The 1,089,660-nt window shown below is 40.7% G+C and overlaps 4 protein-coding genes, 1 long non-coding RNA gene, 1 other non-coding gene, 13 pseudogenes and 4 gene segments (V, D, J or C); 8 read left to right on the top strand and 15 right to left on the bottom strand.

Annotated features, from left to right (window-relative positions):
• Positions 1-7,561: 7,561 nt before the first annotated feature.
• LOC144375296 (immunoglobulin lambda constant 6-like) lies at positions 7,562-10,558 on the bottom strand. The segment is given in 2 exon segments: positions 7,562-8,011; positions 10,489-10,558. Coding segments are annotated over 2 exon segments (381 nt in total).
• A 1,818-nt stretch (positions 10,559-12,376) lies between these two features.
• Positions 12,377-840,688, bottom strand: LOC101969513 (immunoglobulin lambda-1 light chain-like). Of its 2 annotated transcripts, none has more exons than XM_078039527.1 (4): positions 840,603-840,688; positions 840,171-840,476; positions 14,089-14,124; positions 12,377-12,825 (listed from the first exon to the last, which is right to left on the bottom strand). In XM_078039527.1, exons 1-4 carry the CDS (start codon positions 840,640-840,642, stop codon positions 12,506-12,508), a joined length of 702 nt encoding a protein of 233 aa, XP_077895653.1. In that variant the 5' UTR covers positions 840,643-840,688; the 3' UTR covers positions 12,377-12,505. The 2 variants fall into 2 exon arrangements, with proteins under 2 accessions (XP_077895653.1, XP_077895654.1); XM_078039528.1 differs by lacking the exons at positions 840,171-840,476; positions 840,603-840,688 and adding exons at positions 712,917-713,222; positions 713,349-713,422.
• On the bottom strand, positions 17,145-520,899 carry LOC101960900 (immunoglobulin lambda-1 light chain-like). The segment is given in 4 exon segments: positions 17,145-17,606; positions 19,036-19,070; positions 520,387-520,693; positions 520,810-520,899. Coding segments are annotated over 4 exon segments (708 nt in total).
• Positions 35,769-37,445, top strand: LOC101962039 (KH domain-containing RNA-binding protein QKI-like; annotated as a pseudogene).
• LOC101962616 (carnosine N-methyltransferase-like) lies at positions 85,352-86,087 on the bottom strand (annotated as a pseudogene).
• On the bottom strand, positions 91,209-91,960 carry LOC101960609 (ADP-ribosylation factor-like protein 5A). Its single transcript, XM_078039530.1, has 2 exons — positions 91,737-91,960; positions 91,209-91,353 (listed from the first exon to the last, which is right to left on the bottom strand). Exons 1-2 carry the CDS (start codon positions 91,958-91,960, stop codon positions 91,209-91,211), a joined length of 369 nt encoding a protein of 122 aa, XP_077895656.1.
• On the bottom strand, positions 227,167-229,339 carry LOC144370568 (chondroitin sulfate synthase 1 pseudogene; annotated as a pseudogene).
• On the top strand, positions 237,015-238,678 carry LOC144370575 (KH domain-containing RNA-binding protein QKI pseudogene; annotated as a pseudogene).
• On the bottom strand, positions 414,586-415,274 carry LOC101963460 (carnosine N-methyltransferase-like; annotated as a pseudogene).
• LOC101960322 (ADP-ribosylation factor-like protein 5A pseudogene) lies at positions 420,684-421,262 on the bottom strand (annotated as a pseudogene).
• Positions 492,013-492,610, bottom strand: LOC101963751 (beta-1,4-galactosyltransferase 6-like; annotated as a pseudogene).
• LOC101961183 (ADP-ribosylation factor-like protein 5A pseudogene) lies at positions 532,577-533,108 on the top strand (annotated as a pseudogene).
• Positions 539,455-547,467, top strand: LOC101969808 (carnosine N-methyltransferase-like; annotated as a pseudogene).
• On the top strand, positions 553,060-571,566 carry LOC101961472 (KH domain-containing RNA-binding protein QKI-like; annotated as a pseudogene).
• On the top strand, positions 684,831-686,827 carry LOC101970960 (zinc finger protein 131-like; annotated as a pseudogene).
• A 10,776-nt stretch (positions 840,689-851,464) lies between the features above and the next one.
• Positions 851,465-865,171, bottom strand: LOC144368355 (immunoglobulin lambda variable 4-3-like). The segment is given in 2 exon segments: positions 851,465-851,787; positions 865,138-865,171. Coding segments are annotated over 2 exon segments (357 nt in total).
• Positions 865,172-865,930: 759 nt separating this feature from the next.
• Positions 865,931-868,192, bottom strand: LOC144369941 (immunoglobulin lambda variable 3-9-like). The segment is given in 2 exon segments: positions 865,931-867,732; positions 868,111-868,192. Coding segments are annotated over 2 exon segments (429 nt in total).
• Positions 868,193-881,796: 13,604 nt separating this feature from the next.
• Positions 881,797-907,534, bottom strand: LOC144375297 (uncharacterized). Its single transcript, XR_013434950.1, has 4 exons — positions 907,295-907,534; positions 901,466-901,545; positions 883,178-884,124; positions 881,797-882,455 (listed from the first exon to the last, which is right to left on the bottom strand). It is a non-coding gene; the product is annotated as an uncharacterized LOC144375297 (long non-coding RNA).
• Positions 907,535-908,160: 626 nt separating this feature from the next.
• On the top strand, positions 908,161-909,802 carry LOC101969570 (alpha-endosulfine). Its single transcript, XM_078027182.1, has 2 exons — positions 908,161-908,207; positions 909,381-909,802. The coding sequence occupies exons 1-2, from the start codon at positions 908,161-908,163 to the stop codon at positions 909,763-909,765; spliced, it is 432 nt and encodes a 143-aa protein (XP_077883308.1). The 3' UTR covers positions 909,766-909,802.
• Positions 909,803-1,009,649: 99,847 nt separating this feature from the next.
• LOC106145438 (large ribosomal subunit protein eL32 pseudogene) lies at positions 1,009,650-1,015,872 on the bottom strand (annotated as a pseudogene).
• Positions 1,015,873-1,023,416: 7,544 nt separating this feature from the next.
• Positions 1,023,417-1,025,734, bottom strand: LOC101977072 (forkhead box protein M1 pseudogene; annotated as a pseudogene).
• A 40,068-nt stretch (positions 1,025,735-1,065,802) lies between these two features.
• LOC101976798 (melanoma antigen preferentially expressed in tumors) lies at positions 1,065,803-1,076,979 on the top strand. 4 transcript variants are annotated; one of them, XM_040291168.2, is made up of 5 exons: positions 1,065,804-1,066,068; positions 1,067,164-1,067,239; positions 1,073,611-1,073,932; positions 1,074,309-1,074,917; positions 1,076,102-1,076,979. In XM_040291168.2, exons 3-5 carry the CDS (start codon positions 1,073,640-1,073,642, stop codon positions 1,076,676-1,076,678), a joined length of 1,479 nt encoding a protein of 492 aa, XP_040147102.1. In that variant the 5' UTR covers positions 1,065,804-1,066,068; positions 1,067,164-1,067,239; positions 1,073,611-1,073,639; the 3' UTR covers positions 1,076,679-1,076,979. The 4 variants fall into 4 exon arrangements, with proteins under 4 accessions (XP_077895658.1, XP_040147102.1, XP_077895657.1 ...); XM_078039531.1 differs by having other exon boundaries at positions 1,065,805-1,066,068; positions 1,067,135-1,067,239; XM_005341381.3 differs by having other exon boundaries at positions 1,065,952-1,066,068; positions 1,067,114-1,067,239.
• Positions 1,069,490-1,069,563, bottom strand: Trnav-cac (transfer RNA valine (anticodon CAC)). Its single transcript has one exon. It is a non-coding gene; the product is annotated as a tRNA-Val (tRNA).
• Positions 1,076,980-1,089,660: the final 12,681 nt, after the last annotated feature.

Consider the following 1,089,660-nt stretch of genomic DNA (forward strand, 5'->3'; position numbering starts at 1 on the left):
CAGGCACAAATTAGGAATGTCTGGGGAAACCCAGGATATAGGCCTAGATCCCTTCTGCATAGAACTCCTCTGATCTAGAGTGGTTCTGTGGAACTATTGCCCTAACAGATTAGGTTTGAGATTCGAAGTAACTAGGCAGGTATTCAGGAAGACTGGCCCTGACCCTAGCACTCTCTGCCATGTCTCTGTGTTTATGTTCCCATGGCCTCTCTACAATTCTTCAAGAAGACCAAATAGGTGAGCATTTCCCTCAGATCACCCTAGATGGAGGATGTTCTCATGCTAGGTCCTTTTAAAGAAATCTCTTGGCTCTTGGGGACTTTACTTTGCACAACAAAATGCTTTTGAGAAAGAAACAGCCTTCCCAGCCTGTGACAGTGTTACTTTGGGAGTCATCCAGTCTCATGTGAGGGATCCAGGTTGATTTAGAACTGTTCCTCATGCATATCTCATTGAGATCCTCAAGGAGGTGCTTTGATTCAAGGTCATGACATGTGGCTTCTTCAGAGCCATAGAAACCCATCCTGAAGAGGGGATGAAGAGTGGGGTTTCTGTGAGATCACAAGGATTCGGACAGCAGCAGGGAAATGCTCTGGAGATGAGGTGGGAGACAGGGAAACTAGCCCAGGAATAACAGAGCCCCTGGTGAAGAAGCTGATGTGTCAGGAAGAAAGGGCAAAGTCCACTAATATTATGCTGTGTCATTAAGTGTCAGTGGGCACTCCAGTGGACAGTGACTATGTCATCCATACTCCTAGAAGTTCAAATTTCTAGTTGGCTTGAAAACTTTGTTTTGGACTTCTGAGTTGGGAAGTATAGGCTGGGGGTCATGAGTACTGTGGGATGAAGGATATGGGTGTCTCCTGTCCAGAACTGGTGGAGGTTATTCTCCTGGTGCCTTTGCAGGTCTTGCAGGGGGGTTGGGCCAGATGAGAGAGTCACCCAGCTCAACTCAGCAGAAGCTGCTGGCTTTGCTTCTCCCTTCCCCCAGGGCCCCAAACAGCTACCTCCTTCCCCTCCCCCAGGCCTGAGCATCCACTTCACAGTCCCTCCTCTAGAGCCCCACAGTCCCCTCCCTAGGGCTCCCCCACACCCACCTGTGCTATTCTGGGCTATTACTTTTGCTGTAGAGGAAGCCAGTCTCCCTCCCCCTTCTGACTCTAAAAACCTTGTCTCAGCCAAGGGCCCATCAGCTAATAGACCCTGACATTCTTCCTTGTACATTGAGGGGCTTGCCCAGCATAGACCTGCCCTGTGTGGCTGGGCTGTTACTCCCTAGGGTCAATATAGATCTGAGCTGGGCACAGAGATGGGAGCAGATGGGTGGGTTTAGGTCTGGATCTGCTGCCTTTGGGCTATGTGGACCTGGGCAGACTGCGTATGTCTCTCAGGGTTATATGTAAGATGGGCAATCATAGCCCTCAGGTCTCAGAGTCACTGAGGGTCATTGAGGTACTGTGACATGGCCAAAGTGGACCAGAGCTGGCAGCTGAGGCATCTCATAGGTGCTTCTGTTGTTTAAATTCATCCCAAGCTTAGGGAGAGATTCCTGTGCTTTGTCTGACATTCCCTGGTCTGTGTGGATGGTGCTGACCTCCAGGAATTGAGGAGGGGAGTAGTGGTAAATTCCATATTGTCTCCCACCAGCTTGTGAATTCCTCCAGGGTAGGTGGTTCTCATGTCCCTCCACCCAGCACTTGACCCTGCTCACTGAGGGTTTGTTGAATGAATGTGTGAGTGAATTAATGATTCAATGACAATGGGCCACAGGGATGAGGATCTGAGGAAAGAGCCTGGAGATGGGTCACCCCACAACTCCCTGTGACCCTGACTGTGTCATCCCCCCATTGTTGGAGACTCAGTCTTTTCATCTGGTTTGCTTTGCTTTGTGGACACACTGAGTCAGAGTAGACATAGGAATCCAGGTCCTCCAACTCCACAGAACCACAAGAGTGTCCACATGCTCAGCATCTTCTCTTGGCCTTGTATAGGCACAGCCTGCCTAGGAGGGAGAGTGACTTAAGGCCAGGCAATTGGATAACCACACCCATGTGGCCTTTAACACCTGTGGCACCTAGGCTGGCTTAGCCTTTTCAGTCAGGTATAGGGGAAGATGTAATCACCTTGGGTTGACCTTGGGCTGGTGGACCTAGGTTCTTACCATCTGTGTAGCTGTGGGACTCAGGTGAGCTTCCTTAGTTCTTGGAACCTCTGTCTCCTCAACCACAAGGTGTGGGAGTATAGACATCTGCCTCCAAGGTGGTCTGGATCACATAATATAAAACATGTCAGATACCAGCTCAGAGTTTCCCTGAAAGCAACCCTCAGCCAAGGTCAATACATTGAAAGGTGGTGGCAGGTGAGATTATATCTGCAGTAGAACTGGGAGCAACTTTACAGTGAAATAGCAAACATGGAGGGCTCAGTAAGGTCTAGTCCAGAACCCAACTGAAACTCTGAGGGATAGGCTGCTAGAGACACAGCCCTTGTCACTGGGTGCCTGCCTCCACTGGGGACTCAGAATGGTAAGCCCATCCTGGGGCAGGGCTGCCAAATTAGGAGAGCCAAATTAGCAGCTTCCAGCAGCCATCAAGCCCCAGAAAGGTAAGAGATTGAGCAGGCAAAGAAGCAATAGGCCCAGAGTATACAAGGAGGAGCCAGTTCCCAGTAGTCCTGACAGGGCAACAGCAGCATAGAGGACCAGACAGAGGGGCCCAGCAGGGTGAGGAGTTTCAAGATGGTGAGAGTAGCATGAAGTGTTCAGAGTCAAGATCAACAGAGGAGGATAGTGAGAGAATCCTTGGATGAAGCCACTTGAAGGCCATCAGTGCCATGGGAAGTGTAGAGAGAGAACATGGCAGGAAATTCTGGGCTTGAAGTGGGAAGAAAGGGCATGGAGTCCAGGAGTCCTTGGAGACACGCTGAAAATGGTAGGAGCAGGGAAGTGACAACCCAGTGTTCTACTTCTGACAAATCACTCAGAGTCTCTGGGCCATGAGGTACTGTGACTTGCCCTACGTGGCCCAGAGCTGGCAGCTGAGGCATCTTATAGTCTCCATTGTAGACTGAAGATCCTCATAAGATCTTCCTCCAAGGGCAGTTTGGTGACCGAGAAGTAAATCCTGGAGAGCACTTATCAGGGGGTCATGGGAAGAAAATGTCTCAGAGATGTGACTGAAATCACAGACTCAGAATGGTAAGCCCATCCTGGGGCAGGGCTCTTCCCTGTGATCTAGACAAAGTAGGGACTGTGGAAGACCAGAGAGGAAGGCAGGGTTGAGCCTGTGCTGGCCCCAGGAATTGCTCAGATTGGGGATGGACAGGACATAGAAAGGGAGAAAAATTAGGGAGAAGTCTCCCCAAATCACCAGGGAATTAGGAACTGAACTGAGCTTGACTGAATGAGGACCCCTAAGGATAGTACTTCCTAATCCCAGAACCTGAGAATATGTTATGCTCTGTGACCACAGGGACTTTGCCCAGGGGATAATGTTAAGGGACCTGAGATGGGGGATTATCCCAATTATCTGGGTGGGTCCAAGGTAGGGTCTTTATAAGGAAAAGAAGGAGATGGGAGATCAGAATAAGATAAGAAATGTGGGAATGGAAGGAGAGGAGAGAGAGAGAGTGGGGGGAGAGAGAAGAGAAGAGAAGGAGGGGAGAAGGGAAGAGAAAGACAGGAAGAGAGATTTGTGGGTGCTGCATAGCTGTCTTTGAAATTGTAGGAAGAGATCAGAAGTCCAGGAATGTGGTATCCTCTAAGAGATGGAAAAGGTCAGGAAATGGACACTTCTTGAGTCCCTAGAAGGAGTCTGGCCCCGTCAACACCTTGGTTCTAGATCCCCAGGATGCATTTTGGACTTCTGACCTCCAGGCCTGTGAGAGAATAAATCAATGTTGCTTTGAGCCACTGTATTGCAGTGATCTATTTCAGCAGCCATAGAAAATTCCCACAGGAGCAGGGCACTCATTGTGGCCCCTCCATAGCCCCTGCCCATGGTGACACAGGCCTGACCCTAGGCCCTGAGACCTAACCCTGCTAACTTCCATGGAAGAGTAAAGAGACTGGAGCTCAGGGACTGCAGGAGTGGTAGGGTGGAGCTGGGCCACAGACTCACCATTCCTTCATGGTCAGAGAGAGGCTGGATCTCCAACCCTGCTAGTCATTGTATGGCAGAACCCAAGTCTTCTCAGTGCTGAAGCTTCAGATAAAACATGTCTCCACCCCTAATTGTGGTACAAGATGCCCTGTCTCAGTTGCATCCAGCAATGTCTTTGTTTAACCTCATAGAAATTATGAGGCATTTCCTTGGTTCCCTGGGAGTTAGGAGCTCATGGACTTTAAGAGTTTTGGCAAGTGTCCAAAGTTTTTGGCAGGCCTTTTGTGTGGCAGTTTTCTTCTTAGCTTCCTCCTATTTCTCTTTTGTACCCAAACCTACCACTGGATAAGGAATTGAGGTGGGCTCTGAATTTAAGAGTTTAGAAGTCAATGGCATTGGTGTGCTCCGAATTCTGTGGACTATCTTGTTCTCAGGAGTGATGGGGAGGGGCTATATGTGGGTAGGAGCTGAGTTGGGCAAAGAGGAGGAGAGGATTCCAGGAGTCCATCCCAGAGCAGAGTTTCTAGGCTGAAGGAAGAGAGGACCTGAGGTACAGTGACCTGACCAGGGTGGAGAAAGAAACTATTTCAGGAGGTCCCAGACATGGTTAGCTCCATATAGTAAGGACCCAGACAGTTGGGGTCCATGTACTGGGAGGAAGAAAAAGAGGAAGGAGAGAGAAGAGAGACCCAAGTCCTTCTGACTACTGTTTTCCATCTGATGCTTCAAGAGACTGTGAACTTCTTCTCTGGGCTACTTTCCTCCTGGGTGCCAGAATTCTTCCCTCTACAATCTCAGGGAAATTGCAAATTTCTCAGGGAAAATCTCAGGGAAGTTGCAAAGAATGTGTGTTAAGAGAAATGGAGATAGAGAAGATTTCTGATTAACAAAGCACCATCATTGCAGACCCTGCTCTATCTCCCTGTAGAGAAGCTTCTAGGGCTGCCTTGGTGGGAGAGGGGGCATGAGACTCAGAGTCTGAATTCCAGAGAGTCCAGTGGATGGAGGGCTTCAGTTTCTGGAGTCTTTCCTGTTTAGAGATTGGGTCTATGTTAATTCTAAGAGGCATCTCTGCCATGTGAATTTATGGTGGAAGATTTCTCTGTCCTAGGAGGTCCTGCCTGACAAAGGCCTGTCCCTGTCACCTGTCTTTTTCAGGAGTTTCTGGTCAGGAGATTCTTTCTGGTGTCTCTCCTTCAGATATAGGATGGGAAGTTGCCAACATTTGGGCCTGTGTGTCCTGAGCTCCATCATGCCTATGGTGTCCTGCTTGTGCTGAGGGAGGAGGTGGTACTCAGCAGTTATGCCCACCTTTCTCTCCCTCCCTCTCTTCTACCAGTGCTTGAATCCAAATGGGCTTAACCACAGTGCCACATCTATAGCCCTTTTTATTTTATTATTATTTTTTTAAAATTTGGAGACAGGGTCTTGCTAAGTTGCTTAGGGCCTAGCTAATTTTCTCAGGCTGGCTTTGAATTTGTTATCCTCCTGCCTTAGCCTCCTGAGTTTTGGGATTACAGGCATTTGCCATTGCATCTGGCTGTATGTCCATCTTCTCAAAGGAAATTCTTTCCGCATCCTTACCACCTTTTATTTCCTTCATCATCTCTTTGAGTCCCAGTCCGAAAGATCTTCTCCCTAGGTTGAAGGCATCCCATAGCCAAGACCTTGGGGGATGATCCTTTGAGCACTTCACTTCCTCCCTCCTGATAGTCTTGGGGGCCCAAATTACTGCTCTATTCCCTTGGGCCCCAAGGATAAGAGACCCAAAGAAAAGAAGTAGATATCCATTCATCCATTCAGGAAAGAATGTTCACTGGAGAGAAAGATGGAATCACAGTGATGCCTGAGCAAGAAGCAAGAAGGGATCACTTGAATCATCCTATCCTGTGCCAAAAGGAACCTGAGAAGATGGGACATATTGGAGGAGGTGAGGGGCCATATAAGGAAGAGAAAGTTTACAGACCTCCAGATAAATTTAGACTTCAGTGCTCACAAGACAGAAAAGAGAAAAATCTACCTAGATTTCATCCTGAACCCCAAAGACAAGGGAAAGAGAAAGATTCAGCAAGAATGGTTACCTACGTGCTTCTTCTGCACCAAACACAGGAGTGCAGACCTGAACTCCAGCCCCTCCTATCATCAGTCTCAGACCCACCTACAGCTGTACTGTGAATGTAGGGGCTAGCCACCTATTCAGAGGACAGGTACAATACATGGGAGAGCGTCAAGAGGTGACCCCTCCTTCCAAGGAATCACACAGTATTTGGTTCTTAGAATCCATCCACCTAAAAGGGAGTGGGATAGGGAGAAGGCATAAATGTACCTCACAACTGGTTTCATTGCTAATGTCTGGTCCAGGAAGGGGCTGTGTCCCCAGCTCAGCTCATCTTGGAGAATGTACTGGGCAAAAAGAGAGAGACTTGTTTATATCATAGTGAAAGTGGAGCTGGGGACCTGTGTGGAACCGAGGCACCTAAGAGGGTCCCGGGTACCCATTTTAAACCCCAGAAGGATGTACAATAGAGAATGTGTGTATATGTGCTCATGTCTATAACATATGTGGGTGCATGCATGGGATTTCACGTGTGCATTCATTTGTCTCATAGCTCAGGTCCCCACTGTGTAGGGCTCCCAGGACAATAACCTGTTTAATAGGACTAACACAAAGCTCCAAATGAGAGGAGTCAGTTCAAAGACTGATGCAAAATGTAAGGCTGGAATTTAACACTTGATTGTAATCTGGAGCACTCATTGACTAGCCATGAACTGCTGAACATGAAGAACTAAAGACAGGGAACTACTGAGCTGTCCATAGGGATAGTTGAGAGTAGAGCTGACCCATGTCTCTGAGGGTCTTTGAAAAAGAAAAAAAAATAGCCAAACAGGGCACACAGAGAAGAGTGTGGAGTAAGTAAACAGGTTCTAGGGGTTAAGAATTCCTATCAGTGAGTGACATTCAGAGGGATTATGGGGACCAAGGCTGTATCCTGGGGAGGGAGGAGCAGGATGGACATGGAAGGAAGGGCAAGTGACTCTAGGCTGTAAGGACAGGGATTATAGGTGGGGGAAGGGAGACAAAAAAGGGATGGACTCTGGTGATGTGGGCTTAGACTGGAGATGGAAGGACATTTAAGGATGAAGTGACGTTCAGACTGTCCCAGGGAAGGGAACTCACACATTCTCCTGGAGGCCTTGGGGATCCAAGGAGAGACTGATCCCGGGAATGGGGAGGTGAACTAGTCTACACAAGAGGAGCAAGCACAGGGTGGATAGATGAAAATATGCAGGCTGGGTTCCTGCTGAGGGCCATTCCCTTGCTGTAGAAAATCCTGTGGATCTGCCAGGGTAATATCAGGAGCCTTTCCTGGCTGTTTGGTCTCAAGGTCTAATTGTGTACACTTGATGAGATGGTCAAAGTTCAGATGGGAAGTGTGTAAACTAAAATAAACAGGACCATGTTTTCTGGTTGAAAATGAGAATGTTTATTGAGGGTTTCTGGGTTGAGGGAGAAGGGCTAGGATGGTAGGGGTGGGAGGAGAGAAGCTTCCCTGGGGTTTTCAGCTCCAGGGTGGAGTGAGGGTCTGGGACCTAGGAACACTGTGCAGGGGACACACTCTTCTCCACGGTGCTCCCCTCATGAGTGACCTGGCAGGTGAATGAATTATGAGATTTCCACTCATCTGCTGTCAGAGTCAGGTAGCTGCTGGCCATGTACTTATTGTTGGTCTGTTTGGAGGGCTGAGTGTTCTGCACACCCTGGGTGACCTTGGTGCCATCTTTCTTCCAGTTCACGGTCACGGCACCCGGGTAGAAGTCGTTGATCAGACACACCACTGTGGCCTTGTTGCTCTGGAGCTCCTCAGAGGAGGGTGGGAACACGGTGAGCGAGGGCTCAGCCTTGGGCTGACCTGCAAGATGGACCAGGCAAAAGGGATTAGTGTTCTGGTGTCCACCCGGGGACACACTCTTAGTGTGTGAGGAGGGTCTTGTTCAGGGACTCTGTTGGAGCATGTGTGATATAGAAGTGTGTTGGGAAATTCCTCAAGCTATTCCCCATGTTCACAGCCTTTAAACAACCCAGGACACCTGTGTATTACCTTACTTGGCACCTCTTATACCATAGCCTTTCACACAGATATGTCACCCTTGCATTCCTGTCCTGACTCCCCCTTCATCTTGTCTGGCCCATTTGTCATCTCTTTCTGTCCTCTGAGCTCTCTGGGATTCCAGTGCATTCCATTATGGGTCAGTTCTGACCTGATTCCTTGACTCTGATGGTTAGTGTTTTTACTAAGAAGCCCATTTTCACACCTATAAGTCTCTTGAGTCTCTGCCATAGGTAAGAGTCATTGTTCCTAAAAGTCTGTCTGTTTGGCATAGCCACAAGGTTAGAGTCCTTGTTTACAGGCCAGATACAGGTTTTCTGCACTGGGAACTATTTCTATAAGTTCAGGATCTCATACTTCTGAGGAGCTCACTTTGCCATATCATGCCCTTCAGTGAATGTGTACCCAGCATCTTATATACAGTCTTCTCCTCTTTTCTTTCTCTTGACTAAGTTTCATGAGTCCCAATATAGCTCTGGGCCCTTTACCTAGAAACCCATGGAGGCTTAAGAATCCCTTCTAACTCCTACCTTGTTTCTTGTTCTGTATTCTTGAGTCTTACAGCCTTGGCACATGATATTCTGACCTCTGATTCCCCAGCCTTAGGTGTTCCAATTCTTTCCTAACTTAGCTAATTTCAGCTCCTCATAGCACCTGGTCCCTCTTCCCCATAAAATAGTGTCTCAGTGCATATGCTCACACAGTTCATGAGAAAGGGATTAGGCCAACAGAAGATGAAACAACAGAGCACATCTTAGGAAAGAATATGCCACAAAGAGACAGAAAGACAGCTGAGTATCCAAAGGTTATCCTATCTAGTTCCTTTCCTCTGATGTCAGAGCTGAAAGGTGATGGATACTATTTGAGTTCTGCTGGATTCTGAACAGAAAAGTAAAGTTCAGTGTCCCAGGGCCGAATTCCATGGAGAATGTTTAACCTCAGGCTGAGACAAGACACAGAAGAACACGACCAGGGGAAACTCTTACAATCCTCATGGATAACAATGAAAGAGGAATAAGGAATCACTCACCCAGGACTGTCAGCTGGGTCCCTCCGCCGAACACAAAAGCACTGTGACACAAGATTGTGCAAAAACCCCTCCCTGCCCTATCCCTACCCCCTTAGACCCAGCTGCAGCTGTGCTGGAAGCAGCATCTGATAGACCTGGCATCTTCATGAGAAGAAGATGAAAATCATTGAAAGATGACCAGTACATGGTGTCATTCTTGGAAGGTGCCACCTGCCCTGAGAAAAAGCCTCTCTAAGAGATCACCCGCATGCATTTCTCTTCACTATGGAAGAATCACTTGTTAGGAAAAGGAGAAACAGAGGAAGTGCCCATTTCATGCTCACACATTCCCCTGGCACCCTTATTGCAGCCTCTGCCCACAGGACCCTTCTGGGCTGCCTACCCCAAGTGGAAGTGACAGTCCCTGTGTCTGGATCCCAAGGAGTCCAGTAAATTGAGCATTTCCATGGAATTGGGACTTAGCCTGGGGCTGTGACTTCTAAAGTGTCACACTATTATCTGAAGTTCTTGGGGGATGTGTCAGTCCTGGGACATCTCCTGTCCCAAACAGTCCCTGTTATCTCTGCCTAGCAGGATGTCTTCCCTGGGAATCTTCTGTTGGGTCTCTCCTCCAGTTGTAGGATGGAGAGTGGACACATTTAGCTTGTGAGTACTTCACCCCACCCTAGCCAGGCATCCTAACTCTAGTGGGGCAGCAGGAGAAGAGACCCAACAACTGGATTCACCTTTCTACACAAAGTTCTTTCTCCATCCCTGTTTCCTTTCTATTTCCTTCTCCCTCATTCCAAGTTCCCAGTCTAAGTCTCTCCTCAATGGGTGGAAGCAGCCATAGGTGGGACCATGGAGCATAGTCCCTGGGAGGTCAAGCACTTCCCCTCCCCCTTTAAAGACCCCATACCCCTAGAGCTTTAGCCTGAGACACTTGGTGTCTCTGAACCCTGTGGTTCAGAGACCTCAGCAAATGGAGGGGGTGGATATTCTGAAGTTCAGACAAGAAAACTCCATGAGAGTGTTCCTTGGCCAGAGAGAATTCCAAGCATGGTACAGAAAATGGTCATTTCTATCCTGCCCCAGAAAGTAACTAAGAATAGGGGATGGACTGGAGAAAATGAGTAAGCAGATGAGGAGGGGAAAAGATGACAGATTCCTGCACAGGTTGAAACCTCAGCTCCAGAAAAGCTAGAAAGGAGAGAAAAATCTACCCAAATTTAGCCTTAGACCCCAAAGGGGAGTAGAAGGGAAAACTCACCAATGATGGTCAACTTGGTCCCGCTGCCGAACACAGCACACTGTGACATAGATCTGTACATAAACCCCTTTTTGCACCATGGCCCAGACCCTCCTGCAACTGCACCAGAAGCCCAGGGTTCAGCCTCCTTTCACAGGGGGCTGCTCAGGCCATGGATGGGTGAGATTTGGTGGCTTTTGCTTGACCTAGAACATCACCTCTTTGGAGGCTGTGGAATTTGACCATTGTGAGTCATGGCAAGGATTTTATTTAATTTCATTTATATATTTTTATTATGATATGAAAAATGAAAGTGTAGAATTTTTTAAAAAAATTAATGGCAATTATATGAGGTGATGGGGTTCTGGATAACTTTCTCCTCATCTTTATAATTTTTTGTAATTTCCAAAAAATATAAAAATATTAAAATCACTGATTGGATGAATCTCTCTCTCTCTCTCTCTCTCTATATATATATATATATATATATATATAGATAGATAGATAGATAGATAGATATAGAGATATTTGATGACTCAAATATACCCATGTTTTTCAAGATTTATTGTTCTCTCCGAAATCTTCAGAGAATACTCAAAATTATGTCCCAGGAATATACTGAACAAACACCCATCATGTAATATTCTAATAATAATAATAATATTCTAATAATACAACATTCTAATAGCAATATAAATCTTATGAATGATGATCCTAATTTACGGGAAATATATGGCAGCCAATTTAAGAATGTAACTAGAAGGTAATATTTAACACTGATTATTTCTGTTACTTTTGATTTCTGTGTGTGAAATCAGTGTTCCCAGCTAATGGTATTGCGGGGAAGAAGCTGGGTGGCCTGGGTGGGCTAGTGTTGAGTATGTCAGGAACAGGAGGAGGAGGAAGATTAGGAGGAACAGCAAGTAGGGAGCAGCATATTTCCTATATACCAGAGCTCTGAACTCTGTGTACAACTGGGACTTATGAGAAGGTTCCTGTATGCCCCCATATCCTCAGCCAGGAGGTAGTGACAGATGAGGAGGAAGGGAAAAGATTACAGATTCCTGCACTGACAGGGATGAAAGTATGAATGGGAATTTGGGAGTTGGATAGAGAATCACATTTCCCATCAAGGTCCCAGGTCCTGCTGCAGGTTCTTGAGCTCCATTCATTGACCTTGCCCTTGGTTGGGCTGTACTGAAGGTGCATTGTTTGTTTCTTGTTTGTGTGAGTGGCCCCTCCTTGAATTGCAGGGTGCTTCTTCAGAACTGGAATGGCCCAGATTCCTGGGTGGTGATTGGTAGATTTCCCTTGCTCCCAATAGAGTTTATTCCTACACTTACTCTAAGTGTAGTATCTCTGCTTTCCCCTTGAATGTATAATTAAGAATTGCTATGGGTCCAAGAGTGAGCAGTGCTGTGGGGTCCAGGCAGTGTCCCCAGTGAGGTAGGAGTAGGGTGGTCACAGAAGAAAGAGCAAGTGGCTCCAGGCAGCAAGGACAGGGATTACAGGTGGGGGAAGGGAGACAAAGGAGGGATGGCCTAAGTGATGGGGGCTTAGACCTTAGATAAAAAGATTTTTGAGGGGGGAGTGATGTTCAGACTGCTCCAGGGAAGGGAGCTCACATATTCTCCCGGAGGCCTTGGGGATCCAAGAAGAGACTGATCCTTGGGAGTGAGGAGGTGAACAAGTCTGCACAAGAGGAGCAAGCACAGGGTGGATAGGTGAAAATATGCAGGCTGGGTTCCTGCTGAGGGCCATTCCCTTGCTGTAGAAAATCCTGTGGATCTGCCAGGGTAATATCAGGAGCCTTTCCTGGCTGTTTGGTCTCAAGGTCTAATTGTGTACACTTGATGAGATGGTCAAAGTTCAGATGGGAAGTGTGTAAACTAAAATAAACAGGACCATGTTTTCTGGTTGAAAATGAGAATGTTTATTGAGGGTTTCTGGGTTGAGGGAGGAGGGCTAGGAGGTAGGGGTGGGAGGAGAGAAGCTTCCCTGGGGTTTTCAGCTCCAGGGTGGAGTGAGGGTCTGGGACCTAGGAACACTGTGCAGGGGACACACTCTTCTCCACGGTGCTCCCCTCATGAGTGACCTGGCAGGTGAATAAATTATGAGATTTCCACTCATCTGCTGTCAGAGTCAGGTAGCTGCTGGCCATGTACTTATTGTTGGTCTGTTTGGAGGGCTGAGTGTTCTGCACACCCTGGGTGACCTTGGTGCCATCTTTCTTCCAGTTCACGGTCACGGCACCCGGGTAGAAGTCGTTGATCAGACACACCACTGTGGCCTTGTTGCTCTGGAGCTCCTCAGAGGAGGGTGGGAACACGGTGAGCGAGGGCTCAGCCTTGGGCTGACCTGCAAGATGGACCAGGCAAAAGGGATCAGTGTTCTGGTGTCCACCCAGGAGCCCCTACACTCAGTGTGTGAGGAGGGTCTTCTTTTTCAGGGACTCTGTTGGAGCATGTGTGATATAGAAGTGTGTTGGGGGAATTCCTCAAGCTATTTCCCATGTTCACAGCCTTTAAACAACCCAGGACACTTGTGTATCACCTTACCTGGCACCTCTTAGATCTTGGGCTTTGTCACAAATATGTCACCCATGCCTTTCTGCCATGCATCTTTCTGCCATCTTTCTGGTTCATCTGTAGTCTCTTTCTATAGTTCTCTGGAAGTTTATTATGAGTGAGTTCTGACCTTCTTCCTTGGCTTTGAGGGCCAGAGTTCTTACTAACAAACCCATTTTCACCCTAATGTTTTTCTTCTTGAGTCTCTGCTGTGGGTAAGGGTCTTTGTTCCTCAAAGTCTGTCTGTCTGGCTTGGCCCACCTCCTTTTTGCAGAGTGAGACCAGAATTCCTTTTTACAGGTTATATCTGTAGGTTTCCTGTATTGGGACCTATTCATATGTAAACTCAGGAGCCTGTGCTTCTGCAGCATGTGCCCTGTGGAGACCCACCTCCACCACTCTCATCTTCAGTCACTCTTCTCCTGCCTATCTGTTATCCAGAATCTCCTCTTCTTTTCTTCCTCCTAAGTTTCCTGAAACCCAGTGTGTGTCTGGGCTCTGTCCCTGGCAGTACTTGAAGGCTTGGTGTCCCTTCTACCTCTTACCTCCTTTCTGACCTTTGATCCTGAGTTTACAGTACAGGGTGCCTGAGCTGAGTTATGACATGTTGTCCCTTAGTGTCCTAAGTCTTTGATTTCACCATTTTTCAGTCCCACAATGTCTTTTATTTCCTCTTGCCCTTAGATAGGGCCTGAAGTTTATCCCCTTACAAACTAATTAGACCAAAAAGTGCCCAACAAGGGAGAACAGATCAGAGCACTTCTTATGGACCAGCATGCCAACACAGAGAGACAGTCAGACAGACAATGGAATCTTAGTAGGTCATTCTGTGCAGTCCCCAGCCTCTGGAGTCAGAGATTGAATATCTGCCTACAAGCTGCTGAGACAATCACGAGCATCTGAACAGATAGGGTAGAGTTCAGTGTCCCAGAACTAAGATCCAGGGAGAATACTTGTCCCAGGACAGAGACAGGACAGAGACAAAGAATAAAGAAGCAGAAAATTGTCCCCAAACTTAGAGAGAGCAGAGAAAGGAGGGCAAAAAATCACTCACCTAGGACGGTCAACTTGGTCCCTCCGCCGAACACCCAACACTATGACACAGACTCGTGCAAAAACCCCTCTCTGCCTTGCCCTGACCCTCCCCCAACCAGCTGCATCTGTGCAACCTGCATGAAGGGAAGTTACCCTTACTGAGTGATGACCACTACATGTTGTCCTTCCCAGGAACCACCATCCTGGCAAAAGGCCTCACCAAAATGACAGCTATATCTTTTCATGTTCTCAATGGAAGAAACACTTTTTGGGAAAGGAAGAAACAGAAGTCCTCAGTGACAACTCTGGGAGGCCATGAGCTGTGTGGGAACCTGAGAAAGTACCAGGACCAACAGCTCATTCCTCTTAGCTCCTGCCTGTCCTGGAGCCACCAGAGGGATGTGGAGACTATGGAAGATGACGATGTCAAGACCACATGCAGAAAGCACCCTTTCAACTCTCATTTCAGCTTCCTACACACAGAGGAAGAACCAGCACTATAACAACAGCACTATACTCAGAACAAAATAAATACATGTATGATATTTGGGAGAGATTTTATGAGTCCCTGATTGACTTTTGATATTAAAATATCATTGAAAATTTCTGCTTAGGTTAGATAATCATATTTTAGTTATGTCTCATCTTTCCAGAACACAAGTGGAATATTTGCAGATGAAAAGAGAAGATGTCTGGCATTTATTTCAAAATATCATGTAAGAGTGATGTTAATTTTGTGGGTGGATGAAAATCATCCATGAATTGATAATGTTGATAGGTAGTTGATGAGAACCATAGGAGTTATTATTATTCCTGTTTTCTTTTTGTGTTGAAAATTCTCATCGTAAACACCAATTTTTAAAATGAAGAGGAGGTTATTCTTGGGACAGTGATTTTGGATGAGGTAGATCCTGCCACTGTATCCACTGAAGCCATTGATATGTCATTGGATGGTCTCAGCTTCTATTTCCATGACTTGGAGTCAGTTAAGTGTTGAGGCATGTTAAAGCTGTGGTTTGGGATCAGGGATGGCCATAATCAAGCTCCAGGAGGACTCCTTTATCCGTCCCATTTTGACTCCAGAATTCCCTGTGTTTGCAAGTTCCGTCTTGGCAGCTCTGGTGAGTACGTTTGCCATGGTCTTGATGTGGTGGACACTCAGAGAGGGGCCCTGTGAGCATCTGGGGTACAGAGGACTAATAGATACAGATAGGGATGCATATTTAGGTTTCCTAACCCATTATCATGGCCCCTGAGAGTGTGTCTCTGACTTTGGGCTAGAGGTGCACATGATTGTCTGAGCCACTTGAGAGAGGAAGGGAGTGGGCCTTGTGGGATGGAGAATCTGGGGGCTCCTAGTCCTACTGGAAGCTAAACCTTACTTGTAGATATTTTGTTACATTCATTCTTCCCTGATTTATTCTGTCCCATACCCAATTCTTGTCTTTAGTTGATCTCTGACACAGTTTCCTTAGGACAATCAATGAATGTGGATTCTGTGCCTAATTTGGTGCCTTTTCTCACTTGTTTAATTTCTTTCATATCTTTTTCACCCATTTCCATTTAAATTTTCTCCTTTTACAGGATGACCATCAAACAACTCTAGCCATCAACTAACTGTAAACCTTCATCCTGGAAGCTTGTGGTCCAATCTTTCAGGGTTTCATTCCAACATCATGATATTGTCAACCTTAAGCCTAATTTCATATCCATTGGATCATTCAGTGATCATTCTTATATGCTTCTGACTTACCCTATGTTCTCCTACTTAGCTCCATGAAATATGAGTCTCTTTCTGAATATTATAGGACTCCCAAGGGTGGAGAAGAGGGTCAACACAATGTGGAAAATTGTTTTATTATATTAGCTGTTTTCCCTATTGAAGAAGTTGTATCTTTACTTAGCTGACATGCAATGTGAAAGTCTGAGAAATGAACATGTAGATTTCATTTTCCAAGCCTTTCCATGATTTCCTGGTGATAAGAAACTATGGACAACTCACTTGGTTAACAGTCTCCCAAAAGGGTTTCTCATAGGGAATGGAAAGTTCAAACTTTGTTCCTGCTAAGACCATGACCTTGGATCAAGGGTCTTTACCTTAATGTTTCTGCCACTAGCTTGCAGCTGAACTCCTGGAGTCCCCCTTATTTCTCCCTAATACCTCATTATGGCCAACTACCATTCTTCTTACTAGTCCTCTCCCTTCTAGGTAGGCAAGGCCACTCTGCAGGGATAAAATATCTGCTCACAGTCCCCACCAGCAAAGAAAATTCACTCAACAATTCTATGGTGGGTTTGGTGGATGGGATGAGCAGGAGATGGCATCTCACAGAGCCTTGCCTCTGCTGGGTTCTTGGTACTGCTCCTCACTTCCAGACTATGAGCCATAGCAGCCCTTACCCATCCTCACAGACTCTGATGACTCTTTTATTTATTTTTTTGTTTTGTTTTTTTGTAATTGTAGATGGACAGCATGCCTTTATTTTATTTGTTTATTTTTATGTGATGCTGAGGATTGAACCCAGTGCCTCCTACATGCAAGGCAAGTGCTCTACCACTGAGCTACAGCCCCAGCCCTTGATGACTCTTGATTTTACCTAGCAGCCAAGTAGTTCTCTGAACCTTCCATTTGCTTTCTCATTTCTCATCTCCTGAGTTTAACACACATGCATGCCCTTTGAGGAAGACAGGAGTCTGAAGCATGAATAAACAAGGCCCCAAGCCTCAGGGTTTAGGGGATCTAGGCCCCTGAGCAGTGACCTTTCTGCCTAGAGACATACCAGTCACCATTGGCACATTAGAAATGTGAAATGATACATGAGTAGGTCTTCATTGATGAGATTTATGAATGAGAAACCTGGTGTGACCCTGTGTGATGGGGGCTCAGGAATACAGTAGAGAGTTGGGGAGATGGGTATTTGGTTGATGAAGGATACTCCTGGGGTTATACCCCAGAAGATTATCCAAATGGCCCTCCTTTTTCTACTGGGTGCCAGGATACCCTTCACCCTACACTGAGAACTCTGAGGCCATTGCAACTAAAATAAAGATAAGAACAAATGAGATAGAGCAAGATTTCTGATTCACAATGGGATATTTTATTGAGCAGTCAGTGGGTTCAGAGAGAAGGGCTTAGTGGGAGGACTAGGAAAAGGAGGGGTCCCTCACCAGGGTCCTTCACTTCCAGGATCAGGAGGGTGGGGTGAGGGACAAAAGGTTAAGAACATCCTGAAGGGGATACACTCTTCTCCACAGTGTTTCCTTCATGTGTGACCTGGCAGCTAAAGCTATTGTGAGATTTCCACTTGTCAGGCGTGATGGTCAGGTAGCTGCTGGCCATGTACTTGTTGTTGGTCTGTTTAGAGGGCTGGGTAGTCTCCACACCCTGGCTGATTGTGGTACCATCTGCTTTCCAGGTCACAGTTGCAGCACCCGGGTAGAAGTCATTGATCAGACACACCAGTGTGGCCTTGTTGGTCTTCAGCTCCTCAGAGGAGGGTGGAAATACAGTGAGCGAGGGGGAAGACTTGGGCTGACCTGTGTGGATAGAGAAGTGGTGTGGGTCAACATAGGACAGCCCAGGGAGTGGGGATGCCCCAAAGTTTCTGCAATCATTTTCATTGTGGTTTTCTTATCCCTTCAAGGACTCTCCTTCCCTTTTCTTTCCTTTCTTGTGAACTTAAGCCACCTGGAGAATAGATAGCACCTTCCAAGTTACCTCTCCCAGATAGTCTTGTATCCTTCCCCTTTGTAGGCTTAGTTTACCAGTCCAGATTTTCTACCTTACTTTATCCTTCTAGTACCCAGAACCTCCTTTGTTAAGTGTTCCTGGTCCATCCAGGATGGAAGGATGTTTCTGGTGGCAGTGGGGAAGCCTTGAGCCTGTACTCAGTTCACAGGGTTCCTGAAACCTCCTATCCTCTTTGACATCAGGTTCTGCTCCATCCTTGTCCTCTCAGCTCTTTTGGCAAGGAGTTGTGCTCTACCCAGACAAGTGGGGGCTCCTCTAAGTCTGCCATCTCCTCATTACAAGACCCTTTGCCCCTGCCTGGGACTGCTCACTGTCACAGACTATGGGGCACAGAAGCCCTCACCCACCCTCATAGTTCCTAATGACTCTTGAATTCACCTCGCAGCCAAGTAGTTCTGTGAGCCTTCCATTTGCTTTCTCATTTATCATCTCCTGAATTTAACATACACTTTGAGGAAGGCAGAGTCTGATGCATGAATAATCAAGGTCTCAATCCCCAGCGTTAAGGGGCTCCAGGGAAAGATGAGTCTTTGCTTCTTCCTGAGGACCACCCTGGGAAGGCTGGACTCTGGACACCTTGCCTAGTCTAATCTGGCTCTGAATCTCTCTTCCCTCAAGGCCCATTAGAGAACCAGACAGGTGCATCCTAGAGTGAGCCAGATCTCTCTCTCTCTCTCTCTCTCTCTCTCTCTCTCTCTCTCTCTCTCTCTGTTTTCTGGTGGTGTCTATTTGGGATAACCTCTTGAGTGCCCGGGTGCTAGGGTCCCAACTCCAGTCTTGTCCCTGGGAATTCTTTGAAGCCTTCCCAAACTGGATGAACATCCAGCCCTCAGCCTGGATTCTGGGGGTCTGTGAACTCTCTCTAAGGCCTAATGCTCCCTAATTAAACCTGATTAAACCTGGCCCCTGGTCCCCACTTGGTTTTCAGCCCCAGAGGAGGGAAAGGGACCCCTGTCCCTGTCTCCAGCCCAGGCCTTCAGGACAAGGCCATATCCCGCTTTTGGAATCTGAAGGTGGCTCCTTCTGCTGCTGGGACCCTTTCTGCTGGCTACCACGCAATCACCAACCTCCCCCAGACCCCATGAAAAAAGGTAAGTGGTCTTTCCTTAAGACAGGGTAGGGAAGAGGGTAAGAAGCCCTTAGAGAGGGAAAATAGACTTTCCCAAGACAGGAGGGGTATGGGACAGATTGAGAAAAGTCAGAAGAGCCACTTACCTAGAACGGTGAGCCGGGTCCCACCACCGAAGACATACCACAGTGATTGAGGCTTGGACTAAAACCCACAGGGTCAGCACCTGGGGTTTGCCCCCTAGGGGTTGGGCAAGAATGAAAACTATTGAGTGTGACGGGTGGAGTTGTGTCCTTGACATACTGCAAGTTGTTGACTGGCTGAGGTTCTCTGTGCTGACAGAAAGGCTAAGCACAGTTGCTGCCAAGAATCCCTTTAGTGAAGCATATTCTTAAGTGGCTATGTGAGGTGGGAGAGAGTCCTGAGCTGACTTGGACCTGCTCAACTTCTCCTGGCCTCATTTTAGAACTTCTGAATATCCTTTAGACAAACCCCAATCATCCAGCCATGACAGTTTCTTCCCTGGACCCACTGACACTGGCTCATGCCTGACTTATGGAACCTCCACATGGAGACTCTTCTACTTGCATTTCTACCTGTGGAGACATAGCACAGTCCCACCACATTTATGAAACCTTCCCTGATATTTCAGACCACTCTTTGTATCCATACATACTTCCATTTATCCATCCATTCATCCATCTATCCAAAATTCCTATGAAACACCCACCTACCCCAGGCACTGTTTTGCATGCTGGAACATGGTAGGGCTCCCTTAGCTCTTACCCTCATATTTTCCTGAAATTTCTTATGTCAAGATCTAAAAGGCCCTTGTCTCAATCTGTAGGTCTTTCCCAGTAGCCTGAGGTCTCTGCAGGAGTTCCCTTTTTCTGGTCATTCCCTTCTCATTGATTATGGAGATGGCCCACTCTCTTGCTCCCATAGCTTCCTTTTCTTTCTGACCCATGCATAGCTGATGACCCTAGACTATTACCAGGTGCTTTTTCCTCTGTACTCTTCCCTCTCTTTTTGATTTGAGTCTTACGATGCACTCCACAATTGCCCAGAGGTCCCAGATTCCTCTTTCTTGCTCTGACATTTCTTCTCAGCCACAGATCTACATATATTTTGATTCCTGAACCTATCTTTGCTTGAATGTCTTGCAGGCATCTGGAACTCAACAGCTTCCAACTAAATACATTTCCATGAAGATCTGATTCCCTGCAGTGTCCTCATTTCAGCAATTTGTCTCCAAGTCAATGGCCTGGAGTCATCTTAGTAATTCCCTGACTGAATCACCTTGTGTATCCTTATACCACAACACAATGTATCATTAAGATAATCAAAAGAAAAATAAAAAGAAAATTGCAGAAGTTATATTCTAAGAATTGATGGTTGCTTTGCCAAGTGAGATTTTATCTTTATAAATAAAGATATTATATTACATTGGAAGATTATTCACTGCATTGGGATCACCATTTTTTAACCTTAGCATCAGGACTATTTGACAATGTTTGTATTAAAGACATGCACCTAGATTCTTTGAAATTAGCGTAGAATATGTGTAGAAGACATATCTCAATCACTGTGGTATGTCTTTGGGGCTGGGATCCGGCTCCCTGTTCCAGATAAGTAGCTCTTCTGACATTTATCAGTCTGTCATACACCCCTCCTGTCTTGGGCAAGTCAGACTTTAGTGTAATATTAATATGAACCCAACTCTTGTTTCTGAATAAGAGAGGAAACATTTATCCTTGCATGAAGGTATTCAAGGAAATTTCCTCAACTTATTAAACGGCGTCTTCCAAAACTTACAACAACCTTCATATGTAAAGGAATAAAAACATTTGTGGCAGGAAACCAGGAAAGTTGCTCACTCACAGTTTTCAATATGCAACAGATTCTACCCAATGTAAGGAGATGAAGGGGGAAAAGTTGTAAGTATTAAGAAAAGAGAGTGAAAATGTTTCCTGCAAATGATGTGCTAGTCTACTAAAAAACAAACCAACCAACTTAAAAGAATTAGTTGAACTGTTAAAACCCATACAAGAATTAACGTGGCTGAACATAAGAGTGACATGTAAAAATGAATAGATTTCTCTGCTGCATAAGTAACACTTTAGGATATGAAATTGTGGGAAATTTTCAATTTCAATAAAATTATATTTGAAACACCAACACATAACTAAGATTTATAAATAAATAACCCTAGATTTTTAATGAATAAAATACAAGACTACTTGACTAGTGAACATAAAAGTGAGTGAATAGAAAGAATGTTGTGTTCCTGGGTAAAAGTACAGAGCTTTATAAAGGTATCAGTTCATCTCAAATCAACCATGTATTCCCAGAAATTACAAACATAACACCAAAAGAATGATTTTTGAGAATTAGGGAATTGATTCCAAAGTTCAACAGGAAGAAAGATGGAGAGTATGTGTGGATATTTTGCAAAACAGTACTAATTATGCATTGTTTCCCCTTGCAGATACAAAAACACATCATAAAGCCAAAATAATCAAAATAAAGTAGAAGGATGCAGGAATAAACCAATACTTTAAGAGAACCACAGAGAGAATGTGATAAGTCATCATTTAGCATTTGATAAAAATCTCATTTATATTCAACAGATGTCTTTCCATTTGTCAAATAAAAAAAGTTATATGCCTATGCACACAAACTCCAGATAAAATTAAACACATCTGCACCAAACCAACAGAAGTACTAGAACAAAATAGAAGAATAATTTTATCATATAAAAATAAAAATCACCTTCCTAAACTTGGCATGGATCACAGAAACCATCAAGAAAAGGCTAAACCAATGCGACACAATAGGCTTAACAACCACTTTATGGTGGAAGACCTCATAAACAAAAGTTCTAAAATAGACCAAGGGAAAATATTTATAACACATTTTCTAAACAAGGGGTTAAGTTTCTATAGACAATATAATCAGATTCAAGCAATGGAGTAAAAAAGCAGGCAACATAATGACTTCTTAATTCATAGGAGGAAGACACTAAGTCAAAAATAAGAAAGGATAAATATTTGACCAATAATGAAATAAATAATAAATCAAACACATTCCCTTTATTCTTAACACAAGAAAGATCAACAATGTCACAATATTGGCAAGGAGGTAAGAGAAAGGGCACTGTCTTTCACTGTAGTGAGTATAAATTGGAGCAGCCTTTTGGAAGTAGTTTGGAACTATCTAAAAAATCTCAAAGGAATTCCTCTGAGATCCAGAATTTCCACTTTTAGGCATTTAATCTTTAGAGATACAGAAGTACACTATACTGACTCCCCACCCCCAGATTTTTAATGCATCATCACTTGCGTATTTTCTAGTGGAAACAACTGAAGTGACCTTTAAAAGGGGAATGATTACAAAATTCTGGTACATGCAAACTTTTTCTAGATAGCTATTTATGAGAATACCAAAGATTCATATGGACTAATCTAGAAAAATCAATTATAGATAGCTTAAAAAGCTAATTCTAGAGTAATATACAGAGTTTATTTTAAAAAAATAAAATCTCAACACCAACTCTCCCCCTGAGTGTGTGTGTGTGTGTGTTTGTGTGTGTGTTTTCAAGAATGCACATACAGTGAAAGAGTTGAACTATACAGACCAACAAGACAGTGGCCATGGAAAGTGGAATAGGTTTTCGGGGAAAGGTGGTAGGAGAGAGAGGGTAACAGAAAATGTCTGCTATTTACTTTTTATCTTCTGTATATAATATACTTCTTTCTTTTCTTTTTATATATTTTTAAGTTGTACATGTACACATACCTTCGTTTTATTTATTTATTTTTATGTGGTTCTGAGGATTGCAACTAGTGCCTCACATGTTGGAGACAAGTGCTCTACCACTGAGCCACAACCTCAGCCCCTCTTTTTTTTTGAGGAAAGTATTTATATATTTACAAAAACTGTTACTATTATATTAGAATTATTTTAGATGATAACAATGAAATATTTCTCTGTGTGAACATTTTAATAAAGTCAGAAAGCTATAAAACTAAAATTTAAATGAAGTGAAACTATACCAGCCAGAGACATACTATGGAAAATTTTAAAAATTTTTAAAAAAATTCTTCAAATTTTAAAGATAGGCTTTTGAAAATGCACACAATTATCTTTTTAAAAATGAATTTTCTTATTAATAAATATGCTTCAGAAACAATTTTTATGAAATTGATTCCTTTCTCATGACATTAGTAAAATAACATTATTAAGCAGTAACTTGTTGCCAGAGTCTACCTTACAAATATAACTTTGAAGGTTTATGTAAGATGCTTTATGATATGCCACACTGCTCTGTCACACTCTTTCTCATGGATATTTGTGTTATCTCCAATTTTTACCATTATTTATAACATTAAGCTAGATAGACGGTCTTGTTTGTAAATCTTTGGTTATGGCTTTATTTTCTCCCTTAAGATAAATTTTGAGAAATGGAATTACACACTGCAGATAAGCCCAGTTTCTTTCATGACTTGCTGCCTATTGCTGAATTTGTTGTACATTGAAATCCTTATAAACAGTTCAAGAGAGTGCCCATTCCTCCCAGGTATCATTGCTCTAAATTCATTCATTAATTTCATAGCGATTTTGGCATGTGGACTAGCGCATTCTCCCCATGCCTAGGAGCAGTCTGTGGTCCCAGTTCACCAACTCCCAGATTCCCCCCTGCTGCCCCATCTCTGTCTTCTGTCTCTGTCCCTGGACTCAATTCTGGCCTCACAACAGACTCCAAACCTCAGCCGGTTTTTCCAAAGCACAAGTTTGACTCTGACTTAAATCCCCCAAAGCCTGCACTTAGACAGCAGAACCTAGTCTGGGGCACCAGACCTAGGGGTTGCATCTGCTTCAGCCCAGCAGCTCCCTGTTTCCCTTGGTGCCCATGCCCTACACTCTCTGTGAAGCTCTAGTGTGTCTGCTGAGCTACCCCATCACTATCCAGCACCCATTCATCTGTGATACCAGCTTGGGCATCAACCCACAGAGGGAGCACCCCTTCTCTAACTCTATGTCTCCTAGAAAGGACCACGAGTTTGTCCCCCATAACTAGATAGGTCCCTTGGTGCAGGCCAGCTTTCTCTGTTGTATCCAGGCTGGCCCCCAGGAAATGTTTATGGACAAGGCACTGAGGGCACATCCTTTGGGGAGACCAAACCAAACCATCACTTTATTCTGAGGGGGAGGGCTTTGCAGAAAACCCCTTCTCTTATACCATCATAGGAAAGAGCTGGGGATGTAGCTCAGTGGTAAAGAGGGGCTTATCATGGGTCAATCACAGGGTTCACTGCCCAGCACCTCCCTTTTTGTCACAAAATACAAGACAAGGTCATGCATCTACAGCTCTGGGAAGGAGGCAACCTCAGGATGCAGCCCTGGTTGAGGATCCTTGGCTGAGGGTCTGATGACTGGATCCCTGCTTCCCACCATCAGTGGCTCAGCCAAACCATAAGGGTTCAGAGCACAGCCAAGCAGAAGTGGGGAGAAGGAGGTGTGGAAAGGCTGAACCCTGTACAAATGGGAGATACTAATAATGGACTAGGGGGAGTGAGTGAGGCACTATCCTTCTTGCAAAAAAGACTGAGGAACCAAGATAAATAATACTTCAATACAATGTTGAAAATTAATTCAAACAAATCCTCAATGAACAAAAAATTAGCACTTTAGGCCAGTGTCTCAGGCTGATACTTTGTCACCCCTTTTGCTACCTCTCCTGCCCTCCTCCTCTACCACCCATTCCCAGCTTCAACTGAGACTCCCATATTCCCCCAAGACTCCTTACTTGCTCCAAGGCTCTGCAGGTTGGACAGACTGCTTCATGGTCAGGCTCCTGGTCCCAAGGCCCTCTCATAGTTGCTGCCATTGGGGCCTCTATCATGGGCATCTACTGCCAGGTCCAGCAGCAGCAGAAGGGTCCAGTACCCGGTGGCTAACCCTGGGCCTTGTCTGCTGTCAGGGTCAGAGGCCCTTGTGGCATGGGGTCCATAGAGGGTATAGTCCTGGTCCTCCTGATGGCAGTAGCTGCTATAGTATATACAGGTCCATGAGGCCCTTGGCCCTTTCCTCACCCTGGACTGGTTCTTGTCCCTGTCCTCAGTTGGCCTGATCCAGGGCCCATGGCTGTTACCCCTGGGGGTCTCCTGCAGAGAGACATCTGCTAACTGCCCTGCTATGATAAGAATCCAGGGCCCAACTGCTCCTCAGGGCAGCCACCTGTCTGGCCCCACCCCTGTAGCTCTGGGTGGGGCCCTCCTGAACCACCTTTTGCATCTTTCCTTAGTTCCCCAAGGGCATCATGGGTTTGTGGACTGTCACCAGGGGCCTAGAGAGGCTGTGGAAATTGGCTGAGTGCTCATTGGAACAGGACCACCAGAAGACTTGATGTCAGGAGGAGGGGACAAGGCTGTGGCTTTTTTGATCAGGCCTCAGGCTCAACTCCTACACATTGCACTCTGGCCAGTTTAGACCAATCCTACCTTGGCTGCGTTGGCAAGCCTGGCATGCTCCTGTCTGGCTCTCTCTCAAATCAGAAAAGGATCCTCCTTTCAGGGAGTGATTCTGTACCCCCCAGACAAGCAGTGGTGGTGAGATCAAGATGTTGAGTCCCTTCAGGCATAGGTCATTTCTGGGCTTCAGTTTTCTTGTCTGTAAAATGGGGAGAATGTTCTTCTGCATCAGGGAGGTTATTATTGAGACCAGCAGGTGTCTGTCTGATGAATGCTGGTTTCCTTGTTTGCTGTCTCACTTTGGGGTTCAGAATAACTCTTGGGGTATCCTTAGGGCAAGTATCCCTATTTTACAGATGAGAAAACTAAGACTCAGAGAAGATGAATATAGGGTCCAAGTTTGTTCAGGAAGTGGGGTGCAGGATGAGCTAGAAACTAGGAATGAGCTTGTTCCTTGCATTTCTAGTCTTTGGTCCACCTGGAAGACTTGTGCCTGGCTCCCTGCTGAGCCAAAGTTTGAGTTCTGTTAGGCAGTGATAGAGGAGGAGGAGGGGGATGGGCACAGGCTTAGAGTTGGGATGCATTGAGGGGAAGGTATATCATTCATAATTTAATGGTAATAGTGATGCTTTAGCACTGGCTGAGTGCTTTACACACTTTAATCCTCCCCTATTTAAATAAGAAGAAGTTGATGCTCAGAAAGTTTTCCTACTTGTATGATGCCACAGGGTCAAGAGGCAACCAGCCTAGCGTTGTATTTTGAAGCGTGGTCTTTGAATGGCATCAGGACATTCTTTGTTGATGATGACCCTGTTTTCCAGATGGTGTCAGGCTGCTCAGTGCATGGAAAACTCAAATCTCAGAGTCAGGTCTCTGATAGCTGCTCAGTTAAACATGGGCCTAATCTGAACCTGATTGAATAGAGCTTTCTTCTGCCTTACATGTGCACTGCTGCTATTTGGGCTCCTTCACCTCTCTGCACTTTGATGCCCTGAAGACTAGTACACAAATGTCTGAGATCCATAGGACTTTGGACTTTAGATCCTGATCAGAAAGCTCCCTGCTCTGCCGCTCTTAGGACCGCAGTGTGGATCTGTTTTTTTGTTTTCCTGTTGATTTTTCTGCCAGAAAATTCATTGAAAAACATTTAATGTTAATTTATACATAATATCTGTACACAATTTATGGGTTACAGTATGATATTTAAGTTTGTGTATTTATACTTATACATATATTTAAAATGACTGGATCAGGCTCATTGGCAAATGCATTGCCTCAAACATTTATCATTTCTTGTGTGGAGAACTTTCAAAATACTCTCTATTAGCTACTTTGAAATATACAGTGAATTTTTGACAACCATAATTATCTTGTTATACCATAAGATCTTAAATGCATCCCTTGAAATTCATAGCTGCAGCCCTGTGGAAATTTGTCTTGTTTTGTTTTAGCAATTATTAAAGGGGCCTGCTAAGACCAATCAAGGTAAATTTTTTGAAAGACTTCTTTGAGGAGTTGCTTGGTCCATGTTTTGAGTTATAAACGAATCAAAATTCCTGCTACATTTGGTGAAAATCAGTCTAACCATATCCATGGGATGTGGTAATGGAAATGGGATTTCCCATTGTTGGTATAGATCATGGTTGTCAGAAAAAACTGTTAACGGGGCTCTGCATTTCTTCATGTTTCTTGAGCCAAAGTGTTGAACACCTTCATTCTGGACTGTATTTTCAAGGATGTTTGTAGAGTGAGCAACCTTGGAAGGTAGAGAGAGTGTTTCCTTTTGGAGCATAGAACAGGTAGGCTTGCTGAACTAAATAACAGATTTGGGGTACTCAACTCAGGTGCACAAATGTCACCTGACCTTCTTTGCATGGCTTTGTGAAAACAGTGTAAGAAAATGCTGTTGTTTGGGCACCTGCTATTGCTGTGAGTGACAATTTGTTCTTTGTCTCTGATCTAGGAATCTTTTATGTTCTGCAGAATCTGTGAAACTGTGGCTGGCTTGCATTTTAGTTTGAAAATATGATAAAGTCTCAGAACCTTCACAATTATCAATGATGATCATAAAGAGAAGGAAGAAAGAGATAAAGTGAAGGATGGTAATCATAATTGAATGATTTTTCTTAACTCATCAGATCAGATTTCAGGGATCTCCAGGTTGGATCTTTCCATTGCACAATGTTTTTTTTTTCCTGAGGGCCAGGACTGGTGCTAATAAACCCCACATGTCACTGACCTTGTAGATGAACAAGGTGGTATAAAAGATGTCTTGCAGGGCTCAGTGGGCAACCCCTAGGAGTTCCCTGAGCCAGTTCAGCTTCTCTCCTGTTAGGGTACATGTCTCATTACTGCCTATGGCCTTGGACTCCTCACAACCTGGAGATTGGTGGCAGGTTCCATCCTAGGAGTCTGGGCTACAGCTATTCCTTCCATAGCACCCCCATACGGGCATGACTTTCTCACTACTTAGGATCTAGAAGCTGTGGTTTCCCCCAGGGACTGTCCCAGGTTTCAGGGAGAATAAAAGGGACTGCCCCTAAACATAGCATCCCCAGCTATACCATCACCCAGTCCCAAGTCCCCTCCCCCCTCCAGCTCCTGCACCTGCACCTGCAGCAGCTGTCTCACCACAGACCACATCCTCACATGGTGGCCACACTCAGAAATTCGGAAATCCGGGTCTGGCTGAATCCTGGGAAATTCTTAGGGGACTGGGCAGGGGATTTCCCTAGCTGTTGCAGCTGCAGCTCTAGATGTCCACACCCTCCATTGCTCCAGACTGACATACACTGAGAGCTAAATTCTGGTAGTGACAAAGGAGTCTGGGTCTATCTGGCCCTTTTCTCAGTGTCCCTGGAGCCTGGCTTGTCTCTCCTGGGGAAAAGGAGTAGGTATGCCCTTACAGTTGCACCCCTGTCAGAAGGACTTGCTCTAGCCTCCAGCTGCCCGATTTCTACTCACAGGCCTTAGAGACTATGTCTGGGGCTATAGGACACTCATCTTTCCTCGGCCCAGGTGTCTTCAGCTTTCTGCTCCATTTTATCCCCAATGATTGTTCTCATGTCACGTGATTGTCCCACTGCAGAGTGGGGAATTGGGGATTCTGAGGCAGAGGATGACTATTTGGGGGCATAACAGTGGTTCCTCAGTTAGAGTCTAGTTCTCTAGATCCAAGTCCCCTTGGAGAGGCCTCTGAGAACCTAAGAATCCTGGCACCTCTGGTGATCTTTGGTGATATGAGTAGACCCTTTCATAGCTCTCCCTCAGGTACAAGACTTACCATCCTGGCAAGGATCTTCTAGATTCTTCTATTGATGAGTTAGTGGGAATACAGAGAGGGAGGGTTTCTCGTGTTAAGACACAGAGCATATTTGTGTAAAGTCAGTGTCCTGGCACTTGACCGTACAAGCCAGAGATCTGAGAGAACCAGGCACTTTATACTTGAGATGGAATCAGCCTGGAACCCAATAGTGGTGTTTAGGATAATTTCAATTCTTTAACTTCAAACTCTCCATCCAACTGCTTAGAATGCTCCTTTACAGAGTCCAATAGGGGGCAGCAGAGACCAGCAGTAACTGAAGACCAGAAAGAGTTGAAGCGCTTCTGCAGGGAGGAGGCCTGGAATCCAGTGGAAGGCAGCAGGGGAAGCTACAGGAGGCGGGATGCAGGGACTAGACTGTGGTTCTACACTCTTGTTGTGTTAGCTTTCCATCATTCTAACAAACACCTGAAATAATTACCATTTTACCATATGAATTAAAAGACAGGAGAAAATGTTCATAGTTTGAATCAAGAATGGAAATGAGCACAAGAATGCCAATATGCACATAATACTTGTGACAACAGCATCATATGAAAGAATAGATGAGGGTAGGAGGAGAGGGAACATGGTAATAGAACTCAGGCAGCATCATTGCAAACTATGTTGATATTGATCTAAAGTAATTGGTGTAAAGCAACTGCCATTTTCTTATGGTCGTGACTCATAGTAGAACCACTATAAAAATAAATTTCAAATATAGATAAAAAGATACGAAAGGTAACCAAAGTGGAATGATGGGGAAAAATAAACCAATAATAATGGAAGATGGTAGTGGAGCACTGAGGAACTTATGAAAAGGTAAAACACATGCAGAAAACAACACATTGGCAGAAGTCTGTTACTATCTGTGATGACATTAGTTGGAACACACAAGTCTTGATTTCTCAGTACCTAAGAAGCCTGCATCTGCACAAGGTTTGACAAAATTTCTCTAAACTATTGCATGGGGGGAGATAGGCTTGAATTTGGTGGATTGTCTTCTAACAGAAACAAAGCCCCTGGTAACAGGAACTAGACCTGCCATGACTTCCCATGCACTGTGAATGCCACCAACCTGAGACATAGGACAGGTACATTTTGGCACAACTGGCACAGAGTGAGACTGGACATCCTGACAACAGGCTCTCCAGTGACAGAAGATTTGGGGTCCTCAGGAGGGGCACTGCTACTCTGTTAATCCTCAACCAGCAAGTGTCAGTGTAAGGGCATTCAGAGGAAGCCAGGAGAGAAACTGAGGTTGCATAGGCAACCCTGGGGGTGAACAGGAGGAGTCCAATTTCAGTCCCTGAATGGACATCAGGAGAGTTTAAACTGTATCTGGGGCTGCAGTGACCACATTATGAGGGTTATACTAACACAAGGTCACCACCAGGACACTGGCAAGAGCCAAGGCATAGAGAGGACCTCACCTGGGAAATGTACTGAAGGAGGCTAATTTTTGTGTAAGCATGGCAGACCATGCTAGTTGAATTTACTTAGGAAGAACACGCTGAGGTCCAGATTCTGTAGGAGGGAGCACAGTGTGAGAAGATGGAGCTCCTAGGGTCTCTTTCCTTCTCCCAGCATGACTGCATGTGCCTCCTGCAAATCTCAGGGAATGATTTACCACTGTCCAGAAGTCATCCCTGGGAAGGCTTCTCTATCTAAGGTCTTCCAGAGATGCCTGCACATTCTTCTCTGGCATTTCCTCCCACCTCCAGCCATATGTACCTTACCTCAGGAAGAATTTTCTATGTGGTCTTGAATGAGTGAAGGGAGCACTTGTTCACTTCTCCTTGCATGGAGTATGGACAGGCTCCTTGAGGAGACTCTCAAAGTGACACTGACTCTCACCAGCCTCAATTCATAGCCCTAAACCTGGAATTCACCTTGGTTCAGAGGCAGGATCCTCTCTGCTTGAGGAATCCTTGACAAATCATCTTTAAGAGCTCAGCTCTAGAAACTATGACACTGGTTAACTTCACAGACAATAAGGTACCTAAAGTTGTTTTGTCCATCAGGGCTGAATTCTGGTGCTTTTAGACATGCCACATAAAACATGGATGATTAAAAAAAAGAACAAACGTGGCTATTAATGGTACATTGCAGAATGAGATGTGTCAAACACAATGTTTAAGGCTAAAATTGGTAGTAAATCTATAAAAGAAGGCAGTTGAATAAGTAAACAATGTATAACATGTGAAATGTATAAAAGCTTGTCAACAACAAGAGGACATTAAATAAAATGCCAAAGATGAAAGCAAAGTCCATCTGGAAGCTACTGAGAAAACTATGAGGAATGTGAGGGCCCATGGTGACCTTATGCTGAGACACTTGTCATCAGTGGTCTCGTCTCTCGGCAGGGAGCTGCCCTGCCCATGGACAGGAACATGGCAGGGCAACAGACCATCTGAACTAGACCCAGATTAAAAACAAACAAACAAAAAAACCAACAAAAAACCAAACAAACAGCTCAGAAGAATTGGAAGAGTGGCAAAGGTGTCAACAACTGGAAAGTGACTATAACCATTGTTCAGGGAAGTCAAGGGTGATACTTTGCCCAAAGCAGCTTGAAGGAAATTGAATGCTGAACCTCCAAACCCTCAGACTCTTCTTTTGTCCCCACAGTTTATTTGAGTGGCTTCCTATTAGTATTATGCCCAGAGGATTCATAATTTGCATGGTGACCAAACACACACCCTCAAAATCTAGAGATGAATGAGAGAGGTCTCAGAAAGCCCAGCTGTGCCATGCATTTGAGGACAGAAATCAATGAAGAGAGATCTCCCACATGGGCATTCAGGGATTCTTATGGTTTGGATATAGGTGTCTTGCAAAAGCTCATGTGTGAGACAATGCAAGAATCTTGAGAGGAAAAATGAAGAGGTTGTGAGGTGTAAACTAATCCATGGTTAATCCAATGATATAGGTGGTAACTATATGCAGGTAGACTGTGGCTGAATGAGGTTATCACTGCAGATGGGACACTGGGGTTTATATTTTGTTCCTGGTGAGCTGAGGTCTCTCTGCTTTCTGATGGTCATGACTCAAGTTGCTTTTCTTTTCCATGTCATCTGGCCATGATATTCTACCTCACTTTGGGCCCAGAGCAATGGAGATGGCCATATATGGATTGACACCTCTGAAAGCATGAGTCGAAAAAAAATTCCTCCTCTAAATTGTTCTTGTTTGGTTTTTCACCACATCAGCAACATATCTGACTAACCGTGGACCAGGAAGGCCATTCTATACTCAGAAAGCTGCTCTATGCTGCTAAATTCTGTGGTAAATATCCAGATGCCCCATCTAGTACCACTCATTCCTTGCATTTGGTAAAATGAAAATAGAGTCAGACATTCTAGTTACTGTGGATTATGAAAGAATTGAAGTATCCGAACCACGCTGGAGGGCTGGGGATGTGGCTCAAGCAGTAGCACGCTCGCCTGGCATGCGTGCGGCCCGGGTTCGATCCTCAGCACCACATACAAAAACAAAGATGTTGTGCCCGCCGAAAACTAAAAAATAAATATTAAAAAATTCTCTCTTACTCACTTTCTCTCTCTCTGTTTCTCATTCTCTCTTAAAAAAAAAGAACCATGCTGGAGGTTAATCCAAGGACATGTGAACAACCTGAGCTCTCCTCTCTATGTAGTGGCTCAATAGATACACATATGCAGGCATGAGTCACAGGATTGCAGGGCTTCACTTTTATCCTCCATGGCTAGTATAACAGAAAGCATTCTTCCTACTACCAAAAATATACATATAATCAATTTTAAGAAATAAACTGAACCTATGAAATTTGTAACTAAAAAAGGCACCATATCCCACCTGTGTTAACCAGAAACTCATTCCCATATCCATATGATATCCAGGCCACATCTACTAAGATAAAATTATCCAAAAAACCGCCAAGACAAAAATGCTCATCTTTTCCCAATAATATAATAAAATATACTTTTTGACCTCAAGTATGTTCATTTCCCTCCATTTTGATATCCTGTAAATTAAATATTGAAATATAAAGTTAACTAATTTTTTTCTTTTTGGTACCAGGGATTGACCTCAGGATCATTAGAGCATTGAGCCACATCTCCAGCCCTATCATGTATTTTGTTTAAAGATGGAGTCTCACTGAATTACTTAGTGCCTTTCTTTTGTTCATGCTGGCTTTGATCTCATGATCCTCTTGCCTCAGGCTCCCAAGAAGCTGGGATTACAGGCATGTGTCACCATACTTGGCTAAAGTTGCCTATTTTAAACACATCTATGTTAGATGACACTAGGATCAGACAGAGGAAGGAAAACATATTCAAATACATTCACATTAAAATAAATATTTTCCCATAGAATTCTAATTCCTCTGATCATCACTGGTACTTTCTTCACTTCCCATTTCTAAGTCCCTTGACCGCCAAAAGTGCTTTGGCTAGTGTTGATCTCTAGCTAGTCGTGCCAAGTGAAATGATCCAAATCATCACTACAGACAACATTGGTGCAGCAATAGCCCTGCTGAAGTGGATTGTGTTGGTATTCTGATCTTAACTATGGTCCAAGGAAGGACTAGAGAAATGCTTCTTTCCATGCATTGTCTCCTTATTTGAGTCAGCAGTGGCAACTTAATTCCCCTGATTATCAAGACCAATCATGTCCCAATAGCCCCAACTTGGTCTAGTGATTAATTATCATGAGTAGAAAAAAGGAGGCTTGGACACAGGTTACAGCAGTCATTCTTGTATCCTCCATTTGGAAGTAAGTCCTCTGCACTAGACAAATATAGGGTTGAATTACTGAAATGGGAAGCAAACATTGTGCTAGTGAGTCACTAGTGGAGCACTCCCATTCCCATGCTCTCATTGCAATTCCAGGAATCCTGCCTATGCCACAAACATCATATATTGGATATGGGTGTAACCACTCGCCAGGATTCATCTTTGACTCCTCAAAAGCCAGTCAACCTTTTTGTCAGACCTGGTGTTTTAGAATGTTGGGGAAATGTAAGAGTAGTAATGGCAGGAATATGACCTGATTATTGGCTGTGACATAAGCATTGTGCTCAGAAGACCCATGTTGAATAACACAATAGTGGTTAAGCTGTTCACTAAGTCCATGGATAACCATTTTGGCAGAAGCACTGCAGGCAAGGAAAACAAGGTCTCTCAAGGGTAATTGCCTATTTCACTGAGAACTAATATCAGTCTGCCATGATGAAAGGTCTAGTGTCATCAATCTGCTCTGAGATACCTGGCTGTTTCCCATAGGAAATAACCTCATATTAGAACTCAGGGTTGGATTCTGCTGTTGCTACCTGGCTATAGGCAGGTCACCTCTGTGAGTGGAAATTTGTTTTCATGACCACATGAATACTCTATCTTCATGAAAGTATGGGAATTTTGTTCATGAGCTGCTTGGGAAAACATATGTGTGTCTAGGGAAGGAAGCCACCTGAGACACACCAAATGATTTAAGATCCACTTCATCATCAGGATCATTTCTTTCTCAGGTCACTCTTTGGTGATTATGACCTGGCATCAAAATACTTTCATGACTTTGCAAACACAGAGTTCATTTTATTTTTACTAAAAGCATGGTGATCCAAAAAGTCACTTAAAATCCACATTGCATTTCTATGAACACAAACGTAACAATAGCAGGAGCTTGTAACAGTGAACAGTGAAAAGATTGCTTTTTATACCCCTAAATTATATTATTTATATAACTTTTGTCTTTATATATGAAAACAGAACCAGTGTAACTCTACATCATGTATAACCACAAGAATGGTAAATGTCATGTATATCTAAACAGAAGAAATAAAAACTTAAGCAATTATACACATAGATTTAGAAGTGTTATATTAGTATATTACTTAAATTATGGACTTGCATAAGAGAGTTGGTCAAACTGTAGTTTTGAAACAAACATCATTTTCCTTCAAAGTTGAATTTATTCTAAAAAATACGAATCACATTTATATTATGTGATTGTAAATATCAAAGGGTAAATGTTATTTTTGTTAACAACTCAATGGTTAGAAAATTGCCAATCTTGCTTTGGTTATTTGGTTAAGTAAATCTACCTTAACAAATGTAAATGAGAAAATAGAAAACAGAGCAGATGTTTCTGAGAAAATTTTACTGTCTAAATTGACATGTAACATATTTCAAAGAAATGACATGAGAAAAAGAATGTAAATTATAAATAATGTTCATCCAATCTTTGTGGAAATGATACATATTTCTTTGATATAGTGGGTTATATAACATTATTAAAATAATTATGCATGCCTTTTTAATTTTAATGTGGTTAGGAGACATTGCATAATCAGCTTTCACTGTATTATTATTAGACATTGTTGAAATGGAGCCCTCAGGTAGCAGTAGTGTCACACTCACCTTGTACCCAAAGCCTCATCTCCACCCATGGGACATACATGGGACTCTTGGGAGAGTGTCTGGTACTGGAAACTTGGAGATATGGGGCCTTTACCATGTGCCCATGTGGAGTATTGGGAGGGAACCCTGCTCTTGCTCCTTCCCAGATGCAAATTATCCATTATGCTGAGCCTCCTTGACCTTCTGACTGGCAAATCACACAGTTCTGGCCTCATGTTCAAGTGATGACTGGTGTTGTTTTGTACCTACCAGCAACAGGCTTTGCACCATGAGCTGTAATTCAAAAGGTGTATAATTCTCTATAGCAGGTGACATGACTGTTCCTAAACTCCCATGGTCTACATTAGGATTCTTCTGCAGTGCTTGCCCTAAACAGCAGATTTTGTCTCCTATCAGCAATTCCTCTATTAGCATACATCTAGGGGATAAGATTATCCATACAGCTGGGCCACCAGAACCACTGTGGCATATATCACTGTATCTCCTCACAGTGGAATATATACACATTCCTCAACTTTCACTGTAGCTCATATACAAGCCTCCATGGGCCTCAACTCTGGGCCCAGAGCAGGGGATAGTGCAGAGAGGCACACTGGGTCTTCAGCAGACAGTGCCCAGCAGTTGCCCCCACTCATTCCTCCTGTCTGGTGCTGGTGCCATGGAATTGGGTGAAGTGATCTGTGGAGCCTGGAATACGGTCAGGGGAAATGGTAATCCCAGATAACCTGATGCAGTTGGAGAAGGACAAAAAACTCTTGAGCAGCCTGTACAAATTCTGCAGGATCTTCAGCCACCTCCAGAGGTTGACAGAGGAAGAAATTAGCAGAGTACCTGAAAGACATGTACACACATTAAATGGCAGTACAAAAAAGAAAAGGAGTGCAAAATTACCTGATTATGTGAGACCCATTGTTCAGTTATGAGAGAAACTAAATGTGTCTGTAAAAGAGTATTCATATTTTTGCAACTGCAAAATGGTGTGACCACTTTGGAAAGCAGATTGGAGATTCCTTAGAAAACTTTTAATGGAACCACAATTTGACCCAGATTTCCCATCCCAGGTGTATATGCAAAAGACTTAAAATCAGCACACCATAGTAATGCAGTGACATCAGTGTTCATATCAGCTGAATCCACAGTAGGTAAACCGTGGAAACAATCTAGATGCCCTTCAACAGTTGAATGTATAAACAAACTGGTACATATTCAGAGTGGAATATTACTGAGCCTTAAAGAAGAATAAAATTATAGCATTGATAGATAAATGGACAGAGTTGGAGACTATCATGGAACAAAATAAGTTCCAAATATATTCTCTGATAAGTGGATCAGGTCCATAATATTCTAGGGGAGTGTCAAGGAAATAATGAGAAAGTTTGGATTGAGCAGAGGTTGAGGGGAGGGTGTGTATGGGTGAGATGGTGGAATGAGAAAGACATTACTACCCTTTGTATGGTATGATTTAACGAATGGAGTGACTCTGCATCATGTACAACCAAAAAAATGAAAAGTTGTGCTCTATTTGTGTAAAAAAAATTCAAAAATTTAAATATCTAGATTTTAATTTTCTTGGTAGGATCTTTGGCCCCAGAGTATTTTCAGCTAAAGAGCTTGAGCAGAAAATGGATGTAAAACAATGGCCTGAGGCAAAGGCTCAGTAAGAGATAAAGAGAAGGAGGAGCAAATAGAACAAACTGAATTGGGAGAATATACATGATTCAGATGTACTAATCACTGTGGAAGGTGCTCAGAATAGAGGAAAGTAAAACTAAAGACAGCAGTTAAGAAGTGAAGCAAATACTGGTACCTGCAGCAGAAGGGGAAACCATTCAAACTGAGTTAAAATTATAGAACCTTAATTTTATCCAACCATAATAAAATTTTGAGAACAAGGTACATCCATGATGTGTCACTGTATTGGGCAAGCTGAAGAAGATGCAGCTGATGGAGCGTCTGATTCTGAATGACACCTGCAGAGATGCCAACAGTAAATCAGCAGACCTTGTCTTTTCTCTTGTGGCAACAGCCCCGGCTGCTCCAAGGATCATAACTGTGGCTGCACCTTTTCTCTCACCAGTGACCCTGAGTACTCTTCTCCAGCTGACCCTACTATAATGCCTGTGATCAGACAAATACAGACCTCTGTCATGCCAAAAGGAACTCCTCACACTACTGCTGTGATTGTTCCTCCAGGGCCAGAGGCTGGGTTGATCTACACACCCTAAAATACCTTACACGTTGGCACCAGCCACTTCAGTCCTTGAGTACCCTATTGAACCCAATGGTGTGTGAGTTGCAGTGCTACTAAAGTTTGAAGGCATGATATGTGTGTCCATCCTTTCCAAAGGATTGTGACCAAAGGTGGAGTTGACACTGGCAACTAACCTATGAACTTCTGATCTCTGAACTCTTTGCCCAATAATGACCTGACCAACCTGCCTGCTGATCACTTAAGTGATCATTGCCTTTTCTTGCCTGTGATCAGTGCATCAAGATGAGGGACTTGTTTGTTCATTTGTCTTACCATCTAGGCAAACAAAAGACAAATAAAACATTGTCTTCCAGTTCAGCTTTTTGTCCACCAACTCTACCCCTGTGTGGATGAAAGTGGTTCTAGAACCTGTACTGAATAATAGTAAAGTATTAGGGCCCAAATCATTCCAAGAATTATCATCTTTCAATGTCTTACCCCAAGAGAATGGTAAGTAGGCTTCCATGGGAGACAGATGGCCCTTGACTACACAGTGACAGAGGGAGTAACTGTGAAAGACTTCTAAGAAACTTTTCTCCTCATAGCAAAGTCACACTCTCTCTGAATGAACTGTGTGCTGATGCAACAATCATGAACTCAGTCAGGCAAGTCATTGGTGAAGTGATTTGAAAAGTATTCAAATTTCATATGCTTTTCAGTCACTACAGTGCCCCCCAAGGGCAGAAGGTGCATTTTTAATATATTTCCTCTCATATATGAAATATGAGATGATTGTACCATGAGAGAAAATCTTAAGAATATGTTTTAAAAGTAATGAAAAGAACAAAAGTCTAACCCTTTTTTTTGTAAATTTCAGAGTTATTTAAGAGTTAAAATTTAAGAGTTATTGGGATAGAAGAAGGCATAGAGGACTAAATCACAGAAATGTACAATCTATTCAATGAAGTAATACCAGAAATCTTTCCAAACATGAAGAATAAATTGGAAATCCAAATTCAAGAAGCCTACAGGATGCTAAATGTACAATATCACAACAGATCCACATCAAGGCACAGTATAATGAAAATGTCCAACATACAGAATAAGGAGAGAATTTAAAAAGCCACAAGAGAAAGGAAACAGATTACATATAGGGGAAAACCAATTGGGATAATGGCAGATTTTTAAACCCAGACCCTGAAAGCTAGTAGATCCTAGAAAAAAATATCAAACTCTGAAAGATAATGGGTGCCAACCCAGAATCTTGTATCCAGCAAAATTAATCTTTATATTTTAAGATGAAATAAAAACCTTCCAAGATAAACAAAAGTTAAAGTAATTTATAGCTGGCACTACAAAACATCCTTGGCAAAAATATTTTATGAAGAGAAAATGAAAAACATCAATGAAAATCAACAGAGGGAGGTAGTGCAGTAAAGGAAAAACTAATCAAAGAGGAAAACCAAGCCAAGTTAAATAACAAAAATAAACAAATATGGCTGTAAATACAAACCATGTCTCAATAGTAACCCTAAATGTTAATGGCTTATACTCACCAAAAAAAGACATGGGCTTGCAGATTAGATTAAATAAAAGACCCAACAATAAACTACCTCCAGGTTACTCATTGAATATGAAAAGACATATACAAACTGAAGGTAAAAGGTTGGGAAAAATCATACCAATCACATGGACTGTGGAAGCAAGCAGGTGTTTCCATACTCATATCAAATAAAGTAGACTTCAAGTCAAAGTTAATCAAAAGGGATAAAGATAGACATTACATACGGCTCAAGGGAACCTACACCAATAAGACATATAACAATCATACATATATATGCCCCAAATAATGTTGCAGCTATGAGCATCAAACAAACTCTTCTCAAGTTCAAGAGAAAAATTGACCACAACACAATAATCTTGGGTGTCTTTAACAGACTTCGCTTATCACTGGATAGATCTTCCAAACATAAGTTGAAAAAGAAACTATAGAACTCAATAACACAATCAATAACTTAGACTTAACTAACATATATAGAATATGTCAACCTGTGCCGAGTGCATACACTTTCTTCTCAGCAGCACATGGATCCTTCTCTAAAACAGACCATATAATATGCCACAAAGCAACTCTTAGCAAATATAAAAAGTTAGAGATACTACCATGCATTTTATTGGATCTTAATGGAATGAAATTGGAAATCAACAACAAAATAAAAAAAATTTCTCCATCACTTGGAGCCTAAACAATATGCTACTGAATGAACAATGGGTTCCAGAAGACATCAAAGAGGAGATTAAAAAATTCTTAGAAGTAAATGAGAACATATACACAACATATCAAAATCTCTGGGCCACTATGAAAGCAGTACTAAGAGGAAAATTCATTGCATGGAGTTAATTTCTTAAAAGAAGAAAAAGTCAAAAAATAAATGACCTCACACTACATCTCAAAGCCCAAGGAAAAGAAGAACAAATCAGCAGCAAAAGCAGTAGAAGGCAAGAAATAATTAAAATCAGAGCTGAAATCAATGAAATTAAAACAAAAGGAACAATTGAAAAAAATTGACAAAACAAAAAGTTTGTTCCTTGAAAAAATAATAAAATTGACAGACCCCTAGCCACACTAATGCAGAGAAGACAGAGCTCAAATTACCAGCATACATGATGAAAAAGATAATATCACAACAGACACTACAGAAATACTGAGGATAATTATTTTGAAATCTTAAACTCCAACAAAATAGAAGACATTGAAGGCATTGACAGATTTCTTAAGTCATATGGTCTTCCCAGATTGAGTCAGGAAGATATACACAATTTAAACAGACCAATATCAAGTGAGGAAATAGAAGAAGCCATCAGAGGCTTACCAACCACGAAAGCTCAGGACTGGATGGTTACATAGCCAAGTTCTACAAGACCTTTAAAGAAGAACTAATACCAACATTCTTCAATTTATTTCACCATATAGAAAAAGAGGCAGTCATTCCAAACTCATTCTATGAGGCCAATATCACCCTGATCCCCAAACCAGACAAAGACACATCAAAAAAGAAAACTTCAGACCAATGTCTAATGAACATAGATGCAAATTTCTCAATAAAAGTCTGGCAAATTGAATACAAAAACATATCAAAAAGTTCATGCACCATTATCAAGTGGGATTCATCCCAAGGATGCAAGGTTGGTTCAACATACGGAAATCAATAAATGTAACTCACCACATCAATAGACTTAAAGATAAGAATCATGTGGTCACCACAATAGACATAGAAAAAGCATTTGATAAAATACAACATCCAGTTAAGTTCAAAACACTAGAAAAACTAGGGATAAGAGGAATATATCTCAACATGGTAAAGGCTATCTACACTAATCCACAGGCCAACATCATTCTAAACAGACGAAAATTGAAGGCATTCCATCTAAAATCTGGAACAAGACAGGGATGCCTTCTCTCACCATTTCTATTCAACATAATTTTTGAAACACTGGCCAGAGCAATTAGATGAAAGAAATTAAAGAGATATACATAGAAAAAGAAGAACTTAAATTGCACTATTTGCTAAGGACTTCTATACCTAGAAGACCCCAAAAGCTTCACCAGAAAATTTCTAGAACTAGTAAGTGAATTCAGCAAAGTAGCAGTATGTAAAATCAAAACCCATAAATCAAAGGCATTTCTGTATATCAGTGAAAAATCCTCTGATAAGGAAATAAGGAAAACTACCCCATTCACAATAACCTAAAAAAATAAGATAATTGGGATTCAACTTAATAAAAAAGAGGTGAAAGACCTGTATAATGAAAACTACAGAACCCTAAAGAGATAAATCAAAGAAGATCTTAGAATATGGAAAGATATACCTTTGTTCTTGGTTAGGCAGAATTAATATGATCAAAATGACCATAGTACCAAAAGCACTATATAGGTTTAATGCAATACTGAAGATCAGTATTGCATTAAACCTATATATGCATCCCAATGATATTCCTCATAGAATATAAAAAGCAATCATGAAATTCATATGGAAAAATAAGAGACCCAGAATAGCTAAAGCAATCCTTAGCAGGATAAGTGAAGCAGGTGGCATCACTATACCAGACCTTTAACTATACTACAGAGAAATAGTATCAAAAACAGCATGCTATTCACACCAAAACAGTCTGGTAGATCAATGATACAGAATAGAGGACACAGAGACTAACCTCCAAAATTACAATTATCTTATATTAGACAAAGGTGCCAAAAACATGCACTGGATAAAAGAGAGTATCTTCAAAAAATGGTGCTAGGAAAACTGGAAACCCATATGCAACAAAATGAAATTAAACCCCTGTCTTTCACCATGCACAAGACCATCTCAAAATGGATCAAGAACCTAGGAATTAAACTTGAGACTGCACTAATAGAAAAAAGAGTAGGCTCTAATCTTTATCATGTGGAATTAGGCCCCAACTTCCTTAATAAGACTCCTATAGAACAAAAATTAAAACCAAGAAACAATATATAGGATAGAATCAAACTAAAAAGTTTTTTGTTAGCAAAAAGAAAAAATCTGTGAGGTGAGCAGAGAGCCTACATCCTGGGAGCAAATTTTTACCCCTCACACGTCAGATGGAGCACTAATCTCTAGGATACATAAAGAACTCAAAAAGCTAAGCACACACACATACATAAAAAACAACAACAGATAACCCAATCAACATATGGGCCAAGGACTTGAAAATTTCGATACTTCTCAGAAGAGGATTTACAATCAATCAACAGATATATTAAACAATGCTCATCATCTCTAGCAATTAGAGAAATGCAAATCAAAACTACTCTAAGTTATCATCTCACTCCAGTCAGAATGGCAGCTCTTATGAAGACAAACAACAAAAATGTTGGTGAGAATGTGGAAAAATGTACACTCATACATTCTTTGTGGGACTGCAAATTGGTGCAGCCAATATGGAAAGCAGTATGGAGATTCCTTGGAAATCTGGGAATGGAACCACAATTTAACTCAGGTATCCCTTCTCCTCAGACTATACCCAAAGCACTTAAAAACAGCATACAACAGGGACACAGCCACATCAATGTTTATAGCAGCACAATTCACAATAGCTAAACAGTGAAGCCAACCTAGATGCCCTTCAGTGGATGAATGGATTAAAAAATGGCACATATACACAACGGAATTTTACTCTGTTGGCCACAGAGAGTGGCCAGGACCACAATTATCCTCAGGATAAGCAAGATGATTTGGGCCCTGATCTCTCCTGGGGTCTGGGCAGGGAGCACTGAGGAATAAGACCAATAAGAGAGAATAAAATCATGGCATTTGCAGATAAATGAATGGCGTTGGAGAAGATAATGCTAAGTGAAATTAGCCAATCCACACACACAAAAAACAAATGCTGAATATTTTCTCTGATATAAGGAGGCTGACTCGTAGTGGGGTAGGGAGGGGGAGCATGGGAGGATTAGATGAATTCCATATAGGAAAGAGGAGTGGGAGGTAAAGGGAGGGGGGCAGGGGATTAGCAAGGATGGTGGAATGTGATGGACATCATTATCCAAAGTACATGTATGAAGACTTAAATCGGGGGTCAACATACTTTATATGCAACCAGAAATATGAAAAAATGTGGAATATATGTGTGATAAGAATTGTAATGCAAAAAAACACACAAAGTAATTGTGTTAAGGCATGTATTGGTGTGACCATATTTAATATACAAAGATGTGAAAAATTGTGCTCTATGTGTGTAATAAGAATTGGAATGCATTCCATTATCATATATGTAAATATATAAAATCAATAAAAAATTCTCATATGTCATTCAGTCACTACAGAGCCCTTCTAGAGGCAGAAGTTGCAATTTTTTAAAAAATTGCCTCTCATATATGAAGTATTAGAAGATTGTGCTATGAGAGAAAAACTTAAAAAGTTTTAAAAGTAATGCAAAGAACAACACTGAAACACTATTTTTTAAAAGATGGATACTTGAGTTAAAATTATTGAACCTGTATTTTATATCTCCTTATTAAAAAATTTGAGAGCAAGGTACAATCATTCTGTGTCACATTACTGGGAAAACTGTTGAAGCACTTTTTTAAACCTTCCTGTATAGAAAATTATCACGAAGGTGTAAAACACATAATCGCTTTTTTTGCTGTATGCATGTAATGAAATTGTAGATAGAAGTGTATTGCATTGAAAAAAATGAACAAAAGCTAGACACTTCTACTACACAAGAGGGCTGATAAAGAAATGTGTGTGTGTGTGTGTGTGTGTGTGTGTGTGTGTGTGTGTGTGTATGTGTGAAAGAAGATATGACAGGGACAAATGTGTTGAGGCTTTGAATTACATGATGTGTGCCACATGACCTTAATGTAAATTTGACAAATTTGATACTATAAAAAATTGATAACTGTTCTAATATCTGAATAGTAAGTTTTTAAAAAGTTTTTAAAAACATGTCATCATGGACTAATTTTGGTTGTTACAGTAATCAATGTCAACCCAAAAAATTCAGAGGTAAAAATTATGTGTGATCAAAACACCAGTTGACAAAGTTAGAGCTTTATTCTATTTTGAGAAGGCAGTTGCATTGGAAATCTTTATTTTTTTTAACACTGGAGATAATTGTAGACCTATCAAAGTTTTTACAAATATATATATTTTTGATTTCCATTCTGGACAACAGTAGCCAGCAAAATCATCAGTTGGCACATTCATGGTGACCTCTCCATTACCTTCTCTCACTTGAACTGTTTTAATTTTATGCTCTGCAGTAGACAGTTGTTTGTAATCAGCTAGTTTTCATTTAATGTGCCACTGCTCTATCTTTGTGTTACACATGCTGTTGTTTTGACTTATTTACAATACATGTTGTGCCATTATGATTTTAACTTTGTTGTGTTGGTTGAATAACTTGTAATACTTAAACACTTGAGGTAACAGTGAAAAAAGATACCAGTATTTCTTTCAGCTTCATTTCAAATATATTTAACCTGAATATTTTGGATGTTTATCAAAGGTCTTTTATGGGAAAGGTAAATTTATGAAATAATAGATGAGTAACATATATGAGTAATGTTGGCTTTGAACAAATTTTGAAAACTTAGTTGACAAAATATTGGATCACCCAAAAATAAGCATGAATTCTGAAATCTGAATGCCTTGGTTCTCAGTATTATCATTCTTTTTTTCTTACATAATTTTTAGTTATCAATGGAACTTTATTTATTTATATGTGGTGCTGAGAATCGAACTCAGTGCCTCTTGTATGCTAGGTGAGTGCTCTACTATTGAGCTACAACCCCAGCCCATCATTCTTTTATAAATAAATATTTTTAGTTATAGATGGACTCAATGCCTTTATGTTATTTATTATATGTGGTGATTAGGATTAAATCCATGGCCTCACATGTGTGAGGTAAGTACTCTACACTGATCCACAACCCCAGTCCCTGTATTATCATTCTTTATTAAATTTATTTCTTATTAAAGTATATATTTTTAAAGACATTTTTACAGTATTATGTAACTTTCAGCATGGTTAGATTGGAGTGATGCTCATATGTTCCCACAGAGCAGACATTTATATGTTGACTAGACTTTATTAACTTAGTAGTTTTCATGAATATATATAGCAACCAACCTATTTTCAATGAGAAACATGTCAGTTAATGTATTTAAAGCCATTGTTACAAGTTTTTAATGTATGTTTTCCAACTTGTTTTATATGTATGTGATATATTACAAAAATATTGTTCTTGATTGAAAAAGGATACAAAATGTAAAACCACAATTTTTCATAAATGAATATTGCCAATTTTTTCCCAGCCCTTTCTTATATTGGGTGACTTGACTTGAGATTCAGTTAGCTAATGAATGGATAAATTAATTAAACACTTACAAAATTTAGTTGGGATTTAACTTAGCTTGCAATTTAATAATTTGTTTCTTTATTGCATCTATTCACCCACATCAATAATTTAGTGAATGTTATAATATCAATCTAAAAAACAACCAAAAAAGCAAACTGAGGGGTATGGGAGGAGAGGACTGATGATAATGGGGGTCACCAGGTAACTTATTTGTAATTCATTGAGATCTGCCTCAGTAACATCTTCCTCTGTATAGTGAGTGCGTGTGTGTGGGTTTGTGTGTGTGTGTTTTAATTTGTTTTAGTTACTTACACATGACAGTACATTGATCTTGACATATCATACTTTTGAATCAGGTGAGGTATAATTTCTCATTTTTTTCTGAGTGGACAGGTTGCAGAATCACATTGATCATGCAGTCACGTATATACATACAGCAATACTAATGTCTATTTTATTCTGCTGAACTTCCTTTTCCCCCTTCCCCTCCCCTCCCCTCCCATCACTTGTCTCTACCCGATCTAATGTGACACACCTCTTTTTTTTCCCCTCACATAATCATACATGTATTCTGTATAATGATGAGGGTCTCCTTCCCTCTTCCATGCAATTCCCCTTCTCCCTCCCTTTCCCTCCCACCTCTCTTCCCTAGTGTGTTTATTTTACAAGATAAATTTAAAAAGCAATTATTATCAAGTAAATATAATTTAATATAAAAATTTAACATGAAGTACTAATATTAAAATTATTAAACAAAGAATACATAAAACTGCAAATTCTATACAATATAGACAGTTATGTCTTTGGAACCAAAAAACAAGCTCCTGCTCTGAGTCTTGCAGGTTAATTCCAGCTGTTGTGCACTGCAAGTATAATCTCTCCTGTGTCTCAGGGCCAAAATCTCTGTTCTCCCAGGTGTCTTATGGAGTCTATAAAACAGAACAAGATAAATAGATCACTTGGGATGAGTTTCTAGCCACATAGAGTGGCCAGGAACACAATTGTCCTCAGGATATGCAAGATGAATTTGGGCCCTGATCTCTCCTGGGGTCTAGGCAGGGAGCACTGAGGCTGGTATGCTGTCCTCAGCTGACTGTGTTGTCTATGGGCATAGTGTCTATGAATGTCCTCAGGAGTAAATTCCCATGCATATTCACCTTCAGTACCTTTTGAGTATGCTTCCCTAGAGAGTGAACATGAGGCAATGGGAAGGGTTCTCTAGGACGTTTGGGTGTAAAGGCTGAGTAGTACACATCTAGGACCCTGAGGAGCAGCACCTGTGATGACAAATTTTGGAGCAAGGATCCTGATCCTCCAGCCATACCCTCTGTAGTGCCATTCCTCAGACAGCTTCCTGCACTGATTTTAACCAAATTGTACCTTCCCTTGCATGGCCATGGTCATATGCAATATGGCGCTTCAGTGCTCTAATTGCTTCTGATGGATTGCATAAAGTGCAACAAAGAAACTTAAGGAATCAATGGAGAATATGCGGACTGATTTTACCTCTGCTTGCCCTCCCATTTTTCTACACTCACTTTCCTCTTCCTAAACTGCTTTATCACATTTGCTGCATTGAGCCCACATTTTAAATCAGGAGAGGGCACCTGGAAACAATTCATGTTAGGGGACCTACATTCCAATTGTAATCTTTTTTTTTCTTTTTATTGTTGTTGGTCATTCAAAACATTACATCTAATTGGATATATTTCACAGTTTGATTCAAAAGGGTTATGAACTCCCATTTTACCCCGTATACAGATTGCTGAATCACATCAGTTACATCAATTACATTTCCATTGATTTACATATTGGCATTCTAGTGTCTGATGAATTCTGCTCTCTATCCTATTCTCTACTATCCCCCCTCCCCTCCCCTCCCCTCTCCTCTTCTCTCTCAACCCCCTCTACTGTAAAACACTTCTTCCACTTGTAATATTCTTTCCTTACCCCTCACTTCCTCTTGTATGTAATTTTGTATAACCCTGAGGATCACCATCCCTTTCCATGCAATTTCCCTTCTCTCTCCCTTTCCCTCCCCCCTCTCATCCCTATTAATGTTGATCTTCTTCTCCTGATCTTCCTCCCTACTCTGTCCTTAGTTTCTCCCCTTATATCAAAGAAGTCATTTGGCATTTGTTTTTTAAGGATTGGCTAGCTTCACTTAGCATAATCTGCTCTAATGCCATCCATTTCCCTCCGAATTCTATGATTTTGTCGTTTCTTAATGCAGAGTAATACTCCATTGTGTATAAATGCCAAATTATTTTTATCCATTCATCTATTGAAGGGCATCTAGGTTGGTTCCACAATCTTGCTATCATGAATTGTGCTGCTATGAACATCGATGTAGCAGTGTCCCTGTAGCATGCTCTTATTAGGTCTTTGGGGAATAGACCGAGAAGGGGAATAGCTGGGTCAAATGGTGGTTCCATTCCCAGCTTTCCAAGAAATCTCCATACTGCTTTCCAAATTGGCTGCACCAATTTGCAGTCCCACCAACAATGAACCAGTATACCCTTTTCCCCACATCCTCCCCAACACTTGTTGTTATTTGACTTCATAATGGCTGCCATTCTTACTGGAGTGAGATGGTATCTTAGGGTGGTTTTGATTTGCATTTCTCTGACTGCTAGCGATGTTGAGCATTTTTTCATGTACTTATTGATTGATTGTATGTCCTCCTCTGAGAAGTGTCTGTTCAGGTCCTTGGCCCATTTGTTGATTGGGTTATTTGTTGTCTTTTTGTCTAATTTTTTGAGTTCCTTGTATACTCTGGATATTAGGGCTCTATCTGAAGTGTGAGGAGTAAAGATTTGTTCCCAGGATGTAGGCTCCCTATTTACCTCTCTTATTGTTTCTTTTGCTGAGAAAAAATTTTTTAGTTTGAGTAAGTCCCATTTGTTAATTCTAGTTGTTAACTCTTGCACTATGGGTGTCCTATTGAGGAATTTGGAGCCCGACCCCAAGGTATGTAGATCATAGCCAACTTTTTCTTCTATCAGACACCATGTCTCTGTTTTGATATTGAGCTCCTTGATCCATTTTGAGTTAACTTTTGTGCATGGCGAGAGAAAGAGATTCAGTTTCATTTTGATGCAAATGGATTTCCAGTTTTCCCAGCACCATTTGTTGAAGATGCTATCCTTCCTCCATTGCATGCTTTTAGCCCCTTTATCAAATATAAGATAGTTGTAGTTTTGTGGATTGGTTTCTGTGTCCTCTATTGTGTACCATTGGTCCACCCGCCTATTTTGGTACCAGTACCATGCTGTTTTTGTTACTATTGCTCTGTAGTATAGTTTGAAGTCTGGTATCGCTATCCCACCTGATTCACACTTCCTGCTTAGCATTGTTTTTTCTATTCTGGGTCTTTTATTATTCCATATGAATTTCATGATTGTTTTATCTATTTCTACAAGAAATGCTGTTGGGATTTTGATTGGCATTGCATTGAACTTATAGAGAATTTTGGTAATATCGCCATTTTGATGACGTTAGTTCGGCCTATCCATGAACAGGGTATATTATTCCATCTTCTAAGGTCTTCTTCTATATCTTTCTTTAGGGTTCTGTAGTTTTCATTGTATAAGTCTTTCACCTCTTTTGTTAGGTTGATTCCCAAGTATTTTATTTTTTGGGGGGATATTGTGAATGGAGTAGTTGTCCTCATTTCCGTTTCAGAGGATTTGTCGCTGATATACAGGAATGCATTTGATTTATGCGTGTTGATCTTATATCCTGCCACTTTGCTGAATTCACTTATTAGCTCTAGTAGTTTCTTTGTAGACCCTTTTGGGTCTGCTAGGTAAAGAATCATGTCATCTGAAAATAGTGATAATTTAAGTTCTTCTTTTCCTATTTTTATGCCTTTAATTTCTTTCGTCTGTCTAATTGCCTTGGCCAGTGTTTTGAGGACTATGTTGAACAGAAGTGGTGAGAGAGGGCATCCCTGTCTTGTACAAGATCTTAGAGGGAATGTCTTCAATTTTTCTCCGTTCAGAATGATGCTGGCCTGTGGCTTATCATAGATTGTTTTTGCAATGTTGAGGAATGATCCTGTTATCCCTAATTTTTCTAGAGTTTTGAACATAAAGGGATGGTGTACTTTGTCGAATGCTTTTTCTGCATCTATTGAGATGATCATATGGTTCTTATTTTTAAGTCTATTGATGTGGTGAATAACATTTATTGATTTCCGTATATTGAACCAGCCTTGCATCCCAGGGATGAATCCTACTTGATCATGGTGTATGATTTTTTTGGTATGTTTTTGAATCTGATTCGCCAAAATTTTATTGAGGATTTTTGTGTCTAGGTTCATTAGAGATATTGGTCTGTAGTTTTCTTTCTTTGAAGTGTCTTTGTCTGGTTTAGGGATCAGAGTGATATTGGCCTCGTAGAATGAATTTGGAAGTTCTTCCTCTTTTTGTATTTCCTGAAATAGTTTGAAAAGTATTGGTGTTAGTTCCTCTTTAATGGTTTTGTAAAACTCTGCTGTATACCCATCCGGTCCTGGGCTTTTCTTAGTTGGTAGTCTTTTGATGGTTTCTTCTATTTCCTCTATTGTTATTGGTCTGTTTAGGTTGTCTATATCCTCCTGACTCAATCTGGGCAGATCATAAGACTTAAGAAATTTATCTATGCCTTCACTATCTTCTATTTTATTGGAGTATAAGGATTCAAAATAATTTCTGATTATGTTCTGTATTTCTGAAGTGTCTGTTGTGATATTACCTTTTTCATCCCGTATGCTAGTAATTTGGGTTCTTTCTCTTCTTCTCTTCGTTAGCATGGCTAAGGGTCTGTTGATTTTATTTATTTTTTCAAAGAACCAACTTTTAGTTTTGTCAATTTTTTTAATTGTTTCTTTTGTTTTGATTTCATTAATTTCAGCTCTGATTTTAATTATTTCTTGCCTTCTACTTCTTTTGCTGTTGTTTTGTTCTTCTTTTTCTAGGATTTTGAGATGAAGTATGAGATCGTTTATTTGTTGGTTTTTTTCTTTTTTTAAGGAATGAACTCCAGGCAATGAATTTTCCTCTTAGAACTGCTTTCAATGTGTCCCATAGATTCCTATATGTTGTGTCTGTGTTTTCATTTAACTCTAAGAAGTTTTTAATTTCCTCCTTGATGTCTTCTAAAACCCATTGATCATTTAGTAACCTATTGTTCATTCTCCAAGTGATACTTGATTTTTCATTCCTTCTTTTATCATTGATTTTCAGTTTCATTCCATTATGATCAGATAAGATGCATGGTATTATCTCTACTCCTTTATATTGTCTAAGAGTTGCCCTGTGACATAGTATATGGTCTATTTTTGAGAAGGTTCCATGTGCTGCTGAGAAAAAAGTGTAGCTACTTGATGTTAGGTGGTATAGTCTATATATGTCAATTAAGTCTAGGTTATTAATTGTGTTATTGAGTTCTATAGTTTTCTTATTTAACTTTTGTTTGGAAGATTTGTCCAGTGGTGAGAGACGTGTGTGGAAGTCTCCCATGATTATTGTATGGTGGTCTATTAGACTCTTGAACTTGAGAAGAGTTTGCTTGATGAACATAGCTGCACCATTGTTTGGGGCATATATATTTATGATTGTTATGTCTTGTTGGTGTATGGTTCCCTTGAGCAGTATGTAGTGTCCCTCTTTATCCCTTTTGATTAACTTTGGCTTGAAATCTATTTTATTAGATATGAGTATGGACACTCCTGCTTGTTTCCGCAGTCCATATGAATGATATGATTTTTCCCAACCTTTCACTTTCAGTCTATGTATATCCGTTTCTATCAGATGTGTCTCCTGTAGGCAGCATATTGTTGGGTCTTGTTTTGTGATCCATTCTACTAGCCTGTGTCTCTTAATTGGTGAGTTTAAGCCATTAACATTTAGGGTTATTATTGAGATATGGTTTGTTCTTCCAGCCATATTTGTTTATTAATGTTACTAAACCTGATTTGTTTTCCTCTTTGATTACTTTCCCCCTTTTACTGTCCTACCTCCCACTGTTGGTTTTCAATGTTATTTTCCATTTCCTCTTCCTGTAATGTTTTGCCAAGGATTTTTTGAAGAGATGGTTTTCTAGCTGCGAATTCTTTTAACTTTTGTTTATCGTGGAAGGTTTTAATTTCATCTTCCATCCTGAAGCTTAATTTCGCCGGATACACGATTCTTGGTTGGAACCCATTTTCTTTCAGTGTTTGAAATATGTTATTCCAGGATCTTCTAGCTTTCAGAGTCTGTGTTGAGAGATCAGCTGTTATCCTGATTGGTTTACCCCTAAATGTAATCTGCTTCCTTTCTCTTGTAGCTTTTAAAACTCTCTCCTTATAATGTATGTTGGACATCTTCATTATAATGTGTCTAGGTGTGGATCTCTTATGATTTTGCACATTCGGCGTCCTGTAGGCTTCTAGGATTTGGGATTCTGTCTCATTCTTCAAGTCTGGGAAGTTTTCTCGTATTATTTCACTGAATACATTGTTTATTCCTTTGGTTTGGAGCTCTGTGCCTTCCTGTATCCCAATGACTCTTAAGTTTGGTCTTTCAACATTATCCCATAATTCCTGGATGTTCTGCTCATGGTTTCTTAGCAGTCTTGCTGAGCTGTCTATGTTCTTTTCAAGTTGAAATACTTTGTCTTCATTGTCTGATGTTGTATCTTCTAAGTGATCTACTCTGCTGGTAGTATTCTCAATTGAGTTTTTAAGTTGGTTTATTGCTTACTGCATTTCTAGGATTTCTATTTGTTTGTTTTTTATTATCTCTATCTCTCTGTGAAATTGATCTTTTACTTCCTGGATTTGTTTATGTAGTTCCTTGTCAATGTGATCTTTCATTGTCTGATTTTGCTGTCGCATGTCTTCCTTGAGATTCCAGATCATCTGTAGCATGTGTATCCTGAACTCTCTCTCTGATATTCCCTCTGTTGCAGCTATTACCTCTTCTAAAGTTGAGTTGACCTGCATTTCTTGTGGTCCTTTATTTCCTTGTCTTCTCATGCTGCTCACGTTTCTTTCTGCTTGGTGAAACTGTTGTGTTTATGAGATTTTCCCCCTAATTATTTATATTGCTCTTGTATAGTTGAAAAATCTCCCTTGTTGGGCGGGTAGTGGCTGTGCTCCTCCTTTAATTGGGGTGATCTGTCCACTGCGCTGGCGGGCCGCTAGGCCTGCTCTGCCGGTTGTTCGCATGTCTGCTCACCCTGCGGGTGCGGGTGGCGGCTCTGCTCTGCCCCCAATCTAGTTGTGGCGATGTGACTACCACCCCCTCGGGTCGTTGGGCCTGATCCGGATGCGGGCGGCTGCTCTGCTCTGCCCCTACTCCATTTGGAGTGACGTGTCTACCATGCTGGCAGGCCTCTAGGCCTGTTCCGCTGGTGGGTCTCAAGTCTGCCTGACTCTGGCAGTAGGGGGAGTTGGGGGTCGAGATTCCTTTGGTCCTTGCGGTCATGCCCTCGGAGAGATTTTGAAGTTTCCCGGTTGTTTGCCAGGTGGGCGGGGCTGTTAGCAGAGCCCGGAGGGCATGGCCATGTGCTGGGCCATGCGGGGACCCTTCTAGCTGAGTCGGGCACATCCCACCTAGAGCTCATAAGAAATGTGTGTGCAAATCTTGGATACAATGCTATTTCCTTAACTTCGCTACTGATTCTGGCTGGTGCTGGTCAGATCTCAGGTGGATACCTGGCTCACTGTAGAGTGCCACATGCTGGACATGTGAGATCTTAGCACAGAGTTGCATTCTTCAAATGATGACAGGGACTAAGATAAAGACATTCTGCCCAGGGAGGAGTTCAGGGATGAGAAGGAATTATGATCACAGTGGTTCCACCCTCACAGTGACCAGTCATTGTCAGTACCCATGTATGTATGATTAGAAGGACCTGGATAGCATTTGAGACTGACAATATGAAGCCTATTAGATATACTGTCAATGTGATATCCTGCAGGCCATGCAGGGAGCAGCACAGACCTAAACTGTGGAATCAGACACCACTGCTGTGCTGAGCTGGACCTTCACTAGAGCCCATCTTTTGCTCTGTAACTAAATGAGCTGCAGCAGTACTGGTCAGGCCCCATGAAAGTTCCCCAAGTTAAAACATGTTTCTACAAATAGTATATACAAAAAGATTTGAGTTCTCTCTCTATCAATTTTTTTGATATGTTTTTGAATCCAATTCGCCAGAATTTTATTGAGGATTTTTGCATTTAGGTTCATTAGAGATATTGGTTTGTAGTTTTCTTTCTTTGAGGTATCTTTGTCTGGTTTCGGAATCAGGGTGATATTGGCCTCATAGAATGAATTTGGAAGAGCTCACTCTTTTTCTATTTCCTGAAATAACTTGAAAAGTATTGGTAATAATTCTTTTTTAAAGTTTTTTGTAAAACTCTGCTGTATATCCATCCGGTCCTGTGCTTTTCTTGGTTGGTAGTCTTTTGATTGCTTCTTCAATTTCATCTATTGATATTGGTCTGTTCAAATTGTGTGTATCCTCCTGACTCAGTCTGGGCAAATTATATGACTTAAGAAATTTATTGATGTCTTCACTATCTTCTATTTTATTGAAATATAGGTTTTCAAAATAATTTCTAATTGTCTTCTGTATTTCTGTAGCATCTGTTGTGATATTGCCTTTTTCATCCCGTATGTTAGTGATTTGAGTTCTCTCTCTTCTTCTCTTCGTTAGCCTGGCTAAAGGTCTGTCAATCTTATTTATTTTTTCAAAGAACCAACTTTAAGTTTTGTCAGTTTTTTTCAATCATTTCTTTTGTTTCAAATTCGTTGGTTTCTGCTCTGATTTTAATTATTTCTTGCCTTCTCCTACATTTGCTGTTGTTTTGCTCTTCCTTTTGTAGGGCTTTGAGATGAAGTGTGAGCTCATTTATTTGTTGGTTTTTTCTCTTTTTGAGGAATGACCTCCAGGTGATAAATTTCCCTCTAAAAACTGCTTTCATTGTGTCCCATAGATTCTGATATGTTGTGTATGTATTTTCATTTATCTCTAAGAATTTTTTGATTTCCTCCTTTATGTCTTCTGTAACCCATTGATCATTCAGTAACATATTGTTCATTTTCCATGTGATGTAGGATTTTTCCTTCCTGCTTTTATCATTGATTTCCAGTTTCATTCCATTATGATTAGATACAATGCATGGTATTATCTTCACCCCTTTATATTTACTGAGGGTTGCCCTATGGCATAATATATGGTCTATTTTTGAGAAGGATCTATGTGCTACTGAGAAAAATGTATATCCACTTGATGTTGGTTGGTATATTCTATATATGTCAGTTAAATCTAGGTTATTGATTGTGATATTGAGTTCTATAGTTTCTTTATTCAAATTTTGTTTGGAGGATCTGTCCAATGGTGAGGGAGGTATGTTGAAGTCATCCATAATTATTGTGTTCTGGTCTATTTGATTCTTGAACTTGAGGAGAGTTTGTTTTATGAATGTCGCAGCACCCTTATTTGGTGTATATATATATATATATATTTTTTTTTTTGAATTTAGAGGGTTATTTTATTATGAGTCATTTTCCTAGAAATACATGAGTTAGCTAGAAAAATATGTGGTCAGTGACATGTAGAAATGTAAAGTTCAATAGCAACGAATTGAGTTTAATTGTATTTTAAAAACAAGAACAATGGATCACAGAAGGCTTAATCATGAAATTCTTTGATTATTGCCATTCTTGCTATTTTTCTCACGCCACAGTTAAAGTAACTATTTCTTGCTTAATTTGAAATTCACTAAAGCTTCCTCCAAATTTATCTGGGCACAAAACTAGAGTTAGGATGGCTGTGATGGGTCATGGGACTCTCAGTGAATGATCTTTGTATATTTAGTGATTGTTGATCTGACTTTTAGAGAGAAGTGTCTACTCTTTGGATCAGGTGGATTTTAGATGCAACTATCCTGATACTTCACTGGACCTAACAGAGAACTCTGCCAAGAACCATGAAAGACTACTATCAGCTTTCATTTAACTACTATTCATATGGATTAGACTCTGAGTATGGAACACATTAGGAGAGCTTAATGTAAGAACTGACTATTAATACATCTATAAAATTCACATTTTAAAAACCAATGCAAGAACAGCTCAGAATCCAAACACAAAATTGTTAAAGGTTAGCAAAGGTGCTCTCAATTTTTGCCTGTAAACGTGATTCATGCAGTTATGGCTACACAGATAATCTGCAACAAAATAGAAGTAACTGACAAGATACCACTTTGACATTTTTTTTCTGCTGCTGTTTGCACATTCTAAAACACTTGGTCTCATTTAAACAAGAAATCTTCTAACTCTGTACCAATTTCTAACCATTTTTTTTCTCATTAGCTTGCAATTTAAAGGTTCTACACTAATTGGATTCAAAAACATATCAAAAAAATTGTGCACCATGATCAAGTAGGATTCATCCCTGGAATGCAAGGATGCTTCAATATATGTATATCAATAAATGCTATTCACCTCATCAATAGACTCAAAGATAAGAACCATATGATCATCTCGATAGGTGCAGAAAAAGCATTCGACAAAGTACAGCATCCCTTTATGTTCAAAACATTTGAAAAACTAGAGATAACAGGAACTTTTCTCAACATTGTAAAAGCTATCTATGCTAAGCCTCATTCTGAATGAAGAAAAATTGAAGGCATTCCCTCTAAAATCTGGAACAAGACAGAGATGCCCTCTCTCACCACTTCTATTCAATATAATTCTCGAAAGACTGGCCAGAGCAATTAGACAGACAAAAGAAATTAAAGGCATAAGAATAGGAAAAGAAAAACTTAAATTATCACTATTTTCGGGAGACATGATTCTATACCTAGAAGACCCAAAAGGGTCTACAAAGAAACTACTAGAACTAATAAATGAATTCAGCAAAGTGGCAGTATATAAAATCAACACGAATAAATCAAAGGCATTTCTGTATATCAGCGACAAAACTTCTGAAATGGAAATGAGGAAAAACACACCATTCACAATATCCTCAAAAAAAAATAAAATATTTGGGAATTAACCTAACAAAAGAGGTGAAAGATTTATACAATGAAAACTACAGAACCCTAAATAGAGAAGAAGATCTTAGAAAATGAAAAAATATACCCTGTTCATGGATAGGCAGAACTAACATCATCAAATGTGCTGCTATGAACATCGATGTGGCAGTATCCCTGTAGTACACTCTTTTAAGGTCTTCAGGGAATAGTCCGAGAAGGGCAATAGCTGGGTCAAATGGTGGTTCCATTCCCAGCTTTCCCAGGAATCTCCATACTGCTTTCCAAATTGGCTGCACCAATTTGCAGTCCCACCAGCAATGTGTAAGTGTACCCTTTTCTCCACATCCTCGCCAGCACTTGTTGTTGTTCATAATGGCTGCCATTCTTACTGGAGTTAGATGGTATCTTAGGATGGTTTTGATTTGCATTTCTCTGACTGCTAGAGATGGAGAGCATTTTTTCATGTACTTGTTGATTGATTCTATGTCCTCCTCTGAGAAGTGTCTGTTCAGGTCCTTGGCCCATTTGTTGATTGGGTTATTTGTTATCTTATTGTCTAATTTTTTGAGTTCTTTGTATACTCTGGATATTAGGGTTCTATCTGAAGTGTGAGAAGTAAAAATTTGTTCCCAGGATGTAGGCTCCCTATTAACTCTCTCATTGTTTCTCTTGCTGAGAAAAAACTTTTTAGTTTAAGTAAGTCCCATTTGTTGATTCTTGTTATTAATTTTTGTGCTATGGGTGTCCTATTAAGGAATTTGGAGCCCGACCCCACAATATGTAGATAGGAGCCAACTTTTTCTTCTATCAGACGCAGAGTCTCTGATTTGATATCAAGCTCCTTGATCCATTTTGAGTTAACTTTTGTGCATGGCAAGAGAAGGGGATTCAGTTTCATTTTGTTGCATATGGATTTCCAGTTTTCCCAGCAACATTTGTTGAAGATGCTATCCTTCCTCTATTGCATGCTTTTAGCCCCTTTATCAAATATAAGATAGTTGTAACTTTGTGGATTAGTCTCTGTGTCCTCTATTCTGTACCATTGGTCCACATCCCTATTTCGGTACCAGTACCATGCTATTTTTGTCACTATTGCTCTGTAATATAGTTCAAAATCTGGTATTGCTATATCGCCTGATTCACACTTCCTGCTTAGAATTGCATTTGCTATTCTGAGTCTTTTATTTTTCCATACGAATTTCATGATTGCTTTCTCTATTTCTTCAAGAAATGCAGTAGGGATTTTGATTGGCATTGCATTAAACCTATAGAGAACTTTTGGTAATATCGCCATTTTGATATTGTTAGTTCTGCCTATCCAAGAACATGGTATATTTTTTTTCATTTTCTAAGATCTTCTTCTCTATTTAGGGTTCTGTAGTTTTCATTGTATAAATCTTTCACCTCTTTTGTTAGGTTAATTCCCAAATATTTTATTTTTTTTTGAGGATATTGTGAATGGTGTGTTTTTCCTCATTTCCATTTCAGAAGTTTTGTCGCTGATATACAGAAATGCCTTTGATTTATTCGTGTTGATTTTATATACTGCCACTTTGCTGAATTCATTTATTAGTTCTAGTAGTTTCTTTGTAGACCCTTTTGGGTCTTCTAGGTATAGTATCATGTCTCCCGAAAATAGTGATAATTTAAGTTTTTCTTTTCCTATTTTTATGCCTTTAATTTCTTTTGTCTGTCTAATTGCTCTGGCCAGTCTTTCGAGAATTATATTGAATAGAAGTGGTGAGAGAGGGCATCTCTGTCTTGTTCCAGATTTTAGAGGGAATGCCTTCAATTTTTCTTCATTCAGAATGAGGCTTAGCATAGATAGCTTTTACAATGTTGAGGAAAGTTCCTGTTATCTCTAGTTTTTCAAATGTTTTGAACATAAAGGGATGGTGTACTTTGTCGAATGCTTTTTCTGCACCTATCGAGATGATCATATGGTTCTTATCTTTGAGTCTATTGATGAGGTGAATAGCATTTATTGATATACATATATTGAAGCATCCTTGCATTCCAGGGATGAATCCTACTTGATCATGGTGCACAATTTTTTTGATATGTTTTTGAATCCAATTCGCCAGAATTTTATTGAGGATTTTTGCATCTAGGTTCATTAGAGATATTGGTTTGTAGTTTTCTTTCTTTGAGGTATCTTTGTCTGGTTTCGGAATCAGGGTGATGTTGGCCTCATAGAATGAATTTGGAAGAGCTCACTCTTTTTCTATTTCCTGAAATAACTTGAAAAGTATTGGTAATAATTCTTTTTTAAAGTTTTTTGTAAAACTCTGCTGTATATCCATCCGGTCCTGTGCTTTTCTTGGTTGGTAGTCTTTTGATTGCTTCTTCAATTTCATCTATTGATATTGGTCTGTTCAAATTGTGTGTATCCTCCTGACTCAGTCTGGGCAAATTATATGACTTAAGAAATTTATTGATGTCTTCACTATCTTCTATTTTATTGAAATATAGGTTTTCAAAATAATTTCTGATTGTCTTCTGTATTTCTGTAGCATCTGTTGTGATATTGCCTTTTTCATCCCGTATGTTAGTGATTTGAGTTCTCTCTCTTCTTCTCTTCGTTAGCCTGGCTAAAGGTCTGTCAATCTTATTTATTTTTTCAAAGAACCAACTTTAAGTTTTGTCAGTTTTTTTCAATCATTTCTTTTGTTTCAAATTCGTTGGTTTCTGCTCTGATTTTAATTATTTCTTGCCTTCTCCTACATTTGCTGTTGTTTTGCTCTTCCTTTTGTAGGGCTTTGAGATGAAGTGTGAGCTCATTTATTTGTTGGTTTTTTCTCTTTTTGAGGAATGACCTCCAGGTGATAAATTTCCCTCTAAAAACTGCTTTCATTGTGTCCCATAGATTCTGATATGTTGTGTATGTATTTTCATTTATCTCTAAGAATTTTTTGATTTCCTCCTTTATGTCTTCTGTAACCCATTGATCATTCAGTAACATATTGTTCATTTTCCATGTGATGTAGGATTTTTCCTTCCTTCTTTTATCATTGATTTCCAGTTTCATTCCATTATGATCAGATAAAATGCATGGTATTATCTCCACCCCTTTATATTTACTGAGGGTTGCCCTATGGCATAATATATGGTCTATTTTTGAGGAGGATCCATGTGCTGCTGAGAAAAAATATATCCATTTGATGATGGTTGATATATTCTATATATGTCAGTTAAGTCTAGATTATTGATTGTGGTATTGAGTTCTATAGTTTCTTTATTCAACTTTTGTTTGGAGGATCTGTCCAATGGTGAGAGAGGTGTGTTGTAGTCACATATAATTATTGTGTTCTGGTCTATTTGATTCTTGAACTTGAGGAGAATTTGTTTTATGAATGTCGCAGCACCAATATTTGGTGCATAAATATTGATAATTGTTATGTCTTGTTGTTGAATGGTTCCTTTTAACAGTATATAATGTCCTTCCTCATCCCTTTTGATTAACTTAGTCTTGAAGTCGATTTTATTCGATATGAGGATGGCCACCCCTGCTTGTTAAATTTGTACATTTTAAACAAAAGAAGAATTGAAACTCTGAATCACTAGAATCATTATTTCAGAATTGACACAATGACAGGATTTCCACAGTACCTTTGTTGGACTTTTCCTTGGGCACCACACTGTTTGGTGGCCAAAGTGGACTTCTCTGGACCAAGGCCTGTGAAAGTCTTCTGCATTTTGTGGTTTCTTCCAACATGGGAGGCAACAGCCTGAGAAATATGATAAAACAGAGTTAGCTGTTGACAATGTGCTAGGAAGAAAATATAGGGCCATAAATAGTAATTCAAATAACAGTTCAACCAGTTTTAATTGATAAATTATAATTTTAAATATCTGGGGGTATAATTTGAGCTTTGAATTCAAGTATGTATTATACACTAATAGAATGCCCAGAATCTTATTTTTTGTATTTTTTTATTCTGTCATTTTCAACAACAAGAATGATAATTATGTTAACAGAACTATTTCTGGTACACAAGGATAAATGCTGCATAATATCACTCTTTTGTGGAAACTGAAAAATTGATCATAGAAGGTGAGAGTAGGGTATTAGTTAGCAGAGCAAGGGACACAATGTTACAATTGAAGATTAGATAAAAGTTCTGATGTATTTTTGCAGTCTGTGAGCAGAGTTAAAAATAATACAATCTGGGTCTGGGGTTCATTTGGTGAGTACTTGCCTAGAATGTGTGAAGTGCGGGGTTTGATTCTCAGCACCACATTTAAAAAGAAATAAATAAAGGTCCATGAATAACTAATAAAAATTTTAAAAAATAACAAATTATATGTTTAATAAATTTTGAAGGTGGGATTTGAATGTTCTTAGATTTCACACTACTGAACTCATTTTTCACCATTGGGTCAATAAAGCACCTAAGTCAGATTGAGCTTAAGGATAACATTGCAATGTGTAGGGTCTACAAACCAACACAATATTGTGTGGACAAAAAAAATTACTAAGGCAGAAGCATAGAAAGGTAGAGAAAACATTGACCATCAGCATAGTCTGTGGTTATGTGGCTTTTGTTCAAATCCTACCTTAAAAATTAAATACCAGTGAAGTTAAATAAACCCCTCTGTTTCTCAGTTGTTTGCAAAAAGTGTGCATCTGATCCATGTAATGGTATAAGGCTGACAATGATCACATCTATGCATCCTTAAGAGGACTGGGCTTCATATGGGTGCTAATGTGTCCTGTCATTAAATAAGACATACATTAAATGTGTGGAAAAATAAGCTCAATCATCGACAGTGTTTGAACAGAGAGGTGTCAAACAGAGGTCATCCTCCAGAGCAATGGGTAAAGAAAGAAAGATGGATATCTGTAAAACTCATGAAGAATATCTGTGACCTCCTGTGACTCCATATAAGCCTAAAGGGATGGGTGGAGCAGAGTCTGTCCACCACAATTTTGAGTTTAGGTGTTTGTAATTTGGAGAAACAGGTACTCTGGGCTAATGCTTTGATGTTTTCATGTCAGAAGCTGGCCTGTTCCCATGTCTGCAGACTAATATTCTGAGCCATCATCTGTGCAGTCAGACAAGGCCTGGTTGAAACATCATTTATCCAGATGCACCAGCTCTGATCAGGCATATTCCTGCTCCTGGCCTTCCAAACCTCTTTCTAAATCCTGCAGGTCCAGGGGACAGAGACTTATCTGCCTAGATGAAACCACCACTAACTACAACTTGTGAATCTCCACCAATGGATCCTCCCTGAAGAACACTGAGGCCCTCATTTCCTCCATTATTGGACATCCATTCCACTGACCTCAAGGCACTGTCCTTTTTGCCTCCTTTCCATCAACAACTGGGCCAAGGACCTGAACAGACACTTCTCAGAGGAGGACATACAATCAATCAACAAGTACATGAAAAAATGCTCTCCATCTCTAGCAGTCAGAGAAATGCAAATCAAAACCACCCTAAGATACCATCTCACTCCAGTAAGATTGGCAGCCATTATGAAGTCAAACAACAACAAGTGCTGGCGAGGATGTGGGGAAAGGGTACTCTTGTACATTGCTGGTGGGACTGCAAATTGGTGCAGCCAATTTGGAAAGCAGTATGGAGATTCCTGGGAAAGCTGGGAATGGAACCACCATTTGACCCAGCTATGCCCTTCTCGGACTATTCCCTGAAGACCTTAAAAGAGTGCACTACAGGGATACTGCCACATCGATGTTCATAGCAGCACAATTCACAATAGCTAGACTGTGGAACCAACCCAGATGCCCCTCAATAGAGAATAGATAAAATAGATAAAAAAATGTGGCATTTATACACCATGGAGTATTACACAGCACTAAAAATGACAAAATCATGGAATTTTCAGGGACATGGATGGCACTAGAGCAGATTATGCTTAGTGAAGCTAACCAATCCCTAAAAAAGAAATACCAAATGTCTTCTTTGATATAATGAGAACAACTAAGAACAGAGTAGGGAGGAAGAGCAGGAGGAAAAGATTAACATTAAACAGAGATATGAGGTAGGAGGGAAAGGGAGAGAAAAGGGAAATTGCATGGAAATGGAGGGAGACTCTCATTGTTATACAAAATTACATATAAGAGGTTGTGAGGGAAATGGGAAAATAAACAAGGAGAGAAATGAAGTACAGTAGATGGGGTAGAGAGAGAAGATGGGAGGGGAGGGGAGGGGAGGGGGGATAGTAGAGGATAGGAAAGGTAGCAGAATACAATGTTACTAATATGGCATTATGTAAAAATGTGGATGTGTAACCAATGTGATTCTGCAATCTGTATTTGGGGTAAAAATGGGAGTCCATAACCCACTTGAATCTAATGTATGAAATATGATATGTCAAGAGCTTTGTAATGTTCTGAACAACCAATTAAAAACATTAAAAAAAAGAAAATATCACTGACAACATACCTTCCCCACAGCAGTTTAGATTTCCCATGGTTGACCAAGAACTCAAAACCTCCCTAGTCTTCTCCAACTTTAACTGACACCACCTTTCTCACCACACCAACTGTGTGGAAATGGAAGGTAAGTTTGCATCCCCCATTACCATGGTGACTGGTCAACATGGAACTTTCATTGTGAGCACATGCCACATTCTGAGCTGCTACTCTTAGTAAGTGTATTTTACATGTCCAAGTGTGTTGTTGAAGGGTTTGTGAATTGCTTTAAAAACTTAAACTTAGACCCACACATTAATATTCCCTGTTTTTGAAAATAATTTAAATAAGAAAAAAGGGGTTTACTTTCCAAATGGTTTCATTGGTCATAAAATCATGGATGAAAGGGATGCTTAGCTATAGTTTTGAGAATCAATAAAGACTTCATTCCTGGTTTGTAATGCTAAACCTACACATGTCTAAAAGTTTCTGAACCTCCAAGCATTTGTAGCTAGAGAAAATTAAAACTTCATTTTGATTCAAAATGAAAATATATATACAAAGTATTATCTTTTAAGAGTTGAAGAAATTTTCAAGAGGGAGAAATTTTAAGATCATATCCCCCTTGTTTGAAATTTGAAAACTAAACTGTTTTCTATTTAGTATAATTTAACCCAGTCATTTGAATTAATCTTTCTCTTTTATGACTTCTGCTGTGGACTCTGAGAGGTAGGATATTTCTCATCCTACCCTGTCATCTCATACCACAAAAACTCATGGTTGAACATGCACATGATCAAATCTCTACAAACAATGTATGCAAGGCCTTCACATTGTAAAAGCTATAAATGCTTAAATCCAAGGCCAATATCATTACTAAATGAGAAAAACAGAAAGCATTCCCTCTAAGGACAGAAACAAGACAGGGATGCCCTCTTTGAAACTCAGAGCAATCAGACAGATGAAAGAAATTAAAGTGTTTTGCATAGAATAAGAACTCAAATTATCACTATTTTCTGATGACATACTTCTATATTTAGAAGATCCAAAAAATTCCCTCAGAAAGCTTCTAGAACCAATAAATGCATTCCACAAATTAGAATATAAAATCAATACCCATGAATCAAATGATTTCTATATATATGCAATTAATCCACAGCAAGAGAAAGTAGGAAAACCTCCCCATTCACTCTAGCCTCAAATAAATAGAATACTTGGGAATCAATCTAACAAAAGAGGTGAAAGACCTCTACAGTGAAAACTATAGAACACTAAGGAAAGAAATTGAAAAAAGATCTTAGAAGATGAAAAGATTTCTCATGCTCTTGGATAGGCAGAATTAATATAGCCAAAATGACCATACTACCAAAACTTTTACAAAGATTTAATGCAATTTCTATTAAAATCCCAATGACATTTTAAAAATTAAAAACAACAGGCATAGGCTAATGCTCTCCCACATGGGGTCTTTCCCCTGGTGCCTCTCCTGATCCTCTTTCTGGCTTTGGCTTATGCTTTCCCTCAGGGAAGTCATTCCCTGAGGACCTTCAGGACCTTCTTTTTGCTTGGGGCTTTTTATGTCTTTCTTTCTTTTATTATTGGTTGTTCAAAACATTACAAACTCTTGACATGTCATATTTCATACCTTTGATTCAAGTATACAGATTGCAGAATCACATTGGATACACATCCACGTTTTTACATAGTGCATACTAGTGACTTCTGCTGCTTTTCCTATCCTCTACTATCCCCCGTCCCCTCCCCTCCCCTCCCCTCTTCTCTTTCTACCCCATCTACTGTAATTCATTTCTCTCCCTTGTTTTTTTCTCCTTTCCCCTCACTTCCTCTTATATGTAATTTCCTCACACTTCAAATAGAGCCCTAATATCCAGAGTATACAAAGAACTCAAAAAAATTAAACAATAAGAAAACAAATAACCAATCAACAAATGGGCCAAAGACCTGAACAGACACTTCTCAGAGGAGGACATACAATCAATCAACAAGTACATGAAAAAATGCTCACCATTTCTAGCAGTCAGAGAAATGCAAATCAAAAACCACCCTAAGATACCATCTCACTGCAGTAAGATTGGCAGCCATTCTGAAGTCAAACAACAAGTGCTGGCCAGGATGTGGGGAAAAGGTACACTTGTACATTGCTGGTGGGACTGCAAATTGGTGCGGCCAATTTGGAAAGCAGTATGGAGATTCCTGGGAAAGCTGGGAATGGAACCACCATTTGACCCAGCTATTGCCCTTCTCGGAGTATTCCCTGAAGGCCTTAAAAGAGAGTACTATAGGGATACTGCTACACTGATGTTCATAGCAGCACAATTCACAATAGCTAGACTGTGGAACTAATCTAGATGCCCTTCAACAGATGAATGGATAAAAAATGTGGTATTTATACACCATGGAATATTACTCTGCACTAAAAAATGACAAAATCATGGCATTTGCAGGAAAATGGATGGCATTAGAGCAGATTATGCTAAGTGAAGCTAGCCAATCACTAAAAAACAAATGCCAAATGTGTTATTTGATATAAGGAGAGCAACTAAGAACAGATCAGGGAGGAAGAGCATGAGAAAAAGATTAACATTAAGCTTGGGGCTTTTTCTATCTCCCAGGTTGCATATGCCTGGGAGTTTCTCAGGATATTCTTCCTGGCCCAGGCAACTCAGGCAACTGTGAACCAGGCAACTCTGGAAACTCTGTCTGGACACACCAGCAACTCTGGACACATTGAGGAGCCATTCCCTCTGCACCCCATGGGAGCCCATAAGTCAGGTGGATAGGTCACTACAGGAGGCACCTGGGGTGCAACTGCTGCCACTGCTGTGGCTTTTGCTCCTGCTGATTCTGATTCCATTACTACAGGAGCTTATAGAGGTGATGAGTATGGGAATCCCACTGGGATTGGCACTGGATGAAGCACAGACATTTGCACATGGGGTTGCTTTGCCTGGGACAAGGACATGGGTGTCCTGGCACACAAAGCAAAGGTGCTAGGGCTGGCATCTGGGCCTCCAAATGTGACATGCCCTGTGCTCCAGGCACTACCACCTCTGCCTGCTCCTCTCCTTCCAGGGACCATGCCACAGCACCATGCTGTTGGGCTCCTATAATAGGTACAACATTTGGGGGCAATGGATCTGCCAATACTGACCTCTCAGCCTCAAGTAGCCTCTGACATAGCACTTCATGCTCATCCATTGCCTGCTGCAAGGCAACCTGAGTGAAGCACTGCTGAGTAGTAGCAGCATCACGCTCCTCATGCAGCCACTGCAGCTTAGAGGCCAAAGCCCAGCAAGCTGCCTTCACTCCTCCACCTGATCCTGCAGCTGACAGACACGATGCCCCTGCTGGTCTCCCTGCCTGGCCACCACTTGCACGCCCAGGGCCAGGGCGGTACAGGTGCATGACTTCTTGAGATTTCCAGACATCTGAGAGTCCACCACCACAGTGCAAAGCCGATCCTCTATCTTGTTCCAGGGACAAGAGCTAAAGGCCACGTAGAACTCCGGGCCACCACCGTTCAGGAGTACTTCATTATTAATGAATCAGACTACCTCCTTGTGGCAAAAGCCACTGGCATGGTCGCCAAATTCCACTGCTGGGCTGATGGTGGCCTTTATTTCTTGATTTCATGAAAACAAGGTGGATGCCCTCCCCCTGTTTATTTATTTACTTTTCTATTAAAATACTTATTTATTTTAATTTGTTATATTTGATGGCAGAATGCAATTCATTTCATATTATACATAAAGATCACTATTTTTTAAGTCTCTGGTTGTACACAAAGTATTTTTACACCATTCATGTCATTATATATGTACTCAGGGTAACGATGTCTAACTCATTCCACCATCATTTGTACCCCCATGCCTTCTCCATTCCCTTCACTTCCCTTTGCCCTATCTAAAGTTCCCCCATTCCTCCCATGCCCTGCTATCATCATTATGAGTCAGCATCCTCATATCAAAGAAAATATTTGGTCTTTGGTATTTTGGGATTGGCTTAATTCACTTAGCATTATATTCTCCTATTCCAACCATTTATTTGTAAATGCTATTATTTTATTCTCTTTTAGTTCTGAGCAATATTCCATTGTGTATATATACCCAAAAGTTTCTCTCTGTATTCATCCACTGAAGGGCATCTGGTTTGGTTCCACAATTTAGCTATTGTAAATTGTTCTGCTATAAATATTAATGTGTCTGTGTTCCTGTAGTAAGCTGTTTTTCAGTCCTTTATGTCTAAGCCAAGGAGTGGGACAGCCTGGTCAAATGGTGGTTATGTTGCAAGTTTCCATGAAATCTCCATACTCACTTCTAGACTGGCTACACCAAATTCTAGTCCCACAAGCAATGTATGAGTGTGCCTTTTCCCCCACATCCTGGCTAACTCTTATTGTTGTTTGTCATCTTGATGGCTGCCATTCTGTCTGGAGTGAGAATCTTAGAGTACTTTTGATTTGCATTATATCTCTACCAATGAATGACAGTCTTCATAGAACTAGAAAAAGGAACCACACAATTAATTTGGAAAAAAATAAGAGGCCTAGAATAGACAAAGAAATACTCAGCAAGAAGAATGAAGCAGAAGGCATCACAATACCAGAACTTAAACTATATTATGGAGCAATAGTAACAAAAACAGCAAGGTGTTGGTACCAAAGGACACATGTGGAACAATAACACAAAAATACAAGACACAGAGATGAACCCACAAAGATATGCTTATCTCATAGTAGACAATGGTACCAAAAATATACATTGGATAAAACATAGCCTCTTCAATACATGATACTGGGAAAACTGGAAATACATATGTAGCAAAATGACATTAAACTTCTATCTCTCACCTGCACAAAAATCAAATGAAAGTGGATCAAAGACTGACAGTAGAACAGAAACTATGCACCAAATAGAAAAAAAAGTTGGCCCAAATCTTCCTCTTATTGGCTCAGGACCTGACTTCCTGAACAAGACTTCTAAAGTGCAAGAAGTAAAATCAAGAATCAATAATGAGATGGACAGACACTAAAAAACTTCTTTTCAGCAAAGGAAACAAGCAATAGCATGATGAGAGATTCTACAGAATAGGAAAAAAAATCTTTATCTCACAGACCTCAGATAGAGCACTAATCTCTAGGATAAATGAAGAAGTTAAAAACCTGAACACCAAAAAGCCAAATAACACAATCAAAAAGTGGGCTAAGGAACTGAACAGACACTTCACCGAAGAAGAAATACAACCAATCAACACACATTGGAAAAAATGTTCATCATCTCTAACAAAAAAGAAATGCAAATCCAAACTACTATAAGATGTCATCTCACTCCAGAATGGCAATGTATCAAAAATATAGGCAATAACAAGTGGCGTGAAGGATGTGGAAAAAAGTTACCTTCATATATTGCTGGTGGGACTGCAAATTGGTTCAGCCACTATGTGAAGCACTATGAAGATACCTCAGACAACTTGGACTAGAAGCACCCAGCTATTCCACTTCTCAGTTTATACCTAATGGACTTAAAATCAGCATACCAGAGTGTTACAGTCACATCAATGCTTATAGTGGCTCAATTCACAATAGCTAAACTATGGAACTAACATAAATACCCTTCAACTGATGAATGGAAAAAGAAAATGTGGTACATATACACTATAGAATATTATTCAGCCTAAAAGAAGAAAATGAAATTATGGAAATTGCAGGTAAATAGATGGAACTAGAGAATATCATGCTAAGTGAAATAAGCCAATCCCCAAAATCCAAAAGCTAAAAGTTTTCTTTGATAAGCAATTGCTGATCCATAATGGTGCTGGGAGGATCAGGCAGAATCAGAAAGACACTTTGATTTGTGTTGAGGCGACTGAGAGGAGAAGTGGGGCTGTTGGGATGGGAAGAACAGTAGAATGAGACAAATATTATTACCCTATATACATGTATGATTACAATACTGGAGTGACTCTGCCACATGTACCACCCAAGGAAGAAGTTGTGCTCAATTTGTGTACAATATGTCAAAATTCATTTTACTGTTAAAAAAAGAAAAGAAAGAAAGAAAAAGGAAAAAGAAACTTTTAGAGAATAAAAAATTTATTTGGATTCTCAAGGTTTCCCATGTCACAATCCATAAACAATTGACTCCATTCCTTAGGTCTTGAGGCAAGCGTGAACATCATGGCAATAGTGTGTCGTGGAAGAAATCAGTTCAAGACATGATCAGGTAGAACTGGGGACTTCAGCTGTTCTGAAATATGTTGTGTGAGCCTCTAGGGGGCATTCTCTGGAGGGCCACTGGATAGATGACAGTGACAGGGCCACTCGCCTCTGTGTACCCCACCTCCCCATGGTTGTGTCTACTGGTGTCCTCCTTGTTCTGCAGGCCTAGCACGGAGCAGGAGGTGCTGGAGTACCTGACCCTCCTGAACTTTGAAGGCAAGGCTGATAAACACTGGAGCCACGACCAGGAGAATTATCTCTACAACATAGGGACCTGGGCCCCATTTAGGTGGCCCCGTGTAGTGCTGCCTCTGCTAACACCAAAGAAGCTGTGGACACCAAGAGCTGGATGATCCACATAGGATTCAGACTTGTCTTCTGCTTCTGCTGGTACCAGTGCCCAGCATATTCATTGGCAATGCTGTATCCAGAGGTGACTATGGTGGCCATCTGTCCCATAGCAAATGACACCAAGATCAGCTGTGTCAGCTCAAAAACAGCCAAAAGGCCTGTAAGAGAGGAGACAAGAGGGTGCTTGAGGATAAAGGACCCATTCCAACATTCCATCTGAGGCTCTACCTGGGCTAAGACACGGTATGGAGTGGGTTCAATTGAGGGTCCTGCAAAAGTTGAGACTAGGGACAGGACTGACCATGTCATCTGTGCAGAGAAAGATGGAAGCAGGATGGGGAGCTAGGCCAATTTGGAAATTTCCCAGAGCTCAAACACCTGATATTAAGAGCACACCTGGTCCCCTTGAATCATCTTATGCTCTCTCATGATTCTGGAAGCAACTAGTATTTGGTGATTATGCAAATTTTCTCCTCTCATGGAGCAGCTGATTTAGGACTACTGGGGAGCCTTCTTGTGAGCACTGGGGTTTAGGAGAAGACAAAGGGGGAGGGTTGGAGCCCCAACTTTCTTCATCTGCACTTTTGAGCATAGAATCAGCCTTAGTCTCCAGAGACCCAGGTCAGAGGTTCCTTCCAGGAATTGACCTGTGACTACTGTGCTGACCCTCCTGGGTTATCATATGCCCTATGTCCAGCTCAGTAAGGCTGTTGACCTTCCTGGAGCCTGCACTGGATGGAGCTGGGCAGCTGAGATCACTGATAAAATCTGACTCAGCAGAAAACCCACCTTGTCCTCCTACAGTCTGGGACACCCCATTAACTTGTGTCCACTGATTGCGATTTTGTTGCAATGTGACATTGAAACATTTCATTTCTTTTGTAAAAATGAGTTAATAAATATCATTCTGTTTATTAAGCAATCTCCTGCTTTTGTTGATTCTTCACATTATCTAGTGTGATTTCATAGGTGGTGTTTGTTCCTCTCTTTGGGAGCCTACTTACCACAGTAGACTGTCAATTGTCACTGGGAATTTCTTTTTTTTCTCCTCCCATTGCTTCAGTGTTATACATAACATAGTCCAAGTGCCAAAAAACTGGACTTGCCTAAGGAATGCGTTGAGTTCCCATGGGTTCTGGGAATTTTTTTTCAGGGATGAGGTTGCACAGAGCTAAGCTCTGGAGGGTGGGTAGTAAGGCATCCCTCCAATTAGAGGGATAATGTCATGAAATCAAAGAAGCCTCATGATCAGAGCATTAACCAGAAGTAGATGAGAGTCCATGTCTGTAGACTGACAACAATCACTTTGACTAAGCAAGGAAACACATGTGGGCTCAGCAAGGGTATATATATATATATAATACTCAGCCAGGTCATCTTACTGTTGGGGCACTGCCCCAAGTAAACCCTGGGTGGCTCAGGGCCTGGGAGGGTGGCAAGATCTGTGCCCTTTGGCTGCTTAGAGTCTAGCAGCAGAAATACTCCAGATTTTAATCAACTAAAGTGGCCTGTTTGTGATCCTTTGTGTGTCTGTGTGTGATGTTTGATTTATTCATTTAAAAAAAGTGCTTATGGAAAAAAGCAGATTTTTGTTTCCAAGAGTTAAAAGTACTCTTCAAAAAATTTAATAAAAGAACATGGATTACATGGAACTGTTTTTCTCATAAGCATTTAAGCAAGTGAATGCACCACAAGGAAACTATCACAGGCACATTGGGATACTCAGGACCATACCTTCACCCAGCCGATGCTCACTGTGGGCAGGGGTCTGCACTTTGGCACAGAATTGGGTTTTGGTTTATACTCAGGGGTGCAGGAGGTGTACAAGACTCACATCCACATTAGAATACCAACAACATCCTCTGGCTACAAGGTAGACTCTGCCTCACAGCTGAATCAGAGTTGCAGAACATGGGGTGATATAGGTGGCCAGCACACCTTGTTCCCACAGTGACCACGGATAACTTAGTATCACAGGGTGGAAGGTAAGAAAACCAAGGCAGCAACACCTGGCCATGGTCTACAACCAGCACCCTTCTGCCCAAGGAGATGGGCTGCAGGAGGCATTGACAGTACTGGCTCTGTCAACGGTCAGACCCCTGACTACGGTGCAGTTCCTGGATGGCAGATATGGAGATATGCCAGGCTTGTCACCAGCACTGAGCTCTGGCCAAGTTGCTTGTGGAACAAACCACCTAATTGCTGTACTTATTCACTTGTGTGCACACATCAAGAAAAGGACAGTTAAAACCCACATGCATTGTGATCTCTTAGAATCATGATCAAAAGAGAACAGCAGCTCTCTTACAAAAAGAGGTTTAAGTAGATGTTAGAATCACCTAGTGATTGCAGGAGACTGGACACAGGGGGACTGGGCTGCAGAGAGAGCCACTGTCTCAGTGATATCTCAAGAGGCACACACTGGCTGGTCAGTTTGCTTGCTAGCCACTGTGTTTAGAAACATTTTACTAATCCAAGGCTGTGATTACAATTTTCAGAGGAACTTCTCTGGCTGCTAGGGACCAGTGTGTCCTTTATTAAAACCATTGTTCTGGGAGCTTCTGACAGACACTAAGGCATTTTAGGGCTTCCCAGAGGGTGGCCACTGCCTCCTCAGGCTTGAACATCTGAACCAGCAACTGGCCAGAGTTCCAGCCAGGGTGACCCTCACTGTGAAGGAAAATAGCAAACTCTGGGCTCATCAATGGCTCCTGAGCGAACCACAGAAAGCTGAAATTAGAAACACCCTTCAAAATCAAAAGACAACATTTTCTAAAAATATTTTTTACAGCACTTTAACTAATTTACAAAAGAAACTACAAAAATCATATTCACCAGGACACATCTGTTAAATAAAAGCATCATGTTAGTATCCATATCTACAGGACTATGTACAAGGATTCTGGTTCTTTCTCTCCTTAGAACAACAGCCCATGCTCAATGGAGCCCAGCCTGGCAGGGCTGCAGGTGGGGACAGAAGATGCAAAAGAGATCCTCCACATAGTGACACCCTGCCTGCCTTGTGTCCCCCTAAACTTACCCCGGTGTCAGGTGATGTTCCTGGCAGCCCCATGGAGGCCTGCAGGAAACAGGGCTTGGCCTCCCCAGTCAGGATGAGCAGCGAGGACTTCTTTGATCAGAGCATCTGGGCAGAAATAGATGAGTTTCTGAATGAGAAAAGATAAAATGAAAACCAAAAGTGTGACAGGTCCGTGGATAAGAAAACAGACTCGAAACTTCTGCCCAATCCACACTGAAATCCACCCAGGAGCCCCCTGTCAGGATGCTGCCCTGCCACAGTCTGATGGAGCCTGGAAGGAATTTGTATTCCACAGGCCTTTCAGGTCAGCAAAGGTGAGCACAGCACCCAACAGCCTCAGGCCTAAGGTCATCACAGAGCCTGAGAACCTGGGCAGCACAAGGCCTGCTGCACCCAAGCCCCAGGCAGCACAGAGCAGTGGCACAGACAAGAGGATCTGTGGAGCTGGAGGGAGGGGCATCAGCTCCAGGACCCTGGCCCCCCAGCACAAGGTCTCTCACTCCAGCATTGATGATGGCATCCAGGAGGCCATCCAGCTGTGTCAGTTGGAGAAGACCAGGAAGGAGCCAGCAGGGATCTGCCACCAAGATCCCAGCTCAGCAAGAAGAGGCTGAAAGTTGCCAGCAGCCTGGGCAGCTCACTGAAAATTGCCTTTCCTGAAGCCCCCAGGAGAACACCCAGCAAGAGGGACACAGAAGTCCCCAGGGGCACAGACCTCAGCCCAAAGGACTTAGACTCTTACCACCTCTCCAAGCCACCCAAGGATGCCACAGCTGCTGCACCTCCATCAAGCACCACCACCAGGATGGAGCCTATGGAAGGGTCCTTGGCTGGGCAGACACATCTGCTGAGCTGATGTGCACTGAAGCAAACCGGGATATTTCCAAGACCACTTGTGGAGGGCAGCAATGGGCCTGTATTTGTGAGCCCACACTTCTGCTCCCCCAATGTGCCATCCCACTCTAATGGGGACAGCAGCTCTGTGGACAGTTGTGACAGCATAGAGCAGGAGATCTGGATGATTTTGGTTCCAAAGGCACAGTCAGGAAGCCTGCTGGCCAGAGCCAAAAGCTCTCACAGCCTAACCCAGGCCTACTCTTCCCACTGGGCCCCAGCAATCAGACTGGTGTTCCCAAGGTCCCTTTCTATGAAACCCCAGACATACCACAGAGCTGCAAAAGGAAATGAAGAGGTGGTACTCGTGCTGTGAGGTTGTCCACACCCAAGAAAACAAAAGAGATGAAAGAAAGTGCCCAGGATGGCAATTGTAGCCAGGTCATGCTCAGCCTGGATGCAGTGGGCAGGACCCATCCAGCCAGGGAAAAGCAGAGTCTCCAGGAAAGGAGTGCCAGGCCAGGAGCCAGCCTGTCCTCTGGAGACCTTTGATGCTCAGTGACATTTGCATTTGTCAAGACCTCTGGGTAGAGGGACAGCTCTGAGGACAGGAGGAGCTTGTTGGACAGCGACCAGGACCTAGACACAACCATCAAGGACCTGGTAAGATCAAAGCAGGAGCTCAAGAAAAAGGGCAGGGATCCCTGGGCAGCCTGCAGGAAGAAGGTCAGGTTTAGCCCCTGAGACGCAGTTGGTGCCCAAACTGTTTGCGATCTTTAACCTGAAGGAAAACTTGAAGGATTATTTAGGAGTCAGGAATTTTCCCATACAAATAGTCTACCTGACTTATTTTCTCATTAGTTGGATAAGAAATTTGTAGCTACTATAACCCAAGTGTGATTTTTTCACCGCTTTTTTGAGCAAAGCATGATTTTCTCTTATGAGTGTCCCCATTCCTATATCAGTAGGAATGCAGACAGTGGATCTAGAGGAAATTTCTGTGTCTCTTTTTAAAAATTTGCCCCCTGACAATTTGTCCTTTGGTAAGTATCCTACAAGTTAACTCCTAAAATCATTAACCAAGGTACTGTGGAAGAAAGTGCAGACAATGTGGCAGCTTTGTTCAAACGCTGGAAAAGATATTTTTGGTGGAGTGATAACACAAGGCTCACAGGAAGTCACAGCCATCACAGCTGAGCCTGTGCTTTGAGTTTTATTGGGTCACACCTGAATTGAGCACATCCTTCCCACTGGAGAGGCAGGACTTGGCCTGCTGTCATTTATCAGAAGCTCCTTCTATGTTCCCAGGTTTCAATGGGGAGCAGATGCCCTTCCTTCTGGAATTCCAGAGATGGGCCAACTCAGGTCATATGAGGATATCTCTTTCCTAGGTACTACTATCATAGGCTCATAAAATCTCCCCATTCTCTGGATATCAAGTTCTCAGGGAAAAGAAGAGACGGTGCCCCATTACCTGTTCCAGGTTGTGTTAAAGACATGAGAAAAGACTATCCCTTTCTCAAGCCCATATCCCAGCTCTCCCAGAGGAGGAACTCACAAGCCTGAAACACTCTGAATCTTTCCTCACTGCAGCTCAGATTTCCCTTTTGCCTTATGGTATTTCCAATGATTAACACCCTGCCACCAAACTCACCTGCAGCTGCTCCTGCCACTGTGCCCTCCTTGCTTCTTAAGCTGCAATGGTGGCAGGAGATGGGAGCTATTTGACCATTCACTATTGAGCCCTATATATTCAGGGAGGAGCTGGGAAGCCACAGCAGCAGCCAGAAAGCAACAGTCTTCCTCAACAGCTTTTTTTTAGTTAGCTTTAAATTCTAAAATCTTTTTTTCTTGAGATCCAGGGCTTTTGAGAATGAGGTCATTGGTCTCTGATGGGAAATACCAGCAAAATAGGAGGTTTCTGCCCCATGCCCACCATCTTATCACTTGGTATAAATAGGAGGCCCATTTTCTGGAGAGTGCTCCATGTTTCCCCATTTACCCTTTGACTCTGGTGTATTTCCTCTGTGACATCTCTGGATTTCCTTGTATAGCTGGGAATTGATGTTCCCATTGTCTTTATCTTCTCCCTGTTAATGAAACTTCACTCAGGGATACTGCCTGTGTGTAAAGTTAGCCATCTTGTAGGCCACATAGAACAATCCTTATGGCATCTACAAGGCCTGGGCTCTTTTGGATGAAAATCCACATGCTGAAAGGAAGTCTACTTTTCTCATTGGAGGAATGCTGACCCTATTGTGAAGCCAAGGATTGATGGCTCATCAGTTGTTTAGTTTTCAATGCTGGTCTTTCTAAAACTGTGTTTCTGAAACTTTCATAAGTAGGATGTCAGATTGTGCTGATTGCATAGATCTTGGTAGCAGTACAATGTCATTGTCATTAAAAACACCTACCTAGTTTATTTTCCCATTCCCCTCACAACCTCTTATATGTAATTTTGTATAACAATGAGGGTCTCCTTCCATTTCCATGGAATTTCCTTTTTCTCTCCCTTTCCCTCCCACCTCATGTGTCTGTTTAATGTTAATCTTTTCCTCCTGCTCTTCCTCCATGCCAAGGAGAGAAATGAATTACAGTAGATGGGGTAGAGAGAGAAGATGGGAGGGCAGGGGAGGGGGGATAGTAGAGGATAGGAAAGGTAGCAGAATACAACAGTTACTAATATGGCATTATGTAAAAATGTGGATGTGTAACCGATGTGATTCTGCAATCTGTATTTGGGGTAAAAATGGGAGTTCATAACCCACTTGAATCTAATGTATGAAATTTGATATGTCAAGAGCTTTGTAATGTTTTGAACAACCAATAAAAAAATTAAAGAAAAACACCTACCTACACATGGATAAACTATGAATAAATGATTGGCACAAAGGAAACTAAAGGAAAGACAAGGAAATATAATATTGATTGAAAGGCTTGAGCTGCTCTTCATCATTTCAATCCCAAGCCAGTTCTGTCTCCTAGGCCTGCCACTTACCAAGATGGTTCCCCCAGGGCTGCCACTCTCAAATTCCTAATAAATCTTCAAATCTTCACTCACAATTTTAAAGTTAATGAAAATGCACCCACTTTTGAAAATTTCCATATGCACTGTTATTTCACCCATAAGTACAACCTTTTTTAGAATAGCTGCAACAAAGGGAGATAAAAAATCTAAGATAGAAGGTGCTTTTCCAGGAAGCTTCAATATAAGGGACTTTACAATGTTATCTACTATTCATATATCAGAGACCAAATTAGCCTAATGATCTTGAGAATTTCCCTACACCATAAATTGTGATGGGATCAACAGAGGATATTGTCCCCACATCTCTTCCCATGCCTACCTCTCTTTAAGTTTTCTTTAAAAGAAGAGTTTAAGAACCCCCAAAGTGTTGTTTACTCTCCAGATGGCCCCTATCCCCTCTTGCATGTTTATTTTTCACTTTCCTAAACAAATCTCTATGCCTTAAGTGGTGTTTCCTTCAATTCATTTCAGCAATATTTTTGGGGATCCCCACTCATCATGAGTTGAGTTCTTCCTCTTTGGTAACTCCTCATAATGCACATGAGGATGTGTGTACACTCACACACTCAAACACAGACATACATAAAAAATGTCATGGGAAAAAACTTGGAGAACAATGTGTGTTGACTAATTATATGTACTAGGATATGGTTCCTAGTATGAGGAAATAGTATTCTAGAATCTATAACAGCAGGAGAGGCCAAACTATGCTCCCTGTGGTCCTGCCCACAACCTTGCTGACATACACACCCTTTCCTTCTGGACATTACTCTGTAATCACTCCTGGGATCGAGTCACCTGTCCTGTCTCTTTTGAGGGCCAACTCTTTCCTGCTGGATCCTGGAAAATTTAAAATGACTGCACTCTGGTCAAGATAGAGACTGTGTAAGACTTAGAGGTCAGAGTTTGACAGGCCGCCCTTTTGTTTACAGACAAAGAGCCATGATTGAATGTCTGGATAAAAAATATTTTTTGGAAAAAATATGTGCTCACGAGACTACCAACTGTAACAGATTCTATTCCCAAGACTTGTGCCAATGCTTTCTTAAGAGTTTAAGAGCTTGCTGATAATCCCCCTGGTGATATCCCCCTAACAAACAAGCATGTGTAGCTTAATGTATGGACAGACCTCATAACCAATCCAAATTCTTCCAAAACAACTTAGTTAATGCAATGATATATTGAAGTTTGTTAAAAACAAGTTACTTCACCTGTTGATCACTGTTTTTTTCTTTAATACCTCAGTCTGCCTTTACCTTGATGGAACACCTGCTGGCTTTCTAATTGAAACTCTATTTCCTGATGTGCAAATCTGTTCTGTACCTGAATATAATCCGTCTTTGCTTTGAGCTTATTTCTCCCTTCTTGGTTGGCAATCCTCAGTTTAGACAGGATCCTGCTTCACTCTGTGGTGAGCAGGCACTGCCATACTCACAGCAGCCAACATTCATTTCCACCCATGGAAACCTCCATCAGTGTCCCTTCAACAAACAGAAATCCAGATGGATCCCAAGGCTTAATGGGCCTCTGGGACACATGATCATCTCAGCCCAACCATTTTCCCTAGAGCATATTTTTCCCTGGGCTGCTCTCGTCTCTCACAGTCTTGTTCCCACTGACTGATATTGAAGAACCATAACAATGTGTTGTCAAAATGACTTCAATTATGCCCCAAGTTTCTTCTCCTTAGGAATGTCCTGGGAGCAGAGTTGCATAATAAGGGGGTTTTCAAGGAGAAAAATCATGGGTATCAGGGTTCTGGAGAGGGATGTGGGGATGTAACTCCAAGTCCCTGAGGAGAAAGAGGAAAGGCACAGAGGTTTTGACTTCACTTCTCCTTTGCCTGTGTCCATGTGGTTTACCTTCCCTGGCCATCAATTGTATGTTTCTCTCTATCAAAGTATAAAGATAGATAAGAGAGAGAGGGGGGAGAGAGAGAGAGAGAGAGAGAGAGAGAGAGAGAGAGAGAGAGAGAGAGAGAGAGAGAGATAGATATCTTTTTTAAGTCTCCCAAAGAAAGAAAGTCTATCAAGTATCTTTCCAGGAGACTCACCTCAGAGCTGTCCTTTCTGGCCATCCATGCCCTGTCACCCCACCCATCTCCTCTCCTCTCTCAGGCCTTCTGGACCCTCTTGTCATAAACCTTTCTTCCTTTATCCAAGTGCACTTTGCTCCATTAGCTAGGGAAGGGGATATTTATTCTACTCCTTCCATGACATGTTACAAACAAGAACCTCTAGAACTAAGAGAAGAGACTGGCATCCTGGACTTGAAAGCATAATGAGAAGGCACAGGATAATTGAGAAGAACAGGGACTCTGGGGTTTGAAGACCAGATATGTGCTTCTGCTGTCAGCCCCATTTAAGTTCTGAATGCAGGGAGGTTCCTCCAGCTCTCTGAACCACAGTTTCTCCATCTGTGAAAAGATTAATACTGGAATCAGAGAGGAGTTTTTTAAATGACTTAATTATGGGGAATGTTGGATACATACACACAATCAGATACACACAGTTGCAGGGATGGCCATAGTCTGTGTACTGATCAAAGAAATGTTCATCTGAACATCCCACCCTTCTGTCTTTGTCAATACTGTCTGTGAGAACCTAGTGCTGGAAGGATGTCCATAGCTTTCCAATAACTGAACACATGATCAGCAATGCTTTACAAATATTTTATATCTTTTATCTGCTGAAATGGACCAAGGAGTGGACAGTCATATCTTACAGAAATCTAGGGACCATGACTGTAACACATAAGAATCACTCTGATTATACTTCCACTTTGACCATAACCCCACTTCTCAAATTTTGGGCTGGAAAGCAGCAGGTCAGGCTGGTGCTGCCAAGCATGAATCCTTCCCCCCATCCCCACCACCCCTGCAGAGCCTGGCTAGAAAGCTGTGAGGAGAGGTCAGTCTTTCCTCTGATCTGGGTGAGCTGAGCCCATTTTGCTCATGGCTTTCTCTCCTTCCTTATGGTGCTGGCAAAAAGTGACAGATGACAGGGAAGGAGTTTGGGTCTCATTTCTCACCTGTGTGTGTCAGTGTGAGGTGAGTACCTTTGCTGACCCATGACTAAGCATAACAGCTCCATCTTTGACATGTGCTGCATTGACAGACAGGGTGGCTATTGTCTCCTAGCTGGTGCCAAAGTATCTCTCAGGGACATGTGAGGGCTGCTCACTTTTCATGTCATTTGAGCAGAGATCTGACATGGCATATGCTGGTTCCAGTGGGTGTAATCTTTGGACAGTGCATCACCAGAGCATGGGAGTATGGCTGTCAGTTCCAAGGGCACTGAAACTGAGAACATCTGTAGGAGCTCTTAGGAGGCCAAAGATCCTGCAAGAGAGGAGAGGAGAGATGGCCTCAAGATGAAGGATCCATTCTGAGTAGCCCCAATTAGACTGTGTCTAGATTGAGCATAATGTTTGAATCAGACCCAGCTCAGGATACTTTGAAGGCTGTACCTAGGGATAACACACAGAAGTTCACTTACACAAAGAATGAGAAGGTGAACAGAGAGGGGTCCAGGCAATGATATCGATGTCCCAAGCTCTGTTTTGAAACCTATAATACAGCTGTTCTCATATAGGTCTTTCACAGGTCCTTTTGGACAGTAAGTATTTTGTTTTTTTTGAATTTTTTTCCATTGAGGGTTATTGGTTAACATTCTAACCAAAAATGAGGTAGTACAGGAGAATAAAGAGGAGGAATAGAACCCCAACTTCTTCCCCCCTGCTCTCAGCAGAAACTTACCCTTGGACCCCAAGGCCCCTCACCATAGTAACCTTCCAGAGTTTGACCTGTGACCATCTTTCTATTTCCTTTGGGCTTTGGTATTTCCTGAGCCTAGTTAAGCATGGCTGTTGACCTTCCAGGATCCTGGCCAAGGGCTGAGCTGCAACCCTCTGAGATCATTCAGGACACATGACAGCAAAAGGTGAACCACTGATCCAAGCCTTCCACCTCCTTCTCCTCTCTGGGACTTCAGATGAAGTTTGCTCCCATCCTGGTCATTTAATTAGAATGTCATTAGAATTATTGCTAAATCATTTCATACATGACCTTTTATTTGATAAAGAACCACCTGAATGTGTGGACTTATCATACCTTGCAGTGTCATTCAACATGATATTCTCTCTCTTCTATGACACCCCCTTTCCACAATAAATTAGCAACTGCCATTAAGAATTTATTCTTACTTTTTCTTTTTGCAAAATAATTTATATAATTTTGTTACAAGTTCCATAAGCCAGAGATGCTTGAGAAAAAAACCTAAAATCCCTGTGGTCTCTTTGAAGGTTGTGGGCTCACAGTTGTACATGGATGATCTCTGGAAGGTGGGTGGATATAGATCCCTTCAGAAAAGAGGATCCTTTCACTTAAGTAAGTTCAGGCCCATGATCACACCTGAGGCCCTGAGGCAAGTGAGATTGTAGAGCTCTCTGCAGAGTCTCCTCAAGGAGGCTGTGCATGTTCCATCCAGGGAAGGGGCCCAAGTGTCCCCTTGCCAACCTGTTACTGAACATGATCAAAGAGTCTTAAGGGATGATGTGAGTGGACATGGGAGGAGAGGCCAAGGATGAGTGGGAAGCCATCTCTGCAAGTTCTTAGGATGGAAGGGTAATACCTGGAAGAACTTATGGATCATGAGCAGTGGTGCCCTAGGATTAGGCATGAATCCCTGCAGTCATAGTGGAGGAAGGACACAGGCCCTAGGAGCCCTCATTATCACTTTTTTTTCAAATTAAATGATATAATAATAGAAAGCATCTCATTAATTGAAAAAAGGCTCAGCCTGAATCTCAGTGATTGAGGTGATTCTTGGAGTCTTGTCCTTCCTCTGGAGAAATGTGGAAAATGGGATCAACAATCATTTGTTTTTTTCTATGTGGTGGGAGAACACTTCTCCCAGAGAGAAGAGAAGGAAGTCCCTAGATTGAAGAAAGGACACACTGAGTTAATGGGGAAGTCTTCCGCTATGCACTGCAAATGTGGGTGGTGGATTAAAATAGTTGTAGCAGATGTGATAATGAGGAAGATAATGATAATGTTCCAGGTATTACCCTTTCATCCTAAGAACTTGCAGAGATGCCTTCCCACTCATCCCTGGCCTCTTCTCCCATGTCCACTCACATCATCCCTTAAGGCTCTTAGATCATGTTCAGTAACAGATGGGGGAGGGGATACTTGGGCCCCTTCCCTGGATGCAGCATGCACAGCCTCCTTGAGGAGACTCTGCAGAGTGCTCTACAATCTCACTTGCCTCAGGGCCTCAGGTATGATCATGGGCCTGAACTTGCTTAAGTAAAAAGATCCTCTTTGATGAAGGGATATTTATACACCCACCTTCCAGAGATCTCTTTTAAGGTGTCTGCACCACAGCTTTGTCTGCTGAGTGATTCTCACCCTACAAAATCTACTCAGGCTGATACCTGAGGCCTGGTTCCTCTAGCACCTGCAATAGGTAAGTCTTGTTCTATGTCCTGAGCTTCTTTAAATGTCCTGGAGAGACATAGAGATTTGGCCCTCAGACCTGGGTTACAGTAGCCCAGGGCATAGGATGGATTGTCCTGACTTCCAGTTCAGTGCCTGACCCTTAATCTTCTGTTCTGAACCCACATGCTGGTCTCCTCTCTTTCTCTTCTGGGTAGCTATATCCTCTGACCTGGAGTAGTAACCTCTGCTTCTATCCATTGATGGAGGAGACCAAGAGCTTGTCATTCCCTCTAGATGACACCAAAAGCCTCTCTCACCTGGAATAATGTGGACAGGAGTGCTGCCTCACTGAGCCAGCTGCACCCTGTCCTGCACAGCACAGAGAGGAAGCTTTTGTCCTATGCATGGAGGGACACTGGTGTAGTTCCTGTAACTGAGTCTTAGTATAAAAAGATGTCTCTCAGCCTTGTGTTTTGTTAGAAAGTGGAGCCTATTGAATAAAGTGTAGCTCTTCCGTAAAGTGTCCAGGGTCACAGAAATTTTTGTGACACATTTTGGGGCATTTACTGCCTTCACATTTTATGTAGGAATCAAGACTGATGCTTTCCTCTGCTCCAATAGCAGTAGCAGCAATGTCATCAGAACCCCTGATGCCCTGGCACAGCAGTCCATCCATGTGTATATCACCATCACCATCAACATCTTCTTCTTCCTCCTCATTATCAAGTCTGCTATAAGTATTTTACCCCACCACCCACATTTGCAGTGCATAGTGGAGGACTTCCCCATCAACTCAGTGTGTACTTTCTTCAAACTGGGGACTTCCTTCTCTTCTCTCTGGGGGAAGTGTTCTCCCATCACACAGAAAAATAACTGTTTGTTGATCTAATTTTCCACATTTCTCGATAGGAAGGACATGACTCCAAGAACCGTCTCACTCACAAAGATCCAGGCTGAGCCTTTTTTTAATTAATGAGACCCTTTCTGTTATTATATCATTTAATTTGAAAAAAATTAGAAAGCCATACAAGTCTTCCAATTTCACAGTAGATATATCTGAGGCCCAAGGAGACTCTATTGCCAGGATAACTGAGAACATTTCTATCAAACTAAGAAAATTACCTGGGTATGCTAAAGGTAGGTATTGGTCTTGTTGTAGCAGGTTTTGTATAGGTCATCTGGGATCGGGGAAGGCATGGGGCCAGGATAGGAGGCACAGCTGGGCACACACATTATAAATATGCACACATATACATATATGCAAACACTCAGATGCACACAAGGGCAGTGATGGTTTTATTATATGCATAGGCTAGAAGAGGGTCTCTATGTTCTGAGTAGATGGCTTTATGTTGCAGGGATCTGGTCCTAGTTCTAGAGCCATCCCCAGGATGTGTTCAAGCAGAACTACAGCCAACTTCTTTGAATTTTCCACTCTATAATGAGTGTTTATCTTTTCTAGTTGTCTCACTAGATTTGATGCTGCTATGACATCCAGATTCTGGGAGGAGGAACTTACCTATGCAGTAAGTATAAACATGGTTAACACAGCCTTAATAAGTTATGTCCTTTGACATACTGGCTTAAGTCAAGGGGTGGAGAATCACCACTCATAGAATCCAGGGATCATGAACACTGAACAGATGTCTGCCCTAATTTTCCTTTTGGTCAGGTTGTCTTTTTTTGCCTATGCCCTGGCCTAGAAAATACCAGGACAGAATGGTCCTGCCACCCCAAATCAACACCTGATACTTTTGAAAACTATTCATTTGTGGTTAGAGCTAACTTAAGATAAAAATATTAAGGTTTACATAGTTTAGCAGCTAGGATTAAACTTAAGAAATAAAGAATTAAATAAATCTTCCAATGACTCTAATATTAAGGATTAACATCACATTTTTGAGTTTTTAATATCTTAACAGAAAAAGCTACAATAAAAGTGATGCAAATATTTATAGAACATTTAAAATCAACACTCATGAGGGAGAAATTAAAACAAATAAACTATCTAACTTTGGAGTTAAATAAAATATATTCTATAATTTGGAAATGTAAGTAACATTATTAAAGGATAAAACCTGATAATAAAAAAAATAAGGTAACAAAAATGATCCATCAGTTTTGCTCTGTTTTTGCCTTTGTGATAAAAAAGATCTTTTGTTTTGATACAAGTTGTGAAAACTGAAGTGAGCAAATAAATGCATTTTTAAAATTATTCAAAAAAGTATGCATCGTTTGCTGTTCAATGGATGTTTTTAAATATTTATGCTCCTTAATTTTTTTCTTAAAATAATTTTTTTCTGTTTTGCAGTTAATTTCAAGTTTTTCATATAAATGATGAGAATTCCTACCAAATATATGCCTGCCAAGTACTGAGGGACACAAAAACATCATAGTTTTAATTTGTTTTGAGAAACCTCAGGTTTCAGGTTTCTCTAACTTGACAAGTCAAATTAGCTCAATGGAATCCTACCCTACATACCAGGCATAAAGATAAAAGTGCTCCCTCACTGTATGCCAAATCCGTCCTCAGGTCTAATCAAAACCATGATGCTTACGTTTATCAGCATATGAAGTCCCTCTAATCCAAACTGCCAAAGAGATAATTTAAAGCAATCATAATCATCTGTGAAAACATTCAATAAAAGTTCTTTCTTTTCTCCAAGAAAAGGTTAAAACATTATTCATCTTTGCTCTCCAAGAGATTGAAAACAGAATAACAAACATTAAAATGAAAAAAAAGAAAGAAAGGAAGAAAGAGAAAGGAAAACTCCCTTAATAAAGATCTGCTAGAGGTAGTAATTTATGGCAGCATATGTAATGTTTACGCTCTAATGGATCAAGGAACAAAATTGGGTTAATATGAAATTACATGAATGCCTTCATCTTAAGGACACATCACAGGTGATAATTTATCCCTGAATTTCATAGTCAAGATTTTCCACATTAATAACATTATGACAGTTTTTACTAGTATATGATTAACCAAAAAAAGTGTTTCCTTTCATAATCCTCGTAATCCAAAACCAAAAAAATATATTATTATAAACATCACCCTGACAAACGGTATTCATTTCTAGTTTGAAATCATACATTTCAAATGGACAGATGTTTATTTTCTACTCTTGTAGTGCTACTTTTAAAAAGACTTTTGTTTCTTGCTTAGAATGTTGATATCCCATACATTTCAAAGTGATCCATGATGAGTGTGCTTTCATAATGTGTTCCACTTAATGTGCATAAAGACTTAATTACCCAATTATATTTTACTGATTAAGTTTAACATTTCATAAAAATGAAATAGCTGATTCTTCTCTTAATTCAACCGAACCAAAAAAATATAGTTAACTAATTTGGAAGAAAAATAAATAAATACATATTTTATATGTAGATTGTTCAGGAAGAAAGCAAACAAAATGCCAATTTCACACATTGAAAGTAACAGAACCTTAGACTTCCAAAAATAGCATATGAAGTGCATATGAAAATAGAAAGGAGATTATTATGAACTTCAATACAATCAGTCATTAATAATGATGATCAGCTTCATGAAGACACTGGAGATTTTTTTTCCAAGTGAAAGATAATTGTGGGCTTCAATGAAAAAGTATATGTGAAGGTTATTTCCTCCATTTTTACTTGTGCAATGGAAATCTGCATTGCATACTCTATTTATGAACAAAAGAATAGGTATTTTAAAGTGAATAGACACTATTTCCAAATATTATTAGGAATAAGAGGGCACCACTGATTTGAGGTTATGTTCTGTCATCACTGATAGTTGATTTTGAGTTGTTCATCTCAGCATTTGTTCTTATTAAACTTTTATGGGTGATATAACTTAAAACCATTATTGTGGCTTATGGAACACAAATAAGACACATTCATAGTAGTGTTTTGTCATAGAGAGATCCTTCACAGACTATGTTGACAATATGGATTCTTTGTCCACCTGTACCTGGAATCTATATTGTAGAACAACATTGTTTATATCCTCATAGGTCAATTCTATGGAAAATTCTTTGCCAAATTTTCAAAGTGGTACAGCAAAGGACCAAGATTTATCAAAATTCACCTGGCTTGAATGTTTTCCATATTATATCAGTATAGTCAATCACATTGTGAGCTGTGCCTATGCAGAAACAGGTGGCAATATAGTGCCACCTATTGAATTATGAATAAACCTCCTGAAAATCTCCTGCTGTCAAATAAAATTTAGAACCAGGAAGAAGACTATGGGGGTCAATATCAGGGAAAAAATGGGTGGTATCTGATCTGCTGATCTCCCATTATTGCTAAACAGATAGATCCAGAAATAAAATGTATGTTTATTAATTTTAGAACATCTGTTCAGAACAAGGTTGGGATAAAAGAGCCTAAAACAACAACAACGAAAAAAAACAACAACAAAAACCACTGAATTCCTATCCTTGATAAGCATCACCTAGCACAGCTAATTTCCAGTCCAGTTTTCCTAGTCCAGCAACAGGTACCAGAATAAGTTCTTTAGTAGGATCCCATCTGTCTTTTAGAAAAACTCAAAATTTCTTTAATGATTAGCTAAAAAGCCAGGCAGAGAACTTCACTTGCAGTTTTCTTACTCTCACGGAGGGCACCCATGCCTATCCTGCAGCCCTTGTGAAGCTGAGAGGGGGTTAGTGGGAGGCAGCAGTGTTGCTGGATTGCCTGCTTGGCCCTAGGCATCTCAGCCTTGCTCTCCTAGCTACTGAAAGCACCGTGGCGGCTGGTTTCCTCCAGATGGCGCTGGTCGCAGTCATTCCCTCAACAGACTGCCTGCCCCGCCCCCACCAGCCTCAGGGTTCCAAACACACTGGGCTCTGACAAGTCTTCAGATACTAAACTTGTCAGGCCTTCAAGGAGTGATAGAAGTTGCTTTCAAGTATATGGATTAATAATAAAGTGCTTAAATATATATTTTCATTATATAATTAACAAATTTGCATGAATGTAAGACAAAAATATTCTTGCAATTTGTCAAGCTAATACTGAGTGTTATATTTGTAGTATATGAAGTTTGATACCAATGTCTTACCAAATCATCTATTCTCTGACACTGCCTGTACCTGGGCATCAAAGATATATGTAAATTGGCAGCTGTGCAGTATAAGTTGATTGGCTAGCTGGGATAAGATTTATTCCCAAGTATTTTTTAAAAATATATTTTGTAGTAAATGAATGTAATTTATTTATTTGTATGTGGTGCTGAGGATCAAACCCAGTGCCTCATGCATGCTAGGTTAGCACTACTAACCCCAGTTTCTATTCCCAAGTATTTATGAGGCTATTGTGAATGAGATACTTTTCCTGATTTCTTTCTCCTCAGATTCTTTACTGGAGAAGAGGAATGCAATTAATTTATGTATGTTGACCTTTTATCCTGCTACTTTGTTGAATTTGTTTATCAACTTTAGAAGACTTCTGGTGGAGTATTTTGGGGACTTCTAAATATAGGATCTTTTCAACAGGGAACAGAGATAATTTGACTTCTTTTCCTATTTGTATCCCTTTAATTTCTTCTTTTGCGGATTGTTCTAGTGAGAGTTTCAAGGACTATAGTGTATAGTAGCGGTAAAAGTGGATACTCTTGTCTTGTTACTGACTTTAGAGGAAATGTTTTCAGTTTTTCTCCCTAAGTATGATGTAGGCCTTGAATTTGTTATATATAGCCTTTACATCATTGTAATAACTTCCTTCCATCCCTAGTGTTTTGAACACTAGGGTTTCTCCAGTGTTTTCAACATGAATGGGTGCTGAACTTTTTTGAATAGTTTCCTTGCATCACTTGGGATAATCACATGATTCTTGTACTTAATAATCACATAATTCATGTGGTGAATGTCATTTATTGATTTGCATATGTTGAACCACCCTTACATTCCTGGAATAAAACACACTTGATCATGTTGTACTATCTTTCTAGTGTGATTTTTAAATGTGGCATGTCAGTTTGTTATTTTGGATTTTCACATCAATTTTCATCATGAATATTGGTCTGATCTATCTTTGTCTGGTTTTGGTCTCAGGATGACACTGGCTTATAGAGTGAATTTGACAGTGTTCCTTCCTTTTCTATTTCATGGAAAATTTTGAGGAGAAATGGCATTAGATATTTTTTAAAAGTCTCACAAAACTCAGCTGAGAATCCAGCTGGTACTAGGTTTTCTTTGTTAGAAGGCTTTAATTGCTTATTCATTTATATTGCTTGATCTTGATCTGTTGAAATTTTCTAGATACTCATGATTCATTCGGGTCAGTCATATGTGTCTCATCATTTGACAATATATTCTAGATTTTCTAATTTATTGATATAAATTTTCACAACAGTTTCTAATGATCCTCTGAATTTCAGAATTGTCTGTGGTGATATCTTTTTCATCTATAATTTTGTTGATTTGACTCTTTTTTCTCTTTCTTTTGGTTAATTTGACTAAGAGTTTATCAATCTTTTTATCTTTTAAAGGACCAAAAAACTCATTGATCTTTTGTAGTTTTACACTTTCATTAATTCTGGCTTTGATCTTAATTATTTTCTGACCTCTCCAGATTTAGCGTTTTTTTTTAAATTTTTTTTTTCCTCTAGGATCTTGAGGTGTAGCACCACCGTATTTATTTGGAATCATTCAGTCTTTTAATATGGGAACTCAATGCTATAACATTTCAGTTGTTAGAGTGCTTGCCTAGCATGTGCTGAGGCTCTGGATTCAATTCTCAGCACCACATATAAATAAATAAGTTTAATCAACAACTAAAAAAATTAAAAAAAAAAAAGCTTGGTGATATGACTCAGTGGTAAAGCCCCTCTGGGTTCAATGCCTCATTAAAAAATGTGTCTTTGAGGGCTGGGGTCGTGGCTAAGAGGTAGAAAGCTCTCCAAGCATGCATGAGGCACTGGGTTCGATCCTTAGCACCACATGAAAATAGATTGAAGATATTGTGTCCACCCATAAATAAAAAATAAATATTTAAAACAAAATATATCTTTGAGAGGATCTTGTCCATTATGGAGCTTTATACCTTTGTTTCCAGTATTTGGAAGGAGGTTGAATGGAATTTTCAATATATGACAAATAATTTCAAAAGTATGGATACATATAAAACTTTGTAACTTAGGAATTACTTTTAAAAACAAACTATTAAATGTTATATTTAATATTTTTTGACAAATATTAAATGTTATATGTACATTTTAAACATCATAACATAAATATAAAACACAAAATATCCAAAGTTAACACTGATGTATCCCAACTGACTTGGAATTAGATGATTTATATATATATATATAATAAATTATTATATATTTTAATGTATATTATATATTAATTATATAACTATTATATTTATAAGAATTTATAATTATAACATTTATAAATAATTATATATTATATCTATATACATATTAATTATATAAAATATATATTAATTATATAAATTAATTAATTATCTATATATATTTAGTTGTCAATAGACCTTTTTTATTATTACTTATAGGTGGTTCTGAGAATCAAACCCAGTGCTTTATACATGCTAGGCAAGTTCTCGAACAGTGAGCTATAAGCCTAGCCTCATATTTTACGTTTTATAGAAGAAAGTTTTAATGTTTTGACAATACTTGTAGTATATATTATTATTCTTACCAAAATATATTCATGAAATTTAAAACATTGATATTAAAATTAATTATTAATTTTATTGAATATTCTAAAACATTCCAGTTTGGATGACTATTTAAATTTTCAGGGCATAAAAGTTACACAAATAGAGTACACAAGAGTATGTAGTTAATATAGAATAATTCTGTTTACATTTAAAAATACCTTGTATTTTCAAACTTTGGAAAAAAAACCTAAGCAAACCAAAAGTACTTTGGGTCAAATTATGTCTCAGTACAAATAGTATATCAAATTTCAATAAATTATAATCCAAGAGCATTAAAAATATTGCATTATTAATTGTTAAAAAATGCATTTACATGGTGAAAGAAGACATAAGAAAACTTACAGAAACAAAAAGACTCAAACGTATTCCAACTTGTAAAATAAGAAATATAAAATGTAAAATATGCAAATTAAAAAGTTGAAAATATTGCTTGGAAAATTTTTATACCTTAGTTGAACTCTCAATTTCATTTTAACTACTTGACATATACAGTTTAATACTTAAAAAGATGGCAGCTAAATTATTTAATAATATTTATAGAATGCTACCTCTCAGGGTAGACATGTTTCACACAATAGTTTTAATTAAAATATCACTTGATAGCTTTAGTTACAATTTTTTATGGACTAATAAATGGATTAACAATGTATTCATTAATTTAGACCAATATAAGGAATAATCTGATAAAGGCTCACTGTGCAATTCTGCCCTGCAAAAGCCAAGAATTTGCAGATAGTACGTTCAGTAGATTACATCTTTCCATGTGTGTTTTTCATCAACAAAATGGGCATATAATGTCAAGCTTTTTCCTGGTGTTTTTTGTTTTTGTTTTTGTTTTTTTGAGAGCAGCTCAATGATTTAATCTGAGGTGGGGGTGATTAGTAGAATACAGATAGCATAAAGAAAATTATAAAATGGCATTTAACACCAATGCCAGAGCTGAGCACCAGGGCACAAACCTGTAATTCCAGAGGCTAGGGAGCCTGAGACAGGAGAATCTTGAGTTCAAAGCCAGCCTCAGCAACAGTGAGGCACTAAACAACTCAGTGTGACCCTGCTTCTAAACAAAATAAAAAATAGGGCTGGGATGTGGCTCACTGGTCAAGGGCCCCTGAGTTTAATCCCTGATACCAAAATAAAAACAAAAGCAACCCACCAATGCCAGTACTTATTGCATTAGGGTAATTACTAATTTTTGTCTTGTTTACTGTTCTTTAGAACATAAAGCCATTAACTTAAACTTAAGGTATTTACACCATACATATACAATTAAGCAAAATACATTGTTTCATAAATAACATGATGTTTTGAATATTGGAAACAGTATCTGTGCTGATTTGTATTTTGATTAGTGGAACAAGAGAGAACAACATTCAGTCAAAGGAGGTTATACTGATACAAAGCTCTTAAATTTCAAAATCTCTTCCTCTCCCTTTGTACTTACCACAGGCTACACATTGTCTTGGGAAAAATGTTGATTACAGCTTTATAAAGTAATTTGGAAGGAACCAATGAGAAAACACATTATAGGGTAAGACTTCATCTTGTTTTCAATTATGTGGTCTTGATTTTTCTTATATAAAAAAAAAACCATTTTATTACAAATATATCTAAACCATGAATTTTTGCAGCTTTCAGGTAAAGTCCAGTACTTTGTTTATACAAAGTCTATGAGAAGAGTTCAATAAATGTCATCTGTCGCGACCCCCCTTGCCCGCAAGGAAGACGCGACTCAGGAATCTTCTTTCAGCAGTTTATTCAGGCCCTTGATATTCTTCTAATAATTCTTCTAATAATCCTCGGATGCCCCTCCCAGCCTTAATAAAGCACCGCGAACCCCAATGCAAAGCTGCCACGTATACCCTTCTCACAGGGTGCTAGAAAATGACACGCCAACTTTCTCTGATAAGGAGCTGGGAACACGCCAACTCTCTTTGATATGGAGTTGTCCTTCACAGACCACAACGGAGCCAGCGCCATCATGTAATGGCGACCACAGTCCGCAGGAACGGCTCACCACAGTCATCTGATCCTAAATTATGACATCTTCCATTCAAGTCCTTAGCATAATCCCTCACCAGCAAGAGCATAGCATGGCTGGATAGGCCACTGATGATCTTTAAAAGAAGTCAGCTTCAAAAACTGGCATATTTCTGTTAAAGTCATACATTCCTGTCTATTAGCAAAAATCAGTAATCCAGTTTTTTTTCTAATTGATTTTTTAAAATAAATAAATAAGTGACAGCAAAATGCATTACATTTCTTATTACATGTATACAGCACAATTTTTCATATCTCTGGTTGTATACAAAGTATGTTGACATCAATTCGTGTCTTCATACATGTACTTTGGATGATGATTTCTATCACATTCCACTATCCTTACTAATCCCCTGCCCCATCCCTTTCCCTCCCACCCCTCTGGCCTATCTAGAATTTATCAGTTCTTCCCATGCTAAGCGAAGTTAGCCAATCCCCCTCACACACACACACACACACAAATGCCAAATATTTTCTCTGATATAAGGAGACTGACTCATGGTGGGGTAGGGAGGGGAAGCATTGGAGCATGGGAGTAATACAGTTTTTCTTAGGTCCTCATGCACTAATAGTTTGTAGTGTTCTTCTTTAGTTACAGAAATCTCTGTACTGTCCAAAACTACTATTACAAAGTTCTTGTTAGTATAAGTATTCCAGGAAGAATAAAGAGATTCTTGGCCACCAATATCCCACATTAGGAAATGTACATCATTAATCACTATTTCTTTTTCTTTACTTCCTATTGTAAAGGATGTATGTACAATTTTATTCATAGAAAACTATTAAAGGTGGGATATCACTATTGAAGTATGCTTTCCCCCTTCATGTAAATGTAAATACTTCCTTTCCACTATTTTCATTATTTTTAAAAGTCTGCTTTATTTTTTTTCATTTTTTTTCAGTTTGTCTACCAGATACTTCCCCAGGAAATAGATTAAATTAGCAATTAAAAATCAAGAAGTCATTGAATACCACACTGAAAAGATGGTATTTGAGCAAATTTTGAATGTTAAATTTTTAAAAAATTGCAAACACTTGAGTTCTACCAATTCTTGTTTCATTTTCTACTCTTTTTGAGTTAAAATGTGTCAAATATTGTTAAATCACACGTATGGCTTCTGTGGTCTTCTTCTTTTTCAATGTGACCAAGTGACTATTATAATTCTTACGTAGTGTGACCATTATAAAGCTAACCTTTTCCTTTAACCATATTTTGACACCACAGCCAAAAAGAGAAGAAATGAAATGGAAGCTCAGACAATAGAGAATGAGGATTGAAAACTGTCACTAATCTTCCATATTTATTATATAATCTAAAAATATTTATCTGAAGGAAATTGATTAGATATTTGCCCTCCACATCTTTAATCACACATAAAAAATACTTTCCCTTGACATGGAGCAAACCTAAAGAAATTATAAAAATATTGAAAAACTAACATCCTTTTTTCAGCAACAGCATATTTTCTATGATGTCCTCAAATATTTCAAGAATCTATGGTTTACATTAATATTGTGAGAGTTAAGTATCTTTTTAAATGTACTATGATTTTCTTCTTGAAAATTTTTAAGTAGAACCTATAATTTTGAACTCAAAAAAGAAAGAAAGAAAACTATTAAAGATGGTAGTTTTCCCCCACATTGTCCAATCCTACAGTGATAATTTTGTTACCCTGATTAGTGAACAGCCTCCATATCCTGGTGAAAAGAATTCCTATTCTTGTGCAGTGGACCCCCTCCAGCTACCTGGGCCATATGGCTTGGCCTCCCCTGGCTCAGACTAAAAAATAGAAAGAAGCATCTGAGCATCTACTTCTGCTGCTGTTGCCATTCTCACACTGGTCACTGGTCCTCTTCCAGGGAACCAAGGGCAGGCTAACACCCAGGGCATTCTCCTCTGAGCAAGGGCCCATCACTGGTGCCACCTGCTCCTGGACATTGTCACCACTTTGTCTGCCATGAGTTTCATGGGCCCTGGTCCTCCCCTAGCTCCTCGTAGGTGACTGCAATCTGGATTTTTCCTTGTTCCTAAGGTTTGGGAAATTTTCTGAGCATTTCATTGGAAAGATTGTGCACTCCTTTAGTTTGTATTTTGGAAACACCAATGATTCTTAGATTTAGTCTCTTAATGTTATCCCAGATTTCTTCAATATTCTGGTCAGAGTTACTTAACATCTTTTCTTTATTTTTGACTCTATGTTCAATAGTATATACTTTGTCTTCAAAGCCTGACATTCTGCCTTCAAAAATGATTTACTGAGTCTTTCATTTTCAGGATTTCCATTTGGTTCTTTTTAAGAATCTCTCTTTTTATTGAAATGATCGTTTACTTCCTGTATTTTATCTCTAGTTCATTTCTTAAATCTTTTAGTTCAATGAACATTTTTAACTACGAACTTTCTAAATTCTTTCTCCATCATATCCTCAAATGTGATGTCAATGGGATCAGTTGTTGATCAGTGTTGTGGGCTATTTGGAGATTGCTTGTTCCTTTACTTTTTCACTTATAAGTCTATCCATCTGCTGGGATGATTATTGCTTTTACTTTTATAAAAGGGACTATTTATTGAGCTGCTTGCTCTTAAGAGAACCATTTTGGGTGAATATCCAGTTGTTTATAGTTACTACACTCAATGTGTGTCCTCTTCTCTTCTCAGCATCAGCACCACTTGAGAGAGTGGTATAAACACTGAACCTTGTTTATACAATCACTTCAGAACAAACCATATATTAATCAACCTTAGGAGAAACAAAAACTAGTTGAAACCATTCTTCACAGTTTCTCTAACCCCAGGTATAAAATTATAGTAATAATCTGGAAATTGTTGATAAATTAATTAAAAGATTGCAAAGATAATAAGATACATTAATTAAAGATTGCAAAATTACTATTATATTACATAGTGAAGAAGAGGGAAGAAGAGATAAATTGCAGGGGGAAAAGGGAAAAAAGATAGAAAAATATCAAAGAAAAAAAAACATGCTGGTTGCCTTTCTCCTAGACAAAAAGATGCTGATCTTACCCACTGTTCTCTGAAGATCAGACCCTAGAATAACTACTCAGAAGTATTCTTTATAAAAAGGTATCTACCTTTCTTCAGATGGTAATACACATTTATATGACCTCTGTTTCAGAATACTGTTATACAAATTACTATTATGAATATTTCTTATAAGACCCTGTTGCACTGGAACAAAGAGCCCCTGGATGATGCAGGTGTCCTCCCACCTGCATGAGCTTCAACCTCCTGGTGACTCTAATGACCTCAAGGCCCTCTTGACTACAGAGTCCATCTAAGAAATCACAGTCTGGGTAGCATTTGTCAACAGAAGCCTGGGGACCACACCATGAAAAGCATCCTAGGGGCTGAGGGTGAGTCTGAAGAGCTGTTCCTCCTCTCTCTATCACCTGTGGGTAAGCGCTGCTTTGCACACCAAAATCTCCTCCAGCTAAGGATAATTTGCATAATGGGCAGCAATCTCTTAGATTGGAATAAGAGAGGACTTGGAGAAGCCAGCCCAGACTAGGTCTCAGGATGCAGACTCAGGGGAACCCCCACCATAGTCTGCACCCCTCTCCTTCTTGGTCTTCTCTCTTACTGCACAAGTTCTTCCTCAAGGAACCCACCCATGGAGCCCAGGGCAATGGGACCTACCTGGAGCTGGATCTCAGCCCAGCCTGACCCTGCCTGTGGAGGAGGGGGCGAGATGCTCAGGATTTCAGCTCAACACTTGCTGTGAGTCTGAGGGATTGTAGCTGCCAGGAGTGAGGAGCTGTTGCTCACATGCTCAATGACACCACCCTCCAGTCAGCCCATGGGACACTGGACTGACCCTAATAGGAGGGGGCTCCCTGAAAGCCCAGAGCATTCTTGAAGTGAGTCTGGACTAGGCAGGCAGGAAATTCATTGGAAGACTTCCTCAATGTTAATCCCACCTCTCCTTTTCTCTCTGTGGAGTTGCCTTGGCTTCCTCTGATCTGACTCAGCCATCCTCAGTGTCTGGCCATCAGTAAGACAGCTAGTAACACTGCTCTAAAGGCAAATTTGGGCATAAGTATGGATATTAGTACCAGCAGAATCCAGGCAGGCTCCTTTCCTTGTCAATTATGATGATAGCAAATGGCATACACTAACCTTGGTCTGATTTCAGGTTCCAACATGGGAAACCCAGCCACCCTGACCACCAGCAGGACCCAGACCACAGATGAGACTACTTCTGTGCCATAGCACATGGCAGTGGGAACAGCTGGCAGTGACTCATGGTGATACAAAAGGACATGTGGGTCAGGAAACACCTGCCCAGCATTATTCTGTTTACCATCCACTGAGGCACAGGCATGACCTTGGCTCATGACTTACTCAGCTGGTTTCCCACTACACCCAAGCTACAGAAGAAGAGTGAAGATACACACTGGAAATTGGGCTATCCCAAAGGACTTGTTAAAGCCAGGTGAGGTGGTGCATGCCTATAACCCCAGTGATCCAGGAGGCTGAGGTAGGAGGATTGCAAGTTTAAAGCCAGCCTCAGTAACTCAGGGAGGCCCTAAGCAACTTATAAAGACCCTATTTCTAAATGAAATATAAAATAAGGGATGCATGTGTTGCTCAGGGGTGAAGCAGCCCTGGGTTCAAACTGTAGTACCAAAAGAAAAAGGGAAAAAAAGATTTTTTTTTTTTTTGGATTTTAAATTGAAAGTCATATCATTTCCATCCATAATCCTGTAGCAAATAGTACACAGTTTTCTGGATGGACAGTGTCTCTAGAGAACTTGGTTTCTACATTATACACCCTCACTGTCTTCCCTCCATTTGCACAGAGTATTTCAGGAAAAGGACCTCCTTTGACAGGTTGGCCTTGGCAGAGAAGACAAAAGATTGTGAGCCTTGTAGGATGGCATGGACAGCATGACACATGCTGACCTGACCAAAGCAGTTCTCAGTGTCTGAGAAAAGATTGTCCAATAGCTCATACAATTAAGAAGTGTGCCCATGGGAGTTAGGTGAGAGCAAGGACCACCATATTCCTACACCCAAGAAGAAATGCCCGCATTTCTCCTAAATGTGATCAAAACTTAACTTTGTGTAGCACAAAAGTAAGTACATGTTTGTCCTTGTGGAGATAAATTCTGGAACAGGAATGTACTCATTTCATGGTGTACTCCCCTAGGAGGAAGGAAAAATGACACCAAATAATGCAAAGACAAGTCCATGAAAGAGATCAAGAAACCAGAATGTGTGAATGATCTTGGGATTCAGAGCTAATCAATGGCTAGTCTTTCAATGCTATTAAAGGTATTTTTAAAAGTTGGTTCCAATTAGTTTTACATTACAGGAGAATATATTTTGACACTTTGTACACAAATGGAGCACAACTTCTCATTCCTCTGGATGTACCTGTGCACAGACACACCAGTAACATAATCATTCATGTTTACAAGGTAATAATGTCTGTCTCATTCCACCATCCTTCCCATCCCCACATCCCCTCCACTCTACTCTGCCCAATCCAAAGTTACTTCATTCTTTCCTCTACCCTCCAATCTTAATAGATCAGCATCTTCTTATCAGAGAAAACATTTGGCCTTTGTTCGTCTATTCAACATAGTTCTTGAAATACTGGCCAGAGCAATTAGATCAGATGAAAGAAATTAAAGGGTGATGTATATGAAAAGAAGAATTTAATTAAGCACTATTTGCTGATGATGTGACTCTATACCTAGAAGACCCAGAAAGCTCCACCAGAAAACTTCTAGACTAGTAAATGGATTCAGCAAAGTAGCAGGATATAAAATCAACACCCATAAATCAAAGGCATGTCTGTATATTCTGTATATTTCTCATTTCTCTGAGAAGAAAATGAGGAATACTGCCCCATTTACAATTCTAAAAAAAACCTTGGGAATCAAAGAAAGAAGTGAAAGATCTATACAATGGAAACTACAGTACCCCCCACCCCTCGCAAAAAAATCAAAGAAGACCTTAGAAGATAGAAAGATCTACCTTGCTCTTGGACAGAAATAATTAATCTTATCAAAAAAGATTGGCCTATTTTGCTTAGCATGATATTCTTCAGCTCCACCCATTTACAGGCAAATACCATAATTTCATTCTTATTTAACACTGAGTAATATTGCATTGTGTATATATGTTACATTTTCTTTATCCATTCATCTGTTGAAAGGCACCTAGGTTGATTCCATAGTTTAGCTGTTGTGAATTGACTACTATAAACATTGATGTAGCTGCAGCACTGAAGTATGCTGATTTTAAGTCCTTTGGGTATAAACCAAGGAGTGAGAAAGCTGGATGAAATGATAGCTCCATTACAAATTTTCTGAGGAAACTCCATACTGCTTTCCATAATGGTTGCACCTAATTAACTAAAAAACTTAACACAAAAACAAAACTAAACAAACAAAATCACATAACCCATTCAATAAATGGCTAAAGAACTGGACACCTCACTGATCAAAAATATATGTAAAAGATTGAACATCTCTAGCAATTAAAGAAATGCAAATCAAAACTATTCTAAGATTTCATCTCACACCAGTCATAATGGCAAATATGGAGAATATAAACAACAATAAATGTTGGAGAGGATATGGGTGGGGGAAGATATGATGACCATTTTTTAATAACAAGACAACTTGCCTGGGTAAAAATTGTGAGCTCAGTGCAGCCAACTGTTTCTCTGGACAACTGTTTTTCTAGAATGTCCTGAAGTAAAGATTTACTTAAGTAGTATTTACTCCTGCATCCACCTGAACCCAAGTGTTCTGGGTTGGATATTGAAGCTAACACAGGTGGCCTCTGTCCTCAACAACAACATACACACACTGTGGGATTACAGAGATCATGAGACAGGGAGGAGGATGTGAAGCTTTCACAGGGAAACCGACACATAACCATGAGTAAGGCTGAGAGGGGCTGAGTCAGCCATCCCAGTTCTGCAGGTTTTATCCAACTTCAGATGGAAATGACATTGTGAGGGAGCCCCCAAGGAACTGCTGGTGTTGGGTACAGACTGGAAGAATAGCTCCCCCAACCAGATCAATGGCTGCCTGAGCTGGAGTGTGATTCTCCCTGCAGGAGCTCCTTGTCTGAAGCACGTTCAGGCTTCTCTCACCCTCTGCAGGGCCTCTTTTCTCCCACCACACTCATTCCTTTCCACACCTCCTTGATCTCCACTCCATGGCTTCCTGTCCCAAGCCCTCCCCTCTGCACACTTAGGACTCTCCCTCTGCTCCTTGCCAGACCCTGCACAGGAGACTAGGCCCAGAGATATGGCCAGAAGATTCTCTAACCCTCCTTCAGGCCAGCCATGGGGGCACCATAGCAAACAGCCCCAGAGGTTGTCAGCCTCCTCCACAGTCAGGTAGATAACAAGGGACTGGCATGAGCCCCCTGGTGGCCATATCCTATGCCCTAGACCAACATATCAGGACTTCCAAGTGGGACACAGAACCACCCAGCCTCAGAGGAAAACCTCTAAGTGCTTGGTGGATGCCAATTGCTTTAAGTACCTGACTTTACCTGCTCAAATATACTACATAGCTAAAGATTCTTTGTCACCAAATTGATGATGTCTGGCTCCATCCTCATCTTTCATTGGAAATAAACAATTTACTGTACAAATGAAAACTTAGATCACAATCTAAACATTGAGAAATGAATATCATTCATTCAATCACTGAAATGCTTGTAAAGAGCTTTATGTTCCACAATGACTAACCAATATGAAACACAGGCAGTATTAAAAGAGAAAAATCTAAAATGTGTGGATAACTTGTTTATTATTCTTTATGCAATGAGTGGTTCATCCCAATGATTGCCATGACCACAACATATTATGCACTCTTCAGGATCAGTGTGGCCCTAGAATTAGCTGCTGGATGGCTACCCTGAAACCATGTATAATAGCACCTATCTCAGTTCAGGTCATTGGCCTCAGAACCTCATCCTTTATTGGAGCATGACAGAGGACAGCTCTGGGGCATTTCTATAATGATCTGAATGTCTCTTTTGCCCCTGTCTGCATAGGAAATCAACAGAGGCCTTATAACCAGGTTTAGCACAATCTTCAAAACCCCAAGTCTCGCCCTGACCCTGAGTTCTGCTCTGGGCATGTTTCAGGGTGCAAAACATAAAGAATAAGCTCTGTAGAATCATCATCCTTCAGCCTGTGGGATCTTTTAAGTCTCTGATGCCACAGGTAGAGCTTTCACCCACCTATTTAGCAGAGAGAGGTGCAGGCAACACTGCAGAGAGAAACAGCAGGAGCCAGGCCAAGCCTGAAGAATAGAGCAGCCTCCTCACTTCCCAGAGATTCTCCAGCTCTAACCTGGGCACAGTCCTTGGAAACTATCACTCACAGCATGAGCAGGCCACCTGGAGACCTCCAGACCATGGTTAGGGGCAGCAATAAGCTGTGTGGAACACCAGAACCGTGTCCTGGCTTGGCTCAAACATTACCCTTCCCATCCTACTCATGCTGTGCCCCCAAGAGCCCAGAACCAGAATTCAGGACACCTGGGTCAAATGAAGCTCTGTGGGCATCAGTGTTACCAAATGTGAAGTGCTAACATATGATGATCTCACAAAACTTGTTTTTCAGACATACATGACATAAAGCCAGGATAGAGTCTTACTAATTAAATATAGATTTTCTGTGATATCCGGAAGAGGGCCTCAGATCTTGGAATTTCCTGTCCTTCTTCTGTAGGAATCAAAGGAAATGGGCTCAGCCAGGGATGTGTTGTCAATGGTGAAAAGGTGTTTCTGGATCTGACCAAGTAGAAGATCCAGATTTTATCAAAAGGGTATTTGCAGCTAATGTGGGAATTTATGACCATGATTATGAAGTGTGGTAAGAAATAAAAATTGTAGCTATTTAAGTGATAGTAATGATGGTGATGATGATGACCAGGACAGAAGGAACACTACTAAGCTTTCCTGCCAGACACCTCCTGTGCTTCCACTGACCCCATGGATGCTCTTGTTGTTGTTAAGTAGTTGGGTGCCATTTGTGGCTGTAAATACACAGGTGCCTGACTCCACAGACAGGATCACATTTACTTTTGTCTAGTCTTATTTTTTATTGTTTTGCTAAGTAGTTCTTTGGTCATGTGCACCTGAATTAAATTCCCAGTACCCCATCCAAAAGTTTCATCTCATTAAAAATAGTATTTTCTCATTGTAGATCCCCAAATTTGGGGATTCTCATATGAGGCTTGACATGAACACAAGATTCCTTCCCCATCTTACTTCTCTATCTATGGCAGAGACTTTTGGATCCCAGAGCCAAAACCTCTGCCTGCATCAATGTCACAGCCACCTACTACTGAAACTCCTGCATGAGTTCCCTTGTTCCTGATACTTGGATAATTCCACCTCTCCAGGGTGGATATGCTATTTCCAGAACCTGCTTGACCATGGTTTTCTTTTTTCTTTTACATTTGAATATACTTTAGAATAAAGTATCCTTTTGCGGCATATGTGTCAGAATGCTGAAACAATGACACCCTAATCATTTCTGATAATATGGGCCTGGAATATTATGACTTATGTGCTTTTGCCTGAGTGCATGTGTCTCATCAAATCTCCCTATTTAACTGGCCACTCCAGGTAAATAAAAATTATATGGTCAAATTTTCATGACATGGTAGATTACTTGGATATTTTCTTGGGTATACGTATGGCCCAATCCCACATAGAATATTTGATGACAGGGAAGGGAGATGAAGGTGAAGGGACCAATCATGTATGTGTTCATGAGATTAATGAAGCTAAAGGGATAAATTAGATGTGTGGACATGGCTGAGATCCAATAAATCATTATTTACAATTGCAGGCAGCAGGATTAGGGGATGACCCTAAATTGTACTATTGCCATGTTATTGCAGGATCTCTCTTTGAGTTCTTTCCTTGATGCAGTGGGGTCTGGGATATAGTATTGTTTCACATCTGGAAACAAGGGGAGAGATCAATGTTGCATTGAGACACTGCCCTAGCCATTCATGATGATTTTTTTTTTAGAGGGAAAAGGGTTCCAGTCTTTTCAGTTATATGGATGCAACCTGTAGCTTTCTGCAGGAAACAACCCATGATCCCCCCACCACCCATCTTGTTCACTCTGTAGAAAATGCTGCTGAATTTGACCTCATCTCAAGCATGTTCATGGAAAGTATGAAAGTCCTTCAGCACCTTCCCAGGAGTCAGCCTGACCTCAAAGTCTGTACATGTTCCTGACTTTACATTAAGTAGAGGCTTCTGGAATCCATTCCTGCTGCTGAAACAAAAATAACTTCACTGGTTATTGATAAACAATTAAAATACATTTCTAAAAAGAAGTTTGGAAGGCTGGGAAGTCCATAACAAAGGTAATAGCTTATTCAGTTCCTGGCAAGGGCTTCTGTTTCTGCATCATCACACTCAGGAAGAGTTGGGACCAAACCAGGGCCAAATTAGTATTCCAGGCCCTTTGATTTGGCATACATCACAACCATGTGAGAGAGTCCCTCAAAGCATTATTGGTTCCATAAAGGTGAGCCTCTTCATACTGTTACATTGAGAATTAAATTGCTTCATAGTTTTGGAGGAGGCACAAATACTTAAGATATGGCAATGGATCTGAGACCAGTCAGGCCTGCCTCAGCTCAGCAGGTCCATATCTGTGATGGGCAGGATGCTCAGGAGACTGTTCCAGAATGGGGATTGTGAGATTGAAATCCATACACTGTGCTTCTTGGCTGGGGTAAACCTGAGGGGCTACAGAAACCAGAAGAAAAGGGCAAGATTTTTACTTTATTCAAAGGCTACTTCCACTCACCAGGCTCATGAAACACTAGTGCTGAGATTGATGTGAGCAGCACCTTAATGGCACAGAGAGTCAGTGGATCACATTCAGGACTTGGGGAGGGGATTTTTGCAACTGGATTTTTTAATTGTCATACCCACAATTTCATTTCTCTCTTTGAAGTGTTTGTGGCCTCCTACAAGGTGACTGGGCTATCCTTATTATTAGTGGCTCGTAAACTCTGGGAGTAAAAACACTGGAAGCTCTTATATGAACTGGTACAGCAGAAGCCAGGCCAGGTCCTGAGATCATCATCTACAGAGACAGCAACAGGTCCTTAGGGAACTCTGACTGATTTTATGGCTCCAACTCAGGGAATTATACAATTCTAACTATCAAGTTGGTACATGATTTGGACAAGGCTATTACTGTAAGGAGTGAAGGTCACAGTGGCAAAGGCAGAAGGGTAATTGACAGAGAACCCTGCTCCCAGCATGGCTCCCATTTTGCTTCCCACTGTGGTCACACTGTTGGGAAAGAACTGGCCAGAATGAATGAAAGTTTTCATGCCTTTTATAGATTTCAGAAAGTGTATGTTTTGTTCCTGGACCTCTCCAGGCTCAGCTGATTCAATTAAGATGGCCAAGATGTTTAGAATGATTCAAACTGACAGTTCCTTAAGAGTATAGAAATTATGTGTCAAGCATCACAAAATGTATGAGAACTACATAGAGTAATCATTAGATACTGTCATTTTAGTGTCTGAGAAAAGAAACGTCAGCTTAAGATACTATAAGTTTTGGAGCCTGCACTTGAATGTGTTTCTGCAGAATTTACAAACAGGAACTGCCTAGGATTTGGTCACATCTATGGAATAATAATAAAAGGTCATTAAATGGGTCTTAGTTACTAACACTTTTTCTGATAAAAACAATTAGGCCATGTGAAAACTGCAAACTCAGTGGAGCCAGCTTGTGTGGACAGATGGTTTCCAGAAATGCCCTGAAGCAAAGAGTAACCTAGTTACCATTTTTGCCTTATCCTCCTGGACACTACTGTCCTGGTCCAATAGTGAAACTGACACAGGTGGCCTCAGTCCTCATTACAAGACACATTCACTGAGGATGACAATAATCATGAGAGAGAGAGGACATTGTGATATTCCCAGGGTAGGTGATATTCTACACACACACACACACACACACACACACACACACACACACATATCACCATGTTACAAGGATGAGAGGTGCTGGGTGATCTGCCCCAATATTGCAAAATATATGCCCACAGGATATAAATGACCAAGTCAGGATGCCCCACAGTGCTTTGGGGTAGAGGGTTCAAATGATGGAAATGCACTTCCTAGAACTTTGGTACCATGGACTGGGCCACGGATGAAAACCTGTGCCTTCCTGATCCGGTGTCTCAGCAGCAACATCCTCAGGTCCCTCACTCCCTCTGCAGAGCCTATTTTTCTCCCACCATCCTCACTGCTTCCTCAACTCTATGGTCTTCCCTCCCTCTCTTCTTGCTTCAAGGCCTCCCTTCCTTATACCCAGGTATGTGTCTGCTGGGCTTCTCTTTCTGCCTGGAGTACACATCCACATTTAGGACACTCTGCAGAGTGAAATAGACTATCACCTGCCCAAGCACACTGATTCTTTCTTGTCTCTGAGCTCAGTCTAGAATCATACTGCTGAAGTGAACACCTGAGAATGAGGCCTTGAAGTTTCCTTAGACTCAGCTACCCCTAGTAGAGGTGACCTTGAGACTCCTGTCACTCACCAGCTCATGAGGCTGGGAATTGGCAACAATGCAGACAGAACCATCAGGATCCAGGCCAGCCCTGCTCAGCATAACACAGCACAGCAGAGCAGACCCATACTGCTGACAGCTCTAACCTGAGCACAATCCCCACTGTCATCAAAAACCAAAGACTGAATTGGACTCTCAGTGACAGTCCTGGCATAACAGGATGCAGTGGTGAGCTGAGTGGAATATAAGCCCTGAGCCTGGCTTGACACTCAACTTTCCACCTCCCCATTCTTCCCCTAAAGGAACTAGGACCTGAATTCATGGTACCATGCCATCTTCTCTCCATGATATTGAAGATCTCTTCTCTTGGGCAACTGAGTGTCAACATTACCTGATATGAAACATTAGGACATACATTTTTTCAAATATAAATGATAAAAGCAATGAAAATGTCTTATTTATTGTGGAAATAGTGAGCGGCCCAATCTTTGAATCTCTTGTCCTGCCTCAGAAAAAATTCAAGGAAAGGGGAATCCATGTGCATTGTGATTTCCCCATCATTTGTTCAAGCCTCTTTGGTTCTTACCAAGGAGGAGATTCACAGTTTTATCAAAGAACAGCTGAGGCTGGCTTATAAATCCTTTACCATGAACTAGGAGGTTTGTGATGAAATAAAAACATTAATAATGGAAATTGTGATTAGTGATGGTGATACTTATCATGTAAGGACAATGCTGAGCTTTAATACAGAAACATCCTGGGCTCTTATTGACTCTGCAGCAGCTCTCATTGCTATGGGCCAGCAAATACACAGGAACTTGGCCTAATACATAGCACCCCACATGTTTATTGTGACTTTTCTCTTTTTTTCAGAAAAGCTAGGAAGTAAGCCCTCTCCCCTTTTCCTCAGAAAACACAACATCAGGAATGGAAATTCCACCCTGGGACAGGGCCAAATAAACAGCATGCTACACTCCTGAGTTCACCCCATGGATGCCATTTCTCTGTGCTGTGTTTGGTAGGGCAAAGTGTATACAGCTTGCATAGAGTGAGGCTGGACACAATAAACACACCCTCTTCTGTAATATGGTCTTTAGAATAACCTCAAGGTGGGAGATACTGCTCCTAGGCTCCTCCACCAGCAGGGAGAGGAAGACCTACCATCAGGAGCAGTCAGAAAGAGGCTGCAGCAGCAAAAGAGAAATATTGAATGCATATCCAGTTGGTCAAAACCAGTTGCCAGGTCATAGTCCTTGCCTGGGCTGCAATTTCCACATTCTTATGATCCTTCTCAAAATGTCAGGAACATGAAAACAGTGGGGGCCTTACCTGGAAAATTTTCTGGAGGAGCCTGCAAGTCACTACACCAAGATCCCTCCAGGAGGGATCCATGTGAGTGGATGGAACGTGAGTTTCTCTGTCTTTCTCCCAGGACAGCTGCCTGGATATCCTCACCAATCCTAGAGCATGTTCCTTTATTGTCCAGGAGTAGTGCCAGGACTAATCCCTATATCCTGGGCACTTCCAGAGATGCCTGCACCCTTCTCCCTGCCTCTCCTCCCACTTCCAGGAAGATCTGCCCTGAGGGATATAGCTCATGTGCTTAGATGGAGACAGGGGACTCACAGGGCCTTGTCTTTGCCTTGAGTATACACTCGCATTTAGGACACTCTGCAGAGTGAAGTAGACTATCACCTGCTTCAGGTCACATTATGGTTATGAAACTCACCTCAGCTCAGTGACAGGATCCTCTTCACTGGAGAAAACCTGACTGCTGGTTCGCCACAGCTCAGCCATGTTCAACCCAACCATGTCACTGAGGAACTTCACAGAGACCAAGAGGACTGAAATGTGTTCCTCAGCCAAGTATGATTTCTAGACATTTGAAGAAGATTATGTCCAACTCTGATGCATAAAAACAGGAGGAAGAGAATGTCCCAGATACCATTGCTAGCTAGTTAATTATGGGAAGAGAGAAGTCCTAGAAAGGGAACAAACTCATGTTTAAATGGAACTAGAAACAGTGAAGAATCCATAAAGCAAATGGTTGTTTCCCCCAGAAGCTACTAAATATAAAACTGGAGGATAAGTCAAACAATTATCAGGACATCAGTGGTTTTGGGGAGAGCTTCTTACAGCCTAAAGTATGGGACTGGGGCCAGGAAGGCAGGGTGAAGATGGAACATGACCAGAGAGAGTAAAGAACAATTTTATAAAAATGTTCCACAATTGTGGAAAGCAGAAACCAACAAGCAAGTAAAAAATAAAGGGGTTTTGTTTCAGAGGCAAAGCGTCCCTCTCATCAATTTTTGTTATCCTTCCCCAAAAAAGTTCACCTACAGTCTCTAATTTACAGTGATACTAGAGAACCCTTCATAGAAAGAAATGGCATAATGTAGAAAAATGTATTTACATAAAATAAAGGAAAAACATCTGATATTGTGATGACATAGATAAGAAGAGATAATTCTGGAGAATTTCACCTATAAGAAAATCATTGAGGGGCTGGGGATGTGGCTCAAGCGATAGCGCGCTTGTGTGGCATGCGTGCGGCCTGGGTTTGACCCTCAGTACCACATACAAACAAAGATGTTGTGTCTGCCAATAACTAAAAAAATAAATATTAAAATTCTCTGTCTTTCTGTCTCTCTCTTTAAAAAAATAAGAAAATCATTGACTGAAGAAAAATTAATGAAAATATATATTAGAGTTAGACTGTCTTAAATGGATATTATGAACCAAATAGCGCAAAAGTGGAGGGAATGAAGAATAGGCTATGAAGCTCTTATTTATATATAAAGTATATGATATCACTTGAAGGTAGATAATATTCAATTGTATATATGCACTGTAAGATGTATAGCACCATTAAAATAAAATCTTTTTATTTTAATTTATTTCAAATATTACAGATGGTTCACTGTATTAATTAGGGTTCTCCATGGAAATAGAATTAATGGGAGACATAGCAGACATAGAATAAGGTAGATGTAGATATAGATTGATTGACAGATGACAGAAAATATGGGATAAAAATAAGTAAATAGAGATTATAGATATAGATACAATTTTTTTGGTGTGTAGTATTTCCATGTTATTTGCAGGGATTAATAAAGGTAGAAAACAGAGACATTAACATATTTAGTTCAGAAGCATTTTTAGAAAAGACTTACAATGCATGTTTGGTGGAATCTAAAGATGCAGAATATAATATTGAGGGTGAAATGCAGGGAGATATGAATATATACTACAGAAAGCATATCCTAAGAGATGCATCATTAGGCAATTTTATCATTCATTAAACATGATATAATGCACTTAACATAAATCTATATGGAACAGCCTGCTATACACCAAAGATATATATGGAATTTGTGTGAATGTTTATGGCATATGTATATTTTAATATTATAAAATTTATACAATTTACTTACAACATATATTGAAGCCTGTTGCTTCTAGAGCTGTGAATAAACCATCATGGGATTGGATCCTGCAGAAGAGAAGTGAAGCAATCAAGAGAGGGTAGAATCCTTCATGGTGCAGGGAGCAATGCAACAGTCTCAAAATCTGAAGAAACTTGATATACGTGAGAGGTCTGAGGCTGTTGTAAGCATAACACAACAGATAGCTTTACAAGGAATAATTATAATTAGAAGGAATACACTGTGATTAGCAGGGAGGATTATAGTATAATAAATAAACCAAAAATGTCATACTTAATTGTTATCATTATCATATACCATCTACTACACATAATTGGGTGATATTTTTCCTTGATTGGCTGCACAGTGGCACTGTTTACACCATTATCACCAGAAACATAAGTAATGAGTTGTACTTAACCTTAGGACAGGATGATACAAAAAGAACTGTTCAGCTCCACTGTATCCTATGAAACCTGTACTATATATGCAGTCTCCAATAATCAAAACATCATTATAGTAGTGCAAGCCTGAATAGATGTACTATATCATATACATAGATCATATACTAGATCATATACATATACATACATAGACACACACATAGAGAGACAAATATTCAATTGAATTGATTCATGTGATTGTTGTAGTTGGTGAGATCTATATCAGCTGGGCAGGATCAGCCTGATAATTCAGTAATAGGTAAGGTCCAAGTCTTGAGTCTGAATTCAGTCGGACAGTACTTTGAAAATCCAACTATTTGCTCTAAAGGCCTTTGACTCTGCTTGAAACTCAGGGATGTCATAGAAGACAACCTGCTTTACTCTGTGATGACTGATTAAATTCTAATCACATATGAAAAACAATTTAAGTAAGCATCTGTACAGGTGTTTGACAAAACCAATGTGGGAATGTGGGCTAGCCAATCCAAAAATCAATCATCACTTAAGCTATTGAATAGATAAAAGGGACAGTTTTAAAAAAACAACTCAAAATGAATGAACAAGTGAATGAATGAATGAATGAATGAGAAAAGCGAAAATAAAAACATTGGCCTTAAGAAGAAAATAGGAAGTGAATGTAATCATACACCACTTCTTACCAGTGGCCCCATCTCCCTTCTTGTACAATTCAGAGGAATATTTTTAGCAACTATTTTGTAAATATACATTTTTTATAGCTCTAAAAGCATTTTAAAAAGGAAGAAATCCCAATTTGGAACCACAGAATTTAATTTAATTTCTTGAATATTTTAAATTATTTCTATTCTATTCCTGTGTTTTTTAGAATAGTTTTCTAAAGAAGACCACTACTGAATCATTGCTGTAAGAATCTATGTATTCTGTAACAACCTTGGTCATGGAAGTCTAGTTTTCCTAATATTTTTAATGTGCTGTGAAAGGTTGAAAATTTGAGTAATGTGTGTGTGTGTGTGTGTGTGTGAGAGAGAGAGAGAGAGAGAGAGAGAGAGAGAGAGAGAGAGAGAGAGAGAGAGGGAGAGAGAGAGAGAGAGAAAGGTTTGAATTTGTGGGACCTAAGTAACATCAGCATTCAAAGATAGTAGTACTTGATATTCTATTAAGAAAAATTTGCCTCCAAATTCAAAGCTGGAAAGTCATGGGAATAACTGAAAAATAATCACAGTATAAGGCTTTTTAGATTTCAGGTACACATGTTAAGAATTGTATACAAAGTGAAATGTCTGTGTATTGATTCTCAATACAGCCAATAAATAAAATCACAAATACAAAATTATATATGTATATACACACATATATCTTGGAAAAAAAGACATTATTTTAAACAAATGATGCTGGGAAGTGGTTAGCTATATGTAGCAAAATGAAATTAGACTCCTATCTCTTACCTTGCACAAAATTCAAATTGAAATAGATGAAAGGCTTAGGAATTGGACCAGAAACTTTACAACTGTTAGATGAAAAGACGGTCAAGGTGCCATCATAGAGATGCTGACACCAACTTCCTAACAGGTCCCCAAAAGCACAAGAAATAAAACCAAGAGTCAATAAGTGAGATGCCATCAAACTAAAAACATTCTACAGCAAAGGAAACAATAAAGAACATGTAGAGGGAGCTGACGGAATGGAGAAAACCTTGGCCAGATATTCATCTGATGGGGGATTAATATTCCAAAAATAAAATACCTCCAAAACTTAACTCCAAGAAACCAAATAATGAATGGGTAAAAGAACTAAACAGAAATTTCTCAAAAGAAGAAATATAAATATTCAATAAATAAATGACAAAATGTTCAACGTCTCTATCCATCAGGAAAATGCAAAAGAAAACTGCACTAAGATTTCATCTAACTCCAGTCAGAATGCAATTATCAAGAATAAAAACAACAATAAATGCTGATGGGGTTGTGGGCAAAGGTACACTTGTACATTATTGGTGGGACTGCAGACTAGTACAACTGCTCAGGAAAGCAGCATGAAGATTCCTCCAAAGTCCTAGGGATGGACCCAATACATGACCCAGCTCTCCCACTCCTTGATATTTTCCCAAAAGGTCAAATCTAGACCCAATGAGAGGCAGGGGTCTAATTTCATTTTTCTACATGATAATATGCAGTTTCCCTGCATCAGTTGTTTAAAAGATTCGCTTTTCCAAGAAACATTTTTGGCACTCTATAGCAATACAGCCACCTCAGTGTTTCTACATGCACATTTCATAATAGCTAAATTATGGATTCAACCTAGATACCCATTCAATAGACGGATGGATCAAGAATGGATCACAAAAGTGTGGTGTGGAATACAAATGAGTTCTAGTCAGGTGTAAAAAAGAATGAAATTGTGGCATTTGTGGTAGAGTGGATGGAAATGGAGTAATTAACAGCATGCAAGAAACCTATGGGAAATTGTAAACAAAGCAATGGATGCATTATGTGTGCCTCACAGGAATCGAAGAAAGGGGAAGAAATGTGCTGTGAATTAATAACTAAGAGCCCAAAGATTAGGAAAGATCTTAATCTTTCCTTTCAAGGGGCTCAATGAGATCCAAATAGGTCACATCAAAGATCTCCAGGGTTACAGATTTGATGTCAAAACTATTAGAATCAAGTAGAAAAACAAAGTATAGAAAGGATCAAGAGAGAAAGAGCTCCTTACATTCAGATGATATCTGAATTAATATCGGATCTCTCAACAGAACCTATGCAGGCCAGAAGAAGAGATGAAATATCAAGTGATGAAAGAAAAGTCTTATTCTTTTAAAACTCTACAACTGACATTAAATTTTTTCTAAAATAAATAATATACCATGTTGTTATGGTGTGTATCTGACATGTTCCCCCAAAGGTGCAAGTGATGAAAGCAATATCCCCCATGCAGCAAGGTACAGAGATGGGGTTTTGTGCAATAATTAGATCCTGAGGGCTCTAACGTCATCAGTGGATTAATCCATTGATGACTGAATGGACTACTGGCAGGTGGGACTTAGTTGGGGCAAGTAAATCAATGAGGGAATGCTCTGGAAGGATTTATCATTTCTCTAGTCTCTCTCTCCCCCTCCCTCTCTCTCTCCCACCCAGCTTCCCAGATTCCTTGAATGAGTTTCCTCCACCACATAAGTTCTTGTTATATTTTCGCCACATTTCTAGGTTTATGATGGGGCATTGTTTTTTTTTCACATTTATTTACTTACTTTTAATTTGTTCTTTTTGGATACATATGAAAGTAGAGTATATATGTAGAACATAACATTCTACAGGATCCCATTCTTGTGAATTATAGTTTTTATATACAGATGGGGTTTGTAGTTAGTATTACAATATAATGTGGTCAATAGCACTCCCCTGACCTTCCCTTCTCCCTTGCCACCTGCTGGCTTGTTCCCATTCTTCTGATTTCCCTTTGATTTTCATGAGATTCATCCCTACCTCTGCTTTGCTTCCTTTTCTCTGGCTTCTGAATATGAGAGAAAACATAATACCCTTAACCTTCTGATTCTGACTTATTTCACTAATCCTAATGGTCTCTAGTTCAATCCATTTTCCTGCAAATGACAAAATTTTATTTTTTTCTTTAAAACTAAATGAAAATACATTGTGAACATTTATCACATTTTCTTTCTCCATTCATCCACTGATGGATATGAGGGCTGGTTCCATAGTTTGCCAATGTGAATTTTGGTGTTATAAATATGGGTATACATGCATCACTGTCATAGGCTGACTTTAATTTTTCAGGATAAATTCTGAGGAATGGTATAGCTAGGTCATATGGTAGTTCCATGCCTGTTCTTTGAGGAGCCTCCATAATGATTTGCATAGAAGTATACTGATACATCATTTCATGAACAGTTTAAAAGTGTATCTTTTCCCTCCACATCCACTCTAGTATTTATAATGATTTGTATTCTTGATCACTGCCATTCTGACTGGTGTGAGATAAAAAATTCAGTGTAGTTTTGAATTGCATTTCCCTAATTGCTAATGATATTGTACAATTTTTCTATATTTGTTGGCCACTTCATTTTTTTGAGAAGAGTCTGTTTAATTCATTTGCTCATTTACTATTTGAGTTTTTAATTTTTTTTGCTATAAAGTTTTTGGGGCTTTTTGTATATTATATATCTTAATCCCATCATAAGACTAGCTAGTAAAAATTTCCTCACATTCTGTTGGTTCTCTTTAACACTCCTAATTGTTTCCTCTGTTATGCAGAAGCTTTTTAATTGGTACCATCCTCTTCATCACTTTCACCACACTCTTCCACCATGATGTTCTCTCTTGCCTCAAGATCAAAGGAATGGAGTCAGATATTTATAGACTGAAACCATGGGCACCGAATACATTTTTCTTCCTTTTTTCTTTTACTATCTTTTTTTGTTATTTTGTTTTTTAAAAGTAGTATGCATTTTGACACATTGTACATAAAATAAGACTACTTCTTATTCCTCTGGCTGTATATGTGGCAGTCACTCCAAGAGTGTAATTATACACATATATAAGGTAATTATGTCTGTCTCATTCTGCTGTTCTTCCCATCACCACATACCCACCCCTCCCCACCCTCCCCACTACACAAATGAAAGTTCCATCATTCTTCCCTATTCTCCCTACCTCACTATGGATCAGCATCGCCTTGTCAGAGAAGACATTCAGCTTTTATTTTGGGGGGATTGGATTATTACACTTAGCATAATATTCTCTAGTTTCATTAATTTATCTGAAAATGTCATGATGTCATTCTTCTTTATGGATGAGTAATATTCCATTGTGTGTGTGTGTGTGTGTGTATGTATATATATATATATATATATATATATATATATATAATGTTTTCTTTATCCTTTCATCTGTTGAAAGGCTTCTAGGTTGTTTTCATACTTCAGCTTTTGTGAATTGAGTTGTTATAAACATTCATGTAGCTGTGTCACTGTAGCATGCTGATTTTAAGTCTTTTGGGTATAAACTCAGGAGTGGGATAGCTGGGTGAAATGGTGGTTCCAGTCCAAGTTTTTTGAGGAATCTCCATAATGCTTTCCATAGTGGTTGTACCAATTTTCAGTCCCATTAGCAATGTATGAGTGTAAATTTTTCACAACATACACACCAACACTTGCTATTGATTGTATTCTTCATAATTGCTATTCTTACTGGAGTGTGATGAAATCTTAGAGTAGATTTAATTTGCATTTCTTTAACTGTTAGAGATGATAAACATTTTTTCATATGTTTGTTGATCAATTGGATCTCTTCTTTTGAGAAGTGTTTGTGCACTTCCTTAGCCCATTTATTGATTGGGTCATTTGTTTTTTTGGTGTTAAGTTTCTTGAGTTCTTTATATATCCTGAAGATCAGTGCTCTATCCGAGGTGCATGTGCTAAAGATTTCTTTCCATTTTATAGGCTCTCCATTCATGTTATTGATTGTTTCCTTTGCTGAGAAGAATTTACTTAGTGTCAATGTATCCCATTTATTGATTCTTGAATTTACTTTTTGTACTTTAATAGTCTTATTCAGGAAATTAGGTCCCAAGCCATTGTTAGAAATATTTGGGCCTATTTTTTTCTTCTACTGTGTATAGAGTCTCTGATCTACTCTCTTTTATCCACTTTAAGTTGATTTTTGTGCAGCATTGATTTTGTGAATTTTTGTGCTGAGAGGTAGAGGTTGAATTTCATTTTGCTACATATGGATTTCCAGTTTGTTCAACACCATTTGTTGAAGAGGCAATCTTTTCTCCAATGTATTTTTTCACATCTTTGTCTAATATGAAACAACCATATTTATGTGGCTTTATCTCTGTATCTTCTATTTTGTATCATTGTTCTACATGTCCCTTTTGGTACCACATCATGCTGCTTTTGTTGCTGTTGCTCTGTAGTATGGTTTAAGGTCTGATCTTGTGATGCTTCCTGCTTCACTTTTGTTGCTGAGGATTGGTTTGTCTTTCTGGGCCTCTATTTTTCCAAATGAATTCTGTGTTTGCTTTTTCTATTTCTTTGGATAATTTCATTGAGATTTTTATAGGAATACCATTAAATCTGTGTAACAGTTTTGGTTGTATAAACATTTTTACTATATTAATACATACTATACATATAAATTCTACCTATCCAAGAGCATGAGAGATTTTTCCATATACTAAATCTTCTTCAATGTCTTTCTTTAGTATGCTGTAATTTTCATTAATCTTTCACCTCTTTTGATAGGTTGATTCCCAACTATTTTTTTGAGGCTATTGTGAATGGGTGGTTTTCCTACTATTTTATCCAGTGGATTCGTCACTTCTGTATATAAATGAATTTGATTTATGGGTATAGATTTTATGTCCTGCTACTTTGCTGTATTCATTTATTAGTTCTAAAAGTTTTCTGGGGGAAATTTTTGGATCTTCTACATTTAGAAGCATATTATCAACAAATAGTGATAGTTTGAGTTTTTTCCTTTGTGTATTCCTTTAATTTCTTTTATCTCTCTGATTGCTCTTCCTAGAGTTTTATCAACTATGTTGAATTGAATTGGTGAAAGAGGGCATCCCTGTCTTGTTCCAGTTTTAAGAAGGAATGCTTTCTGTTTTAACTCTCCTGTTCTTGATTTGAGCACACAAGTGAAAAAGCAAAGCAATTAAGTGGTTTGTCCCTAGACGATTTGGCCAAAGTTTAGTGCTGGGATAGCCTTGCATATCTCCATACCTGCCATCCAGGAGCTGCAGCCCAGTTAGGGGTATGACCAGTGGCAGAGCCAGTGCTGTCAATGCCTCCTGTAGCCTGCCTCCTGGGGCATAAGGATGCTGGAAATAGCCCATGGCTTCTGGTCCCCTGAATCATGGCCAAGTGTTACTGTCTTGGTTTCCTCACATTCTTTCCTGTAGTACCAAGATACCCATGGCCACTGTGGGGCCAGGATGCGCTGGCACTGATGTCCTCCAGTCAGCTCAAATTCTGTAACTCTGGTTCAGCTGTGAGGCAGAGTCTACCTTTCAGCCATAGGATGCTCTTGGTATTCTAACATGGATATGAGTCTTGTACACTTCCTACAACCCTGGGTATAACAGGAACCCAATTCTGTGCTCAAGTGCAGAGCTCTGCTGGGTGAAGCTGTGGTCCTGAGTATCCTAATGTGCATGTGATAGCTTCCTTGTGGCACATTCACTCACTTAAGTGCTTATGAGAAAAAAGGTTTCATTTAATCCTTTTATTTAATTTTCAAAGAGTCCTTTTAACTCTTAGAAACATAAATCTGCTTGTTTTGTACATAAGAACTTTTTTTTAAAAAAATGAATAAAGCAAGCATCATACACACACATAAAATGATCACAAAAAGACCACTTTAGCTGATTAAATCTGGAGTATTTCTGCTGGTAGATTCTGAGCAGCCAAAGGCACAGATCTGGCCACCCTCACAGGACCTGAGCCACCTAGGGTTTAATTGAGGCAGTGCCCCCACAGGTAGTGGGATGAACTGTTGGGCAGCAGAAAACTGCTTGTATTATATTGAAAACTCCTTGTTGAGGCCACATGTGTTTCCTTGCTTAGTCAAAGTGATTGTTGTCAGCCTATAGAGTGACATGGACGCTCATCTGCCTCTGGTTATACTCTGATCATAAGGCTCCTTTGGTTTCATGACATTTTACTTCTAATTGGAGGGATGCCTGAATACTCCCCTCAAGAGCTCAGCTCAGTGCAACCTCAATGCTAACAAAATTCACAAAAAACATGAGGACTCAATGCTTTCCTCAGGCAAGTCCTGTTTCTGGCACGTGGACTATATTATGTACAACACTGAAGCAATGAGAGAAGAAAAAAAAGGAATTCCCAGTGCCCTTTGATAGTCTACTGTGGGAAGGAGGCTCTCAAAGAGGGGAATAAATGCCACCTATGAAATTACACTAGATAATGTGAAGAATCAACAAAATCAAGAGATTGCTTAATAAATAGAATGTCATTTATTAACTCATTTCACAAGTGAATGAAATATAATAATGTCACATTGCAACAAAATTGCAATCAGTGGACACAAGTTAATTGGGTGACCTAGTGTAGGAGGACAAGGTTGGTCTTTTGCTGAGCCAGATTTTATAAGTGGTCTCAGCTGCCCAGCTACTGCAGTCTGTCTTGGCACAATTCAGGAGCCATTTGTCAAAAGAAACAAACTTTATTTTTAGAACCACACAGGCCAAACAAAACAGCTCCTCAGGAAAAACCCTCATAGCCCAACTGACACCACCGGCTTCCCACAAGCCTCTCACACCAACACAAGCCTCTCCACCTCCCACAATCCTCCTGCTCTTGAGGCCGATTGGCTGGGTCACATGGGTGGAGCCAAAGAAGTCCCCCAATGAGCATCACCACAGAGGAGTCAATAAGCTAGATGTTGCTGGGGCCGCTGTGAGCCAATCATCAGCTGGCAGTCTGAAAGTTTACTGGGGCCCCTTTGGCTGTGGCTCTCAACATCTCCCCCTCTCTGTTTAAACAACAAGCATGTGGCTTAGGGACCGTGCCTGCCTTAGGTTGTCCAATAGAGCGTATGGTCCTTACTCGTTATCGGATGAGCTGACCTCAAGGCGTCAGCCTCCTGTCTTAGGTTGGTACCATTGCAATTAGATCTTACCCGTCACTGACTACCGGTCCAGTATATAGCCACACCTGTAGAGAGGTCTTTGTACCAGCGGAGGAGTGAGGTTCTTTGCCTCACCACTGTTGGTCCCAAAATTTTAGCTGAACAATCATGACAAGCAGAAGGGAGGAAGATACACCAAGCCAATTGACAGCTCCTTTTGGAAAAATTGTACCACCAATGACATCATCAGCAAAAATACCCCAACACTACCAAAAGTCGCTGCACCAACAGATAGTTCACAATGCATACAGGTGAGTTCACAATGCATACAAGTGATACATAGTCCAGGCAAGTTCTGCAAGCAGTTCAGTGATGGCTATTCCAGAAGCTGTAGATTGGTTTTATCTTTGTCTTCACCAGCACTGGGATGAAGACAGAAATTCTGGCAATAATGACTAAAGAAAAAATTATGAAACATTTCAGAAGGCACTAAAAGAAAACAATTTTCTGAACAATTTACATTATCTTGAAGAGAATTATTAAATATAATGAAAAGGAAAAGTGAAAGTAAACAAACAGATCTGTTAACCTCCTTTTTTGTTCACATATTAAAACAATTCTCAACAGTTGTTTAACCAATTTAAATTAAACCATTTAAATCACGTGAATAAAAAAAATATTTGGATCCATTTTTTCATGAGCGCTCGTCATATATGATATATGGACATATGTACATTCAAACATATAACACAAAACAGAAGTGTGCACACATAATATAATACATACAACACATAACATAATAGTAAAGGCCTTATAACTTTTTACAGGTGAAATCTCCATTGCAATGTTTAAAAACTCTATAGTCAAAAAATAGAACTGATCAGCAAAACATTAACCTAGGTCTGTATGAGCTCAAAAAACAAAATAGAACTTCATGATATGGCAAAGGGCAATAATAAAATAGATACTGAAAAAAGCATCCTGGTTCAGCCATATGTAAGGATAGCCAAACTGGAGTTTTGGATATCAGTTGTTATGGATTTGAGCCATCTTCTTTTTGGTATGTAGAAATCGCTTTAGTTAATCTCTCTGGAATCCAAATTGGCTGCTGTTCTCCCTGTGGAAACACACAAACAGACCCCCGGCCCCAGACAATCACTGGGTCAGGACCTTGGTTAATCTCTCTGGAATCCAAATCGGCTGCTGTTCTCCCTGTGGAAACACACAAACAGACTCATGGCCCCAGACAATTTTTGGGTCAGGACCTTTCCATTGTCCTGTTAGAATATCCTTCCAAAAGTACCTTGGGCTTATGCACATTTTTTGGATACATATGCCTTTCCGCAGCACTAAGTCCTGATGAATCCAAATTTAAAAAGTTTAGAGTAAAAAGGGTTATTTTAAGTTTATCTTTGGGGAATATATACCCCTTCCCAATTCCATATTTTTGCTTTAATAAGTACATTTTAATAGTTTGATGAGCTCTTTCAACTATGCCTTGTCCCTGTGCATTGTATGGGATTCCTGTTATATGAGTAATGCCAAATGATGAGCAAAATTGTTTAAAAGAGGTAGAAGTATAACCAGGGGCATTATCTATTTTTAACTGTTTTGGAACACCCACAGTGGCAAAATTTTGTAAGCAATGAGCTATAATATCTTTAGTTTTTTTCTTTGGCATGAAAGTAGCCCATCAAAAATCCAGAAGAAGTATCAACTGTAACATGCAAATATTTTAATTTTCCAAATTCTGTCAAGTGTGTGACGTCCATCTGCCAAATATGGTTAGGTATCAATCCTCTAGGATTGACTCCAAGATTAACTTGTGGTAAAAAGGTCACACAATTTTGACATTGTTTTATTATTTGTCTAGCTTGTTCCTTAGTTATTTTAAAATGCTTTTGTAAAGTTTTAGCATTGACATGAAACTTTTTATGAAAATTTATAGCTTCTTCTAGTGTAGAGAAAATATGTATGTCATGTGTAGTTTTATCTGCTAAATCATTGCCCAAACTAAGGGCTCCAGGCAATCCTGTATGTGCCCTGAAATGTCCTATAAAGAATGGATCTTTTCTGTCCCAGATTAGACTTTGTATAGTGGAAAGCAAAGAGAAAACAGTAGAGGAAGGGGAAATCCTATCAGCATCTTCAAGGGATACTATAGTATTAACTATATTCTATCAGAAAATAAATTAAATACAGAATCTTTAAACATCACGAAAGCTTGTAATACTGCATTAAGCTCTACATTTTGAGCTGATTGTTTGAGTACTAAAAATGTAAAAGTTTGATCAGGTGTAACTATTGCTGCCGTACCATTATTTGACCCATCAGTGAATATATTTGAAGCATTCCTGATAGGTGTTTTTCTTGTCATTTTTTGGAAAAATTACAGAATGCGATGACCCAAAAGACAATAAAGGATTAGATGGTAAGTGGTTATCAAATGAAACATTAGATTTGCACATGATTATTGCTCAAGTATTTAACTCATCAGCTAATTCATCAATTTGATTCATAGTATATGGAGTAATAATTTTTTTGGGAGAAATTCCAAACACTCCCTTTGCTGCTTTTGTTCCTTTGAGTATTAATTGTCTTACAGCCTCAGGATACCTAGTAAGAATAGTGTTGGGAGAATAAGACAAATGTATCCATAATAATGGACCTTCTTGCCAAAATACTCCTGTAGGAATATTTTTTGTTGGTAGTACAATAAATAATAAAGACAAACATATCAATTCTATCCAAATGCATATTTTCCATATATGTTTTAATGATTTTTAATGCCTTTCTTGCTTCAGGCATTAATATGCGGTGTGAATTTGGATCTGATGGACCTTTTAGGATATCAAGTAAAGGTCCCAACTCTCCTGTTGGTATGCCTAGATAAGGCCTTATCCAATTTATGTCTGCTAATAACTTTTGAAAGTCGTTAAGTGATTTGAGTTGGTCTACTTGTATTTGAGTTTTTGGTGGACGGACCATGGTTGAGGATAATAGAACTCCTAAATAATTAATTGGAAAATTTAATTATACTTTATCTATTGCTATCTCTAGATCATAATTTTTTAATAAGTTTGTAAGTGTGGCATAACATTCTAGCAATATGTTTTTAGCTTTGTGTGCTAATTATACATCATCCATATAGTGAAATATTTGTAGTTCAGGATTTTGATTTCTAAGTGGCTGGATTACTTTGTTAACATAAATTTGACACATAGTTGGGCTGTTAGCCATCCCTTGAGGGAGTATTTTCCATTTATATCTCTGATCAGGACCTTCATGATTCAGTGCAGGGATAGTAAATGCAAAACGTGGATTATCCTCAGGATGAATTGGAATTGAAATAAAACAATCTTTAATATCTATAACTAAAACATACCAAGTTTTTGGCAAAGCAGACAATTGAGGAATCCCTGATTGAGCAGGTCCCATAATAACCATCTCATTATTAATGGCTCTTAAATCTTGCAATAATCTCCATTTACCAGATTTCTTTTTGATGACAAAATGGGAGTATTATGGGGAGATACAGAAGGTTGTATATGTCCTGCTAATTGTTGTTTGACTAGGTCATGGGCTGCTTGTATCTTTTCTTTAGTTAGGGGCCACTGAGGAACCCATACTGGTCTTTCTGATTTCCAAGTAATTTTTATTGTCTCAGTGGCCCTTTCTAAAAATCCAAACCATGTCTCTCTGTTCCTTGATCTATTTGTATTGGTGCTGCTATACCTTGTTCTTGTTTTTCTATTCTTTTTCCTTTCCTAAGACCTTGTCTAGTCATAATAGTGACTGAATTTTGGTTGATGTTATTTGTTAATGTCAAACCTAATTGATCTAGGACATCTCATCCCCATAAATTTATAAGAAGATGATCCAACACATATGGCTGTATAGTTCCTTCACATCCTTCAGGATCCTTCCAATTTAATACCATTGCATTTCTATGGGGATTAGTCACCACTCCTAGGCCTCAAATCGTTTGAGTGGCCTGTTGTAATGGCCAATGTTTTGGCCATTCGTGATGAGAGATGATGCTAAGGTCTGCACCTGTATCCAGTAGCCCATTAAATTCATGTCCTTGAATATTTAGTTTTAGCATGGGGCAAGATTCTAAATGTAAAGAAAGCATAGCCCAATCTACACCTGTGGAGTCTAATCCCTTGGAACCTTTTTCTGCAGTACAACTGTAAATTTATTATGTAGGTTGGGTATTAGTAACTGTGCTATTCTATCTCCTGGTGAAATTACTGATATATCCTTTGGAGAACTGGCTATAATTTTTATTTCACCTTCATAATTGGGATCAATTACCCCAGGACTTATCATAAGTCCTTTTAGAGTAAGAGAACTGTGTCCCAATAATAAGCCTACTGTTCCTTTGGGAAGAGGTCCTTTTACCCCTGTGGGAATGATTTAAATTCCCTTCTCTGGATTTAGTACTGTTCTGGTGGAGGCGCAGATGTCCAATCCTGTGCTTCCTCTGGTTTGTCTAGTGAGGGATTTAATGGACAATGTGTCCTGGGCACTACCCTGATGGGGTTGCTGCATTCCTCCAGTACTCTGTATATTTGTGGTCTTGGGCCCTGGAGCATTGGGCCACCCTGTCCATTTTTTGGCAATGGAGCCCGATGCCTTTCTCCACGAGATTGTGGATAAATACCTGGTCCTTGTTCGTTTTTTGATAATGAAGTTCCCTTTATGGTGGTTTGAGAATGGCATTCATTAGCCCAATGTCTCCCTCTATGGCATCGTGGGCAAATACCCCGTGTTCTACTCCTTTGATACTTAGTTTTGTTAAACCCACCTCCTACGGGGCAATTCCTTTTAAAATATCCTGTTTGTTCACAATTGTAGCATGTTCTTGGCCTGGCCTCTAAAACCTGTTGTACTGCAGCTGCCACGACTTGCCCTTGTTCATTAATGTCTCTACATAATTTAATATATGTGTTTAAATCTTCATGTTTTCATGGTCTAGTGACTTCTCTACACCAACGATTTGCTTGCTCATAAGCCAGTTGTTTTATTAATGGCATTTTGCTTGTTCTGTATTCCCCAAAACTCTGGTAGCTGTTTGAATAAGCCTATCTACAAATTCAGTGTAAGGTTCATTAGTTCCTTGTATTGCCTTAGATAATTGACCTTATAAATCTCCATGTCCTTGTAAAGTCTTTCATGCCCTAACTGCATCAACACCAATTTGTAAGTATACGCCAGGATCATATGCAATTTGTTGCTGCTGATCCTCATAAGGTCCCTTTCCTAATAACATATCTAGATTTCTCTGAGGATAACCAGCTGCTGCATTTTGCCTAGCCATCTCCTTGCAAAATTCCTCATTGGCAATTTTCCATAATAGGTATTGTCCTCCATGTAGCACAGCTTTACACATATTAGCCCAATCTGCTGGAGTCATGTTCAAGTTGTAAATGGATTTGACCATGCTTACAGTGAATGGTGCTTGAGGACCATAGGTTGTTACCGGCTCTTTTATCTGCTTCATTGTTTTAAAATTTAAAACATTGTGAATTTGCTACCCTCCTGCCTTCTCAAATACAGGGCATGTTAATATTTGAAGTCTTGTCTCAGGATCACATCTATCAACTATGGGGGTTGGGGGCCTCCGAGCATATGGAGGTTGCGCTATTGTTTGGACACTTACATCCTCTGGTGATAGAAAGGTGTTAGTAGCAGTCTCCTGTTGTAACTTTTCCCATGATGGCTTTTTCTGCTCTAAACTTTCTTTCTCTGTCTGACTAGTTTGAGAGACCTTTTTTTTTTACTTGAATTTTTTTCTCTGTCTGACTAGCTCGAGAGACCTTCTCTTTTACTTGAATATTTCTACTATAATTATAATACAACCCAACAAGATATCGCCAAACAAAACTAAAACAGAGTGAAACAAAATTGGATCAACAAAAAATTATTATAGCCTTTCTAATCTCCTGAAATGTCCATCCATCCTTTCTCCCTATCTCTTCCTCAGATGTGAGCGGTTTTTCTTCCATCTTACACATCTCCAGAGACAGGCAACTTAAAACAAATGTGAAGCAAAACCAAAGAAGAATCTTAAAATGGCTACCCACCCTCTACCCCTGCCCTCAGGGGCGAGCAGTTTACCTTATCACTTACCCTCAGTCATTCCCCTTGCAGGCCACCAAATGCCACAGTCTGGCTGGGCACAATTCAGGAGTCACTTGTCAAAAGAAACCAACTTTAGTTTTAGAACACACACACCACACCACACAGCTCTTCAGGAATTTCCTCAGAGCCCAACTGCCACCACCAGCTTCCCACAAACCTCTCAACCTCCCCCACTCCTCCTGCTCTTGAGGCCAATTGGCTGGGTCGCATGGGCAGAGCAAAAAAAAGAAAAAAAAACAACAGTTGTCCAATGAGCAGTTCTATGGTCATAAAGGGTGGGGAAACAACCCAATGAGCATCACTGCAGAGGAGCCAATCAGTTAGCAGCTAGAAGTTTGCTGGGGCCGCTGTGAGCCAATCATCAGCTGGCAGCTGGAAGTTTGATGGCAGCTGGAAGTTTGCTGGGGCCCCTTCGGCTGTGGCTCTCAACATCTCCCATGGGGCTGAGGTCCTTATGCTGTGGAGATAAATCTTTTGGTGGTGAAGCCAGTGTTTGTCAGCATCACCCTCACAACTCAGCTTCTCCATCCAAGCAACAACTAGCATGTTTCTTCTCAGATACTTCAACTCCTGCTGCTCCATGCTAGGACAAGGAGGACACAAGTAGACACAACCATGGGGAGGTGGGGTGCACAGAGGTGAGTGGCCCTGTCACTGCCACCTGCACCAGTGGCCCTCCAAAGAATGCTCCCTAGAGGCTCAAACAATAGATTCCAGAACAGATTAACTCCCCAGTTCCCCCTGACCACGTCTTGAACTGATTTCTTCCACCACACTCTTCTGTCATGATGTTCACCCTTGCCTCAAGACGAAAGGAATGGAGACAATTGTTTATGGATTGCAACGTGGGAAACCTTGAGAATCCAAATAAATTATTTATCCTATAAACATTGTGTTTTTCACCTTTTTCTTTCTTTCTTTTCTTTTTTTAACAGTAGAATGCATTTTGACAGATTGTACACAAATTAAGCACAACTTCTTCCTCTGGCAGTACATGTGGCAGAGTCACTCCAATAGTGTAATCATACATGTATATAGAGTAATAATGTTTGTCTCATTCTACTATCCTTCCATCCCCATGGCCCTACTTCTCCCCTCAGTCCCCTATGATTCTGCCTGATCTCCCAGCCCCATTATGGATCGGCAACTGCTTATCAGAGAAAGCTTTTAGCTTTTGGATTTGGGGGATTGGCTTATTTCACTTAGCATGATATTTTCTAGTTCCATCTATTTACCTGAAAATGTCATAATTTTATTCTTCTTTTAGGCTGAGTAATATTTCAGTGTAAATACCACATTTTCTTTTTCCATTCATCTGTTGAAGGGCATCTAGGTTTGTTTCATAGTTTACCTATTGTGAATTGAGCCACTATAAGCATTGATGTGGCTGCAACATTCTGGTATGTTGATTTCAATTCCATTGGGTATAAACTGAGGAGTGGGATAGCTGGGTGCTTTTAGTCCAAGTTTTCTGAGGAATCTTCATGCTGTTTCACATAGTGGCTGGACCAATTTGCAGTCCCACCAGAAATATATGAAGGTAACTTTTTTCCCACATCCTTCACGACACTTGTTATTGCCTGTATTTTTGATACTTTGCCATTCTGGAGTGAGATGACATCTTATAGTAGTTTGAATTTGCATTTCTTTCATTGTTAGAGATGATGAACATTTTTTTCCAATGTGTGTTGATTGGTTGTATTTCTTCTTCAGTGAAGTGTTTGTTCAGTTCCTTAACCCACTTATTGATTGCATTATTTGGCTTTTTGGTGTCCAAGTTTTTAAGTTATTCATATATCCTGGAGATTAGTGCTCTATCTGAGGTCTGTCCCATTCTGTAGAATCTATCATCACGTTATTGCTGAGAAGGAAGAAGTCTGTCCATCCCATTATTGATTCTTGATTTTACTTCTTGCACTTTAGAAGTCTTGTTCGGGAAGTCAGGTCCTGAGCCAATGAGAGAAAGATTTGGGCCAACTTTTTCTTCTATTGGGTGCATGGTCTCTGTTCTACTGTCAGTCTTTGATCCACTTTCAGTTGATTTTTGTGTAGGTGAGGGATAGAGTTTGAATGTAATTTTGATACATATGTATTTCCAGTTTTCCCAGCATCATGTTTTGAAGAGCCTGTGTTTTCTCCAATGCATATTTTGGCATCATTGTCTACTATGAGATAAGCATAGTAGACATACTATGTGTGTTTGTCTCTGTGTCTTATATTTTGTATTATTGTTCCATATGTGTCCTTTGGTACCATTACCATGCTGTTTTTGTTACTAATGCTCCAGAGCATAGTTTAAGATCTGGTATTGTGATGCTTCCTGCTTCATTCTTCTTGCTGAGGATTGCTTTAGCTATTCTAGGACTTTTATTTTTCCAAATGAATTGTGTGGCTCCTTTTTTCATTCTATGAAGACTGTCATTCATTGATAGAGATGTAATGGAAATCAAAAGTACTCTAAGATTCCATCTCACTCCAGTCAGAATGGCAGCCATCAAGATTACAGACAACAATTAGAGTTGGCCAGGATGTGGGGAAAAAGGTACACTCATACATTGCTTGTGAGACTGTAATTTGGTGTAGCCAGTCTGGAAGTCAGTATGGAGATTTCTTGGAAACTTGCAACATAACTACCATTTGACCATGCTATCCCACTCCTTGGCTTAGATGTAAATGACTGAAAAACAGCATACTACAGGGACAAAGGCACATCAATGTTTATAGCAGCACAATTTACAATAATAAATTGTGGAACCAAATTAGATGCCCTTCAGTAGATGAATACATAGAGAAACTTTGGTATATATACACAATGGAATATTACTCAGAACTAAAAGAGAATAAAATAATAGCATTTACTAAGAAATAGATGGAGTAGGAGAATATAATGCTAAGTGAAGTAAGCCAGTTCCAAAAAACCAAAGGCCAAATGCTTCTTTTTATATGAGGATGCTGACTCATAATGATAGCAGAGGCATGGATGGGAGAAATGGAGGAACTTTAAATAGAGCACAGGGAAGGGAGGGGAATGGAGAAGGCATGAGGGTACAAATGATGGTGAAATAAGTTAGCCATCATTACCCTAAGTGTGTGTGTGTGTATATATATATATATATATGTATATATATATATATATATATATATATATATATATGAATGGTGTGAAAATACTTTGTGTACAACCAGAGATTTGAAAAATGGTGCTCTCTATATGTAATATGAAATGAATTTCACCATCATGTATAACAAATTAAAATGAATAAATATTTTAATAGAAAAGTGAATAAATAAACAGGGGGAGGACATCCACCTTGCTTACATGACATCAAGAAATAAAAGCCAGAGTTAGCCATGGCAGTGGAATTTGGCAAGCATGCCAGTGGCTTTCTCCACAAGGAGGTGGTCTGATTCATTAATAATAAAGTTCTCCTGAACAGTGGTGGCCAGGAGTTCTACATGCTCTCATCCCTGGAACAAGGTAGGGGACCAGCTTTGCACTGTGGTGGTGGACTCTCTGGTGCCTCAGGACCTCAAGAGGGTGTGCACCTGGAGTGCCCTGGCCCTGGGCATGTGAGTGGTGGCCAGGCAGTGGGAGCAGCAGGGGCATTGGTTCTGTCAGCTGCAGGATCAGGTGGAGAAATGTGAGGTGGCTTGCTGGGCTTTGGCCTCTGAGCTTCAGCGGCTGCATGAGGAGAATGATGATGCTACCACTCAGCTCTGCTTCACTCAGGTTGCCTTTTATCAGGTAATGGATGAGCGTAAAGTACAATGTTGGAGGCTATTTCAGGCTGAGAGGTCAGCATTGGCAGATCCATTGCCCCCAAATGTTGTACCTATTATGGGAGCCCAACAGCATGGTGCTGTGGAAGAAGAAGAGCAGGCAGAGGTGTTGGTGCTTGGAGCACAGTACATGCCACATTTGGAGGCCCAGAGGCCAGCTCCAACACCTTTGCTTTGTGTGCCAGGACACCCATGTCCTTGGTCCCAGGCAATGCAACCCCATGTGCAAATGTCTGTACTCCAGTGCCAATCCCAGTGGGATTCCCATACTCAACACCTCTACAAGCCCCTGTAATAATGAAATAAGGGTCAGCAGGAGCAACAGCCACAGCAGTGGCAGAAGTTGCACCCCAGGTGCCTCCTGTAGTGATCTATCCACCAGGCTTGTGGCTCCAGTGGGGTGCCAGGAGGGAATGACTCCTCAATGTGTCCAGAGTTGTAGGTGTGACCTGAGTTGCCTGAGTTACTGGGGCCAGGATAAATATCCTGAGAATCTGCCAACTAGATGCAACATGGGAGATAGAAAAATCCCCAAGCAAAAAGAAGGTCCTGAAGGTCCCCCAGGGAATGACTTCCCTGAGGGAAAGCATAAGCCAAAGCCAGAAAGAGGGTCAGGAGAGGCCCCAGGGGAAAGACCCCATGTGGGAGAGCATTAGCCTTAGCCTGGTGCTTTTAATAAAAAAGAATGTCATTGGGATTTTAATAGGAATTACATTAAATCTTTGTAAATGTTTTGGTAGTATGATTATTTTGGCTATATTAATTCTGCCTATCCAAGAGCATGAGAAATCTTTCCATCTTCTAAGATCTTTTTCAATTACTTTTTTTGGTACTGCTTAATTTTCATTGTAGAGGTCTTTCACCTCTTTTGTTAGATTGATTCCTAAGGGGTTTTGTTGTTGTTGTTGTTGCTATTGTTTGTTTGTTGTGTTTTGTTTTGTGTTGAGGCTAGAGTGAATGGGGAGGTTTTCCTAATTTCTCTTGCTGTTGATTCATTGCTTATGTATAGAGATGCATCTGTTTCATGGGTATTTATTTTATATCCTAATTTTCTGAATTCATGTATTAGTTCTAGATGTTTTCTCAGGGAATTTTTGGGTTCTTCTAAACATAGAAGTATGTCATAAGCAAATACTGATAATTTGAGTTCTTTTCCTATTCATATCCATTTAATTTCTTTCATCTGTCTGATTGCTCTGGCTAGAGATTAAGGACTATGTTGAATAGAAGTGATGAAAGAGGACATCCCCGTCTTGCTTGAGTTTCATTATTAAAAAAATGCTTTCTGTTTTCCTCATTTAGAATGATGTTGGCCTTGGGCTTAGCATAGATAGCTTTTAAAATGTGGAAGGATTGCATACTTTGTTTGTTTAGACCTCATCATGAGCATCTTCAAGTGTGACTTCTTGTGGTATAAGATGACAGGGTCAGGTGATAAGCAAAAGAGTGGATTCATCAGCAGGAGTCATGGAAGAGGAACATTAATTCAAATGAGTGGATTAAAACCTACTAAATAGAAAATAGTTTTTTTTCAAATTTCAATTAAGGGGGATGTAATCTTGAAATCCTACCTGAAAATCTCTCCAATTATTAAAATACAATGCTTTGTGTATATTTTCATTCTGAATCAAAAAGAAGTTTTAAATTTTTCTATCTACTAATGTCTGGAGATTCAGAAATATTGAGACATCTGTAGGTTTGGCATTGCAAACCAGAAATTGAATCTATTTTGATTCTCAAAATTATAGCTATGCCTCCCTTTCACCCATGATTATATGATCAATGAAATTATTTGAAGAGCAAAATCCTTTTTCCTTATATAGAATATTTTCATAAGCAGAGAATATTAATTTGTGGGTCTAGGCTTCAGTTTTGAAGCAATAAACACACTGCAACCACAAACTTGGACATGAAAATACATTTATTAAGAGATCAGTAGAAGCTCAGAATGTGGCATGTGCTCACAATGAAAGTTCCATGTTGACCAGTCACCATGGTAATGTGGGATGCACATCTTACCTTCCATTTCCATTCAGTTGATTTAGTGAGTGATTTGGTATCAGAGTTGGAGAAGAGCAGTGAGGTTTTGAGTTCCTGGTCAGCCATGGTAAATCTAAACCGCTGTGGGGAAGGTATGTTGTCAGTGATATTTTCAAGGCTGTTTCTTCAAAAGGCAGTTAACGTTTACTGAATATATTTTTCTCTTGATTTTTTCATCTCTGTCCCTAAATCTTCTCTCCTTAGATTTAAGTATTTGGTGATATTGTTTTATCACTCAATTTATATATTTGCTTGTTCTATTGACCTGGTTATCAAAAATGTTTTTCTAAATTTAGAAAAATGAACCATTCCTAATGCCAATATCATGTGTGCTGTTAAAGTGAATAAATAAACAGGGGGAGGACATCCACCTTGCTTTCATGAGATAAAGAAATAAAGTGAGAGAGAGCATATGGATGATAAGTAAGGCAATATATATCCCATAAAAGGGCAATTAGAAGCCAAACTCAACTGAATGTATATGAAGATCTAAACATAATATTAGAGAAGTCTAAATCAAGACATTTGTAGAAAGGAAAGAGGACTGAGATGTCAGGGAAACTTTCCAAGTGGTTGATGAGTACAGGATCCCTGGTGGTTGGGGGCTACTGAGAAGGAGGTAGAAAGGACAGTGCCATGAGGTCAATAGAATGACCATCTGATAATGAATGAAATGAGGGCCTCAGGAGTCTTCAAGGAGGATCCATTGGTGGAGGTTCACAGGTTGTACTTGCTGGTGGATCCATGGAGGCAGATAAGTATGGCCCCTGGCCCTGCAGGATCTAGGAAGAGATGTGGAAGACCAGGAGAAGGAATATGCCAGATCAGAGCTGGTGCATCTGCAGCAACCATGTTTTCAACCAGGCCTTGTCTGACTTCTCAGATGTTGGCCAGAAAATTCTGCAGACATGGGGGCAGGCCAGATTATGACATGGAAACACCAAAGTGTCATTCCAAGGTATCTGTTTTCCCCCATTAATTCATATTAACAGGTCATTCAGGTGAGAAAAGCACAAGGAAACTTCATTCTTGGCACATCCATCAAGTGGCAGTTGGTTTAGAATGTTCCAAGTTCTCAAACAGTTTGTGAGCCCTTGATGATTGGACCATCAACTACTCATCAGGACGGCTCACTGAGAGGCAGCTGGCAGTGAGAAAACCCTGGAGGAGGATGGCTACGAGTGTGTACTCTACTCTTGACCTTTAGATAGGCTTCATTTTCATGATTTCATTTTTTAAGTCAGTAATTGTGATGAAGAGGCAGAAGCCTGGGTTATGACTGGAACATTTCTCTTGGTATCATTCAACCATCTGCTACTGAAGCCTCATACTAAAGAGGCTTCAGGGGAGGAGTATTTGAGAAAGACTGAGAATAGTTCTGGGTTCCTGGTTCTAGGAAATCCACTAGAGGACTCAAGTGCTCAGGAATCTATGGTCCCAGGTAAATAGCTACATTCCTGTCTCACATCCACCACTCATGACTCTTGTGAATATGGGAAAATCACATAAAATTACCAAATTTCAAACACCTAAACTCAAAATTGTGGTGGACAGACTCTGCTTCACCCATCCCTTCAAGCTGATATGGAGTCACAGGAGGTCACAATCCCAGGTGTGCAGGGCATAAGAAGATGTCCATGAGGCACAGCTGTGGCCACAAGGCTTGGCCTAGTTGGTGGCCTCACATGACAGGAACCTGCTCTTTGTGGGAGTCATGACCACCCAGAAATACTTCAGACTTCTGCTGTGGCCACCTTCAGAACATAACCTAAGACAATTCTTGGGATAGTGGAGTTTTTCTCTACTGAGGGTTCAGACACATCTGTACCGATTCCAGTAGTGCCACTATGGGGTGTGGATGGCACTTACCCACCCCAGAAGACTTTTATGATGCTTAAGTATATGCATGAGCACCACTTGGACAGTGATCTAGAAGCATATTATGATCTTTATATCAAAGGAGATTATCTGAAGAGATTGCTGAGGAGCTTGAATATCAGTGAGCCCCTGGTTCTCAGGCAGACAGGACTGAGAACTACAGAAGTGTTTTGGGTCTTGTGAGATGCACCAGCTTTTTTAAATGAGAATTCTGAAAAGAACAAGAAGGGATACATCTGAGATCTCCAGAACAGTAAGATTCACCAAGCTATCACGTTCAACCTGAACAAAACCCCTAGCTACCAGCACAAACTGCACAGGTACATTATAGTCAACAAATTGCAGAGCAGCATCATCACACAATACAGCTCCACTGAGAAATAATCCTAATGAGCAAATACAACAACACAGAGATGCATAAAGAGGACCAACATCTGGGAATCCCTGCCTCCTTCCTGCCATCAAGAGGAAATTCTGCAATGGGAATTTCTGACTGGGTAGAATTTATATTTGGCTGTGGACAGTTATCCAACCTGCACCCCTCCCTCCTAAGAGGAATGAACTCAGCCTAGATGGAAGCCTTGGATGACATCTTCATGTAGGTAGTGGAAATGATCAAGGTCACCACTAAGACCCGGGAATGCATCATGAATTTCAAGGAGATCCGGTGTGGCTATTGTTTTGTGGTGAATCCCATGAATGAGGCAGAGTACACTCTGAACCTGCTCCTTGTACCCAGGAAGTATAAAGGCAAGAAGATGTCAGTTCCAGTGAGGGGCATGCAGACCTATGGCATATTTTCAGCAAGATCCAGTTTGTGGAGCATGAGGAACTAGACGCTCAGGAACTGACCAACTGAAGCAACCAGAAGTCTGAAAACCTATCCTTCCTCTCCAGTTCCCTGAAGAAGCTTCTTTCTTTCCAGTACCCTGGATCCAATAACAAATGCAAAGAGACCAAAGATGAAAATGTCATATACTGATGGCATTATCTGGACATTTTGACATATTTGTGAGGTTTCTGGGAAACTTGGGGAAGACATGTTTCACCCCAAATCAGCATGCCAAAGTGGTTGTACTACATTTTGATTCTGACTCCAACTAAGGCTAAACTAGTGGAACTGATGAACCCTAAAGGTGATATGAAGACTTTGCCTATGTCTGTAGAATTTTCAATTGTTCTGGCCCTCAGGGTGTGATGTTCTCAATTATTAACAAATCTTTGCACTTCTTCTGTGAAGTTGACTGCTGTTTACCATGGAACCCCTGCAACAGTTTGGGGCCAACAAACACATTCCCCAATTATCTTTAGACAGTGTGATTGAAACATTACTTATGGTGGGAAAGTTACCCCAGGGACAACCATTTTTTCTTTTACTCAAAATACTGGCTTCTGGAGAAGCTATGTGTTTGGCATTACTGTTACTTAAAGGGACATCTTGTCCAAGTGGGTAGAAATTTCCATCCATGCCTGGGGCTGAAGGATGTGGAAATCTTCAGCAATGTTCTCCAAGCAGGTTTGAAGATGTTTGGAAGCCAGGAGGTAGGAGTAGTGCATGTCCAGCACCCTATCTTCCATGACCCCATCTGAATCCCAAAGAATACAAAGTGTGCTTGGGGTCCAAAGCATCATTACATGGTTCCATGAAGCAATTAGCTGAAATGTGACTGGAGAAAAATGATCCAAGTTACAGTCAAAGCAGCCAGCCAACTCCACTGGACAAAACATTTTAATTGTCTATTAAAAAAAAGAATTTGTAAGATCAGCTATTAAAGTCGATGCAAGGATACGATTTCTAAGTGATTTTCTTACATAGGACTCCTTTAATATTCAGCTTTGTGAACAAAATTGTGATTAGTGTTTGCCTTTGAACACATATTCCTTTGAAAATTATGTAGCAGAAATGTCTTGGATGATTTGAAATGTCTTGGATGAAAAAAAAATCTCTTCATTGCCTTCCAGGTCCCTTCTCTACAGTCCTATGACAAAAAATATGAACATTCTCATGAAGTATTATTGTAACAATAAGAAACAAAACACTGTAACATTCTGTTTTATAATATTGCTCAGTTTTGTCTCGTTTTACAAGTTTTTAAAAAGTCACCTCAAGTTCTAGTGCAGGAAATTGAGCAGCAAGTGCATGCAGAAGTATCCCTGATGTTGCAGTCTAGTCTTATGGCAGTGTTGACATGGTGAAACCTTTAAGATCTGGGGCTTGTGGAAGGTCTTCAGTCATAGATAGTGTGTCTTTCAAGGGGATAATGGAGTCCTCATTTCTCTCTCTTTTCCTCTTTCCTTTACCTGCTATGAGGTGGGTAGATCCTGTCTACCATGTGCTGCCCAACATGATTGACTTTCTTACTTCAGGGCCAAAGTGATGGAGTCAACTAATCATAGACCAAAACATCCATATCTGAGAGGCAGAAGAGACCTTTTATCCATTTAAGTTGATTATTTCTGGTGTTTGTTAGAATGATGGAAAGCTAACACTGCACGAATGCAGAACCAGAGTTGTATCCCTGTATCCCTCCTCCTGTAACTACCCATCTCCTTACATTGAATGTCCAGGCATCTCTGCTGGCCAATATTGGACTGTCCATGTCAGGTTGCATTCTACACACTTAGATGGAGAGATTGAAGTTAAAGAATTAAAATTGTCCCCCAAAACCACCATCCAGTTTCAGGCTAGCTTTATTCCAGGTGTTTTAAAATGTCTGGTCTTTCCAGATCTTGGCTGGTACTGGTCAAGTCCAAGGACACAAATTTTATACAAAGTTGCCGTTGCCATGTATCTTAGGCAAGAAAAACTCCCTCTACATACTTCCAGTAAGTCATCAATAGAAGGAACTAGAATATACATGCCAGGTTGGTGAGTCTGTGATACCATATTCTACTAGGGGAGAAGAGTCTTTCCCAATTCCTGAGGAGAGCTGAGGTAGGGGATACTCTCCTCCCAAATATTACCAGAGGAGGCAGGGTTCTTAAGATTTTGGAGGCTCCTCCAAGGGGACTTGGATCTACAGAGCTAGCTCCTAACTGAGAATTATGAGACTCAGAACCATTCTTATGTCCCCAGAACAATATCATCATCCCCTGCCTCAGAATCCCCAATTCCCCATTCTGCAGTGGGACAATCACACGAAATGAGAAGAACCATTGGGGATGAAAGGGAGCAGGAAACTGAAGACACCTGGGCCTGGGAAAGATTAATACCCTATAGCCACAGGGAGAGTCTATGAGGCATATGAGTAGAAATGAGGCAGCAGGAGGCTAGGGCAAGTCCTTCTGACAGGGGAGCAACTAGAAGAGCATATCTACACCTTTTCACAAGGAGAGACAAGCCAGGCTCCAGGGACACTGAGAAAAGGGCCAGCTAGACCCAGACACCTCTCTCAGTGCCAGAATTCAGCTCTCAGTGTATGTCAGTCTGGAGCAGGGGAGAGTGTGGGCATCTAGAGCTGTAGCTGCAACAGCTGGGGAGATCCCCTGCCCAGCCTGCTGAGGATTTTCCAGGATCAGGCCAGAACTGGGCTTTTGAATTTCTGAGTGTGGTCACCATGTTAGGAGGTGGTCTGTGGTGAGACATCTGTTGCAGGTGCAGGAGCTGGTTGGGGGAGGGTAGCTGAGGCTGGGGGAAGTATACCTGGGGATTCTATGTTTAGGGAATTTCGTTTATTCTCTCTGAGACTTGGGACAGTCCCTGGGGGAAACCACAGCTTCTGGATTCTGAGTAGTGAGATAGCCATGCCTATATAGGGGTGCTGTGGATGGAACAGCTATAGCCCAGACTCCTAGGATGGAACCAGTCCCCAGTCCCCAGGATGTGAGGAGTCCAAGGCCTGAGGTAGGAGTGAGAAATGCACCCCAACAGGAGAGAAGCTGAACTGGCTCAGGGACTTCCCAGGGGTTGTCCCCTGAGCCCTGTAAGACATCTTTTATACCACCTTGTTCATCTACAAGTTCAGAGACAAATGGGGTTTATTAACACCAGTCTTGGACCTCAGAAAAGGAGAAAACAGCATTGTGCCATGGGAAGATCCAGCCTGGGGATCCTTGAAATCTGATCTGATGAGTTAAGAAAAATCATTCAGACATGATTACCAACCTTCATTTTATGTCTTTCTTTCATTATTGATAATTGTGAAGGTTCTGAGACTTTACCTTATTTGCAAGCTGCCACAGTTTCACAGATGCTGCAGAACACAAAAGACTCCTAGATCAGAGAAAAAGAACAGATTGTCACTCACAGCAATAACAGGTGCCCCAAAGCAGCACTTTCTTGCACTGTTTCCAAAAAGCCATGCAAAGAAGGTCAGGTGACATTTGTAAACCGGAGTGGAGCACCCCAAATGTTTTATTTTGAACAGCAAGCCTACCTGTTCTCTGTTCCAAAGGGAAACTCTCTACCTTCCAAGGTTGCTCACTATATAAACATCCTTGAAAATACAGTCCAGAATGAAGGTGTTCAACCCTTGGGCTTAAGGGACATGAAGAAATGCAGAGCTACATGAATATTTTTTTTTCCCGGACAACCATGGTCTATACTAACAATGGGAAATTCCATTTCCATTACTATATCCTATGGATATTCCTAGACTGATTTTCACCAAACTTAGTGGGAATTTTGAGGAGTTTATAATTCAAAACAACCAACTCTTGAAAGAGGTGTTTTGGAAAATTTACCTTGGTTGCTTGTAGGAGGCCCCATTAATAATTGCTAAAACAAAAGAAGACAAATTCCCACAGGGCTGCAGTTCTGAACTTGAAGGGATGCATTTAACTTCTTATGGTATAAGAAGGTAATTATGGTTGACAGCAATTCATTGTACATTTCAAAGTAGCTAATAGAGAGGATTTTGACAGTTCCCCACACAAGAAATGATAAATGTTTGAGGCAATGCATTTGCCAATGTCCCTGACCTAGTCATTTTAAATATATGTATAAATATAAATTCACATATTTAAACATCACACTGTAATCCGTAAATGTGTATAGATGTTATGTATTAATTAATACTAAATTTTTTTTTCTGGCAGAAAAAGCAACAGGAAAACAAATGTAGTGATCCTCACTTCATTCCTATGAGTGGCAGAGCAGGGAGTTTTTATCAGGATGTAAAATCCAAAGTCCTGAGGATCTCAGACATTTTTACACTAGTCTTCAGGGCATCAGAGTACAGAGATGTGAAGCATCCCAATTGGCACCAGTCCACAAGTAAGGCAGAAGAAATCTCTATTCAATAAGGTTCAGATTGGGCCCATGTTTAACTGAGCAGCTATCATAGACTGTACTCGGAGCTTTGAGTTTTCCCATGCACTGAGCAGCCTGACACCATCTGGAGAACAGTCTGACACCAACAAAGAATGCCCTAGTGCCATTCTAAGTCCAGGCATCAAAATCCAACTCTAGCCTAGTTATTTCTTGGCCCTATGGCATCACAAAAGTAAGGAAACTTCCTGAGCATCAACTTCCTCATCTTCAAATAGGGGAGGGTTAAAATGTGTAAAGCACTCAAGCAGTGCTAAAGTACCATGATTAACATTAAATTATAAATACTATACCTTTCCCTCAATGCACCCCAACTCTAAGCCTGTGCCCATCCCCCTCCTCCATCACTGCCTAACAGAACTCAAACTCTGGCTCAGCAGGGAGCCAGGCACAAGTCTTCCTGGTGGACCAAGGACTAGAAATGCAAGGGACAAGCTCATTTCTAGTTTCTAGCATCCTGCAGCCCACTTCCTGAGCAAATTTGCACCCTACATTCGTCTTCTTTGGGTCTTAGTTTTATCATCTGTAAAACAGGAACACTTGCCCCAAGGGTACCCCAAGAGTTGTTCTGAACCCCAAAGTGAGACAACAAACAAGGAAACCAGTGTTCATCAGACATCTGCTGGTCTCAATAACCCTCATAACCTCCCTGATACACAAGAGCACTGTCCTCATTTTACAGACAAGAAAACTGAAGCCCAGAAGTGACCTATGCCTGAAGGGACTCAACATCTTGATTTCACCACCACTGCTTGTCTGGGAGGTACAGAATCACTCCGTGCAGGGAGAATCCTTTCCTGGGTAGAGAGAGCCAGACAGGAGCAGGCCAGGCTTGGCCAACCCAGCCAAGGTAGGATTGGTCTAAACTGGCCAGTGCAATGTATAGGAGTTGAGCCTGGGGCCTAGTCAGAAAAGCCACAGCCTGGTCCCCTCCTCCTGACATCAAGTCTCCTGGGGCTCCTATTCCAATGAGTGCTTAGCCAATTTCCACAGCCTCTCTAGGCCCCTGGTGACAGTCCACAAACCCATGATGCCCTTGGGGAACTAAGGAAAGATGCAAAAGGTGGTTCAGGAGGGCCCCACCCAGGGCTCCAGGGGTGGGGCCAGACAGATGGCTGCCCTGAGGAGCAGTTGGGCCCTGGATTCTTATCATAGCAGGGCAGTTGGCAGATGTCTTTCTGCAGGAGACCCCCAGGGGTAACAGCCATGGGCCCTGGATCAGGCCAATTGAAGACAGGGACCAGAACCAGTCCAGGGTGAGGAAAGAGCCAAGGGCCTCATGGACCTGTATATACTCTAGCAACCACTGCCACCAGGAGGATCAGGACTATCCCCTATATGGATCCTATGCCCCAAAGATGCCTCTGACCCTGAGAGCAGAGTAGGCCCAGGGTAGGCCACTGGGTACTGGACCCTCCTGCTGCTGCTGGACCTGGCAGTAGATGCCCATGGTAGAGGCCCCAACTGTAGCAACTAGGAGTGGGCTTTGGGCCCAGGTACCTGACCATGAAGCAGTCTGTCCAACCTGCAAAGCCTTGGAGCAAGTAAGGAGTCTTGGGGGAATATGGGAGTCTCAGCTGAAGCTTGGAATGGGTGGAAGAGGAGGAGGGCTGGAGAAGTGGCAAAAGGGGTGACAAAGTATCAGCCTGAGACACTGGCCTAAAGTGCTGATTTTTTGTCCATTGTGGATTTGTTTGAATTAATTTTCAACATTCTATTGAACTATTATTAATCTTGGCTCCTCAGTCTTTCACTCACTCCCATAGTCCATTGGTAGACTCTCCCATTTGCACAGGGTTCAGCCTTTTCACTCCTTTTCCCTGCTTCCTCTTGGCTGTGCTCTGAACCCTTATGGTTTGGCTGATCCACTGATGGTGGGAAGCAGGGATCCAGTCATCAGACCCTCAGCCAACAATCCTCAACCAGGGCTTCATCGTGAGGTTGCCTACTTTCGAGAGCTGTAGATGCATGACCTTGTCTTGCATTTTGTGACAAAAAGGGAGGTGCTGAGGAGTGATTCCAGTGGTTGGCCCATGAGAAGCCCTTCTCTATCACTGAGCTACATCCCCAGCTCTGTCATATGATGATCTAAGAGAAGGGGTATTCTGCAAAGCCCTCCCCTGAGAATAAAGTGAGGGTTTGGGTTTGTCTCCCAAGGATGTACCCTCACTGCCTTGATCATAAAAATTTCTTGGGGGACAGGCCTGGAGACGATAGAGAGGGCTTGCCTGCACCAAGGGATCTGTCTAGTCATGGGGGACAGACTCGTGGACCTTTCTAGGAGCCATATAGTTAGAGAAAGGGTGCTCCCTCTGTGGTTTGATGCCCAAGCTGGTGTCTCAGATGAATGGATGCTGGCTAGTGATGGGGTAGCCCAGAAGGGATACTAGAATTCCTTGGAGAGGGAAGGGGATGGGCACTAAGGGAAACAGGGAGCTTCTGGGCTGAAGCAGGTGGAACCCTTAGGTCTCATGCCCCAAACTAGGTTCTGCTGTCTAGATGCAGGCCTTGGGGGATTTAAGTCAGAGTCAAATGTGTTTTTGAAAAACTGGCTCAGGTTTGGTGTCTATTGTGAGGCCAAATTTGTGTCCAGAGACAGAGACAGAAGACAGAGATGGGTCAGCTGCTGAAGATCTGGGAGGTGGTGAAATGAGACCACAGACATATCCTGGACATGGGGAGAAGCACTGGTCCACATGCCAAAATTGCTATGAAATTCACTAATGAATCTAGAGCAATGATACCTGGGAGGAATGGGCAGTTACATGAATCATTTATAAGGGTTTCAATGTACAACAAATTCAGCAATAGGCAGCCAGTCATAAAAGAAACTGGGTTATCTAAAGTGTATAATGCCACTTCTGGAAATTTATCCTAAGGGGGAAAAATAAAGCCATAACCAAAGATTTACAAACAAGGCTGTCTATCTAGCTCAATATTGTTAATAATGGGAGAAAATTGGAGATAAATGAAATATCCCATGAGAAAGGGTGTGACAGAGTAGTGTGGCACATCATCATAAAGCATCTTACACAAACCTTCAAAATTATATTTGTAACATAGACTCTGGCAACAAATTACTACTTAATAATGTTGTTTTAATATTGTCATGAGAAAGTCATCAATTTCATAAAAACTGTTTCTGAAGCATCTCTAGTAATGCAAAATTCTTTTTAAAAATATAAGTTGACAACTTACAGACTCTTATCAATGATGTTCTTTTTTAAAATTTTTATTGTTGGTTGTTCAAAACATTACATAGTTCTTGACATATCATATTTCACACTTTGATTCAAGTGGGTTATGAACTCCCATTTTTACCCCGTATACAGATTGCAGAATCACATCGGTTACACATCCACTGATTTGCATATTGCCATACTAGTGTCTGTTGTATTCTGCTTCCTTTCCTATCCTCTACTATGCCCCCTCCCCTCCCCTCCCCTCTTCTCTCTCTACCCCATCTACTGTAGTTCATTTCTCCCCTTTGTTTTTCCCCTTTCCCCTTACTTCCTCTTGTATGTAATTTTGTATAACCCTGAGGATCTCCTTCCATTTCCATGCAATTTCCCTTCTCTCTCCCTTTCTCTCCCACCTCTCATCCCTGTTTAATGTTAATCTTCTTCTCATGCTCTTCCTCCCTACTCTATCCTTAGTTACTCTCCTTATATCAAAGAAGATATTTGGCATTTGTTTTTTAGGGATTGGCTAGCTTCACTTAGCATAATCTGCTCTAATGCCATCCATTCCCTTGTAAATTCTATGATTTTGTCATTTTTAAATGCAGAGTAATACTCCATTGTGTATGAATGCCACATTTTTTAATCCATTCGTCTATTGAAGGGCATCTAGGTTGGGTTCCACAGTCTTGCTATTGTGAATTGTGCTGCTATAAACATCGATGTAGCAGTGTCCCTGTAGTATGCTCTTTTTAGGTCTTTAGGGAATAGACCGAGAAGGGGAATAGCTGGGTCAAAAGGTGGTTCCATTCCCAGCTTTCCAAGAAATCTCCATACTGCTTTCCAAATTGGCTGCACCAATTTTCAGTCCCACCAACAATGAATAAGTGTACCCTTTTCCCCACATCCTTGCCAGCACTTGTTGTTGTTTGACTTCATAATGGCTGCCAATCATACTGGAGTGAGATGGTATCTTAGGGTGGTTTTGATTTGCATTTCTCTGACTGCTAGAGATGGTGAGCATTTTTTCATGTACTTGTTGGTTGATGGTATGTCTTCCTCTGAGAAGTGTCTGTTCAGGTCCTTGGCCCATTTGTTGATTGGGTTATTTGTTATCTTATTGTTTAATTTTTTGAGTTCTTTGTATACTCTGGATATTAGGGCTCTATCTGAAGTGTGAGGAGTAAAGATTTGTTCCCAGGATGTAGGCTCCCTATTTACCTCTCTTATTGTTTCTTTTGCTGAGAAAAAACTTTTTAGTTTGAGTAAGTCCCATTTGTTGATTCTAGATTTTAAATCTTGTGCTATGGGTGTCCTATTGAGGAATTTGGAGCCCGACCCCACAGTATGTAGATCATAGCCAACTTTTTCTTCTATCAGATGCAGAGTCTCTGATTTGATATCAGCTCCTTGGTCCATTTTGAGTTAACTTTTGTGCATGGCAAGAGAAAGGGATTCAGTTTCATTTTGTTGCATATGGATTTCCAGTTTTCCCAGCACCATTTGTTGAAGATGCTATCCTTCCTCCATTGCATGCTTTTAGCCCGTTTATTAAATATAAGATAGTTGTAATTTTTTGGATTGGTTTCTGTGTCCTCTATTTTGTACCATTGGTCCACCCGCCTGTTTTGGTACCAGAACCATGCTGTTTTTGTTACTATTCCTGTGTAGTATAGTTTGAAGACTTGTATTGCTATACTGCCTGATTCACACTTCCTGCTTAGAGTTGTTTTTGCTATTCTGGGTCTTTTGTTTTTCCATATGAATTTCATGACTGCTTTATCTATTTCTACTAGAAATGCCTTTTGGGATTTTGATTGGCATTGCATTAAACCTATAGAGAACTTTTGGCAATATCGCCATTTTGATGATGTTGGTTCTGCCTATCTATGAACAAGATATATTTTTCCATCTTCTAAGATCTTCTTCTATTTCTCTCTTTAGGGTTCTGTAGTTTTCATTGTATAAATCTTTCACCTCTTTTGTTAGGTTGATTCGCAAGTATTTTATTTTTTTGAGGATATTGTGAATGGATTGGTTGTCCTCCTTTCCATTTCAGAGGATTTGTCACTGATATACAGGAATGCCTTTGATTTACGCCTGTTGATTTTATATCCTGCCACTTTGCTGAATTCATTTATTAGCTCTAATAGTTTCTTTGTAGACCCTTTTGGGTCTGCTAGGTATAGAATCATATCAACAGCAAATAGTGATAATTTAAGTTCTTCTTTTCCTATTTTTATGCCTTTAATTTCTTTTGTCTGTCTACTTGCTCTGGCCAGTGTTTCGAGAACTATGTTGAACAGAAGTGGTGAGAGAGGGCATCCCTGTCTTGTTCCAGATTTTATAGGGAATGGCTTCAATTTTTCTCCATTCAGAATGATACTAGCCTGAGACTTAGCATAGATAGCTTTTACAATATTGAGGTATGTTCCTATTATCCCTAGTTTTTCTAGAGTTTTGAACATGAAGGGATGCTCTACTTAGTCTAATGCTTTTTCTGCATCTTTTGAGATGATCATATGGTTCTTATCTTTAAGTCTTGATGTGGTGAATAACATTTATTGATTTCCGTATATTGAACCAGCCTTGCATCCCAGGGATGAATCCTACTTGATCATGGAGCACAATTTTTTTGATATGTTTTTGTATCCGTTTTGCTAGAATTTTATTGAGGATTTTTGCATCTAGTTTCATTAGAGATATTGGTCTGTAGTTTTCTTTCTTTGAAGTGTCTTTGTCTGGTTTAGGAATCAGGATGATGTTGGCCTCGTAGAATGAATTTGGAAGTTCTCCCTCTTTCTCTATTTCCTGGAATAGCTTGAAAAGTATTGGTATTAGTTCTTAAAGGTTTTGTAAAACTCTGGTGTATAACCATCTGGTCCTGGGCTTTTCTTAGTTGGTAGTCTTTTGATGGCTTCTTCTATTTCCTGGATTGATATTGGTCTGTTTAGGTTGTGTATATCCTCCTGACTCAATCTGGGTAGATCATATGACTTAAGAAATTTATCAATGCCTTCACTATCTTCTATTTTATTGGAGTATAAGGATTCAAAATAATTTCTAATTATCTTCTGTATTTCTGAAGTGTCTGTTGTGATATTGCCTTTTTCATCCCATATGCTAGTAATTTGAGTTCTCTCTCTTCTGATCTTCATTAGCATGACTAATGGTCTGTTGATCTTATTTATTTTTTCAAAGAAGCAACTTTTAGTTTTGTCAATTTTTTCAATTGTTTCTTTTGTTTCAATTTCATTAATTTCAGCTCTGATTTTAATTACTTCTTGCCTTCTACTTCTTTGCTGTTGTTTTGCTCTTCTTTTTCTAGGATTTTGAGATGAAGTGTGAGATCATTTATTTGTTGGTTTTTCCTTTTTTTCAGGAATGAACTCCAGGCAATACATTTTTCTCTTATAACTGCTTTCAATGTGTCCCATAGATTCTGATATGTTGTGTCTGTGTTTTCATTTATCTCTAAGAATTTTTTAATTTCCTCCTTGATGTCTTCTATAACCCATTGATCATTCAGTAACCTATTGTTCATTCTCCAAGTGATGCATGATTTTTCCTTCCTTCTTTTATCATTGATTTCCAGTTTCATTCCATTATGATCAGATAAGATGCATGGTATTATCTCTACTCCTTTATAATGTCCAAGAGTTGCCCTGTGACATTATATATGATCTATTTTTAAGAAGGATCCATGTGCTGCTGAGAAAAAAGTATAACTGGTTGATGTTGGGTGGTATATTCTATATATGTCAATTAAGTCTAGGTTATTAATTGTATTATTGAGTTCTATAGTTTCTTTATTCAACCTTTGTTTGGAAGATCTGTCCAGTGGTGAGAGAGGTGAGTTGAATCTCCCATAATTATTGTATGGTGGTCTATTAGACTCTTGAACTTGAGAAGAGTTTGTTTGATGAACATAGCTGCACCATTGTTTGAAGCATATATATTTATGATTGTTATGTCTTGTTGGTGTATGGTTACCTTGAGCAGTATGTAGTGTCACTTTTTATGCCTTTTGATTAACTTTGGCTTGAAATCTATTTTATTTGATATGAGTATGAACACTCCTGCTTGTTTCCGAAGTCCATATGAGTGATATGATTTTTCCCAACCTTTCACCTTCAGTCTATGTATGTCTTTTCGTATCAAATGCATCTCCTGTAGGCAGCATAAATTTGGATCTTGTTTTGTGATTTATTCTATTAGCCTGTGTCTCTTAATTGGTGAGTTTAAGCCATTAACATTTAGGGTTATTATTGAGATATGGATTGTTCTTCCAGCCATATTTGTTTGTTTATGTTACTTAACATGGTTTGTTTTTTCTCTTTGATTATTTTTCCCTTTACTGTACTACCTCCCACTGTTGGTTTTCATTGTTATTTTCCATTTCCTCTTCTGTAATGTTTTGCCAAGGATGTTTTGTAGAGATGGTTTTCTAGCTGCAAATTCTTTTAACTTTTGTTTATTGTGGAAGGTTTTAATTTCATCTTCCATCCTGAAGCTTAATTTCACTGGATACACAATTCTTGGTTAGAGCCCATTTTCTTTCAGTGTTTGAAATATGTTGTTTCAGGATCTTCTAGCTTTCAGTGTGTTGAAAGATCAGCCGTTATCCTGATTGGTTTACCCCTAAATGTAATCTGCTTCCTTTCTCTTGAAGCTTTTAAAATTCTCTCCTTATTCTGTATGTTGGGCATCTTCATTATAATGTGTCTAGTTGTGGATCTCTTATGATTTTGCACATTTGGCATTCTGTAGGCTTCTAGGATTTGGGATTCTGTCTCATTCTTCAAGTCTGGGAAGTATTCTCGTATTATTTCATTGAATGGATTGCTCGTTCCTTTGGCTTGGACCTATGTACCTTCCTGTATCCCAATGAATCTTAAGTTTGGTCTCTTTATGTTATCTCATATTTCTTGGATGGTCTGCTCATAGTTTCTTAACAGTCTTTCTGAGCTGTATATGGTCTTTTGAAGTTGAAATACTTTGTCTTCATTGTCTGATGTTCTATCTTCTAAGTGTTCTACTCTGCTGGTAGTATTCTCATTTGAGTTTTTAAGTTGGTTTATTGCTTCCTGCATTTCTAGGATTTCTGTTTGTTTTTTATAACCTCTATCTCTCTGTATAGTTGGTTTTTTGCTTCTTGGGTTTATTTATGTAATTCATTGTCGAAGTGATCTTTCATTGTCTGATTTTGCTAATATCTTCCTTGAGACTCCAGATCATCTGAAGCATGTAAATCTTGAATTCTTCATCTGACATTCCATCTGCTGCAGCTATTACCTCTTCTAAAGTTGAGTTGAACTGCATTGCTTGTGGTCCTTTCTTTCCTTGTCTTTCCATACTGCTTGCATTTCTTTCTGCTTGGTGAAACTGTTGTGTTATTGAATTTTCCCCCTATATATTCATATTGCTCTTGTATAGTTGCAAAGTCTCCTTTGCAGGGGTGGGCGATGGCTGGGGCCCTCCTCCAATAGAGATGATCTGTCTACCACGCTGGTTGGCCACTGGGACTGTTCTCCAAGTTGCAGGTCTGCCTACCTTGCAGGTGCAGGCAGTGGCTGTGCCCCTCCTCCAATTGGGGTGATCCTTTAACTAGGCCGGAGTGCTGATTGGCCCCTTCTCTGGGACACGTGGTCTGCCTACTTTGTGGGTGGCAGATGGGCCCTTCCTCCAATTGGGGAGATGTGTCTACCATGCTGGCAGGCCACTGGGCCTGTTCTGCTGGTCGGTCGCAGGTCTGCCTATCTTGCAGGCACTGGTGGCAGCTCTGCTCTGCCCCTCCTCCAATGGGGATGATGTGTCTACCACCCCAGCAGGCCGCTGGGCCTGTTCTGCTGGTCAGTCATGGTCTGCTTACCTTGAAGGCGTGGGCGGCGACTCTGCCCCTCCTCCAATTGGGGTTATGTGTCTACCACGCTGGTGGGTTGCTGGGCTTGCTCCGCTGGTGGGTCGCAGGTCTACCTACCCTGCAGGCACGGGCGATGGCTCTACTCCGCCCTTCCTCCAATTGGGGCGATGTGTCTACCATGACGGTGGGCCACTGGGCCTGCTCTGTGGGTTGGTCACAAGTCTGCCTACCTTGCAGGTGTGGGTGGCGGCTCTAATGATGTTCTTAATATGTGTGTGCATTTTGAAAATCCTGTCTTTAAAATTTGAAGAGGTTTTTTTTTTAAAATTTATTTGTTAAATTTTTCAATAGTATGTCTCTAGCTGGTGTAGTTTCAGTTCATTTAAATATTAGTTTTATAGTTTTCTGACTTTATGAAAATGTTCACAAGAGGAAATACTTCATTTTCTCTTCTAAAATGATTATCATATAATAGAAACACTTTTTGAAAATAAGTAAGTAGTTTCCTTAAAAATAAATAAATATATTATATTATATTATATTATACTTATTTATTTTTAAGGAAAATATTATATTATAAATAAATAAATAAGCATATTATATATTATATTATAATAAGTATATTATATTTAAATGTATAAAATGTAAACAGCAAACATTTTCTTTTACCCTCTCTTTTTTACCATCTTTCCCCAAAAAAACCTATTCCATTTTCCATGGCTACTGTCTTGTTTTTCTGTATAGTTTAACTTTTCATTGTATTTATAATCTTGAAAACACACACACACACACATACACAGACACACACACACACTCAAGGAGAGAGAGTTTGTGTTGAGATATTATTTTTTGAAAATAAAGTCATACTCTGTATATTACCCTGCAATTAGATTTTTAAGCTATCTGTGATTGAATTTTCTAGATTAGTCCATATGGATCTATGGTATTCTCATAAATAGTTATCTAGGGAGAGTTTGGATGTGCCAGAATTTTATAATCATTCCCCTTTTAAGGATCATTTAGATTGTCTCCACTAGAAAATATGCAAGGGATGATGCTTTGAAAATCTGGTGGTTGGAGATAGAAGATTTTCTGTATCTCTAAAGATTAAATGCCTAAAAATGGAAATTCTGAATCTCAAAGGAACTCTTGAGATTTTGTAGGTAGTTCCAAACTACTTCCAAAGGCTGTTCCAATTTATACTCACTACAGTGAGTGGCAGTGCCCTCTCTCCCACCTCCTTGCCAATAATGTAATATTGTTGATCTTTCTTTACTTTACCCATGTGTTGAGAAAAAATGAAATGTGTTTGTTTTTATTATTTATTTGATTATTAGTCAAATGTTTATCCTTTATTATTTTTGACTTAGTGTTTCCTCCTGTGAATTAACAAGTCATAATATTGCCTGCTTTTTAACTCTGTTGCATGTATCTGCTTATATTGTCTATAGAAAATTAACCCCTTGTTTAGAAAATGTATTATAAATATTTGCCATTGGCTTATTTTAGAACTTTGGTTTATGAGGTCTTCCACCATAAAGTGGTTGTTAATCTTATTGTGTCACATTGGTTTAGCCTTCTCTTGATGGTTTCTGTGATTCATGCTAAGTTTAGAAAGGTGATTTTTATTTTGATATGATAAAATCACTCTTTTATTTTGTTCTAGTACTTTTGTTATTTTGGTGCATGTGTGTTTAACTTTATCTGGAGTTTGTGAATATAGGCATATAACTTTGTTTATTTGCCAAATGGAAAGATATCTGTTGAATATAAATGAGACTTTTATCAAATGCTAAACAATGACTTATCACATTCTCTCTGTGGTTCTTTTGAAGTATTGGTTTGTTCCTGCTTCCTTCTACTTTGTTTTGATTATTTTAGCTTTATAATATGTTTTTGTATCTGCTGGGAAAAGAACATATCATTATTACTGTTTTCCTAAATATCAACACATATTCTCCTTCTTACTTCCTGTTGAACCTTGATATCAATTTACTAATTCTCAAAAATAATTCTTTTGGTGTTATGTTTGTAATTTCTGGGAATATATGGTTGATTTGAAATGAACTGATACCTTTATAAGCTCAGCAGTTTTACCCAGGAATATGACATGCTTTACATTCACTCATATTTATGTCCTCTAGTCAAAGAGTTTTGTAATTTTTTCATTGAAAATCTGGTTTATTTTTCTGGTTTATTTATTTATAAATCTTATTTATTTGTAAGTGTTTCAAATATAATTTTATTGAAATGGAAATTTCCCCACAATTCCATATCCTAAGTATTACTGCTTATGCAGCAGAGAAACCTAATAATTTTTACATGTCACTCTTATATTCAGCCACTTTTATTCTTGTATGAATTCTAACAGTTCTACTAATTCTCTTAAGTTGGTTGGTTGGTTTTTTAGTAGACTAGCACATCACTTGCAGGAAACATTTTCTCTCTCTTTTCAGAATACTTATGACTTTCATTCCCTTCATCTCCTTTCATTGGGTAGAATCTTTTGAATATTGATAAGTGTGAATGAGCAACTTTCCTGGTTTCTGATGCAAATGTTTTTACCTTTACGTATGAAGGTTGTTGTAAGTTTTGAAAGACACTTTTTAATAAATTGAGGAAATTTCCTTGAATACCTTCATACAAGGATAAATGTTTCCTTTCTTATTCAGAAATAAGAGTTGAATTCATATTAATATGACACTAAATTATGTTTCAAAAATCCTACCTGCATATCTTCAACACAACCAGTGCTAATTAGTTTTGCTGATAAAGTAAAAAGTAAATAAATAAAAATGGTGATACCAATGTAATGCATAATCTTCCAGTGTAAATATACTACCTTTATTTTTAAAGATAAACTCAGATATGACAAAGGCACCAATCAATTCTTAGAGTGTAACTTCTGTAATTTTCTCTTTCTTTTGAATATTTTAATAGTATATCGTGTTGTGGTATAGGGTTTAGGATACACAAGGTGATTTAATGAGGGGAAAGCATTGTAATATTACTCCAGACCTCTGACTTAGAGACAAATTGCTGAAATGAGTACATTGCAGAAGATAAAATTTTCAAGGAAATGAATTTATTTGGAAGCTGTTGAGTTCAAGGTGCCTGCAAGACAGTCAAGCAAAAATAGGATCAGGAATCAAAATAAATGTAGATCTGGAGCCCAGAAGATATGTCAGAGCAAGAAATAGGGATCTCGTACCCTGGGACAATTGTGCAAGTGCATGGTTAGGGTCAAATCAGAAAAGTGGGAAAATGAAAAAACACCTGGTGATAGTCTAGGGTCATCAGCTATGCATGGGTCAGGGAGAAAAGGAAGAAATGGGAGCAAGAGAGTGGGCCATCTCCACAACCAAGGAGAAGAGAGTGACCAGAAAAAGGGAACTCCTGCAGAGACATCAGGCTACTGAGAAAGACCTACAGATTGAGACAAGGGCTTTTTAACTTTTAACTTTGACTTGATAAGTTTCAGGAAAATATGAGGGTGAGAGCTAAGGGAGTCCTACCATGTTCCAGCATGCAAAACAGTGCCTGGCATAGGTGGGTGTTTCATAGACATTTTGGATGTATGGATAAATGAATGGATAGATGGATGGATGGATGGATGGATGGATGGATGGACAAATGGAAGTCTGAATGGATACAAAGAGTGGTCTGAGACATCAGGGAAGGTTTCATGAATATGGTGGGATTGCCTTATGTCTCTGTGGGTAGAAAAGCAAGTAGAAGAGTCTCCATGTGGAGGTTCCTTAAGTCAAGCATGACCCAGTGTCTGTGGGTCCAGGGAAGAAATTGTCAGGGATGGACAATTGAGAATTTGTCTAAAGGAGATTCAGATGTTCTAAAGTGAGGCCAGGAGAGGTTGAGCAGGTCTAATCCACTTCAGAACTCTCTCTCACATCACACTTAAGACTGTGCATCAATAAGGGATTTTCTGGGCAGTAACTGTGCTTAACCTTTCTGACAGATCTGAGAACCCCAGAGATAGGGGACACACATGGCCTATCTCCAAGGCCATGGGCAATGCATGCCTAGAACAAGGGGATGAGCGTCTGGAGAACCAGTCAGCAACCTGCAGTATGCCAAGGATAAAACCCTACCTGTCATGCCCAAGAGTTTCCACTCTTGCCCAATCATTAGGGAGCAGACCCCAGGTACTGACTCTATGGCTTTTAGTCCCAACCTCAATCACTGCAATATGTCTTTGGTGATGGGACCCAGCTGACTATTCTAGGTAAGTGGCTCTTATGAAATTTTTCAATCTGTCCATATCCTCAGGTCTTGGGAAAGTCTATTTTTGCTCTCTAAGGGCTTCTTACCCTCTGCCCTACCCTGTCTTTTTTATTGTTGGTTGTTTAAAACATTACATAGTTCTTGACATATCATATTTCACATTTTGATTCAAGTGGGTTATGAACTCCCATTTTACCCCATATACAGCTTGCAGAATCACATCAGTTACACTTCCATTGATTTACATATTGATATACTCATGTCTGTTGTATTCTGCTGCCTTTCCTATCCTCTACTATCCCCCCTCCCCTCCCCATTCTCTCTCTACCCCCACTACTGTAATTCATTCCTCCCCCTTGTATTATTTTTCCCTTTCCCCCTCACTTCCTCTTGTATGTAATTTTGTATAACCCTGAGGGTCTCCTTCCATTTCCATGCAATTTCCCTTCTCTCTCTCTTTCCCTCCCACCTCTCATCCTTGTTTAATGTTGGTCTTCTTCTCGTGCTCTTCTTCCCTAGTCTGTTCTTAGTTACTCTCCTTATATCAAAGAAGACATTTGGCATTTGTTTTTTAGGGATTGGCTAGCTTCACTTAGCATAATCTGCTCTAATGCAATCCATTTCCCTCCAAATTCTATGATTTTGTCATTTTTTAATGCAGAGTAATACTCCATTGTGTATAAATGCCACATTTTTTTTATCCATTCGTCTATTGGAGGGCATCTAGGTTGGTTCCACAGTCTTGCTATTGTAAATTGTGCTGCTATAAACATCAATGTAGCAGTGTCCCTGTAGCATGCTCTTTTTAGGTCTTTAGGGAATAGACCAAGAAGGGGAAAAGCTGGGTCAAAAGGTGGTTCCATTCCCAGCTTTCCAAGAAATCTCCATACTGCTTTCCAAATTGGCTGCACCAATTTTCAGTCCCACCAACAATGAACAAGTGTACCCTTTTCCCCACATCCTCGCCAGCACTTGTTGTTGTTGGACTTCATGATGGCTGCCAATCTTACTGGAGTGAGATGGTATCTTAGGGTGGTTTTGAGTTGAATTTCTCTGACTGCTAGAGATGGTGAGCATTTTTTCATGTACTTGTTGGTTGATGGTATGTCTTCCTCTGAGAAGTGTCTGTTCAGGTCCTTGGCCCATTTGTTGATTGGGTTATTTGTTATCTTATTGTTTAATTTTTTGAGTTCTTTGTATACTCTGGATATTAGGGCTCTATCTGAAGTGTGAGGAGTAAAGATTTGTTCCCAGGGTGTAGGCTCCCTGTTTATCTCTCTTATTGTTTCTTTTGCTGAGAAAAAACTTTTCAGTTTGAGTAAGTCCCATTTGTTGATTCTACTTGTTAACTCTTGTGCTATGGGTGTCCTATTGAGGAATTTGGAGCCCGACCCCACAGTATGTAGATCATAGCCAACTTTTTCTTCTATCAGACGCCATGTCTCTGATTTAATATCAAGCTCCTTGATCCATTTTGAGTTAACTTTTGTGCATGGCAAGAGAAAGGGATTCAGATTCATTTTGATGCAAATGGATTTCCAGTTTTCCCAGCACCATTTGTTGAAGATGCTATCCTTCCTCCATTGCATGCTTTTAGCCTCTTTATCAAATATAAGATAGTTGTAGTTTTGTGGATTGTTTGGTACCAGTACCATGCTGTTTTTGTTACTATTGCTCTGTAGTATAGTTTGAAGTCTGGTATCAATATACCTCCTGATTCACACTTCCTGCTTAGCATTGTTTTTGCCATTCTGTGTCTTTTGTTATTCCGTATGAATTTCATGATTGTTTTATCTATTTCTACAAGAAATGCTGTTGGGATTTTGATTGGCATTGCATTGAACTTATAGAGGACTTTTAGTAATATCGCCATTTTGATGTTAGTTCTGCCTGTCCGTGAACAGGGTATATTTTTCCATCTTCTAAGGTCTTCTTCAATATCTCTCTTTAGGGTTCTGTAGTTCTCATTGTATAAGTCTTTCACCTCTTTTGTTAGGTTGATTTCCAGGTATTTTATTTTTGGGGGGGATATTGTGAATGGAGTAGTTGTCCTCATTTCTGTTTCAGAGGATTTGTCGCTGATATACAGGAATGCATTTGATTTATGCGTGTTGATCTTATATCCTGCCACTTTCCTGAATTCATTTATTAGCTGTAATAGTTTCTTTGTAGACCCTTTTGGGTCTGCTAGGTATAGCATCATGTCATATGCAAATAGTGATAATTTAAGTTCTTCTTTTCCTATTTTTATGCCTTTAAATTCTTTTGTCTGTCTAATTGCTCTGGCCAGTGTTTCGAGGACTATGTTGAACAGAAGTGGTGAGAGAGGGCATCCCTGTCTTGTACCAGATCTTAGAGGGAATGCCTTCAATTATTCTCCATTCAGAATGATGCTGGCCTGTGGCTTATCATAGATTGCTTTTACAATGTTGAGGTATGATCCTGTTATCCCTAATTTTTCTAGAGTTTTGAACATAAAGGGATGCTTTACTTTGTCGAATGCTTTTTCTGCAAGTATTGAGATGATCATATGGTTCTTATTTTTAAGTCTATTGATGTGGTGAATAACATTTATTGATTTCTGTATATTGAACCAGCCTTGCATCCCAGGGATGAATCCTACTTGATCATGATGTATAATTTTTTTGATATGTTTTTGAATCCAATTCGCCAGAATTTTATTGAGGATTTTTGCATCTAGGTTCATTAGAGATACTGGTCTGTAGTTTTCTTTCTTTGAGGTATCTTTGTCTGGTTTCGGAATCAGGGTGATGTTGGCCTCATAGAATGTATTTGGAAGTTCTCCCTCTTTTTTTATTTCCTGAAATAGCTTGAAAAGTATTGGTGTTAGTTCCTCTTTAAAGGTTTTGTAAAACTCTGGTGTATAACTATCTGGTCCTGGGCTTTTTATAGTTGGTAGTCTTTTGATGGTTTCTTCTATTTTCTCTATTGTTAATGGTCTGTTTAGGTTGTCTATATCCTCCTGACTCAATCTGGGCAGATCATAAGACTTAAGAAATTTATCAATGCCTTCACTATCTTCTATTTTATTGGAGTATAAGGTTTCAAAATAATTTCTGATTATCTTCTGTATTTCTGAAGTGTCTGTTGTGATATTGCCTTTTTCATCCCGTATGCTAGTAATTTGGGTTCTCTCTCTTCTTCTCTTCGTTAGCATGGCTAAGGGTCTGTCAATTTTATTTATTTTTTCAAAGAACCAACTTTTAGTTTTGTCAATTTTTTCAATTGTTTCTTTTGTTTCGATTTCATTAATTTCAGCTCTGATTTTAATTATTTCTTGCCTTCTACTTCTTTTGCTGTTGTTTTGCTCTTTTTTTTCTAGGATTTTGAGATGAAGTATGAGATCATTTATTTGTTGGTTTTTTCTTTTATTAAGGAATAAACTCCAAGCAATGAATTTTCCTCTTAGAACTGCTTTCAATGTGTCCCATAGATTCCGATATGTTGTGTCTGTGTTTTCATTTAACTCTAAGAAGTTTTTAATTTCTTCTTGATGTCTTCTAAAACCCATTGATCATTCAGTACCCTATTGTTCATTCTACAAGTGACACATGATTTTTTCTTCCTTCTTTTATCATTGATTTTCAGTTTCATTTCAGTATGATCAGATAAGATGCATGGTATTATCTCTACTCCTTTATAATGTCTATGAGTTTCCCTGTGACATAATATATGATCTATTTTTGAGAAGGTTCCATGTGCTGCTGAGAAAAAATTGTAGCTACTTGATGTTGGGTGGTATAGTCTATATATGTCAATTAAGTCTAGGTTGTTAATTGTGTTATTGAGTTCTATAGTTTCTTTATTCAACTTTTGTTTGGAAGATCTTTCCAGTGGTGAGAGAGGCGTGTTGAAGTCTCTCATGATTATTGTATGGTGGTCTATTAGACTCTTGAACTTGAGAAGAGTTTGCTTGACGAAAATAGCTGCACCATTATTTGGGGCATATATATTTATGATTGTTATGTCTTGTTGGTGTGTGGTTCCCTTGAGCAGTATGAAGTGTCCTTCTTTATCCCTTTTGATTAACTTTGGCTTGAAATCTATTTTATTAGATATGAGTATGGACACTCCTGCTTTTTTCTGCAGTCCATATGAGTGGTATGATTTTTCCCAACCTTTCACCTTCAGTCTATGTATATCTTTTCCTATCAGATGCGTCTCCTGTAGGCAGCATATTGTTGGGTCTTGTTTTGTGATCCATTCAACTAGCCCATGTCTCTTAATTGGTGAGTTTAAGCCATTAACATTTAGGGTTATTATTGAGATATGGTTTGTTCTTCCAGCCATATTTGTTTATTAATGTTACTAAACCTGATTTGTTTTCCTCTTTGATTACTTTCCCCCCTTTACTGTCCGACCTCCCACTGTTGGTTTTCATTGTTATTTTCCATTTCCTCTTCCTGTAATGTTTTGCCAAGGATTTTTTGAAGAGATGGTTTTCTAGCTGCGAATTCTTTTAACTTTTGTTTATCGTGGAAGGTTTTAAATTCATCTTCCATCCTGAAGCTTAATTTCGCCGGATACACGATTCTTGGTTGGAACCCATTTTCTTTCAGTGTTTGAAATATGTTATTCCAGGATCTTCTAGCTTTCAGAGTCTGTGTTGAGAGATCAGCCGTTATCCTGATTGGTTTACCCCTAAATGTAATCTGCTTCCTTTCTCTTGTAGCTTTTAAAATTCTCTCCTTATTCTGTATGTTGGACATCTTCATTATAATGTGTCTAGTTGTGGATCTCTTATGATTTTGCACATTCAGCGTCCTGTAGGCTTCTAGGATTTGGGATTCTGTCTCATTCTTCAAGTCTGGGAAGTTTTCTCGTATTATTTCACTTAATAGATTGTTTATTCCTTTGGTTTGGAATTCTGTGCCTTCCTGTATCCCAATGAATCTTAAGTTTGGTCTTTTAATATTATCTCATAATTCTTGGATGTTCTGCTCATGGTTTCTTAGCAGACTTGCTGAGCTGTCTACGTTCTTTTCAAGTTGAAATACTTTGTCTTTATTGTCTGATGTTCTATCTTTTAAGTTATCTACTCTGCTGGTAGTATTCTCAATTGAGTTTTTAAGTTGGTTTATTGCTTCCTGCATTTCTAGGATTTCTATTTGTTTGTTTTTTATTACCTCTATCTCCCTGTGAAATTGATCTTTTACTTCCTGGATTCGTTTATGTAGTTCCTTGTCAATGTGATCTTTCATTGTCTAATTTTGCTGTCTCGTGTCTTCCTTGAGACTCCAGATCATCTGAAGCATGTATCTCCTGAACTCTTTATCTGACATTCCATCTGTTGCAGCTATTACCTCTTCTAAAGTTGAGTTGACCTGCATTGATTGTGGTCCTTTCTTTCCTTGTCTTTTCATACTGCTCACGTTTCTTTCTGCTTGGTGAAACTGATGTGTTTTTGAAATTTACTCCCTATTCATTTATATTGCTCTTGTATATTTGGGAAGTCTCCCTTGCAGGGTGGGTAGTGGCTGTGCTCCTCCTCTAATTAGGGTGGTCTGTCTACCATGCTGGTCGGTTGCAGGTCTGCCCCCCCTGTGGGCATGGGTGGCGGCTCTGCTCTGCCCCCACTCCAATTGTGGTGACGTAACTACCATGCCCTCGGGTCGTTGGTCCTGATCCGGATGTGGGCAGCGGCTCTGCTGGATCCCCACTCCAATTGGTGTGATGTGTCTACTACACTGGCAAGCCTCTAGTCTGTTCCGCCAGTGGGTCGCAGGTGTGCCCACCCTGTGAGCTTGGGCGGCAGTTCTGCACAGCCCCCACTCCCAATGGTGGTACCTGACTGCCTCTCCAACAGGTGGCTGAGGCCCCTCCGGAAACGGGCAACGGCCCTGCTCCACCACCACTCCAACGAGTGTCACGTGACTGCCTCGGTGCTATGTGTTCACCACGCTGGCAGGCTACCGGGCCTGTCCTACCAGTGGGTCGCAGGTCTGCCTACCTTGCAGGCTCAGACGGCGGCTCTGCACAACCCCTACTCCAAATGGAGTTACTTGGCTACCGCGCCATCTGGTCGCTGGTCCTATTCTAGGCGTGGGCGGCTACTCTCTTCGGCCCCAGCTGCAGTTGGGGTGTCGTGATACCACGCCGGCGGGTCACTTGGCCTGCTCTGGGCACAGGCGGCAGCTCCAATCTGCCCCCGCCCCCGACCCCCACAGCACTCAGCAGGACCTGGACCGAGAAGCAGTCACCTCAGGTTTTCCAGCCCTGGGCTAAAGTAGCTTCGGGAGCCAGAACCCGGCCTTTTCGATCCCGACGCACGCTCCACTTGGGGCTGGCTCCAAGGAGCGCCCCCCGTGGGTTCCCCTGCCCCAGGCCAAAGCAGCTTCGGGAGCCAGAGCCCGGCCGCTCCAAGCTCTCCAAACTCGGTGCACGCTCCACTGGGCGCAGGCTCAAAGATGCGGTCCCCGCGGGCTCCCCAGCCCCAGGCCAAAACTATTCTGGGAGTCAGAACCCAGCCGCCCCAAGCTGAGTGCATGCTCCACTTGGAGCTGGCCTCCACACACAGTCTCCGCAGGTTCCCCAACCCTAGGCCAAGGCTTCCCCGGGAACCAGAATCCGGAAGCTCAGAGCCCAGCACACGCCTTGCCAGGAAAGAGCCCCCATGAGTATTCTCCACAGGTTCCCAGTCCCGAGCCTATGCAATCTGTCTGTGAGATGCAGGCAAATACCAGCCTGAAATCACCTGTTCCGTAGCTGAATGAGCTGAGATCAGTAGAAAACAGGGATGATTACATCATCACTCCAAGATGGCGGCTGCTGTCCTCCTCTGTCGATAAATTTCTTAAGTCATATGATTTGCCCAGATTGAGTCAGGAGGATACACACAATTTAAAGAGACCAATATCAATGGATGAAATAGAAGAAGCCATCAAAAGACTACCAACCAAGAAAAGCCCAGGACCAGATGGGTATACAGCAGAGTTTTACAAAACGTTTAAACAAGAATTAATACCAATCAAGTTATTTCAGGAAATAGAAAAAGAGGGAGTTCACCCAAATTCTTTCTATGAGGCCAACATCACCCTGATTCGGAAACCAGACAAAGGCACTTCAAGAAAGAAAGAATACTACAGACCAATATCTCTAATGAACCTAGATGCAAAAATCCTCAATAAAATTCTGGAAAATTGGCTACAAAAACATATCAAAAAAGTTGTGCACCATGCTCAAGTAGGATTCATCCCTGGAATGCAAGGTTGGTTCAATATACGGAAATCAATAAATGTTATTCACCACATCAATAGACTTAAAAATAAGAACCATATGATCATCTCGATAGATGCAGAGAAAGCATTTGACAAAGTACAGCATCCCTTTATGTTAAAAACATTAGAAAAACTAGGGATAACAAGAACTTACCTTGACATTGCAAAAGCTATCTATGCTAAGCCTCAGGCTAGCATCATTCTGAATGGAGAAAAATTGAAGGCATTCTCTCTAAAATCTGGAACAAGACAGGGATACCCTCTATCACCACTTCTATTCAATATAGTTATTGAAATACTGGCCAGACCAATTAGACAGAGGAAAGAAAATAAAGGCATAAAGATAGGAAAAGAAGAACTTAAATTAACACTATTTGTGGATGACATGATCCTATACCTAAAAGACTCAAAAGGTTCTACAAAAAAACTATGAGAGCTAATGAATGAATTCAGCAAAGTGGCAGGATATAAAATCAACATGCATAAATCAAAGACATTCCTGTATATCAGCAACAAATCTTCTGAAATGGAAATGTGGACAACCACCCCATTTACAATATCCTCAAAAAAAATAAAATACTTGTGAATCAACCTAACAAAAGAGGTGAAAGTTTTATACAATGAAAACTATAGAACCCTAAAGAGAGAAATAGAAGAAGATCTTAGAAGATGGAAAAATATATCCTGTTCATGGATAGGCAGAACTAACATCATCAAAATGGCGATATTACCAAAAGTTCTCTATAGGTTTAATGCAATGCCAATCAAAATCCCCAAAGGCATTTCTTATAGAAATAGATAAAGCAATCATGAAATTCATATGGAAAAATAAAAGACCCAGAATAGCAAAAGCAATTCTAAGCAGGAAGAGTAAAACGGGAGGTATAGCAATACCAGACTTCAAACTATACTACAGAGCAATAGTAACAAAACAGCATGGTACTGGTACCAAAACAGGTGGGTGGACCAATGGTACAGAATAGAGGACACAGAGACCAATCCACAAAATTACAACTATCTTATATTTGACAAAGCTGCTAAAAGCATGCAATGGAGTAAAGATAGCATCTTCAACAAATGGTGCTGGGAAAACTGGAAACCCTTATGCAACAAAATGAATCTGAATCTTTTTCTCTCGCCATGCACAAAAGTTAACTCAAAATGGATCAAGGAGCTTGATATCAAAAGAGAGACTCTGCATCTGATAGAAGAAAAAGTTGGCTCTAATCTACATATTGTGGGGTCAGTCTCCAAATTCCTTAATAGACACCCATAGCACAAGAGTTAAAAACAAGAATCAACAAATGGGACTCACTCAAACTAAAAAGTTTTTTCTCAGCAAGAGAAACAATAAGAGAGGTAAATAGGGAGCCGACATTCTGGGAACAAATTTTTACTCCTCACACTTCAGATAGAGCCCTAATATCCAGAGTATACAAAGAACTCAAAAAATTAAACAATAAGAAAACAAACAACCCAATCAACAAATGGGCCAAGGACCTGAACAGACACTTCTCAGAGGCGGACATACAATCAACCAACAAGTACACGAAAAAATGCTCACCATCTCTAGCAGTCAGAGAAATGCAAATTAAAACACCCTAAGACACCATCTCACTCCAGTAAGAATGGCAGCCATTATGAAGTAAAAAAATAAGTGCTGGCGAGGATATGGGGAAAAGGGTACACTTGTATATTGCTGGTGGGACTGCAAATTGGTGCAGCCAGTTTTGAAAGCAGTATGGAGATTCCTTGGAAAGCTGGTAATGGAACCACCATTAGACTCAGCTATCCCCCTTCTCAGTCTATTCCCCAAAGACCTTAACAGAGTGTATTATAGGGATACTGCTACATCGATGTTCATAGCAGCACAATTCACAATAGCTAGACTGTGGAACCAACCTAGATGCCCTTCAATAGATGAATGGCTAAAAAAATGTGGCATTTATACACAATGGAGTATTACTCCGCACTACAAAATGACAAAATCATGGCATTTGCAGGGAAATGGATGACATTAGAGCAGATTATGCTTAGTGAAGCTAGCCAATCCCTAAAAAACAAATGCCAAATGTCTTCTTTGATATAAGGCAGGTATCAAAGAACAGAACAGGGAGGAAGAGCATGAGAAGAAGATAACCTTTAAATAGGGGCGAGAGGAGGGAGGGAAAGGAAGAGAGAAGGGAAATTTCGTGGAAATGTAAGGAGATCCTCATTGTTATACAAAATTACATATAAGAGGAAGTGAGGGCAAAGGGAAAAAACAAGAGAAATGATTTACAGTAGATGGGGTAGAGAGAGAAGATGGGAGGGGAGGGGAGGAGAGGGGAGGGGGAATAGTAGAGGATAGGAAAGGCAGCAGAATACAACACACTCTAGTTTGACAGTATGTAAAAAAGTGGATGTGTAACTGATGTGATTCTGCAATCTGTATACGGTGTAAAAATGGAAGTTCATAATCCACTTGAATCAAATGTATGAAATATGATATGTCAAGAGCTTTGTAATGTTTTGAACAAGTAATAATAAAAAATAAAAAAAAGAAATACAGAGCACTGTGGCCATAAACAAAGTTTTTCTGAGAATGTTTATCTATGCTTGAAAGGATTAAGCTATCAAAAGGATTTTTTTTCCTTTTCCCTTGTTTTAATTAACAATGCTGTATAAGAGAAGGAGAGAGAAAAGTAAAGAAGGTACTCATTTGTACTGGATGTGTGTGTGTGCATGTGTCGTTCTTTAAGCATCTCTGCTGTAACAGGAACTACAGATTGTCAGCGGGTTCTGACACTCCCCTGGGCTTCTGGAGCCCTAGCTGCCCCCAGGGCCATCTGTGCCACCAGCAATGTTCCCCTCTGCTGTTCCCTCCCCCAAATTGCTGAATTTTTATCCTCCCCAGCCCCTGACCTGTTGGGGTAGGGGGGCTTCCCTATAATCTCCCTACCTAGTTTCTTGGCTCTGTGCCTGCAGCCAATTGTCTTGAAGGTAGAGGTACTGCAAGGTGGCCAGGCAACGGAGCAGGCTACAGTGGTCCAGATGCAGCGTGTGCAGGTGGCCCAGGCCTTGGAAAGTGGTATGTATGAAGGTACGAAGCTGGGCATTGTCATTGAGATCCAGTTGCTCCAGGAAGGTCAGGCCAGAGAATGTGGTGACATCAATCTGGGCCAGTGCATTGGAGTGTAGCCACAGGATGGTGAGATTGCAGCAGGCTTGGAAACCAGTAGGTGGTACATGGGAGATGCAGTTGCCATGCAGAAAGATGTGCAGGCTGGAGGCTGGGATGCCAGTAGGCATGGCCTGCAGGCCTTGTTGGAGGCAGCTTTTTGTCACTCTGGGCTCATTGTAGCACACACAGGCACCTGGGCACGGTGCTGCCACCTGCCAGGCCTGTAGCCACAGCACCTATACCTGCAGCTGGCTTCTTATTGGTAGAAGAAAGGGTGGTTAGGGGCAAGAGATACCTAAGGGACTGGGAGGCCATGTTGGGGCCAGTTTGTCCCTTGGGATTGGGCCTTATGAGGGGTTGGGGCCAGGTCTGAGATGTGGCCTGGGATTTGGAGGTTTGGGGATCCTTGCTTTCATACCACATAGATGATGCTTGGCTATAACTTGTGCCTGGAGCCATACACTCTGGGAAACCATGTCTACAGACTTCCCACTGCACTCTTCCGGATGCTCGTACCCACTATCAATGTTAGCCTACTAGGTCACCCAGCAAATATCTATGTGAAGGACTGTTGCTCACATCTGTATTTACCTTCTTGGGAATCTAGTGAACAGAGTCCCCCTGGGCCCATATTCCAAGCATTATTCATGGCTTGCCTGCCCCCAGCACCCTAACAGCTTGCAGGTCATGCTGGAGGAGGAAGAGATGTGCTCTTGGCATACATTGTAGGGCCACCCAGACTGAACACAGGGACTACTAGGAAGTGGGGTTCAGACAGAGGAGCTGCAATCTACGTCTCATCCCTAGTCTGTCAGCTGCCGAGGTTTGGGTAGCTTCTGTGGAAATCCTCCTCCAATACTGTAGAAAGAGGCACACTGAGGTTCATAACTGTATGCCCAGTCTAGGCCCTTGTAGCTCTTGATAAACCCTAGAAGCTGGGAGTCTGGGGATTTTCTCCTCATTTCACAATGGGGAGTTGTGATTTAATGAAAAAACTGCAAATAGCAGCCACTATGGGTTCCAGGGGGTATGGGGTGGGTCTACCAACTAGCACCTCTGCTATTACAGGAACAGTGGTCTGGGTGCAGTGAGGGCATGGGGTGAAGGAGTACAGCTCCCACCCCAGAGTTCCCTGCCCCCAGCAGGCTGCTCCCTCCTCCACACATCATCCCTTTTAAGCACTTCCTAACTTGGCTTGGAACACATCCTGCAGCCTCCTCCCCTGGCCTCATTTTCTGCTTGATCCCCTCCCAGGGGAGGAGTTAACTCTTACCAGCTAGTCACTGCAGGTCCCAGCTGCCCTCAACTCTCCAACCCAGGTGCACACTCAACTGGGACAGCCTCCCAGCAGCAATCTCCCCCTGCTCATGGTGTTGTACCCTCGCTTCCCTTGAAGGGCCAGACACTCCTGGGCCTTCAGTGAGGCTCTATATTAGCAAAAGACTTCTCCTGGGGCTAGGGAGACCTGGCCTCAACATCAGGGCCTATTATTCCACCAATATATTCCCTGCCCCTTTGAATGCTGAAGGTTCTTTCAGCCTGCCTCGCCTTCAGGAATGAGTCTATTGAAATGTGAATCCCCTTGAGAGGGTTATGGCTTATAAGCTAACACTTGAGTTATCAACTAACACCTTCATTGACAGCTAACATCTTCCTTGGTAGCTAGCTAAGAGCAGGATTCTGCAGACAGGAGCTGGCTAAGTGCTGGAGTTGGAGTCGAGAGGGAGGAGAGAGAAATCCATGGTCCAGCTTCAACCAGCCAGGACTGTGACCCTTTGGCCTTCCATATTATGCTGGCCCCCCTGCCACAGGGGTCCTCTTCTGCCTAGAGCACAACAATTGCTCTAAATTCAGAGTCCCAGCAAACCAGTTAAGTATAATAGTCATTAAATATGTCCCTACGTCCTGGGAGACTGTCCAGGAATCTCCTTTTCTGAACTCTGCCTTGCTGGGTTTGGGGTCATTTGTTGGTTGCAAGAGAGATGGCAGCCCCAAGAAGGGGGCCAGAAAGTCAGAAGCCTAGGAGCCCCCAAGCCCTAGGTAACCTTCCCAAGGCTTGCTATGCATGAGAGGCATTTTGGCTTGATGTTCTATTTAAACTACTGACACCCCTGCTTCCTTCTTATGCATTTTCCCTGGGAAAGTGGGGCTTGGCCATGCAAGTTCCCCAGTGTTTCACCTGCCGTCACAGGCACGCACAGTGCTTTGTAAACTGTATTTCCTAGCCCAGGAATTCAGGAAGACCTTGGGTTGGTCGCGTTGGGGGTCCTCAGTGGTCAGGCTCACTGCCATAACTAGGCCACATCACCAGTCAAGCCATACCACAGACTGTGCATATCACCAACTGTGCCATGCTCTTGATCAGGCCTCCCTGAGACTGGGCCATGCCACCAACCTCTCTCTGCCATAATGACAAGTTCTCTGTGCTACCTACCATATATGTTGACCATGTCCCTCACATCATGACTGAGCTAGGCTACCACTGCACCATGTCCTGTGGCCCCCAAGACCTGAGGTGTGGTCCGCGAGTTCACTGGTATAGATAGCCATGTTGACTCCAGACTGAGCCACACAGGGAAGGCAGGCAACTGGGAGAGTGGCCACATGGCACTCAGCCCTGGAAGCAGCAGGTATCAGGCACAAAGACAAGGCTCTATTCCTGCCAAGACAACTGCTTTTTGAAAACCAACTTCTGAGAGTCGGCCCTCCACACTGGCCCTGCTGTCCACACAGCGGCCAAGGTGGGCTTTCTTCTGCTGCAGCCACAGTGATTGGCTCCAGCCTGGGCCCCCTTGGGGCCTTCCCCGCTGGTCTCCATAGCAAACCCTCTGTTGAGCAAGCATGAGGGGGCATCTTTATATGAAATAATCAAATCCAACTTTGTGGCATTGGTTTGTATTTACAGTAGGTGCTGCAGTCTGGCTGGGCACAATTCAGGAGCCACTTGTCAAAAGAAACAAACTTTATTTTTAGAACCACACACCAAACCACACAGCTCCTCAGGAAAAACCTTCAGAGCCCAACTGCCACCACCAGCTTCCCACAAGCCTCTTAACCTCCCCCACTCCTCCTGTTCTTGAGGCCGATTGGCTGGGTCGCGTGGGTGAAGCCAAAAAATATCCCCCAATGAACAGCTCCGTGGTCTGAAAGGACAGGGAAACAGCCCAATGAGCATCTCTGCAGAGGAGCCAATCAATTGGCAGCTAGAAGTTGCTGGGGCCACTGTGAGCCAATCATCAGCTGGCAGCTGGAAGTTTGCTGGCAGCTGGAAGTTTGCTGGGGCCCCTTTGGCTGTGGCTCTCAACAGTAGGGTCCCAGGGAATACAGAAAACCCAACCAGGCAGTCGGGAGGGTGGCCTCTGACCTTACACCATGGCTTCCCCATCTGACCTCTTCCTGCCCTCCACCTTGGAAAGCAACCCCTCCCTATCCACCAGAAAACCTCACTGGGCCAACCCCCTGGCCTCTGCAGCCTTCTGAACTACAGGGCTCCTGACTTCCAGGGCTGGTCCCCTCCTTGCCCATCTCTCCTATTTTCTCCCCAACCTGACCATTAATTCTCCCAGGAGATTCTGCCCTCTTCCTAGAAATCAGCCTGGCCACCCCTGCCACTCTCATCATCTCATTCAGGTACCAACTCTCAGTGATCATCCAGTGTGAATGTGACTCCAGACACATCCAAGGAAAAAACAGTTTTCACACATACGAACCACATGGGCTGCCCCCTCAGACCCCTGCAACCACCCCAAGGACAGGCCAGCCCTGTGGCTACCTGAGCCTGTACACATACTGGTGCCCCTCTTGCCATTCCCCAGGAGCCTGGCTATGGTTGTATAGAAGCTCCCTCCCCATATTCAGATGAGAGGGGTCTCCTGCCTGAAGGGGCGATTCCCCTCTACCCTGGCTGAGGTGGTATACTAGCATTCCCTGACACCCAGGTGGAGAGGTCTCCCACCTGGAGAGGCGAGTGCCCTCTACCCTGGCTGCAGTGGTATAGGAGCTCTCCCACGAAACACCCAGGTGGGAGGGGTCTCCCACCTGGAAGGGGGAGTCCCCTCCACCCTGGCTAGGGTGGTATAAGAGCCCCACCCCAGGACACCTAGGTAGGAGGGGCCAGTCACCTCTACCCTAGTGCTGGTGGAATACGAGCTCCCCCAGATGCCCAGGTTTGAGGGGTCTCCCACCTGGTGGGACGAGTCCCCTCTCCCCTGGCTGCAGTGGTATAGGAGCTACCCTGGACACACAGGTGGTAGGGGTCTCCCACCTGGAGGGGCAGTCCCCTCTACCCAGGCTGCTATAGTATACAAGCTCCCCCAGACACCCAGTTGGGAGGGGTCTCCCTCCTGGAGGTGCAAGGTCCTCTCTACCTTGGCTGCTGCAGTATAAGAGCTCCCCTGACACCCAGGTGGAAAGAGTCTTTCACCTTGAGGGGCGAGTCCCCTCTACCCTGGCTTCTGAGGCACTTGGCTCCTGGCCTGGAAGGGCAAGTCCCCTCTACTCAGGCTATGGCAGTATACAAGCTCCCCCAGACACCCAATTGGGGGAGGGAACTCCCACCTTGATGGGTCTCCCGCCTGGAGGGGTAAGTCCCCTCTACCCTGGCTAAGGTGGTATACAAGCTCCCCTGGACACACAGGCAGGAGGGGCCTCCCACTTGGAAGGGCAAGTCCCCTCTACTTTGGCTGGTGCCCTCTAAGAGATCAAAGGACACCCAGGTGGGAGGGGTTTCCTGCCTGCAGGGGGAACCTCTTTACCCTAGCTGTAGCATTATACAAGCTCCAGACAACACCCATTGGCTGTGGTCTCCCGCCTGTAGTGGAGAGTCCCCTCTACCCTGGCTGTGGAGGTATAGGAGCTCTCCCACACACACCCAGGTGGGAGGGGATCTCCCGACTGGAGGGGCATGTCCCCTCAACCCTGGCTATGGTGGTATACTAGCTTTCCCTGTAGAGAATCAGATGTGACTGTGAGCTTGAAAATGTAATTATTATTGCACTTGATGGAGTCTGCCTGCAAACGGGATATTCTGTCAAGGTCTAGATAAGGTGACAGTAAATCATGCTTGCATATGAGATGTTTTGTTGTCTTTGTTGGGGCTTACTCGCAAAGGAGAGGTACCTTCAAAGTTTAGATAAAGTAACAGTAGACATGCTTGAAAACAAGGTGTCTGCTGTCCTTGGGAGGACTTGCCTGCAAACGGAATGTTCTACCAAGTGGGCTAGGAGGGCGCCAAGAAAAATTTTCTTATCTGTTCTTGACAAAGAGCAGAGCTCAGCATGCTCAGGCCAAGAGTAGATTAGCCATGAGAAGCGGGTCACTTCTGATTAGAAAGTAAAACTTCTGTATGCTATGTTTAACTAGCTAAAAGACCTGATTTATTGCTGGTGGAAGGCTGCCTTCTTTGTTCACAGTACTATAAAAAGATTGCTGTATACAATAAAAGATTTTTTTCTTCTGCTGCTTTGCTTGCTCTGCTTCTTCTTTCTTTCTCATGCTGACCTACGAATGTATAGGAGCTCTCCCCCACACACCCAGGTGGGAGGAGTCTCCCAATTGGAGGGGCATGTCCCCTCTACCCTTGATGTGGTGGTTTACTAGCTTTCCCTGACACCCAGTTGGGAGGAGTCTCCTGCCTGAAGAGGCAAGTCCAATCTACCCTGGCTGTGGCAGTATACAAGCTCCTGCCTACACTCAAGGGGAAGGGATCTCTCACATGGAGGGGCGAGTCCTCTCTACCCTGGCTAATGTAGTATACAATCTTACTGTGACACCCAGGTGGGAGGAGTGTCCCGTCTGGAGGAGTGAGTCCCCTCTACCCTGGCTACAGTGGTAAAAGAGCTCCCCCTGACACCCAGGTGGGATGCGTCTCCCGCCTGGAGAGGCATGTCCCCTCTACCCAGGCTGCAGAGGTGGGTATTCCAGTTCCCCCAGACATCCAGGTGGGACGTTTCAGGCCTGGAAGGGCCAGTACCCTCTACCTTGCTGCAGTGGTATATGAGCTACCACCAACCGAAACCTAGGTGGGAGTGGTCTCCCACCTGGAGCGGCAAGTTCCCTCTACCCTGGCTGTGGGTTATAGAGTTCCCCCAGACACCCAGATGAATTGCGTCCCTTGCCTACAGGGGTGAGTCCCCTCTAGCTTGGATGCTGCAGTATAGTAGCTCCAGCAGACACCCAGTGGGAGGGTTCTCCTGCCTGGAGGGGCGAGTCCACTCTAACTTGGCTGAGGAGATGTACAAGCTCCACCAGATACCCAGGTGGGAGGGGTCTCCCGAATGGAGGGACAAGTCTACTCTACTCTGGCTGCATCAGGTATACGAGCTCCCCCGCCCATACACAAATGGGAGGGTCTCCCGCCTGAAGGAGTGAGTCCCCTCTACCCTGGTTGTGGTGGTATACTAGCTTTCCTGGATGGGCGAGTCTGCTCTACCCTGCCTTAGGCAGTGTACAAGCTCCTCCAGACCCCCAGGTGAAAGGGGTTTCCCGCATGGAGGGCCGAGTTTCCTCTACCCTTGCTGCAGTGGTATACTAGCTTTCCCTGACACCCTGGTAGGAAGCGTCTCCTGCATGGAGGTTCCAGTCCCCTCTACACTGGCTGTAGCAGTAAAGGAGCTCCCACTGACTCCCAGGTGGGCTGGGTCCCTTGCCTGGAGGGGTGAGTCTTCTCTAGCCTGTCTGCTGCAGTATAGGAGCTCCCACAAACCCAGGTGGGAAGGATCTCTTGCCTGGAGGGGCAAGTCCCCTCTACCCTGGCTGCGGTGGTATATGAGCTCCCCCCAAAACCCAGGAGTGAGGGGTCTCCCGCCTTGTGGAGAGAGTCCCCTCCACCCTGGCTAAGTCTGTATACAAGCTCCCCTGAACACCCAGGAGGGAAGGGTCTCCCGCCTAGCAGGGCTAGTCACCTCTACTTGACTGCAGTGGTATAACAATTTTCCCTGACATCAATGTGGAAGGGGTCTCCCACCTGGAGGAATGACTCCCATCTACCCTGGCTGCGTTGGTATACAAGCTCCCCCAGACACCCAGGTGGGAGGGGTCCCGCCTTGAGGTGTGACTCACACCTCAAGGCGGGACCCCTCCCATCTTGGTATGGAGGGGCTACTGTACTTCCTTGTGGCTGAGGAAGTACAGTAGCCCCTCCATACCAAGATGGGAGGGATCTCCTGCCTGAAGAGGCCAGTTCCCTCTACCCTGGCTCTGGTGGTATAGTAGCTTTCCCTGACACCCAGGTGGGAGGGGTCTGCTACCTAGAGGAGTCTTTCCCCTGGAGGGGTGAGTCATCTCAACCCTGGCTGCAGCAGTATAGCATCTCCCCTGGACACCCAGGAGGGAGGGGTCTCCTGCCTAGAGGGGAGAGTGTCCTCTACCCTGGTGCAGCAGTGTACAAGCTCCCCAGGCACCCAAGTGAGAGGCAACTTCCCCGTGGAAGGGCAAGTTCCCTCTACCCTGGCTGTGGCATTATAGGAGCTCCTAGCCATACCCAGATGAGAGGGGTCTCCCACCTGAAGGGGCAAGTTCCCTCTGCCCTGGCTGCTGCAGTGCTATTCTAGCTTTCCCTAACACCGATTTGGGAGGAGTTTCCTGTCTAGAGGATTGAGTCCCTTCTAACTGGCTAAGGTGGTATACAAGCTCCCTGCAACACCCAGGTGGGAGGGGTCTCCTGCACAGCCGGCGAGTCCCCACTATCCTGGCTGCAGGAGAATAAGAGCTCCCCTCCACCGACACCCAGGTGGGAGGATCCTCCTTACTGGAGGGGCAAGAACCCTTTACCCTAGCTGTGGGGGTGTAGGAGCCCCCTCCTATACCCAGGTGGGAGGGGTCTCCCTCTAACCTGGCTGCAGCAGTATATGAGCTCCCCCTGACACCTTGGTGGTAGGGGTATCCCGCCTGGTGGGGAAAGTACCCTATACTCTGGTTTTGGTGGTATTAGAGCTCCCCCTCCCACATGCAGGTGGGAGGCTTCTTTTGCCTGAAGTGGCGATTCCCCTCTACCCTGGCTAAAGTTGTATACAAGCTCCCAGGTGGGAAGGTCTCCTGCTTGGATGGGCGAATCCCCAATACTCTGGCTGCAGCGGTATAGTAGCTCCCCAATACATACATCCAGGTGGGAGGGGTCTCCCTCCTGGAGGGGCGATTCCCCTCTCCCCTGGCTGTGGCTGTTTTGAGTCCCCCCCCCAAACCAGGTGGGAGGGGTCTCCCACCAGGAGGGGCAAGTCCCCTTTCCTCTGGCTGCAGAGGTATAGGAGCTCCCTCAGGGAGAGGTCTCTCAACTGGAGGGGCAAGTCCCCTCTACTGTGCCTCTGGCAGAATATGAGCTCTCCTGACAAGCATGTGTGAGAGTTCTCCAGCCTATTGGGGCGAGTCCCCTGTATCCTGGATGCAGCCATATAGGAGCTCCCCCCTTCCCCGCCCCGCCGAATAGCCAGATCAGAGGCTTTCCAGAGTGGAGGGGAGAGTCCCCCCCGCCCTGGCTAAGGGAGTATACAAATTCAGAGACACCCAGGAGGGAGAGGTCTAATGGCCTGGAGGGGCGAGTCCCCTCTACCCTGGCTGTGGCAGTATAAGAGCTCCCTCTGAAACCCTGGTGGGTGGGGAATCTCGCCTGGAGGGATGAGTACCCTCTACCCAGCCTGAGGCAGTATAGGAGCTCCACCTAACACCCAGGAGGGAGGGGTCTCCAGCTTAAAGGTGAGAGTACCCTCAACCCTGGCTGTTGTAGTATAGCAGCTCACCCCTACACCCAGGTAGGAGGGGGTCTGAAGTGGCGAGTTTCTTCCACCCTACCTGTGGCAGTATATGACCTCCTCTGACAACCAAGTGTGAGGGGTCTCTCGCCTAGTGGAGTGAGTCCCCTCTATCCTGGCTGCTTCGGTATATGAGCTCCTGCTCCCCCATAGACAGAAGGGAGGGATCTCCAGCCAGGAGGAGTGAGTACCCTCCACCCTGGCTAAGGCAGTATACTTAGGCAGTATACTTCTTTCTGGAAACCCAGAAGAAAGGGGTCTCCCGCCTTCAGGGGCAAGTCCCCTCTACACTGGCTGTGATGGTATAAGAACTCCAACCCCCATACCCAGGTGGGAGGGGTGTCTTGTCTGGAGGGGCAAGTCCTCTCTACCCTGGCTGCTGCAGTATACAGGCTACCCTGGACACTCAGGTGGGAGGAGTTTCCCACCTGCAGGGGCCAGTCCTCTCTACCCTTGTTGCAGTAGTATATGAGCTCCTCCTGAAACCCAGGTGGAAGGGGTCTCCTGCAAAGAGGGGCAAGTCCCCTCAACCCAGGCTTCAATGGTGTACTAGCTCCCTCCAGACACACAGGTGGGAGGGGTCCCTCGCCTGGAAAAGCAAGTCCCCTCTACATTGGCTGAGGCAGTAAAGAAGTTCCTTCAGACACCCAGGTTGGAGAGGTCTCTCACCTGGAGGGGCGAGTCCCCTCTACCTGGCTGCAGCAGTAATCGACCTCCCCGGACAACCAGTTGGGAGGGGTCTCACGCCTGGAGGGGAGATTCTCCTCTACCCTGGCTGCGGACATATAGGAACTCAGCCAGACACCTAGGTTGGAGGGGTCTCTTGCCTGGAGGGGTGAGGCCCCTGTACCTTGGCTGTGGCGGTGTATGACACCAGTTGGGAGGGGTTCCCTGCCTTGAGGGGCGAGTCCCCTCTTCCCTGGCTGCAGTGGCATATGAGCCCCCCTCCCTGCATACCCAGATTTGAGGGATCTACTGCTTGAAGGGGCAAGTTCCCTCTTCCGTGGCTGTGTTGGTATAGTAGCTTTTCCTGACACCCAGGTGGGAGGGGTCTCCTGCCTAGACCGGTGTTTCGCCTGGAGGGGTGAGACCACTCTACCCTGGCTGCAGTGGTATAGGAGCTCCCCCAGAAACCCAGTTGGGAAGGGTCTCCCGCATGGAGAGGCAAGTTCCCTCTACACTGGCTAAGGCAATACATGAACTCTCCCCGACACACAGGTGGGAGGGGTCTCCTGCCTGGAGGCGCGAGTCCCCTCTACTTGGCTGTTGCCCTATAAGAGCTCCCTGGACTCCAACGTGAGAAGGGTCTCCTGCCTGCCAGGGCAAATCCCTCTACCCTGGCTATGGTAGTATAAGAGCTCCCCCGACACCCTGGTGAAAGGGGTCTCCCTCCTGTAGGGGCGAGTTTCCTCTACCCAGGCTGGGGCGGTATTCAAGCTTCCCGAGACAACCAGGTGGAGGGGTCTCCCGACTGGGGGTCCAGTCCCCTCTATCCTGGCCGCGGAATTATAGGAGCTACCCCTACACCCAGGTGGGAGGGGTCTCTCCCCTTGAGGGGTGAATCCTTGCTACCCTGCCTATGGCTGTATAGGAGACCCCCCCTCACACACACAGGGTATAGAAGACTCGCCCTTTCATGCAGGATACCCCTCCCACCTGGGTGTTGGGGGGAGCCCCTATACAGCCGCAGCCAGTGTAGAGTGGACTCGCCGCCCCTCCAGGTAGGTGACCTCTCCCACCTGGGTTTCACTGAACGCTTGTATATTACCTTAGCCAAGGTAGAGGTTACTTGATCCTTCAGGTGTGAGACCCCTCAAACCAGAGTGTTAGGGGAGTTCTTAAACTGCAGCAGCCAGGGTAGAGAAGACTCGCCCTTTCATGTGGGAGACCCCTTACACCTGAGTGTCGGGGGGAGCTTGTGTACACCTGCAGCTACGCTATAGGGGACTCACCTCTGCAGGCAGGAGACTCCTCCCACTTGGGTGTCAGTTAAATCTAGTATACCACCTCAGCCAGGATACAGGGAACTCGCCCCTTCAGGCGGGAGACCCCTCCCATCTGGGTATGGGGGGATCTTGTATAAGGCAACAATCAGGGTAGAGGGGATTTGCCCCTCCATGTGGGCAACCCTTCCTACCTGGGTGTCTGGGTGAGCTCCTACACTTCATCAGCCAGGGTACATGGGGCTCGCCCCTCCAGTCGGGAGACCCCTCTCACCTAGGCATTGAGGGGAGCTCCTATACTGCCATAGCCAGGATAGAGGAGACATGCCCCTGCAGACGGGAAAACCCTCCTACCTGGTGTCCTGGGAGCTCTTATAGGGCACCACCCAAAGTAGAGGGTGGGTTCCCTTCCATGAGGGATACCCCTCCCACATGGGTGTCTGAGGAGCTTGTATACCACCAAAGTCAGGGTAGAGAGGACTCTTCCATCCAGACCGGAGACTACTCCCACCTGTGTGTAGGGGGTCTCCCGACTGAGGGGCGAGTCCCATGTACCCTGGCTGATGAGGTGTAGGAGCTCACCCAGACACCCAGGTGGGAGGGGTCTTTAGCTTGGAGGGGCGAATTCCATCTACCCTGGCTGGGGCGGGATACAAGCTCTCCCTGACACCCAGGTGAAAGGGGTCTCCCACCTGGAGGGGTGATTCCCTGCTACCCTGGATGCAGGTGTATAGGAGCCCCCACACACACACCGAGGTGGGAGTAGTTTTCTGCCTGGAGGGGCCAGTCCCAACTACCCTGGCTGGAGCTGTATATGAGCTCCCCTACTCTGACACCCGGGTGGGAGGGGTCTTCCTCCTGGAGTGGTGAGTCTTCTCTACTCTGGCTGGGGCGGTATACTTAGCTCCCCCCCACACACCAAGATGGGTAGGGTCTCCTGCCTTTAGGGGCGAGTCCCCTCTACCCTGGCTGCTGCGGTATAGGAGTTCTCCGAAGACACCCATGTGGGAGGGTCTCCCACCTGGAGGGGCAAGTCCCCTCTCCCCTGGCTGCGGAGGTATAGGAACTCCCCCTGTCACCCAGGTTAGAGAGGTCCCTTCTAGCCTGGCTGTGGAAGTATAAGAGTTCACCTAGAAACCCAGGTGAATGGGGTCTCCCGGGCGAGTCCCCTCTACCCTGGCTTCAGGGGTATAGGAGCTCCCCAGGACACCCAGGAGGAGGGGGTCTCCCTCCTGGAGGGGTGATTCCCCTTTACCCTGGGTGAAGTGGTATGCTATCTTTTCCTGACACCCAGGTGGGAGAGGGTCTCCTGCCTGGAGAGGGGAGTCCCTTCTACCCTGGTTGCAGTGGTATGCAAGCTCCCCCCTGACACCCAGGTGTGTGGGGTTTCCCACATGATGAGGCGACTCCTGTCTACCCTGGCTGCTAAGGTATAGGAGCTCCCCTGACACCCTGGTGGGAGGTATCTCCTGCCTGGAGAGGTTAAGTACCCTCTACCCTGGCTGTGGTGGTATACTAGCTACTCTGACACTCAGGTGGGAGCATCTTCTGCCTGGAGGGGCGAGTAAACTCTACCCTGGCTGCAGTGGTATCTGACCTTCTTCCAACACCCAGTTGGGAGGGATCTTCCTCCTAGAGGGGTGAATCCCCTCTACCCTGGCTTCAGCCGTGTATGAGCTCCCTCAGACACCCAGGTTAAAAGGGTTTCCCGCATGGAGGGCGGAGTCTCCTCTACCCTGGCTGCAGTGGTATACTAGCTTTCCCTGACTCCCAGGTGGGACGGGTCTCCTGCATGGAGGGGCGAGTCCCCTCTACACTGGCTGTGGAAGTATAAGAGCTCCCCTAAAATCCAGGTGTGAGGGGTCCCCCACCTAGTGGGGCGATTCACCTCTATCCTGGCTGCAGGTGTATATGAGCTCCACCTCCCCACAGCCAGATTGGAGGGTCTCCTGCCTGGAGGGGTGAGTCCCCTCTACTCTGACTGCAGCGGTATAGGAATTCCCACTGACACCCAGGTGGGAGGGGTCTCTTGCCTGGAGGGGCGAGTCTGCTCTACCCCTGGCTAAGGTGGTATACTAGCTCCCTGGGACACCCAGTGGGAGAATTCCCCCTGGAGTCTGGAGTCCCCTCTACCCTGGCTGGTGCCCTATAAGAGCTCCAGGGACAACCAGGTGGGAGGGGTCTTCCTACTGGAGGGGATAGTCCCCTCTACCCTGGCTGTGGCAGTATACAAGCTCCCCCCCCCCACACACACCCAGGTGAAATTGGTCTCCTGCCTGGAAGGGAGAGTACCCTCTACCCAGGCTATGGCAGTATAGGAGTCCCCCAACCAGACACCTAGGTAGGAGGGCTCTCCCACCTGGAGGGGCAAGTTCCCTCTACACTGGCTCAGGTGGTAATCAAGCTTTCCTTGACACCCAGGTAGGAGGGGTCTCCCGACTCCAGGGGTGAGTCCACTCTACCCTGGCTGTGGAGGTATAGGAACTTCTGTAGTCATCTAGGTGAGAGGGGTCCCCAGTCTGGAAAGGCGAGTCCTCTGGCTGCAGTGGTAAAGGAGCTCCCTGAGATACCCAGGTGGGAGGGGTCTCCCGCCTGGAGGGGTAAGTCCTTTCTACCCTGGCTTCAGTGGGATATGAACTCTCCCTGACACCTAGGTGAAAGGGGTCTCCGCCTGGAGGGGCAAGTCTCTTCTACCCTGACTTGTGCCCTATGAGAGCTCTAGGGACACCCAGGTGATAAGGGTCGCCCACCTGCAGGGACAGACACCTCTACCCTGGCTGTGGCAGTATATGAGCTCCCCGGGACACCCAGGTGGGAGGGGGTCTTCTGCTGTAGGGAGGGATCTCCTGCCTGAAGGGATGACATTCCTATACCCTGGCTGCAGTGGTATTCTAGCTCTTCCCAATATGCAGGTGGGAGTGGTCTCCCTACTAGAGGGGGGAGTCCCCTCTACAATGGCTGCAGAGGTATAGGAGCTCCCTCCTCACCATACCCAGGTGGGAGGGATCTCCCAACTGGAGGGGAGAGTCCCCTGTACCATGGCTGGGGCAGTAAACTAGGTCCCCTCCTACCTTCACCTGGAGGGGTGAGTTTCTGCTACCCAGGCTGCGGGGGTATAGGAACCGCCCCCCGCCCCCCCACTGTGGGAGGCCAACCTTATGGGTGACTGAGTTACACACCCCAGCTGGGTGCTGAAGCGCTCAGTCACAGAAATGGGTGTGTCTTGCTACAGCCCCATGGGTAAAGCTATGCTCACCTATTCTTTTGTAATATAACCCCTTGCCCTGTTTAGGATAGAATCTTCCATGGAAGTGCCTTGTGTGTGTCCCCTCCTCTTACTGTGCCCTTGGGTGTGGCCTACCCAGGTGTCAGTCAACTTGCTGACAGTGGACATCATGAAGACAGACTCAGCCCCCTGAAACCTGACCCCTTGCCTCATTTGAATAGCTTCTCCTCAATAAAAGGGGTCAGCCAGTGCTCTTGCTCTCTCTCTTTCTTCGGACCCTTAAGGTCAGAGGAGCCATCACAGCAACCCCAAAGAAAAAGGTATTTGTGTCTCTTGTGTGGTTATTTCGTGTAGCCCAGTTAGCCCAGTTTAACTAGAGTGACCCCTGAGCCTTTTAGTCGCCAGAACAGAAACCTGGCAATTGGTGTCCAACGTGGGCCAAAAGGTCTTTAAGCCGCAGGGACAAAAGCGACAAATGCTGGCTCCTAAGGGGACTCCAATTTAAATATTAAAGAAAGTTAGTGAAGTTGAAAGTTCTCTCCAGAAGTTAAGTATGCTTAGGATTGCAGAATATTGTGGGCAGAATTGTAGAAAGTAAGTGAATTAGACAAAAGGAAAATCTGTGACGTTAAAATTTTTAATATTGGGGTATAATTGTAGAGACTCTAAATAAATAGTTATTAAGATGATTGATGGGCTATGTTGTTGAGTTGAATCCTCTCCATGGAAAGCGCGCTTTTGTGGATTTTTTAAAATTGTTTTTATAAATCTTTATAAAAGATTTTTTGGGGGCTAGGATTGTTGCTCAGCAGTAGAGTGCTTGCCTAGCATGGGCGGAACCTGAGTTTGATCCTCAGCCACTGGGGACAAAAGACTTTAGCCAGCTGCTTGATACTCGCTATAGGGTCCTAGCCCCTGTGGTCAACAGTGCTTTTAACCCTTGACTTACTTGACCTAAATTCCAAACACAGACTAATTTAAGATCTGATGGTAATGCTAGTGTTTGCTGCTAAAAAACCTTTGGAGCATCCACGTGCCACAGAAAAAAGTGCAGGATGTACACGAGCTGCAACTGCAGGTCCCAGAGACAGAACAAGCTGCTACCGCAGTAGGATCTTGGCCAGGCGGGGGAAAATGCAGACAAAAATCAAACAAAATGCAATTGGCTAGGAAAACTTGCGGAACCTTTGCCCTGACATTGGGCAGCGGACTCCATGTTGTTTGCATCACCATGGTAACCATGGGGTGCCTGGCAGGAAGAGTGGGCTTCCTGGTCCCACCTCTCACACTTTTGTGGGCTTCCAATTGGTTCTTCCACAGTCACTCAGACAGTAATGAACTACTAACTTAAATCCCGATTTTAACAATTGTCCTTAGAGATTAAAATTGATTCTAAGACACTGAGATACTAATTTTTACATATTTTGTTTGTTAGATAATTATAAAATTAAACAAAAAACATTTTATTAAGACTAAGGTTCTCCAAATTAAAGTTATATATTAATTTTAAACAATAAAGGTCACAAACTTAAAATAATTCATTGATATTATGTAAGTTCTCTGACTAGATCTATTGTCCATAAAAAATACAGTAAGATTTATACACTGCTCCCTACACAAAAAATAACCTTAATCATATTTTTAAAGGCAATTAAGAGATATCTATTTAAAAGATAATCTAAAATATAGAGATTTTGAGACCTTCTCTCAAAAAGATTGAGGTTTCTTTCTAAATTGTTAGGATGGATTGACTAGTCTAAATTTAAAAAATTTAATAATCAATAAAAGGTAAATCTATTCTTAATCATTTAAATACTTGTACTATTATGTATAACTTAAACTAATAATACTATGACTTATGTCAAGCCTTTACTCAATTTTATTAAATAAGGAAAAGGGGGAATACAGGATCCCAGAGAGACACTAGATTTTACAAAATACTTTAAAAGTTTTTTCTTAAATTGTAATATTGAGTCTTAATGTTACTGAACATGATTCAATAAATTAAATCAGATATCAAAGGAGAGTTTAAACCAGTCATCATTATAATGACTGAGAAACCTGGCACAGGAAGGTAAATTTTCGGCTACAGAGTTTATAGCCATGCAGCTTCACAAGCTTGTCAGGTAAATAAAAATTATGAAAAGACTTGTATGGACCCATTTCCCAGGTCCACCTTTAATGCATCTTGCAGTGTGGACTGGAAAGTCCACCCATGAAACTAGATTAATTGTCTTGACTGTAATGGTCAGTTATACCTATATATTGATTCTATGGTAAACAGACTGTCTGGAAGTATCTTTGGAGAAAAAGAGAGTGTTGAAATGACAGATTGTTCCCTAACCCTGACATTTGCACTCAAGTCCCAGGGCCTGGCCACTCACCTGATCCCATTATCACATTCCTCATGTCCCTTGATGTAGCATGGATTCTCTTTCTGTTGGGTCTGACCTGGGGACCCCTTGCTTAGTCCTGCCAGCGTGGTCCCCTAGCTGCCCTTTGTGCTTCCCTCTATCTCCTGGTCCTCCTGCAGCCCTTCCTAACCTTCACCTTGTGCTTTTCCCTGGCACTCCTGATCCTTCATCCTGGGTCAGTCCGGTGGGTCCCTTGCCTGTGCTCCTGACTTGGGTCCTTGCTCTTGCCCCTCTGCACACCCACTGTGACCTCCCACCGTGCCATCACTTTGCCCTCCTCCTGGCCCCCTTCCCTTGCCAGACCTCCTTTTGCCAGGTCCCTAGCCCTAGATCTTCATCTGGGCCAGAGCACCTCATGGGAAACAGAGCCCTGCCCCTCAACTAGGCCCCATTGCTCTCCCTGGATGCTTGTTCCTTCAACTGGAACCCTGACACCTAGCAGTGGCCCTGGGCCTTGAGCCTGCCTGCACCCTGCTGGATCCCCTGCCTTCCCTCCCAAGTCTTGTTCACTATCCGGAGCCCCCTGTCCAAGCCCTGGTCCTTGTCTCTTCATTCCCTGGTCTGGATCCTCACTTGAGCCTCTGGTGACTCTTCTTGCTCTATGCTTTTTTGGGCTTTGTCTGAGGGCCTTTCGCTGGGGCCACTTTCCCTCTCTCCTTGGCTTCCCTGTATTTCAGTACCCTAGTGCAGACCTGGCTTATCAGCCCCGCCCTTCCCTGCTCTCCCCTGGCCTGAGCTCTGCTCTAGGTCCCTTGCTTGGGCTCCTTGCTGGAGTCCTAGCCCCCACCCCACCCACACCCATCATGCAGCCCTTCAGGCTGTGCCTTCCTTTGGCCTTCCTATAGTTTCTGTCTCTGCCAGGCCCGCCCACTTTCCTGATCCCCTTTCCAGGATGCTCACCTGGGCCAGGGGACTTGACCTGGCCTCTTTGCCCTGTGATCTCTCTTTGGGAAAATGTAGCCCTGCCCCTTCCTGGGTCCTTTGGCCTCCCTCAGCCCAGGTCCTGCTCCTGAACTCTGATACCCTGCAGTGGACCTGGGCCTCAGCCTTGCTCCCCCTGTGCCACCCACTGCCCTTTCTCCACTCCCTCCCCTCCCCATACATGTCTCTTTTCATTCACCCAGGACTAGGTTCTAGCACTTGGCTCTCCATTTCTAGGCCCAGCTCCTTGCTTTAGTCTCTGGCCATCCTTCTCGAGGACTCTGTCTCTGTTCCTTGGTTTCAGGTTCCTTTTACCAACCCCCTCCTGTGTATCCTCTCTGTTCCCCTGGTGCTGTGGTGTCCTGGCACTGCCTAGACACTCCGCTCCTTCTGCTTCTTCCTAGCCTGGGCTCCTTGTATGGGTCCTGCCGCCCACCGACCCAACCGCCACACACCAGATATTCCCTCACAGTGCCCTCTATTGCCATTTCTTTGGTACAGATCCCTCTCTGAGGATGTAGACAGCTGGTGCAGAGGAGTGGAATTGGCTGTACTCTGCACCCTGAATGCTCCCTATGGGAAACACAGCACTGCCCCTCTCCTTTGTCCCCATTTCTGCCTGAATCTTGAGACCTGGGAGTTAACATGGGACTTGTTCCAAACCAGCCCTGAGAGATCCCCTCCCTTCCCTCCACTGCCCTTTCACATCCATGCTGCCCCTACCCCAACCCTGCCCTCACTAATCCTGGTCCGCTGCACTTGAGTCCCAGGGCCTGGCTGCTTGCCTGAGCCCCTCACCATGTTCCTCATGTCCCTTGAAGTAGCATGAAACCTCTTCGTATTGGGTCTGACCCGGGGGTCCCTTGCTTGTGCACCCCAGCGGGCTCCCCTAGGTGCTCATTGTGCTTTTCTCGGTCTTCTGTTCCTCGTGCAAACCCTTTTCATCTTCCCCTCGTGAATTCCCCTGGTGCTTGTGAGGTCTCCTTTGCCTTGAGTCTCTTATCTATGGTAGATAGTTTGGGTCCCTTTCCTGGGCTCCTGGCTTGGGTACTGGGTTTTGCCCCTCTGAGCACCTACCACGACCCCCCTGCTGTGCACTCCAGTCGCCCTGCTCCTGTCCTCCTTCCCTTGCCAGGCTTCTTTTGCCAGGTTCCTAGCCCTGGATTCCAATCTGGGCCAAAGAGCCTTATGGGATACAGAGCCTTGACCCTCACCTGGGCCCCTTGCTCTTTATGGGTGCTTGTCCTGCACCCAGAACCCTGACACCTGGCAATGGCATTGGGCCTAGACTTGCCTGCTCTTGTTGGATCCCCTGCCTTACCACCCAAGTCTTGTCCACTGTCCTGAGCCCCTGCCCCAGCCCCAGCCCTTGGCTCTCCATTCCCTGTCTTGGCTCCTTGCTTGAGCCTCTGGTGGCCCTTGTTGCCCAGAGCATGCCTGGGGGTTGACTGAAGGCCACTTGCTTGGGCTGCTTCCCCTCTCCCCTTAGTGTTCCTGCACTGCAGTTCACTAGTGCCATCTGCCTGCCCAGCCCTGCCCTTCCATGTTCTCCTTTGGTGTGGGCCCTCCTTTAGTTCCCCAACCTGGGATCCTTGCTGGGGTCCAGGTCCTACCTCACCAGCACGGGTCCTCCAGCTCTTCTTGCTGTACCCTCCTTTGGCCCTCCTTTCATTCCTGTCCCTGCCAAGCCCCCTTTCTTGATCCCTTTCCCAGGATTCACACCCAGGCAAGGGGAGTGTACCTAGCCTCTTGGCCCTCCTGACTCCCTAGGAGAAAAAGTAGCCCTGACCCTTGCCTGGACCCTTTGGTGTCCTTCAGCCTGTGTCCTGGTCCCCAACCCTGACACCTAGCCGTGGACCTGGCCCTTAAGTCTTCCTCCCTGTGTGCCACCAGCTCCCCTCTTTCCTCTCTCTACCCTCCCCAGCCCTGTTCTGGTCCAGGTGCCTCCCTGAGGATCTGCTTGCCTGGGGCAGAGGAGTAGAATTGGCTTTCCTCTGCATCCTGAAGCCTGCTATGGGAAACAGAGCCCTGTCCCTCGCCTGGGCCCCTTTGGCTGCCCAAACCCTGACACCTAGCAGTGGACGTGGGCCTTTTGCAGACCTTGCTCTGCTTGATCTCTTCCCTTACCTCCCCTGCCCTCTTATCTTACATGCTGCCCCTACTCCAACCCAGCCCTCCAGAACCCTGACCCTTTTTGCTCCAGTCCCCGGGTCTGGCTCCTCGCCTGGGCCCTTGACTGGGTTCGTTCCTCATATGCAGTAGTGTCCCATGGCTTTGCCTGGTGTTGCTTCTTGTGGGGTCTGATGCGGGGGGCCCGTTTCTTGTGCCCCCTACCTCACTCCCCTTGGTGCCCCTTGGGCTGCCTGCCTGCCCGCTGTCTCTTCATCCTCCCATTGCCCCTTCCTCCTCTTTGCTGCTTTCCCCTCACACGGTCACCTGCTTCTTGGGTCTCTCATCATCATGGGTAGGGTCAGTCCCTTGCCTGGACTCCTTGCTTGGTTCCTGGCTCTAGCCCCTCTCCACACCCACTGTGAGCTCGCATTGAGCCCTCCTGTCACCCTCCTCCTGGCCCCCTTCCCTTGAAGCCACCTTTGCCCAGTCCCTAGCCCTGGATTCTCATCTGTGGCAGTGTGCCTTATAGGAAACAGAGCCCTGCACCTGGCCTTTGTATTTGCTCTATCTGGGCCCTTTGTCCTGCCCCTAGAACCCTGAAACCTGGCAGTGACCCTGGGCTTGCTGCATGCCTCCTCCCTGCTGGATTCCCTGCCTTCCCTCCCCACCCTTGTCCACTTACCTGAGACCCCTGCCCCAGCCCAAACCCCTCCACCACATCCAGAGGAAAGGTATTTCCTCACAGTCCCTCTTTTGACCCCCCTTTGGTTCTGTTCCCTCTCTGAGGATCTACTCACCTAGGGCAGAGGAACTAAATTGCCTGGCCTCTATGTACTGAAGTCTCCCTATGGAAACACAGCCCTGCCCCTCATCTGATCCCCATCGCCACCAGAACCCTGACACCTGGCAGTGGAAGTGTACTTTGAGCCAGTCATGCCCTGGGCCATTCCCTCCCTTCCCGCCCCTGCACTCTAGCCTTTCATGCTGCTGCAACCCCAACACAGCCCTCCCAGATCCTGAACCTTCACCTGAGCCCCTGATGGCATTCCCTAGTCCTGTGGCATCATGTGGCTTCACCTGGTGTTATTCCATTTTGGGCCCTCTTGTGTGCTCTGCTTGGTTTGCCCTGTGCTTCCAGCTGACTCCTCCTTCTCACATCGCCCCTTTCTCCCCATCTCCTTTTGTTTTACCTGGGCATTCCAGGGAGCCTCTTGCTCATTGGGTCCCTCATTTTTGGTCAGCCACGTGGGACCCTTGCCTGGGCTTCTTGCTTGGGTCCTGGCTCTCTCCCCTGTCAGCACCCACCGTGACCCCGTGCCTTGCCTTCCCGTTGCCCTCTTCCTGGGCCTCGTCCCATGCCAGGCTCCCTTTGCCCGTTCAATGGCCCTGGATTCTCATCTGGACCAGTGCACCTTAGGAGAATAGAGCCCTGCTCCTCCCCTGGGCCCCTTGCTCTCCTTTGGACCTTGATTCTGAACACAGAACTTGGAAACCTGGCAGTGGCCCTTGGTCTCTAGCCTGCCTATGGCCTCTTGGATACCCTGCCTTCCCTCCCCGGCCCTGTATACTGTCCTGAACCCCCTGCCTCAGCCTTGGCCCTTGTCCCTTGGCTCTCCATTCCCTGGCCTGGCTCCTACCTGGAGCCTCCTACCAAGACCCCTTTTGTTCCCTGTATCCCTGGGATTTGACTTTGTGCACCTTGCTTGGGCCAATTTTCTGCTTCCCATGGCTTCCCTTCCCTGCAGAACCCTAGTGCTGCCCGCCTGCCCAGTCCTGCCCTTCCCTGCTCTGCCCTGGCATGGGAACACATCTAGGTCCCTAGCCTGGTCTCCTTGCTGGGGTCCTGGCCCCCAACTCAACAACACACATCCTCTGGTCTATTTTGCTGTACCCTACTTTGGATCTCCTGTTGTCCCTATCCCTGCATGCCCCTTTTCCTGATCCTTTTACTAGGATGCACACCAGAGCTGGGGACTTGACCTGGCCTTTTTGCCCTTTGAGCTCCCTTTGGGAAAATGTATCCTTGCCCCTTGCCGGGCTCTTTGGCCTCCCTAAGCCTGGGCCCTGCTCCCCAACCCTGACACCCAGCAGTGGTCCTGGTCTTTGAGCTCTCTTCTCCCTAAGCCACCTGCTCCCATATCTATGCTCCCTCCCCTCCCCAGCCCTGTCCATTTTCATGAGACACCAGTCTGGGTCCTACCACTTGGCTCTCCATTCCTTGGCCTCGTCCCTTGCTTGAAACCCTGGCTGCCCTTCTCGAAGATCCTGTCCCTGTCCCGTGATTTCAGGCCCATTTGTTCAGCCCACTCCTGTACCTCCCCTCTGTTCCCTTTGTATTGTGGTATCCTGGCACTGCCTGAACCCTCCATTCCCCCCTTTCTCCCTAGGCTGGGCTCCTCGAAGGGGTCCTGGCTCCCCACCAACCCTGCCCCAATTCTGGACACAACATATCCCCTCACAGTGCCCTTCTTTTGCCCTCCTTTGGTCCTGGTCTCTGTGAGGTTCTACTCACCTGGGGCAGAGGAGTGGAATTGGCTGGCCTCTGGGCCCAGAAGACTCCCTATGGGAAACCCAGCCCTGCCCCTCACCTGGGCCCCCTTCGCCTTACAAACCTTGACACCTGGCAGTGGACTTGGGCTTTCCACTGACCTTGCCCTGTGCAGTCATCTCCCTTCCCTCCTCTACCATCTAGCCTTGTATGCTGCCCCTACCCCAACCCAGCCCTCCCTAACCCTAACGTTTTGTGCTCCAGTGTCTGGGCCTGGCTGCTTGCCTGAGACCCAGACTGCGTTCCTCCCGTTGCATGGCATCACGAGGTGTCACTTTGCATTGGGTATGACCTGGAGTCCCTTGCTTGGACCCTTTAGTGTACTCCACTAGGTGCCCTTTACGCTGCCCTCTGTCTCCACATCTTAGCGCCAACCCTTCCTCTCCTTGCACTCGCACTTTCCGCTGGAGTGCTGACCTCCTGCTTCTTGGGTTTCTAATGCTCTGTTGGTGGGATTGGTCCCCTGCTTGGGATCCTGGCTTGGGTCCTGGCTCTTGCCCCTCTCAGCAACCAAGTGACCCCCCACCATGCTCTCCTGTTGTCCTCCTCCTGGTCCCCATACCTTGCCAGACCCCCTTGGCCTGGTCCCTGGCCTTGATTCTCATCTGGGAAGGACACCTAATGGGACAGAGAGCCCTATACCTAGCCTGGGCCTCTTGCTCTCCCTGGGCCCTTGTTCCTGCTCCTGGAAACCTGAGACCTGGCAATGGCCCTGCGCCTGGAGCCTGCTTCCTGACTGCTGTTTCCCCTGCCTTCCCTCCTCTGCCATGTCAACTGTCCTGAGCCCCCAGCCCCAGCCCTTACCCTTGTCTTTCCATTCCCTGGCATGTCTCCTCGCTTGACCGTCTGGTGCCCCTTCTTGCTCCGTACAACCCTGTGCTTGGACTGTGGGCCCCTTGCTTTGGGTGCTTCTCTGTTCCCCTTGGCTTCCCTGCACTGCAAAACCCTAGTGCCGCCCTCCTACCTGGCCCTGCCCTTCCCTGCTCTCCCCTTGCCTGGGCCCTGCTCTAGGCCCCTAACCTGGGCTTCTTTCTGGGGTTCTGGCCCCCTCCCAAGCAACACCGGTCCTCTGGCCCTTCATGCTATGCCTTTCTTCTCTGTCCCTGCCATGCCCCTTTTCCTGATCCTTTTTCCAGGATTCTCACCAGGGCTAGGGAACTGGACCTGGTTTTTTGTCCCTAAGGCCTCCCTTTGGGAAAATGTAGCCCTGCCACTTGTCTGGGCCCTTTGGCTTCCCTCAGCCCTGGCCCTGTTCCCCAACCCTGACACCCAGCAGTGGACCTGGGCCTTGAGCCCTTCAATCCCTGTGCCACCTGATCACCTTTCTCTCCTCCCTCCCCTTCCCAGTCCTGTCCATTTTCATGCAACCCTGGCTTTGTCTGTCCAAGGCACTTGCTGTCGGTTCCTGGGCCTGGTTTCTTGCTGGAGCATCTGTCCTTGCTTCTCAAGTTCCCTATCCCTGTCCTTTGATTTTGGGCTCCATTTTTGAACCCCTGCTGTGCCTCCCCTCAGTTCTCCTTGTACTATAGTATCCTGGCACTTTACTGACCCTCTCCTCCACTTACTTCTCCCTAGCCAGGGCTCTCTAATGGGTCCTGATTCCCACCGACCACCCCCCAATTCCAGAAGCAAAACTTCCATTCACAGTGCCCTCCTTTGGCACTCCTTTGGTCCAGTCTCTCTCTCAGGATCTACTCACCTGGGGCAGAGGACTAGAATTGGCTGGCTTCTGCTCCCTGTAGGTTCCCTATGGGAAACACAGCTGTGCCTCACTTCTGGCCCCTTGGCCACTGAAACCCTGACCTCTGGTGGTGGACTTGGGCCTAGGGCAGACCTTGCCATGTGTGATACCCTCCCTTCCGTCCCCTACCCTCTAGCCTTGCATGCTGACCCTATCCCAACCCAGCCCTCTCTAACCCTGACCACTTATGCTCCTCTCCCTAGGCCTGGCCGCTCACCTGAGTCCCTGACCACATTCCTTCTGTTGTGTGGCTTAGCGTGGCATCTCTTGGTGTTGGTCTGACCTGGGGGCCCCTAGATTGGGCCCCCTAGCACGCTCCCCTCCTTGCCCTTTGCACCACCTCTGTCTCCTATCCTAGCTCTGCCCCTTCCTCTCCTTCCCCTTTTGCTTTCCCCTGGAGCACCGGCCTCCTCCTGCTTGGGTCTCTAATCCACTGTTGGTCAGGTCCATCCTTTGCCTGGGGCCCTGCCTTGGGTCCTGGCTCTTGCCCTTCTCCAAACCCAATGCAACCTGGTGCCATGCCCTCCCATCACTGTCTTCCTGGCCCTTGTCCCTTATCAGGCCACATTGGCCTGGTCCCTGGCCCTTGAATCTAATCTGAGCCAGGGCGCCTTATGAGAAACAGAACCCATGCCCTTGCCTGGTCCCCTTGCTCTCCCTGGGTCCTAGGTCCTGCACTTGAACCCTGATACCTGGCAGTGGTGCTGGCACTGGAACCTGCCTCTCTCCTGTTGCATCTACTCTCTTTCCCAGTCCTGTCCACTGTTCTGAGCCCTCTGCCCCAGCTGTGTCCTTTGGCTCTCCATTCCTTGTCCTGTCTCCTTGATGAGCTTCTGGTGTCCCTTCCTTCTCTATGCTTCACTGGGTTTGAATGTGGGCCCCTCAGTTGCTCAGCTTCCCTGGTCTCCTTGGCCTCTCTGAACTGCAGAACCATAGTGCCACCCTACTGCTAGGGCCCCCCTTCCCTGCTGTCCCATGGCCTGGGCCCTCCTCCAGGACTCTAGCCTGGGCTCCTTGCTGAGGTCCTGGCCCCACACTCCACCAACAAAAGTCCTCAGGCCCTTCACAATATGCCTTCTTCAGCCCTCCTGTAGCACCTGTCACTGCTGGGCCCCTTTTCCTGATCTCTTTCCCAGGATGCTCACCCAGGCCAGGAGACTCCAACTAGACTTGTGGCCCTTTGGGCTCCCTTTGGGAAAATGTAGCTCTGCCCCTTGCCTGGGCCCTTTGGCTTCCCTCAGCCTGGGCCCTGTTCCTGAACCCCGATACCCTGCAGTGGTCCTGGGCCTTCAGCCTTCCTCCCACTGCACCATTTGCTTCCCTTTCTCCCCTCCCCATCTATATCCTTTTTCATTCACCCAGCCCCAGGTGCTAGCACTAGGCTCTCCATTACTAGGCCAGGCTTCTTTCTTGAGGCCCCAGCCACCCTTCTTGGGGACCCTGTCCCTGTCCCCTGGTTTCATGCCCCTTTCACCGGCACCCTCCTGTGCCTCCCCTCTGTTCCACTGGTGCTGTGGTATCCTGGCCCTGCCCAGATCCTCTGTTCCTCCTGCTTCTCCCTAACCTTGGTTTCTCGAATGGATCCTGGGTGCCCACCGAACCCAAGCCCAACCTCTGCTCACCAGGTATCACCTCACAGTGCCCCCTTTTGCTCCTCTTTTTGTCCAGGTCCCTCCCTGAAGATTTACTCACTAGGGGCAGAGGAGCAGAATTGGTTGGTCTCTGCAACCTGAATGTTCCCTAATGGGAAACACTACCGTGCCCCTAGCCTGCGTCCCTTTTAGTGCTTGAATCTTGAGGGCTGGAAGTTATCATGAGACTAGCTTCAACCCACCCTGAGTGATCCCCTCCCTCCCCTCCTCTGCCCATGAGCCTGAGCCCCTGACCCAGTTCCTCATGTCCCTTGGCATAGCGTGGAGTCTCTTCATGTTGGGTCTGACCTGGGGGCCCCTTGTTTGAGCCTGCCAGTGAGCTCCCCTAGGTGCCCCTTGTGCTTCCCTCTGTCTCCTGGTTCTCGAGAAGCCCTTCCTCCCCTTAACATAGTACTTTTCCCTGGTGCTAGCAAGTCTTCTGTTCCTTGGGTCTCTCAGTCCTTCATCAGTCAGGTGGGTCCCTATCCTGGGCACCTGGCTTAGGTCCTGGCTCTTGCCCCTCCACACACCCACTGCGATGCCTTCCTGTAGCACTCCTTCTGTCCCCCTTCCCTTGCCTAGCCTCCTTTGCCAGGTCCCTATCCCTGGATTCTCATCTGGGCCACTGGGCCTTATGGGAAAAAGAGCCCTTCCCCTCATCTGGGACCCTTGCTCTCCCTGAATGCTTAGCCTTGCACCCAGAACCTTGATACCTGGCAGTGGCCATGGGCCTAGAGCCTACCTGCACCCTGCTGGATCCCCTGCCTTCCCTTCCAACTCTTGTCCACTGTCCTGAGCCCCCTGCCCAAGGCTTGGCCTTAAGCTCTCCATTCCCTGCCCTGGCTCCTCGCTTGAGCCTCTGGTGGCCCTTCTTACTCCTTGCTTTTCTGGGCTTTGTCTGAGGGCCCCTCACCGGGGCCACTTCCCTGCTCCCCTTGGCTTCTGTGTACTGCAATAACCTAGTGCAGCCCTGCCTTAGCAGCCCTGCCCTTCCCTGCTCTCCCCTGGCCTGGGACCTCCTCTAGGTCCCTTGCCTGGGCTCCTTATTGGAGTTCTAGCCCCCACCCCATCCACACCCATCCTGGGGCCCTTCAGGCTGTGCCTTCCTTCAGCCCTACTGTCTTTTCTATCTCTGCCAGGCCAGAGTTCCTGATCCCCAGGATGCTCACCCAGGCCAGGGGACTCCACCTGGTGTTGTGGTCCTGCGGCCTCCCTTTGGGAAATCATAGCCCTGCCCTTTGCCTGGGCCCTTTGGTCTCCCTCATCTGGGGCACTGCTCCTGAACCTTGACCCTGCAGTGGACCTGGGCCTTCAGTCTTCCTCTCCCTGTGCCACCCACTCCCCTTTCTCCCCTCCCTCCCCTCCCTCCCCTCCCTCCCCTCCCTCTCCTCCCCATCCATGTCCCTTTTCATTCACTGAGCCCCAGGTGCTAGCATTTGGCTCTGCATTACTAGGCCCAGCTCCTTTTTTGAGCCCCTGGCTGCCTTCTTGAGGATCCTGTCCCTGTCTCCAGATTTCAGGCCCCTTTTATCAGCCCCCTCCTATGCCTCCCCTCTGTTCCACTGTGGTATGCTGGCACTGCACCAACCCTCTGTTCTCCCTGATTCTCCCTAACCTGGGTTTCTCCAATGGATCCTGGCTGCCCACTGACCCCACCCTCAAACTCCGCTCTCCAAGAATCACTTCACAGTACCCTCTTTTGCCCCTCCGTTGGTCCAGGTACCTCCCTGAGGATTTACTCACCAGGGCAGAGGAGCAGAATTGGCTGGCCTCTGCACCCTGAATGTTCCCTAATGGAAAACACTGCCCTGCCCCTTGCCTGTGTCCTTTCAGTGCTTGAACCTTGAGGGCTGGCAGTTAACATGACACTAGCTTCAACCCAGCCCTGAATGATCCCCTCTCTTCCCTCCCCTGCCCTTAAGCCTGAGCCCCTGACCCTGTTCCTCATTTCCCTTGGTGTAGTGTGGAATCTCTGTGTTGGGTCTGACCTGGGGGCTCCTTCCTTGAGCCTGCAAGCGAGCTCCCCTAGGTGCCCCTTGCGCTTCCATCTGTCTCCTGGTCCTCACAAAGCCCTTCCTCGCCTTCCCCTCATGCTTTTCCCTGGCACTAGCCAGGGTCCCTCATCCTCAATAGGTCGTGTGGGTCCCTTGCCTGGGCACCTTGTTTGGTTCCTGGCTCTTGCCCCTCTAGGCACCCACCACGACCCCCCGCTGTGCCCTCCCATTGACCTCCTCCTGTCTCCCTTCCCTTGCCAGGCCTCCTTTGCTAGGTCCCTGTCCCTGGATTCTCATCTGTGCCAGAGAACCTTATTGGAAATAGAGCCCTGTCCCAAGCCTGGGCCCCTTGCTCTCCCCAGTGTTTGGTCCTGCACCTGGAACCCTGATACCTGGCAGTGGCCCTGGGCCTGGAGCCTACTTGCTGCCTGCTGGATCCCCTGCCTTGCCTCCCAAGTCTTGTCCACTGTCCTGAGCCTCCTGCCCAAGGCCTGGCCATTGGTTCTCCATTCCCTGGCCTGGCTCTGCGCTTGTCTCTGGTGGCCCTTTTTGCCCAGCGCGTCCCTGGGCATTGAATGTGGGCCCCTTGCTTGGGCCTGTTCCCTGTTATCCTTGGCTTCCCTGTACTGCAGTACCTTAGTGACGACCCACCTCACTGGCCCTGTCCTTCCCTGCTCTCCCATGGTCTGGGCCCTCCTCTAGGGCCCTTGCCTAGTCTCCTTGCTTGGGCCCTGGCCCCCACCCCACCCACACACGTTTTTCGTCCCTTCAGGCTGTGCCCTCCTTCAGCCCTCCTGTTGTTTCTGACTCTGCCAGACCCGCCTTCCTGATCCCCTTCCCAGAATGCTCACCTGGGTCAGGAGACTTGACCTGGCCTCTTGGCCATGCGGGCTCTCTTTGGGAAAATGTAGCCCTGCCCTTTTCCTGGGCCCTTTGGCCTCCCTCAGTCTGGGCACTGCTCTCGAACCCTTTCACCCTGCAGTGGACCTGGGCCTACCGTCTTGCTCCCCCTGCACCACCTGCTCCCCCTGCACCACCTGCTCCCCCTGCACCACCTGCTCCCCCTGCACCACCCGCTCCCTGCCTCCCCTCCACATCCATGTCCCTTTTCATTCACCCAGCCCCAGGTGCTAGCACTTGGCTCTCCATTACTAGGCCCAGCTCCTTGCTTGAGCCCCTGGCTGCCCTTCTCGAGGACCCTGCCCCTCTCCCTTGGTTTCAGGCCCCTTTTAATGGCCCCATTTTGTACCTCCCCTCTGTTCCATTGGTGCTGTGGTATCCTGGCACTGCGTGGACCCTCCGTTCCCCCTGCTTCACCTTAACCTGGGCTTCTCAAATGGGTCCTGGCTGCCCACTGACCCCACACCCAACCTCAGCTCGCCAGGTATTGCCTCACAGTGCCTACTTTTTGCCCCTCTATTGGTATAAGTCCCTCTCTGAGGATTTACTCACCAGGGCAGAGGAGCGGAATTGGCTGACCTCTGAGCCCTGAATGTTCCCTAATGAGAAACACTGCTGTGCCCCTCGCCTGTTTTCCTTTCAGTGCCTGTACCTGGAGGGCTGGCAGTTAACATGAGACTTGCTCCAACCCAGTCCTGTGCAATCCCCTCCCTTCTCTCCCCTGCCCATGAGCCTGAGCCCCTGACCCAGTTCCTCAAGTCCCTTGGCATAGTGTGGAATATCTTCATGTTGGGTCTGACCTGGGGGTTCCTTGCTGGGGCCCGCCAGTGGGCTCCCCTAGGTGTCCCTTGCGCTTCCCTCTACCTCCTGGTCCTTGCAAAGTGCTTCCTCCCCTTCCCCTTGTGCTTTTCCCTGGTGCTAGTGGGTCTCCTGCTCCTTGGGTCCCTCATCCTTGGTCAGTCAGGTGGGTTCCTTGCCTGGGCACCTAGCTTGGGTCTGGCTCTTGCCCCTCCATGCACCCACTGCAACCCTCCACCATGCCCTCCTGTAGCCCTCCTCCTGGCCATCTTCCATTTCCAGGCCTCCTTTGCCAGGTCCCTGTCCTGGATTCTCATCTGGGCCACTGTGCCTATGGGAAACAGAGCCCTGCCTGTTGTCTGGGCCCCTTGCTCTCCCTGGGTGCTTGGTCCTGCACCTGGAACCCTCACACTTGTAGTGGCTCTGGGCCTGGAGCCTGCCTGCTCACTGCTGGATCCCCTGCCTTCCCTCCCAAGTCTTGTCCACTGTCTTGAGCCCCCTGTCCAAGGCCTGGCCCTTGGCTCTCCCTCTCTGGCCTGGCTCCTCGCTTGAGCCTCTGGTGGCCCTTCTTGCTCCTTTCTTTTCTGGGCTTTGTCTGAGGGCGCCTCGCTGGGGCCACTTCCCTGCTCCCCTTTGCTTCCCTATACTGCAGTACCCTAGTGCAGCCCTGCCTTACCGGTCTCGCCCTTTCCTGCTATCCCCTGGCCTGGGCCCTCCTCTAAGTCCCTTTCCTGGGCTCCTTGCTGGAGTCCTAGCCCCCACTCCACCCACACCTGTCCTGTGGCCCTTCAGGCTTTGTCCTTCTTTGGGCTTCCTGTCATTTCTGCAAAGCCTGCTTTCCTGATCTCATTCCCCTGATGCTCACCCAGGCCAGGAGACTTGATCTGGCCTCTTGGTCCTGTGGGTTCCCTTTGGGAAAACATAGCCCTGCTCCTTGCCTGGACTCTTGGGCCTCTCTCAGCCTGGCCCCTGCTTCTGAACACTGATACCCTGCAGTGGATCTGGGCCTTGAGCCTTCTCCCCCTACCTCAGCTGCTTCAATTTCTCCCCTCCCTCCCCTCCCCATCCATATGGGTTTTCATTCACCCAGCCACAGGTGCTAGCACTTGGCTCTCTATTACTGGGCCTGGCTCCTTGTTCCAGCCCCTGGCCACTCCTCTCAAGGACCCTTTCTCTTCCTTTGGTTTCAGGCCTTTTTAACAGGACCCATCCTGTGCCTCCCCTCTGTTCCACTGGTGCTGTGGTATCCTGGCACAGCCGGGACCCTTACCTTTCCCTGCTTCTCCTTAGCTTGGGCTCCTCGAATGGGTCCTGGCTGCCAACCGACCACCCCCAACAACCTTTGTATGCCAGGTATCCCCTCACAGTGCCTGCTTTTGATCCTCCTTTGGTCCACATCCCTCTCTGAGGATCTACTCACCTGGGCAGAGGAGCAGTAATTGGCTGGCCTCTGCGCCTTTAAGGTTCCCTATGGGAAACCCAGCCCTGCCCCTCGCCTGAGTCCCTTTCAATGCCTGAACCTCGAAGGCTGCAGTTAACATGAGACTTGCTCCAACCCATCCCTGAGAGATCCCCTCCCTTCCCTCCCCTGCTCTCTGGCCTTGCATGCTGCCTCTACCCACACCCTGCCCTCCCTAACCCTTACCCTTTGTGCTCCATTCCCCAGGCCTAGGTGCTCACCTGAGCCCCTGATGGTGTTCCTCATGTCACTTGCCAAAGCATGGAGACTCTTCCTGTTAGGTCTGACCTGTGAGCACCTTGCTTGGGACAGCCAGCGTAGGTCTTCCTTGCGCTTTTCTCTGTCTCTTGGTTCTTGTGCAGCCATTCTTCCCCTTCCCCTTGTGCTTTCCCTGGGCACTTGCAGGTCTCCTGCTCCTTGGGTCCCTCATCCATGGTCCATCAGGTGGGTCCTTTGCCTGGGCACCTGTCTTGGGTCATGGATCTTACGCCCCCATGTACCCACCGAGACCACTCACCGTGCCCTCCCATCATCCTCCTCCTGGCATCCTTCCCTTGCCAGGCCTACTTTGCCAGGTCCCTGTCCCTGGATTCTCATCTGAACCAGAATGCCTTATCAGAAACTGAGCTCTGCCCCTCCCCTGGGCCCCTTGATCTCTCTGGGCCTTAGGTCCTGCACCGGGAACCCTGAAAACTGCCAGTGTCCCTGGGCCAGGAGCCTGTCTGCTCCCTGCCAGATCTCCTGCCATCCCTCCAAAGTCTTGTCCACTGTCCTGAGCCCCCAGCCCACACTCTGGCCCTGAGCTCTCCATTCCCTGGAGAAGCTCCTCGCTTGAGCCTCTGGAGGCCCTTCTTGCTCTGTGCTTCCCTGGGCTTGGACTGCAGACCCTGCTGGGGCTTCCCTGCTCCCCTTGGCTTCCTTGTACCTAGAACCCTAGTGCCACCCCCTCCTGCCCAGCCCCACCCTACTGTGCTCTCCCCTAGCCTGGGCCATCCTCTCAGTCCCAAGCCTAGGCTCATTTCTGCAGTCCTGGCCCACACCCCACCCCTACAGCACTTCATGCTGTGCCCTCCTTCATCCCTCCTGTTCTGCGGAGGTATAGGGGCTGCGGAGGTATAGAGGCTCCCCCTGACACCCAGGTGTGAGAGGTGTCCCACCTGGAAGTAAGAGTCCCCTCTACCCTGGATAGGGTGATATAGAAGCCCCTCCCACTGAACACTTGGTAGGAGGGGTCTTCCACCTAGAGGGGCGAGTTTTCTCTACCCTGGCTGCTGCAGTATAGGAGCTTTCCTGACACCCAGGTGGAAGGAATCTCCCGCCTGAAGGGGAGAGTCCTATCTACCCTGGCTGCTGTGGTATAAGAGCTCCCCCTGACACCCTGGTTGGAGGGTATCTTGCCTGGAGGGACAAGTCCCCTCTATCCTGCCTTCAGCAGTATATAAGCTCTCCTGGCAACCAGGTGTGAGGGGTCTCCCGCCTAGTGGGCGAGTCCCCTCTATACTGGCTTGGTGGTATATGAGCTCCCTGGGACACACTGGTGGGAGGGGTTTCCTGTTTGGAGGGGTGAGTCCCAACTACACTGGCTTCAGTGGTATGAGAGCTCCCCCCACACACACCCAGGTGGTAGGGGTCTCCAGCCTGGAGGGGCAAGTCCCCTCTACCCTGGCTACAGGGGTATACTAGCCCCCTCCAACACCCAGATGGGAGGTGTCTCCAGCCTGGAGGAGTGAGTCCCCTGTACCCTGGCTGAAGCTGTATAAGAGCTCCCCCTAACAACCAGGTGGGATGGGTCTCCCGCCTGAAGTGGCATATACCCTATATCCTGGCTTCAATGGTATAGGAACTCCCCCTGGACAACCAGGTGAGAGAGGTCTACTGGCTGGAGGTCAAGTCCCCACTCGCCTGGCTGTGGTGGCTAATGAGCACCCCCTGACACCCAGATGGGAGAAGTCTCCCACCTGAAGGGGCAAGTCCCCTCTACCCTGCCTTTGGTGGCATATAAACTCTCCTGACAACCAGGTGTGAGGGGTCCTGCCTAGTGGGGTGAGTCCTCTCTATACTGGCTTGGTGGTATACGAGCTCCCCCCCCAATAGTCAGCTGAGAGGGTCTCCTGTGTGGAGGGGTGAGTCCACAACATCCTGGCCAAGGGAGTGTTTAAGCTCCCCTGGACACCCAGAAGAGAGGGGTTCCCACCTGGAGGGGCGAGTCACCTCTACACTGGCTGTAGTGGTAAAAGAGCTCCACCTGAGCCCTGGTGGGATGGCTCTCCCTCCTGAAGGGGTGAGTCCACTCTACCCTGGCTGCTTCAGTATAGGAGCTCCACTGACATCCAGCTGGAAACGGTCTTTCACCTGGAGTGGAGAGTCCCCTCTACACTGGCTGCAGCAGTATACAAGCTCCACCAGTCACCCAGGTGAGAAGGGTCTTCCTCATGCAGGGGCAAGACCCCTCTACCCTGGCTAAGGCAGTATACAAATTCCCCCAGAAACCCAGGTGGGAGGGTTCTCCTGTATGGAGGGAGTAGTAGTCCCCTCTACTTTGGCTGGTGCTCTATAAGAGCTCCCTGGACAACCAGGTGGGAGGGGTCTCCGCCTGCAGGGGTGAAACTCTCTACCCTGGCTCTGGCAGTATATGAGCTCCCCAGAACCCTAGTGGGAGACGTCTCCAGCCTGGAGGAGTGAGTCCCCTGTACCCACTGAAGCTGTATAAGAGCTCCCCCTAACAACCAGGTGGGATGAGTCTCCCACCTGAAGTGGCATATACCCTATATCCTGGCTTCAATGGTATGGGAACTCCCCCTGGACAACCAGGTGAGAGAGGTCTACTGGCTGGAGGGCAAGATGGTGATTCCCATCTACCCTGGCTGCCGAGGTATAGGAGCTCCCCTGAATCCCTGGAGGGGCAAGTCCCTGCTACTCTGGCTGCAGTGGTAAAGGAGCACTTTCCCTCCACACCCAGGTGGGAGGGGTCTCCCGACTGGAGGGGTGAGTTCCCTGTACCCTGGTTTTTGTGGTATACAAACTCCCCCTTAACATCCAGGTGGGAGGGGTCTCCTGCCTGGAGGGGTGAGTCCCCTCTACTTTGGCTGGTGCCCTATAAGAGCTCCCCCGGACACACTGGTGGGAGGGGTCTCATTTCTCTAGGGGCAAGGCCCCTCTACCCTGGCTTCAATGGTGTACAAGCTTTTCCCAGACACCCAGGTGGGAGGGTTCTCCGGCTTGGAGGGCGAATTCCCTCTAACCTGGCTGCTGTGGTATACAAGCTCCCCTCCCCCCATACCCAGATGGAAGGGATCTCCTGCCTGGAGGGGCGAGTCCCCAGTACCCTGGCTTCATCAGTATAGGAGCTCCCCACGACAACCAGGTGGAAGTGGTCTTCCTCCTGGAGGAGCAAGTTCCCTCTACCCTGGATGCTGCGGTAAAAGAGCTCCCCCTTACACCCAGGTGTAAGGGGTGTCCACCTGGAGGGGTGAGTCCCCTCTACACTGGCTGTGGCAGTATAGGAACTCCCCAGGACACCCAGGTGAGAGGGGTATCCCGCCTCAAGGGTTGAGTCCCCTCTACCCTGCTTGTGGCTCTTTTGAGCTCCACTAGTCACCCAGGTGGGAGTGGTCTTCCACCTGGAGGGGCAAGTCCCCTCTACTCTGTGTTTCGGGATACGAGCTCCCCCAGACACCCAGGTAAAAGGGGTCTCCATCATGGAGGACCGAGTCTTCTCTACCCTGGCAGTAGTGGTATATTAGATTTTCCTGACACCCAGGTTGGAGGGGTCTCCCGCATGGAAGGGCGAGTCCCCTTTACACAGGCTGCAGTGTTAAATGAGCTCCCCCTGACACCGGAGTGGGATGGGTTCCTCGCCTGGATAAGCCAGTCCCCTCTAGCCTGGCTGCGGTGCTATAGGAGCTCCTGCAGACAAGCAGGTGGGAGGGTTCTCTTGCCTGGAGTGGCGAGTCCCCTCTACCCTGGCTGCAGTGGTATAGAAGCTCCCCGCTACACTCAGGTAGGAGAGGTCTCCTGTCTGAAGGGTCCAGTCTGCTCTACCCTGGCTGCAAAGGTATTCAAACTCCCCACTGACACCCAGGTGGGAGGGGTCTCCCACCTGGAGGGGCGAGTGCCTTCTACCCTGGCTGCAGTGGAACACGAGTCCCCCCCCCACACCAATTTCCAGGTGGGAGGGGTCTCCCGCCTAGTGGGGCCACTGGCATCTACATGGCTGCTGGGGTATAAAAGCTAGCCTGATACCCAGGTGGGAGGGATCCCTTGCCTGGAAGGCCGAGTTCCTTCTACCTTGGCTCAGAAGGTATATGATCTCCAAATGAACCCACGTGGGAGGGGTCTTCCGCCACCAGGCGAGCCTGCTCTACCCTGGTTATGAGCTCTACCCTGGGGTATGAGCTCCTCCAGACACCCAGGTGGAAGGTTTCTCCTGCATGAAGGAGTGAGTCTCCTCTATTCTGGCTCAGGCAGTATAGAAGCTTATCCTGACACTCTGGATAGAGGGGTCTCTTGACTGGAGGGGTGAGTCCCCTCTCCCCTGGCTGTGGCGATAAAGGAGCTCCCCTGACACCAATGTGGGAGGTGTCTGCCGCCTGGAGCAATGAGTCCCCTCTACCCTGGCTGTGGCGGTATGCAAGCTCCCCCAGACACCCAGGTGGAGGGGGATCTCCCGCATGGACAGAAAAATCCCCTCTACCCAGGCTAAGGCGGTATACAAGCTCCCCACCCCCAGACACAGGTGTCAGGTGTCTTCTGCCTGGAGGGGCGGGTCCCCTCTACTTTGCTGGTGTCCTATAAGAGCTCCCTGGACACCCAGGTGGGAAGTGTCTTTCGCTTTCCCGGGCAAACACCCTCTTCCCTGGTTGGAAAACTATAAGAGCTGCCCCCAACACCCTGGTGGGAGGGGTCTCATTCTTGTAGGGGCGAGTCCCCTCTACCCTGGCTTCAGCGGTGTAGGAGCTCATCCCAGACACCCGGCGGGGGGGGGGGAGGTTCCCCCCGCATGGTGGGGCGAGTCGCCTCTACCCTGGCTGCTGTGATATACCAGCTCCCCACCCAACCCAGATGAAAGGGGTCTCCCGCCTGAAGGGGCGAGTCCCCCTCTACCCAGTCTGTAGTGGTATACTAGCTTTCCCTGACACTCAGGTGGGAAGGGTCTCCTGCCTGGAGTGGCGAGTCACCTCTACCCTGGCTATGGCGATATAAGAATTCCCCCTGACACTCATGGGGGGGGGTCTCACCTGGAGGGGTGAGTCCCCACTACCCTGGCTTCAGCGTTATAGGAGCTCCCCAGGACACGCAGGGGGAAGTGGTCTCCCTCCTGGAGGGGCGAGTCCTCTCTTACCCTGTCTGTGGCAGTATAAGTGCTCCCCCTAAAACCCAGGTGGGAGGGGGTCTCTGCCTGGAGGAACAAGTACACTCTACTTTGGCTGCAGGGGTAAACAATTCTGCCCCCCCCACCCAAGTGGGAGGGGGTTTCCTGCATAGAGTGGAGAGTCCCCCCTACCCTGGCTATGGCAGTATACCAGCTCTCCAAACCCTGGGTGGGAGGGGTCTCCCGCCTTGAGCAGCGAGTCCCCTTTATCCTGGCTGTAGCACACTAGTGGGAGGGTCTCCTGCCTGTAGGAACGAGTCCCCTCTACCCTGGCTACAGAGGTATAGGAGCTCCCCTGACACCTAGGTGGGAAAGGTCTTTCCCTTGGAGGGGAGAGTCCCTGCTACCCTGGCTGCGGCGGTATACAAGCCCCTCCCACACACACACCCAGGTGGGAGGGGTCTTCTGCCTAGACTGGTGAGTCCCCTTTACACCGGCTGGGGTGGTATAGGAGCTCCCCCACCCTCGACACCCAGGTTAGAGGAGTCTCTTGACTAGAGGAGCGAGTCTCCTCTACCCTGGCTGTGGTGGTATTCAAGCTTCCCCCGAAACCCAGGTGGGAGGGGTCTCCCGACTGGAGGGGCGACTCGCCTCTACCATGGCTGCAGGGTTATAGGAGCAAGCAGGACACCCAGGTGGGAGGGGTCCCTTGCCTGGAGGGGCGAGTCCCCTCTACTGTGGCTCTTGCTTTCTAGGAGCTCCAAACCACACCCACGTGGGAGAGGTCTCCCGCCTTGATGGGCGAGTCCCCTCTACCGTCTTTGGTGGTATAAGAGCTCCCCCTGTCACCCAGGTGGGAGGGATCTTTCACCTGGAGGGGCAAGTCTGCTATACTTTGGCTGCAGCTGTGTAAAAACTCCCAACAGACACCCAGGTGGGAGGCGTTTCCCGCATGGAGGGGCTAGTCCCCTTTCCCCTGGCTGCAGCGGTATATGAGGTCCCCCTGACTCCCAGGTGGGAGAGGTATCTTGACTGGAGCGGGGGGAATCTTCTCTACCCTGGCTGTGCTGGAATTCAAGCTTCCCCTGACACCCAGATGAATGGGGTCTCCCACCTGGAGCGACGAGTACCCTCAACCCTGGCCCTGAGGTAGGATCTCCCATGACACCCAGGTGGGAGACATCTCCAGACTGGAGGGGCGAGTCCCCTCTACCCTGTCTGCGGTGGTATAGGAGCTCCCCCAGACATCAGGATGAGAGGGGTCCCCTGCCTATAGGGGCGAGTCCCATCTATATGGCTGCGGCGGTATAATAGCTCCCCGCCCCATACACAGGTGGAAAGGTTCTCTTGCCTGGAGGGTTGACACTCCCTGCTACTCTGGCTGCAGCTGTATACCTGTCCCCCGCCAACACCCAGGTGGGATGAGCCTCCCGCTTGGAGGAGCGAGTCCCCTCTACCCTGGCTAAGGAGGAATAAAAGCTCGCCCCAACACCAAGTTGGGAGGAGTCTCTCGCCTGGAGGAACAAGTCTCCTCTATCCTGGCTGCTGGGGTATATGAGCTCCACCCGACACCCAGGTGGAAAGGGTCTCCTGCCTACAGGGGTGAGTCCCCTCTTCCCTGGCTTTGGTGGAGTAGGAGCTCCCCCAGAAAACCAGGTGGGAGGGGTCTCCCGCATAGAGGGGCAAGTCCCCTCTACCATGGCTGCAGGGGTATATTAGCTCCCTCTGACACCCAGGTGGGAGGGGTCTCCAGCCTGGAGGAGCTAGTCGCTTCTACCCTTGCTAGTTCACCCCAGAACCCAGGTTGGAGGGGTCTTCCAACTGGAGGAGCGAATCCCCTCTTCTTTGGCTGGTGCCATATAAGAGCTCCCAGGCACCCAGGTGGGAGGGGTCTCCAGCCTTAGGGTCCAGTCCCCTCTACCCTGGCTTGGGCCTTAATCAAGCTCCCCCTACACCTAGGTGGGAGGGGTCTCCTGACTGGAGGGGCGAGTCCCCTCTACCCTGGCTGCAGCGATATAGGAACTCCCCCCACACCCAGGTGGGAGGGTTCTATTCTTGCCTGGAGGGGCGAGTCCCTGCTACCCAGACTGCGGCCCTATATGAGCCCCCCCCCCAGGACACCTAGGTGGGAGGGGTTTCCTGCCAGGAGGGTCAAGTCCTCTCTACCCTGGCTGCGGTGGTATATGAACTCCCCACCTCCACACACACCCAGGTTGGAGAGATCTCCTGCCTAGAGGGGCGAATCCCCTCTACTTTTGCTGCGGTAGTGTAGGAGTTCCCCCAGACAGGGGGGGGGGAGAGCTCTCCCGCCTGGAGGGGGGAATCCCCACTACCCTGGCTGCTACTGTATAGGAGCTCCCATGACAACCAGGTGTGAGGAGTCTGCTGTCTGGAGGGTAGCGTCCCCTCTACCCTGCCTGCCTCGGTATAGGAGCTTCCCTGGAAACCCAGGTGGAAGGGGTCTCTCCCCAGGAGGGGCTAGTCCCTTCTACCCTGGCTGCGGCTATATAAGAGCCTGCCCCCCAGGTGGGAGGAGTCTCTCGTCTGGAGGGGCGAGTGCCCTCTACACTGGCTGCAGAGGTATATGAACTCACCCATAAAGCCAGGGGAGAGATGTCTCCTGCCTAGAGGGGCACGTCCCCTCTCCCCTGGCTGCAGCAGTATAAAAAACTCCCTCAGACACCCAGGTGGGAGGGGGTCTCCCACATTGAGTGGCGAGTCCCCTGTATTCTTGCTGCTGTGGTACAGGAGCTCCCCCGCCCACATACCCTGGTGGGAGGAGTCTCCCAAATGGTGAGGCAAGTATTCTCTACCCTGGCTTTGGTAGTATATGAGCTCCCTAGACACCCAGGTGGGAGGCCTCTCCCACATGGAAGGGTAAGTCCCCTGTATCCTGGCTGCTATGGTATACAAGCTCCCCTGGAATCCCAGGAGAAAGGCATTTGCCCCCTGGAGGGGCGCCTCACCTCTACCCTGGCTGCAGCGGTATAAGAGTTTCCCCCACATACCCATGTGGGAGGGGTCTCTTATCTGGAGGGGCGAGTCCCTTCTAGCCTGGCTGCTGCAGTGTAAGATCTCCCTTCTAAACACCCAGATGGGAGGGATCTCCCTCCTGAAAGTGAGAGGCCCCTCTACCCTGACTGCAGTGTTATACTAGCTTTCCTAGACACCCAGGCGGGAGGTGTCTCCCGCCTTGAGCGGGGAATCCGCTCTACCCTGGCTGCGGTAGTGTACCCTCCAAAACACAAGTGGGAGGGTTATCTCCCCTGGAAGGGCAAGTTCCCTCTACCCTGGCTGTGGCTATTTCGAGCTCCTCCCCCCACACACACCCAGATGGGATGGTTCTCTCTCCTGGGGGCGCCAGTCCACTCTACCCTGGCTGCAGCGGTGTAGGAGCTCCCCCTCATACCTAGGTGGGAGGGGTCTCCAGCCTAGAGGGGAGAGTCCTCTCTACCATGCCTGTGGCAGTTTAGGAGCTCCCACAGACACCAGGTGGAAGATGTCTCCCTACTGGAGGGGCGAGTCCCCAATACCCTGGGTGCGGCAGTATACAAGTTCCACCAGACACCCAGGTACCAGTGGTCTCCTACCTGGAGGGGCAAGTCCCCTCTACCCTTGCTGTGGCTGTTTCTAGCTCCCCCTGATACTCATGTAGGAGAGGTCTCACGCCTGGAGGTGCTAGTCCCCTCTCCCCTGGCTGCAGCAGTATATGAACTCCCCCTGACACCCAGGTGGGAGGGCTCTCCCGCCTGGAGGGGCAAGTCCCCCCTACCCTGCCTGCAGCAGTTTATGAGCTCCCCTGACAACCAGGTGAGAAGAGGCTCCCGCCTGGAGGGACAAGTGTCCTCTACCCTGGTTGCAGCGGTATAGGAGCTTCCCCCCGACACTCAGGGGCAAGGGGTCTCCCACCTGGAGGGGCGAGTCCCCTTTACCCTGTCTGGCTGTTTCAAGCTCTCCCTGACACCCAACTGGGAGGGGTCTCCATCCTGGAGGGGCAAGACCCCTCTCCCCTGGCTGCAGAGGTATAGAAGTTCCACCCTACACCCAGGTGGGAGGGTTCTTTCGCCTGGAGGGTGATTCCCCTCTACCCTGAGAGCAGAGGTATACAAACTCCCCCAGAAGTCCAGGTGGGAGGGGTCTTCCGCCTGGAGGGGGGAGTTCCTTCTACCCTGGCTGTGGCCATATACAAGCCCCCCCCCAAGACATCCAGGTGGGAGGAGTCTCTCGCCTGGAGGAGCCAGTCCTGTCTACCATGGCTGGAGATCCCCCCACACCCAGGTGGAAGGGGTATCCCACATGGAGGGGCGAGTCTCCTCTACCCTAGGTACAGTGGTATAGGAGCTCCTCTGAAACCCAGGTGGGAGGGGTCTCTTTCCTGGAGCAGTGAGTCCTCGCTACCCTGTCTGTGGTGGTATACAAACTCCCCCAGAACCCAGAAGGGAGGAGTCTCCCACCTGGAGGGGCAAGTCTCCTCTACCCTGGCTGCAGCGGTATACAAGCTCCCCCTAACAACTAAATGGGAGGGCTCTCCTGCCTAGAGGGGCGTGTGCCCTCTACTTTGGTGCCCTATAAAAGCAGGTAGGAGGGGTCTCCCACCTTCAGGGGCGAACCCTCTACCCTGGCTATAGCAGTATACAAGCTCTTCCTGACACCAAGGTGGGAGGGGTCTCCCGCCTGTAGTGGAGATTCCCCCTCTACCCTGGCTGCAGTGGTATTCCAACTCCCCCCGACAACCAGGTAGGAAGGGTCTCAAGTCCCCTCTACCCTGGCTGCTGGAGTATATGAGCTCCACCTGACACCCAGGTGGTAGGGATCTTCTGTCTGGAGGGGCCAGTCTGCTCTACCATGGCTGCAGCTGTATAGGAGCTCCCCCTGACACCGTTCTAGAGGGTTGACTTCCTTCTACCCTGGCTGAGGAGGTGTAGAAGCTACCCAAGACACCCAGGTGGGAGGGATCTCCCGCCTGGAGGGGCGAGTCCCTGCTACCCTGGCTGCAGAGATATAGGAGCACCCCCCCCCCATGACACCCAGGTGAGAAGGGTCTCCTGCCTGGAGGTGCGAGAGTCCCTTCTACCCTGGTTGGGAGGTATATTAGCTCCCCAGGATACCAGATTGGGAGGGGTGTCCCGCCTGGAGGGGCGAGTCCCCTCTACCCTGGCTGCAGAGGTATAGGAGTTCCCCCAGACACCCAGGTGAAAGGGGTCTCCTGCTTTGAGGGACTAGTCCCTGCTACCCTTTATATGAGGCCCTCCCCCACACCCAGGTGGGAAGGGTCTCTTGCCTTGGGGGTGAGTCCCCACTACCCTGGCTGCGGTGGGATAGGAGCTCCCCCTGAAAACCAGGTGAAAGGGGTCTCCCGCCTGGAGGGGCGGGTCCCATCTAACCTGGCTGCAGTGGTAAATGAGCTCCCCGTGAACACCCAGGTGGGAGGGATCTCTCGCCTGGAGGGGCGTTTCCCTCAACCCTGGCTGTGGTGGTATTGGAGCTCCCTTACACACACACACACACCCAGGTGGGAAGGGTCTCCCGCCTGAAGCAGCAAGTCCCCTCTACCCTGGCTGCAGAGGTATACAAGCTTCCCCAGACAACTAGGTGGGAGTGTTCTCCTGCCTGGAGGGGAGAGTCTCTAATTTGGCTGGTGCCATATAAAAGCTCCCAGGACACCCAGGTGGGAGGGGTCTCCTGCCTGCAGGGGTGAGACCCCTCTACCCTGGCTGTAGTAGTATGCAAGCTCTCCCTAACACCCAGGTGGGAGGGGTTTGCCGCTTGTAGGGGCGACTTCCCTCTACCCTGGCTGCAGCAGTAATCAGTAATGAGCTCCCCCTGACGCCAATGTCAGAGGGGTCTCCGACTGGAGGGGCGTCTCCCTGCTACCCTGACTGCAGCGGTATTCGAGCCCGCCCACAATACCCAGGTGCGGGGGGGGGGTCTCCCGCCTTAAGGGGCAAGTACCCTCTACCCTGGCTGCTGTGTTATTTGAGCACCCCCTGATACCCAGGTGGGAGGAGTCTCCCTCCTGGACCGGGGAGTCCCATCTACCCTGGCTAAGGTGGTATACAAGCTCTCCTGAAACCAAGCTAGGAGGGGTCTCCTGCATGGAGGGGCTAGTCCCCACTATCCTGGCTGCAGCGGTAGGTATAAGAGCTCCACCCCTCATGCCCAGAAGGGAGGGGTCTCTCGCCTGGAGGGACCCATCCCCTCTACCCTGGCTGCTGCAGTATAAGAGCTCCCATGACAACCAAGTGTGAGGAATTGGCCGCCTGGAGGGAAGAGTCCCCTTTACCCAGCCTGCGGAGGTATAGGAACTCCCCCAGACACCCAGGTGGAAGGGACCTCAACCTGGAGAGGCTAGTCCCCTCTAACCTGGCTGCAGCGTATACTAGCTCCCACTGAACACCCGGGTGGGAGGAGTCTCCCACCTGGAGGGGGGATTCCCCACTACCCTGGCTGAGGTAGTATAGGAATGAGCTCACCCTGGACACCCAGGTGGGAGGGGTCTCCCCCCTGGAGGGGCGATTCACCTCTACCCTAGCTGTGGCTGCATATGAGCTCCCCCTGACACCCAGGTGGAAAGGTTCTCCCTCCTGGAGCAGGGAGTCCCCTCTACCCTGGCTGCGGAGATACACAAGGTCCCCCAGACACCCAGGTGGGAGGGGTCTCCTGCCTGAAGGGGCGAGTCCCTTCTAACCTAGCAGCGAGGGTATAGGGGCCCCTTCAGACATCCATGTGGGAGTCCACTCTACCCTGGCTGTGGTGGTATATGAGTCTCCCCTACCCTTGCTGCAGCGGTATATGAGCTCCCCTGCCACCCAGGTGGGAGTGGTCTGCAGCCTGGAGGGTCCAGTCCCCTCCAGCTTGGCTACTGCAGTATACAAGCTTCCCCTGACACTCAGGTGGGAGGGATCTTCCACCTGGAGAGGTGAGTCCCCTCTACATTGGGTGTGGTAGTATACTAGCTTTCCCTAACACACAGGTGGGAGGGGGTATCCTGCCTAGAGAAATGAGTCCCTGGTACTCTGGCTGTGGCGGTATTCAAGCTCCCCCCAACACACAGGTGGGAGGGGTCTCCCACATGGAGGGGTGAGTCCCCTCTACCCTGGCTGCTAAGGTATAAGAGCTTTCCCTGAAAACCTGGTGGGAGGAGTTTCCTGTCTGGAGGGGCAAGTACCCTCTACCTTGGCTGTGATGGTATATGAGCTACCCCCGAAATCCAGGTGGAAGGGGTCTCAAACCAGGAGAGGGGAGTCCACACTACCCTGGCTTTAGCAGTATAAGAGATCCCCCCACAGACACCCAGGTTGGAGAGATCTCTCTCCAGGAGGGGCGAGTCCCCTCTAACCTGGCTGAGGGGTTTTATGCCCCCTCCCACTCCCAGGTGGGAGGGGTATCCTGCCTTGAGTGCAAGTCCACTCTACCCTGGCTGTGGTGGTATATGAGCTCCTCCTGACATCCAGGTGGGAGAGGTCTCCCACATGAAGCGGCGAGTCCCCTCTAACCTGGCTGCTGCAGTATAAAAGCTGCCCCTGACCCCCTGTGGGAGGGGTATCCCACATGGAGGGGCATGTTCCCTCTACCCTGGCTGTAGTGGTGTAGGAGCTCCCCTCTACACCCGGTGGACGGGTTCTTCCGCCTGGAGGGGCGAGTCCACTCTACCCTGGCTGCAGCTGTAAAAGAGCTCCCCCAGACACCCAGGTATCGCATGGAGGGGTGATTCCCCTCTACTCTGGCTGTGGCTGTTTTGAGCTCTCCCAAAACCCAGGTGGGAGGGGTCTCCTGCCTTGAGTGGACAGTCCCCTCGACCCTGCCTTGAGTGGACAGTCCCCTCGACCCTGCCTGCAGGGGTATAGGAGCTTTACCCAACACCCAGGTGAAAGTGGTCTCCCGCCTGGAAAGGTGAGTCCCCTCTCTCCTGGCTGTTGCAGTATATGAGCTCCCCCTGACACCCAGATGAAAGGGGTCTCCCGCTTGGTGGAGCGAGTCCACTCTATCCTGGCTGCGGTGATATAAGAGACCGCCCCCCCCCCACACACACGCTAAAACCAGGTGAAAGAGGTCTCACGCTTGGAGGGGCCAGTCCCCTCTAGCCTGGTTTCAGCTGTATAGGAACTCCCTGTGGCACCCAGGTGGGAGAGGACTTTCACTTGGAAGGGCGAGTCCCCTCTACCCTTGCTAGGGTGGTATATGAGCCCCCCCACCCACACACACACAAGTGGGAAGGTTCTCCGGCCTAGTAGGGCAAGTATCCTCTACCCTGGCTGCAGCTGAAAAAGAGCTCCTGGCAACCCCCAGATGTGAGGGGGTCTCTGGCCTGGAGGGGTGAGTCCCCTCTACACTGGCTGGGAAGTTATAAGAGTTCCCCCAGACACGCAGGTGGGAGGGGTCTTTCACCTGGAGGGGCGAATCCCCTCTACCCAGGGTGCAGAGGTATATGAACTTCCCTACACCCAGGTGGGAGAGGTCTCCCATGAGTCGGCTCCACCCTGGATGCAGTGGTATTCGAGTTCCCCCTGACACCCTGGTGGGAAGGGTCACCCTCCTAGAGGGACAAATACCCTCTACCCTGGCTGTAGTGATATATGAACTCTCCCACGACAGCCAGGTGGGAGGGTTCTACTGCCTGGAGAGGCGAGTCCTCTCCCCTGGCTAAGGTGGTATACATATATATATAAGGTGGGAGGGGTCTCTTTCCTGGAGGAGCAAGTCCCTGCTACCCTGGCTGCAACATTATAGGAGCCCCTGCAATGGGTACCCAGGTGGGAGAGATCTTATGCCTGGAGGATTGAGTCCCCTCTACATTGGCTAAGGTGGAATACAAGCTCTCCAAAACACCAAGGTAGGAAGGGTCTCTCACAGGGAGGAGCCAGTCACCTCTACCCTGGCTGTGGCAATATAGGAGCTCCCCCTGACATCAAGGTAGGAGGGGTCTTCCGCCTGGGGACAGGAGTCTGCTCTACCCTGGCTGTAGCTGTATAAGAGCTCCCCCAGATAACCATGTCCCTTTTCATTCACCCAGGCCCAGGTGCTAGCACTTGGCCCTCCATTACTGGGCCAGGCTCCTTGCTTGAGCCCCTGGCTGGCCTTCTCAAGGACCCTGTCCCTGTCCCTGCTTCTGTCCCTTGGTTTCAGGCCCCTTTTACAGGCCCCCTTCTGTGCCTCCCCTCTGTTCCCCTTGTTTGTGGTATCGTGGCACTGACTGGACCCTTTCCTCCCTTGTTTCTCCCTAGCCTGGGTTCCTTGAAGAGGTCCTGGCTCACCACAGTCCCTGACCCCAATTCCGGATACAAGGTATCCATTCACAGTGCCTTCCTTTGGTCCTCTTTTGGTCCTGGTCTCTGTAAGGTTCTACTTACCTGGGGCAGAGGAGTAGGATTGGCTGGCCTCTGGGCCCTGATGGCTCCATATGGGAAACCCAGCCCAGTCCATTGCCAACAGATACCAACAATGTCCCTGTGAAGTGGTCACGTTGCTGACCACAATTACAAGGCAGAACAGCTCAGCACACTGAGACAAGAAATAGATCCTGATGGGGTGGAGGGGCCAGTGTCATCCCCACACTGGATAGGGACAGGGCACCCCTTACGGTGCCTAACCTCGACTCCTGCCACCCCCTACCAGCCATCTGTTCCCCTCATTCTCACTTCTCACATACACTACCCATCCTCCAGCCATTCTCAGGCCTGAAGACACGTGAAGGGGCAATTCAAGTTCCCATGATGCTTCCTGTGCCCTTTGCACACCCTAAGTGCTAGAGATAGAGGGTATCAGCAGATCTAGAGGGGGTCAGATCACCCTGTGTCTCCTAGGGGTGTGGCTCCCAGCCCCTGCTACACTGCTCAGGTGTCCCAGAGGCCCCTTCATTATTGATCTTGGCTGCAGGGATGGGCATACATGTTAGGTCAGTAATGGGCAAAGCCACCAACCATGGCAGGAGAGCATTTGACACAAATTGAGGGGGCTTCAGGTCCAGCCATGTGCAGTGGGGAAACCGGACTAGTTTGGGCAGAAACCTACCTGCAGTCCTACTATGACTGTAACAGTGCTGCTGGGACTAACTTGACTCTGCTAGGTGTTCCCTCTGCCCCTCTGGCCATAGGCCTTGCTACTGCCCAGCCTGTCTGCTTTGTGATGTTGGGATTACCTGAGATAATAGGGTGCCTTTAGACCTAGGCCTGGGGCTGAGCCCCTAAGACTGCTGATGACTCCTAAGGGTCAAATTTTGTTGACCCATTTTATAGATGAAGAAAATGAAGTTTGCTGGTTAGGGGGAAGCTAGAATTCCTACCCCTACCCCATGACAACAGGAGCACTGAAAAACTATTACCCTCTCCACCCCTAAGCCAAGTTCCACCCTTCCTCCACCAAAGAAAAGTTTTCAGCCAACACAGCACCCTTAGTGTCTACCTTGAGCCCTTTTCAAGCTAAGGACATGGAGGCTGGCAGGGGAGGGTCCTGGCTTGAAGGCCACTTCACAAAGGGGCAACACTGCAACAGGGGCCATCCACTCACTCACTCCTCCCTGTTTCCCTCAAACTACGTCAGGAGGTCCCTGCCCCAGGCTCTGTCCTGCATGCTTTAGATGGAAGAACACGTATAATAGCTGGTGCCATATACTGGTGTGTGTGTGTGTGTGTGTGTGTGTGTGTGTGTGTGTGTATGTGTGTGTGTGTGTTAGGGGCCACAGTGGTCTGAGTCAGCCCCAAGGAGTATGAGGATGTTGGATAGAACCCAGGAGTCCACTGTCAGCAGACCCTCTGGTGTGTACAGTTCATAACTCAGGATCCAGACCTTAGGAATTCATTCTTGTTTAAGGCTGGGCTGCCAATCCAAGGACTCCAGAACCTCACCTGGTCATCACATGCTCCAATCTGATGCCCACCTTGCTGGTCCCAACCTGTGAGCCTTACACTAGGGGTCCACAAGTACCTAGAGGCTCTCTCTGAAGTCCCATACTGCCCTAGGACACAGATAGTTCAGGCTGTCCCAATTGAATGGACTCAGTCAATGTCTCCTCGAGTGGTGGCTGGTAGCCACTCCTGTGCCTCCTTCTTCAGGTGGCAGCAAACACCCACTGTCTAATTACCTGAAGGAGTCTGTCTCTAAGATAGCTCAATATGGTCCTGTGGCTAATTTGGCCCACCAACCAGCCTGGGATCCAGTCCTGAGTCCTCAGGAGAACTAATAAGAAACTAGCCAGTAGCCCACATGCCCCTGCCCTTGGGAGTGGGGTTTTAAGAATGGGAATTCCTGTGCCATGGCTTGGGCTCCAGCACTGCTGCAAACTTGCCCCCACATCCATCTGCCCACCCTGCCCCTTCCCAGGATACCTATCTTGGCAGAGTCCACAGTCCTGGGTCTTGCCCTCCCTTGTTCCCCACACCCACTCCCAGGTCTATCACCCTGACCTGAGCTGCTAACCCTGGATCTTCTGCTGACACCAAACTGACCATTGCCTGTGGGTCAGAGTGTCAGCCTCTGGCAGGGATGCTTGAATTACCCAGGTGTGTACAAGGGGTATGTGCAACAGGAACACATATTCAAAGGCACAAAATCAGACAATAAGTGTGCATGGGGGGGTCAAACAAGGGAATGAATACAGAGGGTACACACAATAGGAATGTACTTTTATCCTGATTAATATGCAAAATAGGAGAACATCCTGGGAACTCAGAACAGGAGTAAATATACTTAGGCCTTGGGTTGCTGGGGTTCTATGCTGGGGCCACAAAGATTTGGGGATCTGGTAGAGGGTCTACTCTCACTGTAGTGGGAGGAAGTGGTTAGAAACCTCTCCATGTATTTTTGAGCCCTCAGCACTTGTAAAACATGACCAGCCAGGCAGGTGGATGGCCTCTGCCCAGGCAGAATTTATTCTGCTATGAAAAGTCACATGTAGATCTTGAGGCCACCCTCTGGAATTAGCCCATCCTGCCTCTCAGCCTCTTGTTAGGAGAACAGCCAGCCAGGCTGCCACTGGAGCCATCTAAGTATAGCCCTGGCCTGGCACATTCTCCTGACCAGGAGCTACTGCTGCTTCCCAGAGACATTTGAAAGAGCTGAGGGAGGTAGCAGCACATGGCACTTTGGCAGCACACAAAGAAGCCTTGTGAGGTCTGGTGAGTGTGCCTGGCCAGAGCATGTAGGACTCCCACTGGAGTACTTCCCGATGAGGTCAGAATGGTGAGACCAGAGAACCCAGTTTAGGGTGCCAGAGGGAAGCCCTCATCAAAGAAAAGGGGCTTCTTACCTCCTTTTCTATAAGCACTCAGCAAACTGGCCCAAGAATTGGCTGCTGCTTTTATAAATAATGTGTTTGGGGCATACACCACACCTATGTGTTCAAGTATTGTCTGAGACAACTCATTGGCAGGGTTGAGTTGTTAAGACATACCACCATGTGGCCCAAAACACTGGGGTGATCTAGTGTTATACCCTTTACAGAAACTGTTTGCTGACCTGGTTTGTGACTGACCCCCTGCTACACGTGGGTGTTGCCACCTTCACTCTAACAATGGCCCAGTAGAAGCACTCAACTTCTCACCTAATGAAAAGGAAAACAAGGGTTGTAGAGGACCACTGTCTTGCTGAGGCCATGTGACTGAATGTGAAAAGCCAAGAGGTATCTCACTTGGTGTGGAGTAAACCCCCCAGGAGACCTGGGCAAGGTTAGCATCTCACTGGGTTGCGGGTGAAGGATATGAGGAGAGACATACCAAATTTTGAAATACGGGGAAGGCCCATGGAAAAACAATTATTTTGCTGAAGAGAGTGTCAGGAGGCTTGTAACCAAACATGCATAAAAGGACAACTTAAAAATACAAAGAGCTGTGTGGCACACATCTGTCATCCCAGCAACTTGGGAAGCTGAGGTAGGAGGATTGCCAGTTTAAGTCCAGCCTTAGCAATTTAGCAAGGCCATCAATAACTTAGTGAGACTGTGTCTCAAATTTTTATAAATAAATAAATAAATAAATAAATAGGGCTAGGAATGGGCTCAGTGACTAAACACCTCTGGGTTCAATCTCAGCTACCAAAAAAAAAAAAAAAAAAGAGAGAGAGAGAGAATAAAACTAGTTGTAAGGATGAATAATACAGTGACAGTGATGATGACTATGATGAAGATAACGATGGTGGTAGTGGGGGTGACCATAACAATGACAAGAATAGAAGACACTTCTACAGTCCACATTCCCAGGGACTTGGAGGAGGTGCAAAGCAACACAGTCCTCACATGGGAGGAAAGGATGATGGCACTTCATGGGAGACAAATCTAAGGGAGATGGTTTCTGAGTAGGCAGTGTGGGAGGCCTCTGGGGCCATGGCTTCTCCATGCCAATCTAGAAACTCCTAGCATCCTTCTGGGGTTGGGTGGCCTCTTGTTATACCATGTTCCAGAGGCTCTGGCTAGTCACATCAAAAATGCTTGCTGACCTAATGACAAAGCTAAGTCCTTGGGATGGGCATGGCCTGGAAGGAGTGTACATGTGCAGGTCAGTGCCTCTTTAGAAATAGGAAGTTCTGCACCACATTTGGTGTCCATGGGCCCAGCCACCTATGAAGTCCCAGGTCCAGCATCATGAAGGGAATGTGGGCTGTAGAGGTGTCTTCTATTCTTGTCATTGTTATCATCACCCCCACTACCACCATCATTATCTTCATCATCGTCATCATCACTGTCACTGCATTAGTCATCTTTCTATCACTATGACAAGATATGTGAGATAATAAACTTCCAAGGAGGAAAGGTTTATTTTGGCTTATGGTTTCAGTCGATGGTCTTTTAGCCCTGTTGCCTTTGGGCCTGTGGTGAGGCAGCACATCATGGTGGGATATAGCAGAGGAGGCTGCTTACTTCATCAGCTAGGAGGAGAGAGAGAGAGGAGAGGGGACAGTGTTCCAGTAGGTGCTTCAAGCCCATGCCTGCAGTAACCTAAGTTCCTTCTACTAGAAATATTCCATCTTCTAAAATGATTATATACTTTCCAATACTGCCACAGGCAAGAGACCCAAGATTTCAATGCATGGGCCTTTGAAGATCCAAACTACAGCAATCACCATCACAATCACCACAACTATTACCACCACCATCACCACCACCACCTTATGCAAAGCTTTTGCATGAAGGGCAGCCTGGGGCAGGCCTAGAACACATGTGGAACACAGCCAGTCTCACACAAGGACAGAGAGTCTCAAAGGCAAGTACTATATAGACATCAGATATCCTTGAGTAGATGCCTTGGCCCAAGGACATCCCATTCCAGCATCAGAGCCTTGAGGTCATACAAGGATTTTTTGGATGAACATCTGTCTCCTAAGGAGGCAGTGTCAGTATTCTATCATATCCCTAGACTTACACAGGGCTCAGTAGCAGGGCAGGGCAGGGCAGGGGAAAGACAGAGGAAGGGAAGAGAGAGATAGGGTCTCTGGTTTCTTTGGGACAGTTCAATGTGTGAATATTTTTTATTTCTGGAAGTTTCATGACATGCCCACAGTGCATTCTCCCATAGCACTCCTCAAACAACAGTCTTGAGGCATGACAAGATCACCAACAAGGCATCAGAGAGGCCAGGGATAGGGCACATAACTGAGGCCCTAGGGTACTCCTCCATTATGATCAGAGCCAACTACGAGCCCCAGAGACCACACAGGGAACTGCAGCCACTCTGGGCACCCTGGTGCCCTAAAGCACCTCATCCATAACCCTGACCTCTTTCCCTGGACTGGCTGAGGGTAGATCCTTGGATGGCTCTTTAGCCCTGGAACAGATGCAACCTTTATACCCACTCTAAGACTAGTTGGAGAAGTTATTAGCCTCATCTGTCTGTAATCACACCAACAATATGAGGATAGGCTAGCACTCACCTCTCCAGGATCTCAGACATATTCTCACCTAGGTCTGGCCTCTGTGAACAATGTCCTGCATATCTAGAGTCCAATCTGGATCCTGATACCTAATACCAGTTTAGGTAGCCTTCTGGTGTGACTGTGGCCTTGCTATATATAGGCAAGAGCTCGGCTGGCTGTTTTTAAGTTGGAGGAGGCAATGCTGGCCAGCCTGCACAGCAAACTTTCCTACAGTCACTTTCCAGATTAGTCTCAGCAGAGAAAGGAAGCTGGCAGATAAATCTAGGTCCCAGAATAGCCTGCCTCAGCTTGAGAGTTGCCCACACTCACTCAGCATTAAGTTGCTGCTGCTTTTCATACAACACTGGTGGTCTTCCTCCTCCTTCCACCACCACATTTGACACTCTAATCTATGTTAGAGACATGTGTTCTTCCCCTTCCTGAGATGATGGTGACACAGAGAAGACCCTTGGAAAGGCAGGGAACAGGATGATGGAAATGTTTCCCCTATGGAAACATTCAGAGAAGGGGTCTTCATCACTAACATCTGGGGGTACCCTGGATAGCTCCTGCTTGATGTTTGAAACTTATTAGAGGATAAGCTTGATCTCTCCCCAAAATATAAGAAAAATCTAATTAGTATCCTCCTACATATAGAAGGGGATTTAAAATAAGAACAGGATGCTATGACCAAGGAGCCACCAGAACAAGAAAGAATGTCTAGAAATTAGAATTGCTAAAATTAAAAAAAATCAATAGATGGTTTAAAAAACAAGGTCAAGGAAATCTCTCAGAAAAAAAAAATAAAAAGAGGAAGAAAAAATGAATGAAATTCAGAAGACAAATATAGGTCAAACATGTGTCTTAGGGTAGTTCCATAAAGAGAAAACCGAGAAAATAGAGAATTAAAAAAATAGAGAAGTAATACCAGAAAATTTCCCACAGGTGAGAACCTAGTCCTTAAGTGTGTATTCATAACACAGGGATCAAGAAAGGCCTGGAGCTCCAGGGGAAAAAAAAGTCAATCACAAAAGATGCAAGGTGAGATTAGACTTCCCCAAACCAAATTGGATACAAAAAAATAACAAAATTGTAATAGTTTCAAAACTCTGAGGGGACCCCATTTTCAAAATGGCATTCTGGAGCCAGCCAATCAAGCTAAACAAACTTGCAGCCATGGGAGGATTCAGAGAATGTTCTTCACTATACCTTCCTTAGACAGTTTAGTTGGGGTTGCACTTCAGCCTAAACAAGAGTGTTATCCCAGAGAAAAAAAATACATACAGTGAAAGTTGGATGTAACATTAAAAGTGGTTAAGGGAATTCATAGGGTATCAGGAAAAGGGCCTGATATCTTTCAGGGAGAAAATAAGAAACCCACTACAAAACTCTGACTTGAGAAAGTATAAGCTCATGAAATGGGACAAGAGGGAAAACAAAACAAAACACCAAAAACCAAAGTCAAGTATAAACCCCAGGAAAAACCAAAGACCATGCAAGAGAGGGGCTAGTGTGAGAGCCTCAGAAATGCAAAGGTAACTACTAATAAAGGAAATAGGGGTAACAGTGGCTGCCTCCAGGGAGGACTGCAGTCAGGAGTTGAACAAACCAATTTTTCCAGATCAATAGCTGGGTAGAGATTTTAACCTTGTGCAAGATATTGTTGACCAAAATGTTATAGTTTAAAAACAAAAGCATTTATATCTGGCACTGAAATTTTAGACATAATAAAAAAAGAAAGGAAAGTGCATCCTCCAGAAGGTGAAGAAAAATGTGGATTAGAAAGAGTTGTCTTCGAGGTGCAGGAGGAAAAAGCCCCTGCACACACAGCCTTGGGTATCTGGCATCTGGCACTGAAATTTTAGACATAATAAAAAAAGAAAGGAAAGTGCATCCTCCAGAAGGTGAAGAAAAATGTGGATTATAAAGAGTTGTCTTCGAGGTGCAGGAGGAAAAAGCCCCTGCACACACAGCCTTGGGTATCTGGCATCTGGGGCAGGGTCTGAGCCCTGCACACTGCTCTGTGACCCCCAACTCAGCCAATTGTGGTTGAAGAAACATTGGCTCTACAAGGACACTCTGGGCTCTTGGTTACAAAGGCTTCTGCAATCCAGACCCTTGAAGGGGCAGCTTCTGGCCTAAAATTCTCTGTGCTCAAGCTTTCTTTGCTACTCCTCCTTGCTCTGCCTGATGTTCCTCCATGTCCACCTGGCCCAGCCCCTAACATACTGACAAATATTCACTCCTCGATCCCTCCTTATCTTTGCCTGCCCTGTCCTCTGTCAAAAGGCACCTCCCCCACCAGGTTGGTGGGTCACTCAGCAGGGACCACCTTACACTGGAATAGGGTCTGCAGCCATTGGGTCTTAGACCTGACCTTGGCTGGAAATGAAGAGGCATCTTCCACTTCGGTGAGAGACCCCAATGCATTCCTGCAACAGAACTTGCTATGTGCACAGGCAAGGACAATGTGAATAAGTAATTGCTCTTTTATTAATGAATGATAAATTATTCCTATATGATTGTGTGTGAAAACTCTTGCTTATTTGAAGTAAATTTGGGATGGAAATTGTTGGCGGCTTCTCACCTGCACAAGTGGGAGGCCTAGACGTTACTGCCTCCTAGAAGAGGAGGTCAGTGTATTTTGGCTACCTCCCTACATCCTGAGGCTGACCTGTTTACTGGGTGCTCCTGCAGTAAGGAGGGAAAGAGAATGGGATGCCTTAGGGATGTGGAGTAGGTGGAGGTAGGGAACTTCCAGCTTCATTTCCTTAGCACCTTGGTCCAGGACTCAGGAGGGGGTCAGCTCAGGCTCCCATCACTGCCTCTCCTACCCACCTTACCCACTTGCAGTTTTTAAAAGAGGCCTGATCCAGTTTACTGGCCCAGGACACAGATGCTCCTAGAGCTGAGGAAGGACTAGCTTCAGAGAGGAGACTCTAAGCCCAAGGGACCATCACAGGCACCAGTATCCATAGCTGAGCCACCAGGAATCAGTGGCTATCCCCAGATCTTACTAACTCATTCTTCCCAAGTGACTCCTGAGGATCTATACTGTCTGATCTTTCACCCCAGAGGACACACATACCTCCTAGTTGCTCTCCCTGGACCCCTTGCTCAGGTTACCCACAGGCTCTCAATTATCAAACCTGGAAGAGCTTTTGTCTTTTTCCTAGTAATTGTCCTAACAATTTCAGAACACAGTCACCCTATCCCTTCCCTTTATCCTCTATCCAAATATAAAAGGGTCCCTGGAAACCCTAGGTCTGGGTCAGATATACCTGGCCTCTCTGCACCCAATGTCTCTGGTAGGTCTCCAACTTCCAGAGATTCCCAAAGCCTCAGCTTGCTAGGAGCAGTGCCCTGCACCCTAGACCAGGCCTCAGTACCTAGTCCTGTGGATGCACATTTAAAACCCACATCCCACCCACCAGCAGTGACACCTACCTGCCAGGCCCTCAGGAAGCCAAGCCCTGCCCACTTGCTCCTATGAATATTCCTTCATCCCCTCATTGTGACTGCAGCAGACTAGTGACACTCAGACACCTCCAAGCCCACCTGTGTGGCTCAGCTCAGGCCCATCTGGAGTCTGGGTTTCTTATCTGTGAAATGAGAGGACTAGGGGTACAGTGGGGCACATCAGTGGACTCAATCCCAGGGTCCTCCTGACATCCACCCCGTACTTCCTGTCCACTGCCATGGTGCCCATTCTACCTCATTCTATCTGCTGTTCAACCTAGCAGGCCTCTGCATAGCTTGTTTCTGATGACTGTCCCTGGTCTGTGGGCTCCATGGGTACAGTATCATGGTTGGCTGGCATGCAGTAAAATGTCACAAAGGTGCTTTTGGCTTATTCTGTCTGGTCTCATACTAATGCTAGAACAGGTGAAAGGATGGGTGATTCATGAGTCCCTATGGCACAAGGTTCCTACTTATAACCCTGTAGGGAGGCCCTGAATTCTGTCTCAGGAAGGTCCTGCAGTCTCTCTGTGCTCATTTTGTCACATGGAAATACAGATCACAAGATTCACCTCACAGGGTGCTATAGGGCCAAATATATACAGGGCAAATGCAAGAGGAAATGCCTGGCTCTTCAGCCGAGGACTTGGCAGTCTTCACCATTGTCCCCACTCTATAGGGAAGAAAGCCAAACCCAGATTCCAAGGTTATGTTAGAGCTTGAAGGGGCATTGCTGGCATCTGATGTAATCCTAACTCTGGCACACGAACTGTTCTGTGAGGCTCTGGTTTTCTCATGCCTGCTTTGCTTAGGCAACTCCCCTCCTCCAGTGCCTGCCACAGTCTCAGGCATATTCCCCCAGGCTGCTCTTCTCCTGAACCCCTCAGGAGGCTGGACTCTTCCCAACTCCCATTTCATCTTACTACACTCTTGCTCCAAGGATATAGAAAGCCTGCTGAGGCCATTTACCCATTCCCATCTGTGGAGCACTTGATTGGGAAAGAGCATCAACCTGGCTGACTGAGGTACGTAATACACACTGGAGCTCGTAGCCCCACACAAGGTATGGACAATGAACATGATGTCTGGTACCTAGCAGGAGATGAGCCACTAAGATTGGGAGCTTATAGACCTATAGTTTCCACTGCAAAGCAATATCCTGCTACCCCCAAGGGCGCTTATTACAGTTGAGACCCAGAGGTAGCATGATGAAGATTGTAATGTGACCTCTGTGCTTGAGATCCCAACTTCCAGAGTTCCCTAGACGTCCTGGGACAGTGATGGTACCCCCAGGTGGGGTGATCAGGATGACTAACTGAAGGGAGTTTAGCCAGAAAAATGAACAAAGCTATTCCTGCCTTGTGCCAAAGCTGAGGCTCAAATGTGCTCTGTCCCAAGAGCAGGGGGTAGAGATGCTGGGACACTGGGGTCTGACTGTGACAGAAACTCTGTGGGCAGGGAGGGAATGGGCAGGCCACAGTGTCAGGGAGGGCTCCATTGCCTTGGGGCTGGATTGCAGCTCCGGCAGCAGGTGAAGAATGGAGTCCACTAGTGCCACCATCTATCTTGGCCATGACGGGTCCTCCCGGTGACATCTGGGAGGTATGTAGATGGAATATCATTATGGGGAGAGTTTTTCTTTTGCCAATTTTCAAACAGGAAGCCAGACAATTGTCACACCTATGCTTGACATAAGTTGGGGCCAAGGCAAGGAGATGAAAGACAATCTGGACACAGCCCAGTGTGCAGGGGCCATGTGTCAGACCTTGGGGCACAAAGAATCACTGGCAGTCCTCCCACTGGGATGGTGGTAGGAGGGTAAGTTCTCCATCTATTCCTCTCCCTCCACCATTCCCCATCTAAGGCCACCCTCCACATCCTCATGCAGTGCCCCACTCACTCCCTCAATGTGGGGGGCTGTTCAGCATCTTTTAGCCTTCTGCTCTGGGAATTCTGGCAGCCAGGGACCACTCTCCTTTGGCCAGCAGCTTTACTACCTCTATTGGACCTGGTGGGGGACCTATGGTTCTCTCCACAAGCCCTGTTGGCACTTACTCTAACACTTCTCTTTCTCATGGATTTTGGCAGCATCTCTTTGGAACCTGGAGAAGTCTTGAAAGCAGAATATGTTACAAGATTCTCAGGGTCCCTGCTGCCCAGCACAGGACTGACCTAGAACTGATGCCAGGAATAATTCACTGAGAGAATGAGGGGAGAGGTCATGGACTCCTAGAGACTACCTCATGGTAGAACCTGCCCAGGATCTGTTCTCTCCTCACTGTATTGCATCATGGTACCTGTTACTCCCACAGAGGGTTCTGGGAGATGTGCTCCGCAAGGGATGCTGCCAATTCACCTGCCAAGCCACTCAAGATCAAAGTCCTCATGGCCTCTGCAGGTGGGACAGGAGAATCTCCCTGCTAAGAGGATATGAATAGTCTTGTTGCTTCCTTACATGTCCCCGAAGGGTTCATTTGTAGCACTCAAGGAGACCTGAGAGGCCAGTCCTGGGCACACAAGCCACATACCTCATCCCTTGTAGGCCAGTGTGTACTGGAAGGTAGGGGCTGGGCAGGGTGTGACCAGCCAGTTGTGTGCTCTCTGTGGACAAAGGGGACTGAATGTATCCAGGGAGATCTGAGGCCTCCACCAGTGTAGATGAGAGAAGATGATAGTTGAGAACATGTGGGGAGGGCACTTGATCAAGCTTAATGAAAGGGGAGGTACACTAGGGCTAACTCCTAGGTTCCTGGTTGGGTACAGCATGCAGACAGGTAGGGCCAAGAAAGCCTGGGTTCTACCCTGGATTTCCTTGGAGCAGGACAGGAAGGAAGGAGGCCCTGGGAGGTAGGGGCCTCATTTCCTACTAAGGGGCCTGAAGTGCCATCACCAGACTCAATTTTCTCAGTGAGTTCCTAAGCTCAGGGCATGAAGAATAGGAGGTTTTCTAGAGTGCATGGGAAGGAGTCCCAGGAGACGGCCATAGCATCCAAAAGAATTTCTCAGGGTCCAGGCACTATAGGCAGCACTCCCTCACAAGTGAATCTACCTTCACACCATCCATGTATGGACAGGGAGGCTGGTGGTAAAGGCTGAAGGGCACCAACTAGCCCATGCTAGACAGCCAGCCCTAAGGGTCCCTGACTTTGGCATCTCCCAGAGCTGACTCGGGGCATAGAGGAACCCAGGCATGGCTCATATTGATGAGAATGCTGCTTCTCACTGACAGTTGCCTCTTGGGCCCTGCCACCACAATTTTAATGACTCTCTGCACTCTCATGCTAGGGTTAGACTGTTTGGGAGACATGGAGATGTGGTGACAGGAAAGAGCACCTTGAGCTTCCCCCAGGCCCTGAAAATAAGGAGAAAAAGTTTAATCTAGAGGCAGCCTTGGGAGGGTTTAGGCAGGAGGGGTGAAAAATACCATCTTAATGGGAAATAAGATGGTAGGCAGGGGTGTCTGTGGTCTTGAACAAGGAGGTGGAGGGGGTGATCTAATAAGGCAGGCCTGCCATGAGGAATAAAAGGGAATGGACAGGGAGAAGGTCAGACTTTGTACAGTGAACCTGTCTTTGGGGATAGGTAGAGTAGGCAGGCAAGGACTGTGGGGTTGGATGTCTAATACAAATGATTTGATATCACATAGAATGAATTTGGGGGTCCTGGATGCCCAGTGGAGTGCAGCTGTGTACAGGGCTAATGTGCAGCTGCTAAGAGGAAGTAGCTGTGTAGGTCCCACATATGGCAGGGAGGTGTTCAGCATTCACTAATCAAACTTCCAGATCTGAGAACCAGTGCAGATCCCAGTGACAAGGCAGGTTGAGCTGGATGTGGCATGGGGGAAAGATAGGGGGCCAAGTAAGCATGGTGGCCATGGATTTTCAGTCAGCTTAAGACCTTTTATGCCTTCCATTGTCTCACTATTTTTACTGAGCACCTACAGTGTGCAGGTTCTGCTCCAGGTTCTGGGGCTGCTGTGGGATGCTACAAGCCAATCCTCATCCTGGCCCTGTACCCAGCTCCATCCATCTTCCCCAAAGCTCCACTTGTGAAAAATCCCAGAACTTGGAGTGTTCCTACTTGTGAGGGCACTGAGCCAGGAACATCAGCTCTGGTCAACAGCCATGGATTATAGATGAGGCCTCCAGTGACCAGGGAAGGGAGGTGCTACCCAAGGTCACAGAGCCAGCCAGTACTGCACAAGCTGATCCTATGGCTGCCCAGACTTCGGGGGAGGGGGAAACTTATGGCAGGTACCTGAGCCAGCCCCCATCTGGATCCTGGCAGGAGGGCAAATAAAAGCAACATCTTAATAAGGTCACAATGGCTGGGACAAATTGAGGACACAGTGCTGGGGACCTAGGCAAGCAAGGAGCAATCTGAGATGGGTGAGGGACCTGAAGTCCCATCCTGGCTTAAATCCCTAGGTACTCCATCCTCCTCAACCCCACCCTCTTTCTTGATGGGCCCCTCACCCAACTTCAGCCTTGGCCTGACATTTTTCATGTCATTTGCTGCAAAGAAATAGAGTCATAATTCCAAAGCATAAATTTGCACATTGCTTTGCATTGCTGGAAAAACTATGGTCCCTCCATCCATCAGGAACCCCATGGGTGTAGGTTTGTGTGGGATTGCCCACCTATCTCAGGACCTGTGCTTGCTGAGGGCACAACGGTTTCCCCCACCACTTCTCTAAGTCACCCCAGTCATTAGGTCCCCAAATGAGTTCCTGAGCACCAGGCCCTGAAGTTTGGCACATAGGGATGTCTATCAGAGAGAATATTACCTACTCCACTCTAAAACCAAGGCCCTGAGATGCCCTGCAGTAAAGAAGAAAAGAAAGAGTTTCAGCACCATTTAGCCCAGCTGATCCAAAATTTGACCATAAAACCCTTGTTTGACATTTACCAACTGTGGAGCTTCAATTCCATGGACTATGATTCATGAGGGCCAGGTAAGAATGCTGAGGTATTGACTGGAGGGCCAAAGAGCACCCCTGGGCATTAGGCAGGCTATCTGAATGAGGCTATGTCAGTTCTTAACACCTCTACATCCCAGATCAGCCCAGGTCCATGTATCAGAGTGCTGAATGGGGCTCACTGCCTGCCAGGCCCAACTGGTCTGACCTGAGAACTCTGGTTTCTGTCTACTCAGCAGCTCTCCAAGGCTGCTTAGGAAGGTCTACCAATAGCCCCTGCCTCCTGGCCCCACTGCCTGGATCTGGCTACCCTGAATAGGGCCATCAGGGGCCATGGGCAGCCTCCATCAAAACAAGACAGTTAAAACAATGCATCAGACTGCCATCAAACAAGGCAGGTAACAGTTCTAACTGCCACCATCATTTCAGTCTCTATTCTCTCACAGCAGAGCAAGTCCATGGACTCCACCCAGAGACAGGGAAGACTATTAGACTTAGCTGGTGAGGCTGGAAGCTATGTGAAGAGAGTAGGAGAGAAGAGGCCCTGAAGCAACCCCTGCAGAGATGGCCATCCTTAGAGCTGAGAACCTGCTGGGATATTTGTATGAGAGGGGAGCTGCATCTCTAGAATCTGGCTACATGACTGTGGCCAGTATAAGAGGCCAAGGCAGGTTTGAAAAAATAAATTATGGTGCATTTTCTGGAAGGGATTCCATACACACCAGTAAAGCATGATGAATAAGAATAGTTTCTGATGTGCAAAATGTTTAAAATACAGTGAAAAAAGAAGAAACTGCAGCACAAAACACCTGGTGTGGTGGGACCTAGCCAGGCCCATGCACTCTGGAGATGTTGTAGAGAGATACAGAGGTGTGGGACTGTGTGCCCACCCTGCTGGCTGGGCTTCCAGTGGTGGCTCTGTGACGGCCTGTTCTTTAAAGCACTTAACCCAAGGTGAGGATCGCTTTCCTTCATTTGTCTGGTTCAGAGTATGGTCTGCAGGCCTGTGAATGAGGAGATGAATGAATAGATGGTGGTGAGCAAATGCAACATCTAGAATTTGGTCACAAGGAGGATGCTAGTGACTTTGATCAGGGTGTGGGTGCAGCTAGCTACAGGGCAAGGACACTAAGAGGTGCAGAGACTGGACCCTGAGAGAATACTCATGGGGCTGGAGAGGAGGTAGGTTGCACAGTTCTTAGGGGTTATACCATGGGTTGCATCAGAAGGTTGGGCAGTCCTGCCTGAGGGTCAGAGGTCAGGGCTCACCAGACTGGGTACCTAGAAGCATGAAGTTCACTGAGAAGGTTCAACCAAGTACTTAGGGCCCTCAGTAACTCTATGACAGGTTTGGGGTAGGTGTCACTTGCTCACACACTCCCTCCACTACACACATACACACACACATACACACACACACATACACAGATCCCCCCCTTCCAGTGTCTTACTTCTCCTGACCCTTCTTCCAGAGGCACAGACTGAGAACCCCTGAGGAGAAATTCTAGGCCACAGGCCCAGAACTGCGGGAGGCCTCATTCTGCCTCTCTACCATCCTGGCTTTGCCAGCTGGACCCATCTTGGTGCTGCACTAGTTGCTGTAGACATCCATGCCACAAAGCCAGAATTTCAAGCCAGGGCAGGAGCAAGTGGTGGGGGAAGTGCTAGGATTGGGCAGCAGAGGGAGGCTGAGCCCAGGGCCTGAACAGTTATGGAAGGCTTTGTTCCACAAGCCCTGACCCTCACATACCACTTATCACTTGCATCAAACAAGAGCAACAAACTGTGCTTCTCTCTTCTGGGATGGGCTCTTGGAATCCCCTCATCCTCTTTGCCCAACTCAGCTTCTACCCACACATATTCACTACCCCCATCACTTCTGAGAACAAGACTGTCCACAGAATTCAGGGCACACCAAGCCGTTGGCTTTCCAAACGCTTAAAATCAGAGCCCACCTCATTTCCTTATCCAATGGTAGGTGTGGGTACAAAAGAGAAATAGGAGGAAGCTAAGAAGGAAACTGCCACACAAAAGGCCTGCCAAGAATTTCGGACATTTGCCAACAATGAGCTCCTAACTCCCAGGGAACTATTGTGCCCAAGGAAATAGGTGCTCATAATTTCTAAGACAGTTGCTGGAGGGAAATGAGACAGGGCACCTTGCACCACAATTAGAGGTGGAGACATGTTTTATCTGAGGCTTCAACACTGAAGGGACTTGGGTTCTGATATACACACAGGATGACCAATTCGTGGCCCCAGAACATAGTGATTCTTTAAAGTGTTTGGCACAGAAGGTCACCTGCCATCTCCCTTTGGTGACAGGGAAGTCATTATTTATTGGGAGTATTTTATTCAACTGTGGACATCAGCAGGAAAACTAGGTCCTGTACTGGGACTTTCTCCGTGAGGCAGTGACTAGCAGGGTTGGAGATCCAGCCACTCTCTGACCATGAAGGAATGATGAATCTGTGGCCCAGCCCCACCCTACCTGCTCATGCAGTCCCTGAGCTCCAGTCTCTTTACTCTTCCATGGAAATTAGCAGGGTTGGGGCTCAGGGCCTAGGGTCATGCCTGTGTCACCATGGGTAGGGACTGTGGAGAGGCCACAATGAGGACTCCACTCTTATGGGAGCTTTCTGTGGCTGCTGAAATAGATCACTGCAATACAGTGGCTCAAAACAAGGTGCATAATTTATTCTCTCACAAGTCTGGAAGTCAGAAGTCCAAAATGCATCCTGGGGATCTAGAATCAAGGTGTTGGGAGGCCAAGCTCCTTCAGGGACTCAGGATGAGACCATTGTCTGAACTTTTTCAGCTCCTAGAGGATACCACATGTCTGGACTCCTGATCCCTTCCTCCAGTTTCAAAGCCAGCTGTGTAGCACCTACAAATCTCTCTTTCTGGCTTTCTCTTCCCCTCTCCTCTCTCTCCTTCTCTTCTCTTCTCTTCTCTTCTCTTCTCTTCTCTTCTCTTCTCTTCTCTTCTCTTCTCTTCCCTTCCCTTCCCTTCCCTTCCCTTCCCTTCCCTTCCCTTCCCTTCCCTTCCCTTCCCTTCCCTTCCCTTCCCTTCTCTTCTCTTCTCTTCTCTTCTCTTCTCTTCTCTTCTCTTCTCTATCCCTCTCCCCTCTTCTTTCTCTTCCCCTTCTCTCTCTCTCTCTCTCTCTCTCTCTCTCTCTCTCTCTCTCTCCTCTCCTCTCCTTCAATTACCACATTCCTTCTCTTATTCTGACCTCCCACCTCCCTCTTTCCCCTACCTTGGACCACCCAGATAATTTGGGATAATCCTCAATCTCAGACCCCTTAACATCATCCCCTGGGTAAGGTCCCTGTGGTTACAGGCTATAATATATTCACAGGTTCCAGGATTAGGAAGTACTATTCTTAGAGTCCCTCATTCAGTGGAGCTCAGCTTTGATCCTAATTCCTTGGGTATCAGGGTAGACATCTCCCCAATTCCTCTCCCTTTGTCTGTCCATCCCCAATCTGTGAATTTCTAGGACCAGCCCAGACTCAACCCTTCCCACATCCCTGGCCTTCCACAGTCAGTCCCTAATTTTTCTAGGATCACAGGGAAGGGACTATGATTTCAGTCATTTCTCTGAGATATTTTCTTCCCATGACCCCTGAGTCTACTTCTCTGTCACCAAGGTGCTCTAGCTCTTGGAGGAAGATATTATGAGGATCTTTAGTCTACAATGGAGACACTATGGCCCAGAGACTCTGAGTGATTTGTCAAAAGTAGATCACTGAGTTGTCACTTCCCTGCTCCTATCATTATCAGCATGTCTCCAAGGACTCCTGGACTCCATGCCCTCCCTTCCCACCTCAAGCCCAGAATCTCCTGCCACATCCTCTCTATACACTTCCTGTGGCACTGATGGCATTCAAGTGGCTTTATTCAAGGATCCCCTCACTGGTCTCCTATGTTGATCTTGGACCTGAACACTCCATGCCACTCTCACCATCTTGAAACTCCTCACCCAGCTGGACCCCTCTCTCTGGTCCTCTATGCTGGTGCTGCCCTGTTAGGACTATTGGTAACTGACTCCTTGTGTACTCTGGGACTGTTGCTTCTTTGCATGCTCAATCTCTTAGCCTTGCTGGGGCTTGATGGCTGCTGGGAGTTGCTAATTTGGCTCTCCTGGTGGCAGTCCTGCCCCAGAATGGGCTTACCATTCATTCTGAGTCCCCACTGGAGGCAGGTACCCTGTGACAAGGGCTGTGTCTCTAGCAGTCTGTCCCTTAGAGGTTCAGTTTGGTTCTGGACTGGACCTTACTGAGCCCTCCATGTTTCACTGTAAAGTTGCTCCCAGTTCTGCTGCAGGTATGATCTCACCTGCCACCACCTGTCAACGTAGTGACCTTGGCTGAGGGTTGCTTTCAGAGAAACTCTGAGCTGGTATCTGACATATTTTATATCATGTGATCCAGACCACCTTGGAGGCAGATATCCATACTCCAACACTTCGTGGATGAGGAGACAGAGGTTCTAAGAACTAAGGCAGCTCTATACAGATGGTGAGCACCTAGGTCCACTGGCCCAAGGTCAACCCAAGGTGGCTACATCTTCCCCCATGCCTGACTGTAAGGGCCAAGCCCACTAAGGTGCAACATGTGTTAAAGCCACATGTGTGTTGGGTCACTCTCCCTTCTAGGCAGGCTGTGCCTATACAAGGCCAAGAGAAGCAGCTGAGCATGTGAACTCTCTTGTGGTTCTGTGGAGTTGGAGGACCTGGATTCCTCTGTCTACTCTGGCTCATTTGGTCCACAAAGCAACACACAAGGTATTTGTGTGCCCATTTCCCATATGAGAGGACTGAGGCTCCAACAATAAGTGGATGATCCAGTCAGGGTCACAGTGAGTTGTGGGGTGACCTATCCCCAGGCTCTTTCCACATATCCTCATCCCTGTGGCCCATTGTCATTGAATCATTAATTCACTCACACATTCATTCAACAAGCCCTGAGTGAGCATAGCTGTGGTATGGGCCAAGTGCTGGGTGGAGGGACATGAGGACCACCTAACCTGGAGAAATTCACAAGCTGCTAGGGGACAATGTGGAATTTACCACTTGTCCCCTCCTCAAGTTCCTGGAGGTCAGCACCATCCATGAAGACCAGGGAATGTCAGACCCAGCACAGGAATCTCCCCCTAAGCTTGGGATGAATTTAAACAACAGAAACATCTGTGAGATGCCTCAGTGGCCAACTCTGGGCCATTTAGGGCAAGTCAAAGTACCTCATTGACCCTCCAGTGACTCTGAGACCTGAGGGCTATGATTGCCTATTTCATAGATGACCTTGAGAGACATACACAGTCTGCCCAGGCTCCACATAGCCCAAAGGCAGCAGATACAGACCTAATCCCACCCATCTTCTCCCATCTCTGTGCCAAATTCATACCTATATTGACCCTAGGGAGTAATATCCTCACAACACAGGGCAGGTCTATGCTGGGCAAGCCCCTCAATGTACAAGGAAGAATGTGAGGGACCAGTAGCTGATAGGCCCTGGGCTGAGACAAAGTTCTCAGAGTCAGAAGGGGGAAGGAGACTGGCTTTATCTACACCAAAAGTCATAGCCCAGAATAGCATGGTGGGTGTCCAGGAGCCCTAGGGAGGGGACTCTGGGGCTGCAGAGGAGGGACAGTAAATGGCTGCTCTGGCCTGGAAGAAGGGAAGCAAGTGGCTGTTTGGGGCCCCTGGGGAATGAAGAAGCAGAGCAGCAGCTCCTGCTAAGTTGAACTGGGTGACCACCCCAACCCCCCTGTGAGACCTGCAAAGGCACCAGGAGAATATCCTCCACCAGGTCTGGACAGGAGACACCCATATCCTTCATCCCACAGTACTCATGACTCCCAGCCTGTATTTCCCAACACACAGGTCCAAAATAAAGTTTTCAAGCCAACTAGAAATTTGAGCTTCTAAGAGTATGGATGACATAGTCACTGTCCACTTGTAATGCCCACTGACATTTAATGACACAGCATAATGTTAGTGGACTTTGCCCTTTCTTCCTGACACATGAGCTTCTTCACCAGGGGCTCTGTCATTCCTGGTCCAGTTTTGCTGTCTCCCACCTCATCTCCAGAACATTTCCCTGCTGCTGTCCGAATCCTTGTGATCTCACAGAAACCCCAGTCTTCATCCCCTCTTCAGGATGGGTTTCTATGGCTCTAAGGAAGCCACATGTCATGACCTTGAATCAAAGCTCCTCCTTGAGGCTCCTCAATGAGATATGGATGAAGAACAGTTCTAAATCAACTTGGATCCCTCAAACATATGAGATTGGATGACTCCCAAAGTAGCACTGACATGGTCTGGGAAGGTTGCTTCTTTCTCAAAAACATTTTTTTTGTTCAAAGTCCCCAAGAGTCAAGAGATTGTTAAACTGACCTTGCATGAGCACTCCCTCCATCTGTGGTGATCTGAGGAAATGCTTACCTATTTGGTCTTCTTGAAGAATTGTAGGGAGGCCATGGGAACATAAACACAGAGGCATGGCAGAGAGCGCTAGGGTCAGGTTCAGTCTTCCTGAATACCTGCCAAGTTATTTAATCTCAAACCTAATCGGTTAGGGCAATAGTTCCACAGAACCACTCTAGACCAGTGAGGCTCTATGCAGAAGAGCTCTAGACCTATATCCTGGGGTTTCCAGACATCCCTAATTTTGTTGTACTCACATAATTATTACTAGTGTCTTCTCCACTCCCAGAAACATCCCAGTATAGTTGATAAATTTTGATCATTCAATCTCAAGTAACTTTCAAATGACTCAATGATGATCATGATAAGAAGGAAGAATGAGATAAAGACAAGGATGGTGATCATGACTGAATAATTTGCCTCAACTCATCAGATCAGCTGTCATGATCTCCAGGCTGGATCTCTCCATTCCACAATGTTGTTTTCTCCTTTTCTGAGGGCCAGGCCTGGTGATGAAGGCTAATAAACCCCACATGTCACTGACCTTGTAGATGAACAAAGTGTCCTAAAAGATATCATGCAGAGTTCAGGGGGGAGCCCCTGGGAGTTCCCTGAGCCAGTTCCGCTTCTCTCCTGTTAGGTTGCATGTCTCACTCCTGCTTTTGGCCTGGGACTCCTCACAATATGGGGACTGGTGGCGGGTTCCATCCTAGTAGTCTGAGCTGCAGCTGTTCCTTCCATAGCACCACCATATGGGCATGACTCTCTCACTACTCAGGACCCAGAAGCTGTGGTTTCCCCCAGGGATTGTCCCAGGAATCAGGGAGGAAAAACTGTCCCTAAACATAGCATCCCCAGCTATACCAATGTGCATCCTCAACTCCCCTCCCCTCGACAGCTCCTGCACCTGCAGCGGGTGTCTCATGTCACAGACCTCATCCTCACACTCAGAAATCTGGAAATCCAAGTCTGGCTGGATCCTGGGAATTCTTCAGGGAGCTGGGCAGGGGATTTCCCCCCGCTATTGCAGCTGCATCTCTAGATGCCCATACCCTCCCCTGCTCTAGACTGACATACACTGAGAGGTGAATTCTGGCAATGACAGAAGAGTCTTGGTTTAGCTGACCCTTTTCTCAGTGTCCCTGGAGCCTGGCTTGTCTCTCTTGGGGAAAAGGGTTAGGTATGCCCTTCCAGTTGCTGCCAAATCAGAAGGACTTGCTCTAGCCTCTGGGCTGCCTGATTTCTACTCACAGGCCTCAGAGACTCTGCCTGAGGCTATAGGGTACTCATCCTTCCTAGGCCCAGGTGTCCTCAGCTTCCTGCTCCTTTTCATTCCCAATGGTTCCTCTCATCTCATGTGATTGTTCCACTGCAGAGTGGGGAATTGGGGATTCTGAGACAGAGGATGACTAAGTATTGTTCTGGAGACATAACAATAGTTCTGAGTGTCAGAATTCTCAGGGAATATCTGTGTAGATCCAAGTGCCCTTGGAGAGGCCTCCAAGATCTTAAGCACAGTGCCTCCTCTGGTAATATTTGGAGGCTGAGGTATCCCCTTCCTTGCTCTGCCAAGGGATTTGGAGAGAATCTTCTCCTCTAGTAGAATATGGTATCACAGACTCAATTACCTAGCATGGATATTCTAGTTCCTTATATTCATGACTTAATGGAGGTACACAGAGGAGTTCTCTTTCCTAAGACACACAGCAGATTTGTATAAAGTCTGTGTCCTGGAACTTTACCAGTGCCAGCTAAAGACCTGAGAGGACCAGTCATTTTAATACACCTTAGATGAAAAAAACTCCAAACTGGATGCTGGTTTTGGGGAAATTTAAATTATTTAATTTCAAACTCCCCATCCAACTGCTTAGAATGCAATGTGACAGGGAAAATCTAAAAGAGGGCAACAGACACCAGCCTTGGGAGCCAAAAGTCAGAAAGTGTTGAAGCTCTTCTTCATGGGGGGAGGCTGGATATCCAGTGGAAGGCTGCAGGGGTGGTTACAGGAGGAGAGATGCAGGGATAAAACTCTGGTTCTGCATTCCTGCAGTGTTAGCTTTCCATCATTCTAACAAACACCAGAAATAATCAACTTTATATGGATAAAAGGTGTCTTCTGCCTCTCAGGTATGGATATTTTGGTCCATGATCAGTTGACTTCATCATTTTGGCCCTGAAATAAGGCAGTCCATCATATTGGGCAGCATATGGCAGAGAGGATCTGCTCACCTCATGGCAGGTAAGAGAGAAGAACGGGGATTCCATAATCCCCTTGAAGGGCACACCATCTGTGACTGGAGACCTTCCACAAGCCCCAGATCTTAAAGGTTTAACCATCTCAACACTGCCATGAGGCCAGACTACAACAGCAGGGATGCTTCTGCCTGCCCTCCCTGCTCAACTTTCTACTCTAGAACTTGAGATGGCTTTAAAAAAACTTGTAAAAAGAGACGAAAGTTAGAAACTGTGCAATGTTAACAAAACAGAATTTTACAGTGTTTTGTTTCTTTTTTTCCCAATAATACTTCATGAGAATGTTCATGTTTTCTGCCATAGGATTGAAGAGAAGAGGCCTGGAAGGAAATAAAAAAAATCATCCAAGACTTTCAAATAAGAATTAAGCTGGTCTGCTACATAATGTTCAAAGGAAGATGTGTTCAAAGGCAAACACTAACCACAATTTTGTTCACAAAACTCATTATTAAAGGAGTCCTATGTAAGAAAACGACTTAGAAATTATATCCTTGCATGGACTTCAAAAGCTGTTCGTACATTTTTTAAAATAGATAATAAAAAATATTTTGTCCAGGAGAGCTGCTTTGACTGTAACTTGGATCATTTTTCTCCAGTCCCATTTATGCTAACTGCAGCATGGAACCATGTGATGATACTTCAGACCCCAAGCACACTTTGTATTGTTTGGGATCCAGATTGGTGTCATGGAAGACAGTGTGTTGGACGTGTGCTACTCCAACTTCCTGGCTTCTGAATATCCTCAAACCTACCTAGACAACTGTGTTGAAGATGTTCACATCTTTCAGCCCCAGCCTTGGATGGAAACTGCCACCCACTCAGACAAGATGTCCCTTATAGGTACAAGTAATGCTAAACCCATAGTTTCTACAGAAGCCAATTTTTTAATAATGGTTGTTTCTGGGAACTTTCCCACCATAAATAATCTTTCAATCATAACTGTGTAAAGATGATTGGGGAATGTGTTTGTCGGCCCCAAACTCTATTAGCTCAACACTGTTGCAGGAGTTTCATGATAAACACCAGGTCAACTGCACAGAAGAAGTGTAAATATTTGTTATTAAATAGGAAGATCCCACCCTGAGGGCAAGAGCGATTGAAAATTCTACAGACACAGGCAAAATCTTCATATCACCTTTAGGGTACTTACTGCTATAATCTCTCATCAGTTCCAGTAGTTTGGCCATATCAAGGTTGGAGTCAGAATTAAAAAGTAGTACAACCACTTTGGCATGCGGATTTGGGGTGGGACATGTCTTCCCTGAGTTTCCAAGAAACCTCACAAACATGTCAAAATGTCCAGATAATGGCATCAGTATATGAAATTTTCATATTTGGGCTCTTTGCATTTGTTCTTGGATCCAGAGAACTGGAAAGGAACAAGCTACTTCAGGGAATTGGAGAGAAAGGATAGGTATCCAAACTTCTGGTTAGTTCTGTTGGCCAGCTCCTGAGTGTCTAGTTCCTCATGCTCCACTAACTGAATCTTGCTGTAAATCTGCTGTATGTCTGCATGCCTCCTCAAAGGAACTGACATCTTCTTTCCTTTATACTTCTTATGTAGAAGCAGCAGGTTCAGAATGTACTCTGCCTCATACATGGGATTCACCACAGGACAATAGCCACACCAGACCTCCTTAAAGTCCATGATGCATTCCCAGCTCTTGGTGGTGGCCTTGATCATTTCCATTACCTACATGAAGATGTCATTCAAGGCTTCCATCTGTGTGGAGCCCATTCTTCTTAGGAGGGAGGGTGCAGGTTGGCTAATGGTCCACAGCCAAAAACAAATTATTCCCAGTCATAAATTCCCATTGCAGAACTTCCTCTTGAGGGCAGGACTGAAGTCTCATGAAGGAAGTAGGGATTCCCAGATGTTGGTCTATCTTATGCATCTCTGTGTTGCTGTATTTTCTCATTAGGATGATTTCTCAGTAGAATTGTATTGTGTGATGCTGCTGCTCTGCAATTTGGCGACTGAGAATGTAGCTGTGCAGTTTGTACTGGTAGCTTGGGTTTTTGTTCAGGTTGAACATGATAGCTTAGTGAATCTTACTGTTCTGGAGATCTCAGATGTATCCCTTCTTGTTTTTCAGAATTCACATTTAAAAAAAGCTGATGCATCTCATAAGAACTAAAACATTTCTGTAGTGCTCTGTCCTGTCTGCCTGAGAAGCAGGGGCTCACTGATATTCAAACTCCTCAGGAATCCCTTCAGATGATCTCCGTTGATGTCAAGATCATCATCTGCTTCCAGATCACTGTCCAAGCAGTGATCATGCATATACTTGAGCATCATAAAATTCTTCTGGAGTGGGTAAGTGCCATCCACACCCCATAGTGGCACAATTGGAAATGGTACAGATGGTACAGACACGTAGTAGAGAAAACCTTCACTTTCCCAGAAAATTGTCTTAGGTCATATTCTGAAGGTGACCACAGCAGGAGTCTGAAGTATTTCTGGGTGATTATGACTCCCACAAAGAGAAATTTCTTGTCATGTGAGGCTGCCAACTGGGCCAAACCTTGTGGCCATAGCTGTTTCCCACAGACATCTTCTTGTGCCCTGTAGGCCTGGGATTCTTTTGCCACCACCAGCAGTCCCCCAGGCTGCTGCAGCACCACTGACCCACTGGTTTCAACTCTGAAGCATGGGGCAGGACAAGCCTATGAGGCCAGCACAAAGCCCAGCAGGAGTCAGATCTGAGGCAACAAGCAGAGCTAGGCTCACCAACTTGTCTGGAGCCATGCCCACACCACTCTGCCTGCAGGGCCGCTTTCACTGCCTATGTTCAGGAGCCTGCCTATCATAGCTCCCAGCGGCAGAGACTGGTTGCCCTTGTGCCAGGAAGCCTGGTCCCAGCTGCTCAGTGGGTGCCTAGGGCCATCCATGCCCATGGTAGCCCCAGAGCTGACAGCAGGCCTGGTGCCAATGCTTCATTATGCACACCTGCTTGCACCACAGTTTCCTGCTCTTTTAAGAGGGGAACATGTCCTGTGCATGCAAGCTGCATATCCTGAGCAAGGCCACCATAACTATTCTCATATTGGCACAGAAGTATGGGGGCAGTGCAAAGGCAATGTCAATGGCACCTGCTCAGAGATCTTGTCCTGCCCTGATGGCACCCTGGCAGGCTCCACCCCTGTTCTCCTTGTGACCTAGACTGCTGCAGCTGCTCCACATCCTTAGAAATGGCTCACCATTGCCCTTTGGCATATTTTAAGTTGATTTTTGTGCAATGTGAGAAATAAGGGCCTAGTTTTAATCTTCTACATATTCCACCATGACCTTCTACCATGTTGTTTCTATGATAGAGTCAGAAGCTCATGGATACCTGTGAGGCTACAAGCCAAAAAATTAATCTGCCCTCCACTAACTTGTTCTTGTCAGGTATAATGGTCACAGTGAAGAAGAGCTGACCACCACAAATGGAACAGTTACAGAGCACATTTGGTTCTAGTAGTCCTGCCCAGCATGAAATACTGAGGGGAGTCCTAAGACTTAAGAAGGGTAAAAGATAGGAACTTGAGAACCTGAAGAATTATCTCTGCTAAAGGTACTTAAGTAGTTGAACATAAATCCTAACAATGATATAGTTTTAGTATCTAACATATTGCCATAAGAATTAAAAACAGGAGAGAAAAGTTCATAGTTTGAATCAATAATGGAAATAAACAGAAAATTCCAGTATGCACATCAGACTTTAACAACAGCATCATAAACAAGAAGGGACATATGAGGGTAGAAGGAAAGGGAACATGGTAATAGAACTCAGCATCATTGCAAACTACATTGGTGTTGATGTAAAGCAAATATAAACCACTATGAAAATAAATTTAAAATATAGATAAAAGGATATGAAAGGTAGCCAAAGTGGTATGATGGGAAAAAAAACAATCACAATGGAATCTGCTAGAGGAGCAGTGAGGAATCTAAAAAAGGATAAAATACATGTAGAAATCAGCACATTGGCAGAAGTCTGTCATTATATGTGATTACATTAGATGGAACACATGAGTCTTGATTTCTCAATACTTAAGAAGCCTGCATCCACACAAAGTTTCACACAATTTCTCTACACTATTACATGTGGGGAGATAGGCTTGGGTTTGATAGATTCTCTTCTAACAGAAACAAAGCACTTGGTAGCAGGAACTTGACCTGCCATGATTCCTCATGCACTGTCAATGCCACCAATCTGAGACACAGGACAGGGTACATTTTGACACAACTGGCACAGAATGAGGCTGGTCATCCTAACAATAGGCTCTCCAATGACAGAAGATTTGGGGTCCTCAGGATGGGGGCCGCTACTCTGTGAATCCTTAACCAGCAAGAGGCAGTGGAGGGGCATTCAGAGGAAGCTAGGAGAGAAGCTGGGGTTGCATAGGCAGAGTTCAGGAGTGAGGCCAGGAGGAGGTGAACAGGAGGAGTCCAAATTCAGTCCATGAAAGGATATCAGAAGAGTTTAAGCTGTGTCTGTTGTTTCAGTGACCACATTCTGAGGGTCAGACAAACACAGGGTCACCCCCAGGACACTAGCAAGAGCTAAGGCACACCCACCTGGGAAATGCACTGAAGGAGGTTGATTGTATGTGTAAACATGGCAGACCATGCTGGTTGAATTTCCTTAGGGAGAAAACTCTAAGGTCCAGGTGCTGTAGGAGGGGGCATTGTATGAGAAAATGTGGGCTCCTAAGGTCTGTTTCCTTCTCCCAGCCTGACTGCATGTGCCTCCTGCTAATCTCAGGGAACTATTTATCACTGTCCAGAAGTCATCCCTGGGAAGACTTCTCTAACCTAGGGTCTTCCAAAGATGGCTTCACAGTCCTCTCTGGCATTTCCTCCCACCTCCAGCCATACATACGTTTTTTCCAGGAAGAATTTCCTATGCGGTCATGCATGAGGGAAGGGAGCACTTGGTCACTTCTCCCTACATGAAGAATGGACAGGATCCCTGAAGAGAATCTCAGAGTGACACTGACTCTCAGCTGCCTCAATTCAGAGCCTTGAACCTGGAATTCACCTTGGTTCAGAGGCAGGATTCCCCCCGATTGAGGAATCCTTAACAACTCATTTTTCAGAGCTCAGCCCTGGAAACTGTGACACTGATGAACTTCACAGATAATAAAGGACCTAAATTTTTTTTGTCCATCAGGTCTGGATTGTGGTGATTTTAAACATTCCAAATAAAGCATGGATGATTAAAAAATAAAAATAAATGTGGCTATTTATGGTACATTGCAGAATGAAGTATGTCAAACACAAAGTTTGAGACTAAAATTGGTGGAAAATCCATAAAAGAAGGTGATTAATTATGTAAACAATGTCTAACTGTGAAATGCATAAAAGCATGTTAACAATAAGAGGGAAATTAAATGAAATGCCAAAGATAAAACCAAAGTCCATCTTGGAGATACTGAGAGGACTATGAAGAATGTGAGGGCCCATGGTGATCTTATGCTGAGTCACTTGTCATCAGAGGTCTCTCAGCAGGGAGCCGCCCTGCCTATGGATAGGAACATGAAAGAGCAACAGCCCATCTGAACTAGACCCAGATTAAAACAAAACAAAACAAAACAAAAAACAGCTCTGTAGAGTTGGAAGACTGGCAAAGGGGTCAACATCTGGAAAGTGACTATAACCAGAGGTCACAAGAGCAAGGATGATATTTTGCCCAAAGCAGCTTGAAGAAATTTGAATGGTGAACCTCCACCTCCTGTCTCTTATTTTGTCCTCACAGCTGATTTGAGTGGCTTCCTATTAGTAGTATGCCCAGGGGATTCATAATTTGAATGTTGACCAAACACACACTTATCCCAAAAATCTGAGAGAGGTCTAAGAGATCCCAGCTGTGTCATGCATTTGAGGACAGAAATCAATAAAGAGTGATGTTCCACAAAGGCATTCAGGGACTGTTATGGTTTGGATATAGGGTGTCCCACAAATCTCATGGGTGAGGCAATGCAAGAATTTTGAGAGGAAAAATGAAGAGGTGGTGAGGTGAAAACTAATCAGTAGTTAATCCAATGATATAGGTGGAAACTATATACAGGTAGACTGTGGCTGAATGAGGTTGTCACTGGGGATGAGACTTTGGGGTTTCTATTTTTTTCCTAGTCTCTCTGAGAGACTGAGGTCTCTCTGCTTCCTGATTGTCGTGATTCAAGATGCTTTTCTTCTCTATATCATTAGGCCATGATATTTTGCCTCAGTTTAGAAACAGAGAAATCAAGAAGGCCATATATGAACAGAAAAATTTCAAAACCTGAGACCAAAAAAATTCCTCCTCTAATTTTTTCTTGTCATATTTTCATCACAGCAACAACATACCTGACTAATCATGGACCAGGAAGGCCAGTCTATACTCAGAAAGCTGCTCTAGGCTGCTAAATTCCATGGTAAATACCCTGCTGCCTCATCTAGCACCACTCTTTCCTTGCATTTGTTAAAATAAAAATCGAGCCAGACGTTCTAGTATTCTGGGTTATGAAAGAGGTGAAGCATCAGAACCATGCTGGAGGTGAATCCAAGGACATGTGAACAACTTGACCCCCCCTTGTGGTGAGCCGTTTCAGCGGACCGTGGCCGCCATTACAAGATGGCGCCGGCTTCCGCTGTGGTCTGAGACAAACAACTCCTTATTAGGGAGAGTTGGCACATCATTGTTTAACACCCTATGAGAAAGGTCCACGTGGCGGCTTTGCATTGGGGCTTGGAGTGCTTTATTAAGTGTGGGAGGCGCGAGCGGAGAGAGAATGCTTGAAGACATGTCTGAGTAAAGGCCTGAATAAACTGCTGAGAGAAGATTCCTGAGTCGTGTCTTCCTTGCTGGCGAGGGGTCACGACACCCCCTTCTCTATGTAGTGGCCCAACAGATTCACATATGCAGGCATGAGTCACAGAATTGAAGGGATTCACTTCTATCCTCCATAGCTTATACAATAGAAAGCATTCCTCCTACTACCAGAAATATACATGTGATCAATTTTTAGGAATACACTGAAGCTAACACATTTTTTAACTAAAAATGGCACCATATTCCACATGTGTCAACCAGAAACTCATTGCCACTTCCATGATCACTCATTCTCCACCTAAAGATAACTATGATATCCAGGCTACATCTAATAAGATGATCCATCAACACCACCCCCCCAGAAAATGTACATCTTTTCCAAGCAAGAGAATACAATACACTTTTTGACCTCAAGTATGTTCATTTTCCTCCACCTATGACATCCTGTAAATTAAATATTGAAGTAAAATGTTAACTATTTTTATTCTTTTGAACAGAGGATTGAACTCAGGTGCACTAGACCACTGAGTCACATCCCCAGCCCTATCTTGTGTTTTATTTAGAGACAGGGTCTCACTGAATACCTTAATTCCTTGCTTTTCTTGAGTCTTCTATGATCTCATAATCCTCCTGCGTCAGTCTCCCAAGTGGCTGGGATTACAGGCATGTGACACCGGGCTTGGATAGTTACCTATTTTTAAAACACCTATGTTAGATGACACTAGAATCAGACAGAGGAAGGAAAACATATTCAAATATATTCACATTAAAATAAATATTTCTCCATAGAATTCTAATTCCTGTGATCATCATTGGTAATTTCTCACTTATCTATTCTAAATCCCTTGACCACCAAAAAATGCTTTGGCTAGTGTTGATCTCTAGCTAGTAGTGTCAGATGGAATGCACAAATCCTCACTCCAGAAAACATAGGTGCATCAATAGCCCTGCTGAGTTGGATTGTGTTGGTATTCTGACCTTAATTGCAGTACAAGGAAGGACGAGAGAACATGCTTCTTTCCATATATTGCCTCCTTATTTTGAGTCAGCAATGACAACCTAATTCCTCTGATTATCAGGACCAATCATGACCCAATAGCCCCAACTTGGTCTAATGTTCCTTGTCATGAGTAGCAAAAGGAAGGCTTGGACCCAGGTTAGAGCAGTCATTCTTGTGTCCTGTGTTTGGAACAAAGTCCTCTTCACTAGACCAATACAGGGTTGAATTACTAAAATGGGAAGCAAACATTGTGCTAGCGAGTCACTAGTGGAGTCACTCCCAGTCCCAGGCCCTCATTCCAGCTCCAGTAATCCTTCCCATGCCACAAATATCATCATGTATTGAATATGGGTGTAACCACTCACCAAGATTCATCTTTGACTTCTCAAAAGCCAGTCAACCTTTTTGTCAGACCTGGTGTTTTAGGATGTTGGGGAAATGTAAGAGTAGTAATGGCAGGAATATGGCTGATTGCTCCCCTTTATTGGCTGTGACATAAGCATTGTGCTCAGAAGCCCCATGTTGAATACCACAATGGTGGTTAAGGTGTTCACTAAATTCATGGATAACAGTTTTGGCAAAAGCTCTGCAGGCAAGAAAAACAAGCTCCCTCAAGGGTAAATGCATGTTTCACTGAGAACTAATGTCAGTCTGCCATGATGAAGGGTCTAATGTCATCAATCTGCTCTGAGGTACTTGTCTGCTTCCAATAGGAAATAACCTCATATTAGAACTCAGGGTTGGATTCTGCTGTTGTCACCTGGCTATAGGCAGGTCATCTCTGTGAGTGGAAATCTGTTTTCATGAGCACATGAATAATCTCTCTTCATGAAAGCATGGACATTTTTTTCATGAGCTGCTTGAGAAAACATATGTGTGTCTAGGGATGGAAGCCATCTGAGACACACCAATTGATTTAAGATCCACTTCATAATCAGGATCATTTCTTTCTCAGGTCATTCTTTGGTGATTATAACCTGGCACCAAAATATCTTCATGATTTTGCAAACACATAGTTTATTTTCTTTATAGATGATGAAAACAGTTACTTAAAATCAACACTGCATTTCTGTGAACATAAATGTGAAAATAGCAGAGGCTTGTAACATTGAACAGTGAAAAGACTGCTTTTTTATATCCCCTATTAGATTATTTACATAACTTCTGTCTCTATAACTCTGCATAACCACAAGAATGGTATATTATATATATATATCCCAAACCACTCTACTGTCATGCATATCTAAAAAGAAGAAATAAAATTTTAAACAATTATACTACATAGATTTAGAAGTGTTGTGTTAGTATACTACTTAAATTATGGACTTTCATAAGATAGTTGGTCAAACAGTAGTTTTGAAACAAACATCCATTTCCTTCAAGTTGAATTTATTCTAACAAACACAAATCACATTTACATATCTGGCTGTAAATATCAAAGGGTAAATATTATTTATGTTAACAATTTAGTGGTTAGAAAATTACCAATCATGCTTTGGTTAGTTAGTTAAGTAAATCTACCTTAAAAATGTAAATGAGAATATAGAAAACAGATCAAATGTTTCTGAGAAAATTTTACATGTAACATAAATATATAAAACCTATTTCAAAGAAATGACATGAGAAAAAGAATATAAGTTATATCATAAATAAGTGTTTATCTAACCTTTGTAGAAATGATACTTCTTTGATACAGTGGGTTATATAACATTATTAAAATAATTATGTGTGAATTTTTAATTTTAATGTGGTTAGGAGACTTTTCATAATCAGCTTTCACTGTATTATTATTAGACATTATTGTACTGGAGCCCTCAGGTAGCAGTAGTGTCACACTCACCTTGTACCTGCAGTCTCATCTCCTCCAATGGGACATACATGGGACTCTTGGGATAATGTCTGATACTGGAAAGTTGGAAACATGGGATCTTTACCATATGCCCATGCAGAGTACTTGGAGGGAACCCTGCTCTTGCTCCTTCACAGATGTAATTTATCCATGATACTGAGCCTCCTTGACCTTCTGACTGCCAAATCACACAGTTCTAGCCTCATGTTCAAGTGATGACTGATGTTGTTTTCTACCTACCAGGAAAAGGATTTGCACCATGAGCTGTTCTTCAAAAGGTGTAATTCTCTGCAGCAGGTGACATGACTATTCCCAAACTCCCATGGTCTACATTGGGATTCTCCTAGAGGGATTGCCCTAAACAGCAGATTTTGTCTCCTATTACCAAGTCCTCTATTAGCATACATCTAGGGGATAAGACTGTCTGCCCAGCTGGGCTACCATAACCACTGTGGCATATGTCACTGTGTCTCCACACACTGGAGTACATACACATTCCTCAACTTTCACTGTAGCTTACATACAAGCCAGCTTCCACAGGTCTTAGCTCTGGGCCCAGAGCAGGAGCCAGTGCAGAGAGGCACACTGGGTCCCCAGCAGACAGTGCTAAGGTATTGCCCCTGCCCATTCCTCCTCTCTGGTGTTGGTGCCAAGGCATTGGGGGAAGTGATCTGTGGAGGAAGTGATCTGTGGGGAAGTGATCTGTAGAGTCTGGCAGGGGAAATGAGAATCCCAGAAAACCTGATGCAGCTAGTGAAGGACAAGAAGCGCTTGAGCATCCTGTCTAAATTTTGAAGGATCTTCAACCTCCTCTAGTGATTGCCAGGAGAAGAAATTAGCAGAGTACCGAAAGACATGTACACACATTAAATGGCAGTACAAAAAATAAAAGGTGTGCAAAATTTCCTGATTATGTGGGGATTATTGTTCACTTATGAGAGAAACTAAATGTGCTGTAAGAGAATATTCTGATTTTTGTGACTGCAAAATGGTGTGACCACTTTGGAAAGCAGATTGGAGATTCCTTAGAAAACTTTTAATGGAACCATCATTTGACTCAGCATTTCCACTCTTAGATGTATACACCAAAGACTTAAAATCACACCATAGTAATGCAGTGACATCAGTGTTTATAGCAGCTGAATTCACAGTAGCTAAACCATGGAAACAATCTATATGCCCTTCAACATTTGAATGTATAAATAAATTGTGGTACATACACAGAATGGAATATTACTCATCCTTAAGGAAGAATGAAATTATAGCATTGACAGGTAAGTGGACAGAGTTGGAGAATATCATAATAAGTCAACCCCCAAAAGCCAAAGGCCAAATATATTCTCTGATAAGTGGAGCAGGTCCATAATATTCTAGGGGAGAGTCAAGGAAAGAATGAGAAATTTTGGATTGAGCAGAGGAGAGGAGGTGGAGGGGAGGGTGTGTGGGGACGAAATGGTGGAATGAGAAAGACATTACTACCCTTTGTGTGGTATGATTTAATGAATGGAGTGACTCTGCATAATCTGCAACCAGAGAAATGAAAAGCTGTGCTCTATTTGTGTAAAAAATCAAAAAGTTTAAATATCTAGATTTTAATTTTCTTGGTAGTATCTTTGGCCCCAGAGGATTTACAGCTAAAGAGCTTGAGGCAGAAACTGGAGGTAAAACAATGGCCTGAGGCAAAGATTCAATGAAAGATAAAGAGAAGGAGGAACAAAATAGAGCAAACTGAATTGGGAGCATGTACATGAAGATTCAGATGTAGTAATCACTGTGGAAGACATGCTCAGAATAGATCAAAGTAAAACTATAGAGGGCCATTGAAGAATTGAGGCAAATACTGGTACCTGCAGCAGAAAGGGAAAAATGTTAAAACTGAGTTAAAATTATAGAACCTTATTTTATCTATCCTTAATAAAATTTTGAGAACAAGGTACATCCATGATGTGTCACTGTATTGGGCAAGCTGAAGAAGATGCAGCTGATGAAGCTTCTGATTCTGATTGCCTTTTCTCTTGTGGCAACAGCCCCGGCTGCTCCTAGGATCATAACTGGGGCTGCACCTTTTCTCTCACTAGTGACCCTGAGTACTTGTCTCCAGCTGACCCTACTGCAATGTCTTTGATCAGACAAATACAGACCTCTGTCATGCCAAAAGGAACTCCTCACATTACTGCTACAATTGTCCCTCCAGGGCCAGAGGCTGGGTTGATCTACACACCCTACAAATACCTTACATGTTGGCACTAGCCACTTCAGTCCTTGAGTACCCTATTGAACTCAATGGTGTGTGAGGTGCAGTGACTACTGAAGTTCAAAGGCCCAATATGTGTGTCCATCCTTTCCAAGAAATTGTGACTGAAGGTAGAGCTGACACTAGCAACTAACCTATGAACTTATGGTCTCTGGACTCTTTGTCTAGTAATGACATGACCATGCCTGCCTGCTGACCACTTAAGTGATTATTGATTTTGCTTGCCTATGGTCAGTGCAGCAGGCTGAGAGACTTGTCTGTCAAACAAAAGATAAATAAAATGTCTTCCAGCTCAGATTTTTGTCCCCCAATTCCATCCTGCACTGAATAGTAGTAAAGTATTAGGTCCCAAATCATCCTACAGCACTGAACATCTTTCAATGTCTTACTTCAAGATTAATTTACATTTTCATTTAATGTGCCACTGCTCTATTTTGTTTCTGTTAAACAGGCTGTTGTTTTGATTTAATTTATAATATATACTGTGCCATTATGATTTTCATTTTGTTGTGTTGGTTGAATAATTTGAAATACTCAAACACTTGAGGTGACAATGAAAAATGACACTATAATTTCTTTCAGCTTCATTTCAAATTTATTTAACCTAAATATTTTGGATGTTTATCAAAGGTCTTTTATGGGGAAAATAAATTTATAAAATAATAGATGTTGGCTCTGATCAAATTTTGAAAACTTAGTTGACAAAATATTGGATCAATGGAAAAGAAGCATGAAATTTGAAATCTGAGTGCCTTGGTACTCAGTATTACCATTTTTTATTACATTTTTTTTTAGTTATCAATGGACCTTTATTTTATTTATTTATATGTGGTACTGAGAATCGAACCCAGTGCCTCACATAGGCTAGGCAAGTGCTCTACCATTAAGCTACATCCCCAGCCCATCATTCTTTTTTTAAAAAATTTTTTTTGGTTGCAGATAGACACAATGCCTTTATATTATTTATTATATGTGGTGCTGAGGATCAAATCCATGGCCTCACATGTGTGAGGTAAGTATTCTACCACTTAGCCACAACTCCAGTCCCTGTATTATCATTCTTTATTGAATTTATTTCTTATTAAAGTATATAGTTTTAAGACATAGTTTTTAATGTATTATGTAATTTTAGCATGTTCAGATTGGAGTGATGCTCATATGTTACCATAGAGCAGACATTTATATTTTGTCTAGACTTTATTATTATCTTAGTAGTTTTCATGCTCTCTCTATATACAGCAATCAACCTATTTCCAATGAGAAACATGTCAGTTAATGTATTTAATGCCATTGGTACAAGTTTATAATGTATGTTTCCAACTTATTTTATATGTATGTGATTTACAAAAAATATCTTCTTGATTGAGCAAAGGATACAAATTGTAAAAAACTACAATTTTCATAAATGAAAATTTTCAAGTGTTTCCCAGCCCTTTCTTATATTGAGTGTCTTGACTGGAGATTTAGTTAGCTAATAAGTGGATCAATTAATTAAACACTTATGAAATTTAGTTGGAATTTTACTTAGCTTTCAATTTAATTATTCGTTTCTTTATTGTATCACCCTCATCATTAATTTAGTGAATGTTATAATACCAACCTGAAAAAACAACCTAAAAAGCAAACTGAGGGTTATGGGAGGAAGAACTGATGGTGATGGGGATCACCAGGGTAACTTCTTCATAATTCATTGAGATCTATCTCAGGAACATCTACCTCTGTTTAGTGTGTTTTATTTTACAGAATGAATTTAAAAAAAAAATCTATTACCAATGAGATATAAATTTTATATAAAAATTTAACAAGAAGTACTAAAATAAAAATTATTAAACAAAGAACACATAAATCTGTAAATTCTATACATAATAGACTGTTATGTCTTTGGAACCAAAAAACAGCTCCTTCTCCAAGTGTTGCAGGCTAATTCCAGATGCTGTGCACTACAGGTATCATCTCTCCTGTGTCCTGGGGCCAAAATCACTTCTCTCACTGGTGTTTTATGGAGTCTATAACAGAATCAGATTTAAAAAAGGTCACTTGGGATGAGTTGCTGGGCACAGAGAGTGTCCAGGACCACAATTGTTCTCAGGATATGCAAGATGAATTTGGGCCCTGATGTCTCCTGGGGTCTGGGCAGGGAGCACTGAGGCTGGTATGCTGCCTTCAGCTGAGGGTGTTGTCTGTGGGCAGAGAGTGTCTATGAATGTCCTCAGGAGCAAATTCTCATGCACATTCACCTTCACAACCTTCTGAGGCTGCTTCCCTAGACGTGGACATGAGGCAATGGGAAGGGTTCTCTAGGACATTTGGGTATAAAGGCTGAGTAGCACACATCTGGGACTCTGAGGAGCAGCACCTGTGATGACACAGGGTGGAGAAAGGACCCTGCTCCTCCAGCCCTATCCTCTGTAGCTCTATCCACAGACAGCTTCTTGCACTAATTTTAATCAAATTGTACCTTCTCTTCCATGGCCATGGTCACATGCAACTGGGGCCACTTCAGTGCTATAATTGCTTCTGATGGATTGCATAAAGTGCAACAAAAAAACTTAAGAAAGCAATGGAGCATATGTGGATTTTGATCTCTGCTCTCCCTCCCATTCTTTCCACATGTTGAGAGCCACAGCCAAAGGGGCCCCAGCAAACTTCTAGCTGCCAGCAAACTTCCAGCTGCCGGCTGATGATCCAGCTGCCAGCAAACTTCCAGCTGCCAGCTGATGATTGGCTCACAGTGGCCCCAGCAACATCTAGCTGATTGGCTCCTCTGCGGTGATGTTCATTGGGCTGTTTCCCTGCCCTTCAGACTGCCAGCTGATGATTGGCTCACAGCGGCCCCAGCAACATCTAGCTGATTGGCTCCTCCACGGAGCTGCTCATTGGGTGACTTCTTTGGCTCTGCCCAAGCAACCCAGCCAATCGGCCTCAAGAGCAGGAGGATTGTGGGAGGTTGAGAGGCTGGTGTGGGGGTGAGAAGCTTGTGGAAGCCGGTGGTGGCAGTTGGGCTCTGAGGGTTTTTTCCCTGAGGAGCTGTTTTGTTTGGCGTTTGTAGTTCTAAAAATAAAGTTAGTTTCTTTTGACAAGTGGCTCCTGAATTGTGCCCAGCCAGACTGCGGCATTTAGTGGCTCGCACTGGGAGCGACTGAGGGTAAGTAAACTGCTTGCCCCTGAGGGCAGGGCGAGAGGATGGGTAGCCATTCTAAGTTTACTCTTTTGTTTTGCTTCATTTTTGTTTTAACTTGCCTGTCCCTGGAGATGAGTGAGAGGGAAGAAAAACCGCTCACATTTGAGGAAAAACTATTTGCGTCTGAGGAACAGATAGGGAGAAAGGACGGATGCATATGTCAGGAGGATAGAAAGGCTGATATAATGATTTTGTGTGGTTCCATTTTTATTGCATTCTGTCTCGGTTTTGTTTGGCATCATCTTGTTGGGTTGTATTATAGTAGAAATATGGGATCAGCAATTAGTAAAAAACAAACCGAAAGAGTGTTAAGTAAATTGTTAGAGCAAGGAGGCTTCCCAGTAAAATCAAAAGCAGTCAGGGCATACGTTGACATAATACAAAAATATAGCCCATGGCTTTTTAAGGAGGAGTTATTAGATATATCACAATGGAACCATCATGGTGAAGATTTAAAAAGAATAGAAAAGAACAACCCAGGGACTCTGCCAGTTGGCACATTGCCATTGTGGACAAACGTATCTGGTTTGCTTAGTCCAAAGCCTTCAGTTCAGACAAAGGTAGAGGAAGGAGAAGACATATTGATTCAAGTAAAAGAGAAGGTCTCTCAAGTTAGTCAGAAAGAGGAAAACATTCAAGTACAAGAGAAGATCTTTTGAGCTAGTGAGACAGAGGAAGGAAGTTTAGAGCAGAAAAAGCCATCAGGGGAAAAGTTACAATAGGAGACTGCTAATAACATCTTTCTATCACAGAGCAAAAGTGTCCAACCAACAGCACCACCTCTACCAGAGGGCATAAGTGTCCAATCAACAGCACCATCTCCATATGCTAGGAGACCCCCAACCCCCGCAGTTGATAGTTGGGATCCTGAGACAGAATCTCAAGTATGCCCTGTATTTGAGGTAGGTGGGCAGCGAATTCACCAGGGTTTAAATTTCAAATCAGTGAAGGAGCTAAAAGAGGCTGTAACAACCTATGGTCCTCAAGCACCCTTCACTGTAAGCTTGGTCGAATCCATTACCAACTTAAACATGATGCCAGCAGATTGGGCTAATGTTTGTAAAGCTGTGTTAACTGGAGGACAATATCTGTTATGGAAGGTTGCCAATGAGGAATTTTGCAAGGAGATGGCTAGTCGAAATGCAGCAGCTGGTTATCCTCAGAGAAATCTAGATATGTTGTTAGGAAAGGGACCTTATGAGGATCGGCAGCAACAACTTGCATATGATCCTGGTGTATATTTACAAATTGCTGTAAATGCAGTTAAGGCATGGAAGACTTTACAAGGACATGGAGTTTTACAAGGTCAATTATCTAAGATAATACAAGGAGCTAATGAACCTTACGCTGAATTTGTAGATAGGCTTATTCAAACAGCTACCAGAGTTTTTGGGAATACAGAACAAGCAATGCCATTAATAAAACAACTGGCTTAGGACCAAGCGAATCGTTGGTGCAGAGATATCATTAGACCATGGAAACAGGAAGATTTAAACACATATATTAAATTATGTAGAGACATTAATGAACAAGAGCAAGTCATGGCAGCTGCAGTAAAACAGGTTTTAGATGCCAGAGACATTAATGAACAAGGGCAAATTGTGGCAGCTGCAGTAAAACAGGCTTTAGATGCCAGAGACATTAATGAACAAGGGCAAATTGTGGCAGCTGCAGTAAAACATTCTTTAGATTCCAGGCCAAGAACATGCTACAATTGTGAACAAACAGGACATTTTAAAAGGAATTGCCCCATAGGAGGAGGGTTTAACAAAACTAGGTATCAAAGGAGTAGAATACCGGGTATTTGCCCACGATGCCGTAGAGGGAGACATTGGGCTAATGAATGCCATTCTCAAACCACCATAGAGGGTACTCCATTATATTGGGCTAATGAATACCGTTCTCAAACCACCATAGAGGGTACTCCATTATCAAAAAACGAACAAGGACAAGGTGTTTATCCACAATATCATGGACAAAGGCATCGGGCTCCGTTGCCAAAAAATGGACAGGGGGCCCCAATGCTCCGGGGCCTCAAACCACAAATATATGGAGCACTGGAGGAACCCAGCAACCCCAGCAACCCCATCAGGGCAGTGCCCAGGACATCAGATCCCTCATCAGACAAACCAGAGGGAGCGCAGGGTTGGACATCTGTGCCTCTGCCAAATCAGTACTAACTCCAGAGATGGGAGTTCAAATCATTCCCACAGGGGTAAAAGGACCTCTTCCCAAAGGAACAGTAGGCTTATTATTGGGATGCAGCTCTTCTACTCTAAAAGGACTTTTGATAAGTCCTGGGGTAATTGATTCCAATTATGAAGGTGAAATAAAAATTATAGCCAGTTCTCCAAAGGATATATCAATAATTTCACCAGGAGATAGAATAGCACAGTTACTAATAATACCAAGCCTACATGATAAATTTTCCAGTCATGCTGTAGAAAGAGGTTCCAAGGGATTAGGCTCCACAGGTGTAGATTGGGCTATGCTTTCTTTAAATTTAGATTCTCGCCCCATGCTAAAACTAAATATTCAAGGACATGAATTTAATGGGCTACTGGATACAGGTGCAGACCTTAGCATTATCTCTCGTCAAGAATGGCCAAAACATTGGCCATTACAACAAGCCACTCAAACGCTTCGAGGCCTAGGAATGGCGACTAATCCCGATAGAAGTGCAATGGTATTAGATTGGAAGGATCCTGAAGGATGTGAAGGAACTATACAGCCATATGTATTGGATCATCTTCCCGTAAATTTATGGGGACGAGATGTCCTAGATCAATTGGGTTTGACATTAACAAATAATATCAATCAAAATGCACCCACTATTATGGCTAGACAAGGTTTTAGGAAAGGAAAAAGTTTAGAAAAACAAGAAGAAGGTATAGCAGCACCAATACAAATAGATCAAGGAACAGACAGACATGGGTTGGATTTTCACAAAGGGCCACTGAGACAATAAAAATTACATGGAAATCAGAAAGACCAGTATGGGTTCCTCAGTGGCCCTTGACTAAAGAAAAGATACAAGTAGCCCATGATCTGGTCAAACAACAATTAGAGGAAGGACATATACAACCTTCTGTATCTCCCCATAATACTCCCATTTTTGTCATCAAAAAGAAATCTGGTAAATGGAGATTATTGAAAGATTTAAGAGCCATTAATAATGAAATGGTCATTATGGGACCTGCTCAATCGGGGATTCCTCAATTGTCTGCTTTGCCAAAAACTTGGTATGTTTTAGTTATAGATATTAAAGATTGTTTTTTTCAATTACAATTCAGGAGCCACTTGTCAAAAGAAACTAACTTTATTTTTAGAACTACAAACGCCAAACAAAACAGCTCCTCAGGGAAAAAACCCTCAGAGCCCAACTGCCACCACCGGCTTCCACAAGCCTGTCACCCCCACATCAGCCTCTCAACCTCCCACAATCCTCCTGCTCTTGAGGCCGATTGGCTGGGTTGCTTGGGCAGAGCCAAAGAAGTCACCCAATGAGCAGCTCCGTGGAGGAGCCAATCAGCTAGATGTTGCTGGGGCCGCTGTGAGCCAATCATCAACTGGCAGTCTGAAGGGCAGGGAAACAGCCCAATGAACATCACCGCAGAGGAGCCAATCAGCTAGATGTTGCTGGGGCCACTGTGAGCCAATCATCAGCTGGCAGCTGGAAGTTTGCTGGCAGCTGGATCATCAGCCGGCAGCTTCCACACTCAAATTTCCTCTTCCTAAACTGTTTTATCACCTTTGCTGCATTGAGCTCACATTTTAAATAAAGAGAGGACCCCTGGAAACAATTAATGTTACAGGAACTACTTTCCAATTGTGTAATCTTGACCTAGGAAAGGAAGAGCAAATTCTTGCATACTCAGAGCCAGCAAAGGCAGAAGAACCCAGCTATTCAATGGTCCCTAGAACAGAGCCAGATTGTTTATGTCTCATTCATCAGGCAACAACTCAATATTTCTGAAGCCCCCTACACTCAAGCTCAGCGCATGGCCATTCAGTATTGCTCAGCATGATTCAGTGGTGTCGCCTGAGGTCAAAATGAGGGCAAGATAAGAATGTTGGTGCAGAGAGATTTAACAGACTTTGAAGGTCCAAGTACCTCAAAGATCTGGATGAGTAAAGCACCTTTAGAAAAGTCATAAAAAGTGGGAAAGATGAAACATGTAAAATCTACAGAATCTCTACATAAGAAAGGATAAATAAGAGAAATCAATAGAAAATCAATTATGTACTGATTTCTGGTCCTTTTCTCCTCCTCCTCCTCCTCCTCCTCCTCCTCCTCCACCTCCTCCTCCTCCTCCTCTACATCAGTTTCTATGTCTTCTATGTGGACTATGGCCTTGATGGTGATGATGTGGCCTTAGAAAAAGGAAAGGCAGAGTTAAAGTCAAGGTGGGAAATTGATTTGCTCCTGCTTCTGGTGTTCTAGAGCCAAAGTCAAAGCTCTCCATTCTTCCTCTTGTCTGCACTTCTGTCTCCTGGCCTCCATCACTTCACCTCTGCAATGAGAAGTAGATCTAGGATCCCAAGAGCTCTTTTCCAGTTTACATTCTGCCACTGTACTCAGTAGGGATGTCTGTGTCATCCTATTCCTCCAAGAGGCAGCCACAGTCTTCCTGACTTTCTGGAGTTAGGCCTCTTGAATACAAGCACTTTCAGATTTTCCTTCTAGTCCCAGGGCTTGGGAAATAGATGAAGACTGGAGGTTAGAAACATGTTCAAAGAGGAACTTCTCCCCACTCTTTTACAGGAGAACAGAGTGGCCTATCCATGGAGAACTGAAACAATTTTCTTTAAGTTACCCACATTTGAGAGTTTATTTTAAACCAAAAGTACACAAAACATAGAAGAGAAAGTGCTGCTCTATGAAGCAAACATGCAAAGTGGAATTTTGAATTCTTACTCACTGCTTAGCACTAGAGAGTTCTTGGATTACAGGTTCACAGACTGACTCTAAGAAAGTGTGTTCCACTAGATTTCTCCCATGGTGGGCCAAATCTAAAGTGCAGATCTTAATTCTTTCATGCCAAATGCCAAAAAAGGCCAAAAATAAAATCCAAGCTACTTGATGCTTAGCAGAGGGAAATTTAGGATTGAGTGGGACTTGCATGGAAGATTGTGTTTAACTGTCAAAGCAGAAAATTGTCTTCTTACAAACTGGATGCTCAAAGTCACGAGGTCTACTAACTCTTATTTTTATAAAAGCAATACATATTTCTGTTTATTTTTATTTCATGCCAGTTCCTCATTTCCCACATGAGTAGGTGAACTCAACTCCTAGAAGGACACCTTTCCCATTTTGTCACGCACCTAGGTCTGTTCCTACCTCAAGCTCTTCTTCATCACTGCTTGAATCATAATCTTTGCTCCACATCCAACCTTTAGAGACACAAACATCAGCAACAGTGTTACTTAAGATTGTCTCATGCATTATTTGTCACAATTAAGCTCATGATGGTTGCTAAGGTTGGATGATGTTTGTCCCACACAGGATTGTGTGATTGAGGCTTGGTCCTTAGTATGGTCATAATGAGAGTTGTGACACCTGTATGAGGAAGGGTCTGATTGGAGATGATGAGGTCATTTGAGGGCATGAGACTCAAAAGTAAGAATATAGATTTCTCAAACTCTTGTTAGATCCTGGTTATATAAGAAAAGCAAATGAATCATCTGATCCCTGCTGGCTTCCTGTCTCCCCATGTGATGTCTCCCTCCTGCACCTGCATCATGCTGACACCACCAATCATGCAATGCAGATAAGTGAGCATTCACTAAAGCCAAGTGTTTGTCAGTGCCATGCCTTGAATCTTCAGAACTGTAAGCTAAACATACCTGTATAAATTATTCAATCTCAAGGGTTTTTGTATCAGCAAGAAAAACAGAGTCATACTAACATTAATAGTCAGGATCACCCGATCTCTGTTCTGGCTTCTCAGATCCTCTCGGAGCTCTGGGGAGTCAGAGATCTCAACAGGATGCTGCAAACATTTGCCAACCTTCTAGTGAGAGAGTGGAACTGAAGGAGTTAAATTTTAACTACTTCCTTCCATTGGCACATTATCACTCTCTCCTTGAAATGACCAACTTGTCATGCAAACTGTGATGCCAACAGTTTCAGGAATATAAACTCACAGAACATACACTGTGCCATCATCAGAGCAGCTGCCCACAAGAGAATTGAATTGTTCTCTGCCTTATGTACATGGGTGTACTGGCTACTTGAAATGTAGCACTGGGATGAGACTTTGAAAGTTTTGTATTAAAATATAAATAAAATTTTAAAATACACAGCATATCCAAATAGTGATTGTTGTTTTTAATGGACAAGGCCTGGAGTTCAATGATGAAGCAAGCATGGATTTTCTTTCTCTGGGTTTCCTTGGACAGCAGTTTGCTAGCAAAACCTCGCTCATCATCTATAAGTAGACTATGGACTCATGCAAAAGGGTCAGGAAGTCTCTGAGGGACTGAGGACTCTACATAAACAAAGTCAACATTAAGATCCAGATGGCTCCCCAGTAGGTCAGGCACATCACACCTAGAGCTGATGAGAAATGTGGGTGTAGAGCTTGGACAGAATGCACTCTTCTTAACTTCCCTACCAATTGTGGCTGGTCCTGGTGAGATCCCAGGTGGATAACTGGCTCACTGTAGAGCCCCATATGCTGGACAAGTGAGGTTTTAGCACACAGTGGCATTCATCAAATGCCAACAGGGACTAAGATGAAGACACTCTGCCCAGGGATGAGCTCAGAAATGAGGAGGAATGAATAACATAGTGCTTCTACCCTCACAGTGACCAGTCAGTGTCAGTATCCATGTATGTATGATTAGAAGGACCTAAATAGAATTTGAGACCAACAATGGGAAGTTATATCAGAGACACTGTCAATGTGATATCCTGCAGGCCACACAGGGAGCAGCACAAACCTAAAATGTGAGATTAGACACCACTGCTTAGCTGAGCTTGACCTTCACGGGAGCCCATCTTTTGTTCTGTAACTAGATGAGCTGCAGCTGCACTGGTCATCCCCCGTGAAAGTCCCTCGAGTTTAAATATGTTTCCCACAAAGTAGTGTCTAAAAAAGGACCCGATAAGGCAGGTTTCAATGTCAGTTGGAACATGCAAACAAAGCCCTTCCTTAGCTACAGGAACCTTTGGCCTGGGCATCTCCTCTGTTTCAGATTACCATAAGTGAGCACAATGTGCTAGTGGACTTGAGGGTCACTGTTAAGGATTGGCCCTGTCCAGAACTCTGTGCTTAGAATAGGATTTGGAAAATAAATTCTGACACCTCTCAGAAAAAATGTATATGAACATGAAAAACTGTCATGAATGAAGTGTAATGAACAATCAAATGCCCTGACTAAATACAGGGCCTACTGATAGGTGAGGTTTGTTATTAAATGAAGATGCTACTGGTGCAGTGACAGGAAAGAAACAGAGCTTTTTCCTTATTGAGTGTCGTGAAAATTTTCCAGATTTGTATGGGATATATTTTGCATGTTAATTGAGGTATTCTTGGTGTGGAATGAACTGCAGACATGAAAATTTTATCATTTGCTCTATTTATACATATACAAAATCATGATTTAATGAACATGGCATTTTTTTAACATGTGAACATTGACATCTTGGTATGTATATACCTATATCTAGAGAAACATACAAATGTGCACAAACAAACACACAGGCACACTCAGAATCAAGTGACATGGATGTACACAGAGCAACACATATAAATCTCTCATTGAACTAACCATATCATTCAACTCACACAGGTGCTTTCAGGAACTATGGAGAATGGCCATAGTTTATTTATTTATTTATTTATTTATTTTTTTTGTGTGTGTGTGTATGTGTGTATGTGTGTGTGTGTTTTAATCAATTTGGACCAAAAGCTCCTCACTTCTCATTCTCAAGGAGGTAGTGGAATTACTGAGACTCTACACTCAAAAGGAAGGAAGACTGTCTGACCCTTGGTATCATGTACATTTTCCATCAGGAAGAGAGTGAGGCCAGGATACATACCACTTATGGCTCCTCTTGAATCCTACAGTAAATACAGAAAAGGAGTCACTATAAAAATCAAGCCATGCTCTTCTTGTGTGCACAAGTATTTTTTTTTAACTTGGTGACATTAGAAAATCCAATGAGAAATTGGTCAAGTCAAGGGAACTCAAAGGCAAGTATAAAGCAAATGTACACTCACCAAATTACACAAGCTTCTCTAGGGGAATTTGTGTCACAGGTCTATATTAGGTGATAAATAAGGAATTCAATGACCAGGAGGGAAAAACCACAGGCAGGCACAAAGCTTGCTATCATATAGTGTGTAGCTGATATCTTTCTTGTTAATGTTGCATTCAGTGAGATCTGATTAGGCAACAGACACCCCTATGAGAATCTTCACACTCAGAAAATTATGTAGGCCATCTTCAGGAAACCATATCATATTATAATAGAAGGCAAAACTAAAGAGCAACACTTGTATTTCAGAGGAAGATAAGCAACTTTATCATGGCTTTTGTTGGGGCCTCCTGACCCATGCTTTCTCCAGGAATTAATTCCACCATGCCATTTAGGGGAACTAGGAGGATACAGAATGACTATTAATATACGGACTTATTGCTTATGAAATGTTCAGGGCATTTCTTGATATGGACAGCAGTGAAAATATACAGCAAAGAAAAGAACAAGAATGAATGAGAAGCAGAGTCTGCATTTCCTGCTAAACTAGAACCAGATGTGATATGTACATTTGATATTTTGTACCCCTAGGGGTATATTTTTCTTGAGATGACTACTGAGGCCACTTTAAAAGTATGCAAAATATTTCACATCTGTGTAGGAGATATGAGTACACTAATATATTGGAATAACTTGGGGTGTAATATATTGTTAAGTGATGATTACAGTTCCCTGTCCCAAAGAATCACCATCAGGATAATTTCCTGAATTCTTATATCTTCTTTCACTTACAGAGTCAAGAACCTGGATCTTTTGACTCAGCATTATCTCTATCTACAGAGTGGGCCTAGTAACCAGAACTTAAGATCTGGATGATATGAAGTGTGAAGGAGTTGTATCATACCAATCACGAATTAGTGTGGATTTTTATTTTTAGTAAATGGAGTTTTGTGCTGGGCATGTTAGAACAGAATTTCTGAGGAAGCTTCCATGGCCTTACAAATGCATTCACAATTATTACACATGGACATTCTCAGAGATACCTTCCCACCCTCATTCACATAAATGCACACTATGAAAAAGAGAACTGTTTCAGAATCATGGTAGATGGCCATGATCTTTCACTGATTATCACTTTGTCACCACATCCCAATCCTCATTTCCAAAAGAAATCTAAATCCAGGATAACTTTTTACATAGAAACAGGAAGGAATGTCTGACCTATCTAAGTACAGAGGTTTTCCTCAGCATGTTAGGGAGTTGCAGAATACTTACATTTCTCATTTGCTGCAGAGGCTACCTGTAGTTACAGAAAGGAAGAGAGTTTGAGCATGAATTCATTTGCACAAGTCTACTGTTGGCTGTGGTGACATTAGATAACTAGATGGGAAACAGCAGTTGGGGCAGAGATCACAAAGTAAGGCAGAGAGGGCACTTGTGAAAAGACATGAGCTTTGCATGAGGGATTTCTCAGGTACAATTTGATGACATGCACAAAATTCATTTTCTACCAAGGAAAAGTGCCACTGAGGAAAATGTTCACTACAATCATTTGACAATAGTTTTTTGTCATATGTTAATGTCATCTTGAATCATTCTCATAGGTAGTAGATGTATAGTTGTAATTTCCCCACAAAAGAAATTGTATTAGTCACCTATAATGAACACTGTCATATTTTCATGAATGAATTTGAATGAAAAGGAACAAAACAATACTTATATCTTAGACAAATAAGGGTCAGATTACCTCAGCAATATAATTTGTTTGGTCTCCTCCCAAATTCATTGATGCCACTTGCATGATGACTCGATTACAATCTAGGGAAATACAGTGTAACTGTCAGTATATTGGTTTGCTGATGAATTACTCCAGGGGCTTCCTTACTGTAGACATGGGTCTAGAGTGTATGGAGATGGTTGTTTAACACACTCAGGCTCCATTGCTGCTGGCATATGATTGTTTCTGAATGGCAAGAGAAGAAGCATACCAGGAAACAAAAATTAAAATAGAAAATAAATGGAAGAAACTACAATGAGAAGTGAAATATTCTACTGTTACATTAGAATGTTTCAGCATTCCTTTATAACAGTTAACAAATCCATCAGGAAGAAAAGAAAAAGTATACTCTTGAATCAGTCATCTCTGTTATGGGTCAAAATACTTCCACCCAAATATATGTTTAAGTCCTAACACCAGTACCTCCAAATTTCACTGGGTTGAAATGAGAGTCATTGTGATCTCAGCAATTAAAAGTATCCCCTTGTAGCGGGGTAAACTCATTCTCCAAATAGGGCATCTGTTCTCATAAGAAGTTGGGGCACATTCATGAGGGACTAATCCCATGTGATGATGGAAGCAGAGAGTAAAATGCTGCAGTTGAAAACCAAGCAGACCAAGGATGGCCACCAAACCAGTAAAAGTCAAGAATGGGCAGAAAAAAATTCTTCCCTAAAGTTTTCAGAAGGAGCATGGTCCTGCTAACAGGTCAATGTGGGATTTCTAGTGAATAGAGCTCTAAGATAGTACAGTTGCATTACTTCAACCCAATAAAGCTGATACTTATATATGGCAACCCTAAGAATTTACCAAAATCATTATCATTCATATACATCTATTTGGCATTTGTACAAATACTTCATACAATTATGAGAAAATAAAATTTGTTTTCAAGTTCACATGAGGTATTCATCATGATAGAGTATATTTTGGCCCTAAATATTCCTTGATGTCTTGTGCAAATTGGCTGTCAGGAGAAGGGAAGTTGGCAGATTGGAGGAAGAATGAACCCAGGGCAGTTCTTCAGTTCGAGTCTTAGAAAGCAAGAAGAATATTTCTCAGTGAGGGGGGAACTAAAGAAACTCACCAAAACTTAATAGTGAATGGAAAAAATCATAGAAGCATATAAAGTCAGAAACTAAAGTAAAAGAAATAAGGCATTACAAAATGGATGCAATATTATGGTAGAGAGAACCTTTATTTCTTGCAGCTCCACAACCTATAATGCAAACAGCCTGAATACTTTTTCCTCTCAGTGAGCAAAAGTGAGGTTTCACTAAAACTCAACAGTGGACACTCAGGGAGTCTTAGAGAATTAGAAATTTGGGTTCATTAAACAAAGGCAAAAAAAAAAAGAAAGTACAGAAAGTAGCAGAAGCAGCAGCAGCTGTAGCACCTGTAGCAGCAGGAATAGTGGCTTGCTAGATCATATAGGGAGGGGACATGCATAGAAACAATATATATATATATATATATATATATATATATATATATATATATATATATATTAAAAATTCTGAGGTCAGAGAGGCAGCATTTCATTTGTTGAAGTAGAGGCTTCTTTGCACTATACACTTGTGCAAAAAGGGAACTCTGTGATTCCCACTGTCTCCAGAGAGCAAGGCAGGAGCCACCTTGATATAGCCAAGCTGATGCTGCCAAAAATTTTCACCAGAAGAATTCTAGATCTGATGAATTTAGAATGTATCAGAAGAAAAGATCAAACTCATAAATCAATATCGTTATTATACTCCAACAATAATGGCACTGAAATAGACTTCAAGAAAACCATCCTTTTTACAATAATCTGAAAAAGCCTCTGGGAATGAATCTACCCAAGAGGGTGTAAGATCTCTACAATGAAAACTATTGAACACTGAAAAAGAAATGTAAGTAGACCTCAGAAGGTGCAAAAAACTTCTGTGTTCTTGGATAGATCAGAATTAACATTGTCAAAGTGGCCATACTCTCAATGGCAACATCCAGATTCAGTGAAATTCAATACAATCCCCCTCAAACTACCAATGATGTTCCTTACAATATTGAAAAACCAGACCTGAAATTCATTTGGGATGATGATGATGATACCTGAAATTCATTTGGGATGATAATGATGATGATGATGATGATGATGATGATGATGATGATGATGATAATAATAATAATAATAATAATAATATAAAATAATAATAATAATAATAATTTGCCAAAGCAATTAAATGAGCAGGAAAAAGTAATGTGAAAGCCATCAAAATACCAAATCTTAAATTTTACTACAGAGATGAGTAGCAAAAAGAGTATGACATTGAACTGAAAATAGATATGAAGATCCATGAAATTGAATATATCACACAGAGACAACCCACCTGATACTTACAGCCACCTGATACCTGACAAGAGCACCAAAATATATGTTAGAGAGGACATCATGCTTTAAACAAATGGTTCTGGGAAAACTGGATACCCATAGAAATACCGGCATGGATAGGAGAAATAGGGTACACTGACACAATACAGGTTTGACTGTAAATTATTAGGACAACTCTGGAAAGCAATGTGCAGATTCCTGAAAAGCCCAAGAGTGGAACCCACAGGACACAGCTATTACACTCCTCTCTGCTTATCCTATAGAACTACAAGCCAGCATACTATAGTGATACAATAACTTCAATATTTTTAGCATTTGAAAGAACCATAAAGGCTTGCCGTGGGAGAAAATGCCTGTTTATTGAGGCAGCTCTGCATATTTATAGAGCTGGGGGTGGTCTGACTGTTCAAACAGTTTAACAATTTAACGGTTTTGCCAGCTGGCATGGGGTGCTTTCTGATTGGTGGGTAAGGATCATGTGAGTCAGCAGGACTCACAATTGGACGGCGATGGGGAAGTTCTGATTGGTGGGTAAGAATCATGTGAGTTAGGAGGGCTCACCATTTGACAGCTCTTCTCGGGGGATGAGGAGGTTGGTCTTTGGAGCCGGGGCGACTCCCAACACCCCCCCCCCTTTGTTATTAAATGAGAGTGGGCGTTGACTTATTCTGGCTGCTTCCTGCTGAAATGAGGCGGTGTGGGAGAAAGAGAGGAGTGAAGTAAGGAGCCCCCACAGAAGGGCAGAGAAGACCTGTATCAACAAAGGTTCCTTGCCACCACAGATCTATGATAATGTCAGTCCATTCAGCATAGGTCTCGACTGGAGGTATCATCAGTAGCCAGGAGTTGGTAATTCCTGAGGATAAACTGGTTAAAAGCTTGATTAGAAATTTTACCCACCTGAGTCTGAATGAACTTTATGATAGGGGGAAGGAACAGGCACAGGGAGTTTTTATAGCACAAATCTAATGGGGTCTCTGGGCCTGCAAGCTGCCTTGTTGGCACAAGGGGGATAAGTGTTCAACTTTGAGTGGGTGGTTGAGTGTTCAGCCTTGAGTGGGGGTTTGGACATTTGGACTTGAAGCAAACAGGTGATAAAGAACCAGACAGAGGGTTTGAGAAGCCAGGTCATTCTGCAGCTAACTTTGTTTGGCATGCCCTGCAGACCAGTTGTCCTGCACCTAACACCCTCAATTCCATTCTTCATTCCTAGTCCAATCTAGCTCCCTCCCCTCTCTATTAAGGCTGCTCTTCAAACTTTCTCCTACCTGGGTGTACCAACTTGCTTCTCTCTTTGTCTTTCTCAAAGGCGGCCAAGGTAGGACAGTGGCCCATTGTTACCATATTTCCATTTGAGAGCAGTCAGATCTCTCCAGGTTTTATGTGAACTACCTCAACTTTAAATACTGATACTTGAAATTATTATGAAACTGCGAGGGTAAACAAAACACACATGTCCCTCTTTAGGCCCAGAAGGCAACTGATAAAGTGCTCTGTTATGATCACACTTATTCAGGGGTCACCATGCTCTGGACAACTAAGTGGTTTGTCAGAAGGACAACACACAATGGTCCCACTACTGGCCAGATTCAAGCAAGTAGGGGGGGTCTGGCTGGAGGGGGCTCTTAGGGTCACTTGCCTTGAATCTTCAGACATAGGGTAAAGAGAGGGCCCAAGAGGGGCCAGAAATGAGGGGGAGCATTGACAAGAGTACTTAATGACAGGTGACAATTGTTGGCTCTTCTGATGAAGGCATAGGAGTTCTGGGCTTAAGCCTGGAAATATGAATCCACGGGGTAAATTGGTTATTAGGTAGTTTGAGTTTGACCGCTGAGGGTGTGCACATAATCACCTGAGCAGGCCCCTTCCATTTTGTTTTTTTGGGGACTTTTGCCCCAGTGAGCAATAGTAAACAAGTTGACCAGGTGTTAAAGAGGTAGGGTTTTGAGAGAGACTGGGGTCAGGAAGGAGCCAGTATTGATAGTGCCAGAGTTCAGAGTGTAGATGGAAGAGAAGGGGCAGAACATAAATTTCAAAGATGGGTAGGGGTTCTGTAGGCAATCCGGGAGGAACAAGGGGATGGCCATACATGACTTTGAAAGGCAAGAGATTAGAAGGCTTTTTTTGGCAAGGTCCTAATGTGCAATAAAGCCAAGGGGAGCACCTTTACCCAGTCCAGACTTAATTCCATGGTGAGCTTGATGAAGGTCTCTTTAAGGGACCAATTGGTCCTTTCAACCTTTCTGAAAGCCTGGGGGTGGTAAGGGCAATGGAAATGCCAAGGGAGTGATAGTGCGTGAGCCAGTCCCTGAGTTATCTGCGAGGTGAATTCTGGGCCATTATTTGATTGGATAGAAGTGGGCATCCCAAAATGTGAGGGGGATTATGTGAGTAAGCAATAGATCAACTAAGTAGAGGCCTGTTTGTTAGAAGTGGGATAGGCTTCAACCCATCCCGAAACAGTATCTACCAATACAAGAAGATATTTTATATTTTTTACTTGGGACATGTTGGTGAAATAAATCTGCCAGTCTGCAGCTGGGGTATGACCACGGCCCTGATGAGAAGAGAAAGCTTAGATTTTTTTTTTTTTAGAGAGAGAGAGAGAGAGAGAGAGAGAGAGAGAGAGAGAGAGAGAGAATTTTTTAATATTTATTTTTTTTAGTTCTCGGCGGACACAACATCTTTGTTTGTATGTGGTGCTGAGGATGGAACCTGGGCCGCACGCATGCCAGATGAGCACGCTACCGCTTGAGCTCTTGAGCCACATCCCCAGCCCAAAAGCTTAGATTTCAATGGAGTATTGGTATTGGTTTTCTGGCAGATCTGACAAGCGGAAGTGATCTGTTGTAGGTGGGTCTTATCGCATGGCAATAGGGTGAAAAAGGAGTGAAGGAAAGTAGTAAGACTCTGTGGACTAGAATGGAATAGAGAGTGAAGAAAATGGAAGAGTTGCTGGGGATCTTTGGGCCAATCCCCCGTGGTAGCAAAGAGTAGTGGAGAGGAGATAAAGCTTTGTAGGGCAGCTGATCGAGTTGCTTGATCGGCCTTGCAATTCCCCATAGTATTAAGGGATGAGTCAGTTTGGTGGGCCCTGCAATGGATTATTCCCAATTGTGAAGGCAGCCTAGAGGCTCATAGTAGGCCAGAAATAAGTGTGGAATTAATGACTGCCATCCCTCTGGTGGTCAATAGCCCCCTTTCTTTCCAAATGGCTGCATGGGAGATCAGGAAATGGAAGACATATTTGGAATCTGTATACAGGGAGAGGGTTTTCCCCTCCACTAGCTCGCATACCCTTGCGGCAGCTATGAGTTCAGCTTGTTGGTTGGTGGTATTGGGTGGGAGAGGTTTTGCCTCTAAGATGGATGAGAGGAAAATGACAGCATATCCCACCACTTTAACCCCTTCGTGTATAAAGGAGCTACCATCTGAGAACCAGACGAGGTCTGCAGAGGGCATGGGTTCCTCAGAAATAGTGGTAGTGCAGGGTAAAATGATCTCTAATACCTCCAGGCATTTGTGGATGGAATCTTGTGAGGGAGAAGATGGGAGGAGGGAGGCAGGGTTTAATGAAGAGCAGGACTGAAAAGAGATAGAGGGATTTTCAAGGAATGAGACAAGGAGGGATAGAACCCTGGAAGGAAAAAGTGACTGTAGCCCCTTGTGAGGAAATCCTTTAGATGGTGAGGAGATGAGATGGTTAGTGGGGAGCCAAAGGTAAGCTTGAATGCTTCTTTCTGGAGGTCATGGGCGGCTGCTAGGGCTCTGAGACACAGGGGCCAGCTCCTGACAGTGGGGTCAAGCTGTTTGCAGAGGTAGGCCACTGGTGCAAATGTGGGGCCATATTCCTGACCCAGAACACCCAGACTTTGTCCCTGTTTGTCAAGTACATAGAGGGTGAAGGGTCAGGAGAGGTCGGGGAGATGAAGGGCGGGTGCCCAGAGGAGGGCCTTTTTAAGGATTGTAAAGGGCTTCCCTACTGCTGAGGGTTGCCACAGTCTGGCTGGGCACAATTCAGGAGCCACTTGTCAAAAAAAACTAACTTTATTTTTAGAACTACACATGCCAAACAAAACAGCTCCTCAGGAAAAACCCCTCAGAGCCCAACTGCCACCACCGGCTTCCCACAAGCCTCTCCCCCAACACCAGCCTCTCCACCTCCCACAATCCTCCTGCTCTTGAGGCCGATTGGCTGGGTTGCATGGGCAGAGCCAAAGAAGTCCCCCAATGAGCAGCTCCGTGGTCTGAAAGGGCAGGGAAACAGCCCAATGAGATCACCACAGAGGAGCCAATCAGCTAGATGTTGCTGGGGCTGCTGTGAGCCAATCATCAGCTGACAGTCTGAAGGGCGGGGAAACAGACCAATGAACATCACTGCAGAGGAGCCAATCAGCTAGATGTTGCTGGGGCCGCTGTGAGTCAATCATCAGCTGGCAGCTGGAAGTTTGCTGGCAGCTGGAAGTTTGCTGGGGCCCCTTTGGCTGTGGCTCTCAACAGAGGGTAGGGGTTCATCTTGGGGGCCCTTAGTCAGATTAGGAGAAATTAGGGATCCAGGCCCCGAAATACCCAGCCAAATCCAAGAAGGAGAGTATGTCATCTTTGGTCTTTGGTGTAGGTATAGACACCATAAGCTGTTTTCTGTCTACTGTAATGGCCTTTTTCCCTTGAGAGATAGAGAACCCTAGATATGTGATCTCTTTACATGCTATTTTATCTTACTTGAAGGTGAACTTTCCTATGGCAAATGTTAATAAGGCAAACTGAAGTGCAATAAAAATTTAGAGCATTTATTTGAGTGAACACTGATTCATGATGAAGGCAACCCCAAATTAGGGCACACAAGAAGGCTTTCATGGAGGGACACAGAAATGAAGCAAAGAAAATATTTACTAGGTTATAGTTATACAGTTGCCTTATTTAATTTATCCTGCTTGAAAATCCCTAGTTATATCAGTTTTTTAGAAGCTTCTGATTAATTTACCTTAAATTTTGTTTTTCTGGAACATGGGTATGTATACAGAATAAAGTTTCTCTTATGTTTGCAAATTAAGCATGGTTTAAGTCATACATGAGGCTTAACTAGTTTTGCCTGCTCAGGGATTATTTAAGCATGGTGTTCATTTTAATGTATTTTAGCACAAATAATTGACATCATAATCCAATGAATGGTTCAAACAAGCTCTATTTTCTGTTGTCGTAGGGTGAAGATTCTCTCAACCTTTTTGGATTAATAGCACTTCAACATTAAAATAGTCACATACCTCTGTGGGCACATAAATCTGAAGTTATACTTTCTTATTACTAAGTATCTGCCTATGTGCCTTCCAATAGCAACCATTACCTCCTCCATGATACCTCTTAAGTTCTATTACCATTTCTTTTTAGGCTTACAAATGCCAGAAAGTCTAAATTTAAGAAGTCTCTAAGTTTTCATGGAATGCTAGAGCTATAAACACTATTAACATTCAAGTAATCCAAAAATAAAAAAATTAAAACCACTAAGAAAATAAATGTGATAATGTACAGTAAATTGCTAATAAAGAGCAATGCACATAAATGCTCCTGAAAAAATGTTGGTTTCCATTCTTCCTCACCCAAGAGCTCTTACACTATCTGTCACCAACCCTACATCCACCTCTGCAATCTGTCCAGGACCCTCATTGAATTCCCTATTCCTATTACTGGCAGATAAAAGAAATGAATCATAAGAACTCTAAATGCAATTCTCCACCCCAAAATATTGTTATACACACTATAACCTAAGCCCGTACATAATAAAATACATTTTGGAGCCAAATCAGAACTCCACACAAGGAAATGGTATTTCTACGAGAACATGGAATTTTTATTCTAAAAACTCAACTCAAAATCTTTTCTTTTGGAACACAGTTTGATTTTAAATTAGAGTACCTATAGTCTCCAAAATATGTAGGCTAATTTTTTTAAAATTCATATATTTGAACTAAATAAAATGGTAGCTTCTTCTTGATGGTAACAGATTCCCAATACAGCTCTTTTGTCCAATTAAATGTTTTATGTATTTCTATTTTCTGTACTTAAAATCTTATAATAAATTTTCAGTCCAAAAATAAACTTTCTTATACTGATGAATGAAACATGTTTCACTGGAACTTTCAAATTAAAATTCTATGGTTCCTAGCAGTTACATATGTCACAAACTATTTCTCAAAGCAAACACAGTTTGGGGTCATGCTAATACATTATGTACCCTGCATACTATTAGCCATACCATTTTTCTAGGTATAATTCTAGATTTAATAAAGCAAAGCTCTACATCACTGTCTTTTTCAGATTCATAAAAGAGCCATTGGCAGGAATGTCCCAACCTGTCACATCTTAGTAAACTTATACCCTATCTAATGGGTGCTATCACAACCTCCCTGACAAGAATGAAATCTCAAGACTTATCACTTCAGGATATCCTCTAATATAGTCTGTCTTTTACTCTCCAGAGTTCTTTTTATCCTTTAGTAGGCAGTCACCTTCTAGTAGTTAATATTTCTTTATAATAAGCTGTCTTATTTAAAGTTTTTTTTTAGTGTGTTCTGATTGGACCATGACTGATAGAACTTCCTTAAAAGTAATTTTTGTATTTTAACAATATTAATGATGCAATACTGGACTTCAGAAAATAAACGTTAAAAACAATTAGGAAGGTAACATTTAACCACATATGTTGAGCTTTACCCTAGAATATCATTAATGAGCACATGAAGAGCATTTGCCATTTGATTAAGGAATAACTGATTATTAAATCACTGGTCATTGATGACTGAACACAATGAGCTGACCCTTCCCCTGTTTGGGGTGGGACTGAAAGTCCTAACTCTCTAATCACTTAGTTTTTCTGGCAAATTGCCCCCATCCAGAAATTATCTAGCATCTCCTCCCCTTATTCTCCCAGGAGTCATTCATTTGCATATAAAGTATGATAAATTCCAAGGGATTTAGAAGTTCTATGCCAGGAACCAGGTAAAAGGCTAGATTTTTTTCATTAGACCATATCCAGCCATATAAAGCTACATATAGTTAATGGAAGGCACCAAATCATTTCATGCTTCTTCATCCCTGTTCTTACACCTTTCTTAGTTTGGAAAGATCCCTTCAGTTTGCCTATGTGCCTTCCAATAGCAACTATTACCTCCTCCATGATACCTCTTCAGTTCTTTGTGATCATCTCCTTTAATCCCACCTACTTCATTTAACTTCTAATATCATGCACATTTGGGCTCACACTACCTCCAAACTATAAGCTTTTTATTATTATTTATTTATCAATATGTTTAAAATAAAGGAAAGATATTGATTAATAGATGAACATGATACTTACTGATTGTAAACTTGGTGAAAATATACAACAGGCAACAGAGAGCCTGAATCTAGAGTTAGTGTGATGGTGTAACATTAAATTTATTTGAAAATACAAACTTGACAGTAATGAATATATACAACTAAGAAAATATACCATTTCTCAAAAGATGGAACTTGCAACGTGAAAAGCAAAAAATCAGACTAAATCTTAGAATATCACACAATTAAGAAGAAACAAATGGTTCAAACCCACAAAGTCAAGAATTGTAAGTTTTCTCTTACATGTGGAGGCTAGAGAGATAAAAGGGGGGGAAAAGGATTGGGGTGGGGGGACCTCATGAAAATAAAAGGGAGACCAGTAGAATAGAAAAAGAGACCAAAGGAAGGGAGGAAGGGAGGTAAAGGGAAGGTGAGGAATGGAGAGATGGGTAAGGGAGAAATGAAAGATGGAGACCAGGCCGAGATACATATCAGAGTTTATTTGTCAGAGCTGACAAATAAAGGCCATCTCTCTATAGGAGAGAGAGGCAAAACCGGCTTGAGTTCTGGGACTTTTATGGGGAAGGCTCAGGAATGAGAGCCCAGAGGGTCCTAATGTGGTGGTTAAGTGTTGGTTGGTATGAGGGAGTGGTGAGTCTTTCTCAGAAATGCCCTTGGGTGGGAAAGTGAAACTTTTTCCTTAAAATGGCGGCTGTCACTTGGCAGATGCCAAGCAAGGACCTTATAGGAGGTACTAGGTAAATAAACTAGCCCTATTATATTGTTATATTGTTTGCATGTACAAATATATAACAAAAATGTACAAATATATAACATAACAAAAATTTCTACAATTATATATAATAGTTATGTAACAATTTAAAATAAGCAGAAAAATAGTATTCATTAATAACCAAATTCTACTATGCTATAGAGCCCATATGTAACTGGTTTAAATATATTTACTTTCAGTTACAGTTTAAATATGTACTTTTTCTTTTTAAAGTATGTACTTAAAGAGAAAAAGCCAAATGATTTCTTGCCTAATTGCTAGGCCTTGTTGACAACAGCTCAGCACTTCTCAACTTATTTGTATTTATAATAAGTTTTCAAATACTAAAAAGTGTCATTATACTTGCAAAAGTTTAAAACTTTCAACACAACAAAGTATAACAACGTTTAAGGAGGTAGCAATAATTACAACACAATTACTATTCCAGTATAATCACACTATCTCTTGATGTCTGCATAGTTATCCTCTGCACAGCAGGACCTGGCTTTCCTGATTCACAGCCACTTGGATATGTCCACAAAGTAAGAAACTCACTGGAATTAATATTTATTTGTCACTAACTTGAAAGTACCCTATAACATTAGCTCTTATTTATAGCAAGTGTATCCAAATTGGTACTAAATCACAGAATTTATTTGGTACAAGACTCTGCTTGAGACATACTACAAGAACTATAGATATATTGAGCTATAGGGAAAAAAAATAAAAAGAAAAGTTTCAAACTATGATCAAAACTTAGGGGTACATCTGTGATGATTTTCCAACAAAAACATCAAAAACACAACTTTAAGATAATCGTTTTCAACAGAATACTAGGGTCACAGATATAGCAGCATGGATGACAAAATAAAAAAAATTACCCCCCAAACTTTAATAACATAGTAAAATTCTGAAACACATATATTCATTTCCTTAATGAAAGTTGCAAATGCTGAATTACTTTCTGTCAAATTAATATTAACATTATTATTCTGAATTTTTCTACTTTTTTTAGCTTTAGTTATATCTAAGCTATTAGTTGGTCTTTGGCTTTACTGCATAGGAGCTATCAACAGAACATAATAAATTTATGCCTAGTTTGTTTTTAGGCAAGTTTTAGTAAACTATAATAAAAAGTTTTACTTCAAGGAAAAGAATAACTGAGACTTTTGTTCCTTTGAAATAGTCACACCTCAAGGATAAAAATTACTATCATTGGGTAGAGTGTTAATAGGAGATAAACTGTTCAATAAAGTTGCTGGTTCTCTAGGAGTGAAAAATAAATTCATACACTACTCAAATAATACACAAAAATCATCCAAGTAGAATAATTGAAGAATTTAAAAAATGAGAAAAAATATTAAGGGACAATAAATGAGAATATAATTCAGACATGGAAATTTAAACAATAAAGAGAACCAGTAATATATAAGACTAAATCAAAACTAAGAATTCCTTAAGAAAGATGAAGTGTCAAGTGCCTGTAGTTCCAACAATGTAAAGCAAAAGCAAGGAGGTTCACTTGAGCCCAATAGTTGGAGGCCAGTATAGGCAATATGAGAAGATTCTACATCAAAACAAAACAAAAAACAAAACAAAAAAACAAAAAAATCCTAAGAACTTCTTTTCACAGAAGGACATCATAAAGAGATAAAAATAGAAGTTAGGCCATTGAAGATGTGCACTTGAAAGGAAATATTGAGATTCTAACCCCTTTCCTTTTTTTTTTTTTTTTTGCTTCCCAGCTTCCAATAGGTATGCTGCTTCTCCACAATGTGCTCTGCTATGATATATTGCCTCACCACAGGCCCCAAACCAACAGAGCCAGGAAACCATGGATTGAGACCTTTAAGACTATGAGCCAAATTAAACCTTTCTTCTTTTATTAACTTTATTATCTCAAGTATTGTGTTAAAATAGAAGAAAAGTAATGCAAATATTATATAAACTACAAAGAACCTCTTCAAATCAGAAATAAAAAATATAAATTTTAAGCCAAAAGTGGAAAATGAAATAGAAAAACAAATGTGAATTTCACAGAAAAGAATCACAATAGTCTTTAAACATAAAAAGCTAATCAAATAGTTTATCAACAGTAGAATGGTTAAGATGGGGTACATATAAAAGTGTAAATGAATTATCACACAAAAAGTTTTAACAAAATATTGGTAATGCAGGAATAAAAGAAAACTTCAACCTAATAAAAGGCATCTTTAAAAAAAGGTGGCCAGATATGGTGGTGCACCCCTGAAATCCCAATGGCTCTAGAGGCTGAGGTAGGAGGATTACAAGTTCAAAGCCAGCCTCAGCAAGTAGAGAGTCTGTAAACAACTTAGTGAGAACCTGTCAAAAAATAAAAAATAGTGCTCCAGATGTGGCTCAATGAATAAGCACCCTCGGATTCAAAGCTAGTACAAAAAAAGTGTGGCTAAGATCATAATTAATAGAAAATGACTGGATGTCATTTACTGTCACTACTGAATGAATGTTTTCCACAGAAAATCAGGAATATAACAAGGACATTTGTTTTCACCATGTTAACATTGGAAGGAGAAAGAAAAGGAAAAACAGAAATGGAGAAAGGTTATAAATAAAGTAAGAAAACAAAAGAGAGAGAAAGAGAGGGAAGAAGATTGAATGAAGAAAATTCACCAAGGTTATAAATATGAAAACTATTAGAATAAGTCAGCTCAGTCACACATCACAGAATGAAGCCTAATAAACCAAAGTCAACTATATTTGATGCATCAGAAAAGAATAATTGGAATATAAAACCAGACAAAAAAATGAACTCCAACATGCAACAATCTGTAAACTATATTAAGAAATTAAAGGAAACCTAAATAAATAGAGCAATATAGTTCTTGGATTAAAAGACAACAACATTGTTAAGACATCTATCCACTCAAAACTGACTTAGCTATTAAACAGTCACACTCAAAAATCCTAGCTGCCTCTTTGTCCAGCTGTACAAAGTATTTCAGAATTTTATATAGAAATGCAAAAAAATCAAGAGCAGCCAAAAAAATTAACAAGAACAAAGTTGAACAGCTTCACTTACCGATTTCCAGATTCATTTTCAAACCACAGTAATCAAGACAGTATGGTATACGAAAAGAAAAAAAAAACTGTAAAAACAGACCCACTCATACATGGTCAGTTAATTTTTCATAAAGATATCAACATAATTCAATGATGAAAGGACAACCTTTTCAGAAGAAGGTGCTGAAACGACTGGATATACATATAAAATCAATAAACCTTGATTCTTATACCTCGGAGCACATACAAAAATAAATTCCAAATGTATCACAGACTTAAACGTAAAAGATAAAGCTAATAAAACTTCTAGAAGAAAACACAGAAAAATATAAACATTCAAAAAACTTAGGTTACTGCATTAATCATAATATACATAAAATGGTAAACTGAACATAGTATTTAAATATTGCTAATGCAGGCCAGGTGTGGTGGTGCTCACCTACAATCCCAGGGATTCAGGAGGCCAACCTCAACAACTTAGTGAAAACACTTCTCCAAAGTAAAAACTAATAAGGACTAGGGGTGCAGCTTAGTGGTAAAGTGTCCCTGGTCTCAATCTCAATATTATAAAAACAAACAAACAGGTAAATATTTTATTTACCTGTTTTGTAAATTGCATATATTTGAAAAGATAAAAAAATACATAAAGAATTCCTAAAACTCAATAGGAAGAAAATATACAACCCAATTAAGAAATTAGGAAATGAGCAAAGCATGTTGACACATGCCTGTAATCCCAGTGACTGAGGCAGGAGGATCACAAGTTCAAGACCTCATCAAGACCACACATTCAAGCCTCCTCAACTTATCAAGGCTCTAAGCAATTTAGCAAGACCCAGTCTCAAAATAAAATAAAAAAATAGACAAAAAGGAATAGTTGGGATGTGGCTCAGTGGTTAAGCAACCCTGTATTCAATCCCTAGTGCCAAAAAAAAATTGTAAAAGAAATTGGCAAATGATCTGAACATGTTTGAAAGAATACAATAGTCAATGAGTGAAAGACAAGTGTGTTCTAGTACCTTACCAAATGCACCCTAGTCTGCCTCCTACTCCCTTTCCTCACTCACCAAAGAAGATCTCCCTTAGAAACCTAAGGTAGAAGGACCAGCACAAAGAGAAAGGACAAGGTTGGAGGGGGTGGGAGTGTCCCTGAAGCAGGTAGCCCCCTCCCCTTGGCTATTAAATTCAGAGAACTCTTGTCTATTGTTCCACTTGTGGAAAGAATGAAGCACATATCATATAACCTGGAATGCATAGGAGTTTCACCCCCAAACTAGGGATCCTTAGGTTACCCAAACCAGCCCCAAGAAGATCAAGAAAACACAACAGCAACACCAAATCCTACCTATGTTCACAGGGTCTGTGGATCCTAATTCACAGTAGGACCCCTTCACAGATGGCTGCTCTAAGGCTCACATTCCCAGACACCTGGGCCCCTTCCTCATCTTATACCACAGACCCATAGAGCTGGCTCAGGCCAGGTCCTGTGCTGCTTTCACCTCCCTAGCTGCAGCTCTTTACATGCTCAAGGGCAATGGTGCCCTCCCAGAAAAGAGAATCAGTGGCTTCAAGTGCTGTGCCACTAGGGGAAAGGCTGGAAGACAGTTCTGGGAATCTGTGTGATGCAAAAGAACCCACTGATCCTAGGTAGTCTGCATTGAGCTATTTCTTCATCCAAAGACTGAGAATTTTTAAATCTGATATGGTGCATTGGCTTCTAGTTATCTTTTCAGCCTCTTCCTCAGTCCTGCCCTGCTGTATATCCTTTCTCCAGGGCCTCGTGGAACAATTGCTGGGCTCTGAGTCACCCAAGCCTAGTTCAGAGACCTCAGAGGAAGACACAGAAAACCCCAGACCTCTGGCTCAAACTTGTTTGTACAGCTCCACTTCAAGCAAATGAGACATCTGATTTAGCTTGTATTCTGTATTCTGACAGGAGTCAGAATACAGAATCAGGTCATCCTATAAACTTTCAGGAATGTACATGTACAACTGGTTCTTATATTGGTGTTACCATATCACAGGTCCCAGACAGTAATTGTACATTCTCCTGACCCTCTTCCACACCTCTACCCCAAACATCCATCCTGTTTCACTGAGTGCCTAGTTCTTATTTCTGATGTTCCTATTCTTCAGTAATGAGCCTTTTTTTTTTTAAAGAGAGAGTGTGAGAGGAGGGAGAGAGAGAGAGAGAGAATTTGTTTTTAATATTTATTTTTCCAGTTCTCGGCGGACACAACATCTTTGTTGGTATGTGGTGCTGAGGATCGAACCCGGGCTGCACGCATGCCAGGCGAGCACACTACCGCTTGAGCCACATCCTCAGCCCAGTAATGAGCCTTTTTTTAAACCAGGTATTAGGTTTTGAAAAATAAAATGAAGAAAGAATTGTACAATTTTATTTTGAGAAGATATTATTAGCACCTGGCTTTTACCTTTAGTATAATCTTTAACATTTTTACCACTTTCAGAATATTTAACTACTATTATTACATATCTTTAAGAACATAAAAGTGGGTAATATATGAGAAGCAAAAAATTTCCAAAAGATAGTCAACAAACACATGAAAAGACAAATAAAACCATTAGTCATTAAGGGAAAACAATTATCATTAGTTATCACTATGCTCACTAAAATGACTAAAATATAACAGAATGACAACACCAAGTTTTGACATAAAAAGTAGACCAACTGGAATTCTCATATACTTTGCATGTAACTTAGCACTGGCTTAGAACAATTCTACTCCTATTATTTGCCTAAGAAAAATGTAAATATATCTACTCAAAAATCTGTTTAGCTGGGCATGGTGGCACATGGCTCTAATCCCAGAGGCTCCAGAGGCTGAGGTAGGAGGATCATGAGTCCAAAGCCAGCCTCAGGAAAAGCAAGGTTCTGAGAAACTTATTCAGACCCTTTCTTTAAATTAAATAAAATACAAAATAGAACTGGGAATGTGGATCAGTGGTCCAGTACCTCTGAGTTCAATACCAAAAAACAAAAACAAAACCTGGTACCAAAAACCAAAACCAAAACCAAAACCAAAAAACCCCAAACCAAAACTTGCTTACAAAAGTATATGTAAAACAAACAAACAAAAACCCACAAATGTACATGTAACAATATTATGTGAGAGTAAAAAATTGGAAACAACCCAGCAGTTCACTGATAGGTACATGTATATATAGATGTGGGAATATTCATAAAGCATCACTCAGCAACAACAACAAAAACTTTTTGGGGCTGGGGCTATAGCTCAGTTGGTAGAGTGCTTGCCTTGCATGCATAAGGCCATGGGTTCAATCCTCAGCAGTATAAACAAGCAAACATACAAACAAACTATTGATACATGAAATAAAACATGGCTGAATCTCAAAAATATTTTAATTGGTAAATTAAATCAGATAAAAAAGAAGAAAGAAATTGGGCATAATTCCAAGTATGTGAAGAACTATAACAGCCTAAACTAACCTAACCCAACATCATAGCCTACGTTAAATGTGCTCACAACATTTACATTAGTCTACATTGGGCAATATCGTCTAACATAAAGTATATTATAATAAAGTACTGATTATTCCATGTAATATATTGAATAACTGAATCAAAAAAAAGAAAGAAAAAAAGAAAGAAACCATTGTCAACACAATATATTGTGAAGTCCTACCAGTCATTTACCCTCAAGTTTCTGACTGGGAGGTATGGCCCACTGCTATTGATTCCTACCCTGGAAAAAAATTCAGAATTAGAATTCAAAATACAGTTTCTACTGAATGTATATCATTTTCACACTGAAAATCAGGACTGTCTGCATTGTGCAATTCAGCCCCCAAAGACCCCTGCAGCCAATTTACACAAGTGCTAAAGGCAACTTCATTTTTAAGAATACTAATGAATTTCAAATAGTGTTTTTCAAACTTTAAATGCTGAAGAATCGCCTGAAATTCTTATGAAGAATGCTATAGTCCAAGCTTGGAGCAGTGACACACATCCCTATAGGATCCCAGTTATAAGAAGCTGAGGAAGGAAGATAGAAAGTTCTCTGCCAGCCTCACCAACTTAGCAAAGTCCTAAAGGTCTCAAAATAAAAATGGCTACAGGATGTGGTTCACTAATAAACTGCCTCTGGGTTCAATTCCCAATTTAAAAAAAATATAATAAAAATAAAGAATGCTACTGTCTAACCCTCAAAGTCTTGAAACAGTAAATCTAAGGTGAGGCCCAGAAGAAATATGAACTTTTAGCAAGCATTACAGATAATGAAGATAGTCCACAAAAAACACACTGAAAGAAATTCTCATATAAACATATTTTAACAAGATGAAAGAGAACACTGATGCACATTAAAAATATTTAGCAACTTTTCAAAGGAACCAAAGACCAAAAATAAAACATAGTATCACAAAAGTGGAGCTAATTAAGGGGAAAGAAGGGAAAACTTGAAAAATAATTTATTACTTATATGAAGCAAGAAATCATGAAGGAGAATATTCTTGGAAATTAACACAACACTGCCAAAATAATGAAAGGGTTTGTTTCTTTTCAAATTCAATTTCTACAAATTCAACTTTTACAGGATCCACTTGCCTATATTTACACTTGACATTCCTAAACTGGCTCTCACAAGCCAAATCTAGTTCATCATACATAACACAAATCAACAACTATATAATTAGGAAATAGGCAGGCCAATGCTGTGCTGCAGGTCACCACTTAAGGCAATTCTATGAATTAGAGAATATTGTACTATCCTTACACTAAGCTCATCAAGACAGAAAACCTGGGGAAGAAAATAAGGGAGGAGCAATGACCATTGTAATAAATAAATAAATAGATTAATTAATTAATTAAAGAATGAGTACCTTGTCTGACCTTACAGTTTCCAGGATAACAGAGAAGTGGGTGTCAAACCAGGTATCTCCCCTCCACCTTTATAAAAGATGCCTGGAGTGAAAACTGTCAGATGGGCCATCAGAATCCAAAGAACAGAATATGCAAGCATCAAAATGTAAAATACTACAATATCTCTTAGTTATTTAGAAATAGAATCCACATTATAAGTTGGTACAACTTACATATGTAAAGGTTTTAGAAGTATACTAGGTAAAAAGTAGTGAACTGTCCTTTTTAAATCTGCAATAACACAATAAACATTATTAACACATCTAACAAAAATTATTAAAGGTTTTTAGGTAATGTAAGAAAAATTAAATTATAGGCATAAATATTGAAAAAATTGTAAAACTCATGATTTATTCATAATATCTTTCACAAAGAAAATCCAAAATTATCTCTGAAAAAAAATACTGGAAAACTTTGGCAAGGTGGCTAAATCTATTTGTATGTGCCAATAAAACAAACATTTTAAAGTATCACATTAATGTCTATAGACATTATCAACTCCCTAGGGAAAATGATGTATAAGAATCCTTTAAATAAACATAAAAACTGTGTAAGATATATTAATGAAAAAGTAAAATAAATAATTATACCCATTCATAGACAGAAAGAGTTAATATTATAATTATGTTAATGATTCCAAACTGATACACAGAAATCAATAAAATCAATCCAGAGCAAAACAAGATTTTTCAGAGAACTTGCTAAGATTATTTTAAAATTTCAAATGAAAAGTAAAGTGCCATGGCAACTGTGAAGAAGAGGAACAAAGAAATTACTTTTCAAGTATTAGCAATTGCTATGAAGAAATGACAATGAAACCTAGTTGATATTCACAGAATGAGTGATAAAACAAGAGTCTAATAAAATAAAAAAAACAGCAGGGTGGTATTTATAAAATTTGCAATGGCACAGAAGGCCCAGCAAAGAAGAAGTATTTTACATGAAAATTTGTATACAATGAAGAATACATGTCACATCAGTTTAGTAAGGGAGATCATAACCTTTTCAATGAAGGAAAATTAATAAAAATAAATTCTTTTTTCATGATATATATAGTAAAAATCAAATTGTATCCCTACTTCACACCATATACAAATTTAAGTTCAGATGAAATAAGGTCTAAAATGTTACAAATATAATTTAAAAATTGTTACTAGGAAATAAAGAAGTACACCTTCGAGATTTTGTGACGGAAAGCAAAAACATCTAGAATGAAAATTATATACCTTTAGAAACTGATCTTCATACAATAACTAAGAAATCAAAGGGAGAATGAAAACAGGATTCAAAATGATGACAATCTCAAACGAAAGTAGAGGGATGATAGCCAGATATGTGGCACATGCCACTTAAAACCAGCTGCTGGGGAGTCACTGAAGCAGGAGGATTGCAAGTTGGAAGCCAGCCTCAGAAAATTAGTAAGACCCTATCTCAAAATGAAATAAAAAGGCTAGGTATATAACTCAGTGGCAGAATGCCACTGAACACTAACATGTTCAAAGCCCTAGATTCTATTTCCTATGGTGAAAGGAAAAGAATAAAAAAGAAAAGAGATAGAGAGATGGAATAAAGAAACAATGAAGTTATATAGAGCTTAATTAACATCAAAGTCCTAGCTTTTGTTTTTAGTGGGTTCATGTGTACTTATTAAAAAAGCAACTTAGGAAATAAATTCATTTTCCAGAAAAAATTATTTGCATTAACAACTGAGTATTAGATAACTGTTACATTTAAGACAATTCTGTGTAATTCTGAATCAACTAAAAATGAATATTATAATATAAAAAAGTATCTGACTACCTACAGTGGAAACATGTAGAACTGGAGTTATACATATAATGCTCTGGGTGGACCATCAAACTAAAATGCTACTCTAGTATAAGGAACAAAAATGGAAAGAAGAAAATCATAAAAATCTAAAGCCAGGAAGAAAGATGAAGAGTGTCCAAAATTCAAATAATGCAGTTTTAGAAGAAGAGAAAAAGAAAGAGGGTAGAATCAATAATTTAAATATTCATATAGCTTTCTTAAAAATATGTCAAAATTTTTAAGTTAAAATTTTTATGTAGAATTACTGAAAATGCACATATGATTTTTTAAAAATTTTAAACTCTAAAATCAAAGAGAAAAGTTTATAAGCTTACAGTGTTCATTTATCTACAAAACAAAACAAAACAAAAAGCCAACTGACCTCAAACCATCAAACAGTATTGAAAATAAAAGCAAAAAACAAAAAAAACCCCACAAATGTCAAAATAGCTTATTTATACAAAAAAAGCTACTTACCAATAATGTATCTGTAACAAATTAAGAAAATTCATCAAAGAACTACAACTCCATATCTTTCCAACAAATGCAGTAGTATGGTAGAAAAACATTCTAAAATGTCCTATCTGACTGGGGAAAGGGAAAGTAGTTATTAATTTTTAATGCTCACTAAAAGTATTTAACAATTAAAAAGCAGAAATAAAGAATGTAAAAGGATTGGTAGAGGTGGTAATATAATGAAAACATGATCAATCCATCAAAACTGAATGGAAGAATAAGGGTAAAGAAAGCAAAATCACACAAGAAATAATGCTTAAATTTATCCTATATCACATCTGTCAATGGATAAATTATTAAAGACAAAGCCACAATTTTGGGTTAGAAATACAAAGAGAAATAAATGGATCACAATAAAAGTAGAAATGTCAAGATATCTTTGTCAAGATTTCTCACATTAAAAGATGAAGAAGAAAATGTGAAATATTCAAATAACACTGTGTTTGCTTCTACATAAATATTTAGAATTGCAACTTTCAGAAAATGCATGCCCTTTCCATATGCTTATAGAAGCACACATACTTGCTCATAAGAAAATGTTAATAAATTTCAACTATTACAAATCATATTCTTCAAACACAGGAAAGCAAAAGTGAAGACAAACAACAAAATGAGTACTTCAAAAACTCCATCTTGAAAATTAAGCCAAAAAGAAAATTTAAATAACCTTATAAATAATTAAAAAGTAAAATCCAAAAATTAGATAAAAATTGGCAGCCCAAAAGTCTTTTCAATATTAACTATAATGATAAACTCGCTAAATGCTGAGTCCAAGTTCTAATGAAAGAAACAATCAATACTAAAAAGAAAAGGGTGAAATAAGACAAAAACAAAAATTAATGATAGAAAACAAAACAATTGATAAACCAAACAAAAGACTGGATTTTGGAAAGGAGAATAAAATAGAACAGCACCTGGAAGACATTATTAAGACTGAAACAGACAGGAATGAGAAAGGATATAGCTCTACATACACACAGTTCTATTTAAAAAAATTTGACTCTGAAAGAAATAAGAAATCTTAAAGATAACAAAGCAAAATTTGAGAAGCTTATCTAAAAATTTGCTGTAAATAAGTTCAGCTCTGAAGATTCATCAAATCTTCAAAGTAACAAATACTTAAGTTTAGCCATACTTAATATTAACCAATTTTGACTAGTTCAACCTAGTCCTACACTAAATAATCCCCAAAGCATAGAAAACAAAAAGCTTTCTAATCATGTTAAAATTTTTTATCTTAAGAGCCCATATAAAACACAAGTAAATCTTATTAAAGAACACACACACATACATACATACATACATACATACACACACACACAATTCCAGGATAGATTTGAGTATATTATGTTTGGAAACACATCAAAACAATACAGCATCATGACCAAACTGAGTTTTATCAGAAACTAAGGGATAGTTGAAGCAATATAGATTCGAACAAGGGCTTGTGGCTCTAATGTCCTCAAGTTTCAGTACTATGACTGAAATGTTACTTTAGTTCTCTAAACTCCACTACAACAAGAAGGGGGTTATCACTTTATAGATGAAGTGATATCTATACATCTATACATGTAACATCTAAACCTCTGCAGGCATAGATGAATGGGAAGATTAAATAAAAACATTTCCAAGACTCTTAGCACAGTAACTTTCAATTATCACACAGTAAATATTCATGCTTGCTAATCTAGAATTATGGCTCTATTTTATTGACATAAAATATAACATCAACCCTTTAATGGGATAAAAAGGCATTTGATAGAGCCACATCTAAATCTGATTTCAAAACATTTAGAAAACTTTAGAATACAGCATAAGGAAATCTCCATATTATGATTAAATAATATATAACAGAACTAATATTATCCCTAGTAGTATCATATAATCTTAGTTAAACCATAAAAATAAAACAAATAAAAAATATGAATAAGAGCAGGGTTTGTAGCTCAATGGTAGAGAGTTTGCCTTGCCTGCAGGAAGCCCTGGGTTCGATCCTCAGCACCAGATAAAAATACATAAATAAAAATAAAGATATTGTGTCCATCTACAACTAGAAAAATATTTTTAAAATATAAATAATGACAACCTACCTCACCCACTTCATCTACAAGTTAAAGTGGTTTCTGGGAGGAAAACTCCTATTGCTGCCCTTAAGAATCTCAATTTAGAACTTGAATATATATTTCAAATTTCTGCTCCTACACTTGGGTAAATGTCAAGCACAACAATTAAAGAAACATATCAAAGACCAAAATTAACAAAGGATTTAACTGTACTTGATTCTGCTGCACTTCACTTCACCTGTAACATCTAAACCTCAGAAAAGCAGCCCTCAGCAGTGTTACTACATCTCCTAATTCCCTGGCTTATCCAAACATCAGCAAGAAAACAAAGAACACAGGAAGGGAAAACACAGCCTCTTGTCTTTTCATATTACACAGTAGCATGCTATTTTTTAAATAAATAAAAGTCCTAAGAAAGTTTTGGGTACTGTTGCCTTTTAAAAACATTATTAGTCTAACATCCCTCTGCAGTAAAAGAAAAACATCTTGAAAATGTGGAAAACCATTCCAACTACCATAATGGAAATATTTCCTTAACACTTATAAGTACACCAGCACACATGATTTTAATGAAAACAGAAAACTAAAAGTTTGGCTATGCAATATATCCTAGACACCTCTCATTTTACTGAAAATGTATACAGTTTCTAAGTGAAAATAAAAGATTCACTTTTGTTTCTTCAATAAAGTTCACTTCCTAGTTACTGGCTTGAAATCTACTTCCTAGTTCATAGTTGATATATTTAAATCTGTTAACTTACTTGAGGTAGGTGGTTTCAAATATATATAATCATATAAATGCTGAGAGCCATTGCCAAGTAGGAACGACACATGGACATTTTCTTGTCAGCCTACCCCATGTTGCTTAGAGGAAGGACTCTCCATTGTGGAAATAGGCTTGTCTTAGACTCAGGTCATTTGCAGTGACATTGCATGTAAGGTGACCTTGCTCAAGGACCAGGGCGGATCCAGGTTTAGAGTGTATCCTGCTGGGATTAGGGAGTATCCCAATCCTTAGGTTTAGGGCGGTTCCAGGTTTAAGGTGTACCCTGCTGGGAATAGGGAGTATCCTGTTGCCTCAGGCGCCTTGAGTTGCCCTTGAGTTCTCCTGGGATTCAGAGAGTATTTGGAATTCAGAGCCTGGTGGAATTCGTGGATTTGGTCCAGAACGTGATTGTAGAGTGCTGGTGTGAGTTCGGGAATAAAGAATTGCTGTTTGAATCTTCAAGGCTGTGTATGGCTCGTGATTTTGTGACCAGCCAGACTGCGGCATTATTTTATTTATATGAGTAGCAAAGTAATAGTGTATTGACATTTAAAACAAATATATGTGTTTAAAAACCTCATGGAGTATCTAAAACTGTTACTCTGATCTAAAAAATTTCTGTAGTATGAACAAAATGATCTAAAACACATATATACATACTAAAAAAATAGCATCACAGTGATACTATTTTGAATTAACAACTACTCCTTTTGTGTAAGGAAGATAGGCTCATTAAACTAGGAACTTGGACATAATAATCAAGAGCAAATTCATTAGTTTGATTTTTAAAAATTTTATATGTTTTAATCAGTTACACATGACAGCAGAATGCAGTTTGACTCACTGTACACATTCAGAGCACAACTTTTCATTTTTCTGGATGTACATGTTGCAGTTACACCATTCGTGCAATCATACTTGATTGTACAATTTTATGCATGCACCTCTGGTAAGGAAGTCTGCATTAATTGACTATGCTACAGAAGCTATTTAGTCAAAACCAATTAAAAATATCTCAAAACTTCTTGCCATTGTTCAAGCTTAAGAGATATGCAAAATATGAGCCACTTTTCCCATTTTGAAACTAAGAAGTTTTAATATTCAACACTGAAGATGATTATAAACAAAATGATACAAAGTCTATTAAATATTGCTTACTATTCATATAACCATATGATCTTCCCTAAGTCTTAATTCTTACCAAATATTTAACATCACAAACTAAACATTAAAGTTTTCAAAACAGAATAGGATTAGGAGGTAAACTATTTTAAACTTCCATCATCATATCTTGAATTATTTCACTGTAATAAATTGCAGTTTGCAATAATCTTCTCCAATCACCATTAACATCAATGAACATGAGTTTCAAAAACAATTTTCCTAAAGTGTCAAAAATAAAAATGTAATATCCTTGCCTTCCAAAATTCTTGACCATATTCAATTACCTCTATAGTATCATAAAATTCTAAAAACAATCTCAATAAAAAATTTAGTAAAGTGTGTGTGTATAAATAGTCCATTTTATACAATAGTTCTTGTAACGTCAAGCACAGATAAAATAAATCTACTAAATGCCAAAACTACAAAAGGGTGGGACACTCATTTCTCACCCAGATAAACCAAACAGCTTTGGTCACTCACAGTAAACCTAATTATCCTCATAATTCCAATACAACTAAGGCTACTCATTGGGATATGGTGCAAGCTGTAATTGTGCACTTAAGATTCTGAAAGCAAAATCTAAAATAGAATGAGCTCATGATACACTATAAAGATCTGATGTATCAATAAACATTTTTTTAATTCTTGCATAAATGAGTGACCATTTGAATTTGCGACTGATACAAGAAGAAAGGGTGAATATAAGGGACAAAAGATTCCTGGAATAACATAGTCAGAAAGGTTTCCTTTCTTAAGGGACAGTTTCAACATTCAAGAAAATAAAAGAAAACCACCAAAACCCTCTACTTGTACATTGAAAGTTCACCTGGTCAGTCAATGTTACCTGCCCACAAAGGGCAAGCAATTCAATTTTGGTTATCTTTATTGCAGAATACCAGGCCTGAATCCTACCACCTTCGAAATATAAACTGTGCTCAAAAGGGATGGCAACTGGTATTTTCAGAAAGAAAGAAAAAAAGAGGAGTAGGGAAGAATAAAGTTGAAGTAAGAAGCCGCACAGGCTTGAGGGGGTGCTGGGGTTGTGGCTGAGCAATAGAGCGCTTGCCTAGCGCATGCAAGGCCCCAGGTTTGATTCTCAGCACCACGTAAAAAATAATTAAAATAAAGGTATTGTGACCAACTACAACTAAAAAATAAATGTTAAAGAAAAAGAAGCCACACTGAGCACTATAGGGATGTGAGGGTCACTCTCAATACCTGGTAGCATATGTTATAAGAAAACAGTCGGCAGAAGGAAGTGGATTCAAATCACAAACTACACCCTTCTTCCACATGCACCTTGGCACTGACTGAGCATGATAAGGAAAGGTTGGAGTAGCTAGTGGTGGAGGAAGAAGCCCAGGCCAGCACTCTGGAAGAAGGAGATGGGCTCGCCTCACCTTCTGCACAGCAGGGCTCTGCTGCACCAGCAGGTTCTCCTCCAGGGTCATGGTGCCCTAGGCTGCGGCTTCTGGTTCCTTGAACCTTTGCCAGCACAGGCCAGGCACAAGACTAATTCCGTGCCACAGCAGCTGTCAAGTCACTCTTGATGACAAAAATGGGTAAAAGGTACAGGAAACTCCCTACTCACCCATTTTGTGAGCAATTACCCTGACAGCAGTCTCCATTTACTGACCTGGTTTCTCAATATTTTTTTTCAGATTCAAAATCCTTTCACTTACTTCCTGAATCCTGAAGTCACTTGTTAAATTTTCACGATGGAAAAAATTTCCAGTGAGCCTGGTTTCTGCATTACACACTCATACCCTCTTCCCTCCCTTTCAACACAGAGTGTGTCAGAACAACCTATTTTTTAACCTTCTCCTGACAGTTTGGCATTGAGGACAGATGTTAAGATCATGAGCCTGGTAGGATGGTGGTCCCAGGATGGGATGTGCTGATTGTCCAGATCAGCTCTGAGTATCTGAAAACAAGATCTTCCAACAGCCAACATGATTAACAAGTGCCCACATTGCACTGGAAGGGGAGGCACTGCACCTGGATCTGTAGAAAGAAGTTCATACCAGGGACAGAGGCTTATAGTACCTCATAGATCTTTAAAATTTTCATGGACATTTCAACAGGGAGAAATTTTATTCCCATAAAGCCTCATTGCTCTAATCCAGGGCAGGACTCACACCTGGCTAAGCCTCATGTTCATCTGTAAACTGGGTTCAGTGAGACTCAGTTCTGTGCTCTGAGTGGCCAGGCCAGCCCATCAGCCAAGCCTAAGCACAGAGTGAGGTAGATGATTCTGCTCAGACTAGGGAACCCCACAAGGAAAGAAGTTTTTATGGATGGAATGTAGGTCTGAAGGCCTGACACTCTGCTCTCTTTCCAGGAGCTAAACCCTGTTCTGGACAACATAAACATTCTCAATCATCAGCACTGAGTATGGTCTGATTTGCATAACAAGCAACTCTCTCAGGCAAGGGGATAAGAAAGGTCTGGGAGGAAGCCTGACCATTTGGTCCAAGAGAGCAGCATCAGGATATCTCTCTCTGCCATGGCCAGGACACCCTTCCTCCTTGACCTCCTGGCTTACTGCACAGATGCTACCCTAGGGTCTCAGTGTACCCACCTTGCTCAGAAACGTGGGACTAAACTCATCAGGGCTGTGCCTGTAAGATTTTCAAGACTTGCTGCTGGATGTGAGACTTGGAGGATAAAATCTACACACCATGCTTATGAACTTTGTGAGCCTCAGGATATGCACCTGCCATGACACAGTGGGTGGTCAGCTCAAGTGATCAGAAGGCTTCTCCAGCCAGCTCATAGGACATAGGGAATCATGCAGAAGCCAGAGGACACCCTGTGGGCCTACAGAATCCCTGAGTTCTTCCAGGCCAGCAGGAGGTGAGTGTGTAATGGGAGTTCTTTTTCATCTTCAAAGCCACCTTCCTTCCCTCTCCTTATAGGATCTGTAGCCTCTTATGTGCTCACTCAGCTATCCTCAGTATCAGTGACCCCAGGACACATGATCAGAATCACCAATGGAGGCACTGATATTGGGAATAAATATTTGCACTGGTACCAGCAGAAGCCAGGTCCTGTGCTGGTCATCTACAGAGATAGCAATCAGTACTGAGATCCCTGACTGATTTTCTGGCTCCAATGTGGGAACGCAGCCACCTTGATAATCAAGCTCCGTACAGGCTTTGGATGAAGCTCGCTATTTTTGTGCCACCTCTGATGGCAGTGGGAGCAACTGGCATTGACTCACAGTATCATAGATAGACAGAGAGATGGGAAAGGAAACCTTGCACTTAGTCCTGACTCTCACTGTTACACAACCTCTGAGTGAGCTTGTTCTAAACTTGCTAAGCCACTTTTTACCTACAGCCCAAACTACTGGGAAAGGGAGTAGGTAGTTCTTTCACAGAATTATTTACTTTTTAAATCAGCAATATTGTCACTTTGTTTCAGGCCCTTAAAAGACTAGTTTGCAAGTTACAGGGATTGTAAACAGAGCCAGTTCCATGCATGAGATGTTGACAATCTCTTTTCTCCCTTTCAAAAGAGTGTAGTAGAAGTAGCCATCCCCAAACTTTCTGTCCAGGGTATTTTCCCTGAGAAAAAACAATGTACTGTGATCCCAGAGGGATGGTGTATGCTGAAAGAAATATGATGACCTACCTGGATCAGCTCTGTGTGTCTCAGAAGAAGATAGCTCCACTGCAGTGAGAAGACCACACATGGCTCTTTTAAAATGTCTCATGTATCTGGGTGCTGTGGTGCACACCTGGATGCTGAGGCAGGAGGATCCCAAGTTCAAGGTCAGCCTCAGAAAGTTAGTGAAACTCTAAACACTTAGCAAGACAGTGTTTCAAATTAATCTTTAAAAAGGTGTTAAGTATGCAGCTCTGTGGTAAAGTGATCCTCGATTCAATCCCCAGTATACCCTCCACCAAAAAAAAAGTTTCATTTCATTAAAAATATAATTACCTCATTACAAAATCCTATATCTTGAGATTCTCATATGAGGGTTTCAAATGAACACAGGGTTACTGCTTCTAACTTACTTCCCTGTTCTGTGGAAGAGACTTCTGGATCCCAGAGCCAAAACCTCTGACTACACCTGTGCCACAGCCACCTACAACTGAACAACTTCCCTTACTCATGATACGTGGATTATGCAAAAATTCCAGGGCAAATGTGCTATTTCCAGAACCTGCTTAACCATAAAGTTTTCCTTTTTCTTCTCCATGAGAGTACAGATATCATAATGTGTCCTTTTTGTGGTATATGGGTCAGAATGCTAAAAACAGTAACACCTTAATCATATCTGCTAATATGAGGCAAGAATCTTATGACTTATTTTCCATTGCCTGATCACCACAAAATCTATGAAAACTACAGAGAACAACCCTAAGACACTGACATTTTAGTATCTCAGAAGAGGAACATCAATGTAAGATATTAATAAGGTTTGGCATCTGCACTTGAATGGGTTGCTGCAGTATGAGCAAGGAAGGAACTGGCTAAAATTTGGTCACATCTGTGGAATAATATCAAAGGGTCAGAGAACATGTGGGAAGGTGTTTGGAAAGAGCAAGATGGTTATAGTTAGGCCCCCTCACCAAGGCTTGCAGTGGGCTAAGTTTTTAGTATGCAGCCTAGGTCATGAACACCCAGATTCAGCATATGTACTTAAGGTCAAACATTTTGTTTGTGAGCATGTACCCACTTATGTAACCTGTTGGATATGTTCCTTGTTTGTCTGAATTGCATATAAAAAAGCCTCTGGAAATGGTTCAGGTGGGGGTAGGGGAGATAGGGGCTACTGATATCTCAAAATAAAGTATGTCTGTTATCCCGACCATTCCTTGTATTTTCTTTTAAATCCTAGACACATAAACCTTGCTTCCTGGGCTGGAGTCCCAGAGGAAAACTGGTGTGGTTGACATGAACTTCTGAAAGTGAGAGATGCATTGACCCTAGTGGATGTGCTTGGCCTTTAGTCGCCAAGCACTCAGTTACCAAGATCCTATTATCATGGACTTCTGTTAAGATTTTGGATAAAAATAGATGAGTTCCCTGTGTGCATAGAGAAGATATCAGTTTGCCCTGGGTCAAACATGGACCCAGCCAGTGGGACTATGAATTAAGCAGTGGATCCCAGGTGCCATCCCACTGGTAAGGTGAAAGATGGCAGTGGTGGTCCAGATTAGACAGAGAAATGGCTTGAGGAGCCACACAAATGGCTGCTAGGTCAATGGGATGGTTGCTTCTTACAGCTCAAAGAGCAAAATCTGATGCAACTTTATGAGAGACACTCAAGATGAGAGAGTTACAAGATAAAGAAGAGGTGTGGAAGTCAGACTATGGTTGCTGGAGGAGGATCTACATCTCTTGAAAATACCTCTGCTCTCCCTTCACAGTGCTGGTAGAATCAGAAGAGAAGGAAGAGAAATATTAATATGTATTAACCTAGCCACTGGTAATGGAGAAAATAAAACATCAGCAGCTGATGGCTCTGGTGAACAGTTCTCAGAGCTAGCCAAGGTAATCAAGTCCACCAATTTTTGCTAGTTAAGAAAAGCTAGTGGACTTGGGGAAATAATTTAGATATGGGCCTGCAGAGCCCCTGTTCACTCTGTTGTTATGCCTGTAAGATTTTATGGCATTATGTATAGTGCACTTAAATTAAAGAGGGTAGCACCCCTCCTTGCTGCAAAACTTGAAAAATAGTCAGTGACATGGAGGAGTTTGGAGGGGCCAAGAGATTTCAGATATGCTAGAAGCCAGCAGTAGCTGAGGGCATCCAGGTTTTCTAGGAGCTGGCAAGGGCCAAGAGAGAGACCAGGTATACCAGAAGCCAACAACAACACAATATTTCAGGAGGTTCTAGGGTGTGTTACCTATGTAGGTGAACCAGAAACAAGCATACTTTGGAGGTAGGGCACATATACTGTCCAGACTGATGGCTCCAGACTTTGACAACTGCTTGCATGGCTGGCAATAGCTATGGATCCAGAGATAGACACTGTATGGTTCAATACTGATCCAGGACAAAATAGCTAGTTAGCTGAGCTACAGACCATCTGAATGATGGTAACAAATGAAGTATCCCTCATAGTGGTATGTACTAAAAGATGTGCTATGTTTCTGTGGGGGTGGGTCTGTGACATGAGCTCTGAAAGCTAAGCTACCAGGACAAGTTAGTATAGGGAATATTACTGGCCATGCCACCCCACCCCCAATAGCCCAGGAATCATAGGGAATGATGAAAGAGATGCATTGGCTAGTGTGTGGTGGCTAGGGTGGGTACCTCACACTGACTTGGTGGCTTGGTTGCACAGCTTCCTAAAACATGCAGAGATAAAAAGTATAGGGATATAGTCAAATCAACTATAAGAATGTGGTAAATCAAAGGGTCTGCCTTTAACATAAAATGCCCTGGTAGAGGCCTGCCAGGCATGTGTGGTTTGTGGTGAAAAACTTCCACACCCTCTATGCCTTGGAGCCATGGATGACCATGTAATCCATGGACATGTACCCTTGACATGATGCCAAGTTGACCTCATTGACCCTTTATTGAGGTCAGAGGCGACCATGGTAGTTGATATAGCTACAGGCTTGTTGTTTTCCTGGCCCAGTGGTTAAGTGAATCAGCATACTGCTGACAATGTTGATGGCCTTGTACAGATGGTCCATCACAATAGAATGATCAAGGTTCCCCTTTCGCAGGTCAGGATGTACAGTGATGGACAACTCTGTTACCAATTCAATGGAAGCTGCAAGTTCCATTTCACTCATAGGCTGCAGGAATGATAGAAATATATAATGGCCTATTTCAGCAAGGATATATGAATGCACTCAACCCACCATCTATGAAGGGGTGGACACAGAGTGTGTAGGCAGTTGTGAGAGCTCTGAATGAGCCTCTCTGATATGGGGGACCAGCTCCTGTGGGCTTTGCTATACAACACAGCAGCCCCAATATAGGCCCATGTGACTAAAAAGGATGTTATACTTAAGCCCTGGTTTGGAAAGCAAGGGAGTGTTCTTTTGCCTCCTCCCATTAGATTAAATCAGTGGCAAACTGTGAATTGGACATGGCTCTGGACAATAAAAGCCTCCCACCTTCATTGTATAGTCCTGTTAGAACAATGAGGAAAAGGTTTGGGAGTGTGATCTCCATGTGCCATTGTGGGTGAATAATGAATGTTACCCTGGGTACATGGCACTTTGCCAGATCCCACAAATGGGACACAGATTTTCAAGGGTATGTTTGTGTTTTTTTAAAAAAAAATATTTATTTTAAATAAGTATATATATATATATGATGGCAGAATGTGTTTTGATTCATTGTATACAATTGCAGCACAACTTTTTATTTCTCTGGTTGTACATGATGTAGTGTCACACAATATGTGCAGTCATAAATGTACCTAGGGTAATGATGCCCTCTCATTCCACCATATTTCCTGCATCTCTTCACCTTCTCTCCCAATCAAAGTTCTTCCAGTTTTCCCATGGTTCCCTCCTCCCCATTATGGATCAGCATCCACTTATCAGAGAGAACATTTGGCCTTTGGTTTTGGGGGATTGGCTTACATTGTTTAGTATGATATTCTCCAACCCCATCCATTTGCCTGCAAATACCATAATTTTATTCTCTCTTAATGCTGAGTAATATTCTATTGTGTATAAATACCACAGTTTCTTTATCCATTCATCTATTAAAGGGTTTCTAAGTTGCTTTCACAGTTTAGCTATTGTGAATTCAGCTGCTATGAACACTGCTATGATGTGGCTGAGTTACAATAGTAAGCTGATTTTAAGTCCTTTGGGTATAGACCAAGGAGTGGAATAGCTGGGTCAAATTGTGGTCCCATTTCCAGTTTTCCAAGGAATCTCCATACTGTTTTCCATATTGGCTGCACCAATTTGCATTCCCACCAGCAATGTATGAGTGTGCCTTTTCCCCCATATCCTCACCAACATTTATTGTTGTCTGTATTCTTGATAACTGCCATTCTGACTGGCATGAGATGAAATCTTAAGTAGTTTTGATTTGCCTTCCCTAATTTCTAGAGATGTTGAACATTTTTTCATATATTTGTTGATCAAAAGTATATTTTCTTCTGATAAGTGTCTGTTCATCTTAGCCCATTTATTGATTGGGTGGGTTGTTTATTTATTTATTTTTTTGGTGTTAAGTTTTTGAGTTCTTTGTATGTACTGGCAATTAGTGCTCTATCCGATGTGAGGGTGACAAAAATTGGCTCCCACAATGTAGGCTTTCTGTTCACCTTGTTGATTTTTTTTTTTTGCTGAGGAGAAGCTTTTTAATTTGAGTTCATCACAGTTTTTAATTCTTGATTTTATTTCTTGCACTTTGGGATTCTTGTTAAGGAAGTCAGGGCCTTATCTGACGTGAGGAAGATTTGGGCTTACTTTTTCCTCTACTAGGCACAAGGTCTCTGGATTAATTCCTAGGTCCTTGGAGAACTTTGAGTTGAGTTTTGTGCATGGTGAGAGATGGGGTTTTATTTTCATTTTGCTGCATATGGATTTCCAGTTCTCCCAGCACCATTTGTTGAAGAGGCTATCTTTCCTCCAACATATGTTTTTGGTGCCTTTGTCTAGTATGACACAACTGTATTTATGTGGTTTGCCTCTGTGTCTTTTATTCTGTACAATTGGTCTACATGTCTATTTTGGTGCCAATACCATGCTGTATTTGTTCCTATAGCTCTGCATTATAGTATAAGATCTGATATTGTCATGCCTCCTGCCTCACTCTTCTTGCTGAATCTATTTCTTTGGCTTTTATTGGCCTTCTATTTTTCCAAATGAATTTCATGATTGCTTTTTCTAATCATATAAGGAATGATATTGGGTTTCCAAGGTACATTTGTGATTTCCCATTGGCCAATTATGAGTTCCCCAGTCCTTGTACACATAGAACCTGCTGAAGTTCAGGATCAACCTATATGAGTGTAATACCACCACCCAGGTAAGCCACCACAGGCAGTGACTGTGGTTTCCTGAGACCTAAAGCTGGCATGCCTTTTCCTAGATGGAAATGATTTACCTGGATCAGTCTCTAGCAGCTTATCTATTCACCTGTAGGTATTTCCTTGCCAACGCCACTGTGAACTGGGCTCACACCTATGCCAGAGTAGGAAACAACTCTGTGTGCTGAGTGTGCACTGAAGTGTCTGTGAGTTCTGCTGCCAAACTACCATGACAAATCCAGACTATGTCCATGGACAACAGGATATAACTGAGAAAGACTATTATTGCCACCTCAATATGGTATAAAACTAACAATGCTTTTTAGTAATCCTTGGTGATAGAACTTGTTTTCAGGTTGTATGATATTGCAGTTTATAATGTTGTAGTGGCCTACAGATACAGTGCTCTCTCCTTCTCACTAAGGGATCATTGTGGAAGATTTCAAACATGTAGATTGTATGAGGAGAAATTCTAAAGTGGTAGATTTGAGGGCAGGACCAAGATGGTTGTAGTTAGGCTCCCTTGCCAAAATTTCTAGTGAACTATTTTTAGTAATAGTCAAGGTCGTTAACATCCTGATTCAGTGAATGTACTCAAGGTCATATTCATTTACTGGAGAGCTGTGCTTTACTTATGTAACCTGCTGGCCATTTGCCTTATTTGTCTGGCCTATGTATAAAAAAGGCCTATGAAAATGGCTTAGGTGTTGGCCGGAAGTACTGCCACATCTGAATGAAGCATATCTACTCTTTCAACTGTGCTTCACATCTTCTCTTAACTTCCAGGGAACTAAACCTTGCTTCCTAGGCTGAGCCCCCACAGTACAGAAGGTCCTTCAGTGAGTCTTAATTACTAACCCTTTTTTTGAAAAGTGAACAATTAGCACAGGTAAAAACTGTGAACTCAAACCAGCCACCTTGTGTGGTCAGGTACCAGAAGCAAAGAGTAACTAATTACCATTTTTGCCTCTTCCTACTGGATACTACTTTCCTGGTCCAATAGTGAAGCTGACACAGGTGGAGTTTATTCCTCAGCAACAACCATGCTCACTGCAGGATGAAAAAGACTACGAGACAGAGAAGAGCCTGAGAGATTCCCTGATGGAATTGGACACAAACATCTTCACCTGTCTAGCTGAGAGGTGCTGGGTCAAATGGCCTAGTCTTGCAGTATTCATCCCTCCTGTAGTAGAAATCACCTTCTGAGGGACTGCCTAATGGTATGATGGGGAAACATCCAGATTGGACAAATGTGGCCACTGCAAGTTCACAACAACCTGGGCTGGGCTGAACTCCAGATTGATTGGAAACTGGCCTTGTCTGCTCTAGCTCCTTACTTTCAGCACTCCCAAGATGCCCCTTTCTCTCTTCATGTCTTCCAACACCTTCACTACGTCTTTACCTCCATGTTTTTCCATGCCTCTGCTCCCTATTTCAAAGGGCTCATCTCTGCATTCTCAGGCCCCACCCTCTGATCAAGGCCTAGCCTGTGCAAGCCCTTGATTTGATTCTGGTCCACAAAACCAATCAACAAACAAAAATAACAAAAATGGTACATGTATTTCTCTGAACATCTGTTGCTATGTACATATCCAGCTTTAGTACCAAGAAGACAGAGAGAAACAAAATCAAGGGAAATGCACACCCTCCTCTTTGGAAAATAGTTCTCTGCTAATATGATCAAGTCATTTCTACCTCCACTGTGACTGCTGTCAATGCAGGAGAATGCCCAAGAGGCCAGTTTATTTAGAATAGACAGTGACTGGGATGTGTGCAGGAAGGGGGGAGGCAAAGAGAAGAAAAACATGATTCTTACATTATATTCTGTGTATCATGTGTCATCATCCTCATGATGCAAGCCTGAATGAAGGGTTATGCTGTCCCATGGGAGATGCCTTCTCATCCTAAAACTGTTGGGTATGTTCTGTTGGGGACAAAACAAAACAACAGCAACAACAACAACAAAAAAAAACCTCACCTCTGGCCCAGTGGCACCTCAGTGTCCTGTTTCCCTAATCTTCTATGGTTTATACTTCAAAAGTCACACCTAGTTGTGCTATGTATTCTGGGCAAATTTTCTTATTTATCTGTTTGATATTGAGGGAGAGAAAAGAGTTTGCACTTATTGCAACTCACTTGAAACAAATCCTCTTAATATTATTTTTAATATAAAAATTCAGTCACTATGAACCAACCTATGATCATTATGTAATCCGAGGAGTCAACTTTGGACAACAGATTTTCAGGAATGACCTAAAGCAGTGATTTATTTACTATTTACTCACTCATCCTCCTGGGCATGAGTTTCCTGGATCCAATAGTGAAGCTGTGAGGGCTTCAGTCCTCAGTAACAAATACACTCATTGCAGGATGAGAGTGATCATGAAAGAGGGAGGAACAGATGATGTTCCCAGACAGACGCCCCCTATATACACAAAAGCATCTCTCCATATACAACACTAATGGGGATGCAGGGTCCACTTATCATCCCTCACCCTGACTGCCTCCCTCTATTTCATGCTATCTATCCCCTTCCTCTTCTCCCTATGCCAAGGACTCACATCTTCATACTCAGGCCTCTCCATCTGCCCCAGCCCAGGTCCTACAGAATAAACCAGATTCTGAGACATAGTCAGAAGCTTCTCTTCTCACCCAGCTACAAGCAAGCAACGGGACCATAATAGCAAACAGCCCTAAATGTTGTCAAAACTCTTCCACAGTCTGATAGATAATAGAGTAATGACTTGAGTCCCCAAGGACCATCTAATATGCCCCATATCACCCCAGAAAGACCTCCTATAAGCCCCCAGAACATCCAAGCATCAGAAGAGAACCCTGCATTCACACCTCACTTCACCCATCCAAACCTCCTACATGGCTAAAGGTCTTTTCTTACTCAGTTAGTGTTGACTAGCTTCATCCTCATTGCTCAAGGGAAAATAAAAATAAGTGTGTAAAACTAAATATTGAGAAATGTTAGTACATATTTTTTCATTTATGTATGCCTGAATTTGTTTATCATAACACATGGAAAAGAGTCTAAATAAAACAAGAACAGACCCACCAATATAAAACCCAGGCAGTAGTTAAAGAGAAAAATATCTGAAGTTTGTGCTTCATTTGTTCATTATTCTTTATGCAAGGAGTGGTTATTCCCATGGTCAAAAGAGGGCTATGCACTCTGTAGTTAAGTACATTGGGAACATCTCACTTTCATTTTTTAAATTTGTTATTGTGTGCAATAAATCACACTTCAAGAAAATACCATAAAATAAATACCTAAACCTCAGCAAATAGTGAAAAAACAGACAACATGACTTTATATACCCATATTTATTAGTCCCAAGAAGGTTTGGCTAACGAACAAATTTCTTCAGGTAGTCTTCTGTCATTGCTGAGCTGTGTGCCAGTAAAGGAGGTCTAGTAGTAACCTTGTCAGAGGATCTGCTTTCCCATGTTCTTTGCTCTTCAGCTAAGAAAAGTCACCAGCATTTGGTTTAAGAATACTTCTCATAATAGAAAGATAATCTGTGATGTTAAGACTTTGGGTATAAAGGGAATACAGGTAATTTCCTGTTCATTATCAAATGAAGAGTACCAGAGATACAAAAGTAAATGCAAGAAACTGGGCCTCACTTAGGCATTACATCCTCTCAATTATAAGGTATTTCCATTACCAGAGCCATGTCAAGTCTGCTTCCTTTGAAGAAAGGGTCTGATTAGGTATGGGCATAGAGAGAAGTGGTCACAACATTCAGCATTCACAAACACATGAAGTTCTCCTCCTGATACTACAATACCAGTTCTGCGTGGACTTCCCTTCCACAGATCTGTTTTTCACTTTTTGCGGAGAATTGATCAGTGTGGGGAAGCAGGTGGGCCATGTCATGGACAGGCAGAAGATGGAGACCAACTTATTTATCTATCAGCTCCACTTGCTCATTTTTATTTCAGTTTGCCTCAAATCGATTATTGCCAAAGCAGAAGCCATGAAGAATTCAGGTATTTCAGGATGGTTCTTAGTGTACACTGGGCTTTTGGGTTTCTAAGATCCAAGCCCACTAAAAATTCTCCATGGGAGATCTACCTTTAACCTGCATTTTTAGACACTTCCTTCTGCTCCTGATGTCCTGGCTTGTGAGAAATTTTTTACCTCTCAATAGAGTTTCAGTGGGACTTCAGGAAGGAACACATATTCACATTCTCTCAGCCACCAATCAGCTATGCCATGTGCAACTTTCCTGGATCCTTAAAGGCCATAAGTAAATAGGTCACCTGTGATGGTGTGAACAGATTTTAGAACCTCCAGTGGAAGAGTGGGAAGGTATCCTGGGACTAAGATTCTATTGTGAGGGCTGAGGATAAGACAGAAAATGGGGATAAGACAGAAAATGTAACTTTCTGAAAGAATCCCCAGGGAACAAATTTCTGTAGCCAACATTTTACTATCCATTGGAGACTTTTAGAAACCATATTGGGCTCCAGAAAGTTTTTCATCAAAAAAGAATGTTTTATTTAAGAGGTGAACCTGTGGTTTTCATTGTGTGTCTGTACTGACATTCATTGAGCTACTGAGATCCAAAAATTTGGTAGCTCATAAGATCATAAGTTGGACCTCACTTACACTCTTGGGCATATGGTTTAGGAGGGTTTTTAAGAGGCAGGGTCCTACAGTAATCCCAATCAGGAGAAGGACTAGGGGCCCATCAATGGCTGAGATGATGGTAGTCAATAAAGGGGACCACGAGAATAGGTTTTGGAACCAATTACCTGAGACTTCTCATGCTTTCTCCCTTTTTTTAAACCTGTTTCTCACTAGTGTCAAACTGTCTTTTATTATCCCAGAATGGTTTGTATAGAAACAACAAGTTTCCCCTAGGGCTATACAGAGTCCTCCTTGTTTTAAAAAAGAGAAGATCTAGGCCCTGCCTATTTTGTAAGAACATTTTTGTCAGAGAGTCTAGTGAAACTTCTAGTTTTTGAAATTGATCTTTCTAATTCTCCTCAATCTATAACTATGTGGCAGCTGAGGGACTTAAAATTTTAAGAGCCTGTGATAAGAGCTATACTTCCTGAAGCAATAGATCCAGCTATTTCCAAGCCAGCCAGGAGGGGAACTAAATTAGGGGCAGCCCATCTGTGTCAATAAATCATTGGGCCCTGGCCTTCTAATAAGTCCATGTATTTTCTTTCTTTTACTCCATAAAAAAATAGTAGGTTTGAGGAAAAAGACGGGTTGTGATACATGGTTTATAGTTATTGACAGCTTGGATATTTAGGCAAGGAGTTAGTCAAGATGCGCAGGCAAACTGAGTTCCTTCAGGTGGAATAAGAAAGTATGGCTCAGTGGTTGATTGAAGTGGGACCTGGAAAGCACAACTTTTGGCAAGCAGGGAGTTGTCCCACTTATAAGCTGGGTTGTGGAAGCAAGTGTCTCTTTATTGGAGATCACCCAGGGTGATCTTGGGAGTAGTTCACCAGGTTCATCTTCCTGAGCTAGACATATTGGGGAGCATCTATACTGACCACAAATTTTCACTCTAATATTAGGGACCTCCTACTGCTGTAAGGCAAAAGGACAATGACCATTTTTGCTGCTTTGAGATGAGAGAGGGCAATGTGAAGTGGGGCAAGCAGTTTGAGTCCCTTTTTAGAAATTGAGAGGGTCAAGGAGTCCATGGCAAAAATCTGGTTCAGGAAGATGTTGTAAATTCATCTCAGGGTGGGCACTTCTATGAGACAAACAAAAAGACATGAGCACTAAAATAAGATTAATACAAAATAGCAGTTGTAGCATCTGAAACCTGTTCATGAATATCATGAAATTGATAGAAATTAATAATTGTTTACCAGGAGGTGGAAAACCTGAGAAATTGTCCCCATAACAAGGCCTAACAAAGCTTAATAAGGCTCCTTTTTGGGGAATATAAATCTTTAACATTGTCAGAGTTATCAGAAATGTAGACATAACATTTAGTTAAGTTAGTTAATGTCATTTGATTTTTGTAAGATATCTTTTTTATTGGCATGACCCTTGTGTTCAGTAGAGATCCCTTTGTAACTTAGGGCTAGATAATTATACTAGCAAACATTGATTAAATTTACCTGTATAGAAAGTTAGGTAGATCTTTAGGCCTTAAACTGAAAACTTTTTGTTCTGGAAGTTTCTATTGATGGTTATCAGGCATTCCTGCCTAAGAATCTTTTTTTTTTCTGTTGTTTTCAGTCTTACTTATTTTTTGGTGTACATCTTAAATTACATTAAAATAACTATTTTTTTTCTTTTTTCTTTTTTTCCAGGAATGGCTATACTTTGGTTGTAACTGTTTTTGCTAGGTGTTTAAGACCAAGCTGGTCATACTGACCTTGTCCCTATCTATTGGTAAGAGTCAGCTGAATTTCCTTGGAAGACAATCTTGGGGAACTCGTGAGCAGCGTTTTAGCTCTGCTAGGGTCATCTGCGTTATGATGGGTCAAAGTATTGCTGACCATGTGTCTTCCCTGGGAAGCATCAGGAATGAGCCTCCTTTTAATGACTCTCCTCCTTTGCAGCATGCCCACTCATTGGCTTTCTGTTCTCCAGTGGTCTCATTAATCTCCTTATCAGAAGGGTATATAACCCAGAGTTGCAAAGCTTTTCCCCTTTTCCTGGGTTTAGGCTGACTCAGAGGGCAAGAGACAAATATTGGTTTTCTTGGCCCCTTTACTTTAACCTACATTTTTAAGCCTTGGCCTAATCATGTAGCAAGTCAGTCTTCTCAGTCTTAAATTAAGAGTACTGGGCTTTAACTTTAATGTTTATAATATTATAATTAATAATTAATTTTAAAGTTATACCTAACACAATATATTTATTTATTTATTTACTTACTTACTTATTTACTACTTATGTGATGTTGTGGATTGAACCCAGTGTCTCACACATGCAAGGCAACCACTCTACTGCTGAGCAATGACCCCAGTTTCTTTATAGTTAATTTAATCTCTATTAATCTGTCTACAGATGATGGCTTAATATATCAAATTAGTTTAGGTTGTGTGTTTTTGAAGTATTACCTCTGTAAAACATTAACAGGTCAGTTATAATGAAAGTACAAAGTGAAATTAACAACAGTAAAAACATATTTAGCTTGTATATAATTTTGAACCTTGGCTGAGTTATACATTATATACCCTATTTGATATTACAGTAATCTTTACAATAAAATCAATCTTGAATACAACTTTAAATCACCTGAAGTCTGGCCTACTTTGAAGTCATTCTGGCATGCTGTAAGGTAGGAGGTAGAGCCTTATCTCAGGTAATGCAGGACTCTTTACAAATCTTAGGTAAAGTGTCCTAGTTCTAAAGCTGATCTTTGTCTCTCTTTTTAGATATCATTTTTAAAAGTTTACATACATTTTTCCCTCAGTCTGTATGAATGTTAGCTAACACAATATGATATTACATCTAAAATGTGAATCAAGGAAAGGCTGAGAGCTCTTAATTTTTCTTTTGTGTGGAAAAGTGGCAAAATGTTTTACAATATTAACCTTTATATAGATCAGGTTCCCACTATATTTTAAAATACCTTTCAATTTTTGTATCCCAGTGTAAAAGGGAACATAATATGCAGTCTACAATAACCACATCAGGGAAGGACTGGATACCTATAATAGATATGTTTATACATAGATGCACATACAAAAAGAGACAACTATTCTATTGAATTGTTTCACATGATCATTGTGGCTGGTGAGGTCTAAATTGCTGGTCAGGCTGCAACCTGATAATTTAGTCAGAGGTAAGATCTAAGTCTTGAGTCTGAATTCAGCAGGATAGTACTTTAGAAATCTCAGTATTTGCTCTAGAGGCCTTTGACTCTCTCTGCATGAGACCCAGGGATATCACAGAGAGCAACCGGCTTTGCTCAGTGATGACTAATTAAATACTAATCACAAATGAAATACCATCTCAGTAAGCATCCATACAGGGGTTTGACAAAATCAATGTGAGTAAATGGCCTAGCCAGGCTAAAAATCAAAATCAATGTGTAAAAGAACTGAACAGAAACTTCTCAAAAGAAGAAATACAGATAAGTCCAATAAGCATATAAAAAAAGCATCTCTAGGATTAGGAAAATGGAAATGAAAACTGCACTAAGATTTTATGTCACTCCAGTCAAAATCAAATGATTGAAAATATAAACAACAAGAAATGCTGATGAGGATGTAGAAAAATGTACACTTGTACCTTGTTGGTGGAACTGCAGGTTAATACAATCACTTGGGGAAGTAGCATGGAGATTCCTCAAAAAAGTAAGGATGAACAACCATATGACCCAGCTGTCCCACTCATGTTATTTTCACAAAGAATCAAAATAGTGAAGAGAGAGAAAAGGTCTAATTTCATTTTTCTACATGTAGCTATATAATATTCTCAGCATCACTTGTTTAAAAGATCGTGTTTTGTCCAAGATATATTTTTGCCTTCTACAGTGATACAGAAAAATCAATGTTTCTATCAACACAATTCACAATAGCTAAATTATGGATTAAACATAGATGTCCATTAATAGATGAAGTGATCAAGAAAATATGGTGGAGTTCTAGTCAGCCATAAAATAAATATTACATTATGGCAACTGCAGGTAAATGGATGGAAATGGAGAATATCAATCTAAGTGAAAAAAGTGAAACTTAAAAACTTCAGGTCATATGTCAGAGGAAGGAGGATGAGAGGAGGGAGGTAGGACAAAAAAGCAAAAGGAAAAGGAAAAGAGAGCATCATAAACTGAAATAATTTTCCATGCATGTAGGGATGAACCCAACTACTATGTGTAATTATAAATAAAGATCTAATTAAAAATGATAACTTAAAAGTCAATGATGCTTTATGCTAGTTGTAGTTAAAAAACAAAATAAACAACAACAACAACAACAACAACAACAACAACAAAAGCAAAACAAGCAATTTTCTTCAAATGATCTGAGCCCAATTCTTTTAGATCAGCTTGACACTCAGCTACTAAGCCACATCCCCAGCCCTATTTTGTATTTTATGTAGAGACAGGGTCTCACCAAGTTGCTTAGCACCTCACCATTGCTGAGGCTGGCTTTGAACTCGCAATCCTCGTGCCTCAGCATCCAGTCCCACTGGTATTACAAGCATGCAACACTATACCTGGCCTTCATGACTCATTTTGATTTTTTTTGTTCATTGCCATTTTTTTGGAAAATTTTCAGACATAAAAAAGTAGGGAATAGAATGGTAATTTGTATTTTCTACCCAGCATTAAAAATATATTTAAAATATTTTTAAAATATGCATCAGTTCTCCCATCACTTCTTTCTTCTCAGTCTCCAAGATCTAGATCCCGATGCCAGAGCTAAAGGAAAAATGAGGCACATAAAAGCTGAATAAAGATGAAGAAGCCAGAGATGGTCACAAAAGTCAGTCATGGGAACCAAAATGGATTCACATACAGTGAGACAGCCCTTGCACAATATATGTTTTAGATTATGGAGAGTAGAAAGGCCAGAATGGAGGATTAGAAAAGTTCTCTTTCCTCTTTGCTTCTTCGTGTGAAAGTAATAAATCAGACAGGCAGCTTTTTAGCAATGTGAGAAGTAGGGTACTTTATGGGAAATTAATTCTGGACACTCAATTCAGATCAGGGGCTCAGGACGTTGGATATAATAAAATAAAAAAGAAATCCCCAGATCCACTTCTACTGGTGCTGAGAATGCTCTCACCTCACCCACCACATAAAAATAGTGGAGAGTTACATTAAAGGAACCTGCAATTTTAGGAGTCTTGATCCATGTCTGGGTATTGAGAGATGAGAAATCAAAGACATTGCCTGACTAACCTGATTGGTGTGCTGCACAATAACCTTTTGTGGGAAAGATGCCACATCTCTCCTGGTTGCCAGGAAGGAACCATTTGTCAGCTGCAGCATGGGGGCCAGTAGCTCAGGGAATCAATTCCTAGCAACTGTACTTGGCCCAAAATAGAGCCCTGGCAAACCTACACTTCAGGACACAGAGTGTGCCTAAGTGACAGGAGAAAATCTAACATGGAGAGGGATTTAAACAAGAGAACAGGTTGGGGAAACCCACCTGGATTTCCCCAACCACTCTAGACAGGCTGCTTGAAGTAGGCTAGAAGAGATGCTCTGGCTAGGAGAGATATACCTGGCCAGGAATTCAAAAGTTCAGGGGAGGAATTGATTGACTTTGGAGACTGAAACCAAGTCACTAGAAAACATTACTATTGCTGTGTGTATATACGTGACTACATGAACACTGTGATTCTGCAACCTGTACACTCAGAAAAATGAGAAATATATCCCATCTGATTCAAATGTATGATATGTCAAGGTCATTGTACTGTCATGTGTAACTATTTAAAATGAATAAAAACAGTTTTAGAAAAAGAAAACAAGGGGTCCAAGTGTGACTGAGGCAAGCATAAACTGGCTCCTCCACAACACAAGTGAAACAAAGGGATTCTTCCTGAGGTGCAGTCTCTAAGCATGGTTTGGCAATTTCTGGGCCCAGGGAGTGCATTGGATTTAAATTTTTCTAACCAATCACCATTCAGTGAAAAACTTGCAGCCCGTCAAAGCCATCACCAGAAGCCTGGCCTATGGGATTTCCCCTCAAACGCTAGCAGTCCCACCTAACCTAGCTGAGGAGAGAAGCTGTGAATCTTTTGAACATCAATGAAAACAATTCTTCAATTTTTCATCAATATCCTTTTTTATTCTTTTTTTAAAAAATTTGTTAAATTGTGACCTCAATATTTCATGCATTCTTATACATGCTCATATCTGTTTCCTTTTTCTCATTTTTAGTAGTGTTGAAAGGCAGTTATTTTTCATAGATCAGTACTTTGAGGACTAAGGTGTTTGACTAATAGAAACTGACTTTGTTCTTGTACTCTTTATTTCTTAAAATTTTTATATTGTACACTTTTTTTTCTCCCACATGTCTGTGATCTTATGGTGTCCCCTCAAAGTTTCCAGTACCTCACAGTTTAGATAATAACCACTACAAATGCAAACAATTTGCAACATTAAACCAAATAATTCCTGCTATGGCATGTACAGTGTTAATTGTTACAAAGACAGAAATGATATCATCAGTCATTATCCATTGCAAAAACAGTAAGTTTACAAAAGGGTTTACAATTTCAAATGATGAACAAGGATAGAACAAAAGTGTTGGAACATGTGATGATTATGAGGGAGGAGGAGAAATAATAAAAATAAAAAAAATACAGGAGAAATGAAAAAGAAATCAGTGAGAGATTGGCTGTTAGCAGAAGAAAAGTGATAGTGAATCAAAATAACTGTAATTATGTTGGTTAGTCTCTGTGTCCTCTAATCTGTACCATTGGTCTACCAATTCCATTGGTGCCAATTCCATGCATTTTTTGTTACTATTGCCCTGTAGTGTAGTTTGAGGTCTGGTATATCGATGCCACCTGCTTCACTCTTCTTGTCAAGGATTGTTTTAGCTATTATGGGTCTCTTATTTTTTAAGATGAATTTTATGGCTGATTTTTTTATTTCTATGAGGAATGTTATTGGGATTTTGATTGGAATTGCATTAATTTTTATAAAATTATTTTTATAAAATTGTAGGTAGTAAGACCATTTTGGCTATATTAATTCTGCCTATCCAAGAACAAGGGAGACCTTTTCATCTTTGAAGGTTTTCTTTAATTTTTCTCTTTAGTGTTCTTTAGTTTTCATTGTGGAAGTCTTTCACCTCGTTGGTTAGGTTTATTCCCAAATATTTTATTTTTTAAGGCAATTGTAAATTGGGTAGTTTTCCTCATTTCCATTTTAGAGGATTTGTCACTTATATACAGAAATGCCTTTGATTTATGAATATTGATTTTGTGTCTTGTTACTTTGCTAAATCTGTTCAATAGTTCTAGAAGTTTTCTTGTGGAGTTTTTTTTTTGGGGGGGGCGGGTATTTTAGTCATATTTTCAGCAAATAGTGCTAATTTGAGTTCTTTTCTTATCTGTATATCTTTAATTTATTTTGTCTGTCTAATTGCTCTCATCAGTGTTTCAAGAACTATGTTAAATAGTAGTTGTGAAAGAGGGCATCCTTGAATTTTTTCAGTTTTAATAGAAAATATGTTCAATTTGTCTCCATTTAGAATGATGTTGGCATTGGGCTTATCTTATATAGCTTTCACAATGTTGAGATATGCTCCTGTTATCCCTAGTTTTTCTAGAGTTTTGAACACAAAGGGTGCTGTATTTTGTTGATTGCTTTTTCTGCATCTATTGAGATAATCATGTTTCTTGTCTTTAATTATATTGGTGTGGTGAATTACATTTATTGATTTCCTTATGTTGAACAACCTAATATCACTGGGATGAATCACACTTGATTAAGGTGCATGATCTTCTTGATATATTTTTGCATTTGTTTTGCCAGAATTTTGTTGAGAAATTTTGCATTTTGGTTAGTTATAGATATTGGTCTAAAGTTTTCTTTCTTTCATGTGTCTTTGCCTGGTTTTGGAATCTGGGTGATATTCACCTCATAGAATGAGTTTGGAAGTGTTGCCTCTTTTTCTATTACCTGAAATAAATTGAAGAGTATTGGTATTAATTATTATTTAATGGTCTTGTAGAACTTGGCTGTGTATCCTTCTGGTCCTGGGCTTTTCTTATTTGGTAGGCTTCTGATGGTGTCTTCTGTTTCATCACTTGAAATTGATCTGTTTAATTTGTATACATCATCCTGATTCAATTTGGGCAAATCATATGACCCTAGAAATTTGTCAATGCCTTCAATATTTTCTATTTTATTGGAGTAAGGTTTTCAAAATAATTTCTAATTATCTTCCGTATTTCTGTAGTATCTGTTGTGATATTTCCTTTTTCATTACATATGTTAATAATTTGAGTTTTCTCTCTCCTTCTCTTCATTAGCATGGCTAAGAGTTTGTCAATTTTTTTTGTTTTTTCAAAAAACCAATTTTTTTGTCATATTTTCCAATTGTTACCTTGTTTCAATTTCATTGATTTCAGCTTTGATTTTAATTATTTCCTGTCTTCTACTGCTTTTTGTGGTGATTTGTTCTTTTTTCCATTGGGCTTTGAGATCTAATATTAATTTATTTATTTGTTGACTTTTTCTTCATTTAATAATTCACTCAATGCAATGAACTTTTCTCTTAGTACTGCCTACATAGTGTCCCAGAGATTTTGATACATTGTATCTGTGTTCTCATGCACCTCTAAACTTTTTTAAAATCTTGATGTATTTTGCAGCCCATTGTTTATTTAGTAGCATATTATTTAGTCTCCAGGGGTTGGAGTAGCTTTTATATTTTATTTTAACATTGATTTCTAATTTCATTCCATTATGATCTGATAGAATGCTGGGTAGTATCTCTACTTTTTCATATTTGCTAAGAGTTGCTTTGTGGAATAATATATAAGACCATATTTTAGAGAAGGATCCGTGTGCTGAGAAGAAAGTGTATTTGTTCATTGAGGGATGAAATATTCTATATATATCAGTTAAGTCTAAGTTATTGATTGTTTTATTGAGTTCCATAGTTTCTTTGTTTAGCTTTTGTTGGGAGGATATATCCAGTAGTTAAAGAGGTGTGTTAAAATCAGAATTATTGTGTTGTGGTTTATTTGACTCTTGAACTTGAGAAGATTTCGTTTGATGAACATAGATGCTCCATTGTTTGGGGCATATAAATTTATTATTGTTATGTCTTGTTGATGAATTATTCCCTTAAACAGTATAAAATATCCTTATTTATCCCTTTTGGTAACTTTGGCTTGGAGTCTACTTTATTTGATATGAGCATGGAAACCCCTGCTTGCTTCCACAGTCCGTGTGAATTGTATGATTTTTCCCAACTGCTCGCCTTCAGGCTGGATGTCTTTTCCTATGAGATGAGTCTCATGGAGGCAGCATATTGTTGGGTATTTTTTAATCCAATCTGCCAGTCTGTCTCTTTTTTTGGTGAGTTTAAGCCATTAACATTCAGAGTTATTATTGAGGAATTATTTATATTACTAGATATTTTTGCTTATTTTTGTTATTAAACTTGATGTGGCTTCTACTTCGATTAGTTTTTCCTTTAGTGTAATACCTCCCTTTGCTGATGCTTGTTATTGTTTTCCTATTCCTCTTCATGGAATATTTTCCCAAGGATGTTCTGTAGTGTAGGCATTCAAGATGTAAATTCTTTTAACTTTTGTTTATCATGAAAGGTTTTTATTTCATCACCAAACCTAAAGGTTAATTTTGCTGGATACACAATTCTTGGTTAGCATCCATTTTCTTTCAGAGCTTAATGTATGTTTTTCCAGGATTTTCTAGCTTTCAGTGTCTGGGTTGAAAAATCTGCACATATTCTAATCCATTTCCACTATATGTAATCTGATTCCTTCCTCTCATGGCTTTTAATATTCTCTCCTTATTCTTTATGTTAGGCATTTTCATTATAATGTGAGTTAGTGTGGATCTGTTGTGATTTTGTACATTTAGTGTCCCATAAATGTACAAACTTTGGTTTTCCCATTCCTCCTTCATATTTGGAAAATTTTCTGATATTATTTCATTGAATAGATTGCTCATTTCTTTGGTTTGGAACTCTATGCCTTCCTCTATCCTGATAACTCTTAAATCTGGTCTTTTCATGCCATCCCATATTTCTTGAATGTTCTGCTCAAGGTGTCTTACCATTTTCACTGTGTGGTCTACATTCTTTTCAAGATTATATATTTTGTCTTCATTTTCTTAGGTCCTGTCTTCCCATTGGCCTAATATGTTAATCATGCTTTCAATTGAATTTTTAATTTGGTTTATTGTTTCTTTCATTTCAAGGGTTTCTGTTTTTTTTCTTTTTATTTTGTAGAACCTCTTATCTCCCTATTGAAGTAATATTTTGCTTCCTGTTTTGTCTATGTAGTTAATTGTCAAAATGATCTTTTGTTGCCTGTATTTGCTCTCTTATACCATTCTTTAATTTGCAGAACATTTTAATTTTGTACATCCTAAACTCCTTCTTAGTAATTTCTTCTGCTGAGGGAGCCTCACATTGGTAGATAGGGGTCCACAAAGATCCAAGGGAGTGGCAAATGGAGTTCCTACTCATGGGAAGCTGTGAGGTGTCCTGCATGGCAGCAGTGTCCATGATTTCTGCTTGGGTGGGTGGCCAAAAGTTCTTTGTAGGTGCTGCTTCCACCAATGATCTCAATTGGGTAACCAGTAGTTCTGTGTGGCGAGTAGTTGGGAGACATACTCTGACACTGAGGCCTGGCATCCTTGACAGGCATGATGATTCCTGTGCAGGGGCAGGAATATCACTTGCAGAGAAGCAGTATTCTCACTACTTAAATCCCAAGTCACAGAGTGACACAAAACGCTGCTTCCCTCTAGGCTGCCATCTTGGATCTCTATTCTGGATCTTAATCCTCTGTCTACCTAGAAGACTAGGTAGTAAATATTTTCTCCCATTCTGAGGGTTCTCTCTTCATATTCCTAATTGTTTCCTCTGGTGTGCAGACACTTTTGAATTTGATACCATCCTATGTATCAAATCTTGGCATTATTTCCTGAGCTTTAGGGGTCCTACTGAGCAAGTCATTATGCCTAAATGCCGGAGTCCTAACATATATTTTCTTTAGGAGTTACATAAGTTCTGGTCTTATTCTGATGTCTTTGATTCAATTTCCCTGTGTTTAAGATTTTATAATCTTCAAATGTAATATAATTCTTCAGCTAAAACAGGAATAATGAGACAAAATGGTTTTCAAAAATATCACTCACTGGATTATTTTTTAAATAAGCAATAAAATATTTACAAAAAAGCAGATATCCAATGATGTGTATTAAAATAACAAGCCTATCAACTCTTTGAAATGTAAAAAAAGAAAAGAAAAGAATAAGGCACATTTGATCTGCTACTTTAAAACAAATATTCTAGTATAATGAGGGTCATTTCACTTTTGTTCACAAAATACATGAGCAACAAAATTTTCCAACATTTAATATGGAGTAAAACAGGAAAGTAAAAATCAAGGATGGGGAAATTATCTTCAAAAAGAAATCTTTGGAAATCAGTAAGCTGCAAATAAAACATACAAACTACACTTCTAGTATACATAAACACTAACAAGTACTCAAGAAATGGAAGACTCCTAAACAAGGGATAGTAAGTAAATTAAAGATGGTCAGATGCCAAAGATAAAGCAAACAATAATTAAAGAATGAAGTAACCATCTCCATACACAGACAGTAAGAAGTGAATGAAATAAAATATACCTCCCCCATAGTTTTCATTAGGTGTTTTTGTTGGGTCAGCTTTCATACATTAGAATTATTACAGTAATTCTACTTCATCATTCTAAATGTTAATAGTTTGTCATTTAAAGAGAAGGGTCAGCTGCTGGCCATGTACTTGTTGTTAGTCTATTTGGAGGGCTGGTGATCTCCACACCTTGGGTGATGATGGTGCCATTTCTTTTCCAGTCCATGATAACAGCATCTAAGTAGAAGTCATTTATCAGACACACCAGTGTGGCCTTCTTGGTCTGGAGTTCCTCAGAGGGTGGGAACACAGTCACTCTGCGGGTAGCTTTGGGCTGGCCTGCAGGGTGTGGGAGACATATGAGGTCAGAGGCCTGTTATTTATTCTGGATCTTCAGATCACTTTTTGTTGGTCTCTTGCTGGACAAAGGTCAGAACATAGGTGTAGGTAACTTATCTGATGAGATAATTTCCAGTGTCTGTTAGAGAATCATGTTCCCCTTTGTCTTCAACCTCTGGCACAGATTCTGTATTCTCATTAACAACACCTACCCACACCTCCCCAGTACTGTCTGGGACAAGCCTGAAGCCTCAACCATCTTCTGGAAATCTCTCTATCTCTCTATCTACTATCAGGTCCCTCTCTAGATCTTTCCTGAAGATTTCCATTTATCATGTTTCTAGGTTCTCCTCCATGTCTTGCTCACATATTCCCCTGGCACCATAATTTCAGCCTTTGGCCACAGGACCCCCTCTGGGCTGCCTAGGTGAGCTGGAGGTGATAGTCCTTGGGTCTTCACCACAAGCAGTAAATTGAGGGTTTCCATGGCATTGGGATTTAGTCTGGGGCTGTGACTTTTAAAGTGTCACACTTTTATCTGAAGTTCATGAGGGATATGTCAGTCCTGGGACATCTCCTGTCCTGACAGGCCTCTGTCACCTGTGCCTATCAGGATGCCTTCCCTGGGCACATTCTGTTGGGCCTCTCCTCCAGTTGTAAGATAGGGAGTGGCCACATTTAGTTTACTCCATTTAGTTTTGTGAGTCCTTAATCCTGCCCTGTCCAAGGCATCCTAACTATAGTGGGGCAGCAGGAGAAGGGACCCAACAACTGGATCTACCTTTTCACAGAAAACTCTTTCTCCATCCTTGTCTCCTTTCTCTTTACTACTCCAAGTCCATCACTCCAAGTCCCCAGTCTAAGTCTCTTCTCAATGTGTTGAAGCAGCCCATAGCTGGGACCATGGAAGATAGACCCAGGAAGTCAGAGCACTTCCCATCCCACTTTGTACATCCCATAGCCCTAGAGTTTTAGCCAGATACTTGTGTGTCTCAGGACCCTGTGGTCCAGAGACCTCAGCAAATGGTGGTAGTGGTGGAGGGGATGGGGATATTCCAAACTTCAAAGAAGAATAATTCCATTAGAGTGTTCCTTGGGCCAGAGGGAGTTCCCAGAAGAATACAGAAAATTTTCATTTCTATCCTGCCTGGGAAAGTGATGAAGAATAGGGGACTAAGTAGAGAAGATGAGTAACCAGTTGAGGAGGGGCAAAGATTATAGATTCCTACACAGCTTGAAACCCCAGCTCCAGAAAGCCTAGAAATGAGAGAACAATCTACCTAATTTAGCCTTGGACCCCAAAGGGGAGGGGAAGGGGAAAACTCACTGAGGACAGTCACCTTGGTCCTGCTGCCAAAAAAGAGCACAATGTGACACAGATCTGTACATGAACCCCTTTTTGCACCATGGCCCAGACTCTCCGAAGCTGCAAAAGAGGCCCAGGGTTCAGCTTCCTTTCTCAGAGGCTGTTCAGACCATGGGTGGCTGAGATTTGGTTGCTTTTGCTTGACCTGGAACATCACCTCTTTAGAGGCTGTAGAATTTGACCATCCTGGGTCATGTCGAGAGTTGGAGAGATTTCTTTCTTTTCTTTTTATTAAAAAATTACATGTATATATTTTTCTTATGTTATGAAATCATGAAAGTGTAGAAATCTGTCAAAAATTAATGGTAATTACATGAGGTGATGGGATTTTGGATAAATTTCTCTTCATCTTTACATTTTTTCATAATTCCTTAAAATTACTGATTAGATGATGATCATTATATACATACATACGTTCATACATGCATACATACATACATACATACATACATATGTTTGCAGACATTTGACAATTCAAATACATTCATGGTTTTCAAGGTTTATTGTTCTTTTCTAAATCTTCAGACAATACTCAAACTTATGTCCCAGGAATATTCTGGACAAACACCCATCATGTAATATTCTAATAATAATATTCTAATAATATAATGTTCTAATAACAATATAAATCATTATAGATTATTTTAATTAAAGGAAAATGTTTGGTAGCAATTTTAAAGATATAACCACAAGATAATATTAAAAAATGATTATTTCTGCTATTTTTGATTTCTGAGTGTGAAATCCATGTTCCCAAATAATGGAAACCTTGGAAGAAGCTAGGTGGCCTGGGTGGGCTGGTGTTGAATAATTCAGGGTACAAGAGGAAGAAGAACATAAGGAGAAAGAGTAGTAGGGGAGTAACCTATTTCCTATATAGAGATTATAGAGCTGGAAACTGTGAAAATGGGACTCATGAGAAGGGTCCTGTATGTGTCCACATCCTCAGCCATAAGGTACTGACAGTAATGTGAGTGGGAATGAGAATTTGAAGGTTTAGAGAGAATCATGTTTCCTATCAAGGTCCCAGATCATGCTGCAGATTCCTGCGGTCCATTGGCTTTGTCCTTGGTTGGGCTGTAGTAAAGGTGCATTATTTATTTCTTGTTTCTATGGATCAGCCCCACCTTGAAGGACAGCATGCTTCTTCAGAATTAGAATGGCCCATGGATAGTTCCTGGGTGGTTGTTGGCAGATTTCCCTTGCTACAGTAGGGTTTATTCCAAGAGATCTAAGTATGGGGATCTCTGTTTTCTCTTTGACCTCCTTTATAGCTTACACATGCACCTGTGCACATACTTGTTTCAACATGTCCTTTGTCCACACATAAAGCAGTCAGCCTCTGTTCAACACCAGGGCCTCAATGCACTTTCTTGTGCTGGCCCATCAACCTGTGGAGCTCACACCTGGACACATACCTGACACCTTGGAATCCCTAAAGTGTCCTCCTCAATAAACACCTCCCTAGTCCTCCAAGATACCCTTCTGCTCCCTGAGCACAGCCCTTCCTAAGCTTTCTCCTGTCCTCTGTGTCACTCTTGGAATTGACAGAATACATACCTTTCCCCAGTGTTAATGGCCTACCACAGTGACCCATAGCCTGGGACTCAAGGATACTTGATGATCTTTTTTTCATTATACCAGGGGAATTTACTACCTCTCCTGCCACCTGGACTCTTCCTGATCCTCTCAGAGAGATGCTCAACATGATAATGTGTATCTAAGGGCATAAGCTTGTTATATGCATTTTGTGTGGAAACATGTGTGTTTGTTCAAGGGAACATATGTTTATGTGTTTGTGGTTATACAATAGCTGGGAGCCTACAACAAGGTGTTAAGGTGCATTAGCTTGTACACAAGCACATGGAAGTATCCCAGAATCTGGTTACTGACTTTGAACACACTAGACCTACTGACACCCTTTCAGCACATATGGTATGTCCATTAGAAGCAATACTGATCCCTGTCTTTCAGGGGACTTGAATATGGTTGGGAAAGCTAGGGACATATGTAGACCAAGGATACCATGTGGGGAGTGTAGGATGAATCATCAGGGTTCATGGACTGAGTATCCTATTAAGAAGTGCTATGGGGCAGGAAGTGGGCAGTGCTGTGGGGCCCAGGTAAGTATCCCCAGAGAGGTAGGAGCAGGTTAAATATGGAAGGAAGATCAAGTGGCTCTAGGTTGCAAGGTCAGAAATTTACAGGCAGGGGAAGGGAGACAAATGGCCTCAGTGATGGGGGATTAGACCTGAGATTGAAGGACATTTGAAGATTCAGCTTCTTTCAGAAAATGGAGCTCACATATTCTCCTGGAGTCCTCAGGGATCAAAGGAGTGCTTGTTCCCAGGACTGGGGAGGTGAAAAATTCCACACAAATACCAGGAAGCACACTGTGGATAGGAGAAAATATGCAGGCTGTGTTCCTGCTGAGGGTCATTCCTTTGCTGTAGAAAATTCTGTGGAGTTTGAGAGCAAAAGAAACTGCCAGGGAAATATCAGGGGTATTTCCTCCCATTTTGTCTCTAGGTCCAAGGTTTGTGTACACCCAAGGTATGGTAAAAGTGATGATGGGAAGTGTGTAAACGAAAATAAGCAAGACCATGTTTTCTGATTGAAAAGGAGGATATTTATTGAGAGTTTTCTAGGTAGAGGGATAAGGGTTGGGTTGGTAGAGGTGGAAGGAGAGATCTTTCCCTGGACTTTTCAGCTCCAGGGTGAAGTAGGATCTGGGAGCTAGGAACACTGTGCAGGGGACACACTCTTTTCCATGGTGTTCCCTTCATGAGTGACCTGGCAGGTGTATGAATTATGAGATTTCCACTCATCTGGCAACAGAGTCAGGTAGCTGCTGGCCATGTATTTGTTGGTCTGTTTGAAGGGCTGGGTGGTGCCATCTCTCTTCCAGGCCACAGTCAAGGTACCTGTTCAGACACCCCAGTTTGGCCTTGTTGTTCTGGAGCTCCTCAGTACAGTAGGAACAGAGTGAGTGAGGGCCCAGCCTTGGGCTGACCTGCAAGATGAACCAGGCAAAAAGGGATCAGTGTTCTGTTGTCCACCCACACTGGAGCCTCAGTGTGTGAGGAGGGTCTTGTTCAGGGACTCTGGGTTGGAGCATGCATGATGAAGCTGGTGGGTTGGGGAATTCCTGAAACTATTCTGCATGTTCCTATTCTATAAACTATCCAGGGCACCTGTGTATCACCTTACTGGGAACCTCCTAGACCATAGTCTTTCACACAGATATGTCACACTTGTCTTCCTGCCCTGCCTCTTGTGACATCTTTTCTGGTCCATTACTAGTCTCTGTCTATCCTCTGAGCTCTTCAGGACCCCAGTGTATTTCATTATGGGCCAGTACTGACCTGACTCCTTGTCAAAAAGGCCCCCCTCCTTTTGCAGAGTCAGACCAGAATTTCTTGTTTACAGGTCATATCTGTAGGTTTCCTGCACTGGGACCTGTTCATATGTAAATTCAGGAGCCTGTGCTTCTGCAGAATGTTCCCTGTGGAGACCCACCTCCACCACTATATCTCCAATCACTCTTTTCCTGGCAATCTGTTATTCAGAGCTTTCTCTTCTTTTCTTCCTCCTCAGTTTCCTGAAACACAATATATCTTTGGGCTCTGTCCCTGGCAGTATTGAGGGCTTGTGGTTCCTTTCTACCTCTTACCTTTATCCTGATCTTTGATTCTGAGTTTACAGTCCAGGATGCCTGGGCTGAGTTATGACATGTTTTTCCCCACTCTTTGTCCTTAGTGTCCTATGTCTTATTAAATTCATAATTTTTCAGTCTCTCAATGTCTTCCCCTTATATAGGGCCTCATGGTAATCATCTCACAAACTAATTGGACAGAAAAGTGACCAACAAGGGAGAACAGATCAGAGGACTTCTTATGGAGCAGCATGCCATACAGGCACACAGACAATGGAATCTTAAGAGGTCATCCTGTGCAGTTCCATGCCTTTGGAGTCAGAGTTTGAATGGCTGCCTATGAACCACCGAGACAATCATGAGAGTTTGAACAGAAAGGGAAGGGTTCAGTGTCCCAGAACCAAGATTCAGGGAGAATGGTTGTCCCAGGACAAAGACAGGACACACGCACAAAAAGAACAAAGAAGCAGAAAACTGTCCCCAAACTTAGAGGAACAGAGAAAGAGGGGAAAGTCAATAACCTAGGAGGGTCACATTTGTCCCTCTGCTGAACACCCAAAGATATGACACAGACTTGTGCAAAAACCCTTTTCTCCCTTACCCTTAAGCTCCCCCAAGCTGCATCCATTCTGGTGGCAGTCACTGAAGAACTGGGCAACCAGCATGAAGGGAAGTTACCCTTGATGAAAGATGACCAGTATATGATATCCTTCTCTGGAGCTACCATCCTGGGAAAAGACCTCACCAAAATGTCAACTCTACCAATATGTCATCTTCTCCATGGAAGAAACACTTTTGGGGAAAGGAGAAAACAGAAGTCCTCAGAGACAACTCTGTGAGGTCATAGGCTGTGGGGCAACCTGAGAAAATACCAGCTCCTGTTAGCATCTGCCTGGCATGGAGCAACCAGAGGGATGTGGGGAGTACGGCCAATGATTACAGGTCAAGAACACATGCAGAAAGCACCATTTCAACACTCATTTCAGCTTCCTACACACAGAGGAACGACCACAGATAACAATAGCACTATTCTCAAAACTAAGTAAATACATGTATGAAGGATTTTGTGAGTTCCTGGTTGTCTTTTGATATTAAGATGTAATTGGTAATTTCTGCTTAGGTTGGATAATCATATTTTAGCTATGTATCTTCTTTCCAGAAGTGAAATATTTGCAGATAAAGAGACAAGATGTCTGGTGTTTATGATGAGACCATTAGGGTCATTATCCTGTTTTCTTTTGGTGTTGAAAATTCTCATCATAAAAACCAATTTTTAGAATGAGGAGATTAGTCTTAGGGGAGTGATTTGGGATGGGGTGGATCCTGCCACCATATCAATGAGGCCATTGATCTGTGACTGAATGGTCTCAACTTCTATATTCATTATTTGAAGTCATTTAAGTGCTGAAGCATATTAAAGCTGTGGTTTGGGATCTCAGGCCATTGCAAATGATGTAAGAGATAAGAAAAAATGAGATAGAGCAAGATTTCTGATTCACAATGGGATATTTTATTGAGCAGTCAGTGGGTTCAAAGAGAAGGATTCAGTAGGAAGACTAGGAATTAGAGAGGTTCCTCACCAGGATCCTTCACTTCCAGGATCATGAGGATGGGGTGAGGGACAAATGTTAAGAACATCCTTAAAGGGACACACTCTTCTCCATGGTGTTTCCTTCAGGTGTGACCTGACAGCTAAAGCTTTTGTGAGATTTCCATTTGTCAGGTGTGATGGTCAGGTAGCTTCTGGCCATGTATGTGTTGTTGCTCTGTTTAGAAAGCTGGGTGGTCTCCACTCTCTCAGTGACTGTGCTACTATCTGTATTCTAGACCACAGTCACAGCACTGGGTAGAAGTCATTGATCAGGCACACAGTGTGGCCTTATTGGTCTGTATATCCTCAGAGGAAGGTAGAAACATAATGACCAAGGGGGGAGCCTTGGGCTGAATTGAGTGGATAAAGCAGTGGTGTGGTTTACCAGAGGACAGCCCAGGTGTTGGGGATGTCCCTACAGTTTCCGCAATTATTTTACATTGTAGTTTTATTATCCCTTCAGGGACTCTCCTTACCTTTTCTTTCCTTTCTTTGCCCCCAGGAGAGAAGAAAGCCCTCTCACTTCCCCAAAGCTCTTTCCAAGTTACCTCTCCAAGAGATTCTGAATCCCTTACCTTTGTGGCCTTAGTGTAACAGTTGCCACCAGGGTAGGTTATGGTCCCTCTTCCCTGAAGTCCCAGTTGGAATCTGGCCCTGACTTCCTGAGCCCCCACCACAGTCCAGATTTCCACCTCATGTTATCCTTCTAGTGCCCAGAACTTCCTTTGTGACAATGATGGGTGTTCATTCATCATGGGAAGGATGGTTCTGATGCTTGTGGTGTAGCCTTGAGGCTGTACTCAGTTCACAGGGTTCCTGAAACCTCCTGTCCTCTTCAACAACAGGTTCTGCTTTAGCCTGGTCCTCTCAGCTCTTTTGGCAAAAAATTGTGTCCTACCCAGACAAGTGGGGGCTTCCAGAAGCCTGCCATCTCCTCATTACAAGACCCTTTGCCTCTGCTATCTTCTTTGGACTATCCCTGCCCCAGACTTTGGGGCACAGAAGCACTCACTCACCCTCACAGCCTCTGATGATTCTTGAATTCACCCAGATGCAAAGGAGTTCTGTAAGTCTTCCATTTGCTTTCTCATTCATAATCTCCTGAATTTAACATGCCCTTTGAGAAATGCATGAGTCTGATGCATAAATAAGCAAGATCCCAAGCCCCAGGGCTAAGGGGCTCCAGGGACAGAGGAGTCTTTGCTTCTTACTGAGGACCACCTTGGGAGAGCTAGACTCTGGTCACCTTGCCTAGTCTGATCTGGCTCTGAATCCCTCTGCCCTCTTGACTCATTAGTGGATCAGACAGTTGCAACATAGAATGACCAAGATCTGTTTTCTGTTGGTGTCTATTTGTGGTAACCTCTTGAGTGCCCAGAGGCTAGGGTCCAAACTACAGTCTTGTCCATGGTGTTCTGTGAAGCCTTCCCAAACTGGATGAACATCCAGCCCTCAGCCTGGATTCTGGGGGCATGTGAACTCCCACTAAGGCCTAGTGCCCCTGAATTAGACCTGGACCCTAGTCCCCACTTGGTCATCAGCCCCAGAGGAGGGAAATGGACCCATAAAACATTCTAAAAATTCTAAAATAGACCTAGGGAAAATATTTACAACATATTTGCTAAAAAGGGGGTTAAGTTTCTATAGAAAATATAAGTAGATAAAAGCAACTGAGTAAAAAAGTAGGCATCATTATGACTTCTTAATTTACAGGAGGAATAAACTAAGTCAAAAATAAGAAAGGATAAAAATTTCACCAATAATCAAAGAAATAATAAAACAACACATTCCATTTATTCTCAACACATGGGTAAAGTATAGAAATATCAACAATATGACATTATTGTCAAGGAGGTGGGAAAGAGGGCACTGTCACTCACTGTAGTGAGTATAAATTGGAACAGCCCTTTAGAAGTAGTTTGGAACTACCTACAAAATTTCAAGAATTCCGCTGATCCAGAATTTCCACTTTTAGACATTCAATCTTTAGAGATTCAAAAGTATATTATGCTCATTCCCCACCCCAGATTCAGTGCATGATCACATGCATATTTTCTAGTGGAAACAATCTAAATGATTGTTAAAAGGAGAATGATTACAAAATTCTGGTACATCTACACTTTCCCTATATAGCTATTTTGAGAATACCATGGATTCATATGGACTAATCTAGAAAATTCAATAATAAAGTGCTTAAAAAGCTACTTGCAGGGTAATACACAGAGTATGACTTTATTTTCAAAAAGTAAAATCTCAATACCAATTTTGTGTGTGTGTGTGTTCAAGGATGCACATAAAATGAAAGAGTCAAACCATACAGAACAACATGACAGTGGCCATGGAAAGTAGAATGGGTTTTTAGGGAAAGATGGTAGGAGAGAAAATTTAAGAGAAAATGTTTTCTACTTACTTTATGTACTTATGTATATAATATATTTTTTACCTTTCTCTCTTTTCTTTTTTTTTTCACTGAAAGAACTTACCTATTTACAAAAAGTGTTACTATTTTATTAGAATTATTTTGGAAGACAAAAATGAAATATTTCTTCTTGTGAACATTTTTATAGAATCATAAAACTATAAAACTAAAATTGAAATGAAGTAAAACCCTACAAGCAAGAGACATAATATTGAAAATTTAAAAAAATAAATAAATAAAAAATAAACTTCTTTAAATTTTGAAAAGAGGCATTTGAAAAGGCATACACATATTAAGATCATCTTTGGTAACATTCTGTAAATTTTATCTTTTTAAAAATAAATTTTCTCATTATTAGAGATGCTTCAGAAATAGTTTTGATGAAGTTGATGCTTTTTTCACACCAATAATCAAATAACTTTATTAAGCATAAACTTGTTGCTGCATTCTATCTTTCAGAAATCTAATTTTGAGGGTTTGTGTAAGATGCTTTATGATGGATGTGCCGTACTGCTTTGTCTCACTCTTTCTCATGGATATTTAGGATAGTTCCAATTTTCTCCCATTGTTAATAACATTGAGCTAGTTAGATGGCCTTGTTTGTAAAATCTTTGGTTGTGGCTTTACTTCCCCTCGAGGATAAATTTCAAGAAGTGAAATTACACACTTTAGATAAACCCATTTTCTTTCATGACTTGCTTCATTTTACTGAATTTGTTGTACATTGAAGCCCTTACAAACAGTCTATGAAAGAACCCATTCCTCCCAGGTATTATTGCTCTAAATTCATTTGTCAATTTCATAGCAATTTTGGCATATGGACCAGCACATTCTCTCCATCCCCAGGAGCAGACTGTGGTCCTAGTTCAACACCACTCAGACCCCTCACTGCTGCTGCCCCATCTATGTCTTCTGTCTCTGTACTTAGATTCAAATCTGGCCTCACACCAGCCTCCAAACCCTTTCATTTTTTCCAAAACACAAATTTGACACTGACATTATTCTACTTAAATCCTCCAAAGACTGCATCCAGACTGCAGAACCAATCCGGGATACCAGACCTAGGTGTTCTACCTACTTTGGGCCAACAGCTTCCTGCGTCCCTGGGTGGCCACCCACCTCCCCTTTCCATGGAACACTGGTACCTCTGCTTATCTACCTCATCACTAGCTAGCACCCATTCATCTGTGAGACCAGCTTGGGCATCAACTCATAGAGGAAGCACCCCTTCTCTAGATCTATTGCTCCTAGAAAGGATCATGAGTCTGTCCCCCACGACTAGATATGTCCCTTGGCTCAGGCCAGCTCTGTTTTCTCCAGGCCTAGTACCCAGGAAATGTTTATGAAAAATATAGTAAGTGAACATCTTTGGGGGAGAACAAGCCAAACCCTCACTTCATTATCAGAGGAAGGCTTTGCAGAACACTCCTTCTCTTAGACCATCATAGGACAGAGCTGGGGATGTAGCTCAGTGGTAGAGAGGGACTTCTCATGGGCCAAAAACTGGGTTCACACCCCATCACTTCCCTGTGTGTCACAAAATGCAAGACATGATCATGCATCTACAGGTCTGGGGCAGAGGCAACCTGAGGACGCAGCCCTGGTTGAGATCCTTGGCTGAGAGTTTGATCCCTGCTTCCCATCTTCAGTAGCTCAGCAAAACCATAAGGGTGCTGACATAACAGCACAACCAAGAGAAAAGGGGGAGGAGGAGAAGTGGAAAGCCTGAACCCTGTGCAAATAGAAGACACTACCAATGGACTAAGGGAAGTGAGGGAGTCACTATCCTTGGGGCAAAAAGCCGGAGGAACCAAGATAAATAATACTTCAATACAATGTTGAAAATTAATTCAAACAAACCCACAAAGGATAAAAAAAAATCAGTACTTTAGGCCAGTGTCTCAAGCTGATCCTTCTTTCTCATCCCTTTTGCCACCTCTGCTGCCCTCTTTCTCTACCAACCATTCCCAGCTTCAGCTGAGACTCCCACATCCCTATAAGACTTCTTACCTGCTCCAAAGGCTCTTTGGGTTGGACAGACTGCTTCATGGTTAGGCTCCTGTGCCTAAAGTCCACTCCCAGTTGAGGCCTCTACCATGGGAATCTACTGCCAAGTCTAGCAGCAGCAGGAGGGTCTAGTCCCTGTGACCTACGCTGAGCTTAATCTGCTTTCAGGATCAGAGGCACCTCTATGGCATGGGGTCCACTGATTCTCTTGATGCCAGTGGCTGTTCCAGTATACACAGGTCCATGTGGTACTTGGCCTACTTTTTCTTCTCTTAGGTGCAAGGTCTCTATTCTACTGTCTTTGATCCATTTTGAGTTAGTTTTTGTGCAGGGTGAGAGATAGAGTTTTAATTTCATTTGCTACATATGAATTTCCAGTTTTCCCAGTATCATTTGGTGAAGAGGCTATCTTTTTTACAATCTATGTTTTTGGCACCTTAGTCTAATATGAGATAGTCATATTTATGTGGTGTTTTCTATTTTGTACCATTGTTCTACATGTGTACTTTGGTATTAATACCATGCTATCTTTGTTTCTATGGCTCTGTAGTAAAGTTTAAGGTCTGTTATTGTGATGCCTCCTGATTCACTCTTCTTGTAGAGGATTGCTTTGGCTATTCTTGGCCTCTTATTTTTCCAAATGAAGTTTGTGTTTTCTTTTTCTAGTTCTATGGAGAATGTCATTGGAGTTTTAAAAAGAATTGCATTACATCTGTATAAAAAAGTTTTTGTAGTATGGCCATTTTGACTATATTAATTCTGTTTACCCAAGAGCATGAGATCTTTCCAGCTTCTAAAATCTTCTTCAGTTTTTTCTTTAGTGTTCTGTAGTTTTCATTATAGAGGTCTTTCACATCTTTTGTTAGATTGATTCACAATTTTTTTGAGGCTATTGTGAATGGAATGGTTTTCCTACTTTTTCTTGCAGTGGATTCATCACTTATTTATAGAAATGCATTTGATTTATGGGGTAGTGATTTTATCTCCTCCTACTTTGTTGAATTCATTTATTAGTTCTAGTAGGTTTCTGGGGGGATTTTTTGGATCTTCTACATATAGAAGCATATCACCAGCAAATAGTCATAGTTTGAGTTCTTTTTTCCCTATGTGTTTCCCTTTAATTTCTTTCATCTGATTGCTCTGAGTTTTAAGGATTATGTTGGATAGAAGTGGTGGAAGAGGACATCCCTGTCTTGTTCCAGTTTTTAGAGGAAATGCTTCCAGTTTTTCTCAGTTAGAATGACGTTTGCATTGGGCTTAGCATAGATAGCCTTTAAAATGTGGAGTTATTTCAGATATTTCAGATTTTGTTAGTTTGGACCTCATCATGGGCATCTTCAATCACGTGTTCTTGTGGCATGAGATGACAGAGTCAGATGATAAGCAAAATAACCAATTCATCAGCAGGAGTCATGGAAGAAAAATATGAATTCAAATGACTTAATTAAATAATACTAAATAGAAAATAGTTTTGTTTTCAAATTTCAAATATGGGAAATGTAATCTTGAAATTCTCCCACCCTGAAAATCTCTCCCCTATTACATGATAATACTTTGAATATATTTCATTCTGAATCTAAAAGAAGTTTTAAATTTTCTATCTACATATGTCTGGAGATTCAGAAAGGGTGGGAAATGTGGAGGGCTGGCATTTCAAACCAGGAAGGGAACCTCTTGATTCTCAAAATTGTAGCTATGCCTCCTTTCACAATAGATTATTATAATCAATTAAATTATTTGGGGAGAAGAATAATTTGGATTTAACTGATTTTCATAAACAGAATATTAATATGTGGGCCTAGTTTTCAGTATTTGAAGCAACACACAAACTGTTCAACAACACACTTGGACATGTAAAATATGCTTATTTAGAGAATGTACCACATAATGTGACATGTGCTCACAATGAAAATTCTATAATGGTAATTTGGGATGCACATTTTACCTTCCATGTCAACTGTCAGTTGCTGTGGTGAGTGAGTTGGTGTTAGTTAAAGTTGGAGAAGTATAGGGAATTTTTGAGATGTTAGTCAGTCATGGGAAATCTAAAGTGCTGCGGTGAAGCACTTTAGATTGACAATGATATTTTCAAGACTGTATGTTCAAAGGGATCAAATAACATTTACTAAATACATTTTACTATTGATTTTTTAATCTCCCACACTGAATCTTCTCTGCTGAGATTTAAATATTTTGTGATTTTGTTTTATCAATCAATTTATGTATTTGCTTGTTCTATTGACCTGGTTACCAAAAATATTTTTCTAAATTTAGTAAAATGGAAATTTCCTAATGCCAACATCATAGGTACTCTTGAAGCAAATAAACAAAAAGGGGGAGAACATCCACCTTGCTTTCATGAGATCAAGAAAGAAAGTGAAAGAGAGTATATGGATGCTAAGAATGGCAATATATATATCCCATGAAAGGGCAACTAGAGGCCAAACTCATCTGAATGTATATTAACATCTAAAAATAATATTAGAGAAGTCTAAATCAAGACATTAGTATGAAGAAAAAAGGACTGAGATTTTTGGGAAAGTTTCCAAGTGGTTGATGTCTACAAAATCCCTGGTGTGGGGGGGGCTCCTGGGAAGGAGGCAGGAAGGACAGTGCCATGAGGTCAGTGGAGTGGACATCTGATAACAGAGAAAATGAAGGCTTCGGTGTTCTTCAGGGAGAATTCATTGGTGGAGGTTCACAGGTTGTAGTTATTGGTGGGTTCATGTGAGGCAGACAGTCTTTGGTTCCTGGCTCTGCAGGATCTAGATAGAGGCATCTAAGGCCAGGAGCAAGAATATGCCTGATCAGAGTTGGTATACCTGCAGCAATGATGTTTTCAGCAGACCTTTGTCTGGCTGCTCAGATGATGGCTCAGAATATTAGTATGCAGACATGGGGACAGGACAACTTCCGACACTGAAACACCAAAGCATCAGCCAGGGTATCTGTTTCCCCAAATTAATTCACATTAACAGGCCACCCCAGGTGGGAAAAGCAGAAGGAAACATCAAGTGGCAGTTGGTTTAGAATGTCCCAACTTCTAAAACAGTTTCTGAGCCCTACAGAGCTCTGATGATTTGAGTGGTCAACTGCTCATCAGGAAGTCTCGTTGTGAGGCAACAAGCAGTGAGATGATCCTGGGGCATGATGGCCATAAGTGTCGACTCTACCACTGACTTTCAGATAGACTTCATTTGCATGAAATCATCATATTTTTAGTCAGTAACTGTAATGTAGAGGCAGGAGCCTGGGTTATAACATGAACATTTTTCTTGGATCAGTCAATCCTCTGGGACTAAGGCCTCTTACCAAGGAGGCCTGAGAGGAGGAACATTTGAGAAAGACTAAGAAGATATCTGGGTTCCTAGTTCCAGGGTGTCCACTAGAGGACTCAAGTGCTCAGGGATTTCTGGTCCCAGGTAAATAACTACATTCCTGTCCCACATCCACCACTCATCACTGTTGTGAATCTGTGAAAGTCACATAAAATCTCCAAATTTCAAACACCTAAACTCAAAATTGTGGTTGACAGACTCTGATCCACCCATATCTTCATGCTGATATGGAGTCATAGGAGGTCATAAATATTCTCCATGAGCTTTACAAACATCCATCTATGTAAAGAATGAAGAATAGACTTTCTTCACCCACTGCCCTGGAGGATGACATCTGTTTGACACCTCTCTGTTCAAACACTGTCAAAGATTGAGCTTATTCTTCCACACATTTAATGAAGCATCCTATTTAATGATATGGCACTTTAGCACATACATGACACATCAGTCTTCTTAAGACTGTCTGTATGTGATCATTGTCAGCCTTATAACATTACATGGATCAGATGAACACTTTTGCATCTTCCAACAAGCAATTGAGGCACAGAGGGGTTTATTTAACTCTCACAAATAGGTAACATTCAGGTAGGATTTCAACATAAGCCACATGACCAACCACAGCCTCTGCTTGTGGTCACTGTTCTCACTACCGTTCTGTGATTTCACCTTAGTAAATGTGTTTACACACACAACATTTTTGGGCTTTTAAACTTCATCACATTGCAGTGTCATCCTAAAGCCCAATCTGACTCAGGGGCTTTGCTGTCCTAATGGTGAAAAATGACTTCAACATTGTGAATTCTAATAACATTCAAATCCCTCTCTCTAAAATTTATTGAAACATAGAGTGTGTTATTTTCAACTCTGGTCACAGACTGCAAAAAATTACACCAGAATTTTTTTTCCTAATATTCAATTGTAACATTCTCTCCCCTGCTCTTGTAACTAATATTCTACTCTTGAGTTTTATGAGATCAATTTTTCGCTTCCAAGAAACAGCTCTCAATATTATGCAGCATTTGTCCTTCTGTGCCTGACCTATTTCAGTCAACTAATGATCATTCTTGTTGTTTAAAGTGAAAGAATTCTCATCAGGGAAAAAAAACTACAACAAATATCTAAGTTTATGGGCATGCTATTATTGTATTATGAATACTTAAATTAAAAGGCTCAAATTGTACTCCCAGATATTTACAATTATCTCTTGTCAATTAAAGTTTTTTGAACTGTTATTTGAATTATTATTGTTAACTCTGTTTTCTTGCTAGTACAGTCAACAACTGTTTTATCACATTTTTAAGGTTCTTGCCTCCCATGTAAGCATTGTAAGAAGTCAAAACATCCAGAAGACTTCTGCAGGTCTTGGGCCAGATGAGTCCACCTGTTGCCAACAAACAGAGTTTATACCCAAAGAAAAGTCAGAGAAAGTGCTGTGTAAATCCAGTCATTGTGTCCATTCTTCAATAATTATTCTAATATATTCAGAGTTCCAATTCTTCTTTTGTTTGGTGTGTACAAGTTTATATGCTTTGAGCCATTCAGCAGTGCTATAGCTCCAGAAGTGAAGATCTAGTTACCATTGAATTTTGGGCACTTAATCCATTCAACTGTTGATGGACATCTGGGTTGATGTTACAATGTATTTACTGTGAATTGGCCTGCTGAAAACATGTAAGTGATTGTGTCACCATAGTATTCTGATTTGTAGTTCTTTTGAAAAAGTAGAGAGGAATGTAATAGCTGAGTCATATGGGTTTCACTGGTGGGTTTTTCAGGTATCTCCACATTGCTTTCCAGAGTTGTCATAATAATTTGCAGTCCCACCAACAAAGGATCAGTGTACCATTATCTCCCATTTAACATATATTTTGGTGCCCTTGCCAGGTATCAGGTGGCATTAAGTATCAAGTGGGTTGTTTCTATGTGGTATATTCTATTCTACTGATATTCCTATCTATTTTGAGGCCAATACCATACAGTTTTTGCTACTCATTTCTGTAGTAAAATTTGAGATTGAGTATTGTGGTGGCTTCTACAACACTTTTTCTTGCTCAGAATTTCTTTGGCAAATTATTATTACTATTATCCCAAATAAATTTCAGGGCTGGTTTTTCAATACTGTAAGAAATATCATTTGTATTTTGAAGGGAATTGTATTGAATGCATTCAATCTGAATTTTGCTGTTGGTAGCATGGCCATTTTGACAATATTAATTCTGCCTATCCAAGAACATGGAAAGTAGGTCTCTTCTGAGTTCTTAGATTTTTTTTCTGTGTTCTATGGGTTTTCATTCTTGAGTTATTTCACCACCTTGGTTAGATTAATCCCCAGGTGTTTTTTCAGATTATTGTGAAAGTGATGGTTTTCTTGAATTCTTTTTTCAGCTGAATCACTGTATAATAATGCTATAGATATTATGAGTCTTGATCTTTTATCCTACTACGTTGCTAAATTTATCAGGTTTAGAATTTTTTTGGTGAAAATTTTTGAGTCTTCTAAATATAAAATCTTATCACCAAGCAACAGGGAGAATTTGGCTTCTTCTTTTTCTATTTGTATCCTTTTAAATTTCTACTTTTGCCTGATTGTTCTGACTTTACTTTTGAAAACTGTATTAAATAGAAGTGGTAAAAGTCAACATTCATGTCTTGTTCCTGAAATTTGAGGAAAACCTTTCATTTTTATCAGTTCAGTGTGATGTTAGCTTCACACTTCTCATATATATAGCTTTTATAAGATTGAGGTTAGGCTCCTTCTCTGCCATGTTTCTGCATTATTTTTGAAATTATTGTTTTATCTATTGCATCAAGACCTTTTTCTTTCATGTATTAAGATGACTTTATGAATCTTGTTCTTAATTCCAACTGTATGGTATGTTAGCTTCTTTTTTAACTGCTTAGATCAAAGGCCCTGAAAAGAAAAATTAGAGAAAAAAACATTTATTAGGGTGCTCATGGTTTCCAAGGTGTCAGTCCCTTAACAGCATGTGCCTTTTTGTAGAAACTTGAGGTGAGGTAGAACATCATGGTGGAATAGTGTGGTAGATGAAAGTGGCTCAGAAAATGTTCAGAAAGCAGAAAGAGATTCTCTACTCTCTAGAGACAAAATATAAAATCATAATTCATGCCCATAGTGACCCACCTCCTTAAGCCATACCCTATCTGCCTCAGTTAATCCCTTTCTGGGGATTAATTCAATGACTGGGTTAAGGCTCTCAGAACCCAAACATTTCACTTCACACCGTTCTTGCATTGTCTCACACAAGATCTTTTGAGAAACTCTCATATGTGAACCATAACAAGTAATGATTACTTTTATAAATTTGCAGAGATTGTACCAAATTTGTACCCCTATGTTGAAGCCCACTTGATTGTGGTGAATGATCTACTTAACAATAGTTTTCAATGCAGTTTACTAATGTTTTATTAAATTTTTTACCTGTTCAACAGGTATATTGCTGTGTGGTATTTATTCCTAGATGCATCTTTTACAGTTTTGATATGAGGATTATACTGGCTTCCTAAACTTAAATAGGATTGTTCTTTCTCATTAAATTTATAGAATAATTTGAGAAAGACTGGTGTTCCTTGTTTTGTAAAAGTCTGGTAAAACTTAGCTGTAAATCCATCCATGCCTTGGCTTTTCTTTTTTGGAAGACTTTTCATTGCTGTTTCAATGTCATTACTTGATAGATATTGGTCTATCAAGGTGGTCTCTATCTTCCTGGTTCAATATATGCTGGTCATGTGTGTTCCATGACCAAATCTAGATTTGTTAATGTCTTCTAGATTTTCCAGCTTATTGGTATATAAATTATCAAAATAATTTCCACTGATCCTTTGGTTTTCAAAAGTGTAAGTGGTGATAAGTCATTTTTTCATTTTTAATTATGCTGATTGATATCGTCCCTCTCATTCTTTTCTTGGTTTGGTTAATGGTTTATCAAATTCATTTATGTTTTAGAACAACCAACTCTTTATTGCACTGATCCTGTGTACTTTTGTTCTTAATACATTAATTTTGACATTCAGTATCCCATGTTTACTAAGCCATCAACTGCATTAATAATCAGAACAAAATGGATAAGGTAGGAATTAGAAAAATTATGTAATTCTACACTTTATTCAAATTATAGTTCCTGTGTAAATAGAAAATAGGGTGGAGAAGATGTCAGAGAATTTTCTCTATCACTAAGAGTTATCATAAAGTTATACTGTTAGCAGAAAAAAAGAGAAAAAGAGAAACAAGACATAGAAAAATGAAAAGTAATATAAAATAAACCTGAAACATACTAATACAAAATTCTAACCCTTTAAAGATAGACAAAGGAAAAACAACTACACTTTTTAAAGTGAAACAAATGAGAAAATGTAAACAAATAAGTATATATGTACATGAATCATTCAGTACATACACACATACAAAAACAAAACAAAACAAAACAAAAATTCCACACACAATTACAGGAACTAAAGAAGAAGTGATTCTTAATGAAAAATTAAGGAATTATTTTAAGAGAAGTGGTCAAAATATTCAATGAGAATATGTGCTCCCAGTCTGTGCCCAGCTGCCTTTCTTTCCTTTTCATCTTGAGTTATGTAGGAGTAAGGGCCAACAGTTGTTAAAACTTTCTTTTTGTGTTGCTCACCAAGTTTGCCAGTTGGAGTTCAGATATTCTCAGTTTCACTTCTTAGCAGAGTATGAGGTAGGATGGGCTGGGAGGTATAGTGTGCTGGAGTTTTGCCTACACAGACCAATTTGGTGCAGTCCTAGGGAGGCTCACTGCAGAAGACTTTGAGGAGTTCCTATAGGTGGAGTTCCATAGGTGGGGCTTAAGTCCAATCAGGCACCAGTTAGTAGTGATTGCTTTGAAGAGATTATATCAGTGCACTCTTAGGGTCCAGCATTTTCAAATCTCTGCTGGAGACTGTATTTCACAAATCTCCCCTCAGATTCCTCTTGTGGGGTAGGGGAGCTAATTCTTCACTTTCTCTGTGGAATGGCCTTTCCATGTTCCCTGGAATGATTATCTGGGTGTGTATTCACATAGCCCATTTTTACACAGGCTCTTTCAATTTCTCACCCCACTTCAGCTGATCCCAGGAAGCACCAGATTCAAAGTGGGAAGGGATCAGAGCATTCCTCCACATATCTAACTTGAGTTCCCCCAGTTAGAATGTTTTTTATGCCTTTTGCTCTAGCTCAGCTAGGCAAAGCCTAGGTCCAGTGGCAGGTGTCTGTCAGGGCCATGAATGCATAACTGCTCAGATCTCCCAGTTCCAGTGGCTACATAAGCTTGATTGTGTCAAGGTGGCTCCTACCTTGCTCTCTGGGGACAGTGGGAATCACGGAGCACCCTTCTTACACCAGTGGGAATCACGGATCACCCTTTTACACCAGTGTACAATGCAATGAAGCCTCTTCATTGGCCAAATGAAGGCTGCCTCTCTGATCTTAGGATTTTCACACTAAATCTATTTTGTTTCTGTGCATTTTTCCTCCCTCTGTGATCTAGAAGTAGCACTACTGCTGCCACTTCTGCTGTTACTGTTACTGCCACCACCAGCTTGGATCCAATGTACTCTGTTTTTGTTTGTTTGTTTGCTTGTTTGTTTATGTACCCAAGTTTCTGATTCTCTAAGTCTCCCTGACTGTCCAGTATTGAGTGTTTGTGAAATCTCTCTTTCATCCACCAAAGTGAAGCAGTATTCTGCTGTTTGCATCACAGGTTGTGGAGGTAGAATAAAGAAAGTCTGTCTCTAACTTGAATTTTGCTTCTGTCTTCTAATGTATTATTTCTCTTACTTAACTTTCTGACTTTCCAGGCGTATATGATTTCTTTTTATGGTTCACTATAGTTTTGGTGAAAAGTTTTGATAAACTAATCCAGTGACTAAGGATTTAGGCAAGTTAGCAAAAGTTGATTGAGACGGTAGCGTTGGGAATTGCTGGTAGATGGCGTTTTCTGTTTTCTTATTTTTTTTTTCCTCCTTCCCCTTACTCTTTGAGAAAAAGGTAAGTTGACTTGAACAACCTTCTTTTGCACTGGGAAAATGAACAAATGTTTGAAATGCTTTTCAAATATTTTTTTAATTAAAAAAAATACTCTGGAAAATATTAAATATCTGTAACTTATGAACACCAACTTTCAATGTAATAAGTGTACTCTAATCTTATGTATGTTTAACTGGATTATATAGATTCTTATCTTTTGTTAAAATATATATACTCAGTGGACCAATATAATATTAAAATATATATATATATATATATATATATATTATATAAATATATATCTTTATCTCCATGCTTGCTTGTGTAGGTTGAACGTCTTATGGTCATTTGTGATATTTTATGTTGTTGACCCTGGTTTCAGGGCCTGTAATTAAAAAGGACAGATAAGTATTGCTGAGAGCTAAGTGGCACTACTTACAAAGTTTTAACCATCTTCTACATACTGATTCAGCTTTATTTGGGCTCTCTAAAATTTTCTCTTGCATTTTGAACTTCTAAATTGTAGCCTGTAATTATGAGAATAATATACTTTAAGTAATAATAAAGCATACTACCCACAAAAAAAAGTTTTGGTGAGTTCCTTTAGTTTGCCACCTTACTGAGAAGCAGTCTTATTGCCTTGTAAGTCTGGCACTGAGAAACTGCCAGGTGTGCATCCTTCCTCCAATCTGCCAACTTCTCTTCTCATGACGGCAAATTTTGCACAATTTCTCTTCTTTTCAAGATGCCAAGATATGTTTTAGGGCCAAAATATACTCTTGTCTTGATTGATACCTCATGTGACCTTTTTTTTTTTTTTTTATTTATTTATTTATTTATTTATTTTTTTATTGGTTGTTCACAACATTACAAAGCTCTTGACATATCATATTTCATACATTAGATTGAAGTGGGTTATGAACTCCCAATTTTACCCCAAATGCAGATTGCAGAATCATGTCGGTTACACATCCACAATTTTACATAATGCCCAATTAGTAATTGTTGTATTCTGCTACCTTTCCTATCCCCTACTATCCCCCCTCCCCTCCCCTCCCATCTTCTCTCTCTACCCCATCTACTGTAATTCATTTCTCTCCTTGTTTATTTTCCCATTCCCCTCACAACCTCTTATATGTAATTTTGTATAGCAATGAGGGTCTCCCTTCATTACCATGCAATTTCCCTTTACTCTTCCTTTCCCTCCCATCTCATGACTCTGTTTAATGTTAGTCTCTTCTTCCTGCTCTTCCTCCTTGCTCTGTTCATAGTTGCTCTCATTATATCAAAGAAGACATTTGGTATTTGTTTTTTAGGGATTGACTAGCTTCACTAAGCATAATCTGCTCTAGTGCCATCCATTTCCCTGCAAATTCTATGATTTTGTCATTTTTTATTGCTGCATAGTACTCCATTGTGTATAGATGCCACATTTTTTTTATCCATTCATCTATTGACGGGCATCTGGGTTGGTTCCACAGTCTAGCTATTGTGAATTGTGCTGCTATGAACATCGATGTGGCAGCATCCCTGTAGCATGCTCTTTTAAGGTCTTCAGGGAATAGCCCGAGAAGGGCAATAGCAGGGTCAAATGGTGGTTCCATTCCCAGCTTTCCCAGGAATCTCCAAACTGCTTTCCAAATTGGCTGCACCAATTTGCAGTCCCACCAGCAATGTACAAGAGTACCCTTTTCTCCACATCCTCGCCAGCACTTGTTGTTGTTTGACTTCATAGTGGCTGCCAATCTTACTGGAGTGAGATGGTATCTTAGGGTGGTTTTGATTTGCATTTCTCTGACTGCTAGAGATGGTGAGCATTTTTTCATGTACTTGTTGATTGATTGTATGGCCTCCTCTGAGAAGTGTCTGTTCAGATCCTTGGCCCACTTGTTGATTGGGTTATTTGTTATCTTATTGTCTAATTTTTTGAGTTCTTTGTATACTCTGGATATTAGGGCTCTATCTGAAGTGTGAGGAGTAAAAATTTGTTCCCAGGATGTAGGCTCCCTATTTACCTCTCTTATTGTTTCTCTTGCTGAGAAAAAACTTTTTAGTTTAAGTAAGTCCCATTTGTTGATTCTTGTTATTAACTCTTGTGCTATGGGTGTCCTATTAAGGAATTTGGAGCCCGACCCCACAATATGTAGATCGGAGCCAACTTTTTCTTCTATCAGACGTAGAGTCTCTGATTTGATATCAAGCTCCTTGATCCATTTAGAGTTAACTTTTGTGCTTGGCGAGAGGAAGGGATTCAGTTTCATTTTTTTGCATATGGATTTCCAGTTTTCCCAACACCATTTGTTGAAGATGCTATCCTTCCTCCATTGCATGCTTTTAGCCCCTTTATCAAATATAAGATAGTTGTAACTTTGTGGATTAGTCTCTGTGTCCTCTATTCTATACCATTTGTCCACTCGCCTGTTTTGGTACCAGTACCATGCTGTTTTTGTCACTATTGCTCTGTAATATAGTTTGAAATCTGGTATCGCTATACCGCCTGATTCACACTTCCTGCTTAAAATTGCTTTTGCTATTCTGGGTCTTTTATTTTTCCATATGAATTTCATGATTGCTTTATCTATTTCTACAAGAAATGCCATTGGGATTTTGATTGGCATTGCATTAAACCTATAGAGAACTTTTGGTAATATCGCCATTTTGATAATGTTAGTTCTGCCTATCCATGAACAGGGTATATTTTTCCATCTTCTAAGATCTTCTTCTACTTCTCTTTTTAGGGTTCTGTAGTTTTCATTGTATAAATCTTTCACCTCTTTTGTTAGGTTGATTCCCAAGTATTTTATTTTTTTGGAGGATATTGTGAATGGAGTGTTTTTCCTCATTTCCGTTTCAGAAGTTTTGTCGCTGATATACAGAAATGCCTTTGATTTATGCGTGTTGATTTTATATCCTGCCACTTTGCTGAATTCATTTATTAGTTCTAGTAGTTTCTTTGTAGACCCTTTTGGGTCTTCTAAGTATAGAATCATGTCATCTGCAAATAGTGATAATTTAAGTTCTTCTTTTCCTATTTTTATGCCTTTAATTTCTTTCGTCTGTCTAATTGCTCTGGCCAGTGTTTCGAGAACTATATTGAATAGAAGTGGTGATAGAGGGCATCCCTGTCTTGTTCCAGATTTTAGAGGGAATGCCTTCAACTTTTGTCCATTCAGAATGATGCTAGCCTGGGGCTTAGCATAGATAGCTTTTACAATGTCAAGGTACGTTCCTGTTATCCCTAGTTTTTCAAGTGTTTTGAACATAAAGGGATGCTGTACTTTGTCGAATGCTTTCTCTGCGTCTATTGAGATGATCATATGGTTCTTATCTTTAAGTCTATTGATGTGGTGAATAACATTTATTGATTTCCGTATATTGAACCAGCCTTGCATACCAGGGATGAATCCTACTTGATCATGGTGCACAATTTTTTTGATGTGTTTTTGTATTCGATTCGCCAGAATTTTATTGAGGATTTTTGCATCCAGGTTCATTAGAGATATTGGTCTGTAGTTTTCTTTCTTTGAGGTGTCTTTGTCTGGTTTCGGAATCAGGGTGATGTTGGCCTCATAGAATGAATTTGGAAGAGCTCCCTCTTTTTCTATTTCCTGAAATAACTTGAAAAGTATTGGTATTAATTCTTCTTTAAAGGTTTTGTAAAACTCCGCTGTATACCCATCCGGTCCTGGGCTTTTCTTGGTTGGTAGTCTTTTGATGGCTTCTTCAATTTCATCCATTGATATTGGTCTGTTCAAATTGTGTGTATCCTCCTGACTCAGTCTGGGCAAATCATATGACTTAAGAAATTTATCGATGTCTTCACTATCTTCTATTTTATTGGAATATAGGTTTTCAAAATAATTTCTAATTGTCTTCTGTATTTCTGTAGCATCTGTTGTGATGTTGCCTTTTTCATCCCGTATGTTAGTAATTTGAGTTCTCTCTCTTCTTCTCTTTGTTAGCATGGCTAAAGGTCTGTCGATCTTATTTATTTTTTCAAAGAACCAACTTTTAGTTTTGTTAATTTTTTCAATAGTTTCTTTTGTTTCAATTTCATTAATTTCCGCTCTGATTTTAATTATTTCTTGCCTTCTGCTACATTTGCTGTTGTTTTGCTCTTCCTTTTCTAGGGCTTTGAGATGAAGTGTGAGCTCATTTATTTGTTGGTTTTTTCTTTTTTTGAGGAATGACCACCAGGAGATGAATTTTCCTCTTAAAACTGCTTTCATTGTGTCCCATAGATTCCGATATGTTGTGTCTGTATTCTCATTTATCTCTAAGAATTTTTTGATTTCCTCCTTTATGTCTTCTGTAACCCATTGATCATTCAGTAACATATTGTTCATTTTCCATGTGATGTAGGATTTTTCCTTCCTTCTTTTATCATTGATTTCCAGTTTCATTCCATTATGATCAGATAAAATGCATGGTATTATCTCCACCCCTTTATATTTACTGAGGGTTGCCCTGTGGCATAATATATGGTCTATTTTTGAGAAGGATCCATGTGCTGCTGAGAAAAAAGTATATCCATTTGATGATGGTTGATATATTCTATATATGTCAGTTAAGTCTAGGTTATTGATTGTGGTATTGAGTTCTATAGTTTCCTTATTCAACTTTTGTTTGGAGGATCTGTCCAATGGTGAGAGAGGTGTGTTGAAGTCACCCATAATTATTGTGTTGTGGTCTATTTGATTCTTGAACTTGAGGAGAATTTGTTTTATGAATGTCGCAGCGCCATTATTTGGTGCATAAATATTGATAATTGTTATGTCTTGTTGGTGAATGGTTCCTTTCAACAGTATATAATGTCCTTCTTTATCCCTTTTGATTAACTTAGTCTTGAAGTCGATTTTATTCGATATGAGGATGGCCACCCCTGCTTGCTTACGAGGACCGTGTGCGTGGTATATTTTTTCCCATCCTTTCACCTTCAGCCTGTGTATGTCTTTTCCAATCAGATGTGTCTCCTGGATGCAGCATATTGTTGGATTTGTTTTTTTAATCCATGATATCAGCCTATGTCGCTTTATTGGAGAGTTTAAGCCATTAACATTCAGAGTTACTATTGATATATGGTTTGTACTTCCATCCATGTTTGATTAATTATCCTCTTTTTTAAAAAAAAATTTAGTTTGTTTCTCCATGATTATTTTTCCCCTCGCCCTCTGTCTTTACCGAGGCACTTCCCTCTGATGGTTTTGGTTATTGTTTTTCATTTCTTCCTCGTGTAGTGTTTTGCTCAAAATGCTTTGCAATGCTGGTTTTCTGGCTGCAAATTCTTTTAACTTTTGTTTATCATGAAAGATTTTTATTTCGTTGTCATACCTGAAGCTTAATTTTGCTGGATACAGAATTCTTGGTTGGCATCCATTGTCTTTCAGTGTTTGAAATACATTGTTCCATGACCTTCTTGCTTTCAGTGTCTGTGATGAAAAATCCGTTGTTAACCTTATTGGTTTACCCCTGAATGTAATCTGTCTCCTTTCTCTTGTAGCTTTTAATATTTTCTCTTTGTTCTGTATATTGGATATCTTCATAACAATGTGTCTTGGCGTTGGTCTACTGTGATTTTGTGTGCTCGGTGTCCTGTATGCATCTTCAATTTGTATATCTGTTTCCTCTTTTATTTCTGGAAAGTTTTCTGTAATTATTTCATTCAGCAGGTTACTCATTCCCTTGGTTTGAATCTCTGTACCTTCTTCTATCCCAATGACTCGTAAGTTTGGTTTTTTTATGTTATCCCATAACTCTTGGATGTTTTTCTCATGATTTTTTACCAGCCTTTCTGAGTTGGCTAGACTCTTTTCAAGATGAAATATTTTGTCTTCATTATCTGACGTTCTGGCTTCTACTTGCTCCACTCTGTTAGTGATACTCTCAATTGAGTTTTTAATTTGGTTTATAGTTTCCTTCATTTCTAAGATTATGGTTTGATTCTTTTTTATAATCTCTATCTCCTGATAAAGGTGCTTAACTTCTTCTTTTATCTGTTTGTGTAATACATTCTCAATGTGTTCTTTCGCTGCTTGAATTTGCTGTCTCGTATCCTCTTTAAGGTTCCATTCCATCTGTCTAAGGTGTTCCTTGAGTTCTTTATATGACCATTTTTCTGATGACTCTAGGTCCTCCTGAATATTTAGGCTGTCCTGCATTGTTTGTACTCCTTTTCTTCCTTGCTTTTTGAAGCTGCTCATGTTACTTCTTCTTCTGTTTGACTGCTGAGTTACTGTTTACTCCTATAAATTTATTGATGCTTGGGAGGAAAGGTATTAGAAGGGAAGGGAAAAAGTCACTAAATAGAATGAGAGTAAGCAGGTAGAATTCAAGGAAGGGGGGGTAAGATAATTGAAAAGAAATGAAAAGACAAAAGAAGAAAAAATAGGAAATAAAAAAAAAATTAAATAATAAGAAAAAAATTAAAATTAAAATTGGAAGAAAAAATATGTAAAAAAAATTTAATAAAACAAGAAAGAAAAATGAAAATGAAAAAAAACCCGAAATCAAAATTAAAAAAAAAAAAAGAAAAAAAGAAAAAAAAACAAAAAACTAATAAATGCAGTCTTAGAGTTTGATTAACTTCTCTTCCAGTAGGTGGCGCTGTGACCACCAGGCCAAGTTTCTCCTATCAATACGCGGAAACCAATCACTGTGCAGCAGCTCCTCCTCCCAGACTGGGCGAGTCTCCAATCCTGGGTGCCTAGGGCGTCCTCTTGTGTCTAGTCACTTCCCCACTTTTCCTCTAGCCAGGCCCCTCTCACGGGTGCCGCTCACCACAATACTGGGTACACGCCAGGTCTGCTGCTCCCGGGAGCCCTGTTGTCATGAATGACTGGGCACACTCTTCCAGTTTGCCAATCCCTCAGACCCTAAGTTTGTAGAGCTTGGGGCTGAGAATCCTCAGCGAATTTTACTGCCCCTCCGGTAGCCACACCCCGGGTAGCTGGTGCAAGAGACTTCAGCTGTCAGCACTGGTTGGAGCGGTAGTCCCGCGCCGTGGGTCCCGCGCCACCTCTAATTCCCTCGGTCTGGCTACCGTGCTCACGGGAGAGCTGGGAGGGGCCCTTACAGGAGAGCTGAGATTGGCCCTTAAGGTTTCCCCGATGTGTGGAGAGGGAAGGCTAGGGAATTACACACCTGTAGCCGCAGGTTTCAATGAAGTAATCTCCTCCGCCGCAGTCTGATGACGTCAGTTGTCTGCCATGGTGGTATCTCTTGCAAATGGCGACAGTTCGTTTCCCTTTGCCGGGTGACCAATGCAATGGGTGGGTCCTTACTGTCTCTCCCAAGCCCCGTTTCAAACCTGTGGCCACTACCTATGAAGGCTCGGTTGGCATTTACCTCCATAGGATCAGAAGGGCTGACCAGTTGTTTCAGCCGGATGGATTAGTGCTGAGTCACAGCTGTTTGTCTGCGGGAAGCAGGCGAACGGGAGCTTGAATTCAGCCGATCCGGGTTCAGTGTGTGTTCTGAGAGGCCCAGACTGCTCGTCCCCTACCTCATGTGACCTTGAGAAACAATTTTATTCTCTCATTGTTGCATGATGTATTTGTACAAATGTTAATTAGATCTATGTGATTGATAGTGTTTTGATAGTTTCCTAGGGTTGCCAAGTCCAAGTACCAGCTTTTTTGAGTTGAAATAATGCAAATGGACTGCCTCTGAACTCTATACCCTAGAAATCCCATACTGACCTGTAAGCAGGACCATGTACTTTCTAAAAACGTTAGGAAAGAATTTTTTTCCCATTCTTAATTTGTAGTGGTTTGGTGGCCATCCTTGTATTGCTTGATTTTCAACTGCAGCACTTCACTCTCTGTTTCCAATATCACATATCATTTGCCCCTCAGGAATATACCCCCTCTTCTTACAACAGATGTCATAATTGGAGAATGGGTCCACCCTACTCCAAAAGGATATCTTTAACTAGTAAGATTACAATGACTCTCTTTTTTCAAACCCAGTAAAATTTTGAAGTACTCGTGTTAGGACTTAAACATGTATTTGGATGGAAGTAATTTGACCTCTAACAGAGATAATCCTTTCAATAGTATATTTTTTCTTTTCTTCCTGGAGGATCTGTCAAGTGATTTTTAAAAATGCTGAAATCTTCTACTGTAACAGTGGAATATTTCCTTTCTTGTTGTGATTCCTTCCATTTATTCTATGTTTTTAATTTTTTTCCCTGCTATGCTCCTTCTCCTTCCATTCAGAAACAATCATGTTCCAGCAGCAACCGAGCCTGTGTGTGTTAAACAACCATCTCCATAGACCCATGTACACAGCAAGGAAGCCCCCTGAGTAATTCTTCAGCAAACCAATGTACTGACAGTTACACTATATTCTGCTAGATTGTAATCACGGAGGTGGCATCAACTGACTTAGGAAAAGAAAAAGCACAATCTATTGCTGAGGTAATGTGACTCTGCTTTGTCTATGATATAAGGTTGTTTTCTTTCTTTTAATTCAAATTTAGGCATGGAAATATGACAATATTCATTATAGATGACTTATACAATTGCTTTTGTGGTGGAATTACAACTAAACTTCTATTACCACTAATTCAAGATGATACTAATGTAGGACAGCAACCAATGTCAAATGATTGTAATGAGCATTTTCCTCAGTGGCACTTTTTCTTGGTAGAAAAAGTATTTTGTGCATGCCATCAAATTGTACCTGAGAAATCCTTTGAGAAAAGCTCATGTCTTTTCACAAGTGCCATCTCTGTCTTACTTTGTGACCTTTGCCTCATGTGCTATTTCCCATCAAGTTATCTAATATCACCACAAGAAACAGTAGACTTGTGGAAACAAGACTCAGCATGATCTCATGCTCACACTATCTTCCTTTCTGTAATTACAGATGGACTCTGCAGACAATGGCATGCCTAACATGCTGAGGAAAAACCTCTGTAGTGAGATAGAAATAGGCGAAAAGCCTGACCTATGTAAAAAGTTATCCTAGATTCAGATTTCTTTTGGAAATGAGGATTGGGATGTGATGACAAAGTGATATTCCAGTGAATAATTATGATGATCTACCATGATCCTGAAGCAACTGTCTTTTTGGTGGTGTGCATTTGTGTGCATGAGGGTGGGGACGTATCTCTGAGAGTGTCCATATTAATTAATTGTGTGTTGTGAGGATGTGGGAACTTCCTCAGACATTCTGTTCTAACATGCACAGCAAAAGTATCAATTTCAAAAAATAAAAATCCACACTAATGCATTATTTGCTGATTCAATTCCTTTACGCTTCATGACACCCAGATCTAAAGTTCAGGTAGAACTATGCCCACTCTGTAGATAAAGATGATGCTGAGCCAAAAGATCCAGATTCTTGACTGTAAGTGGAAGAGGCAACAGGGTTCAGTAATGTGTCCTGATGTTGATTCTTTGGGATAGGGAATTGTATTCATTGCTCAGCCATATACTGCACTCCAGGTTATTCCAATATATTTGTGTACTCATGAGATGGAAAATATTTTAGATAGTTGTAAGGTGGCCTGAGTGGTCATCTCTAGAGGCAGATGTCTCCTAGAGGTACAAAATGTAAAACGTACATCCCATGTGGCTCCAGTACTGGAAAACAAAGGCTCTATTTCTCATTCATTCTTGTTCTTCTCTTTGCCATATATTTTCACTGCTGTCCATATCAAGAAATGCCCTGAATAATTCATAATCAATAAATGTTTACTTATAGTCATTCTGTATACTCCCAAATTGCATGGTAGAGTTAATTCCTAGAGAAAGTATAGGACAGAATGACTCACCAAATGTCAATGGCAAGGTGGTTTACCTTTCTCTAAAATACAAGCATTGCTCTTTAATTTCTTTTTCTATTATAATATGATTACCTGGAAATGACATACACAATTTCCTAAGTGGGGAGATTTCCACCGTGGTGGCTATTGCTAACTGAAACCTCACTGAAGGCAACATTAACAACAACCAGCATCAGCTACACGTGAATATTAGCAAGATTTGTGCTTAGCAAAGGTTTTATTTCCTGGGCATCTAATTCCATATTTGTCACCTCATAGAGATCTGAGACACAAATCACCCTAGAGAAGCTTGTGTCATTTGGTAAATATATTTGCTTTGTCCTTGCCTTTGAATTCCCTTGACTTGACCACTTTCTCTTTGGATTTTGTAGTTTTTCCAAGTAAACAAAAGACTTGTGCACACAGGACAGAGCATAGCTTGATCATCACAGTGACTCCTTTCCTGTAATTACAGGAGGATTGAAGAGGAACCATAACAGTTATATATGCTGGCCTCACTCTCTTGGCTGATACATAATATAGACAATGCCAAGGGTCAGATGGTCTTTCTTCCTTTTGTGTGCAGAATCTCAGTGATTCCACTACCTCCTGGAAGATGAAAAGTGAGGATGTTGGGGTCCGAACTGATTTAAAAAAACAACCAAAAAAAAAAAAAAAAAGCAAACAGAAAACTATGGCCATTCTCCATAGTTCCTGCAAGCAACTGTGTGATTTGAGTGGTGTGGATTATGTCAATAAGAAATATATGTGTGTCTATGTGTGCATCCATGTGATGTGATTCTGAGTATGCTTGTGTGTTCATTTTTGCACATACCAAGATGCCAGTTTCAATATGTTTAAACAAAAATACCATCTCCATTAGATCATCAGTACATGTATGTATAAATAAATTGTAAACTTTCCATGCGTGCAGTAAATTCCATGACAAGAATACCTCAATTAACATGGAAAATATATCCCATCAAACCCTGGAAAATGTTCACAACACTAAATAAGGAAAAAGCTCAGTTTCATTATTATCACTGCACTAGTAGCAACTTCATTTAACAAACCTCACCTGTCAGTAGGCCCTGTATTTAGTCATGGCATTTGATTGTTCATAATACTTCATTCATGACAGTTTTTTATATTCACATACATTTTCTATGGGAGGTGTCAGAATTCATATTCCAAACTCCATTCTAAGCACAAAGTTCTGAGCAGGGCCATTCCTTAGTAGTGAACCTCAGGTCCACCAACACACTGTACTCATTTATGCTGGGAGTCTGAGAAAGAGGAAATGCCCAGGCCAGAGTTTCCTGAATCTGAGGAAGGACTCTGTTTGCATGTACTAACTAGTACTGAAAACTGCCTTATTGGATCCTTTCAAAGACACTGTTTTGTGAGAAGCTTGTTTAAACTGGGAGGACTTTCACGGGGCAAGACCAGTGCAGCTGCAGCACATCAAGTAAAGAATAGGGGTATGGGCTCTAGTGAAGGACAAGCTCAGCACAGCAGTGGTGTTTGATCCAAGAGTTTAGGTCTATGCTGCTTTCTGTATGACCTTCAGGACATCATTTTGATACGTGTTTCTGATACGTCTTTACATTGTCAATTTCAAATGCTATCTAGTTCCTATGACAGTGGAACCACTGTGCTCATGATTCCTCCTCATCCCTAAGCTCAACCTTGGGCAGAGTGTCTTCATCTTAGTCCCTATCAGCATTTCACGAATGCCACTCTGTGCTAAGATCACACTTGTCCAGCCTCTGGGGCTTCACACTGAGCCAGGTATCTACTTGGGATCTGACCAGTACCAGCTAGAATGGGTAGAGAAATTAAGAAGATAGCATTGTGTCCAAGCTCCACACCCACATTTCTCATAAACTCTAGGCTGGATGTGCTAGATCCTGAGGGAAGCCATCTAGATCTTAATGTTGACTTTGTTGATGTAGTGTCCTCAGGCCTTCAGAGACTTCCTGGCCCTTTTGAATGAGTCCACAGTCTACTTACAAGTAAGTAGTGAGATCAAGCTAAAAACTCCTCTGCAATGAAACCCAGGGGAAGGAAGTTCACGTCTGCTTCATCTTTGAACTCTAGGTCTTTGCCACCCAAAAGAACAGTCACTATATGGATGTGCTGTCTATATTTAATTTTAGTTAAATTTTAATATGAAACATTCAGAGATTCAGCCTGTTGGGAGTCACCCAGGCTCCAAAGGCTAACTTCCCCATCCCCCAAGAAGAGCCATCCAATGGTGAGCCCTGCTGGCTCACATGATCCTGCTGTCTAATGGTGAGCCCTGCTGGCTCACATGATCCTTACCCACCAATCAGACTAGCCCTGCTGGCTCACATGATCCCTACCCACCAATCAAAAAGCACCCCATGCCAACTGTCAAACCCTTCAACCATTAAACTGTCATAACTATCAAACCACCCCCTGCTCTATAAATATGCAGAGCTGTTCCTCAATAAAGGGGCATTTTTTCTGATGGCAAGCCTTGATTTTTCTTCCACAGCCCAATTCCACATTTCAAATGCCCAGTAGACCTATGTGCATAATGCATAGAACATTCCCATTCTCTTGTGTGCAGCTGCTTTGATTGTGGCACAGTGTCTGTTCTGTGAGTTTATATTCCTGAAACTGTTGGCACCACAGTTTGCATGTCAGATTGATCTGTTTCAAGGAAAGGAGTGATAATCTGCCAATGGAAGGAAAAAATTGAAATTTGACTCCTTCAGCTTCATTCTATCACTTAAAGGTTTGCAATTGTTTGAGCATCCTGTTGTAGGCCTCTAACTTCCCAGAACTCAGAGAGAGTCTGATAAGCCAGAAGGCAGATCAGAGTGATCCTAACTATTAAAAACATAGTATGACTATGTTTTTCTTGCTAATAAGTAAACCATTGAGACTGAATAATTTATACAGGTGTGTCTAGCTTACAGTTCTGGAGATATAAGAGCATGGCACTCACAAATGCTAAGCTTTAGTAAATGTCCTCTTAGCTGCATAATATGATTGGTGGTGTCAGCATGGATGCAGGTGCAGGAGGGAGATGTCATAAGGGGAGACAGTAAGCCTGCAGGGATCAGATGACTCATTTGTTCTAACAATGGTGTGAGAAATCTATATTCTTATCTCTGAGTCTAATGCCCTTAAATAACCTCATCACCTCCACGCAGACCCTTCCTTATACGGGTTTCACATCTCTCATAATGGCAATACTGAGGACCAAGCCTCAATAACACAACTGAGTGGGGGAAAAGAAAATCCAGCCCTAGCACCCATCATGAGATTAACTGGTGTAAAAGAAAGCATGAGACAATCTTAAGTTATTCTGTTGCTGATGTTTGTGTCTCTAAAGGTTGGAGGTACAGCGAACCATATGACTCCAGTAGTGAAGATCAAGAGTGTGCAGTAGGAAAGCTCTTGTGGTATGAGCCAATGGGAAAGGTTTCCTGGTAGGAGTTGAGTCCATCTACTTATGTGGAAAATAAGGAATGGGCATGAAATACAAATAAACAGAAATATCTATTGCTTTCATAGTTGAATCACATAGGAATAAGAGTAAGTAGAACTACTAACATTGAGCATCCTGTTCAAAAGAAAAAATGTTACACACATTTTTACTGGTAAGACCCACACTGTCTTGAATTTGCCTCTACTAAGCATCAAACAGCTTGGCTTTCATTGTTGGCTATTTCTTAGGAATTATGCATGAAAGAATTAAGATCTGGGCTTTTGTTTGACCTACAATGGAGAAAATTTAGTGAGACATACTTTCTAAGAGGCACTTTGTAGACCTTAATCAAAGTTGTCACTTGTGCTAAGCTTATATCAAGGTGGCAAGAGCATAATCCAACCCTGAGTTCTAAAATGAGGTGTTTTCTTATGGGAAGCAGCCAGGTACCTCAGAGCAGATTGATGACACTAGATCTTTCATCATGGCAGACTGACGTTAGTTCTCAGCGAAACATGCATTTACCCTTGAGAGAGTTTATTTTCCTTGCCTGCAGTGCTTCTGGCAAAACTGTTATCCATGGACTTAGTGAGCACCTTAACCACCATCATGGTATTCAACATGGCTCTTCTGAGCACAATGCTTATGTCATAGCCAATAAAGGGCAGCAATCAAGCCACATTCCTGCCATTACTACTCTTATATTTCCCCAAAATTCTAAAACACCAGGTCTAACAAAAAGGTTGACTGGCTTTTGAGGAGTCAAAGTTGAATCTTGGTGACTGGTTACACCTATATCCAATACATGATGATGTTTGTGGCATAGGCATGATTCCTGGAACTGGAATGAGGGCCTGAGACTGGGAGTGACTACACTAGTGACTCAATAGCATAATGTTTGCTTCCCATTTCAGTAATTCAACCCTTTATTGGTCTAGTGCAGAGGACTTAGTTCCAAATGGAAGACTCAAGAATGACTGCTGTAACCTGAGTCCAAGCCTCACTTTTTCTACTCATGATAAGGAATCATTAGACCAAGTTGGGGCTATTGGGACATGATTGGTCCTGATGATCAGGAATTCAGTTGCCACTGCTGACTCAAAATAAGGAGACAATGCCTGGAAAGAACCATGTTCTCTAGTACTTCCTTGGACTGCAGTTAAGGTCAGAATACCAACACAATCCACTTCAGCAGGGCTATTGGAGCACCAATGTTGTATGTTTATATTTCAATATTTAATTTACAGGATACCAAAGATGGGGAGAAATGAACATATTTGAGGTAAAAAAGTATATTATATTGTCTTATTGGGAAAAAGATGAGCATTTTTTGTCTTGGCAGTTTGTTGGACCATTTTATCTTATTAGATCAACCCTGGATATAATTATCTTTATTTGGAGACTGAGGGATCATGGAGATGGGAATAAGTTTCTGGTTGACACAGGTAGGATATGGTGCCTTTTTTAGTTATAACCTTTATAGCTTCAGTGTATTTCTCAAAATTGATCATATATATATTTCTGGTAGTAGGAGGAATGATTTCTGTTATACAGGCCATGGAGGATAGAAGTGACAATCCTGTGACTCATACCTCTATATGTGTATCTGCTGGGCCACTAGGTAGACAGGAGGGCTCTGGTTGATCACATTTCCTTGGATTCACCTCCAGCATGGTTCTGTTGCTTCAACTCTTTTATAACCCATAAGAACTAGGATGTTTGTCTCTATTTTCATTTTACCAAATGCAAGGAATAAGTGGTACTACATGGGAAATAATTTACTTTGGAAATTTAGCATCATAAAGCAGTTTTCTGAGTATTAAATGGCCTCCCTGGTCCATGATTAATCAGATTTGTTGTTACTGTGATGAAAAAACCAACAAGAACAATTTAAAGGAGGAATTTTTTTTTACTCATGCTTTCAGAGGTGTCAGTCCATATATGGCCATCTCAATTGCTCTGGGCCAAAACTGAGGCAGCATATCATGGCAAAATGACATGAAGAAGAGAAGCATCTCAAGTCATGACAATCAAAAAGCAGAGAGAGGTCAGCTCACCAGGAACAAAATATAAACTCCAAAGTTTCATCCCCAGTGACAATCTCATTCATCTGTAGCCTACCTGCATATAGTTAACACTTATATCGTTGCTTTAAGCCACTAATTAGGCTAAGGAACTGCACAGACACTCCAGAGAAGATATACAATCTATCAACAAATATGTGAAAAAATATTCAACATCTCTAGTAATTAGAAAAATGAAAATATGTACTACTCTAAGATTTCATCTCATTCCAATCAGAATGACAATTAGCAAGAATACAAGCAACAATAAATGTTGGAGAGGATGTGGGTTAAAAGTACATTCATACATTGGTGGTGAGACTACAAAGTGATGCAAACACTCTGGAAAGCAATATGGAACTTCTCTTGGACTCAGCTATTCACCTCCTCAGTTTATACCCAAAGGATTAAAATCAGCATCTACAGTAACACAGCCACATCAATGTTTGCAGCAGTTCAATTCACAATAGCTAAATTATGGAACCAATTTAGGTGCCCTTCAAGAGATCGAGAACGAAATGTGGTACATATACACAATGGTATATTACTGAAACCTTAAAGAAGAATGAAATCATGGCACTTGTAGGCAAATGGATGGAGTAAAAGACTATCATGCTAAGTGAAATAATCTAAACTCCAAAACCAAAGACCAAATGTCTTCTCTGATAAGCAGATGATGATCCATAATGGAAGGGCAGGAGGTTAGGGAAGAAGGAAGAAACTTTGGATTGGGCATAGGGGAGTGAGGGGAGTGGATGGGGTTTGGGGATAGGAAAAATGGTTGAATGAGAAGAACATTATTATTACCTTATGTAGATATATGACTACACGAATGGTATGAGTCTGCATCATGAACAGCAAATGGGAAGTTGTGCTCTGTTTGTGTACAGTGAGCTGAAATGTATTCTGCCTTCATGTATAACTAATTAGAATAATTTTTTTTTTAAAGAGAGAATGAGAGAGAGGGGGGGACAGAGAGAGAGAGAGAGAGAGAGAGAGAGAGAGAGAGAGAGAGAGAGAGAATTTTAACATTTATTTATTTATTCTTAGTTCTCGGCGGACACAACATCTTTGTTGGTATGTGGTGCTGCTGAGGATCGAACCTGGGCCGCACGCATGCTAGGCGAGCGTGCTACCGCTTGAGCCACATCCCCAGCCCCCAGAATAATATTTTTTTAAAAAATAAAATAACCATTATTCTTCCTAAGAAACTAGTGGGAAGATAACACTCTATGCAGCCTTAAATAATCTTAAGATATCAAGTGATATTTATTATTCCCCCTCCCCAGGAAGAAAGAAAGTAATACAAAACTCTAATTAACATAACAATCTATTTTCTCTAAATCTTAAAAAATTCCACTTGGTCCTATTCCAAAATTACACTTTAGCCTCAAAGCTATTTTTCCATGCAAAGACTTTTTATTTGAGAGAGAGAGAGAGAGAGAGAGAGAGAGAGAGAGAGAGAGAGAGAAAGAATTTTTTAATATATTTTTTTTTTTTTTAGTTTTCGGCAGACACAATATCTTTGTTTGTATGTGGTGCTGAGGATGGAACCTGGGCCACACGCATGCCAGGCAAGCACGCTACCACTTGAGCCACATCCCCAGCCCCATGCCAAAGACTTTTTAAGTCTACTTTTCATCCCAGAATCCCTTCACCAATCAAGCCCATCTGAATTGTTATCCACTGTTTTGAAAAAGAAAAAAAAAACAAAGGAGACAATTTCATAATCACTATTTTTATGTTATTCAATCTCAAAGTATCAGGCCTACAGAAACCATCTAAGTCAGACCTACAACATAATTATTTTTCAATTAGTAAAGTAAGCTAAAGTTTTATCTCCATATGGAAACCCTTTCAAAAATAGTATGCCTATAGCTTCACAATAACTATTACAAAAAAAGTATAATGACTAAATTATATATTTAGCTGACACAAATCATGTAAAGTAAATCTAAGGAGAAGCTTTTTACTGTTGGAAGCATGGAATGGAACCACATGTGTTGGAACACACACTGAAGGTAAGGAATCTTCCATGTCTATGTGCACCTTGCAATACTAGCTTCCATTACAAGAGGGTACACCTAACACTGAGTCTATCCCATGGTATTTGAAACAGAAAGCACTCATTTTTTAATATGTGGCCACAATAAATCTGTCTACATGTATGCATCTGTTCTAGGTTCCTCATTCCCCCTTCTGAAAAGTACATACTCATGCAATGTTTCAAACACATGAAATAGTTAAGAATGCTTCATGGAATATAAAGATTTCACAACATATAATTATTTGTACTATGTAATTATGAACCATGCTTACTTTTTTTTTCAAATAAAACCCTGAAAAAAGCAAAAACAGGGCAGGGCATAGGTTATTTGTCTTGTTGGAACTCAGAAGTCAAGGGAGAAATGTAAGGTCACTGCAAGACACATAGTGAAATAACCAGGGTTCTTATCAACATAATTGCTCTGATGAATACATTTTCCTCCCAAGGAGATCCATCCACTCACACTGCAAACAAAATCTGAGGCACCAGGTGGGAGACACTTATCCTCACAGATTTCCAACAGGTTCATACAACACTTGTAGGCAAATGAAGGTTTTTGTGCTTGATATCTGTCCACATAGATGCCTTTCTCTTCACTTCCAACTTGCGTGCAAGAAGGGTCATACACATGCATGAGCATATAGAGCAAGATTCCAATCACAATTCCAATGTGCACACAACCAAGTAGACAAGGGAAATCTACTGCTCCAGTGAGTTTTACCAGCTCTAAGCCTCTGCCCTTTGAAAACAAGCAGAATTTAGCTCTGTTGTAAGGAGGCTGAGCCTGGAGAGGGTTCCAGGGAGGAGATCTGGTGCAATTCAGCAACCACAACTAAGTATAGACAGCATGTTGAAAGCATCACATCACGGCTAAGTACCTTCACCTGAGTTACTCTAAATGCAACATTTACCTCTTGGATCCCTTAAGTATAACTCAAGCAATCTGTTCCTGCTGTTCCACACACACACCCACAGCCTAGCAGCTCCACCACCACTGATGCTTGGTGCCCTGGATCTCACATCAGAGGGAGGGAAAACCAAAGTGCAAGTAAATAAACTGGGTGGGGTGGCTCTGGCTCTCTCTTGGCCAACTCTTGCCTTACCATATCCCATTGTTTGCCACCTGGGTATTTCCCATCCTCAGTCAAGCAGCTTCAACTCTGTAGCAGACTGACTTCTTGAGGTTCAAGCCCTACCCAACCCCAAACTGACAGAACAACCTCTTTCATTCTTTCCACAGTTCCTTCTCTTAATTCCTCTAAAAACATTTCCTATTAGGGTGGAAATAATTTTCCTCCTTTTGTAAGGAGATAAGCTAAGTAACCAGGTCATCTGCTACAACCACTCGCTTGACTGAGAACCAGGTGGTGACTGCAGTCCTTACCTTGTCATCCCATTTGGGTCCTCTGAGCCTCTCCAAAATGCAGAGACTGTTTTCCATCATCTCTTGGTCTTCTGCCGCGTGTGGTATTCAAGTTATTCTCCCTCTGTCTCAAATTTATCCTCAATTCCTAATGGCTCTAATTTCAAAATATATGCCTCCTCCTCTCCATCTTAACTGTCAGACTTCTCAGTTCAGGCTTTCTAATTGGCCATTACAATGTATAATTTTACCCACTCCAGTCTACTATTCTGCCTTAAAGCAGAATATGGACTTTAATTACTTCCATCATTAGATAATTAACTGCAAAACAGAAAAAACAACAAGCAATCTGTAAAGTATGAATATATTAACTATGGAAATACTGCCTATTTTTGTAAACTCCTATCTGCATTACTAGGAAGCAACAGCACCAAGAAGAGCCAAGTCCTAAATCTGTCCTTCCAGACCTGAACAACAATCACCTTCACACCCAACCTGGTACCAAACTTTGGTCAGCAACCTATACTATATTCTTATGCTTCCTGCTCAAACTGAGAGCTCTCCTGACAATAGCAGGAAAGGCCATGCTTGTTGGTCTTATCAAGGAGGTAAGTAAGGAACAGGGTAATAATTCAACAGACCTATTTACTCATGTTCATTCATGTCAGACATCTTCTACCCAGAGCAAGAGCAGAAAAGATGTCACCCATCCTCGCCTTTCTCTGTTAGCTATATTATCCACTTCTGCAGAACTCAACTGATAGTCTACCATATGCTCTCCTTTCCACTGTTCCACCAGTCAACACTTCATTTCATACTCTGGTCTGCTTTGAATGCACCTCTATGGCCTGGGTGGCTGTCCCCTCTAAAACTCATATTGAAACATAATCACAAAAGTCATCTGTTGATGGTATGTGCTGTTGATGTTCTCAGGAGGCAATTAGATGTAGTAATGAAGATGAGACCCACATGACTGCACTAGTAGCTTTACAAAAAGAGGAAGAGAAACCAACCCAAGTAAAACTTGTTTTGTCTCTAACCTGAGCTACCTTAGGACTCTACAGAGCCCCGCCCCAACCCTAGCAAAGAAGTCTTTCCCCAGAAGCAGTCCCTCAACCACAGATCTACTGCCTCCAGATCTGTACAAAAGAAAGGTCTTTTATAAACAAAATTACCCAGTCTGTGGTATTCAGTTACAACAAAGGAAAAGAGACTAAGACAACTACCCAAACTACTAATTACTGCCTTCCTAGACTGACACTGTCACTCTTTAAGTCAAAGAAAGCCACTATTTCTCTTGCTATTTCTTTGGCACCTTTTCATTATCATGAAAAAGTGATACCTCTTCATTCCCTAAATTATCTCTATGACTTCATCCTTGGTTTAACCAGGCCCTAATGGGCTCCTCTTTGGTTGTACCTGGACAACACTAGGCTAGGTGATGCTTTTCAGAAATTAAGTAGGGACCAAATCAACTGTATTCCCAAGACCTGGAGCCAATCCTTAGTGGTACTTTCAAGAAATTAAGGAAGGGGCCACATCAGGAGCAAGTTGGGGTAGGGGTGGGAGGTGGACTTCGACTAGGAAAATTCACTCCCCTATAAAACCCTACATGAGAAGCCACCTGTGACTTACTTGAGGGTCTTCTCTTGGTATGGCAGCCAGGAAGATTTTAGGTTTGGCCTTGGGAAATATCCATGGATCTCCCACACAATAGATTGCCCAAAGCACACGACCTTTATCACTGCTCTAATACGAAGATCCCTCACAGTGGCTCTGAAGATGGGCTTAACCTGCTGGGAACTGGATAGCCCACCTTCTACCTTTTTTGGTGAAGAACATTCTATAGAAGGCCTTATATTTATAAGCAAGTGCAAGCTCCATTTTGCCTCTTCAGTGTAGAAGCTCAATCCACATGTTTGGCTAGCCCATCCTGCCCCCACTTTTTGAAAATAATTTTCTGTGTCCTGTAGTTTTTTCATCATTCTACTTTTCTTAGCTTTTATTTTGCAGCCAGCCAATTCCACCAAGGGGAACCTCATTCCCATCATCTGTGCATGAGGTGAGTGACACCTGCATGTAACTTCACACTAATTAAAATTATAATTAAATTGGTAGCAGTGTGATTAGTATCTGCCTCTCCCTATCTGAAGTCTCCACTAAACAGTAAGCTCCATCAGAACAAGAACTATATCTAACCTGATCATTAGTAAAATCCCTGCACCCTATGAATATCTGGCATACAGCTATAATCAATTACTTTAGCTCCATTGGGTAAAAAATATAATTTAATTTATGCCTCATTAAAGCTCTGTTATAAGGTGGGTACTCTTGTGATATACATTACATCTTTTCTGGAAAAGCTTATTATAAGATCTATTATTTCTTGATCTCTGGATATTCTAAGATTTTTTAAGGATTCCTCTATCTATTACATGATTTGCAATTAATCCTCATGACAAACCTAAAGGAGGCACTATTGATTATTCCTGTTTTATAGATGCGACATTTAAGACAGATTGTATGATTCTTCATGGGTTATACAGACACTCAAGTGACAAAGATGAGATTCAAACCCAGGTAGCCTCACCTAAAAACCCATACTTCTCATCATTACAGTGGATCTCTCCTTCCTGAAAATAATCCAAATTCTTAAATACTAATGAACTAAGCCAAAATCTTATACATACAAGTCACCAGTTCGACATGGCAATTCAAACAAACGCAATCACTCCATGGTCTGACTCTTAGTGTGATTTAAAACAACAGTCAAAACTAAAGTCACTCTTTTCAAACGACCGACACTACTGGGAGTCTGAAACCCAAAACATTTTCATATTAAAAACATTTTCTGAGGCTGGGGTTGTGGCTCAGTGATAAAGTACTTGCCTAGCACATATGAGGCACTGGGCCCAATCCTCTCTAGTATATAATAAATAAAATTTTAAAGAACACAATTAAAAAATATTTTCTTCTGCCACTAAATTCCTGTTAAAAAATGTATAAAGGAAACCTTTGTATCTTCCAAGGGATGCCAAATCATCAAACTGGGCCTAACAGAACTGACATGTATTGCCCAGATTTTCCAGTATAGGAAGTACAAATTTGTGAAGAATGCACTATCTCCATGGTTTTGTTTTTCCAGAACTTGCAGTGTAGGGTGTAGGGAAATAACATGTTTTGAATTTGATTGGATCCTGCAAGCTTTTCTTGTATCCCCCCCCAAAAAAAAAATACCGGAACCCAATGCAAGGCATATGATAGGGAAGATGGACTGGAAAGGGGGCAAGAAGAAAATCCAAATTATTAGATTTCTGCCCAACAGTTTCCATAAGTCCTGAACATGTCATAGCCTCTTTCAGAGGCATATGGCCTGAGAGGTCTGTGACTCCCTCGATTTTTGATGATTTATTGGTATTCCATGGAATGCAAAAGTCCATAAGAAAAAAATTAACATACCTTCCACTACTCCTTGGGCAGCAGTTTCATGACAGTCAGACCCCCATTTTAGTCTCTATTATGAGCAACAGCCTCATGGATAAAAATGTCTTGATCACTGTCCTGGGTTGGAGAGAGGTATAACAGCATAGTCAGCAAACCAGGGCTTAACACCAAAAGCACTTCATTGGTTGGAGAATGTTAGATTCCATAACCTTTCCACTGACTTAACAGAAACACCAGTCCATAGACATACACATTTATAAGAGAAATTCAGTCTCTTTCATTCTTCCAGAAACTCATACTAGTTGTGCCTTTTAGAGGTTAAGAAGTCAAATGCTAATTTTTCTTATAGAAAGTGACAGCAAAAGGGACTAGAAAGTCACCACTCCAATTTTTTATGAGATGCTGGATAAAGATAAGATTCAACACTAAAAGGACAAAAGGTAATTATGATGAAATTCTGTAATTAGCTAAAATTGACATTTCAAAATCATGCAAAATGGGTGAATTTTAGTTGCATTGTATTTTCATAGTTTCCAATTACAAAACCATCAGATAACTCTTCAGATTTTCTGTTCAATTTTCAATCTAGGTAGGTGTTGGCAGCTGTGGCCTACTGATCTGACAAAACTGACCCCACCCTACTCCCCGAGCAACAGCTACCATGTTAGCAACAAGGAATTATTGTAGCTGACCATATGTTGAGCTTTACCAGAAATAAAGAGAAACTAGGAAATAGAGAGTGAACAACTCTGTCACCCATCACCATCCTACTGCCTTCTGTAAGTTACTGAGTGACATGATCTTGTGGTCCTCCCTGAATGAAAAAGCTATTTGGAGGTCACTCTAACCTATTCTCATGTGTCAAAACATATGCAATGAAATGCCTCTTTCATCAGCAGCTTATAATCATCCCTTGGCAGAGATGTAAATCCTAGAATAATGGTAGTCTCACCTTCCTATCACAAGAAACCAAGGAAAGAGGAGCTGAGTTGAATGCCAGATAACACACAAACCTTCAGCTATTCCACACTACTTGATTCTTCCTTAATTCATTCAGAAGCTTGTATCTATTGCCAAATCTCTTATAAAGATCCTAAACTTGGTATCTATTAAATAAGTGAGAATCATCTCTCTTAAGCTCTTAAGGCCAAAGAATTCAGATTTTTATTTCGATGCCAGAAGACTTTTCTTATCCATCAGAAAGAATCAGAAAAAAAAATGGACAATGAGCTGTAAAGATATTCTTGTAAAGAAACCTGTTAAGAAGAGAACAGAGGAGAGAGACACACACAAACAGTGCAGAGGCAAGAAGAAAAAGTGGCTGCTTCTCTCAACAGCTGTGTTTATTACCTCCAAAATTACATAGCTCCCATTACCATGACTACATTCTAACTTAGTATTTCTTTAATCCTGAGGGCTCGCTAACTGAGATAAAGGTACAGATTAATACAAACACAGAGCCCCTTCTCTTATACTAGTTGTGACATCACCATAGAAAATATATAGCACACCTGAATAGTTATCTTCAGGGGGAAATTTCTGGGCATTCCAATCTTGGGAATCAGGGTGCCAATTTGGGGCAATGCTTCCCTGTACATTTCTGTGGTCATAATACCTACAATGAGCATCTACATAAGAAATACAAAGGGATCTGGAATAATCTAAATACTCAGGAAAGAGGATGGAGGACAACAATCTAAGTATGCCATGATGGCCAGAGCATCCTCCACTGATGGAAGAGTAGCTCTCTGTGGACCAGAAATAAACTCCATAGCTGCATCAAGGGTGCCTCCCAAAAGTGACACAGAAAAAAAATTCAGAATTTCTTGGATGAATATAATTCAAACACTGTGCTTTAAAAAGTTTTTTTTAAAAAAAAGCCTGAACTTTTCATTCTGTTTCATTTTTACCTTTTATCCTATCTACAAATAGAATAAAAGACATCTCAATAGTATCATTTTATCATGTTTTGCTTCAAAATCACATGACTTTATTCATTCTCTGTGTTTTACTTATTATTGAGTTTCCCCAAGAGACTAGCAGGGAAACACAAGTGATTAATCCCATGGGTTTTAGATTTGTAAAAAAAAATGAAGGTCTGGGTTGTGGCTCAGAGGTAGAGTGCTTGGCTAGCATGCATGAGGCACTGGGTTCCATCTTTTGCACCTCATAAAAAATAAAATAAAAAGATATCGTGTCTGCCTATAACTAAAAATAAATATTAAAAAAGAAATGAAAACTGATTTTCTCTCAGTGCAAATTACAATAAGCCTAAGCTGAGTTTCCTCAAAACAAACAGTATGTGATAATTGAAAATCAATTCACCATTCTTAAACTACTTTGTAGATACTTCTGCACAGCAAAACTTTCTATTTGACATTGGATAATTTCCTAAACATTTGGAGTTAAGAATTAACCTAAATAATTTAATCAAATCTTTTTTTCTTTCCTAAAACCTTGAAGTTAAGTTGTAATGAATAGATAATATTTAATCCATCTCTTCATTTTAAAAATAGGGAATGTGCTCCTATGCAGTAATCAAGGCAAAGTCCACTGGTGACAGCCCCTATATTTGGTGATGGCTAAAGGGCAGGTATTTCTAAGGGGTATAGATAGAGCTTAGACACATGGGATAAGATGCCCATACATGTTCCAGCAAGAATCTTCAATGACTATAAGGGGGTAATGAGGACTCAGGAGCCAGGCTTGGGAAAAGAGCATCAGGAGAGGCAGCCCTTCTTTGCATTTCAGTGTGGAGGTCCAATAAATCTGAAAATTCTACATTTGAAAAAAAACACAGGTCCACTGAGGTAAATTTGGCAAAGAGGACACTTTGTTATGGAATATATCTTACTGAACCATCTGTTAGTTTGATTCATAACTTTCCAATATCTCAGCAGTGCTAGGCAAGTGTTCTACCACATAGCCACAACCCCAGTCCCTAAAAAAGTATTTTAAGAAAAATACCAAGGCTTGAGGAAGGTCTAGGGAGGTGATCCATCTGTGGAGTTGCTTTTCACTGAGGGACACATGTTGACACATGTTGACTCTGGAGAGAGGTACTTAAAAAAAGAGGAAGTGCTTTACTTTTGCCAGCTGAGATTTTAAAAATCATTGTTCAGCTGTAGATTGAGACCTAAATGGCTATAAGCTAAAGGAAGTGGGAAGTCAGAAATTGATAGGCCATTACAGAAGCTGTAATTAAGCTTATAATCATTTCATCATTTGAAATTTGAGTGTACTATTTTCAATTCTTAGAACTCCAAGTCACAATGGCAGAATTAAATATATATATATATATATATGTTTCTAAGGAATATCATATGAACTAGCTGTGTGTACAGTGATTCCTATGCTTAGAACTCAGAAGCTTGTGCATTCACATGCACACTCACACAGACATATACACACACAAAGCACAGAACTAAGACATAGAGGATATAAAAAGAGATATCTTTATCTACAGAAAAAGTAGATAAAGGTGCAAGCCCACTGGGTTTTAAGACACATTTTATAATTTTGTTTAATATATTTAAAAAGTAAGAAGTACATTTTGAGAACGACTGCAAACTTAAAATAATAAAAAAGACTAAATGGAAATGTTGCATCTAGACAAAGGGCAATTAAATCATTTTGTATCTCAATGGTAAGGCTTATCTTCAATTTAAATACCACTAAAGTATGAATTAATGTACTTGTGGGCTGGGGAGTAAGGTTGAGAGATGGAGAAGACAGAATTAAACAGAATTGTGCACATTTAATTTGGTTTCTAAACCAAAGTTGGCAAAAAAGCAATAGATATTAAAAATGGCATGTTAATGACTGAATGGCTGAATGAATGAGGGACAAAATATAAAGCATGAATTATCATTCATCATGTATTTGTTAAGCATTATTTTTTCCCATTCAGTAAATAATCCCATCACATATGATGTTATTCTTTGGTCACAACATTTTTTTTAAAACTGGGGCTGGAGATGGTGCCCAGTGGAGATGTGCCTACTTAACATGCATGAGTACAGGGTTTGATCCCTAGCACTGAAAACAAAGGAAAAAATAACATAGTTTAAAATAAACAAAATAAAAAAATTAATAAAGTTTGAGAGTGATTATGGGAAATACAGAAATTCAATGAAGGTCTGGGATAGATTTATAATGTATCTGCATTTATGTTTGGCATATGAATAGAGTAACCAGTCCTAATACTTTTTATGTAGTCTCATTTTATGTCAGTACCTTGACTTTATCAGCATATTTTTGGAGCCTAAAGAGAAGATATTGACCACTCTATTCATTAGATATAAAAATATTGCATCAATAAGAGAGTACCTCCATTTTATACTTGAGCTTTTTAACTAAATAATTATTATTTAAATGAAGTCAATGAAAATCATTGAATTTATCATAGAAATGTTTGTTTGCCCCATAAAGAAAACATCTAAAGAGTTGACATTATTTAAATCTAAATGTCTGAGTGAAATTAATGAATGATGATTTTAATCTAGAATTCATCTTCTAACGTAACATATCATTTTCCCCCAACTTCTGGATCAATAAGATATTGTGTCACTTCAGTGCAGGACTTAATTTGTAGTTAGTGCTAATGTTATGTTGCAGTAGAACTCTCACTGAATATTTCCTGCATTTTTCCTACTCCTAGATCTTTTGCAAACTATTTATTATGAAAAAAACAACAAAATGCTGGCATGTTTCCTAAAACTTCATTTTTCTGGGAGAAATGAAAGATAAGTTGATCTGACCACTTTTTTCTCTTTCTGTCTACTCTTTCATGAATTTAATCTTTCTGCCTGAAAATAATTCAATGTATGAAATTATCTTGTACTATTTAATCTCTCTCCTTCAGGAAATGAAATGAGTTATCAAATCAGAAACAAACTTATCTTCTTCCTCTTATTTTTTCCCTATCTTTTAGGAAAACCTTCTTGCAATTCTATTTTGTATGGATGATGTCTGTCACTGAATTTAAACTTTGTTATAAGATTAGCATCAAACACTGTTTGAATGTACTTGACTCATGTGATCATTCAGTAACATTTGCAGTTAATTCTAATCCATGCATGCTTAACAAACAAAAACACCTTAATGACAACTAAGGTGGAGGTATATTTGGTTTCATTCACTTCTTTCTGTGTTTTGGAGATGGTTACTTCATTCTTTAATTGCTGTTTGTTTTATCTTTGGCATCTGTCTATCTTTAATCTATTTACTATCCATTGCTTAGAACTCTACCATTTCTTGATTACTTGTTAGTATTAGTGTTAATGTATATGAGGAGTGTGGTTCCTATGTTTTATTTGGAGCTTACTGATCTCCAAAGATTTCTTTTTGAAGATAATTTCCCTGTTCTTAATTTTTACATTCCTGTTTTACTAAATATTGTAGAATTTTGGTGCTCATATATTTTTGGGAAAAAGTGAAATGACTGTTATTACACTAGAATTTTTGTTTTTAAGTCACAGATCAAATGTGCTTTATTAATCTTTTTTTTACATTTCAAAGTGGTGGTAGGCTTGCCATTTTCATACATATCATTTAAGATGTGCTTATTTGTAAATAGTCTATATCTTAATTTAAAAAATAATCCAGTGGGCAATATTTTTGAAAACCATTTTGTCTCATTATTCTTGTTTTAGCTGAAGAATTATATTACATTTGAAGATTATAAAATATTAAACACAGGGAAAATGGATCAAAGACCTCATAATAAGACCAGAACTTACACAACTCCTAAAAAATTAGCCAATGTATAAACACAATAACTTGCTCAATAGAACCACTAAAGCTCAGGAAATAATGCCAAGATTTAATACACAGGATGGTATCAAATTCAATCTTCACACCAGAGGAAACAATTAAGAATATGAATAGAGAACCCACAGAATGGGAGAAAATATTTACTACCCAGTCTTCTGACAGAGGATTAAGAGCTAGAATACATAAAAACTCAAAAATTTTATGCCAAAACATCAAATAACCCAATTAACCAATGGGCAAATTAATTAAACAGATACTTCTTCTCAAAGGTAAAAATACAAATGTCCAAGAAATATATGAAAATGTTCAAATCATTAGCAATTAGGAATGTGTGAATCAAAATTTTATTGATATTTCATCTCACATAAGTCAGAATGACAGTCATCAAAAAGAAAAAATAGTAATAATTGCTGGAGTGGATGTGGAGAAAAAGAAGCACTTTTACTCTATTTGTGGGATTGTAAATTAGTACACTGCTATGGAAATCAGTAAGGAGTCTTCCCAAAAGAACAGGCATGGAACCACCAGAAAACCCAGGTAAACTAATGTTAAGTATTTATCCTGAATAATAACTAAAGCTATCATATTAAAGTGAGGTAAGTATACCCATGTTTATAATACCAAAATTCACATTGGCAAACTATAGAATGAGTCTACATGTCATGTACATCAGTGGATGAGTGAATAAAGAAAAAAATGATATATACACAATGGAGTTTTAATCAGCAATAAAGAAAAATGAAATTAGAGAGCATTATGAGAAGCAAAATAAGCCAAAGTCAGAAGGTTAAGGGTCACATAGTTCTCTTATTAAGAAGCTACAAAGGAAAAAGCAGAGAAAGGTAGGGAGGATCTCATGAAAATCAAAGGGAAATCAGTCAAGGAAAGGGACCAAGATGGATGTGGTTTTATGAGGAGGGAGGGGAAGTTTGAGGAAAAGCTTTTGACCAAATTATGTTGTGAGATTTTATATTGTGTGCATGTAGAATATGTAAATACAAGTCCCATAAGTATATAAAACAATAATGCACCAATAAAAATGTGGGAGAAATAAAGAAGGACATGATAGTGAGAAGCTGGTCTGCTTATTAAATCTGTGAAGTTGGAGTACGAAGCAAGAAGAAGATAGAAGATAAATCCTTCTAGAGCAATTTTGTTTATTTGGTGTCCTGTATGCCTCCTGTGTTTGATTTTCCATTTCATTTTTAAGGTTTGGGAAAATTTCAGATATTATTTTATTGAAAAAATTGTGCATTTCATTGGCTTGTATGTCCAAACCTTCATCTCTCCTGATAAGCCCGAAGTTTGGGCTTTTTATGTTATCCCATCTTTCAAGGATGTTCTGCTCATAGTGTCAATCCCTCTCCTTCCTCCTTCCTTCCTCCTTCCTCTCTCCTTCCTCTCCCTCTCCCTCTCCCTCTTTCTCTCCCTCTCCCTCTCTCTCTCCCTCTCGTGGTACTGGGAACTGAACCCAGTATCTTGTGCTTGCAAGCAAGCACTCTACCAAATGAGCTATATCCCCAGCCCTGATTATAATCTCTTAATATTTTTTCTCCATGGCCAATGAACGTTGTTTTCAGGATTATATATTTTGAACTTTATTACGTGAAACTGTCTTCCAAGTGGTCTAGTCTATTGGTGATGCTTCCCAATGAATTTTTTTATTTGGCTTATTATTTCCTTCTTGATTTTTTTTAAAGAATCACTATCTCTTTATGGAAGTGATCTTTTGCTTCTTGTATTTATTCCCTGATGTCACTCCTTACATCAGCCATTAACTCACAGATCAATTGAACTAGGAATAGTCTTAACTCCTCCTTAACATTTCTTCCATTATGATGTCAGTGGATTCTGTTATTGGGGTATCTTTGTTTGAGGTGAGTTTTTCAGTAGCTTTTTTATATCGCTTGTGTGTCTACCTATCTAACAGTATGGTTTGGAGGGCATAGAGTTTCTGCTGTGTGATCTTATAGTATCCCTCAAGGTGTCCAGTACCTCAAAGTTTAGGGAATAATAGATAACAACAATCAAAAATGCAAACAACTTGTAACATTAAACCAAATAATTTCTGCTATGGCATCTAATGTTAATTGTCACAAAGATAGAAATTATATGACCAGTTATTAACCATCGCAAAAACAGTAAATTTACAAAAGGGTTTACAATTTCAAATGGTGAACAGGGATAGAACAAAAGTGTTGAAATATGTGATGATTATGAGGGAGGATGAGAAAAATAAAGGTAAAAATAAACATAGGAGGAGTGAAAAAGAAATCAGTGAGAGATTGGCTGTTAGCAGAAGAAAAAATAAAGAGAATCAAGGGAATGACATAAGTAGGAGAAAAAGTGAACAGTATGAAAATTTTAAGAAATAATGAAAATAAAAATAACAGACTACAAAACAAAGTTGGTATATACTAATTAAACATCTTAGTCTTCAAAATACTGATTCATAAAAAATAACTGCCTTCCAAAATTGCTAGAAATGAGAAAAAGGAAGCAAATTTGAACATGAATAAGAAAGCATGAAACATTTAGTTCACAATTGAACAAAAAGAAAAGGAAAAAAACAATAAAGAAAAAGATCTTGATGAAAAATTGAAGAGCTACCTGCCTGCCAGCGCTGTAGGCAGATGACCCGACCTGGAGGCAGGAGGGGCCCAGCCACTCACCCGGCAGACCCAGAGGAGGGGGCCAGCTGCCACTCTCCCACCCAGCACACCTGGAGGAGGGGCCCAGCCACTGCTGGTCCATGACAGAACCTGAGGAGGACCTGGTGTGGGGTGCTGGGGTGCAGACCCCAGGAGGCACAGAATGCAGAGGCTTGGCTTGCAGGTCACCAGACCAAGCTCTGGACTAACATAAGGTCTCCCTAACACCCCCCCATCTCATCAAACACTTTATGAGAAAAACAGATGGAACTCATCTTGTAAAATCCCACCAACCCTTAAAACCCATCAACCAGTGGGCATGGCTACCAGTGCGGTTCTGTGGTGGATCAGGCACTTGATTTCCATCTCAGAGACTAAGAGTAGAGAGGCTACTGGTGGAAGCTCAAGTCCTCTCACACTGGTTACCTCCATCACCCTAAACACAGAGACTCAAGCTAGGAATAGACAATGCCACCTAATGGAAAAAAGAAAACAGAGTTCTGAGAGACTTTTTTTTTTGCTTTCTCTTCTTTCTCTCTTTTCATCCATTCATCCAGTCTCTTCTATCCTTCCCTCTCTGGTCCTCACAATCTTAAAATACGTGAAACCAAGAATTGTGCATGGAAAAGGTCTTTAACAACTGAATCACCAGAATAATATATAGAGAGGAATTGCATATGCCCCACCTCCCTCCCCCCCCATTTTTTCTTTTTCCTCTTATTAACTTTTTTCCTCTCTTTTTTCTCTTTCTTTCCTTGTTTTTTTTTTTTTTACTTCTTACTCCCTCTATCCCACTTTCAATCCCCTAAATTTTACTATTTATAAGTAGGTTAATCTTCCAAATACAGACAGGAGTTTGAATCTATACATTCTTCCATAAATTACCTGTGTATTGGTTAGAGCTCTCCAAAGTTGCTAAGTTAGATTAACCCCATACCCTCAGTCCTTTCCTCCTAAACATAATATCCTACACCTGAAATTCAGTTTTCTTCATGCTACCAGAAATGGTATGCCTTTTATGAAACTAATGACTATATTTTTAAATGATAATTGAAGCCAACATCTGTAGACATAGAATCTAGCTATAAATATATTAATATTGAAAACTTGTGCTTAGATGATGCACTATTGATATTGGGAACTGTTAACATTGTCTTTCTCTACAAAAGAGAGACTTTGGAATTATACAAGAGCAATATGAATATATAGGTGGGAAATCAATAACACAACAGTTTCACAAAGCTGGAAAGAAATGTGAGCAGTATGAAAAGAGAAGGAAAGAAAGGACTACAAACAATGTAGGTCAATTCAACATTAGAAGAGGTAATATCTGCAGCAGATGGAATGTCAGATAAAGAGTTCAGGATATACATACTTCTGATGATCTGGAGTCTCAAGGAAGACATTAGACAGCAAAATCAGACAATGGAAGATCACTTTGACAATGAATTACATAACAAATCCAAGAAGCAAAAGATTAACTCTACAGGGAGATAGAGGTTATAAAAAAACCAAAAACAGAAATCCTGGAAATGAAGGAAACAATAAACCAAATTAAAAACTCAAATGAGAGTATTACCAGCAGAGTAGAACACGTAGAAGATAGAACATCAGACAATGAATACAAAGTATTTCAACTTGAAAAGAACATAACTCAGCAAGACTGTTAAGAAACCATGAGCAGAACATCCAAGAAATATGATATAACATAAAGAGACCAAACTTAAGAGTTATTGGGATACAGGAAGGTATAGAAGACCAAACCAAAGGAATGAGCAATCTGTTCTATGAAATAATACTAGAAAACTTCCCAGACTTGAAGAATGAAACAGAATTCCAACCTAACAAAAGAGGTGAAAGAACTTTACAATGAAAACTACAGAACCCTAAAGAGATAAATAGAAGAAGACCTTAGAAGGTGGAAAGATATACCTTGTTCATGGATAGGCAGAACTAATATCATTAAAATGGCCATATTACCAAAAGTACTCTAAGTTTAATGCAATGCCAATGAAAATACCAATGACATTCCTCGCAGAAATAGAAAAAGCAATCATAAAATTTATCTGGAATAATAAAAGACCCAGAATAGCAAAAGAAATTCTAAGCAGGAAGAGTGAAACTGGCGGTATAACGATACCAGATTTTAAACTATACTACAGAGCAATAGTAACAAAAACAGCATGGTACTGGTACCAAACAGGCAGGTAGACCAATAGTACAGAATAGAGGATGCAGAGACCAATCCACAAAATTACAACTACCTTATATTAGACAAAGGTGTTAAAAGCATGCAATGGAGGAAGGATAGCATCTTCAACAAATCGTTCTGGGAGAACTGGAAATCCATATGCAACAAAATGAAATTGAATCCCTTTCTCTCACCTTGCACAAAAGTTAACTCAAAATGGATCAAGGATCTAGGAATCAAACCAGAAACTCTGCATCTAATAGAAGAAAAAGTTTGCCCTAACTTCTATCTTGTGGGGTCAGGCTCCAAATTTCTTAATAGGACACCTATAGCATAAGAGTTAAAATCAAGAATCAACAAATGGGACATATTCAAACTAAAAAGTTTTTTTCTCAGCAAGAGAAACAATAAGAGAGGTAAATAGGGAGCCTATATCCTGGGAACAGATATTTACCCCTCACACTTCAGATAGAACTCTAATCTCGAGTCTACAAAGAACTCAAAAAATTAAACAACAAGAAAACAAATAACCCAATCAACAAATGGGCCAAGGATCTGAACAGACACTTCTCAGAGGAGGATATACAATCAATCAACAAATACACGGAAAAATGCTCACCATCTCTAGCAATCAGAGAAATTCAAATTAAAACCACTCTAAGATACCATCTCACTCCAGTAAGAATGGCAGCCATTATGAAGTCAAACAATAACAAGTGCTGGAGAGGATGTGGGGAAAAGGGTACACTTGTACATTACTGGTGGGACTGCAAATTGGTGCAGCCAATTTGGAAAGCAGTATGGAGATTCCTTGGAAAGCTAGGAATGGAACCACTATTTGACCCAGCTATTCCCCTTCTCGGACTATACCAAAAGAACTTAAAAGAGCGTATTATAGGGATACAGCTACATCGATGTTCATAGAATCATAATTCACAATAGCTAGACTGTGGTACCAACCCAGATGCCCTTCAATAGATGAATGGATAAAAAAATGTGGCATTTATACACAATGGAATATTACTCAGCACTAAAACATAACAAAATCATGGCATTTTCAGGGAAATGGAAGAAATTAGAGCAGATTATGCTAAGTGAAGCTAGCCAATCCCTAAAAAACAAATTCCAAATGTCATCTTTGATATAAGGGGGCGATTCAAAGCACAGCAGGGAGGAAGAGCATGAGAAGAAGATTAGCATTAAATTGGGATAAGAGGTGTGTGGGAATGGGAAAGAGAAGGGGAATTGCTAGGAAGATGGAAGGAGACCCTCATTGTTATGCAAAATTACATGTAAGATGATGTGAGGGGAAGAAAAAAGAGAGAGAGAAATGTGTCACAGTAGATTGGGTATAGAGAGGTGATGGGAGGGGAGGGGAGGGGAGGGGAGATAGGAAGGGTAGTAGAATGCAACAGACACTAGTATGGCTGTATGTATAAAAGTGGCTGTATAACCAATGTGATCCTGCAATCTGTGCACATGGAAAAATAAGAATTCATATCCCATTTGAATCAAATGTATGATATGTCAAGATCATTGTAATGTTTTGAGCAACTAATTAAAAAAATTAAAAAAAAGTAAAAGAAAAATTGAAGAATTGTTTTCATTGGTGTTCAAAAGATTCACAGCTTGCCTCCTCAGCTAGGTGGGATTGCTAGGTTGTGAGGGGAAATCCCATAGGCAGGGCTTCTGGTGGAGGCTTTGGTAGGCTCCACGTTTTTCACTGAATGATGATTGGTTAGGAAATTTTAAATTCAGTGCACCTCCTGGGCCCAGCAATTGCCAAACCATGCTGAGAGACTGCATCCCAGGAAGAATCCCTGGGTTTCACTTGTGTGGTGGAGAAGCTAGTTTTTGCTTGCCTCAGTCATGCTTGGGCCCCTTTTTCTGGTCACTTAGGTTCAGTCTCTAAACTCAATCAACTCCTCCCCTGAACTTTTGAATTCCTGGTCAGGTACATCTCTAGCTTTTTAAATATTGTTTGTGTGTCTTCTAGCCTGTCTTTAATCAGCCTGTCTGGAGGTGTTGGGGAGAGCCAGGTGGGTTTCCCCAACCCGAATTCTTATTTAAATTCCTCTCCCTGTTTGATTTTCTCCTGTCACTTAGAGACACTCTGTTTCTTGCAGTGTAGGTTTGCCAGGGCTCTACTTTGGGCCAAGTACAGTTGCCAGGAATTGATTCCCTTAGCCACTGGCCCCAATGCTGCAGCTGAAAAATGGTTCCTTCCTGGCAGCCAGAAAAGATGTGGCATCTTTCCCACAAATTGTCATTGAGTAGCACACCATTCAGGTTAGTCAGGCAATGTCTTCGATCTTTCATCTCTCAATACCCAGACATGGATCAGGACTCCTAAAAATACAGGTCCTCCTAATGTAACCCTCCATAATTTTGAGGTGGGAGCATTTCTAGAACCAGTAGAAGTGGTACTGGGGATTTGATTTTTATTGTATTGAATCCAAGCTTCCTGAGTCCCTGAACTGAACTGAGTGTCCAGAATTAATTTCCAATAAAGAATCACCCTTCTCACATTGCAAAAAACCTGCCTATCTGATTTATTAGTTTCACACAAAGGAGAAAACAGGAAAGAGAACTTCTCTAATTCTCCCTTTTGGCCTTTCTACTCTCCATAATCTTAAACAGTATGTGCAAGAGCTGTCCTACTGTGAGTGAATCCATTTGGGCTGCCATGACTGCCTTCTGTGACCAACTCTGGCTTCTTCATCTTGATTTAGCATTTATATGCCTCATTTTTCTTTAGCTCTGGAATCAGGATCTAGGTCTTGGAGACTGAGAAGAGAAGTAATGGGAGAACTGAAGCACATTTTAAAAATATTTTAAATGTTTTATTTTTAAATTCTGGGTAGAAGATACAAATTACCATTATATTATATTCTCTGTATTTCATGTGTCTGAAAATTTTCAAAAGAAAAACATGGCAATGAACAAAGAAAAATCAAAATGAGTCATGATGGCTGGGCATGGTGTTGCTTGCTTTTAATCCCTGTAGTTCTGGAGGCTGAGGCGGGAGGATTGCGAGTTCAAAGCCAGCCTCAGTAATGGTGAGGTGCTAAGCAACTTGATGAGACCCTGACTCTACATAAAATACAAAATAAGGCTGGGGGTGTGGTTTAGTGGCCGAGTGCCCCTGAGTTTAATCTCTGGTACCCCCCCAAAAAAAAGAAAGAAAAAAAAGAGTGAAGATGATCTAAAAGAGTTGGCCCAGATCATTTTGAAGAGATTGCTTGTTTTGCTTTTTTTTTTTTTTAAACTAGAACTAGCATTAAGTGATTGACCTTTTAACTTATCTTCTTTTAAATTATATCTTTATTTATAGCTACAAATAGTAGTTGGGTTCATCCTTACAAACTCATACATGCATGGAAATTGATTTCAGGTCATGATGCTTTCTTTTCCCTTCCCTTTTTTCCTTCTGTCCTACCTCCCTGTTCCCATCCTTCTTCCTCTGACACATGACCTTAAGTTTTCCAGTTTCACTTTTTTTCACTTAGCTTGATATTCTCCATTCCCATCCATTTACCTGCAAATGCCATAATTTAATTTTTTTATGGCTAACTAGAACTCCACCACAATTTCTTGATCCATTCATCTATTGATGGGCATCTAGGTTTAATTCATAAGTTAGCTATTGTGAATTGTGTTAATAGAAACATTGACTTGGCTATATCACTGTAGAGGGCCAAAACTATATTGTGGAAAAAAGCCAACGTTTTAAACAAGTGATGCTGAAAATATTGTATAGCCACATGTAGAAAAATGAAACTAAACCTCTTTCTCTCTCTTCACCATTTTGATCTTTGTGAAAATAGCATGAGTGGGACATCTAGGTCATATGGTTTTTTCATCCCTACTTTTTTGAGCAATCTCCATGCTGTTCCCCCAAGTGGTTGTACTAGCCTGCAGTCCTATCAACAAGGTACAAGTGTAAGTTTCCCTACAACCTTGTCAGCATTTCTTGTTGTTTGTATTTTTGATCATTTGATTTTGATTGGAATGACATAAAATCTTTGTGAAGTTTTCATTTCCATTTTCCTAATTGCAAGAGATTGTTTTTTCATATGCTTATTGGACTTATCTGTGTTTCCTCTTTTGAGAAGTTTCTGTTCAGTTCTTTTACACATTGATTTTGATTTTTGGACTGGCTAGGCCACTTATTCATATTGATTTTGTCAAACTCCTGTATGGATGCTCACTGAGGTGGTATTTCATTTGTGATTAGCATTTAATCAGTCATCACTGAGCAAAGCTGATTGCTCTCTGTGATATGCCTGGGTCTCATGCAGAGAGAGTCAAAGTCTTTAGCACAGATACTGAGATTTCTAAAGTATTGTCCTGCTGAATTCAGTCTCAAGACTTCGATCTTACCTCTGACCGAATTATCAGGCTGCAGCCTGACCAGCAATTTAAACCTCACCAGCCACAATGATCAATTCAATAGAATAGTTGTCTCTTTTTGTATGTGCACTTATGTATATACAAATCTATTTTAGGTATCCACTCCTGCCCTGCTGTAATAGTGTTGTGGTTATTGAAGACTGCATACATAATGTTGTTCTCTTAAGATTAAAAGAAGCTGAAAAATTTCTATCGCCTTGTTATGTTGTCCTGTCCAATTACTTATGTGTATCTGTGACAATGCCAGTTCATGTACAAGTATCACACAATTATGTGCAGTAGATAATATTTGATCATGATAATAAACAACTATGATATTGTTTGTGTATTTATCATATGATAATTCTCATTGTCAATCACAGGGTACTCCTTCTAATTATAAAAATGTTTAGAAAAAACCACATGTTGTACTATGCTTACAGCAGCCTCATACCTCTTGTCATATCCAATCTCTTCAGATTGAGAGATGAATTCTTTGCTCCCCTGCACCAAGGGGGCTGGCACTGTCTCTTGATTGCTTCATATCTCTTGCGCTGGATTCAATCTCATGTTGCTTTACTCATGGTCTCATGTTGCTTTCCTCCATTATAAATAAGAAATTTGTAAAACATTCTTCATCCCCCCTCAGGATTTGTGCTACATCATATGTATTTTCCAGTTAATAAAGTCTCAACAAAATACAATTTTATTAATTTTTCATTAAATAGTCAAATAGAGTTTTCTCTTGTTATCTATGTGATCATTATATCTGTTGTTTTCTGCTTTCTTGTGTGAATGCACTTTTTGACATTATGTCATTTCCTTCTGTGAGGAGTCCTTTACTATTGTAGAAGTATGGGTTTGCAGGTGAGTTTCTTTGAAATAAAAATGTGTTTTTATGATACTGAAAATTGATTGGAATGGTGCTTTACCCCAGAGCCCCCTTTCCTTTTACTTTTTGAGACAGTTTCACTAAGCTTTGAGAGTGTCACAAGGTTGCTGTAGCTGGCCTCAAATTTGGAATCCTCCTACCTCAGCCTCCTGATTTTGTGAGATTATAGGTGTGCAATACTGCGCTATAGGCAGGTAATTTTTGATGTCCATAAAGGTTTCATTTTTGGAAGATGAGTTTTGATGTCCATACAGATTTTATTTTGTCTTAATTTTTGGAAGATATTATCATTGGGTAAAGAATTCCAGATTGGTAAATGTTTTGCTTTCATATTTTAAAGGTTTTGCTCCCTATCTTCCTCCTCTCATTTCTGATGATCAATCTGCTCTTATCCTTAAGCTCCAGGTGTGTCTCCACTGCTGGTTTTACAAGTGAAATCATATGTGCTGGCATTGTTTTCTTATTTTCCAGGATTGACTTTGCTGAGTTTTCTGTGCATGTTGGCTTCTGGTTTTCCCCAACTGTGTAACATTTTTGCCCATTGGTTCTTCCAATACTTTATATATTCATACCTCCTGATTCCAGCCTTCAGGAAGCTGTCCCCAAACACACTGATGACCCAATTATTGTTTTCATTACCCCACAGTTATGATAAGGGTCACTGATTTTTCTTCTGAGTGTCTCATTTTCTGTCAATTACTCAAGTTTTTTTTTGTTTTTTGTTTTTTTTCTTGATCTCAGACTTGCAGTTTTTATCTCTGCAAGGTCAATTTGGGTGTTTGAATGGTATTTTTTTCCTTCCTCTGGATCTTGAACAACTGAAACACATTTGTTATGACTATCTTTATCTACCCCTGAGGCACCAGACTGGAAGGCTGGGTTGAAAGGGCATCCTTGGGTCCTCAGATATGAGAGAGCTGGACCAGAACTATCCCCGTTCTGCTTCCAGGCCTTCTGAGCTAGAAGAAGAGTGTGACTCAGACCAGGAAGAGGTTTGTGTCTCATTTTTCCATCTGCCTGAGTCACTGTGAACTTTATCATTGTTGTCCCACCTGTGACAGCAATAGCCTCATCCACAGGTTAGGCTCTGCTGATGGTCACGGAGAGTGTGTCCCCTGATCTGGAGCCAGAAGATGGGTCAGGGCTCTTAGAGGGCTGTGGATAGTTTCATATATTATCAGCATAGTGGCCTGGACTGGCTATTGCTGGTACCAGTTAACATATTCAGAGTTTACTTGCAGAGCAGGTGATTCTAACTGTCTTGCCTGCAGCCTCTGTCACTGAAGGTGGCTGTGTCAGTATGTGAGCTTCCATGAAATCTGCTTGAGAGGAGAAGAGAGGGGGTCTGAGGATGAGTGTTTGGTAATTATGCAGAGAGAATTCCCCCCTGGGATAGTCACTGAGGGCTAGTGGGAAAGATGCTTCCAAGCTCTGGAGTTAATGTAGGAGATTTAAGGAAGAGTGGATTCCCAACTATCTTCAGCTGCTTTACTGGGCAACAAAAACCAGCCATGAATTCCATGACCAGTGGTAATAGTCATTGTTGAGTGATTGACCTGTGACCACCTTCCTACCAGCCCCTGTGCTGTATTCTGTCTGGTTACAGGCCAGCAGGGATGTTGATCTTCCAGGAGCCTGTGCATAGATTGAGCTGGACCCTGCTGAGAGACATTGACAACACGGACTCATCAGAAGGTGGACTGCGAATCCTTGTCTTTCTCCTTCTTCTGTGTCCTTTTATCTATGTATGTCCATTACTTGTTTCATTAGTGTATGATCCAGTGACATTATGATTTTGTTTAATCATTTCTCATGTAACACATTTAGTGGGAAACACTGATTAGCTTTTTGGATTCATCATAGATTCTAATCTCACTTTTTTGTTTGTTTGTTTTTTGGGTAGTGAGTATTAAACACCCAGGGGCACTTAACCACTGATACACATCCTTTGCCATTTTTTATATTTTTATTTAGAAAAAGCATCTCACTGATTTGCTTAAGGCTTCAATAAGTTGTCAGGGCTGGCTTTGAACCCTAAGCCTCTTGAGCTTCTGGGGTTATAGGAGTGTCCAACTGTACCTTACTCTAGTCTCAGTTGAAGCTTCATTTCCTCTTCTTCCAAGACATCTCCTTTCCCATAATACATTAGCAATGGTATTCAGAACTTTTTTTGTCTTTTTCTTTTCTATTTTCATCACTGTTGCACATAATCTTATTAAAATTTCTGGAAATCGTACCTGCCTGAGAAACGCATTTCAGGCCCCTTGGTCTATGAAGGTTCTCAGTGACATGGTTGGTTTGAACAGGGCTGAGGTCAGGAGAGCCAGTAGTTAGGTTTTCTCCAGAGGAGGATTCTGTCACTGAACTGAGGTAAGCATTATAACCAGAATGTGACCTGAGGCAGGTAGTTTGTCTAGCTCACTCTGTAGAGTGTCCTAAAGGAGGGTGGGAGTGCTCCTTGCAGATCAAGATCTGAGTGCTTCCCCACCTGAGACTGCACCTGAGCACAGGAACTGTAGCCCTAAGGGCAGATCTGCCTGGAAGTGGAAGGAGAGGCAAGGAGATGAGTGGAAATGCCCATCTGTGGAAATGCCCAGGATAGAGGAATTAGTTCTGGGAATACTGCTGAAGAGTGATACAATGAGTTCTGAGATTGGGCAGAACACCTGCGCCATTGTCCTGGGTGAAAGACACAGGCCCTCAGGCTTCATCCTCTCACACTGACTCCCTCCTAGAGGGACCTGGGATTGTCTCCCCATTGTCTCAAAAGCTATTGCCAAGGCCTAGAACAGGAACCAGCCTCTTCCGTGGCATTTTCAAGTTAAGGCCCTTATTGTTTCAAAATTTCCTGAATGTTCTAGAGACACAGTATGAACATGATCATCATAATATGGACACTGCTGCCCAGGCATATAATGGACACTCTGGACTTCTCGTACAAGGACTATGACCAATAGACCTGGTGATCCCTGTGGGTGAGCCTTCCTCATTGGCCTCTCATTTTGCTTACCCAGTCTCATCTGGCTGCTCCTGGCTGTAGCTCTACCTCCCCCTGCTGGTGGAGGTAGAGAAACAGTAGCTCCCTCCTGCAGGTGACTCCAAATCTCATGTCACCTGAAGTAATATGTATAGTGTGTCCAGTCTCATTCTGTGCTAGCTGCACACCCTTTTTAATGTCAGGCACTGCACAGAGAGGTGGCATCCATGGGGTTCAGTGAGGTGAATAGTGTGCAGGTTTTTGACCCTGTTCCAAGGTGAAATTTCCCTTCCTAGTGCTTTGTTTTCTTTAGAGAAAGGAGAGAGCGTGCTTCTTAGCTTACCTGAAAAAGCAGAAAAATCCCAAGAAATATGTGGGATACTGTCTATGAGCCAGGCTCCTGTATAATTGTAGTTAGGGTTGGTGCTGCCTCATGGCAATGAGAGGTGCTTCGGCATCAGTGGGAGTCCAGGATGCTTCTGTATTAAAGCTCAAGTGCCCTTGTATCATCATTATCATCATCATTCACCACCATTTCTATTTCTACATTTTTATTTGATCACAAGCTCTTAGTTCATGCTGAAGGATTTGTAAACAAGCCTCAGGTGCTATCAATACTGCGCATATCCTGCCTGTTCAGATGCAGAGAGGATTGCTTTAGCTATAGCCATGCAATCCATGCCCACACATATATTCCTGTTCACTGTTCATCAATGCCAGCTTTCATACAATTACATTTTTAAATATCATTTTTATTAATGAATACATATGAAGTCCTGTCAATAAACATTTGACAAATTTAAAAAAAATGTCTTGTAGAGTGTTTTAGTAAGTTTTTTGTTGTTTGTTTTTCTGTTTTTTGATGCTATGACTAAAAGATCTGGCAAGAACAATTTTAGGGGAAAAAGTTTATTTTGAGGACTATAGTTTCAGGGGTCTTAGTCCATAAAAGGCTGGCTTCATTCCTCTGGGCTCAAGGTGATGCAGAACACCATGACAGAAGAGTATGATGGAGGGAAGCAGCTCACATGATGATTAAAAAGCATAGAAAGAGGTCTCCACTTGCCAGATACAAATATATACCCCAAAGCCATGCCCCCAACTCCCACCTCTTCCAGCCACACCCTATTCCGTTACCACTCAGTTAATCTCTATCTGGGGATTCATTTAGTGATTGGGTTAAGACTCTCACAACCAAATCATTTCTCCTCTGAACCCTCTTCATTATCTCACATATGGCTTTTGGGGGGGGTCATCTTACATCCAAACCATAGCAGAGATGCATGCACCCATCATGGAGAAAAGACAGTGCTTTCAGAGCCCCTTTATTGGATTTTCACTAAGGAAGGACAAGACTTGGGACCCCAATAAATTCATCTTTAATAAATGAGACAATGTCATTGTTTTATGTCATTTATGTTTGAAAATTCAGTTTCCTAAGTCAGAATAGTGGCTCCATTTTCATCAGGTAATATTTAGACACTGAAATACTCAGTTGCCCAAGAGAAGAGATGAGTAATGATAAGGAGAGAAGATGACACAGGCATCCTGAATTCAGGTTTTAACATCCAGAAGAATGGGGAGGTATAAAGATGGGAGGATCAAACTAGGCCCAAGGGATTGTGTCCCACATAGCTCACCACTGCCTCTTGTCATGTCATGACTGTCACCAGGAGCCCAGCTCATTCTGTAGGTTGGTGATAAGAGTGGAGCTATGCCCAAGTTAGAGCTGGAGATCCTGTTGGGAGTGTGGGTCTGCTCTGCTCTCCTGTGTTGTGCTGAGCAGGGAAGGCCTAGTTTCTGTTGGTTCCCTGTGCACTGTTGCCAGCTCCCCTTTTGAGTGAGCAGGCAAGTGACAGGTGTCTGAAGGCCACCTCTACATGGAGCAGCTGCCTCATAGAAATGCCAAGGCCTGAAGGTTGAGGGGAATGCAGGGCTCATTCTTAGCGGTCACCACTAACAACATTGTCTGGACTGATTTCAGAGACAGGGCAGGATCAGGGTGCTGTGGGTTTGCTCCTGAGGACTCAGCTTGGGAGGAAAGGGGAGGCCTTGGATCAGGGGCACAGGGAAGGGAGACTATAGAGTTGAGAAAATAAGTTAGAATAGTGAGAGAGAAGCAGTTCTCTGTTCCTCTGAGAAGAGAGAGAGGAACCTGTGAGTACTTCTGGAGAAGAGCTGGAGCAAAGAGGGACAGGCATTCAAGGACCTAGGGAGATCCTTCTACTTCATCTGGATTATGAATTGGTCATCTATCCTTTGGCATAAGTTCTACAATATAAGGGAAGCTTAATGAGCACCTCTTAGCCCTTTACATGGAGGGGTGTGTGCATGTATATGTGATTGTGTGTGTGTGTGTGTGTGTGTGTGTGTGTTTCAGGGAAGATCACATGCTCCTCACACTGAAATGAATGTGGTTAGTGCTAAGGATTGAGGCCACCTGGGTCAGCTTCACTATTGGACCCAAAACACTCATGCTCAGGAGGCTGGATGAGTAAACTATAACTAAGTCATCCTGTGCTTCAAGACATTTCTGAAAATATGTTGTTCTGAGTTGACTCCTCTGAGTGTACAGCTTTCCTTGGTTCATGGTGATCAAATATCAATAGTAAAAGTGGTATTAATGTTATTTATTTCCATGTGTGTTTATAAGCACATGCTACTGTTTTCCTCAATATCAAGTAGATAAAGGGAAAAATCTGCTCAGAAGGCATGGAACAGCTATGTGTTAACCTTGAACTATGAATCATAGAAAGAAGGATAGGAAGACAGGACACTGATATGCCACTGGCTTAGAGGTGCGTTTTTTTTGTTTGTCATTCTAGCCCAGGATTCCCAGAAGTCCTGGGACTGTAAGGGTCTCCTTATGAGAGAGCACAAGTCCCTGATTCAGGCTTGTGTCATGAGGAAAATAACTCATGATGCAAGGAAGAAAACTGAGAAATCATGTTTTTTCTTTTCTTTGTTTTTTCCCCTACTGTCCATTCTAAACATACTGACTTCTAGGACATTCTCCTGCATTCTCAGCAGTCATAAAGGAAGTAGGAATGACCTAATCATATGTTCTTAAGCACATATCTAGGATTAGTATCAAGAAAACAGAAACAAAATCAAGTGCAGGAGTGTATTCTAATGAAAATGATGTAAATTGCCCTGTATTTTGTTTCTCTGTGTCTTCTTGGTACAAACCCTAGAAATTTACATAGTAACCGGATATGCAGATAAACATAATTACCTTTTTTTTTTGCTGGTTGTGTTTGTTTATTTTCATGATACTAGGATCAAAATCAGGGTCTTCTGCATGCCGGCCAAGTGTCCTATCAACTGGTCTTTATGCCCAACACATGCCAAATTTATTTATGTATCTATTTATTATTTTTTTACATATACATAACAGTAGGGTGTATACATACATGAGGTGAATTCATTACAATTTTGATCCAATCCTTGTGGTTGACTCTGATGTGGAGTTACACTGGTTATGTATTATTCATATAGGACTCATGCACCCATTTCTCTTTGACTAGAGAAAAAACAAGGAGAAGCAGACTGGGAAGAACCAAGGAAGTTGTAGACATGAATAAGATTGGAAAAATAACACGCCAAATTACTTACAACTTTCTGGATTCAACTCTGAACTACACATGCAGGGATCTGAAGTTAAAGAAGATAGGAAGAATGTAAACAGGATTTTGAAGGGATAGACCACCATGCAGTTCCCAGGTGGGAGATTGCATGGTACACACACAGGACACATAATAATAGTATTGTAAAGCTCTTGTTTATGAAACTGCAGTTTCCATAGAAATTCTGAACTTGTCTTCTAAACTCAGCTTGGCATATTGACCACTGCTGAAGCCAAAATTAGGCAGTCAGTCAGTATAGAGTCAGATTGGATTAAGGAGGCCAATTAGACTGAGTCTGGGAAGTTGGAATCTTCCCTGAGAGATTCAAATGTTAACTCCTTCAGAGCTCTTCCTCCAGGCTTACCAAGAACCTGCCCCTGCTCCAACCTGTTACTGAGATGACCTGTACCAGAATTGCCCCTTTCTACAATGAACTATAGGTTGTTAATGTATCCTGGGCTGCTCCATCCTGCCCTTCCCCCTTCAGCTCACCTGTTTTCCACTATTGGCCATCCCACAGACAATTCCTGGGCCTAGTCACTTACCCAGGAAGGAGAGAGATAAAGGAAAGAGAGCAGGAGAATAAAGGAAGCCTAAGACTTATAAAAAGGCAGAACAACTTTGCTTCTGGGGATACCAGAATACCAGCTATGGCCCCCATCTCTCTCCTGGGAGAAACCTATGTTACCCCTTTTTAAATAAACTGGTTTTATATGCTTGCCTCAGCATGCTTCTGTAATGTTCAAATTTCAACATGTGAGGGAGCAGAACTTGCCACCCATATCCAGTGGTATCACTAGTAGAAATATTCAAATAGTATTTGAAAGAAATGCAGAGGTATATAAAATAATATTGCATTATTCCATCATAGAATGTCAAGATCTTGACACATACACACACAAAAACCATAAAACCTCAGTAGTCCCACTAAAGACAGGAAATGAGAGGTGTTGTGTTGACTTTCTCTCAGTAAAGGTTTTAGAGAAGCTATAATAAATATCATCTCAGAAATAAGGCAAACCCTGCTGAAGTGAATAGAAATATACAGAATCACAGGAAGGAAATTTAGGTAAAGAACCAATGGAGTGACTATTGATGAGAATGATCCCAGGTGCTCTGAAGTAAAGATTAAACACTAACAGATGAGTGACCCTAAAGGCCAAGCAGTAGAAACTGATGAAAATGTACGAAACAGGGCAAAGAGAAGAATCTTCTCAAAAGTAGACAGAAATTATTATCTTTGAGATAACCATATAGCCCATTTTACAAGTAATGAACGTTCTTGGAGGAGAAGAAACATGGGAAGAAACATCAGTCAAAGGTATGGCTCTGTAAATGCTATCAAATTTTTGGATCCTAATAGCTCAATGAATATCAGTACAGACACATAGTGAAAACCACATGTTGGCCTCTTAACTACAATATTCTTTTTGAGAGAGAGAGAGAGAGAGAGAGAGAGAGAGAGAGAGAGAGAGAGAGAGAATTTTTAAAAATATTTTTCAGTTTTTAGTGGACACAACATCTTTATTTTATTTTTATGTAGTGCTGAGGATCGAACACAGTGCTTCTTGCATGCCAGGTGAGCATGCTACTACTTGAGCCACATCCCCAGCCCAATACAATATTCTTGTTTGATGAAAATCTTTCTGGAACCCAACCAGGCTTCTGGAACTCTCCAATGAATAGTAAAATTTCAGCTACAGAAATTTGTTCCCTGGGGATTCTTTCAGAAAGTTACAATTTCTTTCTTATCCCCAGCCCACACAATTGAATCTTAGTCCCAGGACACCTTCCCACTCTTCCACTGGGGGATTTGGATGCTGTTCACACCATCACAGGTGACCTATTTACTCATGGCCTTTGAGGATCCAGGAAAATTGCACATGGAGTAGCTGATTGTTGGCTGAGAGAATGTGAATACATGTTTCTTCCTGAAGTCCCACTGAAACTCTATTGAAGAGGTTAAAAAAAATGTTCACAAGCAAGAACATCAGGAGCCGAACGAAGTGTCTAAAAAGGCAGGTTAAAGGCAGATCACAGATTGAGAATTTTTTAGTGGACTTGGATCTTAGAAAAACCAAAATCCCAGTGTACACTAAGAACCATCCTGAAATACTTGGAATTCTTTGTGGCCTCTGGGTTGGCCTGAGGCAAACTGAAATAAAAATGAGCAAGTGGAGCTGGTAGATGAATAAGTTGGTCTCCATCTTCTGCCTGTCCATGACATGGCCCACCTGCTTCCCCACCCTGATCAGTTCTCTGCAGAAGGTGAAAAAACAGATCTGTGAATGAGAGGTCCAGGCAGAACTGGCATTGTAGTATCAGGAGGAGAACCCTATGTGTTCATGAATGCTGAATGTTGTGACCTCTTCTCTCTATGCCTATACCTAATCAGACCCTTCCTTCAAAGGAAGCAGACTTGACAAGGCATTGGTAAAACAAATACCTTATAATTTGGAGGATGTAATGCCTAGGGGAGGCCCAGTTTCTTCTCTTTACATTTGTATCTCTGCTACTCTTCATTTGATATTGAAGAGGAAATTACCTGTATTCCCTTTATGTCCTAAGTCTTTTATTTTATTTATTTTTTATTTCTTACATGCATAACAATAGTGGAGTGCATTACATTCATAATTATCCATCCAAAGTCTTAACATCCTAAAATATCTTTCGATTAGGAGAAGTGTTCTCATACCAACTGTTGACAACCTTGCTTAGCTGAGGAGCAAAGAATATGGGAAGTGGATCCCCTGACAAAGTTACTGCTAGATACTCTTTATCTGACACACAGCTGAAGAAATCTTGTTCATTAGACCTTCTTGGGATTAGTAAATATGGAAGTGTAGTCATGTTTGCCATTTTAAACTATTTGTTCAGATTTAGGTATTTATTTTAGGGAATTTTCTTGAAGTATGATTTATTGCACACAATAACAAATTAAAAATTAAAGTGAGATGTTCCTGATGAATTTAAATACAGAGTGCAGCCCTCTTGTGGCTGTGGGAGGAACCACTTCTTGCATAAAGCACAATGAACAAATGAACCACAAACTTTGTATATTTTTCTCTTTAAATACTGCCTGGATTTTAAATTAGTGGGTCTGTTGTTGTTTTACTTAGACTCCCTCCATGTGTGATAATGAGTAAATTTAGGCATGCATAAATTCAGGCATGTAATAACTCATTTCTCAATGTTTAGATTGGTGTTTGAGTTTCAGTTTTGCATTTTTTATATTCCCATTAACAATGAGGATGCAGCTGGGCAACACTGAGTAAGAAAGGATCTTTAGCCATATAGGAGGTTTGGATGGGTATATTGAGGTGTGTAAAGTGGGAGGTTCTCTTGTGAGGCTTGTATGGTCTGGGGGCTGATAGGAGGTCCTGCTAGGCTGATCTGGAGCATATTAAATGGTCCCAGGGGGACTCAATCTATTCTCCTGTTATCTACCAGACTGTGGAGGAGTTTGACAACATTTGGGCTGTTTGCTATTGTGCTCCCATGGCTGGCCTGGGTGAAAAGAGAAGCTTCTGACTATGTCTCTGGACCTTTTCCCCTCAGCAGGACCTGCCCTGGAGCAGATGGATAGGCCTGAGTATGCAGAAGTGAGTCCTTGGCATAGGGAGAAGAGAAAGGAGACAAAATGAAATAGAGGGATTCAGTCAGGGTAATGGATGACAAGGAGGTCCTGCAGTCCCTGACAGCCTATTATATGGAGAGGTATGTGTGTGTGTGTGTGTGTGTGTGTGTGTGTGTGTGTGTGTGTGTGTAGGGGGTGTCCATCTGGGAACATCACATGCCTCTTCCCTCTTTTATGGTCACTGTCATCCTGCAGCGAGTGTGGTTGTTGCTGAGGACTGAAGCCCCTATGTCAGCTTCACTATTGGATCCAGGAATCTCATGTCCAGGAGGATGAGGAAGTAAATAGTAATTAAGTCACTGTTTCAGCTCATTCCTAAAAATCTATTGTCCAAAGTTGATTCCTCTGATTACATAGCTCTCCTTGGTTCATACTGAATTTTCATATTAAAAATAATAGGATTTGTTTCCAAGTGAGTTGTAATAAGTGCAAACTCTGTTCTCTCCCTCAATATCAAGCAGATAAATATGAAAATCTGCCCAGAATGCATGGCACAGCTAGATGTGATCCTTGAACTATAAACCATAGAAGGAAGGATAGGAAGACAGGACACTAAGGTGCCACTGGTCCAGGGGTGAGGTTTTTTTTTTTTTTTTTTTTTTTTTTTTTTTTTGTCCACAACTGAGCATAGCCAGCCGTCCTGGGACAAGAAGGGGCCTACCATGGGACAGCACAAGTCTCTCATTCAGGCTCATATCTTGAGGAAGATGGCTCATGATGCATAGGATATAATATAAAGAGAATATAAAAATCATGTTTTTCTTCCCATTGCCTCCCCCACCCCACTATCTATTCTAAATAAACTGGCCTCTAGGACATTCTCATGTATTGGCAGCAGTCACAGTGGAGGTAGAAATGACTTGATCAGAGGAGCATATTCCAAAGAGAAGGGTATGTATTTCCCTTGATTTTGTTTCTCTGCATTGACTAGGTACTAAACCTGGACATATATGTAGTAACAGGATGTTCAGGGAAACACACCTACCATTTTTTATTATTTTATTTGTTTTTGTTTGTTTGGTGGTACCAAAATCAAATCCAGGGCTTGCACAGGCTAGACCTTGAGCAGAGGGTATGGGTATTCAGAGGTGAGCCCTTTGGCATAGCGAGCAGAGGCAGGGGACAACATGGAAGTAAAGAGGCCATGAGGGTGATGGAAGACATGAAGAGGGAGAGAGTTACCTGGGGAGTGCTGCAAGGAAGGAGTTGGAACAGAGAAGGCCAGTTTCCAATCCTTCTGGTGTTCAGCCCAGCCCAGGCATTCATGAATTTGAGGGTGGCTACATTTGTCTAAATTGTGCCAAACAAGGCACATGGCCAGCAGGTTACCTAAGTGGACATATGCTAACCAGCAAATGATTATGACCTTAGTGCATTCACTGAATCACAGAAGTGAGTCTCATTGAACCCAGTTTCCAGATGAAAATAAGGCTTAGCCAGGAGTGAGTCCTATCCTGATTTAGAGCAACAAAGCTGTATGGTAGGAATAAAATTCCTCTATGGTGAAGCATCTATGAAAATTTTAAAGATCTAATGAGGTGTTGTAAGGCTTTGTCCCTAGTATGAACTTCTCCTACAGATCCAGGTGTCACACCTCTCCTTCCAGCCTGTTCTCAACAGGTTCTAAACTGCATATATATATATATATATATATATATATATATATATATATATATATATAGTTAGTCAGTTACAGAACTTCCCCAGTGATGGGGAACTAGGAGAAAATGAAAAGTCTTGACCTCTGTTATATTAACAAGAAAGTTGTATAAGAGCCAGAAACAGAGTCACAGAACAAAAACTTTTTACATCCCTGTCAAAGAAGATATTGTACCTTTTTCAGTAACCATCTTGCATGTTAGAACAAATATCCCTGAATCCCAGACCCAATACATCCCCAGATCTTTTTATCAGGTTGCTGACTCCTAGTGCCTGTGCACACTGATTGCTGGAGGCTCAGAGCTGACCTTGACCTAGGGCAGATTTAGAACCTTCAGCTCAGGCCAAGGAGTCCTTAATCCTTGACTTGCTCTCCTGGGCTGGGGGGGGGATTCTCTTCTCTGTTTGGCCCCTGCCTCTAGAATCTTACTTCAAGCATTGGAATGAGGTGGTTTTGGATTGTGATTATACCTGAGAGCAATGTGGGTACTTGTTAATCATGTGGGCTGCTGGTAGATCAGATACCCAGAGTGGTCTGGACAGATAAGCACATCTCATCCTGGGGACACCATCCTATGGGGGCTCATGATCTTAATATCTTTCCTCAAGGCCAAACTGTCAGAGGAAGGTCAGAAGAATGCTGTGCTGACATACACTGTGTTGAAAGGGAGAGAAGAGAGTGTGAGTATCTGATGGCAGGACTTGTGAATTTGTACAAGCCTCAGGAACCAGACTCACTGGAAATATTTTTCATCCTAAAAAACTTTGAATTAGTGACTGCAAGGTTGAGGAAGTAAATGACAGAATTTTGAATTTAAAATCCAAACAATTATTTTTAAAAAGAACACATTTTGAGTAACCAGCTCAATGAATGGAGACCATTGTCCTGTCATTGCTCACAAAAATTGGTGAGAGTCACACACCTGTGTAGATAGTTTCCTGTTCTTTGTACCCATTTTCATCACTGAAACTGACAGCTGCTCCTACTACTAGGTGTTGTGGCACAGATTTAGACTTGTACCTGGTCTGTGCTGTAATGATGATCAAGTTGATCATGTTCCCTAAGAAGGAACCAGAAAATTAGTCCGAGGTGAGACTAGATTATTTGTTGTCATCAGAAATGACCAGCACATGGGCCTATCCTGGCTTCTGCTGGTAATGACATACACATTTTTTTCTCCAATTTATCTCCTGATGTGTTATCCTAGCTGTTTGACACTGAGAATGGGTGAGTTAACATATAGGTGGTCAAGGGAGAAAAGGAGAGGTCAGGTCGTGTGGACAATTAATTCTTTCAAGCCATGTGTTCACTGCCTAGTCTGGACTCACTTCAGGGTCTCTGTCTTTCATGGAACTTCTTCCTATAACTGTCAATCCAGTGTCCCATGAGTTGGGTTGGACTAGAAGATGGAATCTTTGCATATGAGAGCAAACTACCCTTCTCTTCTGGAAGGTATAGTCTCTCAAGCTCACAAACCAGTAAGGAATAGATGAGGATTTCTGTCCCAAACATTCTTATGCTGCAGAAATTTCCTGAGGAATCTGTTCAACAGATTTAGGGACAGGCTTGCCCTAGAGAACTAGGCTGGGTTGGTGACTCTGTTGCTGTAAACTGAGCTGAACCTGTGTTGTAAGCAATGAAGTCTAGTAGAAGCTAGTCAGGCCATGGTGTAGGTTTTTCTGAGGCTGACTCCAGGTTCAACTAGCATCTCCCATCTCGCTTATTGAGATAAGATATAGCTGCCCATTAAGCAAATCAGCCTTTTCTCTGGACTGTTGTTGGAAGAGCTTGTGGTCTTCAGAGTAGTAGTGACAGAAGACAAAGAGAAGCAGGACAGACCTGCATAAACACTCTTGGTCTTATCTTGGGGTTCTGTAGTCTGGGCTGATATATCCTCCCCAGACTGTGTTCCCACCGATGACTCCATCCTCAAGAGGACCTGGAGGTCATTTTGTTCATGAAGCAATTGAAACACATGGAGTTATAAGGACACTTACAACTGGCACCACCAATGGAATCTCTGACTAGGGCAGATGTCAGGAGGCTTTTATAGAAATGAGTTCTTGATAGTAATATAGATAATAATTCTGAAATGGCAGGCCTTGCGAATTTGTACAAGCCTCAGAAATAAGATAGGTACATAAATAAAAGAGAATTCTGAGTAATTTTCCAGGAGTCTGGTCTGCAGAGATTAATGTGAGCATTCAGCATTTTTGGATCTAGTAGATGGGCAAGTGATTCAGGTCCTATTGCTTCTAAACCCTCAGAGGTAATGGTGGAAGTTTGAAAGAAGAGTTTCTAACATCAATCACAACCCCAAATTCTAGACCTGAGCTAATTTTTTCAGGTGGAATGTACTGCAAGGAGAGGTGGCAAAGAATATTCCAAGTCAAACAGGACATTGTAAATGAGGGTCAGCCAACTGTGGCTGCTGCCTGTTTTGTAAAGGTTTATTGGGCACAGCCATGCCCATTCCTTTGTCATATTGCAAGGCAGAATGGAAAGATTCTATCCCAGACTATCTGAGTAGAAAACATTTAAAAAAAACATTTAAAAAATGTCCAGTTCTTACGTGGACATTTATGCAGCTGGTTTAAGTCTTCACCCATATCACCTCCATAAGAGTAGGAAAAGAAAAACATTTCAACTCAGGATGAGGAGTAGCATATTATAGTGCCACATTAAAAAACCTAAAGGACTTGTTCTCAAAAAAATTTTTTAAATTTATTCATGTATTTATTCTAATTAGGTATATATGACAATAGAATGCATTTTGATTCATTGTATACAATTCCAGCACAACTTTTCCTTTCTCTGGGTGTACATCATGTAGCATGGCACCATATGTGCAGTCAGACATGTACCTAGATGATGTCCATCTCATTCCACCATCTTTCTAACTTTGAGATTTTGCACAGAGTGACCATAGAATAGCATTGCCATAGCAACTGGGCAGTGTGAACCCATACTTTTATATAGGAGAGTCTGAGAACTTGCATGCCACAAACACTAGGCAATCAATCACCTTGGTCCATATCACCACTCCCCAAGAAATCCACTGCTTGACTGGTGTGGATGAGCTCCAAGGATTCTCTGGTCCCCAGGGCATCCCCTCCAGGTCGGTTGTTCATGATCAGCTGGAAGCTAGAAATTCAAATTTGAACAAACTGCTCTTTTTTTTCCTGGCAGCTGCAGTCCCTCAGACTCACATAAATCTGTGAGCTCAGCATGCATATTTTATACCCACAGCACCTACTCTGACAGCAGGGTCCTGAACATCCAGTCCACCACAGGGAGGGCCCTACTAAGTGTCACCTTAGAGTCAGGACAAGTCTGATACCAGAGCCCTGGGATAGGTGCATTAATTGGAGCACTAGGGCTGCTGCGCCTGTTTAGTAACCAATGATTCTAAGGAACAGGGAAGTCCAAACTGTGAGAAGGTAGGGGCTCATGTTGCTTCCTGAGGACCTGGTGAGAGTGGTTTCCCCCAGGCCTCTATTATCCCCTGCTGGAGAGAGCTGCCCATTATGTAAAGCAGCCTGAGCTGACAGCTGATACTCATGGAATTTGTGGTTTCCAGAGCTTAGCTTATCTCCAGGTACACAGGGTAAGGGCATCCCTGCTGCCTCAGCCTCCTTCTGGTGTGCTTTCACATTTGCTGCCCCATCATGACTCTGTTAAGTGACTGAAGCACATTCAAGTGTGAGGACACCTTTATCACTGAGGGGCTCTATGGTCAGTGCAGATAGCAGGATACTCCTATAGAAATGGGTTCATGATAGTAATAGGGATAATGGTATTCAGAAATAATAAACCATATCAAAGTGCATAACTATCATAGGCAAGATGTGTGCAATTTTAAATAAAAAACAAATTGACAGTACTGAAGTTCAACATGTAGAAAAGATTTAGCGTCTTTGGATCTAATGGATAGCCAGTCAACCTGGGTATTTATGAGTCTAAACACTCCAAAATAATGAAGGATGTTTGAAGGTAGCTTTCCCATGCCTATTTCAACTCTCATTTCTAGACTGAATCAATTTTCTCAGCTAGAATATGCTGCACAGCAAATCTCCAAGTAATGTACCAAACACATCCAACTATGGCTGTGGTCTGCTGTCTGCTGTCTTGAGTTTGTGATATTGTATTGGTCCCAGCCATACTCACCCTTTTGTTATTCAAAAGTGTTTTCACTTTTCCAGGGCAGAGTTGAGTGTTTTGGAACACAGAGTGAATTATTGAAAAACACTAAACTGTTTTCTACCTAGACATTATGAAGTTTGTGAATTCTGTGTGTCCCTATAAAAATACTCACGACCCTTAAGAATATTAAATAAAAACAATGAAATTTGCTCATAAAGTATCACAGACTGCGCCACCTATAAAGACCTTTGGACTTGAGGTTGAAGTTATTTGTTATATCTGTTTATTTTGTTAGTCTTCTCCTATGGGAGAATTAATCGTAGGAGATAAAAGTATATTTCTAAATATCCAGACAGGAAGTAATTTTCTTCTTCATTTTTGAACAAGAAGCTGCTAGACACAGAATAACTTGTATGCAGGTGTATGGTATGCATGACTGGTTGGGAATTTGAATTCTCTATTTCTCTTATAAAGGAAGTTCAGAAACTACATACATTCACATGGAATAGAGAAAGGTATATGTCTTCATTTTGCTTTGTTACCTTATCCTTCCTTATCATAACTAAAGTCCATGGGGGCTTGGACATCTTGGAAGTGCAGAGAACTTCCTAGGACTGTATGTTGTCATGGAAACTGGATGAAAATATGCATGAGTGGCAAGTATATTGAAATGTCTGAAGCAACATAGGCATTTCAGAGTATGCAAGAACTATAAAATGTTCTTTCCACCATATTTTCCCAGATACTTAAGGATTAGTTGTTTGAATATTTTTGATCTATTTCCATCAAAATAATGAACAAGTTGTTTCATCTTACACTCCCCACCTACAAGAAGCACAAATCTTATAGGGCCACTCTGATTTTAGAAAGTGGCATGCTTCAAAAACCAGTGAAAGTTGACAAATGGATGTGTATTCCAGTGTGAGGAGGCACTGTGGCATGTGTAACAGTGATATCAGTGTCCCAGCTGTATGGACAATTTTATTCTCTAATAGAGGAATTAATGATAGGATACAAAATGTGGTGTTTAGGTTAAGCATCCCTAGGCAAATCCCAATGTAGACAATGGGGGTTTTGGAAGCAGTCTTTGTCACCTGGTTTAGAAAAATTTCATACAATTTTAGAAATGGATTATGATACAAACCCAGTTACTAGTTGGTCCAGAACATCATCAGGTATCACTTGAACTTGAGGCCTAAACTATGAGATCCACCAATGAGTCATCAGGTTAGCCAGGCCCAGCAGTGACCATTGCATGGGGGATATTTTGCATCTGAGATGGAGAAGGAACAGGGATTAGTCTCATGGGCAGGTTGTCCAGGCCTCATGTTGTCCATGCCACTTTCCAGTACGAGTGACTATGCCTGGATTCCCATATATGTGCTATGGGTGAAGAAGGGACTTCAGGTCCCAGGTGATTCTAAAGTAACTGACACCTGAGGAATCCAGTCCAACACCATGTATAATAATGTGATGAGAGCTTCTAATGCATTCAGTTCCTCTAACTACATTAAAACTAAAAAGACATGCATAATTATTTTAATAATATATGTTATATCATACAGTATCAAAATAGTATCAATTTTCAGAAGGAATTAATAAAAACTTTATGATATAGTTTACATTTGATTTCTCATGTTCTTTCTTTAAATTATGTATTATACCTTTCAGTCACATCTCAATTTGGACACTAATTGTGTTTTCTTAGATATATTTTATATTATTATCTTCTCATTTACATTTGATATGGGAGATTTACATGACCAACTTGACAGAAGTATGCCTGATAATCTTCAAATCACTGAATTATTCAAAGAAACACTATACTTTGATAATTGCAATCATTGGTAAAACTGATTCATATTTCCTAGCATTAATTTGACTTTGAGGGAAAAATGAGTTTCAACAATACCATGTTTGATGTATTTTATAGAAACTCCATAATTGAAAAAATATACTGTCATAAAATTTCTAAATCTAAACATCATGATTTGGGGGTGCAAGAATCAAAGCAATTTTTAGCTATTCAAAGTTAAAAGCTCCTGCTATCATTCACATTTTTGTTCATAGAAATGCAATCTTGATGTATACCAAGTGACTGCTTGCACTATCACTTTTTTAGTGTAAAAAAACTTCTTAGCAAACGAACTCAATGTGTATTTGCAAAGGTCATAAAAGCATTTTGGTACAGTGTCATGCTCACCAAAGAGTGATCTGAGAAGGAAATCATTCTACTGATCAGATGGATCTTGCTTCATTCTGTGGCTGTCATTTGGCTTCCTTCCCCAGACACATATGTTGTTGTTCAAAAAGCTCCATAGTAGCATGGATGGAGAATATTCACAGGGTCATGAACATGGATTTCCACTCACTAATGTTACCTGGCTATAGCCTCTGTTCTGTGTGGGAAGAGAAGAATCCGATCCTGAGTTCCTAATTCAGTAAGCAGCCAGGTACATGAGGACAGATTGAAGACATTAGAACTTTCATCATGACAGACTGTCTTTAGCTCTTAGTGAAAGAAGCATTTGGCCTTAAGAGAGCTTATTTTCCTTGCCTGTAATGCTTCTGCCAAACTGTTATCTATGTGCCACAACCTGCATGCTCAAATCTGAGAAACCATTGAGGATCAATGGGGGACTAAAGAAAACACAGATATTGAGAGAAATCTGGGGTCATCAAGGTCACTGCACCTTGATGGAATTACAGTGGAACAGAGCTGGCCCAGTAAATTTAATATATAAAGTCTCATGATCAGGAAGCTAAAGACTATAGAGGCATTGTTGTGCACTAGAAAGTTACTGGGCTAGAAACCTTCTTGTAACTATTTCACTGTTGCAATGCTTGCAGTTTGCTGTGGCGCCCAGGAAGCCCATTGTTTAAAGTTTCTACTAAGGGGGCAGGTTTGAAGGTTATAGCACTTGTGAAACATTGTAGTTTTGCTGTGCTCAGAATCCTCTATCCTTGGGAGCTGGTATGTGAACTCAAAGCTATGAACTAAAGAATTCTCTGGTAGGCACAAAATTCACCCTTTTTACAGGGGTTACCATCCACTGGCATTTTTCAATTGGTGCCTTCCCACCTAATAATTCTCAGGAGTGGTGTTGCCTCTGTCCAGGGGTCAGTTCAAAGCAATGATTCATTCACCACTCCTGATATTTGTGAACTTAGGGAACACATTAACCACCATCATAGTATTCCATGTGGATCTTCTGAGAACAACAATTATTTCACAGCCAATAATGGACAGCAATGGGACCATATTTCTGCCATTGCTACTCATGAGTGTCCCCTATATCATAAATCACCATGCTTGGGAGAAAGGTTGATTACTTTTGAGGGCTCAAAGATAAAGCCATTTGGGTGTCTTTACCCTTGTCTGATATATGATGCTATTTGTTGGATAGCCAGGATTCCTGGAACTGGAATCAGGGCATGGAAATGGTAGTGACTCCACTCACCATCCCTAGTGACAAACTAGCACAATTTTTCCCTCCCATCTCAGTGATTTTACACTATATTGTTTACTGAAGAGATCTTAGTTCCAAAAGGAGGTTGTTTTCACAGCAGACACAAGGATGACTGCATTAACCTGGATCTAAAGCCCCCTCTTTCTATTCATGACAGAATTTTAGACCAAGTTGAGGCTGTTGGGTCCTGATTGGTCCTTAAAAATCAGAGGGAATCAGGTTGCCATTGCAGACTTGAAATAAGGAGGCACATGCCTTGAATGAAGAAAAATTTTTTTTCTAGTACCTCTTTGGGCTATGGTTAATGTGAGAACACAAACACTACCCAATTCAGCAGGCTATTTTAGGACCAGTAGTGTTTGGAATAAATATATGGGCCATCCCACTTGGCACAACAGCTAAGGATCAGCAAACTCTAGCCAGGGAATATTTTGTTGGTAAATGGAGTATCAAGTGCAGAGTAAAGAAAGCACCAATGATAACCACAGGAATTAGAATCATATAGGAAAAAGTTTTCTTATTTTAATGTGAATGTGTTTGAATAGTTTTCCTTATATTGTCTGATCCAAATGTCATCTAATATAAGCTGTGTTAAAAATAGGTAACTTTATATCTCAATATTTAAGTTACAGGATACAAAAGATGGAGAAAAAATGAACAGAGTTGATGAAATGTATCTTGTATCCTCTAATAGGAAAAATTAGTGTTTTTTGTTTTGTGTGTTTCTTGGATAATTTTACCATGATAGGTGTAGTATAATTATCATAATTTATTTGGAGAGTGTTTGATGGAGTTGGGAATGAATTTCTAGTATACACAGGTAGGAAAGGATGTTTTTTTTTTTGTTCCAAGTTTGATAGGCTGAACTATATGTCCCAGAATTGATGACATGTATATTTCGGGTTTTGGTAGTGGGGAGAATGATTTATGTTGTACATGGTATGAAAATTAGATTTGATTCTATAATTCATATATATAGGTGTTTATCTGTCAGGTAACTGCATAGACATGAGAGATCTGCTGGTCCACGTGTTCCTGGATTTCCCTCCAGCATGGGTCTTATGCTCCAACTCTTTCAGAACCTGGAATACCTAGGATGTCAGACTCCATTTTTATTTGACAAGAATGAAAGGAACAACAGGTACTAGATGGGCATTCAGATATTTAGTGGAAATTTACTAGGAGATAACAACTTTCTGAGTATAGAATGGCTTCTGTGGTCCTATTTTGGTCTGCTTTTTTGTTGCTGTGACAAAAAGACCTAAAAAGAACAATTTAGAGAAGAAAATATTACTTTAACCCATACCTCCGAGGTCTCAGTCCTTAGATGGCCATCCCTTACTCTGGGCCACAGGTGAGGCAGAAGATTATGGCAGAAGGACAGACAGAAGAAAAGCATCTAAAGTCATGGCATTAAGGAAGCAGATAGAACCTCACTCACCAGGTACAAAATGGAAACCCCAGAGTCTCACTACCATTCAGCCACAGCCTACTCATATAGTTACCACTCATATCAGTGGATTAACCCATTTGATTCATTTACATCTTGTAATCTAATCATTTTGCCTCTGAACTTTCTATTTTTAACTTTTTTCCTCATTTTTTATTGGTGCATTATATTTGCACATATTGAGGGGATTTGTTGTTATATATTGGTACATGCACAAAATATAACGACATAGTTTGGCCAATATTACTCCCCAGCATTTTCTCATCTCTCCTCGCCTTCTGCCCCTTTGTCCTTTTCCCCTACTGATCTCTCTTTATTTATTTATTTATTTATTTATTTATTTAATTTTTGAGATCAATCCCTACATTTATTTTCCTTTTTCCTCTCTAGCTTCCGCATATGTGAGGAAACATGTGACCTTTAACCTGCTGAATTTGACTTATTTCACTTAACATAACAATCTCTAGTTCCTCATTTTCCTGAAAATAACATAATTTATTTTTTTATGGATGAATAAAACTCCATTTTGTATATATGCACATTTCCTTCATTTATTCATCTGGTGATGGACCCCCTAAGCTGGTTCCCTAGTTCAGTTATTGTGAATTGTGCTGCTATAAACATAAGTATGCATGTCTCACTGTAGTAAGATGCCTTTAATTCAGGGCAAATGCTGAGGAGTGGTATAGCTGGATTATATGGGGGTTCATTTCTACTCTTTTGAGGAGACTCTGACCTGATTCCCATAGAGGTTTTACTAATTTACAGTCCCATTAACAGTATAAAATTGTTGTTTTTTTCTCCACATCCTCTCCAGCATTTATTATTATTTGTATTCCTGATGACTGCTATTCTTACTAATGTGAGATTAAATCTTAGTGTAATTTTGATTAATTTCCCTATGGACATTTTAACACTATTAATTCTGCCTATCTATTCTGCTATTAATGTTGAATATTTTTTCATGTTTGTTTGCCATCTGTGTCTTTGTTTTAAAAATTGTCTTTTTAGTTCATTGGACCATTTATTAATTTGAACATTTTATTTTGGTATAAATTTTTTGAATACTCCATATAGTCTAGATATTACTTCCCTTTCAATAGAGTAGCTAGCAAAGATTTTCTCCCATTCTGTGGATTCTTTCTTCTCATTGCCATTTTCTTTGTTGTGTAAAAGCTTTTTAATTGGATGCTGTTCCACTTACTAATTCTTGGCATTGTTTCCTGAGCTTTAGGGATTGTATTAAGGAAGTCTTTTCCTATGCCCAAAAGCTGGAATACTGACACTATGTTTTCTTCTAGTTGTGTAGTTTCTTGTGTAAATCTATTTTGAGATGATTTTTGTGTATGGTGAGAGATAAGGGTATACGTATGGATAATCTGTTGTCCCTGCATCAATTGTTAAAAAGTCTGTCTTTTCCTCAATGTATGTTTTTGACACCTCTGTCAAAGATCAGATGAGTATTTGTGCATTGGTTTGTCTGTGGGTCTTCTATTCTGTGTCATTGGTCTATGTGTCTGTTTTTCTGTAGTACAATTTGAAATCAGGTATTGTGATGCCTCCAGCATTGTTTTATTGGCTTAAAATTGCATTATATATTCTAAATCTTTTATTATTCCAAGTAAATTTTAGAACTATTTTTTATAGTTCTATAAAGAATGTCATTGGTATTTTAATGGGGGATTGTATTAAATCTTTATATTGATTTGATAGTATGGACATTTTAACACTATTAATTCTGCCTATCTATGAACATGGGAACTCTTTCCATCTTCTAAGTTGTTCTTAAACTTCTTTCTTCAGTGCTCTGTAATTAACATTGTAGAAGTCTTTAACCTCCTAAATTAGAATTTTTCCAAGGGACTTTTTTAAGGCTATTGTTATGGAATTCTTTTACTGATTTCTTTCCCAGCAGTTTTATTATTGGTGTGTAGGAAAGTTATTTATTTTTGTATGTTGATTTTGTAACTGGCTACTTTGCCAAATTTTGTTATTAGCTCTAACAGTCTTTTGGTATCTTTTTGGATTTCCTAAGTATAGGCTTATATCATCTGCCCAGAGTGAAAATTTGACTCCTTCTTTTCCTATTTTTATCTTTTTAATTTTCATCACTTCCTTAATTGCTCTGCCTAGAATTTCAAACCCTATATTAAATAGGAGGAGTGAAATTGGACATTTTGTCTTTTCACACATTTAAAAGATGCTTTCTATTTTTTTCTGTTTACTATTAGGTTGACTTTGGGTTTTTCCTAAATCACCTTTATTATATTGAAGTGGATTCATTCTATCTATAGTTTCTTCATGAATGTGTACTGAATTTTGTCAAAGGCTTCTGTGCATCTATTGAGATTACTAAGTGATTTTTGTCCTTAATTTGGTTACTCATTTTGCCTCGGAACATTCCTGCATTGCCTCACATGTGAGCTTTTGAGTGACACCACACATCCAAACCATAATAGTCCCTGAATGCCTATATTGGGGACACCAGTTCTTCATTTATTGGGTGTACTGGACACAGACTCTGAGATGGAGAACGATGCTTAGGCTGTATTGAATGCAGTCATTAGCTGGCATTTAGACATTCAGTATCCTAACAGTTTGCTGTAAAGTTGGAGGCCCTTCATGGTATCCTAAAGACGGGCAGGGCCCTGAGATCATGGCCTCAATAAGTCATTAAACTGAACCTGACTCAGAAGTGTGTGAACCTGGGGAAGCAGTTTTCTATAACCAAGATCACTTTGCAGTGAGGACATCTATGTGAACTGTGAGAAATCTGAGTTTCTCTGGATGGGAGGGTGAGCTCTGAAGAGGAGATAAAGGCTAATCCCTCTCTGTATAAAATATTGGTCTTCTGTGTTCAGGTTTCAGGAGCCAACAAGTGCTGAGCAACTCAAGGGGCTAGAAATCTGGAATACTGAGCCCATGGATAGGTTTAATCACCACGATATGGAAGTCCAGGGAGCATAACCATAGAGTGATGGATGTTGCTGTCTGTGTATATTTCCATTCATTTTTGCTTTCCTTTCTCACTTCCTGTCTCAGAAAACACCATGACAATCTATCTTAATGGCCATAAACCATCCCTGTGTTAAGCCTAGTTGTATGAATGGGAAGAAAAAGCAGCCTAGGGGTCTTATCTCTAGATTAGCTGAACCAGACCTTTCCAAGGTTCTGCATCAAGTCCTCATGAATCTGGAGAAGAATTGTGACAGTGACAGGATAGGGGTTTGTGTCTCACTTCCCTATCTCCTGTGTTACAGTAGGCTGCTTATCATCACCATCACCATAAAATGAGAAACAATAATAGACAGCCTCATCCTCAGTCTCAGTTCTGCTGATGGTCAGGATGGCCGTTGTCCCTGAGCTGGACCCAGAGAATCTCTCCGGGATCCCTGAAAGTTACTTACTATCTTCATATATTATGCATAAAGGGCTCTGTCCTGGGTGCTGCTGCTGGAACCAGTATGCATATTTTTTTGGAATTTCATCTCCAGAGCAAGTGATTGTGGCTGTCTGTCCCAGGGCTACTGAGACTGAGGGTGGCTGAATCAGCTCATAGGAGACCACAGACCCTGCAAAAGGAGAGAAAAGGCAGGCCCTGAGCATAAGGACCTAAACCCAAGGGACCCAAAAATCTATGTCTCAGATGAGCTTAGAGTTTGGAGAAGGTCTAGCTCATGATCCTGTGGTAGTCCCATACATAGGTAGAGTCTGTGTCAGGGCTGAAGAGATCACCTGTGTAGAGCAAGACAAATGGGAGCAAGAGAGGTGTGCAGGTCATGGTGGAGACACACTGGAACTCTTTGTCCTGACATGCACAGCACAGCTGTGTTCTCCAGGGCCTCTCTTATTGCTTTCAAGATGTTTGGGGAAGTGCATGTTTAGTGATCATGCAAATTATACATCCTCTGTGACCACTAATTATGGGAGGTCACTCAAACCATCTTTAGGGACAGAAGAAGAGGCTGAGAAGGTGGAGGTTGAACATTCAACTTTCTCCAAGCTCTTCTGAGGAAAAAACTCAGACTTGACTTCCGTGACCTCTGATCACAATCACTTTGTAGAATTTACCCCATGACCACTGTCCCATTTCTCCTGGGCTTATTTTTATCTTGGTCCTGTTCAGAAGGGCTTTTGACCTTTGAAAAGCATGGCCACAGGCTGTGCTGCACCCAGTTGGGAGGCAATTGATGATCCCTGACTCAGCAGAAGGTGGACTATGGGCACTTGCCTTCCTCATCTCCACTCAGTGTCTCCCAGGTGCACATTAGTTTCATCTTTGGCATTTCATTCAATTTTTTTCAGGTCTGGAGAATGCTTTCTTAATCATGTCACAAATTAGTCCTTGTTCATTTAATCAACCACCATTTTTATGGATTTACCACCATTTCTAGCCCCAAAATGAAAATATTTGACATCCCTCACTTCACAGTATATAAGCTATAGACAAGCTTATTCTTATTTTTTTAATCATCTTTGTTTTTTTGGTGATCTGATTCAAAGTGCCCAAATCCAGACTTTATACATTAAACAACTTTGAAACCTTAATCTCTGTGAAGGTCATCAGTGTCACAGTTTCCAGGCCTGAGCAAGGGACCCAAGTAAAGAGGATTGTCTAGGGACCCCAAGTAAAGAGGATACTATCACTGAAAAAGGTGAACTCTGGGTGCAGGGCTGTTACATAAGGCATATGATAGTCACTATCACTCTGAGAGTCTCCTCAAAAAGCCTTTGTATACTCCATTCAGAAACAAGGGACCAGGTGCCCCCTTTCTCCTTCTCAGAACTGCACCTGAACATAGGAGATGCAGCCTAAGAGAATATTTGCCCATATGTGGGAGGAAAGGCAGGGAGGACTATGCAGCAAGCTTTGGAAGTGATAGAATAGAGGAGTCATCTCTGGGATGATTTCTCGACAGCAACAAATGGTGTCCTGAGATTAGCAGGAGCCCCAGGTAGTCATGCTGCGGGAAAGATACAGACCTTGGGAGCCTCATCTTCTCACACTGTGTTCCTTCCTTCCTAAAAGCTCATGAAACTCATCTGAGTCTCCCCAGTGAATTTCACCCACTCAGGGGCTTCCCAGGCTGACCCATGTGACCAGGCTGCTTTAGTGCATTTGCCAGGTGAGGTCCTCATTATGCCTGGGCTCTGCCAGTGTCCTGGGGTGATCCCGTGTTAGTCTGACTCTCAGAACATGGTCACTGCAGCCTGGGGCATTGTTTGGACTCTCCAGATGTATGGGTCCAGAACTGAAATAGAACAACTTTCAGTTCCCAGGACTGGCCTCACTCTTGGACTCTGCCCATGCAGCCTCAACCTCCTTCCTGGCAGCTTCTGGATGCAGCTTTGCCGCCCTCTGCTGGTTGAGAATTCACAGAGACGGAAACTCCCTCTTGCAGACCCCAAAGCCTGTTGTCAGGGTGTCCAGCCTCACTCTGTGGCAGGTGTTCTCACTCTACCCTGCCCTGTGCCTCTCATATTGGTAGCTTTGCAGTGCATGGGGGAGGGTCATGGCAGATCCAGGTCCTGTTACCAGATGCTTTGTTTTTGTTAGAAGGGAATCACACTATCTGTAGCCTTTCTCCAAAAGTACAAAAGTTTAAAGAAACTGTGTTAAACTCTGCAAGGACTTACATTTCTTATGTATTGAGGAATTAAGACTCATGCGTACATTCTAATGTCGTTACAGATAATGAAGGGCTTCTGTCAATGTTTTCTTAGATTTCTACATGTACCTTATCCTTCTTATACGTTCCTCACTGCTCCACTAGTGGCTTCCATTGTGATTGGTTGATTTTTATTTTCAGCATAACATTATGCTTACCTATTCATATCCTTTTATCTATATTTTCAATTCATTTTAATAGTGCTTACTATGTGCATAACACTTAATATCTTATATCCATACCAATATACATTGAATTGATACTTAGTTTCAATAACGTGTTACCTCTCCTTGTTTATGATGTTATGATTACAAGTATGATGCACATACATTTTGTGCCCATTTGCATTATTGACTCAAACTATGACATTTTTCATCTTTTAATTCATACTCTAGCTTTTCATCACAGACAACAAATTTCGCAACAGGACCCCTACAGCTCAGGAAATAAAGCCAAGTGTTAATAAATGGGAATGACATCAAATTAAAAAGCTTTGGCACAAAAAACCAAACAATTATCAATGTGAAAAGAATACCTTCAAAATGGGAGAAAATCTTTGCTAACTACTCTTCTGACAGAGAATTTAGATCTAGAATATATAAAAAACTCAAAAAATTTTATTCCATGAAATCAAATAACCTGATTAAAACATGGACAAATAAATTAGACACCTCTCTAAAGAAGAAATACAAATAAATATATGAAAATGACCAACATCATTAGCAATTAGGGAAATGAAAATAAAAACTACACTGACTTTTCATTTTATACTCAGGAATACAAGAATACGAATAATAATAAATGCTAGGAGGATATGGAGAAAAAGGAACACTTTTACACTCTCAGTGGGATGATTTATCAATACAACTATTTTGGAAATTGTATGTAGGGTCTTCAAAAGATGAGGCATGGAACCACCAAATGACCCTGCTATACCACTCCTCAGCACTTATCCTGAAGAATTGAAATTATCATACTATGATGATATGAGTATGCCCATATCTACAGCAACACAATTCACAATAGCCTAAGAATAGAAACAGGCTTGGAGTCCATTAGTGGATAACTAGATAAATAAAATGTGGTATGTAGTTTTATTTAGCCACAAAAAAATGAAATTATGTTATTTGCAGGAAAATGAATGGAACTAGACACCATCATGCTAAGTGAAATAAGTCAACTTGTGCTAACAGTCATGTTTTTTTTCTCCTGCAGAAACTAGAGAGCTAAAAGGAAAAAAGAAAAAAAAAGTTAAGGCAGGTGGTAGTCCACCTCATTCTGGAGAGTGTCCTAAAGAGGCTGTGCATTCTCTATTCAGATAAGACCCTGAATACCCTCCGTCCTCCACTGAGACTGCACCTGAGCACAGGAGCTGCAGCCCTCAAGGCAGGTCTGCATGGAAGTGGGAGGAGAATGAAGGAAAACAGTGCAAGCATCTCTAGAAGTGCCCAGGATAGAGAGATAATTCTAGTACCACTACTGGACATAAGCAAAGGTTCTCTGGGATTGGGCAGAACACTCAGACAGCTGTCATGGGTGAAGGACACAGGCCCTTCAGTTCCATCCTCTCACATGTAATTCCCTCCTAGAGGGACCTTGATGTAGTTTCCTTATGGTCTCTCAGGATTCTTCAAAGATTGACACCTGGGACTTCCTCCAAGGCATTTCCTAGGTGAGGCCCTCACTGTTTCCAGGCTCCTGTCAAGTGTCTCGGGGACACACTGTGTGTGTGGTCATCAGAATGTGGTCACTACAGCGTAGACATATGTTGGATTCTCAGGATTTCCATTACATGGAGACCTGTTGAACTCTCTGGATGGGCCTTCCTCTTGGCCTCCTCTTTTACTGACCCAGCCTCTTCCTGGCTGCTCATGACTGTAGCTCTACCTCCCTCTGATGATGGAGGAGCCTAGGAAAAGTAGATCCCTTCTAAAGGTGACTCCAAAGTCCATGTCACCTGAGAGGGTATGTATACAGCATCCAGGCTTACTCTGCTAGCTTCACCCACCTTGTCCTGCCAAGTATAGTACAGAGAATTGGCATCCATTAGATGAAGTTAGGTAGATAGCTTACAGTTTCTTTGACTCTGTCTAGGGGTGGAATGTCCCTTCTTAATGCTTTTTTTTAAGGGAAAGGTGAAAGTGTTTGCTTCTCAGTTCTTCTGAATAAACAGAAAAGTCCCAAGAAATATGCTGATGCTTCCTATGGAGCCAGGCTCCCATGTATTTGCTGCCAGGGCTGGTGCTGCCCTATAGCAATGAGAGCTGCTGTGCAGTCAATGAAAGTACAAGATGTTTTTGATTAAAGCTCAGTAGGGTATTTATATCATTATCATCATCAATCAACACCATTTCCATTAGTAACATTTTTATTTAATCACAAACCTTATAGTTCATGGTCAAGGATTTGTATACTATCTTCAGCAGCTCTTTGATAAAATTGGACCTCATTCCCAGGAGTTCACCCCAGCAGCATTGCCTGGACTGAGCTCAGAATCAGGGAAGGATCAAGATGCTGTGGGTTTGCTCCTGGGGACAGTAGAGAGGGGGGCTTTGGAGCAGGAGTAGAGGGAGGGGAGGCATACAGTTGAGGGGAGGCAGTTAGGGTGGTAGGAGGGAAGCTGGGTCCAAAAAGGGAGGGAGGAACCTGGAGATGCTCCTAGGGAGGAGCTGGAGCAGGGGGGCTTCAGGTTTCATTCCTGGCCCAGTCCAGACAATAAAGAACCTTGGGACATCCATTCCTTTTATCTGGACCCTGAACCCAAAATGATTTGGGGCTTCATTGACTTAGTCATTCTATGCTGGGGGCACATGTTATGAAGGACTGTGGCAAGTTACCCAACATCACTCAGCCCTGTACTTGGAAAGAGTTGAGTGTGTCTGTGTACACACCTGTGTGCATGCACATGCATGCATATCTGAAAACATCACATGCTATTCCCTCCAACTCTGTTTCGTAACCCAATTGTGCTCGCTTCGGCAGCACATATACTAAAATTGTTTCGTAACCCAAGTACCTAGTAAGTCAGGCAGTGCTTTAATTTTATAGGACTCAAGAAACATTGGCCATAGATGGGCATCTGAACATTTACACTGGGAATTTAGGAGATGCGCATACATTCTTGGTGTAGTATGACCTCCAAGTTCTCTGAATTCCCTTGTTGGGGACGGTAGTTCTCCTCTAATTGGGTGTCCCGGATGCAGACTCTGAGATGGAGAATGGTGCTCAAGCTGTGCTGAAAGCAAAGAGGGAGGCAGCAGTGGGCAGAAAGGGAAAGTGATCCTATAAGGTTGCAATTAAGGACTCTGCATTTCTACAGGAAATCTCTGGAGGGGGAGTCCCTTCAGGACATGATAAATGGGGCAGAGCTCTGGGTTTGTGGCTTCAAGCAGTCATTAAACTGAAGCTCTCTGAGAAGGATATGAACCTGTGGCTGTTCTTTGTAACAGACACCACTTTGCTTGAGGGCAACTTGTGAGCTGCCAGAACTCTGAGCTTCTATGGATGGGAATGTGAGTATATCCCAGAGTGTCTTCTATCGTGGTTGGTGTTGTTCAGGATCCCAGGCTGCCAAAAGAACAAAGGGACTCAGGAGCTGAGGTGACCAGAACAGTTCAAGGGAATAATCTGGAATATTTGGGCTGTACAGCAGCAACATATGTGGGACCAGCTATTCTTAACATGGGCCATCAGGGAATGGGAAGATATGCTACACATAGAAAGTACTGAGTTCTCTCCTAAATTCTCAATGTAATTTTAACATGCTTCAACTCAACTTATTTTTCTTTGATTTCTAGGAGATGAAAACAGAGTCCAACTTACCAGGTTCTCTGGGTTATGAAATAGAGTTGGAGGTCCAGATCAGTAAACACAGACAATATAGTTACCATAAGAATAGACAGACAACTCAGTCTATCTAATTATTCCTCAGATCTCATTTTCCTTCACAAAACCTGGTCCAGAAAACACCAGGAAAGCATAGTCCTTCCAGACCTAAATCTATACTGATCCACCTTCTGCAGATCCTAGTTAGAAGGCTGGGAGGAAAGGGTAGGTTGGGTGTCTCAGATCTGGGTGGGCTAGGCCAGACCTGCCCATGGATTTGTATTTGGTTCTGCTGGGGCTGGGTGAAAAGTGTGACATAGATATGGGCAGGTGTTTGCATCTCACTTCTTCATCTGCCTGAGTCACTGTGAGCATCATTAGTGTTATTCCATACCTGAAAACAGTACTCAGCCTCATTGCCAGCCTGGGCCCTGCTGATGCTAAGCATGACTGTATTCCCTGAGTTGGAGCCAGCAAATGTGTCAGGGATCCCTGAGGCTTGGTTGCTCTCACCATAGATGATCAGCATAGGGGTCAGGCCTGGCTTCTACTGGTACCGGTGCTCAGCATATTCATTGGCAAGGCCATCTCCAGAGTAAGTGATTGTGGCCATCTGTTCCAGAGCAACTGACACTAAGGCCAGCTGTGTCAGTTCAAAGATAGCCACAGAGCCTGTAAGAGAGGAGACAAAAGGGTTCCTGAGAATAAAGGACCCATTCCCAACATTTCATTCTGAGGCTCTGCCCGGGCTATGTCAGGGTATGGGGTGGGTCCAGTTGAGCGTCTTGCAGGGGCTGAGTCTAGGGACATGACTGAGAATGTCACCTGTGCAGAGAATGAGGGGAGCAGAATGGGGATCTAGGCCATGGTAGAAATTTTCCAGAGCTCAAAACCTGATATCCCAAACACACCTAGGCTCCCCCAATCATCTTATGCTCTCTCGTGGATTTGGAAGTAGCTAATGTTTGGTGGTTTTGCACATTTGTTCTTCTCATGGGACAGCTGATTTAAGACTACTGGGGAGCCTTCTTCCAAGCATTGGGGATCAAAAGAAGACATAGAGGGAGGATTGGAGGCCCAACTTACTCCATCTGCACTTTTGAGCATAGAATCAGCCTTAGTCTCCGGGGACCAAGGTCAGAGGTACCTTCCAGGAGTTGACCCATTACCTGTGTCCTGACCCTCTGGGCTATGGTATGTGCTAGGCCCAGATCAGTAAGACTATTGACCTTCCTAGAGCCTGGCCTGGATGGAGCTGGGAAGCTGAGACCTCTGATAACATCTGACTCAGCAGAAGACCCATTACTTTGTCCTCCTGCACTCTGGGTCACTTAATTAACTTGTGTTCTCTGATTGTCATTTCATTATAATATGACACTGTTACATTTCACTCGTTTTGTGAGATGAGTTAATAATGGCTGTCTGTTTATTAAGCAATCTCCTGCTTTTTTTTGATTCTTCACATTGTCTAGTGTAATTTCATAGGTGGCATTTGTTCCCCTCTTTGAGAGCCTCCTTCCCACAGTAGACTGTCAACAGGCACTGGGAATTTCTTTCTTTTTCCCTTCCCATTGCTTCAGTGTTGTACATCATACAGTCCAAGTACAAGAAACTGGACTTGCCTGAGGAATGCATTGAGTCCCCATGGTTTTTGTGAATTTTGTCAGCATTGAGATTGCACACAGCTGAGCTCTTGAGGGCAGGTGGTTAGGTGTCCCTCCAATCAGGGATAATGTCATGAAACCAAAGAAGCCCCATGATCAGAACATTAACCAGAAGCAGATGAGAGTTCATGTTACTCTATAGACTGACAATAATCACCTTGACTAAGCAAGGAAATAAATGTGGGCTCAGCAAGGTTATATATATATATGGTGAATACTCAGCCAGTTTTCTGCTGCCCATTGGCTCATCCAACTGCTCATGGGGGCACTGCCCTAGTCAAACCCTGAGTGGCTCAGGGCCTTGGAGGGTGGACTGATCTGTGCCCTTTGGCTGCTCAGAATCTACCAGCAGAAATACTCCAGATTTTAATCAACTAAAGTGGCCTGTTTGTGATGTTTAACCTGAAGGAAAACTTGAAGGATTATTTAGGAGTAAGGAATTTCCCCATACAAATAGTCTACCTGACTTAATTTCTCATTAGTTGGATAAGGAACTTGTAGCTACTATAAACTAAGTGTGATTTTTCAATGCTTTTTTGAGAAGAGCATGATTTTCTCTCATGGGTGTCCCCATTCCCATGAGATATTAGGATTAATGAAGGCATAGTGGAGCTAGAGGAAGTTTCTGTTTCCTTTTTAAAAATCTACTCCCTGACAATTTGTCCTTAGGCACTGTGGAAGAAAGTACTGACAATGTGGGAGATTTGTTCAAACCCTGTAGGAGATATTTTTTGTGGAGTGATAACATGAGGCTCACAGGAAGCCATGGCCTTCACAGTCTGGGTCACACCTGAATTGAGCACATCCTTCCCACTGGAGAGGTGGGACTTGTCCTGCTGGCATTTATCAGAAGCTCCTTCCCTGTTCTCAGGTTTCTATGGGGAGCAGATGGCCTTCCTTCTCTAATTCCAGAGATGGGTCACTGGGAATTCCTTAGGGAAGTCAAGTTCCTTGCACTTGGACTATATTATGTACAACACTGAAGCAATGGGAGGGGAAAAATGAATTTGGGGTATGTCTTGGTAGCAGTATAATCTCTTCTCTAGGTATTACTATCCTAGGCTCATAAAACTTCCCACTTCTCTGCACATCAAATTCTCAGGAGAAAGAAGAGAAGATGCCTCAAACTTGTTCCAGGTTGTGTTAAAGAGATAGAAAAAGACTGTCCTTTTCTCAAGCACATCTCCCAGATCTCTCAAAGGAAGAGCTCATAAGCCTGAAACTCTGTATCCATCCTCACTGCAACACACATAGAAAGGGACCCAATTAGAATTCCCTTTTGCCTCATGGTTTTTCCAATGATTTTATCTCCCCACCACCAACAACTCACCTGCTGCTGCTTCTGCCTCTGTGCCCTCCTTGCTTCTTAAGATGCAATGGTGGCAGAAGATGGGAGCTATGTGACCATTCACTATTGGGTCCTCTATATTCATGGTGGAGCTGGGTAGCCACAGCAGTAGCCAGAAAGCAGCATACTTCCTCAACTGCTTCTTTTTGTTAGCTTTTAAATTCTAGAATCTTTTCTCTTGAAATCTAGGGTTTTAGAGTGTAAGGCCCCTGGTTTCTATGATGGGAAATACCTGGCAAGTAAGAGGTTTCTGCTCCATGCCCTCTATCCTAGCACCTGATGTGAATAGCATGCCCATTTTTTGGAAAGTGCTTCATGTTTTCTCATTCACCCTTTGACTCTAGTGTATTTCCTCTGCAACATCTCTGGATTTCCCTATATACCTGGGAATTAATGTTCCCATTGTCTTGATCATCACCCTGTTAATAAAACCTCATTCAGGGATACTGCTGTATGTAAAGTTAGCCACCTTGTAGGCCATGCAGAACAATCCTTACGACATTTGCAAGGGTTGGGCTCTCACTTCTAGGTGGAAAGCCATGTGCTGGAAGGAAGTCTAATATTTCTCATTGGAGGAATGCAGAACCTCTTGTGAAGCCAAGGATTAATGGGTCATAGCTGTCCAGATTCCAACCCTGGTCTTTCTGAAACCATGTTTCTGAGGAAGACAAAGATTTGGCATAGAGCTGGGGATGTGGCTCAAGCGGTAGCGCGCTTGCCTGGCATGCGTGCGGCCCGGGTTCGATCCTCAGAACCACATACAAACAGAGATGTTGTGTCCACTGAAAACTAAAAAATGAATATTAAAAATTCTCTCTCTCTCTAAAAAAAAAGATTTGGCATAAGTGGGATGTTAGACTGTGCCGATTCGGTATATCTTGGTATCAGAATAATGTCATTGTCATTAAAAACACTTACGTGTGGATAAATAATAAATAAATGATAGGTAGAAAGAAAACCAAAGGACAGGCAAGAAAATACAATTTACTGATTGAAAGGCTTGTGCTTCTCTTCATCCTTTCACTCCCAAGCTAGTTCTGTCTCTTAGGCCTGCCACTTACCAAGATGGTTCTCCCAGGGCTCCCACTCTCAAATTTCTGGTAAATCTACAAATCTTTACTCACAATTTTAAAATTACTGAAAATATACCCACTTTTAAAAATTGCCCCATGCACTGTTATTCCCACCCCCAAATACATCTATTTTTAGAGTAGCTGCACTGGAGGAAGATACAAATTCTAAGATAGAAGGAACTTTTCCAGGAACCTCAAATATGTGGGACTTTACAATATTATCTACTATTCAGATACCACATTAGCCTAATGATCCCAAGAACTTCTCAACCACCATTAAATTGTCTTGTGATCAACAGATTGATGTCATCCCCACATCCCTTCCCATGCCTACCTCTCATTAAGTTTCCTTTAAAAGAAGAGTTTGAGAATTCCGAAAGTGTTGTTTATTACTATCCAGATGGCCCCTACTCTCCCTTGAATGTTTATTTTTCACTTTTCTAAATCATTCTCTATACCTTTAGCTGGTGCTTTCTTCAACTCATTTCAGCAGTATTTTTTGAGATCCCCACTCATCATGAGTTGAGGTCCCCCTCTTTGGTAACTCCTCACATACACATGAGGATGTGTGTATGCTCACACACTCACACACAAATCCATACACACAAAATTTTATGGGAAAAAACGTGGAGAACAATGTGTGTTGACTAATTATATGTACTAGGACATGGTTCCTGATATGGTGAAATAGTATTCTAGAATCTATAACAGCAGGAGAGGCCAAACTGTGCTCCCTGTGGTCCTGCCCACAACCTTGCTGACATGCACACTCTTCTGGACATTGCTCTGTACTCACCACTGGGATCAAGTCACCTGCCCTGTTTTTTTGAGGCCAACTGTTTCCTGATGGATCCTGAAAAAATTAAAATGACTGCACTCTGGTCAAGAGAGAGAAAAGACTGTGTAAGGCTCAGAGGTCAATGTTTGACAGGCTAACCCTTCTTTATAGTCAAAAGACCCTTGATTGAGTGTCTGGATATAAAATATTTTGGAGGGGCTGGAGTTGTGGCTCAGCAGTATATAGAGCTCACCTAGCATTCATGAAGCCCTGGGTTAGATCCTCAGCACCACATAAAAATAAATAAATAAAAATAAATGTGTTAAATAAAACAAACCTTTAAAAATATTTTTTTTGGAAAAAAATGTGCTCACCAACTGTAGCAGATTCTGTTGCTGAGACTTCTGCCAATGTGCTTTCTTAAAAGCTTTACAGCTTGCTATAATCCCCCCTGTGATATCCCCTAACAACCCAACATGTGTAGCTTCATGTATGGACAGACCTCATAACCAACCCAAATTCTTCCAAAACAACTTGGTTAATGCAATGATTAGTGAAAGTTTTTTTTTTTTTTAAACAAGTCCCTTCACCTGTTACCTTGACAAAATTCTTGCTTGGTTTCTACCTGAAACTATATTTCCTAATATGCAAATATCTGTTCTGTACCTGAATAGAATCTATCTTTGCTTTGAGCTTAAGCTTATTTATCCTTTCTTGGTTTGCAATCCTCGGTTTTGACAGGATCCTGCTGCACTCAGTGGTTACCAGGCACTGCCATACTCACAGCAGCCAACTTTCATTTTCACCCAAGGAAACCTCCATCAACGTCCCTTCAACAGACAGAAATCCAGATGGATCCCAAGGCTTAACAGGCCTCTGGGATACATGATCATCTCAGCCCAACCATTTTCCCCAGAACAAATTTTTCCCTGGGCTGCTCTCGTCTCTCACAGTCTTGGCCCCACTGGCTGATATTGAAGAACCACAACATTATGTTGTCAAAATGACCCTAATGATGACCCAAGTTACCTCTCCTTAGTGATGTCCTTGGAGCAGAGTTGTAGAATAAGGGAGTTTGCAAGGAGAAAAATCATGAGTTCTTGAGAGGGATGTGAGGCTGTAACTCCAAGACCCTGAAGAGGAAGAGGGGAAGTATAGAGGTTTTGGCTTCACTTTTCCTTTGCCTGTGTCCCTGTGGTTTACCCTCCCTGGCCAACAATAGTATGTTTCTTTCCACCAAAGTACTTGGCCTTATCCTCAGCCTGAGTGTTAGCAGTGGTTAAGTAGTTGTTAGCCCCATAGTTGGAGCCTGTGGCATGCTCAGAGATCCCATCCCCTTTGCTCTGGTTGCCATCACTGTTCACCTTCATTACTTACTGAGGCCTCTTTCCTGGCCTCTACTTTACCACAAAATTAAGTAGTTGATGTGTTCACTGCTCAGGATGTAGGTGACTGTGGCTGAGGCTACCAGTGAGGCAAAAGCAAATGAGGACTAGATCAGCACAAGCAGGGCAAATAGACCTGGGAACATACAATTTTGTGAGTGACATTGAGTGTTCAAAAGAATGGGAAAGACCTAACCTTAGGATCTGTGTTTGGAGGGAAGTAGCAAGAAGGTCTCCATATTGCTTTAGGAAGTTCTGGCCTATGGAGAAAACAAGGAGCAAGAGGTAAATGTGAAGCCAGTCCATGGTGGGAGGTGTTTCCAAACACTATGTCTTGAGGTTGCCCAGCTGGGATTGGACTAGACAATACTCTTTTTCATCCTGTGTTCTTACAGCTAGAGAAGGGAGGAGCAGTGGATGCAAATTTGTTCTTCTCTTCAGCAGCTTGTTTTTTTTCTATGCTCTTGAATAAGCTCTGATCCTGGTGGCTTTGTGCTGGTAATGTTCTAATTTTAGAAGAAGGGCCACATGAGGCCAGTTGCAATGATGCATGCTTGTAATCCCAGCAGCTTTGGAGGCTGAGGCAGAGGATTGTGAGTTAAAATCCCGTGTCAGTAACTTAGGCCATAAGTATCTCAGTGAGATCCTGTCTCTAAATAAAATATCAAAAAGGCAGATGCCCCTGGATTCAAACTTTGGTACCCCCCCAAAAAATAGAAAGCACACAACGATGTCAGGGATGGAAAGTGCAGTTCACCTGGTAACAGTAGCCTCAGAGGAAATCAATGAATAAAATGAGGCCCTCTGTACTGGAGAATTTCTAGGCGTTCCCAGCCTGAGTCTAACAGTGCCCATTGCTGCCCACAAGACAAATGACACTAAAATTGCACCATTAGTTTATGCAGAATTACCAATTCTGAACTCTTATTGTATTGCAGCCTCTTTGACAGGCATCTTAAACAAGACACTTCAGGCAGACATTTGCAATAACCCAACTTTATGCTTGGGCATAATATGTCCCCCTTTGTTCTGCTGATGGAATTATTATTCAGAAATTAAGAGACCTTGCTTAAGGGGCTGGAGTGGTAGAGTACTTGCCTAGTATGTGTGAGGCCCTGGGTTTGATTCTCAGCACTGCATATAAGTAAATAACATAAAGGTTCATTGACAACTAATCTCTATCTATCTATCTGTAGGCCACACATCTATCTATATCTATGTGTATATATATATATATATATATATATATATAGAGAGAGAGAGAGAGAGAGAGAGAGAGAGAGAAAGAGAGAGAGAGAGAGAGTTTGCCTAACTCTTCCAAAGAGAGAAAGTCTATCAAGAGTCCTTCCAGGAGACTCCCTCAGAGCTGTCCTTTCTGGCCATCTATGCCGTGCTTCCCCACCCATCTCCTTTTCCTTTCCTCAGGCCTTCTGGACCCTCTTGTCAGAAGCCTCTCTTTCTTTATCCAAGTGCACTTTCCTCCCTTACACAGGGAAGGGGATATTTCTTCTACTCCTTCCATGGCATGTTACAAACAAGAACCTCTGGAACTGTGAGGAGAGACTGGCATCCTGGACTTGAAAGCATAATGAAAAGGCACATGATCATTGATAAAAATAGGGACTCTGGGGCTCGAAGACCAGATATGTGCTGCTGGGTTGGCCCAAGCTCCGAACTCAGGCAAGTTCCTCCTGTTCTCTGAGCCTCAACTTCCCCATCTGTGAAAAGATCAATGCTTGGATCAGAGGGGTGTTGTGTTTAAAATGACTTAATTCATGGGGAATGTTGGATACATACACAAACTCAGATGCACACAGGTGCAGGGATGGCCGTAGTCTGTGCACTAGTCAAAGAAAGCTACATCCTAACATTCCACCCTTCTGCTTAGTGGGTTTTATGTGGCAGATACATGACCCTGGTCCTCAATAACAACGGGAACTAAATCCAACTGATGTCCACACTCTGTGATGAGTGTCCTCACTTCTCTAGCTTTCTATCTTTGCCAATGCTGTCTGTGAGAACCTGGTGCTGGAAGGATGTCCACAGCTCTACAAGAACTAAAAACATGATCAGCAATGCTTTAAGAATTTTTTATGTCTTCCACCTGCTGAAATGGACCAAGGAATGGACAGTCATATCTTACATAAATCCAGGGACCATGATTGTAACACATAAGAATCCCTCTGATTGTACTTCCACTATGACCATCACCCCACTCCTTAAAATTTTGGGCTGGAAAGCAGCAGGTCAGTTGGTCCTGCCAGTCAGAAATTCTTCCCCCATTCCCACCACTCCTGCAGAGCCTGGCTAGAGAGCTGTGAGGAGAGGGCCGTCTTTCCTCTGATCTGAGTGAGCTGAGCCCATCTTGCTCATGGATTTATCTCCTTTCTTCTGGTGCTGGAATAAAGGGACAGCTGATAGGAAGGAGTTTGGGTCTCATTTCCCATCTGTGTGTGCCAGTGTGAGATGAGTATCACTGCTGTCCCATGACTAAGAGTAACAGCATCATCCTTGGCATGTGCTATTGATAGACAGAGTCTTCTAGCTGCTGCCAAAATATCTCTCTGATATTTGTGAGGGCTACTCACTTTGCATGTCATTTGAGCAGGGATCTGACATAGCATATGCTGGTTCCAATGGGTATATTCTTTGTGCAGTGCATCACCAAAGCGGGGGAGTATGGCTGTCAGTTCCAGGGGCACTAAAACTGAGGACATCCGTGTGAGCTTTTAGGAGGCCAAAGATTCTATAAGAGGGGAGAGAAGAGATGGCCTCAGGATGAAGGATCCATTCTGAGTAGCCCCAATTATACTGTGTCTAGGTTGAGCGTAGTGTTTGAATCAGACCAAGGTCAGGGTACTTTGAGGGCTGAACCTAAGGTTAGGACACAGGCAGATCACTTACACAGAGAGTGAGAAGGTGAACAGGAGAGGGGTCCAGGCAATGATATTGATGTCCCAAACTCTGTGTTTTGAAATCTGTAACACAGCTGTTCTCCAGGTCTTTCTCAGGTCCTTTTGGTCAGTAAGTGTTTTGTTATCTTAAAAATTTTCTCCTCACTGAGGGTTATTGGTTAACATTCTACCAGAAATGAAGTAGTGCATGAAAATAAAGAGGAGGGATAGAACCACAACTTCTTCCATTTGCTCTCAGCAGGAACTTAGCCTTGGACCCCAAGGCCACTCATGACAATATCCTTCTAGAGTTTGACCTGTGACCATCTGTCTTTTTCCTTTGGGCTATGATATATCCTGAGTCTAGCTCAGCAGGGCTATCGACCTTTCAGGATCCTGGCCAAGGGCTGAGCTCCATTCCTTTGAGATCATTCAGGACACATGACAGCAGAAGGTGGACCACTGATCCATGCCTTATGCCTCATTCTCCTCTCTGGGACTCCAGATGAAGTTTGGTCCCATCCTGGTCATTTCACTAGAATGTGGCACTATGTCATTAGAATTGTTGCTAAATCATTTCATACATGGCATTTGTTTGATAAAGAACCACCTAAATGTGTGGACTTATCATATCTTGCAGTGTCATTCAGCATGATATCCTCTCTCTTCTATGACAGCCCCTTTCCACAATAAGCTGGCATAAAGAATGTATTCTTACTTTTTATTTTTGCAAAATAATTTACATAATCTTGTTATTAGTTCTAGAAGCCAGAGCTGCTTGAGAAAAAAAAAAAACTAAAATTCTCACTGTCGTTTTGAAGATTGTGGCCTCACAGTTGTACATGGATGATCTCTGGAAGGTAGGTAGATAAGGCTCCTTCCAGCAAAGAGGACCCTTTCACTTAAGCAAGTTCAGGCCCATGGTCATACCTGAGTCCCTGAGTCAAGTAAGATTATAGAGCACTCTGCAGAATCTCTTCAAGGAGGCTGTGCATGCTCTATCCAGGGAAGGGACCCACCTGTTATTAAACATAAATAAGGGATGATGTGACTGGACATGGGAGGAGAGGCCAGAGATGAGTGGGAAGGCATCTCTGCAAGTTCTTAAGATAGAGGGTTAATATCTGGAACAACTTATAGATCATGATCAATGGTGCCCTAGGATTAGGCAGGAAACCCATGCAGTCATAGTGGAGGAAGAACACAGGTCCTGGGAGCCCTACATTCTCACACTGACCTCCCTTCTAAGGTACCTGGACCAAAGCTTTGTTTTTTGAGTGATTTTCAGCCCGACAAAATCTACTTAGTCTGATACCTGGAGCCTGGTTCCTCTGGCACCTTTCTTAGGTGAGTCTTTTTCTATGTTCTGGGCTTCTTTAAATGTCCTGGAGAGACACAAGAGAGTCTGCACTCAGACTCTGGTTGCAGTAACCCAGGGCATAGGGTCGACTTTCCTGACTTCCAGTTCAATGCCTGACCCTTGATCACCTGTTGAGTTTTAGAATGTGACACTACGTCATTAGAATTATTGCTATATCATTTCATGCATACATACATTTCTACATGCCATTTTGTTTGATAAAGAACCACACTGGCCTCCCTATTTGTCTCTCTTGGGCAGCTCTATCCTCTGACTTGGTAGTAGTACCTCTGCTGCTATCTGTTGGTGGAGGAAACTAAGACTTGTGGTTCCCTTTAGGTGACATCAAAAGCCTCTGTCATCTGCAATAATGTGGACAGGAATACTGCCTCACTGTGTCAGCTGCACCCTGTCCTGCACAGCACAGAGAGGCAGCATTTGTCCTGTGTCCAGAGGGACACTGGTATAGTTCCTATAACTGAGTCTTAGTATGAAAAGCTATCTCTCAGCCTTGTGTTTTGATAGAAAAAATGGAGCTTACAGAATAAACTATAGCTCTTCTGTAAAGTGTCCACATTCTCGAAAATTTTGTAACACATTTTGGGGCCATTTACTGCCTTCATGTTATACATAGAAATCAAGACTGATGCTTTTCTCTGCTCTAATAGCAGTAGTACCAATGTCATCAGAACAGCTGTTGCTCTGGCACAGCAGTCCACCCATGGGTATATCACCATCACTGTCACCATCTTCTTTCTCCTCCTCATTTTCACCTCTGCTGCAACTATTTTACTCCATCACCCACATTTGCAGTGCATAGTGGAGGACTTTCTCCTCTTCTCAGTGTGCCCTTTCTTCTCTCTGGGGGAAGTGTTCTCCTATCACACAGAAAAACAACTGTTGGTTGATACCATTTTCCACATTTCTACAGAAAATGGACAAGACTCCAAGGATTCTCTCACTCAGTGAGAACCATGCTGTGAGCCTCTTTTCAGTTAATGGACCCTTTCTGTTATTGAATTAATTAATTTGAAGAAGAATTAAAAATCCATACAAGTCTTCCAATTTCACAGTGGATGTAGTTGAGGCCCAAGGAGACTCTATTGCCAGGACAACTGAGAACATTGTTGTCAACCTGAGAAAATTACCCAGGTATCCTAAATGTATGTTTATTGGTCTCCTTGTAGCAGGATTTGTCTAGGTTGTCTGGGGTCATGGGAGGGCATGAAGGCCAGGTTGGGAGGCACAGCTGGATGCATGCATTATAAGTGTGCCCACATATACATATATGCAAACTCTCGGATGCACACAAGTGTGGTGATGGCTTTATTATGTGTATAGCCTGGAAGAGGGTCCCTATGTTCTTATTAGATAGTTTTATGTTGCAGAGACCTGGTCCAGTTCTACAGACATCCCCAGGATGTGTACAAACAGAACTACAGCCAAGTTCTTTGTCTTGTCCACTCTGTGATGAGTGTGTATCGTCTGTAGTTGTCTCACTGTGATGAGTGTATATCTTCTCTGTGATGTCCCACTCTGTGATGAGTGTGTATCTTCTCTAGTTTTTTTTTCTTTTCTCCAAGAAAAGGTTAAAACATTATTCTTTTTTGATTTCCAAGTGATCGAAAACGGAATAACATACACAAGAAGAAGAAGAAGAAGAAGAAGAAGAAGAAGAAGAAGAAGAAGAAGAAGAAGAAGAAGAAGAAGAAAAACGGAAGGAAGAGAGAAAGAAAAACTTGATGCTTCTGTGACATTCTGATTCTATGATTAACACAATTAATTATTAATTATTATTAATTCTATGATTAACACAATCTTAATAAGTTATGTCCACTAACCTATTTGCTTGGGCCAAGGTGTGGAAATTACCACCTATACAGAGGAGGGATTATAACCACTCAACACATGTCTGCCCCTGACTGTCCTTTTACTCAGGTCATCTTTGTCTCCTATGCCTCAGCCTAGAAAAATACCAGGACAGAATGGTCCTGTGACACCTAAATCAATAACTGATCATTTTGAAAATAATTCATTCATAATTTGAGCTAATTTAAGAAAAAAATTGTTAAGGCTTACATAGTTTAGCAGCTAGGACTAAACTTAAGAAATAAAGATTTAAATAAATCCATCAGTTACTCTTCTATTATTGATTGATATCACATTTAATTAAAATATATTCTATAATTTGGAAATATAGGCACATTATTAAAGAATAAAACCTGATAGTAAAAAAAATTAGGTAACAAAACAATCCATGAGTTTTAATGTGTTTTTGCCTTTGTGAGAAAAAAAAAAGATCTTTTGTTTTGATAGAAGTTGTGAAAACACTTGTGAGCAAATAAAAGTCATTTTTTAAATTATTCAAAAACAGCATGCATTCCTGGTTGTTCAATTAATGATTTAAATTTTTATATTTCTTTTAATTTTTTAATGAAAAAGTAATTTTGTTTTTTCCCTTTTGCATTTAATTTCAAGTTTATTCATATAGGTGATGAGAATTCCTACCAAATGTATGCCTGCCAAGTATTTACTGATTCCAAACTTCATAGTTTTATTTTGCTTTTAGAAACCTCAGGTTTCAGATTTCTCTAACTTCATAAGTCAAATTAGCTCCTTGGAACCCTATCCTGTTTAACAGTAGTACATATAAAAATGCTCTCTCACTTTTTCAGAATCCACCCTCAGGTCTAAAGATTCACAATTAACTTTTCTTATCAAAACCATGACATTTATGTTACCAGCACATAAGTCCCTGTAATCCAAATTGCCAAGAAGATAATTGAAAGCAATCATAATTATCTGAGAGAATATTCAATAAAAGTTTTTTTTCTTTTCTCCAAGAAAAGGTTAAAGCATTATTTGAGGAGGAGGAGGAGGAGGAGGAGGAGGAGGAGGAGGAGGAGGAGGAGGAGGAGGGTGGGAGGCCAACCTTGCAGGTGACTAAGTTACACTCCCCAGCTGGGTGCTGAGGCACTCAGTCACAGAAATGGATGTGTCTTGCTACAGCCCCATGGGTGAAGCTATGCTCACCTGTTCCTTTGTAATATAACCCCTTCCCCTGTTTAGGATAGAATCTTCCATGGAAGTGCCTTGTGTGTGTCCCCACACAAGGCAAAGAACCTCACCCCCCCACACACTGGTGCAAAGGCCTAATTCTTCTCCCCTTCTGAGAGAGGTCTCATGCCCTATGGCAGCTTTGCTCCCCACATCCAGCTCAGATCAGAACCCTAGTGACAGAGACTAGTCAACAGTGACTGCCTGCTCACCACAGCAGGAGACAAATTAAGCTACAGGAATGGGCCATGTCTGGATGCTTTTCTCTTTCTTGGTTCTCATTTTTTTCTATGCTTTTCCTTTTCCTTTCTTTTCTCATCAGGGTTATCCTTTGACAATAAATTTAATAGAAGAAGAGAAAATGTTAGAAAAGCCTTCAGTTGCAACTAACAGAAATGAACATATGGAGTTTCCTCACAGTATGGTTACACTAGGCAGAAGATGATTGGCTTATGGATATTATCTTGCTAATATAGATTGATAGGCACGCCCCACTCAAACTCTGTAACAGTTGTGTACATTCCAAAAAGAAACTGAGCTACTGGACATTGACTTGAAGTTCGTCACCAGTCAGTTATCACCAGCTCCCGTGACTGAGGTAGCCAAATAGCTGAGCAACAAATTGACCACACAGAAACTTATGCTAGACAGCAGATAAAAAACCCAAGCCAGCCAATTATGCTGGACTTTAGTGACTAAGACTACATTTACCTTTATGGATAATTGTTAAAAAATTATTAAAATAGATTTTTCCAAGGGTATTTGTATTACTGACAGACCTAATTAACTCCTTAAATATGAGAGTGAAGAGAAAAAATGATAAATATCCTGTAGTCTATAAAAATACAACTTATTGCCTCATTAATTATTGCCAGCTAATATTTCAGAACTATAATATGCTAAAGTTAATATTCAGGCTTTAAAACAGGTGTATGTCTATTAACCAGACCTAGACAAACTGCTGGTCTCATAATCCCTAAAGTAACTACTTTAAATATTATTCCTTGCTTATTCAATTTTGGCCTTTGTGGCTATGTCTTAAAACTTACAATATATGGATTTTCTTAATGTTTGACTTAAATTACATCCAGCTTCCTTCATGGTCAGATAAGTACTGATGAAAGGATGAGAACTAAGTAATGATGTTCTAGAAGACAATGTAATAAATAATGTGAGAGAGCCCTTTGCTCTATGGTTTATGGAGAGGCCTAAATGCCATGGCAATAAAAATGTCTGTTACTGTGGCCAAACACAATGCCTCCCAATAAAATTGGGAAAAGATTAAAAATCTTCTGATGAGTGTTTGGCAAGGTAATAATAATCCAGATTATTGTGTTGACTGTTATGAAGATAATATGTTTTCTACTAATTCTTTTTGTGTTTCAATAGCAGATTGTGATGACCTTGGACCAAGAGCCAAGTGACTGAAAGAAAATTTCCCAGTTACATTCTTTTTTTTATATTAAGAAAGGGGGAATATGTGGGAGGCCAACCTTATGGGTGACTGAGTTACACTCCCCAGCTGGGTGCTGAGACACTCAGTCACAGAAATGAGTGTGTCTTGCTACAGCCCTATGGGTGAAGCTATGCTCACCTGTTCCTTTGTAATATAACCCCTTCCCCTGTTTAGGATAGAATCTTCCATGGAAGTGTCTTGTGTGTGTCCCCTTCTCTTACTGTGCCCTTGGGTGTGGCCTACCCAGGTGTCAGTCAACCTGCTGACAGTGGACATCATGAAGACAGACTCAGCCCCCTGAAACCTGACCCCTTGCCTCATTTGAATATCTTCTCCTCAATAAAAGGGATCAGTGCGTTCTCTCTCTCTCTCTCTCTCTCTCTCTCTCTCTCTCTCTCTCTGCAGACCCTTAAGGTCAGAGGAGCCGTCACAGTGACCCCAAAGAAAAAGGTATTTGTGTCTCTTGTGTGGTTATTTCGTGCAGCCCAGTTAGCCCAGTTTAACTAGAGTGACCCCTGAGCCTTTTAGTCGCCAGAACAGAAACCTGGCAGAGGAGGAAGACGAGGAGACAACTAGGAGGAGGAGAAGGTTGAAACTAGGAGGAGGAGGAGAAAACTAGGAAGAGGAGGAGGAGGAGGAAAAATCTAGGAGGAGAAGGAGGAGGAAAAACCTAGGAGGAGGAGGAAAAGCTAGGAGGAGGAGGAGAGAAAAAAACTCCAAGATATGCTAGAGGTAATAATTTACAACAGTATATATAATGTTTAAGCTCCATCTATTAAGGAACAAAATAGGTGTTAATATGAAATTACATGAATTCTGCAGTTTAAAGACACACCAAGAGAGAGTGATAACTTATCCCTAAATTTCATAGTTAAAATTTTTCACATTAATAACATTATGAGAGGTTTTTTTTTACCAGTATATGATTAACTGAAAAAGTGCTTCCTTTCATAATCCTGGTAATCCAAAAACAACAACAAAAAAATACATTATTGTAAACAGCACACTGACAAACTGTATTCATTTCTAGTTTGAAATCATCCATTTCAGCTGGGCATGGTGGCCTATGTCAGTAATCCCAGTGGCTTGGGAGTCTGGGGCAGGAGGATGGCGAGTTCAAAGCCAGGCTCCACAATGTGAGGCATTAACCAACTTAGTGAGACCCTGTCTCTAAATAAAATACAAAATAGGGCTGGGGATGTGATTCCATGATTGAGTGCTTCTGAGTTCAATAGCCAGTACCAAAAACAAAACAAAAAAAAATAATCATACATTTCAAAAGGGTAGATTTTCATTTTCCACTCTTGTAGTGCTACTTTAAAAAAATCCTTTTGTGCTAAATTTTCAAAGTGGTACAGCAGAGGACACATTTCAAAGTGATCCATGATGAGTATGCTTTCATAAAGTGTTCCATTTAATGTGCATAAAAGACTTAATTACCCAATTATATTTTACTGATTAGTGATACAATTAGGTTTAACATTTCATAAAAATAAAATATCTGATTCTTCTCTAAATTCAGCTCAACCAGAAAAAAAGCAATCTACTAATTTGGAAGAAAAATGAATAAATACATATTTTATATATAGATTGCTCATGAAGAAAGCAAACAAAATACAAACTCCATATGTTGAATGTAACAATCCTTAAACTTCTAAAATAGCATATGAAATGCACATAAAACAATAGAAAGAAGATTATTATGGACTTTAATACTATCAGTTATTAATATGGCAGACTTGTGACTGCTTCATGAAGACACTGGAAATTAATTTGTTTTCAACTAAAGACAATTGTGGACTTCAATGAAAAAGTATATGTGAAGATTATTTCCTCTATTTTTACTTTGTGCAATAGAAATCTGCATAGCATAGTGTATTTATGACCAAAACAATAGATATTTTAAGGTGAATAGATACTATTTCTAAATGTTGTTAGGAATAAGAAGGCAGCACTGATTTGAAGTTGTGCCCTGTCATCACTGATAGTTGATTTTTAGTTGTTTATCTCAGCATTTGTTCTTACTAAACTTTTCTGAGTGATATAACTTACGACCATTATTGTGGCTTATGGACCACAAATAAGTGTCACGACCCCCTTGCCCGCAAGGAAGACGCGACTCAGGAATCTTCTTTCAGCAGTTTATTCAGGCCCTTGACATTCTTCTAATAATTCTTCTAATCCTCCTCGGATGCACCTCCCAGCCTTAATAAAGCACCGCGAACCCCAATGCGAAGCTGCCACGTGGACCCTTCTCACAGGGTGCTAGAGAACGACACGCCAACTCTCTCTGATAAGGAGTTGACAATATGCCAACTCTCTCTGATATGGAGTTGTCCTTCACAGACCACAGCGGAGCCAGCGCCATCATGTAATGGCAACCACAGTCCGCAGGAACGGCTCACCACAGCTCCCCCTTTTTGTTTCACTAAGACAATACAGGCGAGAGTAGAGGTCCTATCCCACTGTGCAGAAGTGGCTGCATAGTATGGTCCAGCCCTAGGGGGCGCCTTCCCCAGATCTGACACCATATCAGCCGACGCCTTTTTTCGTGGGGCGGGGCGGAGACACGTCAAACCCGCATGCAATAGGACATGCTCCCCTTGAGGTCCCTCTTCTCAATGGATCACTCAAGTGCAGTGCCTTGCCTCGCATCCTGTATCGTGACGATGGTGAGTAAGAGGGAATAGCTGAGGTTGAACTGTGGCTGTCTAGAAGTACAACTACAAACAAGTTGGCAGCACCCTGAAAGAAAGGCACGGACTTTAAAGTGATAGATAAAGACCAGTGTGGAAACCCTTCTGCGTGCAATGGCAACAAGACCTGCAGAGTGCAAGGGCTTTCCAGCACTAAAAGAAAGACAAAAAAAGGACATGTCGAACCCAGTGCAATGTTATAATAACTTGGGGTGCAACGACCATGTCAAGGGCACTAGTGTAGAAACCCATCTGCGTGCAATGGTAGCAAGACCGGCAGAGTGCAAGGGCTTTCTGACACTAAGAGAATAACGAGAAAAGACATGTCAATCCCAGTGCAATGTTATAATAACTTGGGGTGCAATGACCATGTCAAAGATTTACTGTTTAAGATGCGCAAGTCAGACTTGAGGTGAGTTGCCAGTTTCTAAAGCAGCAAGAGCTTGTATGATCATAGCCTTATCGTGAGCACTACGAGCTTTAAGGTGACAGAGAAATCACAAACAGAGGAACATACCAAAACAACACAGTGTACCAAAAATGCCTACTCCCACCCATTCCTTAAAAAAGGAAAAAGCAGAAGATATCCAATTGGTGAATTGACCCAGAGTCACGGGATCGACACGGGTACTATTCAAGACAGCTATCTGGGTTAGTTGAGACTGGATCATGTCTTCCGCTTCCATGGACCAATTCCTGGCCAAATATCCACCAATGATGTGGGAAGCATTCCTGGAATCATTAAATCTGACAGAGGTTATACATAAATGTGCACGTTGGTCAATGCAGCCTAAAAGTACGAGGTCAGCCAATTCCTCTACCTGAGCTTGAAGAAAATCTACTCTTTGGTTGGTAGCTAAAATCCCTGACAAAATATGTTGATTAATCGCATTTTGCGATTCAAGTATAGTGGACGTTTGTTGAAAAACTTGATTAATGGTGGCAGCAGTTTGTACTTGACTGGCCATGGCTACTCCGGCCGTAACTGCTGCAGCAGCAGATGCCGCCACGGCTGTCACTATAGCTGCTGTGATTCCAAAATCTCTGCGGACTCTAAGTAGCTCTACAATAGGAAATTTGTCTGGATCCGCAGTGACTGGGATTGGGACAAAAGTTGGAATTTTCATAATCACTGCTACAGTCCAAGAACCATTCCAACACTCAGATAAGAAACAGGTAATATTAGAACAATCCAGCATCCCCGATGAGGTGTCATTAGCTAAAAGGAACAGGAACGGGGATTGGATACAGATCATTGCAGGAGGCAATGTGGCACTATGTAACAGAGAGTTGAACGAAACAGATGTAAGCCTATTACCTCGTTCACTCTCCTTATAGTAGTGCCAGAAATATTAGCCAGCCAACTTTTGGCTCCTAGTAATTGAGCCAATGCAGAAATATCGGCTGAAGCCCCCTTCTCATTGAAAATGAGCCATTGAAACCAGGACCAACCTGTTCCTGTAGAGGAGTTGGCATTGTTGTTAAAGTTATAAACATATCTCTTAAGAGGGGGGGGAAAGGAGAAACCTTTAGCAACTTGATGTTTCTCCCAAGAATGATCCTGACAAGGCGTAAATGTTGGGGGAAAACCAAAATTAGGGGTACAGTAAGGAGAGGCCTTAAAATGAGTGGCATTGCAATTACTATTAGAAGAAGGAGGCATTGGGATTAATACCTCGGAGATAATAGCTAAAGTAGTTATGTTTAAAACAGAGCTAGTTGCAGGGGTCCCTGAGCCTGATTGCTTCCCTGAAACTACTTGGCTCAATACAGCACTGAGAATACTCCCTGAGACTCAACTGGACTGCAATGGGTCCTCCCAGTTAGTCAAATTTTTGGTCTTAAGGCTAATACAATTAGTGTTCCCAAGGCTGAAACAAAAAACTCCTGTGAGATTAACTTGAGACTGATTAAAAATATTTTCCATGTCCCCTCTAGGAGAGGTACAAGGAGCAGACATCTCACATGAGGTAGAAAAAAGAGTGGGGAGGACACTAGAATTACTATGAACTGGCATTGGCATTGGCCATGCCCGTGCCACTGCCCACCACTGCATTGGTGTCATCTGTACCGTTGGCACCAGCATCAGAGCCAGAGCACTCATCAGAATGAAGCTCCTCATCATGGGACTGTTGTGGCACCTCCTGCTGCTGGTTAGTAGATCTCGAGACTCTTCTTGTCAGGCGTTCAGGGATCCACAGCGGCTCCGTGCGATCCTGGGGAAAAGCACATACAGATCCTCGTGCCCATGTCAGCACGGGGTCAGGACCGTTCCATTGGCCCGTAAGAACATCCTTCCACTTAACATAGCCAGTCACAGAGGGCTGAGGGGACACATGTCTATCAGCTGCAGAGCGGCCATGAATATCCAAATTCAAAAAATTAATGGTAAAGAGAGCTAAGGACAGGCGTTCTTTAGGAGTGTGGTCAACTCCTATTCCCCCTTTTTGTTTTTCTAAGGTTTCTTTTAAGGTGCGGTGGGCACGTTCAACAATGCCTTGCCCTTGAGGATTGTAAGGCAACCCATGAGCAAGGTGTACTCTCATAGTAGAACAAAAAGATGTAAACTGTCTGCCAGTATAAGCAGGTCCATTATCAGTTTTAAGGGATGCAGGTGTACCCCATGCTGCCCAGGCCTCTAAGCAATGAGTAATGACATTACGCGCCTTTTCTCCCGATAAAGCAGAAGCATGAATAATTCCAGAGTATGTGTCAATAGAAACATGTACATATTTGAGGTTACCAAAGTCAGGCACGTGAGTTACATCCATTTGCCAGACAACCAATGGCGTCAATCCTCGTGGGTTTACACCATAAGTAGGAGGATGAAGAAATGCGAAACAATGGGGACATTGTAATACTATCTGACGAGCATCTGCTCTTGAGATGGAAAAACGTCTGCGCAGTGTCATAGCATTGACATGAAAGTTGTGATGAAACAATTTAGCTTTTTCTAAGGAGGAGGCCAAGCATACCAACTGGCTTCTAGTTGTCGAGTCAGCACAGGCATTACCCTGTGATAACGGGCCAGGAAGAGAGGTGTGAGCCCGAATGTGCATAGGATAGAAAGGGGCAGTATGGCTACAGATAAGCTGTTGAAGCTGATTAAAGTAAGCAGATACATTATGGGTGTCACTAATAGCTCCTACAGCCTCCAGAATTTTGAGCGCCTGCACCACATAGATGGAGCCCGAAATGAGATTGAAAGGAAAAGAACACTGTTTAAAAACTTCAATGACAATTTGCAGTTCTACCCATTGTGGATTTCCAGGAGCAAATTGATGCTGGACAGGAGGAGAGTCATTAATCACATAAGCTCCCATTCCAGACTTGGAGCCATCAGTAAAAATGTTAACAGCCCCCGGAATTGGAGCGGGTGAAGTTACTTTAGGGAAAATGATGGGATGTTCTTTAACAAAATGGAGTAATGGATGAGAAGGGTAATGATTATCAATATCCCCTTGAAACGAGCAACATAGAATGGCCCAGTTGTCTAGAGTAGCACACAAAACATTAATTTGAACTTTAGAATAGGGTATGATAAGAGAAGAAGGTGCTTGTCCAAAAAATTGAATGCCCTGTTGAATCCCTCTAAGTGTTAACGCTGCAACAGCATCAGGATAGTATTCTAAAGATTTTCCTGGGGATACACGTGGGTGGATCCATAGTAAAGGCCCATCTTGCCACAGTACTCCAGTAGGCTGCCGCATAGTGGCAAGCACACATAACTGGAAAGGTTTATCACTCTGGAGCCTGCATAGAGTAGCATGTTGTATAGCTTCTTCTACTTTTATAAGGCCTCTTTCTGTGAGGGTACGAGGGGAAGTAAGATCTGGATCACCCTTAAGAATAGCATACAAAGGCTGAAGCACGATATTAGGAATATGTAAATAAGCTCTTATCCAATTAATATCTCCCAACAGTTTTTGAAAATCATTTAGAGTTTGGAGATCTTGAGTTCTTATAGTAACCTTTTGTGGTTTTAACATGTCATATCCAATCGTTGCTCCCAAATACTGAATAGAATCCCCTGTTTGAACCTTTTCAGGTGTAATATGTAATCCATATTGAGCTAACAACTTCACCAGGTCTTTATAGGCCTCATTAACTGACTGTTCTAATTTGGCTGCCAATAATACATCATCCATATAATGAATAATCTTGATGGAAGGATATTTTTGTCTGAGAGGTGCGAGTGCCTTCCCTACATACATCTGACAAATCGTAGGACTGTTAGACATTCCCTGTGGTAAAACAACCCACTCAAACCTTTGATCTGGTTCCTCGTGATTACACAAGGGAAGGGTGAAGGCAAAACGCTGTGAGTCTTTAGGATGCAAAGGAATAGAAAAGAAACAGTAGCAAATCTCCCTTGTCCCAAAAGCATTTTTTTTGTCCCAATGGGGGTGTCCTGCTGCATGATTTTGGGCGGCCTTCTCTGCTGCGCCCTCTAGCACAAATGCTCTCCAGTCCAAATATTTGCCTGGGGAGACGCAAGCCCGAACGAGGCTAGCCCAATCAGAGGGAGTCATGCAGTATCTGGACAGATTCTCTACCTGAGTTAGTGTAAAGGCGGCATCGACCCCATAAGTGCGCACAGACTCCGCCAGGGTCTTTACAATTTTGAAATCCAAAAGCTCATGAAATCTTCCCCTATTATCATCCTGAAAAACTGGATACGCAAGACCCATCTCAGCGTTAACAGCCCTCCATGTTTGGGCGTGGAAACTTCGTCCCGAAACACCCCCGCCATATGGAGGCGGATCGGGAGGCTGTCTGTTCTTGAGCCCTTGCTTATCTCTGTTCCCTGTACCTAAACTCCCTAGCTGCCGAGACAGCGTCTCCAGCTCCTCCTCTTCATTATCTTCTACCTCTGACCCACTTTCGCATGGGGGCGTGCGCAGCACACTGAGATCTGGATACAGTCTCCTCCCGTTCTCCACGCCTCGCACACTCCCCTCTTCCTGAGACACTTCACTCTCTGTTGTTTCTGATTTTTCCTCATGTAATTGTTCTAAAACTTCTTGCCCTTTAACAAGCGCTTCTTGGCATCTGCCATCTGTAAGGCAACTACGGACCATCTTCCAGAGGGGTATCACCCCGCCCTCTAGCATGCCTTGCTCACGAGCAAAATCAAGGTCTTTGCCTAATTTATCCCAGCTGGGTGTAGTGAGGCTGCCTGAAAATGCAAACCATGGTGCAGCTGTATCTACCCTCTGTAAAAATCTCTCTAAGGTACTGCGTTTCACCTCCAGTCCCTTGGAACGTAAAAGGCCATCTAGGGCCAGAAGAAGTGGATTTGAAGTCACGGCACCCATGACGCAACACAAGAAAACACAGAAAACGAAAGTAAAAATGCACAAAAACAAAACGAAAATACACAGAAAACAAAACGAAAATACAGAGTGCAATTGCTATGAGATGTAACGCCCTCTCTTTATTTACAGCGGAGCAGGTACCTTTTAACGCTCCCTCTTTATGTATAGAGGAGCCTCCGCTTTTTAACAGCGGGTCCCACCTTACCTGGGACTTACCGGCGCGCCTCCCTGGCTGTTGAAAGTTCTGGTTCCTGGGTTTTTCTTTCTTTTTTTTTTTCTTTTTTCTCCCGTGTCTCAGCACCACTTGTCACGACCCCCTTGCCCGCAAGGAAGACGCGACTCAGGAATCTTCTTTCAGCAGTTTATTCAGGCCCTTGACATTCTTCTAATAATTCTTCTAATCCTCCTCGGATGCCCCTCCCAGCCTTAATAAAGCACCGCGAAGCCCAATGCGAAGCTGCCACGTGGACCCTTCTCACAGGGTGCTAGAGAACGACACGCCAACTCTCTCTGATAAGGAGTTGACAATATGCCAACTCTCTCTGATATGGAGTTGTCCTTCACAGACCACAGCGGAGCCAGCGCCATCATGTAATGGCGACCACAGTCCGCAGGAACGGCTCACCACAAATAAGACACATTCATAGTAGTGTTTTATCAGAGAGATCCTTCACAGTGTATGTTGACAATAGGGATCCTTTGTCCACATCTACCTGGAATCTATATTGCAGAACAACATTTTGTATATATTTCATAGCTCAATTCTAAGGAAAGTTCTTTGCCAAATTTTCAAAGTGGTACAGCAGAGGACCAAGATGTATCAAAATTCCACCTGGCTTGAATGTTTTCCATATTGTATCAATATAGTCGATCACATTGTGAGCTGTGCCTTTTGCAGAAAGAGGCAGCAGTTTAGTGCCACCTATTGCATTATGGATAAATCTCCTGAAAATCTTCTGCTGTCATACAAAATTTAGAACCAGGAAGAAGACTGTGGGGGTCAATGTCAAGGACAAAGATGGGTGATATCTGATTTGCTGATCTTCCATTATTGCTAAATTGATAGATCCAGTGAGAGATCCAGAAATAAAGTTTATGTTTATTAATTTTAGAATAGCTGTTCAGAACAAGGTTGGAAAAAAAGAGAAGGAAGGAAGGAAGGAAGGAAGGAGGGAAGGAAGGAAGGAAGGAAGGAAGGAAGGGAGGGAGGGAGGGAGAGAGGGAGGGAGGGAAAGAAAATTCGCATCTTGACAAGCATCATCTAGCACAGCTATTTCCCAGTCCAGTTTTCCTAGTCCAGCAACAAGTACCAGGATATTTTCTTTAGGGGGATCCCATCAGTCTTTTAGAAAAAATTCAAAATTTATTTTTGATTAGTTCAAAATCCAGGCAGAGAACTGCACTTCCACTTTCTTACTCTTACTGAGGTCACCCAAGGCTCCCCTGCAGTCCTTGTGCAGTTGAGAGGGGGTCAGTGGGAGGCACCAGTGTTGCTAGATTGCCTTCTTGGCCCTAGGCATCACTGCCTTGCTGCTCCTAGCTACTGAAAGTGCTGTGGCTGGCTGTTTTCCTCCAGATGGCACCCGTGGCAGACATGTCCTCAACAAGCTGCCTGCACTGCCCCCACTGCTCTCAGGGCTCCATAAATACTGGGCTCTGAAAGTCTTCAGCTGCAGCTTGTTATCTTGCAGTGGTCTTCAGGAAGTGATTGATGTTGCTTTCAAGTATATCAATTAACAAGAAAGTGCTTAAATGTACATTTTCATGGTATAATTAAGAAATTTGCATTAATGTAAAGCAAAACATTCGTAGGATTTGTCAAACTAATATTGAGTGTTATTTTTGTAGTATGTGACGATTAATGTCAAAATATTGTTTGTAATTTATAAATTTATGTTGCTTGTAAATGTATCTTCATTACTTGTGTTAGGTTGTATAAATAATAAAACATTTTAAGGGAAAAAGTTTCATAATGCAGTACCCATAATTATATTTCCTCCTGGATCTTGTGTACAAATGTATATATTTTTTCTTTGCCTTGAGTATCTGTCTAGTTTGCTTTTTGCTAGTGTAACAGAATACCAGACAGAATGTGAAGGCTGGGAGTAATTCAAACCATAGCTGCCTACAACACAGTGAGTAGCAGGTGATACCAAGTTATGGTTATTCACGTCTATTTATCTGGTGGTAGACTTATGATCCACATACACACATCACCCATATTAGTCTCAGTTTGTTTTCTTTTTCTATAATAAAATTCCTGAGACCAGGTAATTAAAAAAAAGAAACTTATTTGTCTCCTGTTTCTGGAAGCTGAGGTGTCCAAGAAGTCTGGTGTGGCCCTTCTTACTGCATCACAATAGAATAAATTCATTATCACATCTCAAGACTAAGTAAGCATGCTAACAGGGGTCTTACTTCCTCTTCCTACAAAGTCACCAATGCCATCTTGGGAAGCCCCTTTATCATGTTCTTATCTAATCCTTATTATATGCCAAAGGTACTACTTCCCAAATATTAGAAACAGAGTTTAGGGATTAAGTTTCCAATGTGTGAAATTTGGGGATCAGGGATACATTTAAAACATGTCAATATCTTACCAAATCATCTATTCTCTGACACTGTCTATACCTGGACATCAGAGATATATGTAAATTGACAGGTCTGCAGTATAAGTTGGTTGGATAGATGGGAGAAGATTTATTTTCAAGTATTTTTTAAAAAATATTTTTTTATTTTGGATGGATAAAATTTACTTATTTGTATGTAGTGCTGATGATTGAACACAGTGCCTCACATATGCTAGGCAAGCGCTCCACAACTGAGCTGCAACCTCAGCTTCTATTTCCAAGTATTTTTGAGGTTATTATGAATGAGATACTTTTCCTGATTTCTTTTTCTGCAAATGCATTATTGGAGAAGAGGAAAGCAATTAATTTATGTATTTGATCTTTTATCCTGCTACTTTGTTGAATTTTTTATCAACTTTAGAAGTACTCTGGTGGAGTTTTTTTGGGATTTCTAAATATAGGATCTTATCAACAGCAAACAGAGATAATTTGACTTCTTTTCCTAATTTGTATCCCTTTAATTTCATTCTTTTGCCTGGTTGTTCTGGTTAGAGTTTCAAGGACGATAGTGTATAGTAGTGATGGAAGTGTATACCCTTGTCTTGATATTGATTTTAGAGGAAATGTTTTTAGTTTTTCTCTGTAAGTATGATGTAGACCTTTGTCATATATAACCTTTACAGTATTGAAATAAGTTCCTTCCATCCCTAGTGTTTTAAATACTAGTGTTTCTCCACTGTTTTCAACATGAATGGGTGCCGGACTTTTTTGTATAGTTTCCTTGCATCACTTGGGATTATCACATGATTTTTCTACTTAACACTATTCATGTGGTGAATGGCATTTATTGATTTGCATATATTGAACCACCCTTGAATTCCTGGGATAAAACACACTTGATCATGTTGTACTAACTTCCTAATGTGATTTTAAATGTGGCATGGGCTGGGGATGTGGCTCAAGCAGTAGCGCGCTCGCCTGGCATGCGTGTGGCCCGGGTTCGATCCTCAGCACCACATACAGACAAAGATGTTGTGTCCGCCAAATACTAAAAAATAAATATTAAAATTCTCTCTATCTCTCCCTCTCTCTCATTCTCTCTCACTCTTTCTTTAAAAAAATGTGGCATATCATTTTTTTATTTTGAATTTCTACATCTATTTTCATAAGGAATATTGGTCTGATATGTCTTTGTCTGGTTTTGTTCTCAGGGTGACACTGGCTTATAGTGAATTTGACAGTGTTCCTTTCTTTTCTATTTCATGGAAAATTTTGAGGAGAAATGTCATTAGTTGTTTTTTTAAAGTCTCATAGAACTCAGCTGAGAATCCAGCTGGTTCTAGGTTTTCTTTGTTAGAAGGCTTTAATTGCTGCTTCAATTATATTGCTTGATCTTTGTTCAAATTTTCTATGTACTCAGATTCATTTTGGGCCAGTCATGTGTGTCTCAACATTTGTCAGTATAGTCTAGATTTTCTAGTTTATTTAAGTATAAGATTTCAAAATAGTTTCTAAAGATCCCTCTGAATTTCAGAATTGTCTGTGTTGATATCTTGTTTTTCATCTATAATTTTATTGATTTGGCTCTTCTTTCTCTTTCTTTCAGTTAATTTGGCTGAGTTTATCAATTTTGTTTATCTTTTAAAAGGACTCAAAATTTTATTGATCTTTTATAGATTTACAATTTCATTACTTCTGGCTCTGATCTTAATTATTTCCTGATTTCTTTAAATTTTGGAATTCGTTTGATTTTTTTTTTCCTCTAGGCCTTTGAGGTATAGCATCACCTTATTTATCTGGAATCATTCAATATTTTAATGTAAGAACTGAATACTATAATCTTTCCTCATAGAAGTACCTTCATACTGTTTCAGAGATTTTGATACTTTATATCTCTATTCTTATTTCTCAGCTTTTGTTTCCAATAATTTCTCCCCTGATTTATTCTGCGAATTATTTTATCTCCTGGTGTTAAAATGGTTTGGTTTGGTTTGGTTTTGTCTTGTGGTTGAGTTATAATTTTAATCCAATGCGATCTTATAGGATTCAAGGAATTATCTCTGTTTTTTTATTAATATTTGCTTTGCACCTTAAAATATGGCCTATTTTGGAGAAAGTTCCTTGTGGCACTGAGAAGAAAGTAAATTCAGCTTTCTGAGAATCAAACCCAATGCCTAACACAAGGTAGGCATTGAGCTACAACCCAGCCTTGCATTTTAAGTTCTCTCTCTCTCTCTCTCTCTCTCTCTCTCTCTCTCTCTCTCTCTCTCTAGTTGTCAAACTATAATTTATATGTGGTGCTGAGAATCAAACCCAGTGCCTCACACATGGTAGGCAAGTGCTCTAACACTGAGCTGCAATCCAGCCTTGTGTTTTAAGTTCTCTCTCTCTCTTTCTCTCTCTCTCTCTCCCTTAGTTGTCAAACTATAATTTATATGTGGTGCTGAGAATCAAACCCAGTGCCTCACACATCCTAGGCAAGTGCTCTACCACTGAGCACAATAGAAAGGAATTTTCAATGTTTTGACAATGCTAATAGTATATATTATTATTTCTACCAAAATCTTCATGAAATTTAAAAGATTGATATTAAAATTAGATATAAAAATTATATTCTTGAATATTCTAAAACATTTCAGTTTGGATGATTCTTCAAGTTTTCAGGTTGTAAAAGATATACAAATAAATTACTCAAGAATATACCCAAGGTAATTCTGTTTACTTTTAAGATGAAAATACCTTCTATTTTTCAAACATTGAGAATAAAATTAAGCAAACCAAAATTTGGGTCAAATTATGTCTTAATACAAATTATATATTATATTTCAATAAATTATAAACCAACAGGACAAAAAATGCATTATTAAAAATTGAATTTACAAAGTGAAAGAAGATACAAGAAAACTTACAGAAACAAAAAGACTCAAAAGTATTCCATCTTCTAAAATAAGAAATATGAAACCTGAAAATTAAAAAGTTGAAAATGTTGCTTGGAAAATTTTTATGCCTTGTACTCTCAATTTCATTTTAATTGCTTGACATATATAATTTAATATTTAAAAAGACTGTAGCTAAATTATTTAATAATATTTATAGAATGCTACCTCTCTAGGTAGATATGTTTTATACAATAGTTGTAATTAAAAAATCACTTGATAGTTTTAATTACAATTTATTATTGACTGACAAATGGATTAACAATGTATTTAGTAATTTAGACCAATATAAGGAATAATCTGATAAAGGCTCACTGTGCAATTCTGTCCCCTGGTAAAGCCACGAGTTTGACAGCTATTTCACTCAGTTAGATTACATGTTTCCATGTGTGTTATTGATCAACAAAATAGGTATACAATGTCAAGCTTTTTCCTGCATTATTTTTTTTTGAGAGAAGCTCAATGATTTGGTCTGGGATGGGGAGTGGTTAGTATAATACAGAGAGCATACAGGAAAAATATAAAATGGCATTTAACACCAATGCCAAATCTGAGTGCTATGGCGCATGATATAATCCTAGCAAATTGGGAGCCTGAGAATCTCGAGTTCAAAGCCAGCCTCAGCAACAGTGAGGCACTAAGCAACTCAGTGAGACCCTGTCTCTAAATAAAATACAAAACAGGGCTGGGGATGTGGCTCAGTGGTCAAGGGCCCCTGTGTTCAATCCCTGATACCAAAATAAAAACAAGCAAAAACCACCAATGCCAGTACTTTTCTCGTTAGGGCAATTACTAATTTTTGTGTCATTTGTTTTTCTTTGGAACATAAAGCCATTAATTTGAACTTGTGATATTTATATCATACATACACAGTCTTAAGCAAAATGCATTTTTTCATAAGTAACATAACATTTTAAAATATTGGAAACAGTAGTGCTGATTTGTATTTTGACTTAGTGGAGCAAGAGAGAACAAATCAGAGAGGGGTATATTAATATAAAACTCTTAAAGTTCACAACACCTTCCTTTTCCTTTGTACTTACCACAAGCTATACATTGTCTTGAGAGGATTCATTGTGAAAAAATGTCAGTTACAGCTTTATAAAGTACTTTGGAAAGAACCAATGAGAAAACAAATTGTAAGGTAAGACTTCATATTTTTTGCAAATACATGGTCTTAATTTTTCTTATAGAAAAAAATTAAATCAAATTATTACAAATATATCTAAACCATGAATTTTTGCAGCTTTCAGGAAAAGTCCAGAACTTTGTTTTTACAAATTCTCTTAGAAGAGTCCAGTAAATGTAATCTAATCCTAAATTGTGACATTTTCCATTCAAGACCTTGGCATAATCCCTCACCGGTAAGAGCATAGCATGCCTGGATAGGTGACTGATGATCTTTAAAAGAAGCTAGCTTCAAAAAATGGTAGATTTCCACAACAGTCATGCATTCACGTTTTTTAGCAAAAATAAGTAATCCAGTTTTTCTTACATCTTCATGCACTAATAGTTTGTAGAGTTCTTCTTTAGTTACAGAAATCTCTGTCTGTACTGTCCACAACTACTATTATGAAGTCCATGTTAGTAAAAGTATTCAAAGAAAAACAAAGAAATTCTTGGCCACCAATATCCCACATTAGCAAATGTACATCATTAATAACTATCTCTTCTATCTTACTTTCTATTGTAAGAGAATGTATGTACAATTTCATTCATAGAAAATTATGAAGATGGTAGTTTTTCCTGCATTGTCCAATACTACAATGATAATTTTGTGACCCTGGTGATTGAATTGCCTCCATATCCTGGTGAAGAGAATTCCCATTCTTGTGCAGTGGACCCTCTCCAGCTACCTGGGCCACCTGTCCAGTCCTTTCCTAGCTTAGGCTAAAGGGTAGAGAGGTGCACTGGAGCATCCACCTCTGCTGCTGTTTCATTCACACACTGGTGACTGTTCCTCTTACAGGGAACAAGAGATAGGCTAAAGCCCAGGCCATCTGATCTGAGCAAGGTGTCATCACTGCTATTGCCACCTGCTCCTGGACATTGCCACCATTTTGTCTGCCATGAGATTCATGGGCCCCTGTCCTCCCCTAGTTCCTCTTGGGTGACTGCAGTCTGGATTTTCTTCTAGTTCATAAGGTTTGGAAATTTTTCTTAGCATTTCATTGAAAAGATTGTGCATTCATTTAGTTTGAATTTTGGAAACACCAATGGTTCTTAGATTTGGTTTCTTAATTTTATCCTAGATTTCTTAAATATTCTGGTCAAGGTTACTTAACATATTTTCTTTGTTGTTGACTCCATGTTCAAGATTATATACTTTGTCTTCAAACCTGACATTCTGCCTTCAAAGTGGTCTGTCTAATCTATTGTTAATGGTTTCCACAGGATTTTAAAAATGATTTTTTGAGCCTTTCACTCTCAGTATTTCCATTTGGTTCTTTTAAAGAATCTCTTTCTTTATTGAAATAAATTTCTTTATTGAAATACTTCCTGTATTTTTTTATCTAGTTCAGTCTTTAAATCTTTTAGCTCACTGAACATTTCAACTATGAACTTTCTTTTTATTTATTTATTTATTTATTTATTTATTTATTTATTATTGATTGTTCAAAACATTACAGAGCTCATGATATATCATCTTTCATATATTTGACTCAATTTGGTTTTGAACTCCCATTTTTACCCCAAATACAGATTGCAGAATCACATCTGTTACATACTCACATTTTTACATAATGGCATATTAGTGACTGTTGTATTCTGCTACCTTTCCTATACCCTACTATCCCCCCTCCCCTCCCCTCCCCTCCCATCATTTCCTCCACTGTGATGTCAATGGGATCAGTTGATGATAAGTGTTGTGGGCTATTTGGAGATGGTTTATTCCTTTACTTTTTCACTTATATGTCTATCTGTCTGGTGGAATGATTATTGTTTTTATATTCATACAAATGAATATTTCATGAGCTGCTTTCTTTTAAGAGAACCAGGTTGGGTGAATATCCAAGAATTTACACTTACTGCACTCAATGTGTACCCTCTGCTGTTCTTAGCATCAGCACCACTTTGAGAGAGGACACTAAACATTGTTTATACAATCACTTCAGAACAAACCATATACTAATTAACCTCAGGAGAAATAAAAACTAGGTGAAAATATTCTTTACATTTCCTCTACCCCAGGTATAAAATCATAGTAATGATATGAAATTTATTGAGAAATTAATTGCTAAGGATTGCAAAATTACTATTATATTACATAGTAAAGAAGAGGGGAGGAGAGATAAATTGAGGGGAGATAGAGAAAATACTAAGGTTAAAAAAGGAAAAAATATGGATGTGGTGGGATTTAAGGAAATTTCTATTAACATAAAAGGAAAATGGGTGAGAGGGATCAAGAGAAGCAAGTGTATACATAAGCTAAGAAAACAGAATGGTTCCAGTTAATTCTTTAAACATTAGAAGAAATACAATCAAATTGATTAATCTATCAAATAAAAATGAAGGGATATATATATATACATACATATATATATATATATACACACACACACACACACACATACACACACACACACACACACACACACACACACACACACTAATGCATACCAGGGTGTTGAAAATTCTTATTGAGTCTTCTTAATTTCTATTTCATCAAGATTTGGCATCTCTAGAAGATTTCCATCACTCTTCAGCTTTGGATCCCCCTAGAGCTATTGTGGGACTGGAGCTATTTCCTTGGTTCAATGGATTTCATAACAGCTGGTTCCTGTTCATCAGTCCAGAGACCTGAAGTTGTGTGCTGGGTGGACGCTATGCTGTCTGCTGGCTGTTTCTTTTGATGCAGGGGCACAGGATGCAGGGTTGAGGGCTATTGGGCTGACTGCTGTGGGATGCTCTGCACTCACTCCCCTCCTCTGAGTCTTCCTTAAACTGTCATAGAGCCTGGTGACTATGTGCAATCATGGGACATGTGATTTCAGGTTCTCTGTGGGGCAACTCTGGTACATAAGCCTCTCCCATGGCTGATGTAGATTGTCAGGATACCATCCCAATGATGGGATATGGTATCAGTTGGCCCACCTGTGTCTGAGCTCCCACTGTCCCAGGTTGGGAATCACTTGTGCTTACTCCCCTCTGATTGGTTTCCCCTGGAGTGCTGTCCACAACCACAAATCCCGTGAGTACAAACTATCCATGTGTTGTCTGTGACACAGAAGCCTCCTCTCAGGCTGATATAGATCACTGGAGTGGGTTAGAGAGTTTGAACATTTCAACTATGAACTTTCTAAATTCTTTTTCTATCACCTGCTAGTTCACCTGATTCTGAATTCTCAACTTCATGGTCATGAATTGAAGGCATCTTTTTGCTCTGCCACCATGATCTTCTCAGGGCAGTGTTATCCAAACACCTGTGCAACTGTGGAGTCTTTGGGGATAGGCTTTCTGTGGGGTATCTCTGGTACAAAGATCTCCATCTTGGCTAGTGTAGCTCATAGGGGTTTTACTTGTCACTGGGATGAGGGTAGGATGTCAGCTGGCCCATATTTATCTGGACTCCTACAAAGGCTGAGTTGTGCTCTGGGTCAGGGTTAACTCTTCCAGGATGATTAGCTCTCAGTTCTGTTTCACCTAATACCCCTTGTCCACAGTGAGGGGGAGGGAGTTTTAGTCAATTTTGGCTAGCAGAGATCCTTCTACAATTTTCTTCTAGACAGATTACTGAAACAGTTTCAGAGGCATTACTTCTGGTTTTATTTGTTGCTATCTGGAGGTGGGCAGAAGCTGTACTGAACTGATTCTTCTAGAGAGGCTAGCTAGCTGTGCACTCGACAAGATGAATATGAGCCTATATGGCTTTCAGTCCACAATTTTGGCCAAACTGCCTGATCTCTTCACCGTCTTTGATGTTCTGTTGTGTTTTAACTTGATCTGCTATTCTTTCCAGATGTTGCTAAGGAAGTAGGTATATGTGCTTTTCCTCTCCCTCTTTCTCTCTTTGTTATGTCTCCCCCATAACCCCATTCTCATTATAGTATGGGGTCAAAGAATTCTGTCCTTATTTTTTGCTCTGGTAACCAAACCTCAGGTCCCTCTATGTATCAAACTGTCTAATATTAAGTTCTGGTCAAATGTTCTGTCGCTGCTTCCTTTCTAGGCTGTAGAGGTTTCAGAGGTTGCTGCCTAGATCCACTTCTCTCCCACAATTGCAGTTCTTTATTGGCTGTGAACTGAGTTCTGTGCTGAAAAGGCCCAGGGGTTTTTAATATCATGACTGCAAGTGAGGGATCCTGTAAGTCCACAGATAGTAGTTTTATAGTAAGCATTGCAGGTAAAGAAAACAGCCCTGATCAGAGTAAATTCTATTGCAGTTAAGAATAAAGGACTGCCTTGCCATAATGAAAAGGTGTGTTCCCAGGTACCTGGTTGCTATCCACAGAGGATGACGCTTTGGGAAGTGGGAAGTCAGAGGTTTTTTTATTTGTTTGTTTTTATCTCCCACATGCACATAGAACAGTGGCTACGGTCAGGTTATCTTTGTGAGTGGAAATACCCATTGATAACCTCATGAGAAATCTCTATCCCTGCCACCTTGGACACTTTTTTTCCTGAGCAATGATATGTGTTTTAGGGAGGAGGCTGACTGACAGAATGAGCCATTGGGCACCTGATCATTTAGATCCTTTTCTTTTCCCTTTGTTCAGCATTACACAAGACACAGGCATCTTCATGACCTGTGAAAATACAAAGGAAATTTGACAAGAAATTTTTTTCTCTGTTGTAAAAGAGAAATGATAAAAGCAGACACCTAAAATTGGTGTTATATTTCAAACATTTGTAAATAATGTTTCTTATTATTAGCTTGTATCTTTGAATAGCTAAAAATTAATTTCTTATGCTGAAAAACAGCTTTTTTTAGATTTATAAATGCTAATTAACACTCTTTTACTTCAATTGTGGACTTTTGTCCATATCATAAGTTGATTTTCACCAATTCCTTGTGTAAATGATACTGTTTTTCATGTGTTTTAGTTACATAGAATGTATTATTTTTTAAAAATTATACATCTCTTTTTTATCGAGTTGTCATTAATTCGGCTACCAGACTTTAGAATGCATAAGAGGCTCTCATTATATTTTTATCCACAGTGCTTAGGTGACAGTTCCTTTGGAGTACTCTCAGGCAGGAAGATGGCACCACCTAGAGGACCGAATTGGGAATTCAGAGAGAGGAAGGGGTACAGAATAGAAACATAAGCTGAGGACGGCTTACCTGTAGATTACTGAGCCTCAACTCTCCTCCTGACATACCATGCACAATGATCATGACTTGGCCCGCCTGCCCTCATGATTTGTGCATCTCCCAGTTCTAGATGTTTGGTCACTTGATATTTCATTTTCCTGTATTTGTGAAAACTTGGGAAAACACTAAGATACATTTTCCAAAAGGTGTATAGTTCCTATTTTAGATCCACATTAAGTCCAAAATCCCATGATCTGCTATGGGGCCTGAGTCTAAAGACAATGTTTCTGTTCTCATCACTGTTTTCTCTGTCTACTGGTTAGGATGGCTTATATAGTTGGAGAACTAGAACATTGTGGGATATGCCACAGAGCCTTCCTATCTGGCTACCACATCTGTTTGGCAATTTTACTGTTTGTAATATGTGAATAGGAACAACATCCCTGATATTGAAATGAATTATTTTCTGATATCATAGTCATAAGTTTTGTGCTTCTTTCTGGGTAGATGTTGTAAGATGAAACTTACAACATTATTCATTATTCATTATTTTATGAGAGATGGCTCAAAATGATCAGAACACCTAAAGCCAGAATGTTTCAGCTAATGTGGCAAAAAATATTATGGTTTCCTTCATAATCTCCAAATTTCTCGATATACTTGTCATGCACAATTGCCATGACAACATAGAAACTAGGAAGTTCCCCTGGTTTTCCACATGGTCCAAGCCCCCATGTACTGTGTTACAACACGGAAAGGAGAGTCAGCATATCTGAGAGAATAAAATGACAATGTGTGCTCTTGTCCACTGCACAGGAATGCACACTGTTTCAGATCTCACTCTCTGAGAGGAATGCAGAACTTGGCTTTCATATCAATGGTTTATATCAAGTACCTGCAGAAAAGTATACTGCTCTGGCACATTCCACAGCTGGTGCAGAAATGGACAATGAAATTATATCCATCTGAACATTTGACAATGTATATCTATCTTTTGGAATTCATCAAATTGCTATAGAGTACAGAGACATGAATTAAATGGCGATATAACCCATCCATGAGCAAAGTTCTTCAGGTGTTTAAAAGTGGCATTAGTCTATGATTTTCATTTATTTTTCTGATTGAGCAGAGATGAGTGAAGACTCAGGAATAATCATCCTCACAATGTTTCTACTAGGAAATAATTTAGTACTATCCAGTTCTACCCTGTGTGTTGGAATATTTCCACTCTGCCCTGCAGAATGACAGAACCAATGATAAACTTTAAGTAGATGTCATTTAAAGATGTAATACTTTCTTATGAGAGCCTGTTGAACTGGAACAAAGAGCCCCTGGGTCATGCAGGTATCCTCCCACCTGCATGTGCTTCAATCTCCTGGTGATTCTGATGACCTCCAGGCCCTCCTGAGGACAGAGTCCAACTAAGAAGACACAGTCCAGGCAGCATTTGTCAGCAGAAGTTAGGGGACCACACCATGAAGAAGCATCCTAAGGGCTGACAGTGAGTCTGAAGGGCTGTCCCTCCTCTCTCTGTCCCCTGTGGATAAGAGCTGCTTTGCACACCAAAAATCTCCTCCAGCAATAGCCTAGAGCTAAGGATAATTTGCATAATGGGCAGCAATCTCTTAATTGGAACAAGAGAGGACTTGGAGAAGCCAGCCCAGCCTAGGCGTCAGGATGCAGACTCAGAGGAACCTCTACCATGGTCTGTACCTGTCTCCTTCTAGGGCTTATCTCTTACTGCACAGGTTCTTCCTCAAGGGACCCACCCATGAAGCCCAGGGCTCTGGGACCAGCCTGGAGCTGGCTCTCAGCTCAGCATGACCCTGACTGTGAGGGCAGTATGCTCAGGATTTCAGCCCTCCACTTGCTTACTTGATGCTGTGAGTCTGAGGGGGCCAGGAGAGAGGAGCTGCTGCTCACCTGCTCATTAACACTATCCTCCAGTCAGCCCATGGGACATGGACTGACACTGATGGGAGGGGGCTCCCTGAAAGCCCAGAGAATCCTTGAAGTAAGTCTGGGTTAGGCAGGCAGGAAATCCTTTGGAAGACTTCCTCAATGTTAATTCCCCCCTCTCCTTTTCTCTCTGTAGAGTCACCTTGGCCTCCTCTGACCTGACTCAGCCATCTTCAGTATCTGGCCATCAGTAAGACAGCTAGTATGACCACTCTGAAGGCAATTTTGGCTGTAAGTATGTATATTAGTACCAGCAGAAGCCATGCCAGGCTCCTTTACTTGGCAAATATTATGATGGCAAATGACATACACTATCCTTGGTCTGATTTCAGGTTCTAAAATGGAAAACCCAGCCACCCTGACCACCTTCAGGACCCAGATCACAGATGAGATTACTTCTCTGCCACAGCACATGGCAGTAGGAGCACCTGGCAGTGACTCAGCAGTGACACAGAAAGGCACGTGAGACAGGAAACACCTGCCCAGCCTTACTCTGTTTACCATGCACTGAGCCACAGGCATGACCTTGGTCTCCACTCACTCAGCTGGTTTCCCACTACACCCAAGCTACAGAAGAAGAGTGCAGAGACTCACTGGAAATTTGGTTATCCGGAAGGACTTGTTAAAGCTAGGTGAAGAAGTGCATTCCTGTAACCCCAGTGACCCTGGAGGCTGAGATGGGAGGATTGCAAATTTAAAGACAGCCTCAGAAATTTAGAAATGCAAATCAAAACTATTCTGAGATTTTATCTTACTACAGTCAGAATGATAATTATGAAGAATACAAGCAACAGTGAAAGTTGGCAAGAATATAGGGGAAAATATAAAAGAAGGTCTGCATTTGTGGCTCAGTGGTTAAGCACCCCTACGTTCAAACTCCAGTACCAAAAGAAAAGAAAAAAAAATAAACATTTTTGAAATTTTAAGTTCAAAGTCATATCACTTTCACCCAGAACCAAATAGTTCCCAGTTTTCTGGATGAACAGTGTCTCTAGAGAACCTGGTTCCTGAATTATACACCTACACTCTCTTCCCTCCATTTGAACACAGAGTGTGTCAGGAGAAGTACCTATTTCTGACCTTCCTTTGATAAGTTGGCCTTGCCAGAGAAGATAAAAAATTGTGAGCCCTGTAGGATGGCATGGACAGGGTGACAAATGCTGACTTGCCCATGCCAGTTCTCAGTGTCTGAGAAAAAGGTTATCCAACAGCTCATACAATTAAGTGTGCACATGGGCCTTAGGTGTGAGCAAGGACTCCCATATTCCCACATCCAGGAAGAAATGCTCACATGCCTCTTAAATACCATCAAAAACTAAACTGTGTAGCACAAAAGCAAGCACATGTTTTGAAAGAGCGACTGGACAAGGCTCCTCATTGGAGAAGTGCCTTTTATTGAGGAACAGCTCTGCATATTTGTAGAGCTGGGGGCAGTTTGACAGTTATAACAGTTTGGCATGGGGCACTTTCTGATTGGTGGGTAAGGATCAGGAGAGTGAGCAGGGCTCACCATTGGGTGGCTCTTCTCCGGATGGGGAAGTTAGTCTTTGGAGCTGGGGTGACTCCCAACATATTTGTCCTTGTGAAGATAAATTCTGGGTCAGGGATGTACTCATTTCTTAGTGTACTCCCCTAGGAGGAGGGAAAATGGCACCGAATAATGCAAAGACGGGTTCCTGAAAGAGATCAAGAAACCAGAACGTGTGAATGATCATGGGATTCAGCCCTAATCTATGGCTAGCCTTTCAATGCTTTTAAAGGTATTTTAAAAAAATTTTAAAGGTATTTTTAAAAATTTATTTTTAAAAATTTGTTTTACATGATAGGAGAATACATTTTGACATTTTGTACACAAATGAAGCACAGCTTCTCATTCCTCTGGCTGTACATGGTGCAGAGACACACCAGTAGCATAATAATTTAGGTTTACAAGGTAATAATGTCTGTCTCATTCCATCATCCTTCCCAACCCCACATTCCCTCCACTCTCTTCTGTCAAATCCAAAGTTCCTTCATTCTTTCCTCTCCTCTCCCCCTTAATAGATCAGCATTCACTTATTATCAGAGAAAACATTTTATTAGGATTGGCCTATTTTGCTTTGCTTGATATTCTTGAGCTCCATCCATTTTGCGGCAAATGCCATAATTTCATTCTTCTTTAATACTGAGTAATATTCCATTGTGTAGGCATACCACATTTTCTTTATCCATTCATCTGTTGAAGGGCACCTAGGTTGGTTCCGTAGTTTAGCTATTGTGAACTGACCTGCTATAAACACTGATGTGGCTGCATCACTGTAGTATGCTGATTTTAAGTCCTTTGGGTATAAACCGAAGAGTGAGAATGCTGGGTCAAATGGTAGTTTCATTACAAGTTTTATGAGGAATGCCCATAGTGTTTTCCATATGGTTGCATCTAATGAACTCAAAAAACTTAATCAATAAATGGGCTAAGAAACTGAACAGACACCTCACAGAAGAAGAAATACAATTGATCAAAAATATATGAAAAAATTCAACATTCTCGCAATTAGAGAAATGCAAATCCAAACTATTCTGAGATTTCATCTTACTACAGTCAGAATGGTAATTATGAAAAATACAAGCAACAGTAAAAGTTGGCAAGGATATAGGGGAAAAAAGATAGGATGACCATTTTTTAATAAAAAACCAACTTGTCTTTGTGAAAATTATGAGCTCAGAGCAGCCATGTTTCTGTGGACAACTGTTTTTCTAGAATGTCCTAAAGTAAACATTTACTTAGGTAGTATTTACTCCTGCATCATCTTGAACACAAGTGTTCTGGGTTAGTTATTGAAGCTGCCACAGGTGGCCTCAGTCCTCAGCACCAACACACACTGTGGGATGACTCACTGCATACACAGGCCTCTCCCTCTGCTCTTGCCAGACCCTGCAGAGGAGACTAGGCCCAGAGTTATGACCAGAAGATTCTCTGACCCTGCTGCAGGCCAGCTATGGGGGCACCATAGCAAACAACCCCAGAGGTTGTCAGTGATCATGAGACAGGGAGGAGGATGTTAGGTTTCCCCAAGAAAACCAATACATAACCATGAGCAAGGCTGAGAGGGGTTGGGACAGCCAGCCCAGACCTGCAGGTTTTATCTACCTTCGGATGGAAATGAAATTGTGAGGGACCCCCAAGGAGAGTACTGTTGTGGGGTTCAGACTGAGTAAATGGCTTCCCCAACCAGGTCAATGGCTGCCTGAGGTGGAGTGTGATCCTTCCTGCAGGAGCTCCTTGTCTGGAGCACTTTCAGGCTCCTCCCACTCTCACTCCTTTGCTCACCTCATTGATCTTCACTCCATGAATCCTTGTCCCAAGCCTTCCCTTCTGCATATGCAGGCTTCTCCCTCTGCTCTTGCCAGACCCTGCAGAGGAGACTAGGCTCAGAGTTATGACCAGAAGATTCTCTGACCCTGCTGCAGGCCAGTCATGGGGGCACCATAGCAAACAACCCCAGAGGTTGTCAGCCTCCTCCAGAGTCAGGTAGATAACAGGGGACTGGCCTGAGCCCCCTGGTGGGCATCTACTATGCCTTAGACCAGCCTATCAGGACCTCCAAGTAGGCCCCAGGACCACCCAGTCTCAGAGGAGAACATCTAAGTTCTGGGTAGATGCCACCTGCTTTAAATACCCAACTTTTCCTGCTCAAATATACTACATAGCTAAAGATCCTTTGTAACCAAATTGATATTCTCTAGCTCCATCCTCATTATTCATGGGAAATCAACAATTTACTTTAAAAATGAAAACTAAGATAGCAATCCAAATATTGAGAAATGGGTATCATTTGTTTGTTCACTGAAATGCTTCTAAAGAGCTTTAAGTTTCACAATTACTATCCAAATGAAACACAGGCAGTACTAAAAGAGAAAAAATGAAGTGTGTGGATAATTTGTTTATTATTCTTCAGGCAATGAGTGGTTCTTCCCAATTATTGCCATGGCCACAATACCAATGCACTCTTCAGAGTCAGTGTGGCCCTAGAATAGCTGCTGGATGGCTACCCTGGAACCATGTACAATAGCACCTACCTCAATTCAGGTCATTGACCTCAGAACTTTATCTTTCATTGGAGCATGACAGAGGACAGAGCTCTGGAGCATATTCATAATAATCTGAATGTCTCTTCTGCCCTGTTTGCATAGGTAACAAACAGAGGCCTTATAACCAGGTTTAGCCCAACCTTCAGAAACTCAAATCTCTGGCCCTGGCCCTGAGTTATGCTTTGGGCATGTTTCATGGGGCAAAGTACCAAGAATAAGTTCCATAGAATCATCATCCTTCAGACTATGGGATCTTGTAAGTCTCTGCTACCCCAAGTAGAACTTTTACTGCCCCTTTAGCAGAGAGAGGTGCAGGAGACACTGCAGAGAGAACCAGCAAGAGCCAGGCCAACCCTGAAGAACAGTGCAGCTACCTCACTCCACAGAGATTCTACAGCTTTAACCTGGGCACAATCCTTGGAAACTATCATTCATATCATGAACAGGCCTCTTGGAGACCTCCAGATCATGGTTGTGGGCAGCAGTGAGATGCTGTGGCCTGGCCTGGACCAAATATTACTCTTCCAACCTGGTCTTGCTGTGCCACAGAGAGCCCAGAACCAGAATTCATAACACCTGGGTCAACTTCTGACCTTGACAATGCTGGTATCTATGCTTATCAGCAACTGAAGCTCTCTAGGTCTCAGTGTCACCAAATGTGGAGTGGGGACACCTATGTTGACCTCACAAAACTTGTTTTTCAGACACACATGTCACAAAGTCATGATGGAGTCTTACTAATTAAATATGGATTTTCTTGGGTCCAGGAAGTGAGCGTCAGGTCTTGGAATTTCCTGTTCTTCATCTGTAGGGAACCAAGGAAAAGGGCTCAGCCAAGGGTATGTTTTCTCAGTGTTTGAAACAGGTGTTTCTGGATCTGATCAAATATGAGATCCAGGATTTATCAAAAGGGCATTTGAAGCTAATATGGGAATTCACAACCATAAATGTTAGGTGTGGTATGAAATAAAGAACATAGCTATATAAATGATGTTATGATGGTGATGATGATGACCAGGATAGAAGGAACACTACTGAGCTTTCCTGCCAGATATCTGCTGTGCTCCCACTGACCCCACAGCTGCTCTTGTTGGTAAGGAGGGGGATGCAATTTGTGGCTGTAAATAAACAGGTGCCTGACTCCAGAGATAGTATCACTTACATTTACTTTTGTCTAGTTTTATTTTTTGTTGTTTTTGCTAAGTAGTTCTGTGGTAAAGTATACCTGGATTAAATCCTCAGTACCCCCTCCAAAAGTTTCATTTCATTAAAAATGGCATTTTCTCATTGTATATCCCCAAATTTGGGGATTCTCATATGAGGGCTTGACAGGTATATCCCATCTTACTTCTCTATCTATGGCAGAGACTTTTGGATCCCAGAGCCAAAATTTCTGCCTGCATCTGTGCTACAGCCACCTACTACTGAAACTCCTGCATGAGTTCCCTTGTTCCTGATACTTGGATAATTCCATATCTACAGGGTGGAAATGCTATTTCCAGAACCTGCTTGACCATAGTCTTTCTTTTTATTTTATATGGGAATATACTTTAGAATAAAGTATCCTTTTGTGGCATATGTGTCGGAATGCTTGAAACAATGACACCCTAATCATTTCTGATAATATGGGGCTGGAATCTTATGACTTATTTGCTTTTTCCTGTGTGCATGCATCTTATCAAATCTCCCTACATAACTTGCCACTTCAAGTAAGTGGAAATTATATGATTACATTTTCATGACATTGTAGATTCCTTGGATATTTTCTTGGGAATTCTTATGCTCCAATCCCACATAGACTGGTGGCAGGGAAGGGAGATGAAGCTGAAGGGACCAATCATAGTTGTGTTCAAGGGATAAATGAAGCTGAAGGGATAAATTAGAGTGTGGACATGACTGTGATCCAATAAGTTTTTATCTACAATTTCAGGCAGCAGGATTAGTGGCTGCCCCTGAATTGTACTATTGCCATGTTGTTTTAGGAATTTCTCTTTGAGTTCTTTTCTTGATGCAGTGGGGTGTGGGTTACAATATTGTTTCACATCTAAAAACAAGGAGAGTCATTGGGACACTCCTTAACCATTCATTATGACATTTGTTTACATGGAAAAGAGCTCCAGTCAGCTGACAATATGCTGATTCCATGTCACTCCAGTTCTATGGATGCAACCTGTAGCTTTCTGCAGGTAAGAAACGATGATCCCTCTCAAACCCCCCCCCATCCATCTTGTTCATTCTGTAGAAGATGCTGCTGAATTTGAACTCACCTCCAGCATGTCCATGGAAGTATGGAAGTCCTTCAGCATCTGCCCAGGATTCATCCTGTTCCTGAAGTCTTTTCATGTTACTGATTGTACAATAGATGGAGGCTTCTGCAGTTCACTCCTGCTGCTGTAACAAAAATAACATCATCTGATTATTAACTATTGAAATTTATTTCTAAAAAGCAGTTTGGAAGACTGTGACATCCATAATTAAGGTACTAGCAAATTCATTTCCTGGCAAGGGCTCCTCTTTCTGCATATCACACTCAGGAAGAGATGGAACCAAACCAAGGCCAAATTGGTGTTGCCTGGCCCTTTGATTTGGCGTTTATCACATCTATGTGAGAGGGTCCCTCAAATCATTATTGGTTCCTTAAATGTGAGGGTCTTCATACTGTTGCATTGAGGATTAAGTTGCATCACAATTTTGGAGGAGGCACAAATACTCAAGATATGGCAGTGGCTCTGATACCAGTCTGGCCTGCCTCAGCTTAACAGGTCCATGTCTGTGGTAGGCAGGATGCTCAGGAGACTGTTCCAGGATGGAGATTGTGAGATTGAAATTCCTGCACTGTGATTCTTGGGTAGGGTAAATCTGAGGGGCTACAGAAGCCAGGAGAAAGGGACAAGTATTTTCCTCTATCAAAAAGCTACTTCCACTCACCAGGCTCATGGACCACTGGTGCTGAGATTAGTGTGAGGAGTACCCTGATGGTACAGGGTCAGTGGATCCCATCCAGAACTTGGGGGGGGGCGGTATTCTTGCAATTGTTGTTTTATTGTCATACCCACAAATCCATTTCTGTCCTTGAAAATTTGTGACCTCCTACAAGGTGACTGTGCTATCCTCAGTTTTAGTGGCTCCATGACAGACTGTTAGGTACACCTCTGGGAGTAACAGCATTGGAAGTTCTTTTATGAACTGGTACAGCAGAAACCAGGACATGTCCTGGGATGGTCATCTATAGATACAGCAAAAGGTCCTTAGGGATCCCTGACTGATTTTATGCCTCCAACTCAGGGAATGATGCAACCCTGACCATCAGATTGGTAAATGATTTGGGCAAGGCTATTATTGTGAGCAATGATGGGTAATTGAGAAGAAACACTGCTACTTGCATGACTCCCATTTTGCTTCCCAGTGAGGTCACACTGATTTTCCAGTTTCCAATCCTGCCCCTTCCTTTACATTCAAGAAAGTGTATGTTTGGCTCATGGACCTCTCCAGGCTCAGGTAATTCCACTATGTTAACCAGGATGTTGAGAATGTTTCAAACTGCCAGTTCCCTAAGATTCTAGAAACTATGTATCAGGCATCACAAAGTGCAGGAGAACTACACAGAGTAACGCTCAGACACTGTCATTTTTAGTGTCTCAGAAGAGGAACATCAGTGTAAGTTATTATGAGATTTGGAGCCTGCACTTGAATGGGTTCCTGAAGGATTTACCAATAAGGAACTGCCCAGAATTTGGTCACATCTATGGAATAATAACAAAAGGTCATTAAGTGTGTCTTAGTTAATAACCCTTTCTTTGATAAAAAAAAAAAACAATTATGCCAGGTGACAACTGTGAACTCAGAGCATCCACCTTGTGTGGACAGTTGGTTTTCAGGAATGCTCTGAAGCAAAGAGTAATCTGGTTACCATTTTTGCCTCTTTCTCCTGGACATTTCTGACATGGTCCAATAGTGAAGCTGACACAGGTGGTCTCAGGCTCATTACCAGCCACACTCACTGAGGATGGCACAGCAATCATGAGAGGGAGGACATTGTGATATTCCTAGGGTAGGTGATATTCTATACACACACCACCACCACCACCACCACCACCACCACCACTGTCACCATTTATAAGGTTGAGAGGTGCTGGGTCAGCTGCCCCAGAAATGCAGAATAAATGACCAAGTCAGGATGCCCCAAAGTGGTTTTGGGTCCAGGGTCCAGATGAAGGAAATGCATCTCCTATTTCTTTGGTTCCATGGGCTGGACCATGGATGAAAACTTGTGCCTTCCTGATCCAGCTTCTCACCAGCAACATCCTCAGATCCCTTACTCCATCTGCAGAGTGTGCTTCTCTCCCACCATCCTCACTGCTCCCTCAACTCTATGATCTCCCTTCCTTCTCTCCCTACTCCAAGGCTTCCCTTCCCTACACCCAGGGATCCTATCCATAGGAGAAAACCCACAGCACCCTGATTACTCCTTGTCTCTGAGATCAATCCACAGTCTACTGCTGAGGTGAATGCCTGAGAATGAGGCCTTGAGGTCTCCTCTGTCTTAGCTGCCCTTAGTAGAGGTGGCCTTGAGACTCTTATCACTCACCTGCTCAGGAGAAGCAGGAACTGGAAACAATGCAGAGAGAACCAGCAGGATCCAGGCCAGCCCTGCTCAGCATAGCACAGCCCAGCAGAGCAGACCCACACTGCTGACAAGTTCTCCAGCTCTAACCTGCGCACAGTACCTACTCTCATAAAAATCCTGAAGACTGAATTAGACTCCCAGTGACAGTCCTGGCATGACAGGAGGCTATGTGGAACACAAGCCCTGGGACTGGCTTGACACTCAACTTTCCACCTCCCCATTCTTTCCCTAAAGGAACTAGGTCCTGAATTCAGGGTACCATGCCATCTTCTCTCCATGACATTACTGATCTCTTTTCCTGGCCAACTGAGTGTCAACATTACCTGATATATAACATCATTTATATTTGAAAAAAATACCTTTTTCAAATATAAATGATACAAAGCAATGAAACTGTCTTATTTATTTGGGTAATAGGATTCCATGGTTTTAGAATCTCTTCTCCTACCTCAGAGGAAATTCAAGGAAAGGGAATCCACATGCATTGTGATTTTTCCATCTTTGGTTCAGAGCTCTCTGGGTCTTAACAAGGAGGAGATGCCCAGTTGTATCAAAGAGCAGCTGAGGCTAGCTTACAGATCCTTCACCATGAACAAGGAAGTTTGTGAAGAAATAAAAACATTAGTAATAGAAATTGTGATGAATGATGATGATACTGATCATGTAAGGACAATACTGAGCTTTAATACAGAAACATCTTGGGCTCCTATTGACTCTGCAGCAGCTCTCATTGCCATGGGCCAACAAATACACAGGAACTTGGCTCAATAGTCACAGTTTCCCATATATTCCTTGTGACTTTTCTCTTTCTTCAGAAGAGATGAGAAGCAAGCCCTCTGCCTTTTTCCTCAGAAAACAAAATCAGAAATAGAAATTTTACCCTGGGACAGGGTCAAGGAAACAGCATGCTACTCCCCCTGACTGCACTTCATGGATGCCATTGCTCTGCACTGTTTGGTAATGCAAACTGTGTACAGCTGGCACAGAGTTAGGCTGGACAAACTAAACACACCTTCTTCTGTAATATGGGCTTTCTAGTCACCTCGAGGTGGGAAGTACTGCTCCTAAGCTCCTCCACCAGCAGGGAGAGGAAGAGCTACCATCAGGACCAGCCAGAAAGAGGCTGGAGCAGCAAAAGGGAAAGACCAGGGGAATGTGCATCCAGGGGGTCAAAACCAGTCACCAGGTCATAGTCCTTGCCTGGGATGCAGTTACCACATTCTGCAGTTATCAATTCAAAGTTGTAGGAGCCTGAAAACAGTGGGGGCTTTACCCTGGAAATGCTCTGGAGGAGCCCGCAAGTCACTTGGGAGATAACACCAAGGTCCATCTAGGAGGTAGTTCCATGTGAGTGTTTGAAACACGAGTACCTCTTGTCTTTCTTCCAGGAAAGCTGTCTGGATATCCTCCCCAATCCCAGAACATGTTCTCTTATTGTCCAGGAGTGGTGCCAGAAGTAACCCATCTATCCTGGGAACTTCCAAAGATGCCTGCACCCTTCTCCCTGTCTCTCCTTCCAGTTTCAGGCAGATCTGTCCTGAGGGCTATAGCTCATGTGTTTAAGTGGAGACAGGGGACACACAGAGCCTTGTCTTTGCCTTGGGTGTACACCCACATTTAGGACACCCTGCAGAATGAAGTAGGCAATCTCGGTCCTCAGGTCACATTCTGGTTATGAGAGTGACCTCAGCTCAGTGACAGGATCCTCTTCACTGGAGAAAACCTGACTGCTGTTCTTCCAGAGCTCAGCCATGTTCAGCCCAACCATGTCACTGAGGACCTTCACAGAGACAAAGGGGTCTGAAATGTGTTCCTCAGCCAAATATGATTTCAGGACATTTGAAGAAGAGCATGTCCAACTCCAATGCATAAAAACAGGAGGAAGAGAATGTCCCAGATACCATTGCTAGCTAGTTCCTTATGGGAAGGGAGATGTCCTAGAAAGGGAACAAACACATGTTTAAATGGGACTAGAAACAGTGAAGAATCCATAAAGCAAATGGTTGTTTCCCACATAAACAACAAAATATAAATATCAGGACATCAGTTTATTTGGGGACAGCTTCTTACAATCTGATGTATGTGATTGGAGCCAGAAGGCAGAGTGAAATTGGGGCATAACCAGATAAAGTAAGAAACAATTATATAAAAATGTTCCACAATTGTGGAAAGCAGAAACCAACAAGCAAGTAACTCAACAAAATCAATCCCAGGAAACATGAAGTAAATGGTGCCACCACATATGATGTTACCTGATTCAACCAACATTGAAGGGAAACTTGGAGCTTGATGATAGCAACAAATTGTTTATCAGAAACAGAAGAGGAAGACAAGGGGGAGCAGTACCTTTATAATATGAAGGAAAAAATCTGACAACCTGGAATTATCTAACCAATAATACTATATTCCAAAAATTAAGGCAAAATGAAACTTTCAGACATTAAAATTCATTTGCATCCAGGCATAGTGGTACATAACTGTAATCCCAGTGACTCGGGAGGACTAGGCAACAGGATTACAAGTCTGAAGTCAGCCTTGGAAATTTGTTGAGACCCTCCACAGCTTAGTGAATCCATGTCTCAAAATAAAAAGTAAAAGAGGAGTTGTTTCAGAGGCAAATCACTCCTCTTATCAAATTTTGTTAACCTCCCCACAAAAAACTCACAGTTTCTCACAGCAATACTATAGAACCCCTCATAGAATGAAATGACATAATATAGACAAATACATTTACACAAAATAATAGAAAAATATCTGTTATTGTGATCACAGATCAGAGATAATTCTGGATTATTTCATCCATAAAAAATCGTTGAAGAAAAATTAATGAAAATATATTTTGGATTAGACTGTCTTAAATGGAGATTATAAACCAAGTAGGGAGTGAAGAATATGTTATGAAGTTCTTATTCATATATAAAGTATATGATATCACTTGAAGGTAGATATTGTTCAATTATATATATGCATTGTAAGATGAATAGTACCATTAAAACCTTTTAAACATCAAATGTTACAGATGGTATGCTGTTTTTATCAGTGTTCTCCATGGAAACAGAATTAATAGGAGACATAGCAGACACAGAATAAAGTATATATAGATAAATATAGATTGACAGATGACAGAAGACATAGGATAAAATACGTAAGTAGAAATTATAGATAAAGATACAAATTTTTTTCTGTAGTATTTTCTTGTTATTTGCAGGGATTAATAAAGGCAGGAAAAAGGGAAATTTTAACATATTTAATACAGAAGCATTTTTAGAAAATACAGAGCATATTTGGTGGGATCTCATGATGCAGAATCTAAAAATACTGAGGGTTAAAAGCAGGGAGAATATGTATATATACTACACAGAGTATATCCTAAGAGAAGCATCATTAGGCAGTTTTATCATTCTGTGAACATCATACTATGCACTTAACACAAATCTAGATGGTACACATCTGTTACAACCAAACATATATGGAATTTGAATGTTTATGGTACATACATTATATCCTAATATTATAAAATTTTTATAATTTACATACAACATATACTGAAGCCTGTTGCTTCTTGGGCTATGATTGGATCCTGTAGAAGAAAATGAAGCAATCAAGAGACAGTAGAGGCTCTTATGGTGCAGGGGGAAGTGCAACAGTCTCACAATCTGGAGAGACTAGGTATGCATGAGAGGTATGAGTCTGGTGTAAGCATAGCACAACAGATGGCTTTACACTAAATGTTTTTATATTTAAAGGAGTACACTCTAACAATGAGAACTGTAGAATAATAAATACACAGAGAATGTGAAAGTTAATTGTTATCATTATCATGTATTATCTACTTCATATAATTATGTCATGCTTTTACATGATTGGCAGCAAAGTAGCATTGTTTACACCATTCTCACCATAAACACTAGTAATGAGTTGCACTTAATCTTAGGACAGGATGATACAACAAGTTGATAAGAATTTTTCAGCTCCACTGTGTCCTATGAAACCTGCATTATATATGCAGTCTATAATAATCAAAACATCATTTTAGCAGTACAAGCCTGGATAGATGTACTAGATCATATATACATAAACAGACACACATACAGAGAGACAAATATTCAGTTGAATTGATTCATGTGATATTTATAGTTGGTGAGATCTACATCAGCTGGGCAGGCTGCAACATGATAATTCAGTAAGAGGTAAAGTCCAAGTCTTGAGTCTGAATTCAGTAGGACAGTACTTTGAAAATTCCACTATTTGCTCTAAAGGCCTTTTATTCTGCATGAGACTCAGGGACATCATAGAGGACAACCTGCTTTACTCTGGGATGATTGATTAAATGCAAATCACATACTAAAAACAACTTCGGTCAGCATCTATACAGGTGTTTTGACAAAACCATTGTGGAAATGTGGGCTAGCCAATCCAAATATCAACCATCACTTAAGCTAGTGAATAGATAAAAGGGACGAACTTTTTAAAAACAAATCAAAATGAATGAACAAGTGAATGAATGGATGAATGAGAAAAATGAAAAGAAAAACATTGGCCTTAAGGAGAAAATAGGAAGTGAAGAGAAAATGGTATATTTAAACAAGTTATATTATAAATTATATTAATTATAAGTGATTAAGTGCCACTACTACAAGACCCATATGGTCAGACTGAATTTCACACAGTTTAGCTATTGTGAATTGTGCTGCTATAAATATTGACGTGGCTGTGTTTAAGTCCTTTGGGTATAGACTGAGAGAGTGAGATAGCTGGGTCAAATGGTGGATCCATTCCCAGTTTTCCAAGGAATATACATACTGCTTTCCATATTGGCCACACCAATTTGAAGTCCCACCAGCAATGTATGAATGTGCCTTTTTCCTGGCATACTCACCAACACTTATTGCTGTGTATGTTTTTAGTAGCTGCCATTCTGACTGGAGTGAGATGAAATCTTAAAGTAGTTTTGATTTGCATTTATCTAATTGCTAGAGATGGTGAACATTTTCTCATATATTTGTTGATTGATTGAATGTTATCTTCTGAGAGGTGTCTGTTCAGTTTCTTGGCCCACTTATTGATTGGAATTTTGTTTGGTGTTTAGCTTTATGAGTTCTTTATATACCCTAGACCTTAGAAGATGGAAAGATCTTCCTTATCTTGGATAGGTAGAATTAATATTGTCAAAATGGCCATACTACCAAAAGCACTATACAGATTTAATGCAATTCCAATCAATATCCCAATGATATTTCTCATAGGAATAGAAACAGCAATCATGAAATTCATCTGGAAAATTAAGAGACCCAGAATAGCTAAAGCAATCCTTAGCAAGAAGAGTGAAGCAGGTGGCATCGCTGTACCAGACCTTAAACTATACTACAAAGCAATAGTAACAAAAACAGCATGGTATTGTCACCAAGATATACTGTAGACCAATGGTACAGGGTACAGGACATAACAACTAACCCACATAATTACAGTTATCTTATATAAGACAAAGGCGCCCAAAACTTACATTGGAAAAAGGATAACCTCTTCAACAAATGGTGCTGGGAAAACTGGATACCCATATGCAACAAAATGAAAATAAACCCCTATCTCTCACCATGCACAAAACTCAAAGTAGATCGAAGACCTAGGAATTAAACCAGAAACACTGTGTTTTTATTGGAAGAAAAGATAGGCTCAGATCGCTATCATGTCATATCAGGCCCCAACTTCTTCAATAAGTCTCCTATAGCACAAGAATTAAAATCAAGAATCCAAAAATTGAGTGGATTCAAACTAAAAAGATTCTTTTCAGCAAAAGAAACAATTAGTGTGGTGAATAGAGAGCTTAAATCTTGGGAGTAAATTTTTACCACTCGCACATCAGATAGAGCACTAATTTCTAGTTTCATTCTTCTACATCATGCCTTCCTTCTGTAATGTTTCTGTGAAGGAGTCAGCAGACCATTAAAACCTGTAAAATTTTGAGCCAAAATAAATTTGTCCTCCTCTAAATTGTTCTTAACCTCTTATAGCTCCTTACATTCAAGCAAATGCCACCAATCTGAGAGGCACAGGACAAGTTAGGTAGGCACACCTGGCACAGAGTCAGGCTAGACACCCTGACAACAAGCTCTAATGCTGGTTGCCCATCCACTAGATCCAATAATTCTGATTTCTCCTCACCAATTTCTGTAGCTCATATTTATTGCTCCCTCTGAATATAGCCAACATACTTCTGATGGTTACATGCAATAATATGGCCAATCTGCACCAGACCACAGAGTATGTCAGTGATACAGGCATCCTTCCATTTGCACATGCTTTAATCACTTGCTTAATAGAATGACCTCCAGACCCTTCTGAGGAAAGAATCATTTATGATGACAATTTTTTTGGGAGATATTGCCCAGATGATGGGGGTGGGGTGGCAATTGTAAGGGAGTATCCCATAGGCTGAGGCTGAGTTTTCAGGTCTACCCCGCCACTTTCTGTGTCCTTGGTGGGTGAGCTCTGCTCTGGAAACCACACTTCATGAAGAACAGCTCTGAGCTCAGTCTGATTTGCATAGTGGGTACCTCTCTCCAGTAAGGGGATAATAGATCCCTGGTAGGAAACCATCCCAACCCGGCATTCAGGAAGCAATATAAGGTGCATTTCCACCACCTGGGCTCCTCTCCTCCTTGGTTCCTCACTTACAGCACATGTGCTGCCATAGGGTTCCAAACAAATCACCCAGCCCAGGGATCTGGGACCTCTTTGCCCTGACTCTGACTTCAGGTGGGAAAGATGCTCAGGAGCCTGCTATCAGAGCAAGGGCTGTGGGTATGAAATCCCCACACTGGGCTCACTGGTTTACATAAGTGAGCAAGGTGAGGGATGGCAAGCTGCCAGGATAGAGGGGCATTTTGCTTCCATGTTCAAGTTAAAGCCTCCAGCTGAGTCACGGACAAAGGACTTGAAAGAAGTGCTCTGAGGGTCCAGGGAATCCCTGGAGCCCATTCACACCAGCCAGGCAGTGGATCTCCTGGTGGATACTCTCTCATTGTGTTTCTCATCTCAACTTCTCTCCTTGCAGGGTCTGTGGCCTCCTAAGAGCTGAATCAGCCTCCCTCTGTGTCAGTGACCTCATATCAGTCAGCCTTGATCACATGCTCTGGAGAAAAATTGGGGGATAAGTATGTTTCTTGGTACCAACAGAAGCTATCATAGGCACCTGTGCTGGTCATTTACAGGGATAGCAACAGCCCTCAGGAATCCTTGACTGATTCTCTGGCTCTAACTCAGGAAACACAGCCACCCTGACCATCAGGGGGCTGTAGGCTTTGGATGAGGATGAATATTAATGTGCCACCTATGATGGCAGTGGAAACAATTTTCAGTTACATGCAGTATCACAGACAGATGTGGACATGAGTTAAGAAACTACCCACTCAGACTAGACTCTCATTCTCACATGCCCTATGAATGGTTAATGAAATCTTGGTCTTAACTTGCTCAATTACTTTCTCAGTGTAGCCCAAACTACAGAAAAGGATCATATCCCTTGTGAATGTGGTTCTTTCACAGAATTAGTTGCATTTTAAATCTGAAATCCTGTCATTTTATTCTAGAGTTTTGCAGAGCCTAGGTCAGAGGTTCTTGGGATGGTAAACATTTCCATAGAGCCTTGTCTGTGCATGAGACTGTCTCTTTCCTGCTTTTCAATGGAGAAAATGGCAAGGGCTGGTCCAAATCTTAGACATTCTGTGCCTGAGAATTTGCTCTTGAGAAAGACAAAATATGGTGAGCACAGTAGAATTGTGGACACAGCATGAGAGTGCTGATCTACTCAGACCATTTCTATCTGAGAACAATATGGCCCTATTCCAGGTGAGAACAAAGAGCACATATAGCCAGGCATAGTAGTGCACACCTGTAGTCCCAGAACCTTAGGAGTCTGAGGCAGAAGGATCACAAGTTCAAAGCCAGCCTTAGCACTTAGCGAGGGTCTAAGCAACTTAGTAAGACCTGTCTCAAAAAAAAAATAGGCTGGAAATGTGGCTCAGTGGTTAAGTACCTCCCCCAACACACACACACACAAGGAACACACATGGCTTTTAGTGTAAGCAAGCACATCAATAAACCTTTTGAAAAAAATATTAATTCATTATAAATGCCATGACCTTGTTACAAAACCCATAGAGTCTACTTTGGGATTCTCCTATGTGAAGACATAATCACAAGGTTCTTGTTCCCATCATACCTTCCTGTTATATTGCAGAGTCCTCTGGACCCAGGGACAAACTACAACATCAGTGACAATTTCACCTGCACCTGCTGCTGAACTTCCTGCTCTAGGACTCAAACACTAGACAACTGCAAAATTTTTCTTGTTCCTAATACTTGCATCAGAGCAACATCCCCAGTGCATATTTGATGTTTCTAGAAGCATAATTCACCCCCAATACTTTTCTTTTTTTTCTTGGTGGAAGTACAGATATAATAATGTACTTTTATTTTGTGAAAGATAGGTCAGAATGCTAAAAACAACTAGATCCTATTCATTTTTGAGGAAAAGAATCTTCTTATGGTTTATCTCCTATTATCTGAGTGCATGTGTCTCACAGAGTATTTCTATATACTTGCCATTTCAAGTAAATAGGAAACATATGATCCAAGTATCATGATTTGGTTGAGCCCTTGGGTGTTTTGCTGCAAACATCTATCCCAACCACTGTAATTAGACATACCCCCTTATACCAAAATCTGGGTCTTCCTCTGGAACAAAGACTCAGGAACATCTAACATCTGCATAGATAATGCCTCATCAACTATAGGCTCCTGAAGATGTTCCACCTTCCTGTAGAGAGACATGTGGCTTTCTACCAAGTGTGTGCCCAACTCTTACAGATGCCATGAAGAGGAATCTGGTGGCTGACAAGATGGTTAACATGACACATATGCAGTTCCCTGAACAAAGTTGGATCAACAGAATGATGATCTGGACAAGGGGCACATAGATCTCCAGCTACACAGGAAAATCCAGAGATACAGCAGAGGAAATGCATTCAAATGACTAAAGTAAATGAATACAAAAATTCTGGAGTACTTCCAAGAAATGGACAATATCTACTGGGTGCTGGAGTACTAGAGACTTTGCAGGGACCTCCAATTGAGCAGTTATTTCCCATCACCAATAACCTCACTTCTCAAAATCCTGGATTCCTGGTATCTTAAGACTTAGGATTACTGCTACAACTCCCACTTTGATGCTCATATTCAAAGAGAAATGTACAGCATGCAGTTGGTCTCTGTTATGCAGAATAGAGAAGGTTCCCTGAGAAGATCTCCATAACACAAACTTTTATTTTTAAACAAAAGTCTGTTTCAGTTAGCTTTATTACTCTTGCAACCAAATCACCTGACAAAAACAATTGAGGAGGAAAAATGTATTTGTGTGCTCATGGTTTCAGAGGCCTTCGTCCATAGACAGCTGATTTTATTCCTTGGGGCTCGAGGAAAAGGAGAACTTCATGAAAGAAGACTGTGGTGAAGGAGAGCAGTTCAAGACATGATCAGCAAGCAGAAAGGGCTCTCTACTAAACAAAGACATATATACCTCAAAGGCATGCCCCCAGGGACCCAACTCCACCAGCCATACACTACTGGCCTACCATTACCACTTAATTAATCCCTATCAGGGGATTAACTTACTTATTGCATTAAAGCTCTGAAAACTCAATCATTTCATCTTTAAAGTCTCATGCATCATCTCACACATGAGCTTTTGGGAGGGCACCTAATATCTAAACCTATTATGTCCCATAGACCAGCACTGTACCACATAGTCAAACATAATGTGACAAAATGGGGAAAGTCTCTAAATTTAAATAAAGAATGAGGATGAATCATAGGTAAAAGATGCCATGTCTGCAAAGTTCAAAAACCCAGTGTGTCTTATGCACAATCCTTCCTGCAGGATGGGATGTAGAGGCTGTGTCTTGTTCCTGCTGAATTCCCAGGATGGAATGTGGGCCAGACTAGAGTTAGTCTGAATAAATCTTTAATAAGTGGGTGTTCTCTTTGTAGCTATAGATCAGCAGCAATACACTGCACAGTCACTTTGCATCCACAGCTGCCACCAATAGTAGCCAATCTCTGACTCCTATTCCTCACTTTGTCAAGACAGCAGCCAGTATGGAGTAACCACCAGGGGGCAGAAGAGACTCAACTGACAAAGCTCCACTGAGGATAAGGTAGGCAGGTTTTTCAGCGCAATTCTAACATTAGAAGGATTACATACTAAGATATGGAGGTAAATGTGTCATTTTCCCTATACCATCATTGTCCTTGATATGTACAATGCTGCTTGCTCCATGTCTGTCATATCTGACCTGAAGATGTGCCTTTCTCTGGTATCTATCAAGCTCTTTGTTTCCCCCAATCTACCCATTTGTCTTAAAACACTGTTGCTGGCCATAAACAGCCATACTCCCTGTGATCACCAGAGTCCTACTTACTTACTTTCACTCTACTTTGAGAGCTGCCTGTCCAGCCAGACACCATGGTTTCTCACTCTCAGGAAGCTCCCTCATCATTTGCTCTAACTCTTGTACACCTGTTACTATCTTAGAAGTAGTTGCTAAATTTTCATTCTGAATTCTCAGTGTGAGGCAAAAAATACTTGTTCATTAACCGTGTATTGGCTTAATTAATTTTGATTGGTTTTTCTGATACTACTGACTGAACCAATGAAGCTCTACCACATGAGCAACATTTTCTGTACTTTGTTTTATTTTTTTGCTTGTTTGTGTGCGTTTGGATTCTTTTTAACTTTTTTTTTGTTGTTGTCATTTTGTTGTTGTTTTTTAGACAAGGCCTGGTAAAGTTGATTAGTCTTGCCTTAAAACTGTGATCCCCCTAGTTCAGGTTCTCTAGTAGCAAAGATTACAAGTCTGCAACCCTGTGCTTGACATTTCTCACTTGATATATTTTCCCCAGCCACTGATGACTTCTCAATTACATTAAACACTTACATGAGGAGTTCCTAGATTTTGAAGCCCTTGAGACTCTTCTAGATGAACATTTCTGCCACCACCTGACATTGCCCTGACTCTTCGTGCACACTGGGATAGTAAGACAAAACTTAGGATCTGCCACAATAGTTCAGAGCCAAGGGCAAAAATGTACAGCACTTCTTCATGCATCTTTACACATTCCATGTTCACTTGGCATTATAGGAGTTTTATTCTGGCTTCCAACTGAGGATCTGTGTGATCTTGGATAGGAGGCTAAACCTGTTTAAGTCTCTTGTTGCACAGGAAGTGAGGGTAACTTTGCCTTGCATTCTGTGAAAGAACCTCTAAAGTGCAGATAGGACCACTTAACATCTAGACTCTGCTAGAAATAATTACAGATAGGACACACCAAAATTGTCAGACCAAAATTAATCACCTTCATCCAGAGACAGGAGTAATCATAGGAAGAGCCATAGACTTCATTTCAGGAGAATTACAAAAACAGCACTGTCTTCAAGTCACCTGCTGAACAGGAGCAGGATCACCCCAGGGGCAGAATTTCATGCTGCATGTAAAATGCAGAGACCCTTTCCCCTAACCTCTGCATGGACAGGACAGAAGAGAAGTGAGACAAGGAAAGTATACGTTGATGTCACTCAGACTGGAGATCAGCTGGTGAAGAAGCATCCCTTGGGTTGAGGTTGGGCTAGAAGTCTACTCCACCACTGTCTGTATCCCCAGGGATGAGACCTGCTCTGGACAAAAAAAAAACCTCCTCCATCAGTAGCCCAGAGTGCACATTGATTTACATAATGGGCAACAGATTCCATCAAGTGAATAAAAACCCCCTGGGAAGAAGACAGCCCAGCCTGGGACTCAGGAAGCAACTTTAGAGGCAACTTCACCCTAATCTGGATGCCCTCCTCCTTGGCCTACTACTTCGCTGCAAGGGTGCTTCTCCAGGGCTCTCACCCACTCAGCCCAGGGCTCTGGAATGAACCTGGCCCTGATTCTCAGCTCAACAAGGTCCTGAGTGTGGTGTGCAGAATTTTTGGAAACTGCTGCAGAATGGGAGCTGTGTGAGCCTGAGGGGATCTAGCTGCCAGGGAACTGGGGTAATTGTCTTCTGTTCAAAGTTTCTATCCTGGAGTAAGCCCACTAGTCACTTGTGCTGAGGTTGATGGGTGTGGCTCCCTGTGGCAAAGAGAATCCATGAAGTTCATCCAAGCCTGGGAGAGGGATCTCCTGGGATTTTTCCTTCATATTCTTGAGTATAACTATTTTTTTTTCTCCTTGCAGACGCCATGGCCACCTATGAACTGACTCAACCATCTGCAGAGTCAGTGGCCCCACAACAGGTATCTAGGATCACCTCTGAGTGCAACGGCATTGGCATATGACTTTTGCACTGGTATCAGTAGAATACAGACAAGGATCATGTTATACTTATCTACAATGATAGCCATAAGCCCTTAGGGATCCCTGACAAATTCTGCTGCTCAACTCAGGAAACATAGCCACCCTGACCATCAGTGGGGCCCAGGCTAGGGATAAGGCTGACTATTACTGTTAGCAGTGGGATGGCAATGCTGCTCATAGGGACACAGGAGGGAGAAACAAAACCTGCCACCAGGGTTGAGAGCAACAGCCAAGTCGGGATGACGCATGTCATTTTTGCAAGAAGTAGTGGTTGAGAGGTGATACCAGCAAGCCCTTAAGATAATGACTTTTAAGTTCTTGTGGAGTTCCCGCTGAGTTCTGGTTGAGCTCTTGTGGGGATTCCTGAAGAGTTCACATTGGTTGGGGAAGTGCCGGAGGAGGGATTTCTGGTTGGTAGTTCCTGGAGGAGCTGCGTGGTGTTCGGGGGAGTTCCGGGAGCGTGTGTGGAGTGTGCTGGTAGAGTTCAGAAATAAAGTTTGTTCCTGCTTCAGTGGCTTGTGATTTGTGCCCATCCAGACTGCGACATTTAGTGGCCTGTACGGGGAACTTCTGAAGCTCAGAGGTAATTGAAATTGCTCGTCCCTGAGGGAAGGCGAGAGAATGGGTGACCATTTCAAAAAACAATGTGTTATTGTTTTGATTTGTTTTGTTTTTGTTTCAAGCTACCTATCCCTAGAACTTTCTCAGGAAAACTGGGAAAAATGGTTGGCTCAAGGATTGAAGTTGTTTGCCCTGAGGAAGAGATAGAAATAGACTACAAATGCACATGTCAAGAAAATAGAAAAATTGATACAATGATTTTTTGTTCCTTTTTTGTTTCATTCTGTTTCAGTTTTGTTTTGTGTTATCTTGTTGGGTTGCATTCTCTTTATACTAGATTATAAATTAGTAAAAAACAAACAGAGTGTTAAGTAAATTGTTAGAGGTCCAGACTATGGTAGAAAACATGTTAGATTAAGCAAAAGAGAAGGTCTCTCAAGCTAGTCAGATGGAGAAAAAAAATTTAAACGAAGAAAGCTTAGAGGAAAAACAGCTATCGGGGGGAAGCTACAACAGGAGGCTTCTACTAACTCTGTTGTATCACCAGAGGGCGTAATTCAACCAACTGCTCCAGCTATGGAGATAGCTGAGTAGCCCTCAACCCCTGTAGTTGATAGATGGGATCCTGAGACAGGACCTCAAAGATTAGCATGCCCTGTACTTGAGCAGGCAGGAAGGAAGCTAATTCATCATGTTTTAGATTTCAAAACAGTGAAGCAGTTAAAGGAGTCTGTAACAACCTATGGTCCCCAAGCACCCTTCACTGTAAGCATGCTCGAATCCATTACCAACTTGGACATGATGCTAGCAGACTGGGCTAGCATGTGTAAATCTATGCTAAATGGAGGACAATATTTGTTATGGAAGGTTGCCAATGAGGAATTTTGCATGGAGACGGCTAGGCAAAATGCAGCAGATAGTTATCCTCAAAGAAATCTAGATATGTTGTAAGGAAAAGGACCTTATGAGGGTCAACGGCAGCAAATTGAATATGATCCTGCTATATATTCACAAATTGATGCAGATACAGTTAGGGCATGGAAGACTATACAAGGACATGGAGATTTACAAGGTCAATTATCTAAGGGAGCTAATGAACCTTACGCTGAATTTGTAGATAGGCTTATTCAAACAGCTACAAGAGATTTTGGGGATACAGAACAAACAATGCCATTAATAAAACAACTGGCTTATGAGTAAGCTAATCGTTGGTGCAGAGAGGTCATTAGGCCATGGAAACATGGAGATTTAAACACATATATTAAATTATGTAGAGACATTAATGAACAAGGGCAAGTCTACACAGCTGCAGTACATCAGGCTTTAGATGCCAGGCCAAAAACATGCTATAATTGTGAACAAACAGGACATTTTAAAAGGAATTGCCCCATAGGAGGAGGATTTAACAAAACTAGGTATCAAAGGAGTAGAATACCAGGTATTTGCCCACAATGCCGTAGAGGGAGACATTGGGCTAATGAATGCCGTTCTCAAATCAACATAGAGGATACTCCATTATCAAAAAACAGACAAGGACCAGGTGTTTACCCACAATATCATGGAGGAAAAGCATTGGGCTCCATTGCCAAAAAATGGACAGGGGGCCCAATGCTCTGAGGCCTACAACCACAAATATACGGGGCAATGGAGGAACCCAGCAACTCCATCAGGGTAGTGCCCAGGACACATTATCCATTAGATCCCTCATCAGACAAACCAGAGGGAGCACAGGGTTGGACATCTGCACCTCCACAAGTGCAGTACTAACTCCAGAGATGAAAGTTCAAATCATTCCCACAGGAGTAAAAGGACCTCTTCCCCAGGGAACAGTAGGCTTATTGTTAGGATGTAGTTCTACTCTAAAAGGATTTATGATATGTCCTGGAGTAATTGATCCTAATTATGAAGGTGAAATAAAAATTATAGCCAGTTCTCCAAGAGGTATATCAGTAATTTCGCCAGGAGATAGAATAGCACAGTTATTAATAATACCCAGCCTGCACGGTAAATTTTCCAGCTGTACTGTAGAAAGAGGTTCCAGTGGATTAGGCTCCACAGGTGTAGATTGGACTATGCTGTCTTTAAATTTAGATTCTTGCCCCATGCTAAAACTAAATATTCAAGGACATGAATTTAAGGGGCTAATGAATACAGGTACAGACCTTAGCATCATCTCTCGTCAAGAATGGCCAAAACATTGGCCATTACAACAAGCCACTCAAACACTTCGAGGCCTAGGAGTGGTGACTAATCCGCATAGAAGTGCAATGGTATTAGATTGGAAGGATCCTGAAGGATGTGAAGGAACTATACAGCCATATGTATTGGATCATCTTCCCATAAATTTATGGGGATGAGATGTCCTAGATCAATTAGGTTTGATATTAACAAATAACATCAATCAAAATGCACCCACTATTATGACTAGACAAGGTTTTAGGAAAGAAAAAAAGATTAGAAAAACAGGAACAAGGTATAGCAGCACAAATACAAATAGATCAAGGAATGGACAGACATGGGTTGGATTTTCAGAAGGCGCCAGTGAGACAATAAAAATTACTTGGAAATCAGAAAGACCAGTATGGATTCCTCAGTGGCCCGTGACTAAAGAAAAGATACAAGCAGCCCATCACCTGGTCAAATAACAATTAATGGGAGGACATATACAACCTTCTGCATCTCCCCATAATATTCCCATTTTTGTAATCAAAAAGAAATCTGGTAAATGGAGATTATTGCAATTTTTAAGAGCCATTAATAATGAGATGGTTATTATGGGACTTGCTCAATCGAGGATTCCTCAATTGTCTGCTTTGCCAAAAACCTGGTATGTTTTAGTTATAGATATTAAAGATTTTTTTTCAATTCCAATTCATCCTGAGGATAGTCCACGTTTTGCATTTACTATACCTGTACTGAATCATGAAGGTCCTGATCAGAGATATGAATGGAAAGTACTCCCTCAGGGGATGGCTAACAGCCCAACTATGTGTCAAATTTATGTGAACAAAGTAATCCAGCCACTTAGAAATCAAAATCCTGAACTACAAATATTTCACTGTATGGATGATGTATTATTAGCACACAAAGATAAAAACACATTGCTAGAATGTTATGCCGCACTTACAAACTTATTAAAAAATTATAATCTAGAGATAGCAATAGATAAAGTACAATTAAATTTTCCAATTAATTATTTAGGAATTCTATTATCCTCAACCATGGTCTGTCCACCAAAAATTCAAATATGAGCAGATAACTCGAATCACTTAACAACTTTCAAAAGTTATTAGGAGACATAAATTGGATAAGGCCTTATCTAGGAATACCAACAGGAGAGTTGGGACGTTTATTTGATATCCTAAAAGGTCCATCAGATCCAAATTCACCCTGAATGTTAACACCAGAAGCAAGAAAGGCATTAAAAATCATTGAAACATATATGGAAAATATGCATTTGGATAGAATTGATATAAGTTTGCCTTTATTATTTATTGTACTACCAACAAAAAAATATTCCTACAGGAGTATTTTGGCAAGAAAGTCCATTATTATGGATACATTTATCTTATTCTCCTAACACTATTCTTACTAGGTATCCTGAGGCTGTGGGACAATTAATACTCAAAGGAATAAAAGCAACAAAAAAAGTGTTTGTAATTTCTCCCAATAAAATTATTACTCCATATACTATGAATCAAATTGATGAGTTAGCTAATGAGTTAAATACTTGGGCAATAATCATGTGCAAATCTAATGTTTCATTTGATAAGCACTTACCATCTAATCCTTTATTGTCTTTTTGGTCATTGCCTGTAATTTTTCCAAAAATGACAAGAAAAACACCTATTATGAATGCTCCAAATATATTCACTGATGGGTCAAATAATGGTACAACAGCAATAGTTACACCTGATCAAACATTTAAATTTTTAGTACCCAAACAATCAGCTCAAAATTTAGAGCTTAATGCAGTATTACAAGCTTTTATGATGTTTAAAGATTCAGTATTTAATTTATTTTCCTATAGGCAGTTTATAGTTAATGCTATAGTATCCCTTGAATATGCTGGTAGGATTTCTCCTTCCTCTACTGTTTTCTCTTTGCTTTCCACTATGCAAAGTCCAATCTGGGACAGAAAAGATCCATTCTTTATAGGACATATGAGGGCACATACAGGATTGCCTGGAGCCCTTAGTTTGGACAATGATTTAGCAGATAAAACTACACATGACATACATATTTTCTCTACACTAGGAGAAGCTACAAATTTCCATAAAAAGTTCCATGCCAATGCTAATTCTTTACAAAAGCATTTTAAAATAACCAAGGAACAATCTAGACAAATAATAAAACAATGTCAAAATTGTGTGACCTTTTTACCACAAGTTAATCTTGGAATCAATCCTAGAGGACTGAAACCTAACCATATTTGGCAGATGGAGGTCACACACTTGCCAGAATTTGGAAAATTAAAATATTTGCATGTTACAGTTGATACTTCTTCTGGATTTTTTGATGGGCTCCCTTCATGCTGGAGGAAAATACTAAAGATATTATAGCCCATTGCTTACAAAATTTTGCCACTGTGGGCGTTCCAAAACAGTTAAAATCAGATAATGTCCCTGGTTATACTTTTACCTCTTTAAAATAATTTTGCTCATCATTTGTCATTACTCATATAACAGGAATCACATACAATCCACAGGGTCAAGACATAGTTGAAAGAGTTCATCAAACTATTAAAATGTACTTATTAAAGCAAAAAGAGGGAATTGGGAAAGAGTATATATTCCCCAAAGAAAAACTTAAAATAACCCTTTTTACTCTAAACTTTTAAAATTTGGACTCATCAGTACTTAGTGCTGTGGAAAGGCATATGTGTCCAAAAAATGTACACATAAGCCCAAGGTACTTTGGAAGGATATTCTAACAGGACAATGGAAACGTCCTGATCCAGTAATTGTCTGGAGTTGGGGGTCTGTTTGTGTGTTTCCGCAGGGAGAATAGCAGCCAATTTGGATTCCAGAGAGATTAACTAAATGGATTTCTACAGACCAAAAAGAAGATGATTTGGCTCAAATCCATAACAGCTGATATCCAAAACTCCAGTTTGGCTATCCTTACATCTGTGACAGAACCAGGATGCTTTTTTAAATATGTATTTTATTATTGCCCTTTCCCACATCATGAAGTTCTATTTTGTTTTTTGAGCTCATACAGACCTAGGTTAATGTTTTGCTGATCAGTTCTATTTTTTGACTTATATAGAGTTTTTAAACATTGCAATGGAGATTTCACCTGTAAAATGTTATAAGGCCTTTGCTATTATGTTGTGTGTTGTATGTATTATATTATGTGTGCACACTTGTGTTGTATGTTGTATATTTGTATGTACATATGTCCATATATATCATTTATGATGAGTGCTCATGAAAAAATGGATCCAAAATTTTTTTTTATTCACATAATTTAAATGGTTTAATTTAAATTGGGTAAACAGCTGTTGAGGATTGTTTTAATATGTGAACAAAAAAGGAGATTAACAGATCTGTTTGTTTACTTTCACCTTTCCTTTACATTATATTTAACAATTCTGTTCAAAATAATGTAAATTGTTCAGAAAATTGTTTTTTCATTATTGCCAGAATTCCTATCTTCATCCCAGTGCTGGTGAAGACAAAGATAAAACCAATCTACAGTTTCTGCAATAGCTATCACTGAACTTTCCTGGACTATGTATCACTTGTATGCATTGTGAACTTACTTGTATGCATAGTGAACTGTCTGTTGGTGCAGCGACTTGTGGTAGTGATGGGGTATTTTTGTTGATGGTGACATCGGTGGTACAATTTTTCCAAAAGGAGCCGTCACTGAACTGCTTGAAGAATTTGCCTGGACTATGTATCACTTGTATGCATTGTGAACTCACTTGTATGCATTGTGAACTATCTGTTGGATCAGCAACTTGTGGTAGTGTTGGGGTATTTTTGCTGATGGTGTCATCGGTGGTATAAGTTTTCCAAAAGGAGCCATCAATTGGCTTGGTGTATCTTCTTCCCTTCTGCTTGTGATGGTCATTCAGCTAAAATTTGGGGGCCAACAGAGATGAGGCAAAGAACCTCACCCCCCTGCTGCTACAAAAACCTATCCACAGGTGTGACTGTATGCTGGACTGGTAGTCAATGATGGGCAAGATCCAATTGTAATGGTACTAACCTAAGACAGGAGGCTGATGCCTTGAGGTCAGCTCATCCAGTGACGGGTAAGGACCATATGTAGTATTGGACAACCTAAGGCAGGCATGGTCCCTAAGCCACATGCTTGTTGTTTAAACAGAGAGGGGGAGATGTTGAGAGCCACAGCTGAAGGGGCTCCAGCAAACTTCCAGCTGCCAGCAAACTTCCAGCTGCCAGCTGATGATTGGCTCACAGCTGCCCCAGCAAACTTCTAGCTGCCAACTGATTGGGTCCTCTGCAGTGATGCTCATTGCGCTGTTTTCCCGCCCCGCCCTTAGAGACCATGGAGCTGCTCATTGGGGGACTTTTTTGGCTCTGCCCACGTGACCTAGCCAATCAGCCTCAAGAGCAGGAGGAGTGGGGGAGGTTGAGAGGCTTGTGGGAAGCCGGTGGTGGCAGTTGGGCTCTGAGGGTTTTCCTGAGGAGCTGTGTAATGCGGTGTGTGTGTTCTAAAAATAAAGTTTGTTTCTTTTGAAAAGTGGCTCCTGAACTGTGCCCTGCCAGACTGTGGAATCCCTGGTCATTTTCCTAGGAAGGAGATTGTTGCCAGGCCATGAATCATTCAGTGAAAAACTGGGAATTTTTGGAAAACTTGAAGAATTGCTCATTGTTCCAGGACTTCTGGGAACTAAACCTGATTTCATTTGGATATATAAATAATCTTTAGCCAGATATTTATGTATGTGTAGGTACTTACTAAGTTATTATATCTGGAACTCCAACTAAAAATTGGATGAGTTCATTATAAGAAACACTGTTAGAAACCACTGATCAAGGAAAGTGCGCCCATCAAGCATCACTTCTTTCTGGAACAAAGCTACCATCTTGGAATAAGCTTATCCTAATGGGGAGACAGTCCCACTTTCAGGCCTGTTCCAGAACAAGTTTCAAGAATCTGATGTGAGGGAGATTCAGACAAACCACAGTCTCAACACATTTTCCTCAGCTCAGCTCCACTGGATGTGGAGAGAAAATCCTGGGGTTATTAAGGAAACAGAACATCTTCTCTATTGGCTTTCTTCCCTCAACAAAGCTCAGAGATTATTTTCTTTGTTGATATTAGTTCACCAATGGACATGATGATGAACCACTTAATAAGGAGGGCAATTATGACTAGACCAAGCAGGACACAGGAATGGGTAAGAAGGTGATTTCTACTGAACTAAATCCAGGCAACTCTGCAGTGTGGGATTTGAAGATATTGAAAGAGAGGATTTTTCTGAGAACTACACCAAGAATGCAACTCCTTTTTGATATAAACTTGGTTTTAAAGAATATATAATAGTATCATATTGATCCCCAAACAATGAGGAAGATGTCCTTTCCACAGACAATTAAATGAGAATTTTTGCTTCCCTATGGAAGTCTTTGTGAGAGGGGAAAGGAGCTGAGTGAGAACTAAATTTCTCATCCATGTTACTGGCATGAGCCCCCACTAATGGGGGGTTAAGGAACCATTTTCAGAGCAAGAAGTAGCCTGTGAGCTCAGGAAAGTTTTGGGGTACATTTTACCATGACTTCAGACTGCTATTGAAAGTGTTTCTGTCTGTAATAATCAGCTTTTTTTCTCAGTCTGGAACCCAGAGAAGGTAAGGGAAGCTATGTTGCCAAACTTTGAACCAGAGAAGCAGAAAGGGATCTTTGATGGATAATTATTCACTTTATAAATTAGAACTTGGGGAGCTGTTAAGAGAAGATTTGAGTACCAGGAGACAATATTATATCCCCTAAATTCACTGCTGGTTCCAGCACAAGAGATGGTGACCATCTCTTCTGGAGACTCAGAGGCTGAGTCAGGACACATCAGGCCCAGGGAGTATAAAATAGGGGGAAACATTCTCTGGTAATGCAGTGTTGGAACCAGGTTGTCCCTACCTGGGGGAGATAAAACATGATACCATGGGTACCTATGGTATATTCCCTGGACCACACCTGTTTCCTGAGTGAGGAGGGAGAGGATGAGCAGAATCCAGGCTATGGTGGAGACACCCCAATGTCATTCACTCATGAGATCTCAGCACTGAAATTGGCTTCTACAGACCTCTCTTTCTTCCCCCATCCCAACTCTCATCTCTTTAACCACCCTGACTAGAGAAGGGAGGGTCCTCAATGCCAAAAAAAAGGTTATTTAGTCCCATAAAAAAGTAGAGGGGCTAGGGCCTGGTCTGAACCCACTTGTGTCTCCTGTCACTCCTGTCTTACTGTCACTTAGGGGAAACTGTTACATTTGTCATGAACAGATGTGAGTCCTTGCTCCCCTTAGGTTCCTACTGTCCTCTTCCATCCTCACTCAAACTCTTCCCCGTAGCATGAGGACCTGCTCTCTCCAATACACATGCTGTAATTTGTTTCTCCTCCAGTATTGATGGAAGCCTCTGTGGACACATCTGCAGGGGATGTTCCAGACAAGTTATTACCCAGCCTGCATTTCACCCTCTCTCTCTAATCACTGTATTAATTAATTTGCTTAACACTTTTCCCTGAATGGTACTTTCACTAAAATTGTCTTAATTGATTGATTTGTGTTTATTATTTTCCCAATATATGAGTAATTTTTTAATGCAAGAACTTATACATGAAAACAGAGATAGAAGCAGATGGAAGATAATTTTTCTCCCTAATAATAAGTCTGAGGTTGTGATTTTTCCATTACTCACTCATTCCATAGGGAACAGGGGCATTTCTCAGTTTCTGTTTCACCATCTTTTCCATCTTAGTCTTGCTTTCTTTCCTGTTGACTTTAGACCTCTGAATGCTTGTTGCAGCTCCAGCATCACACTCATATTAAAGAGATTCAGAATACAGTATGTTTTCTTTTCCCACAATAGAAGAAGTGCCTAGAGAATATGAGTAGTTGATTGATAGTTCTGTTCTATTTGTCTGTTTTGGACTACATGGAAAATACTTCTGCCTTCAATTCAGTAAAATTGTCTGGATCTTCAAGAAACAAAACAATGCACAGAAATAAGCAGATGGAACAGTCTATTGAGAGTGTAAATTTAGTGTGTCTAACACACAGCCTCAAACCAAATTCTGAAAACTCTCAAGAGCAATGGCTGTGTCATGTTCCTACTAAATTTCCAGAATTGAATTGGATGTGGACCACTCTGGGTTGAATAATCATTTGTGGTCAATGATCTCCTCTCTGTGTCTGTGTAGCCACCACCATCCCATGTTGAATATACACCTGCAATTGGCACCAGAAACAGCCAGTTCCTGAGTCCAGCTCACAATGTGATTGACTATATTGATACAATATGGAAAATATTCAAACAAGGTAGAATTTAGATAAATGTTAGTCCTCTGCTGTACCATTTTGAAAATTTGACAAATGAACTTTCCATAGAATTGGGCTGCAAAAGTATAAAAAAAAATTGTTCTGCAATATGGATTCCAGGTAGACATGGAAAAAGAATCTATATTGTCAACATATACTGTGAATGATCTCTTCTATGATGAAATAGTACTACTACAAAAAAGAATATTTATAAAAGTAAAAAGAAGGAAATAATCTTAACATATTCTTTTTCATTAAAGCCAACAATTGTTTTCTTTCAGTAGAAAAACAATCTCCAGTGTGTTCATGAAGCTGTCTGTCATAAATCTGCCATATTGATTACTGATGATTGATTATATTAAAGTAAAATGCATTTATGAACTTTGATATATCATACAAAGAAGTGGTATAATTTCTAATTTTTCTGAGAATGTTGAAGAATCATATTGGTCATGTAGTCACATATATACATACAGTAATAATGTCTGTTTCATTATATCATACTTTCTATACCCACATTCCCTCCATTCTCCTCCCATCACTTCCCCCTACCTAAACTAAGGTAAAGCTATTTCCTCGTGCCTCCTTGCCTTATTGTGAATTAGCATTCACATATTAGAGAAAACATTTGGCCTTTGGTTTTGTGGGCTTGGTTTATTTCGCTTAGCATAATACTCTCCAACTCCAACCACTTACTGGCAAATGCCATAACGTTACTCTTCTTTAGAGCTGAGTAATATTCCATTGAGCATATATTTCACGTTTTATTTATCCATTCATCTATTGAGGGACACCTAGGTTGGTTCCATATTCTAGCTATTATGAATTGAGCTGCTATATACATTGATGTGGGTGCATCACTATAGTATGCTGAAATTTTTCAGTCCTTTGGGTATAAACCAAGGATTGGGATAGCTGGGTCAAATGGTGGTTCCATTCCCAATTTTCTGAAGAATCTCCATACTGCTTTCCATAGTGGTTGCACCAAATGCAGTCCCATGAGCAATGTATGTATGCACCTTTTTTACCACATCCTAACCAAGTTTATTGTTGCCTATATTCTTGATGATTGTCATTCTGACAGGAGTGAGATGAAATCTTACAGTAGTTTTGATTTGCATTTCTCTAATTGCTAGAGATGTTGAATACTTTTCATATATTTTTGATCAATTGTATTTCTTCTCTTGTGAAGTGTCTGTTCAGTTCCTCGCCCTTTATTGATTGGGTTATTTGATTCTTTGGTGTTAAGATTTTGAGTTCTTTATATATCCTAAATATTAATACTTTATCAGAGATGCACGTGATAAAGATTTTCTCCCAATCTGTAGGCTCTCTCCTCACATTATTGTTTCCTTTGCTGAGAAGCAGCTTTTTAATTTGAATCTATTCCATTTATTGATTCTTGATTTTACTCCTTATACTTTAGGTGTCTTGTAAAGGAAGTCAGAACCTAGGCTGACATGGTGAAGATTTGGGCCTATTTTTTCTTCTATTAGGCTTAGGGTTTGAGTTGATTTTTGTGCAGGGTGAGATATGAGGTTTAATTTCATTTTGCTACATATGGATTTCCAGTTTTGCCAGAATCATTTGTTGAATAGGCTATCTTTTCTCCAGTGAATGTTTTTGTCACCTTTTTCTAGTATAAGATAACTGTATTTATGTGGGTTTCTCTCTGAGTCCTCTATTCTGTACCATTGGTCTACAAGTCCATTTTGGTGCTAATACCATGCGGTTTCTGTTACTTTAGATCTATAGTATAGTTTAAGGCCAGGCATTGTGGTACCTCCTGCTTCCGTTTTCTTGCTAAGGATTGCTGTAGCTATTTAGGTCTCTTATTTTTCCAATAAATTTCATGATTGTTTTTTCAAGTTCTATGAAGAATTTCATTGGGATTTTAATAGGAATTGCATTAAATCTGCATAATATGGACATTTTGACAATATTAACTCTACCTATTTGGGAACATGGCAGATCTTTTCATCTTTTAAGGTTTTCTTCAATTTCCTTCTTTAGTGTTCTGTCATTTTCATTGTAGAGGTCTTCCACCTCTTTTGTTAGATTTATTCCCAAGTATTTTATATTTTTTGATGCTATTTTGATTGGGGTAGATTTCCTAATTTCTCTTTTAGTGGATTCATCACTCATGTATAGAAATGAATTTGATTTATGGGTATTGATTTTATATCCTGCTACTTTGATAAAACAAAGTTTTCTGTTTGATTTTTTGGATTTTCTAAATATACTATCATATTATCAGCAAATAGTGATAATTCAAGTTCTTCTTTTCCTGTGCATATCCCTATAACTTCTTTTGTAATTGCTCTGCCTAGAATTCCAAGGACTATGTTGAATAAAAGGGGTAAAAGAGGGCATCCCTGTCTTGTTCCAGCTATTACAGGGAATGCTTTCAATTTCTCTCCATTTAGAATTATGCTGGCCTTGGACTTAGCATAGATAGCTTTTATAATCTTGAGGTATGTTCATACTATCCCTAGTTTTTCTAGTGTCTTGTACATGAAGAGGTGCTGTGTTTTATCAAATGTTTTTTCAGCATCTATTGAGATGATCATAAGGTTCTTATCTTTAAGTCTATTGATGTGATGAATTACATTTATTAATTTCCCTATGTTTAACCCACCTTGCATCCCCAGGATGAATTCCACTTGATAGTGATGCATTATCTTTTTAATATGTTTTTTAAGCAATTGGCCAGGATTTAATTGAGAATTTTTGTGTTTATATTCATCATGGATATAGGTCTAAGGTTTTATTTCCTTGAAGTGTCGTTGTCTGACTTTGGTATCAGGGTGATGCAAGCCTCATCTAATGAGTTTTCTATTTCATGGATTACTTTGAGGAGTATTGTTAGTAGTTCTTCCCTGGAAGTGTTATAGGATGTGGCTGAGAATCTGTCTGATCCTGGGATTTTCTTGGTTGGTAGATTGTTCATGGTGTATTTTTTGAAAAAAAAAATTCAAAGTAGTTTCTAATTATTTTCTCTATTTCAGATGTGTCTGTTTTGATATTTCCTTCTTCATCTTGTATTTTAGTAATTTGGGTTTTCTCTTCATAAGCATGGCCAGAAGTTTATTTATTTTGTTTATTGTTTCAAATAATCAACTTTTTGTTTTTTCATTTTTTCAGTTGTTTGTTTTGTTTTAATTTTATTGATTTCAGCTTCTATTTTAATTATTTCCTGTGTTCTACTGCTTTTGGTATTAATTTTTTCTTCATTTTATGGGACTTTGAGATGTAGTTTTAGGTCATTTATTTGTTGACTTTTTATTCTTTTAATGAATGAGCTCAATGCAATAAACTTTCCTCTTAGTACTGCTTTTATACTGCCCCAGAGATTTTGATATGTTGTATCAGTGTTCTCATTTACCTCTAAGAATTTTTTTTATTTCATTCTTGGTTTCTTCTACTATCCACTCATTATTCAATTGTGTATTATTTAGTCCTCCATTTGTTGCAGTACATTATATTTTTTTTACTTTATCATTGGTTTCTAATTTTATCCCATGGTGGTCTGATAGAATGCAGTGTATTATCTCTGTTTTTTGTATTTATTAAGAGTTGCTTTGTGGCATAAGATATGATCTATTTGGGAGAAGAAGCCATGTACCATTGAGAAGAAAGTATATTTGCTCATTTATAAATGAAATATTCTATACATATATCTGTTAAGTCTTGGTTGCATTACTTAGTTCTATAGTATTCTTATGTCGCGACCCCCAGCCGGCAAAGGAAGACGCGACACAGGATTCTTCTTTCAGCAGTTTATTCAGGCCTTATCTCACTCATGACTTCAAGCTTCTTCTCCCCCACCCGTGCCTCCCAGCCTTAATAAAGCACCTGGAGCCCGAATGCAAAGCTGCCACGTGGATCTTTCTTATAGGGTGTTATCTCAAAACACGCCAACTCTCCCTAATAAGGAGTTGTTTATCACTGACCACAGTGGCAGCCAGCGCCATATTGTAATGGTGGCTATGGTCCGCAGAAACGGCTCACCACATTCTTATTTAGTTTTTGTTTGGAAGATCTGCCCAGTAGTGAGAGAGGTTTGTTAAAGTCATCCAGTAATATTGTATTCTGGTCTATTTAGCTCTTGAAATTGAGAAGGGCTTGTTTTGTGTATATAGATGCTCCATTGTTTGGAACATAAATATTTATAATTGTTATGTTCTGCTTATATATATTTCCCTTAAGAAGTATGAAATGTCTTTCTAGATAACTTTGGTTTGAAGTCTACTTTATCTGCAATGAGAATGGAAACAACCTGTGCTTATTTACACAATCCATATGAGTAATAAGTTTTTTCCCATCCTTTCACCATCAGCCTGTGGATATCTTTGCCTGTGAGGTAAGAAGACAGGATATTGTTGGGTCTTGCTTTGGAATCCAATCTACCAATTTATGTCTTTTGATTGATAAGTTTAGGCTATTAACATTCAAGGTTATTATTGAGATATGACTTATATTCCCTGTCATTTTGATTTATTTCCAGTTTTTGATTTGTCTTAGTTTCTCATTTGTTTAAATGTATCTAGTGTAGATCCTCCCTTTGCTGGTTTTTATTTTTTTTCACTTTGTACTTATGGAATGTTTTGTTGAGTATGCTCTGTAGTGTAGGCTTCCTAGTTATATATTCTTTAAATTTTTGTTTATCATGGAATGGTTTAATTTTATCTTCAAATCTAAAACTTAATTTTGCTGGATATAAAATTCTTGGTTAGCATCCATTTTCTTTCATAGCTTGAAATATATTATTCCAGCACCTCCTAGCTTTGAGGGTCTGGTCTGAGAAATCAGTTGAGATATGAATTGGTTTCCCCCTATATGTAACTTGATTTTTTTTTCTCATAGACTTTAACATTTTATCTTTATTCTCTGTGTTAGTCATTCTCATTATAATGTATCTTGGTGTGGGTCTGCCATAACTTTGTACATTTGGGGTCTTGTTAGCCTCTTGTATTTGATTTTAAAAAAATTTTCTTGTAGTTGTAGATGGACAGAATGCCTCAATTTATTTATTTTTATATTTTGCTGAGGATTGAACCCAGTGCTTTACACATGCTAGGCAAGTGCTCTGCCACTGAGCTACAGTACCAGCCCCTTGTTCCATTTTTTAGGCTTGGGAAATTTTCTGCTATTATATCATTGAAAAGATTGTGCATTCCTTTGGTTTGTATTTCTGCTCCTTCATCTGCTGAGGGCCATTACCAAGTAGGAATGACGCATCGAAATTTCCTTGCCAAGCGTACCCCATGCTGCTTAGAGGACATTTGATGGGACATTGCATGCATGCTTTAATGAGGTGACCTTGCTCAAGGACCTAGGCAGATCCGGGTTTAGAGCTGATCAGGTTTGAGGAAGTAACCGGCTCCTTGAGTTTAAGGCGTTGCCAGTTTAAGATAATGGGTTTTAGGGAAGTTGGAAGTTGAAGATTATTGCTGGGATTAGGGTGTTCCTGCTGCTTGTTCCCGTTGAGTTCTCGTGAGATTAAAATGGGATTTGGAGATAGCCTCGTGGAGTAGGTGGTTGGTGCGGGAGACAGGAGAACGCGTTTGCCCCTGGACCTGTGTGGAGGTGGTGTGAGAGCTGGAATAAAGAATTGCTGTTTGAACCTACAAAGCTGTGTGGTGGCTCGTGATTCTGGTGCCAAGCCGAGACATTGGCCTTTGGCACATCTATTCTGATAACTCTTAAATTTGGCCTTTTCATGTTATCTCATAATTCTTGGATGTTCTTTTAATGGTTTCTTAACCACCTTCTCCACAGTTCAACTCTACTTTCAAGATTATATATTTTTTTCTTCATTGTCTGAGGTTCTATCTTCCAAGTGGTCTAGTCTGTTGGTGATGCTTTCTATTGAATTATAATTTGGTTTACTGATTTATTAATTTCAAGATTTTCTGTTTATTTTCACAATCTCTAACTCGTTATTGATGTGGTCTTTCACTTTCTGTATTTTTTTTTTACTCCTTATACTATCCTTTACTTTACATACCAATTTAACTATATAGAATCTGAACTCCCTCTTGGTCATTTCTTCTTCTACTGTGTAATTAATGGCTTCTATTGCTGAAGTATCTTGGTTTGTTTGGGGTACTTTATTCCCTTTTTTCATGTGATTAGTGTGTTTTCCCATCTAAAAGTATTGATCTAAGGCAAAATAAATCCTACTCTGTAGACCTATAGTGTCCCTGAAGGTTTCCAGTGCTTTGCTTTTACTGATAAGACCAATATCAACAGCATCCAGTTACATAATATATAGCCTTAAACCTAATAGCTTCACTAAAATATCCATTGCTTTCTAACATTAAACCTAAATGATGAGTTCAATAACTATATCATACAAATAGAATATTTATTAAAGCAATTTACAATTTCAAATGGTGGGTAACAGAACAGAGATAGTGTAGTATGCAATATTAGCAAGGGAGGAAGACAGAAGCTAGAAGTAAAAATTCATAGGAAGAGTGAAAGAGGAACATATAGAGATTGGCTGTTGAAGAAAAGTAAAAAAAAATAGACAAAAGAGAGTAAGAATATGAAAAGAAGAAAAATTAAAGACATAAGAATACAAAAAAAATTGCAAAATACCATTCATGTATCATTGTCCACCAAAGAGAGCAGTTGAATAAGTGACAAAACGACTGGTATCTGCAGCAGAAGGAGAAGATGGCCTGAAGAAGATGCAGCTGATGGAGCTCCTGATTCTGAATGACATCTGCAGATATGCCAACATTAAATCACCAGCCCTTGCCTTTTCTTTTGCAGCAACAGCCCAGGCTGCACCAACGATCATAACGGAGCCTTCACCTTTCTTTCCACCAGTTGCCCTGAATACTCCTACTTAGCTGTCCCTATCAAAATGCCTTTTGATCAGATAAATACAGATCCCTTCATACCAAAAAGAACTCCTCACCCTACTGCTGCAGGGACTGAGGCTGGATTGTTCTCCACACCCTACCAATAGCCTTACATGTTGGCATCAGCTACATCAATTCTTGAGTATCCTATTGAATCCAGTGGTTAATTAGGTGCGATAGCTACTAAATTTCCAAGGCAGATAGAACAACTACTGGCAACTAACATGAATTTTTGACCTTAGGACTCTTCACGCAGTGATGACCTGACCATACCTGCCTGCTGATCAGTTAAGCCTTTGCTTGCCTGTGGTCCGTGCTATGAACTGAGACACTTGTACATTTGTCTTACTATCTAATCAAACAAAAGACAAAGAAAATTGTTTTTCCTCCAACTCAGCTTTTGTTTCCTGCCTTTTTGTGAAAGTTGTTCTAGAATCTGCACTGAATGGTAGTTAAGCAGTGAAGCTCAACTCATCCCACAGAACTTTCAATATACCAACCCAAGTGAATGATAAGAAGGCCTCCTTAAGAAGGGAGATAAATGGGCCTTAACTACTCAGTGACAGAGGCAGTTACTGTGAGAATCTTCTAGGAAGCTTTTCATTGGGAAGTCAAGCTGTCTCTGAATGAACTGTGTGAAGATGCATCATGCATGAACCTTCTTCAGTCAGGTAAGACATTGGTGAAGTGATTCAAAAACTATTGAGAATTTGATATGTTGTTCAGTCAATATAGTGCCATCAAAGAGTAGAAGTCATAGCCTTTTTTATATTGTCTGCCAAATTTGAAGAATTAGAAGAGTGTGTCATTAGAGAAAAACTTAACAAGTTTTAAAAATAAATGGAAAGAACAAAACTGCAAAACTATTTTTAAAAGATGGATAGCTAAGTCAAAATTACAGAAATTTCATTTTACACCTCCTAAATTTTTTTTGAGAACAAAGTACATGCATTATGTGTCATATTATGGGCCAACTGTTTGAATATTTTTTATACCTTTTTGTATAGAAAATAACCATTAAGGATGTCAAATTTATGCTTATATATATATATATATATATATATATATATATATATATATATATATATATAAAATTGTAGATAAAAATGTTGTCCATTGAAACAAATTAACAAAAAGTAGATACTTTTACTACAGAAGGGTGCTGATGCAGAATAAAATATATAAATTTTTGGAAATGTAAAATGTTATACTTTCAAGTGTTATAAAACAAGAAAAAAGAAAACAACCTTTATTAAATGATTTTTTTCTGGAGGCTGTCAAGAAACAAAAGACAGTTTTTTTGTCTGTTTTAAGTATTGGAATAGGTCTAAAGAAAAGAAAGCACCTTAGTTTCCTTCATGGTCATTTAGTCAAGTGTCTTATAAGATCAATTCCTCTGTGAGAATAAAGTTAAAGCATGGTACTCAGTCATCCAGTATGTGAAAGCAGAAGTGAGGGGGATAAATGGGTTGGGTTTGAATTATAAGATTTGTGCCACATTATCTTAATGCGCACTTGCCAAATCTGATACTGTAAAAAAAAATTGGTGGCTATTTTAATATCTGACTAGTAAGTTTTTTAAAAATATCATAATTTACTAATTTTGGTTGTTATATCTTCAAGGTCAACCCAAAGAATTCTCAGATAAAAAATTATGTATGATCTGAATGCCAGTTGACAAGACAAAATTAGAGCTTTATTCTATTTGGATAAGGGAGACACATTAAATTTTTTTTTGATTGCAGAAAATAGCATACCTAGCACATTTTTTCACAGATGATATTTTTAATTTTAATTCTGGAAAACTTTTTAAATGACCCCAAATTAATTAGACTTGTTTACAGCATACCTATAGTTAACTTGAATAGTCCAAATCTGTGACCTTTAAGAATCTCCCTCCTTCTTCCCCAAACATGCCCTTTTTGCAACCTTTTTTAACTTTAAAAAGGTGAAAAACTACAAATGCCATGATTTTATTCTTTTAATGCTGAATAATATTCCATTTTGTATATATACCACATTTTTCTTTATCAATATCAAATGTTTTCTCTGATTTAAAGATGCTGATTCATAATGTGGTGGGGGGCATGGGAGGATTAGATGAACTCTGATAGGGCAAAGGGGAAAAGGGAAGGGAGGAGAAAGGAAGGGAAATGGGGATAGGAAAGACAGTGGAATGAGATGGGCATAATTACACTAAATACTTGTATGAAGACATGAATGGTATGACTGTTTTGTGTACAACCAGAGATATGAAAAATTGTGTTCTATGTGTATAATATAAATTGTAATGCATTCTGATGTCATATATAACAAATTAAAATAAAAAGTGAAAAACTAGCATCATTGTGCATATGAATACTGAAATATGTTTCAGTTTAGGCTTCCAATTTCTCACAAGTACAGTTTTATAGCTGAAACAATTTGTGTATAAAGCCTACATCTAAACACTTGAGTAAATCACTAACTACTCAGTAACAGATGTGGCAAATCTCAAGTGACTGTGAACTCCTTTCCTCTTCCATACCTCACAACTCCAGCTCATCGACTCCTTTCCTCTTCCATGCCTTTAGGGCTTCACAGTTAAGATCAGCAGGAAACTCAGTTGGCATCTTCATGATGACCTCTCCATCAGTTTGTCTCACTTGGACTTGTTTTCAGTTTACTATGCAATAGAAAAATTGTTGCTTTGTATTTGGCTAGGTTTGGTTTAATGTGCCACTACTCTTTCTGTTATGCATGCTGTTGTTTTGATTTATTTATATTATGATTTTTATTTTGTTTGATTGGTTGAATAAATTTGAAACACTCAAACACTTAAAGTGATAGTTAAAAATGATACCAGTATTTAATCCAGCTTCATCTGAAATATGTTAAACCTGGACAGTTTAGATGTTTGTCAAAGGGATTTTATGGGGAAGAAAGTAAATGTATGAAATAATAGATGTGTGATCCCAATGAGTAATGTTTGCTATAAACAAACTTTTGATAACTTAGTTCATAAAATTTTGGATCAACGGAGAGAAAGTAGGATGCCTTGGATCTCAGTGTTATCATTCTTCATTGAATTTATTTCTTATTAAAGTATAGTTTTAAGATACTTTTATGACAATATTGTGTAATTATTAGCATAGGTAGATGGGATTGTCCCTGTTACCATACAGCTGACATAATATTTTTGTCTACTCTTGATTAATATCTTAGTAGTTTTTGTGCTCTATATGAACCATAACCAACCCATTGCCTATGAGAAACATGTAATATAATGTATTTGCAGCCATTGTTACAAGTTTATAATGTATTTTCTATCATGCTTTATATGTATGTTGTATAACATTCAAAAATATTTTTCTTGATTGACAGAAGGAACCAAATTGCAAAATTCACAATTCTGATGACTGAAAATTGCCAACTGTTTTACAATACTTATTTATATTGGGTGTATGACTTTCTTGGGCTTTTATTTAACTGATGAATGAAAGCATTAATTAGATACTTTTAGAATTTAGTTGGGATTTTATGTAGCTTGCAATTTAATTATTTCTTTGCTGTACTTATTAAACCATAAACCTAAAAAAAACAAAAAATAAAAAATAAGGATTATGGGAGGAGAGGAATGATGATGATGGTGTCACCACATACCATGTAATTTATTAAGATCTACCTCAAAAAATCTACCTTTATTTAGTGTGTTTTCTATGATGTGTCATTTTAATAAGTTATACTCCATTTATGTATACCTTTATTTTAAATATTTATTTTTATGTGGTACAGAGGATTAAAACCAGTGCCTCACATTTGCTAGGTGAGCACTCTACCACAGAGTCACAACCTCAGCCCTGATGCATTTTTTTTAATGGGCTTAAAAAGCAACTGATACCAAGTAAATATTATTTAATATAAAAATTTAACATTAAATACTAACATTAAAATTATGTAGAAAATTAAACCTAAATCTGTAGAGCTCTATATAATATAAACTATTATCCCTGTGGAAGAGGAAAACCAACAAGGCAACTTTTGCTTCAAATCCTGGGAGCTTCATCCAGCTTCTGAATACTCGAAGCTCCACCTCTTTGAGCTCCAGGATCAAAGATCACTTCCTCCCAGGTGTCCCTATTGCAATCTGTAACACAGAATGAGATGAGGGGTCACTTAGGAGTTGTTGGCCACAGAAGTGGCCATGACCACAATTTTCTGAGGATATGTAAGGTGATTTTGGAATCTGGTCAGGGAGCCTAGAGGCTTGTCTGTTACTCTCAGCTGAGGGCAGAGAGTGTCTATGAATGTCCTCCAGGGGCAAATTCCCATGGATGTTCATCTTCAGAATCTTATAAGGCTGCTCCCCTAGAGAGTGAAAATGAGGTAGAGAAAAGGGGATCTCTTGGACACTAGGGTGTAAAGGCTGAGTAACATACATTTGGGTCCCCTAAGGAGGAGCAGGTTTAATGACACAGGTGGAGCAAGGACCCTGCTCCACCAGTCCTACTCTCTGTAGCATAATTCACATACAGCTTCCTGCACTAATTTGACCATAACCATACATCCCCTTTCATGGTCATGGTCACAGATATTCTTGCTTCTCATGGATTGCATAGAGGGCAACAAAGTTTTTTAAGGAAGCAATGGAGAATATGTACCCTTATTTGACTTTTACTTTCCCTCCCATTCTCTCCATACTAACATTTCCTCTTCTTATCAGTCTTTGTCTAATTTTACTTCCTTGATTTCACATTTTAAATCAGGAAAGGATCCCTAGACCAGGTTCCTATTTGGAGAATTGCTTTCTAATTGTATAATCTTGACATATGAAAGGAAAGGTACAATCATGAATGATCAGAGCCAAGAAGGGCAAGAGAATCCAGGTGTGCAGTGGTGGCTAGAGCAGAGCCAGACTTGTTTTGTTTGTGTTCCATGCATAAGGGAAGAACTCAATTTTTATGACCTGCACCCCATCCCACTGTACCTCTGTGTGTGGCCTTGCAGGTTTGCTCAGCAGATTTAGTGGCACAGCCTGTGTTGGAAACCAGGGCAAGACCAAAAATGTTGGTCCAGGGAGACTTAACATACATTGAAGACCTAAGGATCTCAAAAGTCTGAGGGGAAAAGCAATTTTAGAAAAGTCATAAAAAGTGGGAAAGAGGAAATATGGAAGAGCTACAAAGAGTTTATAAATAAGAAAAGATAACAAGAAGACACAAATAGGGAATAAATTACTCACAGATTTCTGGTCCCATTATTCTCATCCTGATCCTCAGGATCTGCTAAATTGTCTTCTGCATGGACAAGAACAGTGATGGTGATGATGTGATATGGCCTTGGAGAAAGGAAAGATAGAGTAAAATTCAAGGTGAGAACTTGAGTTGCTGCTGCTCTAGGTGTTCTATAGCCCAAAGACAAAGTTCTTCATTCTTTCTCTTGTCTGCACTCCTGTCTCCTGGCTTCCATCACATCACCTCTGCAATGAGGAATAGATCTAGGATCCCAAGAGCTCTTTTCCAGTTCAAATTCTACAACTGTACTCAGTAGGGATGTCTGTGTCATTCCTGTTTCTCCAAGGGGCAGCTATGTCTCCCTGACTTTCTTTCATAGGCTCTTGAAAACAAGCAAATTCATATTTTCATCCTAGTCCCAGAATTTGGGAAATAGATGAAAGCAGGAGGTAAGAAATATGTTCAAGTAATTCATTTCTCTCCTTGTTTATTTTCCCATCCCCCTCTCAACCTCTTATATGTAATTTTGTATAGCAATGAGGGTCTCCCTTCATTTCCATGAAATTTCCCTTTTCTCTCCCTTTCCCTCCCATCTCATGTCTCTGTTTAATGTTATGAATTACAGTAGATGGGGTATAGAGAGAAGATATGAGGGAAGGGGAGGGGGATAGTAGGGGATAGGAAAGGTAGAGAATACAACAGTTACTAATAGGGCATTATGTAAAATTGTGGATGTGTAACCGACGTGATTCTGCAATCTGCATTTGGGGTAAAAATTGGGAGTTCATAACCCACTTCAATCTAATGTATGAAATATGATATGTCAAGAGCTTTGGAATGTTGTGAACAACCAATAAAAAAAATTTAAAAAAAAGAAACATGTTAAGGATGAACTTCTCCTCACTATTTCACTGGAGAACCCAAAGGCATGTCCAGGTAGCACAAAGGTGGAAGTGTCTTTTAAACCAGGAGTAGACAATAAACAAAAGAGAAAGTGCTGCTATACATGCAGAGGGGAATTCTGACTTTTTACATATTGCTTAGCTCAAGTGAGAAGAAATATGACTACAGATTCACAAACTACCACTTAGAATATGTGTCTTACTGGACTCCTTCCATTGCATGTCAAACACAAAACCCTGATCCTAATTCTTTCATACACGATTCCTAAGAACTGTCTACAAATGATAGACAACCTAGTTGATGCTTAGTAGAGGCAAATGCAAGTCAGAGTGGGTCTTATATGGAAGATTGTGTTTAACTGGTAAAACAAAAAGATGTTACAGACAGGATTCTCAAAGTCAGTAGGTCTACTCTTATTCCTATGTCATTAAACTATGAAAGCAATGCATATTTGCATTTATTTCTATTTCATACGCATTCCTCATTTTTCACATGAGTAGGTAGACTCAAAACCATAAAACCTTGCCCATTGGATCATACCACAAGGACTGAGTTCCCTACCTGCAGGCTCCTCATCGTCACTGCTGGCTATACATCCCATCTTCAGAGACACAGACATCAGCAACAGAGTTACTTAAGATTGTCTTATGCTTTCTTCTACACAAATTAAGCTCATGATGGGTGCTAGGGTCAGATGTTGTTTATCCCCAACAGGATCATGTTAGAGGCTGGGTCCTCAGTATGGCCATAATAAGAGTTTTAAAACCTGTAAGAGTAAAAGTCTGGTTGAAGGTGATGAGATCATTTGAGCTTAGAGGCAAGAATATAGTTTTCTCACAACCTAGTTAGATCCTGGTTATACAAAAAGAGCAAATGAGTCATCTGATCCCTGCTGGCTTCCAGTCTCCCCATGTATGTCTCCCTCCTGTACCTGCACACATGATGACACCAACAATCACGTGATACAGATAAGAGGGCCTTCAGCAGAACCATGCAGATGCAAGGGCCATACACTTTAATCTCCAGAGCTGTAAGGTAAACACACCTATATGAATTATTCCATCTCAAGCATTTCCTTAATAGCAATAAAAACATTACAGTACTAATATTAACAGTCAAGATCTATCTTAGCGCTGGCTATTGAAACACTCTCTGCCTTCTGTGTGGTCAGAGGCTCTCAACAAGATGTTATAATTAGTTCCAAATCTTCAAGTGAAGCTGAAGGAGTCAAATTTCAAATTCTTCCTTCCACATGTGCATCATCACTCTCTCAAAAAGATTAAGCTGACATCCAAACTGTGATACAAACAATTTGAAGAATATGGATTTATGGAACAGACACTGTGCCAGAATCAGAGCAGCCTCCCATAAGAGATGGGAATGTTCTATGCATTATGCACATAGGTCTCCTGGGCACTTGAAATGTGAAACTGAGATGAAGCTCTGAATATCTCATATAAAAATTTAAATAAAATTAAATATAGACAGCACACTGATATAGTGACAGTCGTTTTGGATGGCAAAGACCTGGAGTTCAAATATGAGGAAGACATGACCTTTCACCCTGGGTTTCATTCCAGAGGAGTTTGTTAGCCTGTTCTCACCACTCATTTATATGGACTCACACAAAAGGGACATGCACTCTCTGAGGGCCTGAGGACACTACATCAGTGAAGTCAACATTTAGATCCATTTGGCTCCCATCAGGGTACAGCACATCCTGCCTAGAAGTTATGAGAATATTGGTGGTAGAGATAGGACACATACTATTTTCTTAACTTCCCTACTAATTCTGGCTGATCCTGGTCAGATCCTAGGTACATCAGGTCCTTCCTTAGCTTCAGGGAACTCAGGCCTGGGCATCTCCTTTGTCTCAGACTCCCACTATAAGTGAGTAAGGTATGTTGGTGGACCAGAGGCTCACTGCTAAGGAATGGCCCTGCCCAGAACTTTGTGCTTAGAATGGGGTTTGGAATATGACTTCTGACACAACTCACAGAAAATGTATATGAACGTGAAAAACTGTCATGAATGAAGTGTTATGAAAAATCAAATGCCCTAACTAAATACAAGGCCTATTGACAGGTGTGTCTATTGTTGTTGTTGTTGTTGTTTAAATCAATTTTTTGAATCTCATCCTCCAGTAGGAAGTGGAATCACTGTGACTCTGTACACAAAGGGAAGTAAGACAGTTCAACCCTTAGCATCATTTACATTTTGCATCAGCAAGACAGTGAGGCCAGAATACATACTAGTTCTGTCTCTTCTTGAAACCTCCTGTAATTACAGAAAAGGAGTCATGCTTTGTCCTGTGTGCACAAGTCTTGTTTACTTAATGACATGAGAAAACCATACAATAAAGTGATCTGGTCAAGGGAACTCAAAGGCTAGAACAAACAAACTTACTCCTATCTTTTGATTTTCTAGGGAGTTTGGTGTTTCAAGTATACTTTTGTTCACAATTATGGAATTCCTTTGCCAGGAGGGAAAACCACTGATAAACAGAGCTTGCTAATAGTGTGTAGCTGATTTTGGTTGTTGCTAATGTTGCCTTCAGTGAGTTCTCAGTTGGCAACAGACTCCCCCTTGAGAATCTCCCCACTTAGGAAACTGTGTATGCCATCTCTAATATATAAATCCAGGTGATCATATCCTAATACAATAGAAAAAGAAACCAAGAAAAATACTTGTATTTTAGAGAAAGATAAACAAACTTACCATGGTAGTTGTTGGGTCCTCCAGACCCATGCTTTCTCCAGGAGCTGACTTCACCAAGTACTTTTGGGGAACTAGAAGGAAACAGAATGAATGTTAGTATAATTATGTCATTGCTTATGAATTTTTCAGGGCATTTTTTGATATGAACTGTAGTGAACATTTTGGGCAAATAGAGGAATAAGAAAGAAATGAGAAGCAGAGCCTTTGGTTTTCTTGCTAGACTGCAACCACGTGGACTATGTATGTTTTACATTTTGTACCCTTAGCAGCATATCTGCCCACAGAGATGACCACTGAGCCCACCTTACAATGAAGAACGATATTTAACCTCTCTATAGGAGATATAACTGCATAAATATATTGGAACAACCTGCAGTGGGAACATATGGCTGAGTGATGAATACAGTTCTTTCTCTAAAAGCATCCCATTGGGGCCCATTTCTGAACCTTTATTAGCTCTTTTATTTACAGAGTCAAGAACTTAGGTCATTTGTCTCAGCATCATGTTTATCTACAGAGTAGGCACAGTAACCTGACCTTCAGATTTGGTTGTGATGAACTTGAATTGATTCATGAAAATCATGCATTAATATGGATTTTTCTCTTTAGAAAATTGATATTTATACTGGGCATGTTAGAACAGAATTTCTGAGGAAGTCCCCACAGCTTCACAAACATGTACACAATTATTACACATAGACATGCTCAGAGATACCTCTCTACCTCTTGTACACAAGTGCACACCACCAAAATGACAGCTGCTTCAGATCATGGTAGACGGTCATGATCCTTCAACTGATTATCAGTTTGTCACCATATCCCAATCCTCATTGCCTATAAATAACTTATAATGTGCACTGTCAGATTTTCATACATGAATTTGAATTAAAAGAAAGTAGCCAATAAAACACATTTATATATTAGAAAAAGAAGGATCACATTACCTCACAAATAGATTGTTTTATTTTCTCCCCAGTCACATGATACTACCTCCATCATTACCCAATTGGAATCTAGGGAAATGCAGTGAATCTAGAATTATCTCTCTACATAAAAACATACAGGAAAGTCTGACCTATCTCAGTAAAGAGGTTTTTCCTCAGCATGTTAGGGAGTTGAGAATACTTACATTTTTCATTTTCTTAAGAGTCCACCTGTAGTTACAGAAAGGAAGACAGTGTGAGCATGAGATCATGCTGAGTCTCGTTTGCACAAGTCTACTGTTGGCTGTGGTGACATAAAATAACTTGATGGGATGCAGTTATTGAGGCAAAGATCACAAAATAAGATAGAGAGGGCACTTGTGGAAAAGACATGAGCGCAACATAAGGGATTTCTCAGGTACCATTTGATGACAGGAACAAAATATTTTTTCTACCAAGGAAAAGTTATACTGAGGAAAATGCTCACTACAATCATTTGATAATGGTTGCTGTCATACATTAATGTCTTCTTAAATCAGGCATCAGGAGTAATAGACCTGAAGTTGTAATTCAGCCACAAATAACTTGTATAAGTCACCTATAATGTGCACTGTCAGATTTTCATGTGAATTTGAATTAAAAGAAAGAAACCAACAACATTTATAAATTAGAAAAAGAAGGATCACATTACCTCACTAATAGACTGTGGTTTTTTTCTTTTCCCCAGTCACATGATTCTACATCTATTATTACCCAATTGTAATCTAGAAGAATACAGTGTAACTGTCAGTACATTGGTTTACTGAAGAATTATTCAGGGGGCTTTCTTATTATGAACATGGGTGTATGGAGATGGTTGTTTAACACAAACAGACTCAATTGCTGCTGGAACATGATCTTTAGTGGATTTTTAGTGGAAAAGGAGCAGACCAGGAAAGAAATGAAAAACAAAAAATGGATGGAAGAACAATTCGATATAAAATATACCATTGTTACATAGAAGATTTCAACATTCCTCTAATGTACTTGACAGATCCCTCAGGAAAAAAAAATAATAAGTATACTGTTGAATCAACCACTGTGTCATAGATCAAACTATTTCCACCCAAATACACGTTAAAGTACTAAGAATCAACCAGCTGTGTCATAGATCAAACTATTTCCATATAAATACACATTAAAGTACTAAGACTAGTCCCTCCAAATTTTACTTTATTTGAAAATAGAGTCATTGTTATCTAGTCAGTTGAAGATATCCTGGTGGAGCAGGGCAAACCCATTCTCCAAATATGACTTCTATTCCCATAAGGAGAGGGAACATATTCATGAGGGACAAATGTCATGCAATAATGGAAGCAGAAAGTAATGTGTTACAGTTGAAAACCAAGCCATAAAAGGATGGCCAACAAATGAGTAGAAGTTGGTAATTAGCAAGGAAAAATTCTTCCCTCCAATCTTCAGAAGGAACATGCTCATGCTTACAGTTCAATGTGGAATGTCTAGCCTATAGAGCTCTGAGACAGTACACTTACATTACTTCAAGCCAAGAGAGCTGATACTTGGACATGGCAATCCTTGAAAACTAGCAAAACTACTATCAATCAAATAGATCTAATTGGAATTTATACAAATACTTCATACAACAATAAAAAATAAAGATTTTTCAAGGTTACATGAGACACTCATCAAGATAAGAGTATATTTTGGCCCCCAAACAAACCTTGACATCTTAAAATGAATAAAAAAACATACAAAAATCTGATCTCATGGGAAGATGAGCTGGCAGATTTGAGGAAGGATGCAACCCCCAGTAGTTCCCCAGCACCATATTTGTAAGGCAAGAAGATTGCTTCTCAGTGAGGTGGGTAACTAAAGGAACTCTCCAAAACTTAATAGAAAACTATAAAACAGATTCATAGAGACATAGAAAATCAGAAACTCAGGTATAAGAAATAATACATTAGAAGAGGGAAGGAAATAGCAGGTAGAGAGAGGCTGTATTTCCTGAAAATCCACGACCCAGAATTCAAACAGTGGGAATACTGCTTTGCTGTGAAGAGGGTAAAAGAGGGAGTTCACTAAAACACAATATTGGAGAATCAGAGAATCTTATAGAATACAAAACCTTGGGTACATTAAATAAGGAAAATAAGAGGACATTGGAGGCAATGTGGAAGTAATAGTGCTGTATCCCTCTGTGATATAGCAGCAGTAATAGTGCTGCTGCTATATCACAGAGGGAGGAAAAATGCAGAGAAACAAGAAATAGATTTAGTACAAAAAGTCCTGAGATCAGAGAGAGCACTTTCCCTTGACTGATCCAGAGGCTTCATTGCACTGTACACTGTTGCAACAAGAATTCTCTGTGATTCCCACTGTCCACAGAGAGCAAGGCAGGAGGCACCTTGACACAGCCAAGCTGATGCAGCCACTGTAGGGACCAGGAGCTAGGATATCTGAGCAGGGATGACTGCAGGGTTCCAAGGGACACCTGCTGTAGGATCTAGACATTGTTTAGATGAGTTAGAGCAAAAGGCATGGAGAGCACTTTGCATAGGGAAATCAAGTGAAAAATGTGGAGGAGAGCCCTGTTCCCTTCCCTCTTTGAATCTGGTGGCTCACCGGGACCAGCTGAAGTGGGTTGAGAATTTCACAAGTGGGTGTGAAGAACAGGATGGTGTGAATACATGCTCAGGGACTAACCATGGGATGCATAAAAGGGCTATTCCACAAATAGCAGAGGAGGTAAAGAATTGGCTCCCTGACATCACAAGTGGAATCCTGGGGAGACTCCTGAAATACTGTCTCCCAGCAGAGACTTGCAAAAATGCTGGACCCTAAGACTGCACTGATATAATCTCTTAAGAACAACCACTATAAAGCAAAGGCCCTGGAGCATGAATGGAACTGAGTCCCACCTGTGGAAAAAAACTCCACTTACAGGAACTCCTCTCACAGACCTCTTTAGTCAGCCTCCTGAGGAGTGCATCAGTCTGATCTGATAAAACTCCAGCAGACTGTACATCCCACACCATCCTTCCTCATGTAAGAAGGGAAGGTTGAGAATTTTTGAACTCTGATTGCCAATGTGAGAAGCAATACAACAAGAAGGGTTTAAAAAACCCTTGTCCCTTACTCTTATGCTCAGTACATAACTCAAAAAGAAATGGAAAGAAAGGCACTTGGGCACAGAGAGTGAACATACATTGTCATTGATGATTTTGACCACCTCATGGAAATGATTCCTTAATTTTTCATTAAAAATCTCTGTTTTTCTTCTTTAGTTTTAGTCATTGTGTGTGTGTTTTTTTTTTGTCTTTGAGTGTATGTGTGTGTTTCTAGTGAATGATTTATGTATATGACTTATTTGTTTTCATTTTCTCATTTTTAAATGTGTAGTTATTTTTCCTTGCCTTATCTATAAAGGGTTAAGATTTTGTATTAGTATATTTTGGGCTTATTTTATATGGTTTTTCATTTTTCTCTTTGTCTTGTTTCTCTTTCTCTTTTATTCTGCTAACATCCAAATCCTGTTGTTCACCCTCTCACTCTACCTTTGATATTTCACTTCTACTTTCCCTCCCTTCCTCATAACTATTACATCCACATCTTCTGCATTCTCTTTTCACTTTTTGAAATTATAAGCCCTTTTCTCCCTTTCTACATGTTTTTTTCTCTTAATAACTCTAGTCTTATCATCTTTTAGCACTGATTGGTTTTTTAAATGCTGGCTCCAATCATTAATAATGTTGTAATTGTTGCTGTTGATACCTCAGGTGACACATGTTGTTCTATTTAATACCAGATACAATAAATAATTATTTTTTGTCTTTACTGATGGGATTGCTGATCCTACCATTTCAAGTGATCAACTAAACAAAAACTTGGTATTTTGAAGGAATAAGCAAGATTGAGAAAGCCTGAGCCAAGGTAAGCAAAAGAAAGGAGAAAAACCTCAACATATTAAAATCTTTTTAAAAAGGAATAATCACCAGACTACTGGAATACAGAGGATCACCAGAAAGTATTTTGCAAATTCATTCCCCAATAAGCTAGACAAGTCTTGAAGACATGGACAAATTGCTAGAGACATACCACCTACTCAAATTGAAACAAGAGAATATAGAAAAAATAAACAGACCTATTTCAAGTAATGAAATTGATGACGCTATCAAAATTCTACCCAAAAATATAAAAGCCTGGGAGAAGATAGATTCTCAACCAAGTTCTAACAAAAATTTTAAGGAGGAACTAATACCAATTCTTCTCAAATTATTTAATGAAAAACATTATTTCATGAAAAAAGAGGGAAGACTTCTAATCTCATTCTATAAAACCAGTGTCATCCTGACACCAAAATCAAATGAAAACACATCAAGAAAAGAGAACTTCTGATCAATATTGTTGATGAACATACATGAAAAAATTCTTAATAAATTGCTGGCAAATCACATACAAAAATACATCAAAATATAGAACACAATAATCAAGTGGTTTTCATCCCAAGGACCTTTGTGTATAGTTCGGCATATGTAAATCAATAAATGTAATTCACCAGATAAATAGACAAGAAACCCATGATTTTCTCAATATATGTGAAAAAAAACATTGGACAATATACAGCATCAAATCATAAGTAGAACCATGGAAAATCTAGGAATAGAAGGAACATAACTCAACACTTTAAAAGCCATATGCAACAAACCCAAGCCAATATCATTCTAAATGTAGATAAAAGGATTCCCCCTAAAAACAGGAACAATACGGGGAAGCCAAATTTCATAACTCGTTTTCAAAATACTCTCAAGACTTTAGCCAGTACAATTAGGCAAGAGAAGAAAATTATATGAATAGGAAAATAAGTACTGAAAGTATCTCTACTGGTGACATGATCCTATATTTCGAACACCCAAAAAAGTCCACCAGAAAATTTCTAGAACTCTTAAATATATTCATTACAGTAACAGGATAAAAAAATCAACACCCATAAATCAATCACATTCCTGTACTCCAATGATGAATCAGCTGAATGTGGAATTAGGAAAACTATAACATTCACAATAGTTTTTAATTTGAAGAAGACCTTAGAATATAGAAAGACTTGCCATGTTCTTTTATAGGGATTATTAATATTGTCAAAATGTTCATACTACCAAAACAGTATATGTTATCAATGCAATTTCTAACAATATTCCAAAGATTTTCTTAATAGGAATAGAAAAAGCAGTCATGATATTCACTTAAAAACATAAGAGGCCCTGAATAGACAAAGCCATTCTTAGTGAAAAAACAATATCAGACCTTAAATTATATTTCAGAGCTACAGTAACAAAACAGCCTTCTATTGGCATGAAAACAGGTAAGACATTCAATAGAATAGATTAGAACACACAGACAAAACTCCATAAAACATAATAGCTTCTAGTAGACAAACATGCAAAAATATACATTTGAGAATATATTGCCTTTCAAAAATCAAAATCCATATGTAGAAAATTAAAGTTAATCCCTACCACCCTGCACAAACTCAACTCAAATTGGATGAAAGACCTAGGAATTAGACCAGAAACCCTAGAAAAAACATAGGGCATCCTAGGAAAAGGGTAGGCCCAATACTTCAAATAGCAATTCACTAACAGCACTCTTAAATCACAAGAACTATAATGAAAAATCAACAAATAGAATGGCATCAAATTAAAGACCTTGTTCTCAGCCAAGGAAACAAGAGATTGAAGAGAGAGATTACAGAATGGAAGAAATTCTTTTCCCCATGCACTTCAGATATGGTATTAATACCTGGGATATACAAAGAGCTCTAAAATTAACGCAAACAAACCGCAAATAATCCAAACAAAAAATGAGCCATGGAATGAATCAGACATTTCTGGAAAAAAAAAGAAATACAAATGGTCTAAAAATATGTGAAAAAGTGATCAACATCTTTAGCAATTAGAAAAATGCAAATTAAAATGATAGTGAAATTTCATCTTGTTCCAGGCAGAATGGCAATTATCAAGAATATGAGTAACAATGTTGTGAAGATTTTGGAAACAGAGCACACCAATACATTGTTGGTGGCACTGCAAATTGGTGCAACCACTCTGGAAAACATTATGGAGAATCCTCAAAAAACTAGGAATGGAACTATCATTTGACCTAGTTTTCCCACACTTTGGCATCTACCCAAAAGATTTAAAAGCAGACTACCAAAATGATGCAGCCACATCAATGTTTATAGTAGCACACGTTACAAATGCTAAGTATTGTTTTAGTCAGCTTTTTAAACTCCTATGACTGAAAGACATGATAAAGAACAATTTAAGGGAGGAAAAATTTATAGGAAGACTCACAGTTCATGAGTTCTCAGTCCATCAGCAGGCAGCTCCATTGCCTCAGGGTTTGAGGTGAGTCAGAACATCATGGTGGAAGAGTATGGTAGAGAGATACAGATATATACTCCAAAGCCATGACCCAATGACCCACCTCTCTCATCCACACCCCACCTGCCTCCGTTACCACTCAGTTAATACCATTAGGGGATTATTTCAACTGATTCAGTTAAGAATGTCACAACCCAATCATTTTCCCTCTGAATCCTTTCATGTTGTCTCACATGTGAACTCATGGGGGACACACAACTCACATCTATACCAAAACAGCTATGCCTTTGTGCCTTTCAACTAATAAATGGCTAACAAAATATGCTATATATACACAATGGAGTACTACTCAGTCATAAAGAAGAATGGCTGTATGACATTTGCTGGTAAATGAATGATTTTGGAGAAAATCATGCTAAATAAAATGAGTATTTTCTGATATATAGAAGCTAATGTGCAACATGTGGTTGGGGTAGCAATTAGTTCAGTATATTAGACAAAGGGGGATGAAGAGAATTGAGAGAGAATGAAAAAATGAAAGACAGTGCAATAAATCTGACTTAATGTTCCCATGTACTGATACGAACACACCACATTGATTCTCAACATCCTGTACATCCCTAAGAACTTAATTTAAAAAGTAACTATGTACAGAGATATGATAAATTGTGGTATAAAGGTGTATTAAAATTGTAATGCAAAATATATAATAATAATAATAAGAGAGCTCATATAAAATTTTTTTAAAAGTAACTACAGGCAAATGGTAGAAAGTTCAGCATAGGGAACAGAAAGAGGAGCAGGTGTGTAGAAAGAAGGGACAGGAAAGGTACCACATTCTGAATTACAAGAAGATATATTCCAGGCTTCTATTATTATGTTAAAATGAATTATGCTGTCATGTAACTCAAAGGAAGCCATAACAAAAGAAATAATACATTTCAATTATGCCAGCTTGGCCAATAATGATGACGGTGATAAGTGGAAGGAGTACAAAATAAACACTGTAGCTGGTGGATAAAGAAATAGAATTTAAAAAAAAACAACTACTGACTTAGGAAAACCTGTGGATTAGAGAAGATGGTTGATTTTAACAGACAGAGTCAGATGAGTAAGTGGCTCAGTGAAAGCAAATCCAAAAATCACTTGTCCCCAAGAGTAGCAAGCATTCTGTATATGTAAAACCCTCTTTAATGGGGAAAATGGGGAGCTACTTTCCCCACTGAAAACAGGTAAGACATTCAATAATAGAATAGTGCTGCGGTGTGACAGGGGATAAATTTTGTTTTCTACATATGAGTTTTGATTTTCAAAAGGCAATATATTCTCAAATGTACATTTTTGGCATGTACTGTTTTTATGGAGTTTTGTCTCTGTTCCCACTGAGAAAGTTCCCATTGAGAGAAAGTGCTCCATAGTAGCTATTGGGAAGACGCCTACAGCAGCCACAAAGGAGCATCTGAACTCCATGGCAGATGCTCAGCATTTCATATTGAAAGCAGAGAAGGTGAACCTGTGGATGTTTTGTCTGTACAGCTTAAAAGTTAATATTTATATCAGAGGCCCTAGAGATCCACATGTTATCCACAGCAATTGTCAAACCCAAATCTACAGAATTATAAACTGAAAAACAATTGCTGAAACCTCCAATTTAGATCTCTGTTTCATCCCTGCTACAGAAATACACAATTTTTCAGCACCCTAAGGGTTACAAGTTAATACACAGAATGAAAATCCACCACTACCAACAGTTTTGACTACCTAAGTAGAAATAAGCCTTGTAGTTCTCAGCCACTTTTATCCACTATACTATTGCACCAGGATGTTCTGCCTCACCTCAAGTCCTAAGGAATGGGGCATGCTGCCAAAGGACTAAGATCTTTGAAACCCCTAATATACTTTTCCTCCTCTAATTTTTCTTGTCAGAACATTGACCCAAGCCAAAAAAACAAACAAACAACAACAAAAATAAAAACTAACCAACCAAAAAAAAAAAAAAAACTAACATGTCACATAAGTAGAATTAAGAACAAGAATCAAAAGGTCATCTCAATAGTTTAATAAAAGGGTTTTTAACTACAGAAAACAAGTTCAAAAATGCTGGAGAAGATATGGATAGAATGAACTCAAACTTAACATATAAAAGCTATATATGAGAAATACAGAGCCAACATCACATTGAACAGAGATAAAAAATGAAAGATTTTCTCCAGCAATCAGGAGCAAGACAAGAATGTCCACTTTTACCACTTCTAATCAATATAGTTCTCAAAACTCAAGTCCAGCAATCAGGTAAGAGCAGGAAATTAAAGGGATACAGACAGAAAAAATAAAAAGCCAACTTATCCCTGTTACCTCCTGACATAATCCTATATTTAGAAGATACAAATAATTGCATCAGACCTGATAAATTTAGACCTGACAAATTTAGCAATGTAGCAGGATAAAAGATCAACATTCATAAATCAATTGTACTATTGTTCTCCAATAGTGATTCAGCTGAAAAAGAATTCAAGAAAACCATCACTTTCACAATAATATAACAAAACACTTGGAGATTAATCTAACCAAGGTGGTGAAAGAATTTGACAATGAAAACCATAGAACACTGAAAAAAATCAAAGAAGAACTCAGAAGATGCAGAGTCCTTCCATATTCTGGATTAATATCATCAAATGGCAATACTACCAAAAGCAATACTCAGATTCAATGCCATCCCCTTCAAAATACCAGTGACATTCCTCACCATATTGAAAACCCAGTCCTGAAATTCATTTGGAATAATAAGAGTCTCAGAAATGCATTATGGCAATTGAATTCTGAGTAAAAAGAGAATTGCCAAAGCAATTCTGAGTAAAAAAAAATGTAAGGCAAATAGCAATACCTGATCTCAAATTAAGACTACAGAGATGAGTAGAAAATACCATGATATTGTCCTCAAAATACATATGAAGTCAATGTAACAGAATATATACCACAGACAACATGCATACTTATAGCCACCTGACACCTGACAAGGGCACCAAATATATATGTCAGAGAGAAGAAAGTGATTTAAACAGATGATGTTGGAAAAACTGGATATCCATAGAAATACTGGCAAGGATGTGAGATTTAAGGTACAGTGACACATTGTTTGTGGAACTGCAAATTATTACAACAACTCTGGAAAACAACGTGGAGATTCCTTAAAAAAATAGGAGTAAAACCAATATGACCCAGCTATTCCACTCCTCTCTGCTTATTCAAAAGAACCAAAATCAGCACACTATCAGGATATAGTCACTTCAATGTTGTAGCAGGCCAATTCACAATATATAATTTGTGAGATCAACCCAGATGTCCATCAATAGTTGAATGGATCAAGTGCAAAAAATTAAGTGGTAACTAAATCTGGAGCTGTAGCACTGCTGAATGACTCAAAGTACATAAATTTGTACACACTAAACAAAAGAAGTATTGGAACTCTGAATAAACTAGAATCATTATTGAAGAATGAAACATGGCTGAATTGCCACAGTACCTTTGTCTGACTTTTCTTTAGGGTACACACTATTTTGTGGCCACAGGTGAACTTCTCTGGCCCAAGGCCTGTGGAAGTCTTCAGGATGTCTTAACCTTAACTTATGTAGGAGGAAACAGCCTGGGAAATTTGATAAAATAGAGTGAGATGTTGACAACTTACTAGCAAAAGAACATAGGGTCATCAAAAATAATTCAACTAATAGTTCAAACAGTTTTAAGTTACTTGTAAATATCTGGGGATACAATTGAGCTTTGAATTCAAGTATACATTATACAATAATAGCATGCCCAGCAACTTAAATATTTGTATTGTTTTTCCTATGAGAAGAATTCTGTTATTTTCAGTAGCAAGGATGATCCTGGAGGACATTATGTTAACTAAAATACATCAAGCACAGAAGCACAATTGCTGCATTCTTTGGTGGAAGCTGAAAAATTAGTCTCATATAGAAGTTAAGAGTAGAATATTAGTTACTAGAGTAGGAGAGACACTGTTACAATTAAATATTAGAAAAAGTTCTGGTGTATTTTTTTTCAGTCTCTGAGCAGAGTTAAAAATATCACAATCTATGTTTCAATAGTTTGAAGAGAGGGATTCGAATGTTATTAGAATTCACACTTTTGAACTCATTTTTCACCATTGGGGTGGCAAAGCACGTGAGTCATTTTGGACTTTAAGGATGACATTGCAAAGAGGGTAGGTCTAAAACCCAACAGACTATTTGTACAACACCTTTTACTAAGGTGAAATCCTAGAAAGACAGAGAGAACAGTGACCAAGAACAGAGGCTGTGGCCATGTGGATTATGTTAAAATCCTAACGCAAAACTGTTAGGAGTTAAATAAACCACTCTGTGCCTCAATTGCTTGTTTGGAGATGCAGAAGTGTTCATCTGATCCATGTAATGGTGTAAGAGTGACAATGATAACATACAGGCAGCCTTAAGAAGACTGGTACTTTTTATGTGTGCTAAAATGACCTATTATTAAATGTGTGGAAGAATAAGGTCGAACTTTGACAGTGTTTGAACAGAGAGATGTGAAAGAGATGTCATCCTCCATGACAGTGGATGAAGAAAGTCTATTCTACATTCTTTACAGTTGGATATTGAAAAGGTTAAGAATGTAAGAATTAAGTTCTGTTTTCCTGGAACCTGAAACTCGTGTAGAAGTTGAAAACAACTCCCAGAAATGCCCACTAAATGTATGTTGAAATCTCCCCTGATCATCTGGTTGCTCTATGAAAACAACCCCTCCCAGAAACCGACAATGATTGGCTATGCTGTATGTGAAGTCCCTGCCCTCTCCAAGAAAAGTATATAAGCTCTGCTTAAGTTGTTCTTGGGGCTCTCTGCTCTATTCAAGTGAGCTCTGAGCCCCAGCATGCTGGACCCCCAATAAACCCTTTGCTGTTGCATGAGACAGTCTCTTGGTGGTCTCTTCCTCCAACGCTCGCCCGACCTTTACAATATGTGTAAAGCTCAGGGAAAATTATTTCATGTGATTCAATAGCAGCCTGAAGGGATGGGTGGGAAAAAGTCTGTAACTCATAATTTTGAGTTTTAGGCATTTGAAACTTGGAGATTTTATATGATTTTTCCAGAATCACAAAAGTGATGCATGGTGGATATGGGACAGTAATGTAGCTGTTTACCTGGAACAAAAGATCTGTGATCACTTAAGTCCTCTAGTTGATACATTAGAACCATGAACTTAGAACTCTTTTTATTCTTTCTCAAATCCTCCTCCCCTAAGGCCTTCTTGGTAAGACTGATGTCCCAGAAGGACTGACTGAGCCAAGAGAAGGGCTCAGAGTAAAACCCAATATCCTGCCCCTTTGTTTCAATTACTGACCAAACATAGGATGATTTTTATCCAAACGAAGCCTCTCTGACGGTCAAGGGTATAGTGCACACTTGTAAACATCCTCCCTCAGGATCTTTTCACTGGAAACTGAAAATGAGCCTTCATGTTGAACAGTTGACCACCCAAATGATCAGAGCTGTGTGTGGCTGGTAAACTGTTTCAGAACTCAGGACATTCTAAATCAACTGCCACTGAAGGGCAAAGGTCTTTCTGAACACCTGCTGGAGATGCACCAGCTCTGCAAGCATATTCTTGATCAGCCCTGACCTTCCTCATCCCTTCTTAGATCCTGCAGGGACAGGAGTCAGAGACTTATCTGCATTAAAAGGGAGTGCACATAAATACAGCCTGTGAAACTGAGGATCCTTGGTGGACCTTCCCTGAAGTCCACATAGGCCTTCATTTCTTCCATTATCAGAGGTCCACTACATTTACCTCATGGCACTGTCCTTTTTGCCAGGGATCATTTAGTCATCAACCCCTTGGAAACAGGACCCTAAATCTCAGGGCTTTTACCTTTCTACAAATATCTTCATTTAGATTTCTCTAACATTACTTTTAGAGGTTCACATATCCATTCAGAAGAGATTGGCCTCTAATTGCCCTTTCATGTTACATTTGTTTCCACACATAGTATCCATAGTCTTCCTTTTTTAATTTCATAAAAGCAAAATGGGTGTCTTTTGCCTTTTTTTATCTATTCAGGCAAAGGGAGCATATGATATTGTCATTAGTAAATGTCCATTTTCCTAAAGTTAAGGAAATCTTTAAGAAAACCAGTTGAATAGGACAATGAAACATATAAATTGAGTGATAAATCAAATCCTTAAATCTCAGCAGAAAAGATTGAATGTGGAAGATGAAAAAATGAAGAGGAAAATATTTTCAGTAAAAGTTAAGTAATCCTTCTGCAGAAACAGCCTTGAAAGTGTCAATGTCAGTATACCTTCACCACAGCAATTTAGGTTTCCCATCACTAAGACTTTTCTCCAATTTTTCTCATCACTTTTCTCCAATTTCAACCTATCACACCAAATGACAGTTGAAATGGATGTGCATCCCATATTATCATGGTGATAGTGGTCATTATATAATTTACATTGTGAGATATGCCACATTATAGTCAGCTGTTGTTCTCTAAGTGTGTATTTAACATGCCCAAGTGTGTTGTTTAATTATATTTAATCATATATTTTTACTTCAACAACTGAATCCTAGACCCACACATTAATATTCTGTGTTTATGAAAACAATTTAAAGTAGTAAAAATGTTCTACATCCCCCTAATATTTTCACTGGTCATAAAAGCCTGGGGTGAAAAGTAGACATAACTTCCATTTTGAGAATCAGAAGAGATTCCATTCTTGGTTGAAACACCAACACTACCCATTTCCCACTATTTCTGTATCTCCAGATATTTGTAAAGAGAAAATTTTTAAAGTTGGTTTATTTTATTTTATTTTTATTTAGAACATTATATTTCATAAAAGACAATGGTAAAATGTACAAACATTTCCATGAGAAGCAAAAAAGAGCATACAAGAAATTAGTAGCATTTATGTATCAGTGCATTTATGAATAAGTCTTTCATATATTAATAAATAAAATAAATTTAAGTATACTTTCTCTTTCTGATAAATCCCATGGTCATTTTTGTTCTCTTGGTTGACAAACTTGCAAATCCAAGCCAATAAATCTAAAGTACTTTTTATTAGAAAAGTACATAAAGGAATATAACAGAGACAAGCAAAGGGCAAATAATATGTCACCCAATCTGCTTTCACTTGTAGAAAGCTTCCAAAAGGAGAATACTGCATTGGATTTTTTTTCCATTTTGGCTTTACATGGATATCAATATTTTAGCTGGGAAAGAAGTACAATTTTCTAATACACAATTTTTGCACTTATGTCATGTTGTGGATTAGGTTTTCTTAGTGAACATATTTTCAAAAGTACAACCAAATTTAAATTTAAACTTTAAAAAATTCTTGTTATGCCCTAGTTTTGGAAAAGAATGAAACCACTATCCTCACTGTGAATTAGATATAATATTATCACTGGGTACTTTGCCCTTTTCTTTTCTATTGACTGGCCCATTAATCATGATTCCTCCTGTATTCAAAGGCATTGTATAATTTTACCTCTAATGCCATGAGACTTCTTAATATCTCCATGTCCACATCTATAGGAAATATAAAAGATCAGTTATGAGATGATGTCTTCATAATTTCAGAATGATTTCAATTTGCTTGATTTGATTTGTTAGAAAAGACATAATACTTTCAAATAGACATACCTATCATGGCAGCTGGTACAGACAATCAATATATGTTCATTAAGAAGTCTAACAAACATCCCATATAGAAGTATGTTTGTGCATTTGCAATGTATTTGTTAATCTTTAGGAAATAAATTCATTGTCATGCAATGAAAACACCTGGGAAAGCACTCTCATTCTATGGAAAACATATAAAGGTCACTGTGTATAGCCAAAAATAATTTTAGATCTCTACTTAATATTTACACCCCACTCTGAAACCGATATTAATGTCGGAACAAAATAAGGCAGAGAGTATTAGCACTTATTTCTCTAGAACCTGTAAGATGTACACCAAAATGAAAAGATGTGAATGGTCACATTAAAATGAGAAAAAAAATATTGCCCTAAATAGACTCAGAAATTATGTCGATTTTGCCCACCACTATAATATTTTAGTATTACTCAGTTATTTATGACAAACATTTGATATCATTTCTATTCTGCTTTCATTTCATTAAATTAAAAACCATGTTGAGTTTTTGGAAGCAAAATAACCAGATAAATAAATTAAGTACAAATATCTAATTTTCAGAAGATTTGAATTTTTCTATTTTGAGTACCACAAAAAATAAAAGATAAATATCTTGAAAACATTTCTAAGAATTAAATACTGGAAAATCCATTTGGTATCATACTAGGCTATCAGTTTTCTCAAAATGTAAGGTTTTGATTATTTTATGATTTGTTTTGTGATTCTTTGTGTTACCAAAACTGTCACAGAAAATGAAACTTGAAAATTAAAATTGCAACCCAAGAAAAATACCCATATTTCTGTCTTAGGTGAACAACCCACAAGGAAAATATGATCCAAACTTCTTTTATGTGTAGAATTCTATTATTCTTCATTGTTATTGAAGATTCACTTTATAGGTATGTAACTTTTTGTTTTAAATCTGTGACTATAATCAGGGGAACTCTGGAGGCTGACACAGGAGCACATGACTATAATCTGGGGAACTCTGGAGGCTGACACAGGAGGATCCCAAGTTTGAGGTCAGCCTCAGCAATTTAGGGAGATCCTCTATAATGTAGTGAGATACTATCTCAAAATCAAAAAATAAAAAAGAAAGGTCCAGGGATCTAGTTCAGTGGTAAAAAATGCCTGGGTTTAACCCAAGTACCCTCCCAAAAGCTTTTTCAGAAAATACTATAAGATATTTTAAAGAATATACATAATTGATAAGCTTCAAAGAAAAAATATTTTTTGGTTTTTACCATGGAAATTTTTGCCCAATTTTAACATAAATCCTTGGTATCAGGTAGTTGGACCTGTCTTCTGAAGTGATAATATTAGCACATTTAAATAACTGATAACACATTTTAAGATAACTCTATGAAATTAGACTTTTAACAAGAAAATTTTAGTAATTAACAGCTAATTTCTTGTTAAAAGAAAAAAGATTCAATGAATCTAGCTGACATTAAAATATTCCTTTGCAAAAGTGAAATTCTACATGTCTGAGAATTAAAATTTGTTTTAATCTACCAAGCATTTATCTTCATAAAAACAGAATAATTTATTTCTTATCTAAAGGTATAATTCATTTGTAAGTACTACTGAGTTTTCCATAGCTCATTTTTTAAAAAAGATAACTATTTTTTTAATGTAGGGTTTTTTTCTTCTTAATTACAAATTATAAAACCTCTATTCACTATGAATTTTAAAAAATACATTGTATAAACAACCTTGAAAACATTTTTTGAGGCACAAAATCCCTGACACACCAGAGGTACATGAAAGACATTTATTATAAAGAGATCCTTTATATCATGTCACATCACAACTTGTAAGATATTCTTGGTAATACTCATGCAATATGCCTAAATAATATGATTATGATTTAGCAAAATCTGATGAGATTGCAAGCAAGAAAAAACCTGGTAATACTGGAAGGAAGAAAAGATATTTAAGTCCTTCTTTCCCTTTAAAGCCCAACAAAAGCTATGACTTCTTCCATATGAGAGGGTGGAGATCTAAAGCTAAAAACTAGTACAACAGTTTACTATATGAATTTATTATAATAAATCTTTGTTTAATGACATAAATTTACAGTGTTTTTTCCCATGCAAATATGTATACAGAAGTCCAATTAAAGCAATTGCATGCAAAATTGTATGGTCTTATTTCTCAACATTTGAATACATTAATTTATATATACAAAGTCTGTTTAAATGGAAATAAAAGCATTCTCTTGAATTAAATTATAGATTTCATTATTAAAATCTATCTCTTTGTGGGAAGCTCTTTCAACTTCCAACCTCAAGTAACAGCTCTGGTTTTTGCAGTGTGTCTCAAAGTAGAGAGGAGAGGTGTAAGAAGGAAGAATGTATAATCCCATACTGTAAACATTGAGGACTGTTGCCTCTTCTCAGAGGTCTGGGCACTAAGACATCCAATCTCTGACATCCACTAAGTGCACTACAAGTTTATGATCCAGCACTGTGTAATACTCTACCGTGAGAGCTACTTCTTTTAATAGTGATTGATTGGAGCTAACTCTGGAAGGAGGTTCACAGATATATTTGCATACAACCTATCAAATATAATATAATAAATTGTTCAACTCACTGATATATGTGCTTTAGAATAATAAATTGTTCAACCCATCGATGTATGCACTTTAGAATACCTTAGTAATTTATAGTGATGAGGAATAGATGTGTATTTTCCTAGGTCTCCCTCTGGTCTGGTTACATTATATCCAGCATAATGATCTCTGTTCCAAAGGTCATCATCTTCTCTTCATAATCCCCAGAAGGCATTAGGAAAACCACTGATCTTTCTAAACTGTTCCATTCTCAGTTCATTTACACCACAAAAAAAAAAACCTCTTTACATACATGTATTTATCCATCTCTGCTACAAAGTGACAAGGCATTTTTCCACATCCATAATAGTTTCCCTCATTTTCAGGTAGATGATGCACATCATGGAAGATCACACAGTCCTAGATGTTGTCTTTCATGGCCTCCTTGAAGCCCATGTAGAAGAGCACAGCATGATTAAAAGATTGTGTGCCAGTCTGTTCAATGACATAAAAGGCAAATTCCAGGTAATGTTTCTGAAGCATTGAAAACAAATATAAGAAAAAAAAAACACAGAAGCTGTTCATGGTGGTTGTGGAGGGGAATGAGAACTGTCACCTTCCATCTGTGTTTACAGTCCTTTAGCCTCCAGTGACCTCCTGGCTCAATATCCAAATCATTAGAGAAGAAATGATGAACTTCATCAAAACTGACCTTGCTTACATTGGCACTGAGAAATGCTAGCATGTAAAGCAGGCTTTCTGGGCAGGGAAGGACTGGTGAATATGTCAAATTTTCTGGGAGATATGTAGTTTGAACAAGATAGCCACTTGAATTATTGCCTTAAAGATAATCTGTGTCATTGAAGGGGTGTTTTCATTTGTGTACATCCTGATCATTTGTCTTATTGTTTTCACATTTCAACATACCTCTAGCTTGTACCCTAAAGAGGCATGTGTTGGCCATGCCCAGAGCCACAAAGATCAAATAGAGGAAGCAATCCTTCCTAACCAGCAGCTGGGGCTGCGCTCTCAGGCTGGATTCAGGGTTACCACCCAGGCCCTAAACTTCCAGGAATGTGCTAAGAACCCCAGGAACTCCAGTGCTTTCCTGGGAGAGGCTCTGGGAAGAGGACCTGAGTGGGAAGAAGAAAAGAGGAGGAAATGCAAGGAATGAATGAATGGGAGTCTGGGAGCTAGGGAGGTGAGGCAAGGGAAGATTAGGGGGAAGGGTGGAGGGAGGAGAGAAGGGTCTGGGAGGGTGTCCCTGAGAACAGAGGACCTGGAGCATCCAAGATAAGGCGAAGATCCGCATTCTCTCTACCAGGCAGAGGCTGAAGGAGGGGCTGCTGGTTGGGGAGAAGCACAGGCTGCGCTCTGCAGAGCCCCGCAGAGAGGGGCAGCTAACTGAGGCATGCCAGGGTTGCCCATGGCGCCAGGTATCCGCCTGGGACTGAGCCTTGAGCTCAGGGTCTCACAGCCTGAGTTGGCTGGGACGCCTTCCCCAGGCCATGGCTTCTCAAACCTGTGAGGGGCTAGCATGCTAGCCAGGGCCGCAACAGACGTGAAGCGCTAGGGCCCACGGGGTCCCTGGGGGTGGAGAAACTGAGCTCTAGCCAGCGGGAAATCTCCACCTCCTGCCTCGCGGTCTCCTGGGATTTGTGGACTTCCCAGGATCCAAGCGCAGGCCAGGGCAGCGCCTGGAGAGCTGCTACCATGCTCATGCTCTGGTGGCTGCCAGTGGGGCCTAAAGGGCTGGAATGGCAACCACTTTACTGCCATGAGCAGGGGTGAAGCTACGCGACCGCACTGCCCCTGGGACAGCAGGCAAAGATCCGCCCAGGATCTGAACACACTGAGCGGAGATGGGGACGGCGAAGAGAACCAAACTTTGTTTTAGATTCAGAATAAATATCTATGCAAAAAATTACCATTTAATATCAGAGATTTTCAGGTGGGGCGAATTTTAAGATTACATCCCACTTAATTTGAAATTTGAAAACAAAACTATTTTCTATTTAGTACACTTTAACATAGTCTTTTGCTTATTGTATGACTCTGTCATGGCACAAAAGTCATGGTTGAAGATGACCATGATGAGGTCTAAAAAAATTAAGTATGCAAAAAAGAAGAAATAGATTAATAAGCGATACATTGCAAAAAAGGAAAAATGAGATTATATTGGACTTATTGTAACTATAAACTAAGCTGTGAAGATTCCAGGGCACAAAGGAGATTAAAACAAAATGACTCCATGGCAATTTAAATGAAGAAAGCACAATTCACCTCACTGTGAACAATTTATGTGTGATCACATGAGCACCTTGAGAAAATGCTCCTTGTTCTCCAGCTCACCTCACTGCTAGAAATCTGCAATGTGCCTGAAATTTAGTAGGAATTTAAAGATCACTCTGGGTTATAAATTCTTAAAATGTTTCAGCATCATAGATAAACAAATATAAGTAAATTAAAAATTATTTTAAGATTATTTCAATAGAAAGATGCACATGTGACATTTGTATCTAATATATATGAATTTATACCATTTCATAAAATTACAAATTCAATTGTATTGAATAATGTAATTTATGATTATAGACTATGTCTTAAGTGTATCATATATATCAGAGGAATGATTCAACTCTGAAATTATGTGAAATTTTCTAAGATAAGTTTGTGAAATTGATATGTGATGTCTAATCCAATATAAAGTGAAAATAATTAAATTCTATCTTTCATATTTTCATATGAAAGAAAAAATGTATTGTTAGGATTAAGGAATTGACTAATGGTATGGTCAATGAGAGAAATAACACCAATCAAAACATTTTCTCTTTTATAATTAAATTGTGTAGGTGAAGAAAATGTGGCCAGGTGAAGTCAGGGAGGGAGAAGGAAATCTCACTCTTCAAAATTACCTGCTCTGTTCCTTATGTAAGACCTGAGCTACTATGGAAGCAGCTTCAGGATGGGAGATTCTAGCACAGAAGATGAATATACTCTTGTGTCTTTTGTTTCTTCTTAAATATTTAGAAATTCCAATAAAAATGGGTGGAGGTGAGGAGAGGAAGCTGGCAATTATTGAAAGGCTGTCTGTCTGTTGATCTAGTGTTTGAAAGTCAATCCTACTGTAGCCCCCACTGTTGAAGTGGTAGGCAGTCACTTTGGACTCAGTACCAGGGTTGTAGAAAGGCTGTTTCTCATCTTTATAAATCAGGTAATTGTCAGAGTTACTCTAGAACATGATGAAATCATACCAACTTCCTGTTTTTGATAAAGAAGAGAACTAGAACCCAAGCTGTGGGCTACTCTACAGATAAATTCAAGGATGGGGTAGTCACCAAAAAAGGCTTGTGCACATACTTCCTTCTTTCCACTGGGGAACCAGAAGAAGATCACTGGGGAAATTCACTCTCCATATGCACCTAATATTGTGGTGCTCCTCTGGCATCAACAGCTCTCAGCCCTGAAAACAAGCAGGGCCTTCTGGTGATCTTTCACAAAAAAATATGAATGATTATATCACATCTGCCATAGGGGATTCCTAAAACGCAATGAATGGGTAGTACCTGAGAATCTTTGTTAGAATGCAGAATGTGAGTTGGGAGGTTTCAGAATTGCTGTTGCTTCTGCCTTGGGGACCTCATGTAGACTAATAAATCTTATAGCCACTGAATCTGAACTTCACTCTGAAATTCTCAGAAGTTTATGTTAAATGCCCCAGCTAATTCCAATGTGCAGTTTATCTTGTCACTCACTTCACTGCATGACCTTGTCCCAGGTTGGAGAGTTTGACATGAAGATCAATGGGGTTATTCTTTTGGGTGTTAGCTGAGTTGCATACTCTGGTCTCCTTATCTGGGTACAAAGATAACTTTGACTACATAAAATACTCTCAAACCCCAAAACTCTGAAGGGAAGTTACAGGTGAATAAAGAAATCATGACACATCTGGGCAACAAATTGCACATGTCCAATGGTGGTTAATTCCCATGATTACCTCAATATTCTTGGCTTCTTTATGACATGTTTCCTGGCATACAGTATTACTTCTCATCCAGCATGAGAGTAGAAGACTTCTGACTTCTGCACGGAGTGTGGAGCACAGATTAACTTGTCTCGTCCATCTTCAAAACTCTCTTCTTTTTTCCTTGTCAGTATAGATTCCTCTAATTTAAACTTCTAAATTGCAATCAGTTAAATCATCTGATATAAACTTCTAAATTGCAATCAGTTGAATCACCTGATAATCTGATAGCTTATTTTAGAAAATGTGTGGCAATGTAGGGAGGTGGTGAAATCTAAGATTTGGATTTAATGGAATATGATTAGGCCACTGGGGGCAACACCTTGAAAGATTAATGTAGTTTACTCATTACTTGGTTAGTTTGTTCCGACACAGTATTGTGTTTTAAAAATAGCAAACCAGTCCTCTGAGTCCTTCTGGCTTACTCTCACCATGTGATCTCTCCTTCTTGCATGGGCACCCCTATTGATGTCACTCAGCATGTTGTTATGCAGCCAGGAGGGACTCCATCACAGCAAAGCAGATATGATTGCCATGTCTTGAATTTTCAGAATTCTCTATAAAGTACCTAACCTCAGGTGTTTTGTTATAGCAGTAAGAAAAAGAATACTCTAGTAGATTATACAAGATCATCTTGCTCTTTCCTCTGAGTTCTCAAACTCTCTTTGGCTTTTGTTGAGTCAGTTCTCCCAATAAAGCTATGGGATTATGTTAGAGAATTTCCACCTGACAAAATTATTAAATTTTTTAGTGGTAATTAATTAAAGCTGACTTAAATCTGAAGTATGTATAATCATCATGAATCCTGAAACACCCATAACATCTTAAAGGATAACAGAGAAACATTCTAATAGGAAGTTACGTACCAGAAGAGTTGCACAGCAAAATGGAAATAGTTTGTACATGAAGATACTGAAAGGGAATGCCAAAATTCAGGTATTCACCAGCAGATGATTCTTTGACCCTAGAACTCACTTTGGAACACCTTGAGTGTTGGTGAACACACTAGTATGCTGGGAGGTGATATCCTATAAGCTCACAGGGAGAGGCATGAGAGTTCTGTCTTGAGACCTCCATCTTCCATTCCAGACCTCACCCCATGTGTATCCTTTACAATCATCTTTGGAAGCATGGTGATTCCTGAGCACTCTGGGTGATTTCTTGTAAATTATTGAATGTGAGGAATAATCTCAAATTTACTGTAAGTCTGTCAGTAGTTCAGGTGAACCATGAACCCCCAATATGTGGATGGTGTATGAAGTTAATGGCAGCCATGTGGAAGGAAGATTTTGTCCTACCATTGTGGGATCTAAGGCTACCACTTGGAGTGAGAGTGAGCATTGTATTTTGGCCCATTCAGTTGTCATACCCACATGCCCAATAAACCATGTATGGTATTTTTTTACAGAGAAGTCTGACTCTTGCAATTTTGTAGAGTAAGGAAGATATGAATCTAGAAGAAACACACTCATAGTGGAACATAATCACATGTGCTAAAATACATCTTTATCATTATAATTAGATTGTCCTCAGCAGGTGACTGATCCAGAACATGCATGCTGTTTTCTTACTCTTGAGGACACATGCAATTAAAGATAGAGGAACACTATGAGGATTAGATAATAGTTTTGCCCTGTTTGGACAGGTCTTGTTCTCTTGTTGACATTTTCAAACATGTTGAAAAACAGTGGTCAGTCAACAGAATCAATAAGCAAGAGGACAGAGAACCCCTACATGCCCAAAGGCATGACCTTTCCTGTAGGATGTACTTATCACATCTATTCTGGAGAATGAATCTCTCCTACCTGTTTGGTTGACAGCTGCTGTGAATGGAAGGTCAACCTTAAGGAGGGGATCTATGCATATCCCAGGGTATTCATTATAGTTTGCTCTTTGGTAATTAACTCACCACCATATGACAGATTATATAGCTATTATGAGGACAGAAAGATGAATCTATCTATCTTTCCTTTCCTTTAGGTCCTCTTTCAGTTCTTAACTCTGGCCCCCAAATCACCAGGAGAGCCTGGTTCTGCTAGTGCCAAATCTACTCTGGTCTACCCTCTGTGAAGCCTGGCTAGATTGAAGGTGAGATGACCATGTTCCCTGAATTTGAACCAGAGACCTATTTAGGAATAATTGAGGCCTAGAGTCATACTCAGAGAAGGCCAGCACAGAGGAAGGATCTGCCTTCTTCTGGTACATCACACAGCATATTCATGGCAAGGTCATCTTCAGAGCATGTGGTTGTTGCAGTCAAGATGGAGATTCCTCAGAGTTGTATGTCCAAAGCACAACTGGGCTCCCACCAGCTTCTCAGACCTTTAGATGGTGCGAGTGTTTGGAGATTATGAATATTTACTCCTTTCCTGGAGCTCTTCATTGGGGGGTTCTGGAGAACTTTCTTACCAGCTCTGGGTGTAGAAGAGTTTGAGAAGAAGAAGTGGAGTTACAACTTCCTCTAGCTGCTTCTCTGGTCAGAAGATACAGATTAGTCTCCAAGACCCTGATCTCAGTTACCTTTCAGGAATTAACCTGTGATTATTGTCCCAGTTGTTCTGATTGTGGTATGATCCCTCCAACTCATTTCCCACGTTATTTCCTCATGAATCCCAACTCCTACTCATGCCCTCAGCACTGTGACACTGATACTATTTGAGTCTGACCCTCAGAACTTGTTCACTGCCATCCATGCATAGAATGGATGGTCCTGACTTACATTCCAAAAATGGTTCCATGGACACGTGTTGACCCCTGGGCTGTCGTCCTCCCTATAGGAATCCCCTGGGGGCAAACCCAACCTCACTACTGGCTATACCTTGCTGCAATTTTGCCACCTCCTTCTGCTGAAAGAGATTGAGCATATCTCCCACAGTTATCCCAAAGCTTCTATCGCCTGTGATGCTGTGGATAAGGAGTCCACCCTCACTCTAGAACAGCTGCCCCTACCCGTCCCTGACCAGAACAACAGAGGAAGGTAGTATCTGTAGTGCACATGGAGATGAGGCAGGTAGAGATCCTGTCAGTCAGTCCAGGGTAATATTTCCACCATGGTGCTTTGATTTCTTTAGGGAAAAACAAGAAAGATCTGTCTACAACTTTTCTGCAAAAACAAAAAGAGCAGAGAAACATGAATGGTCCTCTGTGGAGCCAGACTCCTGAATATTTCTTGCCAGGTACTCCTTGAATATAAAAACATTTGTAGGATTGGGGGAGCACAGGATGTTTTTCCACTAAAGCTCTGTTTGACCCTTAAAACATGGTTATCATCATAATTATTATCATCTATATAATTAATATTATTATTTCATTCTACACCTCAGTTCATGATCACACATTTCTACATTAGTCTCGGGTGCCTTTTTCATAAACCCAGACTCTGGCCTTCTTCAGACCCAAGAATGCCTGTTCCCCCCATGGAGAAAGCATACTCCTGACAGAGCTCTTTCCCTTGGATTCAAATGGAGAGAATTTGAATCCAAATTCAAATTTGGACCTAGCACTCCTTCCTGAGATCCCACTAAATCCATCTTTAATTAGTAAGACTCAGTCATTGCTTTATGTCATTTATGTCTGAAAAACAAGTTTCCAAAAGTCACCAGTGGGGATTCTGCCATACTCTTTAGCACTGGCCTGGCTTTTTCTTGTTCTTGCTTCATTGTTGCCTGATCCCCTTTCCTGAGCAGATGAGTGACAATTGTCTCATGGACACTTCTATCTGGAGCGACTGAGTCTTAGGAGATACCTGGGGCTGAAGGTTTAGGAGACTGTAGGGCTCATTGTTAGGGTTTTGCCCTGTTCAGCATGTGCAGGGCTGAGCTCAGGGTCTGGGTCAGACCCAGGGTTCGGTGGGTGGGGCTAATCCCACGTGCAGAAACTTGGTGATCAACTGTGCACAAAGGAGCAGGAGAGCCAGCCATTCAGGTCATTGGGGAGATACCCCAGAGCATTGTATCTTGAGTGCACAATTGGACAGGCTCCTTGTCTTCTGTCATCCACCTAGGAAAGATGAGGCTCTGGAGTCAGTGGCCTGTATTGAGGTAGGTCTGCTGTACATGGTTCTAAGGTAGCCATTGAGTACCTACTGTTGGCCCACACTCACACCACAGAGGGCATAACCACATTGTCGCAATGGCAATAGTGGGAGGAACTATTTATTGAATGAAGTATAATGAGAAAATTATGTAGAAATTTTAGATTTTTCTCTTCAAATATTGCCACATTTTCACTTTGGGGTTCAGTTCTGATGAAATTTAGATTCTTTACAAGCATTACACTGAAAAAAAAATGAATGAAAAGATGAATATTAATAATTTCTCCTTGTTAATTCATTGTCTTAATTTTTATTTTGCAGTAAATTGTTGAGTTACCATGACTAATAAGGATGGATGCTAGGGATACTGATTTGGTTATAAAGAACCTTTATCCACATAGGAGATTGGGGTAGGTGAAGTGAGGCATGAAAGCAGGAGGCATCCAAGATGACTTCAGATTCTCAACGGAGGCTCAGTTGGTCAGGGACTTGCTAAGGGGGTCCTGCTAGGAGGTCCTGGTATATTAGATGGTTCCCAGAGAGCACAGGCCAGAGAAGCAGTGATGACCAAGCTCCAATCCTCCTGTGTTTTGCTATAACTCAGACCAAAATCTGTGAGCCCCATTCAGTCAATCCTGGTCCTACCCTAGCATCCACTTTGGATGACTTTTGCAAAGTCATTTGAATCTTAGGGAGTATAAGACTGAAGGTTGGGCTTGCTGATCCTAGAGCTAGAGGTGTGTGTGTGTGTGTGTGTGTGTGTGTGTGTGTGTGTGTGTGTGTTCCCTCTGGAATGGAAACCTCACATTTTCCTCCATTGTTTTGTTCACTGTCATTCTACAGTGAATCTGTGTTGGGGCTATGAACCACTTCTATCATCTTAAATATTGGACCCATGGCTCTTGTGCCCAGGAAGATGAGGAATCAAACAATAACTATCTGCTTCAGGACGTACCTGAAAAACAATTGAACACAAACAGTTGGCTGCTCTGTTTTTTAAAAATGAAGAGAAGGGAGGAGAAGATGGTGGGCCAGAGGGAGGCAGCATTCTATATCACTCCATAATACAAATTTCACCTTGTTGAAATACTGCCTCTCTGGGAATATTAGAGGACCCCTATACAGCTGATTTCTGCAGAAATTACCAGTGCTGTGACCCCCGTTCAGGGCTCCAAGTGTCAGTATTAGAGTAGGACTCCAGAAAACTCAAAGCCCAAAGTTCTAACCCATGCAGGGCTCGGGAGTACCTTAGCAGAATCATGGATGAGCACCTCTGCAGAATTCCAGACTGTGCTCAGCTTCCACGCAAGTCACTCAGCTGCTACTTACCCCCCACAACACCATTGCCCAGCTCCCCTGCCTCACCAGACACCCCAGCGTTGGAAGCAGGCTGCCTCCATCTTGGATAACCTTTCTCACCATATTTGATGGGGGTAGCTCCCAGAACGGATCTTCACTGGCCAGGTACCAGGTTTCCAACTCCATCTTCCTCTCCCTAGTGGTGATAACTCAACAGAGTAACTACCCAACACAAAACAGCTCTCAGTTGGACAGATATGCAGTGCAAACAGGGCACCTCCCTCCTTGGTATGAGAGGTCCTGCAGTTGGAAACTGCTAAGGGAGAGGGAGACAAGGCTAAAGTTCAGCGAAACCTAACATAGAGACCAGGAATTGGGAAATTTCCAGGCAAGATAGGGAGATAGTACTGGGCTCTCAAGTCATATGAGTGGTCCCAAAAAAGAGCCTTGTGAGGGGCTGGAGCTGTGGCTCAGTGGTAGAAAGCTTGCCTGTCATGTGTGAAGCACTGGATTCGATTCTCAGCACCACATATAAATAAACAAAAATAAAAGGTCTAATGAAAACAAAAAATATATTTTAAAAAAAAGCCTTGTGAGGTGCAGTCTCCCTGCAGGGACTGGCAAGTGGCACTCTTGCTTCCAAGCACCCTGCACTAGGACCAGTCTTCCTACCCTGGCCACCTTCACCATCCTGATGGCAGAGACACCAGCTTACAACTGACACCCCAACTATTGGATGAGAAGAGAAGCAGGAAAGAAACAGATCTCTAAAACTAGCAAAAACTCTGGTTTCTTCCTTTGAGTATTTTTTTCCCTTTTTCTTCTACCCCTCTGTCCTCTGGCCCCCACATCAGATAGAGCACAATATCTAGGGTATATGAAGAACTCAAAAAGATAAGCACCAAAACAAACAAACAAACAAGCAAACAAAATGAATAACCAATCAATAAATGGGCCAAGGAATGAATAGACACTTCTCAGAAGAGGATATATAATCAATCAACAAAATATGAAAAATTGTTCATCATCTTTAGAATTAGAGAAATGCAAATTAAAGCTACTCTATCATCTCACTCCAGTCATAATGGCAGCTATTATGAAGACAACAATGAGTGTTGGTGAGGATATAGGGAAAAAAGGCTCACATTGCTGGTAGGACTGCAAATTGGTACAGCCAATATGGAAAGCATTATGGAGACTCCTTGGAAATCTGGGAATGGAACCACCATTTTACCCAGCTATCCCTCTCCTGGGACTATACCCAAAGGACTTAAAAACAGCATACTATAGGGACACAGCACATCAATGTTTATAGCAGCACAAATCATAGTAGCTAAACTGTGGAGCCAACCTTGATGCCCTTCAGTACATAAATGAAATTTTTAAAAAGGTGGCATATATACACAATGGAATATTACTCAGCAATAAAAGAGAATAAAATCATGGCATTTGCAGGAAAATAGATGGAGTTGGAGAAGATAATACTAATTAAATTTAGCCAATCTCAAAAAAATGCCAAATGTTTTCTCTGATATAAGATGACTGACTCATAGTTGGGTAGGAAAGGGGAGCATGGAGGGAATAGATGAACTCTAGATAGGGCAGAGGGGTGGGAGGGGAAAGGAGGGTACAGGGGTTTAGCAATGATATGGAATGTGATGGACATCATTATCCAAAGTACATGTATAAAGACATGAATTGGTGTAAAATACTTTATATACAAACAGAGATGTAAAAAATTGTAGTCTATATATGTAAGAAGAATTATAATGCATTCTGCTGTCATTTGTTTAAAAAATAAAGACAATTAAAAAATAAAAGATGGCTTGAGGTCATCTAAGGAATTGCCAGGACCACTCCTATCTCAGGCTCAAAGGTGTAAAGCTAAAAATCCCTTTGAAAAGAGACCTGTCATCCACCATACTTGCATGGTATGGCCCAGGATGTAGCTTCACCATGCTTAGCTGCCTAGGCACTCAGAGTCTGCTCCATCCAGGGTCCCAAGAGATTTGGCTACTGTTTGAGATCGTGGCAGACCTTGGTCTCAACAGCATAGTGCTGATTCAGCAGGATTACAGGAAATTGGACTTAAGGAGTCATGAAGGCTTCCACCATGATTTCAATGGAAGGTCTGGAAGGCCAGACTACATGTAGCAGGGTCTGCATGCCTGTGGGCTGCCTGAGAGGGTGATGCATGGAGATATTGGAGCTAAATTGCATTGGAGACCTCCTACATTAAGAGATGACAGTACCATGGTATGTCTGCTGAGGAAAGCTGCAAGGATAAGCAGAAGGAAGCCAAGAGAGAGGTCATGGGGACTGCACCCAGCAAAGCCATAGGAGTGTAGCTACATAAGCCCTTTGGAGAGAACATCATGCTGCTATGTGCCCCAGATGATGGATATGGGGCTACAGGACTTGTTTGCCTGGTTGTGGATTTTGGTTTTATTTTGCTTTTATTTCTTCTTTCTTATGCTCCTGTGCTCCTGTTTCTCCCTTGGGAATGGAAATGTTACTTTGTGCCTGTGTCTTCAGATTTTGGATATATATAACAGATTCTTTTTTTGCACTGAGACTTTGAATCCAGAGGCATTTTACTTACCACTGAGATACATCCCTAGCCCTTTTAAAATATTTAAGACAGAGTCTCACTAAATTGCTTAGTGTCTTCTAAGTTCCTGAGGGTCTCCCTAAATTGCTGATGTTAGCCTCAAACTTGCCATCTTTCTGCTTTAGCCTCGAGAGTTGCTGGGATTAGAGGCATGCAGTGCTATACCTAGCTGGAACTTGCTTTTGATTTTTATTAGGGCTTGGGTGGAGAATTTGCTTGAGTCTCAGAAGACACTTTGAACTTAGATTCTTAGACAATTCAAAAATAAAAATGTTAAGACTCTGGGGACTCTTGAAAATGAACTAAATGTATTATTCATAGTGAGATGGGTGTGAGATTTTGGGGACAAGAGCAGAATTTTATGGTTTAGATATGAGGTGTGCCCCCAAAGCTCATGTGGGAGATAATGAATGAAAGTTTATTGTGAAACAATTGAGCTATAAGAGTTTTAACTTAATCAGTATATTAATCTCTACTAGCTAGACGGTAACTATAGGTAGGTAGGGTGTGGCCGGAGGAGGTGAGTGATTGGGGGCATGCCTTTGGTGAGTGAGGTCACTCTAAGCTTCATAATAGTCATGTCCTGAGCTGCTTTCCTCCTTCACACACTTCCACCATGATATTCTGCCTTCCCTCACCCCTAGAGTAATGGTGTTGATCATCTGTAGACTTAGACTCTGAAATTGTGAGTCCCAAATAAATCTTTCCTCCTCTATGTAGTTCTTGTCAGATATTTTGGTCACAAAAATAGAAAAGCTTACTAAATCCATGTTCCCACTAGAATTATACACCTTTAGATTGCCCCTGGCCTTTGTGTCAACACAGCAAGAAATCTACAGAGTCGGCTATGTCTGATCCAGGTATAATGCCTCTAATGGATTGGGAAATCTTAGTTCTAGGGATGCCAGCCAGATTCTGAGGCTCAAACTCAGAGCCTGAAACTCTTTATATACAATCTTTCTTCCTTTTCTTCCTCTTCTTTGATCACAGATATCAGATATGCATTATTATCACTCCTTTACTTTCACTGGTGTTTCTGTAAATAAATCTGTTGAACCTTTCATCCTTCCATGTTGCCTACTTCATGAAATTTCTGAATGTGGGCAAACAGGTAGCTTATCAAATAGAAGTTTACTATTCAACACCCACAGCAAAGCCTCCCATCCCTAGTGTGCCCCAACTCCATGCAGTATGACTCTGGTTACCTGAATACTAGTCAAACCTTGACAGACCTGTCTTAAACCTTCCTAGGGCACATCCTTCAACACTTGAACCATTCCTTGTTCTTCCCCTTCACACCATAACTAAGACCCTGCCACAGTGGAATTCTCTTTAATACTACGACTCAGTTTTGTATGACAGAAGACTTTCTGTGGCCTTTGGGAGTTGGCAGTTCAGATTCCATTGGAATCAACTAATCATGGAGAGGTGCAGGAACCTGCCCCCTATCTCTCAGAAACATGGGGGCATAGAAGGGAGCAGAAATCTCCACTCAATGTGTTATATTCTCTGCTATCAGGGTGGCCAGGGCAGGAAGGGGCCATGGGTGCCATGCTGGTAGCAGATTTTTGTCTCACTTCCCTGTCTGCCTGTGTCACTGTGAGCAACAGGGTTATCCCACACCTGACAGTAATAGTCAGCCTCGTCTCCAGCCTGGGCCCCGCTGATGGTCAGAGTGGCTGTGTTCCCAGAATTGGAGCCAGAGAATCGATCAGAAATCCCTGAGGGCCTGTTGCTATCTCTATAGATGACCAGTACTGGGGCCTGTGCTGGCTTCTGCTGATACCAGTACACGCTATAGCTGCCAATGCTGTTGCCTTCACAGGTGATTCTGGCCGTCTGTCCTGGGGTCACGGATACTGAGGATGGCTGGGTCAGCACATAAGAGGCTACAGTTCCTATAAGAAAATAAAAGGAGAGGGGGAATTAATGGTGAAGGAAACTTCCAATGAGATGCCTGTTTTCTATGTGGTCTGGAGGAGCTTCAGGAATACTGTATGCCCAAGGGCTTTCCCTGGCATTGAAACCAGCCATAGGGGCCCATGAGCCTGACTGGAAGATGGAGGTTTGAACCCATGAGCAAACCTAACCCTTTACCTCCTGAGGTTACACAAGTCAGAGAGCACAGTGTGGGAATTTCAGCCCAAATTCTCATCCTGCAGCAGGTTCCTAAGCATCCTTCCCACCACAGATAAAGCCCTGCTGAGCTCAGAATTAGGGCCAGGTTGGTTAGAGGAGGTTTGGGCTGGGGGTATTGGTTGGGGCCTTGGAACAGTACCTGTGCAATGAGCCAGGAGGCTGAGGAGAAGGGCCATCCAGGTCATGGTGTCCCTGTGGCTGCTTCTTGAGTCCCACATGGGCTTTCTTAAACCAGGCTTCTCTTATTCTCTTGTTGAGGACAGCTGCCCATTATGCAAATCAGCCCAGGTTAGGGCTGCTACTATAGGAAGCTGTGTGGTGTCCAGAGCAGGGCTCATCCCCAGGGACAGATAAAGGGGAGGGGCAACTCTGAAGATCTAAACTCAGCCCACAGAAGACTCCGTTTTTGATGATCCTAATTTCTGGGCCATATCTCCACCCTAGGTAGTCTTCTGGCATTAATACTGGGATGGCCTGGTTATATAGAGATGAGTGTCTTTGTTATCTGAACCAACAGTACAGTTGACAGTAAGAGGCTTTATCAGCTTTGGGATCCTGTCCCAGGTACAGATCCTAGGCTATGAGTCAATCAAGTTCTTCTGAAAGTGTACATGGTATCTTAAATATTCAATGTGGTGCTATAACTCTCTGTCCCTGGTATGAATGCCTCACGCAGATCTTGGGTGTTCTGCCTCATATCAACAGCAGGCTCTAGGCAGATTCAACACCTATGTTGCAATACTTACTGACAGTTATAAAGCTTCAATGTGGACTGGGAAATACTAGACATTCTACAAAGGTCAGATCAGAAAGACACAGACCTCAAAAAATAGTGCATCCATTTTGAAAACAATACTGGAGAAAAATCCAGCATATTCTTCAGGTCTCATGTCAAGGTCACTAACCCTCCCACTTGTGAAATCTCCCTTCTAGGATGAGATCTGGTGTTTGGGACATGTGTGGTAGAGTCAGAATTTAGACGAGCTGGGTGTGGGAAGGAGGTGTCAGGAAAAGCAAAAAATTTCCTGTGTAAATACCTAACAAATAGGAAAATTCTAGAAAAGCTAGATATGAGAAAAATGGAGACCACAACTTTTTACTTGTTTCAAAGATGGTGTTGTAGCAAAATGATGCCTTTTCTTCTAGATTTCAGGTTATGCTTACTAACCCTCCTGTGTGTTAGAATCCTGAAGCCCAGGCCCAGCCCCATCCCAAGGAGGCTTTGTCAGTTCTCCACTGCCACATGGTGGCCACTCCACACTGGCTGCTACATGTCAGGGCTTCCTTGGTCCAAGTGCAGATTCTGAATCTGCTTCTCAGGCCCAGGATTTCTTGATCTTTGACCAGGGAAGGAATTTCATCTTCTTCCTATGGTTGTAACCAGTCTCAGGACCAGAAAGGAGCAGGCTTATATCACACAGGAAAATATGAACAGGTGCATTTGAAAGAGGAGGATCAGAGCCCACCTGAATTATCTCAGCATATTTCTCTAGGGTGGTGAGTGGTCATGGAAATGATTCCAGGGCCTGGTGCTGGGTGACACCAGATTCAGGAACTGGCTCTTCCTAGGGTCAGCTGCAGGTGCAGAGTCAATGTGGGTGAATGGTGGCTCCAGAACCACAGACCCAGGCAGGATTCCATTCACCACCAATGGTTATTCAGTCCCATTGTGATCTCCACAAGGTTACATGCTGAAAATTCAGGAACATGATGAATTCTTTGCTCTAGGAGCTTCCATCTTCTGTCTGGCTCTGTGCTTTGGACACAGTTTGTCAGATAAGCAGAATCTCCTACCCACCAGAGCCTGTGCTTCGTTTCCTCTGTTTCTTGAAAGTCCATATGTTTTTCCAAGTCTCAAGAAGCTAGGATTGACCATATAGTCATTGCATGAACATGGAATGGAACACTCAGTTGACTGGAGTTCCTTGTCAGTGCAAGTCTGCACTTGTGAGGGAGAGAAATATGTTGGTTTTTGCATCATTTTGTCTTGTAAGTATGAAAGTGATGACTAGAGATGCAAGAACCATTCTGAGTTCTTAAGTCAACAAGAAAAAAATGTAAGAATAAGATGGTAAGAATGGTGGAACAGAAGCTGAAAAATCACACCAGGTCCCAATTTAAATTGGTGAGTAATTGAAATCAACAAACATTATGCCTCAGACTTGTGTTTTGGATGAGAAAAAAATAGCCTCCATGTGCTCATGAGTCTGTTTTTGTGCATTTGATTTTGCATTTAAAAAAACATTCCATGATCCACTAGGGAAATAATTAGCATAAATAAATCAATTAACTAAAACAATGTTAGGGAAAGAAACATGCAGGGGTAATGATAAGCAGAAAATTAAGACAGTGATTAGAGAGAGTGACAGGCAGGCTGAGATATAACCTGAGACTGGAACTCCCCTGCAGATGTATCACTGGAGCTGCCCTCAGGACTGGTGAGAAATCACAGCACATGTGTGGGGACTGCAGAATCCATGAAGTGGGAAAAGAGTCTTGGTGTGTGATGATGGGAGAAGAAAGTGGCAATGTGAGAGGACTAGGACTGTAACCTGTTTAGTCTAACACAATATTTTCTCCTAAGGAGGTTTGATGGTACGACAAATGCACAGTCATAGCTGTTAATGGGGAAATTTCCAGGTAATAAACTTGCTTCAATGGCATCTTTGCAGCACATTAGGAGCCTCAACTACAGGGAGAGATGAGACACAGTGGGTTCCCCAGTCACAGCCTTGCTTACCTGGAACTCAATATACCCAGAGGCTAGTTGCTGGTTACTCTCCTCTACTCTGTGCCCTCCATGTAGCCGGTAGGAACTTAGGTTAGAGCCTGTGCCTCCTGTCCTGAGACAGGTGTTGAGTGTCTTCTAGTGTCTGGTGAGTGACAGCAATGTTTTCCTTGACAAGATTCCCTGACCCTGGTAGTACAGAATATGGGGAGTGTACATCATAGGAAAGAAAAGAAATGAGACTGAAAAAGGGAGTGACAATCCCTAGATGACTCAGGGAGGAGATCAGAAGCCAAGGTATGTTGATGGCAAGGGGGAATAAATAGTCCTCCAACTATGGGAATAGAGAATATGCATCCTGTGTGATGAAGAAGTGAGTCAAGGTGCTTCGAATGAAGATGGCACTGGAAATGTATCCCAACTCAGGTATTGTGGTCATATTGCAACCATAAGGGCTGTGGTGTGATTAGGTGTGTCCCAGATGTTGTGGTGAAAGGTGGATACAGACATGTTTCCTCATACATATTTCCTCATACATATTTTCCAGGTATGACCACGTGCATTGATGGATAGCCAGAAGAGATCCACTTGGGTCTTGCTCCTGCCTAGAACCACACTTCTGTCAGTAAGTTCCCAACAAATTATACTTTATGAAGATCTATAACTGTATCTTTCTTCAATCTCCTGGAACCTTTAGCCCAGTTCTCTTATACTATGGCTGGATTGTTCTTGAACCAAGCCTACTTTTGAGTTGGTATCCCCAAACAAATTCAACCAGTTACATGTGAAGTTGTGCAACATCTCTGTAACTATATGTTTAGTGCTTCCTCCATTTTATTGATAATATGTTGGGTAGAATCAACAAATGATGACTTGACCAGAGGTTCCAAAGTATACAAAATTAAAATAGGTCTTCTTTCTTCTTGAGTTTATTTAGCTAACACTTAGGCTGTAGGCTGGGAGGCATACTTTGTTTATGTGCACATGTATGTGTGTCTGTGTGTGTGTGTGTGTGTATTTGACATGGAGTTCTTGCTGTTTCCCAGGCTGACCTTGAACTCATGGGCTCAAGCAATCCTCTGGATTCATTCTACCAAGAATTGGGACTGTAGGTGCATATCACCAGGCCTGACTATATAACATGTCTAAAAGGAAGAAATCGTTTTTTTCATTTTTCAATGAAATCCAAGGTGCTTACCACTGAATAACATCTCCAGTCCTTTTTGTATTTCATTTGGAAGCAGGGGCTCACTAAGTAATTTAGGGTTTCACTAAGTTGCTAAGGCTGGCTTTGAGCTTCTGATCCTCTTGCCTCAGGCTTCTGAGCCACTGAATTCCAGGTGTGTACCACCACACCCAGATAAAGGATGCAATTCTTACAGGGCTTCTCAATGACAGCAGGGAGAATCTTTCCTCTTAAAGTAAGATAATATGAGATGCATAGCTGTTTTCATGTGAAGCAAATTGTGTGATTGCAATATAAACATTTGAACATCTGGATACCTCTCTGAACTAAAATTCAGAGATGAACACTATTAATGACATTGTCAATGTGGGGTATCTGTGGATGATGAGTGAGAAAAAGGGGGGGCATTAAAATAAGAGATCCATATCCAAACAATAGTCATGTGGTTTCATGTTGAATTTCATAATTGTCTGAAAATTCATTCCAATTGATCTCTGTTTTATTTGTTAAATCAGAGATGTGTTTTTCTGCATTTTTTTTGGTGTGTGCTCCTCTGTCCATGGTAAAACTGACTCTGAAATTTGCAACACAGGAGAAACAGAACCTTAGAAAATGTTTCTTCCTGATGTTTCTCATGAAAATTTATAAAATTCTTTTCATTCTCTGTATTTTCAAATTTATTTGGATTATAGTAATTAAATTTTCATGATGAAAATTATTTATTTTTTTGCAGGTAAGATGAAATTCTGCCCAGAATGCATGGAGCAGCTGTATGTGAACCCTGAAACACAAAGCACTGAAGGGAAGGTAGGGAAAAAAGACACCGGGGTGCCACTTAATCAGAGATGAGCTGTTTGCTTGTCCTTTCTTCTTCCTTGGTCTGGACTCCACACAGCCCTGGGACTTAAAGCAGCACCACATGAGACAGGACAAGACCAGTGTTCAGTGTTGCATCCTGAGAAAGTGTCTCCTCATGCTCAGAATGGGATTGAGAAATCATTTTTTGTTTCCTTTGTCTTTTTACTGTTCATTTTCAAAACCCAGCCACCAGGACATTCTGCTCCACTGACAGCAGTCACAGCAGAGGGAAGAAGGACCTCATCTCCTAGGAAGAGGATGGCATGAAGCTCCTTTGGTTTTGTTTCTGTGTCTTCTTGGTCCTCAATCTGAACATGTTCACAGACACAGATGTATTCAGTAATAAATGTGCACATTGTTTTACCAGAAGAAGAAGGGAGAATACCACAGATAAGGTAGAATTAAGGAGGTTGTTGAAAGAGATGAGCTTGGGAAAGCACCTATTTGGATCACTTATGAGCTTCTAGTCTTATGTCTATACTGCAGACACAAGGATCTGATGCTAAAGAAAATGAAAAAAAAAACTGAAAACAAGATTTATGGGTAGTCCACAACCAATTCCCAGATGGGAGACTGCATGGTGTATATACCAAGTTAATGGAAATAGTATTGAAAAGCTTTTATGAAGTTACCTGACATAGAAACCATAACCCACCCATGGAAAGTTAGAATTCATATCCTGAACTCAACTTGGCAGACTTCCTGCTAAAGCAGAAATTTGCAGATATGATCTGAACAAGATGCAGAGTTTTATAAAATAATATTGGAATGGGGTAGTACAACTTTCTTGATATATAATGGATTAAGAAAACCTCAACATTCATGTGAAACTTAAAAGGAGATGACAGAGGTGTGGGGTTTCTCTGAGAAAGGCTTTAGGCAGCCATTGCAAAACCCATTCCAGAAATAAGTTCAAACACTTTTTCAAGTGAATGGAAGTCTAAAAAAATATAGGAAGGAAATTAAAGTTTAAAGGCAAACGGTTTGAAAAGATTACAGATGGAAGCTCTCCTGGAAAATATGAAATGAAGATTAGATGCTATACAGGAGTCACACTGATGGCCTTACAATATAAACTGATCAAGGAAATACAAAGAAGGGAAATTAAGAAAGCAGAATCCTCCGGAATCCCCAAAATAAAACTTATCAGTAACCTTTGGGATTATCATGTGACCTATTATATAGGAAATGAGTGTGTTCACAGAAGAAGAAGCAGGCAAAAATTATTGTCTAATCTCTGGTTCTTCAAATCAACAAAATCCACACATTTAAAGAGTTCAATACATGTCAACACAGGAACATGGAGGGAGCAACATGCAGGCTCATCAAATGCATCTTCTTGTTTTTGTGAAAACGTTTTGGAGCTTCATCAGGCTTCAGCAATATTTTTATGGTTAGTAAAATGTTAGCTCTGAACTATGTTCCCTGGAGATTCTATAAGAAAGTTTCCTTTTCTCTCTCATTCTCCCTGGCCTCAGGCACAACATAAACTCCAGCCCTGAGACACCTCCTCACTCTCCCAGAGTGGGTGCTGGATTCTGTTCATAGCATCACTGGTGAGCTTTTTATTCATGGCCTGGAAGACTACATGAAAAATGCCTCTGAGGCATGTTTTTAAATTTTCACATACAGGGTTGGGGATGTGGCTCAAGCGATAGCACGCTCGCCTGGCATGCATGCGCCCCGTTTCTATCCTCAGCACCACATACAAAGATGTTGTGTCTGCTGAAAACTAAAAAATAAATATTAAAAAATTCTCTCTCTCTCTCTCTCTCTCTCTCTCTCTCTCTCTCTCTCTCTCTCTCTCTCTCTCTCAAAAAGAGTCACATACAAGGGTATCAGGAACAGGATAGTGGAGAGCTACACTGATTTGAAGCATTGAACTACAATGAAAATTGTCGATGGACTTAGACTTGAGAATGCCTGATCCCCATTGTGCAGTGAGAGCCATCCTTAAATGCTTGTACTAGTCTCAAGGCCTGTGGATAACAGGAATGGTCCTAGAGCAGAATAAAATTAGAATCAGTGAGTGGAGCTGGGTAGAGAAGCAGGTCAGTTTCCATCCTTTCCCTCTCCATGGCTCTGCCTATCAGGCTCTCTCTACCATGGATTTTTCTCTGCAAAAAGTCAAACACAGATTTGTGGAAAGTGAGTCCAGGTGGAATTGGTGATATTGTATCAGGGAGAGAACCCTGTGTGCCTTGTGAATGCTAAGTGTGACCATTTCCTTCTCAGAAATGTCCTATTCAGACTTGTTCAACTGGGGAAGCTGACTTTCAAAGGCACTGGCAGCAAAGACATCATGTACTCCTGAGGATGTAATGCCTGGTTGAGGCTCAGATTCTTGTCTGTACTTTCCTATCTCTGCTAGTCTCATTAGAATCCTGAGCAGGAATTTCTTAATTTTCCTTCTTATCTGAAGCCCCATGTTATTGTTTGGATGTGAGGTGTCTCCCAAAGGCTCACATGTGAGACAATGCAAGAAGGTTTGGAGGAGAAATAATTGGGTCAGAGCCTTAACCTAATCAGTTAATTAATTCCTGTTGGGATTAACTGAGCAGTAACTGAAGGCAGGTGGGTTGTGGAGGAGGTGGGGCAGTGCCACCACTGTTCCCTGAATCCAGGAACAAAGAAAATGAAAGGATAAAATCTGGCATGAGGGCTTAACACTGTCACTTCATGCTGCTTATCATAAACCTGAGGTGAAAGCTTGGTCTTTCCTCCTTTCTTCACCTCCAGCAGGTCTGGGACAGATCCAGGCAGCAACTGGGAAAGAAGAAAAGATGCATCTGAAGCTAGAATTCTGGAGGTTCCAAGAATGAGGCAAGAATGCAGCCTTGGCTCTTAGTCATGGAATTCCCTAAGGAAAGTGAGAATTAGACTGAATGGCGAGTCCCCTATGGCATTAAAGAGTGAAACATTGGCAGGCATTTTGAAATATGAAAACTTTAAAAATTCAAATTTCTCATCCATATTAAGCATTTTCTCATATATATACACATATACATACAGTTTAATTATTGGAGAAAGCACAGTAAAATATTGATGTGTGCTGAATCTTCACATCCCAAAGCTGCCAAGTGCAATGATAGGTGCAGAAATGATGTATTGGAGTTAACATATAAGATGTCAGGGGATGGAAATTTCATTGCTAACACTGGAAATTTTTGGTCAAACTAGTAAAGGTTGTCCTATCTTGTCTGGGGCCTCCACCAGCTGTTTAAAGAAATCCTGAAAATATAATCAAATACATATATATACACACACACATACAGACATTACAGTGAGCAAAATTTATATTTCCAATTTTCAATTTTGATCTTTTTCCAATGTAGCTATGTGTACATTGTAACTTGACTGTGATGCTGGGGAGCTCCAGTAAACCTTGCAATCATGAGGGAAAATAACATACTGCACAGTGTTTGGTAGTTACAAGCAATAAATTTCAGCTGGCTAGGTGTATGAAAAGCAGTATTTACCTTTATTTTTTATTTATTTGTTTTGTCATGATGTAACTATCATTGCAGACCAAATGCCTGTACATATAATTAGCCTTTCAGTCTAATTGGGGTTCTTCCTGGTCATTGGATTTGTATATTGAGGAAATCATATATATTAAGAATCCCTGAAGGAAGGTGTTCTAACCCACCAAATACCTTTTCATTATTGAAAAAAAAGAGCCCCTTAATTAAGAGTTCATACTATACAAGAGAAAATTCAGGTACAGTAGTTGTGAGTGTATAAAAGAAGGAATTTCCACTCTCATTCTATCCCACTTTGTTTCTTTCATATGAGTTTAGAAATGACTAACATTGATGAAAACCTGCACTTACCCTTCTTTCATTCCCTTTAAACATCATTACAACTTGTCTAAATTGAACTTCCTTCAAGAAAAGGCAAAAGAAGATCACGGACCCCAGGCTCACCATGACTGGAGTGTGGTAGATATAAAATGAATGTATCAGTATCACTGATGCAAAACTTCACCAAGGCAGGCCTGCACCACGGAGGAACCTAGAGGCATTTATAATGAAGTTTTCCCTGAAAACTGGAGGAATTGTACCTTTAGGCATGGACTTGACCCTCTTTCAGCAAATGAAGAGGTAGAGAGATACACATCTGCTAAGACCACATCACACAGAGTAGAGCAAGCTGTCACTGTCACAAGGACATAAACCAGTGGCTACATTTTTTAAAATTATTTCAACATGGACAGGAGGGCAGCTGAGAGAAAAACAGAGTTTCTAATCCATTCATAAAGCAGTCTCTGTATAAAGTTGAGGAAGCCTTGTCAAAGCAAGTAGATTGTGTTGAATCAAACCTTGGCCTAGGTAAATCTGAGCAGGAGGAGGCAAAACATTACTCCAGATGTCCCCAAGACCCCTTTTCTGAAGATGTCACACCTGTACCCTGATTGAGGAGTTCAAGGATAAGCAGAGTCTAGGCCATGATGGTGATGACCCAAAGCACTCCCACCACTGGACCTGGCACCTCCAGAGTTCTTTTATCCCTTCCATTGCCTCAGAGAAATGAAGGAGGTCCTCAGAAAAAAATCTGTTTCCTGAACCTGCCTCTCCTCAACCCACTCTGGCTTGTCCTGGACTCTCTATATTTTTGTATTCATTTCCTGAGGAGTTCAGTGGAGGGGATATAATTTCCCTGCCTTAGATTTCCTGAGAATCAGAAACTTGAATTGTCTATCCTTGATTTCACAGGAGAGAAAGATCTGCTGGAGTCCATCATCTCTGTGATCTCCTAGCTCTTCAGTGTCTCTGCTGAGATCTCGCTGTGTCTCAGACCTCCAAGTCATACCCCACAGTGCCCTCTTCTGGTGTCCATCCTCCAAGATCACTCTACTGTTAGGAAGCTAGTCTGCCCACCCAGGAAACACCTGCTATAGTTGTTGTTGATGTGGTCTCCCCAGAGGCAGCTGTGTTTCTGCCCTTCCCCTGTGCTATGTATGGAAGCACATACAGCATCAAATTCCACCAGTATGTAAGTCACTCCCTGGTCACTCACCACATGCTTCATGGACCATCTAGTTGTCACTGTGAAGGAGTGTCATAGAGGGAACAAGGTGCCACACCAAGGGTCATAGTCCTGACCTGATTTTGCAGCTTTGTTCCTGTCTGACCATTTCCTGGTAATGATCAGTTCTTGCTAAGTGGCTGAATTTCAGTCTCAGAAGTGAGTTCCCAGAATCCTACATTTTGTGTACGGTATCTACAAGGAGATGAGGGAAAAATGGGAAGGGAAAGATTTAAAAATGGGTTATTTCTATTCAAACAAGGGTTATTTATTTGTTTAAAATTATTTTATTTTATTTGGTACTGAGGATTGAACCTATAGTTTCTGAACTACCGAGCCACATCCCCAGCTGTTTTTAATATTGTATTACAGGAAGAGTCTCATTGAGTTACTGATGTCCTAGGCATGTTGCTGAGGCTAGCTTTAAACTTATAATCCTCCTATGTCAGTTCCTCAAGCTGCTTGCATTACAGGGATGCACCAACTTGCCTAGCCAAATATTTTATATTTTATATCACATCTTATATTATCTGGTACAGTGTGGTATTATTATTGAATGATGCATAATTGTTGAATGATTAATTCAGGCTAATGCAGTTACCTCAATTTTTAAAGCAGCTTTATTGAGTTGGAGCTCAGATATCAACAACTCTACCATTTCAAGTAGTCACGTCAAAGCCTCTTATTGTGTTAGAGTTGTGCAACAATCACCATAATTAATTTTAGAGCATTTTTGTCACCCAAGAAGGAAAATCCATGAACATTAGAAGTCATTCCCAGTTGCTTTCTTCTTCAGCATATTCATCCACTCTGCCTACCTGTGAATGAAATCATTTATTCTCTTTTCATGGCTAAGTGATTCCCTATTTTAAAATTGCTTTTATGTGAGGAGAACATGTAAGTTATATTTTATTCAATTCTGAAATACATAATATATTAGTATTAACTATAGTTACCCCACTATTCAGTAGAACAACAAAAATTATTTCTCCTGTCTGACTGAAAATTCATCACCTTTTACTAAATCACACTTTATCCTGTTCCCTTCCCCACCTCACCCCTGTTTTGGCATGATTTTATTCTCCACCACTGTGACTTCTTCTCTTATAGATTCCACATATAATTGAAATCATGTAGTTTTTGTCTATGACTAGTTTATTTCACCTAGCATAAGAATCTTTTATTTTTACTATAGACTTCAAACTTACCTAAACATTACATTCAATTTTATGTTTAACTTATGTGTCCAGTCAAAGAGAAGCAGTTATTTAGATTATTTTCTATCTTTGTAGTTTGTTTCCATCCTACCCCATGAATGTGGCATGATCAAGCAGAGTCATCTCAAAGATAAAATAAAATCTGCACAAGTATGACAAAGGGTCTTCCATTCATTTTCTGAAAGCACTTTTAAAAGTGTTTTCTATCTTCCTTTGTTTTGCACGACATGTGGTTCAGATTTATTAAATTTCCTAAGTAAAAACTTCATTATTGCTTTTAGATTCCATTTAGGATGGAGTAAGCACACACCATTTTTTTCAGATTGAATCCAGCAACTGAACCTCAAACAGTGTACAGGTATGATCTTTGGGACCACCTAGGAAAGAAGATCACAGAAGGCAGACTGGAGGAGACACCAGCGCATTAAAAATACCCAAACAGCAGAGAGTTTTCCACTTCTACCTTATGCCTTTGGCCTGTTCTTAAGCAGCCTGGGACCTGGGACCTGACTGAATTCCAGGAGATGCCCCACTGTTAGAAGCTGTGAATTAATTGTGGGCTTGTTTGAGTCATCTCTTAAGTTAAGGTGTACCCCTCAGACAACTCTTGGTGTTATCTCACCAATATGAGACCACTCTGTTGCCTTGGTAAAATCCTGCTCAAAGATAATTCTGTAATAATGTGGAATTTATTGGTTCAGACAGCCCTAGTTTCAAACACAACTCCCAGAGGTGGAAATAGATAGATACCAGTGGGCCTTTGAGGTGCCAGCTGCCTGGAGGAGGAAGAATTCCTGCTTATGTGATAAGTCTCTGATCAGGCAAATTTCCCTACAGCCTCTTGCTTCTTGTTTATCTTGAAAAACTTTTCTCACAGTAAATCCTCCTTTGATATGTTTTGCTGTAAATAATGCATTGGTGGGCGTTTTCTCTTTGTTAGGGATTGACTCATCAGGTCTGATCCACCCACCAGAACCCCACTGTGAAACTATTTTCTATGTCTTTGTTTTTATCTCTAAATATTATTTCAGATTTTTAATTGCTCAGCTGATTCACATATTCATTTGGTTTACTGATCCCTTGTTGTGCAGGACACAGCGACATCCCACTCTTCATGCTCTTAGAAATGTGGGATGGGCACATTTTCTTTTTCTTAGGGTTTTTCTCTTCTTCATTGATCTCTTCTCTACTTGATCCTGAATTGGGAAATTCTCTCTGGTCAGAATTGTAAAAAAATAAATAATAAAGGGGACACAGAAACAAGGTGCAGAGGCAAGAAAGTGGCAGAGAGGCTCATTGTCCAAGTGGCCACATTAATTTATACCAATACGTTACATTGGGTCATTAGTACCATAACTACATTATTATTTAGAGTAACAGCAAGGTTGCTTATTATGCAGTTACATTCTGCAGTTACAATATGCAATGTTAGGAGGTCTGTGCAGTTCTGAAGAAAGTTCATTGTCTGAAGTTACTGTTAAGCAGGCAGATCCAGAAGCACCAGAGGTTGGTGAAATGTTGTAGTTATTAAGCAACCAAGTTCCTTTATTCCCAGGAGTTATGTACCTGAGATCAAGGTCGAAACCCTGGTGAAGAACACTGCTTCAGCGGCCAGACATCCCATGTCTTTTACACAGAAGTTTCCCAGCAGCCAGGCATTCTGTACCTTTGCACAGAAACTTCCTAACCATCAAGCATGCCACAATCATGAAGTTTATCAGAGACTCCAATCTCAAACACAGAACCCCTACACAAAGTGGTGGCAATGGACACTGTGGGGGCTTTCCATTCTCATTTGAGAAACTAATTTCTCAACATATTGTCACTTAAATCCACTACTTTTGTTACTCTGTGTTTTCTTAGTACTTAGTGGGATTCTGGCCTCTGTGACCCATATTTCACTTTTACACCCTGGAGTCCATTCCTCACTTGACAACTATAGAGCCCTTGATAGCATAGCAGGCTCATGGAGAACCTATAGAAGATCCCTTTGATATGTCTCTGTGTCCAGATTGAGACCACATTCCTTCCCTGCAGATCATCTGATTCCATCCATCAAATCCCTTTCTCTACTCAAATCCTGTTCACTCCAATTCTTCTTCAAAGTCTTCCTTTCTGCTCTTCCAGATCCTGAGATGTCCTTGGCCCTTCCTGTTGCAGTGCACCACTCAAGACTAATTTCTGAGAATGGAGGGAAATAAACCTGTTCATTGTCTCAAAAAAGGGCTAAGGAATGGAACAAGTTTTGGATATTCTTAAGTTCAGACAAACTAGGTAGAAGTAATTATTGTATCGCATCTTCTGAAAAATAAGCCTAACCTCGTTCTCTTGTTCAAAGAATTTGTGGCTATATTTCATACTTAGTGAATCTTATAACTGGAATTCTAACTAGAAATTGGTTAGGGTCACCATTGAAATCACAAACTGTTGGGAACTATTGAGGGAGGAGGAGTACACCTACAAGACAGCTTAATTCTGGAACAAAAGGATCCTCTTAGGACAAGCTCATCCTACTGAGAGACAGTTCACCTGCAGGACACAACCAGGACAGGGTCTCAGGTTTCTAAGGGAAGAGAGAATCGTGATTAAGAATACAGTCTCCACTTGACGATGATGACACCTCCCTTGACTATGATGACAAATGTCTTATGACTTAAAGAATGACAGCATCTTTCCCTTTGTCCTCATTTCCTCCATAATATTCTCAGATTTTCTCAGTGGTTGTTACTTCACCAGCAGACATGCTCTTGAGAGAAAACAGAGGGATGTTGACCTCAGCATGGTGGATGCAGAGTTTATACAGAAGGGATTCCAGGCAGGTTTGTACAATATGGGAGTAGAAGGCAGCAAGAGTGATGTTTTCCCTGAGAACTACTGGGACTGAACCAAATAGGCATCTTCATATTATTCTGCCCCTACTGTAAGGATGTGAAAAAAGTTGCACGTGTAGGTAAAACATCACACAGCAAATAAAAAGCTGTTGTTGTCCTTACACAATAAATAAGAAATTGTGTTTCCTTTTGCACTTCTTGGTAGAACAAAAGAGGAACTTTATGAAAGATAAATGAATTCTCAGGGCCCTGTGCAATGAAGCCCTCTCTGTGCAGGGCTGAGGAAGCATCTTCAGAGTGAAGAAGAAAATGTGAACTCAGGGCAGATTTTAGACCCAGTTCCCCATGAACTTGGAGCACTGTGTAAAGTGCCACTGCTTGTATATGAGCAGCAGTAATAATCAGCCTCATCCTCAGGCTGAAGTCTAGAAATGGTCAGAGAGGCTGTGTTGCCAGACTTGGAGCCAGAGAAGCGATCAGGTATCCCAGAAGGACGATTAGTGACTCCATAAATCAGGAGTGTGGGAGATGATCCTGGGAGATTTTGATACCAGGAGACATAATTATATCTCCCAATATCATTGCTGGTTCCAGTGCAGGAGATGGTGACTGTCTGTCCTGCAGACCCAGAGGCTGATAGAGGCTGATTCAGAGCAGACTGAGACCAGGATCCTGAAAAGAGAGAAAAACACACTCTGGTATGTCAGTGCTGGTCCCAGGTGAGCCAGAGCTGGAGAAGACACAACATTAGCCCATATTTTCTTGTGTCCCTTCCCTGGAGGTGTCACCTGTGCCTTGGGAGAGGAGGGTGAGGACAAGCAAAGACCAAGCCATGGTGGTGATGCCCTGAGAATGTTGCCTCCTGAGCTTCTAGCTCTGGGCCTGGCTCCCCAGGCCTTTCTTATCCCTTTCCCTGACTCAGAGCAGGGAGGAGCCTTCATGCAAATCTGTTTCCAGCTCCTTCCTCTCCTCCCCCTACCCTTAGCTGCCTTAGGTGTTCTGGACACCTCTGCCTCCTAGACCAGAAGAGTTCAGTTGAGAAAATTAAATTTTTTGATGTGTACTCTCTGAACCAGGACAGATGGAACCTGTGACAGCACCCAGGAATTAGAGCCCCTTTGGGATGTCCCAAACCTTCCAATAGTGGAAATTATATAAAGGTCACCTCATGTTTCCCAGGACTTCCGTGTGCTTTGTGGGATGATCTTGAGGACATCATACCAGGATGGCGGGATAGATCCAGTCTCTATCCTTCTCAAGGAGAGAGGTGGCTGGGAGCACCACACATTCTCCTCAACCTGCTCAGGGTCCCCTGACCCTGTCAGTTAGGATGTATGTCTAGAGATTACTAAGTCCTCTGCCTCAGGAAAAAAAAAAATGTGGCTGGATTTTTGAAGCTGGGACCGTAATTAACAGTGCTTCTGGAAAATAATTTGTGGCAGTACCACATATTTAGTGCTGGCACCCTAGTGGTACTTTAGGTATAAACACTGGAAAGCACCTGTTTGGACCTCATTACTGTTGGTGGTAAACCAGAACAACTGCTCTTCAGACTACAGCCCCTTACTGCCCCCTGGTGGACTCACATGGAATATCCCAGCCTTTGGGAAGGGCAGGGAATGGAGCTGGGTAAATGGCTCTGCTTCCTCTTCTCAGTCCAGCCTTCATCTCCAGCTCAGGACAGCCCCTAGTCCCTTCTAGTCCCCTCCTGGTGCCTCTTTCTTCATTTTTATTGTTTCGGTGGTGTACTTGTACATAATGATGGGATTTGTTTTTACATACTTGTAGAAGCATACAATATAACAATGTAATTTGTCCAGCATCACTTTACACAACCGAATTCATTTCTTCTATTGATCTCCCTTTGATTTTCATGAGATCTCTGCCCCCTCCACCTTTCTTTACCTTTTGCTCTCTAGCATCCACGTATCACAGAAAACATATGACCCCTGACCTTCTTTTTTGGCTTATTTCACTTAACTTAATGATCTCTAGTGTCATGCATTTTCCTGAAAATGATGTAAATTTTATGTTTTTGTGGCCAAATAAAACTGCATTGTATACATGTACCACATTTTTTTATCCATTTATCTGTTGATGTACACCTAGGCTCTTATGTACATTCTAATGCCCAGTAGCCACATTATTTGCCTCTAAATAAAAATAAAGAGGCTTATATCATTTTAAAATAATGTATATTATATATCCCAACATAAGAATAATAGTATCATTGTCATGAGAATTCACCGATTGGGTTGAACCCCTCACAACCTAATCATTTCTCCTCTGAACCTTCTTGCATTGACTCACGCAAGAGCTTTTGGGGAACACCTCATATCCAAATTATAACAATGACATTCTCCATAGTCCCCTAAAGCTCAGGAAATAATGCCAAGGGTTAACAAGTGGGAATGACATAAATTAAAAAGCTTCTGAAAAACAAAGGGAATGATTAGCAAGGTGAAGAGAAACTGTAGAGAATGGGAAAAAAATCTTTGCTAATTACTCTTCTGTCAGAGGATTTAGGTCTAGAATATAAAAAGAACTTTAAAAACTTCACACACACACAAAATGAATTAATAAACAGGTAATTAAGTTAAACAGATGCTTTTCAAAAGAAAAAGCATAAATGGCCAACAGATATATGAAAAAAGTTTAACATCATTAGCAATGAGGGAAATGCAAATCAAAAGTAAACTGAGATTTTATCTTACACCAGTCAGAGTGGCAGTCATCCCAAATAAAAACATAAAATGCTAGAGAGGATGTGGAGAAAAATCCCAAAATATACTCTTGGTGGGATTATAAATTACTGCAAACACTACAGAAATCTGTATAGAGGCCCCTCAAAAGACTAGGCATGGACCCACCATAAGACTTAGCTATAACACTCCTCAGTATTTATCCTGAAGAATCAAAGCCATCTGACTACAGTGATTCATGCATACCCATGCTTATACCCAACTCACAATAGCACAATATGGAATCAGCCCAGGTGTCCATAAGTGGATAACTAGATAAATAAAATGTGGTATATACAGCCATAAACAAAAATGAAACTATGCTATTTGTAGAAAACTGGATAATACCAGAGACCATCATGTTAAGTGAAATAAGTCAAACTCAGGTTAAGGGTTGTTTTCTCTCATAAGTAGGAGCTAGAGAGGAAAAGGAAAAGAAAGCTAAGACAGGTTGTGGTCCCCCTACTCTGCAGTGTACTAAAGAAGACTGTGCTTGCTCCATGCAGACAATGTCTTGAGTGCTATCCCCAGCTGAGACTGTACCTGAGTGCAGGACTGCAGCCCTCAGTGCAGATCCACCAGGAAGTGGGAGGAGAGGCAGGGAGAGGTGTGCAGCATCTGTTGAAGTGCCAAAGATAGAAAGGTTATTTCTGGGACACTTCTGGACAGTAAGAGAAAGTGCTCAGGGATTGGGCAGAACTCCCAAGCAACAGTCATAAGTAAAGAACACAGGCTCTCAAGTTCCATCTTCTCATATGGAAATTCCTCCTAGAGGGGTTTTGGTTTGAACACCCTATTGTCTCTCAGGCAACTACCAAGACTGATACCTGGGACTAGGCTCCTCTGGGGATTGTCCCAGTTGAGAACCTCACTGTTCCCAGGCTCCTGCTAGTATCCTGAGTAAACACTGTGTGTGTGATAGGCAGAATGTGGTCACAGAAGGCCAGGCATGTGATGTGCTCTTGGGACTTCCAGTACAGAGACTACGACCTGGAGACCTGTTGATCCCCCTGGATGGGACTCCCTCTTGGCCTCCTCTTGTACTGTCCCAGCCTCTTCCTTGATGCTCCTCACTATAGCTTTACCTCTCCATGCTCTGGAGGACCCTAGGAGCAGTAGCTACCTTCTCTATGCGATTCTAAAGCCCATGTTACCTGAAATGGTGTGTAAGATGTCCAGCCTCACTCTGAGCTAGCTGCATTCACCTTGCCCTTCCAAGCACAGAATAGAGAGTGGGCATTCATGGGATAGAGTCAGATGAGTAGTGTGCATTTTCTTTCACCCAGTTTGAGGATTAAAGGTTGTTTCCTGGTACTTTGTTTTCTTTAAAGAAAGGAGAGCGAGCTTGCCTCTCAGTTATTCTGAAGAAAGAAAGGTTTAGTAGCTTTGGCTGTTCTTTGATAAAACTAGGCCTAAGTCTCAGGGGTACACCTTAGCAGCATTACTTGGCTGATCTCAGAGTCAAGGCTGGGTTCAGGGTAATGTGGGTTTGTTCCTTGGGACAGGTTCTAGATATAGAGAGCAGAGGCTTTGAAGCAGGACAAAGGGAGGGAAGTTCCTAGAGTTGAGAGAAGTAGTGAGAGTGGTTGAGGAGAAGCAGGCCCTGCAGAAGTAGGGAGGAACCCAAGGAGGCTGCTGGAGTAAAGCTCGAGCAGGGAGGACAGGCATACATCCCTGGCCAAGTCCAGGCATAGAAGAACCTATGGATGTCCATTCCCATTATCTGAACCCTGCATCCAAAACCCCTCTGGGGGACCCCGACTTGGTCATTTCTACCCTTGATGCATAAGTTCTTCAGGACTGGGGCAGCTGAACAAGCACCTCTCAGTCCTGTGCTTGGAGAGGTGTGTGTGTATGTGTGTGTGTCTGTGAATAGCTCATGCTCCTCCTCTCACAAGATCATTGTCAACTTGCAGTGAGTGTGGTTCATGCTGAGAAGTGAGGCTAGGCATTTGTGTCAGCTTCACCATTAGACATAGGAGACTCATGCCCAGGAAGGCGAGGGAGTAAACAGTAACCAAGTCCCATTTTGCTTCAAGCCATTTCTAAAAATATGTTGTCGACAGTTGAATCCTCTGATTATGCAGCTCTCCCTTGGCAAACTGGAAGATTAACCAATGAATGTTTCCTAAGCATATCCCACAGTGACTCTTCTTCCTTCACTGTATCCCAGAGGTCCACCCATCCTATGCATTATGCTACAGATGTGTCCCAATTCCAGGAAAAACCAACCTTGAAGGACTTCCTTAAATCCCCCAGTGCACATCCTCCTAACAAGAACCATTACCTAACATCCCCCACTTCATAACCATAATTAAGACCCTATTAAAGTGAAATTCTCCTTACTAACAAAACTTAGTGTTGTATAATTGAGGACTTTTGTGGCCTTTGTAAGCTGGCAGTTCAAGTAAATAAAAATGGACTGCTTAGGTTCCAATGAAATTAGCTGAGCCTGGAGAGGTCCAGGGATCTGCCCCCATGTTTTAGAAATATGAGGGCAGGGGCAGGACTAGAAGCTTAAACTCCATGTGTCAGGCAATCACCTGTCAGTGTGACCAGGGCAGGAAGTGTCGGGAACTAGAAGGACATTCTCCTTCAAAGATTAGCCTGACAGCCCCCTGGGAGACATTCTGCCCTGAAGGCATCCTGCAGCTACCTATCTCCCTGGAACACCCTGCGGTTATCAAGATCATCAGACATCTTGCAGCTGGCAGTTTTACACACCCACATCCAGCAATTGCGAAGAGTTTCCCCATCCCCAGCATATAAATACCCCTGTGTGAACAATAAAAGTTTGCAGCTTGATCAGAACTTTTGTCTTGCTGTCACCTTTCGTGTCTCTTGTCCCTTCATTCCTCCCCATCTAGGTTCGCTGCCCACGTTGATGTGTCCTGCCGGACGGGACAAGGAAGGAGAAGTGGGGGAGGCAAACTGGCAGATTTCTCTCAATTTCTATGTCACTCTGTGAGCAATGATGCTAATTCCACACATGACATTAATAGACAGTATCCTAATAACATAGGTCCAGTGGATGGCTGGAGTTGCTGTGTACCCTGAGATGGAGCAAAGAATTGATCAGGGAACATGAGGAACTGGTGTCGTCATTGCAGATGACCATTACAGGGCCTCATCTTGCTTCTGCTGGCAATAGTGCATGCTTTTACTTTTAATAATGCTTCCTGCTTATGTGATCCTAGCCGCTTGTCTTGATTCACTGAAAATGACAGTGACAGAATCAACATGTGAGAGGATACAGAGTCTAAAAGAAGAGAGGAAGGAGAGGAGATGGGACTAAATATGAAGGACACATCCCAAATGACACCAATATTTCACCATACTGAAAGAGCTCAGAAATTTTGAAGGCCCTCGGGGCTGCCAATGGCATCAGCATCAGCCCCTGTGGCCCCTGAGCTGCTGGAAGACGGAGTTTCTGAACACTTTAGCAAACCACGCAAAGTAGTGAGCTTAGTATGTATTTCATCCTCACAATCCCCCCATCCTGCAGCAGGTTCTGAGCATCTTTCCAACCACAGGCATAGTCCTGCTAAGTAGAGTCAGGTCCAGGTTTGTCTCACTTTCTTGGGCCTGATGGGTAGGCTGAGACCCTAGGGCATCACCTGTGCAGAACAGGTTGGGGAGGGGGTGACCAAGCCATTGTGGAAGAAACCTTAATCTACTTCCTTCGGCCTAGGCTGGGCTGACTTCTACCCAAGCCTCTCTTATCCCCTTGCTGGGAGAGCTATCCACTATAATAAATTAGACCAAGCTCAGGATTGCTGTTGGAGGAGGTTTTGTTGTCTAGAGCAGGGCTCAGCCTCAGGTATACACAAAGGCGAAGGATAAGCTTACAGACCTACCCTCTGTCCACAGAAGTCTGTTTTCCTTGTTGGTCCTATAGTCTTGGAAGATACATCTACATTAATCTGTGCCTTCACCTTACTTCAGGGATGGCCTGGCCATTCTGAGCTTAAAAGTAAGTCTATCTGTGTAATTCAACCCAGTCTCCCGATAACAGTGAGAGGCTTAGTTAGCTGTGTGTCCTGCCCAGCTCTTAGCTCTTGGGCTGAATAGTGGGAATAAAATAAAATGTCCATGAAACTTTAAAAGTTCACTACAATGCTGTAACTCTGTACTTGTTGTGAGCTCCTCATGAAGATCTTAGGTGCTGTGCTTCCCATCTCCAGCATGCTCTAGGGAGGGTTTACACTCCATGCTTCAATACTGCCCAACATTTCAGAGAGATTCAGAATGAATGTTGGTCTTGGGTGAGATGAGGAGCCAATCTCATTGTCCGTTTTTACACCAGCTGTGAAATGTGCCAGAGCAATATACTTCTGCAGGTACTTGGTATAAACCATTGATAGGAAAGCTGTGTTCTGCATTCCTCTCAGAGAGCAGGATCTGAAACAGTGTGCATTCCTGTGGAGTGGACAAGAGCACACATGGACATTTTATTCCCTCAGATATGTTGATTCTCCTTTCCATGTCATAACATATTGCCTGGGGGCTTGGACCATCTGGAAAACCAGGGTAACTTCTTAGGTCTCTATGTTGTCATGGCAATTGTGCATGAAGTGTAAAGAATATTGAGAAATTTGGGGAGACACATACATTCCAGAGATTATAAAGGAAAAACTAGTTTTTTACCTCATAATCTGAAACATGCTATGCTTAGTTGTTCAGATTATTTTGAGCCATCTCCCACAAAATAATGAACAAGTTATTTCTAGTATCTACCCAGAAGAAAGAAGCAAAAAGCTTTTAAGGTGACTATGATATCAGGAAATATCATATTTTAATTTTGGGGATGTTGCTCCTATTCACATATTACAAACAGTGAAATTGCCAAATGAATGGGTTTCCAGAGTAAGGAGGCTCTGTGGCATATCCCACAATGGTTGCAGTTGTCCAACTATATAATTAATTATATCCAATATAGAGAGAAATAGAGGAGTTGCTGATGAGAACAGAAACATTGTTTTGAAGTCCAGGCCCCATAGGAAAATTCCACTGTAGATTATGAGATTTTGGACTTGATGTGGACTGAAAGTAGGAAGTATACACCTTTTGAAAAATAAGTCTTGATACCTTCCCAGGTTCTTACAAATACAGGATAATGCAATATCAAGTGACCATACATCCAGAACTGGGAGATGCACCAATCATGAGGGCAGGCAGTCATGATTATCATAAGGTGGATAGTGTGCATGCACAGTGTGTCAGGAGTAGAGTCGAGGCTCAGTAAGCTACTAGGAAAGTGGTCCTCAGCTCACATCTCTATTGGGTACCAGTGCCTCTCTCTGAGTTCCCACTGTGTCCTATAGATGGTGGCAGATCTTCTTGTACCAGATTACTCTGAAGGGACTGTTATTTGAGGGGTCTTGTCAGCACTGTCCAAAACAATATAATGAGAGCCTCTTATGCATTCTACAATCTGGTATCCACATCAATCACTACTAGATAAAAATAATTTTTAAAAATAATACATATATGTTACCAAACACATGAAAAACAGAATATTTCCACAAGAAATTGGTGAAAACTTATTTATGATATTATGAAAGTCTATAATTGAAGAAAAATAGTGTTATAATTTCTAAATCTAAAAATTTCTATGTTGTTCAGTGTAAGAATCAAATCCAACTTTTAGTTATTCAAAGAAACAAGCTGACAATAAAAACAATATCATTCACATATAAGGTCATTGAACTATAAATTAATTTTAGGTGTCTGATTTTATTATTTATTTTTTAAAATACAGAAAAAAATGCTTGTCAAATTTTCTTTGTATTTGCACAGGTTGTGAAGATGCCTGTGTCTTGTATAATGTTAAACAAAGGTTAAAAAAAAGGATCTAAATGATCAGGCATCTGATGGCTCATTTTGTCAGTAAGCCTCCTCTCTAAAGCACACATCATTGTTCAGGAACAATGTGTCCTTGATGGCAGGGATGGATATTTTTCATGGAGTTATCAATGGATATTTTCATTCACAACAGTAACCTTGACTGTAGCCACTGCTCTATATGCCAATGGGAGATTAAAAAAAAAAATCCCGAAGTATAATTTTTCATCATAGCAGGGCAATAGAATTTATTCTGGACAGGGCTATTTTCTTTGCCTGCAATGCTTACTGTAAAATTGCTATCTGTGGACTTAGAGAACCCCTCCCTCACAGTCACAATATTCCACATGAGACTTTTCAGCACATAACTGAGTTCACAGCCAATAAAGGGCATCAATGACAGAGTTAGTCTAGACAACAACCTCTGAGCCTTCCACAGCCCAGAAAGAAAGCAATGACAGACACTTGAATAGAACTCCATATTGGACAATTTGATATATAGAAGGACCTGAAGTTTGGTTACCAGAGCAGAAAATAAGGACACAACTCTTTGACAGCAAACTCTAATGAGGACGGTGCTAAGAGGGAAGGGTAATAAAGAAAGAGGGAAAGAAAGGTAAATTTACCTATTTCCATAGCAACAGCTGGAAAGAATAGCAGATCAAGTTAAAACACAACAGAACAGCAAGGACAGTGAAGGAGATCAGGCAGTTTAGCCAAAATGTGGACTGAAAGCCACATGGGCATCACATTCATTTTGTAGAGTCCACAGCTAGCCAGCCTCCCTAGAAGAAATCAGTTCAGCACAGCTTCTGCCCACCTCCAGATAGCAACAAATAAAACTAGAATAGCTCTGAAAAGGTCTCAGTAATCTGTCCAGAAGGAATTGCAGAAGGATCTCTACTAGCCAAAAGTGACTGAAACTCCCTCCCCCTCACTGTGGACAAGGAGCATTAGGCAAAGAAAAACCAAGAGCTAATCAGTCTTGGGGAGAGCTAACCCTGACCCAGAGCACAACACAGCCTTTGAGGAGTCCAGGAAAATATGGGCCAGCTGAGATCCTACCCTCATCATGGTGACAAGTAAAACCCCTGTGAGCTATGCCAGCCATGATGGAGATCTTTGTGCCAGAGATAGCCCACAGAGACCCTACTCCCAAAGACACCACAGTTCTACAGATGTTTAGTTAGAACTGCCCTGAGGATATCACAGCATTAGAATAAAGCAGATGCCTGCAATTTGTGGCCACAGTAGTTAAGAACTCAGACTTAGGTGGGCTAACAGACTCTTTATCCCAGTCACAGAGATCTATATCAGCCTGATAGGGTGCTTCTGCGCCATACACAGCACATGGAGACCTTGTATCCACAGGCCCTGTGCTTGTGGGCAGCCACCAGTGGCTTAGATAGCACCACTCCAGGGGACACCAATCAGAGTGGAGGGAGCACAGAGCTTCACAACCTGAGGCAGTAGGAGTTCAGACACAGGTGGGCCAACTCTCCCTATATCCAATCATATGGAAGGTATCCTGGCAATCTATATCAGCCATGGGGGAGGCTTCTGCACATCAGATGACCCACAGAGAACCTGCAATCACATGTCTTGTGCTTGCCCATAGTCACCAGGCTCTATGCCACTTTAAGGAAGACTCAGTTAAGGAAAGGGAATGCACAACACCCCACAGCAGTCAGCACAACAGCCCTCATCCCTGCATCCTGTGCCTCTGCATTGAAAAGAAACAGCCAGTAGACACAACACAGCATCCACCCAGCACACAGGTTCAGATCTCTGAACTGATAAACAGAAACCAGCTGGTGAGAAATCTATTACAACCAGGGAAATAGCTTCTGTTCCCCAGTAATCTAGGAGGATCCAAGCTGAAGAGTGATGGGCATCTTCTAAAGGTGCCAAATCTTTTTTCTTAATATTTTTTTAGTTGTACTTGGACACAATACCTTTATTTTGCTGAGGGCCATTACCAAGTAGGAATGACGCATCGAAAAATGTCCTTGCCAAGTGTACCCCATGCTGCTTAGAGGACATTCGATGGGACATTGCATGCATGCTTTAATAAAGTGACCTTGCTCAAGGACCAAGGCGGATCCGGGTTTAGAGATGATCAGGTTTGAGGAAGTAACCGGCTCCTTGAGTTTAAGGCGTTGCCAGTTTAAGACAATGGGTTTTAGGGAAGTTGGAGATTGAAGATTATTGCTGGGATTAGGGTGTTCCTGCTGCTTGTTCCCATTGAGATTAAAATGGGATTTGGAGATAGCCTTGTGGAGTAGGTGAATTGTGCGGGCAGACGGGAGAACGCGATTGCCCCTGGACCTGTGTGGAGGCGGTGTGAGAGCGGGAATAAAGAATTGCTGTTTGAACCTACTGATGAGCCACAATCCCAGCCTAAATTGTCAAAACTTGATGAAATCCAATCCAACAAGACTGAATAAGAATTCACTACCCTGGCATGGATTGCTATCAATTTGGATTTTATATATATTATCCTTTATTTTTATTTGATAGTTGCTTTCCTAGTATTTTATATTTTATCCTCAATCAATTTGATTGTATTTCTTCTAATGTTTTAAAGCATTAACTGGAACCATTCTCTGTTTTCTTTAGCATGCATACACTTGCTTCTCTAAAACTGTAGCCACATTTCCCTCTTATGTTAACAGCGATTGCCTCCAATTCCACCCATGTGCAGCCTCAAGACCAGGAAGTAGGCAGCCATGCCCTACACTTGGTTGATATTTTTTCTATCTTTTCTTTTTTCTCCTAATTTACTTTTCCTGTCCTCTTCTTCACTATGTAATGTAATAGCAATTTTTCCATCTTTAAAAATTAATTTTTCAACAAATTCCAGATCATTACTACAATTTTATGCCTGGGGTTAGAGGAATTGTGAAGAACATTTTCAACTAGTCTTTGTTTCCCCTAAGGTTGATTAGTTTATGATAGAGTGATTGGATAAGCAGGGTTTAGGGTCCTCTCTCAAAGTGGTGCCAATGATGAGAATAGCAGAGGACACACATTGAGTGTAGTGAGTATGAATACCTGGGTATTTCCTCAACCTAGTTCTCTTAAGAGAAAGCAGCTCACAAAATAGTACCTGGTATAAAAGTAGAAAGAAGAATCATCCTAGCAGATGGATAGATATATAGGTAAAAAAGCACAGGAACAAACCATCTCCAAATAGCCCACAACACTGATCAATAACTGATCCCATTTTACTACAGTAGAGAAAATTATGAAAAATTCTTAGTTAAAATGTTAGCTAATAAAAGATGCAAGGAATGAACTAGAGATAAAATAGAGGAAGTAAAAGACCATTTAAATACAAAGAATCTTAAAAAGAACCAAATGGAAATCCTGGAAATGAAAGACTCAATAAATCACTTTAAAAATCCTATGGAAATCATTAATAATAGATCAGGCAACTTTGAAGGCAGAATGTCAGGCTTTGAAGACAAAGTATATATCTTTAACATAGAATCAATAATAAAGAAAAGATGTTATATAATTATGACCAGAATATTTAAGAAATCTGGGATAACATTAAGAGATCAAATCTAAGAATCATTGATGTTTCCAAAATACAAACTAAAGGAATGCACAATCTTTCCAATGAAATAATCAGAAACATTTTCAAAGCTTCAGAACAAGAAGAAAAACCAGACTTTAGCCACCTGAGAGGAGCTGGGGGAGGACCAAGGGTCCACAAGACTGACGGCAGAAAAAGTGGCTACAATATGCAGGAGCAGGTGGCAGCCAAAGTTGCAAGGCCTTTCTCAGAGCAAAGTGGCCTGGGTTTTAGTTTGTCTCTGGTTCCCTGGAAGCAGACAAGTGGCCAGTGTGGAAATGGCAACAGCAGCAGAGGCTGATGCTCCAATGTATCTCTCCACCCTTTAGCCTGAGCCAGAGTGTCCAGGCCAGGTGGCCCAGGTAGCTGGAGGGGATCCATTGTACAATAATGGGAATTCTCTTCACCAGGATATGGAGGCTATTCAATCACCAGGGTCACAAAATTATCATTATTGGACTGGACAATACAGGGGAAATTGTCATCCTTTAATAATTTTCTTTGAAGAAAATTGTGCTTACATCCCCTACAATAGGGAATAAGGTAGAAGAGATAGTGATTAAAGATATATATTTTCTAATGTGGGATATGGTGGCCAAGAATCTCTTTGTTCTTCCTGTAATACTTATTCTAACATGAAGTTCATAATAGTAGTTGTGGACAGTACAGACAGAGGATTTCTGTAACTAAAGAAGAACTCTACAAACTATTAGTGCATGAGGGCCTAAGAAAAACTGGATTACTGATTTTTGCTAATACACAAGATGTTAAAGAATACATGACTGTAGTAGAAGTCTCCCAGGTTTTGAAGCTAACTTTTATTAAATATCATCAGAGACCTATGCAGGTTTGGTGTGCTCTTACTGGTGAGGGATCATGCCAAGGACTTGAATGGAATATGTCATAATTTAGGATTAGATGACCTCTACTGACCTCATAGACTTTGTATAAACAAAGTGCTGGACTTCATCTGAAAGCTGCAAAAAATAATGGTTTAGATATCTTTATAATAAATTGATTTATTTTTTTCTATAAGAAGAAAAATTAAGACCTCTTATTTGAAAACAAGATAAAGTCTCATCCTCCAATTTGCTTTCTCATTAGTTCCTTCCAAAGTATAAAGTTGTCATTGATATTTTTCTCAATGAATCCTCTTAAGACAATGTTATAGCCAGTGGTAAGTACAAAGGAACAGGAAGACATTTTGAACATTAAGAACTTTAAAAACAGAATACACCTCCCTAATGATGAATGCTCTTTTTTTCTTGTTCCATTAAGTCAAAATACAAATCAGTACAGATAATGTTTCCAATATTCTAAAATGTCATGTTACTTATGAAAAAAATGTATTTTTCTGAAGGTTTTATATGTATTACATATATGTCTCAAGTTCAAGTTAATGGCTTTGATTTACATTCTAAAGAAAAGCAAATAACACAAAAATAGTGGTAACCTTAATTATTGCCCCAATGAGATAAGTACTGGCATTTGTGTTAAATGCCACTTTATATTTTTCCTGTATGTTCTCTGTTTTATTCTAACCACCCCACCCCAACCACACACCAAATTATTGAGCTGCTCTCAACAACAACAAAAAAATAGATCCAGAAAAAAACTTGATAGTGATCAATAACACACATCATGGAAACATGTAATCTGAGTAAAATAACAGTCAAACTCTTGACTTCACAAGTAGACAAAATTGCACAATGAGCCATTATAAAATTATTTCTTGTATTGGTTTAAATTACTGAATATGTTGTTAATCCATTTATCAATCAATCATAAGTTTTGAGTAAAATTATCAAGTGATTTCTTAATTGTGATTTCTTTTTTTATTAGTTGTTCAAAACATTACAAAGCTCTTGACATATCATATTTCATACATTTGATTCAAGTGGATTATGAACTCCCATTTTTACTCATATACAGAGGATAGGAAGGGCAGCAGAATACAATGTACACTAGTATGGCAGTATATAAAAAAGTAGATGTGTAACTGATGTGATTAATTGTGATTTCTTAATTGTGATAAGCATCTACCCAAAAAGGTAGCATTCTAGAAATATTATTAAATAATTTAGCTACCATCTTTTCAAGCAGTTAAAGTGAATGTCAGAGTACAAATAAGGCATAAAATTTTTCCAAGCAACATTTAAAAATTTTAACTTGCAGATTTTATATTTCTCATTTTAGAAGGTGAACTACTTTTGAGCTTTTTTTGTTTCTGTAATTTTTCTTAATCTTATTTCATCATGTAAATATATTAATAATTAATAATGCAATTTTTAATGCTGCTGTTTGAAAAATTGATTGAAAGTCATATATTATTTGTACTAAGATATAATTTGATCCAAAGTTACTTTGGTTTGCTTAGGTTTTTTTCCCAATGTCTGAAAATTGAAGGTATTTTTGTGTTAATTGTAAACAGAATTACCTTGCATTAAAACACATTCTTGAATACTGTGTTTATATATATTTTATACACAGAAAATTTGAAGGTTTATCTAAACTGACATGTTTTATAATATTTAAGAAAAAATAACTATTTTTAATACCAACCTTTTAAATTTCATGAAGGTTTTCATAGAAATTATATACTATAAGCATTGTCAAAATTTCAACAACTTTTTCTATAAAATATAAAATTATCAGTGTCTAAATCAAAGTCAGGTGTGGTATATCAGTGTTAACTTTGGATGTTTTGTGTTTTATATTTATGTTATGATGTTTAAAATGCAAATACACTTAATATTATTTGTGCTTTTACAAAAGCAAATCCAAAATTACTAAGCACTGAGTACTATGTACTCAGACTTTTGAAACTTTTGTCATATATTAAAAATTTCCTTCAACCCCCATAAAAAAGATGGAAATCCAAATAGTGGAACCAGAGGTATATCACCCCAAAATAGACAAAATTAAAAAAAAATTCTACCCAAGACATATTTAAAAACAAAAAACAAAAACAAAACAAAACAAAACAAACAAACAAAAAAAACAGGTATTGAACCCACATGGGCTTTACCACTGAGTCATATCACCAGGCTTTTTAATTGATTAACTATTTTTTTCTTTTTAGACAGGTTTTTACCAATTTGTTACTGTCCTCATTAAGTTGCTGAGGCTGACTTTGAACTTGCAATCCTCCTGTCCCTGTCTCCTGAGCCACTGAGGCATGCATCAGTGTGTTGGCTCCAAGACAGATCTTAATTAAAATGTCTAATGTGCAGAATAACAATAGAATTCTAAAAATGAGAACAGAAAAGTGAAGGTTACATTTAGAAGTAAGTTAATTTGGATTTCAATTGATTTATTTAAAAGCTAACAGGACTTAGAATTATATATACCAAAACCCAGTAGGAAAATATGTGCTAAGCAAGATTACAACATCTAGCAAAACTATCCTTCAGAACTGAAGTTGAAACAGAACAGTCCATGATAAGCAGAAACTAAAAGAATTCAAACCACTAAGCCTCTGCTAAAGTAAAACACAGAAATCCAGAAGAAATAAAGTATAATAGGGATGAATCTCAACATAATAATAGTAAATTAAAGGAGAATCAATTCAGAATTAACCATTAGAAATAAATCAAATTATCAGAAAATAAAATTTTCTCTCTCTAGTAACACTGAATATAAATAGTCTAAACTCTCCAAACGGAAGTTCTAGATTCACAGTTTAGATTAAAAAATGAGGCCCAATAAAATGTGGTCCACAAGAGACTCACCTTATAGGCAAAGACATCCATATATTGAAAGGTAAAGGGTAGGAAAAGATATATAATGGAAATGAAAACTGAAAGCAAGCAAGTGTAAATACTCTAATACCACAGAAGGTAGACCACAAGTAAAAATTCATTAGAAAAGATAAAGGTCACTTCATACTGGTTAATGGAATCATCCAACAAGCAATTATGATAATAAATATTCATTCTCTTTAAAATGATGCACCTATAAACATAAAACAAACCCTTCTCAATAGAAAGAATCAAGTAGACCACAATAAAGCAATATTGGGCAATTTCAACATGCTTCTGTATTCATTAGGTAGGTCATCCAGTCATAAACTAAAAAAGAAGACTCTTCAGAAAAAATATTATTCATCAAATGGATCTTACTGACATTTATAGAACATTTTATTCATCAACAACTGAATTCACTTTCTTCTCAGTGCCACAGGGAAGTTTCCTAAAATGGATCATATTTCAGGGTGCAAAGCATATATTAGCAAAATCAAAAATATTGACCTATTTTCTTGAATCCTATAAGAAATTGATGGATTAAAATTATAAATCATCAAAAAGATTAAAAAAAACAGGAAACATTTTTACACTAGGAGATTAAATAATTCACTTTTTTTGGATACCAGGGATTGAACAAGGGCACTCAACCACTGAGCCACATCCCCAGCCCTATTTTGTGTGTTATTTAAAGCAGGGTTTCACTGAGTTGATTAGCACCTCACTTTTTCTAAGGCTGACTTTGAATTCTAGGTCCTCCTGACTCTGGCTTTTCAGCTGCTATGACTATATGCCACAGAGCCCAGCAAGATAATTCAATTTTGAATGAGAAATTAACCATAGAATAAATCAGGGGAGAAATTATTGAAAACAAATGAGAATAGAGGTACAATAAATCAAAATCTCAGGGACAGTATGAAGGTGCTCTAAAAGGAGAGTTTATAACATTGAGTTCTTACATTAAAAAATTGGATGATTCCAGATAAATAAGGTGGTGCTTCACCTCAAGGGCCTAGAGGAAAAACTCAAACAAACAAAATTCAAACTCTGGAGAGGACAGGAAATTATTAAGATCAGAGCCAGAATTAATGAAATTGTAAAAATACAAAAGATCAATGAATCTTTAGTCTTTTGAAAAGATAAACAAGATTGATAAACTCAGTCAAACTATCCAAAAGAAAGAGAAAGAAGAGCCAAATCAACAAAATTATAGATGAAAAAGGAGATATCACCACAGACAATTGTGAGATTCAGAGGATCATTAGAAACTGTTTTGAAAACTTGTACTTTAATAAACTAGAAAATCTAGAATATATTGACAAATGTTGAGACACATATGACTGACTCAAACTGAATCATGAGTATGTATAGTAAACTTAAACAGACTATGATCAAGCAATGTAATTGAAACAGCAATTAAAGCCTTCTAACAAAGTAAACCTAGAACCAGGTGGATTCTCAGCTGAGTTTTATCTATGAGACTTTTAAAAAATAACTAATGCCATCTTTCCTCAAATTATTCCATGAAACAGAAAAGGATGGAATATTGTCAAATTCACTCTATAAAACCAGTGTAACCCTGATACTAAAACCAGATCAAGACCTATCAGACCAATACCCCTGATGAACATAGATGTGAGAACTCAAGACAAAATATAGAAAAACAGCATTCAAAATTGCAGTAAGAAGACAGTACAACATGTTTCATCTGTTTCATCCCAGGAATGCAAGGGTAGTTCAACCTATGCAAATCAATAAATGCCACTCATCACATCAATAGAGTTAAGTAGGAGAATCACATGATTTTCTCAAGAAATACAAGGAAACTATCCCAAAAGGTCCAGCACCCATTCATGTTGAAAACACTGGAAAAACACTGGTGTTTAAAATACCAGGGATGGAAGAAACTTATTTCAATATTGTAAAGGCTATGTAAGACAAAACCAAGGCCTAGAGAGGAAAACTGAAAACATTTCTCTAAAATCAATAATAAGACATGGGGTATCCACTTTCAATCACTTAGTCTTGGAACTCTAACCAGAACAATCAGGCAAAAGAAGAAAATTAAAATGATACAAATAGGAAAAGAAGAAGTCAAATTATCTGTTTGCTGGTGACATGATCTTATATTTAGAAAACCCAAGACACTCTAGGAGAAGACTTCTAGAGTTGATAAACAAATTAAACAGAGTAACAGGATAAAAGATCAACATACATAAATTAATTGTTTTTCTCTTCTCCAATAATACATTTGCTAAGAAAGAAATCAGGAAAACTATCTCATTTGCAAAAAAATACTTGGGAATAGATCTTATCCCACCTAGCCAACCAACTTATACCACAGACCTGCCCATTTCCATCTATCTCTGGTGCTCATTTATACACTTCAGTCTCAGAGAATAGACAATTTGGTAAGACATTGACATGTTTCAAATGTATTCCTGCTCCCCACATTTCATGCATTGGAAACTTAATCCCCTAAACTCATATTTATAATATATAGGAAGTAGGACTTTTGGGATATCATAAGGATTAGATAAAACTATGAGGAAGGGGCCCCCAAGATGGCATTGGTGACACATCACATGTATCTTATCATGTGATGATGAATTTACCCTGTTATGATGCAGCAAGAAGAAACTCACCAGGTGCCAGGGCCCTGCTCTTGGATATCCCAGCTTCCAGAACCAGGAGTCAAATAAATTTCTTTCTTGCTTTTTTTAATTACCTGGTCTCAGTCATTTTGTTATAGAAACAGAAAATAAAATGAGATAAGTATTGCTGATGTATGCACATGGATCAGAAGTTTACAACCAGATGTACAGATATGAATAACCATGCCTTGGTATAACTTGTTACACATCTTGCCATAGGCAGCTATGTTTTGAATTGCTCCTGGTGTTCATACAGTCTATAGTATTCTGTTATGCTAGCAAAAAACAGACTAAAACAGAAACCCTAGATAAAGAGAAAATATAGAAATTCTTACACAAAATGCAGGAGGAAAATATAATTATGGATACTGAATTATGAATATTTTTCCCTTAAAATGTTTTATTATTTATATAACCTCATACAAGTAATGAAGATACATTAGAAGAAACATAAATTTATAAATTATGAATAATATTTTTACATCAATTTTTATATACTACAAAAACAACTCTTCCTCAATATTAGCTTGATAAATCATAAAAAAGTTTTAGCATACATTTATGTAAATTTGTTCATTATTTCATGAAAATGTATACATTTAGCCACTTTATTGTCAATTGATATACTTGAAAGCAACATCAATCACTCCTTGAAGGAACTGCAAGATAACAAGCTCAGTAGCTGACAATCTGTCAGAGCCCAGTGTGGAAGGAGCCCTGAGGGTAATGGGAGTGGAGTGCGTGGCTTTCTGGGGGCTGGTATACAACAGGCCCTAGTGGGTTTTCAGTCGCCAGGAGCAGCAAGGCAGTGAGGCCTAAAGCCATGGAGGCCATATAGCAACACCAGCACCCTCCACTGACCCCTTCTCAGCTGTGCCAGGGCTGCAGAAGAGGCGGACACAACCATGGTGGAAGCAAGAAAGTGGAAGTGCAGTTCTCTGCTGGGCTTTTGGGCTCTGCAGCAGCACTTTAGGCAGCAGCAAACACTCACAGCAAGGAGGAGGACAGCTTCTAGAGCAAGTACTTTTGGAAGATCATCAATGCCTTCCGCTATAATGATACCTGTATGTATAAGCCAGTGAACCAAATAAAAAGACAGTTTACATCAGTTCAAGATAATCAACAGAAACTCCTTGCTCAGTTTCTTCTTTACTTGGACAAGATTTGAAAATGCATGGATTATAATCAAGAAATATTACTGATCATTGTGAATGATTGCATACATATTTTTGAAAATAAAGAATATGGAGAAGATGATAGATACAGTGTGGCAATTCCAGTATGAGTCTCTCCAAGTTGTCCCATCAATGACCCAGAGGGATTTTCTTCTTTCTCTTCTGTTAGAAGAGAGGATGTTTAGTCTCCATTGTGTGGGCTCTCTCTTGTCCAGTGAGGAGGCCCACAGAACAGGGTAGAGGAGAGTGTGGCTGCAGAGTCACTAATCAAGACCTCCAGAGACCAAGGTGGAAGCAGTTCTGATTTTATTGTGCAGTTACCATGTATATATATATTCAGGTAGTAGCAAAGCAGATTATAAGCAGCCACCAATACAATTTCTGGTCAACTGTCCCTGCAGCGACCAATCAAAGAGTGGGCTGTGGAGCAAGTGCAGGAACTGCAATATGCAGGGTTGTGCCTACAAGGTAAACGGTTTGCAGCTCATACGCTTAGCATGGGGGAGTGGTTTGCTACTCAGACACCCTTATGCCATGTATGCAGTACTTCATGCACTTGTCCCCACACCCCATAGCAATTCAGTTCTGGACCTCTCCTGAGTAAAGATTGCTTAACTATATTGTGGTTTTAAGATTAATTAACCTTAATCTATTGGGTAAAGTGAGACCACCATAATTTCTTTCATTTAGCATCTCAAGCTTCACTTGAATCCCTAATGAGGGGAATGGAAAGATTATGCCAGCCTCAACATTTGATATGGATAAGTTATAATCCACATTGAAATAGATTTTGAGAGACTAAAGTGAAACTAGAAAAGCAGAAAGCCTACTGCCAGCCAATCAAAAAACAATTTTTTTCCAAAAGAGAGATCCTCTTTAAGTAAATATTCTGGTAACTGGTGCTAGATTAGGAAAACTGAACTGGGAATAGCTATGCTAGGTCATGCTTGTCAAGAATATGAATGGAGGTTTTTTAATGCTCTTTTCTTCCAACTTTGTTCTGAACAGATGTTCTGAAATTAACAAATATAAACTTTATCCCTTGGATCCATCAGTTTAGCAATAACCAGAGTTTAGCTGATCAGATATGACCCATAACCTTCCCCTGATATTGACCCCTACATTCTTCTTCCTGGTTTTAACTTTTCTATGTCAGCAGGAGATTTATTTAAAATGCAATATTTGGGACTGTATTGCCACCTGTTTCTTCATAGGCACAGCTCACAATATGATTGACTGTATTGATACAATATGGAAACTATTCAGGCCAGGTAGAATTTGGATAAATCTTGGTCCTCTGTTGTACTGTCGCGACCCCCCTTGCCTGCAAGGAAGACGCGACTCAGGAATCTTCTTTCAGCAGTTTATTCAGGCCCTTGATATTCTTCTAATAATTCTTCTACTACTACTTCTACTAAACCTCGGATGCCCCTCCCAGCCTTAATAAAGCACCACGAACCCCAATGCGAAGCTGCCACGTGTACCCTTCTCACAGGGTGCTAGAAAATGACACGCCAACTTTCTCTGATAAGGAGCTGGGAATACGCCAACTCTCTTTGATATGGAGTTGTCCTTCACAGACCACAACGGAGCCAGCGCCATTATGTAATGGCGACCACAGTCCGCAAGAACAGCTCACCACAGCTTCCCCTTTTTGTTTCACTAAGACAATACAGGCGAGAGTAGAGGTCCTATCCCACTGTGCAAAAGTGGCTGCATAGTATGGGCCAGTCCCAGGGGGCGCCTTCCCCAAATCTGACACCATATCAGCCGACGCCTTTTTTCGTGGGGCGGGGCGGAGACACGTCAAACCCGCATGCAATAGGACATGCTCCCCTTGAGGTCCCTCTTCTCAATGGATTACTCAAGTGCAGTGCCTTGCCTCGCATCCTGTATCGTGATGATGGTGAGTAAGAGGGAATAGCTGAGGTTGAACTGTGGCCATGCAGAAGTACAACTACAAACAAGTTGGCAGCACCCTGAAAGAAAGGCACGGACTTTAAAGTGATAGATAAAGACCAGTGTGGAAACCCTTCTGCGTGCAATGGCAACAAGACCTGCAGAGTGCAAGGGCTTTCCAGCACTAAAAGAAAGACAAAAGAAGGACATGTCGTACCCAGTGCAATGTTATAATAACTTGGGGTGCAACGACCATGTCAAAGGCACTAGTGTAGAAACCCATCTGCGTGCAATGGTAGCAAGACCGGCAGAGTGCAAGGGCTTTCTGACACTAAGAGAATAACGAGGAAAGACATGTCAATCCCAGTGCAATGTTATAATAACTTGGGGTGCAATGACCATGTCAAAAGTTTAGTGCTTAAGATGCGCAAGCCAGACCTGTGGCGAGTTGCCAGTTTCTAAAGCAGCAAGAGCTTGTATGATCATAGCCTTATCTTGAGCACTACGAGCTTTAAGGCGACAGAGAAACCACAAACAGAGGAACATACCAAAACAACACAGTGCACCAAAAATGCCTACTCCCACCCACTCTTTAAAAAAGGAAAAAGCAGAAGATATCCAATTGGTGAATTGACCCAGAGTCACGGGATCGACACGGGTACTATTCAAGACAGCTATCTGGGTTAGTTGAGACTGGATCATGTCTTCCGCTTCCATGGACCAATTTCCGGCCAGATATCCACCAATGATGTGGGAAGCATTCCTGGAATCATTAAATCTGACAGAGGTTATACATAAATGTGCACGTTGGTCAATGCAGCCCAAAAGTACTAGGTCAGCCAATTCTTCTACCTGAGCTTGAAGAAAATCTATTCTTTGGTTGGTAGCTAAAATCCTTGACAAAATATGTTGATTAATCGCATTTTGCGATTCAAGTATAGTGGACGTTTGTTGAACAACTTGATTAATAGTGGCAGCAGTTTGTACTTGACTGGCCATGGCTACTCCGGCCGTAACTGCTGCAGCAGCAGATGCTGCCACGGCTGTCACTATAGCTGCCGTGATTCCAAAATCTCTGCGGACTCTAAGTAGCTCTACAATAGGAAATTTATCTGGATCCGCAGTGACTGGGATTGGGACAAAAGTTGGAATTTTCATAATTACTGCTACAGTCCAAGAACCATTCCAACACTCAGATAAGAAACAGGTAATAATAGAACAATCCAGCATCCCCGATGAGGTGTGATTAGCTAAAAGGAACAGGAACGGGGATTGGATACAGACCATTGCAGGAGGCAATGTGGCATAATGTAACAGAGAGTTGAACGAAACAGATGTAAGCCTATTACCTCGTTCACTCTCCTTAGTAGTGCCAGAAACATTAGCCAGCCAACTTTTGGCTCCTAGTAATTGAGCCAATGTGGAAATATCGGCTGAAGCCCCCTTCTCATTGGAAATGAGCCATTGAAACCAGGACCAACCTGTTCCTGTAGAGGAGTTGGCATTGTTGTTAAAGTTATAAACATATCTCTTCAGAGGGGGGGAAAAGGAGAAACCTTTAGCAACTTGATGTTTCTCCCAAGAATGATCCTGACAAGGCGTAAATGTCGGGGGAAAACCAAAATTAGGGGTACAGTAAGGAGAGGCCTTGAAATGAGTGGCATAGCAAGTACTATTAGAAGAAGGAGGCATTGGGATTAGTACCTCGGAGGTAATAGCTAAAGTAGTTATGTTTAAAACAGAGCTAGTTGCGGGGGTCCCTGAGCCTGATTGCTTCCCTGAAACTACTTGGCTCAATACAGCACTGAGAATACTCCCTGAGACTCGACTGGACCGCAATGGGTCCTCCCAGTTAGTCAAATTTTTGGTCTTAAGGCTAATACAATTAGTGTTCCCAAGACTGAAACAAAAAACTCCTGTGAGATTAACTTGAGACTGATTAAAAATATTTTCCATGTCCCCTCTAGGAGAGGTACAAGGAGCAGACATCTCACATGAGGTAGAAAAAAGAGTGGGGAGGACACTAGAATTACTATGAACTGGCATTGGCATTGGCCATGCCCGTGCCACTGCCCACCACTGCATTGGTGCCATCTGTACCATTGGCACCAGCATCAGAGCCAGAGCACTCATCAGAATGAAGCTCCTCATCATGGGACTGTTGTGGCACCTCCTGCTGCTGGTTAGTAGATCTCGAGACTCTTCTTGTCAGGCGTTCAGGGATCCACAGCGGCTCCGTGCGATCCTAGGGAAAAACACATACAGATCCTCGTGCCCATGTCAGCACGGGGTCAGGGACGTTCCATTGGCCCGTAAGAACATCCTTCCACTTAACATAGCCAGTCACAGAGGGCTGAGGGGACACATGTCTATCGGCCGCAGAGCGGCCATGAATATCCAAATTCAAAAAATTAATGGTAAAAAGAGCTAAGGACAGGCGTTCTTTAGGAGTGTGGTCAACTCCTATTCCCCCTTTTTGTTTTTCTAAGGTTTCTTTTAAGGTGCGGTGGGCACGTTCAACAATGCCTTGCCCTTGAGGATTGTAAGGCAACCCATGAGCAAGTTGTACTCCCATAGTAGAACAAAAAGATGTAAACTGTCTGCCAGTATAAGCAGGTCCATTATCAGTCTTAAGGGATGTAGGTGCACCCCATGTTGCCCATGCCTCTAAGCAATGAGTAATACCATTACGTGCCTTTTCTCCCGATAAAGCAGAAGCATGAATAATTCCAGAGTATGTGTCAATAGAAACATGTACATATTTGAGGTTGCCAAAGTCAGGCACGTGAGTTACGTCCATTTGCCAGACGACCAATGGCTTCAATCCTCGTGGGTTTACACCATAAGTAGGAGGATGAAGAAATGTGACACAATGGGGACATTGTAATACTATCTGACGAGCATCTGCTCTGGAGATGGAAAAACGTCTACGCAGTGTCATAGCATTGACATGAAAGTTGTGATGAAATAATTTAGCTTCTTCTAAGGAGGAGGCCAAGCATACCAACTGGCTTCTAGTTGCCGAGTCAGCACAGGCATTACCCTGTGATAACGGGCCAGGAAGAGAGGTGTGAGCCCGAATGTGCATTGGATAGAAAGGGGCAGTATGGCTACGGATAAGCTGTTGAAGCTGATTAAAGTAAGCAGACACAGTACGGGTGTCACTAATAGCTCCTACAGCCTCCAGAATTTTGAGCGCCTGCACCACATAGATGGAGTCCGAAATGAGGTTGAAAGGAAAAGAACACTGTTTAAAAACTTCAATGACAATTTGTAGTTCTACCCATTGTGGATTTCCAGGAGCAAATTGATGCTGGACAGGGGGAGAGTCATTAATCACATAAGCTCCCATTCCAGACTTAGAGCCATCAGTAAAAATATTAACAGCCCCCGGAATTGGAGTGGGTGAAGTTACTTTAGGGAAAATGATAGGATGCTCTTTAACAAAATGGAGTAATGGATGAGAAGGGTAATGATTATCAATATCCCCTTGAAACGAGCAACATAGAATGGCCCAGTTGTCTAGAGTAGCACACAAAACATTAAGTTGAACTTTAGAATAGGGTATGATAAGAGAAGAAGGTGCTTGTCCAAAAAATTGAATGCTCTGTTGAATCCCTCTAAGTGCTAATGCTGCAACAGCATCAGGATAGTATTCTAAAGATTTTCCTGGGGATACATGTGGGTGGATCCATAGTAAAGGCCCATCTTGCCACAGTACTCCAGTAGGCCGCCGCATAATGGCAAGCACACATAACTGGAAAGGTTTATCACTCTGGAGCTTGCATAGAGTAGCATGTTGTATAGCTTCTTCTACTTTTATAAGGGCCACTCTGGCCTCTGTAGTGAGGGTACGAGGGGAAGTAAGATCTGGATCACCCTTAAGAATAGCATACAAAGGCTGGAGCACGATATTAGGAATATGTAAATAACCTCTTATCCAATTAATATCTCCCAACAGTTTTTGAAAATCATTTAAAGTTTGGAGATCTTGAGTTCTTATAGTAACTTTTTGTGGTTTTAACATGTCATATTTAATCGTCGCTCCCAAATACTTAATAGAATCCCCTGTTTGAACCTTTTCAGGTGCAATATGTAATCCATACTGAGCTAACAACTTCACCAGGTCTTTATAGGCCTCATAAACTGACTGTTCTAATTTGGCTGCCAATAATACATCATCCATATAATGAATAATCTTGATGGAAGGATATTGTTGTCTGAGAGGTGCGAGTGCCTTCCCTACATACATCTGACAAATCGTGGGACTGTTAGACATTCCCTGTGGTAAAACAACCCACTCAAACCTTTGATCTGGTTCCTCGTGATTACACGAGGGAAGGGTGAAGGCAAAACGCTGTGAGTCTTTAGGATGCAAAGGAATAGAAAAGAAACAGTCTTTAATGTCAATAGCAATGATATGCCAGCCCTGAGGAACAGAGGAAAGCAGCGGCAGCCTGAAACACCCCTGCCATATGGAGGCGGATCGGGAGGCTGTCCGTTCTTGAGCCCTTGCTTATCTCTGTTCCCTGTACCTAAACTCCCTAGCTGCCGAGACAGCGTCTCCAGCTCCTCCTCTTCATTATCTTCTACCTCTGACCCACTTTCGCATGGGGGCGTGCGCAGCACACTGAGATCTGGATACAGTCTCCTCCCGTTCTCCACGCCCCGCACACTCCCCTCTTCCTGATACACTTCGCTCTCTGTTGTTTCTGATTTTTCCTCATGTAATTGTTCTAAAACCTCCTGCCCTTTAACAAGCGCTTTTTGGCATCGGCCATCCGTAAGACAACTACGGACCATCTTCCAGAGGGGTATCACCCCGCCCTCTAGCATGCCCTGCTCACGAGCAAAGTCAAGGTCTTTGCCTAATTTATCCCAGCTGGGTGTAGTGAGGCTGCCTGAAAATGCAAACCACGGTGCAGCTGTATCTACCCTCTGTAAAAATTTCTCTAAGGTACTACGTTTCACCTCCAGTCCCTTGGAACGTAAAAAGCCATCTAAGGCCAGAAGAAGTGGACTTGAAGTCACGGCACCCATGACGCAACACAAGAAAACACAGAAATCGAAAGTGAAAGTACACAAAACAAAACGAACATACACAGAAAGAGAACAAAAATTCAGAGTGCAATTGCTATAAGATGTAGCGCCCTCTCTTTACAGAGGAGCTTCCCGCTTTTTAACAGCGGGTCCCACGTTACCTGGGACTTACCAGTGCACCTCCCTGACTGCTGAAAGTTCTGGTTCCTGGGTGTTTCTTTGTTTCTTTTCTCCCGGGTTTCGGCACCACTTGTCGCGACCCCCCTTGCCCGCAAGGAAGACGCGACTCAGGAATCTTCTTTCAGCAGTTTATTCAGGCCCTTGATATTCTTCTAATAATTCTTCTACTACTACTTCTACTAAACCTCGGATGCCCCTCCCAGCCTTAATAAAGCACCGCGAACCCCAATGCGAAGCTGCCACGTGTACCCTTCTCACAGGGTGCTAGAAAATGACACGCCAACTTTCTCTGATAAGGAGCTGGGAACACGCCAACTCTCTTTGATATGGAGTTGTCCTTCACAGACCACAACGGAGCCAGCGCCATTATGTAATGGCGACCACAGTCCGCAGGAACAGCTCACCACATTGTACCACTTGGAAAATTTGGCAAATGAACTTTCCATAGAACAAAGCTATAAAAAATGATGTTCAGCAACAGATAGAGGTGGAAAAAAGAATCCATATTGTCAACATATACTGTGAAAGATCTCTCTATGATGAAATACTACTATGAACTTGTCTTATTTGTGGTATGTAAGCCACAATAATGGTCTTACTTGATATCACCAGAAAAGTTTACTAAAACAAATCCTGAGATAAAAACTCAAAATCAACTATCAGTGATAGCAAGACACAATCTCAAATCAGTGGTGCCTTCTTATTCCTAACAAAATTTATAAATAGTGTATATTCTCTTAAAATGTCTATTGCTTTTTTCAGAAATATATTATGCTATGAAGATTTGTATTACATAAGTAAAAATAGAGGAAATAATCTTCATGTATAATTTTTCATTGAAGCATACAATTGTCTTTCAGCAGAAAAAATCTAATCTCCAGTATCTTCATGAAGCTGTCACAAGTCTGCCATATTAATGATTTGTTACTATTGAAGTTCATAATAATCTCCTTTTTATTGTTTTATGTTCATTTTATATGCTGTTTTTAGAAGTCTAAGGGTTCTGTTATATTCAACATGTGGAATTGGTATTTTTTTCAATTTCTTTCTGAATAATCTGTATATAAAATATGTATTTATTAATTTTTCATCCAAACTTGTTGACTTCATTTTCTCTGGTTCAGCTAAATTTAGAGAAGAATCAGATATTTCATTTTTATGAAGTGTTAACCTTAATTGCATCATTAATCATTAAAATGTAATTGAGTAATTAAGTCTTTTATACACATTAAATGGAACAATTTATGAAAGCATATGCATTATGTATCACTTTGAAATGTAAAGGATATCAACATAATTAAGGCATTCTAAGTAAGCCTTCTTAAAAGTAGTGCTACAATATAAATATACCCATTTAAAATGTATGATTTCAGACGGGAAATAAATACAGTTTGTCAGTTTAATATTTACAATCATGTCTTTTTTTAGATTACCAAGATTATGAAAGCAAGCACTTTCTTAGTTAATTATATACTAGGAAAAACTGTAATAATGGTTTTAATGTGTAAAATATTAAGTATGAATTTCAGGGATAAATTATCACCCATAGTTTGTCCTTAAGTGCAGGTATTCATGTAATTTCATTTTAACACCAATTTTGTTTCCTGATAGATGGAGCCTAAACATTATATATGCTGCTGTAAATTCCTATGTCTAGCAGATCTTTATTCAGGGAGTTTCTTTCTTTCTTTCTTTCTTTCTTTCTTTCTTTCTTTCTTTCTTTCTTTCTTTCTTTCTTTCTTTCTTTATATGTTTTAATGTATAAACAAGGCAGCCATATTATTCCTAGAACAGTATTCATTCTTTTAAAAAGATGCAAAATCTGTTATTTACAATAGCATTTGTGAATCTATAAGACACTATGCTAAGTGAAATAAGCAGAGAAGGAAATGATCTTCCTTAGAGGTAAAATCTACCCAATTAAACACATAGAAGCAGAAGCAGAGAGCAGAATGGTAGTAGCCATTTTACTTTTGTTTTTTGTTTTAGTGTTTCTTTTTTTTCTTTTAGTGTTTCTTATTCTGTTTCCAATATCTTGGAAAACAAAGATGAATAGTGTTTTAACCTTTCCTTTGAGAAAATAACTTATTGAATATTTTCACAGATTATTATGATTGCTTTAGTTATCTCTTTGGCAATTTGGATTAGAGAGACTTAATGTGATAGTGGCATAAATGTCATGGTTTTGATAAGAAAACTTAATTGAAAATTTTAGATCGCTATTGTCCCATGGATTGTGGGAATCAGTACTGGATTTAACATCTTTGTGGTTGAGGGCAGATTCTGCATACAGTGAGGGAGCATTTTTATCTTGACTCTTGTTATGCAGGATAGGGTTCCATGGAGCTAATTTGAGTTGTCAATTTTAGGAAATCTAAAACCTGAATTTTTTTAAATGCAAAGTAAAACTATGATGTTTTTGTGTTCCTCAGTACTTGGCAGGCATATATTTGAAAGGAATTCTCATTACCTACATGAATGAAATTGAAATTAATTAATTGCAAGCGCAAAATTATTATTTAAAGAAAAAAAAAGAAACTCACAAAGGAGTATAAGTATTTTAAAACATCCATTGAACAGCAAGAAATGCATGCAGTTTTGAATAATTTTAAAAATGTCTTTTATATACTGACTAGTATTTTTTACAACTTATATCAAAACAAAGGAACTTTTTCTCAAAAAGACAAAAACAGATTGACACTAATGGATTTGTTTTGTTACCTATTATTTATGTTTACTATCAGGGATAATTCTTTAGTAATGTTACCTCCTATTTCTAAATAACAGATACATTGTAGTTAAGTCAGAAGTTATTTACTTCATTTGTTTTATTTCTTCTTCATATCATGGATATTGATTTTAAATGTTTTATATAAATTTGCATCACTTTTTTCTTGTAGCTCTTTCAGTTAATATATTCTAAACTTCAAAATGTGGTACCAATCAATAATAGAAGTGTCACTGGAAGATTTATTTACTTTTATATTCTTTATATTTAGTTTTAAGATACTAAAGTATGTAAGCCTTAACATTTTTTTCCTTAAATTAGCTCTAAATACAAATGATTTTTTTTCAAAATGATCAGTGCATTAGCTCTGTTACCTCTATTTATTTTCATTCCATATTCTGAAATAGTGCAGATTTACTGAATGTTAAATGAGCAAGGTGTTATATATATGTAATATAAAGACTGTATAAATCACAGTCTAAAATTATGAAGTTTGGGAACTATAAAGTGTATTGTATTTATGTGTAATTCTCTTTCTAAAAGTTGCCACAAAGGCTGATTTGGAAGCTACAGATTAGCATGAAATCCCTTGCAATTTAATGTGCATGATTGACTTAATTTTTTTTGAATACTAATTTTCTTGATTTTCATAGAGAATTGCTATGAAGGTAGAAAAATAAGCTTGATAATCATGATTTGAAAGAGGATCTTTCTGTTGCTTCAACTGTGAGTTGAGCTTACAAAGGATTTTCCTGTGCTGTAACAACATGATGAATTTCTGAACAATTATTTAAAAATATAAATTTTACTATACTTGCCAATGATGTTTTTTAAATTTAATTGATTCTTTCTAGTTATACATAACAACAGGGTGCTGACATAATTATAAAAGCATGGAATAGAATTTGCTCCAATTGAATTCCCACTATTTCCCCTTTCCCTCGCCTCCTTCCTCTGTTCCCCTCTCCCTAATCCACACATCTTTCTGCTATTTACATTTAGTTTTAGCTTGCTTTTGTTAGTGTCTTGTGGATATACAAATATTGTGAAATAGTTTTTCTAAAATGATTTAATTATCTAAAACTAAACAACAAAAACCTAGCTTTTGTTGCAACATTTTTATCTGTATTCAGGTAAAATTTGCAAACAAAAATTGTATGTTTAAAGGAGTATAGTGGGAAGTTTGGATGTATATATACATTGTGAAACCATTGCCACAATTGAGCTAATTAACACATACACCAGCTCACATACTTGCTTTCTTTCTGAGTCTGTATGTTGAGAACATTTAAGATCTACTCTCTCAACAAATATCCATTTACAATATTACTAACTGCAAGAAGCTTGCTTGGGATGAGCTCTCCAGAGGTTACTCATTCTGCATGAATGAAACTTGACAACTTTCAACCAACAGTTTCCCATTTTCCCCAACTCCAATCATATGGCTGTTACCATTTTACTTTCTGCTTCTATGTGTTTAATTGGTTTAGATTTCAGGTCTAAGAAAATTTCCTTGTCCACTTATTTCACTTAGCATAATGTCTTCTAGGTTCACAAATTCTGTTGTAAATGACAGGTTTTTCATCTTTTAAAAGACTGAATATTGTTCTAGGAATAATATGGCTGTCTTGTTTATACATTCAAACATATATATTAAAAAATGCCAAGAAACTTGACAATAATTTTTCTCTACAAATGTTAAAAAGGTATATCAAATTAACACCTACTTAAAGGAAATGACTACAGATTTTGTTAATGTGGTAACAGTTGTCTCCTAAGAAAGACCACAAGTGGAGGAACAATAATTAGGCAAAAGACTTCAATCAGGAAATCTAAGTACAAAGGAAGTGATGAGAGAAAAGATTCATTAAAGAATGAGTCTAGAGCTAGCAAATGCAGTAGAAAGCTGGCAAAATCATAAGCATTGCACAGAAATTTCAAATGGAAATTCTGGTAAGCTGGAACAAATTTGCTGAATCCTGATGCTCCTAAAAATTCAAAAAACTAATTTCATATCAAAATGAGCAACATAAATATATGAATTTCATTTCCCTAAAAAGATATTGCAGGGAAAGAAAGAAGAACTGAATAATGCCACTGCAAAACACAGAAGTTTTCAGCCTTAGTAGGACTTATTTACTGAGTAATGTACTTTTCTAAAACTGAAGGAAAGGTTATCAGGAAAGGTAAAGTATAGAGGTTCATGGGATTAGACTAAGTGGAATGAAGGGAGGGAGGTGGTTTGGGAAAAGGTAAGACAGTATAATGAATGAGCTGTAACTTGCCTATGTTCATGTATGAATACAGGACCAGTGTAAATCCACATTATGTTCAACCACAAGAATGGGATCAAAATTTTAATGGGTGGCACTCCATATATTCATGATATGTCAAAATACACCCTACTGTCACGTATATTTAACAAAAACAAGAACAAAATGATGAAATGGGATTAATGATCAGAATGAGAGAAATGGATGGACAGAAACCAGGAGAGAATAAGCAGACATTGGAAGATTACTTCAGTACTTAAGAAGTACAGCAGAAGAAACAGTGAAAGGTTGGCCTGACAAGAAACAGAAGGTTAAAGAGGAGGAAATATTTCAAAGAAATTAAGCAAGAGATAAGAGAGATCTGACCAAAAATGCCAAAAGCCAAAATGAGAAAATGGTGCTAAAATGAGAAAAAAATATATAAACAAAGGTTCAAAGCAAATATTAAACACTAACTCAAATTATTTTTTTCTGGAAATAAAACAATGCTTTGGGCTGGATTTTTCAAGAGAATTCTGAGCACTGACTGGGAAGGATGAATGGTAAGCGATATCCTACGGACATCTGGCCTTTAAAGAAGAAAAATCCTTTGTTGCATCCAGAATAAAGGAGCAAATGATGTATGAATAAATGTCAAGAAGAAACTCCTCACCCTCTTAGTGAGAAACCCTCTTCACCTGAGGAAAATAGAGCAAGATACTGAGGAGTCTCAAGGGGAGTGGGGAGCCATGGATTTGATAACATCCAAGCTTCTTTATGAGAATAAATGCCCAGATATCCAAAGCATCACGGAAGACCTCCAGTAATATTGCTCCCATTATTGAATTCAGGCAATAAAAATTCCTATAGTGTCTTTGATATGACAGATTGTGAGTGCTAAATTTTAAGTTACTGTGTTCAATTAAGAGAAAATGAGAAACATTTGTGGTGCTACAACAGGAGAGGTGCCCTGGCCCTGCCTGCCTCCGCCTTCAGTCTTGCAAGACAGCTCCGTCTAGGTAGGGTGGCCAGAGAACTTTGGGCTGCTGCGTTTTTGGCCTTGGGCCCTGTGCTGGTGCTCTTGCAGAGCTGGATGCCTGGTCTCTAGCAGAGGGTGGCCAAGGCTCCACCCCCAACCTGATTCCTCCTCTCTGGCGACAACTGCTGGGGCAAAGGGTGGAGTGAGCTGCAGATCCTGGAATATGGTGGGGGAAATGGAAACAGAGAAGCTGAAACCCACCTAAGATTACCTGATGCAGCTAAGGAACAAGAAGCTCTTGAGCAGGCTGCCTAACTTCTATGGGATCTTCAACCACCTCCAGCGCCTGCTGGAGGAAGAAATTATCAGAGTATAGAAAGGCATGTACATACTGAACGGCAGTACAGAGAAAATGAGCGCAGAATTACCTGTTTTGCTGAGAGACCTACCGTTCAATTAGAAGAAAAATTTATGTTTCTGTGAAAGAATACCCACATTTTAATTTTGTTAGAAGAATCTTTGGATCCAGAGGACTTACAACTAAACAGCTTGAAGCAGAAATTGTATGTAAAATAATGGTCACATTCTATATCTTCTTCATTCGCTTCTTTCACCTTTTGAGATGATAAACCCTTTTCTACCTTACTATCTATTTTATCCTCTTAAATAACCCTAGTTTTACTATCTTTTTTCACTGATTGGTTTGTATAATGCCCACCCCATCATTAATAGTGTTGCATTATGGTATTGCTGTTGATACCATAGATAACACGTTTTTCTATTTAATACCAGATATAACACATTATTATTATTGTATTTACTGATGGCATTGCTGAGCCTACAATTTCAAGTTATGAACCATACAAAACTTGGTATTTTGAAGGAATAAACAAAATTGAGAAAGGCTTAGCCAAGATAAGCAAAAGAAAGGAATAAAGTTGACATATTAAAATCTGAAAAATAAGGAAATGTCACCATTGACCCTACTGAAAAACCAAGGATCATCAGAAAGTATTTTGAAAATGTATATCCCAATACACCACAAAATCTTGAAGACATTGACAAATTCCTGGAGACATACCACCTATTCAAATAGAAATAGGAGAATAGAGAAAAAAATAAAAATCTATTTCAAGAAATAAAATTGATGACAACATCAAAATACCACCAATGAAGAAAAGCTTGGGAGCAGATGGATTCTCAGCCAAGTTCTACCAGAACTTTAAGGAAGAACTAACACCAATTTTCCTCATTTTTTCCAAGAAATAGAAAAGACAGAACTTCTCCAAACACATTCTATGAAGCCAGTGACATTCTCACAACAAAACCAAACAAAGACACATCCAAGAAAGAGAACTTCAGACCAATATCCTCATATCATACAAGCAAAAATTCTTAATAAATTACTGGTAAATCACTTACAAAAATACATCAAAAAGACAGTGCACAATGATCAAGTGGGTTTCATCCAGGGATGTATGCTTAGATATATTCTTAGAACATATGGTAATCAATAAATGTAATTACCCACATAAATTAATTTAGACAAGAACCACATGATTTTCTCAATAGATGGAGAAAAAGCATTAGGCAATATACAACATTCAAACATGTTCAGAATTTTGGAAAAACTAGGGATAGAAGGAACATACCTCAACAGTTTAAAAGTTGCATATGACAAACCCAAAGCCAACATCATTCTAAATGGAAATTAACTGTAAGGATTCCCCCTAAAAATAGGAACAAGAGAGGAATGCCCACATTCACCACTTGTATTCAAAATAGTCCTTAAAAGTCTAGCCAGAGCAATTAGGCAAGAGAAGAAAATTAGATGAATAGGAAAAGGAGTGCTGAAAGCATCTCTGCTGATGACATGATCCTATATTTACAAGATCCATAAAAGTCCACCAGAAAATTTCTAGAACTCTTAAATAAATTCAGCAAAGTAGCAGGATACAAAAATCAATACCCATAAATCAATCACATTCCTACACTACAAGGATAAATCAGCTGAATGTGGAATTAGGGGAACTTTTCCATTCATAAATAGCCTCAACAGACAATACTTGGTAATCAAACTAACAACAGAGATAAAAAACTTCTACAATGAAAACTATAGAACACTGAAATAGAAATTGAAGTAGACATTAGAATAGGGAAGAAGTTCCTTGTTCTTTGAATAGGCAGAAGGAATATTGTCAAAATGGCCCTACTACCAAAGCAGTATACATTTTCAATACAATTCCCACCAACATTCCAATAATGTTGTTCATAGGAATAAAAACAATCAGTCAGGAAATTAATGTGGGAAAAAAGAGGCAAAGAATAGCCAAAGCCACTTTTAGAAAAGCAAAGCCGGAGGCATCACAATAACAGACTTTAATTATACTCCAGAGCTATAGTAACAAGAATAGCATTGTGTTGACATGAAAATAGGAAAAAATGATCAATGGGATAGAACAGAACTCCAGAGACAAAACCCTATCAAAACAGTTAACTCCTACTAGACAAATATGCCAAAAATGTACACTTGATAAAATATAGCTTTTTTAAAAAAATGATGGTAGAAAAAGTGGAAATCCACATATAGAAGAATAAAATTTAACCCTTATCTCTTGTGCTGCACAAAATCAACTCAAATTTCAATAAAGACCTAGGATTTACCCCAGAAACCATGCACCAACTATATAAAGGTAGGTCCAACATCCAACATATGAGGTCAGGAACATAAATGATTAACAACACTCTTACATTGCAAGAATTAAAACTAAAAATTAACAAATGCTGGCTGGGATTGTGGCTCAGTGGCAGAGCGCTTGCCTCACACGTATGAGGTGCTGGTTTCCATCCTCAGCACCACATGAAAATTTAAAAAATAAAGTTAAAAAAATGTGATGGCATCAAATTAAATGTGATGGCACAAATTATAAAGCTTGTTTACTGCCAAGAAAATAAGAGTGTGAAGAGAGTGCCTACAGGATGGGACAAATTCTTTACACCTTGCACCTCAGATAGGGTAATACACAAAGAGTTCATAGAATTAACTGCAAAACCTTCCAATAACCCAAAGAAAAAAAATGGACAATGAAACTAAATAGATACTTCTGAAAAGAAGAAATACAGATGGTCAACAAATATATAAAAATGATCAACATTTTGAGCAATTAGACAAATGTAAATTAGAACAACATTTGAAATTTCATTTTATTCCAGGAAGAATGGTAATTATCAAGAATACAATTAACAATATGTTGGTGAAGATTTTGGGAACAGGGTACACTCAAACATTGTTGGTGGCCATGAAAATTGGGGCAACCATTCTGGACATTTATAGGCTTCCTCAAAAAACTAGAAATTTGACCCAATTATCTCACACCTTAGGCATCTATCCAAAAGATTAAAAATCAGTATATTAAAGTGATGCAAGTTTATAGCAGCACAATTCACAATTACTTACTATTGTTTTAGTCACCTTTTTTACTTTTGTGACTGAAAGACTTGAAAAAGAATAATTATAATTGAGGAAAAGTTTATAGGAGGGCTCACAGTTTGAAAGGTCTCAGTCCATCATCAGTCAGCCAGCTCCATTCCTCAGGATTCCAGATGAGATAAAACATAATGGAGGAAGAGTATCAGGGAGGGAAGCAGCTCACATGATTGACAGGAGAGAGAGAGAGAGAGAGAGAGAGAGAGAGAGAGAGAGAGAGAGAGAGAGAGATTGATTTGCCAACTGCAAATATATATCCCAATGCTATGCCCCTAATGACCCACCTCTTCCAGCCACACCCCTCCATTCTCCAATTACTACTCAGTTAATCTCATCAGAGGATTAATTAAATGATTGTTAAGGCTATTAGAATTCAGTCATTTCCCCTCTGAATATTCTTACATTTTCTCACACATAAACTTAAGGGGATCACCTCACATTCAAACCATACAACTATGGAGCCAAACTAGGTACCTTTCAACAGATGAATGGTTAACAAAATGTGGTATAGATACACAATGGAGTATTAATCAGCCATAGAAGAATGACTTTATGTCTTTTGCTGGTAAATGAATGGTATTGGAGAATATCCTGGTAAGTGAAAGTTTAATCCCCCAAAAGCCAAAATTGAAAAGTATTCTCTGTTATGTGGAAGCCGATGCCCAACCAGTGGTTGTGGGTAGAGATTAGTTTAGTAGAATGTACAAAGGGAAATAAAGAGAAGTGAGAGAGAAGGGGAAAAGGAAAGACAGTGAAATAAACCTGACTTAAATTTCTCACGTACTGACATGAATACACCACATTGAATCTCAACATCCTGTAAATCCATAAAAACTTAATGTAAAAAATTACTATCGGCAAGTGGCAGAAAGTTTAGGCAAGAGAGGTGTGGGTAGGGAGAAGGAAGAGGAAGGAGAGGTACCACATTTTTAATTACAACAAGATATTTTCCATGCCTGTATTATTATGTAGAATGAATTCTATTGTCATGTATAAATAAAAGGAAGCCATATAAAAAAGTAATAATACGTTTCAGTTGTGCCAGCTTGGCCAACAGTGATGATACTAATGAGAAGGAGGGTACAAAGGAGAGTGTGGCCAGTGGATAAAGAAAATTTAAAGAAAAAAAACTTAGAGAAACCTGTGGATTAGAGAAGAAGAGTGATTTTAATTGTCAGAATCAGCTGGCAAAGTTGTTCAGTGAAAGCAAATCTATGGGTAGGAAGCATTCTGTACATGTAAAAAACCCTCTTTGATGGGGAAATTGGCTGCCACATACAATGTAGCAAATAGAGATGTAATTGGGAATTCATAAAGGAACTTACTAGCAAGTGACTAAAAATGTTCCTAGAGCTTGCCTGAACCAGTAAAGCTGACTTAAATAGGCGCAAAGGGAATTTTACTTGAGTACTTCAGGCTCTGGATCATGAGAAAGTGCCCATTGCTGCTGGTGCCCCATAATACCTACTGGGAAGATTCCTACTGCCACAAAAGAGCATCTGAACCCCATGGCAGATACTCAGCACTTCATATTGATAGCAGAGAAGGCAAAACCTGTGGATGTTTTGTCTGAACACCCTAAAATTTAATTTTATCAGAGGTCCTATAAATCCAGATGTTCTCCACAGCAAGCAGGTGGGGGTGAGTGGATCAGTGCTCAAACTCAAGCTCACAAAATTCTAAACTTCAGTCAAGACTAATAACTGGAACCCAATAACTGGAACCTCCAATAAAAATCTCTGTATTACTCCTGCTACAGAAAGACACAATGTATCAGCACCCCAGTTGTGCTAAGCCACCCTATACTAGGAGAATAAAAACTGAGATCTTCTACAACCAACTTTGCCTCCCAGCCACAATAGCTGGACTCTGAGTGAGAAACACAAAGTCATTGGACTGAAAAACCCCTAATCCTCAACCCAAGGGTTACAAGTTAACACAAAGAATGAAAATCCACCTACTACCTTAGTGGAAATAAGCCCTTTATTTCTCAGTAAAATTTCTCTCTCTCTCTCTCTCTCTCTCTCTCTCTCTCTCTCTCTCTCTCTCTCTCTCCTTCTCTCATATTTGCCTTTTTTCATTTCTTTTCTCCATACTCCCATTTTTATTCTTTAATTCTTTTTAAAATGTTACCTTTGTAAACTTTTTCTAACATAACTTCATCATATTTTGTTAATTTTTACCACTATATGGTAAAATCATCGTATGATTTTGTGTGTTTGTTGGGTATGTGTATGTGGGGAGTTATTCTCACTTTGTGAATAGGCTCAAACAAATATATGTGTATTCATGTAATTTAATTTCACATTAATAGTTTCATTTGCACTTATTGATTATGAAAACTTGATTGGACCAAGATGCGGTTCAATTATACCTGGATTCAAATTGTTTTGCTCCTACAGTTACTGGTTAGTTTATGGCTTGGTTCATGGCTCTTGTATCTTCTAACTTTTGCCTCTTTCCTGATAACTTCTAATAATAGTTCAAATTCTCTGACATCTTCTCCATCCTATTTTCTCTTAAGGAAGTATAATTTAAATAAGTAGTAGAATTATATAATTTGTATAATTTTTACCCCATCCATGTTGCTCTGATTATTAATATAGTAGAAGACAAAGTAAACACAAGATACTGAATGTCCATATTAATATTATTTGAGAATAAAAATTCACAAGATCAGTGCAATAAAAAGTTGATTGTGCCACCAGATAAATAAGGTTGATAAATCCTTTGCCAAGCTAACCAAAGAATTATAGGGAAGACATAAATTAAGTAAATTAGTGATGAAAAATGTGATATCAACACAGCCCCTTCTGAAATCCAGAGGATCGGTAGAAACTATTTTGATAATTTATACACCAATAAAGTGGAATATCTAGAAGACACTGACAAATGTGGAGACATATATGACCTGTACATGTTAAACCAAGAAGATAGAGGAAGCCTAATAGACCTATCAAGTAATGAAATGGAAATAACAATTGAAAGCTTTCCAACAAAGGAAAGCCCAAGCACAAATAGATTCCCTGCTGAGTTCTACCAGACGTTTACAGAAGAACTAACACCAGTCTTTGTCAAATTATTCTATGAAATTGAATATGAAAGAGCAGTGCCAATTACATTCTGTTAATCCAGTATAACTGTGATATTAAAACTATAAAAGATGCATCTAGGAACAAAATTCACACACCAATATACTCATTGAATATAGATGCAAAAGTCTTTAATAAAACATTAGTAAACTGCACTCAAAACCATATTAAGAAGACTGTACACCACCATCAAGTGGAAGTGGGTTTCATCCCCGAGATGCAAATATGTTTAAACATGCAAATTAATAAATGTAATTCATCACTTTTTATGATTTACATATGAAAGTTCCTCAAAAGCTCATGGGTGAGACCATGTAAGCAAATTGGGTTATGGGAGCCTTATCCTACTCAGTGAATTAATACCCCGAAAGGGATTAACTGAGGAGGGTGTGGCTTAAGGAGGTGGGTCATTTCGGATGTACATTTGGTTATATGTTTTGTCTTGAAGAGACTCTCTTTCTGCTTCTTGCTATGCTCTGAACTACGTTCATCCACCATGCTATTCTACCATGATGTTCTTTCTCACCTCAAGTCCTGTGGGATAGAGCCAGCTGTCAGAGGACTTAGACCTTCAAAAACATGAACCCCCCAAAAAACCTTTTCCTCCTCTATTTTTCCTTGTCAGGGTTTTGGTCCAAGCTGTGGGGAAAAAAAAGAATGCTAACACACCATAAGTGGAAGTAAGAACAGGAACCATAAGATCATCTCAATAGATGCAGAATAGATCTTTGATGAAATTCAGTAATCATTCATTTAAATTATGTTGGAGAAACAAGGAATAGAAGGCACTCAAACTCATAAAAGCTATTTATGACAGAGGCAAAGTCAAAATCACATTGAACAGAGATAAAAATTAAAGGCTTTTCTCAAATGTCAGGAACAAGACAAGAATGTCCACTTTTATTACTTCTATTTGACATACTTCTCAAAAGTCAAGTCAGAGAAATCAGGCAAGAGAAGGAATTTAAAGGGATACAAATAGAAAAATAAAAAGTCAAATTACCTCTGTTTTGTGATGACATGATCCTATATTTAGAAAACTCCCCCAAAAAATTCACCAAAAGAATTCTAGGCCTGATAAATTTAGCAATCTACTAGGATATAGGATCAAAATTCATAAATCAATAGCATTTCTATAAACCAACAAAGATTCAGCTGAAATAGATTTTAGGGAAACCATCCCTTTCACAATAATCTAAAAAAAAGCACCTGACAAGGGGTAAAATAGCTTTAAAATGAAAACTATAGAACACTGAAAAAGAAATTGAAGAAGAGCACAGATGATGAAAAGGCCTTCCACGTTATTGGGTCAATAGAATTAATAATATGAAAATGGCAATACTACCAAAAGCAATATCTAGATGCAATAACAATCTCCTTCAAAATACCAGTGAAATTCCTTAGAGTATTGAAAAATCAGTCCTGAAATTTATTTGTAATAATAAAAGATTGAGAATTGCCAAAGCAACTCTAAGCAAGAAAAGCAATGTAGAACACATCACAATACCCAATCTCAAATTATACTACAGAGATGAATAACAAAAACACATGGTATTGGCCTCAAAATAGATATAAAGATCAATGGAATAGAATATAGCACACAGAGGCAAAACCCACATACTTACGGCCACATGATACTTGACAAAGGTGCCCAAAATATATGTTAAATAGGAAATAATGGTTTAAACCAATGGTGCTGAGAAAACTGGATACCCAAAGAAATACTGGCAGGGATGTGAGAAATAAGGTACACTGACACATTGTTGATGGAACTGCAAATTATTACAATGACTCTGGAAAGCAACACGGAAATTCCTGAAAAAACTGTGAGTGGAACCCATATGACCCAGCTATTCCACTCTTTTTGGCTTATTCAAAAGAATTAAAATCAGCAAGCTTTAGTGATACAGTCATTTCAATGTCTGTAGCAGGCCAATTAATAATAGATAAATTAGGGAATTAACAAATATATCCACCAATAGTTGATTGCATCAAGAGCACAAAACTAAGTGGTAAATAGATCTTAATTTTAGAGCTCAATTTGCACACACCAAACAAAAGAAGAATTGAAATCTGAATAAATTAGAATCCTTATTGAAACCTTATGGACACAATGACTGGATTTCCATAGTATCTTTGTCTGACTTTTCTTTCTGGTAAACACTATTTGGTGGTCATAGGTGGACTCCTTTGGACCAAGGTCTGTGGAAGTCTTCAGGATGTTTTAACTTCTGAAAACCCTTACATGGAAAGCAAGAGAGCCTGGCAAATGTGATAAAACAGACTTAACGGTTGACAACATGCTGGCAAGAAAACATAGGGTCATCAATAATAATTCAAATAACAGTTCAAACAGCTTTAATTGACATGTGACAATTGTAAATATCCAGGAGTACAATTTGAACTTTGAATTCAAATATACATTATACAATAATAGCATACTCAGCAACTTAGATATTTGTATTTTTTTCCCAGTGACAATTCTTGTTTTTTTTTTTTTGACATCAAGAACATTCCTATGTTAAATGAAATAGGTCAAGCACAGAGAGCACAAATGCTACATAATCTCACTCCTTGGTGGAAGTTGAAAAATTGATCTCATAGAAGGGGAGAGTAGAGTATCAGTTACCAGACTATGGGAGACAATGTTACAAATAAATATTAGAAAAAAATTCTGGTGTAGGTTTTGCTGCCTGTGGCCAGAGTAAATAATAACACAATCTATGTTTCAATAAAGTTAGAAGAAAGAAATTTGAATGTTATTAGAATTCATACTTTTGAACTCAGTTTTTACCACTGGGGCAGCAGAGCACCTGAGGCAGATTTGGGCTTTAGGATGATATTGCAATGTGGAGCAGTCTAAAACCCAACAGACTTTTGTGTGCACAAACACCTTTATTAAGGTGAAATCATAGAAAGGCAGAGAAAACAGTAACCAAGAGCAGAGTCTGTAGGCACGTAGCTTATGTTCAAATCCTATCTCAAAGCTGTACATACCTGTGAGAGTTAAATAAACCTCTCTGTGCCTCAACTGCTTGTTTGTAGATACAGAAGTGTTCATTTGATCCATGTAATGGTATAAGGCTGACAATGATCACATACAGGCAACCTTAAGAAGACTGGTGCTTCATATATGTGTTAAAGTGTCCTGTCATTAAATGTGTGGAAGAACAAGCTCAATCTTTGACAGTGTTTGAACAGAGAGGAGTCTAGCAGATGTCATCCTCTAGGGCAGTTGATAAAGAAAGTCTATTCTTCATCCTCTACAGGTGGATATCTGTAAAGCTCATGAAAAATGTTATTTTCTGTGACCCCATATCAGCCTGGAGGGATGGGTAAAGCACACTCTGTAACCCACAATTTTGAGTTTAGGCATTTGAAATTTTTTATGAGTGGTAGATGTGCTACAGTAATGTATCTGTTTACCTGGGACTAATTGATATCTTAGGACTATGAACCCAGAACTCTTCTCTTTCTCAAATACTCCTCCCCTAAGGCCTCCTTGGTAAGACTGATGTCCCAGAAGGGTTGACTGAGCCAAGAGAAGGGCACAAGTCATAATCTAGTCTCCTGCCTCTTTATTATAATTACTGGCCCCAAATATGATTTCATTCAAATGAATTCTATCTGAAGGTCAAGGGTAAGGTCCACGCTTGTGGCCAACCTCTCCAGTGTATTTTCACTGGCAACTGCCTTCCTGATGAGCAGTTGAAAACCCAAATGATCAGAGCCCTGTGTGGCTGGTAAACTGTTTAGAACTCAGGACATTCTAAACCAACTGCCACTGGATAGCTATGCCCAGAGTTACATTTCCATCTGCTGGTCACTGGATAAGCTGCTATGGTGAATTGAGGAAAATGGATATTCTGGGTTGATGCTTTGGTGAATCATTGTAGGAGGTGACTTGCCCCCAGGTCTGCAGACTAATATTTTCTGAGCCATCATCTCAGCACCTGGATAAAGGTTTGTTTGAAAACCTGCTGCACATGCACCAGTCTGATCAGGCATATTCTTTCTCCTGAATTTCCCTATCCCTTCTTAGATCCTGCAGGGCCAGTGGCCAGAAATTTATCTGCCTTAGAAGAAACTACCCATAACTACAGCCTGTGAAACTGAGAGTCCTATGTGGACTTTTATCTGAAGTCCACCTAGGCCCTCATTATCAGATGTCCACTTCACTTACTTCACGGTGCTGTCCTCTGTTGCCTCCTTCCCAATAGCTTCCAAATACCAGGGATCATTTAGTCATAGACCGCTTGGAACCAGCATCTCAAGCCTTTTATTTTTCTATAAATGTCCTCATTTAGATTTCTCTAACATTAGTTTTAGAGGTTCACATATTTAGAAGAGTTTGACCATTTATTTCCCTTTCATGGGATATCTATTGCCATAATTAGTATTCATATTATCTTTTTTTAATCTCATGGAAACAAGGTGGGTGTTTTTCACTCAAAGATGGCACAGGATATTGGCATTTATTCACTCAAAGATGGCACATGATATTGGCATTTATTCAAAGATGGCACATGGTATTGGCATTAATGTCCATTTTACTAAATTTAGGAAAACATTGAAGGGAACAACCTGGATAGAATAATCAAATATATAAATCACAAAATGCTTAAAACTCAGCAGAGAAGATTGAGTGTAGGAGATGAAAAACATCAAGAGGGAATATGTTCAGTAAAAGTTAGCTGACTCTTTGAAGAAATAGCCATCAAAATATCAATGCCAATACTTTCACCACAGAAATTTAGGTTTTCTATCACAGACTACTCTAGGTAAGAACCTGAAAACCTTACCCCTTATCTCAAATTCAACCACTCAGCACAGCAACTGACAGTTGGCATGGAAGGTAAGATGTGCATCCCACATTACCATGATGACTAGTCATTTTAGAATTTTCAGCATGAGCACATGCCACATTATGGGATGCTGTTGTTCTCTTAAATGTGTATTTATTTCACATATCCAATTGTGTTTTTCAATAGTGTATTTTTACTCCAACTAAATTCTAGACTCACATATTAATATATTTTGTTAATGTTCTACCAGAAATGTTCTACCACCTCCAAATATTTTCATAATATTTGAAAATTATTAAAGGTAAATGGTAAAAGGGAGGTAAAAGGGAGGCATAGGTACCATTTTGAGAATCAGAAGGGATTCCATTCCTGGTTTGAAACACCAATCCTATCCAATTCCCACTATTTGCCACTATTTGTGAATCTTCAGACATTTCTAGAGAGAAAAATTTAAAATTAGTCTTTTTTATTTTATTTTCATTTGAGAAAGTCTTTTCTTAAATATTATTTGTCAACTTATTACAAGTTCTCATTTCTCAGAATCCTTAGGAATATGCATAAAATATAAATGGAATAATTAAATCTAATAGTTAAAATCCTCAGTAAGGAAAACAAAATCAATGTCAGGTTATTGTTTGCAGTAAGAAATGGAAAATGTTTTCTCTGATATAAGGTGACTGACTCAGTGCAGGAGGGAGAGGGATCAATGTAGAAAGTCACTTTGCATTCAGTTCCAGGGCTGTAGAAAGGATGTTTCTCATGTTCATAAATCAGATAATGGCCAGAGTTACTCTAGGTCATGGTGAAATGATACAAACTTCCTATTTTTTTATATATATAAGAGAACTAGAGCCCAAGCTGTGGGTTACTCTATAGATGAACCCAAGGATGGTGCAGTTCTCCTCTCACTGCCCCCCCACAAAGGCCTGTGCACACAGTTCCTTCTTTCCACCCAGGACCCAGAAACACTGAGGAAATTCATATTCCATTTGCACCTAATATTGTGGTGCTCCTCTGACATCAATGGTTCTCAGCCTTTAAAAAATGTAGGGTTATTTGGTGATCTTTCACAAAATATATGGATGATTATTTCACACCTGCCACAGGAGATTCTTAAACTTAATGTATGCATAGTACCTGGGAATCTTTGTAAGAATGCAGATTGTGGATTGGGAGATTTCAGAATTGCTGTTACTTCTAGTTTAGGGACATCATGTAGAATAACAAATTTTATAGCAACAGAATCTGAACTTCTCTCTGGTTGAGATGCTCAGAATCTAATGTTAAATCCCCAGCTAATTCCAATATGCAGTTTATGTTGGTACCAACTTCACTGCATGACCTTATCCCAGGTTGGAGAGTTTGATATGAAGATCAATGGGATTGATTATTCCTATGGATGTCAGATGAGTTGAACACTCTGGCCTTTTTGTTTTGGTACAAAGAAAACCCTGACTACTTAAAATTCTATTATACCCCATAACTCTGGAGGGAAGTGACACATGAGTGAAGAGATTATGGCAGGTCTGAACAACAAACTGCACATGTTCTAGGGTGGTTGATTCCCATGATGGCCTCAACATGCTTCCTTCATTATGGCATCTTCCCTGACACACAAGATTTCTTCTCATCCACAATGAGAGAAGACTTCTGACTCCTGCATGGAGTGTGGAGCATAGATTAACTTGTCATGTCCATGTTTGAAACTTTCTTTCTTCTTCCTTGTCAATATAGATTCCTCTTATTTAACCTAGTAAATTGTAATCAGGCACTGATCAATCACCAGATAGCTTATTTTGGGATATTTGTGAAAATGAATACAGGTGGTGAATCATTAAGATTTGGTTCCAGTGGAAGGTGATTGGGTCATTGGGGATACCACCATTGAAAGATTAATGTAATCTTCTCATTACTGGGTTAGGGCCCTCAAGAATGATTTGTTATAAAAATAGAAAACCATCCCACTAAATCCTTCTGGCTTCCTCTCATCATGTGATCTCTCATTATTGCATGGGCACCACACTGATGTCCTCCATCATGTTGTGATGTAGCCAGGATGGACTCCATCACAGCCAAGCAGATGTCAATACCATGGTCTTGAAATTTTAGAACTCTCTATAAATTATCTAGCCTCAGGTATTTTGTTGCTGTAACAAAAACAAACTAAACCAAAAGACTACACAAGATCACTCTCTCTGTCCTTTGAGTTCTCAAACTATCTGACTTCTGTGGAGTCAGAACCCTCCCCCCAAAACTGTGGGATTATTTTAGAGAATTTCCATTTAAGACAAAATTATTAACATTCCAGTTGACATTAATTAAAACTGATTGTATATCTGAAGTATGTATAATCAGCATGAAATCTAAAACACACATAACATATTTTCTTTGTGGGAAGGTGTAGTGGGGACTGAATTCAGGGCACTCAACTGTTCAGCCATATCCCCAGGCCTGTTTTCTATTTAGAAACAGGCTCTTACTGAGTTGCTTAGCACTTCGCTATTGCTGAGGCTGGCTTTGAACTCATGGTCCTCTTGCCTCAGAGTCCCGAGCCACTGGGATTACAGGCAAGTGCCACCATGCCAGGCTACCCATAATTCTTAAAGGGTATTAGAGAAATACTCTAATAGGAAGAAACATACCCCAAGGAAATGCACAGAAAAATGGAAATAGTTTGCTCATTGGGAAAGCTGGAAGGGAATGCCAAAAGCCAGGGTATTCATCAGCAGATGGATTATTTGACTCTAGAACTGACCTTGGAACCCCCTGAGTGTTGGTGAACACGCTGGTATGCCAGGAGGTGGTATCCTATATGCTCATAGGGAAAGGCATGAAAGTTCTGTGACTGGGACCTTCATCTTCCATTGCAGATTTCACCCTATGAATATCCTCTATAATCATCTTTGGAAGCACAGTGTTCTTCTGAACTCTGTTGTGGGTTTCTAGTAAATTACAGAATTTACTGAAATTCTGAGACCACTAATTATGCCTGAGTCATTAGAAAGTAAACTATTGATCTTAGCCTCCTTTTCCATTTCTCAAATTTATAGTCTATGTCAGTAGTGCAGGTGAAACTGGAACCCCTAAATGTGGCTGGTATCTGAAGTTAAGGGCAGCCTTATGGAAGGAAGATTATGTACTGACATTGTAGGGTCCAAAGCAAGCACTGGGTGTTGAGTGTCAGAATTGTATTATGGCTGACCCAGTTGTTATACGCCTATTCCCACAAACCCAGTAAGTCTGACTCCTGTTATTTTGTAATATAAGGAGAATATGAATCTAGAAGAAACATGCTCACAGGGAAATGTAATCACACTTTCCAAAACACATTTTCTCATCAGTTAGATTGTCTGCAGCAAGTGACTGATCCAGCATATGATGTTTTTTTGATCTTGAGGCCACATGCAATTACAGATAGAGAAACGTGTTGAGGATCCGATAGTGGTTATCCCCTGTTTGGACAGGTCTTGTATTTTCTGGTTGACAGTTTCAAACATGATGAGAAACAGTAGTTAGTCAACAAAATCAGACAGCAAGAGGACAGAGAATCTCTCATGCCCAAAGACATGACCTTTCCTGGAAGAATGGGCCTCTCACATATATATTCTGAAGAATTTATATCTCTCACATCTTTTTGGTTGGAAGCTGCTGTGGATGGAGGGTGTACCTTGAAGAGAAAGATCTTTGCATATGCCAGGGTGTCCTCTATGGTGGTTACAAGTCACCACCATATGACAGATTATATAGCTACTATGAGAATGAACAGATGAGTCCATCTCTCTGTCCTTCCCTTCAGGTCTTCTTTCCATCCATATACCTTGGCCCAGAAACCACCAGGAGAGCCTGTTCCTGCCAGTACCAAATCCACTCTGGTCCACCCTCTGGGGAGCCTGGCTAGATGGAAGGCTAGGTGGCCATGTTCTATGAGTTGGAGACAGAGAATTGGTAGGTATCATTGGGGCCTAGAGTCATCATCATATATAATAACCAGCACAGGGGAATGATCTGGCTTCTTCTGGTACAGTGCTAGCATATTCATATCCAAAGGTTATAGAAGGCAAGGTGGAGATGACCCAGAGCTCTATGTCCTGAGGTTGACAGCACAGCTGGGCTCCCCTAAGACTCCTTTTCCCCATAGAACTTTTGATTCTGTGAGTCTTTGGAGATTATGCACATTACTCCTTTCCTTGAGCTCTTCATTGGGGGCTTCTGGGGAACCATCTTACAAGCTCTGGAGGTAATATATTTTGAGAGGAAGAGATGGAGGTCCAACTTTTCCTCTAGCTTCTTCTCTGGTCAGAAAATAAAAAAGCTTGATCTCCAAGACCCATTTGCCTTTCAGTGATTTCATGATCATTGTCCCATCCATCCTGCATTGAGGTGTGTCCTGGGCCTAGGTAAGCAGGGCTGTGGAACTTCCAAGGGTCTGGCCATGGACTGAACTCTCCTGAGACCACTAATTATGCCTGAGTCATTAGAAAGTAAACCATTGATCTTAACCTCCTCTTCCATTTCTCCAGCCATCCAGGTACACTACTGTCCCATCAGTGTCACATTCTTTATAATATGACAGTGTGTCAGGACTTTGTGAAATCAGTTAACATATGACACTTTTTTTGATAAATATTCAGGTGCTTCTGTGGATTCACCACATCTTCTAATCTCGTTTTATGATTGGTGATTGCTCCCTTCTTCAACAGCCTCCTTCCCACAGTAGACAGGCAGCTGCCACTGGAATGTATATTTATTGCTTCAGTGTTTTAAATAATTAATTTGCCAGAAACAAACTGCCTGAGGAAAATGCTAGTCCACCTGATCTCTGAATTTCCTCAGTGTTGGGTTGTATAGAGCTAAGCTGTAGAGTGTGTTTTGGTCAGGGTTCCTTCTATCCAGGAGGATAATGTTACTGAAATATCTAGAGTCCAATGGTCAGAGAATTGACCTGAAGCAGATAACAGTCCATGTCATTGTATAAAGATTCCTAAATGAGGCTGTTTATTCAGAGACAAGGTTATATGTGCCTACTCTGCCCTCAGACGCTGCATCTGATTATAGGAGCTGTAGTTCTGAGGACAAATATTTCTGGAGGTGGGAGAGAGGTAGAGAGGAGGTACAAATGTCACCAAGAGAAAGGAATTAGCAGTGACACCATTGTTGAATGGTGAGCATGTGCCTTGAGAGGGTCAGGAGGCCCAGACAGCCATCCTGTTTGAAGGACATGGTCCTCAGCTCCTTGCTTTGTCATTCTGAGCTCCCTTCTGGAACACCTGGAATTTTGGTTTCCCTGCCTAGTTTGACACCTTGGATCAGTTTTTTCCAGTACATTTTCTAGGTAGTCTTCTCATGAATCCTAATTCCTACTCATGCCTTCAGCCCTAAGACATTGACACTGTGAGCCTGACCCTCATTGCAGCCCATAGATAGAATGGATCATCCTGATTTCCATTTTAAAGACTCTTCCTGGACACCTGTTGATCCAGGGGCTGGCCTCCCTCTTGGGATCCCCCAGGGCAGACCCAGTCTGCTTTCTGACTGTTCCTTGCTACAGTTTTTCCACCTTCTGCTGGTAGAGGAGCCTCACAAATTGAGCATCCCTCTCACAGGTGAACCCGAAACTCCTAGCACCTGTAATTCTGTGTACAGAGAGTCGACACTGACTCCAGAACACCTGCCCCCACCTATTCCTGACCAGAATAGAGCGAGGCTGCATCAGATGTACACAAGTGTATGATGTAGATGGAGTTCTTTTTACCTAGTCCAGGGAAAGATTCCCATTATGGTGTTTTGTTTTCTTTAGAGAAAGAGGAGAAAGATCTATCTACAACTATTCTGCAAAAACAAAATTTCAGAGAAACATGAATGGTACTCTCTGTGGAGCCAAACTCCTGTATATTCCCTGTCAGGTCTGGCACTACCCTCCTTGGCAATGTGAACAGTAGATGGGTTGGGGAAGAACAGGGTGTTTCTGCACTAAAGAGCCTATGGCTCTTAACTCATGATCATGATCATGGTCATCGTAATCATCATTCAAATAACATTTTTATTTCATTATAAATCTCAGTTCATGGTCCTACATCTCTACATTAGCTTTGGGTGTCTTTTTGATAAACCCAAACTCCCTGCTCCTTCAGACCTAGGGACACCTGTTCCCACAATGGAGAAAGCATGCTCCTGGCTGAGTGCTTTCCTTTGAATTTCCACAGAGACATCCCATTCAGCTGGGCCACAGTGTCTCCTCACATTGTAATATAAGCTGATCGCCACAGCTGTGGCCAAGAACAGGAGCCAGCACAGAGGTGGACGCTGGGTCAGGTACCACCATGGCTAAAGGTGCAGAATGAGCTGCAAAGCCTGGAATATGGACAGGAAAATGATAATCCTGGATTACCTGATGTAATCCAGCAGTCTGTCCAAATTCTGCAGGATCTTCAACCATCTCCAGTGGCAGATGGAGGAAGAAATTAGCAGAGTACAGAAAGACATGCACGATGACACATTAAATGGCAGTACAGAGAAAAGGAACACAGAATTGCCTGATGCTGTGCGACCTATTGTTCTGTTACAAGAGAAACCTTTTTTTGTATCTGTAAAAAGAATACCTAGACTTTAATTTTGTTGGAGGGATCTTTGGATCCAGAGTATTTACAGTTAAATAGTTTGAAGCAGAAAATAGATGTAAAATAATGTCATGAGGCAAAGGCTCAATGAGAGATAAAGAGGAGGGAGGAGCAAAATAGAGCAAACCTAATTGGGAGCATGTAAATGATGATTTGCATGTGCTGATCACTGTGGAAGATGCTCAGGGCAAAACAGAAATAAAAATGAGGAGGGAAGTTAAAGAAGTGAAGAAATGACTGGACTGGTACCTACAGCAGAATCAGCAGACAGCCTGAAAAAGATGCAGCTGATGGAGCTCCTGATTCTTAATTACACCTGCAGAGAAGCCAACATTAAATCAGAGCCCTTGCCTTTACTCTTGTGGCAACAGCCCAGTATGCTCCAAGGATCATAACTGGTCCTGGTCTTCTCCTCCCACCAACTGCCCTGAGTACTCCTACCAGCTGGCCCTACCACAATATCTTTGATCAGAAAAATACATACTTCTACCTTTCCAAATGGAACTTCTCACCAAACTGCTGCAATAGTCCCTCAAGAGCCTGAGGCTAGGTAAATCAACACACCATACAAATATCCTTACACATTGGCACCACCTACTTCAATCCTTGTACCCTATTGAACCCAGTGATTTATTAGGTACAGTGGTTACTAAACTTTGAAGGAAAAATATGTGTTTCCTTCATTACCAAAGGATTGTGACTTCAGGGCAAGCTGCCATTGGCAACTAACCTATGAACCTCTGATCTCTGAGCTCTTCACCCAGTCATGACCTGACCATGCCTGCCGGCTTATCAATTAACTTGTAATCACTTTTGCTTGTCTGTAATCAGTGCTGCAAGCTGAGGGATTGTCCATTTGTCCATCTAACTGAACAAATGATAATGAAATTGTTGTCCTCCTACTCAGCTTTTTCTCCCCATGTTAATAAAAGTGGTTCTTGAAACTCCACTGAATAGTAATAACGTATTAAGGCCCAAATTATCCTACAGCACTGATCATGTTTCAATGTCTCACCCCAGCTGAATGGTAAGAAGGCCTCCTTAAGATGGGAGACAGATGGCCCTTAATTACTCAGTGACAGAAATAGTAACTGAGAGATGTTTCTAGGAATCTTTTCTTCCCATAGTGAAATCAAGCTTTCCCTTAATGAATTGTGTGATGATGCATCATGCGTGAACCTTCTTTGGTCAGGCCAGTCATTGGTGAAGTGATTCAAAAGTATTCAAAATTTGATATTTTGTTCAGTCACTACAGTGCCCACCAAAGGCAGAAGATGCAACTTTTTTTTAATTGCCTGCTACATTTGAAGTATTAGAAGATTGTGCCATGAGAGAAAAACTTGAGAAGTTTTGAAAAGTAATGCAAAAAACAAACCTCAACACTATTTTTTAAAAGATATTTGAGTTAAAATTATAGAATCTTTATTTTATACCTCCCTCATAAAATTTTGAGAACAAGGTACATCCATTATGCATCAAACTACTGGGGAAACTGCTCAAGTATTTTTTTAAACCTCCCTGTATAGAAAAAAAAAATCATTAAGAATATAAAATCCAAACTTGCCTATTTACTGTATACATGTAAATGAAATTGTAGATAAAAGTGTAGTGCACTGAATCAAATAAACAAAAACTAGATACTTTTACTATACAAGATTACTGATGCAGATACATATGTATGTGTGTGTGTTTATATATATATATACACACACACACAAGTGTATTTTAAACTTTCAAGTGTTATAAAACGAAAAAATAAATAAACCTATTTCATTAAATGATTCTTTCTGGTGGTTGTCAAGGAACAAAAGACAAGTATTCTTTTATCTTTGTCTTTCTCTTTTATATTTTAACATATTGGAATAGGTCTAAAGGAAAGACCTTTATTTCCTTTATGATCATTTAGTCAGTGTATGGTGAGATCAGTTCTTCCCTCAGAATAAAATCTAATGTGTGTTACTCAGTCAACCAGTATGTGAAACAACATATGGGGGAAAAGTGAGTTGAGGCTTTGAATTACATGATGTGTGCCACATGATTTTGATGCAAATTTGTCAAATTTGAACTGTGAAAAAAATTGATAACTGTAACTGTTCTAATATTTGACTAGTAAGTTTTAAAAAACATGTCATTATGGACTACTTTTGGTTGATACAAGGGTCAATGTCAACCCCCCAAAATTATGTGTGATCAAAACACCAGTTGACAGACAAAATTAGAGCTTTATTCTATTTTGAGAGGGCAGATGCATTGGAATTTTTTAAAATTTGGAGATAATAGTATACCTAGCAAAAATTTTCACAAATATGATTTTTTTAAAAAAATTTCCATTCTGGAAAACAGTGGTTAGCAGGAAACTCAATTGGCAGCATCATGGTGACCTCTCCATCAGCTTGTCTCACTTCACTTGGAACCTTTTTCACTTTATGCTATGTAGTAGACAGTTGTTGTTTGTATTCAGCTAGTTTTCATTTAATGTGCAACTGCTCTGTCTTTGTGTTACACATGCTATTGTTTTGATTTATTTACAATACATGCTGTGCCATTAAGATTTTAATTTTTTGTGTTGGTTGAATAACTTGTGATACTCAAACACATGAGTTACAGTTTCAGCTTTATCTCAAATATGTTAAAACTTGAACATTTTAGATGTTTATCAAAGGTCTTTATGGGGAAATTAGATATATGAAATAATATGTGGGTAAAGTATATGAGTAATGTTGGCTCTGAACAAACTTTAAAAATTTAGTTGGCAAAATATTGTATCAACTGAAAAGAAGCATGAATTTTGAAATATGAATGCCTTGGTACTCAGTATTATCATTCTTTTTAATATATATATATATAGTTGTCAATGGACATTTATTTTACTTATTTATATGTGGCACTAAGAAAAGAACCCAGTGCCTCACATATACTGTGCAAGTTCTCTACCACTGAGCTACAACCCCAGCCTATCATTCTTTTTTAAATATTTTTAGTTGTAGATGGACACAATTTTATTTGTTTATTATATGTGGTGCTGAGGATCAAACCCAGGCTCTCACACTTGCGAGGTAAGTACTCTACTATGGAGCTACAACCCCAGACCCGGTATTATCATTCTTTATTGAATTTATTTCTTATTAAATTATATAGCTTTTAAGGCATTTTTCTGACAGTATTATGTAATTTTTGGCATGGTTAGATTGGAGTGTCCTTCGTATGTTACCATAGAGCTGACATGTGTTTTTTTGTCTAGTCTTGATTATCTTAGTAGTGTTCATGCTCTATATCCACCACAACTATCCTATTGCCAATGAGAAACAAGTCAGTTAATGTATTTATAGCCATTGTTACAAGTTTATAATGTATGTTTCCAACTTGTTTTATATGTCTGTTATACATTCAAAAATATTTTTTTCTTGATTGAGAAAAGGATACAAAATGCAAAACCACAATTTTGATAAGTAAAAATTGGCACTTATTTTCTAGGCCTTTATTATATTGAGTGTCTTGTCTTGAGATTAGTTACCTAATGAATGGATAAATAAATTAAACACTTAATGGTTTTAGTTGGGATTTTACTTGGCTTGTAATTTACTTCTTTGTTTCTTTATTGTTTCTATTAACTCACATCATTAATTTAATGAATATTATAAAACCAATCTAAAAACAACAAAAAAGCAAACTTCGGGGTATGGGAGGATAAGAGTGATGGTGATGGTGGTCACCAGGTAATTGCTTTTTAATTCATTGATTTATTAAGATTAAGGTCTAATCTTAATCTATTAAGATCAAGAACATCTACATCTATTTAGTGTGTTTTCCAATGATGTGTTTTATTTTACATAATGAGTTTAAAAAGCAACTGTTACCAAGTAAATAGAATTTAATATAAAAATTTAAGATTAAAATAAAATTATTTAACAAAGTACACATTAGTCTGTACAGTTCTATACAATATACATTGTAATCTGTTGGAACAGAAAAACCAGTTCCTGCTCCATGTCCTGTAGGCTGATTCCAGCTGTTCTTCACTGCCAGTGTCGTCTGTCCTGAGTCCTGGGACCATAATCACTGTTCTCCCAGGTGTCCTATGGAGTCTATAACAGAACCAGGTAAAAGGTCACTTTGGGATGGGTTGCTGGCCACAGAGAGTGGCCAGGACCACAATTGTCCTCAGGATATGCAAAATGAATTTGGGCCCTGATTTTCCCTGGGGTCTGGGCAGGGAGAACTAAGGCTAGTATGCTGCCCTCAGCTGAGGGTATTGTCTGTGGGAAGAGAATGTTTATGAATGTCCTCAGGAGCAAGGACATTCCCATGGACATTCACCTTCAGAACCTTCTGAGGCTGCTTTCCTAGAGAGTGAACATGAGGCACTGGGAAGGGTTCTCTAGGACATTTGGGTGTAAAGACTGAGTAGCACACATCTGGGACCCTAAGGAGCAGCACCTGTGATGAGACAGGGTAGAGCAAAGACCCTGCTCCTCTAGCCCTACCCTCTGTAGCTCCATCCTCAGAGAGCTTCCTTCACTTATTTTAACCATCATTGTACCTCCCCTTGCATGGTCATGGTTACATGCAATAGAGGCCACTTCAGTGCTCTCCTTGCTTCTTAAGGAAGCAATGGAGAATACATGCACTTATTTGACTTTTGCTCTCCTTCCCATTCCTTCCATACCCACACTTCCTCTTCCCAAACTTTTTTATTATCTTTGCTGCCTTGATCTGACATTTTAAATCAGGGATCAGGGCAGGATGCCTGGAACAGATTACTTTGGGAGAATTATGTTCTAATTGTGTAATCTTGACATAGGAAAGTAAGGGTACATTTATGCATGCTCAAAACCAGTGAGGGAAGGAAAACCCAGGTGTGCAGTGATGGCTAGAATAGAGCACCACTTGTTTATGTCCCAGGGAAGAACTCAGTCTTTCTGACCACCCCCACCCACCTACTCAACCTCAGTGCAAGGCCATGCAGTTTTTCTCAATATGATTCATTGGTGTTGCCTGAGGTCAGAGACCAGGGCAAGACTAAGAAAATTGGTGCAGACAGATTAACAGACATTAATGATACAAAGACCTCAAATATCTGAATGGGGAAAGCACCTTTAGAAATGTCATAAAAAGTGGGAAAGAGGAAATATGGAAAAGATACAAAGAGTTTCAAAATAAGAAAGGAATAAAGAAAAGACACAAATAGAAAATCAATTACTTGCAGATTTCTGGTCCTTTCTCCTCATCCTCATCCTCAGGTTCTGTTACAATGTCTTCTCTATGGACTAGGGCTGTAATGGTGAAGACGTGGCCTTGGAAAAGTGAAAGGCAGAGTTAAAGTCAAGGTGAGAACTTGAGCTGCTGCTGCTCCTGGTGTTCTGTAGTCCAAAGTCAAAGCTCTCCATTCTTCCTCTTGTCTGCACTCCTGTCTCCTGGCCTCTATCACCTTAAATCTGCAATGAGGAATAGATCTGTAATCCCAAGAGCTTTTTCCAGTTCATATTATACCCCTGTACTCAGTAGGGATGTCTGTGCCATCCTGTTCCTGCAAATTCAGATTGTTCTTCTAGTCCCATTGTTTGGGAATTAGATGAAGCCAGGAGGTGAGAAACATGTTCAAGGATGAACTTCTCCCCACTCTTTTATAGCAGAACCCAGAGGCCTATCCAGGTAGCACTGAATAAATTTTCTTTAAGTCCTCCAAATTTGTGAGTTCCTTTTAAACCAGGAGTAGACAACAAACAGAAGAGAAAGTGCTGCTATAAGAAAACAGACAGAGGGGAATTTTGAGTTCTTACACACTGGTTAGCACAAGTGATAATTGACTACATGTTTACAAAATGCCTCTTAAATAAAATTGTGTTCCACTAGATTCCTTCCATTAGGGGTCAAACCCAAAGCCCAGATCTCAATTCTTTAATGCATAATTCTTAAGACATAGCCAACAATTAAAGCTTAGCTATTTGATGCTTAGTAGAGGCAAATGCAGGACAGAGTGGGTCTTACAGTGAAGATTGTGTGTAAAAATCTGAGCAAAATGACGTATTCTTATGAATAGGATGCTCAAAGTCAGAAGGTATATTAACTGTTAATCTTATGTCATTAAACTATGAAAACAATACATTATTTTTAAAATTTCTATTTCATGCCCATTCCTCATTTTCTACAAGTGTAGGTGGATTGCACTCCTACCAGGAAACCTTTCCCATTGGCTCATACCACAAGGGCTGTTTCTACCTGCAGGCTCTTCATCTTCGCTGCTGGAGTCATAAGCTTGGCTGTAAATCCAAACTTTAGAGAAACAAACATCAGCAACAGAGTTACTTAAGATTATCTCATGCTTTCTTCTACACCAATTAAGCTCATGGTGGGTGCTAGGGTGAGATGTTGTCTGTCCCCCACACGATTGTGTGATTGAGGCTTGGTACTCAGTATGGCCATAATGAGAGTTGTGAAACCTGCATGAGGAAGGGTCTCCTTGGAGGCGATGAGGTCATTTGAGGGCATGAGACTCAGAGTTAAGAATATAGATTTCTCAAACCCTTGTCAAATGCTGGTTATATAAGAAGAGCAAATGAATCATCTGATCCCTGCTGGCTTCCTGTCTCCCCATGTGATGTCTCCCTCCTGCACCTGCATCCATGCTGACACCATCAATCATGTGATGCAGCTAAGAGGGCATTCACTAAAGCCACACGCTTACCAGTGCCATGCTCTTTTCTCCAGAACTTTAAGCTAAACACACCTGTATAAATTAGTATATCTCAAGTGTTTTCTTAATAGCAGGAAATAATAATAATACATTAATATTAATAGTTAGGATTACCCTTATCTCTTTTCTGGCTTCTCAGACCCTCTTAAACTCTGGGGAGTCAGAGGCCTTCAACAGGATTCTTCAAACAATTGCAAACATTTACGTGAGAGAGTGGAGCTGAAGGAGTCAAATTTTAAGTACTTTCTTCCTCCTATTGGCACATTATTACTCTTTCCTTGAAACAGACCAAGCTGACATGCAAACTGTGATGCAGACAGTTTGAAGAATATAAATTCACAGAATAGACACTGTGCCAGAATCAGGGCAGCTACCCACAATAGAATGGGAATGTTCTCTGCCTTATGGACATAGGTCTACTGGGCACTTGAAATGTGAAACTGGGATGAGGCTCTGAATGTTTCATATTAAAATTTGAATAAAATTAAATATAAACATCACATCCATGTATGACTCTTATTTTGTATGGCAAAGACCTGGAGTTCAAAGATGATGCAGACATAAACTTCCATACCCTGAATTTCATTGCAGAGGAGTTTGATAGCCTGATCTCACCTCTTTCTTGTAAGTATACTGTGAACTCTTGCAAAAGGGCCAGGAACTCTTGAGGGCCTGAGGACACTACATAAACAAAGTCAACATTAAGATTCAGGTGGATCCCCGCAGGGTCTAGTACATCCTGCCTAGAAACGTGGGTGCAGAGCTTGGACACAGTGCTATCTTCTAACTTTCCTACTGATTCTTTCTGGTCCTGGTCAAATCCCAGGTGGATACCTGGCTCACTGTAGAGTCCCACAGGCTGGACAAGTGAGGTCTCAGTTCAGAGTGGCACTCATCAAGTGCTGATAAGGGACTAAGATGAAGACACTTTGCTCAGGAATAAGCTCAGAAATGAGGAGGAATGATGAGCACAGTGGTTCCACCCTCAGAGACCAGTCACTGTCAGTATCCATGTCCATATAACTGGAAGGACCTAGATAGCATTTGTGAAGACCTATCAGAGACACTGTCAATGTGATATCCTCCAGGCCATACAGGGGCCGCACAGACCTAAACTATGGGATCAGACACCACTGCTGTGCTGAGCTTGATCTTGACTGAAGCCCATACTCCTGTAACTAGATGCTGTAGTTGTGATGGTCAGGCCCCATGAAAGTTCCTCCAGTTTAAGCATGTTTCTCAAGTAGTGTCTACAAAAGGACCCAATAATGCAGCTTTCAGTATCATTTGGAACATGCAAACTGAGTCCTTCCTTAGCTTCAGGGAACTCTGGCCTGGGCATTTACTTTCAGACTCCTAAGAGTACAGTGTGTTGTTGAATCTGAGGGTTACTGCTAAGGAATGGCCCTGCCCAGAAGTTTTCTTAGAATGGGGTTTGGAAATCAAATTCTGACACCTCTCAGAGAAAGTGAATATGAATGTGAAAAAAACTGTCATGAGTGAAGTGTTATGAACAATCAAATGCCCTGACTTAATTCAGAGCCCATTGACAGGTGAGGTTTGTTGTTAAATGATGTTGCTACTGGTGCAGTGACAAAAACCAAGTTTGTTTATTGAGTGATGTGAAAAATTTCCAGGGTTTGATGGGATATATTTTCCATGTTAATTGAGGTATTCTTGGTATGGAATGAATTGCACACATGGAAAATTTACAATTTGATCTATTTACATAATAATGATGTAATTAAGATGACATTTTTTGTTTGAACATGTTGACAGTGGCATCTTGGTGTGTATATATCTAGAGAAATAAATGTGCAAAAACTAACACACAGGCACACTCAGAATCACATCACATGGATGCACAAAGACACACGTATGTATCTTTCATTGCCCTGATCACACCACTCCACTCACACAGCTGATCCCAGGAACCATGAAGAATGACCATAGTTTTTTTTGTTTTTTTGTTTGTTTTTTGGTGTGTGTGTGTGTTTAAATTAGTTTGTACCAAAACACCCTCATTTCTCATCCTCCAAGAGGTAGTGGAATGAATCACTGAGACTATGCATACAAAAGGAAGGAAGAATGTCTGACCCTTGGCAACATCTACATTTTGCACCAGCAAGAGAGTGGGGCCCAGATATATACCACTTATGACTCCTCTTGAATCTTTCTGTATATATGGAAAGGGAGTCACTATGAAGATCAAGCCATGCTCTGTCCTTTGTGCACAAGTCTTTTGATTACTTGGTGACATTAGAAAAGCAGATGAGAAAGTGGTCAAGTCAAGGGAACTCAAAGGCCAGAACAAAGCAAACATACTCTTACCAAATGACACAAGTCTCTAAGGGGATTTGTGTCACAAGTCTAAATTAGGTGACAACTATGGAATTTGATGGCCAAGAGGGAAAACCACTGCTGAGCATAAAGCTTGCCCTCATACAGTGTGTAGCTAATCCTGGTAATCTTGCCTTCAGTTAGGTCTCAGTTGGCAATAGAAAATCCCATGAGAATCTACCCAATTAGGAAATTGTGTATGTCATCCCTAGGAAATCAAATCATATTACAATAGAAAGAGAAATTAAAGAGCAACACTAGTATTTCAGAGGAAGACAAGCAAACTTACTATATGGCATTTGATGGATCCTTCCGATCCATGCTTTCTCCAGGTATTAACTCCACCATGCCCTTTGGGGAAACTAGGAAGATACAGAATGACTATTAGTTTACTTTTGTTATTGCTTTTGAATTATTCAAGGCATTTCTCAATATGGACAGTAGTGAAAATATATGGCAAAGAGAAGAACAATAAATGAGAAGCAGAGCCTTAGATTTTCCAGCTATACTGGAAGCATGTGGGCTATGTATGCTTTTCATTTTGTACTCCTAGGAGGATATCTGCCTCTAGAGATGACCACTGAGGCCACCTTAAAAGTATGTAAAATGTTTCAAATCTCTGTAGGAGATATGAGTACACAAATATATTGGAATAACCTGGAGTACAATATATGGCTGAGCAGTGAATACTGTTCCCTATTCCAAAGAATCAACATCAAGACAAATTTCTAGACCTTCATTGCCCTTTCACTTACAGAGTCAAGAACCTGGATCTTTTGGATCAGCATCATCTCTATCTACAGAGCGGGGAGTAACCAGAAACTTTAGATCTGGGTGTCATGAAGCTTGAAGGAATTGATTCATGCAAATCATAAAGTATTATGGGGTTTTATTTTTGTAAAATTTATGCTTGTGATGGGCATGTTGGAACAGAATTTCTGAGGAAGTTCCCACATCCTCACAAACACACACCACAATTATTACATATGGTCATGCTCAGAGATACCTCCTCACCCTCATGCACACAACTGAACACCACCAAATGACAGCTGCTTAAGAATCATAGTAGATGGTCATAATTCTTCACTGGATTATCAGTTGTCACCACATCCCAATCCTCATTTCCAAAAGAAATCTGAATTCAGTATAATTTTCTACAAAAATAAAACAGGAAAGTCCAACATATTTCAGTATAGATATTCTTTCTCAGTATATTAGGGCGTTGAGAATACTTATATTTCTCATTTGCTGTAGGGCTACCTGTAGTTGCAGAAAGAAAGACAGTGAGAGCAGGAGATCATTCGAACAAGTCTACTGTTGGCTGTGGTGACATTAGATAACTAGATGGGAAACAGCTGTTGGGGAATAGATCAAAAAGTAAGGCAGAGAGGGAACTTGTGAAAAGACATGAGCTTTGCATGAGGGATTTCTAAGGTACAATTTGATGACACGCACAACTTTTTTTTCTACCAAGGAAATGTGCCACCGAGGAAAATGCTCCAATTATTTGTCAACTGTTGTTGTCATATGTTAAGGTCATCTTGAGTCAAGCTCAGTAGTAATACATGTGTAGTTGTAATTCCACCACAAAAGAAATTGTATAAATCATCTATAATGAACACTGTCATAGTTTCATGCCTGAATTTGAGTTAAAAGAAAGAAAACAACATTTATGTCTTAGACAAAGCAGGATCACATTACCTCCTCAATAGATTGTGATTTTTCTTCTCCCCAGTCAATTGACACCACCTCCATGATTACCGGATTGCAATCTAGGAAAATATAGTGTAGCTGTCAGTATGTTCTGTTAGCTGCAGGGTGGGCTGAACAAGTGTTAGCTGCAGGGTGGGCTGAACACCCGACCCTCACCCATCTGGTTCCTTATTGCTTCTTTGTCTCCAGGCTGAACACTCAACCCCACTCAAGGCTGAACGCTCAACCCCCACCATCTGGTGCAATGGAAATCCTCATCTAGCCCCTGCCCAGTCTGCCTGAATAGGCAGAAGATGACACCCTTAGCAACTACTGTGTGATCCAATCACTGTATTACAACAAAGCAGCTTGCAGACCCAGAGACCCTGTTAGATTTAAGCAGCACAGCAAAAGGGATATAAGATCTTCTCCTGCAAGAACCTTCTCTTTTGCTTTCACTCTCTCTTTATCTCACTTTGCTCTCCCCTCTCTCTTTCTTATGTCTCTCTCTCTCTCTCTCTCTCTCTCTCTCTCTCTCTCTCTCTCTCATTTTGCTCTCTGCCCCCCTCTTTCTTCTCTCTTTCCCCATTCTCTCTCTTGCTCTAGCTCTCTATCTCTTTCTCTTTTCTCCTCTTTCTCCTGTCAATCAGACACCCCACAATAAAGATCTCTTGGTCACTTCAAGTGTCATGGTTCCTTTCCTTTCACATTCATTTACTGAAGAATTACTCAAGGGGCTTTCTTGCTGTGGACATGGGTCTATGGTGGATTGAGATGGCTGTTTAACACACGCAGGCTCATTTGCTGCTGGAACATGATTGTTAGTGTAAACCAGGAAAAAATAAAATGCAAAACAGAAAAAAATGGAAGGAACTACAATGAGAAATAAAGTATTACACAGTTATAGTAGAAGATTTCAGCATTCCTTTAAAGCACTTGACAGATCTATCAGGAAGAAAAGAAAAAATTTACTGTTAAATCATCATCTCTGTTATAGGTCAAATTACTTCCATCCAAATACATGTTTAAGTCCTAACAGTAGTACCTCAAAAGTTTACCAGGTTTGAAAAGAGATTCATTGTGTTCTTAGCAATTAAAGGTATCCTCTTGGAGCAGGGTGGACACATTCTCCAAATAGAGCATCTGTTCTCATAAGAAAATGGGGCACACTCATGAGGGACTAATGCTATGTGATGATGGAAGCAGAGAGTAAAGTGCTGCAGTTGAAAACCAAGCAGAACAAGGCTGGCCACTAAACCAGTAGAAGTTAAGAATGGGCTGGAAAAATTCTTCCTTAAAGTTTTCAGAAGTAGCATGGTCCTGCTAACAGGTCAACACGGGATGTCTAGGGAATAGAGCTCTAGGACAGTTGCATTACTTCAACCCAAGAAAGCTGGTACTTAGATATGGCAACCCTAGGAATTTACCAAAACCATTATCAATCACATAGATCTAATTGGCATTTGTACAAATACTTCATACAACAAGGAAAGAATAAAAATTTTTTCAAGGTCACATGAGGTTTTCAACAAGATAAAAAATATTTTGGCCCTAAAACATATCTTGAGATCATGAAAAGAACAGAATTCATACAAATTTTGCTGTCAGGAGAAGAGAAGTTGCCAGATTGGAGGAAGAGTGCTCCCCTGGAAGTTCTTCGGTGCCAGGCTTACAAGGCAAGAAAATTGCTTCCTGATGAGGTGTAAACTAGAGGAACTCACTAAAACTTAATAGTGAATGGAAAAAAAATAAGTCACAGAGTATAGAAAGTCAGAAACTCAAGTAAAAGAATGACGCATTACAAGATGGAAGCAATATTAAAGGTAGATAAGGATTTTATTTCTTGTAGCTCTGGGACCTGTAATGCAAACAGCAGGAATACTGTTTCACTCTAAAGTGGGTGGAAGAGGCATATCACTAAAACCCAATACTGGACAGTCAGAGTCTTAGAGAAACAGAAACGTGGGTAGGTGCATTAAACAAAGAAAAAAAGGAGAGAGTACATTCTAGCCAAGAGTGGTGGCAGCAACAGCGGCAGCCACAGCAGCCACAGCAATAGTGGTGCTGCTAGGTCACAGAGGGAGGAAAAATGCACAGAAATAAAATAGATAGATTTAGTGTGAAAATCATGAGATCGGAGAGGCAGCCTTTCCTTGGCTGAAGAAGAGGCTTCATTTCACTTTACACTCATGCAAGAAGGGAGCTCTGGGACTCCTGCTGTCCCCAGAGAGCAAGGCAGGAAACACCTTGACACAGTCAAGCTGAGGCAGTCACTGCAGCAGCCTGGAGCTGGGAGATATAAGTAGGTATGCATGCATGGTCCTGAAAGGTCCTGCCACAAGACTTAGGCTTTGCCTGGCTGAGCTAGAGCAAAAGGCAAGGAGAGCATTTTACCCAGGGGAACTCAAGTCAGAGATGTGGAGGAAAGCCCTGATCCCTTCCCCCTTGAGTGCCTCCCAGGACCAGCTGAAGGGGACTGAGAATTTGAAGGAGCTGGTGTAAAAATGAGCTGGTGTGAACACATGCTCAGACAATAAGCCCAGGAAGCTTGGAAAGGTCACTCCACAGGCAGCAGAGAGGGTGAAGAATTTTCTCCCTCACCCCACAAGTGGAATCTGAAGGAGACTACTGAAATAAGTCTCCCAGCAGAGATTTGCAAATTCTGAATCCTAAGAGTACCCTGATATAATCTCTTCAGAGCAATCACCACAAAGTGGGGCCTGATTGTACCTTAGCTCCACCTATGGAGCTCCACCTATGGAACTCCACCTATAGGAACTCCTCAGAGTCTTCTGCCATGAGCCTCCCTAGGACTTCATCAAACTCATCTGTGCAGACAAAAGTCAGGGAGACTGTACCTCCCAGCACATCCTATCTCATACTCTGCTGAGAAATTAAGCTGAGAATTTCTGAACTCCAACTGGCAATTTGATGATCAACACAAAAAGAAGGTTTTAAGAACCCATGGCCCTTACTCCTGAGCTCAGTACATAACTCAAGATGAAAAGAAAAAAAAACAGCTGGGAAAAGATAGGGAACACATATTCTCATTGACTATTTTGGCCACCTCAGTGGAAATAATTTCTTAATTTTTCATTAAGAATATCTTTTTTTTCTTCTTTAGTTATTGTGTGTGGGATTTTTTTTTTGGTCTTTTTTTTGTGTTTATATATGTACTGAATGACTCATGTACATATATAGTTATTTGTTTACATTTTCTCATTTGTTTCATTTTTTTAAAAAATGTAGTTATTTTCCCTTGCCCTATCTCTAAAGGGTTAGGATTTTTATTAGTATATTTTGTTTTATATCATTTTTATATTATTTTTCATTTTTTTCTTTGTCTTGTTTCTCTTTTCTCCTGCTAACAGAATAACTTTTTTGATAAGTTTTAATAGTAGATCAAGTTCTCTCTCATCTTCTGCATTCTATTTTCTCTTTACATAAGGAAATATAATTTAAATAAATAGAATTATATAATTTGTGTAATTCCTACCCCATTTGTGTCCTTCTGATTATTAATACAGTGGATGACATAGTAAACATGGGATACTGAATGTCAAAATTAATGTATTAAGAATAAAATTACACAGGATCAGTGCAATAAAGAGATGGTTGTTCTAAAAGATAAATAAGATTGATAATCCCTTAAACAAACTAAGCAAAGAATGAGAGGGAAGACATAAATCAACACAGTTAGAGATTAAAAATGATATACCACTACAGAAACTTCTGAAATCTAGAGGATAGATAGAAACTATTTTGATAATTTATATACCAATAAACCAGAAAATCTAAAAGACATTGACAAATTTTGAGACACAAGACCTGCAAATATTGAATCTGGAAGATAGAGACAACCTTGACGGAACAATATCTATAAAGTCATGAAATTGTATTAGCAATGAAAAGCCTTCTAACAAAGAAAAGCCTAGGCACAGATGGATTCCCAGCTGAGTTCTACCAGTCCTTTACAAAAGAACTAACACAGTCTTTCTCAAATTATTCTATGAAATTGAATGTGAAAGAACACTCTTAATTAAATTCTATGAAGCCAGTATAACCATGAGATCAAAACCATAAAAGATGCACCTAGGAATAAAAACCTCACACCAATATACCCATTGAAAATAAATGCAAAAATCTTGAATAAAACATTAGTAAACTGCATACAAAACCATTATTAAGAAGACCATACACTACACTCAATTGAGCTTTATCCCAAGAATTGCAAATTTGGTTCAATCTCTGCAAATTTATAAAAGAAATTAACTACTTGTTATGGTTCACATATGAGAATACCTCAAAAAATCTTGTGTAAGACAATGGATAAAGGGTGTGATATGATTGGGTTCTGAGAGCCTTAACCCTGTTGGTGAATTAATCCCCAGAAAGAGATTAACTGAGTGGTAACTAAAGGCAGGTAAGGTGTGGCTTAAGGAGGTAGGTCCTTGTGGAAATGGATTATAATTATATATTTTGTCCGTGGAGAGTGGAGTCTCTGCTTTCTGAACATATTCTGAGCCAGTATCATCCATCACACTATTCCACCATGATGTTCTACCTCACCTCAAGTCTGAGGAAATGGCACATGCTATCAAGGGACTGGGACTAAAAAACCATGAGCGCCCTAATAAACATTTCCTTCTCTATTTTTTTTAAATTGGGGCCTTTGTTCCAAGCAGTGAAAAAAAAGCTAACATACCACATAGTTTGATTAAGAACAAAATTTATAAAGTCATCTCAATAGATGCAGAAAAGGTCTTGATAAAATAGAGAAACCATTCATTTCAAAAATCATGGAGAAACTTGGAATAAAAGGAACTTAAACTCAACATTATAAAAGTCATATATAAAAAATGCAAAGCCAATGTCAAACTGAACAAAGATAAAAATAAAAGGTTTTCCTCAAATATCAGGAACAAGACAGGAATGTCCACTTTTACCATTTCTATTCAATATAGTTTTCTAAAGTCAAGTCACAGCAATCAAGCAAGAGTAGGAAATTAAAGGGATACAATTCAAAAAAAGAAAAATCAAATTATCCCTGTTACCTGGTGTTATGATTCTATATTTAGAAGACCCAAAAAATTTTCACTGGAAGAATTCTAGACCTGATAAAATTAGCAACATAGATAAAAGATCCACACTCATAAATTAATAGCATTACTAACCTCCCACAGTGATTCCGCTGATATAGAATTCAGGAAAATCATCCCTTTTACAAAAATGTGACAAAGTTCCTGGGGATTAATATATCCAAGAGGGTAAAATATCTCTACAATGGGAACTATAGAATGCTGAAAAATAAGTGGAAGAAGACCTCAGAAGATACAAAGATCTCTCATATTCTTGGAAAGGCAGAATTAATATTGTCAAATGGTCATATTCCCAACAGTAATATCCAGATTCAATGCATTCATCCCCTTCAGACTATTATTGATGTTCCTTAAAATATTGAAAAACCAGTCCTGAAATTCATTTGGGATAATAATAATAATAGTTTGCCAAAGAAATTCTGAGCAAGAAAAAGCGATGTATGAGCCATCACAATTTTATTACAGAGAAGAGTTGCCAAAACAGTATGGGGCACAATGGCATATGCTTGTAATCCCAGCAGCTCTGAAGGTTGTGGCAGGACTATTGCAAGTTCAAAGCCAGCCTTAGTAAATTAACAAGGCCCTAAGCAACTTTGTAAGACTCTGTCTCTAAATAAAATATTAAAAAGGTTTGGGGATATGACTTAGTGGTTAAGTGCACCTGGGTTCAATCCCTGGTTAAAAAAAAAAGAAGGGTTCTGTGGATGTCATGGGTGGATGCCCTTGCAATGGAGCATTTCTAAAGATTCCAGGCCCAAGTCTCACAGTGAGCACTGCTTCCCACAGGACAAATGATACCAGAACTACATCACTAGTTCATGCAGAATTACCAATTCTGAACCCTTATCGTATTGCAGCCTCTTTGCTAAATGTTACAAACAAGACATTTCAGACAGACTGTAGCTCTCCTGTAAAGTGTCCAGGTCCAGAGAAACTTTTGTGACACCCTTTTGAAATATTTAGTGCTTTCACATTATACATAGGAATCAAGAGTGATGCTTTCCCCTGCTACAATAGCAGTATTTGCAATGTCATCAGATCACTTGATAATCTGGCACCAGAGTCTAAACCTGTTTAAATCACCATCACCATCTTCATCCTCCTCCTCATTACCACCTCTGTTACTCCATCACCCACATTTGCAGTGCATGGTGGAGGATTTCCCCACTAGCCCTGTGCTTTCTTTCAAACACTGTACTTTCTTCTATTCTCTGTTGGGGAAGTGTTACTACCACCACACAGAAAACCAGCTATTTGCCAATCCATTTTCCACATTTCCCCAGAGGAAGAAAGGAGTATATATGCTCTCACTCAGTAAATTCCAGGCTTAGCCACTTTTTAATCAATGAGGCCCTTTTTGTTATTGTATCATGTAATTTGGGAAAAAAATTAAAGATCCACAGAAGTCTTCCCATTTCACAGTGATGTAGTTGAGGCCCAGGGAGACTCAAATGCCAGGACAACAGAGAACGGTTTTGTCAAATTGAGGGAATGACCCAGGTAACCTAAATGTAAATGTTGGTCTCTTTGTAACATAATTTTTCCAGGTTTCCTAAGGAGGAGGGAGGACATGAAGCCAGGTTCAAAGGCACAGCTTGTGCCCTACAAAGCTCATTGCCCACTCCCCTATGGCCTGGCAATCACCAGAAACCCAACTCAACCTACGGGTGATGGTGTCCATAGGACTGTGCCCAAATTAGAGCTGGCAAACATGGAAAGTGAGCAGGCTGCTGTGCTGTGCAGGGCTGATCCATCTCCTGATGTTTCTTTCTAAACTCTTGCCTGTTACCATCTTTCCAGAATTGGTGGTTGACATGGTTCTCATGGACACCTCTATAGGAGGAATCTGATTTTCATAAGAAACCCAGAACATTTTATTTCAGGAGACAGAATTTAACTCTTAGAGGCCCACCCACACCAAATCCTCTGCTTTTAGGTTAGGTTTGAGGCCAGGCTCTAGGTCTTGTGATGATGATTCTGGGGACAGGGCCTTGGCTTGTTAGCTCGGTAATGGGAGCAGCAGAGGATTCCAGGCCATGCCAGAGATGCCTTAGAGCCCTGCCTCCTGAAGCCATAGCTGGGGAGGGATCTTGTTCACAAAACAGAATGTTAAAAATCAGGGGTCTGTGAGTGATACTGGAGTTTATGCAGTTCTAGATAGTGCCAGAACAATTTAGAGGAGCCCAGGGGGAAGGGGTTGGAGTAGAAAGCTTTTCCAGTCCTATTTTCCTGCATCACTGTGTCCCCCACCCCTTGGAGAAAGAGGCCTCTGCCCTATTCATTGCAGCTTCATAGTTGTCCTTAAGGAACCCATGACTCTAGCACCAAACCAGGAAGGTACTGAGGTACACTCTGGACTATAGGTCTACACTGGCCCTGCAGAGGGCCTGGCCTTTGAGGATGAGGTAGTAAAAAGGAGAAAGGGTGTTTCTGTGATGAATACTGAACAAAGGAACCTCAAATATCAGATTCTTCATTTTAAGGGCTGCCTTCATTTTAAATTAGTGTCTCTATTCTTGTGAAATTTAGACTTTTTGTACAGGCATATATGGATTATAAGAATGAAGGAATAAACTCTGTTTTTGATGAAGAAATGAGTGTTGTATTTTCTTTGATACACTCAGTTATGAAGTTCATATGAGTAATGAAGAGAATTCAGGGTTCAATTCCTGCTGGATGATGAAGGACCCTAAGTCTTGTAGGAGATTTGGATGGAGTGAGATGTGGACTGAAGGAGGCATCCCAGGTGACCTCATTTTCCATCAGAAGTTAAAATGGATTTGGAACTTCCTGGAGGTTTGGGGGGCTGTTTCTGGAGCTATTGAGTTGATTCAGGGGAATCAGGTTAGTCCCCTGGCACCTACTTAGTTGTGGAGGAGGCTGACCTCCTCAGAGGTGTTTACTCTGGTGCCCCAATCACTTCCCTGAAGGTGATGGGGACAGAGGCTTCTGGCTATGTTGCTTGGTCTTCTCTCTTCAGATCCTGACATGGAATAGAAGGAGGACCCTGGGATTATGGAGGGGAAGTTTTGGAGCAGGGAACAGAGGGATCATGGATGAAAGGCAGGCATGATAAGAGTGAGGAAGACACTGCTGGGAAGGAACTAGAACAGGGATAGCCAGATTTTTCTCCTTGCTAGACCTCGGAGTAGCCTGGGAAATCATGGACCTGGGAAGAACATTCTGTCCAAATGGAACTCTTCTAAGGATACCACTGGGGGACTCCACATGTTTATTCTTATTCTAGTGGAGAGTCTCATGGAACTGGGATGGTTGACGTAGCACCTCTCTACTCTATATGTGGATACAGAAAGAATGATCAAGGCTTGCCACAGAGAAAAATGCCTGTTTATTGAGGTAGCTCTGAATATTTATAGAGCTGGGGGTAGTCTGACAGTTGAAACAGTTTAACAATTTAATGGTTTTGGCAGCTAGCATGGGGTGTGTTCTAATTGGTGGGTAAGGATCATGTGAGTCAGCAAGACTCACCATTGGACGGCTCTTCTCGGGGGATGGGGAGGTTAATCTTTGGAACCAGGGAGACTCCCAACATTCCCCCCTCTTTGTTATTAAATAAGAGTTGGCATAGACTCATTCTGGCTGCTTCCTGCTGAAATGGGGCAGTGTGGGAGAAAGAGAGGGGGGAAGTAAGGAGCCCCAACAAGAGGGAAGAGAAGACTGGTATCAATGAAGGTTCCTTGCCACCACATATCCATGATGACATCAGTCCATTCAGCACAGGTCTCTACTGAAGGTATCATCAGTAGCCAGGAGTTGGTAATTCCTGAGGATAAGCTGGTTAAAAGCTTGATTAGAAATTTTACCCACCTGAGTATGAATGAACTTTATGATAGGGGAAAGGAACAGGCACAGGGAGTTCTTATAGCCCCAATCTAGTGGGGTCTCTGAGTCTGCAAGCTGCCTTGTTGGCACAGGGGGGGTTAAGTGTTTAGCCTTGATTGGGGGCTTGGGTGTTTGGGCTTGAAGCAAACAGGTGATAAGAACCAGACAGAGGGTTTGAGAAGCCAGGTCATCCTGCAGTTAACTTTGTTTGGCACGACCTGCAGACCAAACTGTCCAGCACCTAACACCCTCAATTCCACTCTTCATTCCTAGTCCAATCCAGCTCCCTCCCCTCTCTATTAAGGCTACTCTTCAAACTTTCTCCTACCTGGATGTACCAGCTTTGTTCTCTCTTTGCCTTTCTTGAAGGCGGCCAAGAGAGGATGGTGGCCCATAGTTACCATATTTCCCTTTGAAAGCAGTCAGATCTCTCCAGGTTTTATGTGAAACACCTCAACTTTAAATACTGATACTTGAAATTCTTATGAAACTGGGAAGGTAAACAAAACACACATGTTTCTCCTTAGACCCAGAAGGCAACTGGTAAAGTGCTCTCTTATGATCACACTTATTCAGGGGTCACCATGCTCTGGACACCTAAGTGGTTTGTCAGAAGGACAACACACAACAGTCCCACTACTGGCCAGATTCAAGCAAGTGGGGGGGCTGACTAGAGGGGGCCCTTAGGGTCACTTGCCTTGAATCTTCTGACATAGGGCAAAGAGAGGACCCAAGAGGGTCCAGAAATGAGGGGGAGCATTGACAAGAGTACTTAATGACAGGTGAAGATCGCTGTCTCTTCTAATGAAGGTGTAGGAGTGCTGGGCTTAAGCCTGGAAATATGAATCCATGGGGTAAGTTGGTTATTAGTTTGTTTGAGTTTGGCCACTGAGGGGTGTGCACATAATCACCTGAGCAGGGCCCTTCCATTTTGGTTTTATAGGGGGCTTTTTCCCCAGTGGGCAATAGTAAACAAGTTGACCAGTTGTTAAGGAAGTAGGGTTTTGAGAGAGACTGGGGTTACGAAGGAGCCAGTCTTGATAGCACCAGAGTTCAGAGTGTAGATGGAAGAGAAGGTGCAGGGCATAGGTTTTAGAGATGGGTGGGGTTCTGTAGGCAATCCAGGAGGAATGAGGGGATGGGCATACATGACTTCTTCGAAAGGAGAGAGATTAGAAGATTTTTATGGCAAGGCCCTAATGTGCAATAAAACCAAGGGGGGCACCTTTACCCGGTCCAGGCTTAATTCCTCAGTAAGCTTGGTGAGGGTCTCTCTAAGGGACTGGTTGGTCCTTTCAATCTTTCCAGAAGCCTGGGGGCTGTAAGGGCAATGGAAATGCCAAGGGAATGATAGCACATAAGCCAATCCCTGAGTTGTCTTCGAGGTGAATTCTGGGCCATTATCTGATTGGATAGAAGTGGGCATCCCAAAACGGGGGATTATGCCAGTAAGCAATAGATCAAGTACTGTAGAGGCCCGTTTGTTAGAAGTGGGAAAGGCTTCTACCTATCCCAAAAAAGTATCTACCAATACAAAAAGATGTTTTATGTTCTTTACTCAGGGCATGTTGGTGAAATCAATCTGCCAGTCTGCAGCTGGGGTATGACTAGGGCCTGATGAGAAGGTTTAGGTTTTAATGGAATATTGGTATTGGTTTTCTGGCAGATCTGACAAGCGGAAGTGATCTTATTGAGGGTCTTATTGCGTGGGGAAAGGGTGAAAAAGGAATGAAGGAAAGTAGTAAGACTCTGTGGACTAGAATGGAATAGAGAGTGAAGAAACTGGAAGAGTTTCTGGGGATCTTTGGGCTGATCCCCAGTGGTAAGGAAGAGTAGCGGAGAGGATATAAAGCTTTGTAGGGCGGGGGATCGAGCTGCTTGATTGGCCTTGGCATTCCCAATATTATTAAGGGAGGAGTCAGTTTGGTGGCCCTTGCAATGGTTTATTCCCAGTTGGGAAGGCAGCCTGGAGGCTCATAGTAGGCCATAAATAAGTGTGGAATTAATGACTGCCATCCCTCTGGTGGTCAATAGCCCCCTTTCTTTCCAAATGGCTGCGTAGGAGATTAGGATATGGAAGATGTATTTTGAATCTGTATACAGGGAGAGGGTTTTTCCCTCCACTCGCTCACATGCCCTTGTGGCAGCTATGAGTTCAGCTTGTTTGTCGGTGGTATTGGGTGGGAGAAGTTTTGACTCTATGATGGATGAGAGGGAAATGACAGCATACCCCACCACTTTAACCCCTTCGTGTATAAAGGAGCTACCATCTGAGAACCAGATGAGGTATGAAGAGGGCAGGGGTCCCTCAGAAATAGAGGTAGGGCAGGGTAAAATTGTCTCTAATACCTCCAGGCATTTGTGGATCGGATCTTGTGAGGGAGAAGATGGGAAGAGGGAGGCAGGATTTAATGAAGAGCAGGACTGAAAAGAGATAGAGGGATTTTCAAGGAATGAGACAAGGAGGGATAGAACCCTGGAAGGCGGAAGTGACTGTAGCCCCTTGTAAGTGAGGAAATCCTTTAGATGGTGAGGAGATGAGATGGTTAGCAGGGAGCCAAAGCTAAGCTTGTGTGCTTATTTCTACAGGTCATGGGCTGCTACTAGGGCTCTGAGACATGGGGGCCAGCCCCTGATGGTGGTGTTGATCTGTTTGGATAGGTAGGCCACTGGTGCAAACGTGGGGCCATATTCTTGACCCTGAATGCCCAGACTTTGACCCTGTTTTTCATGTACAAAGAGGGTGAAGGGTGTCGGGAGAGGTCAGGGAGATGCAGGGCAGGTGCTCAGAGGAGGGCCATTTTAAGGATTGTAAAGGGCTTCCCTACCACAGAGGGTAGGGGTTCATCTTGGGGGCCCTTGGCCAAATTATATAGCGGCCTGATGAGGAGGGATAAATTAGCAATCCAGGCTCTAAAGTACCCAGCCAAACCCAAGAAGGAGAGTATGTCATCTTTGGTCTTTGGTGTATGTATAAACAAAATAAGCTGTTTTCTGTCTACTGTAATGGCCTTTTTCTATTGAGAGATAGAGAACCCTAGATATGTGACCTATTTACATTCTATTTGGGCCTTTTGTGGAGAGGCCAGATATCCCTTTAAGGCCAAGAAATTAAGTAAGAGAACGGTGTCATCTATTGAGTGCTCTTTGGACGGGCTACAGAGGAGAAGATCATCAACATATTGCAAGAGGGTAGATTTGGGGCACTGGGTGGTGAAAAGATTGGAGGTCAGAGACCAAGGTTTGTCCAAAGAGGTGTAGACTATCTTGAAATCCCTGAGGAAGGACAGTTCAGGTTAGTTGTTGAGGATGTCTGGTGGTGGGATCTGTCCAGTTAAAGGCAAAAAGATCTTGTGATTCGGGGGCAAGGGGAATGGAGAATAAAGCATCCTTTAAATCTATGACCAAGAAGTAGGTGGTAGTATGGGGGATCTGAGACAGAAGGGTGTATGAGTTGGGAACCAAAGGATGTATGAGCCTAACAGAGGTGTTGATGAGTTGTAAGTCCTGAACTAAGTGATAGGACCCATTGGGCTTTTCTACCACTAGTAAGGGAGTATTTTAAGGGGAATGAGCAGGACGAAGGTACTCTTGCTAAGAAGGTCCTGAATAAGAGATTGTAGGCCCAGAAGAGCTTTTGTGGACAGGGGGGTATTGAGCCTGATTGGGGAAGGTGTTAGGATCTTTGAGATGAATGTTAACTGGTGAGCAGGACACCATGTGTAGAGAATCAGATGTGACTGCGTAACTATTACTGTTCTTGATGGAGTCTGCCTGCAAATAAGATATTCTGTCAAGGTATAGATAGTTAACAGCGAACATGTTGAAAACGAGGTTTCTGCTGTACTTGAGAGAACTTGGTTGCAAACGGGATGTTCGGCCAAGAGGTCTAGGAGGACGCTGAGAAAAATTTTATTATATCTTCTTAACAAAGAGCAGAGCTCAGCATGCTCTGGGCCGAGAGTAAATTAACTATGAAAAGTGGGTCACTTCTGATTAGAAAGTAAAACTTCTGTATGCTATGTTTAACTAGCTGAAAGACCTGATTTATTGCTGTTGGAAGGCTACCTTCTTTATTGTAAAGGACTTTTTTTTTCTTCTGCTGCTTAGCTTCCTCTGCTTCTTCTTTCTTTCTCATGCTGACCTGCGAGTGAGACCAGAACAGAATTGGATGAGCCTCCTCACAGGCATCCCCACAAGGGTAGCTCAACCAATATGACTCAGAAGAGTTGGGGCCAGGAGAATGGTTGAGTTGTCAACCAAGGGTCCAGCCGGCAGGCCCAGAATGGACAGAAGTCACAGACCATCTGGCACCAGGCTTTTCGGTTTATTTAGGCCAGAAGAGGGACAAGGGTGGTGAGAGAGAGAGAGAGAAAGAGAGAGAGAGAGAGAGAGAGAGAGAGAGAGAGAGAGAGAGAGGAGTGTCTGTCCTTCCACCCCTCAGGACCTCTCGCTCATGAGCTGGGTTCTAGAGAGTCCACCCTGATGGGGAAGGTCATGGTGGGGTGTGTTCTCTCCTCCAGATTGGGTGTCAGAGGTTTGATGGACGGTCTCGGTCAAAGCCCCTGCATAGCCCATCTGAAATTGGATACATGATAGGGGAACTCACCTATTGAAGAGCCAGTTTGTGAGCAGCGCTTAAAAGAGTAGATGAGGACGGCAAGCCTTGAGAGAAGGGGCCCTCGAGCAGCAATGAGGACTTCCCCTTTCCCGGGTTTTGGCACCAATGAAAGAATGATCAAGGCTTGCTGTCAGAGAAAATGCCCATGTATTGAGACAGCTCTGCATATTTATACAGTGGGGTGTGGTCTGACACTTGAAACAGTTTAACAATTTAATGGTTTTAGCAGCTGGCATGCGGTGTGTTCTAATTGGTGGGTAAGGATCATGTGAGTCAGCAGGACTCGCCATTGGATGGCTCTTCTCAGGGGATGGGGAGGTTAGTCTTTGGAGCCGGGCCGACTCCCAACAGTTTTTCTCTGTGAATGTCACATGCTCCCCTCTCTAGTGGTCACTGTCATCTGCAGAAAATGTTTGTTGGGGCTGAGGGCTGAGGCCATCAGTGTCAGTTTCACTGTTATCCCCAGGCAGGACACTTGTGCTCAGGAGAATGAGGGAGCAATACACTGTAATTATTTGCTTGGGACATTCCTGAAAGCTGATTTCCCAGATAAACAACTGGTTTCACTGAAGAAATGGTTCTGACCTGGGAAAGCAATGAGCTTATCAAATAGAAGTTTAATAATCAACACCCACAGCAAGAAGCCCCATGCCTAGTGTGTACCAACCCTGCCAAGAATAATGCTGGTTATATGAATACTCCTCAAAACCTTTTTTGGCAGACTTGCCTTAAACTTCCCCAAAACACATACTCCAACCCTAGAACCATCCCTTGTCTTAAGACCTATTGTTCCCCTTCTTAACCATATATATGACCCTACCACAGTGAAATTCTCCTTAATACTAAGACTCCATTTTCTATGACTGAGGACTCGCTGGGTCTTTGGGAGTTGGCAAAGTCAATAAGAATGACTTGCTCATATTCCAATAGAATCAACTGATCCTGTGGAGGTACAGGGAATTTCCTCTCTACTCTCATGAATATAGGGACAGGGGTGGGAGTTTAGTCTTCCTCCAATCTATGGGGCACACTTTCTGCTGTCAAGGTGACCAGGACAAGGAGGATCCTTGGGTGCCAGGCTGGTGGCAGGTTTTGTCTCACTTCCCTGTCTGACTGTGTCACTGTGAGCAGTATTGCTATCCTCTGTCTGACAGTAATAGTCAGCCTCATCTCCAGCCTGGACCTCATTGATGGTCAGGGTGGCTGTGTTCCCAGAGTTGGAGCCAGAGAATCGGTCAGGGATCCCTGAGGGCCAGTTGCTATCTTTGTAGATGATGAGCAGAGGGGTCTGTGCTGTCTTCTGCTGGTACCAGTGCACATATTTATTTCCAATGCTGTTGCCTCCACAGGTGATTTTGGTTGTCTGTCCTGGGGTCACCGATACTGAGGATGGCTGAGTCAGCACATAAGAGGCTACAGAGCCTATAAGGAAATAAAAGGAGAGGGGGACTAATGGTTATAGAAACTTCCCATGAGATTCATTCTTTCCCTCTGGCCTGGAAGAGCTTGAGAAAATCTGTGGGACCAGGGTATCCCCTGGCATCCAAACCAGCCATAGGGGCCCATGAACCTGACTCAGGGATGGAGATTTGAACCCATGAGCAAACCCAACACCTTTCCTCCTCAGGCTCACACAAGCTAGAGAGCACAGTGTGGCAAATTCAGCCCAAATTTAACTTTCAGCTGGTTCCTGAGCATACTGCCCACCACAGATAAAGCTCTGCTGAGCTCAGAATTAAGGCCAAGTTAGTTACACAGGAGCCTTGAGCTGGGGTGTATGTTGGGGCCTTGGGTCAGCACCTGTGCAATGAGCCAGGAGGCTGAGGAAAAGTGCTGTCCAGGTCATGCTGTCCTGAGGCTGCTTCTTGAGTTCCAGGCTGAGCTGTGTTCCCCCAGGGGCCTCTTATTCCCTTGTTGGTGACAGCTGCCTGTTATGCAAATCATCCCATGTCAAGGCTGCTACTGGAGGAAGTTGTGTGATGTTTAGAGCAGGGCTTAACCCCAGGGATGCAAAGAAGGGAGGAGCATCCCTGAAGAAGTACCCTCATCTCACAGAAGACTCCTTTACTTGCTGGCTCCAATTGCGGGACCATGTTTCCATCCAGGCTGTTTTTCAGCCTTGAACCTGGGCTGGCCTGGTTATATAGAGATGAGTCTGTCTTTGTAAACTGAACCAACTGCATGGTTGAAAATTGGAGGTTTTGCAAGCTATGGGATACTGTCCCAGATACAGCTCCTAGGCTGTGCGGGTCAATCAAATTCCTCCTAGAGTGTACCTGGTATCTTAAAGGTCCAATGAAGTACAATATCACTCTATCCCTTGTGTGAATGCCTCATGCAGATTTTGAGTGCTCTGCCTCACTTCTCTAGCATGTTCTGGGCAGGTTTGACAACCATGGTGCAATACTGACAGGTACAGAGCAACAGCATGAATGATGGCTTGAGGAATCCTGGACCTCTGCCATCTCCCAACAGAGACATTCTACAATGATCAGATCTGGGAGACATAGACATCAAAGAATATGTATGTCAGTGTAAATTACAATACTATAGAAAAATCCAGTATGTGAAATCTCCCTGACAGGATGAGATCTGGTATTTGGGAAATGTGTGATAGGTCCAGAGTTTAGCTCTATTACAATGAGCTGGGTGTGGTAAAGAAGAGTCAGGAAAGCAGTAAGATTTTTTTTCTGCTAACAAATATGGAAATTCAAGAAGAGCTAGATATGAGAGAAATGGTGATCAAAAAATTTGTACTTGTTTGAAACAGGATGTGTAGCAAAATGACACTTTTTCCTCTGAATCTCAGGGTGTGGGCCCAGCACATACTTAGGAGGCTTTGTCAGGTGGTTCTCTAGTGGCCCCTGGTGGCCTCTCCACATTGGGTGCTTCTTGTTTAGGGCATCCTTGGTCAAGGCGCAGATTCAGAACTAGCCTCTCAGGTTGAGGATTCCTTGATGTTTGGCCTGTGGAGGAATTTCATCTTCATTCTACAGATGTGACAGTATCAGGAACAGGAAGGAGTAGCTCAGGTTTAACAGGAAAATATGAACAGATGCTTTAGGAAGAGGAAGGTCAGGACCCTTCTGAATTATTTCTTCATATTTCTTTCTTTCTTTCTTTCTTTTTAGAGAGAGAGAATTTTTTAATATATATATTTTTTAGTTTTCGGTGGACACAACATCTTTATTTTCTTTTTTTTAAGAGAGAGTGAGAGAGGGATAGAGAGAGAATTTTAATATTTATTTTTTTAATTTTCGGCGGACACAACATCTTTGTTTGTATGTGGTGCTGAGAATCGAACCCGGGCCGCACGCATGCCAGGCGGGCGTGCTACCGCTGGAGCCACATCCCCAGCCCCTTTATTTTATTTTCATGTGGTGCTGAGGATCAAACTCAGCACTCCGTGCATGCCAGGCAAGTGTGCTACCACTTGAGCCACATTCCCAGCCCAATTTCTTCATATTTATTTAGGGTGGTGTGTGGTCATGGAATTGGTTCCATAGCCTGGTGCTGGGTGACATTGGAATCAGGAAGTGGGTCTTCCTAGAGTCAGCTTTCAGTGCTGAAGCTCATGTTTGTAGAGTCAACATGAGTGAGTGGTGAGAACCACAGACATAGACAGGAGACCATTCACCGCCAATGTTTATTCAGACCTGCTGTGGTCTACAACAAGTTTCATCCTGGGAATTCAGCAGTAACATGATGCATCTTTTGCACTAAGAGTTTCCAACTTCTCATTGGGTCTGTGCTTTGGACACATCTAGTGTGCAGTCTAATAGTCTCTCCCACCCACTAGAGCCTGTGTTTTGTCCCCTCTCTTTCTTGAAAATCCAGACAGTTTTTCCATGTATCAAGCATCCAGTGATAAGTATATAGTACAACACACAATAATGGCATGGAACATTAAGTTCACCAGAATTCTTTGTAAGGGCAATTCTGCACTTTTAAAGGACTGAAATATATAGGTTCTTGCATCATTTGCCTCTTAAACATGGGTGTGATGGCTGAAGCTGCAAGAGCGGAACAGGGACATTAAGAAAGTATCAGCAAGCCAAGTCAAGCGAGTTTCCAGAGAAGGGTATTCCTAGAAAAATGGGGAAGTCTCACACTAAGCATGCTGAAGGGGAGGAGGAAGGAGAAGTTTGCAAGAGGGAGCCAAGCCGGGAGATAAGCCTGCCATTCAAGGCCTGCACCGTGCCCCACTGGTGCCAAGACATCTGTGTCCCCCATCCCATCCCACTCCACCCTTGGGCATTGGGCCACTTGGGACTGCACAGAACAGTTGGTGAAGAAGAGGGAGATTCCCCTGGCCCCTCACCTCCTAGAACACATGGTACACAGCCAGGATGGGGAGCGGCCTCTGCCATATTGTGGCCCCTCCCCCCACGGAAATTCTCCGCCATCTTGTGCAAACCCAGAAAAGCCAGTTAAGCTGAATTCGCCCTGGGCCAAAACCATCCTCCAGGGTCTAGCCCACCAACAGTGTACCACCCAAGTTCCAATCTGCCTTAGATGTGTGGAGATAACTTTAGCTAAATTTTATGCTTCTCCTGCTTCCCTGCAAGGGACCAAAAGTCAACAGAATTGCCAGCTTTTCTCAAATCACCTTTTACACCCATTTTAGCTCTGTTTTAAAGAATTTTGATAAACTTTACTCCCCTTTGTTAAATGGGATTAGGGAAGCAACATTTTCTTTTCTTCCCGAAGTTGGCTTGAGTGCACCACTACAGAGGGAAATGCCTGCTGGGGATCTAAGAACTTTGGTATCTCCCTTTTTTCCCCAAAAACTCTGTCCTCATTATTAAATTGGCATTAATTGGCTTTGAGGACAGGAACTGAACTTTCAGATACAAATGTTGACACCCCAGGGACCCCACTCCACTTTCTTGGGGAAACCTACTACTGAAAAGTTAGGAGATATGGAGCATGCCTAGTGCCTGGGGTGGGAAAAAACAGATGAACCAATCTTATAAGTAAAAGGAGGAACTTAGGGACTCCCAGCAGCTGCTGAAGCCCTTTTGCTTTGGGGAACTCCCTCCTTCCTTCCCTGCACTTTAAGGATTACTTCACCTCTGTCTACTTAAGAAGAAAAAAGGTAGGGGAACATTGAGTGCAGTAATGTGTTGATATTGTAGATTGTTTCTTGGGAATGATCTTGGATGAATGTGTGTCTAAAAGATGATGTTTGTAACAATATGGTATCTGAATGGGTTTTTGAAACATTGCACAATCTTGCAGTTAAAAGTTGGGTTTAGGTAATTGTTTAGTTTATGATTTCAGATAACTCATGCCAGAGAACTTAAATACTTAGGATGGAAAACTAAAGAACTGTACTTCCAAGTTGGCAAGTAACTCCCAATCATTCATTTTTTTTTTCATCAATTTTTGAATTACCCTTAGACTGGGAAGATTTCACTAGGTGTACCAGTGCATTATTAATTTGGGCAAGGATAGTAATCTGTTCCCCTCAGTGTGTAGGATTTAGGAAAGGAAAGTATTGGATTGGGACGTTGGTCTGGCTTATTGAAATGACATTGAATAGCAAAAGTCTTGGAAATTTTTAAAGCTTAATTTTGAATATAGATGGTAGTTTGTGGTTCACTTTTGGAATTTTTTTTCAGGTGATTTAATGTAACTTAATACTACATTAGGAACTTCAGAACAAAGGAATGGCTTAATGATCCTGAAGGGATTTCTTCTGATGGTAGCTTTTATATTATGAAGTAAGGTCCTATTTTCAGTTTTGTGTGAGCAAGTTTTTCTAGTGTAGGAAAAATTGTTTTCTTTGATAAAATAAGATGTAAAGGTATTAAAGTTTGTTAATTGTATCCAAAACTTGTATCATAGTTTTCAACATCCAAACCTGAAAAATATGACTTATGGTTAAAATGCCTTAGGCATGAAGTTTCTGCTCAGAATAGCAGTTTTCCTTGCTCCTTTCAGACCTCAGACAGGACTTAAGTTGAAATGCAAATGGAAAAAGCCTGCAAGCTCAGTAGAGACTGATCTGAGGCCTAAGGAAAAAAGGGGGGCGGTAAAAGGTGTCTTTTTACCTGAACTCAAACTGGACTAAACCAAAAAGTAAATTGTGTGGTATTTACTAATTACTGGCCAATCATTTTTTTCTAGGACCCTTGCTTTTTCTTAGATTCTGTATTTTTTGAGCTCATGATTTTGACCCTGTAGACTTAGGTTAATGTTTTTCTGATCAGTTCTAGTTTTTATAAACTGTGGAGTTTTAAAACATTTCAATGGAGATTTCACCTGTGAAAAGCTACAAGGCCTTTACTATTGTGTTATGTGTGTACACTTGTGTTACGTGTTGTATGTCTGTATGTGCGTATGTCCATATGTCATACACATGGTATGAAGACTGGCAGATATATGAGGAGCACTCATGAAAAAATTAAAAAATAAATGGATCCAAATATCTTTTATCTTTTATTCATGTGATTTAAATGGTTCAATTTAAATTGGTGAACAGATGAAAGTAAAAATGTATAAAGAAGATCTGTGTAAGTTTGTTTTTACAATCAGTCATATGTTAAAAGGACAAAGATTCCTTAAAACATCAGTTTACCCATAACATTGTGTTTTATTAAGTTTTGTTTCTTGTTTCTAGAACAAGTAATCTTAAAGAAATTAAACAGCTGGTTAAACAAGAACTGTTATTCTAGAGAATTGTGCTATGTTATTTCTTTAAAAGCTAAATTTAGTTAATATAAAAACATCAATGTAATTGTGATGCTATTAATGTGTTAATATCTTCCAGGTATACAAGTGTGTAAAGTAGAAGCTTTAAAAGAGCATTATATCAATCTGGTGTTCTAAAGTTGTATGGTAATTTTAGGCTTAAAAGAAAAACATGTTGGAGATTTGTTTGTATCATTTGATGTTCTATGGCTGGACCTGTTGTTGATGGGATATGTGGGGTTTTGTGTTGCTTTTTGCACTGAGGTATGATTCTTTAATTGTAAGAATGAAAGACCATTTTGGACGCTTTGCCTGGTTGTGGCTGGACTTCTCATTGTCTTCCTCATGGCATTCGTCAAGGCCACAGGGATGGGAACTGGAATTGCTGGCCTCAGTGCATCATTTTGTCAGCACTACCTGCAATCTCAACAAGAGCTCCTTGGCTGCAGTAGTCCTCCAAACCTGCTTATCGCCCGAGAAGGAGGACTATGTCTATTCCTACATGAAGAGTGCTGTTTCTACTGGGCTCCTCCAATTTCTCAAGGATCAAGCCAGAGCTGTTCAACTGATGGTGGTCTGGCAGCAATACGATGGCTGGGAACCCTATGAGGTTGGTTACAGCCCCTACCGGGATGTGCACATGTAAGCCGGGAGCAGAGCCATCTCCCTTCCTTGAGGCTTCCCATTGGGCCTGCAGGCTCTGTAGGTAGGATTGCCTGAAGAGCTAGAGTGGTAGTTAATGATGGGTAAGATCCACAGAGGGGGACAGCCTAAGATAGGCACACTCTCGAGTAAGGCAAACACCTGCTAATAAAATGAAAAGGGGGAGATGTAGGACATGACTTGCTGCCCGCTTCCTGGTCTTGGGGCCGCACATTTGACTGGGATGGCTCCTGGCGATCAGCCAGGAGGTGGTGCTGTGGGTGGTGACGGAAAAGGCGGACCACCTCCAGGATAGGTTTAGGACTCTTCTGTCCTTGTGGACAGTTCGTGCCTTCCCTTACAGACTATGGGATAGGTGTACACATGAACTCGCTCCACCCCTTTAATATTATCCTGATTGGCTTCTGTGCAGTGTATAAGCTGTGTGTACTTCCTCAATAAATGAGATCCTGCTTCAACTCGTCTCCCTGGCATGTCTGATTGTCCTCTGGTGAGGGAGGGCTGGGTGTTGGCTGCCAGTCAACCTTTACCTTTCTTGGCTCGTCCTGGCCGGGGCGTGCTTTCCCTGCTTCTCCTGCTGATCAGAAGGAGACAGGGGCTAAAAATCCCAACAGCTGGTTCCTCTCTTCTACCCTGTACCCAGCTGGGTTGGAATTTAGGTTAGAGCCTGTGCTTCCTGTCATGGTACAGGTGTTGAGTGTCTTCTAGTGTCTGGTGAGTGACAGCAATGTTTTCCTTGATAAGCCACAGATTCCTTGATCTGGGAATACAGAATATGGGGAGTGTTCTTCATAGGAAAGAAAATAAATAGGGCTGAGAAAGGAAGTGATAATCCCTAGGTGACTCTGAGAGGAAGTGAGAAGAAAAGAAGCTTCTAGATTCCCAATATTTACCCACGGACCCCAACTCCTACCCTCACCCCAGGATTACAAGGATCACCCCAGGCTGGGCAAAGTTGTGGAAAAATCCTTAGCCAAAATATTTGGATCCTAAAGCACAGGGCTTCTTCCTGAAGTTAATTCAGTTGCGTGTAGGGGAAACTGCTACCTCTCACATGGACCTGGGCAGACTATGGGTAGGTGTCCAGCTCCCTCTACCATTTCCAAAGACCAAATATGCAGATTAGAAGGAATTACACCTGTCATTTCACGTATATTTAACCCAGACATTTCCTTGAATTATCTTTTAGGCCCTATGGGTTGTTATACACAATATCGTCTGTTGACAGCTTGGGGTCTACTAGCATGAAGGGTAAATCTAATTGTCAGTGGTAGTTTGTGCAGTAAATGATATGTAGTTTGTTTTTGCCTGTGTGGTAAAGCATTTCGACAAATTAGTCATAAGTTCATCAGTTTATATGCAAGTCTGGAAGGTGTATGGATAAGCTTTTATTTTTCTTTAAAAAATATTTGTAATGGCATAATCTATGTAATCAGAATAACCTGAGGATAAACTTTCAAAAAACCATTCATTGCAGGCTGTATGAAGAATCTATTATGGATGTAATATTATTAGGGGTTTCAGAAAACACTTTCTTATAGATGACAAATCTCATTGCATTTTTGCAAATCTCATGGTCATAGACCTGTTCTGGATTCTGATCTCTTTAAAGGACTTTGAATAAAAGTCACATGCTAAGCAAGTGCTCTACCACTGAGCCACAACTTTAGCCTTAAAACTGTCTTGGTTGAAAATGTGGTAAGATGTACATTTAGCATTGTATACACTACCAAATGGGGGAAATGTCACTTTTAAAAAATATTTTATTTTCCAGTTGTAGAAAGACATTTTTTAAAAAATTTATATGTGGTGCTCAGAATCTAACCCAGGTCACTGACACTGTGGGTAGCTGAGTCAGCTCTTATGAGGCTATGAAGCTCTTCCAGGAGAAAAAAAGAAATGATAATAATAATAACAATAATGGGAGCTTTCAGTAGTTCCCCTGTCTGCCTGGTCTGTTCTGTCTTGAGGGACTCTTTAGGTCCTCCCTCTGTCCATTTCATTTTCAGTCCCAGTGGCCCATGAGCCTGATAGAAGAATGGAGCCTCTGAAGTCATGAGGAAGCCTGTCCATCTTACTGGCATTTATAGCTTCTTAGGCTCACACAGGCCAGTCAGCACAATGTGGGGACTTCAGCCATTTAGCCCCCTCTCAGCATCAGGATACTGATCATCCCACCCACCAGAGGCAGGGCCCACAGAGCTCAGAAACAGTGATAGAGCAGCATCCTTGTGACAAAACTTGTGCAGTGAAAAGGATTCTGAGCCATTGTTCAGGCCTCCCTGATGTTTTTTTTTTCCCTGAGGCTCAGATTGTCTTGGCTTCCTCCTGAGATTACCTCATGTTTACTGGGGATCCATGTCAGCTAGAATTCAGATCTGTTTCAGAGGAGCTCTGTGTTTTTTAGAGCAAGACTCATCCCCAGGGACACAGAGAGGAGAAATCTGGTCCTGAAGAACAACCCTCAGCCCAGGAGATACACTTTCACAAGGTGGTTTCACAGTCTGGGCAACATTTACAATGCAGACTGTATTCTCAAAGATGAATCTGTCCTCAGTAGGGCTTGGAGGTCATTCATTTCAACAAATGAGAAGCACATGCAGGTGCAAGGACACCTGCACAACTGAGGGGGTCTATGCCCAGTGTAGATGGCATCAGATGCTTTAGAAATGGGCTATTGATAGAAATAGTGATAAAATACTATAAAATAACTGGTGGTGTGAATATGCATAACCATCAGAAGTAAAGTAGGTACATTTATAAAGAACAATTCCAAGGGACTGTCTTGAGGTCTGATCTGAAGAAAAAATTGGGGATGGTTTAGCATGTTTTGATGTAGCAGACAGGTGGCCAACTTGTTTCCTATTGATTTTAAACCAAGAATTAATAAAGAAATTTCAAGGGCAACTACCCTAATACCCATTTCCATCACCAATTGTAGAGTAAAGCAATTTTCTCAGGGAGAATGCACTGCAACAGGTGTCCCCAATAAACATTCCCAGCACAAAAAGGAACATTTTAAATGTTAGGGAGACCAAAATATAGCTGCTGCCTGTGTTTAGAATTAGCAATGCCAAGTTCTCAAGGATGCTGTCTCAGTGCCAGGGCAGATCTGGTGTTTGCAACATGAACTACATGACTCGGAAACACTAAGCCATATCATATCAGGACTGTTATGTTTATGCTAGATTATGAGTCTTCCCCTATTTCTACCACTCAAATAAGCAAACTAAAAATAACATATCTTTGGATGGGGAGTGGCATACAGTACTGCCACCTTGAAGATCTAAGGGAATCATGCTTGCTTGCATTATTAGTAACACATGGATGTAGACACCGCCAAGGCTTATCTCTGTTCTCTGGATTGGCAGCATGAGCCAAGAATGGGGACTAATTTGAAGCCCTGCTGTGGCAGCTGAGCAGTGTACTTCTGTACAGAGAGCAGAGCGCCAAGACAGTCTTGGACGAAAGCCCATTGACAGCACACTAAGCTAATTTCCCAGATTCATTCTGCCCTCCTAGCCCTCTGAGCACAGTTTGGAGGGCCTTCCTCCCCATTCTTTTAATTGGCATTTGTCTGCCTTTGTTCTCTGATAATGTGCTTATCTAGTGGTCCCTTTGCAACATGCTTGGAATTTTCTATTAAACATGCATGTTTGTTCCTCAGGGCCTGACTGTGACTTTTATAAATTTTATAAATTGTATTTTTTCACTAATAAATTCTATCTTCAAATAATTTCTTTACTCTCTTATATTATTGTAATTGGATAAAAGTGCCCAGGCACCAAACTCAATGATTTTTCTGTAGAGATCTTTCTTCCACCACTCATTTTTCACTCTTATATTGGCTTTCCATCAAGCCCTTATGCATAGACACAGTTTAGCATGATTCTTTGCTCCTTCATAATAAGGTTGGTCTTGGCTCCAGATTTTCTAATACTGTTGCTCCTTTTAATCTAAGCCCTCATTAGCAAAATGTCCTACTCTGTCCACAGATTTATCAGCATTCTGCTCATGACCACAAAGCCAATCTCTAAGAAGTTATAAACTTTTCCTAATCTTTTTGTCTTCTGGCTGTTCACCAAAATTACCTATAACATTTGAATTTCAGTATTTTGAGCTTTTTATTACCTTTCCTCTAATGTTCTACAATGTCTGTAACTCAATTTTCCTGAATTGGTTATTAACAAGGTCATATTGCCCACTTCCAATTTTTTTTCTTAGTCTTTTTTTCTGTTGCTATAGTTGATTAAAGACTGCTAACTTATGAGGGAAAAAGGTTTATTTAGCTCAATGTTCCATAAGTCCAATAACATGGCATCAAGCTATATTTGGTCTCTGGTGAGGGTCTTTTGCTGACAGAGACTCTGCAGAGTTCTGAGGTGGCTGAGGGAAACACGTGGCAAGACGGAAGTCCTTGCTCAAGTTTCTCTTACTCTTCTAAAGCTACAGTCCAATTAAGACACTGCTTTTATTCCTTCATTTAACCTGATTGTCTTTCAAAGGTTCCACCTCTAAATACATAGTAAGATTACATTTCTATCCTATAACTACCTCACAATGAAGATTGAATTTCAACCTCACTTTTGGTGGAGATATTAAAGCCAGAGCATAAGGAATATGTATCAAATGCCAGCAGCCCTCTAGTTCACCAATGGTTCTTGATGAAGACCAAAAGTCACCACACCCCTGTTAAGGCATGACTGATAAGGGACCAGGGACTTCAGGAATAAACTCTGGGGCCCTACTACCAGGAAGGGGAGGTGTTTGGTGAAGGTTCAGGTGTTGGACAAGGTATGGAGGTTAGAAGTGAAGGACTTTAATTCTGTAACCCACACCTGTAGCTGGGTATCTCTTGGGTCACTATGTTTACATGAGGGTCATCCACGTATCCCTGGATTCATCTCCAGTATGGATCTGATGCTTCAAATCTTTCATAATCCAGAATACTTAAGATGTCATTTTACAAAAATGCAAGAAAAAATTGGTAATAGATGGGGCATTAGAACATTTACAGTGGAAATTTAAATTCCCACAGCAGCTTTTTGAGTACAGAATGGTTTCCACGGCTCCTGTTTTAGTCAGCTATTTTGTTGCTGTGACCAAAAGACCCAACAAGAACTATAGGAGGAAATTCTGGTGCATGCTTTCAGAGGTCACAGTGTGTAGATAGCCAGCTCCATTGATTTGGGGCCAAGATGAGGCAGAATATCAAAATATAAAGCACAATGACATGCCCCCCATTGATGAACTAACTAATCCAATCATGGCCTACCTGCCTACCATTACCACCCATATCAATGGGTTAAGCCATTGATTAGTTTGCACCTTATAACCTAATCATTTTGCCTTAAATATTCTTGCATTTTGTCATATATGAACTTCTTTGGAAGACCACCTATCCAAACCATTATAGTCTGTGGACATACACATTGGGAATGCCTGTACTTCATTGATCAGACTCTGAGGTGAAGAATGATGTTCAGGCTGTCTTGAAATCAGATAGGGGGGCAGTACTGTGTTGAAAGAGATAGTGACCCCATGAGGTGACAGCTGACCACTCATGTAGGCCAACAGATTGTCCTGAAGCTGGATGACCTGCAGAGCACCCTAAAATGGGGCAAGGCTCTGAGGTCATGGCCTCAAGCAGCCATTAAACTAAGCATGTATGAGAAAGATATGAACCTGGAGAAGCAGTTTTCTGCAACCAACCAACATAAATTGCAGTGAGAGCATCTCTGTGAGCTGTGATAAACCCAAGGTTCTGTGCATGGGCAGGTGAGCTCTGAAGAGGAGATCAAGGCCAATCCCTCTTTATACTCTATTCCTGTCTTCTGTATTCAACATGAAGGTTATCATGGGAATCTGGGGTTTCAGGGGCTGAGAAGTGATGAGCAACTCAGGGGACTAGAAATCTGGAATACTGGAGCCCTGGAGAGGTCCAGGAACCATAATATAGAAATCCAGAGACCATGACATGGAGGGATGTCTCTTCCTATCTATATTTTCATTCATTTTTGCTTTTCTTTATCACTGCCTGTTTCAGAAAACACCATGACAATCTGTCTTAATGGCCATAAAATCATCCCTCACCTACACTGTGTTGAGCCTGGCTGTAGGACTGGGAAGAAAAAAGAAGCTTGGGGCCTCATCTCTGGATGAGCTGAACCAGTTCTGCTCAAGGCTCTATTTGTAGTCCTCTTGAATCTGGAGAGAAGTATGACACTGACAGGGTAGAGGTTTGTGTCTCACTTCCCATCTGCCTGTGTCACTGTGGGAAGTGCATTACCACTATCATCATATGATGATAAACAATAATAGACATCCTCATCTTCAGTCTGAGTTCTGCTGATGGTCAGAGTGGCTGTTGTCCCTGAGCTGGACCCAGAGAATCGCTATGGGATCCCTGAAGGTCTCTCACTATCTTTGTATATTACCAGCACAGGGCTCTGTTCTGGGTACTGCTGCTGGAACCAGTTTGCATAGTTATTTGGCAGTTCATCTCCAGAACAGGTGATTGTGGCTGTCTGTCCTGGGGCTACTAAGACTGAGAATGGCTGAGTCAGCTCATAGGAGACCACAAAGCCTGCAAGAGAAGAGAGAGAGAGAGAGATGAAGGACCCATACCCAGTGGACCCAATAAATCTATGTCCCATATAAACTTCACACTTGGGGAAGATCCAGCTCATGATCCTGTGGTACCCCTACAGGTAGAATCTGGGACAGGACAGAAGAGATCACCTGTGTAGAGCAAGAGGAGTGGGAAGAGTAGAGGTGTGCAGTTCATGGTGGAGACACACCAAAACTCTTTGTCCTGATATCCACAGCACAACTGGGTTCTCCAGTTCCTCTCTTATTCCTCTCAAGATGTTTGGGTAAATACATGTTTGGTGATCATGCAAATTATGCATCCTCTGTGACCACCAGTTATGGGAAGTCATGCAAACCAGCTGTGGGTAAAGAAGAAGAGACTGAGAATGTAGAGGTTGAGGATTCAACTGTCTCCAAGCTGTTTGGGGCAGAAGATCAACCTTGATTTCCATGAATTCTGATTAATTTCATTTTCCAGGAATTTAACACTTGACCACTGTTCCAATTCCTCTGGGCTGTAACTTCTCTATCTCCATTTCAGCAGGGCTGTTAACTTTTCAGGAGCCTGGCCATAGGCTGATCTATTGATCTGGATCCAGCTATGGTGGACAATGGACCCTTATTTTCCTCATTCTCATTGTTTCCCAGATGTACTTTGTTTTCATCTTTGGTATTTTGTTTAATGTTTTTTGGTTGTTATGATGCTTTAATTATGTCTCACATTATACCTTGTTCTAATAATCAACCACTTTATTTCATGTGTTTCCTACATTTTCTGCCCTCAAAAACACTGTTTAACATCCCTCATTCCACAATATACAAGCAATAAGCAAGTTTATGCTATTTTTTATCATTTATGTTTTATGTAATAGGTTTAAAAGTGTCAGAATCCAAACATAATGGAGAAAGCAGCTTTAGGCCCCGTGTTCTCTGTGAAGTTCATCAGTGTCACAGTTTTGCACAAGGCTGAGCTTTGGAATGTGGGTTGTCAAGGATCCCTCAAATGAGAGGTTCCTGTCATTGGACCAAGGTTAATTTAAGGTTTGGGAATGTGATGTGAGGCATATGGTGAGCAATGTTACTCTGAGAGTCTGCCTGTGCATACTCCATCCAGGGACAAGGGAACAAATGCCCTCTTCTCTCATCCAAGACTGCACCTGAGCATAGGAAATATAGCCTGGGCAAGATATGCCTGAAGGTGGGAGTAAGGCTAAGGGGGTGTGTAGAAAAATCTTTCAAAGTGTCTAGAATGGAGCAGTCATCCCTGGGATGACTTCTGGACAGTGATAAACAGTGCCCTGAGATTAGGAGGAGGTATATGCATTCATGCTGAGAAAATGACACATGTGGTAAACTCATCTTCTCATGCTGTGCTCCTTGCTAGAGCACCTGGATCTCAGCTTGGTCCCTCCAGTGAATTTTTCCCAGCAGTGGCTGCCCATGCTGACAGGTATGACCAGGCTCCTCCAGGGCATTTCCCAGTGAGGTCCTCCTTGTTCCTGGGCTCTTGACAGTGTCCTGTGGTGACCTTGTGTAAGCCTGACCCTAAGAATGTGCTCACTGAAGCCCAGGGCATAGTTTGGGCTCTCCTGATGTCTAATTTGGTGACTGAAATTGGGCTCCTGTTGGCTCTCAGAGCTGGCTTCACTCTTTTTTTATTGATTTTAAAAAAATAATAGCGGAATGCATTACAATTCTCATTACACATATACAGCACAATTTTTCTTATCTCTGGTTGTATATTAAGTATGTTGACACCAATTTGTCCCTTCATGCATGTACTTTGGATAATGATGCCTATCACATTCCATCATCCTTGCTAAACCCCTGGCCCCTCCCTTTATCTCTGACCCCTCTGCCCTACTTAGAGTTTGTCTATTCCTCCCATGCTCCCCCTTCCTACCCCACTAAGAATCAGCATCCTTACATCAGAGAAAACATTCAGCATTTGTATTTGGGGGATTGGCTGACTTACTTAGCATTATCTTCTTTTACTCCATCCATTTACCTGTAAATGCCATGATTTTATTCTCTTTTATTGCTGAGTAAAATTCCATTATGTATATATGACACATTTTTTCCCATTCATCTACTGAAGGGCATTGAGGTTGGCTCTACAGTTTAGCAATTGTGAAATGTGCTGCTATAAACATTGAGGTGGCTGTGTCCTGTAGTGTGCTGATTTTAAGTCCTGTGTATAGACCAAAGAGAGGAATAGGGTTAAATGGTGGTTCCAATCCCAGATTTCCAAGAAATCTCCATACAGCTTTCCATAATGGCTGCACCAATTTGCAGTCCCACCAGCAATGTATGAGTGTACCTTTTCCCCCACACCCTCACCAACACTTATTGTTGTTTGTCTTCATAATAGCTGCCATTCTGACTGGAGTGAGATGATATCTTAGAGTAGTTTTTATTCGCATTTCTCTAATTGCTCGAGAGAAAAGATAGACTCTTTAACAAATGGTGCTGGAACAACTGGAAATCCATATGCAACAAAATGAAATTAAATCTCTATCTCTCACCATGCACAAAACTCAACTCAAAGTGGATCAACTACCTGGGAATTAAACCAGAGACTCTACATCTAATAGAAGAAAAAGTAAGCCCTAATCTTCATCATGTAGGATTAGGACCCAACTTCCTTAATAAGACTCTTATAGCATAAGAATTAAAACCAATAATTAATATATGAGATGGACTCATACTAAAAATATTTTTCTCAGTAAAAGAAACAATCTATGAAGTGAACAGAGAGCCTACATCCTCGGACAAATTTTTACCTTTCACACATCAGATAGAGCACTAATCTCTAGGATATATATAGAACTCAAAAAGCTCAGCACCAAAAAAAAAACAAATAACTCAATCAGTAAATGGTCCAAGGACCTGAACAGACACTTCTCAGAAGAGGATATACAATCAACAAATATATGAAAAAATGTTCATCATCTCTAGCAATTAGAGAAATGGCTTCACTCTTGGACTAAGCCTGTTCAGCAGCCTGTTTGCTGTCTGCTTCTGTCTACTGCTCTGCTGCCCTCTGCTGGTTGAGTATTCACAGAGCAAGAGCCTGTCTCTTCTTAGTGAACTCAAAGCCTTTGTCACCAAAGGGCCTTTGTCCAGCCTCACTCTTGTGTCTATTGTACCCACACCAACTTGCCCTATAACTCTCAGATTGGTAACATTCTCAGTAGCTGGGGAGTCATTTCAATTCCAGGTCTTGTGACCAGGTGCTTTGTTTTTGTTAGAAGACAGTTAAATCATCTGTGGCCTTTCTCCAAAAATACAACGGAGAAAATGTGTTAAACCAAAGGGGACCCAGGCTTTTTATGTATTGAGTAACCAAGTCTCATATTTTTCATTTAATGTTATTAATGATAATTAAATACTTCTGTCAATGTGATGTTTTCTACATGTAACTTATCATTTATTTATTTATTTATCTATCTATCTATTTATTTATTTTTTATGTTCTTCACTGTTCCACTACTGGTTTCCATTGTGATTGGTTGATTATTCCACAGTATACCATTTTGGTTACCTCTTCATGTCCTTTTACCTATTTTCTCATAGTGGCTACTATGTGTATAACACACACTGACTTACCTAAATAAAAATATAGTTTGAATTGATACTTAATTAGCTCCATCAGCATATGATCATCATCAAGGGCTCAGTCTTATGCAAAACTCTGACACTGATGAATTTCAAGAGAATATCAGCATATGTTACCTTTCCACATACCCTTAGCTATTCCTTCTCTTTGTTTATGATGTTACTGCCACAATTTGATGTGTGTGCATTTTGTTTCCATTTGTATTATCAATTCAAAATGTGAATTTTTCACCTTTTCATTTATGCAATAAAATAACATAAAATAAAATTACAATACTATACATGTATTAGGATTTATGTTCCCCTATATAGTTAGCTTTACAAGATAACTTGCATTTTCCAGGTTCTCTGTTAGTCTGTAAACAAGTCAAAATAACACCTGGTATTTTGCCAGGGGAATGTTAGAGTTCGTAAACAAGTCTGGATGGTGCCTGGCAAAATGCCAGAGGGAGTGGTTTGTGAAGTAACAAAAGTGAGCTATTAAGTGTGGAGATTCCTTATTGGTTGACTGATGTATCTAGTTTATGCTAATTAAGATAAGCTGTGCAAAATGTATAAATAGCTCTGTTGCCCTACAATAAACGACTCCCACTCCTGCTGTATCAATCTACACAAGTTATTCATCACCCCTCCCTCCCCCCCCCCCCCCCCCCCCCGGCTATTCTGCCGCAGTCCAGCTACCATCTCTTGTCATTGTCTAGTCTTAGAATTGCTGTTAGGATGTAATCATGGGCAAGACTACCAGAAAAAGTAATATGCTCTGTGACTTAACCCATTTTTGTTAGTCATCTTTTCATCACTCTGACCGCACACTGATTAAAACACCTTTGAAGAGGACATATTTATTTTGACTCACAGTTTTTTAGGTCTCTATAATCTTCTGACTCAATTGCAGAAAACTCATGATAGAAGGGCTTCATGGAGAGAAATTGATCAGCTCATGGAACATGGAATCTGGAAGGGAGATGGGGAGAGAGAGAGAGAGAGAGAGAGAGAGAGAGAGAGAGAGAGGGGGGGGGGGGGAGGGAGGGAGGGAGGGGAAAGAAGAAGAAGAAGAAGAAGAGGAGGAGGAGGAGGAGGAGGAGGAGGAGGAGGAGGAGGAGGAGGAGGGTGCAGTAGCCAAGGAGAAGATAAATCCTTCCAAAATGTTCCCCCATTGATTTTGTAGATTTCTCCTCCCAGTCATTTATTCAACCACCATGGATTAATTCATTGAGGACATCAGAGCCCTCATGATCTAATTGTTTCATAAGTACCCTACCTCTGATCGTTGCTGCATTGGAGATCTTGCTTTAAACACTTGTACATTTTGGGGAACATGGGAAATACAAACTATAATAACATTTTTATTTTAGAAGAATAGTTTTGCCTGGTATAGATCCTTGAAAGAAAGAAACTCTTTTCTCAGAAATATTTAATCTGTTTTTATTTTTCATTTACATTATAAAAATGAATTTTTACAGAAATAATATTTACCATTTGTTATTTGCAGCCATATATGTAAAACTGGTTCATGTTTCCTAGAATTATTTTCATTTTCAGGAAAAAGGATGTTAGCTTAAAATGTATGCTGCTTTACCAAGTATCATAATTGAAGTAATGTACTATCACAATATTTATAAATCTAAACAATATGATTTGGGGGCTTATGAATCAAAGCAATGTTTTAGCTGTTTAAAGTTATAAGCTCTGGATTTTATTCATATTTTTGTTCATAGAAATGCAATATTGATTTTAGGTGACTGCATTTATCATCACTTTTTTACTGTTAAAAAATACTTCTTATCAAACTGATTGTAAATTGTTTGTAATGTTATGAAGGTATTTTGGTACCATGTCAAGTCATTCTCAACAAAGAGTGAGTGAACTGTGAATGAAAAAAATATGATCTTAGTGAACAGATAATCTTGCCTCATTCTTTGGCTGTCAGCTTCCTTCCCTAGAAACACATGTTTTTGCCCAAGGAGCTCATATTTATTATGTCCATGGTGGCATGGATGGAGATCATTCATGGGATCCTAACCATAGCTTTCCACTCATGAAAGTGATCTGGCTATATAGCCTCTGTTCCATATGGAAACAGCAAAAAGCAACCCTGAGTTTCTAATATGAGGTTATTACCTATGGAAAACAGCTTGAGATACCTGAGAGCAGAATGAACACATTAGATCTTTCATCATGGCAGACCAACTTTAGTTTTTAGTGAAATAGGCATTTACTCACTAGAGAACTTGTTTTCCTTTCCTATAAAGCTTCTTTGAATGAAATGATCTGTTTTTATTTTTCATTTACATTATAAATGCTTCTGCTAAACACTTATCCATGAACTTAGGGAGCACAAAAATCACTTTCATGGTATTTAACATAGAGCTTCTGAGCATGTTATGTCACAGCCAGTAAAGGGCAGCAAAGGGGATATGTTCCTGCCATTATTACTCTTATTATTGTGCCCTATATTTTATAATACTAAGATTGACAAAATGGTTGAATGGCTATTGAGGACTCAGTAATGAAATCAGTTGAGTGGCTATGCCCATTTGCAATAAAAGATACTATTTTTTGTATAGCCAGGATTCCTGGAACAAGAGTCAGGGCATGGAAATGGGAGTGACTCCACTTTCTATCTGTAGTGACCTACTAGCACAATGTTTGCCTCTCATCTTGGTGACTTCACACTATATGGGTCTAGTGCAGAGGTTTTATTTACAGAGGAGGTTGCTTCCACAGGGAAGACAAAAGAATGACTTAATTAACCTGTTTCTAAGGACCTCTTGAACTACTCTTGATAGGAAATCATTAGATCAAGTTGGGTCTATTGGTGCATGATTGGTCCTGATAATTGGGGAATTAGGTTGCACTGAAGACTTGAAGTAAGAAGGCACCTGGATGGAATGCAGATTACTTTCTTAATACTTCCTTAGTCTGAAATTAAAGTCAGAAAACCAACACAACCCGTTTCAGAATGACTAATGTTGGATCAGTAGTGTCTGGAGTGAAGATTTGTATCATCCCCACCATCCCTTTAGGGCATCCTAAAGTGGGGCAGGACCCTGAGACCATGCCTCATTAAACTGCACCTGACTTAGAAGGATGTGAACCAGAAAAGGCAGTTTTCTGCAACAAACATAGTTTTGCAGTGAGGGAAAATCTGTGATCTGTGAGAAATCTGAGATTCTGTGAATGGATGGATGAGCTCTGAAGAGGAAAACATGGCCAGTCCCTCTCTGTGCACTATACTGGTTTTCTGTGTTCAAGATCCCAGGTTGCCATGGGAATCTGTGGTTTCAGGAGCTGAGAAGTGCTGAGCAACTCAAGAGGCTAGAAATCTGAAATATTGGGACAATGGAGAGGTCCAGTCACAATGATATGGAAATCCAGGGACCACAAAATGGAGTGATGGCTCTGTCTATATGTATTTCCATGCATTTTTGCTTAACTTCTCACTTCTTCACTCAGAAAGCATCTTGACATTCTATTTTTTTTATATCAGAGGTTGAAGTTAAGAGCACTAAAACACTGAGTCACATCCTCAGCCCTATTTTGAATTTTATTTACAGACAAGGTCTCACTGAGTTGCTTATCGCCTCACTTTTGCTAAGGTGGCCTTTAAACTCACAATCCTCCTGCCTCAGCCTCCCCAGCTACTGGGATTACAGTCATGCGCTACTGAGTCCAACTGAATTTCTTTCTTGATAGTCATAAGACCATCCCTGACCTACCCTGTTTTGAGCCTGGCCATAGGGCTAAGAAAGAGCAGCCTAAGGGCCTCATCTCTAATTAAGCTGAACTAGACTTGCTCAAGCCTCTGTCTCTAGTCTTCTGGAATCTGGAGAGAAGTGTGCCACTGACAGGTAAGGATTTGCATCTCATTTCCCTATCTGCCTGTGTTACTGTGGGATGCTCATCATCACCATTACCATATGATGATAAAGAGTAATAGACACCATCAACCTTGGTCTGAGTTCTGCTGATGGTCAGGGTGGTGGTTGTCCCTGAGCTTGACCCATAGAATCTCTCTGGGATTCCTGAGGGTTGCTTACTATCATCATATATGACCAGCACAGGGGTCTGTCCTGGGTGCTGCTGCTGGAATCATATTTGTTTGGCAGTGCATCTCCAAAGCAGGTGATTGTGGCTGTCTGTCCCAGGGCTAATTAGACTGAGGGTGACTGAATTAACTCATAGGAGACCACAGACCCTGCAAGAGAAGAGAGAAGGCAGGTCCTGAGGGTGAAGGACCCACTCTCAGGGGACCCAATAAATCTATGTACTGCATAAGTTTAGAGTTTGTGGAAGGTCCAGCTCATGATCCTTTGGTGCCCCCACAAGTAGAGTGTGTGTCAGGGCTGAAGATGTCACCTGTGTAGAGCAAGAGGAGGAAGACTAGGAGAGAGCATGTCATGATGGAGACAAACCGGAACTTTGTCTGACATGCATAGCATAGCTGGGTTCTCCAATGCCTCTCTTATTAATTTCAAGACATTTGAGTAAGTGTATGTTTGGTGATCATGCAAATTATGCATCATCTGTGATCACTATTTATGGGAAGATACTCAAACCATCAGTGGGGACAGAAGAAGAGACTGAGAATGTAGAGGTTGAACATTCAATTTTCTCCAAGCTGATCTGGACAAAAAATTAGCCTTGACTTCCATGACCTCTGATTAATGTCATTTTCCAGGAATTGACCTCTTTACTACTAATCCAATTCTTCAGGGCTGTTTCTTATCTAAATCTATTTTAGCAGGGCTGTTAACTTTTCAGCAGCCTGGCCATAAGCTGAGCTGGGCCCAGCTGAGGTGGAATATTGACCCTCACCTTCCTCCTCTTCCTCTCATTGTTTCCCAGATGCACTTTGTTTTCATCTTTGGCATTTCATTTAATGCTTTTTCTAGTTGTTGGGATGCTTTTAATTATATCACACATTATACATTGTTCACACAATCAACCACTTTCTTTTATGTGTTTCCTACAATTTCTGGCCTCAAACACTGTTAAATATCCCTCATTTCACAATTTAAAAGCAACAGGCAAGTTTTTTGCTTATGTTTTACATCATCCTTGTTTTATGTAGTATGTTTAAAAGTGTCAGAATCCAGACTTGATGGAGAAAACTGCATTTTTGTGCCTCATTTTCCTTCAGTCCTGGCATCATGATCCAGGTCTTGGCCCCTCCAAATGCCTCCATGTCATTAATAATTTTGCGAGCTGTGCTGCAAGGAAGAGTGCTAATCTCTTCATTTTAGGGCACTACACATAATGTCACCCACCCCTAAATCATATAGGCATACAGAGTGGACATAGGCCACTCCTCCATCTCTTCTGTTTGCATCAGAACCATGAGGGGGAAGCAGAGGGTATTTTCAGGGTTTGGAGATTGTCCTTCAGCAACTGAACTCTGATTTCCCACATATTATCTTTATCTTGTAACTCTTTCATCTTGGCAGTCTCTCATAAAACAGGATCCGATTTTGCTCTCTGAGCTATAAAAAGCAACAATGACACAGCACTGGCAGCTGTGGCTTGTGGCTCCACAAACCATTTCTCTGTTTCATCTGGACCACTGCTGCCATCTTAATCCTTGGCAATATACTAGCACCTGGGCTCCACTGCTCAGTTCACCCCACACCATGGGTCTATGTTTGCCCCAGAGCAATCTGAAGCCTTCTATATTCTCATAGAAAACCCATCCTTTACCAAACTGTTCAAGAAGTCTATGCTAATAGGACCTAGGCAACTGTGTCCTCTATGCTGCTTGTGGCCACAAGAAAACCTCATCCACTGTCAATGCATCTCTCACCTACAGAAGATCCTGCCAACTACACCAGTTGTTCTATGGAGTTCATGCCCAGGAAGCAAACTTTATGTGTTCAGAAGTTGAAAAAAGATGTGAGGCACTGTTGGGGAAACAGACATGCTTAATTTGGAGGTATCAGTAGCCCCTTGTTCCCTTCCCCCAAACTGAGCCTTTTCCATAAGACTTCTTCATACTAAGGACAGACAAAGAAGGCACACTACTAGCAGGTTATATAAGAGGGCACACTGCCAGCAGGATACATAAGAGGGCACATATTTATAAACAAATATTTTGACCTTGAGTACATATGCTAAATCAGGGTGTTCCATGACTTATGCTACATACTAAAAATAGCCCACTGGAAGCCTTGCTGAGGAAGCATAACTATAACCATCTTGCTCCTGCCCAAAGCCTTCTCACATGTCCTCTGACACTTTGATATTATTCCAAGGATATATCCAAATTCCAGCCAGTTCCTCCCTTGCAAGTCCTGAAGGGACGCATTCAAATGTAAACCTTATTAATATTTTACATTATTGTTCCTCTGCTGAGACACTAAAATGGCAGTGTCTGAGGGTTATTCTCTGTAGTTCTCATAGATTTTGTGGTGCTTGATGGTTTCTAGAGTCTTAGAGAATTGGCAATTTGAATAATTCTAAACATCCTAGTCAGGTTATTGAAATTAGGAGAGATTGGAGATATGTGGGAACCAATCCTCAACTCTTAGGAATGTAAAGGCAGGGGCAGGAATGGAAACTTCTACTACCTGTTACCAGTTGTTTCCCATCTGTAAGACCAAATTGGGGAGCAAAATAGGAGCCATGTAGGTGTCACACCTATGCATCTGCCTTTGTCACTGAAAGCTTGACTCCTGACAGTAATAACCTTGTTCAAAGAGTGTACCTCATTGATGGTCAGAGTTGCCTACTGAGTTGAAGCCAGTGATTTAGTTAGGGATTCTTGGATACCTGTTGATATCTCTATAGATGACCAGCTCAGAGGTCTGGATTGTTTTCTGAAGTTCATAAAATAGCTTCTAATACTGTTATTCAGAGAGGCAATCCTAGCTGTCTATCCTAGGAACACCGACATTAAACATGACCCAGTTACCTTATAAAAGGCATCACAAACTTCAAGGAGAGAATTGTAATTGTGGGTATGATAATGAAGCAACAGTCCAAAGAAACCCATCTCCCAGTCCTGGATGTGCTCAATTGACTCTCTGTATCAGCATGATGTCCCCCACCCATCACATCAATTTCAGCACCAGTAGCCCATGAGTCTGGTGAGTGGAAGGAGCCTTTGAAGGTAGGAAATAGTTTGCCTCTCTCTCCTGGCATCTATAGCCTTCCAGGCTCATCCTAGCCAAGCATCACATTGTGGAGATTTCAGTCCCATAGCCCCATATTCTGGAATGATTTCCTGAGCATCTTACCCATACCTGGCAGGGACCTGCTGAACTGAGAGTCATTTGAATGCATTTGAATATTTTTTCTTCTACTGTCTGATCCAAATGTCATTTAATATAAACTACATTGAAAATAATTTACATCTCAATATTTAAGTAACAGGATAACAAAGTTGGAGAAAAATGAACATGCTTAATGAAAAGTATCTTGGATGTTTTAATAGGGAAAATATTAGTATTTTATTTTGCTTTGTGTGTTTGTTGGATAATTTTACCTTATTAGTTATTGTATGGTTATCATAATTTGTTTGGAGATGTGTTGTCATGAAGATGAGAATAACTTTCTGGCTTACACAGGTAGAACATGTTGGCTTTTTAAGTTCCATATTTGATAGGCCCAAGTACATATCTCAGGATTGATGAAGTATATGTTTGGGGTTTGGGCAGTGGAGAGAATGATTTTTCTTGTACAGGTATGAAGATTAGAAGTCAAGTAATTTGGTCCAATATTCACATGTGTAGGTGTGTATCTGTTGGGTCACTGTGTAGGCATGAGGGCTTTGGTGATCCACATGTTCCTGAATTCCCCTCCAGCATGGATCTGATGCTCCCACTCTTGCAGAACCGTAATACCTAGGATGTCAGGCCCCATTTTCATTTGACAAAAATGGCAGGAATAATAGGTACTAAATGGGCATTCAGACATTTACAGTGAGAATTTAGTAGGGGATAGCAACTTTCTGAGTATAGAATAGCCTCCTTTTTCCTGTTTTAGTCAGCTTCTTTGTTATTGTAACCAAAAGACCTGATGAGAACAAGAACAAGAGAGGGAAAATTTTATTTTAACTCAGGCTTTCAGAGATCCCAGTCCATAGATGGCCAACCCTTACTCTGGGCCCTTGGGCATACCATCATGGCAGAAGGACAGAGAGAAGGAAAGCATCTCAAATCCTAGCAGCCAGGAAACAGAGAGAACTCCACTCACCAGGGACAAAAAATAAATCCCAAAGTCACGCCACCATTGATTACCTCATCCAGCTATAGCCTACCTGTATAGTTACCACTCATATCAGTGAATTAAGTCATTGACTAATGTACATCTTGTAACCAAATCATTTTGCCTCTGAACATTCTAGTTTTAATTTTTTTCCTCATTTATTTTCTTGTTACATTACGTTTCTATATATTGAGGGAATGTGTTATTACATATTTATACATGCACATGATATAACAACATAATTTGGCCAATATCACTCCCCAGCATTTCCCCCCCCCCCCCCGCCATCACTGCCTTTCATTCCTTGGTCCTTTTTACCTAAAGATCTCTATTTATTTATTTAGTTAGTTAATTTTGAAAATCCATTCCCACATTTGTTTTCCTTTTCTCTCTAGCTTCTGCATATGTGCAGAAACACATGACCCATAACCTTCTGACTTATTTAACTTAAAATAACGGTCTCTAGTTTCATCCATTTCCTGAAAATAACATAATATTGTTTTCCTCTGTAGATGAATAAAACTCACACACACACACACACACACACACACACACACACAGACACACACTCACACACATATTTTCTTTATCCATTCATTCGATAATGGACACCTAGGCTGGTTCCCTGGTTCAGCTATTGTGAATTGTGCTGCTATAAACATGCATATGTGTATATCACTGCAGTAAGATTCTCTTATTATTCAGGGTAAATACTGAGCAGTGCTATAGCTGGGCACATAGTGGTTCCATTTCTAGTCTTTTGAAGGGTTTCCATTCTGATTGCCATAGAGATTTACTAATTTATAATCCCACCAACAGAGTAAAAGTGGTGCTTTTTCTCCATATCTTCTCCATCATTTGTCATCATTCGTACCCTTGATGACTGTAATTCTAACTGGTGTGACATTAGATCTCAGTGCAATTTTCATTAATCTTCCTAATTGCTAATGATGCTGAATACATTTTCATGTTTGTTGCTCATTTGTGTTTCTTCTTTTAGTTCATTTGCTCATTAATTAATTGGATTTCTTGATTTTTATTATAAAGTTTTGAACTCTTCATGCATTCTAGATATTAATTCCCTGTCAGAAGAGTAACTGTCAAAGATTTTCTCCTGTTTTTTTTATTCTTGCTTCACATTGTTAATTTTTTCTTTGTTGTGCATAAGCTTTTTTATTTGATGCTGTTCCATTTATTAATTCTTGTCATTATAACTTTAGCTTTAAGGGTCTTATTGAGAGTCATTGCCTGTGCCAAAAAGCAGGAGTATTGACCCTGTGTTTTGTTCTAGCAATTACATGGTTTCTGGTATAAAAACAAGGACTTTTATCCATTTTAAGTTTATTTTTGTGCAGGGTGAGAGATTAGGGTCTAGTTTCATTCTTCTCCATATGGATAATCAGTTGTCCCAGCATCAATTGTTACACAAGGTATCTTTTCACCAATGTATAATTTTGGCACATTTTATGAGGATCAAATTAATATATGTGCATTGGTTTATCTCTGAGTCTTCTATTCTGAACCATTGGCCTATGTGTCCTTTTTTTTGCCAATACCATGGTACTTTTCTTACTAAAGATCTGTAGTATAACATGGACTCAGGTTTTGTGATACCTCTAGCATTGCTTTTTGGCTTAAAATCTCACTGGCTATTTTAGATCTTTTATACTTCCAAATACATTTTAGAACCTTTCTTTCCCTAGTTCTGTGAAGAATGTCTTTGTCATTTTAATAGGAATTTTGATAGTATGGACATTTTTACAATATTAATTCTGCCTATCCATGAACTTGAGAATTCTTTCCATCTTCTGAGTTCTTAAACTTCTTTCTTCAGTGTTCTGTAGTTAATATTGTAGAAGTCATTAGCCTCCTTGCTTAGATTTGTTTTTAGAGATTTTTTTTGAGGCTATTGTGAGTAGAATTGTTTTCCTCAATCTCTTTCTCAGCAGATACACTGTTGGTATATACGAAAGTTATCAAATTTTATGTTGATTTTGTAACCTTTTACTTTGCCAAATTTGGTTAATAGTCATTTGGTGTTTTTTTTTTGGCTTTTCTAAGTGTAGGCTCATATCATCTGCACAATGATAATTTGACTCCTTCCTTTTCTATTTTTATCCCTTTAATTTCCATCACTTCCTTAATTGCTCTGGCTAGAATTTCTAGCCCTGTATTAAATAAGAGTAGTAAAAATGGAGTGTTTTGTCTTCTCACATATTTTAAAGAAAATGCTTTTTTTCCATTTACTATGAGGTTGACTTTGGGTTTTTTTTTCTACATAGCCTTTATTATATTGAGTTATGTTCCTTCTATCTCTAGTTTCTTCATAAATGGGTGCTGAATTTTTTCAAAGGCCTTTTTTGCATCTACTGAGATTACTAGATGACTATTATCCTTAATTCTCTTACTCATTTTGCCTCTGAACATTCCTGCATTACTTCGTATGTGAGCTTTAGAGTGATACCACACATCCGAACCATAATAGTTCTTGAGGGCCCATGTTGGGGACACCAGTTCTTCATTCACTGAAAGTACTAGATGCAGACTACAAGATGGAGAATGATGCTCAGGCTGCCTTGAATCAGAGAGGGAGGTAGCACTGGGTTGAAGGAGACCATGACCCCATTATCTGGCATTTGGAGACTCAGCATACCAACAGCTTGCTCTAGAGTTGGAGGCCTTTCATGGTACCCTAAAGAAAGACAGGGCCCTGAGGTCATAGCCTCAAACAGTCATTAAACTAAACATGTCTGAGAAGGATGTGAACCTGGAGAAGCATTTTTCTGTAACTAACATCACTGCAGTGAGGGCACCTCTGTGAGCTGTGAGAAATCTGTTTCCATGGATGGGTAGGTCAGTTCTGAAGAGAAGATCAAGGCCAATTCCTCTCTGTATACTATACTGCTCTTCTCTCTTCAGAATCCCCGGTTGCCATGAGAACCTGTGGTTTCAGGAGCTGAGAAGTGCTGATCAACTCAAGAGGATAGAAATCTGGAATACAGATTCGGGCCATGGAGAGGTCGAATCACCATTATGTGGAAGTACAGGAACCATGACCATGGAATGATGGCTCTTCCTATCTATGTGTTCATCCATTTTTCTTTTCTTTTTTCACTGCCTGTCTCAGAAAACACCAAGGCAAGCTGTCTTACCCTATTTTGAGTCTGGCTGAAGAGCTGGGAAGTAAGTGTAGTCTAAGGTCTTCATCTCTAGATGAGCTTAACCAGACCTTCTGAATCTAGAGAAGTGTGACACTGTCAGGGTAGGGGTTTGTGTCTCAGTTCCCTATCTGCCTGTGTCACCGTGGCCTGAGTATCATCACTGTTCCATGACAAGCAGTAATAGACAGCCTCATCCTCAGTCTGAGTTCTGCTGATGGTCAGGGTGGCTGTTGTCCCTGAGCTGGATCCAGAGAATCTCTCTGGGATCCCTGAGGGTCGTTCACTATCTTTGTATATTACACGCACAGGGGTCTGTCCTGGGTGCTGCTGCTGGAACCAGTATGCATATTTTTTTGGCAGTGCATCTCCAGAGCAGGTGATCGTGGCTGTCTGTCCCAGGGCTACTGAAACTGAGGGTGGCTGAGTCAGCTCATAGGAGACCACAGAGCCTGCAAGAGAAAAGAGAAGGTTATCCCTGAGGAGGAAAGACCCATACCCAGGTGACTCAGTAGGTTTATGTCCCAGGTGAAGTTATAGTTTTGGAAAGGTTCAGCTCATGATCTTTTGGTACCCCCATAGAAAGAATCTGTGTCAGGGCTATGGAGATCACCTGTGTAGAGCAAGATGGGGAGCAGGACAGGTGTGCAGATCATGGTGGAGACACACCAGAACTCTTTCTCCTGACATGTACAGCACCACTGAGTTCCCAAGGGCCTCTCTTATTCCTTTCAAAATGTTTGAGGAAGTACATGTTTGGTGATCATGCAAATTAAGCATTCTCTGTGACCACTAATTATAGGAAGCATTCAAAATACCTGTGAGTACAGAAAAAGAGCCTGGAAAAGTGAAGGTTGAATACTCAATTTTCTCTAAGCTGCTCTAGGCAAAAAAATCAGCCTTGAATTCCATGACCTCTGATCACAGTCACTTTCTAGGAATTTAACCCATGATTACTGACCCAATTCTCCTAGGCTCATTTTTTTCTTGGTCCAGTTCAGAAGAGCCTTTGACCTTCTAGAAGCCTGGCGATAGGTTGTACTCCACCCTGTTGAAAAGCCATTGATGACATCTGACTCAGCAGAAGATGGACATTGGATCCTTACTTCCTCACCTTCTCTCAGTGGTGCCCAGGTACACTTCAGTTTCATAGCTGGTGTTTTATTCAATGTTTTTCTGTTTGGAGGATGATTGTTAATTTTGTCACCAATTAGGCCTTATTTATTTAATTAACCACTTTTTTGTGGATTTACCTCTATTTTTAGCCTCAAAATGAGAATGTTTTACATCCCCCATTTCACAGTATATAAGCTTTAGGCAAGTTTATTATTTTTAATTATCCATGTTTTTGGTGATCTGATTAAAAGTGCCAAAATTCACACTTTATGGAGTAAACAACATTAATCTCCTTGGTCATTATGAAGGTCATCAATGTCACGGTTTCTAGGCCGTAGCTCTAGAAGATGTTTTGTCAAGGTTCCCTCAAACAAAAGGGATACTATGATTGAAGAAAGGTAAACTCTTGATTCAGGGCTGTCACCTAAGGCATATGACAGACAACATCACTTTGAGGTTTCCTCAAGGAGCCTTTGCATAGTCCATCCAGGAACAAGGGACCAAGTGCCCCTTTCCTCCATCCAAACTTGCACCTAAATATAAGAGATACAAACAGCTGTGGAAAGGTTTGCCCAGGGTGGGAGGAAAAGTAGGGAGGACTATGCTGGCCTCTTTGGAAGTGCCTCAGATAGAAGAGTCATCCTTGGGATGGCTTCTGGACAGCCACAAATGCTGCCCTGAGTTTAGAAGGAGGCCCACATAGTTATGCTGTGAAAATGACACGGGTTCTGGGAGCCTCATCTTCTTACACTGGGCTCCTTCCTAAGACCATGAAACTCGGCTTGGTCTCCCCAGTAGGTTTTATACCAGCAGGTGCTTTCCAGAATGACCAGGCTTCTTTAGCACATTTCCAGGTGAAATCCTTATTTTTTTCTGGGCTCTTGCCAGGGTCATGATGTGATCTTGTATTAATTTGACAATTAGAACATTGTCAATGCAGCCCAAGGCATAGTTTGGACTCTCCTGATGTCCAGGTCCAGGACTGAACTAGGACACCTTTTTGTTTCCAGGGCTGGCCTCCCTCTTGGACTCGGTGCAACCCCACCCACTTTCTGGCTGCTTCTGGGTGCAGCTGTGTTTCCCCCTGCTGGTTTAGGATTCACATAGAGAGAACCTTTTTCCTGCTGACACCAAAGCCTCTCTCACTGACAGCCTGTTGTCAGGGTGTCCAACCTCAATTTGTGCCAGGTATGCCCACCGTACTCTACCCTGTACCTCTCAGATTGGTAGTATTTGCAGTGCAAAGGGTTCAAGGCAGATCAAGGTCCTGTTACCAAGTGCTGTGTTTGTGTTAGAAGGGAATCAAACCATTTGTAGCTTTTCTCCAAAAATACAATAGAAACAATACACTTTAGAGATACTGTAGTAAACCCTGTGAGGACTTACATTTCTTATGTATTGAGGAATTAAGACTCATGTGTTCCATCTAATGTCTGCTGTTCCATCTAATATTACATATAATAAAGGCTTCTGACAATGTGCTCTTAGCTTCTACATGTAACTAATTATTCTTATATGTTTCTCACTGCTCCACTAGTGGCTTCTATTATGATTGATTGATTTTATTTTCAGCATACCATTTTGCTTACCTCTTTATATGCCTTTATCTGTATCTTCAATTTATTTTTATTGTGGCTATTATGTGCAATATCAACTGAGATTTTAAATTAGTACAACTATTTTGGTAATTTTTTGGAGTATCCTTAAAAGGCAAGGCATGGACTCACTAAATGATCCAATTATACCACTCTTCAATATTCATCCTGAAGAATTAAAATCATCATACTATAGTGATACAAGCATACCAATGTTTATAGAAGCACAATTCACAGTAGTCCAATTATGCAACCAGTCTTGGTGTCCATCAGTAGATAACTAGATAAATAAAATGTGGTATTCAGCCATAAGGAAAGGTTAAATTATGTCATTTGTAGGAAATTGTATGGAAATAGAGACCATAATGCTAAGTGAAATAAGTCAAACTCAGGTTAAGGGGTCATGTTTTCTCTCCTGTGTAGAATCTAGAGAGGAAAAAAGAAAGGAAAGAGAGAGAGAGAGAGAGAGAGAGAGAGAGAGAGAGAGAGAGAGAGAACACAAAACAAACAAACAAACAACATTAGGCAGGTGGTAGTCAGCCTCACTCTGAAGAGTGTCATAAAGGAGGCTGTGCATTCTCCATTTAGATAAGACACTGAGTGCCTTCTGTTCTCACCTGAGACTGCCCCTGAGCACAGGAGCTGCCACTATCAAGGCAGATATGCCTGAAATTTGGAGGAGAGTAAAGGAAAATGGTATAGGCATATCTGGAAATGCCCAGGATAGAGAGATTAGTTCTGGGACCACTACTGGTCATAAGCAAAAGTGCTCTGGGATAGGGCATGATACCTAGGTAGCTGTCCTTGGTGAAAGACACAGGGTTTGCAAGTTCATCCTCTCACATGGAACTTTCTCCTAAAGGGAACTTGATGAGTCTTCTCATTTTCTTGAAGGTATCTGAGAGAGCTGACAATAGGGACCTCCTCCAGGGCATTTCCCAGGTGAGGTCCTCACTGTTTCTAGGCTCCTGTCAGTGTCCATGGGCCCCACTTGTGGGTATGATCATCAGAATGTGGTCACTGCAACCCAGGCATATGATGGATTCTCAGGACTTCCATTGCATAAAGGCCTGTTGAACTCTGGATGGGCATTCCTCTTGGCCTCCTCTTTTGCTGACCAAGCCTCTTCCTGGCTGCTCCTGACTGTAGGTCTACCTCCCCCTGCTGGTGGAGGAGCATAGAAGAAGTAGTTTCCTCCTACAGATGAATTCAAAGGCCATGTTACCCAAGAGGGTGTATAGGGCATTCAGCCTCACTCTCTGCTAGCTGCACCCACTTTGCCCTGCCAAGTTCAGTACAGAGAATTAACATCCATTAGGTAAAGTAAGGTGAATAGCTTGCAGATTCTGTTACCCTATCCCAGTGTAAAATGTCCCTTCCCCGTGTTTTGTTTTCTTTAGGGAAAGGAGAGAGCTCTTACTTTTCAGCTCTTCTGAAGAAACAGGAAACTCCCAAGATACATGCTGATGCTGTCTATGGAGCCAGAACTGGTGATGCCCCCATGGCAATGAAAGCTGCTGTGGAATCAGTGGGAGTCTAGGATGTTTTTGTAATAAAGCTCAGGAGGGTCCTTATATCATTATCATCATCAATCAACATAAACTTTATTAAACATTCTTATTTCATCACAAACCTCATAGTTTATGGTGAAAAATTTACACACCAGCTTCAGCAGATGTTTGATAAAAGTGGACCTCATTCCCAGGGGTTTACTCCAGCAGCATTGCCTGGACTGATTTCAGAATCATGTCAGGATCAAGATTCTGTAGGTTTGCTGCTGGGGACAAGACTGTGTGTAGAGAAGGGAGACCTTGGGGCAGAGGCAGAGGGAGGGTGGGCCACAGTGTTGAGGTAGGCAGTTAGTTGACAGAAGAGAAGCTGGCTCCACAGGGTGAGGGAGGAGCCTGGAGATGCTGCTGGGGAGAAGCTAGAACAAGGATAGTCAAGCTTCCATTCCTGGCCCAGTTCAGGCAATGAAACAATTGGATTGTCCATTCCCTTCATCTGAATACTGAATTCAAAATGCATTTGCAGTATACTGATTTAGTCATTTCTACCCTGGGGGTATATGTTCTGCAGGATTGTAGCAAGTGAACCAGCAACTCTCAATCAGCCCTGTACTTGGAAAGGGGTGTGTTTTTGTTTTTTGGTGTGTGTGTGTGTGTGTGTGTGTGTGTGTTTGTGTGTCTGTGTGTGTGTGAGTGCACGTGCGTGCACATGTTTGAGAATATCACAAGCTCCTGGCTCTCTCATAATCATTGTTAACCTGTGGTGATACTGGTTTGTGCTCAGGACTGATGCCACCTCTGTCAGCTTCATTATTTGGCCCAGGAAGATGAGGGAGTAAATAGTATCTAACTTACTCTCTATTTAAGGCTATTGCTGAAATCTATCACACACTGTTGACTCCTCTGACTACACAGATCTGCCTTGGCCAAATTGGAAGTTCAAGCAAAGAGTTTCCTAATCAAATTCCATAGTGAGTCATCTCCCTGCACTGATTTCCTAAGGTCCACCAATCTTATGAATTATGTCTTAGACATGTCCCAACACCTATAGAAACCTTTCTTGAAGGATGTTCCTTAAACCTTCCCAGTGCATATCTTCCTATCTATAACCATTCCCTGGCCCCCATCACTTTACATAACAAAACCAATGTCACAGTGAAATTCTTCTTACTAGCAAGGCTTAGTGTTGTGTGGCCACTAGGAGCTGGCAGTTTCAGTCAATAAAAATGACCCACTTGGGTTCCAACAGGATTAGTTGATCCTGGAGTTGTCCAGGCACCTCCCCAAATTTCAGGAATATGAGGGCAGGGGCAGGAGTAGTAACATAAACTGTATGTGTCAGACATCACCTATCTGTGTGACCAAGGCAAAAAGGACACCTAGGAAGCTAACAGGCAGAGTTTCCCTCTTTCCTATCTGACAACATCACTGAGATCTGAGATGCTATTCCTACAAATGAAAGTATTAGACAGAATCCTACCTGACTTGGGCCCTGGTTATGTTTCCTGAGTTGGAGCCAGAGAATGATCATGGAAAGCTGAGGAACTGCTGTCATCATTATAGATGACAAACACAGGGACCTATCGTGGCTTCTGGTGGCACCAGGGATGCTTTTATTATCAATGATGCTGCCTCTTCTAATAATCCTAGCTGTCTGACCTGGTATCATTGCCACCGAAGGTGACAGAGTGAGCATGTAAGAAGATACAGAGCCTAAAAGCAGAAAGAAGGAGAGGCAGAGTTGAAGATTAAGGACACATCCCATGAAACATATTTCTACCATGCCTGCAAGAGCTCAGAGATTTTGAGGGCCTACAGGGCAGCCCATGGCATTAGCATCATCAGCCCCTGTATTGAGCTCAAGCCTCAAAATATTTGAACAGGGTTACACCCTGAGGCTCAAAAAACAAAAGTGAGCACAGTGTGTGGATTTTACCCTCACAGGCCCCCATCCTGCAGCAGGTTCTGAGCAGCTTGCCCACCACAGGCATAGCCCTGCTGAGCTGAGTTAGGCCCAGCTTGGTGGCATATCCCTGAGCTGTGTGGGGAGCCTGTGATCCTTGGGCAGCACATGTGCAGTTAGCCAAGAGATTGAGAATGAGGGGCATCCAGGGGATGCTGCAGGGTCCTGAGGCTGCTTCCTTATGTCAGGCTGGGCTGATTTCTAGCGAGGCCTCTCTTATCTTCTTGCTTGGAGAACTGTCTGTTATGGTAAATCAGACCAAGCTCAGGACTGCTGCTGGTGGAAGTTGTGGTGTAGAGATCAGGACTCAGTCCCAGGAATACATAAAATTGAAAGGAAGCCTGGCAGACCTAGCCTTGACCCACACACTTCTCTTTTCTTTGCTGATCCTAGCATCTTTGTAAACATCTCCCCTAATCTGCCTTTTGTTATTATTGTTATTGTTGTCATTTGTTTAGGGGTACCAGGGATTGAGCTCAGCCACTGAGCCACATCACTGCCACTGTTTTGTACTTTATTTAGAGACAGGGTCTCACTGAGTTGCTTAGTGCCTCACTTTTGCTGAGGCTGGTTTTGAACTCTCAATCCTCTTGCCTCTGCCTCCCAAGTTGCTGTGATTACAAGTGTACAGCAATACACATGGATAATCTGTGTCTTGACCTTGCTTCTGGGCTGGTCTGTCCACCCTGAGTTTAGGAGTGAATCTGTCTGTGTTTTCTGAACCCAGGCTTAAACAGTAAAAGTCAGTATATAAGGGGTTATAGAGCCTAAAAGGAAAGAGAAGTAGGGGTCTGCCCAGATATTACCTCTTGGGCTTCATGGTAGGAATACAATTACTCCCTGACAAAGTTTTCATGAAATTTTGAAATTCCAATGAGGTGCTGTAACTCTTTATAGTGAATTCCTCATGAAAATTTGGGTACTTTGCCTCCATCTCCAGCACAATCTGGGCAGGTTCCAAACTTTGTGCTTCAATATTGCCTGAAAGTTTACAGAAATTCAGCAGGGATGATGCTCTAGGAGTAAAGGAGGAGCCAGTATCTTGCTACATTAACAGAGAAATTGTTTAACCCAGAAAGTTAGAGACCCAGAAACCAAAGAATCTTTATGTGAATGTCAATGTCAATGTTGTAGAAAAATGGAACCCTTTCCTCCAGGTCTCAGGTCTTGGTCACTAATCCCCTTGTGTTTTTTTTTTTTTAAGAGAGAGTGAGAGAGGAATGAGAGAGAGAGAGAGAGAGAGAGAGAGAGAGAGAGAGAGAGAGAGAGAGAATTTTTAATATTTATTTTTTAGTTCTCGGCGGACACAACATCTACCCATATGCCCTCTCCCTTTCCCTCCCTCCACTTTGCCCTATCCAAAGTTCCTCCTTTCCTCCCATGCTTCCCACAACATTCCCATTATGGATAAGCATCTACTTATCAGAAAAAAAATTTGCTCTTTGATTTTTTTGGGAATTGTCTTACTTCACTTAGCATGATATTCTTCAACTCCATCCATTTATTGCAAATGCCATGATTTTATTCTCTTTTAATGCTGAATAATATTCCAACGTGTATATATACCACAGTTTCTTTCTTTATTCATCCACTGAAGGGCATCTAGGTTAGTTCCACATTTTAGCTATTGTGAATTTTGCTGCTATAAACATTGATGTGGCTGTTATCCCACTCCTTGGTTTATACCCAGAGGACTTAAAATCATCAGTAGGTTTTAAATCTGCACATTGTCAAAGGTCACCATTGAGCTTGTAGCTCAATGATGAGTGGAGATGCCAACGGGGAAGCAGAGCCCATCTGACAAAGCCAGCTGAGGATGGGCAGGATCTGTTCTAAAACACAAGGGGAGGGCTGGGGATGTGGCTCAAGGGTAGCGCGCTCGCCTGGCATGCGTGCAGCCCGGGTTCGATCCTCAGCACCACATACAAACAAAGATGTTGTGTCCGCCGAGAACTAAAAAATAAATGTAGCAAGATACTGGCTCCTCCTTTACTCCTAGAGCATCATCCCTGCTGAATTTCTGTAAACTTTCAGGCAATATTGAAGCACAAAAGTTTGTGAACTCTTGGGAATGTTATTTCTTATGTCCACAACCCTCTTTTTTTCTCCTTGCAGACTCTGTGGCATTTGAGGAGGTGAGTCAACCATCCTCCAAGTATGTGGCCCCCACAGCAGACAGCCAGGCTCACCTATGGGGGCAACAGCATTGGCAGCTCTGCTGTGAATTAGCTTCAGCACAAATGAGACCAGGCCTGAAATTCATCATCTATGGTGATAGGGTAACATGAATTCACTCCATGCTTTAAATATATCAATTGATGCTCTGCCTGTGCATCTTTTCAAAAACTAACATTTTCCCTCTTTCTCTTCTGTGTATCCTCCTCCCTAATCATTGAGGAATCAAGATTATCCTTCTTTCCCTGCTAAGCTATGTATTCTTCTGCTCACAGATTTCAGAAATAAGGGAATACAGAATACAAAGTTGACCCCTACATATCTAAGAAATAGCTGTCCCTCAAGCCCACTAATTAAGCAAGAGTTGCCCCTCCAAGGTATCACTGAGTTCCATGGATCTCTTTGCCTACAGTGCCCAAGAATTTCAGCATCACTGATTCATGGGCTTGATTGAAAGATTGATCTTTTCAACTCCTGAGTACATATGCTGTAGATTCCCGGCAACTATTTCCCTCAGGCTCACACAAACCTGGGAGCATAGAATGGGGATTTCAGAACTGCATCTCCCCATCCTGCACCAGGTTCCTGAGCATCCTGCTTACCAAAGACAGGGACCTACTGAGCTCAGAATCCAGACCAGGCTATCCCAGAGCTCCTCGCTGTGTGAGTGAGTAGTGTTCTTGGAAAAGCACCTTGTACAGTGACCCCAGAGGCTCAGAAAAAGTGGAGTCCATGCCATGATTGAGCCTCCATAGAGATCACTTGCTGAGTCCCAGACCAGGATGGCTTCATCCCAGGCTTCTGTGCCTATCTGGGAAATGCTACCCAAAATTCAAATCAGTCTGAGCTCAGGTCAGCAGCTGGAGGAGTTTTGTAAAGTATCAGGTCTCAGCCTCTGAGAAACAGAGGGGAGAAGAAAAGTTGCAGACTGACTTGCAGCCCAGGGGAAGTGCCTCCACTAGCTGGTTTCATTGCCTAGGTGGCATCTCATCCTTGCACTCTCTCCTGGCCTTGCTTTTATGCTGTCCTCACCATGCAGATCTCAGAGGTGAGAGTCTCTGAATTTTCCACTTAGTCTGAAACTCTGTCCATGGTATGGTCCTGGTTCTATTCAACAGGTAGCCTGAAAGACACAGTTCTGACTTTTAAATTATCCTGGAGTGAATCCAAGGCATTCCTCTAATTCATCCTGTCTCAGGAGGAAGGTGATTAATTATGATCTGAGCCTGCAAGGGTGTCCTGTCTATGAATATTTTCCAGTAGAGTCCAGATATCAAGTCAGTTTTAGCTGCATTTTAGAGGGTTTTTTTTTTCACAGAACTGAATATGGCAACTCTCCCAATACTACTACATGTGCAGAAAGAGTCTTACACAATACAGAATCCTGTCCAAGATCACCCAGCCGCAGTGGAGAGCTAGGGAAAAATCCTTGAGTTGCCAAATGTACCTGGAGTGTTTAAAGGTACTTGAAATGTGGTAAGGTTCTGTCTTTCTCTATGAGCTCTTGGGGCCATTGGTAAGTTTTGCCTAGGTATCCCCAGTGTGCACTCATGGCCAGGACCAGGTCATGTTGTGATAAAAAAAGGTCATCTAGAAGAAAGTTTTAGCAGTCTGGAAACTCCAGGATCTCTTCATGTAAGTGTTAATTATAATTAATTTTTACTCCTTTGCTGAGGAAAATCTAACAAATGGGGGAAAAAATGTTCGGCTATGGACAGAGGCTAATGTCTCTAATCCCAGGTACTCAGGAAGTTTAAGCAGGAAAATCACAATTTCAAGGCCATCCTGGGTAACTAAATGCTAACCTGTGTCAAAATTCAGGAAAAAGAAAAAAAGGGCTATAAGTATAGCTTAGTAGTAGAATCCCTTGAGTTCAATGATTAGATTTCAAAACAAACAAACTTAATTAAGTCTACACAAGGTTGATAAGTAATTCTCAGTATTCATCACAATAAGAGTTCATAGAGAAAAAATTGGTAGCTTTTCCTAAGAGAGAAACAGTCATATACCAGGTAGAGTGGAAGGTGAGGGAGCTTCTGGAGAATGAGAAAATGCAATTTCTGGCCTTAAACATAGGTTATGGAGTGGAGCAGAAGGAAGTGGGACACTGGTGAGTGCAGAATGTGCAGTTGTTTATGAACAGTGACAGAGTTTCAGGCCAAATGGGCAGACTGAGGAAACAGGGAACCTGGATGTATACCGGATAAACAGGCAACTTCTTCAGAATCTGGTCTGAGAGACAGGGAGCCAGAGGAATGGATCATAAGTGCCCCAAATGCCTGGAATAGAACAATGAGCAAGACCTAGAAAGTCCAAGACTGACAACAATCACTTTGACTAAGCAAGGAAACACATCTGGACTCAGCAAGGGTATATATATGGTGAATACTCAGCCAATTTTCTGCTGCCCATCAGTTCATCACTCTGCCTCTGGGGACACTGCCCAAATCAATCCCTGGGTGGCTCAGAGACTAGGAGGGTGGCCAAATTTGCACCCTTTTGCTGCTCAAAATCTGCCATAAGAAATACTCTAGATTTTAATCAACTAGAGCAGCCTTTTTGTGATCTTTGTCCTGAGGGAAAACATGAAAGATTGTCTAGGACTAAGGCATTTCCCCACAAAGAGTCTACCTGACTTAATTTCTCATTAGTTAGATAAGGAATCTCTAGCTACTATATGCGATCTTTGGTACTTTTTGAACAGAGTATGATTTTATTTCATGTGTGTCCCCATTCCCATAAGATGTCAGTACTAATACAGACATAGTGGAGTTAGAGGTAGTTTCTGTGTTTATGGTTTACAAATTTTTCCTCTAACAATTTGTCCTTATGTAAGTACCCTGAAAGTTAATTCCTAAAACCATTAATCAAGGCATTGTGAAGGGAAGTGCAAGCTATGTGGCAGCTTTGTTCAAACCCTGTAGAAGATGTTTTTGGTAGAGTGATAACACGAGGCTCTCAGGAAGCCATGTTCATCCCACCTGAACCTGTGCTGTGAGTTAATATGTGTTTTACTTGAATTGAGCACATCCTTCCCCCTGGAGAGGGGGGACCTTCTCCTGCTGGAATTTATTAAAATTTTTCTTCATGTTCCCAGGTTTCCATGGGGAGCAGATGGCCTTCCTTCTGGAATTCGAGAGATGGGTGAATGCATGCCATGTGAGGATATTTATCTCTAAAGTACTACTATCCTAGGCTCATAAAACCTCCCCCTTCTCAGAATATCATGTTCTCAGGGAAAAGAAGAGAAGGTGCCCATCATCTGTTTTAGGTTGTGTTAAAGAGGTGGGGAAAGACTCTTTTTCTGAAGCCCAGAGGAGGATCTCACAAACCTGAAACACTCTGAACTATTGTCACTGCAGCACACATAAAAAGGAAACCAATCAGAATTCCCTTTGCCTCATGATTTTTCCAAAGATTGAATCCCCTCACCCCCAACTCACCTGCTGCTGCTTCTACCACTGTCCTCTCCTTGCTTCTTAGGTGTGAATGGTGGCAAGAGAGGGGAGCAATTTGACTGTCTGCAATTGGCCCTCTATATTCAGGGAGGAGCTGGGAAGCTACAGCTGCAGCCAGAAAGCAGCATACTTCCTCAACAGCTTCTTTTGGTTAGCTTTTACATTCTAGAATCTCTTTACTTAAAATCCAGGGCTTTTGATAATTGGGGTCAGTGTTTTTTTTGTGATGGTAAATAGTTGCTAAGTAGGAGGTTTCTGCATCATGCCCACCATGTAAGCAACCAGTATAAATAGGATGCCCATTTTCTGGAGAGTGCTCCATGTTTTCCTATTCACCTCTTTGACTCTGGTGTATTTCCTTTGCTACATCTCTGGATTTCCCTGTATACCTAGGAATCAATGTGCCCATTGTCCTCCTCATTATTCAGGTGCCCTGCCCCCATGTAAAGTTAGCCATCTTGTAGGCCACATAAACCAAGCCTCATAGCATCTGGAAGGGTTGTTCTCTCAATTCTGAGTGGAAAGTCATGTGCTGGGAGGAAGTCTAATTTTTTATCTGAGAAAAGCAGAACCTCCTGTGAAGCCAGGCTTTTATGGGGCATCAGCTGTCCAGGTGCCAACCCAGGTCTTTTTGAAACCATGTTTCTGAGGAAGACCAAGATTTAGCAGAGAGGGATATCAGACTGTGCTACTTGGGTAGGTCTTTGTAGCAGTAAAATATCATTGCCATTCAAAACACCTACATGTGAACAAATAATAAATAAGTTATAGGTAGAAAGGAAACAAAAAGAAAGACTGGGAATTACGACTTATTGATTGAAAGGCTTATGCTACTGTTCACCCTTTCACTCCCAAGTCAGTTCTGCCTCCTAGGCCTGCTACTTACTAAGATGGTTCTCCCAAGACTGACACTCAATTTTTTTTTATAAATCTGCAAATCTTCACTCACAATTTTAAACGTACTGAAAATTCACCCACATTGAATATTGCCCTGATATTTCACCCACAAATACAACCATGTTTACAGTAGTTTCAGTGAAGGGAGACACAAAACCTAAAACAGAAGGTACACTCCCAGGAATCCACAAGATAGGGCACTTTGCAATGTTATCTACTATTCTGATATCAGAGAACACATTAATCTAATGATCCTGAGAATTTCCCAACCATCTTGACCTGTATTTTGGTTACCAGACTGATGTCGTCTTCACATCCCTTCCCATGCCTACTCTTGAATTTCCTTTAAAAGAAGAGGTTAAGAAAACTGAGAGAATCTCTCACTCTCCAAATGACACCTATTCTCCCTGAAATGTTTATTTTTCATGTCCTAAATCAATCAGTTTGCCTCTAAGTTGTGTATTTCAATTCATTTCTGCAGTATTTTTGGGGGGATCCCCACTAATCATAAGTTGAGGTGCCCCTCTTTGGTAACTCATCATATGCACATGAGGATGTGTGTAAGCGCTCTCTCTCTCTCTCTCTCTCTCTCTCTCTCTCTCTCTCTCTCTCTCTCTCTCTCTCTCTCACACACACACACACACACACACACACCCAGACACACAAAATTTCATGGGAAAAAAACTTGGACAACAATGTGTGTTGGCTAATTACACATATTAGGACATGGTTCCCATTATGGGGAAATAGTATTCTAGAATCTGCAACAGCTGGAGAGGCCAAACTGTGATCCCTGTGGTCCTGCCCACAACCCTCTTGACATGCACACTCTTTTCTTCTGGACATCTCTTAGTACTCATCCCTGGGGTCAAGTCACCTGCCCTGTCTCTTTTGAGGGCTAATCATTTCCTGCTGGATTCTAGAAAAATCAAATGACTATGCACTGATCTAGAGAGAGAAAAGATTGTGTGGAACCTAGATGTCAAAATTTGATAGGCTGCCCTTTTTTAAATAGACAAAGACCCTTGATTGAATGGATAAATAACATTTTTTTGAAAAAATATGCTCACAAGACTACCAATTGTGACATATTCTATTCCGAGACTTATGCTGATACAGTTTATTCAAGATTAACAGTTAACTGTAATCCTGCTATGAGGTCCCCATTACAACAAAGCATGAGGAGCTTCATGGATGGTCAGACCTCATAACCAATTCAGAGTCTTCCTGAAGAACCTGGTAAATGCAATGATCTGGGTTGTTCAAAACAAGTTCCTTCATCTGTTGATCCCCTCCCCCTTTTTTAAAGGCCAGTCTGCCTTTACCTAGATGGAACACTTGTTTGATTTCTAACTGAAACTGTATCTCCCAGTTTGCAAATCTATTCTGTAGCTGAATATAATTTGTCTTTTATTCAAGGTTAACCTTATTTATCCTTTCTTGGTTTGCACCCCTCTGTTATGACAGAATCCTGCAGCACTCAGTGGTGACCAAACACTGTCATACTCACAGCAGTCAACCTTGATTTTCACCCATGGAAACCTCCATCAGGGTCCCTTCAATGGTAATCTGGGACACAGGATCATCTCAGCTCAGCCCTTTTCAAGGACAATGCTGGTCTCATCTCTCACAGAATTGTCCCCACTGACTGATGATGAAGAAACCTAACACTATGTTGTCAAAATGATCTCAATTATGATCCAAATAATCTCTACATAGGTTTAAAGGAGTTTGCAAGGAGAAATTCACAGGATTCAGGGTTCCATAAAGGGACATGGAGCTGTAACTCTAAGTCCCTGAGGAGAAAGAGAGGAGACACAGAGGTTTTTCCTTCACTTCTCCTTTTCTTGTGGCACAGTGGCTTACCCGCTATGGCCATCAATTGTATGATCCTCTCCACAGTAATAATCAGCCTCATCCTCAGGCTGGATGTTGGAAATTGTTAAGTTAACGATTAGCCCCAGAACTAGAGCCTGTGAAGCAATCAGAGATCCTAGTCCCCTTGTTGTGGCTGCCATCACTGTTCACCTTCATCACATACTGGGGGCTGTTCCTCAGCCTCTGCTGATACCATAAAATGTAGTAGTTGCTGTGCTCACTGCTCAGGGTGCAGGTGAGTGTGGCTGAGGCTCCCAGGGAGGCAGATGCAGATGGCGTCTGGGTCAGCACAGGCAGGGCACAAAGACCTGGAAACATAAAATTTCATGAGTAATATTCAGTGCTCAAAAAAATGGGAAATACCTCCCCTTAGGATTTTTGGAAGGAAATAGAGAGAGGGTCCCCAGGTTGCTTTGGGATACTCTGACCTGTGGAGAAAACAAGGGGCAGGAGGTAAATGTGAAGCCACTCCATAGTGGTGAGGTGCTTCCAAATGCTCTACCTTGAGGCTACCCAGCTGGGCCTGGATAAAATGTCCCCTTTTATCTTGTTTTCTTGTAGCTAGAGAAGGGAGGAGCATTGCATGCAAATTTGTTCTTCTCTTCCCCAGCTTATTTGTCTGCATTCTTGTCTGAGCTCTGAACTTGATGGCTCTGTGCTGGTAATATCCTAAATTCAGAAGAAGAGCCTCACTGGGGACTGGTGCAGTGGCACATGTCTGTAATCCCAGCAGAAGTATTGTGAGTTCAAAGCTAGCCTCAGCAATTAGCAGGTCCATAAGCATGTCAGTGAGACTCTGGCTCTAAATAAATTATCAAAAAAACAGCTGGGGATGTGGCTCAGAGGTTAAGTGCCCCTGGGTTCAAATCCCAGTGTCATTTAAGAAAAGAAGGAAGGCCATGTAAATATCAGAGGTAGAGAGGGCAATTCACCTGGTTGCAGCAGCCTTAAAGGAAAATCCATGATGACCTCTGCACTCGAACATTTCTAGAATTTCCCAGCCCAAGTCTCACAATGCCCACTGCTGCTCACAGAACAAATGGCACCCAAAGTGCATCATTAGTTTATGCAGAATTACCAATTCTGAACCCTTATTGTATGGCAGTATCTTTGACAAGTGTCTTAAATAAGACACTTCAGGCAGACATTTGCAATAACCCAACAATAGTTTTATGCTTGGGCATAAACTGTCCCCCTGTATTCTGATGAAGGAACCATCATTCAGAGATTAAGAGATCTCACCTATGTCCCCTAAGGAGAGAAAATTGATCAAGAGTTGCAGACACACTTCAGACTTGTCCTTTCATCCCCTCAGTCCCTTGCCTCCCCACCCATTTCCTCCTCCCTCCCTCATCTCAGGCCTCCTGGACCTTCTTGTCAGAAGCCTTTCTTCGTTTATAAAGAACACTCTTCTCTCTAAGTTCTGTGGAAGGGAAAGGCATATTTTCTCTGCTTCTTCCATGACACCTTACCGATAAGAACTTCTGGAACTATGAGGAGAGAGTTAAAAGCATAATGAGAGGGCACAAGATCATAGATAGAAACAGAGACACTTGTAATTGAACACCTGGAATGTGCTGCAGGGTCAGCCTTTTTCCAGCTCTGAATTCAGGCAAGTTCCTCCTGCTCTCTGAACCTCAGCTTCCCTATCTGTGAAAAGAATAATGCTTGGATCAGAGTGGGGTTGTTTTTAAATGATGTGAGTCATGGGAAATATTGGATACATGCACACACTTATACACAGACAAGTGCAGGAATGGCTGTAGTCTGCGTACTAATTAAAGGATGGGTCATCCTATCCACTGACTATTGTGCTTAAAGGGTTTTATGTGTCAGGTTCCTGGCCCTGGTCCTCAGTAACACCAACAGGATGTCTCCCTGTAGAACTAAAGCCAATTGATTTGTCTTCTCACCACTCTGTGATGAGTGTCAGCACTTCTCTAGCTGCCTCTCTTTGCTATCTGTGTGAACCTAGGGCTGGGAGGATGACCTTAGCTTCAAAATACTAGAAACACAATTACCAATGCTTTAAGAACTTTCCTCCAAACTGTGTGAGATGAGCCAGACTTTGTTTCTAGTCCTTCTGGTGTTGAAAGAAAGTGACACTGACAGGGAAGGAGTTTGTATCTCACTTCCCACCTGTGTGTCAGTGTGAGGTGTGTACCACTGCTATTCTATGACTAACAATAATAGCCACATCCTTGGCTTCTGCTGTGTTGGCAGACAGGGTGGCTATTGTCCCCTACGTAGAGTCAACATATCTCTCAGGTATGTCTGAGGGATGCTCACTCTGTATATCATTTAAGCACAGGTCTGATCTGGCTTAAGCTGGTTCCAATGGATGTATTCTTTGGGCAGTGCAACTCAGAGCAGGTAATCATAGCTTTGTGTTCCTAGGGCACTGAAACTGAGGACATCTGTGCAAGCTCTTAGGCGGTCAAAGATCCTGAAAGAGAGTAGAGGAGAGATGGCCTCAGGATGAAGGACCCATTTTGAGTAGCCCCAATTAGACTGTGTCTGGGTTGAGTATAGTGTTTGAATCAGACCCAGCTCAGTGTACTTTGAGGGCTGAAACTAGGGATAGGTCACAGGCTGATCACTTTTACAGAGAGTGAGAAAGTGAACAGGAGTGGAATACAGGCAATGGTATTGATGTCCCAAGCTCTGGGTTTTGAAATCTACAGCACAGCTGCTCTCCACAAGATTGCTCTCAGGTCCTTGGGGACAGTAAATGTTTGGTTTTATGAAAATCCTCTCTTCACTGAGTGTTTGTGGTTAACATTCTAGCCAGATATGGGGTAGTACAGGAGAATAAAGAGAAGAGAGTGCCCGACTCCCTCCAGCTGCATATGGCAGAAATTCAGCCTTATATGCCAAGGCCACCTACCACAGTAACCTTCCAAATTTTGACCAGTGACCATCTTTCTATTTTCTTTGTGCTATGGTTTGTCTGGCCCCAGCTATGCAGAGTTGTTCACCTTCCAGGATCCTGGCCATGGGGTGAGCTGGAACCCTCTGAGGCTGTTGATGCCACATGATAGCAGAAGGTGGACCACTTATCCATGACTTCCCCCTCTTCTCCTCTCTTGGACTGTACATTCAGTTTGGCCCATTCCTGGTCATTTTATCAGAATACAGCACTTTTTCCTTATAACTGTGGCTAAATCATTTCATATATCACATTATGTTTGGTAAAGAACCTGAATATGTGGACTTATCACAACTTGCAATCTCATTTCAACGTGGTATTCTGTCTTTTCTATGACAGCCCCCTTCCACAATAGATTAATAACTGGCATCAAAAATTTATTCTTACTTTTTTCTCTTTGCAAAATGATTTACCTAATCTTGTTACTAGTTCCAGAAGCCTGAGCTGTTTGAGAAAAAAAAAACTGAAATCTCCATGGTATCTTCAAAGATTGTGGGAGTCACAGATGTACCTGGATAATCACAGGATGGTGAGTGGATAAGGGTCCCTCTAGCAAAGAGGATCCTTTCATTTAACCAAGGTCAGGCCCATGGTTATACCTGAGTCTCTGAGTCAAGAGAGATTCCAAAGCACTCTGCAGAGTCTCCTCAAAGAGGTTGTTCATGCTCCATCCAAGGAAGGAGTCCAAGTGTCCCTTCCCCAACCTGTACCTGAATATTATCACAGAGCCTTAAATATGATGTGAGTGGACATGGGAGGAGAGGCCAGGATGAGTCAGAAGGCATCTCTGCAAGCTCCAGGCATGGAGGGGTAATACCTGGGACAACTAATGGATAGTGAACAATGGTACCGTAAGATTAGGCAGAAACCCATGAAGCCATATTGAAGGAAGGAAACAGGTGGAGAAGCCCCATATTTTCACACTGAGCTGCCTTCTGAGTTACCTGGATCTCAGCTTTTGCTCTTTAGTGATTTTCAGCCCTACAAAGCCTTCTCAAGCTGATACCTAGGGCCAGCTTCCTCCACTTTCTTTCTTAGGTGTGTGCTGTAATAGGTTTTGGGCTCATTTAAATGAGATTCTGACCCTCAAACTATGGTCATAGTAGCCCAGGGCATAGAATGGACTCTCCTGGCTTCCAAATCAATGCCTGATCATTGCTTTCCTCTCCTGGACCCCCATGCTGGCCTCCCTCTTGGTGTCTTCTGGACAGTTCTAGCCTCTGTCTTAGCAGCACCTCTGCTGCCATCTGTTGGTAGGAGACCAAGAAATGATGCTTCTCTCCAGATGACACCAAAAGCCTCTGTCACATGCAATTTTGTGGACAGAGGGTTGCCTTACTCTATGCCAGCTGTACCCTGCTAAGCACAGCACAGCACAGATAGGCAGCATTTGGATTGTGCAGAGAGGTAGGCTGGTTTATTCCTGTATCTGAGTCTCAGTATGAAAAGCTGTCTCTGGGCCTTGTATTGTGATAGGAAAATAGAGCTTACAGAATAAACTTGTAGGTGTTCTGTAAAGTGCCCTTTCCAGAGAAACTTCTATGACACCATTCAGGGACATTTAGTGCCTTTATATTATACATAGGAATCAAGACTGATGCTTTTCCCTGATCTGATAGCAGTAGTAGCAATGTCATCAGAACACCTGATGCTCTAGCACCACAGCCCAACTCTGTTTACATCACCAAAACTATCAACATCTTTCTCCTCCTCCTCATTATCACCTCTATTACAACTATTACTATATGACCCACTTTTACAGTGCATTTTGGAGGACTTTCTCATCAGCCCAGTATGCCTTCACTTTCTAACTGGGAACTTTCTTATCTGTTCTCTGCACAAGAAGTCTACTCCCACCATCCAGAAAAATAAATGTTTGAAGATTTTCCATATTTCCCCAGAATCATTTCCCCAGAAGGACAGAGTCTAAGGATGATATCACTTAATTAAATCCAGGTGGAGCTTCTTTTAATTAATGAGAGTCTTTTTGTTATTGTATTATTTAATTTGGAAAAAAAATAAAGCTCCATTCAAGTCTTCCCATTTCAAAGTGATTTAGTTCAGACCCAGGAAGACTCAATTAATAGGACAACATAGAATAGTGTTTTCAAGTTGTGGAAATAACCCAGGTATCCTACACTTAGGTCTTATTCTCTATGTAGGAGAATTTTGCCATGTCACCTGGGGAGAGGTGAGGGCATGAAGGCCATTCTAAGAGGCACACTTTATGTCCCACACAGCTCAGTGCCCACTCCTCCATGGCCTGGCCATCATCATGAGCCAAAATCAGCCTGTAAGTGATGGTGACCATGGGACTGTGCCCAGATTACAACTGTCAAACATGGAAAATGAGCAGGCTGCTATGCTGGGCATGGCTGATCTGGCTCCTGATGGTTCTCTATGTTCTCTTGCCTGCTCTCCTCTTTCTTGAATAGGTGGCTGATATGGCCACCTCTACAGGGGGAATCTGATTCTCATATGAACCTAGTATGTGTAGTTTCAGGAGACCAGACTCATTCTTAGAGGCCCACCCCAACATGCTCTCATGCTTTGAGGTCAGGGTCAGGCCAGGTTCAGAATCTTGTGGGAATGAATCTGGGGACAGGGCCTTGGCTTGTCACCTTTTTAGTGAGAGCAGCGGATAATTCCAAGCCATACCAAAGATGTCTTAGAGCTCTGCCTCCTAAGCCCGTAGCTGGGCAGGGATCTTGATCTTGAAACAGAAAGTTGAAATTTATGTGTCAGAGAGTGGTACTAAAGTTGGTGCAGTTCTAGATGATTCCAGAGCAGTTTAGAGGGGCTCAACCTAGTGGGAGATGGTTGGAGTGGGTGGTCTTTCAGGCCCCATGTCTGGCACCAGTGAGTCCCCTAAGTAGGAGGAAGAGGCCCCTGCCCTATTCACTGCAGCTTCATAGCTTGTCCAGAAGAAGCCGAACACTCTAGTACCACACCAGGGAGGTACTGAGGTACACTCTGGATTATAGGCCACACTGGCCCTGCAGAAGGCCTGTCCTTTGAGGATGTGAAAGTAAGAAGAAGAAAGAGTGTGTCTATGAGAAATACTGAACAAAGGGACCTCAAATATCAGATTCTTTATATGAAACACTCCCTACATTTTAAATCAGTGTGTGTTTTCTTGTGAAATTTAGACTTTATTTTGCAAGTATACATGGATTAAAGGAATGAACGAATAGTCATCTTTTGATGTAAAAATGGGTGTTGTGTTTTTTGATACACTCAATGATCAAGTTCACATGCATAATAAATAGGACGAAGAGTTCAATATCTACAGATAATGAGGACCTTTAGTCTTGTAGGAGGTTTGGGTGGAATGAAGTGTGGCCAGCAAGAGGCATCCAAGATTACCTCAGGTTTCATCAGAAACTGGAATGAATTTAGGACTCTGGGACTGCTTCTGAAGCCAGTGAGTTGGTCTCAGGTAACTCAGGTCAGTCCCCTGGCACCTACTTAGTTGTGAAGGAGGCTGATCATCCCATGGTTGTTTGTTATAGTGCCCTAATGGCTTCTCTCAAGCTGAAGGGGACAAAAGCTTCTAGCTATGTCCCTGGGTCTGGCCTAGGCAGGACCTGACATGGAGGAGAAAGGGGAATGTGTGCTTGCAGAGAAGAAGCCTTGGAGCAGGAGACAGAAGGAGGGGAGATCATGGATTAAAGGCAGGCGTGATGAGGGGGTGCTACAGAGGATAAAGGATATTAGAAACACTTCTGAGAAGGAATTAGAGCAGGGATGGCCAAGTTTTCCTCTCTGCTAGACCTCAGAGTAGCCCAGGCAGTCAATGACATTTCTTCCAACTGGAACCTTCCAAAAGACACAATTGGGGAACTCTCACATGTTCATTTTTTTCCCTGTGGAGATGAGTCATACAGGAATGGGATGGTTGACCCAATATCTCCCTACCCCTTACCTAAAGACATGTGTATCTGTTTTTTTCTGGGAATGTCACATGCTCTCCTCTCAACTGGTCATTGTCATCCTGCAGAATGTTTGTTGGGGCTAAGGACTGAGGTCACCAATGTCAGTTTCACTGTTGGACCCAAGACACTTGTACTCAGAAGGATGAGGGAGTAAACTACAAGTTTTTACTTTGGGACATTCCTGAAAAGTGATTTCCCAGGTAAACAGCTGGGTTCATTGAAGAAATAGTTCTTATCTGGAAAAACAGCTACCTTATCAAATAGAAGTTTAATAATTAATACCAACAGCAAAATTCTCCATGTCTAATTTGTACCAACCCTACCTAGTATAACACTAGGTACATGGATACACATCAAAACCCTCCTTGACAGACCTGCCTTAAATCTCCCCAGGACATATCTTCCAAATCTAGAATCATATCCTGTCCTTCCCCTTCTTAACCATAAATAAGACCCTGCCACAGTGAAATTCTCCTTAATACTAACATGCAGTTTTGTATGACTAATGACTTGCTGTGGCCTTTGGGACTGGCAGCTCAAGTTAATAAAAATGACTTGCTCAGGTGCCAATGGAATCAACCGATCCTGGGGAGGTACAGTAGCCTTCCCTTCATCTCTTAGGAATGTCTGGACACGGATGGGAGTAGACTTCCTCCACAGCATGTGGCATGCTCTCTGCTCTCAGGGTAACCAGGGCAGGAAGAGGTCTTTGGTGCCAAGCTGATGGTAGGTTTTTGTCTCACTTCCCTGTCTGCTCGAGTCACTGTGAGCAGCACTGCCATCCCACACCTGACAGTAATAGTCAGCCTCATCTCCAGCCTGGGTCCCACTGATGGTCAGGGTGGCTGTGTTCCCAAAGTTGGAGCCAGTGAATCGGTCAGGGATCCCTGAGGGACAGTTATTATCATTGTAGATGATGAGCAGCGGGGACTGTGCTGGTTTCTGCTGGTACCAGTGCACACTATAGCTGCCAATACTATCGCCTTCACAGGTGATTCTGGCTGCTTGTCCTGGGGTCACTGATACTGATGATGGCTGAGTCAGCACATAAGTGGCTACAGAGCCTACAGAGAAATAAAAGAAGAGAGAGGACTAATGGTGATAGACACTTCCCATGAGATGCCCAGTTTCCCCCTGGCCTGAAAAAGCTTCAGGAAATCTAAGGAACCAAGGGCATCCTGGCATCAAAATCAGCTGTAGTGACCCATGAGCCTGACTGGAGAATGGAGATTTGAACCCATGAGCAAGCCCAACCCCTTTCCTCCTCAGGCTCACACAAGCCAGAGAGCACAGTGTTGGAATTTCAGCCTAAAATCTCATCTTGCAGCAGGTCCTGAGCAGCATCATGCCCACCACAGACAGAGCTTTGCTGGCTCAGAATTAAGGCCAGGTTAGTTATACAGAAGCCTTGGGCGGTGTATGTTGGGGCCTGGGAGGCAGCACCTGTGTAATGAGCCAGGAGGCTGAGGAGAAGGGCCTTCCAAGTCATGGTGTCCCTGTAGCTGCTTCTTGAGTCCCAGGCTGGTCTGTGTTCCCCCTAGGCCTCTCTTATTTCCTTGTTGGGTACAGCTGCCTGTTATGCAAATCAGCCCAGCTTGGGGCTGCTACTGGAGGAAGCTGTGTGATGTCCAGAGAAGGGCTCATCCTTAGGGAGTCAAAGAGTGGGAGGGGCAGCTCTGAAGAACTACCCCCAGCTCACAGAAAGCTCCTTTACTTTATGTTCCCAATTTCTTGGCCAAGTCTCTATTCCAGGTGGTTTTCTAGCCAGGAATCTGGGCTGGCCTGGTTATATAATGCTGAGTCTGTCTTTGTCATCAAAATCAACTGTTTGGTTGACAATAAGAGGTTTTGTCAGCTATGGGATCCTGTCCCAGATACAGCTTCTAGGCTGTGTGGGTCAATCAAATTCTTCCATAAGTGAACCTGGTATCTTAAAGTTCCAATGAGGTGCTATATCTCTCTGCCCTTGGTGTGAATGCCTCATGCAGATTTGGATGCTCTGCCTCACATCTCCTAATGGCTGTAGGCAGGTTCTACACCTATCTTGAAAACTAATAGACACAGAGCTTCAGCATGTATGGTGGCCTGATAAATACTGGACCTCTGCCATATCAACAAGGGACATTCTTCAAAGATCAGATCAAGGAGACCCAGTCATCAAAGAATATTTACATCATTGTTATTCCCCATATTGGAGAAAAACCCAGCATTTCCTCCAGATCTCATATTCTGGTCACAGACCCTTCTGCATGTGAAATCTCCCTTCCATTGTGAGAGCGGTGTTTGGGAAATGTGTGACAGGTCCAGAGTTTAGCTCAATGAGACGAGTTGGGTGTGGGAAGGAGGTGTCAAGAAAAGCAGGAATATTTTTTTGTGCAAACACCTAAAAAAAAGAAAATTCTAGAAAAGCTAGATATGAGAGAAACTAATAACAAAAAATTGAACTTGTTTCAAAGATGACATTATAGAAAAATGACACCTCTTTCTCTAGATCTCAAGTTGTGGTCACTACTAATCCTCCTGCACTTTTGAATCCTGAATTCCAAGCCCAGCCCACACCTGGGGGGTTTTGTCAGGTGGTTGTCAACTGCCCTCTAGTGGCCACTCTAAACTGGCTGCTGTATGTCAGGGCATCCTTGGTCCAGGTGCAGATTCAGAACCTGCCCCACAGACAGGTTTTCTTGATCTTTGGTCAAGAGAGAAAATTCATCTTCTTCTTATGGATGTTACCATTCTCAGGACCAGGAAGGAGAGGCTCACATTACAAGTGAAAATATGAACAGGTGCATTTGGTAGAGGAAGGTCAGAAGCCATCTGAGTTATCTCTGCATAATTTTTAGGGTGGTGAGTGCTCATGAAGTGGTTCCTGGTCCTGGTGCTGGATGACACTGTACTCAGGAACTGGCTCTTCCTAGTGTCAGATGCAGGTGCAGAGTCAACATGATTGAGTGGTGAGAAGCACAGACACAGACAGGACCCTATTCACACCAATGCTTATTCAGACCCACTGTGGTCTTCACCAGCTGCCATTCTGGGAATTCAGCAGAAACATGATGCATCCTTTGCTCTAGGAGTTTCCATCTTCAGGCTGAGGCTGTCGTTTGGACACACCTAGTGTGCAGTTTAATAGTCTGTCCCACCCACAAGAGACTGTGTTCTATCCCCTCTGTTTCTTTGGAAATGCAGACACTTCTTCCAAGTTCTAAGCAGCCAGCATTGACCATGTAGTACAAAACACAACCATGACATGGGACATTCAGTTGACCAGGGTTTCTTGTCAGTGCAAGTCTGCACTTGTGAGGAAGAAAAATATGTTGGTTTTTGTGTCATTTTTCTCCTTAACTACAAGTGAGAGGCTGGAGCTGCAAGACCAATCCTGGAATCTCAAGTCAAAACAAAAATGGAAGGATAAGATGGTAAGGATGGTGAAATAGAAGCTGAAAAAGGCCCCAGGTCCCACAATGAATAGGTGAATAAGAAAGCCAGAAAACATTATGCTTCAGGGTTTTTTTTTTCATTTTTTCATAAGGTAAGTATTTATTTCTAAATGCTTTGTTTTTGGGAAGTGAAAAAAATATTCGCCTCTATGTGCTCATGAGTCTGTTTTCCTGCATGTATTCTTGGATTTAAAGAAATTCCCTGACCCACTAGGGAAATAATTAGCACAAATAAATCAGTTAACTACAACAATGTTAGTGAAAAAAACATGCAGGTGTAATAATATGCAGATAATTAATACAATGATTAGAGAGAGCGCAACAGGCAGCCTGGGATATAATCTGAGACTGGAACTCTACCTACAGATGTGTCACTGGAACTTCCCTCAGGACTGATGAGAAATCACAGCACATGTGTGGGGACAACAGAGTCCATGAAGTTGGGGAAGAGACAGGGTGTGTGATGATGGGAGAAGAAAGTGACAATATGAGGGTAACCTGTTTAGTCCAAGATACTATTAACTCCTATGGAGGATTTTGATGGCAGGGTAAATGCACAGTCATAGCTGTTGATGGGGAAATTTCCAGGTAGTAAACTCAGTTGGATGGAATCTGTGAAGCACATTATGAACCTCAAGTACAGGAAGAGATGGGACACATTGGATTCTCCAGTCACTTCCCTGCTTACCTGGGACTGATGTAACTAGAGGGTGGTCGCTGGTTCCTCTCCTCTACCCTTGCAGCCAGGTGGAAACTTAGGCTAGAGCCTGTGCCTCCTGTCCTGAGACAGGTGTTGAGTGCCTTCTAGTGTCTGGTGAGTGACACAGTAATGTTTTCCTTGACAAGCTACACATTCTCTGACCTGGGAGTATGGAGTATGGGGAGTGTACTTCATATGGAAGAAAAAAAATATTCCAATGTCACTCAGGGCGGAGATGAGAAGAGTGAAAGCATCTAGACTCCCAATAATTACCTTCCCTCAATGTACTAGGGTCATGCTGGGCTGTGCAAGGGTGTGGAAATATCCTCACCCAAAATATTAGGATCCTGAAGCTTCATCCTCTGATTAATTGGCTGCATTCAGGGTATGCTGCTACCCATCACATGGGCCTGGACAGACTATATAAAGTGCATCCATCTCCCTGTACCATTCCCAAAGACAAAATATCCAGATTAAAAGCAACTACAGCAGTTATTTCATGGGTATTTACCCAAACATTTCCCTGAATTATCATTTAGGCCCTATGTATTTGTCTACAAAGTATCATTTATTGTCAAATCAGGGTCTATTAGCATTAAAGGTAAATCTAATAGTCAGTGGTATTTTGTGCAGTAAATTATATGTAGTTTGTTTTTTCCTGTGTGGCCCAGCACTTTCACAAATTAGACATCAGTTCATATGTAAGTCTGGAAGGTGTACATAGAGACTTTTTATTTTTAAACAATGTCTGTAATGACATATCTATGTGATCTTAAAGACCTGAAGATAACATTGCAAAACCATTTCTCCTAGGATGTATGAAGCGTCCAGCCTGGATATAATATAATATTATTAGGGGTTTCAGAAGACATTTTCATATACAGGACAAATCTAAATATGGCTTTGCAAATCCCATGGTAATACACCTATTCTAGCTTCTGATCTCTCTCTCCCTTTCTCTCTCTCTCTCTCTCTCTCTCTCTCTCTCTCTCTCTCTCTCTCTCTGAACTTTTGATTAAAATTAGGGGCACTCAACCACTGAATCACATCCCCAGCTATATTCTGTATTTTATTTAGAGACAGGGTCTCACTGAGTTGCTTAGCATCTTTCTTTTGCTGAGGCCAGCTTTGAACTTGCAATCTTCCTACCTCAGCCTCCTGAGTCACTGGGATTATAGGCAGCATAGTGCCCTCCTAGATTCTGATCTCTTTCAGTGTTTTGTCTTTGCATAAAGATGTCATTCCAACCTAGAATTTATATTTTCAATAACAAGCATGTGCCTGTTTTGTGCTGCAAGGTGTTTAATTGTGATCAGAATTGGGAGGCTCATGAGCATATCTCCTTGGTTGTGGGAATGAGGTGGATTTTTGTCCTTGATCAAATCTAAGAGACATGGGGGCACTGCCTAATGGCATGGCTATTGGTTGATATTGTATCAAATACAAGTTCTTTTCTGGGCATGTCAGCCCTTCTCATCCTGAGGACTCCATACTGTTGGTCTCATAATTGTTTGTCTTAACCCAATGCCAAGTTCTGAGAGGAAGGTCAGAAACCAGTTCTCCCTTTTGACACACTCCATAGTGAAGTGGATGGAGGAGAGTGTTGGTACCTAATCAGGATCTCTAGAGTTTTTTTCCATCCTGGAATCTGTGAACTAGTTTCTTCAAAGCAGTTTATGGAAGTGCAAGACTTTGAATTTAAGATCCAACTAATTCTTTGGGAAAACTACACTTCCAATAGACATCTACACTTCTCTGTATCTTGGTCATAGTGAGAAACCAGCTGAGTGGGTCGAGACCAAAGTCATGATCATTGGTCAAAGGATGAGTGAGAATCAGGTGTGGGTGGGGAAGGACCTGTCTCTTCTGTGCATCTATCTGTGTTTTTGTAATCCAAGGAGCATTGCACCCACTGTCATGTTCTATGCCACAGAAATAGTCACTTTTGTCCCCAGCCTGGCCCCACTAATGGTCCTATTGGCCCTGATTCCCAAATTGAAGACAAATAATTGGTGAGTGGGCCATATTCTGTCACAGATGAACATCACAGGGCCAGCTTGGTTTTTGTTGGTAGCAAGGTACCTTTTCATTCCCTAATATACCTTCAGAGTATATGGTTCTTGCTGTCTACCTGGAGGTCATTGACACTGTGGGTAGCTGAGTCAGCTCATAGGAGGCTATAAACCCTGCTAGGAAAAAAAGAAGGGGAAGTAATGATAAAGGAAGCTTCCAAAAATTCCCCTGTCAGCCTAGTCTGTTCTTTATGGAGAAGATATTTTCTGTGGAGTGATATCATGAGTCTCACAGGAAGCTATGGCCATCACAGCTGACTCTGAATAGATGTGGTGTGAGTCCCTCTGGTTCATACTTGAATGTCTATCCTTCCCACTGGACAAGGTGGGGCTTGTCCTGCTGGCATCTGTGAGAAGCTCCCTCCTTGTTCCCAGGTCTCCATGGAGAAAGAATGCTCTTCCTTCTGGAATTCCAGGGATGGGATCACCCCAGTCATGTGAGGGAATCTCTTCTGTAGAGCACTACTCTCCTAGGCTCATAAAACTCCTTTTCTGGACATCAAATTCTCAGGGAAAAGAAAATAGGGTACCCCATCCACTATTCCTGGCTGTGTTAAAAAGATGAGAAAAGACTGTCTATTTCTAAAGCACATCTCACTGATTTCCCAGAGGAGGTGCCTACAACCTAAAACACTCTGAATCCATCTTCACTGCAGTACACGTAGAATGGAACCCAATCAGAATTCACTTTGCCTCATGATTTTTCCAAAGATTTGTGCCCCTCATCACCTGCTATTGCTTCTGCCACTGTCCTCCTCTTGCTTCTTAAGCTCCAGTGGTAACAGGAGATGGAAGCTACTTGACCATCCTCAGTTGGGCCCTCTATTTTCATGTAGGAGCTGGGTAGCAACAGCAGTATCAAAAAGGCAGCAGGTTCTCTGAACAGTTCCATTTGGTTAGCTTTAAAATTCTAGAATATTGTTATTTGAAATCCAGGGCTTTTAAGGACTGAAATCACTGGTTCAGTGGCAAGAAATAGCTGCCAAATAGAAGGTCTCTGCACCATGTCCACCATCCTAGCAACTAGTAAGCAGGTTGCCATTTTTTGGAAGGTGATCCGGTGTTCCCCCTTTCATCTCTTCAATTGTGTTTGGTGTATTTCCTCTGCTACATCTCTGGATTTCCCTGTGTAGCTGGAAATCAATGTGCCCATGTACTTCTCATCACTCTGTTAATAAAAACTCATTCAGGGATACTGCCCTTGTGTAAAGTTAGGTATCTTGTAAGACACACAGATCACTTCTCATATCATCTTCAAGGATTGGGCTATCACTTCTGGGTGGAAAACAATGAGCCGGGAGGAAGTCTAAATTTCTCATTAGAGAAATACAGAACCTCTTGTGAAACCAGGCATTGATGGGGCATTGGCTGTCCAGGTGGCAACCCTATTTTTTCTGGAACCATATTTCTGAGGAAGAACAATATTTGGAAAAGGGGATGTGCTTGAATGTGCTGATTGGGTAGGTCTTAGTATCAGTACAATGTCACTGACTTTCAAAACACCTACAGGTGGATAAACATGAAAAAAATGATATGTAGAGAGGAGACAAAAGCAGACCAGGAAATACAACTTATTGATTAAAAGTCTTGAGCTACTGTTCTTCATTCTTTCTCTCCCAAGCCAGTTTTGTCTTCTAGGCCTGCCATGTACCAAAGCAGTTCTCTCAGTGTTGCTACTCTCAAATTTCTGATAAATCTGCAAAATTTCATTCACAATTTTAAACTGATTGAAAGTGTTTTGAAAATTGAAAATTGCCCCATGCACGGTTATTTGGCCCCAAAATACATCCGTATTTAGAATAATTTCAGGTAAGAGAGATACAAAACCTGTAATAGGGGGGTACTTTCCCAGAAACACATAATAAAGGGCACTTTTAAGTGTTATGTACTGTTCAGATATCAAAGACCACATTAGCATAATGATCCAGAGAATTTCCTAACCACTATAAACTGCCCTGTCATCACCAGACTGATGTCATCCTCACATCCCTTCCCATGCCTACCTCTCATCAAGTTTCCTTTTAAAGAAGAGGTTGAGAACCACAAAGCCTCTGTTACTCTCCAGATGGCATATATTCTCCTTTGAATATTTATTTTTTTGCTTTCTTAAGTAAGTATCTATGTCTCTGATGCATCCTCAAACATATTTCACCAATGATTTCTGGGATCCCCACTCATCATGAGTTGAGGTCCCCCTCTTTCAGAACTCTGCATATGTACATGAGCACTTGTATAGACTCACACACTCACTCACACACACATACACAAAGAATGTTCTGGAAAAAAAGTTGGAGAAAAATGTGTGTTGACTAATTAGATGTATTAGGACATAGTTTCCATATATGGTGGAAAAAGTATTCTAGAATCTACCACAGCTGGACAGACTAAGCTATGCTCTCTGTGGTCCTGCCCACAACTCTGCTAACATGAACACTCTTTCCTTCTGGACATGGCTCTATACTCCCCGCTGGGTTCAAGTCACCTGTCCTACCTCTTTTTGAGGGCCAAGTGTTTCCTTCTAAATCCTGAAAAATAATGACTTTACTCTGACATAGAGACAGAGAAAAGACTGTGTGAGAGTCAAAAGTCATAATTTGACAGGCTGTACTTTTCTTTAAAGAAAGACAGAGACCTTAAATTGAATTAGGTCTGGATAATAAACATTTTTGAGGAAAACAAAAAAAGTGCTCATAAGACCACTGTTTATGAAAGATTCTCTTCCTGAGATTTCTGCTGACAATATTTTCTTAAAGCTAGGATAATCCCCCCTGTGACATCATACTAACAAACAAGCATGTGTAGCTTCATGTATGGAGAGATCTCATAACTGATTCAAATTCTTCCAAAACAACTTGCTTAATGCACAGATCAATCAAGGGTTGTTCAAAACAAGTTTCTTCATCTGTTGATCCCTGTTTTCTGAACAAACTCTCTCTCTCTCTCTCTCTCTCTCTCTCTCTCTCTCTCTCTCCATATATATATATATATGTATATATTTATTTATTTATTTATTTATTTTTATTATATATATATATATATATAAAATAAATAAACTAATTAATTAAATTTAAAAAATAGTCTGCCTTTACCTTTATGGAACATTTGTTTGGTTTCTAACTGAAACAATCTCCTGATTTGCAAACATATTATGTACCTGGATATAATCTGCCTTTGTTTTGAGATAAACCCAATTTATCATTTCTTGGTTTGCAATTTTCAGTTTTGACAGGATCCTGCTGCAGTTTGTATTGAACAGACACTACCAGTCTCACAGCAGTCAACTTCAAACATACAATATCATAAGTGACACTGAACACTCAGGAGAATGGGAAAGATCCCCCCTTAGGATCTTTGTTTGGAGGGAAATATCAAGAGGTTCTTCAGATTGCTTTGAGATATTCAGACCTGTGGTGAAAACAAGGAACAGGAAGTAAATGTGAAACCAGTCCATTGGTGGGGAGATACTTCCATGTGCTCTGCTCTGAGGCTTCCCAGATGGGCCTGGACTAGACAAAACCCCCTTTTATCCTGTGATCTTGCAGTTAAAGAAGGGAGGAAGTAGATGCACACTTGTTCCTCTCTTCCCCAGCTTGTTTGTCTGCATTTTTGTCTGATCTCTGAGCCTGATGGCTTTGTGCTGGTAATAACCTAAGTTTAGAAGAAGGGTCTCATGGAGTGCAGTGGCATGTGCCTGTAATCCTAGCAGCTCTGGAAGCTGAGGTAGGAGTATTGCCATGGGTGAATGCCCTTTGCACTGGAGAATTTCTAAACATCCCCAGCCCAGGTCTCACAGTGAGCACTGCTGTCCATAGGGCAAATAATACCAGAAGTACATCACTAGTTTATGAAGAATTATCAATTCTGAACCCTTATTTTATTGCAGCCTCTTTGACAAATGTTTCAAATAAGACACTTCAGGCAGACTATAGCTCTCCTGGAAAATAATCAGGTCCAGAGAAACTTTTGTGCCACCCTTTTGGGACATTTACTGCCTTCACATTATACATAGGAATCAAGAGTGACACTTTCCCCTGCTACAATAGCAATATTTGCAATGTCATCAAATCACCTGAGGCTCTGACACCAGAGTCCTACCATGTTTACATCACCATCACCATCTTCCCCCATCTCCTCATTACCACCTCTGTTACTCCATCACCCACATTTTGCAGTGCATGGTGGAGGATTTCCCATCAGCCCAGTGTGCCTTTTCTGTCAAACAGTACATTTTCTTCTATTCTCTGTTTTGGAAGTGAGCTCTCACCACACAGAACACTGTTTGCTGATCCATTTTCCACATTTTCCCAGAGGAAAATAGAACTACAAGAATGGTCTCAATGAGATCCAGGCTGAGCCTCTTTTAAATAATGACACCATTTTTGTGTTATTGTATCATTTATTTCAAAAAAGAAATTGAAGATTCACAGAATTCTTTCCATTTCACAGTAGATATAGTTGAAGCCAAGGGAGACTCCTTTTCCTCCTCCTCCTCCTCCTCCTCCTCCTTCTCATCATCATCATCATCATCATCATTTCTATTACACTTATTTTGCTTCATCACACACTTCCTTTGTATTTCACCACAAAATGTTTACCAAGCTTTAAACATATAATCATAAGTACTCTGTGCTTCATAATGTTGCATCAAAAATATTTTAGTGATAAATGTCTTCTAAGTAATAGTGCACTTTTTTTAAAAAAAGATATCTTCTCATTATGTTCCCAAGCTACTCTTTTGCAAAACAAACCTGTCATAAAATTTGTGAGAATTATGTGATAAAATACTAGTTTATGGTGGAGGACTTTGGCAAATACTTTTAGTCTCTCCTGGGGAAGTCTAGGCCCACTTCACAAAATATTTACGTAGCTGTGTACATTTTTCAGATCTCCTCAGAAGAAGGAGAGGGCTCCCATGACTGTGCCACCTAGATATGGGATGTCTCTTTTCAATTAATAAGAATTTTGTTTCTGCTGCTGTTGTTCTTGTGTCAGTCTCTGTAGGCTTTTTTCCCTTACAGATTAGTATAACTTTCCCTACTTCATAACAGTTAAAGTTCAGGAGAAGAGAGAACAATGGTGTCAAGTCTGAGAGTTGACCCAGGTCTTGGAGTTCAGGTCCTGGTTCTATCCTAACAGAACATGACCACAGCAGAGACCTCCTGCAAAGGAGGTCTTATGTGCTATTGTTGATTCACTGCTAATTCCATCATGGATTGATTGTCACCAGGAATCCAGCTCAGGCTGCAGGGGCTCTGATGGTTATTGGACACACAAGGGCATCCAGTTATGGGTATTGTGCTGTTGCCTGCAAATGTGCCCCCTGTATTCTGACCAAATGAGCCAAGTTGTACTGATAGCAAGGGGGAGCAAAAGGGCCTCTAAACATGAGAATAGAGTTGTCCCCTTTTGTTGCCCAGTCTGTGTAATAGAGAAGTGAGTCAAGGTACTTGGCATGAAGGTGACACTGGAAGTATGACCCTACCTAGACAGGAGTTGTGGTCATATTTGCAAACACAAGGGCTGTGGTGTGACCAGGTGAGTCCCAGGTACTGTGGTGAAAGGTGGATCCAGATATGTCTCCTCCTACACATTTCCTGGATATAAAAGTTTTTCTATTCAGATGTGATTGAATTGGTACTTGCTCCTCTGATACTTGCTCCTTATAGTGAGTTCCCCAATAAATCATAGTCTGTGCAAATCTAGAACTATCTTCCTCTTTTCTTTTCAGTCTTATGCAATCTTGAGCCTAGGTCTCTTATACTGTGGCTGGAATGTTCTTGAAAACCATCACATTCACTGGTATCCTAAAACAAATTCAGACAATTACATATGAAATTGTGCAGCATCTCTGTAACTATGTGTTTAGTGCTTCCTCCATTTATTGATGATATATTGGATAGAACAGCAAAAGATGACTTGACTAAAGGTTCCAAAGTAGATGGAATTAAAACACATGTCTTACTACATCTTTAGCTAACACATACTCTGCAGAATATTAGTCAGGGAGACAAATTTGTGCATGTGTTTATGTGTTGTATTTTATATGGGAGTCTTGCTGTTTCCCAGGCTGACTTTGATCTTCTGTGCTCAAGCAATTCTCCAGATTCAGCCTGCCAAGCATTGGGGTTTTAGGTTTCCCTGAACATGCTTGGCTGTATAACATATCTGAAAGGAAGTAACTTTGATTTCGTATGAGGATGGAATCGAGGCATGCTTAATCACTGAGACACATCCCCAGGTTTTTTATATTTTGTTTTGAGTCAGAGTCTTGCCAAGTAACTTAGGGCTCACTAATTTGCTGAGGCTGACAGTGGGTTGCTATCCTCTTGTCACAGGCTCATGAGCCACTGGAATTACAAGTGTGAGCCACCATGCCCAGATAAAGGAAGGAATTCTTAATGACAGCAGAAAAATTTTTTATTCTTAAAGAAACATAATCTGAGATGTATAGCTGTTTTCATGTGAAGCAAATTGTGTGATTGCAATATAAACTTCTGACTATCTGGATACCTCTCTGAACTACATTTCTGAAATGAACACTATTAATGACATTGTCAATGAGGAGTATCTGTGAAGAGATGAGTGAAAAAAAGGAAAAGCATGAAAATAAGACATTCATTTCCAAACAACAGTCATGTGGTTTCGTGGTGAACTACATAATTGTCTGAAAATTCATTCTAATTTTTCTATTTTATTTGTTGAGCCACAGAGATTTGTTTTTCTTCATTTTTTGTGCATGTTCTTATGTCCATGTTAAAACTGACATGAAACTTGGAATACAGGAGAAATAAACCACTGAAAATTGTTTCTTCCTGATGTTATGAAAATTTATGAAATGCTCTTTAGTCCCAGTATTTTCAAATTTATTTGGTTTTTACTAATTCATATGGTTTATGCATTTTGAAAATAGGATTACATCATTCTTTTTTTGCAGGTAAGATATAGTAAGTATACATTCTCTTGTTTCTCTCACTATTTGTGCAGTTAAAAATAAAAATCTTCCCAGAATGCCCAGTAGCACCTGTATGTGAACCCTGAAATGAAAGTCATAGAAGAGAAGGTAGGGAGATGGGATCCTGAGGTGCCACTTATCCAGAGGTGAGCTGTATTCTTGTCTCTTTTTCTCCTTGGATTGGACTCCATGCAGTCCAGGGACTGATAGAGAACCCCCATGAAACAGGACAAGTTCAATATTCACTGATGCATCCTGAGTAAGGTGACTACTCATGCTCAGAACAGGATTGAGAAATCACATTTTGTTTCCTTTGTTTTCCTACTGTTCATTTTCAAAACACAGTTTCTAGGACATTCTGTCCCACTGACAGCAGTCACAATAGAGGAAAGAAAGACCTGATCTTCTTCTTCTAAAAGTGCATTCCCAAGAGAATGGATTGAAGCTCCCTTGGTTCTATTCCTGTGTCTTCTTTATATTCAGTCTAGGCATGTGCACAGGTATAGATGGGCTCAGCAAAGAAAGTACACATTGTTTAACCAGAGGAAGAAGAAAGAACACCAGTGATACAGTAGAATTAAGAAGGTTGTTGAGAATAATGAGGTTGAAACAGCACCTATCTGGATCACTTCTGAGCTCTCCTCTCACCTCTCTACTGCAGACACAAGGATCTGATGATAAAGAAAATGAAAAGACTGAAAACAGGATTGAGGGGTAGTCCACAAACAGATCTCATGTGGGAGAAGGCCTGGTGTACACATGAAGTAAATGCTAGTAGTTGCAAATTTTTTATAAATTAACCTGAGATAGGAATGATAACCTGCCCATGGAAAGTTAGAACTTATATCCTGAGCTCAACTTGGCAGATTGTCTGCTAAAACACAAATATACAGATAGGATCTGAATAAGATGCAGTTTTATAAAATAATATATAAATACCTAGGATAGAGTCCAACTATCTTAATACATAATAGATTAAGAAAACATCAACATTCATGTGAAAAGGAGATGACAGAGGTGTGGGGTTTTTCTGACAAAGGTTTAGGCAGCCATTGCAAAACCCATCCCCGAAATAAGGTCAAACACTTTTGAAGTGAATAGAAGTCTAGAAAAATACAGGAAAGAAAGTTAAAGGCAAACTGTGAAAAGATTATAGATGGAATCTCTCCTGGAAAATATGAAATGAAGAGAAGATGCTAAACAGGAATCACTCAGAGAGCTTCACAATATGATCTAATCAAGGAAGTTCACTGGAGGGAAAATGAGAAGAATCTTCCCCAAAGCAGAGGAAAACTTATCACAACCTGTGGGATAAACATGTGAGCTTTTAGGCAGGCAATGAATGTTCTCAAAAACAAGAAACAGGCAGAAATTATAGTCTAATCTGTGGTTCACCAAATACAATTAAAAACACAGGTTCAAAAATTCCATGAAAGTCAGCACAGGAACATGGAGAGAGCCACACGCAGGCTCATTAAATGCATCTTCTGTTTTCCTGAGAACTCTCTAGAGCCTACACAGCCAGCAACGTTTTCACATTTAGTAAAATGTCAGATATGAAATATGTTCCCTGGAGATTCCATTAAAATGTTTCCTCTTCTTTCTCACCCTCCCCTCCCCTGTCACAACACCAACCCAGGTCTCTAAACACCTCCCCATTGTTCCAGAATGGGTGCTGTATTCTGTTCAGAGCATTGCTGCTGAGATTTTTACCCATGGTCTGCAATACCCCTGGAAAATGCCTCTGCAGTTACTGATTTACTAGGCTGACTGACTGGGTGTGTCCTCCTAAAACTAGAATAGGATGTATAGTTTCACAAACTGTATCAGGAACAGTGTAATAGAGAGAAACACAGATTTAAAACCATGAACCACACGGAAAAGTGTCAAGGACTTAGACGTGAGAAAGCCAGATCCCCAGTGTACAGTGAAGGACATCCTGAAATATTTGTTCAAATATCAGTTCCTATGGTTGCAGTGATGGACCTGGGGCAGAGTGGAATCAGAATGAATGAGTGGAGATAGTTAGAGAAGCAGGTCAGATTCCCTCCTTTCCCTCTTCAAGGCTCTGCCCGCTAGTCCCTCTCTAACATGTTTTGTTCTCTGCTGAAAGTCAAACAAAACATTGTGGAAAGTGAGTTCAGGCAGAGCTGGTGCTATACAATTAGAACACTGTGCCTCATGATTGTTGTGTGGTGAACCATCTCCCTCCTAGGAGTTCAGACTCATTCTCTTGCTTGAGATGAGAAAATAAGGGAATAGATGGAATAGTCACCATTTATTGGTCTTTGTTGCATTGTTAATACTTATTTCATCAATTATGGCAATGCAAAAATATGTATTTATCTCTTGGAATCCTCTTTAGGTATAGTACATTACACAAAAATAGATTTTAAAATCGAAGTGAAATAAAACTGAATCATTTTCCATTCCTTAACTGAAAAGAACAGGGATGAAATTAGAATGAAATTAGAACTAGAGAAAAATTTTTTTTCTCTTTATTGGCTTATATTAAGTATACATAATAGTGGAATTTGTTATAATGTATTCATATGTGCCCACAATAAAAGAGTATAATTTAATCAATTTTATTCCCCAGTACCTCCCCATTTTTTCCCATCTCTCCCTCATATCCCCTTCTTCTATTCTAGTGGTCTCCCTTCTATTTTTCTAATTTATTCTAATTACTTATACATGATTGTAGAATTATTTTGACACATGGTACAGAAATGGAGCACAGCTTTTCATTCCTCTGTCTACATATGGTGCAGAGTCACACCAGTAATCATACCAAATACATAGGGTAATAACGTCCATCTCATTCTACTGTCCTTCCCATCCCCACTATCCCACCCCTCCCCTCACCCCCTCTGTACAATCCACAGTTCCTTTATTCTTCCTACCCTCCCCCACCCCTGCTATGGATCATCATCCACTTATCAGAGAAAATATTCAGGCTTTGAATTTGGGGGACTGGCTTATTTTACATAGCATGATATTCTCCAGTTCCACCCTTTTGCTTCAAATGCTATAATTTTATTTTCTTTTGAGGCTGAATAATATTTCATTGTGAGAATTAGAGATAATTTATATATATATGCATGTATCTATATATATATATATGTATGTAAATATCTCAAGACAGGGTGAAAGAAGTTTCTATTTTGATGTTAAAAAAAATCTCCCTGAATCCATTAACAAAGAAAATGAAAAGATGAAGCGATCCAATGCCCTAGCACTGTAACCTCATACTGCTTTGATGACACTCAGGAGCAACCTCTTTGTTGCACCTCCAGCAAGTCAAGGGCTGAACCAGGCAGCAGATGGATAAAAAGGAAAGGTGCAACTAAATTCCTGGGAGGTCCAAGGAAGAGGCAAAAATATATCCTTGGCTCTTAGTGAGGAAATTCCCTGGAGAAAATGGAAATTTCCCCGAGAGCTGAGTCCCATACAGCATTAAAGAGTGGAAACACTGTTAGGCATTTTGAAATATGAAAACTACAAACATTCAAATTGTCATATAGAAAGTAACCATTTTCACATATTTTTCAAAAAATTGTGTATGTGTACTTTAATTATTGAGGAGATCATGGGAAGATGTTGAGGCACTTTGAATCTTCACATCTAAAAGACACAAAGTGCAATGGAAGATATAGAAATGTACTGGAGTTAGCATGTAAGATGTCAGGAAGTGGATATTTCATTGTTAATACTGGAAAAATTCTGGTAAGTTGATGAAGGTTGATTACCATCCTGTGTTGTCTGGCACCAGCACCCATGTGTTCAAAGAATGCCTGAAAATACAGTCAAATACAAGTGTGTGTGTGTGTGTGTGTGTGTGTGTGTGTGTGTAAAATTCAGATTATGTTTTTTCATATCCATTCTCAATATTGTGGTCCCTTACAATGGCTTGACATATGATTTCTCAACTTTATTATACTGAAAGATCAATAGGCATCTGATAGAAATCATACTTCCAGTTTTGAATTTTGATCTTTTCTGAGGCTAGTTTTGGGTATATTGGACCTGGATTAAGGTTTGAGGGAGTTGCAGCTCCAGTAAGCTTTGTAATCATGAGGGCAACAACCTATATTCTATAGTGTATGAGGTTACTAAGCAATGACATTCAGTAGCTTGGTTGTATTAAGGTACTTTTTGAATTATATTTTTTATTTACAAGGGTTTGTCAGGATGTTATTCCCTGTAATTTGAGGATGATATGTCTGCATATGGAATTAACTTTTTATTCTAACTGGGGTTTCTTCTAAAAATTTGTAACACATATACATTCAGAATCCCTGAGGAATGACATTCTCACCCTCCAAATAACTCTTTCATTAATAAAAAAAAAGAAGGAGCCATTTACATAACAGCCATACTAACTAAAGAAAACTCACATACATTGACCTGAGGGACTTGTGATTTCACTGAGAACTTGAGAAAATGCATCTATAGGCATGGATTTAACCTTCTCTTTTTTTAGATAAAGGATTAGAGAGACCACATCACCAGAGCAGAGCAAGCTGTCACTGTCCCAAGAACTTAAAAACAAGGGCTACACTTTGTTCATTATTTCACTATGGAACAGGAGGGAAGCTGAGAGTAGCTAAATTTCTAGTTCATGTTGCAGGAAGAAATCTCTGTACCAAGTTGAGGAAGCATCTTCAGAGCAAGACACAACTTCTATGCTTCGGGCAGGTTTTGGTCTCACTTCTTCAACCTGGCCCACTGTGGTAATTGTTATTGCCTGCACGTGAACAGCAGTAGCTGTCGCGACCCCCCTTGCCCGCAAGGAAGACGCGACTCAGGAATCTTCTTTCAGCAGTTTATTCAGGCCCTTGATATTCTTCTAATAATTCTTCTACTACTACCTCGGATGCCCCTCCCAGCCTTAATAAAGCACCGTGAACCCCAATGCAAAGCTGCCACGTGTACCCTTCTCACAGGGTGCTAGAAAATGACACACCAACTTTCTCTGATAAGGAGCTGGGAACACGCCAACTCTCTTTGATATGGAGTTGTCCTTCACAGACCACAACGGAGCCAGCGCCATCATGTAATGGCGACCACAGTCCGCAGGAACGGCTCACCACAAGTAGCAATCAGCCTCATCCTCCAGCTGCAGACCAGAGATGGTCAGAGATGCTGTGGTGCCAGTCTTGGATCCAGAGAATCGGTCATGGATCCCTGAGGGCCGACTACTAACATCATGAATCATGGGTTTATGTGTTGTTCCTGGATGACTTTGGAACCAGGAGACATGATTATATTTCCCAATGTCACTGCTGGTTCCAGCACAGGAGATGGTGACTGACTGTCCAGGAGTTCCAGAGACAGAGGGAGGCTGAGTCAGAGCAGATTGGGCCCAGAAATCTAGAAAGAGGGAAACACACTCTATGTTGAGTCAATGCTTGGTCTGCCAAATCTGAGCATAAGGAGGGAAAATGTCAACCCAGAAGTCTGCCAAAACCTTTCTCAGCAAATGTCACTCTTTTACCCTGATTGAGGAGGATAAGCAGAAGCAGAGTCCAGGCCATGGTGGAGGTGCCCCAGAGAACTCCCTCCTCAGACTCCAGCACTGGGCCTGGCTCCTCCAGACTTCTTTTATCTCCCTCCTTGTCTCAGAGAGAGGAAGTCCTCAGTGCAAATCTGCTTTCTGCACCTGCCTCTCTCCTCAGCCATATCTGGCCTGTCCTGGATTCTGTACACTCTTGTAGTCCTCTACTGAAGAGTTCAGCTCTGGGAATGAAAATTTCCTGCCTTAGACTTTTGGAGAATCAGAAACATTAATTGAATATCCTTGATTGCCCAGGAGAGTAAGATCTTCTGAACTCCATCAACTCTGTCAGTTCTTGGATCTTCAGTGTCTCTGGTGAGATATCACTGTATCTCTGTGAACCTCCAGGGATGGCCACCCCACAGTGCTCTCTGCTGGTGCTTATCCTCCAAGATATCTTTAATGATAGGAAACAATTCTGGCCACACAAGGAATCACCTGCTATGGTTGTTGTTGCTAGACTCTCCTCAGAGGCAGCCATGTTTCTGCTCAACCCTGTCAATCTGTGATAGCATATGCAGAATCAAATTCTACCAGTTTATCTGTCACTCCCAGCCCACTCAGCATGTGCCATGTGGATCATCCAGGGGTCACTGTGGAGAAGGCTCAGGGAGGGAACAGGGTGCTTCCCTATGGCCATAGTCCTGACTTGATTCTGCAGTTTCATTCCTGCCTGTCCATTTCTAAGTAATGACTAGTTTTGTCTCAATGGCTTAATCTCAGTCTCAAATGTGAGGAACAGGAATCCTACCCCTTGAGTAAGGTATCTATAAGGATATGAGAGCAAGATGGGAAGGGTAAGATTTGACAATGGGTCATTTCTATCCGAACAAGAGACATTTATTTATTATAAAGTATTTTGTTTTTAATTGATTTTAATTTTATTTTAATTGGTACTGGTTTTTGAACCCCAGGAATTCAACCACAGAGCCCATCTGAAGCAATTTCTATATTTTATTTAGAGACAGGAACTCACTAAGTGGCTTAGGGTCTCATAATGTTGCTGAGGCTGGCTTTGAACTCATGATCGTTGTTCATCAGCCTCCAAGCTGCTGGGATTACTAGCATGTGACACCATGCCCAAAATATATTTTATATTTTTAAATGACATTTAATATGGGGTACATGAAGATATTCTTACACATATCTAAATTGATGAATGATTAAGTCAGGCTAATACAAAACCTCATTTTTAAAAAATTTCAATATACTAAATTTTATTTTATCTGTGTAGCAACCTTTACCATGTTTTTAATTAATTAATTTATTATTAATTTTGCAGTGCAAGGTATTGAACCCAGGGCCTCAGTGTTGTAGGCCAACACTACCACTGAGCTATATCCCCAGCTCTACTAGTGTTTTTTTATTTCTTCATATATCTTCACTTATTTTTTGTGTTATTTAATTCTGAAGGACCTTGTTTACTATTTTTTTGAGCAAACTTGTATTGTTGAATTTTTTCAGCTTTTGATTTCTGGAGGTGTCTTAATATTTCCTTTTTTAATGGATGGTTTTCTTTTTTGAATTAATGAATGTATTTTAATTAGGTATACATGACAGCAGAATGCATTTTCATTCATTGTACACAATTGCAGCACAACTTTTCACTTCAGTGGCTGTACAACCAGTATACTACAATACGAGACCCCTGGACAGTGCAGTTGAAAAAATCTCAGGAAAAAAAGTTCAGAATGTACATTACCTCATGTTGTAAAGCAATATTATCGATTTGTACCTCACTCAACAGCAATTCAAGCATTTCAAGTATATGCTACAATGTATTTGACCTTGTTTAGAGTTGTGCAACCATCACCACAATTTATTTTAAAGCATTTTCTCCACAGAAGAAGGAAACTCCGGTATCATTAGCAGTGTTTCCCAATTGCTCTCTCTCTCTCTCTCTCAACATCTCCATTCACTCATCCTACCTGTGAAAGAAATCATTTATCCACTTTCCCTTTCTATGTGATTCACTATTCTGAAATTTTAAAATTACTTTCATCTGAAGAAAATATTTAAGATATGTTTTTATTTGATATTGGAACCATAATACATTAGTATTAACTATAATCACCACACTATGCAATAGACCATTGGAAATCATTTCTCCCATATGACAGAAAACTTGTCCCCTTTTAGGAACACCACACTTTATCTTATCCCTACCCCACCTCACCCCTGCTGTGGAATCATTTTACTCTCTACCTCTGTGAGTCCTTCTCTTATATATTCCACATGTAATTGACATCATATGGTGTTTTATCTTTCTGTGCCTAGCTGATTTCCTTCAGCCTAAACATCTTTTATTTTTTTTCTATAGACATACTTACTTAAATATTGCATTCAATTTTATGTTTAACTTATGTTTCCAGTCAAAGAAAAGCAGTTATTTAGATTATATGCTATTTTCTTGGTTTTGTTTTGTCCTATCATATGATTTTGGCATGATCAACCATAATTATATGAAGGATATAAATTTAAAAAGCTAGAAGTGTTGAACACTTTTTTATATATTTGATGATCGATTGTATTTCTTCTTCTGTGAAGTGTCTGTTCATTTCCTTGGTCTATTTATTGATTGGGTTATTTGTTTTTCTGTTAAGTTTTTTGAGTTTTTTATATATCCTAGAGATGAATGATTTATCACAGGTATATGTGGTAAAAAATTTCTTCCAATCTGTAGGCTTTATCCTGACATTATTTATTGTTTCATTTGCTGAGAAGAAGCTTTTTAATTTAAATTCATTCTATTTATTGATTCTTCATTTTACTTCTTGTGCTTTAGGTGTCTTGTTAAGGAAGTTAATCCTAGGCAGACATTGTGAATATTTGGGCCTACTTTTTATTTGATTAAGTGAAAGGTCTCTTTCTAGTCCCTAAGTTCTATGATACACTTTGAGTTGATTTTTGTTCAGGGTGAGAGATAGATGTTTAAAATCATTTTGCATCATATGAATTTCCAATTCTGCTAGCAATATTTGTTGAAGAGACTATCTTTTCTCAGGTGAATGATTTCATCACCTTTGTCTAATATGACATAACCATATTTATGTGGGTTATCTCTATGTCTTTTATTCTGTACCATTGGTCTACGATTCTATTTTGGTGCCAATACCATGCTGCTTTTGTTCCTATTGCTCTGCAGTATAGTTTAAATTCTGGTATTGTGAAGTTCCCTGATAAGGATTGCTTTAGCTATTCTGGGTCTCTTATTTTCCCAAATAAATTTCATAATTGCTTTTCCTATTTCTATGAAGAATGATATTGGGGTTATAATAGGAATTGCATTAAATCTGTATATTTTTTGGCCATTTTGACAATATTAATTCTGCCTATCTAGGAGCATGGGAAATCTTTTCATCTTCTGAAGTGTTCTTCAATTTCTTTCTTTAGTGTTCTGTAGTTTTCATTGTAAAGTCTTTCACCTCTTTTGCTAGATTGATTCCCAGGTATTTTTCTTTTCGAGGTTATTGTGAATGAGGGAGTTTTCCTAATTGTTCTTTCAGTGGATTCATCGCTGATGTATAGAAATGCATTTGCTTTAGTTTTTTAAATATTTTGCTACTTTGCTGAATTAATTTATTAGTTTTAGAAGTTTTCTTGTGGAATTTTTTGGATCTCCTAGATATAGAGTCATGTCATCAGCAAACAGTGATAGTTTGAGTTTTTCTTTACATATTTGTATTCCTTTAATTTCTTTCTTTTTTTAATTGGTCTGGCTTGAGTTTCAAGTATGATGTTTGAATATAAATGGTGAAATAGGACATTCATATCTTGTTTTAGATTTTAGAGGGAATGCTTTCAAATTTTCTTCATTTAATGATACTGGACTTTCTTTTTTTTATTGGTTGTTCACAACATTACAAAGCTCTTGACATATCATATTTCATACATTAGATTGAAGTAGGTGATACTGGGCTTTCAAATGAAAACTACAATAAGATTTCATCTCACTTCTGTCAGGATGGCAATCATCAAGAATACAGGCAACAATAAATCTTGGCAAGGATGTGGAGAAAAGGTAAACTCATACATTGCTAGTGGGACTGCAAATTGGTGCAAGCATTATGGAAAGCAGTATGGAGATTCCTCAGAAAACTTGGAATTGAACTACCATTTGACCCAGCTATCCCCCTCCTTGGTTTATACCCAAAGACCTTGAATTCAGCATACTGAAGTCATGCAGCCATGTCAATGTTTATAGCAGCTCAATTCACAATAGCTAAACTATAGAACCAACCTAGGTGTACTTCAATAGATGAATGGACAAACAAAATGTGATATATATATATATATATATATACACAAATATATATTTCCCCCAATGGAATATTACTCCACTTTAAAGAGGAGTGAAATCATGGAATATGCCAATAGATGGGTGAAGGTGGAGAATATCATGGTACGTGAATTAGGCCAATGTCAAAAATACAAAGGTTGAATGTTTTCTCTAATATGCAAATACTAATTCACAATAAGGTTCAGGGAGGCACTAGAGAATAATAATGTTACCTTAGACTAGGTAAAGGAAAGTGCATAATTGTATTCTACTCTCACGTAGAAATAATTAAAACAAACTTAAAGAATATAAAAAAAGCACAAGTGTGACTAAAGTTCTTCATTCATTTTCTGAAAGTATTTTGCAAAGTGATTTTTATCTGTGTTTTGCATGGCCTATGGTTCAGAGTTATTTAATTTCCTAAGTGAAAAATATCATTGTTGTTTTCAGATTTTATTAGAGTTCATTAAGAACACACTATCTTTTCAGACTGAATCTAGCAAATAAATCTCAGACAGGATTTATAAAAGATATTTGTGACCACCTAGGAAAACAAATCACAGAAACCAGACTGGAGGAGCCATCAGCACAGTAAAAACACCCAAACAGCAGAGAGTTTTCTACCTCTACCTTGAGTCCCAGGCCTGCTCTTGAAGATCTTGGGACCTGAACAGGACACCAACAGGACAGAAAGATTCCAGAATAAGCCCCACTCTTGTGTCTCCAAGAGGAGAATGGGAATTCCTTATGCTTTGTGAAACTTTGGTATGTGCACATTTTCTTTTTATTAAGGTTTTTCTCTTCTCCATTATACTTGATTCTGACCTGGGAAATTCTTCTGGGGTCACAGAAGGGGCAGTGGAGACTATGGTGGCTTTCTTTTTTCATTTGAAGGGCAGATTCCCCAAGATAGTGTCACTTAATTCTACTAGTCTTGTTACTCTGTGTCCTCTAAGTCCCGGGTGTGTTTCTGGCCTCTGTCACAGGAGGTGAAGGAAACTGAATTCCCAGTTGTGTTGCCAGAAGATCAGAAGGGAAGGCCTGAGGAGCCATGAAGAGTGGGAAGGTTGTGGAAAGGAATGAGTTTTGGAAAATCCCCCTGAAACTCAGGATCAATTCTGAACTACCCTTGCATCAATCTGTTCCCAGAGAAGGAAGAATATGGACAAGAGTTAACATGTAAACTGCTACCTGTACTTTAGCTGACCTGTCCAAATCTCACAATAAAAGAAAGTTTTCTAAATTGATTCAATGTCAAAACTACATTCCAGAGAAAGCTGGTTTAGTCAACATGGTCATATAGTCTGCTAAAACAAAAACATCAATTTAGGATTTTAACTAGTCTCATCATACCATAACATATAATCATACATATCCTGTAAAAAGGCAAGACCACTAGGCCCAGGAAAGTCTCAACTGATGTGAGGACAAGGAACATATGTTGTATTGATCAAATGAGACAGGAGTATCATAATTGAGAATATATTGCAAAGACTCCACACCAACCTTTAAAAAATGATAGTAGAAATAATGTCAAAGTACATGGAATGAGTGGATAGAGACAATGTTACAGCAAGGAACCAGGAGATAGAGTAAACAACAAAGTAGCAGCACCATAGAAGAGAACTGTTAGAGGGATTAAGAGAAAATTGATCTTGAAGAACAAAAGAGTAGTGATCTACAAATCATAGCAAGTAAACTGCCCCCCTCATATTAAACACAGAGGGGAAAGTTGTAATTTGTTGTTATTTTAATCAAAAAGGACATCTATTTTCAGGTCTTGCATATAAGAAGCTTGCACATTGTCACACAGACTAATAAGCAAAGGCCACATACACCAAATTTAACAAGTCCTGTGAGATGGACCAGAAATCAGTGATCACCTCACAGCTGACCCACCTTTCACTTTGCACCATGCACTTCATTCTTTAGGTGACAACTATAGAGACCTTGACAGCATTAATTGCTCAGGGAGAAATATTCCTCCCCTATTGCCCTTACCTGAAGAAGCCCCGTTCCCAATCCTCAGCCCTCTCTCACTGCTCACACCCTCTTCTCTATGATCCTGCCTCCAAGACCTCCTTTATGCTCTTTCACATTTGGAGGACTCCTTGGCTCTTCCTGTTTTAATCCATGGCTCAGACTGATATCTGAGTCTCAAATATGCATGCCATTATTATCAAGGCATAGCTCCTGCACCGTGTCAGTGGCCAGAAAAGTGCTTAAAATCTTTTCCTAAATGAGATCCTCCTTTGAAGTACCCTCATCAATCTTTGGCATTATCTCCAGTGAATTGGTTAAAATTTACCTTTGAAAAATATTTCATTGTTCTGTATGCATGTCCCAACACTTGAAGGAAGAATACTTGCTTCATCATGATCCTTTCCATGTTCTGAACCAACACTTGGATCATCAGAAATAACTGATGATGGACACCAGAGAAAGGAGGGAGGAGCTGAGCAGTTCACCTCTGCAAGGGTCTAATAGGAGTTTGTCACGACCCCCTTGCCCGCAAGGAAGACGCGACTCAGGAATCTTCTTTCAGCAGTTTATTCAGGCCCTTGATATTTTTCTAATAATCCTCGGTAATAATCCTTGGATGCCCCTCCCAGCCTTAATAAAGCACCGCGAACTCCAATGCGAAGCTGCCACGTGGACCCTTCTCACAGGGTGCTAGAAAACAACACGCCAACTCTCTCTGATAAGGAGTTGACAACACTCCAACTCTCTCTGATACGGAGTTGTCCTTCACAGACCACAGCGGAGCCAGCGCCATCATGTAATGGCGACCACAGTCCGCAGGAACGGCTCACCACAGGAGTTGTTGAATTTGGTGTAGGTGATCTTTGCTTATTCATCTGACTGACAATGTGTCAGCTTCTACTCCACAGGCCGGGTCTCTAATGGCCACTTTCTCCAACCCAGTCCCATGGTAGGAAACAGATATCATTAAAGGTCTGTGCAACTCTCCTGTGTCCCTAATCAATGCCAACCTGTCTTCTACTCTTACTCTCTGCTTTGCTTTCTCCTTGCCCCAGCACTTAATGGAGGGAAGTAAATCTGTCCATTGTCTCAGACAAGTGTAAGGAATGGAACAAGCTTTGGATGTCTTTAGGTTCTGCAAGCTAGGTAGAATCAATTACTGTATCTCATCTTCTGGGAACCAAGTCTATGCTTATTAACTTGTTTAAAGAATTCTTGCCTATATTTTTATGTATAAATGTACTCAGCTATCCATTTTATGAGAAATCCTAGCTAGAAATCAGTTTGGGGTCACCATTGTAATCATGAATTGTTGGCAAGCACAGAGGGAGGAAGGGTGTACACACACAACATATCTTCCTTCTTGAACAAAAGGATCCTTTGGTGAAAAACTTATTCTACTGAGAGATGCAGGGAACATCCTGGAAAAGGGTTCAGGTGTCTGAGGGAAGAGATAACCCTGGCTAAGAACACAGTTGCAACTAAAATTCTGTCTGGTATACCTCACTTGACTTTGATGACAAAAGTGTAAGACTTAAAGGAAGACAGCATCTTTCAGTTTGTCCTCATTCCCTCACTAATGTCCTCAGAATTTCTCAGTGGTTGTTACTTCACCAATAGATGTGCTCATGAAGAGCAAAAGCAGAGAGATTGACTGAGTGACTTCAAGCATGTTTGTACAGGGAATAATATGGAAATAATATGGGAATAGGAGGCACCAAGGGTGATGATTTCTCTCAGTACTATTGGCACTGGACCAAAGGGGCATCTTCATAGTGTGCTGTCCCTAATGTAAGAATTTAAAAAGAGTTGCACATTCAGGTACAATATCATACACCAAAGAAGAAATTATTATTGACCTTAGACAATGAATAGGAAATTTTGTTTCCTTTCACACTTCAAGATTGAACAAAAGAGGAACTGAGAGAGAACTGGATTCTCATGGTCCTGTGGCCTTAAGCTGTCTCTGTGCAGGGCTGAGGAAGAATCTTCAGAGTGAACAGGAACATGTGAGCCCCAGACACATTTTGCTCCCACTTCCCCATGAACTTGGAGCACTGTGTAAATTGCTGCTGCTGTATAAAATTCTTTGAATATATATACCCAGGGTGAGATAAAATGGGCCTACCGTATTTTTAAGGAATCTACATACTGCTTTTCAGAGTAGTTGTAGCAATTTGAGTCCCACAAGTAATATGTGAGTGTACCTTTTTTCTCAACATCCTTACCAACACTTATTATTAATTTTATTTTTCTGATTGAAGTGAGATGAAATCTCAATATAATTTTAATTTGAGTTTCTGTAATTGTAAAGAGTGGTAGGACACTCCAATATGTTGGCTCAGGAACTATCTTAATGAGATTCTTGAAGCACAAGAAGTAAAAGCAAAGATCAATAAATGAGATGGCATCGATTTACAAAAAAAAAATTCTTCAAAATAAAGGAAAAATCAAGAGCATGAAAAGGGAGCCTACAGAATGGGTAAAAATCTTTGCCACCTGCTCCTCAGATAGGAAATTAATTTCCAGTAAATAAAAAAACTCCAAATTCTCAACATGAAAAAAACAAATAATGTAATCAATAAATTGGCAAAAGAATGTTTCTAAGAATGAATACAAATGACCAATAAATATATGAAAGACGTTCAATAAATACATGAAGAAATATATAAAAATATGGCATGGGTTCAGCACAGATAATTTCACCATCTTATGCATTCACAACACTAATGTTTTTTTTAGAAAAAGTACAATTCAATAGCAGAAATATTAGTAAAATACAGAGAAGGGAACACGGCTTGGGAGGACGCAAGGGAAAGGGGAAATAATGGAGTCTAAATTAAAACAAATTTTATTTGCATGCTTTTATATTATGTCAAAATGAATTCTATTCTGATGTATAACTAAAAAGAGCCAGTAAATTTTTTTATTTTTATTGAAATACATTCATGTCCATTCATTTAAGATTTGTCAGTGACTGCTTTCATATCTCACCTGTAGAAATCAGGTGTTGTAACTGACACTATATAGCTTGCAAACTCAAAAACATTTACTACATGGTTGTCAGTGTGCAAAATAAAGTGTTTCCCCACTGCCACCCCATCCATGATGATAAATAATACTAATAATATTTCATCATGATGTGGCCTCCTGCCTCACCTCCCCAAGTCACTGAGATTACAAGCATTCACCATGACATCCAGATAAATGATACATTTTACCAGAGCCATGTGTGCTTTTCCCAGTCAGCTGCAGGGGAGCCATCTTGTGTCCTAGACCCACAGCTGGTCTGTGCGGGTCAACATATCTCTTTCTACATACACCATCCCACTGTGGTCACAATAATTTGTGCTTTCTCCAGTGAAAGCTACCAGGACAGAAGATCTGAGAATGGCTTTTCTATCACACTTTACTAAATGGAAAAAATAGATTGTCAATGTTTCATATATGAACCAGGCTCTGTTTACAATCTCTGGAGCTTGCATATAGGTCTATGCAGGGCCTGAAATAAAATAACAGTAATTCAGATTTAAAATGCAACTAATTCCCCAGAAGTTTTTTGAGGCTATGGAGAATGGGATAGTTTTCCTAAATTCTCTTTGAATTGATTCATCATTGGTATAGGAGTATGCAATTGACTTGTGAGTGTTATTTTTATATCCTCATACTTTGCTGAATTCATTTATGAATTCTAGAAGTTTTCTGGGGAGTTTTGGGGACTTCTAAATATAGGATCATGTCATCTGCTAATAGGAATAGTTTGAGCTCCTCTTTTCCTATTTGAATCCCTTTAATTTCTTTCTTTTGCATAATCACTTTGCTTAAGATTTTTTTCACACTATTTGCCAAAATATTTACGGTTTAGTTGTTTGAAGCTTTTTGAGCTGTTTCCCACAAAATAATAAATAATTGTTTCACCTCATACTACCAAGTATTAAAGAAGAAGACAAGAAGCACAAAGTTTATAGGACCACTCTGATTTCAGGGAGTAGGATACTTCAAATTTGGGGATTTTGCTCCAATTTATATAAGAGAAAGAGTGAAAATTCCAAACGGATTAAAGCATTCCAATGTGAAGATGTACTGGGACAAAAAGTAGTGCCAATGGCCCAGCTGTATGATCAATTTTATCCCCTAGATCTGTAACAATAAGAAATTGGTAATAGAGAAAAAAGCTGGTGTTTAGATCAAGACCCTTAGGAGAATCCCAGTTATAGACCATGAGGTTTGGGCAACAGTCTTTATTACCTGCTGTAGAAAATTAGATACCATTTTGAAACAGCTCCTGATACAAACCCAGGACTTGATAGGTACAGACAACATCAGGAATCACTTGAACTTGAGGCCAGAACTGTGAGCTCCACCAGTCATGAGGTCAGGCAAGCAAAGCAGTAACAATTTCTTGGTAGATATTTTCATCTGAGAGAGAGCATTAGCTAAGATTAGTCTCATGGACAGTTTGTTGATGCCTCATGTCTCTGACTTTCCAGTACAAGAAACTCCCCCTAGATTCACACTTATATACTTCAGGTGGAGAAGTAGCTCCAGGTCCCAGGTGATTTTAAAGAGCCTGACACCTGAGATATCCAGTCCAGCAAACTCTAATAATAATACATTCATTAATGAGGGTTTCTTATGCATTCAAATTTACTAATCCCATTAAAATTAAAAGAGATGCATGATTACTTTAATAGTAAATATCACAAACTACATCAAAATAGTACCAATTACACAAGAAACTGATAAAAAGTTATATTGTATTTTACATTCTTTTCTCATGTTATTTCTTTAAAATATAATATGTATTATACATTTACATCACATGTCAATTTGGACACAAATGTTTTATCACAAATATTTGATCTCTTTTCATTTTATCATTTACATTTGTTAAGATAGGTTTAAATAATGAACTTGAATGAAGCATGTTTGATATTATTATAACCACTGAATTAATAAATAAATAATATTTATCTTTTGGTATTTGCAGCCACATATGTTAACCTGGTCCATGTTTCCTAGAATTATTTTGACTATGAAGAACAGGAATGCTATTCCCCAAAGACCTTAAAAGAGCATACTATAGGGATACAGCTACATTGATGCTCATAGAAGCACAATTCACAATAGCTAGACTATGAAACCAACCTAAATTCCCTTCAATAGATGAATGGATAAAAAAATGTGGCATTTATACACAACGGAGTATTACTCAGCACTAAAAAATGACAAAATCATGGCATTTGCAGGAAAATGGATGGCATTAGAGCAGATTATGCTAAGTGAAGCTATTCAATACCTAAAAAACAAATGCAAAATGTCTTCTTTGATATAAGGAGGGCAACTAAGAACAGGAGACACATGAATGACTTAATTAACCTGGTCTAAAGCCCCTTGGACTGACTACTCTTGACAGGAAATTATTAGACCAAGCAGGGAGGAAGAGCATGAGAAGAAGATTACCATTAAACAGGGACGAGAGGTGGGAGGAAAAGGGAGAGAGAAGGGAAATTGCATGAAAATGGAAGAAGACCCTCATTGTTATACAGAATTACATATAAGAGAAAGTGAGGGGAATGGGAAAAAAACAAGAGAGAGAAATGAATTACAGTAGATGAGGTAGAGAGGGAAGATGGGAGGGAAGGGAAGGGAAGGGGAGATAGTAGAGGATAGGAAGGGCAGTGGAATAAAACAGACACTAGTATGACAGTATGTAAAAACGTGGATATGTAACCGATGTGATTCTGCAATCTGTATACGGGGTAAAAATGGGAGTTCATAACCCACTTGAATCAAATGTATGAAATATGATGTCAAGAGCTTTGTTATGCTTTGAACAACTAATAAAAAAAGAACAGAAACTATGAAATATGATGTCAAGAGCTTTGTTATGCTTTGAACAACTAATAAAAAAAGAACATAAACGTTAGTTTAAAATGTTTTACCAAGTGTCTTATAAAATTCCATAATAGAAATAATGTACTATCACAATATTTATAAAGCTGAATAATGTGATTTTGGGGGTGTATGAATCAAATCAATGTTTTGGGTGAAAAAGTTATAAACTCCTGCTATTATTCACATTTATGTTAAAAATGCAATGTTGATTTTTAGGTGACTGTATTTATCATCACTTTTTTACTGTAAAAAACACTTCTTATCAAACTCAGTGTGCATTTGCAACATCATTGAACTATTTTAGTACTATGTGATGTCATGATCACCAAAAAGTGAGTGACCTGTAAAGGAAATGATCCTAGTGATCAGATGAGTCTTGCCTCATTCTGTGTCTGTCAGTTTCCCTCTCTAGACACACATGTGTTTTGCCTAAAATATTCATATTCAATATGTCCATGATGGCATAGATAGAGATTATTCATGGGGTCATTAAAATGGATTTCCAATCATGAAGGTGACCAGGCTATACAGTCTCTGTTCCATTTCAAAACTTCAAAACCAACCCTGAGTTCCTAATATGAGGTTATTCCCTCTGGGAAACACCTTGAGGTACCTGAGGGCAGATTAGACCTTTCATCATAGCAGATTAACCTTAGTTCTTACTGAAATAGGCATTTATTTATGAGAGAACTTGCTTTCCTTTTCTGCAATGCTTCTGCTAAACTATTATCCATGAACTTAGGGAACATGAAAACCACTATAATGGTATTAAACATGGGCTTCTGAGTAACATTTATGTCACAGCCAATAAAGAACAATAATGGGGACATGCTCCTGCCATTATTACTCTTACGATTGTCCCCTACATCCTCAAATACCAAGCTTGATAGAAAGGTTGAATGATACTGAGAACTCGGTGATAAAGCCAGTTGAGTGATTATGTACAAGTCCAATAAAAAGTGCTATTTTTTGTGTAGCTAGGTTTCTGGAACAGGAGAGAGGGCATGGAATTGGGAGTTACACCACTCCCTATCCTTAGTCACCAACTAGCACAATGTTTGCCTCCCATATTGGAGAATTCACATTATGCTGGTCTAGTGCAGAGGTTTTATTTACAAAAGGAGACTGCTTCCACAGGAGACACAAGAATGACTTAATTAACCTGGTCTAAAGCCCTTTGGACTGACTACTCTTGACAGGAAATTATTAGACCAAGTTGGGGCTATTGGGTCACGACTGGTCCTGATAATCAGGGAACTATGTTGTCACTGCAGACTTGAAGTAAGAAGGCCCCTGCATGGGATGCAGATGATAACTTCCTTACTCTGTAATTAAAGTCAGAAATCCAGCACATCCCAATTCAGAAGGACTTTTGATGGACCAATAGTGTCTGGAATGAAGATTTGCACCAACACACTTGGCAAGTCTATTAAAAACACTAGGTAAAGCATTTTTTTGGTGGTAAAGAGAATATGAAGTGTGGAGTGAAGAATGTAGCAATGATGCCCACAGGAATTAGAATTATATGGAAAAACTTTTTTTTTGAATTTTATTGTGATTGTATTTGAATATTTTTCCTTCCTTGTCTGATTCAAGTGATATCCAATGTAAGATGTGTTAAATATCATTCACTTTATATCCCAGTATTGATGTAACATTACCAAATATTAAGAAAAAAATAACATATTTGACAATGAAAAGTATATTGTATATTCTTGGAGGGAAAAGATTGGTATTTTCTGTTTTGGTTCCTTGTTGGGTAATTTGCCATATTAAGGGTATCATGGTTATCATAATTGTCCTTATTTTGAGATGGTGAGATCATGGAAATTGGAATGAGTTTCTGGTTCACATAGGTAGAATGTTGTAGTTTTATTTGTTCCAACTTTGATAGGCTTACATATATTTCTCACAATTACTCAAATATATATTTCTGGTTGGGATAGTAGCAAGAGTAATTTTTGTTGTACAAGGTATGCAGGTTAGAAATGAAGGACTTTGATTCTGTAACTCACACCTGTAGCTGGGTATCCATTGGGTCACTATGTAGACATGAGGGTGCTGGTCATTCATGTATCCCTGGATTCACCTCCAGTATGGGTCTGATGCTTCAAATCTTTCATAATCCAGAATACTTAAGATGTCATTTTACAAAAAAAAGGAAGGAAAAATTGGTAACTTTGGGGCATTAGAGCACTTTACATTGGAAATTTAGAAGGAAACAGCAGCATTTTGAAAACAAAATGGCTTTCGTGCTCCCTTTTGTAGTCAGCTATTATGTTGCTGTGACCAAGACCCAGTAAGAACTATTTAGAGGAGGTTACTTTTTTGATGCATGCTTTTAGAGGTCACAGTGTGTAGATAGCCAGCTCCATTGATCTGGGCCCAAGGGGAGGCAGAATATCATGGAGGAAAGACATAGAGGAGGAGAGCATCTCAAGTCATGGCAATCAGGAAGCAGAGAGAGCACTACTCACAAGGGACAAAATATAAAACACAAAGACATGCCCCCAGTGATGAACTCAACCAGTCACACCATACCTGCCTACCATTACCACCCATGTCAGTGTATTAAGCCATTGATTAGTTTACATCTTGTAACCTAATCATTTTATTTCTCAACATTATTGCATTTTTCTACACATGAACTTTTTGGGGAGACCACAAATCCAACCATTATAGTCCCTGGATGTCGGCATTGGGAATACCTGAACTTCATTGATCAGATCTTCTGGTGCAGACTCTGAGGGGGAAAATGATGCTCAGGCTGTCTGGAAATCAGACAGTGCTGAAAGAGACAGTGACCCCTTAAGACCACTCAGCATCCCAACAGATGGCTTTGAAGCTGGATGACCTGCGGGACGCCCTAAAATGGGGCAAGACTCTGAGGTCATGGCCTCAACCAGACATTAAACTGAACCAGTCAGAGAAAGATGTGAACCTGGAGAAGCAGTTTTCTGTAACCAATATCCTTTTGCAGTGAGGGAATCTCTGTGAGCTCTGAGAAATCCAAGGTTCTGTACATGGTTGGGTAAGCTCTGAAGAGGAGATCAAGGCCAATCCTTCTCTATACACTATTCAGGTCTTCTGTGTTTAGCATGAAGGTTTCCATGGGAACCTGGGGTTACAGGGTCTGAGAAGTGCTGACCAACTCAAGGGGCTAGAAGTCTGGAACATTAGGGATCTGGAGAGGTCCAGGCACCATAATATGGAAATCCAGAGACCATGACATGGAGGGATGTCTCTTCTTATCTATGTTTCCATTCTTTTTTTTTTCTTTCTCACTGCCTGATTCAGAAAACACCATGTCAATCTGTCTTGATGACAACAAAATCATCCCTGACCTTTCCTTTATTGAGCCTCACTGTAGGGCTGGGAAGAAGCAGTATAGGGGCCTCATCTCTGGATGAGCTGAACCAGTTCTACTCAAGGCTCTGTTTGCAGTCCTTCTGAATCTGGAAAGAAGTATGACACTGACAGGGTAGAGGTTTGTATCTCACTTCCCTATCTGCCTGAGTCACAGTGAAATGTTTATTACCACTATCATTATATAATGAAGAACAGTAATAGACAGCCTCATCTTCAGTCTAAGTGCTGCTGATGGTCAGAGTGGCTGTTGACCCTGAGCTGGACCCAGAAAATCTCTCAGGGATCCGTGAGGGTCGCTTACTATCATCATATATATATTACCAGCACAGGGCTCTGTCCTGGGTGCAGCTGTTGGAACCAGTCTGAATAATATTTTGACAATTCATCTCCAGACTAGGTGATTGTGGCTATCTGTCCTGGGGCTACTGAGACTGAGACTGACTGAGTCAGCTCATACCAGGCCACAGAACCTTCAAGAGAAGGGAGAGATGAAGGACCCCTACCCAGGGTACCCAATAAATCTATGTCCAAATGAGCTTAGATTTGGGTGGAAGGTCCAGCTCATGATCCTATGGTACCCCCAGAGGTAGAGTCTGTGACAGGGCAGAAAAGATCACCTGTGTAGAGCAAGAGGAGTGGGAAGAGTAGAGGTGTGATGATGGAGACACCTCAAAACTCTTTGTGCTGATATGTACAGCACATCTGGGTTCTCCAGGACCTCTCTTATTTCTTTCAAGATTTTTGGGTAAATGCATGTCTGATGATTATGCAAATTATCCATCCTCTGTAACCACCAATTATGGGAAGTCACTGAAATCAGCTGTGGGTACAGAAGAAGAGACTATGAAGATGGAGGTTGAGCATTCAACTTTCTCCAAGATGCTTTGGGCAAAAAATCAGCCTTGATTTCTATGACCTCTGATTAATGTCATTTTCCAGGAATTGACCCCTTGACCACTGTTCCGATTTTTCTGATCTGTTTCTTCTCTGGCTCTATTTCAACAGAACTGTGAATATTTCAGGAGCCTGGTCATGAGCTGAGCTTGGACCTGTGTAGTGGACAATGGATCCTCATCTTCCTCATTCTGCTCACATTGTTTCCCAGATGTACTTTGTTTTCATCTTTGGTATTTTGTTTAATGTGTTTCTGGTTGTTGGGATGCTTTTAAATATGTCACACATTATACCTTGTTCACTTAAGTAACCACCTTCTTTTATGTGTTTCCTACATTTTCTGGCCTCAAAAACACTGTTTAACATCCCTCATTCACAATGTACAAGCAACAGTCAAGAGTATGCTATTTTTTTTAATCATCCATATTTTATGTAATAGGTTTAAAAGTGTCAGAATTCAAACTTGATGGAGAAAACAGCTTTAGGCCCCATATTCTCTGTGAATTTCATCAGTGTCACAGTTTTGAACATGGGTGAGCTCTGTAGGGTGGGTTGTCAAGGATCCCTCAAGCAACAGGATCCTGTCACTGAACCGAGGTTAATTCAAGGTTCAGGAATGTGATGTGAGGCAGATGGTGGACAGTATTATTCTGAGAGTTCCCTCAGGGAGCCTGTGCATACTCCATCCAGGGACAAGGGACCAAATGCCTTCTTCTCTCATCCAAGACTGCACCTGAGCATAGGAGACCCAGCCTGTGGCAAGATATGCCTGGAGGTGAGAGAAAAGGCCAGGGGGAAGTGTATAGAAATCTTTCAAAGTGTCTAGGATGGAGCAGTATCCCTTCGATGACTTCTGGACAGTGATAAATGGTGCCCTGAGATTAGGAGGAGGCCCATGCATTCATGCTGAGAAAATGACACAGACCCTGGTAAATTCATCTTCTCATGCTGTGCTCCATGCTGCAGCACCTGGACCGGAGCTTGATCCCTCCAGTGTTTTACCCAGAAAAGGCTGCCATGCTGACAGATATGACTAGGCTCCTACAGGCCATTTCCCAGCTGAGGTCCTCTTTGTTCCTAGGCTTTTGACAACGTCCTGTGGTGATCCTGTGTTAACCTGATCCTAAGAATGTGCTCACTGAAGGTCAGGGCATAGTCTGGACTCTTCTGATGTCTAAACTTGAGACTGAAATTAGACGTCCCTTGGATCCCAGAGCGCTTCACTCTTGGACTAAGCCTGTTCAGCAGCCTGTTTGCTGTCTGCTTCTGGCTACTGCTCTGCTGTCCCTTGCTGGTTGAGTATTCCCAAAGCAAGAGCCTCTCACCTCTTGTGAGCTCAAAGCCTTTGTCACCAAAGAGCCTGTGTCCAGCCTCACTCCTGTGTCTACTGTACCCATACCAACCTGCCCTATAACTCACAGATTAGTGGCATTCTCAGTGGATGGGGAGTCATTTCAGTTCCAGGTCTTGTGACCAGGTGTTTTGTTTTTATTAGAAAATGGTCAAGTTATCTGTGGCCTTTCTCCAATACAACAGAGAAAATGTGTTAAACCATAAGGGGACCCAGGCTTCTTATGTATTGAGTAACCAAGTCTCATATTTTTCATTTAATGTTATTAATGATAATGAAATACCTCTGTCAATGTGATTGTTAGTTTCTATATGTAACTTATCTTTTTTTTTATGTTCTTCATTGCTCCACTACTGGTTTCCATTGTGATTGGTTGATTATTCCCCAGTATACCATTTTGGATATCTCTTCATGTCCTTTTGCATATATTTTCATAGTGGCTATGAGTATAACACATACTGACTTATCTAAATAACAATATAGTTTGAATTGAAATTGATTAAGTTTTTAAAAATGCAATAAAAGTACATGTTGATTGATTGTATTTCTTCTATGAGAAGTGTTTGCTCAGTTCCTTAGCCCATTTATTGATTGGGTTGTTTGTTTTCTTGATGTTAAACTTTTTGAGTTCTTTCTATATTCTAGAGGTTAGTGCTCTATCTGATGTGTGTGTGTGACAAAAATATACTCCCCAAATTTAGGCTCTCTCTTTCCCTCAATTAATTGTTTCTTTTGCTGAGAAAAAAAACTTTTTAATTTGAATCCATCCCATTTATTGATTCTTGATTTTATTTCTTGTGCTTTATGACTCTTGTTAAGAAATTGGGTTGTGATCTGACATGATGAAGATTTAGGCATACTTTTTCTTCTATTAGGTCATCTGGTCTAATTCCTAGGTCCTTGATCCACTTTGAGTTAAGTTAAAATAAGAGACCCAGAATAGCCAAAGCAATTCTTATCAAGAAGAGTGAAGCAGGAGATATCACAATGCCAGACCCTAAACTATACTACAAAGCTATAGTAACAAAATGGCATGGTATTGGCACAAAAATAGAAATACAGACCAATGGTACAGAATAAAACACACAAAGACAAAACCAAATAAATATAGTTCGCTCATCCTACATGTTGCCCTCTATGATGTCCCTGGGCCTTATGCAGAGTCAAAAACCTTTAGAGCAAATCTAGAGATTTCCAAAGTACTGTCCTTCTAAATTCAAACTCAAGATTTGAACCTTACCTTTTACTAAATTATCAGGCTGCAGCCTGCCCAACTGAGGTAGACCACACCAGCCACCACAATCATGTGAGCCAATTCAGTAGAACACTTGTCTTTCTATATATGTGTGTTTCTTTCTGTATATACAGATCTATTATATCTATCCAAACTTGCACTGCTATAATGGTGTATGGATATTATAGACTGCATATATAGTGGTGGCCAAAGAAGATTACAATGGAGCTGAAAATTCCTGTAACCTTGTTTTGTCATTTTATCCTATGTTTGAAGTACAACACATTATTCATGTGTATGGTGATATTGGAGTATACAGTGCTGCTGTGCAGCCAGTCATGTATAAGTATTATAAAGTTATATGCAGTAGATAATATGTGATAATGATAATAAATATCTATGATGTTGTCTCTGTATTTATTACACTATAGTTCTCATTGTTAGTCAGAGTGAACTCCTTCTAAGTATAAAAATGTTTAATGTAAAAATGTATATTGTGCTATGCTTACAACAGCCTCATACCTCTCGTGTGTACCCAGTCTTTTAGATGGCCAGATTGATGCACTGCTCCCCACCCCAAGATGGCAGCTACTGTCTCTTGATTTCATTGTCTCTTGTGCTAGATTCAAATCTCATGTTGTTTTATGTATATGAAGCAGTAGGCTTCATATACATTATATTCATAATATTAGCATATAATATATATGCATGCATTCCATATACATTCACACACACTCCATATGGTCTTGGTGTGTAGCAGGCTTTACCACCTACATTTGTGTTAAATGGACTGCCTCATTTTCACAGAATGATGAGTTTGCCTACCAACGTATCTCTCAAGACATACCACTATTGCTAAGTGATATAGGATTGCATATATATATATATATATATATATATATATATATATATATATATCCCCACACTTGACCCTTAATATTTATATGTTCTGCATCTTTAGATTTCACAAAACATCAATTGCTAATGTTTTGTAAAAAACTACATCTGTACTAAACATGTGAATATTTCATTTCTATCTCTATCAATACCTACAAATAACAAAGAAATACTAGACAGAAAAAAATTGTATCTATAGTATCTGTAACCTCTACCTACCCATTTTATTTTATGTCTGCTTTCTGACATCTGTGAATCTATCTATATTTTTTATTTTTTTATTTATTTATTTTTTATTGGTTGTTCACAACATTGCAAAGCTCTTGACATATCATATTTCATACATTAGATTGAAGTGGGTTATGAACTCCCAATTTTACCACAAATGCAGATTGCAGAATCACGTGGGTTACACATCCACAATTTTACATAAGGCCCAATTAGTAATTGTTGTATTCTGCTACCTTTCCTATCCCCTACTATCCCCCCTCCCCTCCCCTCCCATCTTCTCTCTCTACCCCATCTACTGTAATTCATTACTCTCCTTGTTTATTTTCCCATTCCCCTCACAACCTCTTATATGTAATTTTGTATAGCAATGAAGGTCTCCCTTCATTTCCATGCAATTTCCTGGGTTTTGTTTTTTCTTTGTTTTGTGCTTTAGGGGTTTTGTTTCCCAGCACAAGTTCATGGGTGTACATTATCATGCTCCTCTTTTGTAGAGCAACCCGAAGGCCATGGAGGCTGAAGAGAGGATGGAATGCCTTCAGGAGTTTCCTGAACATCATAAAATGATTCTGGACCGATTGAATGAACAATGAGAGCAGGATCAATTTACCTATATCACACTAATAGTCGATGAACATCATTTTAAGGCCCACAAGGCTGTTTTGGCTGCTTGCAGTAAGTTCTTCTACAAATTCTTTCAGGAGTTTACTCAGGAACCTTTGGTGGAGATAGAAGGTGTTAGTAAAATGGCCTTTTGTCATTTAATTGAGTTCACATACACAGCAAAACTAATGATACAAGGAGAAGAAAAAGCCAATGACGTATGGAAAGCAGCAGAATTTCTACAAATGCTAGAAGCTATCAAAGCCCTTGAAGTCAGGAAGCAGCTGAGAAGAGATGTTCCTTTCTGTGGACAACTGAATTTGATTACCAAACTGCCTTACCCAGATTTTTTGGTCAAGGAGGAGAAACAAAGAAAATTCAGCTCCATTAGAGGAAAATATCACAGGAAAAAAATGAGACAAAAAAAAAGAAAGATTGCAGAAACATCAAATGTTATCACTCAGTTATTGCCATCTGCAGAATCAGAGCCTGTTGAAATTGAGGTAGAGATTGCTGAAGGCACAATTGAAGTGGAAGACAAAGGCATGGAAACATTAGAGGAAGTGGCTTCTACCAAGCAGTCCATAAAGTACATGCAGTGCACAGGTTCCTCTGATAATTCTGTTTTAGCATTGTTAGCAGATATTACCAGCAAGTACCGACAAGGTACTTGACAAGAAGATGGCTGTGAATCTGACCCCATAAGCAAAAAGGTAGAAGGTATTGAAATTGTGGAACTTCAGCTTTCAGATGTGAAGGACTTGTTCCATTGTGAGAAATGTAACCATTCATTTAAATTGTTCTACCATTTTAAGGAACACATGAAATCACACTCCACTGAGAGTTTCAAGTGTGAAATATGCAATAAAAGGTACCTTCAGGAGAGCTCATGGAAATAGCACCTAAATTGTTACCACCTTGAAGAAGGTGGAGTCAGTAAGAAGCAAAGAACTGGGAAAAAAATTCATATATGTCAGTACTGTGAGAAACAGTTTGACCACTTTGGACATTTTAAAGAGAATCTTCGAAAACATACAGGTGAAAAACCTTTTGAGTGTCCAAATTGTCATGAATGATTTGCTAGAAATAGTACTCTCAAATGTCATCTCACTCCATGCCAAACTGGAGTGGGGACAAAAAAAAGGGAAGGAAGAAGCTGTAAGAATGCCAGGTGTGTAACTGTGTGTTTAACAGCTGGGACCAGTTCAAAGATCACTTGGTAATACACACTGGAGATAAACCCAACCATTGTACTGTATGTGACTTGTGGTTTATGCAAGGAAATGAATTAAGGAGGCACCTCAGTGATACTCATAATATTTCAGAGCATCTAGTAACTGAAGAAGTCCTTTCAGTAGAAACATGTGTGCAATGACATGTAGAACCAGTGACATCAATGACTATTATAGAACAAGTTAGGAGGGTGCATGTGTTACCATTACTTCAGGTCCAGGTGGATTCAGCACAAGTGACTGTGGAACAAATCCATCCAGATCTGCTTCAGGACAGCCAAGTGCACGATTCACACATGAGTGAGCTTCCAGAGCAGGTCAAAGTCAGTTATCTAGAAGTGGGTCGAATTAAGACTGAAGATGGTACTGAAGTACACGTAGAGGAGCTGCATGTTGAATGGGTAAATCAGATGCCAGTGGAAGTACAAACTGAGCTTTTAGAAGCAGACTTGGATCATGTGACCCCCTGAAATCATGAGCCAAGAGGAGAGAGAGCCTAACTCAGCACATGCTGCTGAGGCTGCCAGGGAAGACCACAGAGGTGCTGAGGGTTTAAAGACCAAACCAGCAGTGGATTCCCAAGTTGAAAAGGCAGAGAATGATGACAGAACAGCTTTGCCAGTTTTAGATTGAAATAACGAATATATTTTTTAATTTACACGTTGGGTTTTTGAACTGATTGTGGGCAGTGTGACTGTCCTTAAACTGACAGACAAGTGGACCAAAGTTAAAAACTATTTCCTGTAGTGCTGAACTGTTTCTATCGAAACAAACTGATGCCCCTAACCCCAGTTAATGCCACAGAGGAGGATCTTTCTCATAAATGAAGGGGAGCTTTGAGAAGTATATTTCTGAAAACTTAAATGGATTATATTCTTATTATATAATTGAATATGAAAGTGTCTATTTTCATTGTAGTAAGGGTTCTTTATCACCGTTTTCTCTTCCCCGGGTCATGTCCTTCCTCAAATTTTTCCCATATTGTAAAATCAAATGTAAAATCATTAGAATACAAGTTTATGTATTCTAATGCATGTTAGAAAATTAAATATATAGGAAACAAGGCTGCATGAAGAAAGTGCGTTGTTACTGTGCTGTTAAAATTTTGGTTGGCTTTCTTTAGTTTGAATAACATTCTTGTCTACCCCAATGGTCACAGGTGCCATCTCTGCAACAGAAAGAGTGGTGGTGGCAAAATTTCCAGAATGTTTTAAAAAAAAAAAAAACACCCATGGGCCTTTTTAAAACCAACTAGACTTTTCTATAAAACATCTCTGGTTCTTTCAAAGTTTGTGTTATAAGGAGCAATGTAGACAGTGCTATAGTACTTCATATTTTTGCTTATGATGACAACTACCAATTCTTTTTCATTTAAGTTAGACTAAGAAATGTCATTTAATGGAAGCTGAAGGGCCATTTTCAATTGGGAGAGTTCATTTACATCTATGGTAAACTTTATTTTGATGAAAAGTTGCACTAGTATTTTACCACAAGATGAAAAAAAAAGATGAGCATCATTTAAAAATTAATGTATTTAAAATAAAGTACAGAGAAAAACATGTATATAATATATCAGGCTTTTTAATATATTTTAATAATATATATATAATAATATATCAATCTTTCCCCCCAATCCTTAATGTAAAGATCTTGTGCTATAACTTTTAAAACCATACAAATAAGAGTGCTAAACTGTGGACTTAAAAGTAGGTGTGTAAATATTTTTAATCAGTATTACTTAGAAAATAAAATATAACAACTACATAAAATAAACCAATATGCTATTTTCTTTACCTGTAAATATTGGGAGATATTTGTATTTTTAAAGTAAACTTTAAAATTAAAAAAATAAAGATAGGTAGTTAGTGTAGTTAAATTGGGTCTAATATTCAGTATAAGTGGAAGAGCATGGGAAGAAGATTACCTCTACAAAGGAAAGAAGGGTGGGAGGAAAAGGGAGGGAGAAAGGGAATTGCATGGATGGTGGAAGGAGACCCTCACTGTTATACAAAATATATGTATGAAGATGTGAGAAAAAAAAGAATAGCATTACTCTAGGTAGAGAGAAGTGATGGGAGGGGAAGGGAGGGATTGGGGAGATAGGAAGGACAGCAGAATGAAGCAGACATTATTAATACTGTGTGTGTATATATGTGACTGCATGACCAATGTGATTCTGCAACCTGTATACTCAGAAAAATGAGAAATTATATCCCATGTGATTCATGTGTGTAGGATATGTCAAGATCACTGTACTATCATGTGTAACTAAGTAAAACAAATAAAAATAATAATTAAAAAAAGAAGAAGAAAATGGAGACCTTATAAAGAATGAAGTCCATAAAGGTGAAGTTGGATCTGAGCCCCTGAAACCAGACAAACACCTGGGAAAATTCAAATGTTAATGTCCCCAAGGCCCCAGACCCATCCTAAAAAGAAAAAACTGTTAATGAAGTAGCTTCCTCAAAACAGGGAGGTGCTAGTCAAACCACCCCAGGCCCCTCTCACCCATATTACTCCTCCCCAACGCATTGCTCCACCTATCTCTCCCCTTTTGGCCATCCCACCTGCATTCTATCACTGCAGAATAGAGGGAACAAAGGACAGAAATGTGGGGGGGGGGGATAAAAGAAGACTTAGATATAAAAAAGGGAAGACTTCTCTTTTCCAAGAATACTGCCTTTCGGGTCAGCTCCCCTTCTTCCTGGGGTGGGGGCGGGGAGACATCTTTTCTGCTCTCCTTTAATAAAGCCTTCCACTTTTCACTCTACACTTTCCTCCCTGTGTTTCTCTGATGTTATACTTCAGCATTCAGGGAAGCAAGGACACCAGTAAGCAGCAGTAAGGACATCATATGTGCTAGCACTGTTTTCCTCATGTTTCCTAGGACTGATTTTTCTGATTTTCTTGAGCATTTTGGATTCTGGTTTTCCCCACTTGTAGAATGTTTTGGCCATTGGTTCCTGTCGCAAATGGGCAAAATTGCAATTTATACAATCGAGGGGAGAAATGAAGAATGTCCACACGTTTCTGCCCTTTTCAATTCTTTATTCACTCAAATTACTCAATACAGTTTCACTCTATAGATTCTTAAACAAAAAAAAAATGACAATCCTTAATGCTAGGCACTGCAATAGACATAATAAATTCCCAGCAAACAATTATAGATTAATTCTAAGCACTGAAAAACACTGCACTGCAAAACACACTTAATCATGACAGGCTAATGACAGGTATTCCCTCTGTGTGCTAAGTTCAAATGTCAGGTCAAATGTCTTAAAGCCTTAGACTTTATGTCCAGCAGATACACACTCACTTAGACCAGGTGATCAGGTCTGGAACCAAGGCAGGCTTTTCATAGCATGGAGTGGACGAATGTAAAACCACAATGCAAAGAAAAGACTACCGACTCCAATTGAAATCAAATTAAAGCAAGCTTGTAATTCCAACCAGCCAGGGCTGTCTCTCCTAAAAACCCAAAACCACGGGAACAGAGGACAGCCCCACAGCTCTCTAGGAGCACAGCTTTATAGCAGAAAAAGTTACAAAAAGGAAGGGGGAGTCTTGAGAACTTACAGATAACAAAATTTTGACAAATATAACACAAAGGCTAGTTAATGGTCTACCGTCAGCACTTAGGGAGTAAATTAGATTTCAACATCAGGATTTATGAGGCACCATTAGAGTTTCAGAGAGGGTTGTTATCTGGCCAGGGGAAGTCAGAATTTATGAGAGCCACTAAAGCTTCAGAGAAGGTTGCTCTCTGGTCAGGGAAAGCCAGGCATTGGTGAGTTCAAGGCATGGGCAGGCATTCCAAACAAGTTTAAAAATCACAGTAATTTATGGTAAAGATGAAATTAAATTTTTATTCCTCCGTGTCGAGATGGCTTCCTATCTTAAGAGGGAATTAGGCTGGGTTTATCACGACCAGTTGAGGAGAGGGTCAACGAGAGAAGTTGCAGCTCTCACCAAGGTCCAGATGAGGCAGTAGAGTTTGAGAGCAGTGAGGATCACACAGAGAATCTGGAGTGATGACAAGTGATGGGATGTCAGGTCCTCATCAGGCTCTTCAACTCAAGTGCATCCTTGTTTTGACTGGCTGGATCCCTGTTCATTTGCTCTGTTATTTATACTAAATTTGGGGGCTTTTGACCCCTCCCTTCAATCCTTATCAGCTATCACTGGATTTCTCCGTGACATTCTTTTCCCTGGGGTCAGAAACAGGTGGTCTCCACTCTGATCTTCTCCCCTTTCCCTCTTATCAGGTGAGCTCAGCCTGCCAGAGTCTTCACTTTGTTTATCAGGGTGAGGGGAAATAATTTGTTTGAGGCCATACTGGAGGGTTCTGTGAGTGTCCCTGGTGAGACTGCAGTTTGCAAAATGGAGTTTTAAAAATGGAGTTGCTTAGGCTCAGGCCTAAGGCCATCCTCACAGTCTGGCACCACTGAATCCCCTAAGTAGGAGGAAGAGGCCCCTGCTCTTCTCACTGAGGCTTCAGAGCTTGTACAGAAGAAGCCCATGTCTCTAGCACCACAAAAGAGAAGTACTGAGGTTCACCACACTGGCCCTGCAGAGGGCCTGACCATTGAGGATGTGACAGTGAGAAAGAGAAAGAGTATGTCTGTGAGGAATACTGAGCAAAAGAACCTCAAATATCAGATTCCTCATGGAAAAGTTCCCTGCATTTTAAATTAGTGTATCTATTCTTGTGAAATCTAGACACTTTTTTTTGGCAGGCATACATGGATTAAAGGAATGAAGGAATGGTCATCTTTTGATGTTAAAATTGGTGTTGTGTTTTTTTATATACTCAATTATCAAGTTCACATGAGTTATGAGTAGGATTCAGGATTCAATACCCATGGATGATGGAGGACCTTTAGTCATGCAGGAGGTTTGGGTGGAGTGAGTCCAGAAGGAGGCATCTAAGATGATCTCAGCTTCTATAAGAAGCTGGAATGGATTTTGGATACCTGGATTTTTTTTTTTTTTTGCTGTTTCTGAAGACAGTGAGTGGGTCTCAGGGAACCCAGGTCAGTCCCCTGGCACCTGCTTAGTTGTAGAGGAGGATGACCTCCTCAGGGGCGTTTGCTATGGTGCCCTAATGGCTTCTTTCAAGATGATTGGGAAAGAAGATTCAGGCTATGTCCCTGGGTCTGGCCTAGGCAGCACCTGACACTGAATACAAAGGGGACTCTGGGGTTTCAGAGGGGAAGCCTTGGAGCAGGGGACAGAGGAAGGAGAGATCGTTGGTGAAGGGCAGGTATGATGGGGGGCTGCTGTAGCAGAATAGAGAATCCTGAAGACACTGTTGAGAAGGAACTAGAGGAGGGATGGACAGGTTTTCCTCTCTTCTAAACCTCACAGTAGCGCAGGCAGTCAAGGACATTTACTCCAACTGGAATCCTCCCAAGGACACCACTGGGAACTCTCGCATGTTCATTTCTATCCCAGTGGAGACGAGTCCTAGAGAACTGGGATGGTGACCCAAAACCTCTCTACTCTGTACATGGAGACATGTATGCCTATTTTTCTCTGAGAATTTCACATGCTCTCCTCTCTAGTGGTAACTTTCATCCTGCAGAGAAAGTTTGTTGGGGGTTGAGGACTGAAGTCACCAGTGTCAGTTTCACTGTTGGATCCAGGACACTTGTAGTCAGGAGAATGAGAGATTAAATTGCAATTCTTTGCTTTAGGACATTCTTGAAAACTGATTTTTTTAGATAAAAAACTGGATTCACTGAAGAACTAGTTCTTACCTGAACAAACCCAGCCACCTTATCAAATAGAGGTTTACTAATCAATACCCACAGCAAAATCCCCTGCATAGCAACCCTCCCCATTACAACACTGGCCACATGAATACTCATCAAAACTCTTCTTGACAGATATGCCTTGAAACTCCCCAGGACACATTTTTCAACACTAGAACCATCCTCTGTTCTTCCCCTAGTTAACCATAAATAAGACCCTGCCACAGTGAAATTCTCCTTAATTCTAACATGCAGTTTTGTATGACTGATGACTTCCTGTGGCCTTTGGGATTGGCAGATCAAGTTGATAAGAATGTTTTGATCAGGTTCCAATGGAGTCAACTAATCTTGGAAAGGTACAGGAGCCTTCCCCTCATCTCTTAGGAATATCTAGACAGAGATGGGAGGAGATTTCCTCCACAGCATGTGGCATGCTCTCTGCTGTCAGGGTATCCAGGGCAGGAAGTGGCCTTTGGTGTCAGGCTGGTGGCAGGTTTTTGTCTCACTTCCCTGTCTGCCTGTGTCACTGTGAACAGCACTACCATCCCACACTTGACAGTAATAGTCAGCCTCGTCTCCAGCCTGGGCCCCACTGATGGCCAAGGTGGCTGTGTTTCCAGAGTTGGAGCCAGAGAATCGGTCAGGGATCCCTGAGGGCCGGTAGCTATCACCATAGATGATGAGCAGGGGGGACTGTGCTGGCTTCTGCTGGTACCAGTACACATTTTTACTACCAATGTTGTTTCCTCCACAGGTGATTCTGGCCGTCTGTCCTGGGGTCACTGATACTGAGGATGGCTGAGTCAGTACATAAGAGGCTACAGAACCTATAAGGAAATAAAAGAAGACAGAGGATTAATGGTGACAGACATTCCCATGAGATTCCCAATTTTCCCCCTGGACTGAAAGAACTTCAGAAAATATGTGGAACAAAGTGCATCCTCTGGCATCAAAATCAATCATAGTGGCCCATGAGCCTGACTGGGGAATGGAGATTTGAATCCATGAGCAAGCCCAACCCCTTTCCTCAAAGCCAGAGAGTACAGGGTTGGAATTTCAGCCTAAAGTCTCATCCATCCTGAAGCAGGTCCTGACCATCCTGCCCACCACAGACAGAGCTCTGCTGAGCTCAAAATTAAGGCCAGGTTAGTTATACAGGAGCCTTGGGCTGGGGTGTATGTTGGGTCCTGGGGGCAGCACCTGTGTAATGAGCCAGGAGGCTGATGAGAAGGGCCTTCCAAGTCATGGTGCCTGTGGCTGCTTCTTGAGTCCCAGGCTGGTCTGTGTTCCCTCAAGGCCTCTTTATTCCCTTTTTGGGGACAGCTGACTGTTATGCAAATCATCCCAGGTCAGGGCTGCTACTGGAGGAAGCTGTGTGGTGTCCAGAGAAGGGCTCATCCCCAGGGAGCCAAAGAGTGGGAGGGGCATCCCTGAAGAACTACCCTCAGCTCACAGAATGCTCCTTTACTTTCTGGTCCCAACTTCTTAATCATGTCTCCATCCCAGGCTATTTTCTAGCCAGGAATCTGGGCTGACCTTATTATATAATTATGAGTCTGTCTTTGTCATCAGAACAAACTACGAAGGTTGACAATAAGAGGTTTCATCAGCTATGGGATTCTGTCCCAGATACAGCTCCTAAGGCTGTGTGGGTCAGTCAATTCTTCCATAAGTGTATCTGGTATCTTAAAGTTCCAGTGAGGTATAATATCTCTCTGTCCTTCATGTGAAGGCCTCAAGCAGATCTTGGGTTCTCTGGTTCACATGTCCTAATGGCTGTAGGCAGGTTCTCCACCTACCCTACAATACTAACAGTTACAGAACTTCAGCATGAATGGTGGCCTGAGGAATACTAGACCTCTGTCATATCAACAGGGACATTCTACAAAGAGAAGAGCCTTCTGGGAGACACAGACATCAATGAACATGTACATCAATGTTATTCCCCATACTGAAGAAAAATCCAGCATTTTCTCCAGGTCTCATGTCATGGTCACTAATCCTCCTGTATGTGAAATCTCCCTTCTAGGGTGAGGTATGGTGTTTGGGGAATGTGTGACAGGTCCAGAGTTTAGCTTAATGAAATGAGCTGGATGAGGGAAGGAGATATCAGTAAAAGTAGTAAGATTTCCTGTGCAAACACGTAACAAATAGGAAAATTCTAGAAGAGCTACATATGAGAGAAATGAAGACCAAAAAAATTGTACTTGTTTCAAATATGATACTGTAGAAATATGACACCTTTTCCTCTAGACCTCAGGTTGTAGTTACTACTCACCCTCTTACAATTTTGAATCCTGAAGCCCAGGCCCAGCCCATGCCTAAGGGGCTTTTTCAAGTGGTTCTCAACTGCCCCCTAGTGGCCACTCTACACTGATTGCTGCATGTCAGGGCATCCTTTGTCCAGGTGCAAATTTAGAACCTGCCCCTCAGGCCCAGGTTTTCTTGATCTTTGGCCAAGGGAGGAAATTTGTCTTCTTCCTATGAATGTTACCGGTCTTAGGATCAGGAAGTAGAGGCTCACATTACACAGGAAAATATGAACAGGTGCATTTGGTAGAGAAAGGTTAAAACACACCTGAGCTAACACTGCAAGTTTTTTTAAGGTGGTGAGTGAGTGGTCATGGAAGTGGTTCCTGTTCCTGGTGCTGGGTAACACTGGACTCAGGAACTGGCTCTTGTTAGTGTCAGATGCACGTGCAGAGTCAATGTGAGTGAGTGGTGAGAAGCACAGGCACAGACAGGAGCCCATTCACACCAATGCCTATTCAGACCCACTGTGGTCTCCACCTGCTTCCATGCTGGGAATTCAGCAGGAACATGATGCATCCTTTGCTCTAGAAGTTTCCATCTTCTGGTTGAGGCTTTGCTTTGGACACACCCAGTGTGCAGTTTAATAATCTGTTCCACCCACCAGAGCCTGTGCTTAGTCTCCTCTCTTTCTTGAGGAGACACTTTTTCCACGATAAGCAGCCAGCATTGACCATGTAGTACAACACACAACCATAGCATGGAACACTCAGTTGACCAGAGGCAAGCCTGTACTTGTGAGGGAGAGAAATATGTAGGTCTTTGCATCATTTTGCTCCTGAAATTCAGGTGTGATAGCTGGAGCCCGCAAGATCCATCTTAGGGTCTTTAGTCAACAACAAAAATTGAAGGCTAAGATGGTACGGATGGTGGAACAGAAGCTGAAAAAGGCCCCAGGTCCCACAGTGAAAAGGTGAGTAAGGGAGCTAGAAAACATCATGCCCTAGTTGTTTGGTTTTGTTTTGTATTGGTTTTTTTTTTCATAAGGTAAGTATTTATTTATAAGTGCTTTGCTTTTGCAAGAGAAAAAAAATTAGCCTCCATGTGCTCATAAATCTGTTTTAGTGCATGTTTTCTTGCATTTAAAAAATATCTACAACCCACTAGGAAAATAATTAACAAAAATAAATCAATTAACTAGAACAATGCTGGTGAAAAAAAGATTCAGCAATAATGATATGCAGATAATTAATACACCGATTAGAGAGTTACAGTCAGGCTGGGATATAACCTGAGGCTGGGACTCCCATGCAGATGTGTCACTGGAGCTGCCTTCAGGACTGATGAGAAATCACAGCACATTGTGGGGACAGCAGAATTCATGAAGTGGGGGAAGAGTCTGCGTGTGTGATGATGGGAGAAGAAAGTGGCAATGTGAGGGGACCAGGACTGCAACCTGTTTAGTCCAAGATACTATTATCTCCTAAGGAGGATTTTGATGTCAGGGCAAATGCACAGTCAGAATTGTTGATGGTAAAATTTCCAAGTAATAAACTCAGTTCCATGGCATCTTTGTTGCATATTATGTATCTCAAGTCCAGGGAGAGATGAGACACAGTGGGTTCCTCTAATCACTGCCCTGCTTATATGGCACTTGATATACCCAGAGGGTGGTTGCTGGTTCCTTCCCTCCACCCTGTACCTACCATGTAGCCAGGTGGGAACTTAGGCTACAGTCTGTGTCTCCTGACCTGGGACAGGTGTTGAGTGCCTTCTAGTGTCTGGTGAGTGACACAGCAATGTTTTCCTTGACAAGCCACAGATTCCCTAACCTGGAAGCATGGAATATTGAGGGTATACTTCATAGGGAGGGGAAAAATGGGGCTGAGAAAGAGAGTGACAATTCCTATGTCACTCAGGGAGGAGATGAGAACAGCAAAAGCATCTAGAATCCCAACAATTACTTTCCCTGGATATACAAGGGTCATCCTGGGAAAATCCCCCTCATTTTCTCAACCTGGGATTTCTCCAGCTAGATTCTGGTCTCTTTCAATGAGAATATCTCCTTGGTGCTTGGAAATATCTTCAGTAAAAATATTAGGATCCTGAAGCTTAATCCTCTGATTAACCGGATGCATGTAGGGGCTGCTACTACCCCTCACACGGGTCTGGCAGATTATTGGAAGTGTTTCCAGGTCCCTGCACCATTCCCAAAGACCAAATATCCAGATTAGAAGCAACTAGAGCAGTCATTTCATGGATATTTACCCAAACATTTCCCTGAATTATCACTTAGGCCCCATGTATTACTATACAAAATGTCATCTATTGTCAACTCAGGGTCTATTAACATAAAAGGTAAATTTAATAATCTGTAGTAGTTTGTGCAGTAAATTATTTGTATTTTTTTTCCTGTGTGGTCCAATACTTCTACAAATTAGACATCAGTCCATACACAAGTCTGGAATGTGTATATAGAAACTTTTGATTTTGCTTTTTTAAAATGTCCGTAATGGCATATCTATGTGATCTGAAAGACCTGGAGTAAACTTTTAAAACCATTTGTCCTAAATGTATGAAGAATCCAGGCTGGATATAATATTATTAGGGGTTTCAGAAGACATTTTCATATAGAGGACAACTCTAAATATGGCTTTGCAAATCCCATGGTTATACACCTGTTCTACCTTCTGAGTGCTCTCTCTCTCTCTCTCTCTCTCTCTCTCTCTCTCTCTCTCTCTCTCTCTCTCTCTCTCTCTCCTCTTCTCATTCACTCTGTCTCCACATACACAGCCTTATTTTGTATGTTATTTGGAGACAAGGTCTCACTGAGTTGCTTAGCACCTCTCTTTTGCTGAGGCCAGCTTTGAACTTGTGATCCTCCTGCCTCAGCCTCCCTAGCCACTGAGATTATAGGCATGTGCCACCACAACCAGCTAGATTCTGAACTCTTTCAATGATTTGTCTTTTCATAAAATTGTCATTCCAATCCAGAATTTATCTCTTTAATAAATGAGATGTGCCTGTTTTGTGCTGCTCAGTATTTAATTTTGATCAGAATTGGGAGGCTTCTGAGCATATCTCCTTGGTGGTGGGAATGAGGGGGATTTGTCCTTGATCAAATCTAAGAGACATGGGAGCACTGCCTAATGGCATGGGCTATTGGGTGATCTTGTAACACCAACTTCTTTTCTGGGCACATCAGCCCTTCTCATCCTGAGGACTCCATATTTTGGGGCTCATAATTATTTGTCTTAACCCAATGCCAAGTTCTGAGAGGAGGGTCAGAAACCATGTCTCCCTTCTGACACACTCCACAGTGAAATGGAGGGAAGAGAGCCCTTCCATCCAGGAATCTGTGAACTAGTTTCTGCAAAGCATTTTTTTGGAAGTGACAAGACTCTGCATATAAGATCCAACTAATTCCTTGGGAAAACCACATTTCTAATAGACATCTGTACTGTTCTGTAACTTGGCTATAGTGAGAAACCAGCTGAGTGAGTGGAGACCAAAGTCATGTTTATTGTTCAAAGGATGAGTGAGACTCAGCTCTGGGTGAGGAAGAGCCTGCCCCATGTGTGTATCTGTGTTATTGTAAGTCAGTTTGAGTGGCACTCACTGCCATGTGCTATGGCATAGAAATAGTCATGCTTGTCCCCAGCCTGGCTCCACTGATGGTCAGATTAGCTGTTTCCCAAATTGAAGCTATAGGATTGGTCACAGTTGTGTGGGGGCCATAGGCTGTCATCATAGATGAGCAGCACAGGGGCCAGCCTGGTTTTTGTTGGTAACAATGTGCATATTTATTCCCTAATTTACCTTCAGAGTGTATGGTTCTACCTTTCTACCTAGATGTCCATAATGCTGAGTGGTTGATAGCTGAGTCAGCTCTTAGGAGGTTATAAAGACTGCCAGAGGTAAAAAGAAGTGGAAATAATGATAAAGGAATCTTCCAAAAGTTCCTCTGTCTGCCTGGTCTGTTCTCTCTCTAGGGAATCTTTGGGTCCTCACCCCACCCACTTTAATCTTAGTTCCAATAGCCCATGAGTTTGGGAGGTGAATGAAGCCTCTGACTCATGAGGAAGCCTGTCCATCTTACTGGCAGTTGCAGCCCCTTAGGCTCACACAAGCCCATGATCACAGTGTGGGCACCTCAGGCATTTAGCCCCCTCTCCTGCATCAGGATACTGAGCACCTGCTCACCACAGGCAGGGCTCAGAATCAGGGTTAGGCTGATCCCAGATACCTAGGTTGGGTAGGTGGGCAGCATCCCTGGGGCAGAACCTGAACAGTGAAGGTGAGTCCAGCTCATAGTAGAGGCCTCCCTGATGTTGCTTCCTGAGGTTCAGACTGGCTTGCCTTCCTCCTAAGCCAGCCTCATCCCTTTACTGGGGATCCCTGCCTATTATGCAAATCAGCTAGAATCCAGGACAGTTCCTAGAGGAGCTCTGTGTTTTCCAGAGCAGGGCCTGGCCTCAGAGACACAGGAGAGATCTGGCCCTGAAAATCCACCCTCAGCCCAGGAAACACACCTTCATAAGCTGATTTCACAGTCTGGGCAACATTTTCATCCAGGCTGTATTCTCAAAGATGACTCTGCCCTCAGTACAGACTGGCAGTCATTTATTTCAGCAAATGAGAAGGGCATGCAGGTGTGAGGGTACCTGTGCCACTGAGGGGCCAATATAGATGGCAGCAGGTATTTATAGAATTGGGTCATTGATAGAAATAATGATAATAGTACTCTGAAATAACTGGTCATGTGAATATGCATAACCATCAGAAGCAAGGTAGGTATATTTATAAAGACTGATTCCAAGTGACTGTCCTGAAGTCTGATTTGCAGAGAAAAATGGGGATGATTCAGCATCTTTCAATGTACTAGATAGATGGCCAAATTGTTTCTTGTTGATTCTAAACCCTCAGAATTTATGAAGAAATTTCAAGGGGAACTATGCTAAGACCCATTTCAACCCCCAATTCTAGATATGAACCATTTTTTTTCAGGCAAAATGCACTGCAAGAAGTGTCCCCAAAGAACATCCTCTGCATAAAAGAGCACTTTAAATGTCAGGGAGAGCAAATATAGCTGCTGCCTATATTTCTAAAGTTCATGGGCACCACAATGCCTGCTTCTTTAAGTTTTTCAATGGTGCTGTCTCACTGTCAGGGCATATCTGGTGTTTGCAACATGGACTATATGACTGGGAAACACTAAACCATTTCATGTCAGAACCATTATGCTCATGCTAATGAGCACAATGAGTCTTCCCCTATTTCTACCCTATTCAAATTTGCAAATTAAAATATCATATCTTTGGATGGGGAGTGGCATAAACTAGTGCCACCTTAAAGATCTAAGGGAATTATGGTTATGGTTGGTTTTCATGTTGATTTAATTTATGAGTTACCAATAATAACATTTGAATGAATACTGGAAGGTAGAAGTAGATTTCTGCATGTACAGACAAAGTCATCTTACTGTCCATTTCTGAATGAGCTGTGGACTATGCTAGATCACAGAAATATGTCTTCGGGTGCATAGAATGCACAATTGATGGGGAAGTTGAATTCTTCTCTATTCCTCTAAGAATGCAGGGTCAGAAATGGTGTGCATTCAGAGGAAATGCACATCACTGCATATATACATTTTACCTCTGTACTTCATTCACTCTCCATGTGTGCTTGGACCAATGTGACAACCAGAAGAAACTCCTGGCCCTATACTCTTTTATTGTAATTGTATTAGATGAGTATGAATTGGCAAGTATATTGAATGATTTGCAGAGACATGCATTCCAGAGAGTGAGAGAGATAGCATAATAAATTTCATTCTTCCATATTAGCTCAAATATTTAGGGCTTAGCTATTTGGAGCTTTCCAAGCCAAAATAATGGACACAATCTTCCATAAAATAATGTTTCCACAAATAATATTCCACAAAATTATTTGATTTTACCCTGCAAACCAATGGGAGGAGAACCTTCATAACCTATAAGATTTGCACAAATAGCATAGTTCAAATTTGGGGATATTGGTCCAATTATAATATTAACAGAGATTAATGAGTAGGTGTGGATTCCAAAGCAGGAATGATCTCTGTGTGTCACACAAGGGGTCAGTTGCCTATCTTTGTGGGCAATTGTATCACAGTAGTCTCTGTGATAGTTTTGAAGTTGGCATGAGAGCACAAACCTTGTTTTTAGGTTAGTCTCCTCTAGGAGAATTAACATGTTGAATATGGAGTTCTGGATGAAGACCATGTTATCTGTAACAGGAATTATGCATCTTTTGAAAACCAGATCCTGCAATTCCAGGTCCTGGCAGAAGCAAGGTTACATGGGATTTCAAATGATCACACATCCAAAACTGTGTGAACCAGCAGTCATTATGCCAGACAGATCTAATAGATATCATTGTGTGATGGAGTTTATGTGTCTAAAATGGAGAAGGAGCAGAACTGAGGCTCAGTTACACCTGGACAGGTGGTCCGTACCCTGGGTATGTGGGTGGAGAGGCATTCTAATATTCAGTAGCCTCTCACGGATTTGAAGTCTGGACTGTTCTAGGTCATCTCTGGCAGAGATGAGGCCCTTCTTACTTACCGTTGGGGACACTCTGCAGAGTCTCAAGATGGTATAAGGCATTATATGGTGATAGATACAGATAGATAAGACTTATCCTTGCTCAGGTTTCTTCTGCTTGTCTTTTTGGAACTGTGCCCCACCCTTACCATCTCATTTAAACTTAATTTCACCCCAGAGTTCCAAATATCATGATCCTTTTGTTTCCATCTCACTGACTGACAATTAGGGAAAACTTCAACGTATGTTAAGGTGGGAACCTTAAACAACCTGTTCAAAAATATCAGTTCAGCATGATTCCTTGCTTTTCCATAATAAAGATGGTCTTGCTTCCAGTTCTTGAAAACCCATTGCTCCTTTCCAACTAAGCCCTCATCAGCATGATGTCCTCATCTGTCTACAAATATATCAGTGTTCTGGTCATGACCATAGCCAAACTCTAAGAAGTTTACAAACTTTTTCTAATACTTTAGTCTTCTGGCTCTTCAACAGAATCATCCATAACTTTCCATTTCCATAATTTTCCATTTTGAACTTTTTCTAGCCTTTTCCACTAAGGTCCTCCAGTCTCTGTTTCTAAATATTCATGTATTGGTTACTGACAAAGGTCTTATTACCCAGTTCTGATTTTCTTAGTCCTTTTTTTTTTTGAGGTTATCACTGATTACAGACTGGTAACTTAGGAGGGAAAAAAGGTTTATCTAGCTCCATGTTCTATATGTCCAAGAACATGGCACCAGTGTATATTTGGTCTCTGGTGACGGTCTTTCTGCTGACAGAGACTCTGTAGAGTACTGAGGTGGCTGGGGGCATCCAGTGGCAAGACAGAATCATTGCTCAGGTTTCTCTTCCTCGTCTAGAGCTACAGTACCATTGGATTAAGATTCTGCTGTATTCCTTCATTTAATCTTGATTACCTTTCAAACGTTTTACTTCTATAGTCAGATTACATTTCTACCCTCTAACTATCTCACAATGTGTACTGAATTTCAACCTCAGTGTTGGTTGAGACATTAAAGCCATAGCATAAAAACTATGGATCAAATATAGGGCAGGGCAGCCCTCTGTTCACCAATGATTCTTGATTAAAAATAGAAAGTCACCATATCCTTATTAAGTTAGGGCTGAAAAGGGACTAGGGATGTCAGGAATGAACTCTGGGTCCTCATACTGGGGAATGGAGGTGTCTGCTGAAGGTTCAGGTGATGAGGAATACATAGTGAAGAGTCATAATGAGTATCAGCTAAGACCTTGGGACCAGTCACAAGGAGTTTTAAGTATTTAACATGAATATGTAGATACAGCTTAGCCAAATATTTCTGTTTTCTCATCACCCTTCTTCTTCTTATCTTCCAACATAAGACATGCTAACTTTATTTCTTTGTCTTTGAGATAAGTGTTTGAAAATGGAATGTGGATCAGCTCTAAGAAGAATTATGTCACCCAAAAGTCAAAAAAGATTTTTGCATAATCTTATGGTGAAAAAGTGAACATGTTTATGGTTTTTAAATTTTATGTTTGAGTTGTAGATAGACACAATATCTTTATTTTATCAAAATTTTTTTGTGGTGCTGAGGATTGAAGCCAGTGCTTCAGGCATGCAAAGTTAGTGCCCTACCCACTGAGCCACAACCCCAGCCCATGTTTATGCTTTTAACAAGCATAGTTTCACAGGAACATGGATCATGGACATTGTGTGGATTATAAATTGTGTAGGTTCCAATTACCAGTTGGTGGACTGTGTACTTTGCATTTTGAAATATTTCCCAGAATTTTCTTTATTCTATGATTCTGGATAGCCTGTTGAAAAGAAATTTGCCTGTGTGAAATTCTGCATTACCTAGGCATTTCTAGGAACTATTAACAAGAGCAACATCAGTTGAGAAATTTTGCAGGTATGGCATAAAACACTTGGCTGAATGTGTCAATGACTGTATATCCCATGAGGTTTACCATGGCTTACCCTGATCACCTGGTGGCTTAAAGGGAAGTTGGAGCCATGATGTCTGTAGTTAGGTAAAGTTGGGTCCCTAGAGAGGCAGAGCCAGGTTTCTCTTTCTCTGTGTGGGAATGGGTAGTTGGTCTTGCAGAGGGCTATCACAAGGACCACTACACTGGTTTGCTGTGTTCAGAATCACAGCAAATATGATTCTGCATATGAATCTGTGGCTCCAGGAACTTATCAAGAGCTGGCCAGTCCTGGGAGTAATCTGGGACATAAGGACCTCAAGTTTCCCAGTCTACACTAAAAGTAAATTCAGGGATCAAGAACAGAGGTCAGGCCTGGTGTAGAGGCACATACCTGAAGTCCCAGAGGCCAAGGAGGCTGAGACAGGAGGATCGAAAGTTCAAAGTCAGCCTCAGCAATTGCAAGGCACTTAGCAACTCAATGAGCTTCAGAGTAGGGGGTTACCTCATTCAGGTGACCCTTAAGCCCCTGTCATCTGAAAGGGTATAGATAGGGATTACAGCCTCAATTTGTGGCAGCTTCACCCATCCTTTCCTTCTTAGCACAGTGCAGAGAGGTGGTCTCTTTAGTGTTCTCCAAGATGGGTCATGAACAGCTTATGTAATTGAGTGTCCAAATATAAAATCTGTTTCTGGTCCATATGTTTTGATAGAAGAGGGTAAAATGCAGAGGTTCCTTGTCAGAGAAACCTAAGTGACAGGCCTAAGAGAAATTTCCTTACAATACATAAAAATAGGCATCAAAACTGATGTTACTCCTTCTCCCATCACAGCATGTGTGGGGCTCCTGGAACACAGGATGATTGGCACCTCAACACAGGAAAATTAGAAAATTCCTGCTCATGATTCTGATGAGACTAGCAGAGATAGGAAAGTATAGACAAGAATCTGGGCCTCCATCTGGCATGATATCCTCAGGAGTACATGATGTCTTTGTTGCCAGTGCCTTTGAAAGTCAGCTTCCCCAGTTGAATGAGTCTAACTAGGAACATTTCTGAGAGGGAGGGGGACACTTAGCATTCATGAGGCACACAGGGTTCTCTCCCTGATACCATATTACCAATCTCAACTGGACTCACTTTCTACAAATTTGTGTCTGACTCTCTGTGGAGGAAAAAAATGGGGTAGAGAGGGCCTGGTAGGCAGAGCCATGGATAGGAGAAAGGATGGGAACTGCTCTGCTGCTCTAACCAGGTTCACTCACTCTTTCTGATTTTCTTCTGCCCCAGGCCCATCACTGTTATCCACAGGCGTTGAGACTAGTACAAGTATTTCAGGATGGCTCTCACTACACAATAGGAATCAGAATTTCTCAAATCTAAGTCCATAAACAAATTTCATTGTAATGCATGGCTTCAAATCTGTGTAGCTCTCCATTATCCTGTTCCTGAAACCATTGTTCGTAAAACTTTTAGAAGCATTTTAGTTCAGTTTTGCTGGATCACATGCTCTCCATCCACATAATAAATAAGTGGATGAAAGTCAGGGGTGTTTTTCATGTAGTCTTCCAGGCCATGAATACAAAGCTGACTAGTGATGCTATGAACAGAATCCAGCACCCGCTGTGAGAGAGTGAGGAGGTGTCTTGAGATTGGAGTTTGTGTTGTTTCTGGGGTCAGGGAGAGTGAGAGAGAAAAGGAAACTTTCTGCTTGAATCTCCAGGGAACATACTTCATAACTAATATTTTACTAACAATAAAAATATTGCTGAAGCCCAAAATGTTTCCATGAAAACAAGAGGATGCAGTTAATGAGCCTGCCTGTGGCTCCCTCCATATTCCTTTGCTGACATTTATTGAACTTTTTGAATGTGTGGATTTTATCAATTTCATGAACCAGATATAGACTATGTCTACCTGTTTCTTCTCCTATGAAGACTTTCATTTCCTACATAATAGGTCACATGATAATCCCCCAGGTTACTGATACATTTTCCTTTTGGAGGTGGGGAGGATTCTTCTTGCTTAATTTTCCCTTCTATTTCCTTGATTAGTTTATATGTAAGGCCATCAGTGTGACTCCTGTTTAGTATCTAATCTTTATTTCATTTTTTCCAGGAAATCATCTATCTATAGTAATTCCACACAGCTTGCCTTTAAATTTTAATTGCCTTACTGTATTTTTCTAGATATAAATTTACTTCAGCAGTGTTGGCTCATATTTCTGAGCTGGATTTTGCAATGGTTGCTCTTAAAGCCTTTGTACCCTAAAGCCTAACCTCTGTCATCTCTTTTTGATCTTTCACATGAATATTATGGTTTTCTTAATCCATTATATATCAAGATAATTGAACTTTATCCCAGACATTCCAGTATTATTTTATAAAACTCTGCATCTTGTTCAGACATGATTTGCATATTTCTTAGCAGGCAGTCTTCCAAGTTCAGTTCAGGATACAAGTTCTAATTTTCCATGGGTACATTATGGTTCCTATCTTAAGTTAATCTATAAAAGCTTTGCAATACTATTTGCATTTACTTATTGTATACGACATGCAGTCTCCTACCTGGGGAATGGTTGTGGACTACCCATCAATTCTGTTTTCAGTTTTTTTTCCATTTTCTTTAGCATCAGATTCATGTGTCTGCATTATAGAGGCAATACCAGAGGCTCATAAGCAATCCAGTTGCTTCCCCAACCTCATTCCTCTCAAAAACCTCCTTAATTCTACCTTATCTATGGTGTTATCCCTTCGTTTCCTGGTTAAATAATGTGTATGTTTATTGCTGAGCCCATCTGTACCTGTTCACATGTCTACACTGAGTACCAAAAAACAGGAATAGGGCCAAGGGAGCTTCATACCATGCTCTTGGGAATGCACTCCTAGAAGAAGAAGATCAGGTCCTTCTTCCCTTTGCTGTGACTGCTGTCAGTGGAGCAGAATGTCCTGGTAGCTGGGTTTTGAAATGGACAGTAGGAAGACAAAAGAAACAAAACATGATTTTTTTTCAATCTTATTTTGACCCTCAGGAGTCACCTTTCTCAGGATGTAACAATAAACATTTGGTTTGTCCTGTCTCATGTAGGGCCTCTTTCAGTCCAAGGATTGCATGGAGCCCAAGCCAAGGAGAAAACAGGACAAGCAGATGGCTCACCTATGGGTACGTTGCACTTAAGTATCCTTTCTCCCTACCTTCCTGTCTATGACTTGTATTTCAGGGTTCACCCACAGTTGCTCCACACATTCTTGGCAGAATTTTATTTCAACTGCATTGATAGAGAAACAGAAGAAGATGTGCTTACTTCATCTTACCTGCAAAAAAGAAAAGATTCATAATGTTTCAATATGAAAATTTTATTTGTATAAACCAAAAAATTGAAACTACAAAGACTAAAAAGCATTTCATAATTTTTTTTATGAGAAACATTAGGAAGAAACATTTCCTCAGTGGTTCTGTTTCTCCTGTGTTTCAAGTTTCAAAGTCAGTTTTATCATGGACAGAGGAACACACAAAAATGTAGAAAAACATATCTCTGTGACTCAAAAAATCAAAACAGATGAATTGGAATGAATTTTCAGGCAATTATGGAATTTTCCATGAAACCACATGACTGTTGTTTGGATATGGATCCCTTATTCTGTGCCATCACTTATTTTTGTGCCATCTCTCTGTAGAAACCCCATATTGGTAATGCCATTAATAGTGTTCATTTCAGAATTTTAGCTCAGACACTTGTCCATATGTTCAGATGTTTATATTGCAATCACACAATATGCTTCACGTGAAAACAGGTGTACATTTCAGATTAGGTTACTTTAAGAATAAATATTCTTCCTACTGTCATTGAGAAGTCCTGTCAGATTTTCTTTCTTTAGTTGGCACGGTGGCTCAGAGCCTGAGGCAAGAGGATCAGGAGCTCAAAGCAAGCCTCAGCAACTTTGTGAGGCCCTAAGTTATTTCTTGAGACCCTGTCTCAAATTTAAAAAGTGTTGGGGCTGTTGTTTAGTGATCAAGCACCCCTGGGTTCCAGTGCTAGTATGAAAAAAATATTGCTTCCTTTCAGGCAAGGTATATAGTCAGATACCATGGTGGGCACCTATAGTCCCAATGCTTGGCAGGCTGAATCCAGAGGATCACTTTAGCCCAAGTTCAAGATCAGCCTAGAAAACAACAAGATACCCATAGGAAACACACCCCCCCAACACACAAGAACACACAAACACAATATGTTTCCCAGTCTAATATTCTGTACCTATGTGTTAACTAAATGAACTCTAGAAGAAAGAGTACATCTATTTTAATTCCAACTACTTTGGAACCTCTGGTCAAGTCTACTTTTGCTTTTCTTTTTTTTATTGGTTGTTCAAAACATTTCAAAGCTCATGACATATCATCTTTCATACATTTGATTCAAGTAGGGGATAGGAAAGGTAGCAGAATACAACAGTCACTAACATGGCATTATGTAAAAATGTGGATGTGTAACCGATGTGATTCTGCAATTTGTATTTGGGGTAAAAATGGGAGTTCATAACCTACTTTTGCTTTTCTATCCAACATATTATCTATAAAATGGAGGAAGCACTAAACACATAGTTTCAGAGATTTGCACAATTTCACATGTAATTGTTTGAATTTGTTTTAGGATACGAATGAACATGAACGTGGGTGTTTCTCAAGAACAGTCCAGCCACAGTATAAGAGAATGGGGCTCAAGGTGCTACAAGAGTGAAAAAAATCGTTGTATATTTGTGAAAAGTCCAATTTATTGTGGAACTTATGGACAAAAGTGTGATCCTAGGCAAGAACAAGACCCAGCAGAGAGTAGATGAGCCCACAGTCATTGGCTCATCCTGTGGAGTTTTCAAAAAGCCAAACCTAGGAAACATTCCTTGCCAAAGGCCACGATGTTATCAGCCATGACTCTCACTGCTGGTGCTAACAGTTATCAGATATCCCAGGAAAATGGCTGTCCTGGTTACAGCAGGATAATAGCAGAATATTTTTAGCACTACAACAGTAAGATAGCTGCAAATTGTTTCCAGCTCTGCATATTTTTAATGCACAAAGTAGCATATGACAACTCATAAGCCTTAAAAATTTACAATGCCCCTATAGTTCAGCTTCCTGATTATAAGACCTTATATAAAAAAAACCTGCAGAGTTGGTTCTGAGTCATTGTTCCTCCATCAGAGGACAGTGGCCAACCTGGCCCTAGATTTCCATTAAAATGTCTCTGTGTTTTCTGTGTATGTTTTTCTCCATCTCCAGTTGACTCTACTCATGATTCATTTCATGATGTTGTGCAGGTTGTGGCACAGACAGTTCTAGATTTGCACAGAGTACAATTTAATGGGGAATCTTTCTGGCAGAAGCATGTCAGAGACAAGAGGAAGACCTAGTTGATCTCTTTTTGCTCTCCATCAGTGCATGTTCCTCACACCTGAACAGAAAAATCATGGCCAGAAAATATGTATGAGGAGACATGTCTGGATCTGTATTCCACCACAGTACCTGGGATTCACAGGAGCACATCGCAGCCCTGTGGTTACAAATATGAGCACAATTTCTGCGTTGGGACATACTTCCAGTACCACCCTCATGCCAAGCACCTTGACTCACTTCTCCATCACACATGCTGGGCAACAACAGGGGGCACCTATGTCCTCATGGTTGGTGGCTCTTGTACTTCCCTTTGCCATCAGTACAACTTGGCTCCTTCTGATCAGAATACAAAAGGTACATTTGCAGGCAACATCACAATATCTGTAACAGGAGGCCCTAGTGTGTCCACTTACCAAAGAGTCCCTGCTAACTAAGCTGGGCTCCTGGTGACAGTCAAGCCATAATGGAAATAGCAGTGAACCAAAGAGCACATGGGACCTAATTTTCAGCCCAGCTCTTCCTCTCCCTGCTGTGGTCATGTTCTGTCTGATAAAGCTACAACCTGAATTCTAAGACCTAGATCAACTTGACACCATTGTTTTCACTTCTCCTGGACTTTACCTATTGTGACGTGGGGAAGCATATACCAATCTTTAGGGAAAAAAAACTACACATAGTGACACAAAGAACAAAAAATATATTAATTCAAGGGAGACATCCCAGGTCTTGCTAAGTGGCACAGTCATTGGAGCCCTCTCCTTCCTATGAGGAAATCTGAAAAAAATCACAAATATTTTGTGAGGTGGGCCTGAACTTCCCCAGGAGAGACTAGGAGAATTTGCAGAAGTTCTCCACCACAAACTAGAATTTCATTGCATAATCATCACAAATTTTATGCCAATTTTTTGTTGCAAAAAGTGGTATGTGACCATTATGAGAAGATTTTTATGAGATGAAGATGGTGAAGAGGAGGAGGAAGAAAAGGAGGAGGAGCAGGAGAAGGAAAGTAGAGATGGAGGAGGAGGACAAGGATATTAGTGGAGGCATAAGCACACTGATGAGCTGTGGTGCACAGTTATAGCCTTAACCCAATCAATGAATTTATCCCCAATGGGATTAACTGAGTAGTAGTTCCAGTGATAATTGGAAGCAGGCACTGGAGGCTAGAGGAGGGGCATTGGAGGCATGGCTTTGGGATATATATATTTGTATCTGGCAAGTAGAGGTCTCTCTGGGCTTCCTGATCTTCATTGGAGCTGTTTCCCTCTGCCACAGTCTTCCACCATGATGCCTTGCACCAACTCAAACCCTGTGGAATGGAGCCTGCTATCTATGGTTGAGACCTCTAAAACCATGATCCCATAAATAACACCTTCCTCCTCTGCAGTTTTTCTGGTTGGGTCTTTTAATTTCAGCAGTGAGAAAGCTAAATAAATACCCCATCATTCAGAACTATCATCAATCTACTTTCCCTCAAAAGAAGTGTTATCAAACTGGGTGAGCTGGAGCAGGCCTGGAATTCCAATGACTCAGGAGATTGAGGCATAAGGATCACCATATTAAAGCAAGATTCAACAACTGAGTAAGATCCTGTCTCAAAATAAAAAAAAAATGACTGAGAATATGACTCAGTTGTTAAGTTCCCCTGGGCTCATTCCGTAGGTTCATTGCCCCACCACAAACAAAATGTTTTCAATTCACTGCTAGAGATCTTGAGCTAAGGAGCAGAGAATATGAGGAAACTTACCCTTAACAAAAGTCCTGTTGGATGTGAATTCCCAGAAAAAAGAACACATCAATATCAGATGACTAAGGGAGAAAAGCTCTCACTTTTTGCCATGATGTTTTCTTGCATGGAATGAGAAAAAATGGGATGGGTGAACATAGTCACCATTATTGGTGTTCATTGCATTATAAATATTTATTTTATCAATCCCTCATGCTGCAAAAATATATTTGTATCTTGAAATCATCTTTAGGATTACACAATAATAGATTGTAAAACTAAGTGAAATGAACCTGGATTATTTCCCTTTGTTTAACTTCAAAGAATATGAACTCCTAATATAATTCAGAGTAGACATGAATTTTATAAGAAAAATATAAAGCAAGAGTAAAGTGCTCATCTGAACTCTTTTGGTATTAGGTCTAACAAAATATTCCTAAATCCAGGAACAAAGAAAATTAAAGGATGAAATCTGGCTCAAGGCTCTGCACTGTCACCTCATTTTGCTATGATAAAATGGAAGTGGAAGCTTGGTCCTTCCTCCTTGCACTTCCAGCATGTCCAGAACACACCTATGCAGAATATGGAAAAGAAGAAAAGATGCACCTGAAGGTAAAATTCCTGGAGGTTCCAAGAATGAGGCAAGAATGCAACCTTGGCTCTTAGCCTTGGAATTCCCTGAGGAAAGTGGAAATTGGACTGAATGTGGGGTTCCCTATGGCACTAAAGAGTGAAACATTGGCAGGCATTTTGAAATATGAAAACTTCAAATGTTCAAATTTGCTTATCCATAGTAGGAAAGCATTTTCTCATATTATTCAAAAAATATATGCATATGTAATTTAATTATTGGAAAAAGCATAGGAAGATGTTGATGCATGCTGAGTCAAACATCCAAAGCCTGCAAAGTGCAATGGTAGGTATAGAAATGTCATGTGGGAGTGAGCATAAAGATGTCAGGACTTGGAAATTTCATTGATAACACTGGAAATTTTTGGCAACCTGGTGAATGTTGATGACTGTTCTATCTTGTCTGGGGCCTCCACTAGATGATTAAAGAATTCCTGAAAATATAATGAAATATATATATATATATATATATATATATATATATATACATACATACATATATATGTACACACACACATATATATTTATATTCATATATATTGTAAATGTATATTACATGTACATATATTTTACTGTGGACAGTGGTGACAGAGATTGGGAGAGCAGGGTATGAGACTGGGGTTCTCTGATGACCTCATGGGTTTGGAAAGCCTAGTGACTGTGGATGTTCCTATACAAGTTTGCAGGATGCCTAGCTGCTGTGGCAATGTCCTCCATGAGAAGGTTTTGCAGAAGAATCTTATCAGCCTCAACCTTGATCTCAGGGCACATAGTTCCTGGGAAAATAGAGGAAATCTCCTGATAGACAACCGCAATGTTTCACCAGCTCCATTAATTCCAAAGCTGGCCACTTAAGAGTAACTTTAAACAATGGACTTCCTTGAGAGTGACACAAATCTCCTAACATTTCACATTGCAATTGTAAACTACAATTGCAGTAAAGCTACATAAATGTTTCTAGCCCTGTAGTTTATTGAGTACAAAGAAAAATACTTTGCATAGTCTTTAACCTAATAATGGGAGATATATATATATATATATATATATATATATATATATATATATATAACACATATATATACATAATATATGTATACATTATATATGTGTATATATATGTGTGTGTGTGTGTATATATATTTATATATATAAAGATGACTAGTGTAACTCTTTAGATCTCCTTCTCCCTCAGAGAATTGCACTCCACCTGATCCCAGATATTTTATCTTCAAAATGTGCATCTGTGAGTCTTTTATTTCTAGCCCCATCATACCTCACCAGAACCTGTTAGATTGGCTAGACTGGTCATGGCATATTACAACCAATAAAATTCATACTTCCAGTTTTCAATTTTGATCTTTCTCATGTAGCTACATGTGTGTTGTAACTTGATTGCAATACTGAGAAGCTCCACTAAGCTTTGCAATTACAAGGGCAAATAATATACTCTTCAGTATATGGTGTTGGTAAGCAATGAAGTTCATCAGGCTAGGGGTACTAAAAGCATCATTTACTTATATTTTTGATTTATGTGGTTTTTCATGATGGAACTATCATTGCAGACCAAATGTCTGTATATATAATTAGTATTTCATTATAATTGGGGTTCTACTTAGTCATTGGGTTGGTATATAATGTACATTGAAAACCCTGAGGAATGGCGTTCTCACCCACCAAATACCTTTGCATTATTAAAAAATGGATCCCTTTAGTTAGGAGTTCATACTATGCCAGAGAAACTTTGGATACAGGGGTCTATTGACTTGTGATTCTATAAAAGAAGGAGATTCCACTCTCAATCTCTCCTGCTCAGTTTCTTTCATTTGGGTTTAGAAATGAGTGACATTGATGAAAACTTGCACTTACTCTGTCTCACTCCCTTGGCAACATTATTAACATTGTTAGGGATGGACTCCTCAGGACTGATCTACCCACCAGACCCCAACTGTGAAACTATTTTTCCATGTCTTTTACATGTCTCTCCACTAGTCTCAGTGAACTTCCTTCAAGAAAAGGCAAAAAAGAAATCACCCATCCAGGGTCACCCTGACTGAAGCATGGTGAATATGAAATGAATAAAACAATGTCATTGATGACAAACTACACCAAGGCAGGCCTGCACCATGGAGGGATATGGAGGCATTTACAATGAGGATTTCCCTGATAACTGGAGGAATTGTACCTATAGATATGGACTTGACCCTCTCTTAAACAAAATGAAGAGTTGGACAGATACACATCTCCTGAGACCACTTCACACTGAGCAGAGTATGCTGTCACTGTACCAGGAACATAAAATGGAATATATTTTGTTCATTATTTCACCGTGGCACTGGAGAACAGTTGAAAGGGAACGGAATTTCTAGTCCATGTTTCAGGAAGCTAACTATTTAGAGTTTAGAAAGCTTTATCAGAGCAAGAAGGAGCTTTTGTCCTTAGGGGAGGTTTTGGTCTCACTTCTCCTTCAACTTGGCCCACTGTGGTAATTGTAATTGCCTGCATATGAACAGCAGTAGTAATCAGCCTCATCCTCCAGCTGCAGCCCAGAGATGGTCAGAGAGGCTGTGTTGCCAGACTTGGAGCCAGAGAAGCGATCAGGGATCCCTGAGGGCCTACTACTAACACCATAAATCATGAGTTTATGGGTTGTTCCTGGACGATTTTGATACCAGGAGACTTCATTATATTTCCCAATGTCACTGCTGGTTCCAGCACAGGAGATGGTGACTGACTGTCCAGGAGTACCAGAGACAGAGGGAGGCTGAGTCAGAGCAGACTGGGCCCAGAAACCTGAAAAGAGGAGAAAGCTCATGATGTTGAATCAGACCCTGGACAAGGTAAACTTGAGCAGGAGGAGACAAAACCTTAGCCCAGATTTCCCCAAGACCCCCTTTTCTGCAAATGTCACGTAAGTACCCTGATTGAGGAGTGTGAGGACAAGCAGAGTCCAGGCCATGGTGGCGATGCCCCAGAGCACTCCCTCCTGAGACTCCAGCACTGGACCTGGCACCTCCAGACTTATTTATCTGCTTCATTGCCTCAGAGAAATGAAGGAGGTCCTCAATGCAAATCTGCTTCCTGCATCTGCCTCTCCTCAGCCCACTCTGCCCTGTCCTGAACTCTACACTTTTACATCTCTATCCTGAAGAGTTCAGATGAGCAGATATAATCTCCCTGTCTTAGATTTCCTAAGGATCAGAAACATACATTGTCTATTCTTGCTTGGACAGGAAAGAAAGATCTGCTGAAGTCCATCATCTCTTTGAGCACCTAGCTCTTCAGTGTCTCTGCTGAGATCTCACTGTGTCTGTCACCCTCCAGGCCTGGGTCACACCCCACAGTGCCCTCTTCTGGTGATCATTCTCCAAGATCTCTCTACTGTGAGGAAACAAGTCTGTCCACCCAGGAAACACCTGCTATGGTTGTTGTTGGGGGGGGTCTCCCCAGAGGCAGCCGTGTTTCTGCCTGTCCCCTGGGCTATGTGTGGAAGCACATGCAGCATCAAATTCTATCAGTATTTGAATCACTCCCTGGTCACTCACCACATGCCATGTGGATCATCCAGTGGTCACTGGAAAGGAGTCTCATGAAGGAAACTGGGTGCCCCACCAAGGGCCATAGTCCTGACCTGATTCTGCAGTTTCATTCCTGTTTGACCATTTCCAAGTAATGACTAGTTCTTGCTAAGTGACTTAATCTCAGTCTCAGAAGTGAGTACCATGTATCTTTCTTCTTGTGTAGGGGATCTACACGGAGATGAGGGCAAAATTGGAAGGAAAAATGTCGGAAAATGGGTCATTTTTATTTAAACAAGAGCTATTTATTTTAAGTTATTTTATTTTATCTTATTTTATTTTATTTATTGTGGGAATTGAAATTGGTGTTGCTGTTATATTGTATCATAGAAAGGGCTAACTGAGCTGCTGATAGCCTCGGTAGGTTTCTAAGGCTGGCATTAAACTCATGACCCTCCTGCCTCAGTCTCTCAAGCTGCTTGGATTATAGGCATACACCAATTTGCCTAGCCAAATGTTTTATATTTTAATTTATATTTTATATTTTAGTTTATACTATCTGGTACAGTGTGTTATTGTTACTAATGCATAAATTGTTGAATGATTAATTCAAGCTAATGAATTAACTAACTTTGTTTTTTGAAGCAGCTTCATTGAGTTGTAACTCATATATCAACAATTCAATTATTTCATGTGGTCACTCCAATGCCTCTTATTGTGTTCAGAATTGTGCAACAATTTCCACAATTAATTTTAGGGCATTTTCATCACCGAAGAAGGAAAATTCATGACCATTAGTTGTCCTTCCAATTGCTTTCTCCCTCAACATATTCATCTACTCTACCCACCTGTGAAAGAAATCACTTATCCTCTTTTAATTTATGTAATTCTTTCTTTAGAAATTTCAAAATCACTTTTATTTGAGGAGAATATTTAAGTTATATTTTAATCAATTTTGAAATACATAATCTTTTAGTATTAACTATAGTCACCACACTATGCAGTAGACCACTAGAAATTATTTCTTCTGTATGAAAATTTGTCACCTTTTATTAAATCATACTTTAACCTGCTTCCTTCCCCACCTCACCCCTATTGAGGAACCATTTTGCTGTCCACCTCTGTGAGTTCTTGTCCTTCTCTTATAGATTACACATATAATTGAAATCATGGAGTTTTTATCTTTTTGTGCCTAGCCTATTTCACCTAGTATAAACATCTTTTAATTTTACTATAGACTTCATTCTTACCTAAAGATTACATTCAATGTTATGTTTAACTTATGTGTCCAGTCCAAGAAAAGCAATTATTTAGATTATTTTCATGGTTAATTTCCATCCTACCTCATGAATGTGGCATGACCAAGCAGACTTATCTCAAAGATATAAAATAAAAACTACACAAGTGTGACAAAGAGTCCTCATTCATTAAAGTACTTTCTATCATTCTGCATTTTGTATGGCCTATGGTTCAGATTGATTTAATTTCCTAAGTAAAAATATCATTATTGTTTTCAGATTCCATTTAGGATAGAGTAAGCACACACTCTCTTTTCAGACCGAATTCAGCAATTAAACCTCAGACAGCATACATGGAGATCTTTGTGACCACCTAGGAAAGCAAATCACAGAAGGCAGACTGGAGGAGTCAGTAGCACATTAAGAATACCACAGTGGAGTGTTTTCCACTTCTACCCTTCATACTTGGTCTGCTCTCAGGCAGCCTGGGACCTTGCTGAATTCTAGGACATGCCCCACTGTTGGGAGCTGCAAATAAATTGTCCTTTTGTCTGAGCCATTTTTAAGTGAAGGTGTGCACCTCAGAGAACTCTTGGTGTCATCCCATAGATCTGAGGCCTCTCCATTACCTTGGCGACTTCCTACTCAAAGAAATTCTATGATAACAAGGAATTTATTGGTTCAGACAGCCCTATGTTCAAATGCAACTTTCTGGAGGCTGAAAAAAAAAATACCAGGGAGCCCAAAGAGCCTTGAGGCACCAGCTGCCTGAAGGAGGAAGAATTACTGCTCAAGAGATAAATCTCCAATCAGGCCACTTTCCCTAAAGCCTCTCCTTTCTTGTTTATCTTGCAAAAGTTTTCCTCACAATAAATCCCCCTTTGATTTTTTTTTTTTTTTTTGGCTATAAATAACACTCTAGCAGGCTTTTTCTCTTTTTTAGGGAAGGACCCCTCAGTATTGATCAACGCACCAGACCCCTGCTGTGAAACTATTTTGCATATCTTTATCTCTAAATATTATTTCAGACTTTTGATTTCCCAGCAAGTTCACACATTTGTTTTGTTTACTGATCCCTTGCTGTGCAGGACACAGCAACACCCCACTCTTCTGTATCCTGCAGAAGAAAAGGAATTCCTCATGCTCTGACAAACTTGGAATGTCCACACTTTCTTTTTCTTAGGGTTTTTCTTTCTCCATTCTACTTGATCTTGACTTGGGAAATTGTCTGTGTTCACAGTGGTGGCAGCAGAGACTGTGAAAGCTTTCCTTTCTCATTTGAGGAGATGATTTCCCAAGAGAGTGTCACTTTAAAAAAAAATACAAGACAATAGTGGAAGACATTACACTCATTATTACACATATACAGCACATTTTTCATAACTCTGTATATAAAGTATGTTCACGCCAAATTATGCCATTATACCTGTACTCGTTTTTTGCATTACAATTCTTAATACTCATATAAACCAAAATTTTTCATATCATTGTTTGTATATAAGTTGTGTTGACACCTAATTCAAATCTTCATACATGTATTTTGAATAGTGATGACCATCACATTCTACCATTCTTGCTAATCTCCTCCCCCTTCCTTTCCCTCCCAGAGAGTGTCACTCAATTCTAGTACTTCTATTACTCTGTGTCCTCTTACTATTTGGTGACATCATCATAGGAAATGGGCAGAAGACAAAGGGAAGGCCCAAGGACACACACATAGTTCGAAGGTGTGGAAAGGAATGAGCTTGGAAAAATCATGATGCAAATCAGGCTCAATTCTGAGCTACCCTTGCATCGTTCTGATCCCAGAGAGAATATGAAAGAATTAGGACTAGAAAAGTGCTCACTGATACTCAGCTGACCCCTGTAAATCCCACAATAAAGAAAGATCCAAATGCCATGGCTAAGGGTTTCTAAATTGGTATAATATCAAAACCACAACCCAGAGATTGTTGGTTTAGTCTAAATGAATATATAGTCTACTGAAACAAAAATATCAACATAGGATTTTATTTATTTTATTTTTTTACATTAATTATAGATGACATTTTATTTATTTTTTCTGTATTTTGAATAGACATATCATATCATAATATATAATTAGACATATCCTGTATAAAATACAAGAACACTAGGCACATTAAGAACCAGAAACTCTCAACTGATATTAGGACAATGAACAGATATTCTACTGACCAAATTGGACAACCAATATCATAATAAAGACTGTATTGCAAAGATTCTACACCGATCTTTAAAAATGATGATAGAAATAATGTCAAAGTATCTGTCAATGTGTGGAGAGAGACAAAGTTCTATCAAGGAAACAGAAAATAGAGCAAGCCACAAAGGGGCAGTAACACAGATGAGAGGTATGCTAAAAGGGATTAAGAGAAGATTATCTCTGGAGAATCAAAGAGTAGTGATCTTCATGTCAGGGCAAGGAAACCATTCTATCATATAACACAAAGAGGAAAAAAGCATTATTTTTGCTTATTTAATAAAAATTACTTCCAGTTTCTGGTCTGACATGTCAGAAACTTGCAAATTGTCACAACACACTTTTTACTTTTATACCCTGTAGTCTATTCTCCATATGACAACTATAAAGCACTTGATAGCATTATTGGGCTCATGGAGAACCTACAGAAGATTCCCTTGATGTGTCTCTGTGTTCAGACTGAGACCATATTTCTCCCTTGATCCCCTTCCCTGCAGCATCACCTGAACTCATTCCTCCACTCCTCTCTTGTCTCACACCCTCTTCACTCTATGTCCTCTTAGTATTGGTGGGATCCTCTTCACTCTGATCCTCCCTCCATGTCTTTCTCTCTGCTCTTCCAGATCCTGAGATATCCTTGGCCCTTCTTGCCTTAGTTCATCACTCAGACTGACTTCTAAGAATGGAGGGAAACAAACCTGTCCATTGTCTCTTAAGAGTGTAAGGAAGGGAACAAGTTTTGGATATTTGTAAGTTCAGGCAAATGAGATAGAAGTAGTTACTGTATCTCATCTTCTGAAAAATATGCCTAAGTGCATTCACAACTTCACAAAGAATTTGTGATTATATTTTTATGTGTAAATGTACTTAGGGAATCTAATTACTAGAATTCTAGCTAGAAATTGGTTGAAGTCACCATTGAAATCGTGAACTGTTAGAAACCCCTGAGGGGAAAGGAGTATACCCCAAGACATCTCTCCCTTATGGAACAAAAGGATCCTTTCAGGACAAGCCCATCCTACTGAGAGACAGTTCACCTGCAGAACACATCCAGCACAGGGTTTCAGGTTTCTAAAGGAAGAGAGAATCCTGATTAAGAACACAGTCTCCACTTAAATTCTGTGGGACACCTCACTTGACTATGACAATAAATGTCTATGATTTAAAGACAGCATCTTTCCCTTTGTCCTCATTCCCTCAGTAATATCCTCAGATGTTCTCAGTGGTTGTTACTTTACCAGCAGACACAAACAGAGAGATATAGACCTCAGCATGATGGATGCAGGAGGGATTTCAGGCAGGTCTGAACAATATGGGAGTAGGAGGCAGTAAAATGAGGTTTTTCCTGAGAACTACTGGGACTTAACCAAATAGGCATCTTCATATTATTCTGCCCCTACTGTAAGGATGTGAAAAAAGTTGCACATATATGTACAACATCACACAGCAAATATAAAGTTGTTATTGTCCTTACACAATAAATAAGAAATTGTGTTTCCTTTTGCACTTTATGGTAGAACAAAAGTGGAAATGATAGAGTAATGAATTCTCAGGGCCTTGTGCAATAAGCCTTTTCTGTGCAGGACTGAGGAAGCATCTTCAGAGTGAGGAGGAAAATGTGAACTCAGGGCAGGTTTTAGACCCACTTCCCATGAAGTTGGAACACTGTGTAAGGTGCTGCTGCTTGTATATGAGCAGCAGTAATAATCAGCCTCGTCCTCAGACTGAAGTCTAGAAATGGTCAGAGAGGCAGTGTTGCCAGACTTGGAGCCAGAGAAGCAATCAGGTATCCCAGAGGGACGATTAGTGACTCCATAAATCAGGAGTGTGGGGGAATGATTCTGGGAGATTTTGATACCAGGAGACATCATTATATCTCCCAATATCATTGCTGGTTCTAGTACAGGAGATGGTGAGTGTCTTTCCTGCAGACCCAGAGACTAATGGAGGCTGAATCAGAGCAGACTGGGACCAGGATCCTGAAAAGAGAGAAAAACACACTCTAGTATATCAGTGGTGGTCCTAGGTGAGCCACAGCTGGAGAAGACACAACATTAGCCCAGACTCATCAACTCTCAGCATGGGTGACACAAGTCAGATAGTCTCAATCACATCATCTAGAGACAAATGGAGGATAAATATGTATCTTGGTACCAGGAAAAGCCATACCATGTGCCTGTTCTAGTTTCTAGTCATTTGCAGGGATAGCAATGAGCTGTATGAGACCCTGGTCAATTTTATGGCTCTATCTAGGCAAACAAGTTATCCTAATCATGCTGTAGGTTTGCATGAGGGTATTATGGTGTTACCTATGATGGCAGAGGGAACAGATGGCAGTGACTTGCAGTGACACAAACAAAAGTGAGAGGAACAAGATACTCCCATTCAGGGGTGACTCTCACTCTCACATACCCCCTGAATGATGACTGAGGCCCTGGTCTCAACTTAAATTGAGAATTCACTTTCTCAATTTAGACCAAATTACAGGAGAAGAGAGTAAATGTACATTGAAAAGTTACTTTCACAAAATTGGTTGTTTTTTTTTTAAAGCTGATTTCAGTCATATTTTTCTATATTCCTGCAGAGCCTAAGTCATAGTATCCTAGGATGGAAAATGTCTCCCTAGAGCTTTGTATGTGCATGAAACAACAAGAGGGTTTTCCTATTTTGCACACTGAGTTTGGAACACAGATGGATACCCTCTCAGACTTTCTGTCCATGAGAACTTGCTTTCAGAAAGACAAAGCACTGTGAACCTAGTAGGATGGAATACTCAGAATGAGGTAGGCTGATCTACTCTGACAATATCTGGGTTTCTAAAAATTAGTTTGTTCTCTAGAAAGTAAGAAGGAACAGCACATATTGCTCTCAGGTGTGAGCAAGGGGTGCTTTCAGGGAGTTAAACCTGACTGGATCTGTTGAAATCTACTTTCACTTTTTCAAAATATATTTTTAATTAAAAATGATACCATTCTAGATCAGACCCTGCTGCCTGAGAATTTGGCTCCCATTTGGGGATCATGAATGAGGAGCTGCCATCTATCAACACTTAATTTCCACTGAATACTTTGGAAAATCACATCAATAGGATTTTATTCTTGGAAATGTAAGTGGGGGTGGTTGAAATTCATGTGGGAAAGCTATATTGCATTGGGAAGTTGGAGCCTTCCTTTGATTAGAATTTAATTCCCTCAAAGGCACAAAGGTGAAACTTGAAAAAAGCAGTATCATTAGGGATATCAATTAAAAAATAACAAATATTTTCTTTTCATATTTTTCTTCATTTAAAGGTACAGAATAGCTCTTTTATAAAAAGAAAGAATAGATAATACAAAAGATGTGATAGTTTAAAAAATCCTGAAGAAATTTCTCTAAAAATAAAATGGTATTTTCTTGCAAGGAAGGAAGCAAATTTAATTATCACTTCTATCACTTTAAATTTATCACTTAAAATACTCTATTTTAAGTGATATACATATAAACATATGTGAAATAAGTGAGTTAAGTGAGTATATATAAAATAAGTGATATATAAAATAAAATACATATAAAAATACACATATAAAAATAAGTGAGTACATATAAACACAGCCCCCACACAACAAAATTAACAAAAGAAATGGGAAAAATGACATGGCTTTATTAAAAAACCTTAAAGGATCTTCTTTGACATTCTCATATGTGGGCTTGACATGAACACAAAGTTCCTTCCCACATTGCCGAAGTCTGGCTTGGCACAATTCAGGAGCCACTTGTCAAAAGAAACTAACTTTATTTTTAGAACTACAAACGCCAAACAAAACAGCTCCTCAGGGAAAAAACCCTCAGAGCCCAACCAACCGCCACCACCAGCTTTCACACACCTCTCACCCCCACACCAGCCTCTCAACCTCCCACAATCCTCCTGCTCTTGAGGCCGATTGGCTGGGTTGCGTGGGCAGAGCCAAAGAAGTCACCCAATGAGCAGCTCCGTGGAGGAGCCAATCAGCTAGATGTTGCTGGGGCCGCTGTGAGCCAATCATCAGCTGGCAGTCTGAAGGGCAGGGAAACAGCCCAATGAACATCACCGCAGAGGAGCCAATCAGCTAGGTGTTGCTGGGGCCACTGTGAGCCAATCATCAGCTGGCAGTCTGAAGGGCAGGGAAACAGCCCAATGAACATCACCGCAGAGGAGCCAATCAGCTAGATGTTGCTGGGGCCACTGTGAGCCAATCATCAGCCGGTAGCTGAAAGTTTGCTGGCAGCTGGATCATCAGCCGGCAGCTGGAAGTTTGCTGGGGCCCCTTTGGCTGTGGCTCTCAACATCTCCCCCTCTCTGTTTAAACAACAAGCATGTGGCTTAGGGACCGTGCCTGCCTTAGGTTGTCCAATACTACATATGGTCCTTACCCGTCTTCGGATGAGCTGACCTCAGGGCGTCAGCCTCCTGTCTTAGGTTGGTACCATTGTAATTGGATCTTACCTGTCATTGACTACCGGTCCAGTATACAGCCACACCTGTGGAGAGGTCTTTGTACCAGTGGGGGGGGTGAGGTTCTTTGCCTCACCTTTGTTGGCACCCAAATTTTAGCTGAATGATCATGACAAGCAGAAAGGAGGAAGATACACCAAGCCAATTGATGGCTCTTGTCATCAAGAATACGAGCAAAAATACCCCAACACTACCAAAAGTTGATGCACTAACAGATAGTTCACAATCCATACAAGTGAGTTCACAATGCATACAAGTGACACATAGTCTAGGCAAGTTCTGCAAGCAGTTCAGTGATGGCTATTGCAGAAGCTGTAGATTAGTTTTATCTTTGTCTTCACTGGCACTAGGATGAAGCTAGGAATTCTGGCAATAATGGCTAAAGAAAAAATTATGTAACATTCCAGAAGGCACTAAAAGAAAACAATTTTCTTAACAATTTACATTGTCTTCACCGGCACTGTGATGAAGATAGGAATTCTGGCAATAATGGCTAAAGAAAAAATTGTGTAACATTCCAGAAGGCACTAAAAGAAAACAATTTTCTTAACAATTTACATTGTCTTCACCGGCACTGTGATGAAGATAGGAATTCTGGCAATAATGGCTAAAGAAAAAATTGTGTAACATTCCAGAAGGCACTAAAAGAAAACAATTTTCTTAACAATTTACATTATCTTGAAGAGAATTATTAAATATAATGAAAAGGAAAGGTGAAAGTAAACAAACAGATCTGTTAACCTACTTTTTTGTTACATATTAAAACAATTCTTAACAGTTTTAAATTTACCCAATTTAAATTAAACCATTTAAATCACGTGAAATAAAAAAAAATATTTGGATCCATTTTTTCATGAGCGCTCATCATATATGATATATGGACATACGTACATTCAAACATATAACACAAAACACAAGTGTGCACACATAATATAATACATACAACACATAACATAATAATAAAGGCCTTATAACTTTTTACAGGTAAAATCTCTATTGCAATGTTTAAAAACTCTATATAGTAAAAAAAAAAAAAAATAGAACTGATCAGCAAAACATTAACCTAGGTCAGTATGAGCTCAAAAAAAAACAAAATAGAACTTCATGATATGGGAAAGGGCAATAATAAAATAGATATTGAAAAAAGCATCCTGGTTCTGTTGCAGATGTAAGGATAGCCAAATTGGAGTTTTGGATATCAGCTGTTATGGATTTGAGCTAAATCATCTTCTTTTTGGTCTGTAGAAATCGCTTTAGTTAATCTCTCAGGAATCCAAATCGGCTGCTGTTCTCCCTGTGGAAACACACAAACAGACCCCCGACTCCAGACAATCACTGGGTCAGAACCTTGGTTAATCTCTCTGGAATCCAAATCGGCTGTTGTTCTTCCTGTGGAAACACACAAACAGACCCCCGACTCCAGACAATTACTGGGTCAGGACCTTTCCATTGTCCTGTTAGAATATCTTTCCAAAGTACCTTGGGCTTATGTACATTTTTTGGACACATATGCCTTTCTGCAGAACTAAGTCCTGATGAATCCAAATTTAAAAAGTTTAGAGTAAAAAGGGTTATTTTAAGTTTATCTTTGGGGAATATATACCCCTTCCCAATTCCATCTTTTTGCTTTAATAAGTACATTTTAATAGTTTGATGAGCTGTTTCAACTATGCCTTGTCCCTGTGGATTGTATGGGATTCCTGTTATATGAGTAATGCCAAATGATGAGCAAAATTGTTTAAAAGAAGTAGACATATAACCAGGGGCATTATCTGTTTTTAACTGTTTTGGAATGCCCACAGTGGCAAAATTTTGTAAGCAATGAGCTATAACATCTTTAGTTTTTTCTCCGGCATGAAGTGAGCCCATCAAAAATGCAGAAGAAGTATCAACTGTAACATGCAAATATTTTAATTTTCCAAATTCTGGCAAGTGTGTGACGTCCATGTGCCAAATATGGTTAGGTATCAATCCTCTAGGATTGACTCCAAGATTAACTTGTGGTAAAAAGGTCACACAATTTTGACATTGTTTTATTATTTGTCTAGCTTGTTCCTTAGTTATTTTAAAATGCTTTTGTAAATTATTAGCATTGACATGGAATCTTTTATGAAAATTTATAGCTTCTTCTAGTGTAGAGAAAATATGTATGTCATGTGTAGTTTTATCTGCTAAATCATTGCCCAAACTAAGGGCTCCAGGCAATCCTGTATGTGCCCTGATATGTCCTATAAAGAATGGATCTTTTCTGTCCCAGATTAAACTTTGTATAGTGGAAAACAAAGAGAAAACAGTAGAAGAAGGGGAAATCCTACCAGCATCTTCAAGGGATATTATAGCATTAACTATATACTGACTATCAGAAAATAAATTAAATACCGAATCTTTAAACATCACAAAAGTTTGTAATACGGCATTAAGCTCTACCTCTTGAGCTGATTGTTTGGGTACTAAAAATGTAAAAGTTTGATCAGGTGTAACTATTGCTGCTGTACCATTATTTGACCCATCAGTGAATATATTTGGGGAATTCATGATAGGTGTTTTTCTTGTCATTTTTGGAAAAATTACAGGATGCAATGACCAAAAAGACAATAAAGGATTAGATGGTAAGTGGTTATCAAATGAAACATTAGATTTGCACATGATTATTGCCCAAGTATTTAACTCATTAGCTAATTCATCAATTTGATTCATAGTATATGGAGTAATAATTTTATTGGGAGAAATTCCAAACACTCCCTTTGCTGCTTTTATTCCTTTGAGTATTAATTGTCCTACAGCCTCAGGATACCTAGTAAGAATAGTGTTAGGAGAATAAGATAAATGTATCCATAATAATGGACCTTCTTGCCAAAATACTCCTGTAGGAATATATTTTGTTGGTAGTACAATAAATAATAAAGGCAAACTTATATCAATTCTATCCAAATGCATATTTTCCATATATGTTTCAATGATTTTTAATGCCTTTCTTGCTTCAGGCGTTAACATTCGGGGTGAATTTGGATCTGATGGACCTTTTAGGATATCAAATAAAGGTCCCAATTCTCCTGTTGGAATACCTAGATAAGGCCTTATCCAATTTATGTGTCCTAATAACTTTTGAAAGTCATTAAGTGATTTGAGTTGATCTACTCGTATTTCAATTTTTGGTGGACGGACCATGGTTGAGGATAATAGAACTCCTAAATAATTAATTGGAAAATTTAATTGTACTTTATCTATTGCTATCTCTAGATTATAATTTTTTAATAAGTTTGTAAGTGTGGCATAACATTCTAGCAACGTGTTTTTATCTTTGTGTGCTAATAATACATCATCCATATAATGAAATATTTGTAGTTCAGGATTTTGATTTCTAAGTGGCTGGATTACTTTGTTAACATAAATTTGACACATAGTTGGGCTGTTAGCCATCCCTTGAGGGAGTACTTTCCATTCATATCTCTGATCAGGACCTTCATGATTTAGTGCAGGGATAGTAAATGCAAAACGTGGACTATCTTCAGGATGAATTGGAATTGAAAAAAAACAATCTTTAATATCTATAACTAAAACATACCAAGTTTTTGGCAAAGCAGACAATTGGGGAATCCCTGACTGAGCAGGTCCCATAATGACCATTTCATTATTAATGGCTCTTAAATCTTGCAATAATCTCCATTTACCAGATTTCTTTTTAATGACAAAAATGGGAGTATTATGGGGAGATAAAGAAGGTTGTACTTGTCCTTCCGCTAATTGTTGTTTGACCAGATCATGGGCTACTTGTATCTTTTCTTTAGTCAAGGGCCACTGAGGAACCCATACTGGTCTTTCTGATTTCCATGTAATTTTTATTGTCTCAGTGGCCCTTTGTGAAAATCCAACCCATGTCTGTCTGTTCCTTGATGTATTTGTATTGGTGCTGCTATACCTTGTTCTTGTTTTTCTAATCTTTTTCCTTTCCTAAAACCTTATCTAGCCATAATAGTGGGTGCATTTTGATTGATATTATTTGTTAATGTCAAACCTAATTGATCTAGGACATCTCGTCCCCATAAATTTATGGGAAGATGATCCAATACATATGGCTGTATACTTCCTTCACATCCTTCAGGATCCTTCCAATCTAATACCATTGTACTTCTATCGGGATTAGTCGCCACTCCTAGGCCTCGAAGCGTTTGAGTGGCTTGGTGTAATGGCCAATGTTTTGGCCATTCTTGACGAGAGATAATGCTAAGGTCTGCACCTGTATCCAGTAGCCCATTAAATTCATGTCCTTGAATATTTAGTTTTAGCATGGGGCGAGAATCTAAATTTAAAGAAAGCATAGCCCAATCTACACCTGTGGAGCCTAATCCCTAGGAACCTCTTTCTACAGCATGACTGGAAAATTTATCATGTAGGCTTGGTATTATTAGTAACTGTGCTATTCTATCTCCTGGTGAAATTATTGATATACCCTTTGGAGAACTGGCTATAATTTTTATTTCACCTTCATAATTGGGATCAATTACCCCAGGACTTATCATAAGTCCTTTTAGAGTAGAAGAGCTGCGTCCCAATAACAAGCCTACTGTTCCTTTGGGAAGAGGTCCTTTTACCCCTGTGGGAATGATTTGAACTCCCATCTCTGGAGTTAGTACTGATTTGGCGGAGGCGCAGATGTCCAACCCTGCGCTCCCTCTGGTTTGTCTGATGAGGGATCTGATGTCCTGGGCACTGCCCTGATGGGGTTGCTGGGGTTGCTGGGTTCCTCTAGTGCTCCATATATTTGTGGTTTGGGGCCCCAGAGCATTGGGGCCCCCTGTCCATTTTTTGGCAATGGAGCCCGATGCCTTTGTCCACAATATTGTGGATAAACACCTTGTCCTTGTTCGTTTTTTGATAATGGAGTACCCTCTATGGTGGTTTGAGAACGGTATTCATTAGCCCAATATAATGGAGTACCCTCTATGGTGGTTTCAGAACGGCATTCATTAGCCCAATGTCTCCCTCTACAGCATCGTGGGCAAATACCCGGTATTCTACTCCTTTGATACCTAGTTTTGTTAAACCCTCCTCCTATGGGGCAATTCCTTTTAAAATGTCCTGTTTGTTCACAATTGTAGCATGTTCTTGGCCTGGAATCTAAAGCCTGTTTTACTGCAGCTGCCACAATTTGCCCTTGTTCATTAATGTCTCTGGCATTTAAAGCCTGTTTTACTGCAGCTGCCATGACTTGCTCTTGTTCATTAATGTCTCTACATAATTTAATATATGTGTTTAAATCTTCCTGTTTCCATGGTCTAATGATATCTCTGCACCAACGATTCGCTTGGTCATAAGCCAGTTGTTTTATTAATGGCATTGCTTGTTCTGTATTCCCCAAAACTCTGGTAGCTGTTTGAATAAGCCTATCTACAAATTCAGCGTAAGGTTCATTAGCTCCTTGTATTATCTTAGATAATTGACCTTGTAAACCTCCATGTCCTTGTAAAGTCTTCCATGCCTTAACTGCATTTACAGCAATTTGTAAATATACACCAGGATCATATGCAAGTTGTTGCTGCCGATCCTCATAAGGTCCCTTTCCTAACAACATATCTAGATTTCTCTGAGGATAACCAGCTGCTGCATTTCGACTAGCCATCTTCTTGCAAAATTCCTCATTGGCAACCTTCCATAACAGGTATTGACCTCCAGTTAACACAGCTTTACAAACATTAGCCCAATCTGCTGGCGTCATGTTTAAGTTGGTAATGGATTCGACCAAGCTCACAGTGAAGGGTGCTTGAGGACCATAGGTTGTTACAGCCTCTTTTAGCTCCTTCACTGATGTGAAATTTAAACCCTGGTGAATTCGCTGCCCTCCTACCTCAAATACAGGGCATACTTGAGATCCTGTCTCAGGATCCCAACTATCAACTGTGGGGTTTGGGGCTCTCCTAGCATATGGAGGTGGTGCTGTTGATTGGACACTTATGCCCTCTGGTAGAGGTGGTGCTGTTGGTTGGACACTTTCGCTCTGTGATAGAAAGATGTTATTAGCAGTCTCCTGTTGTAACTTTTCCCCTGATGGCTTTTTCTGCTCTAAACTTCCTTCCTCTGTCTCACTAGCTCGAAAGACCTTCTCTTGTACTTGAATCTTTTCCTCTTTCTGACTAACTTGAGAGACCTTCTCTTTTACTTGTATCAATATGTCTTCTCCTTCCTCTACCTTTGTCTGAACTGAAGGCTTTGGACTAAGCAAACCAGATATGTACGTCCACAATGGCAATGTGCCAACTGGCAGAGTCCCTGGGTTGTTCTTTTCTATTCTTTTTAAATCTTCACCATGATGGTTCCATTGTGATATATCTAACAACTCCTCCTTAAAAAGCCATGGGCTATATTTTTGTATTATATCAACGTATGCCCTGACTGCTCTTGATTTTACTGGGAAGCTTCCTTCCTCTAACAATTTACTTAACACTCTTTCGGTTTGTTTTTTACTAATTGCTGATCCCGTATTTCTACTATAATACAACCCAACAAGATGACGCCAAACAAAACCGAGACAGAATCCAATAAAAATGGAACCACACAAAATCATTATATCAGCCTTTCTATCCTCCTGACATGGAACCTGACATATGCATCCGTCCTTTCTCCCTATCTGTTCCTCAAACGCAAATAGTTTTTCCTCAAATGTGAGCGGTTTTTCTTCCCTCTCACTCATCTCCAGGGACAGGCAAGTTAAAACAAAAATGAAGCAAAACAAAAGAGTAAACTTAGAATGGCTACCCATCCTCTCACCCTGCCCTCAGGGGCGGGCAGTTTACTTACCCTCAGTCGCTCCCCGTGCGAGCCACCAAATGCCGAAGTCTGGCTTGGCACAATTCAGGAGCCACTTGTCAAAAGAAACTAACTTTATTTTTAGAACTACAAACGCCAAACAAAACAGCTCCTCAGGGAAAAAACCCTCAGAGCCCAACTGCCACCACCGGCTTCCACACACCTCTCACCCCCACACCAGCCTCTCAACCTCCCACAATCCTCCTGCTCTTGAGGCCGATTGGCTGGGTTGCGTGGGCAGAGCCAAAGAAGTCACCCAATGAGCAGCTCCATGGAGGAGCCAATCAGCTAGATGTTGCTGGGGCCGCTGTGAGCCAATCATCAGCTGGCAGTCTGAAGGGCAGGGAAACAGCCCAATGAACATCACCGCAGAGGAGCCAATCAGCTAGATGTTGCTGGGGCCACTGTGAGCCAATCATCAGCTGGCAGTCTGAAGGGCAGGGAAACAGCCCAATGAACATCACCACAGAGGAGCCAATCAGCTAGATGTTGCTGGAGCCACTGTGAGCCAATCATCAGCCGGCAGCTGGAAGTTTGCTGGCAGCTGGATCATCAGCCGGCAGCTGGAAGTTTGCTGGGGCCCCTTTGGCTGTGGCTCTCAACACCACATCACACCTTTCAGTATGATGGAAAAGATTTCTGGCCCCAAGGGCCACAACTGAAGCATCACTGACTACCTCTGCCTGAAGTGTCACACAGCCTCCTGCTTGCTCTATGATCAACACTGGAAAACTTCCATTGCTCCTGAAACTTGGTTGGAGCAATATTCCCAGGTGAATATACTGCTTCCAGAAACCTGCTTCAGCATAAAGGCTTCCATTTTCTTCTTGGTGGGAAGTATAGGACAAAATAATATGTCCTTTATTCTATTGCTGATGGTTCAGAATGCTGGAAAAAAATAGACCCTAATCGTTTCTGATAATATGGGGGCATGAATTTTTTTATGGTTGATTTCCCATTGCTGAGTATATGTGTTTCATCAAATCCTCCTGCATACTTATCCTTTCAAGTAAATAGAAATTGTATGATGATAATGGTATAGCACTTGGATAATTTTTTATATATTTAGAGGCTCTAAGCCCCTGAAGACTATCTTATAATAAGTAAGGGATAGTTAATAGAGCCCAGGGAATAAGCCTTGAATGTACACAGTTTCCCATGCTATGTGAATTCACATTATTTCTGCTCCTGCTTTCTGAAGAGTAGAGAAGGTCTGTTTCCACATCAGTAGTGCATACCATGCATCTTCAGACATGTTATTGTGCTCTACAGATCCCAAGCTGGTGCTGACAGTGAAAAGGGAGTTCAACCTGACTGGATCTGTTGAAATCTACTTCCTCCTTTCAAGATCCATTGAACAATAGCAAGATCAGAACAGTCAATTAAATAGATATGGAAGACTAATGTAACCCATGAACCCTTTATATACTAAATTGTGGTACTACTCTACCATATTCCCAATCCTGGGGAGAAGTATAAATAACATTATTCATTATGGATGGGATGGAGGTAGAGAATGATTTATTTTCTGTATTAGCAGAAGGAATTTAGTGTTTTCAAGCCATATAATGTCATTTACAAGTCCTGCATGCTGTCAATGAGCCACACAAGTAGCCATTGAAAAAACTTGGTGAATGGGCATGGCTGTATATAATATCTAGAAGTCCATACAGCAATGGAAGTGGCTCCCCCTGAAATGTGCCACTTCCATGTTACTGGGATCTTTCTTATGTCTGGAAATTGAGGAAAAGGTTGGTGCTGTCATTGGGCCACTGTCCTTGGCCATTCTTGATGACTTTGGCCTCTTAGATGGAACAAAGCTCTAATCATCTGCCAATCTACTGGAGGGATCATTGTCATGACAAGTTCTAATGATTCGATTTATACCCTTCTGCAGGTCACACACTACAACAGCCTCTCAGGCAGTGTTCAGACTGAAGAGGATGCTGCTAAATTTCATTTTAACCTAGCGTACTCATGAGAGAATCTGGCCATCTCCATTTGTTGAAATCTACTTCAAATCCCGCCTAAGGTTAAGCATGACTCAGAAGTCTTATTCTATTCCTGTCCCTTCTTGGATGGTTATTTTCACAGTCCATTCCTAATGGTATGCTAAAATGTTTTCAAATGGATAATTCACAAAGTACAGACCTGTATGTCTCACAGACTAGAAAACCCAATATCAAATTACTAGCATATTCAGTGACAAATGAGGACCTTCTTGTTCCATTGTCACATGGAGGGAAAGATAGATAGGCAAGCCAGGGCCAAATTAGTGTTTTTTGCAGGTCTTTAATTTAGCAATCCTCTTGATATTGAGAGAGGGACCCTTATAGCCTAGTCACTCTTTAAAAAATCAACTTGTTAATATTGTTGCATTGAGGATTAAGTTTCACCATGATTTTTGAGGAGACTCAAACACTCAAACTATAATAGTGGTTCAGTCTGATAGTCACTGAAGCTAGAGAGAAAATGCTGATGCTACATCCGGTCCTTTCTCTTGGATGTTTGACTTCCACTGACTTCAACACTGACTTTTATCTGACAGTGTTTGATGCTGCTTTCTCTAAGGGCTAAGTTTTATCAGTGGTATCTGTGTTGCTTTCCATGACGCTCATCAGGTAATCCTCTGTTCCTAGGTCTGCTGTTATTCCATTCAGCCTGTGTTCATTAAGTGCAGTAAGGTTCATTACAATTAGTAGGACTAGATCCTTTCTGTTCAGTATTTAGATGTTGATACACAGTTAAGCCCTGTGCATTTGTACAGTCCATTTTTAATTTCCAATGACCAGTATTGATATCTTTTATGACCTTTGGGCACTGAATTGCATCAGGGGTACATGCTGGTGATGACTCTCCTGTCCAACAGCCTGACAGGTGTGGACGAACTTCAGTGGACAAATAGGAAATTTTAGAAACTTGTCACTGAACATATGTAATTTTCATGTTCTCAGCTGTCCCCTCACATTTCATCTCTGTACAACTTTTGAACATAGATTAGGTGTGTTTGAAGTAAATGGGATTATGAGATTTCAGGTTTTTCCCATCCCTCCCTTAATTACATATTATGTATGTCTACTTACCATTTTATTTTATTTCTGTTCTTCAATACTGTCTCAAGTCCCAGTTGACAATTTTTAGATTCTTTATTTTTATTTTTTAATTTTATTTCATAATAGTTATGCAGAACATTAGGATTCATTTTGACATAATTTCAAATGTATAGAATATAATTTACTCCAATGATGTCCCCAGTACTTACCCTTACTCTCATCTTTCTCCCTCCTCTTATTTCTTCTCCTTTATTCTTCTAATGTTTATATATATATTTTTTTCCTTAAATTTGGTGTCTTGTGGCCATACATAATGTGGCTTATCTCATTTAGCTCCAGCCATCTATAACCAAAAAATATAATTTCATTCTTTTTCATGGCTAATTCTCCACTGTGTATAAATACCACATTTTCTTTATCTATTCCTCAATTGAATGTCACCTAGGTTGGTTTCATAGTCTGGCCATTGTGAATTGTACTGCTATAAAAATTGATGTTACTGCGTCCCTATAATATGCAGGTTTTAGGTCTTTTGGATATATACCGAGGAGTGGAATAACTGAGTCATATGGTGGTTCCATTCTGAATTTTTATGAGGAAACTTCATACTGACTTCCTGAGCATGTACACATATTTGCAGTCCCACAAGAATGTATGAGTGCACTTTTACCCCACATTCTCACCAAACTATCGTCGCTTTTATTCTTGAAATTTGTCATTGCTACTGGAGAGAGAGAAAATTTCGGAAACTTTGAAATGTGTATCATTTCAATAATATTATTGAAATAGTATAATTTCTACCAGGAACTCATGAAAACTTATCTGGATACATTTTATATTCTTTTTCTCATATCTTTGGACTATGTTATGTGTTATACATTTCAATCACATCTCAATTTGGACATTGTAGAGTTCTCAAATATCTTATCTGTTTTTATCTTCTCATTTATATTTTATATAGTGAATTTACATGACCAACTTCAAAGAAGCATGCTTTATAATCACCAAAGTAAAATTATTCAGAGTAACAGTATATTTTGATATGTGCAGTCAATGTTAAAACTGATTTATGTTTCATAGAATTAATTTGACTACAAGGAAAAAAATCTTATTTTTGGAAGTACCATGTTTGATGATGTGTTTATAGATATTCCTTAATTGAAGGAATATACAGTCATAAAATTTCAAAATATAAATACCGTGACTTTGGGGTGCAAGAATAAAACATTTTTTTAGTTTTTCAAAGTTAAAAGCTCCTGCTATCATTCACATTTTTGTTCATAGGAATTAAACCTTGATTTTAGGTGAATGATTTCATCATCACTTTTTTTTTACCATAAAGAAAACCCTTCTTAGGGAACTCATTGTGTATTTGCAAAGGTCATGAAAGCATTTTGGTATAAGCTAATGCTCATCAAAGAGTGACCTGAGAAGGAAATTATTCTACTGATTAGATGGATCTTGCCTCATTCCATGGCTGTCAGTTGGCTTTCTTCCCCAGACACACGTTTTTGTCAAAGAAGCTCCATGGTGGCATGAATGAAAATTATTCACGGGGTCATGAATGTGGTTTCCCACTCACTAAGATTACCTGACTATAGCCTCTGTTCCATGTGGCAAGAGCAGAAACCTACACTGAGTTCCCAGTATGAGGTTATTCCCTGTGGGAAGCAGTCAGTACCTGAGGAAAGATTGAAGACATTATAACTTTCTTCATGAAAGACTGATTTTAGCTCTTATTGAAAGTGGAATTTGCCCTTTGAGAGCTTGTTTTTCTTGCCTGCAATTCCTTTGCTAAACTGGTATCCATGGACATAGGGAACATCTTACCCACCATCATCGTATTCAATGTGGGTCTTCTGAGAACAACAATTATTTCACAGCCAAAAAGGGCAGCAATGAGGCCAGTTTCTGCCATTAGTACTCTTATGATTGTTCCCTACATCGTTAATCACCAGGCTTGGGAAAAATTTGAGTTTCTTTTGAGAACTCAATGATAAAGCCAGAGGTGTTTTTGCCTTTGTTTAATACATGATGTTATTTGTTGCATATTCAGGATTCCTAGAACTTGAATCAGGGCTTGGAAATGGGAGTTTCTCCACTCAATATCCCTAGTACCAACTAGCACAATGTTTACCTCCCATCTCAGTGATTTTACACTGTATTGTTCTAGAGTAGATGCCTTAGTTCCAGAAGAAGGGTGCTTCCTCGGGAGACACAGGATGACTGCATTAACCTGGATCTAAAGCTCCCTTTGTCTATTCATGACAGAGAATTTTAGACCAAGTTGGGACTATTGGGTCATAATTGGTGCTGATAATCAAGGGGGATCTGGTTGTCACTGCAGACCTGAAGTAAAGGAGGCACATGCATGGAATGAAGAATATTCTCTAGTACTTCTTTGGGATGTAGTTAATATAAGAATACCAACACTCCCCAATTCAGTGGGCTATTAATGGACCAATAGTGTCTGGAGGAAGTTTTGGGCAATCTCACTTGGCACTACTAGTTAGGGATCAACAACATTATCAAAGGCATTTTTTTTATTGGTAAATGGAATATAAAGTGGGAGTGAAGGAATTACTATTGATGACCACAGGTATTAGAATCATACTGAAAAAAAGTTCTCTTATTTTAATGTGAATGTGTTTGAATATTTTTCCTTCTACTTTTTGATCCAAATGTCATCTAATATAAACTATATTGAAAATACTTTATGTCTAAATATTTAAGTCACAGGATAACAGAGATGGAGAAAAATGAACATACTTAATGAAAAATACCTTGAATCCTTTAATAGGGAAAATATTAGTAATGTATTTGGCTTTGTGTGTTTGTTGGATAAGTTTACCTTATTAGTGAGAGTATGGTTATCATAATTTGTTTGGAGATGTGTGGTCATGAAGATGAGTATGACTTTCTGGTTTACACAGGTAGAAAATGTTAGCTTTTTTTTTAAAGAGAGAGTGAGAGAGGAGAGAGAGAGAATTTTTAATAGTTATTTTTTAGTTCTCAGCGGACACAACATCTTTGTTGGTATGTGGTGCTGAGGATCGAACCCGGGCCGTACGCATGCCAGGCGAGCGCGCTACCGCTTGAGCCACATCCCCAGCCCACATGTTAGCTTTTTTAGTTCCATGTTTGATAGGCCCAAGTACATTTCCCAGAACTGATCAAGTGTATGTTTGGGGTTTGAGTAGTGGAGAGAATGATTTTTCTTGTACAGGTGTGAAGATTAGAAGTCAAGTCATTTGATCATCCAATAATTCACATCTGTAGGTATGTATCTGTTGGGTCACTGTGTAGACATGAGGGCTTTGGTGATCCACATGTTCCTGGATTCCCCTCCAACATGGGTCTGATGTCCTATTCTTTCAGAACCTGTAATACCTAGGATGTCAAGCCTCATTTTCATTTGACAAAAATGGAAGGAATTATAGGTACTAGATGGGCATTCCAATATTTACAGTGAAAATTTAGGAGGTAGCAACTTTCTGAGTATAGAATGGTCTCCTTTTTTCTGTTTTAGTCAGCTTGTTTGTTTTTGTGACCAAAAGACCTGATGAAAATAAGAACAAGAGAGGAAAAATTTTATTTTAACTCACGCTTTCAGAGATACCACTCCATAGATGGCCAACCCTTACTCCGGGCCCTTGGGAAGACCATCATGGCAGAAGGACAGAGAAAAGGAAAGCATTTCAAATCATGGGAGTCAGGAAGCAGAGAGAACTCCACTCACCAGGGACAAAATATAAACCTCAAAGTCATGCCACCATTGATTACCTCATCCAGCTACAGCCTACCTCATATCAGTGAATTAAGTCATTGATTAATTTACATCTTGTAACCAAATAATTTTGCCTCTGAACATTCTAGTTTTATTTTTTTCCTAATTTGTTTTCTTGGTACATTACGTTTCTATATAATGAGGAAATTTGTCATTGCATATTTATACATGCACATGATATAACAACATAATTTGGCCAATATAATTCCCCAGCATTTTTTTCCCTCCCTCTCTGCCTTTCACCCCTTGGTTCTTTTTACCTAGAGATATCCCTTTAATTTTTTGGAAATCCATTCCCACATTTGTTTTCCTTTTTCTCTCTAGCTTCTGCATATGTGCAGAAACATATGACCTTTAACCTTTGAGTTTGACTTATTTCACTTAAAATAATAGTCTCTACTTCATCCATTTTCCTGAAAATAACGTACTATTATTTATATTTGTGGCTGAATAAAACTTAGAAAACACACACACACACACACACACACACACACCACACTTCATTCATTCATCTGCTAATGGACACCTAGGCTGATTCCCTAGTTCAGCTATTGTGAATTGTGCTGCTATAAATATGCATATGTGTTTACTATATCACTGCAGTAAAATGCTCTTATTCTTCAGGGTAAATACTGAGAAGTGCTACAGCTGGCACATAGTGGTTCCATCTCTAGTCTTTTGAAGGGTTTCCATTCTGATTGCCATAGAGATTTAATAATTTGTAATCCCACCAACAGAGTAAAAGTGGTGCTTTTTCTCCATATCTTCTCTAGCATTTATTATCATTCATACTCTTGAAGACTGTAATTCTAACTGGTGTGAGATTAAGTCTCAGTGCAATTTTCATTAATCTCCCTAATTGCTAATGATGCTGAATACACTTTCATGTTTATTGCCTATTTGTGCTTCTTCTTTTGAGAAATTTCTTTTTACTTCATTTGCCCATTAATTAATTGGATTTTTTGATTTTAATTATAAAGTTTTGAACTCTTCATGCATTCTAGATATTAATTCCCTGTCAGAGGAGTAACTAGCAAAGATTTTCTCCTGTTTTGTGGATTCTCACTTTACATGGCTAATTTTTCCTTTGTTGTGCATAAGCTTTTTTTATTTGATGCTGTTTCACTTATTAATTCTTGTCATTATAAGTTGAGCTTTAAGGGTCCTATTGAGAGTCACTGCCTTTGCCAAAAAGCTGGAATATTTCCCTGTGTTTTCTTCTAGGAGTTACATGGTTTCTATATAAACACAAGGCCTTTTACTCATTTTAAGTTGATTTATGTGCAGGTGAGAGATTAGCGTCTATTTCATTCTTCTACATATGGATAAGAAGTTGACCCAGCATCAATTGTTACACAATGTATCTTTTCACCAATGTATACTTTTGGCACCTTTTTTATGAGGATCAAATTACTATATGTTCATTGGTTTATCTCTGGGTCTTCTATTCGGAATCATAGGTCTATGTGTCTTTTTTTTTGCCAATACCATGGTATTTTTCTTACTAAAGATCTGTAGTATAATATGGAGTCAGGTTTTGTGATGCCTCTAGCATTGCTTTTTGGATTAAAATTGCACTGGCTATTTTAGATCTTTTATTCTTCCAAATACATTTTAGAACCTTTTTTTCTAGTTCTGTGAAGAATGTCTTTGTTATTTAAATAGGGAATTTCATTGAATCTGTATATTGCTTTTGATAGTATGGTCATTTTAACAATATTAATTCTACCAATCCATGAACTTGATAACTCTTTCCATCTTCTGAGTTCTTAAACTTCTTTCTTCATTGTTCTGCAGTTAACATCATAGAAGTCTTTAGCCTCCATGCTTAGATTTGTTTTTAGAGATTTTTTGAGGCTATTGTGAATAGAATTCTTTTCCTCAATCTCTTTCTCAGCAGATACACTGTTGGTATATACAAAAGTTATCAATTTTTATGTTGATTTTGTAACCTGCTACTTTGCCAAATTTGGTTATCAGCTCTAATAGTCATTTGGTGTCTTTTGGGCTTTTCTAAGTATAGGTTCATATCATCTGCACAGTGATAATTTGACTCCTTCCCTTTCTATTTTTATCCCTTTAATTTCCATCACTTCCTTAATTGCTCTGGCTAGAATTTCTAGCCCCATATTAAATAAGGGTGGTAAAAATGTAATGTTTTGTCTTCTCACGTATTTTAAAGAAAATGCTTTGTTTTTTCCATTTACTATGAGGTTGACTTTGGGTTTTTTTCTACATAGCCTTTATTATACTGAGTTATATTCCTTCTATCTCTAGTTTCTTCATAAATGGGTGCTGAGTTTTGTTAAAGGCTTTTTGTGCATCTACTGAGATTACTAGATGACTTTTATTCTTAATTCTCTTATTCATTTTGCCTCTGAACATTTCTGCATTGCTTCATATGTGAGCTTTACAGTGATACCAAATATCCAAACCATAATAGTCTCTGAGGGCCCATGTTGGGGTCACCAGTTCTTCATTCACTGAATGTACTAGATGCAGACTCCAAGCTGGAGAATGATGCTCAGGTTGCCTTGAATCAGAAAGGGACGTAGCACTGGGTTGAAGGAGACCATTACTCCATTAGCATTTGGACTCAGCCTACCAACAGCTTGCTCTAGTGTTGGAGGCCTTTCATGGTACCCTAAAGAAGGGCAGGGTCCTGAGGTCATGGCCTCAAACAGTCATTAAACTAAACCTGTCTGAGAAGGATGTGAACCTGGAGAAGCATTTTTCTTTAACTAACATCACTTTGCAGTGAGGGCACCTGTGTGAGCTATGAGGAATCTGTTTTGTGGATGGAGGGGGGAGCTCTGAAGAGAAGATCAAGGCCAATCCCTCTCTGTATACTATACTGCTCTTCTCTCTTCAGGATCATAGGTTGCCATGAGAACCTGTGGTTTCAGGATCTGAGAAGTGCTGATCAACTCAAGAGGCTAGAAATCTGGAATATTGGGGCCACGGAGAGATCCAATCAGCATTATGTGGAAGTACAAGAGCCATGACTATGAACTGATGGCTCTTCCTATCTATATTTTCAATCATTTCAACCATTTTTGCTTTCTTTTTTCACTGCCTCTCTCAGAAAACACCATAACAAGCTGTCTCGGTGGATATAAAGCTTTCTTTGACTTACCCTATGTTGAGCCTGGCTGAAGAGCTGGGAAGTAAGGGCAGTCTAGGGACCTAATCTCTAGATAAGCTTAACCAGACCTGCTTAAGGCTCTGTCTCCAGTCTTCTGAATCTAAAGAAGTGTGACACTGTCAGGGTAGGGTTTTTTTCTCACTTCCCTATCTGCCTGTTTCACTGTGGCCTGAGTACCATCACTGTTCCATGACAAGCAGTAATAGACAGCCTCATCCTCAGTCTGAGTTCTGCTGATGGTCAGGGTGGCTGTTGTCCCTGATTTGGATCCAGAGAATCTGTCCGGGATCCCTGAGGGTCTCTCATTATTTTTGTATATTACTCGCACAGGACTCTCTCCTGGGTGCTGCTGCTGGAACCAGTGTGCATATTTTTTTGGCAGTGCATCTCCTGAGCAGGTGATTGTGGCTGTCTGTCCCAGGGCTACTGAGACTGAGGGTGGTTGGGTCAGCTCATAGGAGACCACAGAGCCTGCAAGAGAAAAAGAGAAGGTTGACCCATAGGAGGAAAAACCCATACCTATGTGACTCAATAGGATTATGTCCCAGATGAAGTTAGAGTTATGGGAAGGTCCAGCTCATGATCTTTTGGTACCCCCATAGGTAGAGTCTATGCCAGGGCTGTGAAGATCACCTGTGTAGAGCAAGAGGGGGATAAGGAAATGTGTCCAGGTCATGGTGGAGACACACAAGAACTCTTTCTTCTGACATGTACAGCACCACTGAGTTCCCCAGGGCCTCTCTTATTCCTTTCAAAATGGGGAAGTACATGTTTGGCGATCATGCAAATTAAGTATTCTCTGTGACCACTAATTATAGGAAGTCATTCAAAATTTCTGTGGGTACAGAAAAAGAGACTGAGAAAGTGGAGGTTGAGTATTCAATTTTCTCCAAGCTGCTCTGGCAAAAAAATCAGCCTTGAATTCCATGTCCTCTGTTCACAGTCACTTTCTAGGATGTACCCCACGACTACTGTCCCAGTTCTCCTAGGCTCATTCTTATCTTGGTCCACTTTAGAAACTGTGTTAAACCCTGTGAGGACTTACATTTCTTAACTTATAGGAATTAAGACTCAGAAGGGCCTTTGACCTTCTGGGAGCCTGGCCATAGGTTGTACTCCACCCTGTTGAAAAGCCTTGATGACACCTGACTCAGCAGAAGATGGACCACTGGACCTTTACTTCCTCACCTTCTCTCAGTGGTGCCCACTTTGGTTTCATAGTTGGCATTTCACTCAATGTTTTCTGGTTGGAGGATGATTGTTAATTTTCTCACCAATTAGGCCTTATCTATTTAGTCAACCACTTTTTTGTGGGTTTACCACTATTTGTAGCCTCAAAATGAGAGTGTTTTACATCCCCCCAATTCACAGTATATAAACCTTAGGCAAGTTTATTATTTTTAATTATCCATGTTTTTGGTGATCTGATTAAAAGTGCCCAAATCCATACTTTATGGAGTAAACTACAATAATCTCCTTGATCATTATGAAGGTCATCAATGTTACAGTTTCCAGGTCTGAACTCTAGAAGATGTTTTGTCAAGGTTCCCTCAAGCAAAAGGGATAGTATGATTGAAGAAAAGTAAACTCTGGATTCAGGGCTGTCACCTAAGGCATATGATAGATAGCATCACTCTGAGAGTTTCCTCAAGGAGACTTTGCATAGTCCATCCAGGAACAAGGGACCAAGTGCCCCTTTCCTCCATCCAAACTTGCACCGAAGCATAGGAGATACAAACAGCCTGAGGGAAGGTTGCCCAGAGGTAGGACGAAAAGCAGGAAGGACTAAGCAGGCATCTTTGGAGGTGCCTCAGATAGAAGAGTCATCCTTGGGATGGCTTCTGGACAGCCACAAATGCTGCCCTGAGTTTAGAAGGAGGTGCTTTCCAGGATGACCAGGCTTCTTTAGCACATTTCCAGGTGAAGTCCTTATTTTTTCTGGGCTCTTGCCAGGGTCCCAGTGTGACCTTGTATTAATCTGATGCTCAGAACATTGTCAATGCAGCCTGAGGCATACTTTGGACTTTACTGATGTCCAGGTCCAGGATTGATATAGGAAACCTTTTGGTTTCCAGGGCTGTCCTCCCTCTTGGAATCTGTGCAGCTGCACCCACTTTCTGGCTACTTCTGGGTGCAGCTGTGTTTCCCCCTGCTGATTTAGGATTAACATAAAGAGAACCTCCCTCCTGCTGACCCCAAAGCCTTTCTCATCTGACAGCCTGTTGTCAGGGTGTCCAGCCTTGCTCTGTGCCAGGTGTGCCCACTCTGTCCTACCCTGTGACCCTCAGATTGGTAGTATTCTCAGTGCATATGGTTCATGGCAGATCCAAGTCCAATGGCAAGTGCTTTGGTTTTGTTAGAAAAGAATCACACTACCTGTAGCCTTTCTCAAAAAGTATAATATAGAGAAAATACAGTTTAGAGAAACTGTGTTAAATCCTGTGAGGGCTTACATTTCTTAGCTTATAGGAATTAAGACTCATGTGTTCCATCCAATGTCTTGTGTTCCATCTAATATTGCAGATAATGACAGACTTCTGTCAATGTGCTCTTAGCTTTCTACATGTAACTTAGTATTCTTATATGTTCCTCACTACTCCACTAGTGGCTTACATTGTGATTGGTTGATTTTATTTTCAGCAGCCCATTTTGGTTACCTCTTTATATCCTTTTACCTGTATATTCCATTTATTTTTATTGTCGCTATTATGTGTATAAGAACTGGGTTGTAAATTAGTTCAACTATTTTGGAAATCTGTTTAGAGTTTACTCAAAAGGAAAGGCATGGACTCACTACATGACACAATTATACCACTCCTCAATATTCATCCTGAAGAATTAAAGTCAGCATACTATAATGATACAAACATACCAATGTCTATAGAAGCACAATCCACAATAGTCCGAGTATACAACCAGGCTCGGTGTCCATCAGTGGATAACTAGATAAATAAAATGTGGTACATATATTCAGTCATAAAGGAAAGTGAAATGATGTCATTTGTACAAAATTTTATGGGAAAAGAGTTCATAATGCTAAGTGAAATAAGTCAAACTCAGGTTAAGGGTCATGTTTTCTTTTCTATACAGAAACTAGACAGGAAAAAGAGAAAGAAAGAAAGAAAGAAAGAAAGAAAGAAAGAAAGAAAGAAAGAAAGAAAGAAAGAAAGAAAGAAAGAAAGAAAGGAAGGAAGGAAGGAAGGAAGGAAGGAAGGAAGGAAGGAAGGAAGGAAGGAAGAAAGAAAAGAAAAGAAAAGAAAAACACAAAACAAACAAACAAACAAAAAAAACACTAAGGCAGAATGTTGTAAAGGAGGCTGTGAATCCTCCATTTAGATAAGACCCTAAGTGCCTTCTGTTTTCACTTGAGACTGCCCTTGAGCACAGGAGCTGCCATTCTCAAGGCAGATCTGCCTGAAACTTGGAGGAGTGTAAAAGAAATGGTACAGGCATATCTGGAAGTGCCCAGGATAGGGAGATTAGTTCTGGGACCACTACTGGTCATAAGCAAAGGTGCTCTTGGATTAGGCAGGACACCTGGGAAGCTGTCCTGGGTGAAGGACACAGGTCTGCAACTTTCATCCTCTCACATGGAACTTTTCCCTAGAGAGAACTTGATGTAGTTTCCCCATTCTCTTGAAGGTATCTGTGAGAGCTGAAAATAGGAACCTCCTCCAAGGCATTTCCCAGGTGAGGCCCTCACTGTTTCTAGGCTCCTGTCAGTGTCCTGGGGACATACTGTGTATGATCATCAGAATGTGGTCACTGCAACCCAGGCATATAATGGGTTATATGGATTCTCCTTACATGGAGACCTGTTGAACTCTCTGGATGGGCATTCCTCTTGGCCTCCTCTTTTGATTACCCAGCCTCTTTCTGGCTGCTCCTGACTGTAGCTCTACCTCCCCCTGCTGGTGGAGAATCATGAAGAAGTAGTTCCCTCCTACAGATGAATTCAAAGGCCATATTACCCAAGAGGGTGTATAGGGCATTCAGCTATAGCATTCTCTGCTAGATGCACCCACTTTGCCCTGCCAAAATCAGTACAGAGAATTGACATCCATTAGGTGAAGTAAGGTAAATAGCTTGCAGATTCTGTGACCTTATCCCAGTGTAAAAGGTTCCTTCCCTGTGATTTGTTTTCTTTAGGGAAAGGAGCGAGCTCATAATTCTCAGCTCTTCTGAAGAAATAGGAAAGGCCCAAGATACATGCTGATGTTGTCTATGGAGCCAGGATTTGTGAAGCCCCCATGGCAATGAGAGCTGCTGTGGGATCAGTGGGAGTCCAAGATGTTTTTGTAGTAAAGCCCAGGAGGGTCCTTACATTATTATCATCATCAATCAATGCAATTTTTATTAATAACATTTTTATTTCATCACAAAACTCATAGTTCATGGTCCAAGATTTGTACACCAGCTTCCACAGATCTTTGATAAAATTGTACCTCATTACAAGGGGTTCACTCCAGCAGCATTACCTGGACTGATCTCAGAATCATGGAAGGATAAACTTGCTGTGGGTTTTCTGCTGGGGACAGGACCTATGTGTAGAGAAGGGAGACCCTGGGGCACAGGCAGAGGGAGGGTGGGCCACAGTGTTGAAGTAGGCAGTTAAGTTGAAAGAAGAAAAGCTGGCTCCACAGGGTGAGGGAGGAGCCTGGAGATGCTGCTGGGGAGAAGCTGGAACAAGGATAGTCAATTTTCCATTCCTGGCTCAGTTCAGGCAATGAAATAACTTGGGTTGTCCATTCCCTTCATCTGAATACTGAATCCAAAATGCTTTTGTAGTATACTGACTTAGTCGTTTCTACTCTGGGGGTATATGTTCTGCAGAATTGCAGCAAGTGAATCAGCAACTCTCAATTAGCCTTGTACTTGGAGAGGGGTGTGTTTGTGCATGTGTGTGTGTGCGTGTGTGTGTGTGTGTGTGTGTGTGTGTGTGCATGTTCACACACATGTCTGAGAATATCACAAGCTCCTGGCTCTCTCATGATCATTGTTAACCTGCAGTAATACTGGTTTGTACTAAGGACTGATGTCACATCTGTCTGCTTCATTATTGGGCTCAGGAAGATGAGGGAGTAAATAGTATCTAACTTACTGTCTCTTTCAAGACATTGCTGAAAATCTATTGCATACAGTTGACTCCTCTGATTACATAGCTCTCCCTAAATCAAATTGAAAGTTTAAGCAATGAGATTTTAATTAAATTCCATGGTGAGTCTTCTCCCTGCACTGATTCCCTGAGGTCCACCAGTCTTATGAATTATGTCATAGACATGTCCTGACAACAAGAGGTATGTTTCTTGAAGGATGTTCCTTAAATCTTCCCAGAGCATATCTTCCTATCTATAACTGTTCCCTGGCCCACACTGCTTTATAACCATAACTAAACCACTGTGTCAGTGAAATTCTTCTTACTAGCAAGGCTTAGTGTTGTGTGACTGAAGATTTTCAATGGCCATTGGGATCTGGCAGTTTCAGTCAATAAAAATGACCTGCTGGGTTCCAATGGAATTAGTTGAGCCTGGAGATGACCAGATACTCCCTCACACACACATTTCAGAAATATGAGGGCAGGGGCAGGAGTAGTAACATAAATTCCATGTGGCTGACTGTCACCTGCCAGTGTGACCAAGGCAGAAAGGACACCTAGGAAGCTAACAGGCAGATTTTCCCTCTTTCCTATCTGATGACATCACTGAGAACTGGGATGCAATTCCTACACATGAAAGTAATAGATAGGATCCTACCTGACTTAGGCCTTGTCTATTTCCTGAGTTGGTGTCAGAGAATGATCAGGGAAAGCTGAGGAACTGGTATCATCATTATAGATGACAAGCACAGGGACCTATCCTGGCTTCCACTGGCACCAGGGATGCTTTAATTATCAATTATGCTGCAACTTCTAATAATCCTAACTGTCCCAGTATCATTGCCACCAAAGGTGACCGAGTGAGCATGTAAGAGGATACAGAGCCTAAAAGCAGAGAGAAGGAGAGGTGAAATTGAATATTAAGGACACATCCCAAGAAAAATATTTCTACCATGCCTGCAAGAGCTCAGAGATTTTGAGGGCCTACAGGGCAGCCCCTGGCATCAGCATCATCAGCCCCTGTTTTGAGCTCCAGCCTCAAAATACTTGAGCAGGGTTATACCCTGAGGCTCACAAAACCAGTGTGAGGATTTCACCCTCATGCTGAGAGCCATAGCCAAGTTGAAATGATGCATGGCATTTTTTGCCAGAACGGAGTGGTTGAGAGGTGATGCCAGAGAGAGCCATTGAGATGATAATGGTTATGTTAAGTTGTGTATTCAATTGTATATTAGACCCCTGCTGTCTGCCTCTGGAGTTCTCCTGCTACTTTGGAGTTCTCCTGGGATTCCTAGAGAGTTCTCATTGGTTGGGGAAGTGCAGGAGGAGGGATTGCCAGAGGAGGGATTTCCAGTTGGTGTGTGGTGTGTCCCGGGAGAAAGCCGCATGCGTGGTGTTCGTGTTCGCAGGAGTGCGGAGAATAAAGGAGTTCCTGTTTTGAACCTACAAGGCTGTGTGGCAGCTTGGTTATTTTGTGCCCAACCAGACTGTGGCATTTGATGGCCCATGCGGGGAATGCCTGAGGGTAAGTGATAAGGTAAAATGCTCACCCCTGAGGGAAGGCAAGAGAATGGGTGACCATTTTAAAAACAATGTGTTCTTGTTTTGATTTGTTTTGTTTTTGTTTCAAGCTGCCTATCCCTAGAACTTTCTCAGGCAAACTGGGAAAAATGGTTGGCTCAAGGTTTGAAGTTCTTCGGCCCTGAGGAAGAGATAGAGAAAAACCACGTATATACATTTCAAAAAAATAGGAAAATTGATACAACAATTTTTTGTTCCATTTTTGTTTCATTTTGCTTCAGTTTTGTTTTGAGTTATCTCTTTGAGTTGTGTTATCCTTGTAGCAGAAATATGGGGTCAGAAATTAGCAAAAAAACAAACCAAAAGAATGTTAAGTAAATTGTTAGAGGAAGGAGGCACCCCAGTAAAACCCAAAAGAGTCAGGGCATACATTGATACAATACAGAAATGTAGCCCATGGCTTTTTAAGGAGGAGTTGTTAAATATATCACAATGGGACCATCATGGTGAAGATTTAAGGGACAGGGAAAAGAAAAACCCAGGAACTCTGCCAGTTGGCACATTGCCATTGTGGATGATGATATGATTTTGTTTGCCTAGTCCAAACCTTTCCGTTCAGATTATGGTAGAAGACATATTAGATCGGGAAAAAGAGGAGGCCTCTCGAGATAGTCAGAAAGGGGAAGAAAGTTTAGAGCAGAAAAAGGCATCAGGGCAAAAGTTACAACAGGAGGCTGCTACTAACACCTTTCTATCACCAGAGGGCATACGTGTCCAACCAACAGTTCCACCTATGGGGCCTTCAAACCCCGTAGTTGATAGATGGGATCCTGAAACAGGACCTTAAATATTAGCATGCTTTTTATTTGAACAGGCAGGAGGGCAGCGAATTCACCATGTTTTAGATTTTAAAACAGTGAAGCAGCTAAAAGAGGCTGTAACAACCTATGGTCCTCAAGCACCCTTCACCATAAGTCTGGTCAAATCCATTACCAACTTGAACATGACGCCAGCAGATTGGACTAGTATGTGTAAAGCTGTGCTAAATGGAGGACAATACCTGATATGGAAGGTTGCCAATGAGGAATTTTGCATGGAGACGGCTAGGCGAAATGCAGCAGCTGGTTATCCTCAGAGAAATCTAAATATGTTGTGAGAAAAAGGACCTTATGAGGGTCAGCTGCAACAAATTGCATATGATCCTGCTATATATTCACAAATTGCTGCAGATGCAGTTGGGGCATGGAAGACTTTATAAGGACATGGAGATTTACAAGGTCAATTATCTAAGGTAATACAAGAAGCTAATGAACCTTATGCTAAATTTGTAGATAGGCTTATTCAAAAAGCTACCAGAGTTTTGGGGGATACAGAGCAAGCAATGCCATTAATTAAACAGCTAGCCTTTGAGCAAGCAAACAGATGGTGCAAGGAGGTCATCAGACCATGGAAACATGGAGATTTAAACACTTATACAAATTATGTAGAGATATTAATGAACAAGGGCAAGTCCTGGAAGCTGCTGTACAACAGGCTTTAGATGCCAGGCTGAAAACATGCTATAAATTGTGAACAAACAGGACATTTTAAAAAGAGTTTCCCCATAGGAGGAGGGTTTAACAAAGCTAGGTATCAAAGGAGTAGAATACCAGGTATTTGCCCACAATGCCGTAAAGGGAGACATTGGGCTAATGAATGCCATTCTCAAACCACCATAGAGGGTACTCTGTTATCAAAAAACGGACAAGGACCAGGTGTTTACCCATGATATCATGGAGAAAAGCATTGGGCTACATTGCCAAAAAACGGACAGGGGGGCCCAATATTCCGAGGCCCACAACCACAAATATACGGGGCAATGGAGGAACCCAGCAACATCATCAAGGTAGTGCCCAGGACACATTATCCATTAGATCCCTCATCAGACAAACTAGAGGAAGCACAGGGATGAACATCTGTGCCTCCGCCAGATCAGTGCTAACTCCAGAGATGGGAGTTCAAATCATTCTCACAGGAGTAAAAGGACCTCTTCCTCAAGGAACAGTAGGCTTATTATTGGGACACGGTTCTTCCACTCTAAAAGGACTTATGATAAGTCCTGGGGTACTTGATCCCGATTATGAAGGTGAAATAAAAATTATAGCCAGTTCTCCAAGAGGTATATCAGTAATTTCACCAGGAGATAGAATAGCACATTTATTAATAATACCCAGCCTGCATGATAAATTTTCCAGTTGTACTGTAGAAAGAGGTTCCAGGGGATTAGGCTCCACAGGTGTAGATTGAGCTATGCTTTCTTTAAATTTAGATTCTCACCCCATGCTAAAACTAAATATTCAAGGACATGAATTTAATGGGCTACTTGACACAGGAGCTAAACTTAACATCATATCTCGTCAAGAATGGCCAAAACATTGGCCGTTACAACAAGCCACTCAAATGCTTCGAGGCCTAGGAGTGGTGACTAATCCCCATAGAAGTGCAATGGTATTAGATTGGAAGGATCCTGAAGGATGTGAAGGAACTATACAGCCATATGTATTGGATCATCTTCCTATAAATTTATGGGGACGAGATGTCCTAGATCAATTAGGTTTGAAATTAACAAATAACATCAATCCAAATTAGCCCACTATTAGGGCTAGACAAGGTTTTAGGAAAGAAAAAGATTAGGAGTACAAGAACAAGGTATAGCAGCACCAATTCAAAGAGATCAAGGAATAAATAGACATGGATTGGGTTTTCAGAAGGGGTCACTGAGACAATCAAAATTACTTGGAAATCAGAAAGACAAGTATGTGTTCATCAGTGGCTCCTGACTTATGAAAAGATACAAGTAGCCCATTATCTACTCAAACAAAAATTAGCAGAGGGACATATACAACCTTCCATATCCCCCCATAATACTCCCATTTTTGTCATTAAAAAGAAATCTGGTAAATGGAGATTATTGCAAGATTTAAAAGCCATTAATAATGAGATGGTTATTATGGAACCTACTCAATAGGGGATTCCCCAATTGTCTGCTTTGCCAAAAACCTGATATGTTTTAGCTATAGATATTAAAGATTGTTTTTTTTTTCAATTCCAATTCATCTTGAGGATAGTCCACGTTTTGCATTTACTATCCCTGCACTGAATCATGAAGGTCCTGATCAGAGATATGAATGGAAACTACTCCCTCAAGGGATGGCTAACAGCCCAAGTATGTGTCAAATTTATGTTAACAAAGCAATCCAGCCACTTAGAAATCAAAATCCTGAACTACAAATATTTCACTATATGGATGATGTATTATTAGCACACAAAGATAAAAACACATTGCTAGAATGTTATGCCACACTTACAAAATTATTAAAAACTATATAATCTAGAGATAGCAATAGATAAAGAACAATTAAATTTTCCAATTAATTATTTAGGAGTTCTATTATCCTCAACCATGGTCCATCCACCAAAAATTCAAATACGAGTAGATCAACTCAAATCACTTAACAACTTTCAAAAGTTATTAGGAGACATAAATTGGATAAGGCCTTATCTAGGCATACCAACAGGAGAGTTTGGAACCTTTATTTGATATCCTAAAAGGTCCATCAGATCCAAATTCACCCCACATGTTAAGGAGGAGCATTATTGAGTCAGGGCACTGTTTAGCACTCCTTAAGTCTGCAGATAAGTAAAGAAAATAAATACATGCCAATTAAAGAGAACTATTAATCACTGAATCCTTTCAAGAATGAAATAATGGTTGCTAGGGGCAAAAGGAATTTGCCTTTTTCTGACATAAATACCATTGACTATGGATTAATCTAATATTTTTTGTTTTTTTCCCTGTCTCACCACATATTTCACTTTTTAAGTTATGGGAATTCAAAGAGAAAGAAAAATGAAGACTCTGGAAGACAAAAAAGTATCTTATGCCTTCTTTGGGGAATCTGCCAATTTTGAATCTTGACTGTGGGCCAATTTTGTCATATGAATTGAATCATTGTTAACATTATTGTCTTGACTATCTTTTCTCCAATGCATGTTTTTGGCACCTTTGTCTAATATAAGATAATTGTAGTTTTGTGGGTTAGTCTCTGTGTCCTCTATTCTGTACCATTGGTCTACCAGTCTGTTTTGGTGACAATACCATGCTGTTTTTGTTACTATTGCTCTGTATTAAATAATTCTATACCTAGAAGACCTTAAAAGTTCCACCAGGAAAATTCTAGAACTAGTAAATGAATTCAGCAAAGTAGCAGAATATAAAATCAAAACCCATAAATCAAAGGCATTTCTGCATATCAGTGATAAATCCTCAGAAATGGAAATGTGGAAAACTACCCCATTTACCATAACCTGAAAAAATGTATGGGAATGAATTTAATGAAAGAGGTGAAAGATCTATATAATGAAAATTACAGAACTTGCCCTTGTCCATCTGCTTTTCACCTTCTGGTCATCCCACCAAAGCATCTCCTGGGCCTAGTCACATATGCAGGAAGGAGAACGATAAGGGGAAGAGAGCAATAAAACAAAGGAAGCTTAGGAAATATAAAAAAAAGGCAGTACATTCTCTCTTCTTGGGATACCAGGACACCAACTATGGTCCCATTCTCCTCCCAGAAGAAGCTTATATTACTCCTTTTTAAGTAAACCCTAAGTGTTATTCTCTAATTTTATACTTCAACAGGTGAAGAAGCAGGACTTCTCACTGGTAATCAGTGGTATCATTGCTGAGGTTGCAGAGGCTCCAGCTGAGCCTGAGAGGTCCAGGATCTCACCCCACTGTCCATTTCTCAAGAATGTGAAATTAGGAGTAAGACTAGAAAGTTACAGTCCATGCATCAGACCCTCTCATGATTATGTGACTCCTGCAGGAAGGGAACATGTGATCTCAGCTGGTGGCAGCTTTGTGTCTCACTTCCCTTTCTGCCTGTATCACTGAGTTTCATCACTGTGGTAGGAAAATTGACAGTAATTGCCTTATCCCTAGCATAAGCTGGGTTGATGTTCTGGGTAACAAGGTCCCCTGAATTGGAGCCACAGAATTCTTCAGGGATCTTTAAGGGCTGGTTGCTATTGATATTGAAAACTTGGTCCCTTTCCCTAAATCATTTCCAATAATGTGAAGAAAGTTTAGAGAAAAAGGGAAAAGAAGTTTTATTATTTTGTTAGCAAAGCAGAATATATATAGGAGACTTCTCTGCCAGAGGTTGTGATTTTAACTGCAAGGGAGAACAGTGGGCTTCTTTTTTATTATTTATTAAAGCAAAAATTTCATATGTGTGACATCAAAATCACAATCTATACAAAGAATATTTTTTAAAAATTTCAACCTTTATCAAAATGAAGAGCTACTCTTAGAACAATGCCATTAAATACATTGAAAAGCAAGACACAGATTAGGGCTGACTATTTTCTAGTCACCTAGCTGCTCAAGATTTGCAGATGGAATGTACTAAAACTTCTCAAAATTCAATAATATAACAAACAGCTACATTTTTAATGGACAAGAAAGGATACATGGATGGCAAAAACATAAGAAATGCTTGATATAATTCATCTTTAGAGAAATACAAAATAAAAGTATGGTGATATTCCACTGTACACTTATTAGAATGATTAAAATTTATAAAAAGAAGGTCCAACAAGCATATTGTGGAACTGAAATTGCCCTACAATCTGGTGGGGATATAAAATGGTTCAAAAACTTTTGTAAAATAGTTTTAGCCACTTTTTTTGTCTTGGAAGTTAACATTCCTAGACAAAGATAAGCTCTGAACAGGGTAAAATGATCTGAAATACTCCCTTATTGCTGAAAAAATAAAAAAAATACAGTCACTGTAAATAATAGTTTGGCAGTGTTCTTTTTCCTAAAAAATAAATATATTTTAGTTCTTCATGACAGTAGAATCCATTTTGACATAACAATAAATAAATACATGGGATATATTATGTTGTAGGTCAGATACTAGTATCTCTTTTTCTCCTTCCCTTTTCCCATATCATGATTCCTTCCCACTATCAATCTCTCATTACCTATAGTTATTTTTTATTAATTTCTTATGGATGAAGTCGTTATTGAGATTTAACGTGGTATATTCAAGTATATACACAGGAAAGTTATGTCAGATTCATTCCACTGTCTTTCCTTTTCCCATCCCACTCTCTTCCAATCCTCATTGCCTACTCCACTGAACTTCTACTCCCCACTCACCTTATTGCAGGTTAATTTCCAGTGGAATTTGAAAGAGACGATACAAAGGTTACACTTCAGCTATGGCGAGTCAGGAATCATAATTCATTAGAAGACTTGAAGAACAGCTATTTTTAGATATGTAGGTGTCAGCCTTGTATTCTGTATTCCCTCATTTCTGAAATATGTAAGCAGAAGAATACATAACTTAGTTTATCAGGGAAAGAAGAATAATCTTGATTTCCCCATGATTAGGGAGGAGGAGATCCAGAAAAGAAAAGAAAACATTGTTAGTTGCAGAGTTTCTGATCTCTCCACGAAAAGGCTCAGGGGTCACTCCAGTTAAACTGGACTAATTGGGCTGCATGAAATAACCACACAAGAGACACAAATACCTTTTTCTTTGGGGTCACTGTGATGGCTCCTCTGACTTTTAAGTTCTGAAGGAAGAAAGAGAGCCAGAGCATGCACTGACCCCTTTTATTTAGAAGCTATTCAAATGAGGAAAGGAGTCAGATTTCAGGAGGCTGAGTCTATCTTCATGATGTCCACTGTCAGCAGGTTGACTGACACCTGGGTAGGCCACACCCAAGGGCACAGTAAGAGAAGCGGACACACACAAGGCACTTCCATGGAAGATTCTATCCTAAATAGGGTATATTACAAAGGAACAGGTGAACATAGCTTCACCCATGGCGCTGTAGCAAGACACACCCATGTAGGAGACACCAACCTTCGAATCCAATAAGGGTGGGGAAAGCTCTGCCACATTTCTGTGACTTAGCACCTCAGCACCCAGATGAGGAGTGTGACTCAGTCATGTGTAAGGTTGGTATCCCACAGTTAGTTTTTAAAAAGATGCACAGAAAGAGCATCAAAGATATATTCAAAGCATGAAGTTAATTCATGTGACACTATTACCATATATGATCAGCTTTGGGCCTGGTCTCATTTGTGCTGAAACCAATTCACAGCAGAGCTACCAATGCTGTTGTACCCATAGGTGATTCTGGCTGTCTGCTGTGGGTCCACTTACATGGAAAATGGTTGATTCACTTCCTGAAATGCTACAGGGCCTGCAAGGAGAAAAAAAAGAGGGTTGTGGACATAAGAATTAACATTCTCAACAGTGTTTCTCCAAGGTCTCATTGAGCTTCATGGATCTCCATGCCTTCAGTGCTGAAGAATCTCAGCATCACTGATTCATGGGCTTCATTGGAAGATTGAGCTTTTCAACACCTGAGTAAACATGCACTAGATTCCCAGCAACTGTATCCCTCAGGCTCACACAAACCTGGGAGCACAGCATGGGGATTTCAGAATTACATCTCCCCATCCTGCACCAGGTTCCTGAGCATCCTGCTTACCAAATACAGGGACTTGCTGAGCTCAGATTCAGGACCAGGCTGTACCAGAGCTCATGGCTGTGTGGGTGAGTAGTTTGTTTGTTTGTTTGTTTAAAAAAAACACACATTGTTCATTGATCCTGGAGCTCAGGAAAAGTTGGATCCATGTCATGTTGAGCCTCCATAGATATCACTTGCTGAGTCCCAGACCAGGCTGGCTTCATCCCAGGCTTCTCCTTTGCCTATCTGGGAAATGCTACCCAAAATGCAAATCAGTCTGAGCTCAGGTCAGCTGCTGGAGGAGTTTTGTAGAGTATCAGGTCTCAGCCTCTGATGAACAGAAGGGAGAAGTAAAGTTGCAGACTGAATTTCAGCCCAGAAGAAGTGCCTTCACTAGCTGGTTTCATTGCCTAGGTGGCATCTCACCCTTGCACTCTCTCCTGGCCTTGCTCTTATGCTGTCCTCACCATGCAGATCTCAGAAGTGAGGGTCTCCAAATTTTCCATTTAGTCTGAAACTCTGCCCATGGTATGATCCTGGTTCTATTCAACAGGTAGCCTGAAATAGACAGTGCTGACTTCTAAGTTATCCTGGAATGAATCCCAGGCATTCCTGTAATTCATCCTGCCTCAGGAGGGAGGTGATTAATTGTTATCTGAGCATGCAAGGGTGTCCTGTTTATAAATTTTTTCCAGCAGAGTCCAGATATCAAGTCAGTTTTAGCTGCATTTTAAATGTTTTTTTTTTTTTCACAGAACTGAATATGGCAACTCTCCCAATACTACTACACGTGCAGAAAGAGTCTTACACAGTGCAGGATCCTGTCCAAGATCACCCAGCTGCAGTGGAGAGCTAAGATAAAATACTTGCATTGCCAAATACACCAGGAGTGTTTAAAGGTTCTTGAAATGCAGTAAGTTTTTGTCTTTCTCTGTGAGCTCTTGGGGCCCTTGGTAAGTTTTGCCTAGGTATCCCTAGTGTGCACCCATGGCCAGGACCAGGTCATATTGATAGAAATGGTTATATAGAAGAAATTTCTAGCAATCTGGAAACTCAAGGATCTCTTCATATGAGTTAATTCGGGGCACAAAGATATGGGAACATACAATTTCATGAGTGATACTGAGTGCTCAAAAGAATGGAAATACCTCTCCTTAGGATCTTTGGAGGGAAAGATATTGCTTTGGGATGCTCTGACCTGTGGAGAAAACAAGGGTCATGAGGTAAATGTAAAGCCACTCCATAGTGGGTAGGTGCTACAAAATGCTCTGACTTGAGGCTGCCCAGCTGGGCCTAGATTAGGTAATGCTCCCTTTTATCTTGTCTTCTTGTAGCTAAAGAAGGGAGGAGCATTGCATGCTAATTAGTTCTTCTCTTCCCCAGCTTATTTGTCTGCATTTGTGTTTGAGATCTAAGCTTAATGGCTGTTCTGGTAATATCCTAAATTCAGAAGAAGGGCCTAACTGGGGCCTGGTGCAGTGGCACATGCCTGTAATCCCAGCATCATTGGAGGCTGAAGCAGGAGTATTGTGAGTCTCAGCAAATGAGCAGGGTCATAAGCATGTCAGTGAGACTCTCTGTCTAAATAACGTATCAAACAGCTGGGGATTTGGCACAGAGGTTAAGTGCCCCTAGGTTCAAACCCCAGTATCATAAAAAAAAGAAGAAGAAGAAGGGCCATGTGGATGTCAGAGGTGGAGAGAGCGGTTCACCTGGTAGCAACAGCCTTAAAAGAAAATCAATGATGCCCTCTGCACTGGAACATTTCTAGGAGTTCCCATCTCAAGTCTCACAATGCCCACTGCTGCCCACAGGACAAATGGCACCTAAAGTTCATCATTAGTTCATGCAGAATTACCTATTATGAACCCTTAGTGTATGGCAGCCTCTTTGACAAGTGTCTTAAATAAGACACTTTGGGCAGACATTTGCATTAACCCAACAATAGCTTTATGCTTGGACATAATCTGTTCCCCTGTATCCTGATGAAGAAATTGTCATTCAGAGATTAAGAGATCTCGCCTATGTTCCCCAAAGAGAGAAAGCCGATCAAGAGTCCTGCCAGGAGACTCACCTCAGAGCTGTCCTTTCATCCCCTCCATCCCTTGCCTCCCCACCCATCTTCTCCTCCCTCACTCATCCCAGGCATCCTGGACCCTCTTGTCAGAAGTCTCTCTTCCTTTTTCAAGTGCACTCTTCTCCCTCAGTTCTGTGCCAGGGAAAGAGATATTTTCTCTGCTTCTTCCATAGCATCTTACCAACAAGAACTTCTGGAACTACGAGGAGTCAAAGGAAAGGTCATCCTAACAGCTGACTGTTCTGCTTAGAGGGTTTTATGTGTCAGGTTCCTGGCCCTGGTTCTCAGTAACACAAACAGGATTATTCCCTGTATAACTAAAGCCAACTCTGTGATGAATGTCAACACTTCTCTAGTTGCCTCTCTTTGTTAATGATATCTGTGAGAACCTAAAGCTGGGAGGATGACCTTTGCTCCAAAAGACTAGAAACACAATTACCAATGCTTTTAAGAACTTTCCTCCAATCTGTGTAAGAAGAGCCAGACTTTGTTTCTAGTCCATCTGGTGCTAGAAGAAAGTGACACTCACAGGGATGGAATTTATAACTTCCCACCTATGTGGGTCTGTGAGATGTGTACCACTGCTGTCCCATGACTAACAATAATAGCCACATCCTTGGCTTCTGCTGTGTTAACAGACAGGGTGGCTATTGTCCTCTAGTTAGAGTCAACATATCTCTCAGATATCTCTGAGGGCTGCTCACTCTGTACATCATGTAAGGACAGGTCTGATCTGGCTTAAGCTGATTCCAATGGATGTATTCTTTGGACAGTGCATCTCCAGAGCAGGGAATTATGGCTGTCTGTTCCAGGGGCACTGAAACTGAGGACATTTGTATGAGCTCTTAGGAGGTCAAACATCCTGCAAGAGAGGAGAGAGGGCCTCGGGATGAAGAACCCATTCTGAGTAGCCCAACTTAAGATTGTGTCTGGGTTGAGCATAGTGTTTGAATCAGACCCAGCTCAGTGTATTTTGAGGGCTGATCCTAGGGACAAGACACAGGCAGATCACTTATACAGAGAGTGAGAAGGTGAAAAAGAGTGGGATTTAGATGTATGTAATGTCCCAAAGCTCTGTGTTTTGAAATCTACAACCCAGCTGATCTCCCCAAGGTCTCTCTCAGGTCCTTTGGGACAGTAAGTGTTTGGTTATTGTGAAAATTCTCTCTTCACTGAGTGTTTGTGGTTAAATTCTAACCAGATATTTGGGTAGTACAGGAGAATAAAGTGAAGAGAGAGAGCCCCAACTCCCTCCAGCTGTTCATGTCAGAAATTCAGCCTTACAGGCCAAGGCCACCTACCACAGTAACCTTCCATATTTTGACCAGTGACCATCTTTCTATTTTCTTTGTGCTACAGTTTGTGTGGGTCCAGCTAAGCAGGACTATTTGCTTTCCAGGATCCTGGCCATGGGCTGATCTAAAACCCTCTGAGGCTGTTGAGGCCACATGACAGCAGAAGATGGACTTCCCCCTCCTCTGCTCTCTTGGACTCTAGATACTGTTTGGCTCATTTCTGGTCATTTCATTAGACTACAGCACTTTGTTATTAGAACTCTTGCTAAATCATTTCATATAACACATTGTTGTGGTGAGCCGTTTCTGTGAACTGTGGCCGCCATTACAAGATGGCGCTGATAAGCGCCGTGGCCTGTGATAAACAACTCCTTGTTTTGGGAGAGTTGGCACGTAGCTGTAAAACACCCTATGAGAAAGATCCACGTGGCAGTTGTGCATTTGGGCTTGATGTGCTTTATCAAGGCTGGGGCCCTCGGGTGAGGGGGTAGGAGGAGAAGTAGAAGAAGAAGTAGAAGTAGAAGTAGAAGTAGTGGTAGAAGTAAAAGTAGAGTAGCAGTAGAAGTAGCAGTAGTAGTAGTAGTAGTAGTAGTAGTAGTAGTAGTAGTAGTAGTAGTAAGAGAAGCTTCCAGAGACACATAATTAAAGGCCTGAATAAACTACTGAAAGAAGAATCCTGTGTCGTGTCCTCCTTGCTGGCGAGGGGTCGTGGCACATTGTGTTCAGTAATGAACCACCTGAATGTGTGGACTTATCACAAACTTACAGTTTCATTTGAACATGGTATTCTCTCTTTCCTATGACAGCCCCCTTCCACAATAGACTAGCAACTGGCATCAAAAATTTATTCTTACTTTTTTCTCTTTGCAAAATGATTTCCCTAATCTTGTTACTAGTTCCAGAAGCCAGAACTGTTTGAGAGAAAACTGAAACCCCCAGGCTATCTTTAAAGTCACAGATATAAATGGATGATCTCTGGAGGGTGAGTGGATAAGGGTCCCTCCAGCAAAGAGGATCCTTTCACTTATCCAAGGGGTCATACCTAAGGCTCTGAGGCACATGAGATTCCAGAGAACTCTGCAGAGTCTTCTCAAAGAGGTTGTTCATGCTCCATCCAAGGAAGAAGCCCAAGTGTCCCTTCCCCCATATGTACCTGAACATGATCACAGAGCCTTAAAGGATAATGTGAGTGGACATGGGAGGACAGGCCAGAGATGAGTCAGAAGGCATCTCTGAAAGTCCTCAGCATGGAGGGGTAATACCTGGGAAAACATATGGACAGTGAACAATGGCACCCTAAGATTAGGCAGGGAACCCATGGAGCCATACGAAAGGAAGGACACGGGTGTAGAAGCCCCATATTTTTACACTGAGCTCCCTACTGAGGTACCTGGAACTCATCTTGGTCTCTTTGGTGATTTTTGGCCCTAAAGGCTGATACCTAGGGCCAACTTTCTCTACTTCCTTACTTAGGTGAGTTCTGTACTGTATCCTGGGCTTATTTAAATGAGATTCTGACCCTCAGACCATGGTCATAGTAGCCCAGGGCATAGGATGGACTTTCCTGACTTCCAGATCAATGCCTGACCCTTGATTTCCAGATCAATGCTGACCTCACTCTTGGTCTCTTCTGGGAAGTTCTAGCCTCTGTCTTGACAGCATCTCTGCTGCCTCTGTTGGTGGAGGAGACCAAGAACTGCTGCTTCCATCAAGTGACACCAAGAGCCTCTTTCACCTGCAATATTGTGGACAGAGGGCTGCCTCACTCTGTGCCAGCTGTACCCTGTTCAACACAGCATAGAGAGGTAGCATTTGTGCTGTGCATGGAGGCAAGAAGGCGTAGTCCTGTAACTGAGTCTCAGTATGAAAAGCTGTCTCTGGGCCTTGTGTTTTGATAGGAAAATAGAGCTTACAGAATAAATTGTAGGTGGTATGTAAAGTGCTATTTCCAGAGAAACTTCTGTGACACCCCTCAGGAACATTTAATGCCTTTGTATTATACATAAAAATCCAGACTGATGCTTCCCTCATCAGATAGCAATAGTAGCAATGCCATCAGAACACATGATACTCTAGGTCCACAGCACAACTGTGTTTATATCACCAACACCATCAACATCTTTCTCCTTCTTTTCATTATCACCTCTGTTACAACTATTATTACATCACACACATTTGCAGTACATTTCAGAGGACTTGCTTAAAAACCTAGTACGCCTTCATTTTCTAACTGGAAACTTCCTTTTCTGTTCTCTGCACAAAAAGCCTGCTACCACCACACAGAAAAAATAAGTGTTTGAATATTTTCCATATTTCCCCAGAGGAAGGACAGTACCCTAAGGATGGAGTCACTCAGTGAAATCCAGACTCAGCCTCTTAATTAATGAGACTTTTTTTTGTTATTGTGCCATTTAATTTGGAAAAAAATAAAGCTCCATTCAAGCCTTCCCATTTCAAAGTGTCCCACAGAGCTCAATGCCCACTCCTCCATTGTCTGGCCATCATAATGAGCCCAAATCAGCCCTTAAGGTAATTATGTCAAAATGAAACTTAATGTTTTGTATAATTATTATGAACCAATAAAAAAATAAAAATAAAAGGTCAAAGAGGACCTCAGACAGGATTGGAGAACAGAAGCAAAATGAAACAGTAAGTGGACATACCTAATAGATAGTCAAGGGAGGAAAAAGAAAATCTTGAAATTTCACAATTCTGTTCATTTCTAACACATGTAATCTGTGCCAATAAGGTGCATGGAGATGAAGTGTTTGGGGATAGCTGAGTGCATGAAAATTCTGTTTTTATGCTTACAAGTTCCTAAAACTTCCTGATTGTTCAATAGCCTTTGTCTACTTCTGACAGTCTATGAATAGCACTGTCATCAATGACATACAGTTTGAGCCATTCAGTGCCCAACCATCAAGAAAGATTTCAATTCCAGCACTAGAAATTAAAAATGTTTATGTTAAAAGTTAGGTTGTATGAGCATTAAAATATTCACCAGAATAAACCTTGTCCTATTAGGTATAATGAATTCAGTCTTACTATATTTAATGAACACAGGTAAAATGGAATAACAACAAGCCTAGAAACAGAGGGTTTCCTGATGAGCTCCATGGAAAGACATACACATCCACAGATAAAACTCAGGCCATACAGGGAGCTGCAAGAAACCCTGTAAGGTTGTGAGGAGGGTATGATGTTAGTGATAAAATCAGTGAGAGTCAAAACATCCAGGAGAAAATACCTAGGAAAGATCAAATGTGGCATCAGTATTTCCTCTATAGTTTAGTGAATATCAGTGTGGATCACTACTACAGTATGAGTGTTTGGGTCTCCTCCAAAATTATGTTGAAACTTAATCCTCAGTGCAACAGTATTAAGAGGTTGACTTTTCAAAAAGGGACTGGGCCATGAGGGCCCCACTCTCAATGATGAGATGATTGCTTAATAAAGACCTAGAAAATATTAATGTGGCTCTGGTTTCCCTGTCCATCTCTTCCTCCATTTGACAAAGAAACACGAAGGCCTTCACAACTCATTGAATATGTTGGTACTTTCAGGTTGGACTTTCTAGTCTGCAGAACTCTGGGAAGTAAATGTCTGTACTTTGGAAATTAACTAATTGAAAATATGTTATTATACCATCAGTAATGGACTGTGATAATTGCAACCTATATTAGGGACAGGAGTAGAAAAATACTGCTGGGTCAGATTTAATCCTGGATATGTCTTGAAGGACTACCACTCTCATGAGCATGCTGGAAGTGAAATGTAATTTAGCAGCATTTACAGAGTGAACAAGGCTAGAAGGACTATTGCAGAGTAAAATTTGCAGAGAATATCACTAAAATTTGGCGTCACATGGATCAATCTAAAAAATGCACAGTTGATTAGAGTCTTTTTCCATCTAAATAGGTAAAAGTCATCAAAAATGGCCAAGGGCAGTGGCCCAATGACAGGACAAATCTCTTCCCCATGTTCCTAAACTAAAAAAAAAAATCTCTAACCCAGAACCCAAGTCATCAAGAAGATAACCCAAAAGAAGATCCCAGTAACAACATGAAAATGGTATATTTCAGGGTGAGCCATTTCCATTGGTGACTGGACTTTTAGATAACATTATATCTAAAAGCCATGACCACTTATCAAATTTTGTCAATGGATACTTCTTGCCTCTCTGACAACATGGAGGAGTTCCACCTGACATTATATAGCTTTCAAACATAAATTACATCTCCATTCCACCCATGATGTGTAATTTTATCCACAGTTCTATCCAATGTCAGAAATGGTGTAGTCTAGTACGATATGTTAAGATATAAAAGGTTCTTGAGTTATGCTGGTCTTTTACATTGATTGAATTAATTGGCTTGACCTTACCATAGCTGAATGAATTCTGGAAGGTTAAAGTTCATTTCAACAGAACCAGTGAGATTGTATCCTAATTTTCACTGTCAGCAAAAGCTTTGGATCTTATAGAGAATAATAACATGTCTGCAGGTGCATGGTATGCATCATTGATGTGGAAACAGTTCTTCTCTATTCCTCTTAGAGTGCAGGAACAAAAAAGTACATATTCACACCTTATTTCCTCAGCTATCTTAACCATCCCTTAACTGTGTTAACATAGTATTTAGGGATTAGAGTATCTAAATACAAAGAATACCATCCCAGGGATCTACCATGTCATGATAATTGGATCATACACTTTCTGTTTACTTGAAATGACAAGTATACTGAAAGATTAAAAGAAACACATGCACTCAGGTTATGGGACATTATCCATAAGAAGATTCATGTTTCGATATTAGTAGAAACTATTAGAGTCTAATTGTTTTCAGAATTTTAACCCATCTTCCATAAAATAATGGGCATATTTCTGTTCTACAATTCCCATCAAGAAGAAAATGGAAGTCTTTATGTGAAGCAGTTTTCTGAAAGCAGCATATTTACACTGGTGATGTTACTCCAACCAAAGTTTCAAGAGTGAGAAAAGTTGTACAGTGTTTATCCTGAGCAGAAGACTGTGTAGCAGGTGCAGGCAAAGTATTTTTCCATTCTCAGTGTTAAATAGTGAAATTGGTCAATAGTGAAATTTACCAAAACACAATAATCTTGGGTGACTTTAACAAAAAAGCTAAACACACACTAATAATAATAATAATAATAATAACCCAATCAACCAAAGGGCCAAGACCTGAACAGACACATATATACACAAGGATATACAATCAATCAATAAATATATGAAAAAATGTTCATCATCTCTAGAAAATAGAGAAATGCAAGTCAAAACTACTCTAAGATATCATCTGACTCCAGTCAGAATGGCAGCTATTAAGATAAACAACAATAAGTGTTGGCAAGGATGAGGGGGGGAAGGTACACTCACACATTGCTGGTGGGATTGCAAATTGGTGCAGCCAATATGGAAAGCAGTATGGAGATTTCTTGGAAAATTGTGAATCAAACCACCATTTGACCAAGCTATCCCTCTCCACAATCTATACCCAAAGGACTTAAAAACAGCATACTATAGGGACACAGCCACATCAATGTTTATAGCAGCAAAATTCACAATAGCTAAACTGTGGAACCAACCTAGATACCCTTCAGTAGATGAATGGATTAAAAAAATGTGATGTATATACACAATGGAATTTACTCAGCAATAAAAGAGAAAAAAAATCATCACTTTTTCAGGTAAATAAATGGCGTTGGAGAAGATAATGCTAAGTGTAATTAGCCAATCCCCCCCAAAAAAAATGCCAAATGTTTTTTTCTGATATAAGGTAACTTACTCTTAGTGGGGAAGGGAGGGGGAGCATGGGAGGAACAGATTAACTCTAAATAGGAAAGAGGAGTAGAAAGAGAAGGGAGTGGGAAGGGGGTTAGCAAAAATGGTGGAATGTAATGGATATCATTATCCAAAGAACATGTATAAAAACACGAATTGATATGAACATACTGTATATATAACCAGAGATGTGAAAAATTGTGCTCTATATGTGTAACAAGAAAAAAAAAGGAAAGAAAGAAAAAGTTACTTTCTTTCTTCACACACCTGAGAGTCATGTGTGCTTTTCATTCTCACCTGCAGGAGGAAAATCAAATTCTCAGAAATCCAGATATAATCTGACAATATCAGCATATCTCACCTTGAGTCTACCATCTCATTGAGTTCACAGTACTTTGTCATTCTTAAGGATAAGTTATAGTGGACAGAAAGTGTAAGACTAGATGCTTCTGTTTCCATATTCTGTGCTAAAATGGAGGGAAAGGCCTGTGGTTATCTTATGCACAAACCAGGATGAAGGGAAATGTTATTTTTTTGCAGGACTCTGGAATGAAGTGACTGAATTTCAGCTTTAAAATGCAACCAACTGTGTGAAAATGCCACCTTTCAAATGGATATCTACACTCTTCTCCCATAGTTTGATCTGAGTTGAGAAAGTGAGTGTGCAGGTTGAGGCCAGGGTCTCAGTTATCACATGGAGGGCATGTGAGAGTGAAAGTCAGGCCTGAGTGGGGAATGTCTTGTCTCATCTTATCACTTGTTTGCATCACGGGAATTGTTCACCCTGCCATCATAGGTAGCACAGTGATAGCCTCATTCAAACCTCCAGCCCAATGATGATCAGGGTGACTGTTCCCCAAGGTAGAGCCAGAAATTTGATTAGGAACTCCTGGGGGCTGGTTGCTATTCTTGTAAATGACCGGCACAGGCACACAGGATGGTTTGTACTGTTACCAAGATACATGTTCATCCCCCAATTTTTCTCCACAGGATGTGATTGAGGCTATCTGACTCGAGGTCACCCATGCTGGGTTTACTGAGTCAGCATTGGGGGAAGAAATGGAACCTACAAGTAGAGAAGGAGAAGTGGAGAAGATAATGGAAATACCTGCCTGACTGGTGTGGATGAGCTCCAAGGATCCTCTGGGCCTTCAAGGCATTCCCTTCAGCTCTGCTGTCAATGAGTCAGCTGGAGGCTGGAACTGGAACTTTGAACAAACTATATCTCTTTCCTTCCAGGTACAGAACCAGTGAGAAAAGCATGGATATGTCATACTCATGCTCCTACTATATAGCAGCAGGATCCTGAACATCCTGACCACAATAGGGAGGGCCTTGATGAACTCAGAGGAAAAATCTCATAGCCAGGGCCCTAGGTTAGACAATTTGAGCAATGACTGAGGCAGCATCTTTGGACTAAACAATGATTCCAAGGAGGAGGATAGTCTAAGCTATAAGAGAAGTGGACCTTCTGTTGCTTCCTAAGGGACAACATGTGTTGGTTCTTTTCCAGTCCTCTATTGTCCCATTGCTGGAGAGAGCTCATTATGCAAGGCAGCCTGAGCTCATAGCTGTTATTCATGGAGATTTGGGTTTCTGGTGCTTGGCTCAGAAATAGGGACACAGAAAGTGCAGTGAAAGCCCTGCCACCTCAGCCTCAGCCCAAGGGGCGCTCTTCACACTTACTGCCCTATCATCACTCTGTCAAGCAAGTGATTGAAGCACGTGGAGGTAGGTCACCTGCATCACTGAGGGGGCTCCGTGATCCAGTAGATATGATGGCAGGAGGCTCCCATAGAAATAGGTTCTTGATAGAAAAAAATAGTTTTTAGTAATAAAAGGGCATGTGAAAGTGCAAAGTGCATAATCATCAAAAGCAATGTGAGTACATTTTTAATGAAAAACCTGAGTGACAGAGCTGAGGTCTGACCTGTGGAGAGAAGTTGGGGAGACTCAGCATCCTTGGATCTAGTGGATGAGAAACCAATATGGGTCTTGTTGAGTCTAAAACCTCAGAAGTAATGAAAAGTGTTTGAAGGTAGCTTCCTCAAGCCAATTTGAACTCCAGTTTCTAGACTGGAGTCAATTTTCTCAGCTATAATATACTGTCAGAAGAGACTCTAAGCAATGGACCAAGCATAACACTCTATTCTTGCTGTCAGAGTTTGTGAAATTGTAATGGGCATAGCCATGCCCAGTCCTTTAATTACATTAGTGGTGCTGTTACTCTGCAAGGGCAGGGTCAAGTGATTGGAACACTATTTTTCTACCTGAACCTTTATGAAGTTGATAAATTTTGAGTATTCCCTATCAAAATATTCAGTGCCTCTTAAGAATAGTAAATGAAAATAATACAAGTTGGGTTAGAATGTGGTAAAAACCTTTCCCCATCTAAAGACTTTAAGACTTTGGGTTGAAGTTGGTTATTATATCCATTTAAATTAATGGTCTTCCCCCATAACAGTTGAATGGATCATAAGAGGTAAAAATATATTTCTATATATCCACACAGGAAATTATCTCATTGGAACTTTTTGCTCTGGCTATGGTATCTACTAAAACAGAATAACATTTGTACAGGTTTATGATATGCACCATTGATGCTGAAGTGGAGTTATTCTCTATTTCTCTCACAGAAGAGGATCAGAAACTACATACATTCACATGGAATAGACAAAGGTATATGTCTTCATTTAGTTTCTTGAACTGCATTGCTTTACCCTTTCCTATTATAACTCAGTCTATGCTGGCTTGACTATCTTGGAAATCCTGGAGAATTTCCTAGAAATGTATGTTGTCATGGAAATTGGATGAATGTGCATGAAGTGGCAAGTACATGAAATGGTTTGTAGAGACAGAGGCATTTTCGAGTATGCATGAAATCTTAAGAAGTTTTTTCCACACTATTTGCTAAAATGTTTAGGGTTTGGTTGTTTGAAGTTACTTGAGTCATCTCTCACAAAATAATGAATAATTGTCTCATCTCAAACTACCCACCTAGAAGAAAAGAAGCACAAAGTTTATAGGGCCACTCTAATTTCAAGAAGTAGAATACTTCAAGTTTGGGGATGTTGCTCGATTTATATATGAGAAACAGTAAAAATTGCCAAATAGATTAAAGCATTCCAGTGCGAAAATGCACTGGGCCAAAACAGTGGTGCCAGTGGTGCAGCTGTATGGACAAATTTATCCCCTAAATCTATAACAATAAGAAATCAGTAATACGGAAAAAAAGCTGGTATTTATATGAAGACTCTTAGGAGAATCCCAGTTGTAGACCAGAGGTTTAAGGAACAGTCTTTATCACCTGATATAGAGAATTACATACCATTTGTGAAACAGCTCATGATATAAACCCAGGTTCTGATGGGTACAGACAACATGAGGAATCACTAAAACACAAGGCCGGAACTTTGAAGTCCATCAGTCATGAGGTCAGGTAAAACAAGAAGTGACAATTTCTTGGTGGATATTTTTCATCTGAGATGGAGCATAAGCTAAGGTTAGTCTCATGGGCAGTTTTTTTGATTCCCCATGTCTCTGACTTTCCAGTACAAGAAACTCTCTCTGGATTCACACCTATTTCCTATGGGTGGAGAAGTGGCTTCAGGTCCCAGATGATGTTGAAGAGCCTGACACATGAGATATCCAGACCAGCAGCCTCTAATAATATGTGTAATCATTAATGAAGGTTTCTTATGCATTTGAGTCTACTAATCACATTAAAATTATAAAGGGATACATAATTGTTTTAATAATATATATCACACAGTATATCAAAATAGCATCAATTTCACAAGGAATTGATGAAAAAAGCTATTTAAGATCTATTTTTACATTCTTTTTCTCATGTCATTTCTTTAAAATAAAATATGTATTATATATTTACATCACATGTCAATTTGGACACTAATGTTTTCTCAGACATATTTGATCTTTCTTTTCACTTTATCATTTACATTTATTAAGATAGATTTACATAACCAACTTGACTGAAGCATGCTTGATAATATTATAAACATTTAGTTATTAGAAAAATAATATTTATCCTCTGATATTTGCAGCTACATATGTTAAGCTGGTTCATGTTTACTAGAATTATTTTGATTCTGAAGAAAAATAATGTTAAAGTGTACACTGTTTTACCAAGTATTCTATGAAAGTCCATGATTGAAATAATATACTATCCCAATATTTATAAATCTAAATAATGTGATTTTGGGGTGTATGAATCAAAACAATGTTTTGGGTGTTTAAAGTTACAACTTTCTGCTATTATTCACATTTATGTTCAAAGAAATGCAATATTGATTTTACCTGACTGTATCTATCACCACTTTTTTTCCTATAATAAAACAGTTCTATCATACTCAGTGTGTTGCAAAGTCATGAAACTATTTGGTACCATGTGATGCCATGCTCACCAAAGAGTAAGTAATCTGTGAAGGAAATGATTCTAGTGATCAGAAGATTCTTGCCTCATTCTGTGGCTGTCAGTTAGCTTCCTTCCCTAGACATGCATATTTTTCCCCAAAGAGCTCATTTTCAACGTGTCCGTGATGGCATGGATGGAGATTATTCATGGGGTCATTAACATGGATTTCCACTCATGAATGTGACTGGGCTATATAGTCTCTGTTCCATTTCAAAACATCAAAACCAACCCTGAGTGCATAAAATGAGATTACTCCCTTTGGGAAACAGCTTTAGGTACTAGAGGGCAGCTTGAAGACATTAGATCTTTCATCATGGCAGACCACTACTAGTTCTTACTGAAATAGGCATTTACTCAAGAGGAAGCTTGTTTTCCTTGTCTGTAATTCTTTTGCTAAACTGCTATCCATGGACTTAGGAAACACGAAAACCACTGACATGGTTTTCAACATGGGGCTTCTGAGCACAACATTTATGTCACAGCCAATAAAGGGCAACAATGGGGCCATGTTCCTGTCATTAGTACTCGTTTGATTGTCCCCTGCATCCTAAAATACCAAGCTTGATGGAAAGGTTGAATAATTATTGAGAACTCAGTGATAAAGCCAGTTGACTGACTATGTCCACGTCCAATAAAAGATACTATTTGTTGTGTAGCCAGGTTCCTGGAAAAGGAGTCAGGACATGGAATTGAGAGTCACATCACTCCCTCTCCTTAGTCACCAACTAGCACAAGGTTTACCTCCCATATTGGAGACCACATACTGGAAGTCTTATTTACAAAAGGGAGCTGCTTCCACAGGAGACACAAGAATGACTTCATTAACTTTGGTCTAAAGTCCCTTGGACTACTCTTAACAGGAAATCATTAGGGGGGCTATTAGGTCATGATTAGTCCTGATAATCAGGGCAGTAGGTTGTCACTGAAGACTTGAAGTAAGAAGGCACCTGGATGGAATGGAGATTATTCTCTTAATACTTCCTTGGTCTGTATTTACAGAAATACAGCACAAACCAATTCAAAAGCAATATTGATGGACCAATAGTGTCTGCAATGAAGATTTGCACTATCACACTTGGCAAGACTAGTGAGAAATTAATAAACACTAGTTAAGGCATTTTTTGGTGGAAAAGGGAATATGAAGTGTGGAGTGAAGAATATAATAATGATGACCAAAAGAAATAGAATTACATGGAAAAACATTTTTTGTGTGTATTTTAATGTGATTGTATTTCAATATCTTTTCCTTACCAAGTGAAGTTCAATGTAAAATGTATTAAAAAACATTCACTTTATATCTCAGTATTTATGTGACAATACCAAATATTGAGAAAAAAATGAACATACTTGAGGATGAAAGGTATGTTGTATATTCTTGAAGGCAAAAAAATTGTCATTTTTTGATTTTTTCCTTATCAGGTAATTTTGTCATGTTAAGGGTAGCATTGTTACCATAATTGTCCTTCTTTTGAGTTGGTGTGATCATGGAAATTGGAATGAGTTTCTGGTTTACATAGGTGGGATGTGGTAGCTTTTTTGTTCCAACTTTGATAGGTTTACATATATTTCTCAGAATTACTCAAATGTATATTTCTGGTTGGGATAGTATCAAGAATAACTTTTGTTGTACAAGGTATGGAGGTTAGAAATGAAGGACTTTGATTCTGTAACTCACACCTGTAGTTGGATATCTATTGGGTCACTATGTAGACATGAGGGCTCTAGTCATCTACATATCCTTGGATTCACTTCCAGTATGGGTCTGATACTTCAAATCTTCCATAATCCAGAATTCTTAAGATGTCATTTTTTAAAAAAGCAAGAAAAAATTGATATTAGATGGGGCATTAGAACATTTACAGTGGGAATTTAGCAGGAGACAGCAGCTTTTTGGGTACAGAATGACTTCTGTGGTCACTGTTTTCATCAACTATTTTGGTGCTGTAACCAAAAGACCCCATAAGAACTATTTAGAGGAGAATATTTTTGGTGCATGCTTTTAGAGGTCAGTCTGTAGATAGCCAGCTCCATTGATCCAGGCCCAAGGTGAGGCAGAATATCTTGGAGAAAGACAGAGGAGGAGAGCATCTCAAGTGATGGCAATCAGGAAGTGGAGAGAGCATTACTCACAAGGAACAAGATATAAAACACACAGATATACCTCCAGTGATTAACTCATTCAGTCACCACCTACCTGCCTACAATTATCACCCGTATCAGTGGATTAAGCCATTGATTAGTTTACACTTTGTAACCTAATCATTTCACTTCTAAACATTCTTGCACTTTGTCACATACAAACTTTTTTGGGAGACCACATATCCAAACCAGTATAGTCCCTGAGTATTCATAGTGGGAACACCTGACCTGCAGTTCATTGATCAGATGTCCTGGTGCAGACTCTGAGGTGGAGAATGATACTCAGGCTGCCTTGAAATCAGAGAGGGGGGACAGTACAATCCTGAAAGAGACAGTGACCCCATGAGGGGACAGTTCATCATTCAGCATCCCAACAGATTGTTTTAGAGCTGGATGACCTGCAGAGTAGCTAAAATGGGGAAGGGCTCAGAGGACATGGCCTCAAACAGACATTAAACTGAACAGACATTAAACTGAGAAAGATGTGAATCTGGAGAAGCAGTTTTCTGCAACCAACATCCCTTTGCAGTGAGGGCATGTATGTACTGTGAGAAATCCAAGGTTCTATGGATGGGTGGGTGAGCTCTGAGGAAATAAAGGCCAATCTCTTTTTGTACATTATACTGGTCTTCTGTGTTCAGCATGAATGTTGTCATGAGAACCTGGGGTTTCAGGGACTGACAAGTGTTGAGCAACTCAAGGGGCTAGAAATCTGGAATATTGGAGCCTTGGAGAGGTCCAGGCACTATGATATAGAAATACAGAGATGATGACATGGAGGGTTGTCTCTTCCTATCTATATTTTCATTCATTTTTGCTTTTTTTCCTCACTGCCTGGTTCAGAAAACACCATGAAAATTTGTCTCAGTGGCCTTAAAATTATCCCTGACCTATCCTGTGTTGATCCTGGCTATAGGACTGGGAAGAAAAGGCAGAATAGTGGCCTCATCTCAGGATGATCTGAGCCAGTTCTACTCAAGGCTCTGTTTGTAGTCTCCTGAATCTGGAAAGAAGTGTGACACTGATAGGGTAGAGGTTTGTGTCTCACTTCCCTATCTGCCTCTGTCACTGTGGAAAGTGCATTACCACTATCATCATATGATGATAAACAGTAATAGACAGCCTCATCTTCAGTCTGAGTTCTGGTGATGGTCAGGGTGGCTGTTGTCCCTGAGCTGGACCCAGAGAATCTCTCCGGGATCCCTGAGGGTCTCTCACTATCTTTGTATATTAACCGGAGAGGGCTCTGTCCTGGGTGCTTCTGCTGGAACCAGTATGCATAATTTTTAGGCAGTGCATCTCCAGAGCAGGTGATTGTGGCTGTCTGTCCTGGAGCTACTGAGACTGAGGGTGGCTGAATCAGCTCATAGGAGACCACAGAGCCTGCAAAAGGAGAGAGAGAGAGATGAAGGACCCATACCCAGGGGATCCAATAAATATATGTCTCACATGAGCTTAGAGTTTGGGGAAGGTCCAACTAATGACCCTGTGGTAACCCCATAGATAAAGTCTGGGACAGGGCACAAGAGATCACCTGTGTAGAGCAAGAGGAGTGGGAATAGTAGAGGTATGCAGTTCATGGTGGAGACACACCAAAACTCTTCGTCCTGATATGCACGGCACAGCTGGGTTCTCCAGCACCTCTCTTATTCCTTTCAATATTTTTATGTAAATGCATGTCTAGTGATCATGCAAATTTTCCATCCTCTGTAACTACCAATTATGAGAAGTCACTAAAACCAGCTTTGGGTACAGAAGAAGAGACTGTAAAATTGGTGAAGAAGAAGAGATTGTAAAATTGCATTCAACTTACTCCAAGCTACTTTGAGAAAAAAAAATAAGCCTTGATTTCCATGACCTATGATTAATGTCATTTTCAGGGAACTTAACCATTGACCAGTGTTTCAATTCTTCTGGGCTGTTCTCCCCAGCTCTATTTTGGCAGAGCTGTTAACCTTGCAGGAGCCTGGCCAAGGACTGAGCCTGGCCCAACTGTGGTGGACAATGGACCCTCACCTTCCTCATTCTGCTCTCATGGTTTCCCAGATGCACTTTATTTTCATCTTTGTATTTTGTTTAATGTTTTTCTGGTTGTTGATATGCTTTTAATGATGTCACACATTATACCTTGTTCATTTAATGAACCACCTTCTTTTATTTGTTTTCTACATTTTCTGACCTCAAAAACACTTTTTAACATCCTTCATTACACAATATACTAGCAATAGTCAAATGTATGCTATTTTTTAATCATCCATGTTTTATGTAATATGTTTAAAATTGTCAGAATACAAACTTGATGGAGAAAACAACTTTAGGCCCCATGTTCTCTGTGAAGTTCATCAGTGTCACAGTGTTGAACATGGCTGAGGTCTGGAGTGTGGTTGTCAAGGATCCCTCAAGCAAGAGGATCCTGTCATTGAACCAAGGTTAATTCAAGGTTCATGTGATGTGAGGCAGATGAAAGGTCAGTGTCACTCTGAGAGTCTCCTTAAGGAGTCTATGTATACTCCATCCAGGGACAGGGACCAAATGCCCCCTTCCCTCATCAAAGACTACACCTGAGCATAGGAGACACAGCCTGAGGCAAGATATGCCTGGAGGTGGAGAAAAATCCAGGGGAAAGTGTATAGAAATGTTTCAAAGTGTCTAGAATGGAGCCTTCATCCCTGGGATGACTTCTGGACAGTGATAAATGGTGCCTTGAGGTTAGGAGGAGGTATATGCATTCATGCTGAGAAAATTACACATATTGTAAACTCATCTTCTCGTGCTGTGCTCCATGCTAGAGCTCCTGGACCTCAGCTAGGTCCCTCCAGTGAGTTTTACCCAGCAAGGACTGCCCATGCTGACAGATATGACGAGGCTCCTCCTAAGCATTGCCCAGCTGAGCTCCTCTTTGTGCCTGGACTCTTGACAGTGTCCTGTTGTGACCCTGTGTTAGCCTGACCCTAAGAATGTGCTCATTGCAGCCCAGAGCATAGTTTGGACTCTTCTGACTGAAATTGGACTCCTGTTAGGTTGCAGAGCTGGCTTCACTCTTGGACTAAGCCTGTTCAAAGCCTGTTTGCTGTCTGCTTGTGACTACTGCTCTGCTGCCCCCTGCTGGTTGAGTATTCCCAGAGCAAGAACCTCTGTCTCCTGGATGAACTCAAAGCCTTTGTTACCAAACAGACTGTGTCCAGCCTCACTTCTGTGACTACTACTCATGCCACCCTGCCCTATAACTCTCAGAATGGGGAATGATTTCAGTCCCAGGTCTTGTGGCCAGGTGTTTTGTTTTTGTTAGAAGATGGTCAAATCATCTGTGGCCTTTCTCCAAAAATATAACAGAGAAAATGTGTTAAACCAGAAGGGGACACAGGCTTCTTATGTGTTGAGTAACCAAGTCTCATATTTTTATTTGATGTTATTAATGATAATGGAATACTTCTGAAAATGTGCTGTTAGTTTTCTACATGTAACTTATATATTTTTGTTGTTGTTGTTCTTTACTGTTCCACTACTGGTTTCCATTGTGATTGGTTAAGTATTTCCCAGTACCATTTTGAAGTACCATTTTGGTTACCTCTTCATGTTCTTTTACCTATATTTTCAGAGTGGCTACTATATGTGTATGACACATACTGACTTACCTAAAAAGCAATATAGTTTGAATTGATTCTTAAGTAGTTCCATCAGCATATGATCATCATCAAGGGCCCAGTCATGTGCAAAACTCTGACACTAATAAACTTCACTGAGAACATCAGCATATATTACCTTTCCACATACCCTTAGCTATTCATTCTCCTTGATTTGTGTGCATTTTGTTCCCATTTGTATTATCAATTCAAAATGTGTCTTTTTTCATCTTTTCATTCATGCAATAAAATAATACAGAATATTATTACAATACTACACATGTACTAGTATTTATGTTCACCTATGCAGTTAGCTTTACAGAGATCTTGGATTCTTCAGATCCTCCAGCTACCATCTCTTGACCCTGTCTAGTCTTAGAACTGCCCTTAGGATGACATCGTGGGCAAGACTACCAGAACAAATAATGTGCTCTATGACTATCCCATTTTTATTAGTCATCTTTTCATCACTCTGACCAAATACTGATAAGAACAACTTTGAGGATGACATATTTATTTTGACTCACAGTTTCTTAGGTCACTATGATCTGCTGACTCAATTGCAGAAAACTCATGATAGAAGGGCTTCATGGAGGGAAGTTGATCAGCTTCTGGAATCTGGGAGTGAGAAAGAGAGAAAGATACAGGAATAGAAGAAAAAAAGGAAGAAGAAGAAAACGAAGAGGAGGCGAAGGGAGAGGAGAAGGAATAGGAGGAGGAAGAGAAGGAGGAGGGGTGTGTGTGCAGTAGCCAGGGAGAAGATAAATCCTTCTAAAGCATCCCCCCATTGATTTACTTTCCCCATGTATGTCCTACCTCCCAGTAATCCATTAATGGATTAATCCATTGAGGACATCAGAGCCCTCATTATCAAATAATTTCATAAATACTCCACCTCTCTAACAATAGAGAGGGCGAAGGGGAGGGAGGGGAAATGAAGGGATACAGGGATAGGAAAGACAGTGGAATGAGGTGGACATCATTACCCTAAGTAAATTTATGAAGACACAAATGGTGTGAATATACTTTGTATTCAACCAGAGATATGAAAACTTATGCTCTATATGTTTAATATGAATTGTAATGCATTCTGCTGTCACATATAACAAATTAGAATTTTAAAAAATGTATTAAAAGTATATTTATGAAGACATGAATGATGTGACTCTACTTTGTGTACAATAAGAGATATGAAATATTGTGCTCCCTATGTGTAATATGAATTGTGATGCATTCAGCTGTCATATAACAAATTTAAATAAAAATAAAAAGATAATTAATATTCTACTAGTAATTTGTATTTCTTTAAAAAAGTATATTCATATTTTTATCCATTTTAATATTTTCTATAAAACTGAACTTTTCCATATATAATAAATATTTGAAGCTTTATTTATGTATGAGAGTTATATTAAAAATGTTTGTGTGAACATACTTTATATACAGAGATATGAAAAACTGTGTTCTATATGTGTAATAAGAATTTTGATGCATTCCACTGCCATGTATTTAAAAAATAAAAGCAATTAATTTTTTTAAGTTAGATTTTACATAACTATATTTTAAGATACTTTTGTATTTAATATTTAAATTTATGTTAGGATATGTGTCATATTTGTAGTCATCTTCCCTTGTGATAAAACAAAAAGCATGCAAATTGTGAAATTTGTTATAAAGAAGTATGATACTAAAACAATAAAAATAAAATGTATGCACTTAAAAAAAAAAACTTTTCTCCCTTGGGGAGCTTACTTTAAACACTTGTACATTTTGGGAAACATGGAATATCCAAACCATAATAGCATTTCTAATTTAGAAGAATAGTTTTGCCTGGCATATAATTCTTTTTAAAAAAATCTTTGTAAATGTAAATGGACCTTTATTTTATTTCTTTATATGTGGTGCTGAGAATCAAACCCAGTGTCTCACACATGCCAGGCAAGCACTTTACCATTGAGCCACTACCTCAGGCCCAGGTATATAATTCTTGAAAGAAAGAAACACTTTTCTTTCATCAGTTGATATTTTATCCCTAACTAGTGGCCTGAATTGCTTCAGATGAGAAGTCAAATATTAATATTACTAAGAATCACTGAGTGTAAAGAGTTTCTTCTCTCTCGCTCTTCTCAGTGTTTTGTTTTCATACTTGACTTATGATAGTTGTCATAAAATATGTCACTCTCAAACTCTGATTTCAACTCATTGAGCTCCTTGAAAAAGATGCAGATCTTTTCTCATGTTTGCACTTATAGTTATTATTTCACAAGATATTTCTTCACCTTTATCTTTTTGCTTGTGAGACACACACAATGCATCTATTGCTCTGTTTAAGGTTGCCCATAGATCTCTCATATGTTGTTAGTTTTATTAATTAATTATTTTTTCTCTTCATACAGTGGGATTTCAATTAATGTCTCTTCAGTAAATTGATTATTCTTTGGTCTGCTCAAAGCAACTATTGAACACCCATGAAGAAGCTTTCGTTTTAGTTCTTTATCTTTTCTGTTCCAGAATGTTTGGCTCTTTTTTAATATGTATTTTTAATATTTCTTGCTTATACAGACATAATTTTCCTAATATTCTATAGATCTTTTTCCATGAATTTCTTGATCACCATGAGCATATTAACAAGGTTAATTTATTTTTTTCACCCTTCCTCAGGTATGCTATTCCTCCTCAGGAAATTTTCAGATGATTTCCCCACCATGAATGTGTTACACTTCCTTATTCCTTGGTAAATTTAGAAATATTTTGTTGAGTTCTGGACATTTTGAATGTTCTAATGTTTCAACTTTAAAAACCAGATTAGACACAGTCTCTTAGTTGATGATGTTTCCTGCTGGAGGGGCACAATTTTTCATTTGTTCAGTGAATTTTCCATACTGTTTGCAAAGGCTAAATTCCCAGTCATTGTAATCTGTGAAGTCTGTTCACTTACATATGTGGTCAGAAATTGAGCTGAGAAAGACTTGCTTATGTATACCCGTTATCCATCAGCACTCTCCTGAATGCAGGATTGCTGTGGGTAGATTTCATCATTCCCATGCAGTTGATTCAGATATTTCTTGCCAATTCAATAGCTATTTTTGAGGAGGGATCCATTTCTAGAATGCCCTTCTGTGAAGTTACTCTAGAAGCAGCTATTTCATATCTTCTTCATCACTATATCTCAAACAAAGGTCTCTCATATGTCTTGGACTGTATGTAGACATACAAAAATTCAATTCGTATTTGTTGAATGCATAGATAAATTTATCTGAATGAAGAACACTCAGTTCAGGTACCATGAAGCATGTACTGAGGAGCTATTTTGTTTCTATGCAACAACAACCTCTCCTTTGATTCATATTTTATTCAGTATTTATGTGTCCTCATTTTTTGGTGGATATTGAAGAATGAATTCATGATTAAAAGAAAAAGGAAACAAACAAACCTGATGTCATCTTACATGCTCAATGAGGTAGGATGGTGCATGATTTTGATGATTGACAAGTCCTTTTGTATTATCATGTGGGGTTGAAATTCTTATTTTTAGATAATATTGAGATATCATAGAAGGCCTTTGGTCTGGAGAATAAGGCAATTGTGTCTGTGATTTGAGAAGATAACCCACTGAAATGCATCAAATTAAAATTCAGTTAATATCGATGACATTTCAATATTTTCCTCTCAGAGATTGTAAAATAACCAGAAAAAAATTCAACATGAATAGAGAATATGTGAACAACACTGGCAACCAAATTGAATTAAATGAATTTGTAGAAAAATCTCACCCACAACAGCAGGATACACATTATTTTTTTTCAAGTTTCAATGAGAGGTTTCCCAAGATTGTTCAAATTTTTGGTCATAAAACAAATGTTAACAAACATGACTTCATGCATACTTAGATAATTCATTGAATTAAAACCTGAATAATTTTATGAAGTCATTCATTGTGTGGAAAGGAAAAAAAGTAGAGCTCCACATGACCACATGAAAAATAAAATCTCAGATGATATAAATTAGAACATTTCAAATTTTTTAGACAGAAAAACACAACATGCAAAATTTAAGGAATACAGTTAAAGAAGGTGCTATAATGGAAACTTACACCTTTAAATCTTAACAATGCAATGAGGAACCAAAGTGTGTAATGGATAGGCAGGCTACATAGGCTCTGCCCACTATGAGTATGGACAGAATCCTCTATAATCTTTTATATTTTTTTATTTGTTATAATTAATTATATAAGATAGCAGAATGCATTTTGACTCATTGTACACAGGTGGAGCACAACTTTTCATTTCTCTGGTTGTACTTGATGTAAATTTGCACCACCTGTGCAGTCACACATTTATCTAGGGTAATGATGCTCATCTTATTCTACCATCTTTCCTAGGACCATGCCTCCTCCCCTTCTCTCCCTCCTCTTTGCTCATTCAAAATTCCTCCATTCTTTCTCTCTATGCTCCCCCACCCCTATTATGGGTTAGCATCCACTTATCACAGAGAACATTTGGCCTTCGGTTTATCCATTCATCTATTGAAGGACATGTAGGTTGCTTCCACAGTTTAGCTACTGTGAAACATTTGAAACATTTGAAGAGGCTGCATCACTGTAGGTGTATGCTGTTTTTAAGCCTTTAGAGTACAGATCTGGGAGTGAGATAGCTGGGTCAAAAGTTGGTTTTATTTCAAGTTTTCTAAGGAATCTCCATACTGCTTTCCAGATTGGTTGCACCAATTTTCAGTGTCATCAGCAATGTATGAGTGTGCCTTTTCCCTCACATCCTTGCCAACACTTATTTTTATTGTATTCCTAATAACTGCCATTCTGACTGGAGTGAGAAGAAATCTTAAAGTAATTTTGGTTTGCATTTCTCTAATTACTACAGATGTTGAACATTTTTTTTATATATTTGTTGATTGATTGTATTTCTTCTCTGAGAAATGTTTGTTCAGTTTCTTATCCCATATACTGATCGGGTTGTTTGTTTTCTTGGTGTTAAGTTTTTTGAGTTCTTTCTATATTCTAGAGATTAGTTCTCTATCTGACGTGTGTGTGACAAATATTATTCCCAAAATGTAGGCTCTCTCTTCACCTCAATTGATTGCTTCTTTTGCTGAGAAGAAGATTTTTAATTTGAATCCATCCCATTTATTCATTATTGTTTTTATTTCTTGTGCTTTAGGGCTCTTGTTAAGGATGTTGGGGCATAATCCAACATGATAAAGATTTGGGCATCCTTTTTCTTCTATTACGTCCTCTGGTCTAATTCCTAGGTCCTTGATCCACCTTGAGTTGAGTTAAAATAAGAGAAACAGAATACACAAAGCAATCCTTAGCAAAAAGAAGGAAGCAGGAGGCATCACAATACCAGATCCTAAACCATACTACAAAGCTATAGTAACAAATGACATGGTATTGGAATTAAAATAGACATGCAGACCAATGGTACAGAATAAAACACACAGAGACAAACCCACATAAATATAGTTCCCTCATACTAGACAAAGGCACCAAAAACATACATTGGAAAAAAAGATAGCTTCTTCAACAAATGTTGTTGAAACAACTGGAAATCCATATGCAGAAAAAAGAAACTACACCCCTACTCCTCCATAATCATTCAAACAGCGTGTTTGTCAAGAGCTGTTACACTGTCAACATTGTGGTTTCCCCACTCACCTTCTGTGCTCATCTCCATTTTCAAGATCCCAGTTCTCCATTTTGATTCAGCTTTTGTGTGCTTCATTTTCCTTCAGCACTGCCATCACCATCCAGGTCTTGGAGATTGGGAGGGAAGGAATGATGGGAGAGCTGATGCATATTTATAAACAAACATATACATTTAAATATGTATGTTTTATTCTGGGAAGAAAGTTTGAAAGACTATGATTCTGTATTCTTTATTTTTTGTATGCTTGAAGCTTTTCTAAATAAAAAATGTTAATTGAACAAAGAAAAATCATATTATGAGTCCAAGTGATGTAAAAAGAAATAGGCCCAGGTGATTAAGAAGAGAATTCTTTGTTTTAAATGACAAATAGGATTGAGGATACTTTCATTATACATTTGTTTCTGTCTTAATTAGATCTTTATTTTAGTTATACATAGTAGGTGTGTTCATCCTGACATATTCATGGAAATTGATTTCAGTTCATGACCCCCTTTTCTCCTCTCCTTTTCCCTTTCATCCTTGCTACCTTCTTCTATCCTCCTTCCTCTGTTCTACTTAACTTTTTTGCCTATTAATGTGTATTTGATTGGTACTTTATATTATCATATCTTTTTCTTTGAATTTTCCTTATTTTATTGTAGCTTCTGCAGATGACAGAAAACATTTTGTCTTTGGATTTTTGAGTTTGGCTCATTTTACTCAGCTTAATATTCTCCATTTCTATCCACTTACCTGCAAATGCCATAACATTCTTTTTTAAAGCTGACTAGAACTCCATTTTATATATATATATATATATATATATATATATATATATATATATATATATTCACACACATATGTATATGTGAATGTATATATAATATAATATTACATATATCATATATGTCACAATTTTTTGATCCAGTTGTCTATTCATGGGCCATTAACTGGATTAAGTCAGTAATATAGCTATTGTGAATTGTGCTGGTAGAAACTTTCAAGAGGCTACATCACTGTAGACTTCCAAAAATATATCTTGGAAAATATACAGTCTTTTTAACAAATAATGCTGGGTAAACTGCACGGCTACATGTAGAAAAATAAAATTAGACCCTTCACTCACCCTGCCTATTTTCAATCTTTTGGGAAAATATAAAAGAGTGAAATAACTGGGTTATATGGTGGTTAAATCCCTATTTTTTTAAGAACAACATGCTGTCTTCCAGAATGCTTGTCCTAATCTGTAGTCCCACCAACAGTATACAAGTGCACCTTTTCCCCCACACCCTCATCAGCATTTACTGTTGTTTGTATTCTTGATTGTTGGCACTCTGACTGGAGTGAGATGAAATCTTTAGTGTAGTTTTCATTTGTATTTCATCAGCATTCCCTGACTGCTAAAGATGTTGAAAGTTTTTACATGTAGTTGCTGGCCATTTCTATATCTTCTTTTGAGAAGATTCTGTTTATTGATTGGGTTGTTTGTTGGCATTGACTATTTTTGTATATTTTCAAAATTAATCCCCTGTTGGAGGAAGAGCTGGCCAGTATATTCTCCTATTTCATGGACTCTCTCCTCAAGCTCTTAATTATTTTCTTTGCTATGCAGAAGGGTTTTTTTTTTTAAGTTTGGTGACCTTCTACTTATTAATTCTTGTTTTTATTTCTTGTGCTTTGGGGGGTCTTGTTAAGGAACTTGGTGTCAGCATCTATATGATGGAGTGTTGATTTTCTGTTTTCTCCTAGAAGTTGTAAAGTTTCTAGTCTAATTCCTAAGTCTTTAATCCATTTCCATTTGAGTTTTGTTCAGGGTGAGAGATAGGGGTCTAATATCATCTTTCTACATATAGCTATCTTTTCCCAGTATCACTTGTTAAAAAAGATGTCTTTTTTCCAAAATATATTTTATTGTCTTTGTCAAATATCAGGTGATCCTACTTATGTGGTTTTATCTCTGTGAGTGAAAAACATGCAAAATTCTGGACTGGTTTTTATGTTTTTAAGATTTAGAATGGGTTTCTTGCACACATAATATATGTTTCGATCTTGGTGTAGAATTCAGCCTGACCATATGTGCCTTGTAGTAGTGGCATTTAATCACTTATAATTAATATAATTTATAATATAATCTACTTAAATATACCATCTATCTCTTCACTTTTTATTTTTCTCCTTAAGTTCAAAGCTTTTGTTTTTAATTCATTCATTCACTTGTTTATTCATTTTGATTTTGTTTTTTAAAAGGTATTCCCTTTCACCTCTTCTCTAGCTTAAGTGATGGTTGATTTTTAGATTGGCTAGGCCACCTTCCCACATTGGTTTTGTCAAACACCTGTAGGGATGCTGACTGAGGTTCTCTTTTTTTTTCCTGTGATTAATATTTAATCAGTTTTCACTGAAAAAAACATGTTGCCCTCCATGATGTTCCTGGGTTGCATGCAGAATCAAAAGCCTTTAGAGCAAATCGAGAGATTTCCAAAGTACTGTCCTTCTGAATTCAGATTCAAGATTTGAACCTTACCTTTTACTGAATTATCAGATTCTAGCCTGCCCAGCTGACTTAGACCTCACAGCCACCACAATCAAGTGAGCCAATTCAATAGAACACTTGTCTCTCTGTACATGTGTGTTCCTTTCTGTATATACAGATCTATTATATCTATCCAAACTTGCACTGCTGTAATGGTGTTTGGTTACTAAAGACTGCATATATAGTGGTGGCCTCAGAAGATTACAATGGAGCTGAAAATTCCTATAACCTTGTGTTGTCATACCATCCTTGCTTGAAGTACAACACATTACTCATGTGAATGGTGATAATGGAATAAATAGTGCTACTGTGCAGCCAGTCATGTATAAGTATCACAAAATTATATGCAGTAGATAATATTTGATAATGATAATAAATATCCATGATATTGTCTCTGTATTTATTGAACTATAATTCACATTGTTAATCAGAGTGTACTCATTCTAGTTATAAAAATGTTTAGTGTAAAGCTGTATGTTGTGCTATGCTTACAACAGCCTCATACCTCTCATGTGTACCCAGTCTCTTAAACTTCCAGCCTGATGCACTACTCCCTGCCCCAAGATGGCAGCTACTGTCTCTTGATTTAATTGTTTTTTGTGCTGGGTTCAATCTCATGTTGTTTTATTCATGGTCCAAGAAGCAATAGACTTCATATAAATTATATACATAAAATTAGCATATAATATATATGTATGTATGCCATATACATTCACACACACTCCATATAGCCTTGGTGTGTAGCAGGCTTTACCACCTACATTTGTGTTCATTGTACTGCCTCATTTTCACAGAATGATGAAATTGCCTACCAATGTATCTTTTAAGACATACCACTATTGCTAAGTTATATAGGATTGCATGTAATACATATACCTATATCCCACACTTGACCCTCAATATTTATATGTTCTGCATCTTTAGATTTCAGAAAACATGAGTTGCTAATGTTTTGTAAAAATCTGCATCTGTACTAAACATGTGCATATTTCATTTCTATCTTTATCTATCCCTGCAAATAACAAAGAAATATTACACAGAAAATAAATTTTATCTATGTTATCTATAATTGATAAATCCAGTCTGATTCCCTCTTAAGATCAGGAGCCATCTTGTCCAAAGTTATAAAATATTCATTTCTGTTTTCTGTAAAATATTAGGATTTCTATTTGGTCTGGCCATATTTTGGTGTTCTAAACTTACTTGGAATGCCTGCCCGTGCCTTGAATTCACCTATGCCTAGCTTTCCCTGACCAGATAACAACCCTCTCTGAAACCCTATTGGCCCCTCATAAATTCTGATGTTGTAATCTAAATTTGCTCCCTAAGTGCTGAACCATTTAGACCATTAACCTACCTGCCTTTGTATTATGCTTGTCAAAATTCTGTTATCTGTAAGTTCTCAAGGCACCCCCCCACCCGTTTTTCGACTTTCTGTGCTATAAAGCTGCGCTTCTAGAGAGCGTAGTACTGTCTTCTATCCTATGGATTTCAGAAGAGGGACAGTCCTGCCTAGTCGGAATTACAAGCTTGCTTTAATTCAAAATTGTAGTCGGTGGTCTTTTCCTTGCATTGTTGTTTAACATAATCTCTACCTACCCATTTTATTTTATGTCTGCTTTCTGTCATCTGTCAATATGTCTATATCTCCATGTATCTTATTCTATGTCTACTCTGTCTACTATTAATTCTATTTCCTTGGAGAATCCTAGTAAAGTTTATCATATATACCTCTTTGATGTTTTATTTTCATCATACTATAAGGTTAACAGTATATATATATATATATATATATATATATATATATATATATATATATATTGGACACCATTAAGTGATATTATATACTTCATTGATCAACATGAACTTCACATGTTCTTTCATCCTTTCAGCTTTTGTAATACATGTTATGTAATTTTCATGTAATAAAATCTAAACCAAAAAATATTTTCCTTCAAATCATCAATGATCTTCTATAGAGGATGACAAAATTCATAATTATTTCTTCTTATCCATGTTGTCACCATATCTGACACCATATCTGATGTTTTCTACATGTTTTGTGAATGAACTTTTTTACATTATGTAATTTTTATGAGGAGTCTTTTGCTGGAAGTGAGGATCTGCAGGTGAGTTGTTTTTTTTTGTTGTTGTTGTTGTTGTTGTTTTGTTTTTTTGTATTAAAAATTGGTCAGATGTTGCTGTGCAACAGAATCAGAATCCTAGCATTTTCACTTTTCATTTTAAGACACGGTTTCACTAAGTTGTTGAGGCTGTCACGAAATTTCTGAGCCTGGCCTCAAAGTTATAATTTTCCTGCCTCAGCCTCCTGAGTCACTGGGAATACACGCATGCACCACTCTTCTTGAGTGCAGGTGAATTTATGTCTTGTAAAATTTTAATTTTGCCTTAATATTTAGAATTCCAGGTTGACAGATTTTTTTTCCCTTTCATATTTTAAAGGTTTGGGGACCTGTCTTCTTCCTTTCTTGTTTCTGATGGGCAAGCTTCTATCATTAGGCTCCAAGTGTCTCTTTCCTGCTAGTTTTATGAAGTGTCATTGAAGCCAGATTTAAAGATAGGTAGTTAGTGTAGTTAAGTAAATTGGATCTGTAAAGAAAATGGAGACCATATTGATTATGGAGTCCACAAAGAAGATAGAGTCCATTCTGAGCCCTGGAAACCAGAACAATACCTGGGGAAATTGAAATGTTAATGTCCCCCATGTCCAGGACCCATCCTAAAGAACTGTTAATGAAGTAGCTCCCAGCAAACAGGGAGGTATTTCATGCCCAAATTACTCCTCCTGGTCACATCCTCATTTTACCCTTCCCACCTACATTCTATCACTGCAGGATAGAGGGAAACAAAGGACAGGAATGTGGCAGGATAAAAGAAGACCTTAGATATAAAAAGGGAAGAACTCTCCTTTCCCTTTCAGGTCCACTTCTTCCTGGGGGAAAGGGGGTCTTTTCTGCTATCCTTTAATAAAGCCTCCCACTTTCCACTCTTACACTTGCCTTGGTGTGCTTCTCTCTGTTATACTTCAGCATTCAGGGAAGCAAGGACTCCTCACCGGTAAACAGCCTTAAGGACATCATATGTGATAGCGCTGGTTTCTTCATGTTTCCTGGACTGATTTTTCTGACTTTCTTGAGTATGTTGGATTCTGGTTTTCCCGCTTGTAGAACAGTTTTGGCCATTGGTTCTTCAGATACTCAATCTATTCATGCCCAATATCAAACTGCCTCCTGACTCTACTGGCACACTTTAGCCTGTGGGAAGCTGTCCCCAAACACACCCATTGCTTGATCATTGTTTTCATTATCCTCTATTTTTATATTTAGTCGTTTCTAAAGTTTACTGATCTTGATTACTCAGTGTAATTGATAACTCAGTGTTTTGTTTGCTTGTTTCTTAATCTCAGACTCATGGCTTTAACCTCTGTAAGGTAAATTAGGTAGTCTGTTTACATATTTTGCTGATTCCTATGGATCAAAACCCAAGTGTGATAACTGTCTTCATATAAACCCCCGAGGCTACAGCAGGCAAAGCAAGGAGTAAAATGCAGCCTCCTCTACTCTGATCTGGGTAAGCTGAGCCAGACGTCCCCCGCAGCTTTGCTTCCAGTCAGAGACCAGGAAGCAGTCTGTGACTCACTTCTCCATATGTCTGAGTAACTATCAACTTTATCATTGTTGTCCCACCTGTGACAGTAATAGTCATTCTCATCAACAAAGGGGGTTCTGCTGAGGTTCAGGGTGGCTGTGTTCCCTGAACTGGACCCAAAAAATGGTCAGGGATAAGTGAAGGCTGGTTGCTATCTCCACAGATGACCAGCACCAGGACCTGGACTGGTTTTTGCTGGTACCAGTGAACATATTTTTCAGGAAAGTTTATTTCCAGAACAGGTAACTGTGGCCACTGAAAGTGAGAGTGGCTGTGTCAGTATGTAAATGGTCATGGAATCTTCAGAAGAGAAAAAGAAAGGGGTCTGAGAATCAAGAATCCATTCCCAGTGGACCAACTCAAAACTGTCTGTGTTGAGTTTAGGGTTTGAGTCAGGCCAGCTCAGGATTCTGTGTGGATTGAATATGGAACAAGGGATTGTAGAGGTCACCTGTGCAGAGAGTGAAAAGTGCAGCAAGAGAGGTGTCCAGGCCATATTAGAGATGCCCCGAATTTCAGTATCCTGAAATCCACAGCGCTGAAAAACTCTGCCAGGCCTCTTATTCCTTCTCAGGACCTTGAAGTAATGAGTGAGTGGTGATTATGCAAAGAGACTGCTGCTCTGTGATAATCACTGAAGGCTAGTGGGAAAGATGCTTCACAGCTCTGGGGATAACAGAGGAGACTAAGGGAGAGTGGAGTTCCAAATTTCTCCAGCTGGTTCACTGGGGAAAAAAAAAATGAGCCTTGATTTCCATGACCAGAAATAATAGTCATTTATGATTGACTTGTGATCCCTTTCCCATCCCTCCTGTGCTGTGGTGTATCCTAGGCCCAAATCAGCAGGGCTGTTGACCTTCCACAAGCCTGAGCATGGATTGAGCTGGACCCTGCTGAGAGACATGGACAACCTCTGACTCAGCAGAGGTGTGAAAAACCAGCCTCTACCTCAGAGTAAAGCCTGTCCAAGGAAGGGGTCATGACCCTTGTCTTTGGAAAGAGGCACAGAGCACTCCTAGGCACATACCCACCCTGCTGAGTTGTTTATCTACAAATAACAGGAGAGATCTGCTACACCAGGTGTCCCTGACTCAGTCAGGCTATGTGGGGACCCATAGGAACCCCCTAGCAGCCACCAATCAGCATGAGACAGGGTAATAACTGGGATGCCAGATGACCCTCCCAGTAGTTTATGGTGGTTGATAACATGTTGGGAAACCATGTAGTTCAGCATGTACTCTCCTCATGGCTTAAACCAATCAGTTCAAGTGAATCCCCCTCTTGTACTAGCCAATCACCCTTACCCAACTTATTCCCGCCAGTGAATGTGCTAATCATGTTTTAGAGTTGTTTTATGGTTTTCCAGCAGTGTGTGACGATTTGCTAAGAGATGCTATGATGTATGTGACGTCCCTGCCTTCCTCAAAGAGTGTATAAAACTGCTGCAAACCCTGGGCTTGGGGCCTCTCAGTGTCACCAGTTGTTGTGTACACATGGAGGACTGAGCTAGCTCACAATAAACACCTCTTTGCTGCTTACATCAATCTTGGTCTCTGGTGGTCTTTTGGAGGTCCCGAATTCGAGCATACAGGTGGAATATGGACCTTTGTCTTTCTATTACTTTTCCTCTTTGGCTCCTCTTATCTCCTTATATCCATTACTTGTTTCATTAGAATGTGATCCAGTGTCATTAGGATTTCTTTTAATCATTTCTCACAAGACATGTTTAGCAGGAAACAATGGTTGGCTTTTTTGGTTCATCATAATTTCTAGTCTCATTTTTTGTTTGTTTAATTCTTGTGTACTAAGGATTAAACCCAGGGCACTTAACCACTGAGACATATTCTCTGTCCTTTTTTAAAAAAATATACTTATGTAGAGAAAGGATCTCACTGATTTCCTTAAGGCCTCCCTAAGTTGATAAAGCTGTCTTTGAACTCATAATCCCCCTGCCTCAGCTTACTGTGCTGCTGAGATTACAGGAGTGTGTGACTACACCTTGCTCTAGTCTCAGTTTAACATTGTGTTTGCTTCCTTTCTAGGACATCTCCCTTCCCATACTACATTAGCAATGGTATCTCGAATGTTGTTTCTCTTGTTCTTTTCTATTTTCACCAATGTTGGACAGACTATTGTTAAGTTCTGGAAATCATACCTGCCTAAGAAACATATTTCAGGTCCCTGGTCTCTGTGAAGGTCCTCAGTACATGGTAGAGTTGAAGAGGGCTGAGGTCAGGAGGGCCAGTGGTCAGGTTTTCTCCAGTTAGGAGGATTCTGTCACTGAGCTGAGGTCAGCCTCATAATCAGATGGTGACTGAGGCAGGTGGTTTGTCCAGCACACTCTGCGACTTTCCTAAAGGAAGGTGCACATGCTCCATGCAGATCAGGGCCTGGGTGCAGTCCACACCTGAGACTACACCTGAGCACAGGAACTGCAGCCCTCTGTGCAGATCTTCCTGGAAGTGAAAGACGAGGCAAGGAGAAAGGTGCAGGCATCTTTAGAAGTGCCCAGGACAGGGAGATTAGCTTATATACCACTGCTGAAGAGTAGGACATTGTATTCTCATATTGAACAAGACACCTGGGCCACTGTCCTGAGTGAAGGACAGAGACCCTCAAGTTCCATCCCCTCACATTGAACTCTCTCCTAGAGAGACCTTGGTATTGTTTCTCCATTGTCTCAGGCAACTGCCAAGGCTGAGACCAGGAACCAGTCTCCTCCATGGCATTCTCCAGGTGAGGCCCTCACAGGTTCCAGGTTCCTGCCAGCGCCGTGGGGACACAGTGTGGGTTTGATCGCCATAATATGTACCCTGCAACCCAGGCATATAATGGATGTTCGGGACTTTCACTACAAGTACTATGACCTGGAGACCTGTTGATCCACCTGGATGGCCTTCCATTTGGCTTCCCCTTTTGCTAACCCAGGCTCTTCTGGCTGCTACTGACTGTAGCTCTACTTCCCTCTGCTGGTGGAGGAACCTTAGAAGCAGTAGCTTGCTCCTCCAGTGACTCCAAAGCTCATGTCACCTGAAATGACATGTAGTGGGTGTACAGCCTCACTCTGTATGAGCTGCACATACCTTACCTTGCCAAGCACTGCAAAGAGAAGTGGTATCCCTGAGGTGCAGTCAAGCAAATACTGTACAGTTTTTTTTTTTTTACTCTGTCCCTGGAAAAGTCCCTTCCTGGTGATTTGTTTTCTTTAGAGAAAGTATGCTTCTCAGCTTTTCTGAAGAAGCAGTAAAGTTCCAAGTGGAATGCTGACTATTGAAAAAGCCTCCTGTGTATTTGTAGCTGGGAATGGTGCTGCCCCATGGCAATGAGAAATGCTGCGGGGTAAGTGGGATTTCAGGATGTTTCTGTACTAAAACTCAGAAGTACCCTTGCATCATCATTATCATCATCATTCATCATTTATATTACCACAGTTTTATTTCATCACAAACCTCATAGTTTATGGGGAAATATTTGTAAACCAGTCTCACATGCTCATTTGTTAATCCTGGGCATCTCCTACCTGTAAAACTGAAGAAAGGATTGCTTTGGCTATAACCATGTAACCCACATCATCATATATATTGCTATTCACTGTTTATCAAAGTCAGCTTACATAAATCATACCTTCAAATATCATAATCATTAATAAAATCACAGGCACTTCTGTCAATAAACATTTTACAAATTTAAAAAAAAAAATGACGAGGTATTGAACCTATTCATTCAGATCTCTTTTTCTTGGATTTTCACTGAGGAAGGACAAGAGATTCAAAGACCTGGGACACAATAAATTCATCCTTAATAAATGAGACTATTTCATTGTTTTATGCCATTTATGATTGAAAATCCAGTTTCCAAATGTCAGTATACTTCCCCCACTACATATGAGGTAATATTTGGACAAAGAAAGACTCAGTAGCCCAAAGAAGTGATCAGTAATGTCATGAAGAGAAGTTGACACAAGAACCCTGAATTTAGGTCCTAACCATTTAAGGGGAAGAATGTGGAGGTGGAAAGATGAGGGTCACACTATGCCCCAGGAATTGTGTCCCACACAACTCGCTGCCTCCTATCATGTCATGACTGTCACCAGGAGCCCAGCTCAGTCTGCATGTTGGTGGTGAGAATGAGGCTGTGTCCAGGTGGGAGCTGGAGAATTTATTGGGAGTGTGGGTCTTCTCTGCTCTATTGTGCTGTGCTGTGCTGAGCTGGACCGTTCTGATTCCTGCTGATTCTCTCTGTACCATGGCCCACTCCCTTCTTGATTGAGCACGTGACAGGTGGATGAAAGCCACGTGGGTTATCTGTGTGATAGGAAATGCCAAGTCTTGAAGGTTGAGGAGAATGTGGGGCTCATTCTCAGGGGTTCACACCAGCAACATTATCTGGACTTATTTCAGAGACAAGACAGGATCCAGGTACTGTGGATTTGCTCCTGACAATACAGACTGGGTGTAGAGAAGTGAGACCTTGGATAAGGAGCACTGTGAGGGAAGACCATAGAGTTGAAGAAGGCACTTAGGGTGATGGGAGGGAAGCAGGTTCTGCAAAGAGGGGGAGGAGCCTGGGGATGTTTCTGAGGAGGAGCTGGAGCAAAGAGGGCCAGGTATCCATCCCTGGCCCAGTACAGGAAGTCAAGGACCTAGAGAGGTCTGGAGCCTGTACCCAAAATCATTTGGGACCCTGACTTAATCATCTATCCTTAGGGCATAAGTTCTGCAACATTGGGACTGCTGAGCCAGCACTTGTCAGCCCTCTACATGGAAGGGTGTGTGTGTGTGTGTGTGTGTGTGTGTGTGTGTGTGTGTGTGTGTGTGTATGTATCCCTCAGGGAACATCACCCTGAAATGAGTGTGATTGGAGCTGAGGACTGAGGCCAACTGTGTCAGCTTCACTATTGGACCCAGGACACTCATGCCCAGGAGGATGAGGGATTATATTGTAACCAAGTCATTCTCTGCTTCAAGAAATTCCTAAAAATCTATCATCCAAAGTTGACTGCTCTGATTATATAGTTGTCCTTGGTTCATTGTGACTGAATTTCCATAGTGAAAATGGTATTAATATAATTTGTTTCAATGTGTGTTAAATAAGACACATTCTACTGTTTTCCTCTATATCAAAGAGATAAAATGGAAAATCTGCTCAGAATGCACAGAGCAGCTATGTGTGAAGTTTAAAGCACAAATCATAGAAGGAAGGATAGGATGATGGGATATTGATGTGTCATTGGTTCAGAGGTTAGTTTTATGTTTGTCACTCTAGACCAGTATTTCCAGCAGTCCTGGGACTGGAAGGGTTCCCCCATGAGAGAACACAACTTCCTCTTTCATGCTTGCATCATGAGGAAGATTATTCATTATGCACAGAATATAAATGAGAAATCATGTTTTTCTTTTTGTGTATTTTTTCTACAGTCCATTCTAAACACACTAGTCTCTAAGACATTTTCTTGCATTGAAAGCAGTCACATGGAGGTTGGAATGACCTAATCACACTAGTGTAAGAGGACATTCTAATAAGAATGATATGAATTGGCATTGATTTTTTTTCTCTATGTCTTTTTGGTATTAACACTAGATGTATGCATAGAACAGCATGTGCATAGAAACATATTTACCACTTTTTTCTTTGTTTTGTTTATTTTCATACTACTGGGATCAAAACCAGGACTTTGTGCATGCTAGGCAAGTGGCCTACCCACTGATCCACATGCTCAAACAATGCATATTCTTTTAACAGTGTGTGTGTGGGGTGGGGGGAGGAAATGGAGAATGGGAAGAAAAGGAATAAGGCTGGGAAATCAGTTCTCTAAAATTCTTATGACTTTCTGGATTCAACTCTGCAATTCACTGCACAGATCTGATGCTGAAGAAGATAGATAGGACAGAAATAGGATTCTGAGGGATAGACCACCTCACAGTTTCTAGGTGGGAGATTGCATGATACACACAGAGGATAGATAAGAATATTATTGCAAACCTTTTGCTTGTGAAACTGCAATAGCAGTCATCATCCATGCACAGAAGTTCTAAACTTGTCTCCTAAACTCATCTGAGTATATTGTCCACTAATAAGAAATATTAAAATATGATTTGAAAGAGACACAGAGGTATATAAAATAATATTGCATCAGTCCATGATGGAATGTAAAGATCTTGACAGAAAAATTATCCATAAAACTGCAGCAGTCCATGAAAGACAGAAGATGACAGAGGTGTTGACTTTCTCTCATAAAGGATTGAGAGAAACTATAATAAAAATCATCCCAGAAATAAGGCAAACTCTGCTGAAGTGAATGGAAATATACAGAATTGTAGGAAGGAAATTGAGGTATAAAGAACCAAATGGATCTAATTTAAGAAAAATTAGGCCCAAATCTTCATCATGTTGGATTAGGTCCTGTCTTCCTTAACCAGACTCCTAAAGTGTAAGAAATAAAATAAAGAATTAATAAATGGGATGGATTCAAATTAAAAAGCTTTTTCACAGCAAAGGAAACAATCAATAATATGAAGAAAGTGCCCACAGAATGGTAGAACATCTTTACCACACACATATCAGATCGAGCACTAACCTCCAGAATATATAAAAACCTTAACACCAATGAGTAACTGGATCAATAAATGGGCAAAGGAACTGAACAGGCATTTCTCAGAAGGAGATATACAATGGACCAACAAATATATTAAAAAAAAATGTTCAACTTCTCTAGTGATTAGAGAAATGCAAATCAAAACAACTCTAAGATTTCATCTCACTCCAGTCAGAATGCCAATTATCAAGAATACAAACAATAATAACTGCTGGTGAAGATGTGGGTGAAAATGTACACTCATACATTGGTGGTGACACTGCACTTGGTACAACCAGTATGGAAAGTAGTGTGGAGATTCTTTAGAAAACTTGGAATGGAACCAAATGGACACATTTGACTTAGCAATCCCACTCCTCGGTCTCTACCCAAAGGACTTCAAATCAGCATATTATAGTGACACAGCCACATCAATATTCATAGCAGCTCAATTCACTATAGAAACTGTGGAACCAACCTTGATGCCCTTCAATATATGAGTGGATAAAGAAACTATGGTACATATACACAATGGATTATTACTCAACATTAAAAGAGAATAAAAATATGGCATTTTCAGGTAAATGGATGAATTGGAGAATATCATACTAATGAAGTAAGCCAATTCCCAAAAAAACCAAAAGCCGAATGTTCTCTCTGATAGTGAATGCTGACCCATAATGGTTGGGAGGACAGTGGGCATGGGGACAATGGAGGAACTTTGATTGGGCAAAAGGGAGGAAGTGAAGGGGAGGGGCCATCGACGTAGGAAAGATAGTGGAATGACATGAACATTATTAGCCTAGGTACATATGTGAAGACACAAATGGTGTGACTCTACTTTGTGTACAACCAGAGAAATGAAGAATTGTGTTTCATTTGTGTACAATGAATCAAAATGCATCCTATTGTCATATGTAACTAATTAAAACAAACAAAAAAGAAAACAAAAAACCAAAAGGAGTGACTATTTATGAGAACTATCCCAGGTTCTCTGAAGTAAAGACTACACACTACAGATAAGCAACCCTGAAAAGCCGAGCAATAGAAACTGATGAAAATACAACACAGGGGGCAAACAAGATGAATCTTCCCAAAAGTAGCCAAAAATTGTCAGTAACCTTTGAGATAATCACATGGCTCATTTTATAGGTAATGAGTTTTCCTGAAGGGGAAGAAACATGAGAAGAAACAACAGCCAAAGGTGTGCCTCTGTAAGTGCTACTAATTTCTTGGATCCCAATAGTTCAACGAATGTCAGTACAGATACACAATGAAAAGCACATACTGGCCTTTTAAATACAATACTCTGTTATATTTTTATTTATTTTTTTAATTTGCTTTAGTTAGTTATACATGATGGTTGAATGCATTTTGACTCATTGCACAAAAATGGAGCACAACTTCTCATTCCCCTGGCTCTACACTGTGCAGAGTCATACCAGTTGTGTAATATGCATGTATATAGAGTAATAATGTCCATCTCATTCCACCATCCTTTCCAACCCCGCACTCCCACCACTCCCCTCAGTTTCCTCTGCCCACTCCAAAGTTAATTCATACTTCCCTATCACCCATTATGCCATTATGCCATTATGCCATTATGAATCAGCATCTGCTTATCAGAGAAAACATTCGGCCTTTGGTTTTTTGGGTTTGGCTTATTTCACTTAGCATGATATTCTCTAGCCCTTCCATTTACCTGCAAATACCATAATTTCTTTCCTCTAAGGCTGAGCCATGTTCTATTGTGTATATGTACCACATTTTCTTTATCCATTTATTGTGGAGTATCTAGGTTGGTTCCATAGTTTTACAATTATGAATTGAGCTGCTATACACATTGGCATGACTGTATCACTGTAGTATGCTTGTTTTGGGGTATAAACCAAGGAATGGGATAGCTGGGTCAAATGGTTGTTCCATTCTAAGTTTTGTGAGGAATCTCCATACAGCTTTCCATAGTGGTTGCACCAATTTGCAGTTGTACCAGAAATGTATGAGTGTACCAAACTTTCTGGAGCCCAATCAAGTTTCTATAACACTCCAATTGATAATAAAATATCATCTATAGAAATTTGTTCCCGGGGATTCTTTCATAAAGTTACATTTTCTGTCTAGCCTCAGTGCTCACAGTGGAATCTTAGTCAAAGGACACCTTCACATTCTTTCACTGTGGATCCTAAATTCTGTTCACACCATTTTTAGTGGACTTGAATCTTAGAAAAACCAAAGCCCATTATTCACTAAGAACTATCCTGAAATACTTAAATGATTCTCAGTGGCCTGTGGGTTGACAATAATAGGCCTGAAGAAAACTGAAATAAGAACGAGTAAGCAGAGCTAGTAGATAAACAAGTTGCTCTCTGACACAATTCACCTGCTGCCCACCCTGATCAGTTCTCGCAGAAGGTGAAAATAAGATGTGGAAGAGAGGTCCAGGCAGAACTGGCATTGTATCATCAGGAGAAGAACACTGTGTGCTCACGAATGCTGAATGTTGTGACCACTTCTGTCTAAAAACCATACCTAATCAGACCCTTTGCTCAAAGGAAGTTGGCTAGACAAGGCACTGGTAACAAAACATCTTATATTTTTTTTTGAGAGAGAGAGAGAGAGAGAGTTTTAATATTTATTTTTTAGTTCTCAGCGGACACATCTTTGTTTGTGGGTGGTGCTGAGGATCGAACCTGAGCCGCACGCATGCCAGGCAAGCGTGCTACCACTTGAGCCACATCCCCAGCCCCACATCTTATAATTTTGAGGAGATAATTCCTAGGATTCCCGGAGAGTTCCCAGTGGTTGGGGAAGTGTTGAAGGAGGAATTTTCCGGAGGAGGGATTTCTGGTTGGTGGTGGTGTGTCCTGGTAGAAGGCCCGGAGCGGGAGCATGGCATTCGTGGGAGTGCTGAGAATAAAGGAGTTCCTGTTTTGAACCTACAAGGCTGTGTGGCAGCTCGGTTATTTTGTGCCCAGCCAGACTGCAGCAGGTGTGGGGAAAGGAAAGGAAAGAAAGGTATTAGGATCTGACCTAGAACATGATATATTCCATGCTTTCATTATTATGTCAACATGAATTGTACTATCATGTGTAACTAAAAATAATAATAATAATAAAAATTAATTTAAAATATATATGTAGAAAATAAAGGACATTGCCCAACTATTCTCTAAAGTGACTGTAAATTTTATTTTTTTTTCCAAAAATAAGTGAGTATTTCAGGTCCTCTCATCCTCTTCAGAGCTTAGCATTGCAGAGGTATGTTAACTTTTTAAACCTATTTTGTAGAGAATAAAATCATGGCATTAGAGTAGGAGAACTCCAAAGTAGCAGGCCCAGGCGAACAGCAGGGGTCTAACTATGGTTATGTTAAGCTGTGAATACACAGCTTAACATAACCATTATCATTTCAATGGCTTGCTGGTGTCACCTCTCAACCACTCCTTTCTGGCAAAGTCATTCTGCTATGGCTCTCAGCACACACTAAGATCCTCTCCTCCATTGAACTTTCTATCATTAACCAATAGTTATTTTCTACTTAATTATTCATGTATGAAGTTTATATTGAGATTCACTGTGGCATATTCATGAGTGTACAGGAAATTTATGTCAGATTCATTCTACTTTTTCTTTTCCCATCCCCCTCACTTATTTTCTTTCATCTCCGTTGCCTACTCCACTGAATTCCTACCCCCCCCCACACACACACACCTTATTGTGGGTTAGCTTCTAGTGATATTTCAAAGAGATGATACAAAGGGTACACTCCAGCAATGGCCAGTCAGGAGTCATAATTCATTTGTAGCCTTGAAGGACAGCTATTTCTTAGATCTTTTGGTGTCAGCCTTGAATTCTAGATGCCCTCATTCCTGTGATCTGTGAGTAGAAGAAACGATGTCTTAGCCTGGTAGGGAAAGAAGGATAATCTTGTTAGGGAGAAGAATGAGAAGAGAAATGGGAAAAAAAAATGTTAGTTTTAAAAAAAGATGCAGGTGTAGAGCAGCAAGTGTTGTAGCCAAAGCATGAAGTGAATCTCTGTTACACTATCACCATAGATGATCAGCACTGGGCCTGGCCTCACTTGTGCAGATACAAATTCAAGCTTAGCTGCCAATGTTGTTGTCCCCATAGGTGATCCTGGCTGTATGCTCTGGAGGCCACTAACACAGAGGATGGCTGGTTTATCTGCTCAAGTGCTACAGGGCGTCCAATGAGAAAAAAGGGTTGTGGACATAAGAATGAACCATCCCAGGGTTTCCCTCTCCCAGGCCTCATTGAGCTCCATGGATTCTCTGTGCCAACACAGTGCCCCTTTCCATGAATCTTAGCACCAGTGGAAGATGGAGCCTTTCAAGCCCTGAGTAAACATGCCCTAGATTCCTAGCAGCTGTAGCCCTCAGGCTCACACAAACCAGGGAGCACAGCATGGGGATTTCAGATCTGAGTCTTCCTATCCTGCACTAGGTTCCTCAGCAACCTGCCCACCAAGAACAGGGATGTACTAAGCTCAGAGTCGGGACAGGTTGTCCCAGAGGTTATGGCTATGTGGATGAGAAGGGTCTTTGGGGAAGCACCTGTGTATTCATCCTGGAGACTCAGGAAAAGTGGGGTCCATGCCATGGTGGAGCCTTCCTTGATGTCACATACTGAGTCCCAGCCGAGGCTGGCTTCCTCCCAGGATTCACCTGAGCCCTGTCTGGGAAGTGCTACCCAATATGCAAATCACTCTGATTTCAGGGCTGCTCCTGGAGGAGTTTTGTGGAGTATCAAGTCTCAGCCTCTGAGGAACATTTAGGAGAATCAATGTTGTAGAATGACATTCAGCCTAGGAGAAATGACTTTACTAGCTGGTTTCATAGCCTTGGTGGCAACTCAATCCTGGACTTTGCCCTTGCCTTATAATTAGGTGTTCTCACCATGCATAGCTCAAAGGTGAGGGTCTCTGAATTTTCCACATTTTCTGAAACTCTACCGATGGGCTGATCCTGCTCCTGTTCAACAGTCAGGCTAAAAGACACAGTGCTAACTTTGTAATTATCCTGGAATGAATCCCAGGCATTCCTTTAATTCATCCTTCCTCGGGAGGAAGGTGATTAATTGTGGTATGAGCCTTCAGGGGTGTCCTGTGCATAAGTGTTTTCCAGCAAAGTCCAGATATCAACTGAGTTTTAGCTGCATTTTAGAGGGTTTTTTCACAGAACTGAATATGGCAACTCTCCCAATATTATTACATGTGCAGAAACAGAATTTGACAAGTGCAGGATCCTATTCAAGATCACCCAGCCCTAACAGAGAGCTAGGATTAAAACTCCCGTATTGACAGTATTGACAAATACACCTGGAGTGTTTAAAAATTCTTGAAATGCTGTAAGTTTCTGTGTTTGTGAGCTCTTGGGGCAGATAGTAAATTTTGCCTGATGGAGCCAGTGTGTACTCAGGTCAAGGATCGGGTCACATTGTAATAGAAATTGTTTTCTAGAAGAAAGTTCTAGTAGTCTGAAAACTTCAGGATCTTCTCATATAAGTGTTAATTATAATTATATTTTCTTCATTTGGTAGAGAAAATCTAACAAGTGATGAAAAGAGTTAAGCCAGGTTCAGTGACTCGTGTCTCTAATCCCAGGTATTCAGGAGGTTGAAACAGGAAATCACAACTTCAATGCCATCCTGGGCAACTTAGTGCTACTCTGTGTAAAAATTCAGAAAAATAAAAAGATATGTGTATATATATATATATATATATATATATATATATATATATATATATCTTAGTGGTAGAATCCCATGGGTTCAATGATTAGACTTCAAAACAAGTAAACTTAATTAAGTCAACACAAGATTAATAAGTAATTCTCAGTATACCTCACAATAAGAATTCATAGAGGAAAATTTGGTAGCTGACCCTAAGCGAGAAATAGTCATAGACCAGGTAGAGTAGAAGGTGAGGGAGCTTCTGGAGAATGAAAAGATGCAATGTCTGGCATTAAACTTACATTATAAAGAAGAGTAGAAGAAAGTGGGACACTGGTGAGCACAGGTTGCCTAGATGTTTATAAAGAGTGACAGAGGTTTAAGCCATATTGGTGGACTGTGGAAAACAGAGAGCCTGGATATGCGTCAGATAAAAAGGCAGCTTCTTCAGAGTCAGATGTGAGAGATGGGGAGCCAGAGGAGCTGATCATATGTGTCAAAATCATGCTATTGTAGCAAAATGTCCTTAAGGTGCCTGGAACGAAACAAAGAGAAAGAACTGGAAAGTCTAAGACTGATAACAATTACTTTGACTAAGCAAGGAAACACATGTGGGCTCAGCAAGGGTATATGTATGGTGAATACTCAGCCAGTTTCTGCTGCCCATCAGTTTATCCCCCTGCCTTGGGATCACTGCCACAATCAAACCCTGGGTCCCTCAGGGCTTGGGAGAGTGGCCAGATCTGCACCCTTTGGCTGTTCAGAATCTGCCAGCAGAAATACTCCAGATTTTAGTCAATGAGATCATTTACCTGAGTGAAAACTTGAAGGACTGTCTAGGAATAAGTAATTTCCCCATATAAATAGTCTATCTGATATAATTTCTTAACAATTGGGTAAAGAAGTTGTAGCTACTGAAATCAAAGTGTGATTTTAACTGATTTTTTGAGCAGAGTATGATTTTCTTTCATGTGTGTCCCCATTCCCATAGTATGTTGGTACTAATGCAGGCATACTAGAGATATATTCTATATATCCGTTTTAGAAATTTGCCCCCTCATAATTTGTCCTTAGGTATGTGTCATAAAAGGTAATTTCTAAAACAATTAACCAAGGCACTGTGAAGGGAAGTGCAGACCATGTGGCAGCTTTGTTCAAACCATGGAGAAGATATTTTTGCTGGAGTGACAACACTAGGCTCACAGGAAACCGTGGCCATCACAGCGGAGCCTGTGCCATGAATTACTCTGGGTTGTACTTGAATTGAGCACATCCTTCCCACTGGACAAGGTGGGACTTGTCCTGCAGGCATTTATCAGAAGATCCTTCCATGTTCCCAGGTTTCCATGGGGAGCAGAGACCCCTTCTTCTAGAATTCCAGAGATGGGCAAACTCAAGGCATGTAAGGTTATCCCATCTCTAAGGTATACTATCCTAGCCTCATAAAACATCCCCCTTCTCTAGACATCAAGTTCTCAGGGAAAAGAAGAGAAGGTGCCCCATTGCCTGGTCCAGGTTGCATTAAAGAAATGGGAAAAGACCGTTCTTTTCTCAAGCCCTTCTCCCACCTCACCCAGAGGAGTAGCTCACAAGGCTGAAACACTCTGAATCCATCCTCACTGCATCACATAGAGAAAAGAACCCAATCAGAATTGCCTTTGCCTCATGATTTTTCCAAAGATTGAATCCCCACCAACTCACCTCCTGCTGCTTCTGCCACCATGCCCTCCTTGCTTCTTAGGCTGTAATAAAGGAGGAGATGAGAGCGATTTGGCCATCCACAAGTGGGGCCTCTATAATCAGGGAGGAGCTGGGTAGCCACAGAAACAGTGAGAAAGCAGCAGACTACTATCTCAACAACTTCTTTTGATTAGCTTTTAAATTCTAGAATCGTTTTTACCTGAAACCCAGGGCTTTGGAGAAGTAAGGTCACTGGTTCCTGTGACAAGAAATAGCTGACAACTAGGAGGTCTCTGCACTAACTAGGAGGTCTAGTATGTCCACCATACTAGAACCCAGTACAAACATGGTGCACATTTTCTGTAAAGTGCTTAACATTTCCCCCATCGCCTCTTTGACTCTGATATATTTCCTTTGCTACATCTCCAGATTTCTGTGTATACCTAGGAATTAATGTGCCCATTGTCCTGCTCATCATCCTGTTAACAAAACTTTATTCAGGAATATTTACTGAATATAATTTTAGCCATCTTGTAGGCCACACAGACCAACCTTTATTGAATCTGCAAAGGTTGGACTCTCACTTCTGGGTGGAAAGCCATGTGCTGGGAGGAAGTCTACTTTTCTCATTGGAGGAATGCGGAAACTCTATTGAAGCCAGGGACTGATGGAGCATTAGCTGTCCAGGTGCCAACCTTGATCTTTCTGAAACCATGTTTCTGAGGAAGAACAAGATTTGGGGTGTCACGTGGAATGTCAAGCTGTGCTTGGTAGCAGTCCAATGTCATTATCATTCATCATTCAAAACACCTACTTGTCAATAAACAATAAATAAATGATAGGTAGAAAGGAAACAAAAGGTCAGACAGGGAAATACAATGTATTGATTGAAAGGCTTTTGCTACTGTTCATTTTTTTTTACTCCCAAGATAGTTCTCTGCTAGCCCTGCCACTTACCAGGACAGTTCTCCCAGGGCTTCCACTCTCAAATTTCTGATAAATCTGCAAATCTTCACTCACAAATTTAAATTTAGTAAAAAATTTTGAAATTGCACCATGAACTGTTATTTCACCCTACAAATACATCCATTTTAAGAATAGTTTCAGTGAAGGGAGATACAAAACCTAAAGTACTTTCACAAGAATCTACAAGATAGGGTACTTTGTAATGTTATCTACTATTCAGATATCAAGACTACATTACTCAAATAATCCTGAGAATTCCCCAAACACCAAAAACTGTCTTATGATCACTAGACTGATATCATCTTCACATCTTATGTCTACCTCTCAAGTTTCCTTTAAAAGAACAGGTTGAGAACTCTCAAAATAGCTCTTACTTTCCAGAATGTCCCTATTCTCCATTGAATGCACTTTTTTTTTTCACTTTCCTAAATCCATGTGTTTGCTCTAACTGATGTGTCCTTCAACACATTTCAGCAATGTTGTTTGGGATCCCCGCTCAACATGAATTGAGCTCTCCTCTTTGGTAACTCCTCACATGTACATGAAGATGTGTGTATGCTCACACACTCACACACGGATTCATACACACAGAATGTAATGGGAAAAAAAATTGAAGAAAAATGTGTTAGCTAATTATAGGTATTAGGACATAGGAGCCCAAAAAAAGTGCCCCAATGAGCAGCTCCATGGTCTGAAAGGGCGGGGAAACAACCCAATGACCAATGAGCATCACCACAGAGGAGCCAATCAGTTGGCAGCTAGAAGTTTGCTGGGGCCGCTGTAAGCCAATCATCAGCCGGCAGCTGGAAGTTTGCTGGCAGCTGGAAGTTTGCTGGGGCCCCTTTGGCTGTGACTCTCAACATCTCCCCCTCTGTGTTCAAACAACAAGTATGTGGCTAAGGGACCATGCCTGCCTTAGGTTGTCCAATAGTACATATGGTTCTTACCCGTCATCGGATGAGCTGACCTCAAGGCGTCAGCCTCCTGTCTTAGGTTGGTACCATTGCAATTGGATCTAACCCGTCATTTACTACCGGTCCAGCATACAGTCACACCTGTGGATAGGTCTTTGTACCAGTGGAGGGATGAGGTTCTTTGCCTCACCTCTGTTGGCACCCAAATTTTAGCTGAACGACCATGACAAGCAGAAGAAAGGAAGATACACCAAGCCAATTGACGGCTCCTTTTGGAAAAATTGTACCACCGATGACACCATCAGCAAAAATACCCCAACACTACCACAAGTTGCTGCACCAACAGCTAGTTCACAATGCATAAAAGTGAATTCACAATGCATACAAGTGATACATAGTCCAGGCTAGTTCTGCAAGCAGTTCAGTGATGGCTCTTGCAGAAGCTGTAGATTGGTTTTATCTTTGTCTTCATTGGCACTGGGATGAAAATAGGAATTCTGGCAATAATGGCTAAAGAAAAAATTATGTAACATTCCAGAAGGCACTAAAGGAAAACAATTTTCTTAACAATTTACATTATTTTGAACAGAATTATTAAATATAATGAAAAGGAAAGGTGAAAGTAAACAAACAGATCTATTAACCTCCTTTTTTGTTCACATATTAAAACAATCCTCAACAGCTGTTTACCCAATTTAAATTAAACCATTTGAATCACGTGAATAAAAAAAATATGGGTATCCATTTTTTAATGAGTGCTCATCATATATGATATATGGACATACGTACATACAAACATACAACACAAAACACAAGTGTGCACACATACTATAATACATACAACACATAACATAATAGTAAAGGCCTTATAACTTTTTACAGGTGAAGTCTCCATTGCAATGTTTAAAAACTCTATACTCAAAAAATAGAACTGATCAGTAAAACATTAACCTAGGTCTGTATGAGCTCAAAAAACAAAATAGAACTTCATGATGTGAGAAAGGGTAATAATAAAATAGATATTGAAAAAAGCATCCTGGTTCTGTCACAGAAGTAAGGATAGCCAAACTGGAGTTTTGGATATGAGCTGTTATGGATTTGGGCCAAATCATCTTCTTTGGGGTCTGTAGAAATCGCTTTAGTTAATCTCTCTGGAATCCAAATCGGCTGCTGTTCTCCCTGTGGAAACACACAAACAGACCCCCGACTCCAGACAATTACTGGGTCAGGACCTTTATATTGTCCTGTTAGAATATCCTTCCAAAGTACCTTAGGCTTATGTACATTTTTTGGACACATATGCCTTTCTGCAGCACTAAGTCCTGATGAATCCAAATTTAAAAAGTTTTGAGTAAAAAGGGTTATTTTAAATTTATCATTGGCGAATATATATACCCCTTCCCAATTCCCTCTTTTTCCTTTAATAAGTACATTTGAATAGTTTGATGAGCTCTTTCAACTATGCCTTGTCCCTGTGGATTGTATGGGATTCCTGTTATATGAGTAATGCCAAATGATGAGCAAAATTGTTTAAAAGAGGTAGAAGTAAACCAAGAACATTATCTGTTTTTAAATGTTTTGGAATGCCCACAGTGGCAAAATTTTGTAAACAATGAGCTATAATATCTTTAGTTTTTTCTCTGGGATGAAGGGAGCCCATCAAAAATTTGGAAGAAGTATCACTGTTACATGCAAATATTTTAATTTTCCAAATTCTGGCAAGCGTGTGACATTCATCTGCCAAATATGGTTAGGTATCATTCCTCTAGGATTAACTCCAAGATTAACTTGTGGTAAAAATGTTACACAATTTTGACAGTGTTTTATTATTTGTCTAGCTTGTTCCTTAGTTATTTTAAAACACTTTTGTAAAGTATTAGCATTGACATGGAACTTTTTATGAAAATCTGTAGCTTCTTCTAGTGTAGACAATATATGTATGTCATGTGTAGTTTTATCTGCTAAATCATTGCCCAAATTAAGGGATCCAGCCAATCCTGTATGTGCCCTGATATGTCCTATAAAGAACGGATCTTTTCTGTCCCATATTAGACTTTGTATAGTGGAAAGCAAAGAGGAAATAGTAGAGGAAGGGGAAATCCTACCAGTATCTTCAAGGGATACTATAGCATTAACTATATACTGACTATCAGAAAATAAATTAGATACAGAATCTTTAAACATCACAAAAGCTTGTAATACTGCATTAAGCTCTACCTTTTGAGCTGATTGTTTGGGTACTAAAAATGTAAAAGTTTGATCAGGTGTATCTATTGCTGCTGTACCATTATTTGACTCATCAGTGAATATATTTGGAGTATTCATGATAGATGTTTTTCTTGTTATTTTTGGAAAAATTACAGGATGCAATGACCAAAAAGACAATAAAGGATTAGATGGTAAGTGGTTATCAAATGAAACATTAGATTTGCACATGATTATTGCCCAAGTAATTTAACCCATGTCTGTCTATTCCTTGATCTATTTGTATTGGTGCTGCTATACCTTGTTCTTGTTTTTCTAATCTTTTTCCTTTCCTAAAACCTTGCCTAGCCATAATAGTGGGTGCATTTTTATTGATGTTATTTGTTAATGTCAAAACTAATTGATCTAGGAGACCTCGTCCCCATAAATTTATGGGAAGATGATCCAATACATATGGTTGTATAGTTCCTTCACATCCTTCAGGATCCTTCCAATCTAATACCATTGCACTTCTATGGGGATTAGTCGCCACTCCTAGGCCTTGAAGTGTTTGAGTAGCTTGTTGTAATGGCCAATGTTTTGGCCATTCTTGATGAGAGATGATGCTAAGGTCTGCACCTGTATCCAGTAGCCCATTAAATTCATGTCCTTGAATATTTAGTTTTAGCATGGGGAGAGAATCTAAATTTAAAGAAAGCATAGCCCAATCTACACCTATGGAGCTTAATCCCTTGGAACCTCTTTCTACAGTACAACTGGAAAATTTATCATGTAGGCTGAGTATTATTAGTAACTGTGCTATTCTATCTCCTGGTGAAATTACTGATATACCCTTTGGAGAACTGGCTATAATTTATATTTCATCTTCATAATCGGGATCAATTACCCCAGGACTTATTATAAGTCCTTTTAGAGTAAGAGAACTGCATCCCAATAATAAGCCTACTGTTCCTCTGGGAAGAGGTCCTTTTACTCCTGTGGGAATGATTTGAACTCCCATCTCTGGAGTTATTACTGTTCTGGCGGAGGCACAGATGTACAATCCTGTGCTTCCTCTGGTTTGTCTAGTGAGGGATTTAATGGACAATGTGTCCTGGGAACTACCCTGATGGGGTTGCTGGGTTCCTCCAGTGCTCTATATATTTGTGTTCTTGGGCCCCAGAGCACTGGGCCCCCCTGTCCATTTTTTGGCAATGGAGCCCGATGCCTTTCTGCATGATATTGTGGATAGACACCTGGTCCTTGTTCATTTTTTGATAATGGAGTACCTTCTATGGTGATTTGAGAATGGCATTCATTAGCCCAATGTCTCCCTCTACGGCATCGTGGACAAATACCCGGTATTCTACTCCTTTGATACCTAGCTTTGTTAAACCCTCCTCCTATGGGGCAATTCCTTTTAAAATGTCCTGTTTTTTCACAATTGTAATATTTTCTTGGCCTGGCATCTAAAGCCTGTTTTACTGTAGCTGCGACGACTTGCCCTTGTTCATTAATGTCTCTACATAATTTAATATATGTGTTTAAATCTTCATGTTTCCATGGTCTAATGACTTCTCTGCACCAACCATTCACTTGCTCATAAGCCAGTTGTTTTATTAATGGCATTGCTTGTTCTGTATTCCCAAAAACTCTGATAGCTGTTTGAATAAGCCTATCTACAAATTCAGCATAAGGTTTATTAGCTCCTTGTATTGCCTTAGATAATTGACCTTGTAAACCTCCATGTCCTTGTAAAGTCTTCCATGCCCTAACCACATCTACAGCAATCTGTATGTATACACCAGGATCATATGCAATTTGTTGCTGCTGATCCTCATAAGGTCCCTCTCCTAACAACATATCTAGATTTCTCTGAGGATAACCAGCTGCTGCATTTTGCCTAGCTGACTCCTAGCAAAATTCCTCATTGGCAGCCTTCCATAACAGGTATTGTCCTCCATTTAGCACAGCTTTACACATATTAGCACAATCTGCTGGCATCATGTTCAAGTTAGTAATGGATTCAACCATGCTTACCGTGAAGGGTGCTTGAGGATCATAGGTTGTTACAGCCTCTTTTAGCTGCTTCACTTTTTTGAAATTTAAAGCATGGTGAATTCACTGCCCTCCTGCCTGCTCAAATACAGGCCATGTTAATGTTTGAGATCCTGTCTCAGGATCCCAACTATATCAACTGCGGGGATTGGGGGCCTCCCAGCATATGGAGGTGGCGCTGTTGGTTGGACACTTACTCCCTCTGGTGATAGAAAGGTGTTAGTAGCAGTCTCCTGTTGTAACTTTTCCCCTGATCGCTTTTTCTCCTCTAAAGTTTATTCCTCTGTCTGACTAGCTCGAGAGACTTTCTCTTTTATTTGAATCTTTTCCTCTGTCTGACTAACTTGAGAGACCTTCTCTTTTACTTGAATCAATATGTCTTCTTCTTCCTCCACCATTGTCTGAACTGAAGGCTTTGGACTAAGCAAACAAGATATGAACGTCCAAATGGCAATGTGCCAACTGGCAGAGTCCCTGGGCTTTTCTTTTCTATTCTTTTTAAATCTTCACCATGATGGTTCCATTGTGATATATTTAACAACTCCTCCTTAAAAATCCATGGGCTACGTTTTTGTATTGTATCAACATATGCCCTGACTGCTCTTGATTTTACTGGGATGCCTCCTTCCTCTAACAATTTACTTAACACTCTTTTGGTTTGCTTTTTACTAATTTCTGATCCCATATTTCTACTATAATACAACCCAACAAGATGATGCCAAACAAAATCAAGACAGAATGAAACAAAAATGAAACACCACAAAATCATTATATCAGCCTTTCTATCCTCCTGAAATGTCCCTCTGTACTTTCTCTCTATCTGATCCTCAGACGCAAATAGTTTTTCCTCAGATGTGAGCAGTTTGTCGTCCATCTCACTCATCTCCAGGGACAGGCAACTTAAAACAAAAGTGAAACAAAACAAAAAAAGAATCTTAAAATGGCTACCCATCCTCTAGCCCTGCCCTCAGGGGCGAGTAGTTTACCTTATCACTTACCCTCAGTCGTTTCCTGTGTGGCCCACCAAATGCAGCAGTCTGGCTGGGCACAATTCAGGAGCCACTTGTCAAAAGAAACGAACTTTATTTTTAGAACACACACACCACACCACACAGCTCCTCAGGAAAAACCCTCAGAGCCCAACTGCCACCACCGGCTTCCCACAAGCCTCTCAACCTCCCCCACTCATCCTGCTCTTGAGGCCAATTGGCTGGGTCATGTGGGTGGAGCCAAAAAAAGTCCCCCAATTAGCAGCTCCGTGGTCTGAAAGGGCAGGGAAACAGTCCAATGAGCATCACCACAGAGGAGCCAATTAGTTGGCAGTTAGAAGTTTGCTGGGGCCGCTGTGAGCCAATCTTCAGCAGGCAGCTGGAAGTCTGCTGGCAGCTGGAAGTTTGTTGGGGCCCCTTCAGCTGTGGCTCTCAACAGTACCCAATATGGGGAAATAGTATTCTAGAGTCTACAACAGCAAGAGAGGTCAAACTGTGCTCCCTGTGGTCCTGCCCCCAAACCTCCTGACATGTACACTTTTTCCTTCTGGACATTACTCTATACTTGCCCCTGGGGTCAAGTCACCTGTCCCATGTCTTTTGAGGGCCAAGGGTTTCTTGGTTGATCCTAGAAAATTTGAAATGACTGTGCTCTTGTCTAGAGAATAAAAAGACTGTGTGGATATTAGAAGTCGAAATTTGATAGGCTGCCCTTTTCTTTACAAAGACATTGACTGAAAGTCTGGATTAATATTTTTTTGGGGGGAATGTGCTCACAAGACTACTGATTGTGACAGATTCTGTGTGTATGTATCTGTGTGTGAGTATGTCAGCATACACACATCTTCATGTACATGTGAGGAGTTACCAAAGAGGGGGAAATCAATTCATGTTGCATGGGGATCCCAAACAACATTGCTGAAATGAGTTGAAGGACACATCAGTTAGAGACAAACACAAGTAAAAGTGAAAAATAAGCATTCAATGGAGAATAGGGACATTCTGGAAAGTAAGAGATACTTTGGGAGTTCTCAACCTGTTTTTTTAAAGGAAACTTGAGAGGTATACATTGGATGTGAAGATGAAATCAGTCTAGTAATCATAAGACAGTTTTGGTGTTTGGGAAATTCTCAGGATTATTAGACTAATGTGGTATCTGATATCTGAATAGTAGATAACATTTCAAAGTTCCCTATCTTGTAGATTCCTGGGAAAGTATTTTAGGTTTTGTATCTCCCTTCACTGAAACTTGTGCTGATATGCTTTCTTAAAAGATTTATTGCTTACTGTAATCCCCTTTGTGATGTCCCCATAATAATAAATCATGTGTACCTTCATATATAGACAGAACTCATAATCAATCCAAATTTTACCAAAACAACCTGGTTAATGTAAGGATCAATTGAAAGTTGTTCAAAACAAGTTCCTTCATTTGTTGATCTCCATTTTTATTTTATGAACCCCAGTCTGCCTTTACCTGGATGGTTTCATTGTTTGATTTCTTCCTGAAACTGAATCTCCCAACTTGCAAAACTATTCTGTACCTGAATATAATGTGCCTTTGATTTGAGGTTAACCTCCTTTATCATTTCTTCATTTGAAATCCTCAGTTTTGACAGATCATGTGGCACTCAATGGTGACCAGGCACACTGCCATGTTCATGGTAGCCAAGCTCAATTTCTACCCATGAAACCCTCCATCAGAGTCCCTTCAACAAACAGAATTCCAGGTGGATTTCAAGGCCTAATGGGAATCTTGGACACATGGTCACCTCAGCCCAGCCCTTTTCCCAAGGACAAATTTTCCCTGGGCTAGTCTCATCTCTCACAGCATTGTCCTCACTGGCTGATACTGAAGAAACCTAATATTATGTTGTCAAAATGACTTCAGTTAACACCCAAGTTATCTCTCGTTAGGAATTTTCTCAAAGTAGAATTACCGAATAAGGGAATTTGCAAGGAGAAACATCACAGGACTCAGGGTTCCAGAGAGGGACATGGGGCTGTAACTCCAAGTTCCTGAGCAGGAAGAGGGGAGACCCAGAGGTTTTGCCTCCACTTTTCCTTTTCTTGTGTCACTATGGCTTACCTGCTCTGGCCATCAATTGTATGTCTTTCTCCATAATAGTAATCAGCCTCATCCTCAGGCTGGATGATGACAATTGTTAAGTAACATTAGCCCCAGAACTAGAGCCTGTGAAGCAATCAGAGATCCCATCCCTCTTGCTATGGCTGCCATCACTGTTCACCTTCATACACTGGGGGTTGTTCCCCAGCCTCTGCTGATACCATAAAATGAAATAGTCGCTATGTTCACTGTTTAAGGTACAAGTGATTGTGGCTGAGGCTCTCAGAAAGGCAGATGAAGATGGCTACTAGGTCAGCACAGGCAGGGCACAAAGACCTGGGAACATACAATTTCATGAGTGATACTGAGTGCTCAAAAGAATGGGAAAGACCTCCACTTGGGATCTTTGGAGGGAAATAGAGAGAGGGTCCCCAGATTGCTTTGGGATGTTCTGACCTGTGAGGGAAATAAAAAGCAGGAGATAAATTTGAAACCAGTCCATAGTGGGGAGGTGCTTCCAAGTGTTCTTCCTTGAGGCTGCCAATCTGGGCTTGGATTAGGTAAGACTCCCTTTTATCTTGTCTTCTTGTAGCTAGGGAAGGGAGGAGCATTGCATGCAAATTTGTTCTTCTCTTCCCCAGTTTATTTGTCTGAATTCTTTTCTGAGCTCTGAGCATGATGGCTTTGTCCTGATAATATCCTAAATTCAGAAGAAAGGCCTCATTAAGGCATGACATAGTGGTGCATTCTTATAATCCCAGCATCTTTGGAGACTGAGGCAAGAGTATTGTGAGTTCAAAACTAGTTTCAGCAAATTATCAAGGCCGTAAGCATGCTTGTGAGACCCTGTCTCAAAATAAAATATCAAAAAGGGTTTGGGATGTGGCTCAGAGGTTAAGTGCCCTGAGTTCAAACCCTGGTACCAAAAAGAGGGAGGGGGAGCCATGTGATGTCAGGGGTGGAGAGGGCAGTTCAACTGGTAGCAGCAGCCTTAAAGGTAAATCAATGATATACTGGAGTATTTCTCGGAGTTCCCAGCCTGAGTCTCAGTGCCCACTGCTGTCCAGAGGACAAATGGCACCTGAAGTGCATCATTAGTTCATGCAGAATTGCCAATTCTGAACCCTTATTGTATCTCAGCCTCTTTGAAAAATGTCTTAAATAAGACACTTCAGGTAGACATTTGCAATAACCCAACAATAGCTTTATGTTTGGGCATAATCTGTCCCCCTGTATTCTGATGAAGAAACCATCATTCAGAGATTAAGAAATCTCACCTATATCCCCCAAGGAGAGAAATTTGATCAAGTGTCCTCCAAGGAGACTTGCCTCAGAGCTTTCCTTTAATCCTCTCCATGTCTTGCCTTCCCACCCATCTCCTCTTCCCTCCCTCATCCCAGGCCTCTTGTCAGAAGCCTCTCTTCCTTTATCAAGAGCACTTTTCTCCGTCAGTTCTGTGAACAGGGAAAGGGATATTTTCTTTGATTTTTCCATGGCATCTTACAAACAAGAACTTCTGGAACTATGAGGAGACACTGGTGTTCTGGACTTGAAAGCATAATGAGAGGGCACAAGATTGTGGATAGGAACAGAGACTCTAGTACTTGGACACCTGGAATGTGCTGCTGGGGAAACCCCTTTCAAGTTTTGAACTCAGATGTCTAAGTTTCTTCTGCTCTCTGAGGAAGAACATAGCTTCCTCATTTGTGATAAGAATAATGTTTGGATCAGAGGGGGGTTGTGTTTAAATGACTTAATTCATGGGAAGTGTTGGATACATGCACATACTCAGATGCATACAGGTGCAGGAATGGCCACAGTCTGTGTACTGATCCAAGGAAGGTCTTTCCTAACAGCTAACTCTTCTGCTTAGAGGATTTTATGTGTCAAGTTCCTGGGTCTTGTCCTCAGTAACACCAAAAGGATGTCTCCCTGTAGAACTAAAGTCACTGATTTGTCTTCTCACCACTCTGTGATGAGTGTTAGCACTTCTCTATCTGCCTCTCTTTGTTAATGCTATCTGTGAGAACCTAGGGCTGGGAGGATGAACTTAGCTCTGAAAGAACTAGAAACACAATCAGCAATGCTTTTTTTTTTCAATTTTATGATGAACAGTGAAACTGTTAATACTTTTCCCCCAAATTTACTATTGCACTGGATTCCTCTCATCTGAACATAATTTAGGTAAACCATTAAGATATTGGGTAAGATGCCTCTTTACCTCATTCTAATGAATATTTTCCTAAAGAAAAATAATCCACTGTATATTAATTATTCTAATTAATAAATGTGCATATTCTAAATGAGCAATGCTTTAAGAAGTTTTTACATCTGTCACCTGCTGAATTGGATCAAGGAATGGATAGTCAGATCTTACAGAAATCCAGTTACCATGACTGTAGGACATAAGAATCCCTCTGATTGTACTTCCACTCTGGTCATCACCCCATTTCTCAAAATTTGGTCTGGAAAACAGCAGGTCAGACTGGTCCTCCCAGCCATAAATTCTCCCCTGATCCCTGCCACCCCTGCAGATCCTGACTAGAGAGCTGTGAGAGGAGAGACTTTCCTCTGATCTGTGTGAGCTGAGCCAGATTTTGTCATGGCTTTGTTTCTAGTCCTTCTGGTGCTGGAAGAAAGTGACACTTACAGGGAAGGAGTTTGTATCTCACTTCCCACCTGTGTGTGTCAGTGTGAGATGTGTACCACTGCTGTCCCATGACCAATAATAATAGCCACATTCTTGGCTTCTGCTCTGTTGACAGACAGGGTGGCTATTGTCCCCTAGTAGGAGCCAACATATCTCTCAGGTATATCTTAGGACTGTTCACTCTGTATATTATTTGATTAGGTTTCTGACATGGCATAAGCTGGTTCCAATGGATGTATTCTTTGTGCAGTGCATCTCCACAGCAGGGGTATATGGCTTTCTGTTCCAGAGGCATTGAAACCGATGACATATGCTGAGCTCTTAGGAGGCCAAAGATTATACAAGAGAGTACAGGAGAGATGTCCTCAGGATGAAGGATCCATTCTGAGTAGTCCCACTTAGACTGTGTCTGGGCTGAGCATAGTGTTTGAATCAGACTCAATTCAGGGTACTCTAAGGGCTGAGCCTAGGGACACGACACAGGCAGATCACTTATACAGAGAGTGAGAAGGTGAACAAGTGTGAGATCCATAGGTATGAAATGTCACAGAGTTCTGTGTTTTGAAATCTACAGCACAGCTGATCTCCCCTAGGTCTCTCTCAAGTTCTTTGGGACAGTAAGTGTTTGGTTATCATGAAAATCCTCTCTTCACTTAGCGTTTGTGGTTAACATTCTAACCAGATATGGGGTAGTACAGGAGAATAAAGAGAAGAGAGAGAGCCCAATTCCCTCCAGCTGCTCATGGCAGAAATTCAGCCTCATACGCCAAGGCCACCTACCACAGTAACCTTCCAAATTTTGACCATGACCATCTTCCTATATACTTTGTGCTTTTGATTTGTCTGGGCTCAGCTAAGCAGGGCTGTTCACCTTCCAGGATCCTGACCATGAAGAACTGGAACTCTCTGAGTCTGTTGAGGTCACATGACAGCAGAAGGTGGACCACTTATCATTGACTTCCCCTTCCTCTCCTCTTGTGGACTATAGATTCAGTTTGGCCCATTCCTGGGCATTTCATTAGAATGATGCACTTTGTTATTAGAACTGTTGCTAAGTCATTTCATATATTACAATGTGTTTGGTAAAGAACCATCTGAATATGTGGACTCATCACAATTGCAGTCTCATTTCAACATGGTATTCTCTCTTTTTTATAACAGCCCCCTTCCACAATAGACTAGCAACTGGCATCAAAAATTTATTCTTACTTTTTTCTCTTTGCAAAATGATTTACCTAATCTTGTTACTAGTTCCAGAAGCCAGAGTTGCTTGAGAAAAAAACTGAAATCCCCTGATCTCTTCAAAAGTTGTGGAAGTCACTGATGTACATGGATGATCTCTGGAGGGTGAGTGGATAGGGATCCCTCTAGCAAAGAAGATTCTTTCACTTAACCAAGGTCAGGACCATCGTCGTACCTTAGTCCCTGAGTGGAGAGATTTCAAAGCACTCTGCAGAGTCTCCTCAAAGAGGTTGTTCATGCTCCATCCAAGGAAGGAGTCCAAGTGTCCCTTCCCCAGCCTGTACCTGAATATTATCACAGAGCTTTAAAGGATGATGTGAGTGGACATGGGAGGAGAGGCAGGGATGAGTCAGATGTCATCTCTACAAGTTCCCAGCATGAAGGGGTAATACCTGGGAAAACTTATAGACAGTGAACAATGGTATGCTAAGATTAGGCAGAAACCATGCAGTCATACCGGAGGAAGGACACAGACATAGGAGCCCTACATTCTAACACTGAGTTCCCTACTGGGTACCTGGACCTCAGCTTGGTTTCCTGAGTGATTTTCATCCCTACAAAGTCTTCTCAGGATGATTCATGGGACCCAGTTTCCTCCACTTCCTTTCTTAGGTGAGTTCTGTAATGTGTATTGGACTTCTATAAATGTCCTGAAAAAAGACATGGAGATTCTGACTCTCAGACCATAAGGTATCCCAAAGCATAGGATGGACTGTCCTGGCTTCCAGATCAATGCCTGACCCTTGATTCCTCTCCTGGACCCCCATGCTGACCCCCTACTTGGTCTCTTCTGGGCAGTTCTATCCTCTGTCGTGGCAGCATCTCTGCTGCCAACTGTTGGTGAAAGAGACCAAGAACTGCTTCTTCTCTCTAGGTAACAGCAAAGGCTTCTGTCACCTAAAATATTGTGAACAGAGTGCTGTCTCACTCTATGCCAGCTGTACCTTGTTCAGCACAACAGAGAGGCAGCATTTGTGCTGTGCATGGAGGTAGGCTGGTGTAGTCGTGTAACTGAGTCTCAGTATAAATAAAAAGCTGTTCATGGACCTTGTGTTTTGATAGGAAAATAGAGCTTACAGAATAAACTGTAGGTGTTCTGTAAAGTGTCCTTTCCAGAGAAACTTCTGTGATACCCTTTAGGGACATGAAGACTGATGCTTTTCCCTGATCCAACAGCAGTAGTACCAAAGTCATCAGATCACCTGATGCTCTATCACCACAGTCTAACTGTGTTTACATCATCAACACCAACAATATCTTTCTCCTCCTCCCGTTATCAACTTTGCTACAACTATTACTTCATCACCACATTTGTGGCACATTTTGGAGGACTTGCTTATCAGCACAGTATGTCCTTACTTTCTAACTGGTAACTTGCTTTTCTGATCTCTGCACAAGAAGCCTGCTCCCATCACACAGAGAAAAAAAGTATTTGATGATTTTCCACATTTCCCCAGAGGAAGGACAGGACTCAGAGGATAGTCTCACTCAATGCAATCCAGGCTGAGCACCTTTTAATTAATGAGACTCCTTTTGTTATTGTATTATTTAATGAAAAAATATTAAAGATCCATGCAAGTCTTCTCATTTCACAGTAGATATAGTTGAGATCCAGGAAGACTCAATTGCTAAGACAACTAGAACAGTGTTGTCAAATTGAGGAAATGACCCAGGTGTCCTATGCTTAGGTCTTGGTCTCTTTGTAGGAGAATTTGTCCTGGCCACCTGAGGAAGGGTGAGGGCATGAAGGCCAGTCAGGGAGGTACAGCTTGTGTCCCAGACAGCTCAGTGCCCACTCCTCCATGGCCTGGCTATCACCATGAGCCCAAATCAGACTGCAGGTGATGGTGTCCATGAAATTGTGCCCAGATTACAGCCTGAAAACATGGAGAGTGAGCAGGCTGCTATGCTGTGCACGGCTGGTCTGGCTCATGTTGGTTCTCTGAGCTCTCTTGCCTGTTCCCCCTCATTCTTGAATAGGTGTCTAACATTGTTCTCATGGCCATCTTTATGGGGGAATCTGATTCTCATAAGAACTCAGTGCCCACCTCAACCTGCTCCCATGCTCTGAGGTCAGAGTCAGGCAAGGCTCAGAATCCTGTGGGAATGAATCTGGGGACAGGACCTTGGCTTGTCACCTTTGTAGTGGGAGTAGCAGAGGATTCCAGGCCATGCCAGAGATGCCTTAAAGCTCTGCCTTCTGAGCCCATAGCTGGGCAGGAATCCTGATCTCAAAACAGAAAGTTGAATCTCATGGGTCAGTGAGTGCTACTAAAGTTGGTGCAGTTCTAGATGATTCCAGAGCAGTTTAGAGAGGCCCAACCTAATGCAAAATGGTTGGAGTGAATGGATCTTTCAGGCCCCATGTCTGTCACCACTGAGTCCCCTAAGTAAGAGGAAGAGGCCCTTTCCCTTATCACTGCAGCTTCATAGTTGTCCAGAAGGAGCCCATGACTCTAGCACCAGACCAGGGAAGTACTGAGGTACACTCTGGATTATAGGCTACACTGGCCTAAAGAGGGCTGGACCTTTGAGGATGTGAAAGTAAGAAAAAGAAAGAGTGTTTCTATGAGAAATACTGAGCAAAGGGACATTAAATATCAGATTCTTCATAGAAAAGCTCTCTGCATTTTAAATTAGTATCTATTCTTGTGAAATTTAGACTTTTTTTGCAGGAATACATGGATTAAGGGAATGAAGGAACAAAGTCATCTTTTCATTAAAAATGGGTGTTGTATTTTTTATACACTCAATTATCAAGTTCACATGAGTTATGAGTAGGATTCAGTTTACAATACCCATGGATGATGGAGGACCTTAGTCTTGCAGGAGGTTTTGGTGGAGTAAAGTGTGGCCATCAGGAAGCATCCAAGATGATCTCATGTTCCATTAGAAACTGGAATGGATTTGGAATTCTTGGAGGTTTTGTTGGGTGGTTTCTGAAGCCAGTGAGTGGGTCTCAGGGAACTCAGGTCAGTCCTCTGGCACCTACTTAGTTGTGGAGGAGACTGGCCTCCCCAGTGGTGTTTGCTAAGGTGCTCTAATGGATTCTCTCAAGCTAATGGGAACAGAAGATTCTGGCTATGTCCCTGGGTCTGGCCTAGGCAAGACCTGACATGGAGGTGAAGGGGGAACGTGGGCTTGCAGAGGGGAAGCCTTGGAGCAGAGAACACAAGGAGGGGAGACCATGGATTAAAGGCAGGCATGATGGGGGGCGGTGCTGCAGCAGGATAGAGCATCCTGAAAACAGTGCTGGGACAGTGATGTAATCATAAGAACTAAGTGCCCACCTCAACATGCTCCCCTGCTTTGAGGTCAGAACAGTGATGGCCAGGTTTTCCTCCCTGCTAGACCTCAGAGTAGCCCAGGAAGTGTAGGACATTTCCTCCAACTAGAATCCTCCCAAGGACACCACTGGGGAATTCTCGCATGTTCCTTTCTATTCCAGTGGAGACCAGTCCTACAGAACTGGGATGGTTGACCAGACACATCTCTACTCTCTACCTGGAGACAGTGCCTACTTTTCTCTGAGATTTTCACCTGCTCTCCTCTCTACTGGTGATTTTCATCCTGAAGTAAGTGTTTGTTGGGGCTGAGAACTGAGGTCACCAGTGTCAGTTTCATTCTTGGACCCAGGACACTTGTGCTCAGGAGGATGAGAGAGTAAAGTGCAATTCTTTGTTTTACGACATTCCTGAAAACTGATTTCCCAGGTAAAGAGCTGGGTTCACTGAAGAACTAGTTCTTACCTGAACAAAGAACTACCTTATCAAATAGTGGTTTACTAATCAACACCCACAGCAAAATCCCCCAAGCCTAGTGCATACCAACCCTCCCCAGTACAACACTGGTTACATGAATACTCATCAAAATTCTTCTTGACAAATCTGCCTTAAAACTCCCCAGGATACATTTTTCAACACTAGAATCATCCCCTGTTCTTCCCCTACTTAACCATAAATAAGACCCTGCCACAGTGAAATTCTACATGCATGACTGATGACTTGCTGTGGCTTTTGGGCCTGGCAGATCAAGTTGATAAGAATGAATTGATCAAGTTCCAGTGGAATCAACTGATCCTGGGGAGGTACAGGAGCCTTCCCCTCATCTCTCAGGAATATCTAGACAGAGATGGGAGGAGACTTCATACACAGCATGTGGCATGCTCTCTGCTGTCAGGATAATAAGAGCAAGCAGGAAGGGCCTTTGGTGCCAGGCTGGTGGCAGGTTTTTGTCTCACTTCCCTGTCTGCCTGTGTCACTGTGAGCAGCACTACTATCCCACACCTGACAGTAATAGTCAGCCTCGTCTCCAGCCTGGGCCCCACTGATGGTCAGGGTGGCTGTGTTCCCAGAGTTGGAGCCAGAGAATCGGTCAGGGATCCCTGAGGGCCGGTTGCTATCACCATAGATGATGAGCAGTGGGGACTGTGCTGGCTTCTGCTGAAACCAGTACACACTTTTACTACCAATGTTGTTTCCTCCACAGGTGATTCTGGCCGTCTGTCCTGGGGTCACCGATACTGATGATGGCTGAGTCAGCACATAAGAGGCTACAGAACCTATAAGGAAATAAAAGAAGAGAGGGGACTAATGGTGACAGACACTTCCCATGAGATGCCCAGTTTTCCCCTAGCCTGAAAGAACTTCAGGAAATATGTGCAACAAAGTGCATCCCCTGGCATCAAAATCAGTCATAGTGGCCCATGAGCCTGACTGAGGAATGGAGATTTGAATCCATGAGCAAGCCCAACCGCTTTCCTCCAAGCCAGAGAGCAAAGTCTTGGAATTTCAGCCTAAAGTCTCATCCTGAAGCAGGTCCTGAGCATCCTGCCCACCACAGACAGAGCTCTGCTGAGCTCAGAATTAGGTCAGGTTAGTTATACAGGAGCCTTAGGCTGACATATATATTAGGGCCTAGGGGCAGCACCTGTGTAATGAGCCAGGAGGCTGATGAGAAGGGCCTTCCAAGTCATGGTGTCTGTAGCTGCTTCTTGAGTCCTAGGCTGATCTGTGTTCCCTCAAGGCCTCTTTATTCCCTTGTTGGGGACAGCTGCCTGTTATGCAAATCAGCCTAGGTCAGAGCTGCTACTGGAGGAAGCTGTGTGGTGTCCAGAGAAGGGCTCATCCCCAGGGAGCCAAAGAGTGGGAGGGGCATTACTGAAGAACTACCCTCAGCTCACAGAATGCTCCTTTACTTTCTAGTCCCAACTTCTTGGCCATGTCTCCATCCCAGGCTATTTTCTAGCCAGGTATCTAGGCTGACCTTGTTATGTAAAGATGAGTCTGTCTTTGTCATCAGAACAAAGTACAAACTATAAGGTTGACAATAAGAGGTTTCCCCAGCTATGGGATTCTGTCCCAGATACAACCTCTAAACTATGTGGGTCAATCAAATTCTTCCATAAATATACCTGGTATCTTAAAGGTCTAGTGAGGTACAATATCTCTCTGTCCTTGGTGTGAAGGCCTCAGGCAGATCTTGGGTTCTCAGGCTCACATGTCCTAATGACTGTAGGCGGGTTCTCTATCTACCCTACAATACTAACAGTTACAGAGCTTCAGCATGAATGGTGGCCCGAGGAATACTAGATCTCTGCCATATCAACAGGGACAGTCTTCAAAGAGAAGGGATTTCTGGGAGACACAGACATCAATGAACACGTACATCAATGTTATTCCCCATACTGGAGAAAAATCCAGCATTTCCTCCAGGTCTCATGTCATGGTCCCTAACCCTCCTGCATGTGAAATCTCCCTTCTAGGGTGAGATCTGGTGTTTGGGGAAGGGAAGGAGGTGTCAGGAAAAGCAGGAAGATTTCTACTGCGAACATCTAAAATAGGAACATTCTGGAAGAGTTGGTATGAGAGGAAATGAAGATGAAAAAACTTGTACTTGCTTCAAAGATGATATTGTAGAAATATGACACCTTTTCCTCTAGATCTCAGGTTGTGGTTACTACTAACCCTATTGCACTTTTGAATCCTGAAGCCCAGGCCCAGCCCAAGCCTAGGGAGCTTTGTCAGGTGATTCTCAACTGCCCCCTAGTGGCCACTCTACACTGGTTGCTGCATGTCATGGCATCCTTGGTCCAGGTGCAGAAACAGAACTTGCCCCTCAGGCCCAGGTTTTCTTGATCTTTGGCCAAGGGAGGGAATTCACCTTCTGCCTATGGATGTTACTGGTTTTAGGATCAGTAAGGAGAGGCTCACATTACACAGGAAAATATGAACAGGTGCATTTGGTAGAGGAAGTTTAAAACCCACCTGAGTTATCACTGCATAGTTTTTAGGGTGGTGAGTGGTCAAAGGAAGTGGTTCCAGGTGCTGGGTAACACTGGACTCAGGAACTGGCTCTTCTTAGTGTAAGCTGCAGGTACAGAGTCAATGTGAGTGAGTTTTGAGAAGCACAGACACATACAGGAGTCCCTTCACACCAATGTCTATTCAGACCCACTGTGGTCTCCCCCTACTTCCATGCTGGGAATTCAGCAGGAATATGATGCATCCTTTGCTCTAGGAGTTTCTACCTTCTGGCTTTGCTTTGGATACACCTAGTGTGCAGTTTAATAGTCTGTCCCACCCACCAGAGCCTGTGCTTACTCTCCTCTCTTTCTTGAAAATCCAGGCACTTTTTCCAAAATAAACATCCAGCATTGACCATGTAGTACAACACACAACCATGGCATGGAACACTCAATTGATCAGAGTTTCTTGTCAATGCAAGCCTGCACTTGTGAGGGAGAGAAATATGTTGGTCATTGCATCATTTTGTTCCTTAAATTCAGGTGTGATTGCTGGAGCTACAAGAGCCACTAGGGTCTTTAGTCAACAACAAAAATGGAAGGCCAAGATGGTAAGGACGGTAGAAGAGAAGCTGAAAAAGGCCCCAGGTCTCACAATGAAAAAGTGAGTAAGGAAGCCAGAAAACATCATGGCTTAGTTGTTTTGTTTTGTTTTTTCATAAGTATTTAATTCTAAGTGCTTTGCTTTTGCAAAAAAAAGAAATTAGCCTTCACGTGCTCATGAGTCTGTTTTAATGCATGTATTCTTGCATTTAAAAAATAATCTACAACCCACTAGGGAAATGATTAACAAAAATAAATCAATTAACTAAAACAATGCTGGTGAAAAAACCATTCAGCGGTAATGATACGCAGGTAATTAATACACTGATTAGAGAGAGTGACAGGAAGGCTGGGATATAACCTGAGGCTGGGACTCCCCTGCAGATGTGTCACTGGAGCTGCCCTCAGGACTGGTGAGAAATCACAGCACATGTGTGGGGACAGGAGAATCCATGAAGTTGGGGAGGAGTCTGGGTGTGTGATGATGGCAGAAGAAAGTGGCAATGTGAGGGGACCAGGACTGTAACCTATTTAGTCCAAGATACTATTATCTCCTAAGGAGAATTTTTATGTCAGGGCAAATGCACAGTCACAATTGTTGATGGTAAAATTTCCAAGTAATAAATTCAGTTCAATGGCATCTTTGTAGCATATTATGAATCTCAAGTCCAGGGAGAGATGAGACACAGTGGGTTCCTCTAATCACAGCCCTGCTTACATGGGACTTGATATACCCAGAGGGTGGTTGCTGGTTCCTCCCGTCTACCCTGTACCTACCATGCAGCCAGGTGGGAACTTAGGCTACAGCCTGTGCCTCCTGACCTGGGACAGGTGTTGAGTGCCTTCTAGTATCTGATGAGTGACACAGCAGTGTTTTCCTTGACAAGCCACAGATTTCTTGGCCTGCAAGCATGGAATATCGAAAGTATACTTCATAGGGAGGGAAAAAAGTGGGGCTGAGAAATGGAGTGACAATTCCTATGTCACTCAGGGAGAAGATGAGAAAAACAAAAGCATCTAGACCCCCAATAATTACCTTCCCTGGATATACAAGGGTCATCCTGGGCAAATCCCCCTCATTTTCTCATCCAGGGATTTTCCCAGCTAGATTCTGATCTATTTCAATGAGCTTATCTCCTTGGTGTGTGGAAATATCCTCAGTCAAAATATTAGGATACTGAAGCTTCATCCTCTGATTAATCAGCTGCATGTAGGGGCTGATGCTACCCCTCACATAAGCCTGGACAGATTATTGGAAGTGTGTCCAGCTCCCTGCACCATTCCCAAAGACCAAATATCCAGATTAGAAGCAACTACAGCAGACATTTTATGGATATTTACCCAAACATATCCCTGAATTATCACTTAGTCCCTATGTATTAATATGCAAAATGTCATCTATTGACAACTCAGGGTCTATTTGAAATAAAGGTAAATTTAATAATCAGTAATAGTTTGTGCAGTAAATTATTTGTAGTTTGTTTTCTCCTTTGTGGTCCAGCATTTCTACAAATAAGACATCAGTTCATATGCAATTCTGGAAGATGTATGTAGATACTTTTTATTTTGCTTTTTAAAAATGTCCATAATGGCTTATCTATGTGATCTGAAAGACCTGGAGTAACCTTTTAAAACCATTTGTCCTATTAAAGAATCCATAGTGGATATAATATTATTAGGGGTTTCCTTTCATATATAGGACAAATCTAAATATGGCTTTGCAAATATCATGGTCATACACCTGTTCTACCTTCTGTCTGTGTTCTCTCTCTCTCTCTCTCTCTCTCTCTCTCTCTCTCTCTCTCTCTCTGCTCTCTCTCTCTCTCTCTCTCTCTCTCTCTCTCTCTCTCTCTCTCTCTCTCTCTCTCTCTCTCTCTCTCTCTCCACAAACCCAGCTCTATTTTGTATTTTATTTAGAGACCAGTTCTCACTGAGTTGCTTAGCACCTCTCTTTTGCTGAGGCCAGCTTTGAACTTGTGATCCTGCTGCCTCATCCTCCCTAGCCACTAAGATTATAAGCATGTGCCACCACAACCAGCTAGATTCTGATCTCTTCCAATGACTTGTCTTTGCATAAAAGTGTCATTTCCAGAATTTATCTCTTTAATGACAAACATGTGCCTGTTTTGTGATGCTCAGTATTTAATTTTGATCAGAATTGGGAGACTTACGAGCATATCTCCTTGGTTGAAGGAATGAGGGGTATCTGTCCTTGATCAAATCTAAGAGACATGGGGCACTGCCTAATGGCATGGGCTATTGGGTGATCTTATATCAAATACCAACTTCTTTTCTGGGCACATGAGCCTTTCTCATCCTGAGGACTCCATACTGTTGGGCTCATAAGTTTTTGTCTTAACCCAATGCCAAATTCTGAGAGGAGGGTCATAAACCAGGTCTCCCTTCTGACACACTCCACAGTGAAATGGAGGGAAGAGAGTGCTTGTATCTAAACAGGCTCTCTGGAGCCCTTCCATCCTGGAATCTATGAACTAGTTTCTGCAAGGCGTTTTATGGAAGTGACAAGACTTTGCATATAAGATCTAACCAATTCCTTGGGAAAACCACATTTCCAATAGACATCTATGCTGTTCTGTAACTTAGCCATAGTGAGAAACCAGCTGAGTGAGTGGAGACCAAAGTCATAGTCATTGTTCAAAGGATGAGTGAGACTCAGCCCTGGGTGAGGAAGAGCCTGCCCCATGTGTGTATCTTTGTTATTGTGAATCAGTGTGAGTGGCACTCACCACCATTTACAATGGCATAGAAATAGTCACTCTTGTCTCCAGCTTGGCCCCACTGATGGTCAGATTGGCTGTGTTTCCCAAATTGGAGCCAAGGGATTTGTCAGAGTTGTGTGCGGGCCATATGCTGTCATCATAGATGAGCAGAACAGGGGCCAATCTGGGTTTTGTTGGTAACAATGTGCATATTTATTCCCTAATATACCTTCAGAGCATATGGTTCTAGCTTTCCACCTGGAGATCAATGTTGCTGAGTAGTTGTACTGAGTTAGCTCTTAGGAGGCTATGAAGATTGCCAGGGGGAAAAAAGCAGTGGGAATAATAATAAAGGGATCTTCTAGAAGTCTTCTGTCTGCCTAGTCTGTTCTCTATCTAGGGAATCTTTGGGTCCTCACCCCACCCACTTCAATCTTAGTTCCAATAGCCTATGAGTCTGGGAGGTAAATGAAGCCTCTGACTCATAAGGAACTGGTCCGTCTTACTGGCAGTTGCAGCCCCTTAGGCTCACACAAGCCCATGATCACAGTGTGGGCACCTCAGGCATTTAGCCCCCTCTCCTGCATCAGGATACTGAGCACCTGCTCACCACAGGCAGGGCCCAGAGAGCTCAGAATCAGGGTTAGGCTGATCCCAGACACCTGGCTGTGGGTGGGCAGCATCCCTGGGGCAGAACCTGCACAGTGAAGGGGAGTCCAGCTCATAGTATAGGCCTCCTTAATATTGCTTCCTGAGGCTCAGACTGGCCTGCCTTCCTCCTAAGCCAGCCTCATCCCTTTACTGGAGATCCCTGTCTATTATGCAAATCAGCTAGAATCCAGGACTGTTCCTAGAGGAGCTCTGTGTTTTCCAGAGCAGGCCTTGGCCTCAGAGACACAGGAGAGATCTGCCCTGAAGACTCACCCTCAGCTCAGGAAACACACCTTCATATGCTGATTTTACAGTCTGGGCAACATTTTCATCCATTGATAGAAATAGTGATAATAGTACTCTGAAATAACTGGTCATGTGACTATGCATAACCATCAGAAGCAAGGTAGGTACATTTATGAAGAATGATTCCAAGTGGCTGTCCTGAGGTCTGATCTGCAGAGTAAAATGGGGATGATTCATCATCTTTTGATGTAGTAGATATATGGCCAACTTGTTTCTTGTTGTTTCTAAACCCTCAGAATTTATGAAGAAAGATCAAGAGGAACTATGCTAAGACCCATTTCAACCCTCAATTTTAGATGTGAACCATTTTTTTCAGGCAAAATGTGCTGCAAGAAGTGTCCCCAAAGAACATCCCCAGCACAAGAGAGCACTTTAAAATCAGGGAGAGCAAAATATAGCTGCTGCCTATATTTCTAAAGTTTCATGGGCACCACAATGCCTGCTTCTTTAAGTTTTTCAGTGGTGCCATCTCACTGCCAGGGCAGATCTGATGTTTGCAACATGGACTATATGACTGGGAAACATTAAACCATTTCATGCCAGAACCATTATGTTCATGCTACACAACGAGTCTTCCCCTATTTCTATCCTATTCAAATTTGCAAATTAAAAATAGCATAATAGATAGCATATTGGGCTGGGGATGTGGCTCAAGCAGAAGTGCGCTCATCTGGCATGCGTGCAGCCCGGGTTCGATCCTCAGCATCACATACAAACAAAGATATTGTGTCTGCCAAAAACTAAAAAATAAATATTAAAAAAATTCTCTCTCTCTCTCTCTTTAAAAAAAATTTAAAAAAAAAGTAAAAATAGCATATCTTTGGATGAGGAGTAGGATAAATTAGTGCCACCTTAAAGATCCAAGAGAATCATGGTAACGGTTATTTTTAATATTTATTTAATTTATGAGTTGCCTACAATAATGTTTGAATGAATCCTGCAAGGTAGAAGTAGATTTCTGCATATCCAGACAGAAAGTCATCTTACTGTCCATTACTCAATGAGTGGTGGACTGTGCTAGACCAGAGTAATAAGTCTTCAGGTGCATGGAATGCACAGTTGATGGGGAAGTTGAATTCCTCTCTATTCCTCTAAGAATGCAGGGTCAAAAATGGTGTGCATTCACAGGAAATGCACATCACTGCATATATGCATTTTACCTCTGTACTTTATTCACTCTCCATGTGTGCTTGGACCATTGTGACCACCAGAAGAAACTCCTGGAACTCTACTATTTCATTGAAACTGTATTGGATGAGTACAAATTGGCAAGTATATTGAATGATTTGCAGAGACATGCATTCCAGAGAGTGAGAAAAAGATATCATAATAAATTTCATTTCTCCATATTAGCTCAAATATTTAGGGTTTAGCTGTTTGGAGCTTTCCAAGCCAAAATAATGGAAAGATCTTCCACAAAATAGTGTTTCCACAAATAATCTTCCACAAAATTATTTGATTTTATCCTTCCCACCAATGGGAGGAGAAACCCTCAAAACTTCTAAGATTTGCACAAACAGCTTTGGGGATATTGGTCCAATTCTAATATTAAGAGACAATGATGAGTAGGTGTGGATTCCAGAGCAGGAATGATCTCTATGTGTCACACAAGGGGGTCAGTTGCCTATCTGTGTGGAAAATTGTATCCAGTAGTCTCTGTGATAGTTTTGATGTTGGCATGAGAGCACAAACATTGTGTTTAGGTTAGTGTCCTCTAGGAGAATTAACATGTTGAATATGGAGTTCTGGATTAAGACCATGTTATCTATAATAGGAATTATGCATCTTTTGAAAACCAGATCCTGCAATTCCAGGTCCTGGCAGAAGCAAGTTTTCATGGAACTTCAAGGGATCACACATCCAAAACTGTGTTAACCAGCAGTCATCATGTCAGACAGGTCTAATAGTGATCATTGTGTGAGGGAGTTTACATGTCTAAGATGGAGAAGGAGCAGAACTGAGGCTCAGTGACACCTGGGCAGGTGGTCTATACCCTGGGTATGTGGGTGGAGAGGCATTCTAATATTCAGTAGCCACTCACGGATTTGAAGTCTGGACTGTTCTAGGTCATTTCTGGCAAGCTCTGGTGAGGCCCTTCTTACTTACTGTTGGGGACACTCTGCAGAATCTCAAGATGCTATAAGGTATTATATGGTGATAGATACAGGTTTATAAGACTTGATAAGACTTATCCTTGCTAAGGTTTCTCCTGCTTGTCTTTTTAGAACTGTGCACCAACTTACCATCTCATTTAATTTCCATCTCATTTAATTTCCCCCAAAGTTACCACTTCCAAATATCATGATCACATTGTTTCCATCTTCTTAATATCTGACAATTAGGGTAAAATAACATAAGTTAAGGTGGGAACCTTAAACAATTGGTCCAAAAAAATCAGTTCAGCATGATTCCTTGCTTTTCCATAATAAAGATGGTCTTGCTTCCAGTTCTTGAAAACCCACTGCTCCTTTCCATCTAAGCCCTCATCAGAATGATGTCCTCATCTGTCCACAAATGTATCAGTGTTCTGGTCATGAACACATAGCCAATCTCTAAGAATTTATAACTTTCCCTAATACTTTAGTCTTCTGGCTCCTCAACAGAATCACACATAACTTTTCATTTTCAGCATTTTGAACTTTTTCTAGCCTTTTCCTCTAAGGTCCTCCAGTCTACGTTTCTAAATTTTTATGTATTGGTTACTGACAAAGATCTTATTGCCCATTTCTGATTTTCTTAGTCCTTTTTTTTTTTTTTTGAGGTAAACACTGATTAGAGACTGGTAACTTAGGAGGTAAAAAGATTTATTTAACTCCATATCCTATATGTCCCAGGAACATGGCACCAGCAAATATTTGGTCTCTGGTGTCTTTCTGCTGACAGAGAATCTGCAGAGTCCTGAGGTGGCATGACAGAATCATTGCTCAGGTTTCTCTTCCTCGTCTAGAGCCACAGTACCATTGGATTAAGACTCTGCTCTATTCCTTCGTTTAACCTTGATTAACTTTCAAAGGTCTCACTTCTACATATATAGGCAGATTACATTTCTACCCTCTAACTATCTCACAATGCGGACTAAATTTCAACCTCAGAGTTGGTTGAGACACTAAAGCCATAGCACAAAAAATATGGATCAAATGTAGGCAGTCCTCTGTTCACCAATGACTCTTGATTAAAAATAGAAAGTTGCCATATCCTCATTAATGCAGGGATGATAAGGAACCAGGGATGTCAAGAATAAACTTTGGGTCCTCATACTGGGGAATAGGAGCCAATCAGGCATAGGAGCCAATCAGGATAAAGGTCAGAGAGGTGGAGCGAGTTCATGTGTACACCCATCCCATAGTCCCTAAGGGAAGGAATGAACTGTCCATGAGGGCGGAAGAGTCCTGGACCTATACTGGAGGTGGTCTGTTTTTTCCATCACCACCCACAGCACCACCTCCTGGCTGATCGCCAGGAGCCATCCCAGCCACATGTGGAGCCCCAAGACCAGGAGGTGGGCAGCAAGTCATGCCCTACACCCCCTTCCTCTTATCTTCCAAGATAAGACATGCTAACTTTATTTCTTTGTCTTTGAGATAAGTGTTTTAAAATGTAATGTGGATCAGTTCTGGGAAGAATTATGTCATCCAAAAGTCAGAAAGAATTTTGCATAATCTTATGGTGAAAGAGTGAACATGTTTATGGTTTTTAAATTTATGTTTTAGTAGTAGATGGACACAATATATTTATATTATCAAATATTTTATGTGGTGCTGAGGATTGAACCCAGAGCCTCAGGCATGCAAGGCTAGTGCCCTACCATTGAGCCACAACTCCAGCCATGTTTATGGTTTTAACTAGCATAGTTTCATGGGAGAATGGATCATGGTATCATCATTCTTTGGACATTTTATGGATTATAAATTGTGTAGGTTGCAATAACCAGTTGGGTGGACTGTGTGCTTTATATTTTGAAATATTATCCATAATTTTCTTTATTCTATGTTTCTGGATTGCCTGTGGAAAAGAAGTTTGCCTGTGTGAAATTCTGCCTTACCTAGCCATTTCTAGGAACTATTAACAAGTGCAACATCAGTTAAGAAATTTTCCAGGTACGGCATAAAACACTTTGTTGAATGTATTAATGACTGTGTTTCCCTGGGGTGTAAGAAGGCATACCATGATCACCTGGTGGCTGAAAGGGCGGTTGGAGCCATGACATCTGTAGTTAGGTGAAGTTGGATCCCTAGAGAGGCAGAGCCAGGCACCTTGACCTCAGGCAGTCATCAGATCTGAATTGCCCTCTGTGTGGGAATGGGTAGTTTGTCTTGCAGAGGGCTACCACAAGGACCACTAAACTGGTTTGCTGTGTTCAATATTACAAGCTGCATAGGAACCTGTGGCTCCAGGAGCTTATCAAGAGTTCGGCACTACTGGGATTAATCTGGGACATATGGACCTCAAGTTTCCCAGTCTACACTAAATGTAAATTCAGGGATCAAGAACAGAGCCAGGCTTGGCATAGTGGCACATGCCTGAAGTTCCAAAGGCCTGGGCGGCTGAGACAGGAGGATCAAAATTTCAAAGCCAGCCTCAGCAATGGCGAGGCGCTTAGCAACTCAATGAGACCATGTCTCAAAATAAAATACAAAATAGAGCTGGGGATATGGCCAAGTTGTTGAGTGCCCCAAGTTCAATCCCCACTACTCCTTCCAAAAACAACAACAACAGCAACAACAACAGGTCTGATGATGCCTTCTGTCTTTCCTTCCACTCAGGTCCTCTTATTCCTGACACAGACCACACACCTAAAAAAAAAACAAAACAAAACAAAAAAAACAACAACAAAAAAAAAACCACCAGAACACTCTGGTTATGTCACCTGTATATCCACTCCGGTTCCCCTCTGCAGAGCCTATCTGGATGCTGGAAAGAAAGAAAGGGCATCCTAGGGACTTAGATCTGAGTAAGCTGGCAAGACCAGTTTATGACTTTAACACCTGTCCTCCTGGGAGTTATAAGAATGTGACACAGAAAAGAAAGGGGTTTGTGTCTCACTTCTTCATCTGCTGAGTCACTGTGGCTTTCAGGATTGCTCTCCCACCTTTGACAATAATAATCTGCCTCATCTCCAGCCTGGGCCCTGCTGATGGTCAGGGTGGCTATGTTTTCTGACCTGAAGCCAGAGAATTGGTCAGGGATACCTGAAAGCCATTTGCCGTCCTCGTAAATCACTAATTCAGGGGACTGAATTGGCTTTTGCTGGTACCAGTGAACATGTGCCCTAGAACATTTTCTCCAGAGCAGGTGACTGTGGCCCTCTGACAGGGGGATACTCACCCTAAGGGTGACTTTGTTGTACATAGGAGCTGGTGGAATCTGCAAGACAATGTTTATAGCAGCTCAATTCACAATAGCTAAACTATGGAACCAACCTATGTGTCCTTCAATAGATGAATGGATAAAGAAAATGTGGTATATATACTCAATGAAATATTTCTCGGCTTTAAGAAGAGTGAAATTATGGCATTTGTCAGTATATGTTTGGAGCTGGAGAATATCATGCTAAGCAAAGTACACCAAACCCTCTAAGTGAACAATGGACAGTCCCATGGTCAGTGCTATGACTTCATCAGAGTGTTCTAAATAATTTTCCAGGGAAAATTCCTGAAGTCTCTCCAAATATTGAGATTGCAACTGATCAGAGAAGCTGCCATCTTCAGAGCTAATATATTTGGAAGTTGAAGAAGAGGCCAGTGTGGAGGACCAGGTGTCTCTGCAAATACTTATGAGAAAGGGATCAGCCCCAGAACCACTACTGGACAGCAAGGGATTGTGTCCTGTAAGTGGGTAAGAGACCCAAGCAGCTTATGTAGCTGAAGAACCCAGGCTGGAATATCTATCCTCTCACAATAAGCTTGCTGGTAGAACACCTACACATCATGTAGTCTCCACAGCAAATGTAGAGCCCTCTAACAACTTCCCAGCCTGATACCTGGGACTATTTTCTCCAGTGCATTTCCTCCTATGACCAACTTCTGTGATTCTGGGTTGAAAAAGTCTGAGTCTGACCCTCACAACCTTTGGTCACTAAAGTCCAAGGCCATAGGATGAACTCTCCTGACTTACAATCTGAGGACTGTTCCTTGGATGCTGTTGACCTCCAAGGCTGGCCTTCCTCTTGGGTTACCCTGGACATTTGCAACTTCTGTTTTGATTTCTCCTTGTAGCAGTTCTGCTGCCCCCTGCCAGCGTAGGAGCTTCAGAGTAGGGGCATACCTCATCCAGGTGACCCTTAAGCCCCTGTCATCTGAAACAGTATGGGTAGGGATTACAGCCTCAATTTGTGGCAGTCTCACCCACCTTGTCCTTCTAAGTACAGTGAAGAGAGATGGTCTCTTCAGTGTTCTCCAAGATGGGCCATGTATAGCTATGTAATTGAGTGTCCAAATATTAAATCTGTTTCTCGTCCATGTGTTTGGGGGAAAGTGCAGAATAAACTACAGCCCTACTACAAAGGTTCTTGGTTCAGAGAAACCTAAGAGACAGGCCTAAGGGAAATTTCCTTACGATACATAAAAATAGGCATCAAAACTGATGTTACTCCTTCTCCCATCACAGCATGTGTGGGGCTACTGGAACACAGGATGTGTTTGGCACCACAGCTTATCTCTGTGCTTATGCCACCACAAACATCCTTGTCCTCCTCCTCCATCTCTACTTTCCTTCTCCTGCTCCTCCTCCTTTTCTTCCTCCTCCTCACCATTATTTTTACTAAAATTATTATACTTCATCACACATATATCCTTTGTATTTCACCACAAAATTTTCACCATTCATTAATGTATAATCATGAGTAGTCTGTGTATCATATTCTTCCATCAAAGACAATTTAGTAATAAATGGTTTTTAAGTAATTCTAGCAAACTAAAAGAAATCTTCTCATAATGGTCACATCCCATTTTTTGCAACAAAAAAAATGGCATAAAATTTGTGATGATTATGCAATGAAATTCTAGTTTGTGGTGGAGAACTTCTGCAAATTCTCCTGGTCTCTCCTGGGGAACTTCAGGGCCACCTCACAAAATATTGGGTTTGCTGAGTCCATTTTTTCAGATTTCCTCAGAGGAAGGAGAGGGCTCCAATGACTTAGCAAGACCTGAGATATCTCTTTTGAATTAAGATCTTTTTTATTCTTTGTGTCACTATGTGTAGTTTTTTCCCCTAAATATTAGTATACATTTTCCCACTTCACAATAGGTAAAGTCCAGGAGAAGTGAAAATGATGGTGTCAAGTTGACCCAGGTCTTAGAATTTAGGTTCTAGCTTTATCAGACAGAACATGACCACAGCAGGGTGAGGAGCTGGGCTGCAAAGCAGGTCTCATGTGCTTTTGGTTCACTGCTATTTCCATTATGGCTTGACTGTCACCAGGAGCCCAACTTAGTTAGCAGGGACTCTTTGGTAAGTGGACACACTAGGGCCTCCTGTTACAGATATTGTGATGTTGCCTGAAAATGTACCTTTTGTGTTCTGATCAGAAGTAACCAAGTTGTACTGATGGCAAAGGGAAGCACAAGAGCTTCCAACCATGAGGTTGGAGCTGCCCCCTGTTGTTGTCAAGCCTGTGTGATGAAGAAGTGAGTCAAGGTGCTTGGCATGAGGTGGCACTGGAAGTGTGTCCCAACACAGAAATTGTGCTCATATTTGTAACCACAGGGCTTCAGTGTGCTCATGTGAGTCCCAGGTACTGTGGCAGATAATAGATCCAGAGATGTCTCCTCATACATATTTTCTGGCCATGATTTTTCTATTCAGGTGTGAGCAGCATGCATTGAAGGAGAGCAGAATGAGATCAACTAGGTCTTCCTCTTGTCTCTGACATGCTTCTGTCAGTAAGATTCCCCATTAAATTGTACTCTGTGCAAACATAGAACTGTCTGTGACACAGCCTGCATAGCATCAATAAATGAATCATGAGTATGGGCAGTTGGAGATGGAGAAAAACATACAGACAAAGGAAACACAGAGACATTTTTATGGAAAGCTGGGGGCCAGGTTGGCCACTGTCCTCTGATGGAGGAACAATGACCCAGAACCAACTCTGCAAGTTTTTTTTTTATAAGGTCTTATTATTAGGAAGCTAAACTATAGGGGCATTGTAAATTTTTCAAGGCTTATGAGTTGTCATATGCTTCTTTGTGCACTAAAAATTTACAGAGCTGGAAATAATTTGCAGCTATCTTACTGCTGCAGTGCTAAGAACATTCTGCTATTATCCTTCTGTAACCAAGACAGCCATAGTCCTGGGATATCTGACAACTGTTAGCACCAGCAGTGAGAGTCAAGGCTGATAACATCATGACCTTTGGCAAGGAATGTTTCCTAGGTTTGGATTTTTGAAAATTCCACAGGCTGAGCCAAGGACAGTGGGCTCATCTACTCTCTACTGGGTCTTGTTCTTGCCTACAATCACACTTCTGTCTATAAGTTCCACAATAAATTGGAGTTTTCACAAATATAGAACAATTTTCTTCACTTTCGTCGCACCTTGAGCCTCATTCTCTTATACTGTGGCTGGATTGTTCTTGAAAACCACCCACATTCATTGGTATCCTAAAACAAATTCAAACAATTACATGTGAAGTTGTGCAAATCTCTGAAACAATGTGTTTAGTGCTTCCTCCATTTTTTAGATAATATGATGGATACAATAGCAAAAATAGACTTGACCAGAGGTTCCAAAGTACTTAGAATTAAAACACATGTACTCTTTCTTCTGGAGTTCATTTAGTTAACACATTGGGTACAGAATATTAGACTGGGAGACATATTGTGTTGTGTGTTCATGTGTGTTGGGGGGGTGTGCTTCCTATGGGTGTCTTGCTGTTTTCTAGGCTGATCTCAAACTTGGGCTCAAGTGATCCTCTGGATTCAGCCTGCCAAGCATTGAGGTTATAGGTGCCCACCACCATATCTGGCTATATACCTTGCCTGAAAGGAAGCAATTTTTTTTTTCATACTAGCACTGGAACCCAAGGGTGCTTGATCACTGTGCCACAGCCCTAACACTGTTTATATTTGAGACAGGGTCTCACTAAGTAACTTAGGGTCTCACAAAGTTTCTGAGGCCCTCTCTACCCTATTTTTTTTCTCTGCAAAAAATCAAACAGAAATTTGCAGAAAGTGAGTCCACTTGGACTTGGTAATATGATATCAGGGAGAGAACCCATGTGCCTTATGAATGCTAAGTGTCCCCTCTACTTCTTTCTAGTCAGACTCATTCAACTGAAGAAGCTGACTTTCAAAGGCACTGGCAGCAAGACATCATGTACTCCTGAGGATATCATACCAGGTCGATGCCCTGGATCTTGTCTATACTTTCTTATCTCTGCTAGTTTCATCAGGATCATGAGCAGAAATTTTCCTTATTTTTTTCCTAATTTTCCTTCTCACCTGAAGTCCCATGTTATGGTTTTGATGTGATGAGTCCCCCAAAAACTCACATGTGTGACAATGCAAGAAGGTTTGGAGAAGAAATGATTGGGTTATAGCCTTCACCTAATCAATGACTTTATCCCTGAGGGGATTAACTAAGTGGTAATTCCAGTGGTACCTGGAATCAGGCACTGGAGGCTAGAGGAGGAGGGGCATTGGAGGTATGGCTTCCGGATATATATTTGTATCTGGCAAGTGGAAGTCTCTCTGTGCTTCCTGGTCATCATGGGAGCTGTTTCCTTCTGCCACAGTCTTCCACCACGATGCTCTGCACCACCTCAAATCCTGTGGAATGGAGTCTGCTATCTATGGTTGAGACTGCTGAAACTATGATCCCCTAAATAACACTTTCATACTCTGCAATTTTTCTGGTTGGGTCTTTTAATCACAGCAGTGAAAAAGCTGAGTGAAATACCCCATCATTCAGAACTATCATCAATCCCCTTCCCCTCAAAAGAAGTGTTATCAAACTGCATGAGGTGGTGCAGGCCTGTAATTCCAATTATTCAGCGGGTTGAGCCATAAGGATCACCATTTCAAAGCAAGCTTCAACAACTGAGTAAGACCCTGCCTCAAAATAAAAAAAAATAAAATAAAAAGGACTGAGAATGTGACTCAGTTGTTAAGTACCCCTGGGTTCATTCCATGATATTGCCCCACCACTATCAAAAGTTTTCACTTCACTGGTGGAGATCTTAAGCTAAGGAGCAGAGAATATGACAAAATTTACTGGTAACAAAAGTCCTGTTGGATGTGAATTCCCAGGGGAAAAAAACATCAATATCAGATGGCCAAGACAGAAAAACCCTCACTTTTGCCATAATGCTTTCTTGCATGGGATGAGAAAAAAATGGGATCAGTGTTTATTGCATTGTAGATATTTATTTTATCAACCCCTCACACTGCAAAATATGTTTATATCTTGGAATATACCTTAGATAAGATACATTACACAATTATAGATTGTAAAATTAAGTAAAATGAACCTTGATTATTTTCCTTTGTTTAACTACAAGGAAAAGGAACTCTGAATATAATTTAAAATATATATAATTTCTGTAAGAAAAATATAAAGCAAGAGTAAAGTGTTAGTCTGAACTCTTTTCGTATTGGGCCTAACACAATATCCCTGAATCCAGAAACAAAGAAAATAAAAGGATGAAATCTGTCCCAAGGCCTGCACTGTCAACTTAGTTTGCTATAATAAAGTGGAAATGGAAGCTTGGTTCTGTCTCCTTGCACTTCCAGCACATCCAGGACAGACCCAGGCAGCAGGTTGGAAAAGAAGAAAAGATGCATCTGAAGGTAAAATTTCTGGAGGTTCCATGAATGAGGCAAGAATACAGCCTTGGCTCTTAGCCATGAAATTCGCTAAGGAAAGTAGGAATTGGACCTAATGCTGAGTCCTCTATGGCATTGAAGAATGAAACATTGGCAGGCATTTTGAAATATGAAAACTTTAAATGTTAAAATTTACTTATCCATAGAAGATAGGCATTTTCTCATATTTTTAAAAAATATATGCATGTGTAATTTAATTATTGAAAAAAGCATAGGAAGATGTTGATGCATGATGAATCATCACATCCAATGCCTGCAATGTGCAATGGTGGGTATGGAAAAGTCATATTGGAGTTAACATAAAGATGTCAGGACTTGGAAATTTTATTTCTAACACTGAACATTTTTTGCAAACTGGTGAATGTTGATGACTGTTCTATCTTGTCTGGGGCCTCCACAAGCTGTTTAAAGAATTCCTGAAAAAAATATATATATATATATTATTATTATTATATGTACATATACTTTACTGTGGAGTGGTGACAGAGAATGAGAGAGCAGTGTCTGAGACGGGGGTCTCTGATGACCTCATGGCTTTGGAAAGCATAGTTCTTGTGAATGTTCCTTTGCAAGTTTGCAGGATGCCTAGCTGCTATGGCAATGTCCTGTGTGAGAAGGCTCTGCAGAAGAGTCATATCAGCCTCGACCTTGATCTTAGGGCACATAGTTCCTGGGAATAGAGGAACTCTCCTGCTACAAAACTATAATATTTCACCAGCTCCGCTAATTCCAAAGCTGCCCACTTAACAGTAACTTTAAAAAACAGACTTTCTTGAAAGCTTCAGAAAGCTCCTAACATTGCACATTGCAACTGTAAACTACAACTGCAGAAAAACTACATAAATGTTTGTAGCCCTGTAATTTATTGAGTACAAAGAATAATACTTTGCATAGTCTTTAACCAAATAATGGGAAATATATATATATATCGCTGGTGTAATTCTTTAGATCTGCTTCTCCATCAGAGAGTGACACTCCACCTGATTCCAGCTATTTTGTCTTCAAAATCTTCATCTGTGAGTCTTTTTTTTCTAAGCCCCTATCATACCTCACTGGAACCTGCTAGACTGGCTATATTGGTCATGGCATATTACAACCAATAAATTTCATACTTCCAGTTTTCAATTTTGATATTTTCTCGGTGTAGCTACATGTGTGTTATAACTTGATTGTAATACTGAGGAGCTCCAGTAAGCCTTAAAATCACAAGGGCAAAAAACATACTCTATAGTATATCATATTGGTAAGCAGTAAAGTTCACCAGGCTAGAGGAATTAAAAACAATGTTTACTTATATCTTTGATTCATTTGGTTTGTCATGATGTAAATATCATTGTGGGCCAAAGGTATGTATATATATAATTAGCATTTCATTCTAATTGGGATTCTACCTAGTCATTGGGTTGATACATTGTGGAAATAATGTACATTGAAAATCCTGATTACAACATGGCGGCGGGCGCGGAGAGATCAAATCTCTGACTTCTTCAGCTGTGCGGGCATAGGGAGTTGTAAACAATCTAAATTCTGTTTGCTCAGGATCACTAGGCAATGCTGACCTGACATGGATCTGGGGAGAACAGTCTGGGCCTCTCAGAACACACACTGAGCCCGGATCCGCTGAATTCAAGCTCCCATTCACCTGCTTCCCGCAGACAAACAGCTGTGACTCAGCACTAATCCATCCGGCTGAAACAACTGGTCAGCCCTTCTGATCCTATGGAGGTAAATGCCAACCGAGTCTTCATAGGTAGTGGCCACAGGTTTGAAACGGGGCCTGGGAGAGACAGTAAGGACCCACCCATTGCATTGGTCACCCGACAAAGGGAAATGAACTGTCACCATTTGCAAGAGATACCACCATGGCAGAGAACTCACGTCACCAGACTGCGGTGGAGGAGATAACTTCATTGAAACCTGCGGCTACAGGTGTGTAATCCCCTAGCCTTCCCTCTCCACTCATCGGGGAAACCTTAAGGGCCCCTCCCAGCTCTCCCATGAGCACGATAGCCAGACCGAGGGAATCAGAAGTAGTGGGGGACCCTCGGCACGGAACTCCCGGCTACCGCTCCCACCAGTGCTGACAACTGAGGTCTCTTGCACCAGCTACCAGGGTCGTGGCTACTGGAGGGCAAGTACAATTCGCTGAGGATTCTCAGCCCCAAGCTCTACAAACTTAGGGTCTGAGGGAATGGCAAACAGGGAGAGTGTGCCAAGTCGTTCATGAAAACAGGGCTCCCGGGAGCAGACCTGGCGTGTAGCCAGTATTGTGGTGAGAGGCACCCATGAGAGGGGCCTGGCTAGAAGAAAAGTGGGGAAGTGACTAGACACAAGAGGAGGCCCTAGGCACTCAGGATTGGAGACTCGCCCAGTCTGGGAGGAGGAGCTGCTGCACAGTGATTGGTTCCCATGTATTGACAGGAGAAACTTGGCCTGGAGGGCACAGCGCCACCTACTGGAATAGAAGTTAATCAAACTCTAAGACTGCATTTATTAGTTTTTTTTTTCTTTTTTTTGATTTGGGTTTTTCTTTCATTTTCATTTTTCTTTCTTGTTGTTAATCAAATTTTTTTCAATTTTTTAAAAATGTTTTTTCTTCCAATTTTAATTTTAATTTTTTTATTTATTTTTTCTTTTTTCTTTTTTTATTTCCTATTTTTTTCTTCTTTTGTCTTTTCATTTCCTTTCAATGTTCTTATTCCCCCTTCCTTGAATTCTACCTGCTTACTCTCATTCTCTTTAGTGACTTCTCCCCTTCCCTTCTAATACCTTTCCTCCCAAGCATCAAATAAATTTATAGGAGTAAACAGTAACTCAGCAATCAAACAGAACAAGAAGTAACATGAGGAGCCTGAAAAAGCAAGAAAGAAAAGGAGTACAAACAATGCAGGACAGCCTAAATATTCAGGAGGACCTAGAGTCATCAGAAAAATGGTCATATAAAGAACTCAAGGAACACCTTAGACAGATGGAATGGAACCTTATAGAGCATACAAGACAGCAAACTCAAACAGTGAAAGAACTACATAAACAGATAAAAGAAGAAGTTAAGTATCTTTATCAGGAGATAGAGATTATAAAACAATAATCAAACAATAATTCTAGAAATGAAGGAAACGATAAACCAAATTAAAAACTCAATTGAGAATATCACAAACAGAGTGGAACAAGTAGAAGCCAGAACGTCAGATAATGAAGACAAAATATATCATCTTGAAAAGAGTCTAGCCAACTCAGAAAGGCTGGTAAAAAATCATGAGAAAAACATCCAAGAGTTATGGGATAACATAAAAACACCAAACTTATGAGTCATCGGGATAGAAGAAGGTACAGAGATTCAAACCAAGGGAATGAATAACCTGCTGAATGAAATAATTACAGAAAACTTTCCAGAAATAAAAAAGGAAACAGATATACAAATTGAAGATGGATATAGGACACCGAGCACACAAAATCACAGTAGACCAATGCCAAGACACATTGTTATAAAGATATCCAATATACAGAACAAAGAGAAAATATTAAAAGCTACAAGAGAAAGGAGACAGATTACATTCAGGGGTAAAACAATAAGGTTAACAACGGATTTTTCATCACAGACACTGAAAGCAAGAAGGTCATGGAACAATGTATTTCAAACACTGAAAGACAATGGATGCCAACCAAGAATTCTGTATCCAGCAAAATTAAGCTTCAGGTATGACAATGAAATAAAAATCTTTCATGATAAACAAAAGTTAAAAAAATTTTGCAGCCAGAAAACCAGCATTGTAAAGCATTTTGAGCAAAACACTACACGAGGAAGAAATGAAAAACAATAACCAAGACCATCAGTGGGAAGTGCCTCAGTAAAGACAGAGGGCGGGGGGAAAGGTAACCATGGAGAAACAAACTAAATTAGAAAAAAATAGATAAATAATCAAACATGGCTAGAAGTACAAACCATATAAGAATAGTAACTCTAAATGTTAATGGCTTAAACTCTCCAATAAAGCGACATAGGCTGGTATCATGGATTAAAAAAACAAATCCAACAATATGCTGCCTCCAGGAAGCACATCTGATTGGAAAAGACATAGACAGGCTGAAGGTGAAAGGATGGGGAAAAATATACCAGGCACACGGTCCTTGTAAGCAAGCAGGGGTGGCCATCCTCATATCGAATAAAATCAACTTCAAGACTAAGTTAATCAAAAAGGATAAGGAAGGATATTATATAATGTTAAAAGGAACCATTCACCAATAAGACATAACAATTATCAATATTTAAAATGGTGCTGCGACATTCATAAAACAAATTCTCCTCAAGTTCAAGAATCAAATAGACCACAACACAATAATTATCGGTGACTTCAACACACCTCTCTCACCATTGGACAGATCCTCCAAGCAAAAGTTGAATAAAGAAACTATAGAACTCAATACCACAATCAATAACCTAGACTTAACTGACATATATAGAATATATCAAACATCATCAAATGGATATATTTTTTTCTCAGCAGCACATGGATCCTTCTAAAAACTAGACCATATATTATGCCATATGATCATCTCGATAAATGCAGAAAAAGCATTTGACAAAGTACAGCTCCCTTTATGTTCAAAACTCTAGAAAAACTAGGGATAACAGGAACATACCTCAACATTGTAAAAACAATCTATGCTAAGACTCAGGCTAGCATGATTCTGAATGGAGAAAAATTGAAAGGCATTCCCTCTAAAATCTGGAAGAAGACAGGGATGCCCTCTCTCACCACTTCTGTTCAACATAGTTCTCGAAACACTGGCCACAGCAATTAGACAGACAAAGAAATTAAAGGCATAAAAATAGAAAAGAAGAACTTAAATTATCACTATTTGCAGGTGATATGATTCTATACCTAGAAGACCCAAAAGGGTCTACAAAGAAACTACTAGAACTAATAAATGAATTCAGCAAAGTGGCAGGATATAAAATCAACACACATAAATCAAAGGCATTTCTGTATATCAGCGACAAAACTTCTGAAACGGCAATGAGGAAAAACACTCCATTCACAATATCCTCAAAAAAAAAAAATACTTTGGAATCAACCTAACAAAAGAGGTGAAAAATTTATACAATGAAAACTAGAGAACCCTAAAGAGAGAAGTAGAAGAAGATCTTAGAAGATGGAAAAATATACCCTGTTCATGGATAGGAAGAACTAACATTATCAAAATGGCGATAGTACCAAGAGTTCTCTATAGGTTTAATGCAATGCCAATCAAAATCCCAACGGCATTTCTTGTAGAAATAGATAAAGCAATCATGAAATTCATATGGAAAAATAAAAGACCCAGAATAGCAAAACCAATTCTAAGCAGGAAGTGTGAATTAGGCAGTATAGCGATACTAGATTTCAAACAATATTACAGAGCAATAGTGACAAAAACAACATGGTACTGGTACCAAAACAGGCGGGTGGACAAATGGTATAGAATAGAGGACACAGAGACTAATCCACAAAGTTACAACTATCTTATATTTGATAAAGGGGCTAAAAGCATGCAATGGAGGAAGGATAGCATCTTCAAAAAATGGTGTTGAGAAAACTGGAAATCCATATGCTACAAAATGAAACTGAATCCCTTTCTCTCACCATGCACAAAAGTTAACTCAAAATGGATCAAGGAGCTTGATATCAAATCAGAGACTCTGCGTCTGATAGAAGAAAAAGTTGGCTCTGATCTACATATTTTGGGGTTGGGCTCCAAATTCCTTAATAGGACATCCATAGCACAAGAGTTAATAACAAGAATCAACAAATGGGACTTACTTAAACTAAAAAGTTTTTTTCTCAGCAAGAGAAACAATAAGAGAGGTAAATAGGGAGCCTACATCCTGGGAACAAATTTTTACTCCTCACACTTCAGATAGAGCCCTAATATCCAGAGTATACAAAGAACTCAAAAATTAGACAATAAGATAACAAATAACCCAATCAACAAATGGGCCAAGGACCTGAACAGACACTTCTCAGAGGAGGATATACAATCAATCAACAAGTACATGAAAAAATGCTCACCATCTCTAGCAGTCAGAGAAATGCAAATCAAAACCACCCTAAGATACCATCTCACTCCAGTAAGATTGACAGCCACTATGAAGTCAAACAACAAGTGCTGGCGAAGATGTGGAGAAAAGGGTACACTTGTACATTGCTGGTGGGACTGCAAATTGGTGTGGCCAATTTGGAAAGCAGTATGGAGATTCCTGGGAAAGCTGGGAATGGAACCACCATTTGAGCCAGCTATTGCCCTTCTCAGACTATTCCCTGAAGACCTTAAAAGAGCATGCTACAGGGATACTGCCACATCGCTGTTCATAGCAGCACAATTCACAATAGCTAGACTGTGGAACCAACCCAGATGCCCTTCAATAGATGAATGGATAAAAAAAATGTGGCATTTATACACCATGGAGTATTACGCAGCCCTAAAAATGACAAAATCATGGAATTTGCAGGGAAATGGATGGAACTAGAGCAGATTATGCTTAGTGAAGCTAGCCAATCCCTAAAAAACAAATACCAAATGTCTTCTTTGATATAATGAGAGCAACTATGAATAGAGCAAGGAGGAAGAGCAGGAAGAAAAGATTAACATTAAACAGAGACATGAGATGGGAGGGAAAGGGAGAGAAAAGGGAAATTGCATGGAAATGAAGGGAGATCCTCATTGCTATACAAAATTACATATAAGAGGTTGTGAGGGGAATGGGAAAATAAACAAGGAGAGAAATGAATTACAGTAGATGGGGTAGAGAGAGAAGATGTGAGGGAAGGGGAGAAGGGATAGTAGGGGATAGGAAAGGTAGCAGAATACAACAATTACTAATAGGGCATTATGTAAAATTGTGGATGTGTAACCGACGTGATTCTGCAATCTGCATTTGGGGTACAATTGGGAGTTCATAACCCACTGCAATCTAATGTATGAAATATGATATGTCAAGAGCTTTGTAATGTTGTGAACAACCAATAAAAAAAAGAAGAAAAAGAAAATCATGAGGAATGGTGTTCTCACCCACTAAATACCTTTTCATTATAGAAAAAATGATTCCTTTAGTTAGGAGTACATGTTATCCAATAGAAAATTCAGGTACAGTGGTCTATTGACTTGTGATTCTATAAAAACAGGAGATTCCACTCTCAATCTCTCCTGCTCAGTTTCTTACCTATGGGTTTAGAAATGAGTGACATTGATGAAAACCTGCACTTACTCTGTCTCCCTCCCATGGCAACATTATTAAGACTAGTCTCAGTTGAACTTCCTTCAAGAAAAGGCAAAAAGGAGATCACCCATCCAGGGTCACCCTGACTGAAGTGTGGTGGATATGAAATGAATAAAACAATGTCATTGATACCAAAATGCACCTAGGCAGGCCTGCACCACAGAGGGATTTGGAGGCATATATAATGAAGATTTCCCTGATAACTTAAGGACTTGTACCTATAGGTTTGGACTTGACCCTCTCTTCCAGCAAAATGAAGAGTTTGGAGAGATACACATCTTCTGAGACCACTTCACACTGAGCAGAGTATGCTGTCACTGTATAAAGAACATAAACTGGAGTATGTTTTGTTCATTATTTCACCATGGGACTAGAGGACAGCTGAATGGGAATTTAATTTTAGTCAATGTTGCAGGAAACTATCTCTTTAGAGTTTAGGAGCTTCATCAGAGCAACAAGGAGCTTTTGTCCTTAGGGGAGGTTTTGGTCTCACTTCTCCTTCAACTTGGCCCACTGTGGTAATTGTTATTGCCTGCATATGAACAGCAGTAGTAATCAGCCTCATCCTCCAGCTGCAGCCCAGAGATGGTCAGAGAGGCTGTGTTGCCAGTCTTGGAGCCAGAGAAGCGATCAGGGATCCCTGAGGGCCGACTACTAACATCATAAATCATGAGTTTATGGGTTGTTCCTGGACGATGTTGGTACCAGGAAACAAGATTATATTGCCCAATATCACTGCTGGTCCCAGCACAGGAGATGGTGACTGACTGTCCAGGAGTTCCAGAGACAGAGGGAGGCTGAGTCAGAGCAGACTGGGCCCAGAAACCTGAAAAGAAGAGAAAACTTTTAGTGTTGAATCAAACCCTGGCCAAGGTAAACCTGAGAAGGATGAAACAAAACCTTAGCCCAGATGTCCCCAAGACCTCCTGTTCTTCAAATGTCACGTAAGTACCCTGATTGAGGAGTGTGAGGACAAGCAGAGTCCAGGCCATGGTGGCGATGCCCCAGAGCACTCCCTCCTGAGACTCCAGCACTGGACCTGGCACCTCCAGACTTATTTATCTGCTTCATTGCCTCAGAGAAATGAAGGAGGTCCTCAATGCAAATCTGCTTCCTGCATCTGCCTCTCCTCAGCCCACTCTGGCCTGTCCTGAACTCTACACTTTTACATCTCTATCCTGAAGAGTTCAGATGAGCAGATATAATCTCCCTGTCTTAGATTTCCTGAGAATCAGAAACATACATTGTCTATTCTTGCTTGAACAGGAAAGAAAGATCTGCTGAAGTCCATCATCTCTGTGAGCACCTAGCTCTTCAGTGTCTCTGCTGAGATCTCAATGTGTCTGTCACCCTCCAGGCCTGGGTCACACCCCACAGTGCCCTCTTCTGGTGCTCACCCTCCAAGATCTCTCTACTGTGAAGAAACAAGTCTGTCCACCCAGGAAACACCTGCTATGGTTGTTGTTGGTGGGGTCTCCCCAGAGGCAGCCATGTTACTGCCCCTCCCCTGGGCTATGTGTGGAAGCACATGCAGCATCACATTCCACCAGTATGTCAGTCACTCCCTGGTCACTCACCACATGCCATGTGGATCAACAAGTCATCATTGGGAAGGAGTCTCATGAAGGAAACTGGGTACCCCACCAAGGGCCATATTCCTGACCTGATTCTGCAGTTTCATTCCTGTTTGATCATTTCCAAGTAATGACTAATTCTTGCTAAGTGACTGAATTTCAGTCTCAGAAGTGAGTTTCATGAATCCTTCTTCTTGTGGAGGGGATCTACAAGATGAAGGCAAAATGGGAAGGAAAAAATGTTGAAAAATGCGCCATTTTTATGAAAACAAGAGCTATTTATCTTAAGTTATTTTATCTTATTTTATTTTTTGATTGTGGGAATTGAAACTAGGGTTGCTGAACCACTAAGGCACATCCTCAGTGCTTTTTTATATTGTATTATAGACTGGGTCTCACTGAGTTGCTCGTGGTCTTGGTAAGTTGCTGAGGCTGGCTTTGAACTCATGATCCTCCTGCCTCAGTCTCTCAAGCTGCTTGGATTATAGGCATGCATCACCTTACCTAGCTAAATATTTTATATTTTAATTGATATTTTATATCTTAGGTTATACTACCTGGTACAGTGTATGTATAAAATGTTGAATAATTAATTCAGGCTAATGAATTTGCCTCACTTTGTTTTTTAAAGCAGCTTTATTGAATTTTAACTCATATATCAACAATTCAATTATTTCATGTAGACACTCCAGTCCTCTTACTGTGTTCAGAGTTGTGCAACAATCACCACAATTAATTTTAGGGCATTTTCATCACCCAAGAAGAAAAATTCATGACCATTAGCAGTCATTCCACTTGCTTTCTCCCTCAACATATTCATTCACTCTGCCTATCTGTGAAAAAAATCACTTTTCCTCTTTCCATTTCTGTGTGATTCTCTCTTCAGAAATTTCAAAATCATTTTTATTTGAGGAGAATATTTAAGTTATGTTTTACTCAATTTTGAGATACATAATCTATTAGTATTAACTATAATCACCACACTATGCAGTAGACTACTGGAAATTATTTCTTCTGTCTGAAAATTTGTCCCCTTTTTCTAAATCTCACTTTATCCTGTTCAGGTCCTTGATTTGTTCAGGTCCTTGGCCCATTTATTGACTGGCTTATTTGTTTTTTTCAGTGCTTAGCTTTTTGAGTTCTTTATATACCCAAGAGATTAATGTTCTAAATGATGTGTGAGGGGTTAAGATTTTTTCCCAAGATGTAGCCTCTCTATTTACCTCACAGATTGTTTCTTTTGCTGAAAAGACTCTTTTTAATTTGGATCCATCCCGTTTATTGATTCTTGATTTTAATTCTTGTGCCAAAAGAGTCTTCTTAAGGATGTTGGGCCTAATCCCACATCATGGAGATTAGGGCCTACTTTTTCTTCTATTAAACACAGGGTCTCTGGTTGTATTCCTAAGTCCTTGATCCATTTTGAGTTGAATTTTGTGCATGGTGAGAAATAGGGGTTTAATATCATTTTGATGCATATGTATTTCCAGTTTTCCCAGCACCACTTGTTGAAGAGTCTATCTTTTCTCCAATGCATGTTTTTGGCACCTTTGTCTAATATAAAATGATTGTAATTTTGTGGGTTAGTCTCTGTGTCCTCCATTCTGTACCACTGTTCTACCATTCTGTTTTGATGCCAATACCATGCTGGGTTTTTTTTTAACTATTGCTCTGTATTATGATTCAATACCTAGAAGACCCTAAAAGTTCCACCAGGAAATTTCTAGAACTAGTAAATGAATTTAGCAAAGTAGCAGGATATAAAATCAACACCCATAAATCAAAGACATTTCTGTATATCAGTAATAAATCCTCAGAAATGGAAATGAGGAAAACTACCCCTTTACAATAACCTCAAAAAAAATAAAATAAAATACTTGGGAATCAACAAAAGAGGTAAAAATCTATATAATGAAAATTACAGAACCCTAAAGAAAGAAGTCAAAGAAGACCTTAGAAGATGGAAAAATCTACCTTGCTCTTTGATAGGCAGAATTATATTATAAAAATTACCATACTTCAAAAACCAATATACATATTTAATGCAATTTCAATCAAAATCCCAATGATATTATTGAGAGAAATAGAAAAAGCAATCATGAAATTTATCTGGAAAATAAGAGACCCAGAGTAGCTAAAGCAATCCTTAGCAGGAAGAGTGAAGCAGGTGTCATCACTATACCAGACCTTAAACTATACTACAAAGTTTTTAATTAATGTTTCCTGAGCTACTCCATCTGGCCCTTGTCCTTGTCCACCTGCTTCTCACCTTTTGGCCATCCCACCAGAGTATCTCCTGGACAGAGTCACATATGCAGGAAGGAGAAAGATAAGGGGAAGAAAACAAGAAAACAAAGGAAGCTTAGGATATATAAAAAAGGCAGTATGCTCTCATTTATTGGGGTACCAGGACACCAGCCATGGACCTGTTCTCCCTCCTAGAAGAAGCATATATTACCCCTTTGTAAGTAAACCCTCATTGTGCTTCTCTAATTTTATACTTCAACAGGTGAAGAAGCAGGACTCCTCAGTGGTAATCAGTGGTATCACTGCTGAAGTTGCAGAGGCTCCAGCTGAGCCTGAGAGATCCAGGATCTCACCCCACTGCCCATCTCTCAAGTATGTGAGATCAGGGGTAAGACTAGAAAGTTGCAGTCCATGCATCAGGCCCTCTTCTGATTATGTGACTCCCACAGGAAGGGAACATTTGATCTCAGCTGGTGGCAGCTTTGAGTCTCACTTCCTCTTCTGCCTGTGTCACTGAGCTTCATCACTGTGGTAGGAAAACTTACAGTAATGGCCTCATCCCTAGCATAAGCTGTGCTGATGTTCTAGGTAACAAGGTCCCAGGAATTGGAGTCACAGAATTCTTCAGGGATCTTTAAGGGCTGGTTGCTATTGATATTGAAAGCTTGGTCCATTTCCAATTATGAGAAGAAAGTTTACATAAAAAGGAAAAAGAAGTTTAATTATTTTGCTAGCAAAGCAGAATATATAGGAGACTTCTCTAACAGAGATTGTGATTGAGACAGCAACATCTTTAATGAAGAAGAGAGGATACATGGATTTCAAAAACATAAGAAATGCTTGATATAATTCATCTTTAGAGAAATAGAAATTAAAAGTATAGTGAGGTTATTACACTTACTAGAATGATTGAAATTTATCAAAATAAATGCCAACAAGCATATGGTGGAACTGAAATTGCCCTACAATCTGGTGTGGATGTCAAATGGTTCAAAAACTTTTTTAAAAGTGGTTTTAGAAAGTTAACATTCCTAGAAAATGATAAGCTCTGAAGAGGATGAAACGATCTGAAATATTCACTTATTGATGGAAAAAAAATTCAAAAAATGTTACAGTCACGTTAGAAAACAGTTTGACAACATCCTTTTTTTCTAATATATATGTTCTACATGACAATAGAATCCATGTTGTCATAGCAATAAATGTATGGGGCATATCATGTTGCAGGTCAGATACTAGTACCTCTCCTTCCCCTTCCCTTTCCCCATATCATGATTCCTTCCCACTATTGATCTCTCATTAACCTATAGTTATTTTATAATTAATTTCTCATGGATGAAGTCAATATTGAGATTTAATGTGGTATATTCAAGTATACACATTGGAAAGTTATATCAGATTCATTCTACTGTCTTTCCTTTTCCCATCCACCTCTCTTCCAATCCTCATTGACTACTCCACTGAACTTCTACTCTCTGCCCACCTTATTGCAGGTTAGCTTCCAGTGAACATTGAAAGAGAGAATACAAAGCTTACACTCCAGCTACAGCCAGTCAGGACTCATAATTCATTAGTAGACTTGAGGGACAGCTATTTCTTAGATATGTAGGTGTCAGCCTTGTATTCTGTATTCTTTCATTTCTGAAAACTGTGAGCAGAAGAATACATAACTTAGTTTATCAGGGAAAAAAGGATAATCCTGATTCCTCCATGATTAGGGCAGAAGAGACAAGAAGAGAAAGGGAAAAAATGTTAGTTTTTAAAAAGATATACAGGCAGAGCATTGACAGGTTATATTTAAAGCATGAAGTAAATTCATGTTACACTATCACCATAGATGATCAGCTTTGTGTCTGGTCTCATTTGTGCTGAAACCAATTCACAGCAGAACTGTCAATGCTGTTGCCCCCATAGGTGAGCCTGCCTGTCTGCTGTGGGGGCCGCTTACATGGAGGATGGTTCATTCACCTCCTCAAATGCTACAGAGCCTGCAAGGAGAAAAAAAAGAGCGTTGTGGAAATAAAAATTAAAATTCCCAACAGTTGCCTCTCCAAAGTCTCATTGAGCTCCATGGATCTCTGTGCCTACAGTGCCCAAGAATCTCAGCATCACTGATTCATGGGCTTGATTGGAAGACTGATCTTTTCAATGCCTGAGTAAACATGCCCTAGACTCCTGGCAGCTGTACCCATCAGGCTCACACAAACCTGGAAGCACAGAATGGGGATTTCAGAACTACACCTCCCCATCCTGCACCAGGTTCCTGAGCCTCCTGTTTACCAAAAACAAGGACCTGCTGAGCTCAGAATCAGGAACAGGCTGTCCCAGAGCTTGTGGCTGTGTGAGTGCGTAGAGTTCTTAGAAAAGCACCTTGTTCAGTGATCCAGGAGGCTCAGGAAAAGTGGGGTCCATGCCATGGTTGGGCCTCCATAGAGATCACTTGCTGAGTCCCAGACCAGGCTGGCTTCATCCCAGGCTTTTTCAGTGCCTATCTTGGAAATGCTACCCAAAATGCAAATCAATCTGAGTTCAAGTCAGCTGCTGGAGGAGTTTTGCAGAGTATTCAGGCCTCAGCCTCTGAGAAACAGAGGGGAGAAGTAAAGTTGTAGACTGAATTACAGCCCAGGGGAAGTGGCATCACTAGCTGTTTCCATAGCCTATGTGTCATCTCACCCTTGGACTCTGTCCTGGCCTAGCTCTTATGCTGTCCTCACCATGCAGAGCTCAGAAGTGAGGGTCTCTGAATTTCCCACTTAGTCTGAAACTCTGCCCATGGTATAATCCTGGTCCTGTTCAACAGGTAGCCTTAAAGACACAGTGCTGACTTTTAAATTATCCTGGAATGAATCCCAGGCATTCCTGTAATTCACCCTGCCTCAGGAGGAAGGTGATTAATTGTGATCTGAGCCTTCAAGGGTGTTCTGTCCATAAATGCTTTCCAGCAGAGTGCAGATATCAAGTGAGTTTTAACTGCATTTTAGAGGGTTTTTTTTTTCCACAGAACTGAATATGGCAATTCTCCCAGTATTACTACATGTGCAGAAAAACTCTTACACAGTACATGATCCTGTCCAAGATCATGAGCTGCAGTGAAGAGCTAAGATAGAATCCCTGCATTGCCAAATGCACCTGGAGTGTTTAAAGATACTTGAAATGCAGTAAGTTTCTGTCTTTTCTCTGTGAGTTCTTGGGGCCTTTGATAAATTTTGCCTAGGTATCCCCAGCGTGCACCCATGGCCAGGACCAGGTCACATTGTGATAGGAGAAAGTACTAGCAATCTGGAAACACCAGGATCTCTTCATATAAGTGTTAATTATAATTAAGTTTTGTTTCTTTGATGGAGAAAACAAATGGAAAAAAAATGTTCAGTCAGGTACAGAGGCTGATGTCTGGTACTCAGGAAGTTGAAGCAGGTACTCAGGAATCCCAGGTACTCAGGAAGTTGAAGCAGGAAGATCACAAGTTCAAGGCCATCCTGGGCAACTGAATGCTACCCTGTGTCAAAATTCAGGAAAAAAGATAATAAAGGGCTATAAATATAGCTAAGTGGTAGAATCCCTTGAGTTCAATGATTAGACTGCAAAAAAAAAAAACTTAATTAAGTCTACATAAGGTTAATAGGAATTCTCAGTATGCATTCACAATAAGAATTCATAGAGGTAAGTTTGGACCCTAAAAGAGAAACAGTCATAGACCAGGTAGAGTGTAAGGTGAGGGAACTTCTGGAGAATGAGAAGATGCAATGTCTGGCATTAAACTTAGATCATGGAGTGGAGCAGAAGAAAGTGGGACACTGTGCAAGATGCCCAGTTGTTTATGAACAATGACAGAGTTTCAGTACAAATGGGCAGACTTAGGGGAAACAGGGAGCCTGGATGTATACCAGATAAATAGACAACTTCTTCAGAGTAAGGTCTGAGAGAAGGGAGCCAGAGGAATGGATCATAAGTGCCAAAAATGCCTGCAATAGAACAATGAGCAAGACCTAGAAAGTCCAAGACTGACAACAATCAATTTAACTAAGCAGGAAAACACATGTGGGCTCAGCAAGGGTGTGTGTGTGTGTGTGTGTGTGTGTGTGTGTGTGTGTGTGTGTATATATATATATATATATATATATATATATATATATATATATATATATATTGAATACACAGTTTTCTGCTGCCCATCAGTTCATCACTCTGCCTATGTGGGCACTTCCCAAATCAAACCCTGGGTGATTCAGGGACTGGGAGGGTGGCATATCTTCACCCTTTGCTTGCTCAAAATCTGCCAGCAGAAATACTGTAGCTTTTAATCAACTAGAGCAGCCTTTTTTTGTGATCTTTGTCCTGAGGAAAAGCATGAAGGATTGTCTATGACAGGAATTTCCCCATGAAGAGTCTACTTGACTTAATTTCTCATTACTTGGGTAAGGAATCTTTAGCTACTATATGCAAGTGTGATCTTCAGTGCTTTTTGAGCAGAGCATTATTTTATTTCATGTGTGTTCCCATTCCCATGAAATGTCAACTGACACAGTGGAGCTAGAGGTAGGTTCTGTGTTTACTGTTTAAAAAATTTTCCCCTAACAATTTGTCCTTAGGTAAGTATCCTGAAAGTTAATTCCTAAAACCATTAACCAAGGTATTGTGCAGGGAAGTTTAGGTTATGTGGAAGCTTTGTTCAAACCCCAAAGAAGCTATTTTTGGTAGAGTGATAACACGAGGCTCTCAAGAAGCTATGGCCATGAAACATGAGTCTGTGCTGTGAGTTACTCTGGGTCGTACTTGAATTGAGCACATCCGACCCCCTGGAGAGGTGAGACTTCTCCTGCTAGCATTTATTAAAAGCTCTCTTCTTGTTCCAGGTTTTCATGGGGTGCAGATGCCCTTCTTTTTAGAATTCAAGAGATGGGCAAACTCAAGCCATGTGAGGATATTTATCTCTAGGGTACTACTATCATAGGCTTATAAAACCTCCCCCTTCTCAGGATATCACATTATCGGGGAAAAGAAGAGAAGGTGCCCAATCACCTGTTCCAGGTTGTGTTAAAGAGGTGGGGAAAGACTGTATCTTCCTCAAGCCCATCTCCCAGCTCTCCCAGAGGAGGCGCTCACTAGGCTAAAACACTCTGAATCTATCCTCACTGCAGCACACATAGAAAGGAAACCAATCAGAATTCCATTTGCCTCATGATTTTTCCAAAGATTGAATACCCCTAACCCCGAACTCACCTGCTGCTGCTTCTGCCACTGTCTTCTCCTTACTTCTTAATGTGAATGGAGGCAGGAAAGGGGAGCAATTTGACTTTCTGCAATTGGCTCTCTATATTTAGGGAGGAGCTGGGAAGCTACATCTGTAGCCAGAAAGCAGCAGGCTACCTCAACAACTTCTTTTGGTTAGCTTTTAAATTCTAGAATCTCTTTACTTAAAAATCAGGGCTTTTGGGAAGTGAGCCAAGTAGGAGGTTTCTGCACCGTACTCACCATGTAAGCAAACAGTACAAATAGGATGCTCATTTTCTGGAAAATGCTACATGTTTCCCATTCACCTCTTTGACTCTGCTGTATTCCCTTTGCTACATCTCTGAACTTCCCTGTATACCTGGGAATCAATGTGCCTATTGTCCTCCTCATTGTCTTGTTAATGAAACCTTATTCAGGTATACTGCCCTCATGTAAAGTTAGCCATCTTGTAGGCCACACAAACCAAGCCTCATGGCATCTGCAAGGGTTGGTCTCTCAATTTTGGGTTGAAAGCCACGTGCTGGAAGGAAGTCTAGTTTTCTCATCTGAGGAATGCAGAACCTCCCAGGCTTTGAGGGGGCATCAGCTGTCCATGTGCCAAACCTGGTCTTTTTGAAACCATATTTCTGAGGAAGACCAATATTTGGCAGAGAGAGATATCAGACAGTGCTGCTTGGGTGAGTCTTGGTAGCAGTAAAGTATGATTGCCATTCAAAACACCTGCATGTGTTATTGTGGACAAACAATAAATAAGTTATAGGTAGAAAGGAAACAAAAGGACAGACCAGGAAATATAACTTATTGATTGAAAGACTTGTGCTACTGTTCACCCTTTCACTCCCAAGTCAGTTCTGTCACCTAGGCCTGCTTCTTACCAAGATGGTTATCCCAGAGCTGCCAATCTCAAATTTTTGATAAATCTGCAAATCTTCACTTACAATTTTTAACTTACTGAAAATATACCCACTTTGGGAAATTGCCCCATGCACTGTTATTTCAGCCACAAACACATCCATGTTTAGAATAGTTTCAGTGAAAGGAGACACAAAACCTAAAATATAAGACACTTTCCCAGGAATCTACAAGATAGGGCACTTTGCAATCTTATCTACTATTCAGATATCAGAGACCACATTATCCTAATGATCCTGAGAATTTGCCAACCACCTTGACCTGTCTTATGTTCACCAGACTGGTATCATCCTCACATCCCTTCCCATGCCTACCTCTCAAGTTTCCTTTAAAAGTAGAGGTTGAGAACCCCCCAAAGCATCTCTTACTCTCCAGATGGCACCTATTCTCCCTTGAATGTTTATTTTTCATGTACCTAAATCAATGTGTTTGTCTCTAACTGATGTGTCCTTCAACTCATTTTAACAACGTTTTGGGGGATCCCCAATCATCATGAGTTGAGGTCCCTCTCTTTGGTAACTTTTCACATTCACATGAGGCTGTGTGTATGCTCACACATTCACACACAGACCCATACACAAAAAAATTCATGATAAAACACTTGGAGAACAATGTGGGTTGGCTAATTACACATATTAGGAATGGTTCCTAATATGGGGAAATAGTATTCTAGAATCTGCAAAATCTGGAGAGGCCAAACTATGCTCCCTGTGGTCCTGCCCACAATTCTCTTGACATACACACTCTTTCCTTCTGGACATTGTTCAGAACTCACCCCTGGAGTCAAATTGCCTGTCTTGTCTCTTTTGAGGGCTAAATATTTTCTGGTGGATTCTAGAAAAATTGAAATGACAGTGCTCTGATCTAGAGAGAGAAAAGTCTAAGTGGGAATCAGAAGTCAAAATTTGATAGGCTGCCCTATTTTTAAAGACAAAGATCCTTGATTGAGTATCTGGATAAATAACATTTTTTGGAAAAAAAAAGTGTGCTCACAAGACTACACATTGTGACAGATTCTATTCCTGAGACTTGTGCTGATATACTTTCTTAAAAGATGTACAGCTTACTGTAATCCCCCGTGAGGTTCTTATAACAACAAAGCATGAGGAGTTTCATGTATGGACAGACCTCATAACCAATCCAAAGTCTTCCAGAATAACCTGGTAAATGTAATGATCTGGGTTATTCAAAACAAGTTCCTTCATCTGTTGAACCCCTCAGCCCTTTTTAAACCCCAGTCCGCCTTTACCTTGATGGAACTCTTGTTTGATTTCTAACTGAAACTGTATCTCCCAATTTGAAAATCTATTCTATAACCAAATATAATCTGTCTTTTATTCAAGGTTAGCCTTATTTATCATTTCTTGGTTTGCAACCCTCAGTTGTGACCGGATCCTCTTGCACTCAGTGGTGACCAGGCCCTGCCATACTCACAGCAGTCAACCTTGATTTTCGCCCATGGGAACCTCCACCAGGGTCCCTTCAACAGATGGATCTTAAGGCCTAATGGTAGTCTTGGACACAGGAACATCTCAGCTCAGCCCTTTTCCCAAGGACAATTTTTCCTTGGAGCTGGTCTCATCTCTCACAGAATTGTTCCCACTGGTTGATGGTGAAGAAACCTAACATTATATTGTCAAAATGATCTCCAATATGATCTAAGTTGCTATCCTTAGGAATATCTAAGTGGGACTCAGAAGGAGCTTGTAAGAGAAAAATCACAGGACCCAGGGTTCCAGAGAGGGACATAGGGCTGTAACTCCAAGTCCCTGAGGAGGAAGAGGGGAGACACAGAGAAGCTTCATGTATGGACAGACCTTCACTTCTCCTTTCCTTGTATTACTGTGGCTTACCGGCTCTGGTCATCAATTTTATGTTTTTCTCCACAGTAATAATCAGCTTCATCCTCAGGCTGGATGTTGGCAATTGTTAAGTAATGATTAGCCCCAGAACTAGAGCCTGCAAAGCGATCAGAGATCCCAGTCCCCTTGCTGTGGCTGTCATCACTGTTCACCTTCATTACATACTGGGGGCTGTTTCCTGGCCTCTGCTTATACCAGTAAATGAAGTAGTTGCTGTGCTCACTGCTCAGGGTGCAGGTGAGTGTGGCTGAGGCTCCCAGAGAGGCAGATGCAGATGGCGACTGGGTCAGCACAGGCAGGGCACAAAGACCTGAAAAGATACAATTTCATGAGTGATACTGAGTGCTCAAAAGAATGGGAAATACCTCCCCTTAGGATCTTTGGAAGGAAACAGAGAGAGGGTCCTCAGACTGTTTTGCTCTGACCTGTGGAGAAAACAAGGGGCAGGAGGTAAATGTGAAGCCACTCCATAGTGGGGAGGTGCTTTCAAGCACTCTGTCTTGTGGCTGCCCACCTAGGCCTGGATTAGGTAAGGCTCCCTTTTATCTTGTCTTTTTATAGCTAGGGAAGGGAGGAACATTGCATGCAAATTTGTTCTTCTCTTCCCCAGCTTATTTGTCTGAATTCTTGTCTGAGCTCTGAGCTTAATGGTTGTGTGCTGGTAATATCCTAAATTCAGAAGAAGGTCCTCACTGGGGCCTGGTGCAATAACACATGTTTGTAATCCCAGCATCACTGGAGGCTGAAGCAGGAGTACTGTGAGTTCAAAACCAGCCTCAGCAAATGAGCAGGGCCATAAGCATGTCTGTGATACACTGTCTCTAAATAAAGTATCAAATAGCTGGGAATTTGGCACAGAGGTTAAGTGCCCCTGGGTTCAAACCATAGTATCATTAAAAAAAGAAGGGCCATGTGGATGTCAGAGGTGGAGAGTGCAATTCACCTGGTAGCAGCAGCCTTAAAAGAAAATCAATGATGCCCTCTGTACTGGAACATTTTTAGGAGTTCCCATCTCAAGTCTCACAATGCCCACTGCTGCCCACAGGACAAATGGCACCCAAAGTGCATCATTAGTTCATGCAGAATTACAAATTATAAACCCTTAGTGTATGTCAGCCTCTTTGACAAGTGTCTTAAATAAGACACTTCAGGCAGACATTTGCAATAACCCAACAATAGCTTTATGCTCGGGCATAAACTGTCCCCCTGTATTCTGATGAAGGAACTATCATTCAGAGATTAAGAGATATCACCTGTGTTCCCCAAAGAGAAAATGCCAATCAAGAGTCCTGCCAGGAGACTCACCTCAGAGCTGTCCTTTCATCCCCTCTGTCCCTTGCCTCCCTGCCCATCTCCTCCTCCCTCTCTTATCCCAGGCCTCCTGGACCCTCTTGTCAGAAGCATCTCTTCCTTTATCAAGTGCACATTTCTCCCTCAGTTCTATGGCAGGGAAAGGGATAATTTCTCTGCTTCTTTAATGGCATGTTACAAACAAGAACTTCTGGAACCATGTGTAAAGACTTGAAAGCATGATAAAAGGGCACAAGATTGTAGATAGGAACAGAGACTCTAGTACTTGGACACCTGGAATGTGCTGCTGGGTCCGCCCCTTTCAAGCAAGTTCCTCCTGCTCTCTGAGCCTCAGATTCCCCATTTGGGAAGAGAATACTGCTTGATCAGAGTGGGGGTGTGTTTAAATGACTTAAATCATGGGAAATGTTGAATACATGCACATATAGAAGTGCCAGAATGGCTGTAGTCTGTGTACTAATCAAAGGAAGGGTCATCCTAACAGCCGACTGTTCTGTGTAGAGTGTTTTGTGTGTCAGATTCCTGGCCCTGGTCCTCAGTAACACCATCAGACTGTATCCCTGTAGAACTAAAGCCAATTGAATTGTCTTCTCATCACTCTGTGATGAGTGTCAGCACTTCTTTAGCTGCCTCTCTTGGATAATGCTATCTGTGATAACCTAGGGCTGGGAGGATGAACTTAGCTCCGAATGACTAGAAACGCAATTACCAATGCTTTAAGAACTTTCCTCTGATCTGTTTGAGATGAGCCAGACTTTCTTTCTAGTCGTTCTGGTGCTGAAAGAAAGTGACACTGACAGGGAAGGAGTTTGTGTCTCACTTCCCACCTATGTGTGTCTGTGAGATGTGTACCACTGCTGTCCCATGACCAACAATAATAGCCACATCCTTGGCTTCTGCTGTGTTGGCAGACAGGGTGGCTATTGTCCCCTAGCTGGAGCCAATATACCTCTCAGGTATGTCTGAGGGCTGCTCACTCTGTATATCATTTAAGCACAGGTCTTATCTGGCTTAAGCTGGTTCCAATGGATGTATTCTTTGGGCAGTGCATCTCCAGAGCAGGGACTCATGGCTGTTCGAGGGGCACTGAATATGAGGACATCTGTGTGAGCTCTTAGGAGGTCAAAAATCTTGCAAGAGGGGAGAGAAGAGGTGGCCTCAGGATGAAGAATCCATTCTGAGTAGCCCAACTTAGCATAGTGTTTGAATCAGACCCAGCTCAGGGTACTTTGAGGGCTGAACCTAGGGTCAAGACACAGGCAGATCACTTATACAGAGAGGAGAAGGTGAACAGGAGTAAGATTTAGAGGAATGTAATGTCCCAGAGCCTTGTGTTTTGAAATCTACAGCACAGCTGATCTCCCCAAGGTCTCTCTCAGGTTTTGGGGGCAGTGTTTGGTTATTATGAAAATCCTCTCTTCACTTAGCATTTGTGGTTAACATTCTAACTAGATATGGGGTAGTACAGGAGAATAAAGAGAGGAGAGAGAGCCCCAGCTCCCTCCAGCTGCTCATGGCAGAAATTTAGCCTTATACGCCAAGGCCAACTTCTAGATTTTGACCTGTGACCATCTTCCTATTTTCTTTGTACTATGATTTTTCTGGGCCCAGCTAAGCAGGACTGTTCACTTTCCAGGATCTTGGGAGGATCCTGGAACCCTCTGAGGCTGTTGAGGACACATGACAGCAGAAGGTAGGCCACTGATCCGTGACTTCCCCCTCCTCTCCTCTCCTGACTTTAGATTCAGTTTGGCCCATTCCTGGTCATTTCATTTTAATGTGGCACTTTGTCATTAGAACTGTTGCTAAATCATTTCATATAATACATTGTGTTTGCTAAAGAACCACCTGAATGTGTGGACTTATCACAATTTGCACTCTCGTTTCAACATGGTATTCTCTCTTTTCTGAGACAGCCACCTTCCACAAAAGTTTAGAAACTGGCATCAAAAATTTATTCTTATTTTTTCTCTTTGCAAAAAGATTTACCTAACCTTGTTACTAGTTGCAGAAGCCATTGCTGTTTGAGAAAAAAAAAAACAACAACTGAAATCCCCATGGTATCTTTAAGGGTTGTGGGAATCACAGTTGTACATGGATGATCTCTGGAGGGTGGGTGGATAAGGATCCCTCCAGCAATGAGGATCCTTTCACTTAACCAAGGTCAGGCTCATGGTCATACCTAAGGCCCTGAGTCACATGAGATTTCAGAGCACTCTGCAGAATCTCCTCAAAGGTTGTTCACGCTCCATCCAAGGAAGAAGCCCTGTGGTGAGCCGTTCCTGCGGACTGTGGTCGCCATTACATGATGGCGCTGGCTCCATTGTGGTCTGTGAAGGACAACTCCATATCAAAGAGAGTTGGCGTGTTCCCAGCTCCTTATCAGAGAAAGTTGGCGTGTCATTTTCTAGCACCCTGTGAGAAGGATACACGTGGCAGCTTTGCATTGGGGTTCGCGGTGCTTTATTAAGGCTGGGAGGGGCATCCGAGAGAGAGTAGAAGAATTATTAGAAGAATATCAAGGGCCTGAATAAACTGCTGAAAGAAGATTCCTGAGTCGCGTCTTCCTTGCGGGCAAGGGGAGTCGCGACAAGTGGTGCCGAAACCCGGGAGAAAAGAAACAAAGAAACACCCAGGAACCAGAACTTTCAGCAGTCAGGGAGGTGCACCGGTAAGTCCCAGGTAACGTGGGACCCGCTGTTAAAAAGCGGGAAGCTCCTCTGTAAAGAGAGGGCGCTACATCTTATAGCAATTGCACTCTGAATTTTTGTTCTCTTTCTGTGTATGTTCGTTTTGTTTTGTGTACTTTCACTTTCGATTTCTGTGTTTTCTTGTGTTGCATTATGGGTGCCGTGACTTCAAGTCCACTTCTTCTGGCCTTAGATGGCCTTTTACGTTCCAAGGGACTGGAGGTGAAACGCAGTACCTTAGAGAAATTTTTACAGAGGGTAGATACAGCTGCACCGTGGTTTGCATTTTCAGGCAGCCTCACTACACCCAGCTGGGATAAATTAGGCAAAGACCTTGACTTTGCTCGTGAGCAGGGCATGCTAGAGGGTGGGGTGATACCCCTCTGGAAGATGGTCCGTAGTTGCCTTACGGATGGCAGATGCCAAGAAGCGCTTGTTAAAGGGCAAGAGGTTTTAGAACAATTGCATGAAGAAAAATCAGAAACAACAGAGAGCGAAGTGTCTCAGGAAGAGGGGAGTGTGCGGGGCGTGGAGAACGGGAGGAGACTGTATCCAGATCTCAGTGTGCTGCGCACGCCCCCATGCGAAAGTGGGTCAGAGGCAGAAGACGCTGAGGAGGAGGAGATAAGAACGCTGTCCCGGCAGTTAGGGAGTTTAGGTACAGGAAACCGAGATAAGCAAGGGCTCAAGAACGGGCGGCTTCCCGATCCGCCTCCGTATGGCGGGGGTGTTTCGGGACGAAGTTTCCATGCCCAAACATGGAGGGCTGTTAACGCTGAGATGGGTCTTGCTTATCCAGTTATTCCGGATGATAGTAGGGGAAGATTTCGTGAGCCTTTGGATTTCAAGATTGTAAAGACCCTGGCGGAGTCTGTGCGCACTTATGGGGTTGATGCCGCCTTTACACTAACTCAGGTAGAGAACCTGTCTAGATATTGCATGACTCCCTCTGATTGGGCTAGCCTTGTTCGGGCTTGCGTCTCCCCAGGCAAATATCTGGACTGGAGAGCATTTGTGCTAGAGGGTGCAGCAGAGCAAGCCGCCCAAAATCATGCAGCAGGACACCCCCATTGGGACAGGGACATGCTTTTGGGGCAAGGGAGATTTGCTAATCAACAGACAGGATTTCCTCCTGAAGTATATGACCAGATTAATAATATTTGCATTCGGGCATGGAAATCACTTCCTAATAGAGGAGAGGTGTCTGGTAACCTTACTAAAATTATACAAGGCCCTACAGAACCCTTTTCAGATTTTGTAGCAAGGATGGTGGATGCTGCTGGAAAAATTTTTGGAGATCCTGATAGAGCCATGCCCCTTATCAAGCAATTGGTTTTTGAGCAATGCACCAAAGAATGTAAAACAGCAATTACTCCTTATAAAAATAAAGGCATAGAGGCATGGATGAAGGTGTGTAGAGAGCTTGGAGGACCTTTAACTTATGCAGGTCTTGCACCTGCTGTCTTTCGGGTTACAAAAAGGGGCGGCTCTAGTGCCGGAACATGCTTCCGTTGTGGTCAGCCTGGTCATCTCAAGCATGAATGTCCCAAAAAAGACAATTTCAATGGACCTCCCCATGGTGGCTTTTCCAATGGCCCTCGTTTACCGGGGTTGTGTCCAAAATGTAAAAAGGGGAAGCATTGGGCAAGAGAGTGTAGATCAGTGAGGGACATCCATGGGCAGCCTATTTTAACTGGGTCAAAAAACAGCCGGAGGGGCCCTCGACCCCAGGGCCCGCAAATATATGGGGCAATGGAGAATGTCACACCCGAACCCGAGACATGGCCATCTCTATGCCATCCCATGAGACGCGGAGAGCCACTACAGGTGCAGCGGGATTGGACCTCTGTTCCACCTCCAGACTCGTATTAACACCTAAGATGGGAGTCCAGTTGGTAGAAACTGAGTTCAAAGGGCCTTTACCACCTGGCACTGTGGGCTTATTGATTGGACGTGCTTCCTCTATTTTACAAGGTCTTCATGTTTTTCCTGGAGTCATAAGCCCTGATACAGTGGGGACAGTAAAAGTCATGGTGGAAGCTCCAAGAGGCATTGTGTCTATCTCCCCAGGGGATCGGATTGCTCAATTACTAATTTTGCCTAGTTTACATAACCACTTCCCGGCTGACTCACGGTCACGGATGGGAAGTGAGATTGGTAGCACTGGAGGAAATTGTATCTATTTGTCACTGGGTATGAGCAACCGCCCCACCTTGGAATTAATCATAGAGGGTAAATCTATTGTGGGACTGCTGGATACAGGAGCAGACCGTAGTATTATAGCCCTTAAAGACTGGTCTAAGGGATGGCCAGTACAGACTTCTGATCAATCCTTAAGGGGACTTGGATATGCCCAAGCTCCTCAAATTAGCTGCAGACATCTATCCTGGAAGGACCCGGAGGGACACCGTGGTACCTTTCAACCTTATGTGCTTGATTTACCTATTTCTTTATGGGGCCGTGATCTGATGGAAGACATGGGGTTCACCCTTAGTAATAACTATTCCCTAATGTCTCAACAGATTATGCAAAATATGGGGTATAGGCCAGGTCTAGGACTAGGAAAACATCTACAGGGGCGTAAACACCCTGTGCAAGGTCATCAAAAACTTGACAGATTCGGTCTGGGTTTTTCATAGGGGCCGCTGTGGCTCAAATACCCATAACTTGGCTCACCGAGGAGCCTGTTTGGGTGCCTCAGTGGCCCCTTCCCTCGGCTAAATTGGCAGCAGCCCATGACCTAGTTAAAGAACAACTTGACATTCAACATTCTACTTCTCCATGGAATACTCCCATATTTGTCATTAAGAAAACATCAGGGAAGTGGCGCCTACTGCATGATTTAAGAGCAGTTAATGCTCAAATGCAACTTATGGGGCCCATTCAAAGAGGGCTGCAGCTGCTTTCCTCTGTTCCTCAGGGCTGGCATATCATTGCTATTGACATTAAAGACTGTTTCTTTTCTATTCCTTTGCATCCTAAGGACTCACAGCGTTTTGCCTTCACCCTTCCCTCGTGTAATCACGAGCAACCAGATCAAAGGTTTGAGTGGGTTGTTTTACCACAGGGAATGTCTAACAGTCCTACGATTTGTCAGATGTATGTAGGGAAGGCACTCGCACCTCTCAGACAACAATATCCTTCCATCAAGATTATTCATTATATGGATGATGTATTATTGGCAGCCAAATTAGAACAGTCAGTTTATGAGGCCTATAAAGACCTGGTGAAGTTGTTAGCTCAGTATGGATTACATATTGCACCTGAAAAGGTTCAAACAGGGGATTCTATTCAGTATTTGGGAGCGACGATTAAATATGACATGTTAAAACCACAAAAAGTTACTATAAGAACTCAAGATCTCCAAACTTTAAATGATTTTCAAAAACTGTTGGGAGATATTAATTGGATAAGAGGTTATTTACATATTCCTAATATCGTGCTCCAGCCTTTGTATGCTATTCTTAAGGGTGATCCAGATCTTACTTCCCCTCGTACCCTCACTAAAGAGGCCAGAGCGGCCCTTATAAAAGTAGAAGAAGCTATACAACATGCTACTCTATGCAGGCTCCAGAGTGATAAACCTTTCCAGTTATGTGTGCTTGCCACTATGCGGCAGCCTACTGGAGTACTGTGGCAAGATGGGCCTTTACTATGGATCCACCCACATGTATCCCCAGGAAAATCTTTAGAATACTATCCTGATGCTGTTGCAGCGTTAGCACTTAGAGGGATTCAACAGAGCATTCAATTTTTTGGACAAGCACCTTTTTCTCTTATCATACCCTATTCTAAAGCTCAAATTAATGTTTTGTGTGCTACTCTGGACAACTGGGCCATTCTATGTTGCTCGTTTCAAGGGGATATTGATAATCATTACCCTTCTCATCCATTACTCCATTTTGTTAAAGAACATCCCATCATTTTCCCTAAAGTAACTTCACCCACTCCAATTCCGGGGGCTGTTAACATTTTTACTGATGGCTCTAAGTCTGGAATGGGAGCTTATGTGATTAATGACTCTCCCCCTGTCCAGCATCAATTTGCTCCTGGAAATCCACAATGGGTAGAACTACAAATTGTCATTGAAGTTTTTAAACAGTGTTCTTTTCCTTTCAATCTCATTTCGGACTCCATCTATGTGGTGCAGGCGCTCAAAATTCTGGAGGCTGTAGGAGCTATTAGTGACACCCATACTGTGTCTGCTTACTTTAATCAGCTTCAACAGCTTATCCGTAGCCGTACTGCCCCTTTCTATCCAATGCACATTCGGGCTCACACCTCTCTTCCTGGTCCGTTATCACAGGGTAATGCCTGTGCTGACTCGGCAACTAGAAGCCAGTTGGTATGCTTGGCCTCCTCCTTAGAAGAAGCTAAATTGTTTCATCACAACTTTCATGTCAATGCTATGACACTGCGTAGACGGTTTTCCATCTCCAGAGCAGATGCTCGTCAGATAGTATTACAATGTCCCCATTGTGTCACATTTCTTCATCCTCCTACTTATGGTGTAAACCCACGAGGATTGAAGCCATTGGTCGTCTGGCAAATGGATGTAACTCACGTGCCTGACTTTGGTAACCTCAAATATGTACATGTTTCTATTGACACATACTCTGGAATTATTCATGCTTCTGCTTTATCGGGAGAAAAGGCACGTAATGTCATTACTCATTGCTTAGAGGCATGGGCAGCATGGGGTGCACCTGCATCCCTTAAGACTGATAATGGACCTGCTTATACTGGCAGACAGTTTACATCTTTTTGTTCTACTATGGGAGTACACCTTTCTCATGGGTTGCCTTACAATCCTCAAGGGCAAGGCATTGTTGAACGTGCCCACCGCACCTTAAAAGAAACCTTAGAAAAACAAAAAGGGGGAATAGGAGTTGACCACACTCCTAAAGAACGCCTGTCCTTAGCTCTTTTTACCATTAATTTTTTGAATTTGGATATTCATGGCCGCTCTGCGGCCGATAGACATGTGTCCCCTCAGCCCTCTGTGACTGGCTATGTTAAGTGGAAGGATGTTCTTACGGGCCAATGGAATGGCCCTGACCCCGTGCTGACATGGGCACGAGGATCTGTATGTGTTTTTCCCCAGGATCGCACGGAGACGCTGTGGATCCCTGAACGCCTGACAAGAAGAGTCTCGAGATCTACTAACCAGCAGCAGGAGGTGCCACAACAGTCCCATGATGAGGAGCTTCATTCTGATGAGTGCTCTGGCTCTGATGCTGGTGCCAACGGTACAGATGGCACCAATGCAGTGGTGGGCAGTGGCACGGGCATGGCCAATGCCAATGCCAGTTCATAGTAATTCTAGTGTCCTCCCCACTCTTTTTTCTACCTCATGTGAGATGTCTGCTCCTTGTACCTCTCCTAGAGGGGACATGGAAAATATTTTTAATCAGTCTCAAGTTAATCTCACAGGAGTTTTTTGTTTCAGTCTTGGGAACACTAATTGTATTAGCCTTAAGACCAAAAATTTGACTAACTGGGAGGACCCATTGCAGTCCAGTCGAGTCTCAGGGAGTATTCTCAGTGCTGTATTGAGCCAAGTAGTTTCAGGGAAGCAATCAGGCTCAGGGACCCCCGCAACTAGCTCTGTTTTAAACATAACTACTTTAGCTATTATCTCCGAGGTATTAATCCCAATGCCTCCTTCTTCTAATAGTACTTGCTATGCCACTCATTTCAAGGCCTCTCCTTACTGTACCCCTAATTTTGGTTTTCCCCCGACATTTACGCCTTGTCAGGATCATTCTTGGGAGAAACATCAAGTTGCTAAAGGTTTCTCCTTTTCCCCCCCTCTGAAGAGATATGTTTATAACTTTAACAACAATGCCAACTCCTCTACAGGAACAGGTTGGTCCTGGTTTCAATGGCTCATTTCCAATGAGAAGGGGGCTTCAGCCGATATTTCCGCATTGGCTCAATTACTAGGAGCCAAAAGTTGGCTGGCTAATGTTTCTGGCACTACTAAGGAGAGTGAACAAGGTAATAGGCTTACATCTGTTTCGTTCAACTCTCTGTTACATTATGCCACATTGCCTCCTGCAATGGTCTGTATCCAATCCCCGTTCCTGTTCCTTTTAGCTAATCACACCTCATCGGGGATGCTGGATTGTTCTATTATTACCTGTTTCTTATCTGAGTGTTGGAATGGTTCTTGGACTGTAGCAGTAATTATGAAAATTCCAACTTTTGTCCCAATCCCAGTCACTGCGGATCCAGATAAATTTCCTATTGTAGAGCTACTTAGAGTCCGCAGAGATTTTGGAATCACAGCAGCTATAGTGACAGCCGTGGTGGCATCTGCTGCTGCAGCAGTTACGGCCGGAGTAGCCATGGCCAGTCAAGTACAAACTGCTGCCACTATTAATCAAGTTGTTCAACAAACATCCACTATACTTGAATCGCAAAATGCGATTAATCAACATATTTTGTCAGGGATTTTAGCTACCAACCAGAGAATAGATTTTCTTCAAGCTCAGGTAGAAGACTTGGCTGACCTAGTACTTTTAGGCTGCATTGACCAACGTGCACATTTATGTATAACCTCTGTCAGATTTAATGATTCCAGGAATGCTTCCCACATCATTGGTGGATATCTGGCCGGAAATTGGTCCATGGAAGCGGAAGACATGATCCAGTCTCAACTAACCCAGATAGCTGTCTTGAATAGTACCCGTGTCGATCCCGTGACTCTGGGTCAATTCACCAATTGGATATCTTCTGCTTTTTACTTTTTTAAAGAGTGGGTGGGAGTAGGCATTTTTGGTGCACTGTGTTGTTTTGGTATGTTCCTCTGTTTGTGGTTTCTCTGTCGCCTTAAGGCTCGTAGTGTTCAAGATAAGGCTATGATCATACAAGCTCTTGCTGCTTTAGAAACTGGCAACTCGCCACAGGTTTGGCTTGCGCATCTTAAGCACTAAACTTTTGACATTGTCATTGCACCCCAAGTTATTCTAACATTGCACTGGGATTGACATGTCTTTCCTCGTTATTCTCTTAGTGTCAGAAAGCCCTTGCACTCTGCCGGTCTTGCTACCATTGCACGCAGATGGGTTTCTACACTAGTGCCTTTGACATGGTCGTTGCACCCCAAGTTATTATAACATTGCACTGGGTACGACATGTCCTTCTTTTGTCTTTCTCTTAGTGCTGGAAAGCCCTTGCACTCTGCGGGTCTTGTTGCCATTGCACGCAGAAGGGTTTCCACACTGGTCTTTATCTATCACTTTAAAGTCCGTGCCTTTCTTTCAGGGTGCTGCCAAGTTGTTTGTAGTTGTACTTCTGCATGGCCACAGTTCAACCTCAGCTATTCCCTCTTACTCACCATCGTCACGATACAGGATGCGAGGCAAGGCACTGCACTTGAGTGATCCATTGAGAAGAGGGACCTCAAGGGGAGCATGTCCTATTGCATGTGGGTTTGACGTGTCTCCGCCCCGCCCCACGAAAAAAGGTGTCGGCTGATATGGTGTCAGATCTGGGGAAGGCGCCCCCTGGGGCTGGCCCATACTATGCAGCCACTTTTGCACAGTGGGATAGGACCTCTACTCTCGCCTGTATTGTCTTAGTGAAACAAAAAGGGGGAGCTGTGGTGAGCCGTTCCTGCGGACTGTGGTCGCCATTACATGATGGCGCTGGCTCCGTTGTGGTCTGTGAAGGACAACTCCATATCAAAGAGAGTTGTCGTGTTCCCAGCTCCTTATCAGAGAAAATTGGCGTGTCATTTTCTAGCACCCTGTGAGAAGGGTACACGTGGCAGCTTTGCATTGGGGTTCGCGGTGCTTTATTAAGGCTGGGAGGGGCATCCGAGAGAGAGTAGAAGAATTATTAGAAGAATATCAAGGGCCTGAATAAACTGCTGAAAGAAGATTCCTGAGTTGCGTCTTCCTTGCGGGCAAGGGGGGTCGCGACAGAGCCCAAGTGTCCCTTCCCCCACCTGTACCTGAACATGATCACAGAGCCTTAAAGATGATGTGAGTGGACATGGGAGAAGAGACCAAGGATGAGTCAGAAGGCATCTCTGCAAATTCACAGCATGGAGGGGTAATACCTGGGACAATTTATGGACAGTGAACAATTGTACTCAAAATTTAAGCAAGGAACCCCTGGAGCCATATGGGAGGAAGGACATAGGCATAGAAGCCCCAAATTTTCACACTTAGCTGCCTACTGAGGTACCTGGGTCTCATCTTGGTCTCTTTAGTGATTTTTAGCCCTACATGCTGATACCTAGGGCCAGCTTCGTCCACTTCCTTACTTAGGTGAGTTCTATACTGTGTCCTGGGCTCATTTAAATGAGATTCTGACCCTCAGACCATGGTCACAGTAGCCCAGGGCATAGGATGGACTGTCCTGACTTCCAGATCAAAGCCTAACTTTAGATTACCTGTCCTGGACCCCCATGCTGATCTCCCTCTTGGTTTCTTCTGTGTAGTTCTAGCCTCTTTCTTGATAGCACCTCTGCTGCCATCTGTTGGTGGAGGAGACCAAGAATTGCTGCTTCCTTCTAGGTGACACCAAAAGCCTCTGTCACCTGTAATATTGTGGACAGAGTGCTGCCTCACTCTGTGCCAGCTGTACTCTGCTCAGCACAGCACAGAGAGGCATAATTTGTGTTTTTCAGGGAGGCAAGATGGAGTAGTTCTGTAATTGAATCTCAGTATAAAAAGCTGTCTATGGGCCTTGTGTTTTGATAGGAAAATAGAGCTTTCAGAATAAACTGTAGGTATTCTGTAAAGTGTCATTTCCAAAGAAACTTTTATGACACCCTTCAGAGATATTTATTGCCTTTATATTAGACATAGGAATCAAGGCTGATGCTTTTTCCTGATCTGATAGCAGTAGTAGCAATGTCATCAGAACACCTTATGCTCTAGCACCAGAGCCCAACTGTGTTTCCATCACCAATACCATCAACATCTTTCTCCTCATCATCATTATCACCTCTGTTACAACTATTATTATGTGATCCACTTTTCCTACCACGTATTTTGCAAAACTTGCTCATAAACCCCAGTATGCCTTCACTTTCTAACTGGGAACTTCCTTTTCTGGTCTCTGCACAAGAAGCTTGCTCCCACCACTCATAAAAATAAGTGTTTGAAGATTTTCCATATTTCCCCAGAATCATTTCCCCAGAAGAACAGTACTCTAAGGATGGTGTCACTCAGTGAAATCCAGGCTGAGCCTCTTTTAATTAATGAGACTCTTTTTGTTATTTTGTCATTTAATTTGGAAAAATGATTAAAGATCCATTCAAGTTTTCACATTTCAAAGTAGATATAGTTGAGATCAAGGAAGACTCAATTTCTAGGACCACAGAGAAGAGTATTTTCAAGTTGTGGAAATGACCCAGGTATCCTACACTTAAGTCTGGGTCTCTGTGTAGAAGAATTTGGCCAAGTCACCTGGGGAGAGGTGAGGGCATGAAGGCCATTATAGGAGGCACACTTTGTGTCCCAAACACAGCTCAATGCCCACTCCTCCATGGCCTGGCCATCACCACGAGCCCAAAATCAGCCTGCAGGTGATTGGGTCCATGGGGCTGTGCCCAGATTACAACTGTCAAACATGGAAAATGAGCAGGCTGCTATGCTGAGCATGGCTGATCCAGATCCTGCTGGTTCTCTATGCTCTCTTACCTTGTCCCCTCTTTCTTGTGTAGGTGGCTGACATGGTTCTCATGGCCACCTCTACAGGGGCAATCTGATTCTCACAAGAACCCAGTACATATAGTTTCAGGAGAGGGAAGTCTCATTCTCATAGGCCCACCCCAACATGCTTCCATGCTTTGAGGTCAGGGTCAGGCCAGAATACTATGGACAGGAATCTGGGGACAGGAACTTGGCTTGTCACCTTTGTAGTGGCATCAGTAGAGTATTCTAGGCCATGCCAGAGATGCCTTAGAGCTCTGCCTCCTGAACCCATAGCTGGGCAGGGATTATGGTCTCTAAACAGAAAGTTGAAATTCATGGGTCAGTGAGTGGTACTTATGGTAATGGTGCAGTTCTAGATGTTTCTAAAACATTTTAGAGGGGTCCAGACTAGTGGGAAATGGTTGGAGTGAATAGATCTTCCAGGCCACACAGCTGTCACCACTGAGTCCCCTAACTAGGAGGAAGAGGCCCCTGCCCTACTCACTGCAGCTTCATAGCTTTTCCAGAAGGAGCCCAGGACTCTAGCACCACACCAGGCAGGTACTGAGGTACACTCTGGATTATAGGCCACACTGGCCCTGCAGAGATCCTGTCCTTTGAGGATGTGAGAGTAAGAAGCAGAAGGAGTGTGTCTATGAGAAATACTGAGTAAAGGAACCCCAAAATCAGATTCTTCATATGAAACACTCCCTACATTTTAAATCAGTGTGTCTATTGTTGTGGAATTTAGACTTTTTTGCAGACATACATGGATTAAAGGAATGAAGGAACATTCATCTTTTGATTAAAAATGTGTGTTTTTTTGATACACTCAATTCTCAAGTTTACATGAGTAATAAGTAGGATAAAGTGTCCAATATCCACAGATAATGGAGGACCTTTGGTCTTGTAGGAGGTTCCAGTGGAGTGAAGTGTGGCCATCAGGAGGCATCCAAGATGACCTCAGGTTCCATCAGAAACTTGAATGGATTTGAGATTCCTGGAGGTTTTATTGGGCAGATTCTGAAGCCAGTCAGTGTGTCTCAGGGAACTCAGGTCAATCCCCTGACACCTATATAGTTGTGAAGGAGGCAGACCTCCCCAGGGTTTTTTGCTATGATGCCCTAATGTCTTCTCTCAAACTGATGGGGACAGAAGCTTCTGGCTATGTCCCTGGGTCTGGCCTAGGCAGGACCTGACACGGAGTAGAAGGGGGAAACTGGGCTTGCAGAGAAAAAGCCTTGGAGTAGGGCACAAAGGGAGGGGAGATCATAGATTAAAGTCAAGCATGATGGGGGGGGCATGCTACAGAGGGATGGAAGATCCTGGAGACACTGCTGGGAAGGAACTGGAGCAGGGATGGCCAGTTTTTCCTCCCTCTAGACCTCAGAATTGCCCAGGCAGTCAAGGACATTTTCTCCAACTGGAACCCTCCCAAGGACACCACTGGGGAACTCTCACATGTTCAATTCTGTCCCAGTAGAGATAAGTCCTACAGGATTGGGATCATTGACCTCCCTATCTATTCCTGGAGGAAAGTGTGTCTGTTTTTTTTTCTGGGAATGTCACATGCTCTCCTCTCAACTGGTCATTGTCATCCTGCAGAGTGTTTGTTGGGGCTGAGGACTGAGATCACCAGTGTCAATTTTACTGTTCAACTCAAGACACTTGTGCTCAGGAGGATGAGAGAATAAACTGCATTTTTTTGTCTTGGGACATCCCTGAAAGTGATTTCCCAGGTAAACAGCTGGGTTCACTGAAGAAAGAGTATTTACGTGGACAAACAGCTACCATATCAAATAGAAGTTTGATAATTTACACCCACAGCAAAATTTCCCAAGCCTAATTTGTACCAGCCCTACCTAGTATAACACTAGTTACATGAATACACATCAAAACTCTCTTGAGAGACCTGCCTTAAACTTCCCCAGAACATATCTTCCAAACCTAGAACCATATCTGGTCCTTCCCCTTCTTAACCATAAATAAGACCTGGCCACAGTGAAATTATCATTAATACTAATATGCAGTTTTGTATGACTGATGACTTGCTGTGGCCTTTGGGATTGGTAGTCAAGTTAATAAAAATGATTTGACCAGGTGCCAATGGAATCAACTGATCCTGGGAAGGTACAGGAACCTTTCCCTCGTCTCTCAGGAATGTCTAGAAAGAGATGGGAGTAGACTTCCTTCACAGCATGTGTAATGTTCTCTGCTATCAGGGTGAAGAGGGTAGGAAGAGGCCTTTGGTGCCCTGCTGGTGGCAGGTTTTTGTCTCACTTCCCTGTCTGCCTGTGTCACTGTGAGCAGCATTGCTATACCCCACCTGACAGTAATAGTCAGCCTCGTCTCCATCCTGGGCCCCACTGATGGTCAAGGTGGCTGTGTTCCCAGAGTTGGAGCCAGAGAATCGGTCAGGGATCCCTGAGGGCCGCTTGCTGTCTTCATAGATGATGAGCAGTGGGGAATGTGCTGGCTTCTGCTGGTACCAGTGCACACTTTTACTACCAATATTGTTGCCTCCACAGGTGATTCTGGCTGTTTGTCCTGGGGTCACCGATACTGATGATGGCTGAGTCAGCACATAAGAGCTTACAGAACCTACAGGGAAATAAAAGAAGAGAGAGGACCAATGGTGATAGACACTTCCCATGAGATGCCCAGTTTCCCTCTGGCTTGAAAGAGCTTCAGAAAATCTATGGAACCAAGGGCATCCTGGCATCAAAATCAACCATAGTGGCCATGAGCCTGAATGGAGAATGTAGATTTGAACTCATGAGTAAGCCCATCCCCTTTCCTCCTCAGGCTCACACAAGCCAAAGAGCACAGTGTTGGAATTTCAGCCTAAAATCTCATCCTGCAGCAGGTCCTGAGCATCCTGCCCACCACAGACAGAGCTTTGCTGAGCTCAGAATTAAGGCCAGGTTAGTTATACAGGAGCCTTGGGCTGGGGTGTATATTGGGGTCTGGGGGCAGCACCTGTGTAATGAGCCAGGAGGCTGATGAGAAGGGCCTTCCAAGTCATGGTGTCCCTGTGGCTGCTTCTTGAGTCCCAGGCTGGTCTGTGTTCCCCCCATGCATCTTTTATTTCCTTGTTGGGTACAGCTGCCTGTTATGCAAATCAGTCCAGCTTGGGGCCGCTACTGGAGGAAGCTGTGTGATGCCCAGAGAAGGGCTCATCCCTAGAGAGCCAAAGAGTGAGAGGGGCAGCTCTGAAGAACTACCCCAGGTCACAGAATGCTCCTTTACTTTCTGGTCCCAATTTTTTGGCTATATCTCTCTCCCAGGTTGTTTTCTATCCAGGAATCTGGGCTGGCCTCATTATATAAAGATGAGTCTATCTTTGTCATCAAAATCAACTGTTTGGTTGGCAATAAGAGGTTTCGTCAGCTATGGGATCCTGTCCCAGATACAGCTTCTAGGCTGTGTGGGACAATCAAATTCTTCTATCAGTATAACTGGTATCTTAAAGGTCCAATGAGGTGCTGTATCTCTCTGTCCTTGGTGTGAATGCCTCATGCATATCTGGGTGCTCTGCCTCATATCTCCTAATGGCTGTAGGCAGTTTCTACACCTATTTTGCAATACTAATAGGTACAGAGCTTCAACATAATTGTGACCTGAGGAATACTCAACCTCTGCCATATCAACAGGGACATCCTTCACTAATTAGATCAAGGAGACACAGGCATCAACACTTATTTACATCATTGTTATTTGCCATACTTGGAGAAAAACCCAGCATTTTCTCCAGGTCTCATGTCATGGTCACTAACCCTCCTGCATGTGAAATCTCCCTTCAAGGGTGAGTGCTGGTGTTTGGGAAGTGTGTGGCAGGTCCAGAGATTATAGCTCAATGAGATGAGCTGGGTGTGGCAAGAAAGTGTCAGGAAAAGCAGGAAGATTTTCTGTGCAAACACCTAGGAAAATTCTAGAAGCGCAGATATGAGAGAAATGAAGAATTTTTAAAAACATTGAACTTGTTTCAAAGATGATGTTTTTCTCTAGGTCTCAGGTTGTGTTCACTACTAACCCTCCTGTATGTTTGAGTCCTGAAGTCCAAGCCCAGTCAATACCTAGGGAGCTTTGTCAGGTGATTCTCAACTTCCCCCTAGTGGCCACTCTAAACTGGCTGCTGTATGTCAGGGCGTCCTTGGTCCAGGTGCAGATTCAGAACCTGCCCTTCAGGCCCAGGTTTTCTTGATCTTTGGAAAAGGGAGGAAATTCATCTTCTTCCTATGGATGTCACCATACTCAGGACCAGGAAGTAGAGGCTCATATTACAAAGGAAAATATGAACATTTGCATTTGGTAGAGGAAGGTCTGAGCCCATCTGAGTTATCTCTGCATGATTTTTAGAGTGGTGAGTGCTCATGGAAGTGGTTCCTGGTCCTGGTGCTGGGTGACACTGGACTCAGGAACTGGCTCTTCTTAGTGTCAGCTGCAAGTGCAGAGTCAATGTGAGTGAGTGGTGAGAATCACAGACAAAGACAGGAGCCCATTCACACCAATGCTTATTGAGACCCGCTGTGATCTCCACCAGCTTCACTGTTGAGAATTCAGGAGAGACATGATGCATCCTTTGCTCTAGGAGTTTCCATCTTCAGGCTAAGACTGTGCTTTGGACATACTTAGTGTGCAGTTTAATAGTCTGTTCCACCCACCAGAGACTATGCTTTGTTCCCTTTTTTTCTTTGGAGATGCAGTCACTTTTTCCAAATTCTAAGCAGCCAGCATTGACCATGTAGTGCAACACACAATCATGGCATGGGACACTCAGTTCACCAGAGTTTCTTGTCAGTGCAAGTCTGAACTTGTGAGGGAGAGTAATATATTGGATTTTGTGTCATTTGGCTCCTTAACTATAGGTGGGATGACTGGAGCTGCAAGACCAATCCTGGGGTCTCAAGTCAAAACAAAAATGAAAGGATCAGATGATAAGGATGGTAAAAGAGAAGCTGAAAAAGGCCCCAGGTCACACAATGAATAGGTCAGTAAGGAAGCCAGAAAACATTATGCTTCAGTTTTGGGGTTTTTTGTTTGTTTGTTTGTTTGTTTTAGTTTTTCATAAGCTAAGTATTTATTTCTAAGTGCTTTATGTTTTTGGAAGTGAAAAAAAATTATCCTCAATGTGCTCATGAGTCTGTTTTCATGGATGTATTCTGGTATTTTTAAAAAATCCACAACCCACTAGGGAAATACTTACTACAAATAAATCAATTAACTACAACAATGTTAGTGAAATTACCATGCAGGGGTAATGATATGCAGATAAGTAACACAGTGATTAGGATGGCTGGGATATAACCTGAGGCTGGGACTCTCCCTACAGATATGTCACTGTAGCTGCCGTCAGGACTGGTGAGAAATCACAGCACATGTGTGGGGACAGCAGAATCCATAAAGTGGGGGAAGAGATTGGGTGTGTGATGATGGGAGAAGAAAGTGGCAATGTGAGGGAACCAAGACTGTAACCTGTTTAGTACAATATACTATTATCTCCTAACCAGGAATTTGATGGCAGGGCAAATGCATTCAGAGCTGTTGATGGGGAAATTTTCCAAAACTCAATTGGATGGCATCTGAGAAGCACAATATGAACCTCACGTACAGGAAGAAATGGAACATGGTGGGTTCCCCAGTCACTTCCCTGCTTACCTGGTACTTGATATAACTAGAGAGTGGTTGCTGGTTCCTCTCGTCTCCTCTGTGCTCACCATGCAGCCAGGTGGGTACTTAGGCTAGAGCCTGTGCCTCCTGTCCTAAGACAGGTGTTGAGTGTCTTCTAGTGTCTGGTGAGTGACACAGTAATGTTTTCCTTGACAAGCCACACATTCCATGACCTGAGAGCATGGAATATGGGGAGTGTACTTCATAGGAAAGAAAAAAAATTCCAATGTCACTCAAGGAGGAGATGAGACGTGTAAAAGCATCTAGACTCACAATAATTCCCTTCCCTACATGTACTAGGGTCATCCTTGGCTGTGTAATGGTGTGGAAATATCCTCAGGCAAAAATATTAGGATTCTGAAGCTTCATCCTCTGATTAATCAGCTGCATTTAGTGGGTGCTGCTACCAGTCACATGGGACTGGACAGACTATTGGGAGTGTGTCCATCTCCCTGTATCATTCTCAAAGATGAAATATCCAGATTAGAAGCAACTACAGCAGTCATTTCATGGATATTTACCCAAAAATTTCCCTGAATTTTCATTTAGGTCCTATGTATCTGTATACAAAATATCATCTATTGTCAACTCAGGGTCTATTAGCATTAAAGGTAAATTAGCAATAAAGGTGGTGTTTTGTGCAGTAAATTATTTGTAGTTTGTTTTATCCTGTATGGTCCAGCACTTCCACAAACTAGACATTAGTCCATATGCAAGCCTGGAAGATGTATATAGAGACTTTTTATTTTTCTTTTTAAAAATGTCTGTAATGGCATATCTGTATGATCTTAAAGCTCTGAGGGTAATCTTACAAAATCATTTTTCCTAGGATATATGAAGAGTCCAGCCTGAATATAATATTATGAAGGGTTTCAGAAGACATTTTCATATGCCGAAAAAATCTAAATATAGCATTGCAATCCCATGGTAATACACCTATTCTAGCTTCTGATATTTCTTTCTCTCTCTCTCTCTCTCTCTCTCTCTCTCTCTCTCTCTCTCTCTCTCTCTCTCTCTCAGAATTTTGGATTGAAATTAGGGGCACTCAACCACTGAGCCACATCCCAAGCCCTATTTTTATTTTATTAAGAGACAGGGTCTCACTGAGTTGCTTACATCTTTCTTTTGCTGAGGCTGGCTTTGAACTTGCACTCCTCCTGCCTCAGCCTCCTGAGCCACTGGGATTATAGCCGCATGGCACCCTCCTAGATTCTGATCTCTTTCAATGACTTGTCTTTGCATAAAAGTGTCACTCCAACCCAGAATTTATCCCTTCAATGACAAACATGTGCCTGTTTTGTGCTGCACAGTGTTTAATTGTGATCAGAATTGGGAGTCTCATGTATATATCTTCTTGGTTGTGGGAATGAGGTGGATTATGTCCTTGATCAAATCTAAGAGACATGGAGGTACTGCCTAATGGCATGGGCTATTGGGTGATTTTGTATCAAACACAAGTTCTTTTCTGGGCATATCAGCCCTTCTCATCCTGAGGATTCCATGGGTTGTTCTCATAATTGTTTGTCTTAGCCCAATGCCAAGTTCTGAGAGGAAGGTCAGAAACCAGGTCTTGCTTCTGACACACTCCACAGTGAAATGGAGGGAAGAGAGTGTTGGTATGTAACCAGGCTCTCTGGAGTCCTTTTCCATCCTGGAATCTGTGAACTAGTTTCTTCAAAGCAGTTTATGGAAGTGGCAAGACTTTGGGTTTAAGATCCTACTAATTCTTTGGGGAAACTACACTTCCAATAGACATCTACTCTCTTCTGTATCTTGGCCATAGTGAGAAACCAGCTGAGTGGGTGGAGACCAAAGTCATGGTCATTGTTCAAAGGATGAGTGAGACTCAGGCCTGGGTGGGGAAGAGCTTGTGTCTTCTGTTCATCTATCTGTTTTTTTGTGAACCAGGATGAGTTTCACTTACTCTCATGTTCTATGCCACAGAAATAGTCACCCTTGTCCCCAACCTGGCCCCAAATTGGAGCCAAGGAATTGATCAGAGACATGTATGAACCATATACTGTCATACATGAGCAGCACAGGAGTTAGCCTGGTTTTTGTTGGTAGCAATGTGCTTTTTTATTGCCTAGTGACCTTCAGAGCATATAGTTCTGACTGTTTACCTGGAAGTTACTGACACTGTGGGTAGGTGAGTCAGCTCTTAGGAGACTATGAAGCCTGATAGGAGTAAAAAAGAAGTGGAAATAATGATAACGGAAGCTTCCAGAAATTCTTCTGTCTGCCTGGTGTGTTCTTTCTGGAGAAGATATTTTCTGTGGAGTGATATCACAAGTCTCACAGGAAGCTGTGGCCATCACCAGATGTGGTGTGAGTCCCTCTGGTTCATACTTGAATTGAGAACATCCTTCCCACTGAACAAGGTAGGATTTGTCCTGCTGGCATCTGTAATAAGCTGCCTCCTTGTTCTCATGTCTCCATGGTGAAAGGATGCTTTTCCTTCTGGAATTCCAGAGATGGGATCACTCAAAGTCATGTGCAGGCACCTCTTCCTTAGGGTACTACTGTTCTAGGCCCATAAAAACTCCTCCTTTTCTGGACATGAAATTCTCAGGAAAAAGAAAACACAGTACCCCATGTTACCAACTGTTCCTTACTATTTTAAAGAGATGGGAAAAGACTGTCTGTCTCTAAAGCACGTCTCCCTGATCTCTCAGAGGATGGGCCTAAAACCTAAAACACTCTGAATCCATCTTCACTGCAGCACAGTTAGAACGGAACCCAATCAGAATTTGCTTTGCCTCATGATTTGTCCAAAGATTTAATTTGCCCCCTCATCATCAGCTGCTGCTTCTGCCACTGTCCTCCTCTTGCTTCTTAAGCTGCAGTGGTGACAGGAGATAAAAGCTGCTTGACCATCTTCAGTTGGACCCTCTATTTTCAGGTAGGAACTGGGTAGCTACAGCAATATCCAAGGGCAGCTGGTTTTCTGAATAGATCCATTTGGTTAGCTTTTAAATTCTAGAACACTGTTACTTGAAATCCAGGGCTTTTGAGGATTCAAGTCACTGGTTCAGTGGTAAGAAATAGCTGCCAAATAGAAGGTCTCTGCACCATGTCCACCATCCCAGCACCTAGCAATCAGGTTGCCATTTTTTGGAAAGTGATCCAGTATTCCCCCATTAATCTCTTCAACTGTATTTGATGTATTTCCTCTGCTACATCTGTAGATTTCCCTGTGTGGCTGGGAATCGATGTGCCCAGGTCCTGTTCATCACCCTGTTATTAAAACCTCATCCAGGAAAACTGTCGTGTAGTTAGGCATCTTGTAACATACACAGTTCACTTCTCATAGCATCTGCAAGGCTTGGGCTATCACTTCTGGGTGGAAGACAATGAGCTGGGAGGAAGTCTAAATTTCTCACTGGGGGAATGCAGAACCTCTTGTGAAACCAGGCATGGATGGGGCATCAGCTGTCCCAGTTCCACTCCTGGTCTTTCTAGGACCATGTTTCTGAGGAAGACCAAGATTTGGCATAAGGGATGAGTCTGAATGAGCTGATTGGGTAGGTCTTAGTAGCAGTACAATGTCACTGACATTCAAAACACCTACAGGTGAATAAACAGGGGAAAATGACATGTAAAGAGGAGACAAAAGCAGACCAGGAAATATGACTTATTGACTGAAAGTCTTGAGCTACTGTTCTTCATTCTTTCTCTCCCAAGCTAGTTCTGTCTTCTAGGCCTTCCAAGTACCAAGACAGTTCTCCCGGAGCTGCCACTCTCAAATTTCTGATAAATCTGCAAATCTACACTCACAGTCTTAAACTGACTGAAATTTTTTTTTTTGAAAATTGAATATTGCCCCATGCACAGTTATTTTGGTGCAAAAATACATCCATATTTAGAATGATTTCAGGGAAGACCAATTCAAAACCTATAACGGAGAGTTCTTCCCCAGGAACCCATAATATAGGGCATTTTTCAGTGTTATCTACTGTTCTGATATCGGAGACCACATTAGCATAATGATCCAGAAAATTTCCTAAGCACTATAAACTGTCCTGTAATCACTAGACTGATGTCATCCTCATATCCCTTCCCATGCCTATCTCTCATCAATTTTCCTTTAAAAAAAAGAGGTTGAGGTCCTCCAAAGCATCTATTACTCTCCAGATGGCACATATTTTCCTTTGAATGTTTATTTTTTGCTTTCCTAAACAAATATCTATGCCTCTAACTGATGCATCCTCAAACTCAATTTACCAATGATTTCTGGAATCCCCACTCATTATGAGTTGAAGTCCCCCTCTTTCAGAACTCTGCATATGTACATGAGCATGTGTATACACTCACACCCTCACTCACACACACATACACAAAGAATGTCCTGGAAAAAATAGTTGGAGAAAAATGTGTGTTGACTAATTAGATGTATTAGGACATAGTTCCCATATATGGTGGAAAAGTATTCTAGAATCTACCACAGCTGGACAGACTAAGCTGTGCTCCTTGTGGTCCTGTGCACAACCCTGCTGACATGAACACTTTTTCCTTCTGGACATGACTCTACATTGCCCCTAGGGTCAACACCTGTCCTACCTCTTTTTTTGTTTCTGTCTGAATCCTATAAACATAAAAGTGACTGTACTCTGATCATAAGACAGAGAAAAGACTGTGTGAGAGTCAGAAGTCATAATTTGAAGGTTACACTTTTCTGTAAAGACAAAGACCCTCAATTGAATGTCTGGATAATAAACATATTTTGGGTGAAAATGTGCTCATAAGACAACTGATTGTGTCAGATTCTATTCCTGAGACTTCTGCTGATCATGTTTTCTTAAATATGTATAGCTTACTTATAATTCCCCCTGTGACATCATCTTAACAAACAAGCATGTATAACTTTATGTATGGAGAGATCTCATAACCAATCTGAATTCTTCCAAAACCACTTGGTTAATGCATAGATCAATCAAGGGTTGTTCAAAACAAGTTCCTTCATCTTTTGATCTCTATTTTCTTTTTTAAAAAAAAACATATATAAAATAAATTTTAAAAAGAATCATAGATTTTAAAAAATAGTCTACATTTACCTTTACGGATCATTTGTTTGGTTTCTAACTGAAACAATCTCTTAAGTAAGTCCCATTTGTTGATTCTTGTTATTAACTCTTGTGCTATGGGTGTCCTATTAATGAATTTGGAGCCCGACCCCACAATATGTAGATCGGAGCCAACTTTTTTCTTCTATCAGACGCAGAGTTTCTGATTTGATATCAAGCTCCTTGATCCATTTTGAGTTAACTTTTGTGCTTGGTGAGAGAAAGGGATTCAGTTTCATTTTGTTGCATATGGATTTCCAGTTTTCCCAAAACCATTTGTTGAAGATGCTATCCTTCCTCCATTGCATGCTTTTAGCCCCTTTATCAAATATAAGATAGTTGTAACTTTGCGGATTAGTCTCTGTGTCCTCTATTCTGTACCATTGGTCCACTGGCCAAGCACCATGCTGTTTTTGTTACTATTGCTCTGTTATATAGTTTGAAATCTGGTATTGCTATACTGCCTGATTCACACTTCCTGCTTAGAATTGTTTTTGCTATTCTGGGTCTTTTATTTTTCCATATGAATTTCATGATTGCTTTATCTATTTCTACAAGAAATGCCGTTGGGATTTTGATTGGCATTGCATTAAACCTATAGAGAACTTTTGGTAATATCGCCATTTTGATGATGTTAGTTCTGCCTATCCATGAACAGGGTATATTTTTCCATCTTCTAAGATCTTCTTCTATTTCTCTCTTTAGGGTTCTGTAGTTTCCATTGTATAAATCGTTCATGTCTTTTGTTAGGTTGATTTCCAAGTATTTTATTTTTCTTAAGAGAAACAATAAGAGAGATAAACAGGGAGCCTACATCCTGGGGACAAATTTTTACTCCTCACACTTCAGATAGAGCCCTAATATCCAGAGTATACAAAGAACTCAAAAAATTAAACAATAAGATAACAAATAACCCAATCAACAAATGGGCCAAGGACCTGAACAGACACTTCTCAGAGGAGGACATACAATCAATCAACATATACATGAAAAAATGCTCACCATCTCTAGCAGTCAGAGAAATGAAAATCAAAACTACCCTAAGATACCATCTCACTCCAGTAAGATTGGCAGCCATTATGAAGTCAAACAACAACAAGTGCTGGCAAGGATGTGGGGAAAAGGGTACTCTTGTACATTGCTGATGGGACTGCAAATTGGTGTGGCCAATTTGGAAAGCAGTATGGAGATTCCTGGGAAAGCTGGGAATGGAACCACCATTTGACCCAGCTATTGCCCTTCTTGGACTATTCCCTGAAGACCTTGAAAGAGCATACTACAGGGATATTGCCACATCAATGTTCATAGCAGCACAATTCACAATAGCTAGACTGTGGAACCAAGCCAGATGCCCTTCAATAGATGAATGGATAAAAAAATGTGGCATTTATACACCATGGAGTATTACGCAGCACTAAAAAATGACAAAATCATGGAATTTGCAGGGAAATGGATGGCACGAAACCAGATTATGCCTAGTGAAGCTAGCCAATCCCTAAAAAACAAATGCCAAATGTCTTCTTTGATATAAGGAGAGCAACTAAGAACAGAGCAGGGAGGAGGAGCAGGAAGAAAAGATTAACATTAATCAGAGACATGAGGTGGGAGGGAAAGGGAGAGAAAAAGGGAAATTGCATGGAAATGGAGGGAGACCCTCATTGCTATACAAAATTACATATAAGAGGTTGTGAGGGGAATGGAAAAATAAACAAGGAGAGAAATGAATTACAGTAGATGGGGTAGAGAGAGAGGATGGGAGGGGAGGGGAGGGTGGATAGTAGAGGATAGGAAAGGTAGCAGAATACAACAGTTACTAATATGGCATTATGTAAAAAATGTGGATGTGTAACCGATGTAATTCTGGAATCTGTATTTGGGGAAAAAAATGGGAGTTCATAATCCACTTGAATCTAATGTATAAAATATGATATGTCAAGAGCTTTGTAATGTTTTGAACAACCAATAAAAAAATAAAAATTAACAAAAGTGAAAAAAAGATATTGTGTCCATATACAACCTATATATGTATATGTATATTATATATATATATATATATATATATATATATTAAAAAACAAAACAAAAACTAAAGGTCATTTGTGTTCTGCTCTGGAACTTTAATGTGATTCTCTTTCCTATTCCAAATTTACCTGTTTGTGTTTCATCCTGGCCAGTCTCAAGGTGTTCTGAACCTTCTAAGCATGTATCATGATTGTGTTAAGGAAAAGCTAGTCAAGGATTAAAACAAAGCAAAAAGATAGAAAAAAAAGAAACAATCTCGTGATTTGCAATCCTATTATGTACCTTGGTATAATCTGCCTTTGCTTTCAGGTAAACCTCATTTATCATTTTATTTATCATCTCTTGGTTTGTAATATTCTGTTTTGACAGGACCTTGATGCAGTTGGTTTTGACCAGACACTACTAGTCTCATAGCAGTCAACCTCAAACATATAATTTCATGAGTGACACTGAGTGCTCAGGAAAATGGGAAAGACTCCCTTGGGATCTTTGTTTGAAGGGAAATATCAAAAGGTTCCTCAGATTGCTTTGAGAGATATTCAGACCTGTGGTAAAAACAAGGGGTAGGAGGTAAATGTGAAGCCAGTCCATGGTGGGGAGGTACTTCCATGTGCTCTGCCCTTAGGCTGCCCAGATGGGCCTGGAGTAGGCAAGACCCCCTTTTATCCTATGTTTGTGCAGCTAGAAAAGGGAGGAGTAGTAGATGCACAGTTGTTTGTCTCTTCACCAGCTTGTTTGTCTGCATTCTTGTCTAAGCTCTGAGCTTGATGATAGCTTTATGCCGGCAATATCCTAAGTTCAGAAGAAGGGCCTCATGGAGTGCAGTGGCATGTGCCTTTAGTCTCAGCAGCTCTGGAGGATGAGGCAGGAGTATTGCAAGTTCAAAGCCAACCTCAGCAAATTAAAGAGGCCCTAAGCAATTTCATCAGACCCTTTCTCTAAATAAAATATAAAAAGGTCTGGGGATATTGTTCAGTGGTTAAGTGCCCCTGGGTGCAATCCCTGGTTAAAAAAAAAAAAAAAAAAAAAAAAAAACACTATGTGGATGTCATGGGTGAATGGCCTTTGCACTGGAGAATTTCTAAATATTCCCAGCCCGAGTGTCAAAGTGAACACTGCTGCCCACTGGACGAATGATACCAGAAGTATATCACTAATTCATGCAGAATTACCAATTCTGAATTCTTATTGTATTGCAGGGTGTTTTTTTCACAAATGTTTCAAACAAGACACTTCAGGCAGACTGTAGCTCTCCTGTAAAGTGTCCAGGTCCAGAGAAACTTTTGTGACAACCCTTTTGGTACATTTACTACCTTCACATTATATATAAGATTTAAGAGAGATGCTTTCCCTTACTACAATAGCAGTATTTTCAATGTCATCAGATCACCTGAGGCTCTGACACCAGAGTCCTACCCTGTTTACATCACCATCACCATCTTCCCCCACCTCCTCATTACCACCTCAGTTACTCCATCACCCACATTTGCAGTGCATGGTGGAGGATTTCCCATCAGCCCAGTGTGCCCTATTTTTCAAGCAGTATAGTTTCTTCTATTCTCTGTTAGGGAAGTGTGCTCCCACCACACCGAAAACTGTTTCCTGATCCGTTTTACACATTTTCGCAGGGAAAAACAGGACTACAAGAATGGTCTCACTCAGTCAGAACCAGGCTGAGCCTCTTTTAATTGATGAGACAGTTTTTATTATTGTATTATTTAATTTGAAAAAAAAATTAAAGATTCACAGAATTCTTTCCATTTCATAGTAGACGTAGTTGAGGCCCAGGGAGACTAAATTTCCAGGACAACAGAGAACAGTTTTGTCCAATTGAGGAAATGACCCAGGTAACCTAAATGTAGATGTTGGTCTCTTTGTAACAGGGTTTGTTCAAGTTTCCTGGGGAGGGGGAGGGCATGAAGCCAGGTTCAGAGGCACAGCTTGTGCCCCACACAGCTCATTGGCCACTCCCCCATGACCTGGCAATCACCAGAAACCCAACTCAACCAACAAGTGATGGTGTCCATGGAGTTGTGCCCAAATTAGAGCTGGCAAACATGGAAAGTGAGTGAGCAGGCTGGTGTGCTGTGCAGGGCTGGTCTGGCTCCTGCTGGTTCTCTCTGTTCTCTTGCCTGCTCATTTCATTCCTGAATAGGTGGCTGACATGGTTCTCATGGCCACCTCTACAGGTTTTCATAAGAAATCTGATTTTCATAAGAATTCAGGACATGTCATTTCAGGAGACAGAAGTTAACTCTTAGAGGTCCACCCCCACCAGCTCCTCTACTTTCAGGTGAGGTTCAAGGCCAGGCTTGGGGTCCTGTGAAGATGAACCTGGGGGGAGGGTCTTGGCTGATCACCTGTGTAGAGGAAGAAGCAGAGGATTCCAGGCCATGCCAGAGATGCCTTAAAGCTCTGCTTCCTGAGCTCATGCTGGGCAGGGATCTTGATCTCAAAACAGAATGTTGAAACTCAGAGGTCAGTGAGTAGTACTAGAGTTGATGCAGTTCTAGATGGTACCAGAGCAGTTTAGAGGGGACCAGCCTAGGGGGAAAGGGGTTGGAGTAGGAGGCTCTTTAAGTCCCTCTTTCCAGCAGCATTGTGTCCCCTCAGTTGAAGGAAGAGGCCCCTCCCCTACTCACTGCAACTTCATAGTTGTCTGTAAGGATCCCATGACTCCAGCACCAAACCAGGGAGATACTGAGGTACACTCTGGACTATAGAGCTACAATGGCCCTGTAGAGGGCCTGACCTTTTATGACAATAAGAATAAAAAGTGTTTCTATAAGGAATACTGAGAAAAGGAACCTCAAATATCATGTTCTTCATTCGAAATGCTCCCTGCATTTTAAATTAGTGTGTCTATTTTTGTGAAATTTTGATTTTCTGTATAGACATATATGGTTTAGATAAATGAAGGAATAAATTCATTTTTAATGAAGAAATGGGTGTTGTATTTTCTTTGATATACTCAGTTTTGAAATTTATATAAGTAATTAAGAGAATTCAGGGTTCAATACCCACTGAATGATAAAGGACCTTTAGTCTTGTGGACTTGGGATGAGATCTGGACAGAACGAGCATCCAAGATACCTCTTGTTTCATCAGATCCTAAAATGGTTTTGGGACTTCCTGGTAGGTTTACTGGGATGTTTCTAGAGCCAGTGGGTTGGTTCACAGAACTCAGGTCAGTTGTGGAGGAGGCTGACCTCCTTAGAGGTGTTTGCTTTTGTGCACTAATGGTTTCCCTGAAGCTGATGAAGAGAGAAGCTTCTGGTTACTTCTCTGGATCTGACCTCTGCATGGCCTGACATGGAGTAGAGCACAGACCCTGGTCTTGCAGAGGTCTTGGAGCAGGAGAGAGAGGAAAGGGAGATTATGGATGAAAGGCAGGCATGATGCGAGGGGATTCTGCAGAAGAATGGAGGGGCCTGAAGACACTGCTGAGAAGGAACTGGAACAGGGATGGCCAGGTTTCCCCCTGCGCTAGACCTCAGAGCAGCCAGGAAGCCATGGACCTGGGAAGGACATTTCCTCCAACTGGAACCCTTCCAAGGACACCATTGGAGGAGTGTCACATGTTCATTCCTGACCGACTGGAGAGTCCCCTGGAACTGGGATGGTTGACAAAGCACTTCTCTACCCTGTAAGTAGAGACAAACGTGTCTGTTTTTCTCTTGGAATGTCACATGCTCTCCTCTCAACTGGTCACTGTCATCCTGCAGAGAGTTTTTGTAGGGGCTGAGGACTTAGGTCACCAGTGCCAGTTTCACTGTTGGACCCAAGACACTTGTGCTCAGGAAGATGAGGGAGTAAACTGTCATTCTTTGCTATGGGACATTCCTGAAAACTGATTTACCAGGTAAACAACTGGGTTCACTAAAGAAATGGATCTGACCTGGGAAAACAGTGAGATTATCAAATAGAGTTTAATATAATCACCACCCACACTCAGCAAAACCCCCATGCCTAGTGTGTATCAACTCTACCCAACACAGTGCTTGCTACATGAATACTCCTCAAAATCTTCCTTGACAGACCTGCCCTAGACCTCTGCAGGGCACATCCTCCAAATCTGGAACTATTCCCTGTTCTTCACCTTAACCATAAATAAGACTCTGCCACAGTGAAATTCTCCTTAATGCTAAGACTCCATTTTGTGTGAATGTGGACTCACCGGGTCTTTGGGAATTGGCAGTTAAAGTCAACAAGAATGACTTGCTCATATTCCAATAGAATCAACTGATCCTGTGGAGATATAGGAGTTTTTGTGAGCAGCATTGCTATACCCCACCTGACAGTAATAGTCAGCCTCGTCTCTAGCCTGGGTCCCACTGATGGTCAGGGTGGCTGTGTTCCCAGAGTTGGAGCCAGAGAATTGGTCAGGGATCCCTGAGGGCCGGTTGCTGTCTCCATAGATGACCAGCAGAGGGGCCTGTGCTGGCTTCTGCTGGTACCAGTGCACAAGATGGCTGCCAATGCTGTTTCCTCCACAGGTGATTGTGGCTGTCTATCCTGGGGTCACTGATACTGATGATGGCTGAGTCAGCACATAAGAGACTATAGAACCTATAAGGAAATAAAAGGAAAGGGGGAACAACTGGTTACAGACTCTTCCTATGGGATGTCTTCCCCCCCCCTCCCAGCCTAGAAGAGCTTCAGGGAGAGCTTCTGTGGGACCAAGGACATTCTCTGGCACCAAAACCACAGTGACATAGGCAGACAGGGAAGTGAGACAAAAACCTGCCACCAGCATGGCACCATAGGGGCCCATGAGCCTCACTGAGGAACAGAGATTTGAACCCATGAACAATCCCAACCCCTTCCCTCCTCAGGCTCAGACAAGCCAGGGAGCACTGTGTGGGAATTTCAGTCCATAGTCATCCTACAGCCTGTTCTTAGCAACCTGCCCACCACAGATAAAGCCCTGATAAGCTCAGGATTAAGGCCAGGTTAATTATAATTGAGCTTTGGGCTGGGTTGTGTTTTGAGGCCTTCAGGCACTACCTGTGCAATGAGCCAGGAGGCTGAGGAGAAAGGCTGTGCAGGTCATGATGTACTATAGCTGCCTCCTGAGTCCCAGGCAGGGCTGTGTTCCCCCAGGTCTCTCTTATTCCCTTGTTGGGGACAGCTGCCTCTTATGCAAATCAGCATTTGTCAAGGCTAAAGATGGTTCTTTATAAACTGAACCAACTCTATGGTTGACAGTAGGAGGTTTTGCCAGCTATGAGGTCATATCCCAGATACAGCTCCTAGGTTGTGTGGGTCATTTAAATTCCCCTAGAGTTTACCTTGTATCTTAAAGGTGCAATGTGGTCCTGTATCTCTCTGTCCCTGGTGTGAAGGCCTCATGAAGATCTTGCATGCTGTGACTCACAACTCTATCATATTCTGGGCAGGATTGACAAATATGTTGCAATACTGACAGAGTATGAATGGCGGCCTGAGGAATTCTGAACCCCTACCAGATAAACAGCGATATTCTACAATGGTCAGATTGGTGAGACACAGATATCCTAGAATATGTACATCAGTATTAGTGACAATACAATAGAAAAATCCAGCATTTCCTTCAGGTTTATGTTGTGGACACTACCCCTCCTGCCAGGGTAGGATCTGGTGTTTTGTAAATGTGTGACAGGTCCAGAGTATAGCTCAATGAGATGAGCTGGGCATGGGAAGGAGGTGTCAGAAAGAACAGTAAGATTTGTTTTTTGCAAACATCTAACAAATATGGAAATTCTAGAAGAGCTAGAGAAATGGAGACCAAAAATGTTGCACTTGTTTCTAAGACAATGTTGTAGTAAAATTTTCACCTTTTCTTTTGAATCTCACGTTGTGGTCACTAACCCTCCTGGATGTTAGAATCCTGAAGTCCAATCCCAGCCCATACCTAGGGGGCTTTGTCAGGTGGTTCTCTGCTGCCCCCTTGTGTCCAATCCACATTGGGTTCTGCATTTTCAGAGCATCCTTGTCCAGAGGCAGATTCTGGGCCTCTTGGGCCCAGAATTCCTTAACTTTTGGCCCAGGGAGGAATTTCAACTTCATCATACAGGCGTGACCACTATCAGGACTAGAAAGGAGCAGCTCAGATTGCACAGCAAAATAAGAGCAAAAGCATTTCAAAAAGGAGGATCTGAACCCACCTGAGTTATCTCTACATATTTCTCTAGGGTGGTGAGTGGTCATGGAATTCATTCCAGGACATGGTGCTGGGTGACACAGAGGAGCAGGTCAGCTGAAGGTGCAGAGTCAACATGAATTAGTAGTGAGAACAACAGACACAAACAGGAGCCCATTCACCACCAATGCTTATTTAGACCCATTGTGGTCTCTACCATGTTCCACACTGGAATTCAGTAGGAATGTGATACATCCTTTGCTCTAGGGGATTCCATCTTCTGTTGGGCCTGTGTTTTGGACACATCTTGTGTGCAGAATGTCCCACCCACCAGAGCCTGTGTTTTATCCCCTCTCTTTTTTGAAAGCCAGACACATTTTTAAAGTTCCAAGCAGCCAAGATTGACCATGTAGTCCAACATACAACCATGGAATGGAACACTAAGTTGACCAGAGTTCCTTGTTAGTGCAAGTCTGAATTTGTGAGGAAGAGAAATATATTGTTCTTTTCATTATTTTGCCTCTTAAATATAGGTGTGATGCCTTGAGTTGCAACAGCCATCCTGGAGTTTGAAGTTAACAACAAAAATGCAAAGGTAGGATGGTAAAAATGGTGGAATAGAAGCTGAAAATGGCCCAGGTCCCACAATGACTTGATGGGTACTGGAATCCAGCAAATATTATGCCTTGGATTTGTTTGTTTTTTCATTTTTTTATAAGGTAAGTATTTGGTTTTTGGAAGATAAAAATTAGCCTCTATGTGCTCATGAGTCTGTTTTCATGCATATGTTCTTATTTTTTAAAAATCTACAACCTACTTGGGAAAATAAGAGCACAAATAAATCAACTAATTAAAATAATATTAGTTAAAGAATCACTAATGGGTAATTATTTGCAGAAAACTAATACAGTGATTAGAGAGAGTAACAGGCAGGCTGGGATATAACCGGCAGCTTGGACTCTCCCTGCAGATGGGTAGTTGGAGCTGCCCTCAGGACTGGTGAGAAATCACAGCATATGTGTGGGGGACAGCAGAGTCCATGAAGTGGAGGAAGAGTCTGGGTGTGTGATAATGTGAGAAGAAAAGTGGCAATGTGAGGGGACCAGGACTGCAACTATTACAGTCCAAGATACTATTGTCTACTAAGGAGGATTTTGATGGCAGGACAAATGCATTCAAAGCTGTTGATGGGGAAATTTCCAGGTAATGAACTCAGTTCAATGACATCGTTGTAGCAAATTAGGAACCTCAAATACAGGGAGAGATGAGACACAGTGGGTTCCCCAGTCATTGCCTGGCTTATTTGGGGCTCAATATACCCAGAGGGTGGTTCCTGGATTCTCTCCTCTACCCTGTACCCACCATGCAGCCAGGCAGTAACTTAGGCTAGAACCTGTGCCTCCTGTCCTGGGACAGTTGTTGAATATCTTTTACTGTCTGGTGAGTGACACAGCAATGTTTTCCTTGATAAGCCACAGATTCCTTGATGGAATATGTATTTCATAGGGGGAAAAAAAAGGAATGGCGCTGAGAAAGGCAGTGTCAATCCCTAAGGACTCTGAGAGAAGGTGAGAAGAACAGAAGCTTCTGTATTTCCAATAAATAACACCCCCCCCCCCAATGTACAAGGGTCATCCCATGCTGGGCAAAGTTGTGGGAAAATCTTGAACCAAAAATTTGGACCCTGAATTACAGGATTTCTTCCTGTGGTTAAACCAGTTGCCTGTAGGGGTCATCACTACCCCCTCACTTAGTCCTGGACAAACTATGGAGGGGTGTTCAAACTCCTTGCACCATTCCCAAAGACCAAATATGGATATTAGAAGGAATTAAAATTGTCATTTTATTTATATTCAACCCAGTCATTTCCTTAAATTATCACTTAGGCCTATGGATTTACATAAAAAATATCATCAATTGACAGCTCAGGGTCTGTTAGCATCAAAGATAAATCTAATTGTCAATGGTAGTTTGTGCCAGAAATGGTATGTAATTTGTGTTTCCCTGTGTGGCCCAGCACTTCCACAAATTAGACATCAGCTAATGTGCAAGTCTGGAAGGTGTATGTAGAAATTTTATTTTTCTTTTTAAAAAATGTCTACAATGGCATATCTTTGTGATCTGAATAATCTGAGGGTAAACTTTAAAAACCATTTTTCCAAGGCAGTATGAAGAATTCAACCTGGATATAATATTATTAAGGGTTTCAGAAGACTCTTTCTTATAGACAACAAATCTCATTATGGCTTTGCAAATCCCATGGTCATACACCTGTGGTTGATTCTGATCCCTTTCAAGGACTTATCTTTGAATAAAAGTTACATTTTCACAATTTGTTAGCATATAAACTACTAACTGTGCACTACACTGCCTTTCAAATCCAGAATTTAGGTCTTCAATGACAAGCATGTGCCTGGTTTGTGCTACACGGGGTCTAATTGTCAGACTTGGGAGGCTCATGAACATATCTCCTTGGTTATGGGAATAAGGTGAATTTTGTTTTGATCACACAATGAGAGCCTTGTGTGTACTGCTTAATGGCATGGGATTTTAAGTGATCTTGTAATAAAATACCAAGAGGTTTCTGGGCACATCAGCCCTTCTCATTCTGAAGACTTCATACTGTTGATGTCATAATTTTTGTCTTAACCCAATGCCAAGATCTGAGAGGAAGGTCAGAAACCAGGTCTCCCTTCTGATACACTCCACAGTGAAATGGAGGGAAGAGAGTGTTGGTATCTAATCAGGCTCTCTGGAGTATTTTTCCATCCTGGATTCTGTGAACTTCTTTCTGCAAGGCACTTTATGGAAGTGACTGGATTTAAGATCCAAATAATTTCTTGGGAAAGCCACATTTCCAATAGTCAGCTGTGCTCTTCTGTATCTTACCCATAGTGAGAAACCAGCTGGGTGAGTGGAGATGAAAGTCATGATCATTGTTCAAAGGATGAGTGAGACTCAGGCCTGGGTGTGGAAGGGCCTGTCTCTTCTGTTAATCTATCTGTGTTATTGTATTGAGAGCCAGTGTGAGTGGCACTCACTGCCATGTGATACAGCACAGAAATAGTCACTCTTGTCCCCAGCCTAGCCTCACCTGATGGTCATATTGACCCTGATTTCTAAATTGGAACCAAGTAATTGGCCAGAGACATTTGTGGGCCATGTGCTATCATCATAGATGAATAATACAGGGGCCAGCCTGGAGTTTGTTTGTAGCAATGTGCCCTTTCATTCCCTAATATACCTTCAGAGCATATGGTTCTAGCAGTCTACCTGGAGCTCACTGACACTATAGGTAGCTGAGTCAACCCTTAGGAGGCTATGAAGCCTTCCAGGAGAAAAATAAAAGAAGCAGGAATAATGATAAAGGAAGCTTCTAAAAATTCTCCTGTCTGCCTAGTCTGTTCTCTCTCTAGGGACTCTTTGGGTCCTCACCTTTCCCATTTCATTTTTAGTTCCAGTGGCCTAGAAGCCTAATAGAAAAATGGTGCCTCTGAACTTGAAGAAGCCTGTACATCTTTTTGACAGTTGCTTCCCTTCAGGCTTAAACAGACAAGTGAGCACACTATGGGTACTTCAACTGAAGTCATTTAGCCCCCTCTCCTGTATCAGAATACTGAGCATCCATAGACAGAGCCTGCAGAGCTCAGAATCAGGGATAGACTGACCCCAGAAACCTGGACTGTGTAGATGGGCAGTATCCCTGGGGCAAAACCTGTGCAGTGAAGGGAAGTCTAGGCCATTGTGGATGCTTCCCTGATATTGCTTCCTGAGGCTCAGACTGCGTGGCTTACTGCTAAGACTGACTTATCCCTTTACTGGGGATCCCTGTGCTTTATGCAAATCAGCTAGAATTCAGATGAGTTCCTGGAAGAGCTCTGTGTTTTCCAGAGCAGGGATCAGCCCTCAGACACAGAGAGGAGAGACCTGGTCTTGAAGATCAATTCACAGCCCAGGAGATAGACTTTCACAAGGTTGTTTCACAGTCTGGGCAACATTTCCTCCACAGACTGTTCTCAAAGATGACTGTCCTCAGTAGAGCTTGGAGGTCATTCATTTCAGCAAATGAGTGGCACATGAAGGTGTGAGGACACCTGTACCACCTAGGGGCTCTGTGTCCAGTGTAGATGGCAACAGATGCTTATAGGTCTATTGACAGAACTAGTGATAAAAATGCTCTCAAATAACTGGTGGTGTGAATATGCATAAATATCAGAAGTAAGGTAGGTACATTCATAAAGAACAATTCCAAATGACTGTCCTGAGGTCTGTTCTACAGAAAAGAATGGGAATGGTTCAGCATCTTTTGATGTAGCAGATAGATGGCCAACTTATTTTCTGTTGGTTCTAAACCCTTAGAATTAATGAGTAAAGTTCAAGGGCAACTACTCTAATACCCATTTTCATCCCCAATTCTGGATATGAAGCAAGTTTTCAAGGACTATGCGCTGCAACAAGTGTCCCCAATTAGTATGCCCAGCATGAAAGAGCATTTTAAATGTCAGGGAGAGAAAAATGCAGCTGCTGCCTGTGTTTAGAATGGGCACTGCTATGCCTGCTTCTTTCAGGTTCTCAATGATGCTGTCTCAGTGCCAGGACAGATCTGTTTTTTGCAACATGAACTACATGACTGGGAAACACTACACCATATTATACCAGGACTGTTATGTTCATGCTATATTATGAGTCTTCCTCTATTTCTACCCCATTCAAATTAGCAAATTAAAAATAACATCTTTGGATGGTGAGTGGCACCACTAGTTCCACTTTAAAGTTCTAATGAAATCATAATTATGGTGGGTTTTAATATGGAGTTAATTCATGGATTACCTACAATAACATTCAAATGGATCCTGGAAGGTAGAAGTAGATTTCTGCATGTCCAAACACAAAGTCATCTAACTGTCATTTTCTGAATGAGCTGTGGAATATGCTAGACAGGAATAACATGTCTAGAAGTGCATAGGAAGGGCCATTGATGGGGAAGCTGAGTTCCTCTCTCTTCCTCTAAGAAAGCAGGATCACAAACAGTGTGCATTAACATGAAAAGCACAAAAGTGCATGTATACATTTTACCTCTGCACTTTATTCACTCTCCATGTGTGCTTGGACGAATGTGACAACAAGAAGGACATCATGGCAATATGCTATTTCATTGTATCTGTATTGCATGAGTATGAATTGGCAAGTATGTTGAATTGTTTAGAGAGACACAAGAATTCCAGGGAGAGATATTATACTAAATTTCATTTCTCCATATTAGCTCAAATATTTTGTTTTTAGTTGTTTGGGGCTTTCCGAGCCAAAAGAATGGACAAATATTTTATAAGATAATGAACAGATTATTTGATTTTTTACTTCCCACCAATGGAAGGAGAATCTGCAAAACCTGTAAGATTTCAGCAAACACCACTATTCAAATTTGGGGATATTGCTCCAATTCTAATATTAAGAGAGGCTAATGAGGAGGGGTGAATTCCAGAGTAGGGTGTCAGATGCCCTTCTGTGTGGGCAATTACATTCAGTAGTCTCTGTAATAGACTTGAAATTGGTATGAGAGCAGAAACCTCATGTTTTGGTCAATCTCCTCTGGGAGAATTCACATGTCAAACACACAGTTATGGAACAAGTTCATGTCATCCAGGAATGATGCATATTTTGGAAAACAGTTCCTGCATCCAGGTCCTGGCAGAAGCGGGGCCAAATAGGACTTCAAAGAATCAGACATCTAAAACTGTAAATTAGCAGACAACATGTCAGACAGATCCAGTGGTGATCACTGGGAGAGGGGGTTTGTGCTTCTAGGTTGGAGAAGGAGCAAAACTGTGGCTCAATGACATACTGGGCAGTTGGATCATTACCCAGGTCTCTCTCTGGGTTCACACTTAAGTCTTGTGTGTGAAAAGTCATTCTATTATCTAATAGCCACTTATAGATTTGAAGTTTTGTATGTTAGAAGTCAATACTGCAACATGTGATGATGTCTTTCTTACAGTTGGTGACTCTCTGTATGAGTCTCAAGTTGCCTCCAGGCAGTACATGGTGATAGAGAAAACATATCCTTGCACAGGTTTCTCCTGCTTGTCTTATTATGCCACTGTCCCTTTGGAACAGTTCCCCACCATTGTCATTTCATTTTAACTTAATTCCCTCCCCAAATTCTCACCTCCAAATATCATAATCATGTTAAGTTCCTATCGTCTTAATATCTGACAATTAGGGTAAAATTTAATGTAAGTTAAAGTGTGGACCTTAAACACCTGGACACCAAAAAAATATGTTCTTTTCACATAAAATAAATGAATTCATTCAATCCCAATAGCCCCAACTCTTCACTCATTCTAACATCACATCAAAAATCCAGTCTTCTTTGAAACTCAGGGCACAGCCTTCAGTCATGAACCTGTACATCAAATCTGTCTGACATGTTGTCTGCTAATTCACAGTTTTAGATGTGTGATACAGTGACTCAGTAGTCCCAGAGCAGACATTCCTAATTCTAAAAGAAGGAATAGACAAGTAGAACACAAAAACTGGACCAACGCACTTCTGAAACCCAAGAGGGAAGACCTTGAAACTTACAACTCCAGGTCTTGCATTCCATGTACATTGGGATGATGTTTGTGCCCCCAGGGCCTCAACCAGCCCAGCCCCCATGACATTGCTGAACTCAGTCAACATAGCTGCTCTCATGGGTTTAAGTTCACTACCTGTAGTATTTCTAGGGGTTATATATTGACAATGGCTCTTCACATCTGGGACATCAAAACAAACGCCACTCCTATAGCTTCAGTAGACATTGTCCCAAGGCAGACTCTGTGATGCCTCTGTCCCTGTAGCTGATTTCTGTTTGAGCTCCCAGGAAGATCAACATATCCCTTGAAATCTTAGTGAATCCTTCCTTGAGCTCAGAGGCAGAACATTGCTTGCCTGCATTATTTGTAAGATATGGCTGTAGACACTGCCAAAGCTTACCTCTGTACTCTCTGGATTGATAGCATGAGCCAAGTCTGAACTGATTTGAGCCCCTGCTGGGGTAGCTAAAGAGTTTATAGTTGTGCAGAGAGCAGAATGCCAAGTCAGTCCTGGACACAAGACCAAGGAGAGAACACTGAGCTGGTTCCCTAGATTCATTCTGTTTCCATAGCCTTCTGAGTCTTCTTTGGAGGGCCTTCTTCCCCACTCTCTTGATGCATGACAGTTGTCTGCCTCTTTTCTCTGACAAAGCCCTTAGCTAGTGATCCTTTATAACATGCATTCTCTATTAAGCATGTATTTTTGTTCCTCAGGGCCCAGCTGTGACTTTTTACATTCTATTTCTTTTTCACTGATCAATTCCATCTTCAAATAATTCCTTTACACTTTTTATATTATTGTAATTGGTTAAAAGTACCCAGGCAACAACCTCAATGGTTTTCTGACTAGAAATTTCATCTACCACTTACTCCTCACTCTTACTTCTGGCTTTGCAACAAGCCCTAAGGCATAGACATAGTTCAGCATGTTTGTTTTCTCCTTCATAATGAAGATGGTATTGGCTCCAGTTTTCCAAGAAGTTGTTGCTCCCTTCTATCTAAGCCCTCACAGAATAATACACTCATCTGCCCACAAATTTATCAGCATTCTGGTCATGACCACAAAGCCAGTCTTGAAGAAGTTATAATCTTTTCCTAGTCATTTTATCTTCTGGCTGTTCACCAGAATCACCCATAACATTCCATTTTCAGCATTTTGAACATTTTCAGGCCTTTTTCTCTACGGTCATCTGGTCTCTGTTTCTAAATTCTAATGTATTGTTTATTGACAAAGGTCTTATTATCTAGTTCCAATTTTCTGCCTTACCCACTTCCTGTTGCTATCACTGATTACAGACCAGTAACTAAGGAGGATAAAGGGTTTATTTAGCTCCATATGTCCAAGAACACGGCATCAGACTGGTGAGAGTCTTTCTGCTGACAAAGACTCTCAGAGTCCTGAGGTGGCTGAGGGCATCTCATGGCAAGACAGAAGTCCTCGCTCAGGTTTCTCTTCCTCTTGCGAAGCTGCAGTCCCAGGAACAATTAACAAATTCAACATCAGTTCAGAAATTAAACATGTATAGCATGAGAAACATGGCGACTATATTAATGCTTGTTTATCCTATGGGGTTTGAAAGGCATGCAAGGGTCACCTGGTGGCTAAAAGGGCAGTTGGAATTATGATACCTATAGTTAGATGAAGTTGGATCCTAGAGAGGATCCAAGCCAGGGCACCTTGGCCTTAGGCAATCATCAGGCCTGAATCACACTCTGCGTGGGAATGGAGAGTTGGTCTTGCAGAGGGTAGATGGGGGATACCACAGGAACCAATACACGGGTTGGCTGTGTTTAGAATCATAACCTTCACAGGAGACTGGGGCTTCAGGTGTTTATCAAGAGCTGGGCACTCCTGGGACTAATCAAGGACATATGGACCTAAAGTTTTCTAGTCTACATTAACTGTAATTTCACAAATCAAGAAGAGATGTCAAATGAAACCTTCTCTCTGTCCATCCACCCAGACCCTTTATCCTCAACACATGCACATAAACCAAAAAAACCAACACCCAAAACAAAACAAAAACCCACAGGGAGAGCCAGTAAATCCATTTGTCACCTCTAAATTCACACCAATCTCCTCTGCAGAGCCAACTGGAGTCCTGGAAAGAAAGGGCAGCCTACGACCTCAGATCTGGGTGAGCTGGGAAGATGAGTTTAGGACTTTAGCTCCTATTCTGGGAGCTATAAGAATGTGACACAGAAAAGAAAGGAGTTTAATGTCTCGCTTCCTCATCTATTGAGTGCACTTCTGCACTGCTGTCCCCCTTCCACCCACGCAAATAATAGCCTGTCTCAGGTGTAGTTGGGACCCTGTTGATGGTCAGGGTGGCTGTATTCCCCAAGCTAGAACCAGAGAATCAGTCAGCGATTCCTGAAGGTCAGTTGCTGTGCTAATAAATCACCAATACAGAGGACTGAAATGGCTCTTCTCTGGTCCCACTGAACATGTGTTTCAGAGCATTTCTCTCCAGAGAAGGTAATTGTGGCCCTCTGACCTGGAACACTGACCTTGAGGGAGACATTGTCAAGACAGCAAAGCTGATGGGTCTTCCCGAGAGGAAAGAAGAAGGAACCTGAGGATCAAGGACCCATTAAGAGGGACCCACCCCAGGAATATGTTGGGTTGACCTCATGATTTATAATGGATCCAGCTCAGGGTCTTGTGGTAGCTGAGCCTGGTATCTAGGCTGGTTGATCACTTGTGTAGAAAGAGATGAGAGTGAGCTGGACATCTGTCCAACCATGGTGAAAATGTTTCAAAGATCTGTCTTCAGTGACCAAAAACACATCAGGGCTCCCCCAGCCTCTCTGATTCCCTCTCAGAACTTCAGCAGTGAGTATTTGGTGGCCATGAAAATTTGCTATTCCTCTTGGGCTCTTCATTGAGGACAAGTAGGGACATTCTTATCAGCTGTTTCATAGAAGAAACTGAGAAAGAGCTGTGGAGCCAAAAATTTCTTTAGATGCTTCTATGCAGAAAATAATTTGAACTCCAAGGCACGAGATTAGAGTGTCCTGCCAGGAATTAATACCATGACTGCTGTCCCAAACCTCCTGGGCTCTGGTGTGTCCTGGGTCCAGATCAGCAGATAAGCTTGCTGACCTTCCAAGAGACTGGCCATAGGCTGGGATGGAACCTGCTGAGGGACCATTGATAACATCCTACTCAGCTGAAGGTGAATCATGGACACGCACCTTCTTACTTTACTTTCCATGTACCCTCAGCTGCACATTTGTCCCATAGTTGTGATTTCATTTTTATGAAGTCCTGCAATAGAAACCTTTTTACTTTTTTAATTTTTAAAATTTGTTTTATTTATGTATAACAATAGAAAACATTTATGCAATTTGATATATCACAAAGGTGGGATATAATTTCTTATTTTTCTGAGTGTACATGTTGCAGATTGGTCATGCAATCATATATATACGTATATATTAATGTATATGTATATATACAGTAATAATGTCTGTTTCATTCTACTATATTTCCTATGCCAACCCTCCCTCACTTCCCCCTACCTAATCTAAGGTAACACTGTTCTTCCCTAGTGCCCCCTTTTTATTGGGAATTAGTCAAAGTGATCAAAGATTTAGGCACTAGAAGAGACACCTTGCATCTCATAGAAGAAAAAAACAGCCCATATTTCACCATGTCAGCCTAGGATCTGACATCCTTAACACGACTCCTAAGGTGCAAGAAGTAAAATCACGAATTAATACATGGAAGGATTCAAATTAGAAAACTTCTTTTCAGCAAAGAAAGAATTAATAACATGATGAAATCCTAAAGACTGAGAGAAAATCTTTACCACATGCACCTCCAAGAAAGCATAAATCTCTAGAATGTATAAAAAACTAAAAAAAAAAAACCCTTAACATTAAAAAAAATCACCCAATCAATAAATGGGCTAAGGAACTGAATAGACACTTCACAGAAGAAGAAACCCAATTGATCAACAAATATATGAAAAAGTTTTCAACATTCATAGCAATTAGAGAAATGCAAATCAAAACTGCCCTAAGATTTCATCTCACTCTTGTAAGAATGGCAATCATCAAGAATACAGGCAACAAGAATTGTTGGCGAGGATGTGGTGAAAAAGGTACACACATACATACACTCAGAGTGTCCTAAGTGAGTTGATGAGTACTCTTTCCAGGGAAAATTCCTTGGAGTCTCCCAAAACCTCGAGATTGCACCTGAGAAGAGGAGCTGCCATCTTCAGAGCTGTGTATTTGGAGGTGGAAAAAAGAGGTAAGTGTGGAGGGCTGGGTGTCTCTGCAAATAATGAAGACAAAGGGAATCAGCCCAAGGACCACCACTGGAGAGCAAGGCATTGTACCCTGCAAATGGATAGGATTCACAGGCAGATTATGTGGTTGAAAAACCCAGGCCTCTGGGTCTCTCTCCTCTCACAATGAGTTTGCTGGTAGAGCACCTGGACATCATATACTCTCTCTAGGGTATGTAGAGCTCTGCAGCAGCTGTCCAGACTGATACCTGGAACCATTTCCTCCACTGCATTTTCTCCTATGCTCAGGCTTCTGCTGTGGTTCTGGGATGATACAGTGTGAGTCTGACCCTCAGAACCTTTAGTCACTACAGCCCGAGGATATTGGATGACCTCTTTTGAATTTCAATCTGAGAACTGCTCCTTGGATACCTGTTGACCTCCAAAGCTGGCCTTCCAATTGGGCTCTCCTGGGAATCTTCAACTTCTGTTTTGACTGCTACTTACAGCAGTTTTCCTGCCACCTGAATGTGTAGGAGCTTCAGAGCAGGAGATTTCCTCTTCCAGATAACTCTTAAGCCCCTGTCACCAGAGAGGATTTGGGTAGGGAGTATAGCCTCCCTCTGTGGCAATCTCACCCACCCTATCCTTCTCAGCACAGTGCAGAGAGGTGATCTCTGCAGTGTTCTCTGAGACAGGCCATGTACGGAACATGTAATTGAGTGTCCAGATATAAAATATAAAATTTATCTCTGGTCCATGTGTTTTGATTGAAGAGTGGAAAATGCAGAATAAATTGCATTTCTATTACAAAGGGTTCTGTTCAGAGAAACCTATCTATTAGGCCTAAAGGATCTTTCCTAACTGTGTATGCAAATGGGAATCAGAACTAATGTTAATTCCTTCTTCCATCACAGAAAGGGCAATGATGCTAACACTGGGTATGTTTGTCCCCACAGCTTATCTGTGTGCTCATTCCACCACCAACATCCCTGTTCTGCTCCTTCTTTTCTTCCTTCTCCTGATCCTCCTCCTCTTGTCCTCATCATCACTTCTATTACACTTATTTTGCTACATCACATACTTACATTGTATTTCACCACAAAATATTCACCACACAAACAATGTATAATTATGAGTACTCTGCATCATAATGTTACATCAAAGACAATTTAAGAATAAATGTTTTCTAAGTAATACTACACAATTAAAAAATATTCTCATAATATTCACATGGCACTTTTTTGCAAAACGAAATTGACACAAAATTTGTGAGTATTATACGATGAAATATTAATTTATGGTGGAGGACTTCTTCAAATCTTTTAGTCTCTCCTAGGAAAGTCTAGGCCCACTAAACAAAATACTTAGTTAGCTGTGTACATTTTTCAGATCTTCTCAGGGGAGCAGGTCTCCCATCACTGTGCCACTTAGACCTGGTATGTGTCTTTTCAATTAAGAAAAGTTTTGTTGTTTCTTCAGCTGTTGTTGTTCTTTGTATCAGTCTCTGTAGGTTTTTCCCCTACAGATTAGTATAAGCTTCCCCACTTTACAACAGTTAAAGTTCAAGAGAAGAGAGAACAATGGTGTCAAGTCTGGAACTTGAATTCAGGAACTGGCTCTTCCAACAGAACATGACCACAGCAGAGAATGTGAGGGCAAGGCTGCAAAGCAGGTCTCATGTGCTGTTTTTGGTTCGCTGCTATTTACCTTATGACTTTATTGTCACCTGGAATGCAGCAGAGCCTTCAGGGGCTCTGATGGTAAGTGGACACACAAGGGCATCCTGTTACAGGTGATGTGGTGTTGCCTGCAAATGTCAAGCTGTACTGATAGCATGGGGGAGAACAAGGGCCTCTAACTATGGGAATGGAGCCATCCCCCATTGTTGCACAGCCTGTGTGATGGAGAAGTGAGTCAAGGTGCTTGGCATGAAGTTGCAGTGGAAGTGTGTCCCTACACAGTAATTGTGGTTGTATTTGCAAACACAAGGGTTATGCTATCATCAGGTAAGTCCCGGATACTGTAGTGAAAGGTGGATCCACACATGTCTCCTCATTCACATTTTCTGACTATGAATTTTTTTCTGTTTAGGTGTGACAGACATGTACTGATGGATAGCAACAAGAGATCTCCTGGTACTTGCTCGTGCCTACATCCACACTGCTGTCAGTAAGCTCCCCAATAAATCATATTCTGTGCAAATCTAGAACTGTCTGCCACTTTTTATCAGTCGTATGTAATGTTGAGCCTTGTTCTCTTATGGCTGGATAGTTGTTGAAAACCACCCACATTCGTTGGTATCCTAAAACAAATTCAGACAATTGCATGTGAAGTTGTGCAGCATCTCTGTATCTATGTGTTTAGTTCTTCCTTGATTTATTGATGATATATGGGATAGAACAGCAAAAGATGACTTGACTAGAGGTTTCCAAGTAGACGGAATTAAAACATATATCTTATTACATCTTGAGTTCATTTGGCTAACACAAATGCTGCAGAATATTAGTCAGAGAGTCATAGTGTGTGTGTGTGTATGTGTGTGTGTGTGTGTGTGTGTGTGTGTGTGCGCGCGTGCGCGCATTTGACATGAAAGTCTTGCTGTTTCCTAGGCGGACCTTGATTTTCTGTGCTTAAGCAATCCTCCAGATTCATCCTGCCAATCACTGGGGGTTTTAGATTTCCCTGAACATGACTGCCTATGTAACACATCTGAAAGGAAGTAACTTTCTTTTTCATTTGAGGATAGAACCCAGGCATGCTTAGTCACTGAGCCACATCCTCAGCCTTTTTATATTTTGTTTTAAATCAGAGTCTTGCTAAGTAACTTAGAGCCTTACAAATTTGCTGAGAATGACTTTGAGCTCCCGATTCTCTTGTCACAGGCTCATGAATCACTAGAATTACAAGTGTGAGCCACCAGATAAAGGAAGTAATTCTGACAGAAATGAACAGACATTTACCATTGTTTTTAATTTAATTAATTAATTTATTTTTAATTCTTCAGTGCAAGATATTGAACCCAGGGCCTCAGTGTGGTAGGCCAACACTACCACTGAGCTATATCCCTAGTCCTACTAGTGATTTTTTAAAAATTTTTATAATGACGTCACTTATTTTCTTGTGTTATTTAAATCTGAAGGAACTTGTTTAGTATTTTTTAAGCAAACTTGTATTGTTGAATTCTTCCAGCTTTTGATTTCTGGGAGTGTCTTAATTTTTTTTCTTTTTTAATGGGTTTTTTAATTAATTAATGTATTTTCATTGGATATATATATGATAGCAGAATGCATTTTCATTCATTGTACACAATTGCAGCACAACTTTTCATTTCAGTGGTCGTACAACCAGGATACTACAGTCAGAGACTCATAGACACTGCAGTTGATGAAATGTCAGAGAAAAAAGTTCAGAATGTACATTACCTCATTTTGTAAAGCAACATTACTGAGTTGTACGTCACATAACAACAATTCAACCATTCCAAGTATATGCTACAACGTACTTGACCATGTTCAGAGTTGTGCAACCACCACCACAATTAATTTTAGAGCATTTTCATCACAGAAAAAGGAAACTCCATGATCATTAGCAGTCTTTCCCAATTTCTCTATCTCTCAACATCTTCATTCACTCTTCCTACTTGTGAAACAAATCATTTATTCACTTCCATTTCTATGTGATTCACTATTCTGAAATTTTAAAATCACTTTTATCTGAAGAGAATATTTAAGATATAATCTTATTTGATTTTAACAAAACATAATACATTAACATTAACTAGAATCATCACACTATGCCTTAGACCATTGGAAATCATTCCTCCTGTATGACAGAAAACCTGTCCCCTTTTACAAGGATTGCACTTTTGTTCTTATTCCTAACCCACCTCACCCTGCTGTGGAATCATTTTACTCTCTACCTCTGTGAGTCCTTCTCTTATATATTCCACATATAATTATATTTATAAGGTGTTTATCTTTCTGTGCCTAGCTTATTTCACCTAGCATAAGCATCATTTTATTTTTTTTCTATAAACATCATACTTACCTAAAGATTACATTCAATTTTATGTTTAACTTATTTAAATTGTCTGGTATCTTCTTGGTTTTGTTCTGACCTATCACATGATTGTGGCATGATCAACCATACTTATCTGAAGGATATTAAATAAAACTAGCTAGAGGTGTTGAATAGTTTTTCATATATTTGTTGATCAATTGTGTTTCTTCTTCTGTGAAGTGTCTGTTCAGTTCCTTAGCCCATTTATTGATTGGATTATTTGTTTTTTTCTTGTTAAGTTTTTTGAGTTACTTATATATCCTTGAGATTAATGCTTTATCGAAGGTGTATGTGGTAAAAAATTTCTCCCAATCTGTAGGCTCTATCTTCACATTGTTGATTGTTTCATTTGCTGAGAAACAGCTTTTGCATTTAAATCCCAATTTATTGATTCTTGACTTTACTTCTTCTGCTTTAAGCGTCTTGTTAAAGAAGTCAATCCTAGGCTGATATCATGAATATTTGGGACTTCTTTTTATTCTATTAAGTGCAGGGTCTCTTTTCTAGTGCCTAAGTCTTTGATCCAGTTTGAGTTAATTTTTGTGCAGGGTGAGCAATAGAAGTTTTATCATTTTGCACCATATGGATTTCATGTTTTTCCAGCAGCATTTGTTGAAGAGACTATCTTTTCTCAGGTGAATGTTTTTGGCACATTTGTCTAGTATGACATGACTGTATTTATGCGGGTTTATCTTTGTGTCTTCTATTCTGTACCATTGGTCTTCAATTCTGTTTTGGTGCCAATAACATGCTGTTTTGTTACTATATCTCTGCAGTATAGTTTAAGGTATGATACTGAGATGTTCCCTACTAAGAATTGCTTTAACTCTTCTGGGTCTTTTATTTTTCCAAATAAACTTTATGGTTGCTTTTCCTATTTCTATGAAGAGTGCTATTTAGGATTTTAATAGGAATTGCATTAAGTCTGTATAAAACTTTTGGTACTATGGCCATTTTGACAATATTAATTCTGCCTATCCAGGCACATGGGAGATCTTTTCATCTTCTCAAGTATTCTTCAATTTCTTTTTTTAGGGTTCTGTAGTTTTCATTGAAGAAATTTTTCACCTCTTTTATTAGATTGATCCCCTCATATTTTACTTTTCTGAGGCTATTGTAAATGAGATAGTTTTGCTAGTTGTTCTTTCAGTGGATTCATCGCTGATGTATAAGAATGCATTTGATTTGTGGATGTTGATTTTATATCTTGCTACTTTGCTGAATTCATGTATTAGTTTTAGAAGTTTTCTGGTGTAATTTTTTGGATCCTCTAAATATAGAATTATGTCATTAGCAAACAGTGATAGTTTTTTTTTTTTTACCTATTTGTATCCGTTTAATTTCTTTCTTTTGTCTAATTGGTCTAGCTAGAATTTCAAGGATGATGTTGAATAGAACTAGTGGAAGAGGATATCCTTATTTGTTCCAGTTTTTAAGAGGAATTCTTTCAAGTTTTCTCTATTTAATGATATTGGACTTGAAAATCAAAACTAAAATAATATTTCATCTCCCTCCTGTCAGAGTGCCAACCATCAAGAATACAGACAACAATAAATGTTGGCAAGGATGTGGGGAAAAAAGTACACTCAATCATTGCTTGTGGGACTAAAAAGTGGTGCAAATACTATGGAAAGTAGTATGGATATTCCTCAGAAAACTTAGAATGGAAACACTTTTTGACCCAGCTATTCTACTACTCCTTTATACTCAAAGGACTTAATATCATTATTCTATAATAATGCTGCCATGTCAATGTTTATAGCAGCTCAATTCACAGTAGCTAAACTATCGAACCAACCTAGGTATCTTTCAATAGACGAATAGATAAAGAAAATGTGGTATATCTTTTCAATGGAATATTACTCAGCTTTAAAGAAGAGTGAAATTATGGTATTTGCCAGTATTAGGATGGAGTTGGAGAATATCATGCTAAGTGAATTAAGCCAATTCCCAAAATCCAAAGGAAAAATGTTTTCTGTAATATGCAGTGCTAATTTGTCAGTCCTACTGACAATCTGTAATTCCTGGTATAGCAGAGATGCTTAAGAAAGACACATGCACACACACACATTCAGTAGAAAATGAGCACCATCTTTACTTTTACTTTTTTTTCTCTTTCTTTTATACAGCATTGTTAATTAAAACAGGGGAAAGAAAAAACATCCTTTTGTCAGCTTAATCCTTACAAGCATAGATAAACATTTTCAGGAAAACTTTGTTTATGGTCACAGTGCTCCATATTTTTTATCAATTAACTTGTGTTTAGTTATTTCCAGGAAAATACACACATATATATATTTTAACTTGGCAGAACATTTTTCCCCTATCTTCTTAAGACAGCCACAAGGACATAGTTCAAAGAGTTCATACTTTCTCACAGAACTCCTTGTTTTGCTAAGCACAGCAAAACTTAACTGTTTGTGTGTGTGAGCTCACAGTTCCCCCTTAAATAACAATGACAGCAATTGTGCCTGTCTTAGGTTGTGAACCATATTGTAACATTTTTACCTGTTATGGAGGACTTTCATTGATGGAAAATGAAAACCTCTGTTTTAGGTTGATATGTGTAGTGATTTATCTTACCCGTCACTGGCAACAATCATCCAAACCGTCAGGGGGCGTATGAAGTCACCACAGGAGGACGAGATGAGAGACAAGTGATCCTACAGCGACCAATGAAACAAACAAGTATAGACATGTCAAGTATCAAAATTACACATATCATTAATTGTTTTAACCAGGAAATATTAGGAAGTTAAGATGTTAACCATGAAAATAATTTTTTTATATTGTCTGGATATTATCAATCATTTTTTTAAAATGACAAATTTTTGTATCAATAGGAACAATGTTATCTGTCAGATTAAAGCAACACATATTTTTTACTTGAATACATTTTTTATGGTGTAACAATAGTAAATAATCTATAGCAGCTCTATTATCCAAAACTGCTTGTTGTAAAACCTGTTGTTCTTTATTTAAAAAGGCTAGAGCGGTACATGTACAATTAATGTTTTTTGTCATTACACATGTCAATTTTATAGCTGTCTTATATGCTCCTACTGCCAATCCTGGGATCCCTACAAGGGGAAAAAGTCAATGCATCAAACTCTGTTTTAGATAATAAGTTTATATCATCCTTATAGTCCAATGTTAGCGTAGTCATTCTTCATAAGCCACAAGAAGGATGTTCAGGAAGTAAATCACCAATGGAAGAAAGGAAAATTGTGAGACGACTAAGACAGCAACGTGTTCCATGAGTCATATTTGCCGGTATGTAGTTGAATGTATAAGTTTCACAGGAAAAAAAAACAGTCTCTTGGAAGTGGCACATGTTCATAACTTGAAAGAACTGTAAAGGAATTATTACATGTAAAGGAAGGTCCCATAGATCTACATTTAGTTGCACAATTGTGAAACTCGGCACAGGTGTCATTATCTGTTACAATAACAGTAGTGGTTATAACTTGAACTGCATTTTGGGGTAGGTGATAAGAAAGGCTGCCCCAAATAGAATAATTAGCATAAATAATAGTTTTATCAAAATTGGAGAAAAAGATTATATATTTTTTTAATTTTTTCTGCTAGATGACAGACAGGTAGTAAACAGGAACCCAATACTGCTCCCAAATGGACATCTTGTTTTAGGCAGATATTATCAGTCCCTGCCAATCTCAGCCATACATTGGTATAATTGAAAGAGGCAACTTCCATAGCTCCGAAAAGGAGAAAAAAGGTTAGGGACAGCATCTATAAGATAAAACAAACCAAAGAGATAAAAGCATTTATGATGTAGTTTTAGAAGAGTCAAACTGTATCAAACGAGAAGGAATCCATCGAGGTCCAGGATCATTTTGCAGAAAAACACAGGCAGCTCCTTTTCCCCACATTAATGCAGGATCAGGACCCATCCATTGTCCTGTTAAAACATCTTTCCACCTTACAAGTGGATGGGCTGTTTGTCCCTTAGCATGCCATAAGCAATCTGCAGCTGTCAGTTTTGTAGGGTCTACAGTTAAAAAATTTAAAATAAATAATACATATGCTAAATGAGAGCTGGGACTGCCACTACTCCCCCCTTTTGTTTTTGACAGATATGTTTTAAGAGTTTGATGAATTTGTTTTACAATATCTTGTTTTTGAGGGTTATAAGGAATATCTGTAATGTGTTTTACATCATAAGTGTGAAGAAATTTTGTAAATGATGTATTAGTATATGTTGTTTTATTATCTGTTTTAATATGTTTAGGAGACCCATAATAGAAAAAGGTTTTGTACAGTGAGCAATTACATCTTTGACTTTTTTTTTTGAATGAGGAGAAGCATAAATGAAATGAGAGTAAGTATCTATAGACACATGAATATATGTTAATTTGTCAAAAATGTTAATGAGAAACATCTATTTGTTATAAATGACCCAGTAAAAGGCCTCTGGAATTATGTCAAAATTAGGAGAGTGTATCTGTGTAGAGTAGAGGGAACAATTGTGAATAATTTGAGAAGTTGTTTTATGAGAATTTTTACAATGATAAGTTAAAGAAGAAGCATTAAGGTGAAATTGAGAATGTAAAGTTTGGGGATCCATAGATAGAAAGGCAGACATTTTGGAGGCTAAATCAGAGGCAGTATTTTTTTACTAAGTGGTTTTGGTAAAAGTGAATGACCTTTGTGTTTAATAGAGAAACCTTTAATTTTTTTACTTAGGGTTGGATAATTATACTAGTAAACACTAAATCTACCTGTGTAGGTTAGGAATATCTGTAGGCCTTAAACTAAAAACTTTTGTCTTTGGCATTTTTTTTTTGTTGTTAGTCTTTTTTTCTAGTTATCAGACATTTTTGTCTGAGAATTTTTTTGTAGTTTTTAGTTTTATTTATCTTAGGCTAATGTAAGGTGTATATTTTAAATTATTATTATTATTATTATTATTATTATTATTATTATTTAAAATGCCCAGGAATGGCTAAGTTTTGGTTTTAACTGTTTTTGTTGAGTGTTCAATATGAAGTAGTTAAATTGACTTTTGTTTTTATCTATTATTAATAGTTAGTTGAGTTTTTATGGGAGTTATTTTTGGGGAAAATTTATAGTAGTTTTTTTTAGTTTTGTTAGTGTTATTTGTGTTAGGATGGGTCCAGGTTTTGTTTGACCATGTGGCTTCCCTCGGAAGCATCAGGAATGGTTTTTTTTGTTTTTGTTTTTTTTTTTTTTTTTTTTTAATAGCAAATGTACTGATTGGCTTTTTGTTTTTTAGTGGTCTCATTAATCTCCCTGATCCAGAGGTCATGTGACCCAGAGTTGTAAAGTTTTTTAAAGAAGTTTTTCTTTTGTTTGTTTGTTTTTTGGATTTAGATTGACCTAGAGGGCAAGAGCCAAATATTGGGTTTTTTGGCCCTTTTGATTTAACTTTAATTTTAAATTTTTATCTTAAACATTTAGTAAATAAATTTTAACAGTCTTATATTAAGAGTACTGGGCTTTAATGTCTATAACTTTATAATTATTTATTTTTTTTATTAATTGGGGTTTGTATTATCCTATCTGTCTTGTAGGTGATGGCTTATTATCTTAAATTAACTCAGTTTGTGTGTTTTTAAAGTAGTACTTTTGTAAAACATTAACAGATAATTTTTAGACCATTTATAAGAAAACTATAAAATAAAATTAATGAGTGAAAACATATTTAATTTGTGTAATAGTTATCTTGAATTTTGGCTCAGTTACATATTATATGTTTTGTTTGAGATTTTAGTAATTTTGATAGAAAAAAAACCAACTTTTGAACATAACTTTAAATGAACTAAAATTTGGCCTATTGTTTTTGTAATTATTTTTATATGTAGTAATATGGGACAGAGAGCCTTATCTCAGGTAAGGCAGGGCCTTTTATAAATCTTAAGTGTTTTAGTTTTTAAGTTGATTTTTGTCTTTTAAATATTATTTTATAAAGTTTACATAAATTGAGGTTACATGAACATTAGTTAACACCATATGATATCACATTTAAAACATGAATTAAAGAAAGGTTGAAAATTTTTAACCATTGGTGGAAAGGTAGTAAAATATTTTGTGTTTATCAATATTAACCTTTATATAGATTAGGCTCTCATTAACTTAAAAAATATTTAAATTACTTTAATGTAAAAAGTAATATAAAACTTTATATATTTTATTGATAACAGGTAAATAAATTTCCAATATGTTTTTAAGCTTAAAATTACCATACAATCTTAGAACATTAGTTTGATATAATGATTTTTTAAAGTTTTTACCTTACAGAATTGTATATATGGAAAATATGAGTACATTAATAGTATCACAATTACATTGATGTTTTTATATTGACCAAGTTTAGCTTTTAAAGAAATGACAGTACAATGTTTTAAAATAACAGTTTTTATTTAACTAGTTGTTTAATTTTTATGGTTACTTGTTTTAGAAAATATAAAACAATAAACACAATGTTATGGGTAAACATGTTTTAAGAAGTTTTTTGGTTTTTAAACACATGACTGATTGTAAAAACAAACTGATACAGACGTTAGTAAGTTAATCAGATATTTAACAAAAGTATTTCTGAATGAGTAATTTATATCAAATTTGTTTTATTTATTTTATCAAAATATTAGACAAGTATATTGAACAGTGTTAGTTATTTTTTTTGAAGGAAAAGCTTTAGAACTAGGTATATTAGACATTTTATAGACATTAATATTTTATTAGATTTTTTGAGCACCTAGAAAAACTTGCAAATTTAAATTTAAAGATATTTATTTTTATTTGTTTATTAAATTTAAATTGAACCATTTTAATCACATGAATTAAAGATTTTTGGATTCATTTTTAAAATTTTTGTGTTTTTATATATGTTAATTTGTATATCATATATATGATATATGAACATATGTACATATAGACATATAACACATAACACAAGTGTGTTCACATAACATAATAGTAAAGTCCTTGTAGTTTTTTTGTAGGTGAAATTTTTATTGTAATGTTTTTTTAAAAAAAACTTTATAGTTGATTAAAAATAGAATTGATCAGAAAAACATTAACCTAAGTTTATAGGATCAAAATCATGAGTTAAAAAAAAATACAGATCTTAAGAAAAAGCAAGAGTCCTAGAGAAAAGTGACTGGCCAGTAATTAGTAAATACCATACAATTTACTTTTTTTTTTTAGGCCTTAGATGAGTCTCCTACTGAGCTTGTAGGCTTTTTTTATTTGTATTTTAATGTAAGTTTTGAGTAGACACCTCATGTATAAGGCATTTTAACCATAAGTCATAATTTTTAGGTTTGGATGCTGAAAATATGATACAAGTTTAAGACACAATTTACAAAATTTTATATCTTTATATCTTGTTTTGTTAACAGATACCATACTATGATTTACTATCCTTGTCCAAATTAATGTACTGGTATACACAGTGAAATTTTTTGAGGTTACCCAATTTAAAAATTGGTGAAAAAAAACTGAATGTCTGGGAGTTACTTGTCTACTTGGAAGTAGAGTTTTTTAGTTTTTTATCCTATTATTTAAGTTTTTTGGCATGAATTATCTTAAATCATAAACTAAGCAATTACTTAAACCCAACTTTTAACTGCAAGATTGTGTAATGTTTTAAAAACCCATTTAGATAAGTAGAAAGACGTAGCATAACCCTTACAGTGCAGGGAAGGAAGGCGGGAGTTTCCCGAAGCAAAATAGGGCTTTGGTAGCTGCTGGGAGTCCCTCAGTCCCTCACTTTACTTACAGGATTAGTTCCTCTTTTGTAAGTGGTGGATTTTTGTTTTTAATTTAGAAGTATCATAAATGGGGGCCTCATCATCTGAGGAATCACTTTTACTCACTGAAATTATTGATTTCCTTTCCTGAACCTTCATCCAAGTTTTCCATGTTTGTTGTAAAAATTTACACACTTTTACATCTGGAGATAAAAGTGTACTTTTTTTTATCAACTTTCACAAAGAAAAAGTAGCTACAGGTAAACTGTCAGGACTATTTTTTTTAAATATTTTTGTAAATTTTTTTATATGTTTTTAATTAGGAACCATTAAATTTCCTGAGTACAAAAAACAAGGAAATGGGGCTGGGGATGTAGCTCAAGCGGTAGTGCGCTCGCCTGGCATGTGTGCGGCCCGGGTTCAGTACTCAGCACCACATACAAACAAAGATGTTGTGTCAGCCGAAAACTAAAAAAATAAATATTAAATTCTCTCTCTCTCTCTCTCTTTAAAAATTTTTTTAAAAAAACAAGGAAATATAGTTTTAATAGCAAGCATAAAAGCAGAAGCTGTTTTTTTATTAATTACAATTTTTGTTCCTTCAGTAAAAGCCATAATTTTCTGTAGTATTTTACTTTTTGAGATTTTTGATCCCATGGTACCTCTCCCCTTCACTTACCTTTGCCAGTAAGGGACTCTCTGCTGCCCACCCAGGGATGCCATCTGTCAGACCCGCTGACAATCTGTAATTCCAGGTACAGCAGAGATGCTTAAGAAAGATACACGCACACACATGCATTCAATAGAAAATGAGCACCATCTTTACTTTTTTCTCTCCTTCTTTTATACAGCATTGTTAATTAAAACAAGGGAAAAGAAAAAACATCCTTTTGTCAGCTTAATTCTTACAAGCATGGATAAACATTCTCAGGAAACCTTTGTTTATGGTCACAGTGCTCCATATTTCTTATCAATGAACTTGTGGTTAGTTATTCCCAGGCAAACACACACACACACACACACACACACACACACACACATAAATTTTACACTTGGCAGAACATTCTTTTCGCCTATCTTCATAAGACAGCAACAAGGACACAGTTCAAAGAGTTCATACTTTCTCACAGAACTCCTTATTTTGCTAAGCACAGAAAAACTTAACTATTGGTGTGCGTGAGAGAGAGAGAGAGATGACTCTCTCTCTCACCAATATGATTCTATAACATGTACACTGAGATAAATAAAAAGTTATATCCTATGTATGTATGATATATCAAATTGCATAAATGTATTCTACTGTCATGTAGAAGTAATTAAAACAAATTAAAACATTTAAAAATCAGCACATGTGTGACTAAATGTTCTCTATTCATTTTCTTTTTTTTTCTTTCATTTATTTATTTTTTAAATACATGACAATAGTGGAATGTATTACACTCATTATTACCCATATACAGAACAATTTTTGTAACTCTATATATAAAGTATGTTCACACCAATTTATGCCATTATACTTCTACTCTTTTTTTTTTTTTTTTCTCGATGAGGACAAACTTCTCCAATAGAGGAGGAGTGATCTTCAGTCAAGGGTATACGAGTAGCTGAGCTCCCCTGCTAGAAACTCCAAACAAGCTCTCCATTCATTTTCTGAAGGTACTTTTAAAAGTGATTTCTATCAGTGTTTTGCATAGACTCTGGTTCAGAGTTATTTAATTTTCTACATAAAAATATCATTGTTGCTTTCAGATTTCATTTAGAGTGCATTAAGCACACACTATCTTTTCAGACTGAATCCAGCAAATAAAGCCCACACAGTATTCATGGAATATATTTGTGATCACTTAGGAAAACAAATCACAGAAACAGACTGAAGGAACCATCAGCATGGTAAAAACACCCAAATAGCAGAGAGTTTTCTACATCTATGTTGAATCCCATGCCTGCTCTTAAAGTTCCTGGGACCTGAACAGGACACCAACATATGGACAGAAAGATTCCAGAATAAGCCCCACTCTTGTGTCTCCAAGAGGAGAAAGGGAATTCCTTATGCTCTGACAAACATTGGAATGTGCACATTTTCTCTTCTCCATTCTACTTGATCCTGCACTGGGAAATTCTTCTGTGGTCCCACAAGAGGCAGTGGAACCCATGGAGCTTTCCTTTTTCATTTGAAGAGCTGATTCCCCAAGACAGTGTCACTTAATTCTACTACTTTTGTTACTGTATCTTCTTAGCACTTGGTATGGCCTTGTCCTTTGTCACAGAAATGCAGGGAAACTAAATTCCCAGTTTTGTTGCCAGAAGACCAGAAGGGAAGGCCTGAGGAGCCATGCAGAGTTGGAAGTTGTGGAAAGGAATGAGTTGGGAAAAATCCCCCTGCAACGCAGGCTCAATTCTGAGCTACTCTTGCAACAATCTGATCCCAGGGAGGGAAGAATGGAATGTCAAAACAACATTCCAGAGAAAGCTGATTTAGTCAAAATGGTCATATAGTCTGCTAAAATAAAAATATCAATTCAGGATTTTAAATATAACATATAATTACACATATCCTGTAAAAAGGCAAGAGACCACTAGGCCCAGGACAATGAAGGTATGTTGTATGGATAAAATGAGACAAGAGTATCATAATTGAGAATATATTTCAAAGACTCTACACAAAACTTTAAAAAATGATAGTAGAGATAGTGACAGGAGCCGAAGCAGCAGCGCAGGTTGTCCCCGTTTCCCCTCCCCCTTCCCTTCTCCGGTTAACTATCCAGGTCCCCTACACTCCACAGTCCCGGTCCCGTCCTGTCCCAGAAACTAGAAGAAGAGAACCCTGTGGAGGAGACCAGCAAGGAGAAGCAGGACACGCAAGAGAAAGAAAGTATTCTCCCTGAGAGAGCCGAGGAGGCAAAGCTAAAGGCCAAATATCCAAGTCTAGGACAAAAACCTGGAGGCTCTGACTTCCTCATGAAGAGACTTCAAAAAGGGCAAAAGTACTTTGACTCAGGAGACTACAACATGACCAAAGCCAAGATGAAGAATAAGCAGCTGCTGAGTGCAGGACCAGACAAGAACCTGGTGACTGGTGACCACATCCCCACCCCACAGGATCTGCCCCAGAGAAAGTCCTCACTCATTACCAGCAAGCTTGCGGGGTAACCTGGGACCCCTCTCCTCCCCTTCCTTACCCTTTGGACTCTTATATATTGTAGGCAGGCATGGAATGGGCACATAGTCACATCTTCTCAGCTTGCTAGCTAGGAAGGACTTGAGATTCTGCTGAGGGATACTGAGAAGGTAATGTAGGTTGAAGAGGGGCTCCGAGTTTGTTTCTTAGTGGCTGAGACTTCCATACCCTCACTGTAGCCCAGGTAGGTACCTAGAAATAGGAAAGACTAGGATTGGATAATGCTGCATACTTTTTCTTTTGTGAGAAACTGGAAAGATATGATTTCTCCTTAAGAATGTCTCCAGATTGGGAATAATGTGGCAGGTTTAACATCCTAAGACTAACCTGACATAGTTGGGAAAGGTGGATTGAGATATGTTTTCTGTGCTTCTAAGTGTTTTGTCCAGTTAGGCTGCTATTGTTTCATGTTTTCATTATGGGAGGTTTAGAGAACCCACAAAAAGGAAAACTGATTTGCTTGCCTAAGACTATAGTGCCCACTTAACCTCCTTTATTTAGTATCTCTTAGAGTTTGTCCTGGCTTGCAAATGATGTAAACTTTGATGAACATTTCTGATGGAAAATGGGCACCTACTCTCTCTCTTCCAGCATGTTACTTTTGAAAGTTTTGTTGAATAGTGGATCTAAGAGCACTGATTCAGGAGTCAGAGATGTTTGGATTCTAGTTCGACTCAGTGTTGGCAGACTGTTGTATAACTTGGTAACGTCATTCAGCCTCTCAGCATTTCTGTTTCCTCATCTGTAAAATAGTTAAATATGTATAGGACTGATTTGATCCTAAAATTCTTATCTGCCAGCAGAAAAACTTTGTGCTAGTTCATCATAAAACCAAAAGTGAGAAAGGCCCATGGGGAACCTCTGCTTTGAATTACTGGGAAAATACTACAGAAGGGAACTAACTATTCAGGGCTACATGAAAAGGAAGTTTGAGATTTGAGGGCTTTATTCAGGCAACAGAAACTTATAGGTATCATGGTTTTGAGGGTCAAGAAAAAAAATAAGATGCTAGCCAGCGAAGATTTTTACCTCTGTTCCACCCACTTTCCCTGCCTACTCTGGGTCTTAGCTGCTAAAAAGCTGCTCTGGCAGAGTTGGAGGGCCTGAAGAAACATGCTCAGTCAAGCCCATTTGAAAACCCATGTTTTTAGATGTAATTAGTTGCCAGGTGCATTATTAGGGAGAGAGAAAGAAGGGATAAACTGAGCTATTCCCTCCCCCAGAACTAAGTTCTACTGCAGGACTAGGGCAGCAGCTTCTTAGGAGTTCATTCACCAAGGAAGCTGGGAAAATCTGCCTTTCTAGAGCTCAGTAACCTAGCTTTTGTATGATAAGGAGAGGTAGCAGTGCTGATTCAGGAACAGGTGTAAGGTTCATGGTGACAGCAAGTTCAATCTGGTTACTAACAGCTTGGCCTGAATCTTACTGAATTCAACCTGCTAGTTATGACAAAGAGGGTCAGGCTGAGAACCAACTGTTCAAGAAATCAAGATTCTGAAATCCTTTCTTGCCCTTTCACCTCACAAATTCGAATATGTCAGACATTTGTCCTGTTGAGAATAACTGTGAACTTGCTAGTGTGTATAGGGGGGATGAGCTGGGTGTATACTACTCTCCTGACTGGCTGTGTTCTGGCTGTTATTCATATTGGATAGGAAAAGAGGCTGGTGAGGAAGGAATGGAGAGAGCAGGATCCCTGAATTCCCTGGATCCCAAACTCCTTGACGGTCACTTGTAATTGTATATAATTCTTTTTGTGTTTCTTGCTTCATTTCCTCATGCTGTCATTCTTAATCTAAAGTCCATGTGGGAAGGGGAAAATGCCAAACATCATTGTATAGTTTCCTCAACTGTCCCAGCCATGTTGTGTGTGTGTATATATATATATATATATATATATATATATATATATATATATATATATAATTTTGTACGTTTAAAAAAAATGATAGTAGAAATAATGTCAAAGTACATGGAATGGGTGGAGAGAGACAATGTTTTCTTTTTTAATTTTTGCATTAAAATTCTTAATATACCATTATATCATAATTTATCATATCTCTGATTATACATAAGGTTTGTTGACACCAAATACACATCTTCATACATGTATGAGAGAGACAATGTTATAGCAAGGAACCAGGAGATAGAGTAAACCACAAAGCAACAGCAGCAGATGTGAGGCCTACTACAGGGATTAAAAGAAGACTGACATCGAAGAACAAAAGAGTACTGATCTACAAGTCATAGCAAGTAAACTGTCCCCTCATATAAAACACAGAGAGGAAAGCTGTAATTTGTTATTATTTTAATCAAAAAGGACTTCTATTTTCAGGTCTTGCATGTAAGAAGCTTGCACATTGTCACACAGACTAATAAGCAAAAGCCACATACACCAAATTCAACATGTCCTGTGAGATAGACCAGAGATCAGTGATTACCTCACAGCTGATCCACCTATCACTTTTCAGGATGCACTCCATTCTCTGGGTGACAACTATAGAGACCTTGACAGCATTAGTTGCTCATGGAGAACCTACAGAAGAAAACTTATTGGCCTGTTTCTGTGTTCATTTAACCAGATTCCTCCTCTATTGTCCTTACCTGCAGAAGCCTCTGTTTCCACTTCTTAGCCCTCTTGCTCTGCCCACACCCTCTTCTCTCTGATCCTGCCTTTAAGATTTCCTTTATGTGCTTTTATATTCTAAGGATTCCTGGGTCCTTCCTGAGTCCATGACTCAGGCTAATATCTGAGTCTCGATGTGCATGCCTTTATCATCAAAGGCATAGCTCCTTCCCTGTGTCAGTGGCCAGAAAAGTGCCCCAAAATCTTTCCTAAATGAGATCCTCCTTTGAAGTATCCTCATCAGTCTTTGTCATTATTTCCAGTGCACTGTTTAAAATTTATCTTTTAAAAATATTTCATTGTTCTGTATGCATGCCCCAATACTTGAAGAAAGAAGACTTGGTTCATCTTGATCCATTCCATGTTCTGAACCCACACTTGGATCATCAGGAATAACTGGTGATGGATACCAGAGAAAGGAGGGAGGAGCTGAGCTTTTCGCCTGTGCAAGGATCTAACAGGACTTATTGGATTTGGTATATGTGGCCTTGCTTATTAGTCTGAGTGACAATGTGCAAGCATCTACTCCACAGACTAGGTCTCTAGTGGCCACTTTCTCCAACCCAGTCCCATAGTAGGAAACATATATCAGTGAAGGTCTGTGCCTCTCTCCTGTGTCCCAAATCAATGCCAACCTGTCTTCTGCTTCACTTTCTCCTGCTCCAGCACTTACTGGAGGGAAGTAAACCTGTCCGTTGTCTCAGACAAGTGTTAAGGAATGGAACAAGCTTTGGATGTCTTTAGGTTCTGCAAACTAGGTAGAATGTTACTGTGTCTCATCTTCTGGGAACCAAGCCTATGCTTATTCACTTGTTTAAAGAATTCTTGGCTGTATTTTTATGTATAAGTGTACTCAGTTACCCATTTTAAGAGGAATCCTAGGTAGAAATTGCTTTGGGGTCACCATTGTAATCATGAACTGTTGGCAAGCACAGAGGGAGAAAAGGTATATACACACAACATATCTTCCTTCTTAAACAAAAGGATCCTTCCTTTGGCAAAAATTCTTATTCTATTGAGAGATGCAGGGCCATCCTGGACAACTGTTCAGGTGTCTGAGGGAAGAGATAATCCTGGCTAAGAACACAGTTGCAGCTAAAATTCTGTCTGGGATACCTCACTTGACTTTGATGACAAAAGTGTAGGACTTAAAGGAAGACAGCATCTTTCAGTTTGTCCTCATTCCCTCACTAATGTCCTCAGAATTTCTCAGTGGTTGTTACTTCACCAACAGATGTGCTCATGAAGAGCAAAAGCAGAGATGTTGACTGAGTAATTCCAAGCAGGCCTGTACAAGGAATAATATGGAAATAATATGGGAATAGGAGGCACCAAGGTTGAGGATTTCCCTCAAAACTACTGTCACTGGACCAAATGGGCATCTTCATAGTGTCCTGGCCCTAATGTAAGAATGTAAAAAGAGTTGCACATTCAGGTACAATATCATATATATTATTGGCCTTAGAGAACGAACAGGAAATTTTGTTTCCTTTCACATTTCATGGTTGAACAAAAGAGGAACTGAGAGAGAACTGGATTCTCATGGCCCTGTGGCCTGAAGCTGTCTCTGTGCAGGGCTGAGGAAGAAACTTCTGAGTGAATAGGAACATGTGACTCAAGACACATTTTGTACCCACTTCCCCATGACCTTGGAGCACTGTGTAAATCGCTGCTGCTTGTATATGAGCAGCAATAATAATCAGCCTCATCCTCAGCCTGAAGGCTAGAAATAGTCAGAGAGGCTGAATTGCCAGACTGGGAGCCAGAGAAGCGATCGGGTACACTGGAGGGACGATTAGTGGCTCCATAAATCAGGATTTTGGGAGATGCTCCTGGGAGATTTCGATACCAGGAGACATTATTATAAACCTCAATATCATTGCTGGTTCCAGTGCAGGAGATGGTGACTGACTGTCCCACAGACCCAGAGGCTGATGGAGGTTGAGTCAGAGCAGATTGGGACCAGGAACCTGAAAAGATAGAAAAACACACTCTGTTTTTTCATTGTTGGTGAGACAGAGCTGGAGAAGATACATTAGCCCAGATGTCCCTGTCTCCCTTCCCTGGGGAATCACCTGTGCCCTGAGTGAGGAGAGTAAGGACAAGCAGAGCCCAGGCCATGGTGGCGATGCCCAAAGAGTCTGCCTCCTGAGCCCCAACACTGGGCCTGGCTCCACAGACCTCTCTTATCCCCTCCCATGACTCAGAGGGGGGAGGGGCTTCCATGCAAATCTGTTTCTAGCACCTTCCTCTCCTCCGCCAACACTTAGATGCCTTGAATTCTGGATACCTCTGCCTTACTGGTCAAAAAGCTTAGCTGAGGGGATTAAAATGGTTTGATTGCATTTTCTCAATCAAGATAGATTGAGCTTGTGACAGTGCTGAGGAATTAGAGCCCCTTTGGAATGTCCCTAACCTTCCAATAGTGGAGGTTCTGTGAATGTCACATAAAGATTCCCAGGACTTCTGGGTGCTGTGTCAGTATCCTGAGAACATAGTATCAGGATGGTGGATAGCTCCATTCTCTCCCCTTCTCAGGAAGAGATATGGCTGGGAGAACCACACACAATCCTCAATCTGCTCAACTTCTCCTGGCCCTTTCAGTTAGGATGTATGTCCAGATATTGCTGAGCCCTTTGCCTTGGGAAAAAATTGGGGCTGGATTTGATGATGAGACCTGTTATTATTGATAAAATAATGCGTTGTAGTTCAACATTTTTAGGATTGGCACCCTACTTCTTTAGAGATAATGAGGGGAAGCACCTGTTTGAACCACATTACTATCCATGGTAAACTATAGCACCTGCTCTTTCCACTCCAGTTTCTCACTGCCCCCTTTTGGATTCACATGGAAGGTATAAAACTCCTGAAAAGGAAGGGGAAAGGAACTGGATAATCTGCTGTGCTTCCTGTCCTCAGTCCCACCCCATCTCCCAATCTCTGGCTCCTTACTGGCCCCGAGTGCCTTCTAGTCTACCCCAGGTACCTCTTCCTTTTTTTCATTGTTTTATTGGTGCATTATAGTTGTACATAACGATGGGATTTGTTCTTATATATTTGCAAATGCACAAATATAATAATATAATTTGGTCATTATCATTCCCCAACACTTTCTACCTTCCTCCTCTCCTCCCACCTCTTGTCATTTTCCTCTACTGATCCACCTTGGCTTTCCATTACATCCCCTCAGCCCATCACCCTAACTTGTTTTCCTTATTTCCTCTCTAGCTTCTTTGTTTTAGATAAAACGTATAACATTGACCTTCTAAATTTGGTTTATTTCACTTTACAGGACAGTCTCTACTTCCATCCACTTTTCTACAATGGACATATTTTCATTTTCTATGGCTGAATAAAGTTCTATTGTGTATATATAGCACATTTGCATCATTCATGCACCTGTTGATTGACACAAAGGCTGGTTCCATAGTTTGGCTGTTGTAAATTGTGCTGCTGTAAACATGGTTATGCATGTATCACTATAACATGGTGAATTTAATTCCTTAAGATAAATACTGAGGAGTGGAATAGTGGGATCTGATGATGGTTCCATGCCTAGTCTTTTGAGGAACTACCGTACTGATTTCTATTCTAGTTGTACTTATTTACTATCCTATTAACAGAGTAAAATGTACTTTTTCTCCACATCCTCTCCAGCATTTATTATTTGTATTCTCAAAGATTGCCATTCTGATCAATGTAAGATGAAATTTCAGGGTAGTTTTGATTTTTATTTCCCTAATTAGTAATATTTTTCATACATTTGTTGACCATTTCTTTTTTTGAGAAGTATCTGTTGGTTTGATTGTCCATTTATCCATTGAGTTATCTGATTTTTTGGTGTTAAAAGTTTTTGAGTTCTTTATGTAGTCTAGATATTAATCCTCTCTCAGAATAGTAGTGAGCAAAACTTTCTCCCATTCTGTAAGTTTTCTCTTCACATTCTGATTGTTTCCCTTACTGTACAGAAGATTTTAAAGTTGATATCATCCCATTTATTAACACTTGACATTATTTCCTGAGCTTTAGGGGTACTATTAACAAACTCATTGCCTGTGACTAATAGCTGGAGTGTTGATTTTATGTTTTCTTCTAGCATTTGCATAGTTTCTGCTCTAATTCATAGATCTTTATTCATTTGAGTTGATTTGTATGCAGGGTGATTCTAGTTTCAATCTTCAACATATGGATAACCAATTTTCTCAGCATCATTTGTTAAAAAGGCTGTCTTTTCCCCAGTGACCACATAACCAGATGACTACAGATGTCTACACACCTACAGTCTGTGTTCATGTCTTCTTTCTTGTACCATTGGTCTATGTGTCTGTTTTATGCCAGTACCATGCAGTTTTTGTTACTATAACTCTGTAATATAATTTGAAGTAAAGTGTTGTGATGCCTGCCTACAGCATTGGATTTGTGGCTTACAACAGCTTTGGCTACTCTGGGTCTTCTTTCAAATGAATTTTAGAATGATTTTTTCTAGTTCTGTGAATAATGTAATTGGAATTTTGCTGGGGATTACTTTGAACCTGTATATTGCTTTTGGTAGTGTAGGTGCCTTTTCCTTTGTCCTCTGACTTCCTCCAGGATGGAATGTGTCTTCTGTCTCACCAGGTGCCCACATCCACACTCTCAGGATTCTTTGCTTGCCTCAGGACTGCCTGTCTCAAGTGAGTGTTCCTGCACCATATCTGGACTCAGGTCTTTGAAAATGTAATCACTGAAATCATTACATTTTTAATTGATGGTAAAACTGAATGAGACAAAAGTGGATCAGGAGAAGATGATCAACTTTTCAAATAAGTTCAAAGAAATAACTTGTATGACAGTGAGTGTGCTCAATGAGGTTTGGGAATGGCTCTGGGGAGACAGAATGTGAATTCCCATGTTTGGGAGAAGAAACTGGGGTCCAGATTTCTGTAAAGGACCATCCCACAGACTTCACATCTGGGTGTACTTGTCACACAGGCCACAAGACCCATTTCCCTCTAAAGTCTGTGCTTTAGGAAACCACCTCAACTCACAGATGTGCATGTTCCTAAGGTAAGTTTGCCTCTTCCTTCCTCCTTCTAGAGAAAGATGCTTAACCTATCAAGATTTTTTAAGATAGAGTTGGGTTTTTGTTACACAGTGATCAAGCCTGACTGCTCTTTGATAAATAGAAAGAAGAACGTTCCTTCATAGCCTACTATGGTGGCACATTTCTATAATTTCAGCTGCTTGGAGGCTGAGGCAGGAGGATCCTGAGTATAAAGCCACCATCAGTAACATAGCAAGGCCCTAAGCAACTCAGCAAGATCCTGTGTCTAAATAAAATGTTTTTTTAAAAAATGACTGTAATGTGTCTCAGCTATTAAGTGAGGCTGGGTTAAGTCCCTTGTACAAATAAAATATATCTTTAGACATTTTATAGAGCACAAACATTATGAACAATTACTTTAATGTCATTGTTTACACTATATCCACATGACAAACGTGTTCATTAGCATAAAGAGAGGTGATTGGTGGCCAGTTCAAAGGTGGAATGACCTGAAAGATGGCCTCTCAGCATGGGTAGAAGGAATGTGTGTTTGGAGCAAAAGATGATTTGGGAACTGAGACTAGGGATTGTGTGTGTGTTTCTGACATTATAAGCTATGCTGTTTGAGGAGTTAATTTAAATTATAGTGTCTGTTATTATAGATATTAATAAAAGAGTAGTGTGTTGTTGACCTGCTCAGAAACCTTTAGATGAACTCCTGAAACCAGCATCCTGGGTCATTGTTGCCTTAGATCATTGTGTAAAGTTTCCTGGGAACATTCCAGGTGCCCTGGCTCTTCCTGAAAGAAGTAACTTCTGATTTTTATGCCTGTTTTATTGTACCGTGTCATATTGTCACTGTGAACATATTCAGGGTACCCATGCTGAAGGAGCCACTGTTTCACTTCAAGTGGTTGTGGAAATTTTTTCACCCCATAATCCATGACATAGAAATAATAAGCATGAGTTTCTATAAAGGACCCCAAACGACCATGGCATAAAACATGATTAATAACTAATGGAGCTAAACAAATCGATCAAAATACATAGGAATAAATTCCCAGAGCATAGCATTGAAGAAAAGTCAATATGTTGTTTTCTTGTACAATAACAATGGCATAAAGGACAAAATATCCACATGAGATGCAATGGAAAATGAGTGGTCCCTAAACCTGAAGATCTGAAGACCACTTATTATCATTGCTCTGATATGCCAAGTTCCTATGGCATTCAATAGTAAAGTCCTGTGAATATTTTGATGGTTAATATTTTTCAAATTACCTCTATTATTAGTGACTTTTTATTGTCTCTTCAAAATATTTATGGAGAAAGTTGGTGAACCTATACTATGTTATATTCAGACAAGATAAATTAGATCTACTGTTCTATAGTACTTTAGGGTAAATTTTCATCAGGATTATGTACTATATTTTAAATATTTTTATCATTACATTATAGTCATTTGTAATCGTGGGGTTCAATTTGATATATTTTCTTCAATTTTAAATCCATAGTATTTCCCCTTTCCCTCATATTCTCGTTCTCCATTAAACTTTTTCTCTATTGGTGTTTATTCTATTCACTTATTACTTTTTTTAAATTGGTGCATTATAGTCATACATAAAAGTGGCATTCATTATGATATATTCATCTGTGCACATAGTGCAATTAGGTCAATTGCACTCTGCAGATGCTTCCCTTCCCCACCCCTCATATTTTCCTTTCTATTCTCTTCTTCTACTCCCCTGTTCTCTTTTATATTTTCATGAAATCCCCCTGTTTTTATTCTTTGTTTCTCTTTAGCTGGTTTTTATAAAATAAAATATTTGACTTCTGTCTTTCCCAGTCTGCCTTGTTAAAATTAGCATCCTATTCTCAAGTTCCATCAATTTACCAGCAATTAACATTATGTCATTCTTCTATATGGCTGAGTAAATCTCCTTGAGATATATATATATATATATATATATATATATATATATATATATATATCACATTTTCTTTATTCATGCATCTGTCAATGAGCACGTAAGTTGGATTCATAACTTTGCTATTGTGAATTGTCCTACTATAAACTTTGGTATGCATGTTTTACTATATTTTGTTGATCTTACTTCTTTTGGAGAAACATCAAGACATGGGATAGCTGTGTCATATTATGATTCCATTTCTTATATTTTAAGAAATCTTCATACTGTTTCTAAAGTCATTATACTAATTTGCTGTCCCACTAAAAATATGTACATGTAACTTACCCCTACATCCCCACCAACATTGATGATATGTATTCTTGATGATTCACATTCTAATTGGATCTAGATGAAATCTCAGTGTACTTTTATTTTTATTTCCCTGTTTGCTATGGATGTTGAACTATTTTCATACATTTATTGCCCATTTATACTACTTACTTTGAGAAAAATCTCTTTAGTTTGTTTGCATATCATAGTATTTTGGGGGATAATTTTTTTAAAATAGTTTATATATTTTAGATATAAAACTCCTTTCAAAAGAGTACCTAGTAAAGATTTTCACCAATTCTACAAGATTTTCTTCAAACTTTTTATTGCTTACTTTGCTATGGAATAGAAGGTGTCACACAGAGACATATCCATGTAGATACAATCATCTGATCCTTTCCAGAGTTGCCCAAAACACACATTGCAATAAAGGTGGTCTTCTTAAAAATGTTGCTAAAAAACTGTATATTCATATGTAGAAGAATAAAACTACATCCCTGTCTCTCACCCTGCACATATTTTCTTCCAACTCAAAGTGAATCAAATATCCAGGAATTAGACCAGAAACACTGTATCTGCTAGAAGTAAACATAAAGTCATCATTTAATCATATTGGTACAGAAACATACTTCTTTAATAAGACTTTTAAAGGTTAAGAAATAAAACACAAATCAGCAAGTGGGATGACTTTAAGTGTACTATGTTTTTGAAAAATGCTAGTGAAAAGGATTTTTGAATGTTTTCACCACATGGAAATGATGAGAATTCAAGAATATAATATCTAGACTGTGGAACCAAGCTAGGTTCCCTCAGTAGATGAATGGATAAAGACATGCAGTATATATACTCAATGGAATATTACGCAGCCTTAAAGAATGAAATTATGGCATTTGCCAGTAAATGGATAGCATTGGAGAACATCATGCTAAACAAAATAAGCCAATCTCAAACAACCCAAAGCCAAATATTTTCTGTAATATTCAGATACTAATTCACAATAAGGCAGGAGGTAGTAAGGAAGAATACCATTACCTTAGATTAGGCAGAGGGAAGTGATGGGAAGGAGAGGAGGGCATATGGGGATAGTAAAAATAGTAGAATGAAACAGACATTATTATTGTATGTGTATATGTGAATACATGACCAATATGATTCTACAGCATGTACACTCAGAGAAATGAAAAATTATATTCCATCTATGTATGATATATCAAAGTGCATAAATGGATTCTACTGTCATGTACAACCAATTAAAACAAAACAAAAAAAGATATATAAAGCTTTAAGTTGAAAAATCAAGATTGAAATAAACTGTTATTGCTAAAAAAAAGAATATAGATGTGCTTCTCCTGATTTGAAGATTTATTGATACATACACAACATAGACAGGTTTTGAAATCTTGCATGAGTTTGGTATCAAATATGTATCATTTTTATGTCTCAACTGAAACAATGCAGAAGAAGTTATAGGAAATCTGTTATATGTATATAACTTTATTTGAATGCATATTGTATAATTATTTGAAAAAATCACAGAAAATTTGCTCTTCCAATTATTTCTCTACATACATAAGACACAAATGCTAGGATACCTTTACAGTGTCATATTAGAAGGGTCACATTCTTTAAACCTGTTGCTACTGCTATTCTTTGTAATGCTCTCTATTTAAAATAGTAAGTACATCATCATGAGGAACCTGTCATCTTTATTAAGAGCAGAATCACTAGAGGGGACATTGAGAAATGCCTAGCATTTCTTCACATGCAGATATTGGGTAAAGTATTCATATTAATGCAACTAGAATCAGAGAGCAAGTGTCAACTCAGATGCCTGAAAAGACAGGACAGTTTCCTCTCCACCTCCTGCTTGTTGTCACCAAAATAATAAACACTATGAGCAAGTACAGCCTCAGATCAAGTTCACAGATACAGACCTGGACACTCAGAACATTATTTCAAGTCTTCCAACCCAGAGGCCCCTTCCCACTGCTGCTATGACTTTGTTGTTTAGGGGTAAAGTTTGTGTCTGTTCAAGCCTCAATGACTAAAGTTTTAAGGTGTAGATTATTCATGGGGATAGACGTTGGTAATGGGAAAAAATACTGGAAAAATAATTAAAAAGCACATGAAGAGAAAACTTGGGTTCTCAGGTATGATGATCATCCTCACTGATTTGCCCAGGAAAGATATTGCTGCCAGGCCTTGGAGCATTCAGTGTGAAAATGGAATTTCTGGAAACCTGGAAGAATTAATTGGTCATTGGGCTAGATATTCTGTGTACTGAATCTGATTTCATTTGGATATAAAAGAAAGTTTTGTATTATTAAATAACTATTGAATTTGTAAATGAGAATATGTAGATCTGTACTGGGAAGATTTGGGTACCAGGAGACAAGATTATATCCCCCAAATTCACTGATGCTTCTACCACAAGAGATGATGACTGTCTGTCCAGAAGACTCAGGCTGAGGGAGGTTCAGTCAGAATAGACTGGGCCCAGGGTCCAGAAATAGTTTGGGCATACGTGTATGTGTGTGTGTGTGTGTGTGTGTGTGTGTGTGTGTGTGTTGGTGTGTGTGTGTGTGTGTGTTGGGGGGTGTGTGTGTGTGTGTGTGTGTATTTCCATCCAGAGTCTGCCCTTCTCATCTTGCTCTGTCCAATCTTAAGCAATGATCATTTCCTTCAGAGCCTCTGAAACTTAGTCACAGAAGTGAGAACCATGAAGTCAACTACCTCTTTAAGGTATCTAAGGAAAATGCAGGCAAGCTAGGAAGGATAAAATTTAAGCATGGGTGATTTCTATCCAAACAAGCGCCATTTAAGCATTAACCATAAAATTATATTTTTTGCAAATGTAGACTCTGTTACTACCCATGTACACTTACTTGAATCAGGTTAATGAACATATCCATTATTTCAGCTTATTTGCTTTCTTAAAGCAGCATTGTTAATTAATAATTCACATATCAACAATTTATCCACTTAACATGGATGCTACAATGACTATTACTATGCTCACAGTTGTGCAGATATCACCACAATCAATTTTAGAGCATTTTCTTCATGCAAGAAGGAAACTCAATCCCAATTGCTTCCTTGCCTCTACTCTATGGATCATTCTCCAATTTACCCATAGTTATTTTTAAAATTAATTCCTTTAGATGTACACAATGGTGAGAGTCCCCATGGTATAATTATATAAGTAAATAGGAATGTTAAGTCAGAGTCACTCCAGTGTCTGATCCTTATCTCATCCCTCCTTCCTGTCCTTCATTTCCCTTTGTCTACTCCACTGAAATTTCATTGTTTTCAATTCCCCCACTTTATTGTGTATTAGCTTCTATCTGTCAGAGAAAAATTCAACATTTGGCTTTTGGGGACTAGCTTATTTCACTTAGCATGATAGTCTCCAATTCCATGCATTTACTGGCAAACGACATAAAGTCATTCTTATTTATGACTGAGTAGTACTCCGTTGTGTATATGTACCACATTTTCTTTACCCATTTATCTATTGAAAGGCACCCAGGTTGGATCTATACCTTAGCTATTGTGAATTGTGCTGCTATAAACACTGATGTGGCTATGTCATTATATTATGCTGATTTTAAATTCTTTGGATGTACATACCCAGGGGTAAGATAAAATGGGCCTACCATATTTTTAGAGGAATCTACATACTGCTTTACAGAGTAGTTGTAGCAATTTTCAGTCCCACAAGCAATGTGTGAGTGTACTTTTTTTCTCCACATCCTCACAATATTTATTATTAATTTTATTCTTGAGAACTACTATTCTGATTGAAGTGAGATGAAACCTCATTATAATTTTAATTAGAGTTTCTGTAATTGTAAAGAGTGGTAGGACACTTGTGAGAAGAAAATGTGAGAGGAACACTCCAAAATGTTGGCTCAGGAACTCACTATCTTAACAAGATTTCTGAATCACAAGAATTAAAAGCAAAGATTAATAAATGAGATGGCATCAATTTACAAAAAAAAATTCTTCAAAACAAAGGAAAAATTAAGAGCATGAAGAGGGAGTCTACAGAATGGGTAAATATCTTTGCCACCTGCTCCTCAGATAGGAAATTAATTTCCATTAAATTAAAAAAACTCTAAATTCTTAACATGAAAAAACAAATAATGCAATCAATAAATTGGCAAAAGAATGTTTCTAAAAAATGAATACAAATGACCAATAAATATATGAAAGATGTTCAATAAATACATGAAGAAATATATAAAAATCTGGCATGGATTCAGCACAGCTAATCTCACCATCTTATGCATTCATAACACTAATGTTTTTTAGAAAAAGTATAATCCAGTAGCAGAAATATTAGTGGAGTACAGAGAAGGGAACAGGGCTTGGGAGAATGCAAGGGAGAGGGGAAATAATGGAGGAAATAATAAAAACAAATTTTATTTGCATGCTTTTATAGTCATGCCAAAATGAATTCTATTCTGATGTATAACTAAAAAGAGCCAGTAAAAATTTTTATTTTTATTGAAATACATCCATGTCCATTCATTTAAGATTTGTCAGTGACTGCTTTCATGTCTCACCTGTAGAAATCAGGTGTTGTAACTGACACTATATAGCTTGCAAACTCCAAAACATTTACTACATGGTTGTCAGTGTACAAAATAAAGTGTTTCCCCACTGCCACCCCATCCATGATGATGAATAATACTAATAATATTTCATCATGATGTGGCCTCCTGCCTCAGCCTCCCAAGTCACTGAGATTACAAGCATTCACTATGACATCCAGATAAATGATACATTTTACCAGAGCCATGTGTGCTTTTCCCATTCACCTGCAGTGGAACCATCTTGTCTCTGAGACCCACAGCTGGTCTGTGCGGGTCAACATATCTCTTTCTACATACACCATCTCACTGTGGTCACAATAATTTGTGCTTTCTCCAGTGAAAGCTCCCAGGACAGAAGATCTGAGAATGGCTTCTTGTATCACACTTTAATAAATGGAGAAAAGAGATTGTCAGTGTTTCATATATGGACCAGGCTCTGTTTACAATCTCTGGAGCTTGCAAATAGGTCTATGCAGGGCCTGAAATAAAATAACAGTAATTCAGATTTAAAATGCAACTAATTCCCCAGAAATTTTTTGAAGCTATGGAGAATGGGATAGTTTTCCTAAATTCTCTTTGAATTGATTCATCATTGGTAAGTGGGAATGAAATTGACTTATGAGAGCTATTTTTATATCCTGCTACTTTGCTGAATTCATTTATGAATTCTAGAAGTTCTCTGGTGGAGATTTTGAGACTTCTAAATATAGGATCATCATCAGCTAATAGGGATAGTTTGAGCCCCTCTTTTCCTAGTTGTATCCCTTTAATTTCTTCCTTTTGCGTAATCACTTTGCATGCAATCTTAAGAAGATTTTTTTCACACTATTTGCCAAAATATTTAGGGTTTCGTTGTTTGAAGCTTTTTGAGCTGTCTCCCACAAAATAATGAATAATTGTTTCATCTCATACTACCACCAAGAAGAAGCACAAAGTTTACAGGACCACTCTGATTTCAGGAAGGAGGATACTTCAGATTTGGGGATTTTGCTCCAATTTGTGTAAGAGAAAGTGAAAATTCCAAATAGATTAAAGCATTCCAATGTGAAGATGTACTAGGACAAAAAGTGGTGCCAATGGCCCAGCTGTATGAACAATTTTATCCCCTAGATCTGTAACAGTAAGAAATTGGTAATAGGGAAAAAAGCTGGTGTTTAGATCAAGACCCTTAGGAGAATCCCAGTTGTAGACCATGAGGTTTGAGCAACAGTCTTTATTACCAGCTGTAGAGAATTAGATACCATTTTTAAACAGCTCCTGATACAAACCCAGGACTTGACAGGCACAGACAACATCAGGAATCACTTGAACTTGAGGCCAGAACTGTGAGCTCCACCAGTCATGAGGTCAGGCAAGCCAAGATTAGTAAGATTAGTCTCATGGGCAGTTTGTTGATGCCTCATGTCTCTGCCTTTCCAGTACAAGAAACTCCCCCTGGATTCACACTTATAGATTTTGGGTGGAGAAGTGGCTTCAGGTCCCAGGTGATTTTAAAGAGCCTGACACCTGAGATATCCAGTCCAGCAAACTCCAATAATAATACATCCATTAATGAGGGTTTCTTATGCATTCAAGTCTGCTAATCCCATTAAAGTTAAAAAGAGATGCATAATTATTTTAATAGTAAATATCACAAACTACATCAAAATAGTACCAATTACACAAGAAATTGATAAAAAGTTATTTATGTTGTATTTTACATTCTTTTTCTCATGTTATTTCTTTAAAATATAATATTATTATACATTACATCACATGTCAATTTGGACACAAATGTTTCCTCAGAAATATTTGATCTTTTTTTTTTCATTTTATCACTTACATTTGTTAAGATAGGTTTAAGTAACCAACTTGAGTGAAGCATGCTTGATAATATTATAACCACTGAATTCTTACATAAATAATATTTATCTTTTGGGATTTGCAGCCACATATATTAAGCTGGTTCATGTTTCCTAGAATTATTTTGACTTTGAAGAACAGAAATGTTAGTTTAAAATGTACACTGTTTGACCAAGTGACTTAAAAATTCCATAATAGGAATAATGTACTATCACAATATTTATAAAGCTGAATAATGTGATTTTGGGGGTGTATGAATCAAATCAATGTTTTGGGTGAAAAAGTTATAAACTCTTGCTATTATTCAAATTTATGTTCAAAAAATGCAATATTGATTTTTAGGGACTGTATTTATCATCACTTTTTTACTGTAAAAAACACTTCTTATCAAACTCAGTGTGCATTTGCAACATCATTGAACTATTTTGGTACTATGTGATATCATGATCACCAAAAAGTGAGTGACCTGTAAAGGAAATGATCCTAGTGATCAGATGAATCTTGCCTCATTCTGTGTCTGTCAGTTAACTTCTTTCTCTAGACACACATTTGTTTTGCCTAAAATATTCATATTCAATATGCCCATGATGGCATTGATGGAGATTATTCATGGGATCATTAAAATGGATTTCCAGTCATGAAGGTGACCAGGCTATATAGTCTCTGCTCCATTTCAAAACATCAAAACCAACATCTGAGTTCCTAATATGAGATTATTCCCTCTGGGAAACACCTTGAGGTACCTGAGGGCAGATTAGACCTTTCATCATAGCAGATCAGCCTTAGTTCTTACTGAAATAGGCATTTATTTATGAGAGAACTTGTTTTCCTTTTCTGCAATGCTTCTGCTAAACTGTTATCCATGAACTTAGGGAACATAAAAACCACTATAATGGTATTAAACATGGGCTTCTGAGTACAACATTTATGTAACAGCCAATAAAGGACAATAATGGGGACGTGCTCCTGCCATTATTACTCTTATGATTGTCCCCTACATCCTCAAATACCAAGCTTGATAGAAAGGTTCAATGTTACTGAGAACTCAGTGATAAAGCCAGTTGAGTGACTATGTGCAAGTCCAATAAAAAAATACTATTTTTTGTGTAGCTAGGTTTCTGGAACAGGAGAGAGGGCATGGAATTGGGAGTTACACCACTCCCTATCCTTAGTCACCAACTAGCACAATGTTTGCCTCCCATATTGGAGAATTCACATTATGCTTATCTAGTGCAGAGGTTTTATTTACAAAAGGAGACTGCTTCCACAGGAGACACAAGAATGACTTAATTAACCTGGTCTAAAGCCCTTCGGACTACTCTGAAAGGAAATCATTAGACCAATTTGGGGCTATTGGGTCATGGTTGGTCCTGATAATCAGGGAACTAGGTTGTCACTGCAGACTTGAAATAAGAAGGTCTCTGCATGGGATGCAGATGACAACTTCCTTACTCTTTAATTAAAGTCAGAAAACTAGCACAACCCAACTCAGAAGGACTTTTGATGGACCAATAGTGTCTGGAATGAAGATTTGCACCAATACACTTGGCAAGACTATTAAAAAACACTACCTAAGGAATTTTTTGGTGGTAAAGAGAATATGAAGTGTGGAGTGAAGAATGTAACAATAATGACCACAGGAATTAGAATTATATGGAAAAACATTTTTTTTGTATTTTACTGTGATTGTATTTGAATATTTTTTCCTTCCCTGTCTGACCCAAGTGACATCCAATGTAAGATGTGTTAAATATAATTCACTTTATATCCCAGTATTTATGTGACAATACCAAATATTAAGAAACAATGAACATACTTGACGATGAAAAGTATATTATTGGAGTAAAAAGATTGGCATTTTCTGTTTTAGTTCTTTGATGGGTAATTTGCTATCTTAAGGGTAGCAAGGTTATCATAATTGTCCTTATTTTGAGATGATGAGATCATGGAAATTGGAATGAGTTTCTGGTTCACATAGGTGGAATGTGGTAGTTTTATTTGTTCTAACTTTGATAGGCTTACATATATTTCTCAGAATTACTCAAATGTATATTTCTGTTTGGGATAGTAGCAAGAATAACTTTTGTTGTACAAGGTATGCTGGTTAGAAATGAAGGACTTTGATTCTGTAACTCATACCTGTAGTTGGATATCTGTTGGGTCACTATGTAGACAAGAAGGCTCTGATCATCCACGTTTCCCTGGATTTACCTCCAATATGGGTCTGATGCTTCAAATCTTTTATAATCCAGAATACATAAGATGTCATTTTTACATTTTACAAAAATGAAAGGAAAATTTGATATTCATGCATTAGAGCATTTACAGTGGGAATTTAGAAGGAGACAGCAGTTTTTTTAATACAGAATGGCTTTCATGCTCCGTTTTTTAGTTAGTTATTTTGTTGCTGTGACCAAAAACCCAATAAGAACTATTTAGGTCACAGTCTGTAGATAGCCAGCTCCATTGATCCGGGCCCAAGGGGAGGCAGAATATCATTGAGGAAAGACATAGAGGAGGAGATCATCTTAATTCATGGCAATTGGGAAGCAGAGAGAGCACTACTCACAAGGGACAAAACATAAAACATAAAGACATGCCCCCAGTGATGAACTCATCCAGTCATGACCAACCTGCCTATTGTTAACACCCATATCAGTGGATTAAGCCATTGATTAGTTTACACCTGGTAACCTAATCATTTCTGTTCTGAACATTCTTGCATTTTTATACACATGAACTTTTTTGGAAGACCACATATCCAAACCATTAAAGTCCCTGTATGTTGTCATTGGAAACACCTGAACTTCATTGATCAGATGTCCTGGTGCAGACTCTGAGGTGGAGAATGATGCTCAGGCTGCCTTGAAGTCAGAGATGGAGGCAGTACTGTGCTGAAAGAGACAGTGACCCTTAGGTGAAAGATGACCATTCAGCATCCCAACAGATTGTTTTGGATGACCTGCAGGACACCCTAAAATGGGGCAGGACTCTGAGGTCATGGCCTCAAACAACCATTAAACTGAACCTGTCAGAGAAAGATGTGAACCTGGAGAAGCAGTTTCCTGTAACCAACATCCCTTTTAGTGAGGGCATCTCCGTGAGCTGTGAGAAATCCAAGGTTCTGTGTGTGGTTGGGTGAGCTCTGAAGAGGAAATCAAGCTCAATCCCTCTCTGTACACTGTACTGGTCTTCTGTGTTCAGCATGAAGGTTGCCATGGGAACCTAAGTTTACAGGGTCTGAGAAGTAATGAGCAACTCAAGGGCTAGAAATCAAGAACATTAGGGTCCAGGCACCATAATATGGAAATCCAGAAACCATGACATGGATGGGTGGCTCTTTCTATCTTTGTCTCCATTTTTTTTTCTTTCTCACTGTCTGGTTAAGAAAACACCATGACAATCTGTCTTGATGATCATAAAATCATCCCTGACCTTTCTCCTTTGTTGAGCCTCACTTTAGGGCTGGGAAGAAGCAGTATAGGGGCCTCATATCTGGATGAGCTGAACCAGTTCTGCTCAAGGCTCTGTTTGCAGTCCTACTGAATCTGGAGAAAAGAGTGACACTTACAGGGAAGAGGTTTGTGTCTCACTTCCCTATCTTCCTGTGTCACTGTGGGAAGTTCATTATCATCTTCACCATATGAAGAAAAACAGTAATAGACAGCCTCATCGTCAGTCTGAGTTCTGCTGATGGTCAAAGTGGCTGTTGTCCCTGAGCTGGACCCAGAAAATCTCTCCGGGATCCCTGAGGGTCACTTATTATCATCATATATTACCAGCACAGGGCTCTGTCCTGGGTGCTGCTGCTGGAACCAGTCTGTATAATATTTTGACAGTTCATCTCCAGAGCAGGTGATTGTGGCTGTCTGTCCTGGGGTTACTGAGACTGAGGCTGGCTGAGTCAGCTCATTCGAGGCAGAACCTGCAAGAGAAGGGAGAGATGAAGGACCCCTACCCAGGGTACACATTAAATCTATGTCCAAATGAGCTTAGATTTGGGGGGAAGGTTCAGCTCCTGATTCTGTGGTACCCCCATAGGTAGAGTCTGGGACAGGGCAGAAAAGATCACCTGTGTAGAGCAAGAGGAGTGGGAAGAGTAGAGGTGTGCTGTTCATGGTGGAGACACGCCAAAACTCTGTGCTGATATGCACAACACAGCTGGGTTCTCCAGGACCTCTCTTATTTCTTTCAAGATGTTTGGGTAAATGCATGTCTGATGATCATGCAAATTATCCATTCTCTGTAACCACCAATTATGGGAAGTCACTGAAATCAGCTGTGGGTACAGAAGAAGAGACTTCAAAGATGGAGGTTAAGCATTCAACTTTCTCCAAGATGCTTTGAGCAAAACATCAGCTTTGATTTCTATGACATCTGATTAATGTCATTTTCCAGGAATTGACCCCTTGACTGCTGTTTCATTTTTCTGGGCTGTTTCTTCTCTGGCTGTATTTTAGCAGGACTGTGAAGATTTCAGGAGCCTGGCCATGGGCTGAGCTGGGCCCAGTTGTGGTCAACAATGGACCCTCATCTTCCTCACATTGTTTCCAAGATGTACTTTGTTTTCATCTTTGGTATTTCGTTAATATTTTTTTTCTGGTTGTTGGGATGCTTTAAAATATGTCGCACATTATACCTTATTCACTTAAGTAACCACATTCTTTTATGTGTTTCCTACATTTTCTGGCCTCAAAACACTGTTTAACATCCCTCATTCCACAATATACAAGCAATAGTCAAGAGTATGCTATTTTTTAATCATCCATGTTTTATGTAATAGGTTTAAAAGTGTTGGAATTCAAACTTGATGGAGAAACCAGCATTAGGCCCCATATTCTCTATGAAGTTCATCAGTGTCACAGTTTTGAACATGGCTGAACTCTGTAGGGTGGGTTGTCAAGGATCTCTCAAGCAACAGGATCCTATCACTGAACAGAGGTTAATTCAAGGTTCAGGAATGTGATGTGAAGCAGATGGTGGGCAGTGTTATTCTGAGAGTCTCCTCAAGGAGCCTGTGCATACTCCATCCAGGGACAAGGGACCAAATGCCTTCTTCTCTCATCCAAGACTGCACCTGAGCAGCCTGGGGCAAGATATGCCTGGAGGTTTCAAAGTGTCTAGTATGGAGCAGTACCCCTGTGATGACTTCTGGACAGTGATAAATGGTGCCCTGAGATTAGGAGGAGGCCCATGTATTCATGCTAAGAAAATGACATAGACCCTGGTAAATTCATCTTCTCATGCTGTGCTCCATGCTGCAGCACCTGGACTGGAGCTTGGTTTCTCCAGTGAGTTTTACCCAGAAAAGGCTGCCATGCTGACAGATATGACTAGGCTCCTCCATGGGTATTTCCCAACTGAGGTCCTCTTTGTGCCTAGGCTCTTGACAATGTCCTGCAGTGATCCTATGATAGCCTGATCCTAAGAATGGGCTCACTGCAGGCCAGGTCATAGTTTGGACTCTTCTGATGTCTAAATTTGAGAATGAAATTGGATCCCCCTTGGCTCCCAGAGCTGGCTTCACTCTTGGACTAAGCCTGTTCAGCAGCCTGTTTGCTGTCTAGATAGTTACTGCTCTGCTGGCCCCTGCTGGTTGAGTATACGCAGAGCAAGAGCCTCTCACTCCTTGGTGAGCTCAAAGCCTTTGTCACCAAAGAGCCTGTGTCCAGCCTCACTTCTATGACGATTGTACCCACACCAACATGCCCTGTAATTCTCAAATTGGTGGCATTCTCAGTGGATGGGGAGTCATTTCAGTTCCAGATCTTGTGACAGGTGTTTTGTTTTTATTAGAAGATGGTCAAATTATCTGTGGTCTTTCTCCAAAAATACAACAGAGAAAATGTGTTAAACCATAAGGGGACCCAGGCTTCTTATGTATTGAGTAACCAAGTCTCATAGTTTTCATTTAATGTTATTAATGATAATGAAATTATCCTATCAATGTGATGTTGGTTTTCTACATGTAACTTATCTTTTATGTGTTCTTCATTGCTCCACTACTGGTTTCCATTGTGTTTGGTTGATTATTCCCCAGTATACCATTTTGGTTACCTCTTCATGTCCTTTTGCATATATTTTCATAGTGGCTACTATGTGAATGACACATACTGACTTATCTAATTAACAAGTTTGAATTGAAACTTAATTAGTTTCATCAGCATATGATTATCATCAAGGGCTCAGTCAGGTGCAAAACTCTTGACACTAATAAATTTCACAGAGAATATCAGCATATGTCACCTTTCCACATACCCTTAGCTATTCCTTCTCCTTGTTTATGATGTTAATGTAACATTTCATGGGTGTGCATTTTGTTTCCATTTGTATTATCAATTCAAAATGTGACTTTTTTCATATTATAATTCATGCAATAAAATAATACAAAATAAAATTACAATACTATAACATGTTTTAGGATTTATGTTTACCTATGTAGTTAGCTTTACTAGAGATCTTGAATTCTTCAGGTTATTCAGCTACCATCTCTTGTCCTTGTCTAGTCTTAGAACTGCCCTTAGGATGTCATCTTGGGCAAGACTACCAGAACTGTGACTCACCCATTTTTATTAGTCATTTTTCATCACTCTGACCAAATACTGATACAATTTTGAGGAGGACATATTTCTTTTGAATCACAGTATTTTAGGTCTCTATGATTTGCTGACTCAGTTGCAGAAAACTCACGATAGAAGGGCTTCATGGAGGGAAGTTGGACAGCTCATGGAATCAGGGAATGAGAAAGAGAGACAGGAATAGAAGATAAAGAGGAAGAAGAAGAAGAAGAAGAAGAAGAAGAAGAAGAAGAAGAAGAAGAAGAGGAGGAGGAGGAGGAGGAGGAGGAGGAGGAGGAGGAGGAGGAGGAGGAGGAGGAGGAGGAGGAGGAGGAGGAGGGGGGGGAGAAGAGAAGGATGAGGATAAGGATTAGAAGGAGGAGGAGGAAGAAGAGGAGGAGAATGGTGCATTAGCCAGGGAGAAGATAAATCCTTCTAAAGCAGCCCCACATTGATTTAATTTCCCCATGTAGGTTTCTCCTCCCAGTAATCCAGTCCATTCAACCACCATGGATTAATCCATTGAGAATTTCAGAGCTCTCATGATCTAATAATTCCATAAATACCCCACCTCTCTAACTCTAGATAGGGCAAAGGGGAGAGAGAGAAAAGGAGGGGATATGGGAGTAGGAAAGGCAGTGGAATGAGACGGACATCATTACCCTAAGTAAATGTATGAGGACACAAATGGTGTGATTATTCTTTGTATTCAACCAGAGATATGAAAACGTATGCTCTATATAAGTAATATAAATTGTAATGCATTCTGCTGTCATGTATAACAAATCTAAATAAAATATTAAAAAGATAATTAACATATTCTACTAGTAAGTAATTTGTATTTCTTTGAATACGTATATTCATACTTTTGTCCATTTTAATATTTTCTATAAAGCTGATCTTTTCCATAAACATAATAAAAATTTGAAGCTATATATATATGAAAATTTTATTAAAAATGTTGGTGTGAACATACTTTATATACAAACAGAGATATGAAAAATTGTGTTCTATATAAGTAATAAGAATTGTAATGTATTCTGCTGTCATGTATTTAAAAAATAAAAGCGATTAAAAAATAAAAAAAATATTAGATTTTAAAGATCTATAATTTTTAAGATTTTTGTATTTAATATTTAAATGTATATGTTATATTTGTAGTCATCTTCTCTTGTTATATAACAAAAAGCATGCAAATTATGAACTTTATTATAAAGAAGTATGATAATTAAACAATAAAAATAATAAACATGCACTTAAAAAAACCTCACCTCTGAACGTTGCTGCATTGGGGAGCTTGCTTTAAACACTTGTACATTTTTGGAAACATGGAAGATCCAAACCATAATAACATTTTAATTTTAGAAGAATAGTTTTACCTGGTCTATAATTCTTGAAAGAAAGAAACTCTTTTCTTTCATTACTTGATATTTTATCCCTGCCTTGTGGCCTGAATAGCTTCAGATGAGAAGTGAAATATTAATATTACTGAGGATCATTTGAGTTTGAAGAGTTTCTTCTCTCTTTCTCTTCTCAATATTTTGTTTTCACACTTGACTTATGATAGTTGTCTTAAAATACATCACTCTCAAACTCTTATTTTACCTCATTGAGCTCCTTGAAGATATAGATCTTTCCTCATGTTTGCACTTTTAGTTATTATTTCACAAGATATTTCTTCAGCTTCATCTTTCTTCTTGTGAGACACACACAATGCATCTATTGCTTTGTTTAAGGTTGCCCATAGGTCTCTCATATGTTGTTAATTTTATTAATTAATTAATTTTTCTCTTCATACAATGTGATCTCAATTAATGTCTCTTCAGTAAACTGATTATTCTTTGGTCTGCTCAATGCTGCTGTTGAACACCCATGGAGAAGCTTTGGTTTTAGCTCTTGATCTTTTCTATTCCAAAATGTTTGGTTCTTCTTTATATGTATTTTTAATATTTCTTGCTTATGCAGACATAATTTTCCTAATATTCTATAGATCTTTTTTCATAAGTTTCTTTATCCCCATGAACATATTTACAAGGTTAATTTATTTTTGTTTTCACCCTTCCTCAGGTATGCTATGTCTCCTCAGGAAATTTTCTAATGATTTCCCCACCATGAATGTGTCACACTTTCTTATTCCTTGGTAAGCTTAGAAATATTTTGTTCAATTCTGAATTGAATGTTGTGATGTTGTAACTTTGAAAACCAGATTAGTCACAATCTCTAGTTGGTGATGTTGCCTGTTGGAGGGGCACAATTTTTCATTTGTTCAGTGAATTTTCCATACTGTTTGCAAAGGCTGCATTCCCAGTCAGCGTAATCTGTGAAGTCTGTTCAGTTATGATTGTGGTCAGAAATTGAGCTGAGAAAGACTTGCTTATGTCTATCCATTCTCCATCAGCACTTTCCTTAATGCAGGATTGCTGTGGGTAGATTTCATCATTCCCATGCAGTTGATTCAGATACTTCTTGCAAATTGAATAGCTACTTTTTTTTTATTGGTTGTTCACAACATTACAAAGCTCTTGACATATCATATTTCATACATTAGATTGAAGTGGGTTATGAACTCCCAATTTTACCCCAAATGCAGATTGCAGAATCACATCGGTTATACATCCACAGTTTTACATAATGCCCAATTAGTAATTGTTGTATTCTGCTACCTTTCCTATCCCGTACTATCCCCCCTCCCCTCCCCTCCCTTCTCTCTCTACCCCATCTACTGTAATTCATTACTCTCCTTGTTTATTTTCCCATTCCCCTCACAACCTCTTATATGTAATTTTGTATAGCAATGAGGGTCTCCCTTCATTTCCATGCAATTTCCCTTTGAATAGCTACTTTTGAGAAGGGATCAATTTCTAGAATGCCCTTCTGTGACATTGCTCTAAGAGCAGCTATTTCTGTATCCTCTTCATCACTATATCTCAAACAAAGGTCTCTCATATGTCTTGGACTGTATGTTGACTTTGAGTTCCATTCATATTTGTTGAATGCATAGATAAATTAATCTAATTTATCTATGCATTCAACAAATATGACACTCAGTTCAGTTACCAAGAAGCATGTACTGAGGAGCTATTTTGTTTCTATGCAACAACAACCTTTCCTTTGATTCATATTTTATTCAGTATTTATGTGACCTCATTTTCTGGTGGATATTGAAGCATGAGTTCATGATTAAAAGAAAAAGGAAACAAACAACCCCAATTTTGATGATTGACAAGTCCTTTTGTATTATCATGGAGGGTTGGAATTCTTTCTTATTTTTAGATAATATTGAGATATCATAGAAGGCCTTTGGTCTGGAGAATAAGGCAATTGTGCCTGTGATTTGAGAAGATAACCTGCTGAAATGCATCAAATGAAAATTCAGTTAATAGTGATAACATTTCTATATTTTCCTCTCAGATTGATAAAATGACCAGGAAAAAAAATGAATAGAGAATATGTGAACAACACTGTCAACCAAATTGAATTAAATGAATTTGTAGAAAAATCTCACCCACAACAGCAGGATACACATTATATTTTTTTTAAGTTTCAGTGAGAGGTTTCCCAAGATTGTTCAAATTCTTGGTCATAAAACAAATGTTAACAAACATGCATACTTAGATAATTCATTGCATACTTAGATAATTATGCATACTTAGATAATTCATTGAATTAAAACCTGTATAATTTTAAGAAGTCTTTCATTATATGGAAAGAAAAAACTTAGAGCTCTACATAACCCATAGATGAAAAATAAAATCACAGATGATATAAATTAGAACACTTTAAATTTTTTAAGTAGAAAAGCACAACATGAAAAATTTAAAGAATACAGCTAAAGCAGGTGCTGTAATGGAAACTTACACCTTTAAATCTAAACAGTGTAATGAGGAACCAAAGTGTGTAATGGATAGGCAGGCTACATAGGCTCTGCCCACCATGAATATGGACAGAATCCTCCATAATCTTTTATAATTTCTTTTCATTTGTTCTAATTAATTATACAAGATAGCAGAGTGCATTTTGACTCATTGTACACAAATGGAACACAACTTTTCATTTCTGGTTGTACATGATGTAGAGTTGCATGCACCACATGTGCAGTCACACATTTATCTAGGGTAATGATGCTCATCTTATTCTACCATCTTTCCTACGACCATGCCTCCTCCCCTTCTTTCCCTCCTCTTTGCTCATTCAAAATTCCTCCATTCTTTCTCCCCGTGCTCCCCCACCCCCATTATGGGTTAGCATCCACTTATCACAGAGAACATTTGGCCTTCGGTTTGGGGGGATTAGCTTACTTTACTTTGCATGATATTCTCCAACTCCATCCATTTACCTGAAAATGCCATAATTTTATTCTGTTTTAATGCTAAGTAACATTCCCTTGTGTATATGTACCACAATTTCTTTATCCATTCATCTATTGAAGGACATCTGTGTTGCTTCCACAGTTTAGCTACTGTGAAACATTTGAAACATTTGAAGAGGCTGCATCACTGTAGGTGTATGCTGTTTTTAAGCCTTTAGGGTACAGATCTAGGAGTGAGATAGCTGGGTCAAAAGTTGGTTTTATTTCAAGTTTTCTAAGGAATCTCCATATTGCTTTCCAGATTGGTTGCACCAATTTGCAGTGTCATCAGCAATGTATGAGTGTGCATTTTCCCTCACATCCTTGCCAACACTTATTGTTACTTGTATTCTTAATAACTCCCATTCTGACTGGAGTGAGAAGAAATCTTAGAGTACTTTTGGTTTTCATTTCTCTAATTACTAGAGATGTTGAACACTTTTTATATATATGTTGATTGATTGTCTTTCTTCTCTGAGAAGTGTCTGTTCAGTTCTTTAGCCCATTTATTGATTGGGTTGTTTGTTTTCTTGGTGTTTTTTTTTTTTTTTTAGTTCTTTCTATATTCTAGAGATTTGTGCTCTGATGTGTGTGTGACCAAAATTTACTTCCAAAATGTAGGCTCTCTCTTCATCTCAATTGATTGTTTCTTTTGCTGAGAAAAAGCTTTTTAATTTGAATCCATCTCATTTATTGATTCTTGATTTTATTTCTTGTGCATTAGGACTCTTGTTAAGGAAGTCAGGGTGTAATCCAACATGATGAAGATTTGGGCCTCTGTTAGGTCCTCTGGTCTAATTCCTATGTCCTTGATCCACTTAGAGTTGAGTTAAAATAAGAGACCCAGAATAGCCAAAGCAATCATTAGCAAGAAGAGTGAAGCAGGAGACATCCCAATCCCAGACCATAAACTATACTACAAAGCTATAGTAACAAAAATGGCATGGTATTGGCACCAAAATAGACATGCAGACCAATGGTACAGAATAAAACACACAGAAACAAGCCCACATAAATATAGTTCCCCCATACTAGACAAAAGCACCAAAAAATACATTGGAAAAAAAATGTTGTTGAGAGAACTGGAAATCCATATGCAAAAAAAAAAAAAAGAAACTAAACCCCTACCCCTCCATAATCTTTTAAACTACGTGTTTGGGGAAGAGCTGTCACACTGTTAGGGAGGCCATTGTGGTTTCCCCACTCACCTTCTGTGCTCATCTCCATCTTCAAGGCCCCAGTTGTGATTCAGCATTTGTTTCCTTCAGCCCTGGCATCATGATCCAGGTCTTGGGAGATTGGGAGGGAAGAAATGATGGAAAAGCTGATGCATATTTATAAATATATATATATATATATTTAAATCCTGTATGTTTTATTCTGGGAAGAAAGTGAGAATTACTATAATTCTGTATTCTTCATTTTTTGTATACTTAAAACTTTTCTAAATAAAAACATGTTAATGAACAAAGAAAAATTATATTATGAGTTCAAATGATGTAAAAGAAATAGGCACAGATGATTATGAGGAGAATTCTTTGTTTTACTTTGTTTTAAATGAGAACTAGCTTTGACGATACTTTCATTCTAAATTTGTTTTTACCTTAATAGATCTTTATTTATAGTTATACCTACTAGTTGGGTTCATCCTGATGCATTCATGCATGGAAATTGATTTCAGTTTATGACCCCTCTTTCCCCTCCCCTTTTCCCTTTCATCCTCCCTACCCTCTTCTATCCTCCTTCCTCTACTTTCTTTAACCTGTCCATTAATTTGTATTTGAATGGTACTTTATTTATTCTATCCTTTCTTCCCATTTTTATTATCTTATTCTGCAGATGACAGAAAATATTTCACCTTTCATTTTCTGAGTTTGGCTTATTTCATTCAGCTTTTTATTCTTAATTTCCATCCACTTACCTGCAAATGCCATAAAATTCTTTTTCAAAGCTAACTAGAACTCCATCTTACATATATAATATATATATATATATATATATCATATGTATGTCATAAGTTTTTGTTGCATTTGTCTACTGATGGGCATCTGGATTGAATCAATAATTTAGCTAATGTGAATTGTGCTTCTGGAAACTTTCAAGAGGCTACATCACTGTAGACTCCAAAAATATATCTTGGAAAAATAGACAGCCTTTTAACAAATAATGCTGGATAAACTGCACAGCTACATGTAGAAAAATAAAATTAGACCGTCTCTCACCCTGCCTATTTTCAATCTTTTGGGAAAATATGAAAGATTAGGATAGCTGGGTCATAGGGTAGCTAAATCTCTATTTTTTTAAGGACAACATGCTATTTTCCAGAATGTGTGACCTAGTCTGCAGTCCCACCAACAGTATACAAGTACACCTTTTCCCCTACACCTTCATCAGCATTTATTGTTGTTTATATTCTTGATTGTTGCCATTCTGACTGGAGTGAGATGAAATCTTTAGTGCAGTTTTCATCAGCATTCCCTGATTGCTAAAGATGTTGAACATTTTTACATGTAGTTGCTGGCCATTTCTAAAACTTCTTTTGAGAAGTTTCTGTTTAGTACTTTTACTCACTTATTGATGGGGTTGTTTTTCTTTGGTGTTGACTTTTTTCTTATATTAATCCCCTGTTGGAGAAATTAATTCCCTGTTGGAGAAAGAGCTGGACAGTATATTATCCCATTTCATGGACCCTCTCTTCAAGCTCTTAATTATTTCTTTGCTGTGCAGAAGCATTTTTATTTTGTTTTTAGTTTGGTGGCCTTCCACTTATTAATTCTTGTTTTTATTTTTTGTGCCTTGGGAGTCTTTTTAAGGAAGTTGGTGTCAGCATCTATGTGATGGAGTGTGGATTCTGTGTTTTCTCCCAGCACTTGTAAACTTTCTGGTCTAATTCCTAAGTCTTTCATCCATTTCGATTTGAGTTTTGTGTAGGGTGAGAGACGGGTTTAATTTCATCTTTCTACATATAACTAACCAGTTTTCCCAGGATCACTTGTTAAAAAGGATGTCTTTTTTTCCAAGATATATTTTGGTCTTCATCAAGTATCAGATGGCCATAGGTATTTGGGTTTATCTCTGTGAGTAGAATACATGCCCTACTTTGCACTAACTTCTTTGTTATTAAAATTTAGAATGGATTTCTTGCACACAACCAATATGTTTGGATCTTGGTGTAGAATTCAGTCTGACCATATGTGCATTTTCCTTGTGGCACTTAATCACTTCTGATTAACATAATTCATAAAATAAATTGTTTATATGTACCATCTGTCTTCACTTTCTATTTTCTCCTTAAGTTCTGTTTTTATTTTCATTTGTGTCATTCATTCATTCATTCATTCATTTATTCATCTATTTTAATTGTGTGTTGTTCTTTTTTTAAAAAAAAAGAGATCCCTTTCATCTATTTGCTGACTTAAGTGATGGTTGACTTTTGAATTTGCTAGACCACATACCCACATTGATTTTGTCAAACACATGTATGAATGCTATCTGAGGTTGTTTTTCATATGTGATTAACATTTAATCAGTTATCACTGAGAAAAGCATGTTTCCCTTTATGATGTCCATGGGCCTCAAGCAGAGTCAAAAACTTTAAGGCAAATCCAGAGATTTCCAATGTACTGTCCTGCTAAATTCAGACTCAAGATTTGAAACTTACCTTTTAGTGAATTATCAGGCTGCAGCCTGCCCAGCTGATGTAGACCTCACCAGCCACCACAATCATGTGAGCCAACTTAGTAGAACACTTGTCTCTCTATATATGTGTGTTTCTTTCCGTATATACATATCTATTTTATCTAGCCAAACTTGCACTGCTATAATGGTGTTTGGTTATTATATACTGCATGTATAGTGGTGGTCTCAGAAGGTTACAATGGAGTAAATTTGTTTTGTCATACCATTCTATGTTTGAAGTACAACACATTACTCATGTGTATGGTGATAATGGAGCAAGCAGTGCTACTGTGAAGCCAATCATATATAAGTATCACAAAATTATATGCAGTAGATAATATTTTAGAATGATAATAAATACGATGTTGTCTCTGTATTTATTACACTATAATTCTCATTGTTAATCAGAGTGTACTCCATCTAATTATAAAAATGTTTAGTGTAAAGCTGTTTGCTGTGCTATCCTTACAACAGCCTCATACCTCTCGTGTGTACCCAGTCTCTTAGACGGCCAGACTAATGCACTGTTCCTGCCCCAAGATGGCGGCTATTGTCTCTTGATTTCATTGTCTCTTGTGCTAGATTCAAATCTCATGTTTTTTATTCATGGCCCAAGAAGCTATAGGCTTCATATACATTATACACATAATATTAGCACATAATATATATGTATGTATGCTATATACATTTACACACACTCCTATGGCCTTGGTGTTTAGCAGTCTTTACCACCTACATTTGTGTTAAGTGGACTGCCTCATTTTCATGAAATGATGAAATTGTCTACCAATGTATCTCTGAAGACATACCACTATTGCTAAGTAATACAGGATTGCAGGTTATATATATATATACTAATGTTTTGTAAAAAACTGCATCTGTACTAAACATGTGCATATTTAATTTCTGTCTTTATCAATTCCTGCAAATAATAAAGAAATATTACACACAAAAAATATATCTATATTATCTATAAATCTACCTACCCATTTTATTTTATGTCTGCTTTCTGTAATCTGTCAATCTATCTATATCTACATGTCTACATGTGTCTTATTCTGTCTCCAATTAACTCTATTTCCTTGGAGAATGCTAGTAAAGTTTATCATCTATAGCTTTTTGGTGTTTTATTTTTATCACACTATAAGGTTAAATATATGTATATATATATACACACACACACACAATGGACACTATTAAGTGATATTATATACTTCATTGAAAAATATGAACTTCATAACATGTTCTTTATCCTTTCAGCTTTTGTGATACATGTTATGTAATTTCCATGTAATACAATCTAAACCAAAATATAGTTTCCTTCAAATAGTCAATGATCTCCTACAGAGGATGACAAAATTCAGAATTATTTATTTTTATCCATGTTGTCACCATATCTGATGCTTCCCACATATTTTGTGAATGAACTTTTCTACATTATGGCATTTCCTTCTATGAGGGGTCTTTTACTTTTACTGGAAGTGAGGGTCTGCAGGTGAGTTTATTATCATTATTTTTTTTTACTGAAAATTAGTCAGATGTTGCTTTGCAACAGAGCCAGAACCCTAGTATTCTCGTTTTTTATTTTAAGACACGGGTTCACTAATTTGCCTTCCCCAAGGCCCCAGGTCCATCCTAAAAACTGTTAATGAAGTAGCTTCCTGCAAACAGGGAGGTGCTAATCAAACCACCCAGGCCCCTTCCCACCAGATTACTCCTCCATGCCTCATTGCCCCACCTGTCTCTCCTTTTTCCCTTCCCACCTGCATACTATCACTGTAGGATAGAGGGAACAAAGGACAGGAATGTGGCAGAATAAAAGAAGACTTAGATATAAAAAAGGAAAGACTTCCCCTTTCCAAGAATTCTGCCTTTTGGGTCAGGTCCCCTTCTTCCTGGGGGAGGGGGGCATCTTTTCTGTTCTCCTTTAATAAAGCTTTCCACTTTCCACTCTACACTTGCCTCCCTGTGTTTCTCTGGTGTTATACTTCAGCATTCAGGGAAGCAAGGACACCAGTAATCAGCAGTAAGGACATCATATGTGCTAGCACTGTTTTCTTCAAGTTTCCTAGGACTGATTTTTCTGAATTTCTTGAGCATGTTGGATTCTAGTTTTCTCCACTTGTAGAACATTTTTGGCCATTGATTTCTGTCACAAATGGGCAAAATTGAAACATATATAGTTGAGGGGAGAAATAAAGAATGTCCACAGGCTTCTGCCCTTTTCATGCTTTATTCACTCAAAATACTCAATACAATTTCACTCTATAGGTTCTTAATGAAGAAAATGACAATCCTTAATGCTAGGTAGTGCAATAGACATAATCAATTCACAGAAAACAATTTTAGGTTAATTAATTCACAGCAAATAATTCTAGGCTAATTCTAAGCACTGCAAAACACACTTAATCATGACAGGCTAGTGACAGACATTCCCTCTGTGTGCTAAGTTCAAATGTTAGATCAAAAGTCTTAAGCCTTAGGCTTTATGTCCAGCAGATGCACACTCACTCAGACAGAAGTAATCAGGTCTGGAACCAAGACAGGGTTTTTGTAGCATGGAGTGGATGACTGTTAAACCACAATGCAAAGAAAAGACCACTGACTCCAATTAAAATCAAATTAACTCTACAAATTAAAGCAAGCTTATAATTTTGACTGGCCAGGCTGTCTCTCCCGAAAACTGTGGGAACAGAAGACAGCCCCACAGTTCTCTAGGAGCACAGCTTTATAGCACAGAAAGTTACAAAAAAGGGGGGTGTCTTGAGAACTTACAGATAACAAAATTTTGACAAGTATAACACAAAGGCTAGTTAATGGTCTACTGTCAGCACTTAGAGAATAAATTAGATTTCTACATAAGGAATTTAAGAAGCACCATTAGAGTTTCAGAAAGGGTTATTATCTGGCCAGGGAAAGCCAGAATTTATGAGTGCCGCTAAAGTTTCAGAGAGGGTTGCTGTCTGGTAAGGGGAAGCCAGGCAAGGGTGAGTCTAAAACACGAGCAGGCATTCCAAGCAAGTTTAGAAATCACAGTAATTTGTAGTAAGGCTGCAATTAAGTTTTTATGCCTCTGGCGAGATGGCTTCCAATCTTCAGAGGGAATTAGGCTGGTTTATCACAACCAGTTGAGGGGAGGGTCAAAGAGAGAAGTTGTGGCTCTCACCAAGGTCCAGAGGAGGCAGTAGAGTTTGAGAGCAGTGAGGATCATGCAGATAATCCGTAATGATGACAAGTGATGGGATGTCATATCCTCATCAGGCTCCCCAACTCAAGTGCATCCTTGTTCTGGCTGGCTGAATCCCTGTTCATTTGCTCTATTATTTATATTACATTTTGGGGCTTTGGCCCTTCCCCCTTTCAATCCTTATCAGCTACCACTGAATTTCTCAGTGACATCATTTACCCTGGGGTCAGAAATAGCTAGTCTGGTGGTCCCCACCCTGATCTTCTCCCATTACCCTCTTATCAGGTAAGCACAGCCTGCCAGAGGCTTTACTCTGTTTATCAGGGTGAGGAGAGGTAATTTGTTTGAATCCATACTGGAGGGCTCTGTGAGTGTACTTGGTGAGACTGCAGGTTTCAAACTGGAGTTTTTTTAATGGAGTTGCTTAGGCTTAGGCCTATGGCCATCCTCAATGTCTGGCACCACTGAGTCCCCTAAGTAGAAGGAAGAGGCCCCTACCTACCCTGCTCACTGCGGCTCATAGCTTATCCAGAAGGAGCCCATAACTAGCACCACACCAGGGAGGTACTGAGGTACACTCTGGATTATAGGCTACACTGGCCCTGCAGAGGGCCTGTCCTTTAAGGATGTGACAGTGAGAAGGAGAAAGAATGTGTCTGTGAGGAATACTAAGCAAAGGAACCTCAAATATCAGATTCTTCATAGAAAAGCTCCTTGCTTTTTAAATTAGGGTGTATCTATTCTTGTGAAATCTAGACTTTTTTTGGCAGGCATACATGGATTAAAGGAATGAAGGAATAGTCATCTTTTGATGTAAAAATTAGTGTTGTGTTTTTTGGTACACTCAATTATCAAGTTCACATGACTTATGAGTAGGTTCAATACCCATGGATGATGGAGGACCTTTGGTCTTGTAGGAGATTTGGGTGGAGTGAAGTGTGGCCAGCAGGAGGCATCCAAGATGCCTCAGGTTCCATTAGAAGCTGCAATGAATTTGGGATTCCTGGAGGTTTTATTGGGCAGATTCTGAAGCCAGTGAGTGGGTCTCAGGGAGAACTCAGATCAGACCCTTGGCACCTACTTAGTTGTAGTGGAGGATGACCTCCCCAGGGGTTTTTGCTATGGTGTCCTAATGGCTTCTCTCAAGCTGATGGGGACAGAAGCTTCTGGCTATGTCCCTGGGTCTGGCCTAGGCAGGACCTGACACTGAATAGAAGGGGGACTCTGGGGTTACACAAGGGAAGCCTTGGAGCAGGGAACAGAGGGAGAGGAGATGGTGGATGAAAGGCAGGCATGATGGGCAGGGGTGCTGCAGCAGGACAGAGGATCCTAAAGACACTGCTGGGAAGGAACTAGAGGAGGGATGGACAGGTATTCCTCTCTGCTAGACCAAAGAGTAGTGCAGGCAGTCAAGAACATTTCCTCTAGCTGAAACCCTCCCAAGTACACCACTAGGGAACTCTCCTATGTTCATTTCTATCCCAGTGGTGACAAGTTCTACAGAACAGGGATGGTAGACCCAACACCTCTGTACTCTGTACATGGAGACATGTATGCTTATTTTTCTGTGAGAATTTCACATGCTCTCCTCTCTAGTGGTCACTTTCATCCTGCAGAGAAAGTTTGATGGGGCTGAGGACTGAAGTCACCAGTGTCAGTTTCACTGTTGGATCCAGGACACTTGTAGTCAGGAGAATGAGAAATTAAACTGCAATTCATTGCTTTGGGACATTCCCGAAAACTGATTTCTCAGGTTAAAAAACTGGATTCACTGAATAGCTAGTTCTTGCCTGAAAAAACAGCTCTCTTGTCAAATAGAGGTTTACTAATCAACACCCACAGCAAAATCCCCCAAGCCTAGTGCATACCAACCCTCCCCAGTACAACACTGGTTACATGAATATTCATCAAAATTCTTTTTGACAAATCTGCCTTAAAACTCCCCAGGACACATTTTTCAACATTATAACCATGCCCTGTTCTTCCCCTAGTTAACCATAAATAAGACCCTGCCACAGTGAAATTCTACTTAATACTAACATGCATGACTGATGACTTGCTGTGGCTTTTGGGCCTGGCGGATCAAGTTGATAAGAATGAGTTGATCAAGTTCCAAAATCAACTGATCCTGGGGAGGTACAGGAGGCTTCCCCTAATCTCTTAGGACTATCTAGACAGAGATGGGAGGAAACTTCCTACACAGCATGTGGCATGCTCTCTGTTGTCAGGCTAATCAGAGCAAGCAGGAAGGGCCTTTGGTGCCCTGCTGGTGGCAGGTTTTTGTCTCACTTCCCTGTCTGCCTGTGTCACTGTGAGCAGCATTACCATCCCACACCTGACAGTAATAGTCAGCCTCGTCTCCAGCCTGGGCCCCACTGATGGTCAGGGCGGCTGTGTTCCCAGATTTGGAGCCAGAGAATCTGTCAGGGATCCCTGAGGGCCGGTTGCTAGTACCATAGATGACAAGCAGTGGGGACTGTGCTGGCTTCTGCTGGTACCACTGCACATATTTACTACCAATGTTGTTTCCTTCACAGGTGATTCTGGCCGTCTGTCCTGGGGTCACCGATACTGATGATGGCTGAGTCAGCACATAAGAGGCTACAGAACCTATAAGGAAATAAAAGAAGAGAGGAGACTAATGGTGACAAACACTTCCCATGAGATGCCCAGTTTTCCCCTAGCCTGAAAGAACTTCAGGAAATATGTGCAACAAAGTGCATCCTCTGGCATCAAAATCAGTCATAGTGGCCCATGAGCCTGACTCAGGAATGGAGATTTGAATCCATGGGCAAGCCCAACCCCTTTCCTCCAAGCCAGAGAGCACAGTGTTGGAATTTCAGCCTAAAGTCTCATCCTGAAGCAGGTCCTGAGCATCCTGCCCACCACAGACAGAGCTCTGCTGAGCTCAGAATTAGGCCAGATTAGTTATACAGGAGCCTTGGGCTGGCTTGTATATTAGGGCCTGGGGGCAGCACCTGTGTAATGAGCCAGGAGGCTGATGAGAAGGGCCTTCCAAGTCATGGTGCCTGTGGCTGCTTCTTGAGTCCCAGGCTGGTCTGTGTTCCCTCAAGGCCTCTTTATTCCCTTGTTGGGGACAGCTGCCTGTTATGCAAATCAGCCTAGGTCAGGGCTGCTACTGGAGGAAGCTGTGTGGTGTCCAGAGAAGGGCTCATCCCCAGGGAGCCAAAGAGTGGGAGGGGCATCCCTGAAGAACTACCCTCAGCTCACAGAATGCTCCTTTACTTTCTAGTCCCAACTTCTTGGCCATGTCTCCATCCCAGGCTATTTTCTAGCCAGGAATCTGGGCTGACCTTGTTATATAAAGATGAGTCTGTCTTTGTCATCAGAACAAACTACAAACTATAAGGTTGACAATAAGAGGTTTCTGCAGCTATGGGATTCTGCCCAGATACAGCCCCTAAAGTTATGTGGGTCAGTCAAATTCTTCCATAAATGTACCTAGTATCTTAAAGGTCCAGTGGGGTAGAATATCTCTCTGTCCTTGGTGTGAAGGCCTCAGGCAGATCTTGGGTTCTCAGGCTCACATGTCCTAATGACTGTAGGCGGGTTCTCTACCTACCCTACAATACAGTAGTATAGGTAGAGAATAACAATAACAATACAGTTACAGAGCTTCAGCATGAATGGTGACCTGAGGAATACTAGACCTGTGCCATATCAACAGGGACATTCTACAAAGAGAAGGAATTTCTGGGAGACACAGACATCAATGAACATATACATCAATGTTATTCCCCACACTGGAGAAAAATCCAGCATTTCCTCCAGGTCTCATGTCATGGTAACTAACCCTCCTGCATGTGAAATCTCCCTTCTAGGGTGAGGTCTGGTGTTTGGGGAAGGGAAGGAGGTGTCAGGAAAAGCAGAAAGATTTCCTGTGCAAACATCTAAAATAGGAAAATTCTGGAAGAGCTAGATATGAGAGAAATGAAGACCAAAAAATTCGTACTTCCTTCAAAGATGATATTGTAGAAATATGACACCTTTTCCTCTAGATCTCAGGTTGTGGTTACTACTCACCCTCTTGCACTTTTGAATCCTGAAGCCCAAGCCCAGCCCAAGCCTAGGGAGCTTTGTCAGGTGATTCTCAACTGCCCCCTAGTGGCCACTCTATACTGGTTGCTGCATGTCATGGCATCCTTGGTCCAGGTGCAGATTCAGAACTTGCCCCTCAGGCCCAGGTTTTCTTGATCTTTGGCCAAGGGAGGAAATTCATCTTCTTCCTATGGATGTTACCGGTTTTAGGATCAGGAAGGAGAGGCTCACATTACACAGGAAAATATGAACAGGTGCATTTGGTAGAGGAAGGTTAAAACCCACCTGAATTATCACTGCATATTTTTTAGGGTGGTGAGTGGTCAAAGGAAGTGGTTCCAGGTCCTGGTGCAGGGTAACACAGGACAAAGGAACTGGCTCTTCTTAGTGTCAGCTGCAGGTACAGAGTCAATATGAGTGGGTTGTGAGAAGCACAGACACAGACAGGAGCCCCTTCACACCAATGTCTATTCAGACCCACTGTGGTCTCCACCTACTTCCATGCTGGGAATTCAGCAGGAACATGATGCATCCTTTGCTCTAGGAGTTTCTACCTTCTGGCTTTGCTTTGGATACACCTAGTGTGCAGTTTAATAGTCTGTCCCACTCACCAGAGCCTGTGCTTAGTCTCCTCTCTTTCTTGAAAATCCACACACTTTTTCCAAAATAAACATCCAGCATTGACCATGTAGTACAACACACAACCGTGGCATGGAGCACTCAATTGGCCAGAGTTCCTTGTCAATGCAAGCCTGCACTTGTGAGGGAGAGAAATATGTTGGTCATTGCATCATTTTTCTCCTTAAATTCAGGTGTGATTGCTGGAGCTGCAAGAGCCATCTAGGGTCTTTAGTCAACAACAAAAATGGAAGGCTAAGATGGTAAGGACGGTGAAAGAGAAGCTGGAAAAGGCCCCAGGTCCCACAATGAAAAAGTGAGTAAGGAAGCCAGAGAACATCATGCCTTAGTTGTTTTGTTTTGTTTTTTCATAAGTATTTATTTCTAAGTGCTTTGCTTTTGCAAGAGAAAAAATTAGCCTCCACGTGCTCATGAGTCTGTTTTAATGCATGCATTCTTACATTTAAAAAATATCTACAACCCACTAGGAAAACAATTAACAAAAATAAATCAATTAACTAAAACAATGCTGGTGAAAAAACCATTCAGCAGTAATGATAGGCAGGTAATTAATACACTGATTAGAGAGAGTGACAGGCAGGCTGGGATATAAACTGAGGCTGGAACTCCCTTGCAGATGTGTCACTGGAGCTGCCCTCAGGACTGGTGAGAAATCACAGCACATGTGCAGGGACAGCAGAATCCATGAAGTGGGGAAGAGTCTGGGTGTGTGATGATGGGAGAAGAAAGTGGCAATGTGAGGAGACGAGGACTGCAACCTGTTTAGTCCAAGATAACAGTATCTCCTAAGGGGAATTTTGATGTCAGGGCAAATTCACAGTCAGAATTGTTGATGGTAAAATTTCCAAGTAATAAACTCAGTTCCATGGCATCTTTGTAGCAGATTATGAATCTCAAGTCCAGGGAGAGATGAGACACAGTGGGTTCCTCTAATCACAGCCCTGCTTACATGGGACTTGATATACCCAGAGGGTAGTTGCTGGTTCCTCCCGTCTACCCTGTATCTACCATGCAGCCAGGTGGGAACTTAGGCTACAGCCTGTGCCTCCTGACCTGGGACAGGTGTTGAGTGTCTCCTAGTGTCTGATGAGTGACACAGCAGTGTTTTCCTTGACAAGCCACAGATTCCCTGGCCTGCAAGCATGGAATATTGAAAGTATACTTCATAGGGAGGGCAAAAAGGGGGGCTGAGAAACGGAGTGACAATTCCTATGTCACTCAGGGAGGAAATGAGAAAAACAAAAGCATCTAGACTCCCAATAATTACCTTCCCTGGATATACAAGGGTCATCCTGGGCAAATCCCCCTCATTTTCTCATCCTGGGATTTGTCCAGCTAGATTCTGATCTATTTCAATGAGCATATCTCCTTGGTGTGTGGAAATATCCTCAGTCAAAATATTAGGATACTGAAGCTTCATCCTCCGATTAATCAGCTGCATGTAGGGGCTGATGCTACCCCTCACAGGAGCCTGGACAGATTATTGGAAGTGTGTCCAGCTCCCTGCACCATTCCCAAAGACCAAATATCCAGATTAGAAGCAACTATAGCAGTCATTTCATGGATATTTACCCAAACATTTCCCTGAATTATCACTTAGGCCCTATGTATTAATATACAAAATGTCATCTATTGTCAACTCAGGGTCTATTCAAATTAAAGGTAAATTTAATAATCAGTAGTAGTTTGTGAGTAAATTATTTGTAGTTTGTTTTTTTCCTTTGTGGTCCAGCATTTCTACAAATAAGACATCAGTTCATATGCAAGTGTATGTAGACACGTTTTATTTCGCTTTTTTAAAATGTCCATAATGGCTCATCTATGTGATCTGAAAGACCTGGAGTAACCTTTTAAAACCATTTGTCCTAATGAAGAATCCATCCTGGATATAATATTATTAGGTGTTTCCTTTCATATATAGGACAAATCTAAATATGGCTTTGCAAATATCATGGTCATACACCTGTTCTACCTTCTGACAGGGCATTCACGCTCGCTTGTGCTCGCTCTCTCTCTCTCTCTCTCTCTCTCTCTCTCTCTCTCTCTCTCTCTCTCTCTCTCTCCACATACCCAGCCGATTTTGTATTTTATTTAGAGACAAGGTCTCATTGAGTTGCTTAGCACCTCTCTTTTGCTGAGTCCAGCTTTGAACTTGTGATCCTTCTGCCTCAGCCTCCCTAGCCACTGAGATTATAGGCATGTGCCACCACAACCAGCTAGATTCTGATCTCTTTCAATGACTTGTCTTTGCATAAAAGTTTCATTCCAATCCAGAATTTATCTCTTTAATGACAAACATGTGCCTGTTTTGTGCTGCTCAGTGTTTAATTTTGATCAGAATTGGGAGACTTATGAGCATATCTCCTTGGTTGTGGGAATGAGGGGGATTTGTCCTTGGTCAAATCTAAGAGACATGGGGCACTGCCTAATGGCATGGGCTATTGGGTGATCTTGTAATCAAACACCAACTTCTTTTCTGGGCACATAAGCCCTTCTCATCCTGAGGACTCCATACTGTTAGGCTCATAATTTTTTGTCTTAACCCAATGCCAAGTTCTGAGAGGAGGGTCAGAAACCATGTCTCCCTTCTGACACACTCCACAGTGAAATGGAGGGAAGAGAGTGCTTCTATCTAACCAGGCTCTCTGGAGTCCTTCCATCCTGGAATCTATGAACTAGTTTCTGCAAGGCGTTTTATGGAAGTGACAAGACTTTGCATATAAGATCTAACTAATTCCTTGGGAAAACCACATTTCCAATAGACATCTATGCTGTTCTGTAACTTAGCCATAGTGAGAAACCAGGTGAGTAAGTGGAGACCAAAGTCATAGTCATTGTTCATAGGATGAGTGAGACTCAGCCCTGGGTGAGGAAGAGCCTGCCCCATGTGTGTATCTGTGTTATTGTGAATCAGTGTGAGTGGCACTCACCGCCATTTACAATGGCATAGAAATAGTCACTCTTGTCTCCAGCTTGGCCCCACTGATGGTCAGATTGGCTGTGTTTCCCAAATTGGAGCCAAGGGATTGGTCAGAGTTGTGTGGGGGCCATATGCTGTCATCATAGATGAGCAGCACAGGGGCCAATCTGGGTTTTGTTGGTAACAATGTGCATATTTATTCCCTAATATACCTTCAGAGCATATGGTTCTAGCTTTCTACCTGGAGGTCAATGTTGCTGAGTAGTTGTACTGAGTCAGCTCTTAGGAGGCTATGAAGATTGCCAGGGGGGAAAAAGCCGTGGGAATAATAATAAAGGGATCTTCTAGAAGTCTTCTGTTTGCCCTAGTCTGTTCTCTCTCTAGGGAATCTTTGGGTCCTCACCCCACCCACTTCAATCTTAGTTCCAATAGCCTATGAGTCTGGGAGGTAAATGAAGCCTCTGACTCATAAGGAACTGGTCCGTCTTACTGGCAGTTGCAGCCCCTTAGGCTCACACAAGCCAATGATCACAGTGTGGGCACCTCAGGCATTTAGCCCCCTCTCCTGCATCAGGATACTGAGCACCTGCTCACCACAGGCAGGGCCCAGAGAGCTCAGAATCAGGGTTAGGCTGATCCCAGACACCTGGCTGTGGGTGGGCAGCATCCCTGGGGCAGAACCTGCACAGTGAAGGGGAGTCCAGCTCATAGTAGAGGCCTCCTTAATATTGCTTCCTGAGGCTCAGACTGGCCTGCCTTCCTCCTAAGCCAGCCTCATCCCTTTACTGGAGATCCCTGTCTATTATGCAAATCAGCTAGAATCCAGGACAGTTCCTAGAGGAGCTCTGTGTTTTCCAGAGCAGGCCTTGGCCTCAGAGACACAGGAGAGATCTGCCCTTAAGACTCACCCTCAGCTCAGGAAACACACCTTCATATGCTGATTTCACAGTCTGGGCACCATTTTCATCCATTGATAGAAATAGTGATAATAGTACTCTGAAATAACTGGTCATGTGACTATGCATAACCATCAGAAGCAAGGTAGGTACATTTATGAAGAATGATTCCAAGTGGCTGTCCTGAGGTCTGATCTGCAGAGAAAAATGGGGATGATTCATCATCTTTTGATGTAGTAGATATATGGCCAACTTGTTTCTTGTTGTTTCTAAACCCTCAGAATTTATGAAGAAAGATCAAGAGGAACTATGCTAAGACCCATTTCAACCCTCAATTTTAGATGTGAACCATTTTTTTCAGGCAAAATGTGCTGCAAGAAGTGTCCCCAAAGAACATCCCCAGCATAAGAGAGCACTTTAAATTAGGGGAGAGCAAAATATAGCTGCTGCCTATATTTCTAAAGTTTCATGGGCACCACAATGCCTGCTTCTTTAAGTTTTTCAATGGTGCCGTCTCACTGCCAGGGCAGATCTGATGTTTGCAACATGGACTATATGACTGGGAAACATTAAACCAATTCATGCCAGAACCATTATGTTCATGCTTCACAATGAGTCTTCCCCTATTTCTACCCTATTCAAATTTGCAAATTAAAAATAGCATAATAGATAGCATATTGGGCTGGGGATGTGGCTCAAGCAGAAGTGCGCTCATCTGGCATGCATGCGGCCCGGGTTCAATCCTTAGCACCACATACAAACAAAGATATTGTGTCTGCCAAAAACTAAAACATAAATATTTAAAAAAATTCTCTCTCTCTTTAAAAAAAATTTAAAAAAATAAAAATAGCATATCTTTGGATGAGGAGTAGGATAAATTAGTGCCACCTTAAAGATCCAAGAGAATCATGGTTATGGTTATTTTTAATATTGATTTAATTTATGAGTTGCCTACAATAATGTTTGAATGAATCCTGCAAGGTAGAAGTAAATTTCTGCATATCCAGACAGAAAGTCATCTTACTGTCCATTACTCAATGAGTGGTGGACTGTGCTAGACCAGAGTAACATTTCTTCAGGTGCATGGAATGCACAGTTGATGGGGAAGTTGAATTCCTCTCTATTCCTCTAAGAATGCAGGGTCAAAAATGGTGTGCATTCACAGGAAATGCACATCACTGCATATATGCATTTTACCTCTGTACTTCATTCACTCTCCATGTGTGCTTGGAACAATGTGACAACCAGAAGAAACTCCTGGAACTGTACAATTTCATTGAAACTGTATTGGATGAGTACAAATTGGCAAGTATATTGAATGATTTGCAGAGACATGCATTCCAGAGAGTGAGAAAAAGATATCATAATAAATTTCATTTCTCCATATTAGCTCAAATATTTAGGGTTTAGCTGTTTGGAGCTTTCCAAGCCAAAATAATGGAAAAATCTTCCACAAAATAGTGTTTCCACAAATAATCTTCCACAAAATTATTTGATTTTACCCTTCCCACCAATGGGAGGAGAAACCCTCAAAACTTCTAAGATTTGCACAAACAGCTTTGGGGATATTGGTCCAATTCTAATATTAAGAGACAATGATGAGTAGGTGTGGATTCCAGAGCAGGAATGATCTCTATGTGTCACACAAGGGGGTCAGTTGCCTAGCTGTGTGAAAAATTGTATCCAGTAGTCTCTGTGATAGTTTTGATGTTGGCATGAGAGCACAAACATTGTGTTTGGGTTAGTGTCCTCTAGAAGAATTTACATGTTGACTATGGAGTTCTGGATTAAGACCATGTTATCTATAACAGGAATTATGCATCTTTTGAAAACCAGATCCTGCAATTCCAGGTCCTGGCAGAAGCAAGTTTTCATGGGACTTCAAGGGATCACACATCCAAAACTGTGTTAACCAGCAGTCATCATGTCAGACAGGTCTAATAGTGATCATTGTGTGACAGAGTTTACATGTCTAAGATGGAGAAGGAGCAGAACTGAGGCTCAGTGACACCTGGGCAGGTGGTCCATATCCTGGGTATGTGGGTGGAGAGGCATTCTAATATTCAGTAGCCTCTCACGGATTTGAAGTCTGGACTGTTCTAGGTCATCTCTGGCAAGCTCTGGTGAGGCCCTTCTTACTTACTGTTGGGGACACTCTGCAGAATCTCAAGATGCTATAAGGTATTATATGGTGATAGATACAGGTTGATAAGACTTGATAAGACTTATCCTTGCTAAGGTTTCTCCTGCTTGTCTTTTTAGAACTGTGCCCCACCCTTACCATCTCATTTAATTTCCATGTCATTTAATTTCCCCCAAAGTTATCCCTTCCAAATATGATCACATTGTTTCCATCTTCTTAATATCTGACAATTAGGGTAAAATAACATAAGTTAAGGTGGGAACTTTAAACAATTGGTCCAAAAAAATCAGTTCAGCATGATTCCTTGCTTTTCCATAATAAAGATGATCTTGCTTCCAGTTCTTGAAAACCCACTGCTCCTTTCCATCTAAGCCCTCATCAGAATGATGTCCACATCTGTCCACAAATGTATCAGTGTTCTGGTCATGAACACATAGCCAATCTCTAAGAATTTATAACTTTCCCTAATACTTTAGTCTTCTGGCTCCTCAACAGAATCACACATAACTTTTCATTTTCAGCATTTTGAACTTTTTCTAGCCTTTTTCTCTAAGGTCCTCCAGTCTACGTTTCTAAATTTTTATGTATTGGTTACTGACAAAGATCTTATTGCCCATTTCTGATTTTCTTAGTCCTTTTTTTTTTTTTTTTGAGGTAAACACTGATTAGAGACTGGTAACTTAGGAGGTAAAAAGATTTATTTAGCTCCATATTCTATATGTCCCAGGAACATGGCACCAGCATATATTTGGTCTCTGGTGTCTTTCTGCTGACAGAGACTCTGCAGAGTCCTGAGGTGGCAAGACAGAATCGTTCCTCAGATTTCTCTTCCTTGTCTAGAGCCACAGTACCATTGGATTAAGACTCTGCTCTATTCCTTCATTTAACCTTGATTAACTTTCAAAGGTCTCACTTCTACATATATAGTCAGATTACATTTCTACCCTCTAACTATCTCACAATGCGGACTAAATTTCAACCTCAGAGTTGGTTGAGACACTAAAGCCATAGCACAAAGAATATGGATCAAATGTAGGCAGTCCTCTGTTCACCAATGACTCTTGATTAAAAATAGAAAGTCGCCATATCCTCATTAATGCAGGGATGATAAGGTACCAGGGATGTCAGGAATAAACTTTGGGTCCTCATACTGGGGAATAGGAGCCAATCAGGCATAGGAGCCAATCAGGATAAAGGTCAGAGAGGTGGAGTGAGTTCATGTGTACACCCATCCCATAGTCCATAAGGGAAAGCATGAACTGTCCATGAGGGCAGAAGAGTCCTGGAGCTATTCTGGAGGTGGTCTGTTTTTTCCATCACCACCCACAGCACCACCTCCTGGCTGATCGCCAGGAGCCACCCCAGCCACATGTGGAGCCCCAAGACCAGGAGGTGGGCAGCAAGTCATGCCCTACACCCCCTTCCTCTTATCTTCCAACATAAGACATGCTAACTATTTCTTTGTCTTTGAGATAAGTGTTTTAAAATGTAATGTGGATCAGTTCTGGGAAGAATTATGTCATCCAAAAGTCAGAAAGAATTTTGCATAATCTTATGGTGAAAGAGTGAACATGTTTATGGTTTTTAAATTTATGTTTTAGTAGTAGATGGACACAATATATTTATATTATCAAATATTTTATGTGGTGCTGAGGATTGAACCCAGAGCCTCAGGCATGCAAGGCTAGTGCCCTACCACTGAGCCACAACTCCAGCCATGTTTATGGTTTTAACTAGCATAGTTTCATGGGAGAATGGATCATGGTATCATCATTCTTTGGACATTTTGTGGATTATAAATTGTGTAGGTTGCAATAACCAGTTGGTGGATTGTGTGCTTTATATTTTGAAATATTTCCCAGAATTTTCTTTATTCTATGTTTCTGGATAGCCTGTGGAAAAGAAGTTTGCCTGTGTGAAATTCTGCATTACCTAGGCATTTCTAGGAATTATTAACAAGTGCAACATCAGTTAAGAAATTTTCCAGGTACGGCATAAAACACTTTGTTGAATGTATTAATGACTGTGTTTCCCTGGGGTGTAAGAAGGCATACCATGATCACCTGGTGGCTGAAAGGGCGGTTGGAGCCATGATATCTGTAGTTAGGTGAAGTTGGATCCCTAGAGAGGCAGAGCCAGGCACCTTGACCTCAGGCAGTCATCAGATCTGAATTGCCCTCTGTGTGGGAATGGGTAGTTGGTCTTGCAGAGGGCTACCACAAGGACCACTAAACTGGTTTGCTGTGTTCAATATTACAAGCTGCATAGGAACCTGTGGCTCCAGGAGCTTATCAAGAGTTCGGCACTACTGGGATTAATCTGGGACATATGGACCTCAAATTTCCCAGTCTACACTAAATGTAAATTTAGGGATCAAGAACAGAGCCAGGCTTGGCATAGTGGCACATGCCTGAAGTTCCAAAGGCCCGGGTAGCTGAGACAGGAGGATCAAAATTTCAAAGCCAGCCTCAGCAATGGCGAGGCACTTAGCAACTCAATGAGACCATGTCTCAAAATAAAATACAAAATAGAGCTATGGATATGGCCAAGTTGTTGAGTGACCCGAGTTCAATCCCCACTACTCCTTCCAAAAACAACAACAACTGCAACAACAACAGGTCTGATGATGCCTTTTGTCTGTCCTTCCACTAAGGTCCTCTTATTCCTGACACAGACCACACACCTAAAAAAAAAAAACAAAAAAAAAACACCAGAACACTCTGGTTATGTCACCTGTATATCCACTCCTGTTCCCCTCTGCAGAGCCTACCTGGATGCTGGAAAGAAAGGGCATCCTAGGGACTTAGATCTGAGTGAGCTGGCAAGACCAGTTTATGACTTTAATACCTGTCCTCCTGGGGGTTATAAGAATGTGACACAGAAAAGAAAGGGGTTTGTGTCTCACTTCTTCATCTGCTGAGTCACTGTGGCTTTCAGGATTGCTCTCCCACCTTTGACAATAATAATCTGCCTCATCTCCAGCATGGGCCCTGCTGATGGTCAGGGTGTCTATGTTTTCTGACCTGAAGCCAGAGAATTGGTCAGGGATCCCTGAAAGCCATTTGCCGTCCTCATAAATCACTAATTCAGGGGACTGAATTGGCTTTTGCTGGTACCAGTGAACATGTGCCTTAGAACATTTTTTCTAGAGCAGGTGACTGTGGCCCTCTGACAGGGGGATACTCACCCTAAGGGTGACTTTGTCGTACATAGGAGCTGGTGGAATCTGCAAGACAATGTTTATAGCAGCTCAATTCACAATAGCTAAACTATGGAACCAACCTATGTGTCCTTCAATGGATGAAGGGATAAAGAAAATGTGGTATATATACTCAATTAAATAATTCTCAGCTTTAAGAAGAGTGAAATTATGGCATTTGTCAGCAAATGGTTAGAGTTGGAGAGTATCATGCTAAGCAAAGTACACCAATCCCAAAAACCCAAAGGCCAAAGATTTCTCTAATACATGTATGCTAATTTACAATAAGTCAGCGGGGGATGATAGAGAATAGTATTATGTTAGATTAGGTAGAGGGAAGTGAAGGGAGGGGAGGGGAGGAGATGCAGGGACAGGAAAGATAGTAGAGTGAAACAGACATTATTACTTTATGTATGTAGGTGACTGCATGACCAATATGATTCTACAACATGTATACTCAGAAAATGAGAAATTATATCCTATATATAGATAGATAGATAGATAGATATCAAAGTGCATAAATGCATTCTACTGTCACGTATAACTAATTAAAGCAAATTTAAAAAATTTAAAAAAATATAGAGAGAGAGATGAGAGGGGACCTGAGAATGAAGAACTCATTAGAAGAGACCCAATGACTATGTTGGACTGAGCCATGGTTTGGCCTGAACCCAGCTCACAGTCCTATGGGAGCATTCACACAGGATGATGTGCCTAGCACATCACCTGTGCATACACAGACAAGGGTGAGGAGGAGGGTGTACAGTCCATGGTGGAAATTTCCCAGAAGTCTGTCTCCTGAGACCAACAGCACAACTGGGCTCCCCAGGCTCTCTCATTCCTTCTCAGATGCTTTGAGACAATGAATATTTGGTGCTTATGCTTACTACTCCCCATGGGATCTTCATTGAGGACAAGTGAAGAATATTTTCATCAGCTGTGGGGTAAAAAAATGAGACTAAGGAAGGATAATGGAGCCCCAAATTCCTCCAGATGCTTCTAGGAGCAGAAAATCAGCCTTGGACTCCTGGTCCCATATCAGAGCCTCCTTCCTGGAATTGATACCATGACAAAAGTCCCAGATCTCCTGGGCTTTGGTGTGTCCTGGGCCCAGCTCAGCAGGGCTGTTGACCTTCCAAGAGTCTGGCCAGGGACTGCGATGGTATCTGTCAGAGACCAGTGATAACACCTTACTCAGCTGAAGGTGAGTCATGGATGCTCACCTTCCTCCACCTCTTCATGTGTCTCTCAGCTGCACTTTTGTCCCATCGTTATCATTTTTATTCAATCCTACAGTATAAGCCTTTGAGTAAATTTTTTCACATGGGATATTGAGCTTGGGAAGTAAGCACCTGTGTTTTTATTCATCACAGCTTCTGGTCTCATTTTACATCAGGTGTTTTCTCCTTTCTATGGCATCCTCCTTTTTGGAATAGACTAGAAATTGGAACAGGAAGGCTCTCTTTTATTAATCGTTTTTCAGTGTTTTATGTAATCTTGTTAAAAAAGCCAGGCAACAGACCTGTCTGAGAGTTGAGATTTTGACTTGCAGTCTCTGGATGTCATCATGGTCACAGGTACACGGAGCTGATCTCTGGATCACAGGTTCTACGTATAGGGAGAACCCTCTCAGTGAACCATGGACAGTCCCATGGTCAGTGCTGTGACTTCATCAGAGTGTTCTAAATAATTTTCCAGGGAAAATTCCTGAAGTCTCCCCAAATATTGAGATTGCAACTGATCAGAGGAGCTGCCATCTTCAGAGCTGACGTACTTGGAGGTGGAAGAAGAGGCCAGTGTGGAGGACCAGGTGTCTCTGCAAATGCTTATGAGAAAGGGATCAGCCCCAGGACCACTACTGGACAGCAAGGGATTGTGCCCTGTATGTGGGTAAGAGACCCAGGCAGCTGATGTAGCTGAAGAAGTCAGGCTGGAATATCCATCCTCTCACAATAAGCTTGCTAGTAGAACACCTGAACATCATGTAGTCTCCACAGCAAATGTAGAGCCCTCTAGCAACTTCCCAGCCTGATACCTGGGACCATTTTCTCCAGTGCATTTCCTCCTATGACCAACTTCTGTGATTCTGGGTTGAAAAAGTCTGATCCTCACAACCTTTGGTCACTAAAGTCCAAGGTCATAGGATGAACTCTCCTGACTTTCAGTCTGAGGACTGTTCCTTGGATGCTGTTGACCTCCAAAGCTGGCCTTCCTCTTGGGTTACCCTGGGCATTTGCAACGTGTGTTTTGATTTCTCCTTGTAGCAGTTCTGCTGCCCCCTGCCAGTGTAGGAGCTTCAGAGTAGGGCTTACCTCATCCAGGTGACCCTTAAGGCCCTGTCATCTGAAAGGGTATGGGTATGGATTACAGCATCAATTTGTGGCAGCCTCACCCACCCTGTCCTTCTCAGCACAGTGCAGAGAGGTGGTCTCTTCAATGTTCTCCAAGATGGGTCATGAACAGCTTATGTAATTGAGTGTCCAAATATAAAATCTGTTTCTGGTCCATGTGTTTTGATAGAAGAGGGGAAAATGCAGAATAAACTGCAGCCCTACTACAGAGGTTCTTGGTTCAAAGAAACCTAAGTGGCAGGCCTAAGGGAAATTTCCTTATGATGCATAAAAATAGGCATCAAAACTGATGTTACTCCTTCTCCCATCACAGCGTGTGTGGGGCTACTGGAACACAGGATGTTTGGCATCACAGCTCATCTGTGTGCTTATGCCACCACAAACATCCTTGTCCTCCTCTTCCATCTCTACTTTCCTTCTCCTGCTCCTCCTCCTTTTCTTCCTCCTCCTCCTCACCATCATGATTTTACTAAAATTATTATACTTCATCAGACATATATACTTTGTATTTCACCACAAAATTTTCACCATTCATTAATGTATAATCATGAGTAGTCTGTGTATCATAATCTTGCATCAAAGACAATTTACTAATAAATGGTTTTTAAGTAATACTAGCAAACTAAAAAAAATCTTCTCATAATGGTCACATCCCACTTTTTGCAACAAAAAAATGGCATAAAATTTATGATGATTGTGCAATGAAATTCTAGTTTGTGGTGGAGAACTTCTGCAAATTTTTCTGGTCTCTCCTGGGGAAGTTCAGGCCCACCTCAAAAAATATTTGGTTTGCTGAGTCCATTTTTTAGATTTCCTCAGAGGAAGGAGAGGGCTCCAATGACTGTGCACTTAGCAAGACCTGGGATATCTCTTTTGAATTAAAAACTTTTTTTATTCTTTGTGTCACTATGTGTAGTTTTTTTTCCCTAAAGATTAGTATACACTTCCCCACTTCACAATAGGAAAAGTCCAGGAGAAGTGAAAACAATGGTGTCAAGTTGACCCAGGTCTTAGAATTCAGATTCTGGCTCTATCAGACAGAACATGTCCACATCAGGGAGAGGAAGAGCTGGGCTGAAAAGAAGGTCCTATGTGCTTTTGGTTCACTGCTATTTCCGTTATGGTTTGACTGTCACCAGAAGCCCAGCTTAGTTAGCAGAGACTGTTTGGGTAAGTGGACACACTAGGACCTCATATTACACATATTATGACATTGCCTGAAAATGTACCTTTTATGTTCTGATCAGAAGGAGCCAAGTTGTACTGATGGCAAAGGGAAGTACAAGAGCCTCCAACCATGAGGACATAGGTGCCCCCTGTTGTTGCCCAGGCTGTGTGATGGAGAAGTGAGTCAAGGTGCTTGGCATGAGGGTGTCACAGGAAGTGTGTCCCAACACAGAAATTGTGCTCATATTTGTAACCACAGTGCTGCGGTGTGCTCCTGTGAGTCCAAGATACTGTGGTGGAATATAGATACAGACATGTCTCCTCATACATACTTTCTGGCCATGATTTTTCTGTTCAGGTGTGAGCAACATGCACTGATGGAGAGCAAAAAGAGATCGACTAGGTCTTCCTCTTGTCTCTGACCATGCTTTTGTCAGTAAGATTCCCCATTAAATTGTACTCTGTGCAAATCTAGAACTGTCTGTGCCACAACCTGCATACCATCAACAAATGAATCATGAGTAGAGGCAACTGGAGTTGGAGAAAAACATACAAAGAAAACACAGAAATATTTTTATGGAAAGCTGGGGCCAGGTTGGCCACTGCCCTCTGATGGAGGAACAACAACCCAGAACCAACTCTGCAAGTTTTTTATATAAGATCTCATAATCAGGAAGCTAAACTATAGGGGCATTGTAAATTTTTCAAGGCTTATGAGTTGTCATATGCTTCTTTGTGCACTACAAATTTACAGAGCTGGAAACAATTTGCAGCTATCTTACTGTTGCACTGCTAAGAACATTCTTCTATTATCCTGCTGTAACCAAGACAACCATTGTCCTGGGATATCTGATATCTGTTAACAACAGATCTGAGAGTCAAGGCTGATAACATCGTGGCCTTTGGCAAGGAATGTCTCCTAGGTTTGGCTTTTTGAAAACTCCACAGGATGAGCCAATGACTGTGGTCTCATCTACTCTCCACTGGGTCTTGTTATTGCCTAGAATCACCCTTCTGTCCATAAGTTCCACAATAAATTGGAGTTTTCACAAATATAGAACTATTTTCTTCACTTTTGTGGCACCTTGAGCCCCGTTCTCTTATACTGTGGCTGGATTGTTCTTGAAAAACACCCACATTCATTGGTATCCTAAAACAAATTTTAAAAATTACATGTGAAGTTGTGCAAATCTCTGAAACTATGTATTTAGTACTTCCTCCATTTTTTAGATAATATGATGGATAGAATAGCAAAAGTAGACTTGACCAGAGGTTCCAAAGTAGTTGGAATTAAAACACATGTACTCTTTCTGCTGGAGTTCATTTAGCTAACACATGGGTACAGAATATTAGACTGGGAGACATATTGTGTTTGTGTGTTCATGTGTGTTGGGGGGGGAGTGTTTCCTATGGGTGTCTTGCTGTTTTCTAGGCTGATCTCAAACTTGGGCTCAAGTGATCCTCTGGATTCAGCCTGCCAAGCACTGGGACTATAGGTGCCCACCACCATATCTGGCTATATACCTAGCCTGAAAGGAAGCAAATTTTTTTTCATACTAGCACTGGAATCCAGGGTTGCTTAAGCACTGAGCCACAGCCCTAACACTTTTTATATTTGAGACAGGGTCTCACTAAATAACTTAGGGCCTCACAAAGTTGCTGAGGTTTGCTTTGAGCTCCTGATCCTCTTGCATCAGGCTCTGAGCCACTGTGACAACTAAAGAAAGAAAATCCGACAGTACTTCTCAATGACAGTAGAAAGAATCTTTATTCTTAAAGTAACCTAATCTGAAATGTACACCTGTTTTCACGTGAAGCATATTGTGTGATTGCAATATATGATAAAACTGACTTTGAAATCTGAAACACAGGAGAAACAGAACCACTGAGAAAATGTTTCTTCTTAATGTTTCTCATAAAAAATATTATGAAATGCTTTTTAGTCTCTGTAGTTTCAAATTTTTTGGTTTATACTAATAAAATTTTCATACTGAAAACAGTATGAATCTTTTCTTTTTGCTGGTACGATGAAGTAAGCACATGTTCTCCGGTCTCTATATCAATGCAGTTAAAATGAAATTCTGCCAAGAATGTGTGGAGCAGCTGTGTGTGAACCCTGAAATACAAGTCACAGAAGGGAATGTAGGGAGAAAGGATACTGAGGTGCAACTTACCCAGACATGAGCTTTCTGCTTGTCCTGTTTTCTCCTTGGCTTGGACTCCATGCAATCCTGGGACTGAAAGAGGCCCTACATGAGATAGGACAAATCAAATGTTTACTGTTACATCCTGAGAAAGGTGACTCCTGAGGGTCAGAATAAGACTGAAAAATCATGTTTTGTTTCTTTTGTCTTCCCACTATCCATTTCAAAACCCAGCCACCAGGACATTCTGCTCCACTGACAGCAGTCACAGCAGAGGGAAGAAGGACCTGATCTTCTTCTTCTAGGGGTGCATTCCCAAGAGCATGGCATAAAGCTCCCTTGGTCCTGTTCCTGTGTCTTCTTGGTCCTCAGTCTAGACATGTACACAGGTACAAATGGGCTCAGCAATAAAAGTACACATTGTTTAACCAGGGAAATAGGGAGAACACCACAGATAAGGTAGAATTAAGGAGGTTTTTGAGAGGAATGAGGTTGGGAAAGCAACTGGATCCCTTATGAGCTTCTGGTATCACTTCTATAATGCAGACACATGAATTTGATGCTAAAGAAAATGAAAAAAAAAACTGAAAACAGGATTGATGGGAAGTCCACAACCATTTCCCAGGTAGGAGACTGCATGGTATATACAATAAATAAATTCAAATAGTATTGCAAAGCTTTTATAGATTAGCTTAAGATAGGAACCATAACCTACCCATGGAAAGTTAGAACTTGTATCCTGAACACAACTTGGCAGATTGCCAGCTAAGAGAGAAATATGCAAATAGTGTCTGAACAAGATGCAGAGTTTTATAAAATAATACTGGAATGTCTGGGATAAAGTTCAACTATCTTGATATATAATGGATTAAGAAAACCTTAATATTCATGTGAAAGATAAAAAAGAGATGACAGAAGTGTAGGCTTTAAGGGTGCAAAGGCGCTTAGGGCAACCATTGCAAAATCATGGCACAAATATGAGACAACACAGCTGAAGGAATCTAGAAAAATACAGCAGCGCAATTAAAATTTAAAGGCAAGCTATGTAGAATGATAATAGATTGAAGCTTTCCTGGAAAATATGAGATAAAGATTAGATACTAAACAAGAGTCACACTGATAGCCTTACATATAAGGAAATATATTCAAGGAAATAGAAGGGAAAATTAAGCAAGAAGAATCCTCCCCACTGACAAAAGGAAATTTTATTAGTAACTGTGGAATTATCATGTGACCTATTATATAGGAAATGAATGTCTTCATAGGAGAAGAAACAGGTAGCATAATCTAATATCTGGTTCATGCAGTTGATAAAATCCACACATTCAAAAAGTTCAATAAATGTCAGCACAGGAACATGGAGTAAGCCACATGCAGGCTCATTAACTGCATCCTCTTGTTTTCATGGAAACTTTTTGGAGCCTGGTCAGGCTTCAGCAATATTTTTATTATTAGAAAAATATTAGTTATGAAGTATGTTCCCTGGAGATTCAATCAGAAAGTTTCCTTTTCTCTCTCACTTTCCCTGGCCCCAGTAACAACACAAACTCCAATTTCAAGACACCTCCTCACTCTCTCAGAGTGGGTGCTGCATTCTGTTCATAGCATCACTAGTCAGCTTTTTATTCATGGCCTGGAAGACTATATGAAAAACGCCCCTGAGGGTACTTATTTATTATGTGGATGGAGAGCATGTGCCTCAGCAAAACTGAACTAAAATGCTTCTAAAAGTTTCACAAACAATGGTTTCAGGACAAGATAACAGAGAGCTACACAGATTTGAAGCCATACACTACAATGAAATTTGTTTATGGATTTAGATTTGAGAAATCCTGATTCCTATTGTGTACTGAGAGCCATCCTGAAATACTTGTACTAGTCTCAACGCCTGTGGATAACAGTGATTGGCCTGGGGCAGAAGAAAATCAGAAAGAGTGAGTGGACCTGGTTAGAGCAGCAGGTCAGTTCCCATCCTTTCCCTATCCATGGCTCTTCCTACCAGGCCCTCTCTACCCCATTTTTTTTTTCTCTGCAGAAAATCAAACACAAATTTGTAGAAAGTGAGTCCAGTTGGAGTTGGTAATATGGTATCAGAGAGAGAACCTGTGTGCCTTATGAATGCTAAGTATCCCCTCTCCCTCTCCCTAGTCAGACTCATCCAACTGGAGAAGCTGACTTTCAAAGGCACTGGCAGCAAGACATCATGTACTCCTGAGGATATCATACCAGGTTGATGCCCTGGATCTTGTCTATACTTCCTTATCTCTGCTAGTTTCATCAGGATCATGAGCAGGAATTTTCCTTATTTTTTTTCCTTCTCAGCAGTAGTCCCATGTTATGGTTTGGATGTGACATGTCCCCCAAAAGCTCACATGTGTGACAATGCAAGAAGGTTTGGAGAAGAAATGATTGGGTTATAGCCTTCACCTAATCAATGACTTTATCCCTGAGGGGATTAACTAAGTGGTAATTCCAGTGGTAACTGGAATCAGGAACTGGAGGCTAGAGGAGGAGGAGCATTGGAGGTATGGCTTTGGGATGTATATTTTTATCTGGCAAGTGGAAGTCTCTCTGTGCTTCCTAGTCATCATGGGAGCTGTTTCCCTCTGCCACAGTCTTACACCACGATGCCCTGCACCACCTCAAACCCTGTGGAATGGAGCCTGCTTTCTATGGTTGAGACCTCTGAAATTATTATCCCCTAAATAACACTTTCCTACTCTGCAATTTTTCTGGTTGGGTCTTTTAGTCACAACAGTGAAAAAGCTGAGTGAAATACCTCATCATTCAGAACTATCATCAATCCCCTTCCCCTCAAAAGAAGTGTTATCAAATTGCATGAGACGGTGCAGGCCTGTAATTCCAATTATTCAGGAGGTTGAGCCATAAGGATCACCATTTCAAAGCAAGCTTCAACAACTGAGTAAGACCCTGCCTCAAAATTTAAAAAAAAATTAAAAAGGACTGAGAATGTGACTCAGTTGTTAAGTACCCCTGGGTTCATTCCATGGTATTGCCCCACCACAATCAAAAGTGTTTTCACTTCACTGGTGGAGATCTTAAGCTAAGGAGCAGAGAATATGATGAAATTTAATCATAACAAAAGTCTTGTTGGATGTGAATTCCCAGGAAAAAAAAAATCAATATCAGTTGATCAAGAGAGAAAAGCCCGCATTTTTTGCCATAATGCTTTTTTTCATGGGATGAGTGTTCATTGCATTGTAAATATTTATTTTATCAATCCCTCACACTGCAAAAATATATTTTTATCTTGAAATATTCTTTAGACAAGATACATTACACAATTATAGATTGTAAAATTAATTGAAATGAACCTTGATTATTTTCCTTTGCTTAACTACAAAGAATACGAACTCAGAATATAATTTAAAATATACATAATTTCTATAAGAAATATATAAAGCAAGAGTAAAGTGTTAGTCTGAACTCTTTCAGTATTGGGCCTATCACAATATCCCTGAATCCAGAAACAAAGAAAATAAAAGGATGAAATCTGACCCAAGGCCCTGCACTGTCACCTTATTTTGCTATGATAAAGTGGAAGTAGAAGCTTGGTCCTTCTTCCTTGCACTTCCAGCAGGTCCAGAACAGACCCAGGCAGCAGATTGGAAAAGAAGAAAAGATGCATCTGAAGGTAAAATTCCTGGAGGTTCCATAAATGAGGCAAGAATGCAGCCTTGGCTCTTAGCCATGGAATTCCCTAAGGAAAGTGGGAATTGGACTGAATGCCGAGTCCCCTATGGCATTGAAGAGTAAAACATTGGCAGGTATTTTGAAATATGAAAACTTCAAATGTTCAAATTCACTTATCCATAGTAGGTAGGCATTTTCCTCATATTTTTTTAAAATATATATATACATGTATAATTTAATTATTGGAAAAAGCATAGGAAGATGTTGATGCATGATGAATCATCACATCCAAAGCATGCAAAGTGCAATGGTGAGTATGGAAATGTCATAATATTGGAGTTAACATAAAGATTTCAGGACTTGGAAATTTCATTGCTAACACTGGAAATTTTTTGGCAAACTGGTGAATATTGATGACTGTTCTATCTTGTCTGGGGCCTCCACCAGCTGTTTAAAGAATTCCTGAAAATATAATTGCATATAAATACACACACACACACACACACACACACACACACACACACACACACATATATATATATATATATATATATATATATATATATATATATATTACTGTGGACAGTGGTGACAGAGAATGGGAGAGAAGTGTCTGAGATGGGGGTCTATGATGACCTCATGGCTTTGGAAAGCCTAGTGCCTGTGAATGTTCCTTTGCAAGTTTGCAGGATGACTAGCTGCTGTGGCAATGTCATGCAAGAGAAGGCTCTGCAGAAGAGTCTTATCAGCCTTGACCTTGATCTCACAGTACATAGTTCCTGGGAATAGAGGACTCTCCTGCTAGACAACCACAATGTTTCACCAGCTCCACTAATTCCAAAGCTGCCCACTTAACAGTAACTTTAAAAAACAGACTTTCTTGAGAGCTACACAAAACTCCTAACGTTGCACATTGCGACTGAAAACTACAACTGCAGAAAAACTACATAAATGTTTCTAGCCCTGTAATTTATTGAGTACAAAGAATAATGCTTTGCATAGTCTTTAACCAAATAATTATATATATATATATATATATATATATATATATATATATATATATATATATCGCTCCACCTGTGGTCCTATGCCATGATTGTCCCCTGATTGAGTCTTCCCCACCTGACACTCAACAGATGCTTACCTTCCTTCACAACCTCTTTTACCTAACACCACATCTTTAAAACAATTTCTCACTTCTCACCTTAAACTTTCTCCAGAGGACCTACAATTTCTCTCTACCCTCTCTGCCTCCTGTGAAATCTGTCCAAAAAAACAATGTCACCTCCAATCTCCACCCACCTGCCTTCCCTTTACACCAGGCAAGAGACCATCTCCCTTGCTTTGATTGGCAGCTGGATTTCACCCATATGCCCCTGGTCAAGTAGTACAATACACCCATATGCCCCTGGCTATACTGGTCATGGCATATTACAACCAATAAAATTCATACTTCCAGTTTTCAATTTTGATCTTTTCTCAGTGTAGCTACATGTGTGTTGTAACTTTATTGTAATACTGAGGAGCTCCAGTAAGCCTTGCAATCACAAGGGCAAATAACATATTCTACAGTATATTGTTTTGGTAAACAATAAAGTTCACCAGGCTAGGGGTACTAAAAACAATGTTTACTTATATTTTTGATTCATTTGGTTTGTCATGATGTAAATATCATTGTGGACCAAATGTCTGTATATATAATTAGGGTTTCATTTTAATTGAGGTTCTATCTAGTCATTGGGTTGATATATTGTGGAAATAATGTACACTGAAAATCCTGAGGAATGGTGTTCTCACCCACCAAATACCTTTTCATTATAGAAAAAAGGATTCCTTTAGTTAGGAGTTCATACTATCCAATAGAAAATTCAGGTACAGGGGTCTATTGACTTACGATTCTATAAAAGAAGGAGATACTACTCTCAATCTCTCCTGCTCCGTTTCTTACCTATAGGTTTAGAAATGATTGACATTGATGAAAACCTGCACTTACTCTGTCTCACTCCCATGGCAACATTACTAAGCCTAATCTCAGTTGAACTTCCTTCAAGAAAAGGCAAAAAGGAGATCACCCATCCACAGTCACCCTGACTGAAGTGTGGTGGATATGAAATGAATAAAACAATGTCATTGATACCAAAATGCACCTAGGCGGGCCTGCACCACAGAGGGATTTGGAGGCATATATAATGAAGATTTCCCTGATAACTTAAGGACTTGTACCTATAGGTTTGGACTTGACCCTCTCTTCCAGCAAAATGAAGAGTTTGGAGAGATACACATCTTCTGAGACCACTTCACACTGAGCAGAGTATGCTGTCACTGTACCAGGAACATAAAATGGAATATATTTTGTTCATTATTTCACCATGGCACTGGAGAACAGTTGAAAGGGAACGGAATTTCTAGTCCATGTTTCAGGAAGCTAACTATTTAGAGTTTAGAAAGCTTTATCAGAGCAAGAAGGAGCTTTTGTCCTTAGGGGAGGTTTTGGTCTCACTTCTCCTTCAACGTGGCCCACTGTGGTAATTGTAATTGCCTGCATATGAACAGCAGTAGTAATCAGCCTCATCCTCCAGCTGCAACCCAGAGATGGTCAGAGAGGCTGTGTTGCCAGACTTGGAGCCAGAGAAGCGAGCAGGGATCCCTGAGGGCCTACTACTAACACCATAAATCATGAGTTTATGGGTTGTTCCTGGACGATTTTGATACCAGGAGACATAATTATATTGCCCAATATCACTGCTGGTTCCAGCACAGGAGATGGTGACTGACTGTCCAGGAGTTCCAGAGACTGAGGGAGGCTGAGTCAGAGCAGACTGGGCCCAGAAACCTGAAAAGAAGAGAAAACTTTTAGTGTTGAATCAAACCCTGGCCAAGGTAAACCTGAGAAGGATGAAACAAAACCTTAGCCCAGATGTCCCCAAGACCCCCTTTTCTGCAAATGTCATGTAAGTACCCTGATTGAGGAGTGTGAGGACAAGCAGAGTCCAGGCCATGGTGGTGATGCCCCAGAGCACTCCCTCCTGAGACTCCAGCACTGGACCTGGCACCTCCAGACTTATTTATCTGCTTCATTGCCTCAGAGAAATGAAGGAGGTCCTCAATGCAAATCTGCTTCCTGCATCTGCCTCTCCTCAGCCCACTCTGGCCTGTCCTGAACTCTACACTTTTACATCTCTATCCTGAAGAGTTCAGATGAGCAGATATAATCTCCCTGTCTTTGATTTCCTAAGGATCAGAAACATACATTGTCTATTCTTGCTTGAACAGGAAATAAAGATCTGCTGAAGTCCATCATCTCTGTGAGCACCTAGCTCTTCAGTGCCTCTGCTGAGATCTCACTGTGTCTGTCACCCTCCAGGCCTGGGTCACACCCCACAGTGCCCTCTTTTGGTGCTCACCCTCCAAGATCTCTCTACTGTGAGGAAACAAGTCTGTCCACCCAGGAAACACCTGCTATGGTTGTTGTTGGTGGGGTCCCCCCAGAGGCAGCCATGTTACTGCCCCTCCCCTGGGCTATGTGTGGAAGCACATGCAGCATCACATTCCACCAGTATGTCAGTCACTCCCTGGTCACTCACCACATGCCATGTGGATCATCCAGTGGTCACTGGAAAGGAGTCTCATGAAGGAAACTGGGTGCCCCACCAAGGGCCGTTTTCCTGACCTGATTCTGCAGTTTCATTCCTGTTTGACCATTCCCAACTAATGACCAGTTCTTGATAAGTGTCTGAATCTCAGTCTCAGAAGTGAATTCCATGAATCCTTCTTCTTGTGTAGGGGATCTACAAGGAGATGAAGGCAAAATGGGAAGGAAACATGTTGAAAAGTGGCCCATTTTTATTAAAACAGGAGCTATTTATTTAAAATTATTTGATTTCACCTTATTTTATTTTTTGATTGTGGGAATTGAAACTAGGGTTACTGAACCACTAAGGCACATCCTCAGTATTTTTTTTTAATATTGTGTGATAGCCTGGGTCTCACTGAGTTGCTGATGGCCTCAGTAAGTTGCTGAGGCTGGCTTTGTACTCATGATCCTCCTGCCTCAGTCTCTCAAGCTGCTTGGATTATAGGCATGCACCACCTTGCCTAGCCAAATATTTTATATTTTAATTTATATTTTATATTTTAGTTTATACTATCTGGTACAGTGTGTTATTGTTACAAATGGATAAATTGTTGAATGATTAATTCAGGCTAATGAATTTACCTCACTTTGTTTTGTAAACCAGCTGTATTGAGTTGTAGCTTATACATCAACAATCCAATTATTTCACGTAGACACTCCAATGCCTCTTACTGAGTTCCGAATTGTGCAACAATTGCCAAAATTAATTTTAGGGCATTTTCATCAACCAAGAAGAAAAAATTATGACCATTAGCAGTCATTTCAAATGCTTTCTCCCTCAACATATTCATCCACTCTGCCTACTTGTGAAAGAAATTACTTATTCTCTTTTCATTTCTACGTAATTCTCTATTCAGAAATTTCAAAATCACTTTTATTTCAGGAGAATATTTAAGTTATACTCTACTCTGTTTTGAAATACATAATCTATTAGTATAAACTATAGTCACCACACTATGCAGTAGACCCCTAGAAATTATTTCTTCTGTCTGAAAATTTTTCTCCTTTTACTAAATCACACTATCCCTTTCCCTTCCACACCTCACCCACTCTTGTGTCTCCTAGAGAAGAAAAGAAATTCTTCATGCTCTGAGAAACTTGGAGTGTCCACACTTTCTTTTTCTTAGGGTTTTTCTTTTCTCCATTCTACTTGATCTTGACTTGGGAAATTGTCTGTGTTCACAGTGGTGGCAGCAGAGACTGTGGGGGCTTTCCTTTCTCATTTGAGGAGCTGATTTCCCAAGAGAGTGTCGCTTAATTCCACTACTTCATTACTCAGTGTCCTCTTAGTATTTGTGGGATCCTGGCCTCTGTCATAGGAAATGGGCAGAAGACTGGAAGGGAAGGCCCGAGGCCACACACATAGTGGGAAAGTCGTGGAAATGCGCTTGGAAAAATCATCCTGCAAATCAAGCTCTATTCTGAGCTACCCTTGCATTGTTCTGATTTCAGCGGGGATACAAAAGAATATGGACTAGAATTGATATGTAGACTGTTAACTGAAACTCAGCTGACCCCTGCAAATCTCACAATAAAGAAAGACCCAAATATCATGGCTAAGGGTTTCTAAATTGATATAATATCAAAATCACAATCCACACAAAGTTGGTTTAGTCTAAATGGATATATAGTCTACTGAAACAAAAATATAAACATAGGATTTTTAAATAAGATGCATCATATCACAATATATAATTAAATGTAATATACTGTATAAAATATAAGACCACTAGGCATGTAAAGAACCAGAAAGTCTCAACTGACATTAGGACAATGAACAGATAGATATTCTGTTGACAGCCAATATTATAATAAAGACTATATTGCAAAGATTCTACACCAATCTTTAAAATTGACAGTAGAAATAATGTCAAAGTATCTATAAATAAGTGGAGAGAGACAAAGTTACACCAAGGAAACAGAAGATAAAGCAAACAAGAAGTGGCAGTACCACAGACGAGAGGTATGTTAAAAGGAATTAAGAGAAGATTATCTCTGGAGAATGAAAAGAGTAGTGATCTCCAAGTCAGAGCAAGAAAAACTATCCCATCATATAACACAGAGAGAAAACAGAAAATTTTTTGTTTATTTAATCAAAAATGACTTTTAGTTTCTGGTCTGGCATGTCAGAAACTTGCAAGTTGTCACAACACATTTTTCACTTTTATACCCTGTAGTCCATTCTCCATATTACAACTATAAATCATTTGATAGCATGATTGAGCTCATGGAGAACCTACAGAAGATTCCCTTGATGTGTCTCTGTGTTCAGACTGAGTCCAGATTCCTCCCTTGATCCCTTTCCCTGCAGCATCACCTGATCCCATCTCTCCACCCCTCTCTGCTCACACCCTGTTCACTCTGTGTTCTTTTAGTATTAATGGGATCCTCTTCACTCTGATCCTCCCTCCATGTCTTCCTCTCTGCTCTTCCAGATCCTAAGATATCCTTGGCCCTTCTTGCCTTAGTTCATCACTCAGGCTGACTTCTAAGAATGAAGGGAAAAAAAACCTGTCCATTATCTCTGAAAAGTGTAAGGAAGGGAACAAGTTTTGGATGTCTTTAAGTTTAGGCAAACGAGGTAGAAGTAGTTACTGTTTCTCGTCTTCTGGAAAATAAGCTGAAGTCCATTCACAAATTCACAAGAAATTTGTGGCTATATTTTTATGTGTAAATGTACTTAGGGAATCATATAACTGGAATTCTAGCTAGAAATTGGTTGGAGTCACCATTGAAATCATGAACTGTTAGGAACCCCTGAGGGGGAAGGGGTACACCCACAAGACATCTCTATAGTTCTGGAACAAAAGGATCCTCTCAGGGATCCAACATGGCGGCGGGCGTGGAGAGATCAAGTCTCTGACCTCTTCAGCTGCACGGGCATACGGAGTCTAAAACCATCTAAATGCTGTTTGCTCAGGATCACTAGGCAATACTGAGCTGATGTGGATCTGGGGCGAACAGTCTGCGCCTCTCAGAACACACACTCAGCCTGGAGCAGCTGAATTCAGGCTCCCATCGCCTGCATCTCCCAGACAAACCGCTGTGACTCAGCGATAAATGCTCCCGCTGAACCAACTTGTCGGCTCCTCTTGAATCTGCGGAGGTTAATACCAACCAAGCCTTCATAGGCAGTGGCCTCAAGATTGAGATGGGGCTTGGGAGAGCCAGTCAGGACCCACCAGTTGCATCGGACACCCAGCAAAGGGAACAAACTGTCACCATTCACATGGGATATCACCATGGCAGAGAACTGATGTCACCAGAATGCGACGGAGGAGATAACTTCATTGAAATCGACACGGCAGGTATGTAACCCCCTAGTCCTCCCTCTCCACACAGCGGGGAAATCTCAAGGGCCCCTCCCGGCTCTCCCGTGAGTAAGATAGTCAGACTGCGGTAACCAGGAGAGGCATGGGATTCCCTGGCTACCGCTCCCACCAGTGCTGAGGTATCTTGCACCAGCAACGGGGGCATGGCTACCGGAGGTTCACAGCCCCAAGCTCCACAACCTTAGGGGCTGAGAGAATGGCAAGCAGAGAGAGTGTGCCCAGACATTCAAGAAAATAGAGCTCCTGGGAGCAGCAGACTTGGCGTGTAGCCAGTATTGTGGTGAGCATCACCGGTGAGTGGGGCCTGGCTCTAGGAAAAGTGGGGAAGTGACTAGACAAAAGAAAAGGTCCTAGACACTCAGAATTGGAGACCCACCCAGTTGGGGAAGAGGAGCTGCTTCACAGTGATTGGTTCCTGCGTATAGAGAGGAGAAGCTTGGCCCGGTGGGCAGAGCTCCACCTGCTGGAAGAGAAGTTAATCGAACTCTAAGACTGCACTTTTAAATTTTTTTTTATTATTTGTTTTTTTCTTTTTTTAATTTTTTTTTTAATTTTTTATTTTTTTATTGGTTGTTCACAACATTACAAAGCTCTTGACATATCATATTTCATACATTAGATTGAAGTGGGTTATGAACTCCCAATTTTACCCCAAATGCAGATTGCAGAATCACGTCGGTTACACATCCACAATTTTACATAATGCCCAATTAGTAATTGTTGTATTCTGCTACCTTTCCTATCCCCTACTATCCCCCCTCCCCTCCCCTCCCATCTTCTCTCTCTACCCCATCTACTGTAATTCATTTCTCTCCTTGTTTATTTTCCCATTCCCCTCACAACCTCTTATATGTAATTTTGTATAGCAATGAGGGTCTCCCTTCATTACCATGCAATTTCCCTTTACTCTTCCTTTCCCTCCCATCTCATGACTCTGTTTAATGTTAGTCTCTTCTTCCTGCTCTTCCTCCTTGCTCTGTTCATAGTTGCTCTCATTATATCAAAGAAGACATTTGGTATTTGTTTTTTAGGGATTGACTAGCTTCACTAAGCATAATCTGCTCTAGTGCCATCCATTTCCCTGCAAATTCTATGATTTTGTCATTTTTTATTGCTGCATAGTACTCCATTGTGTATAGATGCCACATTTTTTTTATCCATTCATCTATTGAAGGGCATCTGGGTTGGTTCCACAGTCTAGCTATTGTGAATTGTGCTGCTATGAACATCGATGTGGCAGCATCCCTGTAGCATGCTCTTTTAAGGTCTTCAGGGAATAGCCCGAGAAGGGCAATAGCAGGGTCAAATGGTGGTTCCATTCCCAGCTTTCCCAGGAATCTCCAAACTGCTTTCCAAATTGGCTGCACCAATTTGCAGTCCCACCAGCAATGTACAAGAGTACCCTTTTCTCCACATCCTCGCCAGCACTTGTTGTTGTTTGACTTCATAGTGGCTGCCAATCTTACTGGAGTGAGATGGTATCTTAGGGTGGTTTTGATTTGCATTTCTCTGACTGCTAGAGATGGTGAGCATTTTTTCATGTACTTGTTGATTGATTGTATGGCCTCCTCTGAGAAGTGTCTGTTCAGATCCTTGGCCCACTTGTTGATTGGGTTATTTGTTATCTTATTGTCTAATTTTTTGAGTTCTTTGTATACTCTGGATATTAGGGCTCTATCTGAAGTGTGAGGAGTAAAAATTTGTTCCCAGGATGTAGGCTCCCTATTTACCTCTCTTATTGTTTCTCTTGCTGAGAAAAAACTTTTTAGTTTAAGTAAGTCCCATTTGTTGATTCTTGTTATTAACTCTTGTGCTATGGGTGTCCTATTAAGGAATTTGGAGCCCGATCCCACAATATGTAGATGGGAGCCAACTTTTTCTTCTATCAGACGCAGAGTCTCTGATTTGATATCAAGCTCCTTGATCCATTTAGAGTTAACTTTTGTGCATGGCGAGAGGAAGGGATTCAGTTTCATTTTTTTGCATATGGATTTCCAGTTTTCCCAACACCATTTGTTGAAGATGCTATCCTTCCTCCATTGCATGCTTTTAGCCCCTTTATCAAATATAAGATAGTTGTAACTTTGTGGATTAGTCTCTGTGTCCTCTATTCTATACCATTTGTCCACTCGCCTGTTTTGGTACCAGTACCATGCTGTTTTTGTCACTATTGCTCTGTAATATAGTTTGAAATCTGGTATCGCTATACCGCCTGATTCACACTTCCTGCTTAAAATTGCTTTTGCTATTCTGGGTCTTTTATTTTTCCATATGAATTTCATGATTGCTTTATCTATTTCTACAAGAAATGCCATTGGGATTTTGATTGGCATTGCATTAAACCTATAGAGAACTTTTGGTAATATCGCCATTTTGATAATGTTAGTTCTGCCTATCCATGAACAGGGTATATTTTTCCATCTTCTAAGATCTTCTTCTACTTCTCTTTTTAGGGTTCTGTAGTTTTCATTGTATAAATCTTTCACCTCTTTTGTTAGGTTGATTCCCAAGTATTTTATTTTTTTGGAGGATATTGTGAATGGAGTGTTTTTCCTCATTTCCGTTTCAGAAGTTTTGTCGCTGATATACAGAAATGCCTTTGATTTATGCGTGTTGATTTTATATCCTGCCACTTTGCTGAATTCATTTATTAGTTCTAGTAGTTTCTTTGTAGACCCTTTTGGGTCTTCTAAGTATAGAATCATGTCATCTGCAAATAGTGATAATTTAAGTTCTTCTTTTCCTATTTTTATGCCTTTAATTTCTTTCGTCTGTCTAATTGCTCTGGCCAGTGTTTCGAGAACTATATTGAATAGAAGTGGTGATAGAGGGCATCCCTGTCTTGTTCCAGATTTTAGAGGGAATGCCTTCAACTTTTGTCCATTCAGAATGATGCTAGCCTGGGGCTTAGCATAGATAGCTTTTACAATGTCAAGGTACGTTCCTGTTATCCCTAGTTTTTCAAGTGTTTTGAACATAAAGGGATGCTGTACTTTGTCGAATGCTTTCTCTGCGTCTATTGAGATGATCATATGGTTCTTATCTTTAAGTCTATTGATGTGGTGAATAACATTTATTGATTTCCGTATATTGAACCAGCCTTGCATACCAGGGATGAATCCTACTTGATCATGGTGCACAATTTTTTTGATGTGTTTTTGTATTCGATTCACCAGAATTTTATTGAGGATTTTTGCATCCAGGTTCATTAGAGATATTGGTCTGTAGTTTTCTTTCTTTGAGGTGTCTTTGTCTGGTTTCGGAATCAGGGTGATGTTGGCCTCATAGAATGAATTTGGAAGAGCTCCCTCTTTTTCTATTTCCTGAAATAACTTGAAAAGTATTGGTATTAATTCTTCTTTAAAGGTTTTGTAAAACTCCGCTGTATACCCATCCGGTCCTGGGCTTTTCTTGGTTGGTAGTCTTTTGATGGCTTCTTCAATTTCATCCATTGATATTGGTCTGTTCAAATTGTGTGTATCCTCCTGACTCAGTCTGGGCAAATCATATGACTTAAGAAATTTATCGATGTCTTCACTATCTTCTATTTTATTGGAATATAGGTTTTCAAAATAATTTCTAATTGTCTTCTGTATTTCTGTAGCATCTGTTGTGATGTTGCCTTTTTCATCCCGTATGTTAGTAATTTGAGTTCTCTCTCTTCTTCTCTTTGTTAGCATGGCTAAAGGTCTGTCGATCTTATTTATTTTTTCAAAGAACCAACTTTTAGTTTTGTTAATTTTTTCAATAGTTTCTTTTGTTTCAATTTCATTAATTTCCGCTCTGATTTTAATTATTTCTTGCCTTCTGCTACATTTGCTGTTGTTTTGCTCTTCCTTTTCTAGGGCTTTGAGATGAAGTGTGAGCTCATTTATTTGTTGGTTTTTTCTTTTTTTGAGGAATGACCACCAGGCGATGAATTTTCCCCTTAAAACTGCTTTCATTGTGTCCCATAGATTCCGATATGTTGTGTCTGTATTCTCATTTATCTCTAAGAATTTTTTGATTTCCTCCTTTATGTCTTCTGTAACCCATTGATCATTCAGTAACATATTGTTCATTTTCCATGTGATGTAGGATTTTTCCTTCCTTCTTTTATCATTGATTTCCAGTTTCATTCCATTATGATCAGATAAAATGCATGGTATTATCTCCACCCCTTTATATTTACTGAGGGTTGCCCTGTGGCATAATATATGGTCTATTTTTGAGAAGGATCCATGTGCTGCTGAGAAAAAAGTATATCCATTTGATGATGGTTGATATATTCTATATATGTCAGTTAAGTCTAGGTTATTGATTGTGGTATTGAGTTCTATAGTTTCCTTATTCAACTTTTGTTTGGAGGATCTGTCCAATGGTGAGAGAGGTGTGTTGAAGTCACCCATAATTATTGTGTTGTGGTCTATTTGATTCTTGAACTTGAGGAGAATTTGTTTTATGAATGTCGCAGCGCCATTATTTGGTGCATAAATATTGATAATTGTTATGTCTTGTTGGTGAATGGTTCCTTTCAACAGTATATAATGTCCTTCTTTATCCCTTTTGATTAACTTAGTCTTGAAGTCGATTTTATTTGATATGAGGATGGCCACCCCTGCTTGCTTACGAGGACCGTGTGCGTGATATATTTTTTCCCATCCTGTCACCTTCAGCCTGTGTATGTCTTTTCCAATCAGATGTGTCTCCTGGATGCAGCATATTGTTGGATTTGTTTTGTTAATCCATGATATCAGCCTATGTCGCTTTATTGGAGAGTTTAAGCCATTAACATTCAGAGTTACTATTGATATATGGTTTGTACTTCCATCCATGTTTGATTAATTATCCTCTTTTTTAAAAAAAAATTTAGTTTGTTTCTCCATGATTATTTTTCCCCTCGCCCTCTGTCTTTACCGAGGCACTTCCCTCTGATGGTTTTGGTTATTGTTTTTCATTTCTTCCTCGTGTAGTGTTTTGCTCAAAATGCTTTGCAATGCTGGTTTTCTGGCTGCAAATTCTTTTAACTTTTGTTTATCATGAAAGATTTTTATTTCGTTGTCATACCTGAAGCTTAATTTTGCTGGATACAGAATTCTTGGTTGGCATCCATTGTCTTTCAGTGTTTGAAATACATTGTTCCATGACCTTCTTGCTTTCAGTGTCTGTGATGAAAAATCCGTTGTTAACCTTATTGGTTTACCCCTGAATGTAATCTGTCTCCTTTCTCTTGTAGCTTTTAATATTTTCTCTTTGTTCTGTATATTGGATATCTTCATAACAATGTGTCTTGGCGTTGGTCTACTGTGATTTTGTGTGCTCGGTGTCCTGTATGCATCTTCAATTTGTATATCTGTTTCCTCTTTTATTTCTGGAAAGTTTTCTGTAATTATTTCATTCAGCAGGTTACTCATTCCCTTGGTTTGAATCTCTGTACCTTCTTCTATCCCAATGACTCGTAAGTTTGGTTTTTTTATGTTATCCCATAACTCTTGGATGTTTTTCTCATGATTTTTTACCAGCCTTTCTGAGTTGGCTAGACTCTTTTCAAGATGAAATATTTTGTCTTCATTATCTGACGTTCTGGCTTCTACTTGCTCCACTCTGTTAGTGATACTCTCAATTGAGTTTTTAATTTGGTTTATGGTTTCCTTCATTTCTAAGATTATGGTTTGATTCTTTTTTATAATCTCTATCTCCTGATAAAGGTGCTTAACTTCTTCTTTTATCTGTTTGTGTAATACATTCTCAATGTGTTCTTTCGCTGCTTGAATTTGCTGTCTCGTATCCTCTTTAAGGTTCCATTCCATCTGTCTAAGGTGTTCCTTGAGTTCTTTATATGACCATTTTTCTGATGACTCTAGGTCCTCCTGAATATTTAGGCTGTCCTGCATTGTTTTTACTCCTTTTCTTCCTTGCTTTTTGAAGCTTCTCATGTTACTTCTTCTTCTGTTTGACTGCTGAGTTACTGTTTACTCCTATAAATTTATTTGATGCTTGGGAGGAAAGGTATTAGAAGGGAAGGGAAAAAGTCACTAAATAGAATGAGAGTAAGCAGGTAGAATTCAAGGAAGGGGGGGTAAGATAATTGAAAAGAAATGAAAAGACAAAAGAAGAAAAAAATAGGAAATAAAAAAAAAATAAATAATAAGAAAAAAATTAAAATTAAAATTGGAAGAAAAAAATGTAAAAAAAATTTAATAAAACAAGAAAGAAAAATGAAAATGAAAAAAAAACCCGAAATCAAAATTAAAAAAAAAAAAGAAAAGAAAAAAAGAAAAAAAAACAAAAAACTAATAAATGCAGTCTTAGAGTTTGATTAACTTCTCTTCCAGTAGGTGGCGCTGTGACCACCAGGCCAAGTTTCTCCTATCAATACGCGGAAACCAATCACTGTGCAGCAGCTCCTCCTCCCAGACTGGGCGAGTCTCCAATCCTGGGTGCCTAGGGCGTCCTCTTGTGTCTAGTCACTTCCCCACTTTTCCTCTAGCCAGGCCCCTCTCACGGGTGCCGCTCACCACAATACTGGGTACACGCCAGGTCTGCTGCTCCCGGGAGCCCTGTTGTCATGAATGACTGGGCACACTCTTCCAGTTTGCCAATACCTCAGACCCTAAGTTTGTAGAGCTTGGGGCTGAGAATCCTCAGCGAATTTTACTGCCCCTCCGGTAGCCACACCCCGGGTAGCTGGTGCAAGAGACCTCAGCTGTCAGCACTGGTTGGAGCGGTAGTCCCGCGCCGTGGGTCCCGCGCCACCTCTAATTCCCTCGGTCTGGCTACCGTGCTCACGGGAGAGCTGGGAGGGGCCCTTACAGGAGAGCTGAGATTGGCCCTTAAGGTTTCCCCGATGTGTGGAGAGGGAAGGCTAGGGAATTACACACCTGTAGCCGCAGGTTTCAATGAAGTAATCTCCTCCGCCGCAGTCTGATGACGTCAGTTGTCTGCCATGGTGGTATCTCTTGCAAATGGCGACAGTTCGTTTTCCTTTGCCGGGTGACCAATGCAACGGGTGGGTCCTTACTGTCTCTCCCAAGCCCCGTTTCAAACCTGTGGCCACTACCTATGAAGGCTCGGTTGGCATTTACCTCCGTAGGATCAGAAGGGCTGACCAGTTGTTTCAGCCGGATGGATTAGTGCTGAGTCACAGCTGTTTGTCTGCGGGAAGCAGGCGAACGGGAGCTTGAATTCAGCCGATCCGGGTTCAGTGTGTGTTCTGAGAGGCCCAGACTGCTCGTCCCAGATCCATGTCAGCTCAGCATTGCCTAGTGATCCTGAGCAAACAGAATTAGGCTGTTTACGACTCCCTATGCCTGCACAGCTGAAGAGGTCAGAGACTTGATCTCTCCGCGCCCACCGCCATGTTGGAATCTCTATAATCTCTTTTTTTAATTTTTGTTTATTATTTTTTTATTTTTCAATTTTTATTTTTTTAATTATTTTTATTAATTTTTTCTTTTTTTATTTTCTATTTTTTTCTTTTGTCTTTTCATTTTGTTTCAATTTCCTTATTCCCCTTTCCTTGAATTCTACCTGTTCACTCTCATTCCCTTTAGTGACTTCTTCCCTCCCCTTCTAATACCTTTACCCCCAAGCATCACGATGCTGTTTATGTGTAATTTACTAAATATGTATAGGTAAATGTTCTGAGGCATTATATAGTGCTACCAAGTCTCTAGCTATGCCCAAATACTCCAGACCAGTCTCCTGTTAATATCCCTCATCAGTAGAGCAACCCTCCAAGGTTGCCAAGAGATACCAACATCAATACCATCACAGCATTCGACCTAAATATAAGTCCCAAGACCAAACCGCAGACTGCTATATGCCATCAGAATCTGTACACAGTTTAAGAAACAAAGAATCTGCTTTAAAGTGAAACAAAACTCATCACCTCTAGTCATAGTCTCCCATCACAAAAGAGAGACCCCAGAGATACACAAAACCAAATAAATTTATAGGAGTAAACAGTAACTCAACAGTCAAACAGAACAAGAAGTAATATGAGCAGCATAAAAAAGCAAGGAAGAAAAGAAGTACAAACAATGTAGGACAGCCTAAATATTCAGGAGGACCTAGAGGCATCAGAAAAATGGTCAAATAAAGGACTCAAGGAATACCTTCGACAGATGGAATGGAATCTTAAAGAGGACATGAGACAGCAAATTCAAACAATAAAAGAAGACATTGAAAATGAATTACATAAACAGATAAAAGAAGCAAATAAGCATATTTATCAGGAGATAGAGATTATAAAAAAATCAAGCAATAATTCTAGAAATGAAGAAAACTATAAACCAAATTAAAAACCAAATGACAGTATCACTAACAGAGTGTAGCAAGTAGAAGCCAGAACGTCAGATAATGAAGACAAAATATATCATCTTGAAAACAGTCTAGCCAACTCAGAAAGGCTGGTAAAAAAATTACAAGAAAAACATCCAAGAGATATGGGATAACATAAAAAAAACAAACTTAAGAGTTATTGGGATAGAGGAAGGTATAGAGGTTCAAAAAAAGGGAATGAGCAATCTGTTGAATGAAATAATTATAGAAAACTTTCCAGATATAAAAAAGGAAACGGATATACAAATTGTAAATGCATACAGGACAACGAACATACAAAATCACAGTAGACCAATGACAAGACACATTGTTATAAAGATATCCAATATACAGAACAAAGAGAAAATATTAAAAGCTACAAGAGAAAGGAGGCAGATTACATTCAGGGGTAAATCAATAAGGTTAACAACAGATTTTTCATCACAGACTCTGAAAGCGAGAATATCCTGGAACAACGTATTTCAAACACTGAAAGACAATGGATGCCAACCAAGAATTTTGTATCCAGCAAAACTAAGCTTCAGGTACGACAACGAAATAAAAATCTTTCATGATAAACAAAAGTTAAAAGAATTTGCAGCCAGAAAAGCAGCATTGCAAAGCATCAAACACTACACGAGGAAGAAATGAAAGACAATAACCAAAACCAACAGTGGGAAGTACCTCAGTAAAGCGAGAGGGCAGGGAGAAAGCTAATCATGGAGACACAAACCAAATTAAAAAAAAAAAAAATAAATACTCAAACATGGCTGGAAGTACAAACAATATATCAATAGTAACAATAATCTTTAATGGCTTAAACTCACCAATAAAGCAACATAGGCTGGTAACATGGATTAAAAAAAACAAATCCAACAATATGCTACCTCCAGGAGACACAACTGATTGGAAAAGACATACATAGGCTGAAGGTGAAAGGTTGGGAAAAAACATACCATGCACACGGTCCTCGTAAGCAAGCAGGGGTGGCCATCCTCATATCGAATAAAATTGACTTCAAGACTAAGTTAATCAAAAGGGATAAGGAAGGACATTATATACTGTTTAAAAGGAACCATTCACCAACAAGACATAACAACTATCAAAATTTATGCACCAAATAATAGTGCTGCGATGTTTATAAAACAAACTCTCCTCAAGTTCAATAATCAAATAGACCACAACACAATAATTATGGGTGACTTCAACACACCTCTCTCACCATTGCACAGATCCTCCAAACAAAAGTTGACTAAAGAAATCATAGAAATAAATATCACAATCAATAACCTAGACTTAACTGACATACATAGAATATATCAACCATCATCAAGTGGATATACTTTTTTCTCAATAGCACATGGATCCTTCTCAAAAATAGACCATATATTATGCCATAGGGCAACCCTCAGTAAATATAAAGGGGGGGGAGATAATACCATGCATTTTATCTGATCATAATGGAATGAAACAGGAAATCAATGATAAAAGAAGGAAGGAAAAATCATACATCACATGGAAAATGAACAATATGTTACTGAATGATCAATGGGTTACAGAAGACATAAAGGAGGAAAACAAAAAATTCTTAGAGATAAATGAAAATACAGACACAACATATCGGAATCTATGGGACACAATGAAAGCAGTTTTAAGAGGGAAATTCATTGCCTGGAGGTCATTCCTCAAAAAAAGGAAAAACCAACAAATGAATGAGCTCACACTTCATCTCAAAGCCCTAGAAAAGGAAGAGCAAAACAACAGCAAATGTAGCAGAAAGAAAGAAATAATTAAAATCAGAGCAGAAATCAATGAAATTGAAACAAAAGAAACTATTGAAAAAATTGACAAAATTAAAAGTTGGTTCTCGAAAAAATAAATAAGATCGACAGACACTTAGCCATGCTAACAATGAGAAGAAGAGAGAGAACTCAAATTACTAACATACAGGATCAAAAAGGCAATATCACAACAGATGCTACAGAAATACAGGAGACAATTAGAAATTATTTTGAAACCCTATATTCCAATAAAATAGAAGATAGTGAAGACATCGATAAATTTCTTCAGTCATATAATTTGCCCAGACTGAGTCAGGAGGATACACACAATTTGAACTGACCAATATCAATGGATGAAATAGAAGAAGCAATCAAAAGACTACCAACCAAGAAAAGCCCAGGACCGGATGGATATACAGCAGAGTTTTACAAAACCTTTAAAGAAGAATTAATACCAATACTTTTCTAGTTATTTCAGGAAATAGAAAAAGAGGGAGCTCTTCCAAATTCATTCTATGAGTCCAACATCTCCCTGATTCTGAAACCAGACAAAGACACCTCAAAGAAAGAAAACTACATGAACCTAGATGCAAAAATCCTCAATAAAATTCTGGTGAAATGGATACAAAAACACACCAAAAAAAATTGTGCAACATGATCAAGTAGGATTCATCCCTGGGATGCAAGGATGGTTCAATATTCGGAAATCAATAAATGTTATTCACCACATCAATAGACTTAAAGATAAGAACCATATGATCATCTCGATAGATGCAGAAAAAGCATTCGACAAAGTTCAGCATCGCTTTATGTTCAAAACACTAGAAAAACTAGGGATAACAGGAACTTACCTCAATATTGTAAAAGCAATCTATGCTAAGCCTCAGGCTAGCATCATTCTGAATGGAGAAAAATTGAAGGCATTCCCTCTAAAATCTGGAACAAGACAGGAATGCCCTCTATCACTACTTCTAGTCAATATAGTTCTCGAAATACTGGCCAGAGCAACTAGAGAGATGAAAGAAATTAAAAGCATAAAAATAGGAAAAGAAGAACTTAAATTATCACTATTTGTGGATGACATGATTCCATACCTAGAAGACCCAAAAGGGTCTACAAAGAAACTACTAGAACTAATAAATGAATTCAGTAAAGTGGCAGGATATAAAATCAACACGCATAAATCAAAGGCGTTCCTGTATATCAGCAACAAAACTTCTGAAATGGAAATGAAGAAAAACACCCCATTCACAATATCCTCAAAAAAAAATAAAATAAACTACTTGGGAATCAACCTAACAAAAGAGGTGAAAGACTTATACAATGGAAATTACAGAACTCTAAAGAGATAAATAGAAGAAGATCTTAGAAGATGGAAAAATATACCCTGTTCATGGATAGGAAGAACTAACATCATAAAAATGGCGATATTACCAAAAGTTCTCTATAGGTTTAATGCAATGCCAATCAAATCCCAATGGCATTTCTTGTAGAAATAGATAAAGCAATCATGAAATTCATATGGAAAAATAAAAAACCCAGAATAGCAAAAGCAACTCTAAGCAGGAAGTGTGAATCAGGAGGTATAGCGATACCAGATTTCAAACTATATTACAGAGCAATAATAACAAAAACAGCATGGCACTGGTACCAAAACAGGCGGGTGGACCAATGGTACAGAATAGAGGACACAGTAACCAATCCACAAAACTACAACTATCTTATATTTGATAAAGTGGCTAAAAGCATGCAATGGAGGAAGGATAGCATCTTCAACAAATGGTGCTGGGAAAACTGGAAATCCATATGCAACAAAATGAAACTGAATCCCCTTCTCTCGCCATGGATCAAGGTGCTTGATATCAAATCAGAGACACAGTGTCTGATAGAAGAAAAAGTTGGCTATGATCTACATACTGTGGGGTCGGGCTCCAAATTCCTCAATAGGACACCCATAGCACAAGAGTTAATAACTAGAGTCAACAAATGGGACTTACTCAAACTAAAAAGTTTTTTTCTCAGCAAAAGAAACAATAAGAGAGGTAAATAGGGAGCCTACATCCTGGGAACAAATATTTACTCCTCACACTTCAGAGCCCTAAAATTCCAGAGTATACAAAGAACTCAAAAAATTAGACAATAAGATAACAAATAACCCAATCAACAAATGGGCCAAGGACCTGAACAGACACATCTCAGAGAAGGACATACAATCAATCAACAAGTACATGAAAAAATGCTCACCATCTCTAGCAGTCAGAGAAATGCAAATCAAAACCACCCTAAGATACCATCTCACTCCAGTAAGATTAGCAGCCATTATGAAGTCAAACAACAACAAGTGCTGGCAAGGATGTGGGGAAAAGGGTACACTTGTACATTGCTCATGGGGCTGCAAATTGATGCAGCCAATTTGGAAAGCAGTATGGAGATTTCTTGGAAAGCTGGGAATGGAACCACCATTTGACCCAGCTATTTCCCTTCTCGGTCTATTCCCTAAAGACCTAAAAAGAGCATACTACAGGACACTGCTACATCGATGTTCATAGCAGCACAATTCACAATAGCAAGACTATGGAACCAACCTAAATACCCTTCAATAGATGAATGGATTAAAAAATGGCATTTATACACAATAGAATATTACTCTGCATTAAAAAATGACAAAATCATAGAATTTGCAGGGAAATGGATGGCATTAGAGCAGTTACGCTAAGTGAAGCTAGCCAATCCCTAAAAAACAAATGCCAAATGTCATCTTTGATATAAGGAGAGCAACTAAGAACAGAGCAGGGAGGAAGATCATGAGAAGAAATCACCATTAAACAGGGACAAGATGGGGGAGGGAAAGGGAGAGAGAAGGGAAATTGCATGGTAAAGGAAGGAGACCCTCATTGTTATACAAAATTACATACAAGAGGAAGTGAGGAGAAAGGGGAAAAAAACAAGAGAGAGAAATGAGTTACAGTAGATGGGGTAGAGAGAGAAGATGGGAGGGGAGGGAAGAGGAGGAGAGGGGGATAGTAGAGGATAGGAAGGGCAGCAGAATATAACAGACACTAGTATGGCAGTATGTAAAAAAGTGGATGTGTAACCGATGTGAATCTGCAATATGTATACGGGGTAAAAATGGAAGTTCATAATCCGCTTGAATCAAATGTATGAAATATGATGTGTCAAGAACTATGTAATGTTTTGAACAACTAATAATAATAAAAGAATTTAAAAAAGGATCCTCTCAGGACAAGCCCATCCTACTGAGAGACAGTTCACCTGCAGGACATATCCAGCACAGGGTTTCAGGTTTCTAAGGGAAGAGAGAATCCTGATTAAGAACACAGTCTCCACTTCTGTGTGGGACAACTCACTTGACTATGATGACAAATGTCTGTGACTAGCATCTTTTCTTTTGTCCTCATTACCTCAGTAATATCCTTAGATGTTCTCAGTGGTTGTTACTTCACCAGCAGAGACACTGTTAAGAGCAAATAGGGAGACACTGACTATAGCATGGTGAATGCAGAGTTTATGCAGAAGGGATTCCAGGCAGGTCTGCACAATATGGAAGAAGAAGGCAGCAAGAGTGAGGTTTATCCCTGAGAACTACTGGGACTGAACCAAATAGGCATCTTCATATTATTCTGCCCTTACTGTAAGGATGTGAAAAAAGCTGCACATTTAGGTGCAACATCACACAGCAAATAAAAAGCTCTTGTTGTCCTTAAGAAATTATGTTTCCTTTTGCATTTTATGGTAGAACAAAAGTGGAACTGATAAAGAAATGAATTTTCAGGGCCCTGTGCAATGAAGCCCTCTCTGTGCAGGGTTAAGGAAGCATCTTCAGAGTGAAGAGGAAAATATGAACTCAGAGCAGGTTTTAGACCCACTTCCCCATGAACTTGGAACACTGTGTAAAGTGACACTGCTTGTATATGAGCAGCAGTAATAATCTGCCTCATCCTCAGGCTGAAGTCTAGAAATGGTCAGAGAGGCTGTGTTGCCAGACTTGGAGCCAGAGAAGCGATCAGGTATCCCAGAGGGACGATTAGTGACTCTATAAATCAGGAGTGTGGGGGATGATCCCGGGAGATTTTGATACCAGGAGACATAATTATATTTCCCAATATCATTGCTGGTTCCAGTGCAGGAGATGGTGACTGTCTGTCCTGCAGACCCAGAGGCTGATGGAGGCTGAGTCAGAGCAGACTGAGACCAGGATCCTGAAAAAAGAGAAAAACACACTCTGGTATGTCAGTGCTGGTCCCAGGTGAGCCAGAGCTGGAGAAGACACAACATTAGCCCAGATTTCCTTGTGTCCCTTCCCTGGAAGTGTCACCTGTGCCTTGGGAGAGGAAGGTGAGGACAAGCAAAGCCCAAGCCATGGTGGTGATGCCCTGAGAATGTTGCCTCCTGAGCCCCCAGCTCTGGGCCTGGCTCCCCAGACCTCTCTTATCCCCTCCCCTGACTCAGAGCAGGGAGGGCCCTCCATGCAAATCTGTTTCCAGTTCCTGCATCTCCTCCCCTTACCCTTAGCTGCCTTGAACTCTGGACACTTCTGCCTTCCAGGTCAGAAAAGTTCAGTTGGAGAATTAAAATTGTTTGATGTGTGTTTTCTGAACCAGGACAGATGGAACCTGTGACAGCCCTAGGAATTAAAGCTACTTTGGGATGTCCCTAACCTTCCAATAGTGGAGATTTTGTAAATGTCACCTGATGATTCTTTGGACTTCTGTGTGCTGTGTGGGATGTCCTTGAGGACATAGTACCATGGCAGGAGAGATCCAGTCTCTTCCCTTTTCAGGAAGAGATATGATTGGGAGCACCACACATCCTCCTCACCTGCTCAGCATCCTCTGGCCTTCTCAGTTAGGATGTGTGTCCAAATATTCTTAAGTCTTCTGCTTCAGAAAAAAAAATTAGGGACTGGATTTTGATGCTGAGACCTGGTGTTATTAATAGGCCTTCTAAAAGGTAATTTTTTGTTGTACAACATATTTAGGACTGGCATCCTATTACTTTAGATATAATCACATAAAAGCACCTGTTGTGAAACTCACTACTGTTTGTGGTAAACCACAGCAACTGCTCTCCAGTCCCTGACTGCCCCCTGGTGGATTCATAGGGAAGATCCCAGCCTTTAGGGAAATGGAGCTGGGTAATCTGCTTTGCTTCCTCTCCTCAGTCAAGTCTCCATCTCCATCTCAGGACAGGCCCCTGATCCCTTCATTCACCTCCAGGTGCCTCTTCCTTCTTTTTTATTGTTTCATTGGTGGTGCATTATACTTGTACATAATGATGGGATTTGTTTTACATATTTGTAGATGCACACAAGATAACAATGTAATTTGGCCAACATCATTCCAGACCACCTAGTTCCTTTCCTCTATTGATATCCTTTTGCTTTTCATCTCTTTCCCTTCTACCTTTCTTTTCCTCTTTAATGTCCACATATCACAGAAAACATAACCCTTGACCTTCTTTTTGCCTTATTTCACTTAATATAATGATCTCTAGTTCCATACATCTCCCCAAAAATAATATAATAATATAACAATAAAATAATTTTATTTTTAGTGGCCGAATAAAACTGCATTGTGTGTGTCTCTGTGTGTGTGTGTCTGTGTGTGTGTGTGTGTGTGTATATAATCACATTTTATTTATCCATTCATCTTTTGATGGACACCTAGGCTGGTCCCATAGTTTGGCTATTGTGAATTGTGCTGCTATGAACATGGGTATGCATGTGTCAATATTGTATGATGTTTTCATTCTTTAAGATAAATATTGAGGAGTGGCTTAGCTGGATATTATGGTGGTTTTATGTCTAGTTTTTATGTCTAGTGCATTCTGTTCTGTACCACTGATTTGTAAAGTGGTTGTACTAATTTACAATCCCACCAACCTGTGAAAGTTTTCCTTTTTCTCCACATCTTTGCCAGTATTTATTATCATTTGTATTCTTGTTGACTGCCATTTTAATTAATGTGAAATAAAATTTCATTGTTTTTGATCCAAATTTTTTAAATTCCTAATGTTTTTTCACATATTTGTTGGCTGTTTGTATTTCTTTTTTTTTTTCTGAAAGTTTTCTGAGCTCTTTATATATTCTAGCTATTAATACTGTGTCAGAAGAGTAGCTAGCAAAGATTTTTCCCCATTCTGTAGGTTTTCTATTCAAATTCCTAATTGTTTCATTTGCTATACAAAAGCTTTATAAATTTATTCCAATCTGTTTATTAACCCTTTATATTATTTCCTGAGCTTTAGGGGTCCTATTGAGAAAGTCATTGCCAGTGCTTATATTCTTGTATTATTTTAGGAGTTGCATAGTTTCTGGTCTGATACTTAAGTCTTTGATCCATTTTGACTTTTGTTCAGGGTGAGAGATAAGAGTCTAGTTTTACTCTTGTATATGTGGATAACCAGTTTTCCCAGCCTGTCTTTTCTCCAGTGTATTTTTTTGGCACCTTTGTTAAGGATCAAATAACTGCGGATGTGTGGGCCTGACACTTCCTGAGAGAGACTATCTTTTCACCACAACTAAAAGAGCTCAGAAATTTTGAGGACTCACAGGATGGCCAATGGCATCAACATCAGCCCATGTGGCTCATGACCTGCTGGAAGATGGAGCCTCTAAACACTCCAGCAAACCACACAATATAGTGAGCACAGTGTGGATTTTATCCTCACAGTCCCCCAATCCTGCTGCAGGTTCTAGGTATCTTGACAATAATAGGCTGAGCCCTGCTGAGTAGAATCAGGGCCAGGCTGAGTCCATATCCTTGGGCCTTGTAGGTGGGCTGAGACCCTGGGGCAGCACCTGTGCAATAAGCATGGAGATTGGGGAGGAGAGGCAAACAAGCATGGTGAAAGTGTCCTTAAACTGCTTTTTTAGGCCCAACCTGGGCTGATTTCTACCCAGGGCTCTCTTATCCCCTTGCAGGGAAAGCTATCTATTATAGTAAAATTAGACCAAGCTCAGGACTGCTGCTGGAGGAGGTTGTAGTGTCCAAAGCAGGGTTCAGCCTCAGGTATACAGAAAGGGGAAGGGCAAGCTTGCAGACCTACCCTCTACCCACAGAAGTCTCTTTTCCTTGTTAGTCTCATAGTCTGAGCATAGTCTGTATCTTCACCTTGCTTCAGGGATGGCCTGGCCACTCTGAGTTCAGAAGTGAGTCTGTCCATGTTATCTGAACCCAGTCTACTGATAACAGTAAGAGGCTTAGTCAGATGTGTGTCCCACTCCTTAGCTCTTGGACTGCATAGTATGAATTAAATTCCTTCCTGACCAAGTATCCATGAAATTTTTAGAAGTCCACTGTGGTGCTATAACTCTGTCCCTGTTGTGAGCTCCTCATTAAGATCTTAGGTGCTGTGCTTCCCATCTCCAGCATTCTCTGGACAGGGTCCACACTCTGTGCTTCAATACTGCCCAACAGTTACAGATTCAGCATGAATGGTGGTCCAGGGTGAGATGAGGAGCCAGGACTTCTGTCACCTTAACAGAGAAATTGTATAAGAGCCTAAAAGTTACACAGAACCCAAAATTTTATTTGTGAGTGTCAAAGACTATGTTGTGAAAAAAAAAATGAAAACTTCCCCTTCAGGTCTCAGGTCTTGGTCACTAACTGCCAGCATGAACTAATGCCCCTGAATTTCAGGCCCAGTCCTTCCTCATGTGGCTTTGTCAGGTGGTCTCTCCATGCTGGTTTCTAGTTGCTCAGAGACAACCTTGGGTGATGTGTGGATTCAGAACATACTTCTCAATTCTAGGAGTCCTCAATCCTAGGCCCACTGTCCCCAGAGGAGTAATTTCCCTTGTGTGTATGTCCCTTCCCATGTCAGGCTCATACTACGGAAAATGATGAACATCTCTTTGAATAAGGAGGGTCAATACCCAGCTCAGATGTATCTGAACATTTCTTCACATGGTGGGTGGTCATGATCTGTGGCCCATAGCTTTGGGTGGAGTGACACAGTACTGAGGAACTGGCTCTCCTTGGTGCCAGCTGCAGGTATTGAGACACCTATGGTGGTGGTGAATACAGGACAAATGACACAGGCGACACCATTCAGAACCAGTGTTTACTCAAATCCACTGTGGTCTGCACCACATTTCATCCCAGGAAATCTGTAGAACATGACAAGCCTCTGCTCCTCTGAGTTTCCTTGTTTCTGGTGGGAGTTGTGGTTTAGACAAATTTAGCTTGCAGTCTCAGCTGCTCGCACCTTTGCTTTTTTTATTTCTCGAATATTCAGACACTTCTTCTAAATTCAAGGCAGCAAGGATTGACTATGTAGTCCAAAGCAGGTCCATGGCATGGAAGACAGTAAATTGGGCTTCTTCTCAGAGCACTTCTGCATTTATGAAGAAAGGAAACACACTGTCTTTTACATCATTCGGCCTCTTGAATATGGGTGTGATAGGTGGAGTTGCAATGGTCACCTTGAAGTCATAAGTCAACAAGAAAGCAAGCCTAAGACACTAAGGATGGTGGAACAGAAACTGAAAAATATTCCATGTCCCACATGGAACTGGTAAGCACTGGAAAATAACCGTCATATATCAGACTTGTTTTTGGAGGAGAAAAATTAGCCTCCATCAGCTCATGTGTCTGGTTTCATGCATGTGTTTTGCATTAGAAATACCCTGACACTTTGGGGCTGAGGTTGTGACTCAGTGGTAGAGTGCTTACCTAGCAATGTGTGAGGCAATGGGTTCAATTCTCAACACCATAAATAGATAGATAGATAAATAGATAGATAGATGATAGATAGATAGATAAAAGGTCCATCAACAACTAAAAGATATTTAAAAAAAAAAAAAAAGAAGAAGAAAGAAAAAGAAATACCCTGACACTCAGCTACTCCCCTCAGGCTGGCCCTGCTGAGCCGGCCTGCTGGCCTGGCTCGTCTTTGGGACCCTGACAGGCAGGTGGCTGCCCTGAGGAGGCTGGGAGGGGAAGGCTGGGCCAACTGGCAGGCTGGCGATGATGCTAATGCCAAACTTCTGCACTGCCCCCCAACTGCGTGCAGAAGAGCTCTCAGTCAGACCTAGTCTTCTTCAGGTTTCCTCAGGGTCTGACAGATTTCAGAATTTAGTGGAGAATTGTAGGAGAGTTGACTTGGAAGATAAAACACCTGATCGACTAAATATAAACATTATCGATTATGTGCCAAACACTGTGAGACCTCCATGATCTGTAGAACTAATCCTCATAGGACAGTTCTTCAAAATAATGCAATAGAAACAATATTTTATCTTACCACACATTTGAACAATCCACATAGTAGACCTAGAACGTGAATAAAAGAAATGGGTGAAGATGAAATCAGGACACTGAAACAGAAAAAAAAATTGTTCTGAGCAGGAAAAAAAAAAAACATAAAGAAACAAACAATAGCAATGCTCAGAACCCCAGTGCAGAAGAAGGGGCTGATGAACAGGATGAAGATATTTTAACTTTAACCCTTGAAGAGGAGGAAAACAAAGAATACTTAAAGTCTTTATTTGAAATTTTGATTCTTATGGGAAAACAAAATATACCTCTGGATGGGCATGAAGCTGATGAATTCCCAGAAGGTCCCTTTGTTGCAGGGCCTAACTTTGAACCTACATGGAGGAATGCTTATCTTGCTCATTGTACAACAGGGAATTCCTAACATAGAACGCTATGTTTTGGGACAGAGTGCTGTCAGAACACTGGCAAGCGCCATTCCTTTGACAGGAAGAAATGCTCCTTTGACAGGAAGTTACTCCTCTATTGGTACAAGTTCAGCCTGAATGGCATTTTCTGAACTCTTGGTGTCTGGACTCTTGTAAGATGATATGTTGTACGTCAACTCTGGCCTATCATGACTGTTATATGTAAATTGGCACATACACACTATAAGTATTTTTGCTGCACAATAAAGTAGATGCAGTTCTCTGAAACAATTCAGGAGGGGTTTCTCTGCATCCTCAAGCTCCCCCCAGTCAATTCTGGAAGGGCAGGTCCCTCAACATCCCTTTACTCCTGACAACTTTCAGGCCCTGTTGGAATGTCAGATAAATCCTGGTGAAGAGGTCCTGAGAAAATGCTTTAAGATCACAGCAGTTAACACATTGTTCTGTTCAAAAACACTGCAGAAGCTGATGCTGGAGATCTGTGAGAGCTGCACTAGGGAAGAAACCCTCAGGAAGTGAGAGACTCACACTTCTTTTCCATTATCACTGATGATGTGGTGGACATAGCAGGGGAAGAGCACTTTCCCGTGTTGGTGAACTTTGTAGACGACTCTTCTAACTTGAGAGAGGAATTTGTGGGCTTCTTGCCCTTATGAAGCTGATGTACAAATTTTGGCTGTGAAATTTCAACTACCATTAACTGACAAGGGGAGATTTACTATGGGTATTGTCTCAGTCATGGGACAGCTCAAATTCAGTTCATCAGAGGAGCACCATGCCATGCTGACATGTACAGAAGTGACTTTCCTAATCCCAACATGCTTTTAGCAGAGCTTCACTGTTGGAGGCCTAAGGTATATGTAAGTCACTTAATGTATCTTTGCCTACAAAGAATATCTTTGCCTACAGGCCTTTCATGAATACACTAGCCATTAGTATTCTGCCTATATACATGGCACCTGTTTGAGCTTTCATGCTTTGAAAACTTGTCTGTTCTTCCAGAAAAACCTCATTGGAAGTATCACACTTCACTTCTGTGTGACCTCTGCTCATATGTAGCACTCTGAAATTTTTTTTGGTAAATCTTTTAGATTATAAAATGCTTTATTACCATGGATCTAGTTGACAAGTATTGTTATCAATTTTGAAAAAAATAATTTTGAGGAGATATAAGAAAAGAATACATCTTATGAAATGTTACAATGAGGCCTACTGTTGATCTTTGACTATTAGGAGTTTTAAGTATGTTAAAATCTGTAATGGACAATTAAGGGAATTAACCAGAGAGTCATGAGCTCCCCAAAGAGATTTCAGTATAGATTTTGTCTTTCTTAAATAAACTTAAAGAACAAGTTACACCTAAAGTTTGAGTAGAAGAGCCTGCCCTGGTTGTTCCACATCTGGTGGTTGCTATTTATATTCCTTTGTTGATCCTTCATCTTCATAAGCCTACTCCTTCATTTCAGCAGATAAATGTTGAACACTTCTGCTTCTTAGTCAAGACAGAATCAGATGCTGCTGATATGGGCAACTTATCTGTTTTCTTTCTTCATGACTATATCTACTACCTCATCTAGATTTATAAGCAAAACCTGGAATACATACAAAGTAAATATTTTGTGATTTATCTAGAAATGATACAGAAAATATTGCTGTTATTTTTGGTGAATAAAATCTGTTTTGTGTACTTTATTTCAATCTAAATAAAATGTGAATTTTGTTTAAAAAAAGAAACACACTGAAATGGGGGAAATAATTAACACAAATAAATTAATCACAATAATGTTAGTGAAAGAACATGAAGACAGTTATTACAGTGATCAGAGGGAAACTGACAGGCAGCCTTGGATATAACATGAAGTTGAAGAATGTTTGAGGACTCAGTGACAAAGCCAGCTATGTTGCCACACTTCAAAGAACTGACAATGTCCTCCAGGATGCTATAATTGTTCTAAATCAGTGTCTAATATATAGTGCTTTTTGTCCTAGAGTCAGGATTCCTGCAGCAGCAATTTAGGTGTAGAAATGGGAGTGACTCCACCCTCCATTATGCCCCACTATTATCCCTAGTGACCTCCTAACACAATGTTCACCTCTCATCTCTGTAACCTACATTAAGCTCTTATAGTGTGGAGTCTCAATTCCAGAAAGAGGACAAGTCCCCAGGAGATTCTCAGTGGTTGTGATGAAATCACACAGTGTCTCCTTTTGCCAAGTCACAACTGGGAATCATTATTCAAGCTAGAGTACTGACTTATCTTGACCATGAAAGAGGAATTGGGTGGTCATTCCAGAATGGGGGTGAGGAGGAGCATTATAGACTGCAGAACATTCTCTAGTACTCCATGGATATGCAGGTAAATACAGAAAATGAACACAGCAATAAAAGAGAATAAAATCATGGCATCTGCAGGTAAATGGAAGGCATTGTGAAGTTAGCCAATCCCCCCAAAAAAACAAATGCTGGATGTTTTCTCTGATATAAGAAGGCTGATTCATAGTGGGGTAGGGAGAAGGAGCTTGGGAGGAATAGATGAACTCTACATAGGGCAGAGGAGTGGGAGGGAAAAGGAGTGGGCAGGGGGTTAGCAAGGATGACGGAATGTGATGGACATCATTATCCAAAGTACATGTATGAAGATACAAATTGGTGTCAACATACTTTATATACAACCAGAGACATGAAAAAATTGTGGTAGATATGTGTAGTAAGAATTATAATGCATTCTGCTGTCATTTTTTTTAAAAAATCAATTAAAAATAAAAAATAAATTTTTTAAAAAAGAAAATGAACACAGGCCAATTAAACAGAAGTGTTAATCACATAATCCTTTCAGAGGTGAAAAATGTATGGGTAAAAAGTATGTTTTCCTTTTCTAACATAAATATCATTGAATACGTATTAAATCAAATTTTTGTTTTGTTTTCTTTCTTATCTCATCACAGCCTTCTCTAAGATAAAAGATGTGTTAAGAGGATCTCAGTATTAAGGTAATGGGATAAAAACAGAGTAAGCAAATGAACATTCTGGAAGACAAAAAAAATCTTGTGCTCTTTTGGGGATAGGCTAGTGTGTTCTTGCTGATGGGACAATTTTATCATATGAGTAGGAGCACAGTATGATATTTCCTGGGCCTACCTCATTAAGGCTGTTGACCTTCCAATATCCTGGCCTGAACTGAGGTGGTCCTGCTGAGACCAATGATAACACCTCACTCAGCAGAAGTGGACCTCTCACCTAGTGTTCCTACTGTCACCCAATTCACTTGTGTCCTTTCATTGTCATTTCATTATAATGTGACACTGTTATTACGATTTTTGTGAAATGAGCTAATATCTGGCAGTCTGTTGTTAAGCAATCACCTGCTTTGGTAGTTTCTCCACAACATCTAGTCTCATTTCATAGGTGATATTTGCTCCCATCTTTGACCTTCTTTCTACAGAAGACTGGAACCGGGCACTGTAAATTTTTTTGTTCTCACTGCTTCATCGTAGTACAAAATGTACTTAAAATGCCAGAAACTAGACCTGTCTGAAAAAATGCACTAAGTCATAATTGTCTCAGTGAATTTCATCAGCATTAGGGGTCACAAAGAACAGTCAGGTGTCCCTCCAGTCAGGAGGATAATGTCACAGAACCAAAGAGGCCTCATGATCAGAGCTTTAACCAGAAGCAGATAAGAGTTCACATCATACTGTACTCCTACTCATATGATAAAGTTTTCCCATCACTCTTTAGAGTCTTCTAAAGGAGGCTGTGGATTGTTCATCCAGGGACAAGATCCTGAGAGGCCCTTCCCCAACTTGAGCTGCAGCTCTAATGCCAAATCTGCCTGGTCTTCGGAAGAGAAGCTAGGAACCAGTGGGCAAGTGTCCCAAACATGTCCTGAAAATAGGATTCAGGCCTTGGACCACTGCTACATAGTAAGGGACAATGCCCTAAGAGTGATCAGGAGACCTAGGCAGCCATCCTAAATGAAGAACACAGGGATGTGGGAGCACCACCTTCTCACATTGAGCACCTTCCTGGAGCACCTGAACTTGGGGTGTTCACCCCAGTAACTCAGAGCCCTGTTGGAGCTGCTCAGGATGACATGTCAGACTCCTCTAGCTCATTTCCCTGGTGAGACCCTCACTGAACCCCAACTCCTACAAGTGCTCTTGGTGCTATGACACTGACATTTTGTAAGTCTGACCCTCAAAACATGGTCACTTCAGCCTGTCCTTGCTTCCAGTCAAAGGATTGTCCCTAGACACCTGTTGATCCCTGGGCTGGCCTCCCTCTTGGGACCCTCTGGACACCTCTATCTTTTTTCCTGGATTCTCCTTGTTTCAGCTCTGCTATATCCTCTGGTAAAGGAGACTCTTTAGGTCTTTCCCTCTCAGTTTCACACACCCTTACTCTGTGTCAACTGCCCCTACCCTGCCCTGTCCAGCACAACACCCAGTGATAGAATCTGTGATGTTCAGGCAGTTGAAGCAAGTGCAATTCCTGTGACTCTATCCCAGGTTCACAATTTCCTCCTTAGTGCTGTTTTCTTCAGGAAAAGGAGAGACAGATCTATCTACAACTCTTCTGAAAGAACAAATTAAAAATAACAGAAGTGAGCATGATGGTATGCGCCTGTAATTATAGTATCTCAGAAGACTGAGGTAGGAGAGTTGTGAGTTCAAAGCCAGCATCTGCAACTTAGTGAGACCCTAAGCATCTCAGTGAGAACTGGACTCTAAATAAAATACATAGAAGAGCTGGAGAGGTGGCTTAGTGACTGAGTGTCCCTGGGTTCAAACCCTGATACCGAAAGAAAGAAAGAAAGAAAGAGAGAGAGAGAGAGAGAGAGAGAGAGAGAGAGAAAGAAAGAAAGAAAGAAAGAAAGACAAGACTAGGGAAATGTAAATGATATTCTCTGTGGAGCCAGGCACCTATGTATTAATATCCACAAATGGCACAGCCCCCTCAACAACAAAAAGAGCAGCTGTGGGGTCAGTGGGAGCCCAGGAGGTTTCTGGCACTAAGGGTCAGTGCTGTCCTCATATCATGGTCATCATCATCATCATCATTACTACCATCATTTATATAGCTAAGATTCTTATTTCATCCCACACGTCATAGTTCACAGTTGTGAAATTCTACATTAGCTCGATGTGCCATTTGAATAAAAACCAGAATCTCTTATTTTTTCAAACCCAGGAACACCTGTTCCCATCAGCGAGAAAGCACTCCTGCTGAGCCGCTCTCCTTGGCTTCCCACAGAGGAAGGAGAGCAACTCTGAACACCTGGGGCCTCTTCCTGGGAACTAAGAAAATCCAGATATAATCAGTAAGACTCTATCATGCCTTTGTGTCATTTATTTCTGAAAAATAATTCTTCTAAGGTCAGAAGGTGTCCCCATTTCACATCAGGTAACACTGAAGCCCAGAGAGCCTCAATTGTTGATGAGGACAGACACCAACGTAATCAAGGGCAGAAGTTGATCCAGGTGTCCTGAATTTTGATTCTGAGCTCTTTGTGGCACAGCATGACTAGGATGGGAAGGGTAATATTTGGGCCAGGCTGGGCACCAGGGCTTGTGTCCCACACAGCTCACTTTTGTCCTCAACCATGGTCTGGGGTTCTCCAGGAGCCCAGCTCATCCTGCAGGTGATAATTTCTAGGGTCTGTGACCAGCTTAGAGTCAGAGAATCTGTGGGGAGTGAAAAGATGCTCTAGTCTTCAGGGATGGTCTGGCTTCTGCTGGTTCTCTCTGTAGTGCTACCTGCACCTCTCTCTCTCTCTGTTGATGTGGGTGACACCTCTAATTCAGAAAAAGAGAGACTTAGCAGATCCCAGGAGTGAAATGGTGAGGATTCTGGGAGCTCATTCTTGGTGCTATACCACCTGAAGCATTCTCAGGGTGGAACTCAGTGTCAGGGACAGGCTTGGTATTTTGGGGACAGAGATGAATCTAGTAACAGGGCCTGGGTTTGGTACTCATGCAGACAGGGAGAGCAGAGGCATTCAGGTCATTGTGAAGATGCCCCAGAGTTCTGCCTTCTGTCATACATTCAGGAAGAATGAGGTTCTGAGTTCAATGACCTGGACTGAGGTAGGTGCTATTATACATAGTTCCCAGGTAATCATCCACTGACCCTGAAGAGGGCAAAATGGTATTGTGGACATGGCAATTATTGGGAAGAACAACTAATTGCATGAAGAATAATGAACAAGTTAATCATACACTTCAGATTTTTCTCTTTCAATACTACCTGCATTTTAAATTGATTAGTCATTTCTTGTGAAACTTAAACTATTTACAAGCATTTCAGTGAATAAATGCATGAATCAATAATACTCATTTCTCAATGCTCAGATTGGTGTCTGAGTTTTTATTTTGCCGTCAGTTTTCAAGTTCCCGTGAGTAATGAGGATGGAGTCAGACAAAGGATCTTTAGTCATAATGTAGATTTGGACAGGTGGAGTCAGGTGTGTAAATTAGTAGGCATCCAACATGACCTCAGAGGTTCTCCTGTGAGACTGGGATGGTCTTGGGGCCTGCTAAGAGGTCCTGCTAAACTGGTCTGGAGCATACAATATGGCCACTAGGGGGCTCAATCCAGTCTTCTGGTGCTGTTTGCTATGGTGGCCCCCATGGCTTTTCTCTAGCTGATGGGGAAGAGGGGCTAGGGGTTTTCACTATCCCATCACTCCTCTGGGGTCCCCCTCACAATGTCATTTCTCTCTCAGGGGGAATGAAATCTGCAAGATTGGGCTGGCACATCCTGTTCTTTTTCATGGAGATGTAACTGCCTGTTTCCTTCTGGGAACTTCACACCTTTCTCCCTGTCTCAGAATTATTGTCATCCTTGAGTGAGTGCACATTGGTGCTAAGGATTGAGGCCACCTGTGTCAGCTTCACTATTAGCCCCTTCAGTCCTGGAGGATGAGAGGTAAAGAGTATCTATTCACTCTTTGCTTCAGGACACTCCTGAAAACAACTTGTTCACAGAAAAATTTGTGTGCACTGAGATCAAGCTATTTTGTAGTCAAATAAATGGTTAGTAATGAAGATTCACCTAAGGATCTTTTCTTTTTTCTCCCTTTCCTCTCCTCTTCTTCACTTTTTCCCCCTCTCCTCTCCTCTTCTTCACTATGTCAGGTAATACTAATTTTGCAATCTTTAACAGTTAATTTATCAACAAATTCCAGATCATTACTACGATTTTGTACCTGGGGTTAGAAGAACTGTGAAGAACATTTTCAACAATTTTTTTTTGTCCTAAGGTTGATTAGTGTATGATATCATAGTTGATTAGGTATGTTCTGAAGTGATTTTATAAACAGAATTTAGTGACCTCTCTCAAAGTGGTGCTGATGCTGAGAATAGCAGAGGACATACATTTGAGTGTAGTAGGTATGAACACCTGGATATTCGCCCAACCTGGATCTCTTAAGAGAAAGTAGCTCACTAAATAGCCCCTTGAATAAAAGCAGAAGCGCTTTTTGTAGGCTTCTGTTCTGGATCCAGAGCCCAGGTTTCTGTGCTATGCAGAATCTGAAAGCAAACCACAGGGAGAACGCTGAGAACCCTGAGAGCCAGAAATTGATTGGTGTCACCAATTTAGAGTCCTACCAACAGTGTAACAGTGGACCTTTTTCCTCATATCCTCACCGACATATATTTTTCCTTGTATTTTTAATAATTGCAATTCTGATTGGAATAAGATTACATTTTGGAGATTCCAACATGGCAGCAGGCGTGGAGAGATCAAGTCTCTGACCTCTTCAGCTGTGCGGGCATAGGGAGTCATAAACAATCTAAATTCTGTTTGCTCAGGATCACTAGGCAATGCTGAGCTGACGTGGATCTGGGGCGAACAGTCTGGGTCTCTCAGAACACACACTGAGCCCGGATCCGCTGAATTCAAGCTCCCGTTCGCCTGCTTCCCGCAGACAAACAGCTGTGACTCAGCACTAATCCATCCGGCTGAAACAACTGGTCAGACCTTCTGATTCTATGGAGGTAAATGCCAACCGAGCCTTCATAGGTAGTGGCCACAGGTTTGAAACGGGGCTTGGGAGAGACAGTAAGGACCCACCCGTTACATTGGTCACCCGGCAAAGGGAAACGAAGTGTCGCCATTTGGGAGAGATACCACCATGGCAGAGAACTGACGTCACCAGACTGCGGTGGAGGAGATAACTTCATTGAAACCTGCGACTACAGGTGTGTAATCCCCTAGCCTTCCCTCTCCACACATCGGGGAAACCTTAAGGGCCCCTCCCAGCTCTCCCGTGAGCCCGATAGCCAGACCCAGGGAATCAGACGTGGCGCGGGACCCGCGGCTCAGAACTCCTGGCTACCACTCCCACCAGTGCTGACAATTGAACTCTCTTGCACCAGCTACCGGGGGTGTGGCTACCAGAGGGCAAGTACAATTCGCTGAGGATTCTCAGCCCCAAGCTCTACAAACTTAGGGTCTGAGAGAATCGCAAACAGGGAGAGTGTGCCCAGTCGTTCATGAAAACAGGGCTCCCGGAGCAGCAGACCTGGAGTATAGCCAGTATTGTGGTGAGCAGCACCCGTGACAGGGGCCTGGCTAGAGGAAAAGTGGGGAAGTGACTAGACACAAGAGGACGCCCTAGGCACCCAGGATTGGAGACTCGCCCAGTCTGGGAGGAGGAGCTGCTGCACAGTGATTGGTTCCCGCGTATTGACAGGAGAAAGTTGGCCTGGTAGGCACAGCACCACCTACTGGAAGAGAAGTTAATCAAACTCTAAGACTGCATTTTTTAGTATTTTTTTCTCTTTTTTTTGATTTGGGTTTTTTCTTTCATTTTAATTTTTCTTTCTTGTTGTTTTTTAAATTTTTTTTCAATTTTTTTTCTTCTAATTTTAATTTTTTTATTATTGTTATTATTTTTTTATTTTTTTTTATTTTTTAATTTCCCATTTTTTTCTTCCTTTGTCTTTTCATTTCTTTTCAATGTTCTTATTCCCCCCTCCTTGAATTCTACCTGCTTACTCTCATTCTCTTTAGTGACTTCTTCCCTTCGCTTCTAATACCTTTCCTCCCAAGCATCAAATAAATTTATAGGAGTAAACAGTAACACAGCAGTCAAACAGAACAAGAAGTAACAAGAGCAGCTTGAAAAAGCAAGGAAGAAAAGGAGTACAAACAATGCAGGACAGCCTAAATATTCAGGAGGATCTAGAGTCATCAGAAAAATGGTCATATAAAGAACTCAAGGAACACCTTAGACAGATGGAATGGAACCTTAAAAGGGATACGAGGCAGCAAATTCAAGCAGTGAAAGAACACATTGAGAATGAATAACATAAACAGATAAATGAAGAAGTTAAGAATCTTTATCAGGAGATAGAGATTATAAAAAATAATCAAACAATAATTCTAGAAATGAAGAAAACGATAAACCAAATTAAAAACTCAATTGAAAGTATCACTAACAGAGTGGAGCAAGTAGAGGTCAGAACATCAGATAATGAAGACAAAATATATCATCTTGAAAAGAGTCTAGCCAACTCAGAAAGGCTGGTAAAAAATCACGAGAAAAACATCCAAGATTTATGGGATAACATAAAAAAAACCAAACTTGCGAGTCATCGGAATAGAAGATACAGAGATTCAAACAAAGGGAATGAGTAATCTGCTGAATGAAATAATTACAGAAAACTTTCTAGAAATAAAAAAGGAAAAAGATATACAAATTGAAGATGCATGCAGGACACCGAGCACACAAAATCACAGTAGACCAACGCCAAGACACATTGTTATGAAGATATCCAATATACAGAAAAAAGAGAAAATATTAAAAGCTACAAGAGAAAAGAGGCAGATTACATTCAGGGGTAAACCAATAAGGTTAACAACGGATTTTTCATCACAGACACTGAAAGCAAGAAGGTCATGGAACAATGTATTTCAAACACTGAAAGACAATGGATGCCAACCAAAAATTCTGTATCCATCAAAAATAAGCTTCAGGTATGACAACGAAATAAAAATCTTTCATGATAAACAAAAGTTAAAAGAATTTGCAGCCAGAAAACCAGCATTGCAAAGCATTTTGAGCAAAACACTACATGAGGAAGAAATGAAAAACAATAACCAAAACCATCAGTGGGAAGTGCCTCGGTAAACACAGAGGGCGAGGGGAAAGATAATCATGGAGAAACAAACTAAATTTTTTTAAAAAAGGATAAATAATCAAACATGGCTGGAAGTACAAACTATATATCAATAGTAACTCTGAATGTTAATGGCTTAAACTCTCCAATAAAGCGACATAGACTGGTATCATGGATTAAAAAAACAAATCCAACAATATGCTGCCTCCAGGAGACACATCTTATTGGAAAAGACATACACAGGCTGAAGGTGACAGGATGGGAAAAAATATACCACGCACATGGTCCTCGAGCAAGCAGGGGTGACTATCCTCATATCGAATAAAATCGACTTCAAGACTAAGTTAATCAAAAGGGATAAGGAAGGACATTATATACTGTTAGAAGGAACCATTCACCAACAAGACATAACAATTATTAATATTTATGCACCAAATAATGGTGCCGCGACATTCATAAAACAAATTCTCCTCAAGTTCAAAAATCAAATAGACCACAACACAATAATTATGAGTGACTTCAACACACCTCTGTCACCATTGGACGAATCCTCCAAACAAAAGTTGAATAAAAAAACTATAGAACTCAATACCACAGTAAATAACCTAGACTTAACTGACATATATAAAATATATCAACCATCATCAAATGGATATACTTTTTTCTCAGAAGCACATGGATCCTTCTCAAAAATAGACCATATATTATGCCATAGGGCAACCCTCAGTAAATATAAAGGGGTGGAGATAATACCATGCATTTTATCTGATCATAATGGAATGAAACTGGAAATCAATGATAAAAGAAGGAAGGAAAAATCACACATCACATGGAAAATGAACAATATGTTACTGAATGATCAATGGGTTACAGAAGACATAAAGGAGGAAATCAAAAAATTCTTAGAGATAAATGAAAATACAGACACAACATATTGGAATCTATGGGACAAAATGAAAGCAGTTTTAAGAGGGAAATTCATTGCCTGGAGGTCATTCCTCAAAAAAATAAAAAAACAACAAATAAATGAGCTCACATTTCATCTCAAAGCCCTAGAAAAGGAAGAGCAAACAACAGCAAATGTAGCAGAAGGCAAGAAATCATTAAAATCAGAGCGGAAATCAATGAAATTGAAACAAAAGAAACTATTGAAAAAATTAACAAAACTAAAAGTTGGTTCTTCGAAAAAATAAATAAGATCGACAGACCTTTAGCCATGCTAACGAAGAGAAGAAGAGAGAGAACTCAAATTACTAACATACGGGATGAAAAGGCAATATCACAACAGATGCTACAGAAATACAGAAGACAATTAGAAATTATATTGAAAACCTATATTCCAATAAGATAGAAGATAGTGAAGACATCGATAAATTTCTTAAGTCATATGATTTGCCCAGACTGAGTCAGGAGGATACACACAATTTGAACAGACCAATATCAATGGATGAAATTGAAGAAGGAATCAAAAGACTACCAACCAAGAAAAGCCCAGGACAGGATGGGTACATAGCGGAGTTTTACAAAACCTTTAAAGAAGAATTACTACCAATACTTTTCAAGTTATTTCAGGAAATAGAAAAAGAGGGAGCTCTTCCAAATTCATTCTATGAGGCCAACATCACCCTGATTCCCAAATCGGATAAGGACACCTCAAAGAAAGAAAACTACAGACCAATATCTCTAATGAACCTAGATGCAAAAATCCTCAATAAAATTCTGGCGAATCGAATACAAAAACACATCAAAAAAATTGTGCACCATAATCAAGTAGGATTCATCCCTGGGATGCAAGGATGGTTCAATATTCGGAAATCAATAAATGTTATTCACCACATCAATAGACTTAAAGATAAGAACCATATGATCATCTCGATAGACGCAGAGAAAGCATTTGACAAAGTACAGCATCCCTTTATGTTCAAAACGTAGGAAAAACTAGGGATAACAGGAACTTACCTTGACATTGTAAGAGCTATCTATGCTAAGCCTCAGGCTAGCATCATTCTGAATGGAGAAAAGTTGAAGGCATTCCCTCTAAAATCTGGAACAAGACAGGGATGCCTCTCTCACCACTTCTATTTAATTTAGTCCTTGAAATACTAGCCAGAGCAATTAGACAGACAAAAAAAAATTAAAGGCATAAAAATAGGAAAAGAAAAACTTAAATTATCACTATTTGCAGATGACATGGTTCTATACCTAGAAGACCCAAAGGGTATACAAAGAAACTACTAGAACTAATAAATAAATTCAGCAAAGTGGCAGGATATAAAATCAACACGCATAAATCAAAGGCATTTCTGTATATCAGTGACAAAACTTCTGAAACGGAAATGAGGGAAAACACTCCATTCACAATATCCTCAAAAAAATAAAATACTTGGGAATCAACCTAACAAAAGAGGTGAAAGATTTATACAATGAAAACTACAGAACTCTAAAGAGAGAAGTAGAAGAAGATGTTAGAAGATGGAAAAATATACCCTGTTCATGGATAGGCAGAACTAACATTATCAAAATGGTGATACTACCAAAAGTTCTCTATAGGTTTAATGCAATGCCAATCAAAATCCCAACAGTATTTCTTGTAGAAATAGATAAAGCAATCATGAAATTCATATGGAAAAATATAAGACCCAGAATAGCAAAAGCAATTCTAAGCAGGAAGTGTGAATCAGGCGGTATAGCGATACCAGATTTCAAACTATATTACAGAGCAATAGTGACAAAAACAGCATGGTACTGGTACCAAAACAGGTGGGTGGACCAATGGTATAGAATAGAGGACACAGAAACTAATCCACAAAGTTACAACTATCTTATATTTAATAAAGGGGCTAAAAGCATGCAATGGAGGAAGGATAGCATCTTCAACAAATGGCGCTGGGAAAACTGGAAATCCATATGCAACAAAATGAAACTGAATCCCTTTCTCTCGCCATGCACAAAAGTTAACTCAAAATGGATCAAGGACCTTGATATCAAATCAGAGACTCTGCGTCTGATAGAAGAAAAAGTTGGCTCCCATCTACATATTGTGGGGTCGGGCTCCAAATTCCTTAATAGGACACCCATAGCATAAGAGTTAATAACAAGAATCAAGAAATGGGACTTATTTAAACTAAAAAGTTTTTTCTCAGCAAGAGAAACAATAAGAGAGGTAAATAGGGAGCCTACATCCTGGGAACAAATTTTTACTCCTCACACTTCAGATAGAGCCCTAATATCCAGAGTATACAAAGAACTCAAAAAATTAAACAATAAGATAACAAATAACCCAATCAACAAATGGGCCAAGGACCTGAACAGACATTTCTCAGAGGAAGACATACAATCAATCAACAAGTACATGAAAAAATGCTCACTATCTCTAGCAGTCAGAGAAATGCAAATCAAAACCACTCTAAGATACCATCTCACTCCAGTAAGATTGGCAGCCACTATGAAGTCAAACAACAAGTGCTGGCGGGGATGAAACGGGTACACTTGTACATAGCTGGTGGGACTGCAAATTGGTGAGGCCAATTTGGAAAGCAGTATGGAGATTCCTGGGAAAGCTGGGAATGGAACCACCATTTGACCCTGCTATTACCCTTTTCGGACTATTTCCTGAAGACCTTAAAAGAGCATGCCACAGGGATACTGCCACATCGATGTTCATAGCAGCACAATTCACAATAGCTAGACTGTGGAACCAACCCAGATGCCCTTCAATATATTAATGGATAAAAAAAAATGTGGCATTTATACAAAATGGAATACTAGGCAGAACTAAAAAATGACAAAATCATGGAATTTGCAGGGAAATGGATGGCACTAGAGCAGATTATATTTAGTGAAGCTAGCCAATCCCTAAAAAACAAATACCAAATGTCTTCTTTGATATAATGAGAGCAACTATGAACAGAGTAGGGAGGAAGAGCAGGAAGAAAAGATTAACATTAAACAGAGACATGAGATGGGAGGGAAAGGGAGAGAAAAGGGAAATTGCATGGAAATGGAGGGAGACCCTCATTGCTATACAAAATTACATATAAAAAGTTGTGAGGGGAATGGGAAAATAAACAAGGAGAGAAATGAATTACAGTAGATGGGGTAGAGAGAGAAGATGTGAGGGAAGGGGAGGTTGGATAGTAGGGGATAGGAAAGGTAGCAGAATACAACAGTTACTAATAGGGCATTATGTAAATTTGTGGATGTGTAACTGACGTGATTCTGCAATCTGCATTTGGGGTAAAATTGGGAGTTCATAACCCACTTCAATCTAATGTATGAAATATGATATGTCAAGAGCTTTGTAATGTTTTGAACAACCAATAAAAAAACTGAAAAAAATAAGATAAAGGCTATGCATTCATGTCCACTGGTAAAGTCAGTATGAAGCAAATCGCAAGAATAAACTTATATAAATCTGTAAAAAAAATAAATAAATAAATAAAAGAAATGGACACAGGCCATATGAGGTGAATTGTCTTGCTTTGTTTTTAACTAGAAGTAGCATTAAGGATCTTTGAATCTTAAACTTTTTATTTTTATTAGATTTTTTTATAATTATTCATAGAAGTTGGGTTCATACTGACAAACTCATACATGCATGGAAATTTATTTTAATTCATGATGCCTCCTTTTCCCTTCCTTCTTCCCTCCCCTCTCCCATCCTTCTTCCTCTGCTTTACTCAGCCTCAAACCTCTGTTAATTTGCATTTGTTTTGTTTTTTATATTATCCTATCCTTCCCTCCTCCTTTGCGTGGGCTCTCTTTCCTCCAGGGAGGAGGTCAACGGTACAGGGTAGAGGAGAGTATGGCTGCAGAGTCACTAATCAAGACCTCCAGATGCAGGTCTGATTTTATTGTGCAGTTACCATGTATATATATTCAGACAGTAGCTAAGCAGATTACAAGCATCCACCAATGCAATTTCTGCTAAGTGTTCTTGCAGCGACCAATCGAGGAGTGGGCTGTGGAGCAAGCGCAGGGACTGTAACACACAGACTCACACCCAGGGCTGTGCCTACAGGGTAAGTGGTTTGCTGCTCACGTGCCTAGCATAGGAAAGTGGTTTGCCACTCAGATGCCCTAAACATACTCCATGCACTTGTCCCCACACTCCTTTCCCTGATTTTACTCCAGCTTCCCCAGATGAGAAAAAACATTTGACCTTTGAGTTTCTGAGTTTGGCTTATTTCACTTAACTTGATATTCTCCATTTCCAATCACTTAACCAGCAAATGCCATAATTTCACTTTTTTAATGGCTGATTAGAACTTCTTCTTAGACATACACCACGATTTCTTGATCTATTCATCTAATGATAGATGTCTGGATTGAATTCATAATTTAGTTATTATGAATTGTACTACTACAAACATTGAGGTGGCTGTATCACTGTAGAGTGCCAAAAACATATCTTGGAAAAAAGACAGCCTTTTTAACAACTGATGCTAGAAAAACTACATAGCTCCATGTAGAAAAATAAAATTAGACCACTCTCACCCTGCCTATTTTCAATCTTTTGGGAAAATACCAGAGTGGGACAGTTGGGTCATATGGTGGTTCCATCCCTAGTTTTCTGAAAAATCTCCATGCTGCTTTCCAGAGTGGTTATTCTAGTTTGCAGTCCCACTATAACAATATGCAGTTGTACCTCCTCCTCCCCACAACCTCATCAGCATTTATGGTTGTTTGTATTCTCCTTTTTTTTTCTTTGTCTTTTTTTTTTTTTTTGCATTTTTTGTGGCTTTATTTAAAAGACACGAAAAATGTGCACATGAACTGTCTATTCATTTTTTCACTGTGCAGCCTGGCATTGGGATTGATGATTCTGATGGCCAGTGCTACTCTTTCCATAATGGCTTTGTGATTCTTGGAGGAAACATTGCAAGAAATCTCAGCACTGTAAAATTTGTTGCACATGAGCAGCACTTCCAGCTTCTTAAAATTGTGGGCCAGGAACTTCTGGAAGCCACTGAACAGCATGTGCTTTGTTTTCTTGTTGCTCCTAGAACCAATGCTGGGCATCAAGATCTGGCCCTGAAACTTCTCTGCACCTTGTTGTCAATACCTCTGGGTTTCATGCTTAATTTTGACATATAGGTCTAACTGGTGCCAGATTAACTTCTTGGTCCTCTTTTTAACAATTTTTGGCTTCACAAGAAGCCATGATGCTGGTTACAGATGGTGGCCACCTTTGTAGGCAGCATTCAAGAAAAGAGCTGTTTGTATTCTTGATCATTGCCATTCTGACTGGAGTGAGATGTGATCTTAGTGTAGTTTCCATTTGCATTTCCCTGATTGTTATAGATGTTGAACATTTTTTTTCACATATTTACTGACTATTTATATTTCTTAACTTTTGAGACATTTCTGCTTAGTTCTTTTACCCATTTATTAATTGAGCGTTTAGTTTTTATAGTTCTTTTATATTCTGGATATTAATCCCCTATCAGAAGAATAGCTGACAAAGACTTTTCTCCCATTTAGTGGGCTCCCTCTTCACATTCTTAATTGTTTCCTTTGCTGTGCAGAATTATTATTATTATTATTATTATTATTATTATTATTATTATTATTTTAGTTTGATGGCATCCCACTTATTGATTTTTGGTTTATCTCTTCTGCTTTGGGTCTTGTTATGGAAGTTAGTGCCAGCGTCTATATGATGGAAGGTTGACCCTGTATTTTCTTCTAGCAGTTGTAAAGTTTCCAGACTTTTTCATACATCTTTGATCCACTTTGATTTGAGTTTTTTGTTAGGTGAGAGACAGGGGTCTAATTTCATTTTGCTACACATAGTTATCTAGTTTTCCCAGAACCATTTGTTTAAAAGGATGTCTTTTTTCCATTATATATCTTTAGCACCTTTGTCAAATATCAGATGGCTATAGATATGTGGGTTTGTCTCTATGCATTGAAAATTTGCCCTGTTTTGCACTGATTTCTGTTTTTAAAATTTAAATTGGGTTTCTTGTAAGCAACATATACTGTTGGATCTTGGTGTGAAATTCAGTCTGACCATGTATGTCTTTTAGTAGTGACAATTAATAACTTATAACTAATATAATTTATAGTATAATTTGTTGAAATATACCTTCTATGTCTTCACATTCTAGTTTCTCCTTAAGTTCAATGGGCTTTTTTTCTCATTTTTTCCAGCTTTATAATGACAAAATTGTGTGATCGTAAGGTATACAACTAAGGTATACAATATGATTAAAATTCAATTTTTTGTTGTTGTTGTCATTGATGGACCCTCATTTTTTCATTTATTTATATGTGGTGCAGAGAATTGAACCCAGTGCCTCACATATGCTAGGCAAGTGCTCTACAACTGAGCTACAGCCCCAAAATCCAAAAATCAATTTTTTATTTTAATTTTTCTCATTAATTCATTCATTTGTTCTTCATTTTGATTTTGTTTTTTTAAAAAGTGTTCCCTTTCATCTATTTGCCAGCTTAAATGATAGTTGATTTGGGGGCTGGCTAGGCCACCTTCCCACAATGATTTCTCAAACACCTTATATGGATGCTGAGATTGTTTTTCATAGGTGATTAACATTAGCATTTAATCAGTCGTTGCTGAGTAAAGCAGGTTGCCCTCTAAGATGTCCCTGGGCCTCATGCACGGTCAAAAGCTTTAGAGCAAATACTGAGATTTCCAAGGTACTGCTCTGCTGAATTCAGACTCAAGAATTGAACCTTACCTCTTACTGAATTATCAGGCTGCAGCCTGCCCAGCAATTTAACTTCACCAGCCACAATGATTATATGAAGCAATTCAATAGAATAGTTGCCTCTTTCTGAATGTGTGTCTGGTTATGTATCTATTATATGTATCCATCCAATCTTACACTGCTATAATGGTGTTTGTTTATCATAGACTGCATATATAATGGTGGTCTCATAAGATTACAATGGAATTGAAAAATTCCTGTTACCTTGTTATGCATCCCGTCCTGAGGTTGAAGTTCAACACATTACTTATGTTTATGATGATAATGAAGCAAACAATACTACTGTACTACCAATCAAGTAACCCTATCACACAATTATGTGCAGTAGATAATATTTGTGATGATAATAAATAAGTATGATATTATCTGTATTTCTTGTAGTATAGTTCTCATTTTTAATCAGAGTATACTCCTTCTAATTATAAAAATGTTGAGTATAAAGCTGTATGTTGTACTATGCTTACAACAGCCTCACCTCTCCTGTATCTTCAGACTATGAGACTGATGCACTGCTCACTACACCAAGAGGGCTGCTACCGCCTCTTGATTGCTTCATTTCTCCTGTGCTGGATTCAACTTCATGTTACTTAATTCATGGCCCTAGAAGCAATAGGTTTCAATATATATTATATGTACAATATGTTATATATATATATATATGCATATAGTACATATACAACACATATTCACACACACTCCACGTAGCCTTAGTGTGTAGTAGGCTGTACCATCTACATTTGTGTAAAGTGCACTGTATGATATTCACAGAATGATGAAATTGCCTAATGATGCATTTCTCAGGACATACCACTATTGCTAAGTGATGCAGGACTATAGGGAATATGTGTACATATCTCCCTGCAGTTGGTTCTCAACATTTGTAGGTTCTGCATCTTTAGATTCCACCAAACATGTGTTGCAAATGTTTTCTAAAAGTTGTATCTGTACTAAATGTGTATGTTTCGGTTTTCTCTTTATTAATCCTGCAAATAATAAGAAAATACACACAAAAAAATTTTGTGTCTATAATCTCTACCTACCTATTTTATCCTATATCTTTCTCTGTCATCTGTCAAAATATTTATACCTACATCTATCTTATCCTATTGCTGTTATATTCTCTTTTCATGGAGAACCCTGACTAATACAGTTCATCTATACCTTTAAGAAGGTATTATTTTAATAATTTTTTTTCATGGGGGTAATGAAATTTGATTGGAGGGGTGCTCTACCACTGAACCACAACCCTGTAATTTTTCCTTTTTATTTTGAGACAAAGTTTTACTAAACTATTAAGGGTCTCAAGAAATAGCCAAGACTGGCTGCAAACTTGCAATCTGCTTGCCTCCACCTCCTGAGTCATTGGGATTACACGTAGACACCGCATACCTGAATTCAAGTGAATTTCAGTGTTTGTGAAAGTTTCATTTTGCCTTAATTTTTGAAAGACAGTATCACTGGGTAAAGAATTTCAGGTTGACATATTTTTCCTTTCATTTTGTAAAGGTATTGCTCCCCAGTCTTCTTCCTCTCCTGCTTCTGGTAAACAATCTGCTCCTATCATTAAAGTCCAAGTGTCCCATTCACTGCTAGTTTAATCAAGTGACATCATATGTGGTGATAGTGTTTTCTTCATGTTTCCTGGGATTGATTTTAGAGAGTTATTTGCTTGTTGGTTTTTGGGTTTTCCCCAATTGTGGAATATTTTGGGCCATTATTTTCTCAAATACTCTATCTATTCATGCCCCATACCCATCCTGCCTTCCTGACTTCAATCACACACACTTTATGCTGAAAGAAGCTGTTCCCCAACACAGTGATGTATTGATTATTATTTTTATTATCCCCCAGTTTTATCTTTAGTAGTTTCTAAGGTTCACTGATCTTCCATGTATCTCATTTACTATCACTCAGTTTGTTTATTTATTTACTTTTCCTTAATCTCACACTTCCAGTTTTCATCTCTGCAAGTATCTATATCTATAATCTCTATTTGTTTATGTGATATTTTGTTCATTCCTCTGGATCTTGAACACAGTTGTGATAAATGTCTTTGTATCTTCTCCTGAGATATCAAAAGGGAAGGCTGGGTAGAAAGGGCAGACTGGGGTCCTCAGATCTGATTGAGCTGAGCCAGACCTGACCTGGCTTTGCTTTCAGGCCTCCTGGGCTAGAAGAAGAGTGTGACACAGACCAGGAAGATGTTTGTATCTCACTTATCCGTCTGCCTGGGTCACTGTGAGCTTTATCATTGTTGTCCCACCTGTGACAGTAATAGTTAGCCTAACCCCCAGGTTGGGCTCTGCTGAGGGACAGGGTAGCTGTGTTTTCTGAAATGGAGCCAGAAATTTTGTCAGAGATTTTTTAGGATTCTTTGCAATCTCCTTAGATGAATAGTACAGGAGCCTGGTTTGTTCTCTTTTTTTTAATTAAATTTATTTTTTAAAATTCTTTTTGTAGTTGTAGATGAACAGAATGCATTTTTTTGTTATGTGGTGCTTAGGATCAAACCTAGTGCCTCATACATGCTAGGCAAGTGCTCTATCACTTGTACATATAATGGGGTAACATGAAATTCTGATACATGTACATGTTGTATAATATTTAAATCAGGTTAAAATCAGGCAATTCAGCATGTACCTATAGTCCTAGCCACCCAGGAGGCTGAGGCAAGAGCATCACTTGAACCCAGGAGTTCTAAACAGCCTGGGAAACATAGTGAGACCCCATCTCAAAAAAAAAAAAAGTTTAAATAAGATTAAATGTATTAATATCTCTAAACATTTATCATTTATAGTGAAAACTTACAAAATCATTTCTTCTAGCCTTTTCTAATGCACTGTAAAAGGATTAAATTGATAAAATTTTGTTCTGTACATTTTACCACAACTTTATAAAAGAATCACTGCTGGGCACTGCATAGACCTTTTCTCCACTCTATCTCATGATGGGGAATGAATTTCCACCTCAGTTTTGGTGGAGACATTCAAGTTATAGCATAAAGAATAAATATCATATGCAGGCAGTCCTTCAGTTCTCCCATGATTCTTGATTGAAGACAGAAAATCACTACCACCATTAAGGTAGAGCTGATAATGGACCAGGAACTTCAGAAATAAACTCTGGATTCCTCCCACCTGGGAGGGGAGGTGTTTGCTGAAGGTTCAGGTGATGTGGAATAAATTGTGAAGAGTCATAATAAGTATCAGCTACAATGTTGGAACCAGTAACAAGGAGGTTCAAGTATTTAAAATGAACATGTAGATACAGGTTAGCCAAATATTCTTGTTTTCTCATCCCCTTTCTTCCTCGTATTTTCCAACATAAGACATTCTGACAGTATATGTTTGACTTTGAGATGAAGTGTTTGAAAATAAAATGTGAATTAGCTCTGAGAAGAATAATGTCACCCAAAAGTCAGAAAGGATTTTGCATAATTTCACCAAGGAACAGTGAGTCTGTTTATGATTTTATCCAGGATTGTTGCATCTTATTAAGTAGGAACATGGATCTCAACATAATCTTTCTTCAGAGATTTGGTGGGTTCCCATTGCCAATGGGTGGACTATGAGGGCTTTATGTTAACAGTTTCCAGAATTTCCTTTATTCTACATTTCTGGTTAACCTTGGTGAAAAGAAATTTGCCTGTGTGAGATTCAGCATGTACTAGGGCATTCCCCAAACTATTAACGAGTCCAACATCAGTTAAGAAATTGTCTGGGTGTGGTGTGAAACACACTGTATTAATGGCTGTTTATTCTATAGGGTTTAGAATGCATACCATGGTCACCTAGTGGTAAAAATGACAGCTGAACCAAAATGTCAGTAGTTTCATGAAACTGGATTCCTACAGAGGCAGAGCCAGGCAACTTGATTTTTCAGGCAGCAATCAGACCAGAATCACCCTGTGTGGGAATGGGTGGGCCAGCCTGACAGAGGAGTACCTGAGGAGATACCACAGGGCCCACTATACTGGCTTGCTCAGTTCAGATTCATAGGCTTCCTATGAGCTTTGGGCTTCAGGAGCTTTTCAAGGGCTGGATACTTCTGATTAATCCAGGTCATATGGACCTAAAAGTGGCTCAGTGTACACAAAATGTAAATTCAGGGATCAAGAACAGAGTTCATTGACACCTGTATCTGTCCTCCCACTTAGGTCCTCTATCCTTGACACACACCCAAGCCAAAAACTCACCAGGACAGCCTGATATGTCACCCATAAATCCACTCATGATACCCCCTCTGCAGAGCCTACCTAGAGAACTGGAAGGAAAGGGCAGTCTAGGGGCCTCAGATCAGTATAAGCTGGGCCAGACTTTCTTATGGCTTTACTGCCAGTCCTCCTGAAGACCATAAGAATGTGAAACAGACAAGGAAAGTGTTTGTGTCTCACTTCTCCATCTGCCTGAATCACTGTGTGCTTAGCATTGCTGTCCCAACTTTGACAGTAATAATCAGCCTCATCTTCAGCCTGGACCCTGCTGATAGTCAGGGTGGCTGTGTTCCCTGAGCTGGAGCCAGAAAATCGGTCAGGGATCCCTGAAGGCCTCTCACTGTCCTCATAAATCACCAGCACAGGGGACTGAGCAGACTTCTGCTGGTACCAATGAATATATTTTTCAGAGAGTTTGTCTCCAGAGCAGGTGATTATAGCCGTCTGACCTGGAGTCACTGACACTGAGGGTGGCTGTGTCAGTACATAGGAGGCCATGGAACCTGAAAGAGAGAAGAGGAGAGGGGAACCTGAGGATGAAGGACCCATTAGCAGGTACCCTTCAATGACTATGTTGGGCTGAGCTCAAGGGTTGGGGTAGACCCAGCCCAGGATCCTGTGAGAGCTGAGCCTGGAGACAGGTTAGCAGATCACCTGTGCAGACAGAGAGAAGGGTGAGAAGGAGAGGGATCCAGGCCATGGTGGAGATGTCCCAGAGTTCTGTCTCCTGAGAATCACAAGACAGCTGGGCTCCCTCAGGCCTCTCTTATTTCCTCTCATGTCCTTTGGGGTAGTATTTGGTTGTCATGCAAATTTTCTCCTCTCCTAGGTCTCTTCATTGAGTGCAAGTGGGAGTGAGAAGAAGAAACTGAGGAGGAGTGGAGTCCCAACTTCCTCCAGATTTTTCTCTGGGCAGAAAATCAGCTTTGAACCCCAAGTTTCCAGGACAGAGTCTCCTTTCAAAAACTGACACGATGACCATTGTCCCAGACCTCCTGAGGTGTGGTATGTCCTGGGCCCAGCTCAGCAGGGTTGTTGACCTTCTAGGAGCCTGGTCATGGGCTGAGATGAAACCTACTGTGGCCATTGATAACATCTGATTCAGCAGACAGTGAATCATTGTACCTCACTTTCCTCCTTCTCTTTCTGTGTCCCCCAAGTGCATTTTTGTCCCATCCTTGCTGTTTCATTTGAACGTGGTCTGGAAATATTAGCCTTTCTGGTAAATCATTTCATATATACATTTTGCTTGGTAAGCACGCACCTGCTTTTTGTATTCATCACAGCTTCTATTCTCATTTCACATCTGGTGTTTTCTTCCTTCTGTGGCATCCCCCTTCTCACAAGGCACTAAGGATCAGAACAAGAATACTTTCTTTTATTTAGTTGTTTATCAGTGTTTCAAATTATCTTGTTAAAAAGGCCAGAAAACAGACCTATTTAAGAACTGCACTTTAGACTTGTGGTGTCTGAATGTTATCATGGTCACAGGTACAGAATTGACTCTTGAAAGTGGGTGATCAGGGGTTCTTCCTGTAAGGAGGATCCTGTCAATGAACCAAGGATAGGCTATCATCAGAGCTGTAAAAAGAGGGACAAAAAGAGTCCATGTCACTCTACAGAGTTTTTTTTTTATTTCTTTTAATTATACATGACAGTAGAATGCATTTATGCACTTCGATGTATCATACATAATTTCTCATTTTTCTGAGTGTACATGTTGTAGAATCATAGGTCATGCAGCCACATATATACATAAAGTAATAATGTCTGTTTCATTCTACTATCTTTCCTATCCCCACATACCCTCTCCTCCCCTCCCTTCACTTCCATCTACCTAATATAAGTTACTGCTATTCTTCTCTAGGGCTCCCTAGTTTATTGTGAATTAGTATCCACATATTAGAGAAAACATTCAGCCTTTGGTTTTTCAGGATTGATTTATTTCACTTAGCATGATATTCTCTAGCTCCATCCATTTCCTGGCAAATTCCATAATTTCATTCTTTTTTAAAGTTGAGTAATATTCCACTGCATATACCACATTTCCTTATCCATTCATTTATTGATTCATTTATTATTAGGTTGGTTACATAGTTTAGCTATTGTGAATTGAGCTGCTATATACATTGACATGGCTGCATTACTGTAGTATGCTGATTTTATGTCCTTTGGGTATAAATCGAAGAGTAGGATAGCTGGGTCAAATAGTGGTTCCATTCCAAGTTTTCTGAGGAATCTCCATACTGCTTTCCATAGTGGTTGCACCCAATTTACAGTCCTACCAGCAATGTATGAGTGCACTTTTTTCTCCACATTCTTGCCAACATATATTGTTGCCTATATTCTTGATGATTGCCATTCTGACAGGAGTGAGATGAAATCTTAGTGTAGTTTTAATTTGCATTTCTCTAATTGCTAGAGATGTTGAACACTTTTTCATATATTTGTTGGTTGATTGTATTTCTTCCTCTGTGAAGAGTCTATTCATTTCCTTAGCCTATTTATTGATTAGTTTTTTTTTTTTGGTGTTTTTTGATCTTTTTATATATCCTAGAGATTAATGCTTTATTGGAGGTGCATGTGGTAAAGATCTTCTCCTGATCTGTAGGCTTTCTCCTCACGTTATTGATGTTTCCTTTGCTAAGAAGAAGCTTTTCATTTGAATCCATCTCATTTATTGATTCTTAATTTTACTTCTTTTGCTATAGGAATCTTGTTAAGGAAGTCAGGTCCTAGGCTGACATGGTGAAGCTTTGGGCCTACTTTTTCTTCTATTAGGTGCAATGTCTCTGTTCTAGTTCCTAAGTCTTTGATCCATTTTGAGTTGAGTTTTGTGCAGGGAGAGAGACAGGTTTAATTTCATTTTGTATGCAAAAGAGTCAGCCTTGCAGCAGCTGCCCAGCTGATACCTGGGACCAGTTCCTCCAGTGCATTTCCTAGGGAAAGCCCTCTTTTGCCCAGGCTCCTGGCATAATTGTGGGTTGACACACTCTAAGTCTGACTCTCAAAACCCTTGCTCATTACAATCCAAGGCCATAGGATGAATTCTCCTTTCAATCTGGGGACTGCTCCTTTTTTTTTTTTTTTTTTTTTTTTTTTTTTTTTTTTTTTTTTAGAGAAAGTGAGAGAGGAGAGAGAGAGAATTTTTAACATTTATTTTTTAGTTCTCGGCGGACACAACATCTTTGTTGGTATGTGGTGCTGAGGATCGAACCCAGGCCGCACGCATGCCAGGCAAGCGCGCTACCGCTTGAGCCACATCCCCAGCCCCAAGGGGACTGCTCCTTAAACACCCGTTGAACCCCACAGCTGGCCTTCCTCTTGGGCTCCCCAGGGCATCTGGGGCTTCTGTTTTGACTGCTCCTTGCTGCAGTTCTGCTGCCCCCTGCCAGTGTATGAGCCTCAGAGCAGGAACTTCCCTCTGCAAAACCATCTTTTTACCTGAGGGTTGGACAGGGAGTTCACTCTCACTCTATGTCAGCCTCACCCACCCTGTCCTTCTCAGCACAGCACAGAGAAGTGACCTCTGCAGTGTGCTTGACAGTGGGCCACATAATCGAATGTCCAAATGTAAAATCTGTCTCTGGTCCATGTGTTTTGATAGAAGAGTGAAAATTGCAGAATAAACTTTAGCCTTACTACAAAGGGTCTGGTTCAGAGAGACCTAAGTGACACTCCTCAGGGAAGTTTCCTTACTTCACAAATAGGAATCAAAACTGATTTTACTCCTTCTCCCATCACAGCATGGGTGATGCTACAGAATACAGGATGTGTTTGGTACCACAGTTCATCTGTGTGCTTATGCCACCTCCAACATCCCTGTTCTCCTCCCCCCTCCTCCTCCCTCTTCTTCTGACCCGTTCTCTTCCTTGTTCTCATCAATATTACCACCACCACCACCACCATCATCATTGCTATTACAATTATTTTTATTTCATCACACATGCCCTCTTACTACAAAATGTATGCCAGCACATTAATGTATAATCACGAGTACTCTGTGCATCCTAATCTTGCATCAAAGACAATTTAGTAATAAACACTTTCAAGTGATACTAGCAATTTTTTTTAAATCTCATAATGGTCATGTCCCAAAAAATTGGAATAAAAATTGAGCCAATTGTGTGGTGAAATACTGGTTCATGGTAGAAGACTTTTGTATAAGTCTGGTGTGAGCCTCCCATGAAATTGAAAAAAACATCCTTCTATTCAGTCTTGATGAAGTTCAGGCCATCTTCACAAAAAAATCACTGTTTTCTGAGTCCATTTCATAGATCTCTTCAGAGGAAGGAAAGGATTCTAATATTAGACTATGCCACCTAGTGAAACCTGAGATATTTAGAGACAGGGTCTTGCTAAATTACTTAGGGCTTCTCTAAGTGTGCTGAGGCTGGATTTTAACTCATGATTCTCCTACTTCAGACTCCCGAGTAGCTGGGATTAAAGGTGTACACCATTGCACCCAGCTAAAGTAAGCAATTCTTAAAGAACTTCTCAATGACAGCAGAAAGTATCTTTCTTCTTAAAGTAAGCTAATCTGAGATACACAGCTGTTTTCATGTGAAGCAAGTTATGTGATTGCAAGATAAACATCTGAACATCTGCATACCTCTCTGAACTAAGATTTTGAAATGAACACTATTAATGGCATTGCTAATGCAGGTAATCTATGGACAAATGAATGAGAAAAAGAATAGGAAGACAGAAAAATAAGTCATCTGTATCTACAACAGTCATATGGTTTTATGGTGAACTCCATAATTGTCTGAAAATTCATTCCAATTTATCTGTTTTATTTGCTGAGTCACAGAGATGTGTTTTTTTCTGCTTTTTTGTTTTATTTTCCTCTGTATCTCATTGTCCATGATAAAACCAGCTCTCTGAACCTTGGAACACAGGAGAAACAGAACCACAGAAATGTTTCTTCCTGATGCTTCTCATAAAAATTTATGAAATGCTTTTTCAGTCTCTGTATTTTCATATTTATTTACTTTATACTAATTAAATTTCCATATTGAAAACAACATGTTATTGTTTTTGCAGGTAATAGTTTCTCTATCAAAAAAGTTAAAAAAAGAAAATGGGCCCCAAAATGCATGAAACAGCTGTGTGTGAACCCTGAAATACAAGCCATAGAAGGGAAGGTAGGAAGACAGGACTCAGAGGTGAGATTTCTGCTCCTCCTTTTTTCTCCCTGGCTTGGACTCCAGGCAGCCCTGGACTGAAAGGGATCCCATATGAGACAGGACAAACTCCTTGTTCAGTGTTCCATCCTGAGAAAGGTGACTCTTGATGCTCTGAGTAGGATTGAGAAATCATGTTTTGTTTTCCTGCTGTCCATTTTCAATACCCCATCCTTCAGGACATTTGGCTTCATTGACAGAAGTCACAGCAGAAGGAACAAGGACCTGATCTAGAGTGCATCCAAGGGGATGGCATGAAGCTTCCTTGGTTCTGTTGCCTTGTCTTCCTGGTACTCAGCCTGGACACATGTTTAGACATAGAAGTGCTCAGCAATAAACATACACTTTGTTAAACCAGTGGGAGAAGGGGAAACACCACAGATAAGGCTTAAGGAGGTTGAGAGAGATGAGGTTGGGAAAGCAACCACCCAGATCACTTATGATCTTATTATGGCCTTACCTCTATACTGCAGACACATGGATCTGATACTAAAGAAGATGCAAAAACTGAAAACAGGATTGAGGGGTAGGGATAGTCCACAACCAGTTTCCAAGTGGGAGACTGTATGGTGTATATACAAAATAAATGCAAAGAGTATTGCAAAACTTTTATAAAGTAACCTGAGATAGGATCTTAACAAGATGCAAGAGTTTTATAAAATAATATTGGAAGTCTGGAATAGAGTCCAACTATCTTGATATATAATGGATTTAGGGAAGCTCAACATTCATGTGAAAGACATTCAGGAGATGACAGAAGTGTTATATTTCTCTGACAAAGGCTTTAGGGCACCCATTGCAAAATCCATCCCAGAAATAAGGGCAAACACTATTGAAGTGAATGGAAATCTAGAAAAATACAGGAAGAAAATTAAAGTTTAAAGGAGAGAAATGTGTGGAATGATTACAGATGGACATTCTCCTGGAGATAGGAAATGAAAAATAGATGCTAAACAGGAGTCACCCTGATTAGCCTCATAATATAAACTAATCAATAAAATAAAAAGGGAAAATTTAACAGTAAAAGAATCTTCCCAAAAACAGAAAAAAAATTATCAGTAACCTGTGGGATAATCATGTGACTTATTATATAGGAAATGAGTGTCCTCAAAGGAGAACAGACAGAAATTATAGTCTAATCCGTGATTCATCAAGTACAATTAAATCCACACATTCAAAAAGTTCAAATGTCAGCACAAGAACATGGAAAGAGCCACACGTGGGCTCATTAAATGCATCTTCTTGTTTTCATGAAAACTTTTTTTCCCACCCAGGATTTTATTTGGTAGGTAGTTACAACAGTGTGACTGATCTGGCTCATGTACATGCAGTCAGCTGGGGCCCAGGGTGGCTCTTTGCAAAGCTGAGGTGCAAGCTAAGGAAGCCAGGCAGGTCAGGGGGTCCTTTCTACCTTCTCAAGCCTCCGCCTGAGTTCTCGTCAATTCTAGTCTCCCTGGCATAATTAGGGACATTATCAGAGAAACATATAATAGGGGGCATATCTGGGCACTTATTCTCTTTGCTGTAGATGCATTTATTCAACCACCCCAAAATTCAACTCTTGACCTGATTTGAGACCTTTTAAACCAGAATTTCTTGCAGGAAAGCTGACTTGGAAACATGGGGAGGTAGGAGGAAGGAGCAATAAGAGGGACCCTGGGAGGCAGATTGGGTGCCTACAGTAAAGAACCAGCTAGATACCTCGGATCAAGAAGAAACCTGCACTGCAGGTCCTGCCCTTCTTCAGGAACCAAAAGCAAGGAACAGAGGCAAATTGCAACCCCTTGTTACCCTGCCCACCTTCTGGCAGTCTCTAGACAATGATCTAAGGAAATAAGCTTATTACATTTATAATTAGAGGATAATTTGGAAAATTTACACTATTTACAAGGGTCATCCTACAAGGAGCAGGGAAGGTGAGACTGCTGGGCACAGAATGAAACCGATGTGATTCTGCAACTTGTATTTGGGGTAAAAAATGGGAGTTCATAACCCACTTGAATCAAATGTATGAAAGATGATATGTCATGAGCTTTGTAATGTTTTGAACAACCAATAAAAATAAATAAGAAAATGGTTTGTGATACTATTACTTTTGACATTCTCACCCTTCAGCTTATGGCGGGGAGAGTAGAGGAATTAGATTCTCTCAAGAAGCTTAGGTGGCACAGAGACCATTTACCCTACTGCTTGCAAAGGTCCCAGCAGCAGTTAAGGTGTGACTGCTGCCTTGGCATAATCAGGCTAGGGAGCTAAGAGGAGTAGCATGGTCCCTACCAGCTATCCTCACTCAGAGGAATTGGGGTTCACTGAGCCTTGGGACTGCCCAGCCACATGAATGCCTGGGATGGTGGACAGCTTGAGCAGCAAGGTAAGGTCAAGTCCAGTCTCTATGTAGTTTAGGAATAAACTTAGACCAGTTTATGTTGTCAGGGCCCAATGGGTCCTCCTCCAGGCCAGGGAAGCTGATATCCAGCAGGATCTTGCTGTCAGTCATCGTATCCAGAAATAGACCTTCAGTCAGAGAACAATTGGCTGAAAGACTGGGAACCTGTAGCTCTGGGGAGCCTGTCTTGGGAACTTCCAGATCAGTGGGAGAAGAGCTACTAAAGGGGTCAGAGGCAAGATCAAAGGGTTCTGAATTGAGGAGCTCTCAGGGTGAGTCAAAGAGAGAAATGCTTTTCAGCAGTGTGGTGCTCAGATCCATCAGCCCCAGGGAGTCAGGCAGGGAGCCAAAGGCGCCCTGGAGGGTTTATACTGAGCTGAAATCAAGACCCTGTGCTTCGGTTGGGGGTGTGAGCCTCCGGGATTCAAGGGTTTGGGGGAGGATAGATTTGCTCGATGTGGAGGAGATGGGCAGAGTCTCCTTAATGGGGGTCTTGAAAGGTCCTCCTTCCTCCTGGAGGCAGCTCAGGTGGGAGATAGGCTCCGCCAGGAGGGGGCCTCAGTAGCTCGTTTGGATGTGCTGGGGCCCACTGAGAAGACCAGCTTGGGCTCATCCAGACAGGGAGGCTGCAGACGCTGTTTCCTTCAAGACTGGCTCATCTCCCTCTTCTCCCTTCCTTTAATCACGAGCATTTCTGAGACACATCAGGCTGGGGACTTAAGCCCACTGTAGGACTTCTTGGGTCTTGGGGTGAGAGAGCAAGATGAATCCTCCCAGGAGTGAGACAGCTCCTCTTTGAATGATGGGCATGGGGAGGGCCATTCTTCCAAGGGAGGGCTCTCCACTTTGATGGGTCTTACTAATTGTGGCATGTCCTCTTCATGATGAGTTTCCTCTTCCTTGATGGACTGAACTGGAAGCAAAGACAACAGCCCTTCTCCAAGCAGGGGTTTCTCCTCCCTCACTGGTCCCACAGCAGGAAGAGGGGCTATACCCTCATCAGCTAGTAGCAGAAATCCTAAAAGAGAATCTAGAAGACTACATGCACAATCTGAGGGTAGGGTGACCTGCTTAACCAAGACTGGAAGCCCAGAAGCTTGGGGGCAATGCAGACTCACTTGCTATGATGGGCAAGTTGGGAGCTCATAAGTGAAGCTGCCAGGGGCAGTGGCACCTTCACTGAGGACTGCAGCACCAGTGACTGGTTCACCGGGAACTGGATGGGCACCAGGTATGAGCTGATCCAAGGAAGCAGAGGCTTCAACTTCCACCGTGCACCCAGTGGGAGTTTTATTTTGATGGTCATATTCTGGCGGAGCTCAGGATTAGGTCATTTCTGCTGCTTAAACACTTGGTCCAACACCAAGTAGCGATTGACACTGGGGTGAATGGTCCAATAGGAGACCTTGCCATTGGCAGATGTCTCCCGACATGTCATGGAGGGAAAGGTTGTGGCGAATGGAATTCTTCCAGCCTGGCTTGGCAATATGCTTAAAATAGGGGAAGCGGTCCTTAATCCAAGTATAGATGTCCTTCAAGATGCACATCCTCTCAGTGCTGTTGATGGCAAACTGTATCATGGCCATGTAAGAGTAAGGCAGTCACTGAGACACAGAGTCCTGCCAGGATGTTGATGTTCCTGAGGGCTCTTCCATCTTAACCTGACTCTGCTCCGGGTGACAATTCTCTTTTTTTCTCCATCTCTTGCTTGATGCTACAGAAGCCCAGTCCATCAGAACTCATCTTTCCAAGCCATTGGATGTTGGTTAAGCTGTTGTCCAGGGTGTAGGCTGCTGTGTCTCCACCAGCACAGTTCTCCAGTCTCTGCCCCAGAATGGGTCCAGGTGGTCTAAGAACATTTGAATCCCTATAGCAGGCTTTGGTCCCAATATGTCTGTAATAACTTCTGTACTCTTAGAATCATTGCTGGTCTGGAGTTGAGGCTGATGTCCTGAAGAGTGAGTTGAGGCTCCCCCACAGCTAATAAGGATGAATTTGTTGGGCCCACTGCTGCCACTCTCCTTTCCTCTGGCAGACAATGCTGTGATGATGCTTTGGATATCAGCATTGTTGGGGATGGCCACCACCTGCATGTTGAGCATGGTAGGGTGGTTAATAATCTTGATCCCAGTTGGAAACTTGCAAGAGTTGGACTCAGCCACCTCTTTGGAGGCCTGTGCTTGACTAGGCTCCTCTTGGGCAGGGGGTCTCTTAGGTTCCTCCTCTGGTGTTTCGCATGGGGCATCTTGAACAGGAAGAGGCAGCCTCCATCTTTTGAGAATTGCTGGCCACCAGGGGCTGGTTTTCATTATGAATCTGTGCTTTCACTCTCCATTGAGAATCACAAGAATGGACCCTCCAGATCCCAGCGCCGCCGTCTTGGCTTCTCCAACCTGGGGCCGGGCCAGGGCCCAGACAAGGACTTGCGCCAGGCCAGCAGGATTTGGTGCAGGATGGGAGGGAACCCCTGGGAACCCCAGGATGGTCATGAAAACTTTCTAAAGTGTGGTCAGCCTTCAGAAATATTTTGACAGTAAAATGTCAGCCATGAAATATATTCCCTAGAAATTCCATTAGAAAGCTTCCTTTTCTCTCACTCCCTCCCACCACAGTCACAAAACATACTCCAGTCTCAAGACATCTCCTCATTCTCCCAGAGTGGGTGCTGGATTCTGATCACAGCATCATTGGTGAGCTTTTGATTGAGGATTGCAAGACTTTAGGGGAAAAAAATGCCTCTGGCAACATTTATTATGTTGATTGAGAGAGTGTGCCCTTCTGAAACTGGACTGAAACGTTTTTAAAAGGTTCACAAACAAGAGTGTCAGGAACAGCGTAATGGAGAGCTACACAGATTTGAAGCCATGAACCATACTGAAAAGTGCTAGACCTGAGAAAGCCTGATTCTCAGCGTGCCATGAGAGCCCTTGTAAAAATACTTGCACAAGTCTCAACACCTGCAGTGGCAGTGATGGGCCTGGGGCAGAATGAAATCAGAACATTGAGTGTAGATTGTTGGTTAGATAAGGGAATAATTTTCCATCCTTTCCCTATCTGTAGCTCTGGTCTCTAGGTCCTCCCTACCCTGGTTTGTTCTCTGCAAAAAGGCAAATACAGATTTGTGGAAAATGAGTCCAGGTGGAGCTGATGCTATGGAGAACTCTGTGAACCTCATGAATACTAAGTGGTGTGACCACCTCCTTCCCAGAAGTGTCCCTATTGAGACTTGTTCAACTGGTGAATCTGACTTTCAAAGGGACTTGCACAATAGACATTCGTACTGCTAAGGATATTATGCCTGGGTGAGGGCCAGATTCTCATCTACACTTTCCTTTCTCTGCTAGTCTCATCAGGATCAGGAGCAGGAATTTCCTAATTTCCCTTCTACCTGAAGCCTCATCATTCAGAATTTCATCAATCTTCTTCCTCTCAAAAGAAGTGTTATCAAGCCTAGCATGGTGGTGTATGCCTATAACTCCAGTGATTCTGGAGGCTGAGGCAAGAGGTTCACAAGTTCAAAGCCAGGCTCAGCAACTTAGCAAGGCTCTAAGCACTAAGCAATACCCTGCCCTCAAGATAAAAAATAAAAATAAGGGCTGCAGATGAGGGTAAGTGCCCAGGGGTTCAATCCTTGATTAAAAAAAAAAAAAAAAACTGTTACCAGACCCACTGCTGGAACTCTTGCTGAGCTAAGGAGCAGAGGATATGAGGAAACTTACCCTTAACAAAATTCCTGTTGGATGCGAATTTCCTGGCAAAAGAACATATCAATGACAGATGGCCAACCAAGGAAAGCCTTGACCTTTTACCATGATGCCTGCTTCTTGGGATGAGAAGAAATGGGAGGAGGCAGATATAGTCACCATTTATTGGTTTTCATTGTACTGTAAATAGTTATTTTATCTATCTCTAGTACTGCAAAAAAAAAATTTATTCATCTGTCAGAATCCTCTTTTGATATGGTACACTATACAATAATAGACTTTAAAGTTAAAGTGAAATAAACTTGAATTAAGTCCCTTTCCTTAACTACAAAGAACAGGGACTCAGAATAAAATTATACGTAGAGACAATTTCTATAAGAAAAATATAAAGCAAGAGTAGGGTGAAAGAAGCTCCCATTTTGGTATGAGGCAGAACAAAGTCACCCAGAATCCATGAACCCAGAATATAAAACTATTTTAAAAAGATGGGGCCGCGTCCGCCTCCGCAGTCCGGCAGGACTTGGAGCTGAAGGGTGGGCGGGATGGAGAGGCGCGGGATGAGCCTGCCCACTGGGCCGGATGCGCTGTGCTTCGACAAGGACGAGTTTATGAAGCAGATTCACACCAGGCATCTACTGAAAAGCATGATTTGAATGGAATTTCTGAGAGACTTCAGAGACTGCTACTGACCCAGAAACCCGTTGTTCCACCCCCTGCTGAGAGCTGCCCTGAAAGAGTGGAAAGAACTGGTCACACCATGGGAGAGGTATCCTGAAGGAAGAAAAGACTGCTGAGATGAGGGGCCTTCTGACCTCAGGAATCTTGTTCACCTCTAGACTTCAGGCCCAGGACCAGCATCTTTTCTGACTCCCTAGTCCCACTGTCTTTCTCACTCAGAGCTGATAGATACTTTTGATAAATACAGCTTCAGAAAGTAGAAAGCACAAAATACAGGTCATAACACAGATCTTGGAATTAGCAACAGGAATGCAAAAAGTTTCATATTTTTTCATGGCTCTTACACTTCTCAATATGTCCTGCAGTTTGTAGCTCTGATATATGTAACCACTTGCATGTAGAAGAAAATAAAAGAACAGCTTTTCTGTGTGGAAAAAAATAATAATAAATAAATAAATAAGATGGGCCCAGTGCTCTAGCACTGTGACCCCATGCTGCTATGATAAAGCTCAGGTGGAAGCCTGGACCCTCCTCCTTGCACCCCCAGCAGGTCCAGAACAGATCCATGCAGCAGGTGGAAAAGAAGGAAAGATGCACCTGAAAGTAGAATTCCTGGGAGGTTCCAAAAATGAGGCAAAAAATGCATGCTTGTCTCACTCTCAGCCATGGAATTCCCTAGAGAGAATGGGAATTTCCTTGAATGCTGAGCCCCATGGCATAGAAGAGTAAAATTCTGGCAGATATTTTGAAATATGAAAGCCTCAAAAATTCAAATTTCTTATCCATAGTAAGAACTTTCTCATATTTTTCAAAAAATATGTACATGTCTGTAATCTCAGAAGCTCAGGAGGCTGAGGCAAGAGGATCTCAAGTTCAAAGCCAGCCTCAGCAAAAGTGAGGTACTAAGCAACTCAATGAGACCCTGTCTCTAAATAAAATACAAAATAGGGCTGGAGATGTGGCTCAGCGGTAGAGTGCCCCTGACTTAAATTCTGCATGTACATGTATTTTTTTAGGGTGGGGTTTGGTCTCACTTCTCCCTAAACTTGGCCCACTGTGGTAATTGTAATTGCCTGCCTATGAACAGCAGTAATAATCAGTCTCATCCTCCAGTTGCAGCCCAGAGATGGTCAGAGAGACTGTGTTACCAGTCTTGGAGCCAGAGAAATGATTAGGGATAGCTGAGGGCCGACTACTAACACTATGAATCATGAGTTTATGGGTTGTTTCTGGATGATTTTGGTACCAGGAGACATCATTAAATCTCCCAATATCACTGCTGGTCCCAGCACAGGAGATGGTGACTGACTGTCCAGGAGTTCCAGAGACAGAGGGAGGCTGAGTCAGAGCAGACTGGGCCCAGAAACCTGAAAAGAGGGGAAAACAAACTATGTTGAATCAAACCCTTTCCAAGGCAAACCTGAGTAGGAGAAGGCAAAACCTTTGTCCAGATGTCCCCAAGACCCCTTTTCTGCAAATGTCACATGAGTCCAAGCCATGGTGGTGGTGCCCCAGAGCACTCCCCCTCCTGAGACTCTAGCACTGGACCTGGCACCTCCAGACTTATTTATCTGCTTCATTGCCTCAGAGAAATGAAGGAGGTCCTTAAGGAAAATCTGCTTCTTGTGTCTTCCACTCCTCTGCCCACTCTGGCTTATCCTGAACTCTATACATTTTTGCATCCCCCTCCTGAAGAGTTCAGCTGAGAGGATATAATCTCCCTGCCTTAGATTTCCTGAGGATCAGAAACATAAATTCTCTATCCTTGATTGCACAGGAGAGAAAGATCTGCTGAAGTCCATCATCTCTGTGAGCTTCTAGCTCTTCAGTGTCTCTGCTGAGTTCTCACTGTGTCTCAGACCTCCAGGTCACACCCCACAGTGCCCACTTCTGGAGTCCATCCTCCAAGATCACTCTACTGCTAGTAAACTAGGTTTCTGGCCCCAGGAAACACCTGCTATGGTGGTTGTTGGTGGGGTATCCCCAGAGGCAGCTGGGTTTCTGTCCCTCCCCTGTGCTATGCGTGGAAAAATATGTAGCATCAAATTCCACCAGTTTGTCAGTCACTCCCTGGTCACTCACCACATGCCTCATGGACCATCCTCTGGTCAAAGAAGGAGTCTCATGGAGAAACAGAGTGCTCCACAAAAAGCCATCATCTTGTCTTGATTTTGCAGTTTTGTTCCCGTCTGACCATTCCCAAGTAATGATCAGTTTTTGTGCAGTGGCTAAATCTCAGTCCCATAAGTGAATTCCAAGAGTCCTGCTTCTTGTGTAGGGTATCCACAAGGACATAAGGACAAAATGAGAAGGCAAAGATTTGAAAATGGTTTTTTCTATTCAAACAAGGGCTATTTATTTTATTTTAAATTATATTTGGGGGGAGGGTACTGAGTGATTAAATCCAGGGTTTCTTAACTACTGAGCCACATCACAGCTGTTTTTATATTGTATTATACACAGGGTCTCACTGAGTTGCTTACAACCTCGGTAAATTGCTGAGGCTGGCTTTAAACTCAGGATCCTCTTGCCTCAATCTCTCAAACTGCTTGGATTATAGGGATGCACCACCTTGCCTTGCCAAATATTTTATATTTTAATTGATATTTTATATCTTAGTTTATACTATCTGGTACAATGTGTTATTGTTACAAAATAGATAAATTGTTGAATGATTAAGTCAGGCTAATGAACTTGCCTCGCTTTGTTTTTTAAAGCAGCTTTATTGAGTTGTAGCTCACATATCAACAATTCAGCCATTTCAAGTAGACACTCCAATGCCCCTTACTGTGTTCAGAGTTGTGCAACAATCACCACAATTAATTTTAGAGATTTTCATCACCCAAGAAGGAAAATCCATGACCATTAGCAGTCATTCCCAGTTGCTCTCTCCCTCAACATAATCACTCACTATGCCTACCTATAAAAGAAATCACTTATCCTCTTTTCATTTCTAGATGATTCTCTATTCTAAAATTTTAAAATCACTTTTATGTGAGGAGAATATTTAAGTTATATTTTATTCAATTTTGAAATACATAATATATTAGTATTAACTGTAGTTACCACACTATTCAGTAAACCAATAGAAATTATTTCTCCTGTCTGATTGAAAATTTGTCCCCTTCTATTAAATCATACTTTATCCTGTTCTGTTCCCCACCTTACCCCTGTTGTGAAACCATTTTACTCTCCACTTCTGTTAGTACTTCTCTTATAGTTTCCACATATAATCGAAATCATTTAGTTTTTATGTTTCTGTGCCTAGCTTATTTCACCTAGCTTAAGCATCTTTTATTTATACTATACACTTCATACTTAACTGAAGATTACATTCAATTTTATGTTTAACTTATATGTCTAGTCAAAGATAATTAGTTATTTAAATTATTTTCTACCTTCTTGGTTTGTTTCCATCCTACCCCATGAACATGGCATGACAAAGCAGAGTTATCTTAAGGAGCATATAATAAAAATAACACAGTTGTGACACTAAGTCCCCCATTCATTTTCTGAAAATACTTTTAAAAGTCTTTTCTATCTTTGTATGTTTTGTGTGGCCTGTGGTTCAGACTGATTTAATTTTCTAAGCAAAAATATCACTGTTGTTTCTAGATTTCATTTAGAGTATAGTAAGCACACACCATCTTTTCAGACTGAATTCAGCATATAAACCTCAGATCGCATACATGGAAGATCTTTGTGACCACTAGGCAAGCAAATCACAGAAGGCAGATTGGAGAAGAGACCAGCACATTAAAAACACACAGAGGAGAATTTTCCACTTCTATCCTGTGTCTCAGGCCTGCTCTTAGGAAGCCTGAGACCTGGATGGAGAATGGGCATATAGACAGAAAGAATTCTAGAAGAGGCCCCAGAGGAGAAAGGGAATTCCTCATGCTCTGAGAAACCTTGGAATATGCATGTTTTCTTTGTCTCAGTGTTTTTCTTTCCTTCATTCTACTTGATCCTCACTTGGGAAATTCTTCTGTGGTCACAGCAGTGGCAATGGAGACTGTCGGGCCTTTTCTTCATTTGAAAAGCTAATTTCCCAAGAGAGTATCACATAATCACACTGCTTTAATCTCTGTGTCCTCTTAGAACTGGATGTGGTCCTGGCCTCTGTCACAGGGAGTGAACAAATATTCAAGGAAACTAAAGTTCCAGTCTCGTTGCCAGAAGACCAGAAGGGAAGGCTTGAGGACCCACACACAGTGGGAAGGGTGTGGAAAGGAATGAGTTTGGAAAAATCACTCTGCAACTCAGGCTCAATTCTGAGCTACCCTTGTATCAACCAGATCCCACAGGGGATAGGAAAGAATATGGACAAGATTTGACATGTTGACTGCTACCTAGACCTCAGCTGACCCCTGCAAGGCTTACAATAAACAAAGATCCAAAGGTAAAGGCAAAGGATTTCTAAATAGATACAAAGTTGAAACCACATTCCACAGAAGGCTGGTTTAGTCTAAAATGTGCATATAGTCTGCTAAAGCAAAAACATCAACATAGGATTTTAAATACTCTCATCATAATAATATATAATTAGACATATCCCATATAAAATACAAGGCAACTGCATGTAAAGAACCAGAAAGTTTCTACTGATATTAGAAAAACAATGAACAGATATCCTATTGACCAAGTAGGACAGCTGATATATAATTAAGACTATATTGCAAAGATTTTACACCGACCTTTAAAAACTGATAATAGAAATAATGTCAAAGTATCTGGAAATGAGAGAGACAAAGTTACAGCAAGGAAACAAAAGAAAGAGTGAGCCAAAAAGTGGCAGCACACCACAGATGAGAACTATGTTAGATAGGGGTAGGAGAAGATTGATCTCTGAAGAAAGAAAGACTAGTGATCTCCAAGTCATAGCAAGGAACTGTCCCCTCATATAAAACCTAGAGAAGGAAAAGTGTTTTCTATTTTTTTTAATCAAAAAGGACTTCTAATTTCTAGTCTGACATAAGAAACGCATGATGTCTAATAAGTAAAGTCCGCATACACCAGATTCAACATGCCCTCTTATATGCATCAAAGAATTGGTGATCAACTCACAGCTGACCCATCTTTCACTTATGCACCTTGTAGTCCATTCTCCAGGTGACAACTATGGAGCCTTTGATAGCATTAGTTGGCTCATGGAGAATCTACTCACCATGCCCCTTGATGTGTCTCTGTGTTCACACTGAGACAAGATTCCTCCCTTGCTTCTCTTGCCTGCAGAATCACCTGATCCCATTCCTCAACCCCTCTTTCTCCTCACACCTCTTCACTCTGATTCTGCCTCCAAGACTTCTTTCTGCTCTTCCAGATACAAAGTTTTTCTGGGCCCTTCCTGCCTTATTCCATCATTCAGGCTGATTTCTGAGACTAAATACTCTTGACTTTATGATCAAAGGCACAGCTCCTTTTCTGTGTTAGTAACCAGAAAAGTGCTTTATTATCTTTTCCTGAATGAGATCCTCCTTTTATGTGTACTCATCAGTCTTTGTTATTATCTCCAGTGCATTGACTAAAATTTGCCTTTGAAAAATATTTCATTGTTGTGTCTGCGTGCCCCAACAGTTGAAGGATGGAGACTGTGTCCATCCTTATTAATTCCAAGCCCTCATCTTATCCTCATCTGCAGATTGATCCCAGAGAAAGGAGGGAAAAGCAGAGCTGTTCACTTGTGTAAAAGTCTCTACTCCACAGGCCATGTTTCTAGTGGCTGCTTTCTCTAACCCAGTCCCATGGCAGGAATCAGATATCAGTGGAGGTCTGTGCAACTTTTTCCTGTGTCCCACATCAATGCCACCCTTAATCTTTTGTGCTTAGTCTTTGCTTCACTTTCTGCTTGCTCCATCACTTAATGGAGGGAAATAAACCAGCACTTTTCCATTGTTTCAGACAAGTGCCTGTTTCTTATCTTTGGGAAATAAGCCTAAACTTATTCCCTTGTTCAAAGAATTATTGGCTATATTTTTATGTACAAGTGTACTCATTAATCATTATAATGGGAATCCTAGCTAGAAATTGGTTGGACTTACCATTGAAATCATGAACTGTTGGGAATCACTGAGGGAGGAAGAATACACCCACAAGACATCCCTTTCTTATGGAACAAGAGTACCCTTTCAGGACAAGCCCATCATAGTGAGAGACAGTTTACCTGCAGGGTACATCCAGGATAGGGTTTCAGGTGCTTAAGGGAAAAGAGAATCCTGATTAAGAACACAGTCTTGACTCAAATTCTGTCCAGTACACTTCACTTGACTATGATGACAAATGTCTATGACTTCAAGAAAGACAGCATTTTTCCCTGTATCTTCATTCCCTCAGTAATGTTCTCAGATGATTTTCTCAGTGGTTATTACTTCACCATCAGACACAATCAAAAGAGCAAAACTGGAGATGTTGGCTACAGGATGGTGGATTCAAATTCTATGCAGAAGTGATTCTAGGCAGGTCTGCACAGTGTAGCAGTAAGAGGTATTGAGAATGAGGATTTCCCTGAGAACTACTGGGACAGGACCAAATTTAAGGATTTGAAAAGAGTTGCACATTCAGGTACAACATCACACAGCAAAGAACAAACTATTATTGTCCTTAGATAATAAATAAGAAATGTTGTTTCCTTTTGTATTTCATAGTAAGACAAAACTGTAAATGAGAGAGAATTGAATTCTCAGGACCCTGTGGCATGAAGTCCTCTCTGTGCAGGGCTAAGGAAGCATCTTCAATGTGAGGAGGAGCATATGAGCTCAGAATAGGTTTTGTATACACCTCCCCTTGAACTTGGAACACTATGTAAAGTTCTGCTGCTTGTATATGAGCAGCAATAATAATCAGCCTTCTCCCTCAGGCTGAAGGCTAAAAATGATCAGAGAATCTAAGTTGCCAGAGAAGCAATCAGGTATCCCAGAGGGACAATTAATGACTCTATAAATCAGGAGTTTGAGGATACTCCTGGGAGATTTTAATACTAGGAGAAACAGCTATACTTCACAATATCATTGCTGGTTCCAGCACAGGAGATCGTGACTGCCTATCCTGCAGACCCAGATACTGATAGAGACTGAGTCAGAGCAGACTGGGATCAGAAACTTTTCTGAAAAGAGAGAAAAAAAAAACACACTCTGGTACATCAGTGCTGGTCCTAGGTGAGCCTGAGCTGGAGAAGATACAACATTAGCCCAGATGTCCCTGTGTCCCTTCCCTGCAGGTATCACCTGTTCCCTGAGTAAGGAAAGCAAGGACAAGCAGAACCCTGGCCATAGTGGTTATTCCCCAAGAGTGCTGCCTCCTGAGCTCCCAGCACTGGGCCTGCTCCCCAGACCTCTCTTCTGCCTTGTCAAGACTCAGAGGAGGGAGGGTCCTCCATGCAAACCTCTTCCATTTCCTGCCTTTCCTCCCCCATCCTTAGATGCCTTGGACTCTGGATACCTCCACCTCCCAGGTCAGAGAGTTTAGCTGAGGGGATTAAAATTATTTGATGTGTATTTTCTGAATCAGGGCAGATGGAACCTGTGAGAGTGCCCAGGAATTAAAGCCCCTTTGGGATGTCCCTAATCTTCCAATAGGGCAGATTATGTGAATGTCACATGAAGATTCCCAGCACTTCTGTGTCCTGTGTGGGATGTCCTTGAGGACATGGTACCAGGATGGCTGAATAGATCAGGAAGATCTATCTCGGGAAGAAATATGGCTGGGAGTACCACACATACTCCTCAACCTGCTCAACTTCTCCTGGCCCTCTCAGTTAGGATGTGTGTTCAGACATTGCTAAGTCCTCTGCCTCTGAAAAGAAATTGGGGGATGTATTTTGATGCTGAGACGTGATGTTATTGATAGGCATTCTGGAAAATAATTTGTTGTAGTACAACATATTTAGGACTGGCACACCAGTACTTTAGAGACAATCACAGGAAAGCATCTCATTACTGTTCATGGTAAGCCACAGCAACTGCTCTGCAGATTCCAGACCCTCACTGCCCCCTGGTGGAATCATATGGAAAATCCCCAGCCTTGGGAAGAGGAGGGGAATGGATGGAGCTGGGTAATCCACTGTGTTTCCCCTCCTCAATCCTATCCCCATCTCCTCATCTCTAGCTCAGGACAGGCCCCTGGTCCTTTCTATCCCCTCCAGGTGCCTCTTCCACTTCATTTTATGTTGTTTTATTGGCATATTATAGTTGTACATATGATAGGATTTTTTGCTACATATTTGTATATGCACACAATATAACCATAAAATTTGGCCACTATCACTCCCCAACACTTTCTTCCTTCCTCTCATCCTCCCACCTCTGACTCATTTCTTCTACTGATCTCCCTTTGCTTTTCATTAGATCCGTGTGCCCCCTCACCCCATTTCTCTTATTTCCTCTCTAGTTTCCAGATATCAGAGAAAAAAAATAGACCTTGACCTTGTAAGTCTGGCTTATATCACTTTACATGATGTTTTTTACTTCCATCCATTTTCCTGCAAATATCATTAAAAATGTTTAGGAATAAATTCTATTATATATATATATATATATATATATATATATATATATATATATATATACATACCATATTTTCTTTATTCATTCATCTGTTTATGGACACATAGGCTGGTTCCCTACTTGAGCTATTATGAATTGTGCTGCTTTAAACATGGGTATACATGTATCACTATAGTGTAATGATTTTCATTCTTTAAGATAAACACTGAGGGCTGAGATTGTGGCTGTGGTAGAGCACTTGCTAGTATGTGTGAGGCACTGGGTTTGATCCTCACACCACATAAAAATAAATAAAATAAAATAAAAAATATTGTGTCCATTTCCAAGGCAAAATATATTTTAAAAAATAAATACTGAGGAGTGGCATACCTGGGTCATATGGTGTTTCCATGCCTAATATTTTGAGAAACTTCCAAACTGTTTTCTATACTGGTTGTACTACTTTATAATCCCACCAACAGTGTAAAAATGTTCTTTTTATCCACATCCTATCCAGCATTTATTATTATTTGTATTCTTGATGACTGCCATTTTGATTGATGTGAAGTAAAATTTCAGTGTAGTTCTGATTTGTGTTTCCCTAATTGCTAATGGTGTGAACATTTTTTTCAGGTATTTGTTGGCCATTTGTATTTCTTCTTTTGAGAAGTATCTGTTTAATTATTTTGCCCATTTATTAATTGGGTTACTTGTTTTTTGGTGTGAAGTTTTTTGAGGTCTTTATATATTATAGATCTAAATCCTCTGTCAGAAGACTAGCTATCAAAGGTTTTATCCAGGGGCTGGGGATGTGGCTCAAGCGGTAGCGTGCTCACCTGGCATGCGTGCGGCCTGGGTTTGATCCTCAGCACCACGTACAAACAAAGATATTGTGTCTGCTGATAACTGAAAAATAAATATCAAAATATTCTCTCTCTCTCTCTCTCTCTCTCTCTCTCTCTCTCTCTCTCTCTCTCTCTCCTTTTAAAAAAAGATTTTATCCATTTTGTAGGCTCTCTCTTCACATTCCTAATTGTTTCCTTTGCTGTGCAGAAGCTTTTTAATTTGATGCCATCCTGTTCATTAACTTTCGGCATTATTTCCTGAGCTTTAGGGGTGCTATTGAGAATGTCATTGTCTGTGCCTACATTTTCTGACCCTACATTTTCCTCTAGGAGTTTGGTCTTTGATTCATTTTAACTTTAGTGCAGGGTGAGAGATAAGTTTCATCCTCTTACATATGGATTATCAGCATCATTTATTTAAAAGACTATTTTTTCTTCAGTGTATTTTTTTGCCACCTTTGTCAAGGATCAGATGACTAAAGATATGTCGGTTTGTCTCTGAGTCTTATATTCTGTACCATTCATCTATGTGTATGTTTTTATGGCAGTACCATGCAGTTTTTGTTACTATAGCTCTGTAGTATAATTTCAAGTCAGGTATTGTGATGCCCTCAGCATTGCTTTTTTAGCTTAGAATTGCTATGCCTGTTCTGGCTCTTTTCTTCTTTCAAATGAAGTTTAGGACTATTTTTCTACTTCTCTGAAGAATGTCATTGGTATTTTGATGGAGATTGCATTGAATCTGTATATTGCTTCTGGTAATTTATTGTTCTTCTTTTGTCTTTTGACTTCCTCCAAGATGGAATGTGTTTTCTGCCTCACCAGGTGCCCAGATCCACCCTTTCAGGATTCCCTGCTTACCTCAGGGTGGCCTGTCCCAGGGTGAGTATTCCTGCAGCACATCTGGACTCAGGGTTTAGGAATTGTAACAGTTGAAATATTCAAATCTGATAGTAAAACTAATGAGAAAAAAGTGGATCTAGGAGAAGATGATAAACTTCTCAAAATTGTTCAAAAAAAGAACTTGTGTGTCAGAAAGTATGCTCAATGAGGATTAGGAATGGTTTAAGGGGAGAAAGGAGGTGAATTTTCATGTTTGAGTATGTAGAAGGAACTGGGGTCAGGATTGTTCTAAGGAACCCTCCCAGAGTTCTCTTTGTTATTCAGGAACAGGACCCTTTTTCCTATAAGCTCTGTGTGCATATGGAGACCACCTCAACTCACAGATTTGCATTTTCCTCAGGTTAGATCTTCTTATTCTAGAGGGAGATGCTTGATCTAGTAGGTTTTTCTAGAAAGAGCTGGATTTGGGATACATAATGATTAGGCTTTTTGACAGAATACAAATAAAATGAACATTCATCTAGGCATTCTATAGGGCACGAACATTATGAGCAATTACTTTAATGTCACTATTCACACCACATGAGAAACATGTTAAGAGCATAAAGAGAGGTGATGGCCAGGTCAAAGATGGAATGAACTAAAAGACAGCCTCTGGGTTGGGGTAAAAGGAATGTGTATTTGGGGCATAAGATGGTTTGGGAATTAAGGCTATGGTTTTTTTATGTGTTTCAAACATTATGAGCTATACTGTTTGAGGAGTTAGTTTAAATTGCAATGCCTGGTATTATAGAAGTTAACAAAATGGTAGTGTGTTAATGACCTGCTCAGAAACACTTAACTTGACATGTGGAACCAGCATCCTGTATCATTCATTGTCTACTGGGATCACTGTGAATAGCTTCCGGGGAACATTCAGGGTGCCCAAGCACTGCCTGAAAGAAGCAACTTCTGATTTTCAGACCCCTTTTATTGTACCATGTCATATTGGCACCACAAACACATTCAGGTGCCCATGCTGAAGAAGCCACAGTTTCATTTAAAATTGTGAATTTTTTTTTGCTCATGCAATAATCTATGACATAGAAATAATACTTGACTTCCAGCAAAAGGCCAGAAAATGACCCTTGAAGAAAACATGATTATTAACTAGCAAAGCTAAACAAATAAATTTAAAATGTACACAAATAAATTCCCAGAGAATTATTGAGGCAGAACCCAATATGATATTTATTCTATAATAGCAATTACCAAAAAGATGAAACATCCACATGGGATGCAGTGGGAAATGAATGGTCCCTAACCTTGAAAAAACTCTATGAACACATGAATGATTATTGCTCAAGTATGCTGAGTTCCTCTGGCATTGAACAGTAAAACCCTGGTGGATATTTTGACACCTAGTACTTCAAATTGTCTCTATCATTAGTGATGTTTCTCTCATCTTTAAAAAAAATACAGATAAATAAATATATATATATATATATATATATATATTTTTTTATAGAGAAAGATCGATGAACATATATTGCTATAGTTAGACAAGAAAAGTTGGGCCTACTGTTCTGTAGCACTTAAAGGTAAATATGCATAAGGCTAATATACTTTAAATGTTTTCAGATATTTTAAATATTTATATTTTGCACTATACACCATATGTTCATTTTGACATGTTTCTCCATTTCAATCCCTAGTACTTCCCCCTTTACCTCACCATTTTCCTTCCCTTACCCTCCCTCTTTCCTCTACTCTCTTGACTTTGCTTCTATTTATTTATTTTCTTAATTGGTACATTATAGTTATGTATAAAAGTGGAGTTCCTTGTGATATATTCATATATACACACAGTACACGTTGGTCCATTCCATTCTGCAGTTGTGTCTCTTTCCTTCTCTTTATTCCCATTTTCTATTCCATTGTTCTCTTTGTTATTTTAAGAGATGCCCTTCTTATTTCTTATTTTTCTCTAGCTTCTGCTTATGAGCAAAAACATTTGACCCTTGGCTTTCCTAGTCTGGCTTATTTCACTTATCATGATATTCTCAAGTTCCATTCACCAGCAATTGCCATATTATCATTGTTCTTTTTGGCTGAGTAAAACTCCATGCTGTATATATACCACATTTTTGTATCCACTCATCTTTAATGAGCATCTAGACTGGTTCCATAACTTTGTAATTATAAATTGTGCTACTAAAAACATTGGTATACATGTATGACTACCATATGCTGATTTTAGTTCTTTTGACAAATATCAAGGTATGGGACAGCTGTGTCATATGGTGATTCCATTCATTGTCTTATGAGAAATCTCCATACTGCTTTCCAAAGTGGTTATACTAATTTGCTGTCCCACCAATAATGTATAAATGTACCTTTCCCCCCACATTCTAACTAACATTTATTATTATTTATATTTTTGATGATTGCCATTCTAACTGAAGTGAGATAAAATCTCAGTGTATTTTTGACTTATACTTCCTTGACTCCAAAGGATGTCAAACATTTTTTCATATATTTGTTGGTCATTTCTACTACTTCTTTTGAGAGAAATCTGTTTAATTCATTTGCCTATTTATTAATTGCATTATTTGGGGGGTTGGGTGATAAGTTTATTAATTCTTTATATATTCTGGATATCAATCCCCTGTTAAAAGAATAGCTGGCAAAGGTTTTATACTATTCTGTAGGTATTCTCTTCACATTTTCAATTGTATTTTTTGTTTTGTTTTGTTTTTTGCTATGGAATAAAAAAAGATGACACAGAGACAAGTCCACATAGATAAAGTCATCTAATCCTCAAAGTTGCCAAAAACACACTTTTGAAAAAAAGGTAGTCTTTTTAACAAATGATCCTGGAGAAACTGGATATCCATAATGTAGAAGAATGAAACTACATCCCTATCTCTCACCCTGCACAAAAGTAAACTCAAAGTGGATCAAACACCTAGGAATTAGACCAGAAACATTGCAACTGCTAGAAGAAAACATAGGTCAACACTCTACATGTTGGCACAGGCACAGACTTCCTTAATAAAACTTCTAAAAATCAAGAAATAAAACCAAGAATTAATAAGTGGGGTGGCTTTAAATGTACTTTGTTTTTTAAAAATACTAGAAGAAAGGATTTTGAATGTTTTCATCACAAGGAAATGATAAATATTCAAAATATGAATATTTTTCTCTTGATTTGAACATTACACAATATATACAGGTTTGAAATCTCACAGAATTTTGGTATCTAATAAATATGTGTCAACATAAAATGAAGCATTGATGTATTGTAGAAAATATAATCTACGTGTATATACATACACCCACATTTATTTGAATGTACCTTGTATAATTGTTTGAAAAACCACATAAGGTAGCTCCTGCAGTTTGAGACTGTACAAACATAGGATACAAAGTGCTAGGATAGCTGAACAAATGTCATATTGCTCGCTAAACCTGTTGTTATTGTTATTCTTTGTAATGCTCTCTATTATAAAACAGTAAGTACATGCTTAAGAGGAATCTGTTATCTCCACTAAGAGCAGAAACAGTAGAATGGTCATTGAACATTCCCTGCCCTATTTTTATTCTGCTCTTGCAGATATTAAGAATACCAACAATGCAATTAAAGTCAGGCAGCAAGTCTCATCTTAGAAGCCTAAAAGACAGCACAACCATGCCTTTTCCACCTCCTGCTGGTTGTCACCACAAGAACATATACTAGTAGTAAGTACAGCCTCTCATCAGCTCACACAAACACAGGCCTGAATAGTCAGGACATTATTTCAAGTCACCAAAGGATCCTTCCCACTGCTGCCTATGACTTTGTTGTTTAGACGTTAAGGTTTGTGTGAGTTCCAGCCTCCATGACTAAAGTTTCAAGGTGTAGACTATTTGTTGGGATGAAGAAGAGGTAAGGGGAAAGAGATACTGGGAAAAATAATTGAAGAGAATGTGTTGAGAAAACTTGAGCACTCTGATATAGTGATCTTCCTTGCTGATTTTCCCAGGAAAGAGGTTGTTGCCTGGCCAAGGAACATTCAGTGTGAAAACTGGAAATTTCTAGAAATCTGGAAAGAATTGGTTATTCAGCCAGGTCTTTTGGGTATAAAACCTGATTTCATTTGAATATGCAAAGAATTTGTTTGGGGGGAGGTGTATATATATATATGTGTGTGTGTGTGTGTGTGTGTGTGTGTGTGTGTGTATAGATAGATAGATCCATAGATCTATACATATATATGAAATGTATATATCCATATATATATATATATGAAATTATTGAGTCATTAGGTCTGAGGCTCCAACTAGAAATTTGATTGGTTCACTATAGGAATCAGACACTGTTGGAAACCATTGAGCAAGGAGTGTGCACCCACCAAACACCTTTTTTTGGAATAAAGCAACCCTCTTGGAATAAGCCTAGCCTAATGAGGTGATAGTCTACCTGCAGGACTGTTCCTGAACAAGGTTCAAAGATCTGATATAAGGGAGAGTCTGACCAAATGCAGTCTCCACACATTCTCCTCAGCTCAGCTCCACTGAATGTAGAGAGAAAAAAAACTACCTCTTTTTTTTAAATTTGTTCTTTTTAGATATACATACCAGTTCAATGTATTTTGACATATTATACATACATAGAGTATAACCTATTTAATTAGGATCCCATTCTTGTGGTTGTCCATGATGTGGAGTTTTACTGGTGATGTATTCATATATAAAAATAGGAAATTTATATCTGATTCATTCTACTGTCTTTCCTATTCCCATACTCTCTCCCTTCCCTTCATTCCCCTTTGTCTAATCCATTGAACTTCCATTCTTTCCCCTACATACTGGGTGTCCCTCAGTATGATTCCACCATAAGATCACTGAGCATCACAGCAGAAGGGAGGGGGACCCAAATCATAACACACCACTACGGGGGGAAGCTTGGGCCTGAGCACTTGGGGCCCTTCTAACCAGAGCCACCCTGTGGTGACCACGGGAACCCAGCACTAAGAATAATATTGGGTTTGAAGCCACTGTTGCCTTTATATTTAGTCCCACCCCTTGGGTCTTGTTCAATGAGAAACTCTGAGTTTCAAGTTTAGGACCTGGGGCCACTGCAAACAAGGCTGCCACAAGATTATAATACTGGAGAATTCTTAAGAATAGTGAACTTGGTATTTCACCTTTCACACTTAGAAATATTATGTGCCTACTATGTTCCATTCCCAGTACTAGGAAAGGACAAAAATAGAGTATAGAGTAGCTTCCCCTTTTGCTTCCTGTGGTTTTTAGTTAGTCCTGATTAAAAGGGCCCAAAAATGTTAATATTTGTCCTGAGCCTTGAGAAAGAGAGATCATGCCCACAAACTTAATTCAGGCTATATCTTTAATCATTCCATTTTGTTATTAGTATCTTGGCCTCTTGCTGTGCCTAATTTTTAAAATAAAATTTACTATAGATATGTCTCCATTGTAAAAATAGTGTATAAAGTGTATTCTACTCTCCAGTTTCAGGTGTCCACTAGGGATCTTGCAATATTTCCCCCAGGGATAAGGGGAGATAACTATATAAAAAGACTTATAGACCTGATGTTCTGATGTGAAATACAATTTGGAATAAATGTGCAATTCATCATTTGACTTAAAACTGAAATGATGAAAGGAAACAGAAATGAGTTGTTCAGTATAGGAGACACTTGGAAAATGTGGCTGCTGTTACCTTCAGTGGGTCTTCTCCAAAATGAGATGCACTTTGAAGGTAAGAGACACACTGTATATTGAAGACATATTAAGAAAATATATCTCATAAGTAACCTTAAGATAGGCAAGCTAATTCTCACTCTTACAAAGTTAACATGCATACTATAAAGTAAGAAATTAAAAAGTAGATCAGTATTCAAGGTGATACAATTAAGATAGCACATGAAATGGAAGGCCAAGAAGTTGGCTCATCTTTTGAGACTGTGTGGTCATCAGGAATACCAAGAATCCAATGACAGATATAAAATTGTGACTAAAATCAAACCTGCTGAGACATAAAAATAGTCTCCTGTGCTATGAAAATAATATCAAGGACTTTACCAGATGATGAGGAACAGCTGCAGGTGTTGAGAGACAATGCATATGTAGAATAGTTACTAAAGTAAATTGCACTTAATTTTACCTTATTAGCATAGTAAAACACACATCCTGAAATAATTAAGATGCTAATGAGGCATGCCTTGCCTGAAAAGTATGATAAAGAGTGCAGATACATCTGAAACCCAAACCCTACATGTCAAGATACCATGACCCTGCCAAACTAGATCATTTGAAAGTTACACACCTTTGTCTTCTGTGTGAATCAGCCTGGAATTTCTGGCTCTCACATGCTATCTCCCTTGTTCTTCAGCATAACAGTCAAGAATCATGTTCTTGTTCCAGGTTGCCTTTCTCTGATTCTTCTAATGAAGAGTACAAGAATCCATCCTGCCAGTGTCAACTTGAAAAAGGATTTACATGTTAAAATAATTCTCTGGATATTAAAAATAATTTGCTTTTTTTTTTCATTTTTTACTTTGACTACTGGAAAGTACAGAGCTACAAGTGTGAGACATATCATTTGCTCTAGCACCCCAGCTGATTCAACTTGGCTGTGGCACAGATGCAGACCAGCAGCTTTGAGGCTGAATAAGCCAATGGGGAAACTCAACTTACCATTAATCATTTCAATAAAAAAAAAATAGAGATATTGAAAAGAAATCAATCAGAACTCCTAAAGAGAAAGACAGAATGAATCAAATTAAAAATTTAGTTGTAAGTATCACCACCCAAATAGATTGAATAGAAAATGTAACTTCAAGGCTTGAAGACAGAATTTTAGGTCATGAAGACAGGGGAATATGAACTTGAATACTCAGTGTGCAATAAAGGGGGGGAAAGACCATGATCAGAATATGCAAGAACTGATGAATATGGTGGCACACCCCTATAATCCCAGGAGTTTGAGAAGCTGAGACAGAAGAATTTCAAGTTCAAAGCCATTCTCAGCAACTTAGTGAGGCCCTAAGCAACTTAACAAGACCCTGCCACTAAATAAAATGGAAAAAAGGCTGGGGATGTGGCTCAGTGGTTAAGAACCCCTGGGTTCTTATACAAAATTGCATATAAGAGGAAGTGAAGGGAAAGGGAAAAAAACAAGAGAGAGAAATGAATTACAGTAGATGGGATAGAGAGAGAATATGGGAGGGGGGGATAGTAGAGGATAGGAAGGGCAGCAGAATACAACATACACTAGTATGGCAGAATGTAAAAACGTGGATGTGTAACCGATGTGATTCTGCAATCTGTATACGGGGTAAAAATGGGAGTTCATAATCCCACTTGAATCAAATGTATGAAATATGATATGTCAAGAGCTTTGTAATGTTTTGAACAACTAATAATAAAAAAGTAAAAAATAAATAGATCATTTAAAAAAGAACCTCTGGGTTCAATTTGCAGTACAAAAAAAAAAAATATATATATATATATATATACAAGAACCCTGGGACAAAATCAAGAGACCAAACCTGACAGTTGCTTGGATAGAAGAGAGCATGGAGATACAGACAAAATGTATTAAAAAACTCGGCAGTGAGAAAAATTTTGCACCTTAGAAATGAGAAAAAACACCCACATACAGGATGCATATAGAACCCTGAATAGACAAGATCAGCAAAAAACTTCCCCAAGACACATTAGAATCAAAACACCTAACAGACAAATTGAGTAAAGAATATTAAAAGCTGCAAGAGAAAAATATCAGATCCCATTTAGAGGCAAACCAATAAGGCTCACATCTGACTTCTCAACTCAGATCCTAAAATAATGAAGGGCCTGAAATAAGATATTACAGACTCTAAAAGATAACAATTGCCTGCTAAGATTGCTATACAGAAAAGCTATCTCTCAGAATAAATGAGAAACAAAACCTTTCCATTATAAGTTTTAGTTGAAATAATTCAGGACCATTAAACCAGCACTACAAAAAATACATAAAGTTATTCTCACAAAAATGACCCCAAAAGCAAACCCCAAAACTTCCAAAGAGTTGAAGATCAATAGAAGTGCAATTAATTAATTTTTAAAAGGCAGAATTAAATATAATAAACTAACAAAAATATCAGGTAATAATAATCATTTCTCTATAATAACATAGAATGTAAATAGTCTCAACTCCCCAAAATAGATAGGCAGAATGAATTTAAAAATTGAGGTCTAATTACATGCTATTTGCAATAGAATAATCTTTTAGGCAAAGACATTCATAGGCTGAAAGTTAAAGGATGGAAAAAAAGATTCCATTCAATTTGAGTAAAAAAATAAGCTGGAATGGCTATTTTCATATCTGACAAAGCAGATTTCAAGCAAAAAAATCAATCAGAAGAGAGAAAGAAGACCACTACATAACTAGTAAAGGGACCAGTCAAACAAAAAGGTATGGAAAGAGAAATTATGTATGTCCAAATGTCAATGCACCTAATTACATTTAAAATACTTCTTGACATTAAATCCATAGAGACCCCAATGCAATAATACTGGTTGATCTTAATACACTCTATTACCAATAGACAGGTCATCCAAACATAAAATCAATAAAGATATTTCTGACCTAAATAATATCATCAATTAAATGGATCTAACAGTCATCTACAGAATATTTAACACCAAAACAGAAGAATTCATTTTCTTCTTCATTAAAGCATTTTTTTACTTAATATGGGACAACTTTTAAATTATATCTGGTGACTCTTGAATAATGAAAATAGATATTTCAAATGGTATTTCAAATCAAGAATGAAAACATTTTATTCTCAATATGTTTGTTTTGTTTCTCTTCACCCTGAAGCTTTTTTAATCAACTAGGACTGAAGAAAAATCATTTGATTATTCATTTGACATGTTTTATCAATAAAGAATAATAATATATAGGTTGGGGGTTTATTTTTTGAAACAAAACATGTATTCTTTTTTTAAATATTTTTTAGATTTAGATGGACATAATACCTTTATTTTATTTGTTCATTTTTATGTGGTACCAGGGATTGAACTCACTGCCTCACAAGTGCTATGCAAGCACTCTACCACTGAGCCACAACCCCAGCCCCAAAACATGTACTCTTTAATGACAAACACAGACATATTAAACAAAATTGTCTAGAGAGCAGAATAACAGCATCATGTACTGTAGCATATGCTCACTCTGAAAATTCCATGATGGTCTCTCATCATGTGATTTGGTGATGCACATCTTGCCCTCCATTGCAACCATCAGTCTATGAACAGAGAGGGTCAAATTTGAGAGCAGTGGTGAGGTTCTCAGGTTATAATCAGGAATCCTCTGAGATGGGAAACCTTGCTGCTATGGAGTTATATTTAGACTGAACTTCTGGATGTTATTTCCTCAAACTAATCAGTTAACTTTAACCCAACCTATTTTCATGTTTATTTGATTTTTCCATCCTTCAGTTTCTCCACATATTTCTTTTTCTTTCTTTTCTTTTTTTTTAGAGAGAATTTTTTTTAATATTTATTTTTTAGTTTTTGGTGGACACCACATCTTTATTTTTATTTTTTATGTGGTGCTGAGGATCAAACCCAGCACCTCACACATGCCAGGTGAGCACGCTACCACTTGAGCCACATCCCCAGCCCAACCACATATTTCTTAAATGTGTTTTTGTAGTTTGGCTTTATTATTCAGTTGTATTTTATCATTCTATAAAGATGGTTGCCTTAAATATTTCTTAAATTTAGGAAATGTTCATTTCTTTATGCCAATTTTGTGTACACTCTTTGAAATAATAGATATGGGGCAGAAGGTGTGAAATCTAAACATAGCAATAAACATTCATGTAAGGGGAATCACAAGCCAAACTGTTCTGAATGTCATTGTCAAAATACAAAACCCAGTGTTATACCTGCGCAAACCCAGACATGCTTAGAGAGGAAAAAACTTGGGATTTCAAAGTAAGATGTCCACAGAATTGAGAAGGCCAGGATCCCTTCTGTTTGGGTGCTTATGAGAGAGTGAAAACAAAGGACAGTACTATCAGGCAAAGGTGTGGAGATTTCATTTTATGATAGAATGAATGAGGGCCCAAGTTTCCCTCAGGGAGCACTTCTCAATACTGGGACCTAGGTCAGGTCCCTCTAAGGTAGATAAGAGCCAGCCTCCTGCCCCTGCAGGGTCTAGAAAGAGATAAGGGGATATGAGACTGGGTTTGGATGAGGAACATCATGAGCAGATGTTCAAAGTGGATGCAATCACTACCTGAACTCAGTGAGGCCTTGCTCCATTCAGCCAGTTGCTCATCTCAGTAGTCAGCAGATGTAGGGATTTACTGTACCACCAGACCACCAGTCCAGTGCCCAATTGCCCTCTTCATTAACATTAACTGCCCATCCACAGTTGGGCAGTGAATTAAAAAAAAAAAAAAGATTTTTTCTTGGTACAGCCATCAAGTGGCAGTTGCATTAGAATATCCTGAGTTCCAAGTCAGTTTGAGAGCCATAGAGACTACTGGTCACTTGGGGTGGTCAGTTGATCATCAAGATGGCTCACTGAATTGATAGTGAGAAGGTACTGGGGAAAGAGGCCCAGCAGGATGGGTTTTCTTTTTTTCTTCAGAGGGACTTTAACTAGAAAAAACTGCCATATTTTATATCAAACATTAAAAGGTAAGGGACATAACACTGGGTTGTGTGTTGACTCTTCTCTTGGCTCAGATGCCTATTCCAGGGCATCAGACTTCCTAAGGAAACCTTGGCACAAGAAGATTTGAGAAAAGAGTGACAACAGCTCTTCATTAAGGGATCCAGGGCATTGTGGAGGGAGTTCATATGTAAAAGGATCTCTGGCCTCAAGAAACCAAATATATTCTTATCTCTATTATTTATAGGTGTTGTAACTCTTCACAAGGCTCTTAAAATCTCTTAAATTTCAATTTCCTGAACAAAAAATGTGGGTTGCAGACTTTGATGCTGTGCCCATCCCTTGAGACTGATGTGGGGATTATGGCAAATAAAAGCTTCACCATGAGCTGCAAAGTGTAGGGCTCATGTAAAGGAAGAAGAGTTTACAGCTTACATACATTTAACAATTAACACTACCATAGGCCATAGTAACTTTCCACATCTACAAATAAGGAACTGAGGCACAGAGGGATCTTTCAGTGTTTAGTGGTACATACAACTTATAAGTAGTATTTAATCCTAGAATATGAGAGCTCCTGTGCTCTCAGTCACTGTTTTCTGCCTTTCCATTTCAGGGAAGTCATTGCCCTACATCAAGTCTGTTGACTTTTAAGTATATGCAACTCTGAGAGATCTTGTAAAATCCAACTCTCAGGTGATTTTGCTGACTAATCCATGAGAAACGATATCAAAATCTATAACTGTGAGAAAATTCAAAATCCTCTTTATATATATATACATATATATATATATATATATCGCATTATTGCTAACTATAGTTACTACACAATAAAACACCAGATGTGATACCTAAAGTCCAATTGTAACATGGCACACACTGACCAAACTCCCCTTAGGCTCTGATAACAACTCTGTCTTTTTCAATTTCTATGAGATAAACTTTTAAAAAAATGAATGATATTGTGCAGAATTTTTCTTCCTGTGCCTAGCTTATTTTACTTAATATAATGTCCCTCTAGACCATCTGTGCTGTTGCAAATGACAGAATTGTTCTCAAGAAAAAGAAACATAGTCTTTAAAGTGTTGGATATGCTATGTTGCAAATTATATACATGTTCTAAAACATGATATTGGAATACAAGAATATGCACATATTTTATTTGTGAATTTTTTAAAAAATGTAGAATGGTGACAAAATTGATATTAGTTTCCAATGGTGACAAAATTGATATTAGTTTCCTATGGTTTTTCTGCCTGCAAGACAGCTTTCTCTATAACATTTCCCAGGCTTTGGCCTCTCCAAGAGTCATTCCTCAAGAATCAAGAAAATCTGCCCACCCAAGGCAGTGATTCTTCAAAATCGTAATTTGTCAGGGAAACAAAGTGTATCCTACAGATGCATCAAATGAAGGTACTATGGAAATCCCATCATTGAATTATTCAAGAATGCTAATTTCTCTCTCATGTTTAAGAGAAGATTTAAAAATTTTATACCATATTCTTACATTTCATATGTGAAATTTTAAATTCTTAAAGACAATCAGCATTGCTACACATTCAGAAGTAACATATTTACAACTTAAAAAGTTTTGTTCACTTACAATGGTAAAAACTCAATATAATATTTAGATATTTAACCAATTGTTGAACATTAGCTGAAATAGATCTCTTCCTAAAACAGTGTCTTCTGATTTAATAGAACTAATTAGGAACACTGTTAACAATCAAATTATACAGATAGTACAAATAGTTCTCACACCCTCCCCTGCACTGGCCAGATTGCTCATTTGGTACATTTCTTGGATGAGTAAATGATATATTATGAGCAACTATAGTCCAGATTTTGCATGAAAATTCAGTGGTGCACAGTTCTGGGGATTTTGACAAATGTATGACATCATTCATAGCCATTAAAAAATAGTTAACTTGCTCTAACAAATTATTTTGCATGTGAATCCCACTCCCCTTTTCCCAGAAACCTTAGCATTCATTGAATTTCTGCTCTTTATTGTCTTTCTTTCCCATAATTTCATATAGTTAAAATCACAGAGTATCCAATTTTTCAACCTTATTTATTTTATTTAGCAGTATGCCTTCCAGATTTCTTTTTTTAAATCTCTTTGGAACTCCATAACTCAATTATTTTTACTACTAAATAATATTCCACTAGGTAGATTACTACAGTTTGTTGTACATTCCACTTACTATGCAGGATATCTCAATTTTTCTGTAGTTTGGGAAAGTATGAATAAAGTTGCTATAAACATTCCTAGGTTTTTTGCTATAAACATTCCTAGATTTTTCTGTGGTTGTAATTTAAATTTTTTTTATTCATGCACATTAGCTGTAAAGAATAATGGATTGCCTTGTGGTGTGTTATGCACTCAGATTACATTACTTTGGCCATTACTTTGACCATTCTCTTTCTCTCCAACCCCTACCCCATCTCATTCCTCTTCTCTAACAGTTTCCCTTCTACTTTTATAGACATAGTTTTTTTTAATATAACTGTATATTTACCTAGGATTATGATCATTTCCTTGAATGGTAAAATTAGAATTTTGTAAATGTTATCATTTGGATATGAGGTGCTTGCTCAAAGCTCCTGTTGAAAGATCTAAGCAATCTCAATTCTACTTAGGACCTCATTTTTCTCTGAAACTTAACCTCTGACTGACTGCAGTCCTAAAGTCAGGAAAATACCACAGAAAAGCTCTGTGGAAACAGTTCTCGGAAAAAGGAAAAGCCACAGATGGTGATCGCCTAAGATAGGTCAAGATATTGAAATATCTGAAATTCCAGATGGCTCCCACCTAGGTGTGGTGACCAATATCTGAACTAGAAGCCCTGCAGTTTGGCACGTACCCCCCTTGTGACATCCTCATGATTTAAACCAATCAATTTTAAATGCGTCAACCCTTTGAACTAACCAATATTTTTTTCCAGATTCTTTCCTGCCACTTGATATGCTAATCATGTTTTAGAGTTGTTATTTGATTTTCCCGTGGTGTGTGATGATTTGCTAAGAGATGCTATGATGTATATGGGGGTCCCTGCCTTCTCCAAAGAATGTATAAAACTGCTGCAAACCCTGGGCTCAGGGCCTCTCAGCGTCACCAGTTGCTGTGTGTGCGCTCAGAGGACCGAGCTAGCTCTCAATAAACACCTCTTTGCTGCTTACATCAATCTTGGTCTCTGGTGGTCTTTTGGGGATCCTGAATTCAAGCATAACACTGTGTTAATGCAGAAATGTTGGGAGATGAAATGATTGGATTGTGATAGTTTCAACTTAATCAGTCCATCAGTTTGAATGGACTAACTGGGTGTTAATTGTGGGCAGGTGGAGCTGTGGATGGACAAGGTGGTTCATTGGTGGGATGCCTTGCAAATTAGTCACTGTCCCTTTTTCTCTCTCTGGTTCCTGGCCACCATAAATGAAGCAGTGTTCCTCTACCAGGTTCTTCTGTTGTGATGTTCTGCCTCATCCTTGGGCCCAGAGCAATGCAGTCAGCCTGCCATGGACGAAATCTTTGAAACCATGGGCCAAAATAAACTTTTTCTCCTCTAAGTTGCTCTAATCAGATATTGTGGTCACAGTGACAAAATGATAACACAATAGGCTCATTGAACCCATCTAAGACTGGTTCTTTCTCTTTTTAAATGCTATTAATTGACTTTTCAATTTATCTAGTATACAAAGAACATTTCAGACTATCTTTCTCAATGTATAAATATTGGTGATTTCTGCCAGTAAAGAATTGGTCCATTTCAACCAAGCAAAAAAGAAAAAAATATATATATATATAGATAGATAGATAGATAGATAGATAGATAGATAATCAGAGAATGGTTAAAAGTATTCTGTCATTTCCTTTTCTTTTTTGTCGTCTTATTTGTGTGTGTGTGTGTGTGTGTGTGTGTGTGTGTGTGTGTGTGTTACTAGAGATTTAATCTAGGGGCACTTTACCACTGAGCTACATCCCCAGCCCCTTTTTTGATTTCTATTTTGAGACAGGGTCTCACTAAGTTGCTTAGGGCCTTGTTAAGTGGCTGAGGCTAAACTTAAACTTTTGATCTTTCTGTCTCAGGCTCCTGAGACACTGGGATTACAGGATTACACCACTGCTCCTAGCTGTATTCCATTGTTTTTCTTTAATTTTCCATGGACTTAGTAATGATAATAAGTCTTAATTTGTAGTATTGGTTCATTGTTTCTTCTTTTTTCTTGTGGTAAAGGTGGCTAATGGTTTGTCAGCACTGCCAATCATTTAAATAACTACATTTTGGGTATGTTGATCTTTGATATTGATTTTCTTTATTTCCATTACATTGATTTTTGTTATAATTGAGTTTTTGTTTGTCTGTTTTGTAAAAATGCCTTCACTCCTGATTTCCAAAGGTGTGAGATTTGATTGTTGGTTTTAGGCCTTTTTGTTATCTATATATTGCATGCAGTAAAAGAGATTTCTCTCTGAGCACTGTTTTCACTGCATCACATAATTTTTAAAAGGCACATTCTCATTTCATTTTGGTCAAAATATAAAAACATCCATGTAGCTTTAATCTTTGGCTCATCTATTTTATAGGCTATATTGTTCAATCTTCAAATATTTGAGGGTTGTCCATTTGTCTTTTGGTTGTTGAATTCTGATTTAAATCCACAGTAGTATGGGAGCATATTTTATATTTTTGCATTTTTTCAACTTTTGGGGATGTGCTTTCTGGCCCACAGTGTCATCTATCTTGATTCATGTTTTACATGATATTGAGAAGAAAGTATATTTTTCTCATGGTTGAAGTATTCATTGTACAAGTGCCAATTAGGTCTGGTTGAATGATAGTGCTTTTTTAAAAAGTTTTTCTGGATTTCCACGACAAAGTACCAGATTGTTTGGCTTGAATAACAGAAATTTATTTTTTCACCCTGGAAGCCCAAAATCAAGATATACTACGGACCATCCTACTTCTGAAATGTCTCTCTGTGTGTGGAATTATGAGGGGTTGATTCTCTCCCTCTGCAGTTTTAGGACATCTTGTCTGTCCTCACTCCTGGGTTAAAGCATAGAGAAAGTGGAGGATAGACGGGTTCAAGAATTTTGCCTCTGGGATTACTGTGTGTACATCCTAGAGAAGAGAGACAGAAGTTTAACCTCAACTCACATCAGCCTCCATATATCACCTAAAGCCAATGATTTCAGTTAGCTACTATTTGTTAGAACCGTGCCCAACTGTCCCATGAGCCCCTCCAAGGCCAGGCAGGAATACTGGATGATGGGTGGAAAAGAGCTGCTAGTCTTGCTGAAAACTTGCCCTCATGGCCCACTGGTTTCATCATGTAGAATAAAGTAGACCCAAGATGTAGCCCCTAGACAGCAGGCGAGAATGTCACTGACCCTTCAGACACACGGTTCCAATCAAACTGTGCTATTCTGTTTCTGCACTGAAGCCATGTCCATTCCTGTTCCCTTTATCAGGCCTACTGGATAGCCTTTCGGGCTAGTCCATCCAAGGTTCTGTGTAAACTCCAGCAGGTGCCATTTACTTATATGACTCTCACTCATTGTCTCCCTTATAGACTAAAGGGATTTAGAAAGGTCAGAGTACTTCTAAACTTGTGCTTGCCATCTCTAATGTCAAGGAAATATATGGGGTTAGGGCAAAGATGCAATATTTCCCAATTACCTTAGGTTAGCACAGACATAAAATCCTCACTGTGTATGTAGAGTTGGTTGTCATTTTCTACTACAGGATCTAATATAGGTCCCAATATAGGAAGGGATCCATGGGTTTTTCAAACAGATGGAGTCCATCTTGAGTATTTCCTTGTGAGTTTTAACACTAGAGAACACTATGATGGGTAGAGATTAAGAAAGCAAAAGTAAATGGCATGATACAAGAGAATGAGAGCAGGCAATGAAAGAAGAGAAGTCTGAAAGAAATCACTATCATGCTCAGAAAATCATGCAGATACTGGCTGTCTCTAAGAGGAAGGGGATGACACACACACCTGACTGCAGTTAGGGAATCTGAGGGCTGAGAAAGGATGTAGGAGGTCAGAGACCCACTTCCTTATTGCGTAGTTGCAATCCAGGCCTTGGAGAAGTATATATAGATATTCAAGAGGGTCTTGAGTGACACAGCAGCCAGCAGTATCCAGGATCTGAGTCCCCACCTCAGCTTTAATGCTCTCCTTTCCTTTCCCATCACCACCTTATCACTACCACCATTCCTGGCATGCAGAAGATTCTCTTTAGTTTTCCAGCTGTGAAGATTTGGAGACACACAGATACAACGTGCATGTAATTTATTTTTCTCTCACAACTTTTCTCTATCCTCTGCCATTTTGTTCATGAGCTCCTGGTTTTAGATCTTTTTTCCCACTTTTGGTAGTTAATGAACAAGCTTGTTTCATCTAGGCAGTTCATTCAGTCACTTTTCTATGAATGATGGGGTTAGATTCTGAGAAATCTGTCCTCATGTGATTTGATCACTGTGTGAATATCGTGTAGTGTCCGTAAGCAAATAAAGTTGGTTAACATCTCACAAGGTGAATGATCTTAAGGGTCCACTCTTGCCTATGCAGTGCTTCATTGACCCACACATCATCTGGGGGCACATGACTACAGAGTCAACCCCTTAATGTCTATAAAATTTCACTGCTTTCCCTCTCCTTTATTACCATCGTCCTAGTTTCCCATCCCGAGGCTGTAATAATGAATTATACTGAGCAAACCCTGCATAGCCAGCTAGCAGCTTGGCTGAGGACAGAAGAGCTGGAACCCATGCTACTGGAATGAAGTGGGGAAAAGTCTGGTCTTCTCTGTGTAACATAAACATGTTCTTATTCTGGGTATCTCCAGACACCAGTTTTGCCTTCCTTCCAAATGTCACAAACATCTCTTTATCTGGAGTAACTGAAAGCAGCCAGAATTTAGGGGTTTCAAGGAGGAGGAGGAACATTTGAGAGTATGGAGGGAGTATGTGAAGGGTGAGTCAGGTAAGTACACAATCTTCTCTACTCCTTGCCTACATTTTATTTTTGGTACATCAAGAAAACCAAGGAGAACACGGCACTGGTAGCTGGTGTGTGTGAGCATGCAAGTAGAGATAAGAGAGTGATAAAAAATCCCTGTGTGGAAGTGAAGGAGGCACCAGAATATGCTCTTAGGGAATGGACACCATTGTACGACCTGATTCTATTCCTGCCAGGCTGAGGCTCATATTGCTGCTTCAACCAGGAGAGACTGTACAACTGGTAGGACCAACATGCCCATGAATACAGAGGGGGCTGTTCCTTTTCTCTTTTGTGAATATGCCACAAATGTTGTTCAACCTCTCACTCTACAGGAACCTACTCCTGACCAAGTCAAGAGGGACCAGTGACATTAATTATGGGGAGACATTGGAAGATGATGCTGACCCTCCACCCTTTTGAGCATCCTGGGAAGAATGTGAGGTAGAGAGAAGCAAACCAGGAATCCCTCTCATGCAAGAATGACAGCCAACCAGGCTCCAGTGTGCATCCCTGGGATACTTAACAGACCTGGCATCTAGGCAGGCATACTACATTCTCCAAGATCAGCTGGAATTTGGTCAAGTCCTAGGGGCCCTCAGCCTGTGTAGAGCTCCATTGAGGCCTAGAGTCATCTCATGGCAATATATCTTTTTTATACAGAGATTCTTTGGATGGTTTTTTTCTGTAATTTTTTGAATACTTGTTTCTTTTTAGATTTCTTTTTTAGTTGTAGATAGACGCAATATATTTATTTTTATTTGGTGCTGAGGATTAAACCTAGTGCCTCTTATGTGCTAGGCAAGCAGTCTAGCACTGAGTCACAGTCCCAGCCCTTGAATACATATTTCAAATTCAAACAAAACAAACACTTGTAGGGGATACAGTGTAATGCTCACATGGATGGGATAAAGGAGCTATATTGCAAGTTTCTTACATTATTTTATTTTTCTCAGTTTGGAATTCAATGACATTAGTATACCTGGTTTCATGACATTTAAAAGGCATAGTCTTCTGCAACTCTTTTCATGATGAAATATTCTAAAATGATGATATATATGTGAACTCACAGCCAATGCATTATTTCAGTTAAAATGAACATTGACATTCATTCCCCATATGGGAATGTACATGAGAAAAAGAGAAAGAGCAACAGCAAATTTTCCATATTTAATGTTGGGTTACCTGATGCATTCCAGGGAGTTCAGGGTTATGGGGCAGGACCATTTCATTCGCAGCCCCCCTCCCATGTCACCAGGACTTCTGACCTTCAGGGGTCCCAAGTGTGTGAGACTGGATCTTACCAATCTAGTGTCAGAAACTTCCTTTTCCTTTCCTCTGCATCAGGTTCACTGTTTAGATGAACAGCTCCTGAGGCTGCCCAAGTGGATGTCTAGGTGAATTAGCTCCTGGAGGACATTCATAGACACTATATACCTACAGATAACACCCACAGCAGAGACTATGTACCCCTTGAATGTGAGTCCTGGGTGCTCATGGCCCAAAGTCACTATTCAGGGCCTAAGGAATCCTGTGCTCCTGAACATGCTTCAGGTATTCCTACTCCCTTATATGTCCCCAGGGAGACACACCTGTGTTTGTATTGCTGATTTCTATTCCCACTCATTAGAGGAGAGTACCTGCAATCTTGGGGATCACAGGAGCTGGGGCTTCCCTAGTAATGAGAAGCTCTAATCAGGGAAGAGGCACAAGGACAGAAGCCATATCCTACTCTTCCTTTCCATAGTTTCAATTAGATATCATTTATGTTGTTGTATGCATAATGAATAATTTTTGTAAATAAGTTCTGTTTTCAATATTGGATGTTTTTGTATTAAATGATAGTCACTTGATACCAATTGTTCTTCCATTTTTTTTCCTCTGTCAAAAAAAAAAAAAATAGGGAGGGTTAAAGATGGCAGGCCAAAGGGAGGCAGCATTCTGTGTCACTCCATGATCCAGATCTCACCTAGTAAGAATACTGCCATCTTTGAGAGTGTTAGAAGATCCCTATACAGCTGCTCTCTGCAGAAATCACCAGCACTGTGACCCCACACATGGCTCTAGGCCTCAGGGTTCAAGCAGGACACTGAGCTTTCAAGCAGGACTCCTGGCTCCCAACACCCAAAGTACAAAGTGCTAGTCATGCAGGACTCAGAAGTGCCTTAGCTGAATCACCTATCAACACATCTACAGATCTCCAAGACTTTACTCCGCTCCCATGCAGGTTACTCAGCTGCTACCTACCACAGCACAATGCCATCGCTCAGCTCCCTGACTCCACCAGACACCCCAGCACTAAAAGCAGACTGCCTCCCTCTTGTCTCAGTATTCTTGCCATATTAGGTGGGGGCAGCTCCCAGATCAGATCTCCAGCAGCCAGAAGAGGTCTTGGAACCTTATAAGAGCACTACAAACCTATAGGGTAAAAACAATAATAACCCAGACCCACAGAGCTGGAAAGGAAGACAAAAGAGCAACATGAAAAGACAAGTAAAAAAAGTGCCCCAAACAAATAAAGACACCACATCATTAGAATCTTTAGCAGCCACAACAGAAGAAATTTCAGAGAAGGCATTCAGGATGTACATGGTTAAAATGATGCAAAGCTGGTTCAACATAAGGAAATCAATAAATGTAATTCATCACATCAATAGATTCAAAGATAAGAACCATATGATCATCTCAATAGATGCAGAAAAAGCATTTGTCAAGATATAGCACCTCTTTATGTTCAAAACAGTAGAAAAACTAGGGGTAACAGAAACATATCTCAACATCGTAAAGGCTATCTATGCTAAGCCTCAGGTCAACATCATTCTAAATGGAGAAAAATTAAAGGCATTTCCTCTAAAAACTGGAATAAGACAGAGATGCCCTCTTTCACCACTTCTATTCAACATAATTCTTGAAACACTGGCCAGAGCAATTAGACAGACATAAGAAATTAAAGGGATATGTAAAGGAAAAGAAGCATTTAAATTACCACAATTTGCGGACCATACGATTCTATACCTAGAAGACCCAAAAAGCTCTACCAGAAAACTTCTAGAACTAATAAATAAATTCAGCAAAGTAGCAGGATATAAAATCAACACCCATAAATCTCAGGCATTTCTGTATATCAGTGACAAATCCTCTGAGAGGGAAATAAGGAAAACTATCTCATTTACAATAGCCTCAAAAAAATAAAATAAAATACTTGGGAATCAACGTAATGAAAGAGGTGAAAGATCTATACAACGAAAACTACAGAACCCTAGAGAAAGAAATCAAAGAAGACCTTAGAAGATAGAAAGATCTACCTTGCTCTTGGATAGGCAGAATTAACATTATCAAAATGTTGATACTACCAAAAGCTCTATACAGATTTAATGCAATTCTGATCAAAATCCCAATGGCATTCCTCATAGAAATAGAAAAAGTAATCATGAAATTTATCTGGCAAAATAAGACACCCAGAATAACTAAAGCAATCCTTAGCAGGAAGAGTGAAGCATGTGGCATCACTATACCAGAACTTAAACTATACTTCAGAGCAATAATAACAAAAATAGCATGGTATTGGCACCAAAACAGAATGGTATACCAATGGTACAGAATAGAGGACACATAGACTAACCCATAATATTACAATTATCTTATATTAGACAAAGGTGCCAAGAACATGTATAGGAGAAAAGATAGCCTCTTCAACAAATGGTGCTGGGAAAACTGGAAATCCATATGCAACAAAATGAAATTAAAACCCTATTTCTCATCATGCACAAAACTCAAAGTGAATCAAGGACCTAGGAATTAAACCAGAGACCCTGTGTCTAATAGAAGAAAAAGAAGGCCCTAATCTCCATCATGTGAATTAGGCCCCAACTTCCTTAATAAGACTCCTATAGCACAATAATTAAAAACAAGAATCAATAAATGGATGGATTCAAATGGAAAAGTTTTTTCTTAGCAAAAAAAAAAAAAATCTGTGAGGTGAACAGAAAGCCTACATACTGGGAGCAAATTTTTACCCCTCACACATCAGATAAACTCTAGGGTATATAAAGAACTCAAGAAGCTAAATACCAAAAAAACAACCCAATCAATAAATGGGCCAAGGACCTGAACAGACACTTCTCAGAAGAGGATATACAATCAATTAACAAATATATAAAAAAATATATTCTAGCAATTAGAGAAGTGCAAATCAAAACTACTCTAAAATATCATCTAACTCCAATCAGAAAGGAAGCTATTATGAAGACAACAATAAGTGTTGGCGAGGATGTGGGGAAATGTACACTCATGCATTGCTGGTGGGACTGCAAATTGGTGGAAAGCAGTATGGAGATGCCTGGGAAAACTGTGAATGGAACCACCATTTGATCCATCTATCCCTCTCCTAGGTCTATACCCAAAGGACTTAAAAACATCATACTACAGGGACACGGCCATATCAATGTTTATAGCAGCACAGTTCACAATAACTAAATTGTGGAACCAACGTAGATGCCCTTCAATAGAGGAATGAATTTTAAAAAGTGGCATATGTACACAATAGAATATTACTCAGCAATAAGAGAGAGTAAAATCATGGCATTTGCAGGTAAATGGATGGAGTAGGAAAAGGTAATGCTAAGTGAAGTTAGCCAGTCCCAAAAAGAAAAATGCCAATTTTTTTTTTCTCTGATATAAGGTGACTGACTCATAGTGGGGTGGGGGGGGAGCTTGGGAGGACTAGATGAACTCTAGATAGGACAGACAGGTGGGAAGGGAAGAGGGGGTAGGAGGTTAACAATGATGGTGGAATGTGATGGACATCATTATCCAAAGTACATATATGAAGACATGAATTGGTGTGAATATACTTTATATACAAGCAGAAATATGAAAAAATGTGCTCTATATGTGTAATAAGAATTGTAATGCATTTCACTATCATGTATTAAAAATATTATCAATTAAAAAAAATCATAGGAAAACAAAGGTAAAACTTGATGTATTATAAAGCAGCCATCCTATTTACTACTCCTACTTCACTCTATTACTCCTATGTCCCTCATTTTGTCTTAATTAAAAACACTGGTATCAACATTTTTCATGTTAACTTTCAATTCAGCAATTTGCATATGTCCTTATTTCAACTTGTCTCTAGGGATTTTGTTGACTCAAGTCTGTTCCTGTAAAAGGGAACTTGGAAACAAATTTAGCCAAGATCTTCTATGATCAATGAGATGTTTAGAACTTTATACCTAGTGTATTGATTCCTTGATTCCCCATTGTTCCCCTCGAAGAGCTTCAATATATTGTTCCATTTCCTTAGCACAGAGGATTTCTCTCTAAATAGCTTACAAATGCAACTTCTCATTCTGTTGTCCATCATTTGCTCTTTGATTTTAGGTGACCAAAGAATTTCTCTTTTCTTTAAAATTCTAGATTTTATCAGAATATCACTTTCTAATAGACATTCCAAATCAATGCTCAGGATTCTCCTGAAGAAACTATTGCAAAACATTTTATTTATATCTAGAAAACAACTTGAGTTATTGTTTCAATATTTTCTTTTCATCTTAGCTTTGGTTTTTTCTCTGTCAGGCACCCAATCAATTATACATAAGAACTGCTATGGTATTTAACAACTCTAGGCATTTCTCTCAATCTTTTCCCACTTCTTACTCCAGTTTTTTTTATATATATTCCCACTTCTTTCATCTCCTTTTAAGGCATATCCTTCACTTTATTTCTTCTGGTTTACTATTCTTTGCTCAAGTGATTTTTTTCAGTGTCTGTTTATTCTGTCCGGAGTTCTATCCATCCTTTTATGATAGAATTCAATCTCATCAATGAAGCCTCTTCAAGCTTTGTATCTTTTTTCTTAGTAACTTTATCTCATTTTTTAACAAAGATTCATCCTCCAAAGTAAGTCTCATCAAAACTGAGAACTTTCATAGTGGCCTTAGTCTGTACTTATTTCCCTGTTCCTCTACAATATTTGTGCATGGTTTACCATCAACGTTCTCTGTCACCCAACTTTATATGAAATTTGTTTTTATGAATTCTTAAGAGCAACAGAATTCAGCAAAACTTTTCATTTTAACAGAGCTTTTCTCTGTTGGGTCTGTGCAATTCTCAAAACAAAGACATCTTTCTTCCTGCCAATTCCTGGCTTTGTACTTCTCCCATCCTTCAGTGACTCTTCTATCTCATTACCCCTTTTGTAGCTGTCTTTCTCTATTGTAATCCCGTATCTGGTTATTGCTTCTCCATGTCAGGTCTATCTTAGAAAGGTACAACTGCTTCCATGTTCCTAAAATCTGTAGTCATTTTCTTAAAATGGCTTTCATTTTTATGGTTTCTTTCATTTATAGTGGTTTCTTTCCTACTATGTACAATGTTATTTCCTTTCTGAATTATTCACTTCTTTATATTTATCTGTTTCATTGTAAAATAATCGACTAGTAGTTTTTACTGGCTTATTTCTCTCACCAAATATTTTTGTCCTTTGATCTTTATATTTTGAGTTATCTGATTTTGAGTTATAAGTTTTCACTTTATTTCTGGGACTATTTTTGAAGTGATTTTTTTAAGCTGTGAGAGCTAATATTTGGTTAGTGTGTGTCTTTGTGTCTTAAATCCTTTATATCCACAAACATGCATGTGCATGGTCATGTGAAACCAGACCTACAACTTTATTGGCAAATGGGTTTTGTTGTTTTCAGGCATGATGTATGATGCCTTGTGTATGTCACCAGAACCCCAAAGCTTGTCCTTAAATCCTTCCCCCATGTTAAATTTTGCATATCTTGGAAATAAATTCTGAAAAAAATAATCTTCAGTTTTCATTATTGATTTTTAAATATTGTGTCCACATATAAAAAGATATCAGCTATATGATGTTGAGAGTAACATTCATCCTTAAAAAGAATACAATGCTATCATTTGCAACAATGTTTATGAATATACAGGACAGTATGCTAAGGAAAATAAGCAGACATAGAAAAAAATGCTACATGATTTAATTTACATCTGAAATCTAAACCAGCTAAACCCCCAGAGGCAGAAAGTAGAATGGTAATTACCATGGTTGTGGGTCTTGGAAAAATGGGGAGCTGCTGGTGAAGGCAGGCAAAGTTTCAGTGATACAAGATGAGGAAGTTCTGGAAATGGAATCTGCATTCTGGGAAATACCATATATACTTCCACTTATGCTTGAAACATAAAAACATTGTCCTCAGAGTCATAAATTATTAACATTATGTCACATCATGCATTTTCCCACAGTGACAAAAATTATTTTCAAGATATGTTGAATATCTACTTGCTAAAACTACATGCTCTCATGACATAATCAGTAAATTTATGTAAAAGTTAACTAGAAACATCATGAGATTTATCAAGCTATTGATGAAGTGTTGTATTGTAAATGGATAACCAAAAAAATTATTTGTAACCTGTAATCTGTGTTGTTATGGTTTGATGTATCTTTCCCTGACTTCAATATGAGGGTGATTACTGGCTTTATAGAATGAATTTAGGAGTCTTTTCTCCCTTTGTATTTCATGGTATAATTTGAGGAAGATTGATATGCATTCTTTAATGGTCTTATAGTACTCACCTGAGAATCCATTTGCCTTCACCCTCTTTGGAGACTCCCCAGGCTCTTTTCTTTAGAAAAGAGAAATAAATGTCTTTTCTTTATGAGTTATCCAGACCTGTATCTCTGATGAACAAATGCAAAATTCTTCAATAAAATCTTGCCAAATTGCATTCAAAAACACATTAAGAAGATTCTAATTCATGATCACAGTATCCTTTCTGAAACACTCCTGACCTTGGACTGTTCTCTTTTTAGCACTGAAAAATTAATGTCCTCATACACTTTCTTAAGTATTGTTCCTCACACATCTTTATCAATTACATTGTGCTTTATAAATAATAAAGAAAAAATATCATGGTTCATTATATGTAACTGTGCTTTTTCTGTTGCTTTTTTTCATAGGGCTGTCTGAAATTTCTTTTTGCCTTAGGTCTCTTTTTCAGACTGTTCTGCGTTGCTAGAACAAAACAGCAGAAACTGGATAACTTATAAAGAAAAGACATTTATTTATCTTTTCTAAAGCCTGGGAAGTCTCAGAAGAGGATGCAGGCAATTGATTAGCCTTCTTGCTGTATTATTCCCATGGCAGAAAGTGAGGGCAAGAGAAGCCAACAAAGGGCTGGATTTACCTTTATACGAAAACCATTCTCAAAATTAAAAGCCCACTCCCACAAAAAGGATATTGGGAGAAAGAACTCATGACTGAATTACCTCTCAAAGATGCCACTTATCAACTCTCTTATAATGAGGATTACAATTCCAACACGTGAAATTTGGAAGGCACATTCAAACCATAGCAGTCACTTAAAGTGTGTAGCCAGTCCTGCAATGAGGTCGCAATTTCTCAGCCTTATTGTCTTGACAACTCTAGTGAGCAGATCTGCAAGTGCACTCAGCAGAGGGGTCTCATGTATAATGCCACATAATGCCACAGGTTGATTCTACCAGTTAATGGGCCCTGAATTGTTAGAACCTGTCTTCCCTGAGGAATTCAATGCAGGGTATTTCCTCCAAGGACAGCATGACCCCATGAACAAGGGCCACCCAGGGCAGGCCCCATTCAGCAGTGGAAGACTCCCTGTCCGTGTGAATGACTTAGTGGGACCCTATCTCAAAATTAAAATAAATAAATAAGCAGAGTTGAGGAAGTGGTTTGACGGTTAAACACCCTGAGTTCAATGGCTGGTTTGTTTTAATCTCGAATCAATCTATTCATAGCCCCTCTAGAACAAACCTGGGGATGTTTACGCAATGTCAGGACAGATCCTGGAAAAACAGCAACCCTATATTTCTTAGATAACAGGAAAGCAGTCCTAGACCCCATTCCTCCTACTCTCATTGAGAAAAAACAGTTTATGTGAGCTACTGCCCAGGCAGGAGGGAAGAAGCTGAATTCAAAAGACCCAAAGAGATCCCTGCCCAACTTGAGTGACGTTGAATGTGGCCTCCACTTTGCTGGTAACCCTCCTCTACTTCTTCACCAAAGAAGGAGCCTCCATACCCCTCCAGAAGTATGACTGCCTCCCGGACCCCCAAACCCCACAAAAAGATCTGAGAGGAAGCAAGTACCAAAATCTGACACAGGATTTGCAATCTACCCCAGAGATTCCATGCCCCCAACTGTCCCTGCTAGTCCCAATTTCCCCATAGTGGTCAAGATGCACAGATGCAACCTGAGCCTCTACAACGCTCCACATCTTTCACCTGCTCCCAGATTCCAACTTACTAACAGGTACCTAGCCAAAAAGAAGCCCTAGCCAGGTGCAACGCCGCATGCCTGCAATCCCAGCAACTTAGGAGGAGACTGAGGTAGGATGGAAACTTCAAAGCCAGCCTCAACAACTTAGAGAGCCCTTATCTCTAAATTATTTATATGTATGTATATACGTATATGTGTGCATGTGTATTTTTTTTGGGGGGGGGGGCAGGGATGTAGCTCAATGGTTGAATAGTTGAGTACCCCTGGGTTCAATTCCAGGTACAGAAAAAAAAAAATAAAACCAACAACCTTGGAAAACCAAATCGGAGAGGGAAAACAATCTAAGGGACGACTGAGGAAAGCATTCTACAGCAAGGAAAAATGAACTGAATCTGTCTGGGTTGCTTCAGTTTAACATTACATAAATGGGTCCAGACAAATAGGGTCATGAGACCCACCCAGAGCGTGGTATTGATCCAGGAAAAAAAAAAAATGTGGGGTGGAGCTAAGCAGCTCAATCAAGGAACTGGAAGGTTCTCCTGTACCCCAAATGCCATGGAATAAAAGGAGTCCCCTCCCCCTCCAATCTCTGCAAACTCAGGCCCTGTGTCTAGGTCTAGACTTTGCTCTCCCCATCCCAAGGTCCCTTATCTGACCCCATACACCCTCCCGCTTCTACTTTCTCCTCCTCCTCGAATCCATGCCTCCACCCTACTGCCTTCACCCTTCTGCCTCAATCTCACTTCCTGTTTTCCTCCTATCGCCAATTTCCCCCTTCACCCCACTGTCCCCACCCTTGCCTCCTCCTACTTCTACCCGCTTCACTCCTGCCTCGTGTATTTCCAATCCATGCCTATCCCAGCCAAGGTAGGCGGAGCCTTGGGTGCCACTCATCCTCACTTCACCCAGCTTCCATCCCTCTCCCCTATCTTGTTCCAGTCCTAGAGAACTTTCTGGATTCCCTGTTTGACCCCGCCCTGATCTCGTGAGATTTCGCCCGAGAAGAAAAGAGAAGCCAGGATTGGTCAATCCGTCGGTCTCCGAGCTCTAGGGAACTTGCTGAGTCAGCGTCTGCTTCTTTCCAACAGCTGCGCGAGGAGAGAGGCCACGTGGCGGGGCCCGCGGCATAGAAGAAAGGGTGAGTTCAAATTCTGTTTCCTCCCCTTCCTCGTAGGGCAACCTTGGCCGCCTCCCCAGCTACCACCCCTTTCCCAAGGGCCCTGTTTTCCCTCCGAAAGTGGGTTATCACAGTTTAGAACTGAGATGAAGAGCATAATAACTTCATATAACTTGAATTAGCCAAAGTACCTGCTTCGGAGAAGTAGCCATAGGGAAGCGATTTAGACAACGTAATTCATCTTATGGAGGCGTGTGGGTTTACGGTTTGATCTCATTTGCTGCCTGGGGTAGCTGCTCTTAAGGATTGGCCCCTCTGGAGGATCCAGGAGGTACTAGGAGGTGGGGGCAGCTCAGCCAGAGGCATCAGAATTCCAGGAAGAAGCTAGCAGCTCAGGAGGGTGAGAGGAGGGCCGAAAATCGGCTGCAGGTCAATGTACTTGAGGGGAAGGAGCAATTGTGACTAACACAGGGTCTGCCACTCAAATTGCCCTCCAGTTCAGCTGAAAAAAAACTGGTGCTGAGGTTTGGGATGACAAGTAGACTCCCTCCCAAAAGACAGGATTGCTTCTTATAGAAAGCAGAACAAATAAAATGCTCTGTGGAGGAAAATTATTTGAAACAAACAAACAAACAAACAAACAAAAAGGTTGCTCTTGATTCTGCTGGGAGGGGCATCAGGATAAAGACTCTCTCTAGCTCCTTGGTGACAAGGTAAAGGTGGTGAAGGGCCACTCCAGGCAACCTACATGGTACAGGGAAGGGCCACTCCAGGTGTAGTTGTGCTGGCCTGTAGTCCCAGCAACTCCGGAGGCTGAGGAAAAAGGCAAGTTGGAGGCTACCCTGAGCAATTTAGTGAGAACATGGTTCAAGATATAAAGGAAAAAGGATTGGGAATGTAGGTCAATGGTAGGGAGTTGCTGAATTCAATCCTCAGTACCTCAAAATATATTAGTAAAATATAGAAGAGCAGGATTGAGGCTCCACTGCTGTTTTCTCCGTAGTAATGGCAGGGGCTGTTGCTTCCTAACTAGTTATGTTAAAACATGATCTCATTGCTTTTGGAGCATTTTGGTTATTGCTCACAGACTTGTTTGGAAACTTGTGACTGATACAGCTGGACATCTGGAAAACGAAGTATTGGAGAACCTGAGGCCAGTCAGAGTTGTGTCAGTGTGCAGAAGACAATTCAGGTAAGTTAGTCCCTGTACCATGTAGGTTGCCTGGAGTGGCCCTTCACCACCTTTACCTTGTCACCAAGGAGCTAGAGAGAGTCTTTATCCTGATGCCCCTCCCAGCAGAATCAAGAGCAACCTTTTTGTTTGTTTGTTTGTTTGTTTGTTTGTTTCAAATAATTTTCCTCCACAGAGCATTTTATTTGTTCTGCTTTCTATAAGAAGCAGTCCTAGCTTGTTGGGGATCCTATTCTCATAAATATGGTTATGCTCAGAATTTCTGCTCAGAATAATCAAACACCAAAGACTATGTCTGTGCAGGGTGTCTAAATAGAAAGGGTACATGAGCTCAGGGATGTTTGATTTCAGTTCTTGTGGGTGTGGATCACTCCTAGAAAGTAAGAAACAGGACTGCAAATCCTTGTCCTCCAGTGCCACCTGGGGAGGCCAGGGAGTCCTGTGGTCTCACTTATATCTGGAAAATTGAGCTAGGACCCAAAGCTCAAGGGTGACATCTGGAGAGTGAGCAGCAGTGTGCCAATTGTAGGTACCAGGTTACATGATTAAAACCCCTAATGTCATTGCCTCTAGAGTGGGAGACTTTGACATTTTGTCCAAAGTTTCAGACTCTGAAAGTTGCTTATGTTAGGCACAACAAACCTACAACCCTGAGAGAAGAGGAGCATGTGGAAAGGGTAAGTTCCAATCATCACCCCAGAGGAACTTGGGGCAGATTGAGACCAGTCAGCCCTGGGCTGCCAGAAAGTTCCCTTCTTAAGGTCTCACCTGTAGTAAGGAGGAGAATGAGCCGAGCAGAGAATAGGTCTCAGGCAGTGGTCATGATGCTCCAGGGATCTGTATCCTGAGACTGCTAGGCTGGGTTCTTCGCACCCTTCTTAATCCCTGACTCAGATGACAGGAGCCATCTTGCACATCTGCTGCACCCCTGATTGTGATGAAGGATATCACCTAAATGGAGGCTGCTACTCTCATCCATGATTTTGTCCATGGCTGTGTGCACATACAGCAGAGTGTCCCCTTTATAACTCACCTTCTTCAGACACATGCCCATCAGGCTTAAACCTGGAGCCCAGTTGGGTCACCCTCTGAATGTACATTACATACCTTTGGGAGCATTGTTTCCTGCACATGGAAAGGAAAATTTGATCTAAGGCCTCTGCTGAGGTTACATATCTTCAGAGAGGTACTTATGAGACTAGAAAAATTAAATTCTACCAAATATAAGGAATTATTTTTACTCCATCATGTTCAGAACCATAGCCACTCAAATCCAGGCTAATACTCCCCAACTTCCCATAGAAGCAGAATGAGGAAAATTGACAGGAAGTATGTGTCCTGAAGAAAATGACTGTGGGGAATCTCATGTTGAAAACATAATTATTGTAATGATTATGGAACAGTCATAATTTAGCTTCAAATTTTATTAGGGAAAAGGTATTGGTCATGACATTAGCAGTATGAAGGGTAATATGCTAGAAGCTGGTCCAAACTTAATAGGGCATAAAAAAGATGATTTCTCTGTATCAAAATTTCTGCACCAAGAAAATAAGCATTATTTATACTAATCTTGATAAGGTCTTTACAAAGAAACAAAATTTTAATTCTCAATATTTATTTATTTATTCTCAATATTTCAAATCATTGTACTTAATAAATTTGAAGTTTATATGTTTTGTTTTTCTATACATTTATAACTAATAGTAGCAATTTTTAATGTTTTGAAAAAATTATAATGACTATAGAAAAATCATAATTTTGCCTGAGCAAAGTGAAGATGACTGCACAGTTTCAGTTTGTGTGGTCATTTTTATGGCCTTGCTCTGGGAGTTTCTCCCTCTCTCAGAATAACACTTAATGTCATCTTCTAAGGACTCAATAAACCTTTTAATTTTTATTATTTTATTAGTTATTTTTAATTATACATGATAGTTTATTTTGACCTAATTATAAAAGTGTGGAACATAATTTGTTGTAATTCAGTTTTCATTACTTCCTCTTCCCCTCCCTTCTTTCACTCCTTGTCCCTTTCTCTACTCTAGAAAGATCAGTAAGTTTCCTTGAGTAAGTCAAGGAAAGGGGATCCATTGTGCCAGAGACTTTGCAGGGAACATGTCATGTGCACAGGGCCAACCTGCCCCGGGGCTTCATTCCAGCCCTCACTGTGGAATGTGGAGAATTGTTTCCAATTAAATGTGAGGCCATTGCCCTGGTATCCCAAGTACCATTGCTTCCTGCTTTTTTGAGGGGTGGGGTGTGCTGGGGATTGAACCCAGGGCCTTGTGCATGTGAGGCAAGCACTCTACCAACTGAGCTACATCCCCAGCCCATTTGCTCTCCTTGTTTGGGAGAAAATGCTACACAGCCTAGGGTACTCTGGTTTTACTCCCATCGCCATGGGGCTGAAATTTGGTAAATTTGGATGACCCATACTAGAATCCTCTCTTAAGCTTTACAGAGATGTCCATTCTTCACAGTCCATTGAGCTATGATGAGTCAGGAGGATGAAGTACAAACATCCCAAAGAGCATACTACTCTGGGCTGAATGTCAAGCCTGGGGACCCCCTGCCCTTTCTGCATATCTTCTCATCTTTGCATCCAGGATCTCTCTCTCTCTCTCCCCAGACTCTCTAGTTCTAGTGTCCTGACTTGGGTCCTTGGGATAAGGGTAGGCAAAGAATAACCATTAACGCTGCTACTTCATCCAAGCTAGGCCCAACAAAGCCAGACCTTAATACACTTCACCCAGGCCTATGTTGTTGCTGATTTATCTTAAGACACAAGCTTCCAACCTTTAAGGAACCCTGCTCTGTGAAAGCCAGACCTGGCCTCCTGCTCTCCTGTAGTTTCTCCTTCCCCATCGTTCACTGACCTGTACCAACTCCTCTGCAGTCTGTATCCCTATTCCTGTTCCAGTTCCATGAGTCATTCAGACACACCACACACAAACATTACCACACCACACTATGCCTCTAAAAGGAAGCACATCCCTTGAAATTAACTGAATGGACCCAGGATGACCTTGTCAGCAAGCAGGTCCCTATTGACAAAAAAGAAAGGGATAATTTCTGTTTAGATGTAGATAGTATTCAGTCAGAAGTGAAACCAGATGCTATTAAGAACTGGAGGCCACCAGAAGGGCCAATGGAAAAGTTTGAATTATTTGTTTTCTGAGGCAAATGTCTTATTGTATAACCTGTATCAGTGTTGAAATTGCCTGGTTTGTTGTTTTGAGACCTTTGTTTTGGGTTTTTCCCCCTCAGTATTGGGGATTAAACCCAATAGTGCTTTATCATAGAGCTGCATTCCCTAATCATTTTTTATTTTGAAATGATCTTGCTATATTGCCCAAGCCAGCCTTGAATTTGTTATCCTCCTGCCTTGGCCTCCTGAGTTGCTGAGATTAAAACTATATATCACAGCATCTGGCTCCTAAATGCTTATAACAAGCAGCCCTAGTTAGAAAACCATGGATTTTGATGGTTTTCTCTTGAGCAGTGAAGAGAACATCTGGCCCTATAGAGAAAGTCTGGTAGTTTCTGGAAAGCCAAGGATATGTGCATTTGGACCATGTGTATTTCTCTCCCTGACTCCAAGATCCAAAGAACATACAGTTGTCACTTCTCAGTGGCTTTCAGACTTAAAGAAAAAAGTTGAAGTCCCAGGTTTAGTCTTTAAGTATATTACCCTCTATTCCTTCCCCAGACCACATTCCTAGATTCAGTTTTCTAAAGACAGTTTTCTGAGTCCTGAAACTCCTCTAGGAAGAAACACCTTTTTACCTCTAAGGAGTAAGGAAGATTGGTTCTACCTTCTGCCTCGATGATTATCTTGAATAGTTTTTTGAGACAGGGTCTTGCTGTGTTGTCCAGGCTTATGTTGAACCCTGGATTCAGTGGATCCTCCTGCCTTAGCCTCCCAAATAGTTGGGATGTAGCCAGTGCACCAAGTTTATCCTTCTTTTAATCTCTCAATTTCATCCAGGCAGAAGTCTCGAAGTTTTCCCAAACAAACACTTTGACTTTTCATGGGTAATCAACTCCTTCCCATCTCCATTCTTCCCAGGCCCCTACCCTTACTCCTATTTGTAATTTTGACTTAACTTCCTTTGGGGTATCCTTGACCTTCAAAGTCTGGAAAACTAACCACAACTCTGTTGTACCTTTGTACAAACCTGAGTTTTGTACAAACTTGATTTGCATTGTTAGGGGTTATAAATTATAAATTACAATGTGATACTTGGGAATTCTTAATTTGAGGCTTTTTTTTCCTCCTCTTGAGCTGACATCGTTTTTCATAAAGCTTTTTAACTTGAAATTTTTATGTGGCCACAAATTCTCCCAATGATTATAGTTTCAATTGGTTTTGCTTTTCCTTTCCCTTTTGTGAATGGACATGTGATTCAGTGAGTTGATTCCACAGAAGGTGAAACACCTTATTAGGATACACAGAATGGAGAACCAATATTATAATCAGATTTCATGCTTATACTTGTAAGCTTAGACCTGAAAAGGAGAAGGTGTATCCAGAATGGCCTATGATAGCTTCTGAGGTCTGAGTTAATTCTTTGGTCCTCCCTGACTTGGGATACAAGGCTTCCTGCACTGCACCTGGGCCTGATGGGTCAGGAATGTCATCCAGGGACTTCATAGTCTGGCAGGCTAACTGCATAGATAGTTTTCCTTTCCTTATGAAAAGATCAGGATTAGGCTTTGCTCTTTCCTCTTAATGCATTTTGCCTTAACTTGGAACATTTTGTTTTCTGCTTTGGTTATACCATTTTACATATGCTTAAAGTTTAATTAAACAGACTTTTTGTTTTGTTTTGGAATTGAAAGACATGACTGGTCAGAATTTTACTTGGTAACATTTAAATAGAGTGTGACCAGTTCTAGTTTTGTCATTTATAAGTTTTGTGCTTTATTTAGGTTTTTTTTCTTCATAATTTTTTAAAAGCTTAGAAATATTTCATAGGTGAGGTGCAGAAACATATGCCTATAATCCCAGTTGTCTGGAGGATGGAAAGTTTGAGATCAGCCTCAACAACTGAGACTTTTTCTCAATAAGGGATAGAGGAAGTAACCCAGAGATAGAGGGCCCTGGATTTAATCCACAGTACCCCTATGGGTAAGGCTATTCAAAGGATGTTTTTAAGAGTGAAGGGTTTTTCCTTTTTTTTTTTTTTTTCCTGTTCTTTCTCCCTTTTCATTTTGGGATTGAAAGTTTATTCAAGAGACCTAGGGTACAATATACTAACTACAGTTAGGGAAAATATATACTGGAAAATTGCTAGGGGAGTAGATATTAAAGGTTTTTACCATAATTAGTAAGAGTATGATATAATGCCTGTGAGTTAGCTTGATTTAGGCATTCTATAGTTAGTGAATATTTCAAAATAAATGTAAATGGTTTTTGGTACTGGGGATTGAATCCACTCTACCTCTGAGCTATATCCCCATTCCTTTTTAGTTTTTGAGACAGGATTTTGCTAAGCTGCTGAGACTGGCCTCAAATTTGCCACCATCCTGCCTTAGCCTCCAGAGTCTGGGAATAAAGTGCTTTTATAGTTTCTTAATTAAAGGTTTTATAAAGGAAAATACAATGGCACCCATTGTGCATGTTTTCCTGATATGTCCCACCTGGCTTATTGTTGGAGCAGAGAAGGAGTTTATTTTGGGCTATGTGGTATTCTCATTCCCATTGTCTTTGGAAAATACAGGTGAGCATTGCTAATCCAAAAATCTGAAATTCAGAATGCTCCAACATCCAAAACTTTTGAGTGCCAGTGTGATACCATGTGTGGAAAAAAACTACATTGTATAACTTTGTTCCATGCACAAAATTATTACAAATGTTACATAAATTTACCTTCAGGCTAAAAGGGGCATATAAAACATAATGAATTTTGTGTTAAATATGCGTCCCTTCCCCAAATATCTTATGTGCAGATATTCCAATGTCTGAAATAATCAAAAATCCCAAACACTTCTGGTCCCAAGCATTTCAATAAGGAAATCTCAATTTATAATTTTCAAATTTTATCCCCTAAGAGGGCAGAGTCAGTTTTCAGGCTCCATAATACTTACTTCCCAGGTGGGCTAGAATTAAATGAAGCTGTGAATGGGTGGATATGAGATGGGGTCAGTGGTCATCATGCCACCTCCTCAGCATTTGACCAAATGCTTGCTCTGGTGCTAGCAGAGACACAAATGTGACTCTATGGCCACCAAGTGCAGAATGGATAAACTGAGAATTTCCTGGCTATTACCAGACAGTGACTTTAGCCCTGAGTTGGTCCCTCTGAAGGGTGGAGAGAATATGGAATTGCTCATGCTTAACCTGAGAATACTTTCTCTACATATTTCCTCAGGATTCCTTTTAGAACAGAGATTCATCAGGATGAGCATGTGGGCTCCACCAAGGCTCCTGGAACTGGCTGGGCAGAGTCTGTTGAGGAATGAGGCCTTGGCAGTTGCTGCTCTGGAGGAGCTCCCCACAGAGCTCTTCCCACCTCTGTTCACGGTGGCCTATGCTGAGCGACGCAGTAAGACCCTGAAGGCGATGGTGCAGTCCTGGCCCTTTGCCTGCCTCCCTCTAGGATCCCTGATGAAGGAGTGGCAGCCTCACCAGGAGAACTTCCAAGCTGCACTCAATGGGCTTGATGTGCTGCTTGCTCAGGAAGTTCGCCCCAGGTGAGGGTAGTCCTGTAGCCTGAAAGGACCCTGAGAGTCAGCAAGACACAGCTGTATTCAGGGAGCCTGGAGAGCTAAGATGGTAGGCCAGGGGCTTTTGGTGGTGCTAGTGAGGAAGTTCAGGGAGGCCTGGAGTCTGTTTTTTGGTGTCACTTTGGGAATGGGCTTCTGGATGTAGAAGGCTGATTAATTAAGATGCATTGGGTACTCCCTCCAATGTACAATAAGCAGGGCTCAAGAAGGATCTTAGGAGAAGGGATTCCAGAAAAATCCAAAGGAGAAGCAGATTCTCAGTGGAAAAAGAGCAACTTTGTTTCTTTCCAAGGTTATACGATTTCTGCTCTTTATTCTGAGTTGATTACCTATTTTCCTACAGGAGATGGAAACTGCAAGTGCTGGATTTACGCAAGAATGCTCATCGGGACTTCTGGACCATATGGTCTGGAAGCAGAGCTAGTGTATACTCACTGATGGAGCCAGAGGCCACCCAGCCCATGAAGAAGAAGCGAAGAGTGGACGGTTGCAGAATGAGGGGGAAGCAGCCCTTGGCTCCTGTAGAAGTGCTTATAGACCTGTGCCTCAAGGAAGGCAGCCGTGATAAATTGCTTGCTTCCCTCATTGAGAAGGTCAAGCAAAAGAAAGGTTTACTACACCTGTGCTGTAAGAAATTGAAGATTTTTTCAGTGCCCATGCAGAATATTAAGATGATTCTGAAAATGGTGCAGCTGGACTCTGTCCAGGATTTGGAAGTGAATTGTACCTGGAAATTGTCCACCTTAGGGAAGTTTGCTCCTCATCTAGGCCAGATGGGTAATCTGCGCAGGCTCCTTCTTTCCCACATCCACATGTCTTCCTACACTTCCTTGGAGGAGGAGGAGCATTGTGTTAGTCAGTTCACCTCTCAGTTCCTCAGTCTTCATCACCTCCAGGAGCTGTATTTGGATTCTGTCTCCTTCCTCAAAGGCCGTCTGAACCAAGTGCTCAGGTGAGGGATAGTAAGATTGCTCTGTAGACCAGAGCAAGCCCTTCTTCATTTTGGTAACAGCAATGGACATCTGCTGTGTATATGCCACAAATAATGTAAGCGTGAACAGGTCACTAGAAGACACCATATTGTCTTATTTGCAAGTATGGTATCACAACTACCCCAATAAAGGTTAGAGGTTATCTATGTTCTTTTTTTTTTTTGAATTTTTTAATATTTATTTATTTTTTTTAGTTTTTGGCGGACACACATCTTTGTTTGTATGTGGTGCTGAGGATCGAACCCTGGCCGCACGCATGCGAGCGCGCTACCGCTTGAGCCACATCCCCAGCCCGGTTATCTATGTTCTATTGCTAATAATAATACAGTAGCACAGTCTGTGCTGGGGTTGTGGCTCAGCAATAGAATGCTCACCTAGCATGTGCGAGGCCCTTGGTTCAATCCTCAATACCACGTACAAATGAATAAAAATAAAGGTATTGTGACCAACTACAACTGAAAAATATTTTTAAAAATAATACAACACCACAGACTGAGTATATTATAAAAAAGAGGTTTATTTTAGCTCAACAGTTTAGTCCAAGTTTGAAGAGCCATATCCAGTGATGGCCTTCTTGCTGGCAGAGCTCCTGAATAGTGTAAGCATTATGGTGAGAGACAAGGAGTACTCATGAGACCTCACCAAACCAGCTTTTATAGCAGACTTACTGTTCAGATAACCCATTACCTATCAGTCACATGATTTTAAAGGTCCCACCTCTTAATATCTTATAATGGGAGTTATATTTCAACATCAGTTTTGGAAAGAAAGCAATTTCAGTTATAAAGTTAATTAGATGCAATTAACAATGGCATATTGCTGCTAGAACACTATTTAATGGATTTATGTCTGGAGAGGGTAGCTTTGGGAAATGATGTCTAAGATGACTAAAAATAGCTAAGTGAGGGGGGAATTAAAGAAGGGAAAGCCCATCAAACCCTAGATTTCAGATTATAGATTGCGTTCAACAGCTTTATCAGCATGAACCTCTTTCTCCAAACTTGTCTCAAATATTCTGTCTGTAAAGGATTGTTTGGATCTCCAATAAGGGAATGTGTGGGAAATAACATGTTTCTGGGTCATCCTCATTGTCTGATATCCACTATCACTATTCCCTAGCACTAATTATTCTATCTTTCCCTAGGTCCCTGAAGAGTCCCTTGGAGACATTGTCAATCACTAACTGCCTGCTTTCAGAGTCAGATTTGACACATCTGTCCCAATGCCCCAACATCAGTCAGCTGAAGGATCTGGGTTTGAGTGGGGTCAATCTGACCTGTGTAAGTTTTGAGCCCCTCCAGGTTCTATTAGAGAGAACCTCCACCACTCTCCAGGATCTGGACTTAGATGAATGTGGGATCATGGACTCCCAGTTCACTGCTATCCTGCCTGCCTTGAGCCACTGCTCCCAGCTCACAACCTTCAGCTTCTGTGGGAATCCCATCTCCATGGCTGTGTTAGAGAACCTCCTGCTCCACACCATTGGGCTGAGCAAGTTAAGTCATGTAATGTATCCTGCCCCACTGGAGAGTTATGAAGATGTTGAGGGTACCCTCCACCTGGGGAGACTTGCCTACCTGCATGCCAAGCTGAAGCAAATGCTGCGCGATTTGGGGAGGCCAGGCATGGTCTGGTTCAGTGCCAACCCCTGTCCTCACTGTGGTGACAGGACCTTCTATGACCCAGAACCCATTCTGTGTCCCTGTTACATGCCTACTTAGGTGAATGCATATATCCACAGCTTTATTTGGGGCACTTGGACACAAAAGCTCAGAAAGTAGGCACATTTAGAAAAAAAGCCAGTTTTGTTTTCAGTTAAGTGGGAAAAAGGTGATGGGAGTGGGGGCAGATGTTTACTTAGAGTTTTTTGTATCTTTGGTGAGATGCATCTTATAAAGTTAGAAGTATGGATCTGAATTTCTAGAAGAGTTTGATTCAGGCTTGAGAGATATATGTGGGAGTTATCCCTGCATGGATAGCTGTAAAGAAATGGCCAGAAATAAAGAACCTCAATGCAAACCATTTGGTATACTGTGTGATATTTGAACCTGCTTTCCCTGTGGAGACCTCAAGAACAGCTACTGATGAAATGAGAAGGCACTAAGCATCCAAGATGCTTACCACACCTGGCTAAATGTTAAACCCCAAGGTCTCATGGCACCATTTATCATTCCTTTCATTTGGTTCTCTCTGGGGCATATTTTTCCTACTTATTTCTGTGGCTATTTTAGTGAGTGTGCCAGTACACACAAGTTGCATCTTGAGGGCCTAAAACAATGTACAGTAGTGAGTACCACTGAAATAAATTGTTATTTACATGAGCTGTCACTGCTAACTCAGGAGATCTTGTACTGTAACTTTTCACTGTTCTCTAGAGGATACATAAGCCTCAGTCTGACCTTTTGCTGTATACAGGGATTAAATGTACACAAGTTAGGCCCTCAATACTGAAAGGGAATGTCTATCCTTCATATGAACTGGAGTTGCCCCTTGAATTTAATTAGTGGCCAGTTAAAAATGTAAATTCACTTTAATAAAATACTTATATTTAATATGTGTATCCATATTAAAAATTTATGACATTCAAGAGGCTGGAGTTGTGGCTTAGTGGTAGAGCTTTTGCCTGTCGTGTGAGGCCCTGGGTTCAATGCTCATTACCACATGTAAATAATTTAAAAGATTCATTGACAACAAAATTTAAAAAGAATCCATGAGTCTTTATTGTTACTCCAAAACAGAGCAGTAGGGAAAGCTCTTATTCATCGAAGAATATCAGCTACAGAAAAATAGTATTAGGAAATCACCATTTTACAGTTACTGATGCAGTAATTGATTTAAAAAAGGTCATAAATAGATGTTAACACCTTTGAGAATGATAAAACTCAAGTGATTTCAATATATCCCACACATTACTTACCAAAGGGAAGTGGTTCCTTTGTTTCTGCAAAATTTGGCAGACTTCAATTTAACCAAAGAATCAAATTTTTTTTTTCAAATCTTCATATATGTATTTTGTATAATTATAAGAGTCTCCTTTCACAATTCATGCTATTCCCCTTCTCCCTCCCTTTCCCTCCCACCCCTATTCCCTATCTAGAGGTAATCTTCCTCCCTTGCTCTCCCTCCCAACCCCATTTTGAGCCACCCCTATTATATCAGAGAAGACATTCGGCATTTGTTATTTTGGGATTGGCTAACTTCACTTAGAATAATCTGCTCTAATGTCATCCATTTCCCTGCAAATGCCATGATATTTTTTTATTGCTGAGTAATATTCCATTGTGTATAAAAGCCACATTTTTTTATCCATTCATCCACTGAAGGACATCTAGGTTGGCTCCACAGTTTAGCTATTGTGAATTGTGCTGCTATAAACATTGATGTGGCTGTGTCCCTGTAATATACTGTTTTTAAGTCCTTTGGGTATAGTCCAAGAAGAGGAATAGCTGGGTCAAATGGTGGTTCCATTCCCAGTTTTCCAAGGAATCTCCATACTGCTTTCCAATTTGCAGTCCCACCAGCAATGTATGAGTGTACCTTTTTCCCCCACATCCTCTCCAGCACTTGTTGTTGTTTGTCTTCATAATGGCTGCCACTCTTACTGGAGTGAGATGGTATCTTAGAGTAGTTTTAATTTGCATTTCTCTGATTGCCAGAGATGATGAGCATTTTTTGTATCTTTACAATAAAATATTTTTTAAAAAAATTATGATAGCAGGGCTGGAGATTTGGCTCAATTGGTAGACTGCTTGCCTTGTATGCACAAGGCCCTGGGTTCAATCCCCAGTATCATAATATATATATATATATATATATATATATATATATATATATATATATAATCTTTAGATGTTCCTATCAATGACAGAATGACTTTCCACCACATAATAAACCTCCTTGGAACTAGTGAGATACTTTGGATCTGGGGTCTCAGTAGTGTAAACAAGCCCATGCTAGGTCCTGAGGAGCAGTGAGGTGGAAGCAGGTGAATGGAAGACATGGCAGTTGGGAGTAGGTTGGGCCACTCCACAGGACAATCCAAAAGTAAAGGACTGTAGGGTTGGACACTATAGTCATTGGGCATTTGTTTGGCTGACTGCCCAGGGAGCAAGAGGACTGTCTGCCTCCCAGCCACTGTCCCCACCACACCACTGCATTCTGCCCCTGGACTGGCATACCTTCTTTGTGACATAGCCTCCCAGGTAAGCACTTGAGGAAGCGGCCACACACCAAGAAAAAGGGCTAGGGCTCCCTTTGCATATTGCCCCGAGTATGAGCAAGCCCAATACTGTTTATTCTTCAGAAGCCTTGCTTGACCCTCAGGTGCATGCTGCTGTCATTACTGACAATCTTGTTACACAGCAGCTGGCCCTTCTTCATTCTCTTCCCATAGCAGTTACTCTTCCTTTTTTCTGTTACCCCTTCCAGCCTCCTATTCTAAATCCCATAAGAAAGAAATGGGCCCAGCATCTTGTGGAGCATACTTAGCCATTTCTAGAGAAAACATAACCAATGGTGTATCTTTTTTTAAATTATTATTAGTTGTTCAAAACATTACAAAGCTCTTGACATATCATATTTCATACATTTGATTCAAGCAGATTATGAACTCCCATTTTTACCCCGTATACATATTGCAGATTCACATTGGTTACACATCCACTTTTTTACATACTGCCATACTAGTGTCTATTGTATTCTGCTGCCCTTCCTATCCTCTACTATCCCCTCTCCCCTCCCCTCCCCTCCCAATGGTATATCTTAAGAAGGGCTAAGAAAAGATGCTTTCTTCTTGCTTTTCCTCAGATATACCCTGCCTCAGCATCACTTGCCATAGACCCAAGTTAAAGAAAATATTTCCCAGAATGGGAAACCTACATCCAAGTACCAAATGGGTATGAAGAGCAAAGGATGAAGAGCAAAGGAAAGGCACTGAATTACTCCAGCTTTGGGATCATTTACTGAAAGAGCTGGTAATATCTGCGTCCTATGATTACCATGATATCCTTTGGGGCTAATTTATGCAAAGCATGTGTCAGAGCACTCAGACATCATGGATGACCCAACACAGGCCATTGATTATTAGCTTCCTGATGCAAGTAGAGAAAGAAAAACAGATGCTGTGTGTCTTTGCTCATTCTTACTGTTATAATGAAATGCTGAAGACTGGGCCATTTATAAACAATGGAAATTTATTTCTCAAAATTTTGAAGGCTGAGAAGTCTAAGATCAAGGCATTGGTAGATTTGGTGTCTTGTAAGGGCATTCTCTCTGCTTCAAAGACAGTATCTTGTTGCTGCATCTTCTGGAGAAGATAAACACTGTCCTCATAGTGGAAGAGCAGAAGGGGTGGAAGGGCCTAGGGTGCTTCCCTCAATTTCTTTTATAAAAAGCACTAATCCCATTCATAAGAGCAGCATACTTATGACTTAGTCACTTCTCCTCAGATCCAACTCATTGAATTCAGATAACTCATTGTATTAGCCAGGCAGGGTGGTGCACACCTGTAATACCAGCAACTTGCAAGACCCTGTATCAAAATAAAAAGTGCTGGGGATATAGCACTTCACTACTGAGCTACATCCCCAGTCCTAGTGAGATAGCCCAGATTCTTTTTCTGATGTGAAGTTGTTAGAGGCAAATTTTCATCATCTGTCCAATTTTATATCTAATTGACAATCTTGTATCTTGAACCCTGAAACTTAAAAAGATAAATTGGATGAGCAAAGAGAGGCTTAACAGAATTAGCTGAATTTTGATTCAGATATATCCACTATATCAGAGAGAACATAAGTTTGAGGAATCAACCCAGGAGTCCTCACAAGAGATTGCTGATTCAGGCAACTAAGTGAGCTTTATTATCCCCAAAATAATTTCACCTCTTATTTATCCGTTTTTTCCTTTAGATCTCCTCAAAATAACTTGACCATTTATATATTGAACAGTGCTTCATAGCTGGATTACATTCAGGAAGAAGAGGAAAAGTTTACCTTATATTTAGATAAGTAAAATTTGATGTAAGAGTCAGAACCTTAGCAGGTCAGAGAAAAAGTGATTGCTCACAGAACTTTTGTTGGAAATTTTCTTCAGTGAATTTCTCCTAATCCCAAGAAATTTGAAACTGAAACCTGGTTCCTTGGAAGTGTATTAAAGGAAAATCAAGACTCTGGGAATATTGTATATTATGGTTTAGATATGAGGTGTTCCCCAAAAGCTCACGAGTCAGACAAAGCAAGAAGGAACGTTCAGAGGAGAAATGATTGTGTTGCGAGAGTCTTAACTTTCTCAGTGGATTGATCCCTGATGGGATTAACTGAGTGGTAACTGGAAACAGTGGGGTATGGCTGGAGGAAGTGGCTAAATGGGGATGTAGTTATGTGGTATACATTTTGTATCTCGAGAGAGAGGAGTCACCCTCTCTCTCTGCTTTCAGATCACCATGTGAGCTGTTTCCCTCTGCCACACCCTTCCATCCTAATGCCCTGCCTCACCTGGAGCCCTGAGGAATGGAGCCAGCCTTCTGTGGACTAAGACCTCTGAAACCATGAGACTTCAAATAAACTGTCCTTCCTCTACAATTGTGCCAGTCAGGTCTTTCAATCGCAGCATCAAAAAAGCTGACTAAAACACTGTTCAAGAGCTGGTGTATTAGTCCATTTTCTGTTGCTAATAAATACTCCAGACTGGTACTCCAGAAAAGAGGTTTCTTTATTTGCCTTACTGTTCTGGCCCAAGGTTGAGAAGCCACATCTGGTGATGGCCTTCTTGGTAACAGATTCCCAAGGAAGCACAGGACATCACATGGGAAGAGACAGGAAACATGCATGTGTACCCTCTGGTCTCTCTGCCTCTTCTTATAAAGTCACCAGTATTAAATCATGAGGGCTCCACCTGTTGAACTTATATAATTCTAATCACCTGCCCCCAATCCACCTCTAAACACCATAATCAGATTAAGTTTCTACCCTCTTAATACATCACAATGATGATTAAAACACATCAGTTAGAGAGGGAACACAACAATTTCTGAGCATAGCAGCCAGGTTTCACGTGAGATATGCAAGGGAATCCTTGTCTATCTGTCATACATCTGCATTTGCCTTCTTCTCAAGGCCCTTACAACTTTGTAGCTTTATTGTATCCCAAAGATATTCAGTTTTATACCTTCTCTTGAAGAGATGGGCCTAATACTTTTATCCCTTTACTCCTGGGTAAAGATTCATAAGCTATACTTGCTTCTTTCTTACTCCTAGGTCAACTCTGTTAACTAACTGAGGGATAGAGAAGTATTCCCACATAGTGTTTAAAGGAGCCAAAACAGATTAGGACAAAAATGAATTCTGATTTTCATATCTTTGCTATTACCTGTCAAATATGCTCACTGGATAAGGAGCCTATGCTTTGTAGCTGGTTTTCTATATAGTTGGTAATAACCCAAAGGAAGTAGAAATATGATTCAGGATGAGAAAGTATCCTAATACAATAGATAAACAAAGACTTGTTAAGCATTTTATATGTGCTAGATCCTGTGGCAGATGCTGGGGGTACCTAGAATGTAAGGTAATATGAATGCCTCCTTCCTAGTACTTACAAAGATACAAGAAACTCAGGAATGGATCATATTACACCATGGAGTGTAATTGTGATTCTTCTTAGACTGCCCTCCATGCATACACATGAGGTTACCTCACACATATTTTCATTTCCTGGGACCTTCCTATGTCAACTTTTTGAAATGCAATTCATGCAGCAGGGTCTAAGGAATTAGAAGAGAACCCGAAATTATAGCTCACTCTTAGTCCATTTTTGTTGCTATAACAAAATACCTAAGACTGGGTAATTTACAAAGAACAGAAATTTCTTTGACATGGTTCTGGTGGCTAAGAAGTCTAAAATTGTGACAGTAGTAGATCTGGTGTCCGGTAAAGGCTTATCTCTGCTTCCAAGATAATGCCTTGTTACTATGTTCTCACATGCCAAAAAGAAATGGAAAAAAGGGCTAAAACTTTGGGCAAAGAGCATTGTTCTATCCTTGAGAACAGAGCCTTCATGGCCTAAAAATGTCTAAAATGCCCAGCCTCTTAATACTATCACATTGGGTTTTAAGTTCCAACATAAATTTTGGAGAGACACATTCAAGATTAACTCATTTAATTCCAAGAGCTCACCTGCTTCACTGATGAAAACAAGACTTAAGAGAAAAAGTATATAGAAGTTTTTTCAAGTAATCTTGGCTGTTCAGATCCTATATTCCATCTGTTATGGTTTGGATATGAGGTATTCATCAAAAGCTCATGGTTGTATTATGAAAACTGTAAACTAATCAAAGGATTCATCCTTTTGATAATTTGTCAGAACTATGGTACTGGGTGTTAACTCTAAGTAGATAGGGTGTGGATAGAGGAAGTAGATCACTGGAGGAATGCCTTTGGGTTTTATATTTTGTCCCTGGAGCCCCTGCTTTTTCTCTTTGTTTCCTGGCTATCATGAGCTGAGTAGCTTTCCTCCACCACCCCCTTCTGCCATGGTGTTCTGTCTCAACCTGGGCCCAGAGCAATGAAGTCTGCCAACCAGGGACTGAACCTCTGAAATTGTAGACCCAAAATAAACTTTTCCTCCTCTAAATTCTTCTTTTCAGGTATTTTGGTTACAGTGATGAAAGCTGATGAACACACCTTTTTGAATGATCATCATATTAAGTACACTCTCAGATACCAAGGTACCATGTGTGATAGCACTGCTCAGTATTTTTTTTTAAATAAATCACCTTGAATTTTATTTTATTTAAGAAAGAGTGAGAAAGAGGGAGAGAGAGAGAGAATTTTAATATTTATTCTTTTGTATTTGGCAGACACAACATCTTTGTCTGTATGTGGTGCTGAGGATCGAACCTGGGCCGCACGCATGCCAGGCGAGCGCGCTACCGCTTGAGCCACATCTCCAGCCCCACTGCTCAGTATTTTGAATGTTGAGTGTCTCACTTAGATGATGGGGATCCTGACTAGACAGAAATGATTTACAGTTCGCTCTTTAGCAACATTCAACACTAGAAAGTACTTTTGCTCATTCATTGCAACATGAGCCATTTGATTCAGTAGGAAATTGTAGTTATCTATTATTACTTTTAAAAAATATTCTAAAACATAGTGACTCAAAACAACAATAAGTCATTATTTCATAGTTTTAGATTTAACCAGGTGGTTCTACTCAAGGGTCTCCATGAGGTTACTCTCAAAATATTGGCTTACTCATCTGAAGAATTTTAAAAGGCTAAAAGATTCTGTCAGATCAGGCGGGGGAGGCTTTATTGAGATATCACTCCTGGGCGGAACTCGATCAGACCCACAGAGGGGACAGGGGAAGGGTCTGAGGAGAAACCTCGTGGAAGCTCGACTGGACTGGACTTTTATGGGGCTTACAGCAAGAAGGGAAGGGCTTGGGACAGGAAAAGGTGATTCTAGGGTTCCTTGCCCCCTTGAAGTTGGTCAGGGGAGTTGGCTGAACTCCAGGATTGGCCAGGGGGGTCCTGCTGATTGACAGGCATTAGTCAGGAGATCTGGCTGATTGACAGGCATTTCCACCGGCATCTGATAGATGTTCTTTTCCGGTGCGGGCTGCTGTGTTCTAAGTTGCCATTAAGTCCCCACCAAGTCGCCGCCACCGACCTAACAGATTCTTTTGCAACTTAGCTATTGGCAAGAGGCTTCAGTTCCATATTGCTTGTGACACAAGACCTCAAGCCTCAATACATGGACCTTTTCCTAGGGATATTCAAGTGTTCTTATGACATGGCAGTAGCTGGCAGAGCAAGCAACTCAAGAGAGCAAGACAGAATATCATGTATAACCTACTCTTGGAAATCACACACCATCATTCCACAATATCATACTAGTACCCCTGGCTCACTGTTGGAGGGCACTTTGCAAAAGTGTGAATACCAGGAGACAGGAATCATTACAGGCACAAAAACTTTTGCATGCATTACTTAATTTACTAGTCATAACAATTCAAGGATGTAGTTACCATTTACCTCTGTGTTCTAGAACTTGGCATGCCTAATGTATAATAGGCACTTGAGATTTTCTGAAAGAGAGATGCACTTGAGGTATTAAGAATTCAAGGTCTACAGCCATATTATCTAGGTTCAAATCCTGGATACTACTTAGTAGATGACTCTGGGAAAGTTTCTTAACATCTTCATATTTTTAAACATAGGTCACCATAATTTATCATCTAAGAACTTCCTAGAAATTTGCATGTTACTGATTCCTCTCTGTCCCACTTTTGCATTTAAGATAGGAGATCATTCTTCTCTGGTTTTTTAAACCAGGAACTTAACAGAGTTGAGAGCAGAAACAGCTTGAAGTCAAAAGCTCTCCCAAGGGAAGAATAAGGGAAAAGAACAATTTCAAACTCAATTTTAAAACCAGATCTCCCATGGAAATAAAAGAAGTGACAGAGGCTGGTCACCTTAATTAGTGGCCTCAGAAACAAATGCATACCTCTTAAGAGTCATGTCAACAAGTCAAGTTCGCTTTTCACATAGTTTTTATCTGCATGTGAGGACACACCAGTTCCTCATTCATGTGGCCTTATCTTTTGAGTACAGAGTTTTTACAATATCATAGACAGTTACAATCATCTGCCGCAGTCTGGCTTGGCACAAAATAACCAAGCCGCCACACAGCCTGGTAGGTTTAAACAGCAACCTTTATTCCCGAACTCTCACAGGCACTCTACACACACTTGCCGGGAACACACTGCCTCCACTGGGATCCGCGCACCAATTCTCTCAGAACCCCGTGAGAACTCAATGGGAACTCCAAAGTAGCAGGCGACAGAGGCAGCAGGATCCGCCCTAATCCCAGCAAGATCCACCCTAATCCCGGAGCTGCCCTAATCCCAGAGCAGGGTCATCTTTCAACCATTCCCTGTAGCAAAATGCTAGGCGTCATTCTGACTAAACTGTGGCTCTCAACAATCATCCATATTGGTAGATAATCCAAATGATCTTTTTTGCAGCCACGGATTCCAGACACAATGTTGGGGTCAAAACAGTCTAATTTCAGAGGATTCAGTTTTGTTCCAGTTTTTAGAGGGAATGTTTTCAATTTTTCTCCATTTAGAATGATGCTGGCCTTGGGTTTAGCATATACAACTTTTACAATGTTGAGGTATGTTCCTAATATTCCTAGTTTTTCTAGTGTTTTGAACATGAAGGGGTGTTGTATTTTCCCAAATGCTTTTTCTACATCTATTGAGATAATCATATGATGCTTGTTTTTAAATATATTGATATGATGAATCACATTTATTGATTTCCAAGTATTGAACCAACCCTGTATCCCTGGGATGAACCCCACTTGATCATGGTGCACTATCATGGTGCACAATTTTGTATATGCTTCACCATAATTTTATTGAGAAATTTTGCATCTATGTTCATCAGGGTTATTGGTCTGAAGTTTTCTTTTCTTGATGTGTCTTTGTCTGGTTTCGGTATGAGGGTGATATTAGCCTCACGGAATGAGTTTGAAAGAATTATCTCATTTTCTATTGCATGGAATACTTTGAGGAGTATTGTTAATTTTTCTTTGAAGGTCTCATAGAAATTGGCTGAGAATCCCTCTGGACCTGGGCTTTTCTTGCTTGGTAGGTTTTTGATGGCATTTTCTACTTTATTACTTGAAATTGATCTGTTTAAATCGTGTATTACCTCCTCATTCAGTTTGGATAGGTCATATGTCTTTAGAAATTTGGCAATATCTTTGATATTTTTTATTTTATTGGAGTATAAATTTTCAAAATAGTTTCTAATTATCTTCTATATTTCAGAAATGTCCATTGTGATATTTTCTTCTTCATCATATATTTTACTAGTTGAATTTACTCTTTATTAGCATGGTTAGGAGTTTATCTATTTTATTTATTTTTCCAAAGAACTAACTTTGTGTTTTATCAGTTTTTTGACTGTTTCTTTCATTTCAGTTTCATTGATTTCAGCTCTGAGTTCATTTATTTCCTGGCTTTGAGATGTAATGTTAAGTCATTTATTTGTTGACTCTGCTTTTTTTTTCTTTTTTTTTGGGGGGGGGGGGTTTACCAGGGATTGAACTCAGGAGCACTCAATCACTGAGTCACATCTCCAGGCCTATTTTTTATTTTATTTAGAGACAGGATCTCACTGAGTTGTTTAGTGCCTCACTCTTTGCTGAGTCTGGCTTTGCATTTGGGATTCTCCTGTCTCAGCCTCCCAAGCTGCTGGGATTACAGGCTTGTACCACCACGCAGGGCATGACTCTTTATGCTTTTAATAAATGAGCTCAAAGCAGTAAACTTTCCTCTTAGTACTGCCTTCATAGTATCCCAAAGATTTTGATATGTTGTATCAGTATTCTTATTACCTCTAAGAATTTTTTTTATTTCATCCTTGATTTCTTCTACTATCCATTCATCATTTAATCATATATTATTTAGTCTCCATTTGTTATATTAGTTTCTAGTTTTTATTTTATCACTGATTTCTAATTTTATTTCATTGTGATCTGATAGAATGCAGGGTATTATCTCTATTTTTTTGTATTTACTAAGAGTTGCTTTGTGGCATAAGATAAGGTCTATATTAGAGAAGGAGTCATGTGCTGCCAAGAAGAAAGTATATTTGCTCATTTATGGGTGAAAAATTTTATATATACCTGTTAAGACTCAATTATTGATTGTAAATGATGGTGGAATGTGATGGACATCACTATCCAAAGTACACTTATGAAGACTCAAATTGGTGTGAATATACTTTGTATACAACCAGAGATATGAAAAATTTGTGATCTATATGTGTAATATGAATTGTAATGCATTCCACTGTCATATATAAATTTAAAAACTAATTAAAAATATATAAATTATTGATTGTATTATTTAGTTCTATAATTTATTTAGTTTTTGTTTGGAAGATCTGTCCAGTAGTGAGAGAGGTATGTTAAAGTCACCCATAATTATTGTGTTGTGATCTATTTGATTCTTGAAATTGAGAAGGGTTTGATTGATGTACATATATGCTCCATTATTTGGGTCATAAATATTTACAATTGTTATGTCTTGCTGATATATAATTTTCTTAAGTGGTATTAAATGTCCTTCTTTGTCCCTTCTGATTAACTTTGGCTTGAAGTCCATTTTATCTGAAATGAAGATGGAAATTCCTGCTTGTTTATGCAATTCATATGAGTGATGTTTTTTTCTCATCCTTTCACTTTCGTCTGTGGATGTCTTTGCCTATGAGATGAGTCTCTTGGAGACAATATAGTGTTGGGTCTTGTTTTTTAATCCAATTTGCCAGTCTGTGTTTTTGATAGATGAATTTAGGTCATAAACATTCAAGGTTATTATTGAAATATTTATATTCCCTGTCATTTTGATTTATTTCTGGTTTTTAATTTGACTTATTTTCTCCTTTGGTTGACTATTCTTTTAGCGTATTTCTTCCCTTTGCTGGTTTTCACTTTTTTGTTTGTTTGTTTTACTTCATCTTCATGGAATATTTTGTTGAGAATGTTCTGTAGTACAGGCTTTCTAGATGTGAATTATTTTAATTTTTGTTTATCATGGAATGCTCTTATTTCATCTTCAAATTGAAACTTAATTTTGCTGGATATAAAATTCTTGGTTGACATCCATTTTCTTTCAGAGCTTGAAATGTATTATTCCAGGACCTCCTATCTTTGAGGGTCTGGGTTGAGAAATCAGTTGAGATATGAATTGGTTTCCCCATATATGTAATTTAATTTTTTTTTCTCTCACAGCCTTTAAGATTTTATCTTTATTCTCTGTGTTAGTCATTCTCATTATACTGTGTCTTGGTGTGGGCCTGATGTAATTTTGTACATTTGGGGGTCCTGTAATCCTCTTGTATTTGATTTTCCACTTCATTCTTTAGGTTAGGAAATTTTCTGATATTATATCATTAAAAAGATTGTGCATTTCTTTGGTTTGTATCTTTTCTCTTTCATCTATTTCAATAACTCTTACATTTGGGCTTTTCATGTTATCCCATAACTCTTGGATGTTCCATCCATGGTTTATTATCATCTGCATAGTCAAATCTATTTTCCAAGATTATATATTTTGTATTCATTGCCTGAGGTTCTGTCTTCTAAGTGGTCAAAAAAATAAAATAAAATACTTGAAAATCAATCTAACAAAAAAAGGTGAAACACTTCTACAAAAAAAAAAAAATACAGAACATTAAAGAAAGAAGTTGAAGAAGACCTTAGAACATAAAAGGATTGCCCATGCTCCTGGATAGGCAGAATGAATATTGTCAAAATGTCCATACTGCCAAAGACATTATTCAATTTGAATGAACTTACTATTAAAATTCTGACATCATACCTCATCAAAATAGAAAAAGCAATCTTGAAATTCATTTGGAAAAATAAGAGACCAAGAATAGCCAAAGCAATCCTTAGCAAGAAAAGTAAAGCAGGAGGCATCACAATATCAGACCTTAAACTGTACTACAGAGCTATAATAACAAAAATGACATGGTATTAGCACCAAAACAGACACATAGACCAATGGTACAGAATAGAAGACACAGAGATTAACCTACATAAATACATTGATCTCATACCAGACAAAGGTGCCAAAAACATTCCCAGGAGAAAAGATAGCCTATTCAACAAATGGTGCTGGGGAAAAAAT

This window comes from Ictidomys tridecemlineatus, chromosome 2 (genome assembly GCF_052094955.1).
Source record: "Ictidomys tridecemlineatus isolate mIctTri1 chromosome 2, mIctTri1.hap1, whole genome shotgun sequence".
Lineage (NCBI taxonomy): Eukaryota > Metazoa > Chordata > Mammalia > Rodentia > Sciuridae > Ictidomys > Ictidomys tridecemlineatus.

Bases quoted from the DNA above. Each gene is read 5' to 3' on its own strand.
- LOC101960609 (XM_078039530.1), bottom strand. From the start codon at position 91,960: ATGAATAAAATTGTACATACATCCTTTACAATAGGAAGTAAAGAAAAA. The intron at 91,354-91,736 runs AAAAACTGTATT...ATCAATTAGAAA, and splicing joins TTAGTGCATGAGGACCTAAG to AAAAACTGGATTACTGATTT.
- LOC101969513 (XM_078039527.1), bottom strand. From the start codon at position 840,642: ATGGCCTGGACTCTGCTTGTCCTCACACTCCTCAATCAGG. The intron at 840,477-840,602 runs GTACTTACGTGA...TCTTCTTTTCAG, and splicing joins CCTCACACTCCTCAATCAGG to GTTTCTGGGCCCAGTCTGCT. The intron at 14,125-840,170 runs ACCACAGTGGGC...TGTCATAGTGTT, and splicing joins ATATGCAGGCAATAACAATT to GGGTGTTCGGCGGAGGGACC.
- LOC101969570 (XM_078027182.1), top strand. From the start codon at position 908,161: ATGAGGACAAACTTCTCCAATAGAGGAGGAGTGATCTTCAGTCAAGG. The intron at 908,208-909,380 runs GTATACGAGTAG...TTAACTATCCAG, and splicing joins GGAGTGATCTTCAGTCAAGG to GTCCCCTACACTCCACAGTC.
- LOC101976798 (XM_078039532.1), top strand. From the start codon at position 1,073,640: ATGAGCATGTGGGCTCCACCAAGGCTCCTGGAACTGGCTGGGCAGAGT. The intron at 1,073,933-1,074,308 runs GTGAGGGTAGTC...ATTTTCCTACAG, and splicing joins GCTCAGGAAGTTCGCCCCAG to GAGATGGAAACTGCAAGTGC. The intron at 1,074,918-1,076,101 runs GTGAGGGATAGT...ATCTTTCCCTAG, and splicing joins CGTCTGAACCAAGTGCTCAG to GTCCCTGAAGAGTCCCTTGG.